Source organism: Gobio gobio, assembly GCF_949357685.1.
Source record: "Gobio gobio genome assembly, chromosome: 14".
NCBI lineage: Eukaryota > Metazoa > Chordata > Actinopteri > Cypriniformes > Gobionidae > Gobio > Gobio gobio.
Genome location: NC_137107.1, coordinates 39,116,644 through 40,270,076, shown reverse-complemented (window position 1 = coordinate 40,270,076; position 1,153,433 = coordinate 39,116,644). Strand labels below are relative to the sequence as shown.

The following is a 1,153,433-nucleotide window of genomic DNA, read 5'->3' as shown; positions in this document are numbered from 1 at the left end:
AATGTGATAAAAGGCATTTAGTTATATAAACAGGTTACTTTTTTGTATTGTAGTACTCAAGGCCGTTCTTGGTCTTGAGACCATTTTTTTAAGGTCCTGGTCTTGTCTCCATCTCGACCACATTTGTAGTCGGTCTTATCTCGGTCTTTGACTTAGAATACTCTGGATTTTATCTCAAGACCAGTCAAGACCACAACTGCTGGGATATTACTAAATTGCAGGTGCATTTTCTGATTTATTTATTAACATCATTACTGTGACTGGATGTAAAACTTGCTGCTTTAGATGCAATCAATAACCTATTTCAAATTTGATTTATGTATTGTGTCGGTTCAGAAATTAATAAGGGATTGTGTCAAAAATGTCACCAAAATAAATACAAATGCTCACAAAATTCAAGATATTGTTGCAAAAAAGTATTTGTATGAGATCTTTTTATATAACGCGATATAATAAAGCAATATTACAAGAGAGTTGTTTTCACAAATTTGAGCGTGACGCCAAATATGCTTTTATGCAAACATTAATTCTCAAATAGTTTTATGCATTTGTAATTTACCAATTTAGATCCATCTTCTGTACCTCTGCAGTGCAAAGATTAATTTTTGTTGTTAATGATTTCATTTGATTGGTAACAGCTCTATATAGTGTCTTATTCTATTTATATTTATTGATTAAAAATACATTTTCAGGCGGTAATGTGGACCTTTATGAATTTTAGAAGTGCTGGTCTGGTCTTGGTCTTGACTCTTTCGCCCTGCCTTGGTCTTGTCTTGGTCTCAACCCCTCAAAGTCTTGGTCTTGTCTTGGACTCAACACACATTGGTCTTGGTCTCGACTTGGTCTCGGATTAGGTGGTCTTGACTACTACACTATTACATTGTTCCATTGTTTTGTAAATGCTGGGGTGGCATTGGAAGATAATGAGTTGTGGCATGTATTTAGCATTAAATAGTAAATGTTCTTTGAATTATGTGTAATATCTGATAAGTTATTTTGTTTGAAAAGGCCTTATACTGCACAGACCAAAAACATTGTGTTTGTGTTTTAAGATGGATAGCAAGAGAAGGCACAAACTTCAGAAGATTCTAGAGGAATAAGACGAATGTGCAGCCACGGAGGAATTCAAGAGGCAAAAACTCTGGTCTCTGAGAACTATGCATGGCCATGGGTGTTTCAAGAGCATGGTAAGTCCTGTGCCTCTTAACAATTTTATATTGTATGGGTTATCACTTGGTTTTTGACCAAGTGATGCTCTTGAAACAAGTGACAGAAGAGTATGTTGTCTTGAAAGAAATCTAGCATCACTGGCAAAGGCTCAAAAGAGACCATACCTTTCTAAAATATATTTTAAAACAGGTTCCTGTTGATATGGGTAAAATAGTTTTTGTTCAGTACTTAGTTTATATTATTGGCTGTATTAATATTATATATACAGTATAATACTTCAATGTGTATATTATATAATGTACTGACTGCTGCTTTGTCAATTTAAATCAGCAACGGGCAACTCTGGCCCTTTTGCGGTCTGCTTTTTGAGGTGGAGAGTTTACCTCCAACCCTATTCGAGCACAACTGAACATTTTAACCAAAGTCTTCAGGTTTACTTATAGACAATTATAGGCAGGTGGGTTTAAATACATACAAAGTACCAGCAAAAAAATACATTGAGTCTGTAAAATACACACTGATGTCTATGGAAGTGGCAATAATAATACTTTCCATTATAATTAGGCAACAAGTTTTATTCATATCAGATACACATTGTGTAAGTAACGTTAAAGTTTACTCTATTCTTCTCCCAGTTTACCGGCCACTTACTTTCATTTAATTTCATTTCAGGAGAAGTGGATAAATTCACATGTTGTAAATCCAATAGATCCAATTCTCTGAACTGCTACACAAACTAAAATGGCGGCGCCCATCGCGCATATAGCTCATCTAATGCGATCGTTATAAAAGGTGTTTAAACAACAAAACACATCCAATTGCCCATATTTGACAATCGGAATGTTTAATGCTGTGGTTAACAATTTTGTGAATATTTTTTATTAAAAAAAGTAAAAATTAAATAAAAGCAGATCATCAGTGATACTACAACTAATTCCAATTTGCATCACCAAAAATAAATTATATTGTAAATTATATTAAAATAGAAAACACTTATCTTAAATAGTTTTTGCTATGATCCTGTTTTCTGTTTTCTGTTTTTTTTTTTTTTTTGTATGTGATGTGTCTTTAATGTGGTGTATCTTTGAACAGGATTCTTTTCCGGGTATAACTGTGTACTCAAAATGTGCCTTTGGCTCTCACTTTATTTTGTTAACTATATTCTAAATAAACTACAAAAATATATATTTATTTTGTCCTGATTTGCCCTCATATTCTTGTAGTAACCTCTGACTCAAAGGCTCATTCATTATGCGGCTCATTATGCGGTTCTTTGTCTTCTGGTGGGATTAACAGCATTATTCACAATCGTTCATGACTCTTCGCAAATGGGCTTTGTAAACAATAAGTGTCTCACAAAATTGTAATCAATATGTTGTTTTATGTGAATGAGTAGCCTGATTTTCTGATTTTCACGTATATCCATTTGGTGTAAAAGCTGTCAATCACGCCGCGTATCTCCTGCCCTGTGGAAGCATCTCGCCGGTCTCGTGAAGTTTCATCGAAGCTCAGCACTGGATAGCCTGGTGAGACAATGACTTTCCTTCATCAAGGTAAACGTTTCCCCCCTGATGCCAGACGTACGTCTAGGAGTGACAAAATTACGGTAGGACTGTACAAACAAAGTATCTGTCTAGCATTACCATGTCAGTGTATTGATTCATTGTCCCTTCATAGTTTGCAAGAGACATTTAATAAATGTATAATTAATATTAAATAAACTAAGCGTATTTAATAAACTAAGACATAGGCTATTTAATAAACTGAGCGTATTCCTCTGTCAATATGAAACGCGACTTGGCCATTCTAATTAATGATCGGAAGAACGCGTATCGACAACCGTTACTGTAAAATAGGCACGTATGTCCATTTAAACTCAATTTTGGTCAAAATTGGATTATATCCTTACACTGGCAAGAATATGGTTACATGTAAAGATGCCGTACCAAGTATGACCACGCTACATTCAACTGCTTTTGAAATACGGTGTTTTTTTCACTTCCTGAAAAGTAACCGTTTTGGACATACGTGAGTTTCATGGGGCAGCGACGATATAGTGTAGTGACATTTTTGCCATTAATATGTTTATAAGCAACTGAAAAAAGCACAACTATTAGAGCATGTCAAAACTTCTAAAAGGGCCCCAAAACCCTCTCAGACCCGTAGGGGTTAACCAGTTTTAAAGCATGTCTGATAATTATTCATTTGTTTTTAGAAAAGTCAACTGGGTTGCCTTGGTTCTAATATTATTACTTTGTTTTTTTTGTTTTACTTTAGCAGGGCGATAAGAGAGACACAGAATACCATCCCTGCCTCCACTCAGGCAAGTCTCGCTCTCTGTCGCTCTCTCTCTCTCTCGCTCTCTCTCTCGTACTGCACAAATAATCTTCACCCTCGACACTACACTTCCCAGAATCCCTCCAGCTCACCACCTGCACCCATTCATTATCACTGATAAAATACAATCTATTTAAATCTTAAATTGTATTTAGTTTTAATTATTGTAATTTCAAACAGAGTTATTACAGCACTTTTCTGATTCTTGATTTTTGATTTCTGTGAAAATTGACATGTATTCACCTTGGCTGCATTTGTCTAGTGTGTATTCGTACATAGCTATGTCATAACAAAACAAATTACATTTTGTTTGCTTTACTAAAAAAGTAATATAATTAAGGATTGGTCAGCATTTATCATTATTATTGTGCATATGTGTTGGGGTGGGCTAGCAATGCCATTCTGTCAGCGTGGAAGTAGTAATAACTGCAAAGAATCCAATAGCGAGTCAAGAGTTATATATTTATTCTCAAAACACAAGAGAAAGAGCACAGAACCACAGCTTGGAAACAGAGCACGGAGATCCACAGTGCAGGAACAAAGCACGGAGATCCACAGAGTGGGTACAGATCAGGCATCCAATCCGGCAGGTAAACTGGAACAGACGAAGAGGCAGAGGCAGAGTGGCGCAGGGACGCAATGGGCAAACCGCAGCCGATGAACTCCAGGAACAGGAACAGGAGAAGTGACTCGAGAGCGGCCCAGATCCACACACACACACACACACACACACACACACACACACATACACACTGGAACTCCGGACAGGAAATGACAATCTGACAAACAGGAATGGGTGATGAGACAATAAATAGGCAGGTTTAATGCGGTGCAGCTGGCTGTGATGATGAGTGGTCATAATCAGTGACTCCGCCTTCAACACAACCATACACACACAGAGAGAGAATGAGTAAGTGAATTCATGAATCGTGACATTACCCCTCCCCCTAGGAGCGCCTCCTGGCGACCAGGAGAACCTACCCGTTGATTGTAATCATCAATAAGGGAGTGATCCAATATGTCCCTAGCAGGAACCCAACTTCTCTCCTCCGGACCGTAACCTTCCCAGTCCACCAAGTACTGGAACCCGCGTCCCCTCCGCCTCGAGTCCAGAATACGATTGACCGAATAGGTAGGCTCCCCATCTACGAGTCGCGGCGGGGGGGGTGGGGGGGGCGGAGAAGGCGGTTTAATGCGGGAATGAAACACGGGTTTTAATGTGGACACATGGAACACGGTGTGAATCCTCCCGTACGCTGGAGGTAATTTGAGGCGAACTGCCACCAGACTAAGGATCTTGGTGACAGGAAACGGGCCAAAGAATTTAGGAGCAAGTTTATTACAAACGGAGCAGAGAGGAATATTCTTAGATGAAAGCCACACCTTTTGACCTGCGACGTAGACGTGAGGCTTAGACCGGTGTCGATCGGCTTGGGCCTTGGTGCGCCCCCTCACCTGGAGCAGAATCTCACGGGCTCTGCTCCATATGTGGCGACACCTCTGGATGATGGCGTGAGCGCGAGGGGGCCGCGACTTTGGATTCCAGACTAGGAAAAATTGGTGGCTGGTAACCTAAACTACATTTAAACGGAGAAAGACCCATGGATGACACTGGCAACAAGTTATGTGCGTACTCAACCCATGAAAGAAGCTGGCTCCAGGAGGAAGGATTCTTGGATACCAAACATCGCAACACTCGCTCAAGATCTTGGTTGGCTCGTTCTGTCTGCCCATTGCTCTGGGGATGGAAACCCGAAGACAAACTTACAGTCGCTCCTAGTAATCTACAAAACTCCCTCCAAAATTTGGATACAAATTGGGGCCCTCTGTCAGAGACCACGTCTACCATGTATCCTAAAGACGTGGTCTATAACAGTCGCCGCTGTCTCCTTGGCAGAAGGTAATTTGGGCAAGGGAATAAAATGAGCCGCCTTCAAGAACCGGTCCACGACAGTCAAAACGACCGCCTTGCCCCGGGAGGGCGGTAACAAAATCGAGCGCAATGTGGGACCAGGGTCTCGAAGGGACTGACAGCAGTTGGAGCAACCCATTAGGAGGACGATTGGAAGTCTTACCACATGCACAAACCGAACAAGCCAAAACAAACTCCTGAATGTCACGAACCATACCTGGCCACCAAAATCGTTGTTTGACCAAAAAACTGGTCCTATTAACTCCTGGATGACAAGCCACATTGGAGCAATGACCCCACCGAATGACGTCTGACCGTAACCCCTCAGGCACGAATAATCGACTCGGTGGACCATCGGGCGGAGGCGTTACCCCTTCTAAGGCCGTCTTGACCTTCGACTCGATCTCCCATGTGAGTGTGGAAACAATGAGCCTCCCAGGTAAAATGCACTCGGGAGTGGACGCGCGATCGGAGCGGTCAAAAACGCGTGACAAAGCATCGGGTTTGATGTTCTTAGACCCCGGACGGTACGAGAGAAAAAAATCAAAACGTCCGAAAAAAAGAGCCCACCGAGCCTGCCTGGAGTTAAGTCTTTTAGCATATTGTATATATTCTAAGTTCTTGTGATCGGTCCAGACGATAAAGGGAACCCCCGATCCTTCTAACCAATGACGCCACTCCTCCAATGCTAATTTGACAGCCAACAACTCTCGGTTACCAATGTCATAGTTACGTTCGGCTGAGGACAAATGGTGGGGAAAAAAACGTGCACGGATGCATCTTGTCATCCGAGGAAGAGCACTGAGAAAGGATCGCTCCTACCCCCACCTCTGACGCATCGACCTCCACCACGAACTGACGTGATGGATCAGGGGCAATCAAAATGGGAGCCAAAACAAAGCGGTCTTTCAGTTAGGTAAATGCAGCCTTGGCTGCACCAGAACACCTGAACATCGTTTGCGAGGAGGTCAAGGAAGTCAGAGGAGCGGCTAATTGGCTGAAATTGTGTATGAAACGCCGGTAAAAATGGCAAACCCCAGAAACCTCTGTAGGGCCTTACGGGAATCTGGACTTGGCCAATCTACCACAGCCTTAACCTTCTCGGGATCCATGCGCATTCCCTCGGATGAGATGATGTATCCCAGGAATGGAACCGACTGTGCATGGAAAGCACATTTCTCTGCCTTGACAAAAAGCCCATTCTCTAGCAACCTCTGGAGCATTCGTCTGACGTGCTGAACATGTTCCTGGAGAGAAGAAGAAAAAATCAGTATGTCATCCAGGTAGACATAAATTAACTGATCTACCACGTCTCTCAGCATGTCATTGACGAGTACTTGGAAGACCGCAGGGGGGTTGAACAACCCGAAAGGCATGACCAAGTGTTAAAAATGGCCCCTGGGAGAATTAAACGCAGTCTTCCACTCATCCCCCTCCCTTATGCGAACCAAATGATATGCATTACGTAAATCCAGTTTTGTGAATATAGATGCTCCCTGCAACCTCTCGAAGGCTGAAGTCATCAACGGCAAAGGATAAGTATTCTTTACTGTGATGTTATTCAACCATCGGTAATCAATACAAGGTCGCAGAGAACCATCCTTCTTACCCACAAAAAAGAACCCCGCCCCCGCTGGAGAAGAGGAAGGGCGAATGAACTTGGAAGCTAGAGAATCAGAAATATATTTCTCCATGGCCTCCCTCTCTGGAACAGAAAGAGAATACAACTTGCCCTTAGGCGGAGACGTACCTGGCAGTAAATCTATAGCACAGTCATAGGGACGATGCGGAGGTAGAGAAGCTGCCCGAGACTTACTGAACACTTCCTTCAGGTCGAAGTACTCCCTCGGCAGGCTTGACAAATTCACCTGCTCATCCTGTAACACAGAACTAGACACAGACGTACAAGCAGACACAAGACAAGAGGCGTAACACTGATTACTCCATGCAGAAACGGAATTGCGGCCACAGTCCACCCTGGGGTTGTGCTCCGTTAACCAGGGGTGGCCAAGGACAATGGGAATCAACGGAGAGTCAGTGATCATAAACTTAAGTTTCTCCGTGTGATTCCCTGAAGTGGTGAGTGTGTTCTTGTCGGTGGTGAATGAAATGTCAGGGAGTTCTTGTCCGTTGAGTGCACTGACGGAAATCTTGTGATGAAGTGGTGTAATCGGAATGTGATGGTTAAGTGCAAAAGTCTTGTCCATGAAATTACCTTCCACTCCCGAGTCCACTAAAGCCTGACAGCAATGAGATCTGGTTGCCCATTGCAGTCTTACAGTCTTACGGAAATCTTGTGATGAAGTGGTGTAATCGGAATGTGATGGTTAAGTGCAAAAGTCTTGTCCATGAAATTACCTTCCACTCCCGAGTCCACTAAAGCCTGACAGCAATGAGATCTGGTTGCCCATTGCAGTCTTACAGTCTTACGGAAATCTTGTGATGAAGTGGTGTAATCGGAATGTGATGGTTAAGTGCAAAAGTCTTGTCCATGAAATTACCTTCCACTCCCGAGTCCACTAAAGCCTGACAGCAATGAGATCTGGTTGCCCATTGCAGTCTTACCGGGAGGAGAGTGATGGACGAGGATTTACCCAGCATAGACCCACCCGACAGTAACCTCTTACCTACTGCCGGGCTTGGTCTTTTGCTGGGCAGGTGTTCAGAAAATATCCCGCCGCTCCGCAGTAAAGGCATAGTCCTCTCGCTCGGCGGCGTTCTCTCTCCTCCAGGGAAAGCCGAGCTCTCCCCAACTGCATCGGCTCCCGATCGAATGGTGGACTGATCGTGTTCACTCTGGAAGACTCTGGAAACTCTGAATACATTCTGGTTCGTGGACGCTGATCGCGTTGTTGTAAGCGTGCATCCACGTGCATCGCCAGCTCCATCAACTCATCAAGGCTTTTGGGCAATTCCAAAGTGCATATCTCACCCTGAACACGGTCAGCCAGCCCATGCAGGTAAACTTCCCACTGCGCCTCCTCATTCCACTTGCACTCGGCCGCTAGGGTTCGAAATTCGATGGTGTAGTCGGAGACGGGTCTATCTCCTTGACGAAGTTCCGCTAATCTGCGAGCCGCCTCGAGGCCCACAATATTCCGGTCAAAGACCCGTCTCATCTTTTGCGTGAGTGCCAGGAATAAGGAGCAGCAAGGTTGTCTATTCTCCCACACCGCCGTTCCCCACTGAGCCGTGCGTCCCGAGATTAGGGTTAACGCCAACGCCACTTTGGACTCCTCCGTGGCAAACGTCAATGGCTTAATGAGAAGAACATTGAGCACTTGGTAAGGAATGATCTGCATAATTCCGGCTCACCAGAATAACGCTCAGGCGTGGGAATGCGCGGCTCGTGATGACTGGTGGTGTTGGATGGGTTGGGGGGAACAGGCGGTGGGTCTGGTGCAGTGGGTGGTGACAGTTGTTGTATCCGGGTAGAGAGCTCGTACACCTGCGCCACCAGCATCTGTACTGCCTGAGGTCCAGTCCATCCATTGACTGCTGTTAGATAGATATTCCTGCAATTTGGCCATCCTCGCTGGATCCAATAGCGAGTCAAAAGTTATATATTTATTCTCAAAACACAAGAGAAAGAGCACATAACAACAGCGTGGAAACAGAGCGGAGATCCACAGTGCAGGAATAAAGCACGGAGATCCACAGAGCGGGTACAGAGCAGGCGTCCAATCTGGCAGGTAAACTGGAACAGACGAAGAGGCAGAGGCCGAGTAGCGCAGAGACGCAATGGACAAACCGCAGCCGATGAACTCCAGGAACAGGAACAGGAACAGGAGAAGTGACTCGAGAGCGGCCCAGATACACACACACACACACACACACACACACACGCACACGCACACGCACACACGCGCGCACAAACACACACACACTGGAACTCCGGACAGGAAATGATGATCTGACAACCAGGAATGGGTGATGAGACAATAAATAGGCAGGTGTAATGCGGTGCAGCTGACTGTGATGATGAGTGGTGATAATCAGTGACTCCACCTCGAACACAACCATACACACACACACAGAGAATGAGTAAGTGAATTCATGAATCGTGACACATTCATTATGGGGTAATCTTAATACTTACATTTCCAGAGTATAAAATCAACAGTCTCCTCCAAAGGCGAGATCTTTGAGCAGCTGCCCGACGTCTCCTTTGTGCAGACAAACACTGAGGAAAACCGTACTAGGTCTGTTGAGTTATTGATGCTTATATCTTTTTTTATTGTAGAACTTATAATGACATGGTTGGTTGTCTCTTTAACAACGAACAATCATAATGATGATAATATATATATATATATATATATATATATATATATATATATATATATATATATATATATATATATATATATATATAATGGGTTTGCGTACATTATAGAATGAGGTTATATACACAGAAAAAAGTTACAATGACACAAAGCACAAAGGTTAAATATCTTTGAATAATTCATCAGAAAGCATCAAAAAATGAAGTACCTACTCAGTGAGTATGCAGGTGCGTATTAGGGGTGTTTATGAACTCAATTTACTTTTTAATCATTGTTCTGAATCTGACAAAAACTTGATTTTCTCAGCTTTTTTCAGATATTCATACAACAAAATATTCTGGGGGCCATGACATTTTTGTGAAAATGATCAAAAACACTGGCGCTGGCTGGCAATAATAATAATTAAAAAAAAAGAGTTAATAACAAAATCAAAATGAGTACTGCCTGTTAACAATTATTTCAACCATGCACTCGCTCTGCGTTTGGGATATAGGTAAAGAAAAATAATTTATGTTGGGCTTAAATTGCTTCAATTCCTATATAACATAAATGAGTGGTTAACTTTCAGTTTTTATTAATGCACACAAATCTTGCATTTTTTCTTGAAAAAAAAGTGTCAGAAACTATATAAAAAAAATAAACCACAAATAGCATCACAAACTATAATTACATTACATAAACTACCCATATAATATGCATATACAATTACTCTCTGTTTTATGCAGGCTATAAACAAATCACTTTTATAACCTCTAAATAAAACATCTGTTAATAGCAGATCACAACAAACCTGTTTGTAAGCTCTAATTTAAAGAGTGTAAATCTAATGATTATTTTTCAGTCCAAAATAAATGTTTATAATATTTAAAATAACATTTAGTAACCATCACTAGTGCAGGCTTTATGGAGAACAGAGGCAGGAGAGTTTTCCAAAACGGTGAAGATAAAGAACAGGCTGTAAAAAACCACCCAGTGCAAAAAAAACGAAACTAATATTCCATAGTATCTCAATATACATTTGGGCCACAAGGGTAAATAAGGCAGCGATAACAAATGGTAGATATATGACAAACATGTTCACAGTAATTATTAGAATGAGATTAAATGCTCTTCTTTTAACTTGATTTTCCTCCTCTTTTTCTCTCCCTTTCTCTCCTGGTCCTGACTGCTTCAGAGCTCTGAGAACAGCCAAACAGAAAAACAGCTGAAGGGAGATGTAGAATACAAGCTGCATCAAGAAGAACCATATGTATGCTTTCGAGTTAGATAGCATTGTGATCATGCAGACTGAACAGGAGCCAAGAGTGACTATCCAGACCGCAAAGGAGCAAATCATTTTATATCTGATCGGTTTGAACTTCAGAAAGGTTACAGGATAAACCACTGCCAGGTAACGCTCAACACAGATCATACACTGAAACAGAGGACGCCCGGTGATGCCTAGTCCCATTAAAAATATCTGTAATTGCATAATCCTTGGAAACCAATTTGTCAGTATGAAGAACAAACAATTCAGACAGGTACCAATCTCACAAACAGAGAGATTGAGGTTGAAGAACTCAGACGCAACTCCACTTCCTTTTCCTGCCATGATGAGCCATATAACGCAGGAGTGTGTAGGAAGACCAACTAGGAAATTAAAGCTGTACACAACAATGTCCATAATCTTAACTGATTGTTGAGTTGTGGCGTTCATGGATGCTACAGATGTGAAGTTCACTGTCAGGTTGTTCATCTCGTCTCGTTTATTTTCTCACCGTATAAGCCCGTAAAACATCAAAAATAAAACTGTGATCTATGGGAAGAGAAATGTATAAAATGAACCTGGTATTTTGTACCGCAAACAACATCAAAACAAGTCTACATCTCAATACTTGATTACTTAAAATCTTAATAATAAAGGTTCGTTATTCCATCCGCGGGACTTTTTGGGCGAGTTTCTCTGCGTGCTTACATCATGCTTAAAGTTTAGTCAACCCTCACATGTACGCGCTGGTGACAGTTGGTCAGAAGCGATAGTCTAAAAAAGTTTAAAATATTGTTATTATTCTTGCAAACACTGATTGTTTCATGTAGCAAGAGACATGGGATTCCTTCTTAAGATTCATATGTGGCAAGAAAGAAAAAGAAGAGGAACAAAAGGAGGAAGAAGTGTTGTAAATCTGTTTTGAAAGTTGTTTTTCAAATAAATGTTTTAGAGTGATATCAAATTGTGTATGTGTTTTTATCGTACTTAACCTACCCTGTAACTACATGAAACAAGAGGGTAACAAACTTTAATCTACAGCCCGCATATGTCAAACTTAAGGTCCTCGTCCAAAATGTTCACTCGTTAAAAAATAAATACGACCTCACATTGTGTCAATAAAGTTTACACACTGCCTTCGAAACTTTCATCCATTATAAAACAATTCGGATAGTGTTTGATTTTCTGAGTTCTTCCAATCCGCTCAAGCATTTTGAGAGGGGTTTTGACAATTCAGAGCCACTGGATGACGAATACGACAAAACGTATACGAAATTTTTCGGACTCAGTGTGCAAAAACCTTTACCCTGTAACTACATGGAATAACAAGCACAACTTACACTGTAAGTACATGGAACAAGAGTATATATGTATTTAAAAAAAAAAAAGTTGCAATAGTTTTAGTTTTTCCTGACTTGAAACACGAAAGCCCAAACCAAAAGAGCTGCAATTTTTCTATCAAAACAAATTTCTGTATAAATGCACTGATATGTACCACATCATTTAAAAAAAGCGGACCTACCTTATATTAGGTGGCCTTAACTACTATGTACTAACATTTAAATTAATAATTTGATACAATGCACTTATTGTGTACATGCATGTTTTTACATTTTACTTGCATTAAAAAAATTACCTGTATGTAATTACATCTGAAGGCTTCAGATGCAAAAGCCTCTAAGTCCGTCTGACATTTTTCTTTAAAATAAGCATTTTTGTCAGGCTCCTATGTATAGGTTTCTACCTAAGTACTGGTACTTCTGAATGGGCTGAGGCTGGGATTTAGTGGGTTTGAAGTGAAAGTATTTTATGAACTTATACTATATGTGGAGAGCATTCACTCAATATCGTTATCTCATTTTTGACCGAAGAGGCTTTTGCATCTGAACTATTCATCTGTAATTAATTTTGGTATTTACATGTATAATTACACTGTTGACACTTCCCTTACACCTAACACTAACCTTAAACTTACCCATACCACCACACCTGTCCCAGCTTTTGCCGTATCCCACCTCAATATCAGCAAAAGTGTTTTGCAATACAATATGAACACAATAAGTACATTGTACTTATTTTTAAAAAAAATATAAGTACATAGTAGTTAATGCCACCTAATATAAAGTGGGACCAAAAAAGTCTTTATGTATTGGTACACTATTATAACAAAAAGCTTACACAGTGTATGTTGCTCCCAAACGTAAGATTGCTGCCTATAATAGTAGAATAATTACCCCTTAGTTCTAAAATACTTACAGTATAAATAATTTGTTAATTTTCCTGGTAGTTACCCTTTTATTCTCCAAATTTGACATATTGTTCCATTATACCTACAAGTATGTACTTTATAGGTACACTATAATTACCGAAAGTTACGCTGCAAATTTGTTTTACTTGCACAATACTTTCCAGGCTGTAATCTAAAGCATTACCGTTTAATGTAATTAAGTTGCAATGACTTAAACATCCAAGTTGATTGTACTTAAAAATTTTAGGCAGCAGCTTTTTTCCCTTTTTTACAGTGCTGAAAGGTTCTTCGGAAACCGTTCCTCTATGGCATCCCTTTTGGAACATTGATTTATAATATTAGCCTTCTTTTGCATGGTAAAACAAACCATTTTCTGTCATATTTCCTTTGGGTTCATCTGTTCAAAACAAATGGAACTATGCCAGCTTATTTTACATACCCATTAATCTTTATCATCTTTAAGCCTAGTAATCACAGTGCCATTGTAATATATTGTTCAGTGGAAAAAAAGAGTGTCACCTGAAGATTGAACGCTCTCTCTGGATCGACCTCAATCCTTGTTGATTTGTAGACTGATTCCACAACTGTCACATCAGTAATATATATGTATGACTTAAAACATGGCATACCATGTAGAAAATCAAAAATGCAAATATGAGATTAAATATAAGATATCCCTCTCTTAGTAACAATCATTGAATTTGTATACAAAGCAATGCAAATTGTCCTCATATTGTTTCACATCCGTGCATACAAATAATTGGCATGCAATTTAAGGCATATTGTAATCCATGTTTTTCATAAATACATTGTTTCCATTATGTGTATTAATACACATAAAAACCTAATATGCAAATATGAGATAGTCATCTCTTAGTAAGAATCAAAATATCTGTGTATAAAACAATGCAAATAAGTCCTCATATTGTAATGTAATGTAATCTAATCTATATTTGTAATCCATATAGATTTGTGGCAACACCAGAATGCACCATGTTTTCATAAAAATATATATCATATTCCTGCTGGGGAATATGATGTGCTGGTATCTGGGCATTCTCTAGGATATAAATGGTTGCCTGCATGCAGACAAGTACCATCTTAATTTGAACTTTTCTACTTCTTTTGTTTCATTGCACTCAGATAACCATTATACTCAACTTGTCTGTGTTTTCAGCACTGGAATGTGAGCGGTACAGAGTGGACCCTGTTTTGTTTGGGTAAGTTAGTATTTTTGTTTGCTTTATATGGGTGATAAATTATTTAAGATAATATTAATGATGTTAGCATTTGCATTTTACATATCCAGGTGCTTGTTTCGAACTATCGTGCTGTTTATTTGCTTCCCATGGAAAAGTCTAGGGTGTTTGTGCAAACGCCACGACATATAGTGAAGACTAATAGTGTCTTTTAACTTGTTAAAAAAAACCTACAGTAGGAGAAAAAAAAGTTTGTGTGTTGCCAATCTGAGTGTATCTGCGATAGAAATAAATAATAGAGGATTTTCATTTGGCAACATATTGATCTCTGACACAGGGTCGCCTCTCACTATCTTTTCTTTGAAAGCGATCACAAAAGAAAGCACAATATGATTGTTTCCTAAACCTTGTTTCCTAAACCTGTTAAAATTTTGTTGTAATTTTACAGGAAATTCCTGGCAACTAATAGCCGTAAATTTACAGGTTTTAATAGCCAAAAGATACATGATTTTTAAAGGTTTTTTTTATACAATAAAGTACTGTATTTATACAGCAGTGCTACTGTGATTAGTACAGTAAAATGCTGTAATTTAGTATAATTTCCTGTAAATTTACTGCAACTCAGTTGCCAGGAATTTCCTGTAATTTTACAGGACAGAATTACAATTAAATATTCCTGTTATTTGTAAATATTACAATAAAATATTGTAATTTTCCGTCTTCCGCAATTATCAACAAAACAATCGAGGGTGCACACAGTTGTGTTGAGCCCGTGTCTCTTCTCTGCTTTGCTGCCCGCCTGGGAGAAAAAGAGAGAGAGAAAAAAAGTTTAAAGTTTTCATATCTGTTGATAAATACAGTGTAAACAATCTTAAAAAAAATTACAAATTTCCCTAATTCCTACCTGCTCATATAAGAAAATTACCTTGATGTATTTAACATTAACAATTTATATATTACAATAACTTCACATTAGAATATTTTATGTGCATTTTAACAGTTTCCAGTCAGGATTTCTTTTTTCAAATGGTTAAAATGTACATTAAAAAGTTGTATGGAGACCCAGATATTGCTGTTAAGTGTCTGTTCTATCTAGAGATGGTATTCCCCTGCAGGCCATTTATTTAAACAGAAGAGTCTGACGGACAGCAGTTTGACATTACGACTTTGTCAAATTTTGTGAAGTATGGTTAAGGTATTTAGCAGACACTTTTGTCCAAAGCAACATACACTCACCTAAAGGATTATTAGGAACACCATACTAATACTGTGTTTGACCCCCTTTCGCCTTCAGAACTGCCTTAATTCTACGTGGCATTGATTCAACAAGGTGCTGAAAGCATTCTTTAGAAATGTTGGCCCATATTGATAGGATAGCATCTTGCAGTTGATGGAGATTTGTGGGATGCACATCCAGGGCATGAAGCTCCCGTTCCACCACATCCCAAAGATGCTCTATTGGGTTGAGATCTGGTGACTGTGGGGGCCATTTTAGTACAGTGAACTCATTGTCATGTTCAAGAAACCAATTTGAAATGATTCGAGCTTTGTGACATGGTGCATTATCCTGCTGGAAGTAGCCATTAGAGGGTGGGTACATGGTGGTCATAAAGGGATGGATATGGTCAAAAACAATACTCATGTAGGCCGTGGAATTTAAACGATGCCCAATTGGCACTAAGGGGCCTAAAGTGTGCCAAGAAAACATCTCCCACACCATTACACCACCACCACCAGCCTGTACAGTGGTAACAAGGCATGATGGATACATGTTCTCATTCTGTTTACGCCAAATTCTGACTCTACCATCTGAATGTCTCAACAGAAATCGAGACTCATTAGACCAGGCAACATTTTTCCAGTCTTCAACTGTCCAGTTTTGGTGAGCTCGTGCAAATTTTAGTCTCTTTTTCCTATTTGTAGTGGAGATGAGTGGTACCCGGTGGGGTCTTCTGCTGTTGTAGCCCATCTGCCTCAAGGTTGTGCGTGTTGTGGCTTCACAAATGCTTTGCTGCATACCTCGGTTGTAACGAGTGGTTATTTCAGTCAAAGTTGCTCTTCTATCAGCTTGAATCAGTCGGCCCATTCTCCTCTGACCTCTAGCATAAACAAGGCATTTTCGCCCCCAGGACTGCCGCATACTCAATGTTTTTCCCTTTTCACACCATTCTTTGTAAACCCTAGAAATGGTTGTGCGTGAAAATACCAGTAACTGAACAGATTGTGAAATACTCAGACCGGCCCATCTGGCACCTACAACCATGCCACGCTCAAAATTGCTTAAATCACCTTTCTTTCCCATTCTGACATTCAGTTTTGGAGTTCAGGAGATTCTCTTGACCAGGACCACACCCCTAAATGCATTGAAGCAACTGCCATGTGATTGGTTGATTAGATAATTGCATTAATGAGAAATTTAACAGGTGTTCCTAATAATCCTTTAGGTGAGTGTACAATATACAATAGATGCATACAATGACATATATTGAAGAAAAACTTTCAAGGCCCAGAAAGGAAGTAAAGACATCGTTAAAATAGTCCAAATAGTCCAAAACAGAAGTCATAATAACGTTACAATAGCCTGTCCGGTAATCAATGCAATAATAACCTGAGCTAAGGAAGCTGACGGGCTAATGCTTATTTTTACAGACTAACTTTAGTCTAGTGGGCTTGTTTATGATGCTTATGTTTTTTGAGCTATCGTCATTGTGGTGGTTTTCCACTAGTTCAGCTCGCCTCGACTCTATTCACCATGTTTGCTTTTCCATTGTGAAAATCTCGTGCCTTGTACCTGCATGTGGCACCTTTTCCCGTATCACCTCTGTCGAGGTAACAAGAGAGTAAAAGCGAGCCGAAGAGATGACGTTCAGATCAACGGCTCTGGTTCAGATACAATTGACAACAAATCCGTGTCCGAAATAATCCAGCTAGCAGCCGGTGTACAGCTACTCCCGCGGCGGTGTTACAGCTGCTGCTGCTCAGTTTGCCTTTACATTAGTTTAGGCTGCTTCACCGCGGTCAGTTCAGGAGGCGAGTTGAGCTAACATTAGTAACGGGACCTAACGCTAATGCCACGGAAATATACCAAGCGAAACAATCAGCACTCAATCAGGATACAACTTTCACTTTAGAATAGGGGGTCAAATTGCCTTTATTAGTACTGTATTAATGGTAGTTAGGCTTAATTATTGGCTTATTCTTGTTAATAAACTTAAATATCACTGAATAAGTGCCATAATTAATGAGGATTAAACTTTCACTTTAGAATAGGGGGTCAAATTGCCTTTATTAGTACTGTATTAATGGTAGTTAGGCTTAATTATTTGCTTATTCTGGTTAATAAACTTAAATATAACTGAATAAGTGCCATAATTAATGAGGATTAAACTTTCACTTTAGAATAGGGGGTCAAATTGCCTTTATTAGTAATGTATTAATGGTAGTTAGGCTTAATTATTTGCTTATTCTGGTTAATAAACTTAAATATCACTGAATAAGTGCCATAATTAATGAGGATTAAACTTTCACTTTAGAATAGGGGGTCAAATTGCCTTTATTAGTACTGTATTAATGGTAGTTAGGCTTAATTATTGGCTTATTCTGGTTAATAAACTTAAATATCACTGAATAAGTGCCATAATTAATGAGGATTAAACTTTCACTTTAGAATAGGTGCTCAAATTGTCTTTATTACACTATTTTAGCAATTTATAACGGCAAAATCAGCAGTAATTAAACATAATTACTAGCTTATTGTTCAGTTAACTTAACAGAAAATACAGACATATAATTACACAGCTACAGAAAAATAATATATGGCTTATTAAGTTGTAAATAATGTCTAATATGCCCTTACTGTAATGTTAAGTTAATCATTAATAACTATTGTGTCCATGCTTAATTAATGCATAATTGTGAACAAGCAAATCATTAATTACTAGTTTAACTAATGCATAATTACGGACCCTTAAAATGTAAAGTTAATCATTAATTACTAGTGTGTTCGTGCTTAACTAATGCTTAGTTGTGAACAATTTAACCCTTAATTAATGCTTAAAGGTCCAATGGGATGAAATTTTCATTTTATGAGGTATTTCAACATTAATATGAGTTCCCCTATAGCCTGAATATTGTCCCCAAGTGGATAGAAATGTTGATCGGTGTAAACCCGAGTTCTGGCTGTCTTTCTCTGCCTTTGAGAAAATGACAGGCCAGACGAGCCAATCCTGAAGTCTCCTGGTTTGACGTCCAAGCAGGAACGTTTCCTCCCTTTCCTCTGCCCAGAGAATCTGGCATGCCCATGCAAACGCTCAAGAGATCATGGGTTGTGAACGAGTGAATGCTGGCAGTTTCTCAGTGTTTGGATGTACAAATGAAAACAGAAGTCTTTTTTCAGTTCCTTCTGATCTGTGATCAGTGATTTCTTATGTGTAGCTAATTATTTATTATTCGTGCACACGCTGCGGCTTCTCTCTCTCCCGACAGAACGGTGTTTTCGTGTTTTCTATCTTGTGAGTCAGTGTTTTTGTACGTCCTCGTCGAGTCTATCTGTTCTTAAATGTGCATACAGTCGGGAGTTTCTGCTCAACATAGGCAGAGCCACATCTTTAGAGATAAACCTCACGCACGCCGAAGCTCGGCCTTCAACATCCCCGACCCCCAGTACTGCATCTGGCCCACAGCGGAGGCACCAAACACAGCGCGAGTTTAAGCAGAAGGGGGGTAAGCGTGAGGGTATCCGGCTAGGCTAGCCAGCTTTCCCCACAATAAACTGGATTACATTCGATTACGGCTGTTGTGTCTTTGTTTGTGCTGTGTACTCAATGCGCGTCACTGGCGCTTTTCATGTGATTGGAACATATCTAGAAATAATGCTTTAATCAATACTTACTAACTCGTTCATCTCGCTGTAATGGTACATTGCATGTGTTACAAAGTTGGTAGAATAATGATGAAGACGGACTCGGCGTGACTGGGACTCGTGTTTATTCAGAACTCTCAGATACAAACACAATAAACTCGCGCTGACAGACAGCGCTCTCATAACTCAGTAGTTACTATAAATAACTTTGTTAGCAATCGCTCCGTCTCCGTGATGTCCGGTTTGCGAACGAATCATTCTTTTGAATCGGTTCTTTTTAGTGAACCGAACCAGTTCACCAAATCGGACTGAATCGTTCTAAACGGTTCGCGTCTCGAGTCAGCGCTGATCCATAATTTACTAAAGTTACTAACTTTCTGACATGAGTGACAGCCCCTCCGACTAGAAATAAACTAATAACCTGAAGTATATGCTGTAACTACAACAGTTCACCCTGAACTGAGACATGCTGAGAGAACTGATGAGAAGTGAACTCAGGTCTCTCTGGCAGCAGCTCGTGCCTCGTAGACCTTGTTAAACCACGCCGCCTCCGCTGATTTCAAATGCAAAGATGTCAGCCAATCACAACAGTGGGCGTATTCACTGAAGTCTCACAGCAGACACGCCTCTTGAAACAGGGCATTCAGCCACAGGGCAAACAGCAGTATAGAAAAAATGCCTTTTATTTCTAAATTATGACATTTTATGATGTAAAAATCATACTAACAATATAAGTACACCTCAGGAAACACTATAAAATAATAGAAAAATGCTATGCCATGGGACCTTTAACTAATGCATTATTCTGGACCCTTAAAATAAAGTGTTACCAATCAATTTCATGTTACATACCTGAGATTCCTTCTTCCAAAAATGGTTGAATACTTCTAATACTACAGTTGGCCCCGTAATTTCAAAATTCAAACTGTAGCGATCCCACAATGCTATGCGGTGGCTGTAAAATAATGCTTCTACAGTGTATTGTTACGTTCCCCTAACCGTCTAGGGGTCGGGAGGGGAGGTAACAAAGGAAAAAGCATTAACTTAGGAGAAAAAAAAAGAAGAGGAAAAACAAAAGCGAAGGCGAGAACACACTTCAATCCTCTGTCCCAGAGTGAAGAAGATACCAGATGATCAAAGGTTAAAGCAAGGATTTTATTTACAATAAAATAAAAAGTATACCATAATAATATTTGGGAGCAATGGCTCAGGGGAGAGCCAGGCCTAAAATAACAAACAAAACAGTTCTCTAACTAGTTTAGGGGAGGGTTCTAACTAACCTAAAAAAAAGAAGAAACAAAATAAACAACATAAACTTCCCTCCACTCCCTGACTGTGCAAAAACAGGGACTACGGTTATAGCAAGTCAAAGCACTTGTAAGCACAACTACACGTTCAGTCTGGAGCAGGGGAAAGTGTGTCTCACTGCAGCCAGCACAGGTCGGCACAAATATACTCTGTCTCAGTCACGCTCTCACAAACGAGCTACAGGTGGTGGTGATTTGGCCTGCGAAGGAGTAGAGAGAGAAAGAGACAACAGGCAACAACACAGACACATGACATAGAACCACGCCCACTCCCTCAGGAGTGAAGCAAAGCAAAAAGGTAGATCAAAATAATAATAATAATAATAATAATGATAGTGAACAAATAAATACGTCCTTGGACGTAACACCCCCACCATTAAGAATACAGACCAGGCACCAAAGTAGAGTCTACTCACATATACTTTCAAAGTATTAGACTAATAAGTCTACACACACACTAAATCTCCACCTCCCCAGTTCTGGAAAGGGCATCCGCTATGATGTTATCAGTGCCCTTGATGTGCTGGATCCGGAAATTGTAGTCCTGTAATTTGAGGGCCCAGCGCAACAAACGCTGGTTAGAAGAGGACATGTTAGAGAGAAAGGTCAGAGGGTTATGGTCTGTAAACACAGTTATTGGAGTTGCACTGCTCCCAAGATAAACTTCAAAATGCTCCATGGCCCACAATAAGGCCACTGCTTCCTTCTCAATGGTGCTATATGACTTCTGATGCTTTAGGAATTTTCGGGAGAAGTAGGACACAGGGTGTTCCACACAGTGAGCATCCTCCTGGATCAGAACCGCTCCAGCACCAGAAGCGCTGGCATCCACTTGTAGTTTAAATGGTAGGTCAAAGTCAGGTGCAATCAGCACGGGAGCATTACACAGGAGATCTTTTGCTGCTTCAAAAGCTCTGTCACATTCTGAGTTCCACTTAAAAACCCTTGTTGTGCTTAGCAAGTCTGTGAGGGGAGCAACTACAGACGAAAAGTTCTTGCAGAATCCCCTGTAGTAACCTGACATACCCAGGAACCGTCGGAGCTCACGCTTGTTGCAGGGCTTAGGAAAGTTCAGAATGGCCTCTATTTTAGCTTCCACTGGCTTTACAAAACCATGGCCCACCTTTTTCCCCAGGTAGGTCACTGTGGCCTTTCCTACTTCACACTTTGCAAGGTTCAGGGTTAATGAGGCATGTACTAACCTGCTAAAAACCATCTCCAGTGTTTTAACATGGTCTTCCCATGACTTGGTATAGATCACGATATCATCAAGGTATGCATCACAGTTAGGAACATCTCCAAGGACGATATGCATCAGCCTCTGAAATGTAGCTGGGGCATTTCACATCCCAAAGGCAAGGACGGAATACTGTAGGAAGTAGTCTGGTGTAGCAAACGCAGAGATTTCCGAAGCACGGGCAGTCAGTGGCACTTGCCAGTAGCCTTTCAGCAAGTCCAGCTTGGTGACAAACCTAGCTGATCCCACCCGGTCCACACAATCCTCCATACGGGGAAGTGGAAAGGAGTCTGCTTTCGTTACCGCATTTACTTTGCGGAAATCTGTGCAGAAACAGAAAGTGCCATCTGCCTTTGGTACTAGCAGACAGGGGGAACTCCAAGGGCTTTGACTATTTTGGGCCAGATCATGTTGCAGCATATACTCAACTTCAAGTTTCATTAAGTTACGCTTGATTGGGTTAACCCGGTAAGGATGTTGTTTAATAGGCTTAGCTTGCTCCACATCAATGTCATGTTCTAGAACCGAAGTTCTGCCTGGTACATCAGAGAATAGGGATGGGTAACGATGCATTAGCTGAACAACTTGTTTACTCTGATCAGGGTTCAAATGAGCAAGAAATGAGAGCAAATCTTTCAGCACAGCAGAGTTTTGCAACCTTCCAGCAGTTTGCACACTAGCCTGAATGGTCTCTTCTACATCTGACTTTTCTGCTGTCACCATCACAGGTAGAACAGTCACAGGCACATGACATAGAACCACGCCCACTCCCTCAGGAGTGAAGCAAAGCAAAAAGGTTGATCAAAACAATAATAATAATAATAATAATAATAATAGTGAACAAATAAATACATCCTTGGACGTAACAGTATTAACAATAATATTACAGGACTGACCAAAAATTTCCCATCATGCATTTGCATTTACAATAAAACCGTGAATACAATACTTTGTTGTAAAATGTATTGTAAAAATTACATCAATTGCTAACAGTGCACAAGTAATTTAGCTAGCGATTGTTGCACACTTTAAGACTCAAATGTTTTTGTGAAATTATTTAATTTATGTGATAAAGGAATAGCAACATCAAAATGAGGGCATCTCTAAAATAGGTAAAATATATAGATGTGTACGTTACGTCCTAGGATGTGTATATAAAGTGGGGGCGTTTTTTTGTTCTGTTTTTCTTTCAGACTCTGCTATGGACTATCAGGTAGCATTCAAACAGTTGGTGATCCCAGACGAGCCCCCAATTTATTAAGTTTCTCCCCAGTCTATGAGTAGCAAGGATTAATAAAGAAGGGGACACTTTTTCTTTTTTCCACAATTTTCTTCATACCCTCCTACACCTAGACTGGAGAGGACATAATGTGGACATAATGGAATATCAGCCAGTGTATCTCTGGTTTTAATGTAGCCTAAACCATAAAGTACTAGCCCAGACGCAGGTTGAAAGTATCACAGGAGGCAATTTTAACAACAAAATGCTTATTTTATTTGATACATTTAAATGCCATTAATGTAAAGTTTGAAATATAAATATAAATCTTAAAATGAAAAAAAAGTGAGTGTCAGAAACTATAAATGAAATAAACCACAAACAAATAGGATCAGAAACTATAATTAAATGACATAAACTACCCATATAATAGGCTTAAAGGGTTAGTTCACCCAAAAATGAAAATTCTGTCATTAATTACCCACCCTCATGCCGTTCCACACCCCTAAGTCCTCCGTTCATCTTCGGAACACAAATTAAGATTTTTTTTTTGTTGAAATCCGATGGCTCGGTGAGGCCTGCATAGCCAGCAATGACATTTCCTCCCTCAAGATCCATTAATGTACTAAAAACATATTTAAATCAGTTCATGTGAGTAAGGTGGTTCAATATTAATATAGTGGGATAAACGGTGCTTTGAGTTTTTAATATTTTTTATTAAAAAACGTATGTATGCGTGTTATCCAATCACATATTGTGTAGTGGTAGTTGTGATTCTTAGTAATATTGAGATGTGTGGCTTGAGGTCACTCGCTAAATTATTTCGTTTATAGCTTCCTTTTCGACAATTGTTTGTGGGTTGTTGGTGGCTGCCTTGTTCAACATTCTCCTGCTGTATTACCGTGCCTTATTGGCCTGATGTCTATTTGTGCACGATCGGAGGTATGTGTAATGACCGCTATTCACGCACATCCATTTATGTGTTAAGTAATTGTACGTTTTAATTCATTTTAGGAGAACTAGTTGGGACCCATTGTGTTCAGTACAGCCTGTGGGGCAACATTGTTTGATACTGCTGCTTTGTCTACATTGGTTTCTTTGGAGCGTTATGAATCAGCGTGTTGAATCATGATTCTGTTGAATCATGATTCGGATCGCGTGTCAAATCGCTAAACTGTCACGTGACTTTAGCTCTCCGAACCGCTGATTCGACTCGCTGATTCATAACGCTCCGAAGCTTCATGAAGCAGTGTTTTGAAATTGGCCATCACTATATAAGTCGTTATTTCATTTTTTTTGGCGCACCAAAAATATTCTAATCACTTTATAATATTAATATTGAACCACTGTACTCACATGAACTGATTTAATGATGCACTGAGCCATCGGATTTCAACAAAAATATCTTAATTTGTGTTCCGAAGATGAACGGAGGTCTTACGGGTGTGGAACGGCATGAGGGTGAGTAATAAATTACATTATTTTCATTTTTGGGTGAACTAACACTTTAATGCATATACAATTACTCTCTGTTTTATGCAGGCAATAAACAAATCACTTTTTTAACCTCTAAATAAAACATCTGTTAATAGCAGATCACAACAAACCTGTTTGTAAGCTCTAATTTAACGAGTGTAAATCTAATGATTATTTTTCAGTCCAAAATAAATGTTTATAATATTTATAATAACATTTAGTAACATAGTATACAATCTATTGCAAGCTTTATGGAGAACCGAGGCAGGAGAGTTTTCCAAAACGGCGAAGATAAAGAACGGGCTGTAAATAACCACCAAGTGCAAAAAAAAGGAAACTAATAACCCATAGTATTTCAATAAACATTTGGGCGACAAGGGTAAATAAGGCAGCGATAACAAATGGTAGATATATGACAAACATGTTCACAGTAATTATTAGAATGAGATTAAATGCTCTTCTTTTAACTTGATTTTCCTCCTCTTTTTCTCTCCCTTTCTCTCCTGGTCCGGACTGTTTCAGAGCTCTGAGAACAGCCAAACAGAAAAACAGCTGAAGGGAGATGTAGAACACAAGCTGCATCAAGACAAACCATATGCATGCTTTGGAGTTAGATAGCATTGTGATATAGCAGACTGAACAGGAGCCAAAAGTCACTATCCAGACTGCAAAGGAGCAAATCATTTTATATCTGATCGGTTTGAACTTCAGAAAGGTTACAGGATAAACCACTGCCAGGTAACGCTCAGCACAGATCAGACACTGAAACAAAGGACGACCAGTGATGCCTAGTCCCAATAAAAATATCTGTAATTGCAAAAAACTTGGGAAACAATGTGACAGTATGAAGAACAAACAATTCAGACAGGTACCAATCTCACAAACAGAGAGATTGAGGTTGAAGAACTCTGACGCAACTCCACTTCCTTTTCCTGCGATGATCAGCCATATAATGCAGTAGTGTGTAGGAAGACCAACCAGGAAATTAATGCTGTACACAACAATGTCCATAATGTTCTCTGATTGTTGAGTTGTGGTGTTCATAGATGCTGCAGATGTGAAGTTCACTGTCAAGTTTTTCATCTCGTCTCGTTTATTTTCTCAGCGTATAAGCTCGTAAAACATCAAAAATAAAACTGTGATCTAAGGGAAGAGAAATTTATCAAATGAACCAGGTACTTTGTACTGCAAACAACATCAAAACAAGTCTACATCTCAATAGTACTCTTAATAATAAAGTTCTTTATAGGCATTGATTGTTCCATCATCAACAATAACAAGAACCTTCAGTATCCATAGAACTACAAAAGGTTCTTTATAGTAGAAAATTAATCTTTATATTTATAAAATGCTAAGAAAAAAAAAAAGTTTCTAAGAATTGTTCACTCACTGTACAAAAAGCAAGATCAATATATTATGACAAGAAAAGTTATGTTTTTACATTGCTTTAACTCGTTAAAATAAGTTAAGCAATTTAAATTTTTTAAAAATTTTTTATAAGTTATATAAGATTCAACTCATTATTTTAAGTCAGTTTATTGGGTAATGCTTTAGATTACAGCCTGGAAAGTACTGTGCTAGTCAAATTCATTTACACAGTGTAACTTTCGGTAATTATAGTGTACCTATAAAGTACGTACATGAAGGTATAAGGGAACAATAAGTCAATTTAGTGGAATAAAAGGGGTAACCTGGAAAATTAACAAATGACATACTGTAAGTATTTTAGAACTAAGGGGTAATTATAATACTATTATGATAGGCAACAATCTTACATTTGGGAGCAATTTATCAAGAACATACACTGTGTAGCTTTTTGTAATGGTGTATCAATACATAAAGGCTTTTTAAAAATTACTGGGGACATATCAGTAAATTTATATAGTAATTTTTTGATAGCAATAGTGCAATGATTAAGTTTGGGCTTCCATGTTTTAAGGCAAGTAAAACTAAAACTATTGCAACTTTTTTTATATACTGGGGAAATATACTCTTGTTTCATTGAGTTACAGGGTAAGTGTCACATCTGCGGGCTGTAAATTAAAGTGGTGTTTGTGACCCTCTTGCTTCATGAAGTTACAAAGTATGTATAATAAAATACATACACAATCTGATATCACTAAAAAAACAACTTAATTACAAACAATAAAAAAAAAAAAGATTTACAACACTTCATTCATTTTTAAAATCAACTTTTCCTTTCAGTCCTGACAGAAAGTAACACCTTTTAGCCACGTTTCCACCGCAGGAACTTTTCCCAGGAACTAGGAACTTTGGGGTTGTACTCGGTGTGTTTCGACCTCAGGAATCAGGTTCTAAATGAAGTTCTGGGTAAATATTTCCCCCTCCAAGGAACTTTTTTAACTAGCAAAAGCAGCGCTGCATGCATCTCCTCCATACTTGTTATTGTTGCAGACAGTGTCGTGCAAAAATTATTAGGCCTAGCTACTGTCCGTCGGTGACTGGGAGGAACAGTCGCACACAGTCCCACGTCTCTGGACTAATTTGCCTAATCTTCACGGTACTTTAGACCGCAGTGGAAACACAGACAGTAGCAGGTCTGGGGGAAAAAAAGTTCCTGTAAAAAAAGTTCCTGGTACAAATTGTTCCGGGTAATCTCAGTGGAAACGGGGCTTATATTCCTTTATTGTTTCTTGCTTGGCTTTGTCCTCTTTTTCATTCTTTCCATTGATAGAACTTAAGAAGGAATCCCATGTATTTTGCTATTCTGTAGGCTATTATGTATTAAAATAAAACACAGTAGGCTACAAAACAACAAGTAGTTCCCTTTCAAGGGAACTCCAGTTGCATCGATTGACGCTATGGCAACGCACTGCGTGATTACGTTGTGATGCACTTCTGAAAACAGTCCAATGGTATATAGGCGGGTGACGTCATGGCAGGAAGCTATAAAGCGCACCCAGACCAAACATAGTCAGCTTCTGTGTCTTCAGCAAGCACTCTGTCTGAAACTGTCTCTCTCTATTTATTGTTGTTTGTCCACAAGCATAATATATATCTAGATAGGAGTATAATGGCAAGCAAACAGCATTTTTGTGCCCTGCCCTCGCTTCATTAAGAGTGGGGATACACGTGATTCATGTGTTGTTTGTTTGGGAGTGGAGCATACATGGTCAGCTCTAGTAAAAGGTGGCTGACAGTGTTCATTAATAAATCCCCGACGTGTAACATAGGCCATACACTATCGAGAGTTTTAGCTCTGCTCCTGCACTGTAAAAAAAATTGGGGGGAAAAATTGTGCAAATTGATCATTACATATTGGCCCAATAAATTACTTCCAAATAATTATCGCCATGCAAAAAGATGCATTGTACTAATCATAGCTTAAGGTCTTCACTCAAAATTAAAATTGTATATTCACATGAACATATTTAATTTTGCTCAGTCAATCTATGAAGTCGAAGTGAAAAATCCATGTTGGCTGAACAAGTCCTACGTCTGAAAAACGGTATACGCATGCGCAAAATGCACTTGAAGAAAACCGTTCGTGTGGAGATTTCAAATGCGGATCGCGGGAGCGGCAGCGCGAGCGGAGCCGTACCCAGCAGGTGCTGAAGACCGAAACAGACATTCCCAAGAGAATAGAGATATTCATCTCACAAAGACGTTGGTGAGTATTTAGCACTGAAATTATTCTCCAGAGTTTAGCTTTATGACCGGGTATGAAGTTTATAAGACATTTTGTAGAATCACGAGTTCATGCATTCATTGGTTTCATGCGTGTGTTCTCGTTTACCACATAATTATCTAATGGTAGCCTGTAGCCAATAGTTTTATTTTCCTCATGTCTTATATGTCTAAAACAATAGGTAATAAGGAAATTAAGTCATTTGTGTGATATGTGCGGTAGGGTGCATCAAATTTGAATGGGAAATTTTGTTCCATTTAACATAAAAATGACTTTTGCAAAGTTTTGAGGAATTCCATTGAGATTTAGGGGTGCCACCTAACACATGAACTTTGGAGAAATTTCGAAAAATGTGCAATTTTTTGTCTAATTGCCAAAAGGTTGACCTGGAAATGTTGAGTACGGTGAACTTTTATACAGTAACATGTTCTATAGGGTTATCAAAATAAAAGTTGTTTGTTTGCCCTTTGGGCATTTCTCAGAATTCAAATTTCAAGATTCTCCATTAATTTGTCCTATAGACAAAATGAATGGAGGTCAATGGGACATGTTCACGTGGCCTTACCCTGAATTTTGTGCAGCAGTGATGGATGTCGGACACACATATAAAGTTTAATTGACTTTATTGTTAAACAGAAGGAGCGACACACTTAAAAGAACAAACCCTCTCTAGTGGCTAACTCACTGGTAACTAACAGGGCCTAAGGCCACGTGTTTACCAAAGCATTTTAGCCAGCTGAAAACACTAGGCGCTCTGCTGAAAACGTCTCGCTGTGGGCGCTTGAGAGCGTTTTGGCAGCGCAGCGTTTTTTTCAGTTAAGACTCTTTGCTTGTTATGATACAGAATATCCGCGGAAGTATTACTAAGTATCTAATTTCACAGATAGTTTGTTTCTGTATTGATTCTATATAAAAATGCTGATACAATGTAAAGTATTTGCTCTGGCTCTTGTTTTAAATTATTTTGTTCCATTATTATACTGCTTGTTGTCATCTGTTGCCGTTGTACAGTACAAGCAGAATGTGGCAGTTGGTCGGTGTTGTATTTGTCCCGCCCCTCCTCCACTGTGATTGGACGGCTGGGTGAAAAGTGACAGTGATGAGCGCTGCGTTTTACTCAAAGTTGAACATTCTTCAACTCTCGGCGACCAGTAAAAACGCTAAAAAAACATTGGCTGCTGGATTCTTGTGGTAACAGTTTCCATTTCTCTATCAGATGAGTGAACAAGGTAACCTCTGGCGAGCATGATGACTCCCACCTTCAGTTCTGTGAAAACCTGGTTCAGGAGGACCTCACCAATTTGGTGCCGTTACCCAGACCAAAGCAGTGGCCGGCCCAGTGAGAGCTGTATGGCAATGGAGGCTGCTGTGAGATGGTCGGTGTTTGACGCAGTGTCAAATGCCATGTTGACAACCTGGTTAGCGCAGCATCAGTCCTGCAGCAACTTGCTTGTCAACCGGGCAATGATCACTCCACATGCCTCATTGGTCTGCTTCTTATACACCGGAACACAAAGCAGTTTCACCCACTCTGCATCTCCAACCACCACTGTAAGATGCTCCTCCAATTGGCGCACATTGCTGATCATCGGTGTTGAGAGAGATGTGTACATTCACCGCCTGACTCTGCAACAAGGCCACGCATGAAGGCAGCCTGTTGCATTGTTCTTACTTCTTATGCTTGTGGGATGGTTCGCCCTCAGATGGTGGATAGACTGTGTTAGTATCCTCCTCTGACTCCTCACCACTCTCTGACTCCAAGCTGGACATTGCCGTCATCTCCTCCAGCTCCTTTTCACAGTAGGACTGCCTGGCTGCTGTGGCAGCTTGACGCTCCTCTCGCCGCTTCACCTTGAGCTGCAGCTTTTTGTCCAATACACCAAATGTGGCCACTCTGTCAGTCTTCATGCTGGCCAGGAAAGCTAGGTCTTCTGGGTTATCAATCAGCTTTTCAACATTTGGAGGCCACAGCGGAAATGTGGCATCAAGTCTGCACTCCATTTTCTCCAATTGTTTTGCTGTAGTCTCACTGGAGCGCTTGGCCTGGGAGATTTTGCGCAGCTTGTTGTTAGCATTGACTAAGTCTACCATATTGTGGCACGCACGCTTGTCGCTCACCATTGGGATGTTGGCTTTCTTGTAAAATGGCCGCACCTGCTCCAGGACAACCTTGGCTGCCTAGCTGTGCAAATATACTTGTATTTAAAATGTTAATTTACTGTAACAACTACAATGCTACTCTCAATAAACATGAGACATCTATACTCTGAATATGACATTGTCCACTCTAGAATACTGTTAATGTTAAGCTATTGTTAACCTCAGATCTCCATGGCGACCATTGAGCACTGTTAACCACTTTATCCAACAAAAACAGATGTGCGGTGGCACCCCTAAATCATCATGTAGCCTACTGGAAAAATATTTTGCATGTGTTGTTTCTACATATTTTGGAACACTTTTAGCACCCAGCCATATCAAAGTTCAAGAATTGTGTTTTTTGATGCACCCTAATGTGCGGCATGTGACTGTTGAACACAGTGCGTTTGGCGTCGACCTCTTTCAGGGCTTAAGTTATTGCCTTTTAATATCAAACATGTCAAGCTTGTGATTTTCTTATGTCCATTCATTCGTCTCATCCTCATTATATAATGAAGAAACTTCTGTTCTGTCTCTTGATGTGATGCAGGGGAGCTTTGTCATTAATGTTAGTTTTTATTTTTATTTGCGGGTTTTTACCCTATGCAGTGCCGCGTTTTCTTCACCACTTTAAGTGCAAAAAGATGCATTGATGCAAAGATGCATTGACCCAAATATCCTGTGTTGGAATGTACTTGTTAATAAAGTAATGTGATACAATGTCAACCCTGTTGTCTGTTTCTGTATTTTGCTTAATATATTTATGTTTTTAGTCATTTTTGTCTTTTGGGACAGTGAGAAATAAACAATTGTTACTACAATTTAAAATATTTAATTGGACCAACCACACAGTTTCACTGTAAAACATTTCTCCAATTCAAAATTTTCTAGTGACTGATCACATCTACATTTTTTAGCTGGCCAAATTGAAAAATTTAGATGTGATCGGTCACTAGAAAATTTTAAATTGGAGAGGCCTGACATTTTTTACAGTGTTGGAGAATAAAATTTTTCCATTGGTTCAACATATTATTTCTAATTGAGCCCATGTTAACAGACTGTTGCCACAATGGATAAAATTCAATTCACAGAAATTCAATTTGGCCAATCGAAAATTTTAGATGTGACCAGTCACTAGAACATTTTGAGTTGGGAAGATTAAATTTTTTTTACAGTGTGTTGGCTGTCTTCTCGAAGGAAGAAAGTCAACAAAGATTATTTGACTGCCGAGGCAACGCGTAGATTAGGCTATGGGTCTTATTGCAGGAATCTAATGCCTCAGACCACGCGTTTGCCGAGGCAGCGCATGGGTTATGGGTCTGCATCTCTGCAATATGAAACTAATGGCTCAGATCACGCGTTTGCCAAGGAAGCGTGGGTAATGGGTCTGCATCTCTGCAATAAGAAACTGGCTCAGATCGTGCGCTTGCCAAGGCAGTGCGTGGGTTATGGGTCTGCATCTCTGAAATAAGAATCTAATGGCTCAGATCGCGCGTTTGCAAAGGAAGCGTGGGTTATGGGTCTGCATCTCTGCAATAAGAAACTGGCTCAGATCGCGCGTTTGCCGAGGCAGCGTGTGGGTTATTGGTCTGCAGCTCTGCAATAAGAAACTGGCTCAGATTGTGCATTTGCCGAGGCAGCGCGTGGGTTATGGGTCTGCATCTCTGCAATAAGAAACTGGCTCAGATTGTGCGTTTGCCATGGGTTATGGGTCTGCATCTCTGCAATAAGAATCTAATGTCTCAGATCGTGCGTTTGCCGAGGCAGCGCATGGGTTAAGTGGTCTGCAGCTCTGCAATAAGAATCTAATGGCTCAGATTGCGCGTTTGCCGTGGGTTATGGGTCTGCATCTCTGCAATAAGAATCGAATGGCTCAGATCGTGCGTTTGCCGAGGCAGCGCGTGGGTTATGGGTCTGCAGCTCTGCAATAAGAAACTGGCTCAGATCGCATTTGCATTTCATACATCTGGTCTTATTTTAAACTAGACAATTGAAATTTTGCTACCCAAGAGTCAAAATAGTATAAGGTAAAATATACATGTGACTCACGTTTTTTTTAATTGAAATTCACTTGGGAAAAAATTATGAGGCTTTAATGTTAAGGGCCTGAAAATAACCTAAATATAAAACTGAATGTCTGATCATGTTTTGATTCAAATTTGAGGATTATTCTCATAAAAATGTAGGTGAAGAGTCTAGGTGTCCTTTCAAAAAGGCCATTTATTTCAGAACATTTGTAATTGTTAAGAGTAGTTTTTCATTAAAATAAAGCTGCAATAAACTGCTAATTATAATAGATATACATTTACTGAAAAACTAAAGCAACTATTTACAGAATTTACAAAGTGTTACAAAGTCATTTAATTGATAAGAAGTGTCAGTCATAGAGTCTGCACGCTCCATTGTGGTGTCTGCGCAAACTGGCAGGCGCGTGCCCGTGTGTAATTGAAACGTAAGCACGGGTAGTATTCAACAATAATGCTTACAAACACTGCGTAAGATAATGCCTTTTGATTGGTTACTACGTCCATCAATCAAACCTTTGTTGGCAAGGCATTGGCTAGGCATTGACTGCCTTTATCCAACGAAAACCATGGGTGCTTTGACTGACACCTCGCATAGCCAGTAATGCACTTCCTGTATATAATGAGTCATCAGAAAACCTGTGATTGAAGCAGAGAGATGTATCTCTTCATCAAGTTAATGCACACACTACCGAAAGTAAAGTTGCAGGTGCTCAACATACAATCATATTCATTAAAAGTAAAGAAACTGAATGATCTTACCAGTGCTGTTGCCGTGCTCACTCCTATTGCAATCTTTGATTGTGAAATTAGCTGATGATTAATAAAATGCAGCTCATATCTGTTGTTTTCGGTGACGTGAATGACAATAAATATGCATGTAGTGCGGGAATTGTAGATCGGATTTATTTCCCTTTTGTGGAGATATACTTATGTGTCCAAGTGTACAACCCCAAATCAGAAAAAGTTGGGACAGTATTGAAAACACAAAAAAAAAGAAAAAAAGAAGTGATTTCTAAATTTACTTTGACTTGTATTTCATTGCAGATAATTTAAACACAAAATATTTCATGTTTTGTCTGGTCAACTTCATGTCATTTGTAAATATGCATCCTTTCCTGTCATTCAGACCTGCAACACATTTCAAAAAAAGTAGGGACAGTAAAGCATTTACCACTTTGTAATGTTGCCATTCCTTTTCACAACACTTAAAAGACGTTTAGGGACTGAAGACACCAAGTGATGAAGTGTTTCAGGTGTAATTTTGTCCCATTCTTCCTGCAAACAAGTCTTAAGGTGGGCAACAGTACGGGGTCTTCGTTGTCGCATTTTGCGCTCCAAAATGCGCCACACATTCTCTATTGGAGACAGGTCGGGACTGCAGGCAGGCCAGTCAAGTACCCGTACCCTCTTCCTCCGCAGCCAGGACTTTGTAATGTGTGCAGAATGTGGTTTTGCATTGTCTTGTTGAAATATGCATGGACGTCCCTGGAAAAAATTTCTTTTTGAAGGCAGCGTATTATGCTCCAAAATCTCTATGTACTTTTCAGCATTTATGGTGCCTTCACAGAAGTGCAAGTTACCTTTGCCAAGGGCACTGACACAACCCCATACCATGACAGACCCTGGCTTTTGGACTTGTTGCTGGTAACAGTCTGGATGATCCTTTTCTTCTTTGGTCCGGAGCACACAGTGTCCATTCCTCCCAAAAAATACCTGAAATACTGATTCATCTGACCACAGTACACGTTTCCACTGTGTGATGGTCCATCCCAGATGCCTCCGAGCCCAGAGAAGTCGATGGCGCTTCTGGACACTGTTAACATAGGGCTTCCTTTTGGCACAGTACAGTTTTAACTAGCATTTGTGGATGTAACTACGTATTGTGGTACTTGACAAAGGTTTGCCAAAGTAGTCCTGAGCCCATGTGGTGATATCGCTTATAGATGAATGATGATTCTTGATGCAGTGCCGCCTGAGGGATCGGAGATCACGGTTGTTCAGCTTAGGCTTGCGCCCTTGTCCTTTACGCACATAAATTCCTCCAGATTCCTTGAATCTTTTAATTATGTTATGCACTGTTGAATGTGAAATATCCAAATCTCTTCCTATCTTTCTTTGAGGAACATTGTTTTTAAACATTTCAATAATTTTATCACGTATTTGTTGGCAAACTGGCGATCCTCGGCCCATCTTTGCTCCTAAAGGTTTAGACCTTTCTTGGATGCTGCTTTTGTACCAAATCATAATTACAATCAACTGTTGACATCACCTGTTTCAAATCACATCATTATTTAACCATTTTACCTCATTACTAGCCCTAAATTGCTCCTGTCCCAACTTTTTTTGAAATGTGTTGCAGGTCTGAATGACAGGAAAGGATGCATATTTACAAATGACATGAAGTTGACCAGACAAAACATGAAATATTTTGTGTTCATATTGTCTGCAATGAAATACAAGTCAAAGTAAATTTAGAAATCACTTCTTTTTTTTTTTTTTGCGTTTTCCATACTGTCCCAACTTTTTCTGATTTGGGGTTGTAAATTAAATTGTTTTGATAAATCAGATAGCTTTGATTTACACAAGCGTGTGTGTTCTCCAGGTCGTGCTTACCAGGTTGTTCATAAAAGCCGAAATGTGCCCAGATGTCGGCTTTTAAAGTAGTTGGAGCATTTTAATTACTCTCACTCGCATCTTGCCTCCCTCTGCCATTGTATGCTACGTGTACTGTATTGTATTGTAGCACGTACGTGACAAATGACGTCAGAAAAGAATCAGTACATTATAATCGGTTATGGTCTATTAGTCTCAACGGACTCTGTGTTGAGATGGCGCCGAGGACGGCCGCAACGTCGCAAGCTCTGCTGAAGCATTGTAGTTTTTTGTTTGTTCTGTTTATAGTTTTTGTGTTTTTTGTCTTGGATGTTGTCTGCCTTACTACGTACGACAGACAGACACTTTTGGACATTGGTTCGGCAATCGCACACCGAAAACCGGACTTTAAATTCATCAACGACGACACGCCGCTTACAAACACAGCAGCGGAACCCTTTGTCTGGGTGGCCCGGCCGCGGAAACGCCGCCGGAGAAGGGGCTGTAGAGCTGGCGTACTCGTCAGAGTAAGACGCCGCGCAAACCGACCCCCGCTTCCCAGTATTTTACTGGCAAATGTTCAGTCTCTGGACAATAAACTCTGCGAGCTGAGAGCGCGGATCTCTTTCCAACGAGACACGAGGGACTGCTGCATTATCTGCCTTACAGAAACTTGGATGTCCGCTGAGATTCCAGACTCAGCCATCGAAACCACGGGGTTCTCCGTGCATCGGATGGACAGAGAAAAAGATCTCTCCGGGAAAAGCAAAGGCGGGGGTGTGTGTTTTATGATCAACCGATCCTGGTGTGACCAGAGGAACGTACACTCTATCAAGTCTTTCTGCTCTCCTGATCTGGAATTTCTCATGGTTCTGTGCCGACCATTCTGGCTACCGAGGGAATTCACCGCGGTCATCATCACAGCGGTGTATATTCCCCCACAAGCCGACACAGACCGGGCACTAAAGGAACTGTATAGGTCAGTGAGTGAGCAGGAAACCGCGCATCCTGAGGCTGCGTTTATTGTGACCGGGGACTTTAACAAAGCCAACTTCAAGCGCATCGCACCCAAATACCACCAACATGTTAGCATCAACACGCGAGGGAACCGTGTTTTAGACCACTGCTACTCCCCCTTCAAGGAGGGTTACAAGTCCCTCCCTCGCCCACCATTCGGCAAATCAGATCACGCGTCCATTCTACTTTTGCCCGCTTACAGGCAGAGACTGAAACAGGAAGCACCAGCCCTCAGAACCATCCAGTGCTGGTCGGACCAATCGGACTCTATGCTACAGGACTGTTTTGATCACGCGGACTGGGAGATGTTCCGGTCGGCCTCTGATGACGACATCGAGGTCTACGCTGATAGCGTAACGTGTTTCATCAGGAAGTGCGTAGATGACGTTGTTCCGACCAAAACAATTCGGCTGTACCCAAACCAGAAGCCGTGGATAAATGGGGATGTTCGCGCGGCACTCAATGCGCGGTCCCTCACCTTTAACTCCGGTAATGCGGAGGAGCATAAACAAGCAAGTTATGCCCTCCGGAAAACAATCAAAGCAGCAAAACGCCAGTACAGGGACAAGATTGAAGGACAGTTCAACACCACCGACTCCAGAAGCATGTGGAGGGGAATTAACATCATCACAGACTATAAAGGGAACTCAAACTCCACCGTGAACACCGCTGCCTCTCTCCCGGACGAGCTCAACACCTTTTATGCTCGCTTTGAGGGAACAAACACCGCCCTCGCGGAGAGAGAGCTCGCGGCTGAAGATACAGAGGTTAGTGCACTCTCCGTATCTGAAGCGGATGTAACCCGATCCTTCCGGCGGGTGAACGTCCGTAAAGCTGCGGGTCCAGACGGGATTCCCGGCCGCGTCATCAGAGCGTGCGCGCGCCAACTGGCTGGAGTTTTCACGGACATTTTCAACCTGTCCCTCTCCCTGTCTGTGGTCCCCACATGCTTCAAAACGTCCACCATTGTTCCTGTACCGAAGCAAGCAAAAACCACCTGCTTAAACGACTGGCGTCCTGTTGCTCTGACCCCCATCATCAGCAAATGCTTTGAGAGACTAGTCAGAAACCACATCTGCTCTGTTCTCCCCCCCTCACTGGACCCACTGCAGTTTGCATACCGCAAAAACCGCTCCACCGATGATGCCATTTCATCAACAATTCACACTGCTCTCTCCCACCTGGAAAAGAGGAACACATATGTGAGAATGCTGTTTGTAGACTACAGCTCAGCATTCAACACCATTGTGCCCTCCATACTTGACATGAAACTCCGGGCTCTCGGCTTAAACAGCCTGTTATGCAGCTGGATCCTGGACTTCCTGTCAAACAGACGCCAGGTGGTCAGAATGGGCAGTAACATCTCCTCACCACTGACTCTCAACACTGGAGCCCCTCAGGGCTGTGTTCTCAGCCCACTCCTGTACTCTTTGTACACACATGACTGTGTGGCAACCCACAGCTCCAACACCATCATCAAGTTTGCTGACGATACGACGGTGGTAGGTCTCATCACTGACAATGATGAAACGGCCTACAGAGAGGAGGTGCACACTCTGACACGGTGGTGTCAGGAGCACAACCTCTCCCTCAACGTCAGCAAGACCAAGGAGCTGGTGGTCGACTTCAGGAGGAATGAGAGAGAACACCGCCCCATCACCATCGATGGAGCACCGGTGGAGAGAGTCAGCAGCTTCAAGTTCCTCGGTGTCCACATCACAGAGGAACTCTCATGGTCCGTCCACTCCGAGGCCGTTGTGAAGAAGGCTCATCAGCGCCTTTTCTTCCTGCGACGGCTGAGGAGGTTTGGAATGAGCCGCCACATCCTCACACGGTTCTACAGCAGCACCATAGAGAGCCTGCTGACTGGCTGCATCACCACCTGGTACGGCAACAGTACCGCCCGCAGCCGCAAAGCCCTGCAAAGGGTAGTGCGCACGGCCAGCTGCATCATCGGAGGTGAGCTTCCCTCCCTCCAGGACATTTACGCCAGGCGATGTGTGAAGAGAGCTCAGAGGATCATCAGAGACTCTAGCCACCCGAGCCATGGGCTGCTCTCACTGCTGCCATCAGGCAGACGGTACCGCAGCATCAGAACACGCACCAGCCGACTCCAGAACAGCTTCTTCCCACAAACAATCAGACTCCTTAACTCTTGACCCATCAGGATCATAACACACACCGGACAGAATATCACTCAGCACAACCCACTGTAGATACACACACATTATATACACATTTATTATAATTTATTATTTATCATTTATCATATAGCACCTATTGTACATTGGATCTCTACTGTGAATAATAATGGATACTGTACATTGTATATTATTATTACTATTATAGCTTAATGTATACTGTTTAATGTATGTTTAGTGTATATTGTTTAAAGTATATGTATATTGTAAGTATGTGTATATTGGTTAAAGCTGTGAGAACTACACTCACATTGTGTAAATTATTTATTGTAGTGTTTACTGTGCTGTGAGTAATTGTGGGCGCATCAGATGTGTAATCTGATGCTGCTTTAAATGTTGTACATGTCATGACTGCTATGTTGCTCGGAACTGCACCAAGAATTTCACCTGCTGTTGCACTTGTGTACATGGCTGTGTGACAATAAAGTGATTTGATTTGATTTGATTTGATGATATTACGGAACCGATACCTGTTATACCGATAACGCATCGTCCTCGTCTGTGTCGCGATGCATTGTAGCAACAATTAATTTCGACACCACTATTGATTACTCTAAATCAAAATGCTCATGCAAACAAAGGAGGATTATTAATTTTTTTTTCTATTTTTTCATTGTTTTGGATTAAAAAGTGGGATGCATTTTGAAGAGTGGAAACTTTACAATGACATGTATGCTGGTGTTTCTTGGATTCGTCTGATATGATCTGCACGATAGGAGATGAAAGACGAGTACTGTGTTTATCATGTTGACGTTTAAATGGCCGGTCCTTTAGCATTTAATTTAACCCTTTCCTCCCTGGTGTATTTGTGTATTATCTTGAGTGTTTTAGATTTAAAATGATGCATAGTTTGCGATAGTTGATTGAATATTTTGTATAAAACAAAAGTAAATAAAAGTACAAACATGCCCACTTCAGTCCACTTCTTGACAGACTGGTTCTCTTAGTAGATTTTTTTGGCAGCATAGGAACTTCTGCCAAACATATCTCAACAGAAGCAGAGCGTCTGCTCCTGAGTCCCCACTAAAAGTCTGGGGGTCGGGCTGGCGTTCTCAACCATAGCCTTCAAGGGTTAAGACGAATTGAGGACCGCCATTATTTCCAAGGTGGCTGCAGGGGGGAAAAGGTCCTGATGCTTGAGGGGTCAGGCCAGTGAGGGCAGTCCCACCGAGCGGTCAACACCTCATTATACGGTGCCTGCCTCCCTTTGGTGCCCTCAGGGGACCGTTCTACCAACCCTGTCACCTCTGGTGTTACAGGGCGCAGTGGTGTCCGGCGAGCACATATTTTAAGGTCCGCCCGGAAACGTAGTGGCATTGGCATGCCCGCATGTAAGCAGTCAGTTCGACCATTCCCTGCTGGTTCGCCGTTACAGGGCATCGGGCTGATTGCACAACAAAAATCAGAAGTCCGTCTCGAGGCTGGTACCACTAGTAGAATTTTTGGCAGCATGGAATCTGCCAAATGTTTCTCATTAGGTCCTGCAGACCATAAAAAGGGTTATCTAAAAGAAGGATGGGGGCTTGCGCCCCATTTTGGATCTGCGATTTCTCAATGAGTCTGTCATGCAGCTAAAATGGAAATGGTAACCTTTAGACAAATCGTGCCTCAGATCAGATCAGAGGATTGGTTTGTCACAATATATTTCAAGGATACTTCCATACTTCCATTTATCCATCTATATTTTTTATCATTCAGGCAAGTGCTATACATCTGTTACAAACAGAGTAGACACGGATAACAGAGGCAGGTGAAAGCAGAGTTTATTTCGTAACCAGGAAGTGAACAGGTGCGGTGAGAGTCTGAGTGAGAGTATCTGGTAATGTTGGAATGGTTGGTTATACAATATGTCTTGGGATCTTGAACACAGGAACAATGGATCGAAGGAGACGAGGACCAGGAGACAGGACGAGACAAGGAGACACTCAGGGTTCGTTGGGGATCAGGTAAGTAGTCAGGTGAGTCCGAGGAAGCAAGCATGTAGGGTCATGTGCAAACGATACCGGACAGTGACTGAGTGTGAGCGTGGTGCTTAAGTGCAGGGTGGTGATTGCAGTGATGATGACGTGCAGGTGTGTGTGCTCAGTACTCGGGTGATTGGGATCGTTGTGTCTGGGAGAGGGTGGAGCCTGGCGTGCTTGTAACATTACCCCCCCCTCCACGGCCATCTCATGAGGGCCGAGGACCCCGACGCCGTGGTGGTCGACCTCTACCCCGCGGTGGCGGTCGATCAGGGCGGGTAGCGTGGAATGTCTCTAGTAGATTCGGATCAAGGATGTCATGCCTGGGTACCCACGATCTTTCTTCAGGGCCGTACCCCTCCCAGTCTACCAGGTACTGTAGTTGACCACCACGACGCCGGGAGTCCAAGATGTCCTGGACCTGATATGCTGCGCCGTCATCAACTAGAAGTGGAGGGGGAGGCTCCGGAGTACGTTTACATTTACATTTACATTTATGCATTTAGCAGACGCTTTTATCCATTTAGCAGACGCTTTTATCCAAAGCGACTTACAACTTGGGGGTACAATAAGCAAATGGTCATGAAGAGTCGAGTGAGCGCAACAAGTGCCTGAAAAGTCCGTGTACATTTCTCAGTGTAGCACAGGCTAGAGTAGGGAGGGAAAGAGGAGGAGAAAGAGGAAAGGAAATAATTTTTTTTTTTTTTAAGAGGTTAAGTGCTCATGGAAGAGATTTTAGTTTACTTTTGAATGTTGTCAACAAATCAGCATTTCGGATGGCGGTGGGCAGATCGTTCCACCAGCTGGGAACGTTGAATGAAAATGTTCTGGAAAGGGATTTTTTGCCTCTCTGTGATGGTACCACAAGCCTTCGCTCCTTAGCTGAACGAAGGCTTCTGGTGGGGGTGTGGATTTGTAGAATCGAGTCAAAGTATGCAGGAGCTGAGCGCGTGGTGGCTCTGTAGGCAAGCGTCAGCGCCTTAAGCTTGATGCGAGCAGCGAGTGGTAGCCAGTGCAGAGAGATGAAGAGTGGTGTGACGTGGGTCCTTTTGGGCTCGTTGAAGACCAGACGTGCCACTGCATTCTGGATCATTCGAAGTGTTTGGATCGCACAAGAGGGGAGTCCAGCCAGAAGCGCATTGCAGTAGTCAAGTCTAGAAATAACCAGGGCCTGGACAAGAAGCTGTGTTGCGTGTTCTGTTAGGAACGGTCTGATCTTCCTGATGTTGTAGAGCGCAAACCTGCATGAGCGAGCTGTCTTAGCAATGTGTTCTCTGAAGGACAACTGGTCATCAAATGTAACTCCAAGATTTCTGACTGATATTGAAGGGGAGATCAGGGATGTACCTAGCTGGATGGTGAAGTCATGTTGCATAGTGGGACTGGCGGGAAAGATGAGGAACTCAGTCTTTGCCAGGTTGAGCTGTAGGTGATTTTTACTCATCCATGCAGAGATGTCAGCCAGACAGCTGGAGATTCGTGCAGCTACTGTGGGGTCGTCTGGTTGGAATGAAAGGTAGAGCTGAGTGTCATCAGCATAGCAGTGATATGAGAAGCCATGTGCCTGTATGATGGGACCTAATGAAGTAGTGTAAATGGAGAAAAGGAGAGGTCCAAGCACTGAGCCCTGAGGAACCCCCGTGGTCAGTTGATGCGCTTGGGATTCCTCTCCTCTCCAGGCAACCTTGAAGGACCTACCTGTGAGATAAGATTCAAACCAATGGAGCGGAGTCCCTGTGATGCCCAGTGATGAGAGGGTGGACAGAAGAATCTGATGATTGACCGTGTCAAAGGCAGCAGATAGATCAAGGAGGACGAGGATTGATGATTTGGACTCAGCTTTAGCTATCCGCAGGGCTTCGGTGACCGACAGTAATGCAGTCTCTGTGGAGTGGCCCCTTTTGAAACCGGATTGGTTAGTGTCCAGCTGATTATTCTGTGAGAGGAAGGATGAAATCTGGTTGAAAACAACTTGCTCAAGAGTTTTTGCTATGAATGGCAGGAGAGAGACAGGTCTGTAGTTATCTAACTACAGTAACGCCAGGCTCTGGGGAAACAGAAACAGAGGGGTAGTGAGGTTTCAGGAGAGACACGTGGAAAGTGGGGTGAATCCGGTACTGAGGTGGTAGTTGGAGTCTATACGTCACCGGATTGATCTGCTGCAGGATCTCGAAGGGGCCAATGAACCTGGGACTCAACTTCTTGCACTGCAGACGCAGTCTGATGTCCCGGGTGGACAGCCAGACCTTCTGTCCCACCTGGAATGTCGGAGCGTCGGAGCGGTGAAGGTCGGCTGTCAACCTGCGTCTGCAGAGTGCCCGTTGAAGTTGGTGATGGGCTGAGTCCCAGACCCTCTCACTCTCCCGGAACCAGTAGTCAACCGCAGGAACGTCGGAGGGTTCCCCAGACCAGGGGAAGAGGGGCGTTTGATAGCTGAGTACGCACTGGAAAGGTGTCAGGCCGGTGGTGGATTGTCGAAGTGAGTTCTGTGCGTACTCGGCCCATCCTAGGAACTGGTTCCAGGAGTCCTGGTGGCCGTGACAGAAGGTACGGAGGAAACGGCCAATCTCCTGGATCTTTCTTTCCGTCTGCCCGTTCGTCTGAGGATGGTATCCGGACGTGAGGCTGACAGTCACACCTAGCAGTGCAAAGAAGGCCTTCCATACCTTAGAAATGAATTGAGGACCTCTGTCAGATACGATATCTTCGGCAATGCCATAATACCGGAAGACGTGGTTAAACATGGCTTCCGCGGTCTCTAGGGCTGTGGGAAGTCCTCGTAGTGGGAGGATACAGGTACAGTTCTCTGAATTGGGCAGGTCTGTGATGAAATCCACCCCTAGGTGTGACCACGGACGGTTGGGAACGGGCAGAGGCAGGAGTTTCCCAGCTGGCAGGTGTCGAGGGCTTTTGGCCATGGCGCATTCTCGGCATCCCCTCACGTACCTTCTGACATCAGCTGGCATGTGTGGCCACCAGAAGCGCTGGCGTAGCAGCGAGAGGGTTTCATTGACCCCAGGGTGACCAGTGCCCAGTGATGTATGTGAGGAGTGAATCAGAGGGATGCGTTGTGCTCGAGTGATGTATTGCAAGCCCGGAGGACAGCCCGGCGGCATGTTGGTGGAGGCATTGGTAGAGGGCAGGGTCTCTTCTGACAGGTCCAGCACGAACCTGTGAGTCCATAGGGCATCACTAAGTACTCATAGTGACCAGTGGGCGTGACAAAGGCAGACTTCCACTCGTCCCCCTCACGTATCCGGATGAGGTTGTAAGCGATGCGGAGGTCCAACTTCGTGAACACAGTGGCACCACGGAGATGTTCCAGGGCAGCTGGGACGAGAGGAAGGGGGTAACGGAACTTGATGGTGATGTTATTTAATGACCGGTAGTCGATACAAGGCCGCAAGCCTCCGTCCTTCTTTGCCACGAAGAAGAAGCTCGAAGCAGCAGGGGAGGTAGATGGACGGATGTAGCCTTGCTCCAGCGCCTCCTTGATGTACTCCTCCATGGCCTTCTCCTCCGGGAGAAAGAGGGGATAGATTTTCCCCCTGGGCACTGGTTCACCTGGCAGCAGATCGATGGCGCAGTCCCATGGCCGATGGGGAGGCAGCTTGGAGGCCCGTTGGGGACAGAAGACGTCTCTGAAGGGGGCGTAACAGGAGGGGACATCCACTGATCGTCTCTCTACCGGACTCTCGCAGGACGTGGCACAGACGGGGAGATCTTGGGGACGCGGAGAGGGACGAATCGGTGGAGATGGGAAGCAATCCGGGAAGCAGCTGTCGCCCCACTTCAGGATCTCCCCTGTCTTCCAGGAGATGACGGGGTTGTGCTGCTCTAACCACGGGCGCCCTAGGATGATGTCAGCGGTGGATTCCTCCAGAACCAGCAAGTGTAGTCGCTCCATGTGGAGGATTCCGACTTGCACTCCGATGGGGCCCACGGAGCGACTAACCTGCCTCCGACTGAGTGGTCTGCCCGTTACCGACTGGACCTGGTAGATCGTCGGAGTTGCAGACGTGCGGAGCTTGAGCTGACGGCAGAGGGTTCCCGAGATGAAGTTCCCGGCTGACCCAGAATCGAGGAGGGCAGTAACTGAAAGGGAGATCCCAGCAGCAGTAAGGTTCACAGTTGTGGTGAGTGGCTTCATTTTAGAGAGTGAAGGAATGATTGCACTCACCATGGGTCGAGAAGGATGGACTGGGCATTCTGAGATGTAATGCCCAGGTAGACCGCAGTAGAGACAGAGATTCTGTGTCAGCCGTCTCTGCCGTTCAGCTGACGTCAAGCGGGAGTTCTCCAGTTGCATGGGCTCGGGGTTGGTTTCTGGAGTGCTGACATCACCTGGTTGGCGGAGGAACAATGACGACTGGCCCTGGTGCTCTTCGATGCACGACTGCATACGAGAGGCGAAGCGGATGGAGAGTTGGATGAAGCGTTCTAGCCCGATGGTATCCTCGTATGCAGCGAGATGCAGCCGCACCCGAGGATCCAGACCCTGTCGGTAGGTCGTAAGCAAGGACTGCTCGTTCCATCCACTAGCAGCAGCGAGGGTTCGAAACTGTAGAGCATACTCATTAACTGTGGAGGTACCTTGTTTCAGATGGTATAACTGTTCTCCGATCGACGAATCCCATGATGGTTTCCCAAAGACCTCCTTAAAGTGAGACAAGAACCCCGACAGGGTCTGGATCACTGGACTGTCTGTGGACCACATGGATTCCGCCCAACGGAGCGCTTTACCGGAGAGTTGAGATGTGATGAACGCTACCTTAGCGCGATCGTTGGGGTACAGGCGCGGCTGCATCTCCAGGACCAGCGAACATTGCAGAAGGAATCCGTTGCAATCCTCCGCCGAACCAGAGAAGGGCGCCGGTCTGGCCATGGGACTGGCGTACTCGGGGGGCGAAGAAGTGGTTGTGTGGATCCCGGAAGTGCTCGCCGGTGAAGGTGAAGGTGCAGGTGCGCTGGTGGGAAGAGCTCGCCGAACGGCGTCGACGAGCTCTTGGAATGGATCCGGGGTGCTCATCCTGGTGCGCTGTGTTGGTCCGGTATTCTGTTACAAACAGAGTAGACACGGATAACAGAGGCAGATGAAAGCAGAGTTTATTTCGTAACCAGGAAGTGAGCAGGTGCGGTGAGAGTCTGAGTGAGAGTATCTGGTAATGTTGGAATGGTTGGTTATACAATACGTCTTGGGATCTTGAACACAGGAACAATGGATCGAAGGAGACGAGGACCAGGAGACAGGACGAGACGAGGAGACACTCAGGGTTCGTTGGGGTAAGTAGTCAGGTGAGTCAGAGGAAGCAAGCATGTAGGGTCATGTACAAACGATACCGGACAGTGACTGAGTGTGAGCGTGGTGCTTAAGTGCAGGGTGGTGATTGCAGTGATGATGACGTGCAGGTGTGTGTGCTCAGTACTCGGGTGATTGGGATCGTTGTGTCTGGGAGAGGGTGGAGTCTGGCGTGCTTGTAACAACATCATTATAATCTGTTAAGTTTCTATTTTTTGTGTGTACAGTCACAATAAAAACTAAATGTTTTGCTTTTTGCAAAATAAAGAAAACAAAAATGATGCGCGATCTGCAGCCTCTCTGTCAAAGACGTTCATTCAGATAGTCTTTAGAAAAGGAACTCTAGCTTAGTGAATATTTGTCTCACAAACATGAGACGTATGTCTAAAAAAATTGAAATGTCAATGAAATTTAAACAATGTAAACCAAATCGAAAACAAATATGCTGTGTTTATGTAATCTGTTTGAAAAGATAGTGATGTCAGTCACCCGCGAGCCACTTCATTATCCACTAATGCAACCACGCCCACGAAGCGTGCGTTCTATTGAGATTCAAATACCGAGGCGATCCAGAGTTGACGCACACACATCAACTCAAATAAACACATCTAGTGAAGCGCTGTAACCTTACTTCAGCTACATCGTTTTGAGACGCTTTGAGCAATAATCCTGGAATAATAAACCTCATAAAAAGCTGTTAATTTCTTAAAGCAATGGATTCAGGGCTGATATTAAGGTAGGCTTTATTCTGTTAAGTTTATTCTGTTAGCATCTGTGAATATTAAACGCAAAAAGACTGTTTAAATATGAATCCTGCTGCAATATAAAATGCCATACACGCAAGACTGTTTAGACAAGATTTATTTGGCCTGTTTTGGACAGATTATAACGTGTTTATTGTAAAATAGCCTAGTGTCACATCAATAAAGCTTTTATTCGCAAATGTCTGCTCAGATGCTATAAATATACTACCAGTCAAACATATTTTTCTTCATATTGATGTTTAAATATTATAGCCTAATGTTATTTAAAATTTAATATCAAAGTTTGTTTTATCGAGTTAATATTGAGTGTTGTTTTGTAGAAAGTGAATTTTTGTTTTGTTTCTAGTCTAAATTTTTAAACATTCGTAAATCAAGATGCATTTACTAGATAAGTACAATTTTCATTTAAATAAGAAGAGCATTTTTTTTTCTGTTGTCAAATCTTTTGATCATTTAAAATATAATAGGATTTTGTTGACTACATTCTAAATTAATTATTCTGGAGTTCTGGACTTTCTTTACAGTGAATTTCATTTTGTATAAATTGTATCTTAATTTTAATTATTATTATTATTTTTTTAGCATGAGACTACTTTCAAAAACATAAAGAATAATACAAACAAAGTAGAAAAAATGCTCTTAGTAATTTTTGTCTTGTTTTTAGTCTAAATATTTAAACATTCTTAAATCAAGATGCATTTACTAGATTACTAGAAGTACAATATATAATATATGTCCTTTGTCCTGTTGCTTTCAGTCACATACCTGAAGCTCATTCATTATGCAGAAGAAAAACTGTCTAACAAATTTGAAATCAGTGTATTGTTTTATGTCAGTTTGTGCTGAATACAGTGTAATTACACTTTTGCCATTAATAAGTTTATAAGCAACTGAAAAAAAACACAAATGTCAGAGCATGTCAAAACTCCTAAAGGGCCCCAAAACAGCTCAGACTCCTAGGGGTTAACATAAGACAGACACTAGTCACTATGTTGGTATAGACGTTCGCATAGCGTCAATCGATGCAACGGGAGTTCCCTTGAAAGGGAACACCTAAGTTACGACTGTAACCTCGGTTCCCTGAAGAGGGAACAAGCGTTGCAACGCCCTGCCATTCTTCCGGCATGCCTGTGACTGACTTGCTTCGACCTATCAGGAGCTGACTATGTTTGGTCTGGGTGCACTTTGAAACTCACGTGAGAACTGGTTTCTGTTGTCCTGTCTTGTTTGTTTCTCATTGTTATTATTTGTAATTGTTTGTATTTATTTGCATTTTTTTGTGAGCATTAATTAAAAAAAAAAGAAAACCGGCATCAAACATCCGCGGGACTTTTCGCATGAGTTTCTCCACGCGCTTACATCATGCTTCAATTTACATCATCCCTCTCATGTACGCGCTGGTGACAGTTGGTCAGAAGTAATAGTCTACAAAAAGTTAAAGTTAAAAATATTGGTATTTTTCTTACAAAAACTTAACTTTTCACTTCAGAATACATTGATTCATCCATTGGAGTCATATGGACTACTTTAGTTATTGCTGTAAATGTTTAGGAACCCATGAGCTAGCATTAACAGAGATTTTTTTATTTTTCTAAAAAATGTTTGTTTGTGTTCATCTGAAGAAAGTCGTATACAAGATGAGTTGAAGACAATTCTGGGTGTACTGTATTTTAATACTGTAAATAACACAGAATAGCAAGAGACATAGGATTCCTCTTTAAGATTCATCTGTGGCAAGAAAGAAAAAGAAGAGGAACAAAAAGTTGAAGAACCGAAGTAAGAGAAACGAACAAGTGTTGTAAATCTGTTTGGAAATAAGTTGTTTTTCAAATAGATGTTTCAGAGTAATATCAGATTGTGTACGTGTTTTTATTCTTACCCTGTAACTTCATGAAACAAGAGGGTAAAAAACACCACTTTAATTTACAGCATGTAGATTCACACTTACCTTTAAACTACATGAAACAAGGGTAATAAACGCCACTTTAATTTACAGCCCGTAGATTCATACTTACCCTGTAACTACATGAAACAAGAGGGTAACAAGCACCACTTTAATTTACAGCCTGCATATGTCACGCATATGCCTCTGAAACTTTTTGTCCATCAAAAAAATTTGGATTGGGTTCGATTTTCTGTTTTTCGCTTCCACTCAAGCATTTTGAGAGGGGTTTTGACAATTCAGAGCCACCGGATGACAAATAAAAAAAAAAAGGGAAAAAATTAGTACGAAAATGTTGGACTCAGTGTGCAAAGACCTGTAACTACATGGAATAACCAGCACCACTTATCCTGTAAGTACTTGGAACAAGAGTATATATTTTTTAGTTTTAGTTTGACTTGAAACACAAAAGCCCAAACTAAAACAGCTGCCATTTTGCTATCAAAACAAATACTGTATAAATGCACTGATATGTACCCCGTAATTAAAAAAAACGACCCCTTTTATATTAGGCGGCCTTAACTACTATATACTAACATTCAAATTAATAATTTGATACAATGCACTTTTTATATACACATGTTTTTACATTGTTTTGTAAATTTTACATATGTAATTAATTTCTGTAGTTCCCTTACACCTAACCCTATATCCTTAAACTCACCCATACCACCACAGCTGTCCCTAACTTTACCTCAATATCAGCAAAAATGTTTTGCAATACAATACAGTACAATTTTTATGTTAATACATAGTAGTTAAGGCCTAAAAGCCTTTATGTGTTGGTACACTATTATAACAAATAGCTACACAGTGTATGTTCTCACTAAATGCTCCCAAATGTAAGATTGTTGCATATAATAGTAGAATAATTACCCCTTAGTTCTAAAATACTTACAGTATAAATAATTTGTTAATTTTCCTGATAGTTACCCCTTTATTTCCCAAAATTGACATATTGTTCCCATATACCTACAAGTATGGGTACACTATAATTACCGAAAGTTACGCTGTAAATTTGTTTTACTTGCACAGTACTTTCCAGGCTGTAATCTAAAGTGTTCGGTTCATTGTAATTCAAGTTGCAATGACTTAAACATCCAAGTTGATTGAACTTAAAAATGTAAGTAAAATTAAAAGATTTTAATTTTTACACTGCTGAAAGGTTCTTTGGGAAACCAAAAAAATAGTTCCTCTATGGCATCACTTTTGGAACTTTGATTTATAATATTAGCCTTCATTTGCATGGTAAAACAAATTATTTTCTGTCATATTTCCTTTGGGTTTATCTGTTCAAAACAAATTGAGCTACACCAGCTTATTTTACCCATTAATCTTTATCATCTTTAAGCCTAGTAATCACAGTGTCATTGTAATATATTGTTCAGTGGAAAAAAGAGTGTCACCTGAAGATTGAATGCTCTCTCGACCTCAATCCCTGTGTTGATTTGTAGACTGATTCCACAACTGTCACATCAGTAATATATATGTATGACCTAAAACATGGCATAGAACCTAAAATGCAAATATGAGATTAAATAGAAGATATCCCTCTCTTAGTAACAATCATTGAATTTGTATACAAAGCAATGCAAATTGTCCTCATATCGTTTCACATTCGTGCATCCAAATAATTGGCATGCAATTTAAGTCGTATTGTAATCCATGTTTTTCATAAATACATCTGATTCCATTATGTGTATTAATACACATAAAAACCTAATATGCAAATATGAGAGGGCCTCTGTATATGAAACAATGCAAATAGTCCTCACATTTTAATGTAATCAAATCTATATTTTTAATCCATATAGATTTATGGCAACACCAGAATGCACCATGTTTTCATAAAAATATATATCATATTCCTGCTGGGGAATATGATGTGCTGGTATCTGGACATTCTCTAGGATAGAAGTGGTTTCCTGCAGATAAGTACTATCTTAATTTTAACTTTTCTACTTCTTTTGTTTACTTTTCATTGCACTCGGATAACCATTATACTCAACTTGTCTGTTTTCAGCACTGGAATGTGAGCAGTACAGAGTGGACCCTGTTTTATTTGGGTAAGTTAGTGTTTTTGTTTGCTTGATTTGGGTGATAAATTACCTATTAAGATGATAATAATGATGTTAGCATTTGCATTTTATTGTGGAGTAAAATACCACCTCAGCCGAAAGACAGCACGTGTTCTCAATAAAGAATCCCGCTGAAAGAACATATCCAAGTCTCCTGGTCTCTACTTCAAGGAACAAAAGAAGTTCACAACACATTTTTAGATCAATTTTTAGTTATTAATCCATATTTGTCACAATTATGTTCTGATAATTTCAGTTTTCATGGACCTCCTGTTTGTTTGTGATAGTCACATGTGTTCCTGTTCCTCATTTGCCGCCGCTCATCATTCACCATGGACATTCATCACAGCTGTGTGTCGTTTGTCAATCATCACTGTGTATTTATGTTCCGGCCTGTGTCTGTGTTCTGTTCGGAGTCCGGTCTAAGTTGCATTCAGTTTGTTTTGCACTGCCTGTCTACTTGTTATATATTATTAAACCTTGTGTTGGCTCTAGAATCTTCATCTTCATCTGTTTGCCTGCAACCACCAGTGACAATATCTAGACCCACTTTATATTAGGTGCACTGTTAAACCTTACCAGGTTTTTTATAAGTAAAATACTGGCAACACTGTTGCCAGCTAGTTACTGTAAAGAATCTGTTACAGTGACTAACTGGCAACAGTGTTGCCAGTATAATACTGTGTCTATACCAATACAGTGACTAACTGGCAACAGTGTTGCCAGTATAATACTGTGTCTATACCAATACAGTGACTAACTGGCAACAGTGTTGCCAGTATAATACTGTGTCTATACCAATACAGTGACTAACTGGCAACAGTGTTGCCAGTATAGTACTGTGTATATACCAATACAGTGACTAACCGGCAACACTGTTGCCAGTTTTATACCGTAAATCAGGCATTACAGTTGATAACTGGCAGCAGTGGTTTCAGTTATTTACTGTACAGTAACATACATATACATTTAAATAATTTATAATGCAGTACTCATTGTGGTACTCTTAAACTTACGAAGCATTCTTTCATGTTACTTCATTTAAAAAATAAAATAGAAAGAACTTTTAAATCTTTACACAAATTCACTTTATTACTTAGGTGTTTATCCCAACATAACAGAATTACAAAAACAGAAAGAAACAACCTGTTTGTTTTTGATACAACACCCAAAAATCTCTCTGTCACCAATGACCCTCATGTTATTTAAGTTAACATAAATTAAATGACCTTCTCATATTCTTACAAGTAAAACGTTAACAAAAATATTTTCACTTAGTTGCCTGTTTTCCACTCAAATTCGGTGAGCCTCTGCAAAAATGTATGTACATGTGGATTTATGTTTTGAATCTTTCTTTTAACAGATGACCCAGTTTTACGGCTGGTTCCAGCTTTGGAAGCACACTTTGTCCCCTCAGGATTAATCCTCACTAAAAACCTGTTGAGTAAATCAGACAACAACTATTTTAGAAATGGAGTAACAAATTAAACAGTTCAGAAAAACATCATACTAAAAAAAAAAAAAAAAAAAAATTATATAATATTATATATATATATATAAAAATAAAATGCACAACTGTGGCAAACTCATGTTACATTATTGAACAATTTTTTAACATGTACCTTTGAATGAGTTCTAATGTGGCACTGGCTGACTCTTGGTATTCAATGTTAAAAACATAGAACACGCTGAAAAACACAGAGAGTGCCGCAGAGAAATCTAACTGCTCATCAATGCAATGTGTCACTTTTCCCTCAATGCTGACCATCCACTTAGATGAAGTTAGAAGGCTGTCTCCTGAAACAGCCATAAAACTCACCATAAAAAAACTGCCAAACACATTTACTATTTCTCATTTATTTCATACTTACCAAGCATGATGAGCCTTGGTGTGACTGGAAGACGGAGCTCATTTTCCACTGACATTTGGGTTGAAGTTTTCTTAGAAAAAAAAAATTGCCAAACATTACAAAGCTGTTCAAATTCTTTTACAGCTAAGGTTGATTCTGATTTGTGAGCACACCCTTTAGAGTGAAATGTCCATAGAAGCACTTATGCTCTGTGTAGCATCATACAGGCCCATACTACAAAAATAATTGTCAAACAGACAAGGCCTAACAGACTGTACTATGTAGCACAGACAGACATCATACATCCAACTTTTTTTTTTTTCAAATCTTTGCCCATGTTTATACAGGTATGTCACATATGATCTGTGAAACCAAGCCTACAATTATTATTTCAAGGTATTTCTTTACTAGTCATGTAATGTTTTAATTACTTACGTCTACTAAAATGAAGAGAGAGTTTTCTTTCTCTTTGAAGTGTTTCATTGTCAGTAGGATGGCTGATATGGCAGTCTTATCAGTGCTTGCTGGTGTGGCTTCAATTTCTCTGAGGAGAGCCTGGACCTCGGCATTCCATTTTAACGTCTGTTTTTGAAAGTAGTTCACAATCCGTATGCATTTTCCGTTCTGGCATTCACTCAAGCAACTGCTTATATCAACACCTGTAAGTGTTTCAAAATGATTGCATAGGCCTCTTTTACTGAAAAGATATGGCCATTCCAGTGCTATGTCACTAATGGCAGGAGGGGGGCATGAATTAATCATTTTGCGCTGAGCAATATAAGTCTCTTTCATTAGCTTGTCCACATCAGACAATTCACAAGACCTTGGGCCTCCAGACTGAAACATTTCTAATAAAGTCTGTCTCTTAATTTCAAGAGATTCAGATGTCTCTCCATCTGGCATGGAGGTAGGTTGCCAATTAATGCATCCATAACTGTCAACTTTACATCGAACTTTTTTGACTATGTTGTCCTGTTCTTCATCAGCTTTGTTGGTTCTTTTTGGTTGACGAATCCGGTGTGCTACATTGTCTCTGTTGACATGTTCTACTCTGGTTCTCAGCTGTCTTTGAAGTGAACTATAGCCTTTCCCCAGTTGTTCCCCTTCCTCCGTAAAGTCTCCAAATGTTAAGGGAAATTTGGAAAAAATGTTTCTTGCCACTTCCCCACAGTCTGCCAAGCTTGGGTTTGGGCAAAATTCTCTTATGGCTGCTACAACAGCTCTTATAAACTCTCTTCTTGGTCCAAGAGGAGCCTTCTCCTTATTAGACGCTGCATGAAGAAGGGCTGCAGGCATGTGGTTCCAAGGAATCTGAAACATACTTAGCCAGTATGAATTTGAAGGAGTGTAAGAAGTGGATGGCTGTTCTAAGTCTGGTGATGGTAACGAGGTGAATGTTATTTCTAATGACGTCTCATCCACTTGGTCTCTCAATGCTTTGAAAAATACATACAGAAAAAGAAAGTGAGACATATAATGTACATAATATGCATATTATACAAGTATATATGTCTACATATATGGAATATGATGTTGAAAATAATGATCATAGACATGTAATCAGAATTGATTTGGCTTACCTATTTGTTTAAAAGCCATCATTAGTTTTCGACATTGTATTGGAAGTAAGATGTCTTGAAGGTCTGTCAGCTCTACTAGCGCAAGGTCCTGTGTCCTCTCAACGCCCACCACAAAACAGAGATGATTGACTACTACATTAAGTTTTGGAATATCCAATTCTGGAAGAATTTTTGTGATTTCTTGTTGAATCAGCTCAGTATCTAAAGTTAAAAAGAACATATGGAGTGATGTAATGACACCACAGAAAGGCCTGCCACTTCATACACCGGGAGGGGATAGTAATTCAAGAGATTGTCAGCATTAACACACACATACTTGAGATCAGTGTTGTGCAGAGAGTGAAGTCCAAGGTCAGATAATAGCACAGAGTCATACAGTTTGACAACAAAGTAGACATTGGTTGGATTAATAAGTATCAGTGATATTTTCCCAAAGACAAACCCACAGCTGCTCTGGGCTACAACAACTACAAGGCCATTGGTATATTTGGTTCCTTTATAAACAACCCCTGACACCTCTGAAGTACTCTGACTGACACAGTTAGCTGTCCTTATTGCATGTTGTATTTCTGTATTGTATAACTGGTCATTGTGTTCACGTGCTTCACTGACAGACTGAATTTTAGGAGGGAATAAATTGCCACAAGCTAGATAGGACTGAAGCAACTGGTGCCTTTCCGCCAAAGTTTTACAAAGATGAACAAAATTATGCAGTTTCCTTGCACAGTTTTTAAAATATGAATGTTTACTCTCAAACCTGAGCGTCCACGAGCGAATCAATGGGCCAAAATGTAGTATAAGATCTGCATAGTGCAACAAGTAATGATGTTTTGCTTTCAGATTTTTACCAGGAAACAAGGTACTTCTTAAAGAAACATATTCTTGTGTTAAAAACTTGAGGTAGCCTATCTCATTATGACTAATTTTGGGCGCACAAATCACCTCAACCATTTCCTTTAGTTTAAGGCACAACTGCCAAACCTCACTGTCCATTGCGTTTTGCATTTTATGTCCTATATAAATTGGTAAGAGCCTCAAGAGACACCAGTTCTGTGCAGCAGAACCACCAAGTCGTCTTGCATCAGCTTTAATCACACATGGGGCATTGTTACAATCACTTCCTAAATGTCTGAATTGTGCAATGGCTCTATTCAACTCATTGTAGGTAAAGTGCTTTTCAACTGAAACCAAATGTTTAATGTAAAGTGCCAAGTCATCAGCCACAATACCTTCAAATAAATCATGCCCTAAGCATGGAGGCAATCCACCACAGACGTGAAAATAAGTAAGGGAATTGAAAACTGAATTGAATTTGATGCCCTCTATTATACACTGATCAGTAGTTGTGAGCTGTTCAACACTATGTTCATAATTTTGGTTTGTTCTTTTTAGGCCAATATGTAAAGGCTGCTGATTAAATGTGTCTCTGTCAATTAAACAGTAGCGACAGAAATGCTTGTTGGTACTGAAATTCTCAGAAAAGCCCCCAATACAATGAGACCCAAGATTATCTCCACAAATGGCAATAAGCCCTCCTCTAAGAGTAGTGCCGTCAGTAGACTCAAATCCAGACTCCTCTAAGTCTTTCAGATCAGCAACAAGACAGGCAAAGACCTTCTGCTGACCAAACTGTTTAAAGTCTTCCTCTCTACACAGCAAGACAAGTTGCATTGGGTCAACTAAGGAGCGGTTGTGTGGCAAAATTTCACCTAGTGTCATGTACACTGCCAAGATTTTATGTTTCTTTCTACCCGAGCCAAGTGGATTTACAACTTCAAATGCATCCTGGTATAAGATAATTGATAATGATGAAGGATGCTCTTGAAAGATGGAATTTTTCGTAATGCATGTGCCATCCTTTATATCCTCTAGTACTTTGTTAACAGAACCAAGCATTTTTGTCTGTTTGTACTGTTCTCTAATTGATGTCTGCCTAAACAGAGATGCCAGCGTTTCTTTAAGTGGCACATATTGACAAAAGCGTTCTTTACCAGCTGTGTCAGTGCCTAGATAGATCTGTTTTGGCTCAACAAAGTTAAACTTCTGTTTGAAGAAGTTCTTTCTGGTTCGGTCAGACCTCAACTGACCTTCATTGTACAAAGTTAACAAATCTTGTGACACTAGTTCATCGAGAAGTTTGTCTACATCACTTGAAGGTATGTCTGTTGATGACAACAACTTTTCCTTTAGTCTAACAAGCATGTCCTGCATTCTATCAACATGAAGTGCTTGAAATTCCTCAATAATACATTGAATAGAACTAGCAGGCAACAACATTTTGGCCTGCATCTTCAAGTAAAACAGAGACAAGTTATGTAAAAAAGGCTCTTCATCTATGGCATTTCTTTGACTTTCAATTGATGTTGATGGTACATCACTAAGACACTGATCTGTAGCAGTTAGGTCATTCTCAAGACACAAATCTGTTGTTGGTGCAGTCTCACACTGTCTGTGGAAGGCTGTGCTGGACAGCTGTGCTGAACCAGACTGCTTATGCTTCCGTGACAAATGAGTGGTGAAAGATGTTCTCACTCTAAAATAACTAAAGCAGCCATCAACTGGACAGCAAATTTTTCTGCCATCTCTAATGTGAATACGCAGGTGGACACACAGCTCTGAAAAAGTATTAGCCACAAATACACATCCAGGAACCTGACAGTGAAGGTTCACCTGTGGATGCCTATGTGTATTCTGTGTTTGTGGCTGCCTGTGATTTCGGTGCATATGTGATCGTAATGATGAAAATTTTTTAAAAGTACAATGGCACTGCTGCATTCCACACACAAACTGAAAATTTGCTCTATGTTGGTGTTGTTTTATATGTGTATAAAAAGCAGTTAGTTGGCGAAAAGGCAAATTGCAAAATTTGCATCTGTACATTGTGGCAAATCCAGACTAACCAAGAAAACTGAAAGCAATGATAAAACAAGCTGAGATATTACTTAGTGAGGAGTTGAAAACTTGCTAATCAGGAAGCTACTTCAAACCATGCATATAAACTATCTAACTTAACATTTTAAATAAAACATTTAAAAATATATATATATATATATATTTGAATCGTTTACTTACTTGTAGTTGTGCTATTCATGTTTAGACTGAAAACATACAAATCTGCTATAGGAGTTCTCAACACAGCATGCACAGTAGCAAACAAACTCCAAGATAATCAAGGCAAAGGAGTGACACCTGCTCGTTAAGGCTCAAACGTTCCGCCTGTGTGAATGTATTTGTGTGCTCACATGCATGCTTGCATGCGTATGTGTGTGTTAATGCATTAATCTTTGTTTTCTGACTGAAGATGTAAACAGTTTGAAAGAAACAGTGACGTAATGCATCATGGGAATGTAGACCAGTAATTTACCAGTTAATATTACAGTTATTTGCCTTCATGGGCACTGAAAGTAATGTACTGTAGTTTATAATTAGTGCAGCATAACCTCACCTCATATTACAGTAAAATACCTTCCAATGATGTTAAAGCTAAATACTGGCGATTTTACAGTTATTTACCCAGAAATCTACAGCAAGGTTTAACAGTGTGTCCTTAAAGGGTTAGTTCACCCAAAAATGAAAAATAGCTCATGATTTACTCACCCTCAAGTCATCATAGGGGTATATGACATTCTTCTTTCAGACTAATAAAATTGGAGTTATATTAAAAAAGTCCTGGCTCTTCCAAGCTTTATAATGGCAGTGATTGTTGCTTCGTTTTTGAAATCCATAAAAGTGCATTTATCCATCATATAACTGCTCCACACGGCTCCGGGGGGATAATAAAGGCCTTCTGAAGTGAAGCGATTTGTTTGTGTAAGAAAAATATCCATATTTAAAACGTTATAAAGTAAATTATCTAGCTTCCGTATTCAATTTATGGAAAAAGTTCAAAATGCTTATGCTACGTCTGATGACATTGCACACCAGTTACGTTTTTCATCTGGCTAGCTAGAACATTTTTATTTTGGGTGAACTGTCCATTTAAGTAAGCAGTAATTAGGAGTTTATTGAGGCAAAAGTCATAGTTAATAGTTAGTTAATAGTGAAAATTTGACCCTAATCTAAAGTGTGACCACATTCTTTTATTATTGGTTTACTTTTGGACAGTATATGCATACTTTGCAATTTCTCACTTTTTCATCTGCATCTTTAAAAACCCTATGTAGGTAAATGCAGCATCAGCTAATTTCCAGTATGGACATTTGCAAGCTTTTAAAATAATTCAGAGAAGATTTATGACTGGTAGGAAAATAAGACAGCAGGGTTTTTTACTGGGAAAAACAAATTAGGTAACACTTTACAATAAGGTTGTATTAGTTAACATTAGTTCATGCATTAGTTACCATGAACTAACCATGAAAAACACCTCTGTTCAGCATTAGTTAATCTTTGTTAACATTAGTTCATACAAATCCAGCTGTTCATGGTTCGTTCATGTTAGTTCACGGTGCATTAACTAATGTTAGCAAGATTTTAATAATGCATTAGTAAATGTTGAAATTAACATTAACAAAGATAAATAAGTGCTTTATAAGTGCAGTTCTTTATTAGTTCATTTCAACTAATAGAGTTAACTAATGAACCTTATTGTAAAGTGTTACCAGAAATTATGTACTTTACAAGTTATGACATTCCTTATACCTACCCTGCAATATTTAGTAAATGACTAGGTTGTTATAAAAGTGTTATAAAATCTAGTTACACTTACACAAGGGCAGTTTGCCAACCCTGTAAATAAAGTGAATAGGTTGCACAAAGCCCGCCATAAAGTAACATGTAAGACTCAGTAAATCCAGTCCTGGGAGAGATGGTATTGACATAAGATATCGCAATGACAAAAATATACTAGGCACATAAACAATTAGTAAAGTCACAGTAGTAGTTAGAATGACATAAAATGCTTTTCCCTTCATGTCGCTCTCTCTCCCTCTCTCTCCAGGTCCAGGCTGCTTCAGAGCAGGCACGTGCAGAGGGGGGGGGGGGGGGGGGGGAGTTCAATAAAACTAAATAAATGTGATAATTATAACATGACATTGATGACAATGTATACAATAGTAACGAACGGCTCAAAAGTCGGACAATTTCTGTTGAGGCATTGCCATAACGCGTTGCTATGGGTCGCGTGCGTTTTGATTGACTGCTGATTTTCCTCTGTTCGGAAGCGGCTTTCGAGCCAAATATGGTCCTTTCAGAGAGTGTGTGGCCTTACGGGAAAAAAAGTAAACCAATATTTTTTTTCATCCATAATCAGAGCTAATGTGTTGAATTACAAATCTATATATTATATATTTTAAAGTATTACACAATTCACCAATGCCCGTTTGTCATGTATATACACCAACCAATCGTGATCTGGCAAAGCAAGTTCAAATTCCATTGGGCATGTGAAGTGGAGCGGTAATTTTCTGTTCTTATTCATAAATCGGTTGAAAATTACATGGACAGACGAACTAAAGTTTCGGGCTTTCGGTATGGTGCGCGCGTGTACTGAACGGTTATGAATGTAATCTATGACAGTTAACAGTCGGCTTGTTTAAAGCGCAGAACACACTTCAATCCGAGTTCCCACACGAACATATTAAATATTCAGTCCATTTTATCACGAAATTCAAACGATAAATGCCGTTTTAACGCTCTATTATGTGACGTGACAGATTGACGCGTATCAGTTCAACTTTAAGTGGCAGCGCGCGAGTGAACGCGATCATCTCTTCCTAAAGAAATGAATATCTAAAGGTATGTTGAGGATACATTACAACTTACTGAAACGTATCATATGTTGTGTAATCGCTCCATCGGTGTTTAAACCGCGGAAAGACAATAAAACAGCTTGCAAACAAACAATGTCATGTAGAATCACATTTACCTCAGAAGTCATTCAGTGTCCACAGCTGTGAGTTCACTAGAGAGATTAACTCTTTCACTGAATACATGCACTATATTAGCCTATATATTCATTATATTAGCCTATATATATTCATTATATACCACTTAGCCTGTTAGTGATGTCTTGTTTATTTAATGTATGTTTAAATAAACCTGTCATGAAAATTACAGCCACTAAATGATTATATTTCAACAACGAATTGGAGAAAAAATAATAATAATTAGATTTAGATATTAATGCAAAAACTGCCTTATGTGAAGCTTATGAGTGTTGATTATTATATCTAAAAATAAATAACAAATGAATTTAGGCTAATAGTTTGGGCTCTGTTGTTAATCTTTAATAGCAATATGTAAGGGCTCCCTATATAGTTTACAGCATTATCTTTAAGAAACTTTTAGTTATAACTGAATTAATTTAAGGACAGACACAATTTTTTTTTCATTAAACCACTGTTGAATAAAAATTAATAAAAAGCAATTTTGTAAAACTGCTGTACCGAATCCGTACCGAACCGTGACTTCAAAACCAAGGTACGTACCGAACCGTCAGTTTTGTGTACCGTTACACCCCTATATATATTTACATATTGCCCCTTTTTTACATTTGAGCCCCTGCCTCTGAAGAACTCTCTGCACGGCCCTGCTTCAGAGCTCTGAGAACAGCCACACAGCAGAACAGGTTTATGGAGAGGTAGACTGAGAACTGTAACAGGTAAAAGTATGCAAAATGACGCTTAAAACAGGGGTTTGTGAATCGCAGACAAAACACACAAGATATAAGATTTGCTATCCAGGCAACAACGGAGCAGGCAACTTTGTATCTGAGAGGTTTGTACTTTAGAAAGGTTACAGGATGAACAACTGCCAGGTAACGCTCAACACAGATCAGACACTGAAAGAAACGACCAGTGATGACAATTCCTGTTAAAAACATCACAATCTCCCAGAGCTTTGGAAATTCATTGGCAAGTGCAGATATCAGTGAGCACAGACAGAACACAATCTCACAAACAGAGACGTTCAGAATGAAGATTTCGGATGCAATTCCTCTTCCTGTTCCTGTGGCAATGAGCCACAGAATATAGGAGTGTATAGGAAGACCAAACAGGACATTGATACACTCTAAAAAAAAAAGGTTCTATATGGCACCAAAAATATAGTTCTTGGCTCGTAATCATAGGGGAACCTTTTTTAGTGCTATATAGCACCATTTTTGGTGCTTCAGTGGTTCTTCAGCGGTTCTTCAGAGGTTCTTCACCGGTTCTTCAGAGGTTCTTCACCGGTTATTTGACTAAGGTGCTATATAGCACCTCTGAAGAACCACTGAAGCACCAAAATTGGTGCTATATAGCACTAAAAAAGGTTCCCTTATGATTACGAGACTTTTTTTTTTAGAGTGATTCATCGCAAGGTCACAGGTTGGAATTTTATGTTCAGGCTGTTTAGTTATGTTACACTCCTCATGTGTGAGAAGTGTTGCAGCTTCCTTCGAGATGTTCATCGTACAACTGTCTTTTGTTTTGTCCTGGACAAAAAAAAAAAAAAATTTAATTGCATTGTTTTCTATAGTATTACCAATCTCCTGGAAATGGTTGGTTACCTGAATAACGAATGTGATATCATCCCACCATCTCAACATAAACTTTAAGATTAGTATCGTGAGGTGATCAGTCCAACTCACGATTGCAAATCTACAATACTGGATTTATTAAAAAAACAAATGCAAATATTCTGAATCATAGATCATCCAGGTGAAAATACCACGTGATTCTTAACAGCCTTGATCATAGGAGAATATAATGCTATTTTGTAATGTAAACAGAAATGGAATGTGATTGAAAAAGCTGATAAATCACATCCCACATGCTGCACATAATCCCTCAGGTGATGTATTGCATCTAATTCATACTGATTTTGACATGTAAAATAGCCTTTTTGAATGGCAAAGGAATCACAAATAACCCAAACATGGTAACACTGTATAATAACTACAAGCTATGAAGCATTAGTTAAGTAAATACAGCTATATATGCTTTATTCTTGATTTATAAACATATCTATAATGTGTTTAATAATTGTCTTTTCATACTTTATAAATGATCAATTTATCATTTCTAAATTAAGTATTGCATTATTTACAAACCAGTTATTTAGGAGTTGTCAGTGGTTCATCAGATCATTTAGAAAGTGTAAGTAAAGGATAAAAAATTTAAATGTACATTTATACATCTTATTATTTAGACATATAGTAATAGTTGCTCAGTGTGTAAATAAATGCTTTATTAACATGTATTTTCGCTATAATTCATGATTCATTCAGGTAGTTATAAAACATTTAGTAGTCGTCAGTTAACTCTTTTTGTGAGCTCATCTAAAGTGAGGACTATTTATGCCTCGTAAAGCTTTTACAAAGGAGATTTAAAGGCTCAGTTCTCTTAAATAAATGCTTTATTAACATGTATTTTCGCTATAATTCATGATTCATTCAGGTAGTTATAAAACATTTAGTAGTCGTCAGTTAACTCTTTTTGTGAGCTCATCTAAAGTGAGGACTATTTATGCCTCGTAAAGCTTTTACAAAGGAGATTTAAAGGCTCAGTTCTCTTCTGCACATAAAAAGGAAACAAACACAACACAGAGGAATATAGCACATATAAATATTTATTTCAAAATGCAAAAATGGAGACTGTACAACTAGTAACTTAATATAAAATTAAAATTAAACCTCTTCGATGTCATAGAAAATAAAATTCCTGTAGACTGCCAGAAAACATAACTGCAGTTAAATTAAACTAAGCCTCTGCAAATTGATATACAAATACATTTCTGTAAATTGTAAACATTGCTGAATAAAAATGTACCAGTGGATTGCACTGGATTACAGGAGTGCCAAAAAAAAAAAAAAAAAAATTTAGATAAAACAATAACAATATAATAAAATATTTTGCAGTGTCAAAACAGTTCTAACTTTAAAACATTAGAGAACAGCAGTGCAGAAGATAACTGAGTCTTTATATCTCCTTTGTAAAAGCTTTACAAGGCATAATACAAGGCATAATACAAGCTTTACAAGGCATAATACAAGGCATACAAAGGAGATTTAAAGGCTCAGTTCTCTTCTGCACATAAAAAGGAAACAAACACAACACAGAGGAATATAGCACATATAAATATTTATTTCAAAATGCAAAAATGGAGACTGTACAACTAGTAACTTAATATAAAATAAAAATTAAACCTCTTCGATGTCATAGAAAATAAAATTCCTGTAGACTGCCAGAAAACATAACTGCAGTTAAATTAAACTAAGCCTCTGCAAATTGATATACAAATACATTTCTGTAAATTGTAAACATTGCTGAATAAAAATGTACCAGTGGATTGCACTGGATTACAGGAGTGCCAAAAAAAAAAAAAAAAAAAATTTAGATAAAACAATAACAATATAATAAAATATTTTGCAGTGTCAAAACAGTTCTAACTTTAAAACATTAGAGAACAGCAGTGCAGAAGATAACTGAGTCTTTATATCTCCTTTGTAAAAGCTTTACAAGGCATAATAGTCCTCACTTTAGATGAGCTCACAGAAATAGTTAGCTGACAACTACTAAATGTTTTATAACTACCTGAATGAATCATGAATTACAGCGGAAATACGTGTTAATAAAGCATTTATTAACATACTGAGTAACTATTACTATATGTCTAAATAATAAGACATGTAAATGTATATTTAAATAGTTTATTAATCCTTTACTTACACTTTCTAAATGATCTGATGAACCACTGACAACTCCTAAATAACTGGTTTGTAAATAATGTAATACTTAATTTAGAAATGATAAATTGATCATTTATAAAGTATGAAAATACAATTATTAAACACATTATAGATATGCTTATGAATCAAGAATAAAGCATTTATAGCTGTATTTATAAACTGCTTAGTAATGTCTATTAATGCTTTATAAAAGATTAATTAACTATTTACTAATGCTTAACTAATGTTTCATAGCATGTAGTTATTATAAAGTGTTACCGAACATGGTTTAACAAAAGAAAATCACCAATGTAGTTTTATAAGTTTTGGTGGTCAAAAGAGACTCACGTTCAGCATTATCACACTTAGACATTGAATACAGTGAGTAGAGTACATTATATAGCATTATTATTATTTTAGTGTATTAGCTTTCTCTGTATTGTATGGGAATTAAACTTTCTGAATATCATGCCTCCGTACTCACGTTAAATACACTATGAATGCAAAAAAGTCAAACTTTCTACTCAATGTAACCACTAAAAACGTTTTTCTCTGGTCTAAATGAATGTGGTCAGGTTGATTAATTCGTGTTTTTGACTAAATAAAAGCAATTAATGTAAACGCTACCACATAATATACTTTATTTTTTAGATTACATGACAAAACATTTCTCTAAATATCTGAAGCCACAAGATGAGCAATACATGAATAACATCTGTCATGATGACTCATTGTTTTTTTATAGTATAGAGTATAGTAGTTCTCAAATATATTTCTCTCATTAAGCAAACAATGATACCAGTATACTTTCAGTTAAATAGATTGATGAACATGTGAAAATATATGCTATAAATAAATGAAAGCCAAAGCAAAACTATGGACAAGTGTTGCCAATTTAGCTACTTTGCACAAGATTAGTGGTAAAAAAAAACAAAAGCTACTAGTGGTAAAACTAGTGACTTTCTGGACTGCTGGTTGCAGTCTTTACTCATTCCGTTATGTAAATGGTAACAGCTTTATTGGATATTTATTTATTAAAGTACAGTAGGCCTATGCGAGCATGGATTAAGAGAAAAAGTGCAGACAATTGTCACATTAAGTCATCTGGTGAAGGATTTAGCTACTTTCCATTAAAAAAGAGTTGCTAAAAACACTGGGACTTTGCAAAGCGGTAGTTTCAATGAACAAATAGCGGTAGTGAACAAATACGAAGCATACATGAGAAGCATTGCCATTATAATCATTATGATGATATTAAAAGCTCTTCTATTCATGTGGTTTTCCTCCTCTCTTCTTTTCTCTCTAGGTCCTGACTGCTTCAGAGCTCTGAGAACAGCCACACAGCAGAATAATTTAACACACAAAGTGAGCGGAGCCTGACACAAGCAATAACATATGAACACATACAATTGAAAATTAATTACAGTAAAACTGGCAAACACACAAGACATTAGAATGATTATCCAGGCCGCAGTGCAGCAGATCACTCTATATCTGAGAGGTTTGTACTTCAGAAAGGTTATAGGATGAACCACTGCCAGCCAGGTAACACTCAATACAGATCAGACACTGAAACAGAGGACGCCCAATGATGGAAAAGCCTGTTAGAAATCCCACAAAAAAACAGACTTTTTGAAACACTAGTGGACACTTTGGACACTAGTGACAAAAAAGACTGCAGACAGAGGAAAATCTCACAAACGGACAGATTGAGGCTGAAGAACTCTGATGCAACTCCATTTCCCGCTCCTGTGACGATGAGCCAGATCACGTAAGAGTTTTCAGGAAGCACAACAAGGAGGCTGAAGATCCATCCGGCAGTGTGAAAATTCAGGAATGGCTCACCGTTGCTTGTTGTCATGTTGTTTGACCAGGAGAAAATATAAATTTTTCACCTGACTTCAAAAAAAGACAATCAACTTTCAAATATATTTTAACTTTGTAAGGAAATATACACTATACAAGTATTTTAAAGTGTGAAGTATATTTGCTATCTCTGAGTCAACAGATCTGTAATCGAATAAATATCTAAATGTACCTGTACTGGATAAATAATCAGGTTTATCATACATATTGTTTATGTAAAAAATGAAAATGTAATTTGCCAGTTTGAGTTACTGCTTTTTTAACTATAGTGATAAAGTAAAAACCTCTATCTTTGGCAGAACACAAAACATTAGATACATTAGGGTACTCTGGGGTCCCCCCCCACTGTTGAGCACTCTGTTGCGCACTACGGAGTCCACTGAGGGCTTCGACGTGGTGTGGCTATCCTAGCGCCCTCCCAAGCCTGTGGGCTCGTCTACTTCGTTGGTGTGGTCCTGCAGAGCTACGGGGCAGGCCGCCGCCCCTTTGCACACGCTCGAGGGTAGAGCCGACCCAGGGCTCTTCAATGAGCTGCGTGCCGCCACTGATCCCGCCCTCCGGGCGCTGAAGGTGGCCACACGTCCGGAGATGTCCACAGCTGTGGTCCAGGAGACCACACCTGGCCTTACCTGGTGATGTGGGGGAGGTTGAGTGAGCCCACTTCCTCAACTCACCCATATCCCAGGCTGGCCCCTTCGGCAGCGCGGCCGAGAACTGCGCCCAATGGTTCTCGGCCGCCCGAAAAGCAGACTGAGGCTGTAACCCTTTGAGCCTTTGCGGTCAGTCGATCTTAAGTTCTTGTCAATGAAGACAGCGCTCCTGACCGCATTGGCCTCCATCAAGAGGGTAGGGGACCTGCAGGCATTTTCGGTTGACGAAGCATGCCTGGAGTTCGGGCCAGCTAACTCTCACGTGTTCCTGAGACCCCGGCCCGGATATGTGCCCAAGGTTCCCACCACTCCGTTCAGAGACCAGGTGGTGAACCTGCAAGCACTGCCCTTGGAGGGGACAGACCCAGCTTTGGCACTGCTCTGTCCAGTACGTGCTCTCCGTGCTTATGTAGACAGGACGCAGTGTTTCAGGTCCTCAGACCAGCTCTTTGTGTGTTCGTGGAGAGCGGAAGGGAAGGGCTCTCTCAAAGCAAAGGCTGTCTCACTGGATAGTGGACACCATTGTTTTGGCTTACCAGCAGCAGGGCTGTCCATGCCCTGGACCACTCGGAGCGTGGCCTCCTCTTGGGCTTTAGTGCATGGCACCTTGCTAACAGACATCTGCAGAGCTGCAGGCTGGGCGACACCGAATACATTCGCAAGATTCTACAATCTCTGAGTGGAGCCTGTGTCCGACTATGTAATCGCCTCCACTAGTGGCCGGTAATGGACTAGGCTCAGGTGTCTTTGCTTGCTCGCCATTCCACTCCACAGACTGGATACGTGCGATATTCTCCTCAGGTGAGCTTCCCGGAAGCCCTGAGCTCCTCCAGCACTGTCGACGCCGACACCAGTAAGTCTGCCCTCTCGTGTCCAGACCCTCGTGTCAGGCCAGGTGCCCCGTGTGCATGGTTCCCCTCCGGCGACCCCCAGACGTGTATTTCCACCGTAAGCCTCCTTGAGCAGGTGTCTTTCCCTTGGCAAGCCCCTTGCCACCCTGGGGTTAAAAATCTACCTTCGGCTGGTACCCCAGAGTTCTCCATATGCAGCCCTTAGCGGGTCATATGTGTATTCTCTAAGTCCTCCCTACGGGAAGGTATTTTGGCATATCTCCACCTGGAATATGCTTCCCAGTGTACCTTGGTATTCCTGTGATAAGTGGGAGTCCTTCGTCCGTACTAGTCTTGCGACAGGTCACTCGCACTTACGCAGGGCACTGGAAGACAGCTGAGTGGCGTCATTGTATTGGGACCCCCATTCGTTAGTCACTAACGTTACGTCGTAGTGACTGAACGAAAGGGAACGTCTCGGTTACGTCCCTGAGGAGGGAACGGAGATGTAACGTCCCTCTGCCACGTCCGCTGTACCGCTGTACCGCTGGAACGGCCGGGAGTTCAGTCTTGGCTCTGCAGCTGGTAACAAAATGCGATATTGCCAGAGTACTTCCTTATATACCCACACGGTGGGGTGGAGTTACGCATTGGCACTGCCATTGGGCGTTGTTAAATTCTCGAAGATGATTGGCTTCTAAGCGAAACCCCCATTCGTTAGTCACTAACGTTACGTTTCCGTTCCCTCCTCAGGGAACGAGGGTTACATACGTAACCGAGACATTTCCATGGCCTTATCAGGGTACCTATGCCCACCCCCCCCCCCAAAAAAAAAAAATTGGGCAGAGCTATCGGGTTATGGGCTGGAGCCATTACTGGTTGCTGGTCAGGGGACTGGAGTCCCCTCTGGACGCTGGTCGGGAGATGAAGTCCCCTCTGGACGCTGGTCGGGAGATGAAGTCCCCTCTGGATGCTGGTGGGGAGACAAAGTCCCCTCTGGATGCTGGATGGGGACGGATGTCCTCTCTGGACTCACCAGCTCAGTCACCCTCAACACTACACTTCCCAGAATCCCTCCAGCTCACCACCTGCACCCATTCATTATCACTGATTAAAAAAAATCTATTTAAATCTTGAGTTGTAGTTAATTTTAATTATTGTAATTTCAAACAGAGTTATTACAGCACTTTTCTGATTCTTGATATCTGTGCATTTGTGATGGTTACTTTAAATAATTATTTTACTCATTTATTCATGCTTGCAATGCAATTAAATCTGGGGTAATCTTAATTTCTAAGTAGTAATACTTACATTTCCCAAGTATAAAATCAACTTCTCCAAAGGCGAGATCTTTGCGCAGCTGCCCGACGTCTCCTTTGTATAGACAATACAAATGCTGAGGAAAACCGTACTGGGTAGGGCTGTTGAGTTACTGATGCTTATATCTCTTTTCTTTTTTCTTTTTTGCTGAACTAATTACATGGTTGGTTGTATCTTTAACAACGAACAATCATAATGTATATGTATATGGGTTTGCGTACATTATAGAATGAGGTTATAAACACAGAAAAAAAGCACTATGACACAAAGCACAAAGGTTAAATATATTTTAACAAAAAAAGAGGGATGAAACGAGAGTTAAATTTAACAAGAAAAATAGGAAAACATGAAGAAATTAACAACATATCCAAGAGATCAAGAGATAACGTCAAAATGGCGGATGATATCCGGATTGCAATCATACTTAATGCGATCAGGCTATAGTACCTACTCTTTTAGTGCTTGTTAAGTAAGTACTTATTGAAATTAAGTACCCACCCAGTGAGTATGCGGTTCCGGATGCAGCCATCATCTCATATGTTATCAAATGCATATGTAAAATAATGCGATCATCAACATTAAGCATTTACATCAAAACTGCCTAATGATACTGAATGAAATGTCTACCCAGGATGAGCTATAGGAGCTGTGCAAGCATAAGGGGTGTTGATGAAGGTGGGGTTGAATCAGCATGTTGAATCATGATTCGGATCACGTGCTGCCAAACTTCTGAAATCACGTGACTTTGGCGCTCCAGTCCAAACCGCTAATTCGATACGCTGATTCATAACTTCATGAAGCAGTGTTTTGAAATCGTCCATCACTATATAAGTAGTTATTTATTTTTTTTGCCGCACCAAAAATATTCTTGTCACTTTATAATATTATTATTGAACCACTGTACTCACATGAACTGATTTGAATATGCTTTAGTACATTAATGGATCTTGAGAGAGGAAATGTCATTGCTGGCTGAGCCATCGGATTTCAACAAAAATATCGTAATTTGCATTCCGAAGATTAACGGAGGTCTTTTGGGCATTAGGGTGAATAATAAATTACATTATTTTCATTTTTGGGAGAACTAACCCTTTAATGCATATACAATTACTTCTCTTCCTATGTAGGCTATAAACAAATCACTGTTATAACCTCTAAATAAAACATATGTTAATAGCAGATAACAACAGCATTGTGAGCTCTAATTTAAAGAGTGTAAATCGATTGGTTATTTTTCAGTCCAAAATAAATGTTTATAATATTAAAAATAATATTTATTAACATAGAATATCACTATTGCAGGCTTCATGAAGAACAGAGGCAGGAGAGTTTTCCAAAACGGTGAAGATAAAGAACGGGCTGTAAATAACCACCAAGTGCAAAAAAAAGGAAACTAATAACCCATAGTATTTCAATAAACATTTGGGCCACAAGGGTAAATAAGGCAGCGATAACAAATGGTAGATATATGACAAACATGTTCATTGTAATTATTAGAATGAGATTAAATGCTCTTCTTTTAACTTGATTTTCCTCCTCTTTTTCTCTCCCTTTCTCTCCTGGTCCTGACTGCTTCAGAGCTCTGAGAACAGCCAAACAGAAAAACAACTGAAGGGAGATGTAGAACACAAGCTGCATCAAGAAGAACCATATGTATGTATTCAAGTTAGATAACATTGTGATCTTGCAGACTGAACAGGAGACAAAAGTGACTATCCAGACCGCAAAGGAGCAAATAATTTTATATCTGAGCGGTTTGAACTTCAGAAAGTTTACAGGATAAACCACTGCCAGGTAACGCTCAACACAGATCATACACTGAAACAGAGGACGCCCGGTGATGCCTAGTCCCATTAAAAAAATCTGTAATTGCAAAATACTTGGGAACCAATGTGACAGTATGAAGAACAAACAAGTCAGACAGGTACCAATCTCACAAACAGAGAGATTGAGGTTGAAGAACTCTGACGCAACTCCACTTCCCTTTCCTGCGATGATGAGCCATATAATGCAGGAGTGTGTAGGAAGACCAACCAGGAAATTAATGCTGTACACAACAATGTCCATAATGTTATCTGATTGTTGACTTGTGGCGTTCATAGATGCTGCAGATGTGAAGTTCACTGTCAAGTTGTTCATCTCGTCTCGTGTATTTTCTCAGCTTATAAACTCGTAAAACATCAAAGATAAAACTGTGATCTAAGGGAAGAGAAATGTATATAATGAACCTGGTATTTTGTACCGCAAACAACATCAAAACAAGTCTACATCTCAATAGTTAATTACTTAATATCTGATTCTGCACTCTTAATAATAAAGGTTATTTATAGGCATTGATTGTTCCATTCAACAACAACAACAAGAACCTTCAACATCCATGGAACTACAAAAGGTTCTTTATAGTAGAAAAATAATCTTTATATTTATAAAATGCTAAGAAAAAGTCCAGCCCCTTCACGCTAAGAAAAAAAAGTTAAGAAAATAAAAAAAACATGATCAATAAATTATGACAACATTAGTTATGTTTTTACATTGCCTTAACTCGTTAAAATAAGTTAAGTAATTTTCTATTTTTTTATAAGTTATATAAGATTCAACTCATTAATTTAAATCAGTTTAATGGGTAACGCTTTAGATTACAGCTTGGAAAGTACTGCGCAAGTAAAATTAATTTACAGCGTAACTTTCGGTAATTATAGTAAGTAAGTAAACTTTATTTATATAGCACCTATCACAGATAAAATCAAAAAGTGCTTTACATAGTGCAGAAATTTAACAATATAAAACACCACAAAACATAAAACAAAAACAAAAACATAAAAGCCCATTCAACTAAAAGCTTGTCTAAATAAAAGTCTTCAGCTGCTTTTTGAAAGAATCAACAGATTCTGCCTCACACAACGACTGGGGCAGGGCGTTCCATAGTTTAGGGGCAACTGCCTGAAAAGGCAGGTCTCCCTGAGTTTTAAGGCGAGTTTTGGGGACACTCAAGAAATTTTGACCTGAGGAACGAAGAGTACGAGAAGAAGAGTAAGCGGCCAATAGGTCTATGATATATTGGGGAGTCTGTCCATGTAGTGCTCTAAAAGTTAGAACTAAAATCTTGTAATCAGTTCTGTATTTGACTGGAAGCCAATGTAATGTAAATAAGATCGGTGTAATGTGTCGGTGTAATAAAAACAAAATAGGACCTAAAACCGAGCCCTGATGAGCTCCACATGATAATGGCATCCACATGTCATTTCTGACAGAATGTTGTTAGCAAACACACAAAATGATCTGTCACTCAAATAAGATATTTAGATAATGGCCTGTAGTTAGTTCTAAATAATTAAATATAATTCAAATAGGTTTTTTACAGTGGGGGGCGACAACTGCTTGTTTAAAAAGACTGGGCACAGAACCGGTTAAACTAAATCAAACACATTTAAGAGCAATGAAGTCGGCAAAACATCTAGCGGGCTTGAGGACGGTTTCACTTTTCTTAGTAAACCCTTAATATCCTCTCCAGTGATGGGTGAAAAAGTATCCCAAGTGTACAAGGGAGATAAACAACAGGATGTGACCTCAAATGGGTTTATAGAAGCTCTAATATCTTGCACCTTGTTTACAAAAGCTTGTAAAAACCTGTTACAATCGGCCTTTGAGTGCACAGGCACTTGTGGGTTAGAGGAGCGACAATCCTAGATATTGTATCAAACAGGACTTTAGGATTTGTCTTGTTCACAAATACGAGATTAGAAAATAGTCCGACCTGGCCTGTTTTATCATGTCATTCAGTGATGTGATAAGCTCCTTCAAGTGCAGTCTATGCACTTCTAGGCTTATGGAGTTCCACAAGCGTTCTACCTAACGACATTTTCTCCTGAGAGACAATATTTCTTCATTCACCAAAGGACAAGGATTCTTAGGGAATGTGCTTTTACATTTTTCAGGGGAGCAACATTGTTTAAAACAGATAAACAATGCTTATTAAAAGACTGAAGAAAAGATTCAATATCACTACAATCAATGAAAAAACTAGGGTCAAATGACTTCAGTTTTTCTCAGCGGTAGTTTGATTAATAAACTTTTAATTAATTAAACTATTACAACTTTTTATATACTGGGGAAATAAACTTGTTTCATGTTACAGGGTAAGTGTCACATCTGCAGGCTATAAATTAAAGTGTTGTTTGTGACCATCTTGCTTCATGAAGTTACAAAGTATGTACAATAAAATGCAGAGTACGTTACTCTCGAGACGAGAGCTACGGATGGGGCCTACGCCAGAGAACCTCTAATTATAATACTTAATGGTCTGTTAATAAACTTGCTATTTTATCGTATATTATCTGGCCTCCCGAGTCTTTCTGGTAGAACTTAAGAAGGAATCCCATGTCTTTTGCTATTCTGTATTATGTTTTAAAATGAAATACAGTAGGCTACACCTAGAAATGTCCTTATAATTTGCTTCTGACCAACTGTCACCAATGTGTTGCATGAGTAGCAAAAAAGAGAAACATGTAGTTCCATTTCAAGGGAGCTCCCATTGCATCGATTGACGCTATGGTAATGCACTGCGTGATTACGCCGTGAAGCACTTGTGAAATCAGTCCAATGGCATATAGGCAGGTGACGTCATGGCAGGAAGCTATAAAGCGCACCCAGACCAAACATAGTCAGCTTCTGTGTCTTCAGCAAGCGCTCTGTGTGAAACTGTCTATTTATTGCTGTTTGTCCACAAGCATAATATATATCTAGACAGGAGTATAATGGCGAGCTTCATCACGAGTGGGGATACACGTGATTCATGTGTTGTTTGTTTGGGAGTGGAGCATGCACGATCAGCTCTAGTAAAAGGTGGCTGACAGTGTTCATTCATAAATCAAAAATGTTTAGCTCTGTTCCTGTTGGCTGTCTTCTCGAGGGAAGTCAACAAAGATTCTTTGACTCGGATCTTGCGTTTGCAGAGGCAGCGCGTGGGTTATGGGTCTGCAGCTCTGCAATAGGAATCTAATGGCTCAGGTCAACACCTCATTATACGGTGCCCACCTCCCTTCGGGGCCCTCAGGGGACCGTCCTGCCAACCCTGCCACCTCTGGTGTTACAGGGCGCAGTGGTCTCCGGCGAGCACATATCTCAGGATCCACCCGGTAAACCCAATTTACCCCTCTAAGGACGGTCTCAGAGCAATCTGTTCCCTGCCGGTTCACCACTTCAGGGCACCGAATTGGCTGCTCAAGTAACAGAAGCAGAGAATCTGCTCCCGAGCTCCCACTAAAAGACTAGGGGTCGGGCTGACACTCTCAACCGCAGCCTTCAAGGGGTAAGACGGATCTGAGGACCATCATTATTTCCAAGAAGGCTGTGGGGAAAAAGGTCCTGACGCCCGAGGGGTCAGGCACATGAGGTCAGTCCCACCGAAGTGGAATAGTCAACACCTCGTTATACGGTGCCCGCCTCCCTTCGGTGCCCTCAGGGGACCGTTCTGCCAACCCCGCCACCACTGGTGTTACAGGGCGCAGTGGTCTCCAGTAAGCACATATCTCAAGTTCCACCCGGAAACGTAGTGGCCTTGGGATGCCCGTCCCCTCTGAGGAGGGTCTGAAAGCAGTCAGTTTGGTTATTATCTGCCGGTTCGCCGTTACAGGGCATCGGGCTGATTGCACAACAAAAATCAGAAGAGTCTCGAGAGGCTGGTACCAGTAGTATAATTTTTGGCAGCATGGAATCTACTGCCAAATGTTTCTCATTAGGTCCTGCAGACCATAAAAAGGGTTATCAAATTCGAGATGTCGTTCTCGCCCACATGAAAGAGTTGGGGTTACGGCTAAACGTCAAAAAGAGTGTACTTTCTCCACTACAGAGGACCACTTTTCTAGGCGTGGTTTGGGACTCAGTGTCGATGCAGGCATGCCTCTCACCAGCACGCATAGAGTCCATCCTGTCGGCTGTGAAAAGAATAAAGCTAGGCCAGTCACTCACTGTGAAACAGTTTCAGAGACTGTTGGGTCTGATTCTGATGGCAGCAGCGTCCAACTGGATACCTTTTGGCCTGTTGTGCATGAGACCCTTGCAGTGGTGGCTCAAGACCAAAGGGTTTTCCCTTTGGAAGAAGCCTTGGTTCTTGTCCCAGAATCCTGTGCCGGGAGCTGCTTGTCATCGTGTAACACTTACGACGGAAGCTACCCTCACGGGCTGGGGAGTAATCATAGATGGTCGCTCGGTGCCCGTAGACAGGTCACCTTCTCACTTGGCACTTAATCACCTGGTGATGATGGCTCAGGCTCTACATCCATGGGCAACAGATTCAGGGAGCAGACATCCTGTCGAGGCAGGGGCTGAGGCCCGGGGAAGGGAGACTCCACCCCGAGGTGGTGGACCTCATGTGGAGTTGCAGACGTGGCTGTGCTGCGTCTGTATATGGTTTCCCTGAGAGAGAAAACAGAGTTATGGAAGTGTGGGTTTGGCCTCTAAGGGGGCCCAACTCATAGACTCAGGTCAACTGAGGTTGTTGATATCACGATCACTCTAGAGCTCCCTGTGCAGGAAACAAACCGGTTTCCTCCGTGGTGCATTGAAGCAGGAGTATGGTGGCATTGTAACCTTGTATTAGGGGTATCCCTACAAGAGGTGTATTATGCGGTGGGCTGTTCCTTTCCGCACACACTCATTGGGTTTAAAACCTAGTTTTGGGCTTCACCCCTGGGTCCCAGGCGTTTCTGTCTTTGTTGTGCTTGCCTGATTTCACGCCATAGCGTCAATCGATGCAGCGGGAGTTTTCTTGAAAGGGAACGCCTAGGTTACGAGTACGACTGTAACCTCGGTTCCCTGAAGAACCGTACTTCGGGTGTGCCTGTGACCGACTTGCTTCAACCTATCAGAAGCTGACTATATTTGGTCTGGGTGCGCATTGTAGCTTCCTGCCATGACGTCACCCGCCTATATGCCATTGGACGGATTTCACAAGTGCTTCACGACGTAATCACACAGTGCATTCCCATAGCGTCAATTGATGCAATGCTCGTTCCCTCTTCAGGGAACCGAGGTTACAGTCGTAACCTAGGGGTTTAAAGCTTTCATGACGTTCTCATGTGAGTGTCACGTGAAACTCACGTGAGAACTGGCTTCTGTTGTCCTGTCTTGTTTGTTTCTCATTGTTTTTATTTGTTATTGTTTGTATTTGTTTGTATTTTGTTTTGAGCATTAATTAAAAAAAAGACAAAACTGCCGGCATCAAACATCCGCTGGACTTTTCGCGTGAGTTTCTCGGCGCGCTTACATCAAGTTACGTCATCCTTCTCATGTACGCGCGCTGGTGACAGGAAGCAATAGCAATAAAAAAATAGCATTTTTCTTATAAAAACATTACGTTTCACTTCAGAATACATCGATTCATCCATTGGGGTCGTATGTACTTTAGTTATTGCTGTACACTTTTAGGAACCCATGAGCTAGCATTAACAGAGATTATTTATTTTTCTATAAAAAGTTTGTTTGTGTTCATCTGAAGAGAGAAAGTCGTATACAAGATGAGGTGAAGACATTTCTGGGTGTACTGTATTTTAATACTGTAAATAATACAGAATAGCAAGATGCAAGGGATTCCTTCTTAAGATTAATCTGTGGCAAGAATGAAAAAGAAGAGGAACAAAAGGTTGAAGAAGCCAAGCAAGAGAAACAAATAAGTGTTGTAAATCTGTTTTGAAGTTTTTTTAAAGTTGTTTTTCAAATAAATGTTTCAGAGTGATATCAGATTGTGTGTGTTTTTATTGTTCTTACCCTGTAACTTCATGAAACAAGAGGGTAACAAACATCACTTTAATTTACCGCCTGCAGATTCACATTTACCCTGTAACTACATGAAACAAGAGGGTAACAAACACCACTTTAATTTACAACCCACAGATGTCACACTTACCCTGTAACTACATGAAAAAGAGGGTAACAAATGCCACTTTAATTTACAGCCCACAGATGTCACACTTACCCTGTAACTACATGAAACAAGAGGGTCACAAACACCACTTTAATTTACAGCTAGCATATGTCACACTTAAGGTCCTTGCACACTGCCTCCAAAACTTTCATCCGTCAATAAAAAAATTCAGATCGGGTTTGATTTTCTGTGTTTTTCGCTTCCACTCAAGCATTTTGAGAGGGGTTTTGACAATTCAGAGCCACCGGATGATGAATACGAAGAAAAAAAAAAGGCATACGAAAATTTCGGACTGTGCAAAGACCTTTACCCTGTAACTACATGGAATAACAAGCACCACTTACCCTGTAAGTACATGAAACAAGAGTATATCTTTTTTAAAAAAGTTGCAATAGTTTGACTTGAAACACAAAAGCCCAAACTAAAACAGCTGCCATTTTGCTATCAAAACAAATTACTGTATAAATGCACTGATATGTACCCTGTAATTCAAAAAAAGAAAAAAGAATTTATATTAGGTGGCCTTAACTACTACAGTATATACTAACATTTAAATTAATAATTTGATACAATGCACTTATTGTTTTAAAATTGTTAAAAATTACCTGCAATAATTACGTCTGTAATTCATTTCTGTAGTTCCCTTACACCTAACCTTACCCTTAAACTTACCCATACCACCACACCTGTCCCTAACTTTACCCGTATCCCACCTCAATTTCAGCAAAAGTGTTTTACAATACAATACAATACAATTTGGATGTAAGTACATAATAGTGCCTAAAAGCCCTTATGTATTGGTACACTATTATTACAAAAAGCTACACAGTGTATGTTCTCGCTAAATGCTCCCAAACGTAAGATTGTTGTATAATTACCCCTTAGTTCTAAAATACTTACAGTATAAATATTTTTTTAATTTACCTGGTAGTTACCCCTTTATTTCCCAAAATGTTACATTGTTCCCATAAACCTACACATATGTACTTTATGGGTACACTATAATTACAGCAATTTAATTACAGTAAAAAATAATTTTACTTGCACAGTATACTTTCCGGGCTGAAATCTAAAGTGTTACGGTTTAATGTAATTTAAGTTGCAATGACTTAAACATCCAAGTTGATTGAACTTAAAAATGTAAGTAAAATTTAAATGTAAGTAAAATTAAAAGACCCCCCCCCCCTCCTTTACAGTGCTGAAAGGTTCTTTGGGAAACCAAAAAAAATGTTCCTTTATGGCATCCCTTTTGGAACCTTGATTTATAATATTAGCCTTCATTCGCATGGTAAAACAAATTATTTTCTGTCATATTTCCTTTGGGTTCATCTGTTTAAGACAAATTGATCTACGCCAGCTTATTTTACATACCCATTAATCTTTCTCATCTTTAAACCTAGTAATCACAGTTTCATTGTAATATATTGTTCAATGGAAAAAAGAGTGTCACCTGAAGATTGAATGCTCTCTCGACCTCAATCCCTGTGTTGATTTGTAGACTGATTCCACAACTGTCACATCAGTAATATATGTATGACCTAAAACATGGTATACCATGTAGAAAACCTAAAATGCAAATATGAGATGAAAGAGAAGATATCCCTCTCTTAGTAACAATCATTGAATTTGTATACAAAGCAATGCAAATTGTCCTCATATCGTTTCACATCCAAATAATTGGCATGCAATTTAAGTCAATTTGTAATCCATGTTTTTCCTAAATACATCTGTTTCCATTATGTGTATTAATATATGCAAATATGAGATAGCCATCTCTTAGTAAGAATAAAAATATCTGTATATAAAACAATGCAAATAGTCCTCATATTGTAATGTAATGTAATCAAATCTATATTTTTAATCCATATAGATTTATGGCAACACCAGAATGTTTTCATTAAAATATATATCATATTCCTGCTGGGGAATATGATGTGCTGGTATCTGGACATTCTCTAGGATAGAAGTGGTTGCCTGCAGACAAGTACCATCTTAATTTTAACTTTTCTACTACTTTTGTTTACTTTTCATTGCACTCAGATAACCATTATATTCTTTATAATTATATTTTATATTTGTCTGTGTTTACAGCACTGGAATGTGAGCAGTACAGAGTGGACTAGGTTAGTTAGTGTTTTTGTTTGCTTGAGTTGGGTGATAAATTACCTGTTAAGATAATATTAATGATGTTAGGATTTGCATTACTGTGGAGTACCTAGTGTTGTAGGTATGTGTAGATATTCCAGGTGCTTGATTATCATTTGGCAACACCTGACATAGTGACAGGTGACCATGTGTCAGAGATGAATATCTTTCCTTTGAAAGCGAACACAAAACAAACCACAATATATGTGATTGTCTCCTACCCCAGAAGTAATTTAGCTAGTGATATCACACTTTAAATCTACAGAATAAATTGTAAACTTTAAGACTCAAATGTTTTTGTGAAATTATTTAATGTATGTGATATATGTATATAAAGTGGGGGTGTTTTTTTGTTCTGTTTTTCTTTCAGACTCTGCTATGGACTATCAGGTTGCGTTCAATCAGTTGGTGATCCCGGACGAGCCCCCAATTTATTACGTTCCTCCCCAGTCTATGAGTAGGAAGGATTAATAAAGAAGGCGACGCTTTCTCCTTTTTCCATAATTTTCTTCATACCTTCTTCCTACACCTAGATTGGGGAGGAATATAATGTGGATATAATGGAATATAATGTGGGATATAATGGAATATAAAACAGTGTATCTTTGGTTTTAGTGTAGGCTAAGGATAAAAAAATATAGCCTAAACCATACATAAAGTACACGGATGCAGGTTGAAATTTTCTCAGGAGGCAGTTTCGACAACAAAATGGTTATTTTATTTGATACATTTAAATGCCATTAATGTAAATATAAAAAAAATACGACACAACATCAGTTAAGTCAAAATAATCAGGCTCGGACCAGAAATACTGGAGATGCTGCCTTCATTAACCATAAATGAGAGAGCATGTCCAATATTGCTAGAGTTTGTATTCTTAGTTTTACACTAACCACATTAACTGCTTTGTATGATGACCATGTAAGATTTTTTTTTAATTTTTTTTATGCATTTGGCAGACGCTTTTATCCAAAGCGACTTACAGTGCCCTTAATACAGGGACAATCCCCCTGGAACAACATGGAGTAAAGTGCCTTGCTCAAGGACACACTGGTGGTGACCGCTGGGATCGAACCAGCAACCTTCTGCGTATCAGTTCCATGGTTTAACCCACTGTCCCACCATCTCACGATGGCTATATAGTGTCCTATTCATGGTGTGAAAGTGTTTTTAACTACATTAATCTAATTGAAGGCCCTTTATGTGCCATGTATTATCTGAATATCTTCCAAAAATATGAATAAAATAATTTCACTTACATGAGCTAATAAAATTGTTAGATCTATTTTTAGTTTTTCCATGAACCTCCTGTTTGTTTGTGTCAAGTCACATGTGTTATCTGTTCTCATTTGCCACCACTCATCAGTCACCATGGACATTCATCACAGCTTGTGTCATTTGTCAATCATCACTGTGCACTTATGTTCCTGCTTGTGTTCTGATCGGAGTCCGGTCTACGTTGCATTGAGTGTGTTTTGCGCTGCCTGTCTGCTTGTTATATATTATTAAACCTTGTGTTGGATCTAGAATCTTCATCTTCGTCTGTTTGCCTGCAAACACCAGTGACAATATCTGGACCCACTTTATATTAGGTGTCCTTAAAGGGCTAGTTCACCCAAAAATGAAAATTAACTCATGATTTACTCACCCTCGAGTCATCATAGGTGTATATGACATTCTTATTTCAGACTAATAAAATATAGTTACAGTATATTAGGAGATTTAAAACTTCATAAAGTAAATGATCTAGCTTCCACCAGATTGCCTTCCGTATTCAACTCACGGAAAAAGTGTAGTGCCTCTCGTATTTCAAAATGCTTATGCTACGTCTGACGACACTGCACACCAGTTACGTTTTTTTTTTTCAATCTGCCTAGCTAGAAAAACTTTTTTGGGTGAACTATCCATTTAAGTAAGCAGTTATTAGGAGTTTATTGAGGCAAAAGTCATAGTTAATAGTTAGTTAATAGTGAGAATTTGACCCTAATCTAAAGTGTGACCACATTCTTTTATTATTGGTTTACTTTTGTACAGTATATGCATACTTTGTAATTTCTCACTTTTTCATCTGCATCTTTCACCTCTGTAGGTAAATGCAACATCAGCTTATTTCCAGTATTGACATTTGCATGCTTTTAAAATAATTCAGAGAAAATTTGTGACTGGTAGGAAAATAAGAAGGCAGGGTTTTTACTGGGAAAAATGAATTATGTACTTTACAAGTTATGTCATTCCTTATACCTACCACCCAATGTTTAGTAAAGGACTAGGTTGTTATAGAAGTGTTTAACATCTAGTTACACTTACACAAGGGCGGTTTTCCAACCCTGTAAATAAAGTGAATAGGTTGCACAAAGCCCGCCATAAAGTAACATATAAGACTCAGTAAATCCAGTCCTGGGAGAGATGGTATTGACAGAAGATAATCGCAATGACAAAAATATACTAGGCATATAAACAATTAGTAAAGTCACAGTAGTTGTTAGAATGACATAAAACGCTTTTTCCTTCATTTCGCTCTCTCTCCCTCTCTCTCCAGGTCCAGGCTGCTTCAGAGCTCTGAGAACAGCCACACAGCAGAACAGGTTTATGGAGAGGTAGACTGAGAACTGTAACAGGTTTGCAAAATTATGCAAAATGACACATAAAACAGGGGTTTGTGAAATTCAGAAAAAACACACAAGATATAAGATTTGCTATCCAGGTAACAACGGAGCAGGCAACTTTGTATCTGAGAGGTTTGTACTTTAGAAAGGTTGCAGGATGAACAACTGCCAGGTAACGCTCAACACAGATCAGACACTGAAAGAAACAATCAGTGATGACAATTCTTGTTAAAAACATCACAATCTCCCAGAGCTTTGGGAATTCATTGGCAAGTGCAGATATCAGTGAGCGCAGACAGAACACAATCTCACAAACAGAGACGTTCAGAATGAAGATTTCGGATGCAATTCCTCTTCCTGTTCCTTTGGCAATGAGCGAATATAGGAGTGTGTAGGAAGACCAAACAGGACATTGATAGCATTCATCGCAAGGACACATTTGGAATGGAATTTTAAGGAATGGACACATGAAATTTTGTGTTCAGGCTGTTTAGTTATTTTACACTCGTCATGTGTGAGAAGTGTTGCAGCTTCCTTCGAGATGTTCATCGTACAACTGTCTTTTGTTTTGTCCTGGACAAAAATAAATGAATTAAATTGCATTGTTTTCTATAGTATTACCAATCTCCTGAAAAGTCTCTTAAGATGATAGGTGCAACTCACGCTTGCAAATCTACAATGCTGGATTTATGAAAAAAAAAACAAATGCAAATATTCTGAACCATAGAACAGCCAGGTGAAAATACCATGTGATTCTTAACAGCCTTGATCATAGGAGAATATAAAGCTATTTTGTAATGTAAACAGAAATGGACTGGGATTGAAAAAGCTGATAAATCATATCCCACATGCAGCGCATAATCCTAAAAATAATGATGTATTGCATCTAATACATACTGATTTTGACATGTAAAATAGATTTTTGAATTGCAAATGAATCACAAATAACTTGCACATTTCTAACAAAAGAAAATCAGCAATGTAGTTTTAAGTTTTGGTGGCCAAAGTGTTTGAATCTTGCAATAATATACCAGACTAATGTTCAGCATTATCACACTTAGACATTGAATACAGTCAGTTGAGTACATTATATAGCATTATTATTATGTTATTACTCAGGCTCCCTCTAGTGGTACGCAGAGGAATCACTAAATTAAACTTGCTGTAAAGGCGATTCTAAAATTTGTTTCTAAATGCATTCTAAATGATAGAAATGTATTGCTGAAACACGTTACAAAGACTGTGGACTGTGTTGTACTAAAATGGTGGCTCGATGACGCACTGGAGCCACCTAGCATGGCCCCTCCCTCAACACTATAACAACTAGAGCACATTCGCATCAGTGCGCCCGTTCAATCGCACGTTACTGTCACTACCGTTAATTACTACAGCCTACAGTTAGCTAGCTAGTTATGCCTTCATTACGTAAATGTATATTACCTAGTTGTAAAAGAGGTGGATTTTAATTTTGTGAACAGCTACCTTGATTACCACCAACACCTGCCTCTGCAGTGATCATTTTACACCGGATAGTTACAAACGTTCATTGGCGACAACTGGGATACACAGATAACCCACTGCAGAATGGGGCTGAACCGACGATCTCCTGCCCCGGCCTTCATCTGCCCGTCCTGCCATTGTTGCGGTACGTGCCACTGCCCAGTTACCAGTGTGCTTACTGCAGCTTTCTCGCTAGTGGGCGTGGTTTTCAAAATTATTATTTAGTGTTTTTATCACATTTAAAGAGATAATGCTATAAACAGCCAAAATTGCATTTCGTAATAGCAGATGGATTAGATATTTAAGCAAATCACAATTTTTATTTTTTTCAAAATGTATCACTGTCTGAAGTAGTCTTTGCTTACTATCTAACCTGCCTGAGTCAATGTAAAACAAAAAAATCACTCGACAGGTTCACTTCACTTTCAATTAATTTATTGAAAATATAAAAACTGCAAACATTTGTCTTTGAGGTAGACAGTTATATTCAGATTCAGCTCATTGACCTATATTTTTAATATCATTTCTTTTATTGTCGGTCTATTGAAAGTCTAGGCAATCAAAAAATATTCTCAAGAGATCACTTTATATGATAAAGCTTTTAAGCTTTATTTTGTGTATATATATATATATATATATATATAAAGCAAACCGTCCCAAAAACGTCCTGCTCTTTGCGGATGACGTTGTCGTGTTGGCCCCTTCTAACCAGGACCTTCAGCATGCACTGGGACGGTTTGCAGCCAAGTGTGAAGCGGCTGGGATGGGGATCATCGTGTTCAGAGGGTTAACCGGACTGAATTTGCGGGTAGTTAACGTTACAGTTACTGTGCTGTAACTTTGGCTATGTTCACTGCATATTCCACAAATGAACGTGCCATAACGGACATGCTAACATTACATTATCACATCAAGTACTCTCAGTCACTAATGCAAATTCGTAGCTAGCAATTAATAGTGCAAGTTAAACAAATAGGCGCTAACGTGTACAGCAGGCTACTTCAGTTAGCTTACTTGAAAAGTCTATGACTTACCTTTCATGTGACTCGAAAGAGCAGACTCGCCCATTGTGAAAAGCTGCACGTCTTTTTTGCAGACTTTACAAGAGACAACTCATGGGGTTTGTCCCCGTTTAATCCATAATGCGTATTTTGCATCTTCCAGCCAACGTTCATTGAAACGACAACATGGGGGGCGGAATCACACATGGAAATAGACTGGCAGATCGCAAGCACAGCAGGTTTAATTTTAGGCTCTCCAACATTTTAATTATCCATTTAATAAACAAACTATTCAGTCAGATAGTTATTTGTTGTGAAAGAAATAGTTACAATTTCAAGCATTTTCAAGCATTTTATCCTAAATGTAAGCACTTTTCAAACCTTGAAAACACTACATCAAAATTCAAGAATTTTCAAGGATTTCAAGCACTCGTACAAACCGTGTGCTTTTCTCTTCATGTGATTTTCCATGAGCCACACAGCAGAACAACATTATAGAAAAAGTGAGTCGAGTCTTACACAAATAATAGCACATGAACTAGTAGATATGAAATGATGGACTGGTAAACCAAAAAGTTAAACTGGCGAACACTCGAGACATAAGAATAATTATCCAGACCGTAATGCAGAAGATCACTCTACATCTGAGAGGTTTGTACTTCAGAAAGGTTACAGGATGAACCACAGCCAGGTAACACTCAAAACAGATCAGACACTGAAACAAAGGACGACCGGTGACGGTAAAGCCTGACAGAAATCCCACAACAAACCAGAGATTTTGAAAAGCTCTGCTCAGTGGAGACAAAAAAGACTGCAGACAGAGGAACATCTCACAAACGGACAGCTTGAGGCTGAAGAACTCTGATGCGACTCCATTTCCCGCTCCTGTGACAATGAGCCAGATTACGTAAGAGTTTTCGGGAAGCACAACAATGAGGCTGAAGATCCATCCGGCAGTGTGAAAGTTCGAAAATGATGTGGTGTTTGATGTGAAGTTGCTATTCGACATCTTTCCATTTTTCTCTCTCACTCTCTTTTTACATGACATCCAAATTAAATGATAGAACCCGGATTTATTTTGAAATATAAATAAAATAAAGTAAAGAATGCTATAAAGTACAGTGTGTTGGATTTTAAAGTGTGAAGTATATTTGCTATTTCTGGGTCAACAGATCTGTAAACATTTCAATGTCTAAATAATCAGTACATACACAAAATCAAACAATTGTGTGGAAAGCTATTTACTTTGAGGTTTTTGCCATTTTTAATTCTCTTTTTTAAACTCTTTAATTTTCTTTTTTTCCAGCACACAAAGTATTTGCTCATTCCAATGGTTACAAATTATGATTCGAAAAATAACATATAACAAAATAAATGTTTACCTGAATAATGCCAGATTTTCCCACTATTCCATATGAACTACAAGCTGTCTAAGGTGATCAGTGCAACTCACATGCCAGAATCTACAATGCTGGATTTGTTATTTGTTGCATACAACTGTATGCAAATATTAATAATCATCAACAGCAAAATGTTGATCGTCGAATGTCCCGATTCTAACTGCAACAACCATAGGTGTGTATAAACGTATTCTGTAAAGTTGACAGGAATCAGAAGAGAAGCAGATGCATCACAGTTATACACAATGGTCAGTCATATAAAGAAGACACAAGTTCCGTTCCTGCATTACCACAAAATATCCATCCTACATTTAAGTGAAGAAATTCTGGCTCAGAAGTACAGTATACAGTTACATGACGTCTCTAAATGTGTGAAACCACAAAAAAAGAAAACAATTTGTCACAATATTTGGTCATAGACCTTGTTAGCTGCTTGATCTTTACTCTTTGTAAAGATTACGACTGATTTTTGCTTGGTGCAATGGCGAAAAGTTGTTGTGTGGCGTTCTGCACCTCTAATCAGCAATAAACATACGGAGCTGGATCAATTCCGAAAACCCTGTGCAATATGTTCATTACAATTAAACATTTGCACTATATGATGCTGGTATTATTACAAAGATGAAAAAAAACCTAAGAGATTTTATTAATTGCAAGTGTAACCCCACCTGCTCAAACTGCCCGCTCCAAGCGAGACTTGAACTCTGGTCCGCCGGCATAAGAGTTGGATGCTCTAACAAGGAGGCTAAAGGCTGCAACCTCTAGCATCAGTCGCTAGAGCGTCTCTTGAGGTCAGAGGAATGAGGTTTACTCACACAGCAACTACTAGCTGGCCTCCGTTACACTCACCCCCCTAAACCTCACTCCCATCCGGATCACGGCACCAATGCAACCCCTCCTGCTCGAACCGCCCACTCCTAGCGGGACTCAAACTCTGGTCCGCCGGCATGAGAGTCGGAGCTCTAACAAGGAGGCTAAAGGCTGCAACCTCTAGCATCAGTCGCTAGAGCGTCTCTTGAGATCAGAGGAATGAGCTGGCCTCCGTTACACAAGGGCAAAAGTTTGTTTAACAAAAACGCCAAAAGTTGTCACGGGACACGAACTGTGTCAAAAAAGCAGTCAACATATCGTTAAAGCAGTTTTCACAAAAGTGATCACAGCAACAGAATGCGTGAGGTTATTGATGTAAAAAAAAACATTCAAAAGTCTTCTTTATTTCATTATGGGAAGGGCTGGGCTCATGTTTGTACCTCACGCTCACAAGCTGATATAGTCACGAGAAATAGTCACTGATATTTTGACGAGAAAATTACACCTCTGGCCATTCCGTTGGGTCGTTTGTCCAGTCACATATACTGTATGGAAAATCTGACCCAATACGGCTCAGTTTTTCTATGGATCTTGCTCTGTTGAGCGGCAGCAGTGATTCTATGAAGGCTATACTGGGTTAACGCATGCTTTTCCAGTCAGGGTAAAGGATTGTTTTTCCTTACGCCAGGGGTCTCCAAACTCGGTCCTGGAGGGCCGCTGTCCTGCAGAGTCCTGAATTGCTGGTTCAGGTGTGTTTATTTGGGGTTGGAACTAAACTCTGCAGGACAGTGGCCCTCCAGGACAGAGTTTGGAGACCCCTGCCCTACACCAACTCTGCCCCCACGCCCACAGCTATGACACGACACCGACCAAGTCTATTGGATTATTATATAGGTTATATACAGCAGAGTATTATAGACCGTATGTAGCCTCGCCCCTTTTTCAGCGCCACGCTCGTAGTGTTCTGTCTTCCGCTTTGTATTTCCATATTTATTATGGATTTATGAATAACATTTTAAAATCTTCCTGGTCTACTGACATCTGTTGTGACATCCGCTTCAAACATTACAATGCTTATGATAACTTTCGTTATCTCAACAATAAGTAAATCTACTTCACCAACCAATTACTCTTCCACAGCGATGCTATATAAATATACAGAGCTACTGCAAAAATGGAAGGTCAAAGAAACTTCTAAAGATGGCTATGCACTTGTTTCTCTGCCGCATATGATCTATAGAGTATATTTCTGCTTTAAATTTCGATTAACCCTTGTGTGGTGTTCATATTTTTGTTATTCAGCCAGTGTTCGTGGGTCTGGTGGACCCGCTGCATTTTTGGGTTTTTAATTCAACACAATCAAAAATTTTATGTTAAAATACTCAACAGATGTTTACTTCATCCCAAATACAAGCAATATAAACAGCATATATGGTTAATATTTTCTCTTTACCTTTGTTAGATCACATTTAAGAATTGCAACCTCGTGTGGGAACGGCAGGGGTAGAAACAAAACTCACTCTTGCACTCTCTCACACTTACACACAATCTCTCTCTCACACGCACGCACACACACACACACACTCAGGCACGCACACACACCCATAACACACACACACACACACACACAAACACACACACACACACACAAACACACACACATGTTTGTTTTTGTGAAATGTGAGGACATTCCATAGGCGTAATGGTTTTTATACCGTACAAACCGTATTTTCTATCCCCTTACACTGCCCCTGCCCCTAAACCTAACCCTCACAGGAGACTGTGCAGTTCACTTTCTGTGAAAAAAACCTAATTCTGTGTGATTTATAAGCATTTTGAAAAGTGAGGACATGGGTAACGTCCTCATATTTCACCCTCTTTTTGTAATACCTATGTCATACCCATGTCATTATACACATTTGTGTCCTGATATTTCACGAAAACATGCCCACACACACACACACACACACACACACACACACACACACACACACTCACTCACTTGGATATGTGGTGTATGGTGTGTGGTGTGGTTTTTCTAATGTACAAACTGTATAATCTATCCCCCTACACTAACCCTACCAATCACAGAAAACTTTTGGCATTTTTGGAATTTCAAAAAACACAATTTAGTATGTTTTAGTATGAGGACACAGATTTCGTCATAAACCATGTTTACGTTGTAATACATGTAATACATGTCATTATACACATTTGTGTCCTCATAAACCATAAACATGAACATACACAAACTAACAGCAGGCCCTGAAAGGAGGAGGACAGAGTAAAGGTCACCAGAACCTACAATTTCCAAACTTTTATTAGCCCCGGGTCCAGTGGACCCGAATATCCTGTGTGTAATATAAATGTGTAGGGGGGGTGTACAGTGTGTGGTCATTGAAAATGTGTTCTGATATATATTCCTCACAGAAAATGAGCAAGACCAATGAGTCTCAGTTTGAAAAAAATAATTAATCGTATCATTTTTCTTTTGATAAAAAATGAAAACGTGTCCAACAGACCCGAACACCATACAAGGGTTAACTTAATACATTGATTAAAATGTGAACATGAAAGCCAAGAAATTAACAGGGTTATGGTGCTTTACAAGAAAGTAGTTTCCCAGTCCTGTGGAGATAGAGAAGAGGCTGAACCAAACCACCCAGCAAAAAACAGACAAGGGCTGCATTTCCAGATAACAATGGATCTTCACACTTAAGAGCGGTTTCTATGAGCGTTATTACGAACGTTCGTGTTACTTTCGCATGCGTTTCACAAACATGCACTTAACACGATCGCACACAGCTGTGCTTAAAGTGCTACTTTAGAGTCACTGTCCGTTTGTCAAGTGCTAAAAAGTCACCTTATAGAATCGCACGCAGTTGTAGCACACGCTTGTATTTCAAAATGTTTTGCCTAATTATCATTTGCTACGAGGTCAAAAATCTATATAACGCATGTGCTGCGTCCCAAGTCGCCTACTTATACTACGTCCTAAAAGTATGTACTCTTTTTGTGAAGAAAAAGTACATACTTTTGAGTGTGTAGCAGAAGAGTATGCAAGCTTTGGGACATACTACTTCGTCATCTTTAACAGACTCTGTTACGTGCGTCCCGTCACCGTTTAAACTGCCCTGTCAATCATCTTCACAGTTAAATTCCCCCACTTTAAATTTAATTTCCTACCGTATCGGAGAGAAATGTAGTCGCTCGTTGATCTGCCTTTCGTGGGTCTATAGACTCCTCTCATGTGTTTGCAAAGTTAATGGCCAAACGTATCATTACAAAAGTTCTCAATGCTGCTGCAGGTGAAATATAATGTGGATAATATTAAATAAATATCTTTTCGTCAGGTTAAATACTGATAATTGCTCACTCAAACCACTTTATCTAATCCTCTCCACTTAACCGTCAGACTCGCGTAACCGTCATGTTTGTAGTTTTTTAACACTTTTTATCCGTGTTTGTAGTTCTAATCGAATCCTTGTCCATCTCGCAATGGGTTGTGGGCAATTTCAGCCGTTAGAGTGCGCATCGATCTGCGGAGCGGAAATAGTAGACCATCCGGGAATCTTTGGAATACTCTTTTCAACATACTACGATTTGGGACATACGAATTCTTTTTCCGAATACTATTTAGTACGGATAGTATGCGAATTGGGACGCAGCAATAGGATAGGTGGAGACAAACAAAATGGCTGAATCAAAACAAAAAAAAAACAGACATTTTTCAGAAAGAGGAAACTAATGTTATTTTAGAGGAGGTGGAGCTAAACATAATTTCCAACAGGTTTAATGGCAGTCATACAAATAAACAAAAACAAAAAAATCTGTGAGGATATTGCTATAAAACTAACTGAATGCAGGGACATTAAAAGATCGGGGAAGGAGGTCAGGAAGAAGTGGCAGGACTTTGCAAGCCTCAAGGGTACCACAGATACCCCTTTTCCACCAAAGCAGAGCCAGAGCTAGATCGGAGCCAGAGCCTAGTTTCAAATCGGTTCTTTGTGTTTCCACACACAAAGTCCCAGCTCCGAGCCAGGAAAAGTGGTTCTTAAGTAGCACCAAAACATTGCTGGGCTAGAACAGGGCTAGAAGTAAGACCCGATTACGTCAGGCGCTGGGGGCGGGGTCAACAAGACGAACACAAACTGGAGATCCACCATTTTTGAAATAGCTAATGGAGCTAACAGCTACTGCTCGTTTGTAATCTCCGTCTATACAAATCACGGCGAACTACATGAATGTGTGACGATCACACAAGTATGTTTATTGTACTTTAGGTATATTCAAATTATTGGTTTCATTTTGAATATGTTATTGTGTTATTTTGGAAAAAGAAACATTCAGAAGGGTTTTATTTTAATGTGATTCCTTGTAAAAATAAAAAAAAGAGAAGTGTGCAATGCTATTCCTGACCGTTAGGGGCAGAGTCGAGCGAACGGTGTTAAGCTGTGCGAGTCGTGAGTTTGTCATTACTCCAGAGAGCTTGAACGTGACACACTGTCTCCTCGTTTCTCTCCTGTGTGTTACAGGTGGGTAAATGTATAAAAACACTTAAAAGTTTAATTTAACCATGCTGAAATGTGTTTAGACAATAAGTGAATTGTTTTAGAGAAGTGATGTTCGTCAGAGGTTGTTTTTGAGTTGATTGAAGCGAGAGAGAAAAGCTCGACCGATTAGCAGCCTACTGAAAACGCACATGTAACGTTGGTGAGCGCGTCAGTTAAAAATATACATTTTTCCTTATACAAATGCACATGAAGGTATTCTATAAGCTTTAAAGGTGAATAAGTATTGTTTAATGTACTGTATATGTGTATAGAATGTCAATTGATAATGGTTAATGTGTTAAATAAGGTTTAAAGTTATATTTGAAGTATATTAATAATTCTGAGAGTAATTTGCAGCATTGTATCAATGTGATACTGGTAAAATATTGTGAATAGAAATGTTTAATCATTTAAGAGAAGTAATTGAGGTATATTACTATGGTTTTTGTATTTCTTTTTTGATGAATAGAGTGAAATATAAAAATACAGAGTCAGTGAACATGAATGTGAAATTGAAAAGTTTATTTTATTGCAGATTGTGAATTGACATGAACACTGAAAGTCATTATAATGTTAAGAAGACATTGAAAATGTGATATGTGAAGCATAATGTGACTTTGAGAGACAGAGATTTGTTTAATGATATTGTGAATAAATTACTCCAGAGAGCTTGAACGTGACACACTGTCTCCTCGTTTCTCTCCAGTGTGTTACAGGAGAATAATCTGTTCCTTTCGGGTGCCGTCGCCACGGTACCCGTTACAAATGCGTTGGATTCGCTGTGTTTGCGTTGTGTTTTGATGCCGATGTAGGATCGTAAAGCCATGTGAATCAATAGTAACGCAACGTTTGCATTGTTGATGGAAGGCTTGTTCGCAGCGGTGCTGTGCAGAGACCGATCGCTGTATGATAACGAGTCCAGCGAGAGCATATGACTCCTTATGCTTTTGATTCACTCATGCGTTTTTTTTATATCATACGTGGATCAGTCTGCACTGTGACGATGCATCTCGAACAAGCCTGGTGTGTTTGTGCTTCCCGCTGCCCAGGGTTGCCAGGTTTTCACAACAAACCCGCCCAATTGCTACTCAAAACAAGCCCAATTGCGTTCCAGGGGGGGATTCCCCAGTAAAAATCACATTTTGGGGTAAAATATGTGTTTTTTGGCATGGTTGCCTACTAAAATTCGCATTCCCGGGGCTAAATATCAAATAATTGGGGTCGCTTCATCCCGCGGACATGAAAAAACAGCCCGCGGCAAAACCACATACTTGGCAACACTGCCGCTGCCTCGCTAGCGTTGCTGAGAGAGATGAGACATATATAGTGACGTAAGACATGGCTCTGTTGTGGCTCTCAGCCCGTGGAAAAGCAAACGGTTCTTAGAAGGCTCCTTAGTCAAACCAACTATGAACTGGGACTAGCTCTGGCTCTGAATTAGCTCTAGCACTGCCTTGGTGGAAAAGTGGTAAGAGATCAACAAATGAATAACACAGACCATTGACTCCCCCCCCCTTCTTACACCGGCCCAGGTGAAAAATATGTAATATTAAATGTATTAAAAATGCATTATAGTATATTTGTATTGTACTAAAAACATACTCAAGTAAATTTTTAATGCATTTAATAGTACGTATTTTTCACCTGGGGGAAGAAGAAAAGGCACTGTCAATATGGCTTCAGATTGGATTCGTGGTGGTATTGACCTCCATAGAGGAGTAGCTATGCCTGAATCTGAACCAGGTCCATCATGCTCATAGGAGCAATCAGGTTTACCTCCCATTATAAGACACCTACCATCTCCCAGTCCTCCCTACAGCCCACCCATGCTCGGGCCTCCATCTTTAATTGTCAGACCACAACACCTCAGCACTTTGAGAATGTCTGTGGTTGTAGTCAGGGAGAAACTAGATGTCCCAAAAGACATCTGAAAATGTCTTAAAGATGCCAATGAGAGGGACATCAACTTTCAGCAGCAGCCCTCAAGAAGGCCAAGCTGGCTTTAGAAGAGCGGAGACTGGCACTGGAGGAGATGAGGTTTGCAAGACGAGACGAGGCCCTCCATTTTGATGCCAATTATCTTGCCAGATGATTCAGGTCAATGTTGGTTAATCATGCCTAATTATATGTTTTAGAAATCTCTTGTGCATATTATTTTCCATATGTAGGACTCATCCCATTGTGCAATGTATTTTGCAAATCCTGACAAACAAAAAACATAAATTTAGATTCAATGTTTGAAGGGGGGAGTCATTTGTCTGTTTTATTAATTGTTGATCTTTGTGGTACCCTTGAGGCTTGCAATCTCCTCATGTCCAGGGTCCTATGACGATGAGCCAGAGCACGTAAGAGTTTTCGGGAAGCACAACAATGAGGCTGAAGATCCATTACTGGACGCTGGTCAGGGGCTGGAATCCCCTCTGGATGCTGGTCAGAGGTTGGAGTCCCCTCTGGACCCTGGTCAGGAGATGAAGTCCCCTCTGAATGCTGGTTGGGAGACAAAGTCCCCTCTGGACGCTAGACGGGGACGAATGTCCTCTCTGGACTCTGGAAGGGGACGGGAGCCGATGTGTGTGCTGCCCACACACACAACAGAGCTGCAACCACAATGGTCAGCGCTGCACACTCTGAAGACTCTGGCTCAAGCATGGCAGCCATCTTGGACGAGGGCTCTGGCGTGGTGGCCAACTTGGCGGAGGGCGCTAGCGTGGGGGCCATCTTGGCACAGGGGGTTCTGCAAGTTCATATGTGCTGTTGGGGTGGTTGTCTGCTCCTCCGTGGCGGTCTTCAAGCCCGTCTACAGGGCTGCCTGCTCAGCCTTGGACATCTGTTCAGCCTGCTTCGCCCTGGTCATCTGCCTGGCCTGCTCAGCCCTGGCTGCCTGCTCTGCCTCAGTCTCCAGGCCCTTTTTCAGCTCCACGGGCATGGCCCTCCATCCTGTATTTAGGGCCCGAGCACCGATGGTGTGAGGACCCTATTGGATTTCGAAAGTTTATTAGGGCCCGAGCACCGATGGTGTGAGGACCCTATTGGATTTCGAAAGTTTATTATTAGGGCCCAAGCACCGATGGTGTGAAGACCCTATTGGATTTCGAAACTTTCTTCTTCTTCTTCTTCTTCTTCTTCTTCTTCTTCTTCTTCTTTTTCTCTTCTTCTTCTCCCCAATGAATCGCTTTTTTGGGGGCCTAAACACGCTCGAAAACTCACAAAACTTTCCACAATTGTCCAAATTGGCGAAAATTTACGTCTATTATGGTATTCAGAATTAGGCGTGGCAAAATGGCTCGACAGCGCCACCTAACGTAGTGCCCCTCCCGCTACGTTTCACGTAGAGCTATGAAATTCGGTATACACATGTAACAGCCCAATACCTACAAAAAAGTCTCTACGTGCAAAATCTGAAAACCAACAGGAAGTCAGATATTTTTAATTTTTTGTTGCAAAATGTGCCATTTCCAGACGTTGTACTTTAACGAACTCCTCCTAGAGATTTAATCAGATCAACATCATATTTGGTCAGTCTAATTTAAAGGCCTTTGCGACGTTAAATTGCGAAGATCTTGATCTTGAGTGGCGGTCTCGCCAAATCTGATGTTTCGCCATGAAAAAGGAAGTTGTTGTAACTCGGACATACAATGTCTGATCTGCCACAAACTTCACATGTTTTATTAGAGTCCTTGCCTGAAAACATCAACATGCTAATATTCAGTGACAGTCATAGCGCCACCTGTGGGCAACAGGAAATGGCATGTTTTACGCTGTGATTAACTCCTCATTGAGATGTAACCAGATCAACATCATATTTGGTCAGTCTAATCTAAAGGCCTTGGTGATGTTATATTGTGAAGATCTTGAGTTTTCCCTGAAGGGCGTGTCCGTGGTGGCCTGACAAAGTCTGATGTTTCGCCATGACACAGGAAGCTGTTGTAAGTCAGGCATACAATGTCCGATCTGCCCCAAACTTCACATGTTTGATAAGAGTCCTGGCTTGAAGACATCTACATATAAGTTTCAGAATTAGGCGTGGCAAAATGGCTCCATAGCGCCACCTACAACATTTCAACTAAGTGCCCCTCCCGCTACGTTTCACGTACAGGTATGAAATTTGGTGGACACATGTAACAGCCTGATACCTACAAAAAAGTCTCTTGGTACGAAATCTGAAAACCAACAGGAAGTGAGATATTTTGATTTTTCTTTACTAATTTGTTGCAAATTTTCCCATTTCCAGATGTTGTACTTTAATCAACTCCGCATAGAGATTTGATCAGATCAACATCATATTTGGTCAGTCTAATCTTAAGGCCTTTGCAACATTAAATTGCGAAGGTCTTGAGTTTTCACTGAAGGGCGTGTCCGTGGCGGCCTCGCAAAATCTGATGTTTTGCCATGAAACAGGAAGTTGTTGTAAGTCAGGCATACAATGTCCAACCTGCCACAAACTTCATATGTTTGATAAGAGTCCTGGCCTGAAGACATCTACATATAAGTTTCAGAATTAGGCATGGCAAAATGGCTCCATAGCGCCACCTACAACATTTCAACTAAGTGCCCCTCCCGCTATGTTTCACGTACAGGTATGAAATTTGGTAGACACATGTAACAGCCCAATACCTACAAAAAAGTCTCTCGGTACGAAATCTGAAAACCAACAGGAAGTGAGATATTTTGATTTTTCTTTACTAAATTGTTGCAAATTTTCCCATTTCCAGATGTTGTACTTTAATCAAATCGGCATAGAGATTTAATCAGATCAACATCATATTTGGTCAGTCTAATCTTAAGGCCTTTGCAACGTTAAATTGCGAAGATCTTGAGTTTTCACTGAAGGGTGTGTCCGTGGCGGCCTCGCAAAATCTGATGTTTTGCCATGAAACAGGAAGTTGTTGTAAGTCAGGCATACAATGTCCAACCTGCCACAAACTTCATATGTTTGACAAGAGTCCTGGCCTGAAGACATCTACATATTAGTTTCAGAATTAGGCATGGCAAAATGGCTCCATAGCGCCACCTACAACATTTCAACTAAGTGTCCCTCCCGCCATGTTTCACGTACAGGTATGAAACTTGGTAGACACATGTAACAGCCCAATACCTACAAAAAAGTCTCTTGGTACAAAATCTGAAAACCAACAGGAAGTGCGATATTTTGATTTTTCTTTTCTAAATTGTTGCAAATTTTCCCATTTCCAGATGTTGTACTTTAATCAACTCCGCATATAGATTTTATCAGATCAACATCATATTTGGTCAGTCTAATCTAAAGGCCTTTGCAACGTTAAATTGCGAAGATCTTGAGTTTTCACTGAAGGGCGTGTCCGTGGCGGCCTCAGAAATTTAGTTGTTTCGCCATGAAACAGGACATTGTTGTAACTCGGACATACAATGTCTGATCTGCCCCAAACTTCACATGTTTTATTAGAGTCCTTGCCTAAGACATCAACATGCCAATATTCAGTGACAGTCATAGTGCCACCTGTGGGCAACAGGAAATGGCATGTTTTACGCTGTGATTAACTCCTCATTGAGATTTAATCAGATCAACATCATATTTGGTCAGTCTAATCTAAAGGCCTTGGTGATGTTATATTGTGAAGATCTTGAGTTTTCCCTGAAGGGCGTGTCCGTGGCGGCCTGACAAAGTCTGATGTTTCGCCATGACACAGGAAGCTGTTGTAAGTCAGGCATACAATGTCCGATCTGCCCCAAACTTCACATGTTTGATAAGAGTCCTGACCTAAACACATCTACATGCCAATATTCAGTTAGTCATAGTGCCTCCTGCTGGCAACAGGAAATGGCATGCTTTATACTAGAATTCGTTCCCAGAAACACTTTTAAATATGCCATGAAATCCCAAACATGCTAGTAACACAATAAATCTTGCAACACGTGGATACGTGCTACTGTATGTGATTTACGCCATTAAACAGGAAGTTGTTGTAACTCAGGTATACAATGTCCGATCTGCCTCAAACTTCACGTTTGATAATAGTCCTGACCTGAAGACTCTACATGGCAATATTCAGTTATAGTCGAAGCGCGACCTGCAGGCAGAAAGAAGTGTGGCACATTGAAGTGAGTTTGCCATATTTCTCCTATATTGACCCGCTTAAATGCATGTCGCCCACTATTCACTGTTTTCCTGAGGCCACCGGGTGGCGGTGCATGTGCGAGGGCCCTTTCATCGCTGCTAGCAGCTTTAATTGAACTTGGATTTATTTAAAATGACTATACTATTTTTCAGATCCATATATATATTTATTTACAATATTTCTTTGAATTATCTATTCTGTGTCTGTGTGTGCTGCTCTCCCCTCAATGAACACAAGATGGCAGCATTGTATTAGTTTTGAAGCAGGATAAAAAAAACTTGTTTCTCTCTCTCTCTCTTGTTTATGTGATTTATGAGGACACAAATTTGTATAATGACATGGGTATTACACTGGTATTACAACGTGTATGTGTGTGTGTTTAAAAACATACTAAAACAATGTTTTATTCAAATGTAACCAAATAGCTTTAAAATAATCATACTATTTTTCAGATCAATATTTTTATTTTATTTAATATATTTCTTCTGAATATTTATTCTCTGTCTGCCCTCCGCTTACTAAAGGGTGGCAGTGTTGCGTTATTTTTTAAACTCTCTTTCTGTGTGTGTGTGTGTGTGTGTGTGTGTGTGTGTGTGTGTGTGTGTGTGTGTGTGTGTGTGTGTGTGTGTGTGTGTGTGTGTGTGTGTGTGTGTGTGTGTGTGTGTGTGTGTGCTTGTTTATGTGATTTATTAGGGACACAAATATGTATAATGACATGGGTATTACACTGTAATTACAACGAAGTGGTTAATGAGGATATTTCATGTGTCCACATAATAAAAATATCTTTAAAAACATACTAAATAATGTATTATTAAAATGTAACCAAGTATCTTTAAAAATATACTACAAATTACAATGTAAACATGGTTTATGAGAATATGTCCTGTGTCCCATAAATGAAATAGCTTTAAGAGGTTTGTGTGTCTGTGTGTCTGTGTGTGTGTGTGTGTGTGTGTGTGTGTGTGGGCATGTTTTTGTGAAATATCAGGACACAAATGTGTATAATGACATGGGTATGACATAGGTATTACAAAAAGAGTGTGAAATATGAGGATGTTCCCCATGTCCTCACTTTTTAAAAAAAAAATGCTTATAAATCACACAGAACAAGTTTTTTTCACAGAAAGTGAACTGCACAGTCTCCTGTAATGGGTAGGTTTAGGGGCAGGGGCAGTGTAAGGGGATAGAAAATACGGTTTGTACGGTATAAAAACCATTACGCCTATGGAATGTCCTCACATTTCACAAAAACAAACGTGTGTGTGTGTGTGTGTGTGTGTGTCCACCAACTGGCAGCAGGAAGTGTGTCACTTTCAAAAATGCTAAATCACTGTCTTGTTTTCACCCGATTTACTTCAAACTTCATCAGTATAATGACAAAACATGGCAGATGTAGACATATGAATGGATTCCTGATATTTTAAATACTGTTGCCATGGCAGTGTGTCAAAGTTTAATCATCTTTTGGCTGTTTTTGAGGCTCTTAGAATGCTTGAAATTGCTTGAAACTCAACACACACATCAGAGATGTCAGTCAGTGAAAATGGGCAAAGCCTCATAAATGGGTGTGTTGGAGGGGTGTTTATTACAACATAATCATGGTTTATGAAGACATTTCATGTGTCCCCGTAAATAAAAATAGCTTTAAAAGCATACTAAACAATTTTTTAATAAAAATGTAGAAATGCAGAATGTTTTCTGTGATGGTAGGTTTAGGGGTTGTGTGTGTGTGTGTGATATGTAGGTTTAGGGGCAGTGTAGGGGGATAGAATATATAGTTTGTACAGTATAAAAACCATTAAGTCTATGGAATGCCATCTGCCTGTCTTTCCCCTTCCCCCTCTCTATCACTCAATGTGTGTGTGTGTGGGGGGGGTCTGAGTTTGTGTGTGTGCCTTTCTCTCAGTCCTTCCCCTCCCCCCTCACTCTCACTCTATCACTGTGTGTGTGTGTGTGTGTGTGTGTGTGTGTGTGTGTGTGTGTGTGTGTGTGCGTGTGTGTGTGTGTGTGTGTGTGTGTGTGGGGGGGGGGGGGTGTGTGACTTTCTCTTTTGATGATGATAATTTAACCCTTTCATACAGGCTATCACAAATAACTATCACTTGAAATAAAAACGTCATGTGATGTGTTTGCCAAGATAACGTATGATGCACATTAATGTCATAGGATAAACTATGCACACTACACAGCACACTGATATAATATAAATGTATTAAAACATAAATTTCACATGATTTTATAAAAGTGGCTATTTATAATAAACTTCCATAAAATGTAGACACGCATCTTACTCTTACCTGACACTGATATTAAAATCATCTTTGCTGTTTCTGTGATTTGGCTCCATTTATTAATTTATTAATTTTGTAATTTATTTTTTATATTGGACCACACATATTGATTTCAAATATATTCAAAATAATTTTTTCAGAGAGTGAAATAAAAAAAAACTTTCTCCCACCATTTAGATTTTTTTTTTTTTTTTTGGTTAAAATCTTGTGAATCTTGTTCAATGTGCAGAGTGCCTCTCTCTCTCAGTCCGTCCCCTCCCCCCTCACTCTCAGGCTCACCCTGTGTGTGTGTGTGTGTGTGTGTGTGTGTGTGTGTTTGAGTGTGTGTGCGCGCACGTGTGTGTGTGTGTGTGTGTGGGGGGGGGGGGGGGGTCTTTCTCACCCTGTGAGTTTGTGTGTGTGCCTTTCTCTCTGGATGATGATAATTTAACCCTTTCGTATCATGGACTATCACAAAAAACTATCACTTTAGTGTGAATAAGTAAAAAAGAACGACAAACACCTTGAATTAAATACTGGCCTTCTGGACTTACACAATTTTGAGCAGTAAAAGATAACTTTTATCTATTTTATCCTATGACATTAAAGTTAATCTACATTTAAATGACATCAAGGGTGTGGCTTGTGGTGATAGTGGCACTAGTTGCTGCGGTAAATGTGGCATATTCGAGCGATTCTAAAATATTCTCCTGTTTAAATGCATATTGCCTGCCGTGCACAGTTAAGCTGATTCCACCGGCGTGGCGGTGCCACCGGCTTGGGCCCGTCATCGCTGCTCGCAGCTTTAATTATTAGGGCCCAAGCCCAAAGGGCGCAGAGCCCTATTGTTCTTCCTCTGTTTCTTATTAGGGCCCAAGCCCTGAAAGGGCGCAGAGCCCTATTGTTCTTCCTCAGATTATTCTTTGTTTTTGTTTTTTTTTTTTTTTTTTTTTTTTTTTTCGACTTCTCGGGTACTTTTGGGGCACTTAACATGCTCGAAAACTCTTGAAACTTCGCACAGGCGTCGGAATGCGCGGCCATCAGAGCCGGGCTGAAGCTGGTACCCGGGCGTTGGCAGGGGGACTCGACAGCGCCCCCTAGAACGCACTTAGAAACTTGGTCCATGTATCAAACACACTTGCACGTACATGTATGAAACTCGGTACACATATAGACCTCATTGGGCCAAACAACTTTCGTGCTCATAGTTATGCGTCAGCCCAACAGGAAGTGAGCTATAATGGGTTGTTCGGAAAACCCATGCTCTGGAATTTAATATACTCCTCCGAGGCCATTGTTTCGATCATTGCCAAACTCGGTCAGCATGAAGTGAACATATCCAGGATGCTAAATTGCGAGCGGATTTTTGATATCTCAAATGGTTTGGCCGTGGCGAAGCAACGAATTTATGGCGAGAAAAGGGAAACAGGAAGTGTGTTATAACTTGTGCAAACATTGACTGGTTTGGATGAAACTTCAGCTGTGTGTTCGTTGTAAGAGGCCGATCACATGGATATGACTTTTGTGAGTCAAAGTTATAGCGCCACCAACTGGCAGCAGGAAGTGTGTCACTTTCAAAAATGCTTTGAATCACCATCTTATTTTCACCCCATTTTCTTCAAACTTCATCAGTATAATGTGAAAACATGACAGATAGAGACGTATGAAATGGATTCCTGAAATTTCAAATACTGTTGCCATGGCAACGTGTCAAAGTTTAATAATCTTTTGGCTGTTTTGAGGCTCTTAGCATGCTTGAAATGGCTTGAAACTGCTTGAAACTCAACACACACATCAGAGATGTCAGTCAGTACACATTGGCAAAGCATCAGAAATGGGCGGGGATGAGGGCCTCTCTAGCGCCACCTTTTGACAAAAGTGGGGGGGTTAGTTTTATCTTCAGTCACCAAACTCGGTACATATATTGTTCTCTTCGAGCCGGACAACTTTCTAATTTACAGTCATTAGCTCCGACCAACAGGAAATCAGATATTTTGGTTTGAAGGTGAATATTTATGTAATTCAGGGTCTGAGTTTTTACGTTCTCCTCGTAGGCGATTTATTCAATCTCCACCAAACTCGGTCAACATGAAACAAAGATACGGAAGATGCTAAAATGCGAACGAATATTGGATATCTCAAACGGTGTTGCCATGGCGAGGGATTAAATAAGGACAAAAAAAGGGGAACAGAAATTGTCTCATATCTTGTAAAATAATATTTTGATTTAAATTAAATTAAGATTGTATGTTTGGTAATTGAACTTAGATTAATTTAAAATGACTATACTATTTTTCAGATGAATATATATATTTATTTTAAATATTTTTTTAAATAATCAATTCTGTATCTGTCTGTGCTGCTCTCCCCTCAATGAACACAAGATGGCAGCATTGTATTAGTTTTGAAGCAGGATAAAAAAAAACTTGTTTCTCTCTCTCTCTCTCTCTTGTTTATGTGATTTATGAGGACACAAATTTGTATAATGACATGGGTATTACACTGGTATTACAACGTGTATGTGTGTGTGTTTAAAAACATACTAAAACAATGTTTTATTAAAATGTAACCAAATAGCTTTAAAATAATCATACTATTTTTCAGATCAATATATTTATTTTATTTAATATATTTCTTCTGAATATTTATTCTCTGTCTGCCCTCCCCTCACTAAAGGGTGGCAGTGTTGTGTTATTTTTTAAACTCTCTTTCTGTGTGTGTGTGTGTGTGTGTGTGTGTGTGTGTGTGTGTGTGTGTGTGTGTGTGTGTGTGTGTGTGTGTGTGTGTGTGTGTGTGTGTGTGTGTGTGTGTGTGTGTGTGTGTGTGTGTGTGCAGGCCCGTCGCGACAAGGCAGGCAAACCAAGCAATTGCTTGGGGCCCCGAGCTGGCCTGGGGCCCCAAGACAGCGACAGGTTAAGAATAAAATGAAACGACAAACTGTGTGAGCGCCCCATTGATAGTCAATGCAGTAAAGTGCAATGACACTGTTATCGGGATCCCCCTTAAGGGGCCCCTCTCAGAAGTCGCTGACAGCAGCCAGCCAACCACGCGATCTCTGCAGCCGGAAAAATACAAAATCTTCGGATTTTAAGCGGAATTTTATGCTTCAGGAAGCCAGAAAAGAAAAAAGAGAAAGGAAGAGGAGGATAAGAAAAAACAAGATAGTGGTATGTGATAAATTACACTGGATAAAATAGCTCTACTTGTCTTGTACAAAAAAAGTGTAAGTTTGCAGCAGGTAGGCTAGCAAAAATATGTTTATGTTAGCTATCGTTACCTGCCTGACGGCAAATGCTGCTTGTAACGAACAGTTAGTGCAACTTTTTTTTCGAACAGACGGAATGACATGAGATTGCTATAGCTTTGTAATAGGTTTTGATGAAAGTGGCATAGCATGCTCTACTAACTATGGAATAGTTAATATAGCTTGCTATATTAACAATTATTATAAACATTATTTAACCAGAAAGAGGCAGAGGAACATGATTTTTTTCATAGCTTATCTTAATGTGCTAGTGTCGGGATATATACGGTAGTGACAGTTTATGCAAATATGACATTATTTTTATGAGTTACCAATAGATCTTGAACAATTACTTTATTCTGTGGCAATTTTTACACTATTACATTTTGAAGTACAGTATCAGGACAACCCACATGTTTGACTGGTACTGTTTACATGTTTTACTGGTACTGTTTATTAACTATTTAACAAGGTATTATAGTCATCGGTTGCAACTTTATAATAACCATCCAGATAATGTTTATAGACAGTTTACAAAACAACTAGTAACCCTTAAGTATTCCCAAAGTGTTAGGAATATCTGGTCCGTCTATCTATGTAAAAGTAATGTTTATAGATGTTTAAAAAATGGTTACTTAAAGGTTTAAAAAAAAAAATGTATGATACAGTGGTGTTTTTTGCAAATGTTTTCAAATTTTATGCACAGTATATGCAACAACAGTATTTGCACTGTAAACCTTTTTATTAATATAAAGTGTGGGTGAACTTAAACTGTATGGCTATGCTGCGGTATGCTGTGTGTGTGTGTGTGCAGGCACGTGCAGAGGGGGGGGCTTTGGGTGCTCGAGCCCCTGCCCTTTTTCAAAATGAATCAAAAGTGCCCCTCTCAGACAAATATCAATGATAATATCGTGGTCAATAAAACAAAATAAATGTGATTATTATAACATGACAATGTATACAATAGTAACGAACGGCTCAAAAGTCGGACAATTTCTGTTGAGGCGTTGCCATAACGCGTTGCTATGGGTTGCGTGTGTTTTGATTGACAGCTGATTTTCCACTGTTCGGAAATGGCTCTCGAGCCAAATATGGTCCTTTCAGAGCGTGTGTGTGGCCTTATGGGAAAAAAGTAAACCAAATTTTTTTTTCATCCATAATCAGAGCTAATGTGTTGATTTAATTACAAATCTATATATTATATATTTTAAAGTATTACACAATTGACCAATGCCCGTTTGTCATGTATATACACCAACCAATCGTGATCTGGCAAAGCAAGTTCAAATTCCATTGGGCGATGTGAAGTGGATCGGTAATTTTCTGTTCTTATTCAAAAATCGCTTGAAAATTACACGGACAGATGAACTAACGTTTGAGGAACGATTTCCTGCGGTTTGTCTCATTTTATAAATTGCATCACTGACAAAATGGATTTTAACTGACAACAAACAAATCTGCACAAAACCATGCAGCAGCAAAAGTCGCATTTATGTATATTGATACACCGTTTACTATTTCATGAAACTAGCAAAGTTAACAAAACCCAAGTGCCACGAGTACCTACAGGCCTATTATGTTAAGTGTAGGCTGGCGAAATGGTTGTGTGAAAGGACTTTATTATATTACCATTTTTGAATATTATGCAGCATTATGATTTATGAAAGAAGTCTCTTATGTTCATCAAGCCTGCATTTATTTGATAAAAAACAGCAATATTGTGAAATATTATTAAAATAATGGTTTTCTATTTTAAAATAATTTAAATATAATTTATTCCTGTGATCACAGCTGGATTTTCAGCATCATTACTCCACTCTTCAGTGTCACATGATCATTCAAAAATCATTCTAATATGAGGATTTAATGTCAATGATGGAAACTGTGATACTATTTTCAAGATTTTTTGATTTATAAAAAGAACATAATGTAATAATATTTCACAATATTAGGCTACTGTTTTTTCTGTATTTTTGATTATAAGGATAAGGATATCCTATATAAGGATATATATATATATATATATATATATATATATATATATATATATATATATATATATATATATATATATATATATATATATATATTTACATATTGCCCTTTTTTACATTTGAGCCCCTGCCCCTGAAGAACTCTCTGCACGGCCCTGTGTGTGTGTGTGTGTGTGTGTGTGTGTGTGTGTGTGTGTGTGTGTGTGTGTGTGTGTGTGTGTGTGTGTGTGTGTGTGTGTGTGTGTGTGTGTGTGTGTGTGTGTGTGTGTCAGTGTCCTATCTGTGTGGATGCGTCTCATGTCAGCTAATCAAGGGACACTGACACACACACACACACACACACACACACACACACACACACACACTCGACGCATAGATAGACTTGCGTCAGTTTCCTGCTCACATCGAGTTCTCTTTTGCTCTTGAACAAACCATAACACAGAGGATTGTGAGTATTCTCATATTCGAGTCTTAAATTAGTTAAATAACGTCTTAAATGAACTTAAAGAGTTGTGAGGAAATGAGATACGCGGGACAGCGCGTGAGATCCGCGGCTGTTCTTAAAGTGACAGGAGCACTGATGATGCCTGTCATTAATGTTCATCAAAGAACAACGGGAACAGAGAAAATTGTAGCTTTAATGATGATTCATCTATATTTCATTTATTATTTATGCAGTTAAGGAAGGTTTGATAACTATTACATTTCTGTATAACAGGGAAGGCCATGGGTAAATATAACATTTATTATTTTGGTGATTTAGGTAAAATGGTTTAAAAAAACACAGCAGAACCACAGCGCATCTGATATGACTGGCATAACGCTGGCGAAGTTAGGGACCGTCTGCAAAGTTACATACAACATTGAAACGTGTATAACGTTACCAAACTTCACTAGCATTTAAAGAGAATGACAGTCATAAAACTGACTGTAAAGTGTTCATCTAGGTGTCAGGTATGATGCACACATTTTGATATTTAATAAAATAAACTGTCAAATCATATGGAAATATGGATATGCATTATTTCACTTGGATACTGTTTGGGCTCTAACACAAAATATGCTAGATTTAAATGCATCATAGCTGAACACTGATGAGAATATTTCTTGAGAATATATTTACAGAGATAATATTAGAGATTATATTTACGACAAATTATTATTATTTATGCGTTATGCGTTGCTATTGACGACGGCCATTAAGTAAAGAAATCCCACAGAATCTAGCTTAAAAAAGTGCTTAGAGCTGCTTTAGTTATTTGTTGTTTGTTTAATTTCAAATATAAAACTTGTTGAAATGTTTTAAGTGTGTGCATCTGTTCTTTTTGAACACTTTCATCTTGTTTGAACAAAACCGTGATAATATTGATAACCGTGATAATTTGGGTCACTATAATCGTGATGTTAAATTTCCATACCGTTTCATCCCTACTTTAGTGTGAATAAGTAAAAAAGAACTACAAACACCTTGAATTAAATACTGGCCTTCTGGACTTACAAAATTTTGAGCAGGAAAATATAACTTTTATCTATTTTATCCTATGATATTAAAATTAATCTAAATTTAAATTACATCATGGGTGTGGCTTGTGGTGATAGTGGCACCAGTTGCTGCGGTAAATGTGGCACATTCGAGCGATTCTAAAATATTCTCCTGTTTAAATGCATATTGCCTGCCGTGCACAGTTAAGCTGATGCCACCGGCGTGGCGGTGCCACCGGCTTGGGCCCGTCATCGCTGCTCGCAGCTTTAATTATTATTATTATTATTATTATTTTATCGACTTCTCGGGCACTTTTGGGGCCCTTACCATGCTCAAAAACTCTTGAAACTTTGCACACACATCGGAATGCGCGGCCATCAGAGCCGGGCTGAAGCTGGTACCCGGGCGTGGCAGGGGGGCTCGACAGCGCCCCCTAAAGTGGGGTCTGAAAACTTGGTCTATATATCAAACACACTTGCACGTACATGTATGAAACTCAGTACACATATAGACCTCATCGGGCCAAACAACTTTCGTGCTCTAAGTTACGTGTCAGCCCAACAGGAAGTGAGCTAATATGGGTTGTTCTGAAAACACATGCTCTGGAATTTAATATACTCCTCCGAGGCCATTGTTTCAATCAGTGCCAAACTCGGTCAGCATGAAGTCAAGACACAGAGGATGCTAAATTGCGAACGGATTTTTGATATCTTAAACGGTTTGGCCGTGGCGAAGCAACGAATTTATGGCGAGAAAAGGTAAACAGGAAGTGTGTAATAACTTGTGCAAACATTGACTGATTTGGATGAAACTTCAGCTGTGTGTTCGTTGTAAGAGGCCGATCACATGGATATGACTTTTGTGAGTCAAAGTTATAGCGCCACCAACTGGCAGCAGGAAGTGTGTCACTTTCAAAAATGCTTTGAATCACCATCTTATTTTCACACGATTGACTTCAAACTTCATCAGTATAATGTGAAAACATGACAGATAGAGACATATGAATGAATTCCTGATATTTCAAATAATGCTGCCATGGCAACATGTCAAAGTTTAATAATGTTTTTGACTGTTTGTGTGCCCTCCCCTCTATCACCAAAAGGGGGCAGTGTTGTATTATTTTTGAAACTCCCTTTCTCTCTCTCTCTCTCTCTGTGCTTGCTTATGTGATTTATGAGGACACAAATGTGTATGATGACATGGCTATTGGTATTACAACGTAGTGGTTAATGTGGACATGAACTATGACACTATATCACTACAGAACTCATTTTCTAAATCACATTTGAGTTACAATTCTTATCATCTGACAGCCGTGATTTCATGCATTCAGACAGAACTCTTTTTTTAAAACAGAGGAGTGTGAGTGTGTTTTCTATACATGTGCTTTACAGAAGGTCATGTGCTGTGTTTGCAAAGATCACTTTTGACACATTTGTCTTTAAATTCATTATTTACTGACATAGTTCAAATTTATTTTTAAAAAAAATTCACATTATTTTCTACAAGTGTCTGTTTATAAGTGTCTTTTTTTCACAGAAAGTTTTTGTTTGAACGTGAATATTTGTATAATTCAGGGTCTGAGTTTTTACGTTCTCCTCGTAGGTGATTTATTCAATCTCCACCAAACTCGGTCAACGTGAAACGGAAGCTTAACGCATTAAAAATATTTAACGCAAATAACACAGCGTCCGTTTTTATATCCATTTTTGCTTAGCGTTACATGATCACGCTCCTATTCATGTACATGCTTCCAAGCGCGACAAGACACAAGAGAGCGCGCTGTATGCCAGTGTCCTGTCTGTGTGTGTGTTAGTGTCCTGTCTGTGTGTGTGTGTGTGTGTGTGTGTGTCCTGTCTGTGTGTGTGTGTATGTGTATGTGTGTGTGTCAGTGTCCTGTCTGTGTGGATGCGTCTCATGTCAGCTATTCAAGGGACACTGACACACACACACACACACACACACACACACTCGATGCATAGATAGACTCGCGTCAGTTTCCTGCTCACATCGAGTTCTCTTTTGCCTAGGGTTGCCAACTCTCACGCATTTGGCGTGACACTCACGCTTTCAGGCTCTGTCTCACGCTCTCACGCTGCCCAACTTAATCTCACGCCAAATTGCCAAACCTGCTTTTGATATTAAACAATGTCTAAGCTTTTACATTTTTTAAAGTTTTAATGCGAAATTCAAACAATAAATAGCGTTTTGGCGCTAATATGGCATAACAGTTAAAGCCAGAGTGTTGAAAAACCATTCGGAGTTGCGACATGCTCTATCATCTCCCGGCGGCGCGCGCAGTCGTGCTTCACAGAAATCTCAATACTTCTAGCGCTGTGTCAATACATTTGAATGGCTTGATACACAACAGCTCCACTTTACAGGGGTTTGCAGCAAGTTTTGGTAAACAGTACAGCATAGTGTGCATTGATTATTACATCAACCATACAGGATCGTTTTATAATGGAGAGTAATGCAACAATGTTAACATTAATGTTAATGTTTTTTATTGTACTTAGCCTTCAGGTATTCCATACTAATTGGTCATACTCATACTAATTGATGGTCAAATGTGACCATACACCTTAACTATTTTTCAATTAAATAAATGTTCTATATTTTAGTTCAATAATATTTATTGAATATTTTGAGGAGATCTTTTGGTACTAAATACTAGTTGTGCAATATTTATTGTCAATAATGACCACTTAAAATATTTTTCTTCTAATATTTGTATTATTTATATTACAATTAGTATAGTAATAAGGTTAAATTAGAGAATTATTTTTCAAAGAGGCAAATTAGAGTCATTTTGTGGAGTCAGCCTGTCATTAATGTTCATCAAAGAACAACGGGAACAGAGAAAAAACATGACAGATAGAGACGTATGAAATGGATTCCTGAAATTTCAAATACTGTTGCCATGGCAACGTGTCAAAGTTTAATAATCTTTTGGCTGTTCTGAGGCTCTTAGCATGCTTGAAATTGCTTGAAACTGCTTGAAACTCAACACACACATCAGAGATGTCAGTCAGTACACATGGGCAAAGCCTCAGAAACGGGCGGGGATGAGGGGCTCTCTAGCGCCACCTTTTGACAAAAGTGAAGGGCTTCGTTTCATCTACAATCACCAAACTCAGTATATATATTGACCTCATCGAGCCGGACAACTTTCTAATTTACAGTCATTAGCTCCGACCAACAGGAAGTCAGATATTTTGGTTTGAAGGTAAATTTTTGGTTAAATCGGGGTCTGAGTTTTTACGTTCTCCTCGTAGGCGTTTTATTCAATCTCCACCAAACTCGGTCAACATGAAACAAAGATACTGAAGATGCTAAAATGTGAACGGATATTGGATATCTCAAACGGTGTTTCCATGGCAAGGGATTAAATAAGGACAAAAAAGGGGAACAGAAATTCTCTGTGTCTGCTGCTCTCCCCTCAATGAACACAAGATGGCAGCATTGTATTAGTTTTGAAGCAGGATAAAAAAAAAACTTGTTTCTCTCTCTCTCTCTCTCTCTCTCTCTCTTGTTTGTGATTTATGAGGACACAAATTTGTATAATGACATGGGTATTACACTGGTATTACAACGTGTATGTGTGTGTGTTTAAAAACATACTAAAACAATGTTTTATTAAAATGTAACCAAATAGCTTTAAAATAATCATACTATTTTTCAGATCAATATATTTATTTTATTTAATATATTTCTTCTGAATATTTATTCTCTGTCTGCCCTCCCCTCACTAAAAGGTAGCAGTGTTGTTCTGAGGCTCTTAGCATGCTTGAAATTGCTTGAAACTGCTTGAAACTCAACACACACATCAGAGATGTCAGTCAGTACACATGGACAAAGCCTCAGAAACGGGCGGGGATGAGGGGCTCTCTAGCGCCACCTTTTGACAAAAGTGGGGGGGTTAGTTTTATCTTGAGTCACCAAACTCGGTACATATATTGTTCTCTTCGAGCCGGACAACTTTCTAATTTACAGTCATTAGCTCCGACCAACAGGAAGTCATATATTTTGGTTTGAAGGTGAATATTTATGTAATTCAGGGTCTGAGTTTTTACGTTCTCCTCGTAGGCATTTATTCAATCTCCACCAAACTCGGTCAACATGAAACAAAGATACGGAAGATGCTTAAATGCGAACGAATATTGGATATCTCAAACGGTGTTGCCATGGCGAGGGATTAAATAAGGACAAAAAAAGGGGAACAGTAATTGTCTCATATCTTGTAAAATAATATTTTGATTTAAATTAAATTAAGATTGTATGTTTGGTAATTGAACTTAGATTAATTTAAAATGACTGTACTATTTTTCAGATGAATATATATATATTTTATAAATATTTCTTTGTATAATGTATTGTGCCCGTGTGTGCTGCCCTTCCCTCAATGAACACAAGATGGCAGCATTGTGTTAGTTTTGAAGCAGGATAAAAAAAAAACTTGTTTCTCTCTCTCTCTCTCTCTGTGTGTGTGTGTGTGTGTGTGTGTGTGTGTGTGTGTGTGTGTGTGTGTGTGTGTGTGTGTGTGTGTGTGTGCGATATGTAGGCTTAGGGGTAGTGTAGGGGGATAGAATGTACAGTTTGTACAGTATACAAACCATTAAGTCTATGGAATGCCATCTGCCTGTCTTTCCCCTTCCCCCTGTCTATCTGTGTGTGTGTGTGTGTGTGGGGGGGGGGGGTCTCTCTCTCACCCTGTGAGTTTGTGTGTGTGCCTTTCTCTCAGTCCTTCCCCTCCCCCTCACTCTCACACTATCATTGTGTGTGTGTGTGTGTGTGTGTGTGTGTGTGTGTGTGTGTGTGTGTGTGTGTGTGTGTGTGTGTGTGTGTGTGTGTGTGTGTGTGTGTGTGTGTGTGTGTGTGTGTGTGTGTGTGTGACTTTCTCTCTTGATCATAATTTAACCCTTTCATATAGGCTATCACAAATAACTATCACTTGAAATAAAAACGTCATGTGATGTGTTTGCCAAGATCACGTATGATGCACATGTCTTTAAATTAATTATTTACTGATATAATATAAATGTATTAAAACATAAATTTCACATGATTTTATAAAAGTGGCTATTTATAATAAACTTCCATAAAATGTAGACACGCATCTTACTCTTACCTGACACTGATATTAAAATCATCTTTGCAGTTTCTGTGATTTGGCTCCATTTATACATTTTTTATTAAAAAAAATGTATTGGACCACCCATATTGAAATGAAAGCATGTTTTATGGTGCATAAGATTGGTGCACAAACGGTAGCTAAGGTAGCTCAAAAACACATGAAGAGAAGTGTTAGAATAAAACAACATCAGCATTCGAATGGTATTCTGAACTCATTCCAATTTGACCTTTGACATAATCTGACATGAAATTCTTATAAATTTAATTGATCTCATAGATGTGGCTGTTGTGGTTTGTGGTCATAGCAGCACCAACTGCTGCAGTTAATGTGGTGAATTCAGATGACTTTGACATAGTCCTTTTATGTTTTCCCATTTTAAATGCCTATTGCCTGCCGTGCACAGTTAAACTGATGCCACCGGGGTGGCGGTGCCACCGGCTTGGGCCCGTCATCGCTGCTCGCAGCTTTAATTATTATTCTTCTCCCGAATGAATCGCTTTTTTGGGGGCCTAAACACGCTCGAAAACTCACAAAACTTTCCACACGCGTCCAAATTGGCGAAAATTTACGTCTGTTATGGTATTCAGAATTAGGCGTGGCAAAATGGCTCGACAGCGCCACCTAACGTAGTGCCCCTCCCGCTACGTTTCACGTAGAGCTATGAAATTCGGTATACACATGTAACAGCCCAATACCTACAAAAAAGTCTCTACGTGCAAAATCTGAAAACCAACAGGAAGTCAGATATTTTTAATTTTTTGTTGCAAAATGTGCCATTTCCAGACATTGTTCTTTAACGAACTCCTCCTAGAGATTTAATCAGATCAACATCATATTTGGTCAGAATAATCTAAAGGCCTTTGCGACGTTAAATTGCGAAGATCTTGAGTTTTCCCTGAAGGGTGTGTCCGTGGCGGCCTCGCAAAATCTGATGTTTCGCCATGAAACAGGAAGTTGTTGTAACTCGGACATACAATGTCTGATCTGCCCCAAACTTCACGTTTTATTAGAGTCCTTGCCTGAAGACATCAATATGCCAATATTCAGTGGCAGTCATAGCGCCACCTGTGGGCAACAGGAAATGGCATGTTTTACGCTGTGATTAACTCCTCATTGAGATGTAACCAGATCAACATCATATTTGGTCAGTCTAATCTAAAGGCCTTGGTAATGTTATATTGTGAAGATCTTGAGTTTTCCCTGAAGGGCGTGTCCGTGACGGCCTGACAAAGTCTGATGTTTCGCCATGACACAGAAAGCTGTTGTAAGTCAGGCATACAATGTCCAACCTGCCACAAACTTCATATGTTTGATAAGAGTCCTGGCCTGAAGACATCTACATATAAGTTTCAGAATTAGGCGTGGCAAAATGGCTCCATAGCGCCACCTACAACATTTCAACAAAGTGCCCCTCCCACTACGTTTCACGTACAGGTATGAAATTCGGTAGACATATGTAACAGCCCAATACCTACAAAAAAGTCTCTTGGTACGAAATCTGAAAACCATCAGGAAGTGAGATATTTAGATTTTTCTTTACTAAATTGTTGCAAATTTTCCCATTTCCAGATGTTGTACTTTAATCAACTCCGCATAGAGATTTAATCAGATCAACATCATATTTGGTCAGTCTAATCTAAAGGCCTTTGCAACGTGAAATTGCGAAGATCTTGAGTTTTCCCTGAAGGGTGTGTCCGTGGCGGCCTTGCAAAATCTGATGTTTCGCCATGAAACAGGAAGTTGTTGTAACTGGGACATACAAATGTCCGATCTGCCCCAAACTTCACATGTTTTATTAGAGTCCTTGCCTAAAGACATCAACATGCCAATATTCAGTGACAGTCATAGCGCCACCTGTGGGCAACAGGAAATGGCATGTTTAACACTGTGATGAACTCCTCATTGAGATGTAACCAAATCAACATCCTATTTGGTCAGTCTAATCTAAAGCCGTTGGTGATGTTATATTGTGAAGATCTTGAGTTTTCCCTGAAGGGCGTGTCCGTGGTGGCCTGACAAAGTCTGATGTTTCGCCATGACACAGGAAGCTGTTGTTAGTCAGGCATACAATGTCCGATCTGCCCCAAACTTCACATGTTTGATAAGAGTCCTGACTTAATCCCATCTACATGCCAATATTCAGTTAGTCATAGCGCCACCTGCTGGCAACAGGAAATGGCATGCTTTATACTATAATTCACTCCCAGAAACACTTTTAAATATGCCATGAAATCCTAAACATAATAAATCTTGCAACACGTGGATACGTGCTACTGTATGTGATTTACGGCATTAAACAGGAAGTTGTACTCAGCTATACAATGTCCGATCTGCCTCAAACTTCACATGTTTGATAATAGTCCTGACCTGAAGACTACATGGCAATATTCAGTTATAGTCGAAGCGCCACCTGCTGGCAGAAGTAAGTGTGGCACATTGAAGTGAGTTTGCCATATTTCTCCTATATTGACCCGCTTAACTGCATGTCGCCCACTATTCACTGTTTTCCTGAGGCCACCGGGTGGCGGTGCATGTGCGAGGGCCCTTTCATCGCTGCTAGCAGCTTTAATTATTCTTGTGATGCGAAGCTGAATTTTTAGCATCATTACTCCAGCCTTCAGTATCACATGATCCTTCAGAAATCGATTTGGTGCTCAAGAAACATTTCTTATTATTACAATGCTAAAAATGTTGCATAATATTTTTGTGGAAGCCATGATGCATGTTTTTCTTAGATGAATAGAAAGTGAAAGAATTTTGAAAAAAAAAAGTGAAAGAAAAAACAGAATTTATTTTATATAGTTTTTCTATTTTGGTAACAAAACCTTTACTGTCACTTTTGATCAGTTTAATACATTCTTGCTGAGTGAAAGCTTTCAAAAATGATAATACAATTATCCCAAAAAGTTTGAACTGAAATGTTAATATTACAAGTATGCAATAATAAATATTGCTGATCCTATATAATGTGTTATATAAATGGTTACATATATATATATATATACAGTATAGATTTGTTTATGTTTCCCTTCAAAAACCTCACCACCTATTTTAAAATGTTATATTATTTATCTTTATTGTTGCAGAATTTGCTTTAAAAAGTCTTAAAATCTCTTAAAATTCTTCATATGTTATATGTATATATATAAAATAGTGTTCATTAGTGCCAGGTGTGTTTTCATTTCCCTATTTGCATGTGATTCATTTGACATTCTGTTCCATCCACTTCACTGTAAAGTGTTGAGACCTGTGGTGTCACTCTGGCCACTGGAATATCACATCTAAGGTTGTGATTTCTCTATTCATTCTTATTTAAAAAAATATATATATATAAGTCAGATTATGACTTTTTTTTTTTTCAGTCTGGTGACATCAACACTGTACAGACAGCATCAAGACGGTAGAGCTGTTTAGGAGCGACTAGGCAAACAGTTAATAAGGTAAACAGCATTTTCTTGTTTAATACAATTACAAATGTCTGAAAAAAAAGATCATATAGGTTTACAAATAGAGCAGCATTTGATTGCAGATAATCGCTGTATTTATATTTGTACCTATCTAATGCATAATTCGATATCTACATTTTTAAGTGTAACTTTATAGTATTCTTTAATGATTCTTTAATATAAATTATTTAATTCATTTGTACATGAACATCAGTTTTTTGTCAAACATAACAACATAAAAATGGTTGTGTATAGAACCATTGGCTCAATTTTCAACAACCCTTTACGCCACAAAGGTTCTATGTATGGAGAAATGCCTTCAATTATTGCATAATACTTTCATGTTTATCTGGTTATTTCAATTGTTTCTAGTGATAAGGTATAAACAAGCTGTTTAATTCTTAATAAATAAATAAATAAATTAATTAAAAAAACATAAAATGATCCTCTGATGGAACCCCAAAAAGGTTATATGAAGTGCCTGACAAAACCCTTTAAGGTTCTATAGAACATTTTCTTCTAAGAGTGTTTATGTGTTTCTTATTATTTTGGAAGTCAGGTAAAAGAGAACGCAATGGATGTTTTTAATACATCAGAAAGCAGCATCAACAACAATACCTCCATCGATATTTACACTGCCGGACGGATCTTCAGCCTCATTGTTGTGCTTCCTGAAAACACTTATGTGATCTGGCTCATCGTCACAGGAGCGGGAAATGGAGTCGCATCCGAGTTCTTCAGCCTCAATCTGTCCGTTTGTGAGATTTTCCTCTGTCTGCAGTCTTTTTTGTATCTAATTCTCAACACTTTCCCAAGTCTCTGGCTTGTGGTGGTTGTGACATTCCTAACAGGCATTCCCTTCACTGGTCGTCCTCTGTTTCAGTGTCTGATCTGTGTTGAGCGTTACCTGGCAGTGGTTCATCCTGTAACTTTTCTGAAGTACAAACCTCTCAGATATAGAGTGATCTGCTGCACTGTGGCCTGGATAATTATTGTTTTGTCCTGTGTGTTTACCGTTGCTAATGTAATTAATACGTATGTTTTCATTTGGTTTTGCTTGTGTCAGGCACTGCTCACTTTTTCTGTGAAATTTTTCTGCTGTTTGGCTGTTCTCAGAGCTCTGAAGCAGTCAGGACCAGGAGAGAGAGGGAGGGAGAGAGAAAAGGAAAACCACATGAAGAGAAAAGCGTTTAATACCATTGTACGGATTATGATGGCACTTCTTTTCATTTATGCTGCATATTTGGTGGCAGGATTAATCTATGTTCTGACACAACAGTTCATTCCAATTCTCTGGACTGCTGGTCAGTTTTGTTTTATTTTGGGTGGTTTGGTTCAGCCTCTTCTCTATCTCCAGAGGACTGGGAAACTACCTTTTTGTAAAGTGCTGTAGTTCTGTTAATGCCTTGGCATATATGCATGTTCACATTTTATTTAAAGGGTTACTTCAGCGATTTAGCATTACGCTTTGTATCAGTAGAAACCCGGTAGTATATAAAAATTATGGTACTTTCCCCCCTCATATCCCTCTGAGACAAGATAATTATGCATTTTATTTCTGGAAAAAATCCTCAGATGACTCAAATAACATTTTGATATTTGCATAATCGGAGGATATTTTGGCCAGAGGCTATACACTACAGCCAGTAGAAGGAGCTAGTTCTACATGTTTTCAACCCGCCCATAGGGGAGAGATCTCACTCACAGGATGTAAATGCGCACGGCCGCTCTGATCGGGCATTGATAACGAAGCAGTGCGGAGCAAAGTGAGTGTTGCAAATTTTCAATTAATTCCTATGAAAGTTAAGCTTCCATAGGCATGATCTGAAAAAGCGCCAGACTGGACATGCGCTGTGAATGACTGCTGCGCTTACCTCAACTCTTCGCTCTCGTGATGAATGAAATCTGTTCCGTGCCTTTCGTTCGGCTCACACGTTATTGAAAAGACACGTTCAGTTTTTAATTGTAGTGTCTATTCTCTAACTGAACTAAATTATTGTATTATTATGAAGATCAAAACGACAGTGGGGGCGGTGTAATGGTGGGGAAGTGATAACCAAAAGCCGTTGCTTTGGGAGTGGCCTCGTAAGGCACCAAATAAAAAAATTATTTCACATTTCTACTACATAAATGACCCAGTTTAAATACACATTCATCTTCCCAGCGCTGAAGTACCCCTTCAATTGAAAGTTAATGTGTATCTAGCATCATTGCTTTCTCAATGAATGAAATACACTCACATGTGTAGTTTGCCTCCTGATTAAATAAACCACAAAAGACTCTGTGAAGGAATGTTTTTATTTTTTATTTTTTTAAATAAAACATTAATCTTACATTATTTGTACGGTTTCACATATTTATAGACACAATACCTTCTGATTCTGTAGAGTATATTCACTTAAATGTACACTGCCAATATTTTATCTGTTAAACTAAAATAAACTTTGTTGTAACATCTAAATGAACTAAACGTATTCATGACAAAAATATGATTGAAGCATCATACGGTTATAAATTAAAGTAATTTTAAGGGTCAGACCAGGTTGGACCTAAAGGAATTAGTAGTTCTGAAGAATGAAAAGGTAAAATCTACATGAATAAATGTTTCGCCAATCATTATTACATATTCAGGACCCGCATCTTTATCCAAAGCCGGGTGCACACGATGCAATTTATAATAGCCCTTTACGATTGTTCCTTGTTAGACTGTATAAACATGATCCCCGCTGTAAGCCATGTCACACTGTAAGATCTAAGTTGTCAATAATGTCAGACTGTACAATAGTCAAGGCCCGCGTACACAGTAAAACTCGATGATATAGTTTTATATCATCAATCAATGACGCGTTCGGTGACAGTGAGCTGCATTACACACAGGATTTAAATGGTGACTACAAAGAAATCTCAAGTGCTCATTTTGGTCATAGTTTGTCTTGAAAAACGAAGATAATTTGACGGTTGTCGTAGGAGAAGTCACACTGCAGGAGTATGCGCCAAATCTTCTGACACAGCCAGAATTTCGTCTGAAGTCAAATTTGATCGCAGTGGTCATTAATCCAACCTGATCTCACAGAATTCCGTGAAATGAACACGGGTCCCTTAACTCAAAACAGTTTCACAGAATCGCCGAAAATTCCGTGATGGGTCCATGGAAGTGATTCCTATGCAAGTCAATGACATTAAAAAAGTAGACATGATTTTATGAATATTTATAGGCTACTTTTATATTTTGGAGCAGCTAACCCAACTCCTACCCTAAACCTAGCCACTCTCAACAATATAAAACACATAACAGGCAAATACAAGTACAGTCACAGATATTTATTGCAAAAACTGACCAAAACAGTATAAAAGTATTAACTCATGTTGCATTCCAAGTCTTCTGAAGTCACACGATATCTTCATGTAAAGAACAGAGTTGATCTTAATGTTTTAATTTAATAAAATGATGATCCCGCCGCTCCGTGAACGCACTCATTCATATCTCATTCAAATAATACACACGACTCTTTAGCAAGACGCGATCGGTCACGAGACACACAAGAGCCAATGGCATTTTACAATCAAAGCCGACGTAATGACGCAATTGGTCACGAGACATTATGACAGCCAATGCTGTCAAAGCTGACGTAACGTTTCTTCCGGCGGTAAAATTTGAAATGTATTTTTGATCTTTGGCGGATGGACTCGACGCTGCTGATTGCTTTTGGGGATTTTCTTCACACAAATTAATCGTTTGGCCTCGGAACACTTGGAATATTTGTACTTTTGGAATAAATTGTGCCTGCATTCGTATCTGCCTGTTATATCCTGTTTTTTATAATACACAAATGGGTAGGTTTAGGGAAGGGATTGGGTTACGTGTTCAAAATGTGTCTAAATACTGTAAAAAAAAAAAATGAAAATAATTGTAAATAAAATTATGCTGGCTGAGAATCACAATCGAGAATCACACTCCATGTCATAATGGCAAAAATCATAGTTTCATGATAACCATGCCCAACGCGTCTGTACACTGTCATTGACTTACATAGGCATCACTTCCGTGGACCCATCACAGAATTTTCGGCGATTCCGTGACACTGCCACGGATTTTGAGTTTTCACAGAATTCTGTGAGATCAGGTTGCATTAATCGTCTGCCGGTAAACATGTCAAACTAACGATCAAAGACTTCAGATTTTAGTCTAGGATCAGAGGAATCTTTTAGGATTTGCAAAATTTGTCTCAGACGGCCAAATTGTGGCCAAAATCACACAGTCTGCACCTGGCTTAATACGAATTAATCTCTACCTTTCACAGTAATATGAAACTCTCCTGATATTGGAGTAAAAATTACTGAAGAATAAAATAAAGCATATTTTGTTACCTTTTGGAGATTGGAAGGGGTTCAGTTTGGGCAGATGTTTAATACCATCAACACCGTCCTCGTCAGAGCTCATTTGCCAATACATTCAGCATCTGCTTCATATTCTCCATCTCAAACATATTCTAAAAAATTTTATTTTCAAAATCTTCAAAATAAATATTTTGATCGCTGGCAGATTCACCAGACCCATCCTCAAGTGACAGTGACACTAATATTTGATTGCGTTCAGCACTTGCTCTGCATTAAATTATTGAGTAATTTCAAGATTTGCTGATGATGCTTCCTATTCTTTTGTTTTCTACCTGCTGAAACTATGAGTGAAATGTCACTTCATCATTGTGTATCAGTATAGAATAAAGGAGAATTGCACTTATTCAGTCATTAAAGATTAATCAAAGGTTAATGTATTAACTAACATGAACTAACCATGAGCAGTACATTTGTTACTGTATTTGTTAATCTTTGTTAATGTTAGTTCATATAAATACAGCTGTTCATGGTTTGTTCTTGTTAGTTCACAGTGCATTAACATGTTAACAAGATTTTAATAACAATAGTAAATTACGAAATTATCATTAACAAAGATAAATAAATGCTTTATAAGTGCAGTTCAGTATTAGTTCATGTTAACTAATGAACCTGTTAAAGTGTTACCAGATCAAATTATTGTTGTGCAGAAGAAAAAAAAAAAACACTGTTACACACGTCTGGTCGTTAGCCACCCTATACAATTTTTTACTTAAAAATGTATGGGAAAACAGGCATTGTTTTATCATTTTATTTTTCCTTCTTTTTATATTGTTTATAATTAATTGATCAATAAATACTAAGAAGGTTGATGAATGAATGAAGAGGAGGGTTTGCTATGTAAATGCTCAATTGGATTGCTTTCTACAAATGAGACCATCTGTGCATGTTCATTACTATGCAGATTTTTAGAGCCAAGTGGATTTTAAATGCAACTTTTAGGAAAGAAAGAAAGAATGAATAAAAGAAAGAAAGAAAGAAAGAAAGAAAGAAAGAAAGAAAGAAAGAAATAAAGAAATATTTTTATCATTGATATTTAAGTTCTATGGTGTTTGTAGATCAAATATAATCAGTACTGAAATTCGCTGTTGTGAATTCAAAATATGTCATTTTGTGAATTCAAAATGTTAGTAAAACCAGCGAGTTTCCTGTGCAGCAATCAGAGTGAGTGTCCATATAAACATATAGCTACCTCATATTATAGATATTCTTAACATAAAGCTATCTCAATTGAATTTCAATTGGACTTTAGTCTGATTTATGTGATTACATTAGCATTTTTGACAGGGATACTAGTCTGGTTAAAACGTTTTTTTTTTTTGTGTGTGTGTGTGTGTGTGTGTGTCCATAGTTTCATCTTAAAGTGTTACTTTAACATTAAAAAGGGCAAAAACATAACAATATATTAAGACTCTTAAAATGTAATACTTTTCTTTAAAAAATCTCTCAAGTAAAAGATTGGGGTCACTATTATTTAAAGTGAAGTCAGTTGCCTTATTCTCATGGCATACTGTCATGTTGTTATTATATACAGATTTTATGCCGGAAAGTGTACACTGACTACTGACCTGAAAGTGTACACTGACCTGGGCTGCGTTTCCCAAAAGCATCGTAAGCCTAAATTGATCGTAAAAACAATCGTACGAGTGATCTTAATATTAAGGTCTGTTTCCCAAAAGCATCGTAACTTAAGTAGCACTTGAAAATGATCGTAGATCTACGAGTGCTCTGGAGTAATCGTAAAGCTCTAAGTGTATCGTAAGAAGACAGAGTTATGAGGTCACCTACAGGACAACCGGCAGATTACACCTTTAACTTTATTCAAGTGCATTGTGATAATACTATAAGGTTTTGATTGTACTTTATTGTACACTTTTTTATTATTTTTTTTATTTTAATATTCTCATTATTATCAATGTTGATTAAAAAAAACAGTTCTGCTGTTTAATATTATTGTGGAAACTGACTTTATGATCACTGGATTTTATTATTTATTTTTTTATGAGGGCAGGTTACAAACAAAAAAAATTATAAATACACATCTGAATTAAATGAGGATATTTATTTCGTCTTTTTTAAAGGTATCTTTTCTTGTTTTTTTTTCTTGGTTTTTTTTTGCCTCAGCCTGAAGGTAGTTGCTTTATATAGACGTGTTTTGATTGCTAATCCACATCAGATGACAATTATTAGGTGAAACGTTCAGAGGAAACGATTCCATATAAGGTTATATTTCAGAACTTCGCAAATGGACAGCGACTATTAAGTAGCACTTAGAGCGCATTCTCGCGCGTTCATGTTAAGTACATTTTTGGGAAACGCACGTGGAATTGCTGCGAGTGATCGTAACTTCGCTCGTAGAACACGCTCTTTAGAGCTAAGATACATCGTTATTGGGAAACCCGGCCCTGAGCAGTTCAGTATTTCAAGATTTTTCTCAGAAATTGGGGCAATTTATTGCTCACCCCAGCCACTCAAATGTCTATAAACTGTTTAAATGTTGTGAAGTTATTGAACGCAATTTCGGGAGGAGTACACCCATCTAATCTTCCAATTAATACTAAGGAATAAAACCAGCAGCTTACTCTTCCCGTTGTTAGTTCTTGCAGCATCCCTCCTCCTCCCCTGCTCCTCCTTTTTTATACAATTTTACCTGTTATAGGAGGGCAATCAGAGCTCGGTTATAATATCCTCTCCGAGCCCCTCTATAGCAGGCAGCAAGCCAAATATGTTTACCACTTTCACTAAGATTATATGGGCACACAAACTCGTGAAAGCAAAATTGTCCCACTTGAACAGATCTCCACACAATTTGCATTGGTGTGTACCTAAACGAAGTGAGTTTGATTCAGTCATGACAGTCAGTGACATAAGTAAAAGCAGTTAATTTATTAGACACATTAGATTTATTTTTAGATCACTATACAAAATATTAGCTTACCAGTGTACATTTAAAGAGTTTATATTATGACATTTTACAAAGTCTTGGTTTTGTTTTTGAGGTCTACTACTGCTTGAAAGTTCAAAAAACATATTTTTTACTAATATTTTACATTGTTGCAGCACTTCTCTTTCCAGGTTGTCAGTAACACTATGATCTAATATTTGATGTTTTTAAAAATGTTGTAGATTTAAGTAGTAAATAAGAATTGCTAAAATTATTGAATATGTTTTGAAACGTGTGTCAGTTTTTCAATAATGGAAGAATATGTAAAAGTATGGTATTCGGGGTAAAATGCACCCCTGCTGTTGGGGCAAAAGGCACCATATTTAACATGATAATAAACAGCTGGCTAACTTTTCCTTTTGCTGACACGACTTGGTTAGATTCAGACGATAAATATCATTAAGTTGTGTGTCCACCCTAGAGATAATCACCATATTTATAATGAAACCATCATATTTAAAAATTTTATATTAATCATTTCATATAGTAAAATATAATTTATTGTTACTACTGTAAATCTATGTTAAATTATTATGGGATGTCCTTCAATGCTTTCAGAATCTTTACTTTTTTAAATGATTTTGTTTCTATATTTTTCAGATATATTTCTATATTAACATATTTTTTAATGACAGCATATTTATTGATCAAAAAGGAATTATTTCATTCATCAAAATAAACAGAAAATAGTTCAAACTTTGCTAAAGTGATTGTTTTGAACAAGTTTTAACGTAGACATTATTAAAAACATATTAGTTTAGCGAAAGTATTTGTATCAATAGTTACATTAGGAAGCATGGCATTTCATTCCACTGTTACACGGACGATACCCAGATTTATGTCCCATAAAGAATGACACTGTCAGAACGCTACTCGAGTGTCTTGACGACATAAGGCCTGGATATCTCTTAATTTTTTAAGTTTTAATGCAAATATGAGGTGATGGTTTTCGGTGATACCACTGGGACCCCTCCTGTTGAATTGGGTGCCAACCATCATAAACCTAGGGGTTAAAATTGATTCTGACCTTAAGCTCGACAGTCAGATCAGGGCAGTCGTTAAATTGAGCTTTTTTCAATTGAGGCAGCTGGCCAAAATAAAGCTGTTTCTTCCGAGGTAACACTTTGAGACCTTTGTTACCACTCGGCTGGATTACTCTAATGCACTGTATGTGGGGGTTAGTGGGTCTTTAGTCGCCCGTCTCCAGTTAGTGCAAAACGCTGCAGCGTGTCTTTTAACTGGAATACGTAAACACAAGCACATTTCACCCATTTTAGCCTCACTCCACTGGCTGCCTGTACATTTTAAGATCCATTTCAAAATTATTTTATTTGTTTTTAAAACCCTGAATGGTCTTGCCCCACTACATCTCTGAGCTGATACACCCTTATACACCCGTTCTCTCAGGTCAGCTGATCAACTGCTCCTGAATGGGCCCAAAACAAAGCGTAAGCTCAGAGGGGACCGTGACTTTGCTGTATGGCTCCTAAACTTTGGAATGATCTGCCACTGCCCAGACAGGCCTCTTCGCTGTCTATTTTTAAACTGCGTCTTAAAACCCACCACCACTACAGCACTTTTTGTCCACTTCGGTTGTTTTAAGGTGCTTTATAAATAACGTTTGATTGATTGATTGATCAATACTGTGTGCCTTTTGCCCTATGCTGGTGAGCCTTTTACCCTATGTGTGGGGTAAAATGCCCCCCCACCCCTCGACACCCCATACATTTTAACGATTTTAAAATAAAATAAACCACTTTTGTGATTTTTTTTCACACAAAATCTGTTGCTCCATAAATGTTCAATACAAACATATATTATTCGGTGTATCATACATTATAGTAGTGAAAAGCACATTTTTCTTAAGGTGTGCCTTTAGCCCCCTTGTACCCTACACTTTGCATTTCAATGAATGAAAAAGTTATCAATATGTGAATAAATAGAAATACATTAAGTGTAAAGTGTTAACAGGACATTTGAACAGAAAGATAGTTTTCCAGTCCTGTGGAGATAGAGAAGAGGCTGAACCAAACCACCCAGAGTAAAACAGACATGACCAGCAGTCCAGAGCATTGATATAAACTTGTATGTCAGAACATAGATGAGTGCTGCCACCAAATATGCAGCATACGTGACTACCGTTGCCATTAAAATCATAACAATGACATGAAATGCTCTTCTCTTTATGAGGTTTTCCTTCGCTTTATCTCTCAGTTTCTCTCCAGGTCCTGACTGCTTCAAAGCTCTGAGAACAGCCAAACAGCAGAATAATTTAACAGACAAAGCAAGTAGAGTCTGAAACAAGGAAAAGCACATGAATAAATAGAACTGATTTGGAACAACATCCACACCGGCAAACACACAGGCAATAAAAATCACTAGCCAGACAGCACTGGAGCAAATCACTCTATATCTGAGAGGTTTGAACTTCAGAAAAGTAAAGGGAAGAATGACTGCCAAGTAGCACTCAAAACAGATCACACACTGAAACAGAGGACGACCAGTCAGGGCAACACCTGTCAGAAATGTCACAAAAGAATCAACACCTGAAAAAGTGCTGCTCAGTAGAGACAAAAAAGACTGCAGACAGAGCAAAATCTCACAAACGGACAGATTGAGGCTGAAGAACTCTGATGTGACTCCATTTCCCGCTCCTGTGATAATGAGCCAGATCACATAAGAGTTTTCAGGAAGCACAAAAATGAGGTTGAGGATCCATCCGGGAGTGTTAAAATCGAAGGGTGACTCGGTATCGTTTGTGTCATTAGTTGTGGTGTTACTGGAAGAATATCTTTTTGACATGGCAGAAATATCCATTTGTTTTCTCTCCTTTCACCTGATGTCCAAAATAAGATAATAGATTTGGTCAATAAACATTATAGTACACTCTTAAAAGTAAAGGTTCTTTATTGGTATCTATGGTTTTAACTAACAACTAACTTTAACAATGAGCAATTTGTTACAGTATTTATTAATATTTGTTAATGTTAGTTAACAGTTGTTAGATCATGTCATGTCAGGTTAGTTCATGTTATCTAATGCATTACTGAAAAAACAATTCTCATTGTTAGTTCACGTCAATTAATGTAGTTTACTAATGTTAACAAATGGAACCTTATTGCAAAGTGTTTTAAAAGATCTACAATTGAGTACATATTTAAATGCCCTTGATTAATAATTAAGATTAATAATTAAAGATCTACTTTAAAAGATCACTTTAAATTCTTTAAATATCACTTTGAATTCACTTTAAAAGATCTACAATTGAGAACATATTTAAATGTCATCGATTTATAGTTAAAGATTAATAATCTTCAAAGCTGGAAAGACCTGCCACATACAGTAGCTTGTTATGTTGTATATCACAAAGCAATATTTAAGATAATGTAGTAACCACAAGTGTAGTTCATCACATTACTACATTACTTTCTGCATTACTTCCTAACAGAAAGTATCAAAATATATTTTTGACAGTATACCTTTTGGTTAATATTTAACAAAATGTTTAACAATGAGCAGAACCAAGCCAGATTGTTCTGGGTTTTAATTTTTAGACCCTCAATGGCAATTTATTAATTACAAAGTAATTACTAAGCAATCAGAAGGAAAACCTGTTTACCTTGATGGAATAAACTGTTTTTAGTTGATCCTAAACAGCATCAGACGTGTGGCTTGACTGAACACCTACAAAGAATGACATACTCTGACTGTATATTTTTGAAATAACAATGTATAGAGAAATCATAACCTGATTTGTGCTATTCCAGTGGCCAGATGGACAACACGAGTCTCAATTTAAATGGATGAACTAAAGGAATGTCACAGTAAATTAATCACATGCAAATACAAAGAAATGAAAATGCACCTGGTATTAATGGAAACTATTCTGGAGACTGGCCCGTGTGGTCTGATCAAACAGACAAGCTACTGTAGCTCAAATTGCTTAAGAAGTTAATGCTGGTTCTGACAGAAAGGTGTCAGAATACACAGAGCATCCCAGTTTGTTGCGTATGGGGCTGCATAGCCGCAGACCAGTCAGGGTGCCCATGCTGACCCTGTCAGCTTTGGACTTTAGACAGGCCTATATCGGCATGTCTATTTGCATTAAGGCCGCGTGTCCACCAAAGTTTTTTTTTTAGCCACCTTCAAATGCTAGGTGCTCTGCTGAAAAGGCCTTGCTGTGAGTGGTTGAGAGCATTTTTTTTTGCTATGATATGAAATATCCACGTGAGTGTTATCTCATTTCACAGATTGATTCTATATAAAAATGTCGATACAAGGTAGTATTTGCTCTGGCTCTTGTCTTAAATTATTTTGTTCCGTTATTATGCTTGCTGTTGTCATTTGGCGACATTGTACAAGCAGAATGTGGCGATTGGTCGGTGTTGTATTTGTCCCGCCCCTCCTCCACTGTGATTGGACGGCTGAGTGACAAAAAGTGACAGTGATGAGTGCTGCGTTTTAATCAAAGTTGAACTCGGCGACCGGAATGCTGAACACTCAGCACTGAAATAGACGCTCAGTGCCTCATTTTGAAAACAGACGCTATATATATCGTCGCTGTCCGATGAAAACCACGTATGTCCATTTTGCCGATTTTTAGATTTTTCGACGGATTGAATGTCCAGGTTCATTTCCGTATACAGTATGCTTCACATATCTAAATGGCCAATGAAAAGTTGTGAAATCATGTCATCTGATTTTCACGTATATCCATTTGGTGTCAAAGCTGTCAATCACGCCGCGTATATCCCGCCCTGTGGAAGCATCTCGCCGGTCTCGTGAAGTTTCATCATAGCTCAGCACTGGATAGCCGAAAGTACGACATTGAAGCTCTCCACAGTTTAGTTCTAATCTAGTTCTTCACAGATTAGTTTGCTTGCTAGTATGTAAATAAACTCGGTCTCATTGATAAGATTCAAACTTTTTTTTTCTTAGTCAAACTGATCAAATTATAGCCTGTAATGCTACTGTCATGATTGTCACTAGAACATGCCTCACTCATACTGCTATCACCGCTTGCCAGAGGCTGAGAATGTCTTTGGGTGCTCGAGCCCCTGCCCTTTTTCAAAATGAATCAAAAGTGCCCCTCTCAGACAAATATCAATGATAATATCGTGGTCAATAAAACTAAATAAATGTGATTATAATAACATGACAATGTATACAATAGCAACGAACGGCTCAAAAGTCGGACAATTTCTGTTGAGGCGTTGCCATGACGCGTTGCTATGGGTTGCATGCGTTTTGATTGACAGCCGATTTTCCACTGTTCGGAAACGGCTCTCGAGCCAAATGTGGTCCTTTCAGAGAGTGTGTGGCCTTACGGGAAAAAAGTAAACCAATTTTTTTTTTTTCATCCATAATCAGAGCTAATGTGTTGATTTAATTACAAATCTATATATTATATAAGTATAACACAATTCACCAATGCCCGTTTGTCATATACACCAACCAATCGTGATCTGGCAAAGCAAGTTCAAATTCCATTGGGCGATGTAAAGTGGAGCGGTAATTTTCTGTTCTTATTCATAAATCGGTTGAAAATTACATGGACAGACTAACTAACGTTTGTGGAACGATTTCCTGCGGTTTGTGTCATATTTTAAATTCCATCACTAACTAAATGGATTTTAACTGACAACAAACAAATCCCTGCACAAAACCACAGCAGCAAAAGTCGCATTAATGGTAAGTAGTGTTAAATTCACTTGTATTTATGTATATTGATACACCGTTTACTATTTCATGAAACTATCAAAGCTAACAAAACCCAAGTGCCACCGGCACCTACAGGCCTATTATATGAAGTGTAGGCTGGCGAAATGGTGACGTGAAAGGACTTTATTATATTAACTTACCATTTTTGAATATTATGCAGCATTATAAGTCTCTTATGTTCATCAAGCCTGCATTTATTTAATAAAAAACAGCAATATTGTGAAATATTACTAAAATAATGGTTTTCTATTTTAAAATAATTTAAAATATAATTTATTCCTGTGATCACAGCTGGATTTTCAGCATCATTACTCCACTCTTCAGTGTCACATGATCATTCAGAAATCATTCTAATATGATGATTTAATGTCAATGATGGAAACTGTGATACTCTTTTCAAGATTCTTTGATTAATAAAAAGTTAAAAAGAACATAATGTAATAATATTTCACAATATTAGGATACTGTTTTTTCTGTATTTTTGATTAAATAAATGCAGGCTTGATGAGCATAAGGATATTATATATATATATATATATATATATATATATATATATATATATATATATATATATATATATATATATATATATATATATATATATATATTATATAATAAGCCCCTTTTTTGCATTTGAGCCCCTGCCCCTGAAGAACTCTCTGCACGGTCCTGCTTTTCAGGGATTCTAATATTTGTCTTTTTGTGCAATGGGCCACATTGTGCATAGGCAAACGGATGACATTGCATTTTGATGCACTATGTACCATAATAATATTTAAAGAGTTGATTTGCCCCGTCATTGTTAATTTAGTTTTTTACTGTTCAACGTTGGGTAATAGGCAGCGCTCTTCACTGTCACTTTTTACCCGGCCGTCCAATCACAGTGGAGGAGGGGCGGGACAAAAACTACACCACCAATCATCCCACTTGTACACCGGCTGGACAACAATAATTAAGTTAATACTACTTTTTACTGCATTTTTTATATTCAGTAATATTCTTCAAAATTAGATACTAGTAACACATTACTGCCATGGATATTCAGTATCATATTCATAGCAATCAAAGTATCTCAGATGGAAAAACGCTGCCCTTGCAAAGCACTCAAGCGCCACCAGCTGGCCGTTTTCAGAAGAGCACCATGCGTTTTTTAGCTGGCTAAAAATGCTTTGATGGACGCATGATAATTTAATATGTTTTGCAAGGCATATGGTCAATTAGCATTTATGCAATATATACTGGAGCCAAACCGAAGAAAGAAGTCCACGAGATTCCACAGCTTTCCTGCACACGTCATTTGCCGTTGTAACTCTGTAAAGTTGGGATTATGCTAATTATGAATGAGCGTGCACGCGCGCCCTATTTACGAATGTTTGGAATTCATTAATATACACACGTTTAACTACCGAATCCGTGGTATACGAAGCGTTTGTGAATCTGGAGGAGAGTTCGTAAAGGTCCATTTTACGCGCAAATTACTTAGAATTTGCTCATATATTTACAAACGTTTCATGAATGAGGTCCATTATGTGTATAACCCCATTGAAAACAATTGGATACGCCAGCCAGCTGCGTGAAAAAAAGCTTGGGTGGACACACGGCCTAAGTGCTTGTTGGCAGAGGCTATTTACATGAACTCCACACACTGACATCTGGCTGGGAAAGACAAAATTGCATAAGATGCTGGATTGTTAACAAAAGCAACAGTGTAGGGTTAAGGTGTTTGGCAGAAGGTTTTGATGCAAATCGACCCAAGTTCGAATCCGCTGTAGCGTCTGTAGGAATTGTGGACGCAGACACATAGTTTAATGAATCTTCCAAATGATTCAATCAAATTAACATCCCCTTCACAAAGCTCAATTCAGCTCCAGACCCCAGGAAATCAACCATTTATCACCAGAGAGACGGAGGCTCGATTCTGCCCGGAGCTACTAGTTTTAGTTAATAATTACTCGATTTCCTATGGACTTTTGACCAAAACTTAGACAAAGAGGACAAAAGACAAGACAAAGAAACAAACCAGATCTCTGTCTTTTCAATGACCGGTCAATGAACTCCACGTGACACAGCTAAAACTCCAAGCAAACTCACAGAAACTGTTATATATGGAGTGCATCAAATCACTGATTATTGGACTTTCATTCAAATAGCCTTCGACATAGCTTGTTAGTGTGTTTACAACTGATACATGTGACTATTATGCATGTATATCACTCCCAATTCATTCAATTATGTAACTATTGAATGAGTGGATGAAAAGGCACCGTGTTTGATACCTTTGTGTTCGTATGGGTATAATCCAACAGATGAGCTGAATGAAATCTTTATAGAATTGATCATGTCCTTATAGTAAGAAATCAGGTCTAAATTTACTCTCTGCTTAAGAGCAGGAAAACTAAATTATTATAGATAACCCAATTTTATGGGAGGGGTGGAGACACAGTCACCCCTGAACCCTAATTGGCCAGAACCCATCCAGGGGAAGGGCAAATATTTGAGTTTATTCTCAGAACACGAACAAAGAGTGTCTGTTCAAGTCCGTTCACAGCTGTTCAGAGCCTGTTCATCTAGTTCAGAGCCAGCAGTTCGCGGCCTGTTCGCAGCCAGATCAGTTCAGAGATGAGTTGAGTCCTAGCAGTTTGACCATAGTTGAGTTCTGAATGGAGAGCTCCCAGGAGACGATCTGACGATCGTGGCAGACCAAGATCAGAGAAAATGGGTTAAACAACGATTTCATTCAGGCCATCTGCTCTTCTCTCACTTTCCTTTCTTTTACTTAAAGTTTATTTTCTTTCCGTTAAGTCTCGGGTTCTGTTAAGTTTCGCCGCAAAAGATTCTCAACGAGTCTCCAACAGCGCGCTTCAACTTCAAACAACGACCGCAAGACTTCCATCCGGCCACCAACATGCCACGTGATTGGCTTCCCAAGACATCGATCAGAAGACACGACCAGATTTTCATTGAATCAAAGACCCGGGAAAACCCCTCTCCAGTGGGGAAAGAGAATCCCCTGTCTGAGACGACACACAAACGCAAGTAATACCTCTAGATTCCGAGCTGAACTGGTGCATTAGATCAAATGTAATAACCCTGCCTAAGAAACAATAGGAGGTTAAATTACTGATCAATGTGTCATAAATGCATATATTGCTTATGATTTCATATTTTCTCTCTCTTATTCTTTGCCTCACCTTCTTCCTTCCTGCAACGCGTGTGAATGTGGGAGTGCGTGTGTTTATGTTAGATATTAGTTTGATGTGTTAGAGTAATCAATAAAGTTCCGTTTGTATTCAAGGATAACTGTTCTTGTGTTATGTGCTTATGAATTTCATATCTTGAACTGCCGATCTAAGTTACCTGGCTGTTAAATAGTGTTTCACTTTTGTTCGGATATTAATATCCGCTGCAGAGTTGATATTTATGGCCCGTTCAAATGAACGCTGGAAGAGTAATTTGCTCGGCTGTAAAATAGACTCTCAAAATTCCCTATGAATTCATTAATTCATTCATTTGAGCTAAATAGACCTGTTTCCCTTTAACAGAGTCCCCTTTAAGTTCTTACATATCGGTGGACGAATAAGTTAAGGTATAAACATTAATTCTGAATTATTTATAAATTATAGTGTAATTCGAGTCTTTTTCATTTTAATTCAAATTCCCCATTGAGTTATTATTTTATCTGACTCATAATTGTTACACCGCCTTTTGCAGAACTCAATCTACTCCCTTTTTTCTCATCACACGTCAAATCGGAAAAGCATTTATTTTCAATAAAAATACAGAAAATATTCGAAAAGTGGAAATAAAGTGTCTAACGTGGGTTTAATAATAAGGTGTTTATCAGTTTGTTTTAGGGGTAGGTATAGGGAGGGCTTTATTGTCTCAATAAGGTGGTATCAATTTAATAATTTTAATAAATATAATAATTTATACTCTTATTGTTATTATTGCATACCGTTTAATGTAACATACAACAGCACTGAGGTGCAAATAGTATCTTCCACTTATAGTATAAATAGCATCTAACTACTTTTTACACTTGTAAAAAAATATACTGAAAAAAGAAAATAATATTTTTACATAGTGTATAGAATATATCACCCTTTTCACTTACTGAGATACAGAGGTGGGTTTAAACAATACTAATTAAAGAAGCATGAAGGTATTTACACACTCGCAATGACAGAATGAATTCGTTTACATGCATGTTTACTTCATTAAAGGAGCAGCCTTAACCCGTGTCCCTTTTTTGTGTTTTGATTATATTTTTTAAAATGTATGTATTAGACTTTTTATATAATTTAAAAATGCCTCTAAAACCTTCTATGTATACTGAGGTACTTTGCATGGAACAATTGTGGATACAATTTAAATGGCATGTGAAAATCTGAGACTTGAGAACATGCAAATTAAATCAAGATATGATCCCTCTCGATTACATATACAGGTAAATTGGTTTAAAACAACACAGCATTATTATTTTTATTTACATAAATAGCTAATATGAAGCCTGCATTGTTTGGGGCACTGCCAATTGTTATATGAAGATTATTATTATTTGGGTTATTGAGCAACATGATAGGTCCTTGACAATGATGAATAGTGTGCAATACTGATAAACAGTCAATATTCCTCTATGCATACAATGACTTGACAATTGGGTTGTGGTATGGCATCTGCTATGTCAAGGCACTTTAAACCATCACATCCATTTAAAACAGTTTTGTGGAGTAACTAAAAGTAGCAACACTATAACTTAACTTTATGTTTCGTATAGTAAGATAAAATGCTACAGCTTCTCCAGTAAAATTAGCACTCATAAAGTAGCTACAAATAGCCTATACTATAGCCTACATAGACCAGTGTTTTTTTTAATCATATTTTAAATCTCTCTCAGTATTGCATTTACAAGGCTGAGTAGTAATAATTTAATAATTTGCGTAGTATTCATAAATATTAGTGCAAACATTTTTTTCACAAATTTCTCAGGTTTCTCTTTCAAAGGCTCAAATGTGAACAATAAATGTTTTGATGCTGTTTAATATGGATTAACAGATTGTTCATCGCTGCATCTGCCTCATTTCAAACAAAAGCATGGAGCATGACACGATTGGTCATTGCTTCTGCTTCCCTACAAATTAACCTATGCAATAAACATGAATGATCATCAGTGGGTATGTTGATAGATATAATACAACAATGAAATTTGTGATCGCTCATGCAATCGCACAATAAGCTTTCAATTGCAGAAAGATGTCAATAAGAGTGCGCTAACAACATGTCACATGATGTTGGAAGTCACTCAGTAGCTTGTTAGTTCTCTAGAAAAAAGAACTTTAGAGAAGAGCATATCAATAACTTAAAATCGTAAATATATATGCACTATATATTATAAATTAATTATATGTTTCTGAATTGTTTTAATGAATGTTTGAATAAATCTCGTAAAAATATTTATGGGTCACAACGACTCAAAATGATGGAGCATGTCTAATTATAAATATATAAATAAAAATCGCTGTTCATTCACACTTTTGTTATTTGTATTTTAAATGTATGTTATGTAGGCAACTTTTACAGTTTATATGTAGGCCTACCGATCAATTCCAATCATAGTAGCCTCAAACACAGAAACAATTGGATTCAAGGAAAATATTGCCTGTCCCTGTTACTATAAGCCACATCACATAGGAGTTGGCAGGAAGACCCACACAATGGTGATGATATTTGCAATAATTTCAAATCCAATTTCCACTCCTTGAAAAAGGAGTGATCAGAAAAGTTTGATCCATCAGCGGGAAAGATCTCACTGGAGATGTTCATCTCTTCACTGTTTGCAGTCAAAAACACAACTGTGGTCTATGAATGAGAAATACAAGTGTTAAGGCCTGTACACACCGGGACGAATATCGCGCGCGCTTATCGCCAGCGTTTTTCGTGCCGTTTTTCGGCGCGTCTTGAGTGTTCACACCCAAGCGATTTTCACTGGCGCTGCGCCGAGTGAACGTGCACATTCAGTCGATGCGCTCCCGGTACACAAGATGGTGCTGCGGCACTTTAAGCCTCTGACACTCGCTTGTCACACAGAAGGAGAAGAGAGACAGTATTTACGTGCTTGCCAAAACCATAGACATATTATGTATATGGACAAAACCATTCACACACTTTTTGCTAACTGGCAAGCAGCATTAGCAGTTCATCTTCTTCTTTGTCTACTTACTACTTCTTCGTCGTATCAGTGTGTGCTCGGCAAGACCGTTTTGTGCTTGAGCGCCACCAAGTCGTGTTTTACTGTCACTTCAGCAGCTCCAGGCACGTGAACAAAAGCGCCGATCTCATTGGTCGGCCAGTTTTTTACGCGCCGCGTCAAAATAAAAAAACGAACCTGAGGCGTTTTTTTAAAAATGACGCTTTTACGCCTGGCGTTTTGCGCGTCGGTGTGAACACTCACATTGGCGCCCATTGTTTAGTCCCGAGGCGTTAAACGTCGGCGATAAACGCGTGCGAAAATCGTCCCGGTGTGAACAGGCCTTTAGTCTGCCAGAACATTCTGAGGATGGAATTAAAATGTCTTTAAAAATTCACATTTTCAATAGACACATTCACTTTTGAGTAGCAGAAACTTTCAAAATGCTAAACTAGATATTACATTATTCTGAAATGCAATGCAAACTTAAACATGCATGACAAAGAAAACTTTTTGACATTCATCAAAAAACAAAAACAAACATTATATTGTTGTCTATTACACAAGCAGTATTATCAATACAAGCAGTAAATCAAACTTTTACCTCTGCCCGGTTGTCTACAGTGATTAAAAATGATCTCAGAGGGTTATGTAGGCAGCCGAAATGAAAATTAACTTCCCAGTGGATTTGTTTCTCAAGGGGATGACACATATTCTTATCTGGAGCCCTGAATACAAATTTGTGCATCTTATTTGCTTACAAAAGACAGTGTTTTTTTTACATACACAAGATGAGACAAGAGTATTAAAGCAACAATACAGTTAATCAGTATCTGTATTCACAAGTCATTGATGTGACATGGTTTATCAGGAATGCTTTAGTAAAATAGGGAATTCTATATGGATTAGACACGATTTGTAAAACAAATTACCTGCCAACCATCTCATTCCCTATTGGGAATACCTCGGCATGACTGGTATGTGAAGCAACTGTCAAATCACGGCAATCGTATTAGCCGGCAACAGCTTATGACATCATACTAGTGCGACCACGAAATATATAAGGGGAGATCCCCTAGAGAACATCCTCCTAGAGAACATCCTCTTTTCATCTTCAGGGACTGTTTGTTTGAAGCGTGATTGTTCAAAATCAGGTACGAATGGCCTGTGCATGCAAACGTTTCAAGTTGTGTGTGGATTTGTGTTCAAAGCTTTTTGACACTTGGTCTCACACACAACTTGTGCATTGTTTGGGCGAGGAGCATGTGCGCTCAATTCTTGAGAGAGCTGTTTGCACGCATTGTGAGTATTTCCCCGTTAGGAAACCTCAATCAATGGCTATCTTTCCGAGGGAAGAGGGAAGAGGGAAAGGCATCTGTACCCAGCGGCTCGGTCCCTCTCACTGAGAGGAAACTGAAATCGGGGGGTCGCAGATGAAGCTTGTTGAATAGTTAGAGAGAGGTGTTCTCTCGCGCACTCTTCAGCGGCTGAAAGAAGCGAGAGAGAGTCAGTGCTCTACAGGCGTGAGCAGGAGACAATTGCTGAGGGGGTGAAGAAGCCATCTAAGCCCTCTCAGCCACCCTGCCACATGTATGATGAGCCTTCCATTCCTCCTTGATCTCCACGCTGCCGGCCTCCATATTTGGCCGGCATCAGCATGCAAATTATGCAGATGCTGAGGGTGGTAAAAAAAAAACAACATAGCAGTAAATCTACAGTATTAGCCTAATGTCAGTTCACACATAGGCGTTTCACTGTGTTAGTTGTAGTGGGGGACTTACAACAAGCTACCAAACAATAATCACAAAAATATCGGACTTCAGGAAAAATACATCAGTTATCATAATTTTTTGTCAATGCTAATTCATTAATAACTCAGCATCGTCTGTATTAAAGAGAAGAGAATCACTTCATCTGATGTTTAAAGTAATAGCCTTAACAGCCTACTTACAGGAGTTCCACAACTACTAAAGAACTTTGTTCTCTTCCACCGGACTTGTGTGTGTAGGTAAGGTGCGTGATGGACCAAACCACTGTGAGGCAAGAGAGAGGGGACTCAAAATGCTTCTAAACTTCAAATGCATTTTTTGCTTTTTATTGTTTTACTACTTACACAATTATTTTAAGTATATATCAATGTATTAGTTACAATACACAATGTGGTATTTAATTATATTTTTAAGGGGGAACAACCCTTAGATAGGGGGGGTCCTGTAAAAAAGTATAACATACTTGCTGTTGTGAATGAAAGCCACTTTGCTGACACTTGGCACTAATCTTATTTTCTGTGGGCTATACGCACTAGACTCAAGACGTAATGTGACACTATTGTTGCAACGTAAATGTGGCCATGGTTAAATGTGGGTTAGACAGAAGTGTTGGAAACTCAGAAGCGAAGACCAGGAGACTTGGATGTATCTTCAGCTGGATTCTTTATTGAGAACACGTGCTGTCGGTAGTCATCAAGTCTACTAAAGCAGTATACATTGCAATTTATATAGATTTTAGGGTGCAGGGGAGACGAAGCAAATGGGTGACAACCTTAAACAAAGCATGCAAATGAAGTATCCAGGTAAAGAGACCTGCCCTAGACTCCTAGTCCTAATCCAATCAGCATAACAATAAAAAAATGGGACGGGGGCTCCAAGAGCCATTAAAGACAAAAGGTGAGAATCTCAATAATCTCATTTCATTTACAATAAAGAGAGCAGGAAACTGGCAGAAAACTCTTGCTGGAAACTTTGCTTAACAGAATAATTCATCTGATGTCACCATCTTTACCTTAAATGCTAAATACAATGTACTTCCCTTAGTTTTAAACAGATTCTTAAATGTGTAAGCCCACAGAAGAAACCAATATCATTTCCGTATGCAAATAAATGCAAGATATATAAACAATAGGAACAGGATGACCCCATCATTGTCAGTTACTATATAAAATGATCTGGCCTCATGATCATTTGAGGGATTACTAAAGCAACGAGAGCCCATGATCAATATCATCAGTAAATCATGGCATCTTATGTTTTTATATTGCATTATCTCATCCAAATAATTTGAACTAAAATAATTTAAAATTTTAAAGTATGAGATTTAACTTATTTTTTTAAGTCTGTTTTAATATAATTTAAGTTGAACTTGAGTATGACTTGTATAGCCAATTACACTTTGATTAAACTTAAAAATATTAAAGAAGCAACTGAATTTAAGTTTTTAAGTTGAAATATGCACATTTTTTTACAGTGTGTACTTAAGCAACTAGAGGCCATTCGTTAAGTACAATTATTGCATTTGCCATTTAACAAAGGGCAGTTTCCCTACCCGGTGAAGAAAGAGCAAAGGCAGCATTAAACCAGCAAGACTAAAACAAGCGTAACTAAAAGATGAGATTATTTCTGTAACTTCTGATGAACTAAAAGAAAGAAGAAGTGAAATAATAAATGGAACATTTATGATGACCATAGTCACAGTAGTTATTCGGATGATAATAAACGCTCTTGTCTTCATGTGGTTTTCCCCCTCTCTCTCTCTCCCTCTCTCCCCCGGTCCTGACTGCTTCAGAGCTCTGAGAACAGCCACAAGACAAAACAACTGGATGGAGAGGAAGAGAATGAGCTGTGCCAATACGAAAACTAAAGAAACATATTTGACATGGACTGTTGAAACTGTAGTAACCAGCCCATATAAGGACAAACTTGCCACCCAGACAATAACAGAGCAGATCACTCTATATCTTAGAGGTTTGTACTTCAGAAAGGTTACAGGATGAACCACTGCCAGGTAACGCTCAACACACATCAGACACTGAAACAGAGGACGACCGGTGGTGGCTATCCCTTGAAAAAAATTCACAGCCTTTGAGAGAACAGGAAAAGTATAACTGAGAAGTTCAAAAAGAGACTGAAGACTGTAGAGCATTTCAAAGACGGAGAGGTTGAGACTGAAGAGCACTGCCGCAAGTCCATTGCCTGTTCCTGTCACTATAAGCCATATCACATAGGAGTTGGTAGGAAGACCCAACAGCACACTTGCAGTACATATTATTGAATATAAAAGCCAATGTCTTAATCCAGGGTCCGAAGCAGCATTTGAGTTGCTGGTAGAGTTTGATCCATCAGTGGGGAAGACCTCACTGGAGATGTTCATCTCTTCACTGTGTGCGGTCAGAAACAGATGGATATCGATGTTAAGAGAAAAAACTAATTTTTGCTGATTGTCTGTGCAACTATGCAATGGAATAAATGTTCAAGCGATATGCATTGCCTAATTGTATTAAAAAATATTATATTACAATTGAATTAAATAATTAAAGGGCTATTATATATTTATATTTAAATATATTTACATTTCTGAAGATTGTAGAACCACAAAAACTCAGAACCTGAGAAAATGAAGCTTTTATCAGGGCACCATCACAAGTCAAATAACAATATAGTTTACCCCAATACAAACTTAAATATGTCAGTGGATTCATGCATAATTATGACTATACAATGTAATGTGAACTGTTTTGTGCACGCAAAACTGCACAAGTCCAATGCTAGCTTTTTATTTCTGTCAAGCATGAACAATGACAAAAGAAGCAGCAATAATCAGATTATTACCTTAGTCCTGTAGTCTACAATCACACTTCATTTAAATACATAATTAAATAAATTGTCTACACACCAGCTGGGCTGTCTGTCTTCTCAGTTAATGTAACATGACTTGCCAATCTGTACACGGGGTGGATTCTGAAGCCCTGATATGCAAATGTGTTATTGTGACATCATATTTGGCCAGTGTATAAATTGTATGTAGTTTCATCTGTACAAACACCAATGTCATGGGTTTGAATTCTTGGGAACACAACAAAATAAATAATAAAAATGTATAGCTTGAATGCACCATAAGTCACTTTGGCATCTGTCTAATGCAAATATTTCCGTCAGGGTCAGCTGTGAAAACAACAGGATTGCTGTCGTAAGAATCACTGCACACCCCAGCATAATAACCACCTGCTTTCAATAGCCACCTTCAATCCGTACAAACTAACTCAGTCAAAATATCGAGGGGTTACATAAAAAAAACAACATCAGATACAGCAACTCAAAACAACAGATGTGAATTAATTTAGGCATGTTTTCTTTGTCTGCTGCAGCTTTAAAACAAACAAACCTTTAAAACACTATTAATATCACAAAGCTACAGCAACTAAAATAAGCAACAATATTTACTTAAAAATCCACTGCTATCATCAGATATTATCATGTTTGAATGACTAACACAGAAGTGTGTTTAGCCACCATAGGTTTTATTGTTTTTATATTATAAAAGGTTTAATATTATAACATTTATATATAATAAATAGTGACTTCTGGATATTTTTCAGTTCCTAAACATGGCTTGTACAAAACTGGCATGACAATATTGGTCACAAGATTGCGGCACCAAAGTTGCAGTCTAACCCTAAACCAAAAACTAACAACATTTAACATCTTCCATCCATCCATCTTCTTCCGCTTATCCGGGGCCGGGTCGCGGGGGCAGCAGTCTAAGCAGAGATGCCCAGACTTCCCTCTCCCTAGACACTTCCTCTAGCTCTTCCGGGGGGACACCGAGGCGTTCCAAGGCCAGCCGGGAGACATAGTCCCTCCAGCGTGTCCTCGGTCTTCCCCGGGGCCTCCTCCCGGTTGGACATGCCCGAAACACCTTCCCGGGAAGGCGTTCAGGAGGCATCCGGAACAGATGCCCGAGCCACCTCAGCTGTCCCCTCTCGATGTGGAGGAGCAGCGGCTCTACTCCGAGTTCCTCCCGAGTGACTGAGCTTCTCACCCTATCTCTAAGGGAGCGCCCAGCCACCCTGCGGAGAAAGCTCATTTCGGCCGCCTGTATCCGGGATCTTGTCCTTTCGGTCATGACCCAAAGCTCATGACCATAGGTGTTACCAACATTAATATCTGTGTGTTCTAAATTAGGAGTGTAACAGTACACAAAAATGACAGTTAGGTTACGTATCGGTTTTGAAGTCACAGTTTGGTACGAGTTCGGTACAACAGGAGGGAGAAAACTAAACATAAAATTGCTTATTATTATTATTATTATTATTATTATTATTAATAATAATAATAATAATAATAATAATAATAAACAGTGGTTTACTGAACAAATTGGGTCTCTGTCTCTAAAAATGTCTTAAGGATAATTTTTTTTTATCTCTGCTAATGTAAACTATATAGGGAGCCCTTGCACATTACTATAATAAAGGTTACAATTAACAACAGTGCCCAAACAATTACATTAATTTGCTATTTATTTTTAGATATAATAATCAATCCTCACATAACAATTTTTTGCAGACATGTAAATTGAATACAAGGCAGTTTTTGCATGAACTTCTAAATCTAATTATAAATTTCTACTCCAATTCGTTGTTAAAATAGGCCTATTTTAATTTACACAGTTGCTCTCATAACTTGTTTTCATGACAAATTGATACAGTGGCTAAATTATTATTATAAAATGAAAAACATCTCATTTCAGACATAAACCACTTTTTAAGAGATGAGTCAAAATGATAAATGATTTGATTTATATTCTGTTAATTATTTAATATACCCCTCTGTCTGTCAAGCTCCCGAAATTTGCAGAAGACACAACAGTCATCGGCCTTTTATCAGAGGTTGCACTTCCTTCGTCAGCTGAGGAAGTTCAACCTGCCACAGGAGCTGCTGAAACAGTTACGCTGCCATCATTGAGTCTGTCCTGTGCTCATCTATAACTGTCTGGTTTGGTTCAACTACCAACCAACTAAAACCATCAGGAGACTACAATGTATAGTCAGGGTGGCTTAAGAAGATTATTGGTTCCATCCTGCCCAAACCTCCAAGATCTTTAAACCTCCAGAGGGAGAAAAAAAAATCCCTTTAGATCCCACAGACCAGCTCACTTTCTCTTTGAACTGATATATATATATATATATATATATATATATATATATATATATATATATATATATATATATATATATATATATATATATATATATATATATATATATATATATATATATATATATATATATATATATATATGTGTATGTGTTTGTGTGTGTGTGTGTGTGTGTGTGTGTGTGTGTGTGTGTGTATGTACTTCACTGTATATACTAGGATGTACTGCACTGTATATACTAGTGTTGTAGCACTTGAGACTGGTCTTAAGACCATTTTTTGACGGTCTTAGTCTTGTCTCAGTCTCGAACACATTTGTACTCAGCCTTGTCTCGGTCTCAGACTTAGAGGACTTTTAGAGGAGTTTATCTCAAGACCGGTCAAGGCCGGTCAAGATTTATTTATTAACATAATTTTATGATTGGATGTAAAACTTGCTGCTTTAGATGCAATCAATAACTTATTTCTAATTTGATTTATTTCTTCTGCCGATTCAGAAATTAATATAGGGATTGTGTCAAAAAATGTCACAAAAAATGTATACAAATGCTCACAAGATCCAAGATAGGCCCCACTTTATATTAGGTGGCCTTAACTACTATGTACTTACATCAAAAAATAAGTACAATGTACTTACTGTGTTCATATTGTATTGCAAAACACCTTTGCTGATATTGAGGTGGGATTACAGTTACAGATACAGGTAGGTACAGAAGTGTCAACAGTGTAATTACAAATGTAATTACATAAATTAATTACATATGTAATTACATGAAGGTATTTTTAAAAATGTAAGTACAATATAAAAACATGTATGGACACAATAAGTGCAATGTATCAAATTATTAATTAAAATGTTAGTACAGTTAAGGCCACCTAATATAAAGTGGGTCCAACTTAACTTTTACAACTTTTAAATAACTTAAAGGCAATAGACCTACGTATTTACTTATAAAAGCATTGACAGTCTTCAGAAATGTGTTTGAATGGCACAACACACAATACATTTTATTATTTTTATATTATACAAATATAGTTACATACATTGATTATACCTTTATATGGATATATTTTATATATTTGTGTCTTAAAGCAGGATGATAGAAGATGGATTATAGAGATTTCATGGTTATGATTAAAGTCAAATTATTGATATTTGATGAAGGGCAGTTTCCTCACCCGGTAAAGAAAGAGAAGTGGCTGCACCAAACCAGCCACAGTAAAACAAACCAAAGTTATGAGGAAGACTATGTCAGAACTGTCTGCCTGACTAAAAATAGCTAATAGAATTAAATAGGGAGCATATAATATAAGGGTGGTCACAGTAGTTATAAGAATGAGATGATACACTCTTCTCTTCATGTTGTTTTCCTCCTCTTTCTCCCTTCCCCTCTCTCCTGGTCCTGACTGCTTCAGAGCTCTGAGAACAGCCAAAGAGCAGAACAACTGAATGAAGAGGAAGAGGAAGAACTGTGCTAACAGAACAACAAAGTACAACATGGGCTGGAACATGACAAAATATATACTGATCCCACTGCAGAAAAAAGTTGCCATCCAGACAACAACAGAGCAGATCACTCTATATCTGAGAGGTTTGTACTTCAGAAAGGTTACAGGATGAGTCACTGCCAGGTAACGCTCAACACAGATCAGACACTGAAACAGAGGACGACCAGTGGCTAGTCCATCCAAAACTGCCACAACTATCAAGAGAATTTTAAATTCATAAGAGAGAAAAATAAAAACAGTTTCCATACATAAGATGATCTCACAGACAGCGAGGTTCAGACTGAAGAACTCTAATGCAAGTCCATTGCCTTTTCCTTTCACAATAAGCCATATCACATATGAGTTAATAGGAAAACCCAAGAGCAAACTGAAGAAAACTACTGGGATTGCACTGAAATGATTTTCCACCTCAGTGCCATTGTAAAAGAAGTGATCAGAAGAGTTTGATCCATCAGTTGGGAAGATCTCACTGGATATGTTCATCTCTTCACTGTTTGCAGTCATAAACACAACTGTGATCTATGAATGAGAAATACAAGTATTAGTCCGCCGGAACATTCTGGGACTGAGTAACAGAGTAAACCCAATCAAAACTACCTTAAATAACATACATTAGTAAAATACAAATGTTCTGTTACCAGTTTAAATTCTTATGTGATTGATACATTCTATTTTAAATCACACATAATCTTTACCTTTTGTCCATCTAATTTAGGAAAAAAATAAAAAAAATAAAAAAAATAATGCATCAAAATGTGCAAACAAAGACCTATAATCACTTGGACTTGATGTGTTCATGGGAGGAAACCTGCACTTGAATACATGGGATGTGTCCTGAAACCCTGACATGCAAATACCAGTTCATTATGTGACTTCATATCTTTAATAGATAGACTGTGATCTTTAAGAGTATTATCATGAGTTAGTAGATCTGTAAAACATGTTTTGAATCAACAATATCAATAGTGATGTGCCTCAACAAGTAAAGTCATAACATAATAATACCTTTGCAAATCATTTGCTAATGATTAATTAATGCAGACAACTGGAAGTGGAAGTATAGCTTTGACCATTTTGATAATAGACCCTTTTCACATTTCCGGGTTTCTCAGAGCGGAAGTCGTCATAGTTGGGTTAAATATTATAACTGTGAATGAGAGAATACATTAAATATTTGTCTGTGTGCCCATTTGCTCACAAAGCAAAAGAAAAACGCCACAGTTGTGATTTCACAACTTTCAAATAGAGGGAAAAAATAGAGTGAGATTGATAACGGCAGTAAAAAGAGAGAAATATGTTCATTTTTACCATCACTCCCATAGACGCTATTACTAAATACCCTCACAGCAGCGGTAACTTTTTTTTTGTAATTTGATGCTAAAGTAATAAAATACAAAGTATTAGTGTTATTACATATATTTTTTTAAAAATGAAAATATAAAAAACTCTGCAGGATTTACGATATTGATGACCATTAAAACGCGTCATCACAGTCTGTGAAAAGGGTCTATTAATGTATGAATTTATATTATTAGTTAATATAATATGTTATTACGGAATTAATACACAATGACACATTTAATTAATTGAAATTCATATATTATTTAATCTATTAATCTTATAGAATCTTAATTTGCTGCTGATGCAGTAATCATTAATAAATGGTTTAGTTCTTCATGAGTCATATGATTATCTGTGCATTAGTTAAGCATGAATTAATGCATATAAGTGCACCCGTATTGTAAAGTGTTACCAATTAATCTCTACAGTTTACACATGAAAATAAGTTTCCACATTAAGTGAAGTATACAATTCACAAAAGTCCCTAAAATAGCTAGTAGTCAAATAGCCTACTTGCCATCACACCCCAAATAACCACCTGCAACATACAACATATTGGAAACAGATGGACTAATCTTCTGTCACACTAGTTTAGCCTAAAACAACATCAGCTTAAAATTAAACCAATCCAAACCAACACCTAATATGGCACACTTTTCTCAGGGCTTTTCAGACTTCGCTTAACCCAGCTATAATGCTATATTGTTTCAATTTTGTAATACCTCTAACCCTGCAAAACCATATTCATTTCATAAAAAAATATATACAGTTATAAATACGTAAAAACATAAAAGACAGACAAGTGTAATCACAAAAATGTATTAATTGCAAAAATGTCAAAAGCGGTACCCAAAGTAGACCAAATGATGATGTGTTGCAGTTGCAGTCCTCTCTGGTGGTAATAGTTTGTAAAAGGGACAAAAAGTGTTGCCAACTATTTTCAATGGAAAGTAACTAAAGCCTGCTTGAGAAGTCGCTACATGTCACTAGATGATGTCATGTGTAAATTAGCATATTTATGACCACCACGCCATATTTGAATTCTGCCTTATGTCGGCACTTTCCAAGTTTTCTCTCCTAACATCCTGTTCTCAATGACATACTTTCTGTCAGACAACAGAAAAAGTATGATGTAGTGATTTGTTAATCAGCAGTCACTTCCACTGAAAGCAAAAAAGAATCCTCCCTTTACAAAAGCTGAAGCTGTCAATCATACAGCGCGAGTTTATCAGTGACTGAGTTCTGGACTCTTGCAAAAACTCCTGTTATAAATCAACACATTTACATGCTAGTTATGATGAAAGCATTTGTGAGAGTACAGACATCCATCTACAGGGTATTGAATGTACTATTTCTTTTGATTTTTGCCCTTACTCACTCAAACTTGGCTACTTTACATGAATGTGAGTGCACTAGCAGGTAGTCGCTGGATCGCAGGTTTTTGATTTATGAGATGAGGTCATGAATGCAGCTGGTGATGAGGCCGAAACCAGAACGTTTGACTATTAAATTTTTACATAACATTATATTAATTATACGTTAGATCTTGAAGAGACCTTTTTGAAGGATATTGGTATAGTTGTGGCCTTTTTGAGCACCTGAGCTTAACTGACACTTGAGTGTCTGTAGACATTTAAGAGGCTGTTGTCTCAACCTTGATTTATTGCAATTTTGAGATGTTCAGTTATATTTTGATTTTAGAAAATAAACGGGATTTCTCTCCTTACAAATAAACTGTTTCTTGTTGTGGTGATGCGCTCCATGATAATGATTAGGGGCGGACCGGGTATGCGCGGCAGATATAAAAAGGGGACGGGAATGATGCCTAAGCGAGCGCGTCATTCTCGTTCTGGAAGTGACGTCATCCTGGCACACAGTGTTTACGTTCGGGAGGTAAGAAATGTTGGTAGCTGCTTAATTCTGAACGTGCGTTAGAAAAGATAATTTAAGACTCGTTCAATTCACAGTGCGACTGAGGAGGACTGTAAACTCATTGATAACATATCCGTTATGGAAAGCCTGTAATTTGCACCCTATTGAGTACATTGAGCGATGTGATTCACCATTTACCGGTAAGTCATACTCATTTTAATATCAGGTTCATGAGACCTAAAATTCGTAAATTAAAACGATGTGATGTATTGTTTTTTAGTGATTGATCCTATAATTCGCACCCTATTGAGTGCACTGAGCAGTGTGATTCACTATTTACCGTAATACAGGGGTGGTGTTACAGCAGGCTTGGTGGGAGTATCTGGGCTTAGTGACGACCGATTGGATTGTGTTTCCCCTTGCCAGAAACTCCTCGACCATTTCTCAGTGACTCTTACTGGAACAGAGCATTTGTTGTGATCGTCTGACTAATGCTTTCTCTTATCTCTCATCCGTCTTGAGACGGCCGGAACAATAGCGCATTTTCGGGCCGTAGTGACGCTTTCCAAACCTAGCAAATTCAGTGCTGATCTTTGGGCTGGCGTACAGCGGCGAATAACTGGGTTGTCATTCCTATTCTTCTCTTTTAGTGGAAACATTGTCATTTAAAGTATTTACAGTTGTAAAATTGTTATTGTCTGTTTTTGAATGTCTTTCATGTATTTCTAAATCCGACCTGAGAAGGGTGTACTTTTAAAATACTGTAACCATCAGGCGACGCAGTGTTGGAAAGCTATTAATGAGCGTTGGCCAGTGAGTGGTTGCTTTTATTTATTTTGTGTAAACTGATTCCAACTTTCCATATGTGATAAGGGTTCAACGAAAAGATTATTACGTGGAAGGTGTGTGTGCGTGTGTGTATGGTTGCTTATGTCTTAATTTGTCTGGCATGCATCTTAAGTATTGAGGTTAGTGCATATTTGAGCCCACATTCAGTATATTCAAATACTTAAGTACTGTTAAAATCAGATTTACACCTCTTTACAACTCTGCCGCAATGCCATTGGCAAAATCACCATACATTTGTTAAAGACAGCGGCTGTGCATGTATATGTACATGTGAAATTATTGTGATTACATTTAATTTACACTGTTACATTTATAGTTATGGATAAGTTTAGATGTAGGTGAGGTATTACTTATATATGGGGTAAAAACTAAATATATGTATGATATGAGTGATTCATAAATATTTTGTAAATACATAATAGTTACATAATAGTAAAATTGTAAGCAGCACCTGTAAATATTATGAATGAAGTTACGTATAAACACTGAGACCAGACTGACATTATTTACTTATAAAAGCCTTGACAATCATCAGATAAAAACACAATATGTTTTTACTATTTTTATATTATAAAAATAGTATAGTTACATAAATTGCATTTGTATAGATTTTTCTGAAATTTATAGCCATAAATTGGCATGACACAATTGGTCGCAAGACGGCTATAACTATAACATCTTAACATTTTTATAAATTGATATTAGGGGAGAACGGGGCACAACCTAACGCGGGGTTAGTTGTAACGCATGGTTTAACACTTTCCACACATGCCAGGATGACGAAACTTAGTGTATTTACTAGTTGCCATATCAAAAATTTTTAGAGAAAAAAATGTGGCAAAATTAAACAAAACTTTGGAAGATATCACTGAACATTTATTTAACCATAGCAAAAGTAGATTTCTTACTTAAGTTTAGTTCTCTTACGAGAGGTTCTCTCGTATTGCGTAAGTTTCCTTACGCATCGGGAAAGTATTCTTTCTTCGAGATTTCTGAAAAACCCAAAATTATCCTTAATTTTGTAACATTGTCAACGCAGTGCGGCAGCCTGGCAGACCATAGCAGGCTATTCCAGCGTGCTATTGGCTGCTCTGCTGGCAACTGCAGCAGCGTATCGGTGAGCCCGCGTGACGTGGCGACCAATGAGGGCGCTTCGCGCCCACCTGGCTTCATTTGCCTACAGGTGGGGCGTGCCCACGTGTTTATAAGCGGGGCTCACGGGCTGCGTATTCAATTTTCTTTTCTTCAGCGAAGCCCTTCGCATCGCTGGATCTGGAACCCGCCGCCGTGATCGTGCAGACGAGCAAGCAGAGGACAGCGCCTGAAGAAGCCGGCAGCATCGCGCCACCTTCAGCCATCCGTGCCTGCTCTGCTATCCGGCAGCCCATATCCTTTTACGCTCAAGTGTTGTCGCCGCTGCGTCACACTTTCTCAAAAAGAGCCGAGCGTTTGATACAAAATGTCTCGTTCCACCTGCGGCTCGTGTCACGCGCAGCTCAGTTTCGGGGACCGCCATGTGATCTGCGCTCTCTGCCTGGGCCGTGATCATGCCGCCGCCGCACTACTCGCCGGCGGATGCCCGGAGTGCGAGGAACTGACGATGTCGACCCTGCGGGCTCGACTCAATCAGTTCGATGACGACATCCCTCCAGTCCCTGCTAAGCCGCGCAGAAAGAAGCGCCGCTCGCAGCGGACTCCGGAGTTCGCAGAGAGAAGCTCGCCGGAACCCTTCCCGCCGGCTTCACTCTCGCCTTCCCCGCCCCCAGGCCGCCATTTCTGTTGCCGCCTCCGGGGATGAGGCGGATGCGGCCGCGGAACGCGCCGACAGCTGCTCCATCACGGCTTCCGACAGCGAGGACTGGTCTTCCGCGACCTCTTCAGTCCGGGCCTCCGGACGCTCTCGAGTGGGTGAGGACGCAGAACTGTTGCGCCTTCTCACCCGGGCTGTCGAGCAGCTAGGCCTCGAATGGGCCCCACCCAAGGTGGCAGCGCCGAATCGACTTGACGGATGCTTCCTAAACAGTCGCCGCCGTGCGCCCACCTCCAGGACTGCACCTTTTCTGCCAGAGCTTCACGAGGAGCTCGCGAAGTCCTGGAACGCGCCATTCTCCGCGAGGGTCTCGTCTCAGGCTTCTTCGGCGCTCTCACAAGTTGACGGCGCGGCTGAGAAAGGCTACAATGCTATCCCTCCGGTGGAAGAGGCGGTCACAGCGCCTCTTCCACCTCATCAAGCGCCTTCTGGTTGGCGCTCAAAGGCTGCCCTCCCGTCTAAGGCCTGCAGAGTGACGTCATCGCTGATCGGCCGCGCTTTCGCTGCCTCCGGTCAAGCGGCATCTGCTCTGCACTCTATGGCCATGCTGCAAATCCTCCAAGCTAATCTCCTCCGCGACCTGGACGAGAAAAGCTATGACACTGAGTTGGTCACGGATTTGCGAAGCGCGACGGATCTCGCCCTTCGCGCTACCAAGACCGCAGCACAGGCCCTCAGACGCTCTATGGCCTCCCTCACGGTAGCTGAGCGCCACCTCTGGCTCACGCTCGCGGATATGCGAGAAACAGAGCGCGCGGCCTTTCTAAACGCCCCGCTCTCCCCGTCTGGGCTCTTCGGACCAGCGGTCAAGGGGATTGTCGATCGTTTCTCTGAAGTGCAGAAGATGACTCAGGCCATGAACCTCTTCCTGCCTCGACGCCCCGGCGCTAGCAATAGCTCCGTTGCTCGCCGTCCTCGTGACCAGCCAGCACCGAGCTCCGCGCAGCGCCCAGCGCGGCCCCCTTCGTCTCAGCGAAGACCGAGCAGCCGCCCCAGATCGCGCTCTTCCAGCCGTGGTAAGCCGCCTCCCCCTCGGGGCCCCCGGCCTAGGATCGCGCTGAAGTCCGAGCCTCCAAAGTCCTCCTAGCCAGAGGCGAGAAACGACGGTTAAGTCCCGCCGCGGCCGGACCACCGTCAAAACTCTCTTTCCTGTCAGCCCCCACCACTGTGGCTGCTGCAGATGGATTTCACACAGCCAACGAGCCGGCAAAACTGCCCTCTCGCCTGTCAATAACCGCCGTTTTTACGGCGAACCAGAGAAATCACAAAAGTTGCATTATTTCTGGTTGCACGGCTCACGCCGTAGGTGTTTCAAATGCAGTAAATGTGCCCACTTTTCTGTGTTCACCCCTGCACACAAGCACTATAAACCCCGTGTCTCTCACTCACATAAAGCGGCCACCGGCCGCTCGAGTGCTAGAGTTAGGTCACGTGTCCGCTTGTTTGCGTCCACGCCTAACCACCACACGCGCTGTCACACAGCCACTCTTAACCGGTCATGTTCCACGCGTAAGAGTTGTGCCCGCTCAAACGCGCTCACACCTTTTCGCGAACATTATGCCTCAGGCACTACGCACCACGCGCCGCGCCACACACCATTTGTTCTCCGCCCAGGGTGGCCGGAGCGATGAGTGTAGGGCCACACACAAGCCACTCCCCGCTCGAAGCGGCAGAGATACAGTGTGTAGGGCGGCCAGCCATCGCGAGCGATCGGCTGGCCCACAGCACAGAGAGCGCGCGCACTGCGCCCGCCCCTCCTATACAGGCCGTCAAACCCGCGAAGCGCGGCGTTTCGAGCCCGGAGGCCGTTCTATCCCGTGTGGCACACGCGAGAGCGTGGGAAGCCATTCCAGGTGTATCAGAATGGGTGCTGAAAACAGTGAAGCACGGCTACACTCTGCAGTTCTCTCGCCGCCCTCCGTGCTTCTGTGCGCGTACGGAGACGAGAGTGAGCGAGGAAGTAGCACATCTACTTCGAGCAGAGATAGCCAAGCTGCTGTGCAAAGGGGCTATAGAACCGGTTCCCCATTTTATGAGCGAGTCAGGCTTTTACAGCCGGTATTTTCTCGTGCCAAAAAGGGATGGGTCGCTCAGACCGATTCTGGATCTGAGGCGTCTGAACAAAGCTCTTATGAGAAGATCGTTCAAGATGCTCACGACCAAGCAGATCCTCGCGCATATTCGCCCGAGAGACTGGCTAATCTCCCTAGATTTGAAAGATGCATATTTTCAAATCAAGATAACGCCGCCTCACAGGCCATTCTTACGATTCGCCTTCGACGGCCAGGCTTATCAATACTCCGTCCTTCCGTTCGGCCTGTCACTAGCACCCCCTACATTTACAAAGTGCATGGACGCGGCCCTCGCTCCCCTGAGAAGTCGAGGGATGTGAGTATTGAACTATCTGGACGATTGGCTCATCCTGGCGCAGTCAGAGGTCGAGCTCCTCGCCCACAGGGCAATGCTGCTCAGCCATCTGGACAGCCTGGGGCTCACGGTCAATTGGACAAAGAGCTCATTAGTGCCCACGCAATCAACCTCATTTCTGGGTTTGAATCTGGACACTGTGGCAATGTCAGCCCGCCTGTCACCCCAACGCGCGCGCCAAGTTCGGCGCATGGCTGCGTACTTCCGGCCGGGCAAAATCGCACCTCTCAAGCTCTTTCAGAGGATGCTGGGACGTATGGCCTCAGCTGCAGCTGTGCTCCAGCTGGGCTTAATGCGCATGCGCCCGCTGCAATGCTGGTTAAACGCCCGAGTGCCTCACAGAGCCTGGGCGTCCGGAGGCTTCAGGATCAGAGTGACTCAGGGCTGCGTTTCAGCCCTAGAGCCCTGGTTAGTAGCCGACTGGTACCAGCGGGGAGTGACGATGGGAGCCATCTCACACCGCAAGGTCATCTCGACGGACGCCTCCACCTCGGGTTGGGGCGCCGTTTTCGAGGGCAGATCGGCCTCGGGCCTCTGGTCGAGCGGAGAAAAGCTCCTACACATAAACTGTTTGGAGATGATAGCGGTAGAGAACGCGCTCAAGCAGTTTCTCCCGCTTATACGAGGACACCACGTGTTGGTACGGTTGGACAATACCACAGTGGTGTCCTACGTGAACCGGCAGGGCGGTGTCAGGTCCAGGTGTCTGGGCAATCTGACAGAACGCCTGCTCGTGTGGGCACACAGCTCGCTGCGCTCGCTGAGAGCTGCGCACGTACCGGGCCACCTCAATGTGGGCCCGGACAAGCTGTCCAGGGGCCTCATTCTCCCAGGAGAATGGTCCCTGCACCCTCAGACAGTCCAGCTGGTATGGTGCCTATTCGGCAGAGCGGAGCTCGACCTCTTTGCAACAAAAGAGAACGCCCGCTGCCCGAGGTTTCTGTCCAAAAGCGAGGATGCGCTGTCCCAACCTTGGCCCAGCCTCCCGCTGTATGCTTTCCCGCCGATTTCCCTATTGCCCCAGGTCATAGCGAAAATCAGGGAGACGTGCCGCCCGGTGCTCCTTATAGCGCCGCGCTGGGAGAACCAGATTTGGTACCCAGAGCTGGTGAAGCTGTCGCACTCACCCCCCTGGCCAGTTCCGCTGAGAGCAGACCTCCTCTCTCAAGCAGGAGGGTCAGTTTGGCATCCCCATCCAGAGCGATGGTCTCTGCATGTATGGGTGACCAACGGATACCCGTTGACCTGCCCGAAGGGGTTATGAACACGATTTCACACTCTAGAGCCCCCTCGACGAGGCGGTTATATAGTTGTAAGTGGTCGGTGTTCACTGAGTGGTGTGTTTCCAAGGGATTGGACTCACAGCAATGTGGGGTCCAGCGGGTGCTCTCCTTCCTCCAGGAGCTTTTGGAACTGGGCAGGTCCCCTTCCACGCTCAAAGTGTATGTGGCGGCTATAGCAGCGTTCGATCAGACGACGCTAGGTAGCACGCTAGGAAGGAACGAGCTCATCATCCGTTTCCTCAGAGGAGCCAGACGGATGAATCCCCCGCGGCCCCCATCGGTTCCTATATGGGATCTGGCCTTGGTCCTAGAGGCCCTGAAGGCTCATCCCTTTGAACCGCTCGAGACTGTGGAACCAAGGTTCCTTTCACTAAAAACCGCGTTCCTGATAGCTCTGGCTTCAGTAAAACGCGTGGGGGATCTACACGCGCTCTCAGTGAGCCCGACGTGTATGGAGTTCGGCCCGAATGACTCCGAGGTCATTCTTAGGCCGAGGCATGGTTATGTCCCCAAAGCGATAGGCACTCCCTTCAGGGCGCAGATTGTCTCCCTCTCGGCTCTGCCAGCATCCGATGAGGGGGACGGTGGCAATGTCCTCTGCCCTGTCAGGGCATTGAGGGTTTACGTCACACGCTCCGCCGCCTTCAGGCGCTCTGAGCAGCTATTTGTTTCGTTTGGAGGGCGCACTAAAGGTCTCGCCTCCTCGAAACAGACCCTGTCCAGGTGGATAGTGGACGCGATTGCAGCAGCTTACGCTTCCAAACACCTGCAGTGCCCGCTAGGTGTCAGAGCACACTCCACTAGAGGCATGGCCTCTTCGTGGGCTTGGGCCAGAGGGATTTCCATCCACGATATCTGTATGGCGGCAGGCTGGGCCTCCCCGTCTACGTTCGTGAGATTTTACAATCTGGAAGTTCCTGCCTTACAGGCGAAAGTGTTATCAGTTCAATAGGGCTGTTGGTTCTGCCCAGTGATTCTGCGCAGACATAGCTCACATACTGGTAGTAAGTTCGGTACTAGGCTTATGTGAATTTGAAGGAGACCGGCCGTGCCGTTCCCTCATTTACGAGACAAGCTGTTGTGAGTTTGAAGGTGACCGGCGGTGCCGTTACCTCACTCATATAACAAGATATTGTGAATTTGAAGGCGACCGGCGTTGCCGTTCCCTCATTCATGAGACAAGGTGTGGCGAATTTGAAGGAGACCGGCAGGTGCCGTTCCCTCAAAGTCAAAGAGTCAAAGTCAAAGAGTTTTATTTGTCACATACACAGTTACATACAAGTATACAGCTGGCAGTGAAATGTATTTGGTGTTGTGCGAGTCACACCGAGTCGCCATTTGCGGCGCCATCTTAAGTTGGACAGAAAATACAGCATAACATGAGGATAGGTAGGTAGGGGTGAGGAGATGAAAAAAAAACAACCCCCAGACTATGCTCCTACGGGAGCACAGTTTGAGAACAGTAAAAAAACATCTCAGCAACATAAGCACACATTACGACATGAAACACGACTTGCAACAGGGGAGAGGAATTGTGGGGGTTGAGGTGTCCCAGCACAGCCAGGCGTCCCGGTCCTGCAGCCTTCTTAGGCGCTGGTCACAGACCCGCTTGTCAGACTGGAGGTACAAAGCGGCGAAGGTGAGAGATGGGTGTGTGCATAAGTGTATGTGTGTCTGTAAAGTTCATGTGCATGTTTGTGTAGGCCTGAAGAGTCATGCCTGGCACCATAATCTCGGTGCTCCCGTTGTTATGGAGACAACCTTGATCAGATCCCAGTCCGAGTCAGCAGGTGGTTGGGGGATGAATGCAAGAGCGTCTTCCTGCAGTGCTCTTCTGGAGGAGTTGTTGTCTCAGCAGCGGCCTTGGCCAAGGCCGTGCTGGTTGAGGAAGCCGAAAGCAGATAAGATTGGAATTTGTTTGGTCTGGGAGCGAGTAGCCACAATTTATGACTACTCTCTTAGTTCGTTCTGATCTCTGAAACCATTTTGCAAAGCAGTGAGCTTTTCCGTGATGATATCCATCTTGCGTTGCAACTCCATGATGTTATCCATGTTGCGGTTAGTGGTCCCAGTTTGGGAGATGACCGCTCTGCCCACTGCTTCAATCATGACGGGCAGCCTTGTGGAGCTTTGAACAGCTGTCACCGCTTTCTGAATTTTTCGATATCCCAGGGCAATGCCTGATCCAATCAGCAGAAACCCTGTTACCATGAATCCGAATAGGTAGATGTCTTCAATGTCCTCTACGGAAAGTGCCGCTAGACACACAACATGCCACCTCTCCCACGCGTCCATCGTGTAGCCAGCAGCAAACGTTCCGGCAGGGCAGTCAGGTTCCCCCAAACCCAAGCTTCTCGTCGAGAAGATGGTGTCAATTGCGTTGAGAGACCAGTTGATCAAATCCATAATTTTTAGTTCGAGAGCAGTGCGTGGAGAGTCTCCCAAAGTTTAAGACAGTAGACTAGACGAGACGAGAGAAGCAAGCAGGAGAGGAGGGAGTAAGGAGACAAGAGGAGAGAGGAGAGAATGCGACCGCCTTCGCTGAGAGCCAGAGGGGAAAGACAGGGTGGGACATTCATGGGACAGGGTGTTGTAACCACCCGTTGTAACCACCCGTCAGTTCGAATGAAGTGTCGGTACATGTGGTGGCCCGTTTTCCTTACCGGCCACCCTGCCCGAGCAGTGTGATGGTCCCCGGTTCCCTGGGATACATTTGCTGTACGCGAGGCGCGCACGGCGTTGACAATGTTCCTGATGCGTAAGGAAACTTACGCAATACGAGAGAACCTCTCATAAGAGAACGATACTCGGTTACTTAACGTAACCTCGGTTCTCTCTAGAAGAGGGAACGAGTATTGCGTTCCTTGCCGTGCGCCCCGCGGGCTTTTACGCTTCAGAACTACGAAAACCGAATACGCAGCCCGTGAGCCCCGCTTATATACACGTGGCCACGCCCCACCTGTAGGCAAATGAAGCCAGGTGGTCATTGGTCGCCACGTCACGCAGGCTCACCGATAGGCTGCTGCAGTTGCCAGCAGAGCAGCCAATAGCACGCTGGAATAGCCTGCTATGGTCTGCCAGGCTGCCGCACTGCGTTGACAATGTTACAAAATTAAGGATAATTTTGGGTTTTTCAGAAATCTTGAAGAAAGAATACTTTCCCGATGCGTAAGGAAACTTACGCAATACTCGTTCCCTCTTCTAGAGAGAACCGAGGTTACGTCAAGTAACCGAGTATCGTTTTCATCTCTGTTTTTTGCGTTTATTTAAAATAAGACAAATCTGATATTATTGTAATCTTATATCTGTTATTTAACAGTTGAGATTGTTCTTTAATGTTGATCTAAACAGCATAAGACACGAGCCGGGTTGTGCAGGTGGGGCATGTTGTCACACTGAGTTACAATGAGCCCCTATTAGAACTATGCTATTATATTCTATACTTTTATGAATTCTATTGAGAAACCATGAGAAAAAGGTGAATAATGACTAATGAGAGTCAATGTTCAGAAGTTTTTTGTTGTTGTTGTTGTTGTTGTTGTTTAAAGGAACTGTATGTAAGAAATGTATTTCAATTTAATCATAAAATCGCCCTAATATGTCACTAGACATTAAGAAATCATGTTAATTTCAAATACTTATATCACTGACAACAGTAGTCCGGCCAGGATATTGTCATTTAAAAGTGAAGTTGCAGCCCTCAACTGATGTTGATGTTGACATGTTGCGTTTTGGCCTGAAGCGCCACCCTCCACCTATCTACCAATCACGAAGTCAGTAGTGTTTCGGCATCCGGGTTGCCAGCTCTGCTCTAGTTACCACAGCTGCAGCTACAAACTTTTTGGATAAAAAATAAAACAGTATAACTTTACGAAACCTAAAAGACCTTGTTATGAATCCGAAAAACGTTGTGACAATGAAAAAAAAGTAGCAGCCTACATTCCTGCTGGATCCTGCAGCTTATCTGGCAACCTCGAGTCAGGGGGGATACACGCTCTACAGTAATTTGAAAGTGATTGCAGTACCAGTTTTGGCCACAATCTTACATACGTTTCCTTTAACTATGCTGTATAGCTGTATTCTGAGGTGTGTTTGTTGTCAAACTCAAAATATTTTTTTATTTTTAATGATTAAAAAAATGCCATTATTTTATTTAAAAACGTTAATAATTGTATTTTATTGAGAAAATATTTTAGTTTCTCTTGGATATTTTTTTTATTTTATTGTATCAGATAACATTTCAAGCTGTCATATGCTCATGCTACAATGTATCCCTCACATGTTACAATGCACCCCACCAATGGGGCATGTTGTCACGTTTCACTTCCATTCTTTCGGGGTAAATCAAGAAAAAAGTATACACTGTATTAATGAAACAAAACCACATAATTGTACTAGAAACATGTGAAATTAATGTGGGGTGAAAAATAAATACTTTGAACGCCAAAAAGATTTACACAAACTGAGAAAGTCAAAAAGCGTTAGGTTGTGCCCCGCTCTCCACTACATAACTTTCTCTTTGTATATTTCAGCAGGATGATAGAAGATGGATTATAGAGACTTCATAATGAGGATTAAAGTAGAATGATTGATTATTGATGAAGGGCAGTTTCCCCATTCTATAAAGAAAGAAAAGAGGCTGCACCAAACCAGACAAAGTAAAACAAAAAGAACTAATAATAGACAAGAGTGTGTCGTCACTGTTTGAGGTCAGAAAAAGAACTAATAAGATCATATAGGGAGCATATAATATAAGCATGGCCCCAGTAGTTATTAGAATGAGATCAAATGCTCTTCTCTTCGTGTGGTTTCCCTCTTCTCTCTGTCTCCCTCTCTCTCCTGGACCTGGCTGCTTCAGAGGTATTAGGGGAGAACGGGGCACAACCTAACGCAGGGTTAATTGTAACGCATGGTTTAACACTTTCCACACATGCCGGGATGACGAAACTTAATGTATTTACTAGTTGCCATATCAACATTATTTAGAGAAAAAATAGCGCCATAATAAAATAAAAAACTTTGGAAGATATCACTGAACATTTATTTAACTATAGCAAAAGTACATTTCCTACTTAAGTTTATATTTTACTAGACACATGTGAAATTAATGTAGGAAAAAAATAATTACTCTGAACCACAAGAAGATTTATACAAAAAGCGTTAGGTTGTGCACCGCTCTCCCCTACATAACTTGTCTATTCAGCAGGATGATCGAAGATGGATTATAGACAGGGCCGGCGTTTGCTATAGGCGAGCTAGGCGGTTGCCTAGGGCGACAAATTTGTTGGGGGCGCAGCCAGGTGCCCTCTAGTGGCGCCCTTAAACTTACATCCCATTAAGCATAGAATTAAAACAAGCTAAATAAAACATACTGTTTATTAAACATGATCATCCTTGGGCGCCCCCTCAGCCGCACGTTTAATTACTTAACCTGATTATTAGATTGAACTGATGGTGGGTATTGTCGAGCACAGGCGTTCAGGCGTTAGGTCAGGCAAGTGCTCATCACTGGCGCGTTCTTCAAAAATGAAGCGGTCTAAACCCTCGAGTGCACAGGGACGGAAAAAGAGAAAGGCAGACGATCAAAAGAAAGCCCAGTATAGAGGTAAGTCTTCTCATCTCAGCCATAAAGGTGTCAAACGAAATAAATTTACTTCGTATAATCGATATTATCAACTAATATTGGACGGCATTGGATGTTTCATTGCTGTCACTAAGCTATCACTAGCTAGCTAGTTATCTACATATTACTACGCATTTCACTGACAATAAGGAAATCCAGACGAGCCAAATTTTAATGCTGCGTCAATTTTGAAGGTGAATAGAAATGCCAGAAACAACTGTTCATCTTTTATTATTTAAGGTAGGGATAGAGCTACAAGAACTTGTATATTTTAATTTTGTAGTGGTAAGTACAGTGAATCCATAATAGCACTTTTGTTTGTAGAGGGTATAGTTAGTCCAGTTTATGGGTCATAATTTGACCGTAATCTTTACAGGTGCTTAAGAGAGTTTTTGCACAGTTTATGGAGTTAATATTTGGTAAATATCCTTGAACATTCTTTCTAGCATTTGTGTATGAACAATTTATTGCAGTTGATCCTTCAAGTCTTAATTTTCTTAATTAAGTGTTGGAGTGACTATAAAATAATTTTTACAAATTTTGGCAACAAAAGAGCTAGAGCCGGCCCTGATTATAGAGACTTTATAATGAGGATTGAAATAGAATTAATGATTATTGATGAAGGGCAGTTTCCCCATTCTATAAAGAAAGAAAAGTGGCTGCACCAAACCAGACAAAGTAAAGCAAAAATAACTAATAATAGACAAGAGTGTGTCATCACTGTTTGCGGTCAGAAAACTATCTCTCTCCCACTCTCTCCTGGTCCTGGTTGCTTCAGAGCTCTGAGAACAGCCACAAAGCAGAACAACTCAACAGAGAATAAGAGGAAGAACTGTGCAAACAAAAAAACAATGTACAGCATGGGCTGGAGCATTAAAAAAATTATAATGATTCCACCGGAGCCAAAACTTGCCATCCAGACAATAACAGAGCAGATCACTCTATATCTGAGAGGTTTGTACTTCAGAAAGGTTACAGGATGAACCACTGCCAGGTAACTCTCAACACAGATCAGACACTGAAACAGAGGATGACCAATGATGGCTAGTATTTTTCTATTTTAGAAAAATAAAAACATCTTCACTCAAAATTAAAATTGTATATTCACCGAACATATTTAATTGTGCTCAGTCAATCTATGAAGTCGAAGTGAAAAATCCATGTTGGCTGAACAAGTCCTATGTCCGAAAAACGGTATAGCATGCGCAAAATGCGCTTGAAAAAGACAGTTTGTGTGGAGATTTCAAATGCGGAGTGCGGGAGCGGCAGCACAAGTGGAGCCGAACCAGCAGGTGCTGAAGACCGAAACAGACATTCCCAAGAGAATAGAGATATTCATCTCACAAAGACGTTGGTGAGTATTTAGCTGAAATTATTCTCCAGAGTTTTGCTTTATGACCGGGTATGAAGTTTAAAATACATTTTGTAGAATCACGAGTTCATGCATTCATTGGTTTCATGAGTGTGTTCTCGTTTACCACTGTTGGATTACACATTTATACACTGTTATATCTAGGTTCCAATGTAATAGAATATAACTGAAAACATTATCTATATTTGTGTTTTACATTTTGAAGTAAATTTGAGGAAATTCTAAGGAGATTACGTCAGGCTGTGTAAGTGTTTGAGACATTAAGTATTTTGTCTTTATGCACTTCCTGACTATTTACCATGACAAGTTTAGAGCAATACTGCCTGAGTGATTGGATTAGTATCTATGCATTTGAATGACACTGTTATGCTGATTGAATTATGGCTGATGAGACAGGAATGTTTGGGGTGTGTCCCTATTTTGAATGTCTCCTCTCCTGCTGTATAATCCCTCCCCTTGAAATGTATATAAAATACAATGTTCAACTGGCTTTAGTCAGACTTGGAACCTCAGCGGAAAGACAGCACGTTTTTTCTCAATAAAGAATCCTGCTGAAAAACCTATCCAAGTTCTCCTGGTCTCTACTTCAAGAAACAACAGAAGTTCACAACAGATGGTGCCGTGACCCGGATAGAGTTCCAGCTTCCTCACCTGAAATCCAGATTGAAACTTCAAGCTCAAAGATCTGCCTACGTTCCAGACTGGAATCCAGAGCGAAACTTCCAGCTGAACAAAGATTTCCAGACCGAATGTTTCTCTTAACCAAGGGTTGTGGTGAGTGCTGCTCTATCCAAAAGAACCTTAAAGACCAGTACAAATTTGTTTTCCTCTGTGCTGCCAGGGAAGAGTTAACGGACAGCTGTAGGATTTGGTTAACTAAGTTATCCTCTAAAAAGTTTGTTTAGAGATGAAAGTTATACTCTGTTTTCAGGCAGAAGAGATTAGCCTCACAAGCTAATAATTGTTCTGTTTTTTAAATAGGGAAGATTAGCATTTAGTTAATATTTGTGTTACCGTCTAAAAAAAGTTTGTTTTTTAGAGATGAGTCATCCTCTGTTTCAAGCAGGGAAGTTGTTTGCCTCTTCATAGAAAATATTTTAATAATTGTTTTGCCTCTGTTTTTAGGCAGGGAAGATTAACATTTAGTTAATATTTGTGTTGTCCTCTGTTTTGCCAAAGAAAGTTAACAATAGTTGAGCTGTGTTAACAAGTTTGTTGATCAGAGAAGTCAGTGTTTGTGAGTGTGTGGTAACAAAGATATTCAAAAATGTTTAGAAAGAATGCTAGACTGACCCCCACAACTGAAAAAGGTGGTCTCGCAGCTCCTTTGTGGACAGACAGTGATTTCAAATCACAGTTAGGAGTGCAGATGAATTTAATTGTCACAGAGAAAGTTAGACAAAAACTAACTCAAAAATATAAGTTCCATCCAGACAAGAAGTGGTCGATTGATGAATGTAAAAAAGTTTTAGGGGCATGTATTCACAAGAACAATGTGAAAGGCATTATTTGTTGTCACAGATAATTTTGTTTAGCGCTTACTAGACAACAGTCTCAGTGTATCTCAGAGCTAGAGAAACAGAACAAAGAGCTCTCTACTAAAGTAGCTTCTTTGACTAAGAAATTGAACCTCAACAAAGCTGTAGAGAAAACTGATGTGAATGAAGTTAGTCAGACTGATAACGTTTATCCTGACTTGCAAGCTTTCTTTGAAACAGATGTAGCCATTCAATCAGTATCTGATGTGCCTGTTGATTCAGTGAAATTTAGCGTCACAGCCCCGAACATTGTTTTACAGCGTGCACCAGTCACGAACCCATCCTCATGTACGTCTGCAATGACTGAAGTTTTGATAGAGGATGAAATGACTCATGATTGTGTTACGCTTACATACGCAACTACGAATAAAAATAGCAGAAACTCCCATTGAGAATGCAGATTTGGAGTTGTTTGTTGATGGTTCAGCTTAAGTGATTGAAGGGATAGGATAGGACACATGGACCAGTGAGGAGCCCAGGAAAGAACTGAATGCAATAAGCATTCGGGGGCCAAACCTGCGGCAAAGATTCCCTTGTAGGCATTCCCACACTAGTCCATCCTTACCTCACTGTTCTTTAGGTGTCGCAGGAATTGAGAAATAGGGAAAGAAGAAACAACAATAGCAGACTCCGATTGAACAGATGAGACAACCCTGATGTTTGCTGTCTTTTAGAACAAATACTGCTCTGTTGTCTTTTGTTTTCGTTCTTAATCTGTGCAGATACCACTTGAAAGCTGTCCCCAGACCCATACGCACGCACTTTCTCACCTGCGTATGAAGCCACAACCTCTGAAGGACAACTAGACCCATACGCACCGATCCTCACCTGCGTATGAAGCCACAACCTCTGAAGGACAACTAGACCCACTACTGAGTCAACTGTCAAGAAGAAGAAAAGAAAAAAAATACACAACACAGAGAATAATCTACGGGAACTTCAGTCTTCCATCAACATGATCAAGATTGCCTTGCTACTATTCATCATGGACATCGCACGGTGGCGAATCCCATGGGTGGCACATGATGGGAGGAATGTCTGTATAAATCCAACAAGACATTCAGTTAATAGTGATGTGCTCCAACAAGTAAAGTCATAACATAATTATACCTTTGCAAATCATTAGCTAATGATTAATTAAAGCGGACAACTGGAAGTTGACCTATAGCGTTGACCATTTTGGTAATTAATGTATGAAATTACTTGATTAGATCATATAATATGTTATTATAGAATTGATATACAATGACACATTTAATTAATTGCAATTCATATATTATTTAATCTATTAATCATATCGAATCTTAATTTGCTGCTGATGCAGTAATCATTAATAAATGGGTTAGTTCTTCATGAGTCATACATTAACTCATGATTATCTGTGCATTAGTTAAGCATGAATTAATGCATATTAGTGCACCCGTATTGTAAAGTGTTACCAATAAATCTCTACAGTTTACACATGAAAATAAGTTTCCACATTAAGTGAAGTATACAATTCACAAAGGTCCCTCAAATAGCTAGTAGTCAAATAGCCTGCTTGCCATCACACCCCAAATAACCACCTGCAACATACAAAATATTGAAAACAAATGGATTAATCTTCTGCCACACTGGTTTAGCCCAAAACAACATCAGCTTAAAATTAAACCAATCCAAACCAACACCTAATATGGCACACTTTTCTCAGGGCTTTTCAGACTGTGCTTAACCCAGCTATAATGCTATATTGTTACAATTTTGTGATACCTCTAACCCTGTAAAACCATATTCATTTCTTTAAAAAATATGTACAGTTATAAATAAAAACATAACAGACAGAGAAGTGTAATCACAAAAATGTATTCATTGCAAAAATGTCAAATGCGGTACCCAAAGTAGACCAAATGATGATGTGTTGCATTTGCAGTCCTCTCTGGCGGTTATAGTTTGTAAAAGGGACAAAAAGTGCTTCCAACTATTTTCAATGGAAAGTAACTAAAGCCTGCTTGAGAAGTCGCTACATGTCACTAGATGATGTCATGTGTAAATTAGCATATTTATGACCACCACGCAATATTTGAATTAGATTAAATCAGATTAGATTCAACTTTATTGTCATTACACAAGTACAAGTACAAGGCAACGAAATGCAGTTTAGGTCTAACCAGAAGTGCAATAGCAGCAAGTGCAGGATATACAATGGTTGCTTAAGTGCAGGACATGGATATGTACTGAGTATATATAATTATGTATAAATAGAGAGATGGTTATTACTATAAACATAACTGAATTTACAGGTGAATATGTACAGTGAATAAATATACAGATGGCTATTACTATAAACAGAATTTACAGGTGAATATGTACTATGAATATAATATACAGATGGCTATTACTATAAACAGAATTTTACAGATAGAGGTATACAATGATTTGTTAGGCTAAAATGAGGAAATAGCATTGGATTAAGGTAGTGCAATAAATTATGGACAGAAGCTATCTGAAAAAAGTGTAAATTTGCAGTGGAAAGTGGTTGCATATTACAGTTAAAAGTACGGTGCAAAATGCAAATGTAAACAGTAGGTACTGTAAATAACAGTCGGCAGTGCAAATGAGCATAATCCAGTTAAGGTATGGTAGTGCAAAATGCATAAGTAAACAGTTGTTACTGTAATAAACAGTCGGTAGTGCAAATAACAAAGTGAAGGCAGATGTGAGGTATGAGAGTTAGCAGTATATGAGGGAAGTGGATCAACGGGGGTTTGAGTTCAGTAAAGAGACAACTCTGGGGAAAAAACTGTTCTTTAGTCTGCTGGTCCTGGTCCGGAGGCACCTAAAACGTCTGCCGGAGGGCAGGAGAGAAAACAGTCTGTGGGCTGGGTGAGAGGAGTCCTTGAGGATGCTGCGAGCTCGATGCAGACAGCGTTTCCTCTGGATGTGCTCGATGGCAGGTAGTGGAGTCCCTGTGATGCGCTGGGCAGTTTTCACCACCCGCTGCAGTGCCTTGCGCTCCGCAACAGAGCAGCTCCCATACCATACTGCCACTAGGGTTGGGAATCGTGAGAAATTTTCCGGTTCCGGTTCTGGTTCCGGTTCCGCCTAACGATTCCGGTTCCAATTCCGGTTCCATTAAAATTATGAAACAAATAGTGGTAAATGAAAAAGGCACAATACGCAGCTCAAACAATCAATTTTGTGTTTATTACTTGCTCTAAAATTAATTTACAGGTTGACAATGTCAAAAAAGTCCTGTACTGTACATATATTACAGTATTAATTAAGCCATATTTGCAACACATTTTTTTTTCAAATGAACACCTCTGAAATTGTCTTATTACATTTTATCTCTCTGTCTCTGAATAAAACCAAGTTATAAATTATATTTATCAGTTATATTTATTAATTAGTTGTATATTAATTTAATAGTAATTCAGTTATTCAGTGAACTTGTAAATAATAAATTGCAATTCAGCATTACAAAGGTAATTGTGCCTAAACGCTTACCTAAACCATGGTGACTCAACAGTTGACAAATATATATATGTATAGGCCTTTCACTATCTGGTATAAGCCCTGTGGCACTCTGTGCTGTAGCAAATGTTTTGTCAAATTGCTAGTGCAGCCTCCTTTGCATGTTATTAACTTTTCACATGTGTTACATTTTGCATCATTATCATTCATTCTTTGGAAATGAATCCATATTTGTGACTTTCTCTTCGTCATGCTTGTGGTCAATGAGAAAATATCTGATGCAAAACCGTAAATGTGTAGCGCGAGGGCTTTCAGTGCTGAACTGCGTTGCACTCCTGGAAGCGGCAGGCAACGTCATTAATATTCATGATGAGGTGAGCCAGGGTTGCCAGGTTTTCACAACAAAACCCACACAATTGCTACTCAAAACTAGCCCAAAACAAGCCCAATCGCGTTTCAGGGGGGCTTCTCCGGTAAAATTCGCATTTCCGGGGCTAAATATCACATAATTGGGGTCTCTTCAACCCGCGGACATGAAACAGCCCGCGGCAACAGTGGAAAACGGGAAAGCGGGAAAACCACGGACATGGCAACACTGGCTGTCACTAGCTATTAAAGGATACGCTTCCAGCGCTTCGCACACACATTGCACCAGAACCGTTTTCGGAACCGAAACTTAGGAATTTCGCGCGGTTCTGGTATTTTTCAAAAATCAGTTTCGGTTCTGCATAAGAACCGGTTCTCGGTTCCCAACCCTAACTGCCACACAGTTGGTCAGGATGCTTTCTATTGCACAGCGATAGAAGTTCACCAGGATAGCCGAGGAGAGCTGATTCTTCCTCAGTGTCCTCAGGAAGAAGAGGCGCTGGTGAGCCTTCTTGACCAGGCTGGAGGTGTTGGTCGTCCACGACATGTCCGCCGAGATGTGGATCCCCAGGAACTTGAAACTGGAGACACACCCAACAGCCATTCCATTGATGTGGATGGTGTCGTGTGTGCCTCTTGACTCCTTCCTGAAGTCCACGATGAGCTCCTTCATTTTGGTGGTGTTGAGGATGTAAGAGTCGGTTTTGGTGCTAAGACAAAAGCTGAGATACACACCTCAGTAATTGAACCAGGGCCGGCGTTTGCTATAGGCGAGCTAGGCGGTTGCCTAGGGCGACAAATGTGTTGGGGGCGCAGCCAGGCGCCCTCTAGTGGCGCCCTTAAACTTACTTCCCATTAAGCATAGAATTAAAACAAGCAAAATAAAACATACTGTTTATTAAACATGATCATCCTTGGGCGCCCCCTCAGCCGCACGTTTAATTACTTAACCTGATTATTAGATTGAATTATTATTATTGTCGAGCACAGGCGTTCAGGCGTTAGGTCAGGCATGTGCTTATCACTGGCGCGTTCTTCAAAAATGAAGCGGTCTAAACCCTCGAGTGCACAGGGACGGAAAGAGAGAAACCCTCGAGTGCACAGGGACGGAAAAAGAGAAAGGCAGACGATCAAAAGAAAGCCCAGTATAGAGGTAAGTCTTCTCATCTCAGCCATAAAGGTGTCAAACGAAATAAATTTACTTCGTATTATCGATATTATCAACTAATATTGGACAGCATTGGACGTTTTATTGCTGTCACTAAGCTATCACTAGCTAGCTAGTTATCTACATATTTCTACGCATTTCACTGACAATAAGGAAATCCAGACGAGCCAAATTTTAATGCTGCGTCAATTTTGAAGGTGAATAGAAATGCCAGAAACAACTGTTCATCTTTTATTATTTAAGATAGGGATAGAGCTAAAAGAACTTATATATTTTAATTTTGTAGTGGTAAGTACAGTGTATCCATAATAGCACTTTTGTTTGTAGAGGGTATAGTTAATCCAGGGTCATAATGGGTCATATGGGTCATAATTTGCTTAAGTGTCTTTACAGGTGCTTAAGAGAGTTTTTGCACAGTTTATGGAGTTAATATTTGGTAAATATCCTTGAACATTCTTTCTAGCATTTGTGTATGAACAATTTATTGCAGTTGATCCTTCAAGTCTTAATTTTCTTGATTAAGTGTTGGAGTGACTATAAAAGCCTTTTTGTTTGTTCATCCATAGTTTGAGTCATAATTTGTTAAAATCCTCCAACGTTCTTTGTAACATTTTTGTATGTGCAATTTATTAGAGTGTATCATTTAAGTCATAATTAGCTTTTTTAGTCTTGGAGTAACTATAGGAGCATTTTTGTTTGTATAGTTTTTATAAATACTTAACCCATTTGTGCCCAATTTTTTTCTGAATGGCATGTCCTGTATTTATTTTCCCCAGGTTTTTGTATTTTTTCTTGAAAATCGTATTTGAATCTGTGGCATCTATAGTTGCCGGTGGGCAAATATGTTGTAGCCTATGCACCCCTTCAATGTCAAATATGGATAAGAGGAGAACATTTAGCATCTAACTCAAAATAACTGCTTTCAACAGATCAATCTGTATTCATAATCAAATTTATTATGTTTGACTAAGTATACTAAAAACTATAGATCTGTTGTAAGATTTGTTATGTTTGGATGATTCTAGAGACCTTCATGATTATGTTGATATATGTCAACAAAAATACTTATTAGTAACATGAAAATATCCTTTCTTTGGGAGGGTTTGCCTTCGTTGTGCTCCCTGGAAGTAGGGGTAGGAAGTGGGCAGGAAGTGGTCTCATGTGACAGGAAGGAAATTAATACTTTTTTTTTTCTTGAAATCCTTTATTTGGTTGTCTGCTTGTGTGTCATTAAGATATAAAACATGGATAATATCTAGAAAAATAGACACTGGCAACTATTGCCGGTGGGCTTAACAATTAAGGGGGGGGGGGGGGCGCAAAACTCAATCTTGCCTAGGGCAACCAAAGAGCTAGAGCCGGCCCTGAATTGAACAATAAAAGTCACTAATCTTGAGGAAAAGATCTCACAGAAACTGTGACAACACCCTGACAAACATTCCTCCCCCCTCCCCATTTTGCCCTCTCCTTGTCCTGGTTTCAAGTCACCAAATGCAGATATATCAGTGATGATGTATTTTGTAAATCTATTGTTTTATCCCTTTCATGTTTGATGTCTTTTTAAAGGTCTCAGTGCGAATGGTAAAATGGTCTCAGTTTCACTGCAGTCACTGGTAGTATTAGAAAGATTGGAAAACTAATGAGAATTCAATTCTCCTTTGAGTAGTCTCTTCAAAGATATCTGATCCACTCCCCCAACACCAGGTGGGGGTGTTGCAAATATTTACAGCCCTTTTGTTCTAGTTGGAGTATTTAAGGTTGGATGTTCTAACTCTCTGGGGGAATATTCTGTAGTCAGACCCCCCGTGCAAACTGCATGTAGATGTGCCAGACATGATGACTCTTTTAAATTATTTTCATATTGCTTTGCAATTGTGTTTTATGTTTTTACGCTGATCAGTTGTGTACCATGGATTCTTGTTTACGTATTTACTTTTCCTGTCTGGCCAAAATAAATGTTAACCTTGATTTCTCTTGTATGGTTCCGAAATCATTATTCTAGTATGGATCGATGTAGAGTCCTTTATTACCGCAAAATCTAGGGTTATGATAGATCAAACCGATGACGCCACGACTGAAGCATGGAGCGCAGCGTGCGCGATATTCCGATTCCTGACTATCGCTGGGTTAGCAAGTTGTAGTCCGTAGATATTACTAAAATTACACTTTTTGTTGAGTGAGCATGTGCAACCACTTAAAGGTAAAATATTCACCCTACACCCTCTGACTAATCACAGAAGTAACCGTTTTGTGCCTGTGAGCGCACGAACCGGACGCGTCTGTCTCTCTGCGATTTAGGGTCTCTCGATGAACGAATATAAAAACTAGGAAGATATAAAGAAAATCAACGATCTAAATTAAATCGCAACTAATCATAAAATCAGCTGATAAACTCAGATAAAGTCAGATTTAAAATGAGATATCAATAAATTAGGAGAACTTCACCGAAAGGCTGAAAAGGCTTACACGCAGAATTCCTTCTGGCCAAGTCATTAGTATCCGGTTTTTGGGCTAATGGATGGAGATTTACAAGGAGCAGGTTATTTTCAGTGCACCATGTGGCCAGGTGCTGGATCTCCTCCCTATAGGCAGTCTCATGGTTGTTGCTGATGAGACCAATCACCGTAGTGTCGTCCGCAAACTTGACGATGGAATTAGATCCATACACAGGCTTGCAGTCGGAGGTGAAGAGGGAGTAGAGAAACGGGCTTAGCACACAGCCCTGTGGTACACCAGTGTTGAGTGTGATGGATGTGGAGCAGGTGAGTCCTGATCGAACATTCTGGGGTCTGTCAGTTAGGAAGTCCAAAATCCAGTTACACATTGAAGGGTTGATGCCCAGGTCTCCAAGTTTGGCTATTAACTTGGTTGGGATGACGAGTCAAAAAACAGCATGCGTGCATAAGTGTTCTTATTGTCCAGGTGAGTGAGCATAGAGTGCAGTGCCATGGAAACGGCATCCTCTGTGCTCCTATTGCTGGTGAGTCCAATGTGGATGGTAGAGAGTCTTTTAGGTGTTCCAGGACCAGCCGCTCAAAGCACTTCATAACGATAGGTGTGAGTGCTACAGGGCGGTAGTCATTAGGGCACCTCAGGGCTAGAGTGTTTTGGCACTGGCACAATGGAAGTGCGTTTAAAGCATGATGGTACAGCTGCTTGCGCAAGAGACAGGTTGAAAATGTCTGTAAAAACCCCAGCGAGCTGCTCCGCACATGCCCTAAGAACACGACCAGGGATGTTGTCTGGTCCAGCAGCCTTGTGCGCGCTGATCCGGCTTAGTGCCTTGCAGACATCTGTGGAGGAGAGTGTGATTGGTGGGTGGTCAGCTGAGGAGTTGAGCTTGGTGGCAGTTTCTCTGTTGTCTCTTTCAAAGCGAGCATAAAAGTAATTTAGCTTGTTCAGGAAGTTGACATCAGTGGCTGCGGGGGTGGAGTGGGTGGGTTTGTAGTCACATAATTCTGCCTTATGTCGGCACTTTCCGAGTTTTCTCTCTTAACATCCTGTTCTCAATGACATATTTCTGTCAGACAACAGAACAAGTATGATGTAGTGATTTGTTATTCAGCAGTCACTTCCACTGAAAGCAAAAAAAGAACGTTCCTTTACAATCGCTGAAGCTGTCAATCACACAGCGCGAATTTATCAGTGACTGAGTTCTGGACTCTTGCAAAAACTCCCATTATAAATCAACACATTTACATGCTAGTTATGATGAAAGTGTTTGTGAGAGTACAGACATCAATCTACAGGGCATTGAAGGTACTATATATTATTTGCTTTATGCCCTTACTCACTCAAACTTGGCTACTTCACATGAATGTGAGTGCATTAGCAGGAAGTTACTGGATCGCAGGTTTTTGATTTATGTGAATGCAGCTGGTGATGAGGCCAAAACCTGAACGTCTGGCACAAGTTTGACTATTTAATTTTACGTAACATTATATTATTTATATGAATTGAAGAGACCTTTGAAAGGATATTGGTTTGGTTGTGACCTTATTGAGAACTTGAGCTTAACTGACACTTGAGTGTCTGTAGACATTAAAGAGGCTGTTGTCTCAACCATGATTTAATGCAATTTTAAGGTGTTCAGTTATATTTTGATTGTAGAAAATAAACGTGATTTCTCTCCTTACAAAAAAACTGTTTCTTATTTTCACTGGCATGTATCTTAAGTATTGAGGGTTAGTCATATTTGAGCCTACATTCAGTATATTCAAATACTTAAGGACTGTTAAAATCAGATACTCTGTACTTTTACTCAAGTAGTTTCCAGGTATACTCTTTACACCTCTGCCGCAACGCTATTGGCCAAAATAACTATACATATGTTAAAGATAGCGGCTGTGCATGTATATGTACATGTACATGTACATGTACAATTATTGTGATTACATTTAATTTACACTGTTACATTTATAATAATGGATAAGTTTAGATGTAGGTGAGGTAGTATCTATATATATGGTAAAAATTTTACTAAATATATTTATGATATGAGTGATTCATAAAAATTTTAAATACATAATAGTTACATAATAGTAAAATTATAAGCAGCACCTGTAAATATTATGAATGAAGTTACGTATAAACACTGAGACCAGGCTGACATTATTTACTTATAAAAGCTTTGACAATCATCAGATAAAAACACAATATATTTTTACTATTTTTATATTATAAAAATAGTATAGTTACATAAATTACATTTTTATAGATTTTTCTGAAATGTATATACATAAATTGGCATGACACAATTGGTCGCAAGACGGCTATAACTATAACATCTTAACATTTTTATAAATTGATATTAGGGGAGAACGGGACACAACCTAACACGGGGTTAGTTGTAACGCATGGTTTAACACTTTCCACACATGCCAGGATGACGAAACTTAGAGAAAAAAACTTTGGAAGATATCACTGAACATTTATTTAACCATAGCAAAGGTACATTTCTTACTTAACATTTCTTACTTACTTACTCGTTGTCACATTTAACTTCCATTGTTTCGGGGTAAATCAAGAAAAAAGTATACACTGTATTAATGAAACAAAACAACATAATTGTTCTAGACATGTGGGGAATTAATGTGGGAAAAAAAAAAATACTCTGAAACCCAAGAAGATTTACACAAACTGAGAAAGTCAAAAAGCGTTAGGTTGTGCCCCGCTTTCCCCTACATAACTTTCTTTTTGTATATTTCAGCAGGATGATAGAAGATGGATTATAGAGACTTCATAATGAGGATTAAAGTTGAATTACTGATTATTGATGAAGGGCAATTTCCCCATTCTATAAAGAAAGAAAAGTGGATGCACCAAACCAGACAAAGTGAAACAAAAAGAACTAATAATAGACAAGAGTGTGTCATCACTGTTTGCGGTCAGAAAAAGAGCTAATAAGATCATATAGGGAGCATATAATATAAGCATGGCCCCAGTAGTTATTAGAATGAGATAAAACGCTCTTCTCTTTGTGTGGTTTCCCTCTTCTCTCTCTCTCCCTCTCTCTCCTGGTCCTGGCTGCTTCAGAGCTCTGAGAACAGCCACAAAGCAGAACAACTCAACAGAGAAGAAGAGGAAGAACTGTGCAAACCAAAAAACAATGTACAGCATGGGCTGGAGCATTAAAAAAATTATAATGATTCCACCGGAGCCAAAACTTGCCATCCAGACAATAATAGAGCAGATCACTCTATATCTGAGAGGTTTGTACTTCAGAAATGTTACAGGATGAACCACTGCCAGGTAACGCTCAACACAGATCAGACACTGAAACAGAGGATGACCAATGATGGCTAGTCCATCTAAAATATACACAACTGTCCAGAGAAATTCAAATTCATAAGAGAGAAAAATAAAAACAGATTCCACAGATAAGATTATCTCACAGACAGCGAGGTTCAGAATTAAGAACTCTGCCGCAAGTCCATTGCCTGTTCCTGACACTATAAGCCATATCACATAGGAGTTGGTAGGAAGACCCAACAGCACATTGAGGAAATAAAGTATATTTATCATCTCAGTGCTGTTATTAAACAAGTTACTGGACGAGTTTGATCCATTATTGGGGAAGATCTCACTGGAGATGTTCATATCTTCAGTGTTTGCAGTCAAAAACACAACTGTGATCTATGAATGAGAGATATAAGTGTTAATCCACCAGAACATTCTAGGACTGTAAAGAGTAAACCTGATACTTTAAATAACACACATTAGTAAAGAACAGTTATGTTGCCAGTATATATCAACATCTAGTTATAAGATGTTCAAGATACTTTAAATAATACACAGTAACGCTTTAGATTACGCCCCGGAAAGTACTATGTAAGTAAAGTGAATCTACAGCATAACTTTAGGTAATTATAGTGTAACTATAAAGTAAGTACATGTAGGTATAAGGGAACAATGCGCTTGTTGCGCTTACTCGACTCTTCATGACCAATCGCTTCGTGTACCCCCAAGTTGTAAGTCGCTTTGGATAAAAGCGTCTGCTAAATGCATAAATGTAAATGTAACAATATGCAATATTGGAGGAATAAAGGGGTAACTTTCAGGAAAATGGACAAATTATTTTTACTGTAAGTATTTTTAATTGAGGGGTAATTATCAGTGTAGTTTCAGGGTAAGTATGAATCTGTGGGCTGTATATTAAAGTGGTTCTTGTTCCCTTCGTTTCATGTAGTTACAGGGTAAGTATGAATCTGCGGGCTGTAAATTAAAGTGGTGTTTGTTACCCTTTTGCCACAGATGAATCTTAAGAAGGAATCCCACATGTCTCTTGCTAGTATTCTGTATTATGTAACTGTTACACTGAAAATACAGTACACACAGAAATGTCCTCACCGTTTACTCGTTTTTTACCCTCATGCCATCCGATATGTATACAACTTTACTTCTTCAAATGAACACAGAAAACTAAATCATCTCTGCTAATGAAAACGCATTTGGGTTTCTAAAAGTTGAAGCATCAAACAGCACATGCAGCGATAACTACAGTAATCCATACGATCCCAATGGATGAATCAATGTCTTCTGAAGTGAAACGATAAGTGTTTTTAAAAAAAAAAAAAATTAACAAAAATTTAACTGTAGACTATCACTTCAGACCAGCAGTCATCTGCCTGCATGCGAGGCTTGACGTAACTTGAAGCGTGATGTGAGTGCACCGAGAAACTCATGCGGATGTCGGTTGCTGTTTTTTTTTTTATGCTCACAACAGAATACAGTACAAACAAAAATATGATATATGATTATAGAATTGAGAAACAAACTAGACTAGAAGATAGAGATGCCAGTTCTCGCGTGTGTTACAGATTAAACTTGCGCAAGAATGTCATGAAAGCTTGAAGCTACTTTACTCATGCACGTGCTGGTAACAGCTGGTCGGATGTGAAAAGATTAGTAGCCTAAATTATGAGAGCATTTCTTGGTGTACTTTTTCTTTTAATAAATAATAATACAAAATATCAAAAGACATGGGATTCCTCTTAAGATCCAACAGTGGAAATATCTGTTTTGAATCAAGTTGTTTTTCAAAGAAATGTTTGATAGTGATATCAGATTTTGTATGTGTTATTTACTTACCCTGTAACTACATGAAACAAGAGGGGAAAAAGCACAACTTTATACTGTCTCTAGCTAGTATTCTGTATTATGTAACTGTTACACTGAAAATACAGTGCACACAGAAGTATTAAAGTATACTTTATACATACTTACCCTGTAACTACACAGAATAACAAGCACCACTTACCTTGTAACTACACAGATTATTACCCCTTAATTAAAAAATACTTAGAGTATAAATAATGTGTTAAATTTCCTGATAGTTACCCCTTTATTCCCAAATACTACATATTGTTCACACATACATACTTTATAGTTACACCATAAATACCAAAAGTTATGCTGTAAATTCGCTTTACTTACGCAGTACTTTCCGGGTCGTAATCTAAAGTGTTACCTAACACACATTAGTAAAATAGAACAGTTCTCTTACCAGTTTAAATCATCTGGTCATCACACACTGAATATTTTATTTTTTTATTTTTTGCCAAATACATGTCAAATACATTAGCACACTCGGCCACCTGCCACATACAAAATACTGCAAACAGATACTCTTCAGTCATACTGGTTTAGCTTAAAACAACATCACCTTCATGGAAATCAAACCAATACAACACCTGAGTTAACTTGCTGCTCATTCCACAAATATGGTACATGTATATACAGTATATATATATATATATATATATATATATATATATATATATATATATATATATATATATATATATATATATATATATGATGAACTAACATAAACATAAAATTAACTTAACATGAAAATTATCTAATTTCAGATGTCTATTCCCCTCATAACAAATTTGCCTTGTAGAGATCTTGAACTAAATTTATCTTGCAATGTCATAATTTATCGAATAATAAATATTCTATTCACTGTAGTAAACGTAGTATTGTTACAGACTAGTGTATATCAAACTCATGAAGGTGAAGGAGAACTTGGAACAGGAACTTTAATGAACAATAAACTCAGGATACACTCAGAACACCAGTTTACATAAACGAGAACCGACAAACACTGAAGGAGAACTCAAGAGTAAATACACAGGGCAGAGAAGGATAACCAGGTGAATGACACTACTAATTAACAAGACACAGGTGGTGGAATGAACTTATAAATGACAAAGGTGAGGAGATGGCGGGAAAACTGAACAAGGGAACAAACCCAAAGACAAGCAAAACAGACATGTAACATTACACCCACTCTGAGTAGGCGCATCCTTGCGCCGTAAAGGGAACAACTGAGGAGGGAGGGTGGGGGCTCTGGAGGAGGGCGTGGAAACAAACAGGAAAGTCCAAAGGAACGACAAACCAAATCTTTCTTTTGCTTTCAGTCCAAAAGAAAGAACAAGTCCATGGGGGCGTGGAAGGATGGAGCAGCCAGTGGGGAGCCTGGAGCAGGAGAAGCCTGGTGACAAGCCAGAGGCCAGCCAAGACGAGGCCCCAGGGCGGAGGCAGAGGCGGGAGGAGCGGATCTGGAGGGAACCACCCTGGAGACGACCGACAACGAAGCAGCCATTGATGGAGACACTGGAGGAACTGCTGGGTGGATGAGCCCACGCGAGACCGGAAGCCCAGGAGGCCGAGGAGGAGCCGTGGTGATGAGCATCCGAGGTGGAGCCGGATGACCGCAGGACAGAGGCTGAGCCGGTGGGACCGAGGATGAAGAGGGGAAGGAGCAGCCAGATGAAGCCGAAGGTGCAGGCAGGTTGACGACTGACCAAGGCTGTATGGCCGTATGGCCGAAGGTGTCCTGTGGAGCCATGGGAGGGAGGAGCCATGGCATCTCCGAAGTGTCGACGGGCCGCGGTGGAGTGTAGGGTGAGGAGACTGGCGGCGATGACAGGGGACCCTCTGCGCTGGCTGTAGCTGATGGACTGAGGACACGGGTGGGTCCACAGAGCATGTGGGCAGAGCAGAGGGACTGAAGGACAGCAGCGGAGGAAGGGCTGAGGAACTGGCTGACTGAGGAGGTGGGTGAGGGAGGCTGGGCGGGAACTCTTGAGACTCTGGAGATACGGGGGGCGCTGGAGATTCGGAGAACACAGGAGATACAGGGGTCGCTGGAGATACAGAGGTCGCTGGAGATACAGGGGGTGCTGGAGATACCACCTCCCCAAAAAAGTCAATTAAATTGTCCACAGAAATGTCCTTCAAATCCTCAAAATAGCCAGCAGAGGTCCTCGTAGCTTCCAATGGGGTGGTGGAGGGGGGCTCCCTTCCCAGCCCTCAAGCTCCACAAGTACCCCCTCCTCGACGCACAATGTTGCCAGCTCACACACCTGGTCAGACCCTTGCTGTGGTCTGGGCTCCGGGGCAATGACTCCTCTCAACCTCTGCCTGGGTTTGGGCTCGTCGATCACGGCAGGCCGGTCTCCACGTTCTGCGGTGGGCACAGGCAACTCCCTCGTGCTGGTCGTGGTCGGTGGTGGATGGCTGGTCTCTGGCAATGGTGGAGTGGGACTGGTAACACTGTCCTGCTCAGTGGGGCCGATGGTAAAGGGCGAGTTGTTATTTACCAGTACCCACTACAGGAATGCAGCAAAATCCTCCTTGGGACCACCTGCTGGAACCTGCTACCTTCGACCGCTTGCTCAGGCTGGCATGGAAAAAGACACAGAGCGAGTGGTCTGGGAAGTGCATCTGCCACACTAGGTCCAGGAAGTCCTGTGTGTTTGCTTCCAGCGGATGGTCCTTCTGCTCCAGGCATAGCCGCTTCACAGCGGAAAGGGCCATGGGGAACGGGTAAGAAAAAAAGGGGAAAATGCCACAAAAAAACTGTATTGGTCGGTTCTTCTGTTACAGACTAGTGTATATCAAACTCACAAAGGCGAAGGAGAACTTGGAACAGGAACTTTAATGAACAATAAAACTCAGGAAACACTCAAAACACCAGTTTACATAAACAAGAACCGACAAACACTGAAGGAGAAATCAAGACTAAATACACAGGGCAGACAAGGATAACCAGGTGAATGACATTACAAATTAACAAGACACAGATGGTGGAATTAACTCATTATGACCAAGGTGAGGAGATGGCGGGAAAACTGAACAAGGGAACAAACTCAAAGACAAGCAAAACAGACTAGACATGTAACAACTATAATGTGTCCCACGTTTTGCCCCAACGCCGGTTGATCATACATTTCTCAAAACTGTGACTTTACTGTGACTAAATTATTTTGGGCCAATAAATGGTAAAAAGAAGATAATTTATTCATCTCAAATAATTTTTTCAATGCTAATTATAGGGATGACTGCATTCGTCAAGCTCAACCTTCAACTCTGGTACTTCAAAATGGAAATATGCTAAAAATATGTTCAGTTCTTTTTCACTTCCCTTCAGGGGAATCCCTGGCACCATTTTGAATTGCGTTCAACTTCGTCAAGTGGGCATTGGCGGTTTATTTGGACAGACCCTCACCACCTTGATTTCGACCGAGTCTACTCAACATGTACACTTCAGGCACATGACTGTGATGTCACAACAGATCATGCTTAATTTACCCCCACCCTATACTAGTTTTTTTGACAATTATATTTGGCATATTACTTGTAGCTACCTTCAGCTTACTGTTATAGTTTATTGTATTATCATTTTCGCTTGTGTAATTTTGTCTGACCCAGAGCTGCTGGCTATGCTTTCACGGGTAGCCAAGAGAGTCGGGTTCGAGTGGAGGCCTCCATCCCTAGGCGGTCAAGCTGATTTAGAGGTACTTCGGGCCACACAGGTAGACCTGTTTAATTCCCCGGGCACGTCACACTGCCGGTTGCCCGAGGGGACCCTTGGCACGGTTTGCAATTATTTTTCTAAAAAAGCAATGCACAGCTAAAGTAGTTAGAGGCAGATCTTGACTGCATTACAGTTCCATATAACTTCTTGACCTGTGACTACATTACTACGTTAAAATCATCGTTTAAAATATTTAATTGCGATTAATCACATGATTGTCATGAGTTGACTCGCGATTATTCACAACTTAATCATAAATTCTTATCAGTTCTAAATGTACCTTAAATTAATATTTTTCAAGTTTTTAATACTCTAATCAACATGGGTATTGACAAATATGCATGCTTTATGCAAATGTTTGTGTATTATTAGTTAAAGCATGAGCATGAAGACTAGACATGTATCAAAGGTCATAGATGATTTTCAAAGAAGTTCATGTCTCTTAAGCCTAAGCTTAAAAATTCAGAATAAGCAGTGATTTCTCTCATTTTAAGAATATAAATAAAGGGTGTTTTTACACTGGCAGTTTAGTTAAGAACGGGGCACAGTTTGTATGAAAAATTGGTAATGTGATGCTGTCATGCGGACCTGGGAGCGCACCAGGGCACCACACCCAAGACTACCTGGAGGAGGTGCTCTGAGTTCGGTTGCACTCGAACTGTGCCGCGATTCATGTGAACAGTGTGAGAAACACGGACTCGGGGGCGCGCTTGTTCAGAAAAGTAACCTGCGCATTTGTTTTAGCCGATTGTAATGTATATTTCAATAAAACACACACCGCGTTCTGTTTTCTATCATCAATCGTAACGTCAGTGACTGACGAATGGGGGTTTTGCTTAGAAGCCAATCATCTTCGAGATCTTAGAAAACACCCAATGGCAGTGCCAATGCCAAGGGCATGTGGAATTTGCATGCGTAACTCCTCAGGGAATGAGGGTTACATACGTAACCGAGACGTTCCCTTTCGTTCAGTCACTCCGAGTAATGTCAGTGACTGACGAATGGGGGTCCCAATACAATCACACCACTCGGCTGTCTTCCAGTGCCCAGCGTAAGTGCGAATACCCTGTCGTAAGACTAGTACGGACGAAGGACTTCCACTTATCACAGGAATACCAAGGTACACTGGGAAGCATATTCCAGGTGGAAAATATGCACCACAATGCCTACTCGTAGGGAGGACTTAGAGAGAACACATATGACCCGCTAAGGGCTGCAAATAGAGAACTCTGGGGAACCAGCCGAAGGTGGACTTTTAACCCCAAGGTGGCAAGGGCTTGCCAAGGGAAAGACACCTGCACAAGGAGGCTTACTGTGGAAATACACGTGTGGGGGTCACCCAGAGGGGAACCATGCACACAGAGGCCACCGGGGGAAGGAGAGGTCCTGCTACCATCCCCTGGAAAGAACTGGAACCCATTGCTGAGTTGTCCACATCCAGCCTGGCTTTTAGGCAGGCTGCGGAGTGGACTGGGCGTCATCCTGCAACCACCTCCACGGCGTGGCCCAGGTGAAGGCTGCTGCTGGGGCCAGGCGGGAGGGGGGAGGTTGCCCTCGGTGGCAAGCAGGCTGAGGCGACTGAGCCGGCGGGCTGCCGGGGCAGTACGTGTTATAGCCTCAGTCTGCTTCTGGGCGGCCGAGAACTGTTGGGCGCAGCTGTCAGGTGCCACCCCCAAAAACCAATTGCCTAACTGCGAGCGCTCGTGATAAGGTGGAGTTCCACACCAGGCCGAGGCTCACGGTTGCCCAAGATAACATGGCTGTCAACTCTAGGTCGAATCCGAGCAGTGCTGACACACCCGAAGGCGGAGCACAGCCAAATCGTCATCCAAAAAAGGACTCTAGCCCACCTTGAGATGCGGCGATCAATTCAATTCAATTCAATTCAATTCAATTCAATTCAATTCAAATTTATTTGTATAGCGCTTTTCACGATACATATCGTTTCAAAGCAGCTTCACAGAAAATGCATCTAAATTACAATTTAATTGATTTGTACATGTTATGCATTTCAGAATTGCACATACACAAGCACACAGATTAGCTAACTATCTATTATTAATCAATATAATAGCTATGGCATAGAAATAAGAATACAGTTTGTTAATGAATAGGTACATAGATGAGCATGAGTGCGTGTTGATGCAGAGCTGCGTCATCTGAAGTCCTCGCAGGAGTTGAGTCGTCTCTTCACAGGTGATGGTCATCTGAAGTCTTTACGAGAAGCTGGATCCAGACTGGAGCTGACGGACTCTCTAGTTACCTCGGGATGGGCGTCCCGAGATAAAAACAGAACAGAAAAATAATTAGCGTAGCTGCTGTTCAAAGCATTAAGCAAAGACAATCATGTGCATTGATATAACTATAGAGTACAAGGTTAGGAGAAGCATCATGTGTATGCCTGGCTAAAGAGATGCGTCTTTAATCTAGATTTAAACTGGAGGAGTGAGCCTGAGCCCCGAAAATTATTAAGAAGGCTATTCCATAGTTTAGGTGCCAAATATGAAAACGTTCTCCCTCCTTTAGTTGACTTAGATATCCTCTGTATTACCAGAAGCCCAGAGATTAGTGATCTTAAAGATCGTGATAGGTTATAAGGCGATAGAAGATCAGTTAAATACACAGGAGCTAAACCATTTAGTGCCTTATAGGTCAGTAGCAATACTTTATAATTGATACGAAATTTAACAGGTAACCAGTGTAGAGATGTTAGAATTGGTGTTATGTGATCATATTTTCTTGACCTAGTTAGTACTCTAGCAGCTGCATTTTGGACTAATTGTAGCTTGTTTATTGAGGAGGCAGGACAGCCAGCTAGTAGTGCATTACAGTAATCTAGTCTAGAGGTCATAAATGCATGAACTAACTTTTCTGCATCAGAGACAGATAGCATGTTTCGTAGCTTAGCGATGTTTCTGAGGTGGAAGAAGGCTGTTTTTGTAGTATTTATAAGACAAGTTGCTGTCTAATATAACACCCAGGTCTTTAACTGTAGCAGATGAAGTAACAGTACATCATTCTAAATGTAAGTTATAATTTAAGAGATTCTGTGTACCAGTTTTTGGTCTAATAAGTAATACCTCAGTCTTATCTGAATTTAGTAGGAGAAAATTACAGGTCATCCAATATTTTATATCTTTAACACACTCTGTTAGCTTGGATAATTTAGAGATTTCATCTGGTCGTGCTGAAATATATAACTGAGTATCATCGGCATAACAGTGGAAACTAATTTCATGTTTTCTTATAATATTACCAAGTGGCAGCATATATATTGAGAATAACAGAGGGCCTAACACAGATCCTTGCGGCACTCCATAATTTACAGACGCCATTTTTGATTGTTCACTATTTAAATAGACAAATTGGTAACGCTCTGATAGATATGATCTAAACCACTTTAATGCCTGTCCCTGAATACCAGTGTAATTTTGTAGACGATCTAAGAGTATTTTATGATCGATGGTGTCGAATGCTGCACTAAGATCAAGTAAAACTAGTATTGAGATACAGCCTTGGTCAGCAGCTAAGAGTAAGTAATTTGTGTAATTTTAACGAGCGCAGTTTCTGTGCTATGATGGGGTCTAAATCCAGACTGAAATTTTTCATAGATATCGTTTTCTTGTAAGTAAGAGCATAATTGAGCAGACACAATTTTTTCTAGTATTTTAGACAGAAATGGAAGATTTGAAATAGGTCTGTAATTTGCCAATTCATTTGGATCTAATTGTGGTTTCTTAATGAGAGGTTTTATAACTGCCATCTTGAATGGTCTTGGGACATGACCTAGAGTTAAAGATGAATTAATAATATTGAGAAGAGGCTCTTCTGCTACAGGTAACAGCTCTTTCAGTAGTTTAGTTGGTATTGGATCTAATAAACATGTTGTTGGTTTAGAAGCAATGATTAGTTTATTTAGCTCTTCCTGTTCTATAGTTGTAAAGCACTGCAGTTGTTTTTCTGGGGTTATAATTGAGGCTGAGTCGTAAAACCCAGTCAACGGTTGTACATTTATAATTGTTTTTATGATGTTTTTGATTTTTTTAGTGAAGAAATTCATAAAGTCATTAATACTAAACTGTACTGGAATATTTTGTTCTGCTGATGTGCGTTTATTTGTTAACCCGGCCACTGTACTAAATAAAAACCTGGGGTTGTTTTGGTTATTTTCTATCAGTTTATGGTAATGCTCAGCCCTTGCTGCTTTTAGAGCCTTTTTATAACAGGAAGTGCTGTCTTTCCACGCGATTTTAAAGACCTCTAAACGTGTTTGTTTCCATTTGCGCTCTAGATTACGAGTTTCTTTCTTGATAGCGTGAGTAATATTGTTGTACCACGGTGCAGTACTTTTCTCTCTCACCTTTTTTAATCTGATCGGTGCAACCATTTCTAATGTACTAGAGAAAATGGTACTCATACTGCTAGTCATTTCCTCTAGTTCATTTGTGTGTTTGGGTACAATGTGCAGCTGCGATAAATCTGGTAGGTTATTTGTGAATTTATCAATAGTGTTTGGGAGAATTGTTCTTCCTGGTCTATAACGCGGAGCAGTATGTAAAATATCAGCAGTACGCAGTGTGCACGTTACAAGGTAGTGATCAGTGACATCATCACTTTGCGGTATGATGTCTATATCAGTATGATTGATTCCATGTGATATAATTAAATCTAGTGTATGATTAAAACGATGAGTGGGTCCATTTACATTTTGCTTGACCCCAAAGGAGTTTAATAGATCTGTAAACGCAACCCCTAGCGCATCATTTGTATTATCTTCGTGAATGTTCAAATCACCGACAATTAGTGCTTTATCGACAGTAACCATTAGGTCTGATGGAAAATCTGCAAAGTCTTTTAAGAAATCAACATAGGGCCCTGGCGGTCTATATATGGTAGCCAAAGCAAAAGATAATAGGGATTTTTTTCTTATATCTGAGAGTGTAACATTTAGCACAAGCACTTCAAATGAATTAAACCTGTGTCCTGTTTTCTGAGTAACATTTATAATATCTCTATAGATAGTTGCAACACCGCCGCCACGACCAGTCAGACGGGGCTCGTGCGTATAACAGTAACCTGGTGGAGTAGACTCATTTAGACCGAAATAATCATTAGGTTTAAGCCAGGTTTCAGTCAGACATAGTAAATCAAAGCTATTATCTGTGATAATTTCATTTACAATAACTGCTTTAGGTGTGAGTGATCGAATGTTAAGGAGACCTAGTTTTAGAGAATGTTTTTGTTCATTTCTTTTAAGATTTTCTGGTTTAAAAATGATCAGATTTTCTCTAGATCCTACAGAGGATTTTGACATGAATATTCGTGGAACAGACACAGTTTCTATACAATGCACTGCAGAACAAGAACTGTCAAGTGTAGTTTGACTTACTAGTCATACGGTGTGTAGAGTCTTGAAGATGTTGTCGGACAGAAGATCCGCTCCGATCCTGCTGGGGTGCAGGCCATCAGCACGGAAAAGCCTAGGCCGCTCCCAGAAAAGATTCCAATTATTTACAAAGAGCAGCTTCTGTTCATTACACCATGACAATAACCATCTACTGAACCTTTCATGCCCTCGTCTGTATGTGGGAAGCGGTCCGGACACGATGATCCTCGTCGCGGGTGATGTTCTGCGTAAAGTCTCGATCAGGCTCCTGAAGTCCGTCTTCAGACCCTCCGTCTGCCGCAGCCTGGTGTCGTTCACCCCCGCGTGAAGCACAACAGCACCGATGCTCTCGTCACCATTCAGAATCGCCGGTACCTGTGCAGCGACATTGAGAACATGAGCACCAGGAAAACAGTGACTGCACACATTACCTTTAGCTGAGGTAGCATGCACATGCCGGACAATCGAGTCGCCGATGATCACAGCGTCGCGTTCCATCTCGAGAAGAGGGGAGAAATGGTTGCGGGTGGAGATATCGAAGACTGGTGGGGATGGCGGCGAGGTCCTCGCCCGAGGCTTCGCTCGCGGCTTCCACTGCTGAATCACCCAGGGCCCGCGGTGTGTCAGCGCCGGAGTGAAGGAGGCCTGGGATGATCGCGTTCTGGGTCGTGCCCTGAGCAGGGAAACACGAGGAGTACAGCGTGCAGCTCGAACGTGTCCTCACCTGCACTCAGAGGTAACGTTAGACATATATCCGATGTATTCGCCATTAGAACACAGTAATTTCTTGAGTTTTACGAGTGTAAATAGAGCGGCGATATGCGAGACCACGCTGGTGATGCTAGCGGGCTAAGGCTAGTAGCGGATGTTCGGAAATGTGGATATAAGTAGCGATATCAAAGCAATCCGATTGTTTGAGATATAAAATACTATCGTGGTTCCCTTTCGAGGGAACTTCACACTGCGTCCACTAGGGACAGCTTTGGGAACGCCCACAGCGTGATAGCGTCGGATGCACGTATGTCAACTCAGCCAATGGCGAGAGTGAGCGTCACGGGTGGGTGACGTCACGTCCAGGAAAGGATAAATATACATCCGGTCCGATCGCACTTCAGCTTTTCTGCCTCAGCTAAGCGATCTGTGTGAAAACTGTCTCTGTCTATTTATTGTTGTCCGTCAAAAGCACAATAATTATCAGTTTAAAAATGGCAAATGCATCAGTATTCAAACAGTGTACTCCTCCGTGTCCCCGTTTCCTTACGGGTGGAGATACACATGATTTGTGTGTGATGTGTTTGGGAGTGGAGCATGCTCTGTCAGCCTTCGAGGGGGCTGACTGTGAGCATTGTGAGAAGCTGCCGCTTCGCATGCTCCGCTCCCGCCTGTCACTCTTCGAGAAGGGTGATCAGGATCGCGTTCCCTCTGGTTCTGGACCTGCTGCTGCCGAGGCACAGCGGAGAAGGACATCATGGGGATCGCAGATGGATCTCTCGGCGGGGTTTGAGACGAGCGCGAGCGCTCTTTCTCTGCCTTCACCCGGGAGATCTGTCGCTCAATCTCTGGTGTCGGAAGCCCGCGCTGCGGCTTCTTCCGCCCAGAGTGAGAGCCCGTCGCTTCAACACTCCAGCTCTGAGGAGGTGGATGTGTTGAGCGTCGGATTGGGGTAAGATGATTCGCCATATCTTTCCCCCGCACACGAAGAGCTGGTGGAGGTGATTACTCGCGCTGTGGCGAAGTTAAATATTGATTGGCCAGCCGAGAAACAAGGCGCTCGTCCGAAAAGCAAATTAGACGAGTGCTTTTTGACGTCAAATGTGTCACCTTCACCACGGGGTCTTCCTTTCTTTCCTGATTTACACAGTGAGCTGTGGAGATCATGGAAGAAACCATATTCATCACGTCTTTTCAGCCCTCAAGTAAAAACATACAGTGATATAAGGGGGCTGAAAGAATATGGTTATGGGGCGATGCCTAAAGTGGATCAGACGCTTGCGAGTTATCTGTCCCCTGCGACGGCATCGTCCCTGAAGGCCCCCACGCTCCCCACTAAACCATTAAAAACAACATCAGGGCTAGTGGGGAAAGCGTACACGGCAGCAGGGCAGGCTGGTTTCTAAGCGAAACCCCCATTTGTCAGTCACTGACATTACTCAGAGTGACTGAACGAAAGGGAACGGCCTTTTCTTTTATTTCGACCTGGAGTCTAATAAAAGTTAAATAGAAAAAAGGGTAGCTTATGTAGGCTATAACGTCACTTGTTTCAGAATAGTAATGTTAATGTTAGCCCTTTTCTTTCCCCATTTCTGTTTGCTGCTGCATCCTTTACGTCTATGGCTGCTCTCGATTTTTCGTAATTTCTCCAACTACGGGTTAGGCCACGGATCAAACAGAAAATATGTGCTGCGTTAATAAAATTAGCACCATTAAAATGAATGTGCGTTAACGCATTATTAATGTTAATAAACGTTAATTTTGACAGGCCAAGTTAAAAAAAACATTATTTTTTTTAATAATTCAACTGCCTGGAGGCAATTATTACATAAGTTCACAGTCAAGGAGTAACTATATAGGCTATACTGACAATATTTACTTAAAAACCTCAGCAATCATCAGAAATGATCAATGTTTGAATAACAGATACAGAAGTGTGTTTAAGTACCATGTTTTATTATTTTTATATTATAAAAATAGTATAGAGCCATACATTTGACCTTTTATATGGAGATTTTTAACCCCTAGATAGGCAACACAGTTGGTAATTGGTCACAAAGATGGTGTCACCCATGCTGCATTTGAACTGATTGAATCAATTCCAACATCTCAAAATTGTTATGAATCAATATAAAAATATAAATTCTAGTCCTCAGTTGTGGGTTTTAAATTTAAAGCTGCAGTCCGTAATTTTTCCTCTTTGTCGTCATCTCTGTTCAAAATCTGCAATTGCAGCTATTCGCAGAATTATCAACTTTTGTTTTTTATTATTAACAATGTTTTGAGGAGAATGTGCGGCTGTCAGTCACTGCGCCGGTGTCATTCGGAATCACATATACTACTTTTTGAAAATATGACCAACATAAGAATTTTCACTGGAATATGTCATCTGAACAAGTAAGTAGCTAACATCCACATTTGTTCTGACCAACCAAGGGAAAAAAGTATTGCAATAAATCACAATGATCAAATCTAGCGGTCACTTATCATATCATGTCAAACTGTGCAAATTATACTTTATTTTCAAATTGTTAATGTTAACAACATCAGTATTGCGTGACTACATTTAATGTGTATTAGGGCTACACGTATTTCAGTTTCCATTTCTGTGCAGTCTAATTTCTAACTGTCATAAACCAATGTGGAGTGTTATAAGTGAGGAGACAGGAGACAGAGATGCGTCGAGTCAGCTTTACTCTCCACTTCAATAATTCACAAAACTGTACAGCGAGATGTAAACAACAGTCACACAATGTTAACCCGGAAGTGCTTAACTAGAAGCCCCGCTCCCTTAAAGGTACAGTCTCTGGGTGAATGTCTCTTTCAGTTTTACTTGTGGTTCACCACACTAACAAATTAATGTGGAGTAGAGGTGAATTGTTCCCTCTCATAGCTAGCACAAAAGAATTGATATTTACCATAATGCACATAGCAAAGCGAGAAAGGCATAACAAAGAAAACTCCATAACTGTATGAATTAAGCAAAAGTGTGCTACTGCTGCATAAATTAACCATTGAAATGTCTTAATTGTCCAGCAGAAAAAAAGCAGTCTCTGGGTCCGTTTTGAACCCCTTCAAAACATGGTGTTCCCACAACCTTTCAAATGCCCTTGTAATCCTTGTTTTCGCATGGGCCCGGTTGCAGTCTCTTTTTTTCTGTACGTTAGCCACTCTGAAAGTCCAAAATGTTTTGCATTTCACAACGGGTGAATCTCCGGTTGTCACTGATGATTTTCGTTTGAACATTTCTAGAACCGCCATCAAATTGATAAGTTTAATTATATCAAGTGCTGTGAGAAAAGGCTATAAATCCCCACCTCCAACATCCTCACAATATAGCCTACTAGCCGGGACACCTTATTTATGTATACAGATGTGACGTAATGACGCAAAGATATGCTTGAATTTCCCGCGGAAATCCACCAGTACCACTGGAATTAAAAACATTATTACACGCTTACCATTGTAAATCAAGCTAAGGTAAGCAGACAGTTTTGAACTGGTTATGTACTTTCTCAAACAATTATTTAGGATAATTTTTAACCCAAAAAAAGTTAGAAACAAGGAAAACCACTACATTACAAAATACACTTAAGAATTGTTATTGCCATCAATTGCACAGATTTTTGTAAATAATAAATTAATAGTACTAAATAGTTAAAGATGGTTTGGTGACTGTTTACATAACTTAATATTTGTAACATTTAGCAGGATGACAGAAGATTTATTATAGAGACTTCATAAGTAGAATTATTGACATTTGATGAAGGGCAGTTTCCTCACCCGATAAAGAAAGAGAAGAGGCTGCACCAAACCAGCCAAAGTAAAACAAACAGAACTAATAGACAGGAGTGTAGCGGAATATCTTATTGAAAAAATATATATTAAAATTATATAGGGACCATATAAGAAAAGCATGGCCACAGTGGTTATTAGAATTAGATGAAACGCTCTTCTCTTCATGTGGTTTTCCTCCCCTCTCTCTCTCCCTCTCTCTCCTGGTCCTGACTGCTTTAGAGCTCTGAGAACCGCCACACAGCAGAACAACTCAATGGAGAGGAAGAGGAAGAACCCTAAAAACAAAAAATCAAAGTAAAAACTGGAACATGAAAACATGAAAAAATATATAATCATCCCACTCGAGACAAAAGTCGCCACCCAGGCAAAAACAGAGCAGATCGCCTTATATCTGAGAGGTTTGTACTTCAGAAAGGTTATAGGATGAACCACTGCCAGGTAACGCTCAACACACATCAGACACTGAAACAGAGGACGACCAGTCGTGGCTAGTCCATCCAAAAATGCCACAACTATCAAGAGAATGTTAAATTTAGTCAAGAGGAAAAGACAGACAGATTCCATACATATGAAGATCTCACAGACAGCGAGGTTCAGAATGAAGAGCTCTGCCGCAAGTCCATTGCCTGTTCCTGACACTATAAGCCATATCACGTAGGAGTTGGTAGGAAGACCCAACAGCACATTGAGGAAATATAAAAAATGATCTTCCATCTCAGTGCCGTCATTAAACAAGTAACTGGAAGAGTTTGATCCATCAGTGGGGAAGATCTCACTGGAGATGTTCATCTCTTCACTGTGTGCAGTCAAAAACACAACTGTGATCTATGAATGAGAAATACAAGTGTTAGTCCACCAGAACATTCTAGGACTGTATAGAGTAAACCTGATCAAAACTACTTTAAATAACACACATTAGTAGAAGATAACAGTTTTGTTACCAGTTTAAATAAATATCTGGAAATCAAAAGTTCAAAATGCTATTCTAATTAACAGAGAACATATTACATTTATTTCCCAGACAGACATTAATAAGCTCTTTACCTTTTTCGTCAAAAAAGATGATAATGATTCTGGCAGTTTTTATCTAGTCACTTATAGCTAGACTGTCTGCCTTCCAAGCTGATGTGTTAATCGAATGAAACTTGTATTTTATAATCTGGGATGATACCCTGATATGCAAATACATTAAGTAACACCGTATTTGCCTAAAGTGGCAGATGGTGATCTTTAAGTTTATCACTAGATAGTAAAAGTGTCAATCAAGATTTGAGGTAACAATATTAGTAATTAATCTCTGCAAATGAGAAAATAAGTAAAAATTCTCACATTAAGTGAAGGACAATGTTCACAAAAAGCTTTTAGGATCATCTAAGTGACATAAAAGCAACAAGACTAGTTGTCAAATCCATGCCATCACACCCCAAATAACTACCTGCTTTTAAACCTAACTCATTCAAAATACAGATACTCTTATGTCACACTGAATGAGATAAAAACAACATCAGCATCAAGGATGTCAAACTAAAACAACATGATTTACTTGCAGCACATTCCACAAATACAATATATTTTGATAGCACATGGAAATATTAGAGGCACAAATCCCATGTTTTTTTTTTTTTAATTGAGAACTATTAGATATGTTTGGTAACCTTTTATCTGACATAAAATGTACCTGCCATGAACATTTTAGTTTTAAACACATCCAGTGTCTGTTATCCCGCAATGATAATGATTTTATTATGTTAGAGGTCTTAACATTTTGAGTGGTTCTTGTAAAACAATTTTAAAATAATTAGTATAATAACTATTCAGTTAACTGTAGTAAAAAATTGTTTTAATTATTTAATTATTTTAATAATGAAATACTGTCACACATTTTGTGCGCAACCCTGCTACTCCATTACAAAACGTCTCTATATCGCCTATAGAGATAGTATAATTCATGCAATTTTGTGAAACAAAACTAAATAAATAAAAGAAAATTGTTGTTATATAGTTATATAGTCACTTATACCTGGAATGTCTGCCTTGAAAGTTGATTTGTTATTAACATTGTAGTATTTTCTCCCCTATATGATTAAATAATCCAGTACACATATCTCCAAAACCATCACAAATCATAAGATTTGCCCTAACCTTTGAGTTCAGGAGCGCTGCACACTGAAATATCTGAGATATCCTGTACCAAGATCAATCAAGGTCCAGTCCAAAATTACAACATAAACACATGTAGTCTTCACCACGGAGTTCGGCGTCGAACACGTATATACAACACACTTTTATTCAAACACAGGATAAAAGCTCCTCCCATTATTTACCTTAAAAGGTCAAAATATAAGCTTGACTAATTCCTACTTACTAGCATATAACATACACGTCATCTTTATGCACTTCAAAGCTTATTGCAAAAGCTGCAAAACACCTACCCAACATTTTCTGCAAAAGCTGCAAAACACCTACTCAAACTTGTTGCTGATATATGATATACCCACTGATATATATCTTATCACAGGTTGCAAAAAACCCCCTCTCCGTTCTTCAAGGCACAACAGGGAGAAGTTACACATCGGTTACATACACCTATAGTTTAATTCAGAGTGGATGTAGAATTAATATATAAGTCAATTTTATCCACAGGTGTATCTAGCTGATCCTCTTCTTTACAAAGAGAAGTCAACTTTATACACCAACTGTTTCATTTCCCCATCAAACTTTTCTTGAACCATCATCATTTTAATCATTTCTGATAACACTTTGTGAGATCTCTCAATTTTCCTTAGCAATCTCATCATTTGTTTTCCCCTCTATAAGGCTTTGCAATTGATGCATGCAGGGAGCGAAGGCTGGCCCGCATGGTCCGATCAAACAGACGAGCTACTGTCGCTCAAATTGCTCAAGAAGTTAATGCTGGTTCTGATAGAAAGGTGTCAGAATACACAGTGCATCGCAGTTTGTTGCATATGGGGCTGCATACACCAAGAAAAGTGTTCTTTCTCTTGCCCAGAGAACAACTTATCTAGGGTTTGTTTGGTTTTCGGTCACGAGATGGGCACAACTGTTTCCCGCTCGAACTGAGACCATTCAGCATATCCTGAGCAAAGTCAGGCTAGGCCAAGATCTCACTGATCATCAGCACCAAAGAGTGTTAGGTCTCATGGCATCAGCATCCACGGGTTTCCATTTGGGGTTGTTGCACATAAGACCGTTTCAGTTGTGGCTCAAAGCCAGAGGATTTTAGGTCCAATCCTCAAGGCAAATAAAGTGGTGCGCCATGTGGCTTCGTACACTAACTATGTGGTTCAGACCCCGGTTTCTTACCCTGGGTCCCACTCTAGGCGTACCATGTCGTCGCAATTTGCTGACGACACCCCCCTGACGAGCTGGGGTACGGCCTTAAGTGGTCGTCCAGCCCAAGGGGAATGGGAGGGTCATCAGCTCGATTGGCACATCAACTGCCTCGAGTTGATGGCTGTATTTCTGGCCCTGAAATACTTTCTCCCCCAAAAGGGGCTGTCATGTCCTAGTGCGGATGAACAATACAGCTACAGTCTAATATATAAATCACCAGGGAGGTCCGCGCTCACGCTATCTGAACAGAATAGCGAGATAGATTTTTCTCTGGGCCCAGGACAAGCTTCTGTCACTCAGAGCAGTGTACATTCAGGGGCGGTTGAATGTGGGAGCAGATTTACTGTCCAGACAGAAATTCCAGATGGGGGAATGGAAACTCCACCCAGAAGTAGTAACTCCTGGACCAGATTTTACAGAGCGGAAGTGGACCTATTTGCCTCTTTTCAGACAGTGCAATGTCCCCTATACTTCTCTCTCAGTCACCCAGCTCTGCTGGGTCTGGATGTGATGGCTCATACATGGCCCAAAATGCTCCTGTATGCCTTCCCTCCAGTCGCTCTGCTCCCAGGAGTTCTAGCCAGGGTTCGCCAACAAGGGTCTTGCCTCTTATCGATAGCGATGCGTTGGTCGAACAGAGTTTGGTTCTCGGAGATAGTGACTCTCCTCAACGGCTCGCCGTGGGAGATTCTGGCAAGGAGGGACCTTCTGTCTCAGGCGGGGGGTACGGTTTCATCTCAGGCCCGACCTGTGGAACCTTCATGTTTGGCCCCTGATGGGCACCAAATGAGGGACACTGGGCTTTAGTTATTCAGACTATTGAGACAGTTATTGCTAGGGCTCCCTCCACTCTGAAATTTTATGCCAATAAATGGGGTGTCTTTGAAAGGTGGGGTGCGACACATAATGCAGATCCAGTTAACTGCCAGGTTGCTTCAGTTTTGGACTTTCTGCAAGAAAATTTGTCAACAGGCACTTGCCTCTCCACTCTCAGGGTTTATATGGCCGCTCTATTGGCTTGCCACGGCCTGGTGGATGGGGTGCCGCTTGGGAGGCATCCTCTGCTCGCTCGCTTTATTCGCGGGGCCAGACGGTTGAGGCCTCCCGTAAGAACCAAGATCCCTGCATGGGACTTAGCTATATTCCTCAAGGGTCTGGCTGAGACCCCCCTTTGAACAGTTAGAGTCAGTGTCTGACAGACTTCTGACCCTTAGAATGGTTTTCTTATGGCTACAACTTTCTGCAAGAAAATTTGTCAACAGGCACTTTCCTCTCCACTCTCAGGGTTTATATGGCAGCTCTATTGGCTTGCCATGCCCTGGTGGATGGGGTTCCGCTTGGGAGGCATCCTCTGCTCACTCGCCTTATTCGCAGGGCCAGGCAGTTGAGGCCTCTGGTAAGAACCAATATCCCCTCATGTGACTTAGCTATATTCCTCGAGGGTCTGGTTAAGACCCCCTTTGGACCATTAAGAGTCAGCGTCTGATAGACTTCTGACCCTAAAGATGTTTTTTCTTATGGCTATAACTTATTTAAAAATAATTGGGGTTATGCAGGCTCTGTCAATATCGCCATCCTTAGACTTTGCCCCAGGCTTGGTGAAAGTAATTTTGCATCCTCATCCTGACTTCCTGCCTAAGGTTCCTTTCTCGACTGTACATCCTGTCACTCTTGAAACCTTCTGCCATCCGCCGTTCACAATGCCGGATCAGGAGTAACTTCTTAGACTGTGTCCAGTCCGTGCTCTTCAGGCCTACGTCCACCGCACTAGCCAGTGGCCTAAGTCAGAGCAGCTGTTGTTTGTCATGGGGGCCGTAACAGAGGTTCTGCCACCACCAAACAAACCATGTCACATTGGGTATGGGATGCTATTGCTCTTGCTTATGAGGTGCACGGTCAAGCTTTGCCTATAGGATTAAGTGCTCACTTCACCAGTGGGGTCATCTCTTCTACTGCGTTAGCAAGGGGTGCTCCTTTACAAAGTGCTTATGATGCGGCAGGTTGGTCCTATCTGCACACATTCATAAGATTTTATAGCTTGGATGCTCATGCCTCTCTGTGCTCTCACGTCCTTGAGTCGACATCGCAAGCTAATGTCTGAGGCCTCTTGCATCCTTTTGCACACTTGGGAACACTTGGGGTAACTTGACTGTGGCCCTGTTCCCTGATAAAGCGGAACGAGATGCTGCACTGCAGTGCCATGCTGACGATGTCCCAGGACTATTCTTCAAACAAAAGAGACCTGAAGGCTTACAGCTGGGGCTAATCTATTTATAGCCTCGTGTAGCAGGTGCGCTGATGACATCACCAACCGAGGCTATAATAACTCCAGGTCAATTTCATTGACGTGTTTAAACACACTTCCCATATGCATAACTTCATGCAGCATCTCATTCTGCTTTATCAGGGAACAGGGTTACAGTCAAGTAATCCCAAGTGTTTGTCTTGTTTATGTTTTTGATTAGATTAGACAACTTTTTAATTTGTTTTATGGTCATGTTACAATGTGCCCATCACATGTAACAATATGCCCCACCTATGGGGCATGTTGTCACATTTCACTTTCATTCTTTCGGGGCAAATCAAGAAAAAAGTATACTAGAGTTTGCAATTAATGTGGGGAAAAAATGTTACAGTCCTGTTCTACATTCTATGTACTTATTACAGTAATTACAATAACTGGGTAATAACTACATACCAGGGTTTGACATTGACACCAGCTTCCTCTCTATCTCATCTCTCAGACAGTGAGTTAATGAACAAACACGCCTGCCTTCACTCACTCATTTCATGTGCTCCAGATGAATATTGTTGTTGTTACAGATCTTGAATTTTGGTGTGGGATTGGTGTATTGTGCATAATTTTACTAAATTTTACTTAATACCAAAACCAAAGTGCACGCACATAAAACCACCTCTCGGTACTAATCAATTTAGTTCTTTTTTGCTGCTTAAATATTGTGCTTTAACAGTAAAATACACACAAAATATTGACAAAATGGCGGCCTTGGCGAGTATTCACATAACGCAGTTAGTTTTAAGTGGACTTAAACACGCATGTTTAACAGTATAATGGATCCGTCATGCATCAGGTATTTAAGTGACAGAAGCCAAATTATGAGATGATATTAAAAATATCTATATGACAGTTTATTTTCCCTTGGTATCAATGTCAAAATCGTGGCCAGTTAAAAAGGCTGATGGGCTAGTAACTTTTGGAAAACCACTAGCCACAGCAGCAGGTGAACAAACAAGTTAATGTCAAGACCTGCTAGGTACTAGCAACCTACCTCTAAACCTAACCTTAACCCCTGTAGTTACCTTATATTACCCGGTATTTTCTTAGGTAAGTACACTTAGGTAAGTTTTCCATGTTAATCAGAGTTTGACACATCGCGGCTGGAGCAACAACACCAAAAAGTATGGCAATGCTACTCTCAGGTAAATGTTTATGTGCTTTATTTAATGTTAAAAGCGTGTAATGTGACTTTGAATGTAATTTAGTGCTCCCAGCTTTGTAGCTATACAAAAAGCAACAATGAATAATTCAACTCTTATAATTCACCAAATTAAGAAAGGGAAGAATATTCAAACTGTGAACAAACAAGTGTATTCTGACAAAGATTGTTTTAGTAACTCAGCATACTTTTAATAATGTTTAAATGGCGTTATATTTGTGAATTTGATTCCATTTCCTTGAGAGTGCCATCAAGATTAACATATGGTGCCGTGCACTTGCTGTGAGAGCCCGCCCACACACTGTTCTGATTGGCTGTGGTTTTTGTTGCATTCGGTAGTCGAGTTGCATCTGGTGTGGACAGACAAATATTTGTCGATGGAATCTTATCACAATGCGTCTTAGGACACGGTGTGAGACATGTTTAAAATATCATTGATACTGAACATTGAACTGAACACATTGGAATTCCATGAAATTATTTGATGCACAAATTCAATGTTTTTTTTTGTTTATTGTTGTAAAAACAATTGCCTATAATTATAAAAAAAAATACATTTTAAAAAAATGAACATACCTTATTTTGTGTGCAAAACAATTTCTTCAGCATCACAGGAATAAAAAAAATAAACATATTTGCAAGACTTTTTGTTTTATACAAATCAACCCTGTTACTCAAGTTGCAAGAAACAATGATCAAATACATATTTACTGTAATTTATTTTAATTATCTTCATTTAATTTAAAACGCATTTAAACTTAAGAAAAAAAAATGTGCACATAACTTTTTAAGGTAGAAACTAAATGAACAAGCATTTTCCAAGGACATCATACCCTACACCAAACCTACGCAATAACATCTTTAAAAGCAACATTAATATAATACAAAAGATACTTCTGTTTTTCAGATTTGTTTAAGACTGCTTTAAATTCCTAAGTGGCATAACAAACATATGGGAAAGTAAACTAACAATTAGTTAATACTTTAAACTAGAGCTGTCAATAGATAAAAAAATTTAATTGCGATTAATCGCACTCTTGTTGTGTGATTAATCACGATTGAACCCATACTTATCGTATGGGAATACGCCATTTATCTCATTAAACACATTAATTGTCATCATTTGCTTTATCCAGCAAAGTAAACAATCAGAAAACTGTATTTTCTGCAAGCTTCAAGGATCTTTGGAGACTCCAAAAGGACACCAAATAACCATATATAAGGAGTCCATATAATTATATTATAAAATAAATGCATACACCCATGAAAAAAAATAACATAACAGAAAAAACATTACAGAATTCACAGTGTATACAGAGCAACAACAATGAGATTGTTTTCATTTTAGACGAGTCAAGCTGCGATACCGAACAGGCCCACAGGGAGTTGCCATCAACCACTTTGAACTGACTGCATAAACCTATGATTACTAATCATAACAACGTACACATGACAAATCAAACATTATACTTCCTGAGTGTGTGTGGAAACACGACTGTACTGTGTGTCTGTACATGAGTACGATCAGTGATCGAGAGCGCCCACATACACGGTTTGTTCTTTGTGCATCAATATAACAGACTCTCGCGCGCTTACTGTACGACTCCTGTACGACACCAAAATTGCGCTCTTCAGAAACAATTGCACAATACGACAGAGCTCGTGTTTTAAAGCAAAGCACACACTGGAAGGAATAATTCACCAAAAACGCAACGCGAGTCTCTATTCTCTCTGATATGTGTGATGTCATCAGCCTGGCCTTCTTTACATTCGCGCATTACATGGACTTTTTGAATGATTTCGACTACTGGATCACTGAAAACTTTCCCAGAGTTTTATGGCCTGATCACAAACCGAGAAGCAGAATCGGGTTAAAGAGTTAGAATGGACATTTCCTCCTATACCAGGGTTACGGTGCTTGTAGATGCTCAGTGTGATTGCGATAAATTCCCGACTTCTAAGATCATTTTACTGCGTGACGAAAATTATGTTAATGATGCAGCTTCATGTACTTCTGTAATGTACGTTAATTGCTTTAAATTATTTTAACGTGTTAAGGAATTTAAATTAATCGAATGTGTTAACGTGTTAATGGTGACAGCCCTACTTTAAACTTTTACTTTTTGTTTTTATCATCATCATGTAAATAAGTACACTAAAGATTATGCTGTTGTATAATGATGATGATTAAAGTTGAATTATTGATATTTGATGAAGGGCAGTTTCCTCACCCGGTAAAGAAAGACAAATGGCTGCACCAAACCAGCCAAAGTAAAACAAACAAAGCTAATGGTTGAAACTATATCAGGAGCTGTTGTTGAACTAAAAAGACCAACTGCAATAAGATAAGGAGCATATAAAATAAGCATGGTCACATTAGTTATTATAATGAGATAAAATGCTCTTCTCTTCATGTGGTTTTCCTCCCCTCGCTCTCTCCCTCTCTCTCCTGGTCCTGATTGCTTCAGAGCTCTGAGAACAGCCACAAGACAAAACAACTGAATGGAAAGAAAGAGAAAGAACTGTGCAAACAAAAAAACACAGTACCATATTATCTGGGACATGTTAAAAAGCATAATGATCCCACTGGAGCTAAAACTTGCCATCCAGACACTAACAGAGCAGATCACTCTATATCTGAGAGGTTTGTACTTCAGAAAGGCTACAGGATGAACCACTGCCAGGTAACGCTCAAAACAGATCAGGCAATGAAACAGAGGACGTCCGGTCGTGCCTAGTCCATCAAAAAATCCCACAAATATCCAGAGAATTTCAACTTTATAAGTGAAATGACTCAAGAGAGATTCCACACATAAGAAGATCTCACTAATAGAGAGGTTCAAGCTGAAGAACTCTGACGCAAGTCCATTCCCGGTTCCTGTCACTATAAGCCATATCACATAAAAGTTTGTAGGAAGATCAAACATAACAATGATGATATCTACCAGTGAGGTCATTGTAAATCTAACTTCCAGCAGACTGTCATTGTAAAACAAGTTATCCGAATAATTAGATCCAGTGGGGAAGATCTCACTGGAGGTGTTCATCACTTGTGTGCAGTCAAAAAACATAAATGTGATCTATGGATGAGAGATACAAGTGTTAGTCCACAAGAGGAATTCAATTAAAAGTTGCTCTATATCATTTTGTAAACACTTTAGTATAATGACTGAAATCATGGATTTTGGGGTTTTTGTAAAGTACTGGATAGTAATTACTCAAGTGTTACTAAGGAACTACTAACTATTTTGATTAAGAATTCTGAAGTGAAAAGCATGATAGCTCCCTATTAATGACTGAAGTCATTGTAAGAGTTTGAGGTTTTTGTAAGGTTTTGAATAGTAATTCCTTCACACATTTGAGTCATTACTTGTGGGTTACCATGATCTTCACTTTAGAACACTGATCCAAATAAATCCTTTATATGGACATAGTAACACTTGATAGTATCATAACTATCTAAAACCTTGCAAAAACCTCAAAAGCTTACTATGACTCCAGTCAACATTAGGCAGTTTTCATGCTTTTCTATTTAGAATACTGATCTAAATATTTTTTTTATTACTTGAGTCATTACCATGACCTTCACTTTAAAATAAATTACACATTATGCATTATTCACTTTCATTGTAAACCTGTATATAGTAGTTATTAGTATTCCTCTGGGAGGTATGAAAAGAATAGTTATTGATTAGTGAACTACCACATTCGACTAAGCTCTATTTTTTTAAATTTGTTAATCAGAGTTTCTTGTTTGTTAATAGTAATTACTAGAATGTTAAAAGTAAGTTACTCGTTTGTTCCTGAGTAGTTATTCATTAATGATGGAACATTATTCTAAAGTGTTACCTCAGTTTAAAAAAAATATATTAACACTATCTATATCAGCATAGTCTTCTAAATATAAAATTATTATAGCAAATGATTTGACCAAAACAAGTACCATTAATCAGCTCTTTACCTTTATCCTGTCGTCTACAGTATAAATGCAGTATAATTCATGCAATTTTTCTAAACTAAAATAAATAAAACTTTGTAGATAAAAGTTATAAATAGACCCTTATAGCTGACTTTCTGCGTTCTGAGTTGATCTGTTAACAGGGTGAAACTTCTTAGTATCTGGGATGTGTCCTGAAAACCGATATGCAAATACATTAAGTGACGACATAATTTGCTTTAAGAAAGACACGTGTTATTTGAAATTTTAACAATGAGACAGTGAAGCTGTAAAATAAATACCCCCTTTCCACCAGAGCATTATGGAAATGTACAGAGTAACCCCAATTAAAACTGCTTTAAATAACACACATTAGTAAAATACAACAGCTCTGTTTTTAATTATCTAACAGTTTTATTACGGAAAGATGCACTTTCATGGACTTTTTTAAAATTACCCAACAGTCACTGCCATTATAAAGCTTGGAAGAGCCAGGACATTTTTAATATAACTCAGATTTTATTCGTCTGAAAGAAGAATGTCATATACACCTAGGGTGACTTGAGGGTGAGTAAATCATGGGATAATTTTCATTTTTGGGTGAACTAACCCTTTAACATCAGAAGCATAAACAAAAGTATACACAAATTTTAATGTAAGTTTTGAATTTTACAAGTAAAAAGTTGTCTATTTAAATATTGTATCTGTATGAAAGATGATGAATTACAGATATCTCTTTTTCATAAATAAAGTAGAATTATTGATAATTTATGAAGGGTAGTTTCCCCACCCGGTACAGAAAGAGAAGAGGCTGCACCAAACCAGATGAGGTAAAAAATACATAAGCAAAAACAAGAAGGGAATCAGGTTTTTCTGCTGAACTCCACATACAATATATTAAAATGACAAAGGGTATATATATGATAACCATGTTAAAAGTAGATATTAGAATGAGATAAAACGCTCTTCTTTTCGTGTGGTCTTCCTCCTCTCTCTCTCTCCCTCTCCCTCTCCCTCTCCCTCTCACTCGCTCTCCTGGTCCTGACTGCTTCAGAGCTCTGAGAACAGCCATAGAGCAGAATAGCTGGATGGAGAGGAAGAGGAAGTACTGTACAAGAAAAAAAATAAAGTACAACTCGTAGAGAAACAATTGAATAGTTATAATACTGACCCCACTAGAGCCAAAACCTGCCACCCAGACAATAACACAGCAGATCACTCTATATCTGAGAGGTTTGTACTTCAGAAAGGTTACAGGATGAACCACTGCCAGGTAACGCTCAACACACATCAGACACTGAAACAGAGGACGACCAGTCATTGCGAGTGCTTCTATAAAATATGAAACCATCCAGGCATTTTCAGTTTCATAACCAATAAGAATCAAGGGACATTGCATAGATATGAGGATCTCACAGACAGCGAGGTTCAGACTGAAGAATTCTGCTGCAAGTCCATTCCCTGTTCCTGTCACTATAAGCCATGTCACATAGCAGTTGGTAGGAAAACCCAACAAAATGGCGATTATACCTACAAGTGAGGATGTTTCAAATTCAACCTCCTCGTCAGTGCCGTTGTAAAATAAGTAATCAGAAGAGTTTGATCCATCAGTGGGGAAGATCTCACTGGAGATGTTCATCTCTTCACTATTTGCAGTCAGAAACACAACTGTGATCTATGTATGAGAGATACAAGTTTTAGTCCACCAGAACATTCTAGGACTGTATAGAGTAAACTCAATTAAAAGTGCTTTAAAAACACAAATTAGAAAAAAGAGCACAGTTCTGTTTTAATTACTTGGTTATTTTACCTAAAAAAATAGTGGCCAAAACTATATTTATAGTCACTAATAGCTGGACTGTGTGCCTTCCAAGTGGATCTGTTAATGGGATGAAACTTACACTTTTCTATCAGGCATTATATCAGGCCCCGAAGCATTGCAAAATTACATGCAAATACACTGATGATATATTTGCTTTAAAACATCAGCTGTGTTATGTGAGAGTATCACTACAAGATGATAGATTGATAAAAAATGACCATAAATAATTTAATCTCTAGTTATAAATAGCTGAAAAATTGCAACAAGTCAAATAGGACAAAGTCATTCAGGATCAGCTGGACTTGTGGCGATAAAAAAATAACTCCTCTCACGTACAAATAAAACCACCTGCTTTCAATAACCATCGAACCTCTGTCACGCTGGTTCTGAATAAATCATGCTGAAACAACAGATGTTATTAACCATGACTATTACCTATCAAATATCAATTTTAAACCATTATTTGACATTGAACTAATCTAGCATGAAAAGTAGGCTAGTTGGTCATGAAAACATCAAATCTCTTTATCCCCAGTGCTTTATACAATACAGATTCTTTCAAAGCAGCTTTACAGTGATAACAGGAAAATTATGTATTTCGGCTGCTGTGTTGATTCAGTTCTGTTGTAAAGATCATCAATTATTAAATGCGTTCATTTCACCTTTAACCCTTAAATGCATTCCTCAGGTCTTTAGCGACCCGGGACATCATTCACTACCCTCCTCCTCATTCATTTTTTAAAGTTAGACATCAACCTTCTTAGTATTCCTCAATCAATAAATTATAAACAATATAACAAGAAAAAATAAAATAAAATGTTAAATAATGCCTGTTTTACCATTATTTTTTTGTAAAAATTGTATAGGGTCGCTAACGACCCGAAGTGTGTAAGATTGTACATATATATTTTTTTGCACAATAATAATTGAATATTTAATGATGGAATAAGTGCAATTCACCTTTATTCTGATGTCTTTACTCTGATACACAATGATGAAGTGACGTTTCACTCATAGTTACCTCAGACAGAAAACGAAACAATAATAAGTATAATCTGCAAAACTTGAAATGGCTCAGTGTAAGAATATGTATGAACAGTCAGCGAGTCGACACTACAAAGCATTCCAGAGCCCCTTTCCGAACCATGAACAAGTCGTAAAACTAATCTATGGAGCCGAACTGATCAAAAGGGGGGCCTTTTGGCCAGGCCTGCCTAATATCACCCCAACTGGCAAGGGCGGAGTTGACCAATAAGAAAACCTCTCTTTGTTCCACAAAATCAACCCTGCTGTGCGTCTCAATCAGCTCCCTAGTTCAGTAGTCAGGACACTGATCAGGGAGTCAGCCCATTGACTTATGTCCTGATCAGTGCCCTGACTACTGAACTAGGGAGCTGATTGAGACGCACACCTAGTCTCTTATCAGGAAATGAAGGTCCTGATATCACCACAGATCCTAAGCATTGACACCTTGCTTCCCCCTCTCCTCAATTTGCACATTCCAAAGACCCTTGGAACATTACACAAAGACCTCACAAAACTCAGGCTTGATTACAGCCTCAAAATCAATGCCAATAATATGATTTAATCACCAGTACGTGCCTGATATAAACATGTATCAATGTATTATGTGTGTCTCATATAACCTGTTGAGTTTTCTGTGTGACTAGACAGTTATCACATATTAATCTTTATTATCGTCCACTTCATATATGGAAAGTATATGCTATTTGGTATCTATAAGACGGATAAAGGATGCCCAATATTTTGATGCAAAGTTAATTTATGTGGGACACACTACATTTACGCTATGAAAGTTAGTGGTTTAAAGTGTTTGCCAGAATGTTAAAGAGTGTGCCTGCATGTCATCACGTAGACACTATGCTAATGATATGCGAGGACTGGAGAAGTGGTGCGGGGAGCCTGTCCCTGACACTATCCGATTAGTTGGTGACACTTTCAAGGAAGGACTTCGGGACACGCTTTTAAACAAAGGACAAACAAGATGTCCTTGCTTTTTGCTTTTGCTTCGTGCTTATGCTGACTGCCATGGTTTTGTGGTGACTTCTGCTTTGGTTTGTGCTGGCCTTTCCACCTCCCTGCCTGCATGACTGCCCTTCGAGCTACCAAGAGCTCTTCACAAACACCGAAACTCTGTTTGAACCTTGCCGAAGAAGACTTCCTGGAGTCCGCGCAGTGGCTCACCAAGACTCAGAGAAACTCCTGTCGCGTAGCAACCAGCTAACGCTATCCAGGATTCTACGAGGCTACCCTGCGAAACCAATCCATCCAATCACCAAGTGTCCCTCAGAAAACAACAACTGACCACCAGCCAAGTAACGCTATCCTGAGAGGAACTCATGCTCATAGGAGCATTCAAACGCAAGTACATAACTCTCCATTTTGGCTGAACTGGTGTAAATCGTATCTAAGCTAACAAACTAAGGTTGAGCTAGTATACTGATTCTCTCAGGTTGTAGTTAAGAAATCGGGTCTGAACGACACTTGGGACTCCATTCCTTTCCGTTAACCAACATCACTTTCCCTGCAAACTGTATAAATGAATGTGAATCTAAGATGGGACACCCCCCCACCCTACTGGGGACCAGGAAGTAACTGCTGTCACTTGTGACAGTACGAGCGCCAAATCCGCCTTCACGGAAGTGGAGACCACGCCGTTCAAACACGGAGGATGACAAATAAATGAGTTTACTAATTTTCCTGTGCTTAACACCCATGCAGAAATGCCTGGCAGAAGTTCCACATGCCAGACTCTGAGAGTGACAATTTTAACACTTCCTTTTGAGGGGATGTTAGATGTTCTATGTCCTGGATGATAGCAGGATTTAAACACAGAACGTCTAACATTTCACTGGAAACCCCTGCCCCCCCTGAATTACCAGAGGCGGCGGGGATGAAGTGGTTTTGAGGATAACGGGGTGGGGCAAGCAAATGTTTGACACGCCCTGTCCCGCGGGGGCAGACTGGGCACAAGACCATCGGACTTCTTATATTGATGATAGTCCTGAGGTCTGCCCTGGGAGGTTGTTGAGGATGACGAGCCGGTCTCCAGTCTTTACGAGGGAGAGCACGACTCGCCACACTCTGCTTATTACCCCCCTGAATCTTGAAGGACCGAAGAGAAGTTGTGTGGCTGACAGCCCCTCCCCTTGAGTGCATTGAGGAAGAAACTGAGTGAACACTTCGTGTTTCTTCCACTCCTTTAAATCTGGCCACTACAGAGTTAACTGAGTCACCAAATGAACCACTCAAATCCTTCAGAAGGTCAGCCTGATATGCCTGCAAGACTGCCATAGTGTGCAGCACAGCACAGGACCAGTCTGTCCCCTTATATTTATTATTCTTATATAAACTATATATATATATATATATATATATATATATATATATATATATATATATATATATATATATATATATATATATATACACTAACCTAAAGGATTTTTAGGAACACCATACTAATACTGTGTTTGACCCCCTTTCGCCTTCAGAACTGTCTTAATTCTACGTGGCATTGATTCAACAAGGTGCTCAAAGCATTCTTTAGAAATGTTAGCCCATATTGATAGGATAGCATCTTGCAGTTGATGGAGATTTGTGGGATGCATATCCAGGGCACGAAGCTCCCTTTCCACCACATCCCAAAGATGCTCTATTGGGTTGAGATCTGGGGACTGTGGGTGCCATTTTAGTACAGTGAACTCATTGTCATGTTCAAAAAACCAATTTTAAATTATTCAAGCTTTGTGACATGGTGCATTATCCTGCTGGAATTAGCCATCAGAGGATGGTACATGGAGGTCATAAAGGGATGGACATGGTCATAAACAATGCTCAGGTAGGCCGTGGCATTTAAACGATGCCCAATTGGCACTAAGGGGCCTAAAGTGTGCCAAGAAAACTTCCCCCACACCATTACACCACCACCACCAGCCTGCACAGTGGTAACAAGGCATGATGGATCCATGTTCTCATTCTGAGAAAAATAAGCTCATCTATTTATAGCCTGTAGTAGGTGCGCCTATGACGTCACTGGCCGAGGCTATAAATACCTCCGGGTCAATTTCATTGACGTGTTTGCACACTATTTTCACAGCCGGTCGTGTCAAAGATATTCCCATTTGCATATGCTTATGCAGCATTGAGTGTAGCTTTTGAAAGGGAACAGTTATGCATTGTCCAGCTCAGTTCAGTTCTCATACAGCAGCATCAGTAAAGTCAGGTCAATAATATTGTTGATTTTTCCCATTCTGAGTTTTGACTTCTGTTTGTGGTCTACCTTTTTAATGGCAACTCTTATATATGTTGCTCTTATTTTTTGTTTTATTTGTTTTTATGCATGTTTTATGCATTTTCTCTTAATCTTGTTCTTCTGTTAAGCACTTTGGTCAGCCTAGTAGCTGCTATAAATGTGCCATATAATTCCACCCACACAAACCCAACTCAACACTCCAGACCCCAAATCAGCAATCTATGACCATAAATGAAAGGGGCTCCATCCACTAACGAAACCCCCAACTAAGTACTTTATTGCCTTGCAAAAGGAAGAGAGTTGTCAACGCAGGCAGATTGTAATAGACGGATTGGTTTGGAGAGGGTTGTTTAATCCCCTTCCTCTCAACAATCTTTGAATGAACTCTGAGTGACACAGAGTTGAAATCCACAAGAAACCCCACAGAGACATGTTTTTACATATAAACTGCATCAAACCATTCAAAAGGGATTATAGCCGGACTTATAATCAAACACCCTTTGAATGCATAATTCTATATAATGTCTAAAACCAATATATATGACCATTATGCTTAGATCACTCACAACTGCTTGAAATAACTGTTGCATGCTTGATTGAAAGTACACTGTGTCTGGTATGAGTGTAAATCTCTCTTCATATTTAAGAAGATGGCTTGATTGAAATCTGTGTAGATTGCATCATATTATTATAATAGAAATCATGTCTAAATTGTACTCTTTGACTCTCTGCTTAGAACGGGAAGTTAAGAGACCACAGATAACATGTAATTTATGGTGAGAGGTGGGGCAACAGTCACCTCTGAGCCAAAGATGATACCTAATTGGTCAGAACTCATCCAGGAGGATAGGCAGACGTTTGAGTTTAAAATCTTAGAACACGAACAAAGAATTAGACGACGAGTAGCGAAGATGACGATATGGTGATGAGATGATTAGATGATCAGGATAATTTTAGAATGATGGGACACTCATTTATATGACACTTTATTCAACATAAAGACCTGCAAGTTCCGCTATTTCTACGTCATTGCACATGTGCAGTCCTTTCAGTTTCGCTTTTCAATCCGATCAAGTGTTTGCATGTTCTCTTGATTGGATTAGAAGAGGAATAACCCACCCCTTTCAATCTGATCGATTAAGGTGTTTACATTAAAGGGGCTATATGCGTTTTTCTGAAATTTAAACTCGCGACTGACACCTGTGGCCAAAAAACAGAACTGCTCTTATTTTCTGCTCGCTCTCGCAGCGGTGGTGACGTTACATCCGCAGACAGCGCGGGAAAAAAACGACCCGCCAGAAAATAGGAAAAATAGGATACAGGCTTATAGGTGCACCCACTGTGAGCGGACAAGGTGTCAGTATGCTCATCAGGAGATGTTTGAGTCATAAATGGGAAAATAAAAAGGCTATTGTTACGTTTATTTTGGGGAAAAAGTTGCATATAGCCCCTTTAAGGCTTTTCAGTCCAATTGAGCCGTCAATCCGATTACTAATGGATTATTTGGTTGCATGTAAACATAGCCAGTGATAGGATGATTGAATTTGGAAAATTTGAAATTAAATAAATGCAGACAGGGTCATATAGTCACTTATAGCTAGACAGTCTGCCTTACAACTTAATGTGATGAGAAGATTCAACTTGCACCTCTTCATTAGTAGAGGTAATGGTCTGGAGGGACCTCGCTGGCTCTTGTCTACACATAGGGCATACTTTTGCATGTATGTTCTGTTTTAGTTTAGTTTTCACTCTGTTCCCATTTACCTGAGTTTCTAATTAGTTTTCATAGTCCCTAATTCAACACACAAGTTCTGTTTTTACCTTATCACTCTTATGTGTATGTAAACCCTAAGTTGTCCTAGTTCTTTGATTGTTATTGTCTTTATCTAAGTTGAAAGTGGTTACGTTAATCTCCAACAATCCCCTGTCTTTTTCCATTGTGGATATATTGATTAAAGACTGTTTTGTTTCTACACCCGTATCATGCGCTTCATAACAGCCACACACCTGACAATAATATAGGGTAAATGCAAATCACCATCACCTGACAGGTGCAGCGAATTAAGTGTCCTGACTCCTTTTAGGACATTGATTGACAAGCACAGAATTGTTCCAGAAGCCAACGACAAATTGGCTGTCATTGCTGCTCGAACCCCGCTAATAATAAAAAGTGGTTTATTATTGTGTGAGAAAACATCAACAAAATTATTAGTTTGTGTGTGCAACCATAAAGATAATGTAAATGGAGCAGAATGCTAATGCTCTGGCATGATGCTCAGGCATTTTATGCTGAATTATGTTCAAATCCATCTGAGGATATGTTCACACTGTTAGTCCAAATCCAATCATTTGTGTATCCGAATGGAATCCGATCTAATATGATTGACTGTCCACTGTCACATCTGTCGCAACATATCCGATTTGTATGTCCATGCTGCTCTTTCCTTTTCTGGATTATCTGCATTGATTTCTATGGCAATGCCATTGCATTGATAGGTATATGTCAAAAACAACAACAACAACCGCAACTGCAACATGGAAGGGCATGCATTAGAGATGTTGTCTTATTTACAACATGACAATGTGTAGCTTCCGCACTGGACTACTGCGTCTTATGAGGCAGTGGCAGAAATGTAGGAGGCTGGTATGCATGGCTTTATTATATGCTGTCGTCTCCGCCAGTTTCAAAACATGTCTCCTTTATATTGTCATTTTCTGCTCGTCCGGCACTTTGCAACAACACAACCGCGTTTCTGCAGCGACTGTCAGCACGTTTCCTATAATAACGTCTGACGTTTATGTTTTACATGGCATGATAAAGTCACATAAACCATGTGAAATCCGATTAGAGTGGTCAGACTGAAACAGATTTACAGAAATGCGATTTGAATAGGATTTTAAATCACATAGCTCAAATGTGATTTCATGTGATTTTTTTTTTTTGCTGTTCACACTTGCTAAATCTGATTTTAATCGGATATGGGTCATAGCATTCGGTGCCATTTGATTCCCCATGACATAATGTGGTAGCCTGGCTCCGCCCTCCTACGTACTTCCGCTCAATTTTCATTTTCCTTCAGTACTCCGTCTGGGATTGTCGTATATTCTCTGGTTTTCTCCGGTCAAATTTTAACCGGTCCAATCAGCGAACAGAGGGAGTGGCTGAGAACCATGACGTTGATGTTTTGTGCGCTAGTTTGAGATGACATACGTCATGACCAGAGGTGGAAAGTAACGAATTACATTTTACTCGCGTTACTGTAATTGAGTAGTTTTTCTGTGTACTTATACTTTTTTAAGTAGTTTTAAAAATCTGTAATTTTACTTTTACTTAAGTATGTTTTGTTTTAAGTATTGTACTTCACTACATTTTAAACCACATCCATTACTGAGTAAAATAAATAAATAATATGAAAGTGGGGAAAAAGCGATCCGGAAACGACTGCATTGAATTGAAGGGCGGGAGAACGTGCAAAAATCATAAAAAGATGGAGACGGACAAGACATGTCAGTGATGCAGATCCAGCTGAAAGCGAATGCCGTCGTGAACCAGTTAGTATGGGAATACTTTGGATATAGAAAAAAATAACGTGGTGTTGTCCTGGAGGATATCAAAGTTACAAAAAATGTTGATGCAAATGAGGAAACGTATAGAACATGTTCGGGAACATCCCTCTCTGTAGATAAAGGTATGTTTTTAACTTAAGGCCGAGTGATTTCTGTGATGCAGAGGGAATCCCGGAATCCAGTCATTTAATTTACATTTAATTTACAGTATAACGCAGATATCACGTAAAACAAGCAAACTGATGGATGAATGAATACATCGACGGTAGAGCTGTACAATATATCAAATCGCGACATGGTCTGTGAATATTAAAGCAAAACACTGCTATATAAATAAATGATCTGCTTGTTCTGTCTCTGTGATGAGCAGTGCCGTTTTGTCTACTACATAGGCTACTCAAGTACGTGATGCTCGTGGTGTTTTAACGTCTCACAAACCATATTTGGACATGAACACATGAACATTTTAAAAACCAGTCTAATACACTCTGAAACAGGTTTTCACAGAAGCAGCTCTTCACTAAAACCCATCAAAATAAACGTTTTGAAAATCTCTGTTTTGCAGCACTTTGCCAAAAAATAAAAGGATAAAAGTTTGTTACATTTAATTTAATTACCACCGTTTTGGACATATATTTGTATAAAAATAAAAAAAAATAAAAAATGTCATAGTATTCTTAAACATTTTAATAAGTTAATGATAAAAATAAGTTGTTAATCTAATTCATAACCATTTATTGAATTTGGTTGATTAGACATGTTTTATTGAAATTTTAATAAACAAAACAAATGGTTTCAAGTTTGTTATAATAAAGCATTTGTTCAACCAAAAAAAAAAAAAAAAGTTTTCATTAATTTCATGCCAATTTAACTGGTGATAATAATAACCATAATTTAATAATACAGTTTATTTATTAAATTATTGTTTAATACCGTGATGCTGTGAAACTCACAGAAAGAAAAAAAAGAAACAAAATCTGTGAAAATTTAATTCTACCACAACCCTACATAGAAAAACCCTAGACATTCCACATTTTATTTGTACTTAAGTAAAATTTCATTGAAGTAATAATACTTTTACTTGAGTAGAATATTTTGTTACTCTTTCCACCTCTGGTCATGACCAAACGTTAGCGATTGGTTATGGCAGATCCAATAGTTTTAAACTTCAACAGTACCTGCCTTCAAGGAAGTTAACGCTTGTCAATGGAGAGTGGTCAGACTCTCTGTACAAATTAAATGTAGGAGAGTCTGGTAGGACCAGGCTAATAATGTGGTATGTTTTTTGTAAAAATGGGCTAATACTTGTTTCTAAATGTTCACCTATACATATTTAATCCCCCTCTACCATAGAACACAATAATATGTACCCAGGATTAATTAATCAAAAATAATTACTCTGCCATGCTAAACTGCCATGTCCCCAACTAAGCTTGCATAATTTCAGCCACAAATATAAGTCATACAAATTTTTGATATTGTTGTATATTCTTATTTATAATATTCCTCACCAAAATATATATATTTTTTTATTAATACATTTTTAATGTTTAAAGTTTTTAATATTGTGTCCCTGAACCGAACATCCCCCCCCTGTTACTCTGATGGAAAGTCCCTCTGAATATGCACCTTTACTGTTCCTCTAATCACATAACTCTCAGGAAGTAGAATACTTTTTTTGGCAGCAAACTATCTACAAGAAGCAGATTAAGTATGACTCCTTAATTCACCTTTTTGTTCAATGTTTCAGAAGGATTCACTGACGTGGGGAAAGCATAACATGTCCATCCTGTTATGCTTATTTATAAACAAAGATTTACATTATTTTGAATCAGTTGCTTCACAAAATGATTCACTGTTTCAAAGTGCTCACTTTTTTTGGCACTGGCAGTTCAAAATGGTGTAAATGAAACAAAAACATTTAGGTATAATGACACCTTTTGCAAACCAACTGCAAACGTTTTCATAAAAGTGTATTTTCATGTATTGAATGTAATCTACGAATGAGTAAATACCAATTAATATGAAGGTTCTGTAAAATGTGGGTTCTTTTTATTAAGTTGTAGTCCTTGCTTGCTAGACAGGGCTTTGGAATTAGAAACAATTACCTAACAATTAACAAACATATTACAAAATCACACTCTGTTTACTGTATACCTATGAACAAATGTAATTCACTTTTTTTAAGTCAAAGTACTGCATTTAGATAGTGTAGCCTAATAATTTTTCAAGTTTATAACAAAAGCAAGCAATAGGTGTAATAATTGTCAGTAGTTACAAATAGCATTTTTTAAAAAAAAACTGAAACAAGGACGTTTTACAGTGCGGCGCAGATACTGAACAGGCTGGACAAATCCACCCAGAATAAAACATATTACACTAACTGGATAGACAAATGAAACCTCTTGTTGTCTCAGAATATAGAGGATTCCTGTGACAATATTAGGGGCATATATGATTACCATTGACACAGTAGTTATCAAAATGAGATAAAACGCTCTTTTCTTCATGTGGTTTTTCTCCCTTCTCTCTCTCGCCCTCTCTCCTGGTCCTGACTGCTTCAGTGCTCTGAGAACAGCCACACAGAAGAACAACTGAAAGGAGAGGAAAAGTAGGAACTGGAAGAGCATTGTTAATGTATAAATATTGCGTGAGACAAAGCCAATCATCCAGAACAAACTGGAGCCAAGGCCTATTGACCAATTAAAAACAGAGCAGATCACTTTATATCTGAGAGGTTTGAACTTCAGAAAGGTTACAGGATGAACCACTGCCAGGTAACGCTCAACACAGATCAGACACTGAAAAAGAGGAAGACTGGTTGTGGCTAATCCATTTAAAAAATACACAGCCATCCAAAGAAGGATACATTTATGGCTGAAAAAAAAGAAGAAACATTGTATACAAAATAACATATCACAGACAGCGAGGTTCAAAGTGAAGAACTCTGCTGCAAGTCCATTGCCAGTTCCTGTTACTATAAGCCATATCACATAGGAGTTGATAGGAACACCCAACAGAATGGTGATAAGATATAGAGTTGAGAATGTATCAAAACCAATTTCAACCCCAGTGCCATTGATAATGAAGTGATCAGAAGAGTTTGATCCATCAGTGGGGAAGATCTCACTGGAGATGTTCATCTCTTCACTGTTTACAGTCAAAAACACAACTGTGATCTATGAATGAGAGATACAAGTGTTAGTCCACCAGAACATTCTGGGACTGTACAGAGTAAACCCAATCAAAATTCAAGCACACATTAGTGAAAGAGAACAGTTCTGTTTGAATTACTTGGTTATTTTACCTCATTCCTGTGCTGTTGTCCACAATGATAGGATGATTGAATTTAGAAAATAAAATAAAATAAAAAATTGCAGACAGGATTATATCTATAGTCTCTTATAGCTAGAATGTCTGCCTTCCAAGTGAATGTGTTAAGAATATTCAACTCGCACCTCTTCATCAGGAATGGGTCCTGTGAAGTGTGGCAAAATGGCATGCAAATACACTAAGTGTTGATGTGTTGATTTTATGTTTCCTCTGCTCGTTCACGCGGGCGCCTCATACGCACACACAACAAATTTCAGCATTGCAAACATGACATTGCCGCAGCCTATTCATTATCAACATAAAATAGTCAACTTAGCATACAAAAAGTTACACAGCTAAGTTTAAATAGTCAGTAGTAGCCTACAATTCGTGCCATTCAGTGTGAGCTCCGCCGCTGTGGTGTTTCCAAGCACATTTGTGTGCATGTGAAGAGGATGGTTTTTTCCATCAATATTGGGAAGCGAGTGAAGTACAAAGCCTATAATAAATAATGGTTTAGCATCCAAATACACTCACCTAAAGGATTATTAGGAACACCTGTTCAATTTCTCATTAATGCAATTATCTAATCAACCAATCTCATGGCAGTTGCTTCAATGCATTTAGGGGTGTGGTCCTGGTCAAGACAATCTCTTGAACTTCAAACTGAATGTCAGAATGGGAAAGAAAGGTGATTTAAGCAATTTTGAGCGTGGCATGGTTGTTGGTGCCAGACGGGCCGGTCTGAGTATTTCACAATCTGCTCAGTTACTGGGATTTTCCCTCACAACCATTTCTAGGGTTTACAAAGAATGGTGTGAAAATGGAAAAACATCCAGTATGCGGCAGTCCTGTGGGCGAAAATGCCTTGTTGATGCTAGAGGTCAGAGGAGAATGGGCCGACTGATTCAAGCTGATAGAAGAGCAACTTTGACTGAAATAACCACTCGTTACATCCGAGGTATGCAGCAAAGCATTTGTGAAGCCACAACACGCACAACCTTGAGGCGGATGGGCTATAACAGCAGAAAACCCCACCGGGTACCACTCATCTCCACTACAAATAGGAAAAAGAGGCTACAATTTGCACGAGCTCACCAAAATTGGGCAGTTGAAGACTGGAAAAATGTTGCCTGGTCTGATGAGTCTCGATTTCTTTTGAGACATTCAGATGGTAGAGTCAGAATTTGGCGTAAACAGAATGAGAACATGGATCCATCATGCCTTGTTACCACTGTGCAGGCTGGTGGTGGTGGTGTAATGGTGTGGGGGATGTTTTCTTGGCACACTTTAGGCCCCTTAGTGCCAATTGGGCATCGTTTAAATGCCACGGCCTACCTGAGCATTGTTTCTGACCATGTCCATCCCTTTATGACCACCATGTATCCATCCTCTGATGGCTACTTCCAGCAGGATAATGCACCATGTCACAAAGCTTGAATCATTTCAAATTGGTTCGTACTAAAATGTACTAAAATGGTTTGTACTAAAATGGCCCCCACAGTCACCAGATCTCAACCCAATAGAGTATCTTTGGGATGTGGTGGAACGGGAGCTTCGTGCCCTGGATGTGCATCTCACAAATATCCATCAATTGCAAGATGCTATCCTATCAATATGGGCCAACATTTCTAAAGAATGCTTTCAGCACCTTGTTGAATCAATGCCACGTAGAATTAAGGCAGTTCTGAAGGTGAAAGGGGGTCAAACACAGTATTAGTATGGTGTTCCTAATAATCCTTTTGGTGAGTGTATATCGCGACTATGGAAACATTTGGATTTGCATGAGAGTTAGGCTATGCTGGTTACTTTAAGTTTCTCATGAAAGGATTTTGTTTTGGCTTTATTTATAGCCTACTTATATATTTTAAATTATTTATATGTTCTGAATATCGTTACATTTAAAGGATTTTGTAACGTGTTGTGTCTGGAGGAAAATAGGAATAGCTCACTTAACTGCAGTTATTTGCAGACACAGAGGCAATGGACATTGCACAGCTCACACTTTATTCCCAGTGAAACTCGCGTAACAGTCCATCACAAACGCTATACCGTCCACAGCATTACTTAATAAAAAAAACCAACCTGATTTGAGCAACAGAAAATAACCCGCATACATGGGAGTGCTCGAGGCGCAGTGCTCACAATGCAGACAGTTCAACAGGGAGTGCGCAGCTCTTAAAGGGGCCACACCCTATTCCTACTCGTTACAATTTGTTGTGGAGAGAGGGGAACTAAAATAACCTATAGCTATGTTTGTAGCGTTTATAATGTTTGTAGTACATTAAAACATTTAGCTTTATTTACCGGTATTATTTCTGAATGCAATCAAATGCGACGTACCTTTTTTTTTTTCAATCAAATGATTAATTGGTTAAAATACTTGTTGGTTAACCAGTTAATTAGCGTCCCATATATAGGCCTTGCTATCAAATTAGTGCACAATCTACTTTGCGTTGCGAATGCATTAATAATCAAAAGTGTTTGTGTGGAATAGTGCTGAGCTGAATTTTTGTGCCAGCTAGTGGTTTAATGGAGAATACAGTCAAATGGCCCATTGTATATGAGTATTCTCATGCTTGGCTTGACTTGTTTGAATGTAAACGGTTGTAGGCTTATATATGGGTCGTGAAAAAAAAAAAAAAAGAGGGTCGCCTGTAAAAAAGTTTGAAAACCACTGCACTAGAGGTTGCCTATTCAAAACAAAGGCGTAGTTTGATGACGCCACATTTGAGAGCAGAATCTTTGGGACATGTGGTCTTCACCTCACAGCCGGTGGAAAATAATTGGGATAGGACTCAGGCAGAAATGGATGCGATCATTAACGTTACTGTAGTATGAAGCAGAGCAGGACTGAGTGTTGTGGGAGCTGAGCAATGCCGCTGGAGCGATTGTTAATGAGAAGAGCAGAACACATGCCTCACGAGCAGCGGGACTGTTATTATGGCATAGGCGCCGGCGGGACTTATATTATGCCACAGTCATCTGCGCCACTCCCACTTTTCTGGTCTTTTTGAGCATGAGGTAACGCAGCTCTGTTTATCATATTAGATACATCTTAATGTGTGAAATTATGTTATGACGTTACTCTGTGCGTTCGCTTGGTGGCTGCTATGACACTTGTTGCACACTGCAGTAAGAGTAAAGCGTTTCTGCAAAATAAAACCACAAACCGAGGGTAACGCAGATATGACGCAATTGACAGGCGACTTCCTCACATGTCCCGGTTCCTTGATTAAAATAGCAATTTTCTCACGATTTACAAATAGTTGGAAACATTTTGGATATTGTAAGTACTCAACTGAACAAAATATATAACACTGGCCTAGTGGTTTTTGGTAATTTTACTGGAAATGTTTTACATAGTGCACTTTTAAAATAATGGCTTCCCAAATTACCACCAAAATGCTATAAAAAGGTCTTCGCCTCCAAAACATATAATGCAATTTGACATGATCATGTTAAACATAATCTTGGGTAAAAGCACTTAACCATCACCTGACAGGTGCAACAAATCCAGCTTATTATATTGATAAATGGAGAAGCATTCTAGAAGCCAGTGACAAATGAAATACTGTCATTGCTGCCTGAACCCCAGCTAACAGGCTAATAATAAAAAGAGCTGCACAGAGTGGCTTACATGTGTGTGAGAAAACATGAACATGGACATTAGTTTGTTTGTGCAACCATAAACCAAGCTAATGCAAACGGAGCAGAAATCATATTTTCTATGTTCAGGCATTTCATACCAACTATTGAAAGATTGCTTTTGTTCCCTTCTAGCGGTTAAAGAACAAAACTGCATGCATTTTGTGGAAGAACATTGTTATGGTTGTGCTTAGGCTCTGCAGATGAATATGGTTATCATACTGCTCATAAAACATTCACTACTAGGCTTAATAGATATAACCAGCCTAGAAGGAAAGGATCTCAAGCTGACTGAAGATGTTACTGTAGCTTTACCCATTAATAGACACGGTACTTCCTTGAAAATAAATTCTAGCACAGCTACAAAAAACATAATGACATAACCATTCATAATAATACAATGAAAGCTACATATGCCAATTCATCTGTTCAATAAAACACCTTATTCACCTGTCGAGTTATATAAAAATATATATATATTTGATGTGCTTGCTTTGTGTTTTGCTAGGGAGGGATTGGCAAACTAAGCCAATTAGGAATAATATACTATCCTCCTATCATCCTTTTTGCATTGCAGCCATAAATATTACAATTCATAAAATTAATTCAAAATAAACCTTGATTATAAAACAGTTAAAATCAGTTAAAACCATCAGACACTCGTTCACCAGATCAACGCCATCTAAGCAGCAAACCACCAGAATTCCGAAACCAAGATTTGAAACAGTATGGCTTTATAATGGGTTTCTGAAATCACGTGCCTTGGTGAGTTTAAAAACAAGCTCCAAACCAGTGGTTTTAAAATAAGATGTTTCATTCATTTCACAAACATCCTACCACCACACCTGTCCCCAACACTTAAATAAATAAATATCATTTATTTATTTAATACTTTATGAAGTCAGCCCTCGGTGCCTAACTGTTACACTTTACAATAGGTTCATTAGTTAACATTAGTTATTAATTACTGTGAACTTAAAATGGACTTATAAAGCATTTATTTATATTTGTTAATGTTAATTTCAACATTTACTAATACTTTATTAAAATCGTGTTAACATTAGTTAATGCACTGTGAACTAACATGAACAGACCATGAACAGCTGTATTCATATTAACTAATGTTAACAAAGATAAACAAATACAGTTAGTTCATGTAAGTTAATACATTAACTAATGTTAACTAATGAAACCTTATTGTAAAGTGTTACCGAAAAACAGATACATAAATGCACAGAACAAACAGATTACAAAATCACACTCTGATCTATGAACAAATTTATTTAACATTTTTACCCAAGCATTACTCAAAGTAATATATTTAGATTTTTTTGTTTTTTGTATAAATAGTAGGCTCACTTTTTAAATCCAAGTTTACAACAAAAGCAAGCAATAGGTGCAATAATTGTCAGTATTTACAAGTAACAGAATTTAAAAGAACAGAAACAAGAAAGTCTTCCAGTGCGGTGCAGATACAGAACAGGCTGGACAAATCCACCCAGAATAAAACAAAAAAAACTAATATCAGAGAGAACTGAATCCTCTTGTTGTGTAAGAACAGAGAGGATTCCTGTGGCAATAGAAGGGGCATATATGATTACCATTGTCACGGTAGTTATCAATATGAGATAAAACGCTCTTCTCTTCATGTGGTTTTCTTCCTCTCTCTCTCGTGCTCTCTCTCCTGGTCCTGACTGCTTCAGAGCTCTCAGAACAGCCACACAGAAGAACAACTGAATGGAAAAAAAAAGTAGGAACTGGAAGAGCATTGGAAATGTATAAATATAAATTGAATCAAAGCTAAACATACAGAACAAACTGGAGCTAAGGCTTATTGGCCACACAAAAAAGGAGCAGATCACTTTATATCTGAGAGGTTTGAACTTCAGAAAGGTTACTGGATGAACCACTGCCAGGTAACGCTCAACACAGATCAAACACTGAAACAGAGGACGAACTGTTATGACTAATCCATCTAAAAAATACACAGCCATCCAAAGAATGCTAAATGTATAGCTAAAGAAATGTAAAAACAATTCTGTACAAAAGAACATATCACAGACAGCGAGGTTCAAACTGAAGAACTCTGCTGCAAGTCCATTGCCAGTTCCTGTTACTATAAGCCATATCACATAGGAGTTGATAGGAACACCCAACAGAATGGTGATAAGATATAGAGTTGAGAATGTATCAAAACCAATTTCAACCCCAGTGCCATTGAAAATGAAGTGATCAGAAGAGTTTGATCCATCAGTGGAGAAGATATCACTGGAGATGTTCATCTCTTCACTGTGTGCAGTCAAAAACACAACTGTGATCTATGAATGAGAGATACAAGTGTTAGTCCACCAGAACATTCTGGGACTGAACAGAGTAAACCCAATCAAAACTACTTTAAAAAACACACATTAGTAAAGGAGAACAGTTCTGTTTAAATTACTTGGTTATTTTACCTCAGTCATGTGCTGTTGTCCACAACGATAGGATGATTGAATTTGGAAAATAAATAAAAATAAATAAATCAATGCAGACAGGATTATATATAGTCTCTCATAGCTTGAATGTCTGCCTTCCAAGTGAATGTGTTAAGAACATTCAACCGTCAGGAATGGGTCATGTGAAGTATGGCAAAATGGAATGCAAATTCACTAAGTGATCATATTTACAAAACATGTAATGCAATTTGACATGATCACATTCAATATATTCTTGGGCAAAAGCACTTAACCATCACCTGACATGTGCAATGAATCCAGCTTATTAAATTGATAAATGGAGAAGCATTCTAGAAGCCAATGACACATGAAATACTGTCATTGCTGCCTGAACCCCAGCTAACAGGCTAATAATAAAAGAGCTGCACAGAGTGGCTTACAGGTGTGTGAGAAAACATGAACATAGACATTAGTTTGTGCGTGCAACCATAAACCAAGCTAATGCAAACAGAGCAGAAATCATATTCCATATGCTCAGGCAAATTCATACTTTAAAGGTTGCTATTTTGTCCTTCTAGCAGTTGAATGTTGGGTCCCACTTTATATTAGGTGGGCTTAACTATTATGTACTAACATCAAAATATAAGTACAATGTACTTATTGTGTTCATATTGTATTGCAAAACACTTTTGCTGATATTTAGGTGGGATACGTGTAAAGTTAGGGACAGGTGTGGTGGTAGGGTTAGGTGTAAGGAAAGTGTCAAAAGTGTAATTAAAAATGTCACTACAGAAATTAATTACAGCTGTAATTACATGGAGGTATTTAAAAAAAACATGTAATTACAATGTAAAAACATGAACGTACACAATAAGTGCATTGTATCAAATGATTAATTTATATGCAAGTAAATAGTAGTTAAGGCCACATGATATAAAGTGGGTCCAAACTTTGTTATGGTTGTGCTTCGGCTCTGCAGATGAATATGGTTATCGCACTGCTCATTAAAAAAAAAAAATCACTATTAGGCTTAAGAGTAGAACTTATCATTCTATTCATTTTCTGTTTGTCTATCTATTTTCTGTCTGTCTAATTTATATATATAAAAAATAAAATTAAAAAAAGTTCTGTCCTGTGTGTTCTGTGCTAGATTAACTGAGACTTGTTACAGCACTTGCATACTGTTGCCCTTGACTGTTCTAGTTGCTTCTATTGCTCTTATTTGTAAGTCGCTTTGGATAAAAGCATCTGCTAAATGGCTAAATGTAAATGTAAATGTAAGAGATATAACCAGCTTAGATGGAAAGGATCTCAAGCTGACTGAAGATGTTACTGTAGCTATACCCATTAATAGACACGGTACTTCCTTGAAAATAAATTCTAGCACAGCTACAAAAAATATAATTGCATAACCATTTATAATAATACAATGAACTCTGTCAGAGAGCTACATATGCCAATTCATCGGTTCAATAAAATACCTTACTCACCTGTCGAGTTATAAAAATAAATATTTGTTGTGCCTGTTTTGTGTATTACTAGGGAGGGATTGGAAAACTAAGTCAATTAGGAATAATTAACTACACTGTAAAAAACCCAACTTGAAAAAAGTTGAAATGACTGATTTTGTTGTGTTGGTTCAGCAAAAATCTATGAAAAAGTCAGCACAACTACATTTAATTCATGTAGTCAACCTAACCCAAGATATTTTTTATAAACTTACAAATATGAGTTCTGTGAACAATGCTTTGCAAGTTCATCCAAAAAACATTCTGCCAACGTATTAATTTTAGTTAAGTCAATCTCATTTATGAACTGCCCTCCATAGAAAATGCTAATTGTGGATTTAAAAAAACAAAAACAAAAAAAACAATATGTATACTAAAAGAAAATGAAGAGAAAATGGTTTAGTGATTTTTTAAAAGAATGTAAATGTGCCTATAGATTAAATATAAGTATTAAAATATTTATGTATACTACTATTACTACTACTACTACTAATAATAATAATAATAATAATAATAATAATAATAATATTGTTGTTGTTGTTGTTATTGTTGTTGTTGTTGTTGTTGTTGATAAAAAACGTGCGTACTGCGTTTTTGCACAATGGGAGCAGGAAGACTTTTACTGTGAAGTTTCGTTAGAATAAGCGCTTATGGTACCCTCTCATGTGTGTAATAATACCCTGCACAGAAAAGAACAGAAAACTAATTTGCGCGTGGACAGTTTTATTTAATTGTTATATTTTAATAAAACATATATTTAAAAATTTATATATTTGTTGCATGTTTTCCAAAAAGACAACATTCTCTCGCGCTAAACCACGCCCCTTACGGTGGCGCTTACTTTTGAAGTTCAACGTCAACGTACGTCAACTTTTCAATGCGGGCAGCGGGAGAATGAACAGTGTTTAGCAAATGGCTGGAGATGTGAAAATATCATATTCATTAAAGGAGACAGCACGACGTGGACAGAGGAACTTCATGGTGAGTGCGCTTAATTTGTTTTTGATGATCGTTGTCTTTCTTGTTATTTCTTTCTCTGTTGTCAGTTTTCATACATTCGTCGATGTTGGCTACTTATTAAAAATGCATAACAGTTACATGTAACTTACCTCCGTTTGAACGTTCCTGAATGTTTAAATCGAGCTGCTCATTTGAAGTGTTTTGAAGTCGTGCATATGACTTCTATTGCATCATAAGAGATATTAACGTTACCCTACTCTCCGTATACTGTAACGTTACTGAGGGCATCTGAGAATTCAGATTATTACCCTTATAGTTGTACGTTAGATTTCTTTATGGAAAGTTATGAGGATATAATGTTTATTGATTATATAATTTCAAAGCTGTGCAGCAGTACCGTTAGCTATAAACTAAAAGTTTCATTATTCTGTTATTAATTTGTCTGTTATTAACCTGATCATTCACAGTGTGTATTTAAAAAAAAAAAAAATACTGATCTACATCGAGCACACACTTCCTGCAGTATAGGTATTGTGAATACACCTGCACCTGTATTGGCATTGGCACCCAGGACGACATGTAACTTACCACTGTTGTGTTTGAGTGTGCCTGCACGTTCAATACACCAGGTATGTTGAAAACTCGTCCACATACATAGGGTCCACAAATTCTTCCTCCCAGTTCAGATCTAAGTTGCACGCTATTCAACTAACCTGGTTGTTTTTAGACTTTAACATTCAGATATTTTATCCCACTCCCTCAGGTTTCTTCCAAAGGATCACTTGTGTGGACCTCAAAACAACAAAATGGATTTCATGACCTCTAATAACAAACATAGCAACTCCATCATCATCATCATAATGTATCGGTCAGAGAATAAACAACACCTTGCAGATGAGATGAAGACTATCCTGGAATATTTTGATATGCAGGTATGATTACTAAACATATAAATGCCTTGGAGTTAGTAATAGAGTTAAGGTAATGTTAATGTGTCATTTTGTCTTCTCAAGTACCTGAAGAGATATACAGTAGTCAGTTTTTGTGGAATTTTTGCCCCCTTCATTTCTGATACTCTTCCCATCCCTAAAACATTTTCAGTGACACTCAATTATTATTTGAAGTAATCATGCAGAAGTAAATCATCATGAATACAATTATTTATTTATTTCTTGCAGACATCCTATGACACTACAGCTCGACAGGGACTGCCCTTGTACCTTTAGGGAGTGTGACACAATGTCTAAGACCTGTCTGGTAGGTGCTCGTCAACTATTCTGTCTCTCCATATTATCATTGATCACCATTATTTATTAAATGGTTGGTTAATATTTAAATAATAGTTTTCTTCAAGTTTTTACAAGTTTTAAGTTTTGTTTGCAAGAGTGTATTTGAGCTTTGATTTTTAAATTTACACAATCAACCATTTTTCTTTAATATACTTCTTAGGATGTGCATATTACCAGCATTACTGGGCATCCTTGAAGTCATGGAGGACAACCTCTCGCTGTAAACAAAGACATGTCTAAACTTCAGCATCTTCTTGGAGGAAACTGTGGTCATAGTAACTGTGAACCCATCTGACCTTCCCACTGCTTTCACGGTACTCTTTGGAGTTCTATACGCTTAAAGGGTTAGTTCACCCAAAAATGAAAATTCTGTCATTAATTACTCACCCTCATGTCGTTCGAGACCCGTCAGACCTCCGTTCATCTTCGGAACACAAATGAAGATATTTTAGTTGAAAGCTGATGCTGAGAAAGGCTTCAGATAGGCCTCCATTGGCATTCAGTACATTTACACTCCCAAGACCCATAAAAGGCACTTAAAACGTCGTTACAAAGTCCATCTCACCACAGTGACTCTACAATAATTTTACGATGCGACGACAATATTTTTTGTGCGCAAAAAAAAATTAAAATAACACCTTTATCCAACTTGTTCTTGTCTTCCGTGTGTGCCTCCACGACGCATGCGCGAGAATATGACGTAGCGCCGGGGTTCGGGAATCCATGAAATGCACACTTTAGCCCCATTTTGAGAACTACGCCGAGACCTGAAGCACGATCAATGTAGAATCCAACAGCTTAGACACGCGCGTCTTCCTCTGCTTGTAAACAAATCGCGTCTGGGTCATGTGTACGAACGCCGGATCTGCGTCATATTCTCGCGCATGCGTCATGGAGGCACACACGGAAGACAAGAACAAGTTGGATAAAGGCATTATTTTGATTTTTTTTTTGCTCACAAAAACTATTTTCGTCGCATCGTAAAATTATTATAGAGTCACTGTGGTGAGATGGACTTTGTAACAACGTTTTAAGTGCCTTTTATGGGTCTTGGGAGTGTAAATGTACTGAATGCCAATGGAGGCCTATCTGAAGCCTTTCTCAGCCATCAGCTTTCAACAACAATATCTTCATTTGTGTCTGAAGATAAACGGAGGTCTTACGGGTGTCGAACGACATGAGGGTGAGTAATTAATGACAGAATTTTCATTTTTGGGTGAACTAACCCTTTAAAGGGATAGTTCATCCAAAAATTAAATTACTGTCATCATTTACCGACCCTCAAGTTGTTCCAAACTGTATGAGTTTCTGTCTTCTGTTGAACACAAAAGAAAATATTTTGAAGAATGTCGGTACCAAAGAGTTGATGGGCTCCATAGTTTTATTCCCAGTCCCTACTATGGAAGACAGTGGGTGCTGTCAACTGTTTGATTATCAACATTATTTAAAATATCTTCTTTTGTGTTCAGCAGAAGGAAGACACTCACAGGTTTGGAACAACTTGAGGGTGAGCAACTTTTGGATGGAATATCCTTTTAATATTGAGTATACAAAAATATAAAATATACATTTATAATATAAAATATACATTTGAGGCAGTGTGGAACATCTTTGTAGGAATGTTGTTTGCTTAAATGTGATTGTATTTTGTATACTGGAACATTTTTAAGACTTAGTCTTGGATTAAAAAAAACAAAAAAAGTTTTTTTTATTGTGGTAGCAATACTATTATTGATGCATTTTATTTGTTTCCTGTGAGAACTATTTAAAGGGATAGTTTACCCAAAAATTATTATTCATTATAATTTGATGTTTTAAACTCATTTGCCTTCCTTTCTTCTATACAAACAGATATATTTTCATTGGCAATCCATACAATGCAACTAAATGGGGTTCAGAACCTTCAAGATATATACAATCCATGTGAATCCAGTAATTTAATCCAGGTGTTCTGAAGCAATACAGTCAGATGTCAAGATGTAATAGACTAATATTTTAATCTGTTTCTTATCCAAAACTGATTGTATTGCTCTAGAAGGCAGAGATTAAACCACTGGATCGTTGTGTGTGTTCTGCAGAAGAAAGGAAGTCATATGAGTTTGAGACATAAGGGAATACATGATGAGAGAACTATCATTTTTGAGTTAACTGTACCTTTTAATAGTAATTATAATAGTCAATCATGATAGTTTACTAAAATAGCATTTTATTGACTGCAAAAGGCTGTACAAATTGTTTTAAAATTTTGGAATAAATGTTTAGTTAACATTGTCTTGACTCACTCTTTTCAGTTTTTGACTTTGGCAAAGTTTTTGTAGTTTATCTAACGTAGTATTTCTTGGTACTAATTTCCCCTAGCATTTTTTTGTTCACTCAACTTCAGACATTGAGTTCTACAGACAATTTTTTTTGAATTGGCTCAACTAAAAAAGATTTGTTATAGGACAGTTCAGAAAACAAACAATGTTAAGTTGACTCAACTTAATCACAAACAACTTATTTTCAGTTAGTATAACTGTTATTTACAAAAGTTGAGTAAACAAGAAAAAGCTAGGGGAAATTAGTACCAAGATTTTTTTTGTTGTACAAGCTTAGAATTTTTTACAGTGTATCCTCCTATCATCCTTTTTGCATTGCAGCCATAAGTATTACAATTCATAAAATTAATTCAAAATAAACCTCGATTATAAAACTGACCCAAGATCAGTTAAAATGATCAGACACTTGTTCAATAGATCAGTGCCATCCAAGCAGCAAACCACCAGAATTCTGAAACCCAGATTTGAAACAGTACAACATTATAATGGTTATGAAATCACATTCATTTTAAACCGTCGAAGTTAAATAATTGTTTCTCCTAAAATTTAATTTCTGTCATTATTTAGGCTCAACCTCATGCCATTCATATGACTGTCTATCTTGTGTGGGACACAAAAAGAGATAGCCAAAAGAATTTAATTGGAAAAATCAGCAAACAAATATCATTTTGGGCAAATCATAAGGGTTTGAAATATGAGGTTGAAAAAATATGTTTAATTCATTTCATAAATGGTAACACTTTACAATAAGGTTCATTAGTTAACATTAGTTAACTACATTAATTACCATTAACTAATAATGAACTGCACTTATAAAGCATTTATTTATCTTTGTTAATGTTAATTTCAACATTTACTACTTTATTAAAATCTTGTTAACATTAGTTAATGCACTGTGAACAAACATGAACAAACCATGAACAGCTGTATTTATATTAACTAACGTTAACAAAATGTAATACTGTTCGTTGTATGGGAAGAAGGAGGCGGGAACCGGCGAACGTTCAACAGACTTTAATAATAAAACAAACAAACTGAAAGTAAAAGCGGCAGCCCCTCACGGACGACTGCCGCGCATACACATAACAAAAATAAACAAATCAACGTAAAGTCCAGGCCTGGTACTCTCTCGTCCTTCACTCGTGTCGCTCATGAGAGGACTCGAGACTGGTGTGCCTTGCAGGTGACTCTCATTCTCAATCACGCACCGGTCTCGCTCGCTTTTCCCACGTCTCTCGCTCACCAATCTCGCCACATACCCCTATCACCCCTCGTAGGCCGGGGGTACACCCGAGACGGCGCCTACTCAGACGAGAGAATGAGTGTAATGTAATACTGTTCGTTGTATGGGAAGAAGGAGGCGGAAACTGGCGAACGTTCAAAAGACTTTAATAATAAATTAAACAACCTGAAAGTAAAAGTGGCAGCCCCTTATGGACGACTGCCGCGCACACACATAACACTCGCTCCTCCCAGGTCTCTCGCTCACCAACCTCGCCACACAAAGATTAATAAATACAGTAACAAATGTTCTGCTCATGGTTAGTTCATGTTAGTTAATACATTAACTTATGTTAACTAATGAAACATTATATTTAAAGTGTTGCTGAAAAAGAGATACAAAAAAGCACAGAACAAACAGATTACAAAATCATACTCTGATCTATGAACAGATTTAATTAACATTTTCACCCAAGCTTTATACAAAGAAATGTGTGTATATATATATATATATATATATATATATATATACATGTTTTTTTATTTTTTTATAGTATGTTATAGTCACTTTTTAAATCCAAGTTTACAACAAAAGCAAGCAATAGGTGCAATAATTGTCAGTATTTACAAGTAACAGATTTTAAAAAGAAAAGAAACAAGAAAAGTTTTCCAGTGCGGTGCAGATACAGAACAGGCTGGACAAATCCACCCAGAATAAAACATATTAAACTAATTTTAGAGATAAATGAAACCTGTTGTGTTAGAACATAGAGGATTCCTCTGACAATAGAAGGGGCATATATGATTACCATTGTCACAGTAGTTATCAATATGAGATAAAACGCTCTTCTCTTCATGTGGTTTTCCTCCTCTCTATCTCTCGCTCTCTCTCCTGGTCCTGACTGCTTCAGTGCTCTGAGAACAGCCACACAGAAGAACAACTGAATGGAGAGGAAAAGTAGGACCTGGAAGAGCATTACAAGTTGAAAATAAATATAGTGTGAGACATAGCTAAACATGCAGAACACACTGATGCCAATGCCTATTGGCCACACAAAAACAGAACAGATCACTTTATATCTGAGAGATTTGAACTTCAGAAAGGTTACAGGATGAACCACTGCCAGGTAACGCTCAACACAGATCAGACACTGAAACAGAGGACGACCGGTAGTGGCTAGTCCATCTAAAAAATACACAGCCACCTTAAGAATGATAAATTTATAGCTGACAAAAAGAAAAAACAATTCTATAAAAAAGAACACTTCACAGACAGCGAGGTTCAGACTAAAGAACTCTGCTGCAAGTCCATTGCCAGTTCCTGTTACTATAAGCCATATCACATAGGAGTTGATAGGAACACCCAACAGAATGGTGATAAGATATAGAGTTGAGAATGTATTAAAACGAATTTCAACCTCAGTGCCATTGAAAATGAAGTGATCAGAAGAGTTTGATCCATCAGTGGACAAGATATCACTGGAGATGTTCATCTCTTCACTGTGTGTAGTCAAAAACACAACTGTGATCTATGAATGAGAGATACAAGTGTTAGTCCACCAGAACATTCTGAGACTGTATGTAAACCCAATCAAAACTACTTTAAATAACACACATTAGTAAAAAGAACAGTTCTGTTTAAATTAGTTGGTTATTTTACCTCAGTCCTGTGCTATTGTCTACAGTGATATGATGATTGAATTTAGATTAAAATAAAATAAAATAAAATAAAATAAATGCAGACAGTGTCAAATCTAGTCTCTTATAGCTAGAATGTCCCTTCCAAGTGAATGTGTTAAGAATATTCAACTGACACCTCTTCATCCGGAATGGGTCATGTGAAGTGTGGCAAAATGGCATGCAAATACACTAAGTGATCATGTTTCCCTCCATAGAGAGACTTTGTTCTGTGATTGTGTAGCGTCGTACAGAAAAAAACAAACAAAAATACTGAAGCAACAATATCAGCTGAGCAACATGAAAGTAACAAGACGAGCAGTACATCTGTAACTTTGTTCATCTTTGTTAACGTTCGTTAATAAAAATACAGCTGTTCATGGTTTGTTCATGTTAGTTCACGGTGCATTAACTAATGTTAACAAGATTTTAATAAAGTATTAGTAAATCTTAAAATCAACATTAACAAAGATTAATAAATGCTTTATAAGTGCAGTTCATTATTAGTTAATGGTAATTAATGTAGTTAACTAATGTTAACTAATGAACCTTATTGAAAATTTTTAACAACTAATATTTAAAACCGATGTACGATGTACTGCATTTTGCAGGGAAACTTTGTTATGGTTGTGCTTTGACTCTGCGTGACTGTGCAGAGGAGTATGGTTCACTGATTCTTGAGATAAGGGACAAAACATATTTTAGATTTAAAAAAAAAAAAACTAACACGACATTATTAAAAATGTGTATTTTTGTAGACAAAGGTCTCAGATAATGAACCATGTAAGGAAACAGTTTTTTTTCTAAAACAAATGTATTTATTCACTCCATAACTTAATTTGTGTCAACTCCGTCAGAGACACTAAAAAGCATGCTAATTTAATTGAATCTATCCATGTTAAATCTTCAGTCATGTAATACTGTTCAGTAAAGGATCTAAATCATAAAAAACATTCTCTGTTTATTTTTTGTTTGTTTTCACATTATTATGAACAACCCAGTTCTACCAGAAAGACTCGGGAAGCCAGATGAGTAGGATGAAGTAACACATTTATTAACAGACCAGCAAGTATTATATTTAGAGTTTCTTTGGCGTAGACCCCGTCCGTAGCTCCCGTCTCGAGGGTAACGGATTCTGCATTTCCTGCCTGAAGATGAAGGCAGGGGCGCAGCCGACCCCCTGGGAGGTATAGGTGGGGACCAACCTGGTGGTGGTGGGGAGGATGGAGGTAAATGTTGGCTTCAGCATCTGTGAACTCAGACATGTGTGTGTAAGTGACCATCTTTTATACTCTGATGATTAGGACACGATTGATAAGGTCTGGATGTGATAATTGACGTAACATTGAATCTTCCTGGCAGAACTTTACGCTAGAGCTTTCATTTTCTAAATTCCTTAATTGTCCTCCCTCCTTTTAATATAACAGGCCTGTAGCTCAAACAGTAGAGCGTGGCACTAGCAACGCCAAGGTCGTGGGTTCGATTCCCAGGGAAAGCAAGAACTGACAAAATGTAAACAAATGTGTACCTTGAATGCAATGTTAGTCGCTTTGGAGAAAAGCGTCTGCCAAATGCATAAATGTAAATGTAATATTAAGGACCAATTGTGTACCTTTAAAGGTACATTTATACGTTCCCCCAAGGAACAAAATTGTACCTCCAATGTACCTTTTTTATCTGAGAGTGCAAACTGTGTTATGTGATTGTGTAGTGTTGTACAGAAAAAAAGAAGAAAAAAAAAGAATTACTGAAGCAATAATCAGCTGAGCGACATGAAAACGACAAGACTAGTCGGTAACGCTTTAGATTACAGCCCGGAAAGTACTGCGTAAGTAAAATTAATTTACAGCGTAACTTTTGGTAATTATAGTGTTATTATAAAGTGTGTATGTGTAGGTATAATGGTATAATATGTAATATTTGGGGAATAAAGGGGTAACTGCCAGGAAAATTAACAAATTTATAATTTTTAAACTCTTAATTTTTTTAATTAAGGGTTAATTATTTGTGTAATTAGGGTAAGTGGTGCTTGTGGTGCTTGTTCCCCTCATGTTTCATGTAGTTACAGGGTAAGTATGAATCTGAATGAAAAATACAAATCAAATACTGTCATTGCGGCCTGAACCCCAGCTAACAGGCTAATAATAAAAAGAGCTGCACAGAATGGCTTAAAGGTGTGTGAGAAAACATGAACATAGTGTGATGACCCTGAGTCTTCCTGTTGGGCAGAATGGGAGAGCTTCCGATTGGGTCTCCTGTTAATTGACAATTAACTTGAGTGTGTGTATATAAGTGTGTGTGTATCATTATAGAGGTTACGCTCTCTGTGGGATAGACATTCCCAGAGGCGTCTCCATGCTGGATTTAAAGGGTTAGTTCACCCAAAAATGAAAATTATGTCATTAATTACTCACCCTCATGTCGTTCGACACCCGTAAGACCTCCGTTCATCTTCGGAACACAAACGAAGATATTTTTGTTGAAAGCTGATGGCTGAGAAAGGCTTCAGACAGGCCTCCATTGGCATTCAGTACATTCACACTCCCAAGACCCATAGAAGGCACTTAAAACGTTGTTACAAAGTCCATCTCACCACAGTGGCTCTACAATAATTTTACGATGCGACGACAATAGTTTTTGTGCGAAAAAAAAAATCTAAATAATGCCTTTATCCAACTTGTTCTTGTCTTCCATGTATGCCTCCACGACGCATGCGCAAGAATATTACGCAGATCCGGCGTTCGGACACATGACCCAGAAGCGATTTGTTGACAAGCAGAGGAAGACGCGTGTATCTAAGCTGTTGAATTCTACATTGAGCGTGCTTTAGGTCTCGGCATAGTGCTCAAAATGGGGCTAAAGTGTGCATTTCATGGATTCCCGAACGCCGGCGCTACGTCATATTCTCGGAAATAAAGGATTAATTTTAACTAATTTTAAACCGTCAAAGTTAAAGAATTGTTTCTCCAAAAATCTAATTTCTGTCTTTATTTAGGCTCAACCTCATGCCATTCCAATCATAAGACTATGTCAATTGTGTGGGACACAAACAGAAGAATGCAGTTGGAAAATTCTGCTAAATATCTAATTTTGAGCAAATCATATGGGTTTAAAATATGAGGGTGAGAAAATGAGATGTTTCATTCATTTCACAAACTATTTATTCAATACTTTAAGAAGTCAGCCCTCTGTGCCTAACTGTTTCTGGATTGTAACTTTATGATTTGAATGCAAGTGCAAATTTAAAATGTGAAGGAAAAAACAACTCATGTTAGAGGAACGTCTAAGGCAGGGGTCGGGAACCTTTTTGGACCAAAGAGCCATTTTTTTTATTTTTGGTTAATGCATTTTTCCAAAAGAGCCACAGAAAAAATAATATTAAATTATTATTAAAAAACAAGCTTTTTTTTCCCAATAAAATTTCAACAATAGTAATTATTAGGTCCATAACTAAAAACAAACACATATGCAGCAAACAATAAATAAGTTGCAATATGGAATTAATTGTGCAGGGCTTTGTGAGGTTGAGTTATAAATCCTCTTCGTGTTTGTGAACGCACACAGTGCTTACATCTACTGTGTTAACGTGAATACTCGACATATCATTTTGATATATTTCTGTAGCCTATTAATTTGACATGCAGCCGAGGACAAAGCTGTGCTTGTCCGTGTTGCGCTCGGAGCGCGTGCACAGCATCCTGTCAGTAATTCAGTTGTCTTTCGTGACTTATCACGCTTTTATCATTTGTTTTCGTCAACTGAAATCTGCGTGGATTATCATAAATACACATTTATTTATCACAAGGGTCTCTGCGGCAAAAGCGAAAGTAGGCTACCCGCGGGTGATGTTTCGAAATGTCTCTTCCACAGCAGAGCACCAGTTTCAATAAAAGGATATATTAACGTTTATATAGCCTACTTTTACATTTTCGCTGCTGTTCAAAAAATGGTTTTCAGTTACCTTTAACAAGTAACAGCTGCGTGAATCCCAGTGCAGAAGCTGTTACCACAGAAACGCAAGTGGTTATTGATTGCTGTCGCGACTCGTGACACTCGTGAACAGCACTGAACGCGCACGGCCGGTACAACTTGAATATTAGCTATTATCATATGTTTCATTAACTTCGGTAGGCTGTACAAGGGAATTGTAACTGGCAGCTTTTTTTCTGCAGAGAGCGGATCTCAGTTGATGCGTCTAATTTTTTTTATCGATAATTTGTTGGTAAAGGGTGAGAGACCTGAGCCACATTATTTTTGTCAAAGAGCCAGGTGTGGCTCGCGAGCCATAGGTTCCCGACCACTGGTCTAAGGTTACGTATGTAACCTCTGTTCCCTGAGAACAGGGAACGAGCGCTGCGTCTAGCTGACGCTATGGGGAACGCCCTCGGCGTGACTGGTGTCTGAAGCTACTATCGAATCACGGCAAAGTCTTTGACCGACGTCAGCCCATGACGTCATCAACGTGCGACCCGGAAGTATAAAAGGGCGCCGTGCCAACACATACACATCTTCTCGTCTGAAGGGACTGTATGGCAGATAGGCCCTGAAGCATGGCAACGCGACGCAGCGCTCGTTCCCTGTTCTCAGGGAACAGAGGTTACATACGTAACCTTAGACGTTCCCTTTCGAAAGGGAACTCTCGCTGCGTCTAGCTGACGCTATGGGGAACGATATACCAACGCCGCCATGCTGAGGGGAGTGTCTGCCCATTGGCAGTGACAACTGTCAACTCAAGTAATTCATAGAAAAACCTGAGCGATTCCCCCTCAGGTCCTGGGCTGACAGTGACAGCACTCCCTACGGTCATAGCCCAAGCTATACAACTAAACGGAACCCTAACGCACTGCGTGGAGTTCCATCTAGACAGCTCGAAGGCCCGGGACCACTACTTCCAAAGAAGGGGTCCCTTCAAGGGAATGTGGCTAGGGGACCCGAAGGAACCCCAGCCAGTCACTACTCGGGAAATGTTCTCCCGAGTGCCACCAGGGAGGCCTGACCTGGTGCCCTAAGTGTTATGGACACTTCGGTTTAGCCAACCCTGTCTGTTCAAACAGAGCCTCTGGATGGTGCCCAAGGGGCGTCCAAGCTAAGGGACTGAAACACAGGCAGTCTTACTTAGCCCGGAACTCAGAGACGGGTTATCCAAGAGAGCAACACTCAGCGTAGTGCTTTTTTAACCCTTGCTATCGAGGGGAGTCTGCCTGCTCAAATCAAGGATCTACCAGGTGCTTGTGTTTCAAAGCAGTAGGGAGGCCGAAAGGGCCTTAATGACTGATCTAACAGGGAGGCCTCATGAGAGGCCTACGACCGTCTGACCAGGCTCAGGCGGCTGAGCACTCATAGACGACCCTCATTGAGGGGAGCAGCTGAGCCTGCCTGGCGAGTAACCTCCAGCTGTAGGCCCAACTACCACAATTTCTCACAGAGAACTGGTAATCAAAGTGCCTAGCTCAGGAACTTCAACTTCAAGGAGGCCCTGTGGGCCTACTACTTGATAGCGGGTATTCCAGGGAGGCCTATAGAGGCCTACTATCTAACCGCAAGCCATGCTGGAAACCCAAGCATCCAGGCTCGGGACTCCGTCCTCAGGGAGGCCTTAGTGAGGCCTACTACCTGACAGCAATACCGCCTGCTGAGGTTACCCTTGTTTTATCAAGGAGGCCTATGGAGGCCTACTACTTGACAGTCAAGCTACGCAGGCTAGTCGGGCATCCTGTTTAAGGAACCCGTCCTCAAGGGAGGCCTAATTAAGGCCTACTACCTGATAACCAGCCTTTAGGGAGGCCTGGAGAGGCCTACTACCTGATTGCAATACGTGCTAAATGACTGGGTCCCAGGAACACCTCAGGGAGGCCTGATGGGGCCTACTACCTCGTTCGAGTGACCACCATCTGGGACTCGACAGTCAAGCTACGCAGGCTTTTCGAGCATCCTGATTAAGGAACTCGCCCTCAAGGGAGGCCATTTAAGGCCTACTACCTGATAAGCAGCCTTCAGGGAGGCCTGGAGAGGCCTACTACCTGTTTGCAATACGTGCTAACTGTTTCAAATGACTGGGTCCCAAGAACACATTAGGGAGGCCTGATGGGGCCTACTACCTTGTTCGAGTGACCACAATCTGGGAGCTCACCCTCCGGGAGGCCTATTGAGGCCTACTACCCGACAGTCAAGCTACGCAGGCTTTTCGAGCATCCTGATTAAGGAACTCGCCCTCAAGGGAGGCCTATTAAGGCCTACTACCTGATAACCAGCCTTTAGGGAGGCCTGGAGAGGCCTGCTACCTGTTTGCAATGCGTGCTAACTGTATCAAATGACTGGATCCCAGGAACGCCTTAGGGAGGCCTGATGGGGCCTACTACCTCGTTCGAGTGACCACAACCTGGGAGCTCACCCTCAGGGAGGCCTATTGAGGCCTACTAGTCGACAGTCAAGCTACGCAGGCTATCCGAGCATCCTGATTAAGGAACTCGCTCTCAAGGGAGGCCTATTGAGGCCTACTACCAGATAATCAGCCTTTAGGGAGGCCTGGAGAGGCCTGCTACCTGTTTGCAATTCGTGCTTAACTGTTTTAGATGACTGGATCCCAGGAACACCTTAGGGAGGCCTGATGGGGCCTACTACCTTAGAATTTAACAGCAGGTCTTCAGGGAGGCCTGATGAGGCCTACAACCTGCCTCTGGGAGTGACCACAATCTGGGAGCTCACCCTCAGAAAGGCCTAGTAAGGTCTTAGAGTTAACAGCAGGCCTTCAGGGAGGCCTGATGAGGCCTACAACCTGCCTCTGGTAGTGATCACAACCTGAGAGCTCACCCTCAGGGAGGCCTAATAAGGCCTTACAACTAACAGCGGGCCTTCAGGGAGGCCTGATGAGGCCTACAACCTGATAGCCGCCAGGCTAGCTGTCCCGATGCGCACATCGGTACATACCTCCAGTGAGGCCTGGTTGAGGCCTTCCAACTGAAAACGCGCCTTGTTCAAGAGGCCTACTGAGGCCTACAATTGACAGCCGACCTTCAGGAGAGCGTATTTGCCCCTTTTTAACCTGATAGCCAGCTAGGCTAGCAGTACCTTGATGCCTCAGCATTGGCACCTGCCTTACTAGAGCCTCCGATCTAAGTGGTACATATTACAAACGGTGGCGGTGCCTCAGCAACGCGCCTCCTTCATCCACATCCCAACTGACGCCTCAGCGTTCAGTCGTTGATGAATACCCAACTCTATACAGGAAACCTGGGGTCTGTAAGAAATACATATTTTTAGTGTAATACACAAAAATGACCACTCTCACCTGCGGCATGCTGAGCGAAGACTCATTGTGCGGTTCTCACCACCATGTTCTACCGCCCTTGAATGCCTGAAAGGGGCGTTCTCACTGAGCAGGTCCGGGCGGGCCGTCAGAACATAGTTCTACTCATCATGGGCCCGCCTCAGGCCTGATGTAAGAAGTGCCTGGGTAAAAAATCATTAAAAGACATTAAAAAGGAAAAAGGAGAGGGCTAGGATGTAACCGCCCTCAAGGGAAGTGATCCATCACCAACGCCGAGAGCGTTGGTCCTGGATCACCTCCCTCAGATCCTTTTTCCCCCCGGGAATCCCATCTCCTCTGTGCCCTGCTCCTCCACGGAGGGGGGGGCACGAGAGGAGACGCTAGCCCTCTGGTCCTGCCTACGGTCCTCAGACCGTGAAGGACCAGGTCCCGCCTGCCTGGGTGGGGGCGCGGATCTCAGCGGTATGCATGTCTTAAATGCCGCTGAACGCGTCTTCGCCTCCCTGAACTTTCCAACCCCCGCCTCAACGGAGGTGCCGAAAAATTCAGTCGGCGAAACCGGCGAATCGAGGAGAAAGCCTTTCTCTTTCTCCCCGATATCAGCCAGGCTCAGCCACAGATGCCTCTCCGTGACCACCATAGCCGCCATAGAGCGGCCGATGGCATCAGCAGTCTGCTTGGTGGCCCGGAGAGCAAGATCTGTGGTGCGGCGCAGCTCAGCAACCGCCTCAGGGGACAGCCCAGCCCCCTGGTCGAGATCCTCCAGCAGGTCCGCCTGGTACGCCTGAAACACCGCCATGGTGTGAAAAGCAGCACCAGCCTGACCCGCTGCCGTGTATGCCCCTGCTATTAAAGCACAGTTTGAGCTCTCAGTGTTGATGCCCACGAAACGCGAGAAAAGTCCGCAAACTTTCCTCGCCAGTCGGTAGCCTCAACACATATCCATATTCCCCTATCCCCTCGACATCAGCGAAGTTAAACGCTGATGCTGATGAATATTGGGTCGAATATGGATTCTTCCATGCCCTCTCGATCTCTGTAAGAAGATCAAGAAGGAATGGAAGGCTCATCTGAGCTGATGGTTTATGGCCAAGGAGAAAACGATCGTGCAATCTACCACGAGCGATCTCTCCTCTAACGCGCCAACATGGCAGCCGCAGCCTGCCTGCAGTACGTTCCATAACATTCATCAGCTCAGCATACACGGTCAGGGTGGCTGAGAGGATTCATACCACTCTCACCAGCCATCCCTAAGAGCACTTGCTGTTTAGTCTCGTTAACCGCCAGATCGTCGCGACGATCGGCGAGCTGCATCTGAGAACCCATGATGTATGCCAACGCTCAGCCTCAGCTTGAGCGGGACAGCATCATCCAGTCCCAGATGCCAAACTTTCTTCCCTCAGGAAAAAAGCCAGACTAGAGTGGAGCGATCTCAGATTGAAAACCGCTCACACTCACACACAAACAACTTCAAATGAACTTGACTGTGCATGCTCTTGATCCCAGGCAGTAAATACACACTCGTGTGTATTAACAATTGAATTTGTTTTACCTTAACTCGTATAGCAGTTCAAACAGACAGTCCCTGAAGACGAGAAAGATGTGTATGTGTTGGCACGGCGCCCTTTTATACTTCCGGGTCGCACGTTGATGACGTCATGGGCTGACGTCGGTCAAAGACTTTGCCGTGATTCGATAGTAGCTTCAGACACCAGTCACGCCGAGGGCGTTCCCCATAGCGTCAGCTAGACGCAGCGAGAGTTCCCTTTCGAAAGGGAACTGCAGATATTTGAAGAAAAGGAGATACAAAAAAAAGCACAGTCCAAACAGATTAGAAAATCAAACTCTGATCTATAAAGAAATCGAATTAACATTTTCACCCAGTCTTTATTCAAAGTACGTTATTAAAAGTAGGTTATAATCACTTTTTTAAATCAAAGTTTACAACATAAAGCAATAGGTGCAATAATTGTCAGTAGTTACAAGTAGCAGATTTTAAAAAGAACAAAAACAAGAACATTTTCCAGTGCGGCTCAGATACAGAACAGGCTGGACAAATCCACCCAGAATAAAACATATTAAACTAATTGGGTAGAGAACTGAAACCTCTTGTTGTGTTAGAATATAGAGGATTCCTGTGACAATAAAAGGGGCATATATGATTACCATTGTCACAGTAGTTATCAAAATGAGATAAAACGCTCTTTTCTTCATGTGGTTTTCTTCCTCTCTCTCTCTCCCTCTCTCTCCTGGTCCTGACTGCTTCAGCGCTCTGAGAACAGCCACACAGCAGAACAACTGAATGGAGAGGAAGAGAAGGAACTGCAGTAGGAAGAACCATGTAAATGCATAAATCTTGTGTGAGAGAAAGCTAATCATGCAGAACAAACTGGAGCCAAGGCCCATTGGCCACAAAAAAACAGAACAGATCACTCTATATCTGAGAGGTTTGAACTTCAGAAAGGTTACAGGATGAACCACTGCAAGGTAACGCTCAACACAGATTAGACACTGGAACAGAGGACGAACGGTGATGGCTAGTCCAAGTGAAAATTGCTGCAATGGCACAAAACTTGGAAACATCTGTGACAGTAGAAAGGCCAAAGCAGACAGAGAGAAAACAATCTCACAGACATTGAGATTGAAGTTGAAGAACTCTGTTGAAATGCCATTTCTTCCCCTGATAATAAGCCACATAACATAGGAGTATGTAGGAAGACCAGACAGTAGATTAAAGCATAGAACAACGATCCGGAGACCATCCTGTGATGAAACGCCCTGTGTTGTGAGGTTGGTAGAAGGATGAGCTTCAGGTGAAGAGACATTCCCAGTGGAGTCATTCAACTGTTCACAATTGCACAAATACACAAATCCACATATTGAATGGAGTACTGTACTTGTTGAATTTAGATAGAAGTGTGCCAGACATTCATAGTGTAAAAAGGATAAATACTATAAATTAGCTAAAAGTACACCTATATAATAAAAGTAAACTAAAAGCATCATACATCATTCTAATTATAAGATAAAACTTTTTCTATATGCATAGATTTATGGAAAATCTTAACATTGTCATACAATCATACTCATATCTTCAGTATTTATCCCGAACTCCAGGACCTGCTGACAACAGAATCACAAAGATGTTATTAATGTATTATTCAAGCAAAACAGAAAATAATCAAAAAGTTAAAGAGTTCTTTGGCACCTGAATATTGAATGTCTAGAAATCAATGAATCAACATACATCTAGAATGACTTGACAAGCTGTCACAAGTATTTATGTGCTTGACTGAATACCACACATTACATAAAATACCAATTATTTAAATATTTCGTGTGGAAATCATGTTAAAAAGACGAGTAACATTATAACTAGAATTAGAATTTGAATATATATATATATATATATATTTTTTTTTTTTGTGTGCAGAAAATTTACATTTGAAAGCTTTTACAGCATTGCAAATCTTAAGGGATATGATGCACACAAATTAAATCTGGGCTGACACAAGTCTGTGATCTGATGCTTTAATGAGAGGTACACATTTGAAAATATTTACCACAATATACAAACTGTGGGGCATGGAATTATGGTTCAGTGTAAAATTAGACAGACCAGGGGGAGTGAACAGTATTACAGTTTAGTTAGTGTGTGTGTGTGTGTGTGTGTGTGTGTGTGCGTGCGTGCGTGCGTGCGTGCGTGAGTGCGTGCGTGCGTGCGTGCGTGCGTGTGCGTGTGCGTGTGTGTGTGTGTGTGTGCTTGTGTGCACTGTAAAAAAAAATCGGGGGGAAAAATTGTGCAAATTGATCATTACATATTGGCCCAATAAATGACTTCCAAATAATTATCGCCATACAAAAAGATGCATTGTACTAATCATAGCTTAAGGTCTTCACTCAAAATTAAAATTGTATATTCACCGAACATATTTAATTGTGCTCAGTCAATCTATTAAGTCGAAGTGAAAAATCCATGTTGGCTGAACAAGTCCTACGTCCGAAAAACGGTATACGCATGCGCAAAATGCACTTGAAGAAAACCGTTCGTGTGGAGATTTCAAATGCAGAGCGCGGGAGCGGCAGCGCAAGCGGAGCCGAACCAGCAGGTGCTGAAGACCGAAACAGACATTCCCAAGAGAATAGAGATATTCATCTCACAAAGACGTTGGTGAGTATTTAGCACTGAAATTATTCTCCAGAGTTTTGCTTTATGACCGGGTATGAAGTTTAAAAGACATTTTGTAGAATCACGAGTTCATGCATTCATTGGTTTCTTGAGTGTGTTCTCGTTTACCACATAATTATCTAATGGTAGCCAATAGTTTTATTTTCCTCATGTCTTATATGTCTAAAACAATAGGTAATAAGGAAATTAAGTCATTTGTGTGATATGTGCGGCATGCGACTGTTGAACACGGTGCGTTTGGCTTCGGCCTCTTTCAGGGCTTAAGTTATTAACTTTTAATATCAAACACGTCAAGCTCGTGATTTTTTATGTCCATTCATTCGTCTCATCCTCAATATATAATGAAGAAACTTCTGTCCTGTCTCTTGCCAGATGTGATGCAGGGGAGCTTTGTCATTAATGTTAGTTTTTATTTTTAATTGTAGGTTTTTAGCCTGCAGTGCCGCGTTTTCTTCACCACATTAAGACATCCTGTTATGCAGAAGACTTCTTGAATGTATTCAGAGTTTTTCTTTATTGAAAATAAGGTATTTTCACCCAAATATCATGTGTTGGAATTTACTTGTTAATAAAGTAATGTGATAAAATGTCAACCCTGTTGTCTGCTTCTGTATTTTGCTTAATATATTTATGTTTTTAGTCATTTTTTGTCTTTTGGGACAGTGAGAAATAAACAATTGTTACTACAATTTAAAATATTTAATTGGACCAACCACACAGTTTCACTGTACAACATTTCTCCAATTCAAAATTTTCTAGTGACTGATCACATCTAAATTTTGTAGTTGGCCAAATTGAAAAATTGAGATGTGACCAGTCACTAGAAAACTTTGAGTTGGGAAGATTATACATTTTTTACAGTGTGTGTGTCTCATATAAAAACAATTAATCACTTGCTTCATGCCAGATGTGTATTCACAATACTAGTTTAGACATATGCATATCAAATCAGCTAAATCAAACTTATAAACATCTTCAGAGCAAAATGCCAGAAATAAGAACACCAATGCACAACATGAAAAAAACAAAACAAACAGGCGCTCTCATTAAACACTCTTTAATTCTAGAAAAAGTGTAAGTAGACAAATCCCACCCAGATCCTTGAACCATAAATTATTTTGAAGGAACTTAAGTATTTAAAATAAAAATAAAAAAGTTTTTTTAACAAATGGTACTCTGAGAGGATCTGTCTGTTTGAACCTCATTTTAAAGGGTTAGTTCAATGATCAAAACATTGGTGAAGTAGATCAAGTCCATCAACACCCACAAAGCTTCATAGTATTTTCCTCTTAATGGGTAGATATTTAATTTGGTAACTTTAGGCAGTTTTGATTTATATGCTGTGTAATGTTTGATGATTGCGTAGTTTTACATTTGCATAAGCAAATCTTCTATCACTTGTTTATGCTTCTTCTTCTTCACCTGTTTGATCCACTATTCCAGAAGATGCGTAATGGCGCCCCTACCTTTATAACATTGAAAACATGGATAGCCGGAAGATTCAGTCAATGGCGGGGAAAGAGTAGAGTAGATTTGAAGTAAATATATATATATAAATATTTTTTTATTTTATTTTATTCACTTATGAATATTTTAACTTCATTTCTGTGTAAAGCACTTTGAATTGCCACTGTGTATGAAATGTGCTATACAAATAAACTTGCCTTGCCTTGCCTTAAATTTCTACAGTGTACTAGCCAAAAATTCAGATACTCAGAATTAGGAACATCTGTTTTATTTATAAATCAATTTTTTCAAACAATGTAAGTTTATAAGACTGTATGTAAAACTATGTGAAAAAACTAATCAATCAAAAGAGTAAACACAACTACAAGCCAAGTATACTTAGAATACTTAATTATACTTTTAAGTAGATCTCGATCAAAAGATTGAGTACATGTCTAGTTCAAATATACTTAGACCATTCAGTCAGTATAAGTCAAGTATATTTATGTGCAATTTTAAGTAGGCCTATATTTCTGAAAAGTACATAAAAACTAGACCGAAAGTATACTTTCTTATTTTTAGTTTAAAAGAAGTATACTAAAAGCACATTTGAATAAACATATTTTTTGTAAAGGAAACAATAAAAGTGAATAGCCTGTATCTTAAAGCTTCCATTATTGCATTGAGGACTATCTCAAGAGATACACGAGTGCACAGGACACTGTTTGAGCGAGCACGTGCAATATTTGGGCGAAAGGAGAGGCACTACATAAGAGAGCACTGCATATTTGAGACCGCACGTCCAGTTTTGTGATAAAGCAAAGGAAATTGCACAATTGCACTCGCACATTACATGGATGTGCTCTTGCATTACATTAATGCACTCTCGACATTTGTCATTAAAATAACGGCATACAAATATAGGCCTGCAAAACATATGGTATACCAACAAGATTAACACTGCAACAATATTACCGTAATATTAATAGTGAAGCCCTTTGTGTTCACTGCAATCCATAACTGAGAGAGACTCAATAGCCGCAGTTGCATTTGTATGAAATAATAGCGCACAAGTCCGATGAGAGACATGAACATATAGCGTCGGACTGCTGTTGGTATGGCGTTTTACTATGGACTATGTGAATATTAGGAAATATCTGACCAATGAGAGTCAAGTATTCCAAGAATCATGTAGGCTAAATATACAGTGATTCGGTGATAATGACAACCGTTTTAAAGGTTTCTTGACATTTTTTTTTATATTTATTTATTATTTTTTTAGAACTGTATAATTATAGAATAGGACATTTTGGAATATTAGCCTACTTTCACTAATTTTGACTTTTTACTGCAGACTGAAATGCATTTAGGCTACACTAACATGACTACATTTCTCCATTCTTACAGATTCTTGTCGCCATTTATTTATCCAATAAGCTTATAAAAAAATGGACCAATCAGAATCAAGTAGGCCAATTTATACTGTCCCTGAAGGTTATAAACATTCATGGGAATTAATGAGTGTTTTAAGTGTTCTAAAATGCAGTGATATTTTTTTAAACCTGTTTAGAATTATAGATTGGAATGTTTAAATATACACTATATTGTCATATGTTTTGGGAAACCTGCCTTTACATGCAAATGAACTTTAATGATAAAGAACATTTTTAAAGAACAGAATACTGAAGTTTACAACACTATTGGTTTTGTTTGTTTTATTCTGGGTGGTTTTGTGCACCCTGTTCTTTTTCTGCACCGAACTGGAAAATGTGCCTGTGTCTGTTCCTAATAAAACCTACAACTGTAAAAGTTTTATGTTATACCCTATATTGCAACATAAACATTTGAGGTTATGTGTTTGAATTGTCTTCACTAAATTTCTTGGGAATCACGCTGTCCAGTTTTTTACAGTACATCCATGCATCATCTGTCAATGATGGGATAGATAAGCACATCTGTTGTAGTTTGTTTAAATGTTTGCTTGTCAAATAAAACCAAATGATCTCTGACAAAGGGCCACCTGTTTCCACATCAGGTGTTAGTTTAAAAGAGTAGTTTCAAAACGTGCATATAAACTCAGCTAAAACAAAACTACAAATACATGGATCTTCAGACATCCATAAGAGAGCACATGGCTCTGGATAATTTACTGTACACAAGGTAGTGCCGAGAGATGTCACCACATCTAAACTAAGTGAGTAGTCTAAATATGTTCTCCACCACACAGTTTATCATGGACTCTGAAAACTTAAAAGTTAAAGCTGATGAGCAAATATTGGTTGTTACTGTGAAACGTGTAAAAGTGAATGTGATGTGGACCAGGGCCGTGCAGAGAGTTCGTCAGGGGCAGGGGCTCAAATGTAAAAAAGGGGCAATATGTAAATGTGTATATATATATATATATATATATATATATATATATATATATATATATATATATATATATATATATATATACCCTGTTCGTCCCTGTTCGGGCGAACCAGCCTCTTACTGCATTTCGTTGCCTTGTACCTGTACTTGTGTAATGACAATACAGTTGAATCTAATCTAATACACATTATATATGTATGCATGTATGTATATATATGTATGTATATATATCCTTATGCTCATCAAGCCTGCATTTATTTAATCAAAAATACAGAAAAAACAGTAGCCTAATATTGTGAAATATTATTACATTGTATTCTTTTTAACTTTTTATTAATCAAAGAATCTTGAAAGGAGTATCACAGTTTCCATCATTGACATTAAATCCTCATATTAGAATGATTTCTGAATGATCATGTGACACTGAAGAGTGGAGCAATGATGCTGAAAATCCAGCTGTGATCACAGGAATAAATTATATTTTAAATTATTTTAAAATGAAAACCATTATTTTAATATATTTCGCAATATTGCTGTTTTTTATCAAATAAATGCAGGCTTGATGAACATAAGAGACTTCTTTCATAATGCTGCATAATATTAAAAAATGGTAATATAATAAAGTCCTTTCATGTAACCATTTTGCCAGCTTACACTTCACATAATAGGCCTGTAGGAGCCGCTGGCACTTGGGTTTTGTTAACTTTGATAGTTTCATGAAATAGTAAACGGTGTATCAATATACATAAATACAAGTGAATTTAACACTACTTACCATTAATGCGACTTTTGCTGCTGTGGTTTTATGCAGGGATTTGTTTGTTGTCAGTTAAAATCCATTTATAAAATGAGACAAACCGCAGGAAATTGTTCCACAAACGTTAGTTCGTCTGTCCATGTAATTTTCAACCGATTTATGAATAAGAACAGAAAATTACCGTTTCACATCACCCAATGGAATTTGAACTTGCTTTGCCAGATCACGATTGGTTGGTGTATATACATGACAAACGAGCATTGGTGAATTGTGTAATACTTTAAAATATATATAGCTAATATATAGATTTTTAATTAAATCAACATTAGCTCTGATTATGAATGAAAAAAAAAATATTGGTTTACTTTTTTCCCGCGAGGCCACACACTCTCTGAAAGGACCATTTTTGGCTCGAGAGCCGTTTCCGAACAGTGGAAAATCAGCTGTCAATAAAAACGCACGCGACCCATAGCAACGCGTTATGGCAACGCCTCAACAGAAATTGTCCGACTTTTGAGCCTTTCGTTACTATTGTATGCATTGTCATGTTATAATAATCACATTTATTTAGTTTTATTGACCACGATATTATCATTGATATTTGTCTGAGAGGGGCACTTTTGATTCATTTTGAAAAAGGGCAGGGGCTCGAGCACCCAAAGCCCCCCCCTCTGCACGTGCCTGATGTGGACAATTCTACAGGCTACATGGTGTTTTCCTGTGTGAAAAAATAATAATAATAAAACTCTGGAAGTGACAAACCTTTTTGATTCATTTCTATTTGTGTGTGTCTTTGTTTTCTGCTTAACTGTATATTACAATAACGCTTATTCAGGCAAGTTGTTATTGTTGTTCATTGTTCTTGTTAATGTACACATTTTACTGACATTTTGACAAACCAGTCAACAAAGCCACATTTTAAGTCACTACTTGAATTGCATTTTAGATTAATATATGGTTAATATCCAGTATCGCTAGTTTACTTTAGCAAATGCCGATGGAAAAATGTGATAAATGCATTACATACTTTAAGTATTTATGCAAATAGATTCGGATGACTGTGGATATAGTGCATTCAAATTTGTTCTTACTCATTTGACATTGCTGTATGTCCAAGAGAAAGGAGCGTAACTACAAATGCCAAAAGCGGCCTAACCCCATTGATTTCAATGAGAAACCTGTGGTGTCGTACTGAAGCGAAGGACAATGGAATGTTATCTTTGTTAATTTTAGTGTGTATCCTATTTTGGTGTATGGCTTTCATCCACATTTGAATACACAACTTAAGTTATTTAAGTTATAATTTCACAATAATTACAAATATCCAAATCGTCTAAGGGCACTGATTGGCTGCGTCCTAAAGCTTAAAAATGTTGCCTTTCAATCCAAGGAAGTCATCAGGGCACACCCGAATCACATTCAGTCTCCTGAGATACCTTCATCTCATCGATTTTTGAAGGCAGCATATATAAGCCTTTTATCTCACACTCCTGTGCCTCCCATTTTGTGACAGTTGAGTTAAAAATAAAGATGGCATCTGAAAGTTGTGGTTGGTGGTCAGTTTGTGTAAATGTATGTTTGTTTGTTTTTCTTTTCTTTTTTATAGCTATGTTCATGGCGAAAGCCAGGTTAAGCTGACCAGTTTTTTTTCTAAAAACTTTGACTATTTGTATTTACTTGGTTAAAAACCTTTTTAACAGTATAAAACACGTTTCTCAAAGGGGTAGAAGTATTACAGTCCAGCAAAATATGTTTAACAGGCAGTGGATTCTGACAAGATAAAACACTTTGGTGGCATAGGCGGAGTTTCACTTTTGTGCTTGGGGGGGGGGGGGGGGGGGAGGGGGGGGCACCTACTGGCAGACCACGAGCTAAGATTTTTTATACACCATATTTATATATCATACATTCTACATTTAAAATACATTTACAATGAACAAGGACTGTATACAAAGAGTAGCGTTAAAAACATATCGGCAGTGATGGGGTTAACACAGTGCGGGAACAAAAGCGAGAGAGTTAGATGGGTGCGCTTATGTGAAAGTGTGTTCTTCTTCATTCCAATTAAAGTTAATAAACAGAGCCTCCCTTGTCTGTCATTCTTCAGACATTACAATATCTTGCCTAATGCAGAAGAAGCCACCTCTTTTTCTGAGTTGCGCAGATGTCCACTATCTTCTCTTCTGATAGAGTTGCAGAATCTGAGCCAGTTTCTTATTCTTCTCATAACTGAGAAACTTCTTTCTGACGTAGCAGAGCCAACAGGCAGTGTGAGAAGGGGTGTGCATTGGCACTGCCCTCACAATTCGATTCGATTATGATTCACCAGGTAACGATTCGATTAAATTTGATTCAATTCGATTCCACGATGCATTGCGATGCATCACAATTCTACTGCACACAACAAGGCAAATTTTTAATCAGTCATGAGGCAATACAAGTAGTCAGATATTGAACAACAGATTGTATTGGCTGCTATGTGTGTATTATCACTCTCCTGTATCTTTGACCTAAATATCATTAAATAAAATAAAATTGAATGGTTCAGGGTATTGGATATGGCATTTTCAAACCTGAAAAAGAAAACATAAATCACTGCTTTCAGTGCTTTGAATGAGAAATGTTTCTCTTCTCTCTGCTTTAGAACCAAGCCAGAAGTTTTTGCCCAAACTTCAAAAGCCTGTTTAAATTATTAAAACTAGAAGCATATATTCACTTTAATGTTACATTTATCATGTGAACTACTTATATACAACAAGTTATATGCATGTGTGTATGAGACAGAGGGGAACACGGTCGCATTTGCAGCGGATATATGCTGCCCATCATAAATCAAAGCACGAGACACACGGGGTTCGGAGGAGAAAACCGGAAAATGTGACATAATGGACAATATTCGTCTGTATTTGCAATATACGAGCCGCGGTTCAGCTGCGCGAGACAAACGCTGCCAGTGTGAATCCACAACGGAGGCGCATGGCTCCCGCTCTCCATACGCACCGCTTCTGCCTTGCCAACGCACTGCCAACGCGTGCGGTGTGAAGCCGGAATCCGAAATGTGCCCAGATGTCCGCTTCCCAAGCTTTGGGGGTGTTTTTAATTACCCGTCTATCGCAGTCATCTCCCTCCACCTCAGCCATCTTGATTGTTGTTGTTATGACCCCGGAAGTAACTGAAACTTTACAACTTTATTGTCCAAATCATGGCCAGAAAATAAACGGTGACATAAATGATTATGGCACTTTGCCGCATCGATGCTGAATCGTGCATGCCCCGCATTGCGATGCATCGCCGAATCGATTATTGTTGACACCACTAGTGTGAGTGCAAGCTGCAGCAGACGGTAAAAGTTTGGATATCTATCCTTCCGTACTTCATCTTGAAGTTTTTTAAGGGTGATCGGCGGTGGGATTGCACATTTCACAAGATCCATTTCAGCTGTCACAAGCTGAGGGTGAATCTTAAGGCTTGCATACATGCTTAGTAAAGGACTGATGCGGTTCTTATCACAGTTGAATACAGCATCACATGCCACACTCAGGGCCATTGCTTCAGTTGAAAATCGCCTGTCCAAGCAGCCAGCATAGTGTCTAAAACAGGGAAATACAAATTACATTTAAATGTCTGAGATTCTGATTCCCGTTGCGTCTCATTTTCATCACACTGTCCAAGTGTGGTTGGTACTATGTACTGCGAAAGCCCGGGAGGTTGTCGTGAAGTTCGTTTTCCTGCAATTTGGGGGCCACTCTCTGCACAAAAACCTGCAACATCCTCACAAAATGTTTTCACCTGCGTCCACATTGCCTCCCGTGAACTCTCCTCTCTGCAGCACTGGAGATGTGTTCTCAGACTATTGCCTGCTGAGGCCATGGTTGTACTTGCACCTTGCAGTCTTTTGTGTGTTACATGTACAACTCTGAGAACTTCCTCAAGAACAATTAAGGACGTAATGAAGCAGAGACTTTTCAGCTATCACAGAGTCCTCTCTGGACTCGGGACAGGAGACGGAGTTCCCCCTTGACTCTGGTTAAGGGCTAAAGTCCCCTCTGGACTATGGTCATGGGCTGGGGCCAATGTGTATGCAGCCCACACACACAAAAAGGCTGTTGCCATAATAGTCAGTGCATCATTGACAGGAACAGACATGGGTTCAGGAAGGGGAACAGGAAATTCTTTCTTAGGGACAGGCACTGGCGTGGTGGCGGCCATCTGGGCTGAGGGCTTTGCCGTGGCGGCGGCCTTCTTGGCAGAGGGCTCTGGCTTGGTGGCGGCCATCTTGGAAGACGGCTCTGGACTGTAACGTACTGCTCGGAGACAAAAGGCTGAGGATCCAAATGCAGCTTTATTGAAGGGTAATCATAGTCAAAAATAGGCAAACGGTCATACACAGGCAAAAGGTCAAACACAGGCAAGCAGTTCAAACAGGCAAACAAGGCAGGAGAGACAGAAAAAAAGGGTAATCCACGGAACAGGCAAGTAATCCAAGACCAAGTGACAAGGGACAAGGGAAAATGCTCAGAAATGCAGTATTACACTTAACAAGACTTTGCAGTGAATGACAGGGTGAACAGGCTAAATATAGGCAGAGGTTATGAGGAAAATGAGACACAGGTGTAAACAATGAGTGATGAGTCCGGGCAAAGGATTATGGGTAATGTAGTCTTTAATTGAATGCCTCTGGTGGTAGTCAGGGGCACTCTCACATGGTGTGCATTATAATTTTTGTGTAATTTAATCCTTTTGGGATTCTAAAGTATTTCAACACAAAATGGTAGCGAAATTCACAGGACCTTCGGTTTGGCTGGTTTTATTCTGACTGCTATTGTTAGATTTTAATAAAGGTAACTGGATAGACAGCCTTCTTGTTGCGTAAGAAACTCCATTGTATACTCTAAATCTACTGTAAAATAAAACAACAAACTATTGTTTTGTTTTGTTATGTTTTATATCTAAGGTACTACAAATTATCTATTGTATTACCATTACTTGTATTTCAGCTAATTTGTTATTTGCCTTTAGACTAGTATTTATGTTTCCAAGATGTGTAGTTTGTGCTCTCTTCTAGGATATGTAATATTACTCATATTGATGCCAACTCTGATCTTTGTTTTCTTTGAACATTTCAAATATATTCAAGAGAAAGATTTTTTGGATTCACTGTTTTGTTTTCAAAAATCATAAAATATTGTGTGTGTGTGTGATTGATCCTGATTTTGGTCCCCTGTTGGTGAGTGTGTTACGACACCAAGGTCCCCTGTTAGATAGGTAGACAAGTACACACACACACACACACACACACACACACACACACACACACACACACACACACACACACACACACACACACACACACACACACACACACACATATATACATGCAGTATGTGCTTGCCACCTATCCCATTTTTAACAAAAGAAGGATGCACTGTAAAAACATGATCTTTAATCATTCCAAGGAAGGACAAAATTAGTCACCAATTTCAATTCACATGAGTATCTGTGGTTAGGATAATAACCAGGCAATGCAGAAAACTGCCACATGCAGTCTTTATTATGAGGGCAATCCACAAACGAAGTAAAAAAAAAAGCAGGCAAAGGTCATACACAATGCATCTTTAAGATGTATATGGTTTATGTAAATCCACTTTGGAGATGTACTCCCCTGTTAGCTATACATTATAAAACAGCAAAATCACAACTATACTACACTGTGTAGCGTATTTACACCTTCAACAATTCAACAGTTTGCTCTACAGTAGTTCAACAAATGCACATGCTCTTATCCTCTGTGTATGATTATGACGTACCCTGTCCTGTGGCCTCCTGGGATAGAAAAGCCATATAAATTATATATATAAGTATCCATATATTAGGTAACTAGGCATATTTGGATGCACTATTAGTATACGCACGTCCAAATCTCTCGAGAATTAGTGCGTCATTGTTATTTTGAATGAAAATGACATGGAAAAGGGTGACCTTTTGTGTGAGTTTAATGGTTTTATTTGCCAAACAAACCATTCACATATGTGACAGATGAAGCATGAATGGACTGTAAAACTACAGAACATGATCAATAAAAAAATATCACCAATTCAGTTCACAATAGTAACCCAGAATGTTTATATTACAATATAAGGTTTACTTATATAATATAAGGTTGTTTAGTAACAATGTTTTGTAACAGTTTCAGGTTTTATGAGGTACAGACACAGGGAAGTTTTCCAGTGCGGTGCAGAAAAAGAACAGGGTGCACAAAACCACCCAGAATAAAACAAACCAAACTAAAACTTTTCTGAGGCTCCGTATTCAGTGGTGTGAAAATAGTCAAGAAGCCTACAAAGATGAATGGGACAAATATGACAGCCATGCTTACAGAAATGATTAGAATGAGATCAAATGCTCTTCTCTTCTTGTGGTTTTCCTCCTTTCTCTCTCTCCCTCTCTCTCCTGGTCCTGACTGCTTCAGAGCTCTGAGAACAGCCACAAGACAAAACAACTGGATGGAGAGGAAGAGGAGGAACTGCAGCGAGAAGGACAAGTAAAAATCATGGAAGTTATTTGAGGCTATTATAAACATGTAGTACAAACACAAGCCAAGAGTGATTATCCAGATCACAGTGCAGCAGATCACTCTATATCTGAGAGGTTTGAACTTCAGAAAGGTTACAGGATGAACCACTGCCAGGTAACGCTCAACACAGATCAGACACTGAAACAGAGGACGGCCAGTGATAGTAATTCCAAGTAAAAATATTTGTAACCAACTAGAACTGTGACCCATATTAGACAGCATTATTAACAAACCATTAAATGAAAAACATAATTCACAAACAGAGAGATTAATGTTGAAGAACTCTGATGCAACTCCATTCCCTGTTCCTGTGATGATGAGCCATATTACATAGGAATGTGTAGAAACACCAAACAGGAAATGAATGGCGTACACACACATGTCTACATTGCTCACTGGAAAAAAGGAATGTGGCATGGCTGTGGAGTTTGTGGATGTTTCAAGTGTGAAGTTCATTTCTTCTTTGTCTTCTCAGTTCATGGTTTGAAATTTTTTTTTTTGCAATTGTTATCTATGGGAATGAAGAAGTGTAAACCTGTTAGCACAGAATAAAACGGTATGCATTTCATAGGGTAAAGATTAAAATACTCAAAAACAAGAAAGAAACTAAGGTAGCCTAATGTCTTAAAAAATGTATTCCATTCTGCAATTTAAATAATCAGAGCATTCAAATATTACAAGACATATTATAGTATAGGTATATATTCCTCTGTTAATCCACATTGTTGAATTTAATGAAAATCTCATAATAACCTAAATTCCCAATAGTACTTACAAAATCATGCATTATTGCATATTATTAAACAGAAAAAAAAACACTGAAAATATTTCAGAAAGGTATATTATCACCTGTAGAGTGAAGGTCCAGTCTCTCCGGTATATAAATATCTGTTTTCTGTTTTGTAGACTGGCTTCACAGCTATCACTACGATATTAGTGAATAGGTTCATATGTTGCATGTCCTAATAAACCAAATATGCAAATATTTTAAGTAACACACATTAGGTTTAAAAAGACAGATAGCCCTCTTTGCGTGTTATTTGTATAGAAAACAATGTGGTTTACTTCTATTTGGAATATTTTCATCTGAATGTTTACATATTACTTATTAGTTTTTCCTAATGAGTATTTGATCATGTTTGTATGTAAAACAATAAATAAAAAAAACCTTTTATGTAGAAAAAATATATACTGTACATGTAGAAAACAATGTTTTTCTATAAATAGCCAGTATTATATATATATATCAGGGTTCTGTCACTTCGGTCTAGTTTACTCTTGGGTTGTGACAGAGCCCTGACACTCCTGTATTATTTGTCTTGTCTTGTGTGAGCGCGCAGCTTTGAGCATGCTTGAGCTGCGTGCTCTTCTGTCCTTGTGAGTTTTCTTTGTGGGGCGTGGTGTTCGGATCCCAGCACTTCGGTCTAGTTTGGTTTTGGTATTGTGTTGGGATTTGGACATGCTCCATGTGTTTGTCTTTTGTTGTGAGCGCACGGAAGGAGCATTTGCTCGTCTTGCTTGTCTTGTTGTGTGAGTGTGCACTCTTCTGTCCATGTGTTATGTTTTGTCTTGTGTTGTGTTGTGTAGCACGCAGCTGGTGTTTTTCACTGGCTGTGTGCTTTCATGTTGTCATGTTGAGTGTGAACATGCAGCTTATGAGTTCTCATTAGCTGCATGTTCATGTCACGTTTGGTGTGAGCACATGTCTTGTCAAGTGTTTCTTTGTGCCATGTGCTCATGTCTATTGTCTAACCCTGCCCACCTTGTTTCCTGATTATTGGTTCATTTGCCCCACCTGTCTTCCCTCATTACCCTCTTTTGTTTGTTCCCTATTTAATCTCCTTGTGTTTGCAGTCCTGGCCGGAATTGTCGTTGAATGTACCTTGTGTTTTCCTGCTCCCTACGCCAAGCGCAAGTCAAGTCAAGTCTTGTTTTTTCCCCTCGGGGTAGTTTTGTTTGTCTTATTTTATTTTATTTTATTATTATCATTAAAAGTCCATATTTCCTCTGCATCTGAGTCCTCACTCCTTTCCCTTCAACAAACCCAATTATATAAAATATAATATATATATATATAACAGTATTAGAGTAAATTAGATTTATTCACACAAATTATGGTTAGTGGTTAGTGTAACTTTATGAGGCATGTGACCAGCTCTGCATAAAAGTAAATCGGTTTATCAGTTTTTTTTTATCCATTTAGTCATTCTCTGTATAGATCTATAGTCAACAGATGGAAAACGACTAGTTTCCCCTTAGATATTTTGAAGAATGTGGGTAACCGTTTGTAAATTTCCATCCATTAGCCCAAAAACCGGATACTAATGACTTGGTCAAAAGGAATTCTGCGTGTAAGCCTTTTCAGCCTTTCGTTGAAGTTCTCTTAATTTATTGATATCTCATTTTAAATCTGACTCCATTAATAATTTTATCTGACTCCAATTCTAAGTGACTCCATAAAGTGTGCTACATTTAGAGTTTATCAGCTGATTTTACGATTAGTTGTGATTTAATTTAGATCGTTGATTTTCTTTGTATCTTCCTAGTTTTCATATTCGTTCATCGAGAGACCCAATATCGCAGAGAGACATGACGCGTCCGGACCGCACGCTCACGGACACAAAATGTTTACTTCTGTAATTAGTCAGAGGGTGCAGAGTGAATATTTTACCTTTAAGTGGTTGCACATGCTCACTCAACAAAAAGTGTAATTTTAGTAATATTCACAGACTACAACTTGCTAACCCAGCGATAGTCAGGAATCGGAATATCGCGCACGCTGCGCCCCATGCTTCAGTCGTGGCGTCATCGGTGTGATCTATCATAACCCTAGATTTTGCCGTAATAAAGGAGTATACATCGATCCATACTAGAATAATGATTTCGGAATCATACAAGATAAATCAAGATTAACATTTATTTTGGCCAGACAGGAAAAGTAAATAAGTAAACAAGAATCCATGGTACACAACTGATCAGCGTAAAAACATAAAACACAATTGCAAAGCAATATGAAAATAATTTAAAAGAGTCATCATGTCTGGCACAATACATGCAGTTTGCACCGCACGGGGGGTTCTGACTACAGAATATTCCCCCTGAGAGTTAGATTATCCAGCCTTAAATACTCCAACTAGAACAAAAGGTTGTAAATATTTACAACACCCCCACCTGGTTTTGGGGGAGTGGATCAGATATCTTTGAAGAAATTCCTCAAAAGGAGGACTGAATTCTCATTAGTTTTCCAATCTTTCTAATACTACTAGTGACTGCAGTGAAACTGAGACCATTTTACCATTCGCACTGAGACCTTTAAAAAGACATCAAACATGAAAGGGATAAAACAATAGATTTATGTGTATCTCAGCTTTTGTCTTAGCACCAAAACCGACTCTTACACGTTTCTGGTCCCCATTTACTTCCATATATTTGTTTTTCATACTATGGAATTCAATGGGGCCAGCAACTGTTCAGTTACCCACATTCTTCAAAATATCTTATTTTGTGTCCAACAGAAGAAAGAAACTCAAATGAGTGAGTAAATGAGGACAGAATTTTCATTTTCAACTATTCCTTTTAGTAGCTGAGATGTACCGCACACATCAGCTAGATGGCACCGCTACATTGTGTAGTGCTGTCAGAAAGACTTCATCCTTGAAATGAATGTTTGAGGGGGAAAAAAGCAAGGTTTTGAGACTTCTTGAAGTTTAATTTAACTTCATTAGAGTGACAGCAGTAGGAACGGCCACAAATTTACATAGTGACATACAGCAACAAAGATCAACTTTGAAACAAATGACTGTTGGCAGAGAGTATAGGCTATAAGTAAAATAAGTTTTTTACTTTTTTGAGTAACAAGCCTAATGCTGTTCAGACTGCCCTAAAATGTCGTGAGCACAACTGAGGTATCATTTTCCAACAGAAGTCTTTTGCAGCGAAACTAATATACCAGAGAGCAGGAATATTATGTTGCGTCAGAACAGTGAGTCCAACAATAGAGCATGGCAAATACATGATAACAAATTCATAGTAGTGGTTTTCTTTTTCTTCTCTCAGCAGATCACTATATCTGAGAGGTTTGTACTTCAGAAAGGTTACAGGATGAACCACCGCCAGGTAACGCTCAACACAGTTCAGACACTGATGCAGAGGATGACCGGTCATGCCTAGTCCTTGTAGAAACACTGATAATGTTATGAATCATATGTATATGATTTTATGGTTATTCCCAATATAATGAATAAAGTATCCAGAGAGAACAAGATCTCAGAAGCAGAGAGATTGAGGTTGAAGAACTCTGTTGTGACTCCACTTCCTGTTCCTGTGACGATGAGCCATATAATATAGGCGTGTGTAGGAAGACCAAACATGAAATGGCTGCTCAGCAGATAAATCTCTAGCATGCCTGTTCGATGACAAGCAGACGCAGATGTTGTGATGTTTGTGGAAGCTTCAGGTGTGGACGGGTTCGCAGCAGAATCCATGTCTATCTTAGCTCAAAGAAAATATGAATATGTAGCAAATGTGATCTAGCCTACAGAGAAAAGTATATATATATATATATATATATATATATAGGGTGAGGTTAGAAGACCGCTTGGATGTCAATTACATTTTAATCAGCTGATAAACCACAATTAGGGCTTTTCACACTTGAAATAGCTAAACCTGGGTCATTCTAACCCCCTGTTGAATCCAGAATCCTGGGTTTTCTTGCTTCACATTTCGCACTGCTCATAATTTACCTGGCTTTGACAATAATGCTGTGTTCCAGACCGGTTTCTGAGCCCATAAATTACGACTTCAAACCACGACTTTCCAGGCAAAGTCACGCTAAACTGCCTGAGCGCAAGGAATGTGGTTGTGGTAGCTAGATGTAAAAAAAGCATGGCGGACCGTACTGGGCTTATGCTCATTTACAATAATTTCTATCACCAAAGGTGCTCACTCCTTGCTTATATGAGGAAAACTGAGAAAAAATGCTGCATAAGGCAAGAGAAACACGGGTTACGGGTTGTATGGAACGTGGCATTAATCCTGGTTATTAACCACAAAACAACCCTACTCAGGAGCACTTAAAAAAGTGTGCTAACACTGATTCTAAATTACAAGTGTGAAACATTCCTTTAGCCGTGGGATAAAAGTGGGGTTTAGAACAATGATAACCCAGGCTTAAGCACAGTGTGAAAAGCCCTTTTGTGTAATTCTACAGGAAAAAAAAAATATTGCATTCCAATGAAAATGACTTAAGAATGAAATAATTTAGCCCTCACTATGCCCATTAAAACAAAAAAAAAACATATGAATCTCTTGTAATATGACTGATAACAACAACAGCATTTACTCAGCACAATAAATAAAAATTGTCACCTAAAGAGTGAACGTTCAGTCTCTCAGCATGTGCTGTTTTACAGACTGACTTCACAACTTGACAATAGATGTCCTTTAAATGCACTGTTACATTAACTAGTTTGGTTAGTCTAACAAATTGAGGAAATCTGGTAAATTGATGTGGGAGGTTAGGAGTGCTGCCTGGGGTACCGAATGTTTTTAAACAGCAGGTGTGGTCATTGTGAACTTTTGCAGTGTGTTCCTGTCAAACTGAAGAAGATGTTTGTTGAAAATTTGCTGGTGTTTTGTTTTCTATTTGCATTTTCTTTAGTTGCTGCACGTTGAGCTCTCTCGGCCACCGTAACATGTCCTTGAACATCTTTTTTTTTTTTTCCTATGTTCTTATTGCATTTACAAGGCCTTAACCAGCAGATGTCCTCAATGCTAAGTTTAGATGACTTTGAAACAGTAGGCCCTAAAATCATGTTATTTAGCAAATGGACTGGATATATTGCTTGCTCACATCACATAAATATCACAATAAATGATTTAAAAAAGAAAAAAAAAACATTTATTTTCAGCACAGATGTCAAATTAAAACAACTGAAACTTGTATTAACATCACAAAAACATTCAACCAAATCGTCCACCATTTCTTTATATTTCCTATAATGCATTACTTGTACACAATACATGTTTATATTCTCTGTTATCCCAGTAAAAATGCACAAGAGAACAGGGAAATGTGTAACAAAGAATGTGGTCTGAGAAGCAAACTGATCACACAACATATAGTTTTCACTTTGTGAAATGTGAAAATGCAGAGCCAAAAAGAAATAAAAACAATTACAAAGATGGTAAGCCTGATGATAAACATAAAGGCCTGGTTTCACAGACAGGGCTTAGATTAAGTCATGATTAGGCCTTAATTCAATTAAGACATTTAAGTAGCTTTTTAAAACGTGCCTTGGAAAAAAAACATTGCTGGTGTGGATCTTGAGACAAAACAATGGCACTGACATATTTTAAGTTATACTACGGGGCCGTTGAAAGCTTGAATCTGATTGGCTGATGAACGTTCTGAGGTGTGCAGTTATTTTCTGGGAGACGCACAGCGAACGTAGTTCCAGGCAGCTCTCTTGACCGCATTACAGTTCCATATCACTGCGCATAGTTAACTGTAATAACGGAAATTACAGGACTAAAAAACAACAATATGACAGACGATTTTCCTAAAGTAAATCTTAATATTTACAGTGAATATAAAACGTTCAACAACTGGGCAGCAGCAGTATTAGACAGTCCAGATGAAAAACAACAAAGGCAAGCTTTTTCTGTCTCATTACTGAAATCACACATGCTCGCACACGCACTACAGTTTGCACAAAAAGCTTTCAGCGCTGCCCTGACGATTTGATCAGTTCGCCTATATAGTGGAGCAACTTAAAGGCTACACGTGACATTTTTTCCCTAGCGAGGTAATAACAGCGCTGTATAGAGACGCACAGAGGTAGCCTAATTCACACAAGCACTCTTTCTTTCTCTCTCTCTCTCTCTCTCTCTCTCTCTCTCTCTCTCTCTTTCTCTCTGTCGCTCTCATTCTCTTTCTAATAACTTTATTAATAACTGCAGTAGAATGCTATCAACGGCTCAAGCCTTCGTTAACAGCTTTAAAATGACGTTTTGGAACTAGCAAAAGAGCTGTTGGATGAGACGCGGAAGAAATAGTCCTACTCACAATAGCAATTTAAGTACAAAAACCGGACGAATCCCATTAAATATATAATCGGATCGATGTCTTGAGGTGTGGTAACTGTAGTATAAGCGGAATAATTGACTCCGGGCCGTTCAATTATTAGAATGATAATGCACACCCGAGGTGTAACGGCCACTCCACTTCGCGTCGTGACCGCATCACCACCTCGGGTGTGCATCACCACCTCGGGTGTGCATTATCATTCTAATAATTGAACGGCCCGTCGTCAATTATTCCTTACATATATCAGTGCAAATTGCTTTCAGTTAAAACCGCTAAAAATGCCTTTTAGTCTGGGACTAAGCTTAAGCATTGTCTGTGAAACTGGGTGTAAGAGTTTATAGTTAGATTAAAAGCACTTTTGTTAACGCTTAGCTGCCTAGCTCAACAAATTATCACTGTTTTAGTTTTTATGAAGGAAAAGAGGCAGGATAGTTTCCCAGTCCGGTGCAGGTAAAGAACAGGCTGTACAAAACCAGCCAGCATAAAACACATAAAACTAATAAACCAAAGAGCTGAATAAAATTGTACAACAGCAGTGACAAGTCCAGTAATAGTATATGGAACAAGCATAATAACCATGGTCACTGTAGTAATTAGAATGATAATAAACGCTCTTCTCTTCATGTTGTTTTCCTCCTCTCTCTCTCTCCTTCTCTCTCCTGGTCCTGACTGCTTGAGAGATTTGAGTATGACCAAAAGGCAAAACAACTGAATGGAGAGGAAAAGTAGCAACTGAATCGAGAAAAACCATGAGTATATATAAAACGTATTTGAGATTGAAGAAAGCAAGCAGAACAAGCAAGAGCCAAGAATAATTATCCAGGCTACAGTGCAGCAGATCACTCTATATCTGAGAGGTTTGTACTTCAGAAAGGTTACAGGATGAACCACTGCCAGGTAACGCTCAACACAGATCAGACACTGAAACAGAGGACGACCAGTGAACGCAAGTCCTTGTAAAAATGGTGACAATGTTGTGAATCCATTAAATCGTATGGCATTTACCACTATACTTAATAAACAATTCAGAGAAAACATGATCTCACAAATAGAGAGATTGAGGTTGAAGAACTCTGATGCAATGCTGCTTCCTGTCCCTTTGAAGATGAGCCACAAAACATAGGAGTGTATAAGAAAACCAAACATGAAATTGAAGCCTGATGTAAAACATTCTAGCATTTCCCCTTCATGAAGTGATGATGATGTTAGGTTGGTGAATGTTTCAGGTGTGGGGAAGTTCACTGCAGAGTTGTTCATTTTCTCCTGTTCAGTCTTCTCAGTCCACAAAACACAAATAATATAAGTATAAATAAGAATTCTAGGTATGGGTTTCAAATAAACGGTCATGTCAGTTCAATAACAACAACAACAACAATAATAAAATAGAGCTCAGCTCCTTTTTATTCAATAACCCAGCTGTGTCCAAACGGAGGGCACCTGTCCTGCAGAGTTTAGCTCCAACTTGCCTCAACACAAGTATGCCTAGTAAGACCTTTATTAGCGGGTTCAGGTGTGTTTAGCTGCACTCTGCAGGACAGTGGCCCTCTAAGAGCAGGATTGGACACCCCTGCAATAACCAATCCACCTAACCTCCCCATAACCCCAATAATATGACTGATAGCAACATTGGAATTGTTACATATCACTGTCAATAAACAAATTAATCAAACTTAAAAAAAGAGTAAGTCACCTGATGAGTGAAGGTCCAGTCTCTCTGGATTGGAATAAACTTCACTGCTGTTTTATAGTCTGGCTTCACAGCTGTCATAAGTACATGAGCATGAGTTTATATGATAAGAAATGCATAGGACACAAGCTATGCAAACAATAAGGGGAAATAATGAGTTTTAAAAACCATAGTGCTTAACTGGATGCCGAGTGAAACACATTTAAGCCACAGATGCAAAGCGCTGTAATTTATGAAGTATGGCTTATTATATTGACAAGCCACACATTCACACACACACACACACACACACACACACACACACACACACACACACACACACACACACACACACACACACACACACACACACACACGCGCACACATGTTTGTTTTTGTGAAATGTGAGGACATTCCATAGGCGTAATGGTTTTTATACCGTACAAACCGCATTTTCTATCCCCTTACACTGCCCCTGCCCCTAAACCTACCCCTCACAGGAGACTGATTTATAAGCATTTTGCATTTTGAAAAGTGAGGACATGGGGAACGTCCTCATATTTCACCCTCATTTTGTAATACCTATGTCATACCCATGTCATTATACACATTTGTGTCCTGATATTTCACAAAAACATGCCCACACACAAACACACACACATGCACGCACCCGCGCACACACACAGTAATATATATATATATAAGTATAGCAATTTAATTTAAAATAATAGTTATAAAATCATTTATTTATTGGGTTGTAATAATTAACAACATTTCGCATTGAAGCTTGTATTAAACACATTAAAAAAAGGTTTATTTCAGGTAAAATTATAACATGAAATCACATAATCCTCTTAATTTTTTTTCTTTTCCAAGAGCATGTACAGTAATATACCAAGTGGGAAAAAGGATTCAAGACTTTATTGAATGTCAGGTTTTATTATGAACAGAGGCAAAATAGTTTCCCAGTACGGTGAAGATAAAGAAAAGGCTGCACAAGACCAGCCAGCATAAAACAAATAAAACTAATAAACCAGAATGCTGGATAATATTGTCTAATAGCAGTGAAGACTCCACTAATAGTATATGGCACATGCATGATAACCATGCTCACTGTAGTTATCAGAATAAGATAAAACGCTCTTTTCTTTATGGGATTTTCCTCCTCTCTCTCTTTCCCTCTCTCTCCTGGTCTTGACTGCTTCAGAGCTCTGAGAACAGCCACACAGCAGAACAGCTGAATGAAGAGGAAAAATAACAACTCCATAGAGAAAATCCATGAATATATATAAAATGCCTTTAACATTATACTGAGCATGCAGGACAAACAGGAACCAAGAACAATGATCCAGACAGCAGTGCAGCAGATCACTTTATATCTGAGAGGTTTGTACTTCAGAAAGGTTACAGGATGAACCACTGCCAGGTAACGCTCAACACAGATCAGACACTGAAACAGAGGACGACCGGTGAAGGCTAGTCCTGGTGAAAGCTTTGGTAATGGTGTGAATGTCAGGTCCTTTATCAATAGACATGATAAAGAACTCAGAGAGAACATGATCTCACAAACAGAGAGATTGAGGTTGAAGATCTCTGATGCAACTCCACTTCCTGTGATAATGAACAGTACAACACAAGAGTGTGTAAGAAGAGTAAACATGAAATGGAAGCCTGACACATAAATTTCTAGCATGTTTTTTTTTTCAGAAAATGCATAGGTTGTGACGTTGGTGGATTCCACGTGTATGGTAAAGTTCACTGTAGCGTTATTCATGTTCTTCTCTTTCACCTTCGTACTCCAAAATAAATAATATTGTGATGGGGATCTAAAGATACAAGTGTGAATGTACAAAGGTTATGATTAGTGGTCAGACTGCATGTTCATTACTTACATCAAAACCAGTTGAAATTAGATATTAGATAATATTCACTGAGTAATTCAAATTAGTTAGGTTTCAGAAAAAAACAGAGTTCTGCCTCATTTTATTCGATAACTAATCCATTTAATTACCCCATAACCCTTAAAATATAACTGATATAAGCAATGGCATTGTTACATATCACACAGCACAATAAAAGAAAATGATTGCAATTAAAATAATAGTGTGTCACCTGAAGAGTGAATGCTCAGTCTCTCTTGAAGGACATAAACCTCGCAACTGTTTTATAGTCACACTTTACAGCTGTTAAAAAGTACTTGTGCATGATTTTATATTCTAAAGAAATCCACAGTTCATCAGCTATATGCAAACAATAAGTGGAAACAGTGATTTGAACACATTTAAGCCACAGATGCAAAAGTACATAATTTATTATTTATTAAATTACCCATACATAAGTCATTTACACAGGGTGCGAAATACGCTCGATCAATGGTGATGTTACTAGCTCTGAAGCAAAGAGGCTACGAAAGAAGATATACAAACACAGGGAAAGCCAGGCCCACACAAGGTCAGTGGAAATAGCCCAGATGAAAGAGAAAGACACCCTCCCAAACACTTTCATTGATATACAGTCCGGTTTACTCAATAAAACCAGTCTCGTTCAGAACAGCTTTCACTGTGGCAAAGGAAAGGCTATCGTACAAAAAGCTCAACCCACTCATGAAAATGCAGGAGCTTAATGGAGCCGAAGATGGTACTATCCACAAATCTGACCATGTATGCGCAGAAATAATCACATTGCCAAGGAAATGCGCCACAAATTCGTCTGCAATGTGAAAGAAATTGATTCACGGGTGTCAATTACAATAGATGAAAGCACCATTCATGGCAATCCCTATCTAATAATCTATGTAAGATGTGATGTCAGCAGAAAGGGGGATGTAGACAATGTTTTCCTGGATCTAGTGGAACTTACAGATGGGGTGGATGCTGAATCCATTTATAACTTGATGATGGCGAGTCTACATGAAGCTGGAATGAATGATGATTTTTTGAAGACGCACCTGATAAGCATTGCCAACGATGGAGCCATAGGCGTCGATTTCGGGGGGGACGGGGGGGACGCGTACCCACCAGATTTCGTCATGAGTCCTTTTGTACCCACCACTTTTTTTTTTTTTTTTTTTTAAACCTCGAGTTCAATTTTGCGGTGAAGCATTGCTGACACACACATATTATTTTTTCCACTAAATTGTGTCGTAATAACGATATCTTATGTCGTTTTAACTACATCTTTTCTCATAATAACGAGATCTTATGTCGTTTTAACGACATCTTTTGTTGTAAAAACGCTTGAAAAGCAGAAGCAAGCTCCGTAAAGTAGGCTCTTCCGCTGCCTGTATCAGTGGCAGTGCCCATAACACGAAATTGTTGTAATGGATTGATGTAGCCTATACAGTTAACAGCCATGGGTAGCAGGTGCCATGGACCGCTCATGATTTAGCGTAATGACGGACCCCGGTGCAGCCACAAATATCATAATTATCTATAGGCTAGGCCTACTGTAATTGAGACATTCAAGAAATGTATTAAAAAGAAAGACGCTTTCAGCCTTACTCAAAGTAGAGCCCTACATTTCTGCCCGAGCCCGACGGGCCCCGACTTTTTTACACCCTAGGGCCGGGCTTCGGGCCAATTTTCCAGTCATAGCCTACCTCAGACGCGGGCCGGGCTTCGGGCTTTTTTAGGCTATAGGACGGCGCTATGCAACACACATCGCCGCAAATGAGTAAAGCAAGCCAACACGCAAACTGCCACAAGTGAAACTGAAAATAAGCTAAGTTTTAGATGCTCAAAAGCACAATCATCTTCATTAAAATTAATGAGACTAAATGCTCTTACCAGCGTTTAGGTCGCTCGTTCTCATAATGCGGTCTTTGATGTTGAAAAGAGCTGATGAATAAAATACTCATATCGGTTGATTTCGTTGACATGAACTCCGTTAAATGTGCATATAGCACGGGAATTGAAGATCGGATATATATTCATTTCGCGGAGAGGTGTAGCCTAAGGTAAGACAACCAGCATGTTTTTTTATTTTTAATTATTTGTTTAGATTGTGTAGCCCGTTTTGTTTGCGCGCGCCGTTGCGATCTGCCTGCCTCATCTTGTCAAAAATGCCTTTTTACTGTGATGGTGGTGATAATAGGCTAAGCGTTTAAACGATGCTTTAAGTGTTTTTTATGGATTTAATAAGCAAGACAAGTCAAGTGTTGATTTCAGAGGCTAAAGTGTTGGGTTAACTCACTGTCGGCCGCTGGCCGCTTGATCGTCACTTTAAAAAGCAAAAACTTTAGTTTAACAAACATTAAATGCTTTAAACATTTTTCTAAATTAACTTAATAAAGAAACAAAACGAAATATATCTACTATGACATTAAAAACAAAACTGAACTATTTTAATGGCTGTAACTAATGTGTAATAGGGAGGATAAAAAAAACACGGGCTCCAGTGGGACTCTGATAATGAAGTGGTTAAAAAAATTGCAAAAATGAAAAATATTAAAGAATTCGTGGGGCGCTTTCGTCGGCATGAGTAATATAGGCTATAAGACCCGCAATATGTCTCTCATCTGACATTTTTATTTATTTACATTAGTAAGCTGCAGGACATAGTCTTTCAAAACATGACCTGTGTGAAAGAGAGAAAAAAATGTACCCAGCACTTCTGAAAATGCACTTCTGAATGCGTCTCTGTCCCCAGCACATTTCAAACCAAACTGACGCCCATGGATGGAGCTGCGGTGCTCACAGGAAAAGCCAGTGGGCTTGTCATCAGAATCAAAGAAAAGTTTTCGAACGTGCAGTCTGTTCATTGCCTGGCGCGTAAATTAGAACTGGCTGTCAAAGATGCTCTTAAAGAAGTGGCTGGCACTAATCAGTTTGAGTTATTTATTTCAAAGTTATACTCACTCTACAATCAGTCAACCAGGAACCCCAGATTGCTTAGAGAAGCAGAGGCCGAGCTCAACGTGGAAATACTGAAAATAGGTAAAATCTTCACCATCAGATGGGTTGCCAGCAGCTTTAAAACAGTAAAAGCAGTATGGAAAGTTCCCTTTCAGTCGGTCACGTTCGACGTACGTCGGACGTCACCGACGAATTGGGATCACTTCAGGGAGCCCCTATCAGCTTCGAGATATAGAGAACAGGCCAATGGGCCCTTGGCGTGCGAGATTTGCATCTTGCGCTCCGCCCCGCACTGCAGGTATAAACAGGAAGCGAGAGCAGCGCACTATTGTCATTCACTTCTGAGCCGAACGGCGTTGATGAAGCAAGACTGCTTTTCTAAAAGAGAGCCTATCTACAGAGAGAGATACTCCAGAGAACAAGAGGGACGCTTTGTGTTGGCGAAAAGGCACAATCAGCGCGACCGCATGCTCACCGCTGCATCAGCATAACAAACTGCTGTTCTCACAGCAACTGTCGGTTTGGTGAGGGCGTTTGTCTCAGTGAGTGCAGACACAGGACTGCACTATCTCCTGTGTGCTGCCGCGGTCTTCCCCTGGGTGCTTCAGCACTGTTGAAAAAGTGTTTACTCACAAAAGAGCAACATGGGTGTGACACTACTTCTTTTTCAAGACGTCATTCCACCCGTGCGTTTCTGGATGCGGTTGTTTCCTGTCCTGCCGGCCACGATCCCTCTCGCATAAACATGTTGAGACTGCGTTCATGGTTGATCCGTGTTCTCTCAGGGGAACGGGATCACGTCGACGCGCTGTTCGTCTCGCCTTCCGCTTGAGGGTTTGAGTGTTCAGCGCGCCATGTGCCGTCTAGCTGCCGGGTGACAGCGCGGGTTGCCACGGCAACTCAGCGTGCGTCGTTCGGCGACACAGATGCATGGTCGAGACTATGAAACCTCAAACGGGGTTGAGTCCCTTCGGTTATCCCCCGATCTAGTTTCTTTTCTGGTGCACCAGAAAAGGGGCTATTTTGTCTGATAAGCCTGGGTGACCTGAGTTTTACAGTGAGGCTTCCCCCGCCGAGTACATCTCCGTGGGCCCCCCACTGCTCTATCGCATTGCAAGCATGTTGAGACTGTGTTTGTGGGTGGTCTATCCTCTCTCATGAGAGCATAACCATGTCGGCGCGTTGTTCATCTTGCCTTTTTCATAAGGGCTTGAGTGTTCAGCGTGCCGTCTCACGGCCACGCCCACTATCTCACATGCCTGCTGGTAGCTTACAGATGGGATTGCTGGTCCTTAAAAAAAAAAAAAAAGTGTTTCATTTGGGGCTCTAGCAGAGGACAGATGTCAATTGCTGCATCGGAGAGAGGGCTGTTATATGTTGGAAATGGTGATGCTGAGATTCCCACTATAATAGTGGGCGCTCATGCTGAATCATATTCATACTTGACAGCCATGCTTTCCCGGGTGGCTGAGGCGTAGTGCAACGCGTATATCGCCTTGCCCGCTCCTTGCCTTTCCCGGATGTGCATTGGAAGGCTTTGGCATTGTGGGACTATTTGGTGCCAAAATATGGAACACCAAAAGGGCCATAATCTGTATAAAGTTTCCTTCTCTCTCACTACCCTCATCGGTGGGGTAGCAGTGCCACTGGCAGGCCACCTCTGCCCTGCTTAGTGCAAAAGGGTAGTTCTGAGCCGAGGTTGAGCTGCGCACAGCGCTGGCCCTTGGCCAGACGATGTCCACCCTGGTCCAGAAACACCATTGACCCGGATTTGGTCAGGAGCTGCTCTTCCCCCTGAGGAGGGCCGGGTGGAAAACCATTGGTAATTCTGTTCTGCCACTGGTGTTAAAAACAGCCAGTGATACCCAAATTCTTAAGAGCAGTTCCAATACCTCTGGGTCTCGGGAGTTCGGGAATGGCAGCGTGTGACGCTACAATGCCTCGCCGCTCTCATTCCCCTCCCCACAAGAGGGTGAGTATTGGAGTGTGTGTGACGCTATAAAGCCTCGCCGCTCTAATTCCCCTCCCCACAAGAGGGCGAGAATGGCAGTGTGTGACGCTACAAAGCCTCGCCACTCCCATTCCCCTCTTCTCAGCGGTGCGAGGACGACAGTGTGCGACACTATGCCTCACCGCTCTTTTTCCCCGCTGAGGAAGGAGGTGAGGCAGGCCATGTGCGACGCCACAAAGCCTTGCCACGCTCAGCCCCTCCTTCAATCGGAGAGTGCGCTTACTGGTGTACGACGCTCCCATGCGTTGTCACCCCCTGGTGCCTCTCCAAATTGCCAGCAGGGGGTGCTGGCTGTGGGGATGCACATAAGCGGCCTTCCCACACTCGCACACCCCCTCAGCGGAAGCAGGTTGTGTTGCACAGCACACTCAGACCCCACTTTGGGCCGCTATCATGCAGTCCGAGTCGGGTCCCTGCACGCCGCTACGCTGCCCCGCTGCGGGTACGTCTGTGGTGCTGTTGGTCAGCTTGCACGGTCACTGGGAGCCTGGCTAGTGCTTCCCAGCCCGTCTCGCCGGCTCTGGGGCGTTCACTTCACCTCCGTGTCAAAGGAGGATGCCCCTGTGCTCCAGGCGGAGATCGCAGTCCTACTGGTGAAGGACGCGATAGAGCCGGTCCTTCCAGCCGATATGAAGTCCAGGTTCTACAGCCCGCACTTCATTGTACCCAAGAAAGCGGCGGGTTATGGCCGATCTTGGATCTGCAAATTCTTGAATCGGTCCCCTAAAGAAATGCCGTTCAGAATGCTATATGCAGAAACGCATCTTCAGGTGCATCCGTCCCCAAGATTGGTTAGCAGCGATCGACCTGAAGGACATGTACTTTCATGTCTTGGTTTTCCCTCGACGCAGACCGTCCCTACGTGTTGCGTTCGAGGGACGGGCACATCAGTACAGAGTCTTACCCTTCGGGCTGTCCCTGTCGCCCCGTGTCTTCACGAAAGTCGCTGAGCAAACTCGGAGCACTTCACCGGCGGTGACTCTCTCCTCGCGTGACATCCTGAGCTCGCGCAGCGTCCTAAACGTTCTATATCGCACTTTGTAAAGAAACTGGGCTGGCGGATATCGCGTTTTGTGAAAAAATACATTTTGTAGTTGGCTTAAAATGTACATTTTCAAATCTTATTAATGGCAGCAATTCACACATAGATTAAGGTACATCTAAGCAGTGATTTCCAATAATAAAATCCAAATGTCAAAAAATGGCGTTTATCGCGTTTTGCAACCAAACTCTTCATGTGTTCAATGATGTATCTGTCTGATCATATTTGCTGTAGATGGATGGGTAAATAATTTCACATGATCGGGCATACTGCAGGCTCTCATTTGCAAGTGCACTGATTGCGTGCCAGTCTCTGATAGGCTATCCCTATCATTTATTCAGTTGATTGCTCTTGTAAGTGCACCAGATTGGTGCCAATTGTTGTCATGTCTGCATTGTAATGCACAACTTTGCCTCTCCTTATTATAAAACAACGTGCATCCATATATTAAATAATATCTATCTATCTATCTATCTATCTATCTATCTATCTATCTATCTATCTATCTATCTATCTATCTATCTATCTATCTATCTATCTATCTATCTATCTATCTATCTATCTATCTATCTATCTATCTGTCTGTCTGTCTGTCTGTAAGGCCTAAATCTTCAAATTTCAAGAAGTCTTTTAAAACTTAAAATAGATAGATAGATAGATGATAGATAGATAGATAGATGATAGATAGATAGATAGATAGATAGATAGATAGATAGATAGATAGATAGATAGATAGATAGATAGATAGATAGATAGATAGATAGATAGATAGATAGATAGATAGATAGATAGATAGCATTAAAGCTGCAGTAGGGAGTTTTTAGAAAACGTTGACGTAGCCTGAAAATTTGAACAAGCACAACTCACAGGGGAGAAGAGGAAGCCGTGGTGTGCGCGGAGCATCAGGCAGGGGACGTGGGTGACGGGGCAGTTCTTTAAAAATGAAACAAATCAGGCAGGGATACTTACTTGTCAAGCAGAAATGTGGCTAACTCTGCATCGGTTTTTAATCCTTTCAGGACACGTAGCTCCCTCCACCTCGGAAAAGCCGCTCCAATATTTACCCTCGTTTTATTTCGGGCTCAATCTAATTCTTACTTTTTGTCTTTTTTATCATCGTCATCTGTCTTTTTCCGTTTACCCGTCTTTATTTTATGAGCAAGTGCCACTCGAGGAATTGGGAGTTTGGATTGTTTGTCTGCCATGAGCAAAGCTGCGGCACACCGGTAATCTTGAATTTGAACGCCTGTACGCGCTGTGCATGAGAGGGGTGTGATCAGCGCACACACGAGTTTGATTGACACTGCCAAGACACTCCTCCTGGCTCTGATTGATTGTTTCGTACCGGGAGCGGTGTATTTCTGCAAATGGCAATAGGACCACTGGGAGTAGCCAGAGGAGCTTGATTTTTTCACAGATTATCTGTCTCATATTCTACTGTCAGGACATAATGACAGGTTTAACAAATATGTAAAAAATAAATTTTTACAAAGGTTACCTACTGCAGCTTTAAATACATTTAACTAGACTACTTGTGGTTAACAACATCCTAATATTTTCATACAGTACATTGCTTTACAGGCAGTCAGGCTTTGAGGTTTGGAGTATGATTAATATTTATATTATCATAACTATTAGGCTCAACATTTGCATGATTCCATGATCGTTGCCCTGGAATTGAGTCATTTGACTGAAGTAAACCATTTGTTTCAGCAGTTTTCAAGCACAGGAAAATAAAGGTTTATTTTGTAGTTTTACCAATGTGACTATTTAGATCTCTGCAATAATAACATCTGTAAAATGATCACCACATAACTCAATTTTTTACAGATGTGCACTGATGAGGACACTGGAAAAAACTAGTCAAGGAATGGTGGATAAATTAATGCTAAGATAATACTATTGAGAGAGCGCATAAGTGAATTGTCTCTACAAAGGTCAATGCATTAGCTTTGCACACATAATTTCCCTTTCAAAACATAATATAACTGTGAGTGCAACAAGCTGACTCACTAGCTTAGGACTTCAAAGTTCTTTTGTACTCAAACACGAACGTCAAATAAAAGTCTTGAATCCAGAGTTCTTCGTTTGACTGTTTAATTATGAATCTCAAAAACATAAAAAATTAAAACTTAGGATATTTACTTTTCTTACAAATTAAATGTACAGTTACGTGTAGGTCAAAAGACTGTGTTGCTCCAAAGTCCAGTGGCTTCTGACTGTTTCGCGGGTACTATTTCTTTCATACTAAATCTAACATCCAATCAAATTACATTATACTAAATCACTGGTTAACTGTTTACATTCCAATTTCTATGTTTTATTTGCAACACAAGTTTTCTCAGGTTTTACAAAATAAACTAAAATATTTTACTTCCATAGAAATGGCTTCAACATATCCCGGTCCCTAATTGACTAGGCCTTAACATATCAATTATCAACTTAAACTTAAACTGAAGTCATTTATACTCTTACATTCAACACTTTCTTTAATTCCTTTCAGCAATAATCTTCTTTTCTTCATAGGCAAGTATTTAAGGTAAACGTTAACTGGAAAGTATTAACATACTTGACAACTAAATACTTTTCATAGACTATTCAAACTATTCAAATGGTAATTTGTACTCTATTCAAGTCTTTCTCTTCTATCTTCAGTCTTCTCCCTGCAACAAACAAAGTTTAGTTATTGGTCTTTGAATGATGCTGGTCTTCGTCCGAACCTCAGCACTTCTGACAACGCCTTTGGAGTCAGGCATCACTCTCATGACTCTGCCTAACATCCAGGAGTTTCTTGGCAGAAACGAATCTGCGACGAGAACGACATCTCCAACCTTGAAACTTCTACTTAAGCCGAGCCATTTTTGCCGTTCTTGCAGAAGCGGTAAGTATTCGTGAGTCCACCTTCGCCAGAACAGATCCACCATATATTGTATTTGTCTCCAGCGTCGGCGGACGTAAACATCATCCTTAGTGAACACACCAGGTGGAAAACTAGGCTGTGTTTTCAACGCAAGCAGATGATTGGGCGTCAGCGGCTCGAGATCATTTGGGTGATCTGTGTTCGTGGTTAAGGGTCTCCCATTGATGATGCTCTCAACTTCACATAGGAGAGTGTGTAGTCCTTCATCTTCTAAGAGCTGTTGCTTCACAACAGAGCTCAGCACTTTTCTCACGGTGCGAATTTGACGCTCCCAGATACCGCCGTGGTGAGACGCAGCAGGCGGGTTGAAAATCCATTGCACACCCTTTTTCATCATTACTTCATTGATACGAGACTGATCCAGCTCTGCCAATGCCTCACGCAGCTCTCGTTCAGCGCCGACAAAGTTCGTGCCATTGTCAGAACGAATAATTGACACTTGACCTCTTCTGGCTTGAAAACGCCGTATGGCATTAATACATGAATCGGTGTCAAGAGAATGGGCTACTTCTATATGCACTGCCCTGACAGTTAAACATGTAAAGAGCACTCCATAACGCTTAACCTTTGCACGTCCTCTTCTGACCTCGAAAGGTCCAAAATAATCCACACCCGTGTTGGTGAAGGGTGGTTTGTCAGGGAGCAGACGGTCTTGTGGCAGATCCGCCATTTTCTGCTCTCCTGCCTTTGCATGCAGTCTTCTGCAGAGGTTGCACTCTGAAATCACTTTTCTTGATGCTGCATTGGCTCTTGGTATCCAATACCGTTGTCGCAATATGGCTAAAACATGGTTCCTACCTCCATGTCCACACTCTTGATCTATTCAAACGTCCTCCTACTCTCAACACATCATCTTGCAAATATGGATCCAGTTTGAAGATAGAACTGTTCTTTTTCACACGGGAGCCTGCCGACTGCAATGCTTGTATCTCCTCCGTGTAAGCTTGTTTCTGACTGTATTTAACCAGTTCAATTTCAGCTCTGGATAGATCTTCCACGGTGAGTTTTCTTTTTTCCAGGTTCTTCTTGCACATCACCATTTGCTGTTCAACTATAGATCTACATTTCTCTGGATCATTCTCATTTTGCTGTATGTTCTGCTCAAACTCTTTTCTTTTCTCTCTCAGGTGTCGCAACATCCTTCTTAAGAGCAAAATCCAGGCTGTCGCCTTTTTCAGCTTATGCCAACTGGAGTAATACTTAACGAGCTGGTTCAGTGGATCTGTGCACTCGTTTGAGTTTGTGCATGACACTGCAGCGGATGTCTTCACCTCAACATCATCTTCAGTCAGGTAAGGACACTGTTCAGGTTGTTCCGGCCATTCAACATCCTTTCGCAGGAAACTAGGCCCCTGAAACCAGCTCTTACTTTCTATGAAGCTCTGGATCTTCAAACCTCTTGAAGCCTGATCTGCTGGATTTTGTGAGGTATTGACATACTTCCACTGAGAAGATGTAGTCGCTTCTCTAATGAAGGAGACACGGTTTGCCACAAACGTCTTGAAACGAAGGGCATCGTTTTCGATGTACTTCAGTACTGTTGTACTATCCGTCCAGAAGACTGACTCCATCAGGGAAAGTTCAAGTTCTTCTTTCAACATCTGATCGATCTTGACTGCAACAGTCGCTGCTGTCAACTCCATTCTCGGGATCGTAATCTGTTTGAGTGGAGCGACTCTGGACTTTCCCATCAAGAATGATACATGTTTCTCACCCCGGTCATTTGTCAACAAGAGATACGACACAACGCCATACCCATCTTTACTAGCGTCTGCGAAATTGTGGATTTGAGCAGTGTTTGTGGGCCCAAATGCAGAGGGTTTGAAACATCTGTTCAGACTGAGTTCTGAAAGCTTGTCTAAGTCTGTCAGCCACTTCATCCATGTCCGGCATGATTTTTCGTTGATCTCTTCATCCCAACCTTTCTTCTCTTGGCAGAGATCTCTTAAAATGAGCTTGATAGGTAGTAGGAGTGGTGCCAAAAAACCCATTGGGTCATACACCGAACTGACGACAGATAAAATGCCCCGTCTTGTGCATGGCTTGTCCGGCAGATGTATTTTGAACCTGAAGCTGTCAGAACTTGTGCACCACTGTACGCCTAATGCCCGTTCCACTGGCAACTCATCATACTCCAAATCGAGATCTTTGACTTCAGCCGCTCGTTCGTGGTCAGGAATAGATCCCAACAGGGCTCTGCTGTTGCTGACCCACTTAGTCAAATGGAAACCACCACTGGCACACAACGTCATCAGCTCTCTCGCAAGAGCAACGGCTTTGTCTTCTGTGGCTACTGACTTCAAACAGTCATCCACATAGAAGTTCTTGAGGACTGTCTGTGTGGCTTCTGGGGTACTCTTTGATGCTGCATCTTCCGCTGTTCTTCTTAATGCATATGACGCACAACTAGGGGATGATGTAGCACCGAACAGATGCACACACATTCTGTACTCTTCTGCTTCCACATTCAGATTACCATCTGGCCACCAGAGAAAGCGTAGCATATCTGTGTCCATGTCTGGAATCCACACCTGGTAAAACATGGATTCGATATCTGCCATCATGGCGACAGGCTCCTGTCTGAATCTCAGCAACACTCCGATGAGGGTGTTAGTTAGGTCAGGCCCTTGCAACAACTGGTCATTTAGCGATACACCTTGGTAAGTTGCTGCACAGTCAAAGACGACTCTGAGTTTCTTCTTTTTTGGATGGTACACCCCATGGTGTGGAATGAACCATACTTTTCCATCACTGCGAATCAACTGTTCTTCTGGAATCCTTACTGCATAGCCTTTTTCCAGTATGTTGTCCATAAAAGCCTTGTACTCTTGAAAGAAATCTGTATTCCTATTGAACTTCCTTTTCAAAGAGTTAAGCCTCTGTTCAGCAATACCACGGTTGCACGGCATCTTCACCTTGTCATCCTTCAAAGGCAACTTGATGCAGAAGTGACCATTCACGAGCTGGGCTGATGTTGTCACTGTATGCATGGACTTCTTATCATGTTGCGACTGTTCTCGTCTGTCGTCACATCTTCTTTCTGGAAAATCTGCATTGTAGTGCTTTATCAGCATGTCATCAATGCTAATCAAAGAAATACGGTTGACAAGGAAACTTTGTCTTTTGCCATCATCTGATTCCTTCTCTTGGCATCTGCTGATTGGCCCATTGACAACCCAGCCAAGAGCTGTCTTCACAGCATATGGTCCGTCGTTCTGGCTATTAATGATCTCCCATGGCTCCATGGCTTTGTACGCGTTGACACCGATGAGCAGACCAACTTCTGCTTCAAGTTTTGGGAGATGGACACGACTCAGGTAAGACCACTTCTCCAAATCTTTCTTCTGTGGGATGTTGGCCTTTTTTGCAGGTATATCTGGCTGAGTATACACATTGGGAAGTGGAATGTAATCTTGCTCCTCTATACCACACACCTCCAAATCAGTAAGTTCATAGCTATTCACTTTCTGTTTTTGCGCTATTGTACGAAGCAGGAACTCTGTCTTTCTGCCTCGCATATTCAACTTCTTTGCCAATTCTTCAGTGCAGAAAGTTGCTGTACTTCCTTGATCCAGGAAAGCATTGGTCTTGATTGTCTTTGTATCTTTCTTGTGTTTTATCTGCACAGGTACGATGGGAAGAATACACTCACTACTCCCGGCCCCAGTATGATCACCTCTTCTGCACCCTGCAGACACGAGAGCACTTGTGACTTCACTTGTACTTTGTGAGCTGTCATCTGCACTGTTGTTCTTTGATGAAGCATCTTCTTTAACAATGTGCAAGATAGCTGGGTGCTTGAATGAACAATCTGGACAAGTGGCCCTTTTTTTACAGTCCTTGGACATATGACCTGCCGTCAGACACCCAAAACAAAGACCGTTCGTTTTCAAGAACTGAATTCTTTCTTTCAATGGCTGTTCTCGAATCTTGTTGCACACATTTAGTGCATGGTTCTTCTGGCAGTAAAGACAGGGACTTTGAAAGACACTTGCTGACTTGACTGCAAAAGGTTTCTTTTCAGGTTGGCTTTTACTGACATTATTTTCAGTAGCAGACACATTCACAGCAAAGCTGCTTCTTTTAGACTCACTTTTTCTAATGCTTGGTTGCTTTTTTGAGTTGTTCTGATTACTTGAAGTGGAGTCCAGGATGTCTCCAAACAGTGGGTCATTGGCAACCTTTGCTTGACGGTACACATATTCCACTAAATCAGGAAATCTGGCTCTTTTTCTTGTTCTTTCTTGAATGTCATAAGCGTAACTTCTCCATCTTTCTTTCAGTTTGAATGGAAGTTTGGATAAAATGGACTTCATGTTGGTAGGATTGTTCATTTCATCCATATAGTCCACATCATTCACTGTGTTACAACATCCTACCAAGAACAAAGCAAAAGCATTCAATCCTTTTCTATCTTCTGGCCTTATCTGAGGCCATTCCATAGCCTTCTTGATATAAGCTGTAGCGATGGCCATTTCATCTCCATAGTGACGATCAAGCAGTTCTCTGGCTTCTTTATAAGCTCTGTCAGGTTTCATGTGTTCACAGCTCCGAATGAGATCAAGTGGTTCTCCACTCGTGAACTGTTCAAGATAGTACAGCCGGTCTTGATGACTGTCTGTTTTACTGTCAATAGCATGCTCGAATGCCCTTATGAAAGATCTGTAAGTCAGAGGATCTCCTGTAAATGTAGGTATGTCTCTTTGAGGCAGTTGAGACAAACTCTGTTGTTTAATGAGCATCTTGGTGACTTCATTTTGACGCTGTAGCACTTCGTACAGGCTCTCTGTAGAAGAATCAGTGTGATCATGAGGATTAAGATGTGGCGTGCTGCTAACAGCATCAAACCTTGACAACGACTTTCTTCTCTCTGAAGCACCAACTTGAGTGGCTGGCTTTGGATTGAAGGATCTACGCATCATGGGTTCAAATCTGGATCCTGAAGGTGGCTCTAATAAATCATATTTAGATTCCTGAGCATCTTCAAATTCTTCGTACACCTTTAGTTTGGCATCTGAAGCAGCAAGCTCAGTTTCAAGTTCTAATTCCTCTTTTCTAATTCTCAACCGAATTTCTTCCTGCTCTATTGCTTCTCTCTTTTTCATTGCTGCAGCTCTTGCCAACAGTGCTTCACGTTCAGCTTTAATTCTCAGCATTGCAGAATTAGTACTGGAAGTGTGGCTTACCACGGAGTTAGCTCTAGACACACTATCATGTGGCTTAATAGAATCTTCTTCATCTTTTAAGACATCTGCAATCCATTTGTTTGTGTTTTCTATTAACTGCTGAAATTCCGAATATCTGTTCTTGAAAGCATCTTGATCCGCTTTCTTATCATCTTCATCTATTAACTCACACAATTCTTCATTAATCCTTTCATACTCTCTTACGCATCTTTCAAAACTTAACAATGCTTCATCTTTAATGAGATTAACATTGTGTTCATTTTCCTTCAATTTGGCTAAATCATTCTTCTGTTTGGTTATTTGTTCCAACTTTCCCTTGCGTTCTCCTTTCAGCCTTTGTAGTTTCTCCTCTACAGCCTTTAATGTGGGCTTTGGCGCCCTCTTTTGGTCAACACCTGCAGCGGCGCTTTCATCTGCCATGTCATTTCACTTTAAAATCTTCACACAGAAAACTGTCACAATTCCTCTTGTACAGCTTCTAATCTTCTTATAAACACTCGTTTAAAAGAGTCACTGATGTGCAGGATTTCTTTATGTAAAGCTCTATGACTTTCAGAACGAAATATCCAGAGAGCACTTACTGTCACTTTTAGACGATGAAGAAAATATCAGACCTGTTCCAGGGAAAGGTTCATTCAGCCGACTCACACTGCAGGTAGGCTACCTCTGGCTTTCTTTCTGTCTTTTTTGAGCTGCGATGTAGTTTTCGTTCGTATTGGTATGTTATCTTTATCATCCGCTAGAGTTTCCCTCAGATCAGCCAGCGAATGTCAGCCCAGTCGATTATCTCACCGTCATCACGAGCTAGCGCGTCCTTATTTAGCGATCTTCTCCCGCGGCTCGTCTTTCGGATTCGTTGAGCAATCTTCTTTCACTCGATATTTTGACTATGTCGAGCAGTCTTTTGACTTGAATGTGAGTGCAACAAGCTGACTCACTAGCTTAGGACTTCAAAGTTCTTTTGTACTCAAACACGAACGTCAAATAAAAGTCTTGAATCCAGAGTTCTTCGTTTGACTGTTTAATTATGAATCTCAAAAACATAAAAAATTAAAACTTAGGATATTTACTTTTCTTACAAATTAAATGTACAGTTACGTGTAGGTCAAAAGACTGTGTTGCTCCAAAGTCCAGTGGCTTCTGACTATTTCGCGGGTACTATTTCTTTCATACTAAATCTAACATCCAATCAAATTACATTATACTAAATCACTGGTTAACTGTTTACATTCCAATTTCTATGTTTTATTTGCAACACAAGTTTTCTCAGGTTTTACAAAATAAACTAAAATATTTTACTTCCATAGAAATGGCTTCAACATATAACTTTGAGGCATAAAAGCTTTCCACAGCCTACAGTATTCACCTTAACAGGGTCATAGTTGCTGGGGTTTTTTTGGAGAACGGAGGTAGGAGAGTTTTCCAGTGTGGTGCAGAAAAAGAACATGCTGGAGGAAACCAGCCAGCATAAAAAAATATAACTAATTGACCAAAAGATCTGAAAATGTCTTTCATAATAAGGAGAAATACAGTGACAGTATATGGAACTTATGTGATGACCATGCTCACCAGGGCTGTTTCTAGCCACTCTGACGCCCTAGGTGAAATCCTTATTGGTGCCCCCAGTCAGTCAAATATATATATATATATATATATATATATATATATATATTTGTGCAATCCCTAGTTGCTAAGAAATTGTTCTCAGACATAACGACATAATTATTAGGTGTTATTATCACATTTCACATGAAAGTAATACGAATAAATACTGATTCAGTGCGTTTTTTGTTACTCATTGATGCTTGAACTTCCCCTTTAAATAACTCGACTTGCATTAGGAACTGAATGAATCAATTCAGCATTTAACACCATCAAAGTGATTTAATAAAGGATGTATTAATGTTGTGAATTAGCACATTTTATATACCATTTTCAAATTGGCTACCATTTTTAAATAGGACAATTACAAAACACACTGATTATTTTAACAATGCATTGGCGCAAAACTTTTTGAGGTGCAAGTAAGCGAAGAAAGCTTTATAGAGTCAAAATATAACACACTCACTTCATCATGAAATGCTGAAGTGAATGTGTGATATTTTGCCTCTTAACATACACACTGAGCAAGGCTATCTGCCCATTTCACAGCGTGATTTCTCGACTGCCACAAATACCCTAACAAAATACAGATTTGTGCACCTTTTTACTGTACCTATTTTTTTAATTGGCCTTAAATTTGAATTTAGATGTATTGTATGGTTAAAAAACGTTACCTTACCAAAGTATTGACCAAGCTCTTTGATCTAATGGTGTTGTTGAGCGCTCCAAACGCAAACTTTTTTGACAGTAATTGATTTGACAGTACTCTGATCCAGTGGCATATAGGAATCGTCAGATTGATAGTTCTCTGATCCAACTAGTGGCAGCAATAACATTTTAGGGTGGCCGTGACAGAAAAATCTGGTGCCAGATATGCACTTATTGGCGCGCTCCCCCAACTGATGGCGCCCCCCAGCCAGCATGTCATGTGGGGCCCATATGGGTGTCACCTGGGCTGCCTAACTGGGGCCCAGCCAGTTTTGTCCACAGTTTCCATGTAGGTCCCACATGGGTTAGCCCAGATGAAATGAACACTGCTCAGTGTGCTAACTACAGGCTGTTAAATGTAACTGAATCCGTGTTGGAGTTAATGAAATAATTAAGTGATTAACTCAGTAATGACTGATGCCTAGTCCACACGTACACAGGAATTTTTATAACCAGAGTTTTTCCTCCTCCGTTTTAAAAAACAATCGCGTCCACACAAGCACGGTTTTAAAAAAAATCTCTGTCCACATGAAAACGCAAAACCACGCTATGATTGGCTGCCTGATTTCCACATGGGTCCCATCCACGGCAACGATGCACTGTGGGATGCCATGGGCTCAGTGAAACCGTTCTACAAGTTCCTTTACTGGACTCAGTGACAGGTGACTGTACACAGGGGCAGGACACAAGTGGACTGTAGCTTCACACACTTGCCTTACTATTATGTATTATTGAATTATGGCGCCTCTGTTCTGCAATACAATGAGATAACTGCGCATGTATCATGTGATAGCTGTTAGCAGAGTTATTAAAAGCTACGTTGTGTCATTGCGTAGACTTGACTCATGTAGCTAAATAAGAAAGATAACGGCTAACAATCTGACGTCAAACAAAGGAGAGAATGGCTCACACTTCGACTTAATAAGCCGAAATCTTCGGTTTCACCGTCCACACGACAACGCTGTAACCGGAGTTTCTAAAAATCTTCACCTTGGCCGGAGTTTTCAAAAAAGTCCGGTTTCAGTAACCGGATACTGCGTTTGCGTGTGGAGGAACAGCCAAACCGCGTAGAAAAAGCTGTGGTTTTGAAAATACCCGTGTTCGTGTGGACAGGGGTCTGAACACACTGAAGATACCTGATGATAACAAGCAGAATCACTGAAGGACAGAGAAACACAAGAGCGAACACTGACATCAGACACAACTCCACAAACAGCATTACCAGCTTCCCTTTTTACTAAATAGATTGAATTTTTTCTGTCATTTAAGTTCTTATTGAAAATTTACAGAGGTTTAGATATTGAAGTTGTATTGAAAATAATAGTTGGTTTGATATCACCATCATGGTGATCAGTATTTTCTTTAGTTGGGCAGTATGACAACTTTGTGAAGTTATTAAACATAATTTCGGGAGGAGTATGCCCATCTAATCTTTCAGTTAATACCAAGGTATAAAACCAGCAGCTTACCTCTTCCCATTTTTAGTTCCTACAGCATCCCTCCTCCTCCCCTGCTCCTCCTTTTGTACAATTTTGCCTGTTATATAGGGGGGCAATCGGAGCTTGTGTAGAATATCCTCTCCGAGCCCCTCCATAGCAGACAGGAAGCCTTATCTGTTTACCACTTTCACTAAGATTATATGGACACACAAACTTGTGAATTAATGTTAGCGTTTCTCTGGGTGCTGTAACTGAGTTTGCTATGGCAAGAAAACTGCAGCGCTTCGAGAAAGGGTTCAGTTTTGGCGGGATGCTTCGACTATATGACGTGTCAAACCACCTCTCGAAGGCGAGGGTTGTCTGTAGTTGGAGTGTTCTGTTAGCAAATTATACGTCTAATTTCATTACAATAGTAGAGACATGGAGCCAGCTAGAAAGAGAATGTTTTCACCCGTTTGGGAATTTTTTGAAATGATGTCACCCAGTAAGGTATGTATTTATATGTATTTGTTGGTTGACATTTGTAGGTTTAACCTAATTATTGTATTGTTTCATGGTGTCATTCATACTTTCTTAAAGCTTTTCTATACTTTTACTATACAGATTTAGTTTTATTGGTGTATTTTTATTCTTAGGTGAAATGCTTACTCTGTGACAAAGAGCTGGGATATAATAACAACACCTCCTCCATGTTGAGGCATTACCGTGCCCTTCATGAGAAGGGGACTGAAGCTGGACCAGGACCTAGCCAAGGTAGGGAGGCATATTGGTTTGCATGTGTTGTTATAGGTAAAGGCTAACTTTTTAATTTATATAAAAAAATAATCTATATAAAAAATGATTATATATATTTTTATTTTCTTTCTGTTGTGTCTGTTGTCTACCTTTTTTTCCTAGCTTCCAGAAAACAGCTATTAGATGATGCGTTGGTTGACATGGTGGTGAAGGATTCTCAGCCATTCACCCTGGTCGAGGATGAAGGGTTCAGGGGGTTTGTCAACAAACTGGACCCCTTATATGTTCTGCCTACCAGACAGGTGTGTATGTGGTCATTGATAAGTAAACACAAAATATATATTTTTAACAGTTTTTGTTCAACATTAAATGTCATTTCCTCAGGCTTTAAAAACAATGGTGGCAGAAAAGTTCAAAAAGTCCAAGGAGGAAGCCAAGGCCCAGGTCATGAAAGCTGTGGCAGTTAGCCTGACAGCAGATATGTGGACCTCAATGAATATGGACGCCTATCTTGCTGTCACATGCCATTTCATAACTGAGGGGTCACTTAATACTGTACTTTTAGGAGTGCAGAAATTTCCCCAAGCCCACACTGCTACAAATTTGGCAGCAGCCAAGGCTGCTATCATGGAGGAATGGGGAATTAGGCACAAAGTAACATGTCTAGTTACAGATGCTGCAGCCAATATGATGGCCTGTGCCAGGGAGCTCAATGTAAAACACTCCATCTGTATTGCGCATGCGCTCAATTTGATGGTCAAAAAGGCACTCGACCAGACTCCTGGACTTGCTGACCTGAGAACAAAGGCTAGGAAGCTTGTAAGTCTGTTCCGATGCAGCACCACTGCTAAGGTATGTTACATTATATTGACATAGCATTACACACCATGGTCTTGTAATTCACTTCACTGAGTCCCTCAGCCTTATGTTTGTATGTTCTGTGTAAAGGAAAGGCTTGTGCAAATGCAGACACAACCAGGGAAACCACAGCTGAAACTGCTTCAAGAAGTGGAAACCCGCTGGAACAGCACCTTCCAGATGTTTCAGCGACTTTATGAGCTGAGAGAGCCGGTGGGTGCAGCTGTGGCATCACTTCAAACTGATACTTGTCCACTCACACCTGAGGAGTATTTTTACATTGGGGAGTGTCTTGGTGTTCTGTCTCCTTTCTATGAGGCAACGGTGGAGCTGTGTGAGGAGAAGCAGGTGTCTGCCTCCAAAATCATACCATTACTAAAAATGGTGGACCATTCTTTGTCTGAAGAAATGGCCAAAAAGTCATCTGTAATGGCCCAACAGCTGGCAGAAATGATGATACGCCAACTTAGAGAGAAAGTGCATCATTTGCAGTCCATGAGTATCCTAACTTTGCCAACTCTTCTGGACCCACGGTTTAAAATGCTAGGTTTCCTCAGCCCATCTAAGGGCAATGAGGCTGTTAGGAGACTCACTTCTGAGTGTACATTATTAATTTAGAAAGAAACACCACCACCAGCAACAACACAGGCAGTGCCAGCTGAAGATGAGGGGCCTTCAACATCTGGTATGTTCTTAATGCTGTACACTGTGTTGACATGTAACTATTACATTTTATAACCAATTTTGTCTTTTTTTAGGTAACTTGTGGCGTCATTTAGATGCATCTGTCCAGCAAACAAAACAAAAAAACAAATAATACAGCTGATGCAATAGTGGAGGTTCAGGCTGGCTACTGAACTAGGGAGCTGATTGAGACGCACACTTAGTCTCCTAAAATCGAATGAGTTTAGTTAAATTTTAATACATTAAGCATTTAAGCATAACATAACCGACTGTCACTTGAACTGACATTTTGACATCATTTTGTTTTTGACATTAAAAATACACGAAAGAGAGCTCAATTCACTTTTTTGTTTGTTTTTTAAAAACATCTATATAGTTTTTATAACTTTGTATTTCTGTTTTAGTTAGTAGGCTATATCAGGTTAAGCTAAAGCTTCAAATAAGTTTGTTTATTTATTTTTTAATTTCAGTTAACATTTATTTAATTTCAAGTAATGAAGATTTTTTTTTATGGTTTTAGTTAACTATTATAACCCTGATACTTTATTGAATATGTGTCAAATACTGGTCTTTCCTCCTGACTATGAATTAAATGGGAATTCAATTAACCCTTAATCGTCCCTTGGGGTCCAGCTGACCCCAATGGACTTTTCCTCCATTTTTTTAAAGTGCTCCCTTCATCTCAGGGCCATGAGACTCTGTGACTTTTCCTAAATAATCTATCTAAACATGCACAAAAAATCTGGGCTCGATTTGGTTGTTCTAAAGGTGTGTAAAAAAAGATTTACCGTTTAAGTCCCTCAGGGTCAGATTGACCCCACATTGAAAATGAATGGGAAAGTGTAAAAAATACATTTTTTTCACTTTTGTCAAAAAAAATTTACTAAATACAGTATAAATCTGAAAATTTCCACATTTATATCAAGGTCTGGTCCTAGAGCATAAACACAAAGTAGAACGAACTTTCTATCTCATACACACACACGTACACACACACACAAACACACACATGTGTGTTACTGCAACAGAGAGTATTTTTATTGAAATTGGCAAATAAAATCAACAAAACTGGCATAAATCTGAAAGATTTTCATACATAAATGAAGTACTAATACTAGAGCACAAATGCAATATGGAACAAGCATGTTCACTCACACACACACACACACACACACACACACACACACACACACACACACACACACACACACACACACACACACACACACACAAACACAAACACAGGTGTCTGGAGCATTTTTTGGATTTTGACAATGAATGGGAAAATGTAAAAAATGCTTTTTTTTCACTTTGTAAAAAAAAAATCAACTAAATCCAGTATAAATCTGAAAATGTCTACATTTATATCAAGATCTGGTCCTAGAGCATAAACACAAAGTGGAACGAACTTTCTGTCTCATGCACACACACACACACACACAAACACACACGTGTGTGACTGCAAGTGAGAGCATTTTTATAGAAACTGGCAAATAAAATCAACAAAACTGGCATAAATCTGAAAAAATTCCATACATAAATGAAGGACAAATACTAGAGCACAAATGCAACATGGAACAATCATGAGAAAGAGAGGGAAAAGGGCAAATAAAAGAAAGATGAAAGGCAGCTTAACTTTTGCATAACCTCCCTATGGACCTCTATTGGATAATGTGGTCATTGCACTCTCTTTCTCTTTAACTATAATTCCTAAAGTTTTTCCACAAACCTACAGATGGCGGTATTCTATCCCTAACACATAGAGCAATGTCCAAAAACTATTTATATTTATTTAAGATCATCATTCAAGTGATTTCATAAAAAAAATAATTTTAATGAGCCAATTTAAGACATAGTTAAGTATTTGTGCAGTAAATAGGTAAAAAAAACTACCAAATACCCACAAAAACACAGCATAAATGTATAGTTGAGAAGTAAATAAAAAAAATGATATATAGTTTTCCATGTAAAAAAATTATATTTCCTTATGCAATCGCTCTGTAAAAGTCTGGGGTCTATCTGACCCCAAGGGACTCAAATGTAAACCCTACTTGAGGGACGATTAAGGGTTAAATATAGTTTATTGTGTAAGCAAAAACGAATATGTGTGACTTTTAATTATAAACAAGCTCGAAACACACATTGACTCTTATTTTGAAATGCCATACTATTGCAGTTGCAGAATGCTTCAAGTTCAGATGAGGGAGATAAAATATACAGTTACAACTGTCTAAAACATATTACTATATAAACATGGTAAAGTAAACATTGTCATTATTCATCAGCATTAGTTCATAAACAATTGCCTGGCATAAACGTGCGATATTTATTGATTGTGAGCCGCTCTGGAGCGCTGTATTGGGGATGCGTGAGCCATAGAAGCTCAACAGCGCAGTGTTTTCCAGTGGTTAGATCAGCACGTTCAAATCAAATGTGGGCATCTGTTACACAGGATATCAGTTCTGACTAGATCTCTTCCCTAATCGTCCCTCCCTAACATTTTCTTCTCGTTTTTATTTGTTGACGAAAATGACAGTAAGTTTTCGTCATAGTTTTTGTCATCCAACAATAGTTTTATTTAGTTATCGTCTCGTTTTCGTCAGTGAAAAAAGGTTGTTGACGAAAATTATTCATCAACAAAATTAACACTGATCTATATTATAATTATAGATCTTGACAGGGTAATCAGGACCCCGATGTGAAGTGATACAAGGACTAATTAACTCTACATGTTACAGAAGCCGAGGCAGGAGAGTTTTGCAATTCGGTGCAAATAAAGAATTGGTGGTACTAAACCAGCCGGCACAAAACAAATATAACTAAGTGACCAGAGAATCTGAAAAAGCTGCTCTGTCACAGCAGATATCAATCCAGTTATAGTAAATGGAACATATGTGATAACTGTTATCACAATAGTTACTCGAATTAGATGAAACGCTCTTCTCTTCGTGTGGTTTTCCTCCTCTCTCTCTCTCGCTCTCTCTCCTGGCCCTGACTGCTTCAGAGCTCTGAGAACAGCCACACAGCAGAACAACTGAATGGAGAGGTAGGGTATGAATTGCATTGAAAGGAACCACATATACATATAAAGAGTTAATATATGTAGAAAACTAAGCATGCCGATTAAACAGGAGCCAAGAGTGATTATCCAGGCCGCAGTGCAGCAGATCACTCTATATCTGAGAGGTTTGAACTTCAGAAAGGTTACAGGATGAACCACTGCCAGGTAACGCTCAACACACATCAGACACTGAAACAGAGGAGAACCAGTGATGGCAGTTCCTAACAAAAACTGGGATAATGCTAGTAGACTTAAGGACAGAAACCATTTTGTGAGCAAAATGAGCAAAGAATTCATAGAGAAAACGATTCCACAAACAGAGAGATTGAGGACGAATAAGTCTGATGCAACTCCACCTCCTGATCCTGTCATGATGAGCCATATAACATAGAAGTTTGTAGGAACACCAAGCAGGAAACTACAGCCAAAAACACACAACTCTAGGATGCTGATTTCAAGTACAGATGTTGTGAGGTTGACGGATGCTTCATATATGGTGAAGTTCACTGCAGAGTTACTCATGTCGTCTTCTATCTTCTCACTCCAAAAATGAATAATTCAATAAATGAAAATTGCAATTGTGATCTAAAGAGAGAAGTGCAAAAATCCAAGGTCAAGGTAGTGGTCAGACTGCATGTACATCAATTTAATCACAACCAGTTTTGAAAGTAAAATCTGAGGGTAAAATTAATGTACACTGAAGCAGAATTGGAATTGCATTTCAATGTAAAATCCCTCCAGATTATGGTATAATTACATGATTGATAACAACAATAGTATGTTGTATATTGTTATACATTGTGCTCTCAACACAATAGAAGAAAATTATTTGTATTGAAAAGATTAATTTGTTGTCACCTGAAGAGTGAATGCTCTGAATGCTCGATGCTCATAAATCAAGTTGTCTTTGTACTTGAACACAAATACTGGTGCATGATTTTTATATTCTAACTATCATACGGTACATCAACTATGCAAATAAAGCATTTTAACGGCCATGGTACTCAACTTCTGAAGCCAAAAGGAACATATTCACGCCACAGATGCAAAAGTAAATTTTTTATCATGCATGGCTTATCTAATGTACAGGCCATTTCCTTCACACACACGTGTGCACACACACACACACACACACACACACACACACACACACACACACACACACACACACACACACACACACACACACATACACGTCTATATTACCAACAGGGGACCATCACTCCACACTGACCAAGAGGGGACCTGTGTTTCTAGTCATTTTGAAGAAACAAAACTTAGATACAAAATTTTGTTTTAAGGTCTTTTTTCATAATATAACTTCAAATAAGCATTTATTTATTTTTTTTTAAACATGCCAAGAGGGGACCTGACCGATGTCTACCTATCCAACAGGGGACCTCCATAGCCTGCAATGGAGCTGTGTGTGTGAAAGGGAAGAGAGCTGGCAGTCAAGTCTGTCTTCATTATTTAATATATATATATAATTATATAATGTTCACACAGGCATCAGGGAACACAATGAGCACACAACGGAGAAAAAGCCATGTTGTGGACATTACAGAAAAGAATTTAAGAAATTAAAAAATTCTTAAAATTAAGAATTATCTTTAAGAAATTCATTCTCTGTTGTGTCTTCATACTTACAGTATATGATCCGTCCACATCTCTCATTTAAGCTTATTTTCAAGAACACCAACACTGTAAAAAAAATCAGGTCTCCAATTGAAAATTTTCTAGTGAGCGATCTCATCTACATTTTTTAGTTGGCCAAATTGAATTTCTTGAATTTTAATTGAATTAAAGTGCATCAATTTACAGAAATTAAATTTGGCCAACTGAAAAATTTAGATGTGACCGGTCACTAGAACATTTTCAATTGGAGACCTGAATTTTTTTTTACAGTAAAGGTATTTCAATGTGTGATTTATTTTTTATTAAAACATAGTTTCTGCTCTCTAAAATCCCCAAAAATGTCCTTTGTTTTTGAGATTTTTAGAGTGAGATTTGATTTCTTGCACCAATAAAAAAATAAATAAATATAGGACTGGACAAGCAGAAATTGTTCTTTAAGGTAATAATCACAGGTCATCACTTTATATATAAATAGTGAAAATGTTAAACACAATGACTCGGTCCCCTGTTAGATAGTAAATCACGACACCAGTGTGTTTGCTTTGTCATTTCTTGCCATCTCAAACACACTGTAGAGATTTAGAGTTTTATAGCAATAACTGAGTTTTAAGAGTTAAATCAAGCAGAAATATTTCTCTAATGTATTAATTGCAGATTATCTTTGAATAATGATTATGTTAAACACAATGACTCGGTCCCCTGTTAGATAGTAAATCACGACACCAGTGTGTTTGCTTTGTCATTTCTTCATCTCAAACACACTGTGGAGATTTAGAGTTTTTATAGCAATAACTGAGATTTAAGAGTTAAATCAAGCAGAAATATTTCTCTAATGTATTAATTGCAGATCCTCTTTGAATAATGATTATGTTAAACACAATGACTCGGTCCCCTGTTAGATAGTAAATCACGACACCAGTGTGTTTGCTTTGTCATTTCTTGCCATCTCAAACACACTGTAGATATTTAGAGTTTTTATAGCAATAACTGCGTTTTAAGAGTTAAATCAAGCAGAAATATTTCTCTAATGTATTAATTGCAGATCATCTTTGAATAATGATTATGTTAAACACAATGACTCGGTCCCCTGTTAGATAGTAAATCACGACACCAGTGTGTTAGCGTTGTCATTTCTTGCCATCTCAAACACACTGTAGATATTTAGAGTTTTTATAGCAATAACTGAGTTTTAAGAGTTAAATCAAGCAGAAATATTTCTCTAATGTATTAATTGCAGATCATCTTTGAATAATGATTATGTTAAACACAATGACTCGGTCCCCTGTTAGATAGTAAATCACGACACAAGTGTGTTTGCTTTGTCATTTCTTGCCATCTCAAACACACTGTAGATATTTAGAGTTTTTATAGCAATAACTGAGTTTTAAGAGTTAAATCAAGCAGAAATAGTTCTCTAATGTATTAATTGCAGATCATCTTTGAATATTGATTATGTTAAACACAATGACTCGGTCCCCTGTTAGATAGTAAATCACGACACCAGTGTGTTAGCGTTGTCATTTCTTGCCATCTCAAACACACTGTAGATATTTAGAGTTTTTATAGCAATAACTGAGTTTTAAGAGTTAAATCAAGCAGAAATAGTTCTCTAATGTATTAATTGCAGATCATCTTTGAATAATGATTATGTTAAACACAATGACTCGGTCCCCTGTTAGATAGTAAATCACGACACAAGTGTGTTTGCTTAGTCATTTCTTGCCATCTCAAACACACTGTAGATATTTAGAGTTTTTATAGCAATAACTGAGTTTTAAGAGTTAAATCAAGCAGAAATAGTTCTCTAATGTATTAATTGCAGATCATCTTTGAATAATGATTATGTTAAACACAATGACTCGGTCCCCTGTTAGATAGTAAATCACGACACCAGTGTGTTAGCGTTGTCATTTCTTCATCTCAAACACACTGTAGATATTTAGAGTTTTTATAGCAATAACTGAGTTTTAAGAGTTAAATCAAGCAGAAATATTTCTCTAATGTATAAATTGCAGATTATCTTTGAATAATGATTATGTTAAACACAATGACTCTGTCCCCTGTTAGATAGTAAATCACGACACCAGTGTGTTAGCGTTGTCATTTCTTGCCATCATAAACACACTGTAGATATTTAGAGTTTTTATAGCAATAACTGAGTTTTAAGAGTTAAATCAAGCAGAAATAGTTCTCTAATGTATTAATTGCAGATCATCTTTGAATAATGATTATGTTAAACACAATGACTCGGTCCCCTGTTAGATAGTAAATCACGACACCAGTGTGTTTGCTTTGTCATTTCTTGCCATCATAAACACACTGTAGATATTTAGAGTTTTTATAGCAATAACTGAGTTTTAAGAGTTAAATCAAGCAGAAATATTTCTCTAATGTATTAATTGCAGATCCTCTTTGAATAATGATTATGTTAAACACAATGACTCGGTCCCCTGTTAGATAGTAAATCACGACACCAGTGTGTTTGCTTTGTCATTTCTTGCCATCTCAAACACACTGTAGAGATTTAGAGTTTTTATAGCAATAACTGCGTTTTAAGAGTTAAATCAAGCAGAAATATTTCTCTAATGTATAAATTGCAGATCATCTTTGAATAATGATTATGTTAAACACAATGACTCGGTCCCCTGTTAGATAGTAAATCACGACACCAGTGTGTTTGCTTTGTCATTTCTTGCCATCATAAACACACTGTAGATATTTAGAGTTTTTATAGCAATAACTGAGTTTTAAGAGTTAAATCAAGCAGAAATATTTCTCTAATGTATTAATTGCAGATCCTCTTTGAATAATGATTATGTTAAACACAATGACTCGGTCCCCTGTTAGATAGTAAATCACGACACCAGTGTGTTTGCGTTGTCATTTCTTGCCATCATAAACACACTGTAGATATTTAGAGTTTTTATAGCAATAACTGAGTTTTAAGAGTTAAATCAAGCAGAAATATTTCTCTAATGTATTAATTGCAGATCCTCTTTGAATAATGATTATGTTAAACACAATGACTCGGTCCCCTGTTAGATAGTAAATCACGACACCAGTGTGTTTGCGTTGTCATTTCTTGCCATCATAAACACACTGTAGATATTTAGAGTTTTTATAGCAATAACTGAGTTTTAAGAGTTAAATCAAGCAGAAATATTTCTCTAATGTATTAATTGCAGATCCTCTTTGAATAATGATTATGTTAAACACAATGACTCGGTCCCCTGTTAGCAGGGCCGTGCAGAGAGTTCTTCAGGGGCAGGGGCTCAAATGTAAAAAAGGGGCAATATATATATATATATATATATTAGGGCTTTCACGTAACCATTTCGCCAGCCTACACTTCACATAAAGGCCTGTAGGTGCCGGTGGCACTTGGGTTTTGTTAACTTTGATAGTTTCATGAAATAGTAAACGGTGTATCAATATAGGCTACATAAATACAAGTGAATTTAACACTACTTACCATTAATGCGACTTTTGCTGCTGCATGGTTTTGTGCAGGGATTTGTTTGTTGTCAGTTAAAATCCATTTTGTCAGTGATGCAATTAATAAAATGAGACAAACCGCAGGAAATCATTCCACAAACGTTAGTTCGTCTGTCCATGTCATTTTTAACCGATTTATGAATAAGAACAGAAAATTACCGCTCCACTTCACATCGCCCAATGGAATTTGAACTTGCTTTGCCAGATCACGATTGGTTGGTGTATTACACTAAACGGGCATTGGTGATTGTGTAATACTTTAAAATATATAATATATAGATGTGTAATTAAATCAACACATTAGCTCTGATTATGGATGAAAAAAAAATATTGGTTTACTTTTTCCCCGTAAGGCCACACACTCTCTGAAAGGACCATATTTGGCTCGAGAGCCGTTTCCGAACAGTGGAAAATCAGCTGTCAATCAAAACGCACGCAACCCATAGCAACGTGTTATAGCAACGCCTCAACAGAAATTGTCCGACTTTTGAGCCGTCCATTACGATTGTATACATTGTCATGTTATAATAATCACATTTATTTATTTTATTGACCACGATATTATCATTGATATTTGTCTGAGAGGGGCACTTTTGATTCATTTTGAAAAAGGGCAGGGGCTCGAGCACCCAAAGCCCCCCCCTCTGCACGTGCCTGCCTGTTAGATAGTAAATCACGACACAAGTGTGTTTGCTTTGTCATTTCTTGCCATCTCAAACACACTGTAGAGATTTAGAGTTTTTATAGCAATAACTGCGTTTTAAGAGTTAAATCAAGCAGAAATATTTCTCTAATGTATAAATTGCAGATCATCTTTGAATAATGATTATGTTAAACACAATGACTCGGTCCCCTGTTAGATAGTAAATCACGACACCAGTGTGTTTAATTTGTCATTTCTTGCCATCATAAACACACTGTAGAGATTTAGAGTTTTTATAGCAATAACTGAGTTTTAAGAGTTAAACAGAGGTGCCAAAAGTATTCGCATTCATAGGGTTTACAAATACTTTTGTAGAAGTTGAAGTATCAACTCAAGCTTTTTACTCAAGTAAAAGTGTAAAAGTACTGGTTTCAAAACTACTTAAAGTATAAAAGTAAAAGTAATGTAAGGGGAAAAAAATGCCATTAAAGGGGTAGTTCACCCAAAAATGAAAATTCTGTCATAATTTACTCACCCTCAAGTACTTCCAACAGGTATGAGTTTCTGTGTTCTGAAGATATTTTGAAGAATGTTTGTAACCAAGCAGATAGAGAAACCATTGACTGCCATAGTAGGGGCAAAATGCTATGGCAGTCAATGGTTGCTCTATCTGCTTGGTTACAAACATTTTTCAAAATATCTTCAGAACAATGAAACTCATACAGGTTTGGAACAACTTGAGTGTGAGTAAATGACGACAGAATTTTCATTTTTGGGTGAAGTATCCCTTTAAGGACAAAATATTAGGCCGCGCCACAGTGTATACCCCACCTCCTCAAAAAAAAAATGTTTCTAAAGGCCATAATGACTATAATGTTATATTAAAAAGTTAATGTTGAAATGTTTTAGATGTATAGGCTACCTGTTTCAGCTGCATATATTCCCATTGAAAATGAACGCATTTTAGGACAATGCAAATACATTAAAGAACCATATGTGTACTGAGCAAAAAATCTAAATTCAGAGACATGTTATCAATAACCATTATTTGAATGTGTGATCAGTGTGGCCAGATTGGGTCGACAATTTCCAGCCCAAAAACTCACCAAATGTACATTTATATGCAAAAAATGGTTATTGATAACATACCTCTGAATTTTGACTTTTTGCACCTTTACAATACTTATAAGCAACTAGTCACTCCAAGAAAAATCCCAAAACTTTAACTGCCAAAATAATGTGATATTATTATTTTATTGCCATACCAATCAATGTTGATAAGTTACCATTTTATCTCCTTAAAACATAACATTGATGATAAAAAAATCTATTTCCCAGTAAAACGGATCAAATATGACTATATGTCCAAGTAGAAACTGTCAAAACGGCATTCCCTCAGAAAAAACAATTTATGTGCAAAAAGTGCCCAATATAGAGATTGGAAAAAGCAATGTAATAAACAGGCATTTCACACGTTAATGCTCACACCACTTTCAAAATGCGTAATTCATTGATACTATACAATAATCCGCCAACAAAAAATAACAATGCGTTTACCATTGTGTTGCACTTTGCGTTCACAAAACTACAGTATGTCTTTCGTGAAGTACATGGCACACGCACAGTCAGAACGGATTAATGGTTGATTTAAACCTCTTTCAGCAGCTGTCGGGGTTGAGTTGCAGATGTCCTAAGTGTGTGTATATATGATGATGGACTGGAGTCATGGTTATATTTATAAAGAGTCTTCGAGTCACAGGTGTAATTCACGTTTGAGAGTTGAGTCACTCTCCCACTCTTTACTGTAGATACAACTTACTGTATATTTATGCCACTGGCATAGCGATCACTGGAATATACAGCTACGAGTCATTGCGCTAAAAACCCGGCTAAAGTCATGAATGAGCACGTCTGCCTGCTGATCGCTGATTGGCTGAAAGTGCGGGCTCGTCGGCGAGAACCCGCCCTATCTGGCAGCATGGTGTGTGATTTGTGCAGGTGCAGGCGTGATTGATCGCGTACAACCCAATAGGGTGTCGGAATGGTTTGTGTTTATCCTTCTCATCCAACCACAATCAAATTCACTCTGTCCGGATGGCACGATTTATCTGGATAGTTTTTTTTTTAAGACAAGCCGGAATAGAAAAATGCCGAAATGGAATAGGAGTAACGAGACTATTATAAAAATCTAAGGAGTAGAAAGTACAGATAATTGCTTGAAAATGTAAGGAGTAGAAGTATAAAGTAGGCTGAAAAATAATTGCTCCAGTAAAGTATAGATACTCAAAATTCCTACTTAAGTAAGGTAACGAAGTATTTGTACTACGTTACTTGACACCTCTGGAGTTAAATCAAGCAGAAATAGTTCTCTAATGTATTAATTGCAGATCCTCTTTGAATAATGATTATGTTAAACACAATGACTCGGTCCCCTGTTAGATAGTAAATCACGACACCAGTGTGTTGGGTTGTCATTTCTTGCCATCTCAAACACACTGTAGAGATTTAGAGTTTTTATAGCAATAACTGAGTTTTAAGAGTTAAATCAAGCAGAAATAGTTCTCTAATGTATTAATTGCAGATCATCAGATCAATGATTATGTTAAACACAATGACTCGGTCCCCTGTTAGATAGTAAATCACGACACCAGTGTGTTTGCTTTGTCATTTCTTCATCTCAAACACACTGTGGAGATTTAGAGTTTTTATAGCAATAACTGAGTTTTAAGAGTTAAATCAAGCAGAAATATTTCTCTAATGTATAAATTGCAGATCCTCTTTGAATAATGATTATGTTAAACACAATGACTCGGTCCCCTGTTAGATAGTAAATCACGACACCAGTGTGTTTGCTTTGTCATTTCTTCATCTCAAACACACTGTAGATATTCACTGTATATATTGAGATAACTCAATTTTATGGTGACTTGCATTAAAATGTTTATCCGTCTCAATTAAATTATGTGAACTGAATGACTTTTAACATTGACACTTTAGTTATTTAACCAAATGATGATTTTCAAGTCAGCAATCAACACACAACTGAGTTTTGACCTCCAAAATCTTATTATAGTGTATTTTTATGGTAAGTATTGGTGTTTTATGTTTTAAATCAAGCAGAAATCACTCTTTAAGGAAACAATTGCAGGTCACACTTTATACAGTGAACATTGGATGGTAAAACACAACGCCTGTTTGATTGCTTTGCCATTTCTTGCCATCACAAACACACTGGAGAGATTTTGAAGGTCAGAACTAAATTTTTTGGTGACTTGCATGAAAATGTTCATCCGTCTCACTTAAATTATGTGAACTGAATGTCTTTTAACATTGACACTTTAGTCGAAGATTTTCAACTCAACAATCAACACAAAACTGAGTTTTGACCTCCAAAATCATTATACAGTGTATATTAAATTTAAATAAAAAATATAAAATTTCTTTACAAAACAAGTTTGACTCAAGTTTGACTCTCTACTGCTTATTCATTATTGTTTATGTTACATGGTCCATGTTTACATTACAGTATAAAATTGTTCCTAAGTTTTCCCCTTTTATATAGATGGTAATGACTAAATATCCTCGCACACCGAAATTTTCACACGTAAAAAAAAAGATCAAGCACGTTTACACACAGCCTCTGAAACTTTCCTTCATCAAAAAAAAAAATCTGATCAGGTTCAGTTTTCTGCATTTTTCGCATCCATAGCAAGCATTTAAAGAGGGGTTTCAAATTTCTGTGTTATTCATTTTTGTGTTAAAATTTTGAACATAAGTTGAACAGTTTAAAAAAGAAAGTGTGAACCTTCAAATTAGCAATTATAGTTCATAAAGTTTTGCTGGCGTTTGTATCTAATTGAGAAAAGAATGAATGTAAATTGAAAGATGTCGTCATTGAACGCATTTTGTGCCAAAGCAAATAAATGATCCACAGTTTAGCCACATAGGCTGATGTGATCCCTGAGTGAAGAGTTTTGAAAAAGTGATGAGTATTCAGAAATGTGTCCTAGCAGAAGTTTAAAAAACACTGTAATATCACTATTAGTAAGGGATCACATTATAATATCAGTCTATAAATGTGAGATATTTAAAGTGAACCTAAAGTATACTTGCAATAGTGTGATTTTAGCACAATTAAATATACTTAATGGATGTTTCGCAAAAGCGTTGTTTAGTGATATTGCGTCCTTGTGTTTCTGCTGTACGTCATCAGCAACTGTCGAAGTTCAATTACAATACTCAAAATCACATGTACAGAGGATGCACAAAAGTAGATCACATAGCAAGACTGGTCTCCACGAAAACACAAGTCCCTTCTTTGCATTCCCAGAATTGCGAAACAGCCATCATTAAGAAATGTGCATTGTGCAATAAAGGAGTACTCCAAGAATAATTATAATATTTATACCAGTACGTCTCACGCAGGTCACGAGGGTTTACAATATTTGATGCTTTAATACTATCCAAAAAAAATTGTTACGGCCATTTCACACTGAACGCGACAAAGCTAGGTGAATCATTGATGAATGAAGGTTTAACACCGAACGCCACTCAAACCATCATCGAGGACTTGCTATAATTATATAATAGGCAGACATGCATTATTTCTAGTGATTTATGATTGTAATATAATTGACCGATCCAGAGCGAATGCGATCTCTGACTCTTAACACTCACACACGTGGAAGAAAACGGACAGTTCTCTTCTGATAGCATATAATTCAGTGGAAAAAGAAGTAAACTTGAGAATTACATATGGCATATCTTGCTTTATTATGCTGAGATTGATCGAGCCTGGTATAAATAAATCCATACAGATCTATTGTTTTACAAAAATAATCTATTGTTTACAAAAGGAGAAAACGTGTGTACTTTAATGTAAACTTGGACCATGTGACATAAACTGAAGTTAACAGCAAAAAAATATACTATAATGCTGACTGTTGTTAGTGTTTTTTGTTGTAGGAGTTAAAAGTGTATATGTTGGGTGAATCCTCATTGTGTTCTGGAAGAATGAGTTGATTTAAGACATCAATGAAGTGTTTTGGTAGTTTTAGCACATTTTGAACGTGAAATTAACTGCTTTGCTTTGAAAGGTGTCCTAGCGATTGTAGCTGAGAGATAGACGTCAAACAGACTCAAACAAAGACCCAGAATTCTGTGGTGTTACAGCACTGTGGCTGCTGTAAATGGCTGCTGTAAGGTTTCTTTATGAAATAACAGGCACAATGGCAAAGATATTTCTGCAAAAACTCCAAAGTAATGTTCGGTTGCAGTGAGAAAGTCACAAGAGACAACTGAAAAAACTCATGCGTGTATTTAGCCTAGTGTAGATCAGCTTGCTTACACATCCCCCAAACTCCATTTACATATGAATACAGGAAAGGCCAAAGCCATTGTCTCACAGGTGAGGAACAAGCCTTACAGAGCTGTGAGACCCATGTCACAGACACAAACTTCTCAAACAAACTAGAGAAAACGCTGGGATTTACCTGGGAAAATTAAATCAATGTACACTTTTTCCAATCCCTACGACACATTTTTCAATACTTGGGTCACTTTTTTAAAACTCTTCACACACTTTTTCACACAAATTCACACAACTGAATTTCAGCTTGGCACAGCAGTTATTTTAGTGTTCAAAATGCACTAAAACTACCAAAAAGGATTCTGAGGATTCAAAGGAATCACCCAAAATTTCAATATGGTAATACTGCCGAAATGTAGCAAATTGTTTTTTTTTTTTATAATTAATTTTAGTTAAGTTTTGAACATAAGTTAGGGAGTTTTGAAAAGAGAATCAAAAATTTTTCAAATTGGCCTATACAGTTCATAATGTTTTGGTGGTGTTTGTGTTGAAGTGAGAAAATAATTCTTATAAATCGAAAGATGTCGCCATTGAATGTATTTTATGCCAAATCAATGATAAATTATGACTTTAGATGGCCCCACTTTATATTAGGGGGCCTTAACTACTATGTACTTAAATAGGTACAATGTACTTATTGTGTTCATATTGTGTTGCAAAACACTTTTGCTGATATTGAGGTGGGATACGGGTAGGGTTAGGGACATGTGTGGTTGTATTGGTAAGTTTAAAGGTAGGGTTAGATGTAAGGGAAGTGTCAACAGTGTAATTACAAATGTAACTACAGAAATTAATTACAGATGTAATTACATGCCGGTATATTTAAAAATGTAAGTACAATGTAAAGACATGTATGTACACAATAAGTGCATTGTATCAAATGGATAATTAAAATGTTAGTACATAGTAGTTAAGGCCACCTAATATAAAGTGGGTCCCTTTGGATTTTAAGATTTTATATTTCAGTATAATTTCTGCAGAAATGAGTTGATCATCGTTCTGACTTGAATGTGTTTGATCAGTTCTGAAAGCAGCTACAGAAGCAGAAACTTTCGTTTCACAACTCGTGGTCAGTCTACCTCAGATGTTTTAGACATTATGGCTGATAATCTAAATCCTTATGGAGAAAAATCAATGGGAGTTTTACTTCCTGTTTGCGTCTGTAGATTTCTCATAAATTCATCAAAAGTTTACATTATAAATGCAATCGCAAGCGATCGCTGTCTGCACCCTGTCATCATCAACACAAAGCTCTCGCTCTTCTTCACCAAATTCTGCCTCATTAGCAATTGGCAAAAACTGTAATCGACAACTATTTTGATAATCGATTTGTCGGCTTGAGTAATTTTTTAAGACAAAAGTAAAATTCTTTGATTCCAGCTTGTTTAATGTGAATATGTTCTAGTGTGTTCTCTCATATGTGACAGTAAACTGAGTTGTGGACAAAACGAGACATTCGAGGACGTCATCCTGGGCTTTTGGGAAACACTGATCCACATTTTTTGGACATATTATAGACCTAACAACTAATCGATTACTTGAGAAAATATTCAACAGATTAATCGACTATGAAAATAATCCCAAATCTAATCATTATGTACAAGTGCATTGCATTGGAACCCCTGGATATAAGCCTCCCCTCTCTATCTCTCTTAAATATTTTTGTTCTCTCTGAGAACAATAGCTATCATCAGGATACGCTATACACTGGTAGGCAGTGGCCCACCTTACCGTGACCACGATGCGGTCACCCAGAATTGATAGTTTACCCACCTCTTTTTTTACCACTACACCTCTGGTTTTAGTGCATTTTGAACACTAAAATAACTGCTGTGCCAAGCTGAAATTCAGTTGTGTGAATTTGTGTGAAAAAGTGTGTGAAGAGTTTTAAAAAAGTGACCCAAGTATTGAAAAATGTGTCGTAGGGATTGGAAAAAGTGTACATTGATTTAATTTTCCCAGGTAAATCCCAGCGTTTTCTCTAGTTTGTTTGAGAAGTTTGTGTCTGTGACATGGGTCTCACAGCTCTGTAAGGCTTGTTCCTCACCTGTGAGACAATGGCTTTGGCCTTTCCTGTATTCATATGTAAATGGAGTTTGGGGGATGTGTAAGCAAGCTGATCTACACTAGGCTAAATACACGCATGAGTTTTTTCAGTTGTCTCTTGTGACTTTCTCACTGCAACCGAACATTACTTTGGAGTTTTTGCAGAAATATCTTTGCCATTGTGCCTGTTATTTCATAAAGAAACCTTACAGCAGCCATTTACAGCAGCCACAGTGCTGTAACACCACAGAATTCTGGGTCTTTGTTTGAGTCTGTTTGACGTCTATCTCTCAGCTACAATCGCTAGGACACCTTTCAAAGCAAAGCAGTTAATTTCACGTTCAAAATGTGCTAAAACTACCAAAACACTTCATTGATGTCTTAAATCAACTCATTCTTCCAGAACACAATGAGGATTCACCCAACATATACACTTTTAACTCCTACAACAAAAAACACTAACAACAGTCAGCATTATAGTATATTTTTTTGCTGTTAACTTCAGTTTATGTCACATGGTCCAAGTTTACATTAAAGTACACACGTTTTCTCCTTTTGTAAACAATAGATTATTTTTGTAAAACAATAGATCTGTATGGATTTATTTATACCAGGCTCGATCAATCTCAGCATAATAAAGCAAGATATGCCATATGTAATTCTCAAGTTTACTTCTTTTTCCACTGAATTATATGCTATCAGAAGAGAACTGTCCGTTTTCTTCCACGTGTGTGAGTGTTAAGAGTCAGAGATCGCATTCGCTCTGGATCGGTCAATTATATTACAATCATAAATCACTAGAAATAATGCATGTCTGCCTATTATATAATTATAGCAAGTCCTCGATGATGGTTTGAGTGGCGTTCGGTGTTAAACCTTCATTCATCAATGATTCACCTAGCTTTGTCGCGTTCAGTGTGAAATGGCCGTAACAATTTTTTTTGGATAGTATTAAAGCATCAAATATTGTAAACCCTCGTGACCTGCGTGAGACGTACTGGTATAAATATTATAATTATTCTTGGAGTACTCCTTTATTGCACAATGCACATTTCTTAATGATGGCTGTTTCGCAATTCTGGGAATGCAAAGAAGGGACTTGTGTTTTCGTGGAGACCAGTCTTGCTATGTGATCTACTTTTGTGCATCCTCTGTACATGTGATTTTGAGTATTGTAATTGAACTTCGACAGTTGCTGATGACGTACAGCAGAAACACAAGGACGCAATATCACTAAACAACGCTTTTGCGAAACATCCATTAAGTATATTTAATCATGGGCGTCGGAACCATTGTATGTAGGTGGGACAAGACCCACCCACTTTTTACGATCAATGATATTGGACCCACTCACTTTTATCGTCTCTAACATTCAGCACATGTCTGTTTACCTAATCCTAATCGATAAACACTTATTATTAAACACATATTAGACGCTTTATTTCCACTTCTCTAATATTTTCTTAATTTGTATTGAAAATAAATGCCTTTCCGATTTGATATGTGATGGGAAAACGGAGAAGATTGATTTCGGCGAAAGCCGGACTCGAACCGCGGGTCGATTTGTGTCAAAACTAGAAGCCGCGCGTCTTACCCCTACACTACTGTCGCTCTCAATGAAATGGCGATTGATTTACGTAATTTTGTCTTTTCGACCTATACGTTTACCAAGTAAAGCTGTATATTTGTACTTAATGTAATTGGCATCTACTCCAGTAAAAAATTTCTGAGGACCCACCCACATTTTTTTTGTCTCCGACGCCCATGTATTTAATTGTGCTAAAATCACACTATTGCAAGTATACTTTAGGTTCACTTTAAATATCTCACATTTATAGACTGATATTATAATGTGATCCCTTACTAATAGTGATATTACAGGGTTTTTTAAACATCTGCTAGGACACATTTCTGAATACTCATCACTTTTTCAAAACTCTTCACTCAGGGATCACATCAGCCTATGTGGCTAAACTGTGGATCATTTATTTGCTTTGGCACAAAATGCGTTCAATGACGACATCTTTCAATTTACATTCATTCTTTTCTCAATTAGATACAAACGCCAGCAAAACTTTATGAACTATAATTGCTAATTTGAAGGTTCACACTTTCTTTTTTAAACTGTTCAACTTATGTTCAAAATTTTAACACAAAAATGAATAACACAGAAATTTGAAACCCCTCTTTAAATGCTTGCTATGGATGCGAAAAATGCAGAAAACTGACCCTGATCAGATTTTTTTTTTTGATGAAGGAAAGTTTCAGAGGCTGTGTGTAAACGTGCTTGATCTTTTTTTTTACGTGTGATAATTTCGGTGTGCGAGGATATTTAGTCATTACCATCTATATAAAAGGGGAAAACTTAGGAACAATTTTATACTGTAATGTAAACATGGACCATGTAACATAAACAATAATGAATAAGCAGTAGAGAGTCAAACTTGAGTCAAACTTGTTTTGTAAAGAAATTTTATATTTTTTATTTAAATTTAATATACACTGTATAATGATTTTGAAGGTCAAAACTCAGTTGTGTGTTGATTGTTGAGTTGAAAATCTTCGACTAAAGTGTCAATGTTAAAAGACATTCAGTTCACATAATTTAAGTGAGACGGATGAACATTTTCATGCAAGTCACCAAAAAATTTAGTTCTGACCTTCAAAATCTCTCCAGTGTGTTTGTGATGGCAAGAAATGGCAAAGCAATCAAACAGGCGTTGTGTTTTACCATCCAATGTTCACTGTATAAAGTGTGATTTCTTAAAGAGTGATTTCTGCTTGATTTAAAACATAAAACACCAATACTTACCATAAAAATACACTATAATAAGATTTTGGAGATCAAAACTCAGTTGTGTGTTGATTGCTGACTTGAAAATCATCATTTGGTTAAATAACTAAAGTGTCAATGTTAAAAGTCATTCAGTTCACATAATTTAATTGAGACGGATAAACATTTTAATGCAAGTCACCATAAAATTGAGTTATCTCAATATATACAGTGAATATCTACAGTGTGTTTGAGATGAAGAAATGACAAAGCAAACACACTGGTGTCGTGATTTACTATCTAACAGGGGACCGAGTCATTGTGTTTAACATAATCATTATTCAAAGAGGATCTGCAATTAATACATTAGAGAAATATTTCTGCTTGATTTAACTCTTAAAACTCAGTTATTGCTATAAAAACTCTAAATCTCTACAGTGTGTTTGAGATGAAGAAATGACAAAGCAAACACACTGGTGTCGTGATTTACTATCTAACAGGGGACCGAGTCATTGTGTTTAACATAATCATTATTCAAAGAGGATCTGCAATTTATACATTAGAGAAATATTTCTGCTTGATTTAACTCTTAAAACTCAGTTATTGCTATAAAAACTCTAAATATCTACAGTGTGTTTGAGATGGCAAGAAATGACAAAGCAAACACACTGGTGTCGTGATTTACTATCTAACAGGGGACCGAGTCATTGTGTTTAACATAATCATTATTCAAAGAGGATCTGCAATTAATACATTAGAGAACTATTTCTGCTTGATTTAACTCTTAAAACTCAGTTATTGCTATAAAAACTCTATATCTCTACAGTGTGTTTGAGATGGCAAGAAATGACAACGCTAACACACTGGTGTCGTGATTTACTATCTAACAGGGGACCGAGCCATTGTGTTTAACATAATCATTATTCAAAGAGGATCTGCAATTAATACATTAGAGAACTATTTCTGCTTGATTTAACTCTTAAAACTCAGTTATTGCTATAAAAACTCTAAATCTCCACAGTGTGTTTGAGATGGCAAGAAATGACAAAGCAAACACACTGGTGTCGTGATTTACTATCTAACAGGGGACCGAGTCATTGTGTTTAACATAATCATTATTCAAAGAGGATCTGCAATTAATACATTAGAGAACTATTTCTGCTTGATTTAACTCTTAAAACTCAGTTATTGCTATAAAAACTCTATATCTCTACAGTGTGTTTGAGATGGCAAGAAATGACAACGCTAACACACTGGTGTCGTGATTTACTATTTAACAGGGGACCGAGTCATTGTGTTTAACATAATCATTATTCAAAGATAATCTGCAATTTATACATTAGAGAAATATTTCTGCTTGATTTAACTCTTAAAACTCAGTTATTGCTATAAAAACTCTAAATCTCCAAAGTGTGTTTGAGATGAAGAAATGACAAAGCAAACACACTGGTGTCGTGATTTACTATCTAACAGGGGACCGAGTCATTGTGTTTAACATAATCATTATTCAAAGAGGATCTGCAATTAATACATTAGAGAAATATTTCTGCTTGATTTAACTCTTAAAACTCAGTTATTGCTATAAAAACTCTAAATATCTACAGTGTGAATATGATGGCAAGAAATGACAACGCAAACACACTGGTGTCGTGATTTACTATCTAACAGGGGACCGAGTCATTGTGTTTAACATAATCATTATTCAAAGATAATCTGCAATTTATACATTAGAGAAATATTTCTGCTTGATTTAACTCTTAAAACTCAGTTATTGCTATAAAAACTCTAAATCTCCACAGTGTGTTTGAGATGAAGAAATGACAAAGCAAACACACTGGTGTCGTGATTTACTATCTAACAGGGGACCGAGTCATTGTGTTTAACATAATCATTATTCAAAGAGGATCTGCAATTAATACATTAGAGAAATATTTCTGCTTGATTTAACTCTTAAAACTCAGTTATTGCTATAAAAACTCTAAATCTCTACAGTGTGTTTGAGATGGCAAGAAATGACAACGCAAACACACTGGTGTCGTGATTTACTATCTAACAGGGGACCGAGTCATTGTGTTTAACATAATCATTATTCAAAGAGGATCTGCAATTAATACATTAGAGAAATATTTCTGCTTGATTTAACTCTTAAAACTCAGTTATTGCTATAAAAACTCTAAATCTCTACAGTGTGTTTGAGATGGCAAGAAATGACAAATTAAACACACTGGTGTCGTGATTTACTATCTAACAGGGGACCGAGTCATTGTGTAAATCATAAATAAATCAAAAGTGGTTTGTTTAAAAAAACTCAAAAATGTATAAGGTGGTAAGTTGGGCCTTTTACACCCCATTTTACATGGGGCAAAAGTCACGCATTATTTATACAAATACTTGAGCTAAAATGTTTTTTTTTTAATAATGTCTTAACACTTGTTTAAAAGAATAGTAAAGTTTGTACTATTTTCTGTTTATTTTGATAAATACAATAATATTCAATGAATATAGGCTACTGTCATTAAAATGTTAAAATAAAAAATACAAAAACAAAACTAATTACATTCTGGTTGTTTAGATTTTTAAATCCTTTTTTCTTGGATTCTGTGTAGAATTTAATTGTAATGTAATGCAAATTTTGAAACTAGTCAGGGTATCTAGTAAAGCGATGTAATGCTTGTTCCTTTAGTAAGCAGCCTGTTAAACAGCAGAGTCTCTCTGGGACAGCAGGCCATTCAAACAATAGAGGAGTGTGTGTGAACGACGTGTGTTTAAGAGCCCTTACAGTTCCTGCTCCAGCCTACAGGGGAGCTGCTGAGTATGACCTTAAACACACACACACACTTAGGTCCCCACTTGGTCATAAGTTTTAAAAAAATTACCAGAGTGTTTTTACTTAATTTTCACATGATTTAAACACACACACTTGTAGGTCCCCACTTGGTCAAAAGTAAAAAAAATCACCAGAGCGTTTTTTTAGTGTTTTTACTTGATTTTAACATGATTTAAAGCATGACCAACAGGGGACCTGAAAAATGTCCCCTCTTGGCTCAGAGGTCCCCTGTTAGTGAGTGTGTTACGACACCAAGGTCCCCTGTTAGATAGGTAGACAAGTACACACACACACACACACACACACATTATATTATATTATAATAAATATATCTTATTACGAAACTAACTAAACTAAACTTTAACTAGCTTTTAGAATGGGCAGAAACGTACAGCCTTGATCTGAGACACATCAACTGATTATTCAAAACTGTCATAAGTGCTGGTCAGTCTTCAAAATTTATTTTTCAATTTTCATAATGTAGTCAGTGTGAGTTGAAGCACACATATTGATTACCAATTTTGTTTAGCCCGCATTAATCAGCTAGAAAACAAACAAACAAACAAACAAACTAGCTTGCCAAATGCTAACATTGTTAAACACATTTAACTACATGTTGTGGTTAACAACATAGGCCCTAATGACATTTTCATACATTTTTTCTGTTGCTTACAGGCAGGCATGCTTGAGGTTTGGAGTATGATTAATATTTATATTATTATAACTATTAGGCTCAACATTTGCATGATTCCATGATCGTTGCCCTGGAATCGAGTCATTTGACTGAAGCAGCCCTCAGCTGCTGCAACTCTAGTGTTTGTGTTATTTTTTTATTAATTTATGAGCAAAAACACTTCACTTTTTAAGTCTCATTATTTGTTAGCATTAGTTTAATATGAGCTAACAATGAACAATACTTCTGGGCCCGTATTTATCAAGCTTCTCAAAGTGCCATTTTAGTCTTAAGTGCTGAGAATTCACGAAATGTACTTCTACTTTCAAATTTAACCCTCTGAAGTCTGAGCTGTTTTGGGGCCCTTTAGAAGTTTTGACATGCTCTGACATTTGAGCTTTTTTCAGTTGCTTATAAACTTATTAATGGCAAAATTGTAAGTACACTGTATTCAGCACAAACTGGGCTACCATAAAATGAGAGCAACTTGTATGTACATGCTTGTATTTTTCAGAGAATAACGTTTATGTGTTGTTTTTGAAAACAAAAACAAAATATAAGTCACTGAATCAAGGCCTCAAAACACACAATAGATATGTGTCCACAAGACTTTTGACTAATGGGTGTTGTTGCCTAGAATTTTTGCTTCAAACTGATGTGAGAATCATTGAGCCTACTCATTCACATAAAACAATTTATTGGTTTACATTTTGTAAGACACTTTTTATTTACAGAGGCCGTGAAGGGGTGTGAGTGATCATGAATCCGTTGCTCTTAGAAATAAACAGCTTTTCATGAGGTAAATTATTCCATTGTTATTCCTCCTCACCACATCTCAAAACGATGTAGTGTTGATGTGTTTATTTGAGTTGATGTGGGCGTTGATTCTGTTCTCATTGATCGCGTCAGTATTTGAATCTCAAAAGAATGAGCACTCTGTGCGCGTGACGCATTAGTGGATAATGAAGAGGCTTGCGAATGACTGACATCTCTCTCTTTTCAATAAGATTACATAAACAAAGAATATTTGTTTTCGTTTTGATTTACATTATTTAAAACCTGACATTTCACCATTTCTTTAGACATGTGTTTGTATTCAGTAAGTTAGAGATTGTTTTCTGAAGATTATCTAAATGAACAAAATTGAGAGAGAGGCTACAGATCGCGCATCATGTTTGTTTTCTTTATTTTGCAAAAAGCACAACATTTGTTTTTAATGTGACTGTACCCAAATAAAAGTAGAAACTTAACAAATTATAATGATGTACAACACTTGCCTGAATTATGAAAATCGACAGAGTTATTTGAGTCTCTTTGGCACTGATAAGAAAAAAAGAGAGTTGATCGCGCCAGCATGATGGCCGACTCGTGGGGGTTGAGTATAGAAGCAAGTTATCAAATTTCTTAAAGCTAAGAATCACTCTTCCTCTCCCAGTTATTTAAGACCGCTCGAGAGGTCTCCCAAGTGGTTAAGAGTTGCCAGTAGGGGCTTGTGTTGGCAATGAGGAGACAGTTAATCAAACGGTATCGTTTGGACAGAGCAGGCATCATCTTTGTCAGCACTGGTTAATGTTGGGCTGAACTTGCCTTTTATTACATGTTTCCGCTGTTCGACTAATTCGGCAAGCAGTAGAGCTTCTTCCTCCCGCCAGTTCGGTTTTCTTTTGGAATTCATGGTGGCTAATTATATCATAAAATCTAGGCTATATATTGGCAGGTCACTCAACAGCACACCAGTTTAAAAATTACAATCAAGACATGGTGGAAGACATGTTTATCTTTCATTTCCAATGTTGTAACGCTCTACAGTATATATTAACATTAGTTAATGCACTGTGAACAAAACTTATTTTTATTAACTCTCGTGAACAAAAAATAATAATAGCTGTAAAAATTTACAGGATTGCTTATAGTAAGTTGTATGAATTTCTCTCATCTGCTGAACACAAAAGAAGATATTTTGAAGAATGTCAGTAACCAAAAAGTTGATGGACCACCATTGACTTCTATATTATAGGAAAGAAAGAAAGAAAGAAAGAAAGAAAGAAAGAAAGAAAGAAAGAAAGAAAGAAAGAAAGAAAGAAAGAAAGAAAGAAAGAAAGAAAGAAAGAAAGAAAAAGATACTATGGAAGTCAATGGGGTCCATCAACTGTTTGGTTACCAACATTCTTCAAAATATCTTGTTCAGCAGAAGAGAGAAAATCATTTAGGTTTGGAACAACTTGAGGGTGAGTAAATGATCACAGAATTTTCATTGTTGGGTGAACTTATCCTTTAACTGATGTAAGCAAATGAGACCTTATTCTAAAGTGCTACCGTAATTTGACATTCTGACACACACAATTCAGAAGTAAATATAACTATATATTGGTATATAACAAAGCACACCATATAATGTATAAACTTAAACACCAATGATAAAGTTAAATTATACTTACACTCATTAACACTAAACAACAGAACATATGATTCATAACACCATCCGAAAAAGCACTGAATTAGCTAACATAATAATAAAAATCTTAGGTATTAAATGCAATTTGGAATGCTAAAATTATTCACAAAATTCACATTTCATTTCATATAAGCCAAAATATCTATTCTAAATGAAAACCAGTGTTATTGTTATTTGATTCAGCTCTCTGGAGGCCATAATTCCGTTTGGTGAATCGCAACATTCCTCAGATAAATATTTCCAAATCATGACGGTCGTGATGAAGCTAATTGACTAACTGCTCAACTTGTGTTCTGTCTCATACAGTCTTTAAAAGTTACAATAACTCAAATTAATATTTCCTGTCTATGTATTTATTTGTTAAGCAGCCATGTAATATTCAGCTTATCAATAACACAATGAAACACAACGTGGTGATAAGGACTCTGGCAAGAAAAGATGATAAAAGGATTAATAACTCAACAAAATGTCACAGTTTTTTTGAAGAACAGAAGCAGAAGAGTTTTCCAGTCCGGTGTAGATAAAGTCCAAGGTGAACAAAACAAGCCGGCATAAAACAAATGTAACTAATTGACCAAAGGAGCTGAATGAACTGATTTGTCGCAAGAGAGTGCAATCCAGTCATAATAAATGGAACATATGTGATAACCAAGCTAGCAGTAGTTACTCGAATGATGTAAAACGCTCTTCTCTTCATGTGGTTTTCCTCCTCTCTCTCCTTCCCTCTCTCTCCTGGTCCTGACTGCTTCAGAACTCTGAGAACAGCCACAAGACAAAACAACTGGATGCAGAGGAAGAGGAGGAACTGCAGTGAGTTGAACCATACAAACATATATATGGTAAATGAGAGAAAATTAAACGCGCAGAACAAACAAGTGCTGAAAATAAATATCCAGAACACAGTGCAGCAGATCACTCTATATCTGAGAGGCTTGAACTTCAGAAATATTACAGGATGAACCACTGCCAGGTAACGCTCAACACAGATCAAACACTGGAAAAGAGGATAACCAGTGATAGTAAGCACAAACAAAAAATGTGTTAATGCTATGAGACTTTGAAATGGAAACCATTTTGTGACTAGAATGAGCAAACAGTTCACAGAGAAAAGGATCCCACAAACGGAGAGATTGAGGTTGAAAAACTCTAATGCAAGTCCACTTCCTGTTCCAGTCATGATGAGCCATATAACATAGGAGTATGCAGGGAGGCCAGATATGAAGTTGAAGGTCAACGCACAAATTTCTAATATGCCTATTTGCCAAAATGAAGACACTGTGATGTTGGCAGGTGTATGAGGAGTGGTGAAGTTCTTCATTAGTTCCATTTTTATTTTCTCCGGTCAGAACCAGAAGAACAAAGGAATAATGCAGCAGTTCTCTTCTATGGAACAAAGAAGTACAAATGTTTGAAGGAAAGTCTATAAAAAGCAGAGAATCTAAAGGCAAAATTAAATATTGTAAGTAATTGTAATAATACCTAAATTACACACAGAAAATAAATGCATTCTAGTTTTTAATACCATGCTATATAATATTATTTCATAGCTTTAGTTCAAATATAAAATATATTTTCTGTTACTTTTTACTCAATTAATCTCAGAGTGAAAAGAGTTTGTCACCTGAAGAATGGATGTTCCGTCTCTCTGGATTGACATAAAGCCCACTGCTGTTCTATATATATAATAACTTCACAGCTGTCACAAGCCCATGTGTATACAATTTCATTTTCTAAACATCACTTGGGCTATGCAAATACGTCAAGTGAAAATCAGGAGGTTAAACAAGACAGACAATCTTGAGTAAACATGAATAGAAAAACATTTTAATAATCTGTGGAAAACTAATTAGAAAAATATTGCATACACATTTACAGTATGTTTACCCACTGACACACAATACACTGTTATTAGTATTACCCAATGATCTTTGTTTGCTATGATGAACACAAAATTATACTTAAAATTATATTTTTCATGTGAATTTATGTTCATGTAAGTTCAAATTAGTTTTCCACAGAGAAGAATCATGACGTATTCAGCAAATTCATACTCACAAATGTCAGGTTTAATGTGAACATCTCTGTGTCAAATGTCTTATTAACAGGATTGGCTGTTTCAGTAATTCAGTGAAAGCAAAGATTGCATGGTCAGTACAGGATAAGTTCAATCGACCGTATTTGTGGCATAATATTGTCCCCGGGAGCGGGTTCTGGGATCTCAGTCTCTCAAACGGACTCTGGGATTTCAGTCTCTGAAACGGACTTGGGAACTTCTCACACTGGAACAGACTGAGATTTCAATCACTGAAACGGACTTTGGATGTGGGGACTGAATAGGGGAAGATTTCTTCAAAGCCACCCAGCTGGAGATAAATCGCAGGATCCACCACATTTGCCACTAGGTCAGCACTGTTGGAAATCATCTTTCGGGCTTGAGGGAAGACTGGAGGAATGGGTAAGATGGTCCTGATATTGTGAGACACAGAGGGCACGGTCGCAAGTTCGGGGTGAGCTGAGGCACCCAAATGCTCTCTTCATCAACCAATCCAAACCATTTAGCCCAAGGACATAAGGACATTCATACAACTAAGGGTATAACAGAACAGGAAGTAAACAAAACCGTCTTTTAATTGCAAATTAACAAAAAAACTAAAAACACGTAGGAGATAGGAAAGGCAAGGCAAGTTTATTTATATAGCACACTTCATACATAATGGTAATTCAAAGTGTTTTACATAAAAGGAATTAAAATAATCAATAGAAAAATTATACGAATAATATATATATATATATATATATATATATATATATATATATATATATATATATATATATATATATATATATATATATATATATATATATATATATATATATATATATATATAAAACAGTTAAAATACAGTGCAATCAGTTGGACGTAGCAGAGTGCTCATTCAGTAAATGCACAGCTAAACAGTTTTGAGTCTGGATGTGAATGTGACTACTGTTGGAGCACATATACTGTATTTCTTCTGGAAGTTGGTCACAGCTGCTGCTGGCATTTTAGCTAAAAGCATGCCTCTCCATGCTTTGAGCGAAGCCTTGGTATTTCTAGCTGATGTGATCCTAATGATCTGGGGCCCTATTCACAAAACATTTTATCTTAGCACTAAGAGTTATCCTAAATAGCAGTACAAGTTCTTAGTTAAGAGTTTTCTCTTAAAACCTTTTCACAAAGCTGCTGAGACCAACTTTTACTAAGGAATAGAGAGAAGTCTTAAGCTAAGAGTAAGGGCGGGGTTGACCTCGTTGCTATGGCTGATGCCATCATGCTTACTAACTATGACCACAGTGATTGGCTGATAGGGGAGGGGTCTCTGCCAGTGATTTAATAATTTTAATGTTGTAGAATGAGGTATCATGTTACCATATTCAAATAAAGGTTTTAAAATAAGAACGTTGGAAATAATGATTTTAAAAAGTAGGCTAAGTGTCACTAATTAAACAAGTATATGTTCAGCTAATTGCAGAATTGCAAACATGATTGCAGAATTGAAGCAACAAATTATGTTTTATAAACAAAGTTCGGGAGGAGCCCTATCTAATCAGCATGAGTACATACAGCAGGGGTCGGCAAGTGAATTTGGCATCGGGCCAAAAAAAACATTTCGCCACTAGATGGTGGGCCAGAACATAGTCAATGCAACTAGAATTGCCTGTGACATACAGTGTCTTTTGCAACTGGTAATGAGCTGTTACTCTGTTAAAAAATTGGATAAATTAAAGAGGACTTGAATAAGCCCATTACTGATGCTTGTTGAGTTCACAATCGCTTTCTATGGAAAGCAGGGAAAGCAGATTAAGTGACTCAGGGAGCACAGTGATCTTGTTATCTCGTGCAAATTAAAAACAACAGGTATGTTTGAGTCATGCTCTTAACAAACTATGTTTTATTTCCTCTTTCCATATTGTGAATAATAAATGTGTATTTTAATTTGCTAGCAACACAATGGAGCCTAACTTATTGTAATAATTATTTGACGTAGACTACTTTTACACTCAGAATTATTCCTTGACATCCTCATGTAGTAAACTGCATTTTTTAAATTGTTTGCCTGCTGGAGGTACGAGATTACGTAGTGTGCATTGACGTTAACATTTACGCTAGCCGGTGAGAGAAAATGGCACTATCAAAGAGTCTAAAGAGGAAAGTCGACAGCAAAAATAGGGTATACAAAGAAGAATGGAAAGACAACTGCATTCATCCTACCTGGTTTTGTGAATGCAAAGCAGCTGTGTGTTATCTGCAACGTAGCTGTCGCTTTTTTTAAAGAATATATCAGATGCACCACAAGACGAAGCATGGCACCCTTTTTTTGCTGGTTGTGTTGTCAATATTTTTTGATAAAAAAATAAGCTGAATTTGACTTGTTATTGTGCTGAGGCCCTGCGTTATAAGCAAACGTTTTGGTTCACTGTTCGTTTTTTCATACCACACACATATTTCATGACGGCTATTTGAGAGGCGTGTCTAGCGATCCATTCCACAGACTCTTTTGAATATCTTTCAGAAAGCTCTCAATTCATCCCAAAATAAACACATTGCAGCAAAAACGTTCTCGTACTTTTTTGAAGGCAATATCACAAGAGAAAATTTGATTATGAGCAACTGTTGTTGTAATCTGTCCAGTTCGCACCGCCCGCTCGAAGCAGTGCGCGAACCCGGGTCATTCCGCATGGAAGTCGAACGCTCTAATAAAGAGTCTACAGGCTGTGAGATTTACCTGCACAGCTGTCACTAGCTGGCCAGAGGCGTTTTTTGCTGTAGCATCGCTGCCTCCTAGCCTGCAGTAACTTAGAGTAGGCTGTTCCTAAAGGAGAGCCTCTCCAGCCAAAAACTAGCTAGTGATCCTAGAAATAAAAGTAGGCCTTTTACAGTTTGCATTACTCCTGTATGACCAAAAATGACAGAATATTTAAAGCCTGTATGTCATGCAGTAAGTGTGCTCTCCACACAAAGAGATCTTTTTTTTCTTCCTGTTAAATTTTGGTCGACCAAGCCTCTTCTATTAGGGGGTAGCCCTAGTAGTTATTAACATGAGATTAAATGCTCTTCTCATCATGTGGTTTTCCTCCTCTCTTTCTCTCTCTCTCTCTCTCTCTCCTGGGGCCTCATGTATAAACATTGTGCACGCACAAAAGAAGGCGTACGCCGCTCTCTACGCAATAATTGGTATTTATAAAAAGCAAACTTGACGGGAAAATGTGTGGTCCTTCACGCAAGCTCTGACCCAGGCGTACGCACAAAAACGGGTGAAATGAGAAATGGCGACACCGTCGGCAGATGGAAGAAACACGTGAAAGTGTGTGAAACTGTAAACCATTGTATAAAAGAAATGGCAATACTGCCTCTCATAAATAACATGAAGACTTCACAAAGCAAGTCTTACAATTAACAGCCTACACGAACACCCGTTTGATCGATCTGCAGTGTAAAACAAACAAAATCAAATGAAAATTACAACAGAAATGCAAATTAACACATATTAGATAGATAGATAGATAGATAGATAGATAGATAGATAGATAGATAGATAGATAGATAGATAGATAGATAGATAGATAGATAGATAGATAGATAGATAGATAGATAGATAGATAGATAGATAGATAGATTAATTGTCCAATGGGGAAAGTTGTTTTCATAGTAAAAATGTATCAGCTACGGAATCATGGTATTCATGCATATGCCTTTAGTTTGTTTTATTTTTGATAAAATAACGTATGACGTATGTCTCAACCATTCAGAAAACTGCAAGAAATTACATTTGCACTGAACTATTTCCCATTTCCACGTAGATAATAGGGATAGGGATTCCCAAATAATTGCCGCCAGTCTCTCATCAAGAGGGGTCAGCTCCGGTGTCCCCTCTCCCCCATCCTTGGCAGACACACTCTGGCGATGGAGCGCTAGACGCTTTTTTGCCTCGACTTTGATGTCCGACCATTGCTTTTTTATTTCGGCCATGGTCCGAGGTTGTGAGGCTACAGCAATTACGGCGTCTGCAACCTTTTGCCACTCAAGTGTCTTTTTGGCATTAGTACTGCCCACACTGTGCCCTCCAAACAACATTTTTCTCCTCTTTTCCACCTCACCAATGATAACTTCTACTTCACATTGAGTGAAGTTAAGTTTTTTTGATTTCCTCTCTGTGTTTGCCATGATTTCGCAAATGATGAATATTAACATGTGGGCGTTTCACGGACTATATATGGGCAACTATGGGCGTGACATGAAGCCGCAAAAGCTGCGCTACATTTAGAATTGATTGTGATTTATTAAGGGAAAACTGCGTAGGATGTGCGTGCGCACGGTTTTATAAATCCGAATATTTCTGTGCGTACGCACGTCCTATGTTTCATCTGTACGCCACTTCTGACACAAATCCTACGCAAAGTTTTATAAATGAGGCCCCAGGTCCTGACTGCTTCAGACCTCTGAAAACAGCCACAAGAAAGAAAAAAAAAAACTAGATGGGGAAGAACAGAAGGGACTGCAGCGAGAAGAACCATGTTTGTGCTGTAGTATAGTGCAATATTACAATGAACATGGAGAACCTTAGTTCCCTGAAGAGGGAACGAGATGTTGCTTCGAAATGAGAAACTTCTCAGAAACTTCCTCAATAGGCTTGAAGGGAGCCAAAGAAAGGCCTTCCAATACTATGGCTAGGTCCCAAGCAAGTACTCTCGTGCGGACTGCAGGTCTAAGCCTCAAGGTGCCACAAAGGAAACGGGCAACGAAAGGATGTCTCCCCAAAGATACACCACCCAAATGAGTGTGGTAAGCAGCTAAGACATAGTTCAAGGCATAGTTTCCTCGTGGACGAGCTCTGGAGTGGAGGATGGTCTCAACAACCTCAGTTGGGAGACCTCAACTTACGAGCTGGGCCCCCTCAGAGGCCAAGCCCATAGTTTCCACATCTCTGGCCGGGATGAAGGATTGACCACCTTGCCTGGGAGAGAAGGTCCCTCCTGGGCAGAACTCTCTCCAGAACTCCCGGGAGCAGAGCAATCAGGGGAAAGGCATACAGACGTAGCCTTTGCCATGTCTGTACCATAGCGTCCAGCCCAAGAGGAGCTGGATGAGTGAGGGAGAACCACAATGGACATTGTGTCATCTTTAGAGATGCGAACAGATCTATTGTGTATGTGACTTTCTTCTTTCAGACTTAAAGAATTATATTAATCAGAGTTATATTAATAAGCACCCTGATGCTTCCACGCTTTATAATGACAGTGAATTGCAACCAACAGTTATAAGCCCAAAAAAGTGAATAAATCCATCATAAAAGTGCTCCACATGGCTCTGGGGGGTTAATAAAGGCCTTCTGAAGCAAAGCGATGAGTTTGCACTTTTTTGAGCTCATTTGGAGTGTCATTATGTTGAAGTCACTGCTCCACTGAGTTCCAGATAGATGTTGCAATTCACTGCCATTATAAAGCTCAGAAGCATCAGGGTGTTTATTAATACAACTCCGATTGTATTCGTCTGAAAGAAGAAAGTCACATACACCTAGGATGGCTTGAGGAGGAGTAAATCATGGTCTAATTTAAATTTTAGTCTGGCGAAGTTCACTGTAGAGCTATTCATCTCCTCCTTGTCTTGATAATTTCACAAAACAAATAAGTTATCTATAGGAAGAGAGAAGATAATAAAACAATATTGTGCATATCTTAGTCTATGGTCATATTCAAAATCTTTATTAAAAAACAAAGCACCTCGGCCTGTGTTTTCTCAACTGCTAATTCATCTAAATTGTCCATAACTCTTAATCTACAGTGCTAATCACGTTGATATTTTTTGCATATCACTGAATGGAATAAACAAATGAAGTCAAAAAGGAGAATGTATCACTTGAAGAGTGAATGTCCAGTCTCTCTGGGTGAAAATGATACTCTGTCCTGTTTTTGTAGTCTCACTTCAATGTTGTTGCAATGATATATCAAAGATATGTCACACAAAACAAAACATAAGCAAATGCATGTGGTTGAAAAATGATTGATGTTCATTCAAATGTTCTAAAACATTTGAACAGAACTGTGAAAGTGTTTGCATACAATGTAAAACTATTAATAAATTAATAAATATAATAATAAATAAATAAATGTGAATTCAAAGTGACTTGTGGCAATGCATTCAATGAATGCATTTTATCAGGGTTTACCACCTGTTCAGTTGTAAAAAAAAAAAAAATACATATCTGTTTTTTTTTCCTTTTTTTAACAGAGAAAAAAGAGTACTATGATGGGATTTTGATATAATTTAATAACTGTCACAACCTGTAAACTTTAAAATGTGTGAATAATATTGTAAATGTGGTGTTTTATTTATTAAAAAACAAAACAAAAAAACAATAGAAACATTAATAAAAAACATTCAGTAAACACAGCCAAAAAAAATCTAAATATTGTCTAAACAAATACATTGGTGCAAAAAAGTAATTGTATGGTGGAGTGGACATCTCTTAATAAAACGTGAATGACAAATGATATAGCTTATTTGTCACAGTTAAAAAAGTCCAAAGATGAAGTTGAGTCAAATAAGACAAATTAGAAAGCATTTAATGATAAAATATACACAGCTAATCGACAACAGTGTGCACTTAACAAACACACAAAAGAAAAAATAAGTTGAAAGTTTCAGCTGGAACAACAATATTGATTAAAAATATTCAAATTTTCTATGCTGTTATGATAAGGAAAAAATAAAAAATATAATTAGTTACAGAACAGAGAACAGAGGCAGGATAGTTTTTCAGCATGGTACAGATAAAGAACAGGCTGAACAAAACCAGCCAGCAAAAAACAAATCATACAAATGGACCCAAGTGCATTAATATTCTGTTTGGTCACAATGGTAAATAGTCCTGTGATAGTATATGGGACATATATGATAACCATGTTTACAATAGTTATTAGAATGATATTAAACACCCGTCTCTTCATGTTGTTTTCCTCCTTTCTCTCTCTCCCTCTCTCTCCTGGTCCTGACTGCTTCAGAGCTCTGAGAACAGCCACCAGACAAAACAACTGGATGGTAAGGAAGAGGAGGAACTGCACTGAGAAGAACCATGTTTGTTCTATAGTATTCAGTGGGTGGAACACAGAGAAAAAACAAGAGCCAAGAGTGATTATCCAGGCCGCAGTGCAGCAGATCACTCTATATCTGAGAGGTTTGTACTTCAGAAAGGTTACAGGATGAACCACTGCCAGGTAACGCTCAACACACATCAGACACTGAAACAGAGGACGACCAGTGATGCCTAGTCCAATTAAAAAAAAAATTAATGTTGTGAGACTTGAAAACCAAAAAGACAGCAGAAAAAATAAACTATTCACACAGTTACCAATCTCACAAAAAGAGAGATTTAGTTTGAAGAACTGTGATGCAACTCCACTTCCTGTTCCTGTGATGATGAGCCATATAATATAGGAGTGAGTAGGAAGACCAAACAGGAAACTAAAACTGTGGGCATACATTTCCAGAGTGTCCAATAGCCTAAAATAATTAGTTGTGTTTGATTCAGGTGTAGTGACGTTCACTGTAGAGTTGTTCATTTCCTCCTTGCGTTCTCAATCTTTTTCATAAAAAATGCATAGATAGTTGCAATAGTGATCTATTGGAAAACAGAAGAGCAAATATACTAAGCAAAAAGCCAAATTTAAATATTCAATATATCTCAGTCTCTAATTGTACACACTCATAATTTAAATCAGTGTTACCAGATCTTTTCAACACTTTCATGTCCAGGGAACTTTAAGTGACATTATTATTAAACACAAAGCCGTAATTCTGCACAATAGTTTAAACTAATTATTTAAGGCCTGGTTTCACAGACAGGGCTTAGAATAAGCCAGGATTTAATCCTTAGATCAATTACGACATTTAAGTAGCGTGCCTTAGAAAAAAACACCACCGGTTTGCATCTTGAGAAAAAACAATGGCAATGATATATTTTAAGATATGTCAGTGAAAGTTGCTTTCAGTTAAAACAGCTGAAGCGTGCATTTTAGTTTGGGACTAAGTTTAAGCCTCGTCTTTGAAACCCAAAAGATTATCCTCAAAATGGTACAATTATATTCATTATTATAAAACATATATTGTATTGCATTTCTTAGCCTGAAGTCATAAACTGAGGTGAAACAATACACTCCAGCCCCACTTTACTCATTCAGGTAATTTATCTAATTCACCAGTAACACTTAAACTACATCTGATAATCACACTCATGTTTTTGCATATTATTGAAAAGAAAAACAATGGGAGTTTGTCACCTGAAGAGTGAATATCCAGTCTCTCTGGGTGTAAATGACACTCTGTGCTGTTTTTCTAGTCTCACTTTACAGCTGTCACAAGAATATATGTGCATAGCTTCATATGTAACGTCACATAAATCAAAACATGCAAACAACACATGCACAAGATTCAAAATGATTGATGGTCTTCTATTCAAATGGCTATAATATTTAACACTAGAACTACCAAGGTGGTCAGTGTTTTCCCCCGCCAGTGAAGATGTGCATCACTAATGCATAGCAACTTTCTAGTTGTTTTTATATGCCATTGTTAAGCTAAAACGTAGCTTTACCTTTGAAATGTCAGCAAGAAAGAGACTGGCGCAGATGTTTTAGTCTTGCTTCAGAGCCTTGATGATGCTGGTGGCTTCCAAAAGTCAAAATGTATTGAAAATAGATCTAATAATTTCCTTCAATCCATATTTGTTGGCATTTACACTTTCAAAAACAACATTTTCACTGCGGTGAAAAATGTTGCTCTCCCGCTTGCCACACACAAAGCGAGGCACACACCTTTGGGCGCATCTAGTAGCTCTTACACAATTGTATATTATAAAAACGATTGGAAATATGTAGACCAATCTGCGTCCGTTTGGCGCTCGGTGCTCCATTTAATCTATGTTGTTCGATTTTGTTTTTATCTAACGACACATTTTATGACGGTCTCCAATTTTTGGACTGCCGTTCACTGCCATTATAATGCTTTGATTAGCCAGGACCTTTTTTAATATAACTCCGATTGAATTCGTCTGTAAGAAGAATGTCATAAACACCTAGGATGGCTTGAGGGTGAGTAAATTATTGGGTAATTTTCACTTTTGGGTGAACTATCCCTTTAAAGTTCCATTATGCGATTTGACAAAAGCACATATTTTACATGGATTTTTGAAGTTTTTTAAATTTTGGATTTTTTGAAATTTTAGCAGTCTTGGAGGAATGTGTAGCCATCTGGTTTCCTTCATCACAGCCTTGTCGACCCTCGTTCACGATTTAGGGACGTTATTTAAAGAAACATATAGTTTTTAGTTACACAAGAAATTCAATGAATGAAACTGAACTACAGAGTAGAATGCAGACCAAGTTGAGGTGGAAAACCATATCAATCATTCAGTATTTTAAGTTCATTAAATGATCAATTGCCATCCTTAATACTTTCCAATTCAAAAATTGTAAGAACTTTGTGTTTCCAATGGACTATTTTCAACTAAATAAACAGCAACACAACAACATGATCTATACACAATTTCATAAAAAATGTGTTGCTTAACTTTGTATGAACTCCAGGATAAATGCCATCTTCTTTGGGTATTTTGTAGCCCACTGCCACAATGGGGGAGGAAATGTGATCTCTAATAAATTCTTGAATGATATCAATCTTGAATGCCCATCACCTTAAACAAAAAAGATATTACAAAATAAAAAAACATTACATGTTCACTTCAGAAAACTGATCCAAACATAGATATTTAAATCTGCCCTACACATTTTGTTTTTCTACTGACCATATAACATTAAACATAAAAATATTTTTCTCTCAACATGTTTCCTCAGACTTTAAATTTAAATGTGTTTTTGCCAATATTTAACTGTTAATAAAACAAAATACAAACCCATAATGAGAATGCAGGGGAAGCACAGTAAAGCAGCAGTTAAGTCCTGTCAATACAAACGAAAACAACAGAAACACTATGAATTAAACTAATGAGGGGGCTGGTAAAGAATGACTACAGGCAGAAGTATATCTGTGTGTTTAAAAGAAGACAATAAAAAGTCTAAACGTACCTCATCTGACAGAAAAGGTGATGGTGTTTTCTTTTCGCAATGCCAGAAATCAGTTGTAAGTTACTGGATCTTCATGTACAATATCTTTACTTCACGTTGTATCTCCATCCCTTTCAAATCAAGCGGTGTTGTTTCGCCTGCTCCTGCATTGTGAATGGAGGAGGCCCGAAGGCCTCAAGAGTGATCGGTTATATGGTCGAGAATGGAACCATTGGCAGGTAGTTAGGGTGAGGATGCAGAATAGCATTCACCATTCCTCAGGCAAAGTCTAAGCAGGATGGTGAGGTTGACAGAGCCTGCAAGCCCCCAATTCTCTTCAATTAAGTAATTGCCATCAGAAAAGTCATATTTAGGGTCTTATTTCCCAAAAATCATGGGTGGCGTCAGTTCTGGCAGGCTAGGTTGTCAAGCTTGCATCAGCTGACTGTCAGCGGATCACATCGACCTATAGGAATACGACGTCTATCACTGCATACATATAAAAGCTCCTTCAGTACTATCAGCAGCTATCATGTTCTCCAGAGCTCATTTATACCTCCTCCATCCCCAGCTCCTCCTCTCGTCCAGTCAGGATCTGGTATTCTGATTACCCTTGAATCAGATTAAATTCCCAAATTATTTTGTACATTTAATATAATTTAATACATTAACGATATCCTGCAGAGCTGCTCCCTCTCTTTCTCGCTCTGGACCGACAAACGACAAGTCACCTCGGTGGCTGGCCATGCATGGCTAGGTTGTATGGCCTACACACACATCAAGCCATTTGCGTGTGTGGGACAGGAACTCGATCGGAGCACATGGTCGTAGGCCGGCAGACCCAACACCTCAAGCCATGTGCAACTTCCTCGACCTCAATGGAGTCAAAATAACTGCAAGTGCATCGTATCTTCTTCTGTCAATGCAGAAGAAATCCATTGCAACTTCAACACCATCGGACCGAACTATCAAGACTTTCTCCTGTGATTTCACATTGAACGCTCTTCAACAGCTCAGGATAAATGCAAGTACTTCGTTGTCACTTCGTTGATCGATCTTGTTTGATGTTGATGTCTTGAAAATGCAAACTTTTGAAAATCAAGGTGCACGTTTTTGGTAATGAGACCACTTACGCAAATCTGTTCCATAAAAGAATGTGTATGATTGCAAGAGTGCATAAGTCTGCTCCTGTCCAGGGACATGATACCACCGGGCGGATCATATGTGTGAGTCGGCGCAGACCACAAAACACAACGGACCCATTTTAAAACTTCTTTAAATAAACAACAAGGTTGATTTTAAAACATGTATCTGGCATCATTTAAAAAAAACACCTTGAGTTAATTTTTTTGTTGTTTTGACGCGGCTCGTTAAAAACTGGCCAACTAATGAGATTGGCGCTTTAGTTCACGTGCCTGGAGCTGCTGAAGTTACAGTAAAACACGACTTGGTGGCGCTCAAGCACAAAACGGTCTTGCCGAGCACACATTGAAATGACGAAGAGGAAGTAAGTAGACAAAGAAGAAAATGAGCTGCTAATGCTGCTTGCCAGTTGTAAAGACTGTTTCTCTTCTTCTTCTGTGTGACAAGTGAGTGTCAGAAGTGTAAAGTGGTGCCATCTACTGAATTTGCATGTTCACTTGGCAAATTGCCCGTGAAAATCGTTTGGGTGTGAACACAAAGACATGCCGAAAAACGTCTCGGAAAAACGCTGGCAATAAGCGTGTGCGGAAATCGTCGCAGTGTGCCCAGGCCTTAAGTAGTATTTTAGCCTGCCATTTCAAATTCACCTGATGACTCACTCGCCACCTACTGGTACAATTATATAACGTGCAGAAAGTGTCAGCAAATGAACCTGAAAGAATCTTTTTGAACTGGTTAAAAAAGAAATTTACATAAAAGTTATAATAAAAAATAAATTGGTATTCAAACAGGCTTTTAATTTAATGTTTTATTAAATACCATATACAAATCCCATATTTGAGTTATTTGATTAAATAATTTATAATAAAGTCCTTTTTAAAATTCTGACTGATTATTATACACTGTCGCTGAAAAAAAAAACAGAAGTGAGCTGATACTATGTATAACAAACATTAAGTTAATAACATAAGCACACTTTAGTAATGTATAAACCTAAACCCCAAAGAGCGGCTACATAACACTCATTCACACTAAACAAAGCATACATTCATAACGTCACCATAAAAGTCAGTGTTGTAGAATCTTTCTGCTGATATCAAACAGAAAGGTACATTTAATTTCACACAACCTAAAATGTTTATTTCAGAGCAGTGATTGTTGTCTAGAGTAACACAGTATCATTGACTGAGCAAGCTTGTGTTCTGTCTCACTCTATTCTAAGTAATAACACTTTCAACTTTATTTGATTTGTAACATTTTTATGTGTAAACATTTTTTTTTTTTAAGTAGCAATTAAATAGTCAGCTGATCATTATAACAAAATAAGACTCAGTTGCAAATCAGATTATATAAATATTAGTAACTCAACAAAATTTCACAGATGCAGTTTTCTTTAGAAGCAAAATAGTTTTCCAGTTCGGTGCAAATAATGAACAGGCTGAACTAAATCAGCCAGCATAAAACACATATAACTAATTGACAAAAGGATCTGATAACTCTTATCTGTCAAAATAGTGACTAATCCAGTCACAGTAAAAGGAATGTACGTGATAGCCAAGCTAACAGTTGTTACTACAGTGAGATGAAACGCTCTTCTCTTCATGTGGTTTTCCTCCTCTCTCTCTCTTCTTCTCTCTCCTGGTCCTGACTGTTTCAGAGTTATGAGAACAGCCACAAGGAAAAACAACTGGATGAAGAAGAGGAGGAGTAATTGTGTGGAGTAGGCCAATGCATAAATATAAGTGGGACACGATAAAAAAACAAACATGAAGAAAAAACAAGAGCCAAGAGTGATAATCCACATCACAGTGCAGCAGATCACTCTATATCTGAGAGGTTTGTACTTCAGAAAGGTTACAGGATGAACCACTGCCAGGTAACGCTCAACACACACCAGACACTGAAACAGAGGATGACCAGTGATGCCTAGTCCAACTAAAAACTGTGTTAATACTATGAGAACTGGAAACGGACACCATTTTGTCATCAGAATGAGCAAAGAGTTCAGAGAGAAAAAGATCCCACAAAGAGAGAGACTGAAGTTGAAGAACTCTGCTAAAACTCCACTTCCTGTTCCTGTGATGATGAGCCAGATCACATAGGAGTGTGTAGAACCACCAGACATTAAGCTGAAGGTTAGCAAACAAATTTCTAATATTCCTATTTCCCAAAATGAAACTAATGTGCGGTTGGCAAATGAAAGAGGTGTGGTGAAGTTCTTCATTAGTTCCATGTTTCTCTTCTCCAACCAGAAGCACAAAAGGAATGATGTTGCAGTTGTGATCTATGGAAAGTGTAAATGTACCAAAAAAATCTAAAGGTAAAGTAAAATTACACATAAATGCAGGTCATTTTAATACAACCCAGTCTGCAATTCAACACAATACCAAAATTATACCCAGATAATATATTGCATTCTAATTTTAAGTATACATACCATATAATAATATTAAGTGTTGCTTTCATAGCCATATATGAAAGGTTTCAAATGTTTAACTGAAGAGTGAATGTGCAGCCTCAATGGCTTGACATCAGGCTCACTGCTAGTTTATATAGTCACTTCACAGCTGCCATGATTTCAATGATTTTATTTTTTATCACATATGACACCGGCTATGCAAAGTAAAAGTCACAAGGTTACACATTGTGCTACTCTGTGGAACATTTATTTCAAAATGGGTATTTAATTTACATGAAGGCAAAACATAACCAATTTATTTGTTGATGTAGTTGTCACCCAACAATTGTATTGTTATTTATGATTCCTTTCTTTTTTTACAGTTTTAACATTTAGGCTTTTTGATGTCAGATCCAAACTGGAGTGACATTAAAGATACTATATCAGATTCATTTTTTTATTTTTATGTCTATTACATAACAATGTAACCTGCAGAGAGGGTCAGTGAATGAATCCATAGTGAATGCATTGAAAACATTTGACTCACTGAGATGGATCACACATAAACTTTATTTTGCATCAATGTTGTAATGAAAAAAGAATACAGAATTGTATGAATACAAGGCATATTTGCAATATTTAAAAGTTACATCTAAAAAATTGGCTTTTCATTTAGTTTTGACACATTTGATTTACTGCAGCACATAGGCTATAGGGTTAATTCAAGTTAATTGCATACATTGCACAAACAATTGTTGCTCATGCAATATGATACTGGCCACACTTCACAGAAGAATTGTGTTACCCCTCTCAAATATATAAACAAAATTGACATGCACTGTTATAATTGACATGACTGTGATAGATTGTCTGAAGTGCACTTCTCCTGAATTCACCCTACAGACATTGCAGACATCTTCATTGCAAACCCATAGTTTTAAAATGTTCAGAAACTTACAGCCTTGATTTAAAGGGTTAGTTCACCCAAAAATGAAAATTCTGCAATTTCTTACTAACCCTCGTGTCATTCCAAACCCATAAGACCTCCGTTCATCTTTGGAACACAAATTCAAGATATATTATATATCAAGATATTTTTGATGAAATTCGAGAGCTCTCTGACTCCATCATAGACTGCAATGTAACTTTCAAAGCCCAGAAAAGTAGTAAAGAAATCATTAAATATAGTCCATGTGATAGTCCACAGTGGTTCAACCAATGCTGTGGCAGGAATTTATTCAATGCACACAAACATAGATCTACTACAGGAAGACAGTGGTTCTGTAGCCTGTACCAAAAGGTGGTGGTCAACATCACTCCTATGATGAGAAAAAGTAGGTATGTGTCACAGATCGGAGCGGACCGCGTGAGTCCCGCTCCTCCCTTATTTTTCACCTCGGGGAGGTTCCCAGTGATACCCCAGACGACCAGACACACGAGGACACTGGAGTAAAGTTTAAAATTACAAGTCTTTATTAATTTACTTAAAATTGGGGGGAAGGGGAAGTGAGGGGGCTAAAATCCAGGAGGACTGGAGAGTGAGGACACCGCCTCAGAGCTCGCCGGCTCTCTCCGCAGGAGAACCTCAGATAAGTCGTTTCGTCCTTTTTCTCAATGTTTGGCTTCCATGTCCTGCTATGTGCTCACTTGTCTCTTTCTTTCTTTTTCCCAGGGCGGACCTTTCGGGGGATTTACGCCACGGCTTGCTCCTTCTCCTGAACACAGGGGTGGAACGGGTAAGTACAGGGGAACGGGGCGACAGGGGTACCTCTCTCTCTCAGGCGTGCTCCGACGGCTTCCTTTCAGAATGGATCAAGGGGCCGGTGTCATAGAAGTCGGTACCTCCGGGGCATCCGCTGGATCTGGGTCAATACTGGGACTTTTGTTTGGCATACAGGTAAGTATAACTTCACTCAAAGGATATCACTCACAGACTCTGTAGACACGGTTCCTCAGTTTCTCTCTCCTTGTTCCAGGCTCTGTGATAGCAGTGGCTCAGGGGGCTTGACCACGGCGGTGGTGCTGGATCGGGCACTTCTCTAGATGGCTTCACACAGGTAAGTGCAGGTAAGTATGACTTTGCTCAATGGATATCACTCACAGACTCCGTAGACACGATTCATCCGTTTCTCTCTCCTTGCTCCAGGCTCCGTGATAGCGGTGGCTCAAGGGGGCTTGACCACGACGGTGGTGCTGGATCGGACGCTTCTCCAGGTGGTTTCACATAGGTAAGTGCAGGTAAGTATGACTTTGCTCCGGGAGTATGTAGCGTTCCCCTCTCCTCTCCTCGGGCCCTGCACACACAATTTCCTCCGACACAAGCACGTATCAATGGCTATTCAAGAGAGTGCTTACTTGGCTCCGGTCGTGCTACCCCCGTAGAGACAGAGAGTAGGGTGAGGTTCACAGCGTGAATGGTTAGGGCTAGTTACTCCGCCAGCTTCGGGATCGTACCTTCCCCAGAGAGTGGGTCAGCCTGGATAATGGTCTCTGGGACGACACGCACACACACAGCACAACACAGCAGATTCCAAGTGTACACTCTCAAAGTCAAGATGCTGATGCTGATGCTCACTCTCCGCGGTGGGGCCACTCGTTTTCCTAGTTTCAACGTCACAAGGCTCACAGATGATAAACTTCCGATGAAGTTGTTACTGTATACGTTTCTCAGGGTACTCACACATTGATCAACCCGTGTGCTCGTCTTGTTCTCTCTTCCAGTGTCTGGCTCGCTTCCTGACCGCTGTGCTCTCTCTCCCGAAGGGATTTGCTCATTAGCACTTCCGGCAACTGTCCTGCATGTAACTTCTCAGAATCGGACACACACTTGACACTTGAATCACAATGCAAAACTTGGTCTGTATTATACTCAGCCTCGTCTCTTTTCTTCTCTTTATAGCTCTCCGGATCTTTGATCGCTCAGTCCACAATATCCACCTCGTGTTATCCTTTGTTTGCCCAGATGCCCAGATCCTCTCGCCGCAACGGCTGGAAGCAGCTACCACCACGCTCAGCTTGAGCCCGACCCGGAACTAACAGCTGCGGCTGTGTATGACCGCTGCAACGACTGACCCCGACTGACTTCCGGGAGGCCCTCTTTGTACTCCTCCTACCTCCCCTTCACCCAATCCGGGGATCGCGCTGTTTATTGGAGCACCTGCCGCCGATTCTCTATGATTTTTGGCGCGGGGACGGGAACCCGGAAGTAGTGGTGTTTGATCCGGGCGGAACAAATCTCTGCCACTATGGTTCCGCCCCAGGAAAAGTCACACCGTGACATATGCTTGAGCATTCTGTCCTTCTTAGGGTCACATCTTGTGACATCACATTCTGGTTTTAGTTTGTTTGGGAGTTTGGACTGTATTACAATCTGTCCACACCAGGGTTCAGATAGCAGCGTTCATACCTCACTAACAGAGCAATCACACTACAATTTGTTTTAATAAAACCTGCTAAGTGTAGAGACAACCAAAGTCACATTTTTACCACCAATTGTATCAATGAGATCTTGACAGGGTAATTAAGACCCCAAAGTGATGCAGATAATTATACACGGACCAATTAACTCTACATGCTACTGAAGCTGAGGCAGGAGAGTTTTCCATTTCGGTGAAGATAAAGAATTGACGGTACTAAACCAGCAAGCGCAAAACAAAAATAACTAAGTACCCAGAAAATTGGAAAAAGCTGCTTTGCCACAGCAGATATGAATTCAGTTATAGTAAATGGAACATATGTCATAACTGTGTTCACAGTAGTTATTACAATGAGATGAAATGCTTTTCTCTTCATGTGGTTTTCCTCCTCTCTCCCTCTCTCTCCTGGTCCTGACTGCTTCAGAGCTCTGAGAACAGCCACAAGACAAAACAACTGGATGGAGAGGAAGAGGGAGAGCTGCAGCGAGAAGAACCATGCAAACATAATAGATAACATTAAAATAATCATGCAGCCCAAACAGGATCCAAGAGTGATTATCCAGACAACAGTGCAGCAGATCACTCTATATCTGAGAGGTTTGTACTTCAGAAAGGTTACAGGATGAACCACTGCCAGGTAACGCTCAACACAGATCAGACACTCAAACAGAGGATGACAAGAGATTTTAAGTCCTAACAAAAACTGAGATAACACTAGTAGATTTGGGAACAGAAAGCAGTTTGCGAACAAAATGAACAAGGAGTTCACAGAAAAAAAGATTCCACAAATAGAGAGATTGTGGTTTAAGAACTCTGATGCAACTCCACTTCCTGTTCCTGTGATGATGAGCCATAAAACATAGGAGTGTGTAGGAGCACCAAACAGAAAACTGAAGCCAAAAACATAAAAGTCTAGGATGCACATTTTATAAAATACAGATGCTGTGCGCGCGGTTGGTGGATGCTTCATCTATGGTGAAGTTCACTGCACAATTACTGATGTCTTCCTCTGCCATCTTCTCACTCCAAAAGTAAATAATTAAATTAATAAATAAATACTGCAATTGTGATCTAAAGAGAGAAGTGCAAATACCAAGGTTAAGGTTAGTAGTCAGACTACATGTACATCTATTAAATCACAACCAGTTTTGAAGGTAAAATATGAGGATACAATTAACGTGCACTGAAGTAGAATTGAAATTGCATTTCAATGCAAAATCCCTCCAGATCATGATATAATTCTGGTTATTAAAACAATATATTGGGTTTCAAGTAAATTACTTCACCTTCAATGACAAAAACAGAGCTCCATAACCTTCCCATAACATGATTGCTAACAACAATAGTATATTGTATATTGTTATACATTGCGCTCAACACAATAGAAGATAATTATTCGGATTGAAAAGATTAGTTTGTAACCTGAAGAGTGAATGCTCGGAATGCTCGATGCTCAGAAATCACAGTTGCCATTGTACTTGTACACAAATACTTGTGCAAGATTTTATATTCTAACCATCACACAGTCCATCAGCTATGCAAATAAAAAGCATTATGGAAATAATGCATTTTAAAGGCCATGGTACTCAACTTGTGAAGCCAAAAGGAACACATTCACGCCACAGATGCAAAAGTACATTGTTTATCATGCATGGCTTATTTAATGTACAGGCCATTTCCTACACACACACACACACACACACACACACACGCACACACACACGCACACACACATACACATACACACACTGGGTTTTCATGGGGACTTTCCATATAATTCATAATTTGTATACTGTACAATCTTTATATTCTATCCACTAACCTTAAACCTACCAATCAAAGAAAACTTTCAGCATTTTTGCATTTTCAAAAAATGTCCCCACAAGGACAAGGAATTTGGATATTGCCATCTTTGTGGGAACATTTTGTCTCCAAAACATAGGGTTAACCCTTTATTCTATTGCTTATTTGTTGCAACTATTAGGCTCAATATTTGGCCTAATAGGGCGGTCTACGCTCCCGCCGTATGTCTCAACTCGCCCGCCATCTCGTTTTATGGAGTCAGAAGCACCTGAGGTCCCTTCGTGCTGTCCATATCCCGGGAGAACTTAACCGTGCAGCCGACGAGCTCTCACGGATTCAGCCTCTTCCTGGAGAATGGAGACTCCATCCCCAGACGGTCCAGCTGATTTGGGAACAGTTTGGCGACGCATAGGTAGATCTGTTTGCCTCCCACGACTCTTCCCATTGCAGCCTGTACTATTCCCTGTCCGAGGGTACGCTCGGCACGGATGCACTTGCGCACAGCTGGCCACGGGGCCTACGCTTATATGCGTTCCCCCCAGTGAGCCTTGTCGCACGGGTACTGTGCAAGATCAGGGAGGACAAGGACAAGGTCCAGGTCATGTTGGTCGCCCCGTATTGGCACGGACAGACCTGGTTCTCAGAACTGCTACTCCTTGCGACAGCCCCTCCCTGGCCTATTCCTCTGAGACCGGACCTCCTCTCTCAGAGACGGGGCACTCTATGGCACCCGCGTCCAGCGTTCTGGAAGCTCCACGTGTGGCTTCTGGACGGGACGCGGCAGGTTTGAGTGGCCTGCCACCTACGGTGGTCGCCACCATCACTTCCGCTAGGGCAGAGTCTACACGACACGTCTATGCGTTGAAGTGGAACCTCTTCGTCACCTGGTGCTCTTCCCGCCAAGAAGACCCCTGGAAATGCCCGATCGGGTCCGTGCTTTCGTTTCTCCAAGAGGGGCTGGAGCGAAGGCAGTCTCCCTCCACCCTGAAAGTGTATGTGGCTGCATTATCTGCCCATCACGACCTCTTGGGGGACAAGAAGGTAAGTCAGCACGACCTGATCATCAGGTTCCTGAGGGGGGCGAGGAGACTGAATCCTCCTCGCTCTCCTCTCGTACCCTCTTGGGACCTCTCAGTAGTTCTAAGTGCTCTGCAGAGGCCTCCCTTTGAGCCTTTGTGGTCGGTTGATATTAAGTTCCTGTCGATGAAGACGGCACTGCTGACCGCACTGGCCTCCGTTAAGAGGGTCGGGGACCTGCAGGCATTTTCGGTTGACGAAGCATGCCTAGAATTCGGGCCGGCTAACTCTCACATGATCCTGAGACCCCGGCCTGGATATGTGCCCAAGGTTCCTACCACCCCATTCAGAGATCAGGTGGTGAACCTGCAAGCGCTGCCTTTGGAGGAGGCAGACCCAGCCTTGGCATTGCTCTGTCCAGTACGCACTCTCTGCGCTTACGTAGACATGACGCAGTGTTTCAGGACCTCAGACCAGCTCTTTGTCTGTTATGGTGGAGAGCGGAAGGGAAGAGCTCTCTCAAAGCAGAGGTTGTCTCACTGGATAGTGGACACCATTGTTTTGGCTTACCAGCAGCAAGGTCGACCATGTCCCCTTGGTGTGAGGGCACACTCCACTCGGAGTGTGGCCTCCTCTTGGGCTTTAGCGCATGTCGCCTCGCTAACAGACATCTGCAGAGCTGCAGGCTGGGCGACACCTAACACATTCGCCAGATTCTACAATCTACGAGTGGAGCCAGTGTCCGATTATGTACTCGCCTCTACTAGTGGCCGGTAGTGGACCAGGCTCAGGTGTCTTTGCTTGCTCGCCATTCCTCTCCATGGACGGGATACGTGCAATATTTTCCTCAGGTGAGTTCCACGAGAGCCCTGAGCTCCTCCAGCACTGTCAACGCCGACATCAGTTCAGTCTGCCCTCTCGAGCCCAGACCCTCATGTCCGGCCAGGTGCCCCGTGTGCATGGTTCCCCTCTGGCAACCCCCCACACGAGTATTTCCACCGTGAGCATCCTCAGTGAGCAGGTGTCTTTCCCTTGGCAAGTCCCTGCCACCCCTAGGGTTAAAAATCCACCTTCGGCTGGTACCCTAGAGTTTCCCATATGCAGCCCTCAGCGGGTCAAATGTGTACTCTCTAAGTCCTCCCCACGGGTAGGCATTTTGGCATTCCCTCACTGGGATATGCTTCCCAGTGTACCTTGGTATTCCTGTGTTAAGTGGGAGTCCTACGGCCTTAAGTGGCGGGATCTCACACTTACACAGGGCACTGGACAACAGCTGAGTGGCGCTGTTATATTGGAACCCCTATTCGTTAGTCACTAACATACTAGCCTGTTAGCCTGCCATACGTGCATCCGAGTCTCCGGTTTTTCTCTTGCGTGCCTTTTACGAGTTCATCAAACAACTCGGGTGATTTGGATTAGTCAACAAACACAGTAAGCCATGTCATCTCCTGTTATTTTCACTTGCACTGCCAGTCACATGTTTAGTAACTCCTTCTGTGTCAGCGAAGATTCCTTCACATGTGATAAATGTAGGGAGATAGTCTGGCTGACGGAGAATATTTCAGAATTAAAGACACGCATCCAAACTTTAATTGAGAATTGTACGAATGCAAGGGCTTTAGAAACTGCTTTGGATGCGACTAGCTTAGTGAACTGTGTACATTGTTCGGTTCCGGCAGTAGAGCTCGAGCAGCCGGACAACTGGGGGACTGAGACGGCATAGTCGTGAATCTAAAAACCACTCTTGCGGTCCGATTAGAACATCAAACATCTTCTCCCCACTCAGTGACGCACCCACTGAGAATCATGTTGAAAGTGCCCTAGTTATTGGCGATTCTATTACATGGAACGTGAAAATAGATACCCCAGCAACCATAGTCACATGTTTACCAGGAGCCAGAGCTCCTGACATGAAAGCAAATTTAAAAGTGCTGGCTAATGCTAATCTCTAAGTTTATTATTCACGTCGGCACTAATGATGTTCGACTTTGCCAGTCACAAATCACCAAAATTAACATTAAAGAGGTGTGTGAACTCGCAAGTACGATGTCATTTAAAGTTTTTGTTCTGGCCCCCACCCTGTTCGGCAGAGTGATGAGACACTTAGCAGACTATCATCACTCAATGGCTGGTTGTCTAAGTGGTGTCCGCATAATAACATAGTGTTCATAGAGAATTTGAAAAGCTTTTGGGGCAGACCTGGCTTGTTAAAAAGAGATGGTATTCATTCCTCCTGGGGTGGCCGCTCTTCTCTCTAGTAATTTGGCACATAGTCTTAGAGCTGAACCATGACTAACTGGGGCCCAGGTCAGGAAGCAGACGGACTGGCTTTATCGACTGTCTGCTAGCTGTCTCAGGTCCCAGAAATCAGATAAATCCCAACACATAGAGGCTCTTTCACCTAGATCAGGGGTCTCCAAACTCGGTCCTGGAGGGCCACTGTCCTGGGGCCTATACCATGAAGCCGGTTTAGCTGGCTAGCCAGATATGTTTAAGCTTAGTTTGTGCCAATCCTGGGTTTTAGGTACCATTAAAGTGGTTTGGCTTTTAGCAGGGTTCATCTCCATAGTAACTTACACTCCACAGTTAACCTGCTCCAGGGCAGGTTATGTTCTGGATAAGACATCTCAAACTGAAATTAGACCAATCAGCTGTGAGCAAAGTGGCACACCTCTGATGCAATGAAGTCACTCCCTCTGTTTCTACTCCAAATTAAAGGTCACTACATAGCAAATTTTGAATGACTTAGATATCATTTAAGTAATTATATACCCTTAATCACTTACACATGTATCATTTTAGTTAATCAATCATTAATAGGCACATAGTTAAAATTAATATAAATAGCCTAATGTATATAAAGGTCATGCAAATAAGCTTTAAAATCAATAAATAAAGCTATAAAAATGACTACATGCGAGTTTAAATGTTCAATTATCTCTATATATCAACTAAACTAACTTTATAACTTTTACTTGTACTGACTAAGTAAGATTTTTCTTAAAGTTGACAGCTTTCAGAGACAGCTCTTTTCTTCTTCCTGTGTACATTTGTTTAAATTCTTAATATTTTCAATCATGTAATATTCTGCAGAAGAGAGAAATCAATTTCGCTGCTTCTCTCGCGAGAAGTAGATGTCAGTTTCACTGATCCACATCGTGTGATTGGCTGTTCACTACTGATGTCACATCTAAAATCCTAAACTCAGGATCAAAGCCTGAGTTGACAGAGAAAGTCAATGAGCTGCGTCATGGTACCAATAAAGCTCGATTGCATTGGTTTGGTTTTGTCAACTCAAAACCAATCCTGTAACCCTAAGTTTGTTCAACTACCTTCATGGTACTGGCCCCTGAAGAGTTTAGCTCCAACCCCAAATAAACACACCTGAACTAACTAATCAGTTTCTCACAAGGCCCTAGTCAGACACTGATTAGCTGGTTCAGGTGTCTTTATTTTGGGTTGGAGCTAAACTCTGCAGGACAGTGGCCCTCCAGGACTGAGTTTGGACACCCCTGATCTAGGTGCATAGTCTAACATAGTCTGTTACCCAAAATTAGTAAATACAAAAAACTCTCGAACCCATTTAGGGGTAAAAATGTGATTGATGTTCATCAAATAAAAAAACAGATAGAATACAGATGAACAAATGATAAAGTTCGGGCTGCTGAATATTCGATCCCTTCTCTCGAAAGCACTTATTGTTGATGATATGATTATCATAACCTAGATGTGCTGTGTTTGACAGAAACTTGGCTAAATAGGGTGGTACCCTTAGGTAGGTACCACCCTGTAGGCAAGTTCGGGTCCTAGAGAGCTGATGTCCTGCAGAGTTTAGCTCCAACCCTACTAGGCCACCACAGTATAAAACTCATGGCTCCCAGCATGCATTGCAGCATTAAGTATGTCACCATTGTTGAGATTCATATGCTGATTCTTGAGATCTGTGTGCGTCATAACTTTTTTCCCCCCTATGTATTTAAAAATCAAAAAAGTGTTGAAAAGTGTGGCAAGAAAGTGTTGTTGGTGAATATTGTTCATTAATAGTTTTAGTCAGTGATGAGTTTAGTCAAACATTTTTCTTCATGACAATTTTTTGTTTATGGCTTCTTTTGATTTGAACAGATTATGTGTTTTGTTAAAGGGATAGTTCACCCAAAAATGAAAATTAGCCCATAATTTACTCACCCTCAAGTCATCCTAGGTGTATATGATATTCTTCTTTCAGACGAATAAAATATGAGGTATATTACAAAAGTCCAGGCTAATCCAAGCATTAGAACTGGATTCATAGTTGCTCTGTTTTTGAAGTCCATAAAAAGTGCATCTGCCCATCAAATAACGTGCTCCACGCGGCTCCGGGGTGTTAATAAAGACTTCAAAAACAGAGCAACTATGAATCAAATTCTAATTCTTGGATTAGCCTGGACTTTTGTAATATACCTCAGATTTTATTTGTCTGAAAGAAGAATGTCATATACACCTAGGATGACTTGAGGGTGAGTAAATTATGGGCTAATTTTCATTTTTGGGTGAACTATCCCTTCAAAGGAAACAATATTTTCAATAAAACCAACATCTAAACCTCTGTTAATTCTCAATAAGAGCTTCTATAGATGTCTTTCAGGGTTGGAGCCAAACTCTGCAGGACAGCGACTCACTAGGACCGAACTTGCCTGCCCCTGCTCTAAGTAGAGGAAAACAATGGTCTAATTGTACCCTAAGGACCAATTTTGTACCTTTAACTATCAATTCCTGGTAGTCCCCCACTTGTAGCTGAAGAGGCGGAGTAACTGTAATGATAAGGGGGTCTTGGAGAGTCAGGGAAAATAGCGAGACTCTGTGCCATCTTAAATTCCATGAAACGCCGGAGGCCCCTGAGTCAACAAAGGCACATATTTGATGGTGTTGCTAGCCCTGGGTGACAGTGGCATGGATCGTCAAGCCAGAGGTTACCGAGCAGGGGATGGTTCCTATTCTTGCCCCGGACTCCCTACTCCAAGTTAAGACTTGGCTTTTCCTGACTTGGCTTTTCCTTTTCCTAAATATTTCCAAATGATGACAGTTGTGATGAAGCAGTTTTTTTGGGAGAACAGAAGCAGAAGAGTTTTTTAGTCCGGTGCAGATAAAGTCCAAGTTGAACAAAACCAGCCAGCATAAAACAAATGTAACTAATTGACCAAAGGATCTGAATGAACTGCTGTGTCACAAGAGAGTGCCATCCAGTGATAATAAATGGAACATATGTGATAACCAAGCTAGCAGTAGTTACTCGAATGATGTAAAACGCTCTTCTCTTCATGTGGTTTTCCTCCTCTCTCTCCCTCCCTCTCTCTCCTGGTCCTGACTGCTTCAGAACTCTGAGAACAGCCACAAGACAAAACAACTGGATGCAGAGGAAGAGGAGGAACTGCAGTGAGTAGAACCATATAAACATATTTATGGTAAATGAGAGAAAACGTCTCGGTTACGTATGTAACCCTCGTTCCCTGAAGGAGGGAACGGAGACGTACGTCGGAACTGACCGACGAATTGCGATCTGTTTTCAGAGACCGACCTACTTCGAGTAATTAAAAACGAGCCAATAAACATTGGCATGCGATCACGCATTCCACGCACCGCCCCGCGTTGCAGGTATAAATAAGGAAGTGGAAGTGCCGCATACCGTTTTCAACTGAGGAGCCGAGATAAGTGGCTCGGGCCTTCAGCTGAAGCACAGCCCCTGGCGACGGGACGTACGTCTCCATTCCCTCCTTCAGGGAACGAGGGTTACATACGTAACCGAGACGTTCCCTTTCAGTCGGTCACGTTCGACGTACGTCGGAACTGACCGACGAATTGGGATCCCTACCAACACGCCAGGAGGCTGGCCCTTCCAGCGTCCTGCCTGAGCTCGCTGGACCACTCCTATGTTAGAGTGGGAGTCAGGGCTCCGGGCAGGGAAGGACAGTCACTGCTGTTCCTGCAAGACCCACTCAGCGTGACTATTGGATAACGCTGGGAAAGCGTGCCCGTCTCGGAAGATGGTACGCTGCGGACCACGTCCTTCAATGGAAGGAGAGGTGGAATACACATAAGGACTAACCTAACAGGGTAGTGCAACAAATGGCAGTCTCTAGAGTGGACCCAACCTGGTTCCAGGGGGGGAAGAACACAACTAGAGACGACAGAGGAAGCTCTGTCGAGGGAAAGACACGGGGCTAGCCGAGTAGGGTAGCTGGTACCGTGGAAAATACACATAAGGGGTAGCCTAGAGGGGACCGCAACATATGGAACCCAGCCTACACACACGTTCCACAAGCATACGGGTGCAGGCCTGGCATCAGACGGCCGCCACGTCTGACACCGAAGGGGTGACGGAGGAACTCACAGGGTTAGCCGAATTTCGGGGAACACGACTGGAGCAAAAAAGACGCAAGTATCCGGTCCAGAGGGCGGGAGTGGCGTATGCAAGCCGACACTTAGAACGGGCACTTAGCGCTGCTGGCCACTGGGGGCGAGAATGCGGGAAGATACCGGCTCTACACGGAGGCTATAAAATCTAGCGAACGTGTTAGGTGTCGCCCAGCCCGCAGCTCTACATATATCTATCAGCGAGGCGCCTTGAGCCAACGCCCAGGAAGAAGCAACACTCCTTGTTGAGTGTGCTCGCAACCTGAACGGGCAAGGTACGTCTTGGGACTGGTAGGCCAAGACAATGGCATCCACTATCCAGTGGGCCAACCTCTGCTTGGAGACAGCCTTTCCCTTCTGCTGGCCTCCGTAACAGATGAAGAGCTGCTGTGAGGATCTGAAGCTCTGAGTCCGGTCAACGTAAGCGCGAAGAGCGCGGACGGGACACAACAAAGCTAGGGCTGGGTCTGCCTCCTCCGAAGGCAGCGCTTGCAGGTTCACCACCTGGTCCCGAAAGGGAGTGGTAGGAACCTTGGCTACGTATCTAGGCCGGGGTCTCAGGACAACGTGAGAGTTGGCCGGCCCGAATTCTAGGCACGATTCGTCGACCGAGAGTGCATGCAGGTCCCCTACCCTCTTGATTGAAGCCAATGCAATCAGGAGAACTGTCTTCATGGACAGGATTTTTATCTCAACAGACTGCAAAGGCTCAAATGGGGGACCCTGAAGTGCTCTGAGCACCAGGGCTAAGTCCCAAGAGGGTATCGAGGTAGAACGAGGAGGATTTAGTCTCCTCGCACCTCTGAGGAACCTGACGATTAAGTCGTGCTTACCTAAGGATTTACCGTCTACTGCATCATGATACGCCGCTATTGCTGCGACGTACACTTTGAGGGTGGAGGGAGACAGCCTTCGATCCAACCCATCCTGCAGGAAGGAAAGCACAACGTTAATCGAACACTTTCGGGGGTCTTCCCGGCGGAAAGAGCACCACTCGACGAACAGGTTCCACTCCAGAGAGTAGAGGCGCCTCGTAGAGGGGGCTCTAGCTGAAGCGATGGTGTCTACCACTGCTTGTGGTAGGCCACCTAGAACCTCCGCGTCCCGTCCAGGGACCAGACATGGAGATTCCAGAGGTCTGGACGCGGGTGCCATAGAGTGCCCCGCCCCTGAGAAAGCAGGTCCTTCCTCAGGGGGATCGGCCAGGGAGGGGCTGTCGTGAGGAGTGTGAGTTCTGGGAACCAGGTCCGGTTGGGCCAGTAGGGCGCAACTAACAAGACCTGCTCCTCGTCCTCCCTGACCTTGCACAGTGTCTGTGCGAGAAGGCTCACTGGGGGGAACGCATACTTGCGTAGGTCCCGGGGCCAGCTGTGCGCCAGTGCATCTATGCCTAAGGTACCTCCGGTCAGGGAGTAGTACCACTGGCAATGGGTCGAGTCCGGAGAAGCGAACAGGTCTACCTGTGCAACTCCGAAGTGGTCCCATATCAGCTGGACGCACCGGTGGTGGAGTCGCCATTCGCCCGGAGGTGTCGACTGGCGAGAGAGCTCGTCGGCTGTCTGGTTCAGCGCACCTGGGATGTGAATGGCACGAAGTGACCTCACAAACTTCTGACTCCACAGGAGGAGATGGCGGGCGAGCCGGCGCATGCAACGGGAGCATAGACCACCCTGACGGTTGATGTACGCAACGGCCGCAGTGCTGTCCGAACGGACCAGTACGTGCTTGCCCCGAAGCGGTTTCTTGAACCGGGTCAGGGCAACCGGGTCAGGGCAAGACATACCGCCAGTAACTCTAGGCAATTGATATGCCAACGCAGTTGGGGCCCCGTCCACAGACCCGAAACTGCGTGCCCGTTGTACGTGGCCCCCCAGCCCGTGGATGAGGCATCCGTGAAGACCACACCTGTTCTAAGGACACTCCGGCCCGGAGAAACGAGGGGTCTGACCACGGACTGAAGGTTTGGCGACAGTAAGGAGTAACTAGGACCTGGTACTGACCGCTCTGCCACGCCCATCTCGGGACTCGGTCGTGCAACCAGCGTTGAAGCGGTCTCATATGAAGCAATCCGAGCGGCGTTACCGCGGCTGCAGATGCCATATGCCCCAGGAGCCTCTGAAAGAATTTCAGTGGGACCGCTGTCCTGCCTTTGAACGTATTCAAGCAGTTCAACACTGACCGGACGCGCTCTGGAGTGAGGCGCGCTGTCCGGCTGACCGAATCCAGCTCCATACCGAGATAAGAGATCCTCTGCGCGGGGCAGAGTTTGCTCTTCTCTCGGTTGACCAGAAGTCCCAACAGGCTGAGGTGACTGAGCACCATGTCCCTGTGTTCGCACAACTGCTCCCGAGACTGGGCGAGTATGAGCCAGTCGTCGAGATAGTTGAGTAGGCGAACGCCGCGTTCTCTGAGCGGAACAATGGCTGCCTCGACGACCTTCGTGAAGACGCGAGGCGACAGGGACAGCCCGAAGGGCAAGACTTTGTACTGATATGCCCTCCCCTCGAACGCAAAGCGCAGGAACGGTCTGTGTCGAGGAAGGATAGAGACATGAAAGTACGCGTCCTTCAGGTCGATCGCTGCGAACCAATCTTGGGGACGGATGCATTGGAAAATGCGTTTTTGCGTTAACATTTTGAACAGAAGCTTGTGCAGGGCCCGATTCAGAATGCGCAGGTCCAAGATTGGTCTTAACCCACCCCCTTTCTTGGGTACAATGAAGTTGGGGCTGTAGAACCCCGACCTCATATCGGCAGGAGGAACCGGCTCGACCGCGCCCTTTGCCAGCAGGACATCGATCTCGGACCGCAAGACATGGGCATCGCTGCTCCGCACGGAGGTGAAGAGGATGCCCCTGTACTTGGGAGGCCGGCGTGCGAATTGAATCGCATAGCCGAGTCTGATGGTACGGATGAGCCAGCAAGACGGCCTGGGGAGACCTAGGCAGGCCCCCAGAGACCGAACTAGCGGGACCAACGGCACCACAGACGTACCCGGGGTGAGGCAGCGAGGTGGAGTATTCAGACCCAACTCGGGAGGCCCGGGGGCGGCCCGGAGTGTTGTCTGAATACTCCAGGTGGGGCAGAGAGTGGGTGAGAAGGCCCGGGGGCGTCCTCGGTGCCCACTCTGCTGCCCCCTGGCGAGGGGTGAGAGGGAAGGAAAGGAGTGGCAAGGCCCGGGGGCGTCGCGCACTGCCAACCTGTCCCTCTCGGGGCTCAGGGAGGGAAGAAACTGCTCTTTTATTGAGAATGTGGGTACCGCTGGACCCCGGAGGGCCAGCGGCAGGATGTTCTTTACGGTACCAGTCTTGACATTCTCCCCCCGGTCCTCCTCCGGGGGGAGGAGGGGTGCGGACACCACCTCCCCTGGAGCAGCTCCTCTTCTCCCTGGGCTCCCCGTGTCAGGGCCGCTTGCCCTTGCGCTTGCCTGCCGACTTAGCGGGCCCCGACACGGGTTGGGCGGCACCCTGACGGCCGGCACCCTGCTTCCCCGATGGTTTAGCAGGGGCGGAGGCGGCCGCAGGGGGACGCCCTCGGCGACGAGCAGGCGGAGGTGCAGCCGGCGACTGGGTGGAGGCAGCAGCAGGTCGCCGGGGCAGGATGTTCTTGATGGCCTCCGTCTGCTTCTGTGCCACCGAGAACTGCTGGGCGAAGCTCTCGATGGCGTCGCCGAAGAGGCCGGCCTGACAGACAGGGGCGTTGAGGAACCGCACTTTGTCGGTCTCACGCATATCTGCCAGGTTCAGCCATAGGTGGCGTTCCTGGACCACCAGAGTGGACATCGCCCGACCCAGGGTGCGTGCGGCAACTTTCGTCGCCCAGAGGGCGAGGTCCGTTGCGGTACGCAGTTCCTGCATAACCCCTGGGTCGGAACTACCCTCGTATAATTCCTTGAGCGCCTTGGCCTGGTAGACCTGCAGGAGCGCCATGGCATGCAGAGAAGACGCGGCTTCTCCACAGGCTGTGTAGGTCTTGCCCGTTAGGCTGGACGAGAACCTACACGCCCGGGAGGGGAGACGCGGATGGCCCCGCCAGTCGGAGCCGGTCTTAGGACAAAGTTGCATCGCAACCGACCGTTCCACTGGAGGGACCTCCACGCAACCCTTAGCCGCGCCTCCATCGAGGGTAGTGAGGACGGAGGAACTCGCTGATCGTGAACGAGCGCTGTAGGGCGCCGTCCACGACTTTGTGAGCTCCTGATGCACTTCCGGAAAGAAAGGCACTGTGGCGGGGCGCTGAGAACCAGCACGGGCCGTCCCGAGATACCAATCGTCCAGCCGCGAGGGTTCGGGACACGGTGGAGGGTTCCACTCGAGCCCGACACTCGCGGCGGCCCGGGAAAGCATAGCCGTGAGCTCTGGATCAGACTCGGGCAACGGTGCCACACCCGAAGGGGGCAACGCAGCCGAATCCTCATCTCCAGAGTCCATTAGCTCATCCCCCGATGCAGCTATCGACAACATATCCTCAGTTGGAGCCCCAAAAGAAACGGGTGGCCCCCCATGGGAAGGACCACCGCGATCTTCCGGGAACTGCGCCGGCGCAGCGGAGGGGGGAGGGGCCCGAGCAGCCTGTTGACTGGGCGGGGGTGCCCTGACCGTCACCCTCAGATCTCCACCAAAGGGATCAGCCAAAGTAGCAGCCCTCTGCTTTGCAGCGGGAGGACCACTAGATCGGGGGATACGCAATGGGACTCCACCCCTTTTCAGGTATTGGAGCCTAGACCGTAGCACTGCGATGGTCATGTTCGCGCAGTGCGAACATGAGTCATCCACGAAAGCCGCCTCTGCGTGCTGAACGTCCAAACACGAGAGACAGCGATCGTGTCCGTCAACTGGGGACAGAAATCGACGGCATCCAGAAACACACGGTTTGAATGACATCTTGAAAAAGACGCAGGGTCAAACCGTGTTGCTCTTTTAGTGATAGAGAGAGAGAGAAAACCGCTCCGTCAGTGCCGAGGCACGCAGGGGAAATGGCCGCGGCTCACAGCAGTTCAAAAGTGCAAGCCCGCTGTGAGCACTCAGAGAAAAAAAGCCCAGCAAGCCGTGAGAACAGCTGTTCGTCCTTTTCTTCCTGGTCGCGACCACCGCTGCAGGGCACCGTCACACCAACACTGGAACACTGGAAGCAGGTAAGGATCTTCTCTCGACTCGTTTGTAGAAACAAAACTCTTCGTAGGAACAGCAATTACTGCAATGCTCGGCTCCGAAGTTGAAAGCGGTATGCGGCACTTCCACTTCCTTATTTATACCCGCAACGCGGGGCGGTGCGTGGAATGCGTGATCGCATGCCAATGTTTATTGGCTCGTTTTTAATTTACTCGAAGTAGGTCGATCTCTGAAAACAGATCCCAATTCGTCGGTCAGTTCCGACGTACGTCGAACGTGACCGACTGAAAGGGAACAATGGAGCCTGAGCCTCTCAGGAAACAAAAATTCAAACGCCACAGAAAATCAAGGCCGGGACCAACAGGAAAAGACAATCTCCACTACACAGCTCCCTGCGCTTGATCTGCCATTTTCAATGTCTAATTTTACAATTAACGGAAGCGTGCAGTTTAATTTCAATAAATAAAACATGTAGGTCTAGATAAATAAAGTTGTAGCATGAATCAAAAAGTAAATATAATACAGCTGGTAGGCCTGCTGCATGATTTTTTCCCCCGTTATTATTGCAGGTACAACAAATAATATAGATATGCCTAAGGCCTTTTGTGTTTCATTCATTTTTGCAAAAAAAAAACAAGCAAAAAAACAGAAAATGCAACGATTTAATAATAATTAAATGAATATATATACATTCACAAGCTTTTCTGTCTCATTACTGCAATCACATGTGCTCGCACACATACACTACAGTTTGCACAAAAAGGTGTTTTCAGCGCTGACCTGACGATTTGATCAGTTAGCCTATAGGCCTATATAGTGTAGCAACTTAATGTCTACATTGTCTACACATGACATTTTTTCCACTATAGCGAGGTAATAACAGCGCTGTTTAGAGACCAGAGGTGTCAAGTAACGAAGTACAAATACTTCGTTACCTTACTTAAGTAGAAATTTTGAGTATCTATAATTTACTGGAGTAATTATTTTTCAGCCTACTTTTTACTTCTACTCCTTACATTTTCAAGCAATTATCTGTACTTTCTACTCCTTACATTTTAAAAATAGCCTCGTTACTCCTATTCCATTTCGGCATGTTTTCATTACGGCTTGTCATAAAAAAAAACTATCCAGATAAATCACGCCATCCGGACAGAGTGAATTTGTGGTTGGATGAGAAGGATAAACTCAAACCATTCCGACACCCTATTGGGTTGTAGGCGATCAATCACGCCTGCACCTGCACAAATCACACACCATGCTGCCAGATAGGGCGGGTTCTCGCCGACGAGCACGCACTTTCAGCCAATCAGCGATCAGCAGGCAGACGTGCTCATTGATGACTTTAGCCGGGGTTTTAGCGCGATAACTCGTAGCTGTATATTCCAGTGATCGCTATGCCAGTGGCATAAATATACAGTAAGTTGTATCTACAGTAAAGAGTGGGAGAGTGACTCAACTCTCAAACGTGACTTACACCTGTGAATCGAAGACTCTTTATAAATATAACCGTGACTCCTGTCCATCATCATATACACACTTAGGACATCTGCAACTTGCAAACCCGACAGCTGCTGAAAGATGTTTAAATCAACGATTAATCCATTTTGACGAAAGACATACTGTAGTTTTGTCAAAGCAAAGTGCAACACAAAGGTAAGTGCGTTGTTGTTATTTATTTGTTGACGTATTATTGTACAGTATCAATGAATTACGCATTTTGGCAGTGGTGTGTGCATTAACGTGTGAAATGCCTGTTTATTACATTGCTTTTTCCAATCTCTATAATGGGCATTTTTTGCACGTAAATTGGCTTCTTACTGTTGACATTGAAAATGATGCATGTGTTTTTCTGAGGGATAGCCGTTTTGACAGTTTCTACCTGGACATATAGTCATATTTGATCCGTTTTACTGCAATTTTTTTGTTTATTTTTTATCATCAATGTTATGTTTTAAGGAGATAAAATGGTAACTTACTTATCAACATTGATTGGTATGGCAATAAAATAATATATTATTTTGTCAGTTTTGTGACTAGTTGCCTATAAGTATTGTAAAGGTGCAAAAAGTCGAAATTGTTATCAATAACCAGGCATGTTATCAATAACCATTTTTTTTTAAAAATATATAAAAATGTACATGTGGTGAGGTTTTTGGGCTGGAAATCGTCTACCAAATCTGGCCACACTAATCACACAATCAAAAAATGGTTATTGATAACATGCCTCTGAATTTTGACTTTTGGCACCTTTACAATATTTATAGGCAACTAGTCATCAAATCTTCCGCTCCATGAAACACATTAATGCTCAGTAGTATATGGTTCTTTAATGTATTTGCATTGTCCTAAAATGCGTTCATTTTCAATGGGAATATATGCGGCTGAAACGCGTAGCCAAGTGCATCTAAAAATGTTCAACATTAACTTTTTAATATAACATTATAGTCATTATGGCCTTTAGAAAAATGTATGCACTGTAGCGTGGCCTAATCTTTTGTCCTTGAAGGGATACTTCACCCAAAAATGAAAATTCTGTCATCATTTACTCACCCTCAAGTTGGGTGAGTAACCCGCTTCGCGTCGTGACCGCATCACCACCTCGGGTGTGCATTATCATTCTAATAATTGAACGGCCCGTCGTCAATTATTCCTTACTTGTACTTTGTAATTTAACTAATAAAAAAACAAAACAAAAAAAATCACGATAATAAAAAAACCTGACGGAAAATACTGTATGATATAGCAAATTCACGGACCCCCTGGCACTTTGCGCAGGACTAAAGCCGCTGGTCTACACAGAAGAAAGCCCTGTCTAGGCTCTGCCCCGGTACGGGTTGGGTCGAGCCATTCGTTAGTCTGGTTGTTTGATGAGAAAGAGATGAAATAGGCAAGTTGCAATAGGCTAATTTGCCCATTTATTTTTTTCAAGCAGATTCAAATGTGTAAAATAATCCTTTGCAACTCATGCCGTAGGCTATATTCCAAGCGTTCTGAAGGTATAGTTACTGTAGGGTTTGCTGGTGAGGAATAAATCGAAATGGCAAGTGAAAATGTTGCAGTCCTTTGTGCGTGCGCAGCAGCTCGCTCCGCTCGGAAGGGCATCCTTTTGAGATATCAATTATAATACATTTTAATAAAACACAAGGCCTACATCAAAAAGAGTATTAACATATCTGTTGTTCTGTTGTCAGTTCTTGTGTGAACGTTATAGACCTATTACATGTCAACGCGATATTCTTTCCTTTTTGTAATAGTGTTTAAAATATTTAATTTACAACTATTTATATTAATCTATATCTTAATCTATTTATTTGTATTAGTGTTTATTTAATTTCAACTAATTAAATTAATTTAAATCTTAATTTATTTATTTTTACTGGTAGGCTATGACAGCCATCATCTGAAGTGTTTTTTTTTTATATTGATTTTTAAATTAGTGCTTCTGATGTAAACTCATTTTATTATTGCATTATTATATTTATGTATTTATCCTCTTGTACAGCACAATGGCCAACTACTGTTGTATTTATTGTGCTATATAAATAAAATTTTGGCCCCACTTTATATTAGGTGGCCTTAACTACTATGTACTTACATCAAAAAGTAAGTACAATGTACTTCCTGTGTTCATATTGAGGTGGAATACGGGTAAAGTTAGGGACAGGTGTGGTGGTATGGGTAAGTTTAAGGGTAGGGTTAGGTGTAAGGGAAGTGTCAACAGTGTAATTACAAATGTAACTACAGAAATTAAATACAGATGTAATTACATGCAGGTATTTTATTTTTATTTAAGTACAATGTAAAAACATGCATGTACACAATAACTACAATGTATCAAATGATTAATTAAAATGTTAGTACATAGTAGTTAAGGCCACCTAATATAAAGTGGGTCCAAAATGTTTTGATTGATTGATTGATTGATTGATTGATTGATTGATTGATTGATTGATTGATTGATATGTGAATTTATATCTACACAGGAGAAAACCCTGTCTAGGCGCTGCCCCAGGACGGCAAGCCATTCGTTAATTTGACTGTTTTATGAATAAAAGATAAAATGTAGCTGCAATAAACACGTTAAGAATCCGTAGCAGCCAGGGCTGAGTTTCCCAAAACCATCGTAAGCTTAAGTTGATCATAGAACAATTGCCACCAATGGTCTCTACGATCAACTTAGGCTTACGATGGTTTTGGGAAACGCAGCGCAGGACTATTATTCTGCTGTGCTGAACTGAGGAAGAACTGATGATGGAACAATTTGATCTTCGGCTGACCAATCATCAGAAAGTATAATTCATTCCATATATCCACGTCTAGAAATCGAATATTCAAGCTGTTTATTAATTTTCCACCTCTGAACGAAAAACGAAAATCAAGCTGTTTTTTGTTTTTTAATACCCGTTTCTATAAGGAAAATCGAATGAACGGAACAGTACACGGACCTCAGACATTCATTCCATATATTCAAGCGTCATTCCATATATTCATACTTTCATTCCATATATTCAGACATTCATTCCATATATTCAGATTTTCATTCCATATATTCAAGTTTGATTCCATATATTCAGACTTTCATTCCATATATTCAAACGTTCATTCCATATATTCAGATTTTCATTCCATATATTCAGACATCATTCCATATATTCAGATTTTCATTCCATATATTCAAGTTTCATTCCATATATTCAGACATCCATTCCATATATTCAAGCGTCATTCCTTATATTCAAGTTTCATTCCATATATTCAGATTTTCATTCCATATATTCAGACATTCATTCCATATATTCAGATTTTCATTCCATATATTCAAGTTTCATTCCATATATTCAGACTTTCATTACATATATTCAAGTTTCTTTCCATATATTCAGACTTTCATTCCAAATATTCAAACTTTCATTCCATATATTCAGACTTTCATTCCATATATTCAAGTTTCATTCCATATATTCAGATTTTCATTCCATATATTCAGATTTTCATTCCATATATTCAGACGTTCATTCCATATATTCAGACGTTCATTCCATATATTCAAGTGTCATTCCATATATTCATACTTTCATTCCATATTTTCAAGCTTCATTCCATATATTCAGACATCCATTCCATATATTCAAGCGTCATTCCATATATTCAGACGTTCATTCCATATATTCAAACGTTCATTCCACACTCTAAAAAATGCTGGGTTAAAAATAACCCAAGTTGGGTTGAAAATGGACTAACCCAGCGATTGGGTTGTTTTAACCCACACTCTAAAAAATGCTGGGTTAAAAATAACCCAAGTTGGGTTGAAAATGGACTAACCCAGCGATTGGGTTGTTTTAACCCACACTCTAAAAAAATGCTGGGTTAAAAATAACTCAAGTTGGGTTAAAAATGGACTAACCCAGCGATTGGGTTGTTTTAACCCACACTCTAAAAAAATGCTGGGTTAAAAATAACTCAAGTTGGGTTAAAAATGGACTAACCCAGCGATTGGGTTGTTTTAACCCACACTCTAAAAAATGCTGGGTTAAAAATAACCCAAGTTGGGTTGAAAATGGACTAACCCAGCGATTGGGTTGTTTTAACCTAGCAATTGGTTTGTTTTAAGCAAACATTTAACCCAACCGCTGGGTTAAAACAACCAAATCACTGGGTTAAAACAACCCAATTGCTGGGTTAGTCCATTTTCAACCCAACTTGGGTTATTTTTAACCCAGCATTTTTTAGAGTGCATATATTCAGATTTTCATTCCATATATTCAGACATTCATTCCATATATTCAGATTTTCATTCCATATTTTCAGACTTTCATTCCATATATTCAGACTTTCATTCCATATATTCAAACGTTCATTCCATATATTCAGATTTTCATTCCATATATTCAGACGTTCATTCCATGGGCCCTATCTTGCACCCAGCGCAATTGACTTTGTACACCGACGCATGTGTCATTCCTATTTTGCACCCGCGCAAAGCGCGCTTTTCCCTCCACAGAAGCACGTCGCTAAACTAGTGAATGAACTTGCGCTACCTGGGCGGTTCAGCGCAAAAAAGGAGGCGTGTTCCGGCGCAAACAATCCCTGGTGCTATTTTGCTGTTCCACTAAACAATTGCGCCACTGACCAGAAAAAACCTAGTCTAAAGTCAGTGGCGCGTTGCGCGTTGTTCATTATGCTATTTTAAGGGCGCATGCTTGACCATAATGTATAGCGTGCACAACGCGCATACACTTTGCTCATGTAATCTACACAGATGCAACAGTTATTTTTGCAAATCATAAATTGTTACACTAAAAAAATATTAACACATGAGATGACGGAAATCATTGTGGTGTGCCACGAAGATGTGAAAAAATAGGCATAAATCTAGCTTACAAATGATCCAGGCTAATTGTAATAATTAAGGATAAGACCTGTTTGCCCAATAGTGGCAAGACATATATGTATATAAGGACATCTGACAAATTGGTTTGTCCGTCAAGAACCAGGAACAAAAATCGACTGAAAAACGGAAAAAACTGAAAGACTGAAAAAAAAAGACTGTGAAATCACCTTTACCATAATGTACAACATTACAACTTCACTTCTCTGTCTTTCACTGCTCTTACAAGCACAGTCTCCTCGGCTGTGAACCGCTCCTGGCGTGCGCCTGGTAAATGCGCCATAATAATAGCAATCCATAATGGAACTTGCGCACCTGCTTTTAAAGGGAATGTTGGATGACGCTCGGATTGGTTTATTCACGTTACGCCCAAACCACACCTATGAATAATGAAGCTACTTCAGACCAACCCATTTTAGATTTGCGCCGGGCGCAAAAGCCATTTATCCCGCCGGGAAAATAGCAACAGCGCCGAGACCCGCCCACAAAGTTACTTGCGCTTCGCGTTTTGACACTTGCGTTTCAGATCGTTAAAATAGGGCCCCATATATTCAAACGTTCATTCCATATATTCAGATTTTCATTCCATATATTCAGACATTCATTCCATATATTCAGATTTTCATTCCATATTTTCAGACTTTCATTCCATATATTCAGACTTTCATTCCATATATTCAAACGTTCATTCCATATATTCAGATTTTCATTCCATATATTCAGACATTCATTCCATATATTCAGATTTTCATTCCATATATTCAAGTTTCATTCCATATATTCAGACATCCATTCCATATATTCAAGCGTCATTCCTTATATTCAAGTTTCATTCCATATATTCAGATTTTCATTCCATATATATATATATATATATATATATATATATATATATATATATATATATATATATATATATATATATATAAAATTTCCATCACATGTAAATATTTTATTATTATTTAAAATTATTATGATATACATAATTTCTTAACAGTGTAAGACCACTTTCACACTGTTTTACCAATTTATACCTATATGCAATTACCATAGATTTGTGGATTAAGTAAATTAATTGTCATCAGGCCCAAACACAAAGCTTACATCCACCACAACCTGAAATATAATATTGCATTGGTTAGATACATTTCAGAAAAATAACTACTTGTGTTATTACATTAAGTGGAACATTATCCCATAAACTATGCAGACATTTTGAATGAATGATTAGAAATTTGTACATTATTTTTTAAAAAGTTATGAGGTGGTGGAAATGACTGGGTGTTGTTGAAATGACAATGAATGGACGTCCATGTAGAAAAACTGAAAAAAATTATTTGAAACCCATTTAACAAATCATTAGTCATTAGTCTGTTTGGTTCCATAACCAGATGAACAGTTACAGTCTTACTGTAAACAACTTTAACCACAAATAGTCACATGAAAAATGTAATCTTAAAAATAGATGAAAAGGCATTTCAACAAATATATATTTGAATAAATACATTAGCGTTGTACATTACAATAAAAACAATATTCATATGTAGCCACTCAATCTATGAATTGCACCTTGTAAGCATAAATGTAATTTTCACCTCACCTTTGTCATTTCCACCCAAAGAGGTAATGTGGTGGAAATGACGGTGGTGGAAATGAGTATCCTACAGTATTTTGTAAAAAAATCCAAGCTAGTATTACAGATTAGCTATGAATTGGTAGCAAGCATTGCATGCATGCAAAATACATCTCTTTGTGTAAAAAAAAACACATTATTTACAAACTCATTTGATGTTATGTCATGTTTGGAAATGACTTACAATAAAAATATTTTCATTTCAAGCAATGTTTACCTTGAGTTTTCTTATCCAAGTTGCTGAAGAAATTTAAAATCTCCTCCATGTCAGACATGTGTTGTGATGTCATTTTTCATCTCCATAGAAACTACCCAAACAATCTTTCAAAAAAAACTTTTTAAAGGGACATTACAGCGGTGTGGTGGAAATGACGGCAATACTGTGGGACTACATTTTGTATATAAACTACATTTTGTATATAAAATCACATTAATAGTTGTCTGACCTTAAAAACCTCAATTATGTTTTGATTATTTTACTGATACTTTATTCAGTCATATTAAAAAAAAAATTGAGAAATAATTTTTTTACACTTCTTTTTCATTATTGAAGATCAGAAGTCTGGGTGTGGGACAAGCACAAAACAGCAATATTTGCATGTATAATGATGTTTAAAAAGGTTATATATGTATATATATATGTATGTGTATATATATATATATGTATGTATATATATATATATATATATATATATATATATATATATATATATATATATATATATATATATATATATATATATATATATATATATATATAATAACTTTAATTTACTTAACATTTGATGGAGAGCAAAGACAGGAGAGTTTTCCAGACCGGCACAGATAAAGGACAGGCTGAACAAAGCCAGCCAGTATATAACAGATCAAACCAAAATAATAAAGTTCTTTGAAAAAGTGTTTCAGAATGACAGATAATCCTGATATAATAAATGGCACATAGATAATAATCATGCTCACAGTAGTTATTAGGATGAGATAAAATGCTCTTCTCTTCATGTGGTTTTCCTCCTTTCTTTCTCTCCCTCTCTCTCCTGGTCCTGACTGTTTCAGAGCTCTGAGAACAGCCACAAGACAAAACAACTGGATGGAGAGTAAGAGGAGGAACTGCACTGGGAAGAACCATGTATATACTTGGTTGTTATCTGAGATTAAACTAAACATGCAGCACAAACACGAGCCAAGGGTGGTTGTCCAGACCACAGTGCAGCAGATCACTCTATATCTGAGAGGTTTGTACTTCAGAAAGGTTACAGGATGTACCACTGCCAGGTAACGCTCAACACACATCAGACACTGAAACAGAGGACGACCAGAAACGCCTAGCCCTAATAACGAATTTGTTAATGTATTGAGATGTGAAACCCAAGCACAACCATCAAGTATAAAGAACAAACAATTCAGACAGATACCAATCTCACAAACAGAGAGATTGAGGTTGAAGAACTCTGAAGCAACTCCACTTCCTGTGATGATGAGCCAGATAACATAGGAGTTTGTAGGAAGACCAAGCAGCAAATTGATGCTGTACAGAAAAATTTCCAGTCTGTCCACTAACCAAAAGGGCTGAGTTGTGGAGTTTGTAGATGTTTCAGATGTGGTGAAGTTCACTGTAGAGTTATTCATCTCCTCTGTGTTTGTCTTCTCAGTTCAGTAACACAAGAAATATAAAAATATGGCAACTGAGAATTCCAAACAGTGTGTAATTCCACATATTTCTAAATAATAGAAACAATTCAATATTAAATGTCTAACATTTAAAGGTCATTTTACAACACATAACTAAATAACAGCACTACACAACACCTAAATAACTGAAAACAATAACATGAAATTATTATTTTAATTAAAAAGGTAGTGTTTTACTTACCTAGGTTTCTAATCCGATCAAAGTTCCCTTAAATATTTCCGTTTTGGAAATGGCTTTTATATTCTTACAATGTATTTTCACAAAAATTTCAGCTACATAGCAAGTAGATCTCAACATTCACCTGAAGAGATGAAGGTCCAATCTCTCTGGATCTATATAAATCTGTGCTGTTTTGTAGACTGACTTCAGCTGTCAAAATACTACTATATATACATGAACCAAATATGAAAATATGAGGGATGGAAATATAAGTAAACATGAACATGAGAAAGATGGATAGCCTTATAAGTAAACATAGGAGCAGAAAAAACTGCATCTTAGTTCTAAATGGAAAATTGCATGTTGAATACTTACAACACCTCAATTACTGCACAAGAATGCAAAAAAAAACTTACTATGTAACTTTTGTCTCTCTATCAGTTAAAAAAACAGGCATTTTGCGAAAGAACGTTGTTTTTGTTGTGTTTTCTGCATGATTGTGCGAATAAATCCTACTGCTCATAAAACATTCACTACTTGGCTTAAGATATATAACCAGTTCAGATAGAAAGGATCTTAAGCTGACTAGCTACTGTAGCTACACAGAGTAATAGACACGGTACTTCCTTAAAAATAATTCCAGCACAGCGAACAATCCATAATAAAATAACCCTTCACAATAGATAATGTTTCTTAACAATTAACTCTGTTAGAGAGCTACATAATATGGCAATGTAAAAACGCCATCTCCATGTCAATTTTACATTTCAAATCGCTCAGTTCTCACCATCTCTGAAAAGCCAAGCCAAGCCAGTATTGGTTCTTGTTGTTTTACTGCAAGCTCTGTTGTGTTTTCTTTTTGCCAAAAGAATCTCTGTTCTGTTTTTTTTTTTTAATTGGTGATTTCCAGAGGTTGGAGATTTAGCATGCTCAATGTCAACTTTTACACGCGTCCATAAAAGGGACATGACGATACACCCACATGTGAGTAGGTATGTAAGTAATTTCCTCTGAAAAACCATCCGGCTAGGTCTAAAATATACAACCTGTTCTCACTCCCAAGGCGTCAAAATCTGAAGCATGGTCAAGTGCCTTCCGCGTCACAATGAAGATGCTAAAGGTACCCCTAGGCATAATTTTTCGACACGCAGGGTGCTTTATTTATTTCAATGAGAAACCTTTGGCATCATTCACAGACGAGTTGGGCGTGGGAATGTTATCGTCATGATGAAATTATATATTGGATTATGATTTTGCCATTATGACATGTTGGAGTGTGATTCTCAATTTAATCAGCCAGCATAATTTTATTTACACTATTTAGACACATTTGAACATATAACCTAACCCCATCCCTAAACCTACCCATTTGTGTATTATGTGATATAAAATACAGGATATAACAGGCATATACGACTGCATGCACAATTTATTCAAAAAGTACAAATATTCCAAGTGTTCTGAGGCCAAACGATTGATTTGTGTGAAGAATATCCCTAAAAGTGATCAGTGTCTCTGTTACGGGGGAGGAACTTGAAATGGAGCCCGAGTTTCCATGGGGAGCGTTTCCGGCGGGGGACCGAGGAGGCTGCCAGTATGTGCAAATGACGGGATTTATGACTGGAATTACAATCAGGTGCAGGAGCAAGAAGAACAGAGTGGCGATTGGGGCGTGTGCTGCAGTAGGGGAGTATAAAAGGGCATTGTGATTGAGTTCAGGGGGTGGAGTTATTCATGTGGAGGAGGAAGAGAGATTTGGACCCGGGCAAGGAGAAGGATGGGCTGGTGGTGAAGTGAGAAACTGAAGTGAGGCCAGCACCTGGGGTGAGATAGGTGTCGAATTCTAGTCGGATTATGGAACAATGGACGTCCCTGTGAAGTGTATGGAATCGTATGATGATTGAAACTTTTCTTGGAGGACTTGTAACTGCATTGAGTGATTTGCGCTTCACAGCTGCTTTCCATCTAACTTAACATCAGCGAGTGGTGGACGAGACCCCATGCCGGCGCCTTCTCTGTGAGTTGTGATATTTGCAGTGCTTTATATATATGTGACCCCCTCTGTGAAACCCCGGCTAAAGTCGCATAATCTAGTTAGGAGATATAGAGCGTCAAAGTAGTCATAGCCATAAAAATGACCAAAACAGGCAATTTGTGTTTATTGCTGTAAATGATAGATTATACCAAGGGCTTTGAGATGCAGTACTCAATTTTTCATTTATAATATTATAAATACTGAAATTAATGATTTTATTGACGCTACATTTTATTATTTTGCACCAAAAAATACCGGACGTGGGCGTCTCTTTGTTTACTTTGGACGCAGAAACAACTCCTGATTCTTATATCATTCGGTTCAGAAACGTATTTTTTACAATTACAAAGTGCAAACAGACCATAATATCATTCCGCACGACCTGGGATCAGATCAGTCTCGGGAAAGGCAAGAAAACGGCGACTTAAGCCGGGTTCCGATTTCTGTGTGGATTTCTTTGTGTCATCACTGACATTTCAGGAACAGTTTATTTGTTTCCTAACTCCACCTTCTGCCTATACATCCATCTTATTTTAAAGATATTTAATGGCTGCTAAGTGTCTAAATAGTTTGGTCTTGATGCGCTGGGTTTATGAATTTGCTCTCTGACAGGGCAGCCGCGGCAAGTGAAGCGCAAGAAACAGAACAGCTGATAGTTTAATTAATAAGGATTAATATAGGCCTACTGTTTTTCGTAGGCTAAATAAAGAACCCGTATTATATATTAATATAAAAAAGTTGCGTGTGTCCTTCGGAAGCAAAGCTCTTGCGTCTGATGTTTTGGTTTCGGTTTGTAAACCTATACGAATATAACATGTTTGAATGAGAACATAAAGTGCAGGACGTGCTTTATGTAGGCTAAAAGAGTTATTAAGCACAATGAGCCATGAAAAAATCCTAATGAATCATAATCTAATCGAATTGTGAGACAAGTGAAGATTCATAGTTATGACTAACTATCTGCACAAAGTTTGAGACTGACCTGTTCACTTGTTAGGGCATTAGGCCTAGTCCTGGATTTACTCCAAATGTTACACAGTGAGATTTTCTATGGATGTTTTATATATTAATGGATATATATAGGCCTATTAATGACATTTTCTACTGAGATTTCATTTTACTAATAAAGTTATAGCCTACAAATCATTAGAGTGAACTGACTTGGTAAATCAAGCTCTTGTGGTACCCCCATTAGTTTCAATGTTTCACGCTTTTTGGACATGCACATCATAATAAATAGACTTGTTTTACAAAACTAAGAATTTTCCCATAAATGTGTCCTATATCACTGAAAATGGGAGAATCTTAGCTTTAATGTGGTATATGGCACATTATCAGAATAATAATGGTTAAAATGTTTTACAATTTAAAAAATAAGCTTGATTTTAAAATTGGAATTTCTCAAAATCATGATTTTCTGAGGCCGCAATTCAGCTAACTTTTGACATGATCCTACTCAGTCAATATTAAAGATATCAAGGTTATATTTTCACAGAATGTTCTTTACATTATGTAGGATGATTTTATGTATAAAACAGCGAATGACAAAAAAATTACTTTAGCTGGGTTTTCACAGACAGGGTCACACTATATATATATATATATATATATATATATATATATATATATATATATATATATATATATATATATATATATATATATATATATATATATATTCACGTGCGAATGCTTGTGTGGGTGGCAGTGAAACACGAGTGTGGGACTGAATCACGGAAGGCATTGGTGGTTCTAGCGTAAACCCTCATTTTTCTCTCTGTTTGCATCCCGTTGCATAAGACGCTAAAAGCTGTGAAAGCCCGTTGATGTGGTTAAAAACATTCATCTCTCTCTCTCTGTTTGCATCCAGTTGCTGAAAACTCTAAAAGCTGTGAAAGCCCGTGGATGTGGTTGAAAACACTCATCTTTCTCTCTGTTTGAACCCAGTTACAGGAAACGCTAAAAGCTATGAAAGCCCGTTGATGTGGGTGAAAATACTCATCTCTCTCTCTCTGTTTGCATCCAGTTGCAGGAAACGCTAAAAGCTGTGAAAGCCCATTGATGTGGTTGAAAATACTCATCTTTCTCTCTGTTTGAACCCAGTTGCAGGAAACGCTAAAAGCTGGGAAAACCCGTTGATGTGGTTGAAAATACTCATCTCTCTCTCTGTTTGAACCCAGTTGCAGGAAACGCTAAAAGCTGTGAAAGCCCGTTAATGTGGGTGAAAATACTCATCTCTCTCTCTCTGTTTGCATCCAGTTGCTGAAAACGCAAAAAGCTGTAAAAAAAACGTTAATGTGGTAGAAAATACTCAACTCTTTCTCTGTTTGAGTTCAGTGAAGGGCCTGCTACAGCTGTGAAGTATACGCACCCTCCTCTCCGTCTGAGTCCAGTGAAGAGCCTGCTAAAGCTGTGAAGTATACGTACCCTCCTCTCCGTCTGAGTCCAGTGAAGAGCCTGCTAAAGCTGTGAAGTATACGTACCCTCCTCTCTGTCTGAGTCCAGTGAAGAGCCTGCTAAAGCTGTGAAGTATACGTACCCTCCTCTCCGTCTGAGTCCAGTGAAGAGCCTGCTAAAGCTGTGAAGTATACATACCCTCCTCTCCGTCTCACTTCTTCCTCCATTGGGATCCTGTTGAAGAGAACGTTGAAGCCACTACAGTAATTGTTTTGAAGAGATGTTTTAAAGTAAATAAAGAGATTTTTACACTTACCTTTTGTTGTCCCACCTGCTGTGTCCTGTGGTGCAGCTCTTCATGGTAGTGTGCCGAAGATCATGCGCACACATTCAAATTTCAAAAATTCTTGCCCGAAGAAAAGTTACGTCAGATTTCATAGTGAAATGTCATTGGGTCTCATGTGTCTTGTGACCGATTGTGTCATGCTAGAGAGTCGTGTGTATCATTTGAATGAGATATGAATGAGTGTGTTGTGTTTACGGAGTGGTGGGATCATTTCAGCGATTAAAACATTTAAGATCAACTCTGTTCTTTACATGAAGGTATCGTATGACTTCAGAAGACTTGGAATGCAACATGAGTTAAAGGGGTGGTAAAACACATTCTTTTGAAGGCTTGATTGTGTTTGTGGGGTGCACTGTAACATGTGTTCATGCTTCGTTTAAAAAAAAAATTGCATTATTTTTCATATATTTGACCTTTATTCTACACTGCTCTGTCCCTCCTTGTAAAACGGTCTGATGGTTTCCGGGTTGTATGAAGCCAGTCCCTCAAAAATGCGATGGGCTCAGATTGGTTAGCTGGCCCAGTGTGTTGTGATTCGCTAACCACAGTGCATGTTTGTTGGAAACGCCACGCCCCTTACCTTTACCGGAGGCTGTGCTTTGGTCAGTATTAGAAACAATGGCGTCAATAAAACCATACCAATTTGAGCCCAAATCAGACCCCAACAATTTTAGTGAAGATGATCGAGCAGAACCTGTTCAACCTGTTCAGTCCTCAAGAGTAAAGACTGCGGATCTATAGTGATCGCTACTGAATGGCACTTGTATTTTTAGAACGATTATAGCCAAATATCTGTCGCAAGAACTATTAACCGAAAACGAACACTAAACATTGGCTTTACTAGTAGCCAAATCACACACAGAACCATGTTTAGCATGCCGGTAGATAAACAATACAAAAAGCTCTAATCAAAGAATAATGTACACTAATGCCAAGTTCCCTGTTGAGATTTTCACGTTAGGTGTTTGTAACGTTAGGTGTTCGTCGGATAACGTTAAGTATGAATGAGCATTTAACAGATTGGTTTGCAGAACAGCGTTGTCATCTGTTTACTTCCTTGCTACAACGTACAATTAACCTATTACCGGAAAACACATAGATGAAAAATAAATCAGACTTACAGGTTGTGGCCCGTAAATAGCTTCTGTTTGTAAATCCAGCTTTCAGGACAAGCCGTTGTGCGAATCCTGCATTGAATTCTCGAAGATTGTGGACGTTTTCCTCCGTGAGAAGTGCAGCGGGAGCCACGCGCCCGTGGTGCATGATTCACACTGGCAGAGTTTGTCTCGCGCAGCTGAACCGCGGCTCATGAATTGCAAATACAGACGAATATTGTCCATTATGTCACATTTTCCAGTCTGCTCCTCCGACTCTTGTCTTTCTCGTGATTTATGATGGGCAGCATATATCTGCGACCTGTTCACCTCTGTCTCAAACACACATGCATATAACATGGTGTATGTTAAACAATCTGCAACGCACCCCCGTCCCTAGGAAGGCTGAACAAAGCAAGTACCCCAGACCTGCAATCCGGATGAAAATAACAGCGTTTCGTCGGCATTGCAGCAACACCACTCCAGCCTAACTATACCACAACAACGCAGCGATACAAAATGGCCTCACCCCCCCCTTTTTTTTATATTCTCGGAGGAGGGGTTTATGTAAATATTGGGGTTGGTGATGTCAGCAACCCTGGAGGAATGTCTGTAGTCGCCTACCGGCCGTTTGCTGTAGTCCTTAGAAATTGATTTCTTTAAAAGCAAATATCTCCATTTGCTTTAAACTTTGAACGTTGTAACTTTGCAGATGTTGTTTATGCTCAAGCAGCAACATTACACGCTAGTTAAAGTTAGAATAGTGAAATCGTGGTTTACCACCCCTTTAATACTTTTATACTGTTTCGGTCAGTTTTTTGCAATAAATACCTGTGACTGTACTTTTATTTGCCTGTTACGTGTTTTATATTGTTTATGAGTGGGTAGGTTTAGGGTAGGAGTGGGGTTAGTTGCTCAAAAATATAAAAGTAGCCTATAAATATTCATAAAATCAAGTCTGCTACAAATGCAAATAATTAAATGCATCCTGATATAACGCACTGGGCAAACTATTGAAATCTATGGAGTACCCTTTGCGTCGATATAGTGACGACTAGGGGTGCTTTTAGCATCTTTAATGTGACGCGAAAGGCACTTGACCATGGTTCAAATTTTGACGCCTTGGGAGTTAGAATGGGTTGAAATATAAACACTTATAAGAGGCAATGTGAATCAGGGTAAGACAAAATCTGACCCTGGACCACAAAACCAGTCATAAGAGTCCATTTTTTTTTTATTGAGATTTATACATCATCACTTCCACAAACATTTGTGAAAGAATGGGTAGGTTTCAGGAGCTGAATTAGGGTTTGGGTTAAATTAGATTAGATTAGATTAGATTAAACTTTATTGTCATTACACAAGTGCAGGTGCAAGGCAACGAAATGCAGTTTAGGTCTAACCAGAGGTGCAAGAGCAGGATATACAATGGTTGAATAAGTGCAGGACATGGATATTTACTGAATATATATAAATATATATAAATAGAGATGGTTATTACTATAAACAGAATTTACAGGTGAATATGTACAGTATAATATAATATACAGATGGCTATTACTATAAACAGAATTTTACAGATAGAGGTATACAATGATATGTTAGGCTAAAATGAGGAATATAGCAGTGGATTAAGGTAGTGCAATAAAGTATGGACAGAAGCTATCCGAAAAAAAGTGTAAAAGTGCAGTGGAAAGTGGTTGCATATTACAGTTAGAAGTACGCTGCAAAATGCAAATGTAAACAGTTGGTACTGTAAATAAACAGTTGGTAGTGCAAATTGACATTCCAGTAGTGCAAATAACAAAGTGAAGGCAGATGTGAGGGGGGAGAATTAGCAGTATATGAGAGAAGTGGATCAACGAGGGTTAGAGTTCAGTAAAGAGACAGCTTTGCGGAAAAAACTGTTCTTTAGTCTGCTGGTCCTGGTCCGGAGGCACCTGAAACGCCTGCCGGAGGGCAGGAGAGAAAACAGTCTGTGGGCTGGGTGAGAGGAGTCCTTAAGGATGCTGTGAGCTCGATGCAGACAGCGTTTCCTCTGGATGTGCGCAATGGCAGGTAGTGGAGTCCCTGTGATGCGCTGGGCAGTTTTCACCACCCACTGCAGTGCCTTGCGCTCCGCAACACAAGCAGCTCCCATACCATACTGCAACACAGTTGGTCAGGATGCTTTCTATTACGCAGCGATAGAAGTTCACCAGGATAGCCGAGGAGAGCTGATTCTTCCTCAGTGTCCTCAGGAAGAAGAGGCGCTGGTGAGCCTTCTTGACCAGGCTGGAGGTGTTGGTTGTCAACGACATGTCCGCCGAGATGTGGATCCCCAGGAACTTGAAACTGGAGACACGCTCAACAGCCGTTCCATTGATGTGGATGGTGTCGTGTGTGCCTCTTGACTCCTTCCTGAAGTCCACGATGAGCTCCTTTATTTTGGTGGTGTTGAGGAGCAGGTTATTTTCAGTGCACTATGTGGCCAGGTGCTGGATCTCCTTCCTATAGGCAGTCTCATCGTTGTTAGTGATGAGACCAATCACCGTAGTGTCATCCGCAAACTTGACGATGGAATTAGATCCATACACAGGCTTGCAGTCGGAGGTGAAGAGGGAGTAGAGAAACGGGCTTAGCACACAGCCCTGTGGTACACCAGTGTTAAGTGTGTTGGATGTGGAGCAGGTGAATCCTGATCGAACACTCTGGAGTCTGTCAGTTAGGAAGTCCAAAATCTAGTTGCACATTGAGGTGTTGATGCCAAGGTCTCCAAGTTTGGCTATTAACTTGGTTGGGATGACAGTGTTGAATGCTGAGCTGAAGTCAACAAACAGCATACAAGCATAAGTGTTCTTATTGTCCAGGTGAGTGAGCACAGAGTGCAGTCCCATGGAAACGGCATCATCTGTGCTCCTATTGCTGCAGTAGGCAAACTGGTGTGAGTCCAATGTGGATGGTAGAGAGTCCACGACCAGCCGCTCAAAGCAATGCTACGTGAAAACGCTTAACGTGTAACATTTATTTCTATGCTTAATTTGTATGGTGTTTTCACTGAGTTTGGTTTTTATAGTAGCCTATTACAGTCTTAGTACATTAAGCCACTTTAAATGTTTTTCACATTAAGCATTTTAGAATACCTGTTAACTGCTCATTTTATAACTTCGACTGAAAACCATTTAGAATTTTAATATATTTCCAAATAATTTGTTCCACGATCACACATACGTTTTATATACTACAATGAATCATGCACTTAACCTAACCACATTAAACTAGCATCTTTCAGTCGCATGAAATCACCCAATAATGGCACAATAAACACATTTCACACAATACTCAATAGTTAAACAATATATTAAAAGCATCCCAGAACAGACGTTCCGAAATATTAACAAAAATGAAAGACTTTGCCTTTAGATTAACTTTATATTTTCTTACCTGACGGATACTAGCTCTGACGCCATGCACCTTGCCACTTCATCGCGCGCCGTCTTCATCCAATCATAGACACGTTGGAAATCGTCACATCCGGTTTTTTTGAATCGCGAAATTAAACCCTTTACATTAGTTTAACGATTGATAATTAAGTATAGTGGGAAATTATACAGGTTAAGTTAATTAAACACAATACAATAGTGTTTTGGTGGTAAAATAAATATATGTGTGTTATTTTAATTAAATATATTTGGGTAAAAAGAACAGTGCCACAAAAACGTTTTTTTGAGTGTACAAGCCTATACAGAATCATGACAAACATCAAAAGCGCCAGCGCAGAGGAAAATAATTTAAAATTCTGTATTTTTATTTTATTTTTATATATTCCATTATTTTTTAATTAATTTATAACACTTTGTTAAAACTGTTGTAATGTTCAAAGCATTGTTTCCCGCGATTTTCATTCCTGTGTAAATGCATTTATGCCGCTTCAGAGACGCATTAAACGGTCTGTGTAAATGCACATTTTTGTAATGTTATGCCGCTTCAGAATCAGTTTCTGTGCCGCGTCTGCTGTGTAAAGATGCCTTAAGACTGGAAAAGTTGGTGCTACTGAAGTGGATATATCTGACTGAGTGTGAGAAACTCATTTTGAGAAAACGGCCTTTAAAGTTTCATATTGTATAATTGCATACATTTCTATGAAACCACCAACCTACAAACAAAATATATATTCAGTTCATTAATATCAGTAGTGTATAATATTTAAAACACATGTAAATTGATAAATGAATAAATTATTAATAGTAATAACCTTAAGCTGAAGAGAACAACCTTAAAGTCCCTGTAAAGTCAAAATTAAATATGTGTTCTGCAGAGTTTGTCACACCACAGACAAAATGTGTTATTAACCACCAAGCCAAATTTGAATCATAAAAAAATCCACCAAGTAAATAAAATAGCTTATCAAAAACTTGAAAAAATAAGCAGCATTCTCTGCTCTTAAACGCTGAAACCACGCCCACTCGCGGGAAAGCTGCCGTGAGCACACAAGACAAAAAATTACGCCAAAATTAAAAAATCTTTGGAAGATATTACTGAACATTTATTTAACCATAACAAAAGTAAATATCTTACTTAAGTTTATTTTGCATCTCTGTTTTTTGTGTTTATTTAAAATAAGACAAATCTGATATTATATTAATCTTATATCTGTTATTTAACAGTTGAGATTGTTCTCTAATGTTGATATAACAGCAGAAGACACAAGCCACGGTTTAAATCCTATTTGCGCCGGTGGGGTGTGTTGTAACCCTGCTTTTACAATGAGCCCCTATTAGAAACATGCCATTATATTCTATACTTTTATGAATTATTTTGAGAAACCACGAGAAAAGGGTGAATAATGACTGAGAGTCAATGTTCAGAAATTATTCATTATTATTATGTTTTGAACTATGCTGTTTAACTGTATTTAGCAATGTGTCACCCCAAGTGAATTTACACAAACTGAGACAGTCAAAAAGCATTAGGTTGAGACCCCGCTCTCCCCTACACAAGGAAGCGGCAGCGCGTATCACATAGTGAGAAATTCACATCAACCAATCAGTGGTTTTCGGCTGCAAACTTTCGCGGTTGATTAGTTCTACAAAGGAAACTCCCATATTTGGATTATACAGCTCTGTGTATGAGACTGGGAGCTTTATAATGATACCAGGCATGACATGTTTCTGTGAATGGAGACGGCACAAGAGCTTGCGTTAGAATGCCAACTTTTGATGATTTCCGGTAGAAATCTAAAGGCGCAAGTTGACAAAATATAATGAAATAACCACCTTAATGTGTAAGGTTGACATTTTTTTTATTTTGACATGAAAGCTTACATTTTAAGGGAGCAAACTGGCCAAAAATCTCCAAATTGACCACTGCATGAAAAAAAAGATTTTTTCACCTGCCATGTCTCGCCTTAAAGGTCCCATGGCATGAAATTTTCATTTTATGAGGTTTTTCAACATTAATATGAGTTCCCCTAGCCTGAATATTGTCCCCAAGTGGATAGAAATGTTGATCTGTGTAAACCCGAGTTCTGGCTGTCTTTCTCTGCCTTTGAGAAAATGACAGGCCAGACGAGCTAATCCTGAAGTCTCCTGGTTTGACGTCCAAGCAGGAACGGTTACCTCCCTTTCCTCTGCCCAGAGAATCTGGCACGCCCATGCAAGCGCTCGAGAGATCATTGTTTGTGAACGAGTGAACGCTGGCAGTTTCTCTGTGTTTGAATGTACAAATGAAAACAGAAGTCTTTTTTCAGTTCCTTCTGATCTGTGATCAGTGATTTCTTATGTGTAGCTAATTATTTATTATTCGTGCACACACTGCAGCTTCTCTCTCTCCCGACAGAACGGTGTTTTCTATCTTGTGAGTCAGTGTTTTTGTACGTCCTCGTCGCGTCTATCTGTTCTAAAATGTGCATACAGTCGTTTCTGCTCAACATCAGCAGAGTAACATCTTTAGAGATAAACTTCACACACGCCGAGGCTCGGGCTGCACTGACCGGTCGGCCTTCAACATCCCGACCCCCAGTACTGCATCTGGCCCACAGCGGAGGCACCAAACGCGGCGTGAGATTAAGCAGAAGGGGGGTAATCATGAGCATATCCGGGCTAGGCAGCTTTCCCCACAATAAACTGGATAACATTCGATTAATGCTGTTGTGTCTTTGTGTGCGCTGTGTACTAAATGCACGTCACTGACGCTTTTCATATGACAGGAACATATCTAAAAATAATGCTATTATCAACACTTACTCGTAACTCGTTCATATCGACAGCTGTAATGGTACTTTGCATGTGTTACAAAGTTGGTAATAATGATGAAGACGGACTCGGTGTGACTGGGACTCGTGTTTATTCAGAACTCTGAGATACAAACACAATAAACTCACGCTGACTGACAGCGCTCTCATAACTCAGTAGTTACTATGAATAACTTTGTTTGCAATCGCTGAGCTCCGTCTCTGGTACATTAGTGATGTCCGGTTCGCGAACGATCTTTCTTTTGAACCGGTTCTTTTTAGTGAACCGAATCAGTTCACCAAATCGGACTGAATCGTTCTAAACGGTTTGCGTCTCCAGTCAGCGCTGATCCATAATTTACTAAAGTTACTAAATTTCTGACATGAGTGACAGTCCCTCCGACTAGAAATAGACTAATAACCTGAAGTATATGCTGTAACTACAACAGTTCACTGAACTGAGACATGCTGAGAACTGATGTGAAGTGAACTCAGGTCCATCCGTCTCTCTGGCAGCAGCTCGTGCCTCGTAAACCTCGTTAAACCACGCCCCCTCCGCTCATTTAAAATGCAAAGATGTCAGCCAATCACAACAGTGGGCGTTTTTACGGAAGTCTCACAGCAGACACGCCTCTTGAAACAGGGCATTCAGCCACAGGGCAAACATCAGTATTGAAAAAATGCCTTTTATTTCTAAATTATGACATTTTATGATGTAAAAATCATACTAACAATATACACCTCAGGAAACATTAGAAAATAATAGAAAAATGCCATGCCATGGGACCTTTAAGACTTGTAAGATCATGACCATGTCTGATGTTTGACTATTACTACTTTCAATTAATAATTTACAATAATTCTGTTTAAAAACTTATCAGGATCCAAAATTTATGTAAAGCACAACTCCAATAAATGTTACATCAATTCAACTGTCAATTGCGGCTGTCAGTAACACTGCCGACAACATACAAATCAAGCAGCCGAATTTTATACCAGTCTTGTGATCCTTCACATTAAATGTCGAGATGTACAAATCCCATAATAGTTAATAAATAAAATAAACAGTTTTGTCTCAAATTCCTTAACATTTTCTAGCGTTACAGATTTTATATTAAAGTTCTCAAGACCTTTTTTGTGTGATAGTGACTCATCTCTGTGATAGTGACAGCACCTGACCAATCAAGAATAGCACTTATCATTCTATTCATCTTCTGTCTAATTTATTTATTTTTTTAAATAAAAAAATAATAATTATCTGTTCTGTGCTAGATTAACTGAGACTTGTTACAGCACTTGCATATTGTTGCCCTTGACTGTTCTAGTTGCTTCTATTGCCCTCATTTGTAAGTCGCTTTGGATAAAAGCGTCTGCTAAATGACTAAATGTAAATCTCTCTTCTCACTCTCTCTTCTGCACATTTTTGATTGTGTATTCACGCCACTTTTACCACATTGCTCTCAAAGAAGCAGGGTACAAATTAATTAAATTATGTTCATTTTAATAATGAGTAACTTCCATTTTAGATACAACATTGCAGTAGTTTGTATATTTTCGCACTGCCAAAGAAATTGTTTCCAACAAAGGGGAAAAAGAACTAAAAGCTTCTCAGAACAAGATACAGTGGTGTTTCGTTTCTGAATGAATCTGTATGTTTGAACGAATCGGATGACAGAACTATTCAAAAATAAAATAAGGTTCAGTTACTCAATGTACAACACTACAATACCACGTATTATGAAGAACAGTGGCAGAAGATTTTTCTGACCCGTTGTAAATACAGAACAGGCTGAACAAAACCAGCCAGCACATAACAAAGAAAAGCAGGAAACCAAAAGTCAACAATATTCTGTTGAGTTAGAATGACAAAGAATCCTGTGATAATAAATGGCACATAAAGCATAATCATGTTCACTGTTGTTATCAGAATAAGATAAAACGCTCTTCTCTTCATGTGGTTTTCCTCCTCTCTCTCTCTCCTTCTCTCTCCTGGTCCCGACTGCTTCAGAGCTCTGAGAACAGCCACAAGACAAAACAACTGGATGGAGAGGAAGAATAAGAACTCTGTTGAGAAAAACCATACATATGGCTCTGTGTTGAATGATAACATAAAGATGCAGAATAAACAAGAACCAAGAGTGATTATCCAGGCTGCAGTGCAGCAGATCACTCTACATCTGAGAGGTTTGTACTTCAGAAAGGTTACAGGATGAACCACTGCCAGGTAACGCTCAACACACATCAGACACTGAAACAGAGGACAACCAGTGACGCCTAGCCCTTGCAAAAAATTTGTTAATATTGTGAAACTTGAAAACATATATGACAGTAGACCGAACATTGCATTGAGGCTGCTACCAATCTCACAAAAAGACAAATTAAGGTTGAAGAACTCTGATGCAACTCCACTTCCTGTTCCTGTGATGATTAGCCATGTAACATAGGAGTGTGTGGGAAGACCAAGCAGGAAACTGATGCCAAAGACACACATTATCTGACTGTCCACTAGTCCAAAGAAAAAAGTTGCCGATGCTTCAGGTGTGGTGAAGTTTGCTGTAGAGTTATTCATCCTCTCAGCTCAGAATGTCACATGCATTATTTAGGTTATTGCAGCTGTGATCTACACAAAAAAAGAAGTGTAAAAGCAATCACATAAACACATAAGCTGGTGTTTTTTTGTTTTTTTTTACTTTACATGGACAATCAAATCATATTACAGAAATTAAAACAACAAACTTATCAAAAGTTTATCACCTGAATAGTGAATTTCCGTCTCTCTGGATGTGTATAAATCTCTATGCTGTGTTTTGTAGACTGACTTCAACTGTCACAAGAATACATGTGCATGACTGCATCTGCTGCACATCACATATAACAGCAGATATGCAAATATTAAATGTAAAAAAATTAACACTGGAAAAAAAAAGGATACTTGAACAGCTTTATTTAAAGCAAATTACCATTTTGACAAGGAAAATTACCTGATTGTCTATAGAATCATACATCTCTTTGGAGAAATTGTAATCCATAACCATGTTTTCAAGTTTTGTTTAGTAAATTCATTAGACATGACTGGCTTATTTTGATTAAAACTACAAGCAACATTTGAATAACATTTATCAACTGACAATGGACATCAATACAAAGGCTAACTCAAAAAACAATGATTGTTATACAATCTTATTTTACTAAACACATAATCAGTCTTCTCAAACAATATTCATAATTCTAAAACTGACCTGAACAGGTGCAACACATTTTTAGAGTGTAAAATGCAATATCTCTCTAATATTAAAAGACATAGGCGCATATTAACATGTTTTGAGGTCATGGAAGAACATGAAAAGTTATTTGAAAGTTTATAAATGTAACTTACAAATTTTCCTGTTAAAGGTGTTTGAAAAAAAAAAAAAAAAATTGTGGAGAGCAAAGACGTGAGAGTTGTCCAACACGGTGCAGATAAAGAACAGGCTGAACAAAACCGACCAGTACATTACAAATAAAACTAAAATAAAAAAGTTCCTTCATATACTTATGTGTTAGAATGAAAGAGAATCCTGAGATAGTAAATGGCACATAGATAATAATCATGCTCACAGTAGTTATTAGAATGAGATAAAATGCTCTTCTCTTTATGTAGTTTTCATCTTGTTTCTCTCTCCCTCTCTCTCCTGGTCCTGACTGCTTCAGAGCTCTGAGAACAGCCACAAGACAAAACAACTGGATGGAGATGAAGAGGAGGAACTGAATAAAGTAGAAGCATACATAAATGTAAAACAATTAGTAAACATGCAGCACAAACAGGATCCAAGAGTGATTATCCAGACCACAGTGCAGCAGATCACTCTATATCTGAGAGGTTTGTACTTCAGAAAGGTTACAGGATGAACCACTGCCAGGTAACGCTCAACACACATCAGACACTGAAACAGAGGACGACCAGTGATGCCTAGCCCTATCAAAAACGTTGTTAATGTTGTTAGATGTGAAAACCCAGTACAATAATTAAATATAAAGAACAAAGAGATCAGACAGTTACCAATCTCACAAACCGAGAGATTGAGGTTAAAGAATCCTGATGCAACTCTTGATCCTGTGATGATGAGCCATATAACATAGGAGTGTATAGGAAGACCAAAAAGGAAATTGATGCTGTGCATACAAACGTTCAGACTTTCCACTAGCCCAATGGAATGAGTTGTGGAGTTTGTAGATGTTTCAGGTGTGGTGAGGTTCAATGCGCAGTTGTTCATCTCTTCTGTTCTTTTCTTTTTAGCTCAACAACTCAAAAATATATAAATAAATATACCAGCTGTGATCAATAGGAAAAGAGAAAATGTAATTCAGACTATATTAAACAAGCCAATGTTATGTCTTCAACAATTCAATTAGAAGGTTTTCAAACCGTGTGTAATTCCACACAATTGTAATTAATATTTCAATATTAAATGTCGAACATTTACTGCCAGGTAATTTTAAGGCAGATCACTTGTATACGACCAAATTACAAAAATTAATTTCAATCCAATTTTAAAGGCACAGTTTGTAAGATTTTTGTATTAAAATATCCAAAAACCACTAGAACAATGTTATATATTTTGTTGACTTCTGTACTTATATTATCCCAAATGTTTCCAACAATGTTTAAATCCAGATAAATAAGCATTTTTAACCAGGACACAGACCGTGTCCGTGCGTCGCCTATAGGGTTGGGTATCGTTTGGGTTTTTTCCGATACCGGTGCCAAACCGATACTTTTAAAACGGTACCGGTGCCTGAACCGATACTTTAAAAAAAGAGCCACAAAACGAGGTGGATGAGATTAAAGAATGGCTTTTTATTGATTTTTTTTTAATTATTATTTAAATTGAACAATTTATTACAAGTTTAAAGTATACTTAAATATGTAAATATAAATAAATACAAAACATAATTTACATAACAAATTCACAGTAAAACTAAAGCCACCTAACCCAACTACAATAGGCCTAATTTAACTCTAAATACAGTAATAACAGCAGTAGTCTGTATTCTTGGTATGCTACAAACCAGCTTCAAGCTTTAGCTTTATTTTGCAGAAATATGACCATATTCTCTGGCTAAATATTTTAGAGTGCATCACCTTATTGTTTCCATGGAGACGCGTCATGCTTCTCACATGACACACAGCTGCTACAATAGCGCTGTATGACAGCTCACTCAGCTGTATCGGGTTTATTTCGCTTTTTCTTTTTTAATCAAAATATTCACAAACTTTCTAACTATGTCATGAACTATCTGATATTCTGATTTTCAAATATGTGTGTGAGTAAATGTGTGTTAGTTGATCTATACTGCGCGATGGGCGGCGCCACGTTAGTTTGCGCCTCAGAGAATCGGATCTGTCGGATTTACATCACATACATGTATCTTCATCTCACGAAATACATGAAAGTAAGTGACGTGCTGAACTGGGAGAAGAATAGAGTAAACTGTATAGTCACTATATAATGTGTATCTGATGTGAATAAAACACTTAGTCAAGTTATCTTAACTGTCTGAAAGGATTGTTTTTGCCACTTCCATAGACATCATTGTGTATTTTTTGCTAGTACTTATGAGCATTTAAATGTCTGAAACCTAAAATAAACATGATGTGGATGAAAACACTGAATAGTTGTGATATGTGACGAGCGCTGAGCGTCTCTGGCTCAGCGCCGGCCAAAGCGCGAAAGCACGTTTGATTTTAAGTGGCACCGAAATCTGCGTTCTGATTCGGTCTGGTACATACCGATCATAAAGGTACCGGTGCCATATTGGCACCGGGTTTCGGTACCCAACCCTAGTCGCCTATCAATGACATCATACCCGCATTGCCCTTGATTTCCGCAACTGTTTGGATACATTCATTGACAGAAAACTAATCATTGTCATAAAGCTCAACACAATTAGTCTTATTGTTTAAAGCTACACTATGTAACTTTTCCATCCACTAGAGCTCGCCTGTTCAAAACATAGTTTGATGACGCCACGTTTGAGCTCAGAATCTTGGGACATGTGGTCTTTACCTCACAGCCGGTGTAAAAGAATCAGGATAAAACTCGGGCTGAAATCATGTTCATGGATGCGATTATTAACCCCTAGGAGTCTGAGCTGTTTTGGGGGGTGGCGAAATCAAAATGAAGTGAGTTTTTGCTTAGATAGTTAGATAGTTAACTTTATTGTCCCCAAGGGGAAATTCTGCTTAGGCACAGTGCAGAGTTGCTTCATAAAGGTAGACCAGATAACTTAAAACAATCTATATTCTCTGCCACAACAATTTATGATTTATTAAACTATAATTTATGATTTATTACACCAATTGTTTTAAATAACCTTATGTGATCTCATTTGGCTTTGGATCAAAAAATCAGACAGAAAATATATTTTACAATATTCTGCATAATTATAAAAGCTCGAGTAGCATTTCATTATAAATATAATCTATTATGAAAACACCCAACATGGTATAAATAACACAGATAAGCCATATATTGTCGCAATTGTGTGTTTATTATCTTCAAACTTGTCTATCTGCATGTTAGTCTAACATTGTTAGAGCGATTTCTGGTGATGTGACATTTGACATAAACAGCTTCCAGAAATCGATCAATGAATATGAAAACCGTCGGTACCTTCTAAAGATTGTAATACGAGCGTCAGCTGCTCTCATTCATAAAAAACACTTCATACTTCATACTGGCAGCCGGAGGGCGCTCCGTGCACATGTAGTCCATATATAGCACGCATGAAGAAGATATCTTCTTCATAATGGACTCATTAATGGACTCATTATACACTAAAGCGACCACGCCCACGAAGCGCACGCTCTATTGAGATTCAAATACTGAGGCTCCGGAGACGCCCACACACACATCATCTGTTCTGCATTCCTACTTCAACTACATCGTTTTGAGACGCGTTTAATAATCCTGGAATAATTCTCCATTACAAGCTGTTAATTTCTGAAAGAAACGATCCACCGCTGTGTGTAAGTAGGCAAAGTTTACTCTGTAAGCATCTGTGAATATTAAATGCAAAAACCTGCACGAGGACGCACTGAACCTTTCTTTGTTTGAATTAGCTCAAAAGTACTGTCAGATGTAAGTAATTACCTTGACAAACTATACATCATTTAAAAGATCTAAGACTCAAGCTTCCATTTTTGACCTCTGTTTTATTCTCAAAGTCATATAGTGACCGTAATTTGTTAATATGTGTCAGGAGTTATGAATATGAAAACCGCGTCGTTACCTTTGATTGTAATATGAGTGTCAGCTGATATCATTCATAAAAAACTCCTCTCGTCATGAAGACTCATGACAAAACAACATCCCTCAGGGCTTTTAATTCAAAAGTGTGCAGATTAGGAGAAATATTGATAGATTCTCATATGTCTGTGTCAAATATCTATACAGAGAAGTGTTATTTCAATCTGTTGTGTTTTCAGTTCATACTGGCAGCCGGAGGGCGCTCCGTGCACATGTAGTCCATATATAGCATGCATGAAGAAGATACCATGTGACATTCTCTCTGACATAAACAGCTTCCAGAAATCGCTGTAACATGCAGATAGACAGGTTTGAAGATAATAAACACACAATTGCGACAATATATGGCTTATCTGTGTTATTTATACCATGTTGGCTTGGCTATTTATAACGTTTGACTTGTGAAAGTAAGTTTGGAGTAAAAACATGGTTTTAATCTCATTAATTGTTGTGTTTTAATAAATTGGTGTAATAAATCATAAATTATGGTTTAATAAATCATAACTTGTTGTGGCAGATAATACAGATAATATGTTTTAAGTTATCTGGTCTACCTTCATGAAGCAACTCTGCACTGTGCCCAAGCAGAATTTCCTCTTGGGGACAATAAAGTTAACTAACTAACTAACTATCTAAGCAAAAACTCACTTCATTTTGATTTCGCCACCCACCCCCCAGCAATTTTTACTTATCTAGTAAGTTAATCTTGATTTAAGAATTTTAAATATTTGGGCTGGAAACAAGAAAAAATACCAAATAAGAAGATAATTTTTTGCAGTGTAGTCAAATCTTTTGATGATTTAAAATATAATAGGCCTTTGTTGATTACATTCCAAATAAAATAAACTACAAAAAAAATATTTCCTTTGCTCTGTTGCTCTCTGTCACATAGGCCTACCTGAAGCTCATTCATTATGCAGCTCATTAATGCGGGCTATTATGTCCTTTGTTATCTCAGGTGCTATCTCATCATTATTCATTAGCTATCACGCCTCCGCGCATACTGGCTTTGTGAAGAGAATCTGTCTTACAAATTTTAAATCAGTGTATTGTTTTATGCGAATGAGTAAGTTCAATGATTCTCACATCAGTATAAAGAAAAAACTCTATGGAAATACAAGATGGAGTCAAAAGTATTGTGAACACATATCTATTGTTTGTTTTGAGACGTTCATTTTAAAACAAAGTTTTTTGTTTTTTCAAAAACTGTGCATAAACATTTTTCTCTCAAAAATACAAGCATGTACATACATGTTGCTCACAAATTATGGTAGCCAAGTTTCTGCTGAATACAGTGTAATTACACTTTTGCCATTAATGTGTTTATAAGCAACTGAAAAAAAAAACACAAATGTAAGAGCATGTCAAAACTTCTAAAGGGCCCCAAAAGAGCTCAGACTCCAGAGGGTTAAATGACTTCACAACATGAAATGGCTATTATTTCAAATAATGTCCTTACATTGCCTATAGGTTTGCATAAACATTCGAATCAGTTCTACTTTTAATGGTCCTTTGCTTTCTTTTAAAAATTATTTTAGGTATCAGACTTGTTTTATTTAATAATTAAACCATCTTACAAAAGTGTTGTATATTTTTAAGCTGAAAACAAGAATATGAATCAAAAGTTCATCACCTGGAGAGTAAATGTCCAGTCTCTCTGGATGTTTATAAATCTCTGTGCATGCTGTGCTTTATAGACTGACTTCACAGCTGGCACAAGATTATATGTGCATGACTCCAACAAATCACTAAACATCAAATATGCAAATCATAAAGTGGACCGATTACGGCCCTTTTTACAAGATGTAATGGAAGCCTCAGGTGTCCCCAGAATGTATCTGTGAAGTCTCAGCTCAAAATACCCCACAGATGATGTATTATATCATGTTGTAAATTCCCATTTTTGAATAGAAGCAAAAACATGAAAAAAATGTAGTATTTGCATTAGTTTTGAAGCCATATCAGTTTAAACTTCTGTTATATGGTTTTCTGAGCACGCACACAGAAAGCTGTCAGATGGCGTGCTGCATGAGTATTTTTCTTTCGCTTCTTATTGCGCTTCTGTCAACAATTCTCAAATAAACAATGCTGTCAAAACACTCAAAGTTCACATGCTTGTGACTAAACAGCAGTAAAATAAATTGCATGTGTATATTAGATCTGTGCATTGAAGTAGCAGTGTAATATACAGTACCTACTGCTATACATGCTGTTAATATGAATCGAACATCAAAAGAAAAACAGAAAATCACTGCTCTTGATTGAACAACTTTAGTAGCTTTGACAAGAATACATTTCTTACTTGATTGCTGCTGTTAAATGCTCTGGCGAGGAGATAAACAGGGTGGACTGTATCAACACAGTCTCACTCCCACTCGTCACATATTGACGCTTGGTCAGGACCCCTCGTCGTCACTTTTTTACGTACAGGGTACCCCTTGAAAGGCATTTTTCGACGTTAAGGGTACTGCAGTGATTCCAATGAGACACCTTTGGCGTCATACACAGACGTGTTGGGCATGTGAATGTTATCATGATGTAACTATTTATTGGGTTATAATTTTTCCATTATGACATGTTGGAGTATGATTCTCAATTTAATCAGCCAGCATTATTTTATTTACATTTATTGATTTGTATTTACGCTATTCAGACACGTTTGAAAGTAGCCCAACCCCGCCCCTTAACCTACCCATTTGCGTTATATGATATAAAACATAGAATATAACAGACAACATGCACACTTTATTGAAAAATGTCAAGTATTCCAACTGTTCTGAGGCCAAACGATTGATTTGTGTGAAGAAAAGACCCAAAAGCGATCTGCGTTTCCCTCCGCACCCCGGCGTCATATTGAAGACGCCACAGGTACGGCCATACCCCTCGGCGTCAGTCTATAGACGAACTGGGAACTCCATTGCTTTCAATGGGAAACCTTTGCCGGTATTCTATCGGTATGAAATCTCGCTGAAGAAGTCTCATTCAGAATACATCGCGATGTTTGGCATCAGTGCACGTGGGCCACATGTTGGTGAGTAGCCATGAATATTTGATATAAAGTATTTTCTGTCGTTATTGATCAGATTATGTTCAGTCACTGCATTATATCTTTCATTTCCACTCAGGCTTCGCTTTTCTTTGCTTTCTAAATCAACACACCTTGCTAATAGGGCGATTAAACACTGTCACGTGACGTGCTATAGACCTTTTAAACAGTTATTCATATTTAATAATAACAACTAGTGTAGTTCCAACGTGGCATTTGTAGTAGAAGCACAATAAAAACAACCTTAGTTGTAATGTGATGATTGTTGTAAATAGACAGTATCCACAACACTTACCATGCTTTTTAATGCCTTTTAATGTAAAATCCAAATATTGTGATGTAAATAGTACTTTGTCCTGTATATAATGTATCTGTTATATATTATGACTTTTTCTCTTTTTTTTTTTTTTAACCTGAAACGACCAAAAGGGCCTTTCGGACTCAGTCAGCCCATTCTTGTTCATGGAAAAGTAATGGAGAAGACCGAAAGCAGCAACAGCAAATATTTGCAATGGTAAGTATGTGTTGGTTTGAACTCTTTATCAAGCATTTGTTATTTCTTAAACATATTCTTACAAACCCCATGGCTCAATCAGTGAGAACATGTTCTCAAAGTCTTAATAATTCACAAGATTTAACAAACTGTCAAATTCATATGATACTCGTACATATTTGTACAAATACTCATACATAATCCTGCAGCTTTTACTCCGACTCCTGCCGTTGGCTACAGCCTCAATTCCTGTACATATTTATCATGATTTTTGTAAATCAGTTGCTCCCCTTCTTGGAAAGTAGTCCCAGAAAGAAAAGTTTATATTAGGTCCAATGTATTCTTTAAAATGATTACAAATTGGGCCATTGGGGAGGTCTCTTCACACCTCATGACCTACCTCTGTTTGCAAGAGCGGAAATGCTCACATAACATCAGATATTCAATTATTTTGTCATCAGTTGCACTGCTGATAACGTCCTGTTTGCATGTAAATAATTTACGTGATCAAAAGATTAAGTGAATAATCAACATTTTTAAACAAATTCATGTGCTATTAAAAATATACTTTTAATAATGGAAATGCACACCTATCAGTGAAATTGTTACATAAATGTATTTAACATTTAATTATGCAACACTTTTTAAAGAAAGAAACAGTTATGTATGAAATCACAACTTGCATGCAATGTAATGCAATTTCCTTTCTTTCTGTTTTGCAGGATTACTTGCAGATTACTTTTATGAGCCAACCCTCACAAGAGCTACTAGTTAGTTGTAGTGAATCTTGCCGTAATCAGGTAAATAATATTTTTAGTATATCAGTATTTACTCATGAAATGCTCCCCTGAATTGTATGTAAATTCATTTTATTGTAACTGTCTTAATGTATATGTTTCAAAAACAATAGTAATTGCACATCAAGTAAGTGAGACTTTCTTGTTTTACAGCAGAGAAGAAAGACCAGACCCTTATATCGAAGCAAGCTAATCGAATAAGTCCTTTGTTTAGGGTGAGGAAGGAACATGGCCATCTTGTGCCCAAAGACGACAGAAAAGTGCGCAAGTCCATTGGTATGTCTTGTATTGATGTATTGTCTTGCTTTAATATGTAGTACAGAATTTGATGTTGATCTCTCAAAGGACAGCTGTGATCATTCTTTCTATACTCTGATAAAATACACACCATTATTCATGTCTAAATCTTTTTATAACTCCTAAAATGAGCAAATTAGGTTCTGTATCTTGGATTTATCTAAAATGGTAAATATTTGTTTCCCTTTTTGATACAATTATTATTAAAATGATTGCCTTTTAGCCTAAAGGCTGGAACACTTTTGGCCTTCAATTCTTAAAAATGGCACCGTCTGTTTGTCTTAGATAAAAGCAGACATGTATTGAAGGGTTAAAAAAAGCATTTAGTTGGTATAAACTCCAGGTATTTCTCTATTGTTTTGTAGACCATGGGTGGTTCTTTGTAGCTTTGGAAGATAATGAGTTGTGGCATATATTAGGAATCAAATAGTAAATGTTCTTTGAATTATGTGAAATATCTGGTTAGTTTTTTGGCTTGAAACAAGGCTTTATACTCCACAGACTAAAACACATTGCATTTGTGTTTTAAGATGGATAGCAAGAGAAGGCACACACTTCAGAAGATTCTACAGGAAAAGACTAATGTGCAGCCAAGGAGGAATACAAGAGGCAAAAATTCCAGTCTCTGAGAACTATGCATGGCCATGGGTGCTTCATAAGCATGGTAAGTCTTGTGCCTCTGTACCTATTGTATTGCCTTATTTTAACAATTTTACATTGTGCAGGCTATCACAAGTGATGCTCTTGAAACAAGTGACAGAAGAGTATGTTGTCTTAAAAGAAATCTAGCATCACTGGCAAAGGCTAAGAAGAGACCATGCCTTTCTAAAATATATTTTTAAAGATCTGCTGTTTAAAAGGTTGCTGTTGATATGGGTAAAATATTTTTTGTCAGTACTTGGCTAATATAATGTGCTGCAATATTATATACATAATGCTTCAATGTGTATATTATATAATGTACTGACTGCGGCTTTGTAAATTTAAATTAGGAATTGGCAAATCTGGGCCTTTTGAAATGGAGAGTTTACCTCCAAGACTAATCGAGCATGCCTGGAATTTGTAACTAAAGTCTTCAGGTTTACTTATAGATAATTATAGGCAGGTGGGTTTGAGGTTGGAGCTAAATCTGCAGGACAATGGATGCTGAGGCCCAGAGTAGCCAACCACTGCTTAAATCATGCAGAACATATGCTAACCTGACTACATTAAACTTAATTTGAATTGTGTTTTTTCTTTTACTTTTAGACCAGGACTGGAGAATGCCTGACAATGGGATGTTACAACTTCTTCCTCTGGTTGAGAAAAGGCTACACCACATCAGTGACCACATCATCTGTTTATCAGTTATACACTGTAGGGTACAAGTGGGCAAACTGTTTAGAAGAAGAAGAACAGGATAGAACATGAACATGATAGAGGGAAGAGCAAGAAACCAGTCTAGCTGTGATAATGTATCATTATTTTTCAACACAATATCAAATCTGTTTTCTGTATCATAGTTGACTGGATGGGATTCTGTGGCACTCATTTGTTTGGCTTCAGCAGCTGTGAATGGATTAATATGATGTTAATGTATTTTTGAAGACCCATTTTTATTTATCTTGAATCTAATTTTTCTTTATGCTACTTTATCAACTGTATACTGTATCCTCCAATAAAGAGTTGAGTGATAAAGTATGGTGAATATTGTGTATGGTGTTTTTAAAGTAAATACACATTTTATGAGCTGATTTAGGTTATCAAAGTAATTAACAATATTATTTTACTTGAAACATAAACATTTTTCATCTGGTTATATTATATTTGGTACAACAATGCACCAAAAAGTTGTATTTGCATGCTGTGACAATACGCCAGTTTTCAGTGAAATAAAGGGAAGGATTTCAAACACTTCAAGCTTAACTGACGATGATCCATGTTGATAAATCCGGTACATCTACTACTGCAATAAAAATTAAAGCATGCACATTACCGATGTCAGGTACGTGAAAATACATACAATTTTGGCAATGTCTCTTTTGTTATTTTACTTAATGGTGCATTGTCCTATATTTAATAATAATAGTGAAGTGTAAATCTAAATAGTTTTTGTTTACACTGGAAACTGGATAATGGCAAGTTGTTGTGGGTTCATCCATTATATTTATGGGTGTTTATCCATAAAAGAAAATAAATATTAATAATTATATTACATTTCTTTCAAATATTTCTGTATTTCATCAGATGGTCTCACAATACCCATCAAAACCTAATACAAGCATGATGTTAGAATAGAAAAGAGAAAATACTCTGATATTTAAATGTGACTCAAAGTTTGTTGTCCATGATGAGGAAAATAGATCTGTGTATGTTGTACTGCCCTTCCGCCCTCAGGGACCCAGTAGAGGCCCCTGGAAGGGCAAAAAAAGCACATTTCAAATGGCTGTTACTCAAAGTCTGGTTAGCGTATCACAGAGAAAATTGGCAGGACAACTGCTTATGCTATGTTTACTAAATAATGTTGGGCACAGTTTTCAGACAGATATGGAAAGCTGGCATAAAGGTTTTCTAAAAGTGCTCACAGTAAAATATCAAATTTCAGCCTGCCCCTCATATATGTCATAAAGGTTTACACAATGAACATAATTAGATATCCAGTTGTCCATTAAAGATGTCATTTACTTAACATTTATTGTCTCATTATTAAACGTTTTAAACTACATTACCCATATACCTTTGTCAGTGTATCAATGCAATGGGAAACATGGCGCTGTAGTTCATTGAAGTGTGCAGAAATGCTTAGGGTTAGGGTTGGGATCTCGGTAAAGGAGTAATTTCTCACAACATAGCGACACTTTATAGTTAACTTAACGTATTACTAACGTAACAATAACACCAAAACATACTTTGTAACATGAAACGCCGTTTTATATTGGTTAAAAGATTGTCCAATCACAGCGAGTTCTGCGATAAAGTCCTAGCCAATGACAACGCAGCAGAACAGAGGCGTCACACTTACTTGTCCATTTATGGAAAATGATGACAGATCTCATCCGGTTCCAACTGAAGGGATATCCTTAAATATTTAATATTTAGGCTGCTAAATATTTATTTCTTCTAATTAATTAATACAACTCACATTTTAAAACAAAAATCTCCTTTGTGTGGTTAAACTGATGCATAAATCTCTCTCTCTCTCTCTCTCTCTCTCTCTCTCTCTCTCTCTCTCTCTCTCTCTATATATATATATATATATATATATATATATATATATATATATATGTGTGTATATATATATATATATATATATATATATATATATATATATATATATATATATATATATATATGTGTGTGTGTGTGTGTGTGTGTATTTATTTATATATATATATATATATATATATATATATATATATATATATATATATATATATATATATATATATATATATATATATATATATATATATATATATATATATATATATTAGATCACTTTATGCCATCGTTCACCATCTGAACTCTTGGAATTAAAATAAATGTAACAAAAGCATAATGAATGCACACAATTTTGTAAGCATATTCCAATATTTAATGTCAAACAGTTTAAATACAAATGTAGCGGCCAAACTACTGCACAACAGTATAAAATAACCATGCTGCGGTACAAATAAAAGAAATGAGGTTAAACTTTATCTGAAAATATATTGGTTTCTTGCCTTTAAGGCAAAAACATTAAGAACATTTTACATTCTCAACTTTAAAACTATATAAACTATATCCTTGTGATTATTGTTCACTTCTATTGTAACTAAATGAAAGGCCAATTCAAATAGTTAATGATTATTATAAATGTTAACCATTTTCAGTAAGAAAATGCTTTAATAAAATACATTCATGTTACATTTACATTAGCAAGGTAGTGATATAATGATACCATGTATTTAGTTATGGTGGACATTTACTATAGTGAATACTATCCCACTGTAATAAAAGGTTTAATGAATACATATTGATTTCAAAAGGTGTTCACTCTCACTATCTTCATTTGTTCAAACAAACACTGTTATACAAATGCATATATATGCAAATATACAAATGCAGATATATACATTGGAATATAGCATCATGAAGTCGATGGCAATAAATATGTCCTTTACTAAAACTCCTGATGAGCACTGATGCTTTTTTGATAAAGGCATAAGCAGACATCAAGTACAGTTTATGAATATTGGTTCTGCATATATCGAAGAGATCATGAGGAGGAGTGGTACTCCACGTGAAGACTTTGAGAAACTGTGACATAGCAAAGGGTGCACCTCACTGGACATATCCTACGCATGCCCAAACAACAACACCCCAAAACAATTATGAAGTGGACACCACCAGGAAGACGCAGGAGACAGGGAAGACCAAGGAAGACATGAGACAGATGTTTCGTGAAGACCTGAAGAATGCAGGTGTTCCATGAGAAGATGTGAAGAACGTGGCCACAGATCGAATATGTTGGAGGACACATGTTGCCCAGTGTGCCCAGGACAGGACATGATGATGATGTTGTTGTTGTCCCTTTACATAACTGTAGGATTTCCTTCTGTAAAAAGTGTTGCATAATTAAATGTTAAATACATTTATGTAACAAGTTCACTGATAGGTGTGCATTTCCATTATTAAAAGTATATTTTTAATAGCACATATGAATTTGTTTAAAAATGTTGATTATTCACTTAATCTTTTGATCACGTAAATTATTTACATGCAAACAGGACGTTATCAGCAGTGCAACTGATGACAAAATAATTGAATATCTGATGTTATGTGAGCATTTCCGCTCTTGCAAACAGAGGTAGGTCATGAGGTGTGAAGAGACCTCCCCAATGGCCCAATTTGTAATCATTTTAAAGAATACATTGGACCTAATATAAACTTTTCTTTCTGGGACTGCTTTCCAAGAAGGGGCGCAACTGATTTACAAAAATCATGATAAATATGTACAGGAATTGAGGCTGTAGCCAATGGCAGGAGTCGGAGTAAAAGCTGCAGGATTATGTATGAGTATTTGTACAAATATGTACGAGTATCATATGAATTTGACAGTTTGTTAAATCTTGTGAATTATTAAGACTTTGAGAACATGTTCTCACTGATTGAGCCATGGGGTTTGTAAGAATATGTTTAAGAAATAACAAATGCTTGATAAAGAGTTCAAACCAACACATACTTACCATTGCAAATATTTGCTGTTGCTGCTTTCGGTCTTCTCCATTACTTTTCCATGAACAAGAATGGGCTGACTGAGTCCGAAAGGCCCTTTTGGTCGTTTCAGGTTAAAAAAAAAAAGAGAAAAAGTCATAATATATAACAGATACATTATATACAGGACAAAGTACTATTTACATCACAATATTTGGATTTTACATTAAAAGACATTAAAAAGCATGGTAAGTGTTGTGGATACTGTCTATTTACAACAATCACATTACAACTAAGGTTGTTTTTATTGTGCTTCTACTACAAATGCCACGTTGGAACTACACTAGTTGTTATTATTAAATATGAATAACTGTTTAAAAGGTCTATAGCACGTCACGTGACAGTGTTTAATCGCCCTATTAGCAAGGTGTGTTGATTTAGAAAGCAAAGAAAAGCGAAGCCTGAGTGGAAATGAAAGATATAATGCAGTGACTGAACATAATCTGATCAATAACTACAGAAAATACTTTATATCAAATATTCATGGCTACTCACCAACATGTGGCCCACGTGCACTGATGCCAAACATCGCGATGTATTCTGAATGAGACTTCTTCAGCGAGATTTCATACCGATAGAATAGGCTTGTTTGAGATGCACCTCGCCTCGCCTGAAATTCAGCCGAGACTAGGCGGCTGCAGTGAGGGGAGGAGTGAAAAAAGTGCAGGCAAGCCGGACAGTTCTCTCTTCTCGTAGTGGATCCGACACCTGCGAGATCAAAGGCGGATATCGCGGGATTCACACTCGTGCGCTTTGTTGCTGATAAACTGGATGTAATTTAAGTTCTGTTACTTTTATATGAAAATAAAATATTATGAACAAGACACCCAAAGTGTTTGTTATTTATTTCCATTCGAAAGACGTGTTTATCAATCATTTTTACTTTAATTAGGCCTACATACATGTTTTTATATATATATTTTTATAAATATGACAACAATCACATAACCCACAGAGAGATCGCCTTTGTTAGAGAGTTTGGGAATATTCACACATAAAAACATGATATCAGTTTTAAAATCAAACATTTAAAAAAAAGAACCATACATCACGTTGTTTAAACCAATAAGCATTAAGCTGTGTCGTCAGCAAGTCGTTTCCCATCATGCTTTTGCTCCGCGCAGTCGGTGGAGAGCAGCTGCGCTCGACTGCAGAATCCGACACATCCGCCTTTCGCTCGCGAGAGTTTTTTGACATACGTCAGTATGACATCAGAGCAAGGCGGACCACCCTCGGACACTTTTCTAACCGGAATGCATCTCGCGCTGATCACCGGTGATCGGTTCTGCGCAGATTTCGCTCATCTCAAACGAGCCTAATACCGGCAAAGGTTTCCCATTGAAAGCAATGGAGTTCCCAGTTCGTCTATAGACTGACGCCGAGGGGTATGGCCGTACCTGTGGCGTCTTCAATATGACGCCGGGGTGCGGAGGGAAACGCAGATCGCTTTTGGGTCTTTTCTTCACACAAATCAATCGTTTGGCCTCGGAACAGTTGGAATACTTGACATTTTTCAATAAAGTGTGCATGTTGTCTGTTATATTCTGTGTTTTATATCATATAACGCAAATGGGTAGGTTAAGGGGCGGGGTTGGGCTACTTTCAAACGTGTCTGAATAGCGTAAATACAAATCAATAAATGTAAATAAAATAATGCTGGCTGATTAAATTGAGAATCATACTCCAACATGTCATAATGGAAAAATTATAACCCAATAAATAGTTACATCATGATAACATTCACATGCCCAACACGTCTGTGTATGATGCCAAAGGTGTCTCATTGGAATCACTGCAGTACCCTTAACGTCGAAAAATGCCTTTCAAGGGGTACCCTGTACGTAAAAAAGTGACGACGAGGGGTCCTGACCAAGCGTCAATATGTGACGAGTGGGAGTGAGACTGTGTTGTATGATGAGCCATATAATATAGGAGTGTACAAGAGGACCAAATAGGAAATTAAAACAGACATTTTCAAATAAATGCGCATGTGCAACCTGGGCGTACAAAGTATGCGCGGTTACAAAAATACGGCGGTGCGTGTTCAGTACACGTGTACTCTTCTGATGACGAAATTTGCGTCACGTGCACTATTCTTTCGCTTATGCGTAAAAAGAGAAGTATTCTTTGGCCTTTAGGGGCCATTTACACAACACTGTTTTCAACAAAAAACGGAAAACTTTTATTAGTGCTGTTAAAATTAGCGTGTTAATGCACAGGAATATTTTTTGAAAATTTTAATATTTAAACTGAATATTCAGTTTAACAGTATATCGTGTACTAGGGGTTGAACGACTTCAGATATTTTGAAGTCGACATTAATGTGATAAGTCAAGTTGACATTGACTAGTCGCTGATGACATCATCAATGAATAAATAAGCCTGCCACTCGAGCTGAGACCTCATGCAAAGCTTATGACATATGACACAGCACTGTCCACAAGGTTATTGCTCCTACATAACGGCTTATTTTTTATCAGTTCTTTTTTCTCTGGGTCATTATATTTCTCACAGATTTCTGCTCGTTCTAAATCAGATACAGCTAAAGTTACAGTAAAGATTGGCCTACATGTATATGAATGCATTAGTGAGAGAGCTATTGCATGTGAATTGATTCTATTTCTGGCAGCTTCTCTCTACTAATAGCTGTCGGGTTTAGTTACTAAGAAATATAAGCGAAAACATTTTCAGTTTCTAAGCTATTTTATTGATAAATCATAGAACAGTGTTGACAGTACATTTCTGTAGAAAGAAGAAGAAGAGATGGATCTGTGCCTCTCTTTTTATGGTCTGCGAGAAGTCACACCTCTCAGGGTTGACTTGACCAATGTGATTGTTGGGATTTCCCAGCGGGAAATTCCTCTGTTGGAGATTTTATGGCTCCTTGTTTCAAGTATGATTAAACTGGGTCTGTGCCCATTTATACTCCATTTAATAAAAAAAAAACACATACTGCCACCAATGAAGAAGTGACTACACGAAAGTGTAAGTCGTGAAACGAGCATTTGATAGGAGACACAAAATATATGAGGTTACAAGAACTAGTAGTTTGCTCAAAATACCATACAAGAGATGCTTTACAAGACACTTATATTCGTACACACAATGTCCTGAGGTGCATGTTCATTTATAGAATGGTTTGTCTATAACTTGAGGCCAAAGAGTGTGCATTTACAGGCTTTGTGTCTTAAATGTGGCCTTTTCCTTTTCCACATGGCTTAAATATAACAAATAATTATTCTTATTTATCTCAGTCATTATATTGAGCATCCAGATGGTATAATCAAACATGTGGAGCACTCTCAGAGAATGCATTTATTTGTCTCTCATCTGTCAAACAGAGCATAAAAATTGCTTATCCTGTTGCGCCCTATATAGGACATGACCAGCTAATAGTCAACATCAAGCTTAAAGCGTCATGGCAGAGCATTAAAGTCGACTAATATCAAGAGATATTGATATTATAGAATAGTTGTTATTAAGTATAACTTACATTTTAGACACATGAAATGAAATGTTTTTTTTTTTTTTTTAACTCATCAGAACCGTTGTGCGTGTCTGAACAACATGTTTCGTTCCTGAAAGAATCAACATTTCTGAAAGAATTGATTTGAATTAATGATTCAATGACTCAGTCAGACCAGTGACTTGGTTTTCGTTGCTTTCCCTTGTGGAGTTAAAGTCTGTCAGGTAGGCACAAGTGTTTGATTATTTATTCATTATTGTTTATGTAGTGAAGTGCTGAGTGGATGCGTGGCATCCTCTCTGCGTGTGACTCCGCCCTGCAGGCCTGCGGTTAATCAGCGTCTCATTCATGCGGGTATATTAAGGTGACTGTTTTGTCACCAAATATGGCGTTAATGTGTGACTGCCTTTCTAGCGCGTCATTTTCTTCTGCTGTCATTCTGGTGTTCTGGCTGGAGGTGCTGGGCGTGTGGATCAGCGCACGTTGTGCTGAGTGTTTGCCGCTATTGACAAATGCGCCGTTGCTGGAAATAACACCTGTTACATCTACACTGCACTCTGGCATATTGCTGCTTGGCTTCCTGCTTGCCTTTGTAAACCATGTTCATCTCATTGCCGACGGACGAGTGGAGCGATCTCTACCTGATTGGTGAATTAAGTGGCCAGTATAAGAGCACTTGAAGACTGCTGCTCGGATTGGGACGTTCATTCTGCTGTTTTGTTCCTGATATTTTAACTTTTGTTTCATCAACTTGTTGGAGTGCGTTTGCTTTTGTGCGCAACTGCACCTTCGTTGATGTTTATTTAAGTTATGTCCCCTTGTTGTGATTTATTTCATGTATCTTTCTTTATTATGGTGTGATTTTTTATTTGATTTATCTTCCTTTATTGTGGTGTGATTTAGTTGATTTATTTGATCTCTTTATTATGGTGTGATTGTTTATTTGATTAATTTCCCCGTATTTTCTGCTTGTTTTGGGGTTGCCCTTGTATGTATTTTGTGTGGTGAATAATTCCTTTTAATAATCATTGTGAGTGATCCTTGGCCTGTCCAGGCGGCTGTGAGTGGAAATTGGCCTGCGAAGCCGGGACAGGTTAGTGACCTGGTAAAAGGTTTATAACCAAATGCAGGGTTGAGCGGATCATATTTTTCTTTGTTGTTTTTGTTTATGGTGTCTGGTAAATTGGGCACCCCTGTGTAAGAGTTATTCTTTTTTTTTATTTATTGTTATTTGTTTTCTTGTGTTTCAGGTATTGTGAGTCCGGAGCAGGAGGGCTAGTTGCCCTATTTGGTGTTGGGTTTTGATGCACCGTGTGTGTGTGTGATCCACCACCCACAGTGATTGATCTTGGTTGGCGTGAGTGTGCAGTGTCGTGCACGTGTGGGTGCCCCTTGCCCATTGCTGAGGTTGGCAAAGTCTGGCACTAGCTCATCCTGCTCTGGTAACCACAAGTCCTGATAGGCTTTTCTTGGTGTTGTGAGTCATGACTGAGCCCAATTGCCTTGCATTTTAGTATTTTATTATTGTTGTCTAAATAAAGAACATTTTGTACGGTTTCACCCACGTCTCAGAGTCTCTGTGTAAAAGAGAATCGGACCTGTGTCCTTAATAGGATACTTCCCTGGCTTAGTGACCAGGGTGGCGTAGTCGACTCGTCTTCTCTTCTTGCTCAAGCTCTCTTTCTCTTTAAGCAACCTGACGCCGGCCACATTTATTTCCTGTTGCCATGGAAAATACCTCTTTTGAAGTAGCATATACAAATACATTCCTTATAGCATTACATGTGTCTATTTAAACAAGCGTTCTCTGGGATTTTTTGTTATGCTTCATGGTGTGGATGTTTTATATATTATTTATTTATATACTATTTCTTTACCCCTTTACTCCCCCAACCCAAAACATCTTCATGTGCCCCAGTACACAATTAATTTGAGGTGGAGGAGTTGATAGGCCTCTCTAAATAAAACAATGCATAAATTAGATCTATAGTAGCCTACATCCTCCTGGGACCCAGAAAAAAAAGTTTTTTGAATTTAGTATTTTTTTATGTCATTACATTGTTTAGAGCATAAGAAACAAATGGAAAAAAAAAACATTTTTGAAAAATGATATTTTATTCATATGTTATATGTCCTCTGTAGTTGACACCAGGACTGAGTTGTTAAAAAATTAAATGACATGAAATTGCATGTATAGGCAAAAACAATGGGATTTATTTTTAATTCATCAATCAATTTTTAGGTTTCAGGGTTTTTTTTAAACAAACTTTATTTAAAGATGATTCTGAACTATGTTATGAAAGATATAATGAAATGCATTCATATACCATTTTACTTTATGAAATATGTGGGTAAAATGACAATACTTGGATTTTCCCATTCAATACAATGTATCTATTCACTGCATCTAATTTGCATATTAATGTGTTCTTGGTGCAACATGTAATGAAAAAAGAAGTGTAATAATGGGAGGAAAAATTGGCAACGTTTTCAAAATAATATCTAATATTTCATAGGAATATTGATATGTAATTTCTTTCCCTGTTCACTTATGTCTCCAAAATGCCTGATAAACATGACTTAAATCCTGGTGTCCACTATAGTGGTCATTTATGAAATCAATGCCCTGTTCTGTAACAGAAAGTCATATTTTGATTAGAAACCCCATAACATTTTCCTGAGATGTTGATTTATAACAAACAATTTGAAAATTAATCAGATTTAAATTATAATTAAAAAATATGATCATATTTCCATAAGAGTGCTCAACATTAATGTCAGCCATTTTTAAAGACCAAGAAGAAGTTGTTGTCCTGGTGAAACCTCCAAACATTTGGTATCCCTGCAAAGCCCCGAATGCGCTCTTTACTGGACATCCAGACTGTGACATGTGACATGTATGATGTCAGAGAAATTCACTAAAATATAATGTCCACTACAGTGGACAAAAGTCTATTCTTGGGTTCCAGGAGGTTAACATGTTCTGGGATCATAAGCTCAAAAAAAAAAAAAAAGACTGATATTTTTACATGTTCTATACTATAATGAAACTTATGAATATGTCTAAATATATACATTTACCTAATTTGTACATGTCTTATCAGGAACAGAAGCAGGATAGTTTTCTAGCCCGGTGCAGATAAAGAACAGGCTGAACAAAACTAGTCAGTAAATAACAAAACACACCAATGTACCAAAGTGCTTGAATATTCTGTTGTGTCAGACGGATAATGAATCCGAAAACAGCATTTGGGACATATATGACAACCGTGTTCACAGTAGTTATTAGAATGAGATGAAATGCTCTTCTCTTCATGTGGTTTTCCTCCCTTCTCTCTTTCCTGGTCCTGACTGCTTCAGAGCTCTGAGAACAGCCACAAGGAAAAACAACTGGATGAAGAGGAAGAGTAGAAACTGCATAATGAAGAACCATGAACTTTTTTGTACTTCTTCACTGAGGGGGGCTAAAATAAACATGGAGAGCAAACAGGATCCAAGAACAGTTATCCAGGCCACAGTGCAGCAGATCACTCTATATCTGAGAGGTTTGTACTTCAGAAAAGTTACAGGATGAACCACTGCCAGGTAGCGCTCAACACAGATCAGACACTGAAACAAAGAACGACCAGTGATGGAAAGTCCAAATAGAAACAGTTTCACTAACTTGAGACTTGAAAACCAAAATGACAGAATAAAGATTAAACTGTTCATACAGACACCAATCTCACAAAAAGAGAGATTGAGGAAGAAGAACTCTGATGCAACTCCATTTCCTCTTCCTGTAATGATGAGCCAGATAACATAGGAGTGTGTAGGAAGAACAAACAGGAAACTGGTGCCGCACAGAAGTCCATTTATTAGCTGAAATGTGGAATCTTCAGATGTAGTGAAGTTCACTGCAGAGGTATTCATTTTCTCCATGTGTTCTTTATTTAATTAATAATTAGTTATAAAGGTGTCCTACTGAAAGAGAGAATTGTTAAAGTACCAAATAATTAAGACCGTATTGAACAAGCCAAAATAAAGACTCAATATGCAAATAATCTCCGAACACATCCCAGTCTGCAATTGTACAACACTCACAATTTAAACCCACATTACCAGAGCCTTCTAATATTAAATTATCTTTATGCCAAGGTCATTTTAATTCACATTATGAATTAAACAAAAACACCACAATCTATAATTTTGCACCAAACTTAAATTACTTAAATGTTCAATTGTATTCCTGTATTCAGATGACTTTAAAATGAGATATGATTCTAGTTCTTATAATGATACAAAATGTAGTGTGTTTATTAGTATGCAGTTTTATTTCTAAATAAACTGTCTGTTGAAACAATACACATCAGCCCAATTTTAATCAATAGCTAATTCATATCACTTAAACTATAATCACCCTGATCGTTTGCATACTATTGACTAAGAAAAAACTAAACAAATAAACAAATGAATCATAAAGGAGTGTTATCACCTGAAGAGTGAATGTCCAGTGTCCAGTGGGAGTAAATGATATTGTGTAGTATCACTTTCCAGCTGTATATGATGCATGTGCACAGCTTCATATGTACGTCACAAAACAAAACGTACGCAAATGAGGTTTAAAATGACTGAAGGCATTCTATAGTCTCGTATAGTGAAATCACCGTCGGCCGGAGTGATTGTGGTGACACCCACAGTGGCAAAAAAAAACTTAGTGGCAGCATTGGTTTTCAGTGTGAATGCAGCAAAAAGAGCTCTGAGATTGACTTTACAAATAGATTTGAGGTATATTTTAACAGACTGCCAAAAGATACAGAAAAGAGAAGCAAATGGTATACTGCAATTCACAGAAATAACTGGACTCCAGGCAGCGAAACGTAGATTTGCAGTTATCATTTTGTGTCAGTGTGTTGAATTTTGGTGTAAAATATTGTATTGTTATATATTATACTCCTCAATTAAATATTTTCCCTCTTAAATTCTGCATAATTGGATGTTTTTTTAATAAACACTGACAAAAACTACACAAGTTTTAGGGCTGGACAATATGACGATATCTATAACATTGATATCTAACTTGTATTTATATAAAGCGTTCAAAGGCAAATTTGCTTTATGCATTTCGCCGGCATTAAAATCAGGCACATATAAATGTCAGGAAACAAAATTGTCAATATCCATGGATCACTGGATTCAATTGTAACACTAAACTCAAAATGCCTATACAGCACTGTTAGAGCCATAATGCGCATTGTGGACATTTTATAATATTGAAATAATGTTAGATTATTAGTTGTTGTACTTACATTTTTTTTTTTAGAATAATTCAAAATGTTTATACTATAATTATATATGCTTTTGTTGTGACCATGCTTACCGATGAGGTGACTAAGACGTCATAACCAAGTCAGTGGATTGTAAGCAAGTGACGGAGCGATACATTTTTTGACCGTTGTTCCATATTGTGTTGTTATATAAAGTTAAAAGGCTGTTATTGCTTTGCAGTACAAAAATAAACAAGAATTCAAAAGGAATATAACGAATGGAATGAGTTCATCGCATCAGACTGCTTGCTTTGAACGAATGGTACATAGAAAACTTGGGGAAAAAAAGAGTGCCATTACAAGCACAACAGATTACAATAGCCAGGGCATTTACCTTATTCTGATGACTTGCACTGAATGGAATCAGATAGTTTTGCATAATCTGGGCAGTAGCTGCTGATAGCTAGTCTTATGCTGCGTTCACACCAAACGCGAACTGAGCGTCAAATTCGCTTCTATCGTGTCTAGTTGGACGCTTGAGTATTTTGAATCCACTCGCGCATTCCAAAACAAGCGTTTGAAGCAAAATGGATGCACGTTCGCGGTGCTCATGGGGCCTGTACCATGAAGGTAGTTGAACAAACTCAGGGTTACAGGATTGGTTTTGAGTTGACAAAACCAAACCGATGCAATCAAGCTTTATTGGTACCATGACGCAGCTCATCAACTTTCTCTGTCAACTCAGGCTTTGATCCTGAGTTTAGGATTTTAGCTGTGACATCAGTACTGAACAGCCAATCACATGCTGTGGATCAGTGAAACTGACATCTACTTCTCGCGAGAGAAGCAGCGAAATTGATTTATCTCTTCTGCAGAATATTACATGATTGAAAATATTAAGAATTTAAACAAATGTACACAAGAAGAAGAAAAGAGCTGTCTATGAAAGCTGTCAACTTTAAGAAAAATCTTACTTAGTCAGTACAAGTAAAAGTTATGAAGTTAGTTTAGTTGATATATAGAGAGAATTGAACATTTAAACTCGCATGTAGTCATTTTTATAGCTTTATTTATTGATTTTAAAGCTTATTTTTTATGACCTTTATATAGGCTATTTATATTAATTTTAACTATGTGCCTATTAATGATTGATTAACTAAAATGATACATGTGTAAGTGATTAAGGGTATAATAATTACTTAAATGATATATAAGTCATTCAAAATTATTATTATAATAAATAAGCATTGTTAAAAGCCAGACACTTTAGTCTTTTAAAACCATTTGCTATGTAGTGACCTTTAATTTGGAGTAGAAACAGGGGGAGTGACTTCATTGCATCAGAGGTGTGTCACTTTGCTCGCAGATGATTGGTCTAATTTCAGTTTGAGATCTCTTATCCAGAACATAACCTGCCCTGGAGCAGGTTAGCCGTGGAGCGTAAGTTACTATGGAGATGAACACTGATAAAAGCCAAACCACTTTAATGGTACCTAAAACCCAGGATTGGCACAAACTAAGCTTAAACATATCTGGCTAGCCAGCTAAACCGGCTTCATGGTATAGGCCCCAGGAGCTGCGTCTGGATGACACAAACCGCTCTGGGAATACTTTATTTTCTGTTTGCGGATTCCAGTGTAGTTTGGTGTAGATTTGGCCTCCGTACCAGAGCATGTTAGCGAAGCGGAGAGGTGTGGCGCTCACCTCAATATTCCGCTCTATGCCAGCGCGCTCCAAGCGAACGCTCATGAACCGCTCAGCTCACCAGTAAAAGAAATCCCGCTCAGATCCCGCTCCGACATGAAATGTATCTGTAGTAGGTTTAGGCCGGTTACACACTGGCTGCTCGGTGTGAGCCTGGTGTTTCTGTTGCGTGTCAGATGGGGGGCGTTTTTTACACCAGAAACATGTCTGACGCGGGCTGCTGCTGCTGCTAGAAGGCATATTTCATGTTAAACATAAATAGCCAATATAGCCTACTGATACAGCAAAGAAAACGCCGGCAGTATTGACGATAAAATAGGCTATTTTCATTCTGTATTGACTGAATTGTGTATTCTGTATTGAATGTGCAATATTTGAAAATCGATCATTATTATATATATATATTTTTTAATTACAATTATTTCTGTATTTATTTTCTGTATTGACAGACCCCTTTGTGTTCATACTGTTGGTTTTTTGGATCTAGTCCAGTTCAGTGTTTGATGGCTGACCCTATGGCCTTCAACATTTTATCCCATTCAATTACATTTTTTGTACCTCAGTAACAAAGATTTTTGTTTGTAAAGATTTTTTTTTTTTTAAATGGCATTGCTGCAAATGCTGTTGAATTAAGTTGTTTATCTTGTCTCTCAACGTTTAATTTCTTTGCAATAGCAATACTTGTTTGGCAGATCAGACGAATGCATTTAGAAAAGGACATGGTGGAGAGAAAAGTCTTCTTCCCACTCAGCATGGAAATGGAAAGTTTTAGTTTTTTTGCTTGGTACCACACATTTTGTTGGAATTTATTTTAGATCTATATTTTGCGAATGAATGTCGTTTGTGTAAGCTACGGAATACTGCTAGCTTCTCAATTTTACGCTCTTTTCTCCGAAGCTCTTGGAATGTGTGAAGCAGGCTAGTTTTCATGGCAACTGAATAGACAAAAATCTCACCTGTTCAAAATGTATTACTCAAGTGCAAGTCAGACAGAAACTGAGAGGAGAAGGAAGGACATTGTTATATTTATTTGTATTAAAATTCAACAAAATTTTATATTAAAATTGTGTATGACCTATTGGGCACCCCTGGTTTAAACTGATAATCGTTTATTAATCTAATAATCATACTCACATTTCCCCTAATAAATCCAGTCATGCCACTCAGTCCAGCTGGGGGGGGGGGGGGGGGGATGGTGAAGTGCCGTCAATGCATACCCTCTATTGACCATATGTTGCCCCGCCCTTTTTCAGCACTGCGCTGTGCTCATTGAGTTCTGTATTTCCACAGCATGAAGGGAAGATCTTTCGGATTTATGAATGAACCACTAATTTTTAAACCTTACCATGTCTACTGACATTTGTTGGGACATCCGCTTCAAACATTACAATACTTTGTTAACTCTACAATAAGCAAATACATTTCACAAATTACTCTTAGAAATATACAGAGCTACCGCAAAAAAAAAAAAAAAACAGAAGCTCAAACACAAAATTCTAAAGATGGCTGGGGTGCATAAGGTCTAGTGTTGTAGTAATCGAGATCGGTCTTGATCTCAAGACCACTTTTTAAAGGTCTTGGTCTCATCTCGGAATTGACTGCATTTTTACTCTGTCTCGTCTTGGTCTCAGACAAAGAAGACTCAGGATTTCAAGACCACAACTGAGGGCATGTCACAAAATTATTTGTTAACATCATTACTGTAATTAGACATTAAACTTCCGACCAAGAGCTTGACTCGTGTCTTGCTTTACGGTGGCAACCCTCCCCTTCCCGCACCGCCAACCCTGACCCCCACATCGCATCACAGACACCACACATGAATATGGGAGACAGGAGACCATGACCATGACCATGACCATGGCTGTCGGAGAGATGTTATATATAAAATATATGATATATATAAAAACATATAATTTGGCTACCTGAACCACAAAGTGTTGCTATAGCACAAACTCCAATGCAACGCTTACGAGAGGGCTGGGACCACGTCAAACTTTTATTGACATTTGGAAAGGAAGCATAAAGAAAGGTAAGCTAAGCGATGATATTTTATTGCTGTATTACTGTATTGCTGTACAAAAACTCATGTTCACCCCTCCCCATACTACTGGGTGATATTAACCAAAAGCATAAGTCAAACCCCATGTGAGATATTTGTTAAAACAAACTGTAATCAAAATAAAATGCAAATACAGGGTTTCCTTCCCCGTTGCGCAATAAAGCTGCACAATAACGTTACCAACATGTAAATGAAAAATATATTTAAAATAATTTGCCTACTAAGCAAGACTTAATGCATAGATCTGTATGAAAGGCCTACATATTCCACCTCCTGTTATTCACATTAATTTAAGACATAATGGACTGTGTCTAGATTAAAACCTCATCGAGATTTCCACAAAGCAAACTCGCAAGCAGAAAGCAGTATCCGTGTCAGTTTGGTGTTTCTGTTCACCATAGATCAAAAATATGGATGACGCGTCTTCACTGCCTTCCACTGGAGAAAAGTGAAGCAGCCAACGTCTGAATATAGCGCTGACATGTTGCACAGATTTGGGACAGAGTCTGCGCAGTAGTGACCTCGGGACCGGGCCAGACAGAAGGGGAGAAATCAAGTCAACTTTATTTATATAGCGCTTTTTACAATGCAGATTGTTTCAAATCAGCTTCACAGTGTTAAACAGGAAAATAATTAGTTACCATCAGCATGGTGGTTACAACTGTCCTGGACTTTAATACACACCTCCTCAAGATGGAGGATACCAGAATGCAGTGTCGGCCATTAGTTAAGGCCCTCCGCCAGTCTCTGGTGAATCTTTACCAAAATGAACATGGCCAAAGAGAGTGGAAGAGAGGAACCTTTTAACCACAATGTGTACTTCTTAGCTACAATGCTGGATCCACAGTTTGGCTTAAGTTGGGTGGATCTGGATGTTAACAATGGGGAAAATGCAACATCAGTGAAGAAACTCAGAGATGAACTGAAGAAGACACTGACAGGTTAATATACAGTACATTCTTATTCAGTGAAAACAAAAGCCTTGTTGCAAATCTTAAAATGTAATTTAATATGTCCATTAAAATGTAATTTTTTTTAAATAGTAGTACTTGACAGGTCTTAAAGTTGAATTCATGGAGTTTTAATTTTTAACAGTTTATGGTTGTCATTACACAAACTCACTAACTGCCTGTCATGGTCACCTGTAGAGATAAATCCAAGAAAAGTCTAGTACTTGCCAATGTACTCAAGTAAAAAAGTAGGGCAACAGTTAGATTTATTACATTAGCATTATAACCTAAATAAATATACAGGTCATAATAGAATCATTTTCTTACTAACCTGCCATATTCCTACCTAAAACTGACCTCTGAGTCTGCACTGGAACAAATATTTCGTAGTTTACAAAAAAAAGACTTGTCTAAAAATCACTCTTAAATTCCTTTTTAAATTTGTTCTAAAAGTATACATGTATCTCTCTCATATGTGCAGACACTATCTCTTTAAATATAACCAATGTATTATGTTTTTGCTTCTCAGACACTTTGATCTCAGAGGTGGAGAAAATGATAAGCAGTGAAGAAGCAACTTACTCAGAGGCCATGAATGTGGATCCACATAGTGATTCGCCACCAGTCAAATGCCTGCACCTTCTGTCCTGCTACAAGGCTCACAAGAAGCTCAGCTCAACAACCCAGGATTCAAGTATTGAAACACAGATAAGCAAATACTTTGATGCCATCCATGATACAGATACTGACACTGACAATGCACTCTCCTTCTGGGCCAAAAACCATGACAGTTACCCTCAACTCCACAAGCTGGCCATGTACACTCTAAAAAAAAAAGGTTCTATATGGCACCAAAAATGGTTCTTGGCTCGTAATCATAGGGGAACCTTTTTAGTGTTATATAGCACTAATTTTGGTGCTTCAGTGGTTCTTCAGCGGTTCTTCAGCGGTTCTTCAGAGGTTCTTCATCGGTTCTTTGACTAAGGTGCTATATAGCACCTCTGAAGAACCGCTGAAGCACCAAAATTGGTGCTATATAGCACTAAAAAAGGTTCCCCTATGATTACGAGCCAAGAACCATTTTTGGTGCCATGTAGAACCTTTTTTTTTAGAGTGTAGGGGCTGTCAGTCCCTGTCTTCTCTGCACCGGTGGAGAGAGTTTTAGAGCCCATCGTGCACGTTTGGGTAACAAAATGTTGCTATCTCTATTTTTTTCTTAGTAACCAAACGCTACTTTAAACAAATTTCCCATTGATCATATTTGATTTTTTTTTTCTCGCTAACTACACCTTTATGTTTATCCTTGGTGGCGAGATTGTTAGGTTATTGTTTAAGTTTCTCCCAATTACAATTTTTGTAATTTTATGGCTGAAACACCTGCATTGTGTTAGGTGGATGGTAAACCATGGAAAAGGAGTTCTGAATAAATGGTTAAGTTAATTTCAGCTCTTAAGTGTTTGTTCACATTTATTTGCTTATAAAAGAAAAAGATAAATTCCCACATATCTGCAATGCCTGTTGATTATTTCATCAAAACTTCTCTCATGGTACACTTACACACCCACACACACATGAGAGAAGTGCCATTCATATGCACATTCCACATTTTATCATAAGTGTGTCATGCAGTGTGGGGTCTTGCACTGGTCTCGGTCTTGACTCTGTCTTGGTCTTGGTCTCGACCCTTCAAAGCCTTGGTCTTGTCTTGGTCTCGGTGTAGGTGTTCTTTACTTCAACACTACACTCTCCGAAAAAAAGGTACAGTGGAGGTACAATTTTGTTCCTTGGGGAACAAAACATATAACTGTACCTTTTAAAGGTACACAATTGGTCCTTATGGTACAATTATCAATCAATCAATCAATAAAATGTTATTTATGTAGCGCCTTACAACAACCAAAAGGAGCTCAAGGCGCTTTCCAGTAAAACATCAATAGACAACAGAATGTAACAACATAACTGTACATAAAATAGCAGTCAAGTCAGAGGCTATGTGTTAAAAGCTTGTATGAATAAATGTGTTTTCAACTGCAATTTAAAAACACTCAGCACAGTGATGCTTCGTAAGTGTGCTGGAAGTGCGTTCCACAGCTTTGGTCCCTGGACGACAAATGACCAGCCTCCAAACTTTTTGTACTTGAACTTGGGAATAACCAGAAAGGTATATTCAGAGGAGCTGAGAGTTCTGGCTGGCTGGTAGACCGTTACTAAATCGGCGAGGTAGGCTGGGGCCAGACCATAAATGGCCTTGAACACGAACAGCAGGACCTTATACTCCACCCTAAGCCGCACCAGCAGCCAGTGAAGCAAGCGGAGGACAGGGGTGATGTATGAACGTTTGGAGGTGTTGGAGAGAAGACGTGCTGCCGCGTTTTGTACCAATTGAAGCCGACTGAGGAGTGATAGATTTAGTCCAGTGTGGAGGGCACTGCAGTCGTCTATCCTTGCTGATGAAGGCATGAATTTATTTTTCAAGGTCAGCTCGGGACAAGAATGAGTTGACCTTACTGAGTAGTCTTAGCTGGTAAAAGCTCACCTTCACTACAGTACCAATCTGTTTATCGTACTGCAAACTTTTGTCAAAAATAACACCCAGGTTAGGCACAGTAGGAGCCAACTGAGGTGTTAGAGGACCGAAATTAAATGGTCTGGGCTGGGCTGAACAGGATGTAGTCTTTTCAGTCTTGTCAGTCTTTTCTTCATTCAAATGAAGGAAATTCTGGGAAAGCCACTGTTTCCATGTCCTGAAGGCAATTATGGAAAGGGTCCAATGCAGAATGATTACTCAGAATCACAGAGAGATAGATCTGGAGGTCGTCTGCATAGAAATGAAATTGAACGTTGTGATTGGAGATGAGTTGACCAAGTGGCAGCATATAGAGCGAGAACAAAATAGGACTGAGAATGGAACCTTACCAGATGACATATGGTCAACCGAGGAGGAAAAGTCATTAAGCATTACTGAGAAAGTTCTGTTAGTGAGGTATGAGGAGAACCAATTTAGCACTGCACCCTGCAGACCAGCAACATGTTGAAGACGAGAGATGAGGATGGCATGATCCACGGTGTCAAATGCAGCGGTAAGGTCCAGTAACACCAAAACCACAGAGCTTTTACTATCCAGAGCTCCAAGAATGTCATTATGGACCCTCAGTAACGCTGATTCGGTGCTATGTCTAGACCTGAAACCGGATTGAAATGTATCACCAATGACGTGCAGTTGAAGATGATCCTGGAGCTGGGCAAAAACAAGCTTCTCCATCATGGCAACAGTAGATGCTTGTGTAATGGTTTGCCTAACAGCCAAAACCTTGTCCAAAAAATATTGTTTGAATGCATTGCATGTATTTTCAGAAACATCATTCAAAGAAGCAACAAAATCATCAACAGTAGGTGAGGTAATAATGCGACGACGATGAGGGGCAGTAGACGTAGGCACTGATGAGACAGCACAAACATCAAACTGTGTGAGAGAGTGGTCAGAGATGGGAAAATCCATGACCTCACAAGTTGACACAATCACCCCACGAGAGATAATAAGGTCAAGAGTGTGACCTAACCTATGAGTGGGACAGGATATGGACTAAACTAGATATAATTAATCTAAAAGTGTCTTAAAATCTTTAGCAGGTTTATCAGAGGGGCAGCAAACATGAATATTAAAATCACCACAGATTAGAATGTTATCAAACTTTGCCAGAAACTCTGTCAGGAACTCTGAGAAGTAAATTAAGAAAACCTTGTTTAATTTGGGCGGCTGGTAGATTACTGCACATAAAATAGGACAGGGTAGTGTTAGCACAAATACTTGTAACTCAAAGCTGGAATACCCTCTAGTGGACAGCTGGCAACACTTCAGGGACTGTCTATGTATGGTGGCTATCCCCCTGCCCCTGCCCGCTTGCTGCGGGGTGTTTAAGTAAAGGTATCCAGAGGGGAGGAGCTCCGAGAAAGCACTGACGTCACCTGGGGGAAGCCAGGTTTCGGTGAGGAAAAACAAATCCATATTGTGAGAGATGATATCATTGAGGACAAATGTTTTGTTATTGAGAAATTTGGTGTTACAAAGTGCCATGCGGAACGCAGTCAAGTTAACAGGCGGCAATGTCACACAAGGGATTAGACGGAGGTTTCCTTGGACGCAACCCCGGATGGATGTTCCAACATGGCGGGGACACGGAAATGGGACGCCAGTGTTGGAGCTAACCGGCCGAAGTCACCGGTAGCATTCCCGTGATCTTCTAACATTGCCAAATCCTGATTTATCTTCACACCTCGGCAACGGAGAATCCAGGTGAGTCCTTAGCCTGACATGTAATCCATCTCTCCAACCGCGCCTTCTGTGGCGCTTTCTGCCTGGTAGCAGACAGACATGGCGTCTCAGAAAAGGAGGAATTAATGTCAATAATGGTGGTGGATGTTTAAAGGACTGGGCATTTAGGTGGCGATTAGTTGTAAAACGCAATTCCAGGAGCGTGGTGCGGTCATAGACAATAAACGGTGTGACAGTAGCGAGAACAAACATGAAAAAACAGAGGAGCAAGTGGCAGGCCAAACACAGCAGCGCCATCTTGGATTCTTGATTTTTTTAGTCAGTGATGAGTTTTTATACCATTTATACCATTGTTTTCCTCTACTTAGAGTATAGGGGTAGTTCGGTCCTAGAGAGCTGCTGTCCTGCAGAGTTTGGCTCCAACCCTGAAAGACGTCTATAGAAGCTCTTATTGAGAATTAACAGAGCTTTAGATGTTGATGTTTTATTGAAAATATCTGGTCACCATTATGGTGATGAGTGTTTCCTGGGCAGTTTGACTCTTGGCTTTTTATGAGTTTTTGTTTTGTTTTGTTACAGCGTTAATAAAACACAATCTGTTATTGTTATCTAACTCACAAAAGTTATCATAAAGAAAAATGTTTGACTAAACTCATCACTGACTAAAAATAATATTCACCAACAATACTTTCTTGCCACAGATCAGACATTCTGAATTTTGATTTCTTCAAGTGTCCTAGAGACGCTGCCACAGTTATTCTGGATTTATTCTCAGTTTTTTTCTGTTTCTTCATGTAATCCCAGACGGACTCGATGATGGTGAGATCAGCTCTCCATGTGGATCATACCTCTGTTGTCAGACTCCTTCTGAATACAAAAATCTCACTGGAATGGATTATTACAATTAATGGCAAAATTAAACTGATATTACCTACTGACACACTATTACAAAATATATAAATAACTGGCTTAAAACCATTTTTGGGGGTGAAAATACTAACATGCCTAAGACTTTTTGCACAGTACTGTATGTCTAACGTTATAATTGCATTTCGTGTGTATGTTAACATTGACATTTAGCAGATGCTGGGTTTCGGTTACTATACCTCACGACTAATGTTAGTGTTTGATGTTACTATGATGTTGGCGTTTGGAAGACTTGGGCTGAATCCGAAATCGCCCCCTATACCCTCAAATAGGGAATTTTTTTCAGGGGATAGCCATTTGTAGTGGTGTCTGAAACCATAGTGGATGTTATTGATGTATATGATTTCAGCCACTCTTTCAAGTAAACTGTGATAGTGGACTAAAGTAGGGAATAGTGATTGAGGGTTTAGGAGGTAATTTAGGATTCAGTCGTTGAGTTTACTTAAAACCAACGTCAACTGTCGTCAGTATTACACATCAAATTGATGTTGCATGACTACAGCACCTCACAATACATTTTAGTTTAGGAATGGTTTAATCCAAATCTACACCTTAGTTTCATTGAAATTCTGTTGTAGGGCCTGAATTGCCAATGTTACTCCTATCAAAGGACCACATATAATTTCCTAAAACTTCTCACCTGGGTTCTTGATATCTTGGCCTTAAACCTCATCCTGTTCATTGTTTCCATGCAGTCAAATATAGACAGAACTCACCTTCTCTGTGTTAATGTTTATGTGTTAAATCACCCCATGAAACCTCTAAAAGACTGCTTATTTGTTTAGTGAAGCCATTAACAGCCCACAGTTTTCTCTTCCAGTCAACAAAATCTTGAAACATTAAGTATAAAATTGTTCTTATTTTAAAATTAATACAAATTAAAAGGTATAATTAAAATGCTTAAAAAAAATCTAACTTGTCTTAAATTTCCCAAAAGGTACGATATTTAATGAATTTATTTTGTCTTTGTTTCAAGTGTTAAGCATTAGAACATAATACTAGTATAACTACTACACAATATTTAATATGCACTATGAAAGGATTTCAAGTCAAATGCACATTGAGTCAGTCGCAAAAAAAAATCCAGATGGGGTGATCCAATTCCAACCATCAATATGGAAAATGGTGAAACTGGGTGATGCAGGAAGTATTTATTCAAAATGAACAAACCACAAACAAGTGTAACAACCAAATCTGATAAAAACTTGAAAAGGAAAAATGTGTATACAAATAATGATTTAAATCACTAGTGGTGGACCTCTTTAAAGAAATGTGTTATTTAGAAATGAGCTCTTTAAAAAAAGGTTACAGGATGAACGCTCAACACAGATCAGACACTGAAACAGAGGATGACCGGTGATGCAAAGTCCTTGCAAAGACTGTGATGATGTCTTGAAACTTGAAAACCAAAATGGCAGTATATAAATTAAACATTTCAGACATTTGCCAATCTCACAAACTGATAAACACTCACAGAAAAGGCAAAATGTGTATGCAAATAACAATTTAAATCACTAGTGATGGATCTCTTTAAAGAAATTAGTGACCATGTTACCTAGACTAACATGATTTGGGAATCATAAATTCTTATTTAGAATAAAATGCCAATTCAGAAAAAAACGTGTCTAGTCAATACAGAAAATAAATAAGAATTAGTGATGGTACATCGGCAGGTATTATGAGGAGCAGGTGATTTTTCCTGTTCTGCGCAGAAAAAGAACAGGCTGCAAAAATCCATCCAGCAAAAAACCAATTGCAGCAATAAACCACAGAGCCGACATGTGCTGCTGTGTTAAAATGAATGCTGCAATTTTATATGGGACAAATATGATAACCACAGCCACAGTAGTTATTAAAATATGATTAAAAACTCTTCTTTTTAATTGGTTAACCTTTTCTTTCTCATTCTCTCCTGGTCCAGACTGTTTCAGACCTATGAGAACAGCCACAAGGAAAAACAACTGAACACAGGGGAAAAGTAGAAACTGCACAGTGAACAACCGTGCATGTGGACTAATGTTGAGCGAGATTACAGTAAACATGCAAAACAAACAGGAGCTAAGAGTGATTATCCAGGCCACAGTGCAGCAGATCACTTTATATCTGAGAGGTTTGAACTTCAGAAAAGTTACAGGATGAACCACTGCCAGGTAACGCTCAACACAGATCAGACACTGAAACAGAGGACGACCAGTGATGCATAGTCCTTGCAAAGACTGTGATGATGTCTTGAAACTTGAAAACCAAAATGACAGTATATCAATTAAACATTTCAGACAGTTGCCAATCTCACAAACAGAAATATTTAGGTTGAAAAAGTCCGTTGCAATTCCAGTTTCTGTGACAATGAGCCATATAACATGAACATGTATAGGAAGACCAACAAGGAAATTAATGCTGCACACACACAGTGCCAGACTGTTCATTGGTCCAATGGAATGAGTTGTTGAGTTTGTAGTGAAGTTCAGTGTAGAGTTCATTGCTTCCTTTTTTTTTCAACTTCAGGCTACATGGAAGAAAGTCAAAAACAAGATATATATGATATTTTCCAATCTTTAGTTCTGAAGTTCTAAAATTAAAATCCAAATAACCAAAGTATTTTAATAGGTATGATCATTCAGGTAACTTAATAAATCCACAGACAGTAATTCTGCACAACACTTAAATTACTCAATTGTATTCCAATTTCAAAGTACTTCAAAATATAGCTGCATTCATTACCATCAAACAGGGTCTGGACCCTCAAGGTTGTGAAGTGTGTGTGCGCACAAACAAGAACCTCAGACATGATCTTGGGATGTCGACTCAAGGATGTGAGAGCCTGGAGTAACGTGAACATCCAAACTATAGAATTTAATAAATGTGTGCATACAGGACCAGCCTGCTGCAAGGAATGCAACCCCCCTGGTAGAATGAGCCCTGACGCCTAGAGTTGAAGCTTGACCTTGTGCCACATAGGCTAGCGCGATGTCGTCCCTCACTCAATGCCACATAGTCTTTTTGGTAACACTCTATTTTGATAGTCTACTTTAGACATTCTACTAACTATAAGTACCTTTGCAACTACATGTCAACTAACTGTCATTAGAGTATTTGTAGACTGTTTGATTAATATTTACTAAAACTTTATTTTGTTGGTCCCCCAACAGACATTCTACTGACTATAAGTAACTTGGCAACTACAATTCAACTTATTCTACTAACCCGAACCCTAACACCTAACCATAACCTACTAGTCTACTGACAGTCAACTAATACTCTAATGACAGTTAGTTGACATGTAGTAGCAAAGTTACTTATAGTTAGTAGAATGTTTAAAGTGGACTTTCGAAATAAAGTGTAACCGTCTTTTTTGTGGTGGCCGTGCCCCTCCCGGTTACAGCCCCCATAACAAATTATAAGGTGCTTTGACTTACGCCACTGGCTAGTGCGGTGGATGTAAATCTGAAGAACACGAACTGGTTACAGTAAGTGTAGTCTCTACTGCTCTGATGACGTGAATGGCGGTTTACAGAAGGCTTCAAGGATAACTGGATATACATTATATTGCCAAAAGCATTGGGACACCCATCCAAATCATTGAATTCAGGTGTTCCAATCACTTCCATGGCAACAGGTGTATAAAATCAAGCACCTAGGCATGCAGACAAACATTTGTGACAGAATGGATCGCACTCAGGAGCTCAGGGAATTTAAGCATGGTACTGTGATAGGTTGCCACCTGTGCAATAAATCAATTTGTGAAATTTCCTCACAACTAAATAATCCATGGTCAACCATCCATGGTATTGAATGCATTAGTCAGTTATTTTAAAGGCATTAGAATAAGTGAATGGCTGACTAACATTTTTTAAACTGATTTAAATTGAGAAGTGTCGGTTCAGCTGGAATAAAAACAATGATTAGTAACTTTACAGTGTTTACATTACAACGGATATCTTCAACAGGTTTTGTGGAAAACCGTGTCAGTTTTCTTGAATGGGTTAAGGAAACCATTTTGGGATGCACCTCAACCTGTTCAGAAGCAAAATCGTCTAACCCTAAAACTATGTCTGATAATCACAATGCTATCTTGCATATTACTGAATGGAATAACTAACAAATGAATTAAAAAGAAGAGTTTGTCACCTGAAGAGAGAATGTCCAGTCTCCCTGGATGTAAATAATACTCTGTGCTGTTTTTTGTAGTCTCACTTCAATGTCATTTGCACAGCTTCATATGCAACATTTCACATAAAATAATATATATGTAAATATTAGTCAAATAAAAAACATGAGGTTTAAAATGACAGATGTTTTTTTTTAAACCATTTGAATAGGAAGTCCAACATTTTTTAATTGTATGGTCATGTCTAAAATGATATAACTGTGGTCTAACAGGTGGCCAACATAACATCAAGAACCTAACAATTATAATTGATGTGGTGAACATCAGTTAGGATGGCATTCCAGAGACCAGTTTATGGCAAGGCCCCTCTCTAACTACTGGTGTGGAGGAAGATGTGCCACACTGTGATTGGACCCTTGGTGAATGAACATAAACAAATGTTCAGCAACATCAGATAAGATGCCAAGACAACTGCCAGACACCTCTTACTGGGCAGGAAGGGGGACCTTCTGCACCCACCACCACCAAGGAGAGGACTATCATTGGTCTAAAAGTTTACTTTAACCACCAAACTCATTCCTAAGGTTTAGGCGAGAGCTGCCATAAAAATTCCTTCAGGACCTCCTGGATGCAGCAGCAAAAGAGAGGCCACAGAGATCTATCTAAATCCGTTCATACACATGTTTGGAGGCCTTAAATTTATATAAACTGCAACTCCTCCACTTCATCTTCACACAAAGCACTGTTTATGTTAATGGTCATTGACTGTAAACGCAACAGTCCACGGGACCGATACATTAACAGATAAACAAATGTGTGGATGACGACTTAACCGTTTCTTATCATGTTTGGTCTCTGTCTTTTCCATATGATGCCTTTTATATTTTAAAAGAGGTTTGGTAAAGAAATAATGCATGGGTAAAACATTAAAGACATTGTCTTGACATGCCACTTTATGCTATGCTTGTGACAGAATTAGTTAAGTGATTGACAGTTGTGGTGTCCTATCGGGGAAGAGTATGGGCTATTTAACGCTGGGTGGCTGTACTCTGAGCTGCGTCACGCCTCGTCCCCCTCTGGTGGCGTCATCCACTAGTGCCTCAGTGTTCACACTAGTACTTTTCCGACGGTGCACTTCATCTGCTCAGAGTGGGTGTCTGCTCACCTGTCAGCTAATCGGCTGCTTTGATAATTGCTGTAAACAGTAGCCTGTGGGAATTATATGGGAAGTGATATCCTCTTGTGGCGTTCGTGAGGCGTGGGTCCTCTCTCTCGTCCTGAGGACTGTTTTTCTTCTGGTTTCGGCATGACCTCCCTTTCACTCTGTGTGGATTGTACGTCTTATGAATTGAGGTCCATCCTGATAACATTGTGCTCGCAGGTCATCCGCATCGCTGGATCGCGCCACGGCTGGCAGACACGTGAACGGGATTTGTATCGTCTACTTCCTTATTTTTCTATCTCTCCCTTTTTTTTATATAGTGTTGGGAACAGTTATAACCTGATGGTCAGTGGTACGAGAATCAGTGTGTTTGTTGCATCAATGCTATTTTCTGTTATTCTTTTGTTTAGTTCAGCCGTGTGGCTTTTTGTTTAGGATTTGTTTTGTTATTTAAGGGTGTGCGCCGCCGCCAACCCTAATTACTGTATATTTGTATTGTGACTGGGGTAATTTTGTTATTTTGGGGTTGTCTTAAACTCAGCTGTTTATTTGTCTTTTTCCACCAGGGACTGAGGAGGCCAGGCGGAAGGACCTTCCTTTACGTTGTGGTGGTGTGCTGCAGTGGGTGACACAGTTTGGAGTGCCTGTGGGTGTGATCCAAGTGCACGGTGACGTGTGTGTGTGTGTGTGTGTGTGTGTGAGAGTAGGATTGTGCTTTGGAGAAGCCATTAAGTGGTCCTTCCGCCGGTAGACTCAACCTGGTTGTTTAATATTTTTCTTTTGCCTGTTCTGAGTTGGACACCACCAATTTCCCCGAACCTCCTCCTACCCTTGTGGGTGGAGGATTGTGTGGAGGTTGTCATCTCATAATATCTTTTGTGATTGCCTCTTCTGCTAATTGCCATCAATTGTACATGTTGCACTGAGCGCCTTGTCTTTTAGAGAATAGACTATTTTAACTATCTTTTGTACATCAATAAAGCTTATTTGTAAATTATTTATACTTGTATCTCTGATCTTCCTGACACACTCGAACCTGTGACCTAGTGTCATTCGCTAGCTTACTTTGATATTCCCTGATTGAGTCAGGGTGGCGTAGTCGACAATTATCACCACAAATGAGGTTATTTATTAGAGTCCTTTACCGCTTCGTCACACTATGCAAATGAGTTCCACACTAGTGTGGGCAACATCGGGGCTACTTTGGACATTAGTGGCCAATCACACTCCAGGATCGGAAAGGCGCCGGATTTCAATCTCCTCCTCATCAGAAAGGGATAAATATGTACCCCGGGTAGACACACCCTTGTTCTGCATTTCTAACCCGACGGGGAAGGAGACACTAACAGACACATCACGTCCTGAGTTTCTGACCTGACGAGGAAAGAGACTACAAGACGGTTGAGGTTAAGCTTTTGCGAGCAAAACCTTTTATATTGCTTTCGGCTGTACTCTAGCTGCAAGAAGGGCTCTCTCACTGAGAGATCTTATCTGACCCTTTCGACTCCTCCAGCAGCACAGCCCAGTCCACCAAGGACCTCTGAATCGGCAGACATTGCCTGTCCCACACGGTTCCTCAGTGCTGCAACGGACCCTGTGAAGATTCGACTGACCCAGCTGCCTGGTCCATTTCCTAAGGACCCTCTCGGCGCGACCAAAGTTCTGAATCTGCATCCTTCAGCCCAGCGCGGCTACGACTACTGGATCGCAGCTCTGCGCCTTTCCACTGCACACTACCCGCATAACCAGTGGAAGACGTCTCTACTGCCGGACCGATCACCCGACTGTGTGGAACGTAAATATAAACTTACCAAACCTCTTTCTAGTGAACTTGGCATTAGTTTATACATGCAGCATATGTTTCCCTTTCGAAAGGGAACTCTCGCTGCGTCTAGCTGACGCTATGGGGAACGCCCTCGGCGTGACTGGTGTCTGAAGCTACTATCGAATCACGGCAAAGTCTTTGACCGACGTCAGCCCATGACGTCATCAACGTGCGACCCGGAAGTATAAAAGGGCGCCGTGCCAACACATACACATCTTTCTCGTCTTCAGGGACTGTCTGTTTGAACTGCTATACGAGTTAAGGTAAAACAAATTCAATTATTAATACACACGAGTGTGTATTTACTGCCTGGGATCAAGAGCATGCACAGTCAAGTTCATTTGAAGTTGTTTGTGTGTGAGTGTGAGCGGTTTTCAATCTGAGATCGCTCCACTCTAGTCTGGCTTTTTTCCTGAGGGAAGAAAGTTTGGCATCTGGGACTGGATGATGCTGTCTTGCTCAAGCTGAGGCTGAGCGTTGGCATACATCATGGGTTCTCAGATGCAGCTCGCCGATCGTCGCGACGATCTGGCGGCTAACGAGACTAAAACAGCAAGTGCTCTTAGGGATGGCTGGTGAGAGTGGTATGAATCCTCTCAGCCACCTTGACCGTGTATGCTGAGCTGATGAATGTTATGGAACGTGCTATGGGCAGGCTGCGGCTGCCATGTTGGCGCGTTAGAGGAGAGATCGCTCGTGATAGTTTGCACGATCGATTTCTCCTTGGCCATAAACCATCAGCTCAGATGAGCCTTCCATTCCTTCTTGATCTTCTTACAGAGATCGAGAGGGCATGGAAGAATCCATATTCTACCCAATGTTCATCAACATCAGCGTTTTAACTTCGCTGATGTCGGGGGGATAAGGGAATATGGATATGTGTTGAGGCTACCGACTGGCGAGGAAAGTTTGCGAACTTTTCTCGCATTTCGTGGGCATCAACACTGAAGAGCTCAAACTCTGCCTTTCTAAATCACGTTGTGCTTTAATGGCAGGGGCATACACGGCAGCGGGTCAGGCTGGTGCTGCTTTTCACACCATGGCGGTGTTTCAGGCGTACCAGGCGGACCTGCTGGAGGATCTCGACCAGGGGGCCGGGCTGTCCCCTGAGGCGGTTGCTGAGCTGCACCGCACCACAGATCTGTCTCTCCGGGCCACCAAGCAGACTGCTGCTGCTATCGGCCGCTCTATGGCGGCTATGGTGGTTACGGAGAGGCATCTGTGGTTGGGCCTGGCTGATATCGGGGAGAAAGAAAAGGGTTTTCTCTTCGTTTCGCCTACTGAATTTTTCGGCACCTCCGTGGAGGCGGTGGTTGGAAAGTTCAGGGAGGCGAAGGCGCGCTCAGCGGCATTTAAGACATGCATACCGCTGAGATCCGCGCCCCCACCCAGGCAGGCGGGACCTGGTCCTTCACGGTCTGAGGACCGTAGGCAGGACCAGAGTGCTAGCGTCTCCTCTCGTGCCCCCCCCCCCTCCTTGGAGGAGCAGGGTACAGAGAAGACGGGATTCCCGCGGGAAAAAGGATCTAAGGGAGGTGATCCAGGACAAACATTCTCAACGAGGGCGTTGGTGATGGATCACTTCCCTTGCGGGCGATTACATCATAGCCCTCTCCTTTTTCCTTTTTAATGTCTTTTTATGACTTTTAACCCAGGCGCTTCTTACATCAGGCCTGAGGCGGGCCTATGGTGAGTAGAACTATGTTCTGATGGCCCGCCCGGACTTGCTCAGTGAGAACGCCCTTTCAGGCATTCAAGGGCGGTAGAACATGGTGGTGAGAACCGCACAATGAGTCTTCGCTCAGCATGCCGCAGGTGAGAGTGGTCATTTTTTGTGTGTTATACTAAAAATATGTATTTCTTACAGACCCCAGGTTCCTGTATAGAGTTGGGTATTCATCAGAGAGAACTGTCTTTCCCCTGCTTAGTTAGGCTTTAACACAGCACCATTATCTGGGCTATGTTTGTGAGCGTGTGTTGGCTTTCCCTGATTGGTCAAGATGGCGCCAGATAGGCCACCGCTTATGGTTATCAGAAGATGGGCCTCCTCTCATTTTGAGAGTAGTGTTTAGGCCGCCGCTCTTTTCTTTGAAATGTTTGCGGATTACTAGGCGGTAGCACACTTTTCTGTTAGAATGTAGTGTTGTTCTACCGCCTAGGGTTATTATGTGTCTTCGGTTCCCTAAGCCACTGCAGGTTGGATTAGTTTGTCTCTGTTACGACTGAGCGCTACGGCGTCAGTTGGTATGTGGGTGAAGGAGGCGCGTTGCTGAGGCACCGTCACCTTTTTTGTTGTACTTAGATCGGAGGCCTCCTCTCATTGAGAGTCGTTGGTTTTAATAGCAGTCAGTTTGTTTGTCTGGCAGTTATTTCTCGTTTTTGTGAAACTCGTACAGCTTGTAGGCTTCTACAAGCCTCCCTGGAACGGGTCCCCATAGTAATGGGTAGCTATCATGTGTTAGGCCTCAGCAGGCCTCCATGAAAACGAGCCATTGGGTCTATTATTACTACAACCCACATTTTTCAAATATGGCTGTCCCAGTTAGCAGGAAGGATTGCACCGTTCTCAAGAGTAAACGGTGACAGTGGTAGGCCTTATCAGGCCTCTAGTAAGGCAGGTGACAATGCTTAAGCATCAGGTACTACTAGCCTAGCTGGCTATCAGGTTAAATAGGGGTAAATACGCTCTCCTGAAGGTCGGCTGTCAATTGTAGGCCTCAGTAGGCCTCTTGAACAAGGCGCATTATCAGTTGGAAGGCCTCAAACAGGCCTCACTGGAGGTATATACCGATGTGCGCATCAGGACAGCTAGCCTGGAGGCTATCAGGTTGTAGGCCTCATCAGGCCTCCCCGAAGGCCCGCTGGTAGGTGTAAGGCCTTGCTAGGCCTCCTTGAGGGTGAGCTCTCAGGTTGTGATCACTACCAGAAGCAGGTTGTAGGCCTCATCAGGCCTCCCTGAAAGGCCTGCTGTTAACACTAAGACCTTACTAGGCTTTCCTGAGGGTGAGTTCCCAGATTGTGGTCACTCTCAGAGGCAGGTTGTAGGCCTCATCAGGCCTCCCTGAAAGCCTGCTGTTAATTCTAGGCCTTAATAGGCCTCCCTGACTCGAACAAGGTAGTAGGCCCCATCAGGCCTCCCTAAGGTGTTCCTGGGATCCAGTCATCTGAAACAGTTAGCACGCATTGCAAACAGGTAGCAGGCCTCTCCTGGCCTCCCTAAAGGCTGCTTATCAGGTAGTAGGCCTTAATAGGCCTCCCTTGAGGGCGAGTTCCTTAATCAGGATGCTCGAAAAGCCTGCGTAGCTTGACTGTCGGGTAGTAGGCCTCAATAGGCCTCCCGGAGGGTGAGCTCCCCGATTGTGGTCACTCGAACAAGGTAGTAGGCCCCATCAGGCCTCCCTAAGGTGTTCCTGGCATCCAGTCATCTGATACAGTTAGCACGCATTGCAAACAGGTAGCAGGCCTCTCCAGGCCTCCCTAAAGGCTGGTTATCAGGTAGTAGGCCTTAATAGGCCTCCCTTGAGGGCGAGTTCCTTAATCAGGATGCTCGAAAAGCCTGCGTAGCTTGACTGTCGGGTAGTAGGCCTCAATAGGCCTCCCGGAGGGTGAGCTCCCAGATTGTGGTCACTCGAACAAGGTAGTAGGCCCCATCAGGCCTCCCTAATGTGTTCCTGGGACCCAGTCATTTGAAACAGTTAGCACGTATTGCAAACAGGTAGTAGGCCTCTCCAGGCCTCCCTAAAGGCTGGTTATCAGGTAGTAGGCCTTAATAGGCCTCCCTTGAGGACGGGTTCCTTAAACAGGATGCCCGACTAGCCTGCGTAGCTTGACTGTCAAGTAGTAGGCCTCCATTAGGCCTCCTTGAGAAAACAAGGGTAACCTCAGCAGGCGGTATTGCTGTCAGGTAGTAGGCCTCACTAAGGCCTCCCTGAGGACGGAGTCCCGAGCCTGGATGCTTGGGTTTTCCAGCATGGCTTGCGGTTAGGTAGTAGGCCTCTATAGGCCTCCCTGGAATACCCGCTATCAAGTAGTAGGCCCACAGGGCCTCCTTGAAGTTGAAGTTCCTGAGCTAGGCACTTTGATTACCAGTTCTCTGTGAGAACTTGTGGTAGTTGGGCCTACAGCTGGAGGTTACTCGCCAGGCAGGCTCAGCTGCTCCCCTCAATGAGGGTCGTCTATGAGTGCTCAGCCGCCTGAGCATGGTCAGACGGTCGTAGGCCTCTCATGAGGCCTCCCTGTTAGATCAGTCATTAAGGCCCTTTCGGCCTCCCTACTGCTTTGAAACACAAGCACCTGGTAGATCCTTGATTTGAGCAGGCAGACTCCCCTCGATAGCAAGGGTTGAAAAGCACTACGCTGAGTATTGCTCTCTTGGATAACCCGTCTCTGAGTTCCGGGCTAAGTAAGACTGCCTGTGTTTCAGTCCCTTAGCTTGGACGCCCTTTGGGCACCATCCAGAGGCTCCGTTTTGAACAGACAGGGTTGGCTAAACCGAAGTGTCCATAACACTTAGGGCACCAGGTCAGGCCTCCCTGGTGGCACTCGGGAGAACTTTTTCCCGAGTAGTGACTGGCTGGGGTTCCTTCGGGTCCCCTAGCCACATTCCCTTGAAGGGACCCCTTCATTGGAAGTAGTGGTCCCGGGCCTTCGAGCTGTCTAGATGGAACTCCACGCAGTACGTTAGGGTTCCGTTTAGTTGTATAGCTTGGGCTATGACCGTAGGGAGTGCTGTCACTGTCAGCCCAGGACCTGAGGGGGAATCGCTCAGGTTTTTCTATGAATTACTTGAGTTGACAGTTGTCACTGCCAATGGGCAGACACTCCCCTCAGCATGGCGGCGTTGGTATATCGTTCCCCATAGCGTCAGCTAGACGCAGCGAGAGTTCCCTTTCGAAAGGGAACGTCTAAGGTTACGTATGTAACCTCTGTTCCCTGAGAACAGGGAACGAGCGCTGCGTCGCGTTGCCATGCTTCAGGGCCTATCTGCCATACAGTCCCTTCAGACGAGAAGATGTGTATGTGTTGGCACGGCGCCCTTTTATACTTCCGGGTCGCACGTTGATGACGTCATGGGCTGACGTCGGTCAAAGACTTTGCCGTGATTCGATAGTAGCTTCAGACACCAGTCACGCCGAGGGCGTTCCCCATAGCGTCAGCTAGACGCAGCGCTCGTTCCCTGTTCTCAGGGAACAGAGGTTACATACGTAACCTTAGACGTTTTCTAACCTGCTTAGATAACAGTTACCGGAGGTCAGCTTGTTACAAATAATAGGTTTATTATTTGTTTAATGATAAATAAGCATTTATTTATCACCATTTGCTAGAACCATTAGGTTGTTTCCATAAGAAATATTCCCATACAATTCTCTTCAATTGCTACAGTCTGTTCAACAGCATTGCATTTATCCATTCTGTGTTCACATCTTTTATTGGTTGTATTGTTTCATTCATTACTTTTATTTTTGGTTATTAGTTTACTATCCATTAGAAGTGCATATTCATTACTAGCATTATTAATCAATGAAGTATTTACTCTTGCATATCTATTGTTAATACATTTCATTCATTTTATTACACTGTGTCTTCATTGTGTTGATGATTAAAGACTCTACTAGTTGTCCAGACTCACAAATCCTTCAGATAAATCAGCTGACCAACTCCCTCTAATTTACATTAATTCTGAATTATTGAACAGCTCCTTTGAGAGTGTTCTTATATTGTTAAGATAGTATTCTTAGCTGGTGCCCCGTATCAAAAAGGGGGAGGGGGTCATCTGATAAACTCATAACCACACCTTAAGTGACACGTGATCTAAAAATCACTGACGTCATCGGTGAATTGAGTAATAATCTACATTGAATTAACATTAAGCATCATTGAACATTCACAATTTACCAATGTATCTTTAGCATAATTTCATCTAAGCAAGGGTTTTAATTGGGAATGCCTATAGTTTCAAGCTCCAGAAATTGGATCAAGCCTACAACGAATGGAAAATGGCCTGAAACTTATCATGACATATTTAGAAATCATCAATAGTTGTGAAGACAGTTGCACGTTTGGAAATGTTTATACCATTTACACTGCAAAAAAAATAGTATATATATATATATATATATATATATATATATATATATATATATATATATATATATATATATATATATATATATATATATATATATATATATACTATTTTTATATATATATAATATATAACACTCTCAAAGGAACTCTTATATATAACACTCTCAAAGGAGCTGTTCAATAATTCAGAATTAATGTAAATTAGAGGGAGTTGGTCAGCTGATTTATCTGAAGGATTTGTGAGTCTGGACAACTAGTAGAGTCTTTAATCATCAACACAATGAAGACACAGTGTAATAAAATGAATGAAATGTATTAACAATAGATATGCAAGAGTAAATACTTCAATGATTAATAATGCTAGTAATGAATATGCACTTCTAATGGATAGTAAACTAATAACCAAAAATAAAAGTAATGAATGAAACAATACAACCAATTTTGACATTTAACATCAATATATATATATATATATATATATATATATATATATATATATATATATATATATATATATATATATATATATATATATATATATATATATATATATATATATATATGTGACCAGTCACGGACAGTAGGGACACAAGTCGGTTCTGGAGCATTTTGAGTTATTTACAGATTCTGAAAGTGTAGTCTCCAAGCTTTCCAGTGATGTGTAACACATGGAAATCTGATAATAGCTGGATAAAAGCTTAACAGAGAGAAATTTGCCTCTAAAGATTTCGTTCTCACCTGCTGGGAGTGACAATAGGGCTCATTTACATCTCATTTAGATAAGCCATACCCCCCTGTAAAGCTGCATGGTTACAATCGGACTGCATACTATTAATAATAAAGGATAATGTGCATTGTAAATGTCAGTAATTTATCTTTTTTTGACTAAAAATGATTTAGAGGCTGAAATATTTGAGTTTTATCTTTTTATAAAACCTTTTTATTTGTTATTTGCTGGTTTTCTACATAAAACTTGGTGAATTGATTTCATTGTGTAGTATTGGGACTTTTTAACAGGATTCTGTGATAACCGTCATGATCAACTTTGATAAACTAAAATCAACTATAATTATGTGTTTTTATAGTATAATATGCAAAGTAAAATTTTCTATAAGAAAAAAAAAAATCTGATTCTGTTCTTTTCTCTGACATTTAAGGGTAACATAGGCCTACAAAGGCTCTTTTAGGTCTAAAACAGTTTGGATAGTTGTTAATACAGCGTTCCCACAGCTTGGTTAACTTCAAATTCAAGAACCTTTCAAGGACTTTACTTTTGGCCATATGACAGAGGTCGGATATTCTATTTGTCATATTTCTGTTTTGCATAAAACTGAAGAATATTCGGTACATCCTATACTGTATTCTAAAATGATCTGATATTAACTTTTGCATGGATTTTATTGAATAGAGCTTAGGCTCATGTAACCAGTCTATTTTTGCAATATTTCACGGTGTGTCTGTGAAACGCTGAGGTACCGTAGTGGTTTTGTGCATGCGTGAACATCATGGCAATGTACAACACAAAGTACCTCTTGCGGGAAACACTTAATGTAATGCATAAATGCAAGTAACAAACGTAAATCAAGCATAGTCCACGAAGTGTTGGCGAAATAACACATTATCGGACCGGAGAGAATAATATGGAATTTCTTCCAGAAAACTTCTTGCGCAAAATAAATTCAAGCACTTTCAAGGACCTGTATGTATGTTTATTTTCAGTCATGTCATTGTACTCAGCCCTCTCTTTCTGCACAAGGGAAAGATGATCGTGTTGGTTCTTTACTGCTTCAGACATTGTGTTATCTGGGAGGTTTGCACTTCGCATCAGCTGCTCGTTGCTCGCTGCTCGTGTATCAGCTAGAGGTGGGCAGATCGATACTAATATCGATAATATCGATACCAACGTTGGTATCGGTATTGATCGATACCAACGTGAAAATATCGATACTTAAGTTTCAGTTTCTCTCGTTTTGCGACCTGGCCGTGTTTGTCAAAATGCTGCTGCTGTCACAGAGCAGAGCAAGCTCTCAAGAGTGCTGCTCGTGCTTGACACTGCTCTCCTCCCCCTCTCCTGTGTTGTACCGTCACGTGACTCACCACTAGCGCTACCACCAGCAGTCAGGCGCGCGCGCCGCTCAGCCACGCATTTCTAACAGCAGTCAGTCAGAGGCGGAGAATGGCAGCAGAGAGAAAGAGGAGCGTTGTATGGCTGTATTTTCAGGCCGAAAATGAGACAACAGCGACTTGTACCATTTGTAGAAAGTCTTTAAAATACAGTGGCAATACAGAGAAAAGAGAATTTGTTTTTAAAAAAATTTTATATTTGTGAAGTAATCATTTCGTAACTTTGTTTATTTAAATAAAACAGAAATAACCAAAAGTTGTTTCTGAACAAAAGCTTTTGTAGTACTGATTAATAACCCAAAATACAAATCACAAAAACTCATTTAAAAATTCATTTAGATTTAGGTTGAAGACGCATCCACCTTAATTATTAAAAAGTATCGGTATTGGTATCGGCGATACTGGCCCTGTATTTACTTGGTATCGGATCGATACCAAATCTAGCGGTATCGCACAGCTCTAGTATCAGCCACCAGGGTTGCCAGGTTTTCACAACAAAACCCGCACAATTGCTACTCAAAACTAGCCCAAAACAAGCCCAATCGCGTTTCAGGGGGGCTTCTCCGGTAATTTCAGGGGGTAAAATATGTGTTTTTTTGGCATGGTTGCCTACTAAAATTCACATTCCCGGGGCTAAATATCACATAATTGGGGTCGCTTCAACCCGCGGACATGAAAAACAGCGGACTTGGCAACACTGAGCCACGCTTTCCTTAGAGGGCGGGACAATAACAAAAGAGAAACACGCCTCTGCTCCATGCTAGAATCTCCTAAAAACAAGCCGATTTCAACCTCAAAGTGTATGCTTTTAAATATACCAATACTGCTATCTCAAACACGGAGAGGCTTCTTTATGATCTCAACTAACAGATTCGGCAAAAAACGCTTAATTCTCATTTTGCTCGAAACTTGTGTCCCTACTTTCCGTGACTGGTCACACATATATATATATATATATATATATATATATATATATATATATATATATATATATATATATATATATATATACATTTTTTTTTTTTTTTTCATTTCAAGTTAAAATATAAAAAAATGCTTAAAACAAGATACATTTTATACTACAAGTATAATTGTAAGTTTTCTTTAACTTCATACTTATATAGTTTATTATTTAAATCTTATTTTTGCACTTTAAGGTCTATGTTCCCATTTAGGTATTATTTTTTTAATACTTGAAATATGTTTTTTAACTCTTTCCATTAAAAAACAACAACATTTGATTAACTTCATGCATCTCTTTTTTATCAACACTTGAATCTGGGTAAGTTTCATTAAAAAAACATAATTTTAAATAAAAAGCTGACTACGTCTGGATGGGATTCAGAATGATGATAAAAACCTAGATGGAGTAGATCGATGCCATCAACACCCCCAAAGCTTCACACATTGTTCGAGAACACATTGTTTTACATTTGCATAAGCAATCTTCTATCACTGCTGTTGCTTCACCTTTGATCCAGATCCAGTGTTTTGATCCAGAGATTATGTACTATTTCAGAAGATGTGTAATAGCGCCCCCCATCGTATAACAGTAAAAACATGGATAGCCAGAAAATTAATTCAATGCTGGGGATAGACATGTGCCGGTAAACGGTAATATGATTAACCGCAATAATGAACATGCTCAATATTGTTATCGTGGGCACATCAAAATACCGTGAATAATTATTTATTACGAATTATTCAGATTTTTTGAATGAATTTTAAGAATACTTTACCCATCAACCGTTTAAAATGAACAACACGTCAAAGAGGAACGCGCAATGATGTAAATAGACCGTGCATGAGCTGAGCACATGGCGGAACGAGTGACGCACTGAAGTGCACATTCACTCTTTGACAGCAGAGGGCGCTGACGGAACAGCAGAAACGCAGCCGTTTCCCCGCTCATCACATAACCTAATACTTAATACTTAAAGACTTAAGGCTATTCAATTTCAAACTTGAGCATTTTATATTTTAATCTGGACTAAATTACATGCCCTAGATATTGTTTGAATATGTTCTGACTGTTGTTCAATCATACACTTTACAATAAGGCTCCATTATTTAACATTAGTTCATTCATTAACAAACTGACAATGAAAAATACTTCTAAAGCTTGAATTAAATGTACATTTCAGCATACCTATTGTTCTTTATAATTATTTTGCACTTTAATCTGTTTTAAATATTTGTTTACTTTATACATTTTTGTGTATTGCTTTATTGTATTTAAATGTTTGGTTCTTTTGTTACAAGAAAGTTATTAAACCTGTTTATAGTATGACAACACGTTTTTTGCAACTTATTTCAATATTGTGATAATACCGTATACCGTGATAAAAGCTTCAGCAATTAATCGCAACATGAAAATTTGATACCGGCACATGCCTAGCTGGGGAAAGGGTAAAGTAGATTTGAACTAAATTCCTATGTATACTACCAGTGGACTTGCCTAAGCATAACATTTCCGTACAGTATCTGTGTGTAATGGGATATCAGATCAAATGAAATGATCTATGTGACAATCCTTGAATTGGAAAACATTTTTATAAACTTAAAGGTCCCATGGCATGAAATGTTCATTTTATGAGGTTTTTCAACATTAATATGAGTTCCCCTAGCCTAAATATTGTCCCCAAGTGGATAGAAATGTTGATCGGTGTAAAACCGAGTTCTGGCTGTCTTTCTCTGCCTTTGAGAAAATGACAGGCCAGACTAGCCAATCCTGAAGTCTCCTGGTTTGACGTCCCTTTCCTCCACCCAGAGAATCTGGCACGCCCATGCAAACGCTTGAGTGATCATGGGTTGTGAACGAGTGAACGCTGGCAGTTTCTCAGTGTTTGGATGTACAAATGAAAACAGAAGTATTTTTTCAGTTCCTTCTGATCTGTGATCAGTGATTTCTGATGTGTTGCTAATTATTTATTATTCGTGCACACGCAATGGCTTCTCTCTCTCCCGACAGAACAGTGTTTTCGTGTTTTCTATCTTGTGAGTCAGTGTTTTTGTACGTCCTCGTCGCGTCTATCTGTTCTAAAATGTGCATACAGTCGTTTCTGCTCAGCATCAGCAGAGTAACATCTTTAGAGATAAACCTCACACACGCCGAAGTTTGGGCTGCACTGACCGGTCGGCCTTCAACATCACCGACCCCCAGTACTGCATCTGGCCCACAGCGGAGGCGCCTTACGCGGCGCGAGATTAAGCAGAAGGGAGGTAAGCGTGAGCATATCCGGGTGTGTGTTTGCATGTGTTACAAAGTTGGTAATAATGATGAAGACGGACTCGGTGTGACTGGGACTCGTGTTTATTCAGAACTCTCACAAGATACAAACACAATAAACTCGCGTGACTGACAGCGCTCTCATAACTCAGTAGTTACTATAAATAACTTTGTTTGCAATCGCTGAGCTCCATCTCTGGTATATTAGTGATGTCCGGTTCACGAAAGATCTTTCCTTTGAACCGGTTCTTTTTAGTGAACCGAATCAGTTCACCAAATCGGACTGAATCGTTCTAAACGGTTCGCGTCTCCAGTCAGCGCTGATCCATAATTTACTAAATTTACTAACTTTCTGACATAAGTGACAGTCCCTCCGACTAGAAATAGACTAATAACCTGAAGTATATGCTGTAACTACGACAGTTCACTGAACTGAGACTGACAGAACTGATGTGAAGTGAACTCCGGTCTATCCGTCTCTCTGGCAGCAGCTCGTGCCTGCTCGTGCGTCATAGACCTCGTTAAACCACACCCCCTCCGCTCATTTCAAATGCAAAGATGTCAGCCAATCACAACAGTGGGCGTTTTTACTGAAGTCTCACAGCAGACACACCTCTTGAAACAGGGCATTCAGCCACAGGGCAAACATCAGTATTGAAAAAATGCCTTTTATTTCTAAATTATGACATTTTATGATGTAAAAATCATACTAACAATATAAGTACACCTCAGGAAACATTATAAAATAATAGAAAATGCCATGCCATGGGACCTTTAATATATTTATTCTGAATGTAGAATGAGACAGTCAAGGATTTTATGCATCATTAAATCATTGTGGTGGAGAATCTCTCTAAATAAACAGTTAAATGTCACAGGTTCACATGTTTCAGAAAATGCCTTTGAAATGTTAAATAAAAAAAAAGAAAGACAAACAAAACAACAGTAACTTCCAAAGGAAGCTATTCAAAAAAGTCCAGAAAATGTCTAGTAAATGAAGTTTTAATTTAAAATTAATTTAACCAAATGTTTTATGAAGAACAAAGGCAGGAGATTTTTCCAGTCCGGTGAAGATAAAGAACAGGCTGAACAAAACCACCCAGAATAAAACAAATCAAACCAAAAGAAAAAAGGTTCGCAATAAACAGTTGTGCAAGTATTAAAAGGAATCCTGCGATAATCAGACATGGGTACTTGTGACTTGGTGACTTGGACTCGAGTCGACTCGAGTCGCTATTTTTATGACTTGTGACTTGACTTGACAAAAAATAAAATACTTCAGACTTGACTCGGACTTGGAAGTTAAAGACTCGGGACTTGACTTGACTTGAGACACGATGACTTGAATGACTTGAGTGTTAATCACATCATGTTTTCAGTTTGAATATAAAATATATAAATTATTTTTAAAAATAAAGTTGACCCAGCTGGAGCGCAGGCTGAGAATAGCGTTGTCATGACTGGATCACAACACTATCAGTCATGCCCTCTCGTACGAACACCACGGCCACTTAGATCAGATATCACATCAACATGTCAGCCGAAGGGGTACCGAGGGTCATCGCTTTCGGCTTCAACAATTATTCGCAAGATGGCAAAAGACGAACAGCGTTGCAAGACATGCAACATTAAAATCACAGACAGCCAGACGACAACCTCCAAACTCGTCTGTCATTTGAAGAGCCATTCTGCCCAGTAAGTGCTTGTCAATTTGTTAATGTTATCTGGTTAGTTGGTAGTTAGCTAATGTAATAAAAGCTAAAGTAGCCACTAGCCCAGGGGTCACCAACATGGTGCCCGCAAGGACCACATGAGTTGACCGCAGGTCTGTTCTAAAAATAGCTCACGTAGCAGCTGCGTTCAGTCACTTCTGTGTTTATTTAAATGCAGGGCTCCAGACTGAAGCAGAGTATATACTAGTGTCTGTAAATATTAAACTGCAAAATACTCCTGCATGTTCTGCGTCTGTGTGGATGACGGGCGCCGCACACACGCGCACTCGCTCTTGCTCTTGTAGTCTCTGCTGTGTGTAGTCTCTGCCGACACGAACGCATAAACCGTCACTTCATGAGAATTTACCGTTTCATTTGAGAAAACTGGGTGCGTCTCATTTAGCTCCTGGTTCAGTAGTCAGGGCACTGATCAGGACACAAGTCAATGGGACTGAACTAGGGAGCTGATTGAGACGCGCACCCACTGTCATATCATGAACACAGACACTCAAAGGTATTCAATTCACGGCAACCCGTCAAAATAAAAGTTTGCTTTAACGTGAAGAAATTGACTACAGATTGTAGCCTACAGTAAATTTAGCTATGTCTCTATGTAATAATAATACATCTCTACTAATAATAATTATGAAATAAATAATACTAATTATATAATTATTAATGGTTGCTTATTTTTCACTTGATCTTTCATTTATAAACAATGTTTACTTTTAAACAGCATCCTTTACATGTTTATGTATTATTTACTTATGATTATCATCATAAATAATAAACATTGATTTTTAAAAAATAGTTAAATAAAATAATTTGCTGTGGTACCAAAATTGGTACAGAGTACCATAAAAATTTTATGACTTTCAGGTGTAAAACAGTTTGGATAGTTGTTAATATGAGAATTAGGATGCTTTATTTAAGAGTTTTAAGTATTATATAACATGAGTAGCTCTCTGTGACTTTCATTTTTAAAAAGTAGCTCTCAAATGAAAAAAGGTTGGAGACCCTTGCTGTTATTTGTTTTATGGACGCAATGTTGAAAATTTAAAACATTTTACATTTAAATTTAAAACACTGTTGGCAGAAGTGAAAAATAAATATTTTCATGAAGTTACAATTTAGTTTGATTCAATTATGTATTTTACTGAACATACTTATTTACAATGCAAATCCAAATTTTTGTAGTTTACTGACAGTTACTTATATCTTGTCTTTTCACTTTATTAAGATCAGATTCTGCAGGTAAAATTACAATAATAAGGTGACTTGACTTGGACTTGACTTGACCTACTACAGGACTTGACTTGACTTGACTTGACATAGCCTGTGACTTGACTTGACTTGCCCGAGAAAAAAATACTTGGGTCTTACTTGAGACTTGAAGGTTCAGACTTGAGACTTACTTGAGACTTGCACATGTGTGACTTGGTCCCATCTCTGGCGATAATAAATGGCATATATATAATTGACATGGTAACAGTAGTTATTAGAATGAGATAAAACACTCTTCTCTTCATGTGGTTTTCCTCCTCCCTCTCTCTCCCTATCTCTCCTGGTCCTGACTGCTTCAGAGCTCTGAGAATAGCCACAAGGAAAAACAACTGGATGGAGAGGAAGAGGAGGAACTGAATCGCATAGAAGCAGGGCCGGATTAACCATTAGGGCAACTGGTCACTTGCCCAGGGGCACAGGACATCTAAGGGGCCCTGGGCACTGTCAAATATTATGTTAGATCACGTTATAAACGCAATCCTCACTTTCCTAATAATATGCAGATTTTTGCAACCCGTTCGATCAAAATATTATGTTAAATCACGTCAAAAACAGTGTCTGTAGCTTCTTGCGCTGCTGCGCAGCGAGAGGACGAGCTGTCACGCCGAATCACGTGACTTGAAGCTCTGAAATCAGCTGTTGAGGCAGGTGGACAAAATTTGGCCTGGTTTGGGGTCAGTTTGGTTGTTTTCAAACATCTACATTTTATAGTCTAATTGGTTAATAATAAACTCAAGTGTGCATCATGACCAAGCCTGTAGTGCTTCAGTCAGAAATTGAAGCTTTCGCGCCTCGATCGCCCCCCGGTGGCCGGTCCCAGTATAGCTCCTAAACCCCGCCTCTCCATGTATTAGAATGGGCTCGAGACACACTAAACAATTTAATTACACTTCAAATAATTGTTTCCTAAAGATGGTTTCTGTCATTTTAGGCAGTTTTTATTACAATAATTTCATTTCAAGTGTTCGTTTTTTAAATAAGTTTAGTTTTAGTGAGTTATTTGATGCTATAAAAACGGGGGTGTGACGTCCTGATTGACAGCTGAGATTGACGGCTTCTCTGAATGAACTTGTCACTGAGGCACTAACGGACTTTTTTCTGGATTTTTGGGAGGAGATTGGAGCTTTAGCTTTAATTTCTACACTTCCATAACTGTTTATTTCACACCAACATAATGAATTGTTCTGCATCTGCGAGAGTGTGGGCGGGCTTTTGATAATCGCGCCTCTACTTCCTGTTCTCTACTGCGCAGACTCCGGTCCCGAGATCGCTACTGCGCAGACTCGGTCCCAAGATGTCAGCGCCGTGAGCGGGCCTATGAAAGCTTCAACTTTGGTCAGCGGAAGTCAATGAAGTCGCGTCGTCCATATTTTTTTACGGTCTATGATCATGACACACACCGGCCCACATCCCCCTTCTCTATGACGTAGAGTCAGCTGGCATTAGTGTTGACGTCGCCGACGAGCACGCACTTTCAGCCAATCAGCGATCAGCAGGGAGTCGCGACTCGCGCTCATTCATGACAGGTTTTCAGCGCGAAATTGTAGCTGGATATCAAATGATCGCTATGCCAAAGTGGCATAAATATGTAAGTTATCTACAGTATTGAGTGGGAGAGTGACCCAACTCTCAAAACGTGGATTACACCTGTGACTCAAAGACTCTTTATACATATAACTAACTCCAAGAGCACGGTTGAATGATTGAATTGAAATAGTGTATGACTCGAGCATCATGAGCACACTGGCCTGATCAGGACATCTGCACCTTTTAAAGCGTCTAGACTGCGCTCTACTCATCCCAACAGCTGCTGAAAGAGGTTTGAATAAACGATTAATCCATTTTGACTGTGTTAAGTTCTGCGTTATGTTCTATAAATATTGTACTTCACGAAAGACATAACGTTACTGTAGTTCTATCAAGTTAAACACAAAGGTAAACACATTATTGTTGTAAATTTTTTATTGTACAGTATCAGTGAATGACACGTTTTGGCTGTGGTGTGTGCAGTAAAGTGTGCGTAATGCCTGCTAATTACATTGTTTATTCCGATTATATTGGGCACTTTTTGCACTTAAATGATGCATGTGTTTTTCCATGGGTTAAAATCACTGGTTAATTTCGTGATTTTGACAGTTTCCACTTGGACATTTTAGTCATGCATGACTGTTTTTGAATGCCCTGTTTTGATCCATTTTCCTGAGAAATGTTTTTTATTTTAATTTTATTTTGACATTATTTGGTTTTAAGGAGATACTATGGTGCTAATCAGCCTTGATTGACATGGCAATAAAATTATATAACATTATTTTGGTCTTTTTCTTGAATTGAGTGGGTTTTAGTGAGCTTTTTGGCTTGAAATCGTCGACCCAATCAGTCAACACTGTCTGAAATTTAAACAGGAGCGCTAAAAGAAAATTTAAAAGAGAAAATTAATTGAAATTAGTCTTAAACTTAAAATGAAATAACATTGTGAAACATATTCCAAAAATAGCCACAATTTCACACTGTAGCATTTTAGAAATAAAAAATCTCTGGTTTTAAGTTAAGGCTTCACTAGCGGTCTGCTTTATTTCACTGTTGCAGTCAAAATATAATTGATTGGCTATATTGAAACATTTAATAATTACTCTGTAGCAGCCACCAAGTTCTGTGAAAGATTCATTGTAAAAAGTTATGTTAAACATTAGTGCATCATTAGTGTTCTGTCTCTTGAATGCACTTTATGCTGAGGCTATTACATCTTCACTGAGCATTGCAGAAGCCTGACTTGTCATTATAGAAGTATAGGCTATATGCTCTTGGTGATAGCGACTTTGCGATTGTTGCTTTGGGGCAGGGGCAGGGGGGCCCTTGAGTCTTGTTGCCCAGGGCACAGGAAATTGTTAATCCGGCCCTGCATAGAAGTATATGTAAATATAAATTTTTTCTTGGTTTGTAGTTAACATGCAACATAAACAGGATCAAAGAATGGTTATCCAGGCTGCAGTGCAGCAGATCACTCTATATCTGAGAGGTTTGTACTTCAGAAAGGTTACAGGATAAACCACTGCCAGGTAACGCTCAACACAGATCAGACACTGAAACAGAGGACGACCAGTGATGAATAGTCCTAATAAAAAACATTGTAATTGTGTGGGATCTGAAACCGCAATACAAAAATAAATTATAGCCAACAAAGAGTTCAGACAGGTACCAATCTCACAAACAAGAGATTGAGGTTAAAGATCTCTGATGCAACTCCGTTTCCTGATCCTGTGATGATGAGCCAGATCACATTGGAGTGTGTAGGAAGACCAAACAAGACATTGATGAAGTACACACAAATGTCCAATGTCCTAGTCTGTATTCCATTTAAATCATTTGTGAAATTTGTAGGGGCTTGAAATGTGAAGTTCACTGTAGAGTTATTCATCTTCTCCTTGTTTATCCCCCTGCAGTGGAAATCTAGTTTTTAACATTGCTTTTATGTCTATGTGGTGTTTTAATATGCTTAAGACAAACCATGTGCAAAATCATCAGTCAACACCATTGTATTGTAATTTCTCCTTACAATGCAGTGTACCAAAGACAGTCTCAAATTCACGGTTTGAAACAGCCCGTTTCCTACCATCACAGCTATAACCAATCCCGTCAAAGTGACGGTGGGGCTTTTTCACAATGAGCACAAGAACACCTTTATGAAGGGACAGGAAAAATAGGCTACATATAGCAAAATATCGCCTCAATTATGTATATGATGTATATTACGATGTTATGATGAACTATATGCGTTTCTCCAATGACGTACTGTGATGTTCAACACGTTCCTAAGGATGTTGATTTTTAGAAGGCAGCTGTTTGACTCTGAGATGGTGAATGGGAACATGGTTTGTGTAACATTAGCAATTAGCAACATTAATAGCTGTTTGATAAAGGCGAATCATATCAATTACCATTTGTTGTCCTACGTTGTAGAGAGCAATAAAACGCCTACCATTCTGATACATTAACTTGTAGACGACCCTGAATAATTATCTCTTTCTCTTCTTCTCCTGAATCAGTTGAATCAGTAATTCAGTAAACACATAAGACCATAAAGTATCGCCATTCAGGAAATTGTTCAGCATAAAAATACAAAATTTTGCAAATGCATATTTAGCTGCTGTCTCATTTTAACTGAACAGTATAGCTAAATTGGGCTAAATAAATTTTTCAAATGCATCTTTTCATGACTGCAATACACAACATGATTCTCATCTCTGTCCCAGGCACACATTCAGTCTCAGGTTCACAAAGAAAGCAAAATGAGTTGAATTGAGAATTGTTTCAGATAAAGGTCCTAATAATGTTGTTTTACAATTTTAAAAGTTAAAATTAACATAGGTCAGTTTGCAACTGAAATAAAAAATAAATCAACAAAAGTACAATTTTAATTACAATACATTATATAAAGGCTACATCTAGAGTTCAATAAAATAAAAGTCTAATATTCTATAAATAATAACGATCAAGTGTTTACTCTTATAACATAGGTTCATACAGTAAATATCAAGTTTAAGAGTGTATCACCTGAAGAGTGAATGTCCAGTCTCTCTGGATGTGTATAAATCTCTGTGCTGTGCTGCTGACTTCACAGCTGTCATAAGAATATATCACTGCATGAAAAGTGGGATTTTCGTCAGTATGTGGCACTGTAGATTGCCGTGAAACTTCAGGTTTACGACTGTGCACGGCAATTTGCAGGCAACACCAAAAACTGCCGTAAATTGTTGGAAATTGACGTGGGCCTTGCTTGGCAGTTGTCCCCCCATGACTCCCCCTCCCCTTAATTCAAGGGGAGGCTTTAACATATAAATGAACATGCTGTGAGCTACACAAATGCAAATCAGAGGAGCAGCAGGGGGAGTTTTATCTAGGTTCTGAATTTTTTAAACTAAAACATTTTAAGTTAAATGTACTCGTTTTAGTTCACATTACTAAATTTTTAGGGCAACCAGTTTGCTCCAATTTTTTAAGTAGATTCAACTTGTCCGGGCTAACAGAGTAGATTAATTACTCTGTATGTCATTAGCAATAACCAATGTTATGTAAAAAAAAATACACACAAAATAAAAAGTTACGGTGTTATGCCTATATGTAATTGAAGCACTTTTGCCACACCCATTAACTTAAATAAAGTGAAAATAAATATAATAGGTTTTTCTGGAGCTCCTTGGTGGTCTGAAACCTCAATGAGGTTGAAGAATATAGGGATAAATTAAGCCCCTCTGTGGACTGATTTCCTGACTCTTGTGATTCTCTATCTCTCTCTCTCTCTCACACACACACACACACACACACACACAATCACACACACACACACACACACACACACACACACACACACACACACACACACACACACACACACACACACACACACACACACACACACACACACACACACACACACACACACACACACACACACACACACACACACACACACATCTGTGCAGGCAGACACACACACACACACACACACACACACGCACACACACGCACACACAGCCAAAATACATTTTTATTTTTTTCACCTCTTAACATTCTTTTGTTTCATTTTCTTGTTAATTTAATACATTTCTTAAAATCAGTTTGCTGTTAGACTCCCTTCTTTGTAAACTGTCATAAACTGACTATCAAGACAATCAATCCTAATCCCATCAAATTTGTGAGCGAGAACTGTAGTCTGTACATGCATGTGGTACTAAATACATTTTCCATTCTGTCCAGGAAAATGAATTAATACAGAGTTTTTTCATTAATTCTGGAAAACATCCTTATAACAATGAACTTGCATGTGATTGGAGGAGCCCGACGAGCTTCTCACCCTCCTCCAATCATGTGCGAGGTCATGGCCATGACGCGAACAAAACTTGAAGACGAGCTTTAAACAGACGTGTTTTGGACTCTTTTTTTTTTATATACATTTCCTGTGTTTTTGCTGCTTTGCTTTTTCGTGATCAACAATGACAGGACACCGTCTCGCCTTCAGCTCCCCTTCAACTCCTCTGCATGGACGCGGCTAACTTTTTCGACTAATTTTCAGGAGGCTATCCGGCGTCTTCACAACTCTGAGGCAAACTGCATTTTTATTCAGCTGTATAAGGAAATGGATGCGTTAATAGATCCGAGCTTAAACCTCACATTTTGTTTTCACAGACTATCCTCGCCTCATAACGAAGCCGTGACCTCTTATCTGCTTGGAGCGATTTCCGCGAGTCCAGATTTAACCGCTGATCACAACGAAATTGTGTGTAAGTATAACTTATAGGGCCCTATCTTGCACCCAGCGCAATTGACTTTGTACACCGACGCATGTGTCATTCCTATTTTGCACCCGCGCAAGGCGCGCTTTTCCCTCCACAGAAGCACGTCGCTAAACTAGTGAATGAACTTGCGCTACCTGGGCGGTTCAGCGCAAAAAAGGAGGCTTGTTCCGGCGCAAACAATCCCTGGTGCTATTTTGCTGTTCCATTAAACAATTGCGCCACTGACCAGAAAAAACCTAGTCTAAAGTCAGTGGCGCGTTGCGCGTTGTTCATTATGCTATTTTAAGGGCGCATGCTTGACCATAATGTATAGCGTGCACAACGCGCATACACTTTGCTCATGTAATCTACACAGATGCAACAGTTATTTTTGCAAATCATAAATTGTTACACTAAAAAAATATTAACACATGAGATGACGGAAATCATTGTGGTGTGCCACGAAGATGTGAAAAAATAGGCATAAATCTAGCTTACAAATGATTCAGGCTAATTGTAATAATTAAGGATAAGACCTGTTTGCCCAATAGTGGCAAGACATATATGTATATAAGGACATCTGACAAATTCAAGATTCAAGATTCAAGATTCAAGAGTTTTATTTGTCACATAAATTGGTTTGTCCGTCAAGAACCAGGAAAAAAAAATCGACTGAAAAACTGAAACAACTGAAAGACTGAAAAAAAAAGACTGTGAAATCACCTTTACCATAATGTACAACATTACAACTTCACTTCTCTGTCTTTCACTGCTCTTACAAGAACATCAGTCTCCTCGGCTGTGAACCGCTCCTGGCGTGCGCCTGGTAAATACGCCATAATAATAGCAATCCATAATGGAACTTGCGCACCTGCTTTTAAAGGGAATGTTGGATGACGCTCTGATTGGTTTATTCACGTTACTCCCAAACCACACCTATGAATAATGAAGCTACTTCAGACCAACCCATTTTAGATTTGCGCCGGGCGCAAGAGCCATTTATCCCGCCGGGAAAATAGCAACAGCGCCGAGACCCGCCCACAAAGTTACTTGCGCTTCGCGGTTTGACACTTGCGTTTCAGATCGTTAAAATAGGGCCCATAATGTTTTTCTCATTCCTTGTTTAATTTTACCGTGACTGTTTTTATTAATACCAGTCTCATGTAATTGTTTTCCAGCTGCCTGTAAGACGTATTATGATTCGACACGCCGGAGCTTCAGATACAAACAACCTGAACTTGTATCGCAGGCGGAAACTGCGAAGTTTAGCTCGGAGTCGATCAAGAAGAAAAAGGGTAAGATTTATTATATTAGATCCGTTTTTTGTCAATGTGAGTATTTTTCAGGTTGCTTATTGTCTTTATGGATTGTATTACAGTTGCTGGAAGCGAGAGTGTGCTGGCTGGCTGAGGATGAGGTGGACATTTGGAAGTGCGCGACCATTGAACTCATGTCTGACGAGGAAGACGGCATTGTTGACGGGGTTGTCTGGATGGATTGTGCGACCACCGCCCTCTCGCAGCATGGAGCTCGCCGAACTCTGTGCCACTTTGCAATCCAGATTAGAGGCGATACCGAAATACAGGCAACTCACCATATACGCCTGTGTTCCCGAATGTTTTGGGCGCTTCTTTTTGACGTTTTTGGAGGACAACATAAGAGACATTACTGCTGCACTGTACATAGTTGTGTGTTTAACAATAAAGCTCTTTCTTTGAATAAACAGCTGTGTGTTTATAAATTAAGCTCTTTCTTTGAATGAACAGCTGTGTGTTTATAAAGAAGCTCTTTCTTTGAATAAACGGCACGGTCCGTATAATTTTCCCATATATTCCTTGATGGTATGAATAGTGTACTTCATAGCACAATAACATTAATATAAAACATAAATTATTACAACATAAATTATATATTTATTATTATTATTATTGGGGTTTACATTTATAATGAGCCAGGGGGACCAATAATGATTGGTTTGCAGTGATCTGCCAACCAATCACGAGGGATTTTTCTTGTTTAAAAGTTGTGGCCTCAGCCAATACTGAGTGAGTAAATTCAAGTCTGGCCGTTGACTCTATGTAAGTAATTTCCTCTGAAAAACCATCCGGCTAGGTCTAAAATATACAACCCGTTCTCACTCCCAAGGCGTCAAAATCTGAAACATGGTCAAGTGCCTTCCACGTCACAATGAAGACGCTAAAGGTACCCCTAGGCATCCTTTTTCGACACACAGGGTGCTTTATTGATTTCAATGAGAAACCTTTGGCCTCATACATAGACGAGTTTGGCGTGGGAATGTTATCGTCGTAATGAAATTATAAATTGGGTTATGATTTTGCCATTATGACATGTTGGAGTGTGATTCTCAATTTAATCAGCCAGCATAATTTTATTGACACTATTTAGACACGTTTGAACATATAACCCAACCCCATCCCATCTCTAAACCTACCCATTTGTGTATTATATGAAATAAAATACAGGATATAACAGGCATATACGACTGCATGCACAACTTATTCAAAAAGTAGAAATATTCCAAGTGTTCCGAGGCCAAATGATTGAATTGTGTAAAGAAAATCCCCCGAAGCGATCAGATAAATGTTGTATTCTATTATCAAAAATTGTCGCCCAAAGAAACGTTACTTCAGATTTCATAGTGAAATTGCCTTGGCTCTCGTATGTCTCGTGACCAATTGCGTCATTAGTCAGCTTTGATTGTAAAATGTAATTGGGTCTTGTGTGTCTTGTGACTGATTGTGTCATGCTAAAGAGCCGTGTGTATCATTTGAATGAGATACGGAGTGGCGGGATCATCATTTCAGCGATTAAAACATTAAGATCAACTCTGTTCTTTACATGAAGATATCGTATGACTTCAGAAGACTTGAAATGCAACATGAGTTAATACTTTTATACTGTTTTGGTCAGTTTTTTGCAATAAATACCTGTGACTGTACTTTTATTTGCCTGTTACAAGTTTTATATTGTTTAGAAGTGGGTAGGTTTAGGGTAGGAGCGGGGTTAGTTGCTCAAAAATATAAAAGTAGCCTATAAATATTCATAAAATCATGTCTGCTTTTACAAATGCAAAGAATTAGCTTTCATATAGCTCAAACAGTAGAGCATGGCGCTAGCAACACCAAGGTCATAGGTTCGATTCCCAGGGAAAGCAAGAATTGACAAAAATGTACAAAATGTGTACCTTGAATGCAATGTAAGTTGCTTTGGATAAAAGCGTCTGCCAAATGCATAAATGTAAATTAAATGTGTCTTGATCTAACACATTGGGCAAAAAAAATGAAATCTATGGAGTACCCTTCGCGCTGGTATAGTGACGACATAGATATAGTGGGTGCTTTTAGCGTCTGAGACAGTCAAAAGGCGTTAGGTTGTGCCCCGCTCTCCCCTACTCAAGGAAGCGGCAGAGCGTTTCACATAGTAAGAAATTCACATCGACCAATCAGATGTGGTTTTCGGCTGCAAACTTTCGCGGTTGATTAGTTCTACAAAGGAAATGCCCATATTTGGATTAGACAGCGCTGTGTATGAGACTTGAAAGCTTTATAATGATACCAGGCATGACATGTTTCTGTGAATGGAGATGGCACGGGAGCTTTCGTTAGAATGCCAACTTTTGATGATTTTGGGTAGAAATCTAAAGGCGCAAGTTGACAAAATATAATGAAATATCCACCTTAATGTGTAATGTTGACATTTTGACAAAATATAATGAAATATCCACCTTAATGTGTAATGTTGACATTTTTTTTTATTTTGACATGAAAGCTTACATGTTAAGGGAGCAAACTGCACTGTAAAAAATGTTTTTGGGGAAAAATTGTGAAAACTGATCATTACATATTGGCCCAATAAATGACTTCCAAATAATTATCCCCATGCAAAAAGATGCATTGTACTAATTATAGCTTAAGGTCTTCACTCAAAATTAAAATTATATATTCACTGAACATATTTAATTGTGCTCAGTCAATCTATGAAGTCGAAGTGAAAAATCCATGTGTGCTGAACAAGTGCTACGTCCGAAAAACGGTATACGCATGCGCAAAATGCACTTGAAGAAAACCGTTCGTGTGGAGAATTCAAATGCGGAGCGCGGGAGCGGCAGCGCGAGCATAGCGAACTAGCAGGTGCTGAAGACCGAAACAGACATTCCAAAGAGAATAGAGATATTCATCTCACAAAGACGTTGGTGAGTATTTAGCACTGAAATTATTCTCCAGAGATTTGCTTCATGACCCGGTATGTAAGTTTAAAAGACATTTTGTAGAATCACGAGTTCATGCATTCATTGATTTCATGCGTGTGTTCTCTTTTACCTCGTTTACTCTAATGGTAGCCAATAGTTTTATTTTCCTCATGTCTTATATGTCTAAAACAATAGGTAATAAGTAAATTAAGTCATTTGTGTGATATGTGTGCCATGCGACCCGGTGCCATTAGATTGCGTTTGGCGTCGGCCTCTTTCAGGGCTTGAGTTATTGCCTTTTAATATCAAACACGTCAAGCTCGTGATTTTCTTATTCGTCCATTCATTCGTCTCATCCTCATTATATAATGAAGTAACTTCTGTTCTGTCACCTGTTCTGTCCAGATGTGATGCAGGGGAACTTTGTTATTAATGTTAGTTTTTATTTTTATTTGCAGGTTTTTAGCATGCAGTGCCGTGTTTTCTTCACCACATTAAGACATCCTGTTATGCAGAAGACTTTTTGAATGTATTCAGAGTTTTTCCTTATTGAAAATAAGGTATTTTCACCAAATATCCTGTGTTGGAATTTACTTGTTAATAAAGTAATGTGATAAAATGTCAACCCTGTTGTCTGTGTTCTGTATTTTGCTTAATATATTTAGGCTATGTTTTTAGACTAGGTTTTGTCTTTTGGGACAGTGAGAAATAAACAATTGTGACTACAATTTAAAACATTTAATTGAACCAATCTCACAGTTTCACTGTAAAACATTTCTCCAATTTAAAATGTTCTAGTGACCGATCACATCAAAATTTTTTAGTTGGCCAAATTTAATTTCTGTGAATTAAATTGTATCAATTCACAGAAATTGAATTAGGCCAACATAAAAATTTAGATGTGATCGGTCACTAGAAAATTTTAAATTGGAGAGGCCTGACATTTTTTATAGTGTTGGTAAATTAAATTTTTCCATTGGCTCAACATATTATTTCTAATTGAGCCCATGTTAACAGACTATGGGGGTAGATTTGTTGCATTATTCCAAACAAATAGATTGTTATCCACAAATAAATGTAAAGAGATTCACAAAAATGAAATAAATTCACAAATAAATAGAATGAGATCCACAAATATATGCAGGAGTTTCACAAAAATGAATTAGATTCACAAATAAATACAATGACATTTGTGAATAAAAAAAATATCCACACATATGTTTTTATGTCACAAACACAACTCTGCCTTGCATTCATTTGTGAATCTCTTCCTGTGCATTTGTGAATCGCTTCCTCTGCATTTGTGGATCGCTTCTTGCACATTTGTAAATCGCAGCACAGCGCGTGGATTTTGAAACATTTCTAGCGTCTACACTCAAACAAATCCACAAATAGGTAGACTCCACCCACCGTCTACTTGAGCCAATCAGATAACGGCCATATTGTGCTGACCAATCGTAGCACATTCTCGCTCCAACCAATCACGTTTTGTCCAGAGCCGTTAGTTAACAATCTATTTGTTTGGAATAATGCAACAAATCTACCCCCATAACAGACTGTTGCCACAATGGATAAAATTCAATTCACAGAAATTCAATTTGGCCAATTGAAAAATTTAGATGTGATCGCTCACTAGAAAATTTTGAATTGGAGAGGCCTTACATTTTTTACAGTGTGACCAAAAATCTCTAAATTGACCTCTGCATGAAAAAACGATGTTTTCACCTGCCGTGTCTCGCCTTAAGACTTGTAAGATCATGACTATGTCTGATGTTTGACTATTACTTCTTTCAATTCATAATTTACAATAATTTAGTAAAAAATTTACAAACTTATCAGGATCCACAATTTATGTAAAGCACAACTCCATTAAATGTTACATCAATTCAACTGTCAATTGCGGCTGTCAATAACACTGCCGACAACATACAAATCAAGCAGCCGAATCCTATACCAGTCATGTAATCCTTCGCATTAAATGTCGAGATGTACAAATCCCATAACAGTTAATACATAACATAAACAGTTTTGTTTATGTTATTTTTATGTAGATTTTCTAGCGTTACAGATTTTATATTCAAGTTCGCAAGACCTTTTTTGTGTGATCGTGACTCATTTCTCTTCTCACTCTCTTCTGCAACATTTCTGATTGTTTATTCATGCCACTTTTACTATGTTGCTCTTAAAGAAGCAGGGTAAAAAGTAGTTAAGATGTTAATTTTAATAATGAGTAACTTCTATTTTAGATACAACATTGCAGTAGTTTGTATATTTTCGCACTGCCAATTAAATTGTTTCCAACAAAGGGGGAAAAGAACTAAAAGCTTATCAAAACAAGAAACAGTGGTGTTTCGTTTCTGAATGAATCTGTATGTTTGAACGAATTGGATGACAGAATGATTCAAAGATAAAATAAGGTTTAATTACTTAATGTACAACACTACAATACCACGTTTTATGAAGAACAGTGGCAGAACATTTTTCCAACCTGTTGTAAATACACAAAACAAGCCAGCACATAACAAAGCAGGAAACGTCTCGGTTACGTATGTAACCCTCGTTCCCTGAAGGAGGGAACGGAGACGTACGTCGGAACTGACCGACGAATTGGGATCTGTTTTCAGAGACCGACCTACTTCGAGTAATTAAAAACGAGCCAATAAACATTGGTATGCGATCACGCATTCCACGCACCGCCCCGCGTTGCGGGTATAAATAAGGAAGTGGAAGTGCCGCATACCGTTTTCAACTGAGGAGCCGAGATAAGTGGCTCGGGCCTTCAGCTGAAGCACAGCCCCTGGCGACGGGACGTACGTCTCCGTTCCCTCCTTCAGGGAACGAGGGTTACATACGTAACCGAGACGTTCCCTTTCAGTCGGTCACGTTCGACGTACGTCGGAACTGACCGACGAATTGGGATCCCTACCAACACGCCAGGAGGCTGGCCCTTCCAGCGTCCTGCCTGAGCTCGCTGGACCACTCCTATGTTAGAGTGGGAGTCAGGGCTCCGGGCAGGGAAGGACAGTCACTGCTGTTCCTGCAAGACCCACTCAGCGTGACTATTGGATAACGCTGGGAAAGCGTGCCCGTCTCGGAAGATGGTACGCTGCGGACCACGTCCTTCAATGGAAGGAGAGGTGGAATACACATAAGGACTAACCTAACAGGGTAGTGCAACAAATGGCAGTCTCTAGAGTGGACCCAACCTGGTTCCAGGGGGGGAAGAACACAACTAGAGACGACAGAGGAAGCTCTGTCGAGGGAAAGACACGGGGCTAGCCGAGTAGGGTAGCTGGTACCGTGGAAAATACACATATGGGGTAGCCTAGAGGGGACCGCAACATATGGAACCCAGCCTACACACACGTTCCACAAGCATACGGGTGCAGGCCTGGCATCAGATGGCCGCCACGTCTGACACCGAAGGGGTGACGGAGGAACTCACAGGGTTAGCCGAATTTCGGGGAACACGACTGGAGCAAAAAATAGACGCACGTATCCGGCCCAGAGGGCGGGAGTGGCGTATGCAAGCCGACACTAGAACGGGCACTTAGCGCTGCTGGCCACTGGGGGCGAGAATGCGGTAAGATACCGGCTCTACACGGAGGCTATAAAATCTAGCGAACGTGTTAGGTGTCGCCCAGCCCGCAGCTCTACATATATCTGTCAGCGAGGCGCCTTGAGCCAACGCCCAGGAAGAAGCAACACTCCTTGTTGAGTGTGCTCGCAACCCGAACGGGCAAGGTACGTCTTGGGACTGGTAGGCCAAGACAATGGCATCCACTATCCAGTGGGCCAACCTCTGCTTGGAGACAGCCTTTCCCTTCTGCTGGCCTCCGTAACAGATGAAGAGCTGCTGTGAGGATCTGAAGCTCTGAGTCCGGTCAACGTAAGCGCGAAGAGCGCGGACGGGACACAACAAAGCTAGGGCTGGGTCTGCCTCCTCCGAAGGCAGCGCTTGCAGGTTCACCACCTGGTCCCGAAAGAGAGTGGTAGGAACCTTGTAGTGTTAATTTTGTCACCCATTTTTTATTTAGTCTTAGTCTTAGTCTTGTGCCAAATCTCCTTGTTAGTTTTAGTCATATTTAGTCATTCACATATCTTTTTTTGTTAGTCAAGTTTTAGTCGACTAAAAGTCTCGTCATTTTAGTCTAGTTTTAGTCAAACGACAACTCAAGGTATCTTAGTCAAGTTTTAGTCGACCAAAAGTCTCGTCATTTTAGTCTAGCTTTAGTCAAAGGAAAACTCAATATATTTTGTGGCAAAATAAGTTACATAAAGTACATATAACCTGCATAATGTTTGTGCCACAACACCACAGCAAACTGGTTGATTTACAGCTGCCATAGATGCCTAAAATCAGCATTAGCTTATGAGACGATGGGCACAAATATTGATTTCGATCTTGATTCAGTATGAATTCATATGTATATTGCCTACTGTACATATAAGGAAAAATAAGTTTTTTTACACTTTTTTGGGGTTATATTATATTTGCTTGGATTCTTTACTATTCACTATTATTAACATTTCAAAATTTCCCAAATAAGTAAGCAGTTATGATCAGTTATGATCTTTTGAGCAACTAGACTTCATGTATATTTATTAAAGAGCCATATGGGCACCAGTGGGGAATGGCATTACAAGTGAATTTTTTTATTTTTCCAGCCACAAAATGGCTCTAATTTGCCTCTTTGCAGTGGAATTCTCTATTTTAACCTTAATTAATACACTAATTGTAATATAAATAATACAAATATTAGAAGAAAAATATTTTAAGTGGTCATTAATGGACCATAAGTATTGCACAAATAGTATTTAGTACCAAAAGATCTCCTCAAAATATTCAATAAATATTATTGACTTAAAATATAGGCTATTTATTTTTAAAATAGTTAAGGTGTATGATCACATTTGACCATCAATGAGTATAAGTGTGACTTAATTAGTAAGGAATACCTGAGGGCTAAATACAAGAAAAACATTAATATTAATGTTAACAATTTTGTATCTCTACCACTCCATAATAAAATGATACTGTAAATGTGGCTGACGCACACTATGCTGTACGGTTTACCAAAAATTGCTGCAAACACCTGTAAAGTGAAGCTGTTGTGTAACTTACGCGGCTTAAGCCATTCAAATATACAGACACAGCGCTAGAGGTATTGAGCGCTCCGGGAACCACGTGACCACACGCGCGCGGCCGCGAGATGACAGGCGGAGTCTGAGAGAGACCTGTACTCCAGCAACAGCGGGAACTCTTTCGGAATATTTTGAACAGCTGAATATTCATCTCATAATGAAAAAGTAGACACGATTGTAGACGAAAATGAAGAGAGATTTTATCTTAGTTTTTATTTTATGCAAAACATTTTAGTCTCGTCCTTTTTCGTCAACAATAATGCATGTTAATTTAGTCTTAGTCAGTGTTTTTGGACAATGGTGCAGTCTCGTCATCGTCTCGTCTTCGTCACGGAAAAAAAGGTCGTTAACGAACATATTTAGTCTCGTCTCGTCTGACGAAATTAACACTAGAACCTTGGGCACGTATCCAGGCCGGGGTCTCAGGACAACGTGAGAGCTGGCCGGCCCGAATTCTAGGCACGATTCGTCGACCGAGAGTGCATGCAGGTCCCCTACCCTCTTGATTGAAGCCAATGCAATCAGGAGAACTGTCTTCATGGACAGGATTTTTATCTCAACAGACTGCAAAGGCTCAAATGGGGGACCCTGAAGTGCTCTGAGCACCAGGGCTAAGTCCCAAGAGGGTATTGAGGTAGAACGAGGAGGATTTAGTCTCCTCGCACCTCTGAGGAACCTGACAATTAAGTCGTGCTTACCTAAGGATTTACCGTCTACTGCATCATGATACGCCGCTATTGCTGCGACGTACACTTTGAGGGTGGAGGGAGACAGCCTTCAATCCAACCCATCCTGCAGGAAGGAAAGCACAACGTTAATCGAACACTTTCGGGGGTCTTCCCGGCGGGAAGAGCACCACTCGACGAACAGGTTCCACTTCAGAGAGTAGAGGCGCCTCGTAGAGGGGGCTCTAGCTGAAGCGATGGTGTCTACCACTGCTTGTGGTAGGCCACCTAGAACCTCCGCGTCCCGTCCAGGGACCAGACATGGAGATTCCAGAGGTCTGGACGCGGGTGCCATAGAGTGCCCCGCCCCTGAGAAAGCAGGTCCTTCCTCAGGGGGATCGGCCAGGGAGGGGCTGTCGCGAGGAGTGTGAGTTCTGGGAAACAGGTCCGGTTGGGCCAGTAGGGCGCAACTAACAAGACCTGCTCCTCGTCCTCCCTGACCTTGCACAGTGTCTGTGCGAGAAGGCTCACTGGGGGGAACGCATACTTGCGTAGGTCCCGGGGCCAGCTGTGCGCCAGTGCATCTATGCCTAAGGTACCTCCGGTCAGGGAGTAGTACCACTGGCAATGGGTCGAGTCCGGAGAAGCGAACAGGTCTACCTGTGCAACTCCGAAGTGGTCCCATATCAGCTGGACGCTCCGGGGGTGGAGTCGCCATTCGCCCGGAGGTGTCGACTGGCGAGAGAGCTCGTCGGCTGTCCGGTTCAGCGCACCTGGGATGTGAATGGCACGAAGTGACCTCACAAACTTCTGACTCCACAGGAGGAGATGGCGGGCGAGCCGGAGCATGCAACGGGAGCGTAGACCACCCTGACGGTTGATGTACGCAACGGCCGCAGTGCTGTCCGAACGGACCAGTACGTGCTTGCCCCGAAGCGGTTTCTTGAACCGGGCCAGGGCAAGACGTACCGCCAGTAATTCTAGGCAATTGATATGCCAACGCAGTTGGGGCCCCGTCCACAGACCCGAAACTGCGTGCCCGTTGTACGTGGCCCCCCAGCCCGTGGAAGAGGCATCCGTGAAGACCACAGCATGCCTCGACACCTGTTCTAGGGACACTCCGGCCCGGAGAAACGAGGGGTCTGACCACGGACTGAAGGTTTGGCGACAGTAAGGAGTAACTAGGACCCAGTACTGACCGCTCTGCCACGCCCATCTCGGGACTCGGTCGTGCAACCAGCGTTGAAGCGGTCTCATATGAAGCAATCCGAGCGGCGTTACCGCGGCTGCGGATGCCATATGCCCCAGGAGCCTCTGAAAGAATTTCAGTGGGACCACTGTCCTGCCTTTGAACGTATTCAAGCAGTTCAACACTGACCGGACGCGCTCTGGAGTGAGGCGCGCTGTCCGGCTGACCGAATCCAGCTCCATACCGAGATAAGAGATCCTCTGCGCGGGGCAGAGTTTGCTCTTCTCTGGGTTGACCCGAAGTCCCAACAGGCTGAGGTGACTGAGCACCATGTCCCTGTGTTCGCACAACTGCTCCCGAGACTGGGCGAGTATGAGCCAGTCGTCGAGATAGTTGAGTAAGCGAACGCCGCGTTCTCTGAGCGGAACAATGGCTGCCTCGACGACCTTCGTGAAGACGCGAGGCGACAGGGACAGCCCGAAGGGCAAGACTTTGTACTGATATGCCCTCCCCTCGAACGCAAAGCGCAGGAACGGTCTGTGTCGAGGAAGGATAGAGACATGAAAGTACGCGTCCTTCAGGTCGATCGCTGCGAACCAATCTTGGGGACGGATGCATTGGAAAATGCGTTTCTGCGTTAACATTTTGAACGGAAGCTTGTGCAGGGCCCGATTCAGAATGCGCAGGTCCAAGATTGGTCTTAACCCACCCCCTTTCTTGGGTACAATGAAGTAGGGGCTGTAGAACCCCGACCTCATATCGGCAGGAGGAACAGGCTCGACCGCGCCCTTCGCCAGCAGGACATCGATCTCGGACCGCAAGACATGGGCATCGCTGCTCCGCACGGAGGTGAAGAGGATGCCCATGTACTTGGGAGGCCGGCGTGCGAATTGAATCGCATAGCCGAGTCTGATGGTACGGATGAGCCAGCGAGACGGCCTGGGGAAACCTAGCCAGGCCCCCAGAGACCGAACTAGTGGGACCAACGGCACCACAGATGTACCCGGGGTGAGGCAGCGAGGTGGAGTATTCAGACCCGACTCGGGAGGCCCGGAGGCGGCCCGGAGTGTTGTCTGAATACTCCAGGAGGCAGAGAGTGGGTGAGAAGGCCCGGGGGCGTCCTCGGTGCCCACTCTGCTGCCCCTTGGCGAGGGGTGAGAGGGAAGGAAAGGAGTGGCAAGGCCCGGGGGCGTCGCGCACTGCCAACCTGTCCCTCTCGGGGCTCAGGGAGGGAAGAAACTGCTCTTTTATTGAGAATGTGGGTACCGCTGGACCCCGGAGGGCCAGCGGCAGGATGTTTTTTCCGGTACCAGTCTTGACATTCTCCCCCTGGTCCTCCTCCGGGGGGAGGAGGGGTGCGGACACCACCTCCCCTGGAGCAGCTCCTCTTCTCCCTGGGCTCCCCGTGTCAGGGCCGCTTGCCCTTGCGCTTGCCTGCCGACTTAGCGGGCCCCGACACGGGTTGGGCGGCACCCTGACGGCCGGCACCCTGCTTCCCCGATGGTGGAGGCTGCTGCTTGGGTTTAGCAGGGGCGGAGGCGGCCGCAGGGGGACACCCTCGGCAACGAGCAGGCGGAGGTGCAGCCGGCGACTGGGTGGAGGCAGCAGCAGGTCGCCGGGGCAGGATGTTCTTGATGGCCTCCGTCTGCTTCTGTGCCACCGAGAACTGCTGGGCGAAGCTCTCGATGGCGTCGCCGAAGAGGCCGGCCTGACAGACAGGGGCGTTGAGGAACCGCACTTTGTCGGTCTCACGCATGTCTGCCAGGTTCAGCCATAGGTGGCGTTCCTGGACCACCAGAGTGGACATCGCCCGACCCAGGGTGCGTGCGGCAACTTTCGTCGCCCGGAGGGCGAGGTCCGTTTCGGTACGCAGTTCCTGCATAACCCCTGGGTCGGAACTACCCTCGTGCAATTCCTTGAGCGCCTTGGCCTGGTAGACCTGCAGGAGCGCCATGGCATGCAGAGAAGACGCGGCTTCTCCACAGGCTGTGTAGGTCTTGCCCGTTAGGCTGGACGAGAACCTACACGCCCGGGAGGGGAGACGCGGATGGCCCAGGACACAGTTGCATCGCAACCGACCGTTCCACTGGAGGGACCTCCACGTAACCCTTAGCCGTGCCTCCATCGAGGGTAGTGAGGACGGAGGAACTCGCTGATCGTGAACGAGCACTGTAGGGCGCCGTCCACGACTTCGTGAGCTCCTGATGCACTTCCGGAAAGAAAGGCACTGGGGTGGGGCGCTGAGAACCAGCACGGGCCGTCCCGAGATACCAATCGTCCAGCTGCGAGGGTTCGGGACACGGTGGAGGGTTCCACTCGAGCCCGACACTCGCGGCGGCCCGGGAAAGCATAGCCGTGAGCTCTGGATCAGACTCGGGCAACGGTGCCACACCCGAAGGGGGCAACGCAGCCGAATCCTCATCTCCAGAGTCCATTAGCTCGTCCCCCGATGCAGCTATCGACAACATATCCTCAGTTGGAGCCCCGAAAGAAACGGGTGGCCCCCCATGGGAAGGACCACCGCGATCTTCCGGGAACTGCGCCGGCGCAGCGGAGGGGGGAGGGGCCCGAGCAGCCTGTTGACTGGGCGGGGGTGCCCTGACCGTCACCCTCAGATCTCCACCAAAGGCATCAGCCAAAGTAGCAGCCCTCTGCTTTGCAGCGGGAGGACCACTAGATCGTGGGATACGCAATGGGACTCCACCCCTTTTCAGGTATTGGAGCCTAGACCGTAGCACTGCGATGGTCATGTTCGCGCAGTGCGAACATGAGTCATCCACGAAAGCGCCTCTGCGTGCTGAACGCCCAAACACGAGAGACAGCGATCGTGTCCGTCAACTGGGGACAGAAATCGACGGCATCCAGAAACACACGGTTTGAATGACGTCTTGAAAAAGACGCAGGGTCAAACCGTGTTGCTCTTTTAGTGATAGAGAGAGAGAGAAAACCGCTCCGTCAGTGCCGAGGCACGCAGGGGAAATGGCCGCGGCTCACAGCAGTTCAAAAGTGCAAGCCCTCTGTGAGCACTCAGAGAAAAAAAGCCCAGCAAGCCGTGAGAACAGCTGTTCATCCTTTTCTTCCTGGTCGCGACCACCGCTGCAGGGCACCGTCACACCAACACTGGAACACTGGAAGCAGGTGAAGATCTTCTCTCGACTCATTTGTAGAAAAAACTCTTCGTAGGAACACACAGATTACTGCAATGCTCGGCTCCGAAGTTGAAAGCGGTATGCGGCACTTCCACTTCCTTATTTATGCCCGCAACGCGGGGCGGTGCGTGGAATGCGTGATCGCATCAGTGGGTTAGTTAGAATTGTTTGAAGCATCGAAAATACATTTTGGTCCAAAAAAAACAAAAACTACAACTTTATTCAGCATTGTCTTCTCTTCCGGTCTGTTGTCAATCCGCGTTCACGACTCCGCAGTGATGCTGCTGATGTAAGACGCTGATGACGTGTTATCTGGTGCGCCCGAGCTTCCATAGCTTGAGCGTGTGTCCATGTGCGTCTCCCTCAGACTGTAAACGAAGCTCGGGCACACCAGATAACACGTCAGCAGCATCACTGCGGACTCGTGAGCGCAGATTGAGAACAGACTGGATGCAACTCTTGATCCTGTGATGATGCGCCATATAACATAGGAGTGTATAGGAAGACCAAACAGGAAATTGATGCTGTGCATACAAACGTTCAGACGTTCCACTAGCCCAATGGAATGAGTTGTGGAGTTTGTAGATGTTTCAGGTGCTATACAAATACCACAGCTGTACAATTTTCACACCCTATACTGAATTTACCTAGCCTGATGTCGTCATACTCAATTCTAGTCAGAATATGAGTCTGATTCTGCTCCGTTGGGCTGTGATTATGGGGCGTGTTTCAACCGAACCAGGAAAGACCTCAATTGGATAGACCTACAACCAATCAGAGCAACGGAGCGACTGAGCGACGCATAACGTTAGTTGTCAAATGTCAACAGAACTCAACTGCACTGTGTTGCCAAGTCCACGGGTTGAAGCGACCCCAATTATGTGATATACAGACCCAGGAATGCGAATATTAGCAGGCAGCCCTTCCAAAATAACACATATTTTACCCCCCAAATGCCTTTTTTTTCCCCGGAGAACCCCCTTGGAAAGCTATTGGGCTTGTTTTTGGCTAGTTTTGAGGAACGTTAGCAATTGGGCAGGTTTTGTTGTAAAAACTTGGCAACCCTGTCTGCACGCACGCTGGACTAACGTTAGAAGAAAAAGATGAGTGTAAACGAACTTTGCCGGTGTTGTAAAAAAGAATTTAAGGATACACAGAGTACTTACCAACACGATCATCATTTCTGAGAGAAATAGTAAAGGTGAATGCATATATGAACAAGTTCTCCGTTAGGATTAGAACAAATTCAACCCAAGTGCCTTTGATGACGTGGATGATTACGTTACTGTTTATCATCTGTCCATCATCGTCTAAAGCCCGCCCTGACAATTTCATTGGTCCGAACAGCTTCTGTTCGGGCATAATTACTTCTCTATTGAGCAAGTCCAGACCGAACTGCCCGAGTAAAAATGTTGTGGGCGGGGCTAAGTTCGGCTGGCATCCAGGCTAGAATTTACCCTATACAATAGCCTAATAACATAATGTGACGGAGCGGTACAATTGAGAAACCAACCATTTACCAGTAAAGAAATCCGACTACGCCACCCTAGAATTTAACTCTAGGGAACAATGCTCAAAACCCAAAAATGGAGTATATTAAGCACACAGGTTCGGTTCCCTCATAGAAGTAAGCAGGAGACGTGGGTGGAGTATAAAAAATACAAAATGTTTATTAATGCAAAAATGTTTTTAAAAATAGACACTAAAAAGGTCAGAGAAACAGCATGAGACCCCACTTTAAATAGAGGAAAGCAACATTACAAAAAGAATAAATGTGGGCAATGACCAAATCAATTTTAAATATGAAAACAAAATAAAGTAAATATCAGCAGGGCTGAGGCTCCCATCGGCAGGAACAAAATGAGGTCTGGTTGTACAAGAGCACACTTTCACGCACATACACCAAGGTGCACTTAGATCACACACTACCACACACTCGAAGTGGTACACAGCACGCAATAAAGACCCACCACCAGAAGGAAGATCCGTTCACCCGTGGGACCCCCAGCTCCTGCAGACAAACAAAAATAATAAATAAACTATAACAAATTCACAAGTAAACACAATTAGCTCCACATACAATATAAACGAATGATAATAACTGATGAAGCAAAAACAAAAAAAGGTATTAATATCACATGAAACAAAGAAAAACACTAAAGGAATCAAATAAACTCAAGAGAAATTACAAAGCAACTTGAAGTCAGATGTAAATAGAAAGCAAATCAAGTTGCGTTAATAAAGGAAAAATAACAAAAAAATAGACAACACAATATTTCTGTGTTGTCTGCAAACGAAAAATCACCCACAAAAATATAAAGAAAACAGAAACTAATCAAAAGAAAAGAAACAAAAGGGAACAATTATTTTCCCTCAATAAGAGGAGATCGTCGTATTATCCAGGCTGATCTCAAACCAAAAGCAGCCACTACACAGTCGGAACCAAACGAACAGTCCCCCTTGTGGCGTCTGCACGACAGTAGGCTATACACAGCAGGACTGCAGGAATGTGAGCCAAACGTCCGCAGCGCAAAGCGGAAGACAGCAGCAACACAGCAAATCCGATATAATATGATACAATTACGGGAGGAACAGAGAGTGAACGAGAGGGAGAACCCTATAACGAACACAAAGAAAGGCGTTACGAGTAATGAAACTTGCCCTTCACGACTTACATTTTTCTAATTACATTTAAACACTTACCGTCAAGGTGTCACCACAATAGAAAATATGCAGGCACAGGTCTATTAATCAGCCCCGCGATCACAATGGGGTACAGGAAACCCTACCTAGACAGCATGCGGCAATGTCAACAGCACAACAACGATAGTACAATATGCGTTCATACAAATGCACACACACATACCTGAGGCAATCGGTCACTAGACTCACTAAAGCAGCGCCGGAAACACACTGACACCCGGACAAACGACACTGTAACATTACGAGAAAAAAATGCTTTAACAGACCAACCAGTTTTAAAATTACCCCCGTTACAGCACTGCACGCTTACCTGTAACCACCGTAAACACGGGCACAAAAGGGGAAAGTCGGACGTGACGCACCACGGCCAACAACAAATCAGCCCTTATATCACGATACTGATTGCTGATAGGAAAATCCGGCTGTCAATCACCTAAGGATACTGAATGCTGATAGGCAAATCCGGCTGTCAATCACCTAATCTCATTACAATAACATCATTTAATATTTGAATCACAGCTTATATAGTGTTTTGACATCGACAACCCAAGTGCATTTTACCTCAAACTTGCGACTAGTTAACTTTCTAAAGTAGCAATCACTTCTCGGGTCGACATTAACACACTGACAAAATTATATTCTGAATTAAAAATATTTTTATACCACTTTTTAATGCGTGATTGTGTAAAGGTGTTCACGAGATACCAACATTTCGCAAGCTTGCTTTCAACGTCGAACACTCGTTCTCATGGAGAGGAGGGGCTGTGGGAGACGTGAGTGAGAGACGCAGGGAAAGGAAATGCAGCTGAACGTTATTTGCTCTATGAAAGACATTGATAAAGACGAAAACTAAGGACATTTTAGTTAGTTTTGCCAAACACACATTACAGTTTTGGTTAGTTATCGTTTTTTTGTAATGCCTCATTTTTATTTTTATTTCAGTTAACGACAACCCACCTAGTTTTCGTTTTTCCGTTGGTTTTCGTTAACGATTATAACCTTGGTAACGACGAGACGAGATGAATCCTCCAGTTACTTGCAATAGCGCTCCGGTCTGCAACGCTCTGAAAGCTGCCACAGTTCACACCAATGCAACGAGACAAGGTGCATCATCTTGATAGCACAACGACTCTTTGTAGCCTACTTCTGTCCAACTTCCGACTTTTCGGCTATTTTTTTGTAGCTGGATATATATCATTTGTTGCATCTAAATATGAATGAGGATACAGTTTTTGATAAATCAAATTGTTATTGTTGTTCTTATTATCATTTAGGGGGGCTTAGGAACATTTTGGGGTAGCTTCAGCCCGGTTTCGGTACGATATAGTATTTGCTATGTTCAAGGAAAAAAGGACTACTGTCAAATAAAAATAAAGAAAATAATAAGAACAAATAATTTAAATACAAGCAGCAGCACAAATAATACTATTGAGCAGAGATAGGCCTACTAATAAAGTAAACTATGCTTTTCAGGTTTTTCAGGTACATCTAACATTAGTTCTTCACCGTCATTAAATTGTAGTATTTGCAATAGTTTTGAAGCCATATCAGTTTAAATTTCTGTTATATGGTTTTCTGAGTGCGCACACAGAAAGCTGTGAGATCTTATTGCGCTTCCGTCAACAATTCTCAAATAAACAAGGCTGTCAAAACACTCAATGTTCACAAGCTTGTGACTGTAAACAGCAGGGAAAGAAATTGCATGTGTATATTAGATCTGTGCATTGAAGTAGCAGTGTAATGTACAGTACCTACTGCTATATATGCTGTTAATATGAATAGAACATTAAAAGAAAAACAGAAAATCACTGCTCTTGATTGAACAACTTTAGTAGCTTTAATAAGAATACATTTCTTACTTGATTGCTGCTGTTAAATGCTCTGGCGAGGAGATAAACAGGGTGGACTGTGTACAGCTCTCTCAGGGGAAGAGCTACGCTAATAGACTTTAGGAAGCCCCTCTTTGATTTTTAACAGGAATGAAAACGAGACTGTGAGGGATAGACATGCATCTCTTTAGTAGATTGTACTTTTTTTTATGTGTTTTTGGATTGTTCTGTTTAAGGAACACTGCAAAAAATGTATTTCCAAGAAATTTCAGTAGACAAAAAATCTCTAGACAACATGACCTGTGTAAAATTATAAGTGATCTAGGATCTTTAAACAGATTTTTAGAGTGGATGTCATTGAAAACATGGTAAGTTTATCCCTCACAGCCTCGTTTTTATACCCGTCATTACGCTGCTCTGAATAAGGTCTGAATAGGGCAGATTCCGCCACCATTCATGAGCGGGGCCGTTTCCAATGTGACGTCACATTGGAGTACATTCCTGAATGGCTCATTTTGAAATTAGACATTTTTATGGGGAAAATAATAAACGTTGTTGGATTTTTACCACAATAGGGTGGTTGTGTACACAAACAATACAACAATATAAAAACAATTACATTAATTGTCAAAAACAATATAAAAGTGAATTTTGCATAATAGGTCCCCTTTAAAAGTACAATTTAACTCAGGAACAGGAACAACATTGCATTTTGTTATTTTATGTTGAACACTTACAACATGCAATTTACAATTAATACAAAAAAATGACAATTTCATTGGACAATTACACACACACACACACAGAGGTAATCTGAATGTAGCATGGTAGAGTCAATGATTTTATACTTACAAAATTCCCCTTTCATTTATTGATTTAAAGGATTAGTTCAGGGCAAAATTACAATTTCCTGATAATTTACTCACCCCCATCTCATCCAAGATGTTCGTGTCTTTCTTTCTTCAGTCGAAAAGAAATTAAGTATTTTGAAGAAAATGTTCCTGGGTTTTTCATCATTTTTTTTTTTTTTTAAATGACCGATCGTTTCGCTAGATAAGACCCTATTCCTCATCTGGGATCACGCAGAGCCTCTGGAGCCCATCAAAGCACTTTGAAACTGCATTGATTTGGACCTTCAGGATTTTGGTTGCAACTGAAAAGCATTATAAGATGCAAAACCCAGGAACATTTTCTTCAAAATACTTAATTTCTTTTCGACTGAAGAAAGAAAGACATGGATGGCATTGGGGTGAGTAAATTATCAGGAAATTTTCATTTTGGGGTGAACTAATCGTGTGACTTTGTAAAATTAAACATTTTAATGTTTTATGGAGAGCAGAGGCAGGACAGATTTCCAGCTCGGTTGAGATAAAGAACTGTCTGAACATAACCAGCAAAAATATAACAAATAAAACTAAAAGCAATGAGTCCATCAATAAACTGCCCAGAAGAAATGAAAGATAAACCTACGATCATTTATGGTAAATATATAATAGTGATGCTCACAGTAGATATTAGAATGATGTGAAATGCTCTTTTCTTCATGTGGTTTTCCTTCTTTCTCTCTCCCTCTCTCTCCTGGTCCTGACTGCTTCAGAGCTCTGAGAATAGCCACAAGACAAAACAACTGGATGGAGAGGAAGAGGAGGAACCTCAGAGTGTAGAACCATGCATCGCTTGAGATTAAACTAAACATGCAGCACAAACAGGATCCAAGAGTAATTATCCAGGCCGCAGTGCAGCAGATCACTCTATATGTGATCACACTAGCAGCCTGCCCTGAAGCCTCGGCTCCTGTAACAAAAGACAAAATGAATCCAAGCAGTTTTCAAAATAAACAATATAAATAATACTGTTTAACCTAGATGAACTGAAAAACACAAAAGAAAAGAAAACACCATCTGTAATGAGGTTCGGACTCAAAACACCAAAATTGGAGGTTGATAATTACAGCACTTTCACATAAACATACAAATACCAAACAAACAAACTAGAAACCAAATCCAAATAACAGAAAGCTGATGCAAAACAAAAAGGAAAACAGTTATAATAAAACAGTAAATCAAAATAAAAACATGCTAAAGAGCAGGTTTAATGCTAGACATATAAACCAAGCGAACTCGCTCTGGGGAACAGTTTGTAATCACAGAATGGACACAGAAAATACACGTAGATCAAACGAGCTCGCACTGAAGAGCAAGTGTAGCACGAAACACCTAAACCAAGCGAGCTCGCGCTGGACAGTAATTTATAATCACCGGAGAAACCAATGAAGACAAAGCAGCAGCATCAAACAATGTTGCCCCACAGGCTGTACTGAACACAATGGATCCCAACTAGTTCTCCGAAAATGAATTAAAACGTACAATTACTTAACACATAAATGGATGTGCGTGAATAGCGGCCATTACACATACCTTTGTGTCGCTATAGTTGCGAGTCCGATCGTGCACAACCAGATGACAGGCCAATAGGCAGGGGAATACAACGGAAAAATGTTGAACAAGGCGGCCGCCAACAACCCACAAACGATTGTCCAAAGGACGCTATAAACCAAATAATTTAGCGAGTGACCTCAAGCCACACATCTCAATATTACTAAGAAGCCCAACCGGAAAGGGCGGTCCATGGGCAGTGACGCACAACGGTGTTCTGACACACACGCAGTGCCTTAAAGTCCCTGTTTATATACCCACTACACAGTATGTGTTTGGATAACTCGCATACAAGTTTTCAATAAAAAATTATTCAAAAATCAAGGCACCATTTATCCCACTACACATATATGACGACCGTGTTCACAGTAGTTATTACAATGAGATTAAATGCTCTTCTCTTCATACGGTTTTCCTCCTCTCTCTCTCTCTCTCTCTCTCTCTCTCTCTCTCCCTCCCTCCCTCCCTCTCTCTTCTGGTCCTGACTGCTTCAGAGCTCTGAGAACAGCCACAAGACAAAACAACTGGATGGAGAGGAAGAGGAGGAACTGCAGTGAATAGTACCATGAATGTGCTGTAGAATTTTGCAACATTAAAATGAACATTCAGCACAAACAGGAGCCAAGTGCGATTACCCAGGCCGCAGTGCAGCAGATCACTCTATATCTGAGAGGTTTGAACTTCAGAAAGGTTACAGGATGAACCACTGCCAGGTAACGCTCAACACACATCAGACACTGAAACAGAGGACGACCAGATGCCTAGTCCTTGTAGAAACTGTGATACTGTCTTGAGACAAGAAAATCAAATTGCGAACAAATAAAAAAAACACAAGAGACAGTTGCCAATCTCACAAACAGAGAGATTGAGGATGAAGAACTCTGATGCGACTCCATTTCCTGTGATGATGAGCCATATAACATAGGAGTGTGTGGGAAGACCGAACAGAAAACTAAAGCTGCACACACACAATTCTAGACTTTCCATTAGCCCAAAGGTATGAGTAGAGTTTGAGGATGCTTTAAGTCTGGTGAAGTTCACTGTAGAGTTATTCATCTTCTTCTTGTCTTGAAAATCTCACAAACTGAATACTAAGTTATCTATTGGAAGAGAAAGAAAATATACTAGATAAAAAATGGTGCATATCTCTGGTCATGGTGCAATGGTGCAAAAATCTCAGTTAAAACAAAACCTTTCACCCTGTTTTACTCAACAGCTAATACATCTAAATTGTCCATAACTCTTAATCTACGGTACGTCTGCTAATCACGTTGATATTTTTGCATATCACTGAAGGGAATAAACAAATTAAGTCAAAAAGGAGAGTTTATTACCTGGAGAGTGAATGTCCAGTCTCTCTGGGTGTAAAAATTACTCTGTCCTGTTTTTGTAGTCTCATTTCAAAGTTGTCACAATGATATATCAAGGATGTCACATAAAACAAAACATACGCAAATGCATGTGGTTTTTAAAAATGATTGATGTATATTCAACAATGTATTCAAATATTTGAACAGAACTGAGAAATTGTGTGTATTTTTCCCTGTGGACTCCAATGGAAAATAAATTTAATCTTTATATTATATAAAAACTAATAAATAAAAAAAATAAAAAAATTTAATAAAAGAATAAAACTCCATGTACTATGTCTAGGGTTGGGTACCGAACTCGGTACTTTTAAGGGCACCGACCGAATTACGTCGGTACTACAGAGTACCGATTCACATTAAATCAATCGGGACCAAATTTCGGTACCTGAGACACATCTGGTGATATAGACTAGTGTCTGTGAATATTAAACCACAAAAAGACTATTTAAATACGAATCCTGCGTGTCCCTGTGCGAATGAATGCCGTAGAAGCGCGGATTACCACACACAAACACACATACACACACTCACTCACTAGCTGTGTCCCAAAGTGAAGGGCGTGCACTTCGAAGGCCGCATTTGAAGTGCGATTGCGTCATTGCGGCACTAAGAAGGGTGTCCCAATGTGAAGGCTGCACCCTCTGAATGCCACATTTCAAGTGTGATTGCGTCACAGCGGCACTACGAAGGGTGTCCCAATGTGAAAGCTGCACTTCCGAAGGCCGCATTTGAAGTGCGATTGCGTCACAGCGGCGCGACGAAGGCGCCCGCAAGTCTAAGCGACTTCAAAATGCGCCCTCCGTTTCTCAGGCAAAGGAAGGGTACAGCAGATGGAACCTTACCACAACTTCGCAGCCTACCCTATCCCAGAATTGATAGCACACTGGTGACTTCACGATTTGACTCGTCCGCATTCCCGCGGCACTCGATCAGATTTCTTGCGGCGCAGGATTAAATTTCCCAGTGAAAGACGGTAGCGGTCGGCAAGTCTAGCCTGCATACTATTGAACACAACACCGCAACCGCTTGAACTTGGAAGTAAACAAAACGTTTAGTGCATTCGCACAGTCCCCAGTTCCCTGCCCTGAGCAACCTGGCAAAACTTTAATTTCCCAATTTTAACTTGCATAAATGTTATTTATTTCTCAACCATTCTCTCAAGAAGAGGAATCAGTCCATTTTCTCCCTTTTCGCTCTTTCTTTATTTTTTCTTTTATCTCTATTTTTTCTGCACTTTCTTTAAATAGCCTACAAATTAGATCTGCGCGGGGCTGTTTTTTCGTCCCACTCCCGCAATAGGATCTATAGAGTGCCGAAGTTATGACGTCACTTTGTAGGCCAACCCGGAAGTTAGCGGCGCATGGGTTCCCTCGATCGAAAAGCCATGCATTTTCCCCATAGACTTTTGGAAAATCGCAAAAAATGGTCCATGCCACACCATGGTCGCGGGTCAACGTCATCATCAAGCTTCCTCAAACTTTATTAAAAAGCACGCTCGCTCATTATGATCTGCGCTGTGTATGAACACTTCTCCACTTTTTCATGAGAAATATTGGCCATTCGTTTTTTCCAAAAATGTTAGAAACTAATTTTGTTTATGCGTGCCTCTCTGAGATTTATCTTTTGTTAATGTTTTTTCAGACAATATGATTATCACTGTGATAACATTAAATGACATGAAACACAACCCAGTCTCTTTTTGTTAGATGCAAGTTTATGTATGATCAATAATACAAAAGTACAAAAGATATAATAAGCTATACATGAAATAATGCAAACAATTCAGTCAAACATTCAAAGTCAGTGCTAGTCGGCTAACTTACAACGGTAACGTACAGTTATAGCCTAAAAATAAACAAGTAATGAAACTTCACTTTGCACTCAGCCTATACGATTTGCCAGGGAACAAATTATAGATCCATGAGAGCAAATGTGGGCCGTTAAATCTCCACAAGACGAATTATAGCTGGAGACGCCACAGAGACATCAGAGCCAGCGGCAGACGTCAGAAGGACTGGCCGAGGAAAGGCTGCTCTCGCCGGCTAAACAAGCGCTGACCGCCGCAGGCTGACTCACTGGAGCTCACAACTCCGAAAACACCAGATAAAATGTTTAAATAGGCACTCTTCTTATAATTAAACCACAGATTTGAGCTTTAAACAATTACATTATCGACTGAAAAAGTCTTAAAACTACGTTTTGTCACACATTAACAGTAGATTTTAACACAAAAAGACCTGTAAACACAGCCCATGTCAGCCATTTCTCAACGAGACGAACATGTGAAGAGAGTAAACTCCAAATGTTCAAGCATCCAACTTTGCGCGAATAGCGCGATTTATTCACGCCACATAAGTTCTTCATTCTCACGGCTGAAACGCGGGCTAGTGAGAGATGGCCTGTTTGTCACGATGACGTCTAAAGTCCCCGCCAAAGGATGTAGTCCCTTTTAGCAACTTGTTAGCAACCATCGTTTTTAAGACACAATAAAGTTTTAAAAAATCACAAGCAGGTTTTAACTAATGTGTTTTATGTCATAGATCAAAACGTGAAAATATTTAGAGGCTTTGTTAACCACAGACCTTATTTCAGGCGATTTAGCAAAAACCCATTCAAAAAACCCATAGACTTTAGGGCGAGGGAACCGGTAGGGCTAAAATGCTAACTCACTTCCGCGTATTGGCCTACAAAGTGATGTCATTACTTCGGCACTCTATTCCGCCGCACCCTCCCGCTCGCGCTTCAAATTCATTCCGCGCTCATGCGCTATAAATTATTTTATTCCCGACCCGACTGATCCAGCTAAATTTAGATTTCGTTTCCAGGATCTCTCTTTTAAATTCCCCCTAAAAAAAGAGAGAGATTAGGGATAACAAAAGTAATAGGCTATGTTGGCCATGCAATCATTTCTTTATTTTTTTATCATACTGTCAACACTGTAGCTAAAAAATATCACAGACAAAAATAGGCTAAATCAAATGCGACGTCACTCAAAACTATAAGTCAAAATGCAAATAAACGAAAACTGCTAAGTCTCCTCCAAAGGCTTAATGTATAGTCGTGGTCGGGATGCACCGAACAATTGCTCTATATTATTATTTTTTTTAAAATGCAAGTTATTTGTAAATGAAACAAAGTAATTGCTGTCTATTGTTCATTTTCGTTAACTTGAAATGTGGATAGGCTAAATAAAAGAGAAGTGGTGGTTCTTTACATTGTTTATTTTTGTAATGCAAGTTATAATGTGTACATTAAACAAATTCATATATGTTCATACATATATTTTCTTGTCATGTAAATTAAAATGTGTAAATGAAAATTAATTGGTCTATACATTACTTAAATAAGGCTACTTTTTACAACTATTCATTCATTATATCTTAAGTTTAACATCAGAAACAGTTTAAACTAACAGCTAAAACAGAAGAAAACAACATTTGTATTTACATTTTAATTGAGCTGAGCGGGAGACGCTGGTGGAGCTGGACCGGGATGGGGAATAATGCACAATAGAGACCAGGCCTGTGCCAGCGGGATATCATCTTCATCTGGGATGAGTGCATATTTCCACTGTCCGCAGGTTTGCGGGCCTGAATCGGTCGACGGCTGCCATCAGTGCCATGTCATAAAAAGTACAATGCATCTGAGATGATGTGAGTTGAATAAAAATAAGTACTTAAAGACTTGGACGTAAATGTATAAATGTTTAAATTATATTGTAACAGTTACATTAAACACAATAAACAATAGTTGCAATTTAACGATTAAATATTTAACCATAGGCTACCGATGTACGTGCCTGTGATCCGGTCTTCCATCGTCGCAGGCTTTGAAGCATGTCAAAATCCAATAAAACTTATAAAATTCCATTATTTCCATTTCTCTTTTAAAAATCTCCTCGCGAACGTCCGCTGTCAGTTATCACACACCTGCTAGCCCATTCAACAACGCTCGGTTCAGTGTTGCCAAGTCTGGAATTGGGCTGCATTTACTGTTGATGTGGGTTGTTTGTAGCCTATAGCCTAAGCCTAGTCCACAGGTTTAAGTTGTCTTTACTTTAGCAATATTTCTACCGTTCCCCCGCCGCATTTTGGCATATTTTGCCACATTTTGGCAGTGATTCCGCTACTTTTGATTCGCAATTGGAGGGGTTTTGTTGTGTAGACCTGGCAACCCTGTCCCTCGGTTCACCCTTCGTGCACTTCGAAGGCGTGGCCTGGCCTGGCCTTCGAAGTGCACGGCCTTCGAAGTGCGCACCCTTCACTTTGGGACACAGCTACTATCGCGTTCAATATCACTATGACGGTCGCGTGTTTCCATCTCTGTCATCTCATATGAGGACATGAACGCACGAATGTCATCTCCAGAGCCACTGTGAGTCACTTTATGAGCATTTTACCGTTTCATTTGAGAAAAACTACCGTCATATCATAAACACAAAGGAACGGCAACCCGTCAAAATAAAAGTCCGGTTTATCTTGACAAATACATCACTGTTGTACAGTAGAATTTAGATATGTCTCAGTTAATAATACTAACACAAATGTAATAATAATAATAATCAAAACTTTATTTTTTAAGTAATAAATAAAAACAATTCTGTTTTAATTTTAACTGTATAAAGCTCAGTTGTGCAGAACTTTGTTTGACAAAAAAAAGTTGAATTATATTAAAAGATAAATTAAATTAATATCTTATGTCTTCATTTGATTACCAGAAAATACACAGCACATAATTTGTGGGAAATCTTTTCATAGAAATTAAATTAAAAAGAAAAAAAATAATATGGTTGTTTTTATTAATCAAATTTAAGTACCTAGTAGCTTACTATCTAGTAAATATTACAGTATACAAACATCACAGACAATGGCAGACAGAGACAAGGGCAGCTCTGGCATAATAACACTTCTATAATTGACTTACAGGTTATTTATAGTTCCCTTTCAGTCGGTCACTACGACGTACGTCGGTAATACCGACGAATTGGGATCACTTCAGAGAGCCCCTATCAGCTTCGAGAACTTAAGAACAGGCCAATGAACAATTGGCGTGCGAGATTTGCATCTCACGCTCCGCCCCGCGCCGCGGGTATAAACAGGAAGCGAGAGCATCGCACTGACGTCATTCACTTCGGAGCCGAACCGGCGTTTGAAGTTACAGACTGCTTTCCTGATTAATTCAGCGACTGTCAGAGAACGAAGAGGATCGTTGTGTTGGTGTGACGGCACTCTCCAGCGGGACCGCAAACTCAAGCTGCAAAAAGGAACAACTGCTGTTATCACAGCAAGCTGTTGGTTTCGGTGGGCGTTCCATTTTCTGAGTGCAAACACAGGCTGCACTATCCCCTGTGTGTTGCCACGGTTTCCCTGGGTGCTTCAGCACTCTCTAAAAGAGCGTTTCCTCACAAAAAGAGCAACACGGGTGTGACTGCGTCTTTCTCAAGATGTCATTCCACCCGTGCGTTTCTGGATGCGGTTGTTCCCTCTCGTCCGCTGACGGCCACACTCACTGCATCACGTGCCTGGGCTTACAGCACGCTGAGGCAGCGTTTGTGAATAGCTCGTGTTCTCACTGCGGGAACATGACTATTGCGGTGCTTAGATCTAGACTCACCTACCTCCCGGAAGGCGGAGTCCCCCTCCCCATACCTCGATCTAGAGCTATCCCTAACCAGGATAGACCTACTTCGACGGATGACCGGGGTGATCTGAGGATAACGTTCAGGAAAAACCCGCCTAGCGTCCCTACGCAGGTCCCTGAACCCTCACAAGCACCGCTGCCTGTGGCGCCACCGGAAGGGATCGCTGGTCCCGCCCAGGGGCGCCCAGTCATCTCTTTCGGAGCGCCCGCGGACGAGCAGATGTCGATCGCAGCATCGGAGGGGGAGTTCCAGTCCTCGGAGGATGAGGACTCAGCTGTACTGCCTCCCTCTGGGAGAGTGGCAACGGTTGAGTCGGACCCCGAGTTGACGGCTATGCTTTCCCGGGCCGCCGAAAAGGTCGGGCTTGTGTGGAACCCTCCACCACATCCCGAACCTTCTAGGTTGGATGATTGGTTCCTGGGGGGGGGGGGGGGGTCGCGCTGGCTCTCAGCGTCCCGCCCCAGTGCCATTCTTCCGGGAGGTGCATGAGGAGCTTTCCAGGTCGTGGACGACACCCTTCAGTGCCAGAAACAGACCTGGAGGCTCCTCCCTCCTCACTACCCTTGACGGTGGACAGGCCAAGGGTTACGAGAAGATCCCGCCAGCCGAACGCGCCGTCGCGATGCAGCTGCGTCCGGCGACCGCCTCCGAGTGGCGTGGTGATCCTCGTCTCCCGTCCAAAGCCTGTAGACTTTCGTCCAGTCTGACTGCGAGGGCCTACAGGTCCTGCGGACAGGCCGCGTCTGCCTTGCATGCCATGGCGTTGCTCCAGGTGTACCAGGCCCAGGCACTCATGGACATGCACGAGAGTAGGTCTGACCCAGAGCTCCACCGGGAGCTCCGGGCGGCGACGGACCTCGCCCTCCGGGCGACGAAAGTTACCGCCCGTTCCGTGGGTCAGGCGATGTCCACCTTAGTGGTCCAGGAATGGCATCTCTGGCTCAACAATATCTGGCCGACATGAGGGAGACTGACAAGAACCGGTTCCTGGACTCCCCCATATCGTCGGCCGGGTTGTTCGGAGACGCGGTCGAGAATTTCGCCCAGCAATTCTCGGCCGCCCAGAAGAAGACGGAGGCCAGAAAACATATCCTGCACCGGCGGCCCGCTGCTGCCTCCACCCAGCCGCCGGCTGCAGCACCTCCGCCTGCCCGTCGCCGAGGACGTCCTCCTGCGGCCGCCCCCGCTCCCGCCCCAGCCCAGCAGCAGCCTTCCACCGGCCGTGGGCGTGGAGCCGGTCGCGGGAAGAACGTCCAGCCCGCTCAGCCCGCTGCCAAGCCAGGTGGCAAGCGTCGTCGGAAGAGACCCTGAGACGGGCCGCCCAGAGATGGAGGAAACTGCTCTTCGGGAGATGGCTGCAGCACCACTCCTTCCCCCGGTGGAGGGCCGGGGGAACACTATTTGTATGTCTGTTCCACCCAAATTTTCAATAAAAGAGCAGTTTCCAACATCTCTGGGTGCCAAGAGAGCGCGTCTGGCGGTATGCGACGCTACCATGCCTCGTACCCCTCAGACACCTCTCTCCTCGCCAACAAGGGGGCGTTGGTTGTGCGGACGCACACAATGTGCCTCCCCACGCTCGCCCGTCCCCTCAGCGGATGCAGGTCGTGTGTCAGACCCAGACCCCTGCACGGACCACTCCCATGTCGTCCTGGGGCCCCTGCGTTCCACTGCGCTGCCCCGCTCCGGGTACGTCCGTGGTGCCGATGGTCCCGCTTGCTCGTTCTCTGGGGGCCTGGCTAGCGCTCCCCAGCCCGTCTCGCTGGATCATCCGCACCATCAGACTCGGCTATGCGATTCAGTTCGCCCGGCGTCCCCCAAAGTTCAGGGGTGTCCACTTCACATCTATACCGAAGGAGGGCGCCCCGGTGCTTCAGGCGGAGATCGCTGTCCTATTGGCGAAGGACGCGATAGAGCCGGTCCCTCCAGCCGATATGAAGTCCGGGTTCTACAGCCCGTACTTCATTGTACCCAAGAAAGGTGGCGGGTTACGACCAATCCTGGACCTGCGTTACCTGAACCGCTCCCTCCACAGGATGCCGTTCCGAATGCTAACGCAGAAACGCATCTTCAGGTGCATCCGTCCCCAGGATTGGTTTGCAGCGATCGACCTGAAGGACGCGTACTTTCATGTCTCGATTCTCCCTCGACACAGACCGTTTCTACGCTTTACTTTCGACGGACGGGCATACCAGTACAAAGTCCTGCCCTTCGGGCTGTCCCTGTCGCCCCGTGTCTTCTTGAAAGTCGCGGAGGCGGCCATTGCTCCCATGAGAGAGCGTGGTGTTCGCATCCTCAACTATCTCGACGACTGGCTGATTCTTGCCCAGTCGCGGGAGCAGTTGTGCGAACACAGGGACATGATGCTCCGGCACCTCAGCCAGTTGGGTCTTCGGGTCAACTGGGAGAAGAGCAAACTCTGTCCCGTACAGAGGATCTCTTTTCTCGGGATGGAGATCGACTCGGTCGCCATGACTGGGCATGCTCAATCGTGCGGCCGACGAGCTGTCACGGTTGCCAGTGCTGCCCGGAGAGTGGCGACTCCGCCCCCAGGTTGTCCAGCTGATTTGGAGTCGCTTTGGGGCCGCACAGATCGATCTGTTTGCCGCCCACGACACGACCCACTGCCAGTTGTTTTATTCCCTGACCGAGGGGACCCTCGGCACGGATGCACTGGCACACAGCTGGCCCCGGGCTCTGCGCAAATATGCGTTTCCCACAGTGAGCCTTCTTGCACAGACACTGTGCAAGGTCAGGGAGGACGAGGAGCAACTCCTCTTGGTAGCTCCGTACTGGCCCAACAGGACGTGGTTCCCGGAACTAGTGCTCCTCGCGACAGCACCTCCTTGGCCCATTCCTCTGAGGCAGGACCTCCTGTCTCAGAGACGGGGCACCCTATGGCACCCGCGTCCAGACCTCTGGAAACTCCATGTCTGGTCCCTGGACGGGACGCGGAGGTTCTAGGTGACCTACCGCAAGCGGTAGTCGACACCATCGCTTCCGCCAGAGCCCCCTCTACGAGACGGCTATATGCGTTGAAGTGGAACCTGTTCGTCGACTGGTGCTCTTCTCGCCGAGAAGACCCCCGGAAGTGTTCGATCGGATCTGTGCTATCTTTCCTTCAAGACGGGTTGGAGCAAAGGCTGTCTCCCTCCACCCTCAAGGTATATGTTGCCGCAATCGCCGCAAGCCATGACCTCATTAATGGTGAGTCCTTAGGCAAGCATGATCTGATCGTCAGGTTCCTGACTAAATCCTCCTCGCCCCTCCTCTATACCCTCTTGGGACTTGACTCTGGTGCTGACCGCACTGCAGAGGGCGCCCTTCGAGCCTTTACAGTCAGTAGAGCTTAAGATCTTGTCTCTAAAGACAATCCTCCTGATTGCATTGGCCTCAGTTAAGAGGGTAGGGGACCTGCAGGCATTTTCGGTTGACGAATCGTGCCTGGAATTCGGGCCGGGTGACTCTCAGGTGACCCTGAGACCCCGGCCTGGATACGTGCCCAAGGTTCCCACTACTCCCTTCCGGGACCAAGTGGTGAGCCTGCAAGCGCTGCCTTCGGAGGAGGCAGACCCAGCCCTGGCTTTTCTCTGTCCAGTTTGCGCTCTGCGCGTCTATGTTGACAGAACGCAAAGCTTTAGGACCTCAGAGCAGCTCTTCGTCTGTTACGGAGGACAGCAGAAGGGAAAGGCTGTCTCCAAGCAGAGGATGGCCCACTGGATAGTGGATGCCATCGTCTTGGCGTATGAATCCCAAGACGTGCCCTGCCCGCTCGGGGTTAGAGCTCACTCCACCAGGGGTGTAGCTTCTTCCTGGGCGCTGGCTCGTGGCGCCTCGCTGACAGACATTTGTAGAGCTGCGGGCTGGGCGACACCTAACACGTTCGCTAGGTTTTATAGCCTACGTGTAGAGCCGGTGGCTTCTCGTGTGCTCGCTTCCCATAGTCAGCTTCACTGAAGTGCCCGTTCTAGTGTCGGCTTGCTGCGCCATTTCCTTCCCCTGGAACGGATACGTGCGCTTGTTTTCTCCAGTCGAGTTCCCCAGGATTGGCGAACCCTGTTGAGTCCTCCGCACCCCTCGGCAGTCGGATGTTGCGGAGCGTCCGACGCTAGGTCTGGCACTTGTATGCATTGGTGGAACTTGTGTCAGACTGGGTTCCGTATGTCGTGACCCCTACGGCGGTCCCATACGTGTATTCTCCACGGTACAGCTCCCTACGGTGAGCTTGTGTCTTTCCCTTGGCAGAGTTCCTCTGCCGTCTCAGTACGGTGTCGTCCCCCGCCTGCATTAGGGCGGGGCCACCCCTGGGACTTTCGTATGTTGAGCTGCCCACGGCCAGCCCATACGTTTCTTTCCACATGGTAACTCCCTCTGGGCATGATGTGGCTCCCGCAGCGTCCTTCGGGCACGCTTTCCCAGCGTTATCCAATCAGTCTGCTGAATGGGTCTTGCGGAACAGCAGTATGACTCTCCTGGCGTGAATCTCCCCGCCCGCTTCAGAACGGGGGGACTGAAAGGGAACGTCTCGGTTACGTATGGTAACCCTCGTTCCCTGAAGGAGGGAACGGAGACGTACGTCCCGTCGCCACAGTTCCATCCATCACTGCATGGCCGAGTCACTGGTTCGGCTCCTCAGTGAAAAACGTCAGTGCGATGCTCTCGCTTCCTGTTTATACCCGCGGCGCGGGGAGGAGCGCGAGATGCAAATCTCGCACGCCAATTGTTCATTGGCCTGTTCTTAAGTTCTCGAAGCTGATAGGGGCTCTCTGAAGTGATCCCAATTCGTTGGTATTACCGACGTACGTCTCCGTTCCCTCCTTCAGGGAACGAGGGTTACCATACGTAACCGAGACGTTATTGATGTAAATCCCTAAAGTACCGAAAAAAGGTACCGTTGGGTACCGGTACCGATAACGGTTAAAATGTGAACGGTACCCAACCCTAACTATGACAGGATTTCAAAATATTTAAATATCTGTCACAACCCTCAAACTCGTAAATTGTGTCCTAATTTTCAATAAAAAAAATAAATAAAATAAAAACATCTGATAAACAGACAAAACCTTTTATTGTTTATGTAAACAAATACATTTGAAGGTGGTGGACATCTCTAAATAAACGTGACAAAGGCTATGTATAAAGGCTATTATATATTATATTTTGGGATGATACATTTAAAGTTTATATTCAGATGGATAAAAATGTCTATGTTAATAAGTAAAGATAATAAATAAGGATTAGTTACATAGCTTTTTTGGAACAGAGGCAGGAAAGTTGTTCAGTATGGTACAGATAAAGAACAGGCTGAACAAAACCAGCCAGCAAAAAAAAAAGCATCCCAATAAACCAAAGTTCACGAATAAACTGTTCCGTCACAATGGTAAAGAGTCCTATAATAGTATATGGGACATATATGACAACCATGTTCACAGTAGTTATTAGAATGATATGAAACGCTCGTCTCTTCATGTGGTTTTCCGCCTTTCTCTCTCTCTCTCTCTCCCTCTCTCTCCTGGTCCTGACTGCTTCAGAGCTCTGAGAACAGCCACAAGACAAAACAACTGGATGGAGAGGAAGAGGAAGAACTGGACTGAGAAGAACCATGCAGAGGCGTAGCAAGCTTTTCAAAAGTGTGGGGGATGGAAGTGGTTTGTTTGTTAACAATAAAAACAATGAATACAATGACAGAAGGGTACAAAAGGTATAACATATAAGATATATATATATATATATATATACATACCTCGGGTTTTTTTTAACCTAGTGTTCGGTTGAGTTCTGATGGCTTGTCAATTCAGTTTTTTGCTATTCTATTCTTAGGTGACGGGAACAGAAAGAGGTTAAGGAGAAAAAAAAATGCTTAAAAGACTTGAAAAACCTTACTTAAACTTAAAACTTTACTTAAAAAAACCTTGTACACATTCCTAGTGTATAGTATAATATAAAATAAATATATAAAGATTTACACTGGCAGCTCAGAGCTGTACAGCAGCATTTGAGTATGAAATGTAATGAATAGATGTAAAAATAAAACACTACATAAACTTCACTATAAAATATACATTGATTCTTATTAAAGCTACTGTATTAATGTTTTTCAGTCAAGAACAGAGAGTGCTTTTCTATGTCTTTTGTAGTTTTATTAACATTAAAGTCCCCAAAGTAGGAAATAATATGGAAGTCAATGGCTACCATCAACCGTCTGTGTTCAACAGAAGAAATTAATACAGGTTTGGAACAACATTAGATGAGTAAATAATTACATAATTTTAGAGCTAACTGTCCCTTTAAGGGCTGCGCTCCTGTCAATTTAAGACGTGCATCTAATATATGACACACGCGAATTTACTTTCACTTTGCACATAACCGAATGTGTTTATGTTAACCTTGTGTGTATTTGACACTATTAGCACAGTAAGACTACTTAGTAGTAATCAAGTGTTTGACAGGCTTTTAGTGCGCGCTCTGCGCGTTAAAACGGTGCATAAGCACGCGAATAACCGGCAAGGCTTTAAAACGCATGCAAATAATGAACTTTCGTGATTGTGAATAACTATAGATCCGTGAGTATAAAACTCTCTGACACCAGCATTGCAAGCGTGTCTAGCACTGTGTAGTGATTGGATATTTGCTCATATCAGCGCGTAGACTCACAGGCACACTGCAAAAACAAAACAACAAAAACAACGCAATTCAAGCGCTTATTGAACCGTGAATGCCATACCGAACGATTTAATATTATAATGAGAATTGTGGCATCCCTAAAGCGTTTGTGCAAAACTGCGGGAAAACTGAAGAAAAAGTGTGGGTGTTGAACCCTCTCACCGGGAAAAGTGTGGGTGTTAAAACACCCACATCCCCCACGGGTGCGACGCCCCTGCATGGAGTGTAATTTAAGTGTCTTCTGTAAGATGCCTGTAGAGGGCGCATTGCACTAAAGTGATGAGGAATTTACGTTCTGGGCAAAGGGCAAAGTCATTAAAGAAAGTGCCAGAACGCTGCAGACTTTAACCTGTGTTTCTCATCATTTCTACAGGTATGTAAAGTTGTTTATATGGGCCAATATTCATCAATAATGAGACTTGAGAGATTCATAAATGTTTCAAGATGATGTTTGTTCAGTTTAAAAGTGATTGTCGAGTTTTCAAATTAATATATTATTTGCGATTCAGTCGATGCAATTTCCAGTTGAGTAAACAGTTCAAAATTCATGATGTTCTTAAAAGTGTAATGTTTTAGTAAGAGATGTGAAACAATCAACTGTATTTCTCTGTAATCTTGATAGATTTCTCAGATTGAGCTGTATAGTGTGATGTATTATATATAGGCCTATATATATACTCCATTTTGTTTATGTGGAAAAGTTGAGCGTAACATGGTGGTTTTCTCTTAAAATTTACACTCATAAGGGTTAAAACTGCATATACATCAATTGAGAGTGTTAAACACTTAATTGGTTACACTATCAAATTTACTATGTTTGTTGAATTTAAGTGATTCTGATTTCTCTTTGTATAGAAATTCACTATATCTAAAATAGACAAAGTGAAATGTAAAAGACCAATGGAAGTGTTGAGTGAGCACATATGGTGATGGTAAGACACAAGACACATGAGTAGTGTATCCAGATGTTTATTGAAGTAGCTTAAAGGGTTAGTTCACCCAAAAATAAAAATTCTGTCATTAATTACCCTCATGTCGTTCGACACCCGTAAGACCTCTGTTCATATTCGGAACACAAATGATGATATTTTTGTTGAAAGCTGATGGCTGAGAAAGGCTTCAGATAGGCCTCCATTGGCATTCAGTACATTTATACTCCCAAGACCCATAAAAGGCACTTAAAACGTCGTTACAAAGTCCATCTCACCACAGTGACTCTACAATAATTTTACGATGCGAAGACAATAGTTTTTGTGCGCAAAAAAAAATCAAAATAACACCTTTATCCAACTTGTTATTGTCTTCCGTGTGTGCCTCCACGACACATGCGCGAGAATATGACGCAGATCCGGCGTTCGGACACATGACCCAAAAGCGATTTGTTTACAAGCAGAGGAAGACGCACGTGTCTAAGCTGTTGGATTCTACATTGTTCGTGCTTTAGGTCTCGGGGTAGGTCTCAAAATGGGGCTTAAGTGTGCATTTCATGGATTCCCGAAAGCTGGCGCTACGTCATATTCACGCGCATGCGTCGTGGAGGCATACACGGAAGACAATAACAAGTTGGATAAAGGTGTTATTTAGATTTTTTTTTGCGCACAAAAACTATTGTCGTCGCATCGTAAAATTATTGTAGAGCCACTGTGGTGAGATGGACTTTGTAACGACGTTTTAAGTGCCTTTTATGGGTCTTGGGAGTATAAATGTACTGAATGCCAATGGAGGCCTGTCTGAAGCCTTTCTCAGCCATCAGCTTTCAACAAAAATATCTTCATTTGTGTTCCGAATATGAACAGAGGTCTTACGGGTGTCGAACGACATGAGGGTGAGTAATTAATGACAGAATTTTCATTTTTGGGTGAACTAACCCTTTAAAGAGTAATATAGAAGGGAAATGTTCAAATGTATTACATTTGCTGATTTAAAATGCTGAGAATTGTCTAGAGAGCATGATCTGTAAACGAATATTATTTATGGTTATGGTTCTAAATGTTATACTTACCTGTTCCCTGAAAAAAAAGGGCAAAGTCATTAAAGAAAGTGCCAGAATGGTGCAGACTTTAATCTGTGTTTCTCATTCTTCCTTGTTTGAGACCGGTAACAGCTGCAATTTCCTTTTCTGCAGCAGAACTACACGTCATGTTAAGATTACGATTATTACTGTTTATTCTGTAGAAGGCATGACAGCATTACTTTTACAGTATACCTTCGTATTGGATGTCTTGAACAGGAATGGCTTGCTGATTGGTGTTGCATATCTCCCCCTCTTTTTCTGCTGGCGTTCCTTCCATTTTTCCTGGTCCACTCTGTATGTCTGCATAATGTACGGAGGTATTGATGAAAGCAGTCATTGAGAATTGAAATAACTTTGTAGAGCTGGTTTATATATCAAACCATATAACGGGATGACATACAAAATTTAATTTTCTTTAAAAACTGTTACCCATCACATCTTCAATGACACATTTATCAACATATTCTAACCTTTCTTCTGAAAACTCTTTTGGAGTCTTCATACTCCTTCAGGAGAGCAGTGTGACTGATCTGATATCGGGCCACAAAGTCATCAAGCCTTGTGAGCCGGCCAGATGTAAAGCGAATGTGTTTCAAGTCCCACTGGCTCTTCTCCATTATGCCCTGCGTTTTGTTGTCCTCTGTGATGTTCTGAGCAAGAAATAAAAAACAGGTGAATTTGTAACATAATTTAGCAGTAAACACAATAACAGTACTGAGGTCCTATTATGTTAAATATCTTATAATTACTTGTCTCGTAAGCTTTCTCAGGACATTATATTTCCTTGAGTACTGCTCATATTGGGGTCCCGTCCCATGACGTCCAAGATCACCTTTGTACAAAAAGAAATAAAGCCATTTTAATTTAAATTTTCAGAAAACAAACCCAACAAGGGATATGTTGTTTAATTTTGGCAAACCTAGCATTATCCCGGTCCACAATCCAGTGTACGGAAGAAGGTACTTGCTGAGGTGATTGATAAGGCATTTGCAATAGTACACATTGCGCTCTCCATGCATGTCCAGTGGAGCGTTGGAAATCATTTCCTTGCAACGTGTTGCAAATTTGTTGATTCCTTTAATGTCCTAAATTTAATTTAACAATATGTTTTTATTAGAGGTGTGTTTGTAAATTGTAGGATTTCTGACACAAATCATTGACCTTGATAAACATTATCAAAGAAAAAATGACTGACAAAACTTTAAATGTTTGTGCTTTGAACTTTTTGACAATGCCCATGTACCTGGGCAGGAATACAATTAAGTAATACACAAGTCCTATTTGACATGTACTTGGTGACATGTGTTGTATTGTTGTTGTATTTACATGTAATGCAGTTGTTCCATAAATGTGTTCTGTAAAATAGTTGTAATTTCAAATATGTACTGCCGTAACATATAATTTAAGCACATTGAGCATTAGATACTCACTATCTAAGGCATTATTTTCACTCAAGATATTTCATTTAATTCAGCTTTTTTACAGTACATTTACTTGATAATAACAGTTTTCCTTCACATCATTGTGTAAATAAAACCATACACATTACATTGTACAATGTAAACATTTAAATTTGACATTTAGCTCCAAGCTCTCAGCATCACTTTTGGACTTGGCAGTCACATCCAATGTAGTCCCTGTTTTCTCAAGCCACGACTGCAGGTTTTTAAAGTGTTTCTCGACATTGGCCCCACAGGACGGACTTGAGAAGACAACAGCAGCACTTTGAACCATGTCATCTAGTTCTTTTAAAGTGCTTGCAGTTGTGAGGGAACCAAAGACATGCATGGCCAGATGGTAGTGGTTTGGCGCACTGGAATGTAATAGAATAAATAGGTTCATTGATTAAATCATTATTCTATGGATTTCACTGGCAGAGCCGATGCAGGGGAATTCTGATACCAAATTGTTAAAAGACTTCAATAAAAGGTAATTCATCACATAGAATCTGTATAAAATGTCATGAACAGTATTTTGATAATGTACACTACTTACTACTTTCTGCACATTTCTTTGGCATTCTTCATCACATGGCTTAGGCAACGATGAAGAATGGGCACCTCCAAATCTTCTTGTGTTGCTTTTCCAGTGGCAATATTATAGTACTGGTTAATGGTGTCTTTAAGATTTTTTTGGCAAATGACAGGCATATTGCCTGCATTAACACCATCGATCCATCACAGACGATCATGATGGGTGTCCGCATACCTTTCCTTCCATACAATCTTGCAACATCCGTTTGAAATGCCTCTCGAAAATATATAACTGAGGCCGTGGTGTGGTCACAGTTAAGGTATGTTGCAACAGGTAACGGGGAGGAACTTTTGTGGGGATTCCTGACCACCAACTCATTTACATAGAAAGGAGGAGAGCCCTTCTCTTTCCGCATGATGCTGCCTGTCACATCTACATACACAATGTCCTCCCGGCAACGCTCCTGGTATATTGCAATACTGCTGTGAGACCAAAGAAGAACCCCTTTTGGGTGCAATATAATCTTCTGGAGGACCTCATCAGCACTGCCTTTTTTCTTTTCGAGCATTATCTGAAGGCTTATTATTTCATTGCTGTGCTGCTGGCTTCTCTGACGTGATTCCCACGATATCGTTTTGAGGACATTGCAACTTGGAGCCTCATCCCTACAGCCAGACTCAATCACATCTTCCGGTATTTTGACTAATTTCTCAAGAAACATGGCTCGTGGGAGATGCCTTTGCAATTCTTGGCCCAGTGCGCTTCTGTCATGTGCTCTCACTGGTCTTCTTTTTAATTCTGTGAAATTATGAATGCTCTGTGCTCCTTGGTACTCTACCGTTGCCTTGAGGTCCTCTTCACTATCCACAGTAACTGTTACAGTGACAGGGCAATCCTCAAATCTACAGTAGCCTTGACAAGAGAATTCAGGGCTTGCTTGTATCCCACCTAAAGCCTTCAGTCTGTGCCTTTTGAATGCAATAGAACAATACGGGTGTATGGTGCTAAGTCCTTTTGCAATCACATTGGTCCACTGGAGTCCTTTAAAGCTTCTTTTTTTCCTATGTTTTTTCAGTTTTTCCCACTCACTCCTTTCAATGAGAAAGAATGATGGGTTCTTTGGTAAGTTGATTTTGATAAATCCATCTTCATCAGATGGATTAGTAATTGACCCCTAATGAAAAAATACAATGTTACTGTAACAGGTATGTTCTGTAAAGATTTTCTTTCCAATAAACTAATTTCATGCTATGTGTGAAATTAGACTTTGTACTAGTCAGGGAAACTCGTAGATGGATGATGATTTCACAAATCAAATCACTTTGACTGGCCAGAGATGGCAGAGGAGATGGGATATATTCTGGCTGGTGCTTTGATAGGAAGACAAGCAAAGTTTGCCATTACAAGGTAGGAGGCCATACATGAAACAGAAATGAATACAAAGAGTGATGACCAACTTGCTCTGGAGACTTGTGTTCCTGGTCTTCAGCATCACTTTGACTGGCCAGAGATGGCAGAGGAGATGGGCCAGATTCTGGCTGGTGCTTTTTGACCAACTATGATGATAAAAATTATGTTTAAATTTAATCTCAAAATGTACAAATAAGGGGATGTATAGGTCTGGCTGAGACGATGTCTTTGATATTGTAAAATATAGTAAACATATGACATGGCTGCATGCTTCAATTAGAAATTTCCTAAAATTTGAGGTGTCGTAAACATAACTATCATCAGCAAGAGGTGTTTTATATTTGCGTGTGTGTGTGTGTGTGTGTGTGTGTGTGTGTGTGTGTGTGTGTGTGTGTGTGTGTGTGTGTGTGTGTGTGTGTGTGTGTGTAAATTTGAATCGTTTGTAGTCAGGACTCATGTTTTGAAAGACAGACAATGAAACAAAGAAATGCTCACCTTACGAAATACACTTTGCACTCTATAACGATTGTTCCCTTTCGTTCAGTCACTACGACGTAACGTTAGTGACTAACGAATGGGGGTTTCGCTTAGAAGCCTATCAACTTCGAGTTTTGAGAAAACGCCCAATGGCGTGCCAATGCCATGGGCATGCGGAATTTGCATACGTAACTCCGCCTCACTGCGTGAGTATATAAGGAAGTACGAGGCAATATCGCATTATGTTTCTGCTTTCGGAGCCAAGAGTACCTACCTCTTCACTCCTACAGCCTTCTGAGACTCTGTCAGCTTCTTCGAGACGAGCAGCTTTCCAGTCGGTGTTGGTGTGGCGGCGCGTTCCAGTGATCGCATACTTCCTGCCTGCTGATCTGTGCAGTGGTCCGCCTGACAGCTGGTGTGTGTTTCCCTGGGCGCTTCGGCATCGACTGCAAAGTTTCCTCTCACAAAAGAGCTTGCACGTGACACGTCCTTTTCAGGATGTTTCGTCCGTGCACTTCTGGGTGCGGTAGATCGCTTTTTTCTTTTGACGGGCACGAGCGCTGTGTGACGTGTTTGGGCTTTCAGCACGCTCAGGCAGTGCTTGTGGATGACTCATGTTCCCTCTGCGGGAACCTGGCCATCTCAGTGCTTCAATCGAGACTCCGTGAATTCCGTGCTGATGCCGGAACGAGAGTCCCCTCCGCCACCCCCCAATCTGCGGTCTCCTCTGGAGGCGGCACTTTGGCTGGTGACCAGGGTGATCTGAGGGTGACGGTGTGGAACAAAGCTCCGACGCTAGTTCCTCGGCCCACACCCCCCTCTCATGCACTTGACCCGGTCCGCGCTCAGGCGTCTACATCTGGGCCGGCTCCTGCTGTCCTGACTGTGGCGTTTGGCGCGGCGGAAGAGGAAGTGATGTCTATCGCCGCATCACAAGGTGGGCTGGAGTCATCTGAGGATGATGATTCGGCTGTGCTGCCACCTTCGGGTGCGCCAGCATTGCCCGAGTCGGACCCAGAATTGACAGCCATGCTGTCTCGGGCCGCCGCAGCGCTTGGACTGGAGTGGAACCCTCCGCCTCAGCCCGAGCGTTCGCGGTTGGATGATTGGTTTTTGAGGGCGGCGCGTTCGGACACCCGTCCGGCCGCTCCTCCAATACCTTTCTTCCCCGAGGTGCATGAAGAGGTTGCGCGTTCCTGGAAGTCCCCGTTGTCTTCCCGTGAACGTTTGGCGACCTCTTCCGCCTTCACCTCTCTCGATGGAGCCGCGGCTCATGGGTACACTGGGGTCCCCCCAGTCGAACGTTCTGTTGCGATGCAACTGTGTCCACAGAGCGCTTCGTCCTGGCGTGGTGACCCAAAGCACCCCTCCAAAGCCTGTAGGTTTTCGTCATCCCTGGTGGCGAAGTCCTATAGAGCTGCGGGGCAGGCCGCCGCTTCTTTGCATACCATGGCAACTCTTCAGGCTTACCAAGCCAAGTTGTTGTGTGATATGCACGAGAGAGGGGCTGATCCAGGACTCAGCAATGAGTTGCGTGCCGCCACCGACCTCGCTCTCCGGGCGACGAAGGTGACCGCACGCTCCCTGGGTCAGGTGATGTCCACAAATGTGGTCCAGGAGAGACACCTATGGCTCACCCTGTCTGATATGTGTGACGCTGAGCGAACCCGTTTCCTCAACGCCCCCATATCACAGGATGGGCTATTCGGCGGAGTGGTCGAGAGCTTCGCCCAACAGTTCTCGGCCGCTCAGAAGCAGACTGAGGCGATAAAACACATCCTGCCCCGGCGGTCAGCTGCTGCGTCCACCCAACCGCCCGCGCAGGTGCCTCAGCCTGCTCGCCGCCGAGGACGCCCTCCTGCGGCCCCCTCTACCTCTGCGCCACCCAAGCAGCAGCCTCCACCCGGGCCGCGCAGAGGCAGCCGCAGGAAGGCGTCCCAGTCCGCTCCAGCCCCGCAGCCCGCGAAGAAACGCCAGGCTAAGCGGCGCTCCTGATGCGGATGGCTCAGGGATGGGCAGTTCTTTCCAGGAGACGGCGGCAGGGCCGCTCCTTCCCCCGGTGGAGGGCCGGGGGAGAATCTTTTGTTCAGCTGCTGGCCCCCGGGTCAGCAGCACCCTATTGTGGTTAAAGAAAGAACTGACACCCCCATCCCTGAGCACCCAGAAACCGGTGATGACAGTGCGCGCCACCCTCGAGTCTCGCCACTCGCATCCCTCTCTGTCGCCAGCCCCCTGGCAGAGCAGACCCCAGTGGAACGCGAGTCCTTCCCTGGTCTCCTCTGTCAGGGCGCAGCCGTTAACCGTGCTCCGACCCCGGGACGCCCAACAGCCTCCCTTGTCCGCGCCGGTAACGCTGCCTCGCTGCCCCACCCAGGGTACGTCTGACGTCCGTATGACCCCGTTGGTGCAGTCTCTGGAAGCCTGGCTTCAGCTTCCGGGGCTGTCCCGCTGGGTTGCCCGGACCGTCAGGCTCGGCTACGCGATTCAGTTCGCGCAGGCTCCTCCCCGTTACAGGGGAGTCCGCTATACCGTGACCGGAGCCCATGCCCCCGTCATGCATGCAGAGATTGCCACTCTACTGGCGAAGGGTGCGATCGAGCCTGTCCCTCCAGCCGAAATGAGGTCGGGGTTCTACAGCCCCTACTTCATTGTACCCAAGAAAACCGGTGGGTTACGGCCAATCCTGGACCTTCGCATCTTGAACCGATCCCTTCACCGGCTTCCGTTCTAGATGTTGACTGCGAAACGCCTTTTCGAATGCGTTCGTCCTCACGATTGGTTTGCAGCGATCGACCTGAAGGACGCCTACTTCCATGTCTCCATCCTTCCTCGACACAGACCGTTCCTACGGTTTGCTTTCGAGGGGCGGGCATACCAGTACGCGGTTCTCCCATTCGGGCTATCTCTGTCCCCTCGCGTCTTCACGAAGATCGCCGAGGCAGCCCTTGCGCCCCTCCGGCAGCACAGGGTTCGCATCCTGAACTACCTCGACGACTGGCTCATACTGGGCCACTCTCGAGAGCAGGTTTGCGGACACAGAGATCTGGTTCTCCACCACTTAGCCCGTCTGGGCCTTCGGGTCAACTGGGAAAAGAGCAAACTTTGCCCCGTGCAGAGGATCTCTTTTCTCGGCATGGAGATCGACTCGGTCGCCATGTACGCGCAGCTTTCGAGCGAGCGCACGCAGTCTCTGCTGACTTGCCTCCGTCAAATCGAGAGCAAGAGTGCGGTTCCACTGAAACTATTTCAGAGGCTCCTGGGGCATATGGCATCTGCAGCCGCGGTAACGCCGCTCGGATTGCTTCATATGAGACCGCTTCAGCACTGGCTTCGCGATCGAGTCCCGAGATGGGCATGGCAGTCTGGCACGCTCCGGGTCCAAGTGACTCGGGCCTGCTTACAGACGCTCACCCCGTGGTCTAACCTCAGTTTTCTCCGGGCCGGTGTGCCCTTAGAACGAGTTTCCAGGCATGTTGTCGTATCGACGGATGCCTCTGCCACGGGCTGGGGTGCCATGTGCAATGGACAAGCAGCCGCGGGCTCCTGGACAGGACCCCAGCGCCTCCTGCATGTCAATTGCCTCGAGTTGCTGGCAGTACGTTTCGCCCTGCACCGCTTCCGAGCGCTGCTGAAGGGCCAACATGTACTTGTCCGGTCAGACAACACGGCCCTAGTAGCGTACATCAACCACCAGGGCGGTCTACGCTCCCGCCGTATGTCTCAACTCGCCCGCCATCTCATTCTATGGAGTCAGATGCGCCTGAGGTCCCTTCGTGCTGTCCATATTCCGGGAGTCCTGAACCACGCAGCCGACGAGCTCTCGCGGTTTCAGCCTCTCCCGGGAGAATGGAGACTCCATCCCCGGACGGTTCAGCTGATTTGGGAACAGTTCGGCGACGCACAGGTAGATCTGTTTGCCTCCCACGACTCTTCCCACTGCAGCCTGTACTATTCCCTGACCGAGGGCACGCTCGGCACGGATGCACTGGCGCACAGCTGGCCGCGGGGCCTACGCAAATATGCGTTCCCCCCAGTGAGCCTTGTCGCACAGCTCCTGTGCAAGATCAGGGAGGACAAGGAACAGGTCCTTTTGGTCGCCCCGTACTGGCACGGCCGGACCTGGTTCCCCGAACTCGTACTCCTTGCGACAGCCCCTCCTGTGGCCTATTCCTCTGAGACCGGACCTCCTTACTCAGAGACGGGGCACCCATTGGCACCCACGTCCCGACCTCTGGAGCCTCCACGTGTGGCTCCTAGACGGGACGTGGCAGGTTTGAGTGGCCTACCACCTACGGTGGTCGCCACCATCACTTCCGCTAGGGCAGAGTCCACTCGGCATGCCTATGCGTTGAAGTGGAACCTCTTCGTCACCTGGTGCTCTTCCCGCCAAGAAGACCCCTGGAAATGCCCGATCGGGTCCGTGCTTGAGTTTCTCCAAGAGGGGCTGGAGCGAAGGCTGTCTCCCTCCACCCTCAAAGTATATGTGGCTGCAATATCTGCCCACCACGATCTCTTGGAGAACAAAAAGGTAAGTCAGCACGACCTGGTCATCAGGTTCCTGAGGGGAGCCAGGAGACTGAATCCTCCTCGCTCTCCTCTCGTACCCTCTTGGGACCTCGCAGTAGTGTTAACTGCTCTGCAAAGACCTCCCTTTGAGCCTTTGCGGTCGGTTGATATTAAGTTTCTGTCTATGAAGACGGCTCTGCTGACCGCATTGGCCTCTGTTAAGAGGGTCGGGGACCTGCAGACATTTTCGGTTGACGAAGCGTGCCTGGAGTTCGGGCCGGCTAACTCTAACGTGATCCTGTGACCCCGGCCTGGATTTGTGCCCAAGGTTCCCACCACTCCGTTCAAGGACCAGGTGGTGAACCTGCAAGCGCTGCCTTTGGAGGAGGCAGACCCAGCCTTGGCATTGCTCTGTCCAGTACGCGCCCTTCTCGCCTACGTAGACATGACGCAGTGTTTCAGGACCTCAGACCAGCTCTTTGTCTGTTATGGTGGAGAGCGGAAGGGAAGTGCTCTCTCAAAGCAAAGGCTGTCTCACTGGATAGTGGACACCATTGCTTTGGCTTACCAGCAGCAAGGCCGACCATGTCCCCTTGGTGTGAGGGCACACTTCACCCGGAGTGTGGCCTCCTCTTGGGCTCTAGCGCATGGCGCCTCGCCAGCAGACATCTGCAGAGCTGCAGGCTGGGCGACACCCAACACATTCGCCAGATTATACAATCTCCGAGTGGAGCCAGTGTCCGACTATGTACTCGCCCCCCCGAGGGGCCGGTAATGGGCCAGGCTCAGGTGTCTTCGCTTGCTCGCCACTCCACTCCACGGACTGGATACGTGCGATATTTCCTCAGGTGAGCTCCCCGAGAGCCCTGAGCTCCTCCAGCACTGTCGACGCCGACATCAGTTCAGTCTGCCCTTTCGAGCCCAGACCCTCATGTCCGGCCAGGTGCCCCGTGTGCATGGTTCCCTTCGGCGACCCCCACATGTGTATTTCACCGTAAGTCTCCGCAGTGAGCGGGTTTCTTCCCTTGGCGTGTCCCCGCCACCCCTAGGGTTAAAAATCCACGTTCGGCTGGTACCCTAGAGATCTTCCATATGCAGCCCTCACCGGGTCATATGTGTCTCTTAAGTCCTCCCCACGGGTAGGCATTTTTGGCATTCCCTCACTGGGATATGCTTCCCAGTGTACCTTGGTATTCCTGTGTTAAGTGGGAGTCCTTCGTCCGTACTAGTCTTACGACAGGGTACTCACACTTACGCAGGGGCACTGGAAGACAGCTGAGTGGCGGGATTATATTGGGACCCCCATTCGTTAGTCACTAACGTTACGTCGTAGTGACTGAACGAAAGGGAACGTCTCGGTTAAGGATGTAACCCTCGTTCCCTGAGGAGGGAACGGAGACGTAACGTCCCCTTGCCACATCAGCTGTGCTACCTGGAACGCAGGAGTTCAGTCTTGGCTCCTCAAGCAGGTAACATAATGCGATATTGCCTCGTACTTCCTTATATACTCACGCAGTGAGGCGGAGTTACGTATGCAAATTCCGCATGCCCATGGCATTGGCACGCCATTGGGCATTTTCTCAAAACTCGAAGTTGATAGGCTTCTAAGCGAAACCCCCATTCGTTAGTCACTAACGTTATGTCTCCGTTCCCTCCTCAGGGACCGAGGGTTACATCCGTAACCGAGACGTTTTTAGTATTTGCTATGGCAAGTGCAATGCACACTTGTTCCCAGAAGCCTTCTTTAGTTCTCACATTATCATCAAAGTTGACGAGATCCTTTTTCAGGAGTTGAACTGTCTCCACAATTTCATTGTTTCCAATACGTTTGGTTTTGTTCTATTGGGGAAAAAAGACATTAATACAAACAAAGAACATTGGACAGTTGGATATAGTTATTGTACTTTCATGGGCAGATGGTTAATGATTTAATTACTCACCCCAAATAACTTGAATGAGTGCACTCTGGATAAAATCAAAAATAGAAGACATTATAATGACAGTGTGGCGGAGGGGGCGTGGTTTTGCGAAGTCTGTAGCGGGAGAGAGAGAGCGAGGAGACGAGCGGTGAGTAAATAGGTCAAGTGCAGATCATTAACACCTGTGTCTCGTTGCAGTAATTGGCGTGGAGAGACCGCATTTAAGCCGCTGTCGCGAGTGAGAGAGGGAGAGAGAGATCTGGACTGGGACTGCCTGCCTGCCGGAGAGAGAGTGTAAAGCTTTGTGGAGAAACTGAAACTGAGTGCATTTTATCTGAGTATTTTGATTGTTCTGAACGCCCTCGTGCGTGCTTTATGTTTATAACGATTCTGAGTAATAAATTGAGTGCAGTCCCAGTCAAGCCGACCCCGTCTTCTTCCTTCCCACACCCCCACAGCCGAACCTACATTACAGACAGCATACATATTCCAGTAAAACTTTACAATACTGATCCATTATTAATTGATTTTGCATGCATTTGGCTAATGGTGTGTGGCAAACAATGTCATTGCTGTAATTAGTAACGTTACTCAAATGTAAAAAAAAATCCAGCTATGTTATAAATTTAATAAAAGATGCAGTCACCCTTGCTCGTTCTTCGACATCTTTTCCGTCCACAGTTGGAGCAATACCTCAATTTGTTGTTTACCAAGAAAAAGCGGAGTGCTGAACTGTACTTTTATTCGTACGTTGCTGCCAGCTAATGTTTAGGCTTCGCAGGTGCCTGTTTGTAATGTATTATATTTTTGCTCTTTTGCCCTTTTTCAGTACGTTGCACAGTGTAATCAGCATAATCATAATACTAATATTAGTGTTGTAGTACTCGAGATCGGACCACTTTTTAAAGGTCTTGGTCTCGTCTCGGAATCGACCGCATTTTTACTCGGTCTCGTCTCGGTCTCGGACTCAGAGGACTCGGGATTTAATTTCAAGACCGGTCAAGACCACAACTGAGAGCATATCACAAAATTATTTGTTAACATCATTACTGTGATGATTAGACAAAAAACTTCAGACCAAAAGCTTGACTCGTGTCTAATTTTAAATACTTTTAGTTTTTACTCCCCTCCCCTCCCTGTGCCGCGCCGCCAACCCCCACATCGCATCACACACACACTCCACACGTGAATGCTTGAGACAGGAGAGCAAGCTGTGCCGTCACCGTGACCGTGGCTGTTGGAGAGATGTCAGCCAAATCTTCTGTCATACAATTTGGCTACCTAAACCACAAAGAGTTCATCTGCAAAAATGCATCCAAAAGAAAACATACAGCAGTGTGTAAGTTCTGCAACGCGACGCTTACTGAGACGGCTGGGACCACGTCAAACTTCTATCGACATTTGGAAAGGAAGCACAAAGAGAGGTAAGCTAAGTGCAAGTGATGAGAGCAAATTTTGCTGTGATGATAGCAAATTTTGCTGTACTAAATCCATGACCAAAACTCATGTTCACCCATCCCTACCCATAGTGCCGAGTGATATTAACCAAAAACATAAGTCAAATCACATGTGAGATATTTGTTAAAACAAACTGATCTTCCCCGTTGCACAATAAAGCTGCACAATAACGTTACCAACATGTACATTAAAATATATAAAATAATTTGCCTACTAAGCCTTAATGCTTGGATCTGTATGGTACATATCCCCTCCCCTGTTATTCACATTAATTTAAGAAAAAATGGACTGTCTAGATTAATACCTCATCGAGATTAGCATTTTTATGGAACTTTGAGTTTTAAAATGTGCGCGAGCGCTTTTCAAAAAGCAAACTCGCAAGCAGAAGGGGGTGGGGATTATAAGCTTTACTGGAACCAACCACCTGGGGGCGATCGAGGCGTTTAAGCTTCAGTTTTTAACAGGAGTGTGGTAGGCTTGGTGTCCACAAACAAACTTAACTGTTAAATATAATACAAGTGTTATTAAATTATATCAATGTACACTATATTTCTTTACTTTATATCATCTATAGGATATATCGTGATATAGATTTGTCACCCATCCCCATCTGTTGTGTGTTTTATTTGTGATATGATTTAACAATTTTATTCAATTTTGATACATTTGCAGTCATTTTATTTTTAAGATTGCTCTTTTAATGTGATTATTGTTCATACCAGCAGATATCTAACCAGTTTCTCCCTGAATTTTTGGGTTCTTGGAGTACAAGGCAGGGCAACAGACAGATGTCACACAGCCAACTATAGCGTCGTTTACACAGAAGGTGCAGGTCTACAGCCTACATTCACCAAGACAACAAGCCATCAGTAAAGCCATTATCCAAGATTTGATAATTGGGTGTTGTCTGCCTCTGTCACTTGTGGAAAATGAACATTTTAAACACTTTCTTGAGATTATGGACAATAAGTACACACCAATCTCTAGAAGAACAATTTCTGAGAAACAGATACCAGTGTTAGTTAGGACTGTCAAGGAAACTGTTTTAAAGAAGCTGGAGACCCAGTCATCTGTTTCTTTAACAACAGATCTCTGGTCTGATCGCAGGCTGCGCTCCTTCCTTGGAGTGACTGCCCATGTGTGCAACAAATCGAAGGATTCAGATTCCTATGCACTCGAATCGTACTTGCTGGACTGTAGGCCTTTTACAGGCAGACATAGTGGGGAACGAATTGCTTCTGCCTTTGAGGAGATTACAGAGGAATATGGTGTACGTCAGAAGATAAGTTATATCATCACAGACAATGCTGCTAATATGAAATGCGCTTTCAAAGTTCACATGCCACAACAACAGTCTGATGACAGTGAGAGTGAGGAGGAGAATCTAGATGATGAACACCTGTGGGAGGACATTAATTTAGTGGAAGACACAGAATTACCATGGTCATCAGGTGAACGTCTTTCCTGCTTTGCCCACTCTCTACAGTTAGTTGTGAATGACGGCATGAAGGAGGTAAGGGCCATTTCCCGCACCATAGCCAAAACATCACGGTTCACAACGCTGTTACATAGCAGCTCACAATTTAAAGAAAAGTTTGAGGCTATGTTTGACTCTAAGACCATTCCAGCAGCAAACACCACACGCTGGAACAGCACGTTCAAACAAGTACAGGCCCTCACAGCTCTGGACCACAAATCCCTAAAGGAAATGTGCAGTAAGGACTATGAGACTGTGATGTTTAGTGCTCGTGAGTGGAACCAGCTGAAGGAACTGAGTGCAGTTCTTGCTCCGTTCTCTGAGGCAACAGACCAGACAGAAGGGGATAAATCAGTCACCATCAGCATGGTGGTTCCAACTGTCCTGGACTTGAATACACACCTCCTCAAGATGGAGGATACCAGAATGCAGTGCCGGCCATTAGTTAAGGCCCTCCGTCAGTCTCTGGTGAAAAGATTCTCTGGAATCTTTACCAAAGCAAACATGGCCAAAGAGAGTGGAAGAGAGGAACCTTTTAGCCACAATGTGTACTTCTTAGCTACAATGCTGGATCCACAGTTTGGCTTAAGTTGGGTGGATCTGGATGTTAACAACAATGGGGGAAATGCAACATCAGTGAAGAAACTCCGAGATGAACTGAAGAAGACACTAACAGGTTAATATACAGTTAATTCTTATCCAGTGAAAACAAAAGTCTTGTAATTTGCAAATCTTAAAATGTCATAGATGTTTCAAATAGTAGTCCTTGAAAGGCCTTAATGGGGTTTTAATTTTTAGGTTTATTTTTGTCAGAAAACAAACTGACTAATTGCCTGTCATGGTCACCTGTAGAGATAAATCCAAGAAAAGTCTAGTATTTGCCTATGTACTTAAGTAAAAAAGAAAGGCAACAGTTAGATGCATTACACTAGCACTATATCTGACCTAAATAAATGCACTGGTCATACTAGAATAATTTAAGTAACTTCTTACTAAATCTTACTAATCTTACTAACCTGCCATATTCCTACCTAAAACTGACCTCTGAGTCTGCACTGGAACAAAGACCCTGTACTTAAGTTTATATTAAAACACAATGCTCATTTAAATGATAAAAAAAATAGACTTGTCTAAAAATCATTCTTAAATTATTTTTTAATTTGTCCTAAAAGTATAAATGTAAACTCTCTGATATGTGCAGACATTCTATCTCTTTACATCTAACCAATGTATTATGTTTTTGCTTCTCAGACACTTTGATCTCAGAGGTGGAGAAAATAAGCAGTGAAGGAGAAGCAACTGACTCAGAGGCCATGAATGTGGGTCCACCCAGTGATTCGCCACCAGTCAAATGCCCGCGCCTTCTGTCCCGCTACAAAGCTCACAAGAAGCGCAGCTCAACAACCCAGGATTCAAGTATTGAAACACAGATAAGCAAATACTTTGATGCCATCCATGATACAGATACTGACAATGCACTCTCCTTCTGGGCCAAAAACCATGACAGATACCCTCAACTCCACAATCTGGCCATGAAGGTGCTGTCGGTCCCTGCCTCCTCTGCTCCAGTGGAGAGGGTTTTTAGTAGAGGGGGCATTATAATGAGACCCCATCGTGCACGTTTGGGTCACAAAATGTTGCAATCTCTCATTTTTCTTAAATGTAACCAAATGCTACTTTAAACACATTTCGGTAACACTTTACAATACGGGTGCACTAATATGCATTAATTCATACTTAACTAATGCACAGATAATCATGAGTTAATGTATTACTAATGGTGAACTAACCCATTTATTAATGATTACTGCATCAGCAACTAATGAAGATTCAGCATGATTAATATATTAAGTAATCATTAAATTGTTATTAGTTAAATGTGTCAATGTATTAATTCCTTAATAACATATTATATGAACTAATAATGTAAAGCAACGTGTTAATTACCTCAATGGGTCAAAGCCGTGCATTTCAACTTCCAGTTGTCTGCTTTAATGAATCATTAGCTAATGATTTACAAAGGTATCATTGTGTTATGACTTTACTTGTTGGGGCACATGACTATTAACTAATTCAAAATTAATTCAAAACCCATAACCACAAGTAAATATTACTTAATCAATTAGTTAATAGTCATGTGCCTCAACAAGTCATAACATAATGACACATTTGTAAATCATTAGCTAATGATTAATTAAAGCAGACAACTGAAAGTTGAAATGCGTGGCTTTGACCCGTTGTGGTAATTAATTTAAATGATTAGTTAGTATAATATGTTATTAAGGAATTAATACATTATGATATATTTAACTGATAACAATTTAATGATGACTTAATCTATTAATCATGTAGAATCTTCATTAGTTGCTGATGCAGTGATCATTAATAAATGGGTTAGTTCAGCATTAGTAATACATTAACTCATGATTATCTGTGCATTAATTAAGGATGAATTAATGCATACTAGTGCACCCGTATTGTAAAGTGTTACCCACTTTTCCCATTGATCAGATTTTATTTTATTTTTCTCATTAACTACAGCTTTATGTTTTGTCCTTGGTGGCAAGCTTGTTAGAAGTGTTTTGCCACGGCAGTTCATTCAGGTCTGGCATATAATGTCATCAATGTTTGAGGTTCTCCCAATTACAATTTTTGTAATTTTTTGGGCCAAAATGCCTGCATCGTGTTAGGTGGATGGCAAACCATTGAAAAGGAGTTCTGAATAAATGGTTAAGTTCATTTCCGCTCTTAAGTGTTTATTCGCATTTATTTGCTTATAGAAGAAAAAGATAAATTCCCACATATCGGCAATGCCTGTTGATTATGTTATCAAAACTTCTCTCTTACACACCCACACACACGAGAGAAGGGCCAATCGTATGCATATTCCACATTTTATCAGAAGTGTGTCATGCAATGTGGGGATTTGCACTGGTCTTGGTCTTGACTCGGTCTCGGCCTGTCTTGGTCTTGGTCTTGACTCGGTCTCGGCCTGTCTTGGTCTTGGTCTTGACTTGGTCTCGACCCTTCAAAGTCTTGGTCTTGTCTTGGTCTCGGTTTAGGTGGTCTTGACTACAACACTAACTAATATGATTATGATTATTATTTCATAATAATAAACATTTTCTCAACACTATTTAGTTACCTAATCATTCATTTTAAAGATAATGGCGATCATCAAGGTCCAATCTCAAAGAGACAGTAGGCTACTGTAATACAATGTATCTTGTTTACAAAAGTAATGTAACAGTAATTTAAGATACTTAATTTTAAGCTTCTTAATTTTGCATTAGTGTTGTAGTTCATTTTTCTACACAAAATGTTACAGTGCCATTTATTTTTTAATCCATTTTTTATAAGGACCATGGAGAGGAAAAACTAGAAAGATACAAAGCAAATATATACAGTTCTGGAAAGTATGTATAGAAACATTTAGAACGGAAGAAAAGAGACATCATCCATTTTTACTTTGTCTCTTTATTCTCTGAAATTTTCTGGGGACCCATAAGAACCTTCTGACCCCTGGTTTGAAAACACCATAGACAGTGCCAGTGATTTGTACAGAGCAATTTTGAGGCATGAGGCATGGTCAAGGATACAAATATGTGTGTATTATATGTGATGTTTTGTGAGTAAAAGGCAGAAAGCCCCCTATGGGGACACAAACTAAATGAAGAAACACTGAAGAGCCGTGTTACACCGATCTTTGACAGACAAAAAGTCCTTGAGGCAACATAGGCAAAGACAGTAGTTTTAATAGTTTAAAGTACATTATTTTATGTGATTCCAAAAGATGTATTTACATGTCAGTGTTACATGTCACAATGACACAAATTTTATTGCACTAATAAATATCCACCACAGAGAGATTTGTCAAAAGAGATTTGTCAAAAGGGAATAGAAAAGTCTCTTCTGGACATTGTTCACGTTACGGAATGTATTATACTCAGAACACAAAAAAGAACGGATAATGTGAGTTTATTCAAAGCAGCACAAAGCAAAAGCAGTTTCAACAGGTACGTAGATAAACAGTAAAGGCTTGGAGTTCTTTGGATGTGAGAATGATGAAATGTCTTTTCCTTACAGATGCAGGGACTTGTGGGATTCTTAGTAGATGGAGACCAGGTTGGAAGCACACACCTCAACATAGAGGGATGATCTAGGAGCATGAAGTCTTTGGAGATATACATTGGAGTACAGGACGTTGGAGTATAGGATGCTGGAGGAATCGCTGGAGGAATGGGTAAGTGTCCGTATGTATCAATGAGACCAGACAACTGACAAAGGTGAGGTGTGTGCTTATGCAGCCAGCTGATGAGACTGAAGATGAGGTGCTGGTGTGTGTGATCAGTACTCAGGTGACTTGGTGGTTGATGGGGGCAGAGCCTGGCAGATCTGTCACATCACAACTGAGTGGGTATACACTCACCTAAAGGATTATTAGGAACACCATACTAATACTGTGTTTGACCCCCTTTCGCCTTCAGAACTGCCTTAATTCTACGTGGCATTGATTCAACAAGGTGCCAACAATGTTGGCCCATATTGATAGGATAGCATCTTGCAGATGATGGAGATTTGTGGGATGCACATCCAGGGTACGAAGCTCCCGTTCCACCACATCCCAAAGATACTCTATTAGGTTGAGATCTAGTGACTGTGGGGGCCATTTTAGTACAGTGAACTCATTGTCATGTTCAAGAAACCAATTTGAAATGATTCGAGCTTTGTGACATGGTGCATTATCCTAATGGAAGTAGCCATCAGAGGATGGGTACATGGTGGTCATAAAGGGATGGACATGGTCAGAAACCATGCTCAGGTAGGCCGTGGCATTTAAACGGGGCCTAAAGTGTGCCAAGAAAACATCCCCCACACCATTACACCACCACCACCAGCCTGCACAGTGGTAACAAGGCATGATGGATCCATGTTCTCATTCTGTTTACGCCAAATTCTGACTCTACCATCTGAATGTCTCAACAGAAATCGAGACTCATCAGACCAGGCAACATTTTTCCAGTCTTCAACTGTCCAATTTTGGTGAGCTTGTGCAAATTGTAGCCTCTTTTTCCTATTTGTAGTGGAGATGAGTGGTACCCGGTGGGGTCTTCTGCTGTTGTAGCCCATCTACCTCAAGGTTGTGCGTGTTGTGGCTTCACAAATGCTTTGCTGCATACCTCGGTTGTAACGAGTGGTTATTTCAGTCAAAGTTGCTCTTCTATCAGCTTGAATCAGTCGGCCCATTCTCCTCTGACCTCTAGCATCAACAAGGCATTTTCACCCACAGGACTGCCGCATACTGGATGTTTTTCCCTTTTCACACCATTCTTTGTAAACCCTAGAAATGGTTGGGAGTGAAAATCCCAGTAACTGAGCAGATTGTGAAATACTCAGACCGGCCCTTCTGGCACCAACAACCATGCCACGCTCAAAATTGCTTAAATCACCTTTCTTTCCCATTCTGACATTCAGTTTGGAGTTCAGGAGATTGTCTTGGCCAGGACCACACCCCTAAATGCATTAAAGCAACTGCCATGTGATTGGTTGATTAGATAACTGCATTAATGAGAAATTGAACAGGTGTTCCTAATAATCCTTTAGGTGAGTGTAATTGTCCAAATTGAGATGACAGATACTTCGACAAGTTGCAACATATGTAATCTCCACTGCCTTGGGTATTGCTGTGGCTGAAATAGAAAAACAGGAAAGTTAATTTTATTATTCATAAATGACAGAAAACAGAGCATGTACTGAACTATTTAAAGCCAATTTAGATTGGAATACAACATCAGCCTGGTCTGTGGAAACTATAAAAAAAAAAAAAAAAAAATATATATATATATATATATATATATATATATATATATATATATATATATATATATATATATATATATATATATATATATATATATATGTGTTTTTCAATATCATTTTTGCGCTGTTTTGTCTATTTATATTGTGTGTGTGTGTAAATATATAATAGATATTCGAGGGGCTCTTATTTTGTAATCCCACATCAGACTGTCCTGAAACGGTGTAGTGGACACTGTGAGAAGGTGTACTCTCAGTCTGTGGTGAAATTGGTCAGTGGAAACTAGGACTTTTGTTTTTATGGGTTACTCAATGTATAGACAAAACAGCGCAAATATGATATTTGAGGTGTTCTTATTTTGTAATCCCACATCAAACTGTCCTGAAACGGTGTAGTGGACACTGTGAGAAGCGCACAAATGAGTTTTGGGGTGCTCTTATTTTGTATTCCCACATCAGACTGTCCTGAAACGGTGTAGTTGACACTGTGAGAATGTGTACTCTCTGTCTGCAGTGAAATTAGTTTGTGTAAACTAGGACTTTTGTTTTTATGGGTTACTCAATGTATAGACAAAACAGCGCAAATATGAGATTTGGGGTGCTCTTATTTTGTAATCCCACATCAGACTGTCCTGAAACGGTGTAGTTGACACTGTGAGAAGGTGTACTCTCTGTCTGCAGTGAAATTAGTTTGTGTAACCTAGGACTTTTGTTTTTATAGGTTACTCAATGTATAGACAAAACAGCGCAAATATGAGTTTTGGGGTGCTCTTATTTTGTAATCCCACATCAGACTGTCCTGAAACGGTGTAGTTGACACTATGAGAAGGTGTGCTCTCTGTCTGCAGTGAAATTAGTTTGTGTAAACTAGGACTTGTTTTTATGGATTACTCTTTTTTCATCTGTTTATTCCTCTAACCCGTATTCACTATGTGCTTCCAAATTGCTACTATTACCACATACACCCGTAAGTCACGCTCAGTACATTCTAGGCGACGTAATCCGAATAATCTGCGAAGTGTACCTATTTCCTCTGCTACACTAATGTCCATTCCAATTGGTCTGTGGAATTGCCAGTCTGCTGTAAACAAAGCAGACTTTATTCCATCTATTTCCGCTCATTCATGTCTCAGTCTCATGGCTCTAACTGAAACCTGGATCAAACCTGAAGACACTGCCACTCCTGCAGCTCTCTCAAATAATTTCACTTTTTCACACACCCCACGCCCGATTGGGAGGGGTGGAGGTACTGGTTTGCTCATCTCAAATGATTGGAAATTTGAGCCCATTCCTTCTCTATCTGGCAACTACTCATTTTAATCGCACTCAATCACTATCACTCACCCGGCTAAAATCCATGTTGTAGTTATTTATCGCCCTCCAGGTCAACTGGGTAACTTCTTGGATGATTTGGATATTTTACTCTCTCACTTCCCTGAGGATGGCACTCCTCTGGTACTGCTTGGTGACTTCAACATCCACCTTGATAAACCCCAGGCTGCTGACTTCACCAGTCTTCTGACCTCTTTTGACCTTAAGCGAGTATCTACTACAGTTACTCACAAATCAGGTAACCATCTGGACCTGATCTACACACGCTACTGCTCCACAGACAACACTTTAGTTACTCCACTGCACACCTCAGATCACTTTCTCATCACTCTTAACCTCATACTGACTCCGGACACAACACGCACTCCTCCGCAGATTACCTTTCGGCGCAATCTACGCTTGCTCTCTCCCTCCCGTCTATCCACTATGGTTTCATCCTCACTTCCTCACTCCCTCCACCTGCTCAGTTCTCAGCACTAGACACTAACAGTGCTACTGACACTCTTTGCTCCACTCTAACATCTTGCTTAGACAACCTCTGTCCCCTTTCATCCAGAACAGCCCGCACCACCCCCTCCGCCCCCTGGCTGTTCGATGTTCTCCGTGAACATCGCTCTGCACTCCGGGCGGCAGAGAGGAAGTTGCGCAAAACTAAAAACGCTACTGACCTAACCCTGTATCAGTCTCTTCTCGCTTCTTTCTCTACTAATGTCTCCACTGCTAAAACTACATACTACCACAACAAAATCAACAACTGCTCCAACTCTCGTGCACTTTTCAAAACATTCTCTTCGCTCCTTTGTCCTCCTCCCCCCCTCCTTCGTCAACTCTTACAGCTGATGACTTTGCATAATTTTTCACAAACAAAACCTCTTCCATCAGCAGCCAATTCTCCACACCACAAACCGACACACACATCTCAACGACCATCACACACATGCTCCCCTCCTTCTCTCTGCTCTCCGAAGCAGATGTCTCCAAACTCATCCTTTCCAATCATCCCACTACATGTCCGCTTGATCCTATCCCCACTCACCTCCTTCAGGCCATTTCTTCTTCTGTTACTCCTGCACTCACTCACATTGTCAACACCTCTCTTCACACCGGGACTTTCCCCACAGCATTTAAGCTGGCTCGGGTAACCCCACTGCTTAAAAAACCCTCTCTAAACCCAGCACTTTTAGAAAACTACAGACCGGTATCCCTTCTACCTTTCATTGCAAAGACACTTGAGCGGCAGGCACGTGCAGAGGGGGGGGGCTTTGGGTGCTCGAGCCCCTGCCCTTTTTCAAAATGAATCAAAAGTGCCCCTCTCAGACAAATATCAATGATAATATCGTTGTCAATAAAACTAAATAAATGTGACTATTATAACATGACAATGTATACAATAGTAACGAACGGCTAAAAAGTCGGACAATTTCTGTTGAGGCGTTGCCATAACGCGTTGCTATGGGTTGCGTGCGTTTAGATTGACTGCTGATTTTCCACTGTTCGGAAACGGCTCTCGAGCCAAATATGGTCCTTTCAGAGAGTGTGTGGCCTTACGGGAAAAAAGTAAACCAATATATATTTTTTTTCATCGATAATCAGAGCTAATGTGTTGATTTAATTACAAATCTATATATTATATATTTTAAAGTATTACACAATTCACCAATGCCCGTTTGTCATGTATATACACCAACCAATCGTGATCTGGCAAAGCAAGTTCAAATTCCATTGGGCGATGTGAAGTGGATCGGTAATTTTCTGTTCTTATTCATAAATCGGTTGAAAATTACATGGGCAGACGAACTAACGTTTGTGGAACGATTTCCTGCGGTTTGTCTCATTTTATAAATTGCATCACTGACAAAATGGATTTTAACTGACAACAAACAAATCACTGCACATGCACAAAACCATGCAGCAGCAGCAAAAGTCGCATTAATGGTAAGTAGTGTTAAATTCACTTGTATTTATGTATATTGATACACTGTTTATTATTTCATGAAACTATCAAAGTTAACAAAACCCAAGTGCCACCGGCATCTACAGGCCTATTATGTGAAGTGTAGGCTGGTGAAATGGTTACGTGAAAGGACTTTATTATATTACCAGTTTTTAATATTATGCAGCATTATGATTTATGAAAGAAGTCTCTTATGTTCATCAAGCCTGCATTTATTTGATAAAAAACAGCAGTATTGTGAAATATTATTAAAATAATGGTTTTCTATTTTTAAATCATTTAAAATATAATTTATTCCTGTGATCACAGCTGGATTTTCAGCATCATTAGGCCTACTCCACTCTTCAGTGTCACATGATCATTCAGAAATCATTCTAATATGAGGATTTAATGTTTAATGATGGAAACTGTGATACTATTTTCAAGATTCTTTGATTAATAAAAAGTTAAAAAGAACATTGTAATAATATTTCACAATATTGGCTACTGTTTTTTCTGTATTATTGATTAAATAAATGCAGGCTTGATGAGCATAAGGATATATATATATGTATATATATATATATATATATATATATATATATATATATATATATATATATATATATATATATATATTGCCCCTTTTTTACATTTGAGCCCCTGCCCCTGAAGAACTCTCTGAACGGCCCTGTTGAGCGGGCTGTGTTTAATCAGGTCTCTACTTTTCTTGAACAGAACAATCTCCTGGACATCAACCAATCCGGTTTCAAAAGCGGCCACTCAACTGAAACTGCCCTGCTCTCAGTTACGGAGGCACTGAGACAGGCAAGAGCAGCCTCCAAATCCACAGTACTTATCTTACTGGATCTGTCTGCTGCTTTTGACACAGTTAATCACCAGATCCTCCTGGCAACTCTCATGAAGATGGGCATCTCAGGAACCGCTCTCCAGTGCTTCAAGTCTTACCTCTCAGGTAGGTCCTTCAGGGTGTCATGGAGTGGTGAAGTGTCTAAGTCACATCATCTAGCCTCTGGAGTTCCCCAGGGCTCAGTGCTTGGACCACTTCTCTTCTCTTCTCTTCTGTTCAGAAACATGGCTTTTCCTATCACTGCTATGCCGACGACACTCAACTCTACTTCTCATTTCAACGTGATGATCCATCGGTTGGTGTTCGTATCGCTGCCTGCCTAACAGACATTTCTGCCTGGTTGAAGGAACATCACCTGCAACTCAACCTTGCAAAGACAGAACTGCTTGTGGTCTCAGCCAAACCAGCACTGCATCACAATCTCTCCATTCAGCTAGGATCTTCAACCATAACTCCGTCCAGGACAGCCAGGAACCTTGGGGTTGTGATTGATGATCAGCTAAAATTCACTGACCACATTACTGCAACAACCCGGTCCTGCAGATTTGCACTATTCAACATTAGGAAGATTAGACCCTTCCTATCAGATCATGCCACACAACTACTGGTACAAGCTCTTGTTCTCTCAAGACTGGAATACTGCAATGCTCTTCTAGCGGGCCTTCCGGCATGCACTATCAAACCCTTGCAACTGATCCAGAATGCAGCGGCGAGTTTGGTCTTTAGTGAGCCGAAGAGAGCACACGTCACGCCTCTCCTCATCAGTCTGCACTGGCTACCAATAGCCGCTCGCATTAAATTCAAGGCACTGGTGCTCGCCTTCAAAACATCCACTGGCTCTGCACCAATATACCTAAACTCGTTCGTTCAGACTTACAAACCCTCCAGGAACTTGCGTTCTGCCAGTGAACGACGCCTTGTGGTGCCATACCAGAGAGGCATGAAATCGCTGTCACGGACCTTTTCCTGGACCGTTCCCACCTGGTGGAATGACCTGCCTATCTCAATTCTTGCGGCCGAGTCTGTAGCCATTTTCAAAAAACGTCTAAAGACACATCTTTTCCAGCAACACCTGACCTATCGAGAATAGCACTTATCATTCTATTCATTGTCTGTCTGTCTAATTTATTTATAAAAAAATAAAAAATAAAATAAAATTCTGTTCTGTGCTAGATTAACTGAGACTTGTTGCAGCACTTGCATTTTGTTGATATTGTTGCCCTTGGACTGCTCTAGCTGCTTCTATTGCCCTCATTTGTAAGTTGCTTTAGATAAAAGCGTCTGCTAAATGACTAAATGTAAATAGACAAAACAGCGCAAATATGATATTCGAGGTGCTCTTATTTTGTAATCCCACATCAGACTGTCCTGAAACGGTGTAGTTGACACTGTGAGAAGGTGTACTCTCTGTCTGCAGTGAAATTAGGCAGTGTAAACTAGGACTTTTGTTTTTATGGGTTACTCAATGTATAGAAAAAACAGCGCAAATATGAGTTTTGGGGGGCTCTTATTTTGTAATCCCACATCAGACTGTCCTGAAACAGTGTAGTGGACACTGTGAGAAGGTGTACTCTCTGTCTGCAGTGAAATTAGTCTGTGTAAACTAGGACTTTTGTTTTTATGGGTTACTCAATGTATATACAAAACAGTGCAAATATGAGTTTTGGGGTGCTCTAATTTTGTAATCCCACATCAGACAGTCCTGAAATGGTGTAGTTGACACTGTGAGAAGGTGTACTCTCAGTCTGTGTTTAAATTAGTCTGTGTAAACTAGGACTTTTGTTTTTATGGGTTACTCAATGTATAGAAAAAAACTGTGCAAATATGATATTTGAGGTGTTCTTATTTTGTAATACCACATCAGACTGTCTTGAAACGGTGTAGTTGACACTGTGAGAAGGTGTACTCTCCGTCTGTGGTGAAATTAGTCTGTGTAAACTAGGACTTTTGTTTTTATGGGTTACTCAATGTATAGACAAAACAGCGCAAATATGAATTTTGGGAGGCTCTTATTTTGTAATATATATATATATAAAAATGTATACACATACATACATATATACACGTTTATATATATATATATACATGTAAATATATGTATATACATATATACATATACATATATATATACACATACATACATAAATACACATATATATATATATATATATATATATATATATATATATATATATATATATATATATATATATATATATATATACACACATATATGTATAAACGTGTATATATATATATATATATATATATATATATATATATATATATATATATATATATATATATATATATATATAATGTATAAATATGTATATGTACATATTTACACACAAATATATATTTATATATATATATATACACAACCACACACACACACACACACACACACACACACACACACACACATATATATATATATATATATATATATATATATATCTCCTGGGACCCAGAAAAAAAAAGTTTTTTGAATTTAGTATTTTTTTATGTCATTACATTGTTTAGAGCATAAGAAAAAAATGAAAAAAAAACATTTTTGAAAAATGATATTTTATTCATATGTTATGATGTGTCCTCTGTAGTTGACACCAGGACTGAGTTGTTAAAAAAATTAAATGACATGAAATTGCATGTATAGGCAAAAACAATGGGATTTATTTTTAATTCATCAATCAATTTTTAGGTTTCAGGGTTTTTTTTAAACAAACTTTATTTAAAGATGATTCTGAACTATGTTATGAAAGATATAATGAAATGCATTCATATACCATTTTACTTTATGAAATATGTGGGTAAAATGACAATACTTGGATTTTCCCATTCAATACAATATATCTATTCACTGCATCTAATTTGCATATTAATGTGTTCTTGGTGCAGCATGTAATGAAAAAAGAAGTGTAATAATGGGAGGAAAAATTGGCAACATTTTCAAAATAATATCTAATATTTCATAGGAATATTGATCTGTAATTTATTTCCCTGTTCACTTGTTATGTCTCCAAAATGCCTGATAAACATGATTTAAATCCTGGTGTCCACTATAGTGGTCATTTATGAAATCAATGCCCTGTTCTGTAACAGAAAGTCAAATTTTGATTTGAAACCCCATAACATTTTCCTGAGATGTTGATTTATAACAAACAATTTGAAAATTAATCAGATTTAAATTATAATTAAAAACTATGATCATATTTCCATAAGAGTGCTCAACATTAATGTCAGCCATTTTTAAAGACCAAGAAGAAGTTGTTGTCCTGGTGAAACCTCCAAACATTTGGTATCCCTGCAAAGCCCCGAATGTGCTCTTTACTGGACATCCAGACTGTGACATGTGACATGTATGATGTCAGAGAAATTCACTAAAATATAATGTCCACTACAGTGGACAAAAGTCTATTCTTGGGTCCCAGGAGGATATATATATATATATATATATATATATATATATATATATATATATATATATATATATATATATATATATATATAACAAAATAATAGGCCCCCAAAATTCATATATACGCCTGTTTATTTGTTTATTTATTCAGGGAGACTTTTATTTTGGAATTCGACATCATACAGTGACAGGCTGTGAGGTGTACTATCATTTTCAGGTGTAATTGGGTTGTGAAATGTTTATTTATTTATATTTATTTAGGTCTGTTTTTATATTTATTCAGGAAGACTTTTATTTTGGAAGTCGGCATCATACAGTGACAGGTACAATATTTATTTGTTTTCATTTATTCAGACAGACGTACTGAATAAATGTATGTTAAATCGCGTTCACCAGAAGAACACTTGTTTTCATAACAGTTCTCTGACGGTCGTACTGTAATAGCCAGTGTATGCGCGCACCACGAAATAACGTGGCGGATAGATTGACTGTGCATCTCGGAGTGGCGGCTGGCTTGACCTCAGTCCGTTACTGAACAGGTATGTCGAGATCCTGCTGATGGTGTAATGTGAACCGCTTAAAGCTGCGCTGTTAATATGCGCTATTTATAGTTCAGAGCGGTGTTGGTGGCGTCTGCACTGTGGCAAGTTTGTGTCAGAGTTCGCTCAGGTACGTTGTGTTCATTTTAAGTTCCTTGCTCAGTGTTTGTAAATTTTCTTTTATTTCTTTTTATTTTTTATTTTATTTTTATTTTAATTTTCTTCTTTTATTATTCAGTGTAATTTGCGTAAGTTCTTTTGGGGTCTGGTGTTAATGTGTGTTTCTCTCTCCTCCAGGAGCCAGTGTGGAACAGGGGAGGCTAGCTGCTTCATTTGTGGTGTGTTTTTCACTGTATGATGTTTCAGTAACAAAGTTCGGGAGGAGCACGTTCAAATGATCTATCTAATCATCATGTAATTCCAACCAGCTGTCAGCAATCAGTAATCAACATGTCTACCCAATCAGCACAAGTGGAGGATCATATAAATACCCAGTCAACTCACCAATGTTTCTCGACAAGTTTTGCAGCATTTGGTCCTTACCATCTGTTACAATGTCTGAGATAGAACTTTATCCGTCCAATGACGATTCTCTTGTTGCCCAGGATCCCCTACAGCATCCCACCGATGCAAGGAGCACCCCAACTCAACAGGACACAGCACCCGAACCTCCAGCAACACAACGCGGCCGTCGGCCCAGCCGCGCCGCCTCCCGTACCCCGAGACGCCGAGGCTTGCCATCGCCTGCACCATCAAGACATCCATCATCTCCAGCTTCCTCCTACACTTCAGCACAACCTACGATTCCAGCAATAGAAAAATGGACCGTGTTGGGGTTAAGACAAGCGCTAATAAGCGCTGACGTGCATTTTTCTAGAAGAATGAATAAATCTCAACTATACAACCTGTACGTGTCTCTCCAAGCAGCTTCTCCATCTCCAAAATCCACTCCACTTTCCAGAACCGCCAACAGGTCAAGAAATCACAAGGCTCCAAACTCACGCTCTCATAAAACACCCTCTCGGTCCCTCGCAGGACCGGTCCTTCCTCGAGCGCCAGTCCGCTGCAGCAGGCCTTCAGCTAGCCTGGGCCGCGCCCCAGATCCCGCCGCCACTGCCACCGCTGCCGCCACCCAGCCCAACTCGTCTCTCTGCTCCGCCGAGCTACAGGCCGCAGCTTTTTCCAGTGTTGCACCACAGCCCACAATGCCAGCTTCCTTTTCCCCAGGCTGTCCTTTCAGCGTGAGTATGCTTCAGCCAGCAGTGCAGGCTCCGCTATCACAGCCTTTTTCTGCCACTTTTTCTAACCCTTTCCCTTGTCCTTGGCCTGCAGCCCCACCATCAAACTTTAGCGCGAGGCTGCCTCCGCTAGCGGCGCAGGCCCAGTTGCCTTTTTTTTTTTTTTTCTCCCCAACTTGGCTCTTTTCCCACTTTTCCCGTTCCTCCTCTGCCGGGGGCCGACCTAAGCGAGAGGTTGCCTCCGCAAGCGGCCTCAGCTCCAGCTTTCCTTCCTCCTAACACTTTTCCCCAAACTCGTTCTCCTTTTACCTTATTTTCTGCGACATCAATGCCCATCCCGCCCAATGCTACAGCCTTGGAACCTCCCCCTGTTGCCAGCAACATCAGAGCACAGATCCTCACAGGTGCGGACATCGATTTATCTTCCCTTCTTTCTTTACTCCCTCCCTCAGTTTCAGATCGTCAAATCTACTGTGGTGATTTTGCAGTCACTCTCAAAAACCCAGCACATAATTCATCCCGCATTCTTTCATTCTCTGAATTTGCTATTGCCTTCAGCCGTTTCAGGGAAATAATTTGCGCTGCACTCCCCCACAGGAGACGAGAATTAAACGATTATCTCGCGATAATTGCAGAGCTTGCGTTATCGTATGGAGGGACCCATTTTTATACTTATCATAAGCTGTTCTCAGCAAAATGCGCCGTCCGTGTAGCTCAGTGGAACCAGTGTCCTTACTGGGGCGCTTTAGACACAGAATTACACAACAGAGTGTTCCTAGGCTGCCGTAACATTTCCTGCGCGGTTTGCAGATCTGTTTCTCACTCCACCACAGCTTGTCCTTTGATTAACCCTTCAAATTCCCCCAGCACGGATTCACCACAAGTAAAATCTACCACTTATGTCCCGCGGCCAGCAAACATCAATTTCAACGACTCTTCCATTGATTCCAAAAGAAGAAACCCCTTTTCATCCAGCAGTCAAGTTTGCAACAACTTCAACTCGGGACGATGCTCACGACAGCGTTGTCGTTTCATGCACATTTGCAGCTATTGTGGAGGCGCTCATGCCCGCTCAATATGCCCTGTAAAAAGAGCCGTAAATAAAGATTAAAAAAATTACCTGTCGACTCCTGTGAATATTTCCCGTTTGTCTACTGAATTGTCTCACCACCCTAACACTAACTTTACTGACTATTTACTGTCTGGTCTCGAGCACGGTTTCAAACCCGGCGTGGAAAGCCTCCCAACTCAAAGTATCATATGTGACAATCTCCAGTCCGCTCTCGCTGAGCCTGATACAGTTGATATTCTAATCAATAAAGAAATCGAATCAGGCTTCATGATCGGACCCTTTAACCCTATCGGAGTGGCCACCAGGAAGTTTTCAAGCAAAAAACGCTTAATTATCGACCTCTCAGCCCCTCACAACTCTCCGTTTCCAAGCATAAACAGCCTAATCTCGCTTGAAGAATTCTCTCTCAATTACCACAACATCGATCAAGCTATAGCCTTGATTCAAGACGCGGGTCGCGGCGCTTGGCTCGCCAAAGTCGACATCACTTCCGCATTTAAAGTGATGCCAATCCACCCAGATTCATGGCATTTATTCGGCGTACGCTGGCACGGAAAATTTTACTTTTCTGTACGTTTAACTTTTGGCTGCAAAAGTAGCCCCAAGATTTTTGACATGCTATCAGAAGCTATCTGTTGGATTCTTTCCAACAACTACTCAATTCCCTACATAATTCACTTGCTAGATGATTTCCTAATCATCTCACCACCAGGCTCGATCCCGGCTGCACATCTTCTCACAGTCCAAAAGGTCTTCGCTGAGCTCGGGATTCCAATCGCCCAAGACAAAACCATGGGCCCAGCAACGTCCATCGAATTTTTGGGCATTAACTTGGATACAGTTAACTTCCAGGCCTCACTTCCCAAGGAAAAAATCGACAGGATAATTCTGGTCGCATCCACCCTCCTAGACAGTCCAAACTGTTCCAAACGTGAGCTACTATCTCTGCTCGGCCACTTAAACTTTGCGATGCGCATCATACCGCAAGGCCGCCCTTTCATCTCACATCTCCTCTCCCTCGCATCTTCAGTTCACGCGCTAGAGGACCAAATCTCCCTTACTAGTTTGTGCTGCAACGAGCTCAGTTTATGGATAACTTTCCTTAAACAATGGAATGGTCTGTCTTTTTTCTATAATAATCTGGTTTCTCTCCCTGTGGATATTCAACTGTTTACCGACGCAGCTCCCTCCATTGGTTTTGGGGGATTTTACCAAGGCCGTTGGTTCGTATCCACATGGCCCACCCAGCTGTCAGACTCACCACAGTCACTAACATCCTCAGCACTGTTCGAGTTGTATCCTTTAGTCGTAGCAGCCTTCCTGTGGGGTAAAGAATGGTCCACGAACAGCATTATAGTGCACTGTGACAACGAAGCAACCGTGCATTGCATTAACAAAGGACGTTCACATTCCCCCGCACTAATGCCTCTCCTGAGACGCCTCATTTGGATTTCAGCCTGTGACCAATTCATCATAATTGCAAAACATATTCCTGGGTCCAAAAATCAAATAGCTGACTCTCTCTCTCGTTTTGCTTTCCAGAAATTCAGGCTGTTGGCACCAGAGGCGGACCCATTCCCAACCCCAGTACCTCACTATTCAGAGCTGATGTTCCCATAAACCACCCATTGAAACCCCTCCTTGACGCCTCTCTGAATTCCATTCTTCAAGCCGTTTCCCCCAGAACCCTCCAATCTTACCTAACTGCATGGAAGTGTTTCAAGTCTTTCCACTCCACATACAACCTGAATTTCCCTGATTTTTCTTTGCTTACCATCACTTCATTCATATCTCATCTCAACAGTATTAAGAACCTCCAAGCCAGCTCCATCAAGGGTTATCTAAGCGGAATTCAATTTTTCACAAACTCATTTTTGGTCTGCCCTCTTCAGAAATAGCCAATTCACAAACATCCATGCTCATCAAAGGCATCCAAAAAACCCAACCCACCCACCCAGACGCCAGACAACCAATAACTCTAGATATACTCACTAAATGTATCTCCACCCTCCGCCGAGGCTACCACTCCAATACCTCCCGCACCCTGGATGCAATGTTCATTTTGGCCTTCTTTGGTTTTCTCAGAAGCTCAGAACTCACCATCACGTCCACCTTCAACCCAAAGGTCCATCCTACAATTTCAGATCTATCAGCGCTAGATGACGAAACCATGTCTTATTTCATCAAACAAAGTAAGACGGATCAAATGAAAAAAGGCCATTTCATTTACATTTTCAACCTCCCATCACCAATCCAGCCGTACCAATCCCTTTTAGCTTACCTACATTTCAGAAGCTTGCAGACTAAATTCCCTTCTGACCCACTCTTCACAGACGATTCCAACCGCCCTGTCACACGTCCAAAAACACCTCAAGTCCATACTGATTCAATCCGGCATCCCAGCAGATCACTTTTCTAGCCATTCGTTCCGCATAGGTGCAGCAACCACAGCCGCTCAAAAAGGCCTCTCCCAGCATCAGATCCAAGCACTTGGTCGCTGGTCGTCAGAAGCTTTCAAGAGCTACATTCGTTCTAATCGCTTCCACATCAAAGAAGCCCAACTGACTCTAATCAGCTAAATCTGTTTCCATACACCCAAACCTACAGGATCTCCGCATCTGCTTCATTTCAACATCATCAATCCAATAAGGGAAACGATCATACATTCACTGCCCCGGGCAGCATCTCCCCAGTCGCTCCCGCTGGAGCCGCCTCATTCTGTCACTGCCGCAGCAGTGTTATCAATTTCGCTCAAACAGAAGCTCAGTTTCTCCATCCAACCGGTTTTACTGCCAAAGCAGTGTCATCTCTTTCATTCTAACAAAGCCCAGTTCTCTGCCCAAAAGGTCTCCACTGCCGCAACAGTTCCGTTTCCATTTCCGTTCAACTTGCCTCTACTGCCGCAGCAGTGTTATCTGCATACTGGAGCTGAGTCCTACGTCTAACCCGGCTCACCGGATATTCAAAAAAGCAAGTTTTTAAAACTGCTCGTCTCCACTGCCGCAGCAGTGTCGTCAACTCCGCTCCCGCAGGAGCTCTGTTACTCCATCCAAACTCGCTCCACTGCCGCAGCAGTGTCATCAACTCCACTCCCGCAGGAGCTCCGTTACTCCATTCCAAATTCGCTCCACTGCCGCAGCAGTGTCATCAACTCCGCTCCCGCAGGAGCTCTGTTACTCCATTCCAAATTCGCTCCACTGCCGCAGCAGTGTCATCAACTCCGCTCCCGCAGGAGCTCTGTTACTCCATTCCAAACTCGCTCCACTGCCACAGCAGTGTCATCTTTTCCGCTCCCGCAGGAGCCCGATTCCACGTACAGCTGGCTCACTGGATAGTTGGAAAGCAAGTTGGAAACGGCTCGTCTCCACTGCCGCAGCAGCGTCATCAACTTCGCTCCCGCAGGAGCTCTGTTACTCCATTCCAAACTCGCTCCACTGCCACAGCAGTGTCATCTTTTCCGCTCCCGCAAGAGCCCGATTCCCCGTACAACTGGATAGTTGGAAAGCAAGTTTTGAAACGGCTCGTCTCCACTGCCGCAGCAGTGTCGTCAACTCCTCCGCTCCCGCAGGAGCTCTGTTATTCCATCCAAACTCGCTCCACTGCCACAGAAGAGTCATCTCTTCCGCTCTGGCTGGAGCTCAATTCTCCATACAACTGGCTCATTTGATTGTTGGAAAGCAAGTGAAAAATGACTTGTCTCCACTGCCGCAGCAGTGTCGTCAAATCCGCTCCCGCAGGAGCTCGGTTACTCCATTCAAACTCGCTCCACTGAGAAGAGTCATCTCTTTTGCTCTGGCAGGAGCTAAATTTTCCATACAACCAGCTTATTAGACAGTTTGAAAACAAGTTGGAAAGGAAGGAGTTCGTTGCCACTGCCGCAGCAGTGCTATCTCCATCCCCAGCTGACTACCAACGAGGTTCACTTTCTGATACCACGACCATCAAAACCTCAGACGATGACAAGACCTCCCGATCCAGTGACTTACCCTCGCCTTCGATTGGCACAGCATCAGTTTCATGCTCTGCAACTTTTGGGGGGTATCAACATCATTTACCGGCTGCTGTCCCATGTTAGTTGCAATTTTTGGGGGAGTACTCTGGGTTCGGGCCAAATACCGAGCTCGGAGCCCTCTCCTCGGACAGCACGCCAAATACGCATACCATTCTTTCTATCTGACTTATTTGTAAGTGTGAACTCGTGAAATGATGTTTCAGTAACAAAGTTCGGGAGAAGCACGTTCAAATGATCTATCTAATCATCATGTAATTCCAACCAGCTGTCAGCAATCAGTAATCAACATGTCTACCCAATCAGCACAAGTGGAGGATCATATAAATACCCAGTCAACTCACCAATGTTTCTCGACAAGTTTTGCAGCATCCCTCCACCACCCCATCTTCCTCACACTCACCTGGTTACTTCCTAAACCAGACATACGGGGGGAGTACTCTGGGTTCGGGCCAAATACCGAGCTCGGAGCCCTCTCCTCGGACAGCACGCCAAATACGCATACCATTCTTTCTATCTGACTTATTTGTAAGTGTGAACTCGTGAAGTGCTGTGTGTGCTGACACCACTTCCTCATAGAGTGTGTGCGCGGGGTGCCTGATTTGGTGTGAATTCGAAGTGGGTTGGTACGACCTCCTGAGTAACAGCTGGCCTGCCTTGTTCCCGAAACCTGGCTCCGGAGAACAATTATTGTGATGTTGGACATGTCTCACAAGAGTTTTAATGCTTTTGTAATAAAATATATTTTCATAACGATACCCCATCTCGCAACGTATTCCCTTGCCTTCAATTGGTAAAACGTACCTGTGTACTTATTTGGAGTATTTCCCTGGTCCTCCACCAGGGTGGCGTAGTCGGATTCATTTAACGGATTCATGTGTCCCATCCCTGGGGTATTGCCATAGATGCACAAAGAACAAACCGTGTATGTGTGCGCTCTCGATCACTAATCGCACGGTGCATTCATGTACAGACACACAGTGCATTCGCATTGTTTCCACACACACTCGGGAAGGATAATGTTTGATTTGTCATGTGTACGTTGTTTTGTTTGGTAATCATATGTTTATGCAGTCAAATCGGTTGATTTAGGAATTTTTGGTGTCTCCATGTGGTCCTGTTCGAAATCGCAGCTTGACTTGGCTAAAATGAAAACAATCCTGTTGTTGTTGCTCTGTACACATAGCCTAGAAATCTACACTGCATGAAAAAAGGTGTATCCGGACCAGTATACTCCTGTATACACTGCTGAAATTCGGAAGAATCCAGGAGTATACAGGCCGGATAGGTCAAATTCCATGGATCCGTATATGTCCGTATTCATCCGAAATGGTACCAAATCGGATGTATGTTGTGGCCGTATACTCCCATGCAACAGCCATTTGTTGCCATGGCAAATAATCCCATCAAGTTTTTCCCAGGAGACATTTTCACACCTCTAAACAGCTTTGCCTTCCACCCCCTATTGGTCCTTCATCTCAAACTGGATTGGTTGTTTTTTTTAAAACCACTCCCAAAACCCAGACTGCTATTGGAGGACAGAACGCATTGAAAACCCAGTCAAGTGACTTTATTGGTTACTTCTAAGGCTAAAGGCCCGGGTATACTTCGGCCGTCCGCGTTCGTGCACCGCCCGCATGACGTAATTTTCGTCATTCGGAGGGCTCGCAGCCGGCCGCACACCCCGTCCGCGCGCAGCCCAAATTTTGGTCGGTCCGCGTGCAACAGCGCATGCGCCAGCAGTAAAGAAGAGTCCACTAGGTGGCAATACACACAGTATTGAGCACAGTGTTCAGCCGTCGAAGAAGAGTGTGCAAAGACCGGTTTAAAAACAACACGCTTGAAAAAAAGAGAGCATTTTTGATTCTTCAGTGTTTCTTCCAAACTATGTTGCAATGGTGGATCCACTACAGTTCTTCTCCGATCATGCCCAGCAAATGTCCCTTTGATGACAGGACTCAGTGCTGCCCTCCGATGTCTGGTAGAGCATAGACACTTTTTTACTGCGCATGTGTCGAACACGATCCTCCGCGCGCATCCGTTGTGTAGTATACTTTAAAAGACGCGCGGACAGGGCTGCGCGCGTGACGCGTCCGGGCGCGGTAAGTGAAGTATACCCGGGCCTTAACCTGTTAACTGTCACCCCCCTTTTTGAAGATATACATGAAGATGCGCTATCCAAACTTAAATGGTTGCAATTCAATAATACTTTGGAATATAGACATAAGTTTGGTCTCATTTTAAAGAAGACAGTCAGCAGATTATGGCTGAAGTGGAATAACTTCATAAGGTTATGAAAGTTTAAATTTACTGTAAATCAAATATACTCTACTAAATATTTTATATAAAATATAAAAAATATACGTTACAAAATAATTTGTACTCTAAAATTACTATTAAATTAAGGCAAATGTCTAACCAATTTTTGTTCCAAATTTGAAGTTGATATCACAAAAATTGAAGTTCCCATGATATTTTGTTTAGGCGCTGTACAACAAATAGCCACCGGGTGTCATTGAAATTCCATAGATTTTTTTATGCAATCTCCTGTAACAAATGTATATATTTTCGTCCAAATATCACAAAACAGTTGACATATAGAGCCGTGAGACTCAGACCTTTCCGACGATATGTGTTTTGTCAAGATTAGAAAAAGTTTTTATTATAAAGTTTTAAAAATAAATGTTGTAATATGAAACATGACGACGCCCACTAGGGGAGGAGCCGCTAGAAGAATTTAGGGTACCGTTTCCTTGGTAACGCAAAATCCGATTTGAAAATGGGTTTCACAGGATGAATCTTGAGTTTGTAAGCTTTCAAATGATATATAGTTTGTATTAATATTTATATTAATATAGGATATAATTGTTTTAAACATGCAGTGGCAAATGGGCCCACCGGTGGGCCAGTGACAGTTAACAGGTTAAGGGTGGGCTAGGTTTTGTAGCATAGGGACTTGATTGGTTATAGGCCAGCTATGCAGATTTTGCTCATTAATATATGATATATATATATATATATAAAAAATAATCATTAAAACAATGGTGAAACAAAAACAAGTGAACTAAATGTATTTAAAAGGGATGAAAATGTAAAGGAACAAATGTAAAAATATAAACAGTCCAAAGAACATAAATATACGTTAAAATGAATTGGTAAAGAAACAAAAAGGGAAAAAAAATGAACAAAATGCATTTAAAGGACAGAGATGTAAAGGAATAAAATACACAGTGAACATAAAAAGGAAAAGGATAAATGTACAAATTAAACAATATAAAATGAGAACAATAAATTTATAAGACAAAAAAAAGTGTATATAAAATACACATACATTTCCAAGTAAACAATATAACCAAGTAAAAAGAACAAAGAGCATTATAAACATAAATTAAAATGAATGGGGGAAAAGATAAGTGAACAAAATGTTTCTAAAGGAAGGCGACGTAAGAGGAACAACAATACAAAACGTGGAGATCAAAAGCAACATGGACATCTAAAAATGAACAAACATACAAAGTATACAATATAAAACGAGACAAAGAAATCTATAAATTAAAAAGTGTATATAAAATTTATGTAAATATTCTATATATGGGAACCAATAAAAGTATAAGTATATAAACATAGGAATAAAGAAAATATAAAATGGAACAATTGAATATTAAAATTATAATTATAAAAGAATTGTGACCAATTCTAACACAATGTTGTTTGAGTTTTGAAAATTTTTTCAAACTGCCGTGATGGGCTGGTGATGTGATGCGAAGTGTGGGTCAGCCTAGTCTGGTTTGTAGTAGCTAGCCTAACCATCCACACTGGCCTTCCATCAACAACAGCATCATCTTCATCAGACATCAGGTCTATTGTTGCGGTCTTCCACAGGTTCTGTGTTGGTTTGTGCAACCCTGGACCTGGTCTCCAGCAACTGCAAAACATGACAGTAAATTAACCACTAAAACTCAGAGAGGAGTATAGTAACATTCTGGAGGGAAAAAGCTTAACCGGTTTCTTAACTTACCCGTCTCTTTCTCTGACGGTTCTGTGTGATGTTCTTCATAGTGTTTCTTTTCTGGGCCTTTTCAGACTGAGCCAAAGAATACTTCCTCAGCAAAGTCTCACAAAATAAAATACATCTTGCGACCTGCCAAATAATACATGAATAATATATAGTTAATGCCAATAAAAGTAGTAAAACAATTAAAATAAAATGTATTTGTATAGCGCTTTTCAAAATACATATTGTTTCAAAGCAACTTCACAGAAAATGCATGCGTCTACATTACAGGAAAAAACAGAGAACATTAAAATAATGACAACATTTTTAAGATTACCTTTTACACATTCAGGGTCAACATCTGTAAAAGTTCTTCAGGATCATGGATCCAAAACTTCTGGATCATGAGGGGGGAAGAAACATGCACACACACAAATTAATATTAATTTGTTTGATAAAACATTAATATTAATTATCAACTTACGGACATGGACTAGCAAAACGTCTAGGGTTATGACTATAACCCTTGTTCCCCGAGAAGGGGAACGAGACACTGCGTCATCGTGACGACACTTTGGGGAACGCCCCTCGCGTTAAGCGTCTGAAGAAACAGTAGAATCAGCCCAATCCGATTGGTGTTGCGTGATGACGTCGTATGTGACGGCATACCCGGAAGATACAAAGAGACGTCTGAACGAAACAGAGATAGCGTTCTTTGCGATGAAGCGAGCGCTCTGATGATTGGGTGGACCCGAGACGCAGTGTCTCGTTCCCCTTCTCGGGGAACAAGGGTTATAGTCATAACCCGAGACGTTCCCCTTCGAGGGAACTCGAACTGCGTCATCGTGACGACACTTTGGGGAACGAGTACCAACTATCCCGCACCAATCATAACCACCCCAGTGTGAAGCTGGAACCAGGCACAACTAGGGGGCGAGCACTCTCGCGCCAGGCGTCTCAGGGAGATGCAGACTATAAAAACGAATGAAGGTGTGAGGAGTGGCCCACCCAGCCGCCTCGCAGATGTCTAGCATCGAGGCCCCAGAAAGGAGGGCTACCGAGGAGGCCATGCTCCTGGTAGAATGGGCCCTAACGGCTAAGGGTGAAGGCAGGTTGCACACCCGATAAGCCATGGCTATAGCCTGGACAATCCAGTTACTAATCGTCTGTTTTGACGCAGGCAGCCCTTTCTTGGGTGAACCAAAACACACCAACAACTGGTCTGACTTTCTCCACTGAGCAGACTTCTCCAGATAAATCCTCAATGCCCGCACGGGGCAGAGGAGGTGAAGTCTGCTCTCTTCCGCCGTCACGTGAGGTGGAGGATGGAATGCCTGGAGAACCACTGACCTTGCCCTGTTAGATGGCACCTTGGGCACGTAGCCCTGGCTGGGATGCAAGATGGCTTTAACCATGCCCGGGGCAAACTCCAGGCAAGTCGGCGTGACCGCCAAGGCCTGGAGGTCCCCCACTCTCCTCAGAGAAGTGATGGCAAGGAGAAAAGCCACCTTGAAGGTCAGTATTCTCGCCTCAGCTGACTCCAGCGGCTCAAAGGGGGCCTCAGCCAGCCCTTCGAGCACCACTGCCAGGTCCCAGGTTGGGACCCTGGAATGAGCCGCAGGCCTCATCCTCCGAGCCCCACGGAGGAAACGTACAACCAGATGGTGCCTTCCCAACGTCGCATCACCTAAAGGTGCGTGGAAAGCCCCAATGGCAGCCACATACACCTTAAGTGTGGACGGGGAAAGACCGGTGGAGAAGCGGTCTTGAAGGAACTCCAGCACTGAAGCCACTGGGCAGTTAACTGGGTTCACCTGCCGCTCTCTACACCAAGTGGAAAATACATTCCACTTTAGGCTGTACAACCTCCTGGTGGATGGAGCTCTGGAACTGAGTAGGGTCTCCACGACACCTGCCGACAGGCCCTCTGCTAGGAACTGAGCCCCCTCAGGGGCCAGACCCAGAGATCCCATACCTCTGGCCGTGGGTAGAAAATCGTACCCCTGGCCTGAGACAGCAGATCCCTCCTCAGAGGGACCTGCCATGGGGGACCGTCCAGCAGGTCGATGATGTCGGAGAACCATACCCGAGTGGGCCACCGGGGTGCTACTAAAAGAAGGCTGACGACTTCCGGCGGACACGTTCCAGAACTCCCGGGAGCAGAGCGATCGGGGGAAAAGCGTACAGACGCAGCCTCGGCCACGTCTGAGCCATGGCATCCAGCCCCAGAGGGGCCGGATGAGTGAGGGAGAACCACAGCGGGCAGTGGGACGTCTCTCGAGACGCAAATAGATCCACTTCCACCGGGCCCAGCCGCTCGCACATAGCCTCCACCACCTCGGGGTGGAGTCGCCATTCCCCGGGCCTCAGCCCCTGCCTCGACAGGATGTCTGCTCCCTGATTTTGGTCCCCGGGAATGTACATCGCCCTGAGGGATGACAATTTCCCCTGGGACCACAGAAGGACCTGATGCGCCAGTCTGCAAAGAGGGCGCGACCTCAGGCCCCCCTGGTGGTTCAGATACGATACTGCCGACATGCTGTCGGATCGTATCAGGACATGGTGGCCGCGGAGGTCCGGGAGAAAGCTCCTCAGAGCCTTGTAGACCGCCAGCATTTCCAGGCAATTGATATGCCAGGAAGAATGCCGGGTCCCCCACAGACCCCTGGAAAAGCGGCCTTCCATGACCGCGCCCCAACCAGTGAGGGAAGCGTCTGTTGAAACGGACTTCCGCCAACACGACGCTCCCAACACCGGCCCCTGGGACAGGAACCAAGGTTTCTTCCACATGACGAGGGAACGAAGGCATCTGCGCGTTACCCTGATCATGCGAAAAGGATTCCCCCTGGGGGAAAACCCCTTGGTTCTCAGCCACCACTGGAGGGGTCTCATGTAGAGCAGACCGAACGGAATCACGTTGGCTGCTGCTGCCATGAGACCCAGCAGTCTCTGAAACTGCTTCACAGTGAGGCTGCGGCCCAGCTTCACTCTCGAGACCATCGCCAGTATGGACTCCACGCGTGCGGGGGACAGTCGTGCCCGCATCAGCGTCGAATCCCATACAACCCCCAGGAACGTAGTCCTCTGGGAGGGCGTCAACACGCTCTTCTTCGTGTTGAGTCTGAGACCCAAGCACCTTATGTGGGCTAGAACGACATCTCGATGTCGAACCGCCATATCGTACGACTGAGCCAAAATCAGCCAGTCGTCGATATAATTGAGTATGCGGATGCCCTGGAGTCTCAACGGAGCCAGTGCTGCATCCATACACTTCGTGAAGGTGCGAGGGGAGAGAGCTAGGCCGAACGGAAGAACCCGATACTGGTACGCTTCGCCCCCGAAGGCGAACCGCAGGAACTTCCTGTGAGCTGGAAGGATGGAGATATGGAAGTATGCGTCCTTCAGATCTATCGTGACGAACCAGTCCTTGAACTGGATCTGAGTCACGATGGCTGGAATTGTGAGCATCCTGAACCTGTATCTCCTCAGAGACCGGTTCAGGTGCCTGCTCTTTCTTTTTCTTTTTCTTCTCTTTTTAGATCTAGAATTGGACGCAACCCCCCATCCTTCTTGGGAACTATGAAGTACCGGCTGTAGAACCCGGACTCCCTGTCTGGTGGAGGAATATTCTCTATAGCCTCCTTGACCAGCAGAGAGCGTACTTCTTGCTCCATCACCCGCACCTGCTCGGGACCGACCACAGTTCGAACCACCCCGTTGAATTTCGGGGGAGGGAAACCGAACTGCAGTCTGTAACCCCGTTCCACAGTACGCAGGGCCCACGCAGATATACCCGGAAGGCATGTCCATGCGCCGAGATAATCTACTAAGGGAACTAGCCTCTCGAGGCCAGCCTCGGGTGTTATTCGAGCCTCTACCCCAACGCCCTGAAGCGGCTGACCGGCAGGGTGTCGTCGGGGAAGAGGTCCGTGAGGCGCACGCGGCTGCTGAACTGTCGCAAGTCCTAATGGAGGCGACTGGTTCAGTGCGCGCGCGCAGGGAACCGATGCGGCCCGAAACGTCTTGGACGGCGGGAGCGCAGCAACGATTCCCCGAGAGTCCCAGAGTGGAAACGACCTCGATCGCTCCACCCTGTGGGGGACGACTCTCAGCGATCCTGCCGAAGCTAGGACCGCTTGGGAGCCTTCTTAGCCTGGATGACGTCCCTCAGGTCGCTCTTAGGCTGAGAAGGCTTCCTGCGAGAGCGCCGCCTCCTTTGCCAAGCTCCCTCGGGAGGGGCGCGGGAGGCGACACTCTGCCTCTGCACATCGCGGTGCGATGAGCTGGGTGAGGGTCCGGGCTGCCCACCCGGGCCTGCTCTAACTGCAGAGCCCGAGCGGCGAGGGAAGAACTTCTGGAAGGCGGCTGACTGCTTCCTCGCCTCCTGAAACCTCTCGACGACAGTATCCACTGCCCCGCCGAAGAGGCCAGAAGGCGAGATCGGAGCATCAAGGAGAAAATGTTTCTCGCTCTCCTTGATTCCCGACAGCGTCAGCCAGAGATGCCTCTCAACGCATACCATTCCAGCCATAGAGCGGCCCACAGCGCGAGCCGTCTCTTTGGTAATGCGGAGAGACAAATCCGTTGCCTTCCTGAGCTCAGTGAAATCATCCGGAGATGGTCCCTCGCCCTCATCCAGCTCTTTGAGGAGGTCGGCTTGGTATGCCTGCAGGACCGCCATGGTGTGCAGACAACCAGCAGCTCGACCTGCCGCACCAAAAGCCCTGCCGACTAACTTGGATGTGTCGCGGCAAGGTTTAGTGGGCAGCGACGGAGCCTTCAATGATGCAGCGGCCCCGGGTGAGAGGTGGCTCGCAAGCGCCTCTTCCACCTGTGGCAACGCTGCATAACCCAACTCAGCCGTCCCCAGCACATTAGCAAAATCGAGTACTGGGGGATTAGCTACACGGGCTGAGAAGGGTTTTTCCCACGATCTACACAACTCGTTATGCAGATCGGGGAAAAAAGGAAGACCCCGCCGTGGAGGTTGAACCCGACGCCTGAAAAAGCGTTCATCCAGCTTAGATGGTGGCTGGATGTCCACTATTTCTTGTGGCCAATCCAAACTCAGTTTGGCCACAGCGCGGGTTAAAACCTCCACAAGCTCCTCAACAGCGGATGCGTGGGGTGGCGAAAGCCCCACATCATCCACCTCGATCCTCGAATTGTCTGATTCCTCAGAATCAGACAGCCTGAGAACCGCATCCTCCGCCCCGCGGGAAGAAGCCGCATCGCGGGCTTCCACACGGGGCGGGAGGATATCAGAATCTTCAGAGGAGGATAGGGAGGATGCCTCAGCAGTCCCATATCCTCTTGAAAGATCCCGCTGTGAGCCCCACGATCTACGGCGCCGCGCTGCCTCAACAGACGCAGGCCCAGAACCGCGGGGCTCACGAGGCTGACCGGTCTCCTCAAAGACGGCCAGCCGCGAGCGCAGCACCCTCAGCGGCAGCAGTTCACAATCACCGCAAGCCGCCCCCTCAAGAGCGGCTTGGGCGTGCTGCACGCCGAGACACTGCACACAAAGCTGATGTGTGTCCGTGCCCGTAATGTAGCGCGGACACGGGTGCACACACAGCCTGAAACGCTCGCTCGCCATAATATATAATAATGCTTGCTTTCACGTTGTAACAACACCTTCAGACTGAACAAACAGAGCGCTCACGCTGAAGAGCAAAAAAGCTATCTCTGTTTCGTTCAGACGTCTCTTTGTATCTTCCGGGTATGCCGTCACATACGACGTCATCACGCAACACCAATCGGATTGGGCTGATTCTACTGTTTCTTCAGACGCTTAACGCGAGGGGCGTTCCCCAAAGTGTCGTCACGATGACGCAGTTCGAGTTCCCTCGAAGGGGAACGTACTCACCAGGCCCATACAAAAACTTCACAGTAGATCCAAAATCCTGGTTTGCCTATAATTCTTCAGAGTCCAAGGATGGTGGTTTCCTGTCCTCTCTGCTGAACAAGTGTACATGATCTCAGATTATTAATTCCAAAGCTCCTTTACATTTTATGACAAGCTTGATCTTAAAACTTGCTGACAGTAGGGATGGGCATTATGACCATATAATTCTACATACATGAGAAATTTTATTTTACAATAACGATATCACAATATATTTATTTTGATGGATATTTTTTTTAAATGCTACAGAATAATACTGCTTTAAAAGTCTTCACTGTATGATATTCAATTAATTAATATCACTTGATTCTTAAAGGGGCTATATGCGTTTTTCTGAAATTTAAACTCGCGACTGACACCTGTGGCCAAAAAACAGAACTGCTCTCATTTTCTGCTCGCTCTCGCAGCGGTGGTGACGTCACATCCGCAGACAGCGCGGGAAAAGACGACCCGCCAGAAAATAGGAAAAATAGGATACAGGCTTATAGGTGCACCCACTGTGAGCGGACAAGGTGTCAGAATGCTAATCAGGAGATATTTTAGTCATAAATGGTAAAATAAAAAGGCTAATGTTACGTTTATTTTGGGGAAAAAGTTGCATATAGCCCCTTTAAAGAAGCAGAAGGTCTTCTCTATTCTTTTGTTGTTTTATTAAAATGATGACAAAGCTGCAGCCCCTTTAAGAACGGATGCACAGAATGACACGCATCCGGGTTTCCCCACGTTAACTTGAACTGTTTGACTTTACTTAAGACATAACTGACTGTTTAAATCAAGTGAATACCTCACATGACAGGGTTACTGAGATATTTGTGTGCATTTTACAGAAAGATAATTGATTTCGGGATCGCATGCTGTCTGGGAGAGGCTTATTTTAACACATGTATGTCCCGTTCATTATTCTAAATTCATGCATGTTTCCTTGTCAAAATGTCAAAAAGTTTTAGTACAGTCAGTGCTGCGTTATATACGCTATATTCCCATTCCGCAATATAAAAAGGTGATGTTAACATTTACTGCAAAATCGCTAACAATAGTCAGTATCATCAGATCGTCATAACACCCAGCCCTATCTTAACAATATTACAACACAACAAAACACAGAAACAGAATATGTAAGTTAATCACGATTAGCATATGACTTTATTGCAATAACGTTATATATAAGAGATATATCTTGATGAGCAGTAGAAACAATATAAAGGGATTTATGGTACCTTCTGCCGCCTGCTGTCCGCCATTGGAAACTTAGTCTGTTCGTATTCATGTTTTTTCATTCTCAGTCGACATCCCACAATCAAAATTCGTCCAAAATAAGATTTTAACAGATTTAAAATGATCCATGCAATGCCATTAATGGACCGAAGAAGCAGTGCTGTTGCAGATTAGAAGCTGCGATCGCGTCGCGTCCCCGCGAGCCACTCCAACGACAACGGGTGTATAATTCAAACTGAAGGCGCGCACTTTCATTGGCCAGATTTCTGGATGACGTTCAGATTGACCAATCACGCTCAAAAGAACACGGAAAGACAGCAAATAGCCTTGCAAATATAGAAAAAAAACTTGTTTTAAACAACAGTTAGAAAATGTGTATATTTATTTTTATTTGCTGTTATATTGAGAAGCACCTGGCTGCAGCCTGCAGATTGGGCGGGGTTGCACCTGGGGGGCGGGGTTGCACGTGTCACCCCGCCCATAACGCTTCTCATTGGTTAGTGGCAAAGTATGACGTCGGTCGAGGCGGGGTCGCACTTGGGGCGGGACTGCACGACTCGTCCCGCCCGCAACTCTTCTCATTGGTTAGTGACGTCAGACTTGACGCTAATCCCAAAACAGGAAATGTGGTAGAAAGCAATGCTCACAGTTTCTTATATACTTATGAAGTGCGTGCTATCATGTAGAAAACAAAACTGTGAATCCGTTAATTACTTATACCTGATGATGATATATATTATCAAACACATTGTAAGTTTGTTAACATTTGGATAACGTTATTTTTGTTCATGTATATTGTTTATTTACAACTTATTTGTAAGTTATTTCTGTTTTATTACCATTTCATATTGTAAGTGCTTTGGTTGCACATTAATTATTAACATTTAAATAAAAGTGTAATATTCTCAGCAAGAGTGTCAAGTGGCATTAATAATTATAGATTATGGATTTACTTGATAATGAAAAGGGTTATGGTAAAATGAATAACAAGCCAAGACAAGTAGTTAATTATTTAGGTATGAAACAGTTTAATTAGTTTTGATAAAGACAAACATACACCTCTCTTTTTGTACATATCTCTCGGTGTCTTTCTATACATCCTTCACACACTTACCTCTTTTAAATCACCTTTAATCATTCATTCATCCTTCCTTTCTTCACACACTTTCCTCTTTTAAATCACCTTTAATCATTCATTCATTCATCCTTCCTTCACACACTTCCCCTGACACTCTACCACTGACACATGAAACAGCAGTCTGGGTCCTCTATGCTGTCGTAGAATCCTCTAAGGCAACCACGCTTCCCGTTTCCATAAAAACCTGAACAGGTTTTGAAAAAAGTTCCACATGTTCTGCACTCTTTAATTTCAAAAGGCACCCGCAATTCAGCCTTTGATGTTTCACTCCATTTCCCCCAGTCCACAACACCTGTAGCCAAAAACACACACAAAAGAGAAATCTTTCATAATGCACGTCAAAGATTATGTTAGCCTTGGTACTGCTTTAGGAAATGCAAGAAGCATGATTACCTAAAGCCACTCTTATACCCATTTGGCCTTATGCATACTTTATTGCACACATTTAACAAACTTACTGTCAAGCCATGCATAGTGCGCCTTCTGTCTGAACAGGGCCTTGTTTACAATTGCTCTAAAGCAACTGCAAGTAAGAGACAGATTCATGTAGGCAGCATCTCCATCCTCTAGCACTACTTCTAGAAGTATCATCTCCAAGACATTCCAGGGTAGCTGGAAAGTATTTTTAAAAGGATTAATCCTTTATTTGCTTGAATGAAATACGACAGGATTTCAGCACTTAAGAAAAAAAAGGAACCTTACATTCAAAAGTTGTAAGTCAGGAGTCATGTTTGCCTTTTGTGCCTAAAAGGATAACAAAACAAAAATAAGTCAGTCTATATATGGTAAGAGATTAAAAAAATCTTATGAAATGTCTCGTACATTTTTTTCAATATGCCTCATTTGTCTCTTTCTTGCCCGTCTTTCTTCATCAGACCTATAATAAAAAGGAATACAGGACAGGTATGTGTTAAGCACAAGGTTTGTACCTTTCAACCAATATATACCAATTATTTTCCATTACTTTCCATTTAATTTTTAAAAATAAGATTAATAAAAATCAATGTTCAAATGACAAAAGCACCTCATCTTAACTAATTAATGACTAATAATTTTTTTTCCAGTAAGATGTATTGAATGAACCGTAAGTATTGTAGTTTAACCAATACTATCAGATAAACATTCTATTATATACTCATATTTGAAATGTATGAGACTTCCTAAAACTTTTCCAGCCCTGGAAATAGCCATTTTAGAATTCTATGACTTTTCCAGGTTTTTCTTGGCCGTACAAACCCTGAATGAGAAAAACTAATTGGAGCTTCAATAGTTTGTATAATGTGTAGAGACAAAAAAACAAACCTCAAGGGGAAATTCTCCAAAAGCAACAAACACCACCACCTCCTGATGCAAGGCACGTCAGCCTAAGATAAAAAAAAGAAATACTCAATTAACTTTTAATAATATTGGGGTTTGCCATTGCATATTTCACTTACCTCTGTAAAATCAAAGGGACCTCCTGTCACAAAGCTCAGTGAATACTGAAATGGTAAAAACATTACAAATACATTTGCTTAGATACATGTACTGGATAAACATCTAGCAAACGCCAGATCAGCATTATTAACTTACCATCAGGACAAAAACAGCACAGCTGTTGCTCAGATGTTGTCGTGGAAGGCCCTGTTGATGTTGACATGCACAGAGTCAAATTACCTTGACAAAAAGTTAAACCATTTACAATGCTTTTACAATTACATATTGATATGAATATTGGTACCGTAATATCATTGACACAGTATTCATGCCAATGCCCAGGAGACAAGATTTGTGCAATGTTTCTGTGATGACAAAACACAGACCATAACTTTAAAAACAGTTGCAAAAAACAGTTAATAGTGGCCATAGTTTTATTAAAATGTGGTTAGGAACGACCACAATCACAATCTTATCAAAAGGATGTTTGGAACGACCACACGCGTATCAAAATGTGGTTTGGAACGACCACAATTTTATCAAAATGTGGTTTGGAACGACCACAAGCGCATCAGAACGTGGTTTGGAACGACCACAATCTCTGAACTCTGAACAGTGCACTATAAAACCTGTAGATGAGCATGTATTCTTCCTGACTGAATGTTTTGCCATGTAGAGGGTCAAGGAAAAAAATGTCATGCTCCCTTGGCTTCATAATCTGTTGATAAGTCACAATATATACACACACCGAAAGACAACAACAGCAATTTATCGACAATATTATGCTGACATAAGTTATTCCAGATAAAGACTACAGATTAAGAATGACTTACACAAACCATCCAATGTCCTGGTATCCATGTTGGGAAGATAAACCAGTCAATGTTTTCATCCAGCTTGAAAACAAATAATATTGGTCAATCTAAAAAATTTGGAAACTGTGTGACTAGGTTTCACATTAAACTTATATACATACCGGCAGGTGCAGAAGTTGCTCTTCAAGTGTGCTGTCTGGCCATGTCGAAATCACATATGAATTAGCCGAAAATACATTCACATTCTGTATGGAAACATTCAACATACTTTAACATTCTCGATTTTGCCTTGGTGTTACATTTAAATTCTAAATTCACCAACAGCTGAGAGTATTAACATTCTGACCACTGTAAGCACATCTACAAAAGTATGTATATTTCAGCTAAGGAGTTGCTTAAAGGGGTAGTTCAACCAAGAATTTAAATTTTGGTGTATGATTGTACCTGTACATACTTCCATTGAATTGGAAAAAAAACAATGGGGAACTGTTTGGTTACCAATTGTCTTCATCTTTTATGTGCAACAGAAGAAATAAACTCATACTGGTTTGGAAGAACTTGAGGGTGACTAAATGAATGACAATTTTCATTTTTGGGTTGAACTATCCCTGTAAGCAGCTTAAGTAATAGGAGCACAAAATATTTCACCTGTGATTTCGCTATGGCCTCTACCACTTTCAGGCAACAGTTGAGAACCTGCGTTTAAATTAAACAGTAATTAATGATGAGTGTTTATTGAGTTTCTATCTTCAAATGAGTCTTTGAACTGTGTACCGTTCCCTCAACATATTTCTCGAGTCCCAGAGAGCACAGGTCTGATCGTTGCAGTGTTGTGTTATATACGGTTGCCAATCGCTCATATTTGCTTTTTCTGACATCCAAAGCATTGTTTAGCTAAAATTCAGATAAAGATAAATAAATGCACAGGTTGATGAACAGCATCTTGTTAAGAAAATTTTGCAAAGATTAACTTACCAGCTGCTGTTGCCCCTCATTTGGCATCGTTCCCCAAAATGCTTTGTTTGCTTTGATCATGTTTAGGCTTGTTGTTACCACAGGATTTGGACATTTAGGGTCACACTGCAACTGGGAAGCTGTACATAAAGAAAAAGATCAAACAAATCACTTAAAAGTTAAGCAAACCAAACTTCAAGAGTTGAAGAACAACCTCAACCTGTATGCAATGTATGGCTGCAAGTGACAGTCCTCTTTGCCAAGGATTTTGGGAGGATGGCTGGTGACTGGACAGAGGATGACTGAGCCCCCGACTGCTGAACAGAGGATGACTGAGCCCCCGACTGCTGGACAGAGGATGACTGAGCCCCCGACTGCTGGACAGAGGATGACTGAGCCCCCGACTGCTGGACAGAGGATGACTGAGCCCCCGACTGCTGGACAGAGGATGACTGAGGCTTGGTTGGTGGTGAAGGATGGCTGGCAATATGCTTCAACAAATTTGCCCGAGTTATCAGCGTCACTGAACAATAGCAGCAGTGAAAGTGGGATTTTGCCCGACATTTCAAACTGCATTTTAAAATGGTGAAATCTGAAAAGGCCAAAAAAAAGAGGTATTAAAAATAATCTAAAATTAAACTTCACTTCACAAGACAGTGACAAATTGTCATCACCCATTTTTGTGATTTGAGCAACAAAGACTATACTTTGGATATTTGCACAATAAGGTTTACCTGAGCCTTAAAATTAAGCATTCTATTACAAATTCAAACGCAATGAAATCAGAAGCATGCAGAGTGTATTATTGACTGGTTTGTCACCATATTTTACTTGATCTAAAGTGACAAGCAAAAGTCTGTAAACTCACCCTGATGCTGCACTGCCCGATGAAAGTGGTTTTGAATGTGGTAATACATCAGCTGTGGCATGCTGGTGTACTGGCAGAACGGGCACTTGCTAGTGCAGTCTTTTAAACACCGCTCACACTCCTCCTTGCTTAACACAGTTTTGTGCATTTTTGCACAAGGGGGAATGGCTCTTAAAAGAGCCTTTGAGTTATAAAATGAACAATGACAAAAAGAGGAGAGAAATGGAGGTGTAAGGATTAAGAAGAGTAAGGATTGGAGAATAATCAACAGAGCAAAACAAAGAATACAGATAACAGGGTACACAGGGAATGTAAATGGGGGTGACAGTGCCAAGGATCTGCAAACAGAAGGAAAGAGATCATCAGTATTACCATAAAATGCTTCATTATTTTATATGGGGTGTCCAAAGTCGGACTTAGAGGGTCATGTACTGCAGAGTTTAGCTCCAACTTGCCTCAACACACCTGTCTGGTTTTCTGTTCATTTTAATATAATTAATTAATTAATTAATAATAATATAGATATTTAACATTTAGGCTTATCATTGTATTCATGGGAAAAAAAGTCCTACAATATAATTGTGTATACTTTTAATATGAACTTGTCCAATATCTATCCTCCTGGTGTAGTTTTACCACTGCATTTCTTTTTAAGGGGCTTATTTTAGAACACACGCATATATAAACGCATATACACATATATAAACGTTATACGCGTAACGTTAGGCCTAACAATGCTTTTGAGAAACGCAACCCTGGTAATTATTCGTGTGATATGGTTGAGTGAGTAAAGTTACACAATCTTCTTTTTTCACATTTCCTTTTAACAACACCCCACACGCCACTTTAAAATTAAAAATTGTAAACAAACTGCTCGCCTGTACTCACCATACAGCGATAAACAGCGGAAATGAGATCCTAGAATTACGTCATTACTTAACGCCACTAACCAATAAAAAAGTCGTGGGTGGGACGAGTTATGCAGTCCCGCCCAAGAAGCGACCCCGCCTCGACCGACGTCATTATTTACCACTAACCAATGAGAAGCGTTATGGGCGGGGTGACACGTGCAACCCCGCCCCCCAGGTGCAACCCCGCCCAATCTGCAGGCTGCAGCCAGGTGTACTTGGTTATATTTAATGAATTGGTCAAATGGTGTTTTGTGGTGTGGGCAGAGGCCTGGAAGTTTCAACCTGGAGAGCAGTGCAGATTTGTACTCTTTAAAAACAATTATTGTTTGATATTTAGTTTGCTATATATTTTGTTATATTTGTATCCAGAATTGAATGTAAAACCAGTTTGAATGTCAAAATACACCTTCACTGTAAAACAGAAAATTAAAGTAAAATATCTTAATTTAAATAAGGAAAAATCTGTAAACTAATTGTGTTTTCTCTAAAATGTTTAATGTAAATTTCTGTGAAGTTTTTTAACTTTATTTGACTTAAGATATTTGACTTTAATTTTATGGTTTTTGTTTTGCAGCTGTAGCTGCTGTTTTTTTTAGGTTTTTATTTTTACAGTGTAAATATAAAACTAATAAGATTTACTTTAAAATGACAAAGAATAATGTTAAATTGTTAGTATGGACATAAACCTAAACTTTTAATATAATGAGCTAAATATTGTATTACAGTTGTTAATTTACAGATATTGTTTGTAATTTTGCATGAATTTGTTATTTATGAAAACAGAAAAACAATACATTGATGTTTCTGTATAAAAAAATGAGAATTACTGTAATTTGTCATTAATGATATAATCCTTAAAATAACAGTCAAGTTTATTTAGATATTGTTTGTAATTTTACATCGTTTTAAACATAATTCAAAATTACAAGAAAATACTGTAAAAAACTGAAGTTTTTTTCTGTAAAATTAGGATTATTTTTATTGGTTGCCTTATTTTTATTGGTAACCTTATTGGTTGCACCTACATCTATATTGTGAGTGGTGGATTTCAAACCTCAAAACGCCCCTTTTTTGCAGCGTGTTAAAGTTAAGAATCTTGGAGTGACACCTTTTGTTAACAGTTGCAGAGCTGAAAGATCTTCTTGTGTTTCTGTGTTTCTTGAGCAAGTGAATCCCTGCTCTTTTTTATTCCATATTTTATTTTGAGCATATCAGTTTTGGTGTTTTTAAAACAAACTTTTTTATTTTCCACATTTCATCTCCTTTTTATTTAATGCTATTATTGCCTACAATTTGTAAAACTTTGCAAAAATTGTTTGGGGATAGTCTAAAATGTTTGGTTAATTATCCTTTGTTAATTCCATTACATTTCTTTGTTTATTTCATTACATATTCAGATTTTTTTGTGAACGTATATGTTCAGACAGGGTTTTTATTTTGTACTGCTTTTATAAAAAATATTTGATTAAGAGACTGTTTTCATGCAGTGGTTTTAAGGCCCTGACACACCATTCTGATGGTTTGGCTCAGATCCAGGCAACGTGAACCAACCCCACAGTCGGCTTTAGTCATTGCTAGTTGGGTTTAGTGTTTCAGGGCCTTAAGAATTATTTTTACTGTACAAAAAGCTTGTTTGCTGTAGCCTACAGTAGACCAGAGATAATTCTCAATCCTGAAGTCCTCCCCTGCCCCCCCTCCCTCTGAGAACAGCCAGCACCTAGTGTCAGTCATTAACATATGAAAGGTCTTCTTCACACATACAGTCTTCAGTCCTAGCACACCCAGCAGTGTTTCAGCTGTATATGTCCGTGAAATTTCACGGATTCCTGAATACGTCCGCATACGTGAGGTTTCCGGGTTTTTCTGGAAATATACTGTTCCGTGTTACTCTGATCCGCTTTTTCCCACATACATCCGGTAAACATCAAATTACACATGAGTATACCTTGCCCGGATAGTGCCGGATTTCAGTGTTTTCATGCAGTGCTAGATGCACCCTAGTGGCAGAATATGTCATTTGCAGCCAGGGTCATCTAGCAACTCTCCGTTGGCTTACGAACTTGAAAAAACAAACTCTAGTCAGGCTTTGGCCGCGACTCTGGAAGAGTTGGAGTTAAGCATTTCTTTGAGAAAAGAACGGCACTGAAGTCATTCTTAAAAAAGGAAGATGTGTTTGGAGTTTTGCCGACCAGATACGGCAAAAGTTTAATCTACCAACTAGCTCCGCTTCACCTTCTTCGTTGCTCTGGTTGGTTGCAGCGTTATCCTATATTTGCGTGCAGAGGGAATTTGAAAGACAACCGTTTATCCCACCCCTCGGATTGAGCCCTGCCAATGGTGTGTTCCCAACATCTTGATGTGGGTCTGGCTTGTCAGGCTACTGTACACATACTATACACTGTGAATTCTGTAATATTTTTTTTTTCATGGGTGTATACATTTATTATATAATATAATTATATGGACTCCTTATATTTGGTTATTTGGTGTTCTCTCTGAGTCTAGATTGACAGCCTTAATTTAAACATATGTCAGGGTTTAGCATAGACAGAAAGACGAAGGAGGAGAGATTCAATTCACAAATGGAGTTTAATATAGAAGGATCTCTCAGGTGAGTACACAGGCAGAACAGCCAAATGTTAGGCCTAGTCCACACGTACATGGGTATATAACTGGAGTTTTTCCTCCTCCGTTTTAAAAAACAATCGCGTCCACACAAGCACGGTTTAAAAAAAATCTCCGTCCACATTGAAACGCAAAACCGCGCTATGATTGGCTGCTTGATTTACACATCAAATCAAATCACTTTATTTGTCACTCTACATATGCACAAGTGCAACAGTAGGTGAAATTCTTAGGTGCAGTTCCGAGCAACATGGTAGTCATGACATGACATGTACAACATTTAAAGCAGCATCAGATTACACTGATGCGCCCACAATTACTCACAGCACAGTAAACTCTACAATAAACAATAAATAATTTACACAATGTGAGTGTAGTTCTCACAGCTTTAAACAATATACACATACTTACAATATACATATACTTTAAACAATATACACTAAACATACACTAAACAATATACATTACGCTATAATAGTAATAATAATATACAATGTACAGTATAAAATATTATTCACAGATTGAAAAATTGAAATCCAAAGTGCAATAGATGCTGTATGATAAATAAATGTGTATATAATGTGTGTTTATCTACAGTGGGTTGTGCTGAGTGATATTCTGTCCAGTGTGTGTTATGATCCTGATGGGTCAAGAGTTAAGGAGTCTGATTGTTTGTGGGAAGAAGCTGTTCTGGAGTCGGCTGGTGCGTGATCTGATGCTGCGGTACCGTCTGCCTGATGGCATCAGTGAGAGCAGCCCATGGTTCGGGTGGCTAGAGTCTCTGATGATCCTCTGAGCTCTCTTCACACACCGCCTGACATAAATGTCCTGGAGGGAGGGAAGCTCACCTCCGATGATGCAGCTGGCCGTGCGCACTACCCTTTGCAGGGCTTTGCGGCTGCGGGCGGTACTGTTGCCGTACCAGGTGGTGATGCAGCCAGTCAGCAGGCTCTCTATGGTGCAGGTGTAGAACCGTGTGAGGATGTGGCGGCTCATTCCAAACCTCCTCAGCCGTCGCAGGAAGAAAAGGCGCTGATGAGCCTTCTTCACAACGGCCTCGGTGTGGACGGACCATGAGAGTTCCTCTGTGATGTGGACACCGAGGAACTTGAAGCTGCTGACTCTCTCCACCGGTGCTCCATCGATGGTGATGGGGCGGTGTTCTCTCTCATTCCTCCTGAAGTCGACCACCAGCTCCTTGGTCTTGCTGACGTTGAGGGAGAGGTTGTGCTCCTGACACCACCGTGTCAGAGTGTGCACCTCCTCTCTGTAGGCCGTTTCATCATTGTCAGTGATGAGACCTACCACCGTCGTATCGTCAGCAAACTTGATGATGGTGTTGGAGCTGTGGGTTGCCACACAGTCATGTGTGTACAAAGAGTACAGGAGTGGGCTGAGAACACAGCCCTGAGGGGCTCCAGTGTTGAGAGTCAGTGGTGAGGAGATGTTACTGCCCATTCTGACCACCTGGCGTCTGTTTGACAGGAAGTCCAGGATCCAGCTGCATAACAAGCTGTTTAAGCCGAGAGCCCGGAGTTTAATGTCAAGTATGGAGGGCACAATGGTGTTGAATGCTGAGCTGTAGTCTACAAACAGCATTCTCACATATGTGTTCCTCTTTTCCAGGTGGGAGAGAGCAGTGTGAATTGTTGATGAAATGGCATCATCAGTGGAGCGGTTTTTGCGGTATGCAAACTGCAGTGGGTCCAGTGAGGGGGGGAGAACAGAGCAGATGTGGTTTCTGACTAGTCTCTCAAAGCATTTGCTGATGATGGGGGTCAGAGCAACAGGACGCCAGTCGTTTAAGCAGAGTGTTTTTGACTGCTTAGGTACAGGAACAATGGTGGACGTTTTGAAGCATGTGGGGACCACAGACAGGGAGAGGGACAGGTTAAAAATGTCCGTGAAAACTCCAGCCAGTTGGCGCGCGCACGCTCTAATGACGCGGCCGGGAATCCCGTCTGGACCCGCAGCTTTACGGACGTTCACCCGCCGGAAGGATCGGGTTACATCCGCTTCAGATACGGAGAGTGCACTAACCTCTGTATCTTCAGCCGCGAGCTCTCTCTCCGCGAGGGCGGTGTTATTTCCCTCAAAGCGAGCATAAAAGGTGTTGAGCTCGTCCGGGAGAGAGGCAGCGGTGTTCACGGTGGAGTTTGTGTTCCCTTTATAGTCTGTGATGGTGTTAATTCCCCTCCACATGCTTCTGGAGTCGGTGGTGTTGAACTGTCCTTCAATCTTGTCCCTGTACTGGCGTTTTGCTGCTTTGATTGTTTTCCGGAGGGCATAACTTGCTTGTTTATGCTCCTCCGCATTACCAGAGTTAAAAGTGGAGGTCCGCGCATTGAGTGCCGCGCGAACATCCCCATTTATCCACGGCTTCTGGTTTGGGTACAGCCGAATTGTTTTGGTCGGAACAACGTCATCTACGCACTTCCTGATGAAACACGTTACGCTATCAGCGTAGACCTCGATGTCGTCATCAGAGGCCGACCGGAACATCTCCCAGTCCGCGTGATCAAAACAGTCCTGTAGCATAGAGTCCGATTGGTCTGACCAGCACTGGATGGTTCTGAGGGCGGGTGCTTCCTGTTTCAGTCTCTGCCTGTAAGCGGGCAAAAGTAGAATGGACGCGTGATCTGATTTGCCGAATGGTGGGCGAGGGAGGGACTTGTAACCCTCCTTGAAGGGGGAGTAGCAGTGGTCTAAAACACGGTTCCCTCGCGTGTTGATGCGATGGGTCCCATCCACGGCACCGATGCACTGAGGGATGCCATGGACTCAGTGAAACTCTTCTACAAGTTTACTTTGGAATCAGTGACAGGTAAATGGAAGCTTCAGCTTAAGTTCTGCCAGGAAGACTTAATCACTTCGTCACTCATTAACTTCATCTCTATCCAATCACGTCTTCATATTTTCTGTATAAAGGTTGTACTTACACATGTTTGAGTTCGCAGATGCCGATGCGACAACCTCCACCCTCCCCACCACCACCAGGATGGTTCCGTCCATACCTCAAAAGGGGGGTCGGCTGCGCTCACTGCCTTCACAGGCAGGAATATGCTGATCCGCTACCCTCGGATTATAAACTATGGACGGGGCCTATGCCAAAACTTTATTATGCTTGCTGGGCTGTCAATAAATGTATGCTTCGTTCATCATTCTATCTCCCGAGTCTTTCTGGTAGAACTGTATATACACAGGGGCAGGGCTCAAGTGGACTGAAGCTTCACACACTTGCCTTACTATGTTGTATTATTGTATTCTGGCGCCTCTGTTCTGCAATACAATGAGATAACTGCGCATGTATCTGTATATATGTAATAAGCGCTGTTAGCAGAGTTATTTAAAGTTACGTCCGCCATTGCATAGACTCCACTCATGTATAAACAAAAGCGATAACGGCGCACATTTTGACTTAACAAGCCGAAATCTCCGGTTTCACCGTCTACACGACAACGCTGTAACCGGAGTTTCTAAAAAACTTCACCCTGGCCGGAGTTTTCAAAAAAGTCCGGTTTCAGTAACCGGATACTGCGATTGCGTGTGGACGAACAGCCAAACCGCGTAGAAAAAGCTGCGGTTTGGAAAATACCCTTGTTCGTGTGGACAGGGCATCACACACAAACGTAAGACATACAATACCGGACAACGAGTGACTGAAAAAGGCAGAGCTTAAATAGGGAATACAAACGAGGGTGATGACACAAATTAAATGAAAGCTTTAGCATAAGTTCTGCCAGGAAGTCTTAATTGTCACGTCACTTAAACTTTTTATCTGTCCAATCACATTCTAATACTTGGGTATAAAAGATCGGTAATTACTCATGTCTGAGTTCGCAGATGCTGACGCTCCAATCCAATTGCACGCGTCACTCGCCGACCAAAAATATCTAAGGACACGCAATTCGTTTGCGACTACTCCGAATCTGACGATGATTTCGTCTCACCTTCTCCTCCGGCTGCACGTCGCAGCTCACGAATTCAGAGCCGTACCTCTCCATGGGCTCAGATGTCATCCGAGGATATAACTAAAGCTCTGGAAGAAGCCGGCATACCGTCCGTCATTTCGGCGGCCAAAAATCTTGGCGTGCGCGATTTGCAACGCTCACGGTCATTCGGCTGCATTCTGCCCCAAAGCATTCGCAAACAATGATCCGGCTGCTGTCCATAGTGCTGAAAAAGTAAGACCTTCTTCAGACAGCAGAAGTCGCCATACCGCAAATTTCAATGGTTTTCCTGTATGTTCTCGTTTCAATGAATCTGTCTGCTCATATTCTAATTGTAAATTTCTCCACATCTGTAGTTCTTGCAAGGATCCGCACCCGAAATTCGTCTGTCCACGCCGGTACAAACCGGAAGCCAAAAGGAAAGCCCCAAATCAGAGAAAATTCTGAATAGTCACCCATCTACTCCTATCAACATTTTAAACCTTTCAAATTACCTTTTTTCTCACCCTGATCCGGTCTTTGTGGATTATTTAATCACTGGCTTGTCTCAAGGGTTTCGGGTGGGAGTTCGTTCACACCTCTCTGCCTCTTTCGTTGCAAAAAAATTGCAATCAGCCAGAAATGAACCCGACGTGGTTTCAGCACTACTGGAGAAAGAGGTTAATAAAGGATGTGTTATTGGCCCTTTCGCTTCCCCTCCTTTTTCTCCCTTTCGGATTAATTCTATCGGTATTGCAACGCGCAAATATTCTGGAAAAAAATGTCTAATTTTCGATATGTCTTCTCCTCATTCCTCTAACATAGCAAGCGTTAATGAATGTATTCCTCTAACTCCTTTCTCTCTACACTATGCCTCGGTTGACAACGCCATTCAGTTAATCAAGTTAGCTGGCCAAGGTGCTTGGTTAGCTAAGGCTGACATTACAGATGCTTTCAAAACCATGCCAATCCAACCTTCCGACTGGCATCTTTTTGGAGTTAAATGGAAGTCTAAGTTCTATTTTGCTGTAAGGCTCACATTCGGGTGTAGAAGTAGCCCCCACATATTCAACAGTCTCTCCGAAGCTTTGTGTTGGATTCTGCTGAATGTCTGTAAGCTTCCTTTTGTTCTGCATTTACTTGACGATTTTCTGTTGATTGATTTTCCTAATTCTCAATCTTCCATCCTCGACATACTTAAACAGGTATTTAGTGATGTTGGCGTGCCTCTCTCTGCAGAAAAAACATTGGGGCCCTCTACTTCTCTTGAATTTCTTGGCATTTCTCTCGATACGGTCAAAATGCAAGCTTCTCTTCCTCACGAAAAGCTCTCAAGGATCAGATCCTTTCTGGACAGTTTTTCCTCTTTACGTGTCGTTTCGAAACGTGATATACTTTCCCTGCTCGGTCACCTAAATTTTGCCATGCGTATAATTCCGCAAGGAAGGGCTTTTATTTCTCGTTTGCTAACATTGGCTCATTCTACTCAAGACCTAAGCGATTCGCTTCAGTTAGACGAAGGATGTCTGTCGGATATAAAATTTTGGACTCAGTTGCTAAATGATTGGAACGGCATTTCTTTTTTTTACAATGATGCTTTCGAATCATCAGCAGACCTACATCTATTTACCGACGCCGCCCCATCCATTGGATTCGGGGGGGTTTTCCAAGGACAATGGTTCGCAGATAAATGGCCAATAGCATTTCCCGCGTCTACTCCTGGCTCCGTTTCTTCCGCGCTCTACGAGTTTTATCCCATAGTTATAGCCAGTTTTATTTGGGGCCCAGAGTGGTCAAGGAAACGCATCATGATGTTCTGCGCTAACGAAGCCGTCGTTGCCATCATTAATAAAGGCAGATCATCTTGCCCTACGATTTTGCCTTTCGTGAGACGCCTAATCTGGCAATCAGTTGTCTTTAATTTTATCATTAAAGCTGCTCATTTACCCGGACACTCCAATGTCATTGCTGATGCAGTATCTCGTTTTCGTTTTCAGACTTTCAGACGGCTTTGCCCTTCAGCCAATATGGATCCCACACCTTGCCCTCCCCTATCAGCAGCGATTTGTTAAATTAGACGACTTGGTCAGATCAGCCAGACATTATATGTCTAAAGGAGTAGCTCCTTCTACCTATAAAGCTTACACTTCCACTTGGTCTTCTTTTTTAATGTTTTGTTTTTCCTTTCAGATTCCTTTATTTCCCATTTTGATTACGACGGTCTGCTCCTTTCTTATCTTTAATTTCGAAAAACGCAATCTTAAACCTTCTTCCATTCGGAGAGTACTTGCAGGAATTCAATTCTACGCCAAATATTTTAATCCTTATTTTCCAAGTCTTTTCTCTGCTACTTCCATTCGGCTATTGCTAAAAGGCATTAGTAAATCCTCTAGTAATTCTCCAGATAAACGGTTGCCTTTTACGTTACCCTTATTGCAAAGATTAAGTACCGTAACGGCCTATTTTCCACATATACTAACATTTTACTAGAAGCTGTGTTTCTAACTGCTTTTTACGGGTTCATGCGTCAGGGGGAATTTACTTCAGCAACCAATCACTTCGATCCTGCTCATGGTCTTTCCTTCTCTGATTTACGCTTTTCACCTAAATTCTTTACACTTTTTCTCAAGCACTCTAAAAGTGTTTCTGAAGGTTCTGGAGTCACACTAACAATTTCTAAAATTGGCAACAATTTCTGTCCCTTCTCATCCATGCTCAAATTTCTTAAAGTTCGTCAGAGATCCTCAGATCATTCCCCTCTATTTATCCTACTTAACGGAGCACCTCTCTCTAAAGCTGGTTTAGGAATCACCTAGTCTGTCCTCAAAAGTTGCAGCCTATCTTCCTCCCAGTATACCGGCCATTCCTTCAGGATTGGGGCAGCCACTACAGCAGCTGAACGTGGCATTTCTACTGCAGCCATCAAGATCCTGGGCAGATGGTCTTCTTCGGCATTCGAGTCTTACATAAGACCTGATTCAAAAATCATCCTTGAAGCTCAGCAAGCTCTCCAATAATGGTTCAGGTAATCCCTATGCAACTACTGGTGGTGGTATATAAAAAAAAAATATATAAAAAAAAAATATATATATATATATATATATATATATATATACTATATATATTGTATGTGGTCTAGCAGACCGTGTGGCCCTGCGGCCTGTCTCTGTGGTCTAAGCAGACCGTGTGGCCCTGCGGCCTTGTCTCTGTGGTCTAAGCAGACCGTGTGGCCCTGCGGCCTTGTCTCTGTGGTCTAAGCAGACCGTGTGGCCCTGCGGCCTTGTCTCTGTGGTCTAAGCAGACCGCGTGGCCCTGCGGCCTCGTCTCTGTGGTCTAAGTAGACCGCGTGGCCCTACGGCCTTGTCTCTGTGGTTTATACATGTGTTTAAAAAAAAAAAAAAAAAATATTTTCAGCAGGCGGCGTTCTATGTCCACGCCTACCACGTTAACTCTTGTCCTTCTTCTTTTAGGAACTCCAGGACACAAGACCGGTGGGTCTACTTTATTTACCGTTTTGGGGGATAGGCTCCGTCCGGGCGGAAGCATTCTTCCACCTATTTTTGGGGTCGGCTGCGCCTCTGCCTTCGTCTTCAGGCAGGATATGCAGAGTCCGGACCCTCAGATTGCGAGCTACGGACGGGGCCTACGCCAAAGTACTTTATTGCTTGCTGGGTTGTTAATAAATGGATACTTGTCACAGTATTTATTCTCCCGAGTCTTTCTGGTAGAAATGAAAGCTTTAGCATAAGTTCTGCCAGGAAGACTTAATTGTCACGTCACTTAAACTTTTTATCTGTCCAATCACATTCTAATACTTGGGTATAAAAGATCGGTAATTACTCATGTCTGAGTTCGCAGATGCTGACGCTCCAATCCACCGCCATCCTCCCCACCACCTCCAAGTCAAATCCTTCCCTACATCCACCCCACCACCACCAGGATGGTCCCTTCCATACCTCAAGGGGGGGTCGGCTGCGCCTCTGCCTTCGTCTTCATGCAGGATATGCAGAGTCCGGACCCTCAGATTGCGAGCTACGGACGGGGCCTACGCCAAAGTACTTTATTGCTTGCTGGGTTATTAATAAATGGATAATTGTCACAGTATTTATTCTCCCGAGTCTTTCTGGTAGAACTAATGATGACGGTGACGGTGACCATGACAACAGAGGAGTGGCGGGAAAACTAGAACAAAGGAACATGTGACATGGAACAGGATGACAACAAAACAGACAAGCATGTGACAATATGCAAACATTTTGTATGCTCATAGAATTCCCTTCTTAATTTTGGGCAGTCTAAACTGTCAAAAACATTTTTATTTGATTTGAGATTGGATCACAAAACTGTAACTGCAAAATATGGTTGATGGCAAATGTTCATAACTTGTATTAAAATATATGTAGGCTAACAAATACGTATATGAAGCCATGTTTAATAAAGTATATTTGTATAAATATGCATTTCATATGCATAATACAAAAGAATATGAGACAGATATTAGGAACATGTATTTTACATATAAATTTTGTCAGGGTTCTATTACATGGATAAGGTTTTAATCTTGGTTTGGTGACAGCTCTGACACTCCTATTGTCTTGCGGGTTTGAGTTCGCTCGGATAATGAACTCTTCTGTCTGTGTGAATTTCTCTGTGTGGTGTTTGGATCCTGGCATTTCATTCTAGTTTGGTTCAGGCTTCGGACATTAATGCTCCATGTGCGGAATGACATCATCAAGTATATACTTTAAATGTTAAATGTCTGTGGAGGAGCTCTGACCTCATATGTGGTACCATTTGAAAGCTTAGAGTCTCTACTTTCTGGAGACATGCATCACTTTGGCATTTGTTTTACACAAAGTAACTTATTTACACTAAATTACTCTGGGACCATTTCCGCCTGAATTTGGCCAACCCAAATTGAAAAGCTTCCCATAACCACATACAGTGGTCTAAATACAACATGTTGGTGTCATTGTACAGGAAACCCTTTGAAGTTTCATAAAACACTGCTAAAAGTGATAAACATGTAAGTATATGTTGTCTGAGCTGTAATAACACCACCCTAACCCTAACCCTGTAATCTGATCCCTCGTTAACATGATAATGCATGGCTGGCCAAGCTCTTTCAAAGAGCTTTCACATGATCTCCACCTATTTCTTCACCATGAGCGAGGAATCTGTTGTTGAGGATGGACTGATTTTTAGAGGATAGAGAGTCCTGATACCAATATCGCTACAAAGTTACTATGTGACATCGAGGCCATCCAGGTCTGGCGGCCACAAAACGCAGGGCAAAAGTAACAATGTACTGGCCCACAATGTATAGTGATATAGAGAGGGCACGCTCGCGTTGTGCTCCTTATAATGCCCTCAAACTACATCACTCAAGAGAACCAATGCTTCCATACAATTTTCCTGACCTTCCCTGGATGTTCACTGCTGCAGACATCTTTGAATTACATGGCAAAATGTACTTGGTTCTAGTAGACTCATTCTCGGATTGGTTTCAGCTCGACCATCTACCTGACATGAGTGTCAGTGTAATTGCGAAAATTTAAGAGACACTTTGCAGTCCATGGCATTCCTCAGACGCTCATGACAGACAATGCACGGCAGTTTGTATGTAGTGAATCTTCCGATTTTGCATGTGCTAAGGATTCTGAGCACATTCGGAGTAGCCCTCACTACCCACAGTCTAATGGCCTTGCAGAGCATGCAGTGCGATCCAACAAACATCTGCTGGAGAAGCTCTCAACCTAACAGCTATGTGGTGATCTCTCAAGGCAAACAGTACACAAGAAATCAACTTTTCCTTCTCTGTGTTCAAGAGCCTGCACGTGGGTAATATGATTATAGGCCCCTTTCACCAGTTTCACCTCCCACAACCCCCCTGTCATTTGTAGTGTTGCCATCTCAGAGTGAAGCACCTGCTACTGGTGCTGCTGTTGCTGCAACTGCCCAGCCAATAGTGACTTGTTCAGCGAGAGTTAGCTGTCCTAACCCACATTATCAGGACAATTTAACTGGTGAAACACTCCTTCTAGGGATTCACAATCAATCACTCAATCACTCAATCAATCACTCAATCAATCACTCAATCAATCAATCAATCAATCAGTCAATCAATCAATCATATTTTATTTATAAAGCACTTTAAAACAACCAAAGTGGACCAAAGTGCTGTACAGCAAAAAATCCATAACTCAGTCATATTACATAAAATACAAATGAAACAGATTTGAGACAAACGCCAATACCATAGAATCAATAAAATAAAACAAAATGTCAACATCAGGTGTCAAATGCCAAGGAGTAAAGGTGGGTTTTAAGACATAGTTTGAAAATAGACAGCGAATAGACAGTGGGAAATTAATAGAAAAGAAAATAGAAAATATTTTGCAAACGTGATAATAAATCAATATTTCTCCAAATATGCACACTTTTGAACTAAGAGCCATAGCAAACGCAGTTCATTGCAGCTGTGTGGATAAGTACAAATATTAAATTAGGATTACGTAACCTTTGTGGAACAGAGGCAGGATAGTTTTTCATTATGGTACAAATAAAGAACAGGCTGAACAAAACCAGCCAGCAAAAAACAAAGCATACAAATGGACACAAGTGCACGAATATTCTGTTCTGTCACAATGGTAAAGAGTCCTGAGATAATATATGGAACATATATGATAACCATGTTCACAGAAGTTATTAAAATGATATTAAATGCTCGTCTCTTCATGTGGTTTTCCTCCTTTCTCTCTCTCCCTCTCTCTCCTGGTCCTGACTGCTTCAGAGTTCTGAGAACAGCCACAAGACAAAACAACTGGATGGAGAGGAAGAGCAGGAACTGCACTGAGTAGAACCATGTTTGTCCTGTACTATTCAGAGAGAAGTACAAAAAACAGGAGCCAAGAGTGATTATCCAGGCCGCAGTGCAGCAGATCACTCTATATCTGAGAGGTTTGTACTTCAGAAAGGATACAGGATGAACCACTGCCAGGTAACGCTCAACACACATTAGACACTGAAACAGAGGACGACCAGTGATGGCTAGTCCCATTAAAAAATGAAATAATCTTGTGAGATTTGAAAACCAAAAAGACAGTAGAAAAATCAAAGAATTCACACAGTTACCTATCTCACAAACAGAGAGATTGAGGTTGAAGAACTGTGATGCAACTCCACTTCCTGTTCCTGTGATGATGAGCCATATAATATAGGTGTGTACAGGAATACCAAATAAAAAATTAAAACTGCATGCACACATTCTCAGAATCTCCACTAGCCCAAAGGAATAAGTTGTAGATGATGCAGGTGTAGTGACGTTCACTGTAGAATTGTTCATTTTCTTCTTGAGTTCTCAATCTTATTCATAAAATTAATAACTAGTAGCAGTGATCTATTGGAAAAGAGAAGAGCAAATGTTCTAAGAAAAGACAAAACAAATTGACTCAAAATTTAAATTTTCAATATATCCCAGTCTCCAATTGTACACAATTTACATCCATTTTACCAGATCTTTCCAATATTGAATTACTTTCATATCCAGGAAATTTTAAGTAACATAATTAATAAACCAATACATCGCAAGCCATAATTCTACAAAATAGTTGAAACACATTCTTTAAATTACTTAAAATATTACTTCAAAATTGTAGAATTCTAGGTTGTAGATTCTATTATAAAACAAATGTAGTGCATTTCTTAGCCTAAATTTATTGTTTTATTATATTATATACTTTTCTGTCATATTTGAAACAATACATTCAGCACTATTTTACTCATTCAGCTAATTTATCTAATTAACCCATTACACTTAAACTACATCTGGTAATCACACTCATGTTTTTGCATGATGTAAGTAAAACAAACAAATAAATCAAAAAGGAGAGTTTGTAACCTGAAGAGTAAAAGTCCAGTCTCTCTGGGTGTAAATGACACTCTGTGCTGATTTTCTAGCCTCACTTTACAGCTGTCACAAGCATATATGTGCACATCTTCATATTTAACATGTCACATAAAACAAAACATATGCAAACCTATGCAACACATGCACAATATTCAAAAAGGATTGATGGTCTTCTATTCAAATGGCTTACCCAGATAGCATTGTGACATTGAGTCAATGTTGAAATTCCATCAGAATCATCCATTTGGTTGAGGTTGAAATGTCAATGCTAAATAATATTGGATCAATGTTGAAAATTCGATGCAAAATAAATAGTGGACCAATGTTGAAAATGCAATGCTAAATAATATTGGATCAATGTTGATAATTCCATGCTTTTCAGTATTGAAAAGACAAACATTGAATCACTGTTGATTTTTGGTCAGGTTAATTCTCCACTGGTGAGGCTTACTATCAATCTATCTGTCCCATCATTCAACATGTTAAAGCAAATCCAAATCAATTGGGTACATTTCTGTGAAATGTGAGCACATTCAGTATCCTCAAAGGATGAATCTCCACCGAGTGTGTGGATTAACAAAGAACTACTACCATAAATTTAACTCAATGGGACGAACCAGTTGATTATTACAAGTAAGCATATTGTTAATATTAATGTTTTAATTTTTGTTTTAAAATCGCCTCCATCATGGAAAACATCTCCAATCCTCTAGTGTTTTCGGCTAGCTACATCACATGCAGAGAGATATATAATGACTGTCACAGAGTCCTTAATTCTTGTGGTCATCCAGTTATATAAATCATAGGCTGTTTTAAATTTATAAAATGTAGGCTATTATTATTATTATTTAAATCATGTATAATTTATATACATTTAATTATTTATCTAAAGAATACAGGGTTAATAAAGAATTTTGAATATTTTCCCCTACCGATCGAATGCGACACAATCCAATCCAGTAGGTGGCGGTAATGCACCTTCAGATCAAAGCGCGGCTTAACAGACTTCAAGCGCGAAGAAGACAGAGACAGGACAGCAACAGTGTTTTTTTTAGAGGTAAGTACAAAAAGATTAATACAATTAATCTCAATTTTAATTTCGTGTTTTCATTTATCTTTATTTCTTACAACTTGTGTGCTTCTCCTGGGCGAGTCAGAGTGAACTGCAACATTAATAAAGTCACGTGAATGCCCTCCGTACACAACCAATGCCAAGAATATTCTTTAATACATTGAATTTCAGTTTGTTTTTCGCCAAACCAAATCAAACCCTATCATATTTTTTTATTAATCTTTATTTCTTAAGCTGGGCATACACGGTGCAATTTTCGTTCGATTTCGAGCCGAATTCTGACTCGTGCAACTCTTATTTGGGTCGGGACGATTTTCTGCTTTGTCGTGCGTTGTTTGTTGTGAGGTGTTCGCGTGATTTTAGAATCAAAATTATTCATCTGTGCAACGAGTAAGATGTGCATTTGTGGATCCAGTGCCGCGCATGCATTCATTGACTCGTTTGTGAGTGGATCCCATTTGATTCATATGAGTTAATGAATGCATGCGCGGCACCGGATCCACAAATGCACATATGACTCGTTGCACGCACAGATTCTGACCAACATTAATACAAAATCGAAGTTTTGCATTCACAATTATGTCTATTTGTACAAAATACTGCACATTCATGCAATTCTGTATTTAGCACACACAAGTTGAAAGGTGTTTGTGGACATTAAAAATATCTACAAAATGTATCAAATTCATGGATTATTGTGCGTGCATTTATTAATAATTTTGATAGTAAAATCACCCCATATTTGTCCAGTGTAGAGGGAGAAACGAGCGGCGATCGGATGAATTTCTGGCATGTCAGTAATTCTGGTCGGCCCTCGTGAGCTAATATCACAGCTGAAGCAGATCTAGAACTGATCGCCCTGTTGGCGTGGTGAGGGGAAATAGGACAATCAGTCCGTAGCTCTGCTTCATCTGTGATATTAGCTCACGAGGGGCGACCAGAATTACAGAATTCCAATTTAATCTTTAATGCAGCAAGAAAGAAGAGTGAGAGCTTTAAGTTCTGTAGGCAGCTATATCAAACTGCAGAAATTTAGCAAACTGCTGCACCTCCAGTTAGTGTTGTAAAATGGATAATCTCTTACAAATCACTGTGTAGCCTATCCAGCTCCTTTTTATTAATTTAGCTACTTGATTATTGATTTACTTGTTTCACTTTCTCACATTATTTGTTTATTTACTATTATTTACTATTAAAAGACAGTATTAATATTAGATAAAACAAGATAGATATTTGAAGATATTTTCACCTTGCTTTTCCATTCATTCCTCCTGTGTGTCTGCAGGTGCTTTAAAGGGAAAAGTCTATATTAAAATTAATTAAATAGTATTGAATTTAAATTCAGCGTGTTTTAACTGGAATGTAAAGATTTTGATCACATTTCAAGTTTCACTTCATTTTGTAGTACATTTGTAATGTATAATTAGTCACATTTCCAAATATTTACTAACTTCTTGTTGTTTTAGGGGCATTACAAGTGAATGCTGATAAAAAAGGAAGTATCAGAGTTCATCTTTGCTGGGATGGTGTAAAAATGGCTCCGTTACGCCCCTGAAAGGCTTGGGGCCATTGCTCGTGGTGGAAACCCCTGAGTTTAGAGTATTTAATTCTTTCTTCTACCTTTTTTCTTTCAGTAGTACTGTCCCATTTTTGTCTTTATAGACGAGTTTCCATTTGTATTTACTTCCGTTTTGCCAGGTTGTCATGTTTTTCACTTGTCTTATAAATTCAGATGTAATTGTTTTAAGTCAATGTGAGATTTCCTGTTGAAACTGTGAGGGCATAAATAAATACATTTGCATGTAAACTGAAGGATGTTGTTTACTTTGAGTGACTTTTTGATACAAAATCATATAAATTGCAGCCTAACATGAAAATTAACTGGCATAGAATCCTGCTGTACATAAAGCAAGATTGATTTTATAGTGTTTCTATGTTGATTCAGTGTTAAATAAGTGATTTAATTTAAGTTGAAAAAATATAGATTTTAAGCCCATCTTGATCTATTTTTCATCGTTGAAATAACATTATTTCAGGGTGCAAACCTGACAACAAATCAATGTTAAATATCAACATCGTTTCAATGATAATTTGATTAATGCATTAACATTGATTCAATGTTGATTCAGTGTTAAATAAGTGATTTAATTGTAGTTGAAAAAATATTGATTTTAAGCCCATCTTCATCTATTTTTCATCATTGAAATAACATTATTTCAGGGTGCAAACCTGGCGACAAATCAATGTTAGATTTCAACATTGATTCAATGATATTTTAGTTGATGCATTAACATTGATTCAACGATGATTCAGTGTTGGTCTGCTATCTGGGAAGCATTTAAATAGAAGGGAGAAATTGTGCATTTGATTTCTGCGGACAGTTTAATTATAGAAATTGCACTATATATACAGAACAAAACATTCAAAGACCTTCAGGTCTCAGCTATATGCTGTGTTCATGACAAGGTACCAAGGCAGAAAAGAGTGCTCACCAAGAAAAAGTTTGTTTCACATTCACTAATAAGCACCTGGGTGATACGCAATGTCTTATGAACAAACAAATGAATGTGGCACTTCTTGGTAGATATTGGTAGATAAAAAAGAGTGTTTAAGAAATGTAATGTTTAGGAAGACTTTAACATGAGTGAGGTGAAAAAAAAAAAACCTTTATACAATGATTGAACTTCCAGTCCAATTGTCCCATACCTCCTAGAAAACGTCTCAGTTACAAATGTAACCCTCGTTCCCTGAAGGAGGGAACGAAGATGCCAAGCCGGAGTACCGATGAATAGGAATCTCGCTTGCGACAGCCAATCTACGTTGAGTGTAACTAAACGAGTCAATGCACATTGGCATGCAATGATTGCACCAGGTGCTAATGCCACGCAGCGCGGGTATAAATGAGACACAGGTGATTGCATCAAATCAGCCTTTTGCTGAGGAGCCGAGTAGGTAAACGGCACCCCAGCAGGGTACAGAGGACATGGCAACGGGACGTGGCGACTCCGTTTCCTCCTTCAGGGAACGAGGTTACATACGTAATACAGGATCCCCGCAGGGTCACTCATATAACCCGAGCCCAATACCGGTTCTCAAGGATTCAGCGGCAAGGGGCCTGATGCCAGACGCTACGCCACGTCTGGTACCGAGGGTGATGGAGGACTCACAGAGTTTGCTTCTGTAGAAAATAAGCACCGTAGCGTCGCAAGCCGACAAGAGCCGGGCCTCCCAGTGTTTCTACCCATTTAAGGTGAGAACACAGGAGGAAACCGGCTCTACACATAGGCTATAGAATCTAGCGAACGTTTTGGGTGTCGCCCAGCCCGCAGTTCTACAGATGCCTGACAGCGAGGCACCACGTGCCAGCGCCCAGGAGGATGCAACACTTCTAGTAGAGTGTGCTCGCACCCTGAGCGGACAGGGCACACCTTGTGCATGGTAATGGCATCCACTATCCAGTGGGTCATCCTCTGCTTGGAGACAGCCTTTCCCTTCTGCTGGCCTCCGTTAGACAAAGAGCTGATCTGAGGTCCCGAAGCTTTGAGTTCTATCTACGTAGATCCGCAGAGCGTGGACGGGACACAGCAAAGCTAGGGCTGGGTCTGCCTCCTTCGGGGGCAGTGTTTGCAGGTTCACCACCTGGTCCCTGAAGGGAGTGGTAGGAACCTTGGGCACGTAGCCAGGCCGGGGTCTCAGCACCACATGGGTGTCAGCCCGGCCCTAACTCTAGGCACGATTTGTCAACCGAAAATGCCTGCAGGTCCTTATAATACGCTCGTTAACGCTGGTGCGGAAGCGTCAGCGGGAGCATTCAGCCTCCTCGTGTGAAGACCAAAGAGTGTAAAGACCATTCGACTCTACTCTGCGCGACTCCCCTCGAGCAAGGACACCGACAAGGCACTTGAGTATTGCCTTCCTTCTACTTTGTCCACTTTTGTGTTTTACTTGTTTTCATCTGTTTATTTCTCTACCCCGTATTCACTATGTGCTTCCAAATCTCTACTATTACCACATACACCCGTAAGTCACGCTCAGTACATTCTAGGCGCCGTGATCCTAATAATCTGCGTAGTGTACCTATATCTTCTGCTACATTAATGTCCATTCCAATTGGTCTGTAGAATTGCCAGTCTGCTGTAAACAAAGCAGACTTTATTCCATCTATTTCCACTCATTCACATCTCAGTCTCATGGCTCTAACTGAAACCTGGATCAAACCAGAAGACACTGCCACTCCTGCTGCTCTCTCAAATAATTTCACTTTTTCACACACCCCTTGCCCGATTGGGAGGGGTGGAGGTACTGGTTTTCTCTTCTCAAATGATTGGAAATTTGAGCCCATTCCTTCTCTATCTGGTAACTGCTCATTTGAATCACACTCAATCACTATCACTCACCCGGCTAAAATCCATGTTGTAGTTATTTATCGCCCTCCAGGTCAACTGGGTAACTTCTTGGAGGAATTGGATATTTTACTCTCTTACTTCCCTGAGGATGGCACTCCTCTGGTACTGCTTGGTGACTTTAACATCCACCTTGATAAACCCGAGGCTGCTGACTTCACCACTCTTCTGACCTCATTTGACCTTAAGCGAGTATCCACTACAACTACTAACAAATCAGGTAACCATCTGGACCTGATCTACACACGCTACTGCTCCACAGACAACACTTTAGTTACTCCACTGCACACCTCAGATCACTTTCTCATCACTCTTAACCTCCTACTGACTCCGGACACAACACACTCTCCTCCGCGGCACACACATCTCAACAGCCATCACACACACGCTCCCCTCATTCTCTCTGCTCTCAGAAGCAGATGTCTCCAAACTCATCCTTTCCAGTCATCCCACTACCTATCCGCTTGATCCTATCCCCACCCACCTCCTTCAGGCCATTTCTTCTTCTGTTACTCCTGCACTCACTCACATTGTCAACACCTCTCTTCACACTGGGACCTTCCCCACAGCATTTAAGCAGGCTCGGGTAACCCCACTGCTTAAGAAACCCTCTCTAAACCCAGCACTTTTAGAAAACTACAGACCGGTATCCCTTCTGCCTTTCATTGCAAAGACACTTGAGCGAGTTGTGTTTAAACAGCTCTCTACGTTTCTTGAACAGAACAACCTCCTGCACATCAACCAATCCGGCTTCAAAAGCGGCCACTCAACTGAGACTGCCCTGCTCTCGGTTACGGAGGCACTGAGACAGGCAAGAGCAGCTTCCAAATCCACAGTACTTATCTTACTGGATTTGTCTGCTGCTTTTGACACAGTTAATCACCAGACACTCCTGCCAACTCTCGTGAAGATGGGCATCTCAGGAACTGCTCTCCAGTGGTTCAAGTCTTACCTCTCAGGTAGGTCCTTCAGGGTGTCATGGAGTGGTGAAGTGTCTAAGTCACATCATTTAGCCACTGGCGTTCCCCAGGGCTCAGTGCTTGGACCACTTCTCTTCTCCATCTACATGTCATCACTGGGATCTGTCATTCAGAAACATGGCTTTTCCTATCACTGCTATGCTGACGACACTCAACTCTACTTCTCATTTCAACCAGATGATCCCACGGTTGGTGTTCATATCACTGCCTGCCTAACAGACATTTCTGCCTGGATGAAGGAACATCACCTGCAACTCAACCTTGCAAAGACAGAACTGCTTGTGGTCTCAGCCAACCCAGCACTTCATCACAATCTCTCCATTCAACTAGGTTCATCAACCATAACTCCGTCCAGGACAGCCAGGAACCTTGGGGTTGTGATTGATGATCAGCTAAAATTCACTGAACACATTACGGCAACAACTCGGTCCTGCAGATTTGCACTATACAACATTAGGAAGATTAGACCCTTCCAATCAGAGCAGGCCACACAACTACTGGGACAAGCTCTTGTTCTCTCCAGACTGGACAACTGTAATGCTCTTCTAGCGGGCCTTCCGGCATGCACTATCAAACCCTTGCAACTGATCCAGAATGCTGCGGCGAGGGTGGTCTTTAATGAGCCGAAGAGAGCACACGTCACACCTCTCTTCATCAGGCTACCAATAGCCACTCGCTCGCATCAAATTCAAGGCACTGGTGCTCTCCTTCAAAGCAACCATTGGCTCTGCACCATTATACCTAAACTCGCTTGTTCAGACTTGCACACCCTCCAGGAACTTACTTTCTGCCAGTGAACGACGCCTTGCGGTGCCATACCAGAGAGGCATGAAATCGCTGTCACAGACCTTTTCCTGGACCGCCCCCACTTGGTGGAATGACCTGCCTATCTCAATTCGTGCGGCCGAGTCTGTAGCCATTTTCAAAAAACATCTAAAGAGACATCTCTTCCAGCAGCACCTGACCAATTAAAAATAGCACTTATCATTCTATTCATTTTCTGTCTGTCTAATTTATTGATTTATAAAAAAAAAAAAAAAAATCTGTTCTGTGCTAGATTAACTGAGACTTGTTACAGCACTTGCATATTGTTGCCCTTGACTGTTCTAGTTGCTTCTATTGCCCTCATTTGTAAGTCGCTTTGGATAAAAGCGTCTGCTAAATGACTAAATGTAAATGTCCCCTACCCTCTTGATGGAGGCCAGTGCAGCCAAGTGCATCCGTGCCGAGTGTACCCTCGGTCAGCGAATAGAACCACTAGCAGTGGGACGTTTCTGGTGAGGCAAACAGGTCGACCTGTGCCACCCCGAACTGTCTCCAAATCATATGGTTGCTGATTACCTTTTACAAAATCATTATAGTAAAGCCTGTATAAAATCTAGTGACCATGGCATTTATTTTGGATTATTTACAATTGTTTTTTTAAATGGAGCAGGTAGGTAGTCTTTTCTTTGGATAGCTGACTAGCCTATTTATGCTATAGGCTAAAGGTGATCTTCCTTGGTTTCTCCTCGGCTTTTGGAAGTTACCGTTAAGACAATCCATTATTTTCTCATTAAAACAACATAATTGACTCTTACTTAGACATATGATGAAGGTGGTCTTGAATGTCCTAAAACTATCAATGTATATCACAAATTGAGTGTCAAATTCGCTTCCATCGCGTGTAGTTGGACGCTTGAGCATTTTGAATCCAAAGCGAGCGTTTGACGCGAAATAGACGTGCGTTCGAGGCCCTCCAGGAGTCTGGATGATGGCTGCTTTCAGCGCCTGTCCCTCACCCCTATAGCTCCGTATGACTGCTCACTGCCAATATCAGTTGTTCCTCCATGTTGAATGAGTGATTAGTGGTGCTTGCGAAGCAAGGCATCACTATTACTATCTCACCCAGGATCGGTTTATTATTAGTGGTGCTTCACTATTACTATTCTGTGGGCTTATTAGTGGTGCTTGCCTGTAAAGGCGAAGCACACTATTACTATTCTGTGGGCTTATTATTAGGGGTGCTTGCCTGTAAAGGCGAAGCACACTATTACTATTCTGTGGGCTTATTAGTGGTGCTTGCCTGTAAAGGCGAAGCACACTATTACTATTCTGTGGGCTTATTATTAGTGGTGCTTGCCTGTAAAGGCGAAGCACACTACACTCTTAGAAAGGATGTGTTAAAAATGACACAACCCGTGTTAAATTTTAACACATCTGTGGGTGAGCTCCAGGACCACTAGTTTTGTGTTAATGTTAACTCAAGCACTGTGTTAATGAGTTTAACACAGTAAATGTGTCAGAAAATTTGAACACAAAGATGTGTAAACTTGTGTAACTATCATATTTTGTGCTATCCTTGGCTACACTAAAAAAGGTACCTAAAATCCTACACAAAACGTTAGAATTTGAAAATAATGAATCTCAAGTCACTGGTTGTTAATTTTATTGTAAAAATATATATATATATTATAATGAAATATCAACAGTTAAATTCAATGCAGAATATAACAATAGAATTAAGCAGTCAAAAAGGAAATGTCCAACACAGGACAAAACAGTTTTTACACAATCTCATTAGGTAACATGACACATTAAGCATTTTAATGTTTTTGAAAGAAGTCTCTCACCAAAGAACTAATTTGGAATATAAAAGCAATATTGTGAAATATTACAATTTAAAATAACCGTTTTCTATATGAATATATATAGTAAAGTGTAATATTTTCCAGTGATCAAAGCGGAATCTTTAGCATCATTACTCCAGTCTTCAGTGATGCATGGTCCTTCAGAAATCATTCTAATCTAATATAATTTCTGATTATTATCAATGTCTGTACTATGTACATCTTTTCCACAGCATAGAAGTAAAAGTGATCATAAAAATAAAAAGTCTGTAAAAAGACAACACAATGTTCTTGTCCACCTTTGGGGATAAATTAACTTCTCCAAAGATTGGTTCCTGTTCAGAACTTGACTGACATCAGAACGTTCCCAGGATGCATGCGTGTCCACAAACATAAATGTGCCCATGTCTTCTCAGATAGCGGTTCCAACACTATATAAGCAGGAAAGAGAGAGAGGAAAAAGTTACACATGAGTGTCAAATTGTTTTTAATCTCCAACAACATAATATAATTTGGAGAATATATTTAACAACCTTTTGTCAGCATATTCAAACACTTCAGCTGAACTGCAAACTTAATTATGCCAGACTCAAATTGTAATACTTGCATATACTTATTTCTACAAAAATGCTGTGATGCATAGACGCCAAGAATGCAATCAAGGTTTTAGGCAATTCCAGCTTGTCAGGAGCAAAGGGATATCTTTTTGAGACAAATACACAGTAAGACACATGCAAGAAATCACCATGTGATCTTTTTCTTCCCATCAGTAGTTAACCCACCTGTGCGCTGATATGCTGGAATGATATTAGGCATCTTCCTGGCCAGGAGGGACTGTTCGACCTAATAAAAGATCAAAATAATACAAAAATAAAAACTAAAGTTGTTTGGAATGCTTGATTTGGTATGAATTAATGATTTAGTGACTTTTACTGCAATGCTTACCTGAATAAATCCAATCTGGTGAGACTGAACATAGAAAATGCTCCATCTTCTGATTGGTTCATATTTGCTGTGTAATAAATATAATGTTAGACATAATGCAAAAGTCACTTATTTGATAAGTTAGCAAATTTTCTCATCCTACCAAGCCTGGCCCTGCACCCCACCAGTTAAGTTAGCTCCAAAGCACTTATAACTATTGCTAATCATTCAGCAAACTTTCAAATCCACTGCAACTATTTTAGACATAACCAAGTACATTATTTTAATACGCCATTACAGGTAACATTTCGTGTAAATCGGCTAACGTTAACTGAACTTACAATCCACAGTCTAAAGGCGCGGTCACACCTGACGTTACCATTGCTTGGCAACATTTAACGTGCAAAATCCATTAAAGGTATCTTCAGTATCGGGAATTTCATGTGAAAATGGAAAACATTAAGTTTGAATCAGGTTTCCCACGCAAATTCGCTGCGTTGACCAACATATAAGCTTTATATTGGTCAACGTGACGAGTTTGCTTGGTTTAGCTTCAGCTAAGAACATACACTGCTGACAATGGACGTTTATTGCCCGCAAAACTTCGTCGTGACGGCGCTTTCAAACCAGTATTAAAATAACAGCAGCAGAAAATATTGTTTTAGTAATAAATATGAGTAAAAATATGATTGTAGGTAGAGCTTACCTTAAGAATCTTGCTAGCAGTCACCGCCGCGATTCGGCGCGAATCACATCCTCCCTCGATAACCGAAGCGTTTTCACGTTCAGAAGCAGCTTTGACGCAACGGGTAATCAGCCGATTAACTCAATGAAGTGATATGATGATAAATATCTTATTTTCAACAATATAGAAGTAAAAACGTAATGGTTGCTGTCCTTAACAGATTATGGGCTGGCTGACTGGATTCTATTCAGTCTAAGTCCCCCCTAGTCCCTATTGGTTCAGTTAGCTCATTTAAATAACGGTCGCATATAAAAATGACACATGAAGTGTGTTAGCAATCTGTCTACACATATTGTGTTAAATGCTGTGAGTAAATTCCCAAGTTGTGTTAATTTTAAACTACACATTGATATGTGTAATAGAGGTTGTTTTTTTCTACACATTTTGAGTTAATATTGACACAAAATGTGTAAATTGGAGTGTTACACATTATTTGTGTAATTTTTCTACACATTCCTTCTAAGAGTGTATTACTATTCTGTGGGCTTATTATAGATTTATATAGTAACTTATTATTCCATAGAAATTTCGGCACGCTACTCCTCCCGCACCGTTTGTCACAGACCCATGAATGAGGCGTCAAATCGACCAGCTTATTCGGGAATGGTGTGCTATGACTTTTCTAAGGGATCGGGGGTACGGTGTTCGCCCCAGGGGCGAAAAAGTAGCCCAAAAAATCCCATGCGCTTTGCATTACGACCAACTTTGACCCCTCGTAGCCCCGACCAAGGATTTCGTAGAAACTCATGGGTCACCACATTTGAAGAGGCTGGCAGGCCTTGTAAGATGACACATCGCAATGGGGTGTGAGTTGTACCCCTGGGGTGCTAGAGCTCCCCAAATTTGCCACATTGACTTATAATGGGGACGGACGTCCCATTAAACTCATGTGTTGCCTACTATGAGAACTTGCATAGGGATTTTGTATTGACTATATCTCTGGCTCACAGTGGCTGCGTCCGAAATCGCGTACTTCCATACTATATAGTATGCGAAAAACAGTACGCGAGCAGAGTTGTATGTCCGAATTCATAGAATTCGAAAAACAGTACGCGAAAAGTACCCGGATGGCCTACTACTTCCGGCGAGATTCTGAAGTGCGCATACGATGGACACTTTACTATCCCATGATGCCACGGGAGAGAGGAGTTGTCGTTATATTTGAAAATGGCGGAAAACGGAGATGCGGCTGTTTTCAAGTGTAAGTTCTTTAGAAACAATTTTTTGTTTATTTGTTGTTAAATTGTATTTGTTTAACATCATATAAGTAAACTATTGATTGTTAAAAGTTTAAATAATGTAAATTGAGGGTGTCCTTTTCCAGAAAAATTTTAGTTTTATCATTATTAGACCGAGCTAATGTAAATCAGCTAGCTAACACTGTTTTCATTAAACAACAACGTTCGTTGTTTAGCAGTTTAATGAGATAGTTACACAACTTCAGTAAATTAAAACGATTTTATTTCTCCTTTAACAGTGTTGATATTATCAAATATTTGTTGGCTACATAGCAAGCTACTGTTAACAAGTGTAAGTTACCTCAGCTTGTCCATGTAACATTAATAGATTGACCATGGTTGTTCATCACATGTTAAAATCTGTGTTGATTTTGCAGGGGAGAAGTCAGAGGGAGAGAAAGGGAGACAAAAGAGAGAGGAAAGATTCCTTCAGCTACTAGAAATAATTGCTAAAAAAATAATGTTAATAAAGAAATCAAATGATACACTCTCTTTCCATTTATTTGTTTGTAAGTTCAGTGTCATGCTGTTTTAGCAAGTTATATTACAAAACACTTAATTCCCAGGGATTTACAGTATCTAGATTGTCAGTTTTAAAGTGCTTAATATGTGGCATTGAGTAATTCATAATTTTTAAAGTGTTTTGTGTATGTCCTTATTTTGTTGCAGATTCCAGATGGTTTTATAACTGAAAAATATGCTGTCTGACTCTGAATATGAGCGCTGCACTGTAGAGAAAAATCCAGACACCATTCAAATCTATTTGCTTTATTTTTGTGTATTTAACTTTCAAATGGATACAGGATACAAAGCTTAAAACAAAATCACATAACTTTGGCATAAAGTAGTATAATACAGCTTACAACACCACCAAAAGAAAAAGTATTAAAACGTTTTATTATAGTGTTATCATGAGGAAAGAAAATGAACTTCAACAGTTTCAGTAAGGTAACTTTCACAGGATGCTGCATGGGCCAGCCAGTTAAGGAACACCAGCACCTCGATGTCCTTTTCCCAGCCGTGGTCGCAATCAGGATTCACCGCAGCAATCAGGTACTGGATGGACTGCCGTGAAAGTCGGAGGTTGGGGCGGAGGTCAGCTCCATCTTCAAAATACAGCCAAAGAATTGGCACAGCAGCATTCAGGTGGCAGTAGGTTGTAGGGCTCACAATCTGTAAATGTGTATATAGTTTTATTTTAGAATACAGTTTTAATACACTTGAAGACACTTGTTTCCTGTGTTGGTTTATTTATAAATATAATTTATATGTATATGATACAATTTCTTATGTATATTTGTGTATTATATATATATATATATATATATATAAAATGAAGACTTTAGATGTCTTCTGAAGTGCCATCTGAAATTCTCATAGAATTATCATTTTTATTGAGCTTGTATATTTCCGTTCAGTTATTTCACTGTAATGACAAATATATATTTCTAACTTCATCCTCTAAATAAAAACAGTTATATAATAAGAGTTATGAGGACTCGCTTTACCTGAAGATATCATGTTCATATCATGTAATGACAGTGAAAAGGACATATTGCCATTCAAATTAAATTACTGAACCTAAACATACGTGCTTGATAAAATTGTCATTTTAGAAGAAAATTTCAGACGGCATTTAGAGGCTTTTACATCTGAAGTCTTCATATGTACACATTAATACATGTGTATTGTACCTGACAGGCTGAATGAATCAATAGAGACACGCACACATATATTTATCTCTATTGATTAATTCATGTTTATTCATTGATGATAATATCACAAGCAAATAAAGTACGTTTTCCTTGCCAAAAATCAACATCTGTCATCGTTCACATGTGTGTGTGTGTGTGTGTGTGTGTGTGTGTGTGTGTGTGTGTGTGTGTGTGTGTGTGTGTGTGTGTGTGTGTGTGTGTGTGTGTGTGTGTGTGTGTGTTTTCTGAGGTAAAATTTGATAGCTAAATAAATTATAATACTTACATTTACATTACATTACATTTATGCATTTAGCAGACGCTTTTATCCAAAGCGACTTACAACTTGGGGGTACAATAAGCGATTGGTCGTGAAGCGTCGAGTGAGCGCAACAAGTGCCTGAAATACTTAGTCCGTGTACATTTCTCAGTGTAGTACAGGCTAGAGTAGGGAGGGAAAGAGGAGGAAAAGAGGAAAGGAAAGGTGTTTATTTTTTTATTTATTTTTTTTTTTTTTAAGAGGTTAAGTGCTCACGGAAGAGATGAGTTTTTAGTTGACTTTTGAATGTTGTCAATGAATCAGCATTTCGGATGGCGGTGGGCAGATCGTTCCACCAGCTGGGAACGTTGAATGAAAATGTTCTGGAAAGGGATTTTTTGCCTCTCTGTGAAGGTACCACAAGCCTTCGCTCCTTAGCTGAGCGAAGGCTTCTGGTGGGGGTGTGGAGTCGTAGAATCGAGTCAAGGTATGCAGGAGCTGAGCGCGTGGTGGCTCTGTAGGCAAGCGTCAGCATATTAAACTTGATGCGAGCAGCGAGTGGTAGCCAGTGCAGTGAGATGAAGAGTGGTGTGACGTGGGTCCTTTTGGGCTCATTGAAGACCAGACGTGCCGCTGCATTCTGGATCATTCGAAGTGTTTGGATCGCACAAGAGGGGAGTCCAGCCAGAAGCGCATTGCAGTAGTCCAGTCTAGAAATAACCAGGGCCTGGAAAAGAAGCTGTGTTGCGTGTTCTGTTAGGAACGGTCTGATCTTCCTGATGTTGTAGAGCGCAAACCTGCACGAGCGAGCTGTCTTAGCAATGTGTTCACTGAAGGACAACTGCTCATCAAATGTAACTCCAAGATTTCTGAGTGATTTTGAAGGGGAGATCAGGGATGTACCTAGCTGGATGGTGAAGTCATGTTGCATAGTGGGACTGGCGGGACAGATGAGGAACTCAGTCTTTGCCAGGTTGAGCTGTAAGTGATTTTTACTCATCCATGCTGAGATGTCAGCCAGACAGCTGGAGATTCGTGCAGCTACTGTGGGGTCGTCTGGTTGGAATGAAAGGTAGAGCTGAGTGTCATCAGCATAGCAGTGATATGAGAAGCCATGTGCCTGTATGATGGAACCTAATGAAGTAGTGTAAATGGAGAAAAGGGAGAGGTCCAAGCACTGAGCCCTGAGGAACCCCCGTGGTCAGTTGATGGGCTTGGGATTCCTCTCCTCTCCAGGCAACCTTGAAGGACCTACCTGTGAGATAAGATTCAAACCAATGGAGCGGAGTCCCTGTGATGCCCAGTGATGAGAGGGTGGACAGAAGAATCTGATGATTGACCGTGTCAAAGGCGGCAGATAGATCAAGGAGGATGAGGACTGATGATTTGGACTCAGCTTTAGCTATCCGCAGGGCTTCCGTGACCGACAGTAATTCAAGATTCAAGAGTTTTATTTGTCACATACACAGTTATATACACAATATACAACTGGCAGTGAAATGTAAACAGGTCCGCTCCATGGACAGTGCAAATAACAGTTACAAGAAATTAAAATAGAAATAGAATAAAATTAGAATAAAAAGTATTAACATAAGTAGAATTATAAATAAATCAAGTAAAAGATAAAAATAGGAAATAAGATAAAAATTAAAATATAAAAATTAAAATATAAAAATATAAAAAAATAAGTGGATATGATAAGTGAGATAAACTGTAGACTTAGAAATAAGTGGTTAACATAAATATATATATATATGTATATATAAAGAAGTATAATGTGCAAGGTTTATTACAGGTTGTTACGCAGTAACAATAGGAAAGTAAAGTGCAGTGCAATGGCAGTATGTGGATGTTAATGTTTAAACTGGATGTTTATGTGTGTGCGGGGGTGAAGTGAAGTCACGTGACTGAGTTCAGGAGTCTGATGGCCTGGGGGAAGAAACTCCTCCTGAGTCTTTCAGTCTTTGCCATCAGGCTACGGAAGCGCTTACCAGATGGCAGCAGGGTGAAGTGAGAGTTTGCAGGGTGATTAATGTCTCTGATGATTTTAGTAGCTCTACCTCTGCAGCGTTTGGTGTAGATGTCCTGCAGAGACGGGAGAGCTGAGCCTGAGATGCGCTCGGATAAGCGCACCACTCTTTGCAGGGCTTTGCCATCGTGACTGGTGCTGTTCCCGTACCACGCTGTGATGCACTGAGTCAGGACACTTTCTATCGCCCCTCGATAGAAAGTTTTCAGGATGGCTGGTGAAACCCTGAATTTCCTCAGCTGGCGCAGGTGGTACAGTCTTTGCCTGGCTTTTTTCACCTGTGTCTGGATGTGTGTAGTCCAGGTCAGATCCTCGGAGATGTTCACACCCAGGTATTTGAAGCTGCTCACTCTCTCTACCGGTGTCCCGCTGATCATGAGAGGGGAGTATGACCGATGCTGTCTCTTCCTGAAGTCCACAATCAGTTCTTTGGTCTTGTTAACGTTCAGAGAGAGACAGTTGTCCTGGCACCATGATGTCAGTTGCTCCACTTCGTCCAAGTATGCCGTCTCATTGTTGTTGGAGATGAGACCCAGGACAACAGTATCATCAGCAAACTTGATGATCGAGGTGGAGCTGTGTGTGGACAAACAGTCATGGGTGTAGAGAGAGTAGAGCAGGGGACTCAGCACACAGCCCTGTGGAGCTCCAACACTCAGGGTGATGGAGGTGGAGGTGAACTGGCCTACTCTCACCGCCTGGGGTCTGCCAGTGAGGAAATCTTCAATCCAGAGGCAGAGAGAAGAATTCAGGCCTAGATCCAGGAGTTTGTGTGTTAGCTTAATGGGAACTATGGTGTTAAAGGCTGAGCTATAGTCAATAAATAGCAGCCTGACATAGTTCCCACTTTTGCTGTCGATGTGAGTGAGGCAGGAGTGAAGGACGTGAGAAATGGCATCTTCAGTCGATCTATTGGGACGATAGGCAAACTGAAGAGGGTCCAAAGTGTCAGGAATGGAGGAGCAAATGTTGTTTTTAATGAGTCTCTCAAAGACCTTCATGACTAAAGATGTGAGAGCCACTGGACGATAGTCATTTAGGCAAGAGGGTTTACTGATCTTAGGTACAGGGATGATGGAGGATCGTTTGAAGGAGGTGGGGACAACAGATGTAGCAAGGGACTCGTTAAATATGGATGTAAAGAGCCCTGCGAGCTGATCAGCACAGGACCGCAGAACACGACCTGAAATGCCATCCGGCCCAGCAGCTTTCCTGACATCCACACGTTTGAGTGCTCTCCGAACCTCGTCCTCCGAGACAGAGATCACGTGACTGTTGCTGCTCTGAGGGACTCTCTCTGACGCGTCACTCGCCGGAGTCGCGCTGCCGCGATTACCATCAAAGCGAGCGTAGAAAGAGTTTAACTCGTTCACCAGCAACGGATCAGCTCTCACCTCTGCAGAGGATTTAGTTCCAAAAGCACAGATGGTCCTCAGTCCCTGCCACATCCGCCGGGAGTCGTTGAGTTGGAAATGAGATTCCACTCGGTCTTTATAGCGGAGTTTTGCGGCTTTAACGGCGCGCCGGAGGGCGTAACATGAAGCTTTGTACTCCCTCATATCCCCCGTTTGGAGACCGGCATTGTACGCGATAGTGCGCGTGTTAACTGCAGTGCGGATTGAACTGTCCACCCACGGTTTCTGATTAGGGAAGGACGTTATAGTTAATGTTTGTGTGGCTTGCTCTGTCAGTGTGTTGATAAAGCAGAGCGCCACTTCTGTGAACTCGCTGACGTCTTCAGAACTCGCGCGGAACATGTCCCAGTCGACGTCATCAAGAGCTGCCTGTAGCGTGATCTCTGAATGGGATGACCAGCGTTTGACTTCCCTCCTCACCGGGGGCTCTTGAACGAGCCTTTGTTTATATTCCGGTGTGAGGAAAATGGCGGCATGGTCCGATTTGCCAAAAGCTGGCTGTGAACGAGCTTTGTAGGCGTTCTTAAACGGAGAGTAGCAATGATCCAGTGTGTTTGCTCCTCGTGTGGGACAGGAGACATGCTGGTGAAAGTTTGGCAATACTTTCTTTAGGTTAGCTTTGTTAAAATCACCCGCGACGATGAAAGCAGCGTCGGGGTGTTTGTTTATGAAGCCGCTGGTCACATCATGGAGGGCAGATAAAGCCAGCCCCGTGTCTGCCTGTGGTGGAATATAAACGGCAGTGGAGATGACCGAGGAAAACTCCCTCGGCAGGTAGAAAGGCCGGCACATGAGAGTTAAATGTTCCAAGTGAGGCGAGCAGGATCGCGAAAGAATGGAGATTATGCAGTAATGCAGTCTCTGTGGAGTGGCCCCTTTTGAAACCGGATTAGTTAGTGTCCAGCTGATTATTCTGTGAGAGGAAGGATGAAACCTGGTTGAAAACAACTCGTTCAAGAGTTTTTGCTATGAATGGCAGGAGAGAGACAGGTCTGTAGTCATCTATGAGTGATGCGTTTAAAGTGGGTTTCTTAAGCAGTGGAGTTACCCGAGCCTGCTTGAAAGAGGTAGGGAAAGTGCCAGTGCAGAGCGATGTGTTGATGATGTGTGTGAGTGCAGGAAGGAGAGTAGGAGAGATGGCTTGAAGGAGGTGTGAGGGAATGGGATCGAGAGGACAGGTGGTAGGATGGCTGGAGAGGAGAAGTTTAGATACTTCGGCCTCAGTGAGTGTGGAAAATGAGGAGAGAGTATGTGCGGTCGTGGAAGTGGCAGATCTAAAATCCACAGTGTGTGGGGGTGAGAACTGATTGCTAATAGTTGTTGTTTTGTTTGTGAAGAATTGGGCAAAGTCGTCTGGAGATAGGGAGGTGGTGGGAGGTGGTGGAGGAGGACAGAGCAGAGAGTTGAATGTTCTGAATAGTGTGCGTGAGTTTGGAGTGCTGCTGATTTTGTTTTGGAAATAAGAATATTTAGCTGCGTGTACTTCATTCGAGAAGGACGAGAGCAAAGACTGATACTTAGCTAGATCAGATGGGTGATTTGATTTATGCCATTTCCTCTCTGCTGCCCTGAGTATCGTCCGGTGTTCACGAATAACATCAGATAACCAAGGGTTAGAGGGAGTAGCTCGTGCTGGCCTAAAAGAAAGAGGGCAGATATTGTCTAGACATGAAGTTAAGGTGGAGCATAGAGTGTCAGTTGCAGTGTTAACATCCATAGAAGAGAATTGTGTGGATGAGGGAAGGGAGGAAGAGACAGCAGAGGAAAGATGAGAAGGAGAGAGTGAGCGTAGGTTTCGTCTGAAAGTAACTGGTGGAGGAACTGGTGGTGTGTGAGTAGTAAGTTGAAGATTAAATGTGATGAAAAAGTGATCCGAGATGTGTAGGGGTTTGACCAAGATATTGTCTGTAGAGCAGTTGCGTGTGTAAATGAGGTCCAGCTGGTTACCAGATTTGTGGGTATGTGACGTGATGAGGCGTTTGAGGTCGAATGAAGCTAGGAGGGTGTGGAAATCTGAGGCATAGGATTTGTCCAGGTGAATGTTGAAGTCGCCGAGTACTATGAGTGGGCAGCCATCCTCTGGAAATGAGGACAGCAGAACATCTAGCTCATCAACAAAGGTGGTCAGTGGACCTGGGGGGCGGTAAATGACTACAATATGTATTTTAGTGGGAGTTGTAAGCGTTATAGCATGATATTCAAATGTGTTGTTTTTGCATAGAGCTGTGTGAGATGAGTATTTCCAATTGTTAGAAATGAGAAGACCAGTGCCCCCACCCCTCCCAGTCTGGCGAGGGGTGTGGGAGAAAGAGAAGTTATTAGAAAGAGCAGCAGGTGTTGCTGAGTCTTCTGGACGGATCCAGGTCTCAGTCAAGGCCAGGATTTTGAGAGTGGATTGAGTGGCAAAGGCAGGAATGAAGTCAGCTTTATTGACAGCTGACTGACAATTCCATAGCCCCACAGAAAAAGAAAGAGACGGAGGGGCATTAGAGGAGGAGGGAACAGGAAGTAGATTAGCAGTGTTACGGTGCCGTCTACGTCTACGTGTAATAGTAGGTCGTGGTTGCGAGATAACGGGGATGGAGTGGACGCACATGGTTAGAGAGAGGAAAGGAAGGTGAAGAGGAAAAGGGGAAAAAGAAATAGATGAAGGGAGAAGGAGGAGATAACTCGGCGCTTCCGCGCCAGCTATGGAACGCTCCTTAAATAGAACCTATTCGTTGCTGAGTGAGATCAGCTGGCTCTGATAATTGCACTTCAACGGGCAGATGATAGGCCGTGAATGTCTTTAAATCAAAAACCAATTTATGCCTGGATCTAGGCAACTTAAGTGCAAAGCTTTCTCGGTAATAACAACGTCAGATTATCTTATTCAAATGCAATTTTGCAATTGGCTATGGCAGAATACAAGGCTAAAAATCTCACAGAACGAAATAAAATATTAGTAGGACAATCAAGCTACTTGAGTCGTGCAACAGGACTAAAGAATATGTTCAAAACTTACATGCGCGCTCAGCCAACGTGCTTCAAAAGCCGTTCGCTTTCCCGAATGGGAAGACACCTGGCTACTGTATATATACACTATTTCGTTCGCTCAGCTGGCTCTGATAATTGCACTTCAACGGGCAGATGATAGGCCGTGAATGTCTTTAAATCAAAACCAATTTATGCCTGGATCTAGGCAACTTAAGTGCAAAGCTTTCTCGGTAATAACAACGTCAGATTATCTTATTCAAATGCAATTTTGCAATTGGCTATGGCAGAATACAAGGCTAAAAATCTCACAGAACGAAATAAAATATTGGTAGGACAATCAAGCTACTTGAGTCGTGCAACAGGACTAAAGAATATGTTCAAAATATTCTTTATTCTTTAGTCTTTATAACGTAAGTATCAAAATAATACTTATGTTATTTGAGAAATTCCTCAAAAGCTCTCGATGTAGGCGTGATCTGCGAGTAGCTGACCGACGCTTCCTCTGGATTGTGAGCTCGAACGACGTAAAAAACGCTGATGAAAGCGGAAAGCAGAACTAAAAACATAGCTCGAAGTTGATTCAGTCAGTGGAATACAGCGCCTGTCACGTGACATGCGCTGTTATGACACGTGACAATTCCATCATGGCGCATGTAGTACGTCCGGAATCCTTTCATACTACCCGTATTCATACTATATAGAACGTACTTTTTTAACGGTCGTGAAGTACGTTCTAATTCAAATGTAGTACATACTCACATAGTACGCGGTTTCGGACGCACCCAGTGTCTCAGAGACAAGGGGGTGGGCTCAATTTACTCAGACAGCCAATCACTATCTCAGGATCATAGTGACCCTATCAAGCCACGCCCTAGCAACCATTTATAGCTCCCTAGCAACTGATCCCATAGACTTCCATTGAAAGAGATCAAAGGGATATCTTTGGATAGAAGTGTCATAGAAACATGAGGGTGGGTTTGTTTGACTCAGGGCATCAACAGCCAATCCCAAATCACCTTCAACACTTCCTAGCCACGCCCTAGCAACCATTATAAAGCACCATAGCAACCGTTTACCAAGACCTATATCTCTGCCTCAGAACATCATAGAGACATGGGGGTTGGTTTATATCATTCATACTCACAAGCAGCCTTTGGAATATTCTCATTGGATGCTGCCAAGCCACTCCATAGCAACCAAACAGAGTACCCTAGCAACCGTTTAGCAAGGCCTATATCTCTGCATCAGAATATCATAGAGACATGGGGGTAGGTTTATATTGTTCATACTGACAAGCAGCCTTGACATATCATCATTGGATGCTGCCAAGCCACTCCATAGCAACAAAACAGAGTACCCTAGCAACCGTTTACCAAGACCTATATCTCTGCTTCAGAACATCATAGAGACATGGGGGTTGGTTTATATCACTCATACTGACAAGCAGTATCATCATTAGAAGCTGCCAAACCACTCCATAGCAACCAAACAGAGTACCCTAGCAACCGTTTACCAAGACCTATATCTCTGTATCAGAACATCATAGAGACATGGGGGTTGGTTTATATCATTCATACTGACAAGCAGTATCATCATTGGATGCTGCCAAGCCACTCCATAGTAACCAAACAGAGTACCCTAGCAACCGTTTAGCAAAACCTATATCTCTGCCTCAGAACATCATAGAGGCATGGGGGTTGGTTTATATCATTCATACTGGCAAGCAGTATCATCATTGGATGCTGCCAAGCCACTCCATAGCAACCAAACAGAGTACCCTAGCAACCGTTTACCAAGACCTATATATCTGCCTCAGAACATCATAGAGACATGGGGGTTGGCTTTTTAGCATCCCAGTAGCATCCGGGTGGTGAGTTTTACCACGGCAAGCACCACTCACATTTTCTTCAGGAAATGTACATTCTAGTTTATTATATAGTAACTTATTCTTCCGTAGAAATTTCGGCACGCTACTCCTCCCGCACCGTTTGTCACAGACCCATGAATGAGGTGTCAAATCGTGCGGCTTATTCGGGAATGGTGTGCTATGACTTTTATAAGGGATTGGGGGTACGGTGTTCGCCCCAGGGGCGAAAAAGTAGCCGAAAAAATCCCATGCGCTTTGCATTGGGACGAAATTTGACCCCTCATAGCTCTGAGCGAGGATTTCGTAGAAACACGTGTGTCACCACATTTGAAGAGGCTGACAGGCCCTGTAAGATGACACATCGCAATGGGGTATAAGTTGTACCCCTGGGGCGCTAGAGCTCCCCAAAATTCCTCAAATTTTCCCATTGACTTATAATGGGAGAGGACGTCCCATAAAACACATGTGTTTCTCTTACAATGGGAAATTGCATAGGGATTTTGTATTGACCATAGCTCTGGCTCAGAGTGTCTCAGATACAAGGGGGTGGGCTCAATTTACTCAGACAGCCAGTCACTATCTCAGGATGATTGTCAACCTATGAAGCCACGCCCTAGCAACCATTTAGAACTCCCTAGCAACTGATCCCATAGACTTCCATTGAATGAGATCAAAGGGATATATTTTGATAGAAGTGTCATAGAAACATGAGGGTGGGTTTGTTTGACTCGGGGCATCAACAACCAATCAAAAGTCACCCTCAACACTTCCTAGCCACGCCCTAGCAACCATTATCAAGCAGCCTAGCAACCGTTTAGCAAGACCTATATCTCTGCATCAGAACAACATAGAGACATGGGGGTTGTTTTATATCATTAATACTGACAAGCAGCCTTTGGAGTATCATCATTGGCAGCTGCCACGCCACTCCATAGCAACCAAACAGAGTACCCTAGCAACCGTTTACCAAGACCTATATCTCTGCATCAGATCATCATAGAGACATGGGGGTTGGTTTATATAATTCATACTGACAAGCAGTATCATCATTGGCAGCTGCCAAGCCACTCCATAGCAACCAAACAGAGTACCCTAGCAACCGTTTACAAAGACCTATATCTCAGCCCCAGAACATCCTACAGACATGTTTCTTGGCTTTTTTGCATTATCCGGGTGGCGAATTTTGCCACGGCAAGCACCACTCACATTTTCTTCAGGAAATGTACATTCTAGTTATTATTATTATTCATATTATTCATATTATTATTATTTTTTTTTATTAGGAACAATGAAGCATTACAGATAAAGAGATAAAAATACATTTAAGAAAGAAATGTAAAAGAGATAGATAACAAATAGCACCAATAGGGAGAACAAGAACAGGAACAACCACCAGAGGAAAAACAACAACAAAAAAACAAGCAAAGATAACTATATTAAAGGAAAGAAAACACAGGTAAAATACTTGAGCAATGGAGCATGTTAAGCCAAGAAGAGACTTAGGGTGTTTTCACACTTGGTCCTTTTCAGGGGTCTGAGCGCGGTTCGCGTGATTTTTGGCCAAATATGAAGACTCCAAATGATCTCAGACCCCTTTAAAGCCGTACCATAAGATGAGATCGAACCGTACCCAGACCACCTCCCGAGATGGTCTCGGTTTGGTTCGGTTCGATCTCATCTTATGGTATGAACACAAAGTATGAACACAAAAGGGTCTGTGATCACATTCCTACTAAAGTGGACTAAAAAAGGACCTGAGTCCTATTTCAGGTACAGGGACAGTGTGAACATGAAGAGAACTGGGCCCCTTTTCACTTGGTTCACCTCTTGGTCCACTTAAAGCATTCTGAGTTCAGTTCTTTTAAAGAGGACCCAAGTGTGAAAACACCCTAATGGTTCACACTGTCCCTCCACTTCACATTCACACTGTCCCTGTACCTGAAATAGGACTCAGGTCCTTTTTTGGTCCACTTTAGTAGGTATGTGATCTCAGACCCCTTTTTATTCATACTGTCACTTTTTGGATCTAGTCCAGTTCAGTGTTTGATGGCTGACCCTATGGCCTTCAACATTTGATCCCATTCACTTACATTGTTTGTGCCTCAGTAAAAATATTGTTGTTTGTAAAAATTATTATTATTATTATTTTAAATTACATTGCTGCAAATGCTGTTAAATTAAGTTGTTTATCTTGTCTCTCAACGTTTACTTTCTTTGAAATAGCAATACTTGTTTGGCAGATCAGACAAATGCATTTGGAAAAGAACATGGTGTAGAGAAAAGCCTTCTTCCCACTCCGCATGGAAATGGAAAGTTTTAGTTTTTTTGCTTGGTACCACACATTTTGTTGGAATTTGTTTTAGATCTATATTTTGCGAATTAATGTAATTTGTGTAAGCTACGGAATACTGCTAGCTTATCAATTTTGCGCTCTGTTCTCTGAAGCTCTTGGAAGGCGCGAAGCAGGCTAGTTGTCATGGCAACTGAATGGACAAAAATCTCACCCGTTCAAAATGTATTAGTCAAGTGCAAGTCAGACAGAAACTAAAAGAAGGAAGGACATTGTTATATTTATTTTTATTAAAATTGAACAAAATTGTATATTAAAATTGTGTGTAATCTACCAGCATTGTCTTTGCGATCAACCTATTGGGCACCCCTGGTTTAAACTGATAATCGTTTGTTAATCTGATAATCGTACACAGGGGCGTTTCTAGGATTTTCATTTTAGGGGGGCTCAGCCCCCAGTGAGAATATGAAAAAAGAAAAAAAATGGGTAAGACTTTAGTTTAGGGTCCAATTCTCACTATTAACTAATAGCTTATTAGTATGCATATTAGGATATTGACTGTTTATTATTACTTATACCTATAAAGCAAATAGTAATGCCTCATTCTGCATGACCATATTGTACATCCCTTAATCATACAATGTAGGCAGGTTTATAATCAATGAGATCCCAAATGTGAGGTAGTCAGGGGTTTGGGGGGCATGGCCCCTCGAGAAAATTTTGATTACATATATGTATTTTAAAATGTTCTGAAAGCCAAAAAAATGAGATAGCAATAGCTTGAAAACCATGTCAGTGGGCAGATATGACTGATAAAGTTTTTACATTTTCGTCAGTGAAGAAAGTAAACATATGTTTAACTGATGTTTATATGTTTTATGAATCATTTTTTGTAGACATGTTAATTTACTAAAGGCTAACAGGAAAGCTAGGTAGCCTAACTGAATTTATTGAGTTAAATTTATTCACAATATGCACACATTCATTACTAATCTTATGCCCAATACAGGCTGAAAAAAGTTGAGCTTTTTTATTTACTGAGAGCTACACATGGAATTATATTAATTTACAATATGCACACATTTATTACTAATATTACTTTGTTAATATTTCTTGTTTGTTAATTAAATTATAAATTACATTACATAGGCCTATTTCAAATCAAAATGGCAAAATTAGACAAAAGTTTATTAATTTACCTGAATATTTTTGTCATTTTGTTTAACATTTCTGACTGAAAGAAGCAGCTGTCAAATATGAAATGTTTAGTTTAGCTACTTACATATATCTCACTTGACGTCGAATCCTGCTGCTAAAATTCGCACTTTGTGTGTGAGCATAAAGCCTGCCAACACAGATTTGATTGGTTTTCTCAAATATTTTGACATTGACGAGCGGTGACAGACCAATGAGGCTCAGATCAACGCACACACCTCTGCTTCTGACGTGCTCTCTATTTGCGGCCACAGCGGATTGAAGAACACGCTGATTAACGCAGATTAAAAGACGGGACGAAGCCGAAGCCGTAGCCTCCTGCCAGTTTCATATGTTTGAAAGGTTAATCACACATTTTTTTAGGGGGGCTGGACAGAAGTTTAGGGGGGGCTGAAGCCCCTCTAAAAAGGGCCTAGTGATGCCCATGATCGTACATTTCCCCTAATAAATCCAGTCATGCAGCAGGCTCTTTTGCCACTCAGTCCGTGGGGGCGTGTTCTGGCGGGAAAGTGCCATCAATGCATACCCTCTATGGAGACAGAGCGCATTTAGGCCACGCCCACACCGGGCGAAAACAATTCAACGCTCTCCATTGACTTTGCATTGCGTAAGGCTGCCTCCTTGTCATTTCTGATTTATAACAAAAAATAGAACAATGTCTAAAAGCTGCTATGTTACAGAGTGCACAGCAAACAAGCTAGTAAACACAGAAATACGTTTTTATAAGCTGTCGACCCCAAAAACGAGTATTTAAGGAGACAAAAGTGAATACAGGCAATAAGACGTGAAGCATCAGCAGGAAGAATGGGCAAATTTTGGGATCCTGACACTCGGTATGCCTCAATATGCCTATGTGTGCAGTAAACATTTAGTCACTGTTAAGTCAAATATCCAAATGTTCGTTTTGTATATGTGACCCGTTACGGCAACCAGGGACACAAGTCGGCAGCACAAGTTTCGAGCAAAATGAGAATGAAGCGTCTGTTAGTTGAGATCATGAAGAAGCCTCTCCATGTTTGAGATAGCAGTATTGGTATATTTAAAAGCATACACTTTGAGGTTGAAATCGCCTTGTTTTTAGGAGATTCTAGCATGCAGCAGAGGCGTGTTTCTCTTTTGTTATTGTCCCGCCCTCTAAGGGAAGCGTGGCTCAGTGTTGCCAAGTCCGCTGTTTTTCATGTCCGCGGGTTGAAGCGACCCCAATTATGTGATATTTAGCCCCGGGAATGTGAATTTTAGTAGGCAACCATGCCAAAAAAACATATTTTACCCCCTGAAATGTGATTTTTACCGGAGAAGCCCTCCTGAAACGCAATTGGGCTTGTTTTGGGCTAGTTTTGAGTAGCAATTGTGCGGCTTTTGTTGTGAAAACCTGGCAACCCTGGTGGCTGATACACGAGCAGCGAGCAACGAGCAGCTGATACGAAGTGCAAACCTCCCAGATATCACAATGTCTGAAGCAGTAAAGAACCAACACAATCATCTTTCCCTTGTGCAGAAAGAGAGGGCTGAGTAGAATGACATGACTGAAAATAAACATACATGCAGGTCCTTGAAAGTGCTTCAATTTATTTTGTGCAAGAAGTTTTCTGGAAGAAATTCCATAGTATTCTCTCCGGTCCGATAATGTGTTATTTCACCAACACTTCGTGGACTATGCTTGATTTACGTTTGTTACTTACATTTATGCATTACATTAAGTGTTTCCCGCGTGAGGTACTTTGTGTTGTACATTGCCATGATGTTCATGCGTGCACAAAACCACTACGGTACCTCAGCGTTTCACAGACACACCGTGAAATATTGCAAAAATAGACTGGTTACATGAGCCTAAGCTCTTTTCAATAAAATCCATGCAAAAGTTAATATCAGATCATTTTAGAATACAGTATAGGATGTACCGAATATTCTTCAGTTTTATGCAAAACAGAAATGACAAATAGAATATCAGACCTCTGTCATATGGCCAAAAGTAAAGTCCTTGAAAGGTTCTTGAATTTGAAGTTAACCAAGCTGTGGGAACGCTGTATTAACAGCTATCCAAACTGTTTTGGACCTAAAAGAGCCTTTGTAGGCCTGTGTTACCCTTAAATGTCAGAGAAAAGAACAGAATCAGAGATTTTTTTTTTCTTATAGAAAATTGTTCTTTGCAAATTATACTATAAAAACACATAATTATAGTTGACTTTAGTTTATCATAGTTGATCATGACGGTTATCACAGAATCCTGTTAAAAAGTCCCAATGCTACACAATGAAATCAATTCACCAAGTTTTATGTAGAAAACCAGCAAATAACAAATAAAAAGGTTTTATAAAAAGATAAAACTCACATATTTCAGCCTCTAAATAATTTTTAGTCAAAAAAGATAAATTACTGACATTTACAATGCACATTATCCTTTATTATTAATAGTATGCGGTCCGATTGTAACCATGCAGCTTTACAGGGGGAGCTTTACATTGGGTATGGCTTATCTAAATGAGATGTAAATGAGCCCTATTGTCACTCCCAGCAGGTGAGAAAAAAATCTTTAGAGGCAAATTTCTCCCTGTTTAGCTTTTTTGAGTGCCTACTTTCAAATGGCCACAACTTCTCCAAATATTATCAGATTTCCATGTGTTACACATAACTGGAAAGCTTGAAGATTACACTTTCAAGATTCTGTAAATAACTCAAAATGCCACAGAACCGACTTGTGTCCCTACCTTCCGTGACTGGTCACATATTATATTTCCTGTCGCTGATTACGATCCCCTCTAGTGGGTATAGTTCTCAGTGTACTATAACATGTCGCGCTCTGTCTCAATTGAGTGTATCCACTTTTGTGTCCTTAAAAGCTTGTTTTTTTCGGTCAACAGCTTATAAAAACAGTTTTTTAGCTTGTTTGCTGTACACCTTGTCACATATCATCTTTTAGACATTGGTCTGTTTTTGTTATAAGTCAAAAATGACAAGGAGGCTGCTTCATGCAATACAATGTCAATGGAGATGGTTTCTCCCCTGTGGGCTCTGTCTCTATAGACCATATGTTGCCCCACCCTTTTTCAGCACTGTGCTGTGCTCGTTGCGTTATGTATTTCCACAGCATGAAGTGAAGATCTTACGGATTTACGAATGAACCACAATTTTTTTAATCTTCCTGGTCTACTGACATTTGTTGTGGCATCCGCTTCAAACATTACAATACTCATGAAATCGTTCGTTAACTCTACAATAAGCAAATACATTTCATGAATTACTCTTAGAAATATACAGAGATAACACAAAAAAACAGAAGCTCAAACACAAAATTCTAAAGATGGCTGTGGTGCATAAGGTCTAGTGTTGTAGTACTCGAGATCGGTCTTGATCTCGAGACCACTTTTTAAAGGTCTCGGTCTTGTCTCGGTCTCAGACGAAGAAGACTCAGGATTTTATTTCAAGACCGGCTGTTACGACCCGCCGCATAACGACAAGGTCGACGTGCAAATTTGAGATGGTAAAATAGGAAAACCAGCCCCAGCTGACAGATCACCAAAAACACAAACACTAAATTCCATAAAAGATATACATTTATTTTAGAAAAAAGAAAGATGAGTGAATAAAGGAGCAATAGCTTCAGGGTGCCCCAAGGCCAACATAACAAACAAAACAACCTTATAAATAAAATGTATATAAATTACCTAATCAGGAAGTAAAACAAAAGTTACAAAGAAACTTCCCTAACTCCCTACTAATAAACAAATGCTAATATTATTAAAATAAATGGCAGGACACCCCTACGCTCCATAACGCAAATGTGAACATAAGTAAATCAGCTTAAACAAACACTCATAATCAAACGAAACATTTTGGGATCTGCCGACGGGAGGAGGCATCCGGAGCTCTGCACGCCACCTGGTCAACGCCAGAATAAGCTCCCCGTCTTCCATCGCTTCAAAAGCATGTTGACACTCTTCAGACCATAGGAATTTTTGCGAGGCACGAAGCAAGTTAGTTAATGGTAGAGCCACGTCAGAGAAATTTCGACAAAATGCTCTATAATAACCTGCCATTCCTAGAAAACGGCGAAGATCACGTTTGGTTTGAGGCACAGGAAAACCAACAATTGCTTGCACTTTCTGGACTGCAGGACGCACTTGTCCTTGTCCAACCCGCTTTCCCAAATACATAACGGTTGCCTTTGCAAATTCACATTTTGCCAAATTCAACGTGAGGGAAGCATTAAGCAAGCGTATAAAAAATTTAACTAAGGTCTCTAGATGTTCTTTCCAGCTAGTGGAATAAACCACAATATAATCCAAGAAAGCTTTACAGTTCTTAACGTCAGCCAGTATGGTGTTCATTAACCACTGGAAAGTCGCTGGCGCATTCATAAGCCCGAAAGCCATCACAGTATGATTCAGGAAACTGTCTGGAGTGACAAAAGCAGAGATTTCGGCTGCACGTTCAGTTAAGGGAACTTGCCAATACCCCTTTAAAAGATTGAGCTTTGTAACGAACTGAGCCGATCCCACATTATCCACACAATCTTCCATTAACGGTAAAGGGAAATTAATCAGGTTTTGTAATCGCATTTACTTCACGGTAATCCGTACAAAATCGATGGGTACCGTCAAGTTTCGGAACCAGTTGACAGGGCGAGCTCCAAGCACTTGTGCTCGGGACAGCGAACTCATTTTCCAGTAAGTATTTCACTTCAGACTCAATAATTTTGCGTTTCACTGGATTGACTCTATACGCATGTTGCTTAATGGGTGGATGATCATTCACTTCAATATCATGCTGAATGAAATTTGTCTGAGTAGGCACGTCTGAAAACAGTCCTAGAAAAGACTGGATCATATTCATGATGTCAGCTCGCTGACTCTCAGTCAAAGGACATAAGTGAGAACTAAGGCTGCGTTCACACTGCAGGGCTTAATGCTCAATTCCGATTTTTTGAAAAAAAAAATTTGCAAGGCCTTTCACATTTCCAATTAAATGCGACCTTTTGTGATCTCCTGTGTGAACGTGAAATGACCCAGAAGTGACCCGCATGCGCAGAAGAGTACTCAACGGTCAACGACGTCACTTGTTGTTTACGGAAGTAGCCAAATATGGGTGTCAGCATTGGAGTTCGTTTAGATTTATTAAAGTTATTTTCGCAACAGAGCAAGCACCATTACAACCTTCTCATGTTAAGAAGAAAATTAAAAAAGAGGAGGAGAGCAAGGTTTTTGGCCATGGCGTTTTGTGGAGCAGTGGTAGCAATGTCGGTACAGAGAAACGTGTGGGTGCGGAGTCGCAGCCAGGAGTGGTGGGATACTGATGTGAGTGGCTTTACTGATACCGAATTCGTCAGTAACTTCAGAATGACCAGATCCACCTTCAATTATGTTTGTGAGCGCCTTCAACTAACTTTGTCACGGGAAGAGACACGTCTGCGGCGGCCCATGACAGTGCAGAAACGCGTTGAAGTTGGAGTGTATTGGCTAGCAACAGGTGCGTACTTCTTCTTTTATTGGCGGTTAGCAACTATTTCTTGTGCATTACCGCCACCACTGGACTGGAGTGAGGAACGAATAGAGCTGTCCCCCCAAATATTAATTAACTCTGAAATCTCGCTTCCCTTCCACTGACTGGTCTCAGCATCGTCCGCCATAGTTGTTTATCTTCTCATTCCCGCCTACTTCAACGTACAATGATGACGTTTGTCGCGTATCAACGACGTGCGGGTCGGATACATGTGACCTGGCAGTTCAGACTGAAGACGCATTTCAAAAGATCGGATATGTATCGGATTTGGACCACATACCCAAGTGGCCTGGGTCGCATTTGAAAAGATCGGATCTGTGTCGTTCAGACTGTCATGAAAAGATCAGATACAGGTCGCATAAGGGCAAAAAAATCGGAATTGGGTCGTTTCAGCCTGCAGTGTGAATGCAGCCTAAGATCTGCCAAAATTTCAGAATTATTCAATCTGACCTCAGACACTGGCATACTCCGTAGATTTAACCCATCTTCATCCCCACAGAGCGGAGGTACCACAGAAAAGAAGCAACTGGAATAGCGCTCTTTAACTCTATTTGTTTGCCACGAACAACATAACGCTTCAACATATTAATGTGGAACACGTGGGTTTTTCTCTGTCGATCGTGGGTACAGATAATATAGTCATTATCACTGAGCTTTCGCTCCACAACATAAGGTCCAGCAAATTTTGCTTGTAATCAAGAACCAAGTAGGGGTAACAAAACAAGAACTTTGTCTCCCTTCACAAAACAACGAGCGACTGCCTTTTTATTAAAATGCTTCTTCATCTTTGTTTGAGCGTTTAACAAAGCTGACAGATCTCGAGCTTTATGCAAACGTTCTCGAAACGAGCTCACATAATCTAGAAGATGGCAAGTTGGCTTTGTTTCGGACAACCAATTATCCTTGAGCAATTTAAGTGGGCCACGCACTGTATGCCCAAAAACCAGCTCTGCGGGGCTAAACCCCAAAGACTCCTGAACAGTTTCACGTACTGAGAACAACAGCAACGGCAACCGTTCATCCCACTCTTTTTCCGAATCAACACAATGAGTGCGTAACATAGTTTTCAGAGTTTGATGGAATCGTTCCAGCGCTCCCTGAGACTCAGGATGGTAAGCGCTGGAAACGATGTGTTTGACATGCAACTGAGACAAAATTTGATTAAACAGCCAGGACATAAAATTTGTTCCCTGGTCCGTCTGAACGATTCTCAGAAGTCCAAAGGTAGAAAAGAAAACAGTTATAGCTTTCACAATGGATTTGGCCCTTAAAGACCGAAGTGGTATTGCCTCGGAATAACGAGTTGCTGTACACATAAGTGTAAGCAAATAAGTATGACCTGCTTTTGTCTTCGGTAGAGGCCCAACACAATCTAATATTATGCGCTCAAATGGTTCTCCGATAGCAGGAATTGGCTTAAGACGTGCTGTGAAGATAGCCTGGTTAGGCTTCCCAACCATTTGGCAAACATGGCATGATCTACAATATTTTGTAACATCTGACTTAATCCTAGGCCAAAAGAAATGACGCAAAATTCGATAAAACGTTTTAGCCACGCCTAAATGGCCAGCCACATTATCATGCGCCACACTTAACACCTGTTCTCGAAAACAGTTAGGAACGACTATTTGGTACACTGTAGCAATAATGCATTATAGCTCTGGACATCTGGCCGGATGGACTAAAGTTTGAACTCCTCACAGTCTCTCGTGACTTGTCTAATCAGACCATACATAGACAAAGGGTTTTTGTGTGGATGTTAACAATCTAAGTTAATTAACAACCCGAGGAGCCACAATGTCTCCGCAAGAGAATGGAGCGTTGAATGTTATAGCCCCGAGACATTAATGTGACTTTAAACCCGCACACACACCCTTTGTGTGAAGGGGGCGCAAACGCACACACATAGACCAAGACACGGGACTGTTTGTGTCACACACACACACGCGTTATTTGAACCATGTGGACCAAAAACTGTCTCAATAATGTTCAAATATATATATTTTGTTGATTTAATGTCTTTATACGATGTATTACAATAACTAGGATGTTTACTGTATGTAAATCAAACCCTGTATGCCAGTAACTGTGATAATCCTGTGATAATCAGACTGTACTGAATCTCGTTCACAAATTACAACAAGATGCTTTATTACAGAAGTACCAGCTTTCTCAGAAATAGAGGCTTAAAATTACCACCCTATTGATTAACCAAGAAGAGGGGTATCCAAAACAATGGAACACTCGCGCCTTCTGTCTCCACGGACGTGATTGGATACCTCCAACTCTCTGGGCGTCGGCCATTCCATCTATAAGAACAGGAGCTGATCATTAACTCTTTGCACTCCGACACGACGAGGAAGACCACCCCGGCCTCCGACGCCCTGAGAGAAGGATCACTTTTGCATCCCTGCTACGGAGAGAGAAACCGGCAGACTTCTGGAGCGACTTTCCTAAACTTCAAAGAAATTGTCCCGGGACCCGCAACTCCTTAGCGAACTTCCCAGACGATTCGAACTCAGACACTTACACGAGAAAGCCATAATGCAAGTATTCGATTTCACAATCAAACTGCTTGTAAAAGGTTGTCTGAATTATTCCTGATTCACGGAATTGTGAATTTCTTGAGGGCTCTGGTGAAATTGTGGTGAAGCTGTCTCTCTCTCTCTCTCTCTCTCTCTCTCTATCTCTCTCTCCCTCGTTAATTCTCTCTTTCCATCATTCTTTTCCCTTTGATTTTATTCGTTCAGTTAGATTTTTCCTTGTTTGTACCATATTGTTTGTTTTCTCCTACATATATATGCATATTTAACCCCGTGTGACTCGTAGCTTTGTATTCTGTAGTTGTTTTATTAAAACCCAATAATTACATTGAAATTGAATCCGTATTGTTTTGCTCACAAATATCGAAGTCAATGAGACGTAAGATTTTAGCTACCCATTTAAGCTTGATTTTCCTGTATTACTACTTCTGTAATACAAATTGTACAAACATAAGAAATATTATTTGTCCTGATCAAGCAGATTAATGTTTCTTAAGGTTTGTAAGATTGATAATTGGTGAAGAAATCAATTTGGATAAAGGTTATTTTTAAATGATTAAAGGTTCCGTTATACGTTAATATTGTCTGTACAACAAGCAAATCATATTCATAGACTCATGAACATTTATACCATTTTAATTAATTATTCCCCGAAACTCATTGTTGTTATATTTCTGGTGGAGGATATTTTGGGCATGTTTCAAACTTTGTTTTTGTGAGCAATATTAATATTAATATTCATGTGTATTTTTAGGGATTAATATTATGCACGTGCGTTTTCGTTCGTTTGTTTGAACTGTGAGACAAATCGCGCAAAGCGAACTCACTTACTGACTAAGGCACAATGCCGAGCTCAGCTTAAGCATATTAACAGATGCTAAATTGGCAATATTATATGTCCAGCAGAGATAATAAAATCTCTGTACAGTCCGTACATGAGTAATATTGTTTTATCCCGCTTGACTTGAACGAAGAAATCTTCTTTCAAGTGGAAGATTGAAATAGAGCGAGTTTCCTCTCTTCAATAATAGGCCTAATATAATATTAAATCGTTAAGATAAACGATAAAACTCCTGGTTAAACATTGGCTTAGCTACCCAAATCGGAGACCTAAAACATTTGACTCATAAATGCTGACTGACCGTCAGCCAGTTTGATAAATGTCTATTGGAGTTCTTTTAAATGTGAAGCAAAGCAGATGTTAATTCCTGTATCCACGTGCTTCTTGTGCCATTATAGCACAAAAAGATCTGCCGTGGTCTAAAGAGTAATTGTGATTTGTGTTAATTCTGTGTGCGACCATCATTTGATTTTTGGTCCAAGTCACACGAGCCCGTGTTGCAACTCCGCATACTAGACACCAGAGGGCGCGAGCTCACAGCTCTCGAATTACACTTCATCATAACTTTATCCCGAGCGGGCGCAACAGCGCCATCTGGTGGGCATTCCTCCTAACTAACTCTAGTCTGGGTGGACTCGACTGCGCCATCTCGTGGGGATTTTCGGATAGTTCTACTCTCCGCTATTAATTTTGTCTTGACAAACTTAATTTCCTTCCTAAGTAGAGCATGTGAATTGTTTATTGATTACTGTTAGAAACGTTTTCATTTATGCAATTTTACTAAGCATTAGGCAGCAACCAGGTCTCATTCTCGCTGATTAAACACACTTATTTGAATTTGGGTTTAAAAGGAAAAATGAATTTCCTCTAACTTAAATTGAAATTAGGTTCTTAAAGTTACTGACAGTCCGCTTGGAAGGAAGGACGCCACCGTGTGGCCGTACCCTGCTAAGTCAGCTTACAGCTCTCTATTTTCCACTTTCTTCCAATTCTGTGTGAAGTGCTTATTCCGGTTTCCCTCTCTGATTATTAATTATTTTGGTTATTGACTTGACTTTCATGACTTTGAACTTGTACTACCCATCATTGGGCCCATTCCACCTGCACTGATACCCGAAGGGAGTACAGATAACACACTGTTCACTGCACCCTTCAAATTCATTGCCATCATGTCGGTCATGCCGATGACCAAAGTCCAGGTGTGCCGAACGGAGCTGACTGAGGACAGTCACCTCGCAGTATACACAGTCTCCCACCAACCTGTCGGTGAGACTGATGGACCTGCCACACCTCTCAAGACCAACCTGACTGATGACACACATACAGAGGAACCGTACCCAGGTTTTGAGTCTCAAGTGCAGCAAATTCTACGAGACGCTGACGCGCTCCAGAGCGAGACAGACTGTCAAAGACTCAAACAAGTCCTTTATAAGTTCAAAGAATCCTTTGCCAAAGACTTTTTAGACTGCGGTCTCACCAACCTCCACACGGTGCGCATCCCAACGCACCCTGATGCGCCTCCCACTTTTGTCAAGCAATACAAGATTCCCATCGCCTCACACGAACCAGTGCAGGAGATCATCGAATCCATGCTTGAAAAAGGTGTCATCCGTCCTTGCAACAGTACCTATTCAAGTCCAATATGGCCGGTTCTGAAACCCAGCGGCCAATGGCGACCCACGGTGGACTATCGGAGATTGAATCAACAGGTACCGTTGTCAAGATGGCCTATGACCCAACTAGAACAAGAAATACACCGAATCAGGGGAGCCACAATCTTCTCTACACTTGATGTGGCCTCTGGATTCTGGACCATTCCGGTGCACCCAGAAGACCAACACAAGCTAGCATTCACATTCGGCAACCGACAATTTACCTTCAATAGATGTCCGTTCGGCTATGCCAACTCACCAGCTGAGTTCAACATCTTTCTGAACAAAGCCTGCCCAGACACCAGAGTAAGAGGCAACCTGATCAATGTAGACGATGTTCTCATGAAGAGCACAACGGTGGCCGGTCACCTGAACGAAATAGACTATGTTTTGAACCAATTATCCGCAGCTGGTGCCAAGATCGCCCTCCACAAAGGACAGTGGTGCTGGACCAAGGTCAACTACGTGGGCCTGCTCATCGGATCCCAAGGCATTGAACCTCAGTCAAACCGTATTCATGCCATTCAAAACATCAAGCCTCCTTCTAACGTCTCTGAGCTGCGCAGTTTTCTAGGGGTATGCAATTACTCCCGACAGTTCATCGAAAACTACTCAGACATTGCCAGACCTCTAACAGCCCTGCTGAAGAAAGACTGCCCTTTCATCTGGTCAGACGCTCAAGAATACGCCATGACGGCACTAAAAAGACATTTATGCACAGCTCCATGCCTTGCTTACCCCGATCCACAGAAGGAATTCTACCTGGAATCTGGGTTTTCCGACCAATGTCTCAGTGCTGGCCTATATCAACGACATGACCAAGACAAAAAGGTGGTCGCATATGCCAGCAAAACGCTTCTCCCACCAGAGTGCAAGTTCTCAGACTGTGAAAAGCTCTGTTCTGCACGGTGTGGGCCATTCAGCGATTCTCTAACTACATTGGGGCACAGAAAGTTATCATTGAGACTTGCCACCAGCCCGTAATGTTCCTCAACAGCCAACGCATCCGAGATGGCGTTGTCACTAATTCACGTATAGCCTCGTGGTTAATGGCCCTCCAGGGACGCAATGTTGAGGCACGGTACGCACAGACTCACAAGTCTGCACTGGGCAATGGCCTGGCTGCATGCCAAAACTGCTCTGATAACACGCCTGCTGCTGCAGCAGATGCACAAGAACCCCAACAACAACAACTGACCTGTATGCAGAGATAGCAGCTATTCTCATAGCCCTAAAGATCGCATCAGCCAATGACATCAAAGAACTGCTCATCTGCTCAGACTCTAACTATGCCAGACTCAGTTTCGTGTGCCAACTTCCAAGCTGGAAACAGAATGGTTTCAAGACCGCTAACAACAAGCTAGTCAAACACCAACACCTGTTCCAGGAATGTGACAACATCACAAGAACACATGACCTGACAGTGTACTGGAGGAAGGTAAAAGCACACTCGAAGCTACCAGGTCTCGACAAAGATTTGAATGACCAAACAGACGCCCTCGCCAAGACGGGCGCACTACACGGCGACATGTGGGCACCCCCAAACCCCACATCCAGCCCCAACGTTGCAGTGCTAACCCGCAGCAAGCGACAGGCCCCAGCTACAATGCCTGCCTCGCAGCCGCTATCGCTAACTCCGCAGATTTCCAACAACGACATTGCGGATATGCAAGCCTCTGACACTGCAATAAAGACAATCCTTGACCACCTCTCTGACACCTCCTGCCACCCTATCACTGACTCTGAGCTCACTGATGACTCAGGCCTCAGACATCTACGTAACTCCAGACACATGTTGCGTATACAGGACAACATTCTGTGGTTTGCGCCCGATGACAGCACAGCGTCAAGGCTTGTGGTGCCACGGTCGCAAAGGGGGGTCATGCTAATGTACGCCCACGACACACCATGTGCTGGACATCACGGCACCAGAGCCACGTATGACACACTGAAACAGGTGGCATATTGGCCCGGGATGCAACAAGATGTGGCAGAGTATGTCAGAAAATGCCTGGTTTGCTGCCAGTTCCAACCAGCAAATCCGAACCACAGAGCCCCACTGCAACGCAGAGGGATCACGTTCCCGTGGTCGGACCTACAAATCGACTGGGTGGGACCCCTGCCCAAGTCCGCAAGAGGTAACAAGTACTTCCTCAAGGTGGTGTGCCAGTTTACCAAATGGGTAGAGTGTCTGCCAGCACCCAACGACACCGCCCAAACCATGGCATACATCCTGATGAACCACATCTTCTCCTGGTTCGGATTGCCACTGAGAGTCAACTCAGACAGAGGCACCCATTTCACGGCCGAGATCATGCAACAGATCTGGAAATGCCTAGGGGTACGGGCTAAACCTCACATCAGCCACCATCCAATCTTGTCCGGCCAGGTCGAGAGATCGAACCGAACGGTGGTCGCCATGTTGAAGAAGTATGTGTCTGCTAACCAGAAAGACTGGGAAATGAAACTCCCCCTCGTTCTGATGGCTCTCAGAGCTACCCCGCAGGAATCGACACGGGTGTCCCCCTTCGAGCTCATGACTGGACGGCAGATGACTCGAAAAGACTGTCCCATCCAACCCGGGACAAACCTTGCTGACCTGCTCCTTCTCTCTCTGCCCCAGCAAGCCCTTCCTCAGAGACAACACCGAAGGAATCTGCGGACTGCAACCGATGATCAGCGACACCCGCTGCCCTACCGATGCCACGCCTCGTACCCAAGTCACCGAGACGCAGGCAGAGAACGTAGGAGACAGGTGGCTCGTCAACACTCCGGTGCGTACCGCTATGCTGATCTACGACCAGCATGACACCGCCACCCGTATCAACTTGCTTGACCAGAGCATGTGGATCTAAGTACCGCGAGGGGCCATCCGCCACCTGGACGATTTGGCTTTGTACCATCTTCCAAGTGAAGAGTATCAGTCAGAGCTAGAAATCCCAGCCTTTTTCAAGGACCACAACTTCACCCTAGCTCCAGAACTAGAACGGTGGATTGAAAAAGGGGGGCCTCAGCTCATTGACATTGCTCCCCTCGACACAGCCCTCCAAGCATTGTCCCGATTGCCTATCCTGAATACCTCACCTGTTGTCCAAACCTGGACCGCAGCTGACACTGCGCTATGTATCTCCATGATCATCGGCAATACCCTAACCCTGGGCATAGCCTTTCTCCTGTACAAGAAGTTCAACGAGATGAGAACCTCTACAGCCAAACTCACGACAGCTGTGTCTGGAGGTCTCAGATGGAAACCCCTGAGGGAGGGTACCACGCCAGAAGCAGATGCGAACCTCATCGAACTGGCTCCTCAGCCATAACGAACACCTGCTATCCAACCGTCCCGATTCACCTGCCATCCGACCATTGTGATAAGGGTTGTCCGATAATGACCATAGGACATCATCCGACAAAAGGGGGGAAAACTGTAGCAATAATGCATTATAGCTCTGGACATCTGGCCGGATGGACTAAAGTTTGAACTCCTCACAGTCTCTCGTGACTTGTCTAATCAGACCATACATAGACAAAGGGTTTTTGTGTGGATGTTAACTATCTAAGTTAATTAACAACCCGAGGAGCCACAATGTCTCTGCAAGAGAATGGAGCTTTGAATGTTTTAGCCCCGAGACATTAATGTGACTTTAAACCCGCACACACACCCTTTGTGTGAAGGGGGCGCAAACGCACACACATAGACCAAGACACGGGACTGTTTGTGTCTCACACACACACACACACACACACACACACACACACACACACGCGTTATTTGAACCATGTGGACCAAAAACGTTCTCAATAATGTTCAACTATATATATTTTGTTGATTTAATGTCTTTATACGATGTATTAGAATAACTAGGATGTTTACTGTATGTAAATCAAACCCTGTATACCAGTAACTGTGATAATCCTGTATATCTGTACGCTCACGTCGCAGAATGACAGTTCTTGGTATCTCTGTTATCGCAGAGATCAGACTGTACCGAATCTCGTTCACAAATTACAACAAGATGCATTGTTACAGAAGTACCAGCTTTCTAAGAAATAGAGGCTTAAAATTACCACCCTATTGATTAACCAAGAGGAGGGGTATCCAAAACAATGGAACACTCGCGCCTTCTGTCTCCACGGACATGATTGGATACCTCCAACCCTTTGGGCGTCAGCCATTCCATCTATAAGAACAGGAGCTGATCATTAACTCTTTGCACTCCGCCACGACGAGGAAGACCACCCCGGCCTCCGCCGCCCTGAGAGAAGGATCCCTTTTGCATCCCTGCTACGGAGAGAGAAACCGGCAGACTTCTGGAGCGACTTTCCTAAACTTCAAAGAAATTCTCCCGGGACCTGCAACTCCTTAGCGAACTTCCCCGACGATTCGAACTCAGACACTTACACGAGAAAGCCATAATACAAGTATTCGATTTCACAATCAAACTGCTTGTAAAAGGTTGTCTGAATTATTCCTGATTCACGGAATTGTGAATTTCTTGAGGGCTCTGGTGAAATTGCGGTGAAGCTGTCTCTCTCTCTCTCTCTCTCTCTCCCTTGTTAATTCTCTCTTTCCATCATTCTTTTCCCTTTGATTTTATTCGTTCAGTTTGATTTTTCCTTGTTTGTACCATATCGTTTGTTTTCTCCTACATATATATGCATATTTACCCCTGTGTGACTCGTAGCTTTGTATTCTGTAGTTGTTTTATTAAAACCCAATAATTACATTAAATTGAATCCGTTTTGTACCCATTTAAGCTTGATTTTCCTGTATTACTACTTTAGTAATACAAATTGTACAAACATAAGAAATATTATTTGTCCTGATCAAGCAGATTAATGTTTCTAAAGGTTTGTAAGATTGATAATTGATGAAGAAATCAATTTGGATAAAGGTTACTTTTAAATGATTAAAGGTTCCGTTATACGTTAATATTGTCTGTACAACAAGCAAATCATATTCATAGACTCATGAATATTTACACCATTTGAATTAATTATTCCCCGAAACTCATTGTTGTTACAACACTGTGTCCCAACCTGAGTTATCCGACACTGAAGGGGTCCATTTCTGCATTAATACACTATCCTCGAAGTAATAACCAATTGGCTTATTCTCAATTTTTGCATTTTCAGCAGAATCTCGACAGAGTTTGAGCGACTGGTCTTGTTTCTGTTCGGCAGTCAACAACGTACGATCTACAGAAAGTAACAGATCAGCGGAACCAATTTCAGCACCGCCGCTAGTGGACAGTGGCTTAAATGCGGACATTTCAGTTTGGTGATGTTTAACGGACACATCAGGCTGTAATGAATCACAATTTGTCACGTTTTCATCAATGAGGAAACTGTCAGAAAGATCAATTACTTTCGAAAATCTTTGTGATTGCGCCCGAGTAATCACACAGGCAGGAAACACTGACAAATCTACCGCATTATGCTTACACCCAATAGAGGTTTCATCAAGCGGATTCTCAATGACTTCAGGGAGAGGGAAAACTTTTCCACCTGCCAAGTAATTTCCAATTATCAAAGTTACACCATTTATAGGCAATTGCGAACGAACGGCCACTTTTACGAAACCAGTTACCCACTCAGATCGAATATATATTTGATGCAAGGGAACCTTTTCCACTCGCATCACAATTCCCTGCACCAACACATCAGAACCACAATACGTTTTCTCTGAAAAAAGCAAAGCGCTTTTCAAAATAAAAGACTGCGCTGTCCCCAGTGTTAATTTCGTTGACGAATAATTTTCGTCATAATTTTCGTCAATGACGTTTCACTGACGAAAATGAGACGATAACTAAATAAAAACTAGTGTTGGATGACAAAAAGTATGACGAAAATCAACTGTCATTTTCGTCAACAAATAAAAATGAGACGAAAATGTTAGGGAGGGACGATTAAGGAAGAGATCCATTCAGAACTGATGTCCTGTGTAACAGATGCACATTTGATTTGAACGTGCTGATCTAACCAAATCAAATGTGCGCATCTGTTACACAGGACATCAGTTCTGACTGATGTCCTGTGTAACAGATGCGCACATTTGATTTGAACGTGCTGATCTAACCGCTGGAGAACTCGGCGCTGTTGCGCTTCTACAGGCTCACTCACGCATCCCCAATCCAGTGCTCCAGAGCAGCTCACAATCAATGTATAATACACATTTATGCCACGCAATTCTTTATGAACTAATGCTGATGAATAATTACAATGTTTACTTTACGATGTTTATATAGTAATATGTTTAAGACGGTTGTAACAATGCATATTTTATCTCCTCATCTGAACTTGAATGAGCAACTGCAACAGAGGCGTAGACATTTCAAAATAAGAGTCCCAGTGTATTTCGAGCTTGTTTATAATTACAAGTCACGCATTATATATTCGTTTTTGGTTACACAATAAACTGTATTTAATTTAATTCCCATTTCATTCATATTCAGGAGGAAAGACCAGTATTTGACACATATTCAATAAAGTATCAGGGTTATAATAGTTAACTAAAACCATTTAAACAAATCTTCATTACTTGAAATTAAATCAATTAAATTAAAAAAATAAATAAACAAACTTATTTGAAGCTTTAGCTTAACCTGATATGGCCTACTGACTAAAACAGAAATACAAAGTTATAAAAACTATATAGCTGTGTAACCCTGGTTATTTCCTGCTTTATGCTCTCTTCTCACGACTCCCCACTGTTTATATTATCGCCCAAGTATCGCGAGATTTGATACAGAGGCTGCGTCATCTCCCTTTAAATATGGCGGCGCGCAGTTGATTTGTGTGTGTGTGTGGGAGTCGATGTGTTGAGCTGCTGCAGGTAGGCGTTTAACCCTGTAATTGAATTATATTGTAGGGATGTGGAAATGAAGCCTCATGAAGCAGTGAGGCTTTACCCTGACTGTTTCGGGAAAAGATTCAAAGCTTCGAGAGTGTCAAGAACAGCGCCATCTGGTGCTTATTTAAAATAAAGCAGGCAGAAGTCTGTGGAAGAAGCTCTGTCAGATGAAGCAACCACAACACACTCCATCGTTTCAATGCTATGTGTACAAATAAAAGCTTTATATGTTTGTGTTTAATGTGTCCAGTAAATAAATTAATTTACCCATTAAAGTGTGTCAATAAAATATAATATGAGCTTATATGATTCAATAAGATGTAATGTAAGCCTACTCTCTCTCTCTCTCTCCACACACACACACACACACACACACACACACACACACACACACACACACACACACACACACACACACACACACACAATAAGGACATTGTGTGATAGGATCATCTGTAATTAAATGTGCTTATGACACTAGGCAGTGATAGTGCTTGTGTAACAGTAATGACAGTAAGGCAAATATTTTACCAAAATACAAAGACACAACTCCAACAAACAAAAAATAATAAATAGTGACGAATAAATTTTATCTAAATGTAATATTGTTTAACTTTCAAAGTACAGCACTCTCCTCACAAAACCATCAACCAGACTGAGGCAACAAGGACTTGTTAAGTAAGATCTGGGGGTTCGAAGCTTCTGACACGCAAAGTGAAACGCGCACGTGATTGGACAGAAAGTGAGGCTTCATTTGTCATCGATCACGTGACTCTAGGAAACCAATACACACCCCGATACGGAGCTTCACTACAAAATGTGTCGCATGCGCGATACGCGCATCGACGCTTCAGTGTCATACGTAACATCACTATTATATTGATTCACTAAACTCCCGGGCTGTGTCCCAATTCGGGGGCTGCATCCTTCAAAGGCCGCATTTGAAGGCCGATTGCGTCACTGCAGCGCGACGAAGGCTGTCCCAATTCGAAGGGGCCTTCAAATGCAGCCTGCCGTTCGTGTTGCCAAGTCCGCGTCTTTTCAGCCGAATTAGGCTACTTTTAAGTTGTTTCCGCGGGTGAAAAATTATTTCCGCGGGTTTGTTTCTACCCCATAAGTACGATTTCGCCGCTCCAACACCCCCAAACGTACAACTCCAGTGGAGAATTTGGCCGCTCGATGGAGAAAATCGCATTGGCAGTTTTGGACTACTTTTGTTGCAGAGACCTGGCAACCCTACCCACCGTCCTTCTCCCCGGCCGCGAAGGATAGAACCAACCAGAACAAGTGGATCGTTCGCTGTGTATTCCTCTGCCCATCCCGCGGCCGAGGAATACACTTATAAATGTAAGTATTGTGTTTTTTCATTTACTCAAATAACCAACGAAACGTTTTAAAAGCCGGTGTTCTTTATTTCTGTGTTACCACTGCACGGCTTTATTCGTTACGTGATCTGATGTAATATTTCGTTTTGTTTTATGGATGAAGTTTTATGGATGACAGCTTTATTAAAATGAGGGCAGCAAATGAGTATTTATTTACCGGGCCGAAAAACTCGGCCAGTGTGGATTGGAGTACGACCCATTTTTAGTATTTCCATAGGTTCTTGTGTAGGTAGGCTATAGGGAGGCTTTATCCTATACAAACCCCACAAAAAAAAGAATATAGAGTTTGAGTATCTATAAATATGATTTCTGGAGTATTTTGTATGTTTGTAGGCTACTGATGCATCATATTTTTTTAAATTTTCTTAAGATTGCACCCCTGCCTTGCAGGTTAAAAAAAATTACAACTTAAAAACAAACAAACAAACTATGCAAGTTAACAGAAACATCTTTACTGAAATGTATTGTGCTGTTGTGTTTGTTATTGAGTGACATGTTTATTTCCTCTGCCTTAGTATTGAAAGTGTCCTGGGACAGGTGAGGAATTGGGAAACTTGGCCATGGTTTGTCTTCATGAATGAGGTGTTGGGACAACCCCACTGTCCTCATTGCCTCCATCCCTGAGGACACACCAGGGCCAAGTTCAGCAGAGGATGACCAAGATGAGGAGCAACTCCACCAAGAGGAAACGAGACAGAGAGGATGAGCTGATGGAGATACTGAGGGAGGACATGAAGAGACAGACACCTCACCTCTGCCAGCAGGGAGAGAATGGACTGATTGTTTTCTCTTCTTGAGAGATTGTTGAGAACTAAAATTTTGGTTTTGTAAATTAAAATGTGTAAATTAAATATTATCGTTCTACATATTATTTTTGTAATGCAAGTTATAATTTGTAAATGAAATAAACAATTCTGTACCTTTATGTCAATTAATTTGTAAATGAAACAATAAATTGTTCTATACATTTTTATTTACAGTACTTTTTACAACTATTTACATAAGTTACGTTTAAGATTAGAAAAACAAAATACATTTTAAAATTAACAGTACATAAAACAGATGGAAGAAAATGTTTTTATGTAGTCTTTTATTGAGCTGGGCTTTATTGACCCTGGTGAAGCCTCTGTCAGCGGGACATCATCTGGGATCAGTGCATTTTCCACTGTCTACCAACAGGTTTGCAGTGCTGACTTATTCGATGGCTGCCATGTAGCTAATATGTTTTCAGAAAGAGGGAAGAATAAATTAAATTACCTCACATCCTCAAATCAAACCATAAAATATTTTAACATGCATAACTGTTCTATGAGCTGAACTCTGACTGCAGAACAGCGGCCCTCCAAGACCAACGGTGCCTATCCCTCATCTAGAAGACATATTTATTTAAGACAGTGTATTTTATTTTTAGATTCTTTTTTAAACGATAACTAATAACGAAATCTAATAATCATGTGTAAAAAGTCAGTTTTTCATAAAACCACAATATTTGCCTCTGAGATGAAGTTGAATAAAAATCTGAGGTACTTCACAATTATACTCAAATACAGAGTAAATGCATTTCGTTACATTATTAGTAATATTTAGCAACTGTTGACAGCTGCTGTTGAAGAGAACTGAAATTAACATTTATACTGGACTTTAAAGTTATATTCAACTGCCTAAAAACAAAACCACTAAATATGTAGTAAACTATATAAAATCGTATGTTGGTAACATATTTAGTCAAAATTTTATTTTAATCAGTAGATACATTATTATAGATTATTATTATAGATATAGATTACTGGAGTAAATTGAAACACAATACTAGCATTTAAAAGTGTAATCTGGCAATTTCTCTTCAAAAATGTGACGTCGCGGCGCGCAATGAATTCTGGGGTAGGCAAGGCTGCGAAGCATCCATCCAACTATCCTTCATTTCATGGGAAAAGAAGGACGCATTTGCAGGCCGTATTTTGAAGGATCCTTCGAAGGACCTACGAATTGGGACAGCCTTCGTCGCGCCGCGGTGACGCAATCCGCTATACCTTCCACTGTAAACGAGTCTCGGTGCGTCCTTTGGAGGCCGCGTCGGCCGCGCACTTCAAAGGACACGGCCTTCAAAGGATGCAGCCCTTGAATTGGGACACAGCTCCGGTCTTGAACTGTTATGCCTGTCAACCTTTTTAGATGCCTCCATTTCATGTTGAGACTGCTGTGTTGAGTGATTTAATGAGACGGGAACTGGTGAGTGTCATTTGTTTGTATCATACGGCGCTAAAAGACTAGTGCTCTTGTGTGTGGCAAATAAATTTATTAGCCAGTGCTGGCGCTGGCTGTACTTATTTATTACTAAATCAGATTTCGTATATGTATATATTATGTGCTTAATTGTATCGAATTTATATGAATAATGCACTAATATTTGATGACATTTATAGCAATATTGATGTTTGATTGTGAAATGGTTCACTATTTAATGCTGAGATTTTGGATGATATTGTTTATTTATAGAGTACTCTTGTTGCTATATTCAGGATAAAGTTGAATCATGTACATGACAATAATGATGATATGATTGATGATTATGATAATATGATGACATTATGATATTATATGATTGTTATTTATTTGTAAAACTTAACCAGTGTTACTCATTGCTTGGTCCTGTTTATACAGGCCAGGTTCTTTTATGGATGGCGAGCTACTAGGCCCTGAACCGAAGATTAAGAGTGCAAGCATCTGCCGGTGTGGTAGGAGGCGCTACAGCTGCTCCCCTCACACACCCCCGCACACCATTATACACTTTCATATATTTTTGCACATTCATTTTATTTTACGGACTGATCTTTTCATGAACATTAACTGATTGTCGGACTTTGCCCATTGTGTGGGTTGTGTATAGACGGCTGCTGAATCCAAGCACTTGAATTGTTGCGTATGAACTGGACTGAGAACACTTAGATCTGTTTATTAACAATTATGAGCTCAATACTATCTTTGAGTACTTGTAAATATTGTAATTGTCTGTCAACTTATGTCACTGTAATATATTACACCTTTGGGTACCGCAATCTTGTGTCTGTGTTTCATTAAGCACAACCTTTTCCTCCCTGAGCTGAATTTGGTTCTTCTGATACTGGTCCACTATTCAAATCTACTATTGCAGTATTTATACACGTTACATTTGGCTTAATGTACATTGAGTGTTAATTTGAGTAATTTCAGTTCAGTAAAAAAAAAAAAAAATCATGGATGTTTTTGAAATGTGGTATCAAATTACCAAATGCTGTGCTGGTGGAAGGCATAACAGAACTGGGAGGTGATAAAGTCATTGAGTTTTTAAACCAATATGGTTCAATTAGTAAGACTGAAACTATCTCTGAAAAAGAATCTGAGTTTAATGGTGCAGTTATTGTTGAGTTTACTAGTGGTACCACTTTGGACGTGCTGCGTCCCACTTTACCTCACACATTTGTCTCTGCTAAAAAGACATATAAATGTTGCATTTTAGAGTTATCCACTGTTTGTACTGAGCATTTTGCTAAAGCTAAAACTATATCATATTTGTCTGAATTTCAGAATTTAGCCAAATTAACTGGGGTGGATTACAAAGAAATGCTTAAAACAACGATGACTCCGATTGGACTTTCGGTTCCCGAGCTCCGTTCTGCGACTCGTGACAGAGCTACCCATCATCGAGTCGGCAGTGCCACCAGAGCCATCTGTGAAGCCATCAACTCAGTTCCATTCATCAACTAATTCTTCCAGGTCAGCCACAGAGCCACCCAATGATCCGTCTGATCCTGTACGGCCAGAGTACAGGCCATCAGTTTCCAGCATCGATGTCCATCCACCTGAGGTCCAGCGCTATGTAGTGGAGCACATTGTAAAGAATGAAGAGAATGCAGTACATCACCAACGGCTCAGGGTATTTTCAGGTCGGCTCCCCAGACCTGTGCACGAGGCTGACTACGACACCTGGTGGTCAGGGGTGGAATTGCTGTTGAAGGATCCATCTGTGTCTGATCTCCATCGCTCTAGGAGGATAGTAGAGAGCCTCTTTCCGCCGGCAGCAGATATGGTCAAGCAATTGAGTTCCAGCACATTGCCTGTTGTGTATTTTAAGCACTCTTGATTCGGCCTACGCTACTGTGCAAGATGGGGATGAATTATTTGATAAATTTATGGACACATTTCAGAATGGCGGTGAGAAACCATCTGCTTACCTCCAACGGCTCCAGGTTGTCCTGAACTCAGCGATGAAAAGAGGATGGGTCATAGAGTCTGAAGTTAATCGACATTTGTTGAATCAGTTCTGTCGTGGGTGCTGGGACAACTGCCTGATTTATGAACTTCAGCTAAAGCAAAAGAAGACTGATCCGCCCACTTTTTCTGAGCTATTGCTACTCTTGCGCACCGAAGAGGATAGGGAGGCAGCAAAAGCGATTCGAATGAAGCAACATCTGGGATCCATACGGCAGAAAGTTGCATCCCATGCCCAGTTTGCTCGTGCTGACAATGAGGATGGAGGGGCAGTCACCTCTTTGATTAACACTACCCAGCAACTGGCACAACAACTAGCTGATGTCCAGCGACAGTTAGCCATGCTTACGGCCAGCCAGTCAAAGACCAGCTCTATTTCCAAGACTCCCTCCCACAGCAAGCCACATGTCAGAGCCACTAATCAGCAGTTCCGTCAACCCACACTTACTCAGCCCAAACCTGGTTACTGTTTTCGTTGTGGTGAGGATGGCCACATCCGTCCCCAGTGTGAGAATGAGCCCAATCCTACTCTGGTTGCTCGTAAAAAGAAACAATTTACCAGCAACCAACAGAACACCTCTAACTTTGTTCATTTAAACTGAGTTCGGTTCCTGTTGCGGGACAGCCAGGGGCCAGCGGGGATCAACTCCGTCCCAAGAAAGAAAAGACTGTCAATTGTGAGGCAATGTCACGATCCAAGATGAAAAATGCACCCATGCAATTTCCAAAGGGGCTGGTGGGGTCAAAGTGTGTTGCTGTCATCCAGATTGCTGGACAGAATTATCACTGTCTTTTGGAAACTGGCTCGCAGGTCACCACGATTCCAGTCTCTTTCTATAACCAGAGCCTCAGCAATTTCCCTGTGAAGCCACTTTACAACTTACTCCAGGTTGAGGGTGCCGCCGGTCAGTCAGTGCCATACCTGGGTTATGTAGAGGTGAATATCGCCTTTCCCAAAGAGTTTTTGGGAGAAGAAATTGATGTACCCACCCTTGCTCTTGTCGTACCCGATGCACATCCTGGGGATTCTTCACCTGTGCTCATCAGCATGAATACCCTAGAGCCTTTATATGAATGATATATCAGCAATGACATCACTAGTTTTCAACCCACGGCCCAAGGGTACTGTGCAGTCTTAAAGCTCCTGCAACTGAAGCACCAACAGAACCAGGTGGGCCAAACAGGAGTTGTGAGTTTGTTGAGCCAGACCCCAGTTTTGATTCCTGCTGGTCAGACCATTGTCCTTGAAGGTTCTGCTAGGGTGGACGGCTCGTCTGTAGTTCAATGGGCTTTAATTGAACTTCCTACATCATCACTTCCTGGTGGGCTGTGTGTCCAGAGCTGTCTCATCACAGTTCCAATTCATGCTCCCTACAAGGTTCCTGTTCTTGTCATGAACGAGCCTGAACAAGATGTTTGTATTCCACCAACGACCGTAATTGCTGATATTGGCACATCACTCACTATCCTGGGCCAGCATACTGTAAAACCCACTTCAGTTCAAGGAAGTTCTCAGAGAGGCACTTTGGAGTTAAATTTTTGAGAATCTCCTATTCCACCTGAATGGAAGGAGCAAGTAACATTCAAGCTCAATCAAATGCCTGAAGTGTTTTCTCATGACGATCTTAATTTCGGCTGTACGGACCAGGTAAAGCATCACATCAAGCTCCATGATGAAACTCCTTTTAAGCAGCGGGCCTGGCCAATCCATCCTCGTGACATTGAAGCTGTTCGAAGCCGTTTGCGAGACCTGCTCGAAGCTGGCATCATCCGGGAGTCAGAGTCACCCTTTGCTTCTCCAATTGTGGTGGTCCGGAAAGGGAATGGTGATGTAAGGTTGTGCATTGATTATCGTAAATTAAATTTGCAAACAGTGAAAGATGCCTATGCCTTGCCGAATCTTGAGGAGTTATTTTCAGCATTAACGGGTTCCAAATGGTTCACGGTTCTGGATCTGATTACGCCACTATGGTAAAACCCCTCAACGCCCTTACTCAAGGCTATGCACCCCTCTGTCGGTCTACCAAAGATAAAAGTCCTGCTGGGAAGTTCCTGGACCCGAAGCAGTCCTTTGGGACACAGTCATTTCCAAGTTAACATCTGCTCCTGTCCTTGGGTTCGCCAATCCAAAGTTGCCTTACATTCTGCACACAGATGCTAGCATAATCGGATTGGGAGCCGTTCTATACCAAGAACAGGATGGTCAACAGCGGGTCATCGCCTATGCCAGCCGAGGCCTATCTCAGAGTGAGTCTCGATACCCTGCACACAAACTTGAGTTTCTGGCCTTAAAATGGAGTGTCACAGAAATATTCCATGATTATCTCTATGGTGCTAACTTTACTGTGGTTATGGATAACAATCCTCTTACATACGTTTTGACCTCACTAAAGCTGGATGCCACAAGCCACCGGTGGTTAGCTGCGTTGTCAACGTATTCTTTTAAGATGCAGTACCGTGCTGGCAAACACAACTTTAATGCCGACGCTCTGTCCCGCCGTCGTCATGGAGAAATGCTAGATAAAACAACAGGCTGTGAGGAGTGGGAACTTGTGAACAGTCTAGTGGAGCAACTGTGTGATCCGGGTGAAGTTGCAGAAATATCCCCTGATAGTGTGGTTGCTATTTGCCAGAGCAGTCTGGTTAGATTGTGTGGTCCTGCTGATTACCCTCAAATTGATGTCACCTTAGTTTAGTCACTTTCTGTCCATGCCAATATCATTCCTGACAGTTTCGCCAGGGAGGAGTTACATGGTCTTCCTGTTATTTTCCCTCTGACCCACGCTGACCTGAGAGAAGAGCAGCGTTCTGACCCAGTAATCCGTGAAGTTATCCATCAGCTCAAGACAGGAGAAAATGTTCCCCCCACTACTCGAGAGGAACTTCCTGAGCTCGCATTGTTGTTACGGGAGTGGAATCGGTTAGAGATGGAAGGTGGAATTTTGTATAGGAGAAGACAGGACGAAGATAAACTTGTTCTTCAGCTTGTCCTGCCCCCAGTCTTGCGTTCTGTTGTCTTGAAGAGTCTCCACAGTGACATGGGGCACATGGGCATAGAGCAAACCCTGGATCTGGTACGGCAGCGGTTCTTCTGGCCTAAGATTTTCTTACAATTGAGCCGGATAGTAGCAACACAAAGAACATCTTGGTGCTAACTGACCACTTCATCAAATTTGCTGTCGCCATTCCAACTGCTAACCAGCAGAAGGCTAAGTGGAGGGAATACGTTAAACCTCTTGTCCATGCGTATAACTGTACACGGAATGAGGTAACAGGGTTTACGCCGTATGAACTCCTGTTTGGGCGATTACCACAGCTTCCAGTTGATTTGGCTTTTGGCTTGCCTGTTCGTGAATCTCCACCTTCCTTGCATTCCCATTATGTGAAGGATTTAAGGTCTTGATTTAAGGAGAGCTAGAAGCTTTCATCCCAGAATGCTCAGAAGTCCGCTAAAAGGAACAAAGGTTGGTTTGATCAACGTGTAAAACCTGCAATCCTGGAGGTTGGCGACAGAGTTCTTGTCGGGAATGTTATAATCCGAGGCAAACACAAGCTTGAAGACAAGTGGGAACGAGAGGTATATGTGGTTGTGAAACGTGTTGGGGATCTTCCAGTTTACATTGTGAGGCCAGAGACCAAGGAGGGACCTACCCGCACGCTCCATCGTGATCTGCTCTTGCCTTGTGGCTTTTTGACGGCTTGTACTACAGAGGACCTTCCCGAGAATTTTCCTGTTCACAAAGCACATACTCGCAGCCAGAGTCGCAACCACGCTGCTGATCCAGTTGATATCTTTGAGGATCAGGATACAGAGGATGCTGAACCTGCCATCCCTGGGAGTTTTCATCAGTCCCCAATGAAGTTCAGTGTGGAAAGAGCGGGTGAATGTGAACAAGAACTCCCGACCCATGATATTGTGAGGTCTACCTTATCGACAGCCCCAAGTGATACTGATGTTGCCCTAACTTCCCCACAAAGCCCGGTTACCAGACCTTCAATTGCAATATCACCTGAAAACCACCTACCTGAAGCTGAAGAGTCTAGGCCAACCATTGAAGAAGGTTCATTGATGTTCAGCTGTGATGTAGACACTCTGGTGGAAGAAACTGTGGTGGAAGAACCTGGAAATTCCTTACCTGAACCGATGGATGAACATGCTAAAAGAGGAATGGAGTTATCAGGGGAAGAGATGCTTACCGATGTGCCCGAAGCTGAGTGCTGCTGGAGCTTAAGGCTGAAGATCGGGAGCCGGTCCAATCTGAGTCATCTGTGGGTTCTGATGTTCAGAGTAGTGCTACTACTTCTGGTGATATAGTGAGATCTGATGTAGTACCCAGACGTTCAGGCCGACAGCGCCAACCCCTTCAATGTTTTCAATATACAGCATTGGGTAGCCCCTTAATCCTAGTTGTTCAAACTTTTTTTCATAGTTTGTCTAATGCTTATACAGAGGCCCTTAGTTACACCGCTGCAGCGGACACTATTCCCAACCTGTAATACTCTTATAGTTACTATGCAGCGGGGACGTGCATGATCTAAGGGGGGAGGATGTAACCCTGGTTATTTTGAGCTATATATTCGTTTTTGGTTACACAATAAACTGTATTTAATTTAATTCCCATTTCATTCATATTCAGGAGGAAAGACCAGTATTTGACACATATTCAATAAAGTATCAGGGTTAACTAAAACCATTTAAAAAAATCTTCATTACTTGAAATTAAATCAATTAAATTAAAAAATTAAACAAATAAATAAACAAACTTATTTGAAGCTTTAGCTTAACCTGATATGGCCTACTGACTAAAACAGAAATACAAAGTTATAAAAACTATATAGCTGTTTTTAAAAAACAAACAAAAAAGTGAATTGAGCTCTTGTGTATTTTTAATGTCAAAAACAAAATAATGTCAGTTGAAGTTACAGTCAGTTATGTAAGGGTTAAACGCTTAATTTATTACAATTTAACTAAACTCATTAGATTTTAGGAGACTAAATCTACTGTAGATTTAGTCGACTAAAACTAGACTAAAACTAAAAACAATTCAGGTGACTAAAATATGACTAAAACTAAATGGCATTTTAGAAAAGACTTTTCAAAAGACTTTTCTCACACGCATATTCAACGAACGTTTGATTGGCAGTTTTCGCATGTAAACAGAATTTTTGGCGATAAGCCTCGGGGACAAGCTCGTAGGCTCTCAACACAGCGGTTTTTACTTTTTCATAATCTAGACTGTCGTTAACGGACAAAGCGGAACAAACTTCCTGAGCCTTCCCGGTTAAACGACATTGTAACAAAAGAGGCCAGACCTCTTTCGGCCACCTCAAAGCAGCATCCACGCGTTCAAATGCACCGAAATATGAATCAACCTCGGTCTCCCGAAACGGTGGAACGAGGTTGATGTCTACTAATGTCAAAATCCAGAGAAGTTACAGAAGGCGTAGGCAACGACGAATCAGAAGCATGATGTAAACTCAGACTAGCTCGAACAACAGCGGGTGGTTTAGACTCACCGAGCGGGTGACCAGCCTCTCTCTCCAACTCCAACTACAACATTGTCTAAAGCGCAAAAGTTTGGTAGTGTGTTCTTGACGTTTAATTTTCAAATCAAGTTGTTTCAATTGGATAGCAAGTTTTAAATCTTCTGTACCTAACCAACTAAGTGAACGAAGCACCGGATCACTGCTCGGACCCTGTTCTTCATCACTTGCGCTTTCATCCATATTCCTACTCTCACTTCCAGGATTTTGAACTGCTGTTAAAACACCCAGTTGAATCAACGCAGCTTGTATCACGTCCCGCACTTCTCTCTTACGAGCTGATTTTACTACAGAAATTTAATAATCATCAGCAATTAAGTACAAATCCGCTTTACGACACAACTCTAATGCTTCATACGAAGGATTTTGTCGAACCGCCTCAATGCTAAATTCCATTATTCTATACCCCTTTCCCCGATACTCAAGACAAAAACTGCCAACAAAACGTTTGCACCAGAAAAACCTCACAACGAACTTGTTACCATAACGTGTCCGAGTTCGTTATATGACGAGCCAGCATTTGTTACGACCCGTGGTATAACGACGAGGTTGACGTGCAAATTTGAGATGGTCAAATAGGAAAACCAGCCCCAGCCGACAGATCACCAAAAACACAAACACTAACTTCCATAGAAGATATACATTTATTTTAGAAAAAAGAAAGATGAGTGAATAAAGGAGCAATAGCTTCAGGGTGCCCCAAGGCCAACATAACAAACAAAACAACCTTATAAATAAAACATAAATAAATTACCTAATCAGGAAGTAAAACAAATTGAGAACAGTTTTTCTCAATTGCTAAAACACTAAACCCTATTGTCTGAACCAAATGCTCAGTTGCCTGAACCCACTGATTGAATCAATCACTCTTTTGGCAAAACCATAAGCACTTTTCACCTGTTTAGACACAACTTGCCAACACATTTTCATTGTGATGCACCCGTGCTGCAAAATGGTGAGCACAGGTGACAAAAGTCAAACACAATTAAAGCACAGATGTCACCACTTGAACACAACAACTCAAAATTGATCACACTTGTGGCTAATGATGTGAGGGAACATATACAGTAAGCCAGTTCAGAGAGCACTGGTTTGTGAGGCCCTACAATGGATAGAAATCTGAGAGGAAGAGTTCGTGTGAGAGGAGGTCAAGGTGGTCGAGGTGATCAGCGAAGACAAAGAACAGTAATTCCTGATGAAATCAGAGCTACTGTAATTGACCATGTTCTTGTCCATGGTATGAGCATGAGGGAGGCTGGACAAAGGGTACAACCAAACATCAGTAGATTCACTGTGTCCACCATAATCCGAAGATTTAGAGAAGAGAACAGGTAATTACCTTTTTTTGACATTATAGTACAGTATGTAAATGTTGACAGCAATTATTGTATGACATACTATATACTGTACCACAGTATACTGTAAGTAAATATATGTTTCAGTACATCACTGTATCAATATACTGTAGTATATATTGGAGGGTTGGTCTAATTGTTCGTAGGCCAAGTTTTCCATGTATATTTTTGTATTTTACAGTTTTTTTTCGATTGCTAAGACACATTTCTTGAAAGCTGCTCTCCTTTTCTCTAAACTGTGAACACAAAACCCAATTTTCAAGCTACATTCACAAAACCTCAGACTCTTCTTGCAAAACCAAACTTTCACCTCAAAACAGTTCAATCTGTGCTCAAAACTGAACCATGTTGTCAAATCGTGCCACGAGTCAATCAAAATTAAAAACACTACTGAACAGTCACTAAACACTACGTAGAAAAATAGAAAACACAATGCTCAGGACATGAAGCTGGATAAATAAATGTTTATTGTTCACTGTAGGCTAAATGCATGTTACAAAACAAAAAAACCTGTGCATTTAGCACTTGTACAAAAAGACAAAACTGAAATCTTATGCGTTTGCCACTTGTTTACAGTAAGCCCATGTAAAAATAAAGAACAAAAATATACATGGAATACTAGGCCTACAAACCGTTAGACCAACCCTCCATTACAATACTACAGTATATTGGTACAGTGATGTACTGAAACATATATTTACTTACAGTATACTGTGGTACAGTATAGTATGTCATACAGTAATTGCTGTCAACATTTACATATTGTACTATAATGTCAAAAAAGGTAATTACCTGTTCTCTTCTCTAAATCTTTGGATTATGGTGGACACAGTGAATCTACTGATGTTTGGTTGTACCCTTTATCCAGCCTCCCTCATGCTCATACCATGGACAAGAACATGGTCAATCACAGTAGCTCTGATTTCATTAGATATTACTGTTCTTTGTCTTCGCTGACCACCTCGACCTCCTCTCACACAAACTCTTCCTCTCAGATTTCTATCCATTGTAGGGCCTCACAAACCAGTGCTCTCTGAACTGCCTTACTGTATATGTTCCCTCACATCATTAGCCACAAGTGTGATCAATTTTGAGTTGTTGTGTTCAAGTGGTGACATCTGTGCTTTAATTGTGTTTGACTTTTGTCACCTGTGCTCACCATTATGCAGCACGGGTGGATCACAATGAAAATGTGTTGGCAAGTTGTGTCTAAACAGGTGAAAAGTGCTTATGGTTTTGCCAAAAGAGTGATTGATTCAATCAGTGGGTTCAGGCAACTGAGCATTTGGTTCAGACAATAGGGTTTAGTGTTTTAGCAATTGAGAAAAACGATACTCGGTTACTTAACGTAACCTCGGTTCTCTCTAGAAGAGGGAACGAGTATTGCGTAAGTTCCTTACGCTACGGGAAAGTATTCTTTCTTCGAGATTTCTGAAAAACCCAAAATTATCCTTAATTTTGTAACATTGTCAACGCAGTGCGGCAGCCTGGCAGACCATAGCAGGCTATTCCAGCGTGCTATTGGCTGCTCTGCTGGCAACTGCAGCAGCCTATCGGTGAGCCCGCGTGACGTGGCGACCAATGAGGGCGCTTCGCGCCCACCTGGCTTCATTTGCCTACAGGTGGGGCGTGGCCACGTGTATATAAGCAGGGCTCACGGGCTGCATATTCGGTTTTCATAGTTCTGAAGCGTAAAAGCCCGCGGGGCGCACGGCAAGGAACGCAATACTCGTTCCCTCTTCTAGAGAGAACCGAGGTTACGTTAAGTAACCGAGTATCGTTCTCTTACAAGAGGTTCTCTCGTATTGCGTAAGTTCCTTACGCTACGGGAACATATTGTCAACGCCGTGCGCGCCTCGCATACAGCATATGTATCCCAGGGAACCGGGGACCATAACACTGCTCGGGCAGGGTGGCCGGTAAAGGAAACGGGCCACCACATATACGGACACTTCGTTTGAACTGACGGGTGGTTACAACGGGTGGTTACAACACCCTGCCTTATGAATGAGGGAACGGCACCTGCCGGTCGCCTTCAAATTCACCACACCTTGTCTCATGAATGAGGGAACGGCAAGGCCGGTCGCCTTCAAATTCACAATATCTTGTCATATGAGTGAGGTAACGGCACCGCCGGTCACCTTCAAACTCACAACAGCTCTTTTCGTAAATGAGGGAACGGTACCGCCGGTCTCCTTCAAATTTACATAAGCCTTGTACCGAACTTACTACCAGTATGTGAGCTATGTCTGCGCAGAATCACCGGGCAGAACCAACAGCCTTATTGAACTGATAACACTTTCGCCTGTAAGGCAGGAACTTCCAGATTGTAAAATCTCACGAACGTAGACGGGGAGGCCCAGCCTGCCGCCACGCAAATATCGTGGATGGAAATCCCTCTGGCCCAAGCCCACGAAGAGGCCATGCCTCTGGTGGAGTGTGCTCTGACACCTAGCGGGCACTGCAGGTGTTTGGAAGCGTATGCAGTTGCAATCGCGTCCACTATCCACCTGGACAGGGTCTGTTTCGAGGAGGCGAGACCTTTAGCGCGCCCTCCAAACGAAACAAATAGCTGCTCAGAACGCCTGAAGGCGGCGGAGCGTGTGACATAAACCCTCAATGCCCTGACAGGGCAGAGGATATTGCCACCGTCCCCCTCGTCGGATGCTGGCAGAGCCGAGAGGGAGATAATCTGCGCCCTGAAAGGAGTGCCGATCGCTTTGGGGACATAACCATGCCTCGGTCTGAGAATGACCTTAGAGTCATTAGGACCGAACTCCATACACGTCGGGCTCACTGAGAGCGCGTGTAGATCCCCCACGCGTTTCACTGAAGCCAGAGCTATCAGGAACGCGGTTTTTAGCGAAAGGAACCTTGGTTCCACAGTCTCGAGCGGTTCAAAGGGATGAGCCTTCATGGCCTCTAGGACCAAGGCCAGATCCCAAATAGGAACCGATGGGAGCCGCGGGGGATTCATCCGTCTAGCTCCTCTGAGGAAACGGATGATGAGCTCGTTCCTTCCTAGCGTGCTGCCTAGCGTCGTCTGGGCGAACGCTGCTATAGCCGCTACATACACTTTGAGCATGGAAGGGGACCTGCCCAGTTCCAAGAGCTCCTGGAGGAAGGAGAGCACCCGCTGGACCCCACATTGCTGCGGTACCAATCCCTTGGAAGCACACCACTCAGTGAACACCGACCACTTAGAACTATATAACCGCCTCGTCGAGGGGGCTCTAGAGTGTGAAATCGTGTTCATAACCCCTTAGGGCAGGTCAACGGGTATCCGTTGGTCACCCATACATGCAGAGACCATCGCTCTGGATGGGGATGCCAAACTGACCCTCCTGCTTGAGAGAGGAGGTCTGCTCTCAGCGGAACTGGCCAGGGGGGTGAGTGCGACAGCTTCACCAGCTCTGGGTACCAAATCTGGTTCTCCCAGCGCGGCGCTATAAGGAGCACCGGGCGGCGCGTTTCCCTGATTTTCGCTATAACCTGGGTCAATAGGGAAATCGGCGGGAAAGCATACAGCGGGAGGCTGGGCCAAAGTTGGGACAGCGCATCCTCGCTTTTGGACAAGAACGTCGAGCAGCGGGCGTTCTCTTTTGTTGCAAAGAGGTCGAGCTCCGCTCTGCCGAATAGGCGCCATACCAGCTGGACTGTCTGGGGGTGCAGGGACCATTCTCCTGGGAGAATGAGGCCCCTGGACAGCTTGTCCGGGCCCACGTTGAGGTGGCCCGGAACGTGCGCCGCTCTCAGCGAGCGCAGCGAGCTGTGTGCCTACACGAGCAGGCGTTCCGTCAGATTGCCCAGACACCTGGACCTGACACCGCCCTGCCGGTTCACGTAGGACACCACCGTGGTATTGTCCGACCGGACCAACACATGGTGTCCCCGTATAAACGGGAGAAACTGCTTGAGCGCGTTCTCTACCGCTATCATCTCCAAACAGTTTATGTGTAGGAGTTTTTCTCCGCTCGACCAGAGGCCCGAGGCCGGTCTGCCCTCGAAAACGGCGCCCCAACCCGAGGTGGAGGCGTCCGTCGAGATGACTTTGCGGTGTGAGATGGCTCCCATTGTCACTCCCCGCTGGTACCAGTCGGCTACTAACCAGGGCTCTAGGGCTGCAACACAGCCCTGAGTCACTCTGATCCTGAAACCTCCGGCAGCCCAGGCTCTGTGAGGCACTCGGGCGTTTAACCAGCGTTGCAGCGGGCGCATGCGCATTAAGCCCAGCTGGAGCACAGCTGCAGCTGAGGCCATACGTCCCAGCATCCTCTGAAAAAGCTTGAGAGGTGCGATTTTGCCCGGCCGGAAGTACGCAGCCATGCGCCGAACTTGGCGCGTGCGTTGTGGTGACAGGCGGGCAGACATAGCCACAGTGTCCAGATTCAAACCCAGAAATGAGGTTGATTGCGTGGGCACTAATGAGCTCTTGGTCCAGTTGACCGTGAGCCCCAGGCTGTCCAAATGGCTGAGCAGCATTGCCCTGTGGGCGAGGAGCTCGGCCTCCGACTGCGCCAGGATGAGCCAGTCGTCCAAGTAGTTCAATATTCGCATCCCCCGGTTTCTCAGGGGAGCGAGGGCCGCGTCCATGCACTTCGTAAATGTACGGGGTGCTAGTGACAGGCCGAACGGAAGGACGGTGTATTGATAAGCCTGGCCGTCGAAGGCGAATCGTAAGAATGGCCTGTGACGCGGCGTTATCTTGATTTGAAAATATGCGTCTTTCAAATCTAGGGAAATTAGCCAGTCTCTCGGGCGGATATGCGCGAGGATCTGCTTGGTCGTAAGCATCTTGAACGATCTCCTCAAAAGAGCTTTGTTCAGACGCCTGAGATCCAGAATCGGTCTGAGCGACCCGTCCCTTTTTGGCACGAGAAAATATCGGCTGTAAAAGCCTGACTCGCTCATAGAATGGGGAACCGGTTCTATAGCCCCTTTGCACAGCAGCGTGGCTATCTCCGCTCGAAGTAGATGTGCTACTTCTTCGCTCACTCTCGTCTCTATACGCGCACAGAAGCGCTGAGGGCGGCGAGCGAACTGCAGAGTGTAGCCGTGCTTCACTGTTCTCAGCACCCATTCTGATACACCTGGAATGGCTTCCCACGCTTTCGCGTGTGCCAAACGGGACAGAACGGCCTCTGGGCTCGAAACGCCGCGTTTCGCGGGTTTGACGGCCCGTATAAGAGGGGCGGGCGCGGTGCGCGCGCTCTCTGTGCTGTGGGCCAGCCGCTCGCTTTCGGTGGCTGGCCGCCTTACACACTGTGTCTCTACCGCTTTGAGCGGGGAATGTCTTGTGTGTGGCCCTACACTCATCGCTTCGGCCACCTTGGGCGGAAAACAAATGGTGTGTGGCGCGGCGCGTAGCGCCTGGGGCATAATGTTCGCGAAAATGTGTGAGCGCGTTTGAGCGGGCACAACTCTTACGCGTGGAACATGACCGGTTAAGAGTGGCTGTGTGACAGCGCGTGTGGTGGCTAGGCGTGGACGCAGACAAGCGGACACGTGACCTAACTCTAGCACTCGAGCGGCCGGAGGCCGCTTTATGTGAGTGGGGGACACGGGGTTTATAGTGCTTATGTGCAGGGGTGAACACAGAAAAGTGGGCACATTTACTGCATTTGAAACACATACGGCGTGAGCCGTGCAACCAGAAATAATGCAACTTTTGTGATTTCTCTGGTTCGCCATAAAAACGGCGGTGGTTGACAGGCGAGAGGGCGTTTTTGCCGGCTCGTTGGCTGCGTGAAATTCCTCTGCAGCAGCCACAGTGGTGGGGGCTGACAGGAAAAAGAGTTTTGACGGTGGTCCGGCCGCAGCGGGACTTAACCGTCGTTTCTTGCCTCTGGCTAGGAGGGCTTTGGAGGCTCGGACTTCAGCACGATCCTAGGCCGGGGGCCCCGAGGGGGAGGCGGCTTACCGTGGCTGGAAGAGCGCGATCTGGGGCGGCCGCTCGGTCTTCGCTGAGACGAAGGGGGCCGCGCTGGGCGCTGCGTGGAGCTCGGTGCTGGCTGGTCGCGAGGACGGCGAGCAACGGAGCTAACGCTGGCGCCTGGGCGTCGAGGCAGGAAGAGGTTCATGGCCTGCGTCGTCTTCTGTACTTCGGAGAAACGGTCGACGATCCCCTTGACCGCTGGTCCGAAGAGCCCAGATGGAGAGAGCGGGGCGTTTAAGAAGGCCGCGCGCTCTGTTTCTCGCATGTCCGCGAGCGTGAGCCAGAGGTGGCGCTCAGCTACCGTGAGGGAGGCCATGGAGCGTCCGAGGGCCTGTGCTGCGGTCTTGGTAGCGCGGAGGGAGAGATCCGTCGCGCTTCGCAAATCCGTGATCAGCTCAGCGTCACAGCTCCTCTCGTCCAGATCACGGAGGAGATTGGCTTGGAGGATTTGCAGCACGGCCATAGAGTGCAGAGCAGACGCAGCTTGACCGGAGGCAGCGAAAGCGCGGCCGATCAGCGATGACGTCACTCTGCAGGCCTTAGACGGGAGGGCAGCCTTTGAGCGCCAACCAGAAGGCGGGCAAAGGTGCGCTGCGACCGCCTCTTCCACCGGAGGGATAGCGTTGTAGCCTTTCTCAGCCGCGCCGTCAACTTGTGAGAGCGTCGAAGAAGCCTGAGACGAGACCCTCGCGGAGAATGGCGCGTTCCAGGACTTCGCAAGCTCCTCGTGAAGCTCTGGCAGAAAGGGTGCAGTCCTGGCGGTGGGCGCACGGCGGCGACTGTTCAGGAAGCATTCGTCGAGCCGATTCGGCGCTGCCACCTTAGGCGGGGCCCATTCGAGGCCTAGCTGCTCGACAGCCCGGGTGAGAAGGCGCAACAGTTCGGCGTCCTCACCCGCTCGAGAGCGTCCGGAGGCTCGGACTGAAGAGGTCGCGGAAGACCATTCCTCGCTGTCGGAAGCCATGATGGAGCAGCTGTCGGCGCGTTCCGCGGCCGCATCCGCCTCATCCCCAGAGGCGGCAACAGAAATGGCGGCCTGGGGTGGGGGCGGGGAAGGCGAGAGTGAAGCGGGCGGGAAGGGTTCCGGCGAGCTTCTCTCGGCCAACTCCGGAGTCCGCTGCGAGCGGCGCTTTTTCCTGCGCGGCTTAGCAGAGACTGGAGGGATGTCATCCTCGAACTGATCGAGTCGAGCCCGCAGGGTCGACATCGTTAGTTCTTCGCACTCCGGGCATCCGCCGGCGAGAAGTGCGGCGGCGGCGTGATCACGGCCCAGGCAGAGAGCGCAGATCACATGGCGGTCCCCGGAACTGAGCTGCGCGTGACATGAGCCGCAGGTGGAACGAGACATTTTTAGAAAAACGCTCGGCTCTTTTTGTGAAAGTGTGACGCAGCGGCGACAACACTGAGCAATAAAAGGATATAATGCTGCCGGATAGCAGAGCAGGCACGGATGGCTGAAGGTGGCGCGATGCTGCCGGCTTCTTCAGGCGCTGTCCTCTGCTTGCTCGTCTGCACGTTCAACGGCGGCGGGTTCCAGATCCAGCGATGCGAAGGGCTTCGCTGAAGAAAAGAAAATCGAATATGCAGCCCGTGAGCCCTGCTTATATACACGTGGCCACGCCCCACCTGTAGGCAAATTAAGCCAGGTGGGCGCGAAGCGCCCTCATTGGTCGCCACGTCACGCGGGCTCACCGATAGGCTGCTGCAGTTGCCAGCAGAGCAGCCAATAGCACGCTGGAATAGCCTGCTATGGTCTGCCAGGCTGCCGCACTGCGTTGACAATGTTACAAAATTAAGGATAATTTTGGGTTTTTCAGAAATCTCGAAGAAAGAATACTTTCCCGTAGCGTGAGGAACTTACGCAATACGAGAGAACCTCTCGTAAGAGAACTGTATTTTCACATGGGCTTTCTGTACACAAGTGGCAAATGCATAAGATTTCTGTTTTGTCTTTTTGTACAAGTGCTAAATGAACAGGTTTTTTTTTGTTTTGCAACATGCATTTAGCCTACAGTGAACAATAAACATTTATTTATCCAGCTTCATGTCCTGAGCATTGTGTTTTCTATTTTTCTACGTAGTGTTTAGTGACTGTTCAGTAGTGTTTTTAATTTTGATTGACTCGTGGCACGATTTGACAACATGGTTCAGTTTTGAGCACAGATTGAACTGTTTTGAGGTGAAAGTTTGGTTTTGCAAGAAGAGTCTGAGGTTTCGGAATGTAGCTTGAAAATTGGGTTTTGTGTTCACAGTTTAGAGAAAAGGAGAGCAGCTTTCAAGAAATGTGTCTTAGCAATCGAGAAAAACTGTAAGCACATGCACTCCAACTATGAAAAGCCACGATCAATGGAGCTCCGAAATTACCGAAGAATGTGGCAGCAGCTAAAAATGAAAAATAAAAACATAATTCAATCAGGTAAAGCTTTAAGCATAAAATTTTCATGGGTGTTGGTTTAATGGCTTTACAAACATTTGACATATTAATTAAATATCATTCAGTGTCCAATGTGCAGCAGCTTTTCCCACATATACCCTTTTCACAGTGATGACGTGTTTTAATGGTCATCAATATCGTAAATCCTGCAACGTTTTTTGTATTATTATTATTTTTTTTAAAATGTATGCACATTTATAACACTAATACTTTGTATTATATTACTTTTGCATCAAATTACAAAACACAAGTTACCGCTGCTGTGAGAGTGTTTCTAATACAGTGTCTATGGGAGTGATGGTGAAAAATTACATCTTTCTCTCTTTCCACTTCCATTATCAAACTCACTCTATTTTTCCCTCTTTTTGAAAGTTGTTAAATCACTATTGTGGAGTTTTCCTTTTGCTATTTCAGCAAATAGGGTCAAAAAATATATATATTTAATTTATTCTTTCATTCACCGCTATAAAAGTTAACCCTATGACGACTTCCATTCTGAGAAACCCAGAAATGTGAAAAGGGTCTATGCTCTTTTCACATAATGAAATGTTCTCTGATCCCACTTGTTACATTTATTAATTAGGGTAATGACATTAAACAGTTTACTTCTACTCAGGCCAGCCAAACACCAGCACCACTGACAGATGAAGAGGAGATGGAGGAAGAATATTAACATCCAACAGGAAAAAGAATAAAGTATTTGTAGGAAATAAAGATGACCATAAAAATTGTAAATAAAGGTATTTAACAGCTGTGGTGGTGGTTATGGCATATATCTTGTACTACCATCTGGCAGCATCCTTCCATTCCATACAGTAATCCGTTTTCAGAAAGTGTGATGATGGGAATATGAGCGTCATCAATGTGTCCAACCAATGGAAATCCTAAAGGAAATTCTAATTATCAGGTTACTTCTAGAGGTTAATCAAGTGAACGTCAGGATCCTTCCTGTATAAAAGGACATGCCATTTTTGTCAGTTTGACAGTGTCCCCATGATGAAAATATAAGCAATGAATGAATGTACCTCCACTGCAAAGAATGCTTTTCTCACTATGTATTTTTGTCAAGTGGCAGATAATTTAATTTGTTTTAAATAAACTTCGCTTACTTTAGATTTAGATTACATTTATAATTTGTTGATATTTGTACTTGAAATACGACCAAAATACTTAGTAAAAAAGCATTTGTGCAGTTTGAATGAATGAATAAACTATTTAAACACAGCTGGCGCTTTAAAAAAGGGGTGGTGACTGAAAGAAACTCTGGGTTTACCAAAGAAAACCTGCTCCTGACCAGGTTAGGTTCACAGAGTAAGTTACCCTGGTAACTGACTCTGAGTATAAGTTACCTCTCTTTTAGAAACGGGCTTGACTTACCCTGCTTTCTCGGGTTTGACATACCTCCCATTCTGAAACTGAAAACCCAGAGTTTCCCTTATTTCAGGGTTAACATACTCAGAGTTTTCACTTAACCTCCTTTCTGAAACGGGCCCCAGTAGGTGGCAGAATGTAAACGTTGTTGTTGCGGGAATATCTAAATCTTACCCGGATACAGCAATGCTATTTTCTGATTGGCTGTTCGGTAGCTATATTTTTTATTTGATTGGCTGGTGCGTGGCAGGGCCTTCGGAACTCTATGTGGAACTCACTTGATTCCTCTTAATAGCGGCGCAACTTGGTGGGCTGCGTGGGCATTATACTGGAAATTTCTCTGCGTGAGAAATACAAGGTGTGGCGTGTGAACGGGTTGAAATGCGTGTGTCTCACGCCCAATGCGTGAGACTTGAGAGCCCTGTAAACTCATGTTCACCCCTCCCCATAGTACTGGGCGATATTAACCAAGAGCATAAGTCAAACCACATGTGAGATATTTGTTAAAACAAACTGTAATCAAAATAATATGCAAATACAGGGTTTCCTTCCCCGTTGCACAATAAAGCTGCAGAATAACGTTACCAACATGTAAATGTAAAATTTATCTAAAATAATTTGCATACTAAGCAAGACTTAATGTGTGGATCTGTATTATAGGCCCACATATTCCACCTCCTGTTATTCACATTAATTTAAGACATAATGGACTGTGTCTAGATTAATACCTCATCGATATTTTCACAAAGCAAACTCACAAGCAGAAAGCAGTGTCAGTGTCAGTTTGGTGTTTCTGTCCACCATAGACTGTCAAAAAATATGGATGACGTGTCTTCACTGCCTTCCACTGAAGAAAAGTGAAGCCGCCAACGTCTGAATATGGCACTGACATGTTGTGACCTCGTTACCGGACCAGACAGAAGGGGAGAAATCAGTTACAATCAGCATCATGGTTCCAACTGTCCTGGACTTGAATACACACCTCCTCAAGATGGAGGATACCAGAATGCAGTGCCGGCCATTAGTTAAGGTCTTCCGCCAGTCTTCTTTGCCAAAACAAATATGGCCAAAGAGAGTGGAAGAGAGAAACCTTTTAATCACAATGTGTACTTCTTAGCTACCATGCTGGATCCACAGTTTTGTCTTAAGTTGGGTGGATCTGGACGTTAACAATGGGGAAAATGCAACATCAGTGAAGAAACTCAGAGATGAACTGAAGAAGACACTGACAGGCCTTTAATATACAGTACATTCTTATTCAGTGAAAACAATAGCCTTGTTGCAAATCTTAAAATGTCATAAATGTTTTAAATAGTAGTACTTGAAAGGCCTCACAGGTCTTAAAGTTGAATTTAATAAAGTTGGGTTTTAATTATTAACAGTTTATGTTTGTCATTACACAAACTCACTAACTGCCTGTCATGGTCACCTGAAGAGATAAATCCAAGAAAAGTCTACTACTTGCCTATGTACTTAAGTAAAAAAGTAGGGCCACAATTAGATTTATTACAGTAGCACTATATCTAAGCTAAATAAATATACAGGTCATACTAGAATCATTTTCTTACTAACCTGCCATATTCCTATCTAAAACTGACCTCTGAGTCTGCACTGGAACAAAGATCTCGAAGTTTATATTAAATAAGAAAAATAGACTTGTCTAAAAATCCTTCTTAGTAACTCTCTGATATGTATCTCTTTAAATCTAACCAATTTATTATGTTTTTGCTTCTCAGACACTTTGATCTCAGAGGTGGAGAAAATGATAAGCAGTGAAGGAGAAGCAACTTACTCAGAGGCCATGAATGTGGATCCACCCAGTGATTCGTCACCAGTCAAATGCATACAAGGCTCTCATGAAGCGCAGCTCAACAACCCAGGATTCAAGTATTGAAACACAGATAAGCAAATACTTTGATACCATCCATGATACAGATAATGACACTGACAATGCACTCTCCTTCTGGGCCAAAAACCATGACAGATACCCTCAACTCCACAATTTGGCCATGAAGGTGTTGTCGGTCCCTGCCTCCTCTGCACCAGTGGAGAGAGTTCTTAGTAGAGGGGGCATTATGACGAGACCCCATCGTGCACGTTTGGGTCACAAAATGTTGCAATCTCTAATTTTTCCTAAATGTAACCAAACGCTACTGTTAAAAAATGTCCCATTGATAATATTTGTTCCCTTTCAGTCGGTCACGTTCGACGTACGTCGGAACTGAACGACGAATTGGGATCTGATCTCAGAGACCAATCTACTCTACGAGTGTATTAAAAACGAGCCAATGGAGATTGCCATGCGATCCACGCATTCCACGCTCCGCCCCGCGGTGCGGGTATAAATAAGGAAGTGGAATGCTTGATCATTGCTTTCTACTTCGGAGCCGAACAGTGAATGTTTTCCTGCTTTCTACGAAGAGTGTTTCAAGAGTCTTGTGAGAGGAACGACTGCTTCCAGTGCGGGTGTGACGGCGCGTCTCAGCGGGTGGCCGCTTCAACGGAGATCAAGTGTTGGTTCGCTGGGCGTTTCCGTTTTGAGTGCACACACAGGCTTGCACCTTTATACTGTGTGGTGCCGCGGTCATCTCACTGAGTGCTTGGGCACGTAAAAGAGCAGTTTCCTTTCTAAAAGAGCAACACGGTTTGACCCTGCATCTTTTTCAAGATGTCATTCAAACCGTGTGTTTCTGGATAAGGTCGATTTCTGTCTCCAGTTGACGCTCAAGCTCGTTGTCTCACGTGTTTGGGCGTTCAGCACGCTGAGGCAGCGTTCGTGAATGACTCATGTTCCCACTGCGGGAACATGACCATCGCAGTTTTACGGTCCAGACTCCAATACCTCGAAAGAGGTGGAGCACCATTGCGCATCCCCCGATCTAGTGGTCCTCCCGCTGCAAAGCAGAGGGCTGCTACTTTGGCTGATGGCCTTGGTGGGGACCTGAGGGTTACTGTGAGGGCTTCCCCGACGGGTCAAATGGCTCCTCGGGTCCCTCCCCCCTCAGCTGCGGGGACGAGCTAATGGGCTCTGAGGATGAAGATTCGGCTGCGCTGCCCCCTTCGGGTGTGACAGCGTTGCCTGAGTCCGACCCAGAGCTTACGGCTATGCTTTCCCGGGCCGCCGCGAGTGTCGGGCTCGAGTGGAACCCTCCACCGTGTCCCGAACCCTAGCGGTTGGACAATTGGTTTCTCGGGACGGCCCGTGCTGGTTCTCAGCGCCCCGCCCCGGTTCCTTTCTTCCAGGAAGTGCATCAGGAGATGACGAAGTCGTCTGCAGCGCGGTAACTCACTACCCTCGATGGTGGTGTGGCTAAGGGCTATGTGGGAATCCCCCCCAGTTGAGCGGTCTGTGGCGATGCAGCTGTGTCCCATGACCGCTGCAGACTGGCGGGGTGCCCTGCGTCTCCCCTCTCGGGCGTGTAAGTTCAGCTGATATGGGACCTCTTCGGAGCCGCACAGGTAGACCTGTTTGCCTCTCCGGACTCGACCCATTGCCAGTGGTACTATTCTCTGACCGGGGGCACCCTCGGCATGGATGCACTGGCGCACAGCTGGCCCCGGGACCTGCGCAAATATGCGTTTCCCCCAGTGAGACTTCCTGCACAGATCCTGTGCAAGGTCAGGGAGGACGAGGAGCAGGTCTTGTTAGTTGCGCCCTACTGGCCTAACCGGACCTGGTTCCCAGAACTAACTCTCCTCGCGACAGCCCCTCCTTGGCCGATTCCCCTGAGGAGGGACCTTCTTTCTCAGGGACGGGGTACTCTATGGCACCCGCGTCCAGACCTCTGGAAACTCCATGTCTGGTCCCTGGATGGGACGCGGAGGTTCTAGGTGGTCTACCACAGGCAGTGGTGGACACCATCTCTTCTGCTAGAGCCCCCTCTACGCTTTGAAGTGGAACCTGTTCGTTGAATGCTGCTCTTCCCACCGGGAAGACCCCCGAAGGTGTTCGGTTAGTGTCGTGCTTTCTTTCCTGCAACATGGGCTGGAGCGAAGGCTGTCTCCCTCCACCCTCAAAGTGTACGTTGCAGCAATAGCGCCGTATCACGACACAGTCGAAGGTAAGTCCTTGGGAAAGCACAACCTAATCATCAGGTTCCTCAGAGGTGCAAGGAGGCTAAATCCTCCTTGTCCAAACTCGTTACCCTCTTGGGACTTGGCTCTTGTGCTCAGAGCACTTTAGAGCCCTCCCTTTGAACCTTTGCAGTCTGTGGAGCTTAAAAGTCCTGTCAATGAAGACAGTGCTTCTAACGGCATTGGCCTCCATCAAGAGGGTAGGGGGACCTGCATGCACTTTCGGTCAACGAAACGTGCCTAGAATTCGGGCCGGACAACTCTCACGTTGTCCTGAGACCCCGGCCTGGATACGTGCCCAAGGTTCCTACCACTCCCTTCCGGGACCAGGTAGTGAACCTGCAAGCGCTGCCTTCGGAGGAGGCAGACCCAGCCCAGGCTTTATGTCCCGTCTGCGCTCTTCGCGTTTACGTTGATTGGACTCAAAGCTTTCGGACCTCAGAGCAACTCTTCGTCTGTTACGGAGGCCAGCAGAAGGGAAGGCTGTCTCCAAGCAGAGGTTAGCCCACTGGTTAGTGGATGCTATTGTCTTGGCTTACCAGTCCCAAGACGTGCCTTGCCCGTTCGGCACACTCAACAAGGAGTGTTGCTTCTTTCTGGGCGTTGGCTTAAGGTGCCTCGCTGACAGATATATGTAGAGCTGCGGGCTGGGCGACACCTAACATGTTCGCTAGATTCTATAGCCTCCGTGTAGAGCCGGTATCTTCCCGCATCCTCGCCCCCAGGGGCCAGTAGCGCTAAGTGCCCTTTCTAAGTGTCGGCTTGCAACGCCACTCCCGCCCTCTGGGCCGGATACGTGCGTCTATTGTCTCCAGTTGTGTTCCCCGGAAACGGCTAACCCTGTCGAGCTCCTCCGTCACCCCTGCGGTGCCAGACGTTGCGGCCATCTGACGCCAGGCCTGCACCCGTATGCTTGTGAAACGTGTGTGTAGGCTGGGTTCCATATGTAGCGGTCCCCTCATGGCTACCCCATATGTGTATTCTTCCATGGTACCAGCTACCCTACTCGGCTAGCCCTGTGTCTTTCCCTTGACAGAGCCCGCTCTGTCATATCTGGGCGTGTTCTTTCCCCCCTGGAACCAGGCTGGAACCACCACAAAGACTGCCATATGTTGCACTACCCTGCCAGGTTAGTCCTTATGTGTATTCTACCACCAATCCTTCCACTGAAGGACGTGGCTCCTCAGCGTACCATCTCCCGAGACGGGCACGCTTTCCCAGCGTTATCCAATAGTCACACTGGTTGGGTCTTGCAGAAAACAGCAGTGACTGACCTCCCTGCTTGGAGCCCTGACTTCCGTACCATCTAAGACGGTCCAGTGCGCTCAAGCAGGACTCTGGAAGGGCCAGCGCCCTGGCGTTTTGGTAGGGATCCCAATTCGTAAGGGAAAGGGAACGTCTCGGTTACGTATGTAACATTCGTTCCCTGAAGGAGGGAACGGAGACGTACGTCCCGTCGCCAGGTGCTGCGCTTCCGCTAGGGGTCCGAGTCACTAGTTCGGCTCCTCAGCAGAAAAAAGCAATGATCAAGCATTCCACTTCCTTATTTATACCCGCACCGTGGGGCGGAGCGTGGAATGCGTGGATCGCATGCCAATCTCCATTGGCTCGTCGGTCAGTTCCGACATACGTCTCCGTTCCCTCCTTCAGGGAACGAGGGTTACATACGTAACCGAGACGATTTTTTTCTCGTTAACTACACCTTTATGTTTATGCTTGGTGGCGAGCTTATTAGGAGTGTTTTGCCACTGCAGTTCATTCAGTTTTGGCATATGATGTCATCATTGTTTAAGTTTCTCCCAATTACAATTTTTGTAATTTTATGGCTGAAACACCTGCATTGTGTTAGGTGGATGGCAAACCATTGAAAAGTAATTCTGAACAAATGGTTAAGGCGAGACACGGCCGGTGAAAACATCGTTTTTTCATGCAGTGGTCAATTTTGAGATTTTGGGCCAGTTTGCTCCCTTAACATGTAAGCTTTCATGTCAAAATAAAAAAAATGTCAACATTACACATTAAGGTGGTTATTTAATTTTATTTTGTCACCGTCTGCCTTCAGATTTCTACCCGAAATCATCAAAAGTTATTCTAGGGCGATCTCTCGTGCCGTCTCCATTCACAGAAACATGTCATGCTTGGTATCATTATAAAACTCTCAATCTCACAGACAGCGCTGTCTAATCCAAATATGGGCATTTTCCTGACCAACCGCGAAAGTTTGCAGCCGAAAACCACATCTGATTGGTCGATGTGAATTTCTCACACGCTGCCGCTTGCTTGTGTTTTCTACGCCTGAGAGAAAGTGCAGACAACGCTGAAATCGGCTCATAAACGCACACATAAAAGACCAAGTAGCAAGAGCTAGAAAAAAGAAAGTAAACAACAACAGATTAGACGACGAAACCCTGTCAGAATTAGATTCAAATAGTTATAGATGGACCAATACAACAAACAGGGACAGTTCGTCTGCAGTTTTTGTGACTGGTGTTGTTTGTTAAGGTAGTTCTCTTTAGGTAGTTCTCTAATAGGTATTGCTATTAATAATTTATCAATTTATCAATTTCCACATGTTTTAAATATTATACACTACTGATATTAATTAAATGAATACATATTTTGTTTGTAGGTTGGGGGTTTTATAGAAATGTATGCAGTTATACAGTATAAAATTTTAAAGGCCGTTTTCTCAAAATGAGTTTTTTCTCACACTCAGAGTCAGATATATCCACTTCAGTAGCACCTACAAGAACCAACTTTTGCAGTCTTATACTGACCTATATTCTGAAGGCTTTTACTGAGGGATTTGTTGATATCATTCCTATCCTGAGTTATAGGTCCTTTAACTCCAAAAAACATGGCGGAAATTGATTTTTTTAAGGCTATTGTCAGTATTCTCTAATTTACTAAAGCACAAAATAAGATATCCAGAATCCCCTCTGTAAAAGCCCTCTCATCTAACATGTCAACAAATAGAACCAAGAATTTTAAACATGGTCCTTTCCAATTTCCAGATTTTGTTTTTGTAAAAGTATGCAAATGAGCGTTTATTTAAGTATATAAGACCTCATTTGCATATTAAAACATTAATTTACTCAAAACTTGTAATAATTTTTTTCTTATGTTTATGCCAGTAATAAACTGGAGAAGTTTCACAGTGATATCTTGTAATTAAAAAAAAATCCCTATTCTCCTGTAGTGTCTCGCCTTAAGTTAATTTCAGCTCTAAAGTGTTTGTTCGCATTTATTTGCTTATAGAAGAAAAATATAAATTCCCACATATCTGCAATGCCTTTTGATTATTTTATCAAAACTTATCTCATGGTACACTTACACACCCACACACGAGAGAAGTGCCAATCGTATGCATATTCCACATTTTATCATAAGTGTGTCATGCAGTGTGGGGACTTGCACTGTTCGTGGTCTTGACTCGTTCTCTGCCTGTCTTGGTCTTGGTCTTGACCTTTCAAAGTCTTGGTCTTGACATGGTCTTGACCCTTCAAAGCCTTGGTCTTGGTCTCGGTTTAGGTGGTCTTGACTACAACACTACACTCTCAGAAAAAAAGGTACAGTGGAGGTACAATTTTGTTTCTTGGGGAACAAAGAGTATAACTGAATATTGTGTTCCCATTATGGTGATTAGTGTTTCCTGGGCAGTTTGACTCTTGGCTTTTTATGTGAGTTTGTGGTTTTTGTAACAGTGTTAAAGGTGCACTATGTAAAAATGTTTCAGTAAAATATCCAAAAAACACTATGCCAGTTTTATATATTTTGTTCAGTTGAGTACTTACAATATCACAAATGTTTCCAACTATTTGTAAATCATGAGAAAATTGCTATTTTTACCAAAGAACCGGGACGTGTGAGGGAGTTGCCTGTCGATTGTGTCATATCAGCGTTACCCTCGGTTTCCGTTCCCTTAGTAGGGTTGGAGCTAAACTCTGCAGAACATCAGCTCTCTAGGACAAAACTTGCCTACCCCTGACTTAGAGGTACAAATATTTACCCTTAAGGGTACCCTACCCCTGTGACGGCCACTTGTACCTTAAAAGGTACAATTTTGTACTCTTTTTTTTTTTGAGAGTGTAATAAGGTCTATAGAAGTGAGAAATTGTGAGAGCAATTTTTAAGCCAAATTTTAAATAATAATAATAATAATAATTAAAGCTGCAAGCAGCATTTATCGGGGTTCAAGCAGTTAAGGCCTTTAAGCACACAAGCATCAAAAGACATTAAGTTTTATTGAGCAAGCATTTAACAACTGCCATCATAGATGAAAAACTCAATTTACAGCCTTTACAGGCAGTTTACCATAGGAGATATATGGTTTTAAAGCGTTTTTACAGTTATAGCACCTTTTGCCTGAGTCTTCTTATAGTCTTGCCTGATCTCCACCACTTTTATTAGTAGTACTCAAAGTGTGCCCATACCAGTGTTGTGCCAGTTCACAGCTTTTCTGAACTAGTTCAAGTTCAGTTCATACATGCTCAAAGTGAACAGTTCACGTTCAAAGTTCACAATTTTAATTCTGAACTAGTTCAAAGTTCAGTTCATTTTACTTTTTTCGTGAGATATTCAAATAAATACTTTTTTTCACACTACGAGCTAGAAATCACTATACGTTCTTTGAAGCTGCTCATTGTAGACATTTGCTCATGACACTGCATTTGTCGGTGTCCGTCTCCGTGCCATCACTTCCACTAGCCATTTTTTTTTTTAAATTGCAGCGCTTTTTCTCACTCTCGTCTTTGGTCTGTCTCTCTCTCTCTCTCTCTCGCTCCTCTAGCCCTCCGCGCTCTCGTTGTTGCCTGCTACGCGGCGTTGCTATGCCTACCCCGCTCTGCTGCAATTCATCACGGGTAACGTTGTGCGGAAGCCAGTATGCTATTCAACTATTCTCAGCCGGACACTACGTTGCCCGCAATGCATTGCGCACACAATGTCAAAACCATTTCTGTCTGGTGATACATGATTTAAGCGGCACCAGCGAGAATACAGGAGGGAGGAACTTTCTCTCGTTGCGTTTCAAAAGAGAAAACAGATGTCACTCAGTTTTCAATGGAAAACAAATTCCAACGTTCATTTACAGTGATGTCTGCCGTTCATGACACATAATGTGAACTAATTCACGTTCAAGTTCTTTATTAAAAAATTTGTTGCGTTCAGTTCAACGTTCACGAAAAAATGAGCGTGTTCAATGAACGCGTTCTTTTGAACTCGTTCACGCACAACACTGGCCCATACTGTATATATGTGGAGGGAGTTTGATTGACAGGCGATCTGACTAATCATAATCTGCCATTTTGTCCAACAAAGCAGTCAGGAAAGTTAGTAGATTAACATAGGAGGAATTAAATTTGAAAAACAAAGTGTACTGACGTCTTAGCACTTTAAAACAACATTCCTTTTATGTTCATTCATGTTTATTTTAATGATATAAATTAACTAGAAGGAAGAGATGATCGGTTCACAAGCAGCTTTAACTGAGCCTCGAGTCTACAGCAATCTATCAGACACATTAAAGATTCACAAAATGGTATTTATTGTTTAAATGTCTCTAAAAATTGACTACATTTGAAAGGTGAGACTTTGTTTCATATCAAAAGTACTTGTCTGTCAGCACGCAGTCTTTTCTCTGATCCGCAATGTATTTTTCAATGCGTGAGAACTTGGTGTGGTGTGAGAGTGGCGTCGCTTGTCAGACATAGCAACAGTAACTAAAGTGGGCGGGTCTTTGCGAACGGTCATTGACAGTATGGACGGGGATTCGCCAGTCCCAATTCAGAACAAATTTCATCACAATCCATCATTGTTCGTTTCAAACATGTGAGAGCATCAAAATGATCCATGGGTGAAATTGATTGGATTTAATTTATTTTTTTGTCAGTTCCTATCATAATTTTAACATTTTGGCGTTATTGTTTAGCTATTTACCTATGTTTACAAATTTCCTTAGTTTTTTTGTTGTTGTCTCGATCAGACTAACAGCTTTGAAGATAACCACCATTTTTTAAAGCTCTAAATGACAATTACAAAAACCATAAGGCAAAACCTGGCATGTTTGGTATTGTTGGACTCGGCAAGGATTCTTAGGAGGTCACTCCTGTGAAAAAAACACGGGCTTGAAACTTCTAAGGCTCCTTCAAGGCATTGTGCCAATGACGTATACTGAGTTTTTTGAGATACACCAATGTTCTCATAGACTATCATGGCACCCTGGACAAAGACACTGCATGCCAATTTTCAGTAGACTAACGGTTGGGTGCGCTTATAGCTATTTTCATGATTTCTTTCACTGTTATAGCGCCACCAAGTGGCCAATTGTCACGATTCTTTTCATGTCAACTCAGACTGAGCTTATGAACATGTGTCCCAAGTTTAGCGAAAATATCTCTTTCCGTTCACAAGTTATAACCATTTTATAGCGCCACCAAGTGTCCAATTGTCATGATTTTTTTTCACGTGACCTCAGAATGAGCTCATGAACATGTGTCCCAAGTTTTGCGAAAATATCCCTTTCCTTTCACAAGTTATAACCGTTTTATAGTGCCACCTAGTGGCCAATCATTGCGATTTTTTTCAAGTGATCTCAGAATGAGCTCACAAAGATGTATCCCAAGTTTAGCAAAAAAATATATTTCCGTTCACAATTTATAACCATTTTAGTAAAAATGGCCCTGGTGCCATCAAAGATTTTGGTTCCCCTTATCGACCGTTAATTGAAATTTTGAATTTTTTGGATGATTATTGATTGTCCGACTCCAGAGAATAGTCTTGCAGTGGTTTGGTTCCAATCGGGCCAAAAACCTAGGAGAAGTCAGCAAAAATATGTTTTTAAAAAAAATGCAATTTACTCGAAATTGGCGCCTGAAGGGCTTTTTGCTAAGAATGAAGGCTTTTTGCCAGTTATAGCGCCACCTATGGTCCGATCTCCATGAAACTCTACATGCTTCCTCACCATGTTCTGACACATATGCTCATCAATTTTGGTGACGTTTTGAGTTTTCCTTTGGGATTTAAAGGCTTTTGAGTGTATTTTGCCACGCCCCTTGGGACTTGGGACTTGGGAGCAAACCAGGGACTAGTTTGCAAAAGTAGGTTTTGGACAAAATTCGACATAGCAGAAAACTTTCCCTGCCTACATCAAAATCGGAGATAGCCATTTTGTCCGACTTGAGCCACGGATTCCAACGATATAAGACACTTGATCCTGGGATAATCGGTCTAAGAGTTATGAGCAATTTTGAACTTTTGGTTGCTGTAGCGCCACCTATGGGCCATTCGGGGTCATACTCTGATAGGTTTTCCCCAAGTTGAGGCCTACCATCTGGCCAGGTTTCAAGTCTCTAGGCCTTACGGTTTGGCCTGCACGATGCCTTTTACGAATCCTTACAATTACAATAGGGTTTCAGCATTTCATGCTTGAACCCCTAATAAGAATGAAGGCTTTTGCCAGTTATAGCGCCACCTATGGTCCGATCTCCATGAAACTCTGCATGCCTCCTCACCATGTTCTGTCACATATGCTCATCAATTTTGGTGAAGTTCTGACTTTTCCTTTGGGATTTATAGGCTTTTGAGTGTATTTTGCCACGCCCCTTTTCTAAATGACCCTGTTACAGCCACTCAAATGCCAAAGTTCAACTTTTTTTTGATAATTATTGATCTAAAGAGTCCAGAGAATTGTCCTAGACTGGTTTGGTTCCGATCGGGCGAAAAACCAGGGACTAGTTTGCAAAAGTAGGTTTTGGACAAAATTCGACATAGCAGAAAACTTTCCCTGCCTACATCAAAATCAGAGATAGCCATTTTGTCCGACTTGAGCCACGGATTCCAACGATATAAGACACCTGATCCTGGGACAATCGGTCTAAGAGTTATGAGCAATTTGTAACTTTTGGTTGCTGTAGCGCCACCTATGGGCCATTCGGGGTCATACTCTGATAGGTTGTCCCCAAGTTGAGGCCTACCATCTGGCCAGGTTTCAAGTCTCTAGGCCTTACGGTTTGGCCTGCACGATGCGTTTTACGAATCCTTACAATTACAATAGGGTTTCAGCATTTCATGCTTGAACCCCTAATAAGAATGAAGGCTTTTTGCCATTTATAGCGCCACCTATGGTCCGATCTCCATGAAACTCTGCATGCTTCCTCACCATGTTCTGACACATATGCTCATCAATTTTGGTGAAGTTCTGAGTTTTCCTTTGGGATTTATAGGCTTTTGAGTGTATTTTGCCACGCCCCTTTTCTAAATGACCCTGTTACAGCCACTCAAATGCCAAAGTTCAACTTTTTTTTGATAATTATTAATCTAAAGAATTCCAGAGAATTGTCCTAGACTGGTTTGGTTCCGATCGGGCAAAAAACCAGGGACTAGTTTGCAAAAGTAGGTTTTGGACAAAATTTGACATAGCAGAAAACTTTACCTGCCTACATCAAAATCGGAGATAGCCATTTTGTCCGACTTGAGCCACGGATTCCAACGATATAAGACACTTGATCCTGGGACAATCGGTCTAAGAGTTATGAGCAATTTGTAACTTTTGGTTGCTGTAGCGCCACCTATGGGCCATTCGGGGTCATACTCTGATAGGTTGTCCCCAAGTTGAGGCCTACCATCTGGCCAGGTTTCAAGTCTCTAGGCCTTACGGTTTGGCCTGCACGATGCGTTTTACGAATCCTTACAATTACAATAGGGTTTCAGCATTTCATGCTTGAACCCCTAATAAGAATGAAGGCTTTTTGCCAGTTATAGCGCCACCTATGGTCCGATCTCATTGAAACTCTGCATGCTTCCTCACCATGTTCTGACACATATGCTCATCAATTTTGGTGAAGTTCTGAGTTTTCCTTTGGGATTTATAGGCTTTTGAGTGTATTTTGCCACGCCCCTTTTCTAAATGACCCTGTTACAGCCACTCAAATGCCAAAGTTCAACTTTTTTTTGATAATTATTGATCTAAAGAGTCCAGAGAATTGTCCTAGACTGGTTTGGTTCCGATCGGGCGAAAAACCAGGAACTAGTTTGCAAAAGTAGGTTTTGGACAAAATTCGACATAGCTGAAAACTTTCCCTGCCTACATCAAAATCAGAGATAGCCATTTTGTCCGACTTGAGCCACGGATTCCAACGATATAAGACACTTGATCCTTGGACAATCGGTCTAAGAGTTATGAGCAATTTGTAACTTTTGGTTGCTGTAGCGCCACCTATGGGCCATTCGGGGTCATACTCTGATAGGTTGTCCCCAAGTTGAGGCCTACCATCTGGCCAGGTTTCAAGTCTCTAGGCCTTACGGTTTGGCCTGCACGATGCGTTTTACGAATCCTTACAATTACAATAGGGTTTCAGCATTTCATGCTTGAACCCCTAATAAGAATGAAGGCTTTTTGCCAGTTATAGCGCCACCTATGGTCCGATCTCATTGAAACTCTGCATGCTTCCTCACCATGTTCTGACACATATGCTCATCAATTTTGGTGAAGTTCTGAGTTTTCCTTTGGGATTTATAGGCTTTTGAGTGTATTTTGCCACGCCCCTTTTCTAAATGACCCTGTTACAGCCACTCAAATGCCAAAGTTCAACTTTTTTTTGATAATTATTGATCTAAAGAGTCCAGAGAATTGTCCTAGACTGGTTTGGTTCCGATCGGGCGAAAAACCAGGGACTAGTTTGCAAAAGTAGGTTTTGGACAAAATTCGACATAGCAGAAAACTTTCCCTGCCTACATCAAAATCGGAGATAGCCATTTTGTCCGACTTGAGCCACGGATTCCAACGATATAAGACACTTGATCCTGGGACAATCGGTCTAAGAGTTATGAGCAATTTTGAACTTTTGGTTGCTGTAGCGCCACCTATGGGCCATTCGGGGTCATACTCTGATAGGTTGTCCCCAAGTTGAGGCCTACCATCTGGCCAGGTTTCAAGTCTCTAGGCCTTACGGTTTGGCCTGCACGATGCGTTTTACGAATCCTTACAATTACAATAGGGTTTCAGCATTTCATGCTTGAACCCCTAATAAGAATGAAGGCTTTTGCCAGTTATAGCGCCACCTATGGTCCGATCTCCATGAAACTCTGCATGCTTCCTCACCATGTTCTGACACATATGCTCATCAATTTTGGTGAAGTTCTGAGTTTTCCTTTGGGATTTATAGGCTTTTGAGTGTATTTTGCCACGCCCCTTTTCTAAATGACCCTGTTACAGCCACTCAAATGCCAAAGTTCAACTTTTTTTGATAATTATTGATCTAAAGAGTCCAGAGAATTGTCCTAGACTGGTTTGGTTCCGATCGGGCGAAAAACCAGGGACTAGTTTGCAAAAGTAGGTTTTGGACAAAATTCGACATAGCAGAAAACTTTCCCTGCCTACATCAAAATCGGAGATAGCCATTTTGTCCGACTTGAGCCACGGATTCCAACGATATAAGACACCTGATCCTGGGACAATCGGTCTAAGAGTTATGAGCAATTTGTAACTTTTGGTTGCTGTAGCGCCACCTATGGGCCATTCGGGGTCATACTCTGATAGGTTGTCCCCAAGTTGAGGCCTACCATCTGGCCAGGTTTCAAGTCTCTAGGCCTTACGGTTTGGCCTGCACGATGCCTTTTACGAATCCTTACAATTACAATAGGGTTTCAGCATTTCATGCTTGAACCCCTAATAAGAATGAAGGCTTTTTGCCAGTTATAGCGTCACCTATGGTCCGATCTCCATGAAACTCTGCATGCTTCCTCACCATGTTCTGACACATATGCTCATCAATTTTGGTGAAGTTCTGAGTTTTCCTTTGGGATTTATAGGCTTTTGAGTGTATTTTGCCACGCCCCTTTTCTAAATGACCCTGTTACAGCCACTCAAATGCCAAAGTTCAACTTTTTTTTGATAATTATTGATCTAAAGAGTCCAGAGAATTGTCCTAGACTGGTTTGGTTCCGATCGGGCGAAAAACCAGGGACTAGTTTGCAAAAGTAGGTTTTGGACAAAATTTGACATAGCTGAAAACTTTCCCTGCCTACATCAAAATTGGAGATAGCCATTTTGTCCGACTTGAGCCACGGATTCCAACGATATAAGACACTTGATCCTGGGACAATCGGTCTAAGAGTTATGAGCAATTTGTAACTTTTGGTTGCTGTAGCGCCACCTATGGGCCATTCGGGGTCATACTCTGATAGGTTGTCCCCAAGTTGAGGCCTACCATCTGGCCAGGTTTCAAGTCTCTAGGCCTTACGGTTTGGCCTGCACGATGCGTTTTACGAATCCTTACAATTACATTAGGGTTTCAGCATTTCATGCTTGAACCCCTAATAAGAATGAAGGCTTTTTGCCAGTTATAGCGCCACCTATGGTCCGATCTCCATGAAACTCTGCATGCTTCCTCACCATGTTCTGACACATATGCTCATCAATTTTGTTGAAGTTCTGAGTTTTCCTTTGGGATTTATAGGCTTTTGAGTGTATTTTGCCACGCCCCTTTTCTAAATGACCCTGTTACAGCCACTCAAATGCCAAAGTTCAACTTTTTTTGATAATTATTGATCTAAAGAGTCCAGAGAATTGTCCTAGACTGGTTTGGTTCCGATCGGGCGAAAAACCAGGGACTAGTTTGCAAAAGTAGGTTTTGGACAAAATTCGACATAGCAGAAAACTTTCCCTGCCTACATCAAAATCGGAGATAGCCATTTTGTCCGACTTGAGCCACGGATTCCAACGATATAAGACACCTGATCCTGGGACAATCGGTCTAAGAGTTATGAGCAATTTGTAACTTTTGGTTGCTGTAGCGCCACCTATGGGCCATTCGGGGTCATACTCTGATAGGTTGTCCCCAAGTTGAGGCCTACCATCTGGCCAGGTTTCAAGTCTCTAGGCCTTACGGTTTGGCCTGCACGATGCCTTTTACGAATCCTTACAATTACAATAGGGTTTCAGCATTTCATGCTTGAACCCCTAATAAGAATGAAGGCTTTTTGCCAGTTATAGCGTCACCTATGGTCCGATCTCCATGAAACTCTGCATGCTTCCTCACCATGTTCTGACACATATGCTCATCAATTTTGGTGAAGTTCTGAGTTTTCCTTTGGGATTTATAGGCTTTTGAGTGTATTTTGCCACGCCCCTTTTCTAAATGACCCTGTTACAGCCACTCAAATGCCAAAGTTCAACTTTTTTTTGATAATTATTGATCTAAAGAGTCCAGAGAATTGTCCTAGACTGGTTTGGTTCCGATCGGGCGAAAAACCAGGGACTAGTTTGCAAAAGTAGGTTTTGGACAAAATTTGACATAGCTGAAAACTTTCCCTACCTACATCAAAATCGGAGATAGCCATTTTGTCCGACTTGAGCCACGGATTCCAACGATATAAGACACTTGATCCTGGGACAATCGGTCTAAGAGTTATGAGCAATTTGTAACTTTTGGTTGCTGTAGCGCCACCTATGGGCCATTCGGGGTCATACTCTGATAGGTTGTCCCCAAGTTGAGGCCTACCATCTGGCCAGGTTTCAAGTCTCTAGGCCTTACGGTTTGGCCTGCACGATGCGTTTTACGAATCCTTACAATTACATTAGGGTTTCAGCATTTCATGCTTGAACCCCTAATAAGAATGAAGGCTTTTTGCCAGTTATAGCGCCACCTATGGTCCGATCTCCATGAAACTCTGCATGCTTCCTCACCATGTTCTGACACATATGCTCATCAATTTTGGTGAAGTTCTGAGTTTTCCTTTGGGATTTATAGGCTTTTGAGTGTATTTTGCCACGCCCCTTTTCTAAATGACCCTGTTACAGCCACTCAAATGCCAAAGTTCAACTTTTTTTGATAATTATTGATCTAAAGAGTCCAGAGAATTGTCCTAGACTGGTTTGGTTCCGATCGGGCGAAAAACCAGGGACTAGTTTGCAAAAGTAGGTTTTGGACAAAATTCGACATAGCAGAAAACTTTCCCTGCCTACATCAAAATCGGAGATAGCCATTTTGTCCGACTTGAGCCACGGATTCCAACGATATAAGACACTTGATCCTTGGACAATCGGTCTAAGAGTTATGAGCAATTTGTAACTTTTGGTTGCTGTAGCGCCACCTATGGGCCATTCGGGGTCATACTCTGATAGGTTGTCCCCAAGTTGAGGCCTACCATCTGGCCAGGTTTCAAGTCTCTAGGCCTTACGGTTTGGCCTGCACGATGCGTTTTACGAATCCTTACAATTACAATAGGGTTTCAGCATTTCATGCTTGAACCCCTAATAAGAATGAAGGCTTTTGCCAGTTATAGCGCCACCTATGGTCCGATCTCCATGAAACTCTGCATGCTTCCTCACCATGTTCTGACACATATGCTCATCAATTTTGGTGAAGTTCTGAGTTTTCCTTTGGGATTTATAGGCTTTTGAGTGTATTTTGCCACGCCCCTTTTCTAAATGACCCTGTTACAGCCACTCAAATGCCAAAGTTCAACTTTTTTTGATAATTATTGATCTAAAGAGTCCAGAGAATTGTCCTAGACTGGTTTGGTTCCGATCGGGCGAAAAACCAGGGACTAGTTTGCAAAAGTAGGTTTTGGACAAAATTCGACATAGCAGAAAACTTTCCCTGCCTACATCAAAATCGGAGATAGCCATTTTGTCCGACTTGAGCCACGGATTCCAACGATATAAGACACTTGATCCTGGGATAATCGGTCTAAGAGTTATGAGCAATTTTGAACTTTTGGTTGCTGTAGCGCCACCTATGGGCCATTCGGGGTCATACTCTGATAGGTTTTCCCCAAGTTGAGGCCTACCATCTGGCCAGGTTTCAAGTCTCTAGGCCTTACGGTTTGGCCTGCACGATGTGTTTTACGAATCCTTACAATTACAATAGGGTTTCAGCATTTCATGCTTGAACCCCTAATAAGAATGAAGGCTTTTGCCAGTTATAGCGCCACCTATGGTCCGATCTCCATGAAACTCTGCATGCTTCCTCACCATGTTCTGACACATATGCTCATCAATTTTGGTGAAGTTCTGAGTTTTCCTTTGGGATTTATAGGCTTTTGAGTGTATTTTGCCACGCCCCTTTTCTAAATGACCCTGTTACAGCCACTCAAATGCCAAAGTTCAACTTTTTTTGATAATTATTGATCTAAAGAGTCCAGAGAATTGTCCTAGACTGGTTTGGTTCCGATCGGGCGAAAAACCAGGGACTAGTTTGCAAAAGTAGGTTTTGGACAAAATTTGACATAGCAGAAAACTTTACCTGCCTACATCAAAATCGGAGATAGCCATTTTGTCCGACTTGAGCCACGGATTCCAACGATATAAGACACTTGATCCTGGGATAATCGGTCTAAGAGTTATGAGCAATTTTGAACTTTTGGTTGCTGTAGCGCCACCTATGGGCCATTCGGGGTCATACTCTGATAGGTTTTCCCCAAGTTGAGGCCTACCATCTGGCCAGGTTTCAAGTCTCTAGGCCTTACGGTTTGGCCTGCACGATGTGTTTTACGAATCCTTACAATTACATTAGGGTTTCAGCATTTCATGCTTGAACCCCTAATAAGAATGAAGGCTTTTGCCAGTTATAGCGCCACCTATGGTCCGATCTCCATGAAACTCTGCATGCCTCCTCACCATGTTCTGACACATATGCTCATCAATTTTGGTGAAGTTCTGTGTTTTCCTTTGGGATTTATAGGCTTTTGAGTGTATTTTGCCACGCCCCTTTTCTAAATGACCCTGTTACAGCCACTCAAATGCCAAAGTTCAACTTTTTTTTGATAATTATTGATCTAAAGAGTCCAGAGAATTGTCCTAGACTGGTTTGGTTCCGATCGGGCGAAAAACCAGGGACTAGTTTGCAAAAGTAGGTTTTGGACAAAATTCGACATAGCAGAAAACTTTCCCTGCCTACATCAAAATCGGAGATAGCCATTTTGTCCGACTTGAGCCACGGATTCCAACGATATAAGACACCTGATCCTGGGACAATCGGTCTAAGAGTTATGAGCAATTTGTAACTTTTGGTTGCTGTAGCGCTACCTATGGGCCATTCGGGGTCATACTCTGATAGGTTGTCCCCAAGTTGAGGCCTACCATCTGGCCAGGTTTCAAGTCTCTAGGCCTTACGGTTTGGCCTGCATGATGCGTTTTACGAATCCTTACAATTACAATAGGGTTTCAGCATTTCATGCTTGAACCCCTAATAAGAATGAAGGCTTTTTGCCATTTATAGCGCCACCTATGGTCCGATCTCCATGAAACTCTGCATGCTTCCTCACCATGTTCTGACACATATGCTCATCAATTTTGGTGAAGTTCTGAGTTTTCCTTTGGGATTTATAGGCTTTTGAGTGTATTTTGCCACGCCCCTTTTCTAAATGACCCTGTTACAGCCACTCAAATGCCAAAGTTCAACTTTTTTTTGATAATTATTGATCTAAAGAGTCCAGAGAATTGTCCTAGACTGGTTTGGTTCCGATCGGGCGAAAAACCAGGGACTAGTTTGCAAAAGTAGGTTTTGGACAAAATTCGACATAGCAGAAAACTTTCCCTGCCTACATCAAAATCGGAGATAGCCATTTTGTCCGACTTGAGCCACGGATTCCAACGATATAAGACACTTGATCCTGGGATAATCGGTCTAAGAGTTATGAGCAATTTGTAACTTTTGGTTGCTGTAGCGCCACCTATGGGCCATTCGGGGTCATACTCTGATAGGTTGTCCCCAAGTTGAGGCCTACCATCTGGCCAGGTTTCAAGTCTCTAGGCCTTACGGTTTGGCCTGCACGATGCGTTTTACGAATCCTTACAATTACAATAGGGTTTCAGCATTTCATGCTTGAACCCCTAAAAAGAATGAAGGCTTTTTGCCATTTATAGCGCCACCTATGGTCCGATCTCCATGAAACTCTGCATGCTTCCTCACCATGTTCTGACACATATGCTCATCAATTTTGGTGAAGTTCTGAGTTTTCCTTTGGGATTTATAGGCTTTTGAGTGTATTTTGCCACGCCCCTTTTCTAAATGACCCTGTTACAGCCACTCAAATGCCAAAGTTCAACTTTTTTTTGATAATTATTGATCTAAAGAGTCCAGAGAATTGTCCTAGACTGGTTTGGTTCCGATCGGGCGAAAAACCAGGGACTAGTTTGCAAAAGTAGGTTTTGGACAAAATTCGACATAGCAGAAAACTTTCCCTGCCTACATCAAAATCGGAGATAGCCATTTTGTCCGACTTGAGCCACGGATTCCAAGGATATAAGACACTTGATCCTGGGACAATCGGTCTAAGAGTTATGAGCAATTTGTAACTTTTGGTTGCTGTAGCGCCACCTATGGGCCATTCGGGGTCATACTCTGATAGGTTGTCCCCAAGTTGAGGCCTACCATCTGGCCAGGTTTCAAGTCTCTAGGCCTCACGGTTTGGCCTGCACGATGCGTTTTACGAATCCTTACAATTACAATAGGGTTTCAGCATTTCATGCTTGAACCCCTAATAAAAAGTGAATAAATTAAGTTTATATTAAGTAACCAAAATTCAATGGCTGTCCAATGTTGGAGGTTGACTTCAAGCCAAAGGTTGAGTTTTGACGTCAATACCATTTTCATTTCCAACCAAAATGCAAATGTCTGTCAAATGTTGACATCAAGCCAAAACAGAATGAGCACTCCATAAAATCTAGCCATATACCAATGTAAAAAAACAAAAAAAAAATCACCAACGATTCAATTAATACCGCGACTGAAAAGCAACAAAATATCAAAGTGTAATGATATTATAATTTAACGGTTTAACTGATATTTAGTAGTTGTTGGTTACCATACCGCATGATTACATGTTGGTGTTTATGTCAATATGATGCTGGCATGAAACATTTAGAAGCTACTGGATTTTTGTTGCTTAACTCTGCAACTTAAAACCAATGCAACATCTATGTTTAACGTTATAATTTCATGTTGAGTGTAAGTTAACATTATGACATTTAGCAGATGCTGGGTTTCGGTTACTATACCTCACGACTAAATGTTAGTGTTTCACGAGTTTGCACTTACATATAATTTATAGAGAGTAATTCTCCGTGCTGTATTTGCCGTGCTGTCCGGGGGGAGGGCTTTGAGCTCGGAATTAGGCCCGAACCCAGAGTACCCCTCGTATATGTAAGTGGTTTTAGAGTTAAAAGGTGTGGCGAAGGGGTGGTGGAAGGGTTGCTGAGAACTGTCAACGAACGGAGGTAGGACTGCTGCGTGTATATATACCTTTATTGTTGATTAGCTGAGTGCTCTCCACCTGTGTTAAATTATCTGAACATGCTTTTCCCGAATCTTGTTTATAAAACATAATTTAATGTTACTATGATGTTGGCGTTTTGAAGACTTGGGCTGAATCCGAAATCGCCCCTATACCCTCAGGGCATTGTTTTCAGGGGACAGCCATTTGTAGTGGTGTCTGAAACCATAGTGGACATTATTGAGCATTCTATCCTACATTGCACCTTAACAACGAGTGTACAGCCAATGTACACTCAATGGCTGTCTGAATTCACTCACTTGTTTTCATTTACTCTTTCAAGTAAACTGCATTAGTAGGGAATAGTGATTGAGGGTTTAGGAGGCAATTTCGGATTCAGCCGTTGAGTTAACTTAATACCAACGTCAGCTGTCGTCAGAATTACACATCAAATGATGTTGCATGACTACAGAACCTCACAATACATTTTAGTTTAGGAATGGTTTAATCCAAATCTAAACATTAATTTCATTAAAATTCTGTTGTAGGACCTGAATTGCCAGTGTTACTCTTATCAAAGGACCATATATAATTTCCCGAAACTTCTCCTTCATCACCTGGCTTCTTGATTTCTTGGCCTTAAACCTCATCCTGTTCATTGTTTCCATGCAGTCAAATATAGACAGAACTCACCTTCCCTGTGTTAATGTTGATGTGTTAAATCACCCATGAAACCTCTAAAAGACTGCTAATTTGTTTATTGAAGCCATTAGCAGCCCACAGTTTTCTCTTCCAGCCAACAAAATCGTGGGCCGGATTTACAAAACATTAAGAATAAAATTGTTTTTATTTTAAACATAATAAAAATGAAAAGGTATTACTTGTCTAAAACAAAAATAAAGATAATTAAAATTCTTAAATATTTTTTAAAAATTAAATAAAAAAAAAAAAAAAATCCAACTTTTCTTAAATTTCTCAAAGGTAAGATATTTAATGGAAGTATTGTTGTTGTTTTTTCAAGTGTTAAGCATTAGAACACACTACTAGTATAACTAATACACAATATTTTGTTTGCACTATGAAAGGATTTCAAATAAGGGAAAATGCACATTGAGTCGGTCGCAAAATAAACCCAGATGGGGTGATCCAATTCCAACCATAAATATGGAAAATGGTGAAACTTGGTGATGCAGGAAGTATTTATTCAAAATGAACAAACCACAAACAAGTGTAACAACCATATCTGATGAACACTCACAGAAAAGGCAAAATGTGTATGCAAATAACGATTTAAATCACTAGTGGTAGACCTCTTTAAAGAAACTAGTCATTTAGAAATGAGCTCTTTAAAGAAAGGTTACAGGATGAACCACTACCAGGTAACGCTCAACACAGATCAGACACTGAAACAGAGGACGACCAGTGATGCCTAGTGCTTGCAAAGACTGTGACAATGTCTTGAAACTTGAAAACCAAAATGACAGTATATCAATTAAACATTTTAGACAATTGCCAATCTCACAAACAGAAACATTTAGGTTGAAGAAGTCTGTTGCAATTCCAGTTTCTGTGACAATGAGCCATATAACATGAACATGTATAGGAAGACCAACAAGGAAATTGATGCTGCACACACACAGTGCCAGACTGTTCATTGGTCCAATGGAATGAGCTGTTGAGTTTGTAGTGAAGTTCAGTGTAGAGTTCATTGCTTCCTTTTTTTTCAACTTCAGGCTGCATGGAAGAAAGTCAAAAACAAGATATATATGATATTTTCCAATCTTTAGTTCTGAAGTTCTAAAATTTAAATACAAATAACCAGGGTCTGGACCCTCAAGGTTGTGAAGTGTGTGCGCACAAACAAGAGCCTCAGACATGAGCTTGGGATGTCGACTCAAGGATGTGAGAGCCTGGAGTAACGTGAACATCCAAACTATAGAATATAATAAATGTGTGCATACAGGACCAGCCTGCTGCAAGGAATGCAACCCCCCTGATAGAATGAGCCCTGGCGCCTAGAGGTGAAGCTTGACCTTGTGCCTCATAGGCTAGCGCGATGTCGTCCCTCACTCAATGCGACATAGTCTTTTTTGTGGTGGCCGCCCCCCTCCCGATTACAGCCCCCATAACAAATTATAAGCTGCTCTGACTTATACCACTGGCTAGTGCGGTGGATGTAAATCTGAAGAACACGAACTGGTTACAGTAAGTGTAGTCTCTACTGCTCTGATGACGTGAATGGCGGTTGACAGAAGGCTTCAAGGATGACTGGATATACACTATATTGCCAAAAGCATTGGGACACCCCTCCAAATCATTGAATTCAGGTGTTCCAATCACTTCCATGGCAACAAGTGTATAAAATCAAGCACCTAGGCATGCAGACAAACATTTGTGACAGAATGGATCGCACTCAGGAGCTCAGGGAATTTAAGCATGGTACTGTGATAGGTTGCCACCTGTGCAATAAATCAATTTGTGAAATTTCCTCACAACTAAATAATCCATGGTCAACTGTAGTGGTATTATAACAAAGTGGAAGCAATTGGGAACAACAGTAAATCAGCTATGAAGTGAGTCGTCAACTTTCTGCAGAATCAATAGCTTCAGACCTCCAAACTATGTGTGGCCTTCAGATTAGCTCAAGAAGTGCGTAGAGAGCTTCATGGAATGTCGGGTGACTGCAAGCCAGGACTTCTCATCCAACATCAGTTCCTGATCTCACAAATGCACTTCTAGAAGAATGGTCAAAAATTCCCATAAACACACTCCTAAACCTTGTGGAAAGCCTTCCCAGAATGGTTGAAGCTTTGAAGCTGTTACATGGTCACAACAGGTCAAATGAAGAGTTTTTTGTTTTTGTTTTGTTTTTCTGCGGAGGTTGGAGATTTAGCACATCCATGTCAACCTTTCTCGCTTGTGTAACAACTAACCTATGCCATAAAAAATCAGGGTAAAACCGCATTTCAAGTTCAATTTAATCTCTTTATCAGTTATAGCTGTTATAAATGGCTAATTTGTTAAACACACATAAAAAAGCACACTATGCATATGTTAAAAAACTATCTATTATTGAATGCATTAGTTAGTTATTTTAAAGGCATTAGAATAAGTGAATGGCTGACTAACATTTTTTAAACTGATTTAAAATGAGAACTGTCAGTTCAGCTGGAATAAAAATAATGATTAGTTACTTTACAGTGTTTACATTACAACGGATATCTTCAACAGGTTTTGTGGAAAGCAAGGTCAGTTTTATTGAATGGGTTAAGGAAACCATTTTGGGATGCATCTCAACCTGTTGAGAAGCTAAATCGTCTAACCCTAAAACGGCTCGGGTTATGTATATAACCCATGTTCCCTGAGAAGGGAACGAGCACTGCGTCGAAACGACGATTTGGGGATGCTCCCTAAGCATCAGCGTATCTAAAGTCCAAATGAAAACTAAACCAATCCGATTGGCATGCGTGATGACATAACTGGAATTACCGCCAAGGCCTGGAGATCCCCCACTATCCTAAGAGAGGTAATGGCGAGGAGAAAAGCCACCTTAAGGGTCAGGTTCTTTGGTTCAGCCGACTCCAATGGCTCAAAGGGGGCCTCAACCAGCCCTTCGAGAACCACTGCCAGATCCCAGGTTGGAACTCTGGAATGAGCCGCAGGCCTCATCCTCCGAGCCCCACGGAGGAACTGTACAACCAGCTGGTGCCTACCCAAAGGCCCAACACCCATAGGAGTGTGGAAAGCCGCAATGACAGCCACGTACACCTTGAGTGTGGACGGGGTTAGACCCGCAGAGAAGCGATCTTGGAGGAACTCCAGCACTGAAGCCACTGGGCAGTTAACTGGGTCCACCTCACGCTCCCTGCACCAAGTGGAAAATACATTCCACTTGAGGCTGTACAGTCTCCTCGTAGACGGAGCCCTGGAACTGAGTAAGGTCTCTATCACCTCTGCCGATAGGCCAGCCTCTAGGGGGCCAGACCCAAAGGTTCCAAATCTTCGGGCGGGAGTAAAATATCGTGCCCGCCGCCTGAGATAGGAGATCGCTCCTCAGAGGAATCTGCCACATATGACCTGCCAGCAGAGCTATGATATCCGAGAACCAAACTCGAGTCGGCCAACGGGGTGCTACCGGAAGTAGGCTGACCCCCTGTCGCCGGACCCTCTCCAGGACTCCCGGGAGCAGAGCAATCGGGGGAAATGCGTACAGACGCAGCCTCTGCCACGTCTGAACCATGGCATCCAACCCCAGCGGGGCTGGATGCGTGAGGGAAAACCACAGTGGACAGTGGGACGTCTCTTGAGACGCAAACAGGTCCACTTCCACTGGGCCGAACCTCTCGCACATGGCCTCCACCACCTCTGTGTGGAGTCGCCACTCCCCGGGCCTCAGCCCCTGCCTCAACAGGATGTCTGCTCCCTGATTTTGGACCCCCGGGACATACATTGCCCTGATGGACAACAGTTTCCCTTGGGACCACAGGAGGATGTGATGCGCCAGTCTGCATAGAGGGTGCGACCTCAAACCCCCCTGATGATTGAGGTACGCTACGACAGCCATATTTTCTGTCTGTACCAGGACATGTCCGCACCCCAACCAGTGAGGGAGGCGTCTGTTGAAACGGATTCCCGGCAACAGGATGCTCCCAACACTGGCCCCTGGGACAGAAACCAAGTTTTCTTCCATATGACTAGGGAACGAAGGCCACTGCGTGTTACCCTGATCATACAGAATGGATTTCCCCTCAAGGAAAGCCACCTGGTTTACTTCCGTATCAGGACATGGTGGCCGCGGAGGTCCGGGAAAAACGCTCCTCAGAGCTTTGTAGACCGCCAGCATTTCCAGGCAGTAGATGTGCCAGGAGAAATGCCGGGTCTCCCACAGACCTCTCGCAAAGCGGCCGCCATGACCATGTCCCAGCCAGTGAGGGAGGCGTCTGTTGAAACGGATTTCCGGCAACAGGACGCTCCCAACACTGGCCCCTGGGACAGAAACCAAGGTTTCTTCCATATGACTAGGGAACGAAGGCATCTGCGCGTTACCCTGATCATACAGAATGGTTTTCCCCTCGAGGAAAAAACCCCTGATTCCCAGCCACCACTGTAAGGGTCTTGTGCAGCAGGCCAAGAGATATTCTGTTGGACGCAGCCGCAATGAGCCCCAGCAGTCCTTAAAGGGGTGGTAAAACACATGGTTTTGAAGGCTTGATTGTGTTTGTGGGGTGCACTGTAACATGTGTTCATGCTTCGTTTAAAAAAAAAAATCATTATTTTTCATATATTTGACCGTTATTCTACACTGCTCTGTCCCTCCTTGTAAAACGGTCTGATGCTTTCCGGGTTGTATGAAGCCAGTCCCTCAAAAATACGCGATGGGCTTAGATTGGTTAGCTGGCCCAGTGTGTTGTGATTCGCTAACCGCAGTGCACGTTTGTCGGAAACGTCACGCCCTTTACCGGTAGACTGTGCTTTGGTCAGTATTAGAAATGATGGCGTCAATAAAACCACACCAATCTGAGCCCGAATCAGACCCAGAACATTTTAGTGAAGATGATCGAGCAGAACCTGTTCAACCTGTTCATTCCTCAAGAGTAAAGACTGCGGATCTAGAGTGATCGCTACTGAATGGCACTGTTACTTTTGTATTTTTAGAACGATTATAGCCAAATATCTGTCGCAAGAACTATTAACCCAAAGCACTAAGCACTGGCTTTACTAGTAAGTTAGCCAAATCACACACAGAACCATGTTTAGCATGCCTGTAGATAAATAATACATAAAAGCTCTAATCAAAGAATCATTTACACTAATGCCAAGTTCACTGTTGAGATTTTAACGTTAGTGTTTGTAACGATAGGTGTTCGTCGGATAACGTTAAGTATGAATGAGCATTTAACAGACTGGTTTGCAGAACAGCGTTGTCATCTGTTTACTTCCTTGCTACAATGTACAACCTATTACAGGAAAACACATCGATGAAAAATAAATCAGACTCACAGGTTGTGGCCCGTAACAGCTTCTGTTTGTAAATCCAGCTTTCAGGACAAGCCGTTGTGCATATCCTGTATTGAACTCGCGAACATTGTGGAAGTTTTCCTCTGTGAAATGTGCTGCGGGAGGGAGCCCCGCGCACGTCGTGCATTCACACACTGGCCGCGTTTGTCTCACACAGCTGACGTTGTGCAAATCCGGTATTGAACTTGCGAACATTGTGGAAGTTTCCCTCCGTGAGATGTGCTGCGGGAGCCCCGCACGCGCCTGTTCCCTTCTGTCTCATACACACCTGCATATAACATGTTGTATGTTAAACGCTCTGCAACGCACCCCTGTCCCTATGAAGGCTGAACAAAGCAAGTACCCCAGACCTGCAATCCGGATGAATATAACAGCGTTTCCTCGGCATCGCGGCAACAACACTCCAGCCTTACTATACCACAACAGCGCCGCGATACAAAATGGCGCCCCCGCCCCCCCTATTTAATATTCTCGGAGGAGGGGTTTATGTAAATATTGAGCCTGGTGATGTCACCAACCCTGGAGGAATGTGTGTAGTCGCCTACTGGCCGTTTGCTGTAGTTCTTAGAAATTGATTTCTTTAAAAGCAAATATCTCCCTTTGCTTTAAACTTTGAACGTTGTAACTTTGCAGATGTTGTTTATGCTCAAGCAGCAACATTACAGGCTAGCTAAAGTTAGAATAGTGAAATCGTGGTTTACCACCCCTTTAAACTACTTCACAGTGATGCTGTGACCTAGCTTCATTTTAGAGACCACCGCCCGTATGGACTCAATACGTGCGGGAGACAATTGTGCCCACAACGTAGAGAATCCCATACGACTCCCAGGAACACAGTTCTCTGAGAAGGCGTCAACACGCTACTGCGTGTAGAGTCTCAGCCCCAAGCACTGAGAGCAGCCAAGTGCCGAACTACTGCTACTGCGAGGGTAAAGGGCTAGGCCGCCTGGAAGAACCTGATATTGGTACGCTTTGCCCCCAAAAGCGAACCTCAGGAACTCCCTGTGACACAGAAGGATGGATACAGGGAAGTATGCGTCCTCTTCAGACCCATCGTGACAGACCAGTCCTCAGACTGGATCTGAATCACAATGGAGGAATTGCTAAGCATCTTGAATCTGAATCTCCTCAGAGAACGATTCAAGTACCTTAGATCTAAAGTTGGACGCAACTCGCCATCCTTCTTAGGAACTATGAAGTACCGGCTGTAGAACCCGGACTCCCTGTCTGGCGGAGGAGCACATTCTGTGGCCTCCTTACCAACAGGGAGTGAACTTCCTGTTCCATTACCCGAACCTGCCCAGGAACCACTACCGTCCAGACCACCCCACTGAACTTCGGAGGAAAGTAACCGAACTGCAGTCTGTATCCCCTTTTCTACAGTCGCAGGCCCCAAGGTGATATATTCAGAGGCATAACCATGCGGCGAGATAATCTGCTAAGGGAACCAGCCTCTCGAGGCCGGCCTCGGGTGTCAACCGAGCCTCCTCCCGACCCCCTGAAGCGGCTAACCGGCAGGGCAAAATCGAGGAAGATTTTCGGTGTGCGTACGCGTTTGCTGGACCGCCGCAAGTCTCGCTAGAGGCGGCTGGTGCAGCGCGCGTGCGCGGGGAAACGATGTGGCCCGAAGCGTACTAGACGGCGGGAGCACAGCATCGATTCCCGAAAACTCCACAGGGGAGACGACCTCGATCGCTCCTACCCGGGAGAGGGGGCTGGCCAGCAGGGGCCTCATCTAAGGGAGCAGCTCGACAGGGCCGCAACACTAGGGCAGACACTGCGATTAGCAATTGCCTGAAACTGATGTGTCCCGCAGGCCACAAGGCGGCGAGAATGACATCAACTTCAGGAGGGCTCCATCTTAGATGAATATCCAGACAAGTCAAACACGCTTGGGTGACAGAATTAAAGTATCCAACTTATCAAAGTCGGATAACATGACACTCAATTCCTCGGAATTAAATGCCATCATAATCACCAAACCCGTGCAACCTGGTCTGAATAATAGGCTGAATAAAAAATACATCTAACTCCTCAAAGTCAGATAATATTTGAATTTAATTCCTCGGAATTAAATGCAGCCACAATAAGGTAAAACATGGTCTGAATGATAGGCTGAATATCTAACTCCTCAAAGTCAGATCATATTTTATTTAATTCAGAATTAAATGTAGCCATAATCATCAGACGGCACAGTTTTATTGTATTTATACGGACTCATAAACCACGCGTTGCCTCAGCAACGTGGTTCAAGCCGTCATAATACAATTGGCTTCCATCCCTTGAGAAAACACAATATTCAGTATCACACAATATGGTGAAACATGGTCTGAATGACAGGCTGAATATCTATCTCCTCAGAGTCAGATCATATTTCATTTAAATCCTCAGACTTAAATGCAGCCATAATCATCAGGCGATACTGTTTTATCATACTATACGGACTCATAAACCACACGTTGCCTCAGCAACGTGGCTCAAGCCGTTAAGCCAACCAGTATCCCATGCACACTGATCGTGTGTGTTCACTTTAATTGCAGACCCATAACCTGCGTGCTGCCTCTGCAATCGCGAGCTTGAATCTTGCATATAAGAAGTGCGTTATAACTTTGACTGCCTCGATGCTGAGCACGTCTAATTCCTCAGAATCAGACCGCTCAAGCATCGGGTCCTCCGCCCCGGGGGAAGAAGCCGCAGCGCGGGCTTCCACGCAGGGAAGGAGAACATCTGAACTGTCAGACAAAGACTGGGAAGATGCCTCAGCAGTCCCAAGTCTCACTGACATGTCGATCCGTGAGCCCCATGACCGGCCTCGCCGCACCGCCTCGGCGGATGCGGGACCAATCCACGGGGCTCACGAGGCTGACCGGCCTCATCGAACACGGCCAGCTGAGAGCGGAGCAGCCTGAGTGTCAGCTTCTCATAATGCTCGCAAGCGGCTCCCTCGAGAGCCGCCCGAGCATGCTGAACACCCAGGCACTGCACACACAGCAGGTGTGCATCCAAGCCCAACATGTAACGGGGACACGGATGCACACACTGCTTAAACTCTCTTATCTTTTCCATCATTCACACACTTTTCGCTTTCACAACTGGACAATACAACAGTAAATAGACAGAAAATTTTGACAGAGAGCGCTATACTGAAGAGCAATAACTGCCAATATTATGCGCCGGCTCCCCTTTTATACTTCCGGGTATGCCGTCACAGTTACGTCATCACGCACGCCATTCGGATTGGTTTAGTTTTCATTCAGACTTCAGATACGCTGATTCTTAGGGAGCATCCCCAAATCGTCGTTTCGACGCAGTGAGAGTTCCCTCGAAAGGGAACTATGTCTGATAATCACAATGCTATCTTGCATATTACTGAATGGAATAACTATCCTATTATACTACTATATATTATACTACTATATAATCAAATTAATTTAAAAGAAGAGTTTGTCACCTGAAGAGAGAATGTCCAGTCTCTCCTGATGTAAATAATACTATGTGCTGTTTTTTGTAGTCTCACTTCAATGTCATTTGCACAGCTTCATATGCAACATTTCACATAAAATAATACATATGCAAATATTAGTCAAATAAAAAACATGTGGTTTAAAATGACATGTTTTTTAAACCATTTGAATAGTAAGTAAAAAAAAATTAAATTGTATTGTCATGTCTGAAAGGATATAACTGTGGTCTAACAGGTGGCCAACATAACATCAAGAACCTAACAATTTTAATTGAATTAACATTAAGCATCATTGCACATTCACCATTTACCAATGTACCTGTAGCATAATTACATCTAAGCAAGGGTTTTAATTGGGAATGCCTATAGTTTCAAGCTCCAGAAATTGGATCAAGCATACAACGAATGGAAAATGGCCTGAAACTGATCATGACATATTTAGCTATAGAAATCTTCAATAGATGTGAATACAGTTGCACATTTGGAAATGTTTATACTATTTACACTGCAATTTTTTTTTTTTTTTTTTTTTTTTTTTATTTCAAGTTAGAATATAAAAAAATGCTTAAAACAAGATACATTTTATACTACAAGTATAATTGTAAGTTTTCTTCAACATCATACTTATATAGTTTACTATTTAAATCTTATTTTTGCACTTTAAGTTCTATGTTCCCATTTAGGTATTATTTTTTAATACTTGAAATATGTATTTTAAATCCATTAAAAAAACAACAACAAAAACATTTGATTAGCTTCATGCATCCGTTTTTATCAACACTTGAATCTGGGTATGTTTCATTAAAAAAATATAATGTTAAATAAAAAGCTGACTACGTCTGGATGGGATTCAGAATGATGATCAAAACCTAGATGGAGTAGATCGAGTCGATCAACATCCCCAAAGCTTCACAGTCGTTTCCTCTTTATGTCATTCGATAACACATTGTTTTACATTTGCATAAGCAATCTTCTATCACTGCTGCTGCTTCACCTTTGATCCAGATCCAGTGTTTTGATCCAGAGATTCTGTACTATTTCAGAAGATGTGTAATAGCGCCCCCCATAGTATAACAGTGAAAACATGGATAGCCAGAAAATTCAGTCAATACTGGGGAAAGAGTAAAGTAGATTTTAAGTAAATTCCTATGTATACTACCGGACTAGCCTAAGCATAACATTTCAGTACAGTATCTGTGTGTGATGGGATTTCAGGTCAAATGAAATTATCTCTGTGACGATCCTTGAATTGGTAAACATTTTTATAAACTTTATATATTTATTCTGAAAGTAGAATGAGACAGTCAAGGATTTTATGCATCATTAAATCATTGTGGTGGAGAATCTAAACCGTTAAATGTCACAGGTTCACACGTTTCAGAAAATGCATATGAAATGTTAAATTAAAAAAAAGAAAGACAAACAAAGCAACAGTAACTTCCAAATGAAGCTATTCAAAAAAGTCCAGAAAATGTCCAGTAAAAGAAGTTAGTAAAATTAAATTAACCAAATGTTTTATGAAGAACAAAGGCAGGAGATTTTTCCTGTCCGGTGAAGATAAAGAACAGGCTGAACAAAACCACCCAGAATAAAACATATCAAACCAAAAGAAAAAAGGTTCGCAGTAAACAGTTGTGCAAGTATAAAAATGAATCCTGCGATAATAAATGGCATATATATAATCGACATGGTAAAAGTAGTTATTAGAATGAGATAAAACGCTCTTCTCTTCATGTGGTTTTCCTCCTCCCTCTCTCTCCCTCTCTCTCCTGGTCCTGACTGCTTCAGAGCTCTGAGAATAGCCACAAGGAAAAACAACTGGATGGAGAGGAAGAGGAAGAACTGAATTGCATAGAAGTATATAGAAATATATATTTTTTCTTGGTTTATAGTTAACATGAAACATAAACAGGATCCAAGAATGGTTATCCAGGCTGCAGTGCAGCAGATCACTCTATATCTGAGAGGTTTGTACTTCAGAAAGGTTACAGGATAAACCACCGCCAGGTAACACTCAACAGAGATCAGACACTGAAACAGAGGACGACCCGTGATGAATAGTCCTAATAAAAAACATTGTAATTGAGTCGGATCTGAAACTGAAGTGCACTGTTGAGTTATTCATCTTCTCCTTGTTTATCTCTCAGCTCAAAAAGGCTAAAGACCCCCTGCTGTGGAAATCAAGTTTTTAATATTGCTTTTATGTCTATGTGGTGTTTTAATATGCTTAAGACAAACCATGTGCAACTTCATCAGTCAACACCATTGTATTGTATTTTCTCATTGTGAAGTTTTAGTAACTAATTTCGGGAGGAGCACGTCCAGATAATTAAACCTAATCAAACCCAAGTGGAGCACCCTCAGATAATTAAACCTAATTAAACACATGTGGAGCACATCAAGCCAATCGATTTAATCAACGATAAGAGGTGTGTGTATATATACAGCATATTTACCTTCTTTCGTTGACCGTTTTTATTTTTAGCATCCCTCCACCACCCCATCTCCTCACTTTGATTTAATAAACTCATTAGACGTCAACACAATCCATAATAAAATACAGTCTAGTTCTAGACTATATTTATCATGGGGGGGATACTCTGGGTTCGGGCCAAATTCCGAGCCTGGAGCCCTCCCCCGGACAGCACGCCAAATACGCATAATCTTTACTCCATTTAATTTGATGTACGTGTGAACTCGTGAAAGAACTCCAGTGTACCAAAGACAGCCGATTTCCTACCGTCACAGCTGTAACCAATCCCGTCAATGTGAGGGTGGGGCTTTTTCACAATGAGCACAAGAACACCTTTATGAAGCGACAGGAAATATAGGCTACATTTAGCTAAATATTGCCTGAATTATGTATGTATATTACGATGTTATGATAAACTATATGCGTTTCTCCAGTGACGTTCTGTGATGTTCAACGCGTTCCTAAGGATGTTGATTTTTAGAAGGCAGCTGTTTGACTCTGAGATGGTGAATGGGAACATGGTTTGTGTAATATTAGCAATTAGCAACATTAATAGCTGTTTGATAAAGGCGAATCATATCAATTACCATTTGTTGTCCTACGTTGTAGAGAGCAATAAAACGCCTACCGTTCTGATACATTAACTTGTAGACAACCCTGAATAATTATATCTTCCTCTTCTTCTCCTGAATCAGTTGAATCAGTAATGAATTAAACACATAAAAACAATAAAGTATTGTCATTCAGGAAATTGTTCCGCATAAAAATAAAGAATTTTGCAAATGCATATTTAGCTGCTGTCTCATTTCAACAGAACAGAATAGCTAAATTGATCTAAATAAAATGTTCAAATACATCTTTTCATGACTGCAATACTCAGCATGATTCTCATCTCTGCCTCAGGCACACATACAGTCTCAGGTTCACACAGAAAGCAAAATTAGTTGAATTGAGCATTGTTTCAGACAAAGGTGTTTTACAATTTTAAAATTTAAAATTAACATAGGTCAGTTTGCAACTGAAATAAAAAATTAATCAACAAAAGTACAATTTTAATTACAATACATTATATAAAGGCTACATCTAGAGTTCAATACAATAAAAGTCTAATATTCTATAAATAATAACGATCAAGTGTTTACTCTTATAACATAGGTTCATACAATAAATATCAAGTTTAAGAGTTTATCACCTGAAGAGTGAATGTCCAGTCTCCAGTCTCGCTTGGAAGACCGCAGGGGAGTTGGACAGCCCGAAGGGCATGACCGATTATTCAAAATGGCCCCGGGGAGTATTGAACGCAGTCTTCCACTCATCCCCCTCCCTTATGCGAACCAAATGATATGCATTACGTAAATCCAGTTTTGTGAATATAGATGCTCCCTGCAACCTCTTGAAGGCTGAAGTCATCAACGGCAAAGGATAAGTATTCTTTACCGTGATGTTATTCAACCCTCGGTAATCAATACAAGGTCGCAGAGAACCATCCTTCTTACCCACAAAAAAGAACCCCGCCCCCGCTGGAGAAGAGGAAGGGCGAATGAACCCGGAGGCTAGAGAATCAGAAATATATTTCTCCATGGCCTCCCTCTCTGGAACAGAAAGAGAATACAACTTGCCCTTAGGTAGAGACGTACCTGGCAGTAAATCTATAGCACAGTCATAGGGACGATGCGGAGGTAGAGAAGCAGCCCGAGACTTACTGAACACCCCCTTCAGGTCGAAGTACTCCCTCGGCACGCTTGACAAATCCACCTGCTCATCCTGTAACACAGAACTAGACACAGACGTACAAGCAGACACAAGACAAGAGGCGTAACACTGATTACTCCATTCAGAAACGGAATTACGGCCCCAGTCCACTCTGGGGTTGTGTTCCGTTAACCAGGGGTGACCAAGGACGATGGGAATCAACGGAGAGTCAGTGATCAAAAATGTAAGCTTCTCCGTGTGATTCCCGGAAGTAGTGAGTGTGATCTTGTTGGTGGTGAATGAAATGTCAGGGAGTTCTTGACCGTTGAGTGCACTGACGGAAATCTTGTGATGAAGTGGTGTGATCGGAATGTGATGGTGAAGTGCAAAAGTCTTGTCCATAAAATTACCTTCCACTCCCGAGTCCACTAAAGCCTGACAATGATGCGATTTGGTTGCCCACTGCAGTCTTACCGGGAGGAGAGTGGTGGACGAGGATTTACCCAGCATTGACCCACCCGACAGTAACCTCCTACCTACTGCCGGGCTTGGTCTTTTGCAGGGCAGGTGTTCAGAAAATGTCCCGCCACTCTGCAGTAAAGACATAGTCCTCTTGATCGGCGGCGTTCTCTCTCCTCCCGGGAAAGCCGAGCTCTCCCCTGCATGGGCTCGTGATGAAATGGTGGACTGACCGTGTTCACTCCGGGAGGCTCTGGGAACTCTGAATACACTCTGGTGCGTGGACGCTGGTCGCGTTGTTGTAAGCGCGTAGCCACGCGCATGGCCAGCTGCATCAACTCATCAAGACTCTTGGGTAATTCCAAGGTATATATCTCACCCTGAACACGGTCAGCCAGCCCATGCAGGTAAACGTTCCACTGCGCCTCCTCATTCCCCTTGCACTCGGCCGCTAGGGTACGAAATTCAATGGTGTAGTCGGAGACGGGTCTGTCACCTTGACAAAGCTCCGCTAATCTGCGAGCCGCCTCGCGGCCCACAATCGCCCGATCAAAGACCCGTCTCATTTCTTGCGTGAGTGCCAGGAATGAGGAACAGTCCCACTGAGCCGCGCGTCCCGAGAGTAGGGTTAACACCAGCGCCACCCTGGATTCCTCCGTGGCAAACCTCAATGGCTGTAATGAGAAGAACATAGAGCACTTGGTAAGGAACGCTCTGCATAACTCCGGCTCACCAGAATAACGCTCAGGTGTGGGAATGCGCGGCTCGTGATGACTGGTGGTGTTGGATGGGTTGGGGGGAACAGGCGGTGGGTCTGGCGCAGTGGGTGTTGACAGTTGTTGCATCCGGGTAGAGAGCTCGGACACCTGCGCCACCAGCGTCTGGACTGCCTGTGCTGTAGCGAGCACCTGCTCGTCCTGCCGGTCCATCCGGTGACTGCTGTTAGATAGATATTCCTGCAATTCGGCCATCCTCGCTGGATCCATCGTTGGTCAGATCGTACTGTCAACTCCCGAGTAGTAATAACCGCAAAGGATCCAATAGCGAGTCATAAGTTAATTTATTCTCAAAACACAAGAGACAGAGAATATAACCACAGCGTGGAAATAGAGCATGGTGAACAGTGTCGGAACGAACACTAAGATCCACTACGTGGAGACAGAGCAGGAGTCCAAATCCAGCGGAACACTGGAACAGATGACGAGGCAGTGGCAGAGTGGCGCAGGGACGCAATGGGCAACCGCAGCAGACGAACCTCAGGAACGGAGGAAGAGACTCGAGAGCGACCCAGGCGCGCGCACGCACGCACGCACGCACGCACGCACGCACGCACGCACACACACACACACACACACACACACACACTCTTAGAAAAAAGGGTTCATTGGGGTTCTATATAGAACCATAGGGTTCTTTACTCAACTCCAAAGAACCTTTTATGCTAAAAAGGTTTTATAATGACAAGAAAGAACCCTTTTGGCACAAAGGTTCTTTAGGCGATTATTCATTCATATATTACATTATTCTGCAACATTTTGTAGTTGTTATTAATTTATTGTTTATTAAACTGTGTAGTAACTTAATATCACATTTTAATCATGCTGATTTTTGGAAGAGAAAAACTGAAATGGCACTCTTTGTGTGATTTTGATTAACTACATAAAATGAGATAAATATATACATTTTCTAAACCCCATATCTTGAATTTTGTGATCATTCACATGCATTCATAAATGCATTTGAATACACTGAATAATGCAGTGAAAGAACGCACTCAAAATGCACATGCGCACTAGTAGCCTAGCCTATTACTAGACTTCATCATGTAACTTTACATTAGCCTAGATGTGATTTTGTGAAATTATTGTACCGCAACTAAACAATTTTGCATTATGGATTTAAATTTTTTATCTGTTGAACAGCAAACATAAACAAAAAGAAGTAATAAACTCATTATTTTCATTAATTTCACCAAGTAAACAATTTATTTGCTCGAGCATATTCTCGCAGCGCTGTCTCGCGAGTGCAGTGCATGTTTTTGAATTCCAACGGTCGAGAAGAGACGGATCCCCGTCTGCTGATTTAAATTGATGGTGTGACGGAAATATTGTTGTGGTAAGTCAGAGAAATTAACGTTAAATGTACTCGCACTTCGGCTCAGAATGCTTTTATGATGCTAAATAATTGTAAACAGCCCAATGTGAACACTCTTGTGATTCACTTCAACTTTTTCAAACTTTATGAATGATTATTTTATGTTCAAGTCAAGTGAAGTGGTGTCTAAGGAACTGGAGGCAGGCCAGGGGGCTGTTTCTAAAGCACACTCAGCTTAAAGGGATAGTTCACTTGCATCACACTCAGTTAGTAGAATGGCTTGAATTTAAATTAGTTTATGCATTTGGCCTAGATGAAAATTAACACTTCCGTTTTGTATAGGCAAAAGTGCTGTGAGCCGTGGCCTGCAGTTTTTAGCCTCCCTGATTTTCCACCAGAACTTAAGGAATCATTACAGAGGAAGGTTCCATCTTTCAAGAAAAAGGAAAAATCACATCTGTGATCTCTGCTAATTCAAGTGTTGTTTGATAGCATCACAAAGTACACATGGTATACATATTATTAAAAAAACTGCCTAAAAAGCATAAGCAAAATAGTTCATTTTAACTGATATATGCCTTTTTCTTAGGTATCCAAGCCACAAGATATACACGGATGTTCTTGGAAGTCTGATCACAAGATTTCCTTTCCTGAAGGATACTAGCCCCTCTGGTCATGTAAGTACAATGTTACATTTCACAAGCTTAAGTCCACAGGTTTCAAACTCAACCTCAAATCTTGCTTGCCCCTCATTTCATATCTGCAAGATAATTTTATTGCATTGTGATTCTGTCATATTTCCTCCTCATTAGTGAGCAAGTTAATTTCTGAAACATGGTAATAAACAGTCTCAGTGCTTTTCTATGGTAGCCCAAACAAAAGGTAATAAAAAATAAATATATAGAAAAATGTAGTAATTGTGAATAATTGGCTTGATAAAACAAATATAATTCATAACATCTTAATAATCTTTCTACATTAATTTAGAAAATAATGGGTAATTATGACAATATAAATATATTGATGTGACTTGTTTTAATTATGGAAAAATTTGATTTAATTAGTTAATTTTTTAATAGATTGACAGCAATAAATCTATTAAAGGGTTAGTTCACCCAAAAATTAAAATTCTGTCATTAATTACTCACCCTCATGTCGTTCAACACCCGTCAGACCTCCGTTCATCTTCAGAACACAAATGAAGATATTTTTGTTGAAAGCTGATGGCTGAGAAAGGCTTCAGATAGGCCTCCATTGGCATTCAGTACATTTACACTCCCAAGACCCATAAAAGGCACTAAAAACTTCGTTACAAAGTCCATCTCACCACAGTGACTCTACAATAATTTTACGAAGCGACGACAATAGTTTTTGTGCGCAAAAAAAATCTAAATAACGACTTTATTCTACCTCTTCTTGTCTTCCGTGTGTGCCTCCACGACGCACGCATAAATCTGGGGGGCGGGGGGTTTGGCTGATTCTCGATTTTCAGTTATTTGTGCTATGTCACTTCTAAATATTTTTCCTTATATGAACTGTCTTTTGCTCATTTCAGCAAACAAAAAGATGCAAGACTGCAACCTTTCCAGTACTCCTGTGTACTGATAATCCGGTTTCCATCCAGTCCCAGGAGGTGTGTCTGTTTTATCTTTCTTCACTAAAATGTCTTAAAATTGCTTGGTTATTGACCAGTAATGCTAGGAGATGGTAGATATACAATAGGAATTTTGTTATTTACTATTTTTTTCAGATTATATTAAACCTGGAAAATATTGGAGAAGATCAATTAAGTTTTCAGGAGCACATTACTGTGATAAATGCTGAACTACGTAAAAGACAACCCGACTACACCAACATAAAAAATCGAATGAGATGCACTCTTTTTAAAAGAGTCGAATAAATGACAAAATCAACACGAGAGGTCATGGACATGTTCCAATTTCTTCGGGTTCCACAACTTGTGAGTATTTGTTTTTAGTGTTGTTTCCTTTGAGTTTAGTATTTCCACTGCATTTTCAAATTTTTTTTGTATGAATCAAAACAGTCAAAATTGTTTTAATTAATTTTTCTTTCTTTCTTTCTTTTTTTGGTAGCTGCTGCATGAAGTGAAGATGCGGTTTGGGAAGGACCTTCATCTTAATCTAGAGACTGCTCTTCAAATTCCGGCCCCAAACATCTTAAATGTGGCTAGACATGGAAGTCAGAGGGATGTGCTGAACAGTTTACTTCAGCAAATTGACACAAACACAAAAAGTATGTTCTTTTTTTTCCTTAACACTACCATTAGTTGCTTGGTTTGTTGAACGGTTACTGTAATAAATCTATTTATACCATGGTTTGTCTGAATATTTGATTCTGATTGGCTAAAAGGTGTGCATTAAAATAATTTGTTTCACAGGTAGTTCCAGTCAGTTTAATTACACTTAAAGTTTAATGTGCTGCTTTTTAATGACATACATGCAGAGGTCAGAGATTAAAGTAATGTGAACTGAGACATTTTGCATTACGCACGCACGCACACACGCACACACACACACACACACACATGTTGGTGCAACAGCATTATGAGGACTCTCCATAGGCGTAATGGTTTTTATACTGTATAAACTGTATATTCTATCCCCCAACACTGCCCCTGCCCCTAAACCTAACCCTCACAGGAGACATTCTGCATTTTTACATTTTTAATAAAACATTGTTTAATATGTTTTTAAAGCGATTTGATTTACGGGGACATTTGAAATGTCCTCATAAACCACCTTGATGTTGTAATACCAGTGTAATACCCATGTCATTATACAAATTTGTGTCCTCATAAATCACATAAACAAGCACACACACACACACACACACACACACACACACACACACACACACACACACACACACACACACACACACACAGCAGCCCCGGACAGGAATGACGATCTGACAAACAGGAATGGGTGGTGAGACATTAAATAGGCAGGTGTAATGCGGTGCAGCTGGCTGTGTGATGACTGGTGATAATCAGTGACTCCGCCTCCAACACAACCAAACACACAGAGAGAATGAGTAAGTGAATTCATGAATCGTAACAAACTTTTGACTCTCTATCAGTTAAAAAAAAAGGCATTTTGCGAAAGAATGTTGTTTTTGTTGTGCTTCAGCTCTGCATGATTGTGCGAATAAATCCTACTGCTCATAAAACATTCACTACTTGGCTTAAGAGATATAACCAGTTCAGATAGAAAGGATCTTAAGCTGTCTAGCTACTGTAGCTACACAGAGTATTAGACAAGGTACTTCCTTGAAAATAAATTCCAGCACAGCGAACAATCCATAATAAAATGACCCATCACAATAGATAATGCTTCTTAACAATGAACTCTGTTAGAGAGCTACATATGGCAATTTATCTGTTCAATAAATTACCTTACTCATCTGTCGAATAATAAAAATGCCATCTCCATGTCAATTTTACATTTCAAATCTCTCAGTTCTCGCCATCTCTGAAAAGCCTAGCCAAGCCAGTATTGCTTCTTGTTTTATTACAAGCTCTGTTGTGTTCTCTTTTTGCCAGCAGAATCTCTGTTCTGCTTTTTTTAAAAATTGGTCATTTCCGGATGTTGGAGATTTAACGTGCTCAATGTCAACTTTTACACGCTTCCATGAAAGGGACATGACGATACACGCACATGTGAAGTTATTTCCTCTGAAAAACCATCCGGCTAGGTCTAAAATATACAACCCGTTCTCACTCCCAAGGCGTCAAAATCTGAAGCATGGTCAAGTGACTTCCGCGTCACAATGAAGACGCTAAAGGTACCCCTAGGCATCATTTTTCGACACACAGGGTGCTTTATTGATTTCAATGAGAAACCTTTGGTATCATACATAGACGAGTTGGGCGTGGGAATGTTATTGTCGTAATGAAATTATATATTGGGTTATGATTTTGCCATTATGACATGTTGGAGTGTAATTCTCAATTTAATCAGCCAGCATAATTTTATTGACACTATTTAGACACGTTTGAACATATAACCCAACCCCATCCCATCCCTAAACCTACCCATTTGTGTATTATATGAAATAAAATACAGGATATAACAGGCATATACGACTACATGCACAATTTATTCAAAAAGTAGAAATATTCCAAGTGTTCCGAGGCCAAACGATTGAATTGTGTGAAGAAAATCCCCCGAAGCGATCAGATAAATGTTGTATTCAAATATCAAAAATTGTCGCCCGAAGAAACGTTACTTCAGATTTCATAGTGAAATTGCCTTGGCTCTCGTATGTCTCGTGACCAATTGACCTATCGGTAAGCCCTGCCCCCCTTAGTTACTGTTGCCAACTCGGACAAACAAACGGAGTTGCTATATCTTACAATGAAAGCTGTCAGTGTGAAAACCTTATCCCAAGATGTTTTTGGACACAGAATGTAGCGCATACCTCGTCCGATTGATGGCCAAACTTTACTGATGGTTTATCAAGTTTATTACATCGTTTTTCACTCAAAGAAAAACAGTAAACTAACTAACAGTAAACAAACATATACACAGAACTTATGCTTTTCGGGGGTGCAGTTAATAACTGGTGAACTTTGTATCTGCAAAACAACTCCGATAAACTGCATGCCAGCTCTCCTTTTCACTACCCGGAGACTATAATACCCATCAAAATAAGAGTCCTCTTTATTAGACAGATAATGCAGACATTTAAACATATCTAAACTCACAGAAATAAAATGGGAATAAAATAAATATGGTGAGAGATTAATTTAATTGGAAGCTATGGTTTACAGATCTCAATGCAAACGGGAGAAGCCTCTTGTTACGATCGCAGATGATAACATCCAGGATCAACACTGTTCATGTACCACAGGGTAAGATTACATAAATTCACATTTAATCAGTTTAATATGGAGAGATGCTCTGAAATGTAGACCTTCATGTTTCTGACCTAACGTTACACTGTTGGTTGCATGAGAACAGTTAATTATAGTTTGTACAGTTTGTACGTTAGCAGGGAATTACTAACTTTAATCGTAACTTAATGAGAGTATGACAACCAGAAAATCCTCTCAGGATCCCTGGAATCAGTGTTACAGTACCTCAGGCACGACGTTTACCATTTTTGTAGCATAAACACCATCAAAACGATGAGAGCTTCGGATTTTCCAATGCATCTCTATGGCGCTGACACCTAAAGATGTCAGAGTTCCGGTCCCAGCGCAATTGATACTCAACTGCCATTGGCTCATCGGCGTTCGATGGGAGGGCCTTACCGATAGGTCAATTGCGTCATTAGTCAGCTTTGATTGTAAAATGTCATTGGGTCTCGTGTGTCTTGTGACTGATTGTGTCATGCTAAAGAGTCGTGTGTATCATTTGAATGAGATACGGAGTGGCGGGATCATCATTTCAGCGATTAAAACATTAAGATCAACTCTGTTCTTTACATGAAGATATCGTATGACTTCAGAAGACTTGGAATGCAACATGAGTTAATACTTTTATACTGTTTTGGTCAGTTTTTTGCAATAAATACCTGTGACTGTAGTTTTATTTGCCTGTTACGTGTTTTATATTGTTTAGAAGTGGGTAGGTTTAGGGTAGGAGTGGGGTTAGTCAAAAATATAAAAGTAGCCTATAAATATTCATAAAATCATGTCTGCTTTTACAAATGCAAAGAATTAGCTTTCCTATAGCTTTCCTATAGCTCTCCTATAGCTCAAACATTAGAGCATAGTGCAAGCAACGCCAAGGTCATAGGTTCGATTCCCAGGGAAAGCAAGAATTGACAAAAATGTAAAAAATGTGTACCTTGATTGCAATGTAAGTTGCTTTGGATAAAAGCGTCTGCCAAATGCATAAATGTAAATTAAATGTGTCTTGATCTAACGCATTGGGCAAAACAACTGAAATCTATGGAGTACCCTTCGCGCTGATATAGTGACGACTAGGGGTGCTTTTAGCGTCGAGACAGTCAAAAGGCGCTAGGTTGTACCCCGCTCTCCCCTACTCAAGGAAGCGGCAGCGCGTTTCACATAGTGAGAAATTCACATCAACCAATCAGATGTGGTTTTCGGCTGCAAACTTTCGCGGTTGATTAGTTCTACAAAGGAAATGCCCATATTTGGATTAGACAGCGCTGTGTATGAGACTTGAAAGCTTTATAATGAGACCAGGCATGAAATGTTTCTGTGAATGGAGATGGCACGGGAGCTTGCGTTAGAATGCCAACTATTGATGATTTCGGGTAGAAATCTAAAGGCGCAAGTTAACAAAATATAATGAAATATCCACCTAAATGTGTAATGTTGACATTTTTTTTATTTTGACATGAAAGCTTACATGTTAAGGGAGCAAACTGACCAAAAATCTCTAAACTGACCTCTGCATGAAAAAACGATGTTTTCACCGGCCGTGTCTCGCCTTAAGACTTGTAAGATAATGACTATGTCTGATGTTTGACTATTACCACTTTAAATTCATAATTTACAATAATTTAGTAAAAAATTTACAAACTTATCAGGATCCACAATTTATGTAAAGCACAACTCCATTAAATGTTACATCATTTCAACTGTCAATTGCGGCTGTCAATAACACTGCCGACAACATACAAATCAAGCAGCCGAATCCTATACCAGTCATGTGATCCTTCGCATTAAATGTCTTGATGTACAAATCCCATAACAGTTAATAACATAAACAGTTTTGTCTCGAATTGCTTAACATTTTCTAGCGTTACAGATTTTATATTCAAGTTCTCAAGACTTTTTTGTGTGATCGTGACTCATCTCTCTTCTCACTCTCTTCTGCAACATTTCTGATTGTTTATTCATGCCACTTTTACTATGTTGCTCTTAAAGAAGCAGGGTAAAAAGTAGTTAAGACGTTAATTTTAATAATGAGTAACTTCCATTTTAGATACAACATTGCAGTAGTTTGTATATTTTCGCACTGCCAATTAAATTGTTTCCAACAAAGGGGGAAAAGAACTGAAAGCTTCTCAGAACAAGATACAGTGGTGTTTCGTTTCTGAATGAATCTGTATGGTTGAACGAATCAGATGACAGAATGATTCTGAGAACACTACAATACCACGTATTATGAAGAACAGTGGCAGAACATTTTTCCAACCGTTGTAAATACACAAAACCAGCCAGCACATAACAAAGCTGGAAACCAAAAGTCAACAATATTCTGTTAAGTTAGAATGACAAAGAATCCTGTGATAAAATGGCACATATAGCATAATCATGTTCATTGTTGTTATCAGAATAAGATAAAACACTCTTCTCTTCAGGTGGTTTTCCTCCCCCCTCTCTCTCTCTCTCTCTCTCTCTCTCTCTCTCTCTCTCTGTGTGGATTGCATGCTGGGAGCGGAAGTGTAGTGTGGGGGTGTGAGAGCGGCACGCTTGAATTGGTTTTCAAGGTTAATTTTTTTGTTTGTTTGTTTGTTTGTTATCTTTCTATTTCAAGTTTTTTTTGTTTTGTGGTTATTTTTAAACACTGGTGTGGTTAATTATTTGATAAAGGCCATGGCGTCTCTCTCAGGTGAGGGAACGCCGGGGCTCTCTATCAAAAATGGGTGTAAAGTGTTCTCGGATCCCGCGTTTACCGTAGAAGACGTGCTTCTAGCAATGGGCGAGATTGTAGGGCATGAAAAAATAGCATCGGACTCCAGAATGAATAAGGCGGTGGTGGTATTTCTTAAAGATGAAATACTCGTAAACACCCTAGTTGAAGAAGGAATCGTAATTTTTGAAACGCTGGTGCAAGTAATGCCATTGCGCGCACCTGCTACTAGAGTTACAATTTCGAATGCGCCGCCATTCCTTTCCAATGAGCAAATTATAAAAGAACTGAGTCGATTTGGAAAGTTTTCTGGATCCATTAAAATGGTTCCGCTCGGCTGTAAAAACGCAGCTTTAAAGCATGTGATGTCGTTTCGAAGACAAGTGTTCATGTTTTTAAATGAGCATTCGAAGTCTCTGGATATCTCGTTTCGCATTCAACAGGGAGACAGTTCCTATATGATTTTTGCAACGACAGATAGTTTGCGTTGTTTTGAATGCGGTGATTTGGGACATAAGAAGTTCACGTGCCCGCATAAAAAACAATCAGAAATCGAAAAGAACGAAGGAATTAATGATGAGCAAACGGATCAAAGTGAAAAAAACGAAACTCCAGTTAAGGAAAAACGGCCTATAGCTGTAAAGGAGGCAATGATTCCAGAAAAAAAACAAAAGGTAATCGGGGTTAATGATAAGGATTCGGAGGCTTCGGTTGTGACAGGTGAACCCGGCGTTATTCCTCAGACGGTTTCTCCACCCGAGAAGAGTCCTATAGACCCAAGCTCTAAATCAGAGGTGAGTGGGTTTATTTCATCTATGCGAGCTGGTGATGATGCTGTAGGCCCGATTGTTTTGAAGGAGGTTGTTACTGCGGTTGAGGATAAGGAATGTGTTAATGGTGATGAGTTTCCGAGTGTTAGCGGGTTACAGTTTAATGCGCTTGTGGAGAGCGAAAACAGTGATGAGGAACTGATGGAGGATTGTGACAATTGTTCTGAGTTTTCGGAGATTGATTGCAGTCAGTCTTTAGATGACGTTTATTCTGTCGAAGAATATAATGAGTTTCTGGATGTAACTAAAGGGAAGAAGGTTGATGTGGCAAAATTTTTCCCCGATGTTAATACATTTATAAAATCAGTGGCGATGGCTCAGAAGACGGTGGGATATGATGTCATTTCAAAACAAAAACGATTTCGGCTGAAAAAGTTTTTAACAACTGTACGCAAAACTCAAAAAGATAATGTGAAACTGTCAAAATGGAAAAAATAAAGCACATGGGTGTGGAATCTATCTTAATTTTTGTTTTGTTTTTCTGTTATTTGTTTTTCTTCTCTCTTACCCCTGCAATGCAGATTCTTAGATTAGGATCTTTAAATGTGAATGGGCTGAGGGATGCAGGGAAAAGAGTATTACTTTCCGAGTTTCTTAGGCTTAAAGATTCAGAAGTGATATTCTTACAGGAAACTCATAGTGACATAAAAAACAAATCTGAGTTAAACCTGTGGTGGGAAGGAAAGCTTTGTTTAAGCCATGGCACAAATGTTAGTGCAGGTGTAGCGATTTTATTTTCAAATCATCTTAATGTCAGCATTTTATCAGAATTGGAAATAGAGAGAGGACGTATTTTGATAGTTAAAGCGAAAGTTGAAAATCAGATATTCGATTTTATAAATATTTATGCTCCAAATAAAGGGTCAGATAGAATCATTTTGTTTAGAAAATTGGGAGAGTTTTTAAAAACATATACTTTGGATGGTATGCTAATTGTTGGAGGCGACTGGAATTGTTCTCTTAATTTTCTTTTAGATAGGAATAATGAGGAGCCACATCCTGTATCAGCTTCTGTTTTAAAAAGCGTTATAGTTCAGAATGATCTGGTAGATGTATGGAGAGATAAGAATAAAGAGATAAAACAATACACATGGACAAAAGCTTCACAGGGAATGATAAGTGCTGCAAGACTTGACAGGTTTTATGCTAAGCGTGCTGAAAATAATAGAATAATGGGGTGTAATATTTTTCCTTGTTGTCTATCAGATCACCATTATATTACAGCTAATATAGTTCTGACACAATCTAAATATAAAAGTCCATATTGGAAATTGAATGTTGCATTGTTGAAAGAGAAAGAGTTTTATGAGAAATTTGAATTGTTTTGGAAAGTTTGGGGTTCTAGGAAAAATGAATTTGAAAATTTGATACAGTGGTGGGAAATAGGTAAGACACAGATTAAAATATTTTGTCAGCAGTTTACATGTTTTTCAACAAGAAAAATAAAGCAAAAGATTTCTGAAATAGAACAGGAGATTTTACACATCACATCTTGTATGATTCAGAATGCTAATGCATCTTCAGCTGGCATGTTATGTGAAAAGAAAAGAGATCTAGAATCTTTGTTGCAAGTGCGGGCTAAAGGTGCCCTGATAAGATCCCGATTTATGTCTGTACATGAGGTAGATGCTCCCACTGCTTATTTTTTTAATTTGGAGAGAGTGTCAAAACAAAAAAAATCAAATGTATTGTCTGACAACCCCTGATGGACGAAAGACTTTTGATGTACAAGAAATGAGAAAGATTACGGTGGACTTTTATTCAAATTTATATAGAAAAGAAGAAACTGAGACTGAATGTGTGTCACAGCTACTGCAGCAATTGCCGTCTCTTACTAAAGCACAGAGGGAGAATCTGGACAGTTCTGTTTCCTTTGAGGAGTTAACGGAGGCTGTTAAACAGATGAAGCCTGGTAGAGCACCGGGAATTGATGGACTATCAGTGGACTTTTTTAAAGCTGTATGGAACTACATCGGACAAGACTTTTATGAAGTGATCCAATAGTGTTTTAAAGAAAAACGCCTTCCCACAAGTTGCCAAAGGGCAGTTCTAACACTTTTACCAAAAAAGGGTGACTTGAGTGTTCTTAAAAACTGGAGGCCTGTGTCAATTTTAACAACTGACTATAAGCTAATAGCAAAAATTTTGGCAAATAGGCTGAAAACTGTATTAGGAGATTTAATACATGAGGATCAATCATACTGCATTCCAGAAAGAACCATATATGATAATATGTTTATGATCAGAGATATTTTAGAGTACTCTAAACTACACGAGTTGAATGTGGGTTTTCTGTTCCTGGATCAGGAAAAAGCATTCGATAGAGTGGATCATGGTTTTTTGTATGACACAATGAGTGTGTTTGGATTTGGAGAAGGTTTTATGTCCTGGATCAAACTCTTATATATGAATGCCTCATGTATCCTAAAAATAGGTGGTGGTTTGAGTAAACCAATAAGAATGCTTAAAGGCATAAGACAAGGATGCCCACTGTCTGGTCAGCTATATGCTTTAGCAGTGGAGCCACTACTCTGTCTTTTAAGAAAAAAACTGTCTGGTTTAAAGGTTGATGATAATTGCAATGGTTTTAAGTTAACAGCATACGCAGATGATATTACTGTAATTGTGAAAGATCAAAGAGATATTGATATTGTTAATGACAGTATCTGAGTATATGAGAAAGCGTCATCTGCAAAACTGAACTGGAGTAAAACGGAGGCATTCTGGTGCAATGATAAAGAGAAATGCTGTAATGACAAAGCAAAACCTGTTATCCCTGGAAATGTAAACTGGGAAAAAGATGGTTTTAGGTTTTTAGGCATCTTTTTAGGATCCGAAGTACATCAAAGAAAAAACTGGGAAGGAGTTAAAGATAAAATCTGTAATAGATTATCAAGATGGAATTGGATTTTACCCCAACTATCTTATAGAGGGAGAGTGCTCGTCATAAATAATCTTGCCGCCTCTATTTTATGGCATAAAATGATTGTGTTGAATCCACCAGAAGAATTCATTACGGAAATTCAAAAAGTGTTGGTAAATTTTTTCTGGAATAGAAAACATTGGTTGAGAGAATCAGTTCTGTATCTGCCGTTAAGTGAAGGAGGCCAAGGCCTTATGGACATTAAGTCCAAAGTAGCGGCATTTAGACTCCAGACTGCACAAAGACTCCTTTATCATAAGTCTCAGAACTGGATAGAAATAGCTTGTGCATTGCTAAAAAGAGTGGGTCGGATGAATTTGGACAGACACCTATTTTTGATGAATTTGAAGGAAGTGGATTTTAATGGGCTCTCTTCTTTTTATGCATCAGTATTAAATGTATGGCAAATATTCATTGTTAAAAGAGAGCTGGCGGAGGTAACTCATGAGTGGGTTCTTGAAGACCCTTTACTTTTTAATCCTCTTTTATCAAGTGTGATGTTGAAATCTAAAGGTGTCTGCACAAGCCTGGTTAAAGCAGGAATATGTAAAATCGGTCATCTTCGGGCAAGGGACCGATGGATTTCTGCAGAAAATTTGGCCATGAGGATTGGAATTAATTCTGTTCGGACGGTTGAAAAATTATTATCTGAGATGCAGGAGTCTTTTCCTGAAATACCATTGCAAGCGGAGATGGTTGAGAATGTATTCCCCAGCATCAGTGTGGTTGCTAATGTAGGAGATTGGCAGGAGGCTAATGGAAGATTACTTTCTTTTACAACACCTGAACTTGGTCTCTTTGACACTATATCTAAGAAGTCACTTTATCTTGTTTGTGTCAAATATCTAAATATAAGAGCATTGAAGGATCTTCCAGAGACTAAATGGACTAATTTTGTTGAGTCAGGTGCCTCTCCAAAAGGGTGTTGGAGGACATTTTATAAGCAACCGATTGAAAAAAGAAGTGGGGACTTGCAATGGAGGATTTCTCATTGGATTTTAGCAACAAACCTTTTTAAAGTTCATCTAAATCCTTTGCAAGGAGAAGAGTGTTTGTTTTGTGGTCTTCCAGAAACAGTTTTTCATATATTTATTGAATGTCCAAGGCTGTTTGGAATTCATGAGGTGTTACGAGACTTGAGCCATAATTTTGGTTTTATTTTTACAAATGGTTTCTTCATTTTTGGACCAAAATATAGTGCCTCAAATAAAAGAAAACTTGTTTTGATAAATGTTTTATTTGGTCAGGCAAAAATGGCTATTTGGTTGACAAGAAAGAGAAAAATGTTTAATAGCGATAATGATCCTTTGAACATGTTCAGAGCTCTGGTAAAAAGTAGGCTAGTTATGGAGTATAAGTATTATGAAATGGTGAATGATACTGAATCTTTCTTATTTTTATGGGGTGTTGGAAATATTTTATGTCAACCCAATGAAGAGGGAGGTTGTGATGTATTGTTGTAAAGCTGATGTTTATTTTAACTTTTTTAATGTGTTTTTATTGAGGAATATATAATTATAAAGTAATGTGTTAAGTGTGTTTGTATTATGAGTTAATGGATTGTTAATTAAAGACATGTTAAAAGTCAAAAGTCTCTCTCTCTCTCTCTCTCTCTCTCTCTCTCTCTCTCTCTCTCTCTCTCTCTCTCTCTCTCTCTCTCTCTCTCTTCCTCTCTCGCCCTCTCTCTCCTGGTCCATACTGATTCAGAGCTCTGAGAACAGCCACAAGAAAAAACAACTGGATTTGAATGATAAAATATAGATGCAGAATAAACAAGAACCAAGAGTGATTATCCAGGCGGCTGTGCAGCAGATCACTCTATATCTGAGAGGTTTGTACTTCAGAAAGGTTACAGGATGAACCACTGCCAGGAAACGCTCAACACACATCAGACACTGAAACAGAGGACGGCCAGTGATGCCTAGCCCTTGTAAAAGAATTTTCAATATTGACAGTAAAACATATATGACAGTAGACAGAACATTGCATTGAGGCTGCTACCAATCTCACAGAAAGACAAATTAAGGTTGAAGAACTCTGATGCAACTCCCCTTCATGTTCCTGTGATGATGAGCCATATAACATAGGAGTGTGTGGGAAGACCAATCAGGAAACTGATGCCAAAGACACACATTCTCTGACTGTCCACTTGCCTAAAGAAAAAAGTTGTCAATGCTTCAGGTGTGGTGAAGTTTGCTGTTGAGTTATTCATCCTCTCAGCTCAGAACGTCACATATGCATTATTTAGCTATCAATATTATTACAGCTTCGATCTACACACACAAAAAAAGAAATGTAAATGAACAAGTGTAAAACAATTTTTTTACTCTCCATGTCTTTACATGGACAATCAAATAATTTTACAGAGATGAAAACAACAAAATGATCATAGTTTATCATCTGAATAGTGGATTTCCGTCTCTCTGGATGTCTATAAATCTCTGTGCTTTTTTGTAGACTGACTTCAACTGTCACAAGAGTACATGTACATTTGCTGCATTTCACATATAACAACATGCAAATATTAAATGTAAAAAATGGACACTGAAAAAAAAAAAACATTAGTGAATTTTAAACAGATACTTTATTTACATTCATAAAGTAAATGACCATTTTGACAAGGAAAATAACCTGATAATGAATCATACATCTCTTTGGAGAAATTGTAATCCATAACCATGTTTTCAAGTTTTGTTTTGTCATTTCCTCAGACATGTCTGGCTTATTTTGATTAAAACAACAAGCAACATTTGAATAACATGTATCAACTGACAATGGACATCAATACAAAAGCAAAAAATAATGATTGTCATACAATCTTATTTTACTAAAAACATAATCTTCTCAAACAATATTCATAATTCTAAAACTGGCCTGAACAGGTGCAACACATTTAACAACTGCAACAAATGTTTAGAGTGTTAAAGGGTTAGTTCACCCAAAAATGAAAATGATGTCATTAATGACTCACCCTCATGTCGTTCCACACCCGTAAGATCTCCGTTCATCTTCGGAACACAGTTTAAGATATTTAAGATTTAGTCAGAGTGCTTTCTCCATTGAAAATGCATGTACGGTATACTGTCCATGTCTAGAAAGGTAATAAAAACATCATCAGAGTAGTCCATGTGACATCAGTGGGTTAGTTAGAATTATTTGAAGCATCGAAAATACTTTTTGGTCCAAAAATAACAAAAACTACAACTTTATTCAGCATTGTCTTCTCTTCCGGTCTGTTGTCAATCCGCGTTCACGACTCCGCAGTGATGCTGCTGACGTAAGACGCTGCTGACGTGTTATCTGGTGCGCCCGAGCTTCCATAGCTTGAATAAAGCGTGTGTCCATGTGCGTCTCCCTCAGACTGTAAATGAAGCTTGGGCACACCATATGTCACTGCGGAGTCGTGAACGCGGATTGAGAACAGACCGGATGCAACTCTTGATCCTGTGATGATACGCCATATAACATAGGAGTGTATAGGATTTTTTTAATATTTTATCAATTTTTTTATATTGTTTTTAACAATTGTATGTCTATGTGGTGTTTTAATATGCTTAAGACAAACCATTTGCAAATTTATCAGTCAACACCATTGTTTAGTTTGTCTGGCTATCACCAGACCAAGCTCAATTTAAAATTGAACATTGGTCTGGGGAGTCTGCTCTGTATTTTCTACTGCACACGCGAGCATAAACACGTATAAATTAAATTACTCTGTACACAATTGGATAGTCCTTCAACCAATCAGACCACAAGAGGCATGATAAACAAGCAGAATTCAAATGACTCTGTATGCAATTGGATAGTCCTTCAACCAATCAGACCACAAGAGGCGTGATCGGGCAACGACCCATCCCTTCTCTATCCATCATCATGATAATCCCTCCAATAGCGGGATAGGTGGATAAGCCAGTCAGTGATTGGTTCCTGTAAAAGTGTAACAGAAGCAGTAGAAATGAGTGTACGGGGTTTCCAGACTGAGTTGCCGGGCGAAATCAAATCGCTGGCAGATCAGGCTGGGTTTACCCAGTCTATTGTTTAGTAATTTCTCCTTAGAACTGCAGTGTACCAAAGACAGCCTGTTTCCTACCGTCACAGCTGTAACCAATCCCATCAAATTGAGGGTGGGGCTTTTCCACAATGAGCACAAGAACACCTTTATGAAGGGACAGGAAAATAGGCTACATAGGGCTATAGAAAAATAGCGGCTGAAATATGTATATGATGTGTATTACGATGTTATGATGAACTATATGCGTTCCTCCAATGACGTTCTGTGATGTTCAACCCTTTCCTAAGGATGCTAATTTTTAGAAGGCAGCTGTTTGACTCTGAGATGGTAAATGGGAACATTGTTTGTGTAACATTAGCAATTAGCAACATTTTTAGCAACATGTTTGATAACGGTGAATCATATCAATTACCATTTGTTGTCCTACGTTGTAGAGAGCGATACATAAAACGCCTACCATACTGATACATTAACTTGTAGATGACCCTGAATAATTATATCTTCCTTTTCTCCTCCTGAATCAGTTGAATCAGTAATTAATTAAACACATAAAGACCATAAAGTATCATCATGAAGGAAATTGTTCTGCATAAAAATACTGAATTTTTGCAAAGCATATTTAGCTGCTGCATAAGTCAGTTTGCAGCCGAAATAAAAAATTAATCAACAAAAGTATAATTTTAATTACAATACATTCTATAAAGGCTACATCTACAGTTCAATAAAATAAAAGTTGTATATTCTATAAATAATAACGATCAAATGTTTACTCTTATAACATTCATACAGAAAATATCAAGTTTAAGAGTTGATCACCTGAAGTGTGAATGTCCAGTCTCTCTGGATGTGTATAAATCTCTCTGCTGTGTTTTGTAGACTGACTTCACAGCTGTCACAAGAATATATATATATATATATATATATATATATATATATATATATATATATATATATATATATATATATATATATATATATATATATACATATATTTACATATAATTAGATATAATATTAGCCTGACAAGCCAGACCCACATCAAGATGTTGGGTCTGGGAACTCACCATTGGCAGGGCTCTGGGTGGGTTATATTAGGCATGCAGCAAGTGTACATTTTGTCCTCAAAGTTTATGTGTTAGAAGCAGGAAAAATAGGCAAGTGTAAGGCTTTGAGTGAGTGTGACAAGGGCCAAAGTGTGATGGCTAGATGACTGGATCAGAGCATTTCCAAAACTGCAGCTCTTGTGGAGTGTTCCCGGTCTGCAGTGGTCACGTCGACGCGCTGGTCATCTCACCTTCCGCGTGAGGGTTTGAGTGTTCAGCGCGCCGTGTGCCGTCTGGCTGCCGGGTGACAGCGCGGGTTGCCACGGCAACTCTGCGCGCGTCACTCGGCGCCTCCGATGCGCGGTCGAGACTATGATGCCTCAAACGGGGTTGAGTCCCTTCGCTTATACCCCGATCTAGTCTCTTTTCTGGTGCACCAGAGGGGGGACTATTTTGGCTGATAAGCCTGGGTGGCCTGAGGATTACAGTGAGGCTTCCCCGCCGCGTACATCTCTGTGGGCCCCTCACTCCTCTATCGCATCGCAAGCATGTTGAGACTGTGTTCGTGGGTGGTCTATGCTCTCTCACGAGAGCATGGCCACGTCGGCGCGCTGTTCGTCTTGCCTTTTTCATAAGGGCTTGAGTGTTCAGCGCGCCGTGTGCCGTCTCACGGCCACGCCCACTGTCTCACGTGTCTGCTGGTAGCTTACAGATGGGATTGCTGGTCCTTGAAAGGGGACCTAGCATTTCATTTGGGGCTCTAGCAGAGGACAGATGTCAATCGCTGCATCGGAGAGAGGGCTGTTATGTGTTGAAAATGAAGATGATGCTGAGATTCCCACCGTAATAGTGGGCGCTCGTGCTGAATCAGATTCATACTTGACAGCCATGCTTTCCCGGATGGCTGAGGCATAGTGCAACGCGTAAATCGCCTTGCCTGCCCCTTGCCTTTTTTCGGATGTGCATTGGAAGGCTTTGGCATTGTGGAACTATTGGTGCCAAAATATGGAACACCAATAGGGCCATAATCTGGTTTTCCTCTCTCTCACTACCCTCATCGGTGGGGTGGCAGTGCCACTGGCAGGCCACCTCCGCCCTGCTTAGTGCACGAGGGTAGTTCTGAGCTGAGGTTGAGCTGCGCACAGCGCTGGCCCTTGGCTAGACGATGTCCACCCTGGTCCAGAAACACAATTGACCCGGATTTGGTCTGGAACTGTTCTTCCCCGGAGGAGGGCCGGGTGGAAAACCATTAGTAATTCTGTTCCGCCACTGATGTTAAAAACAGCCAGTGGTACCCAAAAAAAAAAAAAAAAAAGAGCAGTTCCAATACCTCTGGGTCTCGGGAGTTCAGGAATGGCAGCGTGTGACGCTACAGAGCCTCGCCGCTTTCATTCCCCTCCCCACAAGAGGGCGAGAATGGCAGTGTGTGACGCTACAAAGCCTCGCCACTCTCATTCCCCTCTTCTCAGCGGTGCGTGGACAACAGTGCGCGACACTATGCCTCGCCACTCTTGTTCCCCGCTGAGGAAGGAGGTGAGGCAGACCGTGCGCAACGCCACAAAGCCTTGCCACGCTCAGCCCCTCCTTCATTTGGGAGCGCGCTTGGCGGTGGTCGGCGCTCCCATGCCTCGCCACCCTCAGACGCCTCTCCCTTCGCCAGCAGGGGGCGCCGGCTGTGGGAACGCACTCAAGCGGCCTCCCCACACTCGCACGCCCCCTCCGCGGACGCAGGTAAGTGTTGCACAGCACACTCAGATCCCACTTCGGGCCGCTCCATGCCGTCCGAGTCGGATCCCTGCATTCCGCGTCGCTGCCCCGCTGCGGGTACGTCTGTGGTTAATCCCCTTGCTCGGTGTCTGGAAGCCTGGCTAGAGCTTCCCAGCCCGTCTCGGGGCCGTACCATCAGACTCGGCTATGCGATTCAGTTCGCCAGGCGTCCCCCTAAGTTTGGGGGCGTTCACTTCCCAGTAGCGAAGGAGAACGCCCCCGTACTGGCGAAGGACGCGATGGAGCCGGTCCCTCCAGCCGATATGAGGTCCGGGTTCTACAGCCCGTACTTCATTGTACCCAAGAAAGGCGGCGGGTTATGGCCGGTCTTGGACCTGCGATTCTTGAACCGGTCCCTTCACAGGCTGCCGTTCAGAATGCTAACGCAGAAGCACATCTTCAGGTGCGTCCGTCCCCAAGATTGGTTTGCAGCGATCGACCTGAAGGACGCGTACTTTCATTCTCGTTTCCCCTCGACCGGCCCTTTCTGCGCTTAGCGTTCGAGGGACGGGCATGTCAGTACCGCGTCTTGCCCTTCAGCCTGTCCCTGTCGCCCGCGTCTTTACGAAGGTTGCGGAGGTGGCCATTGCCCCCATGAGAGAGCATGGTGTTCGCATTCTCAACTACCTCGACGACTGGCTGATCCTTGCCCAGTCGTGAGAGCAGTTGTGCGAACACAGGGACAAGGTGCTCAGTCACCTCAGCCAGTTGGGACTTCGGGTCAACTGGGAGAAGAGCAAACTCTGTCCCACACAGAGGATCTCTTTTCTCGGTATGGAGATAGACTCGGTCGCCATGACAGCGCGCCTCACCGAGGAGTGCGTCCAGTCAGTGTTGAACTGCTTGAATTCGTTCAAAGGCAGGACAGCGGTACCACTGAAACATTTTCAGAGGCTCCTGGGGCATGTGGCATCCGCAGCCGCAGTAACGCCGCTCGGATTGCTTCATATGAGACCGCTTCAACGCTGGCTACACGATCGAGTCCCGAGATGGGCGTGGCACAGCGGTTCCCTCAGCGTCCAAGTGACTCCGAGGTGCCGCCAAACCTTCGGCCCGTGGTCGGACGCTCTGTTTCTCCGGGCGGGAGTCCCCCTAGAACAAGTGTCCAGGCACTCCGTTGTCTCCACGGATGCCTCATCCACGGGCTGGGGTGCCACGTACAACGGGCTTGCAGTTTCGGGTCTGTGGACGGGGCCTCAACTGCAATGGCATATCAATTGCCTCGAGTTGTTAGCAGTTCGTCTTGCACTCAGCCGCTTCAAGGTGCCGCTCAGAGGCAAGCACGTTCTGGTCCGGACGGACAACACTGCGGCCGTAGCATACATCAACAAACAGGGTGGTCTACGCTCCAGTCGCATGTCGCAACTCGCCCGCCATCTCCTCTTTTGGAGTCAGAAGCATCTGAGGTCGCTTCGTGCTGTTCACATTCCGGGCCTGCTCAATCGTGCGGCCGACAAGCTGTCACGTCAGCAGGTACTTCCGGGAGAATGGCGACTCCATCCCCAGGCGGTCCAGCTAATCTGGAGTCGTTTCGGGGCCGCACAGGTAGACCTGTTTGCCTCCCCAGAGACGACCCACTGTCAGTGGTTTTATTCCTTGACCGAGGGGACCCTCGGGTCGGATGCCCTGGCCCACAGCTGGCCCCGGGAAGAACGCAAGTATGCGTTTCCCCCAGTGAGCCTTCTTGTGCAGACACTGTGCAAAGTCAGGGAGGACGAGGAGCAGGTCCTGTTGGTCGCTCCGTATTGGCCCAACCGGACTTGGTTCCCGGAACTAGTGCTCCTTGCGACAGCACCTCCCTGGCCCATTCCTCTGAGGCAGGACCTCCTGACTCAGAGACGGGGCACCCTATGGCACCCGCGTCCAGACCTCTGGAAACTCCATGTTTGGTCCCTGGACGGGACGCGGAGGTTCTAGGTGACCTACCGCAAGCGGTAGTTGACACCATCACTTCCGCTAGAGCCCCCTCTACGAGGTGCCTCTATGCGTTGAAGTGGAACCTGTTCGTCGATTGGTGCTCTTCTCGCCGAGAAGACCCCCGAAGATGTTCGGTCGCATCTGTGCTTACCTTTCTACAGGATGGGTTGAAGCGAAGGCTGTCTCCCTCCACCCTCAAAGTCTATGTCGCCGCTATCGCCGCCAATCATGAGCTCGTAGATGCAAGATCTCTAGGTAAGCACGATCTGATCGTCAGGTTCCTTAGGGGAGCGATGAGATTAAATCCGCCTTGTCCTCCCTCCATACCCTCTTGGGACTTAACTCTGGTGCTAACTGCACTACAGAGAGAACCTTTTGAGCCTCTGCAGTCAGCTGAGTTGAAAGTTCTGTCGTTAAAGACAATACTCCTGACTGCGTTGGCCTCCATCAAGAGGGTAGGGGACCTGCAGGCATTTTCGGTCGACGAATCGTGCCTGGAATTCGGGCCCGGTAACTCTCATGTGATCATGAGACCCCGGCCTGGATATGTGCCCAAGGTTCCCACTACTCCCTTCCGGGACCAAGTGGTGAGCCTGCAAGCGCTGCCTTCGGAGGAGCCAGACCCAGCCCTAGCTTTTCTCTGTCCCGTCCGTGCTCTCCGGACTTACGTGGACAGAACGCAAGCTTCAGGACCTCAGAGCAGCTCTTCGTCTGTTACGGAGGACAGCAGAAGGGAAAGGCTGTCTCCAAGCGGAGGATGGCCCACTGGATAGTGGATGCCATCGTCTTGGCTTATCAGTCCCATGACGTGCCCTGCCCGCTCGGGTTAAGAGCCCACTCCACTAGGGGTGTTGCCTCTTCCTGTGCGCTGGCTAGTGGCGCCTCGCTGACAGATATTTGTAGAGCTGCGGGCTGGGCGACACCTAACACGTTCGCTAGATTCTATAGCCTCCGTGTAGAGCCAGTTTCTTCCTGTGTGCTCACTTCCCATAGTCAGTAACACAGAAGTGACCGTTCTAGTGTCGGCTTGCTGCGCCATTCCCTCCCCTATGGTAGACGGATGCGTGCGCTTATTCTGCTCCAGTCGAGTTCCCCGGATCGGCGAACCCTGTTGAGTCCTCCGCAACCCGCGGCAGTCGGACGTGGCGGAGCGTTCGACGCCAGGTCTAACACTCGTATGCATTGGTGGAACTTGTGTTAGGCTGGGTTCCGTATGTAGTGACCCCCATGGCGGTCCCATATGTGTATTCTTCCACGGTACGGCTCCCTACGGCGAGCCCGTGTCTTTCCCTTGGCAGAGTTCCTCTGCCGTCCCAGGTACGTGTTGTCTCCCTCCTAATGGCCGGGGCCACCCCTGGGACTTCCGTATGTTGTGCTGCCCACGGCCAGCCCATACGTGTACTCTCCACATGTTAACTCCCTCTGGGCATGATGTGGCTTCCGCAGCTGCCTTCACAGGCACGCTTTCCCAGCGTTATCCAATACAGTCAGCTGAGTGGGTCTTGCGGAAAAGCAGCTTTGACTCTCCCTGCGTGAACCTACCCGCCTGCATCAGATCGGGGTCTGTGGGGCTCATCGCTGGGCGCTGGAAGTGGTTGTAACTATGGCGTTTTCCATAGGGGATCCCAATTCGTCGGTACGTCCGAGGTACGTCCGACGTACGTCGAACGTGACCGACTGAATGGGAACGTCTCGGTTACGTATGGTAACCCTCGTTCCCTGAAGGAGGGAACGGAGACGTACGTCCCGTCGCCACAGTTGCTGTACCATCACTGCAGGTTGAGCCATTACGTGTGGCTCCTCAGTGAAAAACAGCGTGCATTCGCTCTCGCTTCCTGTTTATACCCGCGGTGCGGGGCGGGGCGCGAGATGCAAATCTCGGACGCCAATTGTTCATTGGCCGGTTCTAGATAGCTCGAAGCTGATAGGGGCTCCCAGAAGTGATCCCAATTCGTCGGTACGTCCGACGTACGTCTCCGTTCCCTCCTTCAGGGAACGAGGGTTACCATACGTAACCGAGACGTTTTCTTTTACATCACGTGGATGGCCGGGTGTGTGTGCGTCACTGACCTGGGGAATACATGGCACCAGGATGCACTATGGGAAGAAGGCAAGCTGGCAGAGGCAGTGATGCTTTGGGCAATGTTCTGCTGGGAAACCTTGGGTCCTGCCATCCATGTGGATGTTACTTTGGCATGTACCACCTACTTAAGCATTGTTGCAGACCATGTACACCCTTTCATGGAAACGATATTCCTTGGTGACTGTGGCCCCTTTCGGCAGGATAATGTGTCCTGCCAAAAAGCAAAAATGGTTCATGAATGGTTTGAGGAGCACAACAATGAGTTTGAGGTGCTGACTTGGGCTCCAAATTCCCCAGATCTCAATCCAATCGAGCATATGTTGGATGTTCTGCAAAAACAATTCAGATCTATAGAGGCCCAAACTCGCAACTTACAGGATTTACAGGATCTGCTAATAACAATCAATAACCACAGCATGCCTTCAGGGGTCTAGTAGAGTCCATGACTCATCGGGTCAGGGCTGTTTTGGCAGCAAAAGGGATACCAAAACATTAGATGTGTAACATTTTTAAATTGTCACAGTTCTAATAACTCTTAGGATGTCAAAATTTAATACAACAATTAGTGCGAAAAGTGACACTGTGTCATTGAAGAAGTGTTTTTTTGGATGAACAATTTATAACATATATAATAACCATATCTGAAGATCACATTCAGAATAAACTTAGTCTTTATGGAAAAAATAACCATCAGGACAGACAATCAAGACAGTTTGTTGCTGCATATTTCTGTAAATAAACAGTGAATGATAGAAAGTCACACTAACATATTCTGAGCCATTTAACAAGACAGTTACAATGTAAGTAGAAGCACATGTGAAGCTTCATCAAATGGAATAACATGTTTAATTTCCAACAACTAAACAATGTAATGTTTTACAGGAGAGTTTTCCAACCCGGTTCAGATAAAGAAAAAGCTGAACAAAACCAGCCAAAAGATAACAAAAAAAGCCAATAGTAAAAGGTTCCTGAATATACTGATGAGTCAGAATAAAAGAGAATCCTGAAATAGCAAATGGCATATAGATAATAGGCATAATCACAGTAGTTATTAGAATGACATAAAATGCTCTTTTCTTCATGTGGTTTTCCACCTCTCTATCTCTCCCTCTCTCTCCTGGTCCTGACTGCTTCAGAGCTCTGCGAACAGCCAAACAGCAGAACAACTGAATGAAGAGGAAGAGGAGGAACTGAATAGAGTAGAAGCATACATAAATATAAAAATGACTTGAGACCATAGTAAACATGCAGCACAAACAGGATCCAAGAGTGATTATCCAGGCCGCAGTGCAGCAGATCACTCTATATCTGAGAGGTTTGTACTTCAGAAAGGTTACAGGATGAACCACTGCCAGGTAATGCTCAACACACATCAGACACTGAAACAGAGGAAGACCAGTGATGAATAGTCCTAATTTAAAATATTTCAGTGTCTTGAGATTTGAAAACCAACGATCAAGTACATGGACCAAAATGTTCAGACAGTTCCCAATCTCACAAAAAGAGAGATTGAGGATGAAGAACTCTGATGCAACTCCACTTCCTGTTCCTGTGATGATGAGCCATATAACATAGGAGTGTGTAGGAAGACCAAAAAGGAAATTGAAGCTGTGCAGACAAAGATCCAAAATTTTCATTAGCCCAATGAACTGAGTTGTGGAGAATGTAGATGCTTCAGGTGTGGTGAAGTTCACTGTACAGTTATTCATGTCTTCCTTCTATCTCTAAATATCTCAGAGAAAAATGTGTTCTATGGAAAATAAGAAATGTTAACATATACATGTACCTAAATTTGCATGCAGAGCTTACAGCTTAAACAGCTTAAAATATCTTCATGGTCTGTATAAATAAAATTAGATTTGCAAAGCATCTGATTTTATCAAAAGCCTATTTAGCTGCGGTCCCACTTTAACAGAACAGAATAGCTCAAATGGGCCGCGTACCTTTCAAACACAAGACATAAACAATGTAAAAAAGCTCAAAATGATAATCATTTGTCATTTGTCTCAAGAACTCAGTCTCAAGTTCACACAGAATTAATGCTCAAAATTAGCTGAATGGAGTTTAATAGGGTACAGAGTAAACAGGTCAACAACGTGTCCCATTATATCTGTCGGTTTATCATTATTAAACTAACAAACTTCACAATTTAGACTGCACGAAAGTTTGTCAAAAATTTCACATTTGAAATACATTGTATTATATACTTATAATACAAAATGCAAAACAACTTAATTTAGCTTATAATTAAACTTAATTTTGCAAAACAAATAATAATTTGTAAGAGCAAATAAGAGTACGTTCCCTATGTTTAAATAGAAAATGTCATGTTTTTAAGAAGAGTTTAGTACCTGAAGAGTGAATGTCCAGTCTCTTTATGTGTGTATAAATATCAGTGATGTGTTTTTAACATGCAGGCATAAGAATATACTGTATGTGTATATGACCATCTGTTTCATGTCACATAAAACATGGCATATTCAAATATATAAAGTAAAGAAATGTAAGGTTCAAAAAGACAGTCATATATCTGACTTAATATTTGACTGGACTGGACTGAGACTGACTGACTTGAATGTAAAATTGTTCATTATTTGCAAACAACACAACTGATTCACATCTTTAGTAATTATTAAGCATTAAAACAACAGTATATGGAAATGGTAACACGGTCAAAGCTTAAGTATTTTATTGGATAAACAAATGACAGACTTGCAGCAATCTGAGTGTGAGTAGAAAGACACCAACTTTCTAACACAAGTTGAACAGAATGCACTAATAATAGGCCTAATAAAAATAGAATTGACATTTATATTCTTCATGGGCTAAAATAGAATCAGTCTTATCACAGTGAAGAAGAAAATATTATCTGAAGAGGAAATGTATAGTTCCCTTTCGAAAGGGAACTCGCGCTGCGTCAGCTTCGACGCTACGGGGAACGCCTCCAGCGTGACTGGTGCCTGAAATCACATTGAATCACGTCAATCCGATTGACCGGCGACAGCCTATGATGTCATCAAGGTGCGACCAGGAAGTATATTAGGGAGCCTTGCCAACATGACAGTATCTTTTTCGTCTTCAGGGACTGTTTTGCCTGTCTTCACGTGAAACGTCTACAAGAAGGATAACAATGAAGTGTGCTGAGAACGCCACTTCTGCAGGTGTGTTTTGAATGTGTATCTTGCGCTTTGGATACACACACACTTTGCATTTACTGTCTGGGAGAAGAGCATGCATGAGAGGTTTGCGAACCTCTTGTGAAAGTATTTGTGAGCGTTGTCCTCTGGAAACGCTCCGCTCTCGGTGGGACCTCTTCTCGAGGGGAGAGGTTTCAGCATCTGGGAACGGCCACGCTCGAGCTGGGGCTGAGCGGCGTCTAAATACCAAAAGCGCTTCCCAGATGGATCTGGCTCGTCGCTTGGAGACAGTTATGGTTCTTGAGGACGATCCAGATCGCGAGAGGCGGACCTCGGAGGAAGGAGCTGGATTTATGTTCCTCCTCCTCGTCTGCTGCTCTTCCACTCGAGCAGAGGATGGGTGAGTCAGTTAAAAATGCTGAAGCTTTTCTTACCATCCTGTCCCATGTACGGGAGTTGCTGGAAGTCATGGAACGCGCTGCGGGTAGACTGCAGCTGCCTTTGCGGCGCGTGAGGAGAAAGGCTGAGCGTCCAAACAGTTCGGACGATCGGTTTCTCTCCGCCCATGACCTCCCAACTCCTGGGAGTCTTCCATTCCTTCCAGATCTCCATCAGCAGATCTCGAGGGAATGGAAGAAACCATACTCAGCCCCGCATCTGTCGACATCGGCGAGCTAGATGTCGCTGATGTCGAGGGACTGCCTGGCTGGGTATGTGTCGATGCCGCCCGTGGACGAGATGTTATGTTTATCTCGCCTCTGGGCGGCCGGCGACACTGTGGCTCCCACCTTGCCGGTCTAAACGCCTGAACGGCAGGGCGTACATGTCAGTGGGTCGCGCTGCAGCGGCTTTGCACACCACAGCTGTGTTGTAGGCTTATCAGGCGGACCTGCTGAGGGACCTCGATCAGGGGGGAGGGGCCCCCCTGAGGCGGTAGTCGATTCGCGCCGGACCGCGGTTTTCGCTCTCCGGGCCACCGTACAGATAGCGCCGATGGCGGCGAGGGTGGCCACGGAGAGACATCTGTGGTTAAACCGTTTGGACATCGGGGAGAAGGAAAAAATCCTTTCTCCCTGATGCCCCGGTTTCGCCATCTGAACTTTTCGGCACCTCCGTAGAGGCGGTGGTGGGAAAGTTCGGAGAGGCGAAGGCGCGCTCGGCGGCATTCAGGACATGCATTCCGCTGAGGTCCGGGACCGCGCCCAGGCAGTCGGGTGTCCCTGGCCCGTCCCAGTCTGAGGGCTGGAGACAGGAACAGAGAGCCAGTGTGGCCTCTCGAGCGCCCCCACTGAGGACCACGGCGCAGAGGAGGCGGGACACCCGCTACGGAAAGAGGAAGGAAGCTGGAGCTGGCAACCAGGACCAGCGTAGGCAGCGGACTCCGCCCCCGAGGGGACGCAGGTGAACGCTGCCTCTTCCCTTCCTCTGGTTTTTCCCCGGGCGCTTTACATCAGGCCGGTGGGCCCATGGTGAGCAGAAATGTAAGAATTCTAATGGCCCGCCTGGCTTGGTTGTGAGAGCGCCCCCCTCAGGATGGCGGGCGGATACTAGCCTTATGGCTGGCTGGAAGCACCGCTGGGAGCGATTGGTGAGTCCCCCTCTCTGAGGGCGAAAATTTTTCAAAACTATGTTTTTCAGAACTCCTATACCTTCGCTCGCCTGAGAGGTTTTCTGGGGAAATTTGGATCGCCGCTGGATCTTCGCAGGGCCTGCAGCTCCCTGTGAGTAAGCTAAGAACGATCTTCTTTGCAACATTATGTGGTTGTGTGTGAATACTTCACTTTCTGCTAGAGAGTTTGCTGCCTCTCCGTGCTATGTTTCCCCACTATGTGGGTAACTGTATTGCGCTCTCGCCTGAGGGCATATAGCGTTGGGGGCGAGCTGTGTTTTTCCTAGCGTAAAGTGAAGAGTAGCTGAAGACCGGGTACGCGCTAATGCACGAGCTGTAGTGAGATCTGCGCCCAGCTCTGCGGGGCTTTGGGAAAAGGGTTTTTGGGGCCTCATCGTGTAATATTAGAGGTGATAATATTTCTTTCCCGGGCCCTGAGTAGATCTAGTGCGGACTTATGTCGCACCACTTGGCCTAGGCTTTGTCAAGGATGGGGGCGTTCCCTTTTAATGAAGATGTTCGCCCCTGGGCTGTCTTTTTAATTAAGAACATGGCGTTGTTTATGCATCCTTGTTTCAGCCTCCTCTGTTACAGAGTCGTCCGGCCAAGGCCCGCCCCCTTCTCTGCGTTCTGGGGTCACGTGTAATGCAGACGAGGTGTTGCAGGAGACAGCGACTTTGCCAGTGGTCGTGGGGTGGAATTAAGTGTCTTTCGCCGGTTTGCGACTAGACTTTATCTGCTGTTTCCGCCTTTCGGAGCTTGGTGGCTGCCATCTGCTGGCGGCCCCCGGCCTCTTCCTGGAGGATGGTACGGCCGGTGGATTTCACATTTCTGTGATATTGTTCCCTTGCTTTATGTCTCTGCTCCACCTCCTTTAGGGCCCGGGTCGAGCTGAACATCGGATAATCCTTCTGTCTGTACGGTTCTGGTCGGATGCTCCCCTGAGGCCCGAGCATTGCCAATGGCTGACGCCCTCGCACTTATGTTGGCCGCTGCATGGAAAGTAAGCAGCCGCCCCTATGCAGGTGACGTAAGTTGTACTCCCCTCGCTTTAGAGGGTCTTTGTTTAAGCACTTCCGCTGAGTACACTGCTGTTGGCAATGTGATTAGGTCCATGTTTGTAAGCACTGCCCGAGAGACTGCGCCGTCCTGGGGGCCCTAGGACTCGGCGAAGCAGTTGTACCTAGCTGCCTCTGGGATGGAGCAAGCCCCAGGTGCGGGCATAGGAGCCAGCTGGCTGTGAGCGGCCAGCTTGGGCGGTCTGGGCAGTAGGACTTCAAGACAGGTAGTAGGCGTTAACTGGCCTCCTTGCAGGAAAGTCCCGCCACCATGGCCCACGAGTGGGCCTCGGAGGCTCTTCTCCACTGGTGTCAACGTCAGCAGTGACCCGTCATTTGGCCCTGGGGATGAGTCCCCAGGTGTTAACTGGATTTCCAGGCCTTCGTCAGCAGCAGACAGCTGCCGTCAGCCCAGGTAGAATCAGCCAGCCTTCTTAAAGTCTCGGCAGGATCCTTGGAATCTGCAGACCCCCTATTCGGGGGATAGGTCCTGCCAGGCCTCCCTGAGGGGTAGGCTCCCGGTCTGGGTTACCTTCGCTCAGGAGCTAGGCCCTGTTCGGCCTCCCTGAGAGCCTGCTGTGGTCAGCAGGCACTGCCTGGTCTCCCCCGAGGGGGCACCATAGGCATTAAGTCCCTCGACGGCTGGTACGAGCTGCTAAATAGGTGGTAGGCCCTACCGGGCCTCCCTATGGGCCTGCTGTGGGGAAGCAGGCTCACTCGACCTCCTTTGCGGATGGCGTTCCTGGGCCCCAGTCACTGGATGGCTAGCACGAGTGCTAGTAGGTAGTAGGCCTCATCCGGCCTCCCTGAGTGACCTCCCTGGAGGCAAACTCCCGGTTCCCAGCCACTGTGGCGGTGAGCATGAAGTGCTATGAGTAGCACTTTCTGCTATCAGGTGGTAGGCACGGTAGCCTCCCTGATGAATAGCTCACGGTTCCCGGTCGCTGTGGTAATGAGTGTGAAGTGCTACGAGTAGCACGTTCTGCTATCAGGTTGTTAGGCATTGTGGCCTACCTGAAGGCAAGCTCCCGGTTCCCAGTCGCTGTGGCAATGAGCGTGAAGTGCTGCGAGTAGCACGTTCTGCTATCAGTTGGTAGGCACGGTTGCCTCCCTGAAAGCGAGCTCCCGATTCTCTGGAGCGAAGCGCCATGGACGGCATGTTCTGCCACCAGGTGGAGGCATTGCGCCTCCCTGGAATCGTTCCCCGGTCCCCAGTTTCGGTAACGGATTGTAGCATGGGCTGCTATCAGGCAAGCTGCACGGGCTTCCCTGAGGGGATTCGCTTTGGAGTAGTAGGCCCACGTGGCCTCCTCTGAGGGCACGCTCTGGCTCGTGGTTCCTGGTCAGTTCCAGTCACTGAGCAGAGGCCGGCTCCCCGGCCGCTGTGGTGGATGTAAAGTGCTATGAATGGAAAGCACGTTCTGCTATCAGATGGTAGGCATGGTACCTCCCTGAAGCCAGCTCCCGGTCCCCAGCCGCTGTGGATGAGCATGAAGTGCTATGAGTAGCACGTCCAGCTAAGCTGTGACAGAGGAATGCCCGATTTCTTTGCAGTTGGTAGGCCCGCATGGCCTCCCTGGTGAAGCGAGTCCCTGGTCTTCCCAGCTACCTCGAGGGCTAGCGAGACTGCGATCAGGTCTTTGGCCCGTTTTTGGCCTACCTGAGGGCGAGCGCTCCTGTTAGATGCGCGAGCAGTCGACACATGTTACCAGGTGGAGGCCCCTCCCGGCCTCCCTGGGGAACGAGTTCCCCAGGCGGGAACACATAACTGGCTTTACGCTGACAGCTAGTGGTCACCCGCTATCAGGCGCCGGTCTCTGGCCGTTCGCGATTCCTGAAGGCGATGTTCTTACCCTAGCATGACGAGACGTCACTGCGACTATGCGGTCCATGCAGGAGCGGGACCTTCATAGTCTGCCTACGGCATGGTTTCCTACCGGGCACGCTTATGAGCTCCTCTCAAGTGAGGGTCTGCTATGAGCTTACGGCTGCCTGGCGCTGATTTATGGTTGTAGGCCCCTCGGGGCCTCCCTGGTGTATCAGCCTGTAAGGCCCTTTGGCCTCCTAAGCACGTTTTAAAGTAAGTGCTTGGTAGATCCGAGGATTGAGCGGCTTGACTCCCCTCGCTAGCAAGGGTCTTATAGCACTTCGCTGAGCGCTGCTCTCCGGGATAACCCGTCTCTGAGGTCCGGCTAGTCGGTGACACTGCCTTTCTTGCAGCACCCTACCGGGATGTCTCTTCGGAGGCGAGTACCAGAGGCTCTGTACTGTACAGACAGGGTTGACCGTATTACGTGTCCCATAGCAGACTGGGTCACCAGGTCAGGTCTCCCTGGTGGCATTCGGTGAGAACCTCCCGAATAGTGACTGGCATAGGGTTCCCTCGTAGTTCCCTTGCCACGCTCCCTTAAAGGAACCCCTTCTAAGTCGAATGGGTTGATTCCAGGCCTTCAAGCAAGGCCTGGGAAGGACCTCATGTGTGTGAAGGTTCCTTCTCAGGTGATAGCTTGGGCTTTGACCGTAGAGAGCGCTGTCACTGACAGCCTAACGTGACTAGAAGGGGAGTGGTTCAGGCATTTCAGCAAGATTTGCTTGTCTTGACAGTTGTCACTGCCAGTGGGCATGCACTCCCGTCGGCATGGTGGCGTGGGTATATCGTTCCCCGTAGCGTCGAAGCTGACGCAGCGCGAGTTCCCTTTCGAAAGGGAACGTCTCAGGTTACGAATGTAACCATTGTTCCCTGAGAACAGGGAACGAGACGCTGCGTCGCTTTGCCATGCCGCAGGGCCTGCCTGCCGAAAAACAGTCCCTTCAGACGAGTAGATACTGTCATGTTGGCAAGGCTCCCTTATATACTTCCTGGTCGCACCTTGATGACATCATAGGCTGTCGCTGGTCAATAGGATTGACGTGATTCAATGTGATTTCAGGCACCAGTCATGCTGGAGGCGTTCCCCGTAGTGTCGAAGCTGACGCAGCGTCTCGTTCCCTGTTCTCAGGGAACAATGGTTACATTCGTAACCTGAGACGTTTTCCCATGCAAACAATCTTTACAAATCTGAAATTGGTGTGTAATGCAGTGAACACCTGATATGCAAATTTTTGAAGTGTCAAATTTGAATACACAGTAAATGTGTTATGATTAGATTTCAAGTCAAAATAAGTAATTGTTGCCTCAATAGAAAATATTAACTCTTTCCCCACCAGCTTTTTTTTTTAAAGTAGCCAACCACCGAAAAACCATACATATTTCTCTATGTTGGGTGATATTAAAATAAAGTTGCAGAATAAACAAGATCCAAGAGTTATTATCCAGACCGCAGTGCAGCAGATCACTCTATATCTGTGTGGTGATGTAATCAGCCCTCATATGGTTAATTCCCAAATATGGTGTGTCCGCGTATATAAAAAGAAATGGCGGCGGAAGGAAGGAAAACGAGGGGAGAAATATCAGATAGTGATAATGAACAAGAAATGGATTTTCAAGAAGTAAGATTTAAAAGGAAGAAAAAGAATAGCATGGGTGATGGATCTGATTGTGAACAAACAAGTAATAAAACAAAGCAAACAAGAGGTGTATATGATAAAGAGGAAGAAAGAGAAATCAAGGTACTAATTACTTTTGCTAAGCAGTCAGAACAACAAATTCATCCTGTTAAGCTATCGAAGGCAATTGAGAAAGAGATCGGAGTAGTAAAAGCTGTAGAGTATCTAAACAATGGAAGAATAATGATTAAATGTAAGGATGAAAAACAAAAACAAAAAATGTTGAAACTGAAATCACTGGCAGGAGGAAAATTATCATCCACAGAAATAGGTAATGGAATCAGAGGAGTTATCTCAGGAGTGCCTCTAAATGTAAGTGATGGTGATATCAAAGAAAATCTAAGTGGAGGAACAGTTGTATCTACTAGAAGATTGCAGATGTGGAAAGACAACCAAAGATGTGAGAGTATGAGTGTAATGATTCAGTTTGAAGGGAATAATCTACCTACAAGAGTGAAGCTGGGATTTGTTAGCTAATATATAATTGTTTGTTAGCTAATAGCTAATAATTTCCTGGATGGCATGCCATAATGTGTATGTGTATGTATGTATGTATATATATATATATATATATATATATATATATATATATATATATATATATATATATATATATATATATATATATATATATATATATATATATATATATATATATATATATATATATATATATAATTTCCATCACATGTAAATATTTTATTATTATTTAAAATTATTATGATATACATAATTTCTTAACAGTGTAAGACCACTTTCACACATAGTTTTACCAATTTATACCTATATTGCAATTACCATAGATTTGTGGATTAAGTAAATTAATTGTCATGAGGCCCAAACACAAAGCTTACATCCACCACAACCTGAAATATAATATTGCATTGGTTAGATACATTTCAGAAAAATAACTACTTGTGTTATTACATTAAGTGGAACATTATCCCATAAACTATGCAGACATTTTGAATGAGTGATTAGAATTTTGTATTATTTTTAAAAAAAGTTATGAGGTGGTGGAAATGACTGGGTGTTGTGGAAATGACAATGAATGGACGTCCATGTAGAAAAACTGAAAAAAATTATTTGAAACCCATTTAACAAATCATTAGTCATTAGTCTGTTTGGTTCCATAACCAGATGAACAGTTACAGTCTTACTGTAAACAACTTTAACCACAAATAGTCACATGAAAAATGTAATCTTAAAAATAGATGAAAAGGCATTTCAACAAATATATATTTGAATAAATACATTAGCGTTGTACATTTCAATAAAAAAAAATATTCATATGTAGCCACTCAATCTATGAATTGCACCTTGTAAGCATAAATGTAATTTCCACCTCACCTTTGTGATTTCCACCCAAAGAGGTAATATGGTGGAAATGACGGTGGTGGAAATGAGTATCCTACAGTATTTTGTAAAAAAATCCAAGCTAGTATTACAGATTAGCTATGAATTGGTAGCAAGCATTGCATGCATGCAAAATACATCTCTTTGTGTTAAAAAAACACATTATTTACAAACTCATTTGATGTTACGCTATGTTTGGAAATGACATACAATAAAAATATTTTCATTTCAAGCAATGTTTACCTTGAGTTTTCTTATCCAAGTTGCTGAAGAAATTTAAAATCTCCTCCATGTCAGACATGTGTTGTGATGTCATTGTTCATCTCCATAGAAACTACCCAAACAATCTTTCAAAAAAAACTTTTTTAAAGGGACATTACAGCGTTGTGGTGGAAATGACGGCAATACTGTGGGACAACTACATTTTGTATATAAAATAACATTAATAGTTGTATGACCTTAAAAATCTCAATTATGTTTTGATTATTTTACTGATACTTTATTCAGTCATATTAAAAAAACAATTGAGAAATAATTTTTTTACACTTCTTTTTCATTATTGAAGATTAGAAGTCTGGGTGTGGGACAAGCACAAAACAGCAATATTTGCATGTATAATGATGTTTAAAAAGGTGAAAAAATCATTATAGACTACCGGTAAAAAGTTCCTAAAGTACTTTCATTGTAAATTTAACTATGAAAGTGTGAATTTTTCAAAATTAAATGTTTTTTATAAAATATGATCAAAGGAAATGAAAGTGCCCATAGTCTAAGAATTGCCCATACGTATATGTATGTGTATGTATATGGGAATATTTAGGTATATTTAGGTGTATACACAACACCTAAATAACTGAAAACAATAACATGAAATTATTATTTTAATTAAAAAGGTAGTGTTTTACTTACCTAGGTTTCTAATCCGATCAAAGTTCCCTTAAATATTTCCGTTTTGGAAATGGCTTTTATATTCTTACAATGTATTTTCACAAAGATTTCAGCTACATAGCAAGTAGATCTCAACATTCACCTGAAGAGATGAAGGTCCAATCTCTCTGGATCTATATAAATCTGTGCTGTTTTGTAGACTGACTTCACCTGTCAAAATACTACTATATATACATGAACCAAATATGAAAATATGAGGGATGGAAATATAAGTAAACATGAACATGAGAAAGATGGATAGCCTTATAAGTAAACATAGGAGCAGAAAAAACTGCATCTTAGTTCTAAATGGAAAATTGCATGTTGAATACTTACAACACCTCAATTACTGCACATGAATGCAAAAAAACTTACTATGTAACTTTTGACTCTCTATCAGTTAAAAAAACAGGCATTTTGCGAAAGAACGTTGTTTTTGTTGTGTTTTCTGCATGATTGTGCGAATAAATCCTACTGCTCATAAAACATTCACTTCTTGGCTTAAGATATATAACCAGTTCAGATAGAAAGGATCTTAAGCTGTCTAGCTACTGTAGCTACACAGAGTAATAGACACGGTACTTCCTTAAAAATAATTCCAGCACAGCGAACAATCCATAATAAAATAACCCTTCACAATAGATAATGCTTCTTAACAATGAACTTTGTTAGAGAGCTACATATGGCAATGTAAAAACGCCATCTCCATGTCAATTTTACATTTCAAATCTCTCAGTTCTCAACATCTCTGAAAAGCCTAGCCAAGCCAGTATTGGTTCTTGTTGTTTTACTGCAAGCTCTGTTGTGTTTTCTTTTTGCCAAAAGAATCTCTGTTCTGTTTTTTTTTTTTAATTGGTGATTTCCAGAGGTTGGAGATTTAGCATGCTCAATGTCAACTTTTACACGCGTCCATAAAAGGGACATGACGATACACCCACATGTGAGTAGGTATGTAAGTAATTTCCTCTGAAAAACCATCCGGCTAGGTCTAAAATATACAACCTGTTCTCACTCCCAAGGCGTCAAAATCTGAAGCATGGTCAAGTGCCTTCCGCGTCACAATGAAGATGCTAAAGGTACCCCTAGGCATAATTTTTTGACACGCAGGGTGCTTTATTTATTTCGATGAGAAACCTTTGGCATCATTCACAGACGAGTTGGGCGTGGGAATGTTATCGTCATGATGAAATTATATATTGGATTATGATTTTGTCATTATGACATGTTGGAGTGTGATTCTCAATTTAATCAGCCAGCATAATTTTATTTACACTATTTAGACACATTTGAACATATAACCTAACCCCATCCCCAAACCTACCCATTTGTGTATTATGTGATATAAAATACAGGATATAACAGGCATATACGACTGCATGCACAATTTATTCAAAAAGTACAAATATTCCAAGTGTTCTGAGGCCAAACGATTGATTTGTGTGAAGAATATCCCTAAAAGTGATCAGTGTCTCTGTTACGGGGAAGGAACTTGAAATGGAGCCCGAGTTTCCACGGGGAGCGTTTCCGGCGGGGGACGGAGGAGGCTGCCAGTATGGGCAAATGACGGGATTTATGACTGGAATTACAATCAGGTGCAGGAGCAAGAAGAACAGAGTGGCGATTGGGGCGTGTGCTGCAGTAGGGGAGTATAAAAGGGCATTGTGATTGAGTTCAGGGGGTGGAGTTATTCATGTGGAGGAGGAAGAGAGATTTGGACCCGGGCAAGGAGAAGGACGGGCTGGTGGTGAAGTGAGAAACTGAAGTGAGGCCAGCACCTGGGGTGAGATAGGTGACGAATTCTAGTCGGATTATGGAACAATGGACTGTGAAGTGTGAAGTGTATGGAATCGTATGATGATTGAAACTTTTCTTGGAGGACTTGTAACTGCATTGAGTGATTTGCGCTTCACAGCTGCTTTCCATCTAACTTAACATCAGCGAGTGGTGGACGAGACCCCATGCCGGCGCCTTCTCTGTGAGTTGTGATATTTGCAGTGCTTTATATATATGTGACCCCCTCTGTGAAACCCCGGCTAAAGTCGCATAATCTAGTTAGGAGATATAGAGCGTCAAAGTAGTCATAGCCATAAAAATGACCAAAACAGGCAATTTGTGTTTATTGCTGTAAATGATAGATTATACCAAGGGCTTTGAGATGCAGTACTCAATTTTTCATTTATAATATTATAAATACTGAAATTAATGATTTTATTGACGCTACGTTTTATTATTTTGCACCAAAAAATACCGGACGTGGGCGTCTCTTTGTTTACTTTGGACGCAGAAACAACTCCTGATTCTTATATCATTCGGTTCAGAAACGTATTTTTTACAATTACAAAGTGCAAACAGACCATAATATCAATCCGCACGACCAAGGATCAGATCAGTCTCGGGAAAGGCAAGAAAACGGCGACTTAAGCCGGGTTCCGATTTCTGTGTGGATTTCTTTGTGTCATCACCGACATTTCAGGAACAGTTTATTTGTTTCCTAACTCCACCTTCTGCCTATACATCCATCTTATTTTAAAGATATTTAATGGCTGCTAAGTGTCTAAATAGTTTGGTCTTGATGCGCTGGGTTTATGAATTTGCTCTCTGACAGGGCAGCTGCGGCAAGTGAAGCGCAAGAAACAGAACAGCTGATAGTTTAATTAATAAGGATTAATATAGGCCTACTGTTTTTCGTAGGCTAAATAAAGAACCCGTATTATATATTAATATAAAAAAGTTGCGTGTGTCCTTCGGAAGCAAAGCTCTTGCGTCTGATGTTTTGGTTTCGGTTTGTAAACCTATACGAATATAACATGCATGAATGAGAACATAAAGTGCAGGACGTGCTTTATGTAGGCTAAAAGAGTTATTAAGCACAATGAGCCATGAAAAAATCCTAATGAATCATAATCTAATCGAATTGTGAGACAAGTGAAGATTCATAGTTATGACTAACTATCTGCACAAAGTTTGAGACTGACCTGTTCACTTGTTAGGGCATTAGGCCTAGTCCTGGATTTACTCCAAATGTGACACAGTGAGATTTTCTATGGATGTTTTATATATTAATGGATATATATAGGCCTATTAATGACATTTTCTACTGAGATTTCATTTTACTAATAAAGTTATAGCCTACAAATCATTAGAGTGAACTGACTTGGTAAATCAAGCTCTTGTGGTGCCCCCATTCGTTTCAATGTTTCACGCTTTTTGGACATGCACATCATAATAAATAGACTTGTTTTACAAAACTAAGAATTTTCCCATAAATGTGTCCTATATCACTGAAAATGGGAGAATCTTAGCTTTAATGTGGTATATGGCACATTATCAGAATAATAATGGTTAAAATGTTTTACAATTTAAAAAATAAGCTTGATTTTAAAATTGGAATTTCTCAAAATCATGATTTTCTGAGGCCGCAATTCAGCTAACTTTTGACATGATGCTACTCAGTCAATATTAAAGATATCAAGGTTATATTTTCACAGAATGTTCTTTACATTATGTAGGATGATTTTATGTATAAAACAGCGAATGACAAAAAAATGACTTTAGCTGGGTTTTCACAGACAGGGTCACATATATATATATATATATATATATATATATATATATATATATATATATATATATATATATATATATATATATATATATTCACGTGCAAATGCTTGTGTGGGTTGCAGTGAAACACGAGTGTGGGACTGAATCACGGAAGGCATTGGTGGTTCTAGCGTAAACCCTCATTTTTCTCTCTGTTTGCATCCCGTTGCATAAGACGCTAAAAGCTGTGAAAGCCCGTTGATGTGGTTAAAAACATTCATCTCTCTCTCTCTGTTTGCATCCAGTTGCTGAAAACTCTAAAAGCTGTGAAAGCCCGTTGATGTGGTTGAAAGCACTCATCTTTCTCTCTGTTTGAACCCAGTTACAGGAAACGCTAAAAGCTATGACAGCCCGTTGATGTGGGTGAAAATACTCATCTCTCTCTCTCTGTTTGCATCCAGTTGCAGGAAACGCTAAAAGCTGTGAAAGCCCATTGATGTGGTTGAAAATACTCATCTTTCTCTCTGGTTGAACCCAGTTGCAGGAAACGCTAAAAGCTGTGAAAGCCCGTTAATGTGGGTGAAAATACTCATCTCTCTCTCTCTGTTTGCATCCAGTTGCTGAAAACGCAAAAAGCTGTAAAAAAACGTTAATGTGGTTGAAAATACTCATCTCTTTCTCTGTTTGAGTTCAGTGAAGAGCCTGCTACAGCTGTGAAGTATACGCACCCTCCTCTCCGTCTGAGTCCAGTGAAGAGCCTGCTAAAGCTGTGAAGTATACGTACCTTCCTCTCCGTCTGAGTCCAGTGAAGAGCCTGCTAAAGCTGTGAAGTATACGTACCCTCCTCTCTGTCTGAGTCCAGTGAAGAGCCTGCTAAAGCTGTGAAGTATACGTACCCTCCTCTCCGTCTGAGTCCAGTGAAGAGCCTGCTAAAGCTGTGAAGTATACATACCCTCCTCTCCGTCTCACTTCTTCCTCCATTCGGATCCTGTTGAAGAGAACGTTGAAGCCACTACAGTAATTGTTTTAAAGAGATGTTTTAAAGTAAATAAAGAGATTTTTACACTTACCTTTTGTTGTCCCACCTGCTGTGTCCTGTGGTGCAGCTCTTCATGGTAGTGTGCAAGTCAGGGGTGACGACCGGTGATTTAAGTTCCCACCCCGACTTGTAACATCTCCATCCGCCGAAGATCATGCGCACACATTCAAATTTCAAAAATTCTTGCCCGAAGAAAAGTTACGTCAGATTTCATAGTGAAATGTCATTGGGTCTCATGTGTCTTGTGACCGATTGTGTCATGCTAGAGAGTCGTGTGTATCATTTGAATGAGATATGAAAGAGTGTGTTGTGTTTACGGAGTGGTGGGATCATTTCAGCGATTAAAACATTTAAGATCAACTCTGTTCTTTACATGAAGGTATCGTATGACTTCAGAAGACTTGGAATGCAACATGAGTTAAAGGGGTGGTAAAACACATTCTTTTGAAGGCTTGATTGTGTTTGTGGGGTGCACTGTAACATGTGTTCATGCTTCGTTTTTAAAAAAATTGCATTATTTTTCATATATTTTACCTTTATTCTACACTGCTCTGTCCCTCCTTGTAAAACGGTCTGATGGTTTCCGGGTTGTATGAAGCCAGTCCCTCAAAAATGCGATGGGCTCAGATTGGTTAGCTGGCCCAGTGTGTTGTGATTCGCTAACCACAGTGCATGTTTGTTGGAAACGCCACGCCCCTTACCTTTACCGGAGGCTGTGCTTTGGTCAGTATTAGAAACAATGGCGTCAATAAAACCATACCAATTTGAGCCCAAATCAGACCACAACAATTTTAGTGAAGATGATCGAGCAGAACCTGTTCAACCTGTTCAGTCCTCAAGAGTAAAGACTGCGGATCTATAGTGATCGCTACTGAATGGCACTTGTATTTTTAGAACGATTATAGCCAAATATCTGTCGCAAGAACTATTAACCGAAAACGAACACTAAACATTGGCTTTACTAGTAGCCAAATCACACACAGAACCATGTTTAGCATGCCGGTAGATAAACAATACAAAAAGCTCTAATCAAAGAATCATTTACACTAATGCCAAGTTCCCTGTTGAGATTTTCACGTTAGGTGTTTGTAACGTTAGGTGTTCGTCGGATAACGTTAAGTATGAATGAGCATTTAACAGATTGGTTTGCAGAACAGCGTTGTCATCTGTTTACTTCCTTGCTACAACGTACAATTAACCTATTACCGGAAAACACATAGATGAAAAATAAATCAGACTTACAGGTTGTGGCCCGTAAATAGCTTCTGTTTGTAAATCCAGCTTTCAGGACAAGCCGTTGTGCGAATCCTGCATTGAACTCTCGAAGATTGTGGACGTTTTCCTCCGTGAGAAGTGCAGCGGGAGCCACGCGCCCGTGGTGCATGATTCACACTGGCAGAGTTTGTCTCGCGCAGCTGAACCGCGGCTCATGAATTGCAAATACAGACGAATATTGTCCATTATGTCACATTTTCCAGTCTGCTCCTCCGACTCTTGTCTTTCTCGTGATTTATGATGGGCAGCATATATCTGCGACCTGTTCACCTCTGTCTCAAACACACATGCATATAACATGGTGTATGTTAAACGCTCTGCAACGCACCCCCGTCCCTAGGAAGGCTGAACAAAGCAAGTACCCCAGACCTGCAATCCGGATGAAAATAACAGCGTTTCGTCGGCATTGCAGCAACACCACTCCAGCCTAACTATACCACAACAACGCAGCGATACAAAATGGCCTCACCCCCCCCCCCTTTTTTTTTTATATTCTCGGAGGAGGGGTTTATGTAAATATTGGGGTTGGTGATGTCAGCAACCCTGGAGGAATGTCTGTAGTCGCCTACCGGCCGTTTGCTGTAGTCCTTAGAAATTGATTTCTTTAAAAGCAAATATCTCCATTTGCTTTAAACTTTGAACGTTGTAACTTTGCAGATGTTGTTTATGCTCAAGCAGCAACATTACACGCTAGTTAAAGTTAGAATAGTGAAATCGTGGTTTACCACCCCTTTAATACTTTTATACTGTTTCGGTCAGTTTTTTGCAATAAATACCTGTGACTGTACTTTTATTTGCCTGTTACGTGTTTTATTTTGTTTATAAGTGGGTAGGTTTAGGGTAGGAGTGGGGTTAGTTGCTCAAAAATATAAAAGTAGCCTATAAATATTCATAAAATCAAGTCTGCTACAAATGCAAAGAATTAAATGCATCCTGATATAACGCACTGGGCAAACTATTGAAATCTATGGAGTACCCATTGCGTCGATATAGTGACGACTAGGGGTGCTTTTAGCATCTTTAATGTGACGCGAAAGGCACTTGACCATGGTTCAAATTTTGACGCCTTGGGAGTTAGAATGGGTTGAAATATAAACACTTATAAGAGGCAATGTGAATCAGGGTAAGACAAAATCTGACCCTGGACCACAAAACCAGTCATAAGAGTCCTTTTTTTTTTATTGAGATTTATACATCATCACTTCCACAAACATTTGTGAAAGAATGGGTCGGTTTCAGGAGCTGAATTAGGGTTAGGGTTAAATTAGATTAGATTAGATTAGATTAAACTTTATTGTCATTACACAAGTGCAGGTGCAAGGCAACGAAATGCAGTTTAGGTCTAACCAGAGGTGCAATAGCAGCAAGTGCAGGATATACAATGGTTGAATAAGTGCAGGACATGGATATTTACTGAATATATATAAATATATATAAATAGAGATGGTTATTACTATAAACAGAATTTACAGGTGAATATGTACAGTATAATATAATATGCAGATGGCTATTACTATAAACAGAATTTTACAGATAGAGGTATACAATGATATGTTAGGCTAAAATGAGGAATATAGCAGTGGATTAAGGTAGTGCAATAAAGTATGGACAGAAGCTATCCGAAAAAAAGTGTAAAATTGCAGTGGAAAGTGGTTGCATATTACAGTTAGAAGTACGCTGCAAAATGCAAAAGTAAACAGTTGGTACTGTAAATAAACAGTTGGTAGTGCAAATTGACATTCCAGTAGTGCAAATAACAAAGTGAAGGCAGATGTGAGGGGGGAGAATTAGCAGTATATGAGAGATGTGGATCAACGAGGGTTAGAGTTCAGTAAAGAGACAGCTTTGGGGAAAAAACTGTTCTTTAGTCTGCTGGTCCTGGTCCGGAGGCACCTGAAACGCCTGCCGGAGGGCAGGAGAGAAAACAGTCTGTGGGCTGGGTGAGAGGAGTCCTTAAGGATGCTGCGAGCTCGATGCAGACAGCGTTTCCTCTGGATGTGCGCAATGGCAGGTAGTGGAGTCCCTGTGATGCGCTGGGCAGTTTTCACCACCCACTGCAGTGCCTTGCGCTCCGCAACACAAGCAGCTCCCATACCATACTGCAACACAGTTGGTAAGGATGCTTTCTATTACTCAGCGATAGAAGTTCACCAGGATAGCCGAGGAGAGCTGATTCTTCCTCAGTGTCCTCAGGAAGAAGAGGCGCTGGTGAGCCTTCTTGACCAGGCTGGAGGTGTTGGTTGTCCACGACATGTCCGCCGAGATGTGGATCCCCAGGAACTTGAAACTGGAGGCACGCTCAACAGCCGTTCCATTGATGTGGATGGTGTCGTGTGTGCCTCTTGACTCCTTCCTGAAGTCCACGATGAGCTCCTTTATTTTGGTGGTGTTGAGGAGCAGGTTATTTTCAGTGCACTATGTGGCCAGGTGCTGGATCTCCTTCCTATAGGCAGTCTCATCGTTGTTAGTGATGAGACCAATCACCGTAGTGTCGTCCGCAAACTTGACGATGGAATTAGATCCATACACAGGCTTGCAGTCGGAGGTGAAGAGGGAGTAGAGAAACGGGCTTAGCACACAGCCCTGTGGTACACCAGTGTTAAGTGTGATGGATGTGGAGCAGGTGAATCCTGATCGAACACTCTGGAGTCTGTCAGTTAGGAAGTCCAAAATCTAGTTGCACATTGAGGTGTTGATGCCAAGGTCTCCAAGTTTGGCTATTAACTTGGTTGGGATGACAGTGTTGAATGCTGAGCTGAAGTCAACAAACAGCATACAAGCATAAGTGTTCTTATTGTCCAGGTGAGTGAGCACAGAGTGCAGTGCCATGGAAACGGCATCATCTGTGCTCCTATTGCTGCAGTAGGCAAACTGGTGTGAGTCCAATGTGGATGGTAGAGAGTCTTTTAGGTGTTCCATGACCAGCCGCTCAAAGCAATGCTACGTGAAAACGCTTAACGTGTAACATTTATTTCTATGCTTTATTTGTATGGTGTTTTCACTGAGTTTGGTTTTTATAGTAGCCTATTACAGTCTTAGTACATTAAGCCACTTTAAATGTTTTTCACATTAAGAATTTTAGAATACCTGTTAACTGCTCATTTTATAACTTCGACTGAAAACCATTTAGAATTTTAATATATTTCCAAATAATTTGTTCCACGATCACACATACGTTTTATATACTACAATGAATCATGCACTTAACCTAACCACATTAAACTAGCATCTTTCAGTCGCATGAAATCACCCAATAATGGCACAATAAACACATTTCACACAATACTCAATAGTTAAACAATATATTAAAAGCATCCCAGAACATTCAGACGTTCCGAAATATTAACAAAAATGAAAGACTTTGCCTTTAGATTAACTTTATATTTTCTTACCTGACGGATACTAGCTCTGACGCCATGCACCTTGCCACTTCATCGCGCGCCGTCTTCATCCAATCATAGACACGTTGGAAATCGTCACATCCGGTTTTTTTGAATCGCGAAATTAAACCCTTTACATTAGTTTAACGATTGATAATTAAGTATAGTGGGAAATTATACAGGTTAAGTTAATTAAACACAATACAATAGTGTTTTGGTGGTAAAATAAATATATGTGTGTTATTTTAATTAAATATATTTGGGTAAAAAGAACAGTGCCACAAAAACGTTTTTTTGAGTGTACAAGCCTATACAGAATCATGACAAACATCAAAAGCGCCAGCACAGAGGAAAATAATTTAAAATTCTGTATTTTTATTTTATTTTTATATATTCCATTATTTTTTAATTAATTTATAACACTTTGTTAAAACTGTTGTAATGTTCAAAGCATTGTTTCCCGCGATTTTCATTCCTGTGTAAATGCATTTATGCCGCTTCAGAGACGCATTAAACGGTCTGTGTAAATTCAGAATCAGTTTCTGTGCCGCGTCTGCTGTGTAAAGATGCCTTAAGACTGGAAAAGTTGGTGCTACTGAAGTGGATATATCTGACTGAGTGTGAGAAACTCATTTTGAGAAAACGGCCTTTAAAGTTTCATATTGTATAATTGCATACATTTCTATGAAACCACCAACCTACAAACAAAATATATATTCAGTTCATTAATATCAGTAGTGTATAATATTTAAAACACATGTAAATTGATAAATTAATAAATTATTAATAGTAATAACCTTAAGCTGAAGAGAACAACCTTAAAGTCCCTGTAAAGTCAAAATTAAATATGTGTTCTGCAGAGTTTGTCACACCACAGACAAATGTGTTATTAACCACCAAGCCAAATTTGAATCATAAAAAAATCCACCAAGTAAATAAAATAGCTTATCAAAAACTTGAAAAAATAAGCAGCATTCTCTGCTCTTAAACGCTGAAACCACGCCCACTCGCGGGAAAGCTGCCGTGAGCACACAAGACAAAAAATGACGCCAAAATTAAAAAATCTTTGGAAGATATTACTGAACATTTATTTAACCATAACAAAAGTAAATATCTTAAGTTTATTTTGCATCTCTGTTTTTTGTGTTTATTTAAAATAAGACAAATCTGATATTATATTAATCTTATATCTGTTATTTAACAGTTGAGATTGTTCTCTAATGTTGATATAACAGCAGAAGACACAAGCCACGGTTTAAATCCTATTTGCGCCGGTGGGGTGTGTTGTAACCCTGCTTTTACAATGAGCCCCTATTAGAAACATGCCATTATATTCTATACTTTTATGAATTATTTTGAGAAACCACGAGAAAAGGGTGAATAATGACTGAGAGTCAATGTTCAGAAATTATTCATTATTATTATGTTTTGAACTATGCTGTTTAACTGTATTTAGCAATGTGTCACCCCAAGTGAATTTACACAAACTGAGACAGTCAAAAAGCATTAGGTTGAGACCCCGCTCTCCCCTACACAAAGAAGCGGCAGCGCGTATCACATAGTGAGAAATTCACATCAACCAATCAGTGGTTTTCGGCTGCAAACTTTCGCGGTTGATTAGTTCTACAAAGGAAACTCCCATATTTGGATTATACAGCTCTGTGTATGAGACTGGGAGCTTTATAATGATACCAGGCATGACATGTTTCTGTGAATGGAGACGGCACAAGAGCTTGCGTTAGAATGCCAACTTTTGATTATTTCCGGTAGAAATCTAAAGGTGCAAGTTGACAAAATATAATGAAATAACCACCTTAATGTGTAAGGTTGACATTTTTTTTATTTTGACATGAAAGCTTACATTTTAAGGGAGCAAACTGGCCAAAAATCTCCAAATTGACCACTGCATGAAAAAAAAGATGTTTTCACCTGCCATGTCTCGCCTTAAAGGTCCCATGGCATGAAATTTTCATTTTATGAGGTTTTTCAACATTAATATGAGTTCCCCTAGCCTGAATATTGTCCCCAAGTGGATAGAAATGTTGATCTGTGTAAACCCGAGTTCTGGCTGTCTTTCTCTGCCTTTGAGAAAATGACAGGCCAGACGAGCTAATCCTGAAGTCTCCTGGTTTGACGTCCAAGCAGGAACGGTTACCTCCCTTTCCTCTGCCCAGAGAATCTGGCACGCCCATGCAAGCGCTCGAGAGATCATTGTTTGTGAACGAGTGAACGCTGGCAGTTTCTCAGTGTTTGAATGTACAAATGAAAACAGAAGTCTTTTTTCAGTTCCTTCTGATCTGTGATCAGTGATTTCTTATGTGTAGCTAATTATTTATTATTCGTGCACACACTGCAGCTTCTCTCTCTCCCGACAGAACGGTGTTTTCTATCTTGTGAGTCAGTGTTTTTGTACGTCCTCGTCGCGTCTATCTGTTCTAAAATGTGCATACAGTCGTTTCTGCTCAACATCAGCAGAGTAACATCTTTAGAGATAAACTTCACACACGCCGAGGCTCGGGCTGCACTGACCGGTCGGCCTTCAACATCCCGACCCCCAGTACTGCATCTGGCCCACAGCGGAGGCACCAAACGCGGCGTGAGATTAAGCAGAAGGGGGGTAATCATGAGCATATCCGGGCTAGGCAGCTTTCCCCACAATAAACTGGATTACATTCGATTAATGCTGTTGTGTCTTTGTGTGCGCTGTGTACTCAATGCACGTCACTGACGCTTTTCATATGACAGGAACATATCTAAAAATAATGCTATTATCAACACTTACTCGTAACTCGTTCATATCGACAGCTGTAATGGTACTTTGCATGTGTTACAAAGTTGGTAATAATGATGAAGACGGACTCGGTGTGACTGGGACTCGTGTTTATTCAGAACTCTGAGATACAAACACAATAAACTCACGCTGACTGACAGCGCTCTCATAACTCAGTAGTTACTATAAATAACTTTGTTTGCAATCGCTGAGCTCCGTCTCTGGTACATTAGTGATGTCCGGTTCGCGAACGATCTTTCTTTTGAACCGGTTCTTTTTAGTGAACCGAATCAGTTCACCAAATCGGACTGAATCGTTCTAAACGGTTTGCGTCTCCAGTCAGCGCTGATCCATAATTTACTAAAGTTACTAAATTTCTGACATGAGTGACAGTCCCTCCGACTAGAAATAGACTAATAACCTGAAGTATATGCTGTAACTACAACAGTTCACTGAACTGAGACATGCTGAGAACTGATGTGAAGTGAACTCAGGTCCATCCGTCTCTCTGGCAGCAGCTCGTGCCTCGTAAACCTCGTTAAACCACGCCCCCTCCGCTCATTTAAAATGCAATGATGTCAGCCAATCACAACAGTGGGCGTTTTTACTGAAGTCTCACAGCAGACACGCCTCTTGAAACAGGGCATTCAGCCACAGGGCAAACATCAGTATTGAAAAAATGCCTTTTATTTCTAAATTATGACATTTTATGATGTAAAAATCATACTAACAATATACGCCTCAGGAAACATTAGAAAATAATAGAAAAATGCCATGCCATGGGACCTTTAAGACTTGTAAGATCATGACCATGTCTGATGTTTGACTATTACTAGTTTCAATTAATAATTTACAATAATTCTGTTTAAAAACTTATCAGGATCCAAAATTTATGAAAAGCACAACTCCAATAAATGTTACATCAATTCAACTGTCAATTGCAGCTGTCAGTAACACTGCCGACAACATACAAATCAAGCAGCCGAATTTTATACCAGTCTTGTGATCCTTCACATTAAATGTCGAGATGTACAAATCCCATAATAGTTAATAAATAAAATAAACAGTTTTGTCTCAAATTCCTTAACATTTTCTAGCGTTACAGATTTTATATTAAAGTTCTCAAGACCTTTTTTGTGTGATAGTGACTCATCTCTGTGATAGTGACAGCACCTGACCATTCAAGAATAGCACTTATCATTCTATTCATCTTCTGTCTGTCTAATTTATTTATTTTTTTAAATAAAAAAATAATAATAATCTGTTCTGTGCTAGATTAACTGAGACTTGTTACAGCACTTGCATATTGTTGCCCTTGACTGTTCTAGTTGCTTCTATTGCCCTCATTTGTAAGTCGCTTTGGATAAAAGCATCTGCTAAATGACTAAATGTAAATCTCTCTTCTCACTCTCTCTTCTGCACATTTTTGATTGTGTATTCATGCCACTTTTACCACGTTGCTCTCAAAGAAGCAGGGTACAAATTAATTAAATGATGTTCATTTTAATAATTAGTAACTTCCATTTTAGATACAACATTGCAGTAGTTTGTATATTTTCGCACTGCCAAAGAAATTGTTTCCAACAAAGGGAAAAAAGAACTAAAAGCTTCTCAGAACAAGATACAGTGGTGTTTCGTTTCTGAATGAATCTGTATGTTTGAACGAATCGGATGACAGAACTATTCAAAAATAAAATAAGGTTCAGTTACTCAATGTACAACACTACAATACCACGTATTATGAAGAACAGTGGCAGAAGATTTTTCTAACCCGTTGTAAATACAGAACAGGCTGAACAAAACCAGCCAGCACATAACAAAGAAAAGCAGGAAACCAAAAGTCAACAATATTCTGTTGAGTTAGAATGACAAAGAATCCTGTGATAATAAATGGCACATAAAGCATAATCATGTTCACTGTTGTTATCAGAATAAGATAAAATGCTCTTCTCTTCATGTGGTTTTCCTCCTCTCTCTCTCTCCTTCTCTCTCCTGGTCCCGACTGCTTCAGAGCTCTGAGAACAGCCACAAGACAAAACAACTGGATGGAGAGGAAGAATAAGAACTCTGTTGAGAAAAACCATACATATGGCTCTGTGTTGAATGATAACATAAAGATGCAGAATAAACAAGAACCAAGAGTGATTATCCAGGCTGCAGTGCAGCAGATCACTCTACATCTGAGAGGTTTGTACTTCAGAAAGGTTACAGGATGAACCACTGCCAGGTAACGCTCAACACACATCAGACACTGAAACAGAGGACGACCAGTGACGCCTAGCCCTTGCAAAAAATGTGTTAATATTGTGAAACTTGAAAACATATATGACAGTAGACCGAACATTGCATTGAGGCTGCTACCAATCTCACAAAAAGACAAATTAAGGTTGAAGAACTCTGATGCAACTCCACTTCCTGTTCCTGTGATGATGAGCCATGTAACATAGGAGTGTGTGGGAAGACCAAGCAGGAAACTGATGCCAAAGACACACATTATCTGACTGTCCACTAGTCCAAAGAAAAAAGTTGCCGATGCTTCAGGTGTGGTGAAGTTTGCTGTAGAGTTATTCATCCTCTCAGCTCAGAATGTCACATGCATTATTTAGGTTATTGCAGCTGTGATCCACACAAAAAAAGAAGTGTAAAAGCAATCACATAAAAGCTGGTGTTTTTTTTTTTTTTTTTTTACTTTACATGGACAATCAAATCATATTACAGAAATGAAAACAACAAACTTATCAAAAGTTTATCACCTGAATAGTGAATTTCCGTCTCTCTGGATGTGTATAAATCTCTATGCTGTGTTTTGTAGACTGACTTCAACTGTCACAAGAATACATGTGCATGACTGCATCTGCTGCACATCACATATAACAGCAGATATGCAAATATTAAATGTAAAAAAATTAACACTGGAAAAAAAAGGATACTTGAACAGATACTTTATTTAAAGCAAATTACCATTTTGACAAGGAAAATTACCTGATTGTCTAAAGAATCATACATCTCTTTGGAGAAATTGTAATCCATAACCATGTTTTCAAGTTTTGTTTAGTAAATTCATTAGACATGACTGGCTTATTTTGATTAAAACTACAAGCAACATTTTAATAACATTTATCAACTGACAATGGACATCAATACAAAGGCTAACTCAAAAAACAATGATTGTTATACAATCTTATTTTACTACACACATAATCAGTCTTCTCAAACAATATTCATAATTCTAAAACTGACCTGAACAGGTGCAACACATTTTTAGAGTGTAAAATGCAATATCTCTCTAATATTAAAAGACATAGGCGCATATTAACATGTTTTGAGGTCATGGAAGAACCTGAAAAGTTATTTGAAAGTTTATAAATGTAACTTACAAATTTTCCTGTTAAAGGTGTTTGAAAAAATAAATAAAAAATTGTGGAGAGCAAAGACGTGAGAGTTGTCCTACACGGTGCAGATAAAGAACAGGCTGAACAAAACCGACCAGTACATTACAAATAAAACTAAAATAAAAAAGTTCCTTCATATACTTATGTGTTAGAATGAAAGAGAATCCTGAGATAGTAAATGGCACATAGATAATAATCATGCTCACAGTAGTTATTAGAATGAGATAAAATGCTCTTCTCTTTATGTAGTTTTCATCTTGTTTCTCTCTCCCTCTCTCTCCTGGTCCTGACTGCTTCAGAGCTCTGAGAACAGCCACAAGACAAAACAACTGGATGGAGATGAAGAGGAGGAACTGAATTAAGTAGAAGCATACATAAATGTAAAACAAGTAGTAAACATGCAGCACAAACAGGATCCAAGAGTGATTATCCAGACCACAGTGCAGCAGATCACTCTATATCTGAGAGGTTTGTACTTCAGAAAGGTTACAGGATGAACCACTGCCAGGTAACGCTCAACACATATCAGACACTGAAACAGAGGACGACCAGTGATGCCTAGCCCTATCAAAAACGTTGTTAATGTTGTTAGATGTGAAAACCCAGTACAATAATTAAATATAAAGAACAAAGAGATCAGACAGTTACCAATCTCACAAACCGAGAGATTGAGGTTAAAGAATCCTGATGCAACTCTTGATCCTGTGATGATGAGCCATATAACATAGGAGTGTATAGGAAGACCAAAAAGGAAATTGATGCTGTGCATACAAACGTTCAGACTTTCCACTAGCCCAATGGAATGAGTTGTGGAGTTTGTAGATGTTTCAGGTGTGGTGAGGTTCAATGCGCAGTTGTTCATCTCTTCTGTTCTTTTCTTTTTAGCTCAACAACTCAAAAATATATAAATAAATATACCAGCTGTGATCAATAGGAAAAGAGAAAATGTAATTCAGACTATATTAAACAAGCCAATGTTATGTCTTCAACAATTCAATTAGAAGGTTTTCAAACCGTGTGTAATTCCACACAATTGCAATTAATATTTCAATATTAAATGTCGAACATTTACTGCCAGGTAATTTTAAGGCAGATCACTTGTATACGACCAAATTACAAAAATTAATTTCAATCCAATTTTAAAGGCACAGTTTGTAAGATTTTTGTATTAAAATATCCAAAAACCACTAGAACAATGTTATATATTTTGTTGACTTCTGTACTTATATTATCCCAAATGTTTCCAACAATGTTTAAATCCAGATAAATAAGCATTTTTAACCAGGACACAGACCGTGTCCGTGCGTCGCCTATCAATGACATCATACCCGCATTGCCCTTGATTTCCGCAACTGTTTGGATACATTCATTGACAGAAAACTAATCATTGTCATAAAGCTCAACACAATTAGTCTTATTGTTTAAAGCTACACTATGTAACTTTTCCATCCACTAGAGCTCGCCTGTTCAAAACATAGTTTGATGACGCCACGTTTGAGCTCAGAATCTTGGGACATGTGGTCTTTTCCTCACAGCCGGTGTAAAAGAATCAGGATAAAACTCGGGCTGAAATCATGTTCATGGATGCGATTATTAACCCCTAGGAGTCTGAGCTGTTTTGGGGGGTGGCGAAATCAAAATGAAGTGAGTTTTTGCTTAGATAGTTAGATAGTTAACTTTATTGTCCCCAAGGGGAAATTCTGCTTAGGCACAGTGCAGAGTTGCTTCATAAAGGTAGACCAGATAACTTAAAACAATCTATATTCTCTGCCACAACAATTTATGATTTATTAAACTATAATTTATGATTTATTTCACCAATTGTTTTAAATAACCTTATGTGATCTCATTTGGCTTTGGATCAAAAAATCAGACAGAAAATATATTTTACAATATTCTGCATAATTATAAAAGCTCGAGTAGCATTTCATTATAAATATAATCTATTATGAAAACACCCAACATGGTATAAATAACACAGATAAGCCATATATTGTCGCAATTGTGTGTTTATTATCTTCAAACTTGTCTATCTGCATGTTAGTCTAACATTGTTAGAGCGATTTCTGGTGATGTGACATTTGACATAAACAGCTTCCAGAAATCGATCAATGAATATGAAAACCGTCGGTACCTTCTAAAGATTGTAATACGAGCGTCAGCTGCTCTCATTCATAAAAAACACTTCATACTTCATACTGGCAGCCGGAGGGCGCTCCGTGCACATGTAGTCCATATATAGCACGCATGAAGAAGATATCTTCTTCATAATGGACTCATTAATGGACTCATTATACACTAATGCGACCACGCCCACGAAGCGCACGCTCTATTGAGATTCAAATACTGAGGCTCCGGAGACGCCCACACACACATCATCTGTTCTGCATTCCTACTTCAACTACATCGTTTTGAGACGCGTTTAATAATCCTGGAATAATTCTCCATTACAAGCTGTTAATTTCTGAAAGAAACGATCCACCGCTGTGTGTAAGTAGGCAAAGTTTACTCTGTAAGCATCTGTGAATATTAAATGCAAAAACCTGCACGAGGACGCACTGAACCTTTCTTTGTTTAAATTAGCTCAAAAGTACTGTCAGATGTAAGTAATTACCTTGACAAACTATACATCATTTAAAAGATCTAAGACTCAAGCTTCCATTTTTGACCTCTGTTTTATTCTCAAAGTCATATAGTGACCGTAATTTGTTAATATGTGTCAGGAGTTATGAATATGAAAACCGCGTCGTTACCTTTGATTGTAATATGAGTGTCAGCTGATATCATTCATAAAAAACTCCTCTCGTCATGAAGACTCATGACAAAACAACATCCCTCAGGTTTTTAATTCAAAAAGTGTGCAGATTAGGAGAAATATTGATAGATTCTCATATGTCTGTGTCAAATATCTATACAGAGAAGTGTTATTTCAATCTGTTGTGTTTTCAGTTCATACTGGCAGCCGGAGGGCGCTCCGTGCACATGTAGTCCATATATAGCATGCATGAAGAAGATACCATGTGACATTCTCTCTGACATAAACAGCTTCCAGAAATCGCTGTAACATGCAGATAGACACGTTTGAAGATAATAAACACACAATTGCGACAATATATGGCTTATCTGTGTTATTTATACCATGTTGGCTTGGCTATTTATAACATTTGACTTGTGAAAGTAAGTTTGGAGTAAAAACATGGTTTTAATCTCATTAATTGTTGTGTTTTAATAAATTGGTGTAATAAATCATAAATTATGGTTTAATAAATCATAACTTGTTGTGGCAGATAATACAGATAATATGTTTTAAGTTATCTGGTCTACCTTTATGAAGCAACTCTGCACTGTGCCCAAGCAGAATTTCCCCTTGGGGACAATAAAGTTAACTAACTAACTAACTATCTAAGCAAAAACTCACTTCATTTTGATTTCGCCACCCACCCCCCAGCAATTTTTACTTATCTAGTAAGTTAATCTTGATTTAAGAATTTTAAATATTTGGGCTGGAAACAAGAAAAAATACCAAATAAGAAGATAATTTTTTGCAGTGTAGTCAAATCTTTTGATGATTTAAAATATAATAGGCCTTTGTTGATTACATTCCAAATAAAATAAACTACAAAAAAAATATTTCCTTTGCTCTGTTGCTCTCTGTCACATAGGCCTACCTGAAGCTCATTCATTATGCAGCTCATTAATGCGGGCTATTATGTCCTTTGTTATCTCAGGTGCTATCTCATCATTATTCATTAGCTATCACGCCTCCGTGCATACTGGCTTTGTGAAGAGAATCTGTCTTACAAATTTTAAATCAGTGTATTGTTTTATGCGAATGAGTAAATTCAATGATTCTCACATCAGTATAAAGAAAAAACTCTATGGAAATACAAGATGGAGTCAAAAGTATTGTGAACACATATCTATTGTTTGTTTTGAGACGTTAATTTTAAAACAAAGTTTTTTGTTTTTTCAAAAACTGTGCATAAACATTTTTCTCTCAAAAATACAAGCATGTACATACATGTTGCTCACAAATTATGGTAGCCAAGTTTCTGCTGAATACAGTGTAATTACACTTTTGCCATTAATGTGTTTATAAGCAACTGAAAAAAAAACACAAATGTAAGAGCATGTCAAAACTTCTAAAGGGCCCCAAAAGAGCTCAGACAAAAGAGCTAGGGTTAAATGACTTCACAACATGAAATGGCTATTATTTCAAATAATGTCCTTACATTGCCTATAGGTTTGCATAAACATTCAAATCAGTTCTACTTTTAATGGTCCTTCGCTTTCTTTTAAAAATTATTTTAGGTATCAGACTTGTTTTATTTAATAATTAAACCATCTTACAAAAGTGTTGTATATTTTTAAGCTGAAAACAAGAATTTGAATCAAAAGTTCATCACCTGGAGAGTAAATGTCCAGTCTCTCTGGATGTTTATAAATCTCTGTGCATGCTGTGCTTTATAGACTGACTTCACAGCTGGCACAAGATTATATGTGCATGACTCCAACAAATCACTAAACATCAAATATGCAAATCATAAAGTGGACCGATTATGGCCCTTTTTACAAGATGTAATGGAAGCCTCAGGTGTCCCCAGAATGTATCTGTGAAGTCTCAGCTCAAAATACCCCACAGATGATGTATTATATCATGTTGTAAATTCCCATTTTTGAATAGAAGCAAAAACATGAAAAAAATGTAGTATTTGCATTAGTTTTGAAGCCATATCAGTTTAAACTTCTGTTATATGGTTTTCTGAGCACGCACACAGAAAGCTGTCAGATGGCGTGCTGCGTGAGTATTTTTCTTTCGCTTCTTATTGCGCTTCCGTCAACAATTCTCAAATAAACAAGGCTGTCAAATCACTCAAAGTTCACATGCTTGTGACTAAACAGCAGGAAAATAAATTGCATGTGTATATTAGATCTGTGCATTGAAGTAGCAGTGTAATATACAGTACCTACTGCTATACATGCTGTTAATATGAATCGAACATCAAAAGAAAAACAGAAAATCACTGCTCTTGATTTAACAACTTTAGTAGCTTTGTTAAGAATACATTTCTTACTTGATTGCTGCTGTTAAATGCTCTGGCGAGGAGATAAACAGGGTGGACTGTATACAGCTCACTCAGGGGAGGAGCTAAGCTAATAGACTTTAAGAAGCCCCTCTTTGATTTTTAACAGGAATGAAAACGAGGCTGTGAGGGATAGACATGCATCTCTTTAGTAGATTGTACTTTTGTGTGTGTTTTTGGATTGTTCTGTTAATGGAACACTGCAAAAATGTCTTTCCAAGAAATTTCAGTAGACAAAAAACTCTAAACAACATGACCTGTGGAAAATTATAAGGGATCTAGGAGCTTTGTACAGCTTTTTAGAGCAGATGCCATTGAAAACATGGTAAGTTTATCCCCCACAGCCTCGCTTTCATACCTGTCATGACGCTGCCCTGAATAAGGTCTATAGGCAGATTTCCGCCGCCAGTCATGGGCGGGGCCTTTTCCAATGTGACGTCACATTAAAGTACATTCCTGAACGGCTCATTTTGAGATGAGACATTTTAATGGGTGTAATGGGGTGACCCCATTAGGTGGGTTTTCTGTGTTGCGTAAGTGGATGGAGCTGGGCGAAAGTTAAGCTCGTCATGACAGCAGTCCAAACTCCATTGTTTTAGCTATGGTAACCAAACCTTTAAAAATGCAGGGATTTCCCGTTTCCTTCCGATTTTCCTTTGCCATGGTATGCAGGTGTTGCGCTCATGCGTCGCGATAGCTGTCTGGTTTGCGTTAAGCATTGAGCTCATATTACAGTTTTTCTTGATTGCTTTGACCTGGTTAAAGAAACTGGGATCCACTCAGTTTTCATCATCACTATCTCAGCAGAGCAGAAGACACATCATGCAAATGTGTTCACCCTTTCTCATTGGATTGACACATTTTCCCCACCCTTTTGCAAAACAGTTAACACGGATGTCATTCAAGCAGTCCAAACTCCATTGTTTTAGCTATGGTAACCAAACAGAAACCATTTATTCCTAACTATTAGAAACTACCTAGATCAGTATGAAATCACTGAAGCACCTGTTTGACACTCCTTTACAAAAATCTTCAATTAGCAATCAGTCTGCAGGCCTTATAAAAAAAAGGTGCCACGTCTGTGTTGTTCTTTACCAGCATGGATGGAGGAGGTTTAAGGCAGATGAGAGTGAGAGGAAGAGGTAGAGGGGTACGAGGAAGAGGAGTCTGTGTGCGAGGTGGATGACATATTCCCCATTTTTCAATCCCATAGAGGAGTTCTTCAGTGCTTTGAGGTGGAAGGTTTATGATCACCATCCCTATGAGCAAATGCCCTTGCTGAATGCAATGACTGCTGCTGCCCAAGAAATAGGTGCAGAAGAATGTCAAGGTTGGATAAGGCATGCAAGAAGATTTTTCCCTGGGTGCATTGCAAGAGAGGATATTGAATGTGATGTGGATGAGGCCATATGGTCCCATCATCACGACAGAAGAGACTGAGTATCAGTATTGGCTATGTCTTATACTCCAATAGTCTTTACTGTATTTTGGTTTACATGTATTCTCTGTAATATTTACGGTATTTCAGTTTTCAGACACGGTTTGAAAAAAAATTAATGTCATGGAATCAATAAAAAATGCATCAAAGTATTTCTTATTCTGGATCCAATTCTTTGTAAAAAGGCAAATTTGACACAGCCTATATAGAAAGACAACAAATGTGACTGGCAATAGGCTACAATGACAAGCAATGGTGCACTGATTCGCACTGAGTTCTGTATTTTGTATTTTGTTGTCAATTGTGTAATGATTGACTGAAAGAGTTCATATACTTGTTTGCAAGTTGTGTTGTTTGAAGGTAAAATTTGCTTTTGTTGCATATTTTAAATGTTTTGGTGCGGTTACAGCCTTTTGCAAACAAAATGTGTCATTTTGACCATGAGTGCCACTGTTTAGGCCTGTGTGTTAACTAATTTGAAAATGTGGAGTTTGAGCTGACGACTGCATCAAAGCAATCAAGAAAAACTGTAAGCGCCGTGGACCTGTATACGGCTGAAATTTCTGTCTAATCTTGGGCCTGAAGGTGTTCAACCGCATCAACGCATTTTAAGGGTGTCACTGCATGGAATTTTTGCTGCATTATTTTTAGCAGTGGCGTTTATTAATGGTGGCTTGTTTATTTAGCGTTATCCAGGCAGTATTGGTGGATTGTTCACCACTCTTACCGAGGGCGGGTCGATTCTGCTGCAGGTAGGTTTTATATGCGACTTTATAAGTTGTTTGTTACTTAATGTAATTTTAAATGTGTGTAAATGTGGGTAAATATTTTATAGAAATCTGTCTGCTGCTGTTTTGCTGCTGTATGGCAGCTCGTCACTGCGTCCCTCAGTTTTGGGTTTCCCTCAAGTGCTACACACGATCGTGTGTGTGTGTGTGTGTGTGTGTGTGTGTGTGTGTGTGTGTGTGTGTGTGTGTGTATACTCAAGCCGCACCAACCTGATTTAGTGGCACGTCTTCTTGTGAGTGCATCTTCTTGTGAGCGCGTGTTTGGGTGAGCGCTTGGGGGAATACGTGGTTGAGTGTGTTTGTGTCGTGATCAGTTGGTGTTATATTTTCTTGTAATTGATTTAATTGTATTGTTTTTGTTTTATTTTTTGTTGTTCTGTTCTTGAATACTGCGAGTGGCTATTGCCACCTTTGATCGCCTGTTATCAATTTCCCTAACCATCCAGGGCTATTATCTACTGTGACTAGGAGGGTTTATATTTCTTTTGTTTGTTTGTATGGATTGTAGTGTTGGTTGCTTATTTGAGTGGGGTTAATTTTGTTTGTTTTATGATTTGTATGAAGGTGTCAATTGAGGTTATTGTGAGAATTCAATTGTTTTGGATTTTTATTTTCTCTTCCCTTCACAAATCTTGAATTATCCATTGGGATCTTGATATTCAAGATATACACCTACAGGTGGCCACTGCATGGTATCATGTTTTTTTCTTTTTCTTTTGTGTAAACGTTCTTTGTGATTTGGTGTATTTTCTTTTGAAGTCTTGTGTCTTTTGTATGATTATTCTTTTAAACTTTTGCAAGGGTTAATTAAAGATTGGTTGTGCACATCTCTGCTTGTTCTTTCCATTTGTTTGGAAAACCTGTAGTTTTGAACATTTACAATACATATTTTACATCTTAGGCGGTGCTAGCTTCTGCTCACATGGGGAAAATAATAAACGGAGTAGTTGGATTTTTACCACAATAGGGTGGTTGTGTACACAAACATTACAAAAATATAAAAACAATGACATTACATGTCAAAAAAAATAAAAGTGAATTTTGCATAATAGGTCCCCTTTAAAAGTAAAATTTAACTCAGGAACAGGAACAACATTGCGTTTGGTTTTTTTATGTTGAACACATACAACATGCAATTTACAATTAATACAAAAAAATCACAATTTCTTTGGACAATCTTATGGAGTACAACTATATTTTAACAACACACACATAATAGAGGTAATCTGAAAGTAGCATGGTAGAGTCAATGATTTTATACTTACAAAATTCCCCTTTCATTTATTGATTTAACTTCATAAAATTAAACATTTTAATGTTTTATGGAGAGAAGAGGCAGGACAGATTTCCAGCTCGGTTGAGATAAAGAACTGGCTGAACAAAACCAGAAAAAATATAACAAATAAAACTAAAAGCAATGAGTTCATCAATAAACTGCCCAGAAGAAATGAAAGACAATCCTACGATTATATATGGTAAATATATAATAGTAATGCTCACAGTAGATATTAGAATGATGTAAAATGCTCTTTTCTTCATGTGGTTTTCCTCCTTTCTCTCTCTCCCTCCCTCTCCTGGTCCTGACTGCTTCAGAGCTCTGAGAACAGCCACAAGACAAAATAACTGGATGGAGAGGAAGAGGAGGAACTGCAGAGTGTAGAACCATGTAAATGCACGATGGTCGCTTGAGATTAAACTAAACATGCAGCACAAGCAGGATCCAAAAGTGATTATCCAGGCCGCAGTGCAGCAGATCACTCTATATCTGAGAGGTTTGTACTTCAGAAAGGTTACAGGATGAACCACTGCCAGGTAACACTCAACACAGATCAGACATTGAAACAGAGGACGACCAGTGATGCATAGTCCTTGCAAAAAAATTGTTGTTTTTGTGAGACTTGAAAAAAAAAGTGACAGTAGACTTAATACAGTATTCAGACAGGTACCAATATCACAAACAGACAGATTGAGGTTGAAGAACTCTGATGCAACTCCACTTCCTGTGATGATGAGCCAGATAACATAGGAGTGAGTAGGAAAACCAAACAGGAAACTGATGCTAAATAGACAAATGTCTAAACTGTTGATTATTGCAGTAGACTGAGTTGTGGAGTTTGTAGATGTTTCAGGTGTGGTGAAGTTCACTGTAGAGTTATTCATTTCCTCTGTATTTGTCTTTTCAGCTCAGAAATTCAAGAAATGTACATATAAAAGTATGGCAACTGTGTACAACAGGAAGAAAGAAGTGAAAATGTCAGACATTATGAAATAAGAAGATACTTTTTTTTCATGCATACAAGTTTTCAAACACACATAATATGGAATGTTTCAATATTAAATGTCTAATATTAGAGGCCATTTTAATGCAGTAATTCACTACACAATGCCTAAAATATAAAATTCAAATAAAACAGTGTTTTTCTTTCACAGTTTACATGAAAATTCAGTTATATTATATTTCCCTTAAATGGCTGTTACAGTTTTTTTTTTTAAATCCTACACATTTTAATTGATTAGATTAGAAACATGTAGATCTCAGCCCTGTTTATTTAAAAGTTAAATCATCTTAAATGCTCATAAACCTTACAATACCTATTATTAACAGGGAAAAAAATGAATAGTTGAAAGCAAGAAAATGTATCAAAAGTTTATCACCTGAATAGTGAATATCCAGTCTCTTTGGATGTGTGTACATCTCTGTGCCTGTAGACTGGCTTCACAGCTGTCACAAGAATATGCGTGACTTCATCTGCTATACTTCACATAAAACATCATATATGCAAATATTTATGGGGGGAAAAATGATATGAAAAAGACAGTGTAAACAGGGATAAAAAAAAAAAAAAAATTTTTTTTAAATGTTTTAGTTCAATGTGGAAGCTGCATCCTGGGGCCCATTTCAATAAGGTTCAACCAACTCGAACTCTAAACTTGAACTCTGAGTTGACTTACCCTGAGATGGGAAACTCTGAGTTTTTGGTTTCAGAACAGCTGAATTCAGTTTGTTCAATCAACTCTAGCCTCACTTGTGCGTGCACAACGACTATGAAAAGCCATGATCAATGGAGCTTCGAAATTACTATACACCATGACAACAGCAACCGACAAAAATGATGTCCGCAACCAAGTCAATACGTAAGTTTAATTCTTAATAACTGTACATTTTAGTGGTGAAAACTAGCAGAATGGTAAGTTATTGAATATTTATTTTCATGGTATCCCATGGGCAATAAAAAAAATAATGTGGCAGTAACTAAAAAATTAACTATAAAAACATAATTCAATCAGGTAAAGCTTTAAGCATAAAACGTTTCATAGGTGTAGGCTTCATGGCTTTACAAACATTTGACGTATAAAATAAATGTAATTCACTCTATTTCAATGTGCAGTAGCTTTTTCCATATAGTCTAATGCTCTTTTCACATAATTGAATGTTCTTTAGTCCAGCCTGTTACATTTCTTAATTAGGGTAGTAAAATTAATATTTGACTTCTACTCAGCCAACAGCTCCAAAAATGATGGGAGGACCTGCACCAGCACCACTGACAGATGAAGAGGAGATGGCCACAATACTAAGAATTGGAAGAATCTAACAGGAAAAAGAATAACCGTTGCTTTTTTATTTGTTGGAAATAAAGATGACCAAATAAATTGTGAATAATTTGTTTATTTAGCAGTTTCCAGCTGAAATCAACTATAGTGGCTGTAAATCACCAACAATTTTTATTCCTTTTCATACAAATTATGATTACAAGGACAGATTCTCAGTTTCTCAAAGTTTCTTGCACAATAGACCTCACAACCTCATGGCAATTCATAACTATTTTACATTATGGCGAATTGGTGGCTAATTTTAAACATTTTTATTGGCAACTTTTTTTTTTGCCTGTAAATTCTACGGTACATTGTTTACAGCGTACAGTATCTGTGTGTGATGGAATTTCAGGTCAAATGAAATCATCTCTGTGACACTACTTAAATATGTAAACTTTATCAAATAAACACAAAATAGAGTTATTCAGAATGTATATAATAAGACAGTAATGGACTGTATGCATAATTAAATCATTGTGGTGGAGAATTTATCAAAATAAACCATTAAATTACACATGTTCACGTTAGCATGTTTCAGAAAATTTATAAAAAAACGACAAAAAAACAACAACAGTATCTTCCAAATGAGGCAATTCAAAAAAGAAAATGTACAGTAAATGCACTTGGACAAAATAAAGAACAAAGGCAAGAGACTTTTCCAGCCCGGTGAAGATAAAGAAGAGGCTGAACAAAACCACCCAGAATAAAGCATGTCAAACCAAAAGAAAAAAAGTTCACAATAAACAGTTTTGCAAGAATAAAAGAGAACCCTGCAAAAATTAATGGCATGTATATAATAGACATGGTAACAGTAGTTATTAGAACGAGATGAAACGCTCTTCTCTTCATGTGGTTTTCCTCCCCTCTCTCTCTCCGTCTCTCTCCTGGTCCTGACTGCTTCAGAGCTCTGAGAACAGCCACAAGACAAAACAACTGGATAGAGAGGAAGAGGAGGAACTGAATCGCGTAGAAGTATATGTAAATATAAAAATGAACTCGGCTCATAGTAAACATGCAGCTTAAACAGGAGCCAAGAGTGATTATCCAGGCCACAGTGCAGCAGATCACTCTATATCTGAGAGGTTTGTACTTCAGAAAGATTACAGGATGAACCACTGCCAGGTAACGCTCAACACAGATCAGACACTGAAACAGAGGACGACCGGTGATGAATAGTCCTAATAAAAAACATGCTAATATTGTGGGATGTCCATTACAAAAATAAATTACAGACAACAAAGAGTTCAGACAGATACCAATCTCACAAACAGAAAGATTGAGGTTGAAGAACTCTGATGCAACTCCGTTTCCTGTTCCTGTGATGATGAGCCAGATCACATAGGAGTGTGTAGGAAGACTAAACAAGACATTGATGAAGTACAAACAAATGTCCAGGTTAGTTAATCCAAGTAAATCAAATTCGGAATTTGTAGATGCCTCAGATGTGAAGTTCACTGTAGAGTTATTCATCTTCTCCTTGTTTATCTCTCAGCTCACACAAATGTAAAGACCCCCTGCAGTGGAAATTAAGTTTTTAATGTTGTTTTTATGTCTGTGTGGAGTTTACAATATGCTTTTAAGACAAATCATGTGCAAATTCATCAGTCAACACCAGTTTCATCAGTTTATTATAAAGTAAAGTTACTTTATTATAAAGTAAAAGTTTCGGTCGATCGCCTTCTGTATTCAATTTATGGAAAAAAGTGTTGAAAGTGCCTCTGCCGATCAAAGGCTTCCGTTACCAGGTACGCTTGTCAGACGTCACGTATGCATCTTGAATTGCGAGAAGGCACTTTCAACACTTTTCCATGGAAGGCTATCGGCTGGAACTGTACTTTATAAAGTTTTAAATATTGATATTTTTCTTACACAAACGTATTGATTCGCTTCAGAAGGCCCTTATTAATCCCTCGGAGCCACGTTGAGCACGTTATTTGACAGACAGATGCATTTTTTTATGGACTTCAAAAACAGAGCAACTATTACTGCTATCATAAAGCTTGGATTAGCCAGAACTTTTTTTAATTTAACTCAGATTTTATTCGTCTGAAAGAAGAGTGTCATATACACATAGGATGATTTGAGGGTGAGTAAATTATGGGATAATTTTCATTTTTGGGTGAACTATCCCTTTAAGCATTGTTTCAGAAAAATATCCTTATATATTTGTTGTTTTACCATTTAAAAATTTTAAATGAGCATAATTCAGATCACAACTGAAATGAACATGAATCAAAAAAGTATCTACATCTATAAAATAAAAGTCTAATATTCTATAAATAATAACAATCAAGTGTTTACTCTTATAACCTAGGTTCATAGAAAATATGAAGTTTAAGAGTGTATCACCTGAAGAGTGAATGTCCAGTCTCTCTGGATGTGTATAAATCTCTGTGCTGTGTTTTTTGTGGACTGACTTCACAGCTGTCATAAGAATATATGTGCATGACTTCATCTGCTGCACGTCACATAAAACATTAGATATGCAAAAAAGTTAAAAAGGGACATATATGAACATATAGCCAGTGACTTTTACCAATGCATATTTCTAGGGTAAATACAGTATTAGTATTACTATGTTTCTATACTGTAAACAACACATACAATTATATATTTTTACACATAATTATATGTAATTCTATCATTAGAAGAGTAACATTTTTAATAGAATTTTAATTTAGAAAATATGTAGGATGAATGTAAATGTATAAAATTGAATGCAAAAATCTCAGTGGAAATCTTCAGTGACACTGTGATGAGGAGTTGTATTGCATAAACAATCTACAGCAACCATTTATAACCATATCTGGTAAACACATATATGTATAAAGTACTATAAGACAGTCTGTGACTGTATATTTCTCTAAATAAACAGTGAATAACAAAGTCACACACATGTTCTGGGCCATTTTACACTGCGAACACAGTACAGAAGCCACATTTCATTAAATCAACTAAAATGTTCTGCTGTCATAAACACTAATATAAGAGAAACAGAAAACCTTCTATCTAGAAATAAATGCTGTTAAGTGTAGTAGTTTAACTGCTAAAAACAGAACAATTGAATGTTTTATTTAAAAAGGAGAGTTTTCCGACCCGGTTCAGATAAAGAAAAGGCTGAACAAAACCAGCCAGTAGATAACAAACAAATCCAAAAGTAAAAGCTTCCTGAAAATATAAATATGTCAGAATGTAAGACAATCCTGAGATAGCAAATGGCATATAGATAATAATCATGCTCGCAGTAGTTATTAGAATGAGATAAAATGCTTGTCTCTTCATGTGGTTTTCCTCCTCTCTCTCTCTCCTTCTCTCTCCTGGTCCTGACTGCTTCAGAGCTCTGAGAACAGCCACAAAGAAAAACAACTGAAGGAAGAGGAAGAGGAGGTACTGAATCGAGAAACAGCATACATAAATATAAAAATTACATGAGACTATAGTAAACATGCAGCACAAACAGGATCCAAGAGTGATTATCCAGGCCGCAGTGCAACAGATCACTCTATATCGGAGAGGTTTGTACTTCAGAAAGGTTACAGGATGAACCACTGCCAGGTAACGCTCAACACACATCAGACACTGAAACAGAGGGCGACCGGTGATGCCTAATCCTATTATAAAATATCTTAATGTCATGAAACTTGAAAACCAATAATCAAGTACATAGAAAAAAATGTTCAGACAGCTGGCAATCTCGCAAACAGAGAGATTGAGGATGAAGAACTCTGATGCAACTCCACTTCCTGTTCCCTTAACAATGAGGCATAAAACATAGGTGTGTGTAGGAAGACCAAACAGGAAATTGAAGCTGTTCAGAAAAAAATCCAAAATGGTCATTTGCCCAATGACCTTAGTATTGGAAAATGTAGATGTGACAGGTGTGGTACAGTTATTCATCCCTATGGGGGGGGGAAATAGATGAAAACATATTGGCTACATAAACCTAAACTTGCACGGTTATGTTTGGGGAAACATGTAATGCAAAAAAATAATGTATGTATTAACTTAAATTCTCATGGAAACACAGAACACATAAATTAATTAATAGATAAGTATTTACTAGAAACAAACACACATCATAAAGTAATTAATTTTGGATGACATTTTCAAAGTCTGCATAAAAATGCTAAGATTTGCTAAGCATCTGGTTTTGTCAAAAGTCTATTTAGCTGCTGTCCATTTTAAAATACCTAAGGTTTTGTCAAAAGTCTATTTAGCTGCTGTCCATTTTAAAATACCTAAAATGGGCCACATGCCTTTTAAGCACATATTTTAAGACATAAACAAAACAAAACAAATGTAAAGAACAGTCATCTGTCATTTATCTCAAGCATACACACAGTCTCAGGTTCACAGAATTAAAGGGATAGATCACCCAAAAATGAAAATTCTGTCATCATTTACTCACCCTCACGTTGTTCCAAGCTTGTATGAGTTTCTTTGTTCTGCAGAACACAAAAGAAGATATTTTGAAGAATGTTTGTAACCAAGCAGATAGAGCAACCATTAGTAGGGGAAAAAATACTATGGTAGTCAATGGTTGTTCTATCTGCTTTTTTACAAACATTATTCAAAATATCTTATTTTGTGTTCAGCAGAACAAAGAAACTCATACAGGTTTGGAACAACGTGAGGGTGAGTAAATGATGACAGAATTTTCATTTTTGGGTGAACTATCCCTTTAATGCTCAAAATAAGTTGAATGAAGTTTAATACAGAGCAATCGGGTAAATCACATGAACGTGTCCCATTATATCTGTCGGTTTATCATTACTAAAAATTTCACTTAATTCAGACTGCACGGAACAATCAAAAATTCCAAATTTGAAAAACATTATATACTCATATAAAGCCAAATTATCAAAACGCAAAAAAAAAAAAAGCTTTTTTTTTTTAGAGTTCAGGTCATTTTAGAGTATGTAGTCTATGTTTAAATGGAAAATAGCATTTGTTTTTAAGAAGAGTTTGTCACCTGTAGAGTGAATGTCCAGTCTCTGTGGATGTGTAAATCTCTGTGCTGTGTTTTGTAGACTGACTTCACAGCTGCCGAGATAATATGTGCATTATTTCATTTTCACGTCACATAAAACATTGGAAATGCAAATATATAAAATGTAAGGTTAAAAAAAGTAATATATCAAACTAAACCTTTGGACTGATAGCCAGTGACTGACTTTCATCAATTTTATTTATAGGGTAAAAGCAGCATCAATAAAGCGTATCGATATTTCTGTCACGGGTTGTCCAGGCAGGAAAACGAAGACACTGAAGAATAAGATTCCAACACAAACTTTACTAAGCAATCCAACAGGCAAGGGCAATACACAACACATTAACGTGATCGCACACTAAACAGAATACAGGCAGGAACATACACAATGATTGAGAAACGATGCACAGATTGATAAATGAGTTGGTGTCCGTTGTGACAGATGAGTGTTGGCAAATGAGAACACGTAAAACAAATAGAAGGTTCATGACCATACCCATATCTAATGATCAAATTCAGAATAAAATTAATCTTTATGGAAAACATAAAAATCAGGACAGACAATCAAGACAGTTTGTTGCTGTATACTTCATTGAAACAATGATAGAAAGTCACACTAACATGTTTAATTTTTAAAAACTAAACAATTGATGTTTTACAGGAGAGTTTTCCAACCCAGATCAGGGGAGTATTCGAGAAAGCATGTTATGTGACATACCCGGGAATGTTTAAGAGTAAGTTAGCGGATAACCTCAACTTTCGGTTCTAAAAACAGAGGTAACTTTCAGGGTATGTTAGTAGCCATAGCAACTCACTCTCTGAACATAACCAGGGGCCCATTTCATTAAGGAAGTTCAACCAACTCTGAGTTTAAACCTGAACTCTGAGTTGACTTACTCTGAGATGGGAAACTATGAGTCTTGGGTTGTCTGAACTTACTCCCGGACTCGTTTTTGGAACCAGCATATCTCGAGTAAGCAAGGTTTGGGTTAATCAACCGAGAGTTCAAGGTATATGTGACGGAAGGTTAACCTTGTTTTCTGGAATACCCCCAATAAAGAAAAGGCTGAAAAAAACAGCCAATAGATTTAAAAAAAAAAAAAAGGAAAAAGAATACTTTCCCTATATTTAAACAGAAAAATGTTTTTAAGAGGAGTTTAGTACCTAAAGATCGAATGTCCAGTCTCTCTATGTGTATGAATGTCTGTGCTGTTTTGAATAGGCACAATAATATATGTGTATGACCATCTGTTTCACATAAAACATGACACATTCAAATATATAAAGGAAACAAATGTAAGGTTAAAAAAGTCATAGCATTTGACTGGACTGACACTAATTGTCTTGAATTTAAAATTGTTCATCATTTCCACACAACATTTGAATGATTCACAATCACATCGTTAGTAATAAGCATGGCAACAACATTATATGGAAATGGTAACACAGGGTCAAAGCCTAAGTATTATTTTATTGGATAAACAAATGACAGACTTGAAGCAAACTTAATATGAGTGTGAGTAAAACAATCAAAACAACAATGAGAAAGACTCTAACTTTCTAACACATGCTGAACAGTATGCACTAATAATAATAAAAATAGAATTCATATCTTATCTAAAAATATTATCTGAAGAGAGAATGTTTACTTTTCCCAAGCAGACTTGATCTTTATAAATCTGAAATTGGTGTACAGGTGTGATGCAGTGAACACCTGACATGCAAAGTTTTTGAAGTGTCGAATTTAAATACACAGCAATATATTATGATGAGATTTCTATTTTTAATGGGACATATCAATAATGGGTATGTTGATGAAGTTATTTATTGCAGTGGTTCACAGCCAGGGGAAAAACTTCTACAACAATATCTTACAACAATATATTTTTCCAGCCCGGTTCAGATAAAGAAAAGGCTGAACAAAACCAGCCAAAATAAAACAACATAATCCAACAGTAAAACGCTCCTGAATATAATCTTGAGCCAGAATTAAAAACAATCCTGAGACAATAAATGGCATATAGGTAAAAGCCATCCTCACAGTAGTTATAAGAATGAGATGAAATGCTCTTCTCTTCTTGTGGTTTTCCTCTTCTTTCTCTCTCACTCTCTCTCCTGGTCCTGACTGCTTCAGAGCTCTGAGAATAGCCACAAGACAAAACAACTGGATGGAGAGGAAGAGGAGGAACTGCAGAGTGTAGAACCATGTATAAATAAAAAACACAAAGATGCAGACCAAACAGGATCCAAGAGTGATTACCCAGACCACAGTGCAGCAGATCACTCTATATCTGAGAGGTTTGAACTTCAGAAAGGTTACAGGATAAACCACTGCCAGGTAACGCTCAACACAGATCAGACACTGAAACAGAGGACGGCCAGTGATTGCTAGTCCTATTAAAAAAATTGTTAATTTCTTAATGGGGATCCAAGTCTCAAATAGAGAGAGCAAAGAATTCAGAGAGTTACCAATCTCACAAACAGAGAGATTGAGGTTGAAGAATCCTGATGCATATCCACTTTCTGTTCCTGTGATTATAAGCCATATGATGTAGGAGTTTGCAGGAAGACTAAACATGAAATTGAACATTTCCATAATGTTGAGTAGCCCAAACAAGGGAGTTGTGGAGTTTGTAGATGATCCAAATTTGTTGAAGTTCACGGAGTTATTCATCGCCTTATTTGTCATGTCATTCCAAACATGTATTAATTTCTTTCTGCTGTGCAACAAAACATATTTTGAAGTTATTATTTTTTAAATGTTTTATTTGTTCACACAATGCAAGTCAAAGGGGTCAATGTTGTTTAAACACAACATTCTTCAAATTATCTTCATTTTGCGGATCATAGAAGAAAATGATGACAGAATTTTCATTTTTGGTTTAAACTTAATGATCCCTTTTTTTCACATCTATACTCAATACTCAACATATAACAATGATTTGATTTGTTTACTAATTCCTGCAGGGCAATTCCTTTAACAGATTATTGATAAAATATAAATAAAATCGACTTTCGGTTCCCTGAAGAGTGAACGAGACGTTGCGTCGAGAATTGACGCTATGTGTATGCTCTGTGGGACTGCGTTGTGAAGCACGTGTGAAATCAGTCCAATGCAACAGACGGGTGACGTCATGACCAGGAAGCTATAAAGCACACCAAGACTAAACAATGTCAGCTTCTGATAGGCCGAAGCAAGTCGATCACTGGCACGCCGGAAGTATGGGGGGCCTTGCAATGTCTTGTTCCCTCCCTGAGGCACTAGTTCCGTGAAAGGGAATAACTTGCCAGGGTTAGTCCAGGTCTCCGTGATACAAAGAAAAACCAGCACGGTTTACCTCAATCCATGTGAGGTACAAAATTCACTTAAAATGAAAAAGTTTTACCAGAGACCAGACATTAATGAGAGTGATCTTCAACTGCGATTAAACTTTCTCTGGCTGTGTTTCACGGCACAACGGACGAAGGTTGTAAATTCAGGCGAGGAAGAGAGAAAATCAGAGCAGGTGCAGAAAGGAATCCAGGGAGAATAGAGAACAGCCATCGATATTGGCCATCCAGGACAAACTGGCCAGTGGTGTATCGATGAGCAAACTCAGATCCCCACCGGAAAGAATACCCCTGCACTTGCCAAGCCTTCTCCCAAGTCTACGGCAAGCTAGATCCACTTGAAACTGACACATGTATGCGGGGAGAGGAGATGAACAAGGTGGAATGCAGAGACATGGTTCACAAACATCGCACCTAGGCAAGGCAATGACCGCACTACGAATGTTAAGTACACTCTAAAAAAAAAAAGGTTCTATATTGCACCAAAAATGGTTCTTGGCTCGTAATCATAGGGGAACCTTTTTTAGTGCTATATAGCACCAATTTTGGTGCTTCAGTGGTTCTTCAGCGGTTCTTCAGAGGTTCTTCAGCGGTTCTTCAGAGGTTCTTCACCAGTTCTTTGACTAAGGTGCTATATAGAACCTCTGAAGAACCGCTGAAGAACCACTGAAGCACCAAAATTGGTGCTATATAGCACCAAAAAAGGTTCCCCTATGATTACGAGCCTTTTTTTTTAGAGTGTAGTGTTGAACGGTCATGAACCAATGTAGCGTTGCAATTTAAAACTAAATTACATAAATAAAATCATAGAAAGTGCAAGAGATAACAACAGGGAGGACTGCAAACGGCATGCCACAGGTGCCATCTTCCAAGTCAAGTAAACACGGATGAAAGGCCAAATATAGTGAATAAAAATATCGAATTTCCCCAAAATCAGATGATTAATTGTCATTTATTTCCTCGAAATTAAATGCAATCCCAAAGTAGGGAAACGCTATGGATACCACACCCTGCCCAAAGGGAGGTAACGTGAGGCAGTGCTATATACACTCTAAAAAAAAAGGTTCTATATGGCACCATAAATGGTTCTTCGTCGTAATCATAGAGGAATCACTTTTGGTACAATATAGCACAATATCTTAACATGTTCTGTATATGGTAGTGGTGCTATATAGCACCTTAGTCAAAGAACCGGTGTAGAACCTCTGAAGAACCACTGAAGCACCAAAATAAAAAAGGTTCCCCTATGATTACGAGCCAAGAACCATTTTTGGTAGCCTGGGAAAACCCAGACAACTTCCGGCAAATTTAGATTTGCTCTGCAAGTAGTCTGGCAAAGACCCCATTCAATCCCATTTCTAAACCCTAGAAATCGCGGCACCAATTAGAAACGTTGGGGCGGGCTTTAGACGATGACGACAGCGCAGCGACATTGAAGCAGATTTGTCGCCCGCTGTGGAGCATCACTCGTTCGAATCAGCTATCGCGTCTGTTTTAAGCCATTTAAACTTTTCCTTTTCGTTAAAACCCGAGCAAAGAACAACACTCGAAGCCTTCATATCTAAAAAAAGATGTTATCGCTGTCTTACCGACTGGATTCGGCAAAAGTCTGATACCAACTTGGCCCTTTGGTGGCTAAACGAATGGGTCTTAGCGAGAGCCCTCTGGTAGTGTTAATGTTTTACAAAATATAGTTTAAGTCCTTTTCAGGCGTGAATGTAGTTGTTTAAAGCTCAAATATGTGGTTTATTTATAAAGAGAGCGCCTTTTTTTAAATTTGATCTGCCGTTTTCGGAGTTGTGAGCTCCAGTGGTTCAGCGGCGCTCAATTGATCATTCAGCCCGCCGAGAGGCGCCTTTCCTCGGCCAGTCCTTCTGCCGTCTGCCGCTGGCTCTGATGTCTCTGTAGTGGTTAAACCGTCTCGTCTTGTGTAGATCTAACGGCTGATCTTTGCTCTCATTAATCTATAATTTGTTCCTAGACAGATCGTTTTGTCTGAGGGCAAAGTGAAGTTTCATAACTTTATATTTTTAAGATATTAAACTTTACCGTTGCAGTCTCCTAGCGCTGACTTTGACTGAATTGCTTTATTTATTGTATAGCTTCTTACACCTTTTACTTATACTTTTATAATTGCTATTGATGATCACACATAAACTGACATTTAACAAAAATAGACTGGGTTGTGTTTTGTGTCATATTTAATTTATTACAGTGATAATCATAGCCTATATTATGCCTATATTATGTGTGTGTGTGTGTGTGTGTGTGTGTGTGTGTGTGTGTGTGTGTGTGTGTGTGTGTGTGTGTGTGTGTGTGTGTGTGTGTGTGTGTGTGTGTGTGTGTGTGTGTTTTTAAATGTAAACGAAAAGAGGCTGGGTTTTTTATATTTTGTTTTGTTATAAACATGCATTGACGATAATATGCATTGCCTGCACTACATATATACTGAGTGAAACTGTCAAGAACGCTGCTTGTCCATTAGCAGAGTAGGCGGATTAGCGTCCTCCCGTCCTCGGGAGTTCATTCTCCGGAGTCAAACTTGGTAAGTCACGGACGCAAGTCAGAAAAAAAAAAATTAAACATAATAATAGCCACACGAATGTGGTTCAGGCAACGCGTAGCTAGGCCTACATTGATTATCTTATATATTTATAATAAAACGAAGTATAAAACACCCTGCCTCTTTTCGTTTACATTTTAAAAATAATATATTAAACATTAATATGTGGTTTAGGTAAGGTGACCAGATTTCTGAAATGGAAACCGGGGACATTTCCTATTTGAGAACACAAGTATAGACAAGAACACATATTGAGAAACGGCCAGAGTCAGATGTTTCTCCGTCGCTCTGCATACGTCATCTCCCTCATCGCTCTGATTGGTTTTAGGTCTATCCAATTGCTCTGAGAGGCATTTGAGCGACGCCCGTTGGTGACGCCCCTTTGGAAATGATTTGTCTATGAAGCTTTGCCAGACCATAACTCAGTTACTACTGAGAATGGTCTGGTTTTAACCAGGCTACATTTTTGGTGCCATACAGAACCTTTTTTTTTAGAGTGTATGGAAAATATCTGGGCCTACCTAGCCAGGGAGGAGCTGCTTCCAGCTAGTGGTGCAACGGATCACAAAACTCATCATTTTTCGGATCAGAATAAAAGGGGGAGGAGACTATTTTTATTTGCTTTCCATTTATTACATGAAAACTTTTGGTGTTAACATAACCTATATGGTTTATAGGTTAACAAGGAACTTTTGGTGTTAACAAAAATAAAATAAATGAATAACCATCTGAATAAATCAAATTTGACTAAAAACAACCTGAGACGTGAAAATGGGCCTGAGCTTTTTTTTCTTCTTTTTTTTTTTAAAGATTAGGATGTCAACATTCTCAGGGGAGAGAGTAGACCTCTCACACTTGTCAGCATTGCAATTCTCTTTGTAGGCCTATACTCTATTTTATAGATATCATGTTTAAACGCACTACACTTAAACAACGTTTTATTGAATTAATTACTTTGTATTTATATAGCCTAATACCTACTTTAGATGTATATATGAGGTTGCTCATGCAAATTGCAAAACAGACAATAGACTATGTTAAAATAAACATTTTAAATTAAAACTACGCTTTTCTTTCGTTTTTAAATCTTTTTTACAAGAAATCCTGCAGGTCATGAAGAACTTGGTTTTTCCACCTTCAAGAAAGGACAGGTGCTCTCCATTATTTCTCCTTGTTTATTTAAAGGCCGTTTTCCTTGCTTTACTCGAGGCAAAAAGCCATGTGTTGACTTTAAAACAGAGTATACTTTACATTATATGCATCTGTGGTGGAATTACTAGATTTTCGCATCGATACATGTTTGTTTTAATGCGGATGCGCTGTCACTTTAATTCAGCACCAGCACATCAAACAATAGACTCTGTGCGGAAATGCGCTCCTGGAGCGACTGACGGACCGAAGCCGCGTGCAGTGTGACAGCTGTATCCGTTAACATAGGTACGGAAAAAATATGCACCGCATACGCACTGCAAACGGAGTATGTGTGAAACGGGCGTCAGCAGGTGCCATGCTCGATGTATGTGCCACTTTCATATGGCTTTCTCGTGCCACAGTGCCTACATACTGTTAGAGTTTTGTCCACACCCTTCTTCCGTCATCATTATATTTTACGGGGAAGCCAAAATGCTCCCATACACGCGATTTGAATGATGCAGGAGGCTTTTCAAGTTCTTCTACTTCTCAGCTAGCCACTGCTGACTGATTAACATGCCCTGTTCACGTGAACACATGTGTTTCTCTGAAACTCAGCATCGAGTTTAAAGGAACAAGATCACTTAAAAAGCAATATCGGCAGAAAAACTGTATTTTAGTCTGCGATCGCTAAACAATTCAGATTAATCCACAAGTTAAAAAAAAATGCATAATAAATCCGCGGGTCACGTGCGTGCCGAACCGTGGGTCGTGATCCGTACAACTGCGATCCGTTACACCCCTTCTTCCGGCACAGAGACAGGGCAGAGCAGAGCCACCCAGGGAAAGACACAGGTTTACCGTCAGGGAAACCGTATCATGGCCAATACACATATGGGATTACCAAGCAGGGAATCACATCATATGGGCATCTAGTCCAGTGCAAGGGCTGACCAACCGGCATGCACACGAGTACTGAGCCTGGTGCCAGATGCCTACGTTGCGACCGACTGCCGAAGGATGCTGGAGGAAATGGAAAAGGTTTCACCAAGTGGGGAACTCAAGTGGGGAATATCCCCCTGTTAGAGGGGAATGGCGCCACAAGCAGGAGCACTCATCTCCTGTCTAGATAAAAAATATGCTTGTAGACAAACAACAATAAATAGACTGAGACGGTTTCACACAGAGCACTTGCTGAAGTAGTCACGCAGAGCGTTCCCATGCAGCGTGAGTTCCCTTGAAAGGGCACGCCACTGATGTTTTGTTTATGAATCGTGCCTTTGGGAAACGTTTAATATTAAAAAATAATTTGTGCATTAACTTAAAGAAAATGAAGAAAATATGGAGCACGCATTTAAATGTCTGGATCAGGGGGATGTATTACAGAAAGTCATAACTTTAGAATCCTATCTTATCTGTTTCGTAACCATGCCAATTTCAGTTAGGACCTCATTTAGGACAAGCGCTATTACAGAATGACATTTCTTAAGTGCATAATCTTATTTTAACTATGGATAGGAAATGGGTATGACAAAAGCATCTTACCTCGACAAAAAATCCTAAAAGCTGTCTTAACTTTAGGACAACCCCACTGGTGTCCTAATTTCAAACCTTTTTGAAATCCAACGGTAAAAATCACTGTATAAAAGCCTTTTTGAGAATGGCGTTACATTTATTAATTATACAAGATGAAGAACAGTGACATTTGATGGTGGAGAGACTTTTGGAGAACCCAGAGGATGTGCTGCGCTTTAATGATAAAATACTCGTAAAAAATTACAGACTCCCACGACACATGATTTTGCAGTTAGTTGACGAATTGCGACCAACATTAGCCTCTTAAGGTCTGGGACCATTTTTGGGATTTCCGCCTGGATTTGGCCTACCCAAATTGAAAAGCTTTCCATATCCACATACAGTGGTCTAAATTCAAAAGTGTGGTGTCATTTTACAGGAAACCCTGTGAAGTTTCATAAACCACTGCTAAAAGTGATGAACAAGTATATGTTGTCTTAGCTGTAATAACCCTCTCAAAAAAGAGGGGGGGGGGGGTTCTGATAAATTCAGTTATGAAAGTGTGGAATTAAGGACTGACGGAAATTACATTAAAAAGGTCATATTCCTCCATTCAGATTCATTTGAATAAATCTTGCATACATGATCCACACAAAAATATTTTTTCCAGTCTTTTCTACAGGGTGCTATAGCACACAGAGTTACACACTTTCAAAAATGTATTTATAACCAAAAAAATCTAAAAATCGTCTCTTTTTTTGGGGGGCGGGGGGTGTTATTACAGCTCAGACAACATATACTTATATATACTGTTTATACTTTTTGCAGTGGTTAATGTAACTTCAAAGGGTTTCCTGTAAAATGACACCAAACTTGTTGCCTGACGTCGTCATACTCTATTCTAGTCAGAATTTGAGTCTGATACTGCTCTATTGGGCTGTGATTATGGGGCGTGTTTCAACCGAACCAGGAAAGACCTCAATTGGATAGACCTACAACCAATCAGAGAAACGGAGTGACGCATAACGTTAGTTGTCAAATGTCAGCAGAACTCAACTGCACTGTGTTGCCAAGTCCGCGGGTTGAAGCGACCCCAATTATGTGATAAACAGACCCAGGAATGCAAATTTTAGCAGGCAGCCCTGCCAAAATAATATATTTTACCTCCCAAATGCCACCGGTTTGCCGGTGTTGTAAAAAAAAATATTTAAGGATACACAGAGTACTTACCAACACGATCATCATTTCTGAGAAAAATAGTAAAGGTGAATGCATATACGAACAAGTTCTCTGTTTAGGATTAGAACAAATTCAACCCAAGCGCCTTTGATGACGTGGATGATTACGTTACTGTTTATCATCTGTCCGTCATCGTCTAAAGCCCGTCCTGACAATTTCATTGGTCCGAACAGTTTCTGTTCGTGCATAATTACGTCTCTATGGATCAAGTCCAGACCGAACTGCCTGAGTTAAAATGTTGTGGGCGGGGCTGAGTTCAGCCGGCATCCAGGCTACCAAACTTGTGTATTTAGACCAATGTATGTGGGTATAGGAAGCTTTCAATTTGGGTGGAGCAAATCCATACGGAAATGGTACCAGAGTAATTTAGTGTAAATAAGTTACTTTGTGTAAAACAAATGCCAAAGTGATGCATGTCTCCAGAAAGTAGAGGTACCAGATATGAGGTCAGAGCTCCTCTATAGACATTTCAATTGAAAGTATATACATGATGATGTAATTTCCGGACCCTCATCAGGGTCCATGGACTTTAAGTGGTTAGAGGCCAACGAGCTGTCACGGAGCATTACAGGTCATTCTTCAAGTGAAAAACGCCTTGGTGAAAACTTCCCGAATAAAACACGCTTTCAACAGAGCTTATCAAAATTTCAATCTCTGCCACACTGAAATTAAAAGCACACCGTTGTTTCTCTTTTTTGATTTTAGTTTTACCTCAGAAGCAGTTTGCGCGTTTTTGGTTGCTTGGTAATAGATCTGACAGTTGATTACCGAACTTGATGGAGTGGTTTAACACCGTGTCCTAACTACACGCGACGCGATAAGATTCCAGCGACAAGCAACTTGTCTGTCCATACCAGAGGCGACGTGACTACGAGATGCAACAAATCAATCAAAAACCACAGCCAATCAGAACAGCGTGTGGTCGGGCTCTCGCAGCAAGTGCATAGCACCAGAGATTAATCCTGACGGCGCTCGCAAGGAAATGGATAAGTAGATAATCAAATTCACAAATATCACGCCATTTAAACATTACTACAAATACATACTGAGTCACTAAGACAATCTTTGTCATAGAATATACTGGTTGGTTCACAGTTCGAACGTTCTTGTTTCCATTTGTTTAATTTCAAGATCTGAGGTGAATTATCCATTGTTGCTTTTAGTAAGACAAAGTTGGGAGCACTAAATGATATTCAAAGTCACATTACACGCTTTTAACATTAAATAAAGCACATACACATTAACTGAGATTGTTTTATGTTGTTGTTGTTCCAGCCGCGACGTCGCAGAAATAGAAACCGTTTCTAAAATAGATTCATCGCGTGTCGTCGTTGCGGCTGGTTAGGACAAAAACTCCAATTAACATGGAAAATATACCTTTTATCGCGTGTCGCGCCGTCGAGTCGCGTGTAGTTAGCACACGGTGTAAGAGTTCCCAACTACAGATGAGATTTTGTAAGATAGGATAAGAATCCTAAATCAAGTTATCATATCTAAAGTTAAGACCTATAGAAAGTTTCTGCAATACGCCCCCAGGTGAATATATTTGAAAGTAACATAATGATGAACAATCTTAATGGTTTGTATAAAAATACTTAGATTTGCAAAGTATCCAAATTGATTTAATCAAAATGCAAATTTGCTGACGTACAATTTTAACAGCAGAATTGTTAAAATGGGCAACAGTTCTTTCAAGAACAACTTTGAAAACGTGCAATTTTTGATGACGATGCTTGATGACAAATGCAATATAAAATGCTAAACTTGATACCCATCTTTTACTCTCAAGCACACAAACACAGAGTGTCAAACAACTTTTATTGAGATTCTATTAAGGTTAACAGAGGTGCAGAGGAGTCTCAGCTACAGTCTATGTTATGTTAATATATGTTAAAGAAATACATATACTTGGGCTAAAAGCAAACCGTTTTCAACACAGATTTCGCTAAGAACAACTGCTTTCTCAGATGACTGCATCAGCCAAGCACATTAGATTGTTAACATAAAACACTCAACTCGGTTAGCTTAGGTATTAATAGTTTAACTCAGTAACATGTTTACCTGATTCATATTTGTTATGTGTATAACAAAGCAAATTATGTTAGCAAACGTTATCCAAAATCCCCGTAACATTCAGAAGACTAAGAGCGAGCACATGAACTTTATCAATAAACTGATAATAAGAATCCAGCAATAGCCTACAGTCAGAAAGTTGAATATTGTACCCCTTACCTTTAGTTTAATCTCTTTCCAAGACTGTCAGTGATGTCTCTCTCCCTCTCTGAGCGCCAGTGGCCATGTCTTTGCCATGTGATTATTTTTTTATTTTTTTTGTGCTTGAATTGATTAGGTGACAAAACATAATGTAAATATTAATATTTTCCATTCAAATTTACTTAGGCTATTTCGGCTATGTATTTGAGGAAACTCATTTCAAAGAACACACTGATTAATAGTGTACTCATGTAGTCTTTGTTTTATTTACAAGTACAAAAACATTTGTGTAGTCACATTGCCACTATAGGATAAAATACAGGGAAAATAATTTTAAATAAAATATTAGAAAACAATATTTCAGACCATTATTTCATGTACACACTTCACTTCATTTAATTGGAGTATATTCATGTAATATTTTTCTGGATTTTTATAGTTTGCTGATTTATGCTAATAAAAACATGTTTATATCATTTCCTGGATTTTTTTGTTTTAAAAAAGCCAATATTTTGATCAGTTGGATATGGTATAGTGAAACTGAAATGTACTGCAATAAATAAATAAATAAATGAATAAATAAAACAAGTCACCTGAGGCCTGTTGCATGAAGCTAGCTGAACAAACTCTGAGTTTCAGAGTAGGTTTAGAGTTGACAAATCCAGATAAATCCATATCAAGTTCAACGGTCTCTCAAAGCTTGGTATAAATATCTCTGTTTAATCCAGAGTTTGTGATGCACCTGAAAGTGTGACCCATGTGGAAAAAAAACAGCCAATCACAGTGTCCGTTTGATTCCCTTCTCGCAAGAGAGACGCAATTCACTTCTCTTCTGAAGCTTGAGAGATCATTTTGAAAATTATCATGAAATTAAACGCATTTACAAAGCAGGAATAAACACTGCTGCGAAAGTTTGAGAAGGCAGCTGAAAGAATATCTGACTATGTCAATGCATGATGTGAATCAAAGAAATATGCCTAATAATTATAGGTTCACAAAGAGTTCAAATGAATACACATTGTTTAAAAGAATTATGAATGCATGTATTATATTTATACTAATATTTGGCTACTTGTCAATTAATATAATAATTAAATGAATATACTGTATGAATTAAAAGTAATTATAATTCATATAGCCTAATATAAATATAATGAATAATTAGCACCAAAAGATGAGCAATTTTTTCACTACAAACTGCTTTAATTTGGAACGAGAGATACAGGGGGTATGGCTTTATTGCATCTTTACTTGCAGCTGATTGGTCCAGTTTGGTTTTGCGATCTCTAACCCAGAAGAAAACCTGATCCAGAGCAGGTTAGCCGTGTAGTGTAAGTTACTACGGTGATGAACACTGTTAAAAACCAATCCACCTTCTTGAGCCCGAAAAAACAGAGTTTGTTCAAACTAATCTCGAACTTACCTGGGTAGCAACTAAAACCAGCTTTGTGCAACAGGCCACTGAAGAGTGAATGTCCAACCACTTACAACATTTAATAAACACCCAAAATAGTTCATATCTAGGCCTATGTAAGAAAGTCAGGAAGGACTCTGTGAGTGGGTGGATTACTACATAAATAGGAAATTGAATGAAAGAGGAACATATTAACATGTTCTGGCATCATAAATGCTAATCTACATGAAAGGGAAAATTAATTGAAAAACCAGGGGAAAATGTAAAGCCAAAGTTAAAAACAAAATAAGGCTTGGTAACAGTAATTTGGGAACATTAAACAATTGAATTTCTTGTTTCTTGTTCAAAAACAAGGGCAAGAAAGCGTTCCAGTTCGGTGAAGATAAAGAGCAGGCTGCACAAAACTAACAAGAACAAAACAAATAAATATAGCAGAAAAAAGTTCACAAAAATATTGTTGTGTCAGAATAAAAGAGAACCCTGCGATAATAAATGGCACATATATGATAGTCGTGGTCACGGTCATTATTAGAATGAGATAAAATGCTCTTCTCTTCATGTGGTTTTCCTGCTTTCTCTCTCTCCCTCTCTCTCCTGGTCCTGACTGTTTCAGAGCTCTGAGAACAGCCACAAGACAAAACAACTGGATGGAGAGGTAGAGGAGGAACTGAATCAAGTAGAAGCATACATAAATATTAAAGGTCCCATGGCATGGCATTTTTCTATTATTTTATAGTGTTTCCTGAGGTGTACTTATATTGTTAGTATGATTTTTACATCATAAAATGTCATAATTTAGAAATAAAAGGCATTTTTTCTATACTGCTGTTTGCCCTGTGGCTGAATGCCCTGCTTCAAGAGGCGTGTCTGCTGTGAGACTTCAGTAAAAACGCCCACTGTTGTGATTGGCTGACATCTTTGCATTTGAAATGAGCGGAGGGGGCGTGGTTTAACGAGGCACGAGCAGGCACGAGTCTGCCAGAGACGGATGGACCTGTGTTCACTTCTCATCAGTTCTCTCAGCATGTCTCAGTTCAGGGAGAACTGTTGTAGTTACTAGCATATACTTCAGGTTATTAGTTTATTTCTAGTCGGAGGGGCTGTCACTCATGTCAGAAAGTTAGTAACTTTAGTAAATTAGGGATCAGCGCTGACTCGAGACGCGAACCGTTTAGAACGATTCAGTCCGATTGGGTGAACTGATTCGGTTCACTAAAAAGAACCGATTCAAAAGAATGATTCGTTCGCGAACCGGACATCACGGAGACGGAGCGATTGCTAACAAAGTTATTTATAGTAACTACTGAGTTATGAGAGCGCTGTCTGTCAGCGCGAGTTTATTGTGTTTGTATCTGAGAGTTCTGAATAAACACGAGTCCCAGTCACACCGAGTCCGTCTTCATCATTATTCTACCAACTTTGTAACACATACAATGTACCATTACAGCGAGATGAACGAGTTAGTAAGTGTTGATTAAAGCATTATTTCTAGATATGTTCCAATCATATGAATAGTGTCAGTGACGCGCATTGAGTAACGTTACACAGCGCAAACAAAGACACAACAGCAGTAATCGAATGTAATCCAGTTTATTGTGGGGAAAGCTGGCTAGCCTAGCCGGATACCCTCACGCTTACCCCCCTTCTGCTTAATCTCACGCCGCGTTTGGTGCCTCCGCTGTGGGCCAGATGCAGTACTGGGGGTCGGGGATGTTGAAGGCCGAGCTTCGGCGTGTGTGAAGTTTATCTCTAAAGATGTGACTGCTGATGTTAAGCAGAAAATACTGTATGCACATTTTAGAACAGATAGACGCGATGAGGACGTACAAAAACACTGACTCACAAGATAGAAGACACGAAAACACCGTTCTGTCTGGAGAGAGAGAAGCCGCATTGTGTGCACGAATAATAAATAATTAGCAACACATAAGAAATCACTGATCACAGATCAGAAGGAACTGAAGAAAGACTTCTGTTTTCATTTGTACATCCAAACACTGAGAAACTGCCAGCATTCATTCGTTCACAAGTAACGTTAATGATCTCGAGCACTTCATGGGCGTGACAGATTCTCTGGGCGGAGTAAAGGGAGGAAACCGTTCCTGCTTGGACGTCAAACCAGGAAACTTCAGGATTGGCTCGTCTGGCCTGTCATTTTCTCAAAGGCAGAGAAAGACAGCCAGAACTCGGTTTTACACCGATTAACATTTCTATCCACTTGGGGACAATATTCAGGCTAGGGGAACTCATATTAATGTTGAAATACCTCATAAAATGAAAATGTCATGCCATGGGACCTTTAAAGTTAATTGAGACTAAACGAAAAATTAAACACAAACAGGATCCAAGAGTGATTATCCAGGCCGCAGTGCAGCAGATCACTCTATATCTGAGAGGTTTGTACTTCAGAAAGGTTACAGGATGAACCACTGCCAGGTAACACTCAACACAGATCAGACACTGAAACAGAGGACGACCGGTGATGCCTAGTCCCAATAAAAACCATGTTAATGCCCCAAGTCTTGAAAGCCAAGGAAGAGTATTGACTAGTGCAGAGAGCAAGGAATCAAGAGTGTAAACAATCTCACAAACAGACAGATTGAGTCTGAAGAACTCTGATGCAATTCCACTTCCTGTTCCTGTCATGATGAGCCAGATAACATAGGTGTATGTAGGAAGACCAAACAGGAAATGAATACTGTACACACATAAGTTCAGAATGATCAATACTCCAAAGGATTGAGTTGTGGAGTTTGTAGATGTTCCATATGTGGGGAAGTTCACGATAGAGCTGTTCATCTCTGTCGGGAGAAAAATAACTTTGGCACAGAAATCTTCCAACTTTTCATATACAAAAACATCACATAACATTTACATCAAAATGTAACTTTTGCATGTAGTTTCACTGATTTGTTGTGAAATACTTTCCTTGAGTCTGATTTGTTTATATGATATTTGCTTTATGATTTATTACCGAATTTGTGTAAACATGGCTGAAAATGGATGTTCCCGAGCTCATTTTTTTTTATGAACGGCAAAAACAAAAACACAAAGAAAGATGTCATTAAGGAAATTGTCATGGTCTTTATAAAATGCTGAGTTTTGCATAGCATTCTAACAGATTTCATCAAAAAGTTTTAGCTTCTTTATAACAGAACAGAATAACCAAATGATCTCTGACTCTCAAGCAAATGTTGAATTAAGTGTATTATGTAAAAGGGTCATTTTCATGAAAGGGCCCCATTATATCTGTGACTGTGAAAAAGTCAAAAGTCAACAGAAGTATCCTATGATTTAAAGGTAACATTTCAGTCCAACTAACCAAAACAGTTCCCTCAAAATCAGATTATTTTATTCAAAATCACAACTTTTATTAATAACAATCTAGATTATATAAATGATCTAGAACTCCTGAATTTATATAGTTTATAAGAGTTTATCACCTGAAGACTGAATGTCCGTCTCTCTGGATGTGCAAAATTATCTGTCCTGTGTTTTGTAGACTGACTTCACAGCTTTCACTATGTACATGGCTTTATCTGCTACACTCACATAAAATACAAAATAAGCAAATTTGAATTCTCAGATTAATAGATTAATAATTTGAATTTGTCCACAAATTCAAATTACCACACATTTTTACACACCATGTACATTTTTGACAATTATCTTCAATGTAGACAACAACATGATTGTTTTGATGTAATCCTGTTTTTGAAAGAAATAAAAAAATACACAGCTATACAGTACATAGGCCTACTACATAAAACATGGTGTATTGTATTTGTCTTGCTTGCCAGCCAGAGTGCCTGTGAAGGCACTCCCCCCTAGTCCTTTGCCATTCCATCATGAACTACATTTCCCATAAACCTTTGCTAGGCCTCATTATTGTGTGATTATATCAACCTGTGTGTCATTAGCTTGCTAATGTCTGTGTATTTAAACCCAGGCTGTGTTCGAAATCGCCCCCAAAAATGTTCCAATAGGGAAAAGAGAAGCGAAAGCTAAAATAAAAATTTAAATAACAAAGAAGTGGCAACAGGAATGGGAAGCAGAACCTAAGGCTAGGCAATATTCAGAAACTGCTTGGAGGAAAAATAATTAATATGAAAAATAGGAAGGAAGAAATAGTATACTCAAGATTAAGAATGGAACAGGATTGAATGCAACACTGAGGTTGGTAGGAAAAGGAAATTGTTTATGCAGAGAATGTCAAACACAGGAAGATGTGAAACATGTTTTATTTAGATGTAAGAGGTACAGTGAGCAGAGACCAAGATGGCAAGAAAAGGATGATAATATTAAGGATATTCTTGGGGAACAAGGAATGCAAAGAGAAAGAATTAGAAGTTTATTTATTTTCCTTAAAGACAGTGATTTAATAAGAAGAATATAATAACCCCTTTTTTTTTTACCCCCCTTTTGATTGAATAGCCAAAGGTTTACTGCAACACTCTACACACTCCTGTACAGTAGGTGGTGGTATGCAACAAATGAACGATGCAATCTGCCAAGGAACTAGAAGAAGAAGAAATCGCCCCCAAATTAATGTTATATAGGGAACAAAGGAATAGACTAAAGCAAAAGATAAGTCAGGCAGGAAGAACATGGGACCTTGAGGGTATATTGGGAACAACAGGGGAAGGGATAGAGGACACACAGAAGGCTGTTGTGTAATACCTGAAAGATATAGGGGTGTACTATAGGATATAAGGTGTTTTTTTTTTTTTATAATATTTTTTATTTTTGATTATATTATCATGTAAAGTTTCATTGAACCTTAAATCCATGCTTCATACTCTGGTATAGTAGGTGGCGGTATGCACCTGATAAGTTATGGTTGCAATCCGCCATAAAACTAAATGAAGAAGAAGAAATCGCCCCTTATACCCTTAAATAGGGCACTATTTGAGGGAACAGCCATTTGTAGTGGTGTCCAAAACCATAGTGGACTTTTTTGAGTGCACTCATTCAATCCCACAATGCACTGCAATAACGAGTGTACAGCCAATGTAGTACGAGCAATGGCTGGAGAAGAGGCTTGTTCGATGCACCAGCACTACACAGACCGATCGGCTCATAAGGAGCGTTTCGAGAGCAAACGACTCCTTATGCTAATGGTTCGCTCTCACTCTCAACCATATACTGTGCTCTCAACTCACTGTGAGAGTCACGCGCTGAATGAATTACCACTGTCCAATTCGCCCCGTGTACCCTCATTCCCCATTACTCCACTAGTCCACTTAAAGGAGTGAATGAAAACGAGTGAGCGAATTCTGACACTGAAGGCGCCGGAGGGGATGCCGTTTTGTTTGAGCTTTGCTTGTTTGTTAAAATAAAAAAAAATAAAAAAATTGCTTACAGTGTGGTGATCGCTTTATCACGCGCGGTGCGTATACCTGCACGAGTATTCCCGCAAGATTTTTTCTCAGAGAACAGCTGCTGCATCACCACGTCGTGCTTTTACGAAATATTATTTTCCATTGTTCTTCAAATTATAGAACTGAGAGAAAAACGGAATTAAGAACTTTTCATACAACAAGACGTTCTATTCTCTTATGCAATGGTCAACAGCTTGTAAGTCAACAAGTTAACCCTATAGCGCACTCTACTTGTGTGGCACTGAACTTACCGGGAAATAATGTACAGGGAATAATAATAAAGTAACTCATAAGCATTTATTAAAAAAAAAAATAATTACTTTGATGTAAAAAAAAATTATATAGTAGCCTATATTAATATATACTATATAGTAGGCTACTATACTATACTGTATGAGCATCAGAAGCCAAAAAATAATAATGATTTCACAGAAAATCTTTACTGGATTAACTGTTAGATGCCATTTACATTAAGTACAAATATATCGCCTTGTTTACTAAACGTCCGGATGGGGCAGACAAATTTACGGAAAATCCAGAATTATTCATAGCAACTTTAGTGTAGGGGTAAAACGCATGGCAGAAAGATTTGATGCAAATCTACCTGAGGTTCAAATCCCCCTTTTGCTGAACTCGCTATACTCCCTTTTCCCCGTCACATATCAGATCGGAAAGGCATTTATTTTCAATAAAAATGAAGAAAATATTAGAAAAGTGTAAATAAAGCATCTAACATGTTTTTCAATAATAAGTGTTTATCGGTTAGGGGTAGGTAAACAGACGTGCTGAATTAGAGATGATCAAAGTGAGTGGGTCCAATAGCATTGGTCTTGTCCAATCCAAATACAATGGTTCCGACACCCATGCCTATAAGATTCTGCAGCACAATATCATGCATACAGGTAAAAATTCCTTTTTAATTGATTATTAAATTGTTTGATTAAGGTTTATACATGGGAGTTTCCACGGCAGAGTTCAAGATAAATCTTTTCATTATTACTGGAGTTGCCGGTTTGCTACGTTTCAAATAAACAGCAAGCAGAAACTGCAAAAGCTGCAGCCCTTCTGGCTCACTCAGTGTCCGAATTCATTCACTCGTTTTCATTCACTCCCTCAAGTTGACTTTATCAGTGCACCAATGTAGGTAATAGTGAATGAGGGTATAGGGGGTGATTTCGAACACAGCCCCAGTGTTTTCGTTTTGAGTGTGCACCTGCTGGTTACCTATGGTTTTGGCTTTCTACCTGGATCACCCTTTGTTTTTCTGCCCTGTTGTGTTTTTTATTATCTGTAGGGATGGTGAAATTAAGCTTTGGGATGCACTGAGGCTTTCCCTTCAACTGTATCTAATGACATATTGGGGTCAAAAGGTGGAAAATCTGCATTTGAGTCACAGACGACCCAGCCATTTTTGATTTTCTAATAATAATTCAGTTTGTTACGAAACCATATAAGGCAAAACAAATATTAAAGCTATGTAAATAATAGTCTTTCAAATGCCATTATTTATATAATGTATTAATAAATGCATGTTTATAAAAAATAATACATTTACAAATGAATACATTTACAGTGTAAATTTACAGATCATTTAAATGTACAGTAAGCTACAGTAGCAGTTTATAGGGATTTGCTTCGATCAACACAAGCAGCCTTAGACACAAATGTTTGCCTAAGCCCTAAAACTGAGTTCATACTGCACTTTTCGTTCCATTAACTTCCATTCAAATGAAAGCTCATGTGAAAAATTTCCAATTTCCCAGCGTTCTAAAGTTCGAATTCGCATCACATGAAGACGTGACCAGTAGAAGATCAATACGTCATGATGTGACCTCTTAGCTGAATTAAAAGATTGTAGATTGTGTATTTCTTTACATTTTGAGTGTATTACTATTTGTTACTACTATAATGTTTATAAAAAGACACTGCAGACGATCTGAAGAAATTTTGCATGTTCAACGTCTAGTGTGGCCACGGCTTAAGTCTACTATTAGCCTGTCAGTCCAAATCTGATTTTACTTTATTAACCTCTTAAAAATAAAAAATTTGCTCTGACCTCATGTTGTACCATTTGAAAGATTAGAATGTCTACTTTATGGAGATATGCATGACTTTGGCATGCATTGTTTTAAACAAACAAAGTAACTTATTTACACTAAATTACTCTGGGACCATTTATGTCTGGATTTGACCTACCCAAATTGAAAAGCTTCCCATACCTGCATACAGTGGTCTAAATACACAATATTGGTGTAACTTTACAGGAAACCCTTTGAAGTTACATAAAACACTGCTACTAGCACTGTTGTGCCTGTGTTCTGACGATTTGTGCTACCCACTCAAATTGTGCAACCTCCTATTAAAACAGATAGGTAGCACATATTGATAGCAAATAATGCTTACCTATCAGATTGTGCTACCAACTTCGTGTTTTGAGGCTTTTTTCCAAAACCTACCCTTAAAACAATGCAAATTGTTGGTAGCACAAACTAATAAGTAGCATTTATCGTCAGTGCACAGGCCCTGAGTCTGTGACATTATAATATGGAAAAGATTAGACTTGGTCATTTATTAGGCCTATATGTGTTTTATTGAACAATGTGTTTTATTGGACAAACAAATGGCAGGCTGGTCACAACCTATAAATAGTAAACTGAATGTGTAAAGATAACAAAAGTAGATTTTAAAAAAAGTAAGTTTGATTTCAAATTCAGAGATATTCTGAGTATAAAACAGATACAGAAGCCACATCTGAACCAGCACGTACAGCATATGGTACAGAGAAAAGGTAGTTTTTTTTTTTCACAGACATGTGTAAAGGTATTTGCAGATGAATCACAAAGACAAGAGAGAATGTATCATACAGAATCAATATTGATATCAAAGTTGTCCATAACTAAAATAAAGTTGTGTGTGTGTGTGTAATAATAATTTACAATTGCAGATGCTATGAGCAACAGAGACAGAACAGTTTTCCAGTGCGGTGCAGAAAAAGAACAGGTGGAACAAAACCAGCCAGCACATAACAAACCACACCAGGGACCCAAAGAGACACAATATTCTGTTTCATCAAAATGTCAAAGAATCCAGCCAAAATAAGTGGGACATTTATGATAACCATGTTCACAATATGTATTAGAATGAAATAAAACGCTCTTCTCTTTATATGGTTTGCTTCCTTTCTCTCTCTTCCTCTCTCTCCTGGTCCTGACTGCTTCAGAGCTCTGAGAACAGCCACAAGACAAAACAACTGGATGGAGAGGAAGAGGGAGAGCTGCAGCGAGAAGAACCATGCAAACATAATAGATAACATTAAAATAATCATGCAGCCCAAACAGGATCCAAGAGTGATTATCCAGACAACAGTGCAGCAGATCACTCTATATCTGAGAGGTTTGTACTTCAGAAAGGTTACAGGATGAACCACTGCCAGGTAACGCTCAACACACATCAGACACTGAAACAGAGGACGACCGGTGATGGCAAGTCCTTGCAAAAAATATGACAATGTTAAAAGGCTTGAAAAACTGACTCGCAGCACAGAGATCAAACCATTTAGAGAACTGGCAATCTCACAAACAGAGAGATTGAGGTTGAAGAACTCTGATGCAACTCCACTTCTTGTTCCTGTGATGATGAGCCAGATAACATAGGTGTTTATAGGAAGACCAAACAGTAAGCCAATGGTATACAAAAAGATATCCAGACTTTCCAGTGATGCAATGGACTTTTAGTTGTGGAGTTTGTAGATGCTTCAGGTGTGGTGAAGTTCACTGTAGAGTTATTCATCTCCTCTGTTTGTATTGTATTCTCAATTCAGCAGCTCACAAAATATATATTTCTATGGAAATGGTTTTACAAAATGCATTTAAAGTTCCCTTTCGAAAGGGAACTCTCGCTGCGTCTAGCTGACGCTATGGGGAACGCCCTCGGCGTGACTGGTGTCTGAAGCTACTATCGAATCACGGCAAAGTCTTTGACCGACGTCAGCCCATGACGTCATCAACGTGCGACCCGGAAGTATAAAAGGGCGCCGTGCCAACACATACACATCTTTTTCGTCTTCAGGGACTGTTTGTTTGAAGCGGTATCTGCAGATCTGGTAAAGTATTACTAAACTAGGAAAAGGATGAAACGCACAGAGAAGAGGCAGAGCTTTAGGAAGTGTGTTGACCCGTGTCAGAGATTTCTGACACCGGGAGACACACATTCTCTGTGCGTTTATTGCCTGGGCGAAGAGCATGCACAGGCAGTTCTCGAGGGAGCTGCCTGTGCAAACTGTGAGCAATTTCCAGTTAGAACGCTCCGTTCTCGTCTGGCCCTCTTCTCGAGGGAAGAGGGTGCAACATCTGGGGCTGCTGATGTGAGTTCCGCTCTCGCTGAGGCGGAGCGGCGGCGCACTTCATGGGGTTCCCAGATGGAGCTCGCTGATCGTCTGGAGAGAGGTGTGGTACTCTCGGACGATCAAACGGCTGACGAGAGCGACCTGCAGGTCGATGTGGAGAACGATGGTTCTCCGCTGAGACCTGCAGCGGGTGCTCTTCGGGACGGGCAGGAGATGGCTGAGGAGGATGATGAGAGCGACCAGGACCTGCCTGGACCCTCTCAGCCACCCTGTCCCGCGTATGCCGAGTTGCTGGATGCTATGGAGCGCGCCACGGACAGGCTGAGGCTGCCCTGGCGGCGCGCTGGGGGAGAGGTCGCTCGTGGACGGCTCGACGATCGATTTCTCCCCGGTCATACACCAGCACCTCAGATGAGCCTTCCATTCCTACCGGACCTCCATACTGAGGTCCAGGCGGCATGGAAGAACCCGTTCTCTGCCCGCATTCACCGACATCAGCGGGCAAGCTTTGCTGATGTCGAGGGAGTGGGTAAGCACGGGTATGTGTCGATGCCTCCCATAGACGAGACGTTTGCGAACTATCTCGTCTCTGGGCAGGTGTCGACACTGAGAGCTCCATCTCTGCCATCCAAGCCGCTGAAAACTACCTCGCGGTTGAATGGCAGGGCATACGCGGCAGCAGGTCAGGCTGGTGCGACCCTGCACACGATGGCGGTGTTGCAGGCGTACCAGGCGGACCTGCTGGAGGATCTCGACCAGGGGGCCGGGCTGTCCCCTGAGGCGGTTGCTGAGCTGCGCCGCACCACAGATCTGTCTCTCTGGGCCACCAAGCAGACTGCTGCTGCTATCGGCCGCTCTATGGCGGCTATGGTGGTTACGGAGAGGCATCTGTGGTTGGGCCTGGCTGATATCGGGGAGAAAGAAAAGGGTTTTCTCCTCGATTCACCGGTTTCGCCTACTGAGCTTTTCGGCACCTCCGTGGAGGCGGTGGTTGGAAAGTTCAGGGAGGCGAAGGCGCGCTCAGCGGCATTTAAAACATGCATACCGCTGAGATCCGCGCCCCCACCCAGGCAGGCGGGACCTGGTCCTTCACGGTCTGAGGACCGTAGGCAGGACCAGAGGGCTAGCGTCTCCTCTCGTGCCCCCCCTCCTTGGAGGAGCAGGGCACAGAGGAGACGGGACTCCCGCGGGGGGAAAAAGGATTTAAGGGAGGTGATCCAGGACAAACGTTCCCAACGAAGGCGTTGGTAATGGGTCACTTCCCTTGAGGGCGGTTACATCATAGCCCTCTCCTTTTTCCTTTCTATGTCTTTTTATGACTTTTTACCCAGGCGCTTCTTACATCAGGCCTGAGGCGGGCCTATGATGAGTAGTACTATGTTCTGATGGCCCGCCCGGAGAGTGAGAACGCCCCTTTCAGGCATTCATGGGCGGTAGAACATGGTGGTGAGAACTGCACAATGAGTCTTCGCTCAGCATGCCGCAGGTGAGAGTGGTCTTTTTTGTATGTAATACTAAAAATATGTATTTCTTACAGACCCCAGGTTCCTGTATAGAGTTGGGTATTCATCAGAGAGAACTGTCTTTAACCCCTGTTTAGTTAGGCTTGAACACAGCACCATTATCTGAGCTATGTGTGTGAGCGTGTGTTGGCTTTCCCTGGTTGGTCAAGATGGCGCCAGATAGGCCACCGCTTATGGTTATCAGAAGATGGGCCTCCTCTCATTTGAGAGTATTGTTAGGCCGCCGCTCTTTTCTTTGAAATGTTTGCGGATTACTAGGCGGTAGCACATTTTTCTGTTAGAATGTAGTGGTTGTCTACCGCCTAGGGTTATTATGTGTCTTCGGTCCCCTAAGCCACTGCAGGTTGGATTAGTTTGTCTCTGTTACGACTGAGCGCTACGGCGTCAGTTGGTATGTGGTAAAGGAGGCGCGTTGCTGAGGCACCGTCACCTTTTTTTGTTGTACTTAGATCAGAGCCTCCTCTCATTGAGAGTCGTTGGGTTTAATAGCAGTCAGTTTGTTTGTCTGGCAGTTATTTCTCGTTTTTGCGAAACTCGTACAGCTTGTAGGCTTCTACAAGCCTCCCTGGAACGGGTCCCCATTGTAATGGGTAGCTATCATGTGTTAGGCCTCAGCAGGCCTCCATGAAAACGAGCCGTTGGGTCTAATATTACTACAACCCACATTTTTCAAACATGACGGTCCCAGTTAGCAGGAAGGATTGCACCGTTCTCAAGAATAACGGTGATAGTGGTAGGCCTTATCAGGCCTCTAGTAAGGCAGGTGACAATGCTTAAGCATCAAGGTACTACTAGCCTAGCTGGCTATCAGGTTAAATAGGGGTGAATACGCTCTCCTGAAGGTCGGCTGTCAATTGTAGGCCTCAGTAGGCCTCTTGAACAAGGCGCATTTTCAGTTGGAAGGCCTCAAACAGGCCTCACTGGAGGTATGTACCGATGTGCGCATCAGGACAGCTAGCCTGGAGGCTATCAGGTTGTAGGCCTCATCAGGCCTCCCCGAAGGCCCGCTGGTAGGTGTAAGGCCTTACTAGGCCTCCTTGAGAGTGAGCTCTCAGGTTGTGATCACTACCAGAAGCAGGTTGTAGGCCTCATCAGGCCTCCCTGAAAGGCCTGCTGTTAACTCTAAGACCTTACTAGGCTTTCCTGAGGGTGAGTTCCCGGATTGTGGTCACTCTCAGAGGCAGGTTGTAGGCCTCATCAGGCCTCCCTGAGAGCCTGCTGTTAATTCCAGGCCTTAATAGGCCTCCCTGACTCGAACAAGGTAGTAGGCCCCATCAGGCCTCCCTAAGGTGTTCCTGGGGTCCAGTCATCTGAAAACAGTTAGCACGCATTGCATACAGGTAGCAGGCCTCTCCAGGCCTCCCTGAAGGCTGCTTATCAGGTAGTAGGCCTTAATAGGCCTCCCTTGAGGGCGAGTTCCTTAATCAGGATGCTCGAAAAGCCTGCGTAGCTTGACTGTCGAGTCCCAGATGGTGGTCACTCGAACGAGGTAGTAGGCCCCATCAGGCCTCCCTGAGGTGTTCCTGGGACCCAGTCATTTGGCACGTATTGCAATCAGGTAGTAGGCCTCTCCAGGCCTCCCTAAAGGCTGGTTATCAGGTAGTAGGCCTTAATAGGCCTCCCTTGAGGACGGGTTCCTTAAACAGGATGCCCGACTAGCCTGCGTAGCTTGACTGTCAAGTAGTAGGCCTCCATTAGGCCTCCTTGAGAAAACAAGGGTAACCTCAGCAGGCGGTATTGCTGTCAGGTAGTAGGCCTCACTAAGGCCTCCCTGAGGACGGAGTCCCGAGCCTGGATGCTTGGGTTTCCAGCATGGCTTGCGGTTAGGTAGTAGGCCTCTATAGGCCTCCCTGGATTACCCGCTATCAAGTAGTAGGCCCACAGGGCCTCCTTGAAGTTGAAGTTCCTGAGCTAGGCACTTTAATTACCAGTTCTCTGTGAGAACTTGTGGTAGTTGGGCCTACAGCTGGAGGTTACTCGCCAGGCAGGCTCAGCTGCTCCCCTCAATGAGGGTCGTCTATGAGTGCTCAGCCGCCTGAGCCTGGTCAGACGGTCGTAGGCCTCTCATGAGGCCTCCCTGTTAGATCAGTCATTAAGGCCCTTTCGGCCTCCCTACTGCTTTGAAACACAAGCACCTGGTAGATCCTTGATTTGAGCAGGCAGACTCCCCTCGATAGCAAGGGTTGAAAAGCACTACGCTGAGTGTTGCTCTCTTGGATAACCCGTCTCTGAGTTCCGGGCTAAGTAAGACTGCCTGTGTTTCAGTCCCTTAGCTTGGACGCCCCTTGGGCACCATCCAGAGGCTCTGTTTGAACAGACAGGGTTGGCTAAACCGAAGTGTCCATAACACTTAGGGCACCAGGTCAGGCCTCCCTGGTGGCACTCGGGAGAACATTTCCCGAGTAGTGACTGGCTGGGGTTCCTTCGGGTCCCCTAGCCACATTCCCTTGAAGGGACCCCTTCTTTGGAAGTAGTGGTCCCGGGCCTTCGAGCTGTCTAGATGGAACTCCACGCAGTGCGTTAGGGTTCCGTTTAGTTGTATAGCTTGGGCTATGACCGTAGGGAGTGCTGTCACTGTCAGCCCAGGACCTGAGGGGGAATCGCTCAGGTTTTTTCTATGAATTACTTGAGTTGACAGTTGTCACTGCCAATGGCAGACACTCCCCTCAGCATGGCGGCGTTGGTATATCGTTCCCCATAGCGTCAGCTAGACGCAGCGAGAGTTCCCTTTCGAAAGGGAACGTCTAAGGTTACGTATGTAACCTCTGTTCCCTGAGAACAGGGAACGAGCGCTGCGTCGCGTTGCCATGCTTCAGGGCCTATCTGCCATACAGTCCCTTCAGACGAGAAGATGTGTATGTGTTGGCACGGCGCCCTTTTATACTTCCGGGTCGCACGTTGATGACGTCATGGGCTGACGTCGGTCAAAGACTTTGCCGTGATTCGATAGTAGCTTCAGACACCAGTCACGCCGAGGGCGTTCCCCATAGCGTCAGCTAGACGCAGCGCTCGTTCCCTGTTCTCAGGGAACAGAGGTTACATACGTAACCTTAGACGATTTTCAAATATGCAATATACATTCCAGCATGTAATCCACATTGTCAATTCCAAATAACAGAACCACTCTAATATTAAATGACTTGAGAATTTTAAATTATTGTGTTAATTCAAACAATGTCATGGTTTACATTCAGAGTGTTTTTTGTTGAAACCAAGAATTTAATAAAAAGTTTATCACCTGAAGAGTGAATGTCCAGTCTCTCTGGGTGTGTATACGTTTCTGTGCTGTGTTTTGGAAACTGACTTCACTGCTGCCACAAGAATATATGTACATGAACATGCAAATATTGAAAGTAAAATTGGTTCCAAATGACAGATAATGTTAACTGTGTAAACACAAACAGAAAAAAATACAATAGGCTATTACAGGGAATTCAAGAAAACTGTACTTTATTTACAGTATTGATTAAATTACCATTTTGATATTTATGTGATTATAATAAATAGAATAAAATCAAAAAAGGAAGAAAAGTTTGACCACAATATGGTATTATAATTTGATTTCTTCTGGCTCTCTTATCTTGATACTGCAGTCGTTCCCAGTAAATCCCCCGGTGTTGAATTAACACCACTCAGTGTTCATATGGGAACCACCAGCAGGGTGTTCAAGTCCCAACTAATATTCATACCATCTTCACACTTCACAATTCCACTTTTTCAAACATTAACATCTACGTCTCTGTAAATTCTCAATAAGAACTGTAGACAAATGACAGAAATAAAGCCAGTCTGATTTGTAATATGGGAGATTTAATGTCTTTTGATTTCATCTAACGATGTGGCTGAAGTCAGTTATAGTTCTTGTGTGTCTCTTTCCTTCAGTGATTCTGCTTATTATCACCAGGTGTCTTCAATAATCAAACAATCATCACTCAATTAATCACTTGATTAACTCACAACTACAAACACTGCTTCAGGCCCTGTCCACACGGAGACGCGTTTAGCTGTATATATTAAAATATTGTACCGTATCAGCGTTTTGTCCACACGGATCTGGCGTTTAAGGAGCATGAAACCAATATTTTTTTTAAACCGGGTCCCAGAGTGGATAAATCTGAAAACGACACCCTTGCATTTTCGTGTGTACAGCCAATCCGTATATTTTGTGAAACGGTGATGTCATCACACCACGTCCTGCACAGGAAAGACTAGAATGGGATTCAACTACGGGCACTGGGCATGCGCACATCAATATTGCGTCATCTAATTATTGTATTTGTATTATTGTAAGGGTAGGTTTAGGGTGTAGGCCTTAATAAAACATCTGGTAAGTAGCACATTTATTTATTGTTATTTTATGTAAGATTTTGCCTCACTTCCTACCATTGCTGTACCCCTTCTAGCCACAACTCTGCTTCTTCGTTTTTAGTGTATTTCTGTGGCAGATTTACAGCGCCACATACTGGTCTGGCATGTATACTACATCGTTTTGAGACGTTTTCATTGCTCTCGTGTGTACGCAGATATTTCTTGAAACGAGGGGGAAAAAAGATTGGATAGGGAAAGCTCTGGCTTCGTGTGGACGGGGCCTCAGTGTTACTTTAACACCCTGCTGGTGGTTCCCATATGAACACAGAGCTGTGTTAAATGATGTTTTATGAACAAAGTTCGGGAGGAGCACGTTCAGATAATTGACACAGGTGGAGAGCACTCAGCTAATCAACAATAGAGGTATATATACACGCAGCAGTCTTACCTCCATTCATTGACAGTTTCCAGCATCCCTCCACCACCCCTTCTCCACACTTTTATTTTATCAACCACTTACATACACGGGGGGTACTCTGGGTTCGGGCCAAATTCCGAGCTCGAAGCCCTCCCCCCGGACAGCACGCCAAATATGCATTTAAACTACTCTCCATAAATTATCTGTAAGTGTGAACTCGTGAATTCAACACCATGGAATTTACTGTGCAGGACCTGTGGCCTTGTGGAACCTGGTGTGAGATAATGAAAATAGGCCCCACTGGTGCAAAAATGTCATACATTAAAATTATATAACCATAGTAAACATGACAACAGTTTTTTTTTAAGACAAAGCACCAAGCAAATATTTTATTTCAACCCTAAGTTCAAAGATTTATATGACTGTATAAGAAAAAAAAAAAAAAAAAAAAAAAACATGTATACATTATATATATATATATATATATATATATATATATATATATATATATATATATATATATATATATATATATATATATATATATATATATATTTATATATATATATATATATATATATATATATTATATATATATATTATATATATATATATATTATATATATATATTATATATATATATAATATATATATATATATAATATATATATTATATATATATATATATAATATATATATATATATATAAAATATATATTATATATATATATATAATATATATATATATATATATAATATATTATATATATATATAATATATATATATATTATATATATATATATATATATATATATATATATATCTCAGATATTAATGGCTTTCCAGCATGTCAACATCAAAGGTGACCATGAGATTTCTCAACTTCAATATTGAGACTGGAAAAAAAGGTGGTTAAGCTAAAACATAATAAATCTGCCAAAACTATTTATATACATCCACAGGTGGAACTTTCACAGATGGAAAATTTTGCTATATGTAAATGTTGTAAAACTAAATAAATATATTTAAAAAAATTTAATAAATATTGGCTCTTTCATAGGACCTTTCATTGTATAGTCCAAATAATGCGCATGTGGCTGCAGGGGTTTAGTATGTATGTTATTCCTTTATTGTTCTGTGTTCATAGAAAATGTATTCAAACTCTTACAATTTAATTTGTAAAGAATTAAAACCGATAAGTATCTTTAAGTGTAAGTCATTTAAAATATCTCAAAATACACAGAGCATTGCATTACATGTTCTGGCATAAACACTAGTATAAAGAAATACGACTTTTCATTTGAAGCTTACAAATTCCCATAAATCCCATAAATAAAAAATAGTAAAATTAGGATAAGTAATTCATGTATCACAATTGCAGGTTTTATGGGGAGCAGAGACATGAGAGTTTTCCAGCCCGGTACAGATAAAGAACAGGCTGAACAAAACCACCAAGAATAAAACAAATAATACCAAAAGATAAAGATTCGAAATTTAGTGTCAGCACGTAAAATAATCCTGAGAGAGTAAATGGCATATATATAATAGCCATGTTCACTGTAGTTATTAGAATGAGATGAAACGCCCTTCTCTTCATGTGGTTTTCCTCCTTTTTTTCTCTTCCTCTCTCTCCTGGTCCTGACTGCTTCAGAGCTCTGAGAACAGCCACAAGACAAAACAACTGGATGCAGAAGAAGAGGAGGAACTGAATCGAGTTAATGCATGCATAAATATAAAAGTGAAGTAAGACTAAAGTAAACATGCAGCACGCACAGTATCCAAGAGTGATTATCCAGACAACAGTGCAGCAGATCACTCTATATCTGATAGGTTTGTACTTCAGAAAGGTTACAGGATGAACCACTGCCAGGTAACGCTCAACACACATTAGACACTGAAACAGAGGACGACCTGTGATGGCAAATCCTATTAAAATATATGTTACGTTTGTTAGACTTGAAAACCAAGGAAAATAAGAAAGTACAGATAACAAAGAGTTTAGAGAGTTAACAATCTCACAAACAGAGAGATTGAGGTTGAAGAATCCTGATGAAACTCCACTTCCTGTTCCTGTGATTATGAGCCATATAACATAAGAGTGTGTAGGAAGACCAAACAGGAAATTGATGCCGTGTACACCCTGCTTCACATTTTCCAGTAGCCCACTGGACTGAGGTATGAAGTTTGTAGAAAAGGCAGATGTGTTCACTGTGAAGTTATTCATCTTCTCTCTGTCTGTCTTCTCTTCACAGAAGATCACCAAGCAAATGTTTAATGTTGCAAGATCTATAAGGGCAAAAAGAAAGGGTGTTATATGAAATTAGCCACGCCGACAAGTTGAGGAGAATATATGTTGATTATTATATGAGGATGCAGGGCCATGATCTGGGAGACAGTTTTGAGAATTATACCTATATTTAAAATATACTTTTTTGTGATCTTCCATTGACAATTTGTCTCAACCAAACAGTAACAAAAGCAGTTTAAAGAAGCTTTTTAACATTTTACACAAGATGAAAACTATAGGTCTTATGCATCCATCTCCATGATGCCATCTCTAAATTTGTTTCACAAATTAGTATTGTTCATACTGCTCAAATGCAACTTAAAAGGCTTAAATTTTACCCGTTCGGTCCAGAACTGCCCAAAAAGTTTTCTCACTTTTACTCAAATTCTCAGTGTTTTAGCAAATGTCTAAAAAAAGTTTAACTCTGCTTCGAATTAAACATGAAAAACCTACGGACAAAAATCCCAGTTTTTGGCAGCCGATGGTGTGTCCTACTCTCATTTGGTTTTTCGAATATTCCCTTTCATGCAGTGTGTAATATAGTGGTTAGTGAATGTAAACATTCTGCAAAGTGGTAAGTTCGAAAGTACACAATACATAATGTTATTGTCTCCCAAAAGAAAGAATCGACTCTGAACTGATACGAGTTGTTTGTATTTCGAATCTCACTGCGTTGCATTGTTTAATGCTAAGCAGCTGTGTGTCACTATTACCTAAAACGGTGTCTATGAATGCAGATTGTCGTTCTTACTACTTTGAGTACTACTTCCGTGCTAGTGCGTGCCAGGGCCAGTCGCGTTTCAACTGTCACTTCCGGGGCTTGATCGGACCTTGTTGGGGCTTCCTTGGGGCCAACGGCCAGGGTTTCTTAGCCCGCCAAATACCTTGGTTCAAAGCGGGCCAGCTTGGGCTAGAGGAGTGGTTGTGAACAAAGGAGGATTTTATCTCTGGAGATATAGTCAAGTGAAGACAAATTTACTTTAGAAAATAGTGTGCAGTTTCATCAGCAGAAGTCAGCTTTAAGTTCAAGTTCAGCCACGCATGATTTAATACACCAGAGCATCAGCATTAAAGACTTAAAAAAAATTAAAAAATAGCTCAACTCACTTTCAGACAGCAGCGAAAATCTTCTGTTTGTGATCTGATGTGGACCACATGAGGCAGACCACATGATCTGTGCTGACCACTACTATAGTAAACATGGTATATACAACCGCTTGAAGAAAGCAAAAAAATTACATAAGTTAGGCTATCATAATCGTGTATTTATTATATCTGTCAGTAATGTCTCATCTCTTTATACCGGACTGTCTGATATCCAAATTTAGCTCCGCAAGTCATAAAATAAATTAACTCTGTGTTTTCGGGAGCTTCCTCTGTTTCTCTTACTGTATTGGGACTGTTTCTGGAGAGAGAGAAAGAGTGCTAATGCTCCTCAGGTCGTATTTTTGATGTATTTTTTTTAAAATAATCATTCTTTCTAATTGTGATGTAAACATAGTGTCCTGTGACTACAAATAAAAAGAAACAGACACGACTGAATAAGTACGTGTGTCCTCTTTCTTGTGTAAAATAATGATAAATACCACTTTGTTTCTGTGTGACTAATGTGCAATCTTGACATAAATTAATTCATTATGATCAATATATCACTTATCGCTGTAAACCTGTGGGTTGACACTTAAGGCCTGTACACACCGGGACGAATATCACGCACGCTTATCGCCAGCGTTTTTCGTGACGTTTTTCGGTGCATCTTGAGTGTTCACACCCAAGCGATTTTCACTGGCGATGCGCCGAGTTAACGTGCACATTCAGTAGATGCGGTCCCAGTACACAAGGTGGTGCTGCGGCACTTTACGCTTCTGACACTCGTTTGTCACACAGAAGAAGAAGAGAGACAGTGTTTACGTGCTTGCCAAAACCACAAATATTATGTCTATGGCCAAAACCATTCACAAACTTTTTGCTAACTGGCAAGCAGCATTATCAGCTCATTTTCTTCTTTGTCTACGTACTACTTCTTCATCTTATCAATGTGTGCTCGACAAGACCGTTTTGTGCTTGAGCGCCACCAAGTCGTGTTTTACTGTCACTTCAGCAGCTCCAGGTACGTGAACAAAAGCGCTGATCTCATTGGTTGGCCAGTTTTTAACGAGCCGCGTCAAAATAAAAAAACTAACCCGAGGCGTTTTTTAAAAAAAATGACGCTTTTGCGCCTGCGTTTTACGCTCGGTGTGCACACTCACATTGGCACCCATTGTTTAGTCAAGAGGCGTTAAACGTCGGTGATAAACGTGCGCTAAAATCGTCCCGGTGTGAACAGGCCTTTAGGTTTTAAATCTTTAAGTGAACAAGAAAAATGCCAACAAACGGACGCTTTTATCATGCTCGTTTTGCAATCTCGCTAGTTTCCAGTGATTTATTTCTGATTAGTTTTCTAATAAAACTTCAATTTGTTTGTGAAATTATGGGTTTGTGTGATGTTGTTCCAAAAAGGTGTGTTACGGGCAGGTTTTAGTGAAGCACTGGGGAGTTTCTAGCCTGGCGGGGGTGGTTTTGGGTTTGATGCTACAGGTCCGAGGCTATCAGCCCAGCCCGGTCCGTTAAAAGCCCTGGCTCACACTGGCCCAACAGTGGAAAAGCGGCTACTGAGAAACGTCCTGCTCAAGTTGTCCTTGGATCGAATAACTAGTTCTTCCAATGTCTCATGCAATGTTCTCTTGCAAAAACGAGAACTTCCGAAGCACGCGCTGTATACGCGGTAGACCAATCGTAACAGACTGGGCTGTCTGGCCAATCAGAGCAGAGTAGACTCAAAGAAAGGAGACTGATTTATCCCTTGAGTACTTTGAGAATTATGGTGCTTTCACACTAGCAGTTTTGGTGCGCACCCGGGTTCGATTGATGTCAGAGTTCGCTACGTTTGGATGATGTGAACGCGGTCTTCCGAACTCGGATGCGCACCCGCGAACCGTACCAGAGTCCGCTTAAAAAGGGTGGTCTGGGGTACGGTTCAGGTAAACTCCGGTACGGTTCGCTGCTGATGTGAACGCAATCGTACTAAATCGCGGAAGTGAACCGCTATTAATGACGTATGATTTGATAAAAATGTGTGTTTGTGTGTGTTTCACTCATTTTCCTGACGAGCATGACTGACATACTGCAAGCAGAGAGCTGTAAATCTCATTTCTGCTCGTCTTCAGCGTTTTTAAGAGCATTTGCAGTACATTTGCGGCATATAGACGCAAGTGCCATTACGTACTGAAGCTTTAGAAACAAAACCAACAGTTAAAAAACTAAAATATAAAAGTGAGATGAGCAACACTATGCATTTCGCTGCCTTCACGCTCGCTGTCGTTACTAAGCAACCGGTTAAAAAGCTGCTGCTTTGAGGACGCAAACGCACCCCGGTTCGGAACCAAATAATATAATATGAACACAATCCAGCGGGGGCACGGGGAGGGGGGAGCAATCGAACTCGGGTTCGGTCCAGGCAATCAAACCAAGTGTGAAAGCACCCTTAATGAAATTTTGGTGATGTGCAACGTTTATAATGAGAAAATGAAACCCCACATTGGTAGCGTGTGAAAGCATTAACCAATAAATAATCCAATAATTAATAATTAGGGGCTCTATACCCCAAAAACATTCTCTTCCTTCTCTTACTATCCCACTCCCTGCCCAAACCTCCCCCATAATCCTTCCCTCATAATCCGACAAAAATGTCATTAAGCCTAAGAGCAGTTTTTATTTTGTGTACTTGTACGAACTTACCATTTAAATGACAAAATCATCCGGGAAAATGTCATGGATTTTGCTGAACCTTTTTGTCCCCCGTTACGGCTCCCCTGCATTAAAATGTTAAAAGTAATGTCATGACTGAAATTCTTAATTCTTATAAAATGCTCTTTAGCTACTGACCCATTTTAAATGAATGGATTATAACAACACAACTGGCAAGAATGCTTAGGACAAATTCAGCATAAAATGTTAGGCAGCTTAATCTTATACATTTTAGAACAAAAATGCATGTAATTTAGAATAAGTGAATCAAAATGGAAACAAGTCAATGAAAGTACATTTTGAAAGTAGGTTTTCTGTCCAAGTAAAAACAACCCAAACAAATATTGAGATCTATTAAAATAACAACATACATTCACATAGAAAATGTGAGTTAAACGCTAATCACCTGAAGAGTGAATGTCCAGTCTCTCTGGATGTGTATTCATCTATGTGCTGTGTTTTGTAGACTGACTTCACAGCTGTCACAGAATATATGACTTCATCTGCATAAAATAAGCAAAAGTAAACCAGTGGCGGGCCAGGCATTTCACACCAGGCCTTCAGTGAATTAATTCACCTCTTAATAAAATCATCATGACACCACGGCTATAGAAACCATTAATATCTTACAGAAACACAGTATAACAGGGCGTTGCATCTCTCATGAAGCGAGAATTAAATTAAATATTAAAGAATTATTAACGCAGGGAACCCAATTGACACAATTCAACAAGTCTCCTTTCACTGCAGCCACAGCTGCGACACATACGTCATATCTAACAGAAGCATCGATCCACTCCGGGTTTTCCATGCATTTTTGTAGTAGCCTACCTTTTGAGTTCTCCCAAATTGTGCATTTTTGTGCAAATTCTACAGGAAAGAAAACGCAACTGCATAAATAGTTCTTGAAAAATCTTACCAACAGTATGACAAATTTATTTCAGGCGAGGTTCAAAGATAATACAAAGTATTTCATTAAAATTGATTTAAACCCACAAAACTCGCGATTTTAACAGTATGAAAATGTTGAAAATAATATATTAATAATGAAAATAATAATAATTAAAAAAAAGTTGATCATAAATTTACAAGAAAGAAAAAAAACACATTCATCACGGAAAAGACGGGGCACGGATTAGCCAGGGTTGACTGTAGTCTATAAAATAATGTAAATAAAATGCATTATAGTATACTCATAAAAATAGGCTATGATTATTTATTCACAAAACATGCCAATGTGTGCAGCTGACCCATGCTTTCAAATAAATCAAGGAGCTCCACGGGACATCAAAATCAGTGATGGCGTTCCGTGACTGTGCGATGAGCTGGAGAAGGCTGTAGCGTGGGAATTTTGAAAATGGCTTTGTAAGTATGTTAATTAATAGATTAATTTCTTCTCCCCTGTCAGGGTTTGAAAAAACGCGTTTAAAACTACAGATGTTTTATCTTGTGCGGTTTGCTAGTTATTCTGACTAGGCCACTAGTTATAGTACGCTCTCTGACCATCCAATCAAAGGACGTGAAAATGCCGACGTTATTGTACGCCTGCTAGATGACCCCAGTCTCGCCAACTCGAAATCTGATTGGCTGAATAAATCAGAGTGATTATCTGATTGGTTAAAGCGCACAGTTTCATTGCCATTCATTTTAACCTAGAGACGCCCGCAATATTGATTCTGAAGGCCTCAAGGCAGATTTCTTGGACCCTGGCAACACATGATGCCTGAAATATGATTGGATAAAATCTCTAACATAAATAAACACTACTGGAAGCAGCGCAACCAAGAGAAAAGCTATGAAATTAAGAAAATAGACTATTGGGAATATGTTTTTCATACATTCATGGGAAAACTTATCTTCAGTACTAAGGATGACAGCAACAATCGTATTACTGTTTAAATAAGCTATAAATAAACTATGGTGGCTATACTAAGTCAAGAGTAAATCTAAAGCAAAATATCAAGTACCCTCTACAGTTCTTTTTTAGTTACTGAAACTCTTGTGTAAGTGAACTATACTAACTAAGCATTTGTTAGCACAACATACTATTCCTATTTCACTTTAGGCCTACTTGTTTTTTTTTGTGTGTGTTTTTTTTAAAGGCAATCAGTTTGCATGCTTTTTTTAAGTAAGTTTTTTAACCCTCTATGGTACGCAATATGATTTCAATGAGGAAAAAAATATTTGTGGTGTTTTTCCTGCTTTAAAATAGGACACTATAACAATAGCAATAAAATGTTTCATAATTTTTTTTATTTATCTATTTTTTAAAAGTTTGTTGCCTCAAGGCAACATTGTACCACAACGGACAAATTTAAACATTTGACATTTTCATGTAGAAAAAATAAATATATTTATTGAAAACATCGATTTCTTTAACCAGACACCTGAACAAACACATTTATCCAGCTTATAATGTATTACACATTTCATATTTAATAAAAAGTAACATTTCAAATTCAGCTGTTGCTCTCAGGCAACATTGTACCATCGTGGAACACAGGTATTACCAAACTATCACATCAAGTTATCGTGTCAAGTTATCATATCAAGTTATCATATCCATCTTCATCCTCATCTCCATCTTCGATCTCTCCCTGCCAGATTGTCACTATGACCTAATCCTCACCCTCATCGGTTGTGTTTTATACTTTTTTTTAAGGACTATAGAAAACGTGCAGATCATAATATATCCAGTTATAGTATGTGAATTACTAATCTTATACGTGTATTACAAAATCATGCAAAAATGCAAATACATTTCGAGAATTTTAACTTTTTTCCTTAAAAATATACTATATTTGTACCCAATCTTATGTGTCTGGTATGGCCTTATGCGATTCCATTATGGTACAATGTTGCCTTGAGGCAACACAGTTTTTTGTTATTTACTCTAAAACATTTGATGATATATAATGTAAAGTTCTTGAAAATACTTCTTTACTTACCAGTGAAGGTGACTCATATTTTTTTGTGGTTGATTAACTGGACGGAAATTAGTGAAAAATACACTCTTCATTGGAGAAAATATGGAGCCATGTGACCTGTGCACATGTGCTGAAACAGGACACAAAATGGACCCCTGTGGGTCATTTGACCAATTTTTGCACTTTCATTGATTAGTTTGAGTTCCTCTTCCCTAAAATAGGTTTGACCAATAAATTGGTGTTTCATTGTATTAAAAATAAACTAAAATAGACTATTTTGCCTGGAGGCAACACCGTACCATAGAGGTGTAGCCAAGTCAACAGAGGGCGCTGCTGGGCATATTTGGAAAAGGTACGCTGGGCCTTTAAATGCAGCACTTCTTTTGAAGGCTTGTAGTGCCTGAATTGTTTGGCGTGCAGGTGGTGGTTAGTCACTGGAAGAACAAGTTCTGTTGATTTTAGATGTGTGCTGAAAACATCCTACTGCTAATTAATTTGGACTGGAAGAGCAGTAACTGCTGAATGTTTGGCACAAACTATTGCACAGAAGTGTACTTTAAAAGCCCTCACATGTTGAGTCGGATGAGCAGTTGATGTTGAAACGGCGGTTCAGACGCCTGTGGCACACAACAAAGAGTCTCGTGCTGTTGATCACAGTTTTCGCTACCTTTATTTTTGTTGGTTCATTTAATATTTTTTTGGTTTTGTGAAATATCACCCATTTAGTTTTGTATTTTCTTTGTATTGTTTGGTGGGCCCAGTATTAGTCGATTTGTGTTGTATTTACATGGTTTATTTTGTGTTTCGCCGCTAGGCCGTTCTAGCTTGGAGTAACCAAGAGGGGACATATTCACTTCAACTTCTATGAGTGCGGTGTGGAAATGGTGTGTGGTTGAGTTTATGTATTATTGCGGTGTATACGACATTGTATTTCCTTTTGGGGTTGATTTGTAATTTTTAGATTGTTTCTTTTGAAGTGGTATGTCACACCCTCTAGTTACTACTACTTTTGTAACATCAGTCGCCTGTTTTTTGAGTGAAACCAAATTAGACCTGGGCTGTGTTCAGCCCCAACAAAACGTTGCAAAACGTTTTTTAAACGGAAACGGTGCTGCGTTGAACACCCTGTTCTGTTGATGCAAGAGTTGCAGCTACGGCAGCTGAGAAGGCCATTCTTTGTGTTCTTTTCGAGGAATTTTCGGAGTCTGATGAAATCGATATAAATACGTGTTTAATACTGCAAAATACATGCAATCACTGCCCTTGCCGTCCAGAATAAAAGACAACACCCCAATCCCATTTAATTCACTTTTTTTATCTCCTGGTAATCAATTCTAATTAAATTTTATTTTATTTCTAGTTCTTACTTTTTTAATAGCTTGTATTTTCTTTCTCATTTTTATGTAAAGCACTTAATTACCATATGAAATTTGCCTTGCAATGAAGCTAGAAAATATAAATAAATACATCATCATGTCGATATATATACTGTATAATTTTTTTTTTTTTACGACAATACAACAGCTGCAGCGGACACATTTGTAAACATCTTTACTTGGACACATTTTTACTCTTTAATACCGCGTGGTTTATATACATGCTGCTGCTGATTGGGCTGACATGTTTGACACACCCACCAAACGAGAAAAAACGCATCTCAAACTCGTTGCACACCGTTACACACCGTTTCCAGGAAACATGACGTTCAACCGGAAACCGTAGCAAAACGTTGCGCATCGGTTTGAGCTTTGAACGTGCTCCAGAACTTATGTATCTAAATAAAAAGGACTTGGTTATACTAATTCTGCCTTTAAGTTTATTCATTGAATTAAATAGCCGTGCGGGGAAACCTTTAAGTGATTTGGGGATCTCCCTACCCAAGTAAAATTGGAGTGGTGTAGTCAAGAGCAGTTTAGGTGCATTTCACTTGCTTGTCAAAAGTTTGATTCGTCAGTTTCTGTTCATCCCAGAAGCTTCGTCACCTCAGAGTAATATTGCAGAAGGGCATGCAAAGGTAAGCATAAACATTTATTGTGTATCGTTAAAAGATTCTAAACATTAATTCATATTGTCGCTGTTGTGCAGAAATAAATGTTATTTATTTATTTTCTTTTGTAAAATATTAATGGTCACCCTTTACGTCTCCCTGTGGATTTTCAAAATATTTACCCAATGAAAAGTAATAAAAAGAGCTTGTGACTAAATCTCGTAACTCCATTGGCTTATCAAACTGTCAGTCAAACCTCAAAGCTCCCCTCGAATCTACCGGCCTTAGGGGAAAAATATTGAGAACCATGTTATCTTCAGGAAATACACTGTATTTTATTGTTGTTTTTTTAAATCCTATTGGGGTGCTATATAGTACCACCCCAAAGAACCGCTGAAGAACCCAATTTATTTAGTGTGTATGAGTGCACTGGAATGTTCGCTCCCTCAAAAAATCCCACAATGCACCACAAAAATCAGGGAGCATCGATGCTCACTATATGCTCCTTTACTGGAAATTACATCACAGTTCTGGAACACGAAACATAAAATGCATGAGCCAACTCAGTAAAAATAATGACACTTAATAGAAGATTTAAAAAGACAATGCATATTTTTATTATGTCAGCATAAACACACATTACTAAACAGGCAGTGAACACACACATTTATAGTTGACATTTATAATTAATATTCGGCTGAGATGTAAAAAGGAAATGTAAAAAGGATATGTAACAGAACAATGTGTTTAAACATCATAAAAAAATTATATAAAAATAGGTCCTGCCTGTTCTTGATTAATACCAGCGGTAACGTTCTACAGCATTGTACATAGTGTAGAGGTTGTACATAGTCATGTTACTAGAATTTGAGTAATCAATATCCCAATGTGTACACTCTTTAGAAAAACAGTTCTAAACAGTACCAAATTAGAGTTTCTTTGGCTACAATAGCAGAACCATATTTGGAGCTAAATAGAACCCTATTTATAAGGTTCCATTAAGAACCAATGCTTTAAAAGTGCTTTACAGAACCTATAGGCAGCACTTGGTGTTATACATATCCTTTTTAAATAATAATTTATTTGAATTAGTATTTGTAAACTTCCATTCATTTAGCCCAAAAACCAGATGCTAATGGCTTGGTCAAAAGGAATTCTGCGTGTAAGCCTTTTCAGCTCTTCGTGAAGTTCTCTTAGGCTGCGTTCACACTGCAGGCTGAAACGACCCAATTCCGATTTTTTTGCCCTTATGCGACCTGTATGTGATCTTTTCATGACAGTCTGAACGACACAGATCCGATCTTTTCAAATGCGACCCAGGCCACTTGGGTATGTGGTCCAAATCCGATACATATCCGATCTTTTGAAATGCGTCTTCAGTCTGAACTGCCAGGTCACATATATCCGACCCGCACGTCGTTGATACGCGACAAACGTCATCATTGTAACTCCCGTTCCTTACTCCAGTCCAGTGGTGGCGGTAATGCACAAGAAATAGTTGCTAACCGCCAATAAAAGAAGTACGCACCTGTTGCTAGTAAATACACTCCAACGCGTTTCTGCACTATGGGCCGCCGCAGACGTGTCTCTTCCCGTGACAAAGTTAGTTGAAGGCGCTCGTAAACATAATTGAAGGTGGATCTGGTCATTCTGAAGTTACTGACGAATTCGGTATCAGTAAAGCCACTCACATCAGTCTCCCACCACTCCTGGCTGCGGCTCCGCACAGGCGCACACACACGTTTCTCTGTACCGACGTTGCTACCACTGCTCCACAAAACGCCATGGCCAAAAACCTTGCTCTCCTCCTCTTTTTTAATTTTCTTCTTCACATGAGAAGGTTGTAATGGTGCTGGCTCCGTTGCGAAAATAACTTTAATAAAGCTAAACGAACTCCAATGCTGACACCCATATTTGGCTACTTCCGTAAACAACAAGTGACGTCGTTGACCGTTGAGTACTTTTCTGCGCATGCGGGTCACTTCTGGGTCATTTCACGTTCACACAGGAGATCACAAAAGGTCGCATTTAATTGGAAATGTGAACGGCCTTGCAAAAAAATCGCATTTTTTCAAAAAATCGGAATTGAGCATTAAGCCCTGCAGTGTGAACACAGCCTTAATTTATTGATATCTCATTTTAAATCTGACTCCATAAATACTTTTATCTGACTCCAATTTTATGTGACTCCGTAAAGTGTGTTAGGTTTAGAGTTTATCAGCTGATTTTAAGATTAGTTGCGATTTAATTTAGATCGTTGATTTTCTTTGTATCTTCCTAGTTTTCATATTCGTTCATCGAGAGACCCAATATCGCAGAGAAACAAGACGCTTCCGGACGCGCGTTCACGGGCACAAAATGGTTACTTCTGTAATTAGTCAGAGGATGCAGAGTGAATATTTTACCTTTAAGTGGTTGCACATGCTCACTCAACAAAAAGTGTAATTTTAGTAATATTCACGAATTGCAACTTGCCAATCCAGCGATAGTCAGAAATCGGAATATCGTGCACGCTGCGCCCCATGCTTGTCGTGCCGTCATCGGTGTGATCTATCATAACCCTAGATTTTGCGGTAATAGAGTATACATCAATCCATACTAGAATAATGATTTCAGAATCATACAAGATAAATCAAGATTAACATTTATTTTGGCCAGACAGGAAAAGTAAATAAGTAAACAAGAATCCATGGTACACAACTGATCAGCGTAAAAACATAAAACACAATTGCAATGGGGGTTCTGACTACAGAATATTCCCCCGAAAGTTAGGTTACCCAGCCTTAAATACTCCAACTAGAACAAAAGGGTTGTAAATATTTGCAACACAACCACCTGGTTTTGGGGGAGTGGATCAGATCAGAGTCCTGCACGGGTCCAATTTTGAAAACCCGCACCCGCCCGTACCCGCAGTGCTTAAACCCGCATCCGGCCCGTTTTCCGACAACAGCACTAAATAAAATCCGCACCCGACCCGACCCGCTTAAAATTTAAAATAGAACTGACACCCGACCCACACCCGCAATAAAATCAGTTAAGCATATCACATTATAAACACACTTACAAAAATGTTTATTGCCAGCATACAGAAGTTATTACACGACCATTAACACAAGGACAACTTCTGCCGGGAGCTTAACGTGGCTTAATGTACTGTTAATTAAGAGACCAAACTCAGTAAACATAATACTAATAACGTATACTATGTACAAAAAATCAGATGAGCCCAGAATATGAACGCAACGCATATAATTACACGTTAAACGTTTTCCTACCATAGAAAACCATTATAAAAAACACTTAACGTGGCTTAATGTACTAAGACAGTGTTATTAAGAGACCAAACTCAGGAAACATAACACAAATACTGTTCGATAGAACTGCTTGTGCTTGGTTTGTTACCACAGTTATCTGCGTGCTTCCTCAGCGATGAAGTTCCACATTTGCGGATATCTTTTCTTAAACTCCTCATGATCCATCTTGACGACTGCAGTACAGGCAGATCGCGCGCGGTTGTGATTCTTCTGTGAGGGCACGCGCGCGCCGCACGGCCACAGATAAACTGATATGGATTTGAAATTATTTTATCAACTTGGAATACAGGCAAGGCATATTTTTGTATATGCATATTTTTAGGAACACATCTACAATATACATGCATATATTGTTTATATATAGGCCTATATTCGTTACACGTGACTGTTTAAAACCCGTGTTTAGACCCGTGTTTCTCCCTTGTCCGACCCGACCCGCACCCGTATCCGACACAGTAGGAGGTTTTTTCCTGCACCCGTGCAGGACTCTGGATCAGATATCTTTGAAGAGACTCCTGAATTCTCATTAGTTTTCAATCTTTCTAATACTACTAGTGACTGCAGTGAAACTGAGACCATTTTACCATTCGCACCGAGACCTTTAAAAAGACATCAAACATGAAAGGGATAAAACAATAGATTTACAAGATACATCATCACTGGTGTATCTGCATTTGGTGACTTGAAAACAGGGCAAGGAGAGGGCAAAATGGGGAGGGGGGAGAAATGTTTGTCAGGGTGTTGTCACACAGTTTCTGTGAGATCTTCTCTCAAGATTAGTGACTTGTATTGTTCAATTGCTGGGGTGTGTATCTCAGCTTTTGTCTTAGCACCAAAACCGATCCTTACATATTACTATATTAGTATATTCTTATTATTAATGTAACATGCATGTATTTTGTATTAATATTATTCTTCATATGATTTTTATTAATATTGTATTTTTTTAGTCCTCTGGCCTGGTCTTATAATACCTTATGCAACTTTATCATCCTAGTCTAACCCCTATTAGTTACATAATATTCTTCCAACAACATAACTGACAACATGCTGGGATTTATTTTATTTATTTATGTTTTTATATTATTAATAATAATTATTCATAATGTAACCTGTTCCACAAGGAATGTATTGACAGTTTTTTTTTTCTCCATTAAATACATTTTATTTATTTATTTTTTAAACTATAATAACTGAATAATGGGATTTACTAACAGCTTGCGTCAGCGCCAGTCAATTGTGTCATCACATCATTGTATCAACTCTGATGCTACTCCACGTCCTGTTTCTGTGATGATGAGCCATATAACATAGATGTTTGTATATAGGAACACCAAACAGGACATTCATGCTGTCGATGCAGATTTCCACAAAGTCCAGTGGCCCAAAGGACTGAGTTGTGGAGTTTGTAGATGCTTCAGGTGTGGTGAAGTTCACTGTAGAGTTATTCATCTTCTCTGTGTTTGTCTTCTCAGTTCAAACTCCCAAACTGTATAATATTGCAACTATTATCTTTATTAAGGAGTACTGTGAAGGAACCAGTTATTCAGTCAATAAGGTAAACATAGCATTTAAATACATTCATCCAATATACACCGTAATACAAATATTTTGTAATACAAACAGTCCCGGCTCCAGCTTTGGGTTGCAGGGTGGGCCAATTGAAATTCCTGGTGGGCCCATACTTTTAACATTTTTTTTCCCCCGTAACAAAACTTAATTTTATAACAAAAGAGGCAGGTCTTGAAAGGAAATCTATATTTGCAGGGCTCAATGCAACGTAGCTTTTCTACAGGTTCATTCTGGTCCAGATTTTGATTTGCCCTGCAAAAATTTGCACTGGCCCCACCACAAAAAAAGTATTAGTATTTTAATAAATATTAAGACAAGTAAAGAGTCAGTACTAAAATAAGAACAAATTACAAGCAGTAGCACAAATAAATAGAATCAGGGTAGGACTGGGGGCCCCTGGACTTGAGTTTATGTTGGAGCCCTATACGCTACAAATGACCTCAACTGGAGCATTATAGAGTAGCAAGAAATACACAAAAAAATTAAATATACTTTGAGGTTCCTAGAACAATTAATATGCAACATGGCTAGCCTAGTCAAAGAGTCGAGAGAAGATCAAAACCCTGAAATAACAGTGAGCAATAAAGCCAGAGATGAACAGTATTTTTAAATGTGTTAAATGTCATATCTGTGTCCTCTTATGTCAGATTTTACATATTATGTTAAAATGTAATGTAACCTTCACCCTTTAAATACTTTGGTCAGTTCAAGAATAATTTATGCAATTGTATAGTATTTATTGATAGAATTAAAAGAGCAGTTTCATGTCTATCTTTATATTGTTCAACTGGTCGAGGTTGATATAGGCTTTACAAAGTAGGCTACTTAGCAATAACCAGTGGAATGGAATGGTTTTTAGAAAGAGAGTAAATAGTAAAGTAATCTAATTAAACTGTTGAAGATGTAGCCTATTTAGCCTAGCTAGTAATTAATTAAATAATAGACTACTTTTAAAATATAAACCTAAAATGGTCCTCATGGTGCTGTATTGAGTGAGTAGAATCCTTCATTCAACAGATTCGTTCAAATTGCAAATTGTATTTATGAATGGGTAGCTTAAATAAATCATTTACTCATGATTTGTTCAAATTCGCTGATTCTTTGAGGAATAAAACAGTGTTGCTCGGAGACGCAGCAGTTCAAGAACTCATTAAATAGATTGTTTTTCACACATTCTGGTGACATTTCTGCCCTGCTATGGCCGTGAGACGGGAGAGAGCACTGAAAACCCTTCAGATCAAATAGTTTAGTGGAAAAAGTCACAGAAATTATCATTCTCAAGAAATGACGCGTGAACATGAGAAGCAAAAGGGAACCGTCTAGACGCGGTTCTCTGCGTGCGATTTGGGTGTATGCGCAGAGAAAACAGCGTAGCGAGTTCTTACACGTCTTTCCACGAAACGGTTTAAAATCGTCATAAACTGAAAAAAGGAGGAGGGGGGCCAAAGTTCATCATTTAAACTAAAAAAACAGCACATCATTATTAAATGACTTCAAAATATGGTTGTATGTATTAAGTAGTATTTATGCTTAGCCTTGTGGGATTACACATTTATACATTGTTATATCTAGGTTCCAATGTAATAGAATATAACTGAAAACATTATCTATATTTGTGTTTTACATTTTGAAGTAAACTTGAGGAAATTCTAAGGAGATTACGTCAGGCTGTGTAAGTGGTTGAGACATTAAGTCTTTTGTCTTTAAGCATTTCCTGACTATTTACCATGACAAGTTTAGAGCAATACTGCCTGAGTGATGGGATTAGCATCTATGCATTTGAATGGCACTGTTATGCTGATTGAATCTGGACGAGAGACACAGTTATGTAGGGTGTGTCCTTTTTACCTATACAACATTTGCATTGTATTGTTCAGAGTGTCTCCTCCTCTGCTGTATAACCCCTCCCCCTGAAATGTAGATAAATTGCATTATTTTGTACTGTTAAATCAGACTGTTTTCAGACGACCTGCAGCACAGAGCGTTCTCATTAAAAGAATAACTTCTGTTTGATCCCGACGTCTCCTGGTCTCTACTTCAAGAAACAACAGAAGTTCACAACAGCCTAAACTATTAAACAAGTCATTTTCTTTCATATATTTCCTTTAAAATTATGTACTTCTGTTCAGAAAATATCTAATTCCAATTTTAGCTGTAGCATTAAACACATTACAAAACATTATCAGATAAACACAATTACACTGCTGGTTGATAGGACTGAGGTTAAAACAAGAAATCAAAAAGTTTTTAATCAGCTGGGGCCTCATTTATAAAACTTTGCGTAGGATTTGCGTCAGAAGTGGCATACGGATGAAACATAGGACGTGCGTACGCACAGAAATATTCGGATTTATAAAACATCCTACAAAGTTTTCCCTTAATAAATCACAATCAATTCTAAATGTAGCGCAGCTTTTGTGGCTTCATGTCACGCCCATAGTTGCCCATAAATAGTCTGTGAAACGCCCACAAGTTAATATTCATCGATTGTGAAATCATGGCAAACACAGAGAGGAAATGAAAAAAAAACTTAACTTAACTCAATGTGAAGTAGAAGTTATCGTTGGCGAGGTGGAAAAGAGGAGAGAAATGGAGGGCACAGTGTGGGCATTACTAATGCCAAAAAGGCACTTGAGTGGCAAAAGGTTGCAGTTGCAGACGCCGTAAATGCTGTAGCCTCACAACGTCGGACCGTAGCCGAAATAAAAAAGAAATGGTCGGACATCAAAGTCGAGGCAAAAAAGCGTCTAGCGCTCCATCGCCAGAGTGTGTCTGCCAAGGGTGGGGGAAAGGGGACACCGGAGCTGACCCCTCTTGATGAGAGACTGGCGGCAATTATTGGGGAATCCTTATTAATCCCTATCCCTATTATCTACGTAGAAATGGGAAATAGTTCAGTGCAAATTTAATTTCTTGCAGCTTTCTGAATGGTTGAGACATACGTCATATATACGTTATTTTATCAAAAAATAAAACTAAAGGCATATGCATGAATGCCATGATTCCGTAGCTGATGAATAAATTTTTACTATGAAAACAACTTTCCCCAGTGGACAATTAATCTATCTATCTATCTATCTATCTATCTATCTATCTATCTATCTATCTATCTATCTATCTATCTATCTATCTATCTATCTATCTATCTATCTATCTATCTATCTATCTATCTATCTATCTATCTATCTATCTATCTATCTATCTAATTGCATCCATATCTGCTCCACCAGACGGACACATTGACGAGAATATCAGTTTTGTACATTATTTCGTTCTGTTTACCATATTATTTGGTGTCCTTGAGCAAGGCACTTTACTACACGTTGCTCCAGGGGGATTGTCCCTGCAATAAGGGCACTGTAAGTCGCTTAAGCGTCTGCCAAATGCATAAATGTAAATGTAGATTATTTATGAGGATGAATTGCATAACATGCCAATATTATTGCAGAACATATTCACTTTTCTTTTTGCAAATATGTGTTAATTTGCATTTATGTTGTAATTTTCGTTTGATTTAATTTTTTACACTGTAGATCGATCAAACGGGAGTTCATGTAGGCTGTAAATTGTAAGACTTGCTTTGTGAAGTCTTCATGTTATTTATGAGAGGCAGTATTGCGATTTCTTTTACTCAACAGTCTACAGTTTCACACACTTTCACGTGTTTCTTCCATCTGCCAACGGTGTCGCTATTTCTCATTTCACCCGTTTTTGTGTGTACGCCTGGGTCAGAGCTTGCGTGAAGGACCGCACATTTTCCCGTCAAGTTTGCTTTTTATAAATACCAATTATTGCGTAGAGAGCGGCGTATGCCTTCTTTTGTGCGTACGCAATGTTTATAAATGAGGCCCCTGGGCTCTCATTTATAAAACTTTGCGTACTGTAGATTTCATCCTAAAAGTGAACGTACGCACAAAAGCTAGATTTTGCGTACGCACAAAAAAATTCAGATTTATAAAACCATGTGTACGCCAGAACCTGCACAAAAATCCCTTTGTAAATCACAGCCAGCAGAAGATTGTGTGTACGTGCATCTCCACCCTGTCTCCTCCCTGAAATCACCATATATGGAGCTTACAACGCCTAGTTTTACTATGCATAACCTCATCTGCATATCATTTGCATGCATATTACCATCCACGTGACACCATGTTGAACACTGTCAAAGGTACAAGACATTGAAAAATATTAGATACGGACTATAAATGCCATTTGTGCCTTACACAGTACATTGCTGACAATCATTCAATATCCTTTTTATGTTTTAGAATAAATATATCAAAATATCCATAAAAACAAAATTGTATAAAATACTTCTCAGATATTCTTTTAAAATAAAGTTTATTCATTAATTTCCACGGGCCAAATGTTATTTTAATTCAAAATATTTAGTTTATTTTAAAACCCTTCAACTCAAATTCATGCAGTTTTGCTGATAATGTGAACATATAGGATGTTTAGGCTATTTTAATTTAAATAGAGAGGCCAACTTATTTATTGCAGAATATATACAATCATCTGACTCAGCGTCACTGACAAAGTATTTTAAAAAAGGAAACGTGCAAATCGTAATTTTTTCTTTAAGTTGTATCCTTCAAATACAGTGGTATTTTTCATAATTTTGTGAAGATGTCTTTACACTCCGTGTCCGTGCAGCTATGGTTGTAGGCTACAGTAAGCTATTATCATTGGACCTATTCAAACCGAATAATTGACCGTTCGACCACCGAATCCTGCAGTGTCTGTGATATCGAAGTAAGTGTGCATCACTGATCATCGTTCTCGCTAAAACATATTTTGTCATACCATGAGATCTGCAGTTTAGTTTAAAGAGGAATGATTGGAATGAACCTATCCTTGCTGTCATTAAAACAGCGTGTCACAGGAAAACTGATCAAAGTAGCACCTCCACATGTCTATCTAAATTCATATAATTTTTGTTTAAATTCTGAGTAATGACTTTATGTAATTTAAGTGCATATCACCATTAATGAAACTGGAACATTAATGTAAATGTGTATATCAATATGAAAACAGTTTTAAATTGTTCTTACTTCATTACTTTTCTCACTCTAGTAAAAGAGTTTGTAAGCATTTTTTTAACACATTTTGAATTATGTTTGGATTTTACTAGATGTATATAGCCTAAAACAATCGGCTCAAATAACACGATATAACGTATGAAATGGAGTGAAAATTAAATGCCATTAATTCTTATAATCGTTCTTCTCACATTTATGTTTTACAATCTAACTTCAGTTCACAACCTCACCATCTGTGTCGCCAATTCCATTTGTCTCCAGAATGTGCGTACGCACGGCTCAAAGTTTGCTTAAAAGTGCGCACATTCTCCCGTCAAGTTTGTTTTTTATAGATCACAACCTTTGCGTGGGAACTGGCGTACGTACGTTTCCAGTCCCGTTTTGTGCGTACGCACGCTTTATAAATGAGACCCCTGAAGAGTGAATGTCCAGTCTCTCTGGATGTTTATACATTTCTGTGCGGTGTTTTAGAGACTAGAAGAATTTAATCTGATATACATCACATAAAACTCAAGATATGCAAATTTTTAGACTAAACTTTTAAGGAACAAAAAGGAGGGGGGGGGGGGATAATTATTGCTTTGGAAGACTAGTTTATGTTTAAAACAAAGCACTAAGCATACCGAACATGCATGGGACATTTTTTTCCAACCCTAAGTTCATGCATAATAAATAATAATTAAAAAAATCTCAGATAATAATGCCTTCCCAGTATGTCATCATCATGTGACCATGATATTTATCAGCTGACTCTCAACTTCAATATTGAGGCTGAAAAAAAGTATTGTTATAAAAAAGGCTAAAACATAATCAATCTGCCAAAACTATCTTTATAAATCTAGACTTTCACAGGTGGAACATTTTGCTATATATGAATGTTTTGCTATCTAAATGTTTAGTATGTCAATGAATACATTTACCTTTTTGTGTAAATATCAGCTCTTTCATTGAACCTTTCATTGGACAGTCCAAAAATTTGTATGTGGCTGCAGGATACAGACATTTTTCTTTTGGATTGTTGAGTGTTCAAAAAAGAGAGAAAGAAATACACTTTATAACAATCTCTGTGGAAACCCTCAATATGGAAAAGGTGACAGTAAACCATTGATGAACAGTTTTATAGAAAAGAAGTAAAGTTTTTTATAGAAAAAAAATACTAAAATCTACAATGACTACATTTAATATTAAAATAAACAAATCATTAATGAATTAATTAAAGTTAATCTAATACAACATTTAGAAAGTAAAGTAACTGGATTTAGTGAAATATTGCAAGTCTTATGAGGAACAGAGTCAGTTTTCCAGTCTGGTGAAAATAAAGAACAGGTTGAACGAAACCAGCCAACATATAACATACCAAACCAGGGGTCCAATATGCAGGATTATTCTGTTGTGTAAGGATGACATAGAATCCAGTGATAGTAAATGGAACATATATAAAAACCATGCTCACAGTAGTTATTAGAATGAGATAAAACGCTCTTCTCTTCGTGTGGTTTTCCACATCTCTCTTTCTCCCTCTCTCTCCTGGTCCTGACTGCTTCAGAGCTCTGAGAACAGCCACAAGACAAAACAACTGGATGCAGAAGAAGAGGAGGAACTGCAGTGAGAAGAACCACGTTTGCACCTGTATGTTGTGAGAGATTGCAATAAATAAACAATAGAAACAAGAGGCAAGAATAATTATCCAGGCCACAGTGCAGCAGATCACTCTATATCTGAGAGGTTTGTACTTCAGAAAGGTTACAGGATGAACCACTGCCATGTAACGCTCAACACAGATCAGACACTGAGACAGAGGACGACCGGTGAGAATTAGTCCTTGTAGAAACAGCATTAAAAATGAGAGACTTGAAATGTAAATTGTCAGTATAGATACCAAACAGGTCAGACAGGTACCAATCTCACAAACACAGAGATTGAGGATGAAGAACTCTGCTGCGACTCCACTTCCTGTTCCTGTGATGATGAGCCATATAATATAGGAGTGTACTGGAAGACTAAAAAATAAATTGATGCTGTACGCACAGATTTCCAGACTGTCCATTTGCTCAATGGACTGAGCTGTGGAGTTTGTAGATGTTTCAGGTGTGGTGAAGTTCACTGTAGAGTTATTCATCTCCTTCGTTTGTCTTCTTATTTCAGCAGCTCACAAACCAAATATAATATTGCAACTGTGTTTTTATTTTATTTTTTATTTTTTTATGGAGAACTGTAAATGAAACAGTTAATTCAGACTTAGTCAATAAGATAATCATAACATTTAATCAACACAAATACATTCATCCAGTAAACAACATAATACAATTATTTTGTAATACAAAGTTCCTAATTCTAACCCGTATAACCAGACCACACGATTATTAAATCACTTCAAAATATGATTGCATATATATTCAGTGCTTAGCCTAAATTTATAAGCATGGCATTTTTCATTTAATTTCAGTTTTACTCAATGTGCATTAAACACACCCCAAAACATTATTGGATAAACAGTTACTGTTGGTTGATATAAGTGAGGTTAAAACAGCTGAATCAAAAAGTTATCATCACCTGAAGAGTGAATGTCCAGTCTCTCTGGATGTGTACAAATCTCTGTGCTGCGTTTAGAGTCAAGAATACTATATGACCTTGAGTTCATCTGCTACACGTCACATAAAACACAATATATGCAAATATTTAGACCAAACTTTTATGGTTTATGACAAAGAAAAAACAATGTGTTACGACAGGAACAGGTGTGTAAAAAGTGTAAAGAGGTTATTACTATTTTACAACCTTCAGTATGGAAAAGGTGAGGTCACTGGTAAAATGTTATTGGATAAATGGCAGACTAGTAGCAACCACTTACAATAACCATTCAGCCTGATTTCATTAGTATTCCTAGTTTACTTTGATTTGGAAAATATTTGAAAAATATTTGAGCATTATACACATTCATTCAAAAAATTATGAATTAAAATCAGTTAAAACCTTTGTTTCTGTGGTGGAAATCTGAGTTTTGTGATCGGCAATGAATATATTTTTCAGTTCAGCATGCAATGGCACTTGTATCTTATTTTAATTGCATCTGACTTGACTGAAACCCAGTAATTTACATTTAAAGAATACCCCTATCATGCTATTTTAACCCTCTGAACCCTGAGCTGTTTTCTGGGCCCTGGAGATGTTTTGACATGCCCTGACATTTGTGCTTATTTCTGTTACTTGTAACATTTTCATGTCTAATGTCTTATTACTCTGTATTCAGCACAAACTCTGCTACAATAAAACCTGAGCAACATGTATTTAAAAGTGTGTAGTTTTGAGAAAATGAAGTATATGCATGGTTTGTGAAAAAATGGACCCACTTTATATTAGGTGGTCTTAACTACTATGTACTAACATTTAAATTAATAATTTGATACAATGCACTTATTGTGTATATACATGCTTTTACATTGTACTTACATTTAAAAAATTACCTGCATGTAATTACATCTGTAATTAATATCTGTAGTTACATTTATAATTACACTGTTGACCCATCCTTTACACCTAACCCTACCCTTAAACTTACCCATACCACCACACCTGTCCCTAACTTTACCTGTATCCCACCTCACCTGTATCCCACCTCAATATCAGCAAAAGTGTTTTGCAATACAATATGAACATAATAAGTACATTGTACTGAATCATCATGAATATTGATGTGTTTCACACCTGGAAGACAGACCCTACCATAATGGCCCTATTAAGGCTGATTTATACTTCTGCGTCGGACCTACGCCGTATCCTCTACACCGCAAGTTACACGTCGGTTTTCATTTATACTTCTGCGTTGTTGTCCAAGTCAATATGCAATTACACATGCAGACCGCTAGTAGGCAGTGTCCACGGGCATGTTAATGGTGTAACCCACAGTATCAAGACAAAAGCCAAAGAAGAAGCAGCTTGTTGTGTACATTTTCGTAGTAGCAGCAGCAGTAATGGCGGCAAAGAGATGGCGACTTTTCTTGCAGCTTGAGTTGTTGTATCTAATACAAATTGAGCATCTCTAGTTGATTAGTAGAGTTAAATAAGAGGCGATCTGGTGCCGGAATGCTTTTTTGAAATCATGCAGAATGCTCGTGGCCGCTGTTTTGGCTCGTGCACAGACAAGCGCTTCAATCGATTGCTGTTGCGGAGACTTTTTTCGTTCCGTTGCACTCAAATGTGTCCCTGTTCTTGACATACAATCACTGAGTAACATCTTTGGTTTTAATGAAAAAATAAATAAACTATACAATGGTGGATACGTGGATTAGAACCCAGAACCGCTGCCACGCTTAACAAAAATTCTACCACTAGACCATCAAGAGCTTTCAGATACTCACAGCAGATCTATGTATTTATTCACTAACATAAAGAATCTCTGGACTACAAAATATTGTGTTATATAGCAGATGTAAGGATTAAACTATCATCCCATTTCTGGACACACACACACTCCACTCCTATTGCAGATTTTTTATTTTATTTTTTATTGACCTGAGGGAGGGGTTCTGGCAGACCAATCACAGCACTTGCAGTCCGTGTAGAATTGATGCGTTGTTACATTTTTGTAGAGGTGCACGTCAGGGTACGGTCGTAGGCTACATAGGTAGCATTAGACACTACCATTCAAAACTCTGGGGTCAGTATGAATTTGTTTTAAAAAAAAAAATCGTTTTATTCAGCAAGAATGCATTAAATGTGTCAAAAGTGACAAGAAAGACATTTTAATGTTACAAAATCTTTCTATTTCAGATTAATGATGTTTTTTAACTTTCTATTAATCAAAGAATCCAAATAAAAAAAAATTGTACACAACTGTTTTCAACATGGATCTCCCATTACAGTCTCACCGTGAATATCATAATCATTTGTTTGCAATATAATTTACAAATGCATACACAAACAGATGTTCCTGTCACATTTAAAAGTATTTTACTCGCACACACCTAGTTTGCAAAACAAACTAAATGTTCCCGTGGTGTCTGCCGTTGCTAAGCTTTTTCATTTCGCTGTGGCATTGACGCACCTGGAAAAAAACGAGCATCACGGCAGCGTTGCTCTCTATTTGAGCGCATACATTTGTCGCGCGTCTACATTTAACTTGAGCACACAAAGACACACAAATGATTTAGGCCCAATATACAGGACATCCCGGCTAATACGGGACAGTTGGCAACCCTACTCATGCTGTGTTTTATATTATAGAGCATAGAAATATCTCATACGTGTATCTTTATTTAGCACTGAACGGTTGCCTATACCTGTCTATATTTCATATTTCAACATTTTTGTCTGGCAATAGTTCAACTAGTAGCCTACAATGTCAAGTTCATGCAACAATAACACTAATATAAGTGAGAATAAATGTTTGGTAACACTTTACTTGAAGGGGTGTGCATAAGACTGACATGACACCTTCATAATCATGACATGACACATGTCATGAATATGAAGGAGTTTGTATGCATGTTTATGACAACTGTCATTAAGTGTCATTCGCTCAATTATATAATTTTTAATGCAATGACATTATTTGAGACGTCTTTGTTATGACAACTTGACATAAACCAATACATCATAACCTGTCAGTGTCTTTATCATGACTGTCAGTGTCACTTTGGTCTAGCTTACTTTTGATTTGTGACAGAGCCCTGACACTCCTGTATTGTTTGTCTTGTCTTGTGTGAGTGCGCAGCTTTGAGCATGCTCAACTGCGTGCTCTTCTGTACCTGTGAGTTTTGTGTGCGGGGTGTGGTGTTCGGATCCCAGCACTTCGGTCTAGTTTGGGTTTTGGTTTTGTGTTGGGATTCGGACATTCATGCTCCATATATTTGTTTTCTGTCACAAGCGCACAGAATGAGCATTCGCTCTGTCTTGTCGTGTGAGCGTGTGCTCTTTTGTCCGTGTGTGTTGTGTTCTGTGTAGCACACGGTACGTGTTTACATTGGCCGTGCTTTCATGTTATGTTTGTCTTGTGTTGTGTAGCACGTGGCTGGTGTTTTTCCACTGGCTGCGCTTTCATGTTGCCATGTTCATGTCATGTTTGGTGTGAGCACATGTCTTGTCAAGTGTTTCTTTGTGCCATGTGCTCATGTCTATTGTCTAACCCCGCCCACCTTGTTTCCTGATTATTGGTTAATTTGCCCCACCTGTCTTCCCTCGTTACCCTCTTTTGTTTGCTCCCTATTTAGTCTCCTTGTGTTTGCAGTCCTGTACGGAATCGTCGTTCAACGTGCCTCATGTTTCCCTGCTCCCTGCTAGCCAAGCCAAGCCAAGTCAAGTCAAGTCAAATCAAGTCAAATCAAGTAAAATCAAGTCTGTTTTTCCCTCTCTGGGTTGTTTTTGTTTGTCTTGTTTTATTTTATTTTTATAATAAAAAGCCTATATTTCTGCAATTGAGTCCTCGCTCCTTTCCTTTCACCAAACAATGAAAATGACAACTTGACATTACCAAGACAACATAACCTGTCATAAACATGACATAGCAGATTAATTATCAAACTTAAGAAACTTTATAGGGTTAACATTACATTAAACTGTCATGTGGTTGGTTTTGATGTTGACTGATGTTAATATAATGTCATGGATCTTTTTCCGTGGTACAAGTTGAATTTGTCATTAAAATGTCATTAAGTGTAAATACTCTTTCAAATTATTTTATAACCGCGTCATGAATATTTTAGTTTTTTTTAAGTTTCCTCCAACAGCTCCAAAAGAAGGTCAGATAATAAACAATTTCAAATGTCTTAAAAATATGAATAGGTGTTCGAGAAATAAAATCAATCATCCAATAATAAAAATAAAAATAATTAAAATGGATAATGATATTTTATTGCATTTGGAAACTGATTCACCCAAAATTAAATGAAAACAGTACAATGGTGGGTCCATATCGTTGGTCCATATCACTGCAAAAATAGTTAATTACAGCATCACACACATTTATATTTTCTTGAAATGCTTTTTTACATCATGAATAAGTCTAGCTTAGGCCCCGATCACACAGAATGTGTTTTTCAGGTTCGAAAACGCGAGGCGCACCGCACTGCCTTTTTTGGTTGTAGTTTGGACGTTTTTTCATTGAGAAAAGAGCAGTGCGCTGCTGTTTTTTTTATTTTTTATGTTGCTAGGAAACCCCCGAATCAGCTGTGCTGTCAGTCTAATCAAGAGGCGTTTCTCAATGTAAAGGAAGGATCCTCTGAAGCCAGAATTCCGAGGATGCTACGTCATCTACGTCCGTCGAAGGACTGTTCCAATGTCGAGGATCCTCGGAATTTTAAACAAGGTCTGAGTCCTTCGTTCGAAAAAATATGCCTTATACAGGAAAAGATACAAATGTGTAGCCTTCAAGCTCTTAGCGTTCTCAAATCACCCACAATCCTATGCGCGCAGCTTTGCTATCTTGTTCAAAAAATACAAAATATCGGACGTTGGCAGAGTTAACTAACGGGGCAATATGCTTTCAAGAAAAATATTCATGACACTGTTATAAAATAATTTGACAGAGTTTTAACACTTAATGAAAATTTTATGACAAATTCAATTTGTACCACTGAAAAAAAGTGGTCATAAAAAAAATCATGACATTATTTAGGTTTATTTAGGTTTAGGTTTTGGTTTATTTAAGGTTTGACAATGCAGGGTATTGCAGTACAAAACCCTGAAATGTGTCAAACATAACACATACTCAGAAACAACCATTATATACCTGGTTTAAAACAAGCTACAAAGCATAAAATCAAATAATTCTAACATAATATTATCATTAACTTCTGTGAGGTAATACAAGACAAATACACAGGAAAAAAAGAACAGCAGAAATAGACTTCATACAATCAAACACCTAAAAGTTATTTGTAAAGCAGTTTAAGAGCACGTGGGATAAAAGAAAGTTCATGTCTTTTTGTTTTACTCCTGGGCATGACAAAATTCCTGCGCTGCCGCAATAAATAAGTAGGTGTTGGAGCCACAGACAGGAAGTGGTGATGAGCTGTCCTTAATTGATTTAGTAAAAGTACGTAATGTGGCTTCATCACGTCTCTCACTCAGTGATGGGAGTGTTGAAGTCGGGATACCTATTATCCGGCAGCAACGATTTTGCACCCTCTCTAACTCATCAGAGAGACCTTTAGGTAGTCCACCCCATACTGGGCTAGCGTACTCCAGAACTGGCCGTATAAAACTTAAATATATTTGTGTTAGAAAATCACAAGGGAGACCCGCTTTTTTAGCAACACAAAGATAATAGATTCTAGGACGTACTTTCATAATCATGTACTTAATGTGGGCGTCCCATGACAGATCAGAAGAGATATAAACTCCAAGCAGTTTAAAGGTGGAAACTCTACTAATTACATGTCCTGAAATAACAGGAGAAGAAGGACAGGGAATGTTTTCCTCACTCCTAGCACTGATGATCATGTCCACTGTCTTAGTACCATTCATTGCCAATGTAAATTCCTGTCCCCATTCCGACACTGAATCCAAGGCCTTCTGGGTTAACCCAGGAAGAGATCCCATTAGAAGCTCAGTGATTGTTAGATCATCGGCATATTTCACAGGAATTACCGAAGGAGGCAGACAAGAATCCAAGCTGTTTATGCAGATGACAAAAAGCAGGGGGGATAGAAGTCCCCCCTGAGGAACACCAGCTGGATTTAAGCAAGAGTTAGACACACAGGTGCCCCACTTCACCTTTTGCTCTCTGTTACTCAGATAGCTTCTTACAGTGAGCCAGAGGGGTCGTCTGATATTCAAGTCAGCTAAAACATGAAGCAATTTAGTGATCAATAGTGTCAAAAGCACGAGTAAAATCAACAAAGACAGCATGATTATCCAATTTAGGGTTGCTATTGAGTGCTTCATGCCAGTGTTGCAAAATTTGAATCAGAGCAGTGTCAGTAGATCTGTTTGCCATAAAGCCGTGTTGCGATGGTTCAATTTTGGCAAGTGTATCCTCCAGAATGGCATCTCTGAGTATTCCTTCATACTCTTTTCCAACACAGCTGAGTAATGAAATCTGGCGGTAATCTACTGGAAAACTGGGCTTTGCTTTTTTGGGAACAGCCTTGACTATGGCCTTGACATAGTTTTGGAAAAATATTATATTGCATGCAGGAGTTAAAAATATTGCATAACACCGGCGACAGCTCCTCATGAAAGGTCTTTAAAACCCAAGAAGGGATGCCATCAGGACCAGTAGGCTTTGCTGCATTCACTTTACGGAGTCTGGCCTTAACTTGTCCAATACTCAGAGGTGATATACTGCAATTGGACAATTTATAGGTAACTTCTTCCTCGGACAGAGAAGTGTGATTTGCAAAATCCCACACAGAGGCGAAGTGCTTAGCCAAGGTGTCACACTCATGTTGCATTATGTTATGATCCTGAGACACCACATCATTCTCATCTCCTTCCATCCCCATTAGTGCCTTCACAGACTTAAACCACTGTTTAGGCTTAGTGCCTCGCAATTCCTCCACCTCATGCTTATAATGTTGTTTCTTCGCATCCTTAATTTTTTTGGCAATAATTGATTTTAAGTTCCTGTAAGAGGTTTTATTGCCAGAACAGAATGCACGCTGTCTATCTTTTATCAGATCTTTAATCTGAACAGTCATCCAAGGCTTATCATTGTTTGTGATTGAAACTTTCTTAAATGGAACTGTTTTATCCAAGATAGACCTTATAGTGGAAATAAAGGCACTAACCTTACTCTCAGGGTTCTTAGCCTCATTGATATGAGAAAAATCTGTAGTATTCATGAGAAGGCCCAGTTGCCTCTTTGTTTCTGAAGTGCGTTTTCGACAAAAAATATGCTTGGTAGGCTTGGTAGGCCAGCTTCCAGCCTTGAGCAAGATAGTCTCATGGTCAGAAGAGCCAACAGGAGGCAGGTGCTCTGGTGACTGATACATGGATGAAATGTTAGTAAAGATTGAGTCCAATTGACTGGCCTTTCTAGTTGCTCCAGCCACTATCTGTTTCAGACCATGTCTGCTGCAGATGATTTCGGACTTGTACTTATTTGTGTCACCAAGTATGATGATTGCGGCCTGCTGATAGTTGCTTTCGATAATTCTAAGGCAACGATCCAGGTACTGAGTGATTAGTGTATCAGGTTGGGCAGTTGCTGAGGACTGTGGAGGGAGATACAGCACAGCAGCAATAATACAACTTAACCCTAGAGGAAGACGTCTGGGACGTAGCCAGACCCACAATACTTCAAATTTTTCTTCTTCAAGGTGAGTCAGTCGAATCTGAGAGATGTTATTACAGACGTACAAAGCAACTCCTCCTCCCCCACTGCCCTCACGATCGCGCCGATGTATTGTGTATCCAGGAAAAGTTACAGTTGAATCTGGAATATCGGGATTTAGCCAGGTCTCTGATACGGCAATAACTGCTGAGTTATTATTCACTGCTATACTATGCAGCTCATCACATTTGTAGCGTAAAGAACGCACATTGGAAAGGAGAAAACCAGGCATAGATGGCATTAATTTATGTTGGTTAGTCCTTATGCAAATTAAATTCTTTGGATGGTAACAATCATCAGATGAAGTAAACAGCCGTTGCTCATTCAGCTGTCCATTTAAATACCCTGTTGTTCCACAAAATGTAGGACGATTTCCAACAACTGTACCTATTGTGCGAATGCAAGTTTTCCCAGCTTTCTTACCCCTTGGGCGCGATCTAAGTCGTAGAATCCCATTTTGCTGGAGTATATTCTTAACTTCAGGAACCAAAGGGGGTGCATATCTTTTCAGACTTTTTAAAAAGTTAAAACTTATATCCAAGCAGCGCCATCACTGACAAAGAGATGGACAGAATCAGTTACTGGAATGGTTGCAGTGAAGATAACAATCCCTCCAGCTGTAGACGAGTAGGCCGCATTTCAGAATCCATCCAAATCTTCTAGAAGAGTCATTTACTAGAACACTGTAAAAAATTTATAATCTTCCCAACTCAAAATTTTCTAGTGACTGTTTACATCTAAAGTTTTCAATTGGCCCAAGTGAAATTCTGTAAATGTAATTTTATCCATTGTGGCAAGAGCCTGTTACCATGGGTTCAATTGGAAATAATTTGTTGAGCCAATGAAAAAAATTTATAATCTTCCCAACTCAAAATTTTCTAGTGACTGGTCACATCTAAAATGTTCAATTAGCCAAATTGAATTTCTGTGAATTGAATTTTATCCATTTTGGCAACAGCCTGTAAACATGGGCTCAATTAGAAATATGTTGAGCTAATGGAAAAATTTAATTTACCAACACTGTAAAAAATGTCAGACCTCTCCAATTAAGATTTTTCTAGTGACCGATCACATCTAAATTTTTTAGTTGGCCAAATTGAAAAATTTAGATGTGATCAGTCACTAGAAATTTTTGAATTGGAGAAATGTTTTACAGCGAAACTGTGTGGTTGGTCCAATTAAATATTTTAAATTGTAGTAACAATTGTTTATTTCTCACTGTCCCAAAAGACAAAAATGACTAAAAACATAAATATATTAAGCAAAATACAGAAACAGACAACAGGGTTGACATTTTATCACATTACTTTATTAACAAGTAAATTCCAAAACAGGATATTTGGCTGAAAATACCTTATTTTCAATAAGGAAAAACTCTGAATACATTCAAGAAGTCTTCTGCATAACATGATGTCTTGTTGTGGTGAAGAAAACGCGGCACTGCAGGCTAAAAACCTGCAAATAAAAATAAAAACTAACATTAATGACAAAGCTCCCCTGCATCACATCTGGCAAGAGACAGAACAGAAGTTTCTTCATTATATGAATTATATATAATGAGGATGAGACGAATGAATGGACATAAGAAAATCACGAGCTTGACGTGTTTGATATTAAAAGGCAATAACTCAAGCCCAGAAAGAGGCCGACGCCAAACGCACCGTGTTCAACAGTCGCATGCCGCACATATCACACAAATGACTTAATTTCCTTATTACCTATTGTTTTAGACATATAAGACATGAGGAAAATAAAACTATTGGCTACCATTAGATAATTATGTGGTAAACGAGAACACACTCATGAAAACAATGAATGCATGAACTCGTGATTCTACAAAATGTCTTTTAAACTTCATACCCGGTCATAAAGCAAAACTCTGGAGAATAATTTCAGTGCTAAATACTCACCAACGTCTTTGTGAGATGAATATCTCTATTCTCTCGGGAATGTGTCTCGGTCTTCAGCACCTGCTGGTTCGGCTTCGCTCGCGCTGCCGCTCCCGCGTTTGAAATCTCCACACAAACGTTTTTTTTCAAGCGCATTTTGCGCATGCGTATACCGTTTTTTGGACGGAGGACTTGTTCAGCCAACATGGATTTTTCACTTCGACTTCATAGATTGACTGAGCACAATTAAATATGTTCGGTGAATATACAATTTTAATTTTTAGTGAAGACCTTAAGCTATGATTAGTACAATGCATCTTTTTGCATGGCGATAATTATTTGGAAGTCATTTATTGGGCCAATATGTAATGATCAATTTACACAATTTTTCCCCCCAATTTTTTTTTACAGTGAATGGTTGCAGTGAAGATAACAATCCCTCCAGCTGTAGACGAGTAGGCCGCATTTCAGAATCCATCCGAAATCTTCTAGAAATAATTAAATCCACATGTCCTAGTTCCCAATTAAGAAATTAAGTCACATCAATAAATGATCTGTTTCTGCATTTCCAAACTATTTCAAGTTATCATTGTTTAAAAAGCTAAAAACAGGGAGGTTGCTGAGCAGCTCAAAATCCATGCGGCTGTCCCTAAAAGCGCCACCTACCCTATTATAATGGCCTCATGACAGCCAACATCAAAACCAACCACGTGACAGTTTAATTATAATGTTAACCCATAAAGCTAAGTCGTTTCTTAAATTTAATAATTAATCTGCTATGTCATGTTTATAACAGGTTATGTTGTCTTGGTAATGTCAAGTTGTCATGACAAAGACACTGACAGGTTATGATGTATTGGTTTATGTCAAGTTGTCTTAACTAAGACATCTCAAATAATGTCATTGCATTAAAAATGACATAATTGAGCGAATGACACTTAATGACAGTTGTCATAAACATGCATTAAAACTCCTTCATATTCATGACGTGTCATGTCATTATGAAGGTGTCATGTCAGTCTTATGCACACCCCTTCAAGTAAAGTGTTACCCATTTCTGTGCTGTGTTTTGGAGACAAGAAGAATATAATCCGCTATATGTCACATAAAACACAAGATATGCTAGTTTTTAGGGTGGACTTTTAAGGTATACAAAATGGGGGATGGGGTGGGGTGGGGAAGCGTGTTGTCAATAAAAAGCAATTATTGGTTTGGACAACTATTTATTTTTTTTATACAAAGCACTAAGCATACTGAACATGAATGTGACTTTTTTTTTCAACCCTAAGTACATGCATAAGAAAAAAATTAATATATCAGATAATAATGCCTTTCCAGCATGTCAACATCATGTGACCATGATATTTATCAGCTGACTCTCAACTTCAATAATGAGGCTGAAAAAGTGTTGTTATAATATAGGCTAAAACATAATTAATCTGCCAGAACTTTCACAGTTGGAACATGTTGCTATATGTAAATGTTTGTCATGTAAATGTTTAGTGTGTCACTGAATACATTGACCTTTTTTATGACTGCAGGATACAGGCATTTTTCTTTTGGAGTGTTGAGTGTTCAAAAACAAGGAAAGGAAAAATACTTTATAACTATCTCTGTGGAAACCCTCAATACTGAAAAGGTGACACTAAATCACTGATGAACAGTTTTATAGAACACATTTAAAAAAACATTACAATATAGTAGCAATCAATTAAAGAACTCCACTAACTAAAAAAATACTAAAATGACTAAATATAATATTAAACAAATAATTAGTTCATTATTAAATTAAAGTTATCTAATACAACATTTATGTCACAATTGCAGGTCTTATGAGGAACTGAGGCAGTTCTCCAGTCCGGCGAAGATAAAGAACAGGCTGAACGAAACCAGCCAACACATAACATACCAAACCAGGAATCCAATATGTAGGATTATTCTGTTGTGTAAGGATGATATAGAATCCTATGAAAGTATATGGAACATATATGAAAGCCATGCTCGCAGTAGTTATTAGAATGAGATAAAACGCTCTTCTCTTCATGTGGTTTTCCTCCTCTCTCTCTCTCTTGGTCCTGACAGCTTCAGAGCTCTGAGAACAGCCACAAGACAAAACAACTGGATGCAGAGGAAGAGGAGGAACTGCAATGAGAGGAACCAAACATTCACATGAATGTTTTGTGAGATTACAATAAATAGACTTTAGAAACAAGAGCCAATAATAATTATCCAGACAACAGTGCAGCAGATCACTCTGAGAGGTTTGTACTTCAGAAAGGTTACAGGATGAACCACTGCCAGGTAACGCTCAACACACATCAGACACTGAAACAGAGGACGGCCGGTGAAAATTAATCCTTTTAGAAACAGCATTAAAAATGAGAGACTTGAAAAGTAAATTGTCAGTATATAGACCAAACAATTCAGACAGGTACCAATCTCACAAACAGAGAGATTGAGTCTGAAGAACTCTGCTGCAACTCCACTTCCTGTTCCTGTGATGATGAGCCAAATAACATAGATGTTTGTAGGAAGACCAAACAGGACATTCATGCTGTCTATGCAGATTTCCAGAAAGTGTGGTGAAGTTCACTGTAGAGTTATTCATCTTCTCTGTGATTGTCTTCTCAGTTCAAACTCCCAAACTGTATAATATTGGAACTATTATCTTTATTAAGGAGTGAAGGAACCAGTTACTACAGTAAACATAACATTTAAATATATTCAATATACAACCTAATACAATTATTTTGTAATACAAAGTTCATCATTTAAACTAAAAAAAAAACAGCACATCATTATTAAATGACTTCAAAATATGGTTGTATATATTGAGTAAAATGTATGCATAGCCTAAACTATTAAACATGTCATTTTTTCATATATTTCCTTTAAAAGGATGTACTTCTGTTCAGAAAATATATCATTCCAATTTTACCAATTTTAGCTGTAGCATTAAATTGCATTACAAAATATTATCGGACAAACACAATTACACTGCTGGTTGATAGTACTGAGGTTAAAACAAGAAATCAAAAGAAGAGTGAATGTCCATGTCTCTGTGGATGTTTATACATTTCTGTGCTGTTTTTTGGAGACTAGGATAATTTAATCTGATATACCTCACATAAAACACAAGATATGCAAATTGTTTGACTGAACTTTTAAGGTACAAAAAAAGGGGGGGGGGGGGGTTGTTAAATGTAAAGCAATTTTTGCTTTGGACGACGACTAGTTTATGTTTAAGACAAAGCACTAAGCATACCGAACATGCATGGGACATTTTTTTCCAACCCTAAGTTCATGCATAATAAAAAAAAAAAATTAAACAATCTATAATAATGCCTTCCCAGTATGTCACCATCATGTGACCATGATATTTATCAGCTGACTCCTTCAATATTGAGGCTGGAAAAAAGTATTTTTATACAAAAGGCTAAAACATAATCAATCTGCCAAATAAATCTAGACTTTCAGAGGTGGAACATTTTGCTATTTGTAAATAGTTGCTATGTAAATGTTTAGTGTGTCAGTGAATACATTGACCTTTTTTTGTAAATATTAGCTCTTTCATTGGATCTTTCATTGGACAGTCCAAAAATTTCCATGTGGATACAGGATACAGACACAAAAAGAGAAAGAAATGCACTTTATAACAATCTCTGGAAACCCTCAATATGGAAAAGGTGACAGTAAAACACTGATGAACAGTTTTATAGAAGAAAAAAAAAACATTAGTAGCAATCAATTATATCTAAATATAACTAAACAAAATACTAAAATCTACAATGACTACATTTAGTATTAAAATAAACAAATAAGAAATTAATTAAGTAAAGTTATCTAATACATCATTTGTAAAGTAAAGTAACTGGATTTAGTGAAATATCACAATTGCAGGTCTTATGAGGAACAGAGGCAGTTTTCCAGTCTGGTGAAGATAAAGAACAGGTTGAACGAAACCACCCAACATATAACATACCAAACCAGGGGTCCAATATGCAGGATTATTCTGTTGTGTATGGATGACATAGAATCCAGTGCTAGTATATGGAACATATATAAAAGCCATGCTCACAGTAGTTATTAGAATGAGATAAAACACTCTTCTCTTTGTGTGGTTTTCCTCATCTCTCTTTCTCCCTCTCTCTCCTGGTCCTGACTGCTTCAGAGCTCTGAGAACAGCCACAAGACAAAACAACTGGATGCAGAAGAAGAGGAGGAACTGCAGTGAGAAGAACCACGTTTGCACCTGTATGTTGTGTGATATTGCAATAAATAATCTATAGAAACAAGAGCCAAGAATAATTATCCAGGCCACAGTGCAGCAGATCACTCTATATCTGAGAGGTTTGTACTTCAGAAAGGTTACAGGATGAAACACTGCCAGGTAACGCTCAACACAGATCAGACACTGAGACAGAGGACGACCGGTGAGAATTAGTCCTCGTAGAAACAGCATTAAAAATGAGAGACTTGAAAAGTAAATTGTCAGTATAGATACCAAACAGTTCAGACAAGTACCAATCTCACAAACACAGAGATTGAGGATGAAGAACTCTGCTGCGACTCCACTTCCTGTTCCTGTGATGATGAGCCATATAATATAGGAGTGTACTGGAAGACTAAAAAATAAATTGATGCTGTACGCACAGATTTCCAGACTGCCCATTTGCCCAATGGACTGAGCTGTGGAGTTTGTAGATGTTTCAGGTGTGGTGAAGTTCACTGTAGAGTTATTCATCTCCTTCGTTTGTCTTCTTATTTCAGCAGCTCACAAACCAAATATGTTATTGCAACTGTGTTTTTATTTTTTTATGGAGAACTGTAAACGAACCAGTTAATTCAGACTTAGTCAATAAGGTAATCATAACATTTAAATACATTCATCCAGTATACAACATACAATTATTTTGTAATACAAAGTTCCTAATTCTAATTCGTATAACCAGACCACATTATTATTAAATGACTTCAAAATATGATTTGCATATATATTCAGTGCTTAGCCTAAATTTATAAGCATGTAATTTTTCATATATTTCCTTTAAATTGTTTTATTTAAATTGTTACTTGTGTTCTATTTTACTCAATATGCATTAAACACATCCCAATACATTATTGGATAAACAGTTACTTTTGGTTGATATTAGTGAGGTTAAAACAGCTGAATCAAAAAGTTATCATCACCTGAAGAGTGAATGTCCAGTCTCTCTGGATGTGTACAAATCTCTGTGCTGCGTTTAGAGTCAAGAATACTATATGACTTTGAGTTCATCTGCTACACGTCACATAAAACACAATATATGCAAATATTTAGACCAAACTTATATGGTTTATGACAAAGAAAGATATGTTACGACAGGAACAGGTGTGTAAAAAGTGTAAAGCAGTTATTACTATTTTGCAACCTTCAGTGACTGGGTCACTGGTGAAATTTTATTGGATAAATGGCAGACTAGTAGCAACCACTTACAATAACCATTCAGCCTGATTTCATTAGTATTCCTAGTATACTTCGATTTGGAAAATATTTGAAAGAATTTGAACTTCATACACATTCATTCAGAAAATTGTGAATTAAAATCAGTTAATACTTTAGTCTCTGTGGTGGAAATTTAGGTTTGTGATCTGCTATGAATATATTTTTCAGTTCAGCATGCAATGGCACTTGTATCTTATTTTAATTGCATCTGACTTGACTGAAACCCAGTAATTTACATCCATTTACATCATTTACATACATAACTTCAAAGTATACCCCTATTATGCTATTTTAATCCTCTGAACCTTGAGCTGTTTTCTGGGCCCTGGAGATGTTTTGACATGCCCTGACATTTGTGCTTATTTATGTTACTTGTAAAATTTTCATGGCTAATGTCTGATTACTCTGTATTCAGCACAAATGCTGCTGCAATAATATGTGAGCAGCATGTGTGTAAAAGTTTGTAGTTTTGAGAAAATGACGTTTATGCGTGGTTTGTGAAAAAAAAAAAAAGGGAAACTGAAATAAGGCCATAATGAATATTTGTTCACAAGACTTTTGATAACTGGATCATGTAGGCTTGAATTTTTGTTTCAAGACGATGTAAAAATCCCCCTGCCCACTCATTGACATAAAACAATATATTGATATAAAATTTGTAAGACGTGTTGTGTCAGGAAGGCTTATGCGGGGAAGGTGTGAATCATCATGAATATTGACATTTAAAATAACGAACTTGAGCGTGCAAAAGACGCACAAATAATTTAGGCCCAATAAACGGGACACCCAGGCTAATACGGGCAACAGTTGGCAACCCTACTTATTAGGGATGCACCGAATCCAGGATTCGGGTTCGGATTCAGCCAAATATTGGGCTTTTTGACGGGGTTCGGTTTCTGCCGAACCTTAGAATTTTTTTCCACCAAACCGAACCCTAGGCTTGCCGTTTGACTGCAGTTGGCTGTGAGAAAGTGAAAATGGAACTTGTGAGCAGAAAATATGTTGTTTGGCAGTACTTTCAGTCAAAAGAAGTCGATTCAAGTCGAGCTACATGTTCAATTTGTAATGCCGATTTGTCTTGTGGTGGCAAGGACCCTAAACAAGCTGTTAAAATATTTTGGTATTAAACATCCAAAAGAATACGAGTTGTGCATATAGGAATCTACAGACAGCAGCCAATGCAGCAACTTCGGGTACGGCAAAGGGAGGAAAGTCATCCTGGCATAATGTTGCCTATTCTTAATTAAAATTGAATTAAATTAAAAATAACCTGCTGTATGCTCATGTCGGTTAATTTTCCCGACAACCGCTGCTCATTATCCGATTATTAACCATTAACTGATAAGATTATAGGCTAATATTGAATTGGCATTAAATAAAAATACGATTGATGAGTGTCTGTGACCCGTTAAAAATACACTTTTTTCACGGGTTTACTATTTACCATGCAAACATCAGCATACAGATCAGATATCATAAAATAAATAAAAATAATAATATAAATAGGCCTACACTAAATATTTTTCACTTAAATAATTACCAAATTAAGATGACAAAACGAAAATACACTAAATCCGTTTGAAGCTTTGAAGAACCAGAATAGTTTTTTTTGTCAAATAAAAATAGCAGGCCTACCTCAACCCTCACTTTGTATGTTTTTTTTTTTTTTTTTAAGTAACATGTCTAAGTGATGTGGGTTAGTTTGGAGCACAGCCTGTTGACAGAAAACAACCTCTCAAGCCTCGCTTATACTTCTGTTTGTCTCCGCAGCGCGCACCTCCGCTGACTGACTGCGCGCTCGCCGTTGTGCTGTTCTTTGAAACAACAGAGGGTGACTCGGGGTAATTGTTCTATAAACCACCAGGAAACAGCGGCGAGAAGAACATGCGTGACAATGTTTACTTTAGTGAACTTGACCAAAACCACACAACGAAAAGCCTTAAACAAGGCTTCATAAGGCACTGGTGTCCCGGGAATACAGAGATAACGCCTCTCTAGAGCGGCCAGCCTCTAGAAGCGCTGTTCACTGCTTTTTGCTTACCAATCTAGAGCTTGCACCTCTGCTGTATTTTAATACCGCTTATCATATTTTGCAATATGAGCATCCCTACACTGCTGTGGACGTTGTTTACTTCATTAATGTGTTTACTGTGATAATGGACTGAGGATGGGAATGGGATTCGGTTTCGGCAGAATCTTAACCAGTGGATTCGGTATTCAGCTGAACCCCAAAAATCTGGACTTGGTGCATCTCTAGTGATGAGAAACCCTGCATAATTTAAAAATACTACTGTTATTGTTTCACAAATTTTAGTTTTAAGACTTTTACAGGTGAGAACGAAGTTTTTTAAAGCTCAAATCTGTGGTTTTGGAGCACCTATTTAAAAAAATGAAAGCGAGTGAAAGAGAATGCGTTATACTCGTAGCTCAACAGCGGCTGAGACTGGCAGCCGACTGCCAGCTGCCACTGGCCAGCCACTGGGAGATCACGTGACAACCCAGAAACAGACTGGCAGCTGCCACCACCCACTGACAGGTCATATGATCTCCCAGTGGCGGCTCCTCCCAGCCAGTTGAAGATTGAACCCCTACTGAAAATAAATCTTGCGTTTTTGGAGTTGAGCGATCCAGGCGATCACCGGGCGTTCAACGCTCATTAACCCCGGCGAAAGCAGTCTTTCCTCAGCCAGTCCTTCTGACGTCTGCCTCTGGCTCGGATGCCTCTGTAGTGTTTTAAACATGAGATGGTATTCGTCTTGTGTTGATCTAACGGGCTATCTTTGCTGTCATGAATCTATTATTAGTTGTCTGCCAAATACTTTTTGAATAAGGGCAAAGAGAAGTTTTTTTATAGGATATTTAGTAGGGATGCAACAATACAGTTAGTCCACGGTTCAATACATACCTCGGTTTTTAACCACGGTTTTCGGTTTGGTTCGGTTCTGATGGCTTGTCACATAATTTTTTTGTTATTCTATTCTTAGGTGACAGGAACAGCAAGAGGTTAAGGAGAAAAAAGACTATTTTTTATTGCAATACTCCTTATTTTACTTAAAATAATTAAAAAACCTACCTGAAACTTAAAACTTTACTTTAAAAAAAACTTGTATTCCTAGTGTACTGTATAATATAAAATAAAAAAATATATATATTCTGTCATCGAGAAATTAATACAGGTTTGGAAAAGTATTAAGGCCTGTTCACACCGGGACGATTTTCGCGCGCGTTTAACGCCTCGTGACTAAACAAAGGGCGCCAATGTGAGTGTGCACACCGACGCGTAAAACGGCAGTGGTAAAAGCTGCATTTTAAAACAAACGCATCAGGTTCGTTTTTTTATTCTGACGCGGCGCATTAAAAACATGCCGACCAATGAGATCAGCGCTTTTGTTCACGTGCCTGGAGCTGCTGAAGTGACAGTAAAACACGACTTGGTGGCGCTCAAGCACAAAACGGTCTTGCCGAGCACACATTGATACGACAAAGAAGTAGTAAGTAGACAAAGAAGAAAATTAGCTGATAATGCTGCCTGCCAGTTAGCAAAAAGTGTGTGACTGGTTTTGGCCATAGACATAATATATCTGTGGTTTTGGCAAGCATGTAAATACTGTCTCTCTTCTTCTTCTGTGTGACAAGCGAGTGTCAGAAGCGTAAAGTGCCGCAGCACCACCTTGTGTACCGGGAGCACTATCTACTGAATGTGCACGTTCACTTGGTGCATCGCCAGTGAAAATCGCTTGGGTGTGAACACTCAAGACGCGCCGAAAAACGTCACGAAAAACGCTGGCGTTAAGCGCGTGTGATATTCGTCCCGGTCTGTGCAGGCCTTTAGAGTGAGTAAATAACGACATCATTTTAGAGGTGAACTGTCCCTTTAAGGACCGCGTGTTCACTACTGCGCTGTTGTCAATTTAAGACCTGCGTGCATCTAATATACAGACACACGCGATTTTACTTTCACTTTAGACATAACCGACTGTGTTTATGTTAACCCTTGTGTGTATTTGACAGTATTAGACGACAATTAGTCCTGTAATCACGTGTTTGACAGGCGTTTAGTTCGCGCACTCGGAAAAGCGCATGTTAAAACCCCGCACGCGAATGAAACCGGCAAGGCTTTAAACCGCATGCAAATAATGAACTTTCGTGATTGCGAATAACTATAGTGTTCCGTGAGTATAACTCTACCACTAACGTGTGATATGAATGTATGTCGCGTTGTTCAGTATATTGGGATGGAGGCAAATGATAGAATTTGTAGAAAAATAATTAATTAAATGAAAAACCGGAAAAAACGCAATTCTCAAGCGTGTATTGAACCGTGAATGCCGTACCGAACGGTTCAATATTATATTGAGAATTGTGGCATCCCTAATATTTAGATATACATGCAGTGAAGATAATGTATGTAGTGTGTTGCCTGGACCACATTTGTGTGGCTATTAATGTTTAATATATCTGTTTTAATGAAAATGAAAAGAGGCAGAGTGATGTTTAATGACATAATTCTCCTGGAGCGCCTTGAACGCACGTCTCTTTAGCTTCAAACGCTCAATTTATACACGCGTCCAATTCGCTGTGGATGGATACAAAATGTTCAAGCGTCCAACTAGACGCGATAGATGCGAATTTGATGCTCTATTCGTGTTTGGTGTGAACGCAGCAAAGTGAACACTGCTGGAGAGAGGTTCACTTCACCCCTGCACCAGAATTGTGTCTGCTTGGAAATTGAGTGTACAACTTTTGTGTTGACATTGGTGTTGAAGTCATTTTGCGTGCTGTTGTGTGAAAACAGTGCAGTAGTCGCTAGATATCAGGTAGTCATTTTCTTTCTTTTGGTTACATTGTTTTGGTATTAAAAGGGATTGTCAATCTAATATTAACTCTTTGTATGGTATGTGAAGCTGTAGGGAAAGGGTGCCACCTTTTCTTTTTTTAAATATGTTTAGCCTATCCCTGTTTTCGGTTAGTCAGGGAGTGGAGGGAAGTTTATGTTGTTTATTTATTTTATTTTTTTACCTGTATAGGTCATTTAGTTCTTCTTCCAAAAGTTATTTGCAATATTCCAAAAGAATATTGATTTGCTTCCAATTTACTTTGTTACCTGAAATAAAACAAATTTAATTTGCCTAATCTAGTGTTTGACTCACATTCTGGGGCAGAGGACTGAAGGGAATCCTACTCCTTATGTTTCTCCTTTTTTATTTAATTTATTTGTTACCCTCTCCCAACCTGACTGGGAGAGCTTGTAACATAGAGCATAAAAATATCTCATACTTGTATCTTTATTTAGCATTGAAAGGTTGCCTACCTGTCTATATTTCATTTTTCAACATGTTTCCATTGATTTCACACATTTTAGTCTGGCAATAGTTCAACTTGTCGCCTACAATGTGAAGTTTATGCAACAATAATGCTAAGTGAGAGTAAATGTTTTACCATAAACATTCTCATCTTAAAATTACGTTCTTCTTCTTCTAAGGCAAATCCAAGGTAAACTCACAGTGAACTCTGAACTCGATGAAAAGCAGAAGAACGATGATTAAACGCATTACAAAACATAGGATAAACTACTGAGGTTAAAACAAGAAATCAAAACATTTTTAATCACCTGAAGATTGAATGTCTCTCTGGATGTTTATACATTTCTGTGCTGTGTTTTGGAGACAAGAAGAATATCATCTGCTATATGTCACATAAAACACAAGATTTTTAGGCTGAACTTTTAAGGTATAAAAAAAGGGGAGGGGAAGCGTGTTGCCAAGTGTAAAACAATTATTGGTTTGGACAACTATTTATTTTTTAGACAAAGCACTAAGCATACTGAACATGCATGAGACATTTTTTTTCACCCTAAGAACATGCATAAGAAAAAATTTTATGTTTCAGATAATAATGACTTTCCAGCATGTCAACAACCCTCAATATGGAAAAGGTGACACTTAATCACTGATGAACAGTTTTATAGAACAAATAATAATAAAAAACATTACAAAATAGTAGCAATCAATAACAATATGCTCTACTAACTAAAAAAACACTAAATTACTAAATATAGTATTAAATAATTAATTCATCTAATACAACATTTATGTCACAAGTGCAGGTCTTATGAGGAACTGAGGCAGTTTTCCGGTCCGGTGAAGAAAAAGAACAGGCTGAACAAAACCACCACACAGATAACATACAAAACCAGGAATCCAATTTGCAAGATTATTCTGTTGTGTAAGAATGATATAGAATCCAGTGAAAGTATATGGAACATATGTAAAAGCCATGCTCACAGTAGTTATTAGAATGAGATAAAACACTCTTCTCTTCATGTGGTTGTCCTCTTTTCTCTCTCTCCCTCTCTCTCCTGGTCCTGACTGCTTCAGAGCTCTGAGAACAGCCACAAGACAAAACAACTGGATGCAGAAGAAGAGGAGGAACTGCAGTGAGAAGAACCACGTTTGCACCTGTATGTTGTGTGAGATTGCAATAAATAAACTATAGAAACAAGAGCCAAGAATAATTATCCAGATAACAGTGCAGCAGATCACTCTATATCTGAGAGGTTTGTACTTCAGAAAGGTTACAGGATGAACCACTGCCAGGTAACGCTCAACACACATCAGACACTGAAACAGAGGACGACCGCTAAGAATTAGTCCTTGTAGAAACAGCATTAAAAATGAGAGATTTAAGTTGTTAATTGTCAGTATAGAGACCAAACAATTCAGACAGGTACCAATCTCACAAATAGAGAGATTGAGGTTGAAGAACTCTGCTGCAACTCCACTTCCTGTCCCTGTGATGATGAGCCATATGACATAGATGTTTGTAGGAAGACCCAAAAGGAAATTCATGCTGTGTACGCAGGTTAACACAAAGTCCATTAGACCAATGGAATGAATCGTGGAGTTTGTAGATATTTCAGTCGTGGTGAAGTTCATCTCCTCTGTGTTTGTCTTCTTATTTCAGCATCTCGCAAACCAAATATAATATTAAAACTGTGATCTGTGGTAAACATAACATTTAAAAACATTCACCCAGTATACAGTATAATACAATTACAAAGTTCTAACTCATATAACTAGATGACACCATTATTAAATTTCTTCATAATATGATTGCATATATATATTCATATATTTATAAGCATGTCATTTTCTTTCAAATATTACATTTAAATAGTTTCATCTAAGTTATGGCTCATTATAATCAATATGGGTATTAAGTATAAATCTGTATAAAATAGCCCAGTCTCATTTTACTCAATAGCTAAAGCATTAAACACACCCCAAACCATCATTGGAAAAACAATGACACTGTTGATATTATTGAAGATAAAACAACTGAATTAAAAAGTTATCACCTGAAGAGTGAATGTCCAGTCTCTCTGGATGTGCATAAATCTGTGTTGTGTTTTAGAGACAAGAATGATATATGACTGATTTTATCTGCTACACGTCAGAAAAATAATTGTGTTATGACGGGATGTCAAATGTAAAGCAGTTATTAATCTTTTGCAACGTTCAGTATGGAAAAGGTGACTGGTTCTCTGGTGAAATGTTATTAGATAAATGCTAGTAGCAACCACTTACAACAACCATTTCAGACAGATTTTATTAGTATTCCTAGTTTACTTCGATTTGGAAAATATTTGAAAGAATTTGAACTTTATCACATTCATTCAGAAAATTGTGAATTTAAAATCAGCTGTGGTGGAAATGTGAGGTGCTATATTATGAATATATTTCTCAGTTCAGTATGTAATGATACGCTTAATTTATCTTATTTTAATTTTATCTGACTTGACTGATATCCAGTAATTTAAATTATGCACCAAGATTTTTTTACACAATATTAATCAACTGATCCTTAACTTTAATACAGAGGTTTTTTTTTCCCACATTCAATCCAGTAGAAGAAACTTTCACCTGAAAAGTGAATATTCTGTCTTCTGACTTTATACATTTGAAACTGGCCAGCACAGGTGCCACTCATTAAACACCTGACATGCAAATGTTTTAGACAGAGCAATTTGTTTGTTTGTTTTTTTATGTGAAAAAAAAAAGTTAAAATCTGTGTCATGAATATCATGTTTACTGCAATAATCTTTTGAGGGCAATCCTCAATATGGCAAAGGTATATTTACTTGACATTTTCCAAACATAAATAAAATGTATCAGACATAAAAATGGATCAATCAAATATCACAATAATGGGATTTAAGGAAAGCCAACGCAGGACAGTTTTCCAGCCCGTTGCAGATAAAGAAAATACTGAACAAAACCAGCTAGAACATAACAAATAAAGCAAACAGAAAAAAGCTGCTCTATATTGTCAGAATAAAAAGGAATCCAGTGATAGTAAATGGCCAATATATAGCCATGCTCACAGTATTATTAGAATGATATAAAAAGCTCTTCTTTTAACAAATTACTGTCACTATAAAACGTTGAGAATAAAACATGGAAGCTTGAGTCTTAGAACTTGTTAATTATGTATAGTTTGTCTTACATCTGATAGTCATTTGAGCTAATTTAAACAAATAAAGCTTCAGCACGAATGCGTCCTCACACAGGTTAAAGGGATAGTTCACCCAAAAATGCAAATTCTGTCATCATTTACTCACCCTCAAGTTGTTCCAAACCTGTATTTGTTTCTTTGTTCTGCTGAACACAAAATAAGATATTTAGAAGAATGTTTGTAACAAAGCAGATAGAGCAACTATTGACTACCATAGTACTTTTTTTCCCTACTATGGTAGTGAATGGTTGCTCTATCTGCTTGGTTACAAACATTCTTCAAAATATCTTCTTTTGTGTTCAGCAGAACAAAGAAACAAATACAGGTTTGGAACAACTTGAGGGTGAGTAAATGATGACAGAATTTGCATTTTTGGGTGAACTATCCGTTTAAGAGGTTAATGTTGTTTTCCTCCTCTCTCCCTCTCACTCACTCTCTTCAGAACTCTGAGAACAGCCACAAGACAAAACAACTGGATGCAGAGGGCAATTAGGAACTGCAGAGAGAAAAATGTGTTTGTATTTGTCCAATTTTTGTGAATATAATAAATAAGCCACAGAAACAGGAGCAGAGAATAATCCAAGCCACGGTGTAGCAGATCACTCTATATCTGAGAGTTTTGTACTTCAGAAAGGTTACAGGATGAACCACTGCCAGGTAATGCTCAACACACATCAGACACTGAAACAGAGGACGACCGCTGAAGAGTAGTCCTAGTAAAAAGAGTGGTAATTTGGCAGCGTGGCACTCACTAGGTGAGTATCACACCGGCCTGTTTCCAAACCCTCAGCCTGGTCGTCAGGTTCTTTAGGTGGACGAGACGGTTCAATCCTCATCGACCTCCCTCCATACCCTCTTGGGACCTTGCTCTGGTGTTTAGAGCAACTCAGAATGCCCCATTTGAGCCTTTGCTGTCGGCAGAGCCAAAGATTCTGTCAATGAAGACTTTGCTGCACTGGCCTCTATCAAGAGGCTAGGGGACCTGCAGGCATTTTCAGTCAACGAATCGTGCCTAGAGTTTTGGGCCGGTTGACACCCATGTGGTTTGAGACCCCAGCCTGGCTATGTGTCCAAGGTTCCTACCATTTAATTCAGGGACCAGGTGGTGAACCTGCAAGCACTTCCCCTGGAGGAGGCAGACCCAGCCCTGGCTTTGCTCTGTCCATCCACTGGAGGGGGACACCAATCAAGGTGCTTTGGCAGGGATTCCTATTCGTCGGTCATCCGACGTCCTGTCCCGACACCTTTTTGTCAGATGACTGACATCTGAAGATGTAGCCTTAAGGCCTGTGCACACTGGGGCGAATATCGCGCACGCTTATTGCCAGCAATTTTCGAGACGTTTTTCGTCTTTCATCATGTTTCGTCATGTTTTCGAGTGAACATGCAAATTCAGTAGATGGCACTCCCGGTACACAAGGTGGTGCTGCGCCACTTTACGCTTCTGACACTCGCTTGTCACACAGACGAAGAAGAGAGACAGTATTTACGTGCTTGCCAAAACCATTCACACACTTTTTGCTAACTGGCAAGCAGCACTTACTTCCTCTTCAAGACACTCATTCACATAAAACAATATATTGATTTAAAATTTGTATTACATGTTTTATGTCAGGAAGGCTTATGTGGGGAGGGCGTGAATCATCATGAATATTGATGTGTTTCACACCTGGAAGACAGATCCTCCCATAATGGCCCTATTAAGGCTGATTTATACTTCTGCGTCGGACCTACGCCGTATCCTCTACGCTGCAAGATACGCGCTGGTTTTCATTTATACTTCTGCATTGTTGTCCACGTCAACGTGCAATTACACATGCATACCGCTAGTTGGCAGTGTCCACGGGCATGTTGATGGTGTAACCCACAGTATCAAGACAAAAGCCAAAGAAGAAGCAGCTTGTTGTGTACATTGTCGTAGTAGCAGCAGCAGTGATGGCGGCAAATAGATAGCGACTTTTCTTGCAGCTTGAGTTGTCGTATCTAATACAAATTGAGCATCTGTAGTTGATTAGAAGAGTTAAATAAGAGGCGATCTGGCGCTGGAATGCTTTTTTGAAATCATGCAGAATGCTCGTGGATGCTGTTTTGGCTTGTGCACAGACAAGCGCTTCAAACGATTGATGTTGCGGAGACTTTATTCGTTCCGTTGCACCCAAATGTGTCCCTGTTCTTGATTTACAATCACTGATTAACATCTTTGGTTTTAATGAGAAAATAATTAAACTATACAATGGTGGATACGTGGATTAGAATTTTATAATTTATGATTTTGTATCCTTTAATTGTATCCAACCTCATATCCTAGTAGAAAGGTGTTCATAATATTGATTTTGGATTGATATGTTGGCTGATGTATTTCTTAACCAATAGGTCTCAACGTGTGAAGGTAAATGGCGTTTTATCTGATGTACTTTTTTCTTCTACTGGGTCACTGCAGGGATGTGTCCTTTCACCTCTTTTATTTGTGCTTTATACCAACGAGTGTCAGATGCAACTAGAGAGGCGTCATATCATTAAGTTTGCGGATGATTCAGTGATTGTTTCCCTGCTTAATAGTGAGGATACTGATCATGGTTCTGTATTGACAGATTATATTGACTGGTGCAATTTGTCCTTTTTGGATATTAATGTATTCAAAACTAAAGAGATGATTGTAGATTGTCGGAAGAATCGTACAGCCACACTGTTAGACATTTATAAGAGATTTTACAGTAACTTACTGGCAACACTGTTGCCAGTAAGTTACTGTATTTGAGATTTACAGTACAATAACCGCATTTCAGTTTACAGTAACAACATGTTACTGTAATTTTGTAATACAGTACCGTTACTGTAAACCTTGGTTAACAGTGCATTAATCCTAATCCTATTCAATCATTAATACTTACTGAATTACATTAATTCTTATACATTAATCTATCCTACAGAAGTAATCCAAACAGACAATTATTATGAAATATACAATTCTTTATTTAAAACATTTTAAGTGCTTTAACTTAAACATGTAAATGTGTGGAAAAAGTTCACTTTAAAACATCCTCGAATCAAATATTTTCAGAAAATCATGTATAAAAGTAATCAGAGTGCATTCAATATCACTTATTTTACATTTAATTTACATTTATGCATTTGGCAGACGACTTGCATTGCATTCAAGATACACATTTTACATTTTGTCAGTTCTTGCTTTCCCTGGGAATTGAACCCATGACCTTGCTAGTGCCACACACTGTTTGAGCTACAATTTTAAAAACTCTGCAGAAAATAGTTGGTAGAATACTGTAAATAGTTGGTTGAAGAATACTGTAACTTTGGTGCAAAATACACATATACATGAATAAAATATAAACAAAGAGCAAATTAATTCTGAAACAAGTTATTACAACAAAACACAAACACAAGTTTCATGTCTGTACCGATCTGTGCCATCTTCCACATTGGATGATTTCAAACAGGAACCAGGATTCTGCTCCATTATGGCAATAAGTCCCTCTAGATAAGAATGATATGAAGTTAGTCATACAATTTGAGTATACACAAACTTTTGACACTGTTGGAATTTAATAAAGAATAATAATCCCATTACAATTCATCATAATGGTAAAATACTATTTTATAGACAGTTAACACTTTGAGGTACACCTAGCTAAACGTATGCTGTCTAGTCTAATCCAGTCCTACAATGCCTTCATGAAGATGTGAAATGAAATGTTCAGTTTTTGTTTTATCTGGTGATTCAATGTTATGAATATTTTGAAGAATGTACTTTGTAGTTATGCTGAACCTGATTGCATATTAGAGAGGTGTCTCTGTTATTTAGCTTAACAAAATTGATATTGAGTAAAAAACTAAAGAAAACTGTCAGTACATAATAGTAGCAGCAGCACAAACTACATGCTCTAAAAAAGTAATATTACTGAATCACCTCAACATGATTTCACAAACTATTTAATAAAAAACAACAATGTAACCTTTTATTGCAGGATGGATTACATGTATACTGCATTAGCTTTAGTAAGGTATCCTCAAACTTAATGCTACATTCACACGGGGCACCGGCGTTAACGCTTCTCATTTACTTTGAATGGTTGACGTCATGCGTTGCTGAACTGAATTGTGGGTTCCGTCGCGTCGCGTCGCTTTACTCACGTTGCAAGCGGCAGAAGTTGAAAGGTGTGTTCGACATCAGCTGTGGCCGGATGCAACCAATCGGCGAGAGTAGCCGCGTGCAGGCGGGGAGGAGCTGCAAACAGAGACGTGAAGTCGAACACTTTCTGCTTCCCGCAGTGACGCTCTCGCTGTGTTTGCACACTTTATCAGCTGAAGTGAAATAAATGCAATATTTGTCAATACACAGATGTTTCAGAGACATTTTTTGTCATGTTATACTTTATGCACTGCTTAATACAGCGTGTGTTTGTACAAGAATAAAGTTAACATACAAGCCTACACTATCAATGAAGTAGGGTCTACATTTTCATCTGTTTTATTTTGATAAACATGACATTATAACATCGCAACTACATGAAAAGAGGTTTAACTGTTATAAAAAACAGATTTGTGCGCATTAGAGGAACTGAAGGTTTTAGAATAAACACGAAACACATGTGATCGCTGTCATGCGGAGAATCTGGCCAATCGTGGAACAGCTGTGTCATCATCAAAGTCCGTGCAGTCACTCTGGAGAAACTGCACCGGCTGTATTAGCGGCTGCTCTCGAATCGCTCTCGCGGTGCTTTGATGCCATACGTCACTGTCACGTGGCGTCGGCACTGTCTCAAGTCAGACAACATTTCTAACCGGCATGACGCCCTGTGTGAATGCAGCGTAAGTGTCTGTGTACATTACATATCCTATTAAAAAAGTGTCTCACCTAGTCCAAGTTTTTCCATTCAAACTCCATTAGGTGGCGAAGGAAGGATGACACTCTGTTGTTGATTACAGTTGTCTTCCTGTTCACAACTTCCCCGGTCTTCCGACTCACTCCGGTTTTGGTGGTGCATCTTGTTCCCTCCTCTGGGTTTTTCCTCACGAAAAAAACTTAAAGCAAGAGAAAATTAAGAGAATAAAGATATTTTAAATTTCATCACCCTTAGTGCCTTTGCTTTAAATGTTTTTGGAAACACTTTAGAATAATGGTCCGTCATTAAACGGATAGTTCACCAAAAAAAAAAAGAAGTAAATTCTGTCATTTACTCGCCCTGTTGTTCTAAACCTTTTAAAGAATGTTTGTAACCAGACAATTTTGAGGCACCATTCACTTCCATAGTAGGAAAAAATTACTATAGAAGTGAATGGTGCCTCAATCTGTTAGGTTACAAACATTCTTCATCTTCTTTTGTGTTCAGAAATGTATTCAGGTTTGCACTTGAGCAACATTATTCTAAAGTTTTGCCATGTTTTTTTTCATAAATTATATTTCATCTGCCAAAATCATCCAAAAATTGTCCAGGACTGCATAAATTCCAGAAAATAAAATTATAATCTGTCAGTCCTGGATTATTTTAGTATAATATAATTTATGAAAAAAAAAAACATGGTACTTGGCTAGTTACAGCTAAAAAGAGGTGGAAAAACTAAATAATTTTGTGATTCTGTTAAACAGACCCGACTAAAACATACAAGAAAAACTATGAATTATCAGTAATATGTGGAGAAACAAAGAGTAACGTTACTTACCGAGTTCCAGTGTCGCACAGCACAGGCAGGCTCCTGGTATTCTTATCTAAAATGTAAAATAAATAATGTCAATCCAAATGTAAACTTTGCTTGTTAACGACATTATTTTTGCAACTAACAGTTAGTGGCCAACGCTAATTTACTAACTAACGTCGTCCTAATGTACGCTTAATATGCTCGATAAACAAAATCTTCATTGTATTTATAAAGTTAATTCTATAAACTCACTAACGTTAAGTCTTTTTAAAAATAAAACGTTAGGTTTATGTTACCTCAGTTTTAGTACCAAAGCTGAAGCAAATGATAACCTAACGTTATGTAAAGTATGTTGTCCGGGCCGTGAGCTCTCTCCTCGGGCAGTAACGTTACACACGACGCTGGCTGCACTGGTTCCTAATCTAATTCAATAAACTCATTTTTTTTTAAATAAAACGTTAGGTTTGCCTCATTTGTTAGCAGCAAAGTTTAAGAAAATGATAACCTAACGTTATGTAAAGTATGTTGTCCGGACTGTGAGCTCTCTCCTCGGGCAAAACTTACAACGCTGCACCGGTTCCTAATCTAATTCAATAAATTCATAAAACGTTAGGTTTACCTCAGTTTTTAGCACCAATGCTGACTAGCTAAAATTGGGGTGCAGACAACCGCGGCTAGTAGGCTACAAATCACACTTACCTTGCTTGTTTGACGTTCTCACGGGGGATGAAAAATCTTCGCAGGGTGTCCGGACACAGCTCATATGTTCTCTGGAACCGTGAGCTCTCTCCTCGGGTAAAACTTTCAACGCTGCACTGATGGTTCCTAATATAAATCTAAAGCAAATCCTGTCGATCCCAATTGTGCCAAATAGGCCGTTGTGGTAAATACAGCATTATACTTTATTTTTTAAAAATACAGGAAATCACTGTATTTGGTCTTTGACGTCATAGAAAATACCCATGATGCAACAGGAATTACAGTTATTTACTGTAAAGAGAATTTACAGTATTATACTGGGTGATATATAGTAAATAACTGTACAAATTACAGAAATGTCTAACAGTGCATCTCTCCTGTGGCTATAAATGATCATGATGTTTGGATTTTACATCAATTTAAAGGGTTACTTCAGTGATTTAGCATTAAGCTATGTATCAGTAGAAACCCGGCAGTATATTCAAATGATGGTACTTTCCCCCCTCATATCCCCCTGAGATGAGAGAATTATGCATTTTATTTCTGAAAAAAATCCTCCGATGACGCAAATATCGTCATTTTGCGTCATCGGAGGATTTTTGGCCAGAGGCTAGAGACTACAGGAGCTAGTTCTGCATGTTTTCAACCCGCCCACTGGGGAGGGATCTCATTCACAGAATGTAAATGCGCACGCCCGCTGCTGCTCGGCTCGGGCATTCATAACGGAGCAGTGCGGAGCAAAGTGAGTGTTTCAGCTTTTCAATGAATTTTTATGAAAGTTTAGCTTCCATATGCGATCTGATAACGCGCCAGACTGGACACGTGCCGCGCTTACCTCAGCTCTGTCCAGATCTTCTCTCGTTATGAATGAAATCTGACTCCTGCTGCGTTTCTGCCATGCCTTTCGTTCGGCTCACTCACACGTTATTGAAAGACACATTCAGTTTTTAACTGTAGTGTCTATCCTCTAACTGAACGAAATTATTTTATTACTATGAATATCAAAATGACGTCGGGGGCAAGTGATAACCAATAGCCGTGGCTTTGGGAGTGGCCTTGTAGGGCAGCGAAGCAAGTGGATTCTGGGAGTTGTTGTCTTTCATCCACATGAGACACAAATACATTTTCTGTCTTTTCTCAGTCTAGAAGGCACCAAATGCAAAAAGAATTTCACATTTCTACTACATAAATGACACAGTTTAAATACACATTCATCTTCCCAGCGCTGAAGTGCCCCTTTAAATACCTTGGTACTGTAATAGATTAAAAGTTGACTTTTGAGGCTCAAGTGGATGCTGTGTGCAAGAAAGCCCACCAGCATACACATTTTTTTTAAGGAAGCTTTGTGGTTTTAATGTGGTCGGTACTTTTATGAAAATATTTTATTCTTGTTTTATTGAGTCTATTATTACTTTTTAATTTGTGTCTGCGTTGGTATGGGTCACTTATCTCAAAAACAGAAATAGATTACAGGGCATTGTTAAAGTGTGTAGTAAAATTGTTGGCACCAGTCTGAATGATTTGAATAGTTTGTATAAAGCCAGGACTCTGAGGAAGGCTGAGTTAATGATGAGAGATATCAGCCATCCCTTGCAGAATGTTTTTAAGTTGTTACCTTCTACTCGTAGATATTATTTACCACTTTTGTATTTTTTTATTATTCCTTCCTTGTGTGTTGTGTGTTGTTTTTGTTGATTGTATTACTGCTGGCTGTGAAACAAATTGCCCCTTGGGGATAATAAAGTTGACATAACCTAGAATCCAAAACCGATGGCACGCTTAACAAAAATTCTACCACTAGACCATCAAGAGCTCACAGATACTCACAGCGGATCTGTCAGGATCCTGCCCTGACAGTCTTGTCTGTTTTGTCCTTGTTTAGTGTTTCTTTGTTTATCTTGTGCTTGAGCACATGGCTGTGTCTTTGTTTGTGTGTTCCTCTTGTCCTGCCTCCTTGTTTCCCTTTACCACGCCCCCTTGTTTAGTCCTTGTCTAATCCTCATTTCACTAATTGTGCTCACCTGATCCTCATGTGCTCTGGTCCCTTTATATTGTGCTACTTTCCCTCATGTCCTTGCTGGTTCGTTGCGTTTGTTTGCATTCGTTGTCTGGCTTATCTTGTCCTTGTGATAGCTGTTGCTCTTGCCTAGTTATTGTTCTTAGCCTTATTTTCCATAGCCTTATTTTTTGGTTTTCTCTAGCTTTGATTTTGTTTCCCTCTAGTTTAGTGGTCTTATTTTTCTCTCTCTAGTTTCCTGCAAGTTTGCAATTTTGTTTCTAGTTCCAGTCTTTTATTTCTAGTATTTATTTAGCTCCTCTTGTTTGTTATAGTTTATCTTTGAATTATATATTTATCTCTCTTTTGTTTTCTTTTTAGATTTATTTTTCTTAGTTGCATTTTCCCTATTCTTAGTTTTTATTTTTGCTCTTGTTTATTTCTTGTTGTGTGTGTGTGTGTCTTGTGTTGGTTCCTGCCCTGTGTCCTGAGCCTCCCTTGGCCACTGTCTCCTTATCCCTGGCAATCAAGACTGGAGCTGATTCTGGGAGAGGACATCAAGTCTCAGTTTCCTGGTGTTCCAGCCTGGGTTTTCCCACCATCTGCCTGGTGTTGCCTTCCAAGCATCCTCAATTTCATGGTCTCCCTGGACTGGTCTCAGTGGTCGTCCTCCCTGCCTGTCATCGTGGTGTCTGTCCCCTGCCCTGCTGTTTGAACTCACACCTTACCACTTCCTTGTTGTGACCTGTCTAGAGTCTTGTTTATAAAGTCTTTGTTGTTCAATCTGCATCTGGGTCCTCAGTTTCAGAAACCCTGACAGGATCTATGTATTTATTCAATAACATAAAGAATCTCTGGACTACAAAATATTGTGTTATATAGCAGATGTAAGGATGAAACTATCATCCCATTTCTGGACACACGCTCCTATCGCAGATACATTTTTTTAATTTATTGACCTGAGGGAGGGGTTCTGGCAGACCAATCACAGCACTTGCAGTCCGTGTAGAATTAAGGAGTTGTTACATTTTTGGAGAGGTGCACGTCAGGGTATGGTCGTAGGCTATGCAGGTAGCATTAAACACTACCGTTCAAAACTCTGAAGTCAGTAAGAATTTGTTTTAAATAAATTAATAGTTTTAATCAGCAAGAATGCATTAGGTGTGTCAAAAGTGACAAAGACATTTTAATGTTACAAAATCTTTCTATTTCAGATTAATGATGTTTTTTAACTTTCTATTAATCAAAGAATCCTAAAAAAAACAACTGTTTTCAACATGGAGCTCCCATTACAGTATCACCGTGAATATCATAATCATTTGTTTGCAATATAATTTACATATGCATACACAAACAGATGTTCCTGTCACATGTAAAGGTATTGTACTCGCACACACCTAGTTTGCAGAACAAACTAAACCGACAAACTAAACATTCCTGTGGTGTCTGCCGTTGCTAAGCTTTTTCATTTCGCTGTGGCATGGACGCACCTGCAGAAATGAGCATCATGGCAGCGTTGCTCTCTATTTGACATTTAAAATAACAAACTAGAGCACACAAAGACACAAATAATTTAGGCCCAATATACAGGACATCCCGGCTAATACAGGACAGTTGGCAACCCTACTTATATCATGCTTTGTTTTATATTATAGAGCATAAATATCTCATATGTGTATCTTTATTTAGCACTGAACGGTTGCCTACCTGTCTATATTTCATATTTCAACATTGTTCTGTGGATTTCATAAATTTTTGTCTGGCATTAATCAACTAGTAGCCTACAATGTCAAGTTTATGCAATGATAATGCTAATGTAAGTGAGAATAAATGTTCACATTCTCATCTTAAAATTTAGTTTTTTTTCTTCTGAGGTAAATCCAAGGTAAACTCACAGTGTGTCTTCCAAACTCGATGAAAAGTAGAAGAATGATGAGGCTGAAGCATTAAACGCATTATAAAACATAAACACATTTACACTGCTGGTTGATAGTACTGAGGTTAAAACAAGAAATCAAAACGTTTTTTATCACCTGAAGAGTGAATGTCCAGTCTCTCTGGATGCTTATACATTTCTGTGCTGTGTTTTGGAGACAACAAGAATATAATACGCTATACGTCACATAAAACACAAGATACAAGTTTTTAAGCTGAACTTTTAAGGTATAAAAATGGGGTGGTGGTGGGGGGGGGGGGTACGTGTTGTCAAGTGTAAAACAATTATTGGTGTGGACAACTATTTATTTGTTAGACAAAGCACTAAGCATACTGAACATGCATGGGACTTTTTTTGTTCAACCTTAAGAACATACAGATAATAATGCCTTTCCAGCATGTCAACAACATGTGACCATGATATTGATCAGCTGACTCTCAACTTCAATAATGAGGCTGAAAAAGTGTTGTTATAATATAGGATAAAACATCACAGTTGGAACATGTTGCTATACATGTAAATGTGTGCCTTGTAAATGTTTAGTGTGTCACTGAATACATTGACTTTTTTGTGGCTGCAGGATACAGACATTTTTCTTTTGGATTGTTGAGTGTTCAAAAACAAGGAAAGGAAAAACACTTTATAACTATCTCTGTGGCAACCCTCAATATGGAAAAGGTGACACTAAATCACTGATGAACAGTTTTATAGAACAAATAATAAAAAAAAAACATTACAAAATAGTAGCAATCAATTAAAGAACTCTACTAACTAAAACATACTAAAATGACTAAATATAATATTAAACAAATAATGAATTCACTATTAAGTTAAAGTTATCTAATACAACATTTATGTCACAATTGCAGGTCTTATGAGGAACTGAGGCAGTTTTCCAGTCCGGCGAAGATAAAGAACAGGCTGAACGAAACCAGCCAACACATAACATCCCAAACCAGGAATCCAATATGCAGGATTATTCTGTTGTGTAAGAATGATATAGAATCCTATGACAGTAAATGGTACATATATAAAAGCCATGCTCGCAGTAGTTATTAGAATGAGATAAAACGCTCTTCTCTTCATGTGGTTTTCCTCCTCTCTCTCTCTCCCTCTCTCTCCTGGTCCTGACTGCTTCAGAGTTCTGAGAACAGCCACAAGACAAAACAACTGGATGGAGAAGAAGAGGAGGAACTGCAGTGAGAACAACCACGTGTGCACCTGTATGTTGTGCGAGATTGCAATAAATAAACGATAGAAACAAGAGACAAGAATAATTATCCAGACAGCAGTGCAGCAGATCACTCTATATCTGAGAGGTTTGTACTTCAGAAAGGTTACAGGATGAACCACTGCCAAGTAACGCTCAACACACATCAGACACTGAAATAGAGGACGACCGCTAAGAATTAGTCCTTCTAGAAAAAACATTAAAAGTGAAAGACTTGAAAAGTAAATTGTCAGTGTAGAGACCAAACAATTCAGACAGGTACCAATCTCACAAATAGAGAGATTGAGGTTGAAGAACTCTGCTGCAACTCCACTTCCTGTCCCTGTGATGATGAGCCATATAACATAGATGTTTGTAGGAAGACCAAAAAGGAAATTCATGCTGTGTACGCAGGTTAACACAAAGTTCATTAGACCAATGGAATGAATCGTGTAGTTTGTAGATGTTTCAGTTGTGGTGAAGTTCATCTCCTCTGTGTTTGTCTTCTTATTTCAGCAGCTCGCAAACCAAATATAATATTACAACTGTGATCTGTTGGTAAACATAACATTTAAAAACATTCACCCAATATACAGTATAATACAATTACAAAGTTCTAACTCATATAACTAGACGACACCATTATTAAATTTCTTCATAATATGGTTGCACATATATATTCATATAAGCATGCAATTTTCTTTCAAATATTACATTTCAATAGTTTCATCTAAGTTATGGTTCATTATAATCAGTATGGGTATAAAGTATAAATCTGTATAAAATAGCCCAGTCTCATTTTACTCAATAGCTAAAGCATTAAACACACCCCAGAACATAATTGAAAAAAAAAATGACACTGTTGATATTATTAAAGATAAAACAACCGAGTCAAAAAGTTATCACCTGAAGAGTGAATGTCCAGTCTCTCTGCATGTGTATGTGTTTTAGAGACAAGAATAATATATGACTGATTTTATCTGCTACACGTCAGAAAAATAATTGTGTTATGACTGGATGTCAAGTGTAAAGCAATTATTACTCTTTTACAACCTTCAGTATGGAAAAGGTGACACTGGGTGACTGGCGAAATTTTATTGGATGACGTACAACAACCATTACAGGCAGATTTTATTAGTATTCCTAGTTTACTTCGATTTGGAAAATGTGTATTTGGAAGGATTTGAACCTCATTCACATTTATTCAGAAAATTGTGAATTTAAAATCAGTTGTGGTGGAAATGTGAGGTGCTACATTATGAATATATATATATATATATATATATATATATATATATATATATATATATATATATATATATATATATATATATATATATATATATATATATATATATATTATTTTTTTTAGTTCAGCATGCAATGATATGTTTACTGTATCTTATTTTAATCTGATTTGACTGACATCCTGTAATTGACATTTAAATAATGCACCAAGATTTTTTTTTACACAATATTAATCAACTGATCCTTAACTTTAATTCCGAGGCTTTTTTCACATTCAATCCAGTTGAAGAAACTTTCACCTGAACAGTGAATATTCTGTCTTCTGACTTTATACATTTGAAACTGGCCACACAGGTGCCACTCATTAAACACCTGACATGCAAATGTTTTAGACAGAGCAATTTGTTTGTTTGTTAGTTTGTTTTTCTGTTGAAAAAAAAAGTTATTATGAATGTCATGTTTAATGCAATAATCTTTTGTGGGCAATCCTCAATATGGCAAAGGAATATTTACTTGACATTTTCCAAACATAAATAAAACATATATCAGACATAAAAAAGGATCAATCAAATATCACAATCATGGGATTTAAGGAAAGCCAACGCAGGACAGTTTTCCAGCCCGGTGCAGATAAAGAAAAGGCTTAACAAAACCAGCTAGAACATAACAAATAAAGCAAACAGAAAAAAGCTGCTCTATATTCTGTTTTGTCTGAATAAAAAGGAATCCAGAGATAGTAAATGGCCAATATATGATAGCCATGCTCACAGTAGTTATTAGAATGATATAAAAAGCTCTTCTTTTAATGTTGTTTTCCTCCTCTCTCCCTCTCCCTCTCACTCTCTCTCCTGGTCCTGACTGCTTCAGAGCTCTGAGATCTGGGCCAAACTTCACTTCCTGCTCCTGTGACGATGAGCCAGATAATATAGGAGTGTATAGGAAGGGCAAAAATGAAATTAATGCTGTACACACATATGTCCAGACTGTCCAGTAACCCAATAAAATTAGTTGTGGAGTTTGTTGAAGCTTCAGGTGAGGCGCAGTTCACTGTAGAGTTATTCATCTTCTCTTCTCCTTTGGTTGTCGTTTCAGCCCAGCATCTCATAAAGCAATTAAATGAAATATTGCGATCTATGCAGGAAGAAAAAAGAATGGTATGGATAATCAGATAATAATGCAGTGTCATAGTCCTTTGTGATTCAGTGATATAAAAATAGTTCAAGTATCCCAACGTAATTACTCATTTCTAAATTTGACCTCCTGGAGATCATAAAAAACTTTTGTTTTTTAAATTTAGGGTTAATTAATAAATCTATGCATTACACAAAAAAGGCGCAAAATGGTTAAACACCAAGCTTTAAATTGTCTTAATCACAAATTATTTGTCTGGAAAATAGCAACATTTAAGCAAATGCACTATTTAAAAAGCCATTGCTGTCTCAGAAAAACATGTCTCAGGATCGCATGGTGATGCTCTAGAATGGTGTCTTCAAAAATCTGCGGAGAAATATAATAATAAATGTATCTGAAGCATGGAGGAAGATGTTTCATTGGGTGGGTTGCCTTTTTTGCTGCTGTGGAAAGTCAGTTAATGCTTTGGAGTCCAGAAAAAATATTGCAGAATGGCTTGCTTCCCACCCCGAAAAGTCGTTTCCTAAAGAGGAATGATCAGATGTTATCAATGATCCTGCCAAAATTGCAAAGACAACCAAAAAGTGGCTTGAGAACAAGTCCCTCAGGGTCATGTTTTGGCCTAGTCAGAGTCCAGATTTGAACCCTAGTGAATATTTGGTCTCACATTAAAATCAAACTATCTAGGATAAATGAGAAACCTTTGGCGTCATACACAGACGTGTTGGGCATGGGAACGTTATCATCATGATTAAATTATATTGGGTTATGATTTTGCCATTATGACCCATTATGTTGGAGTGTGATTCTCAATTTAATCAGCCAGCATAATTTTATTTACATTAATTTTATGTACATTTATTTTATTCACGCTATTTAGACACGTTTGAACATGTAACCCAACCCTACACTCTAAAAAAAAAAGGCTCGTAATCATAGGGGAACCTTTTTTAGTGCTATATAGCACCAATTTTGGTGCTTCAGTGGTTCTACAGCGGTTCTTCAGAGGTGCTATATATAGCACCTTAGTCAAAGAACCGGTGAAGAACCTCTGAAGAACCGGTGAAGAACCAAAAACCAAAATGCTCCAAAAGGGAGCAGAATCTCATTGAGCCCCATGTTAAAATGCCCAAATTTACAGCAGAAAAAAAAAAACATGTTTACAGCCTGGTACAAATTGTGGTTTTGGTCTATACGGCTAATTTTGCCCTTCATGACAACTGTGAGGGGGGTGAATTTTTCTACAACGCATTCATTTACATTATATAAAGCCTTAAAGTTCTGCCTAATTTAGGGCATGGCCACTGTGAGTTACAGGTGGATTGCCTTTTGTCTGCTGTCTGTTAGTCATCCCATCACCTCAGCTCCAGCCACGTCCCGCCTCTTTGCCCATTGTCAGTTATCTGGGAGTGACGCACAGTGACGCGCTGCCAAGATGGCAACGGCTGACTTTGAGGCTTCAAAAACCTATGGGTGACGTCACGGACACTACGGTCCATATTTTACAGTCTATGGAGGGAACACAAAACATTGGCGAGAGGACGCAAAAAACTTTGAAATAGAATTTTCCTCCCATCTCATATTTTTTTCCATCACCATGTCGCTTTCACGGATGTAAAAGGAACGAGGAGAGGTGAGGATCTGTTAGCAAATGTCTTTATTCCATGATTACAGCCAGACAGCAACATAATGTTGGCCCAGATCCGGGCCACACCTGGTACATATGGATTCAATGCGTATCAGATGTGGGCCGGATCTGGGCCAACATTATGTTGCTGTCTGGGCACAAACAGAAAGATAATCCAAACATGATGACATAGGAAATACAGAAGACTCAACAGCTTTACATTGATGCATAAAGACAACTACAAACTGAAACACAACGGTACTGAGTAACAAGAAGGATAATGAGGAACAGGTGACGGTGATTAGTTGTCATGGATACAAACAAAAGTCCTGAAAATAAGGGGAATCATGACAGTCCCTTTAGGGCAGGGGTCTCCAAACTCGGTCCTGGAGGGCCACTGTCCTGCAGAGTTTAGCTCCAACCCTAAATAAAAACACCTGAACCAGCTAATCAGTGTCTTGCTAGGCCCTAGTAAGACACTTATTAGCTGGTTCAGGTGTGTTTTATCAGGGTTGGAAATAAACTCTGCAGGACAGTGGCCCTCCAGGACCGAGTTTGGAGGCCCCTGCTTTAAGGGCTTCATAGACTGCTGACAATGAATGCAAAATAAAACCACTCAACTTGATATCCTCTCAGGTTCACAAAGAATACTAAAGATTAACTGAAATAGATTTAATCTGTTTTAACAATTTATAAAAATTATCAGGCTTCTCTTGTCCTGTTTTATCTGCTGTTTCATCATTATAAAACAAATTACACAGAATTCAAATTAGGTGAAGCAAAGCATGAAAAAAATAAAAAATAAAAAAATAAAATTACAAATTTTTAGGATTTGAAAGATCCAGTCCAAAAAAACCACACAATTAGGAAAAAAAAGGTTAATTAAATGGGGCTCTATATAGAACCCTATAGGGTTGTTGACTCAATTTAAAAAGGTTTTATACAAGGAAAATGCCTTAAATTATTGCATAAAACCTTCATGTTTAATCGATTATTTCATTCTTTTCTAGTGATGTTTACTAGCGCAAATATTTTGATTATATGTGTGTACAGTGTATATATATATATATATATATATATATATATATAAAACAAGTTTATAAGAAGATTTTATCACCTGAAGAGTGAATGTCCAGTCTCTCTGGATGTATAAATCTCTGTGCTGTTTTGTAGACTGCCTTCACAGCTTTTAGATGTGAAGAATAGATGTGCATGATTTCATCTGCTAAACGTCACATAAAAAAAAATCAGATATGCAAATATTTCAAGTAAAAATATATTGTTCAAAAAACAAATTGTTCACCAAGGCACATTTCAATAGAAATAGAGTAAGATCTATTGAAAAGGGAGAAGAGAACACTTGATATACAAATAGACCAAACAATTACAAAGTTCTGAAGAAAATAAATAAATTATAAAATTTTTCGTAGCCTAATAATAGGATGTATAAGTTTAATACACCCTCATTATGAAGATAGCCTAAACTGTTTACAAACGCTTCCGGGACTATTTGCACACCAGAAAATATTGAAGAACTGCATTTTATGGGTCCTTATAAACTTTAAACGGATTTTACAAAAATATGTTATTAGAATTATTGTCACTCTAAAAAACGATTGACTTGCTGTAAGTTATTTGAAGTCTGATTCATTTCCTATAGAGCCAGTTTGGTGGCTCATTTCAGTGAACTGATTAGAAATTATACATCAGCCTTTTTAGAAAGGCTATACATTATATAGATATAAGGCCTACTGACACAACTCACTATACTACTCGGTTCATATCGGCTCTCAGTTCAATAAGTCGAGTACTACCTCCTTGAGAACTGCTGTCAATTGAGAATCGGTTCATTTCACTTCCGAATTACTACAACAGTGCACTTTTTTTGCATTTATTACCGATTCATTCTGTGAGAAGCTATTTAATGTACCATCAAAAGCTGTTCTTTAAGCATATCAAACAGGGCATTATTTATATGGAGCAAGTGTTCTTAACCAATAAATCAATATGCATCTATTGTGCACAGTTTACTTTGGTAACACCTTATTTTAATGGTCTCTTTTGAACATTATGTTGACTATAAGTAGCACCTATGTGTCAACTAATCACATTAGAGTATTAATAGACTGTCTGCTTAATATCTGATAACACTTTATTGTGTTGGTCCTAGGGGTGCTCCGATTGATCGGCAACCGATCTCGATCGGTCGATAATCGCTTTGGGATGATTGATCGGCGGTCTCCAAAAAGGCCGATCTCATGAACCGATCGCATGCTGGCGACACATAAAACCTGCACCTGCCGTGAGAGCTAGGGCATGAAATGCAGCGACACCGTCTCATTCTCTTTCCAGCGCGGGTAAAATAATTATAATGCTGAAGGTGAGGTACAATTCATATTTCTATATTAAATAACTTACGCAGTCATTTGAAAACTTTCTGTGGGAGGTCAGTTCACAAACAGGGGGCGTGAATCACCGCGTGCGCGCGCTCTCTCTCTCCCTTTTGAAAATGCTCAAATGGCTTCACATCAGCGCATCGCATGTGCACTAAAATCGAGCTGCACAGTTGACACAGGATTTGCCACTTTGCACAATCGAGGCAGTGTCGCATCGTGACTAAGTTTATCATTTGCATATATTTTTAAGTCTTGCCAGTGTTCAAACCGCTCAACACTCGCGCGCACGGTCTGGAGAGACGAGTGAACGTTTGTGCAACTGTATGTATCCGTGTTCGCTCTTAAAGTGACAGCTGTCGAATAAACTGCTGCTTGATGAACCTTTATGACACTCACTGCTCTTGAATGACTAACTTTTGCAACCTTAAGTGTAAGGATTAATCTAATTTCACGAGTTCGTTTACCCATATACTCTTTAGCTGATAAGGTTTTTAGCGTATTTGGCTTGCTGTCCGCGGTGGAGGGGCTCGAGGAAGCCACTTCCACTCAAGCTTAGATTTACCCCCCAGGGACTACTAGTGCTAGGAAGAAGAGAAAGGTAAACATGAATGTAAGTAGGTGGAGTTGGGGAGGTGGAGGGATGCAAACGACTGATGCCTGAAGGAGGTAGGAGGCTGCTTATATGCTTAGCAGTTGATTGAAAGATTAGATGGGTTCACTCCTCCCGAATTTGCATTTGTGTACGTTGCTAATTGAAAGATTACATGGGTTCACTCCTCCCGAAATTATGTTATGAACTTCACTTCACGAGTTCGTTTACCCATATACTCTTTAGCTGATAAGGTTTTTAGCGTATTTGGCTTGCTGTCCGCGGTGGAGGGGCTCGAGGAAGCCGCTTCCACTCAAGCTTAGATTTATCCCCCAAAAAGTGCAAATTAGATTTAGGGCAGCAAGCTGGTAATATGTGAGTGGAGTTGATGGCAGTATTTGCTCTGGAGTTTCAGTTTGATTACGGAAGGCCCCCCAAAAGAGTAAAAATTGAATGACGAGAGGTGACGAGAAGCTGAGAATGTGTATTGATGTGATAGTGTAGGAAGCAAGTCTAGTTTGGTGTATCTCGCTGCTGCATTTATCGACCTGGGTCGTGGGCGAGCACTGCTGCGGCAGTGACGCTCCTAGTTGCTCCTGCGGGAGCAGCGTTTGGACTGTAGGAAGAAGCATGGTGGAGATGGAGTACGTGTCACAGGTCGGGGCGGGCCAAACCAGACTGCACCCACCCCTGGAAACCCGGGAACCACCCCGAGGAACGTGTCAAGGACCAGACAGACAAGAGAATAAAATAATACAGTTTATTTCTTAATTTAAAAGGTCAATGAATTGGATAAGTCCTAATTAAAATCTTCTTCTTGCCACCAGGACAGTCCAAGAGTCTACAGACCTCCCGGGACGGGAGGGGAGGGTCGCTCGGGACGGACCGGAGGCTCGCCGGAGGGGAATCAGGGGGGAATCCCCGCGCCGTCCAGGTAGGTCACCGGGTAAGTATTCCTCTACGGGACTCAAGAGGGGAGGCCGTGGTCATACGAACCCCATTCAGACTGGAACCAGGTAAGTATGCCGATGCGAGGGCGAAGCGAGTCACTGGGGTTACTCCGGAGGGAGGTACTCAGAGGTGGGGGCAAGCGAGCCACTCTCTTCTTCTTCTGAGCAGGGTAAAGGCTTCCAAATAGGGCGTGTGGGGACCACCAGGCGGGGGGACACTTTGAGCGGGGCGCTCACGTCAGCTGAACACTGGGACAGACAAAGCACAGTTTCGACGGTTCAACAGTATGTGAAGCTTTTCAACTGATATACCTTCTCTCCTTTTGAACAGGGTAAAGGCTTCCAATAGGGGCGTGTGGAGCCCACCAGGCGGGAAGGACACTTTGGGCGGAACACTCGACCACCAGGCGGGGAGGACACTTTGGGCGGAGCACTCCACTTCAGCTGAGCACTGGAACAGTACAGCAAGGTCTCAACGGTTCAACAGTGTGTGAAGCTTTGCAACTGATATACCTTCTCTCCTTTGAACAGGATCAAGGCTTCCAATAAGGGCGTGTGGAGACCACCAGACGGGGAGGACACTTTGGACGGAACACTCCACTTCAGCTGAGCACTGGAACAGTATAGCAAGGTCTCAACGGTTCAACAGTATGGGAAGCTTTTCAACTGATATACCTTCTCTCCTTTTGAACAGGGTAAAGGCTTCCAATAGGGGCGTGTGGAGACCACCAGGCGGGAAGGACACTTAGAGCGGGGCGCTCACGTCGGCTGAACACTGGGATAGACACAGCACAGTTTCAACGGTTCAACAGTACATGAAGCTTGCAACTGATATACCTTTTCTTCTTCTGAACAGGGTAAAGGCTTCCAATAGGGCGTGTGGAGACCACCAGGCGGGGAGGACACTTAGAGCGGGACGCTCACTTCGGCTGAGCACTAGAACAGACACAGCCCAGTTTCAACAGTACAGGATATAAGAAGCACTCAGCACTAGCGGGGCCGGGTCTTTTCAAGCCGGAAGTTGGGCAGTTGCTTTATCAAGACCCTTCGTTAGAGACAGCGGGTGGAAGACTGTAGGAGAGGAGTGCACGGCAGACTTCTATTACTTCTCCACACACAAATTTCACTTCACAGCACAAACCGTGTAAATCTTCACTTCAGGCACTGCAATTCCACTCGCACCCCGTGCATTCGGGCCAGCACTCACCCACCGGTCTTTTCTCCCACCAGATCGGATCTAGTCCTCGATCAGGGCTTGACTTTGCTCCGGGAAAGCAGAAGAATGATGCAGCGATTACCACATTCGGCAAGGAGAGGACAGAAGTTGGAGGGAGATCATTAATTCACTCGGTGTAATAGTTCACTCGTGCCAAACGTTTTCCAAACTCTCCACACCACTTCAGTGTTAGTGCATATAAACAACGGATCAAATACTCATCACTTGCGTCTTTCTCACTACGGACGATATTCCTCCAGTCTTCGCTGCCAAATACTTCACTCCTTCCTTCCTCTTCCACAACTCCAATCTTCCCCACTCCACAGCCCAGCCTCAATAAAAAGAGCAACCCGCTGACAAACACAGCATCATACGGGAGGAGAACCACACCACAGTCTGTTTTCTCTCTGTTTTTAAAGCCTCATCTCAATAGGTGTCCCTCTCACAGCGTTCTCTATAATTGCCCCACACCTGCTGTCACTCAGGCAATCAGCCCCGCTGCCATGGCAACAGATTCACAGGGCATAGACCGGAGGTTCACTGGAAAATCCTGCAACAGTATTCACCAGGATCTTAGTCCCGTTCGGTTTGTTTTGTCACCCCGTGACACACCCCCCTGCCAAACCGTTCTAGTCCCTAGAACGGGATCCGGACACCCAGTCTCCGTAGCTGGCTGGGGGTTGCCCCCGGTTCTCCCGTTGGGATCGCCTTGGCGGGGAGTTAGGTTCCTCGGGCCTTGGTGGGGAGTAGGGTTCCTCTGGCCTTGGCGGGGAGTTAGGTTCCTCTGGCCTTGGCCCTATTTCCAGCCTCCGGGGGGCCACAGCCCATCCCACCACGGGAGGCATCCACGCTGGTTCAGTCGGAGGTCTCTCTACAGTTGGTTCGGGGTAATTCGGACAAGGGCGCATCAGGTTTCGGTGGAGCACCCGCTCTGGACCTTCTCTCCCTTCGGGACGGAGGGCATACACCGGTTGATCGAGACGCGGCTGTCGTTGGACCACGTACGGCTGGGGCTCCCACCGATCACTGAGTTTGCCCTTCCCTTGTCGCCGGCTATCTCGCACCAGAACTCTTTCACCAGGCAGTAGCGGCGCACTTCTAGCCGTACGGTCATACAACCTTTTGTTCTTGGCTGCGGCTTGCTTAATTCGGTCCGAGACCCGTTCGTAGGCCAGTTGAAGGCGTTGATGGTGTCTGGCCACCCACTCCGTTACACCGCCTCCCTCTTCAGCGGCCGCAGTTCCCAGCAGTAGGTCAACTGGTAGTCTCACATGCCTTCCGAACATCAGGTAGGTCGGTGCATACCCGGTCGTGCTGTGCATGCTGTTGTTATACGCCTGGACCATTGCCGGAAGGTTGTCAGCCCAATGCCCCTGTTGCTCGTTTTCCAAGGTCCCCAAGAGACCGAGCAGCGTCTGGTTAAACCTCTCGCACCCTCCGTTCCCCTGAGGATGATAGGGCGTTGTATGGGTCTTCTTACATCCGTACAGTTGGCACAGCTCATGTACTACCCTGGATTCAAAATTTGGCCCTTGATCTGAATGGAACACTTCGGGACACCCGAAGGGCTGGATGACATGCCTCCACAGGACATTAGCGGTGGTAATGGCGGTCTGGTCCAGAGTTGGGATGGCCCAGGCATATTTGGTGAACAGGTCAGTGACCACTAGGAGGTTTTGAATGCGATCGACCGGCCGACCCAGCGTCAGATAGTCCATAGCGAGGATATGCATCGGTGCTTTAGCTCGAATTGGGACCAATGGAGCTCGTGTCTCTTTCCTGGCTTTGAACAGGGTGCAGCGCGGGCAGCCCTGTAGGTAAGTCCTCACGGTCCCCTCCATCCCAGGCCAGTAAAAGTGGCGTCGCAAAAGGGCCGTCGTCCTCTCCCGCCCTTGATGACCAAGCTTGGTGTGATAAGCCTCCAGCAGAGCGTGACATCTTCCCTCGGGGACCACCACTTGCCAGACCGGGTCACCCGAGCGTGAGTCCTGGAGGGACCGACAAATCACCCCTTCCTTCAGATGGAGCCTCTCCTTCTGGCCCATTAGGCCCCTCACGATTCGGGTTTGAGCCCGGCGTCCCGCACCCTCCGGCCACTTGTCCTGTTCCAGCCAGACCCGGACCAGTGACAGGTCCTCATCTTCACCCTGCAACATCCTCCAGCGCTGTGGGTCCCATCCCCAACTTGCGGGCGGTTCCTCCAACGGTGGTCCCGGTGCCTCCACAATGCCCACCATCATTCCCTCGTCGCGGTCCACCTCCCGCATGGGTCTCGGACCCTCCGGCCCTCCTTCTGGCCACCTAGATAGTACGTCAGCGTTGGTATGTTCCCTTCCTGGCCGGTATTGAAGCTGGTACTCAAAGTTGGCCAATTGTGCCACCCACCTCTGTTCCACCGCCCCCAACTTGGCGGTTTGTAGGTGTACCAGTGGGTTGTTATCGGTCACTACGGTCACCTTTGCTCCCCATAGGTAGTCCTTGAACTTCTCTCTGAGCGCCCACTTCATGGCCAGTAACTCAAGCTTAAAGGAGCTGTAGTTGGCATCGTTCCTCTCCGCGGGGTGTAGACTCCGGCTCGCATAAGCAATGACTCTTTCTTCCTCCTGCTGTTTCTGCGCTAAGACAGCCCCCAAGCCCAAGTGGCTGGCGTCAGTGTAGAGGATAAAGGGCTGGGTGAAGTCTGCGTATGCCAGGATGGGTGCTTGTAACAGCTCCTGCTTGAGCCTCTGGAAGGCGGTCTCGCATGCCGGATCCCACTGAATCGCTGGGGACCCTCGGCCCTTGGTGTGTCCCGTTCCACCCAGCAACTGGTTCAGGGGTTTGGCGATCTTAGAGAAATCCTTAATAAATCGCCTGTAGTACCCGACAAAGCCGAGGAAGGATCGAACCTGACGCACGGTCTTCGGGGCAGTCCACCCCTGTACAGCCGACACCTTCTCTGGGTCCACAGCGATTCCTGCAGCGCCCACGATATGGCCCAGGAACTTCACCTCCTTCCGGAAAAGCTGGCATTTATCCGGTTGGAGCTTCAGCCCGTACTTCTCCAGGGAGCGGAACACCTGCTCAAGATGCTGAAGGTGAGTCTCAAAGTCAGGGGAATAGATAATCACGTCATCCAGATACACAAGAGCGGTATCCACTAGCTGGCTCCCCAGGCAGCGCTGCATTAGCCGTTGGAACGTGGCGGGGCGTTGCAGAGGCCGAACGGCATCCGGTCCCACTCATATAACCCAAAAGGAGTCGTGAAGGCTGTCTTCTCCCGGTCCCGCTCGTCCACCTGTACTTGCCAGTATCCGCTCGCCAGGTCTAGTGTGGAATACCAGGCCGCCCGGGTGAGACTCGTGAGGGAATCCTCGACTCGAGGCAATGGGAAAGCATCCCGCTTCGTCACTTGGTTCAACCTCCGATAATCCACACAGAATCTCCATGCGCCTGTTTTCTTCCTCACCAGAACAATCGGGGCCGCCCAAGGGCTACTGCTCTCGCGGATGATCCCTTTATCCAGCATCCCCCGCAGAAGAGCCCGAACCTCAGAATATAATGTTGGAGGTACCGGCCGGTAGCGTTCCCTACTAGGCGGAGCTTCTCCAGTGGGAATCTGATGCTGAACGATGTTAGTACACCCATAGTCCTCGTCATGGGTGGAGAACAACTGTGGCCATTTTGATAGGAAAGCCTTGAGCCGTCTTGTTTGATCCTCCTCCAACCCTTCTCCCCGTAGGGACTCACCTCCGAGATGGGCCGGCAGTCCTCCTTCAGCCTCTCTTCTGTGCGTCCCCGTCTGCGCCAACGCAACCTCCACTACGGTCGGGCCCACTTGACTGAACTTGACTCCTCCTGGATCTTGCACTTGCTGGGGCAACACTGAGGTAACTCGGGCTAGACACTGATGACGATGCAGTTGGATCGGGAAAGGGTTCGTGTTCCGGACTCTCACCCGGACTCGGCTGCCTCGGGCGGATGCCAGTCCTCTGGCCACTTCCACCTTAGGACCGTCGTTGTGCGGTTCTACCAACACCCACTCCTCCGGGTGGTAAAGTCTAGGGGGCACCCGGACCCAAACCATCGCCTCGCTTCGAGCCGGGATGGACAACGCATAGTGCCAGTACGTCCTGCCTTAGCATTCATGACATGGGACCCCCCGGGTTGGAATAACAGGGGCCCCTAATGTCACAAGTGAGGAAGGAGGTCCTAGTCCCTGGAGAAGCGGGCCAAAACTGCTCCCGAGCGATAACCACTCCCTCTGCCACAGAAAGAGAGAGCCTACGATGAGAAATTTGACGCAGTGCTTCCCTCCCTCTGAGGCGAGGGCCTGCACCGCACGAGAACACGATGGCCCGCAACTACCGAAGGACGAATATCGGGTTCCTCCAGTCCGCTGTTTGGAAGGGAGAGCCCTCACTGCAATCCGAATGGGAGAGCCCTCAAGATAGAGAACCCGAAGTCTCACACTGCGATTCGAACGGGAGAGCCCTCATTGCGATTCGGATTGGGAGCCCATGGTAAAAATAGGACATGAAGCTCCTGTGTAAGCGAACGGGAGGGCCCACACTGCGATTCGAACGGGAGAGCCTGCGTTGCATCTTGGTTGGGGGGGCCCACACTGCGATTCAAACGGGAGAGCCCAACGCCATGTGTAGGTAGCAAGCCCAATTGAACGGGAGGGCCCTCACTGCAACCAGATGTATGAATACCCTGCGGGGCTTGGTAAGCAGCGAGATTTATGAGGATGTGAGAGTTTGGTGGGCTTGTCTGATGTGGAAGAGGTTCGATCTTATGTAGGATTCCAAAGCTTGGGAGGTCCAACGACCTAGCATTTTAATCTGGGTTTCCGATTGGCCTTTCTGTGCAGCTGTGGTAGCTGCTCCTATACGGAACGAGTGGGAGGAAAAGAGTTTAATAGGAATTCCTGATCTGGCGAGGACGGTTTTTAGTTTTCTCTGGAACCAATGTCTGGATGCCGGGTGGTTATTCTCGTCGAGAAATAAAGGTTCAAGCGGAGAATTGATTTGTGAATGCCTCTGAGATAGGAATGCGGCAAGGGACTGATAGGGCTGAATGGGTGTTGGTAGTTTGAAAATGAAGACTGGATGGCCACGTTTCAATTGGTCGGTTTTACTCTGTTTGATGTTGAATCGAATTGTGTCATGGTTTAAAATATGGAGATCTAAGAGGGTTGGATGATTAGCTGGATTGAAAGTGGAATTGATTGTAAATTCTGAAACCAAAAGAAGCCAAAAAAAGCTAAAATGAACATGGCATCCAGGGTTCTGGTTATGTTCGGAGGGAAAATCCCGGAGCGGATGGTAGTCAGGCATTTGCCTAGGAGGTCGATGGTAAGAGGTTGCCTGGTATCGGGTTTGGTGGGGTGAGTTTTTTTGTAGGCCTTTAATAAGAAGAGATGTCTGGGGATTTGAGATGGCAGGGCACTCATGACCATAGATGATTTTGAACAAGAAATGTATGCCGCTGAGGTAGACTTTAATGGATCCTGGCTGAATGGATTTGGAACTGTTCATGTGGGAAATGAAAGAAGTTATAGAGAGGAGGGAAAAATCTGGGAAAGCTAAATTGTAAACTGTATGGAAGTTTTTAAAGGAATTCCAGGCTGTCCAGTAGGATCGAAGAGTTCTTGGAGAAACGGCTTGCAATATTGATTCCATGGAAAGGGTGTGAAGATGACTGAGGGGGTGGTCAATGGTAATATGAGCTCTGAATAGGGAGGAACTGGTGTCGGGTTGTAGTCTGATTCTGGAACCAATGTTCTGAATTTCCGGAAAAGAAAGCGAGAAAGAGCGTCAGCGATTTGTTTTTTGTGGCCTGGGATATATTCAGCTTTCACGATGAATTGGTTACAGGAGGATGTCCAAATGAGGCGTCTCAGTAGGGGCATAATTTTTGGCGCATTAGAACGGACTTTATTTATGCAGTGAACTATTGTTTGGTTGTCGCAGAAAAAGGAAATGTTTTTGATGACCAGTTCGAGCCCCACAAATGGGCTGCTACGATTATGGGATACATATACCAATATGGGATTGGTCGGAATGGGGGGGTAGAGTTAGCTCAGGTGGCCAGGATGAGGCAAACCAATGCCCTTCGTAGTAACCTCCAAAACCTATGGATGGGGCAGCGTCTGTGAAAAGATTGAGGTCACTGGCTTGGGACAAAAAATTGTCATAGAAGAAAGTGAGCCCGTTCCATTGCTTTAGGAATGTAGTCCAGAGTTTGAGATCTGAACGACAAGGGGGATTTAGTACGACTAGGTCATCGAGACCTTGGGCTGCGGTAGCGAGAGTCAAAAGATGTGAAATGAAAGGCCTGCCTTGCGGAATTATCCGCATGACGTAGTTTAAATGCCCAAGAAGAGAAAGCAAGTCGCGTTTGCTGCAATGGGGGGCTTCTAGCAAGTTTAGAGAAATGGCGATTATTCGGTCTATCTTCTCCTTGGGAAGAGAAGCTTGGAATTTAACGGAATCGAGATTGATTCCCAGGAATTCCAAAGATGTAGAAGGGCCCAAGGTTTTCTCTGGGGAGAGGGGGACTCCTAACTGTGAGAAGACTTTTTGGACAATGGTTAGGTGTTCTGCTGGGGGAAACTGGCTGGGTGAGATTATGAGAAAATCATCGAGAAGATGAATGAGGAAGGGAATGGCGTAGTTGTTTGGTAGGATCCAGCAGAGAGCTTCAGATAGGGTATCGAATATTTTCGGGCTGCTTTTGCAGCCGAAAGTCAAACGGACCGCGAAGTAAAATTGTTCGCGCCAACGAATGCCGAATAGATGCCAAAAATCAGGGTGGATGGGCATGACCTTGAAAGCTGAAGTAATATCGACCTTTGCGAGCCAGGCTGCGTTGCCGGCGTGTTTGATGAGATTGATAGCTTGGTCTATGTCATGATATTGCAGTGAGAATTCTTCTAGTGGGATTAAGCTGTTGATACTTGGTTGATTTTTTCCATGTGGGGAAGAAAGGTCAATTATGATACGTTTTTTGCCTGAGAATTTCCTGGTGGCTATCCCTATAGGATTAATGCGGAAAAGTTCGAGGGGGGGGCAATTGAACGGACCAATCATGAAGCCGGAAACCACTTCTTTTTTGATGAGGGCCTCTACTGTGTCTGGTTCAGCTGAGGCTGACTGGAGATTGTTGCAGATTAAGCTAGCATTTGGTAGGCTTTGCAAACCTGGATCGAAACCTTCTTTCAAGCCTGAAATGAGGTAGTGTGTAAAGTTGTCGTCCGGATGGTTTTTTAATTCGTTTGCAAGGGAAGAAATTATGATAGGGGAAGAGAGATACTTTGAGATTTTTATTTTGATTTGCTGATGAACGACGTACAGGACATGCAGAATGAGCATGAGCTCCACCACAAAAATTGCAAATGTGGAGAAAACGACAACGTTGTCTAACACAGCCGAAGTTATTGAAGTTATTACAAACTTGTTTCCCTGAGTTGAAACTGATGGTGTTTTCGTTCCTGGAACGGGGAACGTCTGATGTAGACTTGGGCGCTTGCGGTTCCGGAAGAGTTGGGGGATCTGTTGTTATTTGAGGACAAGATGAAGTTGAATGAGAACTTGACCTGCAAATGGCACAGGAAATGCTTCGAACGCCTAGGAAAACTTTATTGTAAAGTTCCAGGTCGAGAGCCCCCCAATATGGGCATTGGTTCCAATGGGTGATACGAGCAGCACATTTAGCAGAAAAAAGTTTGTGGTAGGTGTAGAAATGACTACCACCGAAAGAGAGGCTGAGCTCGGCCATAATGGAGAGATAGTCGTTGAGCTCTTTGCGTCTTGTGGGAAAGACAGCACTTATGACATCTGTTAGTCTACTGAAAGCTATGCAGAATTCTGAAAAAGTGAGTACTCGCTTGGTAGTTGGCGTGGAATCTTTTAAGTGTATGGTTAGGGGACCACATTCGAAAGAACGATGGGATTCATTGATAGGGACTGATGTAAGGAGAGAAGGAAGATCTATATCTGCACCTGCGAGAATTTGAGAACGGAGTTGTGAAGACACTGGTGGAGGTTCCTGGGCTACTGCATGGGGAGGAGGTGGTTGAAGTTCTGCTGACGCAAGGGTATGGGAAGGCCAGCGAGCTGGGGCTGTAGACGTAGAGGGCTGAGCTTGAGGTATCCTTGCAAGTGATTCTTGACTGGCATGGGTTGCTGCTGGAAAAGAGTGGGAAATAGAAGGAAAAGAAAGAAGTGGGTATGACTGCGGAGGCATCCTCACGCTGTTCTCACCACCTGAAGAGAAAGGAAATGGTAGGGGTAGGGGGGGGGGGGGACGACGACAAGGAATATTCAGCGGAGGCAACCTCACGCTGGAAACCGCCCCTTTGTGAGAATTAAGATGGAAATTAGCAGCAGAAGGAAGAGATATTAAATGAGACGGGATTTCTGTCTCAAACCTGGAAGCTCTTAAGCCTGGAAAGGAAACCTGAGGGTTGTTGTTTGGAGCGCGTTCCCCTGCGGAACTATGTTCGGCAGCCGCTGTTGCTGGCCGGAACGAGACTGGAGCGGACGCGGAAGTATGAGCGGTCGCTATGGCGGCGGACGCGGGAGTATGAGCGGTCGCTATGGGGATAGCGCGCTGCGTTTGGTAGAGATTTCCCCGCTGCGGCGGGGAAAAACAAATGGCTGAGGTGCGTTGAGTTTTGCTCTTGGGGTTTTTTGGATGAAGTTTAGGAGGACTGGGAGTGTTATTTGAACTCGCCAGTAACTCGAAAAGTTGGATCTTTGTTGATCTGCGTGGAAAGTGGACACCTGCATTAGCGAGTGCTTGACGGAGACTGTTTACGGTCCATTTCGAAATAGAGGGAATTGACGGAACCTCTATACGAGTAGGTATAGATGAAGACTGCGGAGGCAGAGAAGGAGAAGGAGAGATGACGGAAGCTGTGACTCTTGATGGAGGAAGAGAGAGCGGTCTTCTTGTACGTGGTTTGTACGAGCGCTTGAGATGACGTCCTGGTCGCTCAAGCTGTGGATTCCTATCCGTGGGTGGAAATACCTGGTTGAGTACGAGGAGGAGGGCTAGGCGTCTCTTGGACGCTGAGAAGTTCGTCATCTGACGGGAATAGCTGTAATTCCAGAAGATCGGACATGTTCTGTCGAAGGAAACGTCCGGATGATGCAAACGACTGATGCCTGAAGGAGGTAGGAGGCTGCTTATATGCTTAGCAGTTGATTGAAAGATTAGATGGGTTCACTCCTCCCGAATTTGCGTTTGTGTACGTTGCTAATTGAAAGATTACATGGGTTCACTCCTCCCGAAATTATGTTATGAACTTCACTTAATTTATTCAGGGAAGACCAATATTAATTTACATTAGATTTCTTATTAAATGTCTTTAGTATTTCTTACCTCAATACTAATGTTAGACCTACCTGAAAAATTGTTTTTAAAAACAAAAATGCACTGCATGATCAAATATTTAGGTGAGATATTATAGGTGATATTTAGGTGAGATTATATACATTTATTATATACATTTATTTGGGTAAGATGGCCCACAGTAGCCTTAAGTTATCTCATTTTCTAAAATTAACACTTTGTGGTTCTTCAAGATCTTGACTCAGTTAATTTAGAGTTTCATTTCTACAAATGGTGCAAACTCTGCAAGATTATAGATAAAAGATTGCCATTCCCCTGCCATTCTGTGATCGGCAGTGATCGGCAATCGGCAGATCATGATCTTGGTGATCGGTAATCGGTGATCGGCCCCAAAAATGCTGATCGGAGCATCTCTAGTTGGTCCCCCAACAGACATTCTACTGACTATAAATAACATTTCAATTACATGACAACTTAGTCTAACGCTAACCCTACCAGTCTAGTAATATTTGACTAACACTCTAATGAGAGTGTTAGTCAAATATAACACTCTAATTAGCCTTAAGTTATCTCATTTTCTAAAATTAACACTTTGTGGTTCTTCAAGATCTTGACTCAGTTAATTTAGAGTTTCATTTCTACAAATGGTGCAAACTCTGCAAGATTATAGATAAAAGATTGCCATTCCCCTGCCATTCTGTGATCGGCAGTGATCGGCAATCGGCAATCGGCAGATCATGATCTTGGTGATCGGTAATCGGTGATCGGCCCCAAAAATGCTGATCGGAGCATCTCTAGTTGGTCCCCCAACAGACATTCTACTGACTATAAATAACATTTCAATTACATGACAACTTAGTCTAACGCTAACCCTACCAGTCTAGTAATATTTGACTAACACTCTAATGAGAGTTAGTAGACATGGGTCCAACCTTACTTACTGTAAAGTCAACAGATTGTGTTCAAGGGATTATCAAAATGAAGTTAAACCTTTATTTGTATGTGCATAATTTCAGGCATAAAATCAGGCTTGTTAATAAAAGTGTTGGGTTATAGGCTCTGTGTGCAGGTGTACCTGTAGGCTCTATGCAGTGCCAGTCCCGATTTCTTTGAGAGTGAGGGGGTCCACTTGCATAGGGCCCTATTGCTCTCAAAGATGATTTAATGACTAGCATTTTAAGTTTCCGTATTGATTTTGGTTTCCAACAATTGACATGATGAAACAAAACATGATGCCGCATTCCATTTCTTTCCTTTCTTTCCATTTCTTTCCCTTTTTCCTTTATAATATACAGTAATATACAGTCTCCTGCCGGACGTGCTTGATACCAAAAAAATAGTTAAAAGCATATATTGAGCTGCTAAAGAGATGATGTTTCCAAGGCAGCTTTCTGTGCGCTTGATCTGAGATGGAGCGAAACACAGACAAGACGTCCCCTTGGAATTATAAGGTTCTATCTGCGTTCTGAGCAGTTTTGAGATATTGAGCTTCAAAGTTTTTGCATTACATATAGGAAAATTTATATGGGGAACAAGTTTCTTTCAAACATGAAAATAACAGGGACCCTAAATGTATTCTAAATATACAATATCAAAATCCTCTCAAAATTGTAAATGGGGATTTTTGGAATGGGTCAAATGCAGATAGAACCGAAAAAAACACTTTTCGCTTAGAATTATAAGGTTCTGTCTGCCAAAACCTTATTTGAACATTAAATATAAAAATAATGTTGTAACAATGTCTCAACATGTGTTGGAAAGTAAAATGTTATCCTTTCTATGACATTTATTTCATATTTTTAGTACTTCCATGTATTTAGGACATTTCAAATTAAGCAAGGTAGGTCTAAATATTTTGTCCAGTGCAGATGTTCATTTTTGGTACCAATATGGTGGGTAATTAAACACATCATTGTAGAAATTGTTCATCTTTTGTTTAGACAGAAAGCAGCTACTGTAATACATCTGAGCAGGATTTTATTCCACCTTAAGTGGGCCAGGTAAAATGGCTTTCTCTCTAGACATCAGTATGGCTGAAATAACATGCTAACATTTATTGTTGTAATTAAGACCCCATCAATTAAACTGTTGACTATTTGACCTTTTATGGCTTAATATTGTAAAAAATTAAGACCTTTTTTTACGACTTTTAAAACTGCAAGAAAACAGACATGCTTCAGCAAATTAATTCATAAAGTTTAATAATCATTGAAAAATGATTCACTGACTATATGATGCCTGGAATTCGGGCTGCTGTCCTTGATAAGATCGTCAATAAAATTGTCGATCTTGAGGTTTCTTAAAAACTTTGCGTTGTGTTCCATAATTCTCACAGATATGGTGTGTCTGCGATCTTTCCTGTCAAGTAAAAAGCCGGCGACACGACCTATAAAGTTGATCCTGATTGGTCCTCTTCTGTGCATTCGAAGTGCTGATTGGCTCACGCAGATAGAACCTTATAGAGCCAAGTCAGAGTTCGACTTTGTAGATAGAACCTTTTTGTTTTTCAATAAAAAGTCCCAAAATGTACACAACTTTAAAAAAAAACATCCCATAATGTAAATAAGTTGTCACAGAATAAGAATATGTGAATAACTCAATTTTGACAAAAACGTCAGATAGAACTTTATAATTCCAAGGGGACGAAGTGTAAGCTTCAGGCGGGTGCTTAAATGCATAACAAACACAAAAATATATAAGAAATATATAAAGTTGGTTGTGTCTGAAGTGAACAAAAAGAGTTAGGAAAGCAATCGAATGCTTGTCATTATATTAGTGCTGTGCTTTTGCTCTTAAAGTGACAGCAGCCAAACAAGAGAACAAGAAAAGGAAAGAAAGAAAACAAGAGAATCATTCTCTGCTCTTCTTTAATAACTTTAGTAAATACAGTAAAGAGTTTATAAACTATTTTATTTTACATTTGATAACTGTATTCATTTTCTGTAGGCTAATTGTTTATTTAATTTGTATCTTTTTTGTATTGTATTTGACCTTTTGTTTGTAATTGTTTTTTCATGGCATTACTGCTGGTTGACAGTGAAACTGCTTTGAAAGAGGGGTCTTTGTTTTGTTTTTTTTACACATTAACAAGGGCCGCCACAAAGTTTCGCTTAGGGCCCCCAGAAGTCTAGGACCAGCACTGGCTATATGTAAAAAAAAAAAAACTAAATCTTCTCTATAAGTCATATTGGAATCACATTGTAATAATTTAACTGTTATAGCCTATATAAAAGAAGACAGTCATTGATAAAGTTTTTTTTTATTTGGATAAACAAACAACTTAAATTTGTTAAATAAATGTGATGGTATATTTCATTAATATAACTAATTACATGTAATAAAATCAGCATATTATTTGCAGATAAGACTCGTTATGCTTAAGCATTTGTACGTAAAATGCATTTTAGATGCATGTTGTTAATAGCATTTTAACATTCAAAACAAATGTACAAGAATACATGTGCTCTAACTATATTTTACATGCAGATCAAATTGTAATGAATGATCCACTGATGCAAGTTGAAGTGATGAACCCAAGTGCAGTTTATTTACATGAAGAGCGTGAATAGATACAAAACAGACAATGACTTGAACTTGAACTTGAAAATAAAATAGACTAGACTAGACTAGACTAGACTACAGACACTCACCAACTGTGATGGGTTGAGGGTTTAAATACACAAAGACTAATGACTAAACAAGACACACCTGTGAACAATCAAGACAATGAACCAATGACAGAACTGAGCTAAGAACACATGACTAAATCAACCTATAGGTGTGTTCAACATCGGCTGCGGCTGAATGTAACCGATCGGCGAGAGTAGCCGCGTGCAGGCGGGGAGGAGCTGCAAACGGAGACGTGAAGTCGGACACTTTCTGCTTCCCGTAGTGATGCTCACGCTGTGTTTGCATACTTTATCACAGCTGAAGTGAAATAAATGCGATATTTGTCAATACACAGATGTTTCAGAAACATTATTGTCATGTAATATTTTATGCACTGCTTAATACGTGTATTTGTACAAGAATAAAGTTCAACATACATAAGCCTACACTATCAATGATTTGGGGTCTACGTTTTTTTATCAGTTTTATTTTAATAAATATGACAATATAATGTTGCGCCTACATGAAAGGAGGTTTTACTGTTATAAAAAAACTATTTGTGAGCATTAGTGGAGGTTTTAGAATAAACACGAAACACACGTGATCGCTGTCACGTGGTGAATCTGGCCAATTGTGGAACAGCTGTGTCTGTGCAGTCTGGTGCAGCCGCTCTAGAGAAACTGCACCGGCTGTATTAGCCGACTGCTCTCGAATCGCTCTCACTGTACTTTGATGCCATACGTCACTGTCACGTGGCGTCTGCACTGTCTCAAGTCTGACAAAATTTCAGACACTGAAACAGAGGACGGCCAGTGAAGAATAGTCCTAGTAAGAAGAGTGGTAATTTTGCTGCAAACTGACATTATATAAAACAAACAGTTCAGACATTTACCAAATTCACAAACAGAGAGATTGAGGTTGAAGAACTCCACTTCCTGTTCCTGTGGGGATGAGCCATATAATATAGGAGTGAGTAGGAAAACCAAACAGGAAATTGATGCTGAACATACACATTTTCAGACTTTCAAGTAACCAGAAAGAATCAGTTGTGGAGTTTGTAGATGATTCTGTTGTGGTGAGGTTCACTGTGTAGTTGTTCATCTCCTTTGTGTTTGTCTTCAGCTGGTGACAATATATACTACAATTGTGATTTACTGGAAAAGAGAAGCGTAAATGAAGCAGAGAAAAAAGGCTGGGGGAATAAACTCAAATTAAGTAATATCTTTAATGCGTTCAGTTTGAACAATCCAGTTTGTAATTGTTCTAAACTCCCTGTTTAAATTCAAATAACCATAGCACTTCATTATTAAATGATGTATGTATATCTGCAATATTATTTCATAGTCTACAACATGTGACATTTTCCCTTTTATTAATTATTTCTGTTCAATAAAATGAAAGCAGTCTCTTTTAATTCAATATCTAAAAAATTACACTTGCCTCAAAATCCTTGGACAGATAAACACAATTACACTGTTCTATTGATTTATTATTGATGGTAAACAATCAGAAATTCAATTTAAATGAGGAGTTTATTACCTGAAGAGTCTCTCTGGATGTGTATAAATCTGTGTGCTGTGTTTTGACTGACTTCACAGTTGTTTTGTTTGTGACTGCATCTGCTACATTTCACATAAAACATCAGATATAAATATGCCTCAGGCAAAAATTAGGTTTGGGTATTTTGTCACAGGAGATAGAGACGTGGAAAAAGGTGGATAATATATTGTCAATGATAACATCATGGTTTTATTTAGCGGTTTATCATTACTTTCATGGCATCTTGATTTAATTATCAACCAATCATTCATTGGAATTGACATAAAAAATTGTTCACAAAGCCACAACTGACTGTCCTTAAGTTTAAAGCTAACACCAGAATGACTAATGATGCTATTTTTTATTATTTAGGTATAAATAAAATTTCAAATCAAAAGTTGTCAAGGGTTAATGTGCATGGCTTCATGTGCTTCTCAAACCATAAAACACACATTTTGATAAGCAAATATAAAAGAAAAATTAGTTTCAAAATAACTTAACATTTGAAGATAAGAAATAGTGCACCTCTATGGAATATGTCAACTTGAAAACCTGTACAACTTCAGTAACCATCTTTATAGTATGATGTGCACAGATAAAATCAGTGAAAAGTCAAAGGTTCAATCGTTGACACTGTTCAACGGGTGACACTCATTCAACACCTGATATTCAAATAGTTAGACTGAGCATTTCAAAACTGACAAAGAAAAAAAAAACACTATATGTGTTATGATAGAATGTCGAGTTTGATGTAATTATCCCTCATGCCAACCATATCCGTATAACGCATAGCGAATAAACAGAACAAATCAGTGTGAATAATTAGAACAAACAAATGTAAAACAATAAGTCAGTTTGTGGTGGTAGATCTCTCTCTAAATAATCCCTTCTGCCTTTCATTGCAAAGACACTCGAGCGAGTTGTTTTTAACCAGCTCTCTACATTTCTTGAACAGAACAACCTCCTGGATATCAACCAATCAGGCTTCAAAAGTGGCCACTCAACTGAGACTGCCCTGCTCTCGGTTACGGAGGCACTGAGGCAGGCAAGAGCGGCTTCCAGATCCACAGTACTTATCTTACTGGATTTGTCTGCTGCTTTTGACACAGTTAACCACCAGATCCTCCTGTCAACTCTCATGAAGATGGGCATCTCAGGAACTGCTCTCCAGTGGCTCAAGTCTTACCTCTCAGGTAGGTCCTTCAGGGTGTCATGGAGAGGTGAAGTGTCTAAGTCACATCATCTAGCCACTGGAGTTCCACAGGGCTCAGTGCTTGGACCACTTCTCTTCTCCATCTACATGTCATCACTGGGATCGGTCATTCAGAAACATGGCTTTTCCTTTCACTGCTATGCAGACGACACTCAACTCTACTTCTCATTTCAACCAGATGATCCCACGGTTGGTGTTTGTATTGCTGCCTGCCTAACAGACATTTCTGCCTGGATGAAGGAGCATCACCTGCAACTCAACCTTGCAAAGACTGAACTGCTTGTGGTCTCAGCCAACCCAGCACTTCATCACAATCTCTCCATTCAGCTAGGATCATCAACCATAACTCCGTCCAGGACAGCCAGGAATCTTGGAGTTGTGATCGATGATCAGCTAAAATTCACTGACCACATTACTGCAACAACCCGGTCCTGCAGATTTGCATTATACAACATTAGGAAGATTAGAGCCTTCCTATATGAGCAGACCACACAACTCTTGGTCCAAGCTCTTGTTCTCTCCAGACTGGACTACTGTAATGCTCTTCTAGCAGGCCTTCCGGCATGCACTATCAAACCCTTGCAACTGATCCAGAATGCAGCGGCGAGGGTGATCTTTAACGAGCCGAAGAGAGCGCACGTCACGCCTCTCTTCATCAGACTCCACTGGCTACCAATAGCTGCTCGCATCAAATTCAAGGCACTGGTACTCACCTTCAAAGCAACCACTGGCTCTGCACCAATTTACCTTAACTCGCTTGTTCAGACATACACACCCTCCAGGAGTTTGCGTTCTACCAGTGAACGACGCCTTGTGGTGCCATACCAGAGAGGCATGAAATCACTGTCACGGACCTTTTCCTGGACTGCCCCCACCTGGTGGAATGACATGCCTATCTCAATTCGAGCAGCCGAGTCTGTAGCCATTTTCAAAAAACATCTAAAGACGCATCTCTTCCAGCAGCACCTGACCAATCAAGAATAGCACTTAACATTCTATTCATTTTTCTGTCTGTCTAATTTATTTAAAAAAAAAAAAAAAAAAATCCTGTGTGTTCTGTGTTAGATTAACTGAGACTTGTTACAGCACTTGCATACTGTAGCCTCTGACTGTTGTAGTTGCTTCTATTGCTCTCATTTGTAAGTCGCTTTGGATAAAAGCGTCTGCTAAATGACTAAATGTAAATGTAAATGTAAATAATCAGTAAATGTCACACTAATATGGAAGGATATCGCGGACAATTTCCATACACTAACATGTTCTGAGCCCAATTTACTCTGAAATAGCAGCACAATCTGTAAACACTCTTAAAAATAAAGTTTCTTTATTGGTATTGATGGTTCCATGAAGAACCTTTATCATCCATGGAACCTTTTCATTACAACAAAGGTTTTTAATTTTTTTTAAATGTTCTTCACACTAAGAAAAATGGTTCCCTTTCAGTCAGTCACTCTTGACACCATGAATAGGAATCTCGCCAGAGAGACCAATCTACTTCGAGTTTAACTAAACAAGCCGATGCACATTGGCATGCAATGATTGCAGCAGCTGCTCTGCCTCGCAGCGCGGGTATAGATGAGCAGTAGGTGCGTTGCATTAATCAGCTTTTCACTTCGGAGCCGAGCAGTGTATGTTTATAGTGGTATACTTATAACAAGTCAAGCTCTTCGAGTGGACCTCTCCTCGTCTAGTGTTGGAGTGACGGCATGGCAGCGGGGTTGATCTTTTCTTCTCCCTTTCTTTTCTGTTTGTTTCTTTTGAGAAAAAAAAGGCTGGTTCGATGCGCTGTGGAGAGCACTTGAAAAGCCGCTCTCACGGCTGGTAAGAGGGCGTCTTCTATGAGAGAGAGAGTGTGCATGACAGGCTGCACTATTTCCCTGTCTGTTTCACTGCGACCATTCCCCTGCGTGCTTCAGCAAGGAGAGCAGTTTCCCGAAAAGAGCTTACACAGGTAATTGAGTCTTTTTAAAGATGACATTCTACCTGTGTGTTTCTGGATGCAGTAGTTTCCTTTTGCCGAGGGATGGTCACGATCGCTGCATCACGTGTCTGAAGCAGCGTTCATGGATGAGTCATGCACTCACTGAGGGAAGATGACCATCTCGGAATTGCGGTCAAGACTCCAGTTCCTGAGAAGGAGCAGAGTCCCTGTGCCTCTGCCTAGATCTAATCCTCCCCAGAGTGTTACTTCATGTGTGGATTCCTCCACCGTGTTCTGAACCCTTTAGGCTGGATGCTGGTTCTCAGCTCCCCGTCCCACTCCCCGTTCCCTTTCTTCCCGGAGGTGCATGAGGAGGCTCTTCCTCCCTCAGCGCCCTCGACGGTGGGGCACCTAAGGGTTACATGCAGGTTCCTCTCTTGGAGGTGGCCGTTGCTATGCAACAGTGCCCTAACTCCACCTCTAGGGGTGAACCGTGTTTCCCTTCCTGGGCCTGTAGGTATTCGTCGGATCTAACTGGCAAGGCTTACTAGGCCTTTGCCCTTCACGCTAGGGCGTTGTTGCAGGTCCATGAGGCCAAAGTACTTCTGGAAGTCCAGGAACTACTGGCCTGCGACCCCCTTTCTGCGTGAGGATTTTCGAATGCATCCATCCCCGAAATTGGTTTGCAGCGATCGACTAAGGACGTGTACTTTCATGTCTGTGCCCCTGTGCAGAGGATCACTTTTCTCAATATGGAGTTGGATTTGGTTGAACAGACAGCACACCTCACAGAAGAACGTGCTCAGTCGATGTTAAACTGCTTGAATACATTCAAAGGCAGGACATTGGTTCCACTGAAACTTTATCAGAGGCTCCTGGGGCATATGGCAGCTGCAGCGGTTTTGCTTCATCGGTTTTGCTTCATATGAGACCTCTTCAGCATTGGCTTCATGGCCCTGTCCTGAGATGGCCATGGCACACATCAGGTGAGCATCATACCAGCCTGTTGCCAAACCTTCAGCCCGTGGTCAGACCCCTTGTTTCTTCGGGCAGGAGTGCCCTTAGAACAGATGTCCAGGCATGCTGTTGTGTTCATGGATGCCTCCGCCACTGGCTGGGGGGGCACGTACAATGGGCATGCAGTGTCAGGGGTTTGGACTGCCCAGAGTTGCTAGCAGTACATCTTGCACTGAGCCGTCTAAAGAAGCCGCTACAGGGCAAAGATGTATAAGTCCGTACTGACAACACTGCGACCGTTGCATACATAAACCGTCAAGGTGGTCTACGCTGCCGTTGCAACTCGCCTACCATCTCCTCCTTTGGAGTCAGAAGAATCTGAGGTCGCTTCAGGCCAATCATGTCCCCGGTGTGCTCAACCGTGGGCCGAAAAGCTCTCATGAGCAACTCCACCCCCAGGTGGTCCAGCTGATCTGTAGACAGTTCGGAGAGGCTCAGGTTGACCTGTTTACCTCTCCAGAACCGTCTCGTTGCCAGTTATTTTACTCCCTGACTGAGGGAACACTTGGCACGGATGCAAATTTGTGTTTCTCCCAGTTAGCCTACTTACACAGACCCTGTGCAAAGTTAAGGAGGACAATGAATAGGTTCTGCTAGTTGCACCCTACTGGCCCAAATGGACCTGGTTCCTAGAACTAATGCTCCTCGCGACAGTCCCTCGCTGGCGGATTCCTCTGAGGAAGGGTCTTCTTTCTCAGAGACAGGGCACCCTGTTGCACCCAGAGGTGACCAGACCTATGTAAACTCCATGTCTGGTCCATGGATGGGACATGGAGGTTCTAGGTGACTTACCCTAAGAGGTACTTAACACCATCACTTAGGCCCAAGCACAATCTACAAGACACGCTTACGCATTGAAGTGGAACCTGTTCATAGAGTGGTGTTCAGTTAAAATGGTTAAATCCTCATCGACCTCCCTCCATACCCTCTTGGGTCCTTGCTCTGGTGTTTAGAGCACCTCAGAATGCCCCATTTGAGGCTTTGCCGTTGGCAGAGCTAAAGATTCTGTTGATAAAGACTTTGCTGCTGACTGCACTGGCCTCTATCAAGAGGGTAGGGGACCTGCAGGCAATTTTGGTCGACGAATCGTGCCTAGAGTTTGGGCCGGTTCACACCCGCGTGGTACTGAGACCCCGGTCTGGCTATGTGCCCAAGGTTCCTACCACTCCATTCAGGGACCAGGTGGTGAACCTGCAAGCACTGCCCCCGGAAGAGGCAGACCCAACCCTGGCTTTGCTCTGTTCGTCCACTGGAAGGGGACACCAGCGCTTTGGTAGGGATTCCTATTCGTCGGTCATCCGACGTGGCGTCAAGAGTGACGACTGAAAGGGAACGTCTCGGTTACACCGTACATGGTGGTGGAACTAAGATGCAAGGAAAGGAAGCGAGAAAAGAAAACGAGAACACACAAATAAGAAATGAAAAGCACACTACCAGTACCAGTTTAATTCCTGTCTCTATGAAACCCCTCCTTTCGTTTCCTGCTCTAATTGACTGGCTGTGTTTTGATTGGCTTTGAGTCTGTTTAAAAAATGTCACACTGCTTACCATAACCACAAGATTTAACACACTACTAACGCAACTCAATCAGACCCTGTCCTTTTTTTTTGTTCATGCCTTAGGCTGGAATTATTAAAATGAGGGATATTGTGATGTGAAATTTTCAGAAACGGTTTTACTAATATAAAGAATAACTCCCTTTGGAGTGACTTGGTGCTTTAACTTTGCAGATCTTTTTCATGCTCAAACAGAAACATTACACACTAAAGAAAGTTGAACATGTAAAAAAGCATAATAGGCCCTCTTTAAAAGAGATTAAATGATAACAGAATTTTCACGTGTTTTAATATTTTAAAGTTTAAATGCATCTTACCCCAAGGGGCTAATATTTTCCTAATTGTACCTCTAAAAACAATTCTAAAAACATTAATGTTTAAATCCATCTAAAAATTGACAAAAAAAATGTTCAATATTCAAATATTCAAATATTTATATTCAATATAATAGTCTGATTGCTATTTTCCAGAGACACAAAATTATATTAACCTCAATTAACTGTTTTGAATGACTAAATGATATTGCAAAATGATGAGTGTAGCCATTCATTACATGTGTTGAGGTGAGATTGTCACATTTGACTTAAAATAAAATAAATAAAATGGTGTAGAATAAATAAAATAGTGCAAAATAAACTTCAATAAAGTTTATTCAAAATAAAATAAACTGCTCACAAACAAATAAAAAAATAAATGTAAGTTATGCCCAGTCATGCACGGAGGGTATAGTAACATTTTTACACTGCAAAGGCAACACATCTGAAGTAGCAACATGTAAAAGCAATAGATCAGAAGAAAAAAATGATTTAGTAATTAGGTGTAATATTATTTGATTCATTACGAAATAATTATTACATTTAATAATTAGATGGTAAAATAATTTCATTTATTGAAATATCACCATTGCAGGTCTTATGAGGCACAAAGGCAGGAGAGTTTTCCAGTCCGGTGCAGATAAAGAGCAGGCTGAACAACACCAGCCAGTATATAACAGATCAAACCAGTGATCCAAAGTGTATGAACAAACTGGTTTGTTACAATGGTAAATAATCCTGTGATAGTAAATGGGACATATATAATAGTCATGCTTACAGTAGTTATTAAAATGATCAGAAACGCTTTTCTCTTTAAGTGGTTTTCCTCCTTTCTCTCTCTTCGTCTCTCTCCTGGTCCTGACTGCTTCAGAGCTCTGAGAACAGCCACAAGACAAAACAACTGGATGGAGAGGAAGAGGAGGAATTGCAGTGATAAAAACTCTGTATGTATTTCACCATTTTTTAAAAAGTCAATAAATAAGCAAGAGAAACAGGATCCAAGAGTGATTATCCAGGCCACAGTGCAGCAGATCACTCTATATCTGAGAGGTTTGTACTTCAGAAAGGTTACAGGATGAACCACTGCCAGGTAATGCTCAACACACATTAGACACTGAAACAGAGGACGACCAGTGAAAACTAGTCCTACAGAAAACATAGGTAATTTTGAGGTAATTGAAAAGTAAATCAAAAGTGTATAAACCAAACAATTCAGAGAGTTACCAAGCTCACAAATCGATAGATTGAGGTTGAAGAACTCTGATGCAACTCCACTTCCTGTTCCTGTGACGATGAGCCATATAATATAGACGTTTGTAGGAACACCAAGCAGGAAACCGATGCTAAATGCACAAATGTTCAGACTGTCCATTAGCCCAGTGGACTGAGTTGTGGAGTTTGTAGATATTTCAGGTGTAGTGAAGTTCACTGTAGAGTTATTCATCTTCTCTGTGTTTGCCTTCTCAGTTCAGCCGCTCAGAAAACATGTATAATATTGCAACTGTGATCTTTGGGAAGAATGAAGTGCAAATTTGCTGATTTTCTATCAGAGTTAGTACTGGCCGTAGATAAAGTACTAATTGTTGGTGATTTTAATATCCATGTTGACAACGGAAAAGACGTATTGGGATTAGCATTTAAAGACACACTAAACTCTATTGGAGTTAGGCAACACGTGTCAGGAGCCACTCATCGCCATAATCATACTTTAGACCTAATATTGTCACATGGAATAAATGTTGATACCGTTGAAATTCTGCAGCAGAGCGATGACATCTCAGATCATTACTTAGTATCATGTATACTTAATTTAGCTAAGGTTGCAAAGCCGCCCCCTCGCTTTAAAAATGGCAGGACAATCACTGCCGCTACTAAAGATTGCTTTTTAAATAATCTCCCTCATCAGTATCATCTGCTCAGCATCCCAGATAGTATAGAAGAACTCGATGTTGCAACAGAAACTATTGACTCTCTCTTTTGCAGTACTTTAGACACAGTTGCTCCTCTGCGCTTAAAGAAGATTAAAGAAAATAGTCCAACGCCGTGGTACAACGAGCACACCCGGGCCCTTAAAACAGCAGCCAGAAAAATGGAGCGCAGCTGGAAGAAAACAAAATTAGAGGTATTTCGTAATTCGTGGAAAGAGCACATGATCACATACAGAAAGGCTGTAAAAACTGCTAGATCAGCTTATTTCTCAACTCTCTTGGAAGAAAACAAACACAACCCAAGGTATTTATTCGATACAGTGGCTAAATTAACCAAAAATAAAGCTTCAACTTCTGATGATTGTAAACAGCACAGCAGTAATGACTTTATGAACTTCTTCACATGTAAGATTGATAATATTAGGAAAAAATTTTTAACCATGCAGCCGTCTAATACAGCATCACATCAGACAGAGCATTGTAGTGTCACTGAGGAAAAATTACACTCATTCACTGCTATAGGAGAAGAAGAATTGGCTAAACTCGTTAAATCATCAAAATCGACAACATGTATGCTCGACCCTATACCGACTAGGCTATTAAAAGAGATGCTACCAGAGGTCATAGATCCTCTTCTTAATATCATTAATTCATCTTTGTCATTAGGATATGTACCGAAAACTTTTAAGTTGGCAATTATTAAACCACTTATTAAAAAACCGCAACTTGATCCTACAGATTTAGTCAATTATAGACCAATCTCAAATCTACCCTTTCTGTCAAAAATACTTGAAAAGGCAGTGTCTTCACAATTATGTTCCTTTTTAGAAAGAAATGGTATCTGTGAGGATTTCCAGTCAGGATTTAGACCGTATCATAGCACTGAGACTGCTCTCGTCAGAGTTACAAATGATTTGCTCTTATCATCCGATCGTGGCTGTATCTCTCTATTAGTGTTACTCGATCTTAGCGCTGCATTTGATACTATCGACCACAACATTCTTTTGAATAGACTCGAAAATTATGTAGGTATTAGTGGAATTGCATTATCATGGTTTAAATCATACCTATGCGACCGTTATCAGTTTGTAGTAGTAAATGAAGATATGTCACACCGATCGCAAGTTCAGTATGGAGTACCGCAAGGCTCAGTGCTAGGACCGCTACTCTTCACCCTGTACATGCTACCACTGGGAGATATCATTAGGAAGCATGGCGTTAGTTTTCATTGTTATGCTGACGATACTCAGCTCTATATTTCTTCACGCCCTAAAGAAACTTACCAATTCACAAGATTAACGGAATGCATAGCTGATATAAAACATTGGATGACTGGTAATTTCCTGCAACTCAATTCAGAAAAAACTGAATTTTTAATTATTGGACAAAAAAGCTCCACAAGTAGTAACCTAGAATACTGTCTAACACTTGATGGCTGTTCTGTCAAGTCCTCGTCGTCAGTGAGGAACCTGGGTGTGCTCTTTGATACCAATCTTTCGTTTGAAAGCCACGTTTCTAGCATCTGTAAAACTGCTTTCTACCATCTTAAAAATATATCTAAATTACGGCACATGCTCTCAATGCAAAATGCTGAACAGTTAGTTCATGCGTTCATGACCTCAAGGTTAGATTATTGTAATGCTCTACTGGGTGGTTGCCCTGCTCGCTTAATAAATAAACTCCAGCTGGTCCAAAACGCAGCAGCTCGAGTTCTTACTAGAACCAGGAAGTATGACCATATTAGCCCAGTTCTGTCAACACTGCACTGGCTGCCTATTAAACATCGCATAAATTTTAAAATCTTACTTATTACTTACAAAGCACTAAATGGTTTAGCTCCCCAATACTTGAGCGAGCTCTTAACATATTATACTCCACCACGTCTACTGCGGTCTCAAAATTCTGGCCAGTTGATCATACCGAGAATATCCAAATCAACTGCAGGCGGTCGATCGTTTTCCTATTTAGCACCTAAACTCTGGAACAGTCTTCCTAACATTGTTCGGGAAGCAGACACACTCTGTCAGTTTAAATCTAGACTAAAAACACATCTCTTTACTGTGGCATACACATAAAACACTTTTTCAATGAAATGATTGTTAGGCTGCATTAACTAGGTCAGCCGGAACCGGGAACACTTCCCATAACACCTGATGTACTCGTTACATCATCAGAAGAATGGCATCTACGCTAATGTTAGTCTCTCTGTTTTATCCCGAGGTTTACTGCAGTCAGCTGGATCCAGATCAGATGGTGGACCTGCGCCCAGAGAAGACCAACACAGGACCCCGAAGTGTCTGGGAGACCGTGATTAGACTCCCCCTGAAACTGCCTCATCGACACGGCATCTCAATAAACCCGTCTCCTGCGTGTTGCCTCCGATCATTCGAATATTGCACTTTAATAATTATTTAATCAACATCATCCTCAATAAACCCGTCTCCAGCATGTTGCCCCCGGTCCCTCGAATATTCTGATCTATTATGACCTCCGAGCTGTAAAACTGCCAGAATAATAATAATAATACGCTGTTTGTTAATTGGCCAGAGGAGAACTGGCACCCCGACTGAGCCTGGTTTCTCCCAAGGTTTATTTTTCTCCATTAGGTCACCTAATGGGGTTTTGGTTTCCTTGCCACTGTTGCCTCTGGCTTGGCGTGCTCAGTTGGGGACACTAAATTTTTCAACTAAACATCGAAATACATCTAAATAATAAACTAAATTAACCATTTAAACTAAATTACTGATCAAATTATTAATCTAAAGCCCACACTGTCACTGTATGATACTTGAAATTTTTCCAGAATGGCTATACAGCTGAATAAAATTATGCTGCATTATTTTCCTGTTTAACACTGTAAAGCTGCTTTGAAACAATCTACATTGTTAAAAGCGCTATATAAATTAAAGCTGCGAGCAGCGATGACGGGCTCAAGCCGGTGGCACCGCCACGCCGGTGGCATCAGCTTAACTGTGAACTGCAGGCAATAGGCATTTAAAATGGGAAAACTTAAAAAGACTATGTCAAATTCATCTGAATTCAACACATTAACTGCAGCAGTTGGTGCTGCTATGACCACAACAGCCACATCTATGAGATCAAATAAATTTAAATTAATTTCATGTCAGATGATGTCAAAGGTCAAATTGGAATGAGTTCACAATACCATTCAAATGCTGATGTTGTATTATTGTAACACTTCTCTTCATGTGCATATCAGGGTGTCCGCGGGGTCTTGAAAAGTATTAAAAGTTGATAAATTCATTTTTGGAAAATGAAGGCCCTTAAAAGGTATTAAAAAGTCTTAATCACGATTTTATGAGGTATTAAATTTTGTTCAAGCTTTGTCAAAAGAGTTTGACTCCAAAAAGTATTCATGAATATATTTATTTTCATCCCCATAACTATATAAAAAAAAAACGGTTTGCTCGGTCAGTGAGATCAGCTCGGGGCGCGCGCACCGTCTACGGGTGACGTCACATATTTTGCGAAATGCGCGGTTAGGTGATGTGTCGCCCTCCACACGTTGCGAAACAGACTCCGAAATGGGGAAATGTAAATTTGCGGACTCCTGGTTGGAGAAGGATGAGTTTAAACAATGGCCGCAGGGTTTTTCTATGGTTTTTCCTGCATAGCGGCCGCATCCGTCAAATTTCGTGCCACCTCTGTCTGTCAACAAAACTCAAGACAGGCAGTCCCTTGCTCAGATTAGGCATGTCGTGGTAATTAAATAATCATCAGAAATATATAATGTCACATGATCTTTCAGCAATCATTATTATTATTTTATGATTTGCTAGTACAAAGTCATCTAAAGCCATTCCATAGCTGAATGTCTTTCCTCCGCTGTAGCTGTCCATCATTCTCCGTTCAGCATTCAAACTGCGCGTCGTGTTTGGTTACAGTCAGTCAGCTGCTCGGTAAAGCTCACTCCAAGATGATATATTCCCGTTATAATACTTGATATGCAGATAAAATAATTTATCTTCCTGGAGTTTATCTAGCGGTTTCTGAACGATGTTGTGCTCCCTACCCGGGTGACAACACAAGGCATCACACGCACAATAACCGGAATTTAAAACTGTGAAGAAACCGACCGATATACATAGTAGACTAGGATTTGTGCGCTCAACGCTCATCGTCTCTTTATGCCGTGAACTTTTTAATGTGCACTCGCGGTGCACTGCGCCCTCTGACTCCATGTTGCTTTAAGCGCATCATTCTGCACCCGGGATGTGCATAAGCGCATTGTGCCACGCTTTCATATATTTTCATAGTTTTGTGCACTTAAAGATGATTTAAAAAAATCTTGTTCTCACGTATCTATCATATATTTGTTGCCCCTTTACAGAGCTGCACATTACGTTTACAATAAACTATAAATCTTGAAATGTTATATTATTTGTGTAGGCCCATATAATTATTTACATTCATATATAAATTAAATATAAATAGTTTTTTTAATAAATGTATTTAATAAGAACACAAAGTAATTTGTACCTTTTCATTAACATTTTTAGATTTTATAAAATTAGTCCAGAGATGTTTTTTCAAGAATTACTTTTTGTAATTGCAAATTTTTTTAACTATCCACTCACCAAATTTAATATATATTTTTGTTATAGCTTATGATTATATATTTTTATTTTATTGCTCAACAGTAGTTCTCATCGCCGATGAGGTCTTTAAATATTTTGAGAAGGTCTTAAAAAAGTCTTAAAAAGGTATTAAAATTTACTTCAGGATTCCTGCATATACCCTGCATATGCATCATACGTGATCTTGGCAAACACAGCACATGACGTTTTTATTTAAAATTAGAAAGTTTTAAATTAGTTAAATTAGATTAGTTAAATTAGAAAGTTGTCCGGCTCGAAGAGAACAATATATGTACGGGGACACATGAAATGTCTACAAATGTATGTCCTCAGAAATCACAGAAGCACACACACACACACACACACACACACACACACACAGAGAGAGAGAGAGAGAGAGAGAGAGAGAGAGAGAGAGAGAGAGAGAGAGAGAGAGAGAAACAAGGTTTTTTTTTATCCTGCTTCAAAACTAAGACAATGCTGCCATCGTGTGTTCATTGAGGGAAGGGCAGCACACATTCCCCTTTTTTGTCCTTATTTAATCCCTCGGCATGGCAACACCGTTTGAGATATACAAAATCCGTTCGCATTTTAGCATCTTCCGTATCTTTGTTTCATGTTGACCGAGTTTGGTGGAGATTGAATAAATCGCCTACGAGGAGAACGTAAAAACTCAGAGCCTGAATTATACCAATATTCACGTTCAAACCAAAATATCTGACTTCCTGTTGGTCGGAGCTAATGACTGTAAATTAGAAAGTTGTCCGGCTCGATGAGGTCAATATATATACTGAGTTTGGTGATTGTAGATGAAACGAAGCCCTTCACTTTTGTCAAAAGGTGGCGCTATAGAGCCCCTCATCCCCACCTGTTTCTGAGGCTTTGCCCATGTGTACTGACTAACATCTCTGATGTGTGTGTTAAGTTTCATGCAATTTCAAGCATGCTAAGAGTCTCAAAAACAGCCAAAGACATTATTAAACTTTGACACGTTGCCATGGCAACAGTATTGGAAATTTCAGAAATCCATTCATATGTCTATATCTGCCATGTTTTCACATTATACTGATGAAGTTTGAAGTCAATCGGGTCAAAATAAGTCAGTGATTTAAAGCATTTTTAAAAAAAAGTGACACACTTCCTGCTGCCAGTTGGTGGCGCTATAACTTTGACTCACAAACGTCATATCCTTGCGATCGGCTTCCTACAACAAACACACAGCTGAAGTTTCATCCAAATCAGTCAATGTTTGCACAAGTTATAACACACTTCCTGTTTCCCTTTTCTCGCCATAAATTCGTTGCTTCGCCACGGCCAAAACGATTGAGATATCAAAAATCCGCTCGCAATTTAGCATCCTGAATATCTTGTCTTAATGCTGACCGAGTTTGGCAATGATCGAAACTATTGCCTCGGAGGAGTATATTAAATTCCAGAGCATGCGTTTTCCGAACAACCCAAAATAGCTCACTTCCTGTTGGGCGAAGTTTATGACTATGAGTGCGGAAGTTGTTCGCCCCGATGAGATCTATATGTGTACCGAGTTTCATACATATACGTGCAAGTGTGTTTGATATATAGACCAAATTTTAATAGGGGGCGCTGTTGAGCCCCCCTGCCACGCCCGGGTATCAGCTTCAGCCCGGCCCTGATGGCCGCAGATTCTGACGTATCTGCAAAGTTTCAAGAGTTTTTGAGCATGGTAAGGGCCCCAAAAGTGCCCATTTAGTCGATAAAAAAAATAAAAAAAATAATAATAATAATAATTAAAGCTGCGAGCAGCGATGACGGGCCCAAGCCGGTGGCACCGCCACGCCGGTGGCATCAGCATAACTGTGCACGGCAGGCAATATGCATTTAAACAGGATAATTTTTTTAAATCGCTCGAATATGTCACATTTACCGCAGCAGCTGGTGCCACTATCACCACAAGCCACACCCATGATGTCATTTAAATGTAGATGATTTTTAATGTCATGGGATGAAATAGATCGCTTTCAAATATGTGAAAAGTTATCTTTTCCTGCTCAAAATGTTATAAGTCCAGAAGGCCAGTATTTAATTCAAGGTATTTGTATAGTTTTTTTTTTACTTATTCACAAGTGATAGTTATTTGTGATAGTCTATGATATGAAAGGGGTAAATTATCATCATCAAGAGAGAAAGGCACACACACAAACTCACAGGGTGAGAGAGAGACCCCACACACACACACACCCAGGGTGAGCCTGACAGTGAGGGGGGAGGGGAAGGACTGAGAGAGAGGCAATCTGCACATTGAACAAGATTCACAAGATTTTAACAACAAAAAGAAATAAAATCTAAATGGTGGGAGAAAGTTTTTTTTACTTCAATCTCTGAAAACATTATTTTGAATATATTTGAAATCACAGATGTTGGGTGATGAGAATTGTAACTCAAATATAATTTAGAAAACTAGTCCTGTCTGAATAGTGATATGTCAGTGAGATCAGCTCGGGCGCGCACACCGTCTATGGGTGATGTCACGTATTTTGCGAAATGCGCAGTTAGGTGATGTGTCGCCCTCCACACGTTGCGAAACAGACTCCGAAATGGGGAAATGTAAATTTGCGGACTCCTGGTTGGAGTAGGATGAGTTTAAACAATGACCGCAGGGTTTTTCTATGGTTTTTCCTGCATAGCGGCCGCCTCCGTCACATTTCGTGCCACCTCCGTCTGTCGACAAAACTCAAGACAGGCAGTCACTTGCTCAGATTAGGCATGTCGTGGTAATTAAATAATCATCAGAAATATATATTGTCACATGATCTTTCAGCAATCTTTATTAGTATTTTATGATTTGCTAGTACAAAGTCATCTAAAGCCATTCCATAGCTGAATGTCTTTCCTCCGCTGTAGCTGTCCATCATTCTCCGTTCAGCATTCAAACTGCGCGTCGTGTTTGGTTACAGTCAGTCAGCTGCTCGGTAAAGCTCACTCCAAGATGATATATTCCCGTTATAATACTTGATATGCAGATAAAATAATTTATCTTCCTGGAGTTTATCTAGCGGTTTCTGAACGATGTTGTGCTCCCTACCCGGGTGACAACACAAGGCATCACACGCACAATAACCGGAATTTAAAACTGTGAAGAAACCGACCGATATACATAGTAGACTAGGATTTGTGCGCTCAACGCTCATCGTTTCTTTATGCCGTGAACTTTTTAATGTGCACTCGCGGTGCACTGCGCCCTCTGACTCCATGTTGCTTTAAGCGCATCATTTTGCACCCGGGATGCGCATAAGCGCATTGTGCCACGCTTTCATATATTTTCATAGTTTTGTGCACTTAAAGATGATTAAAAAAAATCTTGTTCTCACGTATCTATCATATATTTGTTGCCCCTTTACAGAGCTGCACATTACGTTTACAATAAACTATAAATCTTGAAATGTTATATTATTTGTGTAGGCCCATATAATTATTTACATTCATATATAAATTAAATATAAATTGGTTTTTTTTATAAATGTATTTAATAAGAACACAAAGTAATTTGTACCTTTTCATTAACATTTTTAGATTTTATAAAATTAGTCCAGAGATGTTTTTTCAAGAATTACTTTTTGTAATTGCAAATTTTTTTAACTATCCACTCACCTAATTTAATATATATTTTTGTTATAGCTTATGATTATATATTTTTATTTTATTGCTCAACAGTAGTTCTCATCGCCGATGAGGTCTTTTGTATTTAAATATTTTGAGAAGGTCTTAAAAAAGTATAGTATAGTCATTCCGTTTCATGTTGACCGAGTTTGGTGGTACTTTAGTTGAGTATTTGTGCACATTTATGTGTGTGCGTGTGTGGTCAAACTGCAAACACAAAACAATTCACAATTATTATCTAGTAATGTTCACATCACCAAATACGTTTCTAAAACATTGTAACATCAGCTTTGTGTACTAAGCATTAAACTTTGTTTAACTAAATGCAACATATTTTACAGGCAATACAAACTGTAAATGTCTAAAACAAAACAAATATATAACATTAGGCGTTTAGGCGCTAATCGCAAATAGCGATCTTCATAGTGATACACAAACCATCACAACACTTAAACAACATAACACTACTCACCACGCTGGGAATATAATGTAAGATAATAGTTTTAGCTGGAATTATTAAATGTTCAAATCTTCATTTGAGATCAACATGGCTTTCTCACTCAGTTCTCTAAGTTCAGTTTGTTTTTCCCTGCACTTCTTCCTGCACGATCACATCACTTGCGCTCACCGGAACAACGTCCTTAAAAGGGGCAGCACCCAACATCAGGGATCTCACACACACACACACACACACACACACACACACACACACACACACACACACACACACACACACACACACACACACACACACACACACACACACACACACACACACACACACACATCCCTGAAGAGATGGAATGTTTTTTTTTTATCCTGTTTCAAAACTAACACAATGCTGCCATCTTGTGTTCATTGAGGGGAGGGCACACACAGGCACAATACATTATACAAATAAATATTTATAAAATATATATATATTCATCTGAAAAATAGTATAGTCATTTAAAATTAATCTAAGTTCAATTGCCAAACATACAATCTTAATTTAATTGAAATCAAAATATGATTTTACAAGATATGAGACAATTTCTGTTCCTCTTTTTTGTCCTTATTTAATCCCTCGCCATGGCAACACCGTTTGAGATATCCAAAATCCGTTCACATTTTAGCATCTTCCGTATCTTTGTTTCATGTTGACCGAGTTTGGTGGAGATTGAATAAATCGCCTACGAGGAGAACGTAAAAACTCAGACCCCGATTTAACCAAAAATTCACCTTAAAACCAAAATATCTGACTTCCTGTTGGTCGGAGCTAATGACTGTAAATTAGAAAGTTGTCCGGCTCGAAGAGAACAATATATGTACCGAGTTTGGTGACTGAAGATAAAACTAACCCCCCCACTTTTGTCAAAAGGTGGCGCTAGAGAGCCCCTCATCCCCGCCCATTTCTGATGCTTTGCCAATGTGTACTGACTGACATCTCTGATGTGTGTGTTGAGTTTCAAGCAGTTTCAAGCAATTTCAAGCATGCTAAGAGCCTCAAAACAGCCAAAAGATTATTAAACTTTGACACGTTGCCATGGCAACAGTATTTGAAATTTCAGGAATCCATTTCATACGTCTCTATCTGTCATGTTTTCACATTATACTGATGAAGTTTGAAGTAAATGGGGTGAAAATAAGATGGTGATTCAAAGCATTTTTGAAAGTGACACACTTCCTGCTGCCAGTTGGTGGCGCTATAACTTTGACTCACAAAAGTCATATCCATGTGATCGGCCTCTTACAACGAACACACAGCTGAAGTTTCATCCAAATCAGTCAATGTTTGCTGACGTTATAACACACTTCCTGTTTCCCTTTTCTCGCCATAAATTCGTTGCTTCGCCACGGCCAAACCGTTTGAGATATCAAAAATCCGCTCGCAATTTAGCATCCTGGATATGTTCTCTTCATGCTGACCGAGTTTGGCGATGATCGAAACAATGGCCTCGGAGGAGTATATTAAATTCCAGAGCATGGGTTTTCCGAACAACCGATTATAGCTCACTTCCTGTTGGGCTGACGCATAACTATGAGCACGAAAGTTGTTTGGCCCGATGAGGTCTATATGTGTACCGAGTTTCATACATGTACGTGCAAGTGTGTTTGATATATGGACCAAGTTTTCAGACCCCACTTAAGGGGGCGCTGTCGAGCCCCCCTGCCACGCCCGGGTACCAGCTTCAGCCCGGCTCTGATGGCCGCGCATTCCGACGCCTGTGCGAAGTTTCAAGAGTTTTCGAGCATGTTAAGGGCCCCAAAAGTACCCGAGAAGTCGAAAAAAAAAAATAAAAAAAATAAAAAAAAAAAAACAAAGAATAATCTGAGGAAGAACAATAGGGCTCTGCGCCCTTTCAGGGCTTGGGCCCTAATAATAATAATCCTAAGGAAAACAATAGGGCTCTGCGCCCTTTCAGGCTTGAGCCCTAATAAAGTTGACTTGACTTGACATATAAACCAGCCCATTCAGACTGAGACAATCAAGTTCAGCATATGCACACTTTAAATAAATAAATGTTCAATACATTCAGTAGGCCTGTATATAATTCAATAGGCCTAATTTACGGCATTAAATCAAAATACAAGAACATACTTAAGGCTTCAAAATTTGGTTCTATAAATTATTTATTTTATATTAGTGAATCAAGGAAACGTAACATTTAAATTGATTTTCATCCAGTATAAATCAGTCTGCAATTCTACATAGTTCTACAACACATATCTACATTCATATGCAAAATGTATATTTTCTTATGAGTTCAATTTAAATTAAAGCTGCGAGCAGCGATGTCGGGCCCAAGCCGGTGGCACCGCCACCCCGGTGGCATCAGTTTAACTGTGCACGGCAGGCAATAGGCATTTAAAATGGGAAAACATAAAAGGACTATGTCAAAGTCATCTGAATTCACCACATTAACTGCAGCAGTTGGTGCTGCTATGACCACAACAGCCACATCTATGAGATCAATTACATTTATATGAATTTCATGTCAGATTATGTCAAAGGTCAAATTGGAATGAGTTCAGAATACCATTCGAATGCTGATATTGTTTTATTCTAACACTTCTCTTCATGTGTTTTTGAGCTACCTTAGCTACCGTTTGTGCACCAATCTTATGCACCATAAAACATGCTTTCATTTCAATATGGGTGGTCCAATAATTTTTTTTTAATAAAAAATGTATAAATGGAGCCAAATCACAGAAACTGCAAAGATGATTTTAATATCAGTGTCAGGTAAGAGTAAGATGCGTGTCTACATTTTATGGAAGTTTATTATAAATAGCCACTTTTATAAAATCATGTGAAATTTATGTTTTAATACATTTATATTATATCAGTAAATAATTAATTTAAAGACATGTGCATCATACGTGATCTTGGCAAACACATCACATGACGTTTTTATTTCAAGTGATAGTTATTTGTGATAGCCTATATGAAAGGGTTAAATTATGATCAAGAGAGAAAGTCACACACACACACACACACACACACACACACAATGATAGAGTGAGAGAGAGGGGGAGGGGAAGGACTGAGAGAAAGGCACACACACAAACTCACAGGGTGAGAGAGAGACCCCCCCCCCCCCACACACACACACACACACACACACAGATAGAGAGGGGGAAGGGGAAAGACAGGCAGATGGCATTCCATAGACTTAATGGTTTGTATACTGTACAAACTGTACATTCTATCCCCCTACACTACCCCTAAGCCTACATATCGCACACACACACACACACACACACACACCATAGCTGTCAACCCTCCCGTTTTTTCCGGGTTTCTCACGTATTTTAGCTCTTTTCCCGCTGTCTTCCCGTTTTAGTATTTTCCCGTAAAATATCCCGTATTTTTACGTTCTGATTGTGTTAACTCAGAACACGCAACTATCTGGTTTAGTGCCAGAAGACGCGAATGAGAAGTCGCGCGCACTGTGAGAAAATTTTCCGTGCACTCATCCAAGAGCGCGCACACGTCTCTCAGCGCGCAAATATTGAGTTCTCTTTCAAGTCTTGCTCTTGAACGGACAAACTCACGCAAAAAGTATGTCAACATATTGATGAGTATTCTAGCAGACATAGTCTGTATATGGCTTAAGTAAGCTTTATACAGTCCAGAAAAGACGACGCATATCCGAGGTCTTAAAGGGGCAAAAGCCTTTACTGCTGTCTGTTTAATGTCAAACAAAAGACAAGGGCATCACTCACTGCACTTGATTGAATAACTTTTGTAAGTTTAATACTTTTTGTAATTGCAAATTTTTTTAACTATCCACTCACCTAATTTAATATATATTTTTGTTATAGCTTATGGTTATATATTTTTATTTTATTGCTCAACAGTAGTTCCCTTTCGAAAGGGAACTCTCGCTGCGTCTAGCTGACGCTATGGGGAACGCCCTCGGCGTGACTGGTGTCTGAAGCTACTATCGAATCACGGCAAAGTCTTTGACCGACGTCAGCCCATGACGTCATCAACGTGCGACCCGGAAGTATAAAAGGGCGCCGTGCCAACACATACACATCTTTTTCGTCTTCAGGGACTGTTTGTTTGAAGCGGTATCTGCAGATCTGGTAAAGTATTACTAAACTAGGAAAAGGATGAAACGCACAGAGAAGAGGCAGAGCTTTAGGAAGTGTGTTGACCCGTGTCAGAGATTTCTGACACCGGGAGACACACATTCTCTGTGCGTTTATTGCCTGGGCGAAGAGCATGCACAGGCAGTTCTCGAGGGAGCTGCCTGTGCAAACTGTGAGCAATTTCCAGTTAGAACGCTCCGTTCTCGTCTGGCCCTCTTCTCGAGGGAAGAGGGTGCAACATCTGGGGCTGCTGATGTGAGTTCCGCTCTCGCTGAGGCGGAGCGGCGGCGCACTTCATGGGGTTCCCAGATGGAGCTCGCTGATCGTCTGGAGAGAGGTGTGGTACTCTCGGACGATCAAACGGCTGACGAGAGCGACCTGCAGGTCGATGTGGAGAACGATGGTTCTCCGCTGAGACCTGCAGCGGGTGCTCTTCGGGACGGGCAGGAGATGGCTGAGGAGGATGATGAGAGCGACCAGGACCTGCCTGGACCCTCTCAGCCACCCTGTCCCGCGTATGCCGAGTTGCTGGATGCTATGGAGCGCGCCACGGACAGGCTGAGGCTGCCCTGGCGGCGCGCTGGGGGAGAGGTCGCTCGTGGACGGCTCGACGATCGATTTCTCCCCGGTCATACACCAGCACCTCAGATGAGCCTTCCATTCCTACCGGACCTCCATACTGAGGTCCAGGCGGCATGGAAGAACCCGTTCTCTGCCCGCATTCACCGACATCAGCGGGCAAGCTTTGCTGATGTCGAGGGAGTGGGTAAGCACGGGTATGTGTCGATGCCTCCCATAGACGAGACGTTTGCGAACTATCTCGTCTCTGGGCAGGTGTCGACACTGAGAGCTCCATCTCTGCCATCCAAACCGCTGAAAACTACCTCGCGGTTGAATGGCAGGGCATACGCGGCAGCAGGTCAGGCTGGTGCGACCCTGCACACGATGGCGGTGTTGCAGGCGTACCAGGCGGACCTGCTGGAGGATCTCGACCAGGGGGCCGGGCTGTCCCCTGAGGCGGTTGCTGAGCTGCGCCGCACCACAGATCTGTCTCTCCGGGCCACCAAGCAGACTGCTGCTGCTATCGGCCGCTCTATGGCGGCTATGGTGGTTACGGAGAGGCATCTGTGGTTGGGCCTGGCTGATATCGGGGAGAAAGAAAAGGGTTTTCTCCTCGATTCACCGGTTTCGCCTACTGAGCTTTTCGGCACCTCCGTGGAGGCGGTGGTTGGAAAGTTCAGGGAGGCGAAGGCGCGCTCAGCGGCATTTAAAACATGCATACCGCTGAGATCCGCGCCCCCACCCAGGCAGGCGGGACCTGGTCCTTCACGGTCTGAGGACCGTAGGCAGGACCAGAGGGCTAGCGTCTCCTCTCGTGCCCCCCCTCCTTGGAGGAGCAGGGCACAGAGGAGACGGGACTCCCGCGGGGGGAAAAAGGATTTAAGGGAGGTGATCCAGGACAAACGTTCCCAACGAAGGCGTTGGTAATGGGTCACTTCCCTTGAGGGCGGTTACATCATAGCCCTCTCCTTTTTCCTTTCTATGTCTTTTTATGACTTTTTACCCAGGCGCTTCTTACATCAGGCCTGAGGCGGGCCTATGATGAGTAGTACTATGTTCTGATGGCCCGCCCGGAGAGTGAGAACGCCCCTTTCAGGCATTCATGGGCGGTAGAACATGGTGGTGAGAACTGCACAATGAGTCTTCGCTCAGCATGCCGCAGGTGAGAGTGGTCTTTTTTGTATGTAATACTAAAAATATGTATTTCTTACAGACCCCAGGTTCCTGTATAGAGTTGGGTATTCATCAGAGAGAACTGTCTTTCCCCTGTTTAGTTAGGCTTGAACACAGCACCATTATCTGGGCTATGTGTGTGAGCGTGTGTTGGCTTTCCCTGGTTGGTCAAGATGGCGCCAGATAGGCCACCGCTTATGGTTATCAGAAGATGGGCCTCCTCTCATTTGAGAGTATTGTTAGGCCGCCGCTCTTAGGCGGTAGCACACTTTTCTGTTAGAATGTAGTGGTTGTCTACCGCCTAGGGTTATTATGTGTCTTCGGTCCCCTAAGCCACTGCAGGTTGGATTAGTTTGTCTCTGTTACGACTGAGCGCTACGGCGTCAGTTGGTATGTGGTAAAGGAGGCGCGTTGCTGAGGCACCGTCACCTTTTTTGTTGTACTTAGATCAGAGCCTCCTCTCATTGAGAGTCTTTGGGTTTAATAGCAGTCAGTTTGTTTGTCTGGCAGTTATTTCTCGTTTTTGCGAAACTCGTACAGCTTGTAGGCTTCTACAAGCCTCCCTGGAACGGGTCCCCATTGTAATGGGTAGCTATCATGTGTTAGGCCTCAGCAGGCCTCCATGAAAACGAGCCGTTGGGTCTAATATTACTACAACCCACATTTTTCAAACATGGCGGTCCCAGTTAGCAGGAAGGATTGCACCGTTCTCAAGAATAACGGTGATAGTGGTAGGCCTTATCAGGCCTCTAGTAAGGCAGGTGACAATGCTTAAGCATCAAGGTACTACTAGCCTAGCTGGCTATCAGGTTAAATAGGGGTGAATACGCTCTCCTGAAGGTCGGCTGTCAATTGTAGGCCTCAGTAGGCCTCTTGAACAAGGCGCATTTTCAGTTGGAAGGCCTCAAACAGGCCTCACTGGAGGTATGTACCGATGTGCGCATCAGGACAGCTAGCCTGGAGGCTATCAGGTTGTAGGCCTCATCAGGCCTCCCCGAAGGCCCGCTGGTAGGTGTAAGGCCTTACTAGGCCTCCTTGAGAGTGAGCTCTCAGGTTGTGATCACTACCAGAAGCAGGTTGTAGGCCTCATCAGGCCTCCCTGAAAGGCCTGCTGTTAACTCTAAGACCTTACTAGGCTTTCCTGAGGGTGAGTTCCCGGATTGTGGTCACTCTCAGAGGCAGGTTGTAGGCCTCATCAGGCCTCCCTGAGAGCCTGCTGTTAATTCTAGGCCTTAATAGGCCTCCCTGACTCGAACAAGGTAGTAGGCCCCATCAGGCCTCCCTAAGGTGTTCCTGGGGTCCAGTCATCTGAAAACAGTTAGCACGCATTGCATACAGGTAGCAGGCCTCTCCAGGCCTCCCTGAAGGCTGCTTATCAGGTAGTAGGCCTTAATAGGCCTCCCTTGAGGGCGAGTTCCTTAATCAGGATGCTCGAAAAGCCTGCGTAGCTTGACTGTCGAGTCCCAGATGGTGGTCACTCGAACGAGGTAGTAGGCCCCATCAGGCCTCCCTGAGGTGTTCCTGGGACCCAGTCATTTGGCACGTATTGCAATCAGGTAGTAGGCCTCTCCAGGCCTCCCTAAAGGCTGGTTATCAGGTAGTAGGCCTTAATAGGCCTCCCTTGAGGACGGGTTCCTTAAACAGGATGCCCGACTAGCCTGCGTAGCTTGACTGTCAAGTAGTAGGCCTCCATTAGGCCTCCTTGAGAAAACAAGGGTAACCTCAGCAGGCGGTATTGCTGTCAGGTAGTAGGCCTCACTAAGGCCTCCCTGAGGACGGAGTCCCGAGCCTGGATGCTTGGGTTTCCAGCATGGCTTGCGGTTAGGTAGTAGGCCTCTATAGGCCTCCCTGGAATACCCGCTATCAAGTAGTAGGCCCACAGGGCCTCCTTGAAGTTGAAGTTCCTGAGCTAGGCACTTTAATTACCAGTTCTCTGTGAGAACTTGTGGTAGTTGGGCCTACAGCTGGAGGTTACTCGCCAGGCAGGCTCAGCTGCTCCCCTCAATGAGGGTCGTCTATGAGTGCTCAGCCGCCTGAGCCTGGTCAGACGGTCGTAGGCCTCTCATGAGGCCTCCCTGTTAGATCAGTCATTAAGGCCCTTTCGGCCTCCCTACTGCTTTGAAACACAAGCACCTGGTAGATCCTTGATTTGAGCAGGCAGACTCCCCTCGATAGCAAGGGTTGAAAAGCACTACGCTGAGTGTTGCTCTCTTGGATAACCCGTCTCTGAGTTCCGGGCTAAGTAAGACTGCCTGTGTTTCAGTCCCTTAGCTTGGACGCCCCTTGGGCACCATCCAGAGGCTCTGTTTGAACAGACAGGGTTGGCTAAACCGAAGTGTCCATAACACTTAGGGCACCAGGTCAGGCCTCCCTGGTGGCACTCGGGAGAACATTTCCCGAGTAGTGACTGGCTGGGGTTCCTTCGGGTCCCCTAGCCACATTCCCTTGAAGGGACCCCTTCTTTGGAAGTAGTGGTCCCGGGCCTTCGAGCTGTCTAGATGGAACTCCACGCAGTGCGTTAGGGTTCCGTTTAGTTGTATAGCTTGGGCTATGACCGTAGGGAGTGCTGTCACTGTCAGCCCAGGACCTGAGGGGGAATCGCTCAGGTTTTTTCTATGAATTACTTGAGTTGACAGTTGTCACTGCCAATGGCAGACACTCCCCTCAGCATGGCGGCGTTGGTATATCGTTCCCCATAGCGTCAGCTAGACGCAGCGAGAGTTCCCTTTCGAAAGGGAACGTCTAAGGTTACGTATGTAACCTCTGTTCCCTGAGAACAGGGAACGAGCGCTGCGTCGCGTTGCCATGCTTCAGGGCCTATCTGCCATACAGTCCCTTCAGACGAGAAGATGTGTATGTGTTGGCACGGCGCCCTTTTATACTTCCGGGTCGCACGTTGATGACGTCATGGGCTGACGTCGGTCAAAGACTTTGCCGTGATTCGATAGTAGCTTCAGACACCAGTCACGCCGAGGGCGTTCCCCATAGCGTCAGCTAGACGCAGCGCTCGTTCCCTGTTCTCAGGGAACAGAGGTTACATACGTAACCTTAGACGTTCTCATCGCCGATGAGGTCTTTAAATATTTTGAGAAGGTCTTAAAAAAGTATAGTATAGTCATTCCGTTTCATGTTGACCGAGTTTGGTGGTACTTTAGTTGAGTATTTGTGCACATTTATGTGTGTGCGTGTGTGGTCAAACTGCAAACACAAAACAATTCACAATTATTATCTAGTAATGTTCACATCACCAAATACGTTTCTAAAACATTGTAACATCAGCTTTGTGTACTAAGCATTAAACTTTGTTTAACTAAATGCAACATATTTTACAGGCAATACAAACTGTAAATGTCTAAAACAAAACAAATATATAACATATAGGCGTTTAGGCGCTAATCGCAAATAGCGATCTTCATAGTGATACACAAACCATCACAACACTTAAACAACATAACACTACTCACCACGCTGGGAATATAATGTAAGATAATAGTTTTAGCTGGAATTATTAAATGTTCAAATCTTCATTTGAGATCAACATGGCTTTCTCACTCAGTTCTCTAAGTTCAGTTTGTTTTTCCCTGCACTTCTTCCTGCACGATCACATCACTTGCGCTCACCGGAACAACGTCCTTAAAGGGGCAGCACCCAACATCAGGGATTACCAGTCCCCACACACACACACACACACACACACACACACGTTTGTTTTTGTGAAATGTGAGGACATTCCATAGGCGTAATGGTTTTTATACCGTACAAACCGTATTTTCTATCCCCTTACACTGCCCCTGCCCCTAAACCTAGCCCTCACAGGAGACTGTGCAGTTCACTTTCTGTGAAAAAAAACTTGTTCTGTATGATTTATAAGCATTTTGAAAAGTGAGGACATGGGGAACGTCCTCATATTTCACCCTCTTTTTGTAATACCTGTGTCATACCCATGTCATTATACACATTTGTGTCCTGATATTTCACAAAAACATGCCCACACACACACACACACACACACACACACACACACACACACACACACACACACACACACACACACACACACAGACACAGACACACAGACACACAAACCCCTTAAAGCTATTTCATTTATGGGACACAGGAAATATTCTCATAAACCATGTTTTCATTGTAATTTGTAGTATATTTTTAAAGCTACTTGGTTACATTTTAATAATACATTATTTAGTATGTTTTTAAAGATATTTTTATTATGTGGACACATGAAATGTCCTCATTAACCACTACGTTGTAATAACAGTGTAATACCCATGTCATTATACAAATTTGTGTCCCTAATAAATCACATAAACAAGCACACACACACACACACACACACACACACACACACACACACACACACACACACACACACACGGAGAGAGAGAGTTTCAAAAATAACAACACTGCTACCTTTTAGTGAGGGGAGGGCAGACAGAGAATAAATATTCAGAAGAAATATATTAAATAAAATAAATATATTGATCTGAAAAATAGTATGATTATTTTAAAGCTATTTGGTTACATTTGAATAAAACATTGTTTTAGTATGTTTTTAAACACACACACATACACGTTGTAATACAAGTGTAATACCCATGTCATTATACAAATTTGTGTCCTCATAAATCACAAACAAGAGAGAGAGAGAGAGAAACAAGTTTTTTTTTATCCTGCTTCAAAACTAATACAATGCTGCCATCTTGTGTTCATTGAGGGGAGAGCAGCAGACACAGAGAATTTATGTTCCCCTTTTTTGTCCTTATTTAATCCCTCGCCATGGCAACACCGTTTGAGATATCCAATATCAATTCACATTTTACCATCTTCAGTATCTTTGTTTCATGTTGACCGAGTTTGGTGGAGATTGAATAAATCGCCTACGAGGAGAACGTAAAAACTCAGACCCCGATTTAACCAAAAATTCACCTTAAAACCAAAATATCTGACTTCCTGTTGGTCGGAGCTAATGACTGTAAATTAGAAAGTTGTCCGGCTCGAAGAGAACAATATATGTACTGAGTTTGGTGACTGAAGATAAAACTAACCCCCCCAATTTTGTCAAAAGGTGGCGCTAGAGAGCCCCTCATCCCCGCCCATTTCTGATGCTTTACCAATGTGTACTGACTGACATCTCTGATGTGTGTGTTGAGTTTCAAGCAGTTTCAAGCAATTTCAAGCATGCTAAGAGCCTCAAAACAGCCAAAAGATTATTAAACTTTGACACGTTGCCATGGCAACAGTATTTGAAATTTCAGGAATCCATTTCATACGTCTCTATCTGTCATGTTTTCACATTATACTGATGAAGTTTGAAGTAAATGGGGTGAAAATAAGATGGTGATTCAAAGCATTTTTGAAAGTGACACACTTCCTGCTGCCAGTTGGTGGCGCTATAACTTTGACTCACAAAAGTCATATCCATGTGATCGGCCTCTTACAACGAACACACAGCTGAAGTTTCATCCAAATCAGTCAATGTTTGCTGACGTTATAACACACTTCCTGTTTCCCTTTTCTCGCCATAAATTTGTTGCTTCGCCACGGCCAAACCATTTGAGATATCAAAAATCCGCTCGCAATTTAGCATCCTGGATATGTTCTCTTCATGCTGACCGAGTTTGGCGATGATCGAAACAATGGCCTCGGAGGAGTATATTAAATTCCAGAGCATGGGTTTTCCGAACAACCGATTATAGCTCACTTCCTGTTGGGCTGACGCATAACTATGAGCACGAAAGTTGTTTGGCCCGATGAGGTCTATATGTGTACCGAGTTTCATACATGTACGTGCAAGTGTGTTTGATATATGGACCAAGTTTTCAGACCCCACTTAAGGGGGCGCTGTCGAGCCCCCCTGCCACGCCCGGGTACCAGCTTCAGCCCGGCTCTGATGGCCGCGCATTCCGACGCCTGTGCGAAGTTTCAAGAGTTTTCGAGCATGTTAAGTGCCCCAAAAGTACCCGAGAAGTCGAAAAAAAAAAAAAAAAAAAAAAAAAAAAAAAAAACAAAGAATAATCTGAGGAAGAACAATAGGGCTCTGCGCCCTTTGGGCTTGGGCCCTAATTAATACTTTGGTTCAATGAAACAAAAAGATCAGTCTCAATTTAGTAAAAAGCCTTAAACTGGCCCAAAAATCTTGATCATTATCAGATAAGCACAGTAAAACTGTTGCTTATTATTGAGGGTAAAAATAAGTAATTCAATTTTTTAAGAGTTTGTCACCTGCAGTGTGAATGTCTAGTCTCTCTGGTTGTGTATAAATCTCTGGTGTGTTTTATAGACTGACTTCACAGCTGCCACAAGATAATATGTGCATGACCTCATGCACATAAAATACCAGAAATATATGCAAATAATAAAAAAACTAACAAATATATATCTGATTAACATCTGAAGTGACAGGCACTGGCTGAAGTTTGTCTAAAAACAAATTGTAGTTATGAAATTATTAATGAATGAATGAATGAATGAATGAATGAATGAATGAATGAATGAATTAGTAGTAGTATTAACCTTTAAATGCATAAATGTTTCACCAATAATTATTGCGACTTTAGCGACTTGTATCTATATCTAACACAGATGAATCTCTAACTGTCGCGATAATACAAAAGTTACAATTCCAGAAGAATAAAATAAAGCATATTTTGTTTCCTTTTGGAGTTTGGAAGGGTTCAGTTTGAGCAGATGTTTTATAGCATCACCACTGTCCTCGTCAGAGCTCATTTCCCAGTACATTCAGCATCTGGCTCATATTATCTCAAACATATTCTCAAAACTTTAATTTTTAACATCTTCAAAATCAATATTTTGATCGCTGACAGCTTCTTCACTAGATCCACCATCAAGTGACAGTGACACTAATATTTGATCGCATTCAGCACTTGATCTGCAGTAAATCGCTGAGCCATTTCAAGTTTTGCTGATGATGCTTCCTCTTCTTTTGTTTTCTGCCTGTAACTATGAGTGAAACGTCACTTCATCATTGTGTATCAGACTTGTTGAACAGTCATCAAATTCAGTCATCAAAGATTCAATTATTGTTGTGCAGAAAAAATACACTTACACTGTTGCGCACCTCGGGTCTTTAGGGACCCTATACAATTTTTACAAATAATGAATGGGAAAAAAGGCATTCTTTTATAGTTTCATATTTATTTATTGTTATATTGTTCATAATGCATTGATTGAGGAATACTAAGAAGGCTGATGTCTAATGTAGTGTGGTGATATCGCGAGAACAAGGGGTTGGACGGGAGAGTGATCAAGAGGGTGAAGAGAGTGATCATGTAGTTGAGAGTGTGTTAATAAAAGTTGAGATAACACCGATACGGACTGGTAATTGAGAACATTTGAACATTTTTGTAATCAAAGAAAGTGTTGAGCCACTGTTAGGAAGACGGTCATACTTTGACTTAAAGATTCTGAAAACCACAGACCAGGTTGCTACAATTGAAAATTCGTCAGAAAGATTTTTGAAACTTGAGACTGAATTTCACTCTTTGTTTAAAGGACTGGGATAAATCAAAGGTTACAGCCATAAAGTATCAGTGAATGAAAAAGTCACACCTGTAGCTCAAGCTTTAAGGAGAGTACCCTACCTGATGGTAGAGACTGTGAATTAAGAGCTGGACAAAATGCTGGAAGATGGCATCATAGAGGAACTGCACAAAGGATCTGAATGGGTGTCAAAAATTCTTCTAATTCCAAAAAAAGACACTAAAGAAATAAGACTTTGTGTAGATCTGAGAGAAGTGAATAAAGTGGTGATAAGAGAAAGACACCCAGTACCAACAATAGACAGTATACTGCAAGCAATGCAGGGAGCAAAAGTGTTTGCAAAACTGGACGCACGTAAGGGTTTCTGGCAAGTTGATCTGGCACCTGATTCCAGAAAAATGACAACATTCATTACACACCGGGGATGCTACTGTTTTAGGAAGGTTCCATTCGGATTGTCCAGTGCTCCTGAAGCGTACCAGAAGGCCATGGACTCTGTGTTATGTGGGATGCCAGGTGTGGTGTGCTACATGGATGATGTGGTTGTGTTTGCTGAAAATGAAAATGAGCTGGAGCAAAGACTAAGAAATGTTTTTCAAAGATTCCAAGAAAAAGGGCTGACCTTGAATAAAGAAAAATGTTTCTTTGGACTTAAGCAGATTGAGATTTTGGGTCATGTTGTCACAGCCGATGGAATTAAACCAGATCCACGAAAGGCTGAAGCAGTTTTTAACGCTCCCAGACAAGAAAATGTTACACAATTACGTTCATTCTTTGGCACTTATGGATTTTTGATGAAGTTTGTTCCCAATTACGCAAATCTGTCTGAGCCTCTCAGAAAACTGACCAGACAAGGACAAGAGTGGCAGTGGTCATCTGAAGCAGAAAATGCGTTTAAAAGCCATGCCTAGCATACTTCAACGTAAGTGCTCCAACAGTTGTGATTAGCGATGCAAGTCCAGTTGGACTTGGAGCAGTTTTGCTTCAGACGCAAGAAGATGGAGCTAAGAAGCCTGTAGCATATGCGAGCCACTCTCTGACACCCATGGAAAGGCGTTACTCTCAGATAGAGCGGGAGGCCCTAGGGTGCGTATGGGCGGTGGAACACTTCAGAGCATATTTGTGGGGAGGCAGATTTACTCTTCAAACAGATCATCGACCTCTCATTTATATGCTCAATCCAGAGAAGTCAAAGCTTTTGCCTCCTAGAATACAAAGACTTGGACTGAGACTGTATCCATATGATTACAAGATTAAACAAATTGCAGATAAAGACAATGTTGCAGATTCACTTTCCAGACTTCCTTTACCAGAAACGGAGGACAGCAGTTACGTGGACATGTATATGGACAGAGTGTTGTCTGTAAACATGATGGATGTACAAGCCTTGACTCTTGAGGAACTTAAAAGATCTACAATGGAAGATACTACCTTGACACAACATATTTCCGTAGTGGAGACAGGACAGTGGCCAGCTTCAATTCCTGAAAGTCTACATCCATATAAACGCTGCTCAGATGAGTTGTTAACCCATAATGGTCTTTTGATGAGGGGACACCGGATTGTTCTTCCTTCCAAGCTGGTTCAGCAAGCTTTGAAAATTGCACACGAGACACATCAAGGTGTAATTCGCACAAAGCAATTTTTGAGAAGCAAATTCTATTGGCCTAATATGGACATGGATGTAAAAAGAATGATCAAAAACTGTAATGCGTGTGTTCTGAATCAACCCTTGCATGAAGATCAACCACTTCATCCATTGGAACTACCACCCAGACCGTGGACCAAGATAGGTGTTGATTTGGTGGGTCCTATTCAGAATGTCTATATACTCACTGTTATAGACTATTACACATCATATCCTGAAGCAGTAGTCATTGCCGACATAACTTCTGAGACCGTTACCAAGGAAATTATGAAGATATTTGCCCGATTTGGGTATCCCTTGGAAGTAGTTACTGACAACGGGAAGCAATTTGTCAGTAAAGTCTTCGAAGCATTGCTGAGAACTAGTGGAGTTAAGCACATTAAGGCCTCACCTTACTACCCCAAAAGTAACGGTAAAATTGAAAGATTTCATCGTTACTTGAAGAAAGCTTTCAAAGCAGCTAAAAGTGAGGGAAGGAATTGGAGAGAAGATCTCTCAAAGATTCTTCTTGCCTATCGATCCACACCACATAGAGCATCGGGTGAGACACCAGCTTATCTGATGTTTGGACGAGATGTGCGTACGAAGTTGCCTAGTCTCATAGCTGACAAGAGAGAAACAAAAGACATTGAAAGTCATCATAAAAGCTACAATGAGAAAATTAAACATTATGCAGACATGACAAGACGAGCCAAAGAACACAACTTTAAGTTAGGAGACGTTGTATATATGGCGAGTATGGAAAATCGAAAGCTGGACTCTAAGTATAGAGACACTCGCTATGTACTGCTGAGGCACACATCGGACAATTCCTTTGAAATGGTGAATGTAGAGGATGGCTCTAGGATTGTGAGAAATGTGAAGCACATTCGTCATGTTCCTGTTCAGCTGGAGATTAGCACACCAGAGCCTGCAGAAACACAAAGCGATCAAGGAACTCAAGATACAGTGGTCAAGTCAGATTCCAGTTCCAGTTCCAGTTCCAGAACTGTTCCAGTTCCAGACACTGGTAGCAAGCCTTTGACTACCCGTAGTGGTAGAGTGATTAAGAAACCTGCTCGTTTCAAGGACATGGTCATGTAAAGTTAGAGTATGTTTGTTGACTGTTTAGTCAGTTTTGATTAAAACAATATAGTAGTATATTGTATTCAGAGTAGCTGTAACAAGGGGGTTGAAACCAAAATTATTTTGTTATTTGACAAGATAAGTTCTCTAATACTAACAAAGGGAGGGATGTAGTGTAGTGATATCGCGAGAACAAGGGGTTGGACGGGAGAGTGATCACGAGAGTGAAGAGAGTGATCATGTAGTTGAGAGTGTGTTAATAAAAGTTGAGATAACAACGATACGGACTGGTTATTGAGAACAACAGCACAACATCTAACTTTTAAAAAATCAATGAGGGGGAGGGTAGTGAATGACGTCCTGGGTCACTAAAGACCCACGGTATGCGTTTAAGGGTTAATTAGGGGTGTAACTGTTCTAGGTAAAAAAAATAACCAAACCACACTGTAAAAAATTCCTGTAAATTTACATGGAAATTTAACAGTAAAATGATGTTTTCAAGTAATAACAGCAAGTTGCTGTTATTTACATTGCATCATGGGAAGACTTCACTTCGGGTTGCGTGGTCGACCAACAACAGTATTGCACTGTTATTTAACAGAATCATACTATATTTTTTTTCCAACGTGAAAAAGGCGGAATTTTGGATTATCTACACGAGGTAAGTTTGCAACTATTTATGATTGTATTTGCCTCTTTTTAAATTACTTATTACTTTAAAATATTACAACTTAACATCAAATAACACTACTGTTATTTAAATCTGGCGACTCTAGGTAAAGGGGTGATTGAGCGACCGACGAATCGATTGTACATGCAAGCATCAGATACAGGTAAGTATCCCTCATTGTCATCCAAAATGGATATTTTACTAAACGTTATCCATCAAAATATGACTGGGACTCGGTAGGAGTGAACAAAATCGATTGTTTTTTGTTGTGTGGTAACTTTTAACGTGCGCCAGAGTCATGTAACTTACGTTAGCCTATCTGCTAGTGTTTGCCACTACGTCCGATTTTAACCTTCAAGTAACGTTACTTCTAAAAATAATATTATAAAGATCAAGTGAAGCCTTTGTAATTTTAAATAGGCTAGAAGCCGGTTAAGTTAGTGAACGGGTAACGTTATACGATAGCAATCAAATTGCTCGCGAGTCGTGAGCTCATTTGCACAGACACACACACACAAGCGAAGTTTTCATGTGCTAATCTTTTTGTCTGTTAATGGTAAGTGAGGTACGAAATGTACAATTCTTGTTGTAGTATAATTACTGCATATGATTTTGCAAACCGCTACTGGTTTGATCACACAACTATTCGCGGCATGCCAATCTTGGACCGCATCTGCAACAGCCGTTTTATGAAGACGTATTTAACGTGAATAGATGGGATCGGCTAGTTAAGCTATCTGTTCTTTACAAAACATCTCTTTTTTTATCTAGTGGTTCAACTCCTAATGGCTCACTTCGCAGAAAAGCATGAAGGACTCATTCTACGAGAAAATGTAAGTTTGTCTTTGTGTTTGTCTTTCATTGTGGTTGTTAGTTCTTGAAATTACACCTGTATAGGAATGGTTCAGCCAAAAATGAAATTCACTCAAATTTACTCACCCTTATGCTTTCTAAAATTCATAAGAATTCAAGGGGCACAGATGAAGATATTTTAATGAAGAAATTATGTCTGTTTCCCTATAAAATGCAAGCAAACTTGAACTTCAGACTCCAAAAATGTCATAAATTGTTATTTTTGACAATAGATGTCTGCCACTCCTGCTGACCTCAAGAAGACGGATAAACTGCCTGTGACTCCTCGTTTGATCCTGCTTGGTAAGTATATCATATTAGACATATCTGCAATTTGTTTTACTAAAACAAGGCTCACACAAGTTTTACTATTAGAAGTTCCACATTTATGTGCCTTACATTAACATTTATGCATTTGGCAGAAGCTTTTATCTTACATTGCATTCAAGGTACACATTTTACATTTGATCAGTTCTTGCTTTCCCCTGTGAATCGAACCCATGACCTTGGTGTTGCCAGCGCCACGCTCTACTGTTTGAACAACAGGAGCTACAGGAAAGCCTTATTCTAGAATCCACTGTCTTTGAATCATGTTGTATTGCACTGTGCTGGGCTACGTTTCTCAAAAGCATCATAAGCCTAGATATATCTTATCTAGATAATCATAGCCACCAGTTGGTCTCTACGATCAACTTAGGCGTATGATGCTTTTGAGAAACGCAGCCCAGGTTTGAATTTAAAATATTTATTCAACTAAGCCAAGTCTTATTCTTAGTTTGAGAATTTAGTTCACCTATAGAAACCTCAGTTTTTTTTTATCACTATACACTTTGTGTTTGACCTTTTTTCCCATCTTGAATAATGGCTTGCCGTTAAAGTGCTAGTTCACCCAAATATTTGAATATTTTAAATCTGTCATTAATTCCTCACCCTCATGTCGTACCAAACCTGGAAGAACTTTGTTGATCTTCAGAAAATATATTTTTGACTGAGAGCTCTCGGAGTTCATAAAAAATATCTTAATTTGTGTTCTGAAGACGAACAAAGGTCTTTCGGGTGTGGAACGATACGAGGGTGAGGAATTAATGACAGAATTTTTGGTTAAACTATCCCTTTAATTAAAAAAGACAAGAACAAGGTTTGATGTTGTCATCCTGTACTCGCAGTCAGGTTGTTACAAATCAATATAACATTTTGTCAATGGGTCAGCAATGTCACTTAGCATTCAAAGACATGACTTTGTGTGCCGTTGTCAGGTTATGAAAGAATTTTCTCACTGCCTTTTCTACACTTTCTAGAGATCATAGAATAAACATTGTTCTATTCATTCCTTTATGGTTTAGGTGAAAATCCGGGGCAATGGATGAAACGGTGGATGATCAGCCTGGAAGGCCGAGTAATCTGCGAGGGTGTGCAACCAACTTTTCTCACTGGACTTGCTGCATTGTTCTCTTTGTATTATATCTTTAATTTGCAGTACCAGGAGGAAGCAGCTTCCACACTGGAATTCATTCAAAGGTAAATTTGCACTTATGTTATTTATTTCTATTTAATTTGTTAGTATTAGTTTGGTGAATCAAAGGAATAGTTCACCCAACAATTACATTTATCATCTCATGATTTACTCGTCCTCAAGCTAACCTAGGTGTATGACATTCTTCTAATTTATAACTGCCATTTTGTTTTGTTCTATCCTCTGTACAACCTACTTTGGGTCAGAGGTCACCCTTCTGCCGGAACTCATCTCTCTCGTAAACGAGCATAAGGCTTTTGCCGGAAGCCAGTCATTATAGTTTATAAAAGTTTAAATAACTTTTATATTTTTCTTACAAGACCACATCGCTTGACCTCAGAAGGCCTTTAATACCCCCAGGTAATAAAGGTTGAGTAAATTATGGGATAATAAATTTAATTTTTGGGTGAACTATTTTTTTCACAGTGTTAGTTCATCCGAAAGTGAAATTTCTGTCATTAATTCTGTCAGCAATGTCGTTCTACACCCGTAAGACCTTTTTTCATCTTTGGAACACAAATTAAGATATTTTTGATGAAATCCGAAGTTATCTGATCCACACATAGACAGCAACGTCATTGCACCTTTTGACATCCAGAAAGGTAGTTGAAAACATGATTTAAAAATTGTCAACGTTACTGCTGTAGTTCAACCTTAAAAGTGATAAGAACTTTTTGTGCACCAAAAAAGCAAAACAAAAATTAAGATTTTATTTAACAATATGAACCGTTGTCATACGTAGTGAACTAGTATACGTAGTGCAGGATTCCTTGTTTACATCCGAATGCCAACTCAGTATTGGCTGAAGCTGAACACGTAAGCAGACATGCATACATGTGATTTTGTCACAGGAAAAATGTCTTAATTCGTGTTCCGAACATTAACAAAGGTCTTACGGGTGAGTAATTAATGACAGGAATTTTATTTTTGAGTGAACTAACCCTTTAAGAAATAGTTCCAGCTAAAATAATGATATCATTTACTTTACTTTGTTCTCTCAAACTTGTGACTTTTTTTTTCTTTAAAAGGCCATAGTAACACAATACAATAATATATAATTTGGCAACATTTGTGAATGCATTAACTAACATGAACTAACAAAGAGATATATATACATTTGTTACAGTATTTAATATAGTTCATTGATTATGTTAGTTCAGTGCATTAAATAATGTTAACATGTACACCCTTTTTATTTTAACAATAATAATGCAAATGTTGAAAATATTTAAGATTAATACATGCTGTAGAAGTATTGTTCATTCTTAGTTCATGTTAACTAAAATTGTTAAAAGAACACGTCGACTTTTGGGGACTATCTTATTCACCGTATCACTCCGTGCGTATCATAACTCTGTCTGACGCACCCCACGCTAGCCTAGCTTAGCACAAAGTCTGGAGGTAAACGGCTCCAGCTAGCCTACTGCTCAATAAGAGACAAAATAACACCAACATTTTCTTATGTACATATTGTGATGTGTATAGTTACATTGTGTACAAAGACCGACAGAAAATGAAAAGTTGCTATTTTCTAGACTGATATGGCAGGAACTGTACTCTCATTCGTGCGTAATGATCAAGGAACTTTATTGCCGTATGATGGGTGCAGCGGCACATTGATATTACACAGCGCCTGAAAATAGGCTAACTTCCGTCTACATAACCTACGTGACAACCTGCTTACAGAGAGCACTGGAGACTATTTTCAGGCGCTGTGTAATATCATTGCGCCGCTGCAATCATGGGATGGCTCAAAGTTCCTTGATCATTATGCAGGAATGAGAGTATAGTTCCTAGCCATTTCGGTCTAGAATACGATGTAACTATACACATCACAACATGTAAATAGGAAAATGTTGGTGTCATTTAGTCACTTATTGAGCAGTAGGCTAGCTGGAGCCGTTCCAGTCTTTGTGCTAAGCTAGGCTAGCGGTGGGTGCGTAAGACAGAGTTATGGCACGCACAGAGATGAGACTGGTATTTATGGATTTATCTAACTCTAGGGGACATGGTGAATTAGATAAAGTCCACAAAAGTCGGTGTGTTCCTTTAACAAATGACATTTTATTGTAAAGTGTTACCAAAATTTTGATAATCAAAATCATACCATATAAAATCATTGTTCACTGAAAATATCTCTCTTATTTTAAAGACGTTTTGTTGGAATAAATCCTGAAAAGGGGACCAAGGCTGCACGAGGAAAAGTTACATCCAAAAAAACTGGGAAAACGGTGCAAAAGAAAGCCATAACTGTCAACACCAAAGTGTCAGACCTTTTAAAGAGACTCATGGACTTTGAGTGGGACTTCGTTTAAAAAGTGTAGTTGACACACCCCACACCCATGCAGGTTGGTTTCTGAAAAATGTGCTGGCCTGGTGAGTTATACTTTATACTTTTATACCAAGTTATTTAGGTATTAAAAATGCTGATGCTTTGTTAAAGCCTGTTCTAGTGGTTTTTTTTATTTTATTTTTTTTATTTTTTTTTATTAATTATTGGTTTGTTTCAGTGCAATTGTTTTTTTGGAGTAATGTTTGGTGAAGCCTGATTCAATTTGTATTTTATATACTGGAGGATTGTCTATATATTGTTTGTTTTTGTTTGTATGTTTGCTTTTTTATTAGCCATTTTTGTATTTTGATATGTTGTTGGGTGTTTATTTTTTTATATGCACTGAATATTACTTGAATACTTTTACATTTTTATCATCATAATAAAAAAAAAAAAGACTAACTTGGCTCTATTCCTTTTTGTTACCCATAGACAAATATAAAATGCTGAGTTATTAGTTATTATAGCATTTAAAATGTGAATTATTGGGTTGTGACTAGTATGTAATTTAACAGATATCAACGTAAAAAAATTCCCTGTAAAAAAACGGTAATCTACTGGCAGCTGTGGTTGCCAGCATGATACTGTAAAAATACGAAGCACTACTGTTTTTTAAATTAACAGCTAAATTCCGTTTTTTCAGCTACAGTAGACAACTGTAATTTAACCGTTAAATTACAGTTGTCTACTGTAGCTGAAAAAACGGAATTTAGCTGTTAATTTAAAAAACAGTAGTGCTTCGTATTTTTACAGTATCATGCTGGCAACCACAGCTGCCAGTAGATTACCGTTTTTTAACAGGGAAATTTTTTACAGTGCAGTCTCCACCCACAGGTAGACTCGCATTTGCACCATGCTTCATCTCAAATCTGATGACGAATCTATAATAGGATTTCACGAGTTCACACTTACATATAATTTATAGAGAGTGCATTTAAATGCGTATTTGACGTGCCGAACCCAGAGTACCCCCGTGTATGTAAGTGGTTAGAACTAAAAGTGTGGAGAAGGGGTGGTGGAGGGATGCTGATAAACTGTCAATAACGGAGGTAAGACTGCTGCGTATATATACCTCTTATTGTTGATTAGCTGAGTGCTCTCCACTTGTGTCAATTATCTGCGTGTACCCTCCCGAACCTTGTTAATAAAACATAATTTGTTGAAAATAACAATGCATACAACAGACAGTTCTGCTAATGTATGTTCCTGTCTATGGATGCACATCCTGGCTCCCCAATAATACATTACAACAGCAATAATCCAAAAAAAACAAAAAGGTGAACAAAATGGTCACTCTTTGTAGACTCAAACATGACCAGTCATTTACGCAATCATCACCCGGGTGTTGATAGCGCGTGAGCGCAGGAGAGACCTGAACAGCACACGTTGCTATCTGTGTTTAAACTAAACTCATTTAAGCCTTGCCAATTTAAACATTCGAGCGCAAGACACGAAAGAGAACTTGCGTGCGCTGTGAGAAGATTTTTGTGTGAGTGTGTGTGCACATGCGTAGCCTCACACGACAATGTGCAAATATGGATTCTCTTTCATGTCTTACGCTTGAATGGACAAATTCACACAAAAATTATGTCAACATGCCCATCTTGATGAGTATCCTAGCAGACATAGGGCCTTATCATACACCCAGAGCAATTGTTTTTTGCTAGTTTCAGCCCAACGTAGTTATCATTTTCATATTCAGCCCCACATTGTTTCAATGGCAGATGCACTCGTGCCCATCTGTTTGCCCATGGACGTGCTGGTCTGAAAACAAGGTGTGTTCAGGCGCATTGTTGGCGTGTTGCTATTTTGAGGCAACTGAAAACGACTGCGGCATTGACTTTCAAAAACCTGGTCTAAAGCCAATAGCGCAGCAGGCCTATGCGCCTATGGGCGGGTGCACAAGACGCGTACACTCTGCTTATTACACACACAGGGCACAGCACACAAACATTTTTAATTATAAAAAATAAGAAAAAAATCAGTTAAAAATATTCTTTAGATTTCTACTGGAGAAAAAAAGTCACCTACATCTTGGATGGCCTGAGGGTAAGTAAATTAACAGCACATTTTCATTTGTGGGTGAACTACCCCTTTAAAGCTGTCACATGGATTAATGGTATCAGCCTTATCTGCTTCTTATCACAACACACAGATTATGACATGCAGATATTTAAGGTTAAAAAAGTGGGGGGGAAAGACATTTGAATAAAACATTTACTTTTATTCAGAATAGTTTAACGTGAATATGTTAAAAACATTATTTACATTCATGCAGAAAAATGTGTAACTTCAGTAACCATGTTTGCAGTTTGATGTGCACATATAAAAATGAGCGAAGATTCAAATATTCACCCCCGGTTTCACAGACAAGGCTTGAGGATAGTCCCAAACTAAAATGCATTATGGAGCTGTTTTATCTGAAAGCAACTTGCACTGACATCAACTGACATGTCAGTGCCATTGTTTTGCTCAAGATGCACACCCGAATGTTTTTTTTGTTTTGTTTTTTTTCTTCTTAGGCATGTTTATAAGGGCTACTTAAATGTCCTTAATGAACTAAGGCCTAATCTTGTTTTAATTTAAGCCCTGTCTGTGAAACCAGGCCTTTGTTTTTTACATCTGACACTGGCCAGCAGGTGCCACTCATTCAACACCTGATATTTACATTATTAGTGAGGCACAGACTATGACAAAGAAGGAAAAAAAACAATATAAATCTGTGTTATTTCAGGATATCAAGTTTGATGAAAAACAAATGTAATCTCTTAAACACAACCAGAATAAATATGACTAGAACAATCACAACTACTGTACAAGTCACTGCATAAGTCCCAAAAAAAGTCACATCTAAAGTAGCAAACATTATATTCCATAAAAAGGTACATTTGCACAGTGAAATAATTTGGTGCATATATGAAAGAACAGTAACAAAGTTCATTGAGGTTCTGATGTGGCATTTCATTAGAACCTCTGTTACATATCCTTAATAAAACCTTTATTCAGAGGGGGGAAATACAGCTACAAGGACACAAAAGTGATTAAAAAATGTAATCAATAATAAAAGTTATATATAAAATATAGTTGAGTAACTTAATTCCATAATACATTATAATAGCAGGTCTTATAAGAGACAGGGGCAGGATAGTTTTCCAGTGCGGTGCAGATACAGAACAGGCTGAACAAAACCAGACAACATATAACAAACCAAACCAGGGAGCCAATATGCAGGATTAAGGTTTTTTCTAACAATAGTAAAAAATCCTGCAATACTATATGGGACATATGTGATAACCATGAACACAGTAGTTATTAGAATGAGATAAAATGCTCTTCTCTTCATGTGGTTTTCCTCCCCTCTCTCTCTCCCTCTCTCTCCCGGTCCTGACTGCTTCAGAGCTCTGAGAACAGCCACAAGACAAAACAACTGGATGGAGAGGAAGAGGAGGAACTGCACTGACAAGAACCACATATGTCCAGCGTCTCTTGGGTCTATAGTATACATGCAGCGCAAACAGGAGCCAAGAATAATTATCCAGGCCGCAGTGCAGCAGATCACTCTATATCTGAGAGGTTTGTACTTCAGAAAGGTTACAGGATGAACCACTGCCAGGTAACGCTCAACACACATCAGACACTGAAACACAGGACAACCAGTAGTGGTTAGTCCTACTAAAAATAGTTTAAACTGCACTATAAATGAAAACCACTCTGACAGTACAAAGGTCAAACAATTAATGTAGACACCAGCCTCAGAAATAGAGAGATTGAGGATGAAGAACTCCAATGCGACTCCACTTCCTGCTCCTGTGATGATGAGCCATATAATATAGGAGTGTGTAGGAAGACCAAACAGGAAACTGATGCTATACACACAGAATTCCAGAATTTCGACAAGCCCAAAGGACTTAGTTGTGGAGTTTGTAGATGTTTCAGGTGTGGTGAAGTTCACTATAGAGTAATTCATCTTTTCTGTTTGTCTTCTCCTTTCAGCTCATAAAATATTATTTTGCAGCTGTAATCCATGGGAAAAGAGAAGTGTACATGAGCCAGGTGATTCATACTAAATTAAAATGAACTAAACTAAAATAAATATTAATTTACTTCCAAATATGGTTTTATAAATTCAGTAGTACTTAAGGTGATTACATATATTCACCAGCCTATATTAATAGGCAAAATCTATTGTATTCTATTGTATTCCCTCTGAATATTCAACTTTTCAATTAAATAAAAATAAAAAGAGCTGTTTCTATTTACTTATTCATTTTTTCCCAAAAATAACAAAATAAAATAAATAAAATAATCAACACAGTGACAACGCTTCTTCTTATTAACTGCAAAAACAAGAAATTAGAGAAGTTCATCACCTGTAGAGTGAATGTCCAGTCTCTCTGGTTGTGTAAAAATCTCTGTGCTGTGTTTTGTACACTGACTTCATAGCTGTCACAAGAATATGTGCATGACTTAATCTATTGCACGTCTCATATTGCACGTCAGAAATGCAAATATTTATAGATGGAGAAGATCGAGTCCATCAATACCCCCAAAGCTTGCAGTCCTTTACCTCGTCCTGGTTAGACATTTCATTCAGTAACGACAGGCAGTTTTGAACTTATTTGCTGTTTAATGTTTGACGATTGTGTTATTTTTACATTTGCATTAGCAATCTTCTATCACTTGTTTCTTCTTCTTATTCGCCTGTGTTTTGATCTGGAGATTATGTAGGCTACTCTTTCATAAGATGTGTAATAGCGCCCCTTACCGTATAACAGTGAAAACATGGCTAGCTGAAAAATTCAGTCACTAGTGGGAAAAGAGTAAAGTAGATTTAAATGTAAATTCATATGTACAATACCAAAAATTCAGATACTCAGAATTAGGAACATCTGTTTTCTTTAGAAATCAATATTTTCAAACAATGTCAGTTTATAAGACGGTGTGTAAAATATGTTATTTATTTACCTTTGGCTTATTCCAAATACTTAAAAAATACGCACTTTGTAGTCAATAACAATATACTTTAATACTTTGTACAATATACTTTGAATTACATAATGCCGTCAACATACTTTTTATATATTTATAGATGGTAAACATTTTTGTTAGTATATTTGCAATAGACTATTGAAAAGGGAATATACTGTATTTTAAATACAATAAAGTATACTTATTTTCACCAGGGTTTCCATTCTAAATAACTGGATGGATCAGACAGAATCTCAGTCAAAAGTGCGACTTTTCAAGCTATTAGTGGCCGGTGGCTTGAGTGTTTGTCGAGCTATTAGCTACGGCCAGCAACTGCTTACAGTGCAATGCTGTGGTAATCAGATATTCAAAAAACATTTTTTTTTTTACTACTGCCATATTTAGACACAACAACCAGCAAATGAATCTCAACAATGGCGATATGCTTCATACTGCAATACATGCTGGGAGCCAAAGGGCACGATCGAGATGAAGTCCGGCTTTTACAGACCCTACTTCATTGTACCCAAGAAGAGCGGTGGTTTACGACTAATCACAGCCTTCACAGGCTTCCATTCAAGATGTTGACAGCCAAACGCATTTACGAATGCGTTCGTCCGTCGAATTGGTTTACAGCGATCGACCTGAAGGACGTGTACTTTCATGCCTCCATTCTTCCTCGACACAGACCATTTCTTCCATTTGCTTTCTGGAAACCTGCACGTGTGGGTTCTGGACAGGAATCGGAAGGTTTGAGTACCCTACCACCTCAGGTGGTGGCTACCATCACTTCAGCTAGAGCCTTGTCCACGAAACACGCATATGCTCTGAAGTTAAACCTCTTTGTCTCCTGGTGTTCTTCTCGCCGAGAAGATCCCAGAAATGCCAGATCGGGTCAGTGCTCTCCTTCCTCCAAGACGGTTTGTAACGAAGGCTGTCACCTTCAACCCTTAAGGTTTATGTGGCTGGGATTTCAGCTCACCATGACCTCATGGACTCTAAAACGGTAGGTCAGCACAACCTGGTCATCAGTTTCCTGTGGTGGGCTAGAAGGCTGAATCCGCCTCGCCCTCAACAAATTCCTTCTTGGGACCTCTCAGTGGTCTTATCCACACTGCAGAGAGCTCCCTTCGAGTCATTGCACTCAGTGGACCATAAATACCTCTCTTTGAAAGTGGCGCTCCTCGCGGCTCTGGCCTCGTTTAAGAGCATCGGGGACTTACAGGCATTTTCGGTTGTCAAAGCGGGCCTCAGATTCGGGTCGGCTAACTCTCACGTTATCCTGAGACCCCGGCCTGGATACGTGCCGAAGGTTCTCACCACTCGTTTCAGGGATCAGGTTTTGAACCTGAAAGCGCTGACCTGGGAGGAGGCAGACCCAGCCTTAGCGCTGCTCTGTCCAGTATGCACTCTCCGCCCTTACGTAGATAGAACACAGTGCTTCAGGACCTCAGACCAGCTCTCAGTTTTGGAGCACAGCAGAACGGAAAGGCTCTCTCCAAGCAGAGGTTGTTTCACTGGTTAGTGGACACTACAGTTTTGGCTTATCAGGCTCAAGATCTGCCATGCCCCCTAGGGGTGAAGGCACACTCTACTGGGAGTGTTGCTTCCTCCTGGGCACTTGCACATGGCACCTCGCTGACAGACATCTGTAGAGCTGCAGGCTGGGCAAACTCAACACATTTGTGAGATTGTAGAGCCAGTATCCTCTCGTATACTCCAGTGTCCAGTAAGTAGGACCTACAAGCGAATGCTAGTAAAAATGCTAGCTAAATGCGGCGAAAACTCCTACACGACGTTAATAGTTAGATTAAGGTGTTTACATGTCTACAATGCACTTAGATAATGCGACTAAAATAGGCATACTCCACATGTCTTAATTCGATTATTGTTTAATTCGAGTATGGCTTTAACCGGATTAAGGTATTTAGAAATCGCTGTTAACATGGTAGTTTCTTAATCAGAGTATGGTCTTAATTAGATTAATATCGGAGTATCGTTGTTATTAAAAACAAACAAGCAAGCCCAGCCCAGGTGAGAAAAAGTAACGCAAAATTAAAAAATTATTTTATTTCCATAAAAAATAACTAACGCAATTAGTTACTTTTTAAGGGAGTATAGGCCTTAGAAAAATGTAAAATATATTTGCATAAAACAATGCAAGGGAGACTTTCTTAGCAGCAGGAAGATAATGTGATGTGCCTACAAGATCATTGTACTTGATGTGGGCTGATTACAAGTTCTGAAATTACAAGTGTAAGGTTTGAGGGCGCACCAGACACAAATTAATCTTCCAGATGATTCGTTCAAACATAATTCTACACAAAACTCAAATCAACAATTTATGGCCTTAATTGAAGTGGACGCCGGTCAGTCTGCACCAAGCTGACAAAACCCCCAGCTAATTACTTTCTGGACTGACAAACTTTGAGCCACCCCAAAGATAACGGCAGAGGTTGTTTGATCAGAAGAGCTAGAACAGATCCCCTGTCTTCTCAAAGATCTTTAAATGAACTGTGACACGGTTCAAATCCACAGGAAAAACCCACAGAGACTGTTGTTACACATAAACTGCATTAAATCATTAAAAAACTATGATAGTCGGACATAAATTCAAACAGCCTTCAACTGCATAATTCTATATCAAATCTATAACCAATTCACGTGACCATTATGCATATATATGCATATATATATATATATATATATATATATATATATATATATATATATATATATATATATATATATATATATATATACAGTATATATCACTCACAATTCATGTAATTGTAAAACTATTGAATTATTGACTGAAAGTGGGCCTTGCTTGATATCAGTATGTGTGTATGGTCGTAATCCAGAAGATGGCTTGAATGAAATCTGTATAGAATGTATCGTGTTCTTATAATAAGAAATCATGTCTAACTGTACTCTGCTTGAGAGAGGGAAGTTAGGAGACCAGAGATAACAAATCATTTATGGTGAGGGGTGGGGACAAAGTCAACTTGGAACCAAAGATGATTCCTAATTAGTCAGAATCCCTCCAGGACGATGGGCAGATATTTAAGTTTATAATCTCAGAATCAGAACAAGGAATCAGTTCAAGTTAGTTCAAGGAGACATAAGATGACGAGATAGATGATCTGACGATCGTGGCAGACCAAGATCCGAGAAAATGGGTTAAGAATTTCATTCAAGCCATCTAAATACTCTCGTCTCACTTTCCTTTCCTTCAATTAGTTTCTTTTCTTTCCGCTGAGTCTCGTGAACTAAGTTAAGTTTTGCCGCAAATATTCGCTCGACGAACCTACAGCAGAGCACACTTCAACTTCAAACAACAGCCACAAGACGTTCTGGTCCGTACGGACAACACTGCGGCCGTTGCGTACATCAACAAACAGGGTGGTCTACGCTCCCGTCGCATGTCACAACTCGCCCGCCATCTACTCTTATGGAGTCAGAAGCATCTGAGGTCGCTTCGTGCCATTCACATTCCGGGCCTGCTCAATCGTGCAGCCGACGAGCTCTCACGACAGCCAGTGCTCCCGGGAGAGTGGAGACTCCATCACCAGGTGGTCCAGCTGATTTGGAGTTGCTTCGGGTCCACACAGGTAGACCTGTTTACCGCCCTGGACACGACCCATTGCCAGTGGTTCTATTCCCTGACCGAGGGGACCGGTTCGGATGCCCTGGCACACAGCTGGCCCCGGGGCCTACGCAAATATGCGTTTCCCCCAGTGAGCCTTCTCGCACAGACACTGTGCAAGGTCAGGGAGGACGAGGAGCAAGTCCTGTTGGTCGCTCCTATTGGCCCAACCGGACTTGGTTCCCGGAACTAGTGCTCCTCGCGACAGCACCTCCTTGGCCCATTCCTCTGAGGAAGGACCTCCTGACTCAGAGACGGGGCACCCTATGGCACCCGCGTCCGGACCTCTGGAAACTCCATGTCTGGTCCCTGGACGGGACGCAGAGATTCTAGGTGACCTACCACCATCACTTTGTTTATCTTATAGTCTATGTTGCCGCTATTGCCGCTAATCACGATCTAGTAGATGGAAAGTCCTTAGGTAAGCACGATCTGATCGTCAGGTTCCTGAGGGGGGCGATGAGATTATATCCGCCTCGCCCTCCCTCTATACCCTCTTGGGACTTGTCTCTGGTGCTTACCGCACTGCAGAGAGCACCCTTTGAGCCTTTGCAGTCAGCAGAGTTAAAAGTTCTGTCATTGAAGACAGTACTCCTGACTGCATTGGCCTCCATCAAGAGGGTAGGGGACCTGCAGGCATTTTTGGTCGACGAATCGTGCCTGGAATTCGGGCCTGGTAACTCTCATGTGATCATGAGACCCCGGCCTGGATATGTGCCCAAGGTTCCCACTACTCCCTTCCGGGACCAGGTGGTGAGCCTGCAAGCGCTGCCTTCGGAGGAGGCAGACCCAGCCCTAGCTTTTCTCTGTCCCGTCCGTGCTCTCCGGACTTAAGTGGACAGAACGCAAAGCTTCAGGACCTCAGAGCAGCTCTTCGTCTGTTACGGAGGACAGCAGAAGGGAAAGGCTGTCTCCAAGCAGAGGATGGCCCACTGGATAGTGGATGCCATCGTCTTGGCGTATGAATCCCAAGACGTGCCCTGCCCGCTCGGGTTAAGAGCCCACTCCACCAGGGGTGTCGCTTCTTCCTGGGCGCTGGCTCGCGGCGCCTCGCTGATAGATATTTGCAGAGCTGCGGGCCGGGCGACACCTAACACGTTCGCTAGATTCTATAGCCTTTGTGTAGAGCCAGTATCTTCCTGTGTGCTCACTTCCCATAGTCAGTAACACCGAAGTGCCCGTTCTTGTGTCGGCTTGCTGCGCCATTCCCCTCCTTAGGGACCGGATGCGTGCGCTAACCGCTCCATTTGAGTTCCCCAGTACGGCGAACCCTGTTGAGTCCTCCGTTACCCGTGGCAGTCGGATGTGGCGGAGCGTCCGACGCCGGGTCTAACACTCGTATGCATTGGTGGAACGGGTGTTAGGCTGGGTTCCATATGTTGTGACCCCCACGGCGGTCCCATGTGTGTATTCTTCCACGGTACGGCTCCCTATGGCGAGCCTGTGTCTTCCCTTGGCAGAGTTCGCCCGCCGTCTCAGTAAGGTGTTGTTCCCCCGCCTCTAAGTGGCCGGGGCCACCCCTGGGACTTCCGTATGTTGTGCTGCCCACGGCCAGCCCATACGTGTATTCTCCACATGGTAACTCCCTCCGGGCATGATGTGGCTTCCACAGCGGCCTCCACGGGCACGCTTTCCCAGCATTATCCAATAAAGTCAGCTGAATGGGTCTTGCGGAACAGCAGCTTTTTGACTCTCCCTGCATGAATTTCCCTGCCCGCTAACAGATGGGGTCTGAGGGGCTCATCGCTGGAAGTGGTAGTAACTGTGGCGTTTTCCAAAGGGATCCCAATTCGTTGGTGACGTCGCCACAGTTGCTGTACCATCACTGCATGGCCGAGTCACTAAGTTCGGCTCCTCAGTGAAATAACTGCGTGCATTCGCTCTCGCTTCCTGTTTATACCCGCGGTGGAGCGTGAGATGCAAATCTCGCATGCCAATGTTCATTGGCCGGTTCTATAAGCTGATAGACAGCTCGAAGCTGATAGGGGCTCCCAGAAGTGATCCCAATTCGTCGGTGACGTCCGACGTACGTCTCCGTTCGCCCCTTCAGGGAACGAGGGTTACCATACGTAACCGAGACGTTATCATCTCTCCTGGAACTAATTAACATATCCATGATCTTAGGTTCATTCATTTCCAATGTAAATTCCGGTCCCCATTCAGGCACTTAATCCAAGGAAAGGATCCCATTAGAAGCTCAGTGATTGTTAGACTATTTTTAGGAGGAAGAACATTAAATTGTGTTCTGTTGACACCTTTTGTCTTGAATTTAATTTGCTGTCTTTATTTAAATTAATTTGATTATATATATATATATATATATATATATATATGTATATATATATATATATATATATATATATATATATATATATATATATATATATATATATATATATATATATATATATATAATATAAAATCAAATTCTCCATATGTCTTTAAAGAAAATATATTTCTGACACCAGCACACCTGCCCCTCAATCAACACCAACAATGCAAATTTTTATACCAAGCATTTAAAAGGGAGAGAGAACAAACTCTTCAATCATCTGTGTTATGATAGGATGTCAAGTTTAATACAACATTCTCAGTGGAAAGCCTCCATAAGGGAAATGTGAGATGGAAAAACAAATATTCAAAGTGTAAAAACAGTAAACACAAATTATATTAATCATGGTCATAAATATGTAAAATAGTTTTATATGGACGAGCATACTTCATCTTTTAATGCACAAACCACCATGACGATGACAACCAAAAACATCTCCATGAGTCACCATGAAATTAAAATGTACAATTCTTATGTTGATGGAATGTTACAGTGCATCTGTGAACATCATTCTTTTTTGTTTAATTCGTGTGCACTCGTAATCTTACATCCACAGATTCCACATGTTAAAAATACTCAAATTCATCAGAAATGAAAATAGGTCAAGAAGAAGATTATTTTGCAACTATTTGAGATGCTTGGTGTGTTGAACAGGCATTTGACTGACATCTATTTTAAATGGACAAAACTTGTCATTTTCTCAAGAATATTTATGGGCAGCGATTTCAAACGCTGCTTTCATACAGACACAAAAAGTCCCAAAGAATAAAAGTTTGAGCTATTAATATGCACATTAACCTATCTACAAAGATACAGTCATTGCTTGTGTTTATATTGTTATACTGTATGTATTTGAGGTGTTGTGTTTTTACGTTTAGGCCCTATTTAAATGATTAAATGTATTATTTATATTTTTCACATTGCCCTGAACATCTATTCACTTTTGCATAGAGTGTCACGCTTTTTATTTACTTCTAAAATATGTGATAAAATGACCATATTTTTAAATTATGACCATACATAAATATTAACCTGAAAGCTTAATGTTAAATATTCCTAATTTTACCAGTCTACATTCATGTAAATTCTATCAAAGGTAAACTATCTGTCAGTGGTTAGTATATCAGCTTAATGTTATCAAATTTTTACTCCTGTGTGTTTTTCTGGAAAAAATAAAATAAATGGCAGACTGATAGCAACCATTTAGGCCTATATCAATTATATCTGACAAATACACACAGAATTAATAAATAGAATAATCAAACTAAAAGTCAGTCTGTGGTGCTGCATCTCTCTAAATAAAAACCAAATGTCAGTCACAAAACATGTTGCAACTTCACACTGTAAAGTCCACATAAACACCACGACAAGGTACATTTAGACAGAGCTTTTAATGCGAAACTGAGGTATAATTACAGAGGAATAACAATGTTTATCACATACTTGCATGTTATGCTTTTGACATTGTTTTGCCATTTGTGTTTCTGTTTATTCCAGTGTACAGCTGAAGAAAACATACATGCCCAATATAACAATAAGCAGTTTTAGTTAGTAAAATTTTACAATTGCAGATTTGATGATGAACAGAGGCAGGAGAGTTTTTCATTACGGTGCAGATAAAGAATAGGCTGCACAAAACCACCCAGAATAAAACAAGTCAAACCAGTGAACCAAACTGTTGCAGAATCATCTGCTGTCAGAATGATATAGATTCCTGTGGTTGCAAATGGGAAATATAGGATAATCATGTTCACAGTAGTTATTAGAATAAGATAAAATGCTCTTCTCTTCATGTGGTTTTCCTCCTTTCTCTCTCTCCCTCTCTCTCCTGGTCCTGACTGCTTCAGAGCTCTGAGAACAGCCACAAGACAAAACAACTGGATGGAGATGACCACTGTAAGCTGCATGGACAAGAACCATGCATGTGCATACATGTTGTTTGAATATAAATTATACAAGCAGACCAAACTGGAGCCAAGACTAATGATCCATATAGCCGTGCAGCAGATCACTCTATATCTGAGAGGTTTGAACTTCAGAAAGGTTACAGGATGAACCACTGCCAGGTAACGCTCAACACACATTAGACACTGAAACAGAGGACGGCCAGTGAATGTAAGTCCTAATAAAAACACATCTAATATACTAAGACTTGAAATCCACACTGACAGTATAAAGACCAAACTATTCAGACAGATACCAAGCTCACAAACACAGAGATTAAGGGTGAAGAACTCTGATGCAACTCCACTTCCTGCTCCTGTGATGATGATCCATATAATATAGGAGTGTGTAGGAAGACTAAAAAACAAATTGATGCAGTACACACAGATTTCCAGACAGTCTATTACCCCAATGGACTGAGTTGTGGAGTTTGTAGATGTTTCAGGTGTGGTGAAGTTCACTGTAGAGTTATCCATCTCCTCTGACTTTGTCTTATTATTTCAGCAGCTCACAAAATGTGGTAATGTAACCATGATCTAATAAGAGAGAAGTGTGAATGAACCAGGTATAATTTTATTAAATAAATGTCCAATGAACAAACAATCCAGTCTGCAATTCTACAACGTTTCCAATTTAAACTCAAAGAACCAGAGTGCATAATTGTTAAATGACTGCAAAATATGGATCTATGTTCAGCAGAGTTTTGGTTAATATACATTCAAGTGCAAAATATCATCTTGTATTATATTTCCCATGAAAGGATTTCATTTAAATTGTAGCTTCTGTCAAAAAAAAGAGAATCAGAGCTCAGACTCTTTTTGCTCAATAGCTTAAACGGTTAAATTTGCCCTGTGCAATGCTAAATCAACAAAGTGACATTGTTGCAGTATTGTTGTGGTTAAAAACAAGGAATTCAAATAAATAGTAATAAAGAATTTGTCACCTGAATAGTGAAAGCCCAGTCTCTCTGGGTGTTTACGCCTCCGTGCTGTGTTTTGTAGGCTGACTTCACAGATAATGAATAGCCTATATGTGCATGACTCGCTGCATGTCAGAAAAAAAATGCAAACATGTAAATATTTTAAGTAGGCTAAAAAGGGTGTGTTTGTGTGTACCTTACAGGGAAATTAACCAATGTGGCTGAAATACGCAAAAACTTTGTGAAGGTAGTGAAAACGAAAAGATGCCGCTAGACGTACTTGTAAGTAGACGTAAATTGTGTTTACTTCAATTGTGAGGAAAAACGTCAGAATTCTGGGATAAGAAGTCACAATTACCTTTTATATTTTTTATTCTTCCATATGTTTTCCTCTAATGAATGGTGGAGCAGGTAGATGCATGTTCACCAGGATGAGCTGTGCTGTTTACGGAGTGCCGCGCAACTCTCATGGATCTGACAGAGGGGTTAGAGACGGGCTTCGCCCTTTCTCTGCCTTCACCTGCAAGGTCCAGGGTTTCATCTCAGGGTCTGGAAGCATGCTTTGTGGGGACTTCCTCCCCGAGTGAAGCACCTGTGCACGTACAGTAGATTACAGGTCTGCAATAAAGAATCTATAATCTTTTATTGGCTAGTCAGTAGACGTAGGTCGTAGCAGCAAGCAAACTGTGACATGATCATGCTAAATTTCTGACACTGCTGAATTAGATTCAGAGTTGACAGCCATGCTTTCCTGTGTCGCTCCTATGGAGTCAGAAGCATCTGAGGTTGCTTCATGCCATTCACATCCCAGGCGTGTTCAATCGTGCAGCCGACAAGCTCTCACGACAGCCTTCGCTTCTGGGAGAGTGGCGACTCCATCCCCAGGCGGTCCAACTGATATGGAGACACTTCGGAGCCGCACAGGTAGACCTGTTTGCCTGTTTCCGGACATGTCACATTGCCTGTTGTTTTTACTCCCACACACTGGCACACAGCTGGCCCGGGGCCCCCAGTGAGCCTTCTCACACAGACACTGTGCAAAGTCAGGGAGGACGAGGAGCAGGTTTTGCTAGTTTCTTTAATAAACTGTGTTCGCTTATTTACCAGAGGAGAACTGGACCTCTGACTGAGCCTGGTTTCTCCCAAGGTTTTTGTTTCTTGCCACTGTCGCCTTTGGCTTGCTTAGTGGGGACATTTAAATTTCAACTCACGATATTCAACTCATTGCTATTTTCTTGGCTCTGTCTTAAGGCGCCTCGCTGACACATTTGTAGAGCTGCGGGCTGGGTGACACGTAACATGTTTGCTGGATTCTATAGCCTTCATGTAGAGCCGGTATCTTCTAGTATACTCGCCCCCAGTGGCCAGTAGCGGCCAGTACATTTCCCCAGAAATGGCAAACCCTGTTGAGTTCCTCCGTCACTCCTAGCAGTCAGATGTGGTGGAGCGTCTGACGCCAGGCCTTCACTTGTATTCATTGTGCAACATGTGTTAGGCTGGGTGCCCATATGGAGTGATCCCTGCGGCGATCCCATATGTGTATTCTTCAACGGTATGGCTAGCCCATGTCTTTCCCTCTGTTGGTGTTCTTTCTCCCCTAGAACAAAGCCTGGAACCACCCCAGAGACTTCCATATGTTGTATTACCCTGCTTGGCTAGTCCATATGTGTGACTTTCACATTTCACCTCCCTATGGGTAGGATGTGGCTTCTGCAGTGTTCCCTTCCCCTGAAGGGGCATGCTTTCCCAACGTTATCCAATAGTCACACTGAGTGGGTCTGGCGGAACAACAGTGACTGACCTTCTCTGCTTTTTTGCTCCAACAGATGGGGGTAGACCAGGGAGCTCAGGCAGAGAGCTGGAAGGGCCAGCAGCAGGGGCATGTTGGTAGATATCCCCAAATCGTCAGTCAGTTCCGACCTACGTCGAACATAACTGACTGGAAGGGAACATCTTGGGTACGTATGTAACTCTTTGCGACTAAGTTCGGCTCCTCAGTGAATAAACAAATATGCGGTGCATCCACTATTTCATTTATATTAAGTTCACTTTTCCTTTTAGCAGCACACCCTGAAATGTGTCAAACATAATACATAATCAAGCAACCATATGTACATCATTTAAAAAAAAAAAAAAATGCACTGTAAGAACTTAGACTGTAAGAAGATTTGTCATAATTTTTTGTAGGATGTTACAGCACCAACAGTTTTTCTATAAGAAATACAACCTAAAATGCATCAGATATCACACAATCAATGCATCATTAATTTATAAAACAATTTAAGAGCATGAGGAATAAAAGTGAGTTATTATTTTACTCCTGGGCACAACATGTTCCCTGTGTCACCAAAGTGAATAAGCAGGTGTTGGTGCCATAGGCAGGAAACAATGCAATGGCGATGAACTGTCCTTGAACTGAGTATATTAGTAAAAATACATATGATGGCCTCATCGAGCCTCTCACTCATTCGGAATACCTATTATCTTTTTGAACCCTTTCTAACTCATCTCAGGAATTATATTTGTCTAAAAAAAAATGAACGTAACTTTTTAGAAACTATCAAAAATATGAAGAAAAACACAATGAAAAAAACTAAAATGAACTCAGTCGCTCAAATTTAACAGCCTCTTCAAATATGCTTCATTCTTTGTTAATGTTTTTCAAAGATTCGTTTTCGCAAATCGTGGATTCCGAATGCATTGCCACAGATTTCGCTTACGTTTCTCAGTTTTTCGTTTGCTGTTTTGACACAAACCTCTCGTGGGGGCGGGCTTAAAGGGTAACTTCAGTGATTTAGCATTAGGCTTTGTATCAGTAGAAACCCGGTAGTATATTCAAATTATGGTACTTTCCCCCCTCATATCCCCCTGAGATGAGAGAATTATGCATTTTATTTCTGGAAAAAATCCTCCGATGACGCAAATATCGTCATTTTGCGTCATCTGAGGATTTTTTGGCCAGAGGCTAAAGACTACAGCCACTAGATGGAGCTGTTCCGCATGTTTTCAACCCCCCCCATAGGGGAGAGATCTCACGCACAGAATGTAAGACACAGACGGCCGCATGGACAATCATAACGGAGCGCGGTGAAGAGTAAAGTGAGTGTTTCAACTTTTCAATGAATACCTGTGATAGTTTAGCTTCCATATGCGATCTGAAAATGTGCCAGATTGGCGTTTAACATTACCTCAGCTCTGCTCAGCTCGAATGAAATCTGACACGAAATGATTGTATTACTATGAAGATCAAAACGACGGTAAGTAAGTTTAGACAATTCAGAGTATATTCTCGGTCAACACACAAGACATCCTCAACAGAGCAACGAATCGATGATTCACCATGGAAACGTACGCTAAGAAAAAGTGTGCCATTCTACTTCCTCTTCTTTTGTTTAATGGCGATCTACATAACCTACTTCACTGCATGAAAAGTGGGATTTTCGTCAGTATGTGACACTGTAGATTGCCGTGAAACTTCAGGTTTACGACTGTGCACGGCAATTTGCAGGCAACACCGAAAACTGCCGTAAATTGTTGTAAATTGACGTGGGCCTTGCTTGGCAGTTGTCCCCCCATTACCCCCCATCCCCTTAATTCTAGGTAAATGTAAATGAACATGCTGTGAGCTACACAAATGCAAATCAGAGTAGCAGCAGGGGGAGTTTTATCTAGGTTCTGAATTTTTTTAACTAAAACAAGTTTAAAGTTTAAGTTAAAATGTTAACTTAAATTTAAGTTAAATGTACTCGTTTTAGTTCACATTACTAAATTTTTAGGGCAACCAGTTTGCTCCAATTTTTTAAGTAGATTCAACTTCACTCAAAAAAATGATTCTTTAAACTTACTTAATTTAATTATGGACAGTGGTTCCACACAAGCAAATGGCTTTTTATTAACATTAATGGAATTTTTCTAATCTATGTAAACTCCTTGTGTTGGGACAACACAACTGAATGGGGAAGAATCTATGTGAAATAGTAATGTTGAACTTAATCAGTGGAATTGCTTCCCTGTAACTTAAATCGGTTAAGTTAAATGAACATGCACACTCAAAAAAATAACTCATTGGACAAACTCAATTTACCTGAGGGCAGGTTTTCCATCCAATAAATATTTGTAACCCCAACTCATAAAAAACTAATTCATACAATGAAATGTAATTGAGTTGGTCCAACTCAATTTTATCTAATAGTTTAATTTATATTTATATACGTATAACATTACTTTTTTTTCTCGTCAAACTTATATTAAAAAAATTAATTGGAAAATCAATTATAAGCAGTTTCATTCATCATCATACACAATGTATATAATGAATAAATAAGAAAAGAGGTTTGACATTAGCATAGATCACTGAGTGCCACTCTTCAGAATAACGGTAACCACAAAATTAAAAAAACATTACAGAAACCTCTCTAAATGTCCAACATAACTGAACATTAAACACTAACATTACTAACAACATCATTCCCTTTACAGAAAAACATATAAATAACACTCTAATCCCTAAATTTACTCTCCTAATGGAGTCCCTTGCAAAGCATGCTGGGAACTGCCCAGTTAGTTATGTCAACACAAATATTTAATGTAGTTTTAACACAACTGAATTAAGTAAACTTCAGTTTTAAAAATATTAGGTTGATTGAACACAATTAAATTAAGTTGTGACAAAATTAGATATGTTTAAGTAAAGTGAACAGAATTTAAATGTGTCACATCTATGAAGGGCTTGAATCATTTTTTTGAGTGTTGTCCGGGCTCACAGTGTAGATTAATTACTCTATATGTCATTAGCAATAACCAATGTTATGTAAAAAAAATAATACAGGACAGCAGTGAAGACAGCAAGACAATGAACCAAAGCACACAAATAAATCAAGTAAAGCATACAGTTTACATACCAAAATAAATTTTTCCACCCTGCACTGTGAATGATTTTTTAAATGGCTATTAATCATAAATGTGAAAAGTACAAGTTTGTGTGTTTATAGTTAAGTCAGATTGTGTTTTTCTGTAATTGTCATTTAAATTGAGCTCACACCACATTTTATGAATTATCAATGCAGATTTTCAAGAGGTGGTTTCCTGGACAGGGTTTAAATTATGCCAAGAGTAGGCCTTAATCTAGTTAATCGTGAGTTAAAAAATTGTTGCCTGGAACAAAGATTAAGCACAGATTACTAACACCTGGACTATGAGTCCTGAACTAAAATAAACTGGATTCATTTACAGTTTTATCTAATTGCTTACACACAATTTCTGAAAATATGGCTCCATTTCTTGTAACTCTACACACAAAACACACAAAACATCAGACATCTCTTGCAAAAGCAACACTTTGTGCAAAACTATTTTAACTCTTCCAAAAATGTTGTTTTTGCATATATCTAACTACACACTAATATGCACAACTGAAGAATTTACAGTTGAACTGAAATCAACTGAACTGAATCAACACTGAAGTCACTTGAGCTGAATATTAACATTATATTGGCTTCTTAGAGCCGGTTTACAGCAGAATTTGTTTTGAACTTGTTACTGAAGCTGCTATGAAAAAATATATTTTGTTGTATGCATATTCTTTCTTTCTCAAACCTTAGTTTTGATTTCTAAGTGATCAATTTATGTATAAGTGTTTTCACACATTGGCTGTATGGGTCCTCAGTAAATTAATGTGGCATTTAAATGGAATAAGTCATTCTTGTCTCTATAACTTATGGCTTCCTAAAGACACGTTTATGGGTAAATAAAATATTAATAATTTAAATAAAATGAATATCAAAACATATTTTAAATATAATGAAGTCATTTTATTATAGCACTCATCAGATGTTCCTGGAAAAAAAACAGAGACAGAACAGTATAAACAAACTATACAACAAACTAAACACCAAATTACAAAAACATTATTATGTGAAAGTGAATAAAGTTGTGTGTGTGTGTGTTTTCAGTTATAAATATGTGCTGTTTAAATTAGCCTATACTTTTAGAAATTATAGCCTAACTTTAAAAAACAAACAATAACACATATAGATAAATTATAATAATTGTATAATATTAAGCATTTACTTAATATACATTGCAACATTAGGCTACTTTACTCTAGCACAGTAGTCAGTTAAGCAATTAATTAATATCTTATATTAATATACATAGCCTAGGCTACATCTAAAGGTAAGTCTGCTTTAAAAAAAAAATTACACTTCGACATGTACAGAATGTGCGCGTTAAGAAACACGTTCAAATGTGTCTTCTTAACATGTTAAAACTGTGCGTCGACTGTGTGTGTATGCCTGTTACACGACCAAAATGTGCGTGTCTACACATACAAAAGAAACACGTAAAAAATTGCTGCGTTGACGCGGAAAACAGGGCGTGTTGAAACGGTCTTAAGTCACGCGTTTCGTATAAAGAGATTTGGCCCCGGGCGTGTTCCATATTAGAGCCCTAGTCCAATGACGTGCGAGGTCGAGGTCATGGCCATGACGCGTAGAAGACGAGCTTTAAACTTTTTTGTTTTTTTACATTTCCTATGTTTTTTGCTGCTTTCCTTTTTCCCGATCAACAATGACAGGACACCGTCTTCAACTCAATCTCTGCATGGACGCGACAAACTTTTTGGACTCATTTTCAGGAGGCTGTCTTCGTCTTCACAACTCTGAGGCAAACTGCAGGCGCTATGAACCACAGCATGGGTAATGTAACGTTACTATTTAAAGAATATGCTTTTATTCAGCTGTATAAGGAAATGGATGCGTTAATAGATCCGAGCTTAAAGGGGTCATAGAATGACATTTTTGTGCAAGTTAATATGATTCTTTAGTGTCTAAATGAAAAGTTTGTAATATACTTTAATTTAAAATTCTCATTAGTATTGTAAGAAAACACTCAATTTACCTGGTCAAAACCAGCTCAGTTTTTAGCAAGTCATTTCAGTGTATGTGACTTTAAATGATAATGAGCTTTGCTCACCCCGCCCCCTCTGCTCTGTGGGGCGTTTGGTTCGACCCGACACAACACCACAACACACGTGGAGTGTTGCCTTGACAACATTTGAGGGTATATTTTCGAGAAATAATGGCAACGGGAGTCTCTGAAGACACATCTAAGCAACCTTATCATTTTGAACCGGAGTCGGACCAGGAACAGATGACGAACCCATCGAAGTTCGAACAGGACGTTTCTGAATGGTTGGTTAACGTCATGTCACTTTGATCTATCTTTGTACTGGCAGAGTAGCGTAGTTGCTATGTGTTTACTGATGTGTTAGTTCATTGACAGATTGATGTTATGTTATAAGATTTTTTTTTTTTTACATTACTTCTTAGTCAGTAACAGACACCGTTATAAACCATGTACAAAAGTAAGCTTAGTGTAGTGTTACCACGTTAACTTTATCACCCGAGTACACAGTTTGTAATAACAAACAAAACGCGTTGTTCATTATAAACGTGGGATTATGAATTATATTGAGAACGTCATAAACAGAAAGCATGCCGTAATGTAACTTACCCTGTAAACTTTAGCCTCATTCATCGTGAAGCGTGCAAGCGATTTGCAAAGATTAATATAAAGGTTAATAAAACGTTACACTCACATCTTCGATCTTCCTGAGGTGCAGCAGGAACACGATCCTTTTTTCAAGAGCAGCTTATTAGCAAAACCTGCTTTATACTGACGCTCGTTTATAAAGCAGTCTGCTGAGAAATGATTGCGCAAACATTGACGTTGATCGGGGGGAATATTCCCTTCTAAAACAAAACTCAGCACTGCAGCCACTGGGTCTTCAGCAGTTCGGATTTAGGAACATCAAAATGACTGCTGTGTTCGTTATTACACCCAACAACACAACACCACAATCGCTTAGACGCCATTCTGCTCCAGAGTATCAACAATGGCGGATTGATGACAGCTCGCTCAGGGCGGGTCTGTGTTGAAACGCTGCTGTCAATCAACAATCTTTGGAGGGGCGTCCACCGTGTAACGTCACACGGTCGGGCGGCTCGATTTGAGACAGGGGAAAATATATAAGGAGATTAAAAAAAAACACTGGATGTATTTTTATCAATATAGGATGGTTGTGTACAGGCACTGCCAACACACATTTCCGTATAATCAACTTGTAAAAGTGCATGTACCATTCTATGACCCCTTTAAAACTGCACATTTTGTTTACACAGACTATCCTCGCCTCATAACGAAACCGTGAGCTCTTATCTGCTTGGAGCGATTTCCGCGAGTCCAGATTTAACCACTGATCAAGACGACATTGTGTGTAACTTAAGTATAACTTCTGTTTTTCTCATTCCTTGTTTAATTTTACCGTGACTGTTTTTATTAATACCAGTCTCATGTAATTGTTTTCCAGCTGCTTGTAAGACGTATTATGAATCGACACGCCGGAGCTTCAGATACAAACAACCTGAACTTACATCGGAAACTGCGAAGTTTAGCTCGGAGTCGATCAAGAAGAAAAAGGGTAAGATTTATTATATTAGATCCGTTTTTTGTCAATGTGAGTATTTTTCAGGTTGCTTATTGTCTTTATGGATTGTATTACAGTTGCTGGAAGCGAGAGTGTGCTGGCTGGCTGAGGATGAGGTGGACGTTTGGAAGTCCGCGACCATTGAACTCATATCTGACGAGGAAGACGGCTTTGTTGACGGGGTGTCTGGATGGATTGTGCGGCCACCGCCCTCTCGCAGCCTGGAGCTCGCCGAACTTTACATTACATTACGAGACATTACTGCTGCACTGTACATAGTTGTGTGTTTAACAATAAAGCTCTTTCTTTGAGTAAACCGCTGTGTTTTATAAATTAAGCCCTTTCTTTGAATGAACAGCTGTATGCTTATAAATGAAGCCCCTTGTTTGAATAAACGGCACGGTCCGTATAATTTTCCCATGTATTCCTTGATGGTATGAATACTTCATAGCACAATAACATTAATATAAAACAAATTATTACAGCATAAATTATATATTTATTATTATTATTGGGGTTTACATTTATAATGAGCCAAGGGGACCAATAATGATTGGTTTGCAGTGATCTGCCAACCAATCACGAGGGATTTTTCTTTTTTAAATGTAGTGGCTTCAGCCAATAGTGAGTGAGTAAATTCAAGTCTGGCCGTTGACTCTCAGGTTTCGCTGCTATTCATATGCAAATTAGAGGCGTCGCACCTCCGCGGGCTCTCTCAGCGGGGGGCTCTCAACCTACGTCATGGTTCGTTTACGACAATTTGTGGCACAGACGAACGCGACGTTCGCTGCCTCTAAATTGTCGAAAACTGCCGAAAATTAGGGAGATTTCCGGGAGTAAACAGGCGTTTACGGGGTCGAAAATCCCACTTTTCATGCAGTGCTTAGTGTACATCGCCAACTATTTGGTGGTTGTGCAATCATTTTTTCAACATCTTCGTTTAAGAAGTAATCTTTATTCACCGAGAATAAAGATTATATTGTTTGTTTGTTGCTAATTAATTTGTGAGATGACAATAAAATAAATAATAAATATGTTTGAATTTAATTAACATTTAAACATTACCTTCTTATAATAGTGCTTTAGAAATAATATATAATATTGTATATTATAACTGTATAACTATATAACACATTTAGTTATATTAATTTAGCTATATGAATTATATTACACACATCTGAATACCTCTTAAGCAAACTAACCCTGGAACATGAGCTGCTCCGGAGCATGTTATGTTCAGAGAGTGAGTTGCATATGGCTACTTACATACCCTAAAAGTTACCTCCGTTTTTGGAACCGAAAGTTGAGGTTATTCGCTTACTTGCGCTTAAACATACCTGGGTATGCCACATAATCTGCTTTCTGGAATACCCGCAAGGTGCCAATCAACAAAGACACACAAAAATACTACAAAAATAAAACAACAAACAGCGACTAAATTCACTTTAAAGTTTCCTTAATACTCTAATTCAACTCTGTGAATCTGTCAGCGATCTGTGCGTGAGTGATCTGTTTGCATTTCCGGCAAGCCACCTTTCAGAATAAAAGTCTCTATAGGTTAATAGACTTGGTCAGCATTACTGGGAACGCCCACAAAACGTCATATCCGCCATATGCCGTGGGGAAAAACAATCCTTTAGAATGAATGCACGTAGACCTTGTTAGACGCTTTATCTTTACTCTTTGTGATTGATTTATGATTACGATTTATTTTTGCTTGATGCAGTCCCGAAAAGTTGCCAAGTGGCGTTCTGCACCTCTAGGAAGTTAAAAAACCCTGATCTGAAGTTGTATACTGCCAAATGAACAGACGGAGCCGTTCGTCAATTCCGAAAGCCTGCAATACGTCCATTACAATTAAACATTTGCACTACATGATGCTGGTATTATTGTAAAGATAAAAAAAAGAGATTTCATGAATTGCAATGGCAAAAGTTTGTTGAACAAAACCCCAATAAAGTCATACTTGTCACGGGACTCAATTTTATTTTAATTTTAAAATAACTTATAACTTATAAATTTTTTATATAAATTCCTGTCCCCATTCTGCGACTGAATCCAAGGCCTTTTGAGTTAGCCGAGGTAAGGATCCCATTAGAAGCTCAGTGTTTGTTAGATCTTTTTTTAGGAGGAAGAACACTAAATTGTGTTCTGTTGACACCTTTTGTCTTGAATTTAATTTGCTACCTTTGGTGTAATAATTTTACAGGACTATCCTTTTGTGCACCAAGCCACATTATACATTACAAGCTGGCCTTCACATAAAAACTGAGACTCAGGCCAGCTAAATTAAAGGGGTGGTAAAACACATTCTTTCAAAGTCTTGATTGTGTTTGTGGGGTGCACTGTAACATGTTACATGTTACACTGTTCATGCTTCGTTTTTAAAAAATGTCATTATTTTTCATATATTTTACCTTTATTCTAAACTGCTCTGTCCCTCCTTGTAAAAATGGTCTGATGGTTTCCGGGTTGTATGAAGCCAGCCCCTTAAAAATACGCAATGGGCTCAGATTGGTTAGCTGGCCCAGTGTGTTGTGATTCACTAACCGCCGAGTGCACGTTTGTCGGAAACGTCACGCCCCTTACCTTTACCGGTAGACTGTGCTTTGGGTAGTATTAGAAAAAATGCCGTCAATAAAAACATACCAATTTGAGCCCGAATCAGACCCAGACAATTTTAGTGAAGATGATCGAGCAGAACTTGTTCAGTCCTAAAGAGTAAAGACTGCGGATCTATAGTGATCGCTACTGAATGGCACTGTTACTTTTGTATTTTTAGAACGATTATAGCCAAATATCTGTTGCAAGAACTATTAACCCAAAACGAACACTAAACATTGGCTTTACTAGTAGCCAAATCAAACACAGAACCATGTTTAGCATGCCTGTAGATAAACAATACATAAAAAGCTCTAATCAAAGAATAATTTACACTAACTCCAAGTTCGCTGTTGAGATTTTAAAAAAAGTTTGTAATGTTAGGTGTTTGTTGGATAACGTTAAGTATGAATGAGCATTTAACAAACTGTTTTGCAGAGCCAAACAGCATTGTCATCTGTGTACTTCCTTGCTACAACATACAATTAACAATACGAACTATTACAGGAAAACACATAGACCAAAAATAAATCATACTTACAGGTTGTGGCCCGTAAACAGCTTCTGTTTTTAAATCCATCTTTCAGGACAAGCCATTGTGCGACTCATTCATTGAACTCGCGAAGATTGTGGAAGCTTTCCTCCGTGAAATGTGCAGCGGGAGCCATACGCGCCCGTTGTGGATTCACACTGGCAGTGTTTGTCTCGCGCAGCTGAAACGCGGCTCGTGTGCAAATACAGACGAATATTGTCCATTATGTCACATTTTCCGGTGTAACCCCAATGACGACAGTAGGTCAGCCAGATGGCCCAAAGCTTGAACTCCTCACAGCATCTCGTGACTTTTCTAATCAGATCATACATAAACAAAAGGGCCTTTGTGTTGATGTGACTATCTACACTAATTAGATCCAATGCGCCGGCGTGTCTCCGCAAGAGATTGGAGCGTTGAATTTTATGGCCCGAGACATTCACGTGACTTCATGTCCTCACACACACACCCTTTGTGCGAATGGGCGCACATACTTAGACAAGACACAGGACTGTTTGTGTGACTCACCCACACATCCACCTTATATAAACCATGTGGACCAAAGCTGCCTCCATAACGTTTAAATATATGTATTGTGTTGATTTAATGTCTTTATACGATGTATTAAAATAGCTAGGAAGTTAACTGTATGTAAATCAAACTTTGTACGCCAGTAACTGTGGAAATCCTGTAGCTCTGCACTCTCAAATCGCAGAATGATAGTGTGTGGTATCTTCCCAACCGCAGAAACCCGACTTTACCGAATCTCGTTCACAAATTACAACAAGATGCATTATTACAAAAGTACCAGCTTTCTAAGAATAGAGGTTTAAAATGATCACCCCTTTTGATTAGCCAAGAGGAGGGGGTGTCCAGGAACAAAGGGAAACTTTGCGCCTTCTGTCTCCCAGACGTGATTGGATCCCTCCAACTGTTTGGGCGTCAGTCATCTCATCTATAAGAACGGGAACTGACCATTAACTCTTTGTATTTCGCCACTGAGATGAAGACCCCTTGGCCTTCGCCACAACGAGAGAGAGCCTTGGCATCCCCGCCATGGAGAGAAAGACCGGCAGCTTCCTCGAACGACTTTCCTAAGCTTCAGAGAAATTCTCCCTGGACCCGAAGATCTGTAGCGAACTCCCCTGACGATTCGAACTGAGACACTTACACACGAGAAGCCATAGCAATGCAAGTATTTTATTTCACAATCAAACTGCGTGTAAAAGGTTTTCTGAATTATTCCTGTTCACGGGATTGTTAATTTCTTGAGGTCTCTTGCGAAAGGGCTGTAGCTGTCTCTCTCTCTCTCTCTCTCTCTCTCTCTCCCTCGTTAATTCTCTCTTTCCATCATTCTCTCCCCCTTTATATTATTCGTTAAGTTTGATTTTTCCTTGTTTGTACCATAAGCCGCGTTCCCCTTCGAGGGAACTCGAACTGCGTCGTCGAGTGACAACACTCTGGGAACGCCCACAGCGTTACGCATCTGAAGTATGAATGAAATCAAGCCAATCTGATTGGTGTTGCGTCGTGACGTAGTAGATGACGGCATACCCGGAAGATACAAAAGGAAGCTGATGCAAACACACACTAGCTTTTTTGCTCTTCAGCGAAGCGCTCTGTGTTTTGTCAGTCTTATTTGATGTTGTTTGTCTACCAACGTTGTTCACAAGCAGGGCTCGCGAACCCCGTGGCTGGTCCCGTGTCTGTCGAAAAAAGACAGCACGGTTGATCAATCATGGGACTCGCAGATGGGCTGTCAGGGGAATTGAGAGGGTGCTGAGGCATCTTCTCCTTCCCTGTTTGACAGTTCCATTGTTCTCCTTCCCCGTGTGGAAGCCCGCGCTGCGGCTTCTTCCCCCGGGGTGGAGGACCCGATACGTGAGCTGTCTGATTCTGAGGAATTAGACGTGCTCCGTATCGAGGCTCGCCATTTCCTATGCAAGGTTCGAGTCTGCTAGTAAAGTGATACAACGTGATAAGGTGAAATGTGATACTGTTAGGTGCGAGGCATGCGGTCAGCACCTGAGGGTGCTGGCTGTTTTCATTGAGAAATATCTCGACGCGTACTACCGTGCGCTTTTCGGGTGTTTCAGCCTCGCGCCTGTTTGGCTTTTTTTCCCGAGGGATGAAAGCCAATTGTATTATAAGGGCTCGAGCCACGTTGCTGAGGCAACGTGTGGTTTACGAGTCCGTATAAATACAATAAAGCAGTATCGTCTGGTGTCATTTCTGACCATGTTTCACTGTATTGTGGATACTGTTGGGTGCGAGGCATGCGGTCAGCGCCTGAGGGTGCTGGCTGTTTTCATTGAGAAATATCTCGACGCGTACTGCCGTGCGCTTTTCGGGTGTTTCAGCCTCGCGCCTGTTTGGCTTTTTTTCCCGAGGGATGAAAGCCAATTGTATTATAAGGGCTCGAGCCACGTTGCTGAGGCAACGTGTGGTTTACGAGTCCGTATAAATACAATAAAGCAGTATCGTCTGGTGTCATTTCTGACCATGTTTCACTGTATTGTGGATACTGTTGGGTGCGAGGCATGCGGTCAGCGCCTGAGGGTGCTGGCTGTTTTCATTGAGAAATATCTCGACGCGTACTACCGTGCGCTTTTCGGGTGTTTCAGCCTCGCGCCTGTTTGACTTTTTTTCCGAGGAATGAAAGCCAATTGTATATTAACGGCTCGAGCCACGTTGCTGAGGCAACGTATGGTTACGAGTCATATAAATACAATAAAACAGTATCGTCTGATGATTTGGGCTGTATTTAATTCTGAGGAATTAAATAATATTGGATCTGACTTTGAGGAGTTAGATATTCAGCCTATCATTCAGACCATATTATGGCTGCATTTAATTCTGAGGAATTAAATTAAAGTATTATCTAACGTGAGGAGTTAGATGTATTTTTTATTCAGCCTGTTATTCAGACTAGGTTGCACGGGTTGGGTGATTATGATGACATTTAATTCTGAGGAATTGAGTGTCATGTTATCTGACTTTGATAAGTTCGATACTTTAATCAGTCTGTCACCCAAGCGTGTTTGACTTGTCTGGATATTCATCTAAGAGGGAGCCCTCCTGAAGTTGATGTCGTTCTCGCCGCCTGGTGGCCTGCGGGACACATCAGTTTCAGGCGGTTGCTAGGCGCAGTGTCCGCCCTAGTGTTGCGGCCCTGTCAAGCTGCTCCCTTAGATGAGGCCCCTGCTGGCCAGCCCCCTCTCCCGGGTAGGAGCGACCAAGGTCGTTTTCCCCCAGGAGCTCTCGGGAAATCAGTGCTGTGTTCCCGCCGTCAAAGACGCTTCGGGCCTCACTGATTTCCCGCGCACACACGCTGCCTTCGTCGCCTCCAAGGGGACTTGCGACTGGGCAGCGAACGTGTGCGCCCACCGAAAATCGGTCTCGACCGCTCCCTGCCGGTTAGCCGCTTCAGGGGGGTCGGGAACGAGTTTCGGTTGACACCCGAGGCCAGCCTCGAGAGGCTGGTTCCCTTAGTAGATTATCTTGGCGCATGGTCATGCCTTCCGAGTGTATCTACATGGGTCCTGCAGACTGTAGAGCTGGGTTACAGGCTGCAGTTCGGTTCTCCTCCCCCGAGTTTCAACGGGGTGGTCTGGACTGTGGTCGGCCCAGAGCAGGTTCGGGTTATGGAACAAGAAGTACAAGCCCTGTTAGCCAAGGAAGCCATAGAGCGGGTTCCTTTGGCGGACAGGGACTCCGGGTTCTACAGCCGGTACTTCATAGTTCCAGGGAAGGATGGTGGGTTGCGTCCGATAATAGATCTCAGGCTCTTGAATCGGTCTCTGAGGAGATTCAGGTTCAAGATGCTCATAATTCCAGCCATCGTGAGTCAGATCCAGTCCGAGGACTGGTTCGTCACGATAGATCTAAAGAACACATACTTCCATATTCCATCCTTCCATGTCACAGGAAGTTCCTGAGGTTCGCTTTCGGGGGCGAAGCGTACCAATATCGGGTTCTTCCCTTCGGCCTGGCACTCTCCCCTCGCGGTGGCGGTTCGGCATCGAGATGTCGTTCTGGCCCACATCAGATGCTTGGGGCTGAGACTCAACACGAAGAAGAGCGTGTTGACGCCCTCCCAGTGGACCACGTTCCTGGGGGTTGTATGGGACTCCACGTCGATGCGGGCACAAATGTCCCCCGCACGCGTGGAGTCCATACTGGCGATGGTCTCCTGAGTGAAGCCGGGCCGCAGCCTCACTGTGAAGCAGTTTCAGAGACTGCTGGGGCTCAGGGCAGCAGCGTCCAAGGTGATACCTTTTGACCTGCTGCACATGAGACCCCTACAGTGGTGGCTGAGGGCCAGGGGGTTTTCCCCGAGGGGAAATCCGTTTCATATGATCAGGGTAACGCGCAAATGCCTTCGTTCCCTCGTCATATGGCGGAAACCTTGGTTCCGGTCCCAAGGACCAGTGCTGGGAGCATCATGTTGCCGGAGAGCCGCTTCAACAGATGCCTCCCTCACTGGTTGGGGCGCGGTCATGGAAGGCCGCTTTGCGAGAGGTCTGTGGGAGACCCGGCATTCTTCATGGCATATCAACTGCCTGGAGATGCTGGCGGTCTACAAAGCTCTGAGGAGCTTTTACCCGGACCTCCGCGGCCACCATGTCCTGATACGCTCAGACAACACTTCGGTTGTCGCGTATCTCATCACCAGGGGGGTTTGAGGTCGCGCCCTCTATGCAGACTGGCGCATCAAATCCTCCTGTGGTCCCAGGGGAAGTTATCGTCCCTCAGGGCGATGTACATTCCCGGGGACCAAAATCAGGGAGCAGACATCCTGTCGAGGCAGGGGCTGAGGCCCGGGGAGTGGCGACTCCACCCAGAGGTGGTGGAGGCCATGTGCGAGAGATTCGGCCCAGTGGAAGTGGACTTGTTCGCGTCTCGAGAGACGTCCCACTGTCCACTGTGGTTCTCTCTCAGGCACCCAGCCCCGTTGGGACTGGACGCCATGATGCAGACGTGGCCGAGGCTGCGTCTGTACGCATTTCCCCCGATCGCTCTGCTCCCGGGAGTTCTGGAGCGGGTCCGCCGGGAGGGTATCAGCCTGCTCTTAGTAGCACCCCGGTGGCCCACTCGAGTATGGTTCTCGGACATCATAGCTCTGCTAGACGGCTCTCCGTGGCAGGTTCCTCTGAGGAGGGATCTGCTCTCTCAGGCAGGGGGCACAATATTTCACCCCCGGCCAGAGTTGTGGAGCCTCTGGGTCTGGCCCCTGAGGGGGCTCGGTACCTAGAGGCGGGCCTGTCAGCAGAAGTAGTCGAGACCTTACTCAGCTCCAGGGCTCCTTCTACCAGGAGACTGTACAGCCTCAAGTGGAATGTATTTTCCACTTGGTGTAGAGAGCGTGAGGTGGATCCAGTTAACTGCCTAGTGGCTTCAGTGCTGGAGTTCCTCCAAGATCGCTTCTCCGCTGGTCTTACCCCGTCCACCCTGAAGGTGTACGTGGCTGCCCTTGGGGCTTTCCACGCACCTCCAGGTGATGGACCTTTGGGGAAGCACCACCTGGTTGTACAGTTCCTCCGTGGGGCTCGGAGGATGAGGCCGGTAGCTCGCTCCAGAGTCCCAACCTGGGACCTGGCGGTGGTTCTGAAGGGCTGGCTGAGGCCCCCTTCGAGCCACTGGAGCTGGCTGAGCCTAAGAACCTGACCCTGAAGGTGGCCTTTCTACTCGCCATTACCTCTCTGATGAGAGTGGGAGATCTCCAGGCCTTGGCGGTCACGCCAACCTGCCTGGAGTTTGCCCCCGGCAGAGTAAGGGCCATCCTTCACCCTAGACCGGGTTACATTCCCAAGGTTCCATCTCAGGGAGCCCGGTCTCTGGTTCTTCAGGCTTTCCATCCCCCTCCCCACCTGACGGCGGAAGAGGGGAGACTTCATCTGCTCTGCCCGGTCAGAGCTCTGAGTGTTTATCTAGAGAAGTCTTCCCATTGGAGGAGGTCAGACCAGTTGTTGGTGTGCTTTGGCTCACCCAAGAAGGGGCTGCCTGCGTCAACTCAGACGATCAGTAACTGGATCGTCCAGGCTATAGCCACGGCTTATAGGGTGCGCAAGTTGCCTTCACCCATGGCCGTGAGGGCCCATTCCACCAGGAGCATGGCTTCCTCAGTGGCCCTCCTTTCTGGCGTCTCGCTTCAAGAGGTATGCGAGGCGGCCGGGTGGGCCACCCCGCACACCTTCATACGTTTTTACAGTCTGCACCTCCCGGTGACGCCTGGTGCTCGAGTTCTTGCGTCCTGAGTGTGCCTGGGTCTCCAGCTTCACACTGGGACGTGGGGTGATTTCGGTGTGGCCTAGTGGGTATTAACGTTCCCAGAGTGTTGTCACTCGACGACGCAGTTCGAGTTCCCTCGAAGGGGAACGTCTCGGGTTATGACTATAACCCTTGTTCCCCGAGAAGGGAACGAGACACTGCGTCTCGTCGCCACACCTATCACGGTTAGAGCGCTTGCTTCATCGCAAAAGAGCTAGTGTGTGTTTGCATCAGCTTCCTTTTGTATCTTCCGGGTATGCCGTCATCTACTACGTCACGACGCAACACCAATCAGATTGGCTTGATTTCATTCATACTTCAGATGCGTAACGCTGTGGGCGTTCCCAGAGTGTTGTCACTCGACGACGCAGTGTCTCGTTCCCTTCTCGGGGAACAAGGGTTATAGTCATAACCCGAGACGTTTCCACCGAAATTACCCGGAACTATTTGTACCAGGAACTTTTTTCCCAGGAACCTTTTCTCCCCCAGACCTGCTACAATCTGCGTTTCCACCGCGGTCTAAAGTACCGGGGAGATTAGGCAAATTAGTCCGGTGACGTGGCAATGCGCGCGACTGCTTCTCCCAGTCACCGACGGACATGAATCACTTTTGCGCGATACTGTCTGCAACAATAACAAGTGGAGGAGATGCAAGCAGCGCTGCTTTTGCATACACATTACCAACACTGCTTATTTAAACGTGCACTTTCACCTGGTTTGACCATTTTAATGCAAAATGGGATGATGGGCAATCCAAAATCTGAATGTGTTGTAATAGCTCAATTCCAAAACAAAATATTTTCTATAAAAAGATAATGAGGTTTCAGTCATTCATGACAGATGTGTGAAAAGTTAATTGAATGAAAACAATAGACTGAATTAAGCGGTTGAAAGATTAGGTACTAGACTGCAAGTATTTTATTTTTTATCACAATAACATCTCTTAACATTCACAAAAAAAAAAAGTCACATGACTAGTATTACAATGCTTCATTAAATGCATAATTTTAGAGACTTCTTCCTCAAATTTGAAATGAAGCAGGACCACACTTATGGCTTCACTTAAGTACACACTGTGGTTATAAGTTATTATACTACATTCACATAGTTATACATTTAAAAATATAATATTTGGGTTTTCTAGATATGTTTATGTGCATATTCAGAAAGACTTGCAAGCAGCAGCCCTTGTATTTGCTTCCTACACTATATGAATACAATTAGAATGTGGTTATATAGTTAGAATGTGGAAATTAAAGACTCAGTGACATTTTACACAGATTAGTTCTTACAAAATTAAAATAAGTGTGCAAAGACAAATAAATTACTAGAACAATAAAATAAATATAAAATGTGAAAACAACAATATAAAAAAAAGTGTATTTTTCAGTAACCTGTCCAAGAGCTGTGCCAACACGTACAATATATAAAGTACAAATGTGGTAGTGCAAATGCTTCATTCAAGCGGCTGGTCATTGTGGCTACTTCTTGAACGACTGGACAAACTGTCCAAGAACAGACAGAAACCCGGTCTGAAAGTCCCTCTGCTTTCTTCCGCTTCTGACTGGTGGAATGCCAACTCTTGCCTCCTCATCTCTCCTCGGCCTGGCTCTCCAGTAACAGCTGCATATATTGGTCAGTTCTTGTCCATGCTGCAGGACGGCCCGGTTAGCATCCTCCATGTCCCTCAGTGCATCAAGAAAGTCACAGTCCCTTTTCCTTTTCTCTAAGTAGAAAAATTGCACTGAAACACATGGAAATTAATACACAAGGCAACCATGAAACAATAGAAACATCAATTAATTATTTAAAGTGTTTTCACTACAAATAATGAACAATTGTTTGCCCAGCTTGAACAATGCCCAGTGTGCCATTTTTATCATGGGCAATTTAAGTTTACAATTAAAAACAACAAAACTACTCAAAACCATTAAGGATTACACATCAGTTTTTAAATATATACACATTTTTGTCAGCTTTATACCTCTGCGTGTGTGTGTTTCGGCAGGAGACACGGGGTTAACGTACTGGTGACCGCGGGGGAAAACACGCTGGTCTCCGTTGCCTGCAATTCATCAGGGCCACTCGTTACACCTGGAAAAGCACGTTGAAAAAAGTTACTGCAACGTGTTTAAACACTGCAACGAGTTTAATAGATGATACCAAGATGAGATATTTACCTTCAACCCACTCTGATTCATGGATGGTTTCCAACAACGCACTAGCCGAGTCTTTCGTTACCGCTGTACCAGAAAAGGACGGTCTGTGTCTCAACAATATGCCGGTCGGAACCGCTCCGGTTGTTATCCTTTAATTTCTTGTAATCTTGTCTTAATTTCTTCAACTTCTCTCTGCACTGTTTTCCAGTGTGACTGGAACCGAGTCGATATCTTCCGGTAACGTTATACCTTTTCATTGCGGGTCACAGTTTCCAGTTCCCGCTGGATGTCCTCCTCCGCTTATATGCTCAATAAAGCCTGAGCCTCGTTGTCGGTCCATCGGTCGAATTTTTTGTTGAACTCCATTGTTGCAAAGAAAATATTTACTGAACGCAGAACCCACGAAACCCACCTTGCAAAAGACTTGTAAATATGGCGGTGGAAAAAAAATGCTGCTAGAGCTCAACCAATCAGCATGTTCAGCGCCCAAGTCCCACCCCCGAAAGTTTGCGAACTTTTCAAAAGTACCACCTCGCAAGCAGGGCCGTTTGGAGGGGGAAATATTTACCCGGAACTTCATTTAGACCCTGGTTTCTGCGGTCGAAACACACCGAGTTCCCCCCCAAAGTTCCTGGTTCCGGGGTAAAGTTCCTGCGGTTGAAACGCGGCTATATTGTTTGTTTTCTCCTATATATATATATACATATTTACTCCGTGTGACTCGTAGCTTTGTATACTTTAGTTGTTTTATTAAAACCCAATAATTTCATTGAATTGAATCCGTATTGTTTTGCTCACAAAGATCGAAGTCAATGAGACGTAAGATCTTAGCTACCAATTAAGCTTGATTTTCTTGTTACTATTTCAGTAATACAAATTGTACAAACATAGGAAATATTATTTGTCCTGATCAAGCAGATTAATGTTTCTTAAAGTTTGTAAGATTGATAATTGATGAAGAAATCAATTTGGATAAAGGTTACTTTTACATGATTAAAGGTTCCGTTATAAGTTAATATTGTCTGTACAACAAGCAAGTCATATTCATAGACTCATGAATATTTACACCATTTGAATTAATTATTCCCCGAAACTCAATGTTGTTACACCAGTCTTCTCCTCCGACCCCTGTCTGTCTCGTGCTTTGATTTATGATGGGCAGCATATATCTGCTGCAAAAGTGACCTGTTCCCCGCTGTCTCATATACACATGCGTATAACATGTTGTATGTTAAAATGCACCCCCGTCCCTAGGAAGGCTGAACAAAGTGGACTTGCAATCCGGATGAAAATAACAGCGTTCTTCGGCATTGCGGCAACAACACTCCAGCCAACTGCTAACTATACCACAACAACGCTTCCCGCGGCGATACAAAATGGCCCCGCCCCCCCTTATTCAATATTCTCGGAGGAGGGGTTTATGTAAATAATGGGGCTGGTGATGTCAGAGACCCTGGAGGAAAGTCTGTAGTCCCTACCAGCCGTTTGCTGTAGTCCTTAGAAATTGATTTCTTTAAAAGCAAATATCTCCCTTTGCTTTAAACTTTGAACGTTGTAACTTTGTAGATGTTGTTTATGCTCAAACAGCAACATTACACACTAGCTAAAGTTAGAAAAGTGAAATCGTGGTTTACCACCACTTTATTTTTTTATTTTATTTTTTTATACATACAGTACAAAAATCAAATGGTCCATAAATCTTTAAAGAAATCTATATCTATATTTCTGATACCAGCACACCTTCCACTCAATCAACACCAAATGTGCAAATTTCTATACCAAGCATTTAAAAAGGAGAGAGAACAAACCCTTCAATCATCTGTGTTATGATAGGATGTCAAGTTTAATACAACATTCTCAATGGAAAGCTTCCATAAGGGAAATTTGAGACTGGGTCATAGACAAAACCAGCCAATCCCTTACACAATAGATGGTCACCTAGTAAACCCTACTTACTGAGAAGGCTCCACGGAAAAATAAAAATTCAAAGTGTTTATTAAAAACAGTAAAGATAAATTCTATTAATTATGCCCATGAACATGTTAAATAGTTTTATATGGACGAGCATAGACTTCATCTTTTAATGCACAAACCACAATGATGGTGGCAGCCAGAAATAACATCTGAATTTATTCACGTGAAAAATCTCGGCACTAACTATATTGTGTTTAGATGCAAGAATGAAACTATCACTGTTTCCCTGCCATTGACGAGTTATCTCGCCATTCATGATACAACGCGTCTCTGCCAATGACAAGTTTTTAGTCTTTCCGTGTTTTCACTGTTACGGTATAGGGGGCGCTATTACGCATCTCCTGTATCAACATATATATAACAACTTTTCCAAAGGCATCTAAGTGGGTAAATATATTAGGTATATACACTGATAATCCTATTGCAATACATAGCACATCAAAGTTAATACTAAATCAAAACTAGTTAGCACAATATTTGTAATCGAAAGGGTTTAGTGACAATATCAGGTTATGATTACACTTTCAAAATAGATGGGATGAGAAGATAAAAACGTATACTATTAATCGTACCCAGCATATGTTACCTGAGGGATGGAAAGATAGAGAGAGGTAGAGCAGGCCCCCAAGAAGAGAGCCAGAGAATCAAGAGCAGAGAGAAAGAAGAAGAGCCAAAGAGCAGGCCCCAGTAAGAGAGAGCCAGAGAATCAAGAGCCAGAGCAACAGTTACAATCTTCTTTTATCCCTTCCTTGACCATGTGACTAAACCCAAATGTGAGACAAACTGACCAATCAGATAATTACAACTTGCCCCACTGTACTAAAAGTGTGACACACATTTTGGCCTACAGGCCTTGAGAACAATCAACACCACTGTATTTAGAAACTCCAAATGACCCTTGTGGTAAGAAAGAATTGGCTGAAACAGTAAAGCAAACATCTTTGTTCATTTTTAAATATCTTTGATTATTTTCAACCCTACACATGTCACTTACTCTCACAGCGTTTCACATTCTGACAAAACTGATTATTCAGGAAGTTTGGTCTCCTGCTGTAGTTTGTTATGTTCTGGCTGGTTTTGTTCAGTCTGTTCTTTATCTGCACCGGACTGGAAAACTCTCCTGCCTCTTTACTCCATAAAACCTGCTTATGATATTACAACGTATTTTACTCATTATAATTACTTTTTCCTTTTTGCTCAAATGTACTTATATCAATCTGATACCTTTAAAACACAGCAGCACTTTAGAGGACTGATACAAACCTGTACATGTAATGCCTAGCAGACGTTCTGTGATATTTGAACTATTGTGTAGGAAAATGTATTTAAATACAAATACAGTATTTTGTATGTGAAATTGCACCAAGTGCTCAGGGGGCACCACAAGAAAATGCTCTCTCAGCAGGTAAACATAGTGCGGTGGGGCGGAGTTACGCATGCAAATTCCGCATGCCCATGGCATTGGCACTGCCAGTGCGGATTTTTAGTGTCGTTAGAGGCTTCAGTGTGCTCCTTTCTTAGAATGCGCAACTCGGCTAGCACTGCCGCCATGTTCTCTTCTCCCTCGTCTTTTGGATTCTGTTCGTCTTTTCTCGATGGTTTGCCCTTCTTCTCTGTGTGTTTTCGGTTACTGGTAATTTCTGTTGGTTGTTTTGAGAGATTTTAGCAGCAAATAAAAGATATAATAATAAGATATAACAATAAGTTTTGGCTAGTTTTTGCGACTTCTCCCCCGGGAGCTTAAAAATCAGGCTGCCGCCACTACCATAACGTCACATGAAGTCCCTCCTGTAACCTTTCTGAAGTACAAACCTCTCAGATATAGGGTGATCTGCTGCACTGCGGCATGGATAATTATTCTTGCCTCGTTTATGGAAAGCGGTTTTAAAATGGAATCCTTAAAACAAACTAGTATCTATTTTCATGCTATTAGTATTATTTTTTAGATATTACCCATTCCATTAAGTAGTACTTATTCATTAGACAAGTGGTCTTTAGGTCTTTACTAGTACGTATTCTTTATATACTAGTACCTTTTTAAAAGATACAGTTATTCATTAGACACTAGTTGTTATTTTTTAGATACTAGTACGTATTTCGATAGTGACTAGTAACTATTCTTTTGTTACTAGTAACCCATTTTTATGTAGCCCCGCAAATGACATGCAGGAAAAAACTAGTGGACTAAATCGTCAGCATGATTTATTAATTTGTTCCCTCGACATATAAATCATGCACATAATTTACTCATTTGTTCCCTCAACTTGCTAAATTGTTCGCACGATTTATAAATCGAGGGAACAAATTAGTAAATTGTGTGGACGGTTTAGCAAGTCGAGGGAACAAAGTTGTAAATTGTGCGCATGATTTATAAATTGAGGGAATGAATTAGCAAATTGTGCACACGATTTATAAACCGAGGGAACAAATTAATAAATTGTGCGCACGATTTATGATCCTGGGTTTTCTTCCCCTTTTTCTCTGTCTCCCTCTTGTGGTCACTCACGCACTCACGCATTCACTCACACAATCACGCTTACTCATCCTCTCCTTCGCTCATTATCTCTTACAGCTGTTTCCCCTTTCGTTCCTATTTCCTCACCGGTTCCCTTTTCTTCCTTGATTGTCTCAGCTTCTTATTCTTTTTCCTTCCCTGTCTTGTTATCGGATTATTCATTCACTACATATGAGATACGTTCGTGACTTCACCCTGTCTTGTCTTGTCCTGTCTGTCTGATAGACTAAATACCATTTGTTCTAGTGAGTTATTCTGCTTCTAGACTGCGTGTTATCCAGCTGTGCCTGTTTGCAGAGTACCTGATCGGCGCCTGCCCGTGGCTGTTCACCCTCTCTGCTACCAAGGCCTTCCCTGACCAGCTTTTGGCGTCACTGGGACCGTCCTCGTGGAACCCTGTGTTATCGTTATCCAGCCTTTTGGCAGACTCGGTTCTGGCTCAGATTACTGCCAGACATTTATGTTCTGATCAGGGCTTAAAAACGGAAAAAAATATCAATCGGTTCACTCCGAGCAGAATCGATATTATAGCGTTTCCGTTTTTGCGTTCCTCAATAAACATTACTGTTCCGAAAACGGTTTGATATGAAAAAAAATACCGGTTAATAACGTTATTTTAATTAAGCCTATACTTTAAACAAATATGTATAAATAGACGTATTTTCACTCAATAATAATATAACACATGGTAATTAAACTTGAATATTTATTTAATAACATTTTTAAAACCAGAAATACATGCATTAATTACAAGGCATAAACAGCGGACCTGTTTTAATGGAGCGTTAGACAATCTAAAGTGGCCTCTAATGCCTAATTATTTTCAGAAGAGTGATAACATTCTTTGTACATAACTTTTTTTCAACACGACTTGTTTTAAAAAATGCATGAATAAAGAATAAATAAACTGGATAACCATTGCTCTTTTAATGCATCGTCAACTGGTAATTTCAAAGCAAACACTGCGCAACACAGCATCACATAATCAAATTCAGTCAGCTAATAAAGCTTGATCATTTAATGCAATATAACATACCATTTAATACGAAGCATCAACCGTCTATATAGAAAACATTGACCTGTCCTGTATTGGCAATCTGAAAGACTATAGGAAAAATGTTTGATAGATGCTAGTAGCCTACTTGGACAGGCTTAAACAAAATCCATAAACTAAATCAGCCTAAATCAGACTATTTGAGTTTAAAGTCCGTACTGCTTATTTAAACGTTCGAAAAGAATGTCCTCCAATACCTGCACATTCATTGTAGACCTCAGCGGGGAAAGAAATGTTCTTGAGGCATGAAAATGCGCGCGCTCTACACTGACTTGCGTTACCGGTAGATTCATAGATGATGGTGCGCGGGCATTTCACTCACGCTTGATCCGTCAACGTCACATGCTGTACTACTCATTTCATGATTGGTCACTGCCAAATTAAAAAATTAAAGAGAACGATAAAATAACGTTATTAACCGGTTAATGGTCATTTCAAATTAACGTTTCTGCTCAGAACGATTCAAATTGATTTTGATTTTGTTTCCGTTTTTTTTCCTCTTAAAATTTCGTTCATTTCCGGTTTTCGTTTTCGTTCCTTGAACCGGTTCAGACAACACATTCTCACACCCAACTCGTCACATATGGACGCTTGACCCGGACCCCTTGTCGTCACTTTTCAATGAACTGGGCGTACCTTTATCGTCAATTTTCGATGTGCAGGGTAGTCTGATAGACTTCTATAGAACTCTGAACTGGAGCCTGTGGCGTTGAAATTTGACGTATTGGGTAAGCACACCGCAGCCCGTTGTCTGCGGTGAATGGGTCGAGACTACAATAAATAAAAATTAAAAGGAATAGGCTACAATAAATGATCTATGCCAGGGCTAGTCAAAAGGCAGCCACCAGATCATATTTATTTGGCCCTCCAACTGGTTTTTGATGTTCAAAACCCCTCGCAATCTGATATCAAAGTGCCCTCTGTGCAAAGGTTTAGCTCGTTCATAGGCAACAGCATTCAGCGGTGAGTTTAACAACGCAGGTAAAATGGCATTCAGAGATGAGTTTAACCAAGACAACGCTCAACTGCAGGTAAAACGGCATTCATAGGTGAGTTTAATAACCCTCCATGGTGCGTTCAAGTAAGCATTTAAGCGTTTTCTTGTCATGGGTAACATTAGTGATAATGCTTTAACTAGAGCATGATGGATAACGGATATTTAATCGGAGGTTTGTTGATGTTAATAAATATATATTTAATATGCTACGATTGTGTTCAATTAGTCAAAGTTGTGTTTAATTAATTATTTATATTTATTAAATCCTCTTAATTAATTACGCTGACGTCACTGTGGGGCGACCCCAAGGACCATTGCGATTTTCCACTCGGTAAGTAGTAGAGTTCATTAATAGAGGTGGATACTATTCTTAAATTTACACATCAAAAACTGTTGAATCAGGGCACTAAGTTGTGTTTAGAACCTTTAGACGTGTAAGGTGGTAATTTCTAATGACGCTAAATGATATAGAAGACATTATTAATAAATATATAGGCCTAGCTTTCCTACACCTACAGGCTAGCAAAGTTAGCTAATCAAAGACTGAAAGTTCATTTTTGTCGTATATAATCATGCAAGGTACAATCATAGGGAAATGTAAGATTTACAGTATTACATTAGCCCACAACTTTTATCCAACATTATAAATGTTCAGATGAAGAACGGTGTTGCCAGATTGGTTTTTTTACAGCCCAGTAATTGTTTAAAATCCACACAAAATTTTATAAGAAACACCCACATAAATCTATAATAAACTTTACAAATTAATTCATAACTACAACATTGTGCCTCATCACAAGTTTTCAATATGAAATAAAACAATTAATGTGTATAATTAATGTAATAAGTAATGCTGTCATAACTTATTGACTGATTCATATATATATATATATAATTTAAAAGTTCTGCTGTGGGTTTGTTTGTTATTTTTGGGGGGAGAAAAAGAGCAAAACTTACATTACTATTTTTTTTGTCTAAAATGTAATTATTAACAATAGTAACTTGTGTATTGAACTGTATAAAATCAATATCACATACACTCTGCTTTGAGCGGCTGGTCCTGGAACACCTAAAAGACTCTCTACCATCCACATTGGACTCACACCAGTTTGCCTACCGCAGCAATAGGAGCACAGAGGATGCGGTTTCCATGGCACTGCACTCTGTGCTCACCCATCTGGACCATAAGAACACGTATGCACGCATGCTGTTTGTTGACTTCAGCTCAGCATTCAACACTGTCATCCCATCCAAGTTAATAGCCAAACTTGGAGACCTGGGCATCAACACTTCAATGTGTAACTGGATTTTGGACTTCCTAACTGACAGACCCCAGAATGTTCGTTCAGGATTCACCTGCTCCACATCCATCACACTCAACACTGGTGTACCACAGGGCTGTGTGCTAAGTGCGTTTCTCTACTCCCTCTTCACCGCCGACTGCAAGCCTGTGTATGGATCTAATTCCATCGTCAAGTTTGCGGACGACACTACGGTGATTGGGCTCATCAGCAACAACGATGAGACTGCCTATAGGGAGGAGATCCAGCACCTGGCCACATGGTGCGCTGATAATAACCTGCTCCTCAACACCACCAAAACGAAGGAGCTCATCGTGGACTTCAGGAAGGAGTCAAGAGGCACACACGACACCATCCACATCAATGGAATGGCTGTTGAACGTGTCTCCAGTTTCAAGTTCCTGGGGATCCACATCTCGGCGGACATGTCGTGGACGACCAACACCTCCAGCCTGGTCAAGAAGGCTCACCAGCGCCTCTTCTTCCTGAGGACACTGAGGAAGAATCAGCTCTCCTCGGCTATCCTGGTGAACTTCTATCGCTGCGCAATAGAAAGCATCCTGACCAACTGTGTGGCAGTATGGTATGGGAGCTGCTCTGTTGCGGAGCGCAAGGCACTGCAGCGGGTGGTGAAAACTGCCCAGCGCATCACAGGGACTCCACTGCCTGCCATCGAACACATCCAGAGGAAACGCTGCCTGCATCGAGCTCGCAGCATCCTCAAGGACTCCTCTCACCCAGTCCACAGACTGTTTTCTCTCCTGCCCTCCGGCAGGCGTTTCAGGATCCACCGGACCAGGACCAGCAGACTAAAGAACAGTTTTTTCCCCAGAGCTGTCTCTTTATTGAACTCAAACCCCCGTTGATCCACTTCCCTCATAAACTGATAACTCTCCTACCTCACATCTTCCTTCACTTTGTTATTTGCACTACCGACTGTTTATCACAGTAACAACTGTTTACATATGCATCTTGCACTGCCATATCTTAACTGGATTATGCTCATTTGCACTGCCGACTGTATTTATAGTACCAATGTTTACATTTGCATTTTGCACTGTACTTCTAACTGTAATATGCAACCACTTTCCACTGCACTTTACACTTTTTTTTCCGGATAGCTCTGTCCATAATTTATTGCACTACCCTAATCCACTGCTATTCCTCATATTAGCCTAGCATATTATTGTATACCTCTATCTGTAAAATTCTGTTTATAGTAATAGCCATCTGTATATTGTATTCATAGTACATATTCACCTGTAAATTCTGTTTATAGTAATAGCCATCTGTATATTTATTCACTGTACATATTCACCTGTAAATTCAGTTCTGTTTATAGTAATAACGTCTCTCTATTTATACATATTTATACATATTTATACATATTCAGTACATATCCATGTCCTGCACTTACGCATCCATTGTATATCCTGCACTTACTGCTATTGCACTTCTGGTTAGACCTAAACTGCATTTCGTTGCCTTGTACTTGTACTTGTGTAATGACAATAAAGTTGAATCTAATCTAATCTAATCTAGCCCATTCTGGCAGCACAGATGAAGAGAATACTGGTGTAAAATGTTCAAATCTGTTTTTCTTTTTTTTTTTTAGATCCTTCAAATTTGGCAGCATCAATTTCATTTTATTCTACCCCCCACCATATATATATACACACACACACACACACACACACACACACACACACACACACACACACACACACACACACACAAACAAAGGCACTTTTAAGAGCCACGTCCGTCCGTCCGTCCGTTAACTTTGTTAACCTGTACTCAGTCTCTCTCTCTCTCTCTCTCTCTCTCTCTCTCTCTCTCTCTCTCTCTCTCTCTCTCTCTCTCTCTCTCTCTCTCTCTCTCTCTCTCTCTCTCTCTCTCTCTCTTTACATCTACCGGTATATTTGTTTTTTCTGTCCATCTCTTCGTTGTGAGTCTTTCTGTCTGTTTGTGTTTCTGTCCATCACAATGTCCATGAGTGATCCAGAAATCCAAGAACAACTCATGATCTTGGATAACCTGGTTGGTGACCAAGAACTGAAGGATGAGCTCCAAAGTCTTGATGACCTTCTTGTTGAGCTGCAAGAAGAGGAGGCAGCAGCACCAGTGAAGACACCTGAGCCGAGGGTGGTATGGAGAAAAAGAGACAATACTGGGAATATTGTCTATGCAAGGCCAAGATCAAGCAGGAATCAGTCAAATAAGGGTCAGTATTGTTTTTTATTCAAGATATTTTGAAGATCTGCATTGTTAAGGCACTTACTGTATGAGTGTATCAAATCAAGGAATATATATATAGCTTGATATGTCAGGAAAACAATCAAACCAGAACCAATCTTTTGATTTATTAAATATGTCACTAGTCTTGGATTAAGTGAAAGAGACACATTAAGGCTAATATTTCATATTTGTGTAAAGCAGTATAAACTAGCAAGTTAGCGCTTAAAATAGGTTTAATTGTGGGCTGTATTGACATTGTCAGGAAATCTTGTCAATATGGTTATTATGTCAAATGAGCTAGCCTGCACTAAATCTCTTGCAAGTTATTGGTCTTGGCAAGGCTGTGTCTGAAACAGTTTGTTCTTCAGAGTGTGTTGTCAATGGCCAGCCAGCTTGTTTCTTTTTAATCTGCTTTTATATAAGCATTCCTATTTGCTGTCATCATTCAGTGACACCTTAAATGCAGATAACCGACTGTAATTGGACTGTCTCTGTTAGCGTTTGGGAAATAAAAAGTGTACTAGTATTTCTCTAGCTATAGGTCAAACAGTGAGCTTGCACTAATTTAGGCTGGTAACCAGGCCTTGGGACAAGTTGGAAATTTGAATAATATAAATGTTGATTTGTGTTGTTTTTATCCTCTTCAGCTGATCACATTAGGAAGACTGATCCTCCCTTCATTGCTCCGGACACTAACAGTGAGGTGGCCTTTACTCCAGAGCCTGTTGGTGTGTGCTTCATTGTGTTTCCATTAGCCCTTGTGTGTGTGTGTGTGTGTGTGTGTGCGTGTGTGTGTGTGTGTGTGTGTGTATATATATAAATATATATATATATATATATGACAGTGGTTTAGAATGTAAATAAATGTTTCTACTGTAATGTAAATAAATGTAAATAAATTTGCTAGAATACTGAACCTTTCACAGCCAAAATGAGTACATTTTAATATTGTAAAAATATACTCTATATATGTACATAGAGGGAAATTATTGTTTTTTTATATTCCTTACCATTTACAGAGTGTTTTCTACAAGATCTCCAGCACTCACTAAGCGAATCCTCTGGTCATGAGGCATCACCTCTTGAAACCCCAAAACTTCTGGCTTCCTCGAACTGGAGCACACGACAAAGTCTCTTTTCAGAGAGGTGGAGGGCAGAGAGACCCCGTCTGGTGAACACTGCAGCGGCACAAGAAAATGTAGCAACACACATCTGCCAACAGTGTGGGAGAAATCCAGCTGCTGACCGGTGTTGTGACTGTCGACCACGTCCCTTCCTCTGTGCTGAATGTGATGTCAGCATGCACACCAGACATGTCCTCCACAACAGAGATGCCATGACTGCTGGATTCTTCCAGCCATTGCCTCCAACAACTTTCGTGGTGGATAAGGCTCTTTCCCATTGTGGTAAGTTCTGGTTTGTGTGTGTACAAGATAAATCTCATTCTCAGAATAGTTAAGCTCATAAGCTTTACTATTTAAATTATGCCTTTTTGTGTCTTATTGTTTTATCTTGAATGTATGTGGATACTCTGTGTTTTCAGTCCGGCTTGTACCTGTGAAGATGCCTGACAAAATCTGTGGTTGTTCACCAGAGTCATTGAGGGTTTGTCCAGGAAAGATTGTTGCTGTGGTCACAATGAATGGTAAGAATGTGAAGAACTTTATTTTGTCCTGTTTGAGAAGCGTCTTAAAAAGAAATATCTATCCATATGCGACTCCCTACATGTTTGACATAGATATAAAACTTAAAAAATATATATGAAGTATACAAAGTACTGTAATGTATAAATTGTACAAAGAACCCAAACCCTGATTAATCAGCTAAGGTTTACATTACAATGGATGTGTTTTTGATATTTCCAGGACGACATGATCTAAGCATGCCAGAGTTAATTTGTGAGGCATGCCAAGCCACTTGGACTGCTGGAGTCGCTGACCTAAACCGAAGTGACTACTGGCCTGCAACCCTTCAATTTGCAACAGTTTATGCCACAGATATCTTTTTTTCATTTGAAGAAATGAAGATGGCAGCACCAGGACTGTCCTGCCAAGCATTTCTAAGAATGCTGAATCAGCGAACTGTCCGCTTTGGTCGTGTGAGTATTGAATTTATCTATCCTGCAGTATTGTTGATATCTTTGAGTTGTGGGTTGAAAAGCTGTTTGATGTTAATGTATTTGTTGTACATTAGTAGCTTTTGGTTTCCTTATTTTTAATAGACTGGCAAGATCTCAGCAGTCAGTTTTCAGAAAAGTTTTTTTGAGTGGGAGGCTGTGCGATTTGAGGTGGACAATATATGCAAGGAAGAGCCCTTCAACTGTCCTGCATGCACCCCAGATATGCTTGCAGTTTCAGTTGATGGAAACCGCAAACATTACCGTTTCAAGAATGCTGCTAGGTACACCAAACTGTGGATCACAGTTTTTGTATTAAAGGTCCCATGGCATGAAATTTTCATTTTATGAGGTATTTCAACATTAATATGAGTTCCCCTAGCCTGAATATTGTCCCCAAGTGGATAGAAATGTTGATCGGTGTAAAACCGAGTTCTGGCTGTCTTTCTCTGCCTTTGAGAAAATGACAGGCCAGACGAGCCAATCCTGAAGTCTCCTGGTTTGACGTCCAAGCAGGAACGGTTACCTCCCTTTCCTCCGCCCAGAGAATCTGGCACGCCCATGCAAACACTTGAGATCATTAACGTTACTTGTGAACGAGTGAACACAGGCAGTTTCTCAGTGTTTGGATGTACAAATGAAAACAGAAGTCTTTCTTCAGTTCCTTCTGATCTGTGATCATTGATTTCTTATGTGTAGCTTATTATTTATTATTTGTGGACACGCAGCGGCTTCTCTCTCTCCCGACAGAACAGTGTTTTCGTGTTTTCTATCTTGTGAGTCAGTGTTTTTGTACGTCCTTGTCGCGTCTATCTGTTCTAAAATGTGCATACAGTCTTTTCTGTTTAACATCAGCAGTCACATCTTTAGAGATAAACTTCACACACGCCGAAGCTCGGCCTCCAACATCCCCGACCCCCAGTACTGCATCTGGCCCACAGCGGAGGCACCAAACGCGGCGTGAGATTAAGCAGAAGGAGGGTAAGCGTGAGCATATCTGGGCTAGGCTAGCCAGCTTTCCCCACAATAAACTGGATAACATTCGATTACTGCTGTTGTGTCTTTGTTTGCGCTGTGTAACGTTACTCAATGCGCGTCACTGACGCTATTTATATGATTGGAACATATCTAGAAATAATGCTATACTCAACACTTACTAACTCGTTCATCTCGCTGTAATGGTACATTGCATGTGTTACAAAGTTGGTAGAATAATGATGAAGAGGACTCGGTGTGACTGGGACTCGTGTTTATTCAGAACTCTCAGATACAAACACAATAAACTCGCGCTGACTGACAGCGCTCTCATAACTCAGTAGTTACTATAAATAACTTTGTTAGCAATCACTTCGTCTCCGTGATGTCCGGTTCATGAACGAATCATTCTTTTGAATCGGTTCTTTTTAGTGAACCGAACCAGTTCACCAAATCGGACTGAATCGTTCTAAACGGTTCGCGTCTCGAGTCAGCGCTGATCCATAATTTACTAAAGTTACTAACTTTCTGACATGAGTGACAGCCCCTCTGACTAGAAATAAACTAATAACCTGAAGTATATGCTGTAACAGTTCACCCTGAACTGAGACATGCTGAGAGAACTGATGAGAAGTGAACACAGGTCCATCCGTCTCTCTGGCAGACTCGTGCCTGCTCGTGCCTCGTTAAACCACGCCCCCTCCGCTCATTTAAAATGCAAAGATGTCAGCCAATCACAACAGTGGGCGTTTTTACTGAAGTCTCACAGCAGACACGCCTCTTGAAGCAGGGCATTCACCCACAGGGCAAACAGCAGTATATAAAAAATGCCTTTTATTTCTAAATTATGACATTTTATGATGTAAAAATCATACTAATAATATAAGTACACCTCAGAAAACACTATAAAATAATAGAAAAATGCCATGCCATGGGACCTTTAATAAGAAAACATAGCTGTGAACCAAGTAATCTCAGATTATAAATTATCATAAATTGTTGTTTTTTAGATCTGAGGAACAGGCCATCTTTGAAGGTGTCTTCATTGCCAAGGACGAAGAAATGAAAAAATTTGTGGACCACATTCACAACTCAACCAAACATGTAAAATTCTAGATGATAATTAGACTACAGGACTATAATAACCTCTTTCTGAAGAGTTTGTTAAGGAGAGTCTTATTTTCATCAACCATTTCCCATATTGTAGGTCAGTGGAAGAGGTGTTTGTGGAGGGGAGTGGTCAGCAGCCAGAGAGACCTCCCAAAGATCTGCCAGCAAGGTAGACGAGGAGGGATTGGAGCTTGCGGTGTGTCGGCACAGAGTTCTGCTCTGTGCCTTAAATATGTATAGGGGGGAAATTTTTGCCTATCCCCTGTACCTGCAAGAAAAGCTGGCCAGTAGGCAAATCACTTTTTTTTGCAAATATTGGCCTTACCTCCAAAGAGTTGCAAAAAGCTGTCCAGAGCTCCAGCACCTTCTTAACATGAAGCCATTCCTTTCGGTATTTCATGCCAAAGCCCATGATTTTAAATGCGAGGTAAGGAAATGTTGCTATGTGATAGAATAGCATTATCTAAACTGAACATCTGCAAAGATTTTTTTTAATTCTTAACCAGGTGAAATGGAGTGGGGCATATCAGGATGGTGCTGGTTTAACTCTAGGGGAGGAGGTGGAACAGTGCAATGCCTTCCTCTCTAGGATTGCAGTAACCACAAAGCATATGTCAAAAGCAGGTAAGATGACCACATACTGCACTAGGTACATCCTTACAAAATAAGTAGGGGGATATGGTAACATCATATTTTTTTGTGTTTGCAGGACGCACAGACATGCTGACTCATGCTGGAATCAGCAAAAGTTCCACAATTTGGCTATCTCACTGACCCGCCGATATCAAAAGGTAATGACATCAGTAGAATTAATTTGAGATGTTCAGTATTGCATGTTAGCAGTGTATGAAGCTGTGCATTGAACATTTGGTTCTTTTTTCTTACTATTGTTTGTTATTGTAGACCACAAAATCTCTGCAAAGCCAGTTACAAAGCCTAGAGTCGATGAAAGCCCAATTGACAGTGACAGCAAGCCAATTGGAAGACTGTGTCAATGATGTAAAGGAGTGGGCTGACGGTGAGGAAATTATTACTTGTAATATATTTAGTCACAAATAATTGTAATTGTTACTGGTATTGTAAAGTGCAAACCACACCTATTTATTCTCAGCATCAACAACAACAACTACAAATGATGCTGATGCCTTGGCCAGCAGAATTGAGGTGCTGGTAGCCAGTATCAAGAGACGTTCCCAGCGCCTCTATAAAGATGCCGATGGCAACAAAGGTTGTGCCAGAATCCGCCACAAGATCAGGGAGGAGAAGGGAATCCTGACATCTGTTGTGGAGAAATACAACAGAATGGTTCCAATCACAGAATCTCTTTGCCTGGAAACCATTCTGTCTGGTGAGACAGCTTGGCCATGGCAGCTACCACACAGTGGTATGTACACTAGTCTGTTGACTGCTTCTGACAAATCTGATACATAATGACACATAACCCGCAATGCTTTAAATCTCATTCTGTAACCCCATACGTTTTAAGAGATTCTTTTAAGGTTGATGTTTAATACAAATTATTTGTTTATTTATCATAAATGCCATCCAGACTCTGTCGATCTAAGGACAAAAAGAAGGGCTTTTGACATAATCATGTCAGTGAGGAGACTTGAAGAGGAGCAGAAGATTCTTGTTGCAGAGATGGACCACCATTGGAAATCTCTTTCAACTCGTTCCGATACCCTCAGAGAGCTGTCCTGCTTGTTTTCTAGTGAGACAATGAAAAGTATGTATTTGTAATAAATTACATAAACATAGGGTTGTCCCGACCAAAGATTAATATTAGGGGGCAGCCCTAATAAATATACACAACAATTATGACTGTTTATAAAGTTTCTAAGGCTGGTCTTATATTATTTTGTTCCTCTTTTAAGATTCGCAATGTGGCCTAAGTGAAGAGGGTTTGAAAGGTCTGCAGAGCATCATCCTCAGAAAACGGCATCAAATCAGAGAAATGAAGGTGCAAGCAAGAGACTGTTACCTGCAAGTTTTGTCTGGAGCAGAGAACATCAACTTCTTGGACAATGCTTCAGCTGATGAGTACGACAGTGACTACGAAATATCTGATGATGGACTGTAATCAACAAGAGTGTAGCACCTTTCATACTTCTGGACAATGACCTTAACTATGAATATTAAGCATGTAATAACATCTGCTTTTTATCACCATATAAATATAATGGTAACACTTTACAATAAGGTTCATTAGTTAACATTAGTTAAAGGGTTAGTTCACCCAAAAATGAAAATTCTCTCATTAATTACTTACCCTCATGTCGTTCGATACCCGTTAGACCTCCGTTCATCTTCGGAACAGAAATGAAGATATTTTAGTTGAAATCTGATGGCTCTGAAAGGCCTCCATTGACACAATGGCACGGTTCACTCTCAAGACACCGTTATGAATCAGCGAGCCGAATGATGATTCGGATCGCGTGTCAAACCGCCAAACTGCTGAAATTTGGCGATCCAAACTGCTGAATCAACTCGCTGATTTATAACGCTTCGAAGCTTCATGATGTCGTGTTTTGAAATCGTCATCACTATGTAAGTCGTTATTTAGGGTTTTTTTGCGCACAAAAACTATTGTCGCCGATTCATAAAGTTATTGTAGAACCACTGTAGTGAGATGGACTTTGTAACAACGTCTTTAGTACCTTTTAAGGGTCTTGAGAGTGTAAAGTGCCATTGTGTCAATGGAGGCCTTTCAGAGCCATCAGATTTCAACTAAAATATCTTCATTTCTGTTCCGAAGATGAAAGGAGGTCTGACGGGTGTCGAACGACATGAGGGGAAGTAATTAATGACAGAATTTTCATTTTTGGGTGAACTAACCCTTTAATGTATTATTAACTAACATGAACTAACCATGAGCAATCCATTTCTTACTGTATTTGTTAAATCTTTGTTAACGTTAGTTAATAAAAAATACAGCTGTTCATTGTTAGTTCATGTTAGTTCACAGTGCATTAACTAATATTAACAATATTTTAATAAAGTATTATTAAATGTTGAAATTAACATTAACAAAAACATTAACAAAGATTAATTCCCAGCTGGTGGAACGATCTGCCCACCGCCATCCAAAATGCTGATTCGTTGACAACATTCAAAAGTCAACTAAAAACTCATCTCTTCCACGAGCACTTAACCTCTTAAAAAAAAAATCTTTCCTTTCCTCTTTCTCCTCCTCTTTCCCTCCCTACTCTAGCCTGTGCTACACTGAGCAATGTACACGGACTAAGTATTTCAGGCACTTGTTGTGCTCACTCGACTCTTCACGACCAATCGCTTATTGTACCCCCAAGTTGTAAGTCTCTTTGGATAAAAGCGTCTGCTAAATGCATAAATGTAAATGTTAATAAATGCTGTATAAGTGCAGTTCATTTTTAGTTCATGCTAGCAAATGTTAACTAACGAACCTTATTGTAAAGTGTTACCAATAAAACCAAAGTGTTACTTCTTCTTTCACATGTATAGAAATGTGTGCATGCATGCCTCTACAACCAGTCAGTGGTGGAAATAAATTGCATTAATTAAAGTACTGTACTGTGTGGGGTACTTTATTTGAACTTTTTAGTTGAACTCTATGGTGCTGTATAACAACATGTTTAGAGACATGGAAGAAGCAGATTATGAGGAAGAAAACCATAATGATGAGGAGGAATATTTTTTCCCCAACATAATATTCAATGTACTTTCTGTATAATCTAGTACAGGTTTCATAGTCAACTGATGTGATTCTGTGGTACTCAAAGCCATTTTATCTGTGCAATAATCATACACAAAGTGAGTCAATATTATAAACACTACAGATCATTCGTTAGACACTACAGTACATCAAAAATGAACAGAAAATGAAAAATGAAGAACACAGAATCCAAAGCACACCATTACAGAAAAAAAGTATATCGTAACTAATTAAACAAATTTTGCAATTACATAGTAACTATAGTAATTACAACTTACCGTAGTAAGGTGAATAACTTGTGTACTGACTGAATATTGTATAGTATTGAATGTCTGTATATTCAGCACTTGCATACTGTGAAAATACAGTGACCCAACTGCAAAAGACAAAAAGGTTACAGTAAAAAACTCAACATGAAAAGCATTATAGTCACCCAGAAGAGATGTGCAACTGCGGAATCAAGGTCAGTGAGAGATATTTATTCTGCTTTAGCTTCATGTCTTCATGTTGGGTTCAGACTGATGATTTTATTCACATCACAGAAAATATCAAATCTGCAGGCAAAGGGAAAAACCCTAAAGCAGATCCAACCTTGACAACATTCTCCACACTTGCTCTTTCTCATCTTCCTCCTTGTTCACCACCTCTTTCACATACTCTTCCTCCTCTCCCTCACATCCATTGTTGGTATCAACATTCAGTCCAACATTTTGAGTCAATTTTAGCACTCTGAAATTATTTGTATTATGTAGCCTCCAGCTTGACAAAATAGATCAGGCTATTTAGAATTGGGGGGGGGGGGGCAAGGCAAATATAAATAGTTAATGACAATTATAAATGTTAAAGGAATTAATATATAATATTGTAACTGAACATTTCAAACAGGACTACAACATTTAAGTGACATTTTAATAGCTTTAGTAGTATTCTGTAGTATTTTTCTTTATTTCTTTAGCATTTATTCATGGCTGGCATACCAGACCAATAGTGCAAGTAGACTTACACACACTTCTCACACTTCCTGGCTGTTGTGCAGTTCTACCAGAAAGACTCGTGAGGCAAAATAACGTAACAATCATTCATTTAATAACAGCCCAACAAGCAAGTATTGAGATATAAAGTTATTTGGCATATAGGCCCTGTGCGTAGCTCGCAATCCGAGGGTACGGAATCTGCATTTCCTGCCTGAAGATGTAGGCAGGGCCGCAGCCGACCCCCTGTGAGGTATGGTAGGGACCATCCTGCTGGTGGTGTGGAGGAGGAGAAGGGACCATCCTGGTGGTGGTGTGGAGGAGGAGAAGGGACCATCCTGCTGGTGGTGTGGAGGAGGAGAAGGGACCATCCTGCTGCTGGTGGTGTGGAGGAGGAGAAGGGACCATCCTGCTGGTGGTGTGGAGGAGGAGAAGGGACCATCCTGCTGCTGGTGGTGTGGAGGAGGAGAAGGGACCATCCTGCTGCTGGTGGTGTGGAGGAGGAGAAGGGACCGTCAGGCGTCAGCATCTGCAAACTCAGACATGTGTAAGTATCGATTTTTTGTACTGCAAGTTTTTGCACATGATTGGAGAGATGCGAAGGTAATAAGTGACGTAACAATTGAGTCTTCTCGGCAGAACTTACGCTAAAGCTTTCATTTCATGAAAAATGCAAAAGATTTTTTATTTTTTAAAAACACATTAAGAAAATAAACCCACAAAGAGACCGGGTATTGTGCAAAACACTTTAATGAAAAGCAAGAAGGAAAAAAAAGAAGAAAAAAAGCCCCTCAAAAATAAACTTCATGAGGATGAGTGGATGAGTCCAGGTGACTAGGCTGTCATGCTGAAAGCTGGTTGGGATCTGGGGACTTGGGCATAACATGTAGGAATTCACTGGCAGGCTCCCATGTGTCATCCCAGGTTTTGCCACTGTAAAATAGTGCAAAAAAAAAATTTCATTAGAACACAAAGAGAAAAAAATCACTGTTGGGTTCAATTTAGAGAGTTCATTGAAATGTATTGATGCTTGTTAAAGTAGCATTAACCCTGGTTAAGCCCAGTGGTGGAATATAACTGAGTATATTTACTCAATTTACTTAATAACAAATTTGAGGTACTTGGACTTAATTGGTGTATTTTCATTTTACACTTTTTTATTCAACATTGCATCTCACAGGAAAATATGGTACTTTTTCCTAAACTACAATTGTCTGGCAGCGCTAGTTACACAGTTTCTGTACATTGAAATCCATGTATTTCCAAATTTCCTGATTTAAAAATGTTTCTAATAAACTGAGGGATTAAGTTGTCATTGGTGGGATGAGGAAAATGTTATGTCATCTACAACAGTTTAGAACACAGATCTTATGTTTGATGTTCTTATGTTCCTTTAAAAATAACATTTCCAGCACATACAACTGGATTCTCCATCTTAGAAAAACTAAATTATGACACATACGAGTTTCAGATGCCGAAAGATTAATTTATGTGTGCATGAATCACTGCTACTTTTGTAATGCATTACAGAGTGGATGTCCTGCAGGCTCAATAAATAAGCTAGTTCAGAGCTAGAGCTAGCCGCTATACTTACTAGAAACAGAAAACATGATCACATCAGGACCATTTTATTTTCCATACATTGGCTGTCTGTCAGCTAATTTTAGAATTCTATTAATTACCCAGAAAGCACTGAATGGTCCAGCTCCTCATTACCTATAATCCATTGTGTTAATCAAAAAATTCCAGGATCTTACAAATAGAATATTCTAAATGAAGACAAGGAGGTAGATCATTCTCCCATTTGTCTTTAAAATTATGGAATAGTCTTCTGAGCATTTCAAATTAGGACACACTCTCTCAGTCCAGTCTAAAGACACTCCAGATATTCTGATTCTGAGTCTGAATTTGGAATGCTCGGAAGACTATTCCATAATTTTAAAGACAAATGGGAGAATGATCTACCTCCTTACCTCCTCCATACTTTTTCATCATCGGAATGCATGTCCTAAAGGTTACAAGGGCCTACCTGCCAGATCTAACTCTTCCAAATGCCTCCCCCTCATCGCTATTTGCTTCTGAGTACTGACAATCGACCTCACAGTTTTTCTAAAGGCTACCACAGAAGATGATTTACTGACGGGATCAACTACAGGACCGGGGAGTTTTCTCTTGCCACAGACAACACTGACATGAACTTCCATGCTGCTTGCAAGAAACCAGTTGAACTTTGCCTATATTGTATTTGTCATGGAATGACCTAATTTGCATCGCAATGGAATTAAATAATTAATAAAACATGACTTACCACACAGTGCAAGGCAACCAGTGGACTCTCAATTCGGCTTTCCCCTGCACACACAAACACAAGTAATAAATATTCTGTTTATGCAATCACTGAATATGGCATAACATATTGTTGTATTATCTTTGAAAGGTCGGAATCAGCCATTGAGACAAGAAAGCAGCCTTGCAGAACATATTTTACCTCATTTATCCGTTCCCCAGTTATACAATCAAAAAGGAACACCTTCTGCCTATTACATTTTCGGCAACCTGAAATGATGAAAAGACAAGGAAAGTTTTTTAAGCCATGAATGCCATGCTTAGTAGCTGAATCCGTCCATATTAATAATTTCACATGTGAGGTGATATGCAGTCCTTTCCATTCATGTCAAAGTGAATTTGTCCCTGTTTATGTGAATCAAGCAAAAAGTACAGGATTGGTTTTCCCAAAGTCCTCTTAGCTTAAGTCAGGGATTGACATTAATCACCACCCTTGGACATTGGCCACAGCTAAATAAACCCAATACGTCAAATTTCAACGCCACAGGCTCCAGTTCAGAGTTCTATAGAAGTCTATCGGACTACCCTGCACGTCGAAAATTGACGATAAAGGTACGCCCAGTTCGTTGAAAAGTGATGACAAGGGGTCCGGGTCAAGCGTCCATATGTGACGAGTTGGGTGTGAGAATGTGTTGGTTCAGAGCCTTGGTTCTGATTAATCATTGAGGACTATTTCCTTTGTTAATTAAAGACTGTGAATTTCACCCCTCCCTGGTCTTCCATCGTCCTTTCTTCTAACATGATGTCAGCATGTCATTTACAGGGCTCCGTAAAAATGTGTTACTAGACTTCAAATATTTCATGTTCCATATATAGGCCTATTCCATCCTCAAATTGACCTCTCTAAACATTTGTATATGTTGATTGTGGCATTTAGGCTACCAGATGAAGTCATACACATAATATAAAGTATTCCTTTGACAACTGTAAAGTCAGTCTACAAAACACAGCGCAGAGATTAATATAGCCTACATCCAGAGAGACCACACAAGAGCCATATATTGTATATTTAGTGTACTTTCTTATGTAGCGACTATGAGTCAGATAAAATAATAACTCAACGGGGAATTTAATTAAAATGAAAGAGACTCGAATTACACTATAATTTATAAATAATTCAGAATTAATGTTTACACCTTAACTTATTCGTCCACCAATTTGTAAGAACTTAAAGGGGACTCTGTTAAAGGGAAATAGGTCTATTTAGCTCAAATGAATGAATTAATGAATTCATAGGGAATTTCGAGAGTCTATTTTACAGCCGAGCAAATGACTCCTCCAGCCGTAATATCCCGTAAATATCAACTCTGCAGCGGATATTAATATCCGGACAATAGTGAAACACTATTTAACAGCCAGGTAACTTAGATCGGCAGTTCAAGACATTAAATTCGTAAGCACATAACACAAGAACAGTTATCTTTGAATACAAACGGAACTTTATTGATTACTCTAACACATCAAACTAATATCTAACATAAACACACACACATTCACACACGTTGCAGAAAGGAAGAAGGTGAGGAAAAGAATAAGTTCTAAGAGATAGAAATTATGAAATCCCAAGCAATATATGCATTTATGACACATGACCTGAAGAAACCAATGATCAGTAATTTAACCTCCTATCGTTTCTTAAGCAGGGTTATTACATTTGATCTAATGCACCATTTCAGCTCGGAATCTAGAGGTATTACTTGCGTTTGTGTCTCGTGTGTCATCTGACAAGGGGGATTCCCTTTTCCGGCTGGAGAGGGGTTTTAACGGGTCTTTGATTCTCTGAAGGACTGGTCGTGTCTTTTGACCGACGTCTTGGGAAGCCAATCACCGGGCGTGTTGGCGGCTGGATGGAAGTCTCGTGGGCACTGTTTGAAGTTGAAGAACGCTGTTGGAGACTCGTTGAGCAACTTTGCGGCGAAACAGAACCCGAGACTTAACGGAAAGAAAATAACTTTAAGTAAAAGAAAGGAAAGTGAGAGAAGGGCAGATTGTCTGAATGAAATCGTTGTTTAACCCATTTTCTCTGATCTTGGTCTGCCACGATCGTCAGATCGTCTCCTGGGAGCTCTCCGTTCAGAATTAAACTCTGGTCAACTCTGAACTGCGAACTGGCTGCGAACAGGCCTGAACAGGCCTCGAACTGCTGGCTCTGAACTCGTTGCGAACAGGCTGTGAACAGACAGCTCTTCTCTGTGTTCTGAGATTAAAACTCAAATATTTGCCCATCCCCTGGATGGGTTCTGGCCAATTAGGGTTCAGGGGTGACTGTGTCTCCACCCCTCCCATAAAATTGGGTTATCTACACTGTAACAAATTTCTGTAGTTTTCACAGCATTATTACTGTAAAATGAGCAAATACTTACTGTAGAACCTGTATACAGCATGTTGCTGTAGATCTGCAAAGCATCATGGTCTTTTTTCAACGGCGGGTAAATTCTACAGTATTTTTTTTTCTTCTGTGAATCACAATACAGCAATTTCTAAGATTTTTTTTCAGCCAAGGAAAGCTACGAGATTCCCCACTTTCATCTGAATTTTTACTTCAGAAAGGTAACATAATTTATTTCCAAAGTTTCCTCTAGTAAAGTCACCTGTTTGTTCAACTTTAAGAGTGCACTGAGAGAGAAAAGAGTAATGAGCAGCACACTTCCTAGTAAACTCGTCTCATGTTGTGTGTGCATTTTATAATTTTATTACCACAAATATATATTTCTGCATGATTTTGATATATTTTCTAGTCTGGCAACATTTGATAACGTCATTAGTTTATAGAAGGATAGCATTGCTAAATAAAAATTAAATTGGAATTGTGCATGCCATGTGATCTCTTTTGGTGCAGATCGTCACATAATATCATTACCTTTTTTTCTGTCAGCGCGCGTGAGACAGTGAACCAAGCCTGCCGACTCTCGACGGTCTCGAGCGGAAAGAAAACGCAGCTGAGGTACGTTAGGCCTAAGACTTAACATATTTTTCATAGTGATTCATCATGATTTTTCTGAACATAAACCCCCAGAAACGAGATTGGTGAAATGCTATTCAAACTTGTGGGAGCATGGCATCCAGCTGTAGCCTACTGTATTAAGATTTGTCTTATCCGGCAACATTACATTTTTAACGTCTTTAATTTGATTAAAGACTAACGTTAGTAATTTGAAATGACATTAATTTAAAATGGTGTAATTTTTTTGTATTTATTGGCGCGGTAGCCATTAATAATCTCTCGTTTTTTTCTTTTGCTTGATGTTGCCGCCTGAGGAATCAGACATTGAAGTTAAGCGGGCCGAGAAAACGCAGCTAGATATCTGTTAAGCTACGTTACTTAACATATTTTTAATAATTTCATGATTTTTCTGAACTTCATTGCCTTAAGCTGCAGAAACTATAGCCTAACGTAGATTGTTAATAGCCTAATTTGAAGTGCCATTCCCGACTTTTGGGAGCATATATTGTATTAATATATTTGTCTTATCTGGCGAAATTACATTTATAACGTCTTTTATTTGATTAAATAGTAGCTAACGTTAGCTTTGTTGAATAAAAAATTATTTGAAATTGTGTATGTAGTATGATGTAAAGTTATTGGCGCAGTAGCCGTTTGAATAATTTCACTCATTGTTCTCTTGCTTGCTAAATTTGCCGCCTCAGGGAACAGATATTTAAGCGAGCCAAGTCGAATAAAAGCAGCCACAGAGCTTTCGTGCAGCCACAAAAAAGGATTGTGATTTGTGACACTAGATTGTTGCCTAATTTAACTATGTAGGAGTTTTATTCACGATTCGTGGAAGCATAATAATATTTTTGCACTGTATTAAGATTTTTCGAGATCTTACTTTTATTTACCTTTATTTCTTTCCTTTTTTTTCAGACTGCAGGAAAGAGGCATCGAAAATCGTTCCAGGTACCCAAGTTGCATGAACTGGCTTGCATGATGTTTTTCAAATGCAAGCAATGTTGTTTCTCTTCAGACACAATAACCAAATATATAAAACACGTTAAAGTGCACAGAAACCGTGCAAACTTTAGGTATCCATGTGGGATTTCCAAATGTCCTTGTAATTTCAAGACGTTTTGTGCATTAAAAACACACATGTACAGAAATCACTCAAAACCTAAACCAGCTAGATCTCAAAGGTGTGTGGATTTAAATTGTCAGGCTGGGGAATGCACTTTTAAATCCTCAAATTTTTCAAGTCTCTGTGAGCATTTATATATGCATATTAGGGATGGGGAAAAGATTGTTTGCCCTATCAGCACTTGTCAGAAGCTCTTCAGTGTCAGATCTTCATTCACCTCACATTTAAGCAGGAAACATGCAAAAGATTTGGTAGCATGTAGAGATGGAGGTGTGAACAATGATGATGCAGCTGTGCATGATGATGCTGTTGATATGGGACATTATGACATGAGTGAGACTGTAGAATTTCCTGAGGCTGGTAATTATTCAGAAGATGTTGAGAGAGACAGGAATGTTTTTCTTACCAATTTGGCCCTTTTTTACTTGAGAATGCAAGCAAAGATGCTTTTACCTGCTTCCACAATATCCACTCTGATAGAAGAGTTTCAAGAACTATGCACAAATGCAATGTCACAGATGTTTGTTCGACTTCGTGAAGAACTGTCAAACCTTGACATTCCTGATGAAAGGATTTGTAATATCATAGATGGACTGTCAAAAGATAACTTATTAAAGCTGTATAATGAGGGCATGTTCAGATCAGATACAACCCGCAAGACATATTTTAAGAACAATTTCTGTTATGTGGAGCCCATACAGGTTCATCTTGGTTTTGATGCTTCTGGTAAAGAGCAGTTTTGCCAGTATGTCCCAGTGAAAGAAACTCTAAAAGCCCTGTTGAACCTGCCATCAGTGAGAGAGCAATATGATGTATCAAAAATGCACTTGCCAGTAGATACAAATGTGCTTGAGGATGTGAGAGATGGAAAGACTTTCAAAGAAAATAGCCTTTTACAAGAGTTTCCTTCTTCAATTTCTGTTATATTGTATCAAGATGCATTTGAAGTAGTGAATCCTCTTGGATCTGGCAAAAAGAAACACAAGCTATTAGCTGTGTATATGACATTGAGTGAGATATTGCCACATAACAGGTCAACCATTGACCCAATGCAATTAGTCATGCTGTGCAGGGAGTCTGATTACCAGTTTTTTGGACAAGAGAAAGTTTTCTCCTCCCTTGTGAAAGACTTAAAAGACATTGAGCAATCTGGTATTACTTTGGAGACAGGACAGACTGTGAAGGGGGTAGTAATTGCAATTGCAGGTGACAACCTGGGGTCACATTCACTTGGAGGTTTCACTGAGAATTTCAGCAAGAGCAAAAACTTTTGTAGATACTGCCTTATAGACAGAGACAGATTTGTAAATGAACCTACTAAGCTAGGCCCAGCAAGGACAGTAGAAAACTACAGGAGCAGTGTGGCGATGTTGTCTTTGGGATCTGAAAACTGTGTAGATGGAGTAAAAAAAGACTCGGTTTTCAATTCTTTACAGCATTTCCATGTATGCCAGCCAGGACTTCCTCCATGTCTTGGTCATGATCTTTTCGAAGGGATTGTATCTGCGGATCTTCAACTGTATCTTAAACACCTTGTGGTCATTGGGAAGCACTTCACATTTGTGCAGTTGAATAGGATGTTCTCTCGACTAAAGCTCAAAGGTAGTGATGCTAATAACCGACCTTGTGTTATTAGAGCTGATGGACAGAAATTGGGAGGAAGTGCAGCACAGAACTGGTGTTTGTTACGTCTTCTCCCTATCGTTGTTGGTAAACGTATCAAGAATCCACTTGAAGATCAAGTTTGGCAGTTGTGCCTCAAGTTGAGGGAGATAGTAGAACTTGTCTGTGCTCCCAAAATCCATACCAATCAGGTAGCCTATCTGAAGCTACTTGTTGAGGAATATTTGGAGTCTAGAGCAGCTATTTTTTCAGACCGACCATTAAAGCCAAAACACCACTTCCTCCTCCACTATCCAGACCTTATTATTAAATTTGGCCCTCTCATTCGCCTCTGGACTCTCCGCTTCGAAAGTAAGCACACATATTTTAAGCAGTGTGCACGGAAGCTCCATAATTTTAAAAACCTATGTAGCACTTTGGCAGAAAGACACTAATTACTCCAGGCTTATTTACACTCAGGGAGCTTTTTTCCAGGCATTCTTCAAGTAGGCCAAGCCAATGATTTTGATGATCAAATGTACAATGGTGCAATTCAAAAAGCCATTAGACTATGTGGTATTAAGAAACAAAACACAGTAGAAACAGTTTCTGCCACATACAAGGGAACTACCTACAAGAAAGGAATGGCTGTACTTCTCAATGTTAATGACAGGGGTCATGTGATTGGTAGGATTGTTGTTCTTCTGGTCAGTGAGGAGAAGGTTTATTTTGTTTGTGAGAAGTCTCAATCAGTGCCAGCCTTGGAACTTGGTGTTCACATCTTGCAGCATGACACACAGACACATTATGTCTGTGTTAGTGTGGACACCCTTGCTGAATATTACCCACTTCCAGTGTACAACTTTGATGATCACCTTGATGTTTTTGCGCTTCATCATTCTGTTTTTTCAGGTGAAGTATAATGGAAGCCAGCATTAAAAGTGTCCTCTCCTACCTGGAAAATGAGTCCCTGGAAATGATTCTACTACACTTGTCAAGCATTTGGGTTAGGACAGCTGATGACATGGAATTCATAAAAGAAGATGATTTGAAACACCTCCTGACACCAGTGGACTGCAGAAAACTACTGCATGCCTTTAAAAGAAGAGGTAAATTATGTGGTATTAAAATTATATTTCACCCAAAAATTAAAACTTTCATCAATTACTCACTCATGTCGTTCCAAGGTAGTTTGTTCATCCTTAGAACACAAATTACACAATTTTTTTTTCTGTTCCTTCATTGAAAGTCTGCTTAAAAGCTTCATGCCTCAAAACTTAAAATAAATCCATATAATGGGGTCTTCTGAGAAGACACAATGGCATTATTTGATTAACAGATTAATTTTTTTAGACTTTTTTCACCTATAAACATAGAGCAATCAAAATGTGTAAACATAAGCTCAACTGTACTTGCTTGATGCATGAGAACAAACCTTGTTGGTTCTTTTGCATAACAAGCATGCTTGAGCTTCTGTTTAGCAAATTTGAGTGCTCCATGTTTGGTGATCAATGTTTTTGTGTGAATAAAAGTCTATATTAAATCTGTTGTATATATAAAGTGATTGTCTCTTCAGAAGACTTGGATTAAAGCACTAATGTATTTTATCTCTTTATAAAATTTTTGTGTAATCAGACTTTCATTGGAGGGACATATCTCACAGATTTCATTAAAAAAAAACATCTTCATTCATGTTTCAAAGATAAAAAATAGTCATTAGGAGTTTGAAACAACCTGTGGGGGAGTAATTTATGACAAGAATGTTTAATTTTTGGGTGAACTAACACTTAAATAATTTCGGTTAAATAATGAAATCCATTTTAAAAAGTACAATCCAAATGAATTCCAAAACCAGCACTCATAAAATGTTGACTATACACATTTATTAGATACAGCTATGTAAAAAGTTTTTGACAATATGTATGTTTTCTTAAAAGCTTTGAACTACTGTGGTAGCTACTCGATGCTTTTTTCTTTTTTAGATACACAGCACAACACTCAGCATCGTGACTGTACCATGGAAACTTCTGAGCCTGGCATTGTTTTGACTCTTACACCTGTGCCTTATCCTGAAACCTCACCCAATTCAGAGCTTGCATTGGAACCTTCAAGCCATGTTCCTGTGCAGAATAGCACTTGGCTATCAACATTTTCTGTGCCGTGGGAGAAAACACATGAAAGTTTGAGAAGGTGTCTTGCACAGAGAAAACGGCCAAAAGCTGCAGATAGACGGCATATGGTGAGAGTCATTGCAGAAGCAATAAGACAGGTTTGCTTGAAACCTCCATTCAGGCAGTGTGCTGAACTGGCTAAGAGCATTATGGATAAATATCCTGAGTCTTTTGAAGACCGAACAGAAGAGGGAGAACAACTGGGCAATGGATATTACACTTTAAGCAAACAACTGAGGATAAGGATAGATTTTTTAAACAGAGACACTACCCTAACACGACTTCGAAAACCAAAACGAATGGCCCCTGCTGTGGATGAAGACCTGCCTGGACCATCAAGAAAGTGTGCCAAAACTGATAGCTACGGCTGTGTCAAATGGCAACCATCACAAATGCCTGAAGGAGAAAATAGAGAGTCTCTCTATGAGAAGAAAATAGAGCTGATGACTGTTTATTCCAAGGAGGGACAAAGAGGTGCAGACCAGAAGCGAGTCAATGACCTCATGACATTACTGTATGAGCAACAGCGTCATGACATTAATGCAACTCCTTCACCAACCTTGTCAGAGTTACAGAACGAGTGGCCATTCCTTTTCATGCAGAACTTTTTGCTACAGCACTTCTGCACATTGACAGGGATTGAGCTAGAATCAAGACTGCGAGAAGCACTTGCTGGCAAGGGGAAAAGAGTTCTACAATATTTCAATTGTCAACTTTTGAAATGGAACAAGGAAGTGAAGGCAGTCCTTCATGGCATTGAGAGACAGATGGAAGACATAGATCCTGGACTTGCTGCAATCTTAGTCATGATTGCTTACTTCAAAGAACAGGAAGAAGCTGTTTTCCTCTTGGCTGATGCAAGTAATTTTTTACAGTATTGCCACACACTTTCTCTTATGAATATTGTACTTGTGATTTCTAAAACTGTTTTTTCTGTTTATTTTGTGTTACAGGAAACTTCCACCCAAGCAGACGCTGAGGCCCAGATTTCCCTGCCAAACACTCCCAGACTCATCATGCTCGGTAAGATCCCAGCACTCGACATACACAATAGATGCCATTTTTAAGGGTTACTTCACATATAAAGCATATTTGCATCGAGTTTTACGTCATCTTGCACTTACATTCCAAAAATCTCTAGTTACTGATCCAATAGAAAAAAAAGAGGTAGTTATGTAGGGGATAGTGTTTTCAATTAATTTTGCTCATGTAAAATAGTAAACCATATCAGATAGAATACTGTGCAATGTCAACTTTTATTTGTTATTTTTTAGGAGAGTCCATTCTGGGGGCAAAAAAATGGATGGTTTCCATCGAGGGCAGAGTTGTCATGCAATTGAGTGACCGTTGTGATTTCACTTCTGCTCTGGCTGTCCTTTTTGCGTCATACTATGTATTTAACATAGAATATCCTGAGGAGGCAGCCACTACATTGGAATTTATCCAGAGGTAAGCACTTATTTGTTTTTTATATATATTTATATATAAAATATAATATATTTTATATATAAAATACTTCTTAAAGTGTCGATTTTTGTTTAAATGGACTTTTATTTTAACTGACCATGGAAAAGGTAAAAAAGCAAGCACAGCTAGTCTAAAGTCTAAATGTCATGCACATTACATTTTCTTTTCTTCACTTTAATACTAAAATACTTGCTTTTTAGAGTACTTGACTTGTACTTGAGAGAAATGAACTACTGAAAATTCCTATCTCTACTCTTCACACTTCCAATAATATGCTCACTGAAATTGTAGTAGGGGAGAACTGGGGCGAAAGTAACACGGGACGAAAGTAACAACGCGATTTTTTCCTGTTACACACCCTGAAAGTTTGTCTTTTCAGAGTTTTTCAGTATAAAAGTAAATCGTGTTTAAATGTCAGGACTTCCTGTCGGGACGAAAGTAACACTTTACAGTCCCGCTATTATATATATAATGCATATTATGCACATTTAATTTAATTAAATGTTTATATTGTTCATACTGTTGAAGAAAAAACTTATCAAATAGATTGACATTGCAAATAAAAAATATTCTAAACAATTCAAGTTTGTACTTTCATATTACATTTGAAACATTTGATGAACTTTAACATATAAAATAAAAATGTAATTTAATATTTTTTTTTGCAAAGATAAAGAACAAAATATGTTTGCAGTTACATATTAACAAAGTCATAGTCAGGTATGTTTAATAAAAACAAGAGTAGCACCAAAAAATCTAGCTTGTATTGTTGTGTTACTTTTGACCCACCTGTGTGTTACTTTCGTCCCACCTGATGGGGTCAAAAGTAACAATGTGCAGCTTATGTTCAAAGTGAAATTATACTGTAGTCGTTCTACATTTGTACAAAATACCACCTGCTATTGATAGACCACACTTGTGAGTTATTGGCCACAGCAAAAATATATCTCGGTCTAAAACATTATCTTTTAAAATTACGATTTTCTGAAAAATGGTACTTTCGTCCCTGCTCTCCCCTACACTCCCATGCAGCAGGACATCCATGTATATGCGAGACACGGAGGTTGAGGCTTTAAAGTAATAGTTCACCTCAAAATGAAAATTGTGTCATAATTTACTCACCCTAAAGATGTTTTAAACCTGTATGAATTTCTTTCTTCTGCTGAATACAAAGAAAGATATTTTGAAGAATGTCGGTAACCAGACAGTTGATGAACCCCATTGACTTCCATAGTATTTTTTTTTCTACTATGGAAGTCAATGGGGTTCATCAACTGTCTGGTTACCGACATTCTTCAAAATATCTTTCTTTGTATTCAGCAGAAGAAAGAAATTCATACAGGTTTGAAACATCTTTAGGGTGAGTAAATTATGACACAATTTTCATTTTGAGGTGAACTATTACTTTAAAGCTGCATTTGGATCTCAATCTTCGTGTCTCGGAGCAGTTCGTAACAATGGGTAAGATTCTTATGACAGTTTTTCTTGGATAGGGTAATGCATAATATTTTTATTTTCAGATTCTTCGTCAGAATTAACCCAGAGCACAGCAAGTGCAATTCAAAGTTCCAGATTAGCAGACGAACTGGAAGGGTGGTCCAAAAGAAAAACGAGTGCCTCAATCCACACGTGGCATCGTTTATCAGGGACTTCATTGAATATGACTGGCAGAACAACTAATACCAGGTGAGACTTTTAATTGTTACCTTGAATACCTTGGAATAACTGGAAGCCAGTATGGGTGGGTAGTTGGTGGTTGAAAGTCAGGGGTGGCACGCAACTTGTCTATTAAAGGGATAGTTCACTTTAAAATGTACTCTCAAGTTGTTTCAAACCTGTGTGAATTTCTTTCTTCTGCTGAACACAAAATAGGATATTTTGAAGAATGTCGGTAACCAAACAGTTAACTGGAGCCAGTGACTTCCATAGTAGGAAAAAAAAATACTATGGAAGTCACTGGCTCCAGTTAACTGTTTGGTTACCGACATTCTTCAAAATATCCTCTTTTGTGTTCAGCAGAAGAAAGAAATTCACACAGGTTTGAAACAACTTGAGGTTGAGTACAGGGCTCGACATTAACGCTTGTCCGGGACAAGTGGATTTTTTGAAGGGGCAAGTGAAAGAGAATTTTACTTGCCCGACGGACAAGTAGCCTGATAAAACGTCATTAACAAAAATAACTAGGGAATCACCCAAATGCAAGAATGATTCTGCATTCATTACTGTAAGTGGCGATTGACAGTGAATGATAATAATGTATAATGAACTGACGGTAACTAACCCACTGTTGACGCTCGCGCAGCCTCTCGAGGAGAAATCGAGACAAATGTGCACCGCTCACACAGAGAAACTCAAACACACTGCCGTAAAAATGTAGAAATGTTTATTTATATTTATAACTTATATAGTTTATTTATATTTATAACATGATACAGTTGCAACATCACATTACCAAGAGTGCTGTTTTCCTGAATAACATCACGACTGAAAAGGACACTGATTTCAAATGACAGTTCCATAAACAATTATTAACATTAAGTCACTTACATTTTGATGCAATATTGAGTGTTTTTGTTCTATTTCAGCAGCGAAAATAGTTCGAAAAGATCACAGCAGAACAAGTGTCACAGCAACAACGTGTTAGTGAATGATTCAGCGCTTTGAATGAATCAATAGAATCAAAGATTCAATGAACTATTCGTAAACGACCGCCTCATTCTTGAATGAATCAGCGTTTGAACAAATCGACTCAATGACTCGCTCATTCAGACGGTCACATGCTGCCACCTACTGGTGCTTTAGTTTCATCTTTCCAACATTTCTTATTTGTATATTCAAAAAATATTTAAAACAATCTCATAACATTATTTAATGCAGTTGTAATTTTTCAGTGTAAATTATTTAATTTGACTGGTAACAGCCATGCTGTCTTCTAATTTAATTTATTGATCCAATTTAAGAATATAAAAGGAAATCTGAATCATAGCCTATATTTCATAAGATTAGGGGAAAATGCCCTTTATAAAAGGTAAAAATATCACAAATATGCATATGTCAAGGCTGATTGAACACTGGTGAGAATATTGCTTCAGAATAAATTTTATTTACAACACACAAATTATTTATTTATTTTTTTGGACAAGCACATTTTTTACTCAGACAAGTGGATGACAGATTTACTTGTCCGAAGGACAAGCATGTGAACATGCTTAATGTCGAGCCCTGGAGTATATGATAATAGCATTTTCATTTTAAAGTGAACTATCCCTTTAGGCCTGCCAAGCATCATTTTCAAACCATGCAGTTTTACAGCGTCAACACAAGGTGATTCAACAACACTGACATGAAAAACAGGAGGAACATTGTGTGACAACACCAGCCAGTTAGAATACTTTTCCATTCACAACTCACAAACATTTATCATAAATTTCACTGTTGTATCACTAACTGTAAACATGGTATTGTGGCAGAAATGTGGGATATTCATGTACAATTTTATAATATTATTCATGTAGACAGTTATTAAATATTAAAGTAATGGCAAATGACAGAAACCAATACTGTCTAATAAGAGTCGAGTTGCAACTCCATAAGAATATTTACATTTTATCTTTTAAAAATAGGTTGTTATTTTTACAGATGTTACAGTTTGTGTTAATGAAAATAAATTTACATTTTACATCTTTATTCAAGCTATAAAAAAATATCAGCCCCGGGGGATGCTACTCCACAAACCACCAACAAAGCATATAAAAAATACTAATATTTATGTAAAACTTTTATGTATATGTCATCAACCCATCTGTCTTGCTTTTAAACTTTTACATTAATAATTAATTTCTTCCTCTACAGGGTAGAAGACTCCAGCCCAGGAAGTCCAGGTCCAGTTTTAAAAGAATAATAGTTATGAAAAAAATGAAAATGAATGTTGAAATGAAATGAATTGTTCAGAGAAATGTTAACTTATTGAGAAAAATGTATATGTTCAGAAAATATATTTGAAATCCTGCTGTTTTTAAATCATTAAATATTTATACATTTGTAATTTTATTCAAACATTTTAATAAATATTGATTGTTTTGTTTGTTCAGAAAAGTATTTTTTGTATGTTCAGAAAAGTTTATGTGAAATTAAATGTTCACAGAAAATTGTAACATTGAAAAAATTATACTATACTATTTTTATTTTATGAATTTTTGAAATTAAAAGTGAGAAAATAAATGGCATTTGTGACAGTGTCTTTATTTTACAGTACACAAAATTAATGCAGTAATCCCCATTACAGTAGTAGTTATGAAATACAGTACTGTGATTATTACTGTAAAAAAATTTACAGTAATTTTAAAGTTGCTGCGATTACATTTACAGTAAGAATACTGTGAAATGAAATACAGCAACTTACTAGCTAATTGCTGCCAGCAAGTTACTGTATTTTTCACAGTATTCTTTTTACAGTGTATGGTAATTTAGTTTCCTGCTCTTAAGCAGAGAGTAAATTTAGACCTAATTTCTTACTATAAAGACATGATCATTTCTATAAAGATTTCATTCAGCTCATCTGTTGGATTATACCCATACGAACAAAAAGATATCAAACACGATGCCTTTTCATCCACTCATTCAATAGTTACATAACAAAAGGAGGGAGGGCTTTTTCACATTTAGCTCCTAAACTCTGGAATAGTCTTCCTGATATTGTTCGAGGTTCAGACTCGCTGTCCCAGTTTAAAACTAGATTAAAGACGCATCTCTTTAGCCAAGCATTCACATTATAATTATCTTTTTATACTACAGTTAAATCGGATCAAAAGCATTAATATAATATTCTGAACAGCAGCTACGCTAATCATTTCCCATCTGCTTTTCTGTTGTTATCTCGGGACACTAGTCCCGAGGTAAATAGTTCATCAGCTCCAGTTTGTATCAGCCTCTCATGGAGACTTCAGATGCCCCAACACCTGTGATGAGACGACTCCACGATGGCCTAAATTAATACACGATTGATTAACTTTTTCGAACATTATTCTTTAACATTTGTCTTTCTAACATTTTTACTGTACATCTATGAAATGCACTTTCTGTAAAGCTGCTTTGAAACAATGTGTATTGTGAAAAGCGCTATACAAATAAATTTGAATTGAATTGAATTGAATAATTGCATGAATTGGGAGTGATATACATGCATAATAGTCACGTATATCAGTTGTAAACACACTAACAAGCTATGTCGAAGGCTATTTGAATGGAAGTCCAATAATCAGTGATTTGATGCATTCCATATGTAACAGTTTCTGTGAGTTTGCTTTGAATTTTAGCTGTGTCACGTGGAGTTAATTTACCGGTCAATGAAAAGACAGAGATCTGGTTTGTTTCTTTGTCTTGTGATCACAACGAGTCTTTTGTCCTCTTTGTCTAAGTTTTGGTCAAAAGTCCATAGGCAATCAGGTAATTATTATCTAAAATTAGTAGCTCCGGGCAGAAGGGAGCCTTCATCTCTCTTGTGATCAATGGTCGATTTCCTGGGGTCTGGAGCTGAATTGGGCTTTGTGAAGGGGATATTCATTTGATCGAATCATTTGGAAGATTGATTAAACTATGTGTCTGCGTCCACAATTCCTACAGACGCTACACTTATCGGTAACACTTTATTTTGATAGTCCACTTTAGACATTCTACTAATTATAAGTAACTTTGCAACTACATGTCAACTAACTGTCATTAGAGTATTTGTAGACTGTCTGATTAATATTTACTAAAACTTTATTTTGTTGGTCCCCCAACAGACATTCTACTGACTATAAGTAACTTGGCAACTACAATTCAACTTATTCTACTAACCCGAACCCTAACACCTAACCATAACCTACCAGTCTACTGACAGTCAACTAATACTCTAATGACAGTTAGTTGACATGTAGTTGCAAAGTTACTTATAGTTATTAGAATGTTTAAAGTGGACTGTCGAAATAAAGTGTAACCCACTTATCTTGCTCATGTTGAATTGCAGTCTGAATAACCCGGTACATTTATTATTTTCTCCTCTATTAGCAATATCAGTTAAATTTTGTAAGCTGCTCAGACAAACGAGAAGGAAATGAATTTCACCACAACAGGAGCTTCCACCAACTCCACAACCCTTTCCACCTGGCAAGTGGACCGTGCTGAAATTTGGATTTACTGCATCAATGTTGTGTTTGGTCTTCCTACACACTCCTATATTATATGGCTCATCATCACAGGAATGGGACGTGGAGTTGCATCAGAGTTCTTCATGCTCAATCTCTGTTGTTGCGAGATTTGTGTCTGTGTGGATTTTGTTTTCTTTATATTGTCAAGTTTTATTTCAAGTCTTTTGCCATTAACACTTATTTTGTAAGGATTTCCCATCTCTGGTCATCCTGTGTTTCAGAGTCTGATCTGTGTTGAGCGTTACCTGGCGGTGGTTCATCCTGTAACCTTTCTGAAGTACAAACCTCTCAGATATAGAGTGATCTGCTGCACTGCAGTCTGGATAAGCTCTCTTAGATCCTGCTTGGTCTCCCTGATCATGTTTTTGTTATCTACCTTGTATATATATGCATGTATTCTTTCTGCAGTTCCTCGTCTTGTTCTCCATCCAGTTGTTTTGTCTTGTGGCGGTTCTCAGAGCTCTGAAGCAGTCAGGACCAGGAGAGAGAGGGGGAGAGAGAGAGAGAGAGAGAGAGAGAGAGGAGGAAAACCGCATGAAGAGAAGAGCATTTGATCTCATTCTAATAACTACTGTGAGCTTGGTTATCACATATGTGCTAATTACCATATCTAAATTATACCATACTGACACATCAATACAATTTGTCAATGTGGTGTCCTGCTCTGTTTTGTTATGTTCTCGCTAGTTTTCTTCAGCCTGTTCATTATCTGCACCAGGCTGGAAAACTCTCCTGCCTCTGTTTTCAAAAAGATCTGTAGAAAATGTAACCACACCTAGTTTTTTTGTGACGACTTTTATAAATGAACAAGATCCCTTTTTCTTTCTTTTTTTTCTCCTTTCAGCTGAGATACACTATATTGCCACCATTTTTGGGATGTCTGCCTATACATGGACATTAAATTGAATGACCATTCTTCTAGAAACACATTTGTGAGACACTGATGTTGGACAAGAAGGCCTGGCTCACAGTCACTGCTATAATTAATTCCCACATCTTAATCCCCCCTATTAATTAAAAGTAATTTTAACATTTAAAAACAGACTTGTTAAAATTCCACAGCTTGATTGTATTGGTAAAACTGACTCAGTAATGCACAACACAACATTGGAATTTGAAGTTAAAAAAGTAATCTGAATTCATACAAAATATAAGTTTCAATCACTTGGGGGAATTGGCAGACATTCCCTTAGGCATTATGCACAGTTGTAGCGGGTAAAAGCTCGTATTATATAAATATACAGCTATAATGCACGTAGGTGATTTTGAATTGATATTTGATGTAGATATACAATTGCACACTTAAAACTGATCGTAGCTTTTATATATTTGTAAGACTGGCGAATCTATAGATCAATGCCAAGGAAAACTAACTTTACCGCACTCTGAGTGCCCCCTAGTGGTTGGGAGCATTTCCGTTGTGTTGTGGCTTTTTCGTTGTGTTGTGGCCTTTTCATTGTGTTGTGGCTTTTTCATTGTGTTGTTGCTTGATTCCGTTGTGTTGTGGCTGGATTCCGTTGTGGCTTTTTCGTTGTGTTATGGTTTGTTTCCTTTGTGTTGTGGCTTGTTTCCATGGTGTTGTGGCTTTTTCGTTGTGTTGTGGCTTTTTCGTTGTGTTGTGGGTTGTTTTCGTTGTGTTGTGGCTTGATTCTGTTGTGTTGTGGCTTGATTCCGTTGTGGCTTTTTCGTTGTGTTGTGGGTTGTTTCCGTTGTGTTGTGGCTTGATTCCGTTGTGTTGTGGCCTTTTCGTTGTGTTGTGGCTTGATTCCGTTGTGGCTTTTTCGTTGTGTTGTGGGTTGTTTCCGTTGTGTTGTGGCTTGATTCCGTTGTGTTGTGGCCTTTTCGTTGTGTTGTGGCTGTATTCCGTTGTGTTGTGGCTTGATTCTGTTGTGGCTTTTTTGTTGTGTTGTGGGTTGTTTCCATTGTGTTGTGGCTTGTTTCCGTTGTGTTGTGGCTTGATTCTGTTGTGTTGTGGCTTGATTCCGTTGTGGCTTTTTTGTTGTGTTGTGGCTTGTTTCCGTTGTGTAGTGGCCTTTTCGTTGTGTAGTGGCCTTTTCGTTGTGCTGTGGCTTGATTCCGTTGTGGTTTGATTCCATTGTGGCTTTTTCGTTGTGTTGTGGGTTGTTTTCGTTGTGTTTTGGCTTGATTCCGTTTTGTTGTAAACTTATGTATGCTTTTTAAATTTCGTTGTGTTGTGCACTACTGGGCCACCATATAATATAGATTAGGAAGTCAGCGAACAACTTCCAGTCAGTGTGTGCATAGAGAAATCCTACATATTTTAAGTTTATTCTTAGTTTGATATTTTTATTATATCTTAACCAATGAGTCAGTATAGTTTTCTCCCATTCTTTCTAAATCTCTAAAAGTTTGCATGCCAGGTGTTCAGTGATTGGCACCTGCATGATTTCTTCTTTACTGATTGTATGGACCTTTTTTGTTTCTTCTTTTGAGTATTGTGGTGTCATGTCTCTAATGAATCACAGTCACCTGATATTCAGAACAACATCACAAATGCGAGTGTGAAATTGCTTAAATACAACAGTTACATGAACAAGACATTTAATGAAATTAACTTAAAAAAAAGCAGATAAGTATCAGATTAAACCTTATTTTTAAACCTTAAAATTTGCATATCTGATGTTTAATGTGACATGCAGATGAAGTCATGCACATATATTCTTGTGCATTCAGTCTACAAAACACAGCACAGAGATTTATACGCTCTCAGAGAGACTGGACATTCACTCTACAGGTGATAAACTTCTCTTTTAATTTTTATTATTTTTATTTTCGATACCGAATGATATATGACAATGTTGCTGTTTTCATCATTCACATTTAAGGGGTTATGGTACAGTATGTTACATGGATCACTTGAATAAAACAGAACTGATCTCTATTTGTTTCATCAAAGTGAGTTAGCAATTTTCTTGACATCATTAAGCTGCAATCTTAAAAATTCTAAAAGTTCTTTTTTGGCATCTGTGGTTTCATGAAGAACCTTTAACACAAAACCTTTCGAGTGCACAACATGTTTGTTACATTGGAAAAATATTCTTTAGATTTAGAAGAGTTTTTTGGGGAAGAAAAATTGGTTCTTCCACGGAATCGCCGTTTATTTTTAAGAAAGCATTGTAGACTTACTGCAATGTATTAAATAATATGTGTGAAAATTGCCCTTTTTAACTGTAAACTGTGTTAAATTACTGGGGTGGACTGACAATGTATCTTCAGTCTAATTTTTTTTTTTTTTTTCATTTTGCTTATGTTGAACTGCAGTCTGAGTAACAATATATGCTTATAATTCTCTCATCCTATAGCAATACTATTTATGTTTTGTGAGCTGTGCTCAGACAAACAAGGAGAAGATGAACTCCACCACACTCGGAGCTTTCACCAACTCCACAACCCCTGCCGCATTGCCAGTGGCGAATATGGAAATGTGTATATTCAGCATCAATTTCCTGTTTGGTCTTCCCACACACTCCTATATTATATGGCTCATCATCACAAGAACAGGAAGTGGAGTTGCATCAGTGTTCTTCATCCTCAATCTGTCTGTTAATGAGATTGGTAACTGTCTGAATTGTTTTGTTTTTTTACTGATGAATTGGATTTCATTTCTAGCGCCATTAGCACTGTTTCTGCAAGGACCTGGTGTCACTGGTCGTCCTCTGTTTCAGTGTCTAATGTGTGTTGAGCGTTACCTGGCAGTGGTTCATCCTGTAACCTTTCTGAAGTACAAACCTCTCAGATATAGAGTGATCTGCTGCACTGTGGCCTGGATAATTATACTTGGCTCCTGTGTGGTCTGCCTGATCATATCAATGTTAAATAATATTATGGCACATGCATGGTTCTTCTCTATGGGGTTCCTCGTCTTCTTCTCCATCCAGTTGTTTTGTCTTGTGGCTGTTCTCAGAGCTCTGAAGCAGTCAGGACCAGGAGAGAGAAGGAGAGAGAGAGAGAGAGAGAGAGAGAGAGAGAGAGAAGGAAAACCTTATGAAGAGAAGAGCATTTTATCTCATTCTAATAACTACTGTGAGCATGGTTATCGCATATGTGCCAATTATGATCTCAGGAGTATTTGTAATTCTGATGAACCAGTATAATTTGAACTTTTGGGCTCCTGGTTTGGTTTGTTTTGTTCTAGCTAGTTTTGTTCAGCCTGTTCTTTATCTGCACCGCACCGGAAAACTCTCCTGCCTCTGTTCAACATAAATTATGAGCCATATAACATAAACTGAAAATGACTACACATCATGACTACACATCAGATGGATCGTGGTACCATCACCGAAAGCCAGAAAAACCCTCTCCAGAACATTTTCATTAAGCATTCCTTGCTGGTGAAAGAATCTTCCCACCTCCATCCGAAATGCAGAATCACTGACAACATTCAAAAGACAACTGAAAAATCACCTCTTCCGTGAGCACTTAACCTCATCTTTAACAAAAACAAAACAAAAAAACTTTCTTTTCCTCTTTCTTCCTTTTTTCCCTCCCTACTCTAGTGTACAAAACTTAGTATTTCAGACACTTTTTGCGTTTCTTCGCCTCTTCATGACGGATCGCTTCCTGTACTCCTCAGTTGTAAGTCACTTTGGATAAAAGCGTCTGTTAAATGCATAAATGTAAATGTACATAATTTTACTTTTTAAATATATATTCTTTATTATTAGTGGACGGGGCATTTTTTTTTCTATTATCAACTGAACTGTGTCTTCCCTCTTGGTGTTTGCTGTGGTCTTCTTATGAAGTTATATTTCAAATTATTTCTTAGTTTGATTATTATTTCATGTGTGCAAAAAAATCTTGAATTGCCCTGCATTTATTTACACATAGTAGATGTAGCTTATTATGAGTGTGTTTATTAAATATGATTTGATATCAGTGTGAATGTTTATCCAATAAAACATTTAATCAGTGATCCACTGTCACCTTTTGCATAATATTATTTATCTCTCTCTCATCTTGCTCTCTTAGAAACTCAGTCTAAAAATTTGATTTGCACACCAAGAGATTAATGAGTTACACCTGTGCTGTCCAGTTTAGATGTACAAAGATTGAATATTCAGTCAGCAAAAATAATGTTTGGGTGATCAATCTTGTATAAAAGCAACATTTAACAATATTATGTGGCACCATGGAATACTTAGATGATACTTTAGATGATCATTTTCCATATAAAAGTGAATTTATGAGGATCTATTAGTGGTGTATAACGACCACTAATATACAGTGGTCTTTATACACCATAGACCACTTTTCTATCTCTGATTTCCATTTTTAAATATTTGGTGCTCAGTGAGTGCACATGATGTGCAGGCCAGATGTATAAAGATTGTTTGGGAAGATTGAATACTCACTATTGCATTTTGTATCATATGAAAATAATTTTTTGAAGTTTAGGGTTACTTGATAAATGTGTAATATGTGGCTTGATTTTGTCCCCTTGAAATATTTGCATTTCTGATGTTTTATGTGACGTGCAGCAGAGGAAGTCATACACATATATTCTTGTGACAGCTGTGAACTCAAAACACAGCACATATTTATACTCATCCAGAGAGACTGGACATTCACTCTTCAGGTGACAAACTCTTTTTGATTCTCCTCTTTTACTTTTAATAATAAGCAACAGTGTCACTGTGTTTGTAAAATGGGACTGAGCTTTGCTTCATTGAAGAGAACTAACAGTAACTATTAAATTCTTTCTACAGAAATATCATACAAATTTGATTTTGCATGTGAATGTTGCACTTTGTTAAAAGGTTGGTTCACCCAAAAATGAAAATAATGTAATTTATTACTCACCCTCGTGCCATTCCACACCCGTAAGACCTCTGTTAATCTTCGGAACACAAATTAAAATATTTTTGTTGAAATCCGATGGCTTAGTGAGGCCTGCATAGCCAGCAATGACATTTCCTCTCTCAAGATCCATTAATGTACTGAAAACATATTTAAATCAGTTCATGTGAGTACAGTGGTTCAACATTAATAATATAAAGCGACAAGAATATTTTTGGTGCGCCAAAAACCCTGAAATAACGACTTATATAGTGATAATTTCAAACCACCAAAAATAATTCTTGTCGCTTTATAATATTAACATTGAACCACTGTACTCACATGAACTGATTTAAATATGTTTTCAGAACATTAATGGATCTTGAGAGAGGAAATGTCATTGCTGGCTATGCAGGCCTCACTGAGCCATCGGATTTCAACAAAAATATCTTAATTTGTGTTCCAAAGATTAACGAAGGTCTTACAAGTGTGGAGCGGCATGAGGATGTATGTTGAATAGATGTTTTTTTTTTTTACAGATCTAGTTTCTTCTCTCTTTGTGTACATCACTAAATACGTTTTTAACATAAAAGACAACCCCAAAAGATGAATAACACCATGAACTTCACCGCTCCTACAAACTCCACAACTCAATCCATTGGGCCACCAACACATCTGGAAATCTGTGTGTACAGCATCAGTTTCCTGTTTGGTCTTCCAACACACTCCTATGTTATATGGCTCATTATCACAGGAACAGGAAGTGGAGTTGCATCAGAGTTCTTCATCCTCAATCTCTCCATTTGTGAGATTGCGAACTCTTTGAACTGTTTGTTCTTTGTAATTTCAAAATGGTTTTCGAGTCTCTTGACACTACTAATGTTTTTAACAGGACTCTCTGTAACTGCTCGTCCTCTGTTTCAGTGTCTGATCTGTGTTGAGCGTTACTTGGCAGTGGTTCATCCTGTAACCTTTCTGAAGTTCAAACCTCTCAGATATAGAGTGATCTGCTGCACTGTGGCCTGGATAATCACTCTTGGTTCTTGTTTGCACTCTATGTTAATTTTAGCTTTACTCAACTTTAATGCACATACATGGTTCATCTCGCTGCTGTTCCTCCTCTTCCTCTCCATCCAGTTGTTTTGTTGTGTGGCTGTTCTCAGAGCTCTGAAGCAGTCAGGACCAGGAGAGAGGGGGAGAGAGAGAAAGGAGGAAAACCATATGAAGAGAAAAGCGTTTTATCTCATTCTAATAACAACAGTGAACATGGTTATCATATATGTGCCAATTATTATTTCAGCATTATTTACCAATCTGACAAAATACTATAATCAGGAAGTTTGGTCTCCTTCTGTGGTTTGTTATGTTTTCGCTGGTTTTATTCAGCCTGTTATTTATCTTCAGCGAACTGGAAAACTTTCCTGCCTCTTTTCTCCATAAAACCTGCTTATGATATTATTTCACTCTTCAAATCCAGGGATTAGTTTGTCCTCAAATGTGCTTACATCAACCTGATACCTTTAAAACACAGCAGCATTTCAGAGGACTGATAAAAACCCGTACATGTAATGCTTAGCAGATGTTCTGTGATTTAAGGTAGTTCAGACAGTCACAACATGAGTGCATGAAAACCTTCATTGTCCTATTAATATTTGTTTATCCAATAAATCACTTAATCAATTACCAAGCCTCAATTTTCTATCTCTTATTTCCATTTTTAAATTTTTGGTGCTCAGTGAGTGTTTGGGAAGACTGAACACTCACCATTGTATTTAGTATCATATGAAAATTATCTTTTGAAGTTCAGGGTCACTTGATGAATGTGTAAACATGAACGGCGGAAGCTTGTATTTCCAGTGGAAACCTCCCAATGCCACTCAAATTATAACACATTATTACAAGCTTACCGTTTTGAATTGGGCTATAAGATAAGGAAATTGTTTTGAACACTGGCTGGTTATGTACTTGCTCAAAAAATTATTTTGGATCATTTTTAACCAAACAAAGTTATGGACTGCAGCTTTAAGGTAGTTCAGACAGTCACATCATGAGTGCATAAAAACCTTCATTGTCCTATTAATAATATGAGTTGTTGCTATTAGTTTGTTTTTCCAATTAATCACTTGATCAATTACCAAGCCTCAATTTTCCATCTCATTATTTTCAAATATGTGGTGCTCAGTGAGTGCACATGATCTGCAGGCCAGATGAATTTGGGAAGACTGAACACTAACCATTGTATTTTGTGTCATATGAAAATTATCTTTTGCATTTCAGGGTCGCTTGATAGATGTGTAAAATATGGCTTGATTTTGTTTTAGTTTGTTACTTGAAATATTTGCATTTCTAATGTTTTATGTGACGTGCAGCAGATGAAGTCATGCACATATATTCTTGTGACAGCTGTGAACTCAAAACACAGCACAGATTTATACTCATCCAGAGAGACGGGACATTCACTCTTCAGGTGACAAACTCCTCTTTTTGATTCTCCTCTTTTACCTTTAATAATACGCAACAGTGTCACAGTGTTTATCTGATGATGTCCAAAGATTTGGGATGAAAACTAACAGTAAAAATGAAATTAATTCTAGAGAAATATCATAGAAAATTAAATGTTGCAGATAAATATAGACTGCAAATATTACTTTGTTAAACAATCTATTTTTTCATAATTTATGATGTTGCTCGGTTCAGATTTAAACTGGGAACATTTACGGACAGGACATAATCTGAATATATATTTTTTTTACAGATCTAGTTCAATTACACTTCTCTCTCCATGTAGATCACAAAATATTTTTTTTTATGAGCCTCTAATCCTAAAAGACAAACCCAAAGATGAATAACACAGTGAACTTCACCACATCTACAAACTCCACAACTCAATCCATTGGGCCACTAATAAATCTGGAAATCTGTGTGTACAGCATCAATTTCCTGCTTGGTCTTCCTACACACTCCTATGTTATATGGCTCATCGTCAGAGGAACAGGAAGTGGAGTTGCATCAGAGTTCTTCTTCCTAAATTTCTCTATTTGTGAGGTTGCAAACTCTTTGAACTGTTTGTTCCTTGTACTTTCAGTTTGGTTTTCAAGTCTCTTGGCACTAAAAGTGTTTATAATAGGAATCTCTGTCACTGCCCGTCCTCTGTTTCAGTGTCTAATGTGTGTTGAGTGTTACCTGGCAGTGGTTCATCCTGTAACGTTTCTGAAGTACAAACCTCTCAGATATAGAGTGATCTTCTGCACTGCGGCTTGGATAATCACTCTTGGTTCTTGTTTGTGCTCCATGTTCATTTTAGCTTCATTCAACCTTAATGAACATACATGGTTCATCTCGCTGCAGTTCCTCCTCTTCCTCTCCATCCAGTTGTTTTGTCTTGTGGCTGTTCTCAGATCTCTGAAGCAGTCAGGACCAGGAGAGAGAGGGAGAGAGAGAAAGGAGGAAAACCACATGAAGAGAAGAGCGTTTTATCTCATTCTAATAACAACGGTGAACATGGTTATCATATATGTGCCAATTACTATTTCAGCATTATGTACCATTCTGATAAAACGCTATATTCCTGAAGTTTGGTCTCCTGCCGTGGTTTGTTACGCACTGGCTGGGTTTGTGCAGCCTGTTCTTTATCTTCATCGGAATGGAAAAATGTTGTGCTTCTGTTCTTCATAAAAAACGAATGTTTACTTTTTGATAACTTTTATAATTGGATGGGACCGTTTTGAATAACTTTTTGCTTTCGTTTTGTTTTGTTACAATTTAAAATCAATCCACTCTGTCAGAAGGTGCAGCGCTGATTATTGTGTTGATCTTCCTATGGTGTTTTCTCTACACCACACTTTTACATACACTTATAAAGCAGCAAAACTAATCTTCATCATTTACCTCAGTCTTTAAGTATTGGAAAACAATGTGAGCCGAGCGTGACTAAGCAGCCTGCTGTGCTGTAGTTACACCACTACCAAAACTAAATTTTTTTGTTAAAGCGTACCATAAATGTAGCCCATATGCTTTATGATCTGTAGGCCTACTGAAAGTCTTCTTGACATGATAAAATAAAATGGCTTTTGTGTAATGAATGGTGTAAGAGAAATTTATCAAACCATATAAGGCATTTTTTATTATATTAAACTTATATAAAATGTTTTTTTTAAATATAAGGGGAATTCTAGTTTTCTGTAGTAAACACATTTTTGTTTTATGAAATGTTGATACTTTTCTCAATAGAACTAGTGTGTTCGTTGTCTGTAACCTTGAACAAGTTCTCTTCAAGATGGGATTGCTGCAGATAACACCAACTAAGGAGTTTGTTATTGTGTTTTTGTGTTATTGATTAGAAGTCCTCACCAACTGATATGAGCAGTGTTGGGCATGTTACTTTAAAAAAGTAATTAGTTATAGTTACTAGTTACTTCTTACAAATAGTAACTGAGTTAGTAACTGAGTTACATCATTATAAAAGTAACTAATTACCAGGGAAAGTAACTACTGTGTTACTTTTTTTTTCTTTTCAAATATGTCAAATAACTTGGATGCCCCCAATATTAGATATGTTAAAAGAATGAATTGGACACTAAAAAAACATTGTACATTAAAGTACACTATTGTAATGTTGCTGTGGGACAATGTGAGAGACACCTATCAAATTTAAAACATTATTGTAAATATGATCAGTAGACCTACTATAGTGTAAACATTGTGTAAATATTATCAGTAGGCTACTACTCCTTTGGAAGTGGAGCTCACGTTATCACCTGGGTTTTTAGCCACTAATTTTGTGGCAGCATGTGATGCTGTGAGGCGCTTCATTAGATTAGAATTACTTGCCACCGACATGGAGAGATCTTTCTTCCTGGCCACAAGTTGCACGTTACATTCTTACCTTTCAGCTCAAAGAGAGAAAAGTAGCGCTTATACTTCCAGTTTGCGAAAGCTACCTTTGAAGTCGTTGGACCATCGCTGACTGTGCATATGCGTGTGCGTCATAGATGTGTGTGTGTGTGTGTGTGTGTCAAGTCAAGTCAAGTCAACTTTATTTATATAGCGCTTTTCACAAAGTAGATTGTTTCAAAGCAGCTTTACAGTGTTAAACAGGAAAATAATGCAGCATAATTTTATTCAGCCGCATAGCCACTCCGGAAAAAACGCTGATGTCATCAGCCCATCTCAACCATCACACAGCGACAGTGTGGGCTTTAGATCAATAATTCGATCAGTAATTTAGTTTAAATGGTTAATTTAGTTTATTATTTAGATTTATTTCGATGTTTATTTGAAAAATTTAGTGTCCCCAACTGAGCACGCCAAGCCAGAGGCAACAGTGGCAAGGAAACCAAAACCCCATCAGGTGACCTAATGGAGAAAAATAAACCTTGGGAGAAACCAGGCTCAGTCGGGGTGCCAGTTCTCCTCTGGCCAATTAACAAACAGCGTATAATTATTATTATTATTCTGGCAGCTTTACAGCTCAGAGGTCATAATAGATCAGAATATTCGAGGGACCGGGGGCAATATGCTGGAGACGGGTTTATTGAGGATGATGTTGATTAAATAATTATTAAAGTGCAATATTCGAATGATCGGAGGCAACACGCCAGAGACGGGTTTATTGAGGATGACATATCGATTTAAAGTATTATTTAATTGTAATATTCGAACAATCTCAGTCAACACGCCGGAGACGGGTTTATTGAGGATGCCGTGTCGATGAGGCAGTTGCAGGGGGAGTCTAATCACGGTCTCTCAGACAATTCAGGGTCCTGAGTTGGTCTTCTCTGGGCGCAGGTCCAGCATCTGATCTGGATACGGCCCGGATCCAGCTGACTGCAGTAAACCTCGGGATAAAACAGAGACTATCATTAGCGTAGATGCCATTCTTCTGATGATGTAATGAGTACATCAGGTGTTATGGGAAGTGTTCCCGGTTCCGGCTGACCTAGTTAATGCAGCCTAACAATCATTTCATTGAGAAAGTGTTTTATGTGTATGCCACAGTAAAGAGATGTGTTTTTAGTCTAGATTTAAACTGACAGAGTGTGTCTGCTTCCCGAACAATGTTAGGAAGACTGTTCCAGAGTTTTGGAGCTAAATAGGAAAAGGATCGACCGCCTGCAGTTGATTTGGATATTCTCGGTATTATCAACTGGCCAGAATTTTGAGACCGCAGTAGACGTGATGGAGTATAATATGTTAAGAGCTCGCTCAAGTATTGGGGAGCTAAACCATTTAGTGCTTTGTAAGTAATAAGTAAGATTTTAAAATGTATGCAATGTTTAATAGGCAGCCAGTGCAGTGTTGACAGAACTGGGCTAATATGGTCATACTTCCTGGTTCTAGTAAGAACTCGAGCTGCTGCGTTTTGGACCAGCTGGAGTTTATTTATTAAGCGAGCAGGGCAACCACCCAGTAGAGCATTACAATAATCTAGCCTTGAGGTCATGAACGCATGAACTAACTGTTCAGCATTTTGCATTGAGAGCATGTGCCGTAATTTAGATATATTTTTAAGATGGTAGAAAGCAGTTTTACAGATGCTAGAGACGTGGCTTTCAAACAAAGATTGGTATCAAAGAGCACACCCAGGTTCCTCACTGACCACGAGGACTTGACAGAACAGCCATCAAGTGATAGACAGTATTCTAGGCTACTAATTGTGGAGCTTTTTTGTCCAATAATTAAAAATTCAGTTTTTTCTGAATTGAGTTGCAGGAAATTACCGGTCATCCAATGTTTTATATCAGCTATGCATTCCGTTAATCTTGTGAATTGGTAAGTTTCTTCAGGGCGTGAAGAAATATAGAGCTGAGTATCGTCAGCATAACAATGAAAACTAACGCCATGCTTCCTAATGATATCTCCCAGTGGTAGCATGTACAGGGTGAAGAGTAGCGGTCCTAGCACTGAGCCTTGTGGTACTCCATACTGAACTTGCGATCGGTGTGACATATCTTCATTTACTACTACAAACTGATAACGGTCGCATAGGTATGATTTAAACCATGATAATGCAATTCCACTAATACCTACATAATTTTCGAGTCTATTCAAAAGAATGTTGTGGTCGATAGTATCAAATGCAGCGCTAAGATCGAGTAACACTAATAGAGAGATACAGCCACGATCAGATGATAAGAGTAAATCATTTGTAACTCTGATGAGAGCAGTCTCAGTGCTATGATACGGTCTAAATCCTGACTGGAAATCCTCACAGATACCATTTCTTTCTAAAAAGGAACATAATTGTGAAGACACTGCCTTTTCAAGTATTTTTGACAGAAAGGGTAGATTTGAGATTGGTCTATAATTGACTAAATCTGTAGGATCAAGTTGCGTTTTTTTAATAAGTGGTTTAATAATAGCCAACTTAAAAGTTTTCGGTACATATCCTAATGACAAAGATGAATTAATGATATTAAGAAGAGGATCTATGACCTCTGGTAGCATCTCTTTTAATAGCCTAGTCGGTATAGGGTCGAGCATGCATGTTGTCGATTTTGATGATTTAACGAGTTTAGCCAATTCTTCTTCTCCTATAGCAGTGAATGAGTGTAATTTTTCCTCAGTGACACTACAATGCTCTGTCTGATGTGATGCTGTAGTAGACGGCTGCATGGTTAAAAAATTGTTCCTAATATTATCAATCTTACATGTGAAGAAGTTCATAAAGTCATTACTGCTGTGCTGTTTACAATCATCAGAAGTTGAAGCTTTATTTTTGGTTAATTTAGCCACTGTATCGAATAAATACCTTGGGTTGTGTTTGTTTTCTTCCAAGAGAGTTGAGAAATAAGCAGATCTAGCAGTTTTTACGGCCTTTCTGTATGTGATCATGTGCTCTTTCCACGAATTACGAAATACCTCTAATTTTGTTTTCTTCCAGCTGCGCTCCATTTTTCTGGCTGCTGTTTTAAGGGCCCGGGTGTGCTCGTTGTACCACGGCGTTGGACTATTTTCTTTAATCTTCTTTAAGCGCAGAGGAGCAACTGTGTCTAAAGTACTGGAAAAGAGAGAGTCGATAGTTTCTGTTGCAACATCGAGTTCTTCTATACTATATGGGATGCTGAGCAGATGATACTGATGAGGGAGATTATTTAAAAAGCAATCTTTAGTAGCGGCAGTGATTGTCCTGCCATTTTTGAAGCGAGGGGGCGGCTTTGCAACCTTAGCTAAATTAAGTATACATGATACTAAGTAATGATCTGAGATGTCATCGCTCTGCTGCAGAATTTCAACGGTATCAACATTTATTCCATGTGACATTATTAGGTCTAAAGTATGATTATGGCGATGAGTGGCTCCTGACACGTGTTGCCTAACTCCAATAGAGTTTAGTGTGTCTTTAAATGCTAATCCCAATACGTATTTTCCGTTGTCTACATGGATATTAAAATAATCAACAATTAGTACTTTATCTACGGCCAGTACTAACTCTGATAGAAAATCAGCAAATTCTTTGATAAAGTCTATATTATGCCCTGGTGGCCTGTATACAGTAGCTAACACAAATGTTGAACGGGTTTTATCATGTACACTACATAGCGTTACATAAAGCACCAAAACTTTGAAGGAATTATATTTGAAACTAGACTTCTGAGTAATACTGAAGATATTATTATAAATTACAGCAACCCCTCCCCCTTTACCTTTCAGACGCGGCTCATGTTTATAACAATAATCTTGAGGGGTGGACTCATTTAAGGTAATGTAGTCGTCAGGTTTTAGCCAGGTTTCTGTCAAACAGAGCACATCTAGATTATTATCTGTAATAATATCATTAACAATAAGCGCTTTTGGGGAAAGGGATCTAATATTCAGCAACCCAAGCTTTATCAATTTTTCATCTGTATTATATCTTTTGTTTATTTGTTGGACGTCAATTAAATTTTTACTGTTGAATGGTTTTGATGTTTTTTTGTATTTACTAATTCGGGGAACAGACACAGTCTCTATATGATAATATCTAGGTGAAAGAGTCTCTATGTGCTGGGATTTATCTGACTCCGGTAACGTGAGACAGCTAGCAGATGGTCGGTTTAGCCAGTTTGTCTGCTTCCTGACCTGGGCCCTAGTGAGTCAAGGTTTAGCTCTAAGACTATGTGCCAAATTACTAGAGAGAAGAGCGGCACCACCCCAAGAGGGATGGATGCCATCCTTCTTCAACAGGTCAGGTCTGCCCCAAAAACTTTTCCAATTGTCTATGAACCCTATGTTATTTTGCAGACACCACTTAGACAACCAGCCATTGAGTGATGATAGTCTGCTAACTATCTCATCACTCCTTTTTACAGGGAGCGGTCCAGAACAAAAAACAGCCTCAGACATCGTACTAGCGAGTTCACACACCTCTTTAATGTTAATTTTGGTGATCTCCGACTGGCGAAGTCGAACATCATTAGTGCCGACGTGAATAATAATCTTAGAGAACTTACGATTAGCTTTAGCCAGCACTTTTAAATTTGCTTTGATGTCAGGTGCTCTGGCTCCCGGTAAACAAGTGACTATTGTGGCTGGTGTCTCTTCTATTACACGGAACGTGAAGATATCGCCAATGACTAGGGCACTTTCAACAGGATACTCAGTGGGTGCTTCACTGAGAGGGGAGAACCTGTTTGATGTTCTAACTGGAACGGAAAAGCGGTTCTTTGGTCTGCGACTATGCTGCCTCACTGTTACCCAGTTTCCCTGCTGCGAGGGCCCTGCAGCCGGAACCGAAGAATGTACAGAGTTCACTAAGCTATTCGCATCCAAATCAGTGTCTAAAACTGTTACATCCTCACAACTCTCAGATAAAGTATGGATGCGTGTTTCTAATTCTGAAATCTTCTCCGTCAGCCTAACTATCTCCTTACATTTATCACATGTGAAGCCCTGTTCGCCAGCGGAGAAGCCTACACTAAACATGCGACATGCAGTGCAGGTGATAATGAAAGGAGAAGACATGACTTACCGTGTTTGTTGATTAATCCAACTTACCACTTACCACAATCGTTTGCTGGACACAATTTACTAATCCAAGTTATGAACTCAGAAAAAGGGAGACCCGGGTGCAGAGATAACAAGCTAACAGGCTAGCAAAATGCTAACGTGTGATGGTGATTTAGATTAAAAGCTAGCGATGTCAAATTTAACGTGATTGGCAATTTTTAAACAATGTATGGTGATGAGTAAGTTATATTTAGCAGTAGAAGAAAGAGGAAATATCAAAATAAAGATTCAAACGTAAGCAAGGCTCTACAGAGCTACAGACTTGAGCTACAGAGCAACAGACACAGCAGTGTGTGAACCATAGACCGTAAAAAAATAGGCGTAAACTCAACTTATCGACCTAAACCTTGTCTCCTACCCACCAATCATCATCAGTGATGTGTACCAAAACAAGCATGGCTGGCGCGCGCACACGCACACACACACACACACACACACACACACACACACACACACACACACACACACACACACACACGTTACAGGTCCGACTGACAGAGAGCCTGTTCGGATGAAAACTGCTTCATTGAGCTCAACTATAGTAACGCCGCATTTTTTTTCTCAGTAACGCTAACGGCGTTGTAACGGGAGAAACAGTAATTCGTTTGATTACTCGTTACTGAAAAAAGTAATTCCGTTAGTAACGACGTTTATCTATAACGCCGTTATTCCCATCACTGGGTATGAGAGTATAAAAGAATGAGTGAGGGGCTTTGGTTTTTGTCTTTCCTGACTGCAGATAACCTGCATATCCGAACTGACCTTCTTGGCAAGAATAAAAGCTTTTAAAGACACTTTGCTTGTGTTTTTCAATTCCAGCTTCACCATGATAATTAGTAAAGTTTATTTTTTCCACGACAACGGGTCTACATTTTTATTCCCATCTGCTCTAGTGAAATTACTTTAGGCCTACACACGCTCTAACGCTTTACATTAAAAAAAAGAAGAGTACAAAATTGTACCTTTTAAGGTACAAGTGGCCGTCACTGGGATGGTACCCTTAAGGGTAAATTTTTGTACCTCTAAGTTAGGGGTAGGCAAGCTTGGCCCTAAAGAGCTGATGTCCTGCAGAGTTTAGCTTCAACCCTACAGTATAAAACTCATGGCTCCCAGTATGCATTGCAGCATTAAGTATGTCACCTATGTTGAGATTCATATGATGATACTTGATATCTGTGTGCGTCTAAACTTTTTCCTCTTACAAAAAAATCAGAATTCCGAATGTCTGATCTGTGGAAAGAAAGTATTGTTGGTGAATATTATTTACTAATATTTTTAGTCAGTGTTGAGTTAAATCAAACATGTTTCTTCGTGAAAATTTTTGTAAACTGCCCAACGAAATGAAACACTGAACATTTTCAATAAAACCAACATCTAAACTTCTGTTAATTCTAAATAAGAGCTTCTATAGACGTCTTTCAGGGTTGGAGCCAAACTCTGCAGGACAGCGACTCACTAGGACTGATTTGCCTACTCCTGCTCTAAGTAGAGGAAAACAATAGTATAATTGTACCCTAAGGACCAATTGTGCACCTTTAAAAGGTACAGTTATACGTTTTGTTCCCCAAGGAACAAAATTGTACCTCCACTGTACCTTTTTTTTTGAGAGTGTACGCGGAAATCAGCAGTTTAATCCATGGAATCAGAGAGCTTGACAGCAAAAAGTCTGTATTTCACACATTTAATGGCAGGTACACAGGCAACAGCTCTTTTTAAGCTCTACAAATAAAAGAAAGAACAACATTATTATTAACCGGTAGAGCAGACTTATCATTGACCGCATTTCCCAGCACACAGTCTCTACATCATTACCAATGCAGCACGTAATATAAGTGAAATAGTTACACTGCATTTGAAATCTAAAAACTTCCCTATATACTAGGTGAAAAACAGTGCGCTAACAGAGTAGTATGTCCGAATACATAGTATTAAAAAAAAAAAAAACAGTAGGCGAATAGTACTCGGATAACCTAATACTTCCACCGAGATTCTGAAGTGCACATTCAATGGACACTTAAGAGGAGAGAGGATTTATGAATGGTGAAACGACATAACTTAGGCATGACACATGACAGTGACAACATGGTGGAAGAAGTATGTCCAAATTTCATTCATACTATATAGAACATACATATTTAATGGTAGTGAAGTAAGTTTCAAATGTAGTACTTTCTATACAGCATGCAATTTCAGACACAGCATCAGTATGTAAATGCATTGTTTTGCCATTACACAGCAAATGCATTAACTTCGGTTCCAGTTAGATCAAAGCGCAATTCACTCAAAGCCCATATAAGGAGAAAACTACTACATGGGTTAAGGTTTAGGGGTAGGTTCAGGGTTAGTACCTTATTAACCAGTTATTGCAATTACTATAGTAAGTACATAGTATGTACACGAAAATTATTCATCAACAACCTTTTTTCACTGACGAAAACGAGACGATAACTAAATAGAAACTAGAGATGGATGACAAAAACTATAACGAAAATCAACTGTCATTTTCGTCAACAAATAAAAATGAGACAAAAATGTTAGGGAGGGTCAATTAGGGAAGAGATCCAGTCAGAACTAATGTCCTGTGTAACAGATGCGCACATTTGATTTGAACGTGCTGATCACTGGAAAACACGGCGCTGTTGCGCGCTCTACAGGCTCACGCATCCCCAATCAATCAATAACACACATTTATGCCAGGCAATTGTTTATGAACTAATGCTGATGAATAATGACAATGTTTACTTTACGATGTTTATATAGTAATGTGTTTTGGACGGTTGTAACAATGCATATTTTATCTCCTCATCTGAACTTGAATGAGCTCCTGCAACTGCAATAGTAAGGCGAGATTTCAAAATAAGAGTCCCGGTGTATTTCCAGCTGGTTTATAATTAACCCTTAAAGGGGCAAGCATAAATAAATTTGATGGAAAAATGATTCATTGCTATTTTTGTATGTATCTAGACTAAAATGACACAGTTCATAAATTTTTTCCAAAATATGACCTTTATTTTCAAAGTTACAGTCTGTATCTCCCAGGATACATTGCCCATTTAGGGTTACATTGTAACATGTATTCTTTTTTTATTATAGTTCATATGAAAACTTTTAAAACATTGAATGAACAATTATTTAGCTAAATTTTTTCATGTTATCCATGCAACATTAGAAAAATTGGAAAAAACTGAACTTTTTCTCCCAAGATGCCTATGCAGGGTATACGTGTGTGTGTGTGTGTGTGTGTGTGTGTGTGTGTGTGTGTGTGTGTGTGTGTGTGTGTGTGTGTGTGTGTGTGTGTGTGTGTGTGTGTGTGTGTGTGTGTGTGTGTGTGTGTGTGTGTGTGTGTGTGTGTGTGTGTGTGTGTGTGTGTGTGTGTGTGTGTGTGTGTGTGTGTGTGTGTGTGTGTGTGTGTGTGTGTGTGTGTGTGTGTGTGTGTGTGTGTGTGTGTGTGTGTGTGTGTGTGTGTGTGTGTGTGTGTGTGTGTGTGTGTGTGTGTGTGTGTGTGTGTGTGTGTGTGTGTGTGTGTGTGTGTGTGTGTGTGTGTGTGTGTGTGTGTGTGTGTGTGTGTGTGTGTGTGTGTGTGTGTGTGTGTGTGTGTGTGTGTGTGTGTGTGTGTGTGTGTGTGTGTGTGTGTGTGTGTGTGTGTGTGTGTGTGTGTGTGTGTGTGTGTGTGTGTGTGTGTGTGTGTGTGTGTGTGTGTGTGTGTGTGTGTGTGTGTGTGTGTGTGTGTGTGTGTGTGTGTGTGTGTGTGTGTGTGTGTGTGTGTGTGTGTGTGTGTGTGTGTGTGTGTGTGTGTGTGTGTGTGTGTGTGTGTGTGTGTGTGTGTGTGTGTGTGTGTGTGTGTGTGTGTGTGTGTGTGTGTGTGTGTGTGTGTGTGTGTGTGTGTGTGTGTGTGTGTGTGTGTGTGTGTGTGTGTGTGTGTGTGTGTGTGTGTGTGTGTGTGTGTGTGTGTGTGTGTGTGTGTGTGTGTGTGTGTGTGTGTGTGTGTGTGTGTGTGTGTGTGTGTGTGTGTGTGTGTGTGTGTGTGTGTGTGTGTGTGTGTGTGTGTGTGTGTGAAATAAAGTATTGGGAAGGGGGGTTCCTTCCCTCTTCCCTCCACTCATTTACTAACATTTAGGCCTCATAACATAAGAATATCTGTGAGTGATCAGCCCTGTTAAATACCCTTATATGGGCAATGTATCCCCCAGGATACAGACATTCAATGGCTGATAATCAAAGTTGTGAGACGATTATTTTAAAAATATGCACAAGAACATGTAAAACTATCCTTAAAAAACTATTTTCTAAAACAAAATCACTCTAAAATATCATAATTGTGAAAATATAAAAACACTTACCTCATGGCCAGTGTCTTTTTTCACGTATGCTGCCATTTTGGATTTTGATACAAATGTTTGGAATGTTGGCATAAAGTCACATGACCCTGATTACATGACCCATCCTCCCATTAGTGTTTCTCATCAACTGCAACCACATAATGCCCATCCCCCCATGGCCCTTCCCCCTACAGCCTGTTAAATGTCTGTATCCTCCAAGATACAGAAACTCTTTAAGGGTTAAAAGTCACGCATTATATATTCGTTTTTGCGTACACAATAAACTGTATTTAATTGAATTCCCATTTAGATTAGATTAGATTAGATTCAACTTTATTGTCATTACACAAGTACAAGTACAAGGCAACGAAATGCAGTTTAGGTCTATTTAATTCATAGTCAGGAGGAAAGACCAGTATTTGACACACATTAAATAAAGTGCAGGGTTATAATAGTTAAATAAAACCATAAAAAAAAATGTTTGTTACTTGAAATTAAATAAATGTTAACTGAAATAAAATAAATAAATAAACAAACTTATTTGAAGCTTTAGCTTAACATGATATACTAACTAAAACAGAAATACAAAGTTATAAAAACTATATAGATGTTTTTAAAAACAAACAAAAAAGTGAATTGAGCTCTTTCGTGTATTTTTAATGTCAAAAACAAAATGATGTCAAAATGTCAGTTCAAGTGACAGTCGGTTATGTAATACTTAAATGCTTAATGTATTACAATTTAACTAAACTCATTAGATTTTAGGAGACTAAATCTACTGTAGATTTAGTTGACTAAAACTAGACTAAAACTAAAAACAATTCAGGTTACTAAAATATGACTAAACCTAAATGGCATTTTAGTCAAAAGACTATGACTAAAACTAAATCAAAATATGCTGTCAAAATTAACACTGCATCCAACCATAATACACTTAATTGTTACATTTTTATTCCTTCTCGAATTTTTAAATGCTCAGTGTAAGAATTTGCATATCAGGTGTTGAATGAGTGGCACTTGAGCTGATCAGTGTCAGATGTACAAATCATTTTTGGGACGAGAAAGAAACAACAAAACTTTGAGTCATTGGTTCCCAGGAAACATACAGTATATGTATACATATACACTATATCAGGGTTCCTCAAATCTTACCCTGGAGGGCCAATGCGCTGCAGAGTTTAGCTCCAACCCTAATCAAACACACCTGAACATGATAATCATGATAATGTCTTCAGGTTCATTACAAAACTACAGGTAGGTGAGTTTGATTAGCGTTGGAGCTAAACTCTGCAGCACATTGGCCCTCCAGGGTAAGATTTGAGGAACCCTGCACTATATGATATGCCTTTAAATGCAAATTAACTTTAATGACATCCCATTCTTAATCTGGTTTAATATGGAGTTGGCTCACCCTTTGCAGCTATAACAGCTTCAACTCATGCGCTCAGGCATGCGCTGACCCCACTCTATGATTTTACGTGGCCTACCACTTCGTGGCTGAGTTGCTGTTGTTCCCAATTGCTTCCACTTCGTTATAATACCAATAGTTGACTGTGGAATATTTAGTAGTGAGGAAATTTCACGAATGGACTTATTGCACAGGTGGCAACCTATCACAGTACCACGCTTGAAATCACTAAGCTCTTGAGAGCGACCCATTCTTTCACAAATGTTTGTAGAAGCGTCTGCAAGCCTAGGTGCTTGATGTTATACACCTGTGGCCATGGAAGTGATTGGAACACCTGAATTCAATGATTTGGAGGTGTGTCCCAATACTTTTGGCAATATAGTGTTTATAGATTACACTGTGGGTCTTATCCAAAGTGGGTTTGGATAAAAGCATGTGCTAAATGCTAAATTGTAAATAAATAAAATCCATGGGGATAAAATGGAAAAGAAAAAAATAAAATAATTGAGCTTGTATGAGAAGTAGCTAAGGGTCAGTTGAAAAATGCTTAAATTATTTTAATTATTTTAAATTAGAGACAATACTGTACAAGACTGCAAAATAACATCAAGAAAAAGTGCCATAAAACATTAATTAGCATTGCTTTTCTGATTTCTGCTTTTACTTATGTACCTACATAATACCAAAAATATAGTGCAATTCACATTTCATATCTTTCAAATGATTTAAATTAAAATATCACAAGCTTTCATATGCATCTTTTCCACATACAATAATTACTTTGTTTTTATTTCTTTCTGTTTGAGTGTTTATCAGATATGGTTGTTGTAAACTGCTGTTTGCTTGATTATCCAATAAAACACTCCATCAATGACAATGTCACCTTTTCCACATTTAGGGTTGCCACACAGATTTTTGCATTACACTTCACAACTTATCATAACACAGATGTTTAAAGGATTTTTTTTTCTCTCTCACTTTTAAATGCTCACTCTAACAATTTGCAAATCACATGTTTAATGATTGGCACCTGCTGACCAGTTTCAGCTGCATAAAGATAAATATTATCTTTAATATTCACTAAATGTTCACAGTTCTAGTACAATTTATTTTCTTTAAAGGTTGGATTGACCTTTGATTGATTTTCCTCACAGGTCTGATTCACGCAGGACACACATACTGGCAAATTTGTATAGGCTACCTCAAACTTGGTTTGGATAAAAGCATCTGCTAAATGTAAGACAAAAATCCAGATGGTGTGAGAAGTTAATGGTCAGCTGTTCAATGTATTGTAATAAATTAAAGGCAGTACTTATTTTATTTTTTACTGATTTCATTTGTGTACAACATACCACTGTCACGATTGGTTGTTGTAGAGAGCTCACGACGAAAGGAGTAGAAAACAAGAATAGTATTATTGAATCCACAATGAAAACTCAGGAGATCGTAGGAGTAAATGTAAACACAACAACTTTTAACATAGACAACACTCTCAGAATTTTTTTTACAGTGGAGGTACGATTTTGTTCCTTGGGGCACAAAACGTATAACTGTACCTTTAAAGGTACACAATTGGTCCTTAGGGTACAATTAAAAAATTGACAGGCAAGTTCGGTCCTAGTGAGTCGCTTTCCTGCAGAGTTTGGCTCCAACCCTGAAAGACCTCTATAGAAGCTCTTATTGAGAATTAACAGAGCTGTTGGTTTTATTGAAAATATTTGGTCACCATTATGGCTTGACTCTTGGCTTTTTATGCGAGTTTGGTGTTTTTGTTGTAGTGTTAACAAAACATAATCTGTTCAAATCTAAAGAAGCCATAAACAAAAATAGTCATGAAGAGTAATGTTAGACTAAACCGACCGAACTAAAAAATATTAGTAAATAATATTCACAAACGATATTTTCTTGCCACAGATCAGGCATTCTGAATTTTGATTTTTAAATACATTCTAGGAAAAAAAAGTTTAGACACACACAGATATCAAGAATCAGCACATGAATCTCAACAATGGTGACATACTTAATGCTGCAATGCATACTGGGAGCCATGTGTTTTATACTGTGGTAGCTTAGTAGGGTTGAAGCTAAACTTCAGCAGGACATCAGCTCTCTAGGACCGAACTTGCCTACCCCTGACTTAGAGGTACAAAAATGTACCCTTAAGGGTGCCACCCCAGTGACGGCCAATTGTACCATAAAAGGTACAATTTTGTACAATTTTTTTTGAGAGTGAATACTGGACAAGGGAACTGAAAGTACAGGGAACTTAAATACTGACAAGGAGTAATCAAAGTGAACAGGAACCGGTGTGTGGAACTAATTAACAACCGGGGAAACTAAGGCCACATCCACACAAATCCAGGGCTTTCCCTATCTGATCTTTTTTTCTCCTCGTCTCAAGAAATATCTGTGTACACACGAAACCACTGTAACCGACTCAAAACGGAGAAGAAGAGTTGTGGCTAGAAGGGGTACAGCAACGGTCAGAAGTGAGGCAAAATCTCACAATAAAATAACAATAAATACATTTGCTACTTACAAGATGTTAGTGTTTTATTAATGCCTACACCTACCCCGACCCTAAACCTACCCTTACAATAATGCAAATACAGTAATTAAATGACGCAATGTTGATGTGCGCATGCCCATTGCCCGTAGCTGTATCCCTTCTAGTCTTTACCGTGCGGGATCTGGTGTGATGACATCACCGTTTCACAAAATATACGGATTGGCTGTAAACACGGAAACTCAAGGGTGTCGGTTTCAGATTTATCCACTCTGGGACCTGGTTTCAAAAAATATTGGTTTCATGCTCCCAAAACGCCGGATCCGTGTGGACGAAACGCTGATACGGTACAACATTTTTTTTACGTATACAGCTAAATGCATCTGCGTGTGGGAACTAGGCAAAACAGGAACAAAACACAATAGAATGAATCCAAAACAAACTACACTTGACAGCCACAAAGATGGCACAATTCACAAATTATTTAATGTAAATAGGGTATCCCAAGTTTTCAAAGTAAATTTTAAATATGAGGGTTCCACTTTATATTAGGTCTCTTTAACTACTATGTACTAACCTTTAAATTAATAATTTGATACAATGCATTTACATGTTTTTACATGACTTGTATTTAAAAAAACAATAGAAGAAACATTTTCTGTTTAAATGTCTACTCTTATCTGTTTATTTTTAAAATGTTCATATCTGGTACTTTATGTGACGTGTAGATGAAGTCATGCACATATATTCTTGTGGCAGCTGCGAAGTCAGTTTACAAAACATAGCACAGAGATTTATACACATCCAGAGAGACTGGACATTCACTCTACAGGTGATAAACTCCTCTTTTTGATTCCATTTCTTGTTTTTACTCTCAATAAGCAACATCACTGTGTCCATCCGATAATGTTTTGAGGGATTTAACAGAACAGAAGAAGCAATTTAATTTATATCAATGCAAGGCAAATACAAATGGAAGACAATATAATTTGCATGTACAGTAAGTCCATGAAAGTAAATACTACTAAATTTCTAGTATTTTAAGGTCATTTAATAATGTTGTCCTCAGGTTTAAACAGGAAATTGTAAAGTATTATACATTTGTATGTGCTGAACATTTATTTATTCTTATTACACGGCTCTCTGGACTACACTCTAAAAAAAAAGTCTCGTAATCATAGGGGAACCTTTTTTAGTGCTATATAGCACCAATTTTGGTGCTTCAGTGGTTCTTCAGAGGTGCTATATAGCACCTTAGTCAAAGAACCGGTGAAGAACCTCTGAAGAACCGGTGAAGAACCTCTGAAGAACCGCTGAAGAACCACTGAAGCACCAAAAATGGTGCTATATAGCACTAAAAAAGGTTCCCCTATGATTACGAGCCAAGAACTATTTTTGGTGCCATATAGAACCTTTTTTTTTTTAGAGTGTACCTGATCCTGATTGGTGCCATCTCTGGTTCGATATTTACTTAATATTAAACGGGACTTGCTCTGGGTATTCCAGAAAGCAAGGTTAACTTACTGTCACATATACCTTGAACTCTCGGTTGATTAACCCAAACCTTGCTAACTCAAAAACCTTGCTGGTTCCAAAAACGAGTCCGGGAGTAAGTTCAGCCAACCCAGAGTATGTTCCCGGTTAACACACAAGACATTCACAACAGAGCAACGAATTGATGATTCACCATGGAAACAGACGCTAAGAAAAAGCTTGCCTTTCTACTTCCTCTTCTTCTTTTGTTTAATGGTGATTTACATAACCTACTTAGTGCACATCACCACCTATTGGGTGTTTGTGCAATCATCTTTTTGTTTAATAAGTAATCTTTAAAAAATTATATTGTTTGTTTGATGCTAATTAATTGAATGCCGATCCATGTGTGAGATGACAAAATAAATAATAAATATATTTTAATTGAATTAAAATTTAAACTCAATATATAATATTGTATATTATATAACTGAAACAAATTTGGTTATATTAATAACTATATTAATTATATAAAACACATCTGAATACCTCTTAAGCAAACTAACCCTGGAACATAAGCAGGTTATGTTCAGAGAGTGAGTTGCCATGGTTACTTGCATACCCTGAAAGTTGCTTCCGTTTTTGGAACTGAAAGTTGAGGTTATCCGCTTACTTACTCTTAAACATACCCGGGTACACAAAAAAAAAAAAGAAAGAAGTGCTATATGGCACTAAAAGTGGTTCTTGGCTCATAATCATAGGGGAACCTTTTTAAGTGCTGTATAGCACCAATCTTGGTGCTTCAGTGGTTCTTCAGTGGTTCTTCACCGGTTCTTTGGCTAAGGTGCTATATTGCACCACTGACTGAGGTGCTATATAGCACCGCTACCATATACAGAACCTGTTAAGATATGGTGCTATATAGCACCAAAAGTGGTTCCCCTATGATTACGACCAAGAACCACTTTTAGTGCCATATAGCACCATTTTTTTGTGTGTATGTCACATAACCTGCTTTCTGGAATACCCCCCTGGAGGCAGTCATATGTAAATATATTTTTGGAGCTTGATAAAATAAATGCTTTGTTAATAATGAGGAGGACATTTTAAACTATAAAACTTGCAGGATGTTTTAATGATACAAAGACCTCTTATATGTCATGAAAGATTTTTCATGTCATGATCCCTTTAATGAGTATTCGCCCATAGCAATGCTGTATCAGACTGGAGACCACTTATCCAGGTAACCACTACGTTCATGTCTCTCACTCGGCCTCGCTCTCTCTTGTTTCATGCAAATACCGTTTTAGCCATCTTGCGTATCAGTGATTGATTGTAATGAAAATGACCTCAGAAAACTGTATCCGTATTCCTTTACTGCATTATTGCTGCAGTGTTTTTCTAGTTGCTAGGCCGATCGTTTTATACATCGTAATGGAATATTTTTTTCCTCCAGCGGAAGCTTCGAGAAAGTATACAAGTTAACTTGTGAGCTACTGAACTGAGAAGACAAACACAGAGGAAATGAATACATCTAAAGTGAACTTCACCACACCTGAAACATCAACAAACTCTACAACTCTACAGTCCAATGGACTTCTGGACAGTCTGAACATTTGTGTGTACAGCATCAGTTTTCTGTTTGGTATTCCTACACACTCCTATGTTATATGGCTCATCATCACAGGAACAGGAAGTGGAGTCGCATCAGCTTTCCTCAACCTCAATCTGTCTGTTTGTGAGATTGGTATCTGTCTGAATTGTTTTGTATATGTACTATCATATTGGATTTTCAATCTTTCAACATTAGAACAATTTTTTGTAGGACTTACCATCACTGGTCGTCCTCTGTTTCAGTGTCTAATCTGTGTTGAGCGTTACCTGGCAGTGGTTCATCCTGTAACCTTTCTGAAGTACAAACCTCTCAGATATAGAGTGATCTGCTGCACTGCAGCCTGGATAATTTGTCTTGGCTCGTGTTTGGTCTGCATGTTTACTTTAAGCGAAGAGAACAGCCATTTATATAAATGGTTCTTCTCAGTGCAGTTTCTACTCTTCTTCTCCATCCAGTTGTTTTTTCTTGCGGCTGTTCTCAGAGCTCTGAAGCAGTCAGGACCAGGCGAGAGAGGAAGAGAGAGAGAAGAGGAAAACCACATGAAGAGAAGAGCGTTTTATCTCATTCTAATAACTACTGCAAGCATGGCTATCATATATGGCCCATATACAATCATAGGATTTTTTACCATTATGATAAAACAGTTTATTCATCCACTTTGGTTTATTGGTTTTACTTGTTATGTGCTGGCTGGATTTGTGCACCCTGTTCTTTATTTGCACCGCACTGGAAAACTCTCCTGCCTCTGTTTGCAACTGTGATATTTTAGTAGATTAAGATAGTGACCTTTAGTTATCCGTAATGTTTATTGCTCTTTGAGTGAGTAATTTGTATGAATTAGGGTCTTTGACACTTCAATCATCATTACTCTGGCAAATTAAAGCAACTCAATGCCACTTCCAAATTATATTTATATTTATGCATTTGGCAGACGCTTTTATCCAAAGCAACTTACAGTGCCCTTATTACAGGGACAATCCCCCTGGAGCAACATGGAGTGAAGTGCCTTGCTCAAGGACACACTGGTGGTGACCGCTGGGATCGAACCAGCAACCTTCTGCGTATCAGTTCCATGGTTTAACCTACTGGACCACCATCTCACATATTTTTATTCATCTCAATTATTACATAATGAAGCACACAAGACAGGTGTAGTGAATTTTACTCTTCACTTCCGTTCTCACACCGTACGTCATTACACAACAGTTCAGACTTCCTTTTCAAAATAGTAGTCCACAACACATTTTTACTTATGAACACATCACCCATCATACACTCAGAAAAAAAGGTACAGTGGAGGTGCAATTTTGTTCCTTGGGGAACAAAATGTATGACACCTTTAAAGGTCCACAATTGGTCCTTAGGGTACACTTATACCATTGTTTCCTCTACTTAGAGCAGGGGTAAGCAAGTTCGGTCCTAGTGAACCTCTGTCCTGCAGAGTTTGGCTCCAACCCTAGAAGACATCTATAGAAGCTCGTATTGAGAATAAAGAGAGGTTTAGATGTTGATGTTTTATTGAAAATGTTTGGTCACCATTATGGTGATCACGGTTTACGATTTAGTTGGGCAGTTTGACTCTTGGTTTTTTATGTGAGTTTGTGGTTTTTGTTACAGTGTTAACAAAACTAATCATCTGTTCAAATATCAAGAATCAGCATATGATTCTCAACAATGGTGACATAATTAATGCTGCAATGCATGCTAGGAGCCATGAGTTTTATACTGAGGTGGCTTAGTAGGGTTGGAGCTAAACTCTCCAGGACATCAGCTCTCTAGGACCGAACTTGCCTACCCCTGACTTAGAGGTACATGTACATAAATGTACCCTTAAGGGTACCACCCCAGAGACGGTCACTTGTACCTTTAAAGGGTAAAATGTTGTACTTATTTTTTAGAGTGTATGAGTCTCCTTAAACTTGTATGTCATGCCAATTGCATCTACTGCATCTTTTTTACTAGATTTGATATAGAAACATTGTGTCATAAATGTAACACGTAAGTAGCATTGTGATTCCTCTATGATCCACTCGCATTGAAGAGTCTGTCAAAATGTACCATTCGACTTCTGTGTCTTTGAGGTGTAAAGTGATTCATAACATGTTAGTGTTCACTGTTTATTACAAATTGATTTACTAATGTATATTTTTTAGATTGTTTATCCAATAAAACACATCATGACACATGACATTTTCCCTATTGATGGTTGCCACAGAGATTATAGCAATACATTTGACTTCCTGTCAACACAAATGTCTAAAGTATTTATATGGGATCAGTTTCCCGCCAAATTTATTGCAGTCACGCATAAAAAAATAATAAGCATGAATCAAAATTTTAAAAGCACATGTGAAAATATAACGCACAAAACTGAAAAATGTATGAAAAGTTAACCAGAATCACAAACAACGCAGTCACGGAAATAAAAATAATAAGCGTAAATCAAATATTTAAACAAGTTTAAAATTATATTGCTCAAAACTGAATCATGAATTCAAAATTATCAGAATCTCTCACAAAATCATGTTTTCTGCTCTTATTTTAATTTTTTGCATGTCCGTGCTCTTTTCTCATTTGCTCGTTTCCACATTTTGTGCTTGCGGTTTCAAATGTTGCAGTTCAAGTTTCATGTAAATTAGGGGCGGGTCTTACCATTGGTCCACTAGTTCTAGATTGACAGCTCATGCTCAAGCCAATCAATTGAAGAGGGAAGTTTACGTCACTCCAATGCGACTCATGCCGCAGTTCAGCCAACCGCTGTTGAGCTACGAGTAAAACGTGTTCTATATCTGCAAGGAAATACATTATTGTATTGTTATGAATATAATCTTGAATGTTCCTGGGACACCCTCCAGGAACTTGCGTTCTGCCAGTTAACGACGCCTTGTGGTGCCATACCAGAGAGGCATGAAATCGCTGTCACAGACCTTTTCCTGGACCGTTCCCACCTGGTGGAATGACCTGCCTATCTCAATTCGTGCGGCGGAGTCTGTAGCCATTTTCAAAAAACGTCTAAAGACACATCTTTTCCAGCAACACCTGACCGATCGAGAATAGCACTTATCATTCTATTCATTGTCTGTCTGTCTAATTTATTTATTAAAAAAAATAAAAAAAATAATAACAATTCTGTTCTGTGCTAGATTAACTGAGACTTGTTACAGCACTTGCATGTTGTTGATATTGTTGCCCTTGGACTGCTCTAGCTGCTTCTATTGCCCTCATTTGTAAGTCGCTTTGGAAAAAAGCGTCTGCTAAATGACTAAATGTAAATGTAAATCTTAGGACTCTATTCTTTTGTATGATAGACGTTTTAGGGGGGTTTCCTCACAATTAAAGCAGTAAAATGAACATGATCACGACTGGGTGTTTACTGACGCTTGGCAAAACGCGTTAACTATAGGGCCCAGAGATGCACGGATGGGCTTTTATTTTATCCGCAACCGCAACACAAAATCCGTCGGCCCCAACATTTTTTGACCAATGTTCAAAGCCGCACCCGCCCGCCATCCGCTGATTGTAGCTAAAGCCTTGTTGGGCGATGCAAGGCGCTGCTGACGCGAGCAATCGTAATGCAATGGACTGGCCTACATTAAACCTTTAACTAAAATAGTTATTGAGCTGTTTACACTGTCATATACAATAAAAGAGCCTGCACAGCGACAGGAAATGAAAATGAGCGCAAAAAACCTGCCTACCATAGCCTACTAGAGCAACTGCATTTCGTTGCCTTGTACTTGTACTTGTGTAATGACAATAAAGTTGAATCTAATCTAATCTAATCTAATGTGACTGAAGGAGCTCATGAACTGCTCACCGGTAAAACGACGTGCGCTCAAATCCTGCTCCAACATGACATTTCTCTGTACTGTAGCATACTTTACTTGTTTAGTTTCAAATGTTTAAATATTATAATGTTATTTTTTCATTTCATTTAGCCTACGTTGATTATGAAATATGATTATGATATATGTAAGAAGACATGGGGGTCAGAAATGATTTCGTTTTGTATAAATTGTATCTTAATTTTAATCAATGTTTTGTCAACCAATTTCAAGGATTTAATAAATAATAAGCAAATATAGCAGACAATGGCATGGAGGCGCCAGCGCAGCATGAAAGGCTTAAATAAACAGGAAAAAAAACTTTAGCTGGGGGCAGCTCTAGCTATTTATATCAGATAGGCATATATTCGAACCAGCATGACACTAGGCGTGAGCTTTAGAAATGAACGGAATCTTCAGAAAGGCGCTCTCACTCTGGAGGAAATATTACTGCTCTACGCATTCTCATATGCACACCACCAGGGGCGTAAATTTCATCTAACAGTTGGCACACTCCCTTAAATAGGCGCTTTTACATTTCGCTTTGAAACCAAATCTTCCGCGATCATCTTGTCTGTCAGCTGTTTGCCCGTTCGGCTCGTGCTGTATTGAGCAGAAAGTGAACAGGATAAGATGCGGAATGTGTCAGAAGACATGGGGGACAGAACTGATTTTGACAACACTAAGTTTTGTTTTGTTGAAAGCCTTTCTTTTCAGTGAATTTCGTTTTAAATAAATTGTATCTTAATTTTAATCAATGTTTTATCAACCATTTGCCTGGATTTAATAAACAATAAGCAAATATAGCAGAGTAAGCCAACAATGACATGGAGGCGCCAGCGCTGTGAACAACGGCTTAAATGAACGAATAGGCTTCATCTCTCTGCCAGCGGTGAACTTGGCAGTACCGCAGACAGCACTGTCATTTGCCTATAAAGTCCGTTTATAACACATTTTAAAGGGGGGGGGAAACACTCAGTTTCAGTCAGTCTCATGTCAATCTTGAGTACCTATAGAGTAGCACTGCATCCTGCATATCTCCGAAAAGTCTTTATTTTTATTATAATTATAAAAGAAAGATGCGCTGTTCCGAGTCTTTCCGGAAAAAGCCGTGCGGCTGGGGGCGTATCGTGTGGGCGGAGCTAAAGAATGACGAGCGCGCGCCGCTGTTACTGTGTTGAGTCCGTCTGAGAGCTGCGTCATCCCTAAAAGCGGAAAAAAACTTTATTCAACATAAAAAATGGCTTTTAATCAGATACAGCCATACATCTATGATCCGGAATCAGACCCAGAGGCTGAAGTTGAACAGGAGCAGCAGCAAAAACGACTAGAGCAGGACGTCAACTATGTGGTATAAGTTACACTTACTATATAATATGTTTAGCGGCTTGTGTTATTTAGAACACCATGTCAAGCGCGAGTGTTACAATGTGTGTGTGTGTGTGTGTGTGTGTGTGTGTGTGTGTGTGTGTGTGTGTGTGTGTGTGTGTGTGTGTGTGTGTGTGTGTGTGTGTGTGTGTGTGTGTGTGTTTGTTTTTGTGGTTTACGAGGACTTTTGACCTGAATACGCACCAGCATTACGGGGACATTTGGGTTTATGAGGACAGGGGCCATGTCCTCATAATTCCGGCAGTGTGGATGTCATTTACTATGTCCCAGAAGCACCCTCTCCAATTTTGGCGCGATGTCCTTACATACCACAAAACCCTGAAATTTTACTATACACAGTGTATCCCTGATTTCGGGAGTGCGCCCCTGGAGCCAGGTCCCGGTATAACACCTGCGTCATCAAAAATTTGCATAATACACACAAGTGTAAGTTTTGAGGCCTCTGATTGGACAGATCGGTTCCGGTAGGCGGGAAATCGTGAAAACAAGATGGTGCCGGTGGGCGGAGCTTCATTCAGCTTCAGCATAAGTCTGTATAATAAGCAACATAATGCAAAATACTAATTATTTAAGTATTTTTGCAATTAATATATTAATTATATGATAAAATCCCGTTTATATTATGATAAGTGTGGTGTAGTCAGAGGTGTATGGGGCAAGTTAATTTCCTGTTTGGACCGGACATGAGAGGACTGCGGACCTGATGAAGGCAACTGTTATTTAAAGGTAAGTTATAACACTGTTTAATAATGTTATAATGCTTCTCTAATAGCCTGTGGATCCGTTTGTCTTATTTGTGCATGTCCTGTTAGCTCTTCCCAGCTCGTTTTACACTTAGAAAGCAGCTAGCGCGTGATGCTAACGGTGCTAGCGCACTTATAGTGATTCTATTTACAGACAATCAGCGATGCTCGTCATTTAAAACTTGTTTAATAAAGCTGGTACATTATATTTTATTTACAGAGTATTGTTAAAGGTAATATTAAAGCTTAAATGTTACCCAGGTTAATAGAGATGCACAATATTAAAAAAAACTGATATGGCAATATTGTTTTTCTCCCCTGCAATATTAGATTAGATTAGATTAGATTCAACTTTATTGTCATTACACAAGTACAAGTACAAGGCAACGAAATGCAGTTTAGGTCTAACCAGAAGTGCAATAGCAGCAAGTGCAGGATATACAATGGATGCGTAAGTGCAGGACATGGATATGTACTGAATATGTATAAATATGTATAAATAGAGAGACGTTATTACTATAAACAGAACTGAATTTACAGGTGAATATGTACTATGAATACAATATACAGATGGCTATTACTATAAACAGAATTTACAGGTGAATATGTACTATGAATACAATATACAGATGGCTATTACTATAAACAGAATTTTACAGATAGAGGTATACAATAATATGTTAGGCTAATATGAGGAATAGCAGTGGATTAGGGTAGTGCAATAAATTATGGACAGAGCTATCCGAGAAAAAAAAAAAAAAAAGTGTAAAGTATATATATATATATATATGCAATATATAATGCAATATGAAAAACAATTTCACCAGATGACTTAAATAGCTTTATTTGGAAATAACTTATCATTCTAGAATGATTGGTGTGATTTTGTAGGGGTGTGCGTCTGCATAGAAAATGATAAACTGCAAGCATAGATACAAAAATGGAACAAAAATATGAAATAAACAGTGCCTCATGTTTTCCAGGTAAGTCTAATAGCATTTAGGAACAGTAATAAGGGTATATAGAGTAATCAACTGTAAAATAACACTGCATAGTCTTTACTGTATACATCAGATATAATTATTCCTGGTTAAAGCTACAAAACTGATTTTTTTCTTTGTATTTGGATGTTTTATTGCAATTAATGACAGTCCGCAGCAGTTTATTAGGCTGTTTTCACTATAAGAGATCAACTATGATCCATATAGCCTACTTGACTTCACATAGGGCTATACTCCAATGTCACTACCATGAATAGGTATGAATGATAAAGCAATGTATTGTGCAGCCCTACAAGTTAATGTTCATGGCTTTAATGCATCACATTACATGTGTGTTCATTACAGTATGTCAGTTTGTGTGTGGCTTTACACCTGTTTTATGAGGACACTAGTTTTATGAGGACATCATAAGAACATGTTCTTGATGTTTGTCTTGACTGAAGGATCTCAGTGTGTTGTGTTAGTTTGAGAATCCTGGTCTATGAGGACACTAGTTTTACCGGGACACTGTGGTGCACATATGGAATACTAGGATCGATACTGATAACCCATAATTCACAGCTCATTTCGGCTAATACCAATATCGAAAAATATTTATTATAATTATTATAATATATATAATAATTGAAGAAGAAAAAAATAGGACCCTCGGTTGAAATTGGCTTTCAATATGTAATACTAAAATGAGTATTTATTTGTCTTTGTTTTGTTTTTGTTTTATTTGCTCTTCCTTTTTTTCCAGATGATAACTGAGAAGAATCAGATTAAACCAAACAAGATACAGCAACTCTAAAGGTATCCAAGAAGGTAATGTAATAATTGAGTTATTCCTTAAAGAATAGAACAGATTTCAGCTCAGAAACAGATCATTTGCCAGAGTTATCAGTCACTGAATTATGATTGTGTGTAAAAAGTGAGTCAGGATCACTTACTGTGCAACTAGCACAGACGCAGTGTCTCGTATCACTCTCTCATACACACAAATACTGGAGCTCAGGTGCCGTCCAAATGTGTCTAGTGACCAGTGTCCCGGTAAAACTAGTGTCCTCATAGACCAGACTTCTGACAAACTAACACAACACACTGAGTCAAAGTCAAACATCAAGAACATGTTCTTATGATGTCCTCATAAAACTAGTGTCCTCATAGACCAGACTTCTGTCAAACTAACACAACACACTGAGTCAAAGTCAAACATCAAGAACATGTTCTTATGATGTCCTCATAAAACTAGTGTCCTCATAGACCAGACTTCTGTCAAACTAACACAACACACTGAGTCAAAGTCAAACATCAAGAACATGTTCTTATGATGTCCTCATAAAACGGTGTCCTCATAAAACTGTTGTAAGACACACACACACAACATGACATACTATAATGAACACGCATCTAATGTGATGCATAAAAGACATTAACATTACCTTGAAATATTGATTTGAAATTGAACTATTTTGTAATCTTGTGTATTATCTCAAATCAATATTTCATGTGCAAATATTTATTGATGGGTAGTTATGTATGATTATCTGATTATCCTGTCCATGTTTATTTTGTATTAATTACTGGCTGACTGTACATTATCCCTTTGCTATATTCCATATATTATGTTTTTAGGTGAAGTGTTTCTGTATGTAACGCTTTATTTCATATGTTCAGATAAGCCGTCAGACCCAGCCATCAGGCAGTGATGATTGTGCTGCTCTTACTGTGGGTCTACATGAGGTAAGTGAGAGTTGTGCTGTAAGAGAATGAGCAAACCAAGCACACACACGGTGAGATCTAGGCTGTTCACATATTTACATCAGTGTTTCATGTCTAATTTGATGTTTTGTAGACTCTCTGTGAGGTTGATCCCTCCGCACTCTGTCCCAGTCAGAAGTCAGAGATACAGAGAGTACAGAAGGTATGGTTTTTTTTTTCTTTTCTTTTTGGAAATTAAAATTAGGGATGCACCAATATAAACATTTGGGCAGAGTTCGATAACTGATCATTCTTTATATTTGAAAGCCGATAACTGATATATTGGCCGATTAATCTAAATCCAAATTTGATATACTTTGAGAGCCTGATTACAAAAACAAAAGGCTCATCATTAAAAGCCATGACTCAAACACTTCAACATAAATCAAACCTATACACTACAGTAGCCATTCATTCTATTGGCTATCATATGATTGTAAAAATTAAATTAATTAACTTTCTTTATAAAAAAAAAAATGACAACACTTTACAATAAGTTTTCATGTTGTTAGTGTTAGCTAACATGAACTAACAATGAATGAACAATACTTCTACAGGATTATTAATCTTAGTTAACGTTAATCTCAACATGTCTAGGATCCAGTGTTGTATCTGTTCATTTAGTGCACACTGTGAACTAACATCAACTCACATATTTTATTAACTCACATTAACAAAAGTTTTGCTCTGTTAGTTCATGTTAGTTAATGCAATAACAAATGTATTGTAAAGTTTTACCCAAAACATCTATTGCCTTACAAATAATAATAAATAAAATAAAATTAAAATGCAAACAAGTCATGGGCAACATTACTTAGTCTACATAAAGAATCAAATGCCTGTGCCATGGATAAATCAAATCAAATGGACAATAAGGGAATTATTTTACTCATATTGTTGATGAAAATGATACAAGAACAATAAAAGTACTAGTTCTGATAAATAATGCATCAATACTTTTGAAAACATTTTAACATTTTTAAAATTACAGTAATATTATGCGTGTTTAATAGGATGGTTTCAAATAACGTGTGTTTGAGCTGCGCGCGCTAAAGCTGAAGAGCTGAATGAACACCCATAAACCCTAGCGCTTTTGTTTAGCTCAATGGAACACAACCTATATATGATCAATTAGATATTTATACAAAATAAACACAATATTACAACTCATACTTGCACAAAATCATGCATAGATGAACTTGAACTAAGTTACGTATTGAAACTCCTGTTGTGGACGCACGGCAACTAAACCCAAAGAATTCACAGCATTTTACTTAGATATTTTTCTCATTATAATGTAATTTATGTATGACAGTCCCAATTATTGTTATTAATGTTCTGCGTTGAATGCCAATGGTCATCAGTGGTACAATGAAGCGCTTTGCTTGAGTTATTTAACTAAAGGAAACACATCCTATATGAGAGAAATCAAAGGTTTATACTACATAACTTTACTATCACGACTTATATCTGCACACATTGATGCAAATGCACAAGTGAACTTGACTGTGTTTTTCAAAATGTGGAACTCCTGTTGTTCAGCGCGTTCTTCCCACAACAGCGCTGAAGCACGGCAACTAAACCCAAAGAATTCACAGCGTCTTATTGCAATAGTCTTCTCATTATAATGTTATGTATATATGACAGTCAGTTATTATTGTCCTGCATTGCTGTTTGAGCTCGCGTGTGGAAGAGATGATCACCGGTGGGCCTACAGTGAAGCACTTTACTGCAGCGTTCAGTAACTCATCCTATCTGAGATCAATCAGATATACACAACATTTTAAAAATATTACACAATTCCACAAAATGCTGCGAATGCACAAACAAACTCTCCCTGTAACACCGCGCTGATTGTGATGCACCTTGACTGTGTCTTCCTTTTCAAAGTGATTCAAACATTTCACAACCATCATGGTGAACAGTACACATCTGAAGCTGCAGGAAATAATCCATTATTTATTAGTCTTAATATATCGGCCTCATTGTTATTATCAGATGGAGTCCAGTGTCTGTGCTGCTTCATTTGGATCATCTCTGAATCTTTGTCTGTAGTTGAATGTTTATCTCTTCTTTCTTTACCTTGCTTTCAGGTGAGCCCTGAGAAGGACCAGTTCTCATTGGATGATCAAGGCTGTGCTGAGATGGTAATAAAAAGAGCATTGCATCATTTTAGAAAAAGCAAGTCTAGTAAGAACCTTTTCATGTGTTTTTACTGATATGATTTGTCAAAACAATTCCATTTACACTTGGCCACATAAATGGGCCTTTGCAAAACGGATATATACACTCTAAAAAAAAAGGCTCGTAATCATAGGGGAACCTTTTTTAGTGCTATATAGCACCAATTTTGGTGCTTCAGTGGTTCTTCAGCGGTTCTTCAGAGGTGCTATATAGCACCTTAGTCAAAGAACCTCTGAAGAACCTCTGAAGAACCGCTGAAGAACCACTGAAGCACCAAAATTGGTGCTATATAGCACTAAAAAAGGTTCCCCTATGATTACGAGCCAAGAACCATTTTTGGTGCAATATAGAACCTTTTTTTTTTTTAGAGTGTATCCAATATTTAATTCCCACGCTATACGCTGGTTTAACGGTGTTCACGTCATCGTAAAACTACCGCTATGAGAAGCATTTTATTTATCATCAGCTAATTTCAAGATCAATAGGAGAGAGAGTAGCATCAGCACTGGTTAAATAATTTATTCTTTCTACTTTTAATGAAGATGAGCACTGTCATATTTGACTAGAACATGTCATATAGCTTAAAACACGCTCTCACTTGTTTATAATTTGGCAGTTTTGTGAGGAGTAAAGTTGTGGTAAACCATATGCGGTTTCAACAACCATCTGCATTTACACTTGTCCAGTTTCATCTGGACTGCGTCTCAGACCACCTCCTGAAGTGCTTTGAGTCACCGGATTTAATTCCGTCTCCAAATGTGTTTGTGTAATAACATAAATTGTCTTTGTATCTTGCGGCATGCACTTTGGTAAAGCGTCTCTAAAATTAAATTAAAATCAAAAGCACGATATAGCTTCGTGCCCTTTTCAAATCACAAAAGACGATAATGAAGTAAGTCTACAGTTTGTTGTGCTGCGTGTTTCAAACTGAACCGCACACTTTCCTCACTCCAGCTCAGCTCATGATCTGGCATTGTCCACGCCTCGTTTCACAGCCAATAAATGTTAAACAGTTGATTTACAGTATTTCACCCCATTTGTAATAAGATGCGTTTATAAACCTGTTTTCACTGAAACTGCAGGCTTCTGCCAGTATAACAGCTTAAGCGAAGAAATTAAGAAAGAAGTATTGTAAAATAAAATAATCATTATAAAATATAAATTTTTCATTGACAGTAGTAGTATATTAGTATCTTAGCAACAATTCTAATAATAGTGATCTAAAAGTATTATAGTTATTATGGTAACACTTTACAATACGGTTGTATTAGTTAACATTAGTTAATGCATTAGTTAACATGAACTAATCATGAACAATGCCTGTAGCTTTACTGTTTTCGTAAGGTTATCTTACTGTACATATTTACATTAGTTTACACAGCAGTTCACACACACTACGGATGAATATTTCTAACTCACCATCTTCCTCTAAAGGTAAAAATGCTGTTGTATTCCTTATCAACATTATTAAAGGTCCTGTTCTTCGTGATCCCATTTTTCAAACTTTAGTTAGTGTGTAATGTTGCTGTTAGAGCATAAATAATACCTGTAAAATTATAAAGCTCAAAGTTCAATGCCAAGCGAGATATTTTATTTAACAGAAGTTCCCTTTCAAAGCCTACAGCGAACGGCCGGTTTGGACTACATCCTGGTACTTCCTGCTTTAATTACGTCAGTAGAACAGTTTGTAGACTAACCTCCGCCCACAAGAGTACGCGAAAAAGGGGGCGTGGTCTTGTTGCTCCCGCGTGGATAAGAGGAAGTGTTGCTTTCGTTTGCGTTTGTATTAGGGGTGTAACGATTCGTTTTAACAACGATACGATTCGTATCACGATTTGAGGTTGTCGATACGATTCAAGGACGATATTGGTTAATTTAGAACGATACGATCCGAAACGATTCAGTGACTTGAAATCGATTCAGTAACTTTTTAGCCAAAAATTGTGTGACTGAAATAAATATCTGGATACTGGTCAGTGCAGGTGAAGTTTCCAAGATTCCTGTTGTTTCTTGTAAGGGAATCCGGTATATCAATTAATTATGGATATAAACAAACAAGTAAACAACAATTAATGGCAAATGCATTAAAATTTTATTTGAATAAAGTGCAACCAACAGTTTAGGTTGAATTAACAGGAAGTTAACCTTTTCTGCTCTCATTTTCTATATTCAATACATATTCAATAAAAGCACAGTAAGTGCAACCAACATTTCAACAGTAGGTTAACCTGCTACTTCTGCTTTTGTTTTCCAACATAAAAATATTACAATATTAATATAAAAAATAAAGTGCAACTAACTTCTCTTCAGGTTTAATTAATAGTAAGTTTACCTGCTACTTTTGCTGTTGTTTTTCAACATTAAAATAATACAAATACAATATTAATATCAAAAATAAAGTGCAACCAATATTTCTTCAGGTTGAATAAACTGGCTGAACCTGCTACTACTCTCAGTTTAATAAACAAACAATATTTAACAAAAGATAAAATGTAACCAACTACTCTTCAATGACTCTACAGATTTCTTTTTCAAAAATATCACCATGATCTGACCTCAGAACACTTCTCTGTACGTTCACTATGTCGCCAGCAGTACTAAAACTCGCTCTGCTGGCACACTGATGTCAGGAATGCACAGGTAACAAGCAAGGGTTGAAAGTACAGGTAGCGCTTTCTCCTGGTGGCTTGATAATTTCTCGCTCGTTGGCTTCTCCTCTGCCATGCGCCATGCTATGTTTTGTTTTCTCAAGCCCCGTTCACACCGCCAGCGACACGCAGCGACAAAGCGACACGATCCCATTCATTTCAATGAGCGCTGCTGCTGCTGGTGCGTTGCGATGATGTCACAGATAGGCAGACTGAATCGAGTAATGTTTAACGCCTTTATCATTAAAAGTGCTAAGAAAAAACATCCATATAAAGTCTGACGTGCTTAAATCCAATGCGTTATTTCCTATGATCGATACAATCGATTGATTACCTTTTAAAACGATGTTAGATCGATATATGTCGTCCGGAAGGCCAACTTGCCGAGCACAGATCGATGTAGTTAGATCATAGGAAAATAAATCGATACATCGATGTAGTAGATGAATCGTTACACCCCTAGTTTGTATAGTTTGTTTGTCGCCATGTCGTCGAGACGCTGTTATTTTCATCCCGGAGTCAAGTCACCTTTGTTTGGCTTTCTCAGGGCCGCTGTACTTAGAGATCATTGAGTGCATGCATCCCCGTTATGGTGAGAGGCGCGACCTTTCCGGTAACGTGCGCTCTGCGTGCCCTAAGCTGCTGTCCAATCACAACACGGGAACCGCTGGCACAATCAGAACTCGTTACGTGTTTCTGAAGGAGGGACTTCATAGAACAGGGAAATCTTTCAAGCCGTTTTGAGGACAGTGAAAACAGCGGTATACAGATCAGTACATTGTGTGAAAAATACTGTGTTTTTTTACACGCGAAACATGAACACGTTATATTGCACACTGTAAACACAATCAAAGCTTCAAAAAAACACAAAAAACGGGACCTTTAAACAAAGCATGAATATTATTGGATTTTGAGAACCTTATTATCACGTGTACCCTATTTCAACATTAACTGATGTGTTAACATTTGTAGGTTCATTAAATAATAATAAATGCTTTGTTAATGACAAGTCATGTTGATAAAGAGTCTACAAATGTTAATAACACATCAGGTAATGTTGAAATAGTGTACACTTTACAACAAGGGTAACAAAATCCATCAATACATGCATTGTTGAATGTTAGTAATGATAGTAAAGTGCGTATAAACATGAACAACCTGTCTGTTGATGTTTAGATGGTTTCCACTTTAGAATTATGTTTGCCAACAGTCCAAAATCAATGGCTTAATATTAAATAATGTTGATAAGGTACACAACAACAGAATTTGTACCTTTAGAGTAAGATGATGCGTTAGAAATGTTCATTTTAAGCCAGTGGTTTTAAGACAGTTATATACGGTGTGTGTGTGTGTATATATATATAGATCTATAATATATAATGCTGCAGTGTGTCAGTAGGTAATATCAGTTTACATTTCTAAACATTCCTTTTGCCATTAATTATCAATAATCAGATTTTTGCACTTTTATATAGTGAAACTTTTCTAGAAGAACATTAATGGAATCAGTGTTGGACCAACATTGTAATTCTGGCCTATACCAATAAGTTGATCATGTTCATGTTGGTCAAAAACTTAAAAAGGAGGTGTTTAATATAACATTTCTTCTCCAGAATAATATTTTGAATGTCATTTGAAATGTGATTTTTTTAGATATCAGGTGTATATTCAGTTTTAAGATCTAGATACAGGTTTGCGTTATTTCTGAGTTTCTGATCAGTGTATAACTGATTTCTTCCAGGTGTTCAGAAGATGCCCATTGAGAAAACCACTGAAGTTTCTCAAGGTACCTGAGGTTTAAATCAGAATACCTCCATCAGTGTAAGTACAGGAGCTCTCATATAGTTAGAGCTTACTAAAGCATGTGTTCTTCTGTACAGACAATGACAGTGAGGCAGAAACTGAAAGGACAAAACGTGTGCTGGTCAAATGCTGAAGTTACAGCTGTAATTGAACATTTTAAGGCTCATATAGCCAAAGGAGAACTGGCCACACTGACTGAAAGACCGCACTGTAAGACCGCTGAGGATCCTGTTTTGGGAAAGCACAGAGGACAAAAGATATTTTGTAAGAAATCGAGGAATTACCTTGAAAAGCAAAGCCTAAAATAAGTGATGTTACATCATGTGTCTCATTTGATGCTGGATTATTATTTTGGTTGTTGGTTTTGTTAGTTTCATTCTATAGCTAAACTTATGTAGGGCAGCAGAACATACTAAGAGCTCACTCTATACATCTAGAAGTTGAACTGTTCTTGAAAGAAATAGTATTATTATACGTTTCAAAACTATTATTGATCTGACTGCATCGGCACTATATGAGAACGAGAATGAGAGTGTTTTCTCCAGAGCTGCTATAGATCATGGGCGTCGGAACCATTGTATGTGTGCGGGACAAGACCCACCCACTTTTTACGATCAATGATATTGGACCCACTCACTTTTACCGTCTGTAATTCAGCACGTCTGTGCACCAACCCCTAACCATTATTAAACACATGTTAGATGCTTTATTTCAACTTTTCTAATATTTTCTTCATTTCTATTGGAAATAAATGCCTTTCCGATCTGATATGTGATGGAAAAAGGGAGTAGAGTGAGTTCAGCAAAAGGTAGATTCGAACCGCGGGTCGATTTGCGTCAGCTTGATGCCATGCGTCTCACCCGGCACTATTGCTGCTCTCACTGATACGGTGATTTCCGTTTTTTTGTCTGGCCCAACCAGACGTTTAGCAAACAAGGCGGTATATTTCTACTTAATGTAAATGCCGTCTACTCCAGTAAAAATATTCTGAGAGGACCCACCCACATTTTTTTTTGCTTCCGGCGCCCATGCTATAGATGATATTAACTAAAGGAATAACTGATGATTTGTACAACATAACTCAATCAACACTGAACGATGACACTATACTCTTCTAGAGCTGCTCTACAGCCCAAACTAACTTCATAATCAAATATCATTTTAATAAATGTAATAATAATACATCATTTTCCTGTTATCACTGTTTTCCTCTAAGCTGCTTTGAAACTCTGACTCGACAATTGTGAAGAATTGTCTTTTTGGGTAAAGCGTCTCTTATAAGTCGTTTCTCTATATGCTGCAGCATTTATTGCATGTCGAGTGGGTTAATTTAATATATATCAAAGTTGTTTAATGACTGATTTCAGATGTGCCTGTTTCCAAATGGGCTGTTTTGTCAATCTTTCCGAAGCTTTGTAATGATGCTGTATGCTTTCTGAAACATGTTTTTATGTTTGAGGGTGTCACTTTCCTCTTAAAATGGCATGACATGATGGTATCACATGGTAAAACTGGAAAAACTCAATGTTTATGTTAATATTTTAAGTCATAATTAAAGTACTTCTAAAACACTTTGGTCCCTGTAATGTTGTAAGTTTTTTTGTGTAATGTATTGGAGATCCGGTCCTCTTAAATCACCTTAGTCTTGGTAATGCACCATATCTTCAGGTGTGTGTGTGTGTTGTGGGCATGAACCATTAAACACACACGTCCTTATAATGTTGGATTGTGCAGTTGTGTATTGTGTTTAAAGATCATTCCTCTTAAATCACCTTAGTCTTGGTAATACGCAGTGTTTTCAGGTTAGTGTGTGTGTGGTCATGTACCAGTAAAACACACTGGCCCCCGTAATGTTGGATTGTGCAGTTGTGTATTGTGTTTAAGATCCAGTCCTCTTAAATCACCTTAGTCTTGGTAATACGCAGTGTTTTCAGGTTAGTGTGTGTGTGGTCATGTACCAGTAAAACACACTGGCCCCCGTAATGTTGGATTGTGCAGTTGTGTATTGTGTTTAAGATCCAGTCCTCTTAAATCACCTTAGTCTTGGTAATACACTGTGTTGTCGCATTTGTGTGTGTGTGTGGTCATGTGCCTGTAAACCACACTGGTCCCTGTAATCCACTGAAATGACATATTTTGTGTATTGTAAAACGAGTGTCCTCATAATACGGTCGGGCCCCAAAAATCACAATTATGTCATAGGCGGGAACATTTCAGGATGGGCGGGAATGTCCTTGTGTACCACCAAAATATCATATTGTCATATTTTCTGTTCTGTTGTGTGTATAGAATATTTGAAGTCAGATTTGTGATCTGCAGATTAAAACAAAATTTTTGATAGTTTTATCATCACTGTAGGGCATTGGGAAAGGGGTGTCCCTTTAAACCACCACCATACTGGTTTGGCCATCAAAGTCCTTCTATACCACAAAAACAAGTATGTGTGTGTGTGTGTGTGTGTGTGTGTGTGTGTGTGTGTGTATGTGTATGTGTGTGTGTGTGTGTTTACGCGTGGTTTGTGTAGACATGATTTGTAGTAAGCGGACTGGTTTTGCGCGTCAGGCTAGTGTTTACATAGAAAGACATGGAATAGTAGCGCATTTGAATGAAGAAGCGCGCTTATTTAGTTCAACATATTTCCCCATTCTTTGTGTATTGTTGTTTGGAGTGCTTTTACAATACACAAACATACACATATAGTGGCCAGCTAAACAAATGTACACACACTATACATCGCATGCTCCATTGATCAATACGTGATCATGTTTGGGCTACTTGATGGGCATAGGCAAAAACAGACATTTGAAGCAGTCAAACCTGCGGTTCCAACGTTGGGACCTTTATCGTTGGGACCGCTCCATCCTTCAGTATTAGGCGATCTGAAAATCCGGCGTCGAACTGGGCCTTGTTTATAAAACAATCGGCACCGAAATGCAGGGAACAGACATAAATATTTGCGCAACTCAGTTGTTGATCCGGAAAAGCAAATTCCATCTGTACGAGCCAGCGCTCTGATGGGCGTAGCCTATTGCTTTCACGCTCTCTCTCTCTCTCTCGCGCGCGCTCTTCCGGTAGAATTGTCCGTACGGCCCATATAAGGAAATTCCGCCCTGTTGACGTCAAGCGGACCCATGATCGAAAAAAACTTTCCGAAACTTATGACTAACAGGAAGTACTAATTTTGGCAAAGAAATACTCCCATCAAACGTCCACCTTAGCTTATGAAACGGTGTCCATGTTTAGCATGGGAATCCAAGTCTTTAACAGTGCCAAAAGATCAGTATGCATGAAACAGCATTTCACCCCCCCTTTAAGATATAATGTATTAAGATTAACACAAAACTTCACAAAACACTACAATATCTGTATAAACAACTATTATTAAAAAATACAAATAAAATGTTCATACACTTCTCATGTTGCCTCTGACAAGGTCAACAAAGGTAGCAACTTCCTCGTCCTTGGCCAGGAACAAGCCCTCATATATGGGTGGCTCCTCAGTCCTGTCCATGATAAGATTTAAAAAGTACTACATTTACTATTTGTTAAAATGTAAGTTATGTTCACTCAAAGACAACCCGAAGGGCTACTATTTGTGTTAGACAAGTACAAAATACATTTCTGAAAAATACCTATACCTACCCTTTTGACTTGCTGAAGCGGTAATGTTTTCGGTTTCCATCAGAGCAGACAGCCAACATGTCTGGAGAACATGCTGGACACTCAAAATGATGGACCTGGCACATATCCTCTTCTTTGTATTGACAGAAGGTAAACTCAAAAAAGCTTCGCTGAAATGTATCGGCACAGATACTACCTGTCTGCATATTAAGAAATGATTGGTTAGGATTAATTAAATTAAATATTAGGTATACAGTAATAAATTTTGTTTGTTATATGTTTCAGTGATATTCAGGCAGATTTACCCTTCCAGCTTGAACAGATCTGTGCTCCAACATTTTCAGGAAGGCCTGCCTGGACATGGCTGGTGCAGTCACCTTCATATGTTCAAACGAGGTGAAGACATCAAACTTGTATAGGGTCTGGCAGCTGGTGCTAGCTGGCCAGTACCGATAAACCAGCAGGTCCTTCACCTCGGGAGTCCATTCTGCAGAGCATGATGGACAGGATTTCCGAGGCAAGCAGACATCGTATCGTCCTGTGAACAAGTGAATATACTGTTCTGTAGTCAAGACTAAAACAATTTCAGTAATCAAATTGCAACAGATTGCCTTCTATACAGAGATACAAATATATGATATATTAGCTATTTGACATGGCATTTGGGCATTGCCTGAAAATGACATGGTGATAAAAAGCTTGGTGTTGTACACAGTGGTAAAGTTATAGTACAATAAACAAAAAAAGAGGGCTTTCAGAACATACCATTGATGGTGACCACAGAAATATGCTTCCCTGGAGTGATTGTGAGGTCATGAGTGCATTCACAAATTGACCTTGGTGCAGGAACAGGCAGTTGACATACTGCAAAACAGAAAGAAGTTATGAAGGGTGTATTTACAGCTTCTCCTCAGTCCCTTAGATGCATTTCCCAAAACGCTAACCTCATTTTCAAAATAGTGCTTTAAAATCCAACAATTAATGGCCACACCACTATTCCAAATGTAATTGTCACTATGTTGAAACAAAATGTAAATGCTTAAGCACATTTTGAAAAATATTATTTTTGACTTAGCTGGTCAAAGATATGCTGGTCAGAACTGTCAAAACCAATCATACTTTTGTTATTCAGCTTTTAGATTTAGATTTAGATTTATTCTTTATTGTCCTCAGTAGAGGAAATTCATTTCCACAGACTGTACCAGAAACAACATTCAACACGTATAACATCAACATACCTACAGAATACACAGAACACATATTTTGGTCACATAAGTAAACAAACAAAGATAGCATCAGCAGCAAAGACTGTATAAACCTGAAATTATACATTATTTAAATTCAGTGCTCTTATAGCTGAGAGTACAAAACTCTTTCCTAGGCGTGATTTCTTATGAGGCAGCTGTCTGTATCTGCGGCCAGAGGGAAGAAGAGTGAAACATGAGTTGAGAGGGTGACTAGGATTTAGTATAATAGTATTTGCTCTACGAAGGATAGCAGTGTCAATAAGAGCTGACAAATTGGGAGTTGGGAGACAAATTATTTTTGAAGAGGTGATGGTAATTTTAAGTAACTTGTTTCTGTTGGTCAAAGAGAGCATGGTGAAATAACAAGTGGCACAGTAAAGAAGGATAGATTCAATGATACTATGATAAAGACGAAGCAAAAAGTGTGGTTTAACTGATAAAGTCCTAAGTTTACGTATGACAAAGAGTCTTTGTTGGCAGCGTCTATGAATGTCCATGATGTGTTGATCAAAGCTTAGTTTATTGTCCATGGTAATGCCAAGGTACTTAAAGCTGTCCACAATTTCTACCGCCTGGCCATTGATGGTAATAGGGCAGTGAGAGGTAGAACGTTTTTGACGTGTATCAATAATGAGTTCCTTAGTTTTAGCAACATTAAGGAGAAGATGGCTGTCCTCACACCATTTAATAAAGTGAGCAACAGATTGGTGGTATGATGTAACTGAATCGTTGCCTGTGAGAAGAGCGAGAATGGCTGTGTCATCCGAGTATTTGAAGTATTTTATGATAGGAGAGGGGCTCCGACAATCGTTGGTGTAAAGCGTATAGAGAAAGGGGCTGAGGACACAACCTTGAGGGGCACCTGTGTTTACAGTAATAGTGGAGGATGTCGTACTCCCCACCCTTACCGCCTGAGGTCTGTCACTGAGGAAATTATTAATCCATCGAATTAACAGAGGTGGCACATGAAGATGATGAAGTTTGGTTATCATGGTGTGACGTTGAATTGTATTAAAAGCAGAAGAGAAGTCTATAAAAAGAATCCTGGTATAATGGCCAGGGGAGTCCAGATGTTGAAGAATAGTATGAAGGAGGGATGCAACAGCGTCTTCTGTTCCTATTTTGGCCTTGTAAGCAAACTGGTAAGGATCCAGCTGTGAGCAGACAACTGGAAGGATGGTCTTCAGTACCAGTTTCTCAAGGCATTTTGCTACTATGGAAGTGAGTGCTACTGGTCGGTAGTGATTCAGATCAGAAGGACGAGGTTTCTTGGGAACAGGAATGATGGTAGCTGTTTTCCAGAGGGTGGGGACAGTTGCGGTCTGTAATGACTCAGTAAAGAGCGAATGAAGAACAGGCGAGAGCTCCAAGGCACAGCTCTTAAGCAACCTACCCGTGATCCCATCAGGACCAGGGGATTTGCCAATTTTGCACCTCCTGAGCTGCTGGTAGACATCTCTTACTGTTAGGGGAACAGAATATGGCTGCTCGGGAGTGGGTAAACTCCCGAGCAGTCTTTCACATTCAGTATTGCAGTTCAGAGTGTCAAACCTGGCATAAAAATGATTCAAGTCACGGGTGAACAGGTTGAGATCAGAAGGTGTAGAAATACTGACTCTTGAAGTTGTACCAGTGAGTGTTTTTACTCTCTGAAAGGCCTGCCTTGTGTTCATACTGCTGAAATCATGTTCTAATTTGTCCTTATATACGAGTTTTGCCTTTTTAATCTCACTTTTCACAGAGCGGTTAATGTCTTTCAATAAAAGCCAGTCTTTGCACTTGAATGCTTGTTGTTTCTCCTTGAGTTTAAGTTTTATTTGGTGGGTCATCCATGGTCTAGAATTGGGGTATTTTCTTACAGTTTTAACTGGAATAGTGGTTAACATACAGAACTTAATATAGTTGGTTATTAGCATAGTTTTTGTATTCAAGTCTCCATCAAAAATACTCCAATCAGTGCAGGCCAAAGACCCCTGCAACTGTGCAATTGCGTCTTCTGACCACTGGGTGATTCTGCAGGTGGCTGGCTTTTCCCTTTTAACCCTCAGAGCCCGACGGCATCGCCCACGACGTCATACGGCACCTCCGATAAATATCTATATTATTTCATGAAACTTTTATCGATTTTCTTACCGTTTTTTCCAGCAGAAAGCTAACGAGCTAGCCATCACGGGGGTGTCTTTGGTGTCTTTGTAGCCTTTACAGAAGGTTTTCTATCCAGCCTGGAACATGTGCATCTTTTTGGAGTTGTTCAGCAATAAATCAAAACGCTTACATCCAAGATATATCCACTTGATGTCCATAATTTATAAATTTTCCGTCATTTTTGCCGCTAGCGCGATGCTAGCTGCCATTTTGGATGAGGGTTTGACCAATGACAGGCTGATCCGTCATCCACGTTGGTGTGCGTCATTACGCGAACCACAGCTCTGTTATTGTGGAGAGATAGACGCATGGCTAGTGTTGAGGAGAGAGAGAGAGAGAGACGCGCTGCAGTTTTGTGGAGAAAGTTTGAGGAAAAAGTTTGAGAAGAAAGTTTGAGGAGAAGTTCCTGATAGGAACTGTTTTGAGGCTTGGCACCAGTAAATATTCAAAATCCAAAGAGGCCAAAAGCGCCTGGACTTTTTTTGGAAAAATGTAAATAGTTTTGGTTCTGTATAAGTTATCATGTTTAGTCCTGAGTTCCAGGACTCCAAAGACTTGAACAAACTGTTTTCCAGAGGAAATATGCTTAGCTTTTATTTATTTGTGTGTGTTTTCAATAAATATTTGAGTGATTCAATTTCCGTTTTATGTTTTCATTTGTCTTAATGGTCCCATAACTTATTTTACATTCAGGTGACATCAATGCAACACAAATATACTGACAGTGCAGCTTGTCTTGAAAAAAAAGAGGTGTGTCAATTGTCTGTGCACAACAGGGTTGATGTTTTACAAGCTTTTTTAGTAAATAACACCAGGCGGAAAATTAATTGTAAAAATACCCTTAGGTCTCTGAGGGTTAAGCAATTGTTTATATTGTGGAAACAAGAAAACAATATTGTGGTCTGCGGAGCCTAATGGAGGCTGCACGTGAGCAGTGTAAGCGTTGTTTATGTTCCCATAACACAGGTCTAACACCTTTTCTTTCCTTGTGGGGGAGTTCACATACTGTTTGAAGGATGGGAGGACGCTGTTCAGCCTACAGCTATTAAAATCCCCCATAACAAACACCGGAGCATCAGGATATTTACTTAGCATAGAATGAGTGCTGTTGACTATAAGTTCAGATGCTGTGTTAGTATTAACACCTGGCGGGATGTAAACACAGCTGATAACCACTGTGGTAAATTCCCGCGGGAGGTAGAATGGACGAAGTGAAAGCGTCAGCATTTCAATACAAGGTGTGCAGACTCTGTCATGTATCTTGATGTTATTACACCAACGGTTATTAATGTAAACACAGACCCCTCCGCCCCTCTCCTTACCAGAGCTGCTCGTTCGATCCGCTCGGATGATGGTGAAGTTCTCCAAATTAACCTCTTCGTCCGTAACGGAATCATTCAACCATGTCTCAGACAGCGCGATGATACAGGCCTCACGAAAGGTTTTCTCCCCTCGGCATCTAGCATGTAGAATATCCATCTTGTTCCGGAGAGATTGTACATTAGCCATCACCACTGAGGGAAGTGGAGGGTTAAAAGGACGCCTCCGTAACCTGGCGCGCACACCTCCTCGCTTTCCTCTTTTCCTCGGTTTGTGCAGGATATTAGCTGGAATTACGTCTGATGGTATTAGACCAAATGTGGCCGAGCCCCGGAGCAAGAGGAGATCTTGACGGGAGTAGGTGAGTTTGTTGCTGCAATACCCATCCGGGTGACATGCTACACACCTGAGATTACAGGTGATCAAAGAAAAGATCACCATGATCCCCAGTGTTTTCCCGATGAAGATCAAACTAGCCATGGTGGTAATTTCGATGGTATACACAGTACGTAAACAACTCAGATGAAAGAACAAACAAATAGACAAGTGACTAGACGCAGACTTGTGAGAGCGTGGGTACAGACTGTGTTGTCGCAGCCGAGCATGCGCCAAACCGGAAGCCCTTGTTAGACAAAGTTACAAAGTTATATTTTGTTATACACTATAAGTATGAGACAATTTAATATAATGCTAATTTTAACATACTTTGTTCACAAAACTGAGGCTGGCCCTTTTCATTGACCACCACAGCAGTTGTAGGCGGAATGGGCTCAAGAAATCCATGGAACACAGCCTCTCTGTCATGGAAGACATTTCTCTTGTGGGCCTCCATGTCACAGGTAGCACAGAGGAACTCCATGTCCAGTGGTACACAGTCCAGGCACCTAATCACAGCTTCTACAGCACAGCATCTGTGACACTTTTGGATGAATACTCTCTCGGCTGAGAGCTTTGCATCAAAAAGCATAGGCCTAGCAGTTTTCATTCTCACATCTGTGAGAAGCTGCCTTCGTTCCCAAGCAGAAACCATTCTGTCTGTTCCCTCCGGAACCTGGACTGCAGTTATGGTGTCCCTTAACTCTTGGAGTCTTGTTTTTTAAAAAACAAAAATATACATTCACTTGTCCTTAAAATGTCTATACTCATGATTATGATCAGAAGTATATATCACAAGTATATATCAGTTATACCGTGAGTCTGTAGTGGAACTGACAAAACATAATTCTTGATTATGATTAAATAAATGGTGGAAATTGGAAAAACTGTAGTTTCTCGCCAAGACTTGCCAACTCTTGATCTTCTATCTGAAGGCCTTCCTCATGCACAGGATACCTTCTTCTGGATTGAGAAGCAGCTGCAGAGACAGTCATTTTGCTTAACCCTTTTATCAATAACATGAAACCAATTCATTTCAAAATGAAAATATTCCATAAGGACTGGAGGGAGGGAAACTAAGCAAAAATGATTAAAACACAACACAAGTAAGGATTATCAGTCGCATGCTCTTAAACTATCTTATATATTAGTGAGAACATTTTTCACAAACATTGCAACAACATTTTGTCAAAGTGGTATCATTTTATAATATGTGTAACCACCAAAACACTATTTAATTAATTATTTTTATTCTTAGATACAGTAATCATGTTTTAGTAAAGAACAAACCTGATCCAGGGCAGTGTGTTTCCCGACGTTTCTCACGCCTGGCTGTGACCAGTGGATTAGTGAGGGATCTCTTCCTGCTTTTCCTCGTTTTTTTTTTAGGAAAGGCAGGTCTTTCCATGGCCATGGCAGCCTATATATTTGCAGAGCACTTATATCAGCAGCACTTATAATTGAACATTATTCAGTAGTTGCATAAAAGGGTCTTACTAACCCTTTACATCACATCTATAAACAGGAATAGCAATTAGTATTTTCAGACTTAGGTATTTGCTTATCATGACAAGCCTTACCCTAGCATCATGGAGATAAGCATCACTAATTAATGCTGCCATGTGGATCCTGGCATCATTGGGATCATCAAAGACTCTCACGTCAGAATTGAGGGACATCACATACAAATATATACAATACAGACACAATATAAAAACAATACACAAAATGAAGAAAGAGACAATAAGAGAAAGAGAGTGATTGAAAGAGACAAGTGAGAAAGAGAGACTGGCTCTTAAAAGTGCCGTTGTTTTTATTTGTGTGTGTATATGTGTGTGTTGGTGTCAAAGTGTTGCAATAAAGCTGTAAAACAGGAAAAAGCAAAAAGATTATTAGAATAGCCTTTGTAGTAAATTAGAATTTCTTAATTGTTAGGACAGAGTAATTGTAATTATTAATTAAATATTTATCAATCACAACCTCACAACCACTACTTACAATACAAATCAATCCTTACTGTACAAATATCAGATTTGTACCACATTCACTTGACACAAGCAAGTACCTACACAAGTCTATTTTTATTTAGGCCAACAAATAATGGAAACAGTGATCTTCTTCTGTCCTGTTGCATAAAATGCTTCTCATAATATCCACTGCCATCTCTTCTAAATGTCACAAATAACTAACGTAACAATTACCCTATTATCTCATGATGATTTCAGTGTCTTCTAAAATGGCAAAAGTATGGCACCATAGTGTTACAGGATTAATTATGCATTAATTATATCAGGTATGAACGGTCATTGACATTGAGTCGCACTGAGCAGTCAAATCCTCTGGAAAGAATCCAGGTTCACTTTTTTATTCCAGTCCATCCCTAATAGCGGTAATTCTCCTTAGTTACGCTTCTGACATTTACTTTGCACTTTGAATAAAACTTTACCCACTGCAACAACACGTTGTTAATTGTTGTCTTCACAACAAATGGACAAATACGAGAGTTTAAACTGATTTTTGTAGCTGGCAGTGCCACAATCCAACTGAGCCGGGGACAGCTGTCATTTGGGCGGGTAGCCGTGTAAATGATAACGCAACACTAACAAATTCAACCTAATCTCCAGAAATGATTAAATCCAGCTACAACTAAAGAAATAACAGCAAAGGTTTTGCGTGCTTTTCAACAAACAAACACCCCTTGGGTTGAGATACTTACTGTAGTCATGTGGCGGGAGAAATGAGTTGTAAAAGCGCTGTGATTATGGGTAGGAACCGTGCGTAACGTGACGTATCGTTGCCGTGGTAACGACTGAAAGTCTTCTGATTCATAATAATAATAATAATTAATAATATTCGCTGCTATGACATAAAATACATTTGAAAAGAATAAAATATCGTTAAGGGTTTAATAACGTAACGGGAACAATCTATTTAACACAGCCTCGGGCCATTCTTTAAAACTACTCCATCTATAAATTGATAGTTATATCACAAACAATTAACAGTTATTTATGCAACCAAAATCGGAGCTAATACGCTATAATACATTTTAAAAGGAGGACGTTTCGTAAACTAGAAAACAACATTTACCACCGCCCACTGTGTGACGTTGTTGAACCAGGTAATCCGTGTGTCCACCACGACAAATGAGCCTCATTGACTTGTATGGGTGTTGTTTCCGTGGTGGCGACACGTAATTGTAACACATTACGTGCCACCACCACGCAAATCGGGGTTAAGGGGTCGTGTTCATTTCACGTATTTCTGTGAGATCAGGTTGAGACTGGCAGAAATGCCGATCACGCGTTTCTGGTTGTCTGTGGAGAGCGAGTTCCCTCAGATCTCCAAGGCTATGCAAGTCCTAATCCCCTTCACCTCCACTTACTTGTGTGAGTGTGGGTTTTCCGCACTGACCATGATTAAAAATAAATACAGATCAAGGTTGCAGGTGGAGGACGACTTGCGTTTATTTCTCTCTGCAGTGCAGCCCCTCATCGAACACCTCTGCGCGTCAAAAGCGCGTCCTGATTGTTCCCACTGACATGGGCGGTTATTCAAAGTTCAAAATTAAAATTCAAATGACGTGAATGACACGTGCAAATGACGTGAATGGTGCATTTTGTTTATTGTTTAAATCTGAATGTATGATTTTAAATAATTTTAGCCACATACAAATCTTGTATGTGGCTGAAAAAAAAATTGTAATGCAAATCTCTTTGATCTGATAACATGCCTTCAATGCAGTTGACTGTTATGAGTTATGCGCTCCGTGAACAAAAAGCGTTGTCGTTCATTGATCAGAGAGCTGTCCATTGTGCTGATTTTGTTCGAGACAATGTGCATTAAAATGTGCGCTTAAAGAGATAGTTCACTTTAAAATGAAAATTCTGTCATCATATACTCACCCTCAATTTGTTTCAAGCCTGTATGAATTTCTTTCTTCTGCTAAACACAAAGCAAGATATTTTGAAGAATGTCAGTAACCAAACAGTTAACTGGTCCCATTGACCTCCATATTATATATATTTTTTCTTACTATGGAAGTCAATAGGACCAGTTAACTGTTTGGTTACTGACATTCTTCAAAATATCTTGCTTTGTGTGCAGCAGAAGAAATTCATACAGGCTTGAAACAAATTGAGGGTGAGTATATGATGACAGAATTTTCATTTTAAAGTGAACTATCCCTTTAAGACCCAGACACAAGTTTCACACTTGTAACATTCACATGTTAAGCATGTTTTGTTGACTTATGGTTAGGCCTACTGATGTTCTGTGATTTTTAAAAGTAGCCTCAAATAGGCCTGCATAAAGTTGGAAGTTATTTGCTGTTGCAAAGATTTATGAATGCACTTCTTAAAAAAAAAAAGGAAATAAAATACAATATGAAAAAATATTTACATTTTATTAGTTGTTATTGAAACTCATCATTGCCAGGAACACACAGAAGATGGCATTTACTGCAGAGGCGTGTGTGGGATAGAGCAGGCGGACAGGATTTTGGGGAAGGGGGGGCTCGGCTGTCCTTACCTACTCTAAGGGGAGGCTCACATTCACCCAATTTGAAAACCCCTGACTTAGAACATACATTGTTCTTGTCTGTGCAGTTCCTCCTTTTACTTTCCATCCAGTTGTTTTGTCTTGTGGCTGTTCTCAGAGCTCTGAAGCAGTCAGGACCGGGAGAGAGAGGGAGAGAGAGAGAGAGAGAGAGAGAGAGAGGAGGAAAACTCTCCTTTTCTTTGAAATCATAGGGTGTTTCTTTCCAGACTGGGCATTTCACTTGCAATTTAAAGCAGCTTAATGATACCTCCAAAGGTTAATTTTGCTGTGTCCAAGAATTAACACATATATATGTGTGTGTGTGAGTGTTTTAAATGTAACATGCTAATGTGTAATGTGATTCCTCTGTATACACTTTAGTCTCACATGAAGTTGTTTTTAATAATTCAGTACATTTCTGTGGAATATGTGCTATGCATATTTTCAATATACTGATTCTTAAAGTTAGCTTTTTTTCATTTACAAGAATACTTGCAGTATAAACCTATTCATTTTGTAGCTTACTGAGAGTACACTTCAAAGTGTACTTTCATAAACAAAAAAATGTACTACAATCAAAATAGTAAACTACTAGTATATTTATTAGTTCCCCTGAAGTACAGATGCAGTACAAAAGTAGAAACCGTCTCAGGTTACGTATGTAACCTCTGTTCCCTGAGAACAGGGAACGAGCGCTGCGTCTAGCTGACGCTATGGGGAACGCCCTCGGCGTGACTGGTGTCTGAAGCTACTATCGAATCACGGCAAAGTCTTTGACCGACGTCAGCCCATGACGTCATCATTGTGCGACCCAGAAGTATAAAAGGGCGCCGTGCCAACACATACACATCTTTCTCGTCTGAAGGGACTGTATGGCAGATAGGCCCTGAAGCATGGCAACGAGACGCAGCGCTCGTTCCATGTTCTCAGGGAACAGAGGTTACATACGTAACCTGAGACAAACGTACGTAAAGCGGTAGACAAACACTCCATTCTACCAGAAAGGTGTGCTACCTTCTAGTAATCCGCAAACATTTCAAAGAAAAGAGCGGCGGCCTAAACACTACTCAATATGAGAGGAGGCCCTCATTACATACATGTGACATAACATGCGCGGTGGCCTGCCTCGCGCCATCTTGACCGCCAAGGGAAAGCCAACACACGCTCACCTACACAGCCCAGCTCCTGGTGCTGCAGTAAGCCATCCTACAGGGGGAACTTCAGTTAACTCCTCCTTCCTAATGGTTTCGTAAACCCACACTCTATACAGGGAACAACGGTCTGTAAGAAATACATATTTTAGTGTTATCACACAAAATAGACCAATCTCACCTGCGGCGTGTAGAGCGAAGACTCACCACACAGTTCTCATATGACCGCGGTGTTCTACCGCCCTTGCATGCCTGAAAGGGGCGCTCTCACTGATCAAGCCAAGGCGGGCCGCCCCAGGCCTGATGTAAGAAGCGCCTGGAGAAACACTCTAGGATGAAAAAGCTATGAGGGATCCTTCTTCCTACGGGAGACCCGCCCCTCTTGCGACCCTTATGAGGGGGCGCAAGAAAGGCCATTTTTACTGGTACTCTGGCCCTGTCTCCAACCCTCGGGCCGTGACGGGCCAGGCCCTCCCGCCTGCCTCGGCGCGGATCCGGATCTCAGCGGTACGCAGGTTAAACACTGCCAAACGCGCCTTCGCCTATACACACTTTAATTGAAAAGTTTGTAAGGCAAAAAACCCGCCGCATCGTGGAGAAAGATCCTTCCTTTCTCCACGATATCCGCCGAGTTTGACCACAGATGTCTCTCCGAGGCCACCATCGCCGCCCACGATCAGCCGACCAGTTGTTTTGCTTGGTGGCGCGGAGAGCTAGACCTGTGGTGCTGCGCAGTTCGACTACCGCATCAGGGGTTAAAAACCTACCCCTGATCGAGATCCCCAAGGCAGATCTGCCTGGTACGCCTGAAACACCGCCATGGTGTGAAAAGCAGCACCAGCCTGACCTGCTGCCGTGTATGCCCCTGCCATTAAAGCACAACGTGATTTAGAGAGGCAGAGTTTGAGCTCTCAGTGTTGATGCCCACGAAATGCGAGAAAAGTTCGAGAAAAGTCAAACTTTCCTCGCCAGTCGGTAGCCTCAACACATATCCATATTCCCCTATCCCCTCGACATGTCGATGAATATTGGGTCCAATATGGATTCTTCCATGCCCTCTCGATCTCTGTAAGAAGATCAGGAAGGAATGGAAGGCTCATCTGAGCTGAAGGTTTATGGCCAAGGAGAAATTGATCGTGCAATCTACCACGAGCGATCTCTCCTCTAAAGCGCCAACATGGCAGCCGCAGCCGCAGCCTGCCTGCAGCGTGTTCCATAACATTCATCAGCTCAGCATACACGGTCAGGGTGGCTGAGAGGATTCATACCACTCTCACCAGCCATCCCTAAGAGCACTTGCTGATTAGTCTCGATCGGCGAGCTGCATCTGAGAACCCATGATGCATGCCAGCGCTCAGCCTCAGCATGAGCGGGACAGCATCATCCAGTTGCAGATGCCAAACTCTCTTCCCTCAAGAAAAAAGCCAGACTAGAGTGGAGCGATCTCAGATTGAAAACCGCTCACACTCACACACAAACAACTTCAAATGAACTTGACTGTGCATGCTCTTGATCCCAGGCAGTAAATACACACTCGTGTGTATTAATAAATGAATTTGTTTTACCTTAACTCGTATAGCAGTTCAAACAGACAGTCCCTGAAGACGAGAAAGATGTGTATGTGTTGGCACGGCGCCCTTTTATACTTCCGGGTCGCACGATGATGACGTTATGGGCTGATGTCGGTCAAAGACTTTGCCGTGATTCGATAGTAGCTTCAGACACCAGTCACGCCGAGGGCGTTCCCCATAGAGTCAGCTAGACGCAGCGAGAGTTCCCTTTCGAAAGGGAAATAGTTGTAAACTAGTTTTGCACTTAAAGTTTACTACACTTATAGTATACTTAACCCTCTGGGGGTCTTCGGCCATTTCTGACCCGATTTTTTTTTTTCTTAAATGTTAAAAATCATAGCTTTATCGGAATGGTCCGAAACTTGGTGACTTTATTGGTACTTGGTATATGAACACACAAAAAAATTTGAAAAGTCTAAGTGGTCGTAAAAAAAATAGTCACACCCAGTGTCTTCAGGTCAAAAATGACCCCCATAGGAAAGGAATGGGAAATTGGCAAAAATATGAAAATACAATCTCTAAAACATCAAAACAGACAAAAAAAAACTCTCACACACACACACACACACACAAAAACACAATTCGCTTTTGGAATGGCACGCGTTAATTTGTGTGTGCGTGTGTTTTTGTGTGTATGTGTGTGTGTGTGTATGTGTGAGTTTTTTTGTCTGTTTTGCACTCTTGATGTTTTAGAGATTCACCCCTTCACTGTTGAGTCCTTTTTTCTCCTCATCCTGGCTGATTTGTAGATTGTGTGCACAAAAAAAATTATTTCCCATTCATTTCCTATGGGGGTCATTTTTGACCCGAAGGTCCTGAATGTGACTATTTTTTTTACGACCACTTAGACTTTTCAAATCCTGTCCCCAATTTTTTTGGGTGTTCATATACCAAGTACCAATAAAGTCAACAAGTTTCGGAGCATTCCAATGAAGCTACGATATATATATATTTTTTAATAAAACGCAAGATCCACTATAGCGGTAAAAATGTGCTATTGCGTGATTAAAATGCTCAATGTGTCCACCGGTTGGCACCGATCTCATTTAAAAAAATTGCTTTCATGAGGCCTAGACTTGACTCTAAAATGAAATACAGCTTTAATAAAAAAATAAAAAAAAAATGATATATATATATATACACACACACACAAATTTTTATTATATTCAATGGGAAAAAAGGGGTCATAATTATTGCATAAATATGAATTATTAATCATAAAATTATCTCAAAACACCAAAAAATTTAAGAAAAAATATTATTGAACAAAAATATATTTAATTGATTTTACTCAAATCTTTTTTTATCTTAATCCCACCCTCTGGGTCATTTTTGACCCGAAGGCCCTGAGTGTGACCCATAAATGAAGACCCCCAGAGGGTTAAACATACTTTTATATACTAAAAAGTGGGCCAATTTAGTCCCAAGCAGTATAAACTTACAAGTTCAATACTAGTACATTGATATTAGTGGGCCTATACTTATAACATAAAGTAGGTATACTTAAAAATGTACTTAAACTTTACTTAAGTATACCATACTTCATAAAAATAACTTGATTAGTTGGGGATGGCATAAATATTATTTTGAACAAGTACATTTAGTTAACATAAAAGTGTTACAAACTAGGCTACTTCATGCTGCTCAACATTAATTTACACCGTGTGGTTAGAGGAAACATATGGAAGATTAAAAAATATAAAAGGTAATATTATCCCAGAATTCTGACTTTTTTCCTCACAATTGAAGTAAACAGTTTTAACTTACTACAAGCGTATCTAGCGGCATCTTTTAGTTTTCACTTCTTTCACAAAGTTTTCATGTAGCCTTCTTCAGCTGCCACGTTGGTGACGTTCTGTATATGGTACAATGGTACAATGGTACAACCCCCCCACCCCCAACCACCCACTTTTTTTAAACTTAAAATATTTGCATTTTTTTCTGAAGTCGTACATGTATTCATGTATTCTGTGAAGTCAGTCTACAAAACCCAGCACATAGACGTATATATCCAGAGAGACTGGGCTTTCACAATTCAGGTGACAAACTCTATTTATTTAAAAGTATTGTTTTTAACCACAAAAATACTGCAACTATGTTACTTTGTTGATTTAGCATTGCACAGGGCAAATTTAACCCTTTAAGCTATTGATCAAAATTAGACTGAGCTCTTTTTATTTTTTATTTCACAGAAGTTACAATTTAAATGAAATTCGTTCATGGGAAATATAATACAAGAAGATATTTTACCAACCCAAATAACCCAAATTCCACTGAATATAGATCCATATTTTGCAGTCATTTAATAATTATGCACTCTGGTTCTTTGGGTTTAAATTGGAAACGTTGTAGAATTGCAAACTGGATTGATTGTTCATTGGATTTATTTAATAAAATTATAAATTAAAATTATATTGTTTATTCACACTTCTCTCTTCTTAGATCATGGTTACATTATCACATTTTGTGAACTGCTGAACTGATAAGACACAGTCAGAGGAGATGGATAACTCTACAGGAAACTTCATCACACCTGGATCATCTACAAACTCCACAACTCAGTCCTTTGGGGTAATAGACTGTCTGGAAATCTGTGTGTACTGCATCAATTTGTTTTTTAGTCTTCCTACACACTCCTATATTATATGGCTCATCATCAAAGGAGCAGGAAGTGGAGTTGCATCAGAGTTCTTCAACCTCAATCTCTGTGTTTGTGAGCTTGGTATCTGGCTGAATAGTTTGGTCTTTATACTGTCAAGGTGGATTTCAAGCCTTGAGAAATTAGATGTGTTTTTAATGGGACTTTCATTCACTGGTCGTCCTCTGTCTCAGTGTCTGATCTGTGTTGAGCGCTACATAGCAGTGGTTCATCCTGTAACCTTTCTGAAGTACAAACCTCTCAGATATAGAGTGATCTGCTGCACGGCTATATGGATCATTAGTCTTGGCTCGTGTTTGGTCTGCATATGTAATGCAACCTCAAACAACATGTATGCACATGCATGGTTCTTGTCAATGCAGCTTACAGTGGTCATCTCCATCCAGTTGTTTTGTCTTGTGGCTGTTCTCAGAGCTCTGAAGCAGTCAGGACCAGGAGAGAGAGGGAGAGAGAGAAAGGAGGAAAACCACATGAAGAGAAGAGCGTTTTATCTGATTCTAATAACTACTGTGAACATGATTATCCTGTATCTCCCATTTGCAATCACAGGAATCTCTATCATTCTGACAGCAGATGGTAGTCCAACAGTTTGGTTCACTGGATTGACTTGTTTTATTCTGGCTGGTTTTGTGCAGCCGATTCTTTATCTGCACCGCAATGGAAAACTCTCCTGCCTCTGCAGTTGTAATATTTGACTTCCTTAAATTACTAAATCTGCCTATTGTTTCTGGGTATATATTTCTGGGCATGTGTGTTGTCAAAAGCATAACATGCAAATGTGTGATAAACATTGTTTTTCCTCTGTAAATATGCTCGCATTAAAAGCTCTGTGTAAATGTACCTTGTTGTGGGGTTTTATGTGGACTTTGCAGTGTAAAGTGAGACTCTGAGATTCAGTTGTTATTTATAGAGATGCAGTACCACAAGCTGACTTTTAGTTGTACTTTTGATTATTCTATTTATTTATACAAAGGTTAAGTTAATTCTGAGTATACTGGCCAGATATGGTTGATATAAATGATATAAAATACCTAAGCATTGTTGCAGACCATGTACACCCTTTCATGGAAACGGTATTCCTTGGTGGCTGTGGCTCTTTCAGCAGGATAAAAGGGTCCTGCCACAAAGCAAAAAGGGTTCAGGAATGGTTTGAGGAGCACATCAAAGAGTTTGAGGTGTTGACTTGGCCTCCAAATTCCCCAGATCTTAACCCAATCGAGCATCTGTGGGATGTGCTGAACAAACAAGTCCGAACCATGGAGGCCCCACCTCGCAACTTACAGGACTTAAATGATCTGCTGCTAACATCTTGGTGCCAGATACCACAGCACACCTTCAGATATCTAGTGGAGCTGTTTTGGCAGCAAAAGCAGGACCAACACAATATTAGGATATTAGTCATATTGTTATGCCTGAGGTGTATACTATCCACTTACAGGTAGTTTACCTTTATGACTGCATAATAATTTACATTAATGTAAACTGGTAAAATAGGGAATATTTAACTTTAAACTTTCAGATTAATATATTATGGTCATAATTTAAAATGATGGCTATTTTATCCTACTTTAGAAGTAAATAAAAAGTGTGACAACTCTATGCAAAATTAAATAGATGTTCAGGGAAATATAAAAAATATAAATAATAAATTAAATAATTTAAATAGGGCATAAACATAAAAACACAACACATCAATGCATGTTAAAAATATTAAATAAGCAATGACGGTAAGTTTGTTTTTGTAGGTTCATGTGCATATGCTCATACTTTTTTTTTTGGGGGGGGGGACTTTTTGTGTCTGTATGTTAGCAGCGTTTGAAATCGTTGCCTATAATTATTCTCAAGAAAATTATACGTTTTGTTTTATTTGCATGGTGACTTCAATGTTATTTCTGGCTGCCACCATCATTGTGGTTTGTGCATTAAAAGATGAAGTCTATGCTCGTCCATATAAAACTATTTAACATGTTCATGGGCATAATTAATAGAATTTATCTTTACTGTTTTTAATAAACACTTTGAATTTTTATTTTTCCGTGGAGCCTTCTCAGTAAGTAGGGTTTACTAGGTGACCATCTATTGTGTAAGGGATTGGCTGGTTTTGTCTATGACCCAGTCTCAAATTTCCCTTATGGAAGCTTTCCATTGAGAATGTTGTATTAAACTTGACATCCTATCATAACACAGATGATTGAAGGGTTTGTTCTCTCTCCTTTTTAAATGCTTGGTATAGAAATTTGCACATTTGGTGTTGATTGAGTGGAAGGTGTGCTGGTATCAGAAATATAGATATAGATTTCTTTAAAGATTTATGGACCATTTGATTTTTGTACTGTATGTATAAAAAAATAAAATAAAAAAATAAAGTGGTGGTAAACCACGATTTCACTTTTCTAACTTTAGCTAGTGTGTAATGTTGCTGTTTGAGCATAAACAACATCTACAAAGTTACAACGTTCAAAGTTTAAAGCAAAGGGAGATATTTGCTTTTAAAGAAATCAATTTCTAAGGACTACAGCAAACGGCTGGTAGGGACTACAGACTTTCCTCCAGGGTCTCTGACATCACCAGCCCCATTATTTACATAAACCCCTCCTCCGAGAATATTGAATAAGGGGGGGCGGGGCCATTTTGTATCGCCGCGGGAAGCGTTGTTGTGGTATAGTTAGCAGTTGGCTGGAGTGTTGTTGCCGCAATGCCGAAGAACGCTGTTATTTTCATCCGGATTGCAAGTCCACTTTGTTCAGCCTTCCTAGGGACGGGGGTGCATTTTAACATACAACATGTTATACGCATGTGTATATGAGACAGCGGGGAACAGGTCACTTTTGCAGCAGATATATGCTGCCCATCATAAATCAAAGCACGAGACAGACAGGGGTCGGAGGAGAAGACTGGTGTAACAACATTGAGTTTCGGGGAATAATTAATTCAAATGGTGTAAATATTCATGAGTCTATGAATATGACTTGCTTGTTGTACAGACAATATTAACTTATAACGGAACCTTTAATCATGTAAAAGTAACCTTTATCCAAATTGATTTCTTCATCAATTATCAATCTTACAAACTTTAAGAAACATTAATCTGCTTGATCAGGACAAATAATATTTCCTATGTTTGTACAATTTGTATTACTGAAATAGTAACAAGAAAATCAAGCTTAATTGGTAGCTAAGATCTTACGTCTCATTGACTTCGATCTTTGTGAGCAAAACAATACGGATTCAATTCAATGAAATTATTGGGTTTTAATAAAACAACTAAAGTATACAAAGCTACGAGTCACACGGAGTAAATATGTATATATATATATAGGAGAAAACAAACAATATAGCCGCGTTTCAACCGCAGGAACTTTACCCCGGAACCAGGAACTTTGGGGGGGAACTCGGTGTGTTTCGACCGCAGAAACCAGGGTCTAAATGAAGTTCCGGGTAAATATTTCCCCCTCCAAACGGCCCTGCTTGCGAGGTGGTACTTTTGAAAAGTTCGCAAACTTTCGGGGGTGGGACTTGGGCGCTGAACATGCTGATTGGTTGAGCTCTAGCAGCATTTTTTTTCCACCGCCATATTTACAAGTCTTTTGCAAGGTGGGTTTCGTGGGTTCTGCGTTCAGTAAATATTTTCTTTGCAACAATGGAGTTCAACAAAAAATTCGACCGATGGACCGACAACGAGGCTCAGGCTTTATTGAGCATATAAGCGGAGGAGGACATCCAGCGGGAACTGGAAACTGTGACCCGCAATGAAAAGGTATAACGTTACCGGAAGATATCGACTCGGTTCCAGTCACACTGGAAAACAGTGCAGAGAGAAGTTGAAGAAATTAAGACAAGATTACAAGAAATTAAAGGATAACAACCGGAGCGGTTCCGACCGGCATATTGTTGAGACACAGACCGTCCTTTTCTGGTACAGCGGTAACGAAAGACTCGGCTAGTGCGTTGTTGGAAACCATCCATGAATCAGAGTGGGTTGAAGGTAAATATCTCATCTTGGTATCATCTATTAAACTCGTTGCAGTGTTTAAACACGTTGCAGTAACTTTTTTCAACGTGCTTTTCCAGGTGTAACGAGTGGCCCTGATGAATTGCAGGCAACGGAGACCAGCGTGTTTTCCCCCGCGGTCACCAGCAGGGGCGCGGGAAGTGGGGGTGCTGAGGGTGCTGCAGCACCCCCTGGTTTCAAAGGATTGCAATGCACATTTTTGTTCATTTACATTTATTTATTTTTAGGATTTAATCATTTATTTGTAATAAACATTTTAAGTGGCCCATTAAAAAGTATTATTTATATGTTGAATTATGTTTTTAAAACATAGCCTAAATGAGGTCATATTGTGACCGTTGCGGTGTGTGCGTATAGAAAGAGCGGTAATATTTCCTCCAGTGGAGAGCGCCTTTCTGGAGATTCCGTTGATTTCTGAAGCTCATTCCGCTCAGCACCGCGCGCTCAACCCAGAACTCCCTTTGTGACATTCTTGATCAAATATAGGCCTATCTGAAATAGGGCTGCCCCAGACTAAGGTTTTTTTTTTTTTTTTTTTCTAGTAGGCTAGTTGTTCATTTAAGCCGTTGTTCACGCAGCGCGCCGCCTCCATGTCATTGTCTGTTATAGGCTATTTGCTTATTATTTATTAAATCCGGGCAATTTGGTTGATCAAATATTTATTAAAATTAAGATACAATGTATACAAAACGAAATTCAATGTAAGGCTTTCAACAAAACAAAACTTATTGCAGTATTATTTAACTTATTGAAGACCCCCGTCTTCTGATAAAGGCTATGCATCTTATGTGTCCTGTTCACTTTTCAACGTAGCCTACATTTAATAAAAAAATAACATTATAATATTTAAACTGAAACTGAATACGTGTTTTAATGGCTACAAGCAGTGTTGGGTGTAACTAGTAACTAAGTAATTAGTTACTGTAATTTTCCCTTGAAAAAGTAAAGAAAAGGGATTATTTTTTCTGTAATTTAATTACAGTTAGGCTACTTCTGAAGTAATTGAACTAAATACTAAATACAATTACATATAATACAATAATGGAATTAACATCAACATTTAAAGTCTAACTTTAAAATGCATGTTTTTATGTATCCTTCTAACATTTGTAATACTTTGGTCAGAATAATTGATGTAGTTTTATATTATTTATTTTAATGAATTAAAAGAACCGTTTCAAGTCTATCCTTGAATCGCAGTCGAGGTTGATATAGATTTGGGAAGTAGCCTAATTAGTAATAAGTAATTAAATAAATTTTGGAGAGAGTAATTTGTAGCTACAGTAGGCTAATCAAATTACACTATTGAAGATGTAATTATTAACTAATAATTCATAACTTTTTTAGAGTAACTTACCCAACACTGGCTACAAGTAGGCCTATAGTAGGCTACAGAGAAATGTCATATCGGAGCGGGATTTGAGCGCACGTCATTTTACCGGTGGGCGGTTGCTTACATGCTCTGGTAAGGTAAGCTGTTTTTTTGCGTCAATTTGTATTTCCTGTAAACCCCTCCTGTAACAGCACCCCCAACCTAAAACATCTTCCCGCGCCCCTGGTCACCAGTACGTTAACCCCGTGTCTCCTGCCGAAACACACACACGCAGAGGTATAAAGCTGACAAAAATGTGTATATATTTAAAAACTGATGTGTAATCCTTAATGGTTTTGAGTAGTTTTGTTGTTTTTAATTGTAAACTTAAATTGCCCATGATAAAAATGGCACACTGGGCATTGTTCAAGCTGGGCAAACAATTGTTCATTATTTGTAGTGAAAACACTTTAAATAATTAATTGATGTTTCTATTGTTTCATGGTTGCCTTGTGTATTAATTTCCATGTGTTTCAGTGCAATTTTTCTACTTAGAGAAAAGGAAAAGGGACTGTGACTTTCTTGATGCACTGAGGGACATGGAGGATGCTAACCGGGCCGTCCTGCAGCATGGACAAGAACTGACCAATATATGCAGCTGTTACTGGAGAGCCAGGCCGAGGAGAGATGAGGAGGCAAGAGTTGGCATTCCACCAGTCAGAAGCGGAAGAAAGCAGAGGGACTTTCAGACCGGGTTTCTGTCTGTTCTTGGACAGTTTGTCCAGTCGTTCAAGAAGTAGCCACAATGACCAGCCGCTTGAATGAAGCATTTGCACTACCACATTTGTACTTTATATATTGTACGTGTTGGCACAGCTCTTGGACAGGTTACTGAAAAATACACTTTTTTTTATATTGTTGTTTTCACATTTTATATTTATTTTATTGTTCTAGTAATTTATTTGTCTTTGCACACTTATTTTAATTTTGTAAGAACTAATCTGTGTAAAATGCATTACCAAAATTGCATCTCCCGAGATTTTTCACGTGAATAAATTCAGAAATTTGTTTGTATTTGCCTAATGGTCTAGTGGTCAAACTTTTGTTAACCCTCTCGAGTTGGCGGATGCCTTACTCTTTCTTTTTCTCTTTTTTTCTTATCAGTGCCAAAGAGACTCAAATAAGTCTGTAGTTTTTTATCATTCAGGCAAGTGTTATACATCATTATAATTTGTTAAATTTCTTATTTTTTTTGTGTACAGTCACAATAAAAATAAAATGTTTTGCTTTTTGCAAAATAAAGAAAACAAACATGATCTGCAGCCTCTCTCTCAAAGACTTTCATTCAGATAGTCTTCAGAAAAGGAACTCTAGCTTGGTGAATACTTGTCTGACATGCATGAGACATATGTCTAAAGAAACGTTGAAAATTCATGTTTTAAACTATGTAAACCAAATCGAAAACAAATATTCTGTGTTTATGTAACCTGGTTGAAAAGTGATAGATGTCAGTCTTTCACGAGCCACTTCATTATCCGCTAATGCGACCACGCCCACGGAGCATACGCTCTTTCAGATTCAAATACTGACGATCCCCGCATCAACGTCCACACATCAACTAATACAAACACATCTAGTGATGCGCCACTGTAACATTACTTCAGCTACATCGTTTTAAGACGCGTTGAGGAAAAATTCACCTTATGAAAAACTGTTAATTTCTCAAAGCAACGGATTCAGGGCTGATTGTAAGGTAAGCTTTATTCTGTTAAGTTTATTCTGTTAGCATCTGTGAATATTAAACACACAAAGACTGTTTAAATATGAATCTTGCTGCAACCTAAGATGTCATACACGCAGTTTAGACAAGATTTATTTGGCCTGTTTTGGACAGATTATAATGTATTTATTGTAAAAGAGCCTAGTGTCACATCAATAAAGCTTTTATTCACAAATGTCTGCTCAGATGCTATAAATATAGTACCAGTCAAACGTATTTTTCTTCATATTGATGTTTAAATATTATAGCCTAATGTTATTTTTTTTTATTTAATATCAAAGTTTGTTTTATCAAGTTAAAAGTGCAGTGTGTAAATTTTAGCGACATCTAGCAGTGATGTTGCGAATTGCAACCGCCCACTGCTCACCCCTCCCTTTCAAAGTGTATAGAGAAGCCACGGTGGCCAACACAGGACAAAGATGTGGTCATCTGAGACAGCAGCGAGTAGCTAGCGCTCTGTAGAGGAGTTTGTCAGTTTAGGGCTACTGTAGCAAAAATGGCAGCAAACTGTAGCAAAATGGTGCCTTCACTGTAAGGGGACCCGATTTGTATGTAGATAGAAATGACTCATTCTAAGGTAATAAAAACATAACGGTTCACTAAGGTCTTTATACAGCACTAATAGATCCTCATAAATTCACTTTTATATGGAAAATGATCATCTAAAAAGCTTGTGATTTACAGAATGAAGTATTCCATTGTGCCACATAATATTGTTATGTGTTGCTTTTATACAAGATTGATCACCCAAACATTATTTTTGCAGACTGAATATTCAATCTTTGTACATCTAAACTGGACAGCACAACTCATTAATCTGTTGATGTGCAAATAAAATTTTTAGACTGAGTTTTCAAGAGAGCAAGATGAGAGAGATAAATAATATTATGTAAAAGGTGACACTGGATCACTGATTAAATGTTTTATTGGATAAACAAACACACTGATATCAAACTATATTTAATAAACACACTAATAATAAGCTAGATCTACTATGTGTAAATAAATACAGGGCAATTAAAGATTTTTTTACAATCAAACTAAGAAATAATTTGAAATATAACTTAATAAGAAGACCAGAGCAACCAACCAAGAGGAAAGACACAGTTCAGCTGATAATAGAAGAAAAATGCCCCATCCAATAATAATAAAAAATATCTGTGATCCGTCATGAAGAGACGAAGAAACGCAAAAAGTGTCTGAGGTTAAAATGAGGTTAAGTGCTCACGGAAGAGGTGAGTTTTCAGTTGTCTTTTGAATGTTGTCAGTGATTCTGCATTTTCGGATGGAGGTGGGAAGATTCTTTCACCAGCAAGGAACGGTGAATGAAAATGTTCTGGAGAGGGTTTTTCTGCCTTTCTGTGATGGTACCACGATCCATCTGATGTGTAGTCATGATGTGTAGTCATTTTCAGTTTATGTTATATGGCTCATCATTTATGAGGAACAGAGGCAGGAGAGTTTTCCGGTGCGATGCAAATAAAGAACAGGCTGAACAAAACTAAATAGAATAAAACAAACCAAACCAGGAGCCCAAAATTTCAATGTATACTGGTTTGTCAGAATTACAAATACTCCTGAGATCATAATTGGCACATATGCGATAACCATGCTCACAGTAGTTATTAGAATGAGATAAAATGCTCTTCTCTTCATATGGTTTTCCTCCTCTCTCTCTTTCCTTCTCTCTCCTGGTCCTGACTGCTTCAGAGCTCTGAGAACAGCCACAAGACAAAACAACTGGATGGAGGAGAAGACGAGAAACTGCATCACAAAGAACCATGCATGTGCCTTAATATTATTTAATATTGATGTGATCAGGCAGACCACACAGGAGCCAAGCATAATAATCCAGGCCACAATGCAGCAGATCACTCTATATCTGAGAGGTTTGTACTTCAGAAAGGTTACAGGATGAACCACTGCCAGGTAACGCTCAACACACATCAGACATTGAAACAGAGGACGACCAACCATGCCAAGTCCTTGCAGAAACAGTGCTAATGGCCCAAGAAATGAATTCCAATTCAACAGTAAAAAAAACAAAATATCCAGACAGTTGGCAATCTCACTAAAAGACAGATTGAGGATGAAGAACTCTGCTGCAACTCCACTTCCTGTTCTTGTGATGATGAGCCATATAATATAGGAGTGTGTGGGAAGACCAAACAGTAAATTGATGCTGAACAGACACATTTCCATATTCCCCACTGGCAATGAGGCAGGGGTTGTGGAGTTGGTGTAAGCTTCGAGTGTGGTGGAGTTCATTTTCTCCTCGTTTGTCTGAGCACAGCTCAAAAAACATAAATAGTATTGCTATAGGATGAGAGAATTATAAGCATATATTGGTACTCAACATAAGCAAAATGAAAATAAAAAATTAGACTGAAGATACATTTTCAGTCCACCCCAGTAATTCTACACAGTTTACAGTTAAAAAGAGCATTTTTCATACATATTATTTAATACAATGCAGTAAGTCTACACAATGCACTCTTAAAAATAAACTGCGATTCCACGGAAGAACCAATTTTACTTCCCCCAAAAACTCTTAGGCTTTGAAGAAAATGTAAAAAATCTAAAGAAAATTTTTCAAATGTAAAGAGCATTTTGTGCACTCGAAAGATTTTGTGTTAAAGGTTCTTCATAAAACCACAGATGCCAATGAAGAACCTTTAGATTTTTTAAGATTGCACCTTAATGATGTCAAGAAAATTGCTAAATTACTTTGATGAAACAAATAGAGATCAGTTCTGTTTTATTCAAGTGATCCATGTAACATACTGTATCATAACCCCTTTAAAATGAATGATGACCACAGCAACATTGTCGTATATCATTCGGTATTGAAAAGAAAAATAATTAAAATGAAAAGAGAAGATTGTCACCTGAAGAGTGAATGTCCAGTCTCTCTGGATGTGTGTAAATCTCTGTGCTGTGTTTTGTAGACTGACTTAACAGCTGTCACCATATGTGCATGACTTCATCTGTATGTCACATTAAACATCAGATATGCAAATGTTTAAAGTAGAAATAAGGTTTAACCTGATACTCTAATCTGATACTTTAATATAATTTATTTTTTTAAGTTAATTTCATTAAATGTCTTGCTCATGTAACTGTTGTATTAAAGCAATTTCATACTTGCATTTGTGATGTTGTTCTGAATATCAGGTGGTTGTGATTCATTGGAGACATGATACCACAATACTCAAAAAAAGAGAAAAATGGTCTATACAATCAATAAAGAAGAAATCATGCAGGTGCCAATCACTGAACACCTGGTATGCAAACTTTTAGACATTTAGAAAGAATGGGAGAAAAAAATACACTGACTCATTGGTTAAGATTTATTGGAAAAACAAGTAAATATCATAAAAATATCAGACAAAGAATAAACTTAAAATATATATGATTTCTTCATGCACACACTGACTGGAAGCCACAAGAAAAAAGCCACAACACAACGGAAACAAGCCACAACACAACGGAATCAAGCCACAACACAACGAAAAAAGCAACAACACAACGGAAACAAGCCACAACACAACGGAATCAAGCCACAACACGATGGAAACAAGCCACAACACAATTTAATCAAGCCACAACACAAAGGAAACAAGCCACAACACAATGGAATCAAGCCACAACACAACGGAAACAAGCCACAACACAATGGAATCAAGCCACAACACAACGGAAACAAGCCACAACACAATGGAAACAAGCCATAACACAATGGAAACAAGCCACAACACAACGGAATCAAGCCACAACACAACGAAAAAGCCACAACACAACAAAAAAGGCCACAACACAAAGGAAACAAGCCACAACACAACGAAAAAGCCACAACACAACGGAAATGCTCCCGACCACTAGGGGGCTCTCGGAGTGCGGTAAAGTTAGTTTTCCTTGCCATTGTTCTATAGATTCGCCAGTCTTACAAATATATAAATGCTACGATCAGTTTTAAGTGAGCAATTGTATATCGACATGAAATATCAATTCAAAATCACCTACGTGCATAATAGTTGCATATTTATACGCAAGAGCTTTTACCTGCTACAATGGTGCATGATGCCTAAAGGAACGTCTGCTAATTCCACCAAATGTTTGAAACTTATAATTTGTATGAATTAAAATGACTTTATGTTCAAATTCCAATGTTGTGTTGTGCATTACTGAGTCAGTTTTACCAATACAATCAGGCTGTGGAATTTTAACAAGTCTGTTTTTAAATGTTAAAATTAATTTTAATTAATAGGGGGGATTATGATGTGGGAATGAATTAGAGCAGAGACTGTGAGCCAGACCTTCCAACATCAGTGTCTCACAAATGTGCTTCTAGAAGAATTGTCATTAAATTTAATGTCCATGTATAGGCAGACATCCCAAAAATGTTGGCAATATAGTGGATCTCAGCCGAAAGAAGAAAATAAAAAAAAGAAAGAAAAAAGGATCTTGTTCATTTATAAAAGTTGTCACAAAAAAACTAGGTGTGGTTACATTTTCTACAGATCTTTTGGAGAACAGAGGCAGGAGATTTTTCCAGCCTGGAGCAGATAATGAACAGGCTGAACAAAATTAGCTAGAACATAATAAAGCAGAGCAGGACACCACATTGACAAATGGTATTGATGTGTCAGAATGGTAACTAATGTAGATATGATAAATGGCACATATGTGATAACCAAGGTCACAGTAGTTATTAGAATGAGATTAAATGCTGTTCCCTTTCGAAAGGGAACTCGCGCTGCGTCAGCTTCGACGCTACGGGGAACGCCTCCAGCGTGACAGGTGCCTGAAATCACAATCAAAATCCGTCAATCCTATTGACCGGCGACAGCCTCTGACGTCATCTAGGCGCAATCCTCATCTAGACAGTCATCTGCCTGTATCCTGGAGCGTCAAAGCGAATACCAAGCAATGAAGTGTACCAAGAAGCAGCGTCACTTCCGCAGGTGAGCGGAGCCGTGTACCAGGTATCTTACACCTGATGACACTCACTCGCTATGTGTATACTGTCTGGGGGAAGAGCCCACCTGGCTTGGTTGTGAGAGCGCCCCCCCTCAGGATGGCGGGCGGATACTAGCCTTAAGGCTGGCTGGAAGCACCGCTGGGAGCGATTGGTTCCCCTCTCTGAGGGTGAAACATTTCAAACTATGTTTTTCAGAACTCCTTTACCTTCGCTCGCCTGAGAGGTTTTTCTGGGGAAAATTTGGATCGTCGCTGGATCTTCACAGGGCCTGCAGCTCCCCGTGAGTAAGCTAAGAACGATTTTCTTTGCAACATTATGTGGTTGTATGTGTGAATACTTCACTTTCTGCTAGAGAGTTTGCTGCCTCTCCGTGCTATGTTTCCCCACTATGTGGGTAACTGTATTGCGCTCTCGCCAGAGGGCATGTAGCGTAGGGGGCGAGCTGTGTTTTTCCTAGCGTAAAGTGAAAAGTAGCTGAAGACCGGGTACGCGCTAATGCACGAGCTGTAGTGAGATCTGTAGTGAGATCTTTTGGGGCCTCATTGTGTAAATATTAGAGGTGATAATATTTCTTTCCCTGGCCCTGAGTAGATCTAGTGCAGACTTATGTCGCACCACTTGGCCTAGGCTTTGTCAAGGATGGGGGCGTTCCCTTCTAATGAAGTCGTTCGCCCCTGGCCTGTCTTCTGTGATAGAACATGGCGTTGTTTATGCATCCTTGTTTCAGCCTCCTCTTGTTACAGAGTCGTCCGGCCAAGGCCCGCCCCCTTCTCTGCGTTCTGGGGTCACGTGTAATGCAGACGAGGTGTTGCAGGAGACAGCGACTTTGCCAGTGGTCGTGAGGTGGAATTAAGCGTCTTTCGCCGGTTTGCGACTATTATCTGCTGTTTCCGCCTTTCGGAGCTTGGTGGCCGCCATCTGCTGGCGGCCCCCGGCCTCCTCCTGGAGGACGGTTCGGCCGGCGGATTTCATATTTCTGTGATATTTTCCCTTGCTTTATGTCTCTGCTCCACCTCCTTTAGGGCCCGGGTCGAGCTGAACATCGGATAATCCTTCTGTCTGTACGGTTCTGGTCGGATGCTCCCCTGAGGCCCGAGCATTGCCAATGGCTGACGCCCTCGCACTTATGTTGGCCGCTGCATGGAAAGTAGGCAGCCGCCCCTATGCAGGTGACGTAAGTTGTACTCCCCTCGCTCTAGAGGGTCTTTGTTTAAGCACTTCCGCTGAATACACTGCTGTTGGCAATGTGATTAGGTCCATGTTTGTAGGCACTGCCCGAGAGACTGCGCCGTCCTGGGGGCCCTAGGACACGGCGAAGCAGTTGTACCTAGGTGCCTCTGGGATGGAGCCAGCCCCAGGTGTGGGCATAGGAGCCAGCTGGCTGTGAGCGGCCAGCTTGGGCGGTCTGGGCAGTAGGACTTCAAGACAGGTAGAAGGCGTTAACCAGCCTCCTTGCAGGAAAGTCCCGACACCATGGCCCACGAGTGGGCCTCGGAGGCTCTTCTCCACGGGTGTCGACGTCAGCAGTGACCCGTCATTTGGCCCTGGGGATGAGTCCCCAGGTGCTAACTGGATTTCCAGGCCTTCGTCAGCAGCAGACAGCTGCCGTCAGCCCAGGTAGCAGCAGCCAGCCTTCTTAAAGTCTCGGCAGGATCCTTGGAATCTGCTACCCCCTATTCGGGGGGGGTAGGTCCTGCCAGGCCTCCTTGAGGGGTAGGCTCCCGGTCTGGGTTACCTTCGCTCAGGAGCTAGGCCCTGTTTGGCCTCCCTGAGAGCCTGCTGTGGTCAGCACGCACTGCCTGGTCTCCCCCGAGGGGGCACCATAGGCATCAAGTCCCTCGACGGTTGGCACGAGCTGCTAAATAGGTGGTAGGCCCTACCGGGCCTCCCTATGGGCCTGCTGTGGGGAAGCAGGCTCACTCGACCTCCTCTGCGGAGGGCGTTCCTGGGCCCCAGTCACTGTATAACTAGCACGAGTGCTAGTAGGTAGTAGGCCTCATCCGGCCTCCCTGAGTGACCCCCTTGGAGGGAGAAAGCGTAGCGAAGCGCTACGGACGGCATGTTCTGCTACTAGGTGGAGGCATTGCGCCTCCCTGGAATCGTTCCCTGGTCCCCAGGTTCGGTAACGGAGCGTAGCATGGGCTGCTATCAGGAAAAGCTGCACGGGCTTCCCTGAGGGGATTCGCTTGGAGTAGTAGGCCCACGTGGCCTCCTCTGAGGGCACGCTCTGGTCTCGTGATTTTCTGGAGGGGTCCAGTCACTGAGCAGAGGCCGGCTCCCCGGCCGCTGTGGTGAGCGTAAAGTGCCGTGAGCGGCACGTTCTGCTGTCAGACGGTAGACATGGTACCTCCCTGAGAGCGAGCTCCCGGTCCCCAGTCGCTGTGGTGAGCATGAAGTGCTACGAGTAGCACGTTCAGCTAGGCTTTGAGTGCCCGATATCTTTGCAGTTGGTAGGCCTGCTTGGCCTCCCTGATGAAGCGAGTCCCTGGTCTTCCCAGCTACCTCGAGGGCTAGCACGACTGCGATCAGGTATCAGGCCCGTTTGGCCTTCCTGAGGACGAGCGCTGCTGTTGGATGCGCAAGCGGTCTATACAGGTTACCAGGTGGAGGCCTCTCTCTGCCTCCCTGGGGGACGAGTTCCCCAGGCGGGAACACACAACTGGCTTTATGCTGACAGCTAGTGGCCACCCACTATCAGGCGCCGGTCTCTGGCCGTTTGCGAGACCTGAAGGCGGTGTTCTTACCCTAGCACGACGAGGTGTCACTGCGGCTATGCGGTCCCGACAGGACGGGACCTTCATAGTGTGCCTACGGCATGGTTGCCTACCGGGCAGGCTTATGAGCTCCTCTCAAGCGAGGGTCTGTTGTGAGCTTACAGCCTCCTGGCGCTGATCTATTGGTGGTAGGTCCCAAGGGGCCCCTCCCGATATATTCAGCCTATAAGGCCTTTGGCCTCCTAAGCACGTTTTAAAATAAGTGCTTGGTAGATCCGAGGATCGAGCAGCTTGACTCCCCTCGCTAGTAAGGGTTTGAAACACTTCGCTGAGCGCTGCTCTCCGGGATAACCCGTCTCTGAGGTCTGGCTAGTCGGTGGACTGCCTTTCTTCCAGCACCCTAGCGGGATGTCTCTTCGGAGGCGAGTACCAGAGGCTCTGTACTGTACAGACAGGGTTGACAGTATTACGTGTCCCATAGCAGACTGGGTCACCAGGTCAGGTCTCCCTGGTGGCATTCGGTGAAAACCTCCCGAATAGTGACTGGCATAGGGTTCCCTCGTAGTTCCCTTGCCACGCTCCCTTAAAGGAACCCCTTCTAAATCGAATGGGTTGGTTCCAGGCCTTTGAGCAAGACCTGGGGAGGAACTCATGTGTGTGAAGGTTTCCTTCTCAGGTGATAAGCTTGGGCTTTGACCGTAGGGAGCGCTGTCACTGACAGCCTAACGTAACCAGAAGGGGAGTGGTTCAGGCATTTCAGTAGAATTTGCTTGTCTTGACAGTTGTCACTGCCAGTGGGCATGCACTCCCGTCGGCATGGCGGCGTTGGTATATCGTTCCCCGTAGCGTCGAAGCTGACGCAGCGCGAGTTCCCTTTCGAAAGGGAACGTCTCAGGTTACAAATGTAACCTTTGTTCCCTGAGAACAGGAGCTTAAATCCCGCTCCGCCTCCGAAGTCTGCCCCTCGCGATCTAGCTCGTTGTCTGCAAGCACTACAGCGGTCTCCAGACGACAAGCCAGATCCAGCTGGGAGCCCCAGGATTGAAGCCGCCGCTCGGCCTCAGCGTGAGCGGGGCCGCTCCCAGCTGCTGAACTCTCTCCCCTCGAGAAGAGAGCCAAACGAGAGCGGAGCGTTCTCATCGGAAGACGCTCACAATTCGCACAGGAGGCCCCCTCGAGAACCTCCCGTGCGTGCTCTTCCCCCAGACAATATACACAGAGCGAGTGAGTGTCATCAGGTGTAAGATACCTGGTACACGGCTCCGCGCACCTGCGGAAGTGACGCTGCTTCTTGGTACAATTCATTGCTTGGTATTCGCTTTGACGCTCCAGGATACAGGCAAAACAGTCACTGAAGACGAAGAGATACCGTCATGTTGGCAAGGCGCCCTTTTATACTTCCTGGTTGCGCCTAGATGACGTCAGAGGCTGTCGCCGGTCAATAGGATTGACACATTTTGATTGTGATTTCAGGCACCTGTCACGCCGGAGGCGTTCCCCGTAGCGTCGAAGCTGACGCAGCGTCTCGTTCCCTGTTCTCAGGGAACAAAGGTTACATTTGTAACCTGAGACGTTCTCTTCATGTGTTTTTCCTCCTCTCTCACTCTCCCTCTCTCTCCTGGTCCTGACTGCTTCAGAGCTCTGAGAACAGCCACAAGACAAAACAACTTTTTTTTTTATATAAATTAGACAGACAGAAATGATTAGAATGATAAGTGCTATTCTTGATTGGTCAGGTGCTGCTGGAAGAGATGTGTCTTTAGATGTTTTTTGAAAATGGCTACGGACTCGGCCGCACAAATTGAGATAGGCAGGTCATTCCACCAGGTGGGAACGGTCCAGGAAAAGGTCAGTGAGAGCGATTTCATGCCTCTTTGGGATGGCACCACAAGGCGTCGTTCACTGGCAGAACGTAAGCTCCTGGGGGGTGTGTAAGTCTGAACAAGCGAGTTCAGGTATCTTGGTGCAGAGCCAGTGGTTGCTTTGAAGGCGAGCACCAGTGACTTGAATTTGATTAGAGCGGCTATTGGCAGCCAGTGCAGACTGATGAAGAGAGGCGTGACATGCGCTCTCTTCGGCTCGTTAAAGACCTCCCTCGCCGCTGCTTTCTGGATCAGTTGCAAGGGTTTGATAGTGCATGCCGGAAGGCCCGCTAGAAGAGCATTACAATAGTCCAGTCTGGAGAGAACAAGAGCTTGGCCCAGGAGTTGTGTGGCCTGCTCTGATAGGAAGGGTCTAATCTTCCTAATGTTGTATAATGCAAATCTGCAGGACCGGGTTGTTGCAGTAATGTGGTCAGTGAATTTTAGCTGATCATCAATCACAACTCCAAGGTTTCTGGCTGTCCTGGACGGAGTAACGGTTGATAATCCTAGCTGAATGGAGAGATTGTGATGAAGTGCTGGGTTGGCTAAGACCACAAGCAGTTCTGTCTTTGCAAGGTTGAGTTGCAGGTGATGTTCCTTCATCCAGGCAGAAATGTCTGTTAGGAAGGCAGCGATACGAACACCAACCGTGAGTGTCGTCGGCTTAGCAGTGATAGGAAAAGCCATGTTTCTGAATGACAGATCCCAGTGATGACATGTAGATGGAGAAGACAAGTGGTCCAAGCACTGAGCCCTGTGGAACTCCAGTAGCTAGATGATGTGACTTAGACACTTCACCTCTCCATGACACCCTGAAGGACCTACCTGAGAGGTAAGACTTGAACCACTGGAGAGCAGTTCCTGAGATGCCCATCTTCATGAGAGTTGACAGGAGGATCTGGTGGTTAACTGTGTCAAAAGCAGCAGACAAATCCAGTAAGACTTCCACTTCCTGATCTCATACAGAGCAGACGTGCCTTCTATCTGCTCCCCGCACTGCTTTGGCGCTGACATTTTTGTCTTTTTTTCTTGACTCCCTGCTTGCTGGACTCCTGAAAATACTGAAATGGAATTAATTAACTGACAAGATTTTCTCACTAAGGAAGGGTGCACCGTGTGTTTGTGACCGACTGAAGGTATTAGATCAAAGAGTGACAGTGATTGAGGAACTGTATCGTAACATCTCAGCCTGGACTGCGGATACGCAGGGAAGAGTGGGCTCCATCGGGGGTCAGGCTAGTGAACTGCTACGCAGTATGTCTGGTCTGACCATGAAATTGGATGAAATGTCCAAGTCCATTCATGAACCGGACGCTCGCCACTGACGCTCGCCACTGACGCTCGCCACTGACGCTGAGGATCAGAACAGATTGATTGATTATGGTCCGGAAAATTACAGAAGATCAGCTAAATGGATTAAGTATTGACCCCCTCATTTCCCTCACCCCACCGTCCAGCTTGTCCCTATCTCTCTCGGTTGGGAGGTCAGCTTGAAAGCTGGGTCCTGTTATCTTGCAATCGTTCCCTGTGCACTGCCATATCTCCCTTCAAGGACAAGCCACAAACTGAACTCGAAAACATCTTAAGTTATGGCTAACATTCTCACACAACACAGGAATCTTCAAGACTCTTACTTGCATCATACACACCTCACCCATCCAACCGTCTGCCCTCCCTTTCCTCCTTCCTATCTCCCTTACTCAGTCCCAACAAAAAATCCCATCACGTGACCATGTGTACTGTGTGTACTATGTATGTTATGTTTGCATGTGTGCTTTGCAATCTGCATTTCTTTTTTTTTCTGGAGAGCGTGTGGCGGCGCTTTAAATAGCTGAGTGCGATTCAAATGAGCAGGTGCCAAATAGAGAAGGAATGAGTTCAAATTTCCAATCATTTGAGATGAGCACACCAGTACCTCCACCCCTCCCAATCGGGCGAGGGGTGTGTGAAAAAGTGAAATTAGTAGAGAGGGCCGCAGGAGTGGCAGTGTCTTCTGGTTTGATCCAGGTCTCAGTTAGGGCCATGAGACTGAGATGTGAATGAGAGGAGATAGATTAAATAAAGTCTGCTTTGTTTACAGCAGACTGGCAATTCCAGAGACCAATTGGAATGGACATTAATGTAGTAGAGGAAATAGGTACACTACGCAGATTATTAGGATTACGGCGTCTAGAATATACAGAGCGTGACTTACGGATGTATGTGTGTTACAAACAGAGGAGGCACAGAGAGCAGATGGCAGATGTAAACAGAGTTTATTAATCAGAACCAGGAAGTGAGCAGATGTGGTGAGTATCAGAAGTGTAAGTCCAGTAGAATGGTGATAATAATGGGTGATACTGTACTTTCTTGATTGTAGGTCGATTTGGAGAACAGGACAATGGAGCGATTTAGACAGGGAGCCAGGAGGCGAGATGAGGAGACACTCAGGAGACTTGGGAGAACAGGTAGGTATTACAGGTGAGTCCGTGGAAACAAGCATTAGCGTGAGCATGTGCAAACGAGACCGGACTGTGACTGAGTGCATGGGGCTTAAGTGCAAGTGGTGATTGCCGTGATAATGACGTGCAGGTGTGTGTGATCAGTATTCGGGTGACTGTGAGCGTTGTGTCTGGGAGAGGGTGGAACCTGGCATGATTGTGACATTACTCCCCCCCCCCTCCACGACCATCTCCTGAGGGCAGAGGACTCCGACGCCGTGGTGGTCGACCTCTACCCTGAGGCGCCGGTCTGTCTGGACGAGAAGAGTGGAAGGTCTCAAGTAGGTTTGGGTCTAGGATGTCGTGCCTGGGTACCCATGATCGCTCCTCTGGGCCGTACCCCTCCCAGTCGACTAGATATTGGAGCTAACCACCACGACGCCGGGAGTCCAAGATCTCCTGGACCTGGTATGCCACGCCGTCTTCTAGGAGAAGCGGAGGAGGGGGCTCCGGGGTAACGCCAGGCTCTGGGGAAACAGAAACAGTGGGGTGATGTGGTTTTTAGGAGTGACACATGGAATGTGGGGAGAATCCGGTACTGAGGTGGGAGTTGGAGTTTTTACGTGACGGGGTGGATCTGCTGCAGGATGGTGAAGGGGCCAACGAATCTGGGACTCAACTTCTTGCACTGCAGACGCAGTCTGATGTCCCGGGTTGACAGCCAGACCTTCTGCCCAAACTGGAACGTAGGAGCTTCTGAGCGGCGAAGGTCGGCTGTCATCCTGCGTCTGCGAAGGGCCCGCTGAAGTTGATGATGGGCTGAGTCCTAGACCCTCTCACTCTCCCGGAACCAGTAATCAACCGCAGGGACATCGGAGGGTTCCCCTGACCACGGGAAGAGGGGAGGTTGATAGCCGAGCACGCACTGAAACGGGGTGTGACCGGTAGTAGGCTGACGGAGTGAGTTCTGTGCGTACTCGGCCCATCCTAGGAACTGGTTCCAGGAGTCCTGGTGGCCGTGACAGGGTTAGGTACGGAGGAAACGGCCAATCTCCTGGATCTTACGTTCCGTCTGCCCGTTTGTTTGGGGATGGTATCCAGACGAGAGACTGACGGTCACACCTAGGAAGGAGGGCTTTCCATAACTTGGATATGAACTGGGGACCCCTGTCCGATACTATGTCTTCGGGGATACCATAGTTGCGGAAGATGTGATTGAACATTAACTCAGCAGTTTCCAGGGCAGTGTAATCCTTGTAGTGGGAGGAGACAGCAGGACTTGGAGAAACGGTCCACCACTACGAGGACGCAGGTACAATTGTCTGAGACTGGGAGATCCGTGATAAAATCCACCCCTAGGTTTGACCAAGGGCGGTTAGGAACGGGCAGAGGATGGAGCTTTCCAGCAGGCAGGTGACGTGGACTTTTAGACATGGCACATTCCCTACATCCCTGCACGTACCTTCTGACATCTGATGACATCTGGGGCCACCAGAAGCGTTGACGTAGCAGGGAGAGGGTTTCATTGACCCCAGGGTGACCAGTGCCCAGTGGCGTGTGGGAGGAGTGGATGATAGGGGTGCGGCGTGCTCGAGGGATGAATTGCAAGCCCAGAGGACAACCCGGCAGCACGTTGGTGGAGGCATTGGCAGAGGGCAGGGTCTCCTCCGACCAGGAGATAGGACCGAAAAATAACTGGGTAGGGATAATGGGCTCAGTCTCTTCTGACTTATCCTTGGGGCTGTGGATGCGGTAAAGGGCGTCCGCATTGATGTTCTTGGCGCCCGGTCGATAGGAGATGTTGAAGTGAAACCGTGTGAAGAATAGAGCCCATCTAGCTTGGCGTGGATTAAGACTTGTTTTGCCTCTCGGAGATACCCCAGGTTCTTGTGGTCGGTAAGTACTAGGAAGTGGTGTTTGGCGCCCTCTAGCCAGTGCCTCCACTCCTCCAGTGCGAGCTTGATGGCGAGGAGTTTGCGGTTCCCGATGTCGTAGTTCACCTCCGCCGGGTTGAGCTTGCGGGAGAAGAAGGCACATGGATGGAGACGACTGGGGTTCCCCTGCTGCTGAGAAAGGACCGCTCCCACTCCAGTGGTGGACCTCGATGACGAAGGGATCTGGATCTGGGTGGACTAGGAGTGGAGCGGCCGTGAAGGCGGTCTTCAGGGTCTGGAAGGCTTTGGTGGCAGAGGGGGTCCAGGACAGAGAGCTTGTTGCGTAGGAGACTGGTGAGTGGACTGGCGATGGAACTGTAAAGATGGATGAAATGACGATAGAAATTGGCAAAGCCAAGGAATCTCTGGAGTTCTTTGACTGTGGAGGGAGTTGGCCAAGACCGGATGGCTTCCACCTTCCCCTCGTCCATCCGGATGTCACTGCCGTCGATGTTGTAGCCGAGAAACTGCACTGAGGGCTGATGGAGCGAACATTTCTCGGCTTTGAGGTAGAGCTGGAAGCTCCTCAGGCGTTGGAGGACCTCCGCAACGTGGTGGCGATGTTCGGCCAGGCTCCGGGAGTAGATCATGATGTCGTCAATGTAGACCAGCACGAACTTGTGGAGACACTCCCGGAGCACCTCATGGATGAAATCCTGGAATATGGAGGGGGCGTTGGCGAGTCCATAGGGCATCACAAGATATCTGTAGTGGCCGGTGGGCGTGACAAAGGCGGTCTTCCACTCGTCCCCCTCACGTATTCGAATGAGGTTGTACGCGCTGCGGAGGTCCAACTTCGTGAACACAGTGGCACCACGGAGATGTTCCAGGGCAGCTGGGACGAGAGGATGTAACCTTGCTCCAGTGCCTCCTTGATGTAATCCTCCATGGCCTTCTCCTCCGGGAGTGAGAGGGGATAAATCTTTCCTTTGGGCACTGGTTCACCTGGTAGCAGATCGATGGCACAGTCCCATGGCCGATGGGGAGGCAGCTTGGAAGCCCGTTGGGGACAGAAGACGTCGCTGAAGGGGGCGTAGCAGGAGGGAACATCCACCGAACGTCTCTCTACCGGACTCTCGATGGACGTGGTGTAGACGGGGAGATCTTGGGAACGAGGAGAGGGACGTACCGGTGGAGATGGGAAGCAGTCTGGGAAACAGCTGTCGCCCCACTTCAGGACCTCTCCTGTCTTCCAGGAGATGACTGGGTTATGCTGCTCTAACCATGGGCGCCCTAAGATGATGTCAGCGGTGGATTCCTCCAGAACCAGCAGATGTAGCCGCTCCATGTGGAGGATTCCCACTTGCACTCCGATGGGGCCCACGGAGCGACTATCCTGCACTGCATGAAAAGTGGGATTGTCGACCCCGTAAACGCCTGTATACTCCTGGAAATCTCCCTAATTTTCGGCAGTTTTCGACAATTTAGAGGAAGCGAACGTCGCGTTCGTCTGTGCCACAAATTGTCGTAAACGAACCATGACGTAGGTGGAGAGCCCCCCGCTGAGAGAGCCCGCGGAGGTGCGACGCCTCTAATTTGCATATGAATAGCAGCGAAACCAGAGAGTCAACGGCCAGACTTGAATTTACTCACTCACTATTGGCTGAAGCCACTACATTTAAAAAATAAAAATCCCTCGTGATTGGTTGGCAGATCACTGCAAACCAATCATTATTGGTCCCCCTGGCTCATTATAAATGTAAACCCCAATAATAATAATAAATATATAATTTATGTTGTAATAATTTGTTTCATATTAATGTTATTGTGCTATGAAGTATTCATACCATCAAGGAATATATGGGAAAATTATACGGACCGTGCCGTTTATTCAAACAAGGGGCTTCATTTATAAGCATACAGCTGTTCATTCAAAGAAAGGGCTTAATTTATAAAACACAGCGGTTTACTCAAAGAAAGAGCTTTATTGTTAAACACACAACTATGTACAGTGCAGCAGTAATGTCTCGTAATGTAAAGTTCGGCGTGCTCCAGGCTGCGAGAGGGCGGTGGCCGCACAATCCATCCAGACACCCCGTCAACAAAGCCGTCTTCCTCATCAGATATGAGTTCAATGGTCGCGGACTTCCAAATGTCCACCTCATCCAGCACACTCTCGCTTCCAGCAACTGTAATACAATCCATAAAGACAATAAGCAACCTGAAAAATACTCACATTGACAAAAAACGGATCTAATATAATAAATCTTACCCTTTTTCTTCTTGATCGACTCCGAGCTAGACTTCGCAGTTTCCGCCTGCTAACGTTATGTAAGTTCAGGTTGTTTTATCTGAAGCTCCGGCGTGTCGATTCATAATACGTCTTACAGGCAGCTGGAAAACAATTACATGAGACTGGTATTAATAAAAACAGTCACGGTAAAATTAAACAAGGAATGAGAAACACATTAGAAGTTACTTACACACAAATTCGTCATGATCAGCGGTTAAATCTGGACTCGCGGAAATCGCTCCAAGCAGATAAGAGCTCACGGCTTCATTATGAGGCGAGGATAGTCTGTGTAAACAAAATGTGCAGTTTTAAGCTCGGATCTATTAACGCATCCATTTCCTTATACAGCTGAATAAAAGCATATTCTTTAAATCGTAACGTTACATCACCCATGCTGTGGTTCATAGCGCCTGCAGTTTGCCTCAGAGTTATGAAGACGAAGACAGCCTCCTGAAAATGAGTCCAAAAAGTTTGTCGCGTCCATGCAGAGATTGAGTTGAAGACGGTGTCCTGTCATTGTTGATCACGAAAAAGGAAAGCAGCAAAAAACATTAAAAAAAGTTTAAAGCTCATCTTCTACGCGTCATGGCCATGACCTCGACCTCGCACCTCATTGGACTAAGGCTCTAATATGGAACGCGCCCGGGGCCAAATCTCTTTATACGAAACGCGTGACTCATGACTGTTTCAACACGCACTGTTTTCCGCTTCAACGCAGCAATTTTTTACGTGTTTCTTTTGTATGTGTAGACACACACATTCTGGTCGTGTAACAGGCATACACACACAGTCGACGCACAGTTTTAACATGTTAAGAAGACACATTTGAACGTGTTTCTTAACGCGCACATTCTGTACATGTCGAAGTGTAATATTTTTTTTTTTAAAGCAGACTTACCTTTAGATGTAGCCTAGGCTACATACATATTAATATAAGATATTAATTAATTGCTTAACTGACTACTGTGCTAGAGTAAAGTAGCCTAATGTTACAATGTATATTAAGTAAATGCTTAATATTATACAATTATTATAATTTATCTATATGGGTTATTGTTTGTTTTTTAAAGTTAGGCTATATATAATTTCTAAAAGTATAGGCTAATTTACACAGCACATATTTATAACTGAAAACACACACAACTTTATTCACTTTCACATAATAATGTTTTTGTAATTTGGTGTTTAGTTTGTTGTATAGTTTGTTTATACTGTTCTGTCTCTGTTTTGTTTCCAGGAACATCTGATGAGTGCTATAATAAAATGACTTCATTATATTTAACGTGTACATAAACGTGTCTTTAGGAAGCCATAAGTTATAGAGACAAGAATAACTTTTGCCATTTAAATGCCACATTAATTTACTGAGGACCCATACAGCCAATGATCATGTGTGAAAACACATACATAAATTGATCACTTAGAAATCAAAACTAAGGTTTGAGAAAGAAAGAATATGCATACAACAAAATATATTGTTTCATAGCAGCTTCAGTAACAAGTTCAAAACAAATTCTGCTGTAAACCGGCTCTAACAAGCCAATATAATGTCAATATTCAGCTCAAGTGACTTCAGTGTTGATTCAGTTCAGTTGATTTCAGTTCAAATGTAAATTCCTCAGTTGTGCATTGTGTGTAGTTAGATATATGCAAAAACAACATTTTTGGAAATAGTTAAAATAGTTTTGCACAAAGTGTTGCTTTTGCAAGAGATGTCTGATGTTTTGTGTGTAGAGTTACAAGAAATGGAGCCATATTTTCAGAAATTGTGTGTAAGCAATTAGATAAAACTGTAAATGAATCCAGTTTATTTTAGTTCAGGACTCATAGTCCAGGTGTTAGTAATCTGTGCTTAATCTTTGTTCCAGGCAACAATTTTTTAACTCACGATTAAATAGATTAAGGCCTACTCTTGGCATAATTTAAACCCTGTCCAGGAAACCACCTCTTGAAAATCTGCATTAATAATTCATAAAATGTGGTGTGAGCTCAATTTAAATGACAATTACAGAAAAACACAATCTGACTTAACTATAAACAAACAAACTTGTACTTTTCACATTTATGATTAATAGCCATTTAAAAAATCATTCACAGTGCAGGGTGGAAAAATTTATGTTGGTATGTAAACTGTATGCTTTACTTGATTTATTTGTGTGCTTTGGTTCATTGTCTTGTTGCATCACATAACCTCTCTAAAGGTTGAAGACATGAACTGCTGTCCTGTATTTTTTTTTTTTTTACATAACATTGGTTATTGCTAATGACATACAGAGTAATTAATCTACACTGTGAGCCCGGACAAGTTGAATCTACTTAAAAAATTGGAGCAAACTGGTTGCCCTAAAAATTTAGTAATGTGAACTAAAACGAGTACATTTAACTTAAACTTTAAACTTGTTTTAGTCAAAAAAATTCAGAACCTAGATAAAACTCCCCCTGCTGCTACTCTGATTTGCATTTGTGTAGCTCACAGCATGTTCATTTACATGATAAAGCCTCCCCTAGAATTAAGGGGAGGGGGGGTCATGGGGGGACAACTGCCAAGCAAGGCCCACGTCAATTTCTGACAATTTACGGCAGTTTTCGGTGTTGCCTGCAAATTGCCGTGCACATGTAACCCTGTATAAAGAAATAAATTAAGTTTATAAAAAGGAAATGTTAAAATAATAAACTAACTAGAAATGAGTAAAACATGTAAGAAAAATTCTGAAATCAAAGCGAAATGCATGTCAGTGTGATGATTGACATCTTAATGATTGTCCAATTACGTGAGATTTACATTGAAGGCCCCGCCCCACCACGCTAGTTGCTGGATGGGAGAAGCCATTTTCTTTTCTGTGCGATTGGTGAAACGAGCAGCAGCATAACTTTGTGTAAAAGTTTACAAATGTGCAGAGAGGATTAGAAGAGGGACGTTTATGTTCAATTTTCTTTGGATTTGGTGAGTACACATTTTGAGATGTGTAAACTGTCATAAATGTGATTAAATGATTAATGATGTGTTCAATTGAGAGAGAATGAAAACGTATTTCTTTGTCAGAATGAAATGCTGATAAGAGCTGATGTTTAACAAGGTAAAAGAGATGTAATGGTTAAAAGACAGTGTGTATATGAGTTCCTAATGTTCATATTTTGTTGTTGATGGTGATGAACGAGTCGTTTTATGTTAGTTGAGCAGTGTAATGTTACCTAAGCTGTCGAATTGCAATGGAAATATAACTGTTATATGTTAAATAAGGTAACAAGTGATACTATGTCCTGTTGTTAAGCTAGAAGCAGTGCATTTAATGTGTTGTGAACTAAAAACTGCCTGTTGCACATGCAGGTCGGGTTTTTTGCCTACGCTGGAACTGTTCGATTCAGCGTGATCGTGACGATTCATTCGAGATGGCGAGCCTTTCCCAGTGAGATGAACATGGTGAACTGTGAGATTTGAGTTCAAACAAACACCTGAGGAATTGGGTAGGAAAGATCTGATTGCCTGTTTGATTTTTCCTCGTGAACTGATGAATCATTTTCAGCGAATCTACGGATTTTTGATTATTTGAACCGAGTCTTTGAACTGAATCTTTGAACCGAATCTTTGATTCGAATCTTTGAAACGAATCTTTCAGCGGAACTTTTTGAACTGGACTTTTTGAATTGATCCATCTGAACTGATCCTTTCAACGAATCTTTTCAGTGATTCATTGAACTCTTTTTTTCCTTCTGAACCATTATTTTTGCATTGTGTTCAATACCAAGGATTTAATTTTTGAATATTTGAGTGAACTGTCCACCTTTACAATTGTGAATGTTTGTAATTGATATTGAAGGTGTGTTATTCTAGGAGATATTCATAGTTAGAGGGTGCACCCAAATCAAAAGGAGTCAAGTGAACTTGTTAAATTACAGTCAATTTAATTGAAAATTCATGTAACTGTGATTTATTATTGAACAAGTATTGTGACATGGATTGAGTTTTATTTTATTTTCCTAATTTTATTTTATTTTCCTTTTAAAAAGAAATTTCAATTTCACTAAAGATTTACTTTTAATTCAACAGTGTTGTTTTTATTACACCTCCATAGTCGAACCTATTGGCCTATGATTAATACTAGCTGCAAGTGCAATATTAATTGACACGTGTGCTACATAAAAAGTGGCGAGCCAGCCAGGAGGTGTAATTGACAGCTTTATTGATGCTTTACATCTAAAAAGAAAAAATAGTAATTGACAAAAAAGACATTCAAATCAGTTTGTGTCGCAAAATTGACATTAAGAACATGGAAATAGTACAGAAGGAGAGTGTCAAAGTTTTAAATGCCCTCCTAGTCAGTGGACCAGTTAGCACCCTTGAGGATGAGGAGTTCCTTGATCTTCTAAAATGTCATGGTTCCATCGCAAGAGTCCTTCCCATTAACGATCCTGAGTCCAAGTATCATGACCACACCATTGTAGAGTACAACTTCGGATCAGCCATTGAATCAATAAGTCCCTTGCTACCCCTGAGTTACAAAGATAAAGACGACCCAAGCTTAACTTACCAGATAAGAGCCCTGAGCAGTGTCTATTCTTGTGAGGAGAGTTCTGGTGCTACAACCTCTTACTTATCCACCCTGAAAACCATTGCTAAGCATAGTGGGAAATCCTTTACCGCTTTGCTTCGAGAAGAACTCTCGCAGATCTCAAGCTCCTTAATTCCAGATGAGGTGGATGAGGATGAGCCTGCGTTTGATGAGCTCAATTCCGTCAGAGAGCAGAATATTTCCAAGGTGAATGTTCATAGTCCTAGTTCAATTTCCAATGAGCCAACACATGATCAAGATGATGTACCAAAGTCTGAAAAGCGCTTGTCAAGTACAATGAGTCATGTTCAACTCAATCCTGCTGAGGTGCAGAAAGTCATTGTGGAGCATATAGTTAAGAGTGAAGTCGCTGCAGCAATTCCATCAACTGCTGTTGTTAGGCTCCGCCCTTTCTCAGGGAGAATTCCCCCGCCCAGCAATGAATCAGATTACGACACTTGGCGATGTAATGTTGAATTACTCTGTGATGACCCTTCTGTGTCTGACTTACAAAGAGTAAGGAGAATTATGGAGAGTCTCTTATCTCCTGCCACTGATATCGTCAAGTCACTAGGCCCTCGTGCTTCTCCCAGAGCTTACCTTAATATGCTTGATTCAGCTTATGGTGCAATTGAAGATGGTGATGAGTTGTTCTCAAAATTCATGAACACATTTCAGAATGATGGCGAGAAAGCATCTAGCTTTCTCCAAAGGCTTCAAGTTGCTCTGAGCAAGGCAGTCAGAGGAGGTGGAATTAAATCGTCTGAAGCCAACCATCATCTTCTACGGCAGTTTTGCAGAGGCTGCTGGGATGACATCCTTATTTCTGAACTGAGTCTCGAGACTCGTAGAGATGACCCTCTTGAGTTCCAAGACTTATTACGTTCCCTTAGAACCAGAGAAGACAAGAGTGCACAGAAATTGTTACGTATGAGAAGCCATATTGGTTCTTCCAAGCAGAAAACACAGCCTGCTCATCTGCAGCCTAGATCTGCTCATGCTTACAGCCAAGATACTGCCATTGCAAGCAAATCCCCTCATGAGTCAAAGTTGTTGTCTGAGACCGCTGACTTGAAGAAGCAAATTGCTGAGTTAAAGGAACAGTTAACTTCATTGACTCTCCCAAAGCCCAGAAAAACAGTCAAACCCAAGCATAAGACATCACCATCCCTTACCACTCCTGAGTTTGTCGCCAGACAGCCGTTCAAGTCAAACGGTGATCCTGTCACGAAATCCAGACCACGCCCTGGGTACTGTTTCAGATGTGGTGAAGATGGCCACATTTCTGTAACCTGTGAAAATTCTCCAAACCCCAGGCTAGTTGAAAAGAAAAGAAATGAACTGCGTTTGAAACGGCAAGAGTGGGATAGAGAAAACAGCCATGTTGGTGCAACTTCTTTAAACGCCTAACAGTTCCAGTTGTGGGACAAACTGGAGCTGGTGAACCTAAAGGTTGTCCCATCAGAAAAAACTCAGGCCCACACCACAAATCCCATATTCAACGTCTGGTCGGATCCAAGTGTACAGCGCAAGTCAAAATCTCAGGAACCGAATGTCATTGCTTACTTGACACGGGGTCGCAGGTGACTACAGTTCCTTTGTCCTTCTACCAAGCTTGCTTGACTAATCATTCCATCAAGCCCCTGAATCATCTTCTTGAGGTCAGTGGTGCAAACGGTCAGCCAGTTCCATATAAAGGATATGTCGAAATTCCAATTACTTTTCCAGAAGACATGGTAGGAGCTGAGGTTGAAATTTCCACACTTGCACTAGTGGTTCCTGATTTCAACACTGGAAAACAGTCTCAAGTCTTGATCGGGACTAACACTCTTGATTCCTTGTACGCTGAATGTCCTGAAATGAATATCCTTGAACAACATTCTCCGCGATACGGCTACAGTGCGGTCCTGAAAACTCTGGAATTACGGCATAAACAGAATGTCAATGGATGCCTTGGACTGGTGAGACTACAAAGCAAGGAGCCCGTAGTCATCCCAGCACAGCAGAAAGTTGCTCTCTGTGGAAAGACCTATGTGAACTGCTTACCTGCTCAAGAATCTGTTCTTCTGGAGCCCCCAACAAATTCCTCACTCCCTGGGGGTGTTCTTTTCCAAAGTGGTGTAGTTCAAGTGCCAACGTTTGCGCCGCAAAAGTTGACTGTTCAGCTGTGGAATGAGTCACATCGGGATGTAGTACTGCAGCCAAATGCTGTGGTTGCTGAAGTGCATGCCATCGAAAGTGTCATCCCTCAAGAATGTGAGGTGGGATCTGTACCTGCTGGTCAGAGCTGTTCCAATGAAGCGATTACTTTTGACTTTGGGGACTCTTCATTGCCCCAAGGTTGGAAGGATAGGATCAGTAAGAAGCTCAGTGATATGTCTGATGTGTTCGCTCAACATGACCTTGATTTCGGTCGAACATCCAAAGTTAAGCATCACATCAAGCTTTCTGAAGAAGCCCCTTTCAAACAAAGAGCCCGTCCTATCCATCCTCACGATCTGGCTGCTGTTCGACGGCACTTGCAAGAGCTAAAAGAGTCTGGAGTGATCCGGGAATCTGAGTCTCCTTTTGCGTCCCCAATCGTAGTCGTACGCAAGAAGAATGGTGACGTTAGACTGTGTGTGGATTACAGAAAACTGAATTCACAAACTGTGAAGGACTCCTATGCTTTGCCGAACCTTGAAGAGTCTTTTTCTGCCTTGACGGGTTCACGATGGTTCTCAGTCCTGGACTTGAAGTCTGGTTATTACCAGATAGAGATGGAGGAGTCTGATAAGTACAAAACCGCTTTCTCTTGTCCCTTAGGATTTTGGGAATTTAATCGGATGCCTCAAGGAATTACCAACGCTCCAAGTACATTCCAACGATTAATGGAAAAGTGTATGGACGATCTACATCTTACGGAGGTCCTGGTGTTCCTTGACGATTTAATAGTGTTTTCCCAGACCCTTGAGGAGCATGAAGAACGGCTTCTAAAAGTACTGACAAGATTAAGAGAGTATGGGTTGAAATTATCCCCAGAAAAATGCAAGTTTTTCCAAACTTCAGTCCGTTACCTAGGCCACATAATATCGGAGACAGGAGTACAGACAGACCCCGAAAAGATCAGTGCACTTAAAACCTGGCCAAAACCAAAGAACCTAAAAGAGCTGAGATCATTCCTGGGATTTTCGGGATACTATCGACGGTTCATCCGTGATTATTCCAAGATAGCGAAACCCTTAAATGACTTAACTGGTGGTTATGCCCCACTGAATCGTAAGACCTTGAACAAAGAGTTGAAGGGAAATTATTTTAACCCAAAAGAGTCATTTGGGAGTCGATGGACAACGGCTTGTGATGAAGCATTCAACGCAATAATCTCCAAACTTACCAGTGCTCCTGTCCTTGGTTTTGCAGACCCAACCTTACCCTACATCCTCCACACAGACGCAAGCACAACAGGTCTTGGCGCTGCATTATATCAGGAGCAAGATGGAGAGAAAAAGGTCATAGCTTTCGCCAGTAGAGGTCTTTCTAGAAGTGAGTCACGATACCCCGCCCACAAGTTGGAGTTTCTTGCTTTAAAGTGGGCAGTAGCTGAGAAATTCTCTGACTATTTGTATGGCAATCACTTCACTGTCATAACTGACAGTAATCCTCTTACTTACATCTTAACCTCTGCGAAGCTTGATGCCATAAGTTATCGTTGGCTGTCAGCATTAGCCACATTCTCTTTTGATCTGACCTATAGATCAGGAAAGCAAAACCAAGATGCCGATGGATTATCAAGACGTCCCCATGGCGAGCTGATCAATGATATGGTGTCACAAAAGGAACAGGAACGGATACAGCAATTCGCTGCCAAGCATCTGGGTGGAGATAAAGGTGTAGTCATGGACTGTGCTGTTGTTCAAGCTGTATGTGATAAACACATCGTACAACAAGAGTATGGAAACCCTGTTGCTCTAGTGGAGTCCCTGGCAATGGAGCAGGATGCTATTCCTGGTTGTTTTGATCAAGAATTGACTGAGTGTGAATCTGCATTACCTAGTTTAAATGGTATAGATTTACAGCATGAACAAAGGGCAGATGTTATCCTGAACCAAGTCATCAGTCATTTGGAAGAAGGTAAATTGCCGTGTCGTGCGGTGAGATATGAATGTCCAGACATTCCTTTGTTGCTGAGGGAGTGGAACCGCTTGGAATTAAGAGATGGAATTCTATACAGACGACGGCAGTTGGATGACAAAACAACTTACCAATTGGTGTTACCTGTAAAGTTCCGTGCTATAGTGCTGGAGAGCCTGCATGATCAAATGGGCCACATGGGAGTGGATCGCACCCTCAACCTTGTACGTTCTCGCTTCTATTGGCCAAAAATGAGTGTTGATGTTGAGAGGAAGGTCAAGACCTGTGAACGGTGCGTTAAGCGGAAAGCTGTGCCGGAGAAGTCCGCACCCCTGGTCAACATCCTGGTTACACGACCCCTAGAGTTGCTCTGTATAGACTTTCTTTCCATTGAACCAGACCGAAGTAATGTCCAGAATGTACTCGTTATGACGGATCATTACACCAAATATGCAGTTGCAATACCCACCAACAACCAGAAAGCCAGAACTGTGGCTAAGTGCCTTTGGGACGGATTCATTGTCCACTATGGTTTTCCTGAGAGGATATTAAGTGATCAAGGAGCCGACTTTGAATCTAAACTAATCAGAGAGCTTTGCGAGATGGCAAAAATTCATAAAGTGCGGACAACTCCCTATCATCCTCGCGGTAATCCTGTAGAGCGCTTCAATAGGACGCTTCTAAACATGTTGGGTACCTTAAAGGAGCAGGATAAGTCACATTGGCATGACTTTGTAAAACCATTAGTACATGCCTACAATTGCACAAAAAATGAGGTAACTGGATTCACGCCTTATGAGCTCATGTTTGGGAGGCAACCCAGACTGCCGGTGGATTTGGCCTTTGGGCTGCCTGTAGAAAAACCTGTCCATGAGTCGCATTCCAAATATGTCCAAAGTCTCAAAGCCCGACTTGAGGAGAGTTACCAAATTGCCACTCAAAACGCTTCAAAGTCTGCATTAAGGAATAAGGACAGATTCGACAGACGAGTGAAGGAATCAACTCTTGAAGTCGGAGACAAGGTCTTAGTGAGAAACGTCCGAATCAGGGGAAAACATAAACTTGCAGACAAGTGGGAGCCTACTATTCATATAGTAGCGGAGCGAGTCGGAGACCTGCCAGTTTATAAAGTTCATCCACAGGATAAGGATGTTCCTGTGCGAGTGTTGCACAGGGATCTACTATTGCCTTGTGGGTTCCTTACTACTTCTGAGGAAAGTGTTCCTGATCCAGAAAACATCTCCAAGCCTAAGACACGAAGCCAAAGGAAGAAGGAACTGTTGAATGAGGAACAATCGGATTCAGAGGATGAAATTTGCATATTCAGTAGAATTCCTGCTGGAGAAACAAGGATTACCTATGCATATGATGTTGAAAAATCAAAAGTGGCTGATGGAAAAGGAAAGGACTTACCTCATGAAACCGAATTACCTCAGAGTGTGAGCAGTCCAGCTAACGTTCTTCCACTGGATGAAAGTTCGAGAGGGTTAACGGAAATGAATGAACCTACAGATCCGGAAGTAAAAGAAACTATGCCAACAGGAATTGAAGTTGAAGGAGGATACTTACCATCACACGATCCAACTGGTGATGAGGAGGAAATTGATATGTCCATTGATCATCAGGATCTGGAAGAGAGAACGGAACAAGAGGTTAATGTAAATGCAAGATCAAGTGTAAATTTCAACCAAAGACGATCAAACAGGGTCCCAAAACCTCCAAAGAAATTCCATTACCCACAGTTGGGTAATCCCCTTACCTCAGTAGTCCAAAATTTGTTCCAGTCATTGAGCGAAGCAGTGGTTAATTCAATGAGTCTTGCTGATTTGCCAAATGCTGACTCAATACTGCCCAATAGTTAACTGAAGGGTCAAGTTAAGGGACAAAACGCAAAGAGACTTGCTTACCTTCAAGAGGGGAGGATGTAACCCTGTATAAAGAAATAAATTAAGTTTATAAAAAGGAAATGTTAAAATAATAAACTAACTAGAAATGAGTAAAACATGTAAGAAAAATTCTGAAATCAAAGCGAAATGCATGTCAGTGTGATGATTGACATCTTAATGATTGTCCAATTACGTGAGATTTACATTGAAGGCCCCGCCCCACCACGCTAGTTGCTGGATGGGAGAAGCCATTTTCTTTTCTGTGCGATTGGTGAAACGAGCAGCAGCATAACTTTGTGTAAAAGTTTACAAATGTGCAGAGAGGATTAGAAGAGGGACGTTTATGTTCAATTTTCTTTGGATTTGGTGAGTACACATTTTGAGATGTGTAAACTGTCATAAATGTGATTAAATGATTAATGATGTGTTCAATTGAGAGAGAATGAAAACGTATTTCTTTGTCAGAATGAAATGCTGATAAGAGCTGATGTTTAACAAGGTAAAAGAGATGTAATGGTTAAAAGACAGTGTGTATATGAGTTCCTAATGTTCATATTTTGTTGTTGATGGTGATGAACGAGTCGTTTTATGTTAGTTGAGCAGTGTAATGTTACCTAAGCTGTCGAATTGCAATGGAAATATAACTGTTATATGTTAAATAAGGTAACAAGTGATACTATGTCCTGTTGTTAAGCTAGAAGCAGTGCATTTAATGTGTTGTGAACTAAAAACTGCCTGTTGCACATGCAGGTCGGGTTTTTTGCCTACGCTGGAACTGTTCGATTCAGCGTGATCGTGACGATTCATTCGAGATGGCGAGCCTTTCCCAGTGAGATGAACATGGTGAACTGTGAGATTTGAGTTCAAACAAACACCTGAGGAATTGGGTAGGAAAGATCTGATTGCCTGTTTGATTTTTCCTCGTGAACTGATGAATCATTTTCAGCGAATCTACGGATTTTTGATTATTTGAACCGAGTCTTTGAACTGAATCTTTGAACCGAATCTTTGATTCGAATCTTTGAAACGAATCTTTCAGCGGAACTTTTTGAACTGGACTTTTTGAATTGAACCATCTGAACTGATCCTTTCAACGAATCTTTTCAGTGATTCATTGAACTCTTTTTTTCCTTCTGAACCATTATTTTTGCATTGTGTTCAATACCAAGGATTTAATTTTTGAATATTTGAGTGAACTGTCCACCTTTACAATTGTGAATGTTTGTAATTGATATTGAAGGTGTGTTATTCTAGGAGATATTCATAGTTAGAGGGTGCACCCAAATCAAAAGGAGTCAAGTGAACTTGTTAAATTACAGTCAATTTAATTGAAAATTCATGTAACTGTGATTTATTATTGAACAAGTATTGTGACATGGATTGAGTTTTATTTTATTTTCCTAATTTTATTTTATTTTCCTTTTAAAAAGAAATTTCAATTTCACTAAAGATTTACTTTTAATTCAACAGTGTTGTTTTTATTACACCTCCATAGTCGAACCTATTGGCCTATGATTAATACTAGCTGCAAGTGCAATATTAATTGACACGTGTGCTACATAAAAAGTGGCGAGCCAGCCAGGAGGTGTAATTGACAGCTTTATTGATGCTTTACATCTAAAAAGAAAAAATAGTAATTGACAAAAAAGACATTCAAATCAGTTTGTGTCGCAAAATTGACATTAAGAACATGGAAATAGTACAGAAGGAGAGTGTCAAAGTTTTAAATGCCCTCCTAGTCAGTGGACCAGTTAGCACCCTTGAGGATGAGGAGTTCCTTGATCTTCTAAAATGTCATGGTTCCATCGCAAGAGTCCTTCCCATTAACGATCCTGAGTCCAAGTATCATGACCACATCATTGTAGAGTACAACTTCGGATCAGCCATTGAATCAATAAGTCCCTTGCTACCCCTGAGTTACAAAGATAAAGACGACCCAAGCTTAACTTACCAGATAAGAGCCCTGAGCAGTGTCTATTCTTGTGAGGAGAGTTCTGGTGCTACAACCTCTTACTTATCCACCCTGAAAACCATTGCTAAGCATAGTGGGAAATCCTTTACCGCTTTGCTTCGAGAAGAACTCTCGCAGATCTCAAGCTCCTTAATTCCAGATGAGGTGGATGAGGATGAGCCTGCGTTTGATGAGCTCAATTCCGTCAGAGAGCAGAATATTTCCAAGGTGAATGTTCATAGTCCTAGTTCAATTTCCAATGAGCCAACACATGATCAAGATGATGTACCAAAGTCTGAAAAGCGCTTGTCAAGTACAATGAGTCATGTTCAACTCAATCCTGCTGAGGTGCAGAAAGTCATTGTGGAGCATATAGTTAAGAGTGAAGTCGCTGCAGCAATTCCATCAACTGCTGTTGTTAGGCTCCACCCTTTCTCAGGGAGAATTCCCCCGCCCAGCAATGAATCAGATTACGACACTTGGCGATGTAATGTTGAATTACTCTGTGATGACCCTTCTGTGTCTGACTTACAAAGAGTAAGGAGAATTATGGAGAGTCTCTTATCTCCTGCCACTGATATCGTCAAGTCACTAGGCCCTCGTGCTTCTCCCAGAGCTTACCTTAATATGCTTGATTCAGCTTATGGTGCAATTGAAGATGGTGATGAGTTGTTCTCAAAATTCATGAACACATTTCAGAATGATGGCGAGAAAGCATCTAGCTTTCTCCAAAGGCTTCAAGTTGCTCTGAGCAAGGCAGTCAGAGGAGGTGGAATTAAATCGTCTGAAGCCAACCATCATCTTCTACGGCAGTTTTGCAGAGGCTGCTGGGATGACATCCTTATTTCTGAACTGAGTCTCGAGACTCGTAGAGATGACCCTCTTGAGTTCCAAGACTTATTACGTTCCCTTAGAACCAGAGAAGACAAGAGTGCACAGAAATTGTTACGTATGAGAAGCCATATTGGTTCTTCCAAGCAGAAAACACAGCCTGCTCATCTGCAGCCTAGATCTGCTCATGCTTACAGCCAAGATACTGCCATTGCAAGCAAATCCCCTCATGAGTCAAAGTTGTTGTCTGAGACCGCTGACTTGAAGAAGCAAATTGCTGAGTTAAAGGAACAGTTAACTTCATTGACTCTCCCAAAGCCCAGAAAAACAGTCAAACCCAAGCATAAGACATCACCATCCCTTACCACTCCTGAGTTTGTCGCCAGACAGCCGTTCAAGTCAAACGGTGATCCTGTCACGAAATCCAGACCACGCCCTGGGTACTGTTTCAGATGTGGTGAAGATGGCCACATTTCTGTAACCTGTGAAAATTCTCCAAACCCCAGGCTAGTTGAAAAGAAAAGAAATGAACTGCGTTTGAAACGGCAAGAGTGGGATAGAGAAAACAGCCATGTTGGTGCAACTTCTTTAAACGCCTAACAGTTCCAGTTGTGGGACAAACTGGAGCTGGTGAACCTAAAGGTTGTCCCATCAGAAAAAACTCAGGCCCACACCACAAATCCCATATTCAACGTCTGGTCGGATCCAAGTGTACAGCGCAAGTCAAAATCTCAGGAACCGAATGTCATTGCTTACTTGACACGGGGTCGCAGGTGACTACAGTTCCTTTGTCCTTCTACCAAGCTTGCTTGACTAATCATTCCATCAAGCCCCTGAATCATCTTCTTGAGGTCAGTGGTGCAAACGGTCAGCCAGTTCCATATAAAGGATATGTCGAAATTCCAATTACTTTTCCAGAAGACATGGTAGGAGCTGAGGTTGAAATTTCCACACTTGCACTAGTGGTTCCTGATTTCAACACTGGAAAACAGTCTCAAGTCTTGATCGGGACTAACACTCTTGATTCCTTGTACGCTGAATGTCCTGAAATGAATATCCTTGAACAACATTCTCCGCGATACGGCTACAGTGCGGTCCTGAAAACTCTGGAATTACGGCATAAACAGAATGTCAATGGATGCCTTGGACTGGTGAGACTACAAAGCAAGGAGCCCGTAGTCATCCCAGCACAGCAGAAAGTTGCTCTCTGTGGAAAGACCTATGTGAACTGCTTACCTGCTCAAGAATCTGTTCTTCTGGAGCCCCCAACAAATTCCTCACTCCCTGGGGGTGTTCTTTTCCAAAGTGGTGTAGTTCAAGTGCCAACGTTTGCGCCGCAAAAGTTGACTGTTCAGCTGTGGAATGAGTCACATCGGGATGTAGTACTGCAGCCAAATGCTGTGGTTGCTGAAGTGCATGCCATCGAAAGTGTCATCCCTCAAGAATGTGAGGTGGGATCTGTACCTGCTGGTCAGAGCTGTTCCAATGAAGCGATTACTTTTGACTTTGGGGACTCTTCATTGCCCCAAGGTTGGAAGGATAGGATCAGTAAGAAGCTCAGTGATATGTCTGATGTGTTCGCTCAACATGACCTTGATTTCGGTCGAACATCCAAAGTTAAGCATCACATCAAGCTTTCTGAAGAAGCCCCTTTCAAACAAAGAGCCCGTCCTATCCATCCTCACGATCTGGCTGCTGTTCGACGGCACTTGCAAGAGCTAAAAGAGTCTGGAGTGATCCGGGAATCTGAGTCTCCTTTTGCGTCCCCAATCGTAGTCGTACGCAAGAAGAATGGTGACGTTAGACTGTGTGTGGATTACAGAAAACTGAATTCACAAACTGTGAAGGACTCCTATGCTTTGCCGAACCTTGAAGAGTCTTTTTCTGCCTTGACGGGTTCACGATGGTTCTCAGTCCTGGACTTGAAGTCTGGTTATTACCAGATAGAGATGGAGGAGTCTGATAAGTACAAAACCGCTTTCTCTTGTCCCTTAGGATTTTGGGAATTTAATCGGATGCCTCAAGGAATTACCAACGCTCCAAGTACATTCCAACGATTAATGGAAAAGTGTATGGACGATCTACATCTTACGGAGGTCCTGGTGTTCCTTGACGATTTAATAGTGTTTTCCCAGACCCTTGAGGAGCATGAAGAACGGCTTCTAAAAGTACTGACAAGATTAAGAGAGTATGGGTTGAAATTATCCCCAGAAAAATGCAAGTTTTTCCAAACTTCAGTCCGTTACCTAGGCCACATAATATCGGAGACAGGAGTACAGACAGACCCCGAAAAGATCAGTGCACTTAAAACCTGGCCAAAACCAAAGAACCTAAAAGAGCTGAGATCATTCCTGGGATTTTCGGGATACTATCGACGGTTCATCCGTGATTATTCCAAGATAGCGAAACCCTTAAATGACTTAACTGGTGGTTATGCCCCACTGAATCGTAAGACCTTGAACAAAGAGTTGAAGGGAAATTATTTTAACCCAAAAGAGTCATTTGGGAGTCGATGGACAACGGCTTGTGATGAAGCATTCAACGCAATAATCTCCAAACTTACCAGTGCTCCTGTCCTTGGTTTTGCAGACCCAACCTTACCCTACATCCTCCACACAGACGCAAGCACAACAGGTCTTGGCGCTGCATTATATCAGGAGCAAGATGGAGAGAAAAAGGTCATAGCTTTCGCCAGTAGAGGTCTTTCTAGAAGTGAGTCACGATACCCCGCCCACAAGTTGGAGTTTCTTGCTTTAAAGTGGGCAGTAGCTGAGAAATTCTCTGACTATTTGTATGGCAATCACTTCACTGTCATAACTGACAGTAATCCTCTTACTTACATCTTAACCTCTGCGAAGCTTGATGCCATAAGTTATCGTTGGCTGTCAGCATTAGCCACATTCTCTTTTGATCTGACCTATAGATCAGGAAAGCAAAACCAAGATGCCGATGGATTATCAAGACGTCCCCATGGCGAGCTGATCAATGATATGGTGTCACAAAAGGAACAGGAACGGATACAGCAATTCGCTGCCAAGCATCTGGGTGGAGATAAAGGTGTAGTCATGGACTGTGCTGTTGTTCAAGCTGTATGTGATAAACACATCGTACAACAAGAGTATGGAAACCCTGTTGCTCTAGTGGAGTCCCTGGCAATGGAGCAGGATGCTATTCCTGGTTGTTTTGATCAAGAATTGACTGAGTGTGAATCTGCATTACCTAGTTTAAATGGTATAGATTTACAGCATGAACAAAGGGCAGATGTTATCCTGAACCAAGTCATCAGTCATTTGGAAGAAGGTAAATTGCCGTGTCGTGCGGTGAGATATGAATGTCCAGACATTCCTTTGTTGCTGAGGGAGTGGAACCGCTTGGAATTAAGAGATGGAATTCTATACAGACGACGGCAGTTGGATGACAAAACAACTTACCAATTGGTGTTACCTGTAAAGTTCCGTGCTATAGTGCTGGAGAGCCTGCATGATCAAATGGGCCACATGGGAGTGGATCGCACCCTCAACCTTGTACGTTCTCGCTTCTATTGGCCAAAAATGAGTGTTGATGTTGAGAGGAAGGTCAAGACCTGTGAACGGTGCGTTAAGCGGAAAGCTGTGCCGGAGAAGTCCGCACCCCTGGTCAACATCCTGGTTACACGACCCCTAGAGTTGCTCTGTATAGACTTTCTTTCCATTGAACCAGACCGAAGTAATGTCCAGAATGTACTCGTTATGACGGATCATTACACCAAATATGCAGTTGCAATACCCACCAACAACCAGAAAGCCAGAACTGTGGCTAAGTGCCTTTGGGACGGATTCATTGTCCACTATGGTTTTCCTGAGAGGATATTAAGTGATCAAGGAGCCGACTTTGAATCTAAACTAATCAGAGAGCTTTGCGAGATGGCAAAAATTCATAAAGTGCGGACAACTCCCTATCATCCTCGCGGTAATCCTGTAGAGCGCTTCAATAGGACGCTTCTAAACATGTTGGGTACCTTAAAGGAGCAGGATAAGTCACATTGGCATGACTTTGTAAAACCATTAGTACATGCCTACAATTGCACAAAAAATGAGGTAACTGGATTCACGCCTTATGAGCTCATGTTTGGGAGGCAACCCAGACTGCCGGTGGATTTGGCCTTTGGGCTGCCTGTAGAAAAACCTGTCCATGAGTCGCATTCCAAATATGTCCAAAGTCTCAAAGCCCGACTTGAGGAGAGTTACCGAATTGCCACTCAAAACGCTTCAAAGTCTGCATTAAGGAATAAGGACAGATTCGACAGACGAGTGAAGGAATCAACTCTTGAAGTCGGAGACAAGGTCTTAGTGAGAAACGTCCGAATCAGGGGAAAACATAAACTTGCAGACAAGTGGGAGCCTACTATTCATATAGTAGCGGAGCGAGTCGGAGACCTGCCAGTTTATAAAGTTCATCCACAGGATAAGGATGTTCCTGTGCGAGTGTTGCACAGGGATCTACTATTGCCTTGTGGGTTCCTTACTACTTCTGAGGAAAGTGTTCCTGATCCAGAAAACATCTCCAAGCCTAAGACACGAAGCCAAAGGAAGAAGGAACTGTTGAATGAGGAACAATCGGATTCAGAGGATGAAATTTGCATATTCAGTAGAATTCCTGCTGGAGAAACAAGGATTACCTATGCATATGATGTTGAAAAATCAAAAGTGGCTGATGGAAAAGGAAAGGACTTACCTCATGAAACCGAATTACCTCAGAGTGTGAGCAGTCCAGCTAACGTTCTTCCACTGGTTGAAAGTTCGAGAGGGTTAACGGAAATGAATGAACCTACAGATCCGGAAGTAAAAGAAACTATGCCAACAGGAATTGAAGTTGAAGGAGGATACTTACCATCACACGATCCAACTGGTGATGAGGAGGAAATTGATATGTCCATTGATCATCAGGATCTGGAAGAGAGAACGGAACAAGAGGTTAATGTAAATGCAAGATCAAGTGTAAATGTCAACCAAAGACGATCAAACAGGGTCCCAAAACCTCCAAAGAAATTCCATTACCCACAGTTGGGTAATCCCCTTACCTCAGTAGTCCAAAATTTGTTCCAGTCATTGAGCGAAGCAGTGGTTAATTCAATGAGTCTTGCTGATTTGCCAAATGCTGACTCAATACCGCCCAATAGTTAACTGAAGGGTCAAGTTAAGGGACAAAACGCAAAGAGACTTGCTTACCTTCAAGAGGGGAGGATGTAACCCTGTATAAAGAAATAAATTAAGTTTATAAAAAGGAAATGTTAAAATAATAAACTAACTAGAAATGAGTAAAACATGTAAGAAAAATTCTGAAATCAAAGCGAAATGCATGTCAGTGTGATGATTGACATCTTAATGATTGTCCAATTACGTGAGATTTACATTGAAGGCCCCGCCCCACCACGCTAGTTGCTGGATGGGAGAAGCCATTTTCTTTTCTGTGCGATTGGTGAAACGAGCAGCAGCATAACTTTGTGTAAAAGTTTACAAATGTGCAGAGAGGATTAGAAGAGGGACGTTTATGTTCAATTTTCTTTGGATTTGGTGAGTACACATTTTGAGATGTGTAAACTGTCATAAATGTGATTAAATGATTAATGATGTGTTCAATTGAGAGAGAATGAAAACGTATTTCTTTGTCAGAATGAAATGCTGATAAGAGCTGATGTTTAACAAGGTAAAAGAGATGTAATGGTTAAAAGACAGTGTGTATATGAGTTCCTAATGTTCATATTTTGTTGTTGATGGTGATGAACGAGTCGTTTTATGTTAGTTGAGCAGTGTAATGTTACCTAAGCTGTCGAATTGCAATGGAAATATAACTGTTATATGTTAAATAAGGTAACAAGTGATACTATGTCCTGTTGTTAAGCTAGAAGCAGTGCATTTAATGTGTTGTGAACTAAAAACTGCCTGTTGCACATGCAGGTCGGGTTTTTTGCCTACGCTGGAACTGTTCGATTCAGCGTGATCGTGACGATTCATTCGAGATGGCGAGCCTTTCCCAGTGAGATGAACATGGTGAACTGTGAGATTTGAGTTCAAACAAACACCTGAGGAATTGGGTAGGAAAGATCTGATTGCCTGTTTGATTTTTCCTCGTGAACTGATGAATCATTTTCAGCGAATCTACGGATTTTTGATTATTTGAACCGAGTCTTTGAACTGAATCTTTGAACCGAATCTTTGATTCGAATCTTTGAAACGAATCTTTCAGCGGAACTTTTTGAACTGGACTTTTTGAATTGAACCATCTGAACTGATCCTTTCAACGAATCTTTTCAGTGATTCATTGAACTCTTTTTTTCCTTCTGAACCATTATTTTTGCATTGTGTTCAATACCAAGGATTTAATTTTTGAATATTTGAGTGAACTGTCCACCTTTACAATTGTGAATGTTTGTAATTGATATTGAAGGTGTGTTATTCTAGGAGATATTCATAGTTAGAGGGTGCACCCAAATCAAAAGGAGTCAAGTGAACTTGTTAAATTACAGTCAATTTAATTGAAAATTCATGTAACTGTGATTTATTATTGAACAAGTATTGTGACATGGATTGAGTTTTATTTTATTTTCCTAATTTTATTTTATTTTCCTTTTAAAAAGAAATTTCAATTTCACTAAAGATTTACTTTTAATTCAACAGTGTTGTTTTTATTACACCTCCATAGTCGAACCTATTGGCCTATGATTAATACTAGCTGCAAGTGCAATATTAATTGACACGTGTGCTACACACAGTCGTAAACCTGAAGTTTCACAGCAATCTACAGTGTCACATACTGACGAAAATCCCACTTTTCATGCAGTGCTGCCTCCGACTGAGGGGTTTCCCGGTTATCGACTGGATCTGGTAGATGGTCGGAGTAGCAGTCGTGCGGAGCTTGAGCTGGTGGCAGAGGGTGCCCAAGATAAAGTTCCCAGCTGACCCAGAGTTGAGGAGGGCAGTAACTGGAAGGGAGACACCAGCAGCAGTAAGGTTTACAGTAGTGGTGAGTGGCTTCATCTTATTGAGGGAAGGAATGATTGCACTCACCATGGGATGTGGAGGACGGACTGGGCTTTCGGAGATGTAATGCCCAGGAAGACCACGGTATAAACGGAGATTTTGGGTCAGCCGCCTCTGCCGCTCAGCCGCTGTCAGACGGGAATTCTCCAGTTGCATAGCTTCGTGGGCTGGTTCTGGAGGGCTTCGTCTTCGTCTGTTATTGTCATTGTAACCCGTTGTCAGGCAAGTCTGTTTATGTCCCGTTTTTGCTAAGTCTTTGTGTCGTGTCGTGTCAAGTCTTTGTTTTATGTTTTGATTTATGTTAAGCTTTAAGTTGGATAAATAAAGAACTGCACTTGGGTCTTCAACTTGCCTCGTCAGTGGATTCGTTACAGAATAACAGACCACCAAAAATGGACCCAGCAGCTTCCAAGATTTTGACTCCTCAAGCAGGAAGATCCGTTGAGGAATATGTCAAAGATTTTTTGTTTTTCATGGATTTTTTGCCTTGGGATGAGGTCCACCTGAAGAGGTGTTTTTGTTTTGGTTTGGACCCTGACCTCTCAGAACTCATGCCCTCAGTAGAGCACCCTTCTACCCTAGTTTATTGATTTTATTTTATTTTTAAGTGGTTCAAGTTTCACAGTGGGGGAGGCAGAGGATGATTTTAGGTCTAGCCCTGCCCAGGCTCCAGCCCACATCCAGGCTCCAGCCCACGCGCCCGCTCCAGCCCACGCGCCCGCTCCAGCTCACGAGCCCGCTCCAGCCCACGAGCCCGCTCCAGCCCATGAGCCCGCTGTCCTACCCAATCATTTTTTTTGGGGGGGCAAGGGGTACATGGAGGCCACGAAGGCCACGCCTCTGTGGCCCCCTGAACTGCCGTTGCCACCATGGCCCGTTGAACTGCCGTTGCCGCCATGGCCCGTTGAACAGCTGTTGCCGCCATGGCCGTCCACAGCCCCGGATCAGCCATGGCCGTCCACGGCTCCAGATCCTCTATGGCCATCCACGGCTCCTGAGGGTCCAGGTCCTCCCACACAACAGGGTCCAGGTCCGCCCACGCCACAGGGTCCAGGTCCGCCCACGCCACAGTGTCCAGGTCTGCCCACACCACAGGGTCCAGGTCTGCCCAAGCTCCCAGGCCCGTCCAGGTCACGTCTGGGTCCGGTGCCCCTGCACGGGCCAGGCCCACCATCCCTCCCCCAAGACCGCCCCCCAAGACTCTTTGTGTTTAGACTTTTGGTGTTTTGGTTATGTTTGGGCGTCAGGGGCCGCCCATAGAGGGGGGATCTGTCAAAGGGTGTTTTGGTGTTGGTTCATGTTCATTGTTCCTTGTTCATGTTTCAAGTTGATCATGTTCACATTTTGTTTGAGTGTGTCATGTTCACTGTCTTGTTTCCTGGTTTTGTCATGTTTCATTTTCATGTGACTCCCATGCCCTCATGTGATCTTGTGTCTTGTCCTGTCATTGGTTCATTGTTTAATCACTGTTCACAGGTGTCACTTGTCTTGTCATTAGTCTGTGTGTATTTGGCCCTCATGTTTGCCATGTGTCTTTGTCTGTTATTGTCATTGTAACCCGTTGTCAGGCAAGTCTGTTTATGTCCCCTTTTTGCTAAGTCTTTGTGTCGTATCAAGTCTTTGTTTTATGTTTTGATTTATGTTAAGCTTTATGTTGGATAAATAAAGAACTGCACTTGGGTCTTCAACTTGCCTCGTCAGTGGATTCGTTACAATGAGAGACAGATAAATAAATAATAAGAAAAGGTAACACTGGATCACTGATTCAATGTTTTATTGGATAAACAAACACACTGATATGAAACATAACCATATCTAATTAATACACTCATAATAAGTTAGATCTATATGCGTGAAGAAATTCGGGACAATTCAATGTTTTTTTTTTAATGCAAACATGAACTGATAATCTAAGAAATCATTTGAAATTTAACAATGTAAGGATCAGAGTAAACACCAAGAGGAAAGAGACACTTCAGCTGATAATACAAAAAATGCCCTGTACACTAATAATAAATAAATAAATTTAAAAAAGTAAGACGATGTGTAGTCATTTTCAGTTTATCAGGAACAGAGGCAGGAGAGTTTTCCGGTGCGGTGCAGATAAAGAACAGGCTGAACAAAACTAGCTAGAACAAGACAAACCAAACCAGGAGCCCAAAATTTCAAATTATACTGGTTCATCAGAATTATAAATACTCCTGAAATCATAATTGGCACATATGCGATAACCATGTTCACAGTAGTTATTAGAATGAGATAAAACGCTCTTCTCTTCATATGGTTTTCCTCCTCTCTCTCTCTCCTTCTCTCTCCTGGTCCTGACTGCTTCAGAGCTCTGAGAACAGCCACACAGCAGAACAACTGGATGGAGAGGAAGATGAGGAACTGCATCAAGAAGAACCATGTATTTGCATTAATATTATTTAACATTAATGTGATCAGGAAGACCACACAGGAGCCAAGTATAATTATCCAGGCCACAGTGCAGCAGATCACTCTATATCTGAGAGGTTTGTACTTCAGAAAGGTTACAGGATGAACCACTGCCAGGTAACGCTCAACACAGATCAGACACTGAAACACAGCACGGCCAGTCGTGGAAAGTCCTTGCAAAAACATTGCTAATGGTTCAAGAACTGAAATCCAATTCCTCAGTAAAAAAAAAAAAACAATTCAGACAGTTACCAATCTCATTAACAGACAGATTGAGGATGAATAACTCTGATGCAACTCCACTTCCTGTTCTTGTGATGATGAGCCATATAATATAGGAGTGTGTGGGAAGACCAAACAGGAAATCGATGCTTAATATACACATTACCATATTCCCCACTGGCAATGTAGCATGGGTTGTGGAGTTGGTGGAAGCTCCAAGTGTGGTGGAGTTCATTTTCTCCTCGTTTGTCTGAGCACAGCTCACAAAACATAAATAGTATTGCTATAGGATGAGAGAATTATAAGCATATATAGTTACTCAGACAACAGTTCAACATAAGCAAAATGAAAATAAAAAAGAAAAATTAGACTGAAGATACATTTTCAGTCCACCCCAGTAATTTAACACAATTTAGAGTTAAAAAGGGCAATTTTCATACATATCATTTAGTATATTGCAGTATGTCTACACAATGCACTCACAATAAACTGCGATTCCGTGGAAGAACCAATTTTACTTCCCCAAAAAACTCTTAGGCTTTGAAGAAAATGTAACATATCTAAAGAATTAATTAATTTTTCCAATATAACAAACATGTTGTGCACTCGAAAGGTTTTGTGTTAAAGGTTCTTCATGAAACCACAGATTCCAATAAAGAACCTTTATCATTTTTAAGATTGCCCCTTAAAAATGTCAAGAAAATTGCTAATTCACTTTGATGAAACAAATAGAGATCAGTTCTGTTTTATTCAAGTGATCCATGTAACATACTGTACCATAACCCCTTAAATGTGAATGATGACCACAGCAACATTGTCATTTATCATTCAGTATCAAAAAGAAAAATAATAACAATAAAAGAGAAGTGTGTCACCTGAAGAGTGAATGTCCAGTCTCTCTGGGTGTGTATTAATCTCTGTCAGGCATGTGCACAGGTAGGGCTCAACCTGTGCAGAGCACATGCCTTTTTTGCCTGTACTCTCCGAAGTGCCCTTTTTTTGGTGGTGGTGTTTTTTCTTCTTCAATAAATCAATGCTATTGGTCACCCTTTACGTCTGTCTGTGTGTTTTACAAATATTTAGCTAAAGAAAGGTATTAAAATGAGCTTGTGACTAAATCTTGTTGGATCCTCAAACTGTCAGTAACCCTCATATCTCCACCCCATCTATCGTGACTGAATGAACTGAAGGTCTACAGCAGCTGAACAAAGTATTACAAGGGTAAATAAAGATTGTTGTTTGAATAAGTACAGCTTTTTCTGTACGCAAGGATTACTGTCTATAAAGGATCATATTTTATATATTTGAGGTTTATATATTTATATATATCTGAGACACGTGGGACTGGAGAGAGAGAGGGCTAGCATTTGCCATCTAGTCAAAGCCAATAGCCTAACTTAGAGGCCCACTGAAATCAGAATTGAAGTTTTTTAGCTTTTAGTATGATTATGTTAGCCTTAAGGTTAGTGTACTGTTCTCATTGAGGTGTAGCAACTCCAACTAAACAGTGAGCTAAACTCTCTCTATTCATGAACATGAAGAAATCCTTAGTTCTTTGTATGCAGATTTATTTTCTTCACATTGTACTGAATCCATACATATCAGATGAGTGATGAGAGATGAGAGACGAGAGAGTGAAACTAGGAAACAAACAGCAAGATACTGAAATTAGCTAAATCACCTAGTTTCAATGAACATTACTTTTACAGCATGAAATCAATATGCTTAAAGGTTAACTTAGTCAGAACATAGATTATATACATACAAGCGATGCTTCTGCTGGGGAATCAACGGGCAGTATGCATTTTCCCTGGCACAATGAACGTCTGCATTTTTTACCAGTCTGCCGTTTCTCACGCGATTTCCTACTTCCGGTTTTAACTCAGTAAACAAACGTCAAAATAAGAGTCTGCATGAAACTGAAAGTATACTAAATTAAATGCATAAAAATTAAACTTAAATGCCTGAAGGGCAGAACACTCCCCGTCTGACCTTAAAGGTCACTATTAACTATCAAATGTCTCTGAACTTTCAGTCTTTGGGCAGAAGAAGAACTACTTCTGACACTGGTCTCAAGAACACCTTTGCAGAACCTTGATCCGATGTCCTGAGCTCCACCTTCCTTACTTTGCTGTCTCTCCCAGGGAAGACAGCTGTGATCCTTGCCATAGGCCACGCGTTACGTGCAGCTTGACTATCCTTCAGGAGCACAATGTCCCCTTCTTTCAGATCCCGTTGGGAATCTCTCCATTTCCGGCGGACTTGCAGAGTGGGGAGGAACTCCTGACGCCAGCGACGCCAGAATCTGTCAGCGAGAGCTTGGACTTGTTTCCATTGTCTGCTGAGAAGGTCCTTGTCTGTGAAGTCTCCGTGCGGTGGGGCAACCCCAACCTTCTGGGTAAGTATCATTGCAGGAGACAATATGAACGGTGATTCTGGGTCATTGGAGACTGGAACGAGAGGTCTGGCATTGATTATCGCAGTCACTTCCATCATGAGTGTGCACAGGACGTCGTGGGTGAGTTGGATGTTCTCTCGGAGCAGGATTGCATCAAGGATCCGTCTAGATAGGCCTATCATACGTTCCCATGATCCTCCCATATGGGACGCATGAGGAGGATTAAACACCCATGAGCACCCCTGTTGACTCAAGAAGTTCTGCACTGTGATGTCAGGTTGTTGTCGGCTTAGTCCCAGTTCTTTTGCAGCGGCTACAAAGTTTGTTCCACAGTCTGATCTTATCTGCTTCGCAGGTCCCCGTATGGCAAAGAAACGTCTCAATGCATTAATGCAACTGGACGTGTCTAGGGAGTCGATGATCTCAATGTGCACGGCTCTAGAGCTCATACAGCAGAAGAGCATCGCCCATCTTTTGCTTTGGGCCTGTCCACCTCGTGTACGCCTGGAAACAATTTGCCATGGTCCGAACACATCCACTCCTACATAGGTGAAAGGTGGGCATGTGTGCAAGCGTTCTGGAGGTAAGTCTGCCATAAGTTGTTCCTCTGTTCTTCGTCGTAACTTTCGGCACACTACACATTTGTGTAAGACAGAGGCAATAAGTCGTTTTCCACCTATGACCCAGAAGCCCGCTGCTCTCAGGGCCCCTTCGGTGAAGTGACGGCCTTGATGCTTTACCTCTTCATGATACTGTCGCACCAACAGCAGAGAAATGTGGCTGGTCTTGGGCAGGATGATGGGGTTTTTTTCCTGAGTGCTCAAGTCAGCGTGTTTTAATCTGCCACCAACACAAATCAGATGACCTACAAGAACAGGTCTGAGCTTGTGAAGGGAACTGTCCTTGGTTACAGCTTGTCCAAACTCAAGTGCTGTGAGCTCTTTTGCAAAGACATCTTCCTGTGCGGCTCTGATGATGATGTGTCTCACCTGCGACAACTCATCCGGTGTGCGTGGGAGGTTGCAGTGGTGCCATCCTTTACATTCACTGGAGTTGTTGTGTCTGTAAGTTCTGGCTATGTGGATGAGTAGGGCAATAGCCCTGGTGAGGGAGCGCATGCATGAAAAGCGCTGAAACCGTGTGGTGGTAAGGCCTCGGTTTCGTATCTGAGTAAGAAAACTACTCACTTCAGGTCGTATTTCCATGTCTGATTCTGGGTTAACAAGTTCAAACGTCCTGTCTGTATCCATGTCAGATGAATTTGGCCGGTGTAAAAAGGCTGGTCCAGTGAACCACTTAGTCTTTGTCAGTTGGGACGCAGGAACTGACCTGGATGCGTGGTCAGCCGGGTTGTCCTCTGTGTTGACATAAAACCATTGGTTAGGTCTTGTGGACTGACAAATTCGTCTGACTCGATTATGAACGTAGACGTAGAAGCGTTTTGTCTGATTGTGAATGTATCCAAGCACGACCTTGCTGTCACAATAGAACTTGATTGCATCAAGCTTCAGGTCCAGTTCATCTTGGATGAGTTCGGCGACTTCCACGGCTAATACAGCGGCACACAATTCCAACCGAGGAATGGTAGGTTCGGACTGTGGGGCCAGCTTAGCCTTCCCTAAAATGAATCCTACTTCAACTTGTCCCTCAGCTTGAATGGTCCTGAGATATGCAACCACTCCAATGGCCTTTGTGGACGCATCAGAGAACACACATAGCTCTGTGTGTACAGCATTGGAAAGTGACGTTGCAGTGTATGAACGTGGGATGTGCAGCTTGCTTTGGTCATGCAGTGACTCACTCCATACTTCCCATTGCTTCAGCTTTTGTTCTGGAAGAGGAGCATCCCAGTCACATGTGTTAACACTGAGTTCCCTCAAGAGACTTTTGCCTTCAATAGTCACCGGTGCAACCATGCCTAAAGGATCAAAGACGCTATTCACTGTTGACAGGACTCCCCTGCGAGTGAAGGGTTTCTTGTGCTCTGAGACTGTGAATGTGAAAGTGTCTTTCGTTGTCTCCCACAGCAGTCCCAAACTGCGTTGCACTGTTGTAGCTTCACCACTAAGGTCGAGGTCTTTCTTAACTGCTCTGTCCTCTGTTGCAAAGGCCTGAAGGACGGCTTCACTGTTTGAGGCAAACTTGTGAAGCCTCAGGTTTGACTCACTGAGAGAGGTCTGTGTTCTCTGTAGGAGACTGATGGCTTCAGCTTCAGTTGGCACACTGATGAGCCCATCATCTACGTAAAAATGGCGTTCGACAAACTGGACCGTGTCTTTTCCATGTTTGAGTGCACCTTCATGGATGGCTCTCCTTAGTCCGTAGATGGCTACAGATGGTGACGGACTGTTGCCGAAAACATGGACCCTCATCCTGTAGTCGATGATGTCCTTAGACATATCATTGTCTCTGTACCACAAAAACCTCAGGTAGTTCCTGTGGTCTCTGCGGACAAGAAAGCAGTGGAACATCTGCTGTATGTCAGCGATCACTGCTACCTGTTCCTTGCGAAAACGGATCAACACCCCAATGAGTGAGTTATTGAGGTCTGGGCCTGATAGAAGAACACCATTTAGAGATGTGCCGAAGTACTTTGCGCTGGAGTCAAACACCACGCGGATGCTTCCAGGCTTTTGCGGGTGGTAGACTCCGAAAGTAGGCAGGTACCAACACTCTTCATTCTCCTCCAGAGGAGGAGCCACTTCTGCATGTTTGTTGTCAAATATTTTCTTCATGAATTCTAGAAACTGGTCTCTCATCTCAGTTTTCCTCTGCAGCGTTTTCTCCAGGGAGGTGAAGCGAGTGAACACCTGTTCACGATTGTTGGACAAACGTTGACGGGGAACTCTAAAGGGGAGAGGAGCGACCCAGTTGTTTGACTTGTCTCTATACATTTCTTGGTCCATGATTTCCAAAAAGATTGTGTCCTCCATGGATGGGGCGGGTTTGTTATCGGACTCAGTCTCGTTGAAAACCTGTAGTCCAAGGGCCTCCAACGATGCCTTGTGTGGTTTGTTCTTCTGCTCCCTGCCATGGGACACATCTTCGGTCAGCTTCATGAAGCTTTCACATGGTCTTAGAATGGAGGGTCGGCCATTGTCTAGCACACATGTCTTGAACGCGCTCACAGCTGGTTTATGTGCATTCCCTAGGCACACGTCTCCTATCAGGACCCATCCCAAATCCAATCTTTGTGCAAAGGGGGCGTTGTGAGGTCCGCTCACTTGCCGTCTGACTTTATGGACTCTCACAATGTCTCTGCCTAGCAAGATGAGGATTTCCGCCTTGGGGTCGAGTTCTGGTATGTGTGCTGCTATACTTCGTAGGTGTGGATGATGACGGGCTGCATCAGGTGTCGGTATTTCAGAGCGATCATTGAGAATGTCATTACACTCAATTAGCGGTGGTAGCAATAGGCTAGTCTGCCCATCAAGCGATTCAACCTGGAAACCCTCTGCCTTTCTGCCTGATGTCTCAACCAATCCGGCACAGGTCTTCAGTGAGTAGGGGAATGGTTGGCCCTTGATTTTGAAAAGCTCGAAGAAATCTGATCGCACCAATGAACGGTTACTTTGATCATCCAAAATTACGTACATCTTGGTTGCCTTTTCACGTTGACCTTGAGGGTATATTCGCACCAGACAGATCTTCGAGCAGGATCTTGCCGTTCGCTCTGGACCACATACCTGTGTGCAGTGTGAGGAGATGGTTGTACTGTCGCTAGCATGTTCCTTTTCCTCCCCGCCATTGTCTGGTGGGGGTGTAGGCCTTCTGTAGACTTGAGGTGGTGGACCTGGATGCATTGCAGCATGATGTCGGTCGCTGTCGCACTCCATGCACTTTACTGTTGTCTTACAGTCTCTTGCAAGATGACTAGCTGATGTGCAGCACTTGAAACAAATTCCATTCTCCTTGAGAATGCTCTTTCTTTCTTCAAGCGTCTTCCTTCTAAACACTCTGCATTTCCTTAGAGAATGTGGTTTGTCGTGAATGGGACAGTTTTTCTCTGACCCACCGAGCTTTCTCTCCGGTGAGTTCGCAGGTGGGTCTTTGCCCGAAGAGATGTCTGTCTTATGAACGGATATTTTTCTTCCATAATTATTTGAGACTACTTTGTCTGACTTCAGTCCGATGTTGCTGGAGGATAGAAGGATGAAACTGGGATCATTCCTCCGTCGTGCTTCGTGGCAGATGAAATCGGCAAAGTAATCGAATGGAGGGAAATAGCCATTGTTATCTTCTTTAAATCTTGAGCCGACTGAGAGCCATTTCTCCTGTAGCCCGTGAGGGAGTTTCTCCACTATGGGCCCAATGCCCCTGGCCGTATCCAGATAGGCCAATCCTGTGAGGTAACCTTCTTCTCTGGCACCCTGGAGTTCCATAAGAAGATCGCCTAGGTCTCTCAGCTTCCCGTAATCTTTGGTTGATATTCTTGGGAATTCATCCAATCTCTTAAAAAGAGACTTCTCCATTACTTCAGGTGCAGCGTAGCACTCTTGGAGGCGATCCCAGGCCTTTTTAAGTGCTACATCTGGGTTGCCGACATGCACAGAGCGAATCCTTTTGATGTGCTTCACAGACTCTGGTCCGAGCCATTTAATCAGCAAATCTAACATTTCAGTGGAGGTGAGTCCTAAGCCCGTAGTAGCATTACTGAATGATGATTGCCATGCTAAATAATTTTCAGGTTTATCATCGAATTGGCAGAGACTTGTACTTACTAAATCACGCCGAGCCAGGTAACGTGCCAGGTGTTCTGTTTCAGGTGTCACGCTTGGGATGGATGGTGCATACACAGGCACATATGATGGAGCTGTTGCCTTAAGTGGTGATTTGAGAGGATGATGTATTGTCTTGGATTTTACGGGGTATCTACTGTCACTAGCAGGTGTTGTATGATGTCCATCATATCTTACCAGACCTGTATGACCTCCATTAAGTGGTGTGCTGATGTGGGTTACATCCCTGAATTTAGCATGATTGCTGAAGAATGGCCTTTTCGGAGCTGCGTTATGCTCAGATGGTCTGTTATGAGTTTCAACCTCTTCTTGCCCTTCCTGTAACTGTAATTTGCGTTCTGGTAGAGGATTCCATGTGATGTAGCTCCCTTCTGACAATGCTGCCTCAGGTAATTTTGCATGGGCAGATGCTTGATGTCGTGCTACGCTATGTGCAGCTTGCGCTTCAATATATTCTTCAGTGCGTGTTACAATTTCGTTTTGTAAATTTGCTTGAGAAGATACATCAGTCTTGATTGAATCTTCTAGATCTAGTTCGGCCGCTTCTAATGCCTCGGCTTGGGCAATGGCTGCAGCCGCCTCTCTTTGAAGTTCAAGTGCACCTAGTTCAGCTTCCAGCTTTGCTTTTCCTAATTGTAGCTCTGCTTCCTTTTCTGCCCTTTGTACCTTTAGCTCTGCTTCCTTCTCAGCAAACGCTGCTCGTGCCTTCGCCGCCTCTGCTTTAGCGCGCGCCCTTACTGCAGCACTCGATGCCGATGAGTGAGAGCTCTTTGATTTTCTTGTGTGCGCAGATGCATTGTCAGTCCTTTCTAATTCCATTTTACTAACTTGCTTCTCAAGACGTTGAAACTTCAGCTGGATTACGCTTTTTCACTATACTGTTCTCATTGAGGTGTAGCAACTCCAACTAAACAGTGAGCTAAACTCTCTCTATTCATGAACATGAAGAAATCCTTAGTTCTTTGTATGCAGATTTATTTTCTTCACATTGTACTGAATCCATACATATCAGATGAGTGATGAGAGATGAGAGACGAGAGAGTGAAACTAGGAAACAAACAGCAAGATACTGAAATTAGCTAAATCACCTACACAGCAAATTCTGTTTTTTGGAATAAACTCCCTGTTAGTTAAAATCAACTCAATTTGAGTGTACATGCGTGACCATCAAATAAACTCCAGCGCAGAGTTAAAATAACTCTGCTCTTGGAGTTGAATTTTTAACACTTTTTCAGAGTTAAAATTTAACTCTTTCTGGAGTTGAAATACTAATCCTACGGAGAGTAACTGTAACTCTGAAATGTAGTTAATTATAATATAAACTCCTTACCAGTGTTAAAAATTAACACTTAAAACATATTTTATTTAACACTTCTTAGAGTTAACATTTATTTAACACAATATGTGTTATGTGGAAATGACTACACTGAACACCATACTCTTGATTTACTGGCTTTATTTGAGCAAATTCATACATTTGGTTCAGAAATTCAATGCATGGACACACTTTGAAAACAATTGCTGTCATACTGTAAAATCTAACAGCAAAACATATAGGCAGCTGAGTGAATTACGTTACCTCGGGGGCATTAAAGTTAGTGTGGAAGCTGAACAGGTTTCTTGAGCTGAGTCGCCACTTCAATTTGACGGCAAAACACTCATTTTCAGAAACACGGTGAATGTGTAACAAGTACAATTCGGTGCTGCTCCTTTAAAGGGAAGGCACGTTATTTTACTCACTCGCTGAGTGGGCAGTCCTTGGATGGAGCACGAGCTGTGAGCTGCATACGCTTTATATTTCTGTTGCTCTTTATCGTTTACTTTTCCGTTCAGTAACACTATTGTCATAAAGTGTTGCAAACTAACGTTACCCCATGTGTGCATGGGAATGGTGCTGAAAATAAATCCCATGTGAAACGTCAGATAGCCTGCCTTCGTGAGTTTTGCTTGCACTTGGCTGAAGCCATTCGGTCCAGCTGTCCGGTCTCTCTGCAAAGCGTTACAAATGGAAAGACGGTTAGCTCGTTTACATCGATAAAAAGCCAGCGCAATTAAATAGCCATTTAAAATTTTGAAACAAGTTATAGGCTACGTTCATACGTTTCCATGGTCTTTGACGTTAGTACACAATAACGTAACAGCTGACAAAACGTGTTTGTCAGAAAATATAGAACATGTTGAAATAGTTTTTTTTTTTTTGTAGATATACACTTTTACCTACCTCACGACGAAGCACAAGTCCATTATTTGTGCTGCAGAACCAGGGTCGTGTCGTGACGCACTTCTCAAAATGTAACTCCAGATGTAGTGTTAAAACACGCTCCTGAACACCAATGAATGAACGCCAAAATACAACACAGCCAGGGAGTATTCAGTAACACACACGGTAGTCAAAATGTAAAAAATAACTCAAAAAATGTAACTCATTCACACTTTTTTGTCTAACTCATGATTTTTCAACTCCTGAAATTTGCTGTGTAGTTTCAATGCACATTACTTTTACAGCATGAAATCAATATGCTTAAAGGTTAACTTAGTCAGAACATAGATTATATACATACAAGCGATGCTTCTGCTGGGGAATCAACGGGCAGTATGCATTTTCCCTGGCACAATGAACGTCTGCATTTTTTTACCAGTCTGCCGTTTCTCACGCGATTTCCTACTTCCGGTTTTAACTCAGTAAACAAACGTCAAAATAAGAGTCTGCATGAAACTGAAAGTATACTAAATTAAATGCATAAAAATTAAACTTAAATGCCTGAAGGGCAGAACAGTTAGGAATAAGCTGGTGTGTTCCAAAACAATGACAAAATTTGCATTTAGGAGATAAGCATTCAAAACTTACAGTCACTAACTTCCGTTAAAATGAATCACAGATTTTGATGACATCATCGCAGACTTCACCTTCTCATCAAATCTTCTGTCCAATCAAATGCTCTCTAGAATCTGAAGCGGCCCGCCCCATGCATTATAAATAGACCCTGAAGCTGTATCTGAAATTGGTCGGTTGTTCACACATTTACCAACTTTTACATGGTGCAAGGCACATAGTGCACTACTGTATATATGATATGAAACGATTCAGACAGTGTAAATATGCTTTCAGTTGAGGCGAATGAAGTATGGTTTCACATTAGTTCAAAACGCACTGCAGCAGCGCACACACACCAACGGCTCTGGTCTAAAGTTAGACTAGAGACACGAGAGTGCAGCACAGATCATTTGTGCGAGTCGGTGCATACAACAAAACATATCGGACCCATTTAAATTCTGCACAGAATGCTGTATTTCAAAGCGATGTGGAGGAGAATATGATGATAAACGGTTAGAGATTAGAAGGAAACTGGCTTTACCAAACAGAAAGGCTCTAGTCAAGCTGTGGTATTGACGAAACGCTATTGGTTGTTTCAAAAAAGGGGAGGAGCTGCTAACAGCTGGAGCCGTTTCAGGGGAAATTACGTCAACACATTGAATAATGCTGTGCGTTTCAAGGCACTTCCGTGGGCCTTTAAATAGCCTATACAGTAGCATTTAATCTTTTATAATTTATATTTTGGCCAAATGTATTTTACAATAGGAAAAACTGAGCGCCCATATAGCTACAACAAACTTTGTAACTGTTGATGAAAATGTAACGTTAATGTGATACCGTTTTAATGACTGACTAAGGTAGGCTTTTTTTTTGGATGTATAATTGCCGATACACTTACTTTAATAACATTTAATGATATTATGGTCTCATGTTTAATTCATGTTTACGCTGTTAATATTCACATATTCGCTAGCTAGCTAATTTTTTAATCTTGTATTCTATACTCTCCTCTCGTCTTCACATAGTAATGTTGTTGTTAAGACATTAACATGAAGTGCAAATAGGCCGCTTTTTTTCCACTGAAGGTCAGGTTGGGCCAGCCAAATTTATGTAAGACACCAGATTATTTACAGCAGTAATAGCATAGGGGTAAAGTACATGGTTCAAAGTTTTGACGCAAATCAACCAGAGGTTTGAATCCGCCTTTTGCCGAACTCGCTCTACTCCCTTTTCCCATCACAGAAGATCGGAAAGGCATTTCTTTACAATAAAAATTAAGAAAATATTCAAAAAGTGGAACTAAAACGCCTGTGTTGAATGATAAAGTGTTAGGGGTAGGTGAACAGACATGCAGTTGCCCTTGGGGTTTTTCAGTTTCAGCACATGCCCCTTAAAAGGTCTGTGCACGGCCCTGATCTCTGTGCTGTGTTTTGTACTTCCCAGCTGTCACCATATGTGCATGACTTCATCTGCATGTCACATTAAACATCAGATATGCAAATATTAAAAGTAAAAATAAGGTTTAACCCGAAACTCTTACATGATACTTTAATTTTATTTATTCTTTTAAGTTCATTTCGATAAATGTCTTGTTCATGGAACTGTTGAATTAAAGCAATTTCACACTGGTATTTGTGATATTGTTCCGAATATCAGGTGACTGTGATTCCTCAGAGACATGATACCACAATACTCAGAAAAAGAGAAATGGTCATGCAGGTGCCAATCACTGAACACCTGGTATGCAAACTTTTAGACATTTAGATACGCTGACTCATTGGTTAAGATTTATTGGAAAAACAAGCAAATACAATACAAATATCAGAATAAGAATAAACTTAAAATATGTAGGATGTCTTCATGCACACACTGACTGGAAGTTGTTCGCTGACTTCCTGAGGCCTGTTGCATGAAGCTAGCTGAACAAACTTTCAAAGTAGGTTTAGAGTTGACAAATCAAGATAAATCCAACCTGGTTTAGATCAAGTTCAACGGTCTCTCAAATCTTGATATAAATGTTCTCTGTCAACTCAGGTTTAATCGAGAGTTTGCGATTAACTCTGAAGCGCATGCACCTGCAAGTGTGACACGTGCGGCAAACAGCCAATCACAGTGTCCATTTGATTCACTTCTCACAAGCGAGACGGCGCAATTCACTTCTCTTCTGAAGATTGACAGATCATTTTGAAAATTATCATGACATTAAATGTGTGTATGAGTGGCACTTATACCCCTTTTCCACCAAGGCAGTGCTAGAGCTAGATCGGAGCCAGAGCCTAGTTTCAAATCGGTTCTTTGTGTTTCCACACCAAAAAGCCCCAGCTCCGAGCCAGGAAAAGTGGTTCTTAAGTAGCACCAAAACATTGCTGGGCTAGAACAGGGCTAGAAGTAAGAACCGAGTACGTCAGGCGCTGGGGGAGGGGGTCAACAAGACGAACACAAACTTGAGATCCGCCATTGTTGAAATAGCAGCTAATGGAGCTCACAGCTGCTGCTCTGGATGACCAGAGATAGTTAGTCCTGTTAAACACTGTTTTAATGTTGAGAGGCCTGAATACCAAAATGACAGTAAACTGATCAAACAATTCAGAGTTACCAATCTCAGAAACAGAGAAATTGAGGATGAAGAACTCTAATGCAAATCCACTTTCTGCTTCTGTGATGATAAACCATATAACAGATGTGTGTGTAAGAAGACCGAACAGGAAAGTGATGCTGTGCAGACACAATGTGCAGTGGCATAAAGGACTGATTTGTCAAGTCAAGTCAACTTTATTTATATAGCGCTTTTAACAATGCAGATTGTTTCAAAGCAGCTTTACAGTGTTAAACAGGAAAATAATGCAACACAAAATGAATCCAATTTAAAAGATGAGTTTATCACCTGAAGAGTGAATGTCCAGTCTCTCTGCATGAATGTAGGCTGTGGAGTTTTTTTTGTGGAGTTTACAGATGTTTCAGGTGTGGTGAAGTTCACTGTGCAGTTATTCATATTCTCTGTGTTTTTCTTCTCCACAGCACAGAAAACATATAATAAGACTTCTATAAAAAGAGAGAAGTCTTCATACAGTATACATTTTTATTACATTCATTATAATTGATATCCGCCAGTAAATCTTCGTTATGTCATTCTATTTCAAAATGTCAGTGGTTCGGGTAAAGTGAACCCATGAACCAGTATCTTATATGATTTAACTGATCTCAGGTCAGTTCCATTAATGACAAATGTGTGTATAATGAAAGATAGATAGTTTAAAAAAAAAAAAAAGATAGTTAGCCCATACACACAAATCAAGCACAGACTAATAAAGAACATTACATTACAATGCATAAACGTTATGTTTAGTTGTATTTTATATATAGTTTATATATAGTATATAGTATATACTTACTTTAACACCTTCGGCTACCTATAAAAAAATGTGAAAAAAGTGCATAAATGCCAACAAGTAAACATAGCATAACTTCAGTACAGAGGTAACAAAGCAAACATGAACATGGATGTCAGTAGTAGTTAAAACCTGAGCCTATTGGCAGGCTACTGACAGCGATTCATTTTCAGAAAAGCACTTCTTTCCAAGATCAACCGGGCTCGATTCCGACGGCCCTGACTCAGGTCACCTGTGATGCTAAAAACTCTCTCAGCAAATGCCTGAGATGCAGGAACAGCAAGACGGTCTTGGGCCAGGGGTTTTAGAAGCTGATAGGTAGAGCCATGAGTATGGGGCGCCGTTTGTAAAGCGGCTCACGCTGAAAATAACAGCAAAATCTACTACTTTAAATCTAAATGTTAAATGTTGATTGTTAAATCTAAATGTTAAATCTAAATCTAAATGTTAAATCTAAATCTAAATCTAAATGTTAAATCTAAATATTAAATCTAAATCTAAATGTTAAATCTAAATGTTAAATCTAAATGTTAAATCTAAATCTAAATGCTAAATCTAAATCTAAATGTTAAATCTAAATCTAAATGTTAAATCTAAATCTAAATGCTAAATCTAAATGTTAAATCTAAACGTTAAATCTAAATGTTACATCTAAATCTAAATGTAAAATCTAAATGTTAAATCTAAATGTTAAAACCGGTTATCTGCATTCTGAATTTGCATATTTGTTAAATATTTAGTTTCACCCGAAACATTTAGATTCAACATTTATATTTAGATTTAACATTTAGATTTAACATTTAGATTTAGATTTAGATTTTGTATTTAGATTTAACATTTAGATTTAACATTTAGATTTTACATTTAGATTTAGATGTAACATTTAGATTTAACGTTTAGATTTAACATTTAGATTTAACATTTAGATTTAGATTTAGATTTAACATTTAGATTTAACATTTAGATTTAACATTTAGATTTAGATTTAGATTTAACATTTAGATTTAGATTTAACATTTAGATTTAACAATTAACATTTAGATTTAATTTCCTGCTTGACACAGAGCTTTTTGTGGCAGTGGCTAGGTCTAGATGGCCGGTTTGCACTCACTTTTGTACTTAGAAATCTAAATCTGGGTCGCTTTGCCTGTGGCTCCTGTTCCTCCTCATTTTCAATTTCAACAGCCTCCTCCTGTATCTCCTGTAAGGGGGACACCATTTGCTCAATATAATGTTCTGCACTGCTCAGAAGCTCCTGAATTTGTTCGTCGTCATTTTCAATGAGTGCATCAGCTGAGACCGTTGGATCAAGGAAGCATGCAGCAGCAGCGAGGGGTGAGAACTTTGAATCACTAGGATTAAGAAAGCAGCTAAAGCGTTGGTCTAGGTTTGCCTTCATCTTCTTTGCCAGAGAAGTTATGTCCTTGTGGCTAGAACCTTGAGTCTGGGGAAACTCAGATAGGTGAGCTCTCAGGTCAAGGAGGGCAGGCACAACCAGACATAAGGACATGGTGTCACTCTGGAGCATCTGAGTGTGCTCAGCAAAGGGCAGGAGCAGATCTCTGAGTGTAGTTATTCTTTGCCACTCACTTGGCAGCAGACAATCCCAGCCCATCTTATCAGCTACTTGAGAAATTGAGTCCTTTGCATTAATAAGACGTGCTATCATCAGGTAGGTGCTGGACCACCTAGTGGGGCAGTCTTTGATCAGTGTGAGTCCAGACAGCTGCAGCAGTTGCTCTGTTGCCACGGATGACTTGCGGAAGAGCCTAACAAGTAGTCGAACTCTGTCTAGGAGGCATTTGACACTTGCTTCTTTCTGGATTATGTTCACGACTAGTTGCAAGGTATGTACAACACAGGGCATCCTCTCTAGTGCTTCAAACCTAGGTATAAGAAACACAGAGAAAAGGACAAAAACGTTATTAATATTCTACAGGAAATTATAATCCCATGAGCAATATAATGTAATAAGTAGGGCTGTCAAAAGATTAATCGCGATTAATCGCATCCAAAATAAAAGTTTGTGTTTACATAATATATGTGTGTGTACTCTGTTAATTATTATTTATATATAAATACACACACAAGCATGTATATATTTAAGAAAAAAATATTATTTTTATATAAAACATTTATATTTATATATATTATTGATTATATAAATGTATATACAGTATATACATGCAAATATTTCTTAAATATATACATGAATGTGTGTGTATTTATATATAAATAATAATTAACACGAGTACACACACATATATTATGTAAACACAAACTTTTATTTTGGATGCGATTAATCTTTTGACAGCCCTAGTAATAAGTAATATGTTATCAACATCTAGAAACTAAAAGAACTTACCTTTGGTCTACGGCCTCCTCTGAGTCTTCTTCACTGTCCTCCTGGGATTCTTCTTCAGTGCTACTGTGGTCATCCTGTTCATTATTTTTGAATGCTGCAACCATGTTGCTTCCATTATCAGTTATTACCGTTTGAATTTTTGTATTCCCCACTCCTGTGTGCACCTGTCGACACAAGTTTTTATACAGTCTGCTGTGTAGGGGTGGGAAAGCTGAACCAGGTTCAGCAATATATGCTTTGCTTTTTCCTCCTGAGTACAAAAGTAGCATGCACTAATGGCAAGAAATGATGCTGTAAGTCCTCTTTTTGTCCATATGTCCAGCCCTAAGTTTATTTTGCGAGCTGTGGCAAGTTGTTCTCTGAATTTTTGTTTTTCGTCAATGTAAAGTTGGTCAACCAAGTTGTTTATTTTTGTTTTCTTAGGCACTGCCAACTTCTTATCAATGCTCTCTATCATATGAATGAAATCATCATCCTCAACTGTACGAGCAGGTAGACCGGAGCGTCCAATCCACTGGGCAATCATCTTTTCTTTAGAGATTTGTTCAGGCGAATCTGCTCTATATTTTGACACTGTTGAGAATGCCACTGGGATAGTTGATTGTGTTTTTGCACCCTGTTTCTTTTTTTGTGTAGTCTTCTCTTGGACCTAAATGAGGAGAAAGAAGATTGGATTTGTAATTATTCCCTAAAAACACGCCCTAAAAGCTACAAAAGAAATTAAAAAAAACATAGACTAATATTAATTCTAGATATTACTCACTAGTAGTATAATTATAATTTTTTTTAAAGAATACATTTTTACATTCAAATCACAATACTACTCATCTAAGCATACATATATGGTCAAAAAAGTGAGCAACTTTAAATTTTTCAAAAAATATTTTTAAATAGCTTGCTATCTACCTGCCATTACAACTAAGTTGGTACAACAAATAGGCTATAACCTAAAAAATCTTGCTACAATATATTAAAAAAGCTGCTTTGAAACCATATGTATTGTGAAAAGCTCTATACAAATACATGTGAACTGAATTTAATTAACATTAGTTAACTAACGTTAATCCTTAGTTAACAGATGGATAGAACATATTTTGCAAGATAAAAAAAATAGTTTCTTGGCTAAGCACATGGCTTGCTTGTCCGAACATGGACATGGCAGGCTACCTGACAGCGATTCATTTTCGCTATGTTGACACATACAGGAACACTGACTGATCTGACATTAAGAAAAGTAGTTGGATAAAATACTTTAGTCAGCTTACTTACCGTGATGGTGGCCGCATAAACACTGGGGTGATGTGACTTCAGATGTCTTTTAAGATTCGTCGTATTTTTTCCGCACAGTCCATAGCCACAGGGCTTCTCTCCGTCATCATGAGATTCTGTGACATTACACACTGTTTTCCCTTCAGATAACATATAAGTGAAATGCTTCCAGATATCATCTCTTCTTTTCCTTCCTAAAAATGCAGGTGCCGCTGACGCCATAGTTGCAGCGAGCTTGCTACTCTAGTTCAAATTTGGTAGCCTAGACTACCAGTACATGTGACGTCAGCTGCTGATGCGGGCCTGCAGCTGGCTGGATACTGTTGGAGACGCCTTCTTTGACGGACACGCATTTTTGACAGCATAGGAAGAGATCATGTATTTTTAATGTCCGATATTCCTCAAATAACTCTGTCTCGTCTCGTCAACAAATAAACGGCATACGTTTCGTCATAGTTTTTATCATCAGATATTAGTTTAGCTTGTCAACGTCTCGTTTTAGTCACAGAAAAATTGGGCGTTAACAAATATTTTTCGTCATCGTCTTCGTTAACGAAATTAACACTGCACTAGTGATGGCAAAATGAGGCTTCCTGAACCCCTGAGACCTCGCAGCCCATTGCTTCACCAAAAGGTTCATTACCCAAAGCTTCATTCATCATTGCTCACTAGTGACACCTAGCTACTGTGCAAAGAAATAGCAGACAAATCCATTAATCCTGAGCCAATAACCTGAGCAGACATTTGTCCATTGCCTGGGTATAAAATAAAACATACATATTTCTGTCTGCCTTTACTTGCACAAAGACAGCTGTCAGACACACTATTAATTAATTCTTTATTTATACTGTGATCAACCGTACTATCCAGCCGAGATAAAATCCTAATCTAACCTAATAGTAATAATGTAGTAGCCTATAGCTACTGTAGTATAATAGCCATAGTATAATGTAACTAGAATGTACATTTCCTGAAGAAAATGTGAGTGGTGCTTGCCATGGCAAAACTCCCCACCCGGATGCTACTGGGATGCAAAAAAGCCAAGCAACATGTCTGTAGGATGTTCTGGGGCTGAGATATGGCTTATTCATGTGTTTGTACGGTTGCTAGGGTACTGTAGATGGTTGCTAGGATGTGGCTATACAGTTTATGGGGTGATTTTGAAAGACTATTGGCCAGTCTGAGTCAAAAGAGCCCACCCTCATGACTGTACGATGTTCTGGGGCTGAGATATGGCTTCTTTATGTTGCAATACGGTTGCTAGGGTGCTCTAAATGGTTGCTAGGGTGTGGCTATACAGTTAATGTGGTGATATTTAAAGACTATTGGCCAGTCTGAGTCAAAAGAGCCCAACTCTGTATTTCTACAATGATCTTGTGCTGAGATATGGCTCTTTAATGTTGATATATGGTTGTTTGGGTGCTGTAACTGGTTTCTAGGGCATGGCTATGAAGTTTGAATGTCACAAATTTTTAGCTGCTTGATAGGCCGATTCAAATGAGACCAGCCCCAAGTCTCTGTGATGTTAAGATGCGGAGATATGATCACACAAACCTCATGCTAACACGATCAGCACGTTGTTAGCATGATGGTAAAACGACTAGCATTTTCTTAGCGTTATGCTAACATGATTAGCAGGATGTTAGCATGATGCTAACATGATTAGCATGTTGTTAGCATGATGTTAACACGATTAGCATAATGCTAACACGATTAGCATGATGATAACATGATTAGCATGATGTTAGCATTATGCTAACATGATTGCTCTCATTATGATAACACAATTAGCATTTTGCTAGCATTAAGCTAACATTATTATCATGTTGTTAACATAATGCTAACATGATTAGCATGTTGCTAGTATTATTCTAACATGATTAGCATGTTGCTAGCATGATGCTAACAAAATTAGCATGTTGCAAGTATGATGTTAACACGATTAGCATTTTGCTAGCATAAAGCTAAAACAATTAGCATGCCATCTTCTTCCGCTTATCCGGGGCCGGGTCGCGGGGGCAGCAGTCTAAGCAGAGATGCCCAGACTTCCCTCTCCCTAGACACTTCCTCTAGCTCTTCCGGGGGGACACCGAGGCGTTCCAAGGCCAGCCGGGAGACATAGTCCCTCCAGCGTGTCCTTGGTCTTCCCCGGGGCCTCCTCCCGGTTGGACATGCCCGAAACACCTTCCCGGGAAGGCGTTCAGGAGGCATCCGGAACAGATGCCCGAGCCACCTCAGCTGTCCCCTCTCGATGTGGAGGAGCAGCGGCTCTACTCCCAGTTCCTCCCGAGTGACTGAGCTTCTCACCCTATCTCTAAGGGAGCGCCCAGCCACCCTGCGGAGAAAGCTCATTTCGGCCGCCTGTATCCGGGATCTTGTCCTTTCGGTCATGACCCAAAGCTCATGACCATAGGTGAGAGTAGGAACGTAGATTGACCGGTAAATCGAGAGCTTCGCCTTACGGCTTAGCTCTTTCTTCACCACGACAGACCGGTACATCGACCGCATTACTGCAGAAGCTGCACCGATCCGTCTGTCAATCTCCCGTTCCATCCTCCCCTCACTCGTGAACAAGACCCCTAGATACTTGAACTCCTCCACTTGAGGCAGGAACTCTCCACCAACCTGAAGTGGGCAAGCCACCCTTTTCCTACTGAGGACCATGGCCTCGGATTTGGAGGTGCTGATCCCCATCCCAGCCGCTTCACACTCGGCTGCAAACCGTCCCAGTGCATGCTGAAGGTCCTGGTTAGAAGGGGCCAACACGACAACGTCATCCGCAAAGAGCAGAGACGAAACCGTGTGGTCCCCAAACCTGACACCCTCCGGCCCTTGGCTGCGCCTAGAAATTCTGTCCATAAAAATTATGAACAGAACCGGCGACAAGGGGCAGCCCTGCCGGAGTCCAACATGCACCGGGAACAAGTCTGACTTACTGCCGGCAATGCGGACCAAACTCCTGCTTCGGTCATACAGGGACCGGACAGCCCTCAGCAAAGGACCCCGGACCCCATATTCCCCCAGCACCCTCCACAGGACGCCGCGAGGGACACAGTCGAATGCCTTCTCCAAATCCACAAAACAAATGTGGACTGGTTGGGCAAACTCCCATGAACCCTCCAACACCCTGTAGAGGGTATAGAGCTGGTCCAGTGTTCCACGACCAGAACGAAAACCACACTGTTCCTCCTGAATCCGAGGTTCAACTATCGGCCGAATTCTCCTCTCCAGTACCCTGGCATAGACTTTCCCGGGGAGGCTGAGAAGTGTGATCCCCCTATAGTTGGAACACACCCTCCGGTCCCCCTTTTTAAAAAGAGGAACCACCACCCCGGTCTGCCATCCCAGAGGCACTGTCCCCGACCGCCACGCGATGCTGCAGAGGCGTGTCAGCCAAGACAGCCCCACAACATCCAGAGACTTGAGGTACTCAGGGCGGATCTCATCCACCCCCGGTGCCTTGCCACCGAGGAGTTTCTTGACCACCTCGGTGACTTCAGCCCGGGTGATGGACGAGTCCTCCTCTGAGCCCCCAGCCTCTGCTTCCTCAATGGAAGACGTGACGGCGGGATTGAGGAGATCCTCGAAGTATTCCTTCCACCGTCCGACAACATCCCCAGTTGAGGTCAACAGCCGCCCATCGCCACTGTAAACAGCGTTGGTAGGGCACTGCTTCCCCCTCCTGAGGCGCCGGACGGTTTGCCAGAATCTCTTCGAGGCCAGCCGATAGTCCTTTTCCATGGCCTCACCGAACTCCTCCCAGGCCCGAGTTTTTGCCTCCACAACCACCCGGGCTGCAGTCCGTTTAGCCTGCCGGTACCTGTCAGCTGCCTCAGGAGTCCCACAAGCCAGCCAGGCCCGATAGGACTCCTTCTTCAGCTTGACGGCATCCCTTACTTCCGGTGTCCACCACCGGGTTCGGGGATTGCCGCCTCGACAGGCACCGGAGACCTTGCGTCCACAGCTCCGAGCAGCCGCTTTGACAATGGAGGTGGAGAACATGGTCCACTCGGACTCAATATCTCCAGCCTCCCTCGGGATCCGGTCGAAGCTCTGCCGGAGGCAGGAGTTGAAGATCTCTCTGACAGGAGACTCGGCCAAACGTTCCCAGCAGACCCTCACAGTACGTTTGGGTCTACCGAGTCTATCCAGCTTCCTCCCCCGCCATCGGATCCAACTCACCACCAGGTGGTGATCAGTTGACAGCTCCGCCCCTCTCTTCACCCGAGTGTCCAAGACATACGGCCGCAGGTCAGATGAAACGACCACGAAGTCGATCATTGACCTACGACCTAGGGTGTCCTGGTGCCATGTGCACTGATGGACACCCTTATGCTTGAACATGGTGTTCGTTATGGACAAACTGTAACTAGCACAGAAGTCCAATAACTGAACACCACTCGGGTTCAGATCAGGGGGGCCGTTCCTCCCAATCACGCCCCTCCAGGTTTCACTGTCATTGCCCACGTGGGCGTTGAAGTCCCCCAGTAGAACGACGGAGTCCCCAGTCGGAGCACTCTCCAGCACCCCTCCCAGGGACACCAAGAAGGTCGGGTACTCTGCACTGCTGTTTGGCCCGTAGGCACACACAACAGTGAGATACCTATCCCCGAGCCGAAGCCGCAGGGTAACGACCTTCTCGTTCACCGGGGTAAACTCCAACACATGGCGGCAGAGCTGGGGGGCTATAAGCAAACCCACACCAGCCCGCCGCCTCTCACCATGGGCAACTCCAGAGTGGTGAAGAGTCCATCCCCTCTCGAGAAGTGTGGTTCCAGAGCCCAAGCCGTGCGTGGAGGTGATTCCGACTATCTCTAGTCGGAACCTCTCAACCTCACGCACAAGCTCAGGCTCTTTCCCCGCCAGCGAGGTGACATTCCATGTACCAAGAGCCAGTTTCCGTGTCCAGGGATCGGGTCGTCTAGGCCCCCGCCTTCGACTGCTGCCCGATTCGCTTTGCACCGGCCCCTTACGGTCCCTCCCGTGAGTGGTGGGCCCACGGGAAGGTGTCCCCACGTCGCTCCTTCGGGCTGAGCCCGGCCGGACCCCGTGGGGGAAGGCCCGGCCACCAGGCGCTCGCATACGAGCCCCAACCCCAGGCCTGGCTCCAGGGTGGGGCCCCGGCTGCGCCATACCGGGCGACGTCACGGTCCTCCTTTTATTTGGCATTATAAGGGTTTTTGAACTGCTCTTAGTCTGACCCGTCACCTAGGACCTGTTTGCCTTGGGAGACCCTACCAGGGGCATATAGCCCCAGACAACGTAGCTCCTAGGGTCATTCGGGTACTCAAACCCCTCCACCACGTTAAGGTGGCAGTTCATGGAGGAGACAATTAGCATGTTGCAAGCATTATGCTAACATTATTAACATTTTGTTAGCATGTTCTAACCCTAAGCTAATCACTATTAGCATTTAGCTATTCACTGCTAGCATGTGTAGCATGTTGAAAGTCCAGTTTGCTAGCATGAGCCAAAAGACCCAACCCCCATGTCTCTATGATGTTCTGAGGCAGAGATATAGGTCTTGATAAACGGTTGCTAAGGTACTCTGTTTGGTTGCTATGGAGTGGCTTGGCAGCATCCAATGACGATACTTCAAAGGCTGCTTGTCAGTATGAATGATATAAACCAACCCCCATGCTTCTATGATGTTCCGAGGCAGAGACATAGGTCTTGGTAAACGGTTGCTAGGCTGCTTGATAATGGTTGCTAGGGCGTGGCTAGGAAGTGTTGAAGGTGATTTGTGATTGGCTGTTGATGCCCCGAGTCAAACTATCCCACCCTCATGTTTCTATGACACTTCTATCCAAAGATATCCCTTTGATCTCTTTTAGAATATCATCAGTGATTCTATATCAAGAGCAGGGACATTTTGTTTTGTGATTTCACCGAACGAATAGAAAGTCTCCGCAGTGGAGTTAAGCTATAGATTAAAGTGCTCATCCTTGTGAAGACTGCATAGTGCCCGAGCCACAAGATAAATCCACGCCACTGATAACAGCGGCAACGAGTGCCAGATCGTCTCTTATTTAACAAACAAACAAAATTATGCTCTGCTAGATATCTGGAGATGTTTTGTTTGTATTGAGTATGTTCATCCATGCCGTGAGATGTTTTAAAAAGTGGTGGGGACAATATCAACCCTGGCAAAAAGTGGGGGGGGGGACATGTCCCACTCGTCCCACCCACAAATTACGCCTACACTCTCAACAACAAAAAAAGTACACAATTGCACCTTTTAGGGTACAAGTGGCCGTCAATAGGGTGGTACTTTGTACCTCTAAGTAGAGGAAAACAATGGTTTAATTTTATACCCTAAAGACCAATTGTGTACCTTTTAAAGGTACAGTTATACATTTTGTTCTCCAAGTACCACTGTACCTTTTTTTCTGAGAGTGTATGACAGAAATTTATATGGAAAATGTTCATCTGAAAGCCTGTGATTGACCGGTCAGAATGAAGTATTCCAGTGTACCACATAATATTGTAATAATACATACTATTGTTAAGATGTTGCTTCTATGCAAGATTGATCACCCGAATATTATTTTTGCAGACTGAATATTTAATCTTTGCACATCTAAACTGGACAGCACAGGTGTAACTCATTAATCTCAGGATGTGCACATTTTTAGACTGAGTATTTAAAGGAGCTGTATGTAGGACTGTGGCCAAAACTGGTACTGCAATCACTTTCAAATTACTGTAGAGCGTGTATCCCCTCTCCCCCTCCCTCGAGGTTGCAAGATAGGCTGCAGGATCCAGCAGGAACGTAGGCTGCTACAAGGAGCTTTCAATGGCAAGTGACGAGTCGTACACAGTAAGTTTTTTTTTTCTTTCTGTTAATTATGTTTATGCGTCAAGAGCGATGTTTTGTGAAGTAATTATGAATCGGAAAAATTTACTAATGGCGATTAGCCAAATATAATCGTAAATATGAACGCTCGTATGTGACAGTACATTCCCACATGAAAAAATACTATAGTATATTATAGTAAAATTACAGCAAAGCTAAATAACATTAGCAATGGTCATACAGGTCAACTTGCAGCATGTTTTGTCCACTACATATGCGAAGAACGAATGAGGAATAATTTTTACAGAGGTAACGTTAGGCTACTGTCTCAAATACGTTTTCACATTGCAATAATAAGCGTGCTAATGTTGTTTTCCTCAGCGTCCCAGCATAATGACAGAGAAACGGGCTCTGATAATGCATAACTAATGTTAGCAATGACGACTCGCCGTTTTTATTTACCAAACAATTCCTTAACGTTACCTTTTCAATTCAATGACCCACCTCCTCCATCTGCGCTAACCTAACGTTACTTTGCACGAACATGCATAACTTTGTTCGACTGTCATGAATATTTGAAATGTCCATTTACATTAAGTACAAGTTAGCCAAACATGGATGAACCTTACCTGTCCAGGAGAAAATTAGCAACGTTGGCATCAGTCTTCAAATTATTCTCCGTTTTCAGCCGTCTCCATCTTTCAAAGGCATCTCCTATACAAATCCTTGTTTTATTTCGGAAAATGTCACAACGTTTTTCTGATTCATAACAAGGTCGTTTAGGTTTCGTAAAGTTAGACATTGTTTATCCAAAAAGTTTGCAGCTGTGGTAACTAGAGCAGAGCTGGCAACCCAAATGCAGAAACACCACTGACTTCGTGATAGGTGGAGGGTGGCGCTTCATGCCAAAACACAACATGTCAACATCAACATCAGTTGAGGGCTGCAACTTCACTTTTAAAATGACAATATCTTGGCCGGACAACCGTTGTCAGTGATATAAGTATTTGAAATTAACATGATTTCTTAATGTCTAGTGACATATCAGGGCCATTTTATGATTAATTGAAATACATTTCTTACATACAGTTCCTTTAAGAGAACAAGATGAGAGAGAGATATAAATAATATGCAAAAGGTGACACTGGATTACTGATTAAATGTGTTATTGGATAAACAAACACACTGATATCAAACATATGACCATATTTAATTAACACACTCATAACAAGCTAGATCTAATATGTGTAAATAAATACAGGACAATTCTATGTTTTTTTATGCAAACATGAACTGACAATCAAACTAAGAAATAATATGAAATATAACAATGTAAATATCAGAGCAAACACCAAGAGGAAAGAGACAGTTCAGCTGATAATACAAATACCCCCTCCACTAATACAATTTTTTTTTTTTAAGTAAAATGATGTGTAGTCATTTTCAGTTTATGAGGAACAGAGGCAGGAAAGTTTTCCGGTGCGGTGCAGATAAAGAACAGGCTGAACAAAACTAGATAAAACAAAACATAACATTCCAGGAGACCAAAATGTCGCATTATACTGGTTCGTCAGAATTATAAATACTCCTGAGATAATATTTGGCACATATGCGATAACCATGCTCACAGTAGTTATTAGAATGAGATCAAATGCTCTTCTTTTCATATGGTTTTCCTCCTCTCTCTCTCTCCTTCTCTCTCCTGGTCCTGACTGCTTCAGAGCTCTGAGAACAGCCACAAGACAAAACAACTGGATGGAGAAGAAGAGGAGGAACTGCAGCGAGATGAACCATGCATGTGCCTTAATATTATTTAACATTAATGTGATCAGGAAGACCACACCGGAGCCAAGTATGATTATCCAGGCCGCAGTGCAGCAGATCACTCTATATCTGAGAGGTTTGTACTTCAGAAAGGTTACAGGATGAACCACTGCCAGGTAACGCTCAACACAGATCAGACTCTGAAACAGAGGACGGCCAATCATGCCAAGTCCTTGCATAAACATTGCTAATGGTGCAAGAACTGAAATCCAATTCATCAGTACAAAAAACAAACTACCCAGACAGTTACCAATCTCACTAACAAACAGATTGAGGATGAAGAATTCGGATGCAACTCCACTTCCTGTTCTTGTGATGATGAGCCAAATAACATAGGAGTGTGCGGGAAGACCAAACAGGAAACTGATGCTGAACATACAAATTTCCATATTCCCCATTGGCAATGCGGCAGGGGTTGTGGAGTTGGTGGAAGCTCCGAGTGTGGTGGAGTTCATCTTCTCCTCGTTTGTCTGAACACAGCTCACAAAACATAAATAATATTGCTATAGGAAGAGAGAATTATAAGTATATGGGGTTACTCAGACGGCAGTTCAACATAAGCAAGATAAAAAATAATACAAAATAATAGTAATAATAATAATAAAAACATATTGGACTGAAGGCACATTTTCAGTCCACCCCAGCAATTCAACACAGTTTACAGTTAAAAAAAAAAAAAAAAAGATTTTTTTAATGATCATTTAATACATTGCAGTAAGTCTACACAATGCACTCTTAAAAATAAAGTGATTCCATATAAGAAATTCCACAAAAAAATACTCTTAGGCTTTGAAGTAGCCTACCTTTTAAAAATCTAAAGAATCTTTTTCCAATATAAAGAATGTTTTGTGCACTTGAAAGGTTCCATGTTAAAGGTCCATCATGAAATAACAGATGCCAATACAGAACCTTTATTCCTAAGAGTATACCCTTAATGATATCAAGAAAATTGCTAATTCACTTTGATGAAACAAATAGAGATCAGTTCTGTTTTACTCAAGTGATCCATCTAACATACCCATGACCCCTTTAATATGACTGATTTGACCAAAGAAAATTGTAATATATTATTCAGCAGTAAAAAGAACAATAATTCAAATTAAAACAGAAATTTGTCACCTGAAGAGTGAATGTCCAGTCTCTCTGGGTGTATAAATCTCTGTGCTGTGTTTTGTACACTGACTTCACAAGCATATGTGCATCTGTTACACGTCACATAAAAACGTCAGATATGCAAATATTAAAAGTAAAAAGAACGTTTTAAAATTATACAAAAAGACATGTACTCTTGGCCGATACTTAAATTATTTTCCAAAAAAGTTCTTGTTTATTGAACTGTTGTAATAAAGCAATATCACACTCCTATTTGTGATGTGTTCTGAATATCAGCACGGCTGTGATTCCTCATCAGAGACATGATGCCGCAATACTCTTGGTCTTGTTTCATTGTGTTTTTGATTCCGTCATGTTTGCCCATCTTTTAACCTAGTTTTCCCTGTTACCTAGTTTTCCTGAGTTGTCTTATTCATCATTATTTTCACCTGTGTCTTGTTAATTATCTAATTAGTTCCCTTTGTTTGGTCTATGCTTAATCAGCCCTCAGTTCTCCCTTAGGCCCCGTCCACAAGGAGACGCGTTTAGCTGTATACGTAAAGATTTTGTATCGTATCAGTGTTTCTTCCTGACGGACCCGGCGTTTCAGGAGCTTGGTCCCAGAGTGGATAAATTTGTGTGTATGCAGATATTTCTTGAGACGAGGGGAAAAAAAGATTGGATAGGGAAAGTTCTGGCTTCGTGTGGATGTGGCCTTAGTCTTTGTCAGTTCTCATTAATGTTTGTTGCTAGTTGTGTGTCACTCCTGAGCATTTATCATTTAAGTCTGCATCCTAGCATTAGTCCTCATCTTTGTGAGCTTCTGTACACGTTACGTGTGCCTTACCTCTTTCCCTGACCAATCACTGACTGAGTCTTTTCCGCCTGCCCGGTGTGGGACCCAGAGCATATGAGCGGAGTGGAGCGGTGAGAATCTCCGCTCATCGCTCACGGAACTGTTCACCCCTCCGCTCCCCCGCTCAAAGCTACATCAGGCCGCTCCGCTCATTATCGCTCAGCGCTCAACGCAGTTTGCTTTGGGCTCCACTCAAATCGCCCCCCGCTCGCTCCAAAAAAGGAAAAAAATCTACATGTAAATCACTTTTAGCTTAGACCACAGCCTTACCTCCTAAAGAACTGAGCAACAACAACATTTTTCAAATAAAAATGTTTTATTTCAAATTACAAATTAGGCTAGTCACAAAAATTCCTGTAAAATTAAACGAATAAATGGGCCTTATAATATAAATAAAAATGATATAAACAAAAATATACATAAAAGTTTTAAAAGTAAATTAACTATTAGGCCAGAATTTTGATTAGTGAACTTCTGCGCAACGCCCATGATTAAAATTTTAATTGGCTTATATCCATCCATTGTACACACAAACTGCTGTAAAATTAAATGAATAAATGGGCCTAATAATATAAATAAAATGTAGGCTATATAAACAAAAATATACAAAATCCACAAACGTTTTAAAAGTAAATTAACTATTAGGCCAACATTCTTGTAATTGATTTTACATTCTTGTAACTGATTTTTGCGCAGCGCGCAGGATTAATTTAAATTGGCTTATATCAATTGTACAAAAAGAAAGCTGTAAAATTAAACGAATTAATGGGCCTAATTATATAAGTAAAAATATACAGGCTATAGGCCTAGATCAAAGTTTTAAAATGAACTATTAGTCCAAAATTCTTAACTGAACTTTTGCGCAGAGTGCAAAAAAAAAATTTGCTTTCCATGATTGCATAACGAATTAATAATTCATTACCACCCGTCAGCATGTTTTAATAATTTGTTTCCTCATTTTAATTAGATCGTGGCCACATTGTAATAATCCGTTCCCTATAGTTTTAATAAAATTGGAGAACGAATTAGTTCAACGTGGCCACGATTTACTTAACCAGGGAGAACTAATTAAGAAGTTGTGGGAACGAATTTAATTCGTGGCTACGATTTAGAAATGAGAAAACGAATTCTTAATTCATGGGAACGAAATATTAATTTGTGGCCAATGGCCATGGTATATTTTTGTCTGCATGTAATAAGAGCAGGGCTCCGTATACACGTCAGACCTACCGTGCCTTACCTATTTATCTATTAATTTATTATCGAATGATATATAGCTCACCTTTTGCTGCACTGCCATGTTTGCGTAGCACATCCTCGTGCTTTCTGGCAATGTCGCTTTAGATTCCAATATCTTAGCTAACTCTCACAATCTCTCCACACTCCCTTTCAATTTCTTCTCCCTGCTCCTTCTTAACTTTGTGCATTTATGTATAAGGCTCGCAACTTCCTTAAAACAATATTTGAACTCCATAACCTATTGCTCCACTATTGCTTAGCTATTTCACAGATTCTAAATCTAGCAAATCACCAAAGGACATTCTGTGTCAAGCGGGTTGAGCGAGCGGCGCTGAGCGAGTTGAGCGGAATCTTCAGAAAGGCGCACACCGCTCTGGAGGAAATATTACCGCTACGCTCCCCGCTCCGCTCGCGCTCCGCTCCGCTTACATGCTCTGGTGGGACCTCTGAGAAATTTCGCAGAGTATGTAGAGTGGGTGTTGGTGAGTTGCAGCTTGACATACACCATCCCTGGCTCCCGTTCCAGCCTCTGTTTCGCCATCAGCCATCGGTCCACCGCCTGTCAACACTTCGGCTCAGCCTTGGCTCCTCCTTCCCTCAGCTCCACCGGAAACCATCGGCCCTATGGCTCCACTGGGCTCCCTTGTCCCTCTGGCTTCGTCTTGGTTGGACATCAACCTGCCTATGCCTTCGGTTCCATCTGGCTCCGCCCTACCCCAGGCTTTACCTTCGTCCTTAGTCCCACCGGCTCTGCCTCTGTCCTCTTGCTCACTGGTTTCACCTCGGACGCTCACTTCCACGGCTCCACCTTTTTCTCCAGGGCCACCGTTTCCATGTGGGCTTATCGGTCTGTCATCTCCACCTGGGTCTCTGATTTCGGTAGTGGCCTCTCCGTCTGTCGTCCCCAGGGGGCAGTCCATCAAATCTTCTCCACCATGGCTCCTCCCACCTAGGGCAACGTCCTGACCCCCCTCCCTCCCCTAGTTGGTTAGCTGTTTAATACGGCACAAAGTCACGCCTTTTCAGGAGGGGGGCGTACTGTAACGCGTGGCCTCTGCTTCATTGTGTTTTTGGTTCTGTCATGTTTTCACATCTTTTAACCTAGTTTTCCCTGTGACCTAGTTTTCCTGAGTTGTCTTATTCATCATTATATTCACCTGTGTTTTGTTAATGATCTAATTAGTTAATTTTGTTTGGTCTATGCTTAATAAGCCCTCAGTTCTCCCTTAAACGTTGTCCGTTCTCATTAATGTTTATGTTGCTATTAGTGTGATTCCCTCATTTATTTATTCATGTTTCCTGATCATTTATCATTAAAGTCTGTATCCTAGTATTATTGTTCGTCTTTGTGAGCTTCTATGCAATGTACCGTGACATGCTCATGCATGGCTGTTTTTTGTACAGCAAAAAAAGAGAAATGGTCCATACAATCAGTAAAGAAGAATTGATGCAGGTGCCAATCACTGAACACCTGGTATGCAAACTTCTAGATATTTATAAAGAATGGATGAGAAAATGATATTGAATCATCGATTGAGATTTATTGGGAAAACAAGCAAATAACTACCATTTATAATAATTCAGATAAACACACTAAGAATAAACTGAAAACATATAGGATTTCTTCATGGACACATAGACTGTCTGTTGTTCGCTGACTTACTGATCTATTTTAAACACAAAACTTTCAAAACTCAAACTGAAATTTCACCGGTTGGCTGCTATTTATATTTTCATGGTGCATAGCTTTTATATCATCTTCTGTGTAATAAAGTTGCATTTAAAAGATATCTGGGGCATATGAGCACTTTTGAGGAACAAGTGTGTTAAATTTACACACACTGTGTGACAGTGTGATTTGGCAGTGTAAAGACTAAAATAAAAAGCCATTTAAAGGACCGAGATAATTCAGCTGAAAGAAAAAAAAATGTAACCTTGAAATAAATCAAAATATTAGTGTAGTTACATTTTCTATATATTTTTTGTAGAACAGAGGCAGGAGTGTTTTCCAACCTGGTGCAGATAATAAACAGGCTGAACAAAACAGGCGAGAACATAACAAAGCTGAGCAGAACACCAAATTGACAAATTGTATTGATGTGTCAGAATGGTAATGAATGCAGCGATAGTAAGTGGCACATATGTGATAACCAAGGTCACAGAAGTTATTAGAATGAGATAAACCGCTCTTCTCTTCATGTGGTTTTCCTCCTCTCTCTCTCTCCTTCTCTCTCCTGGTCCTGACTGCTTCAGAGCTCTGAGAACAGCCACAAGACAAAACAACTGGATGGAGAGGAAGACGAGGAACTGCAAAGAGAAGAACCATGCATGTGCATTCAAGGTAAATAACAAAAACATGATCAGCAGGACCAAACAGGATCCAAGAGTGATTATCCAGACCGCAGTGCAGCAGATCACTCTATATCTGAGAGGTTTGTACTTCAGAAAGGTTACAGGATGAACCACTGCCAGGTAACGCTCAACACAGATCAGACACTGAAACAGAGGACGGCCTGTCATGGCAACTCCTTGTAAAATAAGTGCTAATGGCAAGAGACTTGAAATACAACTTGACAATATAAAGAGAAAAAAATCCACACAGATACAAATCTCGCAACAACAGAGATTGAGTATGAAGAACTCTGATGCAACTCCACGTCCTGTTCCTGTGATGATGAGCCATACAATATAGGAGTGTGTAGGAAGACCAAACACGACATTGATGCAGAAAATCCAAATTTCAACATGGTTCTTTAGGGTTGTGGAGTCGGTGGAAGCTCCTGTTGTGGTGAAATTCATTTCCTTCTCGTTTGTCTGAGCAGCTTACAAAATATAACTGATATTGCTAATAGAGGAGAGAATTATAAATGCACTGGGTTATTCAGACTGCAATTCAACATGGGCAAGATAAGAAAAATGCAATATGTTATTATTCATCTCAAAAAGACTGAAACAAATAATTTCGAATCATAAGGTTGCTCTACAAATAATCCTTATCCTTTAACTAATTAAATAAATAATATTTTGCGTAATTCATGGTCCTGGACAACATATATGGCCCACCACTATATACATGGAAATAAATAAAAATGTTGCTGCAAGTAATTTGGCCATTTTATCATCTTTTATCAGTCGTTTCCATCTGATCTTTGAGAGAATGTCACTTTGTGTGTAGACCTTATAAAGCCTACACATTTTCGAGTGCACATTGGCAATGCATAAGTCAGCCCATTCGAAATCGATTGTTTACAGTTTGACAGAAGTTACCCCCAATTCATTGGAGGGGGAAAGTAAAATGTGAACTTCAATGAGCTCATTATTTCTGACTTAAGTTAATACATTGTTAGCTAACTGTGTGATTTGTATGCATTTCTGAAATATATTACTTGGACACAGTCACCTCTGAAAACAGATCACTCTAAATTATAGGCAAATTCATTTTCTGTACAGCTGCTTTAAAACTATATGTATTCTGAAAAGTGCTATACAAACTAATGTAAATTGAACTGAATCGGATATTAGCGCAGAATATGTGGAACACAGAATCCAGACTTTAAAATGCTGTAGGATTGTGACAGTAGTATACTAGGGTTAAAAGTTTATAGTATATGGTTAAAAAACTTTTTTTTTTCTTTTCATAATTAAAAAGTATAGCCTAATGGGGTTGTAACTATTACAGAAAAGAAAAAATATTCATTATTTTATGGTGGGTTGACAACTAAGCCATCTAACATGACCATAAACCCTTTAATATGAGTCATAACCACAGTGGTTCAGCATATAAAACAAAATGAATCCAATTTAAAAGATGAGTTTATTACCTGACGAGTGAATGTCCAGTCTCTCTGGATGTAGGCTATATTAATCTCTGCGTTGTGTTTTGTAGACTGACTTTACAGTTGTCAAAGGAATACTTTTATATTATGTGCATGACTTCATCTGGTAGCCTAAATGTCACATTCAACATATGCAAATGTTTAGTGAGGGCAGATGGAATAGGCGTAAAAATGGAAAATGAAGGTTCAAATGTTCTGGATTTTTATGTATATAAATAAATATACATAAAAAAGTTCATATATGTGGTAGGCTATGATGTACACAAATAAAACAAGTTTAGGGAGAAGAACACTACATTTAGGTACTCGCATTAGTGATATTGGCACTGATTTGAATTTGTAGTCTTACTATGTTTTAATTTCACAAAACTTCAATGACTTTGAAACTGTGCTCCAAGATATCACATTTTATTCAACAATTATTTATTTTTTATCAATATATTTATTATTTTTACATGAACAATTTACAGAATGCGTTCAGTATACAAGGAGACAATCTTTTCTAACCACCCTACCCTATCCCACCTCTCAATAGGCAGAACACTCAAATAGACATTATTACAAGACTGATGTATAAGAAAAAAAAGAAAAAGAAAAAAAATATTATTATAAAATAAATAGAACATAAATGATGGGTTCAAGCAAAGAAGGGTTTACATTATCACATCAGTATTTTCAATCAATGTAACACCCAAATGATTCATTCACTGATGAAACGAATAAAACCCAGCTGCATTTTACTACAAATTACAGTGTTTAACTTTAATTAATCCATCTAACATGCCATTAGCCACTTTACTATGACTGATAGCGATAACCATATTATCCAATTTAAAAGAGGAGTTTATCACCTGAAGAGTGAATGTCCAGTCTTTCTGTAATCTCTGTGCTGTTTGTAGACTGACTTCACAGTTTTCACATAAAATATAAAATATGCAAATATTTAAAGCAAAACATAAGGTTCAGAAAGATAGTCTAATCAGAGTAAACTTTAATGTTTAAAACCACATTTTTTATAGACACACACACAGAGGCGTAGCAAGCTTTTCAAAAGTATGGGGGATGGATGTGGTTTGTTTGTTAACAATAAAAACGATTAATAAAATGACAGAAGGGTACAAAAGGTATAACATACAAGATATATAATATATATATATTATACATACCTCGTTTTTTTTAACCACTGTGTTTGGTTGGGTTCTGATGGCTAGTCACATCAGTTTTTTGCTATTCTATTCTTAGGCGACGGGAACAGAAAGAGGTTAAGGAGAAAAAAAAATGCAATTTTTTTATTTTACTTAAAAGACTTGAAAAACCTTACTTAAACTTAAAACTTTACTTAAAAAAACCTTGTACACATTCCTAGTGTATAGTATAATATAAAATAAATCTATATAAAGATTTACACTGGCAGCTCAGAGCTGTAGGCTACAGCAGCATTTAAGTATGAAATTTAATGAATAAATATAAAAATAAAACACTACATAGACTTCACTATAAAATAAATTGATTCTTATTAAAGCTACTGTATTAATGTTTTTCAGTCAAGAACAGAGAGTGCTTTTCTATGTCTTTTGTAGTTTTATTAACATTAAAGTCCCCATAGTAGGAAATAATATGGAAGTCAATGGCTACCATCGGCTGTCTGTGTTCAACAGAAGAAATAAATACAGGTTTGGAACAATATTAGAGTGAGTAAATAATGACATAATTTTAGAGGTGAACTGTCCCTTTAAGAGCCGCGTGTTCACTATAGGCTGCGCTGCTGTCAATTTAAGACGTGCATCTAATATACAGACACACACCGATTTTACTTTCACTTTAGACATAACCGACTATGTTAACCTTGTGTGTATTTAACAGTATTAGCGCAGTAAGACTACTTAGTCCAGTAATCACGTGTTTGACAGGCGTTTAGTGCGTGCGCTCTGCGCGTTAAAACGGTGCATTAGCACGCGAATAACCGGCAAGGCTTTAAAATGCATGCAAATAATGAACTTTCGTGATTGTGAATAACTATAATGTTCTGTGAGTATAACTCTCTGACACCAGCATTGCAAGCGTGTCTAGCTCTATGTATAGTGATTGGATATTTGCTCATATCAGCGCATAGACTCACAGGCACACTGCAAAAACAAAACAAAAAAAAACAGCGCAATTCACAAGCGCGTATTGAACTGTGAATGCCGTACCAAACGGTTTAATATTATAAAGAGAATTGTGGCATCCCTAAAGCGTTTGTGCAAAACTGCAGAAAAAGTGTGGGTGTTGAACCCTCTCACCGGGAAAAGTGTGGGTGTTAAAACACCCACATCCCCCACGGGTGCGACGCCCCTGCACACCCACACACACACACATATTTGTGTGTGTATATGTGTGTGTATATATATATTAGTGGTGGGCATAGATACATTTTTTTAATCTAGATTAATCTAGATTAATTCCAAAATTTATCTAGATTAATCTAGATTAAAATGGCTCATTTGAATTTTGCCGAAGGCATTCAGAATATGTGTGCTCGTAAGTGATCGTTTGTCTTTTTGTAGTTTGAATAATAAATAACTTCTGTCCCCTTTAAGACCTGACGCACGCATGGATCCCACTGTTCCTGTGAGCTGGTTATGACTGTGTTTACGTTAAAACTCACCAACATGGGCATTGAGACATTTTTGAATGTATTTGACCATTAATAAGATGGAAAAAGGAGCTCATTTTTGCTCTTGTATGTCAGAGGTGGCTTTATTACGGTATGTGTGTGTGCGCTTCAGATGCGAGCACGAAATCTGCGGAAATTAGTAGAATTAACATTATGTGCAACCCCGCGCGAAATTCAGACCGGTCACACCAATACTAACAAAAGTCCAGCAGAACACCCGTTCGCAATGTTCAGAGGATTAAACGGACTGAATGAGGGGCGGGTGTGTGTCAACTCGCTGCCGGTCGGTCGGAGAGGAGAGGGCAGCTGATATTGATACTGTAGAAAATTTGTATTGTATCGTTTCAGATATTTCAGTATCGATACAAAGCGAAATATCGATATTTTTGACAACACATGCAAGGTGCATAGACACAGGTTTGAAGACTCATTCTCTCGCCCCCGACAGTGCAAATCGGCTAGATATACATCCGAGCTAAAATATCAAGGTGAAAGTCATAGCTTGCGTAGTATAGACCCAGCTCCCAACCCAACTTTGAGAATAGATTAGCGGCGATATTTTTTTTATCGCCCGATAAGAGTCTCACGTTAAAGCAGCACGTTAACGCCGATAACTGCCCACCACTAATATATATATATATATATATATATATAATGTGGTTTTAAACATTGAATTTTGTAAAGCCAATTAAAATGTGTCCTGACCTTTTAAATTGGAAGTTCAGCAAAGCAAAAATAGACAATATTGTGTAGAAAAGTTACTCTGTGTTACATTCTAGTTTATTGAATTGTTGAATATCACCCTTGCAGTTGGGCATAGCTGTGATTTATATACAGTAAGAAAAATAAAATAGAAAAATGGATTTTTGAATAATAATGAACTCTTGAAATAATAAGAAAGAATGAGAGCGAAAAGGACACTGCTTTACTGATGAAATTATTTATAGGATAAATAAACTAATAACAACCATATCTGAAACACACACTCAGAATTAATTAAATCTGTATATAAATGTGACCCTGGACCACAAAACAAGTCATAAATCGCACAGGAATATTTGTGGCAATAGCCAACAATACATTGTATAGATCAAAATGATCGATTTTTCTTTTATGACAAAACTCATTAGGATATTAAGTAAAGATCATGTTCCATGAAGATATTTTTTACATTTCCATCAGTATTATCAGTAGTAATATGCATTGCTAATGACTTAATTGATACAAATTTAAGGCGATTTTCTCAATATTTAGATTTTTTTGCACCCTCAGATTCCAGATTTGTTGTATCTCGGATAAATATTGTCCTATCCTAACAAACCATACATCAATGGAAAGCGTATTTATTCAGCTTTCAGATGACATAAAAATTTTTTGCCCAGGGTCACAAATAGTACAATAAAGTATTTCATGCCTTCAAGGGGTGATGAATTGAGAAATCAACTTTCCCTTGAGCCTTTGATATATAAAAGTTAATTGTGATATAAGAATATCCTTTAAGTTTCGGAGCTGAAAACTTCCTTGTCAGTCAAAGAAAAGCTTTTATTGACACCATGACCATGCCCAGAAAACGCTCGATCTCAGAATATGTCGCCTCAACAGATAAATATGTATGCCTGATTCTGTAGCCCCGCCCACCGACTCGTGGAGCTAAACGGATCGCACTACCGAGCAGTAAACATGCCGAAGATAGCAAGATATTGCGCTGTGCCTGGTTGTGGAAGAACACAGTCCCTGCATAAGCTTCCTTCGGATTCTAATATTGGAAATGTGTGGTTGAACTTTATTTTTAATGAATATCCAGCTTACGTGGGGAAGACATTGCACGTATGTTCATTTCACCGGATTCATTTGTAAACAAGAGACTGGATTTGCAGACAGGATGAGATTACATGAATGAATGAAGCAACACACTAATGTGAGTAAACATTTTTTTTAAATTTGTGACAGTATTGCATTGTTACAGATCAAATACAATGTTACATTGTGTACATGTCTAACTAAACATAACTTACCACTGTCACAGGGCTCGCAAAGCCCAACATCCTGGGGCTATGTGTTTTCCAGACGGGCTACCAATACGTATCATCTTAAATAGTGAAATAACATTCCTTTCTTGATGCGCATTGTTCACTCTCTTGACTTGATATTTGAAGGAAAAATACAATCGCGGAAGTTTTGATCATGCTGTCTGCAACTTACTTATGTGTTTCACATGTGCAAATGTTCCAAAAGCACACATTTCCCATGTTTTTCACATGTGATCCACATATTTCACATGTGCTTTTAACATGTTAAATTTCACATGTGCATGTGCTCACATGTGATCCACATATTTCACATGTGCTTTTAACATGTTACATTTCACATGTGCATGTGCTCACATATGATCCACATATTTCACATGTGCTTTTAACATGTTAAATTTCACATGTGCGTGCGATCACATGTGACCACATGTGCTTTTAACATGTTAAATTTCACATGTGCGTGCGACCACACTTCCACCTGAGTCATGGCATCAAATGTTACCGGTCCTATCAGCCCTGCTCTGAGGGGAACTCGAACTGCAGGCTCCAGCGTGGGAATCAGAAACGCTAATAAGGGGGCTAAAGACTGCAGCCTCTAGCATCAGCCTCTTACACGTACAGCTCTTATTGGCCTACCTCTGTTACACATTGTTTAATGAAATTCTTGACCTTGGCCATTGGTCTTTTGTGCCCGGCTGCACAAGGTGCGTGTTTGTGAGACTCTATTAGTGCTGCGCAGTTCACTCCATCGCGCCCAGAAAAGGCACACCAGTTGTGAGAAATAAAGATGAACAAAAACACGGCATGAATTGTAACCCATGTAGGCCTACGCCTCTTCTCTGAGGTGAATATGTCTGTTGTGTTCATCGTAACAAGAAATGATCACGTTCACCTCTGTTAACTGTAATTCTGCCAGGTAACGCTCAACACACAACAGAGGACAACCAGAGATAGTTAGTCCTGTTAAAGGTCACATGGCATTACATTTTCATTTTATGAGGTTTTTCAACATTAATATGAGTTCCCCTAGCCTGAATATTGTCCCCAAGTGGATAGAAATGTTGATCGGTGTAAAACCGAGTTCTGGCTGTCTTTCTCTGCCTTTGAGAAAATGACAGCCCAGACGAGCCAATCCTGAAGTCTCCTGCTTTGGCGTCCAAGCAGGAACAGTTACCTCCCTTTCCTCCAGCCAGAGAATCTGGCACACCCATGCAAACGCTCGAGAGAATAGAGATCATTGCTTGTGAACGAGTGAACGCTGGCAGTTTCTCAGTGTTTGGATGTACAAATGAAAACAGAAGTCTTTTTTCAGTTCCTTCTGATCTGTGATCAGTGATTTCTGTTGTGTAGCTAATTATTTATTATTCGTGCACACGCAGCTCTCTCTCTCCAGACAGAACGGTGTTTTCTATCTTGTGAGTCAGTGTTTTTGTACGTCCTCGTCGCGTCTATCGGTTCTAAAATGTGCATACAGTAATGAGTTTCTGCTCAACATCGGCAGAGTCAGATCTTTAGAGATAAACTTCACACACGCCGAAGCTCAGGCTGCACTGACCAGTCGACCTTCAACATCCCCGACCCCCAGTACTGCATCTGGCCCACAGCGGAGGCACCAAACGTGGCGCGAGATTAAGCAGAAGGGGGGTAAGCGTGAGGGTATCCGGCTAGGCTAGCCAGCTATCCCCACAATAAACTGGATTACATTCGATTACTGCTGTTGTGTCTTTGTTTGCGCTGTGTACTCAATGCGCGTCACTGACGCTTTTCATATGATTGGAACATATCTAAAAATAATGCTATAATCAACACTTACTAACTCGTTCATCTCGCTGTAATGGTACATTGCATGTGTTACAAAGTTGGTAGAATAATGATGAAGAGGACTCGGTGTGACTGGGACTCGTGTTTATTCAGAACTCTCAGATACAAACACAATAAACTCGCGCTGACAGACAACGCTCTCACAACTCAGTAGTTACTATAAATAACTTTGTTAGCAATCGCTCCGTCTCCGTGATGTCCGGTTCGCGAACGAATCATTCTTTTGAATCGGTTCTTTTTAGTGAACCGAACCAGTTCACCAAATCGGACTGAATCGTTCTAAACGGTTTGCGTCTCAAGTCAGCGCTGATCCATAATTTACTAAAGTTACTAACTTTCTGACATGAGTGACAGCCCCTCCGACTAGAAATAAACTAATAACCTGAAGTATATTCTAGTAATTACAACAGTTCACTGAACTGAGACATACTGAGAACTGATGTGAAGTGAACTCAGGTCCATCCGTCTCTCTGGCAGCAGCTCGTGCCTCGTAGACCTCGTTAAACCACGCCCCCTCCGCTCATTTCAAATGCAAAGATGTCAGCCAATCACAACATTGGGCGTTTTTACTGAAGTCTCACAGCAGACACGCCTCTTGAAACAGGGCATTCAGCCACAGGGCAAACAGCAGTATAGAAAAAATGCCTTTTATTTCTAAATTATGACATTTTATGATGTAAAAAATCATACTAACAATATAAGCACACCTCAGGAAACATTATAAAATAATAGAAAAATGCCATGCCATGGGACCTTTAAAAAACAAACAAAACTACTAGATAATAACTGGAGACGTTTATTTGTTTGTATTAAGTATGTTCATCCATGCTGCGATATGTTTTAAGAAGTGGTGGGGACATGTCCTACCCGTCCCACCCACAAATTGGTACATACCACCCACATAATATTGTTATATGTTGCTATGCAAGATTGATCACCCAAATATTATTTTTGCAGACTGAATATTTAAAGGGGCTATATGCGTTTTTCTGAAATTTAAACTCGCGACTGACACCTGTGGCCAAAAAACAGAACTGCTCTTATTTTCTGCTCGCTCTCGCAGCGGTGGTGACGTCACATCCGCAGACAGCGCGGGAAAAAAACGACCCGCCAGAAAATAGGAAAAATAGGATACAGGCTTATAGGTGCACCCACTGTGAGCGGACAAGGTGTCAGTATGCTCATCAGGAGATGTTTGAGTCATAAATGGTAAAATAAAAAGGCTATTGTTACGTTTATTTTGGGGACAAAGTTGCATATAGCCCCTTTAATCTTTGCACATCTAAACTCGACAGCACAGGTGTAACTCAATCTCTTGATGTGCACATTTTTAGACTGAGTATTTAAGAGAGCAAGATTTGAGAGAGATAAATAAATAATAAGCAAAAGGTGACACTGGGTCACTGATTAAATGTTTTATTGGATAAACAAACACACTGATATCAAACATAACCATATTTAATAAATACACTCATAATAAGTTAGATCTACTATGTATAAATAAATACGGGACAATTCAATGTTTTTTTCAATTCAATGCAAACATGAACTGACAATCTAAGAAATAATATGAAGTATAACAATGTAAGGATCAGAGTAAACACCAAGAGGAAAGAGACACTTCAGCCGATAATACAAAAAATGCTAATAAAAATAAATACATAAAAAAAGTAAAACAATGTGTAGTCATTTTCAGTTTATGAGGAAAAGAGGCAGGAGAGTTTTCCGGTGCGGTGCAGATAAAGAACAGGCTGAACAAAACTAGCTAGAACAAGACAAACCAAACCAGGAGCCCAAAATGTCAAATTATACTGGTTCATCAGAATTACAAAAACTCCTGAGATCATAATTGGCACATATGCGATAACCATACTCACAGTAGTTATTAGAATGAGATAAAATGCTGTTCTCTTTGTGTGGTTTTCCTCCTCTCTCTCTCTCCTTCCCTCTCCTGGTCCTGACTGCTTCAGAGCTCTGAGAACAGCCACAAGACAAAACAACTGGATGGAGAGGAAGACGAAGAACTGCATCAAGAAGAACCATGTATTTGCATTAATATTATTTAGCATTAATATGATCAGGAAGACCACACAGGAGCCAAGTATAATTATCCAGGCCACAGTGCAGCAGATCACTCTATATCTGAGAGGTTTGTACTTCAGAAAGGTTACAGGATGAACCACTGCCAGGTAACGCTCAACACAGATCAGACACTGAAACAGAGGACGGCCAGTGACACCAGGTCCTTGCAGAAACATTGCTAATGGTGCAAGAAATGAAATCCAGTTCATCAGTACAAAAAACAAACTACCCAGACAGTTACCAATCTCATTAACAGACAGATTGAGGATGAAGAACTCTGATGCAACTCCACTTCCTGTTCTTGTGATGATTAGCCATATAATATAGGAGTGTATGGGAAGACCAAACAGGAAATTGATGCTTAATATACACATTGCCATATTCCCCACTGGCAATGAGGCAGGGGTTGTGGAGTTGGTGGAAGCTTCGAGTGTGGTGGAGTTCATCTTCTCCTCGTTTGTCTGAGCACAGCTCACAAAACATAAATAGTATTGCTATAGGATGAGAGAATTACAAGCATATATTGTTACTCAGACTGCAGTTCAACATAAGCAAAATGAAAATAAAAAATACAAATTAGACTGAAGATACATTTTCAGTCCACCCCAGTAATTCAACACAGTTTATAGTTAAAAAGGGCATTTTTCATATTTAATACATTGCAGTAAGTCTACACAATGCACTCTTAAAAATAAACAGCGACTCCATGGAAGAACCAATTTTACTTCCCCAAAAAATTCTTAGGCTTTGAAGAAAATGTTAAAAATCTAAAGAATATTTTTCCAATATAACAAACATGTTTTGCTTCATGGTTCATGAAACCACAGATGCCAATAAAGAACCTTTAGAATTTTTAAGATTGCACCTTCATGATGTCAAGAAAATTGCTAATTCACTTTGATGAAACAAATAGAGATCAGTTCTGTTTTATTCAAGTGATCCATGTAACATACTGTACCATAACCCCTTTAATGTGAATGATGACCACAGCAACATTGTCATATATCATTCAGTATCAAAAAGAAACATAATTACAATAAAAGAGAAGTTTGTCACCTGAAGAGTGAATGTCCAGTCTCTCTGGGTGTGTATTAATCTCTGTCCTGTGTTTTGTAGACTGACTTCACAGCTGTCACCATATGTGCATGACTTCATCTGCATGTCAAATTAAACATCAGATATGCAAATATTAAAAGTAAAAATAAGGTTTAACCTGATACTGTAATCTGATACTTTAATTTTTTTTTTTTTTTAAGTTAATTTCGATAAATGTCTTGTTCATGGAACTGTTGAATTAAAGCAATTTCAAACTCGCATTTGTGGTATTGTTCCGAATATCAGGTGACTGTGATTCATCAGAGACATGAAACCACAATACTCAAAAAAAAGAGAAATGGTCATGCAGGTGCAAATCACTGAACACCTGGTATGCAAACTTTTTGACATTTAGAAAGAATGGGAGAAAAAGATTTATTTATAATTTTTAAGATTTATTGGAAAAACAAGCAAATATAATACAAATATCAGACTAAGAATAAACTTAAAATATGTAGGATTTCTTCATGCACACACTGACTGGAAGTTGTTTGCTGACTTCCTGAGGCCTGTTGAATGAAGCTGGCTGAACAAACTTTCAGAGTAGGTTTAGATTTGACAAATCCAGATAAATCCAACCTGGTTTAGATCAAGTTCAACGGTCTCTCAAATCTTGGTATAAACGTTCTCTGTCAACTCAGGTTTAATCCAGAGTTTGCGATTAACTCTGAAGCGCATGCACCTGAAAGTGTGACAGGTGCGGCAAACAGCCAATTACAGTGTCCGTTTGATTCACTTCTCACAAGCTCTCAAAATGATCATGACATTAAATGTGTTTACAAAGCAGGAATAAACACTGCTGCTGCGAACGTTTGAGAAGGCAGCTGAGGCAGCTAAAGAATATCTGACTATATCAATGCATGATGTGAATCAAATAAATATGCCTAATAATTATAGTTTCACAAAGAGCTCAAATGAATACACGTTGTTTAAAAGAATTGTGAATGCATGTATTATTTATATTCATATTTGGCTACTTGTCAATTAATATAATAATTATATGAATATATTAAAAGTCATTCTAATTAATATAATATAAATATAATAAATAATTGGGACCAAAAGATGAGCAGAGAAGTTTTTTCACTATAAACTGCTTTAAAGGGGTGGTAAACCACATTCTTTTGAAGGCTTGACTGTGTTTGTGGGGTGCACTGTAACATGTGTTCATGCTTCGTTTAAAAAAAAATTGCCTTATTTTTCATATATTTGACCTTTATTCTACACTGCTCTGTCCCTCCTTGTAAAACGGTCTGATGCTTTCCGGGTTGTATGAAGCCAGTCCCTCAAAAATACGCAGTGGGCTCTGATTGGTTAGCTGGCCCAGTGTGTTGTGATTCGCTAACCGCCTAGTGTGCGTTTGTCGGAAACGTCACGCCCCTTCCCTTCACCGGTAGACTGTGCTTTGGTCATAGAAACAACGGCGTCAATAAAACCATACCAATCTGAGCCCGAATCAGACCCAGAATATTTGAGTGAAGATGATCGAGCAGAACCTGTTCAGTCCTCAAGAGTAAAGACTGCGGATCTATAATGATCGCTACTGAATGGCACTTTAACTTTTGTATTTTTATAACGATTATAGCCAAATATCTGTCGCAAGAACTAACCCAAAACGAACACTAAGCACTGGCTTTAACTAGTAAGTTAGCCAAATCACACACAGAAGCATGTTTAGCATGCCTGTAGATAAACAATACATAAAAGCTCTAATCAAAGAATCATTTACACTAATGTCAGGTTCGCTGTTGAGATTTTAACGTTAGTGTTTGTAACATTAGGTGTTCGTCGGATAACGTTAAGTATGAATGAGCATTTAACAGACTGGTTTGCAGAACAGCGCTGTCATCTGTTTACTTCCTTGCTACAACATATTACAGGAAAACACATCGATGAAAAATAAATCAGACTTACAGGTTGTGGCCCGTGAACAGCTTCTGTTTGTAAATCCAGCTTTCAGGACAAGCCGTTGTGCATATCCTGTATTGAACTCGCGAAGTTTGTGGAAGTTTGTGTTGTCCTCCGTGAAATGTGCAGCGCGCGCGTCGTGCATCCAAGCACCGGCAGTGTTTTTTTCACGCAGCTGACGTTGTGCAAATCCGGCATTGAAATCGCGAAGACGGTGGATGTTTAGATGTTTTCCTCTGTTGTGCTGCAGGGAGCCCCTGCGCGCGCCTGATTCCCCGCTGACTCAAACACACGTGCATATAACATGCTGTGTGTTAAACACTCTGCAACGCAGCCCGTCCCTATGAAGGCTGAACAGAGCAAGTACCCCAGACCTGCAATCCGGATGAATATAACAGCGTTTCCTTGGCATCGCGGCAACAACACTCCAGCCTAACTAACTTATACCACAACAGCGCCGCGATACAAAATGGCCTCACCCCCCCTTAGTTAATATTCTCGGAGGAGGGGTTTATGTAAATATTGGGCCTGGTGATGTCAGCAAGCCCAGGAAGAATGTGTGTAGTCGCCTACTGGCCGTTTGCTGTAGTCCTTAGAAACTGATTTCTTTAAAAGCAAATATCTCCCTTTGCTTTAAACTTTGAACGTTGTGACTTTGCAGATGTTGTTTATGCTCAAGCAGCAACATTACACGCTAGCTAAAGTTAGAATAGTGAAATCGTGGTTTACCACCCCTTTAATTTGGAACGAGAGATACAGGCGGTGTGGCTTTATTGCATCTTTACTTGCAGCTTATTGGTCCAGTTTGGGTTTGCGATCTCTAACCCAGAATAAAACCTGCCCCAGAGCAGGTTAGCCGTGTAGTGTAAGTTACTATGGTGATGAACACTGCTAAAAACCAATCCACCTTCATAAACCCGAAAAAACAGAGTTTGCTCAATCTAACCGCAAACTTACCTGGGTTAAAATCTAAAGCGGCTTTGTGCAACAAGCCACCGATCTATACACAAACATTTCAAAACTCCCTGAAATTTCCAGTTTAAATCTCATTGTTTGGCGGCTTTTCATATTTTAGGATTCAGGGTGCACAGATTTGTATCATCTTCTGGGAAATAAAGTTGCATTTAAAAGATATCAGGATGATATAATGAGCACTTTTGAGGAACAATACCTGGATTTGCAAGTGTGTGACATTTGCACACACAGTGTAACAGTGTGTGATTCAACAGTGTAAAGACCAAAATAAACAGCCATTTGGAAGAAAGAGTTACACTATATTGTCAAAAGTATTGGGACACCCCTCTGAATCATTGGATTCAGGTGTTCCAATCACTTCCATGGCCACAGGTGTATAAAATCAAGAACCCAGGCATGCAGATGCTTCTACAAACATTTGTGAAAGAATGGGTCGCTCTCAGGAGCTCAGTGAATTCAACTGTGGTACCATGATAGGTTGCCACCTGTGCAATAAGTCCATTTGTGAAATTTCCTCACTACTAAATATTCCACGATCAATTGTTAGTGGTATTATAACAAACTTGAAGCAATTGGGAACAACAGCAACTCAGCCACAAAGTGGTAGGCCACGTAAAATCACGAGCGGGGTCAGCGCTTGCTGAGGCACAGTAGAGTCAATAGCTTCAGACCTCCAAACTTTGTGTGGCCTTTAGATTAGCTCAGATTAGTGTAGAGAGCTTCATAGAATGGGTTTCCATGGCCGAGTAGCTCCATCCAAGTATTACACCGCAAAGTGCAATACAAAGCGCAGTGGTGTAAAGCATGCCACCACTGGACTCTAGAGCAGTGAGATGTGTTCTCTGGAGTGACCAATCACAATTCATTGACTGGCAATCCAATGGATGAGTCTGGGTTTGGCGGTTACCAGGAGAATGGTACTTGCATGATTGCATTGTGACAAGTGTAAAGTTTGGTGGCAGGGGGGATTATGGTGTGGGGTTGTTTGTCCCAGTGAAAGAACTCTTAATGCTTCTGACCTCAACCCGATAGAACACCTTTGGGATGATTTAGAGCGGAGACTGCGAGCCAGGTCTTCTTGTCCAACATCAGTGCCTGACATCACATATGTGCTTCTAGAAGAATGGTCAAACTACATTCCCATAAACACACTCCTAAACCTTGTGGAAAGCCTTCCCAGAAGAGTTGAAGCTGTTATAGCTGCAAAGGGTGGGCCAACTCCATATTAAACCCTACAGATTAAAAATGGGATGTCATTAAAGTTAATGTCAAGGCAGACGTCCCAAAATTGTTGGCAATATGGTATTATTTCAGCTGAAAGAAAAAAAAGAAAGAAAAAAGGAACTTGTTCATTAATCAAAGTTTAATCAAAAAAATGAATCAAAAAAATCTAGGTGTAGTTACATTTTCTACAGATCTTTGATCTTTTACAGAGATTTTTCCAGCCTGGTGCAGATAATAAACAGGCTGAACAAAACTAGCGAGAACATAACAAAGCTGAGCAGGACACCACATTGACAAATTGTATTGATGTGTCAGAATGGTAACAAATGTAGCGATAGTAACTGGCACATATGTGATAACCAAGGTCACAGAAGTTATTAGAATGAGATCAAATGCTCTTCTCTTTGTGTGTTTTTCCTCTTCTCTCTCTTTCTCTCTCTCTCTCTCCTGGTCCTGACTGCTTCAGAGCTCTGAGAACAGCCACAAGACAAAACAACTGGATGGAGAACAAGACAAGGAACTGCAGAAAGAAGAACCATGCATATGTATCCAAGGTAGATAATAAAAACATGATCAGGCAGACCAAACAGGAGGCAAGAGTGATTATCCAGGCCGCAGTGCAACAGATCACTCTATATCTGAGAGGTTTGTACTTCAGAAAGGTTACAGGATGAACCACTGCCAGGTAACGCTTGTAAGGCCCGTGAAATTGGTCCAATCTGCCGGTTCGCCAATACACAGGGAAGGTCACACGTGTTCTGTCCTTATTCATGCAAAGTATTGGTTGGTTAAATTTGTAATATATTAATCATATATTTACTCGTTTATTTCATCTGACTCCATAAATGAAAGGTTTTAATAATATCTGTGCCTCACTAAAAGTGAGCGAATGTTTGACTATTCCTTTAACCATTAAGTGAACAAAGTCAAAATCAGTTAGAATAATCAAATGTAACAATTTATTATGTCAGGTAAATGTATCATGCCAATTTCATAATCAATTCAAAGATAATCGATACAAAACATCAAATGCTCAGGAATACAGAGAAGATGCAAACCCAACTTTAAGAAGTACATGAGGCTGAGAGATTTCTCCCTCAGCCTCGCGGGCCGACCTCAAGTACAGGAAAGGCCTCGAACTCTCTGCTGCATCTCCTTAAATAGCCAGACCTCTTTTACATGGAAACATGTGCTAACAAAAGAAATTTACATGCAGTGGTCGCACCTTAATGGGGGTTGGTGAACATTTGCTTGAGATAACCACCTTCTTTTCTAAGTCAGTTGTCCATAAATTCTTAAAACCTTATTACCTTTTATTTTATCTATCTGGATATGAGATATCTGTACCACTCACTTTGAGACATTTCAAATGACACCAAAAACATAACAGTCAATGATAAAACATTCACATTAAACCATATTCCTGTGTGAGTTATTGGTAGTTTGTGGAAGTGAGGTTGTGTGGGGACCCTTTGTCTCAGAATAGGGCCTCAACCAGTATTTTCAGTCTTACAGATTCCCTCCTTGATCCCGTGGGTCACATTTTGATGAACACTTACGGGGTCACAGTAAGACGTTTGTTATAATCCTTGAAGATGCAGCACAAAAATTGTTTTTGCAATGTTGGCATCTGTAGAAGCTCAGTGGGCTGTGTTCACCTGCAGTACACCTGTTCTCACCAGGTGTATAGCTTGAGTCCGGCAGGTGGATGGATGCGTTCAGGTTCTCTTCCTGTATTCCTGTGACGTGAGCAAAGTTCATAGAGTCAATCTGGACCTCTTGTGACTTGATCAGTTAACGTGTCATTCCTTCATGGGGAAACTTCCGCTTCCCTGGCACTTTCTCCACGATGAGGATCTGACCCTCCTCGACCCATCCTGTCACCTCCAGCGGTACGGTGGTCTGGGCAGACCTCAGTGGATGAAGGGGTTCTCCTTTGACACCTGAAAAGCATCTTAAATGTCCGATTCACGATTGAGCACATATATGAACTTACAGTCGTAAGGAAATGCATAGGAATGCATAATGCAAAATCATGTCATGTTCAATGTAAAATACCATGTTCATGTCAGCAAATGTGAGTGGTACATTTGGTCTCATTAATTACCTGATTTTTAATTACCATTCCAATAGTACTCCTATAGTGGGTCAATGAAGGACAAAGGAAGATCTTATAAGCTCTTATCCTGTTTCTAGAAATATTTCAATAAATGGCATTCTAACAAATCAACCAGTGCTGGGTTAAATCAACATTTCATGAAGAGTGTCAGCTAAATTTTGGTCTAACCAAACATAGAGATTCAATTGAATTGATGTCCAAAAACATTGTTGTGAGTAAAATGGACAATATACAAATAAGCAGAAATCAAAATAAGTTTCAGAAATTAAAATCAAAAGATTCAGAAATGTTTTCTGAATTACTCAAAGAAATAAGCAGAAATCAAAATTAAAATCAAAATAAGTTTCAGAAATGTAGCAAGTGGTCGGTGTAAACCAATCAATGGTTTTGTGTGAGAGTGTTTTTTAGAATGTCAGAGTGTGTGTGTGTGTGTGTGTGTGTTTGTGTGTGTTACATTAGTTGGCAGTTTGTTGTGAATAGCGTATGCTGTTCTTTGTGTCTCTGTTAGGCAATGATCATGAGATCAACTCCACCCTGTGTGTGTGAAGCTATCTGGTCTACCCCAGGAAATTATGCTGTGAGGGTATAGTGATGGAGGGGTGTGTTCAGTGTTCATGTCTAGGAGATGGGTGGAATCTAATCTATAACAATTGTGTTGCAAATTTCGATCCAGTTCTAAACTGGGAGGCCATATTTATGCAGTAATGTGACAGTGTGACGTGTGAAAAGGCCTTTTATAATGTCTTTTCACCCATCTCCCGAGTCTCAATTCCGCTGTCATGGATTTGCTCCAGGTGGACTCCACCATTTTGCAGAAGTAAGCCTGAGACAGAAAACAGAGGAGAGCGAACCACAGATAATTCCAATATTTTAAAGCATTAAATTCAGACGTGTGGAATTCTTTTACTTGTTCCATTATCATGTAAGTTGCCATTTTAATTCCAGATGTCACATGAAACCGAGTTTCATTGACCAAGTCTGAATTGTTTATTATATTACATTTAGTTGTTGCACAATTGTTTGCTATTACCTGTGCCACAATTCTAGCCGTGTTTTTTAACGGTGAAAAATAAATGCAGACCTCTACCCTTTTTTGGCACTGGGTAGCACACAAACGAAATTCTGTTTCAGAAATTGACGATTTCGAATTGACGAAAGTCACACTTCTACAATTATTGTCCTGCTCGGCGAATGTAATATAATGTTTATTATAATTCAAGTTATAATATAATTATAAGATCTACATTCGCTGTTTCTCTTTTTTCTTTTCTAGGTTTCAAATACCTTTTCTTCTCATTTAGTCTTTTTAAATGGCTATTTTAACGTTTGATTCTTCTATTTACTCTTTTTAATTTGTATTTTACCCGCTCAATTTAGGAAACTATATCGCTCCGAGTTCCTCACCAAGGTCTCCTTAACAAGTGGTCAGTTCCGAAGATCAGGAGCTGAGGCAGTTGGCTAAATATCTAGGACTTTGCCGTACACGCGCAACAATCAAAGATATATTATATAGCCCCCTTGGATGCCCTTCAAGAACTCAATTCAATCTTATCATTAAATTAGAACCGAAGTCATCGGAAGCGTCCAAGCTAGGTTAACCTAGTCAGACTAACCCTTCCCCTCATCCGAGTCGCCCGCACACTCCCTGATATCAGTTATTAGCCGTCGCTAACCTCTGACGCAACCTTGTAGCAATATACGAATCCATTCATCTTATTTGGGAAAAACAAATCTCAGAGTAATTCAGAATAAATTCAAACGTGAGAATTTATGATTTTTGTTCAAAATTCAGAGTTGTTACGTTCTCTGACGCGTCTCTGGAACGTTGAATATGACAAGGTTTTGTTTTCAGATAGACACACGTGTTTAATTCAGTTTACACAGGACACATGGCCTAGAATACAACATCTACAACCTTTTTACCTAAGTGTTCCAAACACCCACAGCAAACCAATAGAATACAACATCTATATCACCTTTGCCTAAGTGTTTCAACTACACTTACAGTAAAGTAATCCTGTGTTTAAAGAATAAACTTTAAATTAGCCTATGTGCATGTTGTAGCACAAACAACCAAATTGTGTTCTATTGATGTGTTAAGCACAATTTTCTGATACTTCGAATATCTGTTGACACACGTGTTTAATTCAGTTTACACAGGACACATGGCCTAGAATACAACATCTACAACCTTTTTACCTAAGTGTTCCAAACACCCACAGCAAACCAATAGAATACAACATCTATATCACCTTTGCCTAAGTGTTTCAACCACACTTACAGTAAAGTAATCCTGTGTTTAAAGAATAAACTTTAACTTAGCCTATGTGCATGTTGTAGCACAAACGACCAAATTGTGTTCTATGTGCTTTTCTGATACTTCTAATATCTGTTTCATACAATTCATGCAAATGGTGATTTTCCCTCCCAGTCAGCCAGTGACACAAAACAGGGGTTAAGCGTTTTGGGCGCAGCATGGTTTTAGCATTTAGCATTAGCCTTGAGCGTTTTGAAAACAACATGGACAATAGCATTTAGCATTAGCCTTGGGCGCAGCATGGCTTAGCATTTAGCATTAGCCTTGGGCGCAGCATGGCTTAGCATTGACACTAGAATTTAGCATTAGCCTTGAGCGTTTTTAGCCTGTAAATCATATCATCCTGTTTTCCCAAAATTTTATTTTTATAAACAATGCATCGATCTGCCTTTTATTTATAAAATCACGTGTTTTCCGATCGTTTACAAACTTAGATTTTTCTTTCTCTGTTTTCTGTTAGTTTGCTCTTCACGTGTTGCTGGTTTGTCTTTAACAAGCCCAGATACAACAATGGCCGGAAAACATGCGGTTGATTTTAAAACTTTTAGGCTTTACTTTTTCGGCTCTTCATCGAGTTATTAATTATTTGGAAGATGTTATTCTCACTTTAGGTTTCGCTTCCTGTTGCTTCGGCAAAACAAGGAGATCTTTACAATCTAATCTTTCTTCATCTGGCTGCGGCCTCACGCTTCTAAACAAAGGGTTTTAATTCCAAACCCGTAAACAATGCAAACATTTCTTCAACACTTCTAAAAATGCAAAGAAAATTGACTTACCACAGCCACGGAAGAAAGAGAAGACGTTCAAAACCTCTTGTTGATTTTAAAATCACAATACTTGCTGAAAAGAACGTTTCTCGTGAAACTGCTTTGTTTTGAGATCACGTCGAGGTCACCATTTTGTAAGGCCCGTGAAATTGGTCCAATCTGCCGGTTCGCCAATACACAGGGAAGGTCACACGTGTTCTGTCCTTATTCATGCAAAGTATTGGTTGGTTAAATTTGTAATATATTAATCATATATTTACTCGTTTATTTCATCTGACTCCATAAATGAAAGGTTTTAATAATATCTGTGCCTCACTAAAAGTGAGCGAATGTTTGACTATTCCTTTAACCATTAAGTGAACAAAGTCAAAATCAGTTAGAATAATCAAATGTAACAATTTATTATGTCAGGTAAATGTATCATGCCAATTTCATAATCAATTCAAAGATAATCGATACAAAACATCAAATGCTCAGGAATACAGAGAAGATGCAAACCCAACTTTAAGAAGTACATGAGGCTGAGAGATTTCTCCCTCAGCCTCGCGGGCCGACCTCAAGTACAGGAAAGGCCTCGAACTCTCTGCTGCATCTCCTTAAATAGCCAGACCTCTTTTACATGGAAACATGTGCTAACAAAAGAAATTTACATGCAGTGGTCGCACCTTAATGGGGGTTGGTGAACATTTGCTTGAGATAACCACCTTCTTTTCTAAGTCAGTTGTCCATAAATTCTTAAAACCTTATTACCTTTTATTTTATCTATCTGGATATGAGATATCTGTACCACTCACTTTGAGACATTTCAAATGACACCAAAAACATAACAGTCAATGATAAAACATTCACATTAAACCATATTCCTGTGTGAGTTATTGGTAGTTTGTGGAAGTGAGGTTGTGTGGGGACCCTTTGTCTCAGAATAGGGCCTCAACCAGTATTTTCAGTCTTACACGCTCAACACAGATCAGACACTGAAACAGAGGACGACCAGAGATGGCAAGTCCTTGTAAAATAACTGCTAATGGCAAGAGACTTGAAATACAACTTGACAATATAAAGAAAACAAAATCCACACAGATACAAATCTCGCAACAACAGAGACTGAGCATGAAGAACTCTGATGCAACTCCACGTCCTGTTCCTGTGATGATGAGCCATACAATAATAGGAGTGTGTAGGAAGACCACGACCTATATATATATAGGTAGTTTACATGATAAAAGTAACCTTTAAAGTTTCTAGCCTCTAGTTTTAATCATTTAAACCTTTCAAGTTTGGGCATAAATTTCTGGCAGTGTTGTGTTTTCGTGTACTTTATACATTTTTTCACAGCGCTGGATGTCATATGGTGATTGTGAAACACAGAGTACACTTCACTACATGTTTTCATGGTGGAATGTGTTATTTTGCATGTTAATCAGGTCAATTTTAATCAAAACAATATACTGTGGCTTTAAATCAGCGTGAGCTGCCGCGCCGCCTCTGCGTGCGGTGTGAATGCTCTAATCTGTTAACATGGGCGTATAAAAAAATACGCCCTGCTAACGCGTGCAGTGTGAAACGTCTCGGTTACGCATGTAACCCTCGTTCCCTGAGGAGGGAACGGAGACGTACGTCAGTGACTGACGAATGGGGGTTTCGCCTAGAAGCCAATTACCTTCGAGGTGTTTAACAGCGCCCAATGGCGTGCCAATGCCATGGGCATGCGGAATTTGCATGCGTAACTCCGCCCCACCACGTGGGTATATAAGGAAGTACGCTAGCAACATCGCATTATGTATCTGCTGCGGAGCCAAGATCTGAACTCCGCGTTCCAGCAGCACAGCTGACGTGGCTGAGGAACGTACGTCTCCATTCCCTCCTCAGGGAACGAGGGTTACATACGTAACCGAGACGTTCCCTTTCGTTCAGTCACTCCGACGTACGTCAGTGACTGACGAATGGGGGTTCCAATATAACCGCGCCACTCAGCTGTCGTCCAGTGCCCTGCGTAAGTGTGAGATCCTGCCACTTAAGGCCGTAGGACTCCCACTTATCACAGGATTACCAAGGTACACTGGGAAGCATATCCTAGTGAGGGAATGCCAGGCCGGACATGAGGGTCTGGGCTCGAAAGGGCAGACTGAACTGATGTCGGCGTCGACAGTGCTGGAGGAGCTCAGGGCTCTCGGGGAGCTCACCCGAGGAGAATATCGTACGTATCCAGTCCGTGGAGTGGAGTGGCGAGCAAGCGAAGACACCTAGAGCCTGGTCCATTACCGGCCCCTCGGGGGGGTGAGTACATAGTCGGACACTGGCTCCACTCGGAGATTGTAGAATCTGGCGAATGTGTTGGGTGTCGCCCAGCCTGCAGCTCTGCAGATGTCTGTTAGCGAGGCGCCATGCGCTAGAGCCCAAGAGGAGGCCACACTCCGGGTGGAGTGTGCCCTCACACCAAGGGGACATGGTCGACCTTGCTGCTGGTAAGCCAAAACAATGGTTTCCACTATCCAGTGAGACAACCTCTGCTTTGAGAGAGCTCTTCCCTTCCGCTCTCCACCATAACAGACAAAGAGCTGTTCTGAGGTCCTGAAACACTGCGTCATGTCTACGTAAGCGCGAAGAGCGCGTACTGGACAGAGCAATGCCAAGGCTGGGTCTGCCTCCTCCAAAGGCAGCGCTTGCAGGTTCACTACCTGCGGTAAGAGCAACAGGTGACGAAGAGGTTCCACTTCAACGCATAGAGGTGTCGTGTAAACTCTGCCCTAGCGGAAGTGATGGTGGCGGCCACCGTAGGTGGCAGGCCACTCAAACCTGCCGCGTCCCGTCTAGAAGCCACACATGGAGCTTCCAGAGCGCTGGACGCGGGTGCCAAAGGGTGCCCCGTCTCTGAGAGAGGAGGTCCGGTCTCAGAGGGATAGGCCAGGGAGGGGCTGTCGCAAGGAGTAGCAGTTCTGAGAACCAGGTCTGGCCGTGCCAATACGGGGCGACCAACATGACCTGCTCCTTGTCCTCCCTGATCTTGCACAGTACTCGTGCGAGAAGGCTCACTGGGGGAAACGCATATAAGCGTAGGCCCTGGGGCCAGCTGTGCGCCAGTGCATCCGTGCCGAGCGTGCCCTCGGTCAGGGAATAGAACAGGCTGCAGTGGGAAGAGTCACGGGAGGCAAACAGATCTACCTGTGCGTCGCCGAACTGTTCCCAAATCAGCTGGACCGTCTGGGGATGGAGTCTCCATTCTCCAGGAAGTGGCTGAATCCGTGAGAGTTCGTCGGCTAGCACGAAGGGACCTCAGGTGCTTCTGACTCCATAAAACGAGATGGCGGGCGAGTTGAGACATACGGCGGGAGCGTAGACCGCCCTGGTGGTTGATGTACGCTACAGTGGCCGTGTTGTCTGTCCGGACAAGTACGTGTTGACCCCTCAGCAACGCTCGGAAGCGGTGCAGGGCGAACCGTACTGCCAGCAACTCGAGGCAATTGACATGCAGAAGGCGCTGGGCTCCTGTCCAGGAGCCCACGGCTGCTTGTCCATTGCACATGGCACCCCAGCCTGTGGAGGAGGCATCCGTTGATACAACATCATGCCTGGAAACTCGTTCTGAGGACACGCCGGTCCGTAGAAAACTGAGGTTCGACCACGGAGTGAGTGTCTGTAAGCAGGCCCGGGTTATTTGGACCCGGAGCGTGCCAGACCGCCATGCCCATCTCGGGACTCGATCGCGAAGCCAGTGCTGAAGCGGTCTCATATGTAGCAATCCGAGCGACGTTACCGCGGCTGCAGATGCCATATGCCCCAGGAGCCTCTGAAAATGTTTCAGTGGAACCGCACTCTTGCTCTCGATTTGACGGAGGCAAGTCAGCAGAGACTGCGCGCGCTCGCTCGTAAGCTGCGCGCACATGGCGACCGAGTCGATCTCCATACCGAGAAAAGAGATCCTCTGCACGGGGCAGAGTTTGCTCTTCTCCCAGTTGACCCGAAGGCCCAGACAGGCTAAGTGGTGGAGAACCAGATCTCTGTGTTCGCAAACCTGCTCTCGAGAGTGACTCAGTATGAGCCAGTCGTCGAGGTAGTTCAGGATGCGAACCCCGTGCTGCCGTAGGGGCGCAAGGGCTGCCTCGGCAATCTTCGTAAAGACGCGAGGGGACAGAGATAGCCCGAATGGGAGGACCGCGTACTGGTATGCCCGCCCCTCGAAAGCAAACCGTAGGAACGGTCTGTGTCGAGGTAGGATGGAGACATGAAAGTAGGCGTCCTTCAGGTAGATCGCTGCAAACCAATCGCCGGGACGAACGCATTCGAAAAGGCGTTTCGCTGTCAACATCTTGAACGGAAACCTGTGTAGGTAACGGTTCAAGATGCGCAGGTCCAGGATTGGCCTCAACCCACCGGTCTTTTTGGGTACAATGAAGTAGGGGCTGTAAAACCCGGACTTCATCTCGGCTGGAGGGACAGGTTCGATCGCACCCTTCGCCAGTAGGGTGGCAACCTCCGCTCGCATGACAGGGGCATTGGCCCCGACCATAGTAAAGTGGACGCCCCGGAAACAGGGAGGAACCTGCGCGAACTGAATCGCGTAGCCGCGCCTGACTGTCTTCGTGACCCAGCGGGACAGCCCTGGAATCTGAAGCCAGGCTCCCAGGAACTGCACCAGCGGGGTCATTCGGACTACAGACGTACCCGGTGTGGGGCAGCGATGCAGCGTTACCGACCCGGACAAGGGAGGCTGTTGGGCGTCCCGGTGTGGGGACGTATATATATGTGTATGAGCTCTGAGAACAGCCACAAGACAAAACAACTGGATGGAGAACAAGACAAGGAACTGCAGAAAGAAGAACCATGCATATGTATCCAAGGTAGATAATAAAAACATGATCAGGCAGACCAAACAAGAGCCAAGTATGATTATCCAGGCCACAGTGCAGCAGATCACTCTATATCTGAGAGGTTTGTACTTCAGAAAGGTTACAGGATGAACCACCGCCAGGTAACGCTCAACACAGATCAGACTCTGAAACACAGCACGGCCAGTCATGCCAAGTCCTTGCATAAACATTGCTAATGGCGCAAGAAATGAAATCCAATTCATCAGTACAAAAAACAAACTATCCAGACAGTTACCAATCTCACTAAAAAACAGATTGAGGATGAAGAACTCTGCTGCAACTCCACTTCCTGTTCTTGTGATGATGAGCCAAATAACATAGGAGTGTGTGGGAAGACCAAACAGGAAATTGATGCTGAACATACAAATTTCCATATTCCCCATTGGCAATGCGGCAGGGGTTGTGGAGTTGGTGGAAGCTCCGAGTGTGGTGGAGTTCATCTTCTCCTCGTTTGCCTGAGCACAGCTCACACAACATAAATAATATTGCTATAGGATGAGAGAATTATAAGCATATGGGGTTACTCAGACGACAGTTCAACATAAGCAAGATAAAAAATAATAATAATATTAATAATAATAATAAAAACAAATTAGACTGATGGCACATTTTCAGTCCACCCCAGCAATTCAACACAGTTTAAATTTCTTTTAATTTAATACATTGCAGTAAGTCTACACAATGCACTCTTAAAAGTATACAAAGATTCCATATAAGAAATTCCACAAACAAATATTCTTAGGCTTTGAAGAAGATTTAAAAAATCTAAAGAATCTTTTTCCAATATAAAGAATGTTTTGTGCACTTGAAAGGTTCCATGTTAAAGGTCCATCATGAAATAACAGATGCCAATAAAGAACCTTTATTCCTAAGAGTATACCCTTAATGATATCAAGAAAATTACTAATTCACTTTGATGAAACAAATAGAGATCAGTTCTGTTTTACTCAAGTGATCCATCTAACATACCCATGACCCCTTTAATATGACTGATTTGACCAAAGAAAATTGTAATATATAATTCAGCAGTAAAAAGAACAATAATTCAAATTAAAAGAGAAATTTGTCACCTGAAGAGTTAATGTCCAGTCTCTCTGGGTGTATAAATCTCTGTGCTCTGTCTTGTAGACTGACTGCACAAGAATATGTGCATGCCTTCATCTGCTACACGTCACATAAAAATGTCAGATATGCAAATATTAAAAGCAAAAAAGTTTTAAAATGATAAAAAAAGACATGTACTCTTGGCCAATTCTTACATTCTTTTCAGTTCAGTTCAGTTCAGTTCAGTTTATTTATAGAGCACATTTAAAACGGCCTCAGGCCGACCAAAGTACTGTACACATAAAAACATAATAGTAACTAACCACAGATACAATTTTAAAACTCAAAAAAAAAAGTCCAAGACAAAAAATGTATTGTTTATTAAACTGTTGTAATAAAACAATATCACACTCGCATTTGTGATGTTGTTCTGAATATCAGCACAGCTGTGATTCCTCATCAGAGACATGATGCCGCAATACTCTTGCTCTGTAACATGTGTCCTCTGTTTCATTGTGTTTTTGATTCTGTCATGTTTGCAGCCAATCCATATATTATGTGAAAAGTATACTACATGTATACTACATCGTTTTGAGTCTGTTTCAGTGGTTTTGTGTGTATGCAGATATTTCTTGAGACAAGGGAAAAATAAGATTGGATAGGGAAAGTTCTGGCTTCGTGTGGATGTGGCCTTAGTCTTTGTCAGTTCTCATTAATGTTTACATTGCTAGCTGTGTGTCACTCATGTGTTTATTCCTGTTTCCTGAGCATTTATCATTAAAGTCTGTGTCCTAGTATTAGTCCTCGTCTTCGTGAGCTTCTATACACGTTACGTGACAGAAGAACCAATTATAACCCTTAAACTGAGTAAAGAGAAATGGACCTGTCCCACTGCTCTGCCTTGAGCTGGAGAATCTTTCCATCCCATGTTCCTCGACCTGGTGTGCCATACCTCTTTTCCTGACCGATCGCTGACTCAGTCTTTTTCACCTGCCCGGTGTGGGACCTCTGAGAAATTTCACAGAGTATGTAGAGTGGGTGTTGGTGAGTTGCAGCTTGACATACACCATCCCTGGCTCCCGTTACAGCCTCTGTTCCCATCGCTCCACCGCAGCCTGTCAACACTTCGGCTCAGCCGAACATTGCTATTAGTGTGATTCCCTCACGTATTTATTCATGTTTCCTGATCATTTATCATTAAAGTCTGTATCCTAGTATTATTGTTCGTCTTTGTGAGCTTCTATGCAATGTACCGTGACATGCTCATGCATGGCTGTTTTTTGTACAGCAAAAAAAAGAGAAATGGTCCATACAATCAGTAAAGAAGAATTGATGCAGGTGCCAATCACTGAACACCTGGTATGCAAACTTCTAGATATTTATAAAGAATGGATGAGAAAATTATATTGAATCATCGATTGAGATTTATTGGAAAACAAGCAAATAACTACCATTTATAATATATCAGATAAATACACTAAGAATAAACTGAAAACATATAGGATTTCTTCATGGACACAAAGACTGTCTGTTGTTCGCTGAATTACTGATCTATGTTAAACACAAAACTTTCAAAACTCAAACTGAAATTTCACCGGTTGGCTGCTATTTATATTTTCATGGTGCACAACTTCTTTATCATCCTCCGTGTAATAAAGTTGCATTTAAAAGATATCTGGGGCATATGAGCACTTTTGAGGAACAAGTGTGTTAAATTTACACACACTGTGTGACAGTGTGATTTGGCAGTGTAAAGACTAAAATAAACAGGCATTTAAAGGTCCGAGATAATTCAGCAGAAAGAATTTTTTTTTTACTTGAAATAAATAAAACTATTTGTGTAGTTACATTTTCTACATATTTTTTGTAGAACAGAGGCAGGAGAGTTTTCCAACCTGGTGCAGATAATAAACAGGCTGAACAAAACAGGCAAGAACATAACAAAGCTGAGCAGGACACCAAATTGACAAATTGTATTGATATGTCAGAATGGTAACGAATGCAGCGATAGTAAGTGGCACATATGTGATAACCAAGGTCACAGAAGTTATTAGAATGAGATAAACCGCTCTTCTCTTCATGTGGTTTTCCTCCTCTCTCTCTCTCCTTCTCTCTCCTGGTCCTGGCTGCTTCAGAGCTCTGAGAACAGCCACAAGACAAAACAACTGGATGGAGAAGAAGACGAGGAACTGCAAAGAGAAGAACCATGCATATGTATACAAGGTAGATAACAAAAATATGATCAGGCAGACCAAAAAAGATCCAAGAGTGATTATCCAGGCCGCAGTGCAGCAGATCACTCTATATCTGAGAGGTTTGTACTTCAGAAAGGTTACAGGATGAACCACTGCCAGGTAACGCTCAACACAGATCAGACACTGAAACAGAGGACGCCCTGTCATGGTAACTCCTTGTAAAATAACTGCTAATGGCAAGAGACTTGAAATACAACTTGACAATATAAAGAGAAACAAATCCACAGAGATACAAATCTCGCAACAACAGAGATTGAGCATGAAGAACTCTGATGCAACTCCACGTCCTGTTCCTGTGATGATGAGCCATACAATATAGGAGTGTGTAGGAAGACCAAACACGACATTGATGCAGAAAATCCAAATTTCAACACTGTCCATTTGCCAGATGGAAAGGGTTGTGGAGGTGTTGGAAGCTCCTGTTGTGGTGAAATTCATTTCCTTCTTGTTTGTGTGAGCAGCTTACAAAATATAACTGATATTGCTAATAGAGGAGAGAATTATAAATGTACCGGGTTATTCAGACTGCAATTGAACATGAGCAAGATAAGAAAGTACACATGCAATATGTTATTATTCATCTCAAAAAGACTGAAACAAATCATTTTAAATCATAAGGTTGCTCTACAAATAATCCTTATCCTATAACTAATTAAATAAATAATCCTATAACTTTTGGGTAATTCATGGTCCTGGACAACATAGGCCCACCACCATATACATGGAAATAAATAAAAATGTTGCTGCAAGTAATTTGGCTATTTTATCATCTTTTATCTGTCGTTTCCATCTGATCTTTGACAGAATGTCACTTTGTGTGTAGACCTTATAAAGCCTACAAATGGTCGAGTGCACATTGGCAATGCATAAGTCAGCTCATTCGAAAATGATTGTTTACAATTTGACGGAAGTTACTCCCAATTCATTGGAGGGGGAAAGTAAAATGTGCACTTCAATGAGCTCATTATTTCTGACTTAAATTAATACATTGTTAGCTAACTGTGTGATTTGTATATACATTTCTGAAATGTATTACTTGGACTCTCACCTCTGATAACAGATCACTCTAAATTATAGGCACATGCATTTTCTGTACAGCTGCTTTGAAACGATATATATTGTGAAAAGTGCTATACAAATGAATGTAAATTGACTTGAATCGGAAATTAGCGCAGAATATGTGGAACACAGAATCTAGACATTAAAATGCTTGAGGATTGTGACAGTAGTATACTAGGGTTAAAAGCATATAGTATATGGTGAAAAAAACATAATTAAAAAGTATAGCCTAATGGGGTTGTAACTATTACAGTTTTATAATAATTCAAAATATTCATTATTTTATGGTGGGCTAACTAAGCCCATTAACTAAGCCATCTAACATGACCATAAACCCTTTAATATGACTCATAACCACAGTGGTTCAGCATATAAAACAAAACGAATCCAATTTAAAAGATGATTTTATTACCTGAAGAGTGAATGTCCAGTCTCTCTGGATCTAGGCAATATAAATCTCTGCGTTGTGTTTTGTAGACTGACTTTACAGTTGTCAAAGGAATACTTTTATATTATGTGCATGACTTCATCTGGTAGCCTACATGTCACATTCAACATATGCAAATGTTTAGAGGTCCATTTATAGACCCAAAGGGCAGATGGAATAGGCCTAAAAATGGAAAATATAGGTTTAAATGTTTGGGATTTTTATGTATTTGAATAAATATAAATAAAAAAGTTCATATATGTGGCAGGCTATGATGTACACAAATAAAGTTAAAGAAACTGTTTAGGGAAAGAACACTACATTTAAGGTACTCACATTTAGTGATATTGGCACTGATTTTAATTTGTAGTCTTACGTTTTAATTTCACAAAACTTCAATGACTTAACTTTGAAACTGTGCTCCAAGATATCACATTTTATTCAACAATATTTTTTTTATGTATTATTTTCACATGAACAATTTACAGAATGCATTCAGTATACAAGTAGACAATCTTTTCTAATCACCCATATTTTTGATATATTCACAGTAGTAAATTAAAAATATATATTCATGGAACATGATCTTTACTTAATGAGTTTTTTCATAAAAGAAAAATCGATAATTTTGATCCATACAATGTATTGTTGGCTATTGCCACAAATATTCCTGTTCGACTTATGACATGTTTTGTGGTCCAGGGTCACATTTATATACAGATTGAATTCATTCTGAGTGTGTTTCAGATATGGTTGTTATTAGTTTATTAATCCAATAAATAATTTCATCAGTAAGACAGTGTCCTTTTCACTCTCATTCTTTCTAAATGCCTGGTCTTATTGTTGCATCTTGGTCTTATTATTTCAAGAGCAGGATTCCAAAATCCATTTTTCTATTCATTCTTTTTTACTGTATATAAATCACAGCTATGCACAACTGCAAGGGTGATATTCAACAATTCAATAAACTAGAATGTAATACAGTAACTTTTCTACATACACACAATATTGTCTCAGTAGTAATATGCTATGCTAATGACTCCAGATTCCAGATTTTCAAATAGTTGTATCTTGGCCAAATATTGTCATATTTATCGTATTATGATGCATAAATCTCAATTTCAAAAAAATTAACCTTATGACTGGATTTGTGGTCCAGGGTCACAAATAGGACAATAAAGTATTTAATGCATTAACGGTTGTTCACTGACTTGTCTAATGGTGAACACTAAACTGCCTGAAATCAGCAGTTCATCTCACTGGCTAAGGGAAAATGTACTCATGAAAGATATCAATCCAAGGCACTTGAGTTTATGAAAAGTATAAAAAGCCTTTATTTCATCGTGGCTTAAAGGGATAGTTCACCCAAAAATGAAAATTATGTCATCATTCACTCACCCTGAAGTTGTTCCAAACCTGTATGAGTTTCTTTGTTCTGCTGAACACAAAAGAAGATAGAGTGAAGAATGTTTGTAACCAAGCAGATAGAGCAATTATTGACTACCATAGTATTTTTTTTCCCTACCATGGTAGTCAATAGTTGCTCTATCTGCTTGGTTACAAACATTCTTCTAAATATCTTTGTTTGTGTTCAGCAGAACAAAGAAACTATATTCAATAGATTTAATTAGAAATATGTTATAGTTTTAACGTATTTGAACAGTATTTTAGTCCCTCTTTTTATTTGGATTGTTTCAAATTTTGGAGATTTTTTTTCAATCTTATATTTGTTATTCAGATGACCAAGAATTTACTAATTTTAGAGGATGATCACATGCCAATTAAGAAAAATATATATTTTTACAAGAGAGATATTAAAAGAAGGGCTTTATCCAAAATACAATGTTGATAGGTTTACAATGGAAAAACTGGGAAGGCCCTTTCAAATATAATTTTTATATTTTTTATGAAATGAATGACGGTAACAGGATTGACATCATGGTAACAGGACTGACCAGAGTAACAGGGATGACAGGACACACATTCTTCAGCATACACTGCACAAATTTGTTTACATAATATTGTAAACTTTTTAAATTGCATTATATTTGTTGAACTTACTTGGCATAGTTGTATTAGTGAAGCACAAAGATATCTAAAATGTTGACTACCACCACAGTAGGAAAAAAATACTATGGTAGTCAATTGAGGCCGAGATCTGCTTGGTTACAAACATTCTTCCAATATCCTTTGTTTTTCTGCTGCACTTAATGGCATACTACTATCCTCTGAAAAAGTGCATTAAAGTGCAAATATAAAATACAATTTAAATCATCACAAAAATGTTAAAACTATTTAATACTTTAATTACCAACAATACTAATACCAACAATACTAACTAAAAATGTAACTGATCCTCACCCACTCTGAATAATATAGGCATTAGCTCAATAATACACGCAGGATGACATTTAAAAATGTTTGCATTTTACACAGATAAACTTTAAAAACAGTGTGGCTTAGGTGACACATGTCATGTCATCCCTGTTACCCACATGTCACAACCTGTTACTAGAAAAGTAACAGGGCTGACGATAACAGGTTTGACAAATTCAAGCTAATTTGCTAACTGCTAGCTAACAGTCAACCACAAAACCACAAAAGCACATGGTGTAAACTTTGAAAGGATATTACTTGTAGATATTGATTTCATTATGTTAAATAAATAATAATTTGAATGTATACTTTAAAAATGGTAACAGTTTTGACATTGCATGATGTCCCCACCTCAGTCAACCCTCATAAATCATCAAAAATAGAACATTATAAAAGAGAGAGAGAAAATTACTTGTGTTTCAACTGTTGGAATAATGATGAGAGCTGATGTAACTTCCTGGAAGTGATGTCACTGGAATGTAATATTATTTTAAAGGGGTTTTTGGTGAGGGTAACAGGAATGACATGGAATCAAGGGACACCGATAAAATGATTTATGTTAAAAAAAAAGTATACTTATGCCCAAACACTGCTTAACAATGAGAATATACTTATAGCTATATGCAAATGTGATTTTAGAATAATTTTGCCTTCAGTTTGCAAATTAAAAGTCCTGCTGAAAAAGAACAATCATATCGAGGGACATGGCAAAAACCTTACCCTTATCATCTTAGAAGCAATTTTAATTACTTAAAATAATATTTAATTGACTTTAATTTCATGTAATATTGAGCTAACAATACATAGTATTATTATGTTTTTAAATCACAAATTTCTGTGTATAATAATTCTATGTCTGATTATTTCTTAGGGACACAAAAGACACCGATTTCGGAATTTGACCCATGTGCGTACGCACGGTTTTATAAATCCAAATATTTCTGTGCGTACGCACGTCCTATGCTTCATCCGTACGCCACTTCTGACGCAAATCCTATTCAAAGTTTATAAATGAGGCCCCTGGTCCTGACTGCTTCAGAGCTCTGAGAACAGCCACTAGGAAAAACAACTGAGTAAGAGAGTAAGAGGAGGAACTGCACCAGGAAGAAGCAGACAAATGCCCCCAGGTTTGGTGGGTTTAAAGTAAACCTACAAAATAAACATGGTCCAAGAGGGATTATCCAGGCCGCAGTGCACACAAGACAAAACAACTGGATGGAGAAGAAGAGGAGGAACTGCATCAAGAAGAACCATGAATGTGCTGAAGGGTCAAGGGTCAAGCCAAACATCACTTGTCTCTTCATCAGACACATATCCTTCAAGAATGATTTTATGTTCAATATTAAAATAAGAATGAATGATAATCAAGTTATAACAGTGTCCTACATTTGATAAATCAGTTCTCTATATTCAAGGAGTGATTTTGGATATTGTAGTGTTTTAGTTGCTCTGTGCTTTTGAATCCAGCTCTGATGTCTGTGTCAAGATGTGCTGACAGGCAAATGTCCTTGGTGTTTGAAGTGAGAAGAGCTCAGTATGTGTTAACTGTATGTCTTCCTAAAGCGACCCCCGGGGTCATCTATGTTACAGCTATGTGACTCTTTTGGGGAGAAATGTACCTCTCTGATATACTTTTCTTTCTTTATAGAATAGAATTAAGTCACTTCTGTACTAGATGTAGTATCAGCATGTTTTGGAAAAGTGCTTTGTTGATAGTTAGTTAAGATGTCCCGACCTTGATGGAAACTGGTATTCTCTGGAGTATTGTGTGTGTGCGTTGTATGATTTGTGCAGATCCAGTATTGGATATGGGCCTTCCTGCAGGCGATGCCAGACCTTTAGACGCTTTTCTGTGACCTCCGAGGTCACTGGAGACTAATCTGGGCCTGGGCGACATCAAGTCTACGCATTTTTAGAGATATATGCTCCTATCTGTCTACGTGTGGAAAGTTGCTTACAGTGCATGTTGTTAGAACCAATCAGAATCATTCCACATGGCAATAATGACGTGTCTAGACCTTGAAAACAGTATAACTGTTCAGAAAATTGTATGTACGTGAGACGGAGGCGGGGAGACTGTTAGAGGGAGCGCGGCCTACGAACTCCTCTTGAAGCTGGCTTCTGCTGATGAAACTGCAAACTATTCTTCAGTAAAAAATTTCTTTAATTAATCTGACTCCTGACTCCTGGTCTTCATTTTTCACTACTGGTTTTGGGTCCTAAGCTGTTACCCCAACAGTGCATTAAGATTTTTTAACATTAATGTGGTCAGGCAGGTCACACAGGAGCCCAGTATAATTATCCAGGCCGCAGTGCAGCAGATCACTCTATATCTGAGAGGTTTGTACTTCAGAAAGGTTACAGGATGAACCACTGCCAGGTAACGCTCAACACAGATCAGACACTGAAACAGAGGACGGCTGGATATGGCTAGTCCTTGTAAAAATGTTACTAATGTTGTGAGACATGGGAAAACAGTTGACAGAATATAGAAGAAAGAATTCACTGAGTTCGCAATCTCACAAACAGAGAGTTTGAGGATGAAGAACTCTGATGCAATTCTACTTTTTGATCCTGTGATGATGGGCCATATAACATAGGAGTGTGTAGGAAGACCAAACAGGAAATTGAGGGTGAAGACGAACATTTCCAGATGGACTATTAGCTCAGTGGAAGGATTTGTGGAGTTGGTGTACGCATCAGGTCCGGTTGAGTTCATTTTCTCTAGGCTTGTCTCACTGCATGAAAAAAGGTGTATCCGGACCAGGATACTCCTGTATACACTGCTGAAATTCGGAAGAATCCAGGAGTATACTGGCCGGATAGGTCAAATTCCATGGATCCGTATATGTCCGTATTCATCCGAAATGGTACCAAATCGGATGTATGTTGTGCCCGTATACTCCCATGCTACAGCCATTTGTTGCCATGGCAAATAATCCCATCAAGTTTTTCCCAGGAGACATTTTCACACCTCTAAACAGCTTTGCCTTCCATCCCCTATTGGTCCTTCATCTCAAACTGGATTGGTTGTTTTTTTTAAAACCACTCCCAAAACCCAGACTGCTATTGGAGGACAGGACGCATTGAAAACCCAGTCAAGTGACTTTATTGGTTACTTCTAAGGCTAAGGGTGGGCTAGGTTTTGTAGCATAGGGACTTGATTGGTTATAGGCGAGCTATGCAGATTTTGCTCATTAATATATATAATATATATATATATATATATATATATAAAATAATCCCCTCTCCCTCCCAAAAGAAAAATACACAAAAACAATTTGAGAAAGTCTGAAATATTTATTAAAAAGGTATAAAAAAAAAAACATTCTTAACAGCATTATAAACTAACATTAAAACAATGGTGAAACAAAAACAAGTGAACTAAATGTATTTAAAAGGGATGAAAATGTAAAGGAACAAATGTAAAAATATAAACAGTCCAAAGAACATAAATATACGTTAAATTGAATTGGTAAAGAAACAAAAAGGGGAAAAAATTAACAAAATGCATTTAAAAGACAGAGATGTAAAGGAATAAAATACACAGTGAACATAAAAAGGAAAAGAATAAATATACAAATTAAACAATATAAAATGAGAACAATAATTTTATAAGACAAAAAAAAGTGTATATAAAATACACATAAATATTCCAAGTAAACAATATAACCAAATAAAAAGAACAAAGAGCATTATAAACATACATTAAAATGAATGGGGGAAAAGATAAGTGAACAAAATGTATCTAAAGGAAGGCGACGTAAGAGGAACAACAATACAAAACATGGAGATCAAAAGCAACATGGACATCTAAAAAGGAACAAACATACAAAGTATACAATATAAAACGAGACAAAGAAATCTATAAATTAAAAAGTGTATATAAAATATATGTAAATGTTCTATATATGGGAACCAATAAAAGTATAAATATATAAACATAGGAATAAAGAAAATATAAAATGGAACAATTGAATATTAAAATTATAATTATAAAATAATTGTGACCAACTCTAACACAATGTTGTTTGAGTTTTGAACATTTTTTCAAACTGGCATGATGGGCTGGTGATGTGACACGTAGTGTGGGTCAGTCTAGTCTGGTTTGTAGTAGCTAGCCAAACCATCCACACTGGCCTTCCATCAACAACAGCATCATCTTCATCTTCATCTTCATCAGGTCTATAGTTGCGGTCTCCCACAGGTTCTGTGTTGGTTTGTGCAACCCTGGACCTGGTCTCCAGCAACTGCAAAACATGACAGTAAATTAACCATTAAAACTCAGAGAGGAGTATAGTAACATTCTGGAGGGAAAAAGCTTAACCGGTTTCTTAACTTACCCGTCTCTTTCTCTGACGGTTCTGTGTGATGTTCTTCATAGTGTTTCTTTTCTGGGCCTTTTCAGACTGAGCCAAAGAATACTTCCTCAGCAAAGTCTCACAAAATAAAATACATCTTGCGACCTGCCAAATAATACATTAATAATATATAGTTAATGCCAATAAAAGTAAGTAAAACAATTCAATTAAAATGTATTTGTATAGCGCTTTTCACAATACATATTCAGGGTTTTTCCTGGGTCAAAAATGGTCTTCGGTGGTGGCTGACAGACATGGTCATCCATACACACACACACACACACACACACACACACACACACACACACACGCACGGTAAAAAAAAAATACCCTACCCACTTGATCTGCAAGCGCAATACTGACAATAAATTTGAAATAAATTCAAAGAAAGTTTGTAACTTTTGCTTATCTTATTTTGATACCTTGATGTTTGTTTTTGTTCCTCATTTTTACACTATTTACTGATAATTGTTTTGGTAATCATATCAATATTAAAAAATAGTATTAAAAAAATGAACAAATAGCCTAATTTTCTGCCATATCCAATCAGCTAGCTAACAATATTTGTTCTGGGTTCACCTCACTCCAGTCTAAACTAAATGATTTTAGGCTATTTATTTTACTACACATTGTCCACATAAATAAGCTGAAAGACTGTTGATAATTAAAAATAATTCTTACTATCCACTCTTGCTAAATTGTGTAAGCACACTTGTGTTCTCATTTCAGGTGTTGTTCTGAGTAAATGATTAAACTAATTCGTGAGTTCAGTGTTGGACAGATCAGTTCTAACCAGTCGTTAAAATGATTCAGTTCAAAGGAGTCATTACGTCGCGAATCGGACATTAGCAGACGCGTTGTGTGTGAATCCCGTCTTTTGAACATCGCGAAAGATTTGTCAACACACAGAAAACACTTCATAACCGGATAGGATTTGTTTCCTGTTTATTTAAAGTATGCTTTATGTCAGCTGGTCAGAGAATCAGTCAATGTTTTTTGAGCGCATTTCACACCCAGCGGTAATTAAAGGAAGACGTCTGATAGCGCCACGTGCAACATGGATTCGGTCTTCCAACCTTTTGATTTTGATTAACGTAAAATGTGAAACATTAGAAAGCTAAGAATGCTTATTTTGAAGACAGAGAGAGTGCGAGCGAGGGAGGAGCTCTGATCGTTCTCTCTGCCACTCAGTTAACGCAAGCGCAGCAGTCATCTACTACATCAATCATAAATCACAATAACTCAACAAATAAGGCTTTGGTGGGACAAAAATTTGTTTTGGCGGCCGGCAAAAATTTTTCAATGTAGGAAAAACCCTGATATTGTTTCTAAGCAACTTCACAGAAAATGCATGCATCTACATTACAGAAAAAAACAGAGAACATTAAAATAATGACAACATTTTTAAGATTACCTTTTACACATTCAGGGTCAACATCTGTAAAAGTTCTTCAGGATCATGGATCCAAAACTTCTGGATCATGAGGGGGGAAGAAACATGCACACACACAAATGAATATTAATTTGTTTGATAAAACATTAATATTAATTATCAACTTACGGACATGGACTTGCAAAACATACTCACCAGGCCCATACAAAAACTTCACAGTAGATCCAAAATCCTGGTTTGCCTATAATTCTTCAGAGTCCAAGGATGGTGGTTTCCTGTCCTCTCTGTTGAACAACAGTACATGATCTCAGATTACTCATTCCAAAGCTCCTTTACATTTATGACAAGCTTGATCTTAAAACTAGCTGACAGTAGGGATGGGCATTATGACCATATAATTATACATACATGAGAAATTTTATTTTACAATAACGATATCACAATATATTTATTTTGATGGATATTTTATTAAAATGCTACAGAATAATACTGCTTTAAAAGTCTTCACTGTATGATATTCAATTAATTAATATCACATGATTCTTAAAGAAGCAGAAGGTCTTCTCTATTCTTTTGTTTGATTAAAATTATGACAAAGCTGCAGCCCCTTTAAGAACGGATGCACAGAATGACACGCATCCGGGATTCCCCACGTTAACTTGAACTGTTTGGCTTTACTTAAGACATAACTGACTGTTTAAATCAAGTGAATACCTCACATGACAAGGTTTCTGAGATAATTGTGTGCATTTTACAGAAAGATAATTGATTTCGGGATCGCCTGCTGTCTGAGAGAGGCTTATTTTAACACATGCATGTCCCGTTCATTATTCCACATTCATGCATGTTTCCTTGTCAAAATGTCAAAAAGTTTTAGTACAGTCAGTGCTGCGTTATATACGCTATATTCACATTCCGCGATATAAAAAGGTAATGCTAACAATAGTCAGTATCATCAGATCGCCATAACACCCAGCCCTATCTTAACAATATTACAACAAAACACAGAAACAGAATATGTAAGTTAATCACGATTAGCATATGACTTTAATGCACTAACGTTATATCTTGATGAGCAGTAGAAAAAATATAAAGGGATTTACGTTACCTTCTGCCGTCTGCTGTCCGCCATTGGAAACTTAGTCTGTTCGTATTCATGTTTTTTCGTTCTCAGTCGACATCCCACAATCAAAATTCGTCCAAAATAAGATTTTAACAGGTTTAAAATGATCCATGCAATGCCATTAATGGACAGAAGAAGCCGTCCTGTTGAAGATTAGAAGACGCGATCGCGTCGCGTCCCCGCGAGCCACGAGCAACTCCAACGACAACGGGTATAATTCAAACTGAAGGCGCGCACTGTCATTGGCCAGATTTCTGGATGACGTTCAGATTGACCAATCACGCTCAAAAGAACACGGAAAGACAGCAAATAGCCTTGCAAATATAGAAACAAAAACTTGTTTTAAACAACAGTTAGAAAATGTGTATATTTATTTTTATTTGCTGTTATATTTAATTAATTGGTCAAATGGTGTTTTGTGGTGTGGGCACTGGCAGAGGCCTGGAAGTTTCAACCTGGAGAGCAGTGCAGATTTGTACTCTTTAAAAACAATTATTGTTTGATATTTAGTTTGCTATATATTTTGTTATATTTGTATCCAGAATTGAATGTAAAACCAGTTTGAATGTAAAAATACACCTTCACTGTAAAACAGAAAATTAAAGTAAAATATCTTAATTTAAATAAGGAAAAATCTGTAAACTAATAGTGTTTTCTCTAAAACGTTTAATGTAAATTTCTCTGAAGTTTTTTTTACTTTATTTGACTTAAGATATTTGACTTATTTTACGGTTTTTGTTTTGCAGCTGTAGCTGCTGTTTTTTTTAGGTTTTTATTTTTACAGTGTAAATATAAAACTAATAAGATTTACTTTAAAATGACAAAGAATAATGCTAAATTGTTAGTATGGACATAAACATAAACCTGTAATATAATGAGCTAAATATTGTATTACAGTTGTTAATTTACAGATATTGTTTGTAATTTTGCATGAATTTGTTATTTATGAAAACAGAAAAATAATACAGTGATGTTCCTGTATAAAAAAATGAGAATTACTGTAATTTGTCATTAATGATATAATCCTTAAAATAACAGTCAAGTTGTTTATTTAGATATTGTTTGTAATTTTACATCGTTTTAAACATAATTCCAAATTACAAGAAAATACTGTAAACTGAATTTTTTTTCTGTAAAATTAGGATTATTTTTATTGGTTGCCTTATTTTTATTGGTAACCTTATTGGTTGCACCTACATCTATTGTGAGTGGTGGATTTCAAACCTCAAAACGCCCCTCTTTTGCAGCGTGTTAAAGTTAAGAATCTTGGAGTGACACTTTTTGTGAACAGTTGCAGAGCTGAAAGATCTGCTTGTGTTTCTGTGTTTCTTGAGCAAGTGAATCCCTGCTCTTTTTTATTCCATATTTTTATTTTGAGCATATCAGTTTTTGGTGTTTTTAAAACAAACTTTTTCATTTTCCACATTTCATCTCCTTTTTATTTAATTCTATTATTGCCTACAATTTGTAAAACTTTGCAAAAATTGTTTGGGGATAGTCTAAAATGTTTGGTTAATTATCCTTTGTTAATTCCATTACATTTCTTTGTTTATTTCATTACATATTCAGATTTTTTTGTGAACGTATATGTTCAGACAGGGTTTTTATTTTGTACTGTTTTTATAAAAAATATTTGATTAAGAGACTCTTTTCATGCAGTGGTTTTAAGGCCCTGACACACCATTCTGATGGTTTGGCCCAGACCCAGGCAACATGAACCAACCCCACAGTCGGCTTTAGTCATTGCTAGTTCAGTTTAGTGTTTCAGGGCCTTAAGAATTATTTTTTCTGTGTAAAAAGCTTGTTTGCTGTAGCCTACAGTAGACCAGAGATAATTCTCAATCCTGAAGTCGTCCCCTGCCCCCCTCCCTCTGAGAACAGCCAGCACTAGTGTCAGTCATTAACATATGAAAGGTCTTCTTCACACCTAACAGTCTTCAGTCCAAGCACACCCAGCAGTGTTTCAGCTGTATATGTCCGTGAAATTTCACGGATTCCTGTATACGTCCGCATACGTGAGGTTTCCGGGTTTTTCTGGAAATATACTGTTCCGTGTTACTCTGATCCGCTTTTTCCCACATACATCCGGTAAACATCAAATTACACAGGAGTATACCATGCCCGGATAGTGCCGGATTTCAGTGTTTTCATGCAGTGGAAGGACCTACCTGAGAGGTAAGACTTGAACCACTGGAGAGCAGTTCCTGAGATGCCCATCTTCATGAGAGTTGACAGGAGGATCTGGTGGTTAACTGTGTCAAAAGCAGCAGACAAATCCAGTAAGACTTCCACTTCCTGATCTCATACAGAGCAGACGTGCCTTCTATCTGCTCCCCGCACTGCTTTGGCGCTGACATTTTTGTCTTTTTTTCTTGACTCCCTGCTTGCTGGACTCCTGAAAATACTGAAATGGAATTATTTAACTGACAAGATTTTCTCACTAAGGAAGGGTGCACCGTGTGTTTGTGACCGACTGAAGGTATTAGATCAAAGAGTGACAGTGATTGAGGAACTGTATCGTAACATCTCAGCCTGGACTGCGGATACGCAGGGAAGAGTGGGCTCCATCGGGGGTCAGGCTAGTGAACTGCTACGCAGTATGTCTGGTCTGACCATGAAATTGGATGAAATGTCCAAGTCCATTCATGAACCGGACGCTCGCCACTGACGCTCACCACTGACGCTGAGGATCAGAACGGATTGATTGATTATGGTCCGGAAAATTACAGAAGATCAGCTAAATGGATTAAGTATTGACCCCCTCATTTCCCTCACCCCACCGTCCAGCTTGTCCCTATCTCTCTCGGTTGAGAGGTAGGCTTGAAAGCTGGGTCCTGTTATCTTGCAATCGTTCCCTGTGCACTGCCATATCTCCCTTCAAGGACAAGCCACTAACTGAACTCGAAAACATATTAAGTTATGGCTAATATTCTCACACAACACAGTAATCTTCAAGACTCTTACTTGCATCATACACACCTCACCCCCATCCCTGCCTCCATCCAACCATCTGCCCTCCCTTTCCTCCTTCCTATCTCCCTTACTCAGTCCCAAAAAAAAATCCCATCACGTGACCATGTGTACTGTGTGTACTATGTATGTTATGTTTGCATGTGTGCTTTGCAATCTGCATTTCTTTTTTTTTCTGGAGAGTGTGTGGCGGCGCTTTAAATAGCTGCGGCTCGGAGGCTTACTCCAAACTCATTTTGTTGCATTGTACTTGTACATGTGTAATGACAATAAACTTGAATCTAATCTAATCTAGTCTACTGTGGATTTGGAAGCGGCTCTTGCCTGTCTCAGTGCCTCCGTAACCAAGAGCAGGGCAGTCTCAGTTGAGTGGCTGCTTTTGAAGCCGGATTGGTTGATGTCCAGGAGGTTGTTCTGTTCAAGAAATGTAGAGAGCTTGTTGAACTCGCTCAAATGTCTTTGCAATGAAAGGCAGAAGGGATACCGGTCTGTAGTTAAGCAGTGGGGTTACCCGAGCCTGCTTAAATGCTGTGTGGAAGGTCCCGGTGTGAAGAGAGGTGTTGACAATGTGAGTGAGTGCAGGAGTAACAGAAGAAGAAATGGCCTGAAGGAGGTGAGTGGGGATAGGATCAAGCGGACAGGTAGTGGGGTGGCTGGAAAGGAAGAGTTTGGAGACTTCAGCTTCAGAGTGTGTGTGTGATGGTTGTTGAGATGTGCGTGTCGGTTTGTGGTGTCGAGAATTGGCTGCTGATGGAGGAGGTTTTGTTTGTGATGCAAAGTCATCAGCTGTAAGAGTTGATGAAGGAGGGGGGGGGGGACAAAGGAGCGAAGAGAATGTTTTGAAAAGTGCATGAGAGTCAGAGCAGTTGTTGATTTTGTTGTGATAGTATTTCGTTTCAGCAGTGGAGACATTAGCAGAGAAAGAAGCGAGAAGAGACTGATACAGGGTTAGGTCAGTAGCGTTATTAGATTTGCGCCACTTCCTCTCTGCCGCCCGCAGTCCAGCGCGATGTTCGCGGAGAACATCAGACAGCCAGGGGACAGAGGGGGTGGTGCGGGCTGGCCTGGATGAAACGGGACAGAAGTTGTCTAAGCAAGATGTTAGAGTGGAGCAAAGAGTGTCAGTAGCACTGTTAGTGTCCAGTGTTGAGAACTGAGCAGGTGGAGGGAGTGAGGAGGAAACCATAGTGGACAGACGAGAGGGAGAGAGCGAGCATATATTACGCCGAAAGGTGATCTGCGGAGGAGTGTGTGTTGTGTCAGGAGTCAGTAGGAGGTTAAGAGTGATGAGAAAGTGATCTGAGAAGTGCAATGGAGTAACTAAAGTGTTATCTGTGGAGCAGTAGCGTGTGTAGATAAGGTCCAAATGGTTACCTGATTTGTGAGTAGCTGAAGTAGATACTCGCTAAAGGTCAAATGAGGTCAGAAGAGTGGCAAATCCTGCATCCTTGGGTTTATCAAGGTGAATGTTGAAGTCACTGAGCAGTACCAGAGGAGTGCCATCCGCAGGGAAGTGAGAGAGTAAAATATCCAATTCCTCCAGGAAGTTACCCAGGTGACCTGGAGGGCAAAAAAACAACTACGATATGGATTTTAGCAGGGTGAGTGATAGTGATTGAGTGCGATTCAAATGAGCAGGTGCCAAATAGAGAAGGAATGAGTTCAAATTTCCAATCATTTGAGATGAGCACACCAGTACCTCCACCCCTCCCAATCGGGCGAGGGGTGTGTGAAAAAGTGAAATTAGTAGAGAGGGCCGCAGGAGTGGCAGTGTCTTCTGGTTTGATCCAGGTCTCAGTCAGGGCCATGAGACTGAGATGTGAATGAGAGGAGATAGATTAAATAAAGTCTGCTTTGTTTACAGCAGACTGGCAATTCCAGAGACCAATTGGAATGGACATTAATGTAGTAGAGGAAATAGGTACACTACGCAGATTATTAGGATTACGGCGTCTAGAATATACAGAGCGTGACTTACGGATGTATGTGTGTTACAAACAGAGGTGTCACAGAGAGCAGATGGCAGATGTAAACAGAGTTTATTAATCAGAACCAGGAAGTGAGCAGATGTGGTGAGTATCAGAAGTGTAAGTCCAGTAGAATGGTGATAACAATGGGTGATACTGTACTTTCTTGATTGTAGGTCGATTTGGAGAACAGGACAATGGAGCGATGGAGACAGGGAGCCAGGAGGCGAGATGAGGAGACACTCAGGAGACTTGGGAGAACAGGTAGGTATTACAGGTGAGTCCGTGGAAGCAAGCATTAGCGTGAGCATGTGCAAACGAGACCGGACTGTGACTGAGTGCATGGGGCTTAAGTGCAAGTGGTGATTGCCGTGATAATGACGTGGAGGTGTGTGTGATCAGTATTCGGGTGACTGTGAGCATTGTGTCTGGGAGAGGGTGGAACCTGGCATGATTGTGACATTACCCCCCCCCCCCACGGCCATTTCCTGAGGGCAGAGGACTCCGACGGCGTCGGTGGTCGACCTCTACCCTGAGGCGCCGGTCTGTCTGGACGAGAAGAGTGGAAGGTCTCAAGTAGGTTTGGGTCTAGGATGTCGTGCCTGGGTACCCATGATCGCTCCTCTGGGCCGTACCCCTCCCAGTCGACTAGATATTGGAGCTAACCACCACGACGCCGGGAGTCCAAGATCTCCTGGACCTGGTATGCCACGCCGTCTTCTAGGAGAAGCGGAGGAGGGGGCTCCGGGGTAACGCCAGGCTCTGGGGAAACAGAAACAGTGGGGTGATGTGGTTTTTAGGAGTGACACATGGAATGTGGGGAGAATCCGGTACTGAGGTGGGAGTTGGAGTTTTTACTTGACGGGGTGGATCTGCTGCAGGATGGTGAAGGGGCCAACAAATCTGGGACTCAACTTCTTGCACTGCAGACGCAGTCTGATGTCCCGGGTTGACAGCCAGACCTTCTGCCCAAACTGGAACGTAGGAGCTTCTGAGCGGCGAAGGTCGGCTGTCATCCTGCGTCTGCGAAGGGCCCGCTGAAGTTGATGATGGGCTGAGTCCTAGACCCTCTCACTCTCCCGGAACCAGTAATCAACCGCAGGGACATCGGAGGGTTCCCCTGACCACGGGAAGAGGGGAGGTTGATAGCCGAGCACGCACTGAAACGGGGTGTGACCGGTAGTAGGCTGACGGAGTGAGTTCTGTGCGTACTCGGCCCATCCTAGGAACTGGTTCCAGGAGTCCTGGTGGCCGTGACAGGGTTAGGTACGGAGGAAACGGCCAATCTCCTGGATCTTACGTTCCGTCTGCCCGTTTGTTTGGGGATGGTATCCAGACGAGAGACTGACGGTCACACCTAGGAAGGAGGGCTTTCCATAACTTGGATATGAACTGGGGACCCCTGTCCGATACAATGTCTTCGGGGATACCATAGTAGCGGAAGATGTGATTGAACATTAACTCAGCAGTTTCCAGGACAGTGTAATCCTTGTAGTGGGAGGAGACAGCAGGACTTGGAGAAACGGTCCACCACTACAAGGACGCAGGTACAATTGTCTGAGACTGGGAGATCCGTGATAAAATCCACCCCTAGGTTTGACCAAGGGCGGTTAGGAACGGGCAGAGGATGGAGCTTTCCAGCAGGCAGGTGACGTGGACTTTTAGACATGGCACATTCCCTACATCCCTGCACGTACCTTCTGACATCTGATGACATCTGGGGCCACCAGAAGCGTTGACGTAGCAGGGAGATGGTTTCATTGACCCCAGGGTGACCAGTGCCCAGTGGCGTGTGGGAGGAGTAGATGATAGGGGTGCGGCGTGCTCGAGGGATGAATTGCAAGCCCAGAGGACAACCCGGCAGCACGTTGGTGGAGGCATTGGCAGAGGGCAGGGTCTCCTCCGACCAGGAGATAGGACCGACAAATAACTGGGTAGGGATAATGGGCTCAGTCTCTTCTGACTTATCCTTGGGGCTGTGGATGCGGGAAAGGGCGTCCGCCTTGATGTTCTTGGCGCCCGGTCGATAGGAGATGTTGAAGTGAAACCGTGTGAAGAATAGAGCCCATCTAGCTTGGCGTGGATTAAGACTTGTTTTGCCTCTCGGAGATACCCCAGGTTCTTGTGGTCGGTAAGTACTAGGAAGTGGTGTTTGGCGCCCTCTAGCCAGTGCCTCCACTCCTCCAGTGCGAGCTTGATGGCGAGGAGTTTGCGGTTCCCGATGTCGTAGTTCACCTCCGCCGGGCTGAGCTTGCGGGAGAAGAAGGCACATGGATGGAGACGACTGGGGTTCCCCTGCTGCTGAGAAAGGACCGCTCCCACTCCAGTGGTGGACCTCGATGACGAAGGGCAGTTCTGGATCTGGGTGGACTAGGAGTGGAGCGGCCGTGAAGGCGGTCTTCAGGGTCTGGAAGGCTTCGGTGGCAGAGGGGGTCCAGGACCGAGAGCTTGTTGCGTAGGAGACTGGTGAGTGGACTGGCGATGGAACTGTAAAGATGGATGAAACGACGATAGAAATTGGCAAAGCCAAGGAATCTCTGGAGTTCTTTGACTGTGGAGGGAGTTGGCCAAGACCGGATGGCTTCCACCTTCCCCTCGTCCATCCGGATGCCACTGCTGTCGATGTTGTAGCCGAGAAACTGCACTGAGGGCTGATGGAACGAACATTTCTCGGCTTTGAGGTAGAGCTGGAAGCTCCTCAGGCGTTGGAGGACCTCCGCAACGTGGTGGCGATGTTCGGCCAGGCTCCGGGAGTAGATCATGATGTCGTCAATTTAGACCAGCACGAACTTGTGGAGACACTCCCGGAGCACCTCATGGATGAAATCCTGGAATATGGAGGGGGCGTTGGCGAGTCCATAGGGCATCACAAGATATTTGTAGTGGCCGGTGGGCGTGACAAAGGCGGTCTTCCACTCGTCCCCCTCACGTATTCGAATGAGGTTGTACGTGCTGCGGAGGTCCAACTTCGTGAACACAGTGGCACCACGGAGATGTTCCAGGGCAGCTGGGACGAGAGGAAGGGGATACCTGAATTTGACTGTTATGTTGTTGAGTGCTCGGTAGTCGATGCAGGGTCGCAAGCCTTCTTTGCCACAAAGAAAAAACTCGAAGCAGCAGGGGAAGTAGATGGACGGATGTAACCTTGCTCCAGTGCCTCCTTGATGTAATCCTCCATGGCCTTCTCCTCCGGGAGTGAGAGGGGATAAATCTTTCCTTTGGGCACTGGTTCACCTGGTAGCAGATCGATGGCACAGTCCCATGGCCGATGGGGAGGCAGCTTGGAAGCCCGTTGGGGACAGAAGACGTCGCTGAAGGGGGCGTAGCAGGAGGGAACATCCACCGAACGTCTCTCTACCGGACTCTCGATGGACGTGGTGTAGACGGGGAGATCTTGGGAACGAGGAGAGGGACGTACCGGTGGAGATGGGAAGCAGTCTGGGAAACAGCTGTCGCCCCACTTCAGGACCTCTCCTGTCTTCCAGGAGATGACTGGGTTATGCTGCTCTAACCCTGGGCGCCCTAAGATGATGTCAGCGGTGGATTCCTCCAGAACCAGCAGATGTAGCCGCTCCATGTGGAGGATTCCCACTTGCACTCCGATGGGGCCCACGGAGCGACTATCTTGCCTCCGACTGAGGGGTTTCCCGGTTATCGACTGGATCTGGTAGATGGTCGGAGTAGCAGTCGTGCGGAGCTTGAGCTGGTGGCAGAGGGTGCCCGAGATGAAGTTCCCGGCTGACCCAGAGTTGAGGAGGGCAGTAACTGGAAGGGAGATACCAGCAGCAGTAAGGTTTACAGTAGTGGTGAGTGGCTTCATCTTATTAAGGGAAGGAATGATTGCACTCACCATGGGACGTGGAGGACGGACTGGGCTTTCGGAGATGTAATGCCCAGGAAGACCACGGTATAAACGGAGATTTTGGGTCAGCCGCCTCTGCCGCTCAGCCGCTGTCAGACGGGAATTCTCCAGTTGCATAGCTTCGTGGGCTGGTTCTGGAGGGCTTCGTCTTCGTCTGTTATTGTCATTGTAACCCGTTGTCAGGCAAGTCTTTTTATGTCCCGTTTTTGCTAAGTCTTTGTGTCGTGTCGTGTCAAGTCTTTGTTTTATGTTTTGATTTACTTTAAGCTTTAAGTTGGATAAATAAAGAACTGCACTTGGATCTTCAACTTGCCTCGTCAGTGGATTCGTTACAGAATAACAGACCACCAAAAATGGACCCAGCAGCTTCCAAGATTTTGACTCCTCAAGCAGGAAGATCCGTTGAGGAATATGTCAAAGATTTTTTGTTTTTCATGGATTTTTTGCCTTGGGATGAGGTCCACCTGAAGAGGTGTTTTTGTTTTGGTTTGGACCCTGACCTCTCAGAACTCATGCCCTCAGTAGAGCACCCTTCTACCCTTTGGCAGTTTATTGATTTTATTTTATTTTTAAGTGGTTCAAGTTTCACAGTGGGGGAGGCAGAGGATGATTTTAGGTCTAGCCCTGCCCAGGCTCCAGCCCACATCCAGGCTCCAGCCCACACGCCCGCTCCAGCCCACGCGCCCGCTCCAGCTCACGAGCCCGCTCCAGCCCACGAGCCCGCTCCAGCCCATGAGCCCGCTGTCCTACCCAAGAATTTTTTTTGGGGGGGCAAGGGGTACATGGAGGCCACGAAGGCCACGCCTCTGTGGCCCCCTGAACTGCCGTTGCCACCATGGCCCGTTGAACTGCCGTTGCCGCCATGGCCCGTTGAACAGCTGTTGCCGCCATGGCCGTCCACAGCCCCGGATCAGCCATGGCCGCCCACGGCTCCAGATCCTCTATGGCCATCCACGGCTCCTGAGGGTCCAGGTCCTCCCACACTACAGGGTCCAGGTCCGCCCACGCCACAGGGTCCAGGTCCTCCTACGCCACAGGGTCCAGGTTCGCCCACGCCACAGTGTCCAGGTCCGCCCACACCACAGGGTCCAGGGTCCATCCCTCCCCCAAGACCGCCCCCCAAGACTCTTTGTGTTTAGACTTTTGGTGTTTTGGTTATGTTTGGGCGACAGGGGCCGCCCATAGAGGGGGGATCTGTCAATGGGTGTTTTGGTGTTGGTTCATGTTCATTGTTCCTTGTTCATGTTTCAAGTTGATCATGTTCACATTTTGTTTGAGTGTGTCATGTTCACTGTCTTGTTTCCTGGTTTTGTCATGTTTCATTTTCATGTGACTCCCATGCCCTCATGTGATCTTGTGTCTTGTCCTGTCATTGATTCATTGTTTAATCACTGTTCACAGGTGTCACTTGTCTTGTCATTAGTCTGTGTGTATTTGGCCCTCATGTTTGCCATGTGTCTTTGTCTGTTATTGTCATTGTAACCCATTGTCAGGCAAGTCTGTTTATGTCCCCTTTTTGCTAAGTCTTTGTGTCGTGTCGTGTCAAGTCTTTGTTTTATGTTTTGATTTATGTTAAGCTTTATGTTGGATAAATAAAGAACTGCACTTGGGTCTTCAACTTGCCTCGTCAGTGGATTCGTTACAATGAGAGACAGATAAATAAATAATAATCAAAGGTAACACTGGATCACTGATTCAATGTTTTATTGGATAAACAAACACACTGATATGAAACATAACCATATCTAATTAATACACTCATAATAAGTTAGATCTATATGCGTGAAGAAATACGGGACAATTCAATGTTTTTTTTTTAATGCAAACATGAACTGATAATCTAAGAAATCATTTGAAATATAACAATGTAAGGATCAGAGTAAACACCAAGAGGAAAGAGACACTTCAGCTGATAATACAAAAAATGCCCTGTACACTAATAATAAATAAATAAATTTAAAAAAGTAAAACGATGTGTAGTCATTTTCAGTTTATCAGGAACAGAGGCAGGAGAGTTTTCCGGTGCGGTGCAGATAAAGAACAGGCTGAACAAAACTAGCTAGAACAAGACAAACCAAACCAGGAGCCCAAAATTTCAAATTATACTGGTTCATCAGAATTATAAATACTCCTGAAATCATAATTGGCACATATGCGATAACCATGTTCACAGTAGTTATTAGAATGAGATAAAACGCTCTTCTCTTCATATGGTTTTCCTCCTCTCTCTCTCTCCTTCTCTCTCCTGGTCCTGACTGCTTCAGAGCTCTGAGAACAGCCACACAGCAGAACAACTGGATGGAGAGGAAGATGAGGAACTGCATCAAGAAGAACCATGTATTTGCATTAATATTATTTAACATTAATGTGATCAGGAAGACCACACAGGAGCCAAGTATAATTATCCAGGCCACAGTGCAGCAGATCACTCTATATCTGAGAGGTTTGTACTTCAGAAAGATTACAGGATGAATCACTGCCAGGTAACGCTCAACACAGATCAGAGACTGAAACACAGCACGGCCAGTCGTGGAAAGTCCTTGCAAAAACATTGCTAATGGTTCAAGAACTGAAATCCAATTCCTCAGTAAAAAAAAAACTAACAATTCAGACAGTTACCAATCTCATTAACAGACAGATTGAGGATGAAGAACTCTGATGCAACTCCACTTCCTGTTCTTGTGATGATGAGCCATATAATATAGGAGTGTGTGGGAAGACCAAACAGGAAATCGATGCTTAATATACACATTTCAAAATTCCCCACTGGCAATGAGGCAGGGGTTGTGGAGTTGGTGGAAGCTCCGAGTGTGGTGGAGTTCATTTTCTCCTCGTTTGTCTGAGCACAGCTCACAAAACATAAATAGTATTGCTATAGGATGAGAGAATTATAAGCATATATAGTTACTCAGACTACTGTTCAACATAAGCAAAATGAAAATAAAAAATAAAAATTAGACTGAAGATACATTTTCAGTCCACCCCAGTAATTTAACACAATTTAGAGTTAAAAAGGGCAATTTTCATACATATCATTTAGTATATTGCAGTATGTCTACACAATGCACTCTTAAAAATAAACTGCGATTCCGTGGAAGAACCAATTTTACTTCCCCAAAAAACTCTTAGGCTTTGAAGAAAATGTTACTAAAGAATTAATAAATTTGTCCAATATAACAAACATGTTGTGCACTCGAAAGGTTCTTCATGAAACCACAGATTCCAATAAAGAACCTTTATAATTTTTAAGATTGCCCCTTAAAAATGTCAAGAAAATTGCTAATTCACTTTGATGAAACAAATAGAGATCAGTTCTGTTTTATTCAAGTGATCCATGTAACATACTGTACCATAACCCCTTAAATGTGAATGATGACCACAGCAACATTGTCATTTATCATTCAGTATCAAAAAGAAAAATAATTACAATAAAAGAGAAGTGTGTCACCTGAAGAGTGAATGTCCAGTCTCTCTGGGTGTGTATTAATCTTTGTGCTGTGTTTTGTACTTCCCAGCTGTCACCATATGTGCATGAGTTCATCTGCATGTCACATTTAACATCAGATATGCAAATATTAAAAGTAAAAATAAGGTTTAACCCGAAACTCTTACCTGATAATTTTATTTTATTTATTTTTTTATGTTAATTTCGATAAATGTCTTGTTCATGGAACTGTTGTAATAAAGCAATTTCACACTGGTATTTGTGATATTGTTCCGAATATCAGATGACTGTGATTCCTCAGAGACATGATACCACAATACTCAGAAAAAGAGAAATGGTCATGCAGGTGCCAATCACTGAACACCTGGTATGCAAACTTTTAGACATTTAGATACACTGACTCATTGGTTAAGATTTATTGGAAAAACAAGCAAATACAATACAAATATCAGAATAAGAATAAACTTAAAATATGTAGGATGTCTTCATGCACACACTGACTGGAAGTTGTTCGCTGACTTCCTGAGGCCTGTTGTATGAAGCTGGCTGAACAAACTTTCAAAGTAGGTTTAGAGTTGACAAATCAAGATAAATCCAACCTGGTTTAGATCAAGTTTAACGGTCTCTCAAATCTTGATATAAATGTTCTCTGTCAACTCAGGTTTAATCGAGAGTTTGCGATTAACTCTGAAGCGCATGCACCTGCAAGTGTGACACGTGCGGCAAACAGCCAATCACAGTGTCCATTTGATTCACTTCTCACAAGCGAGACGGCGCAATTCACTTCTCTTCTGAAGATTGACAGATCATTTTGAAAATTATCATGACATTAAATGTGTGTATGAGTGGCACTTATACCCCTTTTCCACCAAGGCAGTGCTAGAGCTAGATCGGAGCCAGAGCCTAGTTTCAAATCGGTTCTTTGTGTTTCCACACCCAAAGCCCCAGCTCCGAGCCAGGAAAAGTGGTTCTTAAGTAGCACCAAAACATTGCTGGGCTAGAACAGGGCTAGAAGTAAGAACCGATTACGTCAGGCGCTGGGGGAGGGGGTCAACAAGACGAACACAAACTTGAGATCCGCCATTGTTGAAATAGCAGCTAATGGAGCTAACAGCTGCTGCTCTGGATGACCAGAGATAGTTAGTCCTGTTAAACACTGTTTTAATGTTGAGAGGCCTGAATACCAAAATGACAGTAAACTGATCAAACAATTCAGAGTTACCAATCTCAGAAACAGAGAAATTGAGGATGAAGAACTCTAATGCAAATCCACTTTCTGCTTCTGTGATGATAAACCATATAACAGATGTGTGTGTAAGAAGACCGAACAGGAAAGTGATGCTGTGCAGACACAATGTGCAGTGGCATAAAGGACTGATTTGTCAAGTCAAGTCAACTTTATTTATATAGCGCTTTTAACAATGCAGATTGTTTCAAAGCAGCTTTACAGTGTTAAACAGGAAAATAATGCAACACAAAATGAATCCAATTTAAAAGATGAGTTTATCACCTGAAGAGTGAATGTCCAGTCTCTCTGCATGAATGTAGGCTGTGGGGGTTTTTTTGTGGAGTTTACAGATGTTTCAGGTGTGGTGAAGTTCACTGTGCAGTTATTCATATTCTCTGTGTTTTTCTTCTCCACAGCACAGAAAACATATAATAAGACTTCTATAAAAAGAGAGAAGTCTTCATACAGTATACATTTTTATTACATTCATTATAATTGATATCCACCAGTAAATCTTCGTTATGTCATTCTATTTCAAAATGTCAGTGGTTCGGGTAAAGTGAACCCATGAACCAGTATCTTATATGATTTAACTGATCTCAGGTCAGTTCCATTAATGACAAATGTGTGTATAATGAAAGATAGATAGTTAAAAAAAAAAAAAAAAAAGATAGTTAGCCCATACACACAAATCAAGCACAGACTAATAAAGAACATTACATTACAATGCATAAACGTTATGTTTAGTTGTATTTTATATATAGTTTATATATAGTACATAGTATATACTTACTTTAACACCTTTGGCTACCTATAAAAAAATGTGAAAAAAAGTGCATAAATTCCAACAAGTAAACATAGCATAACTTCAGTACAGAGGTAACAAAGCAAACATGAACATGGATGTCAGTAGTAGTTAAAACCTGAGCCTATTGGCAGGCTACTGACAGCGATTCATTTTCAGAAAAGCACTTCTTTCCAAGATCAACCGGGCTCGATTCCGACGGCCCTGACTCAGGTCACCTGTGATGCTAAAAACTCTCTCAGCAAATGCCTGAGATGCAGGAACAGCAAGAAGGTCTTGGGCCAGGGGTTTTAGAAGCTGATAGGTAGAGCCATGAGTATGGGGCGCCGTTTGTAAAGCGGCTCACGCTGAAAATAACAGCAAAATTTTGAATATTGTTGTAAATGTGCTAAAAAAGTGACCGCCAAAAATTCATACCAGTTTTTTAAACATTGTTTGAAGCTAAATGTGTCAAAATGTTGCTGTTATTTTCAGCGTGAGCCGCTTTACAAACGGCGCCCCATACATGAGCAGCCCAAAAGTCAAAGGCAGTTCCTTCATTTATAGGTTGTGACAGCTGCTCCTTGAATTTCTGAATTTCCTGCTTGACACAGAGCTTTTTGTGGCAGTGGCTAGGTCTAGATGGCCGGTTTGCACTCACTTTTGTACTTAGAAATCTAAATCTGGGTCGCTTTGCCTGTGGCTCCTGTTCCTCCTCATTTTCAATTTCAACAGCCTCCTCCTGTATCTCCTGTACGGGGGACACCATTTGCTCAATGTAATGTTCTGCACTGCTCAGAAGCTCCTGAATTTGTTCGTCGTCATTTTCAATGAGTGCATCAGCTGAGACCGTTGGATCAAGGAAGCATGCAGCAGCAGCGAGGGGTGAGAACTTTGAATCACTAGGATTAAGAAAGCAGCTAAAGCGTTGGTCTAGGTTTGCCTTCATCTTCTTTGCCAGAGAAGTTATGTCCTTGTGGCTAGAACCTTGAGTCTGGGGAAACTCAGATAGGTGAGCTCTCAGGTCAAGGAGGGCAGGCACAACCAGACATAAGGACATGGTGTCACTCTGGAGCATCTGAGTGTGCTCAGCAAAGGGCAGGAGCAGATCTCTGAGTTATTCTTTGCCACTCACTTGGCAGCAGACAATCCCAGCCCATCTTATCAGCTACTTGAGAAATTGAGTCCTTTGCATTAATAAGACGTGCTATCATCAGGTAGGTGCTGGACCACCTAGTGGGGCAGTCTTTGATCAGTGTGAGTCCAGACAGCTGCAGCAGTTGCTCTGTTGCCACGGATGACTTGCGGAAGAGCCTAACAAGTAGTCGAACTCTGTCTAGGAGGCGTTTGACACTTGCTTCTTTCTGGATTATGTTCACGACTAGTTGCAAGGTATGTACAACACAGGGCATCCTCTCTAGTGCTCCAAACCTAGGTATAAGAAACACAGAAAAAAGGACAAAAACGTTATTAATATTCTACAGGAAATTATAATCCCATGAGCAATATAATGTAATAAGTAGGGCTGTCAAAAGATTAATCGCGATTAATCGCATCCAAAATAAAAGTTTGTGTTTACATAATATATTTGTGTGTACTCTGTTAATTATTATTTATATATAAATACACACACAAGCATGTATATATTTAAGAAAAAAATATTTTTATATATAAAACATTTATATTTATATATATTATTGATTATATAAATGTATATACAGTATATACATGCAAATATTTCTTAAATATATACATGAATGTGTGTGTATTTATATATAAATAATAATTAACACGAGTACACACACATATATTATGTAAACACAAACTTTTATTTTGGATGCGATTAATCTTTTGACAGCCCTAGTAATAAGTAATATGTTATCAACATCTAGAAACTAAAAGAACTTACCTTTGGTCTTCGGCCTCCTCTGAGTCTTCTTCACTGTCCTCCTGGGATTCTTCTTCAGTGTTACTGTTTCTACTGTCCTGTTCATTATTTTTAAATGCTGCAACCATGTTGCTTCCATTATCAGTTATTACCGTTTGAATTTTTGTATTCCCCACTCCTGTGTGCACCTGTCGACACAAGTTTTATATATATTATATATTTTATACAGTCTGCTGTGTAGGGGTGGGAAAGCTGAACCAGGTTCAGCAATATATGCTTTGCTTTTTCCTCCTGAGTACAAAAGTAGCATGCACTAATGGCAAGAAATTATGCTGTAAGTCCTCTTTTTGTCCATATGTCCAGCCCTAAGTTTATTTTGCGAGCTGTGGCAAGTTGTTCTCTGAATTTTTGTTTTTCGTCAATGTAAAGTTGGTCAACCAAGTTGTTTATTTTTGTTTTCTTAGGCACTGCCAACTTCTTATCAATGCTCTCTATCATATGAATGAAATCATCATCCTCAACTGTACGAGCAGGTAGACCGGAGCGTCCAATCCACTGGGCAATCATCTTTTCTTTAGAGATTTGTTCAGGCGAATCTGCTCTATATTTTGACACTGTTGAGAATGCCACTGGGATAGTTGATTGTGTTTTTGCACCCTGTTTCTTTTTTTGTGTAGTCTTCTCTTGGACCTAAATGAGGAGAAAGAAGATTGGATTTGTAATTATTCCCTAAAAACACACCCTAAAAGCTACAAAAGAAATAAAAAAAAACATAGACTAATATTAATTCTAGATATTACTCACTAGTAGTATAATTATAATTTTTTTAAAAGAATACATTTTTACTTTCAAATCACAATCCTACTCATCTAAGCATACATATATGGTCAAAAAAGTGAGCAACTTTCAATTTTTCAAAAAATATTTTTAAATAGCTTGCTATCTACCTGCCATTACAACTAAGTTGGTACAACAAATAGGCTATAACCTAAAAAATCTTGCTACAATATATTAAAAAAGCTGCTTTGAAACCATATGTATTGTGAAAAGCTCTATACAAATACATGTGAACTGAATTTAATTAACATTAGTTAACTAACGTTTATCCTTAGTTAACAGATGGATAGAACATATTTTGCAAGATAAAAAAAATAGTTTCTTGGCTAAGCACATGGCTTGCTAGCGAACATGGACATGGCAGGCTACCTGACAGCGATTCATTTTCGCTATGTTGACACATACAGGAACACTGACTGATCTGACATTAAGAAAAGTAGTTGGATAAAATACTTTAGTCAGCTTACTTACCGTGATGGTGGCCGCATAAACACTGGGGTGATGTGACTTCAGATGTCTTTTAAGATTCGTCGTATTTTTTCCGCACAGTCTATAGCCACAGGGCTTCTCTCCGTCATCATGAGATTCTGTGACATTACACACTGTTTTCCCTTCAGATAACATATAAGTGAAATGCTTCCAGATATCATCTCTTCTTTTCCTTCCTAAAAATGCAGGTGCCGCTGACGCCATAGTTGCAGCGAGCTTGCTACTCTAGTTCAAATTTGGTAGCCTAGACTACCAGTACATGTGACGTCAGCTGCTGATGCGGGCCTGCAGCTGGCTGGATACTGTTGGAGACGCCTTCTTTGACGGACACGCATTTTTGACAGCATAGGAAGAGATCACGTATTTTTAATGTCCGATATTCCTCAAATAACTCTGTCTCGTCTCGTCAACAAATAAACGGCATACGTTTCGTCATAGTTTTTATCATAAGATATTAGTTTAGCTTGTCAACGTCTCGTTTTAGTCACAGAAAAAGTGGGCGTTAACAAATATTTTTCGTCATCGTCTTCGTTAACGAAATTAACACTGCACTAGTGATGGCAAAATGAGGCTTCCTGAACCCCTGAGACCTCGCAGCCCATTGCTTCACCAAAAGGTTCATTACCCAAAGCTTCATTCATCATTGCTCACTAGTGACACCTAGCTACTGTGCAAAGAAATAGCAGACAAATCCATTAATCCTGAGCCAATAACCTGAGCAGACATTTGTCCATTGCCTGGGTATAAAATAAAACATACATATTTCTGTCTGCCTTTACTTGCACAAAGACAGCTGTCAGACACACTATTAATTAATTCTTTATTTATACTGTGATCAACCGTACTATCCAGCCGAGATAAAATCCTAATCTAACCTAATAGTAATAATGTAGTAGCCTATAGCTACTGTAGTATAATAGCCATAGTATAATGTAACTAGAATGTACATTTCCTGAAGAAAATGTGAGTGGTGCTTGCCATGGCAAAACTCCCCACCCGGATGCTACTGGGATGCAAAAAAGCCAAGCAACATGTCTGTAGGATGTTCTGGGGCTGAGATATGGCTTATTCATGTGTTTGTACGGTTGCTAGGGTACTGTAGATGGTTGCTAGGATGTGGCTATACAGTTTATGGGGTGATTTTGAAAGACTATTGGCCAGTCTGAGTCAAAAGAGCCCAACTCTGTATTTCTACAATGATCTGGTGCTGAGATATGGCTCTTTAATGTTGATATATGGTTGCTTGGTTGCTGTAACTGGTTTCTAGGGCGTGGCTATGAAGTTTGAATGTCACTAATTTTTATCTGCTTGATAGGCCGATTCAAATGAGACCAGCCCCAAGTCTCTGTGATGTTCTGATGCGGAGATATGATCACACAAACCTCATGCTAACACGATTAGCACGTTGTTAACATGATGGTAACACGACTAGCATTTTCTTAGCGTTATGCTAACATGATTAGCAGGATGTTAGCATGATGCTAACATGATTAGCATGTTGTTAGCATGATGTTAACACGATTAGCATAATGCTAACACGATTAGCATGATGATAACATGATTAGCATGATGTTATCATTATGCTAACATGATTGCTCTCATTATGATAACACAATTAGCATTTTGCTAGCATTAAGCTAACATTATTATCATGTTGTTAACATAATGCTAACATGATTAGCATGTTGCTAGCATTATTCTAACATGATTAGCATGTTGCTAGCATGATGCTAACAAAATTAGCATGTTGCAAGTATGATGTTAACACGATTAGCATTTTGCTAGCATAAAGCTAAAACAATTAGCATGTTGCAAGCAGTATGCTAACATTATTAACATTTTGTTAGCATGTTCTAACCCTAAGCTAATCACTATTAGCATTTAGCTATTCACTGCTAGCATGTGTAGCATGTTGAAAGTCCAGTTTGCTAGCATGAGCCAAAAGACCCAACCCCCATGTCTCTATGATGTTCTGAGGCAGAGATATAGGTCTTGGTAAACGGTTGCTAAGGTACTCTGTTTGGTTGCTATGGAGTGGCTTGGCAGCATCCAATGATGATACTTCAAAGGCTGCTTGTCAGTATGAATGATATAAACCAACCCCCATGTCTCTATGATGTTCTGAGGCAGAGACATAGGTCTTGGTAAACGGTTGCTAGGCTGCTTGATAATGGTTGCTAGGGCGTGGCTAGGAAGTGTTGAAGGTGATTTGTGATTGGCTGTTGATGCCCCGAGTCAAACTATCCCACCCTCATGTTTCTATGACACTTCTATCCAAAGATATCCCTTTGATCTCTTTTAGAATATCATCAGTGATTCTATATCAAGAGCAGGGACATTTTGTTTTGTGATTTCACCGAACGAATAGAAAGTCTCCGCAGTGGAGTTAAGCGATAGATTAAAGTGCTCATCCTTGTGAAGACTGCATAGTGCCCGAGCCACAAGAGAAATCCACGCCACTGATAACAGCGGCAACGAGTGCCAGATCGTCTCTTATTTAACAAACAAACAAAATTATGCTCTGCTAGATATCTGGAGATGTTTTGTTTGTATTGAGTATGTTCATCCATGCCGTGAGATGTTTTAAAAAGTGGTGGGGACAATATCAACCCTGGCAAAAAGTGGGGGGGGACATGTCCCACTCGTCCCACCCACAAATTACGCCTACACTCTCAACAACAAAAAAAGTACACAATTGCACCTTTTAGGGTACAAGTGGCCGTCAATAGGGTGGTACTTTGTACCTCTAAGTAGAGGAAAACAATGGTTTAATTGTATACCCTAAAGACCAATTGTGTACCTTTTAAAGGTACAGTTATACATTTTGTTCTCCAAGTACCACTGTACCTTTTTTTCTGAGAGTGTATGACAGAAATTTATATGGAAAATGTTCATCTGAAAGCCTGTGATTGACCGGTCAGAATGAAGTATTCCAGTGTACCACATAATATTGTAATAATACATACTATTGTTAATATGTTGCTTCTATGCAAGATTGATCACCCGAATATTATTTTTGCAGACTGAATATTTAATATTTGCACATCTAAACTGGACAGCACAGGTGTAACTCATTAATCTATTGATGTGCACATTTTTAGACTGAGTATTTAAAGGAGCTGTATGTAGGACTGTGGCCAAAACTGGTACTGCAATCACTTTCAAATTACTGTAGAGTGTGTATCCCCTCTCCCCCTCCCCCTGACTCGAGGTTGCAAGATAGGCTGCAGGATCCAGCAGGAACGTAGGCTGCTACAAGGAGCTTTCAATGGCAAGTGACGAGTCGTACACAGTAAGTTTTTTTTTTCTTTCTGTTAATTATGTTTATGCGTCAAGAGCGATGTTTTGTGAAGTAATTATGAATCGGAAAAATTTACTAATGGCGATTAGCCAAATATAATCGTAAATATGAACGCTCGTATGTGATAGTACATTCCCACATGAAAAATACTATAGTATATTATAGTAAAATTACAGCAAAGCTAAATAACATTAGCAATGGTCATACAGGTCAACTTGCAGCATGTTTTGTCCACTACATATGCGAAGAACGAATGAGGAATAATTTTTACAGAGGTAACGTTAGGCTACTGTCTCAAATACGTTTTCACATAGCAATAATAAGCGTGCTAATGTTGTTTTCCTCAGCGTCCCAGCATAATGACAGAGAAACGGGCTCTGATAATGCATAACTAATGTTAGCAATGACGACTCGCCGTTTTTATTTACCAAACAATTCCTTAACGTTACCTTTTCAATTCAATGACCCACCTCCTCCATCTGCGCTAACCTAACGTTACTTTGCACGAACATGCATAACTTTGTTCGACTGTCATGAATATTTGAAATGTCCATTTACATTAAGTACAAGTTAGCCAAACATAGATGAACCTTACCTGTCCAGGAGAAAATTAGCAACGTTGGCATCAGTCTTCAAATTATTCTCCGTTTTCAGCCGTCTCCATCTTTCAAAGGCATCTCCTATACAAATCCTTGTTTTATTTCGGAAAATGTCACAACGTTTTTCTGATTCATAACAAGGTCGTTTAGGTTTCGTAAAGTTAGACATTGTTTATCCAAAAAGTTTGTAGCTGCAGCTGTGGTAACTAGAGCAGAGCTGGCAACCCGAATGCAGAAACACTACTGACTTCGTGATTGGTAGATAGGTGGAGGGTGGCGCTTCAGGCCAAAACACAACATGTCAACATCAACATCAGTTGAGGGCTGCAACTTCACTTTTAAAATGACAATATCTTGGCCGGACAACCGTTGCCAGTGATATAAGTATTTGAAATTAACATGATTTCTTAATGTCTAGTGACATATCAGGGCCATTTTATGATTAATTGAAATACATTTCTTACATACAGTTCCTTTAAGAGAACAAGATGAGAGAGAGATATAAATAATATGCAAAAGGTGACACTGGATTACTGATTAAATGTGTTATTGGATAAACAAACACACTGATATCAAACATATGACCATATTTAATTAACACACTCATAACAAGCTAGATCTAATATGTGTAAATAAATACAGGACAATTCTATGTTTTTTTATGCAAACATGAACTGACAATCAAACTAAGAAATAATATGAAATATAACAATGTAAATATCAGAGCAAACACCAAGAGGAAAGAGACAGTTCAGCTGATAATACAAATACCCCCTCCACTAATACAATTTTTTTTTTTTAAGTAAAATGATGTGTAGTCATTTTCAGTTTATGAGGAACAGAGGCAGGAAAGTTTTCCGGTGCGGTGCAGATAAAGAACAGGCTGAACAAAACTAGATAAAACAAAACATAACATTCCAGGAGACCAAAATGTCGCATTATACTGGTTCGTCAGAATTATAAATACTCCTGAGATAATAATTGGCACATATGCGATAACCATGCTCACAGTAGTTATTAGAATGAGATCAAATGCTCTTCTTTTCATATGGTTTTCCTCCTCTCTCTCTCTCCTTCTCTCTCCTGGTCCTGACTGCTTCAGAGCTCTGAGAACAGCCACAAGACAAAACAACTGGATGGAGAAGAAGAGGAGGAACTGCAGCGAGATGAACCATGCATGTGCCTTAATATTATTTAACATTAATGTGATCAGGAAGACCACACCGGAGCCAAGTATAATTATCCAGGCCGCAGTGCAGCAGATCACTCTATATCTGAGAGGTTTGTACTTCAGAAAGGTTACAGGATGAACCACAGCCAGGTAACGCTCAACACAGATCAGACTCTGAAACAGAGGACGGCCAATCATGCCAAGTCCTTGCATAAACATTGCTAATGGTGCAAGAACTGAAATCCAATTCATCAGTACAAAAAACAAACTACCCAGACAGTTACCAATCTCACTAACAAACAGATTGAGGATGAAGAATTCGGATGCAACTCCACTTCCTGTTCTTGTGATGATGAGCCAAATAACATAGGAGTGTGCGGGAAGACCAAACAGGAAACTGATGCTGAACATACAAATTTCCATATTCCCCATTGGCAATGCGGCAGGGGTTGTGGAGTTGGTGGAAGCTCCGAGTGTGGTGGAGTTCATCTTCTCCTCGTTTGTCTGAACACAGCTCACAAAACATAAATAATATTGCTATAGGAAGAGAGAATTATAAGTATATGGGGTTACTCAGACGGCAGTTCAACATAAGCAAGATAAAAAATAATACAAAATAATAGTAATAATAATAATAATAAAAACATATTGGACTGAAGGCACATTTTCAGTCCACCCCAGCAATTCAATACAGTTTACAGTTAAAAAAAAAAAAAAAAAAGATTTTTTTAATGATCATTTAATACATTGCAGTAAGTCTACACAATGCACTCTTAAAAATAAAGTGATTCCATATAAGAAATTCCACAAAAAAATACTCTTAGGCTTTGAAGTAGCCTACCTTTTAAAAATCTAAAGAATCTTTTTCCAATATAAAGAATGTTTTTTGTGCACTTGAAAGGTTCCATGTTAAAGGTCCATCATGAAATAACAGATGCCAATAAAGAACCTTTATTCCTAAGAGTATACCCTTAATGATATCAAGAAAATTGCTAATTCACTTTGATGAAACAAATAGAGATCAGTTCTGTTTTACTCAAGTGATCCATCTAACATACCCATGACCCCTTTAATATGACTGATTTGACCAAAGAAAATTGTAATATATTATTCAGCAGTAAAAAGAACAATAATTCAAATTAAAACAGAAATTTGTCACCTGAAGAGTGAATGTCCAGTCTCTCTGGGTGTATAAATCTCTGTGCTGTGTTTTGTACACTGACTTCACAAGCATATGTGCATCTGTTACACGTCACATAAAAACGTCAGATATGCAAATATTAAAAGTAAAAAGAACGTTTTAAAATTATACAAAAAGACATGTACTCTTGGCCGATACTTAAATTATTTTCCAAAAAAGTTCTTGTTTATTGAACTGTTGTAATAAAGCAATATCACACTCCCATTTGTGATGTGTTCTGAATATCAGCACGGCTGTGATTCCTCATCAGAGACATGATGCCGCAATACTCTTGGTCTTGTTTCATTGTGTTTTTGATTCCGTCATGTTTGCCCATCTTTTAACCAAGTTTTCCCTGTTACCTAGTTTTCCTGAGTTGTCTTATTCATCATTATTTTCACCTGTGTCTTGTTAATTATCTAATTAGTTCCCTTTGTTTGGTCTATGCTTAATCAGCCCTCAGTTCTCCCTTAGGCCCCGTCCACAAGGAGACGCGTTTAGCTGTATACGTAAAGATTTTGTATCGTATCAGCGTTTCTTCCTGACGGACCCGGCGTTTCAGGAGCTTGGTCCCAGAGTGGATAAATTTGTGTGTATGCAGATATTTCTTGAGACGAGGGGAAAAAAAGATTGGATAGGGAAAGTTCTGGCTTCGTGTGGATGTGGCCTTAGTCTTTGTCAGTTCTCATTAATGTTTGTTGCTAGTTGTGTGTCACTCCTGAGCATTTATCATTTAAGTCTGCATCCTAGCATTAGTCCTCATCTTTGTGAGCTTCTGTACACGTTACGTGTGCCTTACCTCTTTCCCTGACCAATCACTGACTGAGTCTTTTCCGCCTGCCCGGTGTGGGACCTCTGAGAAATTTCGCAGAGTATGTAGAGTGGGTGTTGGTGAGTTGCAGCTTGACATACACCATCCCTGGCTCCCGTTCCAGTCTCTGTTTCGCCATCAGCCATCGGTCCACCGCCTGTCAACACTTCGGCTCAGCCTTGGCTCCTCCCTCCCTCAGCTCCACCGGAAACCATCGGCCCTATGGCTCCACTGGGCTCCCTTGTCCCTCTGGCTTCGTCTTGGTTGGACATCAACCTGCCTATGCCTTCGGTTCCATCTGGCTCCGCCCTACCCCAGGCTTTGCCTTCGTCCTTAGTCCCACCGGCTCTGCCGGTGTCCTCTTGCTCACTGGTTTCACCTCGGACGCTCACTTCCACGGCTCCACCTTTTTCTCCAGGGCCACCATTTCCATGTGGGCTTATCGGTCTGTCATCTCCACCTGGGTCTCTGATTTCGGTAGTGGCCTCTCCGTCTGTCGTCCCCAGGGGGCAGTCCATCAAATCTTCTCCACCATGGCTCCTCCCACCTAGGGCCACGTCCTGACCCCCCTCCCTCCCTCCCTCCCCTAGTTGGTTAGCTGTTTAATACGGCACAAAGTCACGCCTTTTCAGGAGGGGGGCGTACTGTAACGTGTGGCCTCTGCTTCATTGTGTTTTTGGTTCTGTCATGTTTTCACATCTTTTAACCTAGTTTTCCCTGTGACCTAGTTTTCCTGAGTTGTCTTATTCATCATTATATTCACCTGTGTTTTGTTAATGATCTAATTAGTTAATTTTGTTTGGTCTATGCTTAATAAGCCCTCAGTTCTCCCTTAAACGTTGTCGGTTCTCATTAATGTTTATGTTGCTATTAGTGTGATTCCCTCATTTATTTATTCATGTTTCCTGATCATTTATCATTAAAGTCTGTATCCTAGTATTATTGTTCGTCTTTGTGAGCTTCTATGCAATGTACCGTGACACGCTCATGCATGGCTGTTTTTTGTACAGCAAAAAAAAGAAATGGTCCATACAATCAGTAAAGAAGAATTGATGCAGGTGCCAATCACTGAACACCTGGTATGCAAACTTCTAGATATTTATAAAGAATGGATGAGAAAATTATATTGAATCATCGATTGAGATTTATTGGGAAAACAAGCAAATAACTACCATTTATAATAATTCAGATAAACACACTTAGAATAAACTGAAAACATATAGGATTTCTTCATGGACACATAGACTGTCTGTTGTTCGCTGACTTACTGATCTATGTTAAACACAAAACTTTCAAAACTCAAACTGAAATTTCACCGGTTGGCTGCTATTTATATTTTCATGGTGCATAGCTTTTATATCATCTTCTGTGTAATAAAGTTGCATTTAAAAGATATCTGGGGCATATGAGCACTTTTGAGGAACAAGTGTGTTAAATTTACACACACTGTGTGACAGTGTGATTTGGCAGTGTAAAGACTAAAATAAACAGGCATTTAAAGGACCGAGATAATTCAGCTGAAAGAAAAAAAATTTAACCTTGAAATAAATCAAAATATTAGTGTAGTTACATTTTCTATATATTTTTTGTAGAACAGAGGCAGGAGAGTTTTCCAACCTGGTGCAGATAATAAACAGGCTGAACAAAACAGGCGAGAACATAACAAAGCTGAGCAGAACACCAAATTGACAAATTGTATTGATGTGTCAGAATGGTAATGAATGCAGCGATAGTAAGTGGTACATATGTGATAACCAAGGTCACAGAAGTTATTAGAATGAGATAAACCGCTCTTCTCTTCATGTGGTTTTCCTCCTCTCTCTCTCTCCTTCTCTCTCCTGGTCCTGGCTGCTTCAGAGCTCTGAGAACAGCCACAAGACAAAACAACTGGATGGAGAGGAAGACGAGGAACTGCAAAGAGAAGAACCATGCATGTGCATTCAAGGTAAATAACAAAAACATGATCAGCAGGACCAAACAGGATCCAAGAGTGATTATCCAGACCGCAGTGCAGCAGATCACTCTATATCTGAGAGGTTTGTACTTCAGAAAGGTTACAGGATGAACCACTGCCAGGTAACGCTCAACACAGATCAGACACTGAAACAGAGGACGCCCTGTCATGGCAACTCCTTGTAAAATAAGTGCTAATGGCAAGAGACTTGAAATACAACTTGACAATATAAAGAGAAAAAAATCCACAGAGATACAAATCTCGCAACAACAGAGATTGAGCATGAAGAACTCTGATGCAACTCCACGTCCTGTTCCTGTGATGATGAGCCATACAATATAGGAGTGTGTAGGAAGACCAAACACGACATTGATGCAGAAAATCCAAATTTCAACATGGTTCTTTAGCCCAATGGAAAGGGTTGTGGAGTTGGTGGAAGCTCCTGTTGTGGTGAAATTCATTTCCTTCTCGTCTGTCTGAGCAGCTTACAAAATTTTACTGATATTGCTAATAGAGGAGAAAATAATAAATGTACCGGGTTATTCAGACTGCAATTCAACATGGGCAAGATAAGAAAGTACACTAAATATATGCAATATGTTATTATTCATCTCAAAAAGACTGAAACAAATCATTTCGAATCATAAGGTTGCTCTACAAATAATCCTTATCCTTTAACTAATTAAATAAATAATCTTTTGGGTAATTCATGGTCCTGGACAACATATATGGCCCACCACTATATACATGGAAATAAATAAAAATGTTGCTGCAAGTAATTTGGCCATTTTATCATCTTTTATCTGTCGTTTCCATCTGATCTTTGAGAGAATGTCACTTCGTGTGTAGACCTTATAAAGCCTACACATTTTCGAGTGCACATTGGCAATGCATAAGTCAGATCATTCGAAATCGATTGTTTACAGTTTGACAGAAGTTACTCCCAATTCATTGGAGGGGGAAAGTAAAATGTGAACTTCAATGAGCTCATTATTTCTGACTTAAGTTAATACATTGTTAGCTAACTGTGTGATTTGTATGCATTTCTGAAATATATTACTTGGACACAGTCACCTCTGAAAACAGATCACTCTAAATTATAGGCAAATGCATTTTCTGTAAAGCTGCTTTAAAACTATATGTATTCTGAAAAGTGCTATACAAACTAATGTAAATTGAACTGAATCGGATATTAGCGCAGAATATGTGGAACACAGAATCCAGACTTTAAAATGCTGTAGGATTGTGACAGTAGTATACTAGGGTTAAAAGTTTATAGTATATGGTTAAAAAACTTTTTTTTTCTTTTCATAATTAAAAAGTATAGCCTAATGGGGTTGTAACTATTACAGAAAAGAAAAAATATTCATTATTTTATGGTGGGTTGACAACTAAGCCATCTAACATGACCATAAACCCTTTAATATGAGTCATAACCACAGTGGTTCAGCATATAAAACAAAATGAATCCAATTTAAAAGATGAGTTTATTACCTGAAGAGTGAATGTCCAGTCTCTCTGGATGTAGGCTATATAAATCTCTGCGTTGTGTTTTGTAGACTGACTTTACAGTTGTCAAAGGAATACTTTTATATTATGTGCATGACTTCATCTGGTAGCCTAAATGTCACATTCAACATATGCAAATGTTTAGAGAGGGCAGATGGAATAGGCGTAAAAATGGAAAATGAAGGTTCAAATGTTCTGGATTTTTATGTATATAAATAAATATACATAAAAAAGTTCATATATGTGGTAGGCTATGATGTACACAAATAAAACAAGTTTAGGGAGAAGAACACTACATTTAGGTACTCGCATTAGTGATATTGGCACTGATTTTAATTTGTAGTCTTACTATGTTTTAATTTCACAAAACTTCAATGACTTTGAAACTGTGCTCCAAGATATCACATTTTATTCAACAATTATTTATTTTTTATCAATATATTTATTATTTTTACATGAACAATTTACAGAATGCGTTCAGTATACAAGGAGACAATATTTTCTAACCACCCTACCCTATCCCACCTCTCAATAGGCAGAACACTCAAATATACATTATTACAAGACTGATGTATAAGAAAAAAAAGAAAAAGAAAAAAAATATTATTATAAAATAAATAGAAAATAAATGATGGGTTCAAGCAAAGAAGGGTTTACATTATCACATCAGTATTTTCAATCAATGTAACACCCAAATGATTCATTCACTGATGAAAGGAATAAAACCCAGCTGCATTTTACTACAAATTACAGTGTTTAACTTTAATTAATCCATCTAACATGCCATTAACCACTTTACTATGACTGATAGCGATGACCATATTATCCAATTTAAAAGAGGAGTTTATCACCTGAAGAGTGAATGTCCAGTCTTTCTGTAATCTCTGTGCTGTTTGTAGACTGACTTCACAGTTTTCACATAAAATATAAAATATGCAAATATTTAAAGCAAAACATAAGGTTCAGAAAGATAGTCTAATCAGAGTAAACTTTAATGTTTAAAACCACATTTTTTATAGACACACACACAGAGGCGTAGCAAGCTTTTCAAAAGTGTGGGGGATGGATGTGGTTTGTTTGTTAACAATAAAAACGATGAATAAAATGACAGAAGGGTACAAAAGGTATAACATACAAGATATATAATATATATATATATATATATATATATATATATATATATATATATATATATATATATATATATATATATATATATATATATATATATATTATACATACCTCGTTTTTTTAACCACTGTGTTTGGTTGGGTTCTGATGGCTAGTCACATCAGTTTTTTGCTATTCTATTCTTAGGCGACGGGAACAGAAAGAGGTTAAGGAGAAAAAAAAATGCAATATTTTTATTTTACTTAAAAGACTTGAAAAACCTTACTTAAACTTAAAACTTTACTTAAAAAAACCTTGTACACATTCCTAGTGTATAGTATAATATAAAATAAATATATATAAAGATTTACACTGGCAGCTCAGAGCTGTAGGCTACAGCAGCATTTAAGTATGAAATTTAATGAATAAATGTAAAAATAAAACACTACATAGACTTCACTATAAAATAAATTGATTCTTATTAAAGCTACTGTATTAATGTTTTTCAGTCAAGAACAGAGAGTGCTTTTCTATGTCTTTTGTAGTTTTATTAACATTAAAGTCCCCATAGTAGGAAATAATATGGAAGTCAATGGCTACCATCAGCTGTCTGTGTTCAACAGAAGAAATAGATACAGGTTTGGAACAATATTAGAGTGAGTAAATAATGACATAATTTTAGAGGTGAATTGTCCCTTTAAGAGTGTTCACTATAGGCTGCGCTGCTGTCAATTTAAGACGTGCATCTAATATACAGACACACACCGATTTTACTTTCACTTTAGACATAACCGACTGTGTTAACCTTGTGTGTATTTAACAGTATTAGCGCAGTAAGACTACTTGTGAAGTTATTAAACGTAATTTCGGGAGGAGTACGCCCATCTAATCTTCCAATTAATACTAAGGTATAAAACCAGCAGCTTACCTCTTCCCATTTTTAGTTCCTGCAGCATGACTGACTTCGCTGCTCATTTTCACCTGTTGATTGCCCAGGTCGCGGTCTCTCCGCTCCACCACAGCCCAGCACAAAACACCTCGCTCAAGAAGACCTCTCTCCTACTCCATCTAGATCATCACGGGGCTCGGTCGATCCTCGTAGTGATGCATCGAGGCCTTCATCATCATCATCAATATCATTGCCATCCTCTTCAGCAGCAAGCCCTTCCGTACCTTCTGTTGAGAAATGCTCCGTCAACGCGCCCAGGCAAGCGTTATCCAACGCGGGTATCCATTTCTCCCAGAGGAATTCAAAAGCGCAACTTCACGATCTGCTCGTGCGCACTCAACAAAACTCTCACGCCGCATTCAGCGTCCTCCCAGCACCACGCAAACATCAACGCAAGCAACTGCACGATCCATACGGTCCGCCTCAGTTTCAGCCGGCAGCCACAACCGCCGCCGCAGTCCTAGTTTTTTCTCGTCGGCCGCTCATTCTGGCCGGCAGTCTATCGCGGCCGCAAACATTAGTTCCGCGGTCGCCCGCGATAGTTTCGCGGTCTCTCCGACTGTGACTGTTACCTTTCCTCGTGCCACAGGTGAGTATATCACAGCTTCTCCTGCCCACGCTTCCAACATTTATGTTCCTCCTGTCTTTCATCCCCTGTTAAATCCATCTAGCCATGGAATAAATACAAATTTGAGGCTACCTGTGCAAATGCCACTATTTCCCCCCTACCCCCTCTCTTCCATTCCTCTCTCCTCCGCTATCGGAGCAGACCCAAGCGTGGGGCTGCCTCGCAAACGGTCTTCCCTTCCCCCCTCTCATTAATTTCTCCTCTGCTACCGGCACAGACCCAAGCGTGAGGCTGCCTCCGCAAACGGTCTTCCCTTCCCCCCTCTCATTAATTTCTCCTCTGCTATCGGCACAGACCCAAGCGTGAGGCTGCCTCCGCAAACGGTCTTCCCTTCCCCCCTCTCATTAATTTCTCCTCCGCTATCGGAGCAGACCCAAGCGTGAGGCTGCCTCCGCAAACGGTCTTCCCTTCCCCCCTCTCATTAATTTCTCCTCTGCTATCGGCACAGACCCAAGCGTGAGGCTGCCTCCGCAAACGGTCTTGCCCCCCCTTCCCCCCCTTACATTAATTTCTCCTCTGCTATCGGCACAGACCCAAGCGTGAGGCTGCCTCCGCAAACGGTCTTCCCTTCCCCCCTCTCATTAATTTCTCCTCTGCTATCGGCACAGACCCAAGCGTGAGGCTGCCTCCGCAAACGGTCTTGCCCCCCCTTACATTAATTTCTCCTCTGCTATCGGCACAGACCCAAGCGTGAGGCTGCCTCCGCAAACGGTCTTGCCCCCCCTTCCCCCGCTCATTCATTTCTCTTCCGCTAACGGTGCAGGCCCAAGCGTGAGGCTGCCTCCGCAAACGGTCTTGCTCCCCCCTTCCCCCGCTCATTCATTTCCCCCGCTCATTCATTTCTCTTCCGCTAACGGTGCAGGCCCAAGCGTGAGGCTGCCTCCGCAAACGGTCCTGCCCCCCCTCCCATTCATTTCTCCTCCGCTATCAGAGCAGACCCGAGCTTGATTTCTACATTTCCCAGATTTTAGCAGAAATTAAGAGCATTAGCCCCGGAGGCGGACCGAGTTCCTCCCTATTCAGAATTGATATTCCAGTAACTGTAACACATCTCTGGATTCAATATTTTATGCCATCTCACCCAGAACACTGCAATCCTACTGGACAGCTTGGAGAGCTTTTAAACAATTCCATTCCTCCTACAACCAGTTTTCCCAACTTTCCGTCTTTCAAGTTCTTCATTCATCTCGTATCTCAACCAGATTAAGTCCATCCAACCTAGTACCATCTCAGCGGCTTTCAAATTTTCTAATCTACGGCCATCCATCCAACCATCTCCGATCTTCAAGTTTTAAACAAGGACACCATCCGTTTCCTCATCAAACGCAGCAAAACTGATAATTTTAAAAAACGTCCATTTCATCCATATCTCAAGCTCCCGACACCCATACAGCCATATCAATATCTTTCCTTCTCCACTCTAGTATCCAAGCTCATTTGTATTCATCTCACTCCTTCCACATTGGAGCAGCCACCACCGCAGCCCAAAAGGACTGCCAGACCATCAAAGTAAACTTTTGGGTTGGTGGTCCTCAGATGCCTTTCAAACTTACATTTGTTTCAACCCCAACCTCATCAAACAAGCCATCTAACTCACTTCTCTTTAAGATGGCTGCCCCACGAAACTCAATCCAACGATGCCTGCAAACCTCGCTTGATTCGATACTGCTGCCGCAGTGCCTCACAAATTTGATGCAGCTGCTGCAGTGTTTTGCTTAACTTGATACTGCCGCTGCAGTTCTACACCAATTTGATACCGCTGCTGCAGTGTTGTGCTTCTTGATGCTGCAGGGCTCCGCCAATTTGATACTGCCGCTGCAGGGTTTCACTTTACTTGATATCGCCGCTGCAGGGTTTCGCTTGATGCTGCCGTACTTCACTCGATGCTGCCGTACTTCGCTTGATGCTGCCGTACTTCACTTGATGTTGCCGTGCTCCGTCTGATGCTGCCGTACTTCACTCGATGCTGCCGTGCTCCGCTTGATGCTGCCGTGCTCCGCTTGATGCTGCCGTGCTCCGCTTGATGCTGCCGTGCTCCGCTTGATGCTGCCGTGCTCCGCTTGATGCTGCCGTGCTCCGCTTGATGCTGCCGTGCTCCACTTGATGCTGCCGTGCTCCGCTTGATGCTGCCGTGCTCTGCTTGATGCTGCCGTGCTCCGCCTGATGCTGCCGTGCTCCGCTTGATACTGCTGCTGCAGTGTCCGCCAATTTGAGACTGCCGCTGCAGTGTTTGGCTTTACTTGATACTGCTGCTGCAGTGTCGGCCAATTTGAGACTGCCGCTGCAGTGTTTGGCTTTACTTGATACTGCTGTTGCAGTGCCCGCCAATTTGAGACTGCCGCTGCAGTGTTTGGCTTTACTTGATACTGCTGTTGCAGTGCCCGCCAATTTGAGACTGCCGCTGCAGTGTTTGGCTTTACTTGATACTGCCGCTGCAGTGCCCCGCCAATTTGAGACTGCCGCTGCAGTGTTTGGCTTTACTTGATACTGCTGTTGCAGTGCCCGCCAATTTGAGACTGCCGCTGCAGTGTTTGGCTTTACTTGATACTGCTGTTGCAGTGCCCGCCAATTTGAGACTGCCGCTGCAGTGTTTGGCTTTACTTGATACTGCTGTTGCAGTGCCCGCCAATTTGAGACTGCCGCTGCAGTGTTTGGCTTTACTTGATACTGCCGCTGCAGTGCCCCGCCAATTTGAGACTGCCGCTGCAGTGTTTGGCTTTACTTGATACTGCCGCTGCAGTGTTCGCCAATTTGAGACTGCCGCTGCAGTGTTTGGCTTTACTTGATACTGCCGCTGCAGTGCCCGCCAATTTGAGACTGCCGCTGCAGTGTTTGGCTTTACTTGATACTGCTGCTGCAGTGCCCCGCCAATTTGAGACTGCCGCTGCAGTGTTTGGCTTTACTTGATACTGCTGCTGCAGTGCCCCGCCAATTTGAGACTGCCGCTGCAGTGTTTGGCTTTACTTGATACTGCCGCTGCAGTGCCCCGCCAATTTGAGACTGCCGCTGCAGTGTTTGGCTTTACTTGATACTGCCGCTGCAGTGCCCGCCAATTTGAGACTGCCGCTGCAGTGTTTGGCTTTACTTGATACTGCTGCTGCAGTGCCCGCCAATTTGAGACTGCTGCTGCAGTGCCGGCCAATTTGAGACTGCTGCTTCAGTGCCCCACCAATTTGAGACTGCTGCTGTAGTGCTTCGCTTGATACTGCCGCTGCAGTGCTGGCCAATTTGAGACTGCCGCTCCAGTACTTTGCTTGATGCTGCAGTGCTTTGCTTGATGCTGCAGTGCTTTGCTTGATGCTGCAGTGCTTTGCTTGATGCTGCAGTGCTCCGCTTGATGCTGCAGTGCTCTGCCAATTCGATAATGCCGCTGCAGTGCTCCGCCAATTGATACCGCCGCTGCAGTGCTCCGCCAATTGATACCGCCGCTGCAGTCCTTCGCTTGATGCTGCAATGCTTCGCTTAATGCTGCAGGGTTTCGATTGATGCTGCAGTGCTCCACCAATTTGATACTGCCGCTGCAGTGCTCTGCCATTTTGATGCCTCCGCTGCAGTACTCCGCCTGATCCTGCCACTGCAGTGCTCTGCCATTTTGATGCCTCCGCTGCAGTGCTCCGCCAATTTGATGCTGCCGCTGCAGTGCTCTGCCAATTTGATGCTGCCGCGCTCTGCCAATTTGATGCCTCCGCTGCAGTGCTCCGCCAATTTGATGCTGCTGCTGACGCACTGCTACACCTGATGCCTCCGCTGCAGTGCTCCACCAATTTGATGCTGCCGCTGCAGTGCTCTGCCAATTTGATGCTACCGCGCTCTGCCAATTTGATGCTGCAGTGCTCCTCCAATTGATACTGCCGCTGCAGTGCTTCGCCTGATACTGCCGCTGCTGTGCTCTGTATTTTGATGCCTCCGCTGCAGTGCTCCGCCAATTTGATGCTGCTGCCGCATTGCTACGCCTGATTCTGCCACTGCAGTGCTCCGCCAATTTGATGCTGCTGCTGCTGCAGTGCTCTGCCATTTTGATGCTGCACTGCTCTGTCTGATTCTGCCGCTGCATTGCTCTGCCAGTTGATACTACTACTGCAGTGCTCCGCCTGATACTGCCGCTGCAGTTCTCCACCAATTTGATACTACTACTGCAGTGCTCTGCCTGATACTGCCGCTGCAGTTCTCCACCAATTTGATGCTGCTGCTGCTGCAGTACTCCGCCAATTTGATGCTGCCGCTGCAGTGCTCTGCCATTTTGATGCCTCCGCTGCAGTACTCCGCCTGATCCTGCCACTGCAGTGCTCTGCCATTTTGATGCCTCCGCTGCAGTGCTCCGCCAATTTGATGCTGCCGCTGCAGTGCTCTGCCAATTTGATGCTGCCGCGCTCTGCCAATTTGATGCCTCCGCTGCAGTGCTCCGCCAATTTGATGCTGCTGCTGACGCACTGCTACACCTGATGCCTCCGCTGCAGTGCTCCACCAATTTGATGCTGCCGCTGCAGTGCTCTGCCAATTTGATGCTACCGCGCTCTGCCAATTTGATGCTGCAGTGCTCCTCCAATTGATACTGCCGCTGCAGTGCTTCGCCTGATACTGCCGCTGCTGTGCTCTGTATTTTGATGCCTCCGCTGCAGTGCTCCGCCAATTTGATGCTGCTGCCGCATTGCTACGCCTGATTCTGCCACTGCAGTGCTCCGCCAATTTGATGCTGCTGCTGCTGCAGTGCTCTGCCATTTTGATGCTGCACTGCTCTGTCTGATTCTGCCGCTGCATTGCTCTGCCAGTTGATACTACTACTGCAGTGCTCCGCCTGATACTGCCGCTGCAGTTCTCCACCAATTTGATACTACTACTGCAGTGCTCTGCCTGATACTGCCGCTGCAGTTCTCCACCAATTTGATGCTGCTGCTGCTGCAGTACTCCGCCAATTTGATGCTGCTCCCGTACTGCTCCGTCTGATTCTGCCGCTGCAGTGCTCTGCCAGTTGATACTACTACTGCAGTTCTCCACCAATTTGATACTGCTGCTGCAGTGCCCCACTCAATCCATGCCTCCACCGCAGCACCTCACCTGTTTTAAAACCGCCACAGCAGTGACCTGCCTACCTCAATACTGCTGCTGCAGTGCAGTCTCCCATTCCTTCTGTTCTCCATTTTTGGGGGTTTTTATAGACTATTTAAATAATTATGCAAATTCCTTAAGTAATCAGTTTAAATCCCAGAATTCTCGCTTGCTGTCTGATTCTGCATTTATGTTTTTTGGGGGGCAATCGGAGCTCGGGTAGAATATCCTCTCCGAGCCCCTCTATAGCAGACAGCAAGCCAAATCTGTTTACCACTTTCACTAAGATTATATGGGCACACGAACTCGTGAAGTGAAGTTATTAAACGTAATTTCGGGAGGAGTACGCCCATCTAATCTTCCAATTAATACTAAGGTATAAAACCAGCAGCTTACCTCTTCCCATTTTTAGTTCCTGCAGCATCCCTCCTCCTCCCCTGCTCCTCCTTTTGTACAATTTTGCCTGTTATAGGGGGGCAATCGGAGCTCGGGTAGAATATCCTCTCCGAGCCCCTCTATAGCAGACAGCAAGCCAAATCTGTTTACCACTTTCACTAAGATTATATGGGCACACGAACTCGTGAAAGTCCAGTAATCACGTGTTTGACAGGCGTTTAGTGTGTGCGCTCTGCGCGTTAAAACGGTGCATTAGCACGCGAATAACCAACAAGGCTTTAAAATGCATGCAAATAATGAACTTTCGTGATTGTGAATAACTATAATGTTCTGTGAGTATAACTCTCTGACACCAGCATTGCAAGTGTGTCTAGCACTGTGCATAGTGATTGGATATTTGCTCATATCAGCGCATAGACTCACAGGCACACTGCAAAAACAAAACAAAAAAAAACAGCGCAATTCATAAGCGCGTATTGAACCGTGAATGCCGTACCAAACGGTTTAATATTATAAAGAGAATTGTGGCATCCCTAAAGCGTTTGTGCAAAACTGCAGAAAAAGTGTGGGTGTTGAACCCTCTCACCGGGAAAAGTGTGGGTGTTAAAACACCCACATCCCCCACGGGTGCGACGCCCCTGCACACACACACACACACACACATATGTGTGTGTGTATATGTGTGTGTATATATATATATATTAGTGGTGGGCATAGATAAAAAAATTTAATCTAGATTAATCTAGATTAATTCCAAAATTAATCTAGATTAATTCCAAAATTAATCTAGATTAATTCCAAAATTAATCTAGATTAATTCCAAAATTAATCTAGATTAATCTAGATTAAAATGGCTCATTTGAATTTTGCCGAAGGCATTCAGAATATGTGTGCTCGTAAGTGATCGTTTGTCTTTTTGTAGTTTGAATAATAAATAACTTCTGTCCCCTTAAGACCTGACGCACGCATGGATCCCACTGTTCCTGTGAGCTGGTTATGACTGTGTTTACGTTAAAACTCACCAACATGGGCATTGAGACATTTTTGAGTGTATTTGACCATTAATAAGATGGAAAAAGGAGCTCATTTTTGCTCTTGTATGTCAGAGGTGGCTTTATTATGGGATGTGTGTGTCCGCTTCAGATGCGAGCGCGAAATCTGCGGGAATTAGTAGAATTAACATTATGTGCAACCCCGCGCGAAAATCAGACCGGTCACACCAATACTAACAAAAGTCCAGCAGAACACCCGTTCGCAATGTTCAGAGGATTAAACAGACTGAATGAGGGGCGGGTGTGTGTCAACTCGCTGCCGGTCGGTCGGAGAGGAGAGGGCAGCTGATATTGATACTGTAGAAAATTTGTATTGTATCGTTTCAGATATTTCAGTATCGATACATAGCGAAATATCAATATTTTTGACAACACTAGTAGGCATAGACAGGTTCGAAGACTCGTTCTCTCGCCCCCGACAGTGCAAATCGGCTAGGTATATGTAACAACTCTATGTTACAGTGACAGGTCGCTCTAAGCACCTGATATTGGACCAGTGTCTAGGTTCGGTTACAGGAGGGTAGGAATCAAGGCACTCAAGACAGGCAATGACTGGAATCATATGAATGTATTTTGATTGGTGAAAAAATGATAATAAAAGCAAATGTAACAATCACAACAACAATGAAATAAAAATAAATCAAATCAAATTAAACAATTGTCCCTTTCAATCCCTTGTTGTTCTTTTAGATATCTTTTGAGCTCTGTTCACTATTCAATTCTAGTTATTTGAGTTATATTTTAGTCGTTTAATTTCTAATTTTAGTTATAGATATTTAGGTTTACTAACTTTTAGTTTAATAAGAGCTTTGTTATTTTGGGGTTTTAGTTCCCACTCATAAAATGATTAACCAAAATGAAAACAAATTATGAGAAAATAAATTACATTAAATCACAATAGGCAAATCAAAACAAATTGAAACAATTAAATTCTTCAACAATATAACAGTCAATTACTCCTCAATAGAAACGTTCTTTTGTCAAAGTGCAGAAATATGTTGGTGTGTGCAAGTGTCTTTGGTGAAGGTTGTATTGCGACAGTCAATAGTGCAAACTGATCAACGTCGGGAAAAGAATCTGATCCTTCCGATCAGAATGCACGCAATGATAAATGGATTCCACCTGTTTAGTTGAAATCACTACCGGAATCTTCCGTTTGCGTTTCTCTCAAGTCACTGTGGTTCGGGTGGGTAGGCTCGCCATCTCGATGTCAAAGGGTTCATCCAATCGCACAAAAAACCTGACCAAACTCGGGGGTATTATATGTCTGACACCTGCATGGATTTTCAGGGGTTCTCATCAGAAATCGTCAGTTGTAATATCAACAATCTTGTTCTTGGATTGATCTTGCTCTTCTCTCTCACTCGCGATCAGCAAATGTGTTCGCCTCTCAATGCTCCCGCGTCTCGTCTCTATGACGTCACGCGCAGTCGCGGTTTAAACTGAATATATCATTTCAGCATTCCGTCATTGAATTATTTATTATATTATTATATTAAACTGCAATGACTTTAAGCAACATTCTATTTAATCTTTTTGCATTTTGTTAGAGTTATAATTATTTGGAAATTATACTATTTTCTTTCTGTTTCTCATATAACAGGATTCTAACCTGTGTTACATATACATCCGCGCTAAAATATCAAGGTGAAAGTCATCATAGCTTGCATAGTATAGACCCAGCTCCCAACCCAAATTTGAGAATAGATTAACGGCGATATTTTTTATATAGAGTCTCACGTTAAAGCAGCACGTTAACGCCGATAACTGCCCACCACTAATATATATAGGATATATATATATATATATAATATATATATATATATATATATATATATATATATATATATATATATATATATATATATATATATAATATATATATATATATATATATATATATATATATATATATATAATGTGGTTTTAAACATTGAATTTTGTAAAGCCAATTAAAATGTGTCCTGACCTTTTAAATTGAAAGTTCAGCAAAGCAAAAATAGACAATATTGTATAGAAAAGTTACTCTGTGTTACATTCTAGTTTATTGAATTGTTGAATATCACCCTTGCAGTTGGGCATAGCTGTGATTTATATACAGTAAGAAAAAAAAATAGAAAAATGGATTTTTGAATAATAATGAACTCTTGAAATAATAAGAAAGAATGAGAGCGAAAAGGACACTGCTTTACTGATGAAATTATTTATAGGATAAATACAGGGAGTGCAGAATTATTAGGCACGTTGATTTTCTGATCATATTTTTTTTCCAGGCACATTTGACCAATTCCAAACCACAGTAATCCTAATAACTACTATTGATTTAGTATTTAATAATGTATAAGTGATATATAATTGTTCATGAAGGCTGGAAATGAAAATCACCTTATATTCAGGTGTGCAGAATTATTAGGCATGTTTTCTTTTACAGATAAATTGAGCCAAAAAAGAGATTTAACTCAGACTGAAAAGTCAAAAAGTATTAAATGCCCATGAGAAGGATGCAATACTAATGCAATACTAGACATTGCAGTTAAGGCATGACCATTGGACAGTGAAATGCTCGTTGGGTCAGCAGGGTCAGACAAAATCATGTGGCAGAGAAAAGACACCTATTAACCGCAAAAGAATTAAGAATTAAGGTGAAGAATTAAGGGTGAAACCATCAGGAACCCTTTAGTCTCCAGCGCCACCATTTTCCAAAGCTGCAACCTACCTGGAGTCTCCAGAAGTGCAAGGTGTCAGGATCTCAGAGACTTCAGTTAGGTAAAGAATCCTACAAAATGACCCCCACTAGATAAGAATCACAAGCTGAAGTGTTGTAAAATACATGAAGAAGGTTTTTTTATAGGCTTTATGGACAGATAGGTTGAGAATGACTCTTGAAGGACCAGCACCACATCCTCTAGTACCATTTGAAGAATTCATCTTCCAGAATCTGGTAGTACGTTTTGGGAGTTCATTTTAGTCCATCCTGAAGTCCGTTTTGCAGAGATGGACTAAAAATTAACTCCTAAAACGTACTGCCAGATTCTGGAAGATGAATTCTTCAAACAGTGGTACTAGAGGATGTGGTGCTGGTCCTTCAAGAGTCATTCTCAACCTATCTGTCCATAAAGCCTATAAAAAAACCTTCTTCATGTATTTTACAACACTTCAGCTTGTGATTCTTATCTAGTGGGGGTCATTTTTTAGGATTCTTTACCTAACTGAAGTCTCTGAGATCCTGACACCTTGCACTTCTGGAGACTCCAGGTAGGTTGCAGCTTTGGAAAATGGTGGCGCTGGAGACTAAAGGGTTCCTGATGGTTTCACCCTTAATTCTTCACCTTAATTCTTAATTCTTTTGCAGTTAACAGGTGTCTTTTCTTCACCACCTGTTTTTGTCAGATCCTGCTGACCCAACGAGCATTTCACTGTCCAATGGTCATGCCTTAACTGCAATGTCTAGTATTGCATTAGTATTGCATCCTTCTCATGGGCATTTAATACTTTTTGACTTTTCAGTCTGAGTTAAATCTCTTTTTTGGCTCAATTTATCTGTAAAAGAAAACATGCCTAATAATTCTGCACACCTGAATATAAGGTGATTTTCATTTCCAGCCTTCATGAACAATTATATATCACTTATACATTATTAAATACTAAATCAATAGTAGTTATTAGGATTACTGTGGTTTGGAATTGGTCAAATGTGCCTGGAAAAAAAATATGATCAGAAAATCAACGTGCCTAATAATTCTGCACTCCCTGTAAACTAATAACAACCATATCTGAAACACACACTCAGAATTAATTAAATCTGTATATAAATGTGACCCTGGACCACAAAACAAGTCATAAATCGCACAGGAATATTTGTGGCAATAGCCAACAATACATTGTATAGATCAAAATGATCGATTTTTCTTTTATGACAAAACTCATTAGGATATTAAGTAAAGATCATGTTCCATGAAGATATTTTTTACATTTCCATCAGTATTATCAGTAGTAATATGCATTGCTAATGACTTAATTGATACAAATTTAAGGCGATTTTCTCAATATTTAGATTTTTTTGCACCCTCAGATTCCAGATTTGTTGTATCTCGGATAAATATTGTCCTATCCTAACAAACCATACATCAATGCACTGTAAAAACTGTTACTTAAATTCTACTCAAAAAAATTAAGGCAACATTTTCCAACTACTTTTTGTAAGTTTAGTGAACTTGTTGGTATTTTGAGTTGGCAAAAATCAGTATTATGTATTTTACTGTACGCTAAAAAATCAAGTAGAGTCTACAAGATAAAGCAAAACATTTGAGTTGAACCATTGTGACAAAGAGCAGCATATTGACCAAATCATACTTAGTTAAAATAAGTAACATTTAAAATAAAAAATTAAACTTTTTAATTTTAATTAATTAATTAATTTACTGCTAAAAAATCAAGTAGAGTCTACAAGATAAAGCAAAACATTTGAGTTGAACCATTGTGACAAAGAGCAGCATATTGACCAAATCATACTTAGTTAAAATAAGTAACATTTAAAATAAAAATTAAACTTTTTAATTTTAATTAATTAATTAATTTACTCTCATTAATTTAGAAAAATTATTTCTTCAATCCACTTGAAATAATTAGTTAGCATTGCCATAACTTTAATAAATAAGGAAAGAGAAGTATTCGTTTCCAACGTTTATTACAAACAATTGGGTGAACTAATTTTCTGTAATCAATTTTAATGTTAATGTAACACAACAATGGTAATGTAAACATTTTAACATGAAAAATTACAGAAACTTCTGACCTCATCTTTAAGTGCAGCATAGAACACCTTCAAAGTGCAACCGGTGTACTCTTAACACTGACATTAAAATACAGTGACTCTTGACCTGAGCGATTTACATAAAAGGACTGACTTTAGTGCACTGTACAGTACCTTTTCATATGTATTAAAACATAAACTAATACAAGAACATGTTTTAAGTACAATCTTTGCCATATTCTACTAAAACATTTGACAATGAAATAAAATAAAATAAAATAAAATAAAATAAAGGGCCTCTGACCTCAGCATTTGACATAACAGAACTGAGTCAAGGGCCCAGCAGCTGGAGGCTTATCCAGGAACTGAAAAAGTCTGTGCTTGACTATCACGTTTTTCTCAGTTAAACTGCCCACCGAGCAAGAGTGGTGAAGCAAAGAAAACATAAAAAAAATAAAAATAAATAACAATCTTACATATATCCTTACAAGGACATTAAAATAAAACACAGGGAAGCCGGATCACGGCATCTGACACAAAATAACTGACTTCAGCTTCAATCCGTAAGTGCACAGTACATCTTAGTATGTATTAAAACATTTTACCATAAAATGGTTTATATAACAGAACTTCTGAACTGCAGCCAATTAACAATTAAACATTCAGAACGATCTTCTGAAAAACTCTTGAAAACACAATGACATTGCCATTTATGAGAGCGAGGCTGGCATTTGACCAACTAACTCAGAAGTTTGTTTTTTAGTGTCATGAATCGGGAGGAAGGTTTTGGGGACAGTGTGTCAAGTCCCACAAAAAGTCTTTGGAACACCTCAAATGTTTTGCAGAGTTGTGGTGGATACTGCAGGTTCAGAGCATATTTCATCCCCAGAAGCAGGCAACATGCCCTGGCCAGATTTCCAAGATCAGTAAGGACTGGGATTCCCTCAATGAAGATGCCCACTGCATCTGGTTCACGGCAGACATATATCTGCATATTGCTCATTTTCAAGTCCTCGTGGACACTGCTCTCTGTTTTTCCCTGTATGAGACATAAACAGAACAATAAGTGACAACAAAGAAAGAACTTCAAAAGCCTTCAATAAAATCACACATTTAAAGTTCACAAAAGGTTTTAAGTTTGGTCGAGTCAGCTCCTGCACAGAAAGCCTGGCCTGTTGAACTGGCTTCATAGTACAACTTTCAGTACAGTCTCACTTGACACAACAAACCTGCTAGACTACATCACATACACAAGTCACCTCCAAGGCCTAAATCCTCAAAGGGGAGAGGGGTTCAGCTGATAACACATAGGTGTGGTTAAGTAAAAGTATCTGAAAATGCCACTCTTACAGTTATATCATCAGATGATTCCCACTAAGCAAAGTTATGTCCAAAAGACATCTTTGTCACTAGAGGTGTACGTTGAAAAGACCTCCACTGAGGAGCCAGAATTAAAGTTTTTATGATGTCTGTTTTGGACGTGTTCTGCACGTCTGATATAGACGTTCATGGAACCTCAAGGTTAAAAACTAGTTCAAATGTGCTCATTGTTTCTATTTGTAATTGCAAAGCAACTCACAGACAGAGTGTGTTTGTCCAAAAATCATGAAAATAAAAGAAACTTTGCTCACACCTTTGGACACTTCATATCAGTCTTTGCTGGTACAACAGCACTGCATAATTTACAAGGCCATCCCATCTGTCATTAAAAATTAGAAAGGGATGAGAATTTAGTTTTTTTCCCCGACTCTCAATAACTGACTTTTGGTTACCTTAATTCTAAATGACAGATAACAACAAACCTCTGAAACATTTACCTAAATTCCACCTACTAAAGAGCTTACCTACTCCTTGAATCCCTCCTCCCAGTTGTTCTGATGGTCTTCTAAAGAAGCAACACAAATGAAAGAAGAGTTTATTTATGAAAATATCAGGATCATTGATGTTATTGTTAAATATATCAACAGATTAAGTTAAAGCGTTTAAAAACAAAAAACATTTTAAAGCGGACTAGGTCCATAAACAGCTGCTTTGCAACACACACGTATACATATTTACGAATGTTCATGATACCACATTGCGTGCCCCCGGCTCAATTTTTTTGTGATTTTTTTTAATGACAATTTGCTGTTGGCGTATTAGCCTAAAACAACACTCTCGCCAAATTGTTTATCTAAATAGCCCTATGTTGTTAGAAATGCATCCCATGCAAAAAGAGATTAACACGGTTGCCATATTGCTTTATGTTACACTTACTCTCGCATCGGCTATTGTGTAAACAGTAGGGTTGGGTACCATTCACATTTTAATCGGTACCTGCAATTCGGTACTTAAGAGATACATCAATAACTGTAAAGAAACTGTAAGTTATTTATAGAAGTGTTATTGACATTATGCCAGAGCTACCTTGGTCTGCCATTGTCTGTGATGTTTGTTTACTGTAATATTTACCAGTAAATATAGGCTATAGCTACTTAATTAATTGAATTAATAAAAACAACCATATTCTTTTTTTTTCTTTTTAATTAAATTTCTATAAAAAGATTTCCCACAAATTCTGTGTTGTGTATTTTCTGGTAATCAAATGAAGATAATATTAATTTATACTTAATGAAACTTTTTTGTCAAACAAAGCTGCACAATTGAACTTTATACTGTTAAAATTAAAACATGGAAGAAAAATGTATATATTACTTAAAAAATAAAGTTTTGATAGTTTATAATTATTACATTAGTGTTAGTATTATTACACTGAGATGTCTCTAAACTCTACTGTACAATAGTGATATATTTCTCAAGTTAAACCGAACTTTTATTTTGCCTTGTAAGTTATACCTCTGAGTTTCTGTGTGTCTGTGTGTCTGTGTGTGTGTGTGTCTTTCAGTCTGAACGTCAAGTAAATACCTCGTCCGTTTCTCCAAACGGACAAGGCATTTACTTGACGTTCAGACTGAAAACCAGATCAAACCACTGATTTAGACACGCAAAGGGGTTGCCTGTGTGATGAGACGTACTAATATCAGTCTGCTCGGGCAGATTTGGCTCAAAGTTGTGCAAAGTCGGGCACACACCCAACCACCCCCACCCCGGTTTTACGCGATTCACATAAATGACCCAATTAACCAAAAAAAAGTCAATTGTTGCCGAAAAGCGACAAGTTTGCAGGTCTGCTACAAACCTAGCAGTTAACGTAACTTTTAATGTTAATGTCAAGACCTTCGGTAAGGCCTGATGCGGCGCCTGCAAAACTGACAAACTTAATGTTTCTGTCTGAAACCAGGCGGCGCTTTTACATTTTATAGTTCAATAAATGTGTGCTCATTCGGCTAAACCTTACTTTATGCAATGTAAATAGTTACTTACATCGGTTGCACGTTGTATAACCCTCAAAAACTCCACAGAAATCCAAGATGGTCCGGTACAGGTGACAACGAGCAACGATCACGTTGTTCTGCTGCAGCATGTGGGCGGGTCGTGACGTTTTACTTTGGATATAAACACTTAAATAGAGTTTTGTAGAAGCATTTTATTGTGAAGGTCAGTAAAATCATTTTTTTGATAGGTAATAATAAGTTACAAAAACATTCACACTTTTTACTTATGTAAAACTTAAATGAATTCAAAAAGAAAAGGGAATCAATTTATTGGAATAAATATACTTTTTAAAATAAATTCCTACAGACAACACCATTGAAGGACTTTTTACAGTGTGGAAAGCGTATTTATTCAGCTTTCAGATGACATAAAAATTTGTGGCCCAGGGTCACAAATAGTACAATAAAGTATTTCATGCCTTCAAGGGGTGATGAATTGAGAAATCAACTTTCCCTTGAGCCTTTGATATATAAAAGTTAATTGTGATATAAGAATATCCTTTAAGTTTCGGAGCTGAAAACTTCCTTGTCAGTCAAAGAAAAGCTTTTATTGACACCATGCCCAGAAAACGCTCGATCTCAGAATATGTCGCCTCAACAGATAAATATGTATGCCTGATTCTGTAGCCCCGCCCACCGACTCGTGGAGCTAAACGGATCGCACTACCGAGCAGTAAACATGCCGAAGATAGCAAGATATTGCGCTGTGCCTGGTTGTGGAAGAACACAGTCCCTGCATAAGCTTCCTTCGGATTCTAATATTGGAAATGTGTGGTTGAACTTTATTTTTAATGAATATCCAGCTTACGTGGGGAAGACATTGCACGTATGTTCATTTCACCGGATTCATTTGTAAACAAGAGACTGGATTTGCAGACAGGATGAGATTACATGAATGAATGAAGCAACACACTAATGTGAGTAAACATTTTTTTTAAATTTGTGACAGTATTGCATTGTTACAGATCAAATACAATGTTACATTGTGTACATGTCTAACTAAACATAACTTACCACTGTCACAGGGCTCGCAAAGCCCAACATCCTGGGGCTATGTGTTTTCCAGACGGGCTACCAATACGTATCATCTTAAATAGTGAAATAACATTCCTTTCTTGATGCGCATTGTTCACTCTCTTGACTTGATATTTGAAGGAAAAATACAATCGCGGAAGTTTTGATCATGCTGTCTGCAACTTACTTATGTGTTTCACATGTGCAAATGTTCCAAAAGCACACATTTCCCATGTTTTTCACATGTGATCCACATATTTCACATGTGCTTTTAACATGTTAAATTTCACATGTGCATGTGCTCACATGTGATCCACATATTTCACATGTGCTTTTAACATGTTACATTTCACATGTGCATGTGCTCACATGTGATCCACATATTTCACATGTGCTTTTAACATGTTAAATTTTACATGTGCGTGCGATCACATGTGACCACATGTGCTTTTAACATGTTAAATTTCACATGTGCGTGCGATCACATGTGACCACATGTGCTTTTAACATGTTTTTACATGTTAAATTTCACATGTGCAAAATCACATGACCACATGTGTTTTTGCACATGTGAAGTTCATGTGTTTTTTCTGTAAGGGCGGTCTCCGGCTCTAACAAGGAGGATAAAGACTGCAGCCTCTAGAGTGCCTCTTGAGATCAGGGGAGTGAGGTTTACATGCACAGCTCATACTGGCCTACGTCTGTTACACTCACCCCATAAACAACACTTCCATCTGGGTCACGGCACCAAATGTTACCAGTCGTAACTGTCCCGTTCCGAGCGGGACTCGAACCCCGCTCTCCGGCTCTAACAAGGAGGCTAAAGACTGCAGCCTCTAGAGTGCCTCTTGAGATCAGGGAAGTGAGGTTTACACGCACAGCTATTACTGGCCTACGTTTGTTACACTCACCCCCCTAAACCACACTTCCACCTGAGTCATGGCATCAAATGTTACCGGTCCTAACAGCCCTGCTCTGAGGGGAACTCGAACTGCAGGCTCCAGCGTGGGAATCAGAAACGCTAATAAGGGGGCTAAAGACTGCAGCCTCTAGCATCAGCCTCTTACACGTACAGCTCTTATTGGCCTACCTCTGTTACACATTGTTTAATGAAATTCTTGACCTTGGCCATTGGTCTTTTGTGCCCGGCTGCACAAGGTGCGTGTTTGTGAGACTCTATTAGTGCTGCGCAGTTCACTCCATCGCGCACACCAAGGCACAGAAAAGGCACACCAGTTGTGAGAAATAAAGATGAACAAAAACACGGCATGAATTGTAACCCATGTAGGCCTACGCCTCTTCTCTGAGGTGAATATGTCTGTTGTGTTCATCGTAACAAGAAATGATCACGTTCACCTCTGTTAACTGTAATTCTGCCAGGTAACGCTCAACACACAACAGAGGACGACCAGAGATAGTTAGTCCTGTTAAAGGTCCCATGGCATTACATTTTCATTTTATGAGGTTTTTCAACATTAATATGAGTTCCCCTAGCCTGAATATTGTCCCCAAGTGGATAGAAATGTTGATCGGTGTAAAACCGAGTTCTGGCTGTCTTTCTCTGCCTTTGAGAAAATGACAGCCCAGACGAGCCAATCCTGAAGTCTCCTGGTTTGACGTCCAAGCAGGAACAGTTACCTCCCTTTCCTCCAGCCAGAGAATCTGGCACACCCATGCAAACGCTCGAGAGAATAGAGATCATTGCTTGTGAACGAGTGAACGCTGGCAGTTTCTCAGTGTTTGGATGTACAAATGAAAACAGAAGTCTTTTTTCAGTTCCTTCTGATCTGTGATCAGTGATTTCTTATGTGTAGCTAATTATTTATTATTCGTGCACACGCAGCTCTCTCTCTCCAGACAGAACGTGTTTTCTATCTTGTGAGTCAGTGTTTTTCTACGTCCTCGTCGCGTCTATCGGTTCTAAAATGTGCATACAGTAATGAGTTTCTGCTCAACATCGGCAGAGTCAGATCTTTAGAGATAAACTTCACACACGCCGAAGCTCGGGCTGCACCCGATTCAACATCCCGACCCCCAGTACTGCATCTGGCCCACAGCGGAGGCACCAAACGCGGTGTGAGATTAAGCAGAAGGGGGGTAAGCGTGAGCATATCCGGGCTAGCCAGCCTAGCCCCACAATAAACTGGATTACATTCGATTACTGCTGTTGTGTCTTTGTTTGCGCTGTGTACTCAACGCGCGTCACTGACGCTTTTATTTTATTTTAAAAATAATGCTATTATCAACACTTACTTTTAACTCGTTCATCTCGACAGCTGTAATGGTACTTTGCATGTGTTACAAAGTTGGTAATAATGATGAAGACGGACTCGGTGTGACTGGGACTCGTGTTTATTCAGAACTCTCAGATACAAACACAATAAACTCGCGCTGACTGACAGCGCTCTCATAACTCAGTAGGTACTATAAATAATTTTGTTAGCAATCGCTGAGCTCCATCTCTGGTACATTAGTGATGTCCGGTTCGCGAACGATCTTTCTTTTGAACCAGTTCTTTTTAGTGAACCGAATCAGTTCACCAAATCGGACTGAATCGTTCTAAACGTTTCGCGTCTCCAGTCAGCGCTGATCCATAATTTACTAAAGTTACTAACTTTCTGACATGAGTGACAGTCCCTCCGACTAGAAATAGACTAATAACCTGAAGTATATGCTGTAACTACAACAGTTCAGACATGCTGAGAACTGATGTGAAGTGAACTCAGGTCCATCCGTCTCTCTGGCAGCAGCTCCTGCCTCGTAGACCTCGTTAAACCACGCCCCCTCCGCTCATTTAAAATGCAAAGATGTCAGCCAATCACAACAGTGGGCGTTTTTACTGAAGTCTCACAGCAGACACGCCTCTTGAAGCAGGGCATTCAGCCACAGGGCAAACAGCAGTATAGAAAAAATGCCTTTTATTTCTAAATTATGACATTTTATGATGTAAAAGTCACACTAACAATATAAGTACACCTCAGGAAACATTATAAAATAATAGAAAAATGCCATGCCATGGGACCTTTAAACACTGTTTTAATGTTGAGAGGCCTGAATACCAAAATATACTCAGGAGATGTGTAATAGCGCCTCCTATTCAGTAACAGTGAAAACACGGAAAGACTAAAAACTCATATATTGCTTCTATATATAGAAGCGTTGTATCATGAATGACGAGATAACTCAACTCATCAATGTCACGGTTGTTAATGTGATAGTTTCATTCTTGCATCTAAACACAATATAGTTAGTGCCGAGATTTTTCACATGAATAAATGCACAGATTTGCGAAATTTGTTTGTATTTCCCTAATGGTCAAGTGGTCGATTTTTTTGCGTGTCAGAGGTTCTGGGTTCTAATCTGCCCTTGTACAGTTTTTTTTCTCAACAAAACAGAATATCATCAGCGATTCTATATCAAGAGCAGGGACATTTTTTTTTGTGATTTTACTGAACGAATAGAAAGTCTCTACAACAGCATTAAGCGATAGATTAAAGTGCTCATCCTTGTGAATACTGCACAGTGCACGAGCCACAAGAGAAATCCACGCCATTGATAACAGCGGCCACAAGTACCAGATCGTCTCTTATTTAAAGGTCCCATGGCATGACATTTTCATTTTATGAGGTATTTCAACATTAATATGAGTTCCCCTAGCCTGAATATTGTCCCCAAGTGGATAGAAATGTTGATCGGTGTAAAACCGAGTTCTGGCTGTCTTTCTCTGCCTTTGAGAAAATGACAGGCCAGACTAGCCAATCCTGAAGTCTCCTGTTTTGACGTCCACAGAGGAACGGTTACCTCCCTTTCCTCTACCCAGAGAATCTGGCACGCCCATGCAAGCGCTATATTTGTCCTCGAGAGATCATGGCTTGTGAACGAGTGAATGCTGGCAGTTTCTCAGTGTTTGGATGTACAAATGAAAACAGAAGTCTTTTTTCAGTTCCTTCTGATCTGTGATCAGTGATTTCTTATGTGTAGCTAATTATTTATTATTCGTGCACACACTGCGGCTTCTCTCTCTCCCAACAGAACGGTGTTTTCGTGTTTTCTATCTTGTGAGTCAGTGTTTTTGTACGTCCTCGTCGCGTCTATCTGTTCTACAATGTGCATACAGTCATGAGTTTCTGCTCAACATCGGCAGACTCACATCTCTTTAGAGATAAACCTCACGCACGCCGAGGCTCAGGCTGCACTGACCGGTCGGCCTTCAACATCCCCGACCCCCAGTACTGCATCTGGCCCACAGCGGAGGCACCAAACGTGGCGCGAGATTAAGCAGAAGAGGGGTAAGCGTGAGGGTATCCGGCTAGGCTAGCCAGCTATCCCCACAATAAAACTGGATTACATTCGATTACTGCTGTTGTGTCTTTGTTTGCGCTGTGTACTCAATGCGCGTCACTGACGCTTTTCATATGATTGGAACATATCTAAAAATAATGCTATAATCAACACTTACTAACTCGTTCATCTCGCTGTAATGGTACATTGCATGTGTTACAAAGTTGGTAGAATAATGATGAAGACGGACTCGGTGTGACTGGGACTCGTGTTTATTCAGAACTCTCAGATACAAACACAATAAATTTGCGCTGACAGACAGCGCTCTCACAACTCAGTAGTTAGTATAAATAACTTTGTTAGCAATCGCTCCATCTCCGTGATGTCCGGTTCGCGAACGAATCATTCTTTTGAATCGGTTCTTTTTAGTGAACCGAACCAGTTCACCAAATCGGACTGAATCGTTCTAAACGTTTGCGTCTCAAGTCAGCGCTGATCCATAATTTACTAAAGTTACTAACTTTCTGACATGAGTGACAGCCCCTCCGACTAGAAATAAACTAATAACCTGAAGTATATTCTAGCAATTACAACAGTTCACTGAACTGAGACGTGCTGAGAACTGATGTGAAGTGAACTCAGGTCCATCCGTCTCTCTGGCAGCAGCTCGTGCGTCGTAGACCTCGTTAAACCACGCCCCCTCCGCTCATTTCAAATGCAAAGATGTCAGCCAATCACAACATTGGGCGTTTTTACTGAAGTCTCACAGCAGACACGCCTCTTGAAACAGGGCATTCAGCCACAGGGCAAACAGCAGTATAGAAAAAATGCCTTTTATTTCTAAATTATGACATTTTATGATGTAAAAAATCATACTAACAATATAAGTACACCTCAGGAAAAATTATAAAATAATAGAAAAATGCCATGCCATGGGACCTTTAAAAAACAAACAAAACTACTAGATAATAACTGGAGACGTTTATTTGTTTGTATTAAGTATGTTCATCCATGCTGCGATATGTTTTAAAAAGTGGTGGGGACATGTCCTACCCGTCCCACCCACAAATTGGTACATACCACCCACATAATATTGTTATATGTTGCTATGCAAGATTGATCACCCAAATATTATTTTTGCAGACTGAATATTTAAAGGGACTATATGCGTTTTTCTGAAATTTAAACTCGCGACTGACACCTGTGGCCAAAAAACAGAACTGCTCTTATTTTCTGCTCGCTCTCGCAGCGGTGGTGACGTCACATCCGCAGACAGCGCGGGAAAAAAACGACCCGCCAGAAAATAGGAAAAATAGGATACAGGCTTATAGGTGCACCCACTGTGAGCGGACAAGGTGTCAGTATGCTCATCAGGAGATGTTTGAGTCATAAATGGTAAAATAAAAAGGCTATTGTTACGTTTATTTTGGGGACAAAGTTGGCATATAGCCCCTTTAATCTTTGCACATCTAAACTGGACAGCACAGGTGTAACTCAATCTCTTGATGTGCACATTTTTAGACTGAGTATTTAAGAGAGCAAGATGAGAGAGAGATAAATAAATAATAAGCAAAAGGTGACACTGGGTCACTGATTAAATATTTTATTGGATAAACAAACACACTGATATCAAACATAACCATATTTAATAAATACACTCATAATAAGTTAGATCTACTATGTATAAATAAATACGGGACAATTCAATGTTTTTTTCAATTCAATGCAAACATGAACTGACAATCTAAGAAATAATATGAAATATAACAATGTAAGGATCAGAGTAAACACCAAGAGGAAAGAGACACTTCAGCTGATAATAAAATGCTAATAAAAAATAAATACATAAAAAAAGTAAAACAATGTGTAGTCATTTTCAGTTTATGAGGAACAGAGGCAGGAGAGTTTTCCGGTGCGGTGCAGATAAAGAACAGGCTGAACAAAACTAGCTAGAAAAAAACAAACCACACCAGGGGCCCAAAATGTCACATTATACTGGTTCATCAGAATTATAAATACTCCTGAAATCATAATTGGCACATATGCGATAACCATGCTCACAGTAGTTATTAGAATGAGATAAAATGCTGTTCTCTTTGTGTGGTTTTCCTCCTCTCTCTCTCTCCTTCCCTCTCCTGGTCCTGACTGCTTCAGAGCTCTGAGAACAGCCACAAGACAAAACAACTGGATGGAGAGGAAGACGAAGAACTGCATCAAGAAGAACCATGTATTTGCATTAATATTATTTAGCATTAATGTGATCAGGAAGACCACACAGGAGCCAAGTATAATTATCCAGGCCACAGTGCAGCAGATCACTCTATATCTGAGAGGTTTGTACTTCAGAAAGGTTACAGGATGAACCACTGCCAGGTAACGCTCAACACACATCAGACACTGAAACAGAGGACGACCTGTCATGCCAAGTCCTTGCATAAACATTGCTAATGGTGCAAGAACTGAAATCCAGTTCATTAGTACAAAAAACAAACTACCCAGACAGTAACCTATCTCACTAACAGACAGATTGAGGATGAAGAACTCTGATGCAACTCCACTTCCTGTTCTTGTGATGATTAGCCATATAATATAGGAGTGTATGGGAAGACCAAACAGGAAATTGATGCTGAATATACACATTACCAAATTCCCCACTGGCAATGAGGCAGGGGTTGTGGAGTTGGTGGAAGCTCCGAGTGTGGTGGAGTTCATTTTCTCCTCGTTTGTCTGAGCACAGCTCAAAAAACATAAATAGTATTGCTATAGGATGAGAGAATTACAAGCATATATTGTTACTCAGACTGCAGTTCAACATAAGCAAAATGAAAATAAAAAATAAAAATTAGACTGAAGATACATTTTCAGTCCACCCCAGTAATTCAACACAGTTTATAGTTAAAAAGGGCATTTTTCATATTTAATACATTGCAGTAAGTCTACACAATGCACTCTTAAAAATAAACAGCGACTCCATGGAAGAACCAATTTTACTTCCCCAAAAAATTATTAGGCTTTGAAGAAAATGTTAAAAATCTAAAGAATATTTTTCCAATATAACAAACATGTTTTGCTTCATGTTTCATGAAACCACAGATGCCATTAAAGAACCTTTAGAATTTTTAAGATTGCACCTTAATGATGTCAAGAAAATTGCTAATTCACTTTGATGAAACAAATAGAGATCAGTTCTGTTTTATTCAAGTGATCCATGTAACATACTGTACCATAACCCCTTTAATGTGAATGATTACCACAGCAACATTGTCATATATCATTCAGTATCAAAAAGAAAAATAATTACAATAAAAGAGAAGTTTGTCACCTGTAGAGTGAATGTCCAGTCTCTCTGGGTGTGTATAAATCTCTGTGCTGTGTTTTGTAGACTGACTTCACAGCTGTCACCATATGTGCATGACTTCATCTGCATGTCACATTAAACATCAGATATGCAAATATTAAAAGTAAAAATAAGGTTTAACCTGATACTGTAATCTGATACTTAAATTTTTTTTTGCATGTTCATGGAACTGTTGTATTAAAGCAATTTCAAACTCGCATTTGTGGTATTGTTCCGAATATCAGGTGACTGTGATTCATCAGAGACATGAAACCACAATACTCAAAAAAAAGAGAAATGGTCATGCAGGTGCAAATCACTGAACACCTGGTATGCAAACTTTTTGACATTTAGAAAGAATGGGAGAAAAAGATTTATTTATAATTTTTAAGATTTATTGGAAAAACAAGCAAATATAATACAAATATCAGACTAAGAATAAACTTAAAATATGTAGGATTCCTTCATGCACACACTGACTGGAAGTTGTTTGCTGACTTCCTGAGGCCTGTTGTATGAAGCTGGCTGAACAAACTTTCAGAGTAGGTTTAGATTTGACAAATCCAGATAAATCCAACCTGGTTTAGATCAAGTTCAACGGTCTCTCAAATCTTGGTATAAACGTTCTCTGTCAACTCAGGTTTAATCCAGAGTTTGCGATTAACTCTGAAGCGCATGCACCTGAAAGTGTGACAGGTGCGGCAAACAGCCAATTACAGTGTCCGTTTGATTCACTTCTCACAAGCTCTCAAAATGATCATGACATTAAATGTGTTAGCAGGAATAAACACTGCTGCTGCGAACGTTTGAGAAGGCAGATGAGGCAGCTAAAGAATATCTGACTATATCAATGCATGATGTGAATCAAATAAATATGCCTAATAATTATAGGTTCACAAAGAGCTCAAATGAATACACGTTGTTTAAAAGAATTGTGAATGCATGTATTATATTTATATTCATATTTGGCTACTTGTCAATTAATATAATAATTATATGAATATATTAAAAGTCATTCTAATTAATATAATATAAATATAATAAATAATTGGGACCAAAAGATGAGCAGAGAAGTTTTTTCACTATAAACTGCTTTAATTTGGAACGAGAGATACAGGCGGTATGGCTTTATCGCATCTTTACTTGCAGCTTATTGGTCCAGTTTGGGTTTGCGATCTCTAACCCAGAATAAAACCTGCCCCAGAGCAGGTTAGCCGTGTAGTGTAAGTTACTATGGTTACTAACACTGCTAAAAACCAATCCACCTTCATAAGCCCGAAAAAACAGAGTTTGCTCAATCTAACCGCAAACTTACCTGGGTTAAAATCTAAAGCGGCTTTGTGCAACAAGCCACCGATCTATACACAAACATTTCAAAACTCCCTGAAATTTCCAGTTTAAATCTCATTGTTTGGCGGCTTTTCATATTTTAGGATTCAGGGTGCACAGATTTGTATCATCTTCTGGGAAATAAAGTTGCATTTAAAAGATATCAGGATGATATAATGAGCACTTTTGAGGAACAATACCTGGATTTGCAAGTGTGTGACATTTGCACACACAGTGTAACAGTGTGTGATTCAACAGTGTAAAGACCAAAATAAACAGCCATTTGGAAGAAAGAGTTACACTATATTGTCAAAACAACCTGGTCTCACAGAATTCCGTGAAATGAACACGGCCCCTTAACTCAAAATCTGTGGCAGTTTCACGGAATCGCCGAAAATTCCGTGATGTGCCCACGGAAGTGATGCCTATGTAAGTCAATGACAGCAGCATCCGTGGTCCACACACGGGCTGTTACAACACCTGCGCTCCCCCAATTGACGTCGTTTTATAATTTGGAAAGTTATCGCTTTAAATATTTTACTTTAACTACTTTAAATATTTAGCTTTAAAGTGATTTTAGCTTGATATTGCATTGTTCTGTCGTCGTTTGATCGCTAGGATAACTTCTGGTCACCCTGATTTCCGTGACGAGACCACGGAATATTCAACGGTCGCCACAGATTGTTTCACATTCACTGGACGATATTGCTACACTTTCAGTAGGCAATTCAAGTTCTCTGTGTTTGCGATGCAATAGCCTCATTAAACTGTGAACATCTTATCTCCCCTGATCAGTTTGTATAGCCTTTTGCTTATTGACAAATTCTGTGATGGCACCACGGATTATTCCGTGATGGCACCACGGATTATTCCGTGACGGGACCACGGAATTATTCCGTGACGGGACCACGGAATATTCAACGGTCGCCACAGATTGTTTCACATTCACTGGACGATATTGCTACACTTTCAGTAGGCAATTCAAGTTCTCTGTGTTTGCGATGCAATAGCCTCATTAAACTGTGAACATCTTATCTCCCCTGATCAGTTTGTATAGCCTTTTGCTTATTGACAAATTCTGTGATGGCACCACGGATTATTCCGTGATGGGACCACGGAATTATTCCGTGACGGGACCACGGAATATTCAACGGTCGCCACAGATTGTTTCACATTCACTGGACGATATTGCTATATTGCTACACTTTCAGTAGGCAATTCAAGTTCTCTGTGTTTGCGATGCATTAGCCTCATTAAACTGTGAACATCTTATCACCCCTGATCAGTTTGTATAGCCTTTTGCCTATTGACAAATTCTGTGATGGCACCACGGATTATTCCGTGACGGGACCACGGATAACCGGATCACTAGAGGCAGACTTGATCAATCAAACTCCCCATCCATCATTTTAGTGTAAATAATATTTGGACTAATTTAGTATTTTTTTATTTTTACTGAATTGACAGATAGTCATATACAGACAACGAAAACAAAAAAAACGATAAAGACTAATAAAAAATTAATGTTAAATCGGACAGTCTGTTGTCATGACGGCGACACACTTCCTTGCGCGCATCTGAGAATTTGGCGGTTTTTCCAGTCATTGCTTGGATCCCCTCTACAAATCGGTATGTATCTCAGACCTGCGTATTTACTATCTATAAATGTTGAGTTATAGGTTTTGATGCGTTTAAAATGGTTGGTATTGTTGATTGCTAAATATTTGACAAGATATTGTGTCTGTAAATAGTTGTTTTCCTCTAAAAAAAAAGTATGAATTTTTACATTACAAAATTTTAAAAGACGTTTTCTCAAAATGAGTTTTTTGTCATTCTCTCAGCCTATGTAGCACCTATGTAGTTACACCAAACTTTCTGGTTAACACCTAGCAGTATTCTGAAGATATTTTCAAAGGGATTTGTAAATCATGATGGATTTAAGTGACATTTGAATCAAAAAAATATTTTTTTTTTCAGTATATTTTTGAATTTCCTAAGTAATGAAAGCATATAGGCCCTATCCTGAAACCCATCTGAAATTATTTTTTTATCTTGTGTGTAAACAAAATGAAAAAAATTATTTTTGCACCTGGCTTTATCATATGTTCAGATTTATGTTACTGAAATTATATGCAAAATTGCGCATATTTAATGAGATAATGCCTACTTTGCATAATTAAACATACAAATTTCTAAAACTTGTAATACATTGTTTTTATATACTTGTGTAAGTAATCAACTGAGGAAGTTTCATGGTGATATCTATTATTTTTAAATTTTACCCTATTCACCTGCAGTGTCTCGCATTAATGTAGACATTATATTTTTTCTCTAATGATGCTTTCTTGTCTGTTCTACAGATTATTTGCTGCTCTACATCTCCATATATCTATATATATTTATTCATAGAAAACAAAGGCACTTTTAAGAGCCACTCTTTCAATCTCTCTCTCTCTCTCTGTCTCTCTCACTCTGTTTTTCTCTAGTTATCTCTCTCTCTTTCTCAACCCCCCCCCCCCCCCCTCTCTCTCACACACACACACACACACACACACACACACACACACACACACACACACACACACATACATCTTCATATCTGTATTGTGTGTCTATTATTGTCTGTATTTTTGTATTGTGTCTGTGCACCATGTCAGAAAACCACTCAAGAGTCTTTAAAGATCCCAGTGAGGTCAGGGGCCATATGGCTGCTGAAATAAGCAAGGCCCTTTTCCGTGAGGCCAGGGTGAGAAATTTTGATAACTTTACACCCATGTCTATGAAAATCACTATTGGTATTACATTATCTTACATTGTTTGTTTTTTATAGTTGATGTTGAGGTATGATGTTCTTTACATTTAATGCACATTGGAGTAGTGTAGTATTTTATAATTTGTAGTTTTTGTTTTGTGTTTTTTATTGTTACTTACTTTGGAAAAAGCATCCATCAAACATAACCATAAGTTAGTTTGACATTCTATCAGAAAACATTAGTATTTTATTTTCATATAGGCTGCAATGGCAATGGAAAGCCATGTCCCTCAAAAAAGAAAGAGGACTAAGAGAAAGAAAGCAGTCGCAAGCGTGGCGGCCACATGTCACAGACGTAAGAAACGTCAAAAAGCAGAACGCCGTGCATTAGGTTTGTTGTTTCTAACACTGTTGTTGTAGTTTAATAACGATAATTATCTAAATGTTGGTGAGTGAAAAGATGGTTTGAGCTCACTGAGCCAGATGTATGATTGAATTTTGTGAATTTTCGGGACTAAAATATATGATGCTTTAAGACCCTGATAGAATAGATAAACTAATGTATTGGCCTTTACAGCTTCCGATGTTCAATTGAACACAGTGTCTGAGGAAGTCCCTCAGATAGAAGAAGAGCTGACTGCAAGTCTTGGTGAGTATGTCTATTTTATCACTATGACTACATTTCCTATTCCTCCATATAAACAACTTTTCTAATGACCTTGCTAAACTTTTCCTTGATTCATTGTTGTTGATGTCTCACACTTCTTCTCCACCTAACATTAAAAGTGGTTTGTGTTTGTATTTTGTTGTTGTAGACATGAATGTGAAATTCAGATTTTTGACAATTCAGCACTTTTTTCAGTGCTTTTGCAGAGGAGTTAATTCTTGCCTAGTTTGGGAAGTGATAGACACTCCAACTCTTCATTTCAAACTGGTCTATTATCGGAAGCATATTACATGATTTGTGATAACATTGTGATACAATGGTTCGTGATACCATGAGCAAGTCCATATACAGTACATTAAACCAACATTGAATGGACACTGTAGTGTGTGGCTTGGTCAAAGTCGGATTTTAAGTCATAATTATTTTTGTACCATTCCGTATTAAGTAATTTTTATCTATTGTGCCTTCACTCAATCGAAGGGTTGTTTAACAGTTATTTATATATTTTCATTTATTTTCAGAAACACGTCTTCAAGAGTTGAGGGACACTCTGGACTCAGTTGAGGTTAATGTGGCAGCAGAAAAAACAGAATGGGCACAGCCAGTGGCGTAACTTAGTAATGATGGGCCCCAGTGCAGGTTATTACGACGGGCCCCCTGGTCTGCACATTTATGAAGCACATACAAACACAAGTCAAGTCAAGTCAAGTCAACTTTATTTATATAGCGCTTTTAACAATGTAGATTGTTTCAAAGCAGCTTTACAGTGTTAAACAGGAAAATAATGCAGCATAATTTTAATCAGCTGTATAGCCATTCTGGAAACATTTCAAGTATCATACAGTGCCAGTGTGGGCGTTAGATCAATAATTCGATCAGTAATTTAGTTTAAATGGTTAATTTAGTTTAAATTTTTCAACTAAACATCGAAATAAATCTAAATAATAATGTCCCCAACTGAGCACGCCAAGCCAGAGGCAACAGTGGCAAGGAAACCAAAACCCCATTAGGTGACCTAATGGAGAAAAATAAACCTTGGGAGAAACCAGGCTCAGTCGGGGTGCCAGTTCTCCTCTGGCCAATTAACAAACAGCGTGTTATTATTATTATTCTGGCCGCTTTACAGCTCGGAGGTCATAATAGATCAGAATATTCGAGGGACCGGGGGCAACATGCTGGAGACGGGTTTATTGAGGATGATGTTGAATAAATAATTATTAAAGTGCAATATTCGAATGATCGGAGGCAACACGCTGGAGACGGGTTTATTGAGGATGACATATCGATTTAAGTATTATTTAATTGTAATATTCGAACAATCTCAACACGCCGGAGACGGGTTTATTGAGATGCCGTGTCGATGTGGCAGTTGCAGGGGGCGTCTAATCACGGTCTCTCAGACACTTCGGGGGCCTGTGTTGGTCTGTGTGTGTGTGTTGGACACACACACACACACACTGCGCTCTAGAAGGTAATATATGCAAATTTGTGTGCCTAACGTACTTCATTTAGACCAACACTTATCAGTTTCTTATATTTAGTTGAACAGTTCTCTTTGCGTACACCTCTCTCCAACACACGCTACAGTGGCTGCGCTGTTTGCGCCTGGCCGCAGAAGCCAGATGTAGGCTACCAAATCAGCACTATGGTTTTGAAATTACCGCAACCTTTTTGGTATTTTTAACACAGTAACCCTAAAATCCAAAGGAATCTAATTTTGGAAGCTTTGCAGTCTTCTCCTCCTGTTCTTTTCTCTCCTGTCTCTTTTTAGAACCACTTTTATGTTTGAATGGCATGGCTACTCTCGCACTTCAGTCTCAGCTAAGCCGTTTGATTTTGCCGCCGGAGTATTGTCGTCTTGTCACGTGATCAAATAGAGATTTATGAATGGACCATTTTCACGGACTGCGATGACGTGTTTCCACAGCCGTCAACATCGCAGATCTAGTACATTTTCCTAGTTTTTGTTTTGTTTTTTGTATTCTGTTATTACTTATGTATTGTTTTGCACACACACACACACATATATATGCATACATATACATATATATATATATATATATATATATATATATATATATATATATATATATATATATATATATATATATATATATATATACATATACATATATATATATATAGCTATATATATAATATATAAAGTATTGTTTTTTTATATCTTATCTTTTATTATATGTTATAAATTAATTTAAAATGTGTTAGAGCCTATCTTGGAAGTAAGTAAATGACAAAAACAGAATTAGCGCTGCTGTGTATCTCTGGCTGAGACTGCGAGGGATAGCCTACGGCAAATTTGACATCTTACTTTCTTCGTCTGCCAATCTCTTAATATTTCCCCCTCTTTTGGAAAGCCGTGGAAATGACATATAACAAATGAAACAAGACTAATTAATTATGTGGTAATTGGAATATTTTTATTGGTTTCCTCAAAGTAGCCTATTTCTATAGCCTACGTTTGCTTGCTAGTGCTACTGTCTTTTTTTTCGATAAAACACCAAGGCAAAGGGCACATTTCGGGGTGTAGTGAGCGGTGACGTGTGATTTTAAATTCAGCGCATTTAATTTCACAACGCATAGGCGCCGATGTTTCTGCCAGTGCGTGCCCAGTGCCCACACAGTAGATCTGGTGATCTGATAGTAGCCTACTAGTTCACTAAATAAATAATTCATTAAACACATTTATCATAAGCACTTAACTCAAAAATAACTAGGCATATTAAACAATAAAATAACTAGAGAACTGGCTGACTAAAATCAGATTTCAAAGGAAGCAAAGGTGAAGTCCGTATAATTTACATAGGTAGCTTACCTAAGTTACTGTGTTATTGATTTTATCAGTCAATCGTGAAAAATCTGGTGGTCTAAAGTTTCTGGCAACATTAAATCCAGGATAGAAGAAAATTCTAGAGAAAGAGCAATAGATTCACGAGTGCACAGAACACAGTTTGAGCACGCACACGTAATATGCGAGCAAGAGCAGAGCCGTGAGACGTTTGAGACCGCACGTCGATTTTCTGCTAGAGAGCGGAGAGATTCGTAATATGGATGCGCGTTAATGCCCTCGCATTTGTCATTAAAATAACGCAATAGAAACGGCCTCAAATTAACTATACAACGAGATGAAAGTCGTGTCTGAAAGCTGCAATCGTTTTTATTATTGGTTAAAATGAATGGAGAATATTTAGCCTTTTTCCCCGAGGGTGCTCGAGCCCCCGCGAACCCAAGGTATTGGCGCATCCTGTCACACTGACACTTCATCGCCAGGGCCCCGCTTGCGATGTTGGCTGGGCCCGCGTTCGTTACGGGCCCCACCGGCCGCACGGGCCCCAGTGCGGCTGCACTACCTGCACTGTCTGTAGTTACGCCCCTGGGCACAGCGGCAGCTACACGCTGGTACAAGGGCAAAAGCAGCAAGGCCAGTGCTGCTCGATACTAAACTGTCCGCTGAAAGAGATGTCCATGAAAAATGCCACAGGTGTGGCACTGGAGAGGCAGTAATTAGGTGCCTGGATTGTGTGCCACTGGACATGGAATTTCTATGTGGAGGATGCGACTTGGAGGCTCACAAAAAGAATGTGTTCCACGGCAGGGAGGCACTATTCCATGGCTACCTGGAGCCTATTCCCCCCACAAAGGCCGTGGTGATGGGTGAAAATGGTCAGCCTCACTTTTGTGAGCAGGGTATGTATTTATTATCAATTACTGTTGACTAGTAAAGAGTTATTACACACATATTCTTGGTTGATAGACTTTGTCAGTGGAAAAGGTTTAAACTCTTAATTTGAATCACTCTTTGACTGAAGAAAATGTTTTTGTTTGTCTTTGACTATGAAACGTGCTATTAGTAAGAAAACAGTGATAATGGCATGGTAGAGTTGTCTATTTTGTAGATGTTGGTTTTGAATCACTAGTATGACACGTATAGATACACCTTCTCGATTGAGGAAAAATGTAACAACCTCTTTGCATTGCAGTATGTCAGTTGCCATTGCCTGCACGTAGGGCAATATGTGAGTGCACCCAAGAGATTGAGGTCACCTCTGGCAAGCATATTTCTGTGGTCACCATGAATGGTAACTTTGGAAAGTCCTGCTTTTTGTTTTGTTGTACCGCAGAAGTTAACAATTGCAATCAAGGCAAAGATTTTCTCTTGAGAAATATACCAATTACCAAATGTTAATGCCATATCAAATACTACAATGAATGTATATCAGTTGAGTTGGAAAAAGTTGATTCTGTGAAACACATGTTTAATGTGTCTCTTTTTTTCACACGACGATATGATTTCTGTTTGCCTCGTAAAGTTTGTCCTACCTGTCTTGTGGAATGGACCCCAGGGGTGAAAGAGCTCCTTAGGTACCGTTACTGGCCAAGCACAACAAACTGCCAGACACTATATAGTTTTGATGTCTTTGAAGCTTATGCTCACATTAAAGTATCGGCTCCTTCAATGTCAAGGCATGCCTTTTTAAAGCTACTGGAGCACCGTTCTGTTCAGGCTGGAAGGGTAAATCTGCTTGAATCATTGTAACACATAATCATATTACTGTATCTGTAATATTGTAATATTTATTTTCTGTAAACCCTAATAATTATTTTTATGTCATAGCCGGGGAATGTCTGTGCAGACACGTTCCAGAAAAGCTTTTTCGAATATTGTTTTTGCAAGCACACAGAAGAGGTGATGTGTGAAGTAAATGATTTTTATTGTCCAGCATGTCACCCAGACATGTTGGCAGTGTGTTGTGATGGCAATCGCAAACATTATCGCTTCAAAAAATCAGGGGGGTATGTTAATATTACACAGGCATTAATGTCAATATCAAAACCACAGCATTGTCATAGAA

General features: G+C 40.5%; 13 protein-coding genes, 1 long non-coding RNA gene and 4 pseudogenes across 18 annotated transcripts; 4 read left to right on the top strand and 14 right to left on the bottom strand.

Annotated features, from left to right (window-relative positions):
• Nucleotides 1–51,234: 51,234 nt before the first annotated feature.
• On the bottom strand, nt 51,235–54,439 carry LOC307137228 (uncharacterized protein). Its single transcript, XM_079834748.1, has 5 exons — nt 53,598–54,439; nt 52,453–53,453; nt 52,039–52,108; nt 51,790–51,964; nt 51,235–51,604 (listed from the first exon to the last, which is right to left on the bottom strand). Exons 1-5 carry the CDS (start codon nt 53,815–53,817, stop codon nt 51,442–51,444), a joined length of 1,629 nt encoding a protein of 542 aa, XP_079690874.1. The 5' UTR covers nt 53,818–54,439; the 3' UTR covers nt 51,235–51,441.
• A 151,366-nt stretch (nt 54,440–205,805) lies between these two features.
• LOC307137025 (uncharacterized protein) lies at nt 205,806–841,821 on the top strand. The gene is made up of 5 exons (XM_079834505.1): nt 205,806–206,065; nt 837,462–837,523; nt 837,776–837,845; nt 838,886–839,060; nt 841,208–841,821. Exons 2-5 carry the CDS (start codon nt 837,476–837,478, stop codon nt 841,368–841,370), a joined length of 456 nt encoding a protein of 151 aa, XP_079690631.1. The 5' UTR covers nt 205,806–206,065; nt 837,462–837,475; the 3' UTR covers nt 841,371–841,821.
• On the bottom strand, nt 302,676–312,209 carry LOC307137823 (uncharacterized protein; the record flags this gene model as incomplete). Its single annotated transcript, XM_079835787.1, has 5 exons — nt 302,676–302,681; nt 303,355–303,468; nt 305,003–305,130; nt 305,692–305,811; nt 311,846–312,209. 5 exons carry the CDS (start codon nt 312,207–312,209, stop codon nt 302,676–302,678), a joined length of 732 nt encoding a protein of 243 aa, XP_079691913.1.
• Nucleotides 318,486–322,668, bottom strand: LOC307137822 (uncharacterized protein; the record flags this gene model as incomplete). Its single annotated transcript, XM_079835786.1, has 2 exons — nt 318,486–318,542; nt 321,997–322,668. 2 exons carry the CDS (start codon nt 322,666–322,668, stop codon nt 318,486–318,488), a joined length of 729 nt encoding a protein of 242 aa, XP_079691912.1.
• On the bottom strand, nt 326,005–345,710 carry LOC307137821 (chemokine XC receptor 1-like; the record flags this gene model as incomplete). Its single annotated transcript, XM_079835785.1, has 2 exons — nt 326,005–326,109; nt 345,045–345,710. The coding sequence occupies 2 exons, from the start codon at nt 345,708–345,710 to the stop codon at nt 326,005–326,007; spliced, it is 771 nt and encodes a 256-aa protein (XP_079691911.1).
• Nucleotides 359,752–360,585, bottom strand: LOC307137820 (chemokine XC receptor 1-like; the record flags this gene model as incomplete). The annotated part of the gene is made up of 1 exon (XM_079835784.1): nt 359,752–360,585. The coding sequence occupies one exon, from the start codon at nt 360,583–360,585 to the stop codon at nt 359,752–359,754; it is 834 nt and encodes a 277-aa protein (XP_079691910.1).
• Nucleotides 360,616–362,269, bottom strand: LOC307137819 (chemokine XC receptor 1-like; annotated as a pseudogene). Its single transcript has 2 exons — nt 361,614–362,269; nt 360,616–360,636 (listed from the first exon to the last, which is right to left on the bottom strand). The product of its transcript is annotated as a chemokine XC receptor 1-like (transcript).
• LOC307137691 lies at nt 368,774–371,269 on the top strand. Its single transcript, XR_013817944.1, has 5 exons — nt 368,774–368,865; nt 369,567–369,644; nt 369,795–369,917; nt 370,469–370,602; nt 371,187–371,269. It is a non-coding gene; the product is annotated as an uncharacterized lncRNA (long non-coding RNA).
• LOC307137818 (uncharacterized protein) lies at nt 505,130–507,547 on the bottom strand (the record flags this gene model as incomplete). The annotated part of the gene is made up of 10 exons (XM_079835783.1): nt 507,532–507,547; nt 507,331–507,450; nt 507,205–507,252; nt 506,718–506,801; nt 506,575–506,637; nt 506,046–506,106; nt 505,898–505,948; nt 505,762–505,806; nt 505,628–505,689; nt 505,130–505,202 (listed from the first exon to the last, which is right to left on the bottom strand). Exons 5-10 carry the CDS (start codon nt 506,631–506,633, stop codon nt 505,130–505,132), a joined length of 351 nt encoding a protein of 116 aa, XP_079691909.1. The 5' UTR covers nt 506,634–506,637; nt 506,718–506,801; nt 507,205–507,252; nt 507,331–507,450; nt 507,532–507,547.
• LOC307137817 (chemokine XC receptor 1-like) lies at nt 641,193–674,976 on the bottom strand (the record flags this gene model as incomplete). The annotated part of the gene is made up of 3 exons (XM_079835782.1): nt 641,193–641,386; nt 642,012–642,072; nt 674,323–674,976. 3 exons carry the CDS (start codon nt 674,974–674,976, stop codon nt 641,193–641,195), a joined length of 909 nt encoding a protein of 302 aa, XP_079691908.1.
• LOC307137816 (chemokine XC receptor 1-like) lies at nt 684,427–685,266 on the bottom strand (the record flags this gene model as incomplete). The annotated part of the gene is made up of 2 exons (XM_079835781.1): nt 684,427–684,480; nt 684,607–685,266. 2 exons carry the CDS (start codon nt 685,264–685,266, stop codon nt 684,427–684,429), a joined length of 714 nt encoding a protein of 237 aa, XP_079691907.1.
• LOC307137815 lies at nt 713,425–714,266 on the bottom strand (annotated as a pseudogene). Its single transcript has one exon. The product of its transcript is annotated as an uncharacterized misc_RNA (transcript).
• LOC307137814 (uncharacterized protein) lies at nt 743,246–744,106 on the bottom strand (the record flags this gene model as incomplete). The annotated part of the gene is made up of 1 exon (XM_079835780.1): nt 743,246–744,106. The coding sequence occupies one exon, from the start codon at nt 744,104–744,106 to the stop codon at nt 743,246–743,248; it is 861 nt and encodes a 286-aa protein (XP_079691906.1).
• Nucleotides 841,822–915,409: 73,588 nt separating the features above from the next.
• Nucleotides 915,410–916,262, top strand: LOC307137118 (chemokine XC receptor 1-like; annotated as a pseudogene). The gene has a single exon. The product of its transcript is annotated as a chemokine XC receptor 1-like (transcript).
• A 22,789-nt stretch (nt 916,263–939,051) lies between these two features.
• Nucleotides 939,052–954,610, top strand: LOC307137117 (uncharacterized protein; the record flags this gene model as incomplete). The annotated part of the gene is made up of 6 exons (XM_079834600.1): nt 939,052–939,720; nt 947,759–947,824; nt 947,937–948,005; nt 949,936–950,032; nt 954,416–954,460; nt 954,555–954,610. 6 exons carry the CDS (start codon nt 939,052–939,054, stop codon nt 954,608–954,610), a joined length of 1,002 nt encoding a protein of 333 aa, XP_079690726.1.
• A 64,157-nt stretch (nt 954,611–1,018,767) lies between these two features.
• Nucleotides 1,018,768–1,019,596, bottom strand: LOC307137116 (hydroxycarboxylic acid receptor 2-like; annotated as a pseudogene). Its single transcript has one exon. The product of its transcript is annotated as a hydroxycarboxylic acid receptor 2-like (transcript).
• Nucleotides 1,019,597–1,060,183: 40,587 nt separating this feature from the next.
• Nucleotides 1,060,184–1,061,014, bottom strand: LOC307137115 (hydroxycarboxylic acid receptor 2-like; the record flags this gene model as incomplete). The annotated part of the gene is made up of 1 exon (XM_079834599.1): nt 1,060,184–1,061,014. One exon carries the CDS (start codon nt 1,061,012–1,061,014, stop codon nt 1,060,184–1,060,186), a length of 831 nt encoding a protein of 276 aa, XP_079690725.1.
• A 71,533-nt stretch (nt 1,061,015–1,132,547) lies between these two features.
• LOC307137113 (G-protein coupled receptor 35-like) lies at nt 1,132,548–1,143,189 on the bottom strand (the record flags this gene model as incomplete). The annotated part of the gene is made up of 2 exons (XM_079834592.1): nt 1,132,548–1,132,847; nt 1,142,443–1,143,189. The coding sequence occupies 2 exons, from the start codon at nt 1,143,187–1,143,189 to the stop codon at nt 1,132,548–1,132,550; spliced, it is 1,047 nt and encodes a 348-aa protein (XP_079690718.1).
• Nucleotides 1,143,190–1,153,433: the final 10,244 nt, after the last annotated feature.

Bases quoted from the DNA above. Each gene is read 5' to 3' on its own strand.
- LOC307137228 (XM_079834748.1), bottom strand. From the start codon at position 53,817: ATGTTCTTTTTAACTTTAGATACTGAGCTGATTCAACAAGAAATCACA. The intron at 53,454-53,597 runs GTAAGCCAAATC...TATTTTTCAAAG, and splicing joins GATGGCTTTTAAACAAATAG to CATTGAGAGACCAAGTGGAT. The intron at 51,965-52,038 runs GTAAGTATGAAA...TGGCTGTTTCAG, and splicing joins ACCAAGGCTCATCATGCTTG to GAGACAGCCTTCTAACTTCA.
- LOC307137025 (XM_079834505.1), top strand. From the start codon at position 837,476: ATGGCTCACTTCGCAGAAAAGCATGAAGGACTCATTCTACGAGAAAAT. The intron at 837,524-837,775 runs GTAAGTTTGTCT...TTTTGACAATAG, and splicing joins GACTCATTCTACGAGAAAAT to ATGTCTGCCACTCCTGCTGA. The intron at 837,846-838,885 runs GTAAGTATATCA...TTTATGGTTTAG, and splicing joins TCCTCGTTTGATCCTGCTTG to GTGAAAATCCGGGGCAATGG.